The sequence below is a fragment of the Ambystoma mexicanum genome, chromosome 1p, assembly GCF_040938575.1.
Source record: "Ambystoma mexicanum isolate Mex_15411 chromosome 1p, UKY_AmexF1_1, whole genome shotgun sequence".
In the NCBI taxonomy this organism is placed as follows: Eukaryota; Metazoa; Chordata; class Amphibia; order Caudata; family Ambystomatidae; genus Ambystoma; species Ambystoma mexicanum.
In genome coordinates this window covers 970,416,045-971,498,611 of record NC_090921.1, presented here as the reverse complement: position 1 = coordinate 971,498,611, position 1,082,567 = coordinate 970,416,045, and the positions used below count along the sequence as shown (strand labels likewise).

General features: G+C 46.2%; 2 protein-coding genes across 5 annotated transcripts; one reads left to right on the top strand and one right to left on the bottom strand.

Annotated features, from left to right (window-relative positions):
* Nucleotides 1-186,150: 186,150 nt before the first annotated feature.
* Nucleotides 186,151-779,881, top strand: ELMO3 (engulfment and cell motility 3). 3 transcript variants are annotated; one of them, XM_069653870.1, is made up of 21 exons: nucleotides 186,151-186,296; nucleotides 364,351-364,464; nucleotides 432,600-432,640; nucleotides 464,730-464,802; nucleotides 473,771-473,821; nucleotides 475,888-476,057; nucleotides 528,921-529,020; nucleotides 551,053-551,204; nucleotides 594,838-594,916; nucleotides 623,261-623,311; nucleotides 664,491-664,613; nucleotides 669,853-669,984; nucleotides 675,203-675,307; nucleotides 676,376-676,484; nucleotides 685,604-685,740; nucleotides 728,043-728,206; nucleotides 732,431-732,543; nucleotides 742,245-742,349; nucleotides 742,589-742,671; nucleotides 750,166-750,246; nucleotides 778,038-779,881. In XM_069653870.1, the coding sequence occupies exons 2-21, from the start codon at nucleotides 364,387-364,389 to the stop codon at nucleotides 778,248-778,250; spliced, it is 2,160 nt and encodes a 719-aa protein (XP_069509971.1). In that variant the 5' UTR covers nucleotides 186,151-186,296; nucleotides 364,351-364,386; the 3' UTR covers nucleotides 778,251-779,881. The 3 variants fall into 3 exon arrangements, with proteins under 3 accessions (XP_069509971.1, XP_069509981.1, XP_069509990.1); XM_069653880.1 differs by lacking the exon at nucleotides 186,151-186,296 and adding an exon at nucleotides 186,599-186,702 and having other exon boundaries at nucleotides 778,038-778,384; XM_069653889.1 differs by lacking the exons at nucleotides 186,151-186,296; nucleotides 432,600-432,640 and having other exon boundaries at nucleotides 778,038-778,384.
* Nucleotides 779,882-826,032: 46,151 nt separating this feature from the next.
* Nucleotides 826,033-1,081,056, bottom strand: LOC138582504 (F-box/LRR-repeat protein 2-like). Of its 2 annotated transcripts, none has more exons than XM_069653857.1 (7): nucleotides 1,080,295-1,081,056; nucleotides 1,001,098-1,001,199; nucleotides 993,351-994,334; nucleotides 992,752-992,967; nucleotides 929,071-929,277; nucleotides 830,862-831,079; nucleotides 826,033-827,647 (listed from the first exon to the last, which is right to left on the bottom strand). In XM_069653857.1, exons 1-7 carry the CDS (start codon nucleotides 1,080,349-1,080,351, stop codon nucleotides 827,479-827,481), a joined length of 1,953 nt encoding a protein of 650 aa, XP_069509958.1. In that variant the 5' UTR covers nucleotides 1,080,352-1,081,056; the 3' UTR covers nucleotides 826,033-827,478. The 2 variants fall into 2 exon arrangements, with proteins under 2 accessions (XP_069509958.1, XP_069509951.1); XM_069653850.1 differs by having other exon boundaries at nucleotides 929,071-929,280; nucleotides 1,080,295-1,081,055.
* Between the last annotated feature and the right edge of the window lie 1,511 nt (nucleotides 1,081,057-1,082,567).

The following is a 1,082,567-nucleotide window of genomic DNA, read 5'->3' as shown; positions in this document are numbered from 1 at the left end:
CATGACACGGATGACTGTGTCGACTGCCAGTCGCTCACGTCCAAAGCCTTGCGGGAGCGCAAGAAGAAGTTATCGGTAGGTAAGGTGTCCAAGCCACGGAAGTCGAGGTCTGCAGGGCTTTCGACGGACGATTCGAGGGGCGACTCTCCGTCGTCGTCGGAAGTCCAGTAGGTCTCGTCCCGCCACTCTTCTGCCTCTTGAAGGCACTCCCGAAAGTGCTGTCATCGGTCGCCTTCCCCGTCCTCATCCGAGGACTCTGCCCGTCGGCGGGTTGCTTACCCCACCAAGCAGGCGACGCCGTAGGAATGGGCTTCCTTCAGGAAGAAAATGTTGGCGATTCTCGAATCGCAGGGCACTGGTCTGTCCGCGCCTCCGAGTGGGGTCGGTCGTGATCGGTCGAGGGACGCCGCTCGCACGCCTTCGGGCTCGGGTGGTCGGCACGATTCGCAGGAGAGGTCCCGCTCGGACAAGGGGAATCGTTCTCGTCCTGCCCATTCCAGGTCCCTGTCCTCGACGCGCTCGAGACCATTTGCACCTGTGGTGTCTTCGAGGAAGATGTCGACGCCGGTGGCACCAAGTGTCATGATCTGCTTCCAAAAGGTCAGGGTTTTCCCAACTCCCTTGGAAGCAGATCCATAACCCAGGTTCCGAGGGCCAACCAGTCCCAATTGGGACCTTTTGGACCCAGTCCTGGCGCCAGTGGCACCAGGCTCATAAATGTGCCCAGTCCCAGCGCTGGAAGCGCCGGGCTCATGATGCTTGGGTGGACTTACCTGCAGCAGACCATGCTGCTTGCTTGCCTGCCAGCTGAGCCTCTGATCCTCTTCTGTTTGAAACTACTTTTCCTGTTGGGTGGGGCAGGAGCCACTCCCTAGATTCAGAACACTGGAACTCTTCTGGAAAGCAGGAACTCTTTTCTTACCTAGGCGTGGCTGTGGAAGGAGACACCTAAGCACTACAGGAGGCTATTTAAACCACACCCGGTGGATGAATCTTGCTTTGCGTTATTCTGCATCCTCTGCAGCAGAACGCTCATCGTGTCTTCTGCATCGGATCCTGGGCCTAAGGAAAAAGGCTTACCATCCTGAATCCAGTCTTCAGCAACACCTATAAAGACAAGAAAGAACAGGTTAGCATTCCGGCATCTGAAAGACAAAGGCTTACCTACTCTTCGTGCGCTCCGGAGGTCTTCACACTGCATTCCGGCATCTGAAAGACAAAAGCTTACCGACTCTTCGCACGCTCCGGAGGCCTTCGGCGCTGCATCCTGCATCTGAAAGACAAAACAAGGTGCGTTTAAAGACATTGGGGAACTTTGATACTCACGTGCCATTACTCCTTTCCACATCAACCCCAGTGGGTATTCCGGCAGCCTGCAGCCGCTCCGAACTCGTACCTGCAAAATAAAAGACAGTTAGAGCGCATCGTGAAGCAGGCAACAAGCGCTTACTTACGTACTTCCAAGCGCCTCTATTCATCATACGGACTCCATCTTCAACTCACTTCAGCCCGTCATCCGCCATCGCCGGAACCTGCAAAACAAGAGACATCATTGCTAAAGACTTTAAAGACAATAGAATTACTCGAAACTTACCGTTCGTGCAGTAAACGACGGACAGCAGTCCTCTGAAGTCAAGAGGCCTGCGCTACCGATCCAGTGAAGAAACTGGTTACAGCACCCTGCCCCGAGGCAGATGGAGAGCTCGGCATTCACTTACCTAAGGTGAGAGCGTTAACCTTTGGGGGTCTACAGGAGAGCAAAAAAGGGAAGAGATAGGGACACCCCAATAACCCCAGTTCATTAATCCCATATTTTCTGTCTGCAGACATCTTACTCTTGAAGTCAGGCATACAGTGCACAGAGGTCCAGCCCAAAGAGCCAACCGGGTGCTACACATCACCTTTGAAGATACGGTAGTCGCCCAGTCAAGACCGGCGCCTCTGCGAGAATCAGGTGAGCGTTACACCAAGGTCGTCGACGGACTCTTTTGAGGCCCCGCCTCCGAAGAAGTCGTCGACGCCCAGGCTGTCGAGGGACACGCTCGGGGCTCTGGCCTTGAGGATTGTGTCAACGCCATCAATGCTGTCGGCGCCGCGTTCGATTCATTCGACGCACTCGGTGCCTTTCGTGGCTGTTTGCTCGGTGGAACCACCTAGAAAGGCTCTGGCAAAGGTCAAGCATGGCTTTGTTCCACATTCTGTGCCTTCTTACCGCCAACTTGAGTTTATTTCAGAGGTGGATGAGGGCTCTGATGATGGCATGGTTCCGGATACGGTGCCGGACGTGATTCTCTCGGGCCATAGCCAAATTGAGGACATACGGCAGTCCCTGCACGATGCCAGTGGGCTGGACACCTCTCCGGAGGTGGAGTTTTGTAGGCCTGAGCCTGGCACTCATGCAGACTCCTCGTACCTGCTCCTAATGTCCGGGGTCACCGAGTACTTGGGATAGTCTGCCCCCCCCCCCCGGGGATTTTCTTCAGGATGACCTTACGGATATCCTCGACCAAGGTCCACCAACTGACCCGGTACTGCCGTTCCATATGGCCCTACAGAGGAGGGTGGCAGCGGCTTGGACTGCTCCGGAGAGTCTCCCGGCAGTGGGCAAGTCTTTGCCGCGAAAATACCACCCAGCCAGTAGCGACCCCTGCTACTTGACCAGGCACCCCGACTCCGGAGAGTATGGTGGTGCAGGCGGCTACGGCCCCGGCAAATCAGGCGTCGTATCCTACCATCCCTCCTGATAGGGACGACAAGCGTTTTGACGGCTGGGCGAAGAAAGTGTTTTCTTAAGGGGGTATGGCGCTTCAGGCGGCCAACTCAGTTTGTGCCTTGTCATGTTTCATGCACACTCTGTGGAACTGTGTTTCCTTAGCGGCTGAACATATTCCCGAACGGGATTGTTACCTGGCCATGGTTCAGGATGGCAAGGATGCCATGTGTGAGGCCGTTCAGTCGGGTTTGGACATGGCAGATTGCGTCAGCCGGTCCATGGCGGCGAGCACCGTGATACGCAGATTTGCGTGGTTGCGGAAGTCCGGGTTTGCTCCTGATGTGCAGGCCCGGCTCCTCAACATGCCCTTTGACGGGGAACATCTTTTTGGCAGCAAGGCTGACGAGAGCCTTGAGAGGTTGCAGACCTCCTCCAAAGCTGCAGCGAAGTCGTTGGGCGCTGCGGTTCGCCAACCTCTGCCTTTTCGTCCTAGGGGACAGCAATGGAGGGGAGGTTCCTTTCATTACTACTCTTCCTTTGGTAAAGCGAGAGGAGCTGCCAGTCAAAGGGGCCACCGTAGGAGTGCCATAGGTGGAAAACAAGGTACTCGAGGTGCCAAGGCCGCTCGGGCTGTTGCCTCTTTGCCCTCAGGCAACGCCGCAGCCGCTTCAGCTCAGTCATGAGGCCATGTCCCATGGTTCGCTGGTTGGGGGAAGGCTGGTGCAGCATCTTGCAGAGTGGCGCGCCATTACTTCAGATGTGTGGGTTCTGGAGATCATAAACCACAGCTACTGTCTTCCTTTCCGGCAGAGGCCTCAAGACAATTCACTGGGGAATCTCTCTTTGAAGAGTCCGGATCCGCTCCTTGCGCAGGAAATTCAATCCCTGCTGGAGAAAGGTGCCATAGAACTGGTGCCTGTAGCGGAGAGGAACAAGAGATGGTATTCCCCTTATTTTTTGATTTCCAAGAAAGACAGGGGGATTGAGACCCATCATGGACTTGCGCCGTTTGAACAAACTCCTCAGGAAGGACAAGTTCAAGATGGTTACTCTCTCTCAAGTCCTCCAGGCCCTTCAACTTCAGGGCTGGTTGGTGTCTCTCGACCTCAAGGACGCTTATTTTCATGTGCCGATACATCCAAAGCACAAGAAGTACCTGAGGTTTGCGGTTGGCGACTCGCGCTTTGTTTCGGGTCCTGCCGTTCGGATTGACCTCCGCCCCGAGGGTCTTCACCAAGCTCATGGTAGTGGTGGCAGCGCACCTCAGGAAAGGGGGGATTCACATCTACCCCTACCTGGCCGATTGGTTGATCAGGGCGCGCTCTCCCGAGCAAGTCCTGGATCATCTGTCAGTCACTTGCCACTCCCTCCACAAGCTGGGCTTCTCCCTCAACTTAAAGAAGTCCCATTTGACACCAACTTAGAGGCTCCAGTACATCGGAGCAGTGCTCGACACGTCCCTGGGGCAAGGTTTTCCTCCCCAGGTGAGGGCTCATCACATTCAGCAGATGGTGCACAAGTTTCAGCTTGCCCAGAGTCTCCCAGCGTTCGAGTTCTTGAGATTGCTCGGCCTCATGGCATCCTGCATTCTTCTGGTGCCAGAGGCCAGGTTGCAGATGAGATCTTTGCAATGGGCACTCAAGCGCCAGTGGTCTCAGTCCTCCGGCAGGATGTCGGACCCTGTTCAGGTGCTGTCCTCGGTCGCCCAGGACCTTCTGTGGTGGGCGTCGAAGACAATCTGATGAAGGGGGCTCCATTTTGGCTACCCTGGCCGGAGGTGACGATCGTGACAGACGCATCCCTCACGGGATGTGGAACTCATGCCAACGAGTTGACAGTCAGTGGTCGTTGGTCTCCGGAGTCCAGACTCCATATCAATCTGTTGGAGCTGAGGGCCGTCAGCCTAGCCCTGATGGCTTTTCTGCCTACTGTGCGAGGGAAGAATGTCCTGATCCTGAGGGACAACACGGTGGCCATGCACTACCTCAACAAAAAGGGGGGGGGCAGGGGCACTTCCTCTGTGCAGGGAGGCGATGCATCTCTGGTACTGCGCAATCCAGCAGGAAGTTTTGATCTCAGCAATTCATCTGGCCGAAGACGAAAACGAGACGGCGGACGCTCTGAGCAGGCAGAGCGCAATCTGTCACGAGTGAGAGTTGGCTCAGGAGATTCTCCTGGAGATCTTCACCCTTTGGGGGACCCCTCAAGTGGATCTCTTCGCCTCCAGTGTCAACCGGAAGTGCGAGAGGTTCTGCTCGCAGGAATTTCGTCCAAAAGGAGCATTAGGAGATGCGTTCGTGGTGGAGTGGTCATTCCCACTGCTGTATGTGTTTCCTCCAGTCCCCGTCATCCTGCAAGTACTGCAGAGGTTACAGAGGTTCGGTTCCCGGACGATCCTCATTGCTCTGGCGTGGGCCCGGAGGACGTGGTACCCGGACCTTCTCAACTTGTCCATCTGCCCTCCACTTCGTCTTCCCTACCGAGACGATCTACTCTCACGGGAGGGGGGTCAGGTTCTCCATCCAGAGGTCAGATCCCTCAACCTTCACGCTTGGTTTCTGAAAGTTTGAGGTATAAGGATTGGGACCTCCCTGAAGACGTGATGAGGTGTTGCTCTCGGCTAGACGGCCCGCAACAAAGTCACTGTACCGTTGCCGTTGGCGTAAATTCTGCGACTGGTGCAGGGCTAAGAATGTGGATCCTTTTGCATGTGACATTCCCATGGTTCTGTCTTTTTTGCTTTCATTGGCCCACAGGGGCTTGCAAGTGGGTACTGTTAAAAGTTACCTGGCGGCGCTGTCCATATTTAAGTGCTCGTCTGAAGAGTGTTCCTATTTTAAAATTCCTTTAATTTCTCAGTTTCTGAAAGGGCTCACTAATTTGTTCCAGGTGCCTGGTTGGGATTTGAACCTTGTTCTCAAGTTTCTGATGGGTGCTCCGTTTGAGCCTTTGCATTCATGCCCTTTGAGACTGTTAACTCTTAAAACTATATTTTTGGTTGCGGTCACTTCCGCTCGCAGAGTGAGTGAGTTACAGGCACTTTCAGTTAAGCCACCCTTCACTGTGTTTCATAAGGATAGGGTTGTCCTTAGAGTTCGTCCTTCCTTTCTTCCGAAGGTGGTGTCGGAATTTCATTTAGGCCAGAAGGAGGTTCTTCCGGCGTTTTATCCTCCTCAACATCCTGGTAAGGAAGGGAAAGGCTCCATAGGCTTGATCCTAGGAGAGCATTAAGCTTTTATATTTCATGCATGTCCCGGGTCAGAGTGGACGATCAACTCTTCATTGGTTACTCTAGAAAGAGTTTGGGACAAGCTGTGACGAAACAGACTGTCTCGCTGGATTATTTTGGCTATTTCTGAGTGTTACCGCTTGGCGGGTAAGGACCCACCGGTCGGCTTGCGGGCCCATTCTACCAGGGGTATGGCTACCTCTACTGCCCTGCAGAGGGGTGTTCCTATTCGTAACATCTGTGATGCAGCCACCTGGGCTTCGGTACATACTTTTGTACGTCACTACTCCCTCGATTCCATCCGTGGGCAGGATCTGGCCTTTGTCAAGGCGGTCCTTTACTCAGCAATTTGATTGGGCATTCTAAATTTCTGTTTTCTAAATTCTTTTCCCACCTCCTTGCATTGGTTCTGCTTTGGAAGCCTGTCATAGATATGGAATACGTCGGAGGACCCAATCCCCTCGAAGAACAAGTTACTCTTAACTGGTAACGTTCTTTCGATGGAATGGTCCGACGACGTATTCCATATCGCTCCCTGCCTTCCATGCTACAGAACTTCTTATGCGATTGCAGCTTACGTTTCCGCAAGGCTTTGTGTGTCAGACTGGCAGAAGACTGGTGCCACACGTTCTGGGAAAAAACTACAACTGAGGCTACGGGCGTTGTGCGTCCTACTTATAACATCCAGTGATGTCGGCTGTTGGAGGTGGTCCTCGAGGGCGGCTTATCGACGCAGGACGCCAACGCCGAAGATTTTCCGAAGCAGCACAGCTGTGGTGATTACATGTCATAGATATGGAATACGTTGTCGGACCATCCCATCGAAAGAACGTTACCAGGTAAGAGTAACTTGTTCTTCTAGCTCTTTAATCCATCTTTATTCAAGGATTTTACCACAATAAAGGAGTTTGTACAGTGAATTTACATAGTGCGTCTGAATCCCCTGCTTATAGTGACATTTGTCTAATTTACTTATCGGTTTATTTCAAAGGTGCTGTGAAGGGCATGGCTAGAACGTGGCTTTTCTTCTCACAGTTGGCATAGTCAAGGGGAAGCCTCTCGTGCCACAGGCTTAGTCTACAAAAAGCCTAGCCTGAGGGAGCCACATCCATAAAGAAAGGCATGTCAACAACAGCCTCATCCACAAGAGGGCCATGTCCACGAGAGGACCTTGCCTACCAATGAGCCTAGTCTAGGAAAGAGCTTGTGCACGTAAAGGGCAGTCTGAGACAGCCTAGTCTACGAGGGAGGCTTGTGAAGAAACAGGGATAGTCAAGGAGACAGTTTACTAGAAGGCCTCTTCAACCAATGACCAAAGTAAAAAAAAAAAAGCCTCAAATACGGGGGGACTTCATGTACAGAAAGGGCTATTCAACGACAGGCTTGTCAACAAATAGCTGTGTCTACGATTGTGCTTGGTCCATATGAGACCCTAAACTATAACGGGCCATTCAGTGAAAATGTTACTCTAGGAGTGGACTTTGCCTGCAAGGGAGCCTTGCCCACAAGTAACCTTATTCTACAAATAGATCTAGTCAATAAAGGCCCTACTATAGCGATTCATCTATGACAGGCTTACTCTATCACAGTTTCATTAATGTCCATCCCTCTACAAAAGCCTGAGCTTGGGCCTGCTCTATTACACAAACCTGTCTTTGGCACTTGTCTGTGAAGGGTTTTGTCAAGGACTGCTTATTGCACAAGATACCTATTTTTGAATCAAGGGCTCTATAAAAGATGTTCTTGGCGATTTGGGAGGAGAAGGCCCTAGTCTACGAAAGATCTCTTCTGCAAGACGTCTCATCGTCAAAATCCTTTTGTACTGGAAACCTAGTTCCTTGCAGCTTCATCTATAGAAGAAATTCATTGCAAGGTCGTTGTCCATGACAAATTCACATGCAGAAGGCCTATGCAAGGTTCATTGGCACTCTGCAATGATGCAGCCTTTTCATTTCTTTCACCCTAGCCGTACCACTTCTCAGATATCGTCAGAGGCTACCACTCAACATACCGCTTCTGGTCATATGGGTGACGTTGTACGTCGAAGGTGAGAATTATAAAGCAGGATTTCAGCTCTGCAGATTTTTCCATATATCTAGGCTCTTCTCAACCGACAGGAAAATCAAACAAGCTTCACTGTTCCCATTGCCACTATTCCTTTTTGGCACCACAGCGGGAGCATGCTTATCTTCGTTCCAACATCAAATGGAGACGAATAACCTCAGTCAACTAGGGGTTTTTTACATTAGTCCACAGCAGCACCTCCCAATTAGTACTAAAGCTGCCAACAATTCTCCCTGCCAACAAGCCAGCAAACCTGTCTTCAGGCGCATAAACTAGTGCTCCTGCTTAATGGAGCTGTGGAGTGGTTCCCTTACTGCTGCTGCAAATTCCCAACCAGCCTACGCTTTGTCCTGGTCCAAATAAACTTGGGTGGGTGAATACCCATCCTCATACCTACGCTACCTCAACATATTCCTCCGCTCACTATCATGCCAAAGGATTTTGGGAAAAAGGGTTCTCTTACGTCCCGTCCCCTTTCCTCCATCGTGTATAGGCGTCTCTAGCTAGAGACAGGAATAGAACCTTTCACCAGAGAAAATGGTCTTTCCCTTTAAATTTGGGGGCATGTCCCGATGAGCAGGTGCTCCCTTGACCCCGCCACCGAAGCCACAACTTAGTCCTCTTTTCTGCGTCGACAGGAGCAGACCGACTTCTCCATAGCTTGTTGTTGAGTCCCTACGACTCGTAATTCCATGCGTTATTTTCCCTTTTGTCATAACTTTTTAGTCTTAGTAACTCGATATTCTTTCCGGACACCGTCCACGGGAGCCCCGCCTGTCCGTGGCGCATTTCGCCACATCGTGCTTCAGCAGGTGCCCGTCTTGCGACGGTCCATTTCCTACATCGGACCTGCATGCGCTCTGCCTCCGGTGCCTTGGCGAGGACCATGTTTGGGAGGGCTGCTCGGTGTGCAACGTGCTTACTCTCCGGTCCCATAAGAATCGTTTAGCGCGGTGGAGGGAGCTGTTTGCCAGGTCTCCACCAGACCATATAAAGAAGCACGTGAGCAGGAAAACCAACCAGGCCCAAAATGAGGAAGCTGCAGCTGCATTTTTCAGCCTCATGGAGCCCTCCCAGGGCTTCAATCTGTGGTAATCGCCCATACAGGATGGAGGAAAGGGGAATAGGGACTAGGAGTACATTAGTCACTCTGTTGAGTAACAGCCCTTGCCAAGGAACATCCCCCCTAACCCCCCTCCCTGGACACTTAATCCAGCTTCCCTTTCAACACTGTTGTCGCAAGTTCCTGCATTGGTGGTGACAGGCTTTCAATTCAAAATCCCTATTGCATGGCCTTGGTTTCGCCCTCCCAGCACATGCGATCTTCCTGGAAATGCAATTGGATAAGCTCTTACACCAATATCCCATTCTCTGACAAGGTGAACACCATTCTCTTCAATACACTATAGCAACAAGATTGCCTTAGTCCGGGCACTAATATTCCACTCTGGGATGATGTCTCCTTCACATGCGACCTATGTAGGAGTTCCCAGATGCAGACTTACAGTGAATTACCATCCATTGGGGATGAAAAGTTGTTCCTCACATGTCCATTTTACATTGCTCTTCGGGCTCATTTTGTCGCACGCAAACCACCAGGTCCCAGTTACGTCTGATGCGTCCAGGGAGGACTGGGGAGCCCAAACCAGTGATATTCACACCATGGGTCTTCAGTCAGAAGAACGAACATCCTGGAGGTGTTCTGGCCACTTAAGCCATTCACCTCAGAAAGCCTTTCATGTGTTTAGAGATGATGCAACCGTTATTTCTTTTTTTTAAATTAGTGCATTTGATAGAACTTTGTCAACCTTTGACACTTCACATTATTCATGATACAATAACACATTAGAAAACAATTATTCACTTTTTCAAAACACTTAAAATTATGCAATAATTAATTACTTCATCAGGCCCAGTTGTCTGCTGAGAAATGAAGCATTCAATTCATCACTTAATTACAAGGTATTTGCTTAAAATTATTAACTTAAAATCTAAAATATGATTCATTTCATTTAGTAAATCATTCAGTTAAAATATTCATCTTGGTCCGTGCCTTTTGCCAAAAGTGAAAAGCGGCCGAGGCTATAAGCAGGGATTCAGCTGCCAAAGTCATAGCCCAAAATGTATCTGTTTCCACAAGCCTAAACTTCATGTAACCTTTTTTGTATTCCTCTTGTAGTGCTGCACAGTTGGTTAGTAATGATGTGCCTTTGAGTCTCGACAAAGATCCCACACTGTCTGCACAGCCGGGATTCCCTTGGTATTCCCAGCCATGACCCCGTATTTTCAAACATTGGGAGAAAGTTTAGTTGCATAGCGATTATAAATCTAGTCAATGCAGGAGTACTTAGTTTAATTGGGTAACTCCTTGGGGAGTCCACCTTAAACCCCTGTTAGGAATATTCTACATATCATCGTGCTTTAACCAAGTGATTAACAGAATGCGGCATGTCCAATTGTCTCGTTTTCCACTCCAATTTAAGAAGGTAGAACTCCTGCCAGGAGAGAGGAGGGACATCTGTACTTAATTCACTAAAGTAGGAAGGTACCAGCAGGGCCAGTTCTCTGTACCATCTACTTTTGGTGAAGCGTCCAGCGTGCAAGCTGAGAGATTCAGTAGGGTCACCTCCTGTAACCCATTAAACTGGATTTTTTAATTATTTGTTTTCTTTCTTTCATGCGTTTACAGACTATGCAACTGTTATGTTCTATATTAGGAAATGGAGCGGTATCAGATCTGCGATCCTGAAGCGCAACCCCTCTGGAAATGGCATCTTTCTTGGGATGTTCCTTTCTTCTTTCCACCTACCAGGCATCCACAACTCTGTGGCCAATTCCCTCAGCAGGAACTCTGTTCCAGGCCACGAGTGGGAGCTCGGCCACCTGGCTCGCTCATCAGCACAGTCCGTCCTGCTCCAGCAAGTTTTCAACCTCCTTTCCGTGGACTAGTAATCGGTCCGCCTTCACGCCCAGCCTCACTCCACCTTACGGCCTGGATACTACTTTCTTACAGTTCAGCCAGGTATACATACCCAGAACGGAAGAGAAATCTTGGGGAAGGCTTGAGCTCCTGCTGCCGTTTCTTGATATGACCAAGTGGAACAGTTTCAGAGTTTGGTGTGCTACATATGGAGCAGACCCCTTCCAATGCCAACAGCAACAAATTCTGCCTCATCTGCTCTGTGTGGCATGCAGTGGTCTAGCCCACATCTCTCATCAGCCTGCTTCGGATTTCCGCCAGTACTTGCACTGGCTCTTGCTTAGGAAAACAAGGCATGTGACATCCTTTTTCATTCTCTACTGTAAGGAAGGCATGGTATCAACAGTAAGACAGACACAAGTGACCACAGTCCAAGGGTGTTTATTGAACTTGAAAAATGAAAATCTAATCTTAAATCTAAAGATGGGAGCATGCTACGACCATCGAATAATCACGCAATCCTAGTGGTGTCTTGTCAAAATAAAAGTGCTGATACTAAAAAAAACTTACCTCTGATTACAAATAGTGTGGGAAACAATGTTATGCAAAAGAAAAGTGTTCAAGAAATGATATGTCAGGATATTCGGCTGTTGGCCTCCCTTCCCACTGTTTGTAGCACGGGACAAGGTGGCACACTGAAGCTTAGCACAGTCTCTTGCTTCTCTAGCACGAAGGTGCAGTCCAAACATTAGCATCAGGGCCTTCGGTACCCAAGTCTCTTTGCCTTTCAAAGTCTCTTCTTTCAGAGGGCCTGATGCAACAAACAATAAGTTATTTTCCTCTCTGGATTTCACACACACACTCAGTTTCTCGGGTCTTTCAATATTCACCTCGGATCCCCCTCAACTGGGCTCAGATCCCTTTTAACACAATACTCGTAGGACTTTCATGTATCCAATGTCTCAGGTGATTCACGGTTCACCCTGGATCCCCCTCAGCCGGGCTCCAATCCGTTTCAACACAAGGTTCAATCAGTCTCCCTCTACTGGGCTTGGACCGATGTTAATTCACTTTAACACAAAACTTGCTTTAACCCAAAGCTTTCAGCTGATCTCCCTCGTTCGGGCTCGGACCAACTATCTATTTTGTCATCAACTTTTCTTTACTCTTTTAATATCGAAGACTTTCGCTTGTGCACAGGATTTTGCTTGACCCGTGCAGGACCACTTGGATTCACAATCCTTTGTAACTTGTTCGCTTTTTGCCACTGCTCAGTTGGATACCTTACAGAGACCTTCAAATGAGCATGCACGCAGTGCCAGACGGCAGAGGCATCTTATCTTATTTCAAAGTGCAATCACTCATCTGCTGTCCAATATTACTTGTGTTGGTTATCGCATGCGTTTCATATACTGTTTGCTTCAGCATTCAGCATGCAATGTTGCTGCTTGCAACCTTGGTTTCAACACAGACAGGTCTGGTATCTGCCTCCCCAACACACCGGTTGTGTTGATTTCACTGGCTTTGCTTTGTTGTAGGAGCCAAGGACAGTGCCACAGCAGCTGGCGATTCTCTCCACCTTGATTATCGATGCGGAAGAGCACTGTGTACCTCCAACACACAATGCAGGATTCTTCAACCTGGTTTCCTGGTCTTAAGCTTTCTATTCTCGAGGTTTTGTGAAAGAGCAGTTCCCTGTCAAAGGTCGAGGGCACTTCCCTCTTTGCGATCCCCTTCTGTTTTGCCATCTTTCGCATCGTGTTAAACTGCCATCTTGGAACTGCTGCTTCCTCGTGTGCTTTGCCTCGCTCAGTGTGTTCTCTTGCCCTGCCTTTTATCCATGTGGGGAAGTGTAATGGAAGTCAGGTGTGTGTGAGTGATGATCAGTAATTGACTGACCCTGCCTGGCCATTGTATTGGGACATGTCGGGTATACGGCTCGGGTGTTAGTCCATTTTCTCTCGTAGCGAGCTGTCCGTGAGAGAGTGTTTGTGTTGTGAAAGGGGGCAGGGGGTTGAGTTCCTAAGTATCCTACCTGGTAGGATGGGGTAAAGGTGTTACAGGGAAGGGGATACTGTGTCTCACCATCCGGTGTCCCACTCCCCGAAGACCCCTCACCCAGGTGATCCTCCCACACTGTTCCACCTCCAGGAACTGAATCCAAAAGCGATGGCTGAGTCCTGGGCACCTGGTTGACAGATCCCCGGAGACTAGTGGGTGAAACACCTTCAGGTTTCTCACATGCCCTTCCCCTATGCGATGTAGCCGCATCTGTTTCACAAAGAAACCGAGAAAGGAAATCTACGTTTCCTTTGTCTTTGCCTTTTCCGTGCTCTACAGTGGAAAAGTAGGGTTGCAGGTCTAAGAACCATCGCATGACTCGAGAGTTTGAATCCTTTCACTGGCTAATCCATACTAATGGAGAATAATCTGTGACGAGTGTGAACTTCCTTCGTAGGGGGTAGTATCTAAGGTGGGTGATAGCCCACTTGATGGCAAGGGCCTCTAATTCCAGCACAGTTATTTTATTTCACGTGGGAATAGCTTGCGACTAGTGAATAAGATAGGGCGTTCCAATCCATCGCAAATTTGTGGCAACACTGCTCCTAGACCTGTAAGGGAGGTGTCGATTTGCAGCACAAATTTCTTCAAGAAATCTACTACCTTTAGGATCGGTTTCTGGCACAGGGTTTATTTCAGATTGTTGTAACATACATCGTCCAATTAATTTTCTGGGGTTCAGCATTCTTTAATTTTTCAACATAGCTGTCCTGTCTGAGAAGTTGGGGATAAACCTACGGTAATAACAGATTAACCCTAAAAATGCTCTGGGATCTTAGTTTTAGGCGTGGGGGTATCTAGGACGGCTTTCACTTTTTCACATTGAGGTTGGACGCTACCAGTCCCTACAAAGAAGCTGAGATATTTCACGGCTGATTGAGCCAGCTTGCATTTGGATGGATTGGCAGTTATGAGAGCACTCGCAGAAAGCGGCCTAACAGTAAAGGGATGGAAAAGATGGTCTTCCCAAGTTTTACTATAAATGACTATATTGTCAATATAAACCCCACAGAAATCAGAGGAGAGCTGTGATATTTTGTCCATAAGTCGTTGGAAAGTGGCGGGGCCCCATTGTAAGCCTAAAGCTAGGTCTTTGAACTGGAATAGTCCCAGGGGCGTCGAGAGAACAGGGTCATGCCTCGCCCAGGACTTGCTCATCCGAGGAGCGGTCTTCTAAGTCCTTTGAGGGTGCCTTATCCGTGGGAGCCCAAAAGAAGGCCAAGAGCTGCAAGTCTGAGTCCACCGGGTTTGCCGCAGAACCGCGTCCCAAAATGGATAGAGCGCGATCAGCATCACCTTCCGCCTGCATACCATCAAGCTCCTCTTCAAAGAGGAAGCCACCTACTCCGGCTAAACTACGTGAACAATCTGAGAAGCCACGGACGGAGGAGAAAAAGGCAGAACAGCCCAAACAGGTTCAACCGGCACAGTCTAAGACATCATCGGCGACCCCGTTGATGATTGCTACTGCCACGCTAAGGGTGCTGATCCTGCGAGGGGAGCTCCCACGGCTCAAAGTGTCCCTACCCCCAAGGTGCAACACCGCCGCAGTGACTTTGGCGAAGTCTGCAGGCACGACAGAAGCGGTGAAACCCACTCAGCCCCTGGTTCAAGACCCTCGGGGGAGAAAAGGGGAGGGTGGTGAGGATGCCCCTCCCAGGACGTCGCCCAAACCATGGAGGTCTCGCCCACGGAAGATGATCAGGAGTCCTTGGGCACGAGTCACATGGACATTGAAAAGGGACGACGGCGCTGGGTCTAGTTTTCCTGCTCTGCCTTCTCAGCCGAGGGACATTTCCTTGGATATTCAGTTGACTCTACACACCTTGGTGTCAAAGATGCCTCTGGCTCCGGTACCTGTGGGCGTCCAGGTCCCCGATCAGCCTCCAGCAAAAAACAGGAAGCATCATCCGACGTTCCTGTTTTAACCTCCTCCACGTCGCGTCCCGTCTTCCCCCAGCAGACCCAGACACGGGGACCGATACGGCCACAACAAAGACATCGTCGCAGCGGACGGTGAATCGCCACATTTGGATGCGCCACACACGGTGTGCCCACCGGATGAAGTGGGATCCTTCCACTCCATGATCGCCTCCGAGCTTTTCCAGCTGGTGCCAGAGGAAACCAAAAAGGAGGGCTTCTTGAATCAAAGGTGCAAGGCCAAGAAGAAGACTATAATGACAGTGCCCTTTCTGAACAATGTTTGGGTAGAGGGGCCTAGCCCTCATGAAGAACCCTTGCATGGCTCAGCCAAGCGGGATAGACTGGAGAAGTATAGGGTGCCGGACTCTGCACCCAAGTGCCTGAGGTCGCAGCCATCGCCGGATTGGGTGGTATTGGCGGCCGTTAGGAAACTGTTGGCCAACCCGTCGTCTTCAGTCCCTCCAGACAGCGAGGGGAAAAGGATGGACACCATGGGAAAGAAGGTGATTTACACTGCAGCGTCCACTATCAAGGCAGGCAATGCACTGGTGATCCTGGCCAGGTACGACAGGGAGCTGCGGTACAAGCTGGGGCCGATTCTGGAGTTCCTCTCCAATGATAAAAAGATGGAGGCAATCGCTCTCTTCCAGGAAGGGGAAGCGGCGTTTGATCACACCATCACAGTGGCATTGGCTGTCGCCGACACAGAGTTCTGACAGATGGGGCGCGGTGTCTGTCTTCTTCGCCAAGGTTGGATGAAAGCCACTAATTTCCATCAGGAGGTCCAAGCGCAGGTGCTGGACATGCCCTTGGACAGAGAGAATCTGTTTGGGAAGGTCATCGACGAGTCCCTTCAGGCCATCAAAACAGATACGTAGATGGCCTGTTTTCTGGGCACTCTCCAGCAGCACTGCTCGTCTTTTCGCTCCTTCAGGGGAAAGTCGACCAGGTCCTCAAAAGGTTTCTCCATGTTGTACCAACAGCCTTCTAGTTCCTCAATGCAGGAAGCCCACAGAGGCTGTTCCCAGACCTACGGTAGTGGAGGACAGCATCACTGTCGCCCGCAGGGCAGGATGCCAGCGTGGAAGCAAGCTTGAACCGACCAGGATGTCAGGCCCCCACTCGTGCAACCCGGTGGAAGCCCGGCTGACGGGATTCGTCATTGAGTGGAGAAAGTTCACCACCGACAGATGGGTGCTAGACGCTCTCGCCCAAGGGCACACCCTGGAGTTTCAACGCAGGTGTCCGTGGATCCCTCCGGTTACCCGGCAAGAACAGCACATCCCTCAGCTCCTGGAAGAGGTACGGGCCATGCTGCAAAAAGGGGTTATAGAGCTAGTTTCCCAACGGTTCTGTGGCTCCAGAGTCTATTCCAAATACTTTCTGGTCAGAAAGAAGACAGTATGCCAATCTTAGACCTACGACGTCTGAACAAATACCTAAAGTCCCAAAAGTTCAGGATGGTCACGTTGCAACACATGCTCGGCCAACTGGAAAAAATACTTCTTGACGTTGTTGGACCTGGAGGACGCCTACTTCCACGTCCCCATTCACAAGAAACTTTAAAAGTGTTGTGGTCCAGAGACAGCACTACCATGGGAAGGCCTTGTCCAAGGCTGCCATTTCAAGGTGGCTCTCTGGCGAACCGACCGCTGCCTGGCTGTCCGAGAGCCCACTCCACCAGAGTGATCGCTGCGACAACGGCGTTCCTGTCTGGTGTGCCCCTGCTGGACATCTGCTGGGCTTCTATGTGGAGGAGCACGCACACCTTCACAAATTTCTAATGCATCGGCAGGGATTCCAAGGCGGAGTCCAAAGTCAGCCAAGCAGTGCTAGACAAACCTGTTTATGTGAGGTGAGACTGATCCGAAGATAAGAACTAATTGCTTCTGTTGAGCCTTGCCAACTCCCGTGGTTGTGTAATGTACTGCTATGTATTGGTTATTCATGAGCATGTGTATCCATGCCAGACCCCATACTGGAGAAGGTTTGTTACTTACCTGTCACTATTTTTCAAATGGATTGTGTCCTTCCACGTATTCCTCATCTTTGATATCTTCATTTCCAGCTTGTGATGCTTTGGGGGAAAAAATTCTCATTGGCAGAGGGCACTGTGTGTCGAGACTTTCGACTCGATGTCCCTCGAGGGCTTCCATCTCGGCTGACATCATCGCAGAGTACATATAACAGGCGCAGCGCCTGTTGGCTTCAGCTCGGTTTTTCTGCCATAGTGATTGCTTCGTGATTAACAGCGAGCTTCAGTTTTCTCTGAACACCTGTCGATATGGCCTCGTCTTCTGCTCTGAATACTCCGAAGACGGCCTTCAAGAAGTGTATGCAATGCAGCGCCAAGATGTCATCACGGTCCCGCATAAAGTTTGCCTCGCGTGCCTAGGCATCGAACACGTAACCAGCGACTGTCGTTCCCGTCAGTCGATGACTGGTAAGGCCTTAAAAGAGCGCAATGCTAATTTAGCAGTGGGTGCTATTGTCTCCAAATCCCTGTCTTTGCCTTCTAAATTGACATTATCCCACGAGTCAAGAGATTCCTCTCCTCACAAAAGACGATCGAAAAAACGATCTAATTCGAGAAGCAGGCATTCTTTGTCGTCCTCTAAAAAATCAAAGCGGACACAGCTCACCGTCTTCATCTTCTTCGTCAAAGGGTAGTCTGCCCGACCAACAAATCTTCTAAAGAGGAGTGGGAACTCTTTAGGAGAAAGTTGATGATCAGGCTCTGATACCTTCGAAGCGCAAGAAGATTGGCCATGCTACGGTCGTTGACGAGCATGATGCCAGGGCTAAAACCCATGTGCCCTCGTGCCTGGGTAAACCTAAGACTACTCAAGAGTCTTCGAGCACTCGATGAGACGAGCAATCGTCGAAGAAATTAGTCAGTCAATGGCAAAATCCCTCGAAGTATAAATCTAAAAATAAGTCGTCGATGCCACGGAAATGGACACAATCAATGGCTTCGATGTCTATACTTAAAACATCGACGCCATTGATTAAACCATCGACGCACTCTGTTCAACCTTTAGGAAAAAATCAAGAAAAGATATTTAAAATTTTACCCAAAAAGGATTTTTTCAACTCACTTACTTGAATTTATGATGGATATGAATCTACTGATGAGACACCTCCAGGTGGGCTCTAATTGGATCCCATTAATTTCCAGAAAGATAGTGCTACACCTGAATGTTTTATTTCAGAAGAACCTAGAGTCAAACAACTTTATGACTCATTACAAACAGCCAGTGAAGTTGACATCTCCCCAGAACTAGATTTTGGAAAACCAGATCCTGCTGAACTTGCAGATGCATCTTACAGATCACTAATGTCCAGAGTAGTAGATTTCCTGGATGGAGTGGACCAACTCCTGTATTTTAACATGACGACCTGACAGACATACTGGACATGGGGCCACAGAAGGACCCTATTTTACCCTTCCATGTGGCACTGCAGAAGAGTTGCTACAAACTGGGAAGCTCCAGAATCCATTCACCCAATAAATAAAAATGTAACAAAAAAATATAGACCATCAAGTAGCGATCCTAGCTACCTTTCAAGTCATCCAACCCCAGAAAGCCTAGTAGTTCAGGCTGCTACTACTACCTCCAGGCAAACGGCGTATCCAACCATACCGCCTGATAGAGATGACAAAAGGATTGATTCTTGGTCAAAGAGTATTTTCGGCTAGCAGCATGACTTTAAAGTCTGCTAATTCCTCTTGTACCCTGCCAAGGTTTACACACACCCTGTGGGACTGCATTGTGATGGCGGCTGATTATATCCCCGAGGGCGAGGAAAGTGACGGCTTCTTGAACCTGATAAGAGATGGCAAAGAGGTTGCATGCGAGTCTCTGCAATCGGGTCTGGATAGGGCCATGGCAGCAAGCACTGTCATACACAGATTTGCATGGTTGAAGTCAGATTTTGCACCTGATGTACAATCCAGACTCGTCAAAATGCCCTTTGACAGCTCCCATCTATTTGTAAATAAAGCTGATGAGAGCCTTGAAAAGCTGCATACCTGAAAGGTGGCGGCTAAATCTTTAGGTGCCGCAGTTAGGCAGCCACAGCCTTTTCACCCCAAAGGATCATCTTGGAGGGGTAGGTCTTTTCGCTACTCTTCCTCAATTTCCACCTTCCTTCTTCCACTCAATCATCTCCCCTCTTCTCTATCCTTGACTCCTACCTCCTTTCCCCCCTTCCTTCCTCCCCCACTCACTCCTGTGGCTCCACCCTTGACCTCATCTTGAATTCTTCCTACCCTTCTTCCTCAGTCTCTACTCTTCCTGTCTATCTCTCCGATCATGCCTTACTTTCCTTCTCCCTTTCTCCCCTCCCACACTCCTCCGCTGCTAACCCATCTCCTCTAATCTACTCATGGCATGACTTTCGCAACTTCGACCCTACCCTCTTTATTCTTTATTTACACTTGCTCTTCTTCTCTTCCCTCTCTCCAAGACTTCTCCTTATTATCAGCGAATGATGCTCTATCCTCTTTCCTCTTCTATTTCCTCCTCCCTTGATCAACTTTACCCCCTTTCTCTCTTCCGCCCAACCCGGAAACCCTCTCAACCTTGATTCACTCCTCAACTCCTCTCTGCGGTGCCTTCTCCGACGTCTGGAGACACTCTGGCTCAAAACTCCCCTGCTTTCCAGCCAAACCTTCTATTTCTCTTACCACGCACTCTACGACTCTTGTCTTGCCTCAGCTAAATCCTCCTCCTACTCTAATCTACTGCAATCTCAAGCCACTCACCCTCGCCGTATCTTCCAAACTCTCTCTCGACTTCTCTCTCCCCCCACTCCTGATCCCTCCTCCAATTCTACACTCTCTTGTTCTGTCCTTCTGACTTCACTAACTTCTTCTCCTCCAAGATTCTTACCCTTTGGCAAAAAATCAACTCATCCTTAGATTTCCCCTCTTCCCCTCCCCCCTCCCTCATCATGCATGTCCTACTTCTCACCTATCTCCCCTTCTGAAGTCTCCACCCTCCTCTCAAAGCCCACCCCACGTCCGCCCCTACTGACCCTCTCCCTTCCCTTCTTATCCCTAAGATTTACCCTCTTCTTATCCCCTACCTCACCTTCTTCAACTTCTCTCTCTCCTCAGCAACCTTTCCCTCTGCTTTCAAACATGCCACGACCATCCCTATTCTGAATAAACCTTCTGCTGATCCCCCTCTCACCTCTAACTTCCGATCTATCTCTCTTCTTCCATTCCTCTCCAAGCTTCTCGAGCGCCTCGCCTACTCTCAGCTCTCATCCTTTGTCACCAATTTCTCTCTCCTACCCCCCTTCCAATTTGGCTTCCGTCCCAAACATTCTTCTGAAACTGCTCCCACCTATATCCTTAACTCCCTCCTCTCTGCTCGACACTCCAAGCAATCCTCTATCCTTATTCTCCTCGATCTCTCCGCTGCCTTTGACACTGTCTATCATCCCCTCCTTCTCCACACTTTCTTCCTTTGGGTTCAAAGGCTCTGTTCTCAACTGGTTATCCTCTTACCTCTCTTCCCACTCTTGTCCTGTCTCCTGGGGTGGCCGGTCCTCTCCTACCCATCCTCTTGAATTCGGCGTACTCCAAGGTTCGGTGCTTGGTCCTTTCCTCTTCTCTCTTTACACCTCCATCCTAGCCCCTGTTATCTCCTCATTTGGCATCTCCCACCATTTCTATGCTGACGACACTCAACTCTTCCTCTCTTTCTCTTCCTTCACAACTGACCTTCAACAAATACTTTCTTCCTACCTCACTGCCTTAAAGGGCTGGATGTCTTCCCGCTTTCTCTCTTAACACTGACAAGACTGAAGTTGTATTCTTTCCCTCCAAATCTCTTCCCCCTCCCTGCCCTCCCCCATTCATTCACTTTCCTCCCTCTAATCTCCCTATCTCTCTCCATGCTTGTAATTTAGGCGTTCGCTTTGACTCCTCTCTCTCTTTCTCCCAACATATTTCTCTCACTTCTCGCACCTGTCGCTACCACCTCTTCAATATTCGTAAAATCCGTCCCTCTCTCACCTTCCATACTACCAAACTCTTAATCTCCTCCCTCATCTTCTCCCGGCTCTTCTACTGCTCATCCCTACTCTTTGGACTACCTACTTCTCATCTTGCCCCCCTCAAATCCATCTAACACTGCTGTTCATACCCTCTGTCTCCTTACCTCCCGTGACTCCATCTCTACTTCCCTCTCTTCCCTTGGCTGGCTTCCATTTCACTCCCAACTTAAATTTCACTTTCTCTGCCTTGTCTTCAAATCTCTCCATGGTCTTGCTCCCCCTTATCTCTCCTCCCTTCCCTCTTTCTACTCGCCCTCCTGTTCCCTTCGGTCCGCTGACAATTTCCTTCTCACTGTACCTCCGCCCCCCTGTGCCGCCTCCTGTTTCCGCTCCTTCCAACTCCTAGCCCCCCTGCACTGGAACTCCCTTCCTCTTGCAATCCGCTCTACCCCCACCTTCTCCTCATTCCGCACTTCCCTTAAATCTCTCATTCTCCATTGTCCTCCTTGAAACCCCTTCCCCCTTCTGCATCCCCTCACTCCTTTTTCTTTCCCCTTGACTATCTCCCTCCCCTACTTCCTCACTCTCACCCTTCCCCTTCCCTCCTCCTACCCATCCCCACCCAGTCCTACTCCACTATTCTCCCTATCTCCTTCAGTTAATTGCTCTTCTCACTGTTTTGTTGATTGATTCATATTGTAATTTTGCTTCTACCGTTATATTGTTTGTTTTCATGTATTAAGTTGTTCAACTGTACAGCGCTTTGGTGTAAAGCGCTCTAAGTCAAATACAAATTGGAAGAGCGAGAAAACAGGCTAGTCAAATAGAACAGAGAAGATTCCCTTGTGGGGGACGAGGGACGGGTGCTAAACCCGCCCAAGCAGCTACTGCTTTATCAGCCGCTGCTTCAACCGGAGAGTGTTAGGGAGAATTCTCATTTCTGTGCTAATTCCCTTCAACCTTAGGTACCCCATGCTCCTTTGCTGGACTTTAGGACTTTTTAATTGTTCCCACTCTCATGTGTTTTGACCTGATTTAGATTATGTGTTTCCTGTTTTTGGAGTCTGACAAACTCCATAGGCATCTACATTTTGTATGGTGACACACAGCACCTTCAGTGCAGTGTCAGTGAGAAATCCTTTAAATTTCTCATAAGGTTTAAATACCTTTTCTTGTGTGAACTACTGGTCCCAAGAATAGTACAGTGAAATTGACTTTACCTTTTCTCTTTGTAGGTCGAGCGCACACCATCTTATGTGGAGTGCCGGGAGGGGTTACCTAGTAGCCCCTTATCCTACATTCTCATGTAACATTTGTATGTTACCCTCACTACTTTAATTGGCAGTGGTTTAATTTTCTTACCATTGTGCTTTTCTACCGCAGGCTGAACCCTCAGCTGCAGTATAGCACCCATGGGTGACCATTTTGTCAAAATGGCCCCAGTCTTCTTTTTTCGCCATTTTCTGTTTGTGAGGTATTTCTTAGGTTTTACTCTGTGCTTTGAACCAGGTGTGAGCCCTTTGTTTTGCTCTGAAGCCTGCCTCTGGCTCCAGTGTGTCTGGAAAGGCAGGATGTGACGGAGGTTCCCGAAACTCCCTGGCCTTTGTCTCTAGGAGTGCCTGAATGCAACCAGTCCTGATTGGCTGGCTGTCCTTTTAGGACAGCCACCCTGCTGTTTGATTGGCAGCCTCGGCTGTGCAGGAATTGGAGAAACCTGCTTTAAATTCGAGGGTTTTGGGACTAGAGGGAGAGTTGACCACTGGGAGAAACACTGACGAAGAAACCATGAACGAAGCTCGCTGCATCCTCCTGGACCTTTGAATTGCCCGGTGAAGTCCTGCTGCTGTGCTGAAACTCCTTTTTCAATTCGACAGAGAATCTCACAAAGGGATGAATTCTTCGCTTGGGTTAGTTGGACCAACTAACCCCAAGACAAACTCCACTGGACCATCTTCCCCGACTGGCTGTACTTCACTGTTGCAGGAACCGAGTGCCAGGGGCAGAGAAATCCGTAGTCTAGTGCAATGTCTGAAATCTGGCCAGAAGCTCCAGGAGTCTTAAGGACCATCCAGAAGCAGGACGACCATAGTTTGAGTACCCTCACCAAAGTGCAGGACCCAAGGAGTGAAGAAAGCCCAACCAGTGTCCGAGATCAGTGACAGTGCTGTTTATGGAGTGCTGAAACCGTGAAGTGCCGTTGAACCGAAAAGAGCCTGTGGCTTCTGACGACCTCCAAATTGCTGCCACAGGCCCTCCAGACATCCTCCCTCTTGTCCCCACGACTGAGGCTCAGGAACCCAGGGTCTGCATCACTGCAACAGGACAGAATTCAGCTGGACCACTCTTCTTCAAACCACAGGTACTGTTTAGACTTGGGGTACTTACCTCTGTGTCTTTGAGTTGTGCTTTTCTCAGTTGAGACTTGCAGTGGCTTACCCTTAGAGTTGATGCTAACTCTGCTTTTCATAGGCTTAACAGCCTGTGACCCTACAAGTGATTTCTACAAACTCTCTAACTGTGTGCAAGACTTTATTTATATAAGAAGTGCCTCAGCTCCATAGCCTGTGCTCCAATGGACTTTGGCTGTCTTGGCCCCCTTTAGACTCCTCTAGCCCATCGACTTTGATATTGCTGTCCCTCATTGGTAGTAACTTGTTTTAGACTATTATTGCTGGGAAAGGCTTGTCTAGATTTCATTGGAAGATTTAAGTGTCCTCACGCACACTGAGAACCTGTTTAACCTTTTCCTTCCTTAAACTTTTCCTTTCTGCAACCTCAGAATCTGCAAAGGATGCCATTCCTGTCCTTGTGAATGAAGTCACCTCAGGGTGTAGGAATTGCGTAAGAAGCATATCCAAAGTGTATCCACTAACTTGTTTTATTCTGAAAAGTATTTTGAAGCATATTTACATTGTTACATATCTTGCCCTTTTTAAAGAACGCATATTTAAAAATGGATATTAAATAACTATTTATAACTGAAACCTTGAGTGTAAGTGTTAATTGGTTACTTGTATTTACAAATTCCATTGCTACAGCTCACATTTACCCCTCTTGAGAAAGGGCTGGCTGCTCAGTCACACTACCAACTTGTGTATTACAGACTTCTACCAAAAGGTGGGTTACCTAATACCAAGCAGATAAGTGTTGTGTAGTCTCACACAGTGTTACTACACCAATTCTTACCTAACAGGGAGGAACAAAGAATTGTACTCTCCCTATTTCCTTATACCCAAAAAGGACGGATGACTGAGGCCCATCTTGGACTTGAGATACTTGAACAAGTTCCTGAGGAAGGACAAGTTCAAGAAGGTCACAGTCTCAGATCCTTCAGGCCCCCCAGCTCCAGAATTGGATGCTGTCATTGGACCTTCAGGATGCTTAATTTCATGTGCCAAAACATCACAACACAGCATGTACCTGAGGTTTGCCGTTGGCGGTTCTCATGATCTGTTTCGAGTTCTGCCATTTGGGGTAACCTCCGCCCCAAGGATGTTCACCAAGCTGATGATGGTGGTAGCAGCGAGTCACAGAAGGGGGGAGGGGGGAATTTATGCCTACTCCTACCTGGAGGATTGGCTGGTGAGGGCACGTTTACCTGAACAAACCATGGAACAGCTCAGCATAACCTGCCACGCTCTCTACAGACTGGGCTTCTCCCTCAATTACAAGAAGTCCAACATGATACCATCTCAAAGACTCCAGTGTTTTGGAGCAGTTCTGGATGCATCCCTGGGAAAAGCTTTGCAACCAGAGGTGAGGGCTCAAGACATTCTGCAGATGGTCTCCAAATTTCAGAGTGCCCAGCGTCTCCCAGCCTTTGACTTTGAGGTTGCTCTGCCTCATGGCCTCCTGCATTTCTCTGGTGCCAGAGGCTTGCCTGAGAATGAGATCTCTACAGTGGGCTCTCAGGACTCAATGGTCTCAATTCTCAGGCAGGATGACGGATCTCCTTCAGGTTACAAGCAGGGTTGCACAGGGTCTCCTGCAGAAGGACTGCAGGGACAACATTCTGAAGGAAGAACCTTTTTGACAACCATGGCCGGAGAGTAGTAACAGATGCCTCACTCACAGGGTGGGGAGGCCATAGCAGCGATTTGACAATCGTTGTCGTTTGTCTCTATCGGAGTCCAAACTACATATCAACCTTTTGGAGCTGAGGGCAATCAGACTAGCGCTGAAGGCCTTTCTGTCGTCTGTACAGGGAAAGAATGTCCTGATAATGACGGACAACACAGTGGTCATGTACTACCTCAACAAGACAGGAGGCGTAGCGACACTACCACTGTGTAGAGAAGCAATGCAGCTCTGGTTCTGGGCAATTCAGGAGTAATCTCCCTATCAGCAATTTATCTAGCTAGTGTGAACTAGCTCAGAAAGTCCTTCGAGACCTTCCCCCTTTGGGGAACCCCTCAAGTGGATCTGGTCATGACCAGTGGCAACCGGAAGTGCAAACTGTTTTGCGCCAGGGAATTTCCTCCAAGAGGAGCTCTAGGGGGCACGTTTGTAGTGGACTTGGAATTAACACTCCCGTGCACGTTTCCTCCAGCCCCTGTCATTCCTCATCTGTCCTGTAATACGTCTTTCAATAAGAGAGAACCTTCTCTCGCGGGAGGAGGGCCGGGTTCTCCATCCAGAGGTCAAGACACTCCGCCTTCATGCATGGTTTCTGAGAGGCTGAGGTACAAGGATTGAAACCTCCTGGATGATGCCACACAAGAGTATCCATGATCACTAATCAAACCGTGCCTGCCAGCATGCTACAATCCTCACAGCAGCCGTTGAATGAATGGCTCTGGGTGGGATGCAGCGACATGGATTGGCCCGCTCTAGCCGCCGGAGCCTGGTTTTCAGTACAATGTCTCCATTCTAATGTTGCCAGTGTTCGCCCCATCCTATTGATTTTCTGCATACAGGTTCAGAGAAGGCACTGTACCACTGTACAATGAGTATATACACAGAGCCTGGGACTGGCTAATGGAGGATCGAGGCACCTCAGGCGTACAAGCACTTGGAAACCCCACGACAACGCCCAAACATTGGACTTTGGTGTGTTCAATTTCCATCTGTGAACCTCCTGCATTTCACTGTTTGTGCCTCCCTTTTTAAAATCGGACTAAAGTGTTTTTACTTTACATCCGTGAACCCCCTTCATTTCACTGGTTTTTGTGCCCAATTTGACTTCGCCTACTAAGCCTCCTGTGAGTTTAATTAGAATCTGTACTGTGCAGCCACTCTCCTCTCTTTCCTTGTCCAAACCTCTGCCATCCAATGGCTCGCACCATTTCTCCCATATTCTCTAACTGCTACACTATCACCTATCCCCCCTCTCTCACAAAGTCCAGTAGGAAAAAGCACAAAAAGGATATCTTGAGTGCAAACCCTGGACCTTCCCATCGCAGACACCTATGTCAGCGCTTCCTCTAGAGAAGTTTTCACTGATATCCTATTATGTCCCCTCTCCAGATCTATGGACCCCCACCTCATTTCTACTCTCTCTCCAGATTGATTGTCATGGAGACCACCAACATTTCACAGCTCCATATGCGCTCCATATGCATTACCATTAATGGTGGCACCAAGTGGGAAGTCCTCTTCTCCGGCTTCTCATCCTCGCGTTGCTTCGTTAATGTCTATCACACTGGCAGTATCCTAGATCTGGGTCAATAACCCAACATTCTTCTCTTTGACCAGATCCTGCCTTCTCTCATTGACTTCCTTCTCCTGCATCTCCACTTTCTACACTCTCTCCCCCTCCTCTGACTGATGTACCACGCCCCTGTACACCACCCCAGAAAACTATCAAAGGCACAGACCTCCTCCACGTGGCAACTCTTCACGCTCGCTTAGCCAACAAACACTCTGCTGACATATGTCTCCTTCTTCAAGACATTGACCTCGACAATATCGCTTTTACCCAGGCATGGTTCAATGTCAGTTCGGTCACTGCTTTTGACTCCATCCTCCCTGACGGCTTCAAGATAATCGCCAAGCCCCGACCTCACTGCACTGGCGGGGGGGGGGGAGGGGGTTGCCTTAATCTTCCCTGAGAGGGTTCCTGCTTCCATCTTACCTACCCAACTCTACTCTTCCTTTGAAAGCCTGTTTTGCCATTTGGTCATCTCTCCCTCCTCCACCATGACCATTGCCACCATTTACCAGCCTCCAGGCGCCACCACCCTGTTCCTCTCTGAATGGGCTGGCTTCTTCTCTTCCTTACTTTCATCCTCATCCAACCTCCTCCTACTAGGTGACTTCAACATCCAACTGGACTCCCCAGACTCTGCATCCATTCTCTTCTCTGACCTCTGCACCTCGCTTTCCCTTCTCCCATCTGGGCCATCCCACTCAGCCGGGCCCACTCTGGATGCCCTCATACACTCTGACCTCTCTCCCCCCCCCCACTAGTCACCCCTGTCTCCTAGTCTGACCATGCTCTCCACCCACTTGAGTACCCTTGACCCCCTTAGCACCCCCCCCGAAAGTCCCACCAACCTTGTTTGCTAACATCTGCCCGATGAAACCAGTGTCTGCGGCTGCCTTCGCTTCCACCTTCATTCCCTTCTCCCCAACCTCTGACTCCGACTCTGCCCTCAGCAACCTCCACCTTTCCATTACCAATACTCTTGACATTCTTGCCCCAGGATCTGCTTGAAACGTGCCTCTAAGCGTAACACCCACTATGACGCCGAACTTGCGGCCCTGAAACGTAAGTGCAGGGCTGCAGAATGGAAATGGCAAACAGGCTCATCCTCTGGCAAACTGGCCTGCCGTCTGCTCCAAAGGCAATACAGACACGCCATCCATGCCAAGAAAAGAGCCCACATTTAGGCACGGGTTTCTGGTACATCCAATAACACGGCTGAACTTTTCCAAATCTGCAGGGAATTAGCTAACCCCTCCTCAATCTCCTTCCTCCCAGGCCCTCTGCAATACAATGGCCTCACACTTTACCTCCAAACACCAGGACATCCTCACCACCTTTGCTACACACCCTTACAACCCGTCCCACACCCCTTCACCTCCCTGCCCCTCCCTCCCTCCTTCCTCATTCTCTTCCTTCAACCCTGTCACAACTGAAGAAGTCACCAGTTGTCTGCTCCATGAAGGCCTCTTCTAAGCAGGTATCCCCCTGCTCATCCAGGACCATCAAGGATAACATCGGCTCTCTTGCCCATGCTCTGACCGATTTCTGCAATCACTCTTTTGTCACAGGATCTTTCCCCTCCTCCCTTAAGCACTCCCTTGTACCCCCACTCCTGAAAAAACCTTCTGCAGACCCTACCTGCCCTGCCAACTACCACCCTATTTCCATCACCCCCTTCCTGCGGAAACTGCCGGAGAAGTTGGGTTACCCCAACTCCACTCACACTGAACTTGTTGGTGGTCTCCACGACCATCACTCTGGTTTCTGAGCATCCAAAGGCACGGAAACTGCTCTTCTGAACACCCATGAAGAACTGCTTGTGTCCCTGTACTCAAAAACACACCCGCTTTCCTTATCGATCTCTCTTCTGCCTTTGACACAGTCAACCATTCCATCCTCCTACAAAGGCTCCACGATACCCTTGGTATCTCGGAACGTGCACTGTACTGGTTGAACCTTCCTTTCTGACCGCTCTTCCAAGTCCTCCTGGACACCTTCTCTTTTCCTACTTCCCGCTCCACATGTGGTGGCCCCCAGGGTTCTCTCCTCTCTCTCTGGCTCTTTAACATCTACCTTTCTCTGCTTGCACGCCCTCATCTCCGCCTTCTCCTCCAACTTCCAGTGTTACGCTGACGATGCACAGCTCTTTTTCAAACTCCCTGCTGACCCTCTTGCACCCGCCATCATCCCGGACTGCCCATCTGCCATCCAGTCCTGGTGCACCGCCAACAATCTCTGCCTCAACGCCTGTAAAACTGAGATCCTTCCCATCGGGACCCCTGCTCACTCCTTCTCTTCACTCTGGCCTTCCTCCTTGGGCTCTCCCCCTGCCCCACACTATCTTCAATTTTATTTTACTAAATACTCTACCTCTAGACCACTACCCTCCTGTGGCTCAAACTGTGTGTAAAACGTTTTGCTAAATAGAGGGCAGGTGGTTGTTCGCTTTCTACAGCTGGCTCCCTCCTAGGGAACAGCCTCCTCCTCCCTCTGTGCCTTGAGCAGGATTTTCTTGAATTCTGGAAGTTCCTTAAGACTCTCCTCTTTACCCCCTCCTTCTCTCCCATGCTAATCCCACAGTTGCTGCGATTGGTGTTCTGGCCCCTTATGCATCCTCTGGGCCCTGACCTCCCCATCCAATTGGCCTAGCTTCTGTCTATCCTCTGCACTTACTCCCTCCTCCCTGGAGGCTCAGACTTACACCCCTCGCGGCTCCAGGCTGCGTTTCACTCAACAACCTGAGCATTTCGTATGTGGCTCACCCATGAGCTCAGACCTAGCACTTACCACCTCGCTTCTTCCTTACACGTTCTGAATAGTCAGAAGTCATAGTAGGTGTGTCCTCTCCCCCAACCCCCTCTGCTCTTATTGTTGTGTTTTTATGTATTGCAATGTACCTCCCTCCCTTGCCCTGTGGGCGCTTTGAAACAGTATTGTCTAAGCGCCTAACAAACAAACAATAAATAAATGTAATGGAGATTGTGCTTTCGGCCAGAAGGCCAGCAACAAAATCCCTGTACCGCTGCTGCTGGAACAAGTTCTGCAGGTGGTGTAGGGAAAAGGATGTAGACCCTTTTCAATGTGATAGGCATACAGCGTTATCTTTTCTACTACATTTAGCAAATCTGGGGCTCCAGGTTGGAACAATCAAAGGCTATTTAGCTGCGCTTTCCATATTCAAGCGCACCTCAGAAGAGGCATCCTATTTCAAAATTCCCTTCATAATTCAATTCCTAAAAGGACTCACAAATGTGTTTCCTCCTACACTGTACCAACGTGGGACCTTAACTTAGTTTTTAAAATGCGCTCCTTAAGAGCCACTTCACTTCTGTCGCCTAAGACTAACTTACAAAACCATCTTCTTAGTAGCAATAACATCAACCCGCAGGGTGAGTGAGTTGCAAGCATTATCCTGTAATTCTCCTTTTACCACCTTTTACAAGGATAAAGTTGTTATGGTAAAACCATAATTTTTACCCAAAATTGTATCTGACTTCAATCTGACACAGAAAATGGTGCTTTCGGCTTTCTATCCTCCACCTCTTCCTGGCAAGGAAGAGAAAAGATTCCATAGATTCGATGCAAGGAGAGCCCTAAGCTTTTATATATCTAGGATGGCAAAGTTGAGACAACATGACCAACTTTTCATTGACTATACAGGGCACAAGCTTGGTATGCCAGTCACTAAACTGACTCTATCCAGATGGATTATACGGACTATTTCGGAGTGCTACGGGTAAGCTGGGAAAGATCATCCAGAGGGTTTGAGGGCTCATTCCACTAAGGGCATGGCAACTTCCTCTGCCCTTCAAATGGCAGTCCCAATAAAGGAAATCTGCGGGGCAGCTACATGGTCCACCTTCCACACGTTCACAAAACATTACTGTTTAGACACTTCTAACAATGAAGGAAGATTTGGAATGGCAGTACTATGCTCTACTGAACATTCGTGAAGACTTGTTCTCTAACCTTGATTCCAACAACCCCTGTGTCCTCATCTTACTTGATCTCTCTTCTGCCTTTGACACTGTCAACCATGCCATCCTGCTAAATTGTCTCAGTGATAATCTGGGCATCACCGGTCAGGCCCTGGCATGGCTGACTTCCTTCCTCTCTGACCGACCTTCCCAGGTCCAACTTGGGTCCTTCCTCTCTATCTTTTTCTCCACCTGTGGTGTCCCCCAGGGGTCTAACCTCTCTCCCTGGCTGTTCAACCAACACCTGGCACTCCTTGCCCACCGCATTGCCGCTCTCTGCCCCAACTTTCAGTGCTATGCGGATGACTCAGCTCATTTTCAGGCTACCTTCGGCTACCTCATCACCGTCCCTCATCTCTGACTGTCTGTCTGCTATCCAGGAATGGTGTGCCGCCAGGGACCTCTGCCTTCATGCCAGTAAGACTGAGATTCTCCTCATCGGCTCACCCACTCCCTCCTTTCCTGTAGCTCTCTAGCAGGACTCTCTTGGCCCTCTTCCTGCTCCCATTGCAAGGCTAAAAACCTCGGGGTCATCTTCGACTCCACACTCTCCTTCTCTCCTCACATCTCTGACGTCTCTAAGAAGTCACACTACCAGCTGCACTTCCTCAGAGGTATTCTTCCTTTCCTCTCCTTCCTCCAGAAGCCCACTGTCTCCAGAGCCCTCTAGGCTGGACTATTGCAACAGCCTCTTTCTAAATCTACCTGCCTCTATCCTGCGTAACTCATCCAGAACAGGACTGCCAGACTTGTCCTTGGCCGCAAGCCCAGGGATCATATCTCTCCAGAACTGAAATCTCTGCCCTGGCCTCCCAGTGGCTGCAAAGATTAAGTTCAAAACCCTCTGCATCGTCCACAAGTCCTTCTGGGGCCTGTGGCCTCAATACCTTAAACTCTCTCTTCCTAATTATCTTCCTCCTCGAGCTCTTCGCTCATCCACCTCCAACTCCCTCGGGGTCAGTCGCTTCTCCAAGCAACGAGTTGGTGGTAGATCTCTCTTCGGCTGGGGCCTCCCTCTGGAACAGCATCCCTGCCTCCCTGAAATTTGAGGAGAACCATCTTTGGCTCCGGAAGCACATTAAAACCTTCCTCTTTGCTTCTGCTTTCTGTCGCCCTCTCCCCTGCTGATACTGAGACTGCACTGGTTACCTGGCCACCCTTCTGTTCTCGGGTCCAGCCCTGCCTGTTGCACGCCTGCCTTGCCTGTTGCACGCCTGCACTGCCTGCCTGGCAACCCCTGCACCGGGGACTGTTTTCTGTATCCCTACAGTTCCCCCCCACCAGCACTTATGTCTGCACTCAACGTGCACTTGCCACCAGCTGGCCGTTTTTTAAAAGAAATGCATTATCTCGTTATTTTATTTATCCCATGTACTGCACTTTCCCCTCACCCCCGTACTTTTCCCTTTCCCTCTTCCCTTGCACTTGCAGGATCTGAATGACACCTGGCCTAGTAAGATCATTGTCTCTTTCCTCTGCTCCCCCTCCCTTGCCTCGTTGTGCCTTGAAACACCTGTGTATAGGCACACTATAAATACCATATCATATATATCATTTCATTCTGGACAAACCAACTCTCAATTCTTACTCCGTCCTCCAAAACAACGTAATACTGCTTTGGGAGGCTATCAAAGATAAGGAATACGTGGGAGGACACAATCCATTAGAAGAACAAGCTACTTACCCCAGGATGTTCCTCCCACGTATTCCTCATCGCTCTCCCAACCTACCCCACTGTAGAATTTACAAGCTTTGGACCTTGCACTCTTTTAAAGTCTCATTTGATGGCACTTATCAAGGGTGTTAATTCTGCATATGGGAGCAAAAACACAGAACTGAAGCCAACAGGCGCTTCGTGTGGTAAATGTACTTGACGATGTCAGCTGAGATGGTAGCCCTCTAGGGACATTGAGTCGACCGTCTCGACGCACAGCGCCCTCTGCCGACAAGAGAAAAAAATAATTCCAAAGCCTCTAAAGCTGGAACTTAAGATATCAAAGATAAGGAATACGTGGGAGGAATATCCAGTCGAAAGAACCTTAGCAGGGGTAAGTAACTTGTTCTTCTCCAGCATGGGTCTGGCGTGGGACTCCCTCTGTCCCCTCTGCAGCTCTTCTTGGCCATACTGCCACTTTACATGCTCACCAAATCTGAAGATAGCTGCAAGAGGAGGGGCTTAGGGAGAGGACTGTCATTGGATGGGGGCAGTATGACCCAGAGGACAGTGATTGGTTTAGAGGAGAAATACAGTTTTTAAGTGAAAGTGAAACTTTTTTCTTTTACCGAGTATTCCCAGCCTGACTGGGAATATTCATGAGCATGTGAATCCATGCCTGACCCATGCTGGAAAACAATAGTTACAGGTAAGTAACTTAAACCGTTCCTTATCAGATCCATGCACTCAGTCCTGTCAGTACCCCTTGGTTAAGTCTAGGGTTGATAGGAAGGAAGGTGGCATTTCCGAGTTTATCAATCAATTTGTCGATGTGCGGTATGGGATAGGCGTCGGAGATGGCGTTGACTTAGCGGAAGCCTATGCAAAACTTCCAGGAGTGGTCAGGTTTTGTGACCAGTACTGTAGGGGAAGACCATGGGCTTGAAGAGGGTTTGATGAAAATCGCCCTTAGTGTTTTGTTCACTTCCTCAACCAACATCTGTTTACAGGCTTCCGGGAACCTATATGGTTTCAGATGGACCACTTTTTCCTTAGGAGTTCTGGTATAGTGATATAAGTGGCTTGCACTCTTCCTGGTTTCCCAGAGAATACATAGGGGATGTTGTAACTAAATCTTTTAAATCTTCTTGTTGTTGATTAGACAGCTCTTGAGGAATTAATTCAAAGTTATCTCTTTCTTAGGGTACCAAACAAGATAGTATTGTGGCATTGGCAGCGGAGTGGTAGAGATGGGTTTTTTGTTTCCTGTCAGGTTGGGCTACCTTTATAATTACAGGTTCCTGTTCGTTCGAATATTTCATATGGCCCATGCCACTTTGAGACAATTTTTTTCCTAGGTAGGTAAGAGGACTAATTAATACCTTTTTGTCTTTTTGAAAATGATCTTAAGTTTACCTTTTGGTTGAGGTGGACTTGTGTTGTGCTTGGGCGTTTTCCATATGAGTATAGACTAGATTTCAAACAAGTTTCATATGCTCTCGCAATCTGGTGGCTGTTCGCGAAAGGGGAATGGGTGCTTCTTCTCTTTCTTCCCCGATCTCCCGGAGCATGTCCAGGACATCTCTAGGTTCTCTACCATAAAGTAGTTCAAAAGGAGAGAATCTAGAGGGGTTATTCTTACTGCAAATAGGGCCCAGTGGATCATGTGGTCAGTCCTTCCCATCCTTGTACACCAACTTCCTTAGGATCATTTTAAGGGTTTTAGTGAATCTTTCTACCAATCAGTCTGTTTAGGGATGGGAAAGTGAGGTTCTTAAGGTGGCGATATGGAACAATTCCTTGACTTCACCCATGAGTTTGCTCATAAAATTGGATCCTTAATCCGTTAGAATTTCCTTAGGAAAACCAACCTTGGAGAAATATGGTAATAGGTTTTTTAAAATCTGCTGGGTGGTGGTGTTCTGCATAGGGAATGCCTCGGGGTATCTGGTAGGTTAATCGATTATGAGGATATATTTGTTACCCAGTCTGGAGGTTTCCAACGGTCCAATGATATCCATCCCAATCCTTGAAAAAGGGACTTCTACTATTGTAAAGGTTTCAGAGGGACAGGCAAGGGAATATGAGTACTGGTTTTCTGAAATATTTCACATGTCTGAATGAAGTTCTTTATATCAACATGGATACCTGGCCAGTAAAACTGGTGTCCAGTCATAATATCGAAAATAAAATTTCGAATGTCAAAAAAGTCGAATCAAAAATGTCGAAAAAAAAAATGTCGAATTATTTTTTTTTTCGATATTTTTTTTTGGGCTCTAGTTTATATAAAAAAAATAGGTAAAAACAAAAAAAAAAAGAAAAAACAGGGGTTGGGGGGGGAACCCCCCCATTTCGAAAAAAAAACGTCATAAAAAATAAATTCGACATTATTTTTTTCGACATTTTTTTTTCGACTTTTTGACTTTCGAAATTTTTGATTTCGAAATTATGTCTATAAACCGTAAAACTGATGTGTGCCTGGGTTTTAGATTGTCCCAAGTATCCCCTGTCAAATAACAATGTGCAATCTCTAGTACGATCTTCCGATGGGGTTTGAGGATTACTGAGTTTTACTTGGGCCTTCTTTGGATATTTCCTTACTGTACAGAAACCCCTGTTTTGGGAAGAAAAGGGAACCTCTGTAATCCTTCCCCTTCAGGAATTACTTGCAAGAAAGTCTCTGCGAGTGCTGGATAATTTTGTTGGGCGAAGGCTAGGTCGGGAAGGATGGTAGGTGGTTCTTCCCCTTTTGCTTCAGCGGAAGGTGGTTAATCAGCTTCCCCAAGCCACCTCTCTCAGTATCTTCTGGTTCTCTCTAAAACGTGAACATAAAGCCCTTTCAAGAATTCCTTGTGCAATTTTGTCCCCACAATGTTGTCATGATTCCTGCCCCTCATGTCCCCAGTCCTCCAATATGTCAGGCTGGAGCCAGGCCACGATCACCTACAATGGCCCTCAAGGGCCTCTCCATCCCTCCAAAGACCCACTTGGAGTCAGACTTGGCGCTTGTGGCACCAGACTCACTCCCTGACGAGGTTGGTCTCCAAAAAGTTTTTTCTTCAGAAAGGTGCTTTCTAAAACACTTGCATGTGGACATTGATATTTTCCCATTGGATCCTTCCTCTTTTTCACTTGAGTTGGATCATACAATCTTTACTTTCCGCCTTCTTTATGATCTACACCTGGTTGGTCTAGGGACACTGATTTTCCTTGGTAGCACTCCATGCATGACGCCCTGAGTTTTTAACCCCAATATATGTAGATATTGGGCCACTTCTAGCAGGACAGCAGCAGAACAATTTGTGTCTGCAATCTAGTGTTGTGGAGTTATGTATTGCTATTTCCTTTTCCGCTTTCTTGGACTTGGCCTCTTCTTTTTCTCTAGCACTTAGTGTTGGATAGGGAACTGATGGGCCTTTTTGATTTGTGTTTGCTTTTAGACAACTACCCTTAATCTCCTGATGAAGACGTATTAAACCATCATTTACACGTCGAAACCGGTCGAGAAAAACCTAGGATAAGGCCACTTATGAAGATTCTGTTTGGCCTATCCTGATTGCTGACCAGTGCTTTCAAAATCTACTATGGTCATGCATTAAGTGTTGTTGCATCTGACCACTTAAAAAATGTATTGTGGCCTTGCACTATGCGTTGTTTTGCGCAAAAATTGACTATATAATTATGAAATTGTGGATGAATTGTTATATTTGCTATATGTTTTACCTTGTATTTGTTTGAGGTGTATGAGCTTTTGGATGGATGCTGTATGAATGAGGGTTAATGTTTGTATGATTTAATAGGATGAATTTTATCAAACTGATGTTTTTCAAATATTCCTGCTATGTAAAATAAAAATTGCTACAGCGCAGATTAATTTGTGACTAAACTCCCAAAGAAAAAATGTATTGGGTATAATAAAATCCTTAATATGCCTTTTTGAGAATTGTTTCCTCTGGATTTTCTTTCTGAGATGAATCACTCCCATAGGATAACATTGGGGATTGGACTTGTAGTGCATTGATGGGGACAAGATGGATGCCCCCACATATTTCGGTTCCCAGAACTGCATGTGCGGTCTAGTCTTTTGGGTGTGGTTCAGCCCAGAGGCACCTGGAATACTCAGAGACTATTTAAGCCACACCCAGGCTGAGAAACATGCTTTGCTTTTTCTGCAGCGTGACACTCACTGTTTCGGATCGGTCTCCAGTAGGTCTGCATCTTTCTTCTGTGCTCAGCTCCTGCAAGAACACTGTTAGGAACAGCCTTACCTTGCGGCGCTTCTGCTCATCAGTCATCGCTCCTTCTGTTCTGCGGGCATCTTCGGCGGTGTCATTCCCATCCCAGCACGCCGCTACCTGAGGAAAAGGGAAAAGAACAGAAAAAAGGCATTAGTAAGCATTCGGCAAATCTCCGCTTATTTTTAAATACTGTACGAGCTTCAAACGCTTACCTGAATCCCAGCCGCTCTGGGGGAACTCTGTCTCCGGAACTTCTCATCCATCTGCAAGAGGGAAAATGCACTCCAGGTTAGCGTGGAAACATCTAGGAGGCGCCGCATACCGTGTTTACCCACCGCATTTGGTCTTCATCACCAGTATCCACGCTGAAAACGTTGCGGCACCTAAGAGACAGAAAAAAAACTCAGTTCAATGCAAATACGAAAGGGGTGCATTGCGCTCTCACTCACCTTCAGCGCTACTCATCTCAGCAGCACCCCGCCATCCCGGACGCCGGACATCATGTAAGGAAGGAAAGGAGCGAAGTTAGAGAACTGTTCAAAAGACTATACTTACCTGTCAGACTCTTGCCAGTGAAGTAACTAGGCAGCAACAAGCCTGCATCAATCAACACGCCCCTGCGCTGAAGGCAGGACGGAGAGCACACTATCCAAGAAAACAAGGTGAGCTGTGGATCAAAGGGAAGGGTTTGACCTCGGTGAACAAGGGGTTCAAGCACACAGAGACAATAGGGAGTTAAACTCTACCAATCCTGTGTTTCAGGCTCAGTCTCCAGTCGAATAGCCTCCAGCGAAGGGTTTGAGGTCGTAAGAGGTCAGAACAGGCTGAGTGACGTCCCCGTGGATACCATGTGAGCGTTACAGAACGCAAAGCCTCACGTCAAAATCCACCTGGGCGTCATGGAAACGTCAGAAACCGACCAGTTAGCCCGCATGTTGGGGCAGCTACGTTCCGAAGTACATGCAGCCAGGCAGGAGACCAACACCCTGAGGAGAGAGCTGATAGTAGCCAAAGAACGCACTGATGATTTAAGCCGGCAACTTCTCCAGTCACAAGCAGGGCATGCACCATTGCCGGGAAGCATGCCCTCGATGCCAGCGCCATCAGCCAATCCTGTTCAGATAACCCTTCCTGGGGCAGTTCCCTTGGCCTCGCCCAAACGATTTACGGGGGATCCCAAGATGTTTGCAACGTTCATGAACCAGTGCCGCCTGCACTTCCTTTGTAGGCCAGGGGCCTTTGCGAATGACCAATCACTGGTTGCTTTTGTGCTATCCTACCTGAGTGGTAGCGCCGCGGACTGGTCTGTACCCTTTGTGGCCCAAGACGATACTTTGCTGCATGACTTCAGGGGCTTCCAGCAGGAGATGGAAAAGGTGTTCGCCCGTTGTACTCGTGGGCAGACATTAGACAACGAACTTCTGTCCCTACGCCAATGGAATAAAGACCTATTAACATACATAGCCATGTTCAATAGGCTCGTAGTTGGAGCAGAATGGCCAGTAGAGAAGAGAACCACGTTATTTCATCAGAGGTTGCGGGGGGAGCTCAAGGATGTTCTCGCACAAGTAGTGAACCCCCCGAAAGACTGCTCAGAATTCATTGACCTTGTTGTTCAACTAGATCATAGGTTGCAGGACCGAAGAGCAGATCGAACCAGACCGGACCCACGCCCTATGTATGTGCGTTCAAAGGACAATACTGCCCGAAAAACGGAAGGTTCAGGAGAACCAATGCAAACCGATGGGGTAGTCCGATCCCCCTTGACTAAAGCGGAAAGGGATAAAAGGAGACGGCAGCAGTTATGTCTGTATTGTGGAAGGTCAGGTCATTTCCTTAAAGAGTGCCCTGTGAAGCCACCGAGGAGGACTGTAAGGGCCACGGACAAGGAAGATACCATTAAGGAATCGGAGAACTCCCCAGCCCGGCAAGTGTAGGGGTCCACTTGTCGAGTGAAGAAAGTGAACTACAGACCTCCCATTTTGCACCATCTGTGCTCATGATCAATCACCAACAACCATCTCGGATGCACGCAGTAAGAGCGTACATAGACAGTGGAGCCGTTGGGAATTACATCGACCAGGATCTTGCAGCAAAGATGGGGCTTCGGTTATGCCCTAAATCAACCACCGACACTGTTAACACTGTCGACGGCACGGAAATATATTCTGGTCCAGTATCCCAATGCACTGCAGCTTTAACCCTTCTGTGTCGGGATGGACACTAAGAATCTATTGTTTTCGACCACATTAAGGCACCACAGTTCCGGTTGATTTTGGGAATGCCATGGTTGGCAGCTCACAATCCTCGAATCGATTGGCGAGCAAAAGAATTGGCCTTTCCCGTAACATGCGCCCACACATGTTAACGCCAAGAGAAACAAGCAATAGACCCTAGAACCTCCACGCTTGCGACTGTGGCAATCGGCACCCTACCAAGTGAATACCAGGACTTTCAAGATGTCTTTCTGAAAGAACAGGCTAATACCCTGCCACCGCATAGACCATACGATTGCCAAATCAACCTGATACCCGGTGCACAAATCCCTTGTGGGCGAATTTACGCACTCGCGGAACCAGAAAACCAGCACCTGAAGGCCTATCTTGACCAATACCTGGCCAACGGGTTCATCCGTCCCCTGAAGTCTCCAGCAGCCAGTCCTCTATTCTTCGTACCGAAAAAGGAGAGGGACTTGAGAATGTGCATCGACTATCGCCCACTGAACCAGATTACCGTAAAAAATCGCTACCCCCTGCCACTGATCCCTGAATTGCTTGATCAAGTCAAAGATGCCCAAATCTACACAAAACTAGACCTGAGGGGGGCATATCACCTTGTTTGCATAAAACAGGGGGACGAATGGAAAACCACTTTTCGCACCAAATACGGCTTGTACGAATATCAAGTAATGCCCTTTGGTCTTTGCAACACGCCTGCTGCATTTCAATACTTCATGAACGATGTCCTACGGGAATTGATTGATGTCTGTGCTCTAGTGTACATCGACGATATCCTAGTATATTCTGCATCAAAGCAGGACCACGTTAAACACGTCCGATCCGTATTGGAGAAACTCTGTCAACACCAGCTCTACGCCAAGCTTGAAAAGTGCTCATTCCACGTCTCCGAGGTGGAATTCCTGGGCTTTATTCTCAGCCCGAATGGATGTACACAAGGAAGTATGCTGGGTTTTGCAAACTTCTACCGCCAGTTCATCCCAGGATTTTCACAAATCTGCATCACATCACGTCATTACTAAGGAAAAGCAACAAAAACTTCCAGTGGACAACAGAAGACGAGGAGACTTTCCAGAACTCAAAGCAAGATTCACATCTGCCCCAATCTTATGCCACCCTCGCCCTGATCTCCCATACCTGGTGGAAACGGACGCCTCAAGCATGGCTATTGGAGCCGTCCTCTCACAAAAGGACCCCGAAACGGGCCAGTTGCACCCTGTGCTATCTGGTCACGTAAATTCACACCCCCGGAACTCAATTACGCTATCACAGACAAAGAACTCCTGGCCATTAAGTCAGCCTTTCATGCATGGCACACTACCTCTTGGGCGCCAGACGCACAATCACCGTAATAACTGAACACCGGAACCTCCAGTACCTAAAAAAGGCAAAGGCCCAATCCTCACGACAACTACGTTGGGCTCTTTTTTTTTTTTTTGCTGAATATGACTATATGATTACATTTTGACCAGGGGTGAAAAACGGGAAGGGCGATGCCCTTTCCCGTATGGGGGTGGAAGAGCAAGGGTATCAGACCCCTGACCCAGTAGCAATCATTCCGAGTGACAAGCTCCTGGCAATCACAGCAACCATGACTCAAAGAATTACATGAAGAAATCCAAAACCTGATGAGTCCGGAGCAATTAAAAGCGTGGAGTGCACAAGGAGAACATTACATGATAAAAGATCAGTTGCCCTACTTCAGGAATCATTTATTCTTACCAAACCAAGAACTACGAGAACAAGTCATGTCCGGTTATCATGATTCCTTGATCGAGGGCCACGCTGGAATCGCTAAAACCCTATCCAAGGTAAAACGAAATTATTGGTGGCCCACCTGGCGTAAAGACATTATCCAATTCATCCTATCTTGTGGAGTGTGTGCTCAAAACAAGTCATCCAAGCAGAAACCGGCTGGGCTATTACAACCATTGGAAATCCCACCAGCACCCTGGCACACGTTGTCCCTCGATTTTATTACTGACTTACCACCCAGTCAAGGGTTTAACACTATTCTTGTGGTCGTGGACCTATTTTCAAAAATGGCACATTTCATTCCTCTTAAGGGGCTCCCAAATGCTTACACTCTGGCAAAAGTATTTCTTGAAGACATCGTACGGCTCCATGGGTTTCCTTCAGTTTTGGTCTCAGACCGAGGTACTCAATTCGTATCTAACTTCTAGAGAAAATACTGCTCTATGGCCCAGATCGACATCCGGCTATCCACCAGTCACCATCCCCAAACGGATGGTCCAACTGAGAGGACAAATCAGACGCTCAAGCAGTATCTGCGTTGCATGTTACACCAAGCTGAAGGAAGCTGGTTCGACCTATTATGGATAGATGAATATGCATATAATAACTCCCTACACACCAGCACTGGGCAGACACCCTTTTATACCATGTATGGCAGGCACCCACGTACTTCTGAGTTGGACGTTCCTACAACCCTGGAAATACCAGCAGTCAAAACCTTGCACACGACCATTTCTCAAACCTTTAAAAGGGCAGCTGAACACCTACTTCAAGCTAAGAATCGCCAAAAGAGGTTTGCTGATCAACACCGAGCAAAGGCCCCCAACTACTAATTCGGAGACAAAGTCTGGCTGGCGTCTAAACACGTGTTCATTAAAGGAGCCCGAACTTTCCGTCCAAGATACCTGGGTCCATTCACCATCACCTCCGTGATAAATCCTGTGGCGGTCAGACTAGCTTTGCCGTCAAACATGCAGATTCATCCTGTGTTCCACGTGTCTCTCCTTAAACCTGTTCAACCTGGGACCCGGGTAGCAACGCCACCGCAGCCAGTAGTAGCCGCCGGCGAGCTAGAATTCGAAGTCTAGGACATCCTAGATTCAAAGTATGTCAGATCCAAATTATACTACTTAGTAGACTGGAAGGGGTATGGTCCACAAGACAGGACATGGGAGCCTTGTGAGTACATCCATGCACCTCGCTTGCTTAGACGATTTCATCAAAACCATCCAACCAAACCAGGACCAGACAGAAGAGCCACCTTGAGAGGGGCCTTGGGGGGGGGGGGGGAGGAGTGCTGTCATGATTCCTGCCCTTCATGACCCCAGCCCTCCAAGATGTCAGGCTGGAGCCAGGTCACGATCACCTACATGGCCCTCAAGGGCCTCTCCATCCCTCCAAAGACCCACTTGGAGTCAGACTTGGCACTTGTGGCATCAGACCCACTCGCTCCCAAAGGATAACATTGGGGATTGGACTTGTGGTGCATTGATGGGGACAAGATGGATGCCCCCACATATTTTGGTTCCCAGAACTGCATGTGCGGTCTAGTCTTTTGGGTGTGGTTCAGCCCAGAGGCACCTGGGATACCCAGAGACTATTTAAGCCACACCCAGGCTGAGAAACATGCTTTGCGTTTTCTGCACCTGCAGCGTGACACTCACCATGTTCGGATCGGTCTCCAGTAGGCCTGCATCTTTCTTCTGTGCTCAGCTCCTGCAAGAACAAGAACACCACTAAGAACAGCCTTACCTTGCGGCGCTTCTGCTCATCAGTCATCGCTCCTTCTGTTCTGCAGGCATTTTCGGCGGTGTCATTCCCATCCCGACGCGCTGCCTCCTGAGGAAAAGGGGGAAGAACAGAAAAAAGGCATTAGTAAGCATTCTGCAAATCTTCGCTTATTTTTAAATACTGTGCGAGCTTCAAACGCTTACCTGAATCCCAGCCGCTCTGGGGGAACTCTGTCTCCGGACCTTCTCATCCATCTACAAGAGGGAAAAGACACTCCAGGTTAGCGTGGAAACATCTAGAGGCGCCGCATACTGAGCTTACCCACCAAATTTGTTCTTCATAACTGGCATCCACGCTGAAAACGTCGCGGCACCTAAAAGAGACAGAAAAAGAACTCTGTTCAATGCAAATACGAAAGGGGTGCATCGTGCTCACTCACCTTCAGCGCTACTCCTCTCAGCAGCACGCCGCCATCCTGGACGCCGGCCATCATCTAAGGAAGGAAAGGAACGAAGTTAGAGAACTGTTCAAAAGACTCATTATACTTAGCTGTCGGACTCTTGCCAGTAAAGTAACTAGGCAGCAACAAGCCCGCATCAATCAACGCGCCCCTGTGCTGAAGGCAGGACGGAGAGCACACTATCCAAGAAAACAAGGTGAGCTGTGGATCAAAGGGAAGGTTTGGACCCCGGGGAAGAAGGGGTTCAAGCACACAGAGACAATAGGGAGTTAAACTCTACTAATCCTGTGTTTCAGGCCCAGTCTCCAGTCGAATAGCCTCCAGGGAAGGGTTCAAAGTCGTAAGAGGTCAGAACAGGCTGAGTGACGTCCCCGTGGATACCATGGGAGTGTTACAAATGTAGGAGAACCTTTATATCTCCCCGAAAGTCAGGATATATGACGCCCACTAGGACATCTATACCAAACTTCCAGGCTAGGCCAGATTTTGTAGCCAATCTTCTATAACACTCAGGTATCAAGTCTGTGGGAATCATTCCTCGTTTTCCCTGTAGGCATAGTAACTTCCCTGCTACTACAGATATATAAAGTCTATGCATTCCGAGGCTGCAAATCTGGACAATTGCTTAAGGATTTTGGTTTTCAGTCACTCGTAAAAAAAAAACTCATTGTAAGGGAAACACTCTGGACTGGGTGATGGTCAGAAACCTCTCGGCCACACTGTCTGACCATGCCCATGGTCGGATCACTTCATGGTTAGTTTGAAGTGCATACTTCCGTCCGTACTTATACAAAAAACTGAATGTATAAAAAAAGGTTGAGTAGAAACTGCAAGAAAATTAGTGACAACGACTGAGAATGTTGGATGAAGACACTACATCCAATGATGAAGCACCAAATTCTCTGGCATCTAAATATAATTTGGCTTTGACTAATCTATTAGATCGTATAGCCCCACTGAAGTTGCAAATTTTCAGAGAATACACTAATAATTAAAAATGGTTCTCACCAACTAATGACATGTAAACAGGAAAAACAAAGTGCAGAAGGATATGGTAGAAAAATCAAACCCCCGAAAATAAAGATTCCTGGAAAGCACTGGATAGGCTTTATAGAAGGGAAATCTGTTAGGCCAAACGAAACTACTAGAACACCCAAATCATGAACTCAAATAATAGTAGTAAAACACTTTTTGAAATATTTTAAGAACGGGAAAAACCTAAGGTTCAATTAAATCCTTTTGTTCCTACTAAAGAGGACTGCATTGCAATACAAACAGCCTTTGCTGATAAAATACAGCTAGCTCAGATTAAAATTGCAGAAAATACCCAGTATGATTCTTACACTTAAGACTGTGAGGCCTACATCGTGCCCAGGAGATGTCTTCCCAGTAAAAGTCATACTGGACAAAGCTGAGATCTTTGAGCCTTTTTTAGTGCATTTTACGAATGCATCCTTTGAACGTAACAAAGTAACCGACTGCTGTAGAAGGTTGGTGCTTACTCTGCAGCCGAAGAAACCAGGACAAGACTGTAGAAATCATAACAACTTGAGACCCATCACAAATGTGGCATTTCTGCGTAAAATTATTGATTAAATGGCAGCGATGTAGCTACAAGTTTAGTGTCTAATCAGGTATTCCTTCATAAACAGTCGGGTTTCAGAGCCACCATGGCACGGAAAGTTCCTTGCTAGATCTTCAGAGAGGGATGCTGGCCATCATGGGTAAGAGTAAATCACGGCTGCTGATGCTCTTGGACTTATCCGCGAACTTTGATTTAGTGAGCCATGACCTGCTAATAAAAAGGCTTGTAGAGGTAGGGTATTGCTCAGAAGCGATAATTAAATGGATGGACTAATTCCTTAGAAATAGGATGTCCAGTAGCCAATTGGGGGAGGAAAGCTGAGGCAGAATGGGTTGGCTGTGGCGTTCTGCGAGGGGCCTGGCTTTATTCAGTGTGTTTTGTCACCCTCAGTGTGATTTACTGGACGAGCTGGGCATCCGCTTTACTAACTATGTGGATGATATCCAGCTTGTCATGGAACTAAGTGCGAACTACAGCAAAGATTCAGAGGTATTCTCCTTCATCTATGAATCAAGCAAGGTATGGATGACGGAAAATGAATTGTGTATTAATGGGTCCAAGACTGAGCTTCTGATATTTGGGCCTTCACAATCGCAAGCGAAAACTGAATGCAGAATATGTAGGTTTCCAAATTGAACAACATCTGATCCATACCACTACGGAGTTAAACTCAAGGCATTACGCTTGAACCTTCCTTGATTTCAGAAGCTCACACTAGTAAATTCATTTGGATTCCATCCATCTTAGCATTAGTGTACGGTTACCCCCACATTTGCCGCATTTCGCTCTCAGACCAATTAATTTGATTTTGCTTGTATCTGACATTTGATGGCTAGTTTGCCAATGGTGTGCCAGGGACAACCTGGGATCCTGGCTATTAAGGCTTGCCAGGTGTTCCCTGATCTGTACTCTTAATTGCCTGATGGTGCTACCAATGTAGAGTTTTTGGCATACACATATAATGGCATATACCACATAGGTTGTCTTGCAATTAATAAGATCTCTAAGGATGAAATCTGCACCAGGTTTGAAAGAAAATCTGTCAGTCCCCATGTGCAAATTTGCACATTCTGCATGTACCACAGCAATGAAAACTGGACAAGGTCCTCAACCAGTCGCTGCCCCAGCTAGTGTTCATAGGTTCACTTCCCAAGAATGAGGGGCAGAGCAGATTCTCAATTGTTGGCACTGTAGTGTATACAAATTTAGGTTTGGAATTAATGTGTTGCTGTAAATCATTTTTTGGGCCAGTGCGTCTGCATATTTTTTTTGCAAAAAGTGAGAGTCCTGCGAATACTGTGTGATATCTGTTATCTTCTTTTTCGAGCTCCATTGGGGTCTAGGGTGTATAAGATCAGTCCTAGTCAGTTTTTTAATCTTGTCAAGCAATTTCTTGTCCAAAGGAGGCAGGTAACCTCTTTCCTGAAATCTCATAGACAGCAGTACACATTCTTTGTCATAATGTGTGTCCTCATTGCAGTTTCTGCAAGCCTGATGGAACTCCCCTACAGGTATGTTGCCTACAGTCGCTTTGCGGTGGCAGCTGGAAGCTTAAAGGGTTGAGTTAACTTTGGTTGCTTTACGAAAGGTGCTTGTTTCTATTTTCCCTTGTTCAATGTAGATGTGTAAGCCTAAAAGTTAATTGATATGTCATTACAGTGCCCCGTTGTTGGTGTTATACGTCGGAGGAACATCCCATCGAAAGAACGTTACAAGGTAAGAAGTAACTTGTTCTTCGAAGGGATTGTGTCCTCCGACGTATTCCTTATCTTTGATAGACTCCCATAGCAGTGGTGTGCAATTGGAGGTGGGAGTAAAACGGCATGTTTCCTTTTAGGAATGAACCGAATGTAATACGCTTTGCCAAACCTAGTCTCTTGAGTGGAGGAGGAATCCAGTTTGTAAAATCTTGTGAAGGTATGTGCAGACGACCATGTGGCAGCCGCACAAATGTCTCGAACCGGAACCCCTCTTTGGAGGGCCGAGGAGGCTGCGATACCCCTGGTTGAATGAGCCCTAAGATTTTGAGGAGGCTCTTTCCCTGCCAGTTTGTAACATTCCAGGATGGCCAAAATGATCCATCTGGAAATGGTTTGTTTTGTTATCGGTAGTCCCAACTTGTGCCCTGAGTAACCCACGAACAGTTGGTCTGCTTGCCTAATCCTAGCAAGTCTGCTGATGTAAAAGCTTAAAGTCCGCCTTGGGTCCAGCCTATGTAGCCTTTCTTCCTCTTTCCCCGGATGGGGAGGCGGATAGAATGAAGATAAAGTAATTTTCTGAGTGATGTGGAATTCAGAAACTACCTTTGGGATGAAATTGGGCTTCACCTGTAGGACAACCTTGTCTTTATGAAAAATTGTATGAGGGGGTTTACAAGATAGATCTTGTAATTCGCTCACCCTTCTAGCAGAGGTTAAAGCCACTAATAAGACAGTTTTAAGGGTGAGAAATCTTAGCGAACAAGAGTGGAGTGGTTTGAAAGGAGTACCCATCAGGAAATTTAAGACTAAATTTAAGTCCCATAAAAGAACCTGGAAAGGTTTTGGAGGGTAGACATTAGTCATCCCTTTAGAAATTGTATTACTAAGGGTAATTTGAAATATGAAGGTTCCTCCGCAGTGCGCTTGAAGATCGATAGCGCTGTGAGATAGCCCTTGATAGTGCCAACTTGAAGGCCTGAATTTGCCAAGTAGAGTAGAAAGGATAACACCGTTTGTTTACAACATGAAAAGGGGTCGATATTCTCTTCTCTACACCAGCTGCAAAACTTGTTCCAACTGCAGCGGTATAAAGGCTTTGTTGCTGGCCTTCTGGCCGAAAGCAACACTTCCATGACGTCATCAGGGAGGTCTCAATCCTTGTATCTCAACCTTTCAGAAGCCAGGCGTCAAGGTTGAGGGTTCTGATGTCTGGATGGAGAACCTGACCTCCCTTCTGTGAGAGAAGATTCTCCTTAAGTGGAAGATGAATTGGAGGGCAGATGGGCATGTCCAGAAGGTCCGGGTACCACGTTCTCCTGGCCCAGTCTGGGGCAATTAGGATCATGGTTCTTCGTAATCTTCTCAACCTCCTGATCATTTGAGGAATGACAGGGACTGGTGGAAACGCGTACAGGAGTGGAAACTCCCAGTCCACTACGAACGCGTCCCCTAGAGCTCCTCTCGGGGGAAATTCCCTTGAACAAAAGAGATCGCACTTTCTGTTGGTACTGGTGGCAAACAGATCCACTTGAGGGGTTCCCCAAAGGGCAAAGATCTCCTGAAGGACTTCCTGAGCTAGTTCCCACTCGTGGGAGACTGTGCCCTGCCTGCTCAGAGCGTCCGCTGTCAAGTTCTTCTCTCCGGCTAGGTGGACTGCCGATAGAGAGATTCCTTCTTGGATTGCCCAAAACCAGAGCTGCATTGCCTCTCTGCACAGTGGTAGTGTTCCTACGCCTCCTCTCTTGTTGAGGTAGTGCATGGCCACTGTGTTGTCCGTCATTATCAGGAAATGTTTCCCCTGTACAGATGGCAGAAAAGCTTTCAGCGCTAGTCTGATTGCTCTCAGCTCTAACAGCTTGATATGTAGTCTGGACTCCGATGGAGACCAACGACCGCTGATGGTTAAGTCGTTGGTATGGGCTCCCCACTCCGTGAGTGAGGCATCTGTGACTACTGTTATCTCCGGCCATGGTTGCCAAAACAGTTCCCACTTCAAGATGTTTTTCTGGCAGGCCCACCACTGAAGGTCTTGAGCCACCTTGTCTGGAATCTGAAGGAGGTCTGTCATTCTCCCTGAAAATTGCGACCACTGAGTCCTCAGTGCCCACTGAAGAGATCTCATTCTCAGGCGAGCCTCTGGCACAAGGAAGATGCAGCAACCTCAAAAAGTCGAAGGCTGGGAGACGTTGGGCATTTTGAAACTGGGTGACCATCTGCAGAATATCTTGAGCCCTCACCTCTGGTGGTGAGGCTTTTCCCAGGGAAGTGTCCAGGACCGCTCTCCGCTACAGGTACCGGTTCTATGGCACCTTTCTCTAGCAGGTCTATAATTTCCTGCAAGAGGAGCGGATCTGGAACTCTCAGAGCTGTTCCCCGGTGGACGACTCTGGGGGATGCATAGAAAAGGCAGGCAGTTACATTGGGCAACTGTCTCCAATGCCCAAGCATCTGACGTAATAGCCTGCCATTCCGTCAGATGTTGAGTTAACCTGCCCCCTACTGGTGTTTTGTGAAGAGAGTCCTCAGAGCGGTTTGGAGGCGGCTGATGCAGATGCCGAGGGTAAAGAGGCACCTGCTGCTGCTGCGGCTTTTGTGTTTTTACCCCGTCCACCTCGGGTGAATTTCTTCTGACCCCTTTGAACCGGCTGTCCTCTGCTCTTTCCGAATGCGGAATAGAAGCAAAAGGACTTACCTCTCCACGAGGTTCCTGAGGGGCGATATGGTGTCTGACGGATTGCAGCTCCTAAGGATTTTGCTGCTGCCTTTGATGTTTGTAGTTTTTCTAAACTGTCGCCCGCTTCTTATCAAACAAAGAAGAGCCGTCAAAGGGCATATTCAAGAGTCTGCTTTGCACATCTGGAGCAAAACCAGACTTTCGCAACCAAGCAAATCTCCTGGTTGTTGTACTTGCTGCCATGGCCCTGCTGAAACTGTCCGCAAAATCGATGCCAGTCTGAATGTATTCGCACATTGCGTCCTTACCATCCTTAATGATGTTGAGAAACGCTTCCCTTTCTTCTCTTTCCGGGAGGCAGTCAGCCGCTGATGAAGCACACTCCCAAAGTGTGTGGCTGAACTTTGCGAGCGTACAAGTAGCATTGATGGATTTCAACGCCATGCTACATGCGGAAAATACTTTTTTGGCCTTAGAGTCATATCTCTCATCATCCCTGTCCTATGGAACAGTAGGGTATGCCGATTTACTACCTGCTGAAGTAGCTGCCTGAACAACCAAACTCTCCGGAGTTGGGTGTTTGGATAAATATTCAGGGTCAGCAGAAGACACCCGATATTTAGCTGATAGTTTCTTGTTAACTGCCAGGATAACCTCAGGTGTTTCCCAGTTTGCCAATATTCTCCTTTGTAATGCTGCGTGAAATGGCACTACATGATCCTCCTGTGGACCTTTGACCAAGAGGTCTGTGAGGTCGTCTTGCTGAAAAGCAGGTGAGGGTGTGGACCATCCCATACATTCTATTATCCTTGCCATCAAGGTTCTATAAGGGGTTTCAGCATGTTCCCCTGGGTCTGGTGTGGCAAATTCCACTTCTGGGGAAGTGTCCAACCCACTCGCTTCCTGTAAGGTTTCATGGAGGTCTTTAAACCTACCTTCCTCAGAGGTAAATTCCTCTAGTGCAGGAGTTGCAGATCCCTGCAGCTCAAAAGGCCTTTCCTGATCTGAATCCTCCCCTTCTTCATAAATAGAAGATAAGACCCTGGAGTGGTCAGGTCTTGAAAATGGTATAAATCCCATTTCCAGAGCAGAAGGAGCCAGATTTGTCATGATTGGCTGAGAAAACGTTGTCGATGCAGACGTTAAAGGCTTCGAAGCCATCGAAAAAGGCGTTGAGAAAGGTGGTAGAGGCCTCGATGAACTCGAGAGTATCGGGATTCTACTCGAGGTTGTCGACATTCTCGTGCTCGAGGCTCTGGGTATGGCCACTGGCTGTGAGGTAGCCGTGGCTTTGTCCTTTCTCGACGTCGGCGTCGAAGACGGTGTCGTCTCGACTGACCTGTGCGTCGAAGAACCCTTCACTAACGGCGTCGACAACGCCGATCTATGTGTCGAAGGGATCCTCGACAGCAGCGTCGAAGACGCAACTTTGCCTTTACTTGAAGGTTTGTGACGCTCTTGAGTGGCTTCTTTCGCCGGGTACTGCGACTCGCAGCTTTTTGATTTTTCGGGTCTTTCACCCAGGGTATCACCCTCAGCAGTCTTCGAGGGGGTCGAGGCCGCTTTCTCGAAGACGCTTCGCATCTTTTTCCTGAATTCCTCCCACTCAGCCTGAGAGCTATGTTTAGTGAGACAGGAGCCCCTTTTTGGGGAAACGGAAGAAGACGAAGACGAGGAAGGGGATCTTCGACGTCTCTTTTTTGAATGCTTAGATCTCGAAGAGTGATGGGAACTGATTCGAGATCTAGAACGAGAATGTCTTTTATGATGGCGAGGAGACGAATGTCTCGACTCCGCCGAGGAAACTTTCGAAGAAGTTTTAACTGCCTTACCTCTCTCGAGCTTCCCCTTACGCTCCTTCAAGGCTTTTGCTGTCATGGACATGCAGTCCTCGCACTCCGAACAATGGTGCTCGATTCCAAGGCACCACAAACGGATCCTGTGAGGATCCGTCAACGACATTTTCTTTCCACAGTCTCGACATTTTTTGAAGCCGGACCGTGGAGTCGTCGGTTCGCGTGAGGAAGCCATCGAGTACGAGTCGGTATTCACGAGGAATATATTGATATATTTGACTGAAGAACTGAGCAACGATATTCCGAGGCCCCACGAAGCGCGGAAAAACATAACTGAGCAACAGACGCTGCGTGAGCCTATTTATACGCATGGTGACGTCGGCGCCGATACAGAGGCTGTCGAGGGACATCGGCTCGAGGGACGTCGACGCACAGCGCCCTCTACTGAAAAAAAATTTCCGAGGCCAGCAAGCTGGGAGATGATCTATCAAAGATAAGAAATACGTCGGAGGACACAATCCCTACAAAAGATGTTGTTTTCAAGTGTGAATCTAAGAAAGGATTTGATCATGCCCACATGCTGCAAGTAGGACGCTGAGTGATCTCTAAAGGTGTAATAAATAGCCTTAATGGCTAGGTCATGATCAATCGAGGTGTAGAGGGCAGCCACATCTAGTGTGGCTAACAGATATCCTTCTTTCCATTCAAAGTTCTGTAGAAACTGTAGTACTGCCTCTAATATATGATGGTAATTGCAACACATATTGTCTGACGGTATTGTCAATGTATTGGGATAGACCTTCCGTTGCCCACCCAGTACCACTCCTAATCGGTCGTACTTGTGGTAGGTTATCAAAGGGTTTATGAATTTTGGGCAGAAAGTATATTGTTGGTGTTGTTGGCTCTTTTATAAGTAGGACGCTTTTTTCATCATCTGTAAGGAACCTAATCGTTGCCATTTGGAAATCTCTCCCTGGACGGCCTGAACTATTGTTTTAGTGGGATTGGTTCCAATTATCTTGTAACAGCCTGGTGTGGCTAAATGCACCATTGCCCATGGCAATGTAGTCGTCTGTTTAGTACCACTACATTGACACCTTTGTCAGCCTCTTTGATAACTATGCTGGCACCTGATCCAAGCTTATTGAGAGCCTGCTTATCATTCCAGCTGAGATTGCATCTGATTTTGCACTGACCTTTATTAGTGGCATCTAAGTGTTTGTGAATGTCATTAGTCACAGCTTGTTGGAATGTGTCTATATCATGTCTAGCCATCTGTGGTGTACATTTAGTTTTAAGTTCCTGTACTGCTAAGTTACTTTGATGTACCTGTAGGTTAGTACAGATAACCTCGTGATTGGTCAGTGTGCTGTCGTCTAGAGGCACAAGAAGATTGATGGTTTCTATATCACTGAAAGGAGAGTTCATTGGGCATTGGTGGTACATAACATTTAACCTGAGTTGCAAAAAACGTTTTTCATTTGAGTTTGCGAACAAACTTGAATAAGTCTATCTGGAAATGTACAAAGTCAATGCCAATGCTGGGAGCAAATGATAAGCCCTTGTTAAGGACAGCCTCTTCTGTCCTGGATAAGGTCTTATTAGATAAGTTAATGACCAGGTTGGGTGGGTTCATTTGTTATTTAGACTGTGTGTGGTAGGACATAGGACAAAAAGTATGTAGAGGAACTTTGCTGACTGTAATTGCGTGTAGTAATATTGGTGCTAAACTTTCCAATCATTAGTTTTGTTTACTCTTAATACATAGGTGGCATCATCAGTTTTGGACAATATTATTGGCATGTCATGTGAAGAGCAGAAGATGGCTTTCATTTCACCTTCTCCACATTCCTGAAATTGTCATTTGCTGCTAGCAATGTGCATGTTGCAGTTTCCATTAATTGCATGTGTGTTGTAACTCTGATAGAAATAACTATTTTGGCCTTTGCAAAACATTTTATTTTGTAGGCGTACAGAGACTGGTGCCACACTCATTTGCCACATTGTCCTGATTCTTGCTCTATTGATCAGAGGACACGGTTTCTTCTCTACAAGTAGGAAAGCAATACCATTTAATTGTCCTCTTGTTTTCCTGCTTGAAAGAAGGCCTGCCAGTACTCCTTTTCTTTCCATTCTGGGACATTAGTTGTGCTTGTCTCTTTTTAACATTAGGACTAAAAGTTCCAGAATTCAAAGAAATAATTAGTAGCAAATGGCCTCCTCAGCATGCCTTTGGCCAACTTGTGAGCTCTGAAATTGCATGCTGCGAAGCTGAAATAAACAGTGACGTTCAAGCACATGTATTTATACAGGGTTACAAGAAAATACTCAAATACCTGTTTTACTTCTGGATTTTTATAACCTATACATTGCTCTAAACTGCTTTTTCCGACGTGTGTTTTGTTTTTCTAAAAGACTTGCATTCACATCCTTGCTGGTAAGATAGATATGCACATTCATGTAACATGCCCCTTTCAGAAATGGGGCGTTTTAGCATGCATGCTCAGCATGTAGAGCTCTTACATTTGATATCTGTGAATGATGTGCTGTTGCAGGTTCAAATCCTAGTGCGCCCAACTGTCCCCTTCATATTTCTTAGCATAGCCTTGATTACCATTGCGTTGGCAATAACTATATATTGCTAATTTTCAAAGAACCCCACACATCCTAACTTGAAATTAATTGTAGATCGGTAAACCTACTAAGTAAACAGTCTGCATTCAGATTACATGTCACAGTTAACATGACTGTTTTAAAAGTATCAAACATCTTGGGAAGGCGAATGCCAAATAATCACTACTTTAGACTTTTCAAATGTTTTTGATGAAGGTATTAAGTCAAAGAAGTGATTTTCACTGACGTTCCCGGCATAGATTGTAAATCTCTTATGAAGCTTCGGGTACAATCACTAGAACGGCAACGTTTTTGGCTGCAACTTCATGAAAATGATTTACAGACCGCATACTGGCATAGATTATTTCCTCAGTTTAATTAAAGTGATAAACAGTAATCTAGATAGATTGTAGCTGAAGCTTCCTGAAAGTGAAAATGCTAGCATATTTTGTGGACCCCAGCAACGTTAAAAAATGTTCTAAAATGCTACTGTCTACCGTTCGTGATATTCCTTCTGCTGGATTATTTTTACGCGCTACCTTATAAAATCAATTGTAAATTGTATAGCTTTTTTCCCCATTATTTTCTAAAATGTGCCACTACTTGACTCTGGGTGTTGGAGGAAGGGGGATACCAACCATACCGCCTCAATTACCTACACCTCACTCACTATGCTCTGTCATTGGCATTCATTTGTAGGAGATGTTATTGTCCCACCACCACTAAAAGTATTCACCTACCACCACTCACATTGAATAGTTTACAATGCCCGTGCCCCCTTAGAAGCTTCCAAGCCTCAAAAACTGCTTCCACCACTGGAATGCACTTTTTATTTTTACGGCCCAGATACCCAGTGGTGGCTGGTACATTTGGACGCCAGACGCCAGTCGCCACCCCCTTGTTCCTATGCTAGGTAAAAGATGTAAGTTTTGATTTATTTTTAAAAATAGATCTTTCGTTTACTGCCGCACTAAATGCCTCCTGGCAACAGCATGACCATCATGCAGATTGCGCATGCCTAGTGGCCCAGGTCTGATCCGGATGCTTGATGCCCGGCCTGTGCTGCTTCAAGAAGCTTGGAGGGGGGCCTCCCACATTCTGTGCTGTGCCACTGCAGCTAATTGCCTAGCTGAATGCTCTGCTGCAAATATTTCCAAAATTAGAGGCACACTCCCTCCTCCTACATTCCACACTCTACCTGCCTCTTTCTCCCACTTTAGTCACACTAATATTGAGGAGGTCCTATCTCCACTGATGAAGGCTAACCCCTTTTGTGCCCCATCAGACCCTCTTGCACCTCAACTAGTCAAGCCTATTGCCCCTGTAGTGGCCTCTCACCTCGCTGAACTCTTCAACCTGTCCTTGGACTCCACTTGCTTTCCCTCTATTTTCAAAATGGCCAGTCATCCCTCTCTTAAAAAAGCAAGGGACTGACCCAAATCTACCGGCTAACTTTCTCCCTGTCTCTCCTTCCGTACTTTTCTAAAGTGATCAAAAGGGTTGTGTTCAACCATCTTACACATTTCTTAGACATCCACAACCTTAGAGCCCCCCCCACAAGCAGGTTTCCGCTCCTGTCACTCCATGGAAATGGCTCTTCTGAATGTCTCCAACGTAATTGCTTCTGCTAAGCACTCCAATCTATCCTCAATCCTAATTCCCCTTGACCTGTCTGCTGCCTTTGATACTGTCTATCACTATGATCTCCTTAATAATTGTTGTTCTTGGGATTCGCAATCCTTGCCTGGATGGAATCCTACCTGGCACCTCACCAATTTTGTCTCCAGGAGCAAAACAACCTCTCAATGCACTACTCTGTTGGTGTTCCACAGGGCTTTATCTTGGGTCCTCTTCGCTTTACACACTGCACCTGTGGAGGTGTACTGTGACCCTCTGTCTGAAATAATGGTGGATATTAAGCCATGTAGGTGTAAAATTTCCTTCAGAAAGACGGAAGCCATGACCAAGACAGAAGGAAGATGAGGAAGTGGTGTGGCATGGGCTTGTTTTCTGAATGCGTCTGTTACCATGATCACGGTACACCCTTGTGCAGGTGGTAGTTCCACGACGAAGTCGCTAGCAATGACTTCCCAAGGACGTGATGGTAAAGATGGTTGTTGTAGTCGACCAACGACGGCTTTCGTAGATCTCTTATTTTGTGCACAGATCGAACAGGTTGTAACGTACTCTTTAACATCCGTCTGTATAGTTGGCCACCAGAATGATCTGTTGAGCAGATGCAGGGTAGGCACCACACCGCGATGGCCAGCACTTCTACTGTCATGGTACACATTGAGGACGTTATGTTGAAGAGGGATATTTGGTACCAGGCCTTTGTTGTTTTTTGCATATCAATCCTTCCTTTAAGTTGACACTGGAGTCAGAGCTCCTGGGTTTTGTTTGAGGTAGACCACAGTACCTTCCTTTAGTTTTTGCAGAAGAATGCTGACTTGGAAGACAAAGGTGTAGGACTTCATCAATTCCTTGGAGGGTAGGTTGGTCCTACCGTTACCGTCCCTTCTGGATAAGGCATCGGCCACAATGTTTTTGGATCCGGGTATATAAGTGATGAAGAAGTACTGTGCAAAATAAATAGGCCCAGCGGGCTTGCCTGCTATTTCAACACTCCATATTCTGTAGCACATGAAAATTCTTATGATCCGTTCTGATTTTAACTGAATGCCTAGCCCCGAGAAGATGATGCTTCCATTCTTTAAATGCATACTTGATTGCTAGGAGCTCCTTCTCCAGGTATGAGTAATTTCTTTTGTGGAGAGAAAGAGTGAGGCAGAGGTATGCCAAAGGGGGGTGTTCATTGTCGTCGTGTTTCTGTAAAAGAACTGATCTGAGTGCACTGTCCGAGGCATCGGCCTCAACAGTGTACGGCCTAAGCGGATCAGGTTGACAAACGGGAGCAGTTGAGAAGGAATTTTTTAGAGTTGAAAATGCTCTTTCTGTGGCTGAAGTGCAAATGAAAGGCACATTGGGTCAAGGGTAGTACCACCTCAGCATAGGCAGCTGTGAACTTGCCGTAAAAGTTGGAAAGACCAAGGAACATCTGTATGCCTTTAACTGATTTCGGGGTAGGCCAGTTTTGGATTGCGGATAACTTTCATTGCTCCATCTGAATGCCTTCTCTAGAGAGTATGAAACCTAGGTAGGGTACATTAACTCCAAAGAGACATTTGTCCGGTTTGACTAGCAGATGGTTTTCTCAAAGCCTAGACAAAAACCTCCTTCATATGAGATGAGTTTTCTTCAGCTTTCTTGGAGAAGATCTGGATGTCGTCTAAGTAGACTATCATCGAGTGAAGAAGCCAGTCAGAACAAATATGGTAAACAAATCTTTAGAAGACAGCCGGGGCGTTTGTAAAGCCGATAGGCATGACCTTGTACTCAAAATGGCCAAAGGGCGTTAGAAAAACAGTCTTCCATTCATCCCCTTTTTTTACTTGAAGCAGATGGTATGCGCCTCTGAGGTAGAGTTTGTTAAAGAAGTCTGCTCCCCGTACAGCCTCTAGAAAGTCAGGGATCAATGGTAGGGGGTATTTGTCTTTAATGGTTACACTGTTAAGACCTCTGTAGTCCAGGCTTGGACTTAGCTCTTTAGTCTTTTATAGGAACAAAATAAAGTAATGCCCACATGGCGCTTTGGCTTCAGTGATAAGTGCATTTTGCAAGTGGAGAAGAAGTGCCTTCTTTTCCAATTCAAATGATATAAACATGCAACCAAATGGAACTACTGCTCCCTGTATTAGGTTGATGGCATAATTGTATTCACGATGTGGTGGTAGCGTTTTAGTAGTCTGGTCTAAAAAAAAAGTTGAGGAATTTTTGATAGTGTTCAGGTACCGATTGTACGTTGCCAATTTACTTTGTTCAAGGATTGAGCTGGATGGAAGAAATGGGTTGTACGGGCAAAGAAGTAGCATAACAATGCTCAGTACAGAATGGATATTATAGATGTACGGCATGTTTACTCCAATCTATAGCCAGATTGTGTAATTGAAGCCATGGCATGCCCAAAACTATAGGGTATTGTGCTGCCCTGATTAGGTCCAACATAATGGTTTCTGGGGGATTTTTAACTTTACTGGTATGGTATGAGAGATTATGGTCCCAGAGCTGAGAGATTGCCAGACTATTCCTCCGACTGGCTGTGCCTCGGACTTAGATTCCCATGGAATAGCATTCTTCTGTGCCCACGCAGAATCCATGAAACATCCAGCAGCTCTGCAGTCAACAAGGGCTTTGGTTCTTATATGGATGTCCTTGATCTTCAAAGAGAACCATAGTACTATGAAGGATCCGTCACAATTGGTGGTGGAGCAAAGCGGTCGAAAGCGACTTGGTTAACTTTTTTCCTGGCCAATTGTTCCCCATTTTGGACAGGAGAGCTTGTTTCCCCGAGACCCTTGGTGGTACCAAAGGGCATTCTTTTAGCAAATGGGTATTGGCGCCGCAATACATGCAACCCATAGGTCTCTCCGTCTCTTATGTTTGTCATTGGTGAGGGGGCTTCTAGCTGTTTCGACTTGCATGGGTTCAGCTTCAGTAGGACTTGATTCTCCTAGGTGTGTCCTCTGAGGTGCTGTTTGGCCCTTTCGTTTCTCTGATTTACATTCCAATAGGTGAAAATCGAGTTTCATGACGAGAGTTATGAGTTCGGGAAATGTAGACGGTGGGGTAGTCTTGCAAGTTCATCTTTAATCTCCTTGTGTAGTCCATGCTGAAATAAGGCAGACTCTGGCCAACCTCTCTCAGCTGCGATCTGTCAACGGGTGATGCAAGTCATAACATCGCCTGAACTCTGAGTTATGGCCAGGAGTGTTTCCTGAGCAGAGTAGGTCAGTTCAGGACGGTCGCACATTTCTTTAAGGGAACGTAGAAAAGTAGGTAATCCCTCACAGATGGGCTATCCAGAGTGACCAACATCGTTGCCAAGGCGTTCTTTGTTAGATTAGACACCATAAACCCGATTTCTACCCGGTCTGTGGAAAATGAGAAAGGTCGGAATGTGAAATACACTGAGCAAGCATTGATGAATTTAGTGAGCCTTTTTGGGGTTGCCATCATATTTCTCCATATTAGGAGAATATGCAGGGGGTGCCATTCCTAATGCGTCCCTTGCAGTCATCAACTGCCGCAAAGTGGAGTTATCTGCCTTCAGTGCTTGTACTTCATGTGAGAGCGATTGAAGCGTGTTCATCAATTTTTGAAGTTGTGCCATGATTTTTGGGAGTCTCAAGCTGTGAGATATTAAGGTAATTAACATCTACTAAATAGCAGAACGGTGGAAACGTGGCACACAGTCGAATTAAAAGTGAGAGTGCCAAGCCCTTCTCCTGGTCTCCCTAATCAGGGGTTATAACATGAAAACAAATGAGTGTACCCTTGCTAGTGAACAATACTCAAGGCAATTGTTTAGCTGGACCGATGCAGGTGTTTAGGCCGGTCCACAAGTTTAGTAAAAAGGTTGGTCTGCTAAGTGGCAGATCCAAGCAAGGGGTTCAAAAAATGTACAAACCGCTCACTGTGTTCAAGAATACAAAGATTCGAAAGCAATAATTTATTTGCTAAAACAAACATATAGTGCATGAAATTTAAGAAAATGCTGAATAATGCAACATACATATGCAAAAACTAACAATTCATAATGACATCAAATAACAAAAGAAGAGTGTCGTGTATACAACAAAGTGAACATAGAATACTGTATGATTAGTATACAGATGGATTTCAATAGTCATTATTGTATGACAATATATATGCTAATATGAATAGGTGGGTATTTTGTGAATAAATCCAAAAGAAAAAATAGAAACAGAAAGGGCTATAAAATCGCCCAAATTTCAAAAAGTGTCCTAATTCATAGGAAATTTCCTGTTTATGTTTCGTATTCCTTCTAGTTATGACAATAAATGTCCCAGGGTCATAGGGAAAACAAGATCTCGTTTAGGCCAACGTGGCAGAGACTTAATGTACAGAATTTGGTACAACAGGGAACCATAAAAAACAGGTGTTCCCAGTTCGTATCACGTTTCGGCGGATTTGCATCACATTGCGTCCGCCTTCATCAGGGCTCCGTGGGGGCGACCCTGCCGGTGCTATAGATCCCAAGTTCTCGGTTCCGATTCACTAAGAGGTCAGTGGCTTAGCATGGGACTTCCTCAGGCTTGGTCCTGCTGGAAGATGCTGACCCGTACAGTGATGGGTGTGCTCTACACCATGATGCTGCTGGTCGGGTAATAATGATTCACTGCAAGAAGGGTGGGTTGAGAGTGCAGTGTTATTTCTTCTGGTCAACCGACTGTTTGCTTTAAATGATTCCTGGATAGGTCAGGATCACTTGCTCTGGCCTCTTGTGCCAAATTCATGCTGCCTAATCAGGGGAACAAGGAAAGGACTGGCCGCAAGGCTCAAACGAGGGAGAGGTGTAGGCCAGAAAAATCCCTAGCTGTGAAGTTGTTTCTAGTCGGTCTCTGCTCCAGTGGATGAAGTATAATGGACACAGAAGTAGAGGAGTTGAACAGGAATCTGCAGCGTTGTACTTCTGGAAAGTTTCAGAGCAGTAGCAAGTCTGAGATGTGTGATCGGCACAAGAGCTCCAGGAGTTCGCAGAGGCGAGGTTGGAGACAGTATGCTAGGAGGAAGGCAGCTGAAGCGAGATAGTGAGTCAAATAAGGGAAGGCAGAGGTGAGTAGCAAGAAAGGAAGAGTTCATATGAGAACTTTGAAGGGTAGAGGGGAGTAGACTGGGAGGAACATCAACACAGGGAGATTACCTGTTGAGACGCAAAGTCCAAATGTTCCGACTCCATTTCCACAGTGCAATCGGGCGAGGAGTTGTGGCCGCCATTTGGAATCACTAGACTGTGCATCTAGCATCTGTCAATGTTGTGGTGGAACAACGTTGTGGATCTGATGCCAGCGTTTCTATAGTGACCACGCTGCGGCTCTTCTGACAGTCGCATCTCTAACACAGCTGGCCATACTGCCTACCTGCACTTAAACATGTCTAATGTTGTCCTTAATCTATATATGTCTACCCATGTACTGTCCTTGATGACTGTTCCATTTACTCCCCCACAAGCTGGTCAGAATGGCACTCAAACTCATCCCATTGTAAAAAGCTCACTGCTTCCTGTCAAATCAGATTTCTTATCATTCTTTTGTGATCAAGAGCGTTGTTCCTCCGTGTACAAATAAATACTGACCAGCTCTCTCCTGGGCTACCTTGCTACAGCTGTCACTGTTCCAAGTGCATCCTTGTAACTTGGAGGATCTTCAGTTTGTACTACAAGACACTTGCCCCTGCATTGACAGCCTTCTTGCATCAACAAACTGTGTAGGACCCGTTTCTTTGTTTGTCCTTTGATGATTGCCTGTTGCCACCTGACTGTGGTGACTGGCATTGCAATGCAGTCTTTTTTTGCATCCTGCAGGTGCCCTGAGATCACCTACTCTGCAGAAGTCTTCTCTTTTTCTTTGTTTGGGAGTTCAGCTGGAAGGTATCTGGAACTGATTCTTAAGCATTGTGACCAATCGAAACTAAATCCTGCATCCAAAAGTGACCTCTGGACTTGTGACCACTGGGTCTTCCTCGACCAGACCAAGCACAGAATATTTTGTCCACAACGGATTCCGCTGGAACCTCAACAAAGGTCTCTGGAGAGATCTGATTCTAGGTGTTAACTTCACATATCAGTTCTCCCCTTCTCACTGTTCTCCATGGGGTTAGATGGGTGTAAAGTCCTGTCCATAAACTACTTTCCTGACTTTGCTTGGTGGAGGTCTGGTCATGGGTCCCTTCCTAGGCCTAGCCTAGCATGCGATTGAGTAACTTTACGTATCTGAAGTTTTGACTTTTGTATCATAACTACTGGCATCGTCCAATCTCTTAGTAGACCTACCTGCACTACGCCCCAAACCATCTTAGGACTGGAATAACTAAGTGTTAGGGAAATCGTTCCATGGTTAATCTAATGTGTCTCTTACTATTCTTAATACATCTGAGTACTTGCCTGTTTTTTTCTTTACTTGTTTTTGAATCCAATGCTTTTTCTTCTCATAAGGGTGAACGTATATATCTGTTTCATATTGTGTGTCGCAATATTTGCCTAGAATATTTACTTGCTTAGTGTGTATTTGAAAGGCCTAATAAATCATTGGATATTTTTGTACTCTAACTGGAATTATTTGTGTTCTGTGTAGACGTATTGCAGCTCTAGGCCACTCGGGTTGCACTTCCGAGACTAAGCCTTGCCATGTTGCTACTTTACCTTTTTGGGTTTGGCTAGTCCTTAGTGTCTCCTTGTTCACCATAATAGGTTGGCATCCAAAAATCCCCTCCCCCACGGTTGATGTTGGAAATCCATCTTAAATTGGTACTCAGTTGTGGGGCAAGGTATTTGGCATTCAGTGTAGATTCACTGGAGAGATCACTTAGTTATTGGAAAACAATATTGCAAACTTTAAATGTTTTAGGCCTGTAAAAGTTACATAACCTTTATTACAGTACGGGGGACATACACTAATACTCCTTTTGCCATGCACAAAGTTGAAAATTTGAAAAGGTTGTGTGCAAAGAAGTGTTTACCTACCTTTGTTAACAAAAGTGACTTGGATTCCTGATGATCTTCAGTTTCTGCACTAAGAAAAATGTTTTACCTGTTGCTGGTGTTGTAGCTCTGTTATTTCTGAAACCACAAAAGGCACTAGTGATTCTGAAGAGAGGGACTCTCAATCCTATTACCACTTCTGGGGCTGTGATTATTTTTGATTTGAGAGCGGAGGAGCTGAGACTCAACGAAATGGAGACCAAATACAACCTAGCAAATGGAGAATTGGATAAGCTTGAGAAAGAGAAGAACCAAGCATACCAGCTGGAGTTGGCCAGGTTGAATGGGCATTCAGGCTCCCCCTGAGGGTCTAAAAATGGCTGTGGGCCCCTGCTAGCATCCAAAATTACCTAAGGATCTGTTGAATGTTTATGATGAAAGAATTACATCAATTGGTTACTTAACTACATTTGAGTATGCTTGTGAGGTACAAGAGGTGAATGAGTCCAACAAGATTACTTGGCTTCTCAACATACTTCCCCATAATAGCTGCAGTGCTATAATGGAGTTGTCGAAGCCTGGGAAAGAGTTTGAAAAATTAAAGTGGGTTTCTTGCCCAGAAGCGTTGGATCAGAAGTTACACTAGTGCCCCTGGGATACTGGGAACTAAAAGCTGCTTAGGCATTTGCTTCCATCCCATAAAGATAGTGTATTGTTAGATGGTGTGGACATCTCTGCTCTCTGGGGCCATGATTTGATTGGATTCCACACTGGTAAACTCAGGCTCTGACCAGAGCTGCTTTGAGGGCCTCCAAGTTGGCTGATGGCCCACTCAAAGCTTACCAGAAATACCTGTCACTCTTGCAGGAATCCTAACCACTACTCCATTTACTGGTAGTTTTCAGCTCTACTTTCAAAGGAAAGTCCCAGGTAGAGTTCTGTTGGGTAATTATTTCAAGTCTTAGGAGTTGTGGGTGATACAGCAGAACAACCATGTACAAGGTCTCAGACAAAGAAGGCTGCCAAGTCTGAAAAGCCCAAGGAGAAACCCAGGGATAAGGAGTCTTACAATCTCTAAAGGGGGAAGATTATTTCCCCCACTAAATTACTTGGTTGAGGTATCCGATCAAATCTTTGAAACTGACAAGCAAGAAGGGTTTTCTGAAGTATTCAAACCGTATGATCACCCAGAGCTGCTACATTTAATTTCTGAAAGGGGTGAGGGCACTCTAGAGAAGAATTTATTCAGGGTCAGAGAGATTGTCCATCTCCGGAAAGCCTTGGAGACAGGTCTGTCCCCAGCTGTATCGTGAACCCATAGTGTCCATAAGGAGGCCACTATAAGAGGTTGGTAGTTCCTCAGTATGCAAGACCCTTTCTCTGCCAGTTGGTGCATGACGTCCCCCTTGTAGGTCCTCTTGGGATCAAGAGGAAGGAGGAGAGGTTTTCCATGCATTTCTACTGGCCTAATATGGGGATCCAGATGGGTCACAGCAGGAGTTGTGCTACTTGCAGTTATCTGGTATGAGTGAACATAAATCTAGGCTCCACTTGTATCACTCCCTGTGGTGGGTGTACCATTTGTGATGGTAGGGATTGACATTGTTTGGTCCCCTTGATCCTCCATTCTCTGGTAGCTGGGTTTCCCTGGTGGTTGTTGATCATATCACCAGGAATCATGAATCCATCCCATTCAAAACAGTACCTGCCAGGTTAGTTACTAGACCATTGGCATCTTTAATAGTGTTGGCTTCCCTAAAGAAGTGATGGCAGACCGAGGCAGTAACGTTGTCCATCTACATGCCAAAGGAGTGTGGGGCATCACATACATTGTCATCCATCTACCATCCACAAGGAAATGGTCTAGTAGAGAAATTCAATAGAACTCTCAAAAGCCTGCTTGGACCTCTATAAGAGCGACAGAGAAGGGAATGGGACTGCCTGTTACTATGTTTCCTTTCTGTCTACAGAGAGGGGCCTCAAGAAAGGGTTGGTTTGAACTTTTTTGGTTACCCTATCAGGGACCGTGGCTATATTGAAAGAAGGGTGGGAGGCCCCCACTTCTATAACCTTGAATGTGCTAGGACTGAGAAAGAGGATGGTCCTTCTGATGGCTCATGCCGTGACAAGCTGAAGCTGGTCAAGCTTTCGTGAAACACTGGCATGATAAGGACAGAACGTTTCTCTTGTTCTTTTTATCCCAGGCCAAAAATACTAATCATGAATCCGATAAGGCTTAGAGCTTTACGGGACAAATGGACAGGTCCTTGCTGGATAGTTGAGACTAGGTGATGTGAACTATTGAGTGGACCTTGGGAGAAACAAGCAGTCTCCTAAAGTGTGCCTTGTGAATAGACTGAAGGTTTTCATCCCAAGAGTTGGAATGGGAGCTCCGGCTTCAGATAGGAAAGAAAATGAATCTGAACCTCTCCCTAAGGCATCCCTTCAGATGGTTCCATTGAGGGTTTTAAGTTGTCCCCTCAACTGACGTTGCAACAGGGAGGTGAGGTGCAAACTTTCCTTTGGCAATTTCCCCCCTTGTTATCACTAGCCCTAGGCCTGACACTTTGGTGTCATTATGGCATGGATACTGGTGATAGTGTGCCCACCAAATGTAGGAGTTGCAAGGTGAGATCACATATCAAGTCCAAGGTCACTGAGATGTTGGATCGAGGGGGAGCCCTCTGATATCCCTGATCCAGTCCAGTGGTATTTGTACCAAAGGGTAGGCATTAAAGATGTGAGGTTCTACATGGACAATGGAGCTCTTGATGCTGTCACCAAGACAAATGTGCATCCCTTTACACAAATTGATGAGTTGTGGACAAACAGGGGTGCTGCCAAGAATCTCAGTACTTTTAACTTTTCTGAAGGGCATTGGCAAATATCCCTGACAGAAAATGCGAGAAGATTGCATTCTCAAAATGTAGGAACTTTACTAGTTCCGGGTAATGCCCTTTGGCTTAAAGAATGCACCTGCCGCTTTCCAAAGGTTGGTTAATGATGTCCTGAATGGGTTAGATGATTTCTGTATGGAATATCTTTCATATTGCATGTTTCGGCTCTTCTTGGGAAGATGACTATAAAACACCCTGGGGTTATTTTGCAGGCCCAGTTGACCATAAAGGCAACCTAATTCCAGATTGGTCAAGTTCAGTGACCTACCTTGGCCGTGAGGTTGTTGGGGGCAAGATTCAGCCTCTACCACTAAAGTACAAGACTGGGCAACCCCCATAACCCAAACCCAGGTGAGAGCTTTTCTAGGCCCCACTGGGTATTACAGGAACGTCATGGCAGACATTGGCACCATAGCTGCCCCTTTGACTGCACTTACCGCTCCAAAGAAACCGAAAAAGGTTACATTTTCAGTAGTGTGAGAAGGCCTTTCAAGGCGTAAAGGATGCTTTTCCCCATGCCCCTGTTCTTAGGGCACCGGACTAATGGAGACCCTTTATTGTACAGACTGATGTCTCTGACATCTAACCACAAGGCCTACTCCTACTCCAGTGCCAAAGGCAGGGAGCACCCTATGTTTTATCAGCCATCGGCTTGAGGACAGGGAGTTCAGGTGGGCCACAGTGGAGTGTTTTGCCATTGTGTGGGCCCTTAGGAAGCAGATAACCTTCGTCTTTGGGACTCACTTCAACATACAAACTGACAATGAGCCCTTAACATGGATGTGGGAGAATCCAAAATGTCTCAGTTGGTCCATAAGCCTTCATGGCTTTGACTTCACTATTGAGCATAGGCCATGTCCTCAAAATATACATCCTGGACAGCCCTTCAGCATGGCTAACTGACTGAAACAGGAATCCCATCCATCGGGTGATTGGATCCCCCTGTCCTAAATCAGGGGGTTGGGGGGGCACGTGTTGGGAAAGATTTTATTTTTGCTGCTTTCCTCCCACAGACTTCTATGGGACACCTTTGTTTTTGCTTTGTTTCGTCTTCTTTTCTCCTGCTTTACTTGCCTTGTCATTTGGCCCATTCTTATGGGGAAACTGATCAGTCCATACTTTTTCTGTCCTGCCCTAAAAACGTTATTGTTTTAGTTTAAATGTTCCGCCTCCCCTGCTGAGGAGCACCAAGATACCTTCAGATCAATGTCGGTATCAGTATTGAGAGACTATCTCTCTTGGTAAGTTTCCTGAATTGTTACAAACGCACACATCACCCTAAAGTGTTGTTAGGATACTTTGTATCTTTATAGCTTTTTCTGTAGTGGCCTTTCGGTTAAATTAACGATGTGCCTAGGATGAGCTGGTGGCATCGGATATCTTTGTGCCGTGTTTTATACTTTTACTTGTGCACTATTGCATATACTACAAATGGCTACTGAAGATAGCTAGCACCCCAAGATGGACATTCCACAAGGGTTTTGCTCTTCCTTTGGTCCTATTGTTCTTTAGCATTCTTCCTGTCCTCTTAAGTCTGGAATTGCCATATATGTGAAGACAGTTTCTCGAGGAAAGATGCAATTGTTGTGAAAGCCTGGATGTGGGGGCGGAGACTGTCTGGTCCCAGTACACATCTAGGTGCCTGAATGTCTGTTGGGCAGATTTTATGGCCTGTAGCTATCCATTATTGGATCGCCATTACCAGTTTGAATAAATAGTACAGATGCTTAGTATTGGTCGAGCTCTGCAAGCTTCCAGTCCCAATCCTGGATAAAAGGACTCATGCAGCCATTCTTCAGATCATTGCTGGAGCCAAGTCCTCTATGAATAAGAGCAGCCCTCTGACGAATTGAGGCCATCCCCTACAGCCGACCAGCACCAACTCCAGTGAAGCTCTGGTCCTCTGTCCTGATATTAAGACCCTCGTTGGTGCTTAGATCACTGGCCAAGTGGGGACAACCAGTTTCGACCCCTACTCAAGCATCCATGCCCTCGGAAGTATCCCTGGACAAACAGGTGGACTGACCAGCTCTCTCCGGGCTATCTCGCTGTCGCTGTTTTCCAAGTGCATCCTTTGAACTTGGACCGTCAGCTTGTACTACAAGATGTCTTCTGCATTTCAGCCGTCTTGCATAAACTGAAGCTGCCCAGGACCCATTTCTTTGTGCGTCCTTTGCAAATTGCTTGCTGCTGCCTGACCACAATGGCTCCCATTGCAATCAGTCTTTTTCGCATCGTAGAGGTGTTATGAGGTGACCTGCTCCGCAGACGTTTTAATGTTTTCTTCATTTGGGTGTTAAGCTGAAAGGTGTCCGGAACTGATTCTTAAGCACTGCGACCAACCAAAACTAAATCCAGCATCCAAAAAGTGACCTCTGCACTTGTGACCCTTGTACCTTCTTCATCCGGGCCAAGCACAGAAAACTGTGTCTTCAACGGATTCTGGTACCTCAGCAGTGGTCTCTGGAGACATCAAAATAGGGGAGGGGAAATAAGTTAACATACCTGTGCAGCCCTCTAAACCCCCTACCCCACTGTTCTTTATAGGGTATAAAGTTCTGTCTCTAAACTACGTTCCTGACTTTGGTCCATGGAGGCCTTGTGAAGGATCCCTACCTAGGCCTATCCTAGTGACTGGGATTGAGTAAGTTTACGTACCTGAACTTTACTTATATTTTTTGACTTTTGTATCATAACCACTGGCATCATCCAATCTCTACATGAAAAATAGAACTTTGGAACTAATGATGTTTGGGCACAAGGCCCTAAACCATTTCAGGATTGAACTTTCTACAGTTATTCATTCTAAAGTGTCTTTTACTGAACTTTATAAATCTGAGTACTTGCATGTGTTACACTACTTATCGAATCAAATGATTTCAACTTCTAATAGTGAGTGTATATGTTTTATAGTACGTGTGTGACAATATTTGCGGAGAGGTTTTACTTGCGTAGTGTGTATTTTTGTACTTGCCTGTTTAACTGGAATTATTGGTGGCCTATGTGAACTCATTGTAGCCCTCTCAGCCCTTTTGAGGCTAAGCTTTGCCACTCTACCTTACTTTGATTGGGTTTGGTGTCCCTGGTCACCGTAATAGGTTCACATCCTGAAATCCATCCATAGGGTTGATTTTGGAAATCTAACTCAACAGGACCAATGAGTCTGGAGCCCTTCCTTGCATCCCAGAGCTAAGGTACCAACCTTGGGCTGTGGATGTCTAGGCTGCTGCAAGGATTTGCAAGGTCTCTGAGCTCTCAACGACTCTCCCCTCATACCCCATCCAAACTCTCCTTTATGGCTGTGTGGATACTGTAGAGTCCTCCCACGGGAATTGGAACCCCTTTGGAACTAGGAGTAAGAATGCTCATTCCTTTGGAGGCAAAGTGCAGCCAGGTTCACCCTGCAGGTAGAACAACGAGGAGCAAGAAATGATGGAAAAAAGAGACCTGGTCTGATTTAAGAACCCGATCCAAGAGCCCTCCTGCATTCAGTAATCTACTCTGGAAATGTGACAGAACCTGCTGCAGCAGATTGGGCTAGCCTGAACGAGTGTCCCTTGGGGTCCCACGTTTGTGTGGGAAGCTTCTGGATCAGACTGCTGAGAGTACTTAACAGGCCTGCGTCACAAAGGCAGTGGAGGGCGGTGTGGGCCTGGTGAGGTGCCAGAGTTGTGACAACGGTGTTTGGTGCTGCAGCAACGGCTCCTATTCGCGGCATGCATGGCTGTATGGCCCCATATGAACCCCGGTGAGATGCTCTCCATCTACAAACTTGCCAGAACCCTAAGATCCTGCGACAACATCTGCCAAACAATACACAAAGAAAAAACTGGGTGGATCAACATTCTCATGCCTAGCTGCAAAACTATGGAACTCCCTTGCCAAGAAAATCCGCAACTTGGAGGATCATACAAAATTCAGAAAACTTCTTAAAACCTGGCTCTTCATATCCAACCACAATGAAACCGACTGAACAGCGCCCGCACACCTCGTAACAAACCTAGTACTGGAAAAAGAGAAGCAGCCCAAAATAACCAAGGAATGAGGGATATGACTTTAAAAAGAGACCTAAACAGAGACACCCTCCCTGGCCCCCAAAGAGGAACTACTAAGGAACAGGAGAAGCTGGTAGGCCTGTTACAATTAGGCCAGAGAAGGAAGGTCAAAGGAATCCGGGGGAGACTCCCAGCCTAGGCACACCCCACTAAGAACCACCAAATGAACAGGAGTAATGCACCTGACCCTCCCCAGTAGATAATAGACAACGGCCAAAGGATATCGAGGAAGACGATTAAACATTACCTGCGGATCCCGCTCAGGCCAGTGACTGCACCACCCAGCCAGAAACGGGGCCGGTACCATGATATTTGACAGCCTAACAATCCCCGGAGATGCTTAGAAATCACGACTGACGAGGTAAAACCCAAAAAATGTAACTAGGGGAGACAAAGATCACAAATACCACAGGTGACGTAGTGCAATGAATCTCATAGGCAGGAAATCTGATGTACTTAGATGAATTTCAGGGGTGGGTGCCTAGGGTGAAAGATGTAGAGAACTTGGGTAGACTTAAGGGGTGGCAGTTGTGGATCGTTTGAATGGATTTCAAGGACCTTCATCAACAATCGTTACTAACAAACTCACTCCTCTGCATATACCTCGCAAACTCTGAACTTGATACAACCAGAACTCCACAGCACCGCACCTACTTCACAACACCACAACAAAACAAACCGCTCATAACCTCGCACAAAACGGCACATGACGCCCAATTCCCGAAAATCGCACCTGTTCTCAGTGGACGGTGTCTCCAAATTGAAGCTGCCAACAGCACATCACAGCTCACTTGCTCTTTTTCCGCTTAATCGTACTAACCAAGCACCCTCCCGCATTGCATTACAGATCCGCGTGAGTGCCTGGGGACTACGCAAGTGGCATTGGTGCCTGATCTAAAAATCTTTTACATTAACATGTTTGTGAGAGACGCTGAGCAGGATCATATTAATTTGAAGTACCCCCACCCCTCTGGGATGTGCTTTTCTTATTAGCTGTCAGTTCTGCAAACTGGCTTGAACTGTTATTTTGATGGCTGGGCTGAAGCCTAGAGACACCAGAAGCTCCACTATTAAAGACTTCATGGTGGGCCAAGAAGCAACAAAAAAACTCTAAGCATCATCAGTCAGATGAGGACAGATTAGATGCTGAAGAAGTGACACAGCAGGATACTCTGACCCTACAATCAAGCAACCTTTTCCTCATTCTAAAGCAAGAGATGAAAGCAGGTGATGGGTGAAATTAATACCATGTGTAGTCCCTTGATAAGAGTAATGGCCCTAGAAAGCTCTCAGATACTACATTTAGGCATTTGTATTTGTTAAAGTTGTAGTGCTGAAGACACGCCAGCAACGGCTCCAACTCAAGACTACCAGTAATGTCGCAATGGAGGAAAAGCTCCACCAAATCTACCAGAGCAGGGACAGTAGAAGACAACATCCTAATGAAAAAGATTACTTGGAGGATCAGAACTGATAAAACTTTGAACTATTCCTCCACTGGTTATCTGATAAGGTTGAGCTAGAGATGTTCATATGCATCATTTCCATGTTCTTCATGCATAATGTTCAACACTGTGAGGTTTGTTAGCATTATGGGGAATTTAGTTTTCTTCTACTATTGTCCACAAGAGGTACCGCTCTTTAACATAGCAACAATGGAGAGATGATTGTTACGCTCCTTATGCAGCTTTTTCTTCCCCTAGATTTTTGATGATAGAGATAGTAGGTGGATAGCAGGAGAAATTAACACTTTATCCAACCACCTATACGGTCTGGAGTTTTTCTCATTCTGTTTCTTTTAATTCTGTATGTTTAACTTTACTATTTTTAAATACGGGTGTATAGCAGTTTTTTCCTATACATCTCAATGAATGAGGATAAAGGCACAGCTGGATTTATTGCCATCTTACGATCTACTTTTGAACGCCATGAATTACCCCCCTCCTGAAAAAGGAAGTCTCATTTTTATGTTTTAAAAACACAAACCATCAAAAACTATCTTCACAAAGACCACTGTCACACATACAATCAAGAAATTGCTGAAAGAAAAAAATGTCTAAACCAACAATACGACAGCTAAAGAAAACCTCACCTGCACAGAGTAGGAACCAGGTCAAATCCTTGAAACGGAACCATTCCAATTGGATCAAATCCCAAAAAATCGTCATCCAACAAGCAGACGCAGAAAACATACTGAAACTCCATAAGACTCACAATACCAGAGAGCTCTGGAACTTGCTCAATGACAACCACAAAAAACAACAAACTTACAGCTAACGTACCAAAAGAAACTTGGATAACCCACTTTGCAAACATCTATGTATCACGAAGAACAGACCCTCAGAACACACTGTCTGTAATAGAACCAGCATGGAAAGTACATGTGGAATTCGAAGACTTCATGCAACTGATTACAAATTTGAACACCTCCAGAGCACCGGGCCCTGACGGCCAATCCAATGCTGTCATTAAACAAGACCCAACTGCCTGGGTGAACTTCTTGTGCCACATTACAATTTTGATCAACACACTTCACCGAATACCCAACTCTTGGAGGTCGGCAATAATTGTACCAATTCACAAGCAAGGACCAAGGGAAGATCCTCAAAATTTCCGTCTGATTGCCCTCCTCGATCCCTTAGGGAAACTATTTGCAGCAGTACTCTTAAAACAACTAACCACATGGGCTACAAAAAACAACAAATTCTCAACTAGGCAAACAGGATTCACGGCCAACGTTGGAGCAAATCTCAATTTGATATTATTACAACTAATCAAATATGAAGCCATCAATTCTAACACAGCATACGCAGCATTCATTGACCTAAAGATGGCCTTTGATGCAATCTCACGTGAAAAACTATGGGCGAAACTTAGAGCATGGAACTGCCCGCTGAATATCCTTGAACCGATCATCCTACTGTACTCAGAAACAACCATAAAAGTAAGATTATAGAAACAAGGAGCCACAACTTCTGCTATACCAACAGCAAATGGACTAAAAGAAGGATGCCCTGTGGCAGCAAAACTTTACAACCTGTACACTGCTGATATTGAAGAACATCTAACATCCAACAAAACCAACCCTCCAAAATTCAACTCGATATCAGATCCGGCAATGGCATATGCAGACGATATCGTTCTGCTAGATAAAACACCAACTGGACTACAAGCCTCTCTGACAGCCTTGAGTCAATATATGGGAACTAACGAATTAACAATCAACACTGGGAAAACCAAGACAATGATTCACACGAAACCACCCACAAAAAAATCATACCAACCGAATTTTACCATCAACGACTCCAAAATTGAAAAGTGACATCCTTTAAATACCTTGGCATTCCAATAAATTAATCGAAATCAGAAGATCAATGGATAGACAAAATTGATCAAACAGCCCAAACCCTATCAAGACAAGGATGTATACTTCATAGAAAATATGTCAAGTTTTCTTTCAATCCGATCATCGCCTATTACAGACAGAAGTACATACCGATATTAACATACGGAACAGAGGCAATGTTGAATGCCCACACAATTAACTGGACGAAATACGAATCAATATTTTGGCGAAAAATCCTTCGGCTTCCACAAACATACCCAATGCCAAGAATACGCTACGAACAGGCAACCCAGTCAATCGACTCCTTTGTACAATGGAAAAGATTATACATTTACCGTAACATACTTACAGATGAAAAACACCAGCTATCCAAATTCTACGAGCAAAAGAAAACACCTTTAATACTACAATACTACAAAAATGGAAATCCTCATTGAGAATTGAAATGGAAAACGAAGATATATCAGAAGAACTCCTCACGCTTCGCCCACAACATGCAAAAATAAAACTCTTGCATAAGGACTGGATAAAGACCATTCAAAAAAAGAATACCTACAAACAGAATCTTCAATGCACAAAAGACAATAGAAAAATTCATGAACCACCAGCCTACTTGCAAATCTTCCCAGACCAAACCATTCGTACAATGTTTCTAAAAGTACGTCTGAACATTCTTCCCACAAATTCATACTTATCTACAACAAGACAGATTGATGCTGTAAACAACTACTGCCGGTTCTGCAAAGAAATAGAAATAGCTGAAACTATTTTCCACTTGGTCATGGAATGCAAAGAACTCTCCCCTCAACGTAAACAATTTGGAACGTTCTTTCAACTGTCAGCCAAACAAATGCTCACCCAAGAAAGGTGGGCCACACTCCTTAGCGGTAATAATAACAAATACATCTACACAATTGTTCTTTTTTTAAGCTCTATACTCGAACTAAACAAAAAAATAAATAAACAACAATAATTGCATTTTAAATCACTAAGCTTATATACGAACGAAATCTGGGAAATGATGAAAATGTTTACAAATAAACTATATCATCTGAAAAAATTTTAAAAAACACATTTTGAAAGCCGAGAGAAATGTTGTTAGATCCAAAATATTCCCTTTCCAATTTCATTCATCAGCCCTTGTTAAACAAAGGAGTTGCTATTATTGAGAACTTTACATTTCTCAATGTTTTAAAGGGATTGGACGGATGTTTGGTGGAGTCGATGGTTGGCTGCAACATGAAAAGATTGAGTGGTTTTCTAGATATGGCCCGAAGGACCTCTAAGTGAAATTCTTTAGGGAGGCTTTTCTTGCTATCCCGAGCTTTGCTGCGAGTTTGGTCATAATCAGGGTTGATTGGAACTTTGTTCTAAACCCCAAGTGTGAGTACCCGAATCCCAAGACACCCTTTAATCCTAGATCATTACAGGAACTCCAAGAAGATGACCGACCTGAAACTAATCGATGCATGGTCTCTAGTGCACTTGAAGGATCAGGACTTCACATTTGTTTCCTCTGTCTTTTCTTAAGTGCATTTTGATAGCCAATGTATTGAATCTAGGTGTATCACTGAGCTTAGCCAATGTACTGAATCTAGGTGCATCACTGAGCGTAGCAAATGTATTGAATCTAGGTGCATGTCAAGCATAAAGACAAAAAAGAGGACCGGAGTAGTAGTGCATCTATGTAGAGAATGCAAATTGACCAAACTCTGCACTGCTGTAATAATGTTCAATTCTGACCAATATTTAGAAATTGAAAAAATAAAACATAGACAAGAAAAGATTCAATTCATATCCGAGTCATCATATTCTCACTCATTTGTTATACTAAAGTCCATCTATGGAATACTAAAAAATCTATATAAAGATGAAATATGGCAAGTTATATTGATACAATAATATAATTTGAATTACAAAACATCAAATACTCCATTTAAACAGTAGAAAACTGTAAATAAAAATATTTACACAAAGTAATTTCTTCAAATGAATTCAAAAACAATTCATAAGTGATGCACATACCAGACAATACCTACCCCAAGTAAATAAACATTAACTAAACACTGAACTCAACACACCTAAAAAGTGTATAAAATATATGCAAAATCAAACATAAATAATCCCTGTGATCAATTCCCCTATTACCCACTGACAAAGGGAAGAGAAAAAGTTTTAAATGTAAATGCTACTTAACTAGCAAAGTCTAGCTGAGTACAGTACCAGGTCATACTAAATAGAACCCATAAGAACCCAACATGTTTCTTTCCATTAAACCACAATCTTCTGCTATATGGAAATTCTTCAGGGGTTTAATAGCGTTCGAGGTCCTGTAGGTATGGCACTTCATAACGATTGTTTGGTGGTAGTCATGCAGCTTAAATTCCCCTACATATAGAGATGCACATTATTACTGAACTTGTATCATTCAAAGTTCACAAACACTAAACGTGGCACAATAAATGGGTCACGTACAGGTCAAGCCAAATTAGACCTGTTGAGTAAAACTCACACCTTCTTGACAATCAATTGATCAATCAGGGCGATTTTGTAGGAATATCAATTCCCTCAATGACCTGCGACTGTTTCACGGAAAACCAGAGAACTGGGAGGGACATATAGAGATGGCCCATGACAACACAGGAAAGAAAGACAACGAACAGGCGTTACTAGGGACATTCTCGGGGGCAATTTAGTTTAACACATGCCGCAAGACGACTAAACAAATTATATGGTTATCTTTTCCGATTAGATACTTACAGCTAGCTCCCAACAGGTGAAGTTCTATTTAATGTTTCAAATCCAGTATGGATCAGCATGCAAATTCCCAAAATGTGATCTGGTGCGGTCATCAACCTTTGTAGGTCTGTCTCTATTCAACAAGTCCTACAACTGCAGGGAGATCAAATATCGGTCAATCTACAGAACCATTCCTTTTGTGTAAAAATCACTTCTAAAGAAAAGCATTGCCAATGTCATATTAAAAATCTGCTTACTTGGCGAGTGATCTCCTGGGGGCTGAAAAAACAGTCTCGGTTATTCCTGCTTATCTCAGAGAAGGTAGTATATCCTCTCTCCTAAACTTGATTCAACTACAGCTTCATCAATGCTGTAAGTGTAAACACACAGTGTAGTCTGTCACTAACACACACAGTGCCCATCAAGTTCATTCAGTATAATTTCATCCCAGATAGAATCAAATTAAATTAAGCCAAAAGTTTGATTGAATGGCTAATATTCACAAAATAGATACTCGTCAATGGTATACATCCTAAGATGTGAGCACTAGTGCCACATATAAGTAGACTCTCATTCGGGTTCCTCGTTAGATTGATTATGAATACCAGTCTTATACCGTCAGACGGTAGAATATCGCAAAGCTTCTACTTCAATTTGGAGGCTTAGTCACCACTTGAAATGTAACACATGGGAATAGTTCAAAGTGAATACCGTTCAACATCGTTGCAGTATTTGTGCTTTAAAAGTGATTTCCAACAAGTGTATCCCGAAACACCAGTCCTGTAGCACAAATTTCGACCACCCATTACAATGAGCTTGCACGATCTAGGAACCGCATTAATCACTGCTTTTGTGTAAAGCGGTAATCCAACTTCAATTCTGTCCGGCGGGAGCACTCACCTTTAGTATCTTTGAGCATTTTCATAGCTCGCCGGCTCATATGCTTATCACCATTTTTGTGGCACGCTGACTCGAAATGTTCCTCTCCACGAGCTTTAGAGGGCGGACTGTCACTCTCCATTAAATAGTAGTCCCTCCACTCTCACCACATGTTCTATTAGTCACATGAAAAAGCGGCGGCCGTCTTTAAATGTCGTCAGCACTAAGCATTATCCTTACATCCCTGCCGACGGAACATGTAATAGTTAAAGAATTATTTCCCTATCTCAGAGGGAGAGACTCCCTCGCAGTCCTGTTCCTATTTCTTTAATGACAGAGCAACCATAAATCGTATTCTTCAAGTGGTGTGCCGCCGTACAAGGTCTGCATAGTTTCAGTTTGCCTCTGGAACTGAACTGGCATAAATCACATACTCAAATCGGTCACTGCCATAACAACATGATTCAAATAGATTCAACTGGTCATAGTTTGTAGCTTATTAGCTCAACTACCATCAGTGAGCCAATCAAGCTGCTCATTCAAACCTATCAGATGACTTTTAAGAATATCAGCCGCACCTCTTCCCTCATTAATCATTAATGTTTTTTTTTGTCCTCATGTTATTAGTAGTGCATACTTTTTTTAATACTCTACAGCTAAGTTTGTCACATCTATGGTTATTAGAAACAAAATGTCCAACCATAGAGGCTGTCATCACTTTGTTTCTAATGAAGCTTTTATGCTCGTTGATCCTGATTTAGATTTCACATTCTATTTTTCCTATGTTGATCTTCAGGCAGGGACCCCAGATAGCATAAACTACCCCACTGGTTTTGCAATTCGTAAACAAATTTTGCTGCCATGGCTTTATTAGACCAATATCCACACTGGTACTTCTAAGGGCCTGGGAACAACATCTGCACATGGGGCATGTCCTTCTGGTTTTTTTTTAGACCACATTGTTCTGTAATCGTAAGTTGTTGAGTGGATACATCTGAAATGTCATTAGTGGTCAATAGTTCTTTCAAATGTTTCCTTCTTTTAAAGGCGCATCTTGAAATCGGGACCGCATTCATACTTTTAGAAAGGATGTGCCAATTTCTTTTTAATGATCTTGTTAATTCTGTTCGATAAAGGGTTGTAGGTGCTCACAAAGACTAAACTGTCAGCTTCATCTGTGGGTGTTTTCTTGTATTTCAACAGGGCTCAGCAATGGTTATTTGAGGCCCGTTTTAATGATTGTTTTACAACTTTGCTTGGGTACCCTCTCCAAATGAAATTATCGCTCAAGGTTTCTGATTCTTTCAAAAACACATCCTTGCTGGTACTGTTCCGTTTGAGCCTCAGGAACTGCCCCAAGGGCAAATTATCTCTCAAGGCTTTACTGTAATTCTTTGTGAACTTTAAGAAAGGATTAATTTCATTCAACCAATTAAAGAAGGATAGTAGGTCTTTTTCATCTTTGTGCCAGACCATCAGCACATCATCGATGTACCTCTTTCATAAGGTCTGGTGATGTAGAAACGGATTGGTGTTGTTAAAAATCCTACTCTGTTCAACACAGTCAACATAAAGGTTGGCTAATGTGGGTGCCACTGTCGACCCCATGGCAGTGCCATGGGTCTGTTGATAAAATCTGTTGTTGAACATAAAGTAGTTCGCCATCAGTGACATGGTTGTACACCACAAAATGAAGGAGTTTGGTGTCACACCCACCTTCCTTTTGTCCAATAACAATTCCTAGATCATCTCAAGTGTAGCCATCTGGGCGATCTTTGTATAGGAGACTATATCAAGAGTTACCAATATCTCCTATTCATCGTTAAACGCAATTAAATTGATAACATTGGTAGAATCTTGTATACATGTTCCCATGTCCTTCACATACCCTTTAAGAAAGTGATCGGCAAACTTTGCCAATGGTTCCAATAATGAGTTAGTCCCCGAAGCAATAGGTCTCCCAGGTGGATTAACCAAGGTTGTATGCATTTTGGGGAGCATATAAAATTTTGGAGTGCTAGGATTGAGTTTCACCAGATATTCTGCTTCCTTTTTGGTTGCCCAATTCCGCTCCCTTGCTTTTTCTATTTTGTTTGCTGTAAGAGCTTTAAGAAGGTTGGTTGGATCGCCGTCTAGCAATCTATAGAAAGTAGTTTCAGCTAATTGTCTATCACACTCTGTAATATAGTCTAAATGGTCCAAGAGTACAATGGCACCGCCTTTGTCGGCACTCCTTTTGACTATTATTTTGTTGTTCTTAAGTGTGGAAATAGCTTGTCATTGCAACTTGGAGCAGTTCTGAAAGACTCAGTCTTTATTTGTCTTCTCTAAGAGATCAAGTTTGGAAAGTACTCGCCGCTCAAAAACAATGGATTCTGGGCTATGACTGGCTACAGGTGGGCAAAAGATTGATGGATTATGGAGCCCGCTAAAACTTGATTCCATCTTGAAAGGATTATCTTTAAAATATTGTTTAAAATGAATCTTCCGGAACAGTTGTTGAATTTCAAGACGGGATTTAAAGCTGTCATATGTGGAGGGGGGAACAAACCCTAACCCTTTCTCTAATACAGCCATTTCCTCTTTAGTTAGTGTATATGAGGACAAGTTGATCAATAGGCTGTCTTGCTTTGTGTCTCCCTGGGTTCGTAATCCCATGTAATCATGTCCCTGTCTAAAAAATTGGAAGTCGACGGCCTCTTGTTGCCTCCGCCTATTATTACCATTGCCTCTTCCTCTTCTAGTACCACGTGATTGTTTCCTTAAACTGGGATCACTCATAGAGCCATTATCATCATCTGAGCTAGGTGAACTTTACGAGGTATTGGTAAAACATAAATTTTTTCTACTGTTTCTTGAAGCCCCATCGTACATAATCTTCTTGGGTATACCTGAAGGCTTTTTCATGCTTGTAATCAGTTGTGTCTTTCTTTAGTCTCCTGATTCTGTCCCTCACCATTAGCTCCTTGAAATCATTAATTTCCTTTATGATCTCATCAAGTCTCTTTTTAAAGGCCTCAGGTGGAATCAATTTCTTAATTTCTTCTTCTAGTTTGACCTATTCTATGCCCCGTTTTTTCGATCATCTCCTTGGCGGTATCAATGATCAGAATATATATGTAAATTCCAGCATGATCGTACTGTGCATTTCGGTACGAATCAATCTTTTTTCAATTGGAAAAGTTCATCCCAATTGCTGATGTTTGTTATAGGGTAGCACTCTCCCTCATTAGAGAATAGTGAAGACCTTGCCAGAAGATCTGTTACGTACTTATCATCATAACTACAGATCTTATCTGCCGCCATTATGTGGGCCAGCTATAAACAGAATATCTATAGTTGCCCACAGATGGAGAAACATACTGTCATGGCCACTAGTCATGGGGCCAGTCCTTCCTCATCCCCGAGGGTCCCATTGGACCCAGTCCTGGCGCCTCTGGTGCCAGGCTCATCTTAAAGTGTGCTCTGCACATTCTAGGCCCAGGGCGTGTGCAGTGGGGCCGGGCGTGGCCATAGATCAGAACTGGAAGGCATGTGCTACAGGCCCAAAGAAGGGCAAGGTGGGGTTGGTAGGCAGAGCTAATGGGAGGGGCCTGAACCAGCCTATATAAGGCCAGCCCAGCCACGTGCCCTTTGCTTCGCGTTATTCTGCTTCCAAGCAGCGTAACGCTCTCCGCTGTACTTACCGGTGCCTCTCTGGATGTTCTCAGCCTCATCCTGAAGATTCTTCCGAGAACTATTCTTCTTACCTGCAGTCTTCATCCCATCTCTGCGTGCATCTTCTCTCCAGCTACTCCATCGCTGCAGATGCGTCTTACCTGCTGACCGCCGCTCCATCTCCAGACACGCATCCTGCCTTTTACCAGCCTCACCTTCACTGAGAGCCCACATCTTACCTGTTGCCAGCCGCTACACCGCTGAGCGCTCCAGTCACTACACCGCGGAGCGTGCCTTTCACCTGCAACTCATTGCGGCCTGTGCCGAACTCTTCTTCTTGCCTCCATTCCATCATGATCAGAGTCGTAGACTTCCTCCTCAATCTTCATCGAGGAACCGGACACCATTCTTCGTCATTGGCCGGCATCTGTGAGGGAACAAGAACAAACAGGTTACAACTAATATGCATTTGCATGGCCGCATAATACAAGAGACTAAGAAGCTCCCTTATAAAGACCATCTTACCTATCACTGCTGGAACTCCATCAGCCTCTAAGGTCTCCGGATTCTCTTCGATCCAGATTCTCTTCCCGTACCTATGGAAGGGGAAATGAGACATTGCAAGAATTACTTTTAAAACTGAATACAAACACTTTAATTGAACAAACTATAATCATACCAAAGACTTACCCTATACGTGGATTGGTCGCAGCTGGTCTGGATCAACACTCCAATGGACCAGTGAAGTAAATTGGTCCATTCTGCGCGCCCCTGCTAAGGAAAGCAGGACGGATAGCTGTTCATCACAAAATCACAGCTGAGCGTATATGGGAAAGTTCTTGCCCACCGTATTCTGGCACGAAAGGGCTGGGGGAAGTCACGATACCCCCACACCATACTCATTGCCTCTCCTCTTCACACAGGGGCAACACCCAGCTCCAGAGCTGCAGGTCCAACCATTCTCAGAAGGGGAAGGTGATTTGACGGAGTGTGCGCACAACTAAAATCTCAGAAGACTAACCCTGCAGGATTATTGCATCCCTTAAGTATACCACCGGTTCCCTGGCATACCTTGTCCATGGACTTCATTACAGGCTTACCCCCTTGTGAGGGCTTTAATACCATTCTAGTAGTGGTGGACTTATTTTCTAAAATGGCACACTTTATTCCGCTAAAAAGGCTCCTTACGGCTGGGATCCTGGCCACTATGTTCTTGGAGCAAATAGTCAAATTACATGGTTCCCCTCTGTATTGATCTCTGATCGTGGAATACAATTTTTCTCAGCCTTCTGGAGGAGTTGCTGCAAAATAGCGCAGATTGATCTCCGTCTTTCTACCAGTCACCATCCCCAGACCGATGGTCAAACCGAGAGGACTAACCAGACACTGGAACAGTACGTGAGGTGCATGCTACAATAGACTGAGGGATCCTGGAAATGTATTGTTCCACGTTTAGTGTTCTTGAACTTTGAATGATACACGTTCAGTAATAATGTGCATCTCTATGTGTAGGTGAATTCAAGATGCATGAATCTACCACCGAACAATTGTTATGTAGTGCCATACCTACAGGACCTCCAACGCTTTTAAACCACTGAAGAATTTCCATATAGCAGAAGATTGTGGTTTAATGGAAAGAAACATGTTGGGTTCTTATAGGTTCTATTTAGTATGACCTGGTAATGTACACTAGCTAGACTTTGCTAGTTAGGTAGCATTTACATTCAACAGTTTTCAATTTGCTTGATTAAAACTTGTTCTCTTCCCTTTGTCAGTGGGTAATATGTGAATTGAACATGGGGATAATTTATGTTTGATTGATTTTGCATATATGTTATACACTTTTTTAGGTGTGTTGAGTTTAGTTAATGTTTATTTAGTTGGGGGTAGATTTTGTCTGATATGTGCATCACTTATGAATTATTTTTGAATTAATTTGAATAACTTTGTGTAAATGTTTATTTACAGTGTTCTACTGTTTAAATGGAGTATTTGATGTTTTGTTATTCAAATTATATTATTGTCTCAATAGAACTTGCCATAATTCATCTTTATATTGATTTTTTAGTATTCCATTGATGGACTGTTTTAGTATAATACATTTGTGAGAATATGATGAATCGGATATGAATTGAATATTTTCTTGTCCAAACGATGTTTGTTCAATTTCTAAATATTGGTCAGAATTGAACATTATTAGAGCGATGTGTAGTCAATTTGCATTCTCTACATAGATGCACTACTACTCTGGTCCTCTTTTTTGTCTTTGTCTGTTGATATTAACCAAGTATGACCGGAGTTTAAAGTACCTGGTGTCCTGTTCACTCTTGTGTTTTGCATGTCAAGCGTAGCCACTAGACTGAATATGGTACAGTTGCCTTTGAATCTTGCCAATGTGCCGAAAGCTAGCCGCACTGTGAAGTCTGCTATTGTACTAACCACCCCTGCTCCTTACTCCTCTCCCACATACCTCCCAAGTACCACACATTCTCAAAGGGCCAGCCACACCACATACCTCCCTAGTACCACACATGCAGAAAGGGCCGACTATACCACACACAAGCAATACAACCGCCACAAACCACCCAGACACTGGACTTCACCCTTCCAGTCACAACAGGCCAGAGCACACAATTAAAGCACACTCAGAAAGCTGACACACACAGACGTCAGTTTCTCCTGGTTTTGCAAACATTAACAGGCACAACCTCTATCCTATCCCTCTTCCCTCAATAACCCACCCTGCCCTCTTTCTTACAGAGCCACGTGAGCACCTGGAGACCATGCAAATGGTAACAGTGTGTGGTATAAGTCAACCTAACATAAGATGTCCATAGGGTTTCCCAAAGTTGGATTATTTCGGCAGCCAGAGCCCCCTAGGCACAAGAGTCCTCCTTTGGGGTATGTTCTCTTTCCGATCTTTCACTGGTCAAACTCCTATTGAAAATCCCTTGGTCACAGAAGCTGGTGTTTCAGTGGAAGTTAAGTGGAATCCCTGTTAAAGGAATAGTGCGCTCAAAAATGTTAATGTCCCGATCATTCGGTCAAGTCGTTATAAGCACACAGTGCTCGATCGTAAATATTTTTCCTATGCATCTTACCTTAGTTTCGCTCACTTTTACACATGCGTAAATAACGTGTTGGGCACGGCCATCTTGTGCTAATCTTATCCGTGGATCGATTGCCCTAAGTTCAAGTGCGCTCGCGGCAATCAATCAAAACACCTTCCCCCGAAGCTGACATCACTTGTCCCAACGATCTGCTCCAACTATTTTCATTACGTTCGTGGCCAGCGTAACCCAACGTACCACGTCATCACCCACGCCTGCACAAACAGGAAGATAAAAAGAAGATAAACAAAGACATGCTCATACAGAGCGTACCTTCTCTGTCCTTTCCTAAATAGCATTTGCTTTTCAAATATTTCAATAATGCATCAAAAATATTCTGCAATGTTGCAAGTGCTTTTATTTTTCAGAGAATGTTCACAAGAAATTATAAACTCCAGGAAAAACTAACGATTTTTAAATTTTGCGAGTCAGTTGGAGCTGACGATGTACTTTGTCCTTTTGTGTCCTTGTCTTGCCATATGGCACATCAGTAAAATAATTCAATGACTGCCCTTGGTGCTCCGTGTGGGAGTCTTTTTTGCATTTTCAATGCAGAAGGCTCTTGCTTCTCTGCCTTCTTCATCATGAATATTGACATGTTGCTCCTTATTGCCGGCAACGCAAATGGACATATAGGGCCATATCGATCGTCCCACATAACGCTGATTGAAAAAACACTCCTTATGGTAATCCTCCAGTGCTGATTCCAGAATCCGTCTCCTGGCACCTGGAAGCTATGGCACAGGCAGTACGGTACGAAGTATCTGCGGACAAAACACAATAAAAATACATTTCAGTAGCCGTTCTTTATTTTAATATAACAAGTTACCATATAACTCATAACTGTTTGAAACCTAAGCACAACACAACCAATATTTAACACACACAAATGAAAACAAGGTGTACTACTTGAGACCACGAGTTGTGTACAATTAGAGCGCTGTGAAGTAGGTATAGCTCTCAATGGGATGGAGAACCACATGGAGAAAATGAAGAACAAACCTAGCAACCATTCAGCTTAAACCCCGGACAGATGTCATTGTAACAAAGCTAGCAAGATTACTATTTGAAAAGTGATCACAGTGCACACTGACAACGTTTACCCTACCGTCAATTATTATGCATACAGCAGCCCACCCTACTTGTTTTTAATCCCTATAAAAATGTTATGCAAACTTCAATTTACATACATGGAAATTCCATGGTTAGATTGTTTCCAAGAGCAACCGCTCTGTACGATGTATCACACACTTTCACGCTAACTTGGCGGTACATGTCCGCACTCAATATCTATTCCCCACAAAGTATGTCTTCCGAGCAATTCATGTCTAGCGTTCAAGGCCAAATTACAATAAGGCACTTGTCCTATTCAAAGGCTGAGACGTTTAGCTTTCGATTTTGGCAAAGAATGCGGGAAAAAATGCACTGAGGCGGGACAGTGTTAGCATAATATCGTGTCTTTCGCAATGTAACTTGTGTGAGTTAGATAGACCTTAGCATTAGCTACATGGAGGGATGATCCATGCTAACACACGCTACAATGAATAGACGTATGAGCAAAAAAACAATTGTAGCCTTCCACCCCCTATGTAATAGTGTTATGTACACTGTTTTACCAATGAATGGTGCATGTTCAGACACTGTGTGTGATCTCATTATTGGCGCTGTGGCCTTTCAAAAAGGCACCTGGCTCAGCCCTCTCCGTAACCATCATGCAAGACAGGTGACATAGCACATCCCTGAGCAGTGTGTCAACATGTTTTTAAAATGGCAGTAGCTGGTGAAAGTGCACAATTGTGCCGCTGAATGAAAAAATGGTTTGTCTTGGGATGTCTGTGTCATGTCAGGAAGGAGCATGAGGCGTTGATGAATTGGTTCACACTATCCGAGTAGGGTGTGCCCTTGGCGTCAGATCAGTTTTCAGAAGGCTGAGCATACCTGGGTGGCACAGGGTAACAAAGCCAACATCGAATGTCTCTGACTGTCTGCAGTAGGGCAGACATTAAATCAGAGCAGACTTTAAAGTATGCTTTCTCGAGTCATGCACCATCGGGTCCCTCCTGTCTGCCACCCCTTCGACTCAAATGGACTACATAAGGAGAAAGATCAAGTAATAGGCTTAACGATGCCACCGGCATGCAACGAAGCAAACCTTACAGAAGACAGTACAGTAATGTACGAGATATTAAGATGAAGAAACCAGGATCACTGTATTGTCTGCTGGCAAAGCCAGAATACAAGGATGAATGCTTTGGTTCCAAATTCTGATACTTATTCATCTCTTGGACTAACAGTTTATGCTCATTGTTGGAGGCGATTACCTAGGTTTTACAACACCCCGTCTGAACAAACCAATTTCTAAACCTTCACCCTAAGGATGACATGTTTGTTTTTATCACTACCCCTATCTGGTGCAGATACATTGCTGATAATAGCACCTGTCGTGCTGCAAGAAAAAGTACATATGCAGACAGATTTATAAACTTCAGACATGGGAAAGGCTCAGCCAGCCTTGCTGTAATGTGCTATTCCAATCTTGCATAGGAACACACATCTCTGCAATGAGTGCTTAACGCACTGAGTTAACTTCTGAACCATTGTGGCACTCAGTTTACCAATATGCATTTTAAAATTGGCTATTGCACATGATCAAAATAATACCCAATATACCACAGAGAACACAGAAAGAATTACATGATGAATTGATCGAGGCAGAATGTACTTGCCAAAACAGACAGGCAATAGGTTTAGGGCCTCAACACCATGCCATACAATATTCTGATGTGTGCTATTTAAGTCTGGTGAACAAAGGAATCTCGATCAGGCCGCCTTATAGGCATCCCCTCCCACATTCAATTCAAATTCACATTCACTTCAATATTCAATTACAGTTTATTTTGCATTCACATTTTTTGGCATTTATGATTAGTCATTGATAACACCTCCAGATGTGAATGTAAATGCATTTTACGGAGAGCTACAAATCATTTGAATCTAAATCTACGCTTTACGACAAGTTCGGATTTTGGAGCAATATTTTGTGGCACTATATGGGTCCTGGAAACAGAATCAGCTTGCAGTCCATAAATATGCATGGGCAACACAGTCGATGTCAGATCTTTGACAAATTCAAAATCCATTTCCTCATATTTTGGCTTGGCCACCCATTGTTTTGCTTTGTTTTGTAAAGGCCTTGTAGTAACGTGGCTCACCCAATTTTCCTAAAGCTCTCGCTTGATCCCTACCAATGTTATTGTTATGGGCCAGTATGGCTGATCTCGTTCTCACCTCCATACCATCTATGCCGAAGTACAACCTTTTGGGCCTGTATTTAGACACATATTATGGAACACCTCCAAATCTCCAGTGTGACAGAAATCTGCGAGTCCCTTCAGGTCCTTGGAAAGCGTTTATCGTACACAATCTTTTCAAGTGCTTTGTGTGGAGGTGAACATGGCACCAACCACTTTTTCCATTCCTCCTCCCTCGCCAACGATCCATGTGCACATTCGTGGAAATGTTGGTTTTGTGTCCATGAATGCACGTTGGTACAATGGTGTATCAATGAACGCCATTTCTCAAGTAGAATTTCCACAGATCCATCACAAGTTTTGGAGCTCCACCAAAGATGGTTGCTGATGGACTCACACCATTTTTTATAAGGTTTTCAGAACCCTTCTTTTTAATTGATTGATTTAGCAACGTGCCATACATCATATTGATGCTGAATATGTGAAAACTGCTCTTGCATGGCCTTCACTATCGAAACGCGCCGGTCGGTGGCTATCACGTCTATTTGCCTTCCCCTGGATTGCAGAAGTTGAATGGATTTGATGAAGCCATGTTTCTCCATGGCAACATACGATGAACATTCAGACACCTGCACCCCGACGGAACTCACAATATTTTCTTTTTTTTTTTACTTTCCATGTCTTGAAAGTGGTAAGTGCTGTACTTTGCAGAATATCCTGGACTGTCACACTGTCCATCGCCAGCTAGCCAGAAACGTTTGCCAGAGAATATACTGTGCATTGACATCTGTTCCACATTCCAAGCATGACTAATAGCAGGAAATAAGAATTCCCTTTGGTATTTGTAGTATTGAGTTTTAGCAAGGAATTCAAGACCCTCAAACTGACAAAAACTGAAAATCTTGCTGAAAATCGATCCGCTGAACAGTAAAGCTGCTGAACAAAGTTGATTGCCAGCTGGCACTTTGCCGAGCATCGGTTGAGCAGATCATGTGAATGTATTATGGCGGTGGAAACATGTTGCTTGGATTTTCAGGTTGGGGCCTTGTAATACGCGAGACACATTCACCAATGGCTCCCTGCATATCTTGGCCCCGATTGTTTGTTCACATTTGAGCATGTGTACAATCTCTATCAGGCAGCTGTCGAACACAATGGGGTAATTATGACCCTGGCGGTAGCCGTGGCGTAAAAACGGCAGGGCTGCCGCCGAGTTTTTTTTTTTCAGGCATCTGGGAATGGGGAATCACTGGGGCATTACAGCCCCCGCGGTCCCTACGGCCAGGGGCCAGAAAAAGAAACTCCCCATTCGAGTCCCATTGGACTCAATGGGAATGGAGAGGACGGATGCGCCGGCGGCACTGTGTGCAACAGTGCTGGTGCATCTGTCAAAGTCTGCTGGCAGGTGCCATTCCGCCCGCCAGGTCAGACCTGCCTGGCTGAAAGGCACCCGCTCGCAGAACTCGTAGTTTGCCGGTCCGGAAACAACGGTACCGGCAAGCTTACCGTTACTGTTTGTACTTTTGCTCCTTTAGTAGCCAATCGTCCTGCAGTACTGATTTTTGTGAGTCGACGGTGGTGGACAAATCCTCGACTTTCCAAACTGAAGTGCAAGATCATCGATCAATTTCGTTCGAGCTTCAACCTCTGTCAGTTCATGATGTGATAATTCAACAGGAATTGGAGAAACAACTAATTTTGAGTGTTTTTTGGTAGACCATTTTTAGCTAGTGTAGATTGTGTGAAGGGGTCGGAAAGCAGTTACAATGCATCATCACTTTCTTCATTTTCATGTGTTCGACCTTGCATACAGTAGCAATGGTGCAGGCTGTCGTTATAAGGGTTGCATGTGACATTCCATTCCTTTTCTGTCCAATGGACAAATGCATCACTAGTCTGCTTGTTGACTGTGCCATTCTGCGCTTGAGATATTAGTTGCTCCGATGTGAAATTGGTTTGGCAAGCGACATCTTTGGTTACAAGCAATGTCTGTCTCTTTTTGCTCCTCTTGCTTCTTGGCTTCTAAAATAATAAATAGAAGAAGATGCTAAATGTATTGCACACATACAGAACAAATAAAAACCTAGAAAGTCTAAAGCTTCTGCTCAAAAGCTTGTGAAAAACAAACTGGTACGCTATTTACCCTTGGTTTCTTGATTTGCCTCGAAACAGTGGCCTTCACTTTGCAGACTGTGACATCCAGCTGCAAAAAAAAAGGTTTTATAGGATTTTAATACAGCAAATTTCATTTCAAAGCCAACAAACTTAAGTACTTAATCTACAAATTGTAATCAGCTAGACCAACTGGAAAAGAATGCAATATAATTAAAATGTATTCAGAACGCAATTTGATGCACAATCTCACTTCATAAATGTATACCTTGGTTCTGTGTGCCTCTTCGAAGTCCACATCTGGAGCACATTCCTTGAATAGAGCAATATACCAAAAGAAATACAATGTCAGCCAGAGTGCTGTCATGATCCATCGATCACGCCCCTTTTGGTCCTCCTGGTCCCTGGCACGTCGGGGGTTACTCACTGTAGTAACCCAACATGGCCGTATTCGCAGAACGCGGTCTATCGACCTTTACATCCATGCAGCACGTTCCATAAATTAACCACGCCCCTGCGGCTCTGCGTGTCTCAATGCTATCGTTAGCTGAGGCTAGACGTGCGTCGCGTTGTGCTCCTGGAACTGAGTTGCTGCTCTAATTCCCGGACCCTCTCCTTCTCCTTCCCTTTCCTTGTACCTTTTCTTTCCGCGGTCCACGCACACCTCCCCGGTGTGCACTCTTCCTTCCTGATCTTCCTGGAGTTTCCTCGATCCCGGACGAAGAAGCTGAACGAATCCTGGAATCCAACGATGGCCGAGTGGGCTTATACAAGACCCGAACAGCACAGAAGAAAACCCCGGCGAAGGATCCCGCAAGGCAACATAAACACGTGAGAAAACACGAAACCTGTGACAGATTGAGACGCCACCTGACTGAATTCGACACAGCCATGGAAGCGGCCATCCAGGACTTAATGCGTGGCATGCAAGAGCTGACGACCGAAGTGCAGAATTTAAAGGCAGAGAACGCCACCTTAAAGCAATTGGTGTTGTCCTGTGAATCCGCTACGAAAGAGAGTGTGATACTAGGCGGCGTTGTTGATAAATATGATGGTTCCGCAAAGAGTCTTCGTGGATTCCTTGACTCATGTTTGGTCCACTTTACTTTCAAGCCTTATTATTTTTCTACGCCCAGGGCTAAGGTGGGCTTTATTATTTCGCATCTTTCCGGCAATGCCTTGACCTGGGTCACCCCACTGGTTAACTCTGGGGATTCTCTCCTGGATGATTACGATGGCTTCATACAGGCCCTTAAAACCATGTTTGACCGCCCAGAGCAGGTCTACAGTGCCCAGGAATGTCTACTTGACTTTCAACAAGGAACCCAGGATATGCTTATGTATGTCACACGCTTCAAACAGCTGGCTAAAGAGCCGGATTGGTCCCCTGAAGCTTGTTTTACCCTATTTCGAAGAGGGCTAAACGAAGACATCAAGGATGAACTATCCAGAGTGGCGCGCCCAAGTTCTTATCAGGCCCTAATGGATCTTGCGCTGCAGATTGACTTTCGCATTCAGGAGAGAAAGGCAGAGAAAAAGAAAAGCAAGTCGCCACTCCAGAAGAGCCCCATTGGGATACCCTCGAACCCCGAAGGTATTTCCACTTCAAGGAACGAATCTGAGCCTATGCAGCTAGGGGCATTCCGTGGACCCATATCCTCCCAAGAAAGAATGTGTAAAATCCATACCGGGGTGTGTATGTATTGTGCATCAGACAAACATTTAGTAAGAGAGTGCCCAATAGCGCCCCCACGGCACTCGGGGAAACGCCAGCTCCCGATCCTAAATGGAGCACAGGTTCGGGAGAGAGATGCCTGCTCCACATCAATTCCATCCTTGAACTCTCCTGGACAAAATTCCTTGGTGATTTTACAGGCCTTCTTATCACCATCCAAGAAGGAAACGTTTCCCATCCTGGCACTGGTGGACTGTGGAGCTATGGGAATTTTCATAGACCAAGAATGGGTTCTTATACGCCATATTCCTCGCGAATCCCGGACTATCATGCAACCTGTAGAAGCTATTGATGGAAGACCCCTTTCTTCAGGACCCATAACCCTTCAGACCAAGGATGTCGAACTTGCCATAAACCACCATCGAGAAAGGATAAAATTTGACATCATCAAGTCGGCCCACTACCCAATGGTTTTGGGAATGCCCTGGCTTCAAAAACACAATCCGTACATCAATTGGGCAGCGGGTTGCTTGTTCCTGGGCTCAGAATTTTGTATGTCCCACTGTTTATTGTCAGACCTTACTCCGACACCATCAGAAGTACCTCCTACGAATCACCAAGGTAAAATCTCTGTCTCAAACATTATCCGGGTTCCGGAGATATACCAGGAATACTCTGATGTCTTCTCCACTGCCATTGTCCAGGCGTTACCTCCCCATACACCAGAAGACTGTGCTATAGAAACGGACTCTTCCGCTGTAATTCCCTTTGGGAGGATGTTCATCTTATCCAAACCTGAAAAGAAAGCCCTTCGAGAATACCTGGATACTAATCTTGCAAATGGCACCATACGACCCTCTAAATCCCCAGCAGGGGCCTCACTGTTTTTTGTTCCCAAGAAAGACACCAAGGAACTCAGGCCGTGTCTGGACTATCGAGGTTTAAATCAATGCACCCTTGAGGATCGCTATACGTTACCCTTGATCTCTGACATTCTGGAGGCAGTAAGGGGCGCAGTTGTTTTCACTAAGTTGGATCTCAGTGGTGCCTACCATCTGATTCGCATTAGGGCAGGAGACGAGGCGAAAACGGCCTTTAGAACACCCTTTGGTCATTATGAATACTTGGTCATGCCTTTTGGACTTGCTAATGCCCCGGCGGTCTTCCAACGCTTCATGGATAGGGTGTTCTCAGACATGCTATTCCTCTTTGTGATTGTCTATCTGGACGACATCCTAATATATTCGAAGGACATTTCCAAGCACGAAGAACATGTAAAGGCAGTGTTACGACTACGCGAAAACAAGCTCCTGGCAAAGCCCGAGAAATGCATCTTCCATGTTTCTACTGTACACTACCTAGGATTTGTCCTTAGTCCAGAAGGCATTGGAATGGATCAATCCAAGGTTAAGGCTATAATATCCTGGCCAAGCCCCACCTCTGTGAAACAAATCCAGTCTTTCCTGGGCTTAGCTAATTTCTACAGGAAATTCATACCTTCCTTTTCCGAGATAGTCCAACCAATCATTGACATATTAAAGAAAGATGTACCCTTCCTTTGGACCACAACTCAAGAGGAAGCCTTTCAACGGTTGAAGACTGAGTTTACACAAGCTCCCATCCTGGCTCAACCTGATGTCAACCGACCATTCATAGTGGAGACAGATGCCTCCAGTTACGCTATTGGAGCCGTCTTCAAACAGCTATTCGGGGACAGGATGGAACACCCCATCGCTTACCTTTCCCGGACGTTAACTCCCAGTGAAACCCATTACTCAGTCTTGGAAAAGGAACTGTTGGCCATCCATCAAGCCTTCACCGAGTGGCGTCATCTACCCCTCAGAGCGAAGCATCCTGTCCAGGTCTGCACGGACCATCGAAACCTACAAGTACTGCAGGCCTTGGAAGGTAAGAACAGCCGTCAAGCTCGCTGGGCCTTCTTCTTTGCACAGTACCAGTTCCAGATTCACCACGTTCCCGGGACACAAAATCTAATAGCTGACGCCCTTTCTCGACATCCAGACTACGAACCTCCGGGAGAACGGGCATATCCCAAGATGTTTCCCCATACAATATTCGTAGCTCAAGCAAACAATCTCCTGGAAGACATTCCTATGCAAACTCAGACTTCGGAACTCTGGAAGGATCCTTCGAAAAGGACTCAATGGGATCTGAGAACCCAGGACAGATACCTGTTTAAAAATAACAACCTGTTTATTCCCACACAGAGACTACAACAAAAGATAATAAAGCTCTGCCATGATATCCCTCACTCCGGTCATCGCTGCATTTCCAACACCCTCCTTCTAATACAAAGACAATTCTGATGGCCCAGAATGGACGCTTCTGATGCCAGTGGCAGAATTCGCCTACAACAACTCAGACCATTCGGCCGTTAAAACCAGCCCTTTTTTTTGCAGCCATGGAACCCAGCCAGCGGTACTACCTTCAGTCCTTCCGCATCCTACACCAGTTCCAACAGTCAATTCCTGGATTGAAACACTCATCAATGTACAGAGAGAAGCCAAGGAACATCTAGAAAGAGCACAAATCCAAACTAAGCACTATGCAGATTCGAGGAGAAGGCCAGGGCCTTCTTACACCATTGGGGATAAAGTATGGCTATCTTCGAAGCTACTGCCCCGACATCTCTGACCGAATAAGTTGGCTCCTCGATATTATGGGCCCTTTCCTATAAAAGAAGTCATTAACCATGTGGCCTTTCGACTTAAACTACCAGACTCCTGGAAGAGAATCCATCCAGTTTTTCACAAATCTCTATTGAAGCCTTACATCCAAACCACCCGGACTAATCTTAGACCCAGTCCTATGGTTGTCAATGACCAGCTAGAATATGAAGTGTCTCGAATATGTGACTCCAGATATAGACGAGGACAACTTCAATACCTGGTGGAATGGAAGGGCTATCCACCCAGTGAACGTACCTGGGAACCAGTCTCAAACCTAAACTCCCCCAGATTGCTCAGAAAATTCCATTTAATACATCCAGGCAAACCTGGTGGAACGTGTTTTGGAAGGGGGCATGCTGTCATGATCCATCGATCACGCCCCTTTTGGTCCTCCTAGTCCCTGGCACGTCGGGGGTTACTCGCTGTAGTACACCCAACATGGCCGTATTCGCAGAACGCGGTCTATCGACCTTTACGTCCATGCAGCACGTTCCATAAAATAACCACGCACCTGCAGCTCCGCGCGTCTCAACGCTATCGTTAGCTGAGGCTAGACATGCGTCGCGTTGTGCTCCTGGAGCTGAGTTGCTGCTCTAATTCCCAGACCCTCTCCTTCTCCTTCCCTTTCCTTGTACCTGTTCTTTCCGCGGTCGACGCACACCTCCCCCGTGTCCACTCTTCCTTCCAGGTCTTCCTGGAGTTTCCTCAATCCCGGACGAAGAAGCTGAACGAATCTTGGAATCCGACGACGGCCGAGTGGGCTTATACAAGACCCGAACAGCACGGAAGAAAACCCCGGCGAAGGATCCCGCAAGGCAACATAAACAGGTGAGAAAACACGAAACCTGTGACAAGCGCACAAAGGTTTGCATTCGACAGAGCACCTCCAAGCTAGGTATTTTACATAGACTTTGAACTATATACTGTTAAGGTTGCTGTCGCAACACAAAAAGAACATAAGTATGGATAAAACCTTGAAACAAGTGTACGTGACTTGATCATAACATTCAGTTCATATTTCACCTGATATCCTTCCGAATGCAAACATGGACTTGATTTGAGGTCACCCTGTAAAACATAGTGATCACAACCTTGCCCCGAAAAGTATTTTGCTTTGTAATGTGTCCTTGGTAACTGTTCTGCGTTAGGGGGGAAGTGTAACGTTATTACCAAAATCAGAAAAGTTTTAAATGGTGCACAGTTACATACATTTATGTTTCAAAATATATCCAATGTCGGATGTACTGTGATTCTGGAAAGTGAAATGTGAATAGAAATACTTCAAGCTGTGGACCTGTTCCAAAGGAGGACGAGATAGTAGTCGAAGTTCCACCATCCTCCTATTATACAGCACTTGTTTTAATACAAATTGAAAAGCGAAATGAAACAGAAAAAATGCAATGCAGAAGAATGTACCTACTGAACTAAAATGCAGACAATGGTACACACGTACACAAAACCATACATTCCCAAACCCATACCTGCCACTTTGTACAAAAAGCCAGTACTGGACATAATACATTGAAAGCGTAACCCATGCAAGTATTTCTATTGCATACAAAGAGTAGTGTAATATCATTACTCGGTATGTGCATGAGGTTGATGTTGACTCCGGAACAGAAATTGATTCAGCATCTTGCTCCTTCATTTTCAGCCCAATGTCCGAAAATAGTACAATGGATAAGGAAAATTAGTACTTGAAAAGTGGATTTATGAAACAGAATAAAAGAACAAGTTACTCTCTTACCTGGTAACGATCTTTCGATGGGATGGTCCGACGACGTATTCCATATCTATGACAGTAATCACCACAGCTGTGCTGCTTCGGAAAATCTTTCTGTGTCCTGCGTCAATGATGTCGATACACCGCCCTCGAGGACCTCCTCCGATGGCCGATGTCACTGGATGTCATAAGTAGGATGGACGATGCCCGTAGCATCAGTTGTAGTTTTTTCCCAGAACGTGTGGCACCAGTCTTCTGCAAGTCTGACCACACAAAGCCTTGCGGAAACGTAAGCTGCAATCGCATAAGAAATTCTGTAGCGGGGAAGGCAGGGAGGGAGGGAGCGATATGGAATACGTCGTTGGACCATCCCATCGAAAGAACGTTAGTTCTTCGAGAGGATTGGGTCCTCCGACGTATTCTATATCTATGACAGACTCCCAAAGCAGTACCAACGTAAGGAGGTGGGAAAAAGAATTTAGAAGATAGAAATTTAGAATGCCCAATCTAAATCTAATCTAAATGCCTAGATCCTGCCCACGGATACAATCGAGGGAGTAGTGACATACAAAAGTATGGACCGAAGCCCAGGTGGCTGCATCACAGATGTTAAGAATAGGAACACCCTTCTGCAGGGCAGTAGAGGCAGCCATACTCCTGGTAGAATGGGCCCGCAAGCCTATCGGAGGGTCCTTACCCACCAAACGGTAACATTCAGAAATTGCCAGGATAATCCATCGAGACAAAGTCTGCTTAGTAACAGCTTGTCCCAAATGCCTTCCAGCGTAACCAATAAAGAGTTGATCGTCCACTCTGACCCGGGACATGCGTGAAATATAAAACGTTAAAGCTCTCCTAGGATCCAGCCTATGGAGCCTCTCCTCTTCCTTAGCAGGATGAGGAGGAGGATAAAACGCCGGAAGAATAACCTTCTGGCTTAAATGAAATTCCGACACCACCTTCGGAAGAAAAGAAGGATGAACTACAAGGACAACCCTGTCCTTGTGAAGCACAGTGAAGGGTGGCTTAACTGAAAGTGCCTGTAACTCACTCACTCTGCGAGCGGAAGTGACTGCAACTAAAAATCCAGTTTTAAGAGTTAACAGTCCCCAACGGATTAGACGGAACAGCCTGATCAAGGGCTTCCGAGCTAGTCCCTCACACCATAAATTAGAGCTCTACGCGGACAATGTCTTCTTAACCATCACGGACCCCCGCAGCTCTCTGACACAGCCTCTGGTAGAAATACATAGTTATGGTATGGTCACAGGATTCACCATCAACTTCAACAAGTCCAGGGCACTGGGGATAGGGATCTCCCAGAGGGAGCGAGAGGTCTTGATTCCTATGTGTCCAATCCAATGGAAAACGAAGACGATCTCCTACCTGGGGGTCCAGGTCCCAGCCAACCCAACAGACACTTATCATGTGAACTTCCCCCCGCTCTTCAAAGAGCTTGAAGCAGACCTGAAACATTGGGCGACACAGGAAATCTCTCTAATGGGCCGGATCACAGCATGTAAAATGAACCTGCTCCCGAGATTCCTGTACGCATGCTCCGCCCTTCCTGTCGAGATTCCTACCCCGGCACTCCAAAAACTGCAGAGGAAGATGTTCCAATTCATTTGGAAGGGGAAGAAGGCTAGAATCCCCAAAACCACGATGCTAGGAAACGCAAAACTTGGAGACCTGGGGGTCCAGGACCTGCGGAACTACCAGATGGCAGCTCAACTATCCTGCATTCAAGCATGGCAAACACTCACCAATCGCCCCAGGTGGGTAGAGCTGGAAAAATCACGCTTGGCTCTCCCCCTACGCTTTCTCCCTCATATTCCCCCAGTGACAAGGCAGCAATGGCATGAACTATTGCTGGCTACCAGACACACCGTGGCCATCTGGGACAGAACTCTGAGGCAAAAAAAGATTCCAAGAGGACTTAACCCCTCATCTCCGGTGTTCTTAAACCCTGCCTTTTCACCGGGAACAGCTCCTCGGAATTTCAAAAACTGGATAGCGCGGGGGCTGGAGACCTTGGGACAACTCTTCGAGGGAGGACAACCGTATTCCTTTGAACAATGCAAGGAACTCTTTCAACTGCAGGAACAAGACAGGTTCACATACCTCCAACTGCACCACTGGTGCTCCCACCCGCAGACACTCCAGGCAGTAACTCGCCCCTCCACGGCCATAGAACTAACCCTCAAGGACCTACCAACCCGGGGCAGAATTTCCGTGCTATACAAACGCCTCCAGAGAGACTTTCTTGCCTTCAGGGCCCGATCTATGGCACAATGGGAAGCAGACCTGGGCCACCCGGTGGAGGATCAGGCCTGGGTGGACATCTGGACTCGCGCTCACTCGTCTACATGCATTACAAGCAGAGAATGCGCCTGCAAACTCTTACTATGATGGTAGTGTACCCCTCTTAGTCTCCACCACATGAACCACACTTTGGATCCGGCCTGCTGGAGGCGATGCGGACAGATAGGATCCTTCTTCCACATGTGGTGGACCTGCCCCAAAGTTCAAGGCTTCTGGAGACAATGCTTAGGGGCAATTGCCGACATCACACAAATAATAATTCCCTTAGACCCTGAGCCCATCCTCCTGGGCCTCGCGATACCCGGGACCTACCCAAGAACAGGCCCCAAGGCCAAGCTCCTGTCCCAATGTTTAATGGCGGGGAGAATAGTGGTGGTCCGCACATGGAAATCTGCAGAGGGCCCCCTCTTTCCCCTCTGGTGGTTGAAGTTATGGGATGTGCTGATAGCAGGAAAAGTGACGGCAGCCAGAGCGGGCCTCCTCCACCGCTTTCACAACATTTGGAACCCTGTTCTTGACTTTGATAGAGACTTTCCGGCCCTGACTTACAAACCCCAATTAGCCAGGAAAGTCTTGGAATGCGGAGATGCCCCAAAGGAGCAAGAATGAAGGAGGGGACCCTTGAAAGGCTTGATAATCTTGTGGAGGGTGGGAAAAGTGAAAAGATGGGTTTTACAATAATGCATTTTAATTATTGATAAATGTCGGTACTGTTATCACCCTGCCTTGTTAAAAAATAAACACATTAAAAAAAATAATAATTAAAAAAAAGGGTTAACAGTCTCAAAGGGCAGGAATGCAAAGGCTCAACCGGAGCACCCATTACAAACCTGAGAACAAGGTTCAAATCCCAACCGGGCACCTGGAAAGGTGACAGAGGGAAAACATTAGTGAGCCCTTTTAGAAACTGAGAAATTAAAGGAATTTTAAAATAAGAACACTCTTCAGAGGAGCGCTTAAATATGGACAGCGACAGCAGGTAACCTTTAACGGTACCCACTTGCAGGCCCTTGTGGGCCAAAGAAAGCAAAAAAGACAGAACCACAGGAATGTCACATGAAAAAGGATCCACATTCTTAACCCTGCACCAGTCGCAGAACTTTCTCCAACGGCAACGGTACAGGGACTTTGTTGCCGGCCGTCTGGCCGAAAGCAACACCTCCATCACGTCTTCAGGGAGGTCCCAATCCTTATACCTCAACCTTTCAGAAGCCAAGCGTGAAGGTTGAGGGATCTGGCCTCTGGATGGAGAACCTGACCCCCCCCTCCCGTGAGAGCAGATCGTCTCGGTAGGGAAGACGACGTGGAGGGCAATGGACAAGTCGAGAAGGCCCATCCCGGAGCAATGAGGATCATCCGGGAACCAAACCTCCGTAACCTCTGCAGCACTTGCGGAATGACGGGGACTGGAGGAAACGCGTATAGCAGTGGGAATGACCACTCCACCATGAACGCGTCTTGGAGGAAATTCCCGCGAACAGAACCTTTCGCACTTCCAGTTGACACCGGAGGCAAAGAGATCCACTTGAGGGGTCTCCCAAAGGGCGAAGATCTCCAGGAGAATCTCCTGAGCCAACTCCCACTCGTTAGAGATCGCGCTCTGCCTGCTCAGAGCGTCCGCCGTCTCGTTTTCTTCTCCGGCCAGATGAACTGCTGAGACCGAAATTTCCTGCTGGATTGCCCAAAACCAGAGCTGCATCGTCTCCCTGCACAGAGAAAGTGACCCTGTCCCCCCACTTTTTGTTGAGGAAGTGCATGGCCACTGTGTTGTCTGTCAGAATCAGGACATTCTTTCCTCGCACAGTCGGCAGAAAAGCCTTCAGGGTAAGCCTGACGACCCTCTGCTCCAACGGATTGATATGGAGTCTGGACTCCGACAGAGACCAACGACCGCTGACTGTCAACTCGTTGGCATAGCTCCCCATCCCGTGAGGGATGAGTCCATCACGATCGTCACCTCTGGCCAGGGTAGCCAAAATGGAGCCCCCTTCATCAGATTGCCTTCTACAGCCCACCACAGAAGGTCCTGGGCAACCGAGGGCGGCACCTGAACGGGGTCCGACATCCTGCCGATGGACTGAGACCACTGGAGCTTGAGTGCCCATTGCAAAGATCTCATCCGCAACCTGGCCTCTGGCACCAGAAGAATGCAGGATGCTATGAGGCCGAGCAATCTCAAGAACTCGAACGCAGGGAGACCCTGGGCATGTTGGAACTTTTGCACCATCTGCTGAATGTGATAAGCCCTCACCTGGGGAGGAAAACACTGCCCCAGGGACATGTCGAGCACTGCACCGATGTACTGGAGCCTCTGAGTTGGCGTCAAGTGGGACTTCTTTAAGTTGAGGGAGAAGCCCAGCTTGTGGAGGGAGTGGCAGGTGATGGACAGATGATCCAGGACTTGCTCGGGAGAGCGTGCCCTGATCAACCAATCGTCCAAGTAGGGGTAGACGTGAATCCCCCCTTTCCTGAGATGCGCTGCCACCACTACCATGAGCTCGGTGAAGACCCTCGGGGCGGAGGTCAATCCAAACGGCAGGACCTGAAAGTACGAGTCGCCAACCACGAACCTCAGGTACTTCTTGTGCTTTGGATGGATCGGCACATGAAAATAAGCGTCCTGGAGGTCAAGAGACACCAACCAGTCCTGAAGTTGAAGGGCCTGGAGGACTTGAGAAAGAGTAACCATCTTGAACTTGTCCTTCCTGAGGAGTTTGTTCAAACCGCGCAAGTCCATGATGGGTCTCAATCCCCCGTCTTTCTTCGAAATCAAAAAATAAGGGGAATACCATCCCTTGTTCCTCTCCGCTACAGGCACCAGTTCTATTGCACCTTTCTCCAGCAGGGATTGAGTTTCCTGTGCAAGGAGCGGATCCGGACTCTTCAAAGAGAGGTTCCCTGGTGGATTGTCGTGAGGCCTCTGCCGGAAAGGAAGGCAGTAGCCGTGGGCTATGATCTCCAGAACCCACACATCTGAAGTAATGGCACGCCATTCGACAAGATGCTCTGCCAGCTTTCCCCCAACCGGCAAACCATGGGACATGGCCTCATGACTGAGCTGAAGCGGCTGTGGCGTTCCCTAAGGGCAAAGAGGCAACAGCCCGAGCAGCCTTGCCACCTCGAGTACCTTGTTTTCCACCTCTGGCACTCCTACGGTGGCCCCTTTGACTAGCAGCTCCTTTCCCTTTACCAAAGCATGAGTAATAACGAAAGGGACCTCCCCTCCATTGCCATCCCCTAGGACGAAAAGGCGGAGGTTGGCGAACTGCAGCGCCCAACGACTTCGTTGCAGCTTTTGAGGTCTGCAACCTCTCAAGGCTCTCGTCAGCCTTGCTGCCAAAAAGATGGTCACCATTAAAGGGCATGTTGAGGAGCTGGGCTTGCACATCAGGAGCAAAGCCCGAATTCTGCTACCTGGCAAACTTGCGTATTACGGTGCTCGCCGCCATGGACCGGCTGACGCAATCTGCCATGTCCACACCCGACTGAACGGCCTCACACATGGCATCCTTGCCATCCTGGACCACAGCAAGAAAACCATCCCGTTCGTCCCCTTCGGGAATATGTTCAGCCGCTAAGGAAACACAGTTCCACAGAGTGTGTGTGAAACGTGACAAGGCACATACGGAGTTGGCAGCCTGAAGAGCCATACCCCCTGAAGAAAACACTTTCTTCGCCCAACCATCAAAACGCTTGTCGTCCCTATCAGGAGGGATGGTAGAATACGACGCCTGCTTTGCTAGCCGCCTGCACCACCAAAGTCTCCGGAGTGGGGTGCGTGGTCAAGTAGCAGGGGTCGCTACTGGCTGGGCGGTATTTTCATGGCAAAGACTTGCCCACTGCCGGGAGCCTCTCCAGAGCATTCCAAGCCGCCGCCGCCACCCTCCTCTGTAGAGCCATATGGAACGGCAGTACCGGATCAGTTGGTGGACCTTGGTCGAGGATATCCGTGAGGTCATTCTGAAGAAAATCCCTTGGGGGAGCAGACCACCCCAAGTACTTGGTGACCCTTGACATAAGGTGCTGGTACGAGGAGTCGGCATGGGTGCCAGGCTCAGGCCTACAAAACTCCACCTCCGGAGAGGTGTCCAGACCACTGGCGTCGTGCAGTGACTGACGCAGGTCCTCAATCTGACTATGTCCCGAGATAATCTCATCTGGCACCGTATCAGGAACCATGCCATCATCAGAGCCCTCATCCACCTCCGAAATGTAATCAAGATGGTGGAAAGTGGGCACAGAATGGGGAACAAAGCCATGCTTGGCCTTGGCCAGAGCCTTTCTAGGGGGTTCCACCGTACACCGGGGTACCCCTGTTGAAACAGCCTCGAAGGGCGTCGAGTGAATTGGCGTTGACGCCAAACGCGGTGCCGACAGCATCGACAGCGTCGACACAGGACTCGAAGGTGGAGCCCCGAGCGTGTCCTCGACAGCCTGGGCGCTGATGGCATTGACAACTTCATCGGAGGCGGAGCCTCGAGAGAGTTCCTCGACGACCTTGGCACCACAGGCGTCGACGTCTTCTTCGAAGACATCACAGGTGCACACGATCTGGAGCGCGTCGAGGACCGGGACCTGGAACGGGCATGACTAGAACGATTCCCCTTGTCCGAGCGGGACCTTTCCCGTGAATCGTGCCGACCACCCACGCCCGAAGGCGTACGAGCGGTGTCTCTGGTACGGTCACGCCCGACCCCACTCAGAGGCACGGACGGACCGGTGCCCTGCGATTCAAGAATCGTCAGCATTTTCTTACCGAAGGAAGCCCATTCCTCTGGAGTCGCATGCTTGGTGGGATAAAAGACCCACTGACGGGCGGAGTCCTCGGACGGGGAAGGCGACCGATGACGGCGCTTCCGGGAGTGCCTCGAAGAGGCAGAGGAGTGGTGGGACCCACTCTGGGACCGAGACCCCCTAGACTTCCGATGACGATGCGGAGAGTCGCCCCTCGAACCGTCCGTCGAAAGCTCAGTGGACCTCGACTTCCGGGGCTTGGACACTTTACCGACCGACAGTTTCTTCTTGCGCTCCCGCAAGGCTTTGGACGTAAGCGACTGGCAGTCGATACAATCATCCGTGTCGTGGGCCTCCCCGAGGCACCAGAGGCAGGCGTCCGCCACCGAGATCTTGGACCCGCAGTCCCCGCATTTCTTGAAGCCCGGACGCGGGGTGGAAGAAGAGGAAGACATCTCGAAAACTGAAGAACTGAAAGAACAGAAACTCCAAAGAGTCGAGGTGTGCCGAGATCGCCAAAGCGAACACGTTCGCGGAAAAAACGGAACTGAGGCTACGGGCGTCGTGCGTCCTACTTATAACATCCACTGATGTCGGTCGTCGGAGGAGGTCCTCGAGGGCGGCGTATCGACATCATCGACGCAGGGCGCAGACGCCGAAAGATTTTCCGAAGCAGCACAGCTGTGGTGATTACTGTCATATATATGGAATACGTCGGAGGACCCAATCCCCTCGAATTACACTTTGTGCAGGCCTTGACTCACAGGGTCTGCGTAGGACAGTACTGGTATTGACATTCGGCCCAATTGCGTTACATTGGCCTCACATCCTACAATGTGGCAATAATGGCTATTTATATAAAGAGAAAATAACAGTGCAATGTCATGGCTGCAGAGCAAGGACCACAAGCTCCATCACATAAAGGGTCCAGTTGGACCCAGTCCTGGCGCCTTTAGCACCAGGCTCATGAGAAAGTGTGTTCTGCACACTTTTATTCTGGTGCACGTGTTATTTCCTCCCCTGCAGGACCTCCAGGTGCATCCAGGTCGGGCGTGGCCATAAGAATACATTTAGCTGCACGTGCAGCATCTTCTGGGAGTGGCAGGGTGGGGCCACAAGGCAGAGCAAAGGGGCATGGCTGGGGCCAGGCTATTTAAGCCTGCCCGCCCGCATGCAAGCGCTTCGCGTTAGGCTGCTTATAGCAGCATAACGCTCACCGCCGCCTGAAGCGATTCTTACCTGATTCCAGTAATACCATTGCCAGACGCGCATCTTAACTGACTCCAGCAATACCATCACCTGAAGCACATTTTACCTGACTCCAGCAATAATCATTGCCTGCAGCGCATCTTACCTGATTCCAGCAGCCACCGCAGTCGGAGCGCATCCTTACCTGTTACGTGCTTCCATCACTTACTCGGGAGCTCATCTCAGCCAGCATCCTCGCGGATCCAGCCATCCATCAACCACCGGCAGATCTTCGGATAGCTCCTTCCTGTCTGATTTCGCCAAGGCCATCCATTCAGGAGAAAAGGACAAATAAGGTTAGAAACAACATAAAGACATTACGCTAAGGTCGCGCACAACACAATCCTCACGCTTGACCTTAGAACCAAACTTACCATCTATTTGGGACATCGTAAACTCCGCAGGTCTCCATTGGGGCTCGCTTCCAACACCGCAACTCCGCTGGGCCTTTCATCACCTATTGGGGAGAAGGAAAGACATTACAAGGGACACAGATAATAATCACAGAAAAAAGACATTGCAAAAGAATACGGACAATAATCATTGTTGAAGAACACTTACCTTTGAAATGGATCAGCCACAGCTGGTCTGGGCTGCCATGCACATGGACCAGTGAAGAAACTAGCTCTATCTAAGGTGCCCCTGCAGTTGAAAAGCAGGACGGAGAGCTCACCCTCATAAATAAACAGGTGAGGCTATATGGGTAAACGCATGCTCACCACATTCTGGGAAGAAAGGTTTGAGGGAAACCACCGCCAAATCACAGCATTCTCACGGCCTCTCGTATTGTCGCAGGGGCAGTATCAACAACCAGCGCAGTCCACAACACAGGAGCAGGGGAAGAAGCCTGACCCAGGGGAGCCAGTTCCAGGGAGGGCTGCAACCATGCCCCAATGTCCCCGCAGAGACCAGGTGAGCGTAACATGCAAGTACACACTCCTGCCATACGCCTGTGTGTACAGGAAACCATGAGGTACAATGGCCATTTGGGCCCAAACGTGCACAAGCTTTGTTGTTTGCATGCAAAGATTAGAATATGCTAACCAAGTCTACCGGGCAGCCCATCTTATTCTGCATAAGCCAGCACTTTCCTATGTACATTTCTTTATTCTTGAGGTAAATGCTGTTGTGTTAAGGATTTCAATAGGGCAACACACCTTGGTCTTAGCCTAGTATGTAGCGCACAACTGGAATGCTTTCTCTTTATATTCTACAAATTCAATTTGAGATGGTACACAACCTGTCTCACGCGCCCTTTTTCAAATACCCCGGGTCACAATGGACCATGAACCAGGCCAGTTGGTGAAATTGCAATATTTATTTATTTTAAAAATTAAAGGAAAATCATACAAATATTACTATTGGGCAGCAATCAACAATGGGGTGATAATTATCTTTCAACTGTGTTAATATGTTACCAAAAATGTTGAAATGTATGCAGAACACCTCCCCCACATCCCTATCAACTGGTTGGTTTAATGCTGCAGAGTCCATGGTGGCCATGAGAGATTGAATTAGTGGGCATGGTGATTTTCTGTGAGGAGCTGACCATGGACACCAACTCAACACATAGAACCAGCAGATGCTGTGTATTGGTTCTCAAAATAAGTGGTTAGTAAAGATTAAAGTATAACATGTAAAAGATCCAAAAAAATAAAACAATGTAGATTGACGGAATACACATGGTTAACCTTTTACAAGAACATATCTAAAACGCAAATGAATAGGAACACTTTTACTCTTTGGGTAGATAGCACCTGATTTAAGATTTCCCCCTGCAATTCCCTCCCAAACCCCTAGGAATCGAATTTGGAATGGACAGAAAGAAGCAGCAAGAAGTCAGGGCATAAAATGACACTCAGAAATTGACAATTAATGTGCGGTTAAATCTATGAGGCAAATATGATTTCTCACAATAGCAGGAATATAGAAACACTGGCAATCACAAGGCAAGTTCTCAACAAAAGGCATACAGTTCAAAAACAAGTTGAAAGTAAGAACACAATGCAGCCGAATCAACGGGTGAAATACTCAGATTTGGAATGCGGTTTTTGGGCTGGTGGATAGATGCACATCACAAGGACAATATAGGAATGAAAGGATGGTTGTAGCTGTAGATTTGGAAGAGATTTGCAAGATAAAAGGAAGTTCAATTTTGGCAAAATGAAGCCGTGAAAGAGAGAAAGACAAGTTTTACTTAATCTAGATTATCAAGGCTACATAGCGCTGCCCATGAACCAGGTTAAGTCGGCTGCATTAACCTGCTCCACGCCGCGTTTCTCTTAGCATGGAAATTAATTAATTCAAAATATTGCTGATGAGTTACCGGATGGGGTGAATAAAAGAATGGCGCTAACACTAGGAAATCACGGACAAAATGCACAGTAGGACAAATTACCAAGGCATGGATAGGATTGCTTGGAGAGTGGAATAAAGACAAAAGGGGTCAAGATGTGGTAGGCTATGTGTTTCTAGGGGAGGGGAAATACTCACAGTCCACACTTGAATTTGGGATTTTTGAAACAGTCACCCGGGTTCTGGTCACTGCACAGCTCGAGTCACCAGGTAGCGAACAGCTGGGCATTTCGAGGGGATTGGGTCCTCCGACGTATTCCATATCTATGACAGGTAATGTCCACAGCTGTGCTGCTTCGGAAAATCTTCGGTGTCTGCGTCCTGCGTCAATGACGTTGATGTGCCATCCCCGAGGACCTCCTCTGACGGCTGACGTCACCCGATGTGATAAGTAGGATGCACGACGCCCGTAGCCTCAGTTCCGTTTTTTCCGCGAACGTGTTCGCTTCGTGAATCTCGGTACGCCTCAACTTTTTGGAGTTTGCCATTTTCTTCTCGGTTCGTTGAACCTGTTTGGTTTTTGTGAAAACCTGTTCGTGAAGATGTCTACTTCGTCTTCAACCCCCCGTCCGGGCTTCAAGAAATGCGTGGACTGTGGGTCCAAGATGTCGGTCACGGACTCGCAAGACGCCTGCCTCTGGTGCCTCGGGGAGGCCCACGATACGGACGACTTTGTCGACTGCCAGTCGCTCACGGCCAAGGCCTTGCGGGAGCGCAAGAAGAAGCTGTCGGTAGGTCGGGTGTCTAAGCCCCGGAAGTTGAGGTCCGCAGCAGTCCCCCTATCGGGTCGGCAGCCTTGCGAAGGTCTGTCTACCAGGGAGCGTTGGCAAAGATCAGCTGTGCACAATGGTCCCTCGTAGCTCGGGAAGAGGGCGCCTTACCAGGTCCTCTCTGGGTCAGTCCTTGGAAACACAGCAGCTTTCAGATTGCGAGGGAGAGCAACAGCACTCCTTCTCGTCCAGCAGGGCTTCAAGGTCGAGCGTCAGTTACTCCAGTTACTCGTCGTAGTGGACTTCAGCTTCTGAACACGATTCCTAGCAATGAGAAGTCCCCAGATATACTGTTGATCTCCCATTCATTCCGCTGGGTCACACTCAAGCATCCAATCACGACTACGGGCATTCATGCAGGCAGGCAGCCAATCAGGCACACAAGGTATTCAGGCCATTCACTTCTCTCCAGGCACTCACAACAAGTTGTGTATTGGGACAAGTACCGAGCCATTCAACACTCCAAGCTGCATTCATACCGGTTTCGAGCAGGGCTGTCTCAGTCATTGTGTCAACCACCAGATACTAGACATCCACAACACAGAATGCATATTCGTCACACACTGTATTTATCCAGGTCCCACCCACAGGAGGTACCCAGAGCATACATCACCGGGAAGGCTCCAGCTAGTCTGGCCGTGCCTTCACAACAACACCATATATGGCATTTCCACCCAACAGTCAGTCAGGGGGAAGGGACAGAGTCAGGGCTTCCCAGGACTTTGGGAAAACAAGGTAATGGGTAATAGAAAGCAAGAGGCCACAGGGGCCATCTTGTTTTCCATCAGGAATCAACAGATCCCAATGGCAGGGCGGGGGTATCCCAAAATGGAGGATACTCTGTGCACCTGTCAACTTCAGCATGAAGCTGCGACCAGCCCATACCCTGCTCTGCGGGCCACTCATAGGTGCCCAGAAACATACACTGGGGGCACAGGGTTGTATCCCCACCCATGGGTGCAATAAGGGTATCCCATGGGTCCATTCACCAAACCAAAAGAAACAGAGCTGCACCGCCAGGAGTCCCCCATGAACTCCTGCGCGGAAAACACGACAGAGCACACGATAAAAAGCAGTAAAGGACAAGGATACGGAGGCCCTGTCCCTCCGATGCATTTCCAGCATCACAGGGTCGTCGACGCTGTCATCGCCTAGGTCGTCGAGAGACACGCTCGGAGCTCCGGCTTCGAGGCCTGTGTCGACGCCGTCGATGCTGGCGGCGCTGCAGCTGACGTCGACGTCGATTCTCTCGATGCCGGCTCCAACTCATTCAGTGCCCTTGACACCTTTCGAGGCGGTGGTATCGGAGGGGCCCCGTGGCACGGGGTTAGCCCCTAGAAAGGCTCTGGCTAAGGTCAGGCATAGCTTTGGTCCCCAGGTGTCTTCCTCTCACTGCCTGGAGTACATTTCAGAGGGGTGATCAAGGCTCTGATGAAGGCTTGGTTCCGGTTACGGTACCAGATGAGCTTATCTCGGGCCATAGCCAGTTTGATGACCTGAGGCAGTCACTGCATGATGCCAGTGGACTGGACACCTCTCCGGAGGTGGAGTTTTGTAGGCCGGAGCCTGGCACTCATGCCGATTCTTCATACCGGCGCCTTATGTCTCGGGTCACTGAGTACTTGGGTTGGTCGGCTCCCCCAGGGGAGTTCGTTCAGGATGATCTCACGGACATCCTTGATCTTGGCCCCCCCACTGACCCGGTATTGCCGTTTCATATGACTCTACAGAGAAGGGTGGCAGCGGCTTGGACTGCTCCGGAGAGTCTCCCGGCAGTGGGCAAGTCTTTGTCGCAAAAATACCGTCCAGCCAGTAGCGACCCCTACTACTTGTCCAGGCACCCCACTCCGGAGAGTTTGGTGCTGCAGGTGGCTACGGCCCCGGCAAAGCAGGCGTCATATTCTACCATCCCTCTGGTTAGGGACGACAAACGCTTTGACGGCTGGGCAAACAAAGTATTTTCTTCAGGGGGTATGGCGCTTCAGGCGGCCAACTCCATATGTGCCTTGTCTCGTTTCACACTAACTCTGTGGAACTGTGTTGCATTAGCGGCTGAACATATTCCCGAAGGGGACGTACGGGATGTTTCCTTGCTATGGTTCAGGATGGCAAGGATGCCATGTGTGAGGCCGTTCAGTCGGGTTTGGACATGGCAGATTGTGTCAGCCGGTCCATGGCGACGAGCACCGTAATATGCAGGTTTGCGTGTTGGAAGTCTGGGTTCGCTCCTGATGTGCAGTCCCGGCTCCTCAACATGCCCTTTGATGGTGAACATCTTTTTGGCAGCAAGGCTGACGAGAGCCTTGAGAGGTTGCAGTTCTCCAAAGCTGCAGCGAAGTCGTTGGGCGCTGCAGTTCAACAACCTCTGCCTTTTCGTCCTAGGGGACAACAATGGAGGGGAGGTTCCTTTCGCTATTACTCTTCCTTCAGTAAAGCGAGAGGAGCTAGCCGTCAAAGAGGCCACCGTAAGAGTGCCAGAGGTGGAAAACAGGGTACTCGAGGTGCCAAGGCCACTCGGGCAGTTGCCTCTTTGCCCTCAGGTAACGCCGCAGCCGCTACCACTCAATCATGAGGCCAGGTCCCATGGTTCGCCGGTTGGGGGGAAGGCTGGCGCAGCATCTTGTAGAGTGACGTGCCATTACTTCAGATGTGTGGGTTCTGGAGATCATAACCCACCGCTACTGTCTTCCCTTTTGGCAGAGGCCTCACGACAATCCACCTGGGAACCTCTCTTTGAAGAGTCCGGATCCGCTCCTTGCGCAGGAAATTCAAGCCCTGCTGGAGAAAGGCGCCATCGAACTGGTGCCTGTTGCAGAGAGAAACAAGGGATGGTATTCCCCTTATTTTTTGATTTCAAAAAATGACGGGGGATTGAGACCCATCATGGACTTGCGCGGTTTGAACAAACTCCTCAGGAAGGACAAGTTCAAGATGGTTACCCTCTCTCAAGTCCTCCAGGCCCTTCAACTTCAGGATTGGTTGGTGTTTCTCGACCTCAAGGACGCTTACACCCATGTGCCGATCCATCACAAGCACAAGAAGTACCTGAGGTTCGCGGTTGGCGAATCGCACTTTCAGTTTCGGGTCCTGCCGTTCGGATTGACCTCCGCCCCGAGGGTTTTCAACAAGCTCATGGTGGTGGTGGCAGCGCATCTCAGGAAAGGGGGGATTCACGTCTACCCCTACCTGGACGATTGGTTGATCAGGGGGAGCTCTCCTGAGCAAGTCCTGGATCATCTATCCATCACCTGCCACTCCCTTCACAAGCTGGGCTTCTCCCTCAATTTAAAGAAGTCCCATTTGACGCAAAACACAGCGGCTCCAGTACATCGGAGCAGTGCTCGACACATCCCTGGACAGTGTTTTCCTCCCCAGGTGAGGGCTCTTCACATTCAGCAGATGGTGCACAAGTTTCAACATGCCCAGATTCTCCCAGCGTCCGAGTTCTTGAGACTGCTCGGCTTTATGGCATCCTGCATTCTTCTGGTGCCAGAGGCTCGTCTGCGGATGAGAACTTTGCAGTGGGAACTCAAGCTCCAGTGGTCTCAGTCCTCCGGCAGGTTGTCGGACCCTGTTCAGGTGGCGCCCTCCGTCGCCCAGGACCTTCTGTGGTGGGCCGTCAAAGGCAATCTGATGAAGTTGCCCCCATTTTGGCTGCCCTGGCCGGAGGTGACGATCGTGAAGGACGCATCCCTCACGGGACGGGGAGCTCATGCCAACGAGTTGACAGTCAGCGGTCGTTGGTCTCCGTCGGAGTCCAGACTCCATATCAATCTGTTGGAGCTGAGGGCCGTCAGGCTTGCCCTGAAGGCTTTTCTGCCGACTGTGCGAGGAAAGAGTGTCCTGATTCTAACAGACAACACGGTGGCCATGCACTACCTCAACAAATAGGCGGGGGCAGGGTCATTTCCTCTGTGCAGGGAGGCGATGCAGTTCTGAGCCATCCAGCAGGAGGTTTCGATCTCGGCTGTTCATCTGGCCGGGGACGACAACGAGACGGCGGACGCTCTGAGCAGGCAGAGCACGATCTCTCACGAGTGGGAGCTGGCTCAGGAGATTCTCCTGGAGATCTTCGCCCTTTGGGGGACCCCTAAAGTCGATCTCTTTGCCTCCAGTGTCAACCGGAAGTGCGAAAGGTTCTGCTCGCGGGAATTTCCTCCAAAAGGAGCCTTAGGAGACGCGTTCGTGGTGGAGTGGTCATTCCCACTGCTGTACGCGTTTCCTCCAGTCCCCATCATCCCGCAAGTACTGCAGAGGTTACGGAGGTTTGGTTCCCAGATGATCCTCATTGCTCCGGCGTGGGCCCGGAGGACGTGGTACCCGGGCCTTCTAGACTTGTCCATCTGCCCTCCACCTCGTCTTCCCTACCGAGACGATCTGCTCTCACGGGAGGGGGGTCAGGTTCTCCATCCAGAGGTCAGATCCCTCAACCTTCACGCTTGGCTTCTGAAAGGTTGAGGTATAAGGATTGGGACCTCCCTGAGGACGTGATGGAGGTGTTGCTGTCGGCCAGGCGGCCGGCAAAAAAGTCTCTGTACCGTTGCTGTTGGAGAAAGTTCTGCGACTGATGCAGAGTTAAGAATGTGGATCCTTTTGAATGTGACATTCCCATGGTTCTGTCTTTTTTGCTTTCCTTGGCCCACAGGGGCTTGCAAGTGGGGACCATTAAAGGTTACCTGGCGGCACTGTCCATATTTAAGCGCTCGTCTGAAGAATGTTCCTATTTTAACATTCCTTTAATTTCTCAGTTTTAGAAAGGGCTCACTAATGTGTTCCCTCTGTCACGTTTTCTGGTGCCTGGTTGGGATTTGAACCTTGTTCTTAAGTTTCTTATGGGTACTCCGTTTGAGCCTTTGCATTCTTGCCCTTTGAGACTGTTAACTCTGAAAACTGTGTTTTTGGTTGCGGTTACTTCCGCTCGTAGAGATAGTGAGTTACAGGCACTTTCAGTTAAGCCACCCTTCAATGTGTTTCATAAGGACAGGGTTGTCCTTGGAGTTCGTCCTTCTTTTCTTCCGAAGGTGGTTTCGGAATTTCATTTGAGCCAGAAGGTTGTTCTTCTGGCGTTCTATCCTCCTCCACATCCTGATAAGGAAGAGGAGAGGCTCCATAGGCTTGATCCTAGGAGAGCGTTGAGCTTTTATATTTCGTGCATGTCCCGGGTCAGAGTGGACGATCAACTTTTCATTGGTTACGCTGGAAAGCGTTTGGGACAAGCTGTGACGAAACAGACTTTGTCTCGTTGGATTATTTTAGCTATCTCCGAGTGTTACCGCTTGGCGGGTAAGGACCCTTCGGCTGGCTTGCGGGCCCATTCTTCCAGGGGAGTGGCTGCATCTAGTGCCCTGCAGAGGAGTGTTCCTATTCATCACATCTGTGATGCAGCCACCTGGGCTTCAGTACATACTTTTGTACGTTACTACTCCCTCGATTCCATCCGAGGGCAGGATCTGGCCTTTGGCAAGGCAGTCCTTTATTACACAATTTGATTGGGCATGCTAAATTTGTGTTCTAAATTCTTTTCCCACCTCCTTGCTTGGTACTGCTTTGGGAGTCTGTCATAGATATGGAATACGTCGGAGGACCCAATCCCCTCGAAGAACAAGTTACTTTCTTACCTGGTAACGTTCTTTCGACGGGATGGTCCGACGACGTATTCCATATCGCTCCCTCCCTACCTTCCCCGCTGCAGAATTTCTTTTGCGATTGCAGCTTGCGTTCCGCAAGGCCTTGTGTGTCTGACTGGCAGAAAACTGGTGGCACACGTTCTGGGCGAAAAAACTACAACTGAGGCTACGGGCGTCGTGCATCCTACTTATCACATCGGGTGACGTCGGCCGTCGGAGGAGGTCCTCGGGTACGGCGCATCGACGTCATCGACACAGGACGCAGACCCCAAAGATTTTCCGAAGCAGCACAGCTGTGGACATTACCTGTCATAGATATGGAATACGTTGTCGGACCATCCCATCGAAAGAACGTTACCAGGTAAGAAAGTAACTTGTTCTTCTGGTCACTGGATAGCAGTACAGCTGGATGACAGGGGTATGGCGGGCATGCAGTTAGTGGGCAACAAACCGGTCTGGTCTCAGGATGCCCCCCAAAAATGGTACCATGGTTTTCCCCCTGGTTACTGGGATTTTAGTGGGATTTTCTGAATCTAGTCCTTGCTGGGATGGGTCAGCTATGGTTGGCCTTGCAGTGGAATCTGGAATCTGGCAGGATGGATGTAGAAGATCAGGAACGCAGGGGCTGGAAATTCAGAAGCGTGCAGAGTGCATGTATAGAGTTCTGTTAGCCACCCTTTATATAAAGCATGGTGACATCATGGAATTATATGGTGGGGCAGGTTTAGCTGAGCACACCTCTTAACTAGATTTGTCAGGGGTGATTGTTCGCCTTCCTGTCAATTGATTGGGCTTTTAGAAACCTGACATCAGCTTTATGATATGGGTTTACTATGCATAGGATCATCCCACAGTTACTTTAGCTAAAATCATTCTTCACATAGGTTGCAAGGTTGTATTTAGAAATATGCCTAACACCCTCTGTGTGAAAAGTTGAATTCAGAAGTGTGCCTAATAGCGTGCCGTGGCTGACCACAGAAGTGTCCCTAAGATCCTCTCTGTGTAAATAGGAATTTAGAAGTGTGCCTAAATACCCTCCATGTGGAAAGTTGAATTTAGAAGTGTGCCTAAATACCCTCCCTGTGGAAGGCTGAATTTAGAAGTGTGCCTAATATCCTGACTGTCGAAAGTTGAATTTAGACGCGTACCTAATATCCTCACTGTACAAAGTTGAATTTAGAAGCATGCCTAATATCCTCACTGTGAAAAGTTGAATTTAGAAACGTGCCTAATATCCTCACTATGCAAAGTTGAATTTAGAAGTGTGCCTAAATATCCTCACTGTGGAAAGTTGAATTTAGAAGTGTGTCTAATAGACTGGCCTGGTTGACTTTAGAAGTGTGTCTAATACCCTCCCTGTAGAAAGTTGAATTTAGAAGTGTGCCTAATACCCTCTCTGTGCAAAGTTGAACCTAGAAGTGTCCCTTAGGAGTGTGCCTAATATCGTCTATGTGCAAGGTTGTATTTAGAAGTATGCCTAACACCCTCTCTGTGAAAAGCTGAATTTAGAAGTGTGCCTAATACCCTCCCTGTGAAAAGTTAAATTTAGAAGCGTGCCTAATACCCTCCCTGTGGAAAGTTGAATCTAGAAGTGTGCCTAATAGCCTGGCCTGGTTGAATCTAGAAGTGTGCCTAATATCCTCTCTGTGCAAAGTTGAATTCAGAAGTGTGCCTAATAGCCTGGCCTGGCTGACTTTAGAAGTGTGCCTAATATGCTCTCTGTGCAAAGTTGATTTTAGAAGTGCGCCTAATATCCTCTCTGTGAAAAGTTGAATTTAGAAGTGTGCCTAATACCCTCTTTGGCAAAGTTGAATTTAGAATTGTGCCGAATATCCTCCAAGTGCAAAACTAACCTTAGAAGTGTGCCTATTTAGTTGAACCCAGAAACCTTCATTAATCTCACCCAGAGGTATCACAGCTACTTACCATGAGTCCACCCGATCCACAGAGGAGTAGCGGAAACGACCACCATGCACCCCACTCCTGCCAACCCTACCTCCTGTCCCAGCCTCCCCAAATCATCCCAGCCTCCGCCACATCCTACCCTTTTCCAAACACCAAGCCATAGGGGCACGATGGCGAGCCAACCACCCTAAGACCACTGCTCCCCTGAACCTCTCCACTGATCAGCCTGCTTTGAACTTACCCGCTACCCTCACTAGCCTCGCAGGCACACCCTGCCCAACAATTATGCACCCCACGCTTTTCCCATCAACCCCCACCCTCATCTCACACCGACCACACTCTTTCCCCTCCTAAATACTGCACACAGAGCCCTTGCAAGAACGGAAGCCTCATCCCTCTCCCCCTCTAACCCACCTACCCTCTCACACACAGCAGTCACAACAAAGACACTAAAGAGGAAACGCACCTGGTCCCCCTCAATCTCCCAGCACTCATCGCCTCCCCTGTCTCAACCCACCACCTCATCTCCCCATTCACCACCCTCCCCCATGCTTCACCTTACCTAAAACCCCTCGCCCTCGACTTCTCACTGACCACAACTGAAACTCCTAACCCCCCGCACCCCACCTTCAAATCCCCTGTGCCAAACCCAATCATCCCAACACACGCGTCCAACCACTCCCACCTGAAACCCACCAACTCTTCTGCTCGCCCACTCTTCCCATCAACCATCAACCATCAACCACCCCTCCCCTCTCCAGTCTCCACCCCCTCCACCCCACCCCCATCTCTGCAGCTCCGACATCAACCTCTTCTACCAAACTGAAGTGCATCCTATTTAATGCTCGATCCGTAGCAAAAAACAGACACAGCATCTTCAACCTCCTCGCCTCTGACAAACCAGACCTGGTCTTCATCACCGAAACCTGGTTCGCTGACGACTTCGCCCCTTTCGCCAATAAAGCCTTCCCCCCGACTACTCCCTCATCCCATTGAACCCTCCCTCTAGAGGAGGAGGAATAGCTTTCGCCTTCAAGTTTCACTTCCATGCCTCAATCATCCATTCCTTCCTGCGAATCACTCCTCGTTAAGCTATCCCTTTCCCCTTCGTTCTCCCACAGCTTCCTAATAATCTACAGACCCCCTGGCTATGATAGACAATTCTCAAACAACCTCTGCGACTCTATTTCCACCCTCCAACTAAACCATCCCAACCTCACTCTTCTAGGTGATTTCAACATATGGCTGGACATTCCCACCAACCCTATGACACACTCTCTGGTTGACAGCCTAGACGCAATTAACCTCCAACTCCACACAAACGGCCCGACACACTATAAAGGACACACTCTTGAGGCCATCTTCAGCTCCCACAACCTGATAAAGCTAACCCCCCCTCCCCTATCATCTGGTCCAATCACTTCATTGTTTCTTTCGCCATTCGTTCACCCGACCCGCTGCCCATACCCAAACTTGAACCTCTGAATCTGCGCAAATGTTGGAAGAAACTAATAATCCTTCCGGACCTAGCCGACGCACTCCTCCAGTCTCCCCCGCCTACCTGCCTACTCAATAATCAATTAACCCCCAACGCCTTTGACTCATGGCTCAACACCGCACTAATGTGGCTTACACCCTCTTGCAAACCATCAGCCCGCCGTGGCCTCTTTCATAGATGGCTCACACCTGAGTTGAAGACCAGTAAAAAACTATATAAATACCTAGAACGCAACTGGCAGAAGGACAAAACTCCCCTGAGCAGATCAATTTTAGCCCGACACCTTCATCAGTACAAGGCCGAAATCCTAAATGCAAAAAAAAGCCCATTACAACTCCCGAATCCTAAACTGTAAAAACTCCAGCAAAGAACTCCACAAAATCATCACCAAATTCACCAAAGCATCATAAACCACCACCGCCACAACCCCCTCACAACCACTGTGCGACTCACTCTCTCTCCACTTTTACACCACAGCTCTCAAAAGAACAAATGCTCTAACCAACAAACTAGCTCTCCTACACCCACCAGGCAACGCACCCTCTATACCGGCCATCCCGCCCCCTGCAACCAGTACCCAACCAATGTTCAACTCCTTTAGCCCAATATCAGCTGACCAATTTCTCAAACTTCTCTCTGCCTGCAAACCATCCGGCTCTCCGCTGGACCCTTGCCCAGCCACAACCCTCAAAGAAATGTTCGCTTCAACCTGCGCAGGAGAACACGCAAGAACCATCATAAATGACTCCCTTGCCTCTGGAATCTTTCCCTATGCATTCAAAACAGTTCACGTCAAACCGCTAATAAAAAAACCTTCCCTCAACCCTCTCGAGCCCAAAAACTACCGCCCCATCTCAAACACAAGATTCCTTGCCAAACTCATCGACCGAACCGCCTACTCCCAACTAAATGCCTTTGTCGAAACCAACAATCTCCTAGACCCCGCTCAATTAGGCTGCAGAGCCCAACACAGAACTGAAACCACCCTAACCTCCATCTGGGATGACCTTAAAAACACTGCAGACTCCACGGGATACACCACATTAATCCTCCTTGACCTATCCGCCGCCTTGGACACAATTAACCACTCAATCCACCTTGACCGCCTCCACTCCATAGGAATTAGTGCAACCACCCTCAAATGGATAGCTACGTTCCTCAAAGATAGGTACCAAATAACACTACTCTCCACCTATTCCTCCCAAGCCCGACCAGTTGACACAGGAGTTCCACAAGGAGCATGCCTATCTGCCCTCCTGTTCAATCTCTACTTGATCACCCTCCCACCAATAATTCGCTCACACAACATCATGTGTTACAACTACGCTGATGACACTCAACTAATTCTAAAACTCCTGAACTCAAAACCCAACTGCCGACCTGACCTCGCTTCCTGCCTCCTCGACATAGAGCTCTGGATGACCCGAAACCACCTCTTGCTAAACCCCTCCAAAACCGAAATCATGGTATGTGGCAACTCTGAACTTCTTCCACACCCACTACTGGCCATCTCCCATGGGTAATTCACCGACTTCCTCTAAATCAGTAAAAAACCTTGGATGCACCCTTCACTCTAACCTAACACTCTCGCGCTAAGTCAACAACGTCTCAAAGTCCTGCCACTACCACCTTAAAACTCTTAGGCGCATCTTTCCATACCTCTCCTTTCCCAACAGACATTCCGCGGTCCAATCAATTGTTATATCAAGACTGGACTACTCTAACCCACTCTACCTCGGAGTCCATGCTTACCAACTAAATAAACTACAAAGAGCACAAAACGCTGCAGCCAAACTGCTGCTAGGGCTCGGCCCAAGAGACCACATCTCCCCAGCCCTCAAAACTCTGCACTGGCTTCCGGTGGCCCGAAGGGTGACCTTCAAAACCTTATGCATTTCTCACCAAGCACTGCATAAAGCCAGACCTCAATATCTTCAAGATAAGCTAAAACCCTATCGCCCTCCACATACTCTAAGATCTAGCTCCGCCGGCCTCCTAGTCATACCTAAAACAAAGTCAGGTTAGGCGGTTACGCTGTGGAACACACTCCCACCCCACATCCGGCTAACTGAAGATCTAATGTTTTTCCACAAATTACTGAAAACTTTGCTCTTCCCCTAAAACCAACCCTGTACTCAAACTGAATAACACAATCGCAACAACACCAACTCAACAAACTACTAGATCTTGAATAACAATAAAACAAATAACAATACAACATCAAGATCCAAGCGAGAAATCAACAACTAATAAACGCTAAGGTAAACTAAAAGGACAATCCGAATAGAATGAGGAAAGTAGATCAAAGCAGTGAAATGAATAAAAAGAATAAATTGTACGAAAACAGTAATTGCGGTATAAATTCATAAAATGGATGTAATGATTACAATGGACAAATGAACAAAACGAAAGAAATTAATAAGGTGAAGACAATGGAAAGATGAATACGGGAGACTGATGAGTACACAGACAGATGACATGGAATGTATGAGTGCATGGCATAAATAGAAAGTACAGAATAAATAATTCAAGTACATGAGACGGGTGTAGTGCATGAAACGGAGAGCACGGAACGGATCTAGTGCGTATGGAAAGTGAAATGGCCTGAACCGATAATACATGATGAATGAACGAAGTGAGTAGAGCGGATGAAATCGGTAGAATGGTTAAAGCGCGTGGAGCGGATGAATGCGTTGAGCAGATAAGTGTGTAGAGCGGATGAGTGTGTAGAGTGGATGAATGTGTAGAGCGGAAGGGTGCTTAGAGCGGATGAATCGCACAGAGCAAACAACTGTATAGAGCAGATGAGCGTGTAGAGCGGATGGTTGTGTAAGAGCAGAGGAGTATGTAGACCTGCAGGAGTGCATAGAGCAGATGAATGTGTAGAGTGGATGTGTGTATAGAGCGGATGAGTGTATGGAGCGGATGAGTGCATAGAGCAGATGAGTGCGTAAGAGCGAAGAACTGTGTTGAGCAAATGAGTGCACAGAGCTGATGAGTGCATGGAGTGCATGAGCGCGTGGAGCGTATGGGTGCATAAAGCGGATGTGTGCGTAGAGCAGATGAGTGCATAGAACAGATGGGTGCGCAGAGCGAAGGTCTGAGTAGAGCGGATGAAGGCATTGAACAGATGGGTCTATTAAGCGGATGAGTTGGAGTGCGTGGAATTGGTTGTAGTGCGTGGAACAGAGTGGTGTACATGGAACCGACTGGAGTGCATAGAATTAAGCAACATACATGGAATGGTTTGGAGTGCATAGAACGTTTGAAAGGGCATGTAAACCATCATATCACATCAACACGCTTACTCTCTTTACACCATCATTCAACTAGAACACAGAGATACTATGATACCATTTGGTATAGCTGTTCCAATACTAACATCGGCCTCATACTCCCCTTCACTCTAACTAAACACTGCTGGTTTCACACCCTCCAGCCAGGCGTTCTCCTCCGGGCTAACGTAGCCAGAATCGGTCTGGATAAAACCTGCCAAAACGAATACATACTCTTGATCCCTCAACCACCACACCTAACACTAAGAAGCAGTTATTACACGAATGCCACACCAGCTGCACACATATACGATGCTCACACGCACCTTTGACTCTCTCTACTGACTTGAACTTCGGTCCCCGAGGGCGTTCAACCTACCAGCGCCTTGAGACTATACCAATGGTACATAAGGCGCTATATAAATGGAAAGTAACATAACATAACATAAATCACAAATGTACGCAATTTTGGCATCTTTACAAATTACCTAGGCAGATTACATATTTCATGCTGAGCATGGCAGTCCAACTGTAGAGTTTATCAGACTTTGTTTCGTCCTTCTACCAGTTCTTTGCACTTTTTAGTGCGAAATATATAACATAAACGCACTCGCAAGTGAGTTTAACAATTATTTATTTCAATCAGGAAAAAGCTTCTGCGGAAGGGCCTTCACAAGATACCATCATAGGGATACTGCCAGTGTGAGCTCCTGACCTCATAGAGCTGATACATTTTATAGGGAATTGGTAACATTGCGCATTATAGCTGGCGAGAAAACCAGACACTTCCAGACATACAATTTCCTGCCAAAATACTTTTGGCTGTAATCCCAGAAATTGCGGTAAGAAGTACAAAGGCTGGACATTGCTAATGGCTATTAATTCATATAGCTTATCAGGGCTTGTCACAACATGTTCCAGAAAGCAGATGTAACCTTGGCCGGCATAGACGTGCAAAACAAGCATTTCATCAATCTTGATACAGTGGGGAATTTTGCAAAACAACACATATCTTGCTGCAGCAGCGATAATGATTTCCTTTTATGGGCTGTTAAACAAAAGCAGGATACATATTTTACAGAGTGACGCACGAGCGCCTGATAAAAATCCCCCTTCACGCATATTCCAAGAAATAACAACTCCAAATATAGATGGGTTTATGCTTCTATTTTCGGAAAAGAGCGCGGATGTTGAACAGTCATTATTCATGAAAGAGACCCAAAGGTTGGCGGACATGTGCTTACTTGCAGGCCGCACACTGTGGAAAGGGTTTAGTCTTGCTGGAGCAAATCAATATGGCAACTCTTAGGAGAAATGATTTCTGTATTTACAAACTACCCTTTTGCGTCAGTAAGACTATATCATCAATAAGCTTGGTGTGTTTGGTAGTTATTCATCCTCCTAACAGGTGCTAACTCCCTGTTGGACACTGGCTGTGGCTCTTTGTCAGGCACTGGACAGAGCCCAACTGCAGCTCTCTGCTAGTTCAGTTGTTCAGTGTACATTACATATTCTGACTTGAATGCTGCGCTCTTTTTATTTTCATTGTCAGAAACGTCAATCTTTTGTAACTCTTCTATTGCTTCCTCCAAATGTATCATTTCATTGGTTGCCATAGCATTAATGGGTTTGGGTGCCTGTGCCCCCATCATTTTCCTGCAGCAATCTCCTATGACAGATACACATAAGCGAAAGCACTGAATGCAACAGCAGCAAGCAGCTATCAATCCTCCTATGACAAGGAGAGGGGTAAGGAGTTTCCATCCCCAGCTCCGTAATAGATCCCAGAACCAGGATGTCCCATCCCGGGCCCGAATTCAGAGTGTATTTGAGCTGTCATTTTATGCATTTCATCGATCCCTTTTAAGATGTCGGTGCTATAATTGGGTCGAAGGTACAACAGGAAGTTTCAATTATTTTACAACTCCTCCTACCTCTGCCAGCATTGTATCTAATACCAGGCGATTTTGCAATGCGACCATCCGGACTGCTTGTACTTCTTTAGTAAGGTTAGTGAGTATGTTGCCGGTCACATTTAGTTCTTTTTCCACTAATCTAGCCAAATGTCTAATACTCTGGCAATTCATTACTATCCCTATGGGCATCACTATACCCTTTAGGAAATAAAAAAAAAAAATCATCCCAAGTGGTGTCTTCTTCAGTGATAACACCTCTTTTCCTTCACCCGTAATTGCCCATGTTCATCTTTGTTCTCCTAGTTTCTTGTTTTAAGTTTAAGGCCTCAAGTGGTTTATAATGTAAACCTAACATTATATAGCCAACGGTACATCTGCCTTTCCAATAGCGGGGCAACCAAAGAAAAGCATTCTGTCCACAAATAAACATTGCCCCTTTTGGAGGTCTGAAGGGGCTGTGCATATCTTTCAGGTCCATGGTAAATTGGCAATTGTGTAGACCCATAAACATGCCTTTCCGTTCGACATTAGGTGGGGGTTGAATCCCAGGTTTTCCTATTTCAGGAAACATGCTCTCGTTATATGTTTTGTTTCGTTGATAGCAGAAGGGAGCTTTTGATACTATATTATGTACAGGGATTAGGGAGGCAATTTATCTCGTGTCACTTTTACTGCAGGTTGTACCATATACAAACCCTGCGTGTGCTCTGTGCTTATGTCTTTGTCTGGGCAAGGGGTGGATTCCTTTCAGAACCGGATTGCACTAGGTGTTAGGATAATTGTGTTACGGGGTTGGGTAACGTTACTGAAAGAACGCAAGATATAATCCTGTATGGGGTATACATGTATCATTTGTAGCGGGAGTCGCGTACCATTCGGGCCCACTGTGGCGGCTGTGGGGAATATAAGCGCATATGTAACAGTTGGTCTTATTCAGTATCTGATTTGTATCGTTCATCCATGTAAGGATGTTATTCCTGGGGTGCTTCTTCCGATACTCCTGATCTATATGGGGAATAGTTACTAGTTCTGGTGTTGGAGGCTGCGGTGTGGTGGGTAACGGGTTACGATCAGCATAAATATCATGGTGCTCAAGGTGCCAGAGGAATATGGCTGACCCTATTGCTATAAGAACACAAACAATTGATATAATGAGTTTCTCCTTTGGAGTGCATGCATACCTATTTACCCGTGGACGCCTGTGTCCTGCATCCTCGTTATCCATTATAACAACCTACTTTGTTCCCTCGCACAGGGCTGATCCCAGATGGCTGAGTTCCAGAACTTGGCTGTCAAATGTCTCACGTTTATATACAATACATTTACACAAAAAGTTCAAAAATCCCTAACAATTACCCTAACGGTGCCGTCTGTTTATGCGCTAGATCACAAGGGTTGCACAGTATAACCCATCGTGCTGTCACCGTTTCTGGCACCTACCTTGACATGTCTCTTTGAGGCTACTTGCTACCCTTGAGGGGATGCAGAGGCCATTTCCTCTGTGTCTTGGTGGAGCTACTTCCTTACCCGGGAGGGGCTGCTGAGGGCACTTCGTCAGTATATTCAATTGTCCTTGCTTGTTCCGACCCTTTACCAAGTCCTTCCTCAGCCAGGTGTCAGAGTTCAAACATAGGCAATCAATGTTGCTTCCTAGGGCGCAGATTATACCTTGGAGTGTCCTCCATTGGTTCGGCTGCAAAATGATCTGTGTCTTTGGTCGGGGGTGGACTATCTGAGGTGGCGCCTTCTTGAGATGATTTGGGTGGATCCATGTCTTATGGCCAGCGACCTTCACCGCAGTCTGTGTTGCCAATAGGACCAAGTAAGGCCCTTTCCATCGGGCCTGCAAGCAATTGGTCCGATCAAAACTCTTGACCAATACGTAGTCGCCGGGCCGATAGCGTGGCCCTCTCCTTCTAATTCAGACGGCGCTGCTTCTTTCACCTGTTGATGTATAATAGACAGTTTATGCGTGAGTCCAGCACAGTAATCCCTCAACAATGGCTGCTCAATGCTACCAATAGTTTTTGGTTTAGGGATAGACCAGGCACTTGGGAGGCGGCCCATTACAATTTCAAAAGGGGACAATTTGTACGTCCCCTTTGGAGTAGTCCTCATGCTCAGCAATGCCAAAGGAAGGGCATCTGGCCACTTCAGGTTTGTGGAGGCACAGATCTTTGCCAGCTTGTTCTTGACCACGCAATTAGCATGTTCAATAATCCCGGCACTTTTTGGGTGATAAACCAAATGGAATCTCTGATCGATACCTAAGGCCATCCAGACATACTTCCCAACTTGGCCAGTAAAGTGCACTCCATTATCAGAGTACAAAAGGCTGGGCACCCAGTATTTTAGAATACATTTAGCTGTGGAAATGGCAGTGTTATCTCTCAGGGGGCAGGCATCCGTCCAGCCGGAAAACCCACACCTCATCACAAGACAATATTTCAATTTAGCAACTGGTTCCATCTGTATAAAGTCCATGTACACCACCTCCAATGGCTGCGTAGGGAGCCTGCTGTGACCTGTCGGCACCTTCACAGATTTACCCACATTCTGCTGGAGGCAGATGGCACACTGCGCTGCCCACCTCCTGCAATAGGATCCAATGTTTTGGTTCTTGCATATCTTGCTCAGAATGTCCTCCATTGCACTTGCATTAACATGGGCATTCCCGTGTGCCATATCCACTACCATGGGTAAATAACTGTCGGGGAGCAACCACCTAATTTTGATTCTGTCCAGCCATACCCCCGTGGGAGTTTGTTCATTGTTACTGTCCTTAGTCCATGCTTTAATTTCACAATCAGCTGCTTATATTTGAATGTGATTTACTATTTCTTCCACGTCTCTTCCCAGTTCACCATCCCTCCTTCTTTCCACATCCCTTTGTATCATGTTACACTCTAGAAGGGGTGTTTCTAATGCGGTCCAGTCAATTGCATGCCCAGCAGGGTTCATTAATCTAAAAGGGTCCCATACATCAGCCGTGGTTACAGCGGACATCACATGATCGATGTCCTGCAAAGTCAAGGTACACATTTTAAATAATGCTCTCAGCTCTCTGTAGAATCCTGCGGCATTAGTTCTAGGATCCGGGATGCTTTTTATTATACTAAACAATTCTGCTCTAGTGAGAGGTACATAGACATATATTTTAGTCACAACAGGGTCTTTGGCTGGTTCTGCATTCGCTGTAACAATAGGCGCACATTCCCTCAGGGGTGCCATTACTTGGATCCCTGGGAGGAACACTTTTGATAATTCTTTGAGCAATCTGAGTGTCCTAAGGGGACTTACTTTTTCCCAGTTATCGTCATAAGATTTTAACTCAACCTTACATTCTCTCACTTTCGTGCAAACATCGTCCCGCTCACCATTTTCACATTCCGATCCAATCTTATCCAAAAGTCCATCCAGACACACCAGTCAGGTTGCTGCGTTATGGGTAGTAAGTATTCCCGTCCAGTAGTCTAACCTCCCTTCCTCCTTCTCATTAAGTATCCCTTCAATCAAACCATCAGCAGTTACTTTGGCATTCTGTAGGGCCTGCTTTCTCCTTTCAATCTCCCGTTCCTCCCCCGTTACTTGATCATTGTAATCTTTTACAACTTTCATCACCTGGTCGATTATCTGATTGTAATTATCCCATAGAGCTGTCCGATCTTTCTCAGTGTTAAGGGCCTTATAAATGTCATACAAACCCGCACGCCACCGGCGATCGGCCTCATTTTTCAACCACTGATTAACAAGGTTGCAATGTATTCTCATTACCTGACGAAATTCCTTCTTTTGGCAGGTGTTCAATTTCTGTTTTACCCCTGCGGCCGGGTTGTCAAACAATTCCTTTGCTAAGTATTCTAACCTGGCATATTCAACAGGGGTGAAGAAGGGCGGCTTTCTAGGTAAGTGCCCTGTTTCCTCTTCCTCTGTACTATTTGGATCCATGATGCCGGTCTGGGACCATATGGGGGTGGGGATGCAGGAGGGGCGCAGAAGGCACTTGAGGCGCAATATTGGACGGGGATATGACGGGTATGGTTAATTGCAAAAGGTTCTCTGTTAATCTGATTGCGTCCTGATCAGCCTCGCTGTCAAGGCTGGCGATTTCTTTGTCTGTTTTAGGGAGGAGTGGGTAAATACCTTTACTGTACTTTATTAGTGCAGTCCTATCCTCCACATCTAACCGATGCTCAAATTCTTTGTTATCTAATTCACAGGCCTTCTCCTGTATGGTTTGTTTTTGTCTTTTCCTATCCTTTTTATCTTGGGCCATTTTCTGTTTTATCGCTTCTGTTCGCCACTGGCGAACAGCATCGTGTTGGGCGGTGCAGACCTTTTTTCTTAGCAATACCAATTCCAAGTGTTCGATTGTTTTAACATCAAAAGTACCCACTTTAGGCCATTTGAATTGAATGGATTTCTTTGTATAGTCCTCCCAGTTTTTACAAAACTGTACTGCCCCCAGCCCATAATTGGTTAACATGGTGTAACATAGAGTGCCTTCAGCAGGTGCATGCATAGGTTCCTCATTCTTATTTCGGTCACACAAGTTTCCCATTATTAATAAATATCCTTACCAAAATCAAATAATACGTACCATAAAACCAATAGCAATTGTGGCTTACCATCCACCAATACAATTTCTGCAGAGACAATTCACTCAGCGCACCAAGGAGACCTCCTTCCTCTGTCTGGTTCTATTCCTCGGCAGAGCAGTCTTCTCTCCTTCTCCCTGATCCCCGTCTTAAGATGAGGACTGCGCTGTTTGCATCAAAGGTGCGATAGATGTTTGGGCCCAGAAGTCATCGTCAGAAGACACGGCTCAGTGGAAGGCACGCATCAAAGCGAAGGACTGCAACTGCGAAGCCAGCACAGGGACGCCAATTTTGTAAATGCTAAAATTCACCAGGCGGAGGTCTCCATCAAATAAATGCACTCGCAAGTGAGTTTAACAATTATTTATTTGTATCAGGACAAAGCTTCCGCGGAAGGGCCGACACAAGACACCATCATAGGGATACTGCCAGTGTGAGCTCCTGACATCTGAAATTGGTAACATTGCGCCTTATAGCTGGCGAGAAAACCAGACACATCCAGACATACAATTTCCTGCCAAAATGCTTTTGGCTGTAATCCCAGACATTGCGGTAAGAAGTATAAAGGCCGGACATTGCTAACGGCTATTAATTCATATAGCTTATCAGGGCTTGTCACAACATGTTCCAGAAAGCAGATGTAACCTTGGCCGGCATAGACGTGCAAAACAAGCATTTCATCAATCTTGATACAGTGGGGAATTTTGCAAAACAACACATATCTTGCTGCAGCAGCGATAATGATTTCCTTTTATGGGCTGTTAAACAAAAGCAGGATACATATTTTACAGAGTGACGCACGAACGCCTGATAAAAATCCCCCTTCACGCATATTCCAAGAAATAAAAACTCCAAATATAGATGGGTTTATGCTTATATTTTCGGAAAAGAACGCAGATGTTGAACAGTCATTATTCATGAAAAAGACCCAAAGGTCGGCGAACATATGCTGACTTGCAGGCCGCACACTGTGGGAAGGGAGGTAAAGAGTGCTAACAGATGCGTGTTATGTATGCGTTTACAGGAAAGGGAAGCAGAGGGGACATTCCTAAATCTTTGAGTAATGTGTGCTCAAGGAAAAAACCCTGGGCCTCGTGTGCAGACACAAAAAGCAGTTGCTTTAACATGGACATGATGCTATAATGCGATCAATGGTTTAGTCTTGATGGAGCAAATCAATATGGCAACTCTTCGGAGAAATGATTTCTGTATTTACATCACTGTTAATTTTTAACGTTCCATTATGTGTCCTTTCCCCATGATTCACATTTTTTCTGGCGTTTGTGTCCCATACATGCTATTGACAGCCAATATATCTTATTTGAAATCCACGGAAATTACATTTAAACTGTATAATTTTTACATTTCGGCGCTGTCCGGTTACAGAATTAAGTCTTAAAAGCTTATTTATCAAATAGTATTTTGAGACAGATGGTCAGCCTTTGTCCTTCTACTTGGACCATTTCTTTTCTTCAGCTACCACCAACTGTCAGTTTCAGCCCAGGGTGGCCAATGGGGGTTTCCCAGTTTGATTGGATGTTTATTGCCACTTCCCCCACTTCACACATTGGTGTCCCAGATCTCTATTGTACGAGCCTGGAGCACAGACAAATGTCTGACGAGCGTGTGACATTTCTTTGTCTTGGCCCATTCAAAGGTTTCCAAAGTAGCAATTATCCTGCCTGGGTCCTAGAAGTTTATGGTGGCTTCTTTTGGTGGGGAAGGCGTCAGTTTAGCCAGCAGAAAGACCTGTTCTCGAGCTTGCCAAATCCAGCCAATACATTTTAATTCCTTAATTTTCTGTTATTTTGTTCTGATTCAAAACCAAGCCTGTTGAAGAAAACATCCCATACGTGTTCCCCCAGCAAAACCCCTTCACATTGCTAGGCAAGGATACGTTTATATATTCAACATTGTACTTTTAAAACTGCCATTTTCTTTTGGTTTGCAAAAGCCCATTTGGACACATGGTAAAAGCTGCTAGGATTTCCCTTTTAAATTTGGTTCTTCCATCTGACTTCCCAATATTGTTTTGCAGCCCTATTCAGTTTCTTTTATACAGCAGTTTGCTTGAAACACAGATGCACTGAAATTGACATGGGCCCAGAGAGCTAGGATTTCTTTGAAGCCTTGATCTTTTTGACATTTTGTGACTCAAATGTCAAGCGTTTTTCTGCGGCTGAAAGTGAAGTTTCTTTAGCCTTTTTCAGATTTTGGCTGGCACAGCCTGTCAAACAGGAATCACGCTTCTTCTGCTGAAGCACAATGTGGATATGGATCGGCATGGCAGGGCCTTATGGTTAAAAACAATGTGATGTGTAATAGATGAAAATAGCGTCGGTACAGCATCCTTTTCAGCGTAAAATATTCCCCTTTCAATGGGAACCTTTTGCAAGCAGCAGAGCAGCGCTGCTTTGATTCGCTTGTTTTGGGTGCACCCAAGAACACACTGGCACCTTTCTCAGTGTGCCCCCTGTTTCAACTCGCCCAATGGTGTTTGGCAAGATGGGGCAGCCATCCTTTTGTTGCTGCAAAACGCAGTTTTGATGCAATGGTGCTCCAAGGAGCCAGTGCAGCCATTTTGCGGTTGACTGCAGAAGCGCAACTTGGTTATGGATGGGGATTCTGCTGAGTGGGTCAAAGTATCCCACAGTTGGCGACTATTAACCCAGATCTGTAATCTACTTAGGGCAACTCTGCCAAATATCAGTGATATAGGCCTAGAAGAGGCCCTTTTTGTAGAATCGACAGATCACCTGGATGGTCTTCCATTGGTACTTGACACGAAGCAGACTTCAAGAGAGATCCATAGGTTTCCCTGATGCATGATGGCAGAGTTGCTCTCAAAGAGGTATTTTCATCCCTATTTGATGAAACTGCCCAAGACTACAGCCATTTTGGTGGGAAAATGATTAAAGCAATAACTGGTATCTCTATACCACTAGATTCTCTCTTGATACTGCTGGGTGACCTGCGACAAAATCATAGGCACACTTTTTTCCCCAATTGGCAACTAGTTTCATATTTCTCGGCTGGCGCTCATTTGACTATAGCACAGACCTGGAAGTCATCAGATCCTCTGCATATCAATATATAGTGGCACAGATTATGGTGTATTTAACATCAGATAAAATAACAGCCCCAGTACATAAACGGTTCCAAACATACATGGAATTATGATCTCCCTTAATTGACTGTTAATTCTTTGGAGGTAGCCACTATGGTTAGGCTGATGCCCTTAACAGTGTTGTTGCTCCATTTATACAATGGTTTCAAAGTGGTATTTGACTGATTTGCTTCATGGGAGGAAACGGTGAGAATTTAAATTTTGTGAGGGCATGGGGTGATCTTGAGGGCAAAAAGTTAGTAAAGGAAAAGTGAATGGGCGGTAAGACAACATACTTTTGTTCCTGCGGATTAACGATTCAGATCTTCCAACCTGGAGATTCATGTGTCATCCGCTTGAAGTTCGGAGTGTTCTAGATGGATGTGTATGGCATGCTTTTTTAATTGCTTCATGTGGAGAGCAATAAGGTTAGGCTGAGTTGTACAGCCATATTTTATAGCTTCCCCCTTGGTTCTCTTACTTGGGATTGGGCAATATTGAGCCAATGTTTTACATGGTTCTATTGATTTACTACTCCTCCTTCCATTTGTTTGTTGAAAACTTAATCAACCTAGGTTAAAAAAAAAAAGCTACCTTACCCGGCCATATCCGGTGGAGGCTGGGTCAGGAGTACTCTTTGGTCACCTAGGGCTTGGAGTCTACATTCTACAGAGCTGCAGAACTGAAAGGAAACTTTCAAATTTGAATTTCTTCAGAAGCCTACTTGATGAGGCCACCTGCCTGTAATACCAACTCTAAAATGGGTAGAGGTGGACTTTTAAATCCTTGTTCTTGTGTTTTATGCTATCTTAGCCATTTTAAGGCTTACATATTTATCCTTAACCCTTGTGACAAATCAACTTCCAGGACACTAGTGGTCCAGGAATGAAAATCAGTTTCTAAACCATCAATCAGCCCCACACCTCTAGTACACCAGGAGGGATCCGAACAGATTGAAAACACAAATCCATTATAAACCTCCTTGTCCAATTTTGGTAATGTGGACGGAACCGCAGGCTTCTCTCTGAAAGGTTGTGGATCGTTGGTTAGTTGCAACACAGCGAAAATACAATTCCCCAATGATAAAAGGGAGTGTCCAGTCATGGTTGTATACAAATATCGACTTTATTATTATCACAATAGACCGTTCTAGCACACTACAAAATACAACCCACCCTGTAAAGGAATGCAGAGGACAGACAGTTTCAAAGAAGGAAAAGGGATGCACTCTGGATACTGACAGGAGGGTTGTCGGTAAAGGAAATAATCACAATACTTCAAGGATACTTGGTTTCAACACAAAGGGAGAAATGGGTCATAAAATGTCACTAGAGCCCTTCAGAGAAGGACCGGGGGACAGAACCACAATGCATCTTGTGTTCTTGGTGCTCGACAGGGTCAAGTCGGTTTCAGGGCACTTTGCAGCAGAGTTAAAGACAGAAGACAGCTGGGGGTATTAGTTGGCAGGACGTTTGGCGAGCGAGGCTGGATGGAGAACTACATGCTGGTCTACACAGCGGTTAAGGAATCGTTGTCTCAGTGCTGGTCTGTGGTTCTGAAGCACTGGTCGAGGCATCTCGGACAGCTTTAGCGACTGTGGCGTAACAGTCAGCAGTGCAACAACAGTCAGCAGTGCAGTCGGTTGCAGCTCAATAGGCCTGACTGGCTCCTAAAAATGTCCTTTAAAGGATAGTTCCGGGACTTTTTTTTTATTGTCCCTACGGTTCGGCCATGTGTTTTTAAGCATAACTCGGTAGATCGTAGAAAACTTTCCTATGGACCTTACCCGACTTTTCGTCCATTAACGCACTCGAAATCAGCCGCCATTTTCTGATAATCCTATCATTTCCCCCATCGACCTGGCTCACCTGCTTTTGCGGCACTAAATCAAATCCCCCGCCCCTGAAACAGACTTTATCAAAACATTCATATTCCCCGCCTCTATCCGTGACGTGACTGAGCTGCGTAGGCAAACGCGCCCAGGCGTCTTCTACGCGACTCCACACAGAACCCGGAAATCAACACAGATGAGCTCGCACAACACAGCGCGCCACAATTGGGAATATGAAACTGTACTTTTAAATCAAACCGCAAGATTGTAAATTTGGTAAAGTACATTTATTTGACATCAAATGTTTTGAGAATATTCAGCGATTTTCATTATTATTTGCTCACGTTCCAAAAAGTTCGTTTTGAGGCACGCGATGTTCCTTTCTGTACACAGGGTCTTAGATCATCTCACAATACAGCCCCACAATTCGGAATATGAAACTGTGGTTTAAAAGCAAACGGCAAGATTGTACATTTGGCAAAGTACATTTATTGGACATCAAATGTTTAGAGAATATTCAGCGATTTGCATTTTTCTTTGCTCTCGATCCAAAATAGTTCGTCTTGAGGCAAGCGATGTTCGTGTGCAGTACACAGGGTGTTGGTTTACGATAAAATAAGCTCTTCGGTCGCACTGATAATCGCATGGCTGTTCCAACAACGAGGCACTAGGCCACCACAACGGTCTGTATGTTGCATCTAGCCGTTAGTACCGCGTAAGGGCATACTTGTACTTGGCGATCGTCCCATAAAATGGTCAGGGTGGTAACGTTGTTCATGCGGAGAAGCAACTGGCGGTTGAAAAAGCCATCCGCCGGTGTCTGGTACTCGTGACACATACAATAATGAAGGATGTACCTGTTTTAAAAACATAAAAAATGAAATTAGTCTCACCATCAGATCGTTATTAAAATTATTCATTTTATATATTAGGTCGGGAAATTATTTCATAGCTAGGACAGTGCAACTGGGTATTATATGTCAAGGGGGGGCTGTAGGATACTGAGACAGTCCCCCAGTGCAGGGGTTGACAGGGAGGCAGTGCAGGTGGAGAGTGGAAGGGCCCAGGACCGAGGTCGCAGACAGTGGACCAGTTGTAGCAGGGGAGAGGGAGAGAGAAAGCAGAAGCAAAGAGGAAGGTTTTGAGGTGCTTCCGTAAAAGGAGATGGTTCTCCTCAAGATAGTGCGCGGTACAAAACAATATGCCACATAGAACGAACAAGTACAACTTAACCCGTCTTTAAAGCTACTGTATAGTAATTAAATTGCGGTATAAACTCATCTAAAGAGTTACTTATATTATATTTGCATTTTCCATTGTGTCTGTGCGTAGGGCAGCCCCGAAATACCACTCCTTCTATGCCGACGTTATTTCTTCTAATGAACGAACATTAAATGGCTTTCGTTTCTGAAATTATATTCATTATCATTTCTTACGTTATTGCCCCACCCCCCCAAAAAGAAGTCTTTCGGGATGGTCCCGGCCTGTCAAGGTCAAATAACAAAAGAACCTTATACTGAGTCGTGGGCCATTCCGGCACCCGAGAAAAAATCAAAGCAGCTGACCTTCACTTTGAACGAGCACACATTCCTAGTTAGCTACATTCAGTGTAAGGCCATCTCACAGGACTCACAGAGCAATCACTTTTATTTACACAATACATAGCTACACATATTCAATGGGCCTGCGACATGAGGAGACTCGAGAGAACAGACAATCAAATTACAATCATTTAAACCGTGATGTGTATTTCTCAATGAGCTCTTCTTTAGTTGGACATGGAACAGAGGCAATGTTGGGTGGCAATGCAGTTGTCCCCTGCACAGGTTCGTTCATAACTCCATGTATGTGCCTATCTAGGACATCAACAATAAGTCTCTCAATAAAGTCATATTGCATATCCTCAAACACTGGTTTGATAACCCATTATTTACTTCTTTTAGTGAAGGCCTTATTGTAGCGAAGCGTCCCTAAAGTTCCGGTCGTCCTACTTTGTTGACGGCCAACATTATGGTTATGTGCCAAGACCGCTAGAAGAGTCCGATTTATCGTGCCCTCCATGCCAAAATGCAATCGTTTTGGCCTGTACTTTAGGCACATATTGTGGAACACCTCCAAATCTCCTGTGTGGCAGAATTCCGTGAGTCCCCTCAAATCTCTTGTTATAGTTTTATCAAATACAATCTTTTCAATGGCTTTGTGAGTGGGTGATGAAGGAATCAACCACTTCTTCTTCCGTGCCTCCTCTGTGGACAAATGGCCATGTTCACAATTGTGGAAATGTTGGTTTGTGGTCCAGCGGTGAACGTTGCTGCAGTGTAGCATTACTGACCGCCATTTTTCCAGTAGAATTTCCAACGACCCTCCACATGTTTTTGAGCTCCACCAAAGATGGTTGCTGATTGACTTGGACCACTGTGAAATACCTTGCATATCTTTTTTTTTACCTGCAGCCGACATTTTTTTATTGATTGTTTTTGCAAGATGCCAAACGTCAAATTGGTGATTTATATTTTTGTACTCTTCTCTCATTGTCTTGGCAATTGAAACGTGTCTGTCCGTGGCTATCAGGTCGATCACCATTCCCCGCGATTGTAGTTCTTGCAATGATGCTACAGAGCCAACTTTCTCCATGGCCACTGAGGATGTACTTTGTGACACCTGCACGACCACCGAACTCACAGTTTTCTTACTTTCCATGTCCTGAAAGTGGTAGGTGCAGTACTTAGCTGAAAATCCTGGGCTGTCGCACTGTCCATCACCGGCTAGCCTGAACCGTTTTCCCGCGAATGTACTATCAATAGACATTTTTTCCATTCTCCAAGCTTCGCTAATGGCTGGAAATAGATAATCGGTTTGGTATTTGTAGAACTGAGTTTTTGCAATGAAATGGATTCCCACAAACTGAAAGAAAGACTCTAACTTTTAAAAACTTGAACCACTAAAAAGTGCAGCCGCTGCACAAAGTAGATTGCCTGCTGGCAGTTGCCCCAGCATGGGTTGTGCAGACCATGGGAAAGGATGATATTTTGTACAGGTGGCATGTATTTTAAGGTTAGTGCCTCGAATTGCACGAGTCACATTAATCAATGGCTCCCCACATACTTCCCTACCAACCGAATGCCCACATTTCATCCGAATAATAATATCAATCAAACAACTATCGAATACAATGAATTTGGCCTCTTTCCTTATACTGTCACTCTGCATCCCAGCTGGTTCGGCCTGTAACGTTGAGGACATGTCACTCACATGAAAGGTAGAATCTCTGATATCGTCTTCCGCTATGTTCAGTGATATTGATGGTGTTTCATTGTCGTCCACTTCATTCTCTTCCATTGCAACATCTGTTCCTTCTCCGGCGATGGGTGAATAAAACAATTTCTTCAACTTTCTCGCGGTCTTAGTTTTTGCGGGTGTGGATTCTGTGAAGTGATCTCCGACTGCATCCGAACTACCAGGAGGACATTCACTATCAATGGCTGGATGTGGTATAGCTCCGTTGTCAATCACTTCATATTCTTCCCGTTGGCACGATGCATCTCCAGTCTCAAGTCCCTGCCAAAAGGTTTGACAAGCAACATCTCTCGTTCGCTTCACTGTGTGTGTAGATCTAGTTCGTACACCCACTCGCAACTAGAGGACAGATTGGAAAAGGGATGTTCAACTTACAGTATTGAACTATTAACAGTGAAAAACAACATAATATAGTGACCAGGACACTAACCTTCTTTTGCTTTCTTTTCTTTGAAACTTTCTTGCCTCGAACTTCAACATCAGGACGCTGTTGCTCCGACTCGTGTGTGCATGTCTCCACTTCCTCTTGCGCTGCAACGACTATATTTTCATGATAAGCACATCCATCACGCACTGACGCTCCATCGACTCCCTGAAACATAGAACTTTCATTAGTATGTATGATAATATCGAAAACACAAAAGCACGTACATCTCAATAGCAAAACACGAATGAACGCTTTGTGTAGAACATTCAAATGACAATTATTCACGCATTGTTGATCTAGTTAGATGGAACTGTCAAGATCCATACCTCGGGCTCCTCATAGACTTCAATTGATGATATTATTGAAGATGATGCTTCAGTAACTCCCTGAAACACAGTAATTGCATTAGTATGGTTTTCTATTTTGTTAAAAAGAACATAAACTTTGTGCAGGCGTCAACGGCTCATCTAAATAGACCTGCACAAATGATCAGTTGTCTAAAATAAATAATGGATATGTAAATATGATTCGATTTGCTCGATCGTTGGAAGTGTCACCACCCAGAGATCTGCATCAACTACTAGGGGTGATGTTCTTGTAGAAGAAGCTCCGTCATCTCCCTGAAACATAGTACTTGCGTTAATAAAGAAGGAAGTATAGCGGATGTAATCACGTCATATGATTTCGCTTGATCGAACTGTCAGTATCCATACCTCGAAATGCATAAGAACATCAAGGGACGATGTAACTGCGGTGCACACTTCTGCAAGCTGTTGCGCCGACCCGTAACTGCATGCTCCCCCTTCTTCTTGGACTAATGCTCCATCGACTCCCTGAAACATAGGACTTTCATTAGTAATGAACACAATATTGAAAAAAGAAGACACATAGGAGGGCGACGACAGAAGGACATATCAATGGCTAAAAACGAAAGAAACATTGTGTGTAACAATCAGGCTACAAGAATGCAAGATCTGATGATCTCCATCTATGGAACTGTCCGGAAACGTACCTCGAGCATCTGAGTGACATCAACGGTTGTCGTCAATACGTTGGACTCCTCAGCATCTCCCTGAAAGACAGTACTTGCATTATTTTGGATAACAATAATTATAACTGAAAACAAAGACTAGAGGACGAGTACAAGGGTGTACCATTAGGTAAAATTATTACATGATAAATTAAAACTATTGATTTACATGCCTAAAACAAGTCAGTGGCAGAATAGCCAAGTAAGATTACCCGATAGGCGCTTGAAGTGGCTGATGACTGCAATAACGACACGGATGGAGAATCTTCCGCCTTCATATTGAGTGGATACATAAATGGGGAAATTATTGTTAGCTAATGCTACACACTACCGCAAGGCCGAGAGATAAATACGTAAACTTGACTCACCAGTGGAGGGATGTGGACGAATAGAGTGGGAATAGCGGTTGAGAGCAATTTTCGCCTCTCTCGCGGTGTGTTCTTCTTTATTAGCAATGATGTGGAGTACATGTCTGAGCTAAAGTGCCTGCTGCAGATGCGGTATCGATCACCCCTCTTGTCTGCAAAGACTTCTAGGACTCTACTTTCAAGCTCAGACGGTGGATATCCGCAATATCGGACCCATTCTCTTATCTGATCTATTTTCTTAGGGAAAACATGCATTATAGTACCTTCAGATTTATTATGGGTCTTCGAAGGGCAACCGCCAATGGAACAGGCAGGCATTGTGGAAAGTTCTGAAAAGTAAAGATCAACAATTCTCTATGAATACCAATGTGTTAAAAAATTAAATGACACATAAAAGGTTCAATGCAAGGTTCGTTTTGGTTCTTGGAACTATACACGTTATTCACATGCGGATAAGTATTTGAATAACTTTAAAAAAATAGAAAAATAATTTGACTAAACTCAGAACATGTGACTAGTTACTTGCATGTACTGTCTTGAACGAAAAGAAATTGGACGCAAAATGATTATGGTACATGGCCTTACCTTGACGAACAAACAGTTAGATGCAGGGATCAGAGTAGTTTCTTGTCGTAGAACAGGGAGCAGTTCACAGGTTGCAAACTGACGAGTTTCCTCGAAGTGGTCACGGAAGTTCACAGAGACGAAGAGCAGATAACTAGCACCTTCACGGGTTGACTAGCAAAGCGCAAAGAAGTTCACATTAGAAATATGAAGTGGGTTATACATAATTCGAAACAGGGGTGTGTTTGTGAATGAATGACGTGTATACGTTGTGGCATTATGCGGTTTGCAGGGGGCCGCCCAGCGTGAGGGGGGATGCTTGGCAGGAGACACGGGGTCTGGAGGTAGACATGGGAACAACAACCCATGCTCTATAGACCACTTTGAAGTGTACATGGTCTTTGGCACCTCTTGGCCTTTATCGCTCCCTGACAGCTCCACTTGGCAGCACAAGTACCCCGGTGCGAACTGCCTTTGATAGGGCGGGGGGTGGATTGGGGCGGTGGTCGTGCAGACAAGACACAGGAAGACTCGTGAATGGAGACACACTTATGTGGATTGCAGGGGGCCGTCCAGCGTGAGGGGGGATGCTTGGCAGGAGACACGGGGTCTGGAGGTAGACATGGGAACAACAACCCATGCTCTATAGACCACTTTGAAGTGTACATGGTCTTTGGCACCTCTTGGCCTTTATCGCTCCCTGACAGCTCCACTTGGCAGCACAAGTACCCCGGTGTGAACTGCCTTTGATAGGGCGGGGGGGTGGATTAGGGCGGTGGTCGTGCAGACAAGACTCGTTTGCCGCAGGGCCTCACCAAGGAGAGGCCATCTAACTGCATGTAAGAGGCAGGCTGCAGGTTCTAGTACATGGAAGGCAGGGGGGTGAGTTTATAAATACCTCACCCTCCCAGGAGAATATATGGGTGCAGTTCACCCTGGAGACCCTGGATGCCTAGGCAGTTAGTCAGCAGCAGGCTGGCCTGTGGTGGCAAGGCGGCACGGGCCAGAGGGGGTCATCTCTGTACCCGGTGTCCAAAAGGATGATTTATTATGATCAACCATATTGATTATTTACCTATAACCATGTTTTGTATCAATAAAATCCAACGGCCTTCCTTTTATTGCCAACGCTTGAACAAAGTGGTGTGGTAAGTATTTTTGGGGGAGGAGGCAAGGCCGGGAGGCTTGATGCCAACCCGCAAAATAACATATGTATGTCTGCTGCATATGGGTTCAACGGTTATGTGGATTGAAGGTGGGCGGCCAACGTGAGGGAGGATGCTGGCCGGAGACATGTGGTGTGACAAGACAAGGCACAGGAAGACTATTCAATGGAGACACACTAGATTCATTTAAAAAATCAAAACAACCATTGTTAAAATATATGTTGTGTTTTATTTTAGATCTTAATTTCAATTGAACATAAATAATTACACATTGTAAAGTTCCGGTTGCAGCACATCCAGGGAAAATCCGCGGTATTGTCCACTGTCGCTGGGGAAATGTTGTCTAATGGCAAGTACCGCACAGGCAGGTATTACTCTCCGAACGCGGTGTCCGAGCCTCCCGTGAAGCCACCAAGTGAAGCAACGATAGGCAACCAGCCTGTACCACCTGTGAAAATGAAAGATGCAAACTGTATTAAAATGACAAAACTTTCTTATCACTGTCGATTCAGGTAAAAAATGTCATTCTGCTTTGAAAAAAATTCTATCTAGAAAATGCACAATATGGAACCAATTTACATGCATTCGAATGATATGTAGATGTAATTTTATATGTGGGAGACGACCATGACATAGTAGTGGCATCACTGACATCAAAACCAGAGTATACTTACTCGTTACTCGGATTACGCGGACGAACAGTGCCGCGAAGTTCGTGCATAAGCACCATCATCATCCTCAACAAGGTCCATGAGAGGCAGGCTTCCCTGAACTCTGGCAGCTCGGTGATGCATTGCGGACTTGGCTCGCCTTCCGAAATGTAGGCCAAGCACCCGGAATTTTCACGGCAGCAGCAGTTCTCCTCCTCAGTTGGCATTAGCTCGCACCGATTGCACGTGCACCAGGTGGAGACGCCGTCCATGCGACATGGTCCAGGCTCTTCATCCGTTGAATGGTCCTCCCAACTGCCGTCCGAATCCCCATCGTTTTCGCGTGCTTGCCTTTCCAGTAGTTCTTGCTCGGTGTACTCGGGCTCGTACATATACGGCATTATTGTAGCCATTGTGTGGTAAAGAAAGTAAAATAATTTACAGAGATGGTACAGGTGTTCACAAGGCCTAGAAGCGGCGAAGGTAGCTGACCAGAGCACAGAAACGAGTCACAGAATACTCAAAGTAACACAGAGAGAGTAATGGAATCGAAAATCTGCTGCTGTGTGTTGTGAAACGGTGTGTTTATACTTATTGAGGAAAGAGGCGTCCTGCCATTTCCATGGCTACACTTCATTAGCTGAGGCGCAGCGATTGTTGACACGAAACGTGCTTTGGCGTTGGGAAATGGGCGGTACGCGTCTGCTGATGTCAGGCTCAGGGGCGGGGGATTTGATTTAGTGCCGCAAAAGCAGGTGAGCCAGGGCGATGGGGGGAAATGATAGGATTATCAGAAAATGGCGGCTGATTTCGAGTGCGTTAATGGACGAAAAGTCGGGTAAGGTCCATAGGAAAGTTTTCTACGATCTACCGAGTTATGCTTAAAAACACATGGCCGAACCGTAGGGACAATAAAAAAAAAGTCCCGGAACTATCCTTTAAGGCAGACATCAGTAGATGCTTGTCGTTGCACTCTAGCATCTTCATTGGACTTGTCTTTTAAAGGGGACTGCCCAAAGGTGAGGAGGGTGTTTCAGGTAGCTACCTTGTCCTTGATTTGGTTCAGAGACTCTTTGGCACTTCCCACCTAGGAAGCTTGCTGCAGAGCCTAGCACGGCCATGTTGTGTGCTGGCTGAATACCGGTCCTGGAGCTGCTTCAGGGTCCTCTGGATTCAGTATCGCCCTCTGTTCCCTGGGAGATGTTCAAGGGAAGGATCTTGGCGGTCCTGGCCTTTCTTCACTGGCAGAAGATGTAAGGCAGGCTGTACCTTCAGCCAGGGTCCAGTTCTTCTTGCTACTCTTTGCTAAGTCTTGCGATGATCTGCCAAAAAGAGGGTCTCAGCCCCCTTTTAAAGCCAAATGGCCCAAAGTGATTGGTGTAGGCAAAGCCTACCTTAATGAACCAATCCTGGTCCCCCACCAACAATCTCCTGTATGCATGAGGTCATAACCAGAGTGCTTTGCAACAGAAAATGTAAAGGGGTGAAAACATGCAATACTAAGTCCCACCCAACTTCTCCTTTGTTGTGGATCAAAGGGGTCTCTATGGTTAATGGAGCTCTTTGTGGTTCCTGATTAAAGCGGCAGGTCTCCTTTGAAGCTGCAGCAAGAGCAGACTTTCTGTCTCCATCATTCCATACTCGTACCTTCTGAATGTGGTCCCCCTCCAGGGATGATTACTGTAAATGCGTAGTCCCAGACATGACATTTCCCTGTTAATACTGAAGGCAGGAGCTGGCATCAGGTTGACATAGTGCATATGAAAGAGTGTTGGGGGTTTCCGGTCTCCTTTGTTAGCCTCTGCAGCCAGGCCCCATGTGGGCCTGTTTGAATTAAACTCTGATTAGTAGGTGAAGCTGCCACCAGCAACAATGCTACACAAAAGGACAAGATGGATCCATGGAGACTTTGATAGTTATAATTGTTCTTTTATAACACGCTTAATACCAAAGAGTGGTTTCTAAGCCTGGGATCAGGATTCAAACCTGTGTTGCGCTGCGTTGTCTTGCTTCCAAGACAAACGCATTGCCCCTCAGCTAGCCTCCTTTCGAGTTAATGAGGTTGACCTGACCATGGCAGGGGGAAGGTCTTACCATCGCCCTTCTAAGTTGACATGGTGTAATCCTGGCTCTCATATCCCAACTAAATATGACAGGGGGGAATGCGCCTGTAGGTTGTGTCCTCCCAGACTACACAGGTCTATGTGTATGTCATGCAGTGAGCCTAGGAAAATGTGTGCAGATGAGCCCCACACATTTTCCAGACCGGAGGTTGATATACCATCATTCAATTTCATGTAAAATTTCAAATGAACTAGGCGAGGGCACACCCTCCGTGCGGATGGCCGAATTCCTCACAGCCTTTCTCTACCATGTGTATCCTTATGTCTAACTGTTCAAAAGTGGTTGGTAGACTATTCTGGTGTTACCACACTGTGGCGATATATGTGTATAGATCTTTTTCTGATAAGATGGAGGCAATTTCTGTGTCTGAATCTTCCTATTGAGTATATTGAGATGCTATTGTTACGCCCCAGTGGGGTTTTCTCCTCCCTCTCTATACATTGTGCAAGCGGACACTGCTGAAACCTGGTGGCGGCAGCTGCAGCCGTTTTTGTGCACTCACTCTATCATGCGGATTGTTTGCCACACCGTGGAGAATCTTTCTCTCAATGTGAGGCAACGAATACTAAAGTTTCGCACTCATGCGAAATCTCGTAATGAAGTTGTTACATCGTATCATCGCTTTGGCATGGGGTTTGGACTCCTCTAACACTTGCTGTTTGTGCGTAGCAGCTAACTAAGTCAGCTTACAAATACTTGATTTAAGCAACATATACATTTGTGCTGCTTTAAACAATTGGACATTTCAAGATGGTGGATTTACCACCATTGAACCATAGAGTTCTTTCTTAGAAAGAATTAAACCAGCAATCACGTGACGCATAAATGGCAATTGTGAGGAGCCCAACACACGGCCTGCGAGGCTATTTAAAAATGAGAATACATCAGTTGGAAACAACTACAAGACTGAGGAAGCTCGCGAGTCGAACGGAACGCGTGGCGTTTTTCCACCCGTTTCGGGTGAGTGCTGCTTCATGCCTGGTCTAACCAGACATTGTTATATATGCTTTTTAATGAATATTTGCATACTTGTGATAAATAAAGGAACTTTTTAACCCAGTAAATGGTCGTGAGTGCTTGGACAAAGTTTTGGCTAAAGTTGGAGGTATTGTGTATCCGCCATCCTGCATCCTTTCCTGACATTCTTTTGAATCTTTAGAGCCTAGCTCGCTCTAACCCAACAGCACCAGCTCACCAATGAGGCAGAGCGCAGTCTAGGGGCTAACAATTGTTTTCCTAATATATATATGTGTTTTATGGTGATTTTACTTACCTCAGAGGGTGTTAATAAATGGTACCTTTTTGTATTTACGTGTGTGGACTGCTGTTTCGGCGCAGACTTTATAATTGTTTGTGCTTCACACCAAGATTACCTCCTCCTGAGTGTAAGCCTAACTGCTCAACTTCATTAATATTGGTCAAGACAAAGTTTAACCTTGGTGTACCCCTAAGTTAGCTTCTCAGAACCCCTTGCCAGAGTAGGTTCAGACAAATCCTCGCAAGTGTTGGCAGTTGTGAAGTTAGCTGGTGTGAGGACTCTATGATGCAAGCACAGAGTTTGTAACTCGGACATCAACCCACGTAGGTTTCTGTTTAGTGATACTGCTATAGGTAACCTAAGTAATCCTGTAAACCTTCACAGAGGAATCGGTCACAATTTAAAGTTGAGAAACGTTAAGAAATACGTAGGGACTGATGCCTCCATGTCACTGGAGTAAAAAATGGGCTTCATACAAAAGCATCCTTACATTTTATTTATTTTGTTATATCTTTATTTAATGGCATATGGTTTATGACAAACCTTTGCAATTTGAATACAATAAACATGCATTCATCAGAGCCCATATCTTCATACCTTTCCCTCTAAAATAAAACCATTTACAATAGTTTCTGTATATCAAAAGAAAGATAAAGACCTTACCCCTAGAAGCAGTCTTAAAATACAATTGGAGTACACTGAAAACAAAGAGCGAAAAAAAAGAAAATCTCTTAAAATGATGACATGCTTTTAAAAATCTAAGAGGGCCAAAAACATTGCAGTTGAATGGCCTCCTATCATATTTACCCACAGTGCTTCAGAATAAACACATACAGGATTCCCAACTAATTTAGAAAAATAAGAAACTTGCAACTAACACAAAGCAGGATATTTTAGCAACCAATTGAACACATTTTCTCTAACAAGTAAATCATGAAAATATCTGCAAATGGCTAAATCAAGGGGAATGCCCCTTCATATGCATAACATGTAATTTGTCATTAAAACAAAACCTTATGGGGGGCGTGGCTTGAGACGCCGGCAATGCAGTCGCCTCTTTGAGAGCTTCGTGGGACGCACGAGAGCCCGCCATCATACATCCGCCCTAGTGAGAAATAAGAGGTACGGAGACAACTAACTGTTAGAGGAACCTCCCCCAAATCCCCCCTGCACCAGCTGATCAGGTCCTGGGGGTGTATCGGAGAAAGATATCAGTTAACGGCCGAGTGGAAAGCGTGCCCGGGGGAAGAGTCGCCAAAATCAAGATGGCGGCATCCTGATCGTAGTCGAAGAAGGAGAGGAGGAGCTGCCCGCTCCATCGCTGACACCCTCCCCCAGACCGCATCAGCAACTCGAAGCCCGCATCATTCTAGCTGCCCGACAATTGCTGGGAGAAGGGGCCCCACAGCTAAACTCCCACACCCCCAGCACAAGAAGAGGAGGTGCACCCCGGTCAGCACTGGTGCCACGAGGGAGCTCGAAGGCGGTGACGCAAGCACCAAACAGTGAGCCCAGCTGAGTAATACAGGCGGCCCATCCACATCACGTAGCACAGCCTGGAACCGGAGCCTGGGGCATTGGGAGAAGGTGAGTAGCAGCAGCCCGCGCCACCGACACCCTTCCCCAGACCACATACATCAGCTGCTCAGAGCCCGCAGTATCAGAGCCACCCGACAAGCGCTGGGAGACAGGGCCCACATCCCCGGCTCAAGAGGGGGAGGGGCTCCCCTGCCAGCACTGGCTCCACGAGGAGGACTGTGGACGGTGGCACAAGCAACGAACATAGTGCTCTGCCGCGATGTACAGGTGGCTTTCCCATATCACGCAGCACAGCCTGGTGCCAGAGCCGTAGCAGAAGCCAGCGCACATCCCAGGAGGACCTACCCACGCCGGGAGGGGATCTGATCCCCCCCACACGCATAGCCGCACCCTCAGCTGAGCCAGCAGTGGGGGAAAGAGAAGCACCAACCCCTCGATGCCTTGCATCCTCCGGCAACACACGGTAGGGCGCTCCCTACCCCCCTCCCATGCGCCTAGGGTGGAGGGGCTTTAGCAGCAATTTAAAGGAATCCCTCCCCACAGACCTTGCAACGTACTAACCGGGGTCCGGAGAGAAGATTATTGCAGGGCCCGGAGGCGTCGACCCACGAAAGGGAAGCATCGGGGCTGGTGGATCCCCACCCACGACTCCAAATAACGAGAGGGGACCAGCTACTCCCGCTGGCATCGCTCAAGTGCATCTGAAGCTTTTCCTCCAACAGGAGCCACTGAAAGAGGTCCCCTCCGCTGGGCCCCAGCAACGCAATCACAGGAAGCCAGCTCCCCCCACCCGGCCTCCCGGAGTTTGGGGTACCAGAATATCACCCCCGATAAAGGACACGTGAATACAAAGCCAGACAAGCCCACCACGCTCCCCAGGAAGTCCCCAAAGGAGGTAAAAGGAGGTGTACCACGGTCTTGGAACCCCCTACCACCCTACTTACCCCCTGACCAGCTACCATTCGCTCATCAAAATGGCTAGACAGAAATCCTCTAAATCTGCGGACATAGCCAGCATGCTGCCGCAGCAAGAAAAGTCCAAAAAGATGCACTCTGTCCGCGCCCAAAGTGCCTCACCCGAGAGATCCTTGGGCCAATGGGCGACTAAAGACGATCTACAAGCCCTTTTAGCAGATATCAAATCAGAGTTCCGAAGCTGCATGATGTAGGTGGCCGCCAGAATAGGTGGCCTGGACAATTGAAGGGAGGAGGTCGTGCACAGGGTTGGTGAAATGGAGGACCAGCTCCTGGACCACTCGATGCAAATTGCGGAGCTGCATCTGAAAATCCAGAATCTCAAAAAAGATGGCGAGGAAATAAAACGCAAGCAGGAGGATTTGGAAAATAGGGCCCGGATAAATAATATCCGGATCAGAGGGGTACCTACCTCGATATCAGACCAAGCCCTCCCAACACATACCAGTAACCTCTTCCAAACGCTTCACCCTGAATGCGACAAGTCGTTGCTTCTACTGGACCGCACACATAGGCTGCAAAGCCACAGGGGCTCTCCAGCAACAAGCATAGCAGAAGTAATCACAAGGGTTCCCTTCTTCGCCGCGAAACAAGAAATTATGGCGGCATGTCGCACCCAGGGTGACCTGACATATCAAGGGATTTCCCTTCAGATCTTCCAGGACCTGGCTCCCACGACAGCCCTCAGGCCACTGACCACCTTCCTCCAGGACCAGAAAATCAAATACAGGTGGCTCTTCCCGGCAACGCTCCAATTTTCCTTTGAGGGCCGAAAACGCATAATCCACTCGCTGGATGAAGCAGATGGGATCATGGGAGGGGAACCAGCGACCGCGGATGAAGACATAGCAAATCCATCAACAGTGAGGGAACGGGGAACGACCCCTCAGCCACAGCAAAACCGCTGGAAGTTCCCAAGGGGGGGGGGTAAATCGCCTGCCACCACAAGAGGAGCAACAGCACCCTGCATAATTAAATCAAACAGCAGTAAACAGAAGGCTGAAATTGACAAATGTGTTGTCTCTTTACATGTGACTAAGAAGTTAAAAACAAAGGCTATTCTTTAGAGCCTTAAGCTAAGATAGAGGTGTGCTCGCACTGGCTTGAATGTTCCAGGACAGTGAGCAGGCAATAAGGTCAACTACAAATGGAAGACTTTGGTTGATGGCCTACCGATGAGAAATGATGGACTAATTGGGAAAATGGTGAGTAGTCTGATGGGATTCAAACACCTTCACGTACGTGCTGCTAAAGAGCCAAAAGTCTAAGGTTGGGATATTATGCCAACCAATCACTGGGGTAGGAGACAACCTAACACACAATGTTGCATAAACCAATCCACTGTTGTTTTATCCGCTATAATTAGTACTATATATATTTAGAGGTAGTTCAAGGCGTGCCCTACAGATAAGGGGTAGCCCAAGGTTGTCCAACATACGGCCCGCGGGCAGAAATAAATAAATTACCTAGGTCGTGGCAGAGGAAATAAATTAATTAATCGGGTCCACGGACCCGACAAACATTGACCAATTAAATAAACCGGGCCATGGCAGAAGACTGTTACTGCCTCTGGTGACCCCTGGAACACATACACGCTGGAAGAAATCACAAGAAACTAACCTTTGATCACTGCCTCTGACACCAAAAGCTATCTTTGGGACTGCATGGCTATGCCTGTGATGCCATTGTGTCAAAGGTCACACACCACTTTTGAATATACTGCTTTGGGTGAGGTTGTTGACTTTTGGCTCACCGGCCCACTGGGTGAGAAAAAGTTAATGCTTCGGCCCCACATTCGAAAAGGTTGGACAAGCATGGGGTAGCCAATGATGTACTGATCCTTATATGTTCTATGAGCAGATATGTTCCCTTAAACCAATCCCTTCCCTTGATAGGTTTTGTATTTTGCCACGTAGAATGACATCATGAATGACACATATTGAGATAGAAGACCGCCATGTAATCAAGCTGAGGTGTGTGTTCATGCATCAGTCCGATGTCTGCTAGTTTGCCCAGCTTAATTAAATTAATAATAAAGTAGTACTTTGCCATATTGTTTGAGTCTGTCCAATTATTTGGTTTGGGATCATCATTGTAATTCCATCTAGCACAAACAGACGTTTCAAGGTGCTAGAGCACAATTGGATACCCACTAGTATGGGAGTTAAGTAGGGTTGCATTCTTGCATCCTGCTTGTTCAATGTAGATCCATCAGACCTGCAGGAAACTCTAGAGGTTGATGGGACATATTTGGTAACATTTCGTAAAATGCCACTGTCCTTGCTGGATTATGTGGATGATTTATTTCTGGTTGATTATACGCCAAAAGGATTACAACTGAAACTGGATAGGTTTGGAGCTTATTCAATTGACAACAGACTAACAATTAACACTACTAAAATGAAAGTAATTGTTTTTAACCCGGCCAGGAAGAAATCAACTAAAACTAAATGGTCTATTGGCGGACCGAGAGTGGAGACAGTAAAAGACTACAAATATTTGTTAATGGTGGCAGATGACTGTTTGAAATGGGACACACACTGGGAATAGGTCAATAGACAAGTCCCCCAAGTAGCTGGAGCTATTAATGCTTTTACAGGAAAAGGTGGTGGTTACGCTATGCAAACCTTAATTATTGCTGTGTAAGAAACGTCATGAAGCCGTGGAGGGTTCTTTAATGCAAGGATTGTGGAATGCATATAAAGCACAGGAAACCAGATGAGACACAGTTGCCTGAGAAGTATTGAAACATCATTGCAAATTATAGAGCAGGATGTACTGACAAAACCAACTGGCCAGTATAAAATTGCAGCTAGGACGTGCCTGCAATCATGGGAATGTGAGCAAAATGTTGTGGATGTGGCAGGAAAAGCGAATAGTGGTGTCTATTCACAATATTACACATAAAGAAGCTTACATCTGTCTTATATAAAATGATATCCATATAGTCATACGACCAGGAGGTATATGGCCATTACATTTAATAGAGCTCCTACAATGGAAGTATTAGAGGCACGCATTGGAATTCCAAGACAGGTGAGGTTTTGTCGACTGTGTGTTCAGTTGGTCTTAGAGACAGTCAAACATCTGTCATTGAAATGTACTGGTCTCGAGGAATTAAGGAGGCTATTTTTTATTTGATATATGATATTGGTGGCCTGGATATGAATTCAATGTGGGTGAAGTTTTTACCTGGAAATGATTTTAATTTAATGTATTATTTGTTGAACTTCTGTGAATTGATTTTTGATATTTTTAATGAATTTTATAAGGTGTAGACGTAAACGCTGTGTAAGCTGGTTTTATTCATATTTATTTGTATGCTATGTAAATGGAGGGAAATTGTGTACGTTTGTGCCTATAAGGCCTTTTATTTAGGCTTTATGTATGCTAAATAAATAAAATAAAAAATAAGTGTATACTTTTGAGTACGTTAGTTTGTGCCATATTTGCTATGGATAAATAATTTTCAGCCTACATCCCCTTTCTGGAGTTAAGCCTGACTGCTCTGCTGCGCTACCCATTTTCTGAGAGTTTTGGCTTCCCTTTTAGGCAGAGTGGTCTGCCCTCAAGGTTAGTTTTTGTAAAGCCCCCAAAAGAGGGTTGCACAAAATATCCCTCAACAGCATGCATGGCGTACCAGAAGGTCAATGGCATCCGACATCTCAGCCATGCATTTCACACCAACTCAAGAACAAAAATGGCTATTTTGAGTAAGTTCTCGGGTGCTGATTTCCATGAGTGCTCTATGAGCTGTTCGCAGGTTTCCAGGGGCACTGTTTATAATGAGCAGTCAAGGATTTGTCAGCTGGTTGGATTTCTGTCATGTTCCAGGTGTCCGAGTTACCATTACATGATTTTAATATTTGTTGACTAGTGAGTGTTCATAGCTGTTGTCTAGGCTTCTACACTGTTCCTTTAAATGGCATCACACTACTGTGGTGTATGCATGAATAGTAAGGATGTTCTGTTTTACTGTGCTCCTCCCCTACTCGTTAGGGCTGCCTCCATCCAAACGCCAACGCCCTTAGCGCTTTAACCCCCACCTCCTTATGCACAACATGCACCAGTGGTTCTGCCTTTCCCCTGGAATCAACCACCCCCTAGAGCCCTCCTCTCCCCAAAGCCCCATGGACTTCTCTCCTCTTGGAACAAATCCCCTAGAATGTTCGTCCCCTTATAGGTTTTTTGTCTCCTAGGGCCCCGTTCTTGCATTGAGACACCTCTTACCTGAAACGTTTAGTTTCTCGACATCACTCTTTTGTCTGGCAGTAGTACATTCTAGTTTAGCATCTTTACATGTTGGCATCAGGTGGGCCTGGCCTGCGTGGTCCCCCGGGCCCCCTTCCCACCAACATGGCGCTGGCTTAGCCAGACCCGCTGCCGCGAGCATGTCGCCAGCGTCCCAGCTTTCTCTACCCATGTCCCGCCTCCCGCGCCCTCCCCCCGGACCCTATTGGTCTAAATGACTCTGTATACTTGTGAGGGCCTAGCCCTCTGTGTGTCGGTTCCCTGTGCCTCTTTACATCTTGGCATCATGTGAGCCTGGCCTGCATGGTCCCCCGGACCCCCTTACCACCATCATGGCGCTGGCTTAGCCCATCGCCAGCGTCCCAACTTCCTCCACCCATGGCCCGCCTCCCGTGCCCTCGCCCCGGACCCTATTAGTCCACCCCTCCTTATTCTGACCTGACATGGGCAGCCCACTGCCAGCAGCCCTGAGGCCAAGGGCGGCTCCTGCATTAGCGGCTCCAAGACATGTCTACAGGTGTCCGCAGGGGAAGCCAAGGAAGCCAGCAGTCAACAGACGCCAACAAAAACCGTAAGTGTGGCATGGGTGGGGTGTAGAGCAATTACTCTACACCAGAAAACCCCTGCCGCTCTACCTTACCTTCCCATAATATAGATTGCCATAGACTTAACTCATACATACTTAGAAAGATTTGTGACCACCAGCGGATTTTATCAATGACAGTACTTGAAATCTTGCCTTGTACTGCATCCTAACATACTAGCCCATGTTAGTAAGTGTCATACCTGGAGGGAGTTGTGGACGCTAGCCTGCGTTGCATCTAGACAGGCTTGTGAAGATCGGCACCTGCCTACTTAGATGGAATTAGGAAGGTTAGCATACACCACACTTGATAGAACTCTGATAGAAATGTGATTTCTTTTGGGTTTATTTAAACCTTTAAAAACAGAAATGAATAAGACAGAACATTTATGTTGTCTCATTATCACAATGAATCATCATATAGGCATGTGTCTGTCATTCCTCGTTTAGAAATTCATTGTTCAATCCATTATTTAAGGGTCCATGGTAAGCTAAATCATTACAGGTTTTAGCCAGAAGTTCTTTTATCTCTTTCAAAAAAGACAGCGCAAAAATCAGCTTTCTGTCAGTCCCAACAAACAATGACTGCCACCAGTCATCCGCACTCGCCGTTTGTTGTTTAAGAAACACTGGGCCTAGACACCTGGTTCTTAAGGTTCGTAACTTTGGGCAGAATAGTGTTAAAAATTTCATGTGAATTACAAAACCGACATGTTACATTTATTTTGTCATGTTTTGACCCCGTGCTTAGTTGCTCTTTTGTTTTAAATGCATTTAGTCGAATATGCATATATAAGGATCTGTGGTACGAACTAGGAAACAATGCACCACAGTTTTGTAGTTCCCTGTGTGCTCTCGCCTCATTGGGGACGTCTTTCATAAGCCTGGATTGCCTTCTTAATTCGCCCATCTGAATCCAAGCTGATCCCCACAGTTTCTTTTTGCCAGTTCTGGATTATCATGTAAAGTAGTTATGTCAATTCCATTTCCTTCTAGGACTTTAAGGCATTGCTTGTTCCATGTAAATAACATGGAATTTGGATTCCCACCACCGGGCTTGTGTAGAATTTGAAACTGTGGTGAAGGATTTTCCAGTGTTGTTTTCCGAAAGAGGCTTAATAGATTCCAACACACTCAAGCATTAATCGATGTTAAACTTAGTTCGTAGCGCAGACACACAGTTGAAGTTCCTTTGGGTAATTGAAGAACTTTGACCCAAAATATGTTTTCCAGAGTAGACCAAAGATCATGTGGACATCCAAACACGTTTTCAGCTCCAAAGATTAATGTAGGCGCTACCTTTTGTTGGTAGAAGTTGATGACTGGTCTTAATGAGAATTTGCCATATTGTTTGTTTAGAACACTTGCTTGGCTAGCCAAAGAACGACATTTGCTTTTTGCTGTTGCCACCCATGGTGTGTCGTTAATCTTAGCACTGATCATCATGCCCAAATATTTTGTCTCAGCTGTCATGTTCAGAGTGTTTTCCCACATGCTAAACAAAACCATCTTTGTTGTTATTTTTTCTCATCCTTGGATTTTGGAAGCACATAATTTTGCACTTTTTTTGATTGATGTGAAGGCCCTTGTTTTTGACGTATGCATTGACCGCGTCCATTTTGGGTTGGAGTCCAATTGGGGTCATATCCAGTAAAATTAGGTTGTCTGCATACATCAACCAACTCACATGAATTCTGTGGATTTTTGGTGAAAAGGAATGAGCTTCGTCAATTGCTGGGCCCACATCTGAGATAGATTAAATATGATGGATGCAAGAGGACAACCTTGTTTTACACCCATATAGGTGTTAATTGGTGTTGATAATGTCCCCTTAGAGACCAGTTGAATTTTAATACTAGTGCCCGTGTGAAGTTCTCTAATGGCGGCTAATAAGCTAGGAGGACACTCCCAGTTCTTCAATTTTCTCCAGAGTTTGCATCGATCAATACTATCAAAGGCATGTGATAAATCTACGAACGGCAAATAGATTTTATCCTGGGTTCATAGTGCTTCAATTTTAAAGAGATTTAGAATTAAGAGATTCAAGCAACATCCCACACCCTTCACAAACCTGGTTTGTCTAATATCAATGTGGTTACTTTCTGTAGACCATTTTAGCAGTTTTTGTTGAAGAAGTGTTGCGTATACCTTGCCCAAAACGTCTAGCAACGCTATCGGCCGATAGTCCTTAGGGTTAGCTCTATTTCCTTTTTTAAAAATCGGCACGACAACTGCAGTCTTCCACGATCTTGAGATGGGACGTTTGATGGTAATTCTCTTGAATAAGGTATCGCAGATGTCTGCCCATCTTTCGGGATTTCTCTTAATTGTATAGCTTGTTAGGCCATCCGGGCCGGGGGCCCTTGATAGGCTTGCCTTTTTAATAGTGCTTAGGATATCGTCTTTTTCAAATACCAAGTCCCAATGTGTGAGGGTAGGTACATTCAGGTCATCCATCTCACTTGTGTTGCTGAAAAGTTCAGTATAAAAGGCGATCCAAGCAGCCTCCGAAACCATGTTTGTCCGTAAGGCAGTCTGTGGCGCACATTTATTTTTAATGAGCTTCCAGAACTCTGAAGAGTTTTGATTCTTCAATTTTGATAACATTAGTTCAGCATCATTTTGTAACATGACTGCTTTATGAGCTATGATCCAATTTCTGTAATTCTGTTTAGCTGTTTTTTTTGTTGCCAGAAAGATTATCGGATCATCTTTCTTATTTCACTCTGCATCAGCCGGTTATGCTTCAAGATTTCCAGGTCAAATTTGTGGTTTTGCACAAAGTTACAATGTCTCAGGCCTTGTTTATTCTCCATGAATTGACCGAGTAAATGCTGATATTCGATCTCCTCGTCTGCATTAGAATATCTTCGAGCTATTTCATTCACTGCCTCATTCATGAGGTTGAGTATTATTCGACTTGAGTCTACTAACACATCGTGTTTCTATTCTGGCTGTTGATTTTCACCTGGAAAAATTTACTTTAGTTTCACCATGTCATGGTCACTAAAGATCATAGGTGTGACATCTAAGCTGTCTACCATTGCATGCATGGCCTCAGAACTTGGATGGAGACAAATGGGTAAGTTTTACGAGGTTTTAATTATACAGGCTCGCCCGGAGCTAAACAACTTTCCGTCTTCATTCAACGGTCGCTGCCTCGGTCTCACGACCCCTGCATTCCAATAACAGAGCTCGCTGGACAGAGAACAGGACCCACATTAATAGCATATCATTAAATATCTCTCCCCTCAAGGAAAAACAACATAAACAAGGCATATACGTAAACTATTATAAACAATAACAAAAACAGAACATAATACATTTCACAGCATTACAACTAACGTATATAATCTCCCAACCAAACTGGTTCTTTAGTAACTCTCCTTCTCTGAGTGACCACTGTGTCACCTGTACCACACTCCACACCTCTCTGCACATCACCCTCATTCACACCTCCACCTCCGATTTGTTTGTCTTCCCCGCTCATCCCTTATACCTCAGTGACCCTGGCTAACCTACCCTTGGACCATACCTCACCACCCTCAAGAATGACTAGACATTTTGTAAGGAATCGGCCCTGGAGACTATGGGACTATTGGAGACACTAGTGTTCTAGTGTGTTCCGCTCTAGTCCTCACCCAAGATGGCCGACGCTACTAAATAGGTCGGCTCCTCCCCTCCTGCCGGTGCGTTGTATCTGTTTTCTTTCAGACCGCGCTGCTGTGTGTTGTGCACAGTTTCCTCCTTGAGAGCCTTCGCTTCTATTCTAATCCAGTGCCTTCCCTTGGAAGCTCCTTTCCTATTAGGAGCTTGCTCTTGGTTCTACCTTGCCTCCTTTTCTACCTTAGCTCTGTACTTTACTTTTATTCCACCTCACGGATTATTACCGCAACATTCTGCTATTCTTACCCACGTTTCTGTAGCTGACTCTGCGCTCTCGCCTCTCACTCTATTCAGCGTCTTGTGCTGACTCTGGCTTTTTTTATTTGCAGTTGCTGGTGTTTATTTTCTTACGGCATTCTGTCCTTTATTCCTTCCTATGTATACATTGGGTGGTCCTGTCCTCCCTGGGTTTTTTATGCTGCACACAATTTGAGGCAGTAGATGATTCAACCTTCCTAGGTGCCCCATGTAAAGGTACAGGGATCCCGAACATGGGGTGAGAAAACCATTAGCAATGTTTTTTTTTGTGGTAGCCTTATTTTTATTTCTTAAATGGCCTTTTCTTGTAAATTTTATGAAAACAAACATTAAATTTAGATTCAAATGTATAGGAAAAGAAGAAAGCATGGAAAGTACAGTCAAGCACCAAGATTTTAACATTACATGATTCAATCAAAAACTGGTAAAGAACTGTGTTGTATAAACAAAAGAGGAGGTAAACAGTTTTCTAAGTCAACTTTTCACATGTCTGCATAAAAAGTATGCAGAAACTCCTTATGTTTAAAAAAAGAAGAGATTAGAGGTATATGTCATATTACTTCATATCGAAATACAACCTCTTAGTTACAATGCTGTCCAATATTATATTTGCAATTGGATTCTTTGCATATAGTAGTCTAGATGGGTTATTTTCACTTCTGTGTAGAAGTAGTTCTAATAATAGTGGCTAGCCAAGGCTGGTCCTAGACCGGGAGAGACTGGTCCCTTCCTGACTTCAGGCTGTTCCTCTGCAAGCTTTACTTTCTACCTCTTCCTATTCCGGAGACCTGCAACTTCAAGGTGGTACTCTAAGGAGTTTCAGCCTGGTAGTTTATTCTACCTTACCTGCTATTTTCTGGACTACATCTCCCAGAATCCTGTGTATCCAGCCATATACCGTCCAGAAGCTATTATTGGAAACTACTCTCTCTGAACCAAAATACCTCCCAGCATAGGAACTGTACAGGGTTTTTTCTGCCTTCCGGCTTTTTCCCTGATATTGGAGGCTGGCCCCCTGGGGGTCCCCAAGGATAGATTCTTATTTCTGTCAAGGTGGCCTCCGGAGGGGCCAGACCTTTCTTACACGAACGGAAGAGTAAGGAAAAGATTCCGAAGGACACGACGAGTTGCCTTAAAGTGAAGAAGGCCTCCAAGGACACTATTTCCGAAGACTCAGGTGAGGAGTTAGGGGAGGTGGAGCCGAGGCTTGACAGCATACAACGCCAAACAGGATCCATGGCGTCCTTGGAACAATACCAAGAGTTGGCGGTCGCGATGCAGAACCTTACTATAGAAGTGCAAGCTTTGAGAACCGAGAACGTGGCTCTACGGCAACAGGTGGTTTTACATAGAGACGATCACGGGGACTTACCTCCAATGTCTCTCTCCTTTGGCAAATATGACGGGTATCTAGGAGGACTCAAGGACTTCCTAGACGCTTGTAAGGTTTACTTTGCTTTCCGACCTCATGCATTTGAGACATCTCGAGCCAGAGTTGGCTTCATTATTGCAAACCTTAGCGGTAATGCTCTATGCTGGGCTACGCCGCTGGTCACAAGAAATGATCCTGCCTTGAACGATTATAATCAGTTTGTGGATATCTTTACTGAAAGATTCGACCGACCTGAAGTTTTGTACACCTCACTTGAAGCCATCCTTGACGTACAACAGGGAACTACGGATGTTCAGACCTATGTTGCTCGCTTTTTGCGACTGGCAGCTAAGGCAGACTGGCCTGATTCCGCCAAACAAACGATCTTCAGACAGGGACTGCATGACGACATAAAGGATGAGCTTGCGAGAGTAGGTCGACCTACATCGTTTCAAGATTTGATGACATTGTCCTTACAAATCGAGTTCCGATTGCAGGAACGTCGACAAGAAAGAAGAAGAGTGCACGGCCCTCCTCCTACAGGCAGCTCACCTTCCCAATCTCCGACTCCCAGGTCTTCTTATTCCTCAGAGGAGCCTATGCAGATCGGCGCAATGCGAGGAGCCTTAACCCCGGAAGAGAAAAGACGTCGCCGTGAAGCAGGATTGTGTATGTACTGTGGGTCTTCAAAACATTTACTTAGAAATTGTCCTGAAGTTCCCCCTAGGAGGAAGGAAAACGCCAACCCCCGGTCTACTGCAAGGGAAGTATTGGGGGAACTACCTGCTACCCCTGCAAGAACCCACGACCAATAGAAGATTCAGAAGACAACAGCTTGATGGTGTTCCGAGTCTCACTATGGCTATCGGACTACGAACCAACTCAGGTGTTAGCTATGCTTGACTGCGGCGCTGCAGGTAATTTCATGGACTTGAATTGGGCCAAGGAACATGGGATCGTCGCTAAATCTAAGAGAAGGCCTATTCCTGTGGAAGGAGTTGATGGAACACCATTGTCTTCGGGTCCGATAACCAAGGAAACCATTCCCTTGCAGATGGGACTGGGGGGTCATCAAGAAAACATAGTTTTTGATCTCATCAGAGCTGCTCATTTTCCTTTGGTAATTGGCATTCCCTGGTTAAGAAGCCATAACCCTCTCATCAAATGGACTCACAACAAGGTGAGCTTTAATTCACAGTTTTGTGGTTCAAACTGTATGGAACTTCCCAAACCAGAAAGGCATAAGGAAGGGATTAGGACCATATCATCGGTTCCTCATCAATATCAGGAAAATGCTGAGGTATTTCTGGATACTCTGCCTCGACGTCTACCCCCTCACAGGGCCGAGGATTGCTCCATTGACCTGACATCAGATGCTGTAGTGCCCTTCGGACGCATGTACCCTCTGTCTCTCACCGAGAGACATGCTCTTCGGGACTACTTAGATGCCAATATTCAGAACAGACTCATCCAGGAGTCCAAATCGGCTTGTGGCGCATCTTTGTTCTTCATTCCAAAGAGAGACTCCTCTGAACTCCGCCCATGCATAGACTATAGGGGTCTAAACAAAATAACCATCCGGGATCGTTACCCCATACCCTTAATTCGAGACATTCTAGAGGCAGTACAGGGAGCAAATTATTTCACCAAACTTGACCTACGTGGAGCCTACCACCTCCTAAGAATAAAAGAGGTAGACGAATGGAAGACGGCTTTCCGTACTCCATTCGGTCTCTATGAATACAGAGTGATGCCGTTTGGCCTGGTCAATGCTCCCGCAGTTTTCCAGAGATTCATGGATAAGACCTTTGTTGATATGTTGTTTTTGTCGGTAGTAGTATACCTAGACGACATTTCAATATTCTCTCATTCTCTACAGGACCACCGTATACTGCTCAAGCAGGTACTACCATGTTTACTATCCAACCAATTGCTGGTAAAGCCTGAGAAGTGCCAGTTTGAAGTTACTTCAGTATCATACCTGGGATTCATTCTGTCTAAGGAGGGTGTCAAGATGGATCCAAATAAGACCAAGGCCATCCGGGAATGGAAGGAACCCACTAACATCAAGGAGGTACAGAAATTCCTGGGCCTAGCGAACTTTTATAGACGGTTCATTCCAAATTTTTCTGATACAGTGATACCCCTCACTTCCCTTCTTAAAAAAGGAGTCAAATTCATCTTTGAGAATGAGCCTCGAGAAGCCTTTCATTTGCTCATATCAGCACCCGTTCTTATTCAACCGGATCAGACCAAACCGTTCGTTTTGGAGACTGATGCCTCGTTTGGAGCGGTGGGTGCCATCCTACTTCAGACGGCGGATGATGGACTGGAACACCCGGTGGCATATTACTCCAAGACACTGACGAATAGTGAAAGAAACTATTCTGTACTCGAAAGGGAACTCTTAGCCATCAAATTGGCATGCCAAGAAGGGCGTCATCTACTTCAAGGGGCAGCACACAGTTTCACAGTCCGCACGGATCACCGAAATCTTTGAGTTCTACAGCAGATGGAGTGTATCAACGCTCGCCATGCCAGATGGGCCTACTTCTTTCGACAGTTCGACTTTGTAATTACCTACATACCAGGTACTGAAAACAAGAAGGCGGATGCTCTGTCACGCAGTCATGGGGAGGATTCAGGGTTTCTCCAGAGTCATGAACGGGTCTTTCCCGATCTGAAGATCCTAGCCAATACCTCCATATTTCTGCAAGACTTGATTCCACAATATTAATCAAGTACAGATCAACCTACTACTGTTATCCAAGGTAATGATGGACTTTATTACCAGGGTAGTGCGCTTTACATTCCTACTAAGAAGCTACAAAACCAAGTTCTTTCCTGGTGCCATGATAACCCTTTATCTGGTCATCCGGGTATTAGGAAGACCTACGAATTACTTCGTAGAGGATTCTGGTGGCCTACTCTTTGCAAGGACACATACAAATATGTGTCTACTTGTTCTGTCTGTGCCGCTAACAAATACCAGACAGGTACGCCCTTCGGCTTACTACAACAGTCATCGCTACCCGAACGCCCATGGCAACATATCCCCACTGACTTTATTATTGATCTTCCCAGATCCTCCGGGATGACGGTAATCATGGTTACCATAGACTCTTTCAGTAAACTGGCCCATTTCTCTGCTTTAAAACAAATCCCTTCGGCAGCAGAGACCGCAGCAGTCTTTCTCAGAGACATTGTTCATCTCCATGGTCTTCCTAAGACCATTGTCTCCGATCGTGGTCCTCAATATACCTCCAAATTCTGGGCCACGCTCTGTCAGATCTTAGGGATTCACAGAGCCCTTTCGTCGGGTTATCACCCTCAAAGCAATGGACAAACAGAGAGACTAAATGCCAGTCTTGAGCAGTATCTGAGGTGTTTTTGTAGTCCCCAGCAAGAAGAGTGGTTTCAATATCTTCCGCAAGCTGAGTTTGCTTATAATAACTCGGTTCATACTTCAATCCAAATGAGCCCTTTTTATTGTACCTATGGCTACCACCCCCTCCATTTACCTGAGTCGAGTTCACCATCTACCAAGGTTCCGGCACTGGATGGGGTTTTGAAGGATCTACATGAGGTACAGGAGGTGGCGAAGAAAGCTCATTTGGCTAGTCAACTGTCTCAAAAGAGATGGGCTGATAAGAGCAGACGCTCCAACCCAGAGTGGAAGACCGGGCAGTTGGTCTGGCTGTCTGCGAGATTCCTACCAAGATGGGTGCATACTGGGAAGTTCTCTGCTCGATATCTGGGACCATTTCCAATAATAAAACAGATCAACCCAGTAGCCTATAAGCTTCAGTTACCTGAATACCTCAAGAGAGTACATCCGGTATTCCACATCTCCCTACTAAAGGAGTACAAGGATGCCCCCTTTCACCGACCTGTCCATAGAGGGGAGACTCCAGTAACTACGATTCCTAATGAGTATGAGGTGGCCTATCTAGTGGATTCCAGGTATTGTAAGGGCAGGGTACAGTACTTGGTCCATTGGAAGGGATACCCGGCCGAGGAAAGGACTTGGGAACCTAGGAGCCACATACATGCCCCCAAGTTGTTGAGAGGTTTTCACCGATTCCACCCTGGTAAACCGGGAGGTCCTCCGGGGAGAAGGGGGTATACTGTAAGGAATCGGCCCTGGAGACTATGGGACTATTGGAGACACTAGTGTTCTAGTGTGTTCCGCTCTAGTCCTCACCCAACATGGCCGACGCTACTACATAGGTCGGCTCCTCCCCTCTTGCCGGTGCGTTGTATCTGTTTTCTTCTGCTGTGTGTTGTGCACAGTTTCCTCCTTGAGAGCCTTCACTTCTATTCTACTCCAGTGCCTTCCCTTGGAAGCTTCTTTCCTATTAGGAGCTTGCTCTTGGTTCTACCTCGCCTCCTTTTCTACCTTAGCTCTGTACTTTACTTTTATTCCACCTCACGGATTATTACCGCAACATTCTGCTATTCTTACCCACGTTTCTGTAGCGGACTCCGCGCTCTCGCCTCTCACTCTATTCAGCGTCTTGTGCTGACTCTGCCCTTTTTCGTTTGCAGTTGCCGGTGTTTATTTTCTTACGGCATTCTGTCCTTTATTCCTTCCTGGCTTCAGGCTGTTCCTCTGCAAGCTTTACTTTCTACCTCTTCCTATTCCGGAGACCTGCTACTTCAAGGTGGTACTCTAAGGAGTTTCAGCCCGGTAGTTTATTCTACCTTACCTGCTATTTTCTGGACTACATCTCCCAGAATCCTGTGTATCCAGCCATATACCGTCCAGAAGCTATTATTGGAAACTACTCTCTCTGGACCGAAATACCTCCCAGCATACGAACTCTACAGGGTTTTTTCAGCCTTCCGGCTTTTTCCCTGATATTGGAGGCTGGCCCCCTGGGGGTCCCCAAGGATAGATTCTTATTTCTGTCAAGGTGGCCTCCGGAGGGGCCAGACCTTACTTACACAAACGGAAGAGTAAGGAAAAGATTCCGAAGGACAAGACGAGTCGCCTTAAGGTGAAGAAGGCCTCCAAGGACACTATTTCCGAAGACTCAGGTAAGGAGTTAGGGGAGGTGGAGCCGAGGCTTGACACATATCCTCGCTGCAGCAATTTTCTTATATCAAATTGTTCCTTATTCCTTCCTTGTCCTTGTCTGACCAATCTCATTATCACCTTTCTGTCCACCACAACCGATTGCGCCATACCTAACCACCCTGGGCAAAGCTTTGTCCCGGGTTCTCTTCCTTTGACAGACACAAATGGAGGAACACCCGTAATTGAGTGTGGCGTAGTCACATAACTCCAGGTCACATGGTTAAGTACCTGCCTCCATGGTTGTCCCATACGCATTGGCATTTGGATCCCCCCTTTCAAATATCTATTTACTCTTTCTACTAACCGGTTGGCTCTAGGATGATATAATGCCATCCTGGTATGTACAATGCCGTAACTAACCAAACATTTTCTCATCACCTCCAACACAAACTACACGCCATTATACGATACCAACTCAGTAGGAACTCCTTCCTTGAGAATAATTCTCTCCAAAAACAAAATCAAATCTTTGGCAGTCACCTCTCCAACTGCTTCCCATTCCACCCACTTGGAGTGAAAATCCACCAATACAAACAAATATTTGAACCCATCACCTAAACCTGCAATGGGGCCCATGATATCCACTGCCAACTTTACCCACTGTTGGTCTGGAACATTGTTGGGAACCATGGGTGTCTCCCGTACCACTCTGCACTTGTCGCTTGACTGGCATGACGTACAATTCTTTACACACCTTTCAGCCATCTTATCCATCCTGGCCACCAATAATTTTGTCTCAATTTTCTTTTCATTGCCCCCTCACCTGGATGCCCTTGATGCGCCAACTCCACCAAAACGACCCTAAGAGTCTCCGGAGGCACACAAAAGTGCCCCCTCCTCAACTTTCCTTCAATCAAACTCAGATCCTCCTTGACATCCCACCACACTTCAACCCTTTTATCAAGCACCTTCTTATCTGGCCAACCTTCTACTTTCCACTGCTTGCTCAACTTCAAATCCTCGTCTAATTGTTCTTCTTGCATCCATCTCTCTTGTCCCACTGCACTCTCCACTTCAGCCACCACACATTCTTCCATCTCTCCCGTTCCTATTTCTTCCTCCTTCTCCACAGGTAATATAGATAGGCAATCTGCTACCACATTATTTTTTACTGGCAAGTAACTTACATCAAAATTGTACATATGGAGTCCTAAACCCCATCTGCTGATCCTCGGGGATCCCAATGCCCACCTACCACTCTCAAATAGTTGTACCATTGGTTTATGGTCTGACCTTACAACAAATTTCCTCCCCCACAAGAAATACTTAAAATGATTAACTGCCCAAAACATTGCCATGGTTTCACGCTCAATGACCGAGTAATTTCCTTCCGCACCCCTCAGAGAACGTGAAGCAAAAGCTATTACTCTCTCCGAGTTATACTTGTCATATTGTACCAATGTTGCACCTAAACCCAATACACTGACATCTACCGCCAAAACGCACCTATCAGATGGGTCAAACTTTCCAATCGAGGGCGCTTTGATTATCCCCTCCTTAATTTTCTCAAAAGCCTCTCCACACTCCACTGGAACTTAACACCCTTTTTGAGCAAAATCCTCAAAGGCGTAGACATTGCTGCGAAATCTTTTACAAATTTATGACAGTACTCCACCAAACCAAGGAACGATCTCACCTGATCTTTATCTGTTGGCAAAGGAGCACTTTTGATAGCTTCTACCAGACTTTCTTTAGGTTTCACACCTTCACTGCCAATCACGTCCCAAGTATTCCACACTCTCAACTCTAATTTTGCACTTACTCCTACGCACCGTCAAACCAGCTTGACTCAGTCTGCCCAACACCTGCCTAAGAATCTCATCATGCTCTTTCTCAGAATTAGCATAAACCAACATGTCATCTTATCTTGGAAAATCACGATGTTATGCACTCCCTCCATTACTGTTCCCATCACTCTTTGGAAAACGGCTGCCGCTGACGCAAGCCAGAATGGCACCTTGCAATACTTGAAAGATCCCAACGTGGTTACAAATGCAATTAGATGTTGGCATCCTTCAGTCAGCGGTACTTGGTGGTAGGCTTGAGATAGAACTATTACTGAGAAAGGTTTTGCACCATTCAGAGTTGTCAATTTTTCTGCAATGGTGGGAAGTGGATGTCTGTCAACTAAAATGTTTCTATTCAAATCTCTCACATCCACACAGAGTCTTATCTCTCCATTTGACTTGGCTGCTGCCACCACCGGAGACAACCATTCGGAACTTTCCATTCTTTCGATAATTCCTCTCTGCAACAGATTCTCAATCTCTTGTTTCACTTTGGCACTCAGATTCGGTGGTATTGGTCTAACTTTATGCACCCTGGGAGTGGCTCCACCTTTGAGAATGATCTTGTGCTCGAATCCCTTCAACATCCCCACTTCTTCTGTAAATACCTTTGGAAACTACTGTTCCCATTTGTCCTTTATTTCAGCAATGGTGATGGGGTATTCAGCACTTGCTTGTATTCTTATCCCTAACTTCCGCTGCTCACCCTAGCCTAAAAGTGACGATCCCTCCTGGGTGACATAGACATCCGCCTCACAACTCCTGCCTTTATACTTTATAGACGCTTGAAACTTTCCCAAAACTTACATTTTTACATTACGTAGGCATACGGTTCAATCATATGCTCACTCAGCTGTTCCACTTTCCCTTGTACACACCCCTCAAAGGTTTTTCTTGATATTAGTGTCCAAGGCGAACAGCTGTCAACCTTCATCGTGACCACTCTACCTTCGATCAGAAAAACATCTGTTGGTCCGTTTCCTCTAGAGGACATATCTGCCACTTCCAAAACATGCTTCCCCTGGTGGCTCTGTGGAGGCTGTGGGACTTCCTCCAGCCTCTACATTCTCTACTTGTCCAGACTCATGGCAAACTCTTGCGAAATGTCCTCTCCTTTTACATTTCAAACAATAACATTTCTGGCCGGGCAAAACATACTTGAAGAAATGTGGCGATTACTACCACACTTAAAGCATTTGACTTCTCTGTTTGTGCCAGGTTTTTTGGTGTCCCTTATTGCTGCAACTTCGCTCCCTTGCTTGTCTCCTCTCATGGTTGACATATATTTGCACGTCTGTTCCATACTTCTAGCCATCTCTACAGCCAAATCCAATGGAAGATCCTTAGACAGTAATCTCTCCTGCACCTTGGCACTATTAGTGCATCGAACCAATTGATCACGTATGAGTGAGTCTGTGAGTTGTCCAAAATCACAGGTGTGACTCAGTGTTCTTAGTGCAGCAATGAAATTCTCTACTGGATCTTGTGGTTCCTGGGATCTCTGGAAAAACGTATGCCTTTCGAATGTGGTGTTCCTTTTGGGTTCAAAGTGAACTTACAGTTTTCTCTCAGCTGTGCTATATTGATCAGTATCTCCTTGACCTTCTTGCGGTGGATTTGGCAATCCATTGTATACACTGCGGCCCTCCGCCCCCAAATTATGCAGCAAAATTGCTTCTTTCCTAGCAGGCGCAAGCTTTTCACCCCCTATGGCAACCAGTTATGTGTCAAACAGTTTTTTTTCCATCAGTCCCACCTGATGGCTGGTGTACTGGGCACTGGTAGGAAAGGTAGAGGGGGGGCCATGCTTGCTGCTGCCATGTTTGCAGTACAGTTGCACTACCTACGGCTTTCTGTGTTATAAATAGGTTTAATTACCAAATGTCACCAACTGGTTTGGACTGCTGTACAACTCTGCTTAAATGACATCTTGTTTACTGTTTTCTTCTTCTCCTTTCCTTGCATTCATGGATCAAGAATCATCCACAGTCACTGCTTTTAATCCACTTCTTGTGGATAAATAGGTTTATAGACCTACTTGCAGGTTTATATACCTTTTTATTGTGCCCATATTCTTCCTACATGGCACCCCAATGATCACTGCAGATTTATGGACCCTTTTGCTGTGCCCCTTCCTTCCTGCACGATCATCCAATGATTAGGCAGCTTGCTGAAAGGTTCTCAGCTCCTCCCCCCTTTGTATAGAGACGTGCAATTAAGGAAAGGCTGTTCGGGACTACGGCCCCTTGAAGCAGTTCGAGGTGTCCCCCCATCTCCTCACCTCTTTAGCTGTAGTCGTGGCAGCTACGTGTCAGCTGTGTTTGCTGAACACAGCGGGCGACCGTAATCGGGGTGCCGGTCCCTGCGCAATGCCTTGCTGTAGTCAGCTGTGAGCGACAGGCTAACTCTGCGCAGCCTGTCTTTGCGGCTGGCGTGATCGAGGTGCCGTGCCCCGCTGAATCCTCTTGGCCGCAGTCAGCAAGGATTAGCCGGCCGGCTTTGTACATCGCACCTCTCCGCAGCGGGCCTGTGTGACCTCAAACCCATCTCATCCTCGCCGCCAGTTGAAAGAACTTGGATGGAGACAAATGGGTACGTTTTACGAGGTTTTAATTATATAGGCGCGCCCGGAGCTAAACAACATTCCGTCTTCATTCAACGGTCGCTGACTGTCTCGCGACCTCTGCATTCCAATAACAACAGGGCTTGCGGGACAGAGAACAGGACACACATTAATAGCATATCATTACACTCAGGCCTTGTTTTTTCTCCATGAATTGACAGAGTAAATGCTGATATTCAATCTCCTCGTCTGCGTTAGAATATTTTCGAGCTATTTCATTCACTGCCTCATTGATTGATAAGGTTGAGTCTTATTCGACTTGAGTCTACTAACACATTGTGTTTCCATTCTGGCTGTTGATTTTCACCTGGAAAAATTTACTTTAGTTTCACCATGTCATGGTCACTAAAGATCATAGGTGTGACATCTAGACTGTCTACCATTGCATGCATGGCCTCAGATGAAAAAATGTAGTCAAGTGTTGACTTTTGATCAGCTCTTCTCCATGTCGGGTTAGCTGGAATATCACCGACTGTGTTGCCATTTAGTATAAATATCTTTCTATGGTCCATCTCAAGACACCACTGTGATACTATTTGTGCTTTTGCGTGTCTACTCGTCTCGTTCTTATTTTCAACTCTACCCCAGTCAATGTTGAGAGCACCACAGATAATTATGTTAGGGGAGTTATTTTCTTCATATATTGTGTCCTTGATCTATAAAAAGTGAGGTGCCTGTTGCAATATGGTTAGAGTATAGATTGATGTATAGGAACTCAGCTCCGCCCTTGGAATTCTTCGTTTGAGGGGATTGTGTCCTCCGACGTATTCCACATCTATGACAGTAATCACCACAGCTGTGCTGCTTTGGAAAAGAATTTCGGCTCCTGCGTCGATGGCGACTATACGCTGTCCCTCGAGGGCCTCCGTCGAGCGCCAACGTCACCGGATGTTATATGTAGGAAGCCCGTAGCCTCAGTTCTGTGTTTTCCGTGAACGTGTTCGCTTCGGAATCTCGACGCGCCTTCGTTCTTGGTTTATTGTGAGAATCATGTCTTTGTCTTCTTCTACCCCGAGGTCGGGCTTCAAGAAGTGCCGCGACTGCGGTTCCAAGATGTCGCTTACGGACCCGCACAACGTCTGCCTGTGGTGCCTCGGCGAGGACCACGCCACTGATGACTGCGATGAATGCCAGTCTTTGACGTTGAAGGCCTTGCGGGAGCGGAAGAAGAAGCTATCTGTAGGTAGGGTTTCCAAACCCCATAAGTCGAAATCCGCTGGGCTTTCGACCGATGATTTGAGGGGCGACTCTCCACGTCGGCGAAAGTCCAGGGGGTCTCGGTCCCGGAGTGGTTCCCGCCATTCCTCTGCCTCTTCTAGGCACTCTTGGAAGCGCCGTCACCGGTCGCCTTCCTCGTTCGAGGACTCGCCAGACGGCGGGTAGCTTGTCCCAAAAAACATTCATCTCCGGCGGAATGGGACGCATTTCGCAAGGAGATGATGGCGATTTTCAAATCGCAGGCCTCCGTTCCGTCCGCGCCTTCGAGAGAAGCCGGCAAGGAACGCGTTAGGGCCACAGCTCGCACGCCTTTGGGCTTGGACGGTAAGCGCGATCATCGGGAGCTGTCGAGGTCCTGATCGGACAAGGTAGATCGCTCTAGCCATGCCCTCTTCAGGTCCCGGTCCTCGTCGTCCTCGAGACAGTTGGAGCCTGTGAGGCCTTCTAATAAGGCATCAACGCCGTCGGCGCCATGTTCGTCGAGGTGCTCTCTCGAGGCTCCGCCTTCAAGGAAGTCATCCACACCATCGGCGCCAAGGCCGTCAAAGGACACGCTCGGGGCTCCGGCCTCGAAGCCGTTGTCGAAGCCATCGGCGCCTTGCTAGCCGTCGACGCCGATTCCGTTGACGCCCTCAACGCCTTTTGAGGAGGCTTTATTGGAAGTGCCCCGGAGACCGGTGGAGACCCCGAGGAAGGCCCTAAGTAAATCAGTGAGGCCTGTGTTTGAACCTTTTTCTGTACCCTCATCCAGGGATTTATTCCAGCCTGGATTACATCTCAGAGGTGGATGAAGTGTCAGATGTGGAGGGGTTTGTTCATCCTGAGGTTCCTGATGACCTGTTATCTGGTCATAGCCAGATGGAAGACCTGCGTCAATCTTTACATGACACCAGTGGTCACACCTCTCCGGAGGTTGAGTTTGGCAGGCCTGAGCCTGGTTGTCATGCACCAGCCCTGGAAGCTAGTTTACCGTTGGAAGTACTACTAACATGGATTCCAGGAGCAAACCCAACGGTCTAGTTTTTTCCAAGATGGCCGATGGAACTATAACTGGCTGATCAAACTAGCACATGGCGCGTTGTATCGTAATTGTTACTTGCGCTGCCAGTCTCTTACAGTGACTTGCCTTTATCCTCTTCCTGTATCGCTTTGCTCTAGCCTTTCCTGTTCTTTGCCACTCGTGGTGTCCTAAGGTCTTCAGATAAGGTGATCGGGATCTTTTCAAGCTACTTTCGCTTTCACTACGCGTTTTCTATTTACCGCGCGTATTCCTTGTACGTGTCTATCTCTGCAACCCACCTTGGTCTCCGCTGTCAGAACCCTCTCGAGCGGAAGGGAGACTCTGTTTTTACTCCATTCTATTCTATTTTTCTTGTTTCCTCTATTGTTTACCTTCTCTGTTCCATACTTTTCTGCCTCGTTCCAGCGGTGCAGATACTTTCACGGAAGTCCGTGAGACCGTTTGGATCTACGGTCTCACTACACACCTATTATCCCTGGGTCCCGGAGGGTACTAGAGACCCCAGCAACCAGTCTCCTCATCCAAGATCGGAGGGTAGCGTCTGTGGAATCGGCAGACCGGATTCCCCACTTCAGCTAGCCTTCTAGTAATTATCTGGACCTTCCCATCACAACAGTATCATGATCTTTGGGGTTTTTTCTGCCTAACAGCTTTTTCCCTGTTTTAGGCCGTGCTCCTCGGTTCACCTCCGGATCTATACTGTATTCAGACCACAGAGGCGGCCGAGGGAGCACGGCTCTACTTACGACAAAAAAGAGAAGAAGCCTGAGAAGAAGATCAAAACCAAGAAGAAGAGCTCAGTCAGAGTGGAGGAAGTACCTGAGCAAACAGGTGAGGAGGAGTTTGGGGAGGAGGAGACCCCGCTTGACACTGGTACACACGCTGAGTCGTCGTACAGGCGTCTCTTGTCAAGGGTGACGGAGTACTTGGGGTGGTCTGCTCCACCTGTGGATTTTCTGCAGGATGACCTGATGGATATTTTGGACCAAGGTCCATCCACTGACCCAGTGCTGCCATTTCATATGGCCTTACAAAGAAGGGTAGCGGCGGCTTGGACTGCTCCGGAGAGTCTGCCGGCAGTGAAGAAGTCACTACCGAAAAAATACTTTCCAGCCAGTGGCGACCCCTGCAACTTGTCTTTGCACCCCACTCCGGAGAATTTGGTGGTGCAGGCGGCTACGGCCCCAGCAAAGCAGGCTGCGTACCCTACCATCCCTCCAGATAGGGACGACAAGCGCTTTGACGGTTGGGCGAAGAAAGTGTTTTCTTCTGGGGGTATGGCTTTAAAGGCAGCCAACTCCTTTTGTTCATTGGCAAGATTCACTCACACTCTGTGGAATTGTGTTTCTTTGGCAGCTGAACATATTCCTGAAGGGGAGGAACGGGATGGTTTTCTTGCCCTCGTTCAGGATGGCAAGGATTCCATGTGTGAATCCGTTCAGTCGGGTCTGGACGTGGAAGACTGTGTCAGCCGGTCCATGGCGGTGAGCACCGTGATGCGCAGGTTTGCGTGGTTGTGGAAGTCGGGGTTTGCGCCTGATGTACAGTCCCGGCTTCTCAACATGCCCTTGTTGGTGACCATCTTTTTGGCAGCAAGGCTGACGAGAGCCTTGAGAGGTTGCAGACCTCCAAAGCTGAGCGAAGTCGTTGAGCGCTGCAGTACGTCAACCTCTGCCTTGTCGTCCTAGGGGACAGCATTGGAGGGGAGGTTCCTTTCGATTCTATTCTTCCTTTGGTAGATCGAGAGGAGCTGCCAGTCAAAGGGGCCAACGTAGCAGTACCAGAGGTGAAAAACAAGGTACTTGAGGTGCCAAAACCGCTCTGGCAGTTGCCTCTTTGCCCTCAGGCACTGCCGCAGCCGCTTCAGCTCAGTCATGAGGTCATATCCCATGGTTTGCCGGTTGGGGGAAGGCTGGCGCAGCATCTTGTAGAATGGCGTGCCATTACTTCAGATGTATGGGTTCTGGAGATCATAGCCCACGGCTACTGTCTTCTTTTCCGGCAGAGGCCTCACGACAATCCACCAGGGAAGCTCTCTTTGAAGAGTCTGGATCGGCTCCTTGCGCAGGAAATCAATTCCCTGCTGGAGTAAGGCACCATAGAACTGGTGCCTGTAGCAGAGAGGAACAAGGGATGTATTCTCCATATTTTTTGATCCTGAAAAAAGACGGGGATTGAGACCCATCATGGACTTGCGTGGTTTGAACAAGCTCCTCAAGAAGGACAAGTTCAAGATGGTTACTCTTTCTCAAGTCCTCCAGGCCCTTCAACTTCAGGACTGGTTGGTATCTCTTGACCTCAAGGATGCTTACTTTCATGTGCCGATTCATCCCAAGCACAAGAAGTACCTGAGGTTCGCGGTTGGCGACTTGCATTTTCAGTTTTGGGTCCTGCCGTTCCGATTGACCTCCGCCCGAGGGTCTTCACCAAGCTCATGGTGGTGGTGGCAGCGTATCTCAGGAAAGGGGGGATTCACGTCTACCCCTAACTCGATGATTGGTTGATCAGGGCGCACTCTCCCGAGCAAGTCCTGGATAATCTGTCAGTCACCTGCCACTCCCTTCACAGGCTGGGCTTCTCCCTCAACTTAAAGAAGTCCCACTTGACACCTACCCAGCGGCTCCAGTACATCGGAGAAGTGCTCGACACATCCCTGGGGCTGTGTTCGCCTCCCCAGGTGAGGGCTCATCACATTCTGCAGATGGTGCAAAAGTTTCAACATGCCCAGAGTCTCCCGGCGTTCGAGTTCTTGAGGTTGCTCGGCCTCGTGGCATCCTGCATTCTACTGGTGCCAGAGGCCAGGTTGCGGATGAGATCTCTGCAATGGGCTCTCAAGATGCAGTGGTCACAGTCCACCGGCAGGATGTCGGATCCCGTTCAGGTGCCGCCCTCGGTCGCCCAGGATCTTCTGTGGTGGGCCGTCGAAGGCACTCTGATGAAGAGGGCTCCATTTTGGCTACCCTGGCCGGACGTAACTATCGTGACGGACGCATCCCTCACGGGATGGGGAGCTCATGCCAACGAGTTGACGGTCAGCGGTCGTTGGTCTCCGTCGGAGTCCACACTCCATATCAATCTGTTGGATCTGAGGGCCATCAGGCTAGTCCTGAAGGCTCTTTTGCCGTCTGTACGGGGGATGAATGTCCTGATTCTGACGGACAATACAGTGGCCATGCACTACCTCAACAAAAAGGAGGGGGGCGGGGTCTCTCCCACTGTGCAGAGAGGCGATGCAGCTCTGGTTCTGGGCCATTCAGCAGGACATTTCAGTCTCAGCAGTTCATCTGGCCGGAGACAAAAACGAGGCGGCGGATGCTCTGAGCAGGCAGAGCACGGTCTCTCACGAGTGGGAGCTGGCTCAGCAAGTTCTGTTGGAGATCTTCGCCCTTTGTGGGACCCCACAAGTGGATCTCTTCGCCACCAGTGTCAACCGGAAGTTGGAAAGATTGTGCTTGCTGGAATTTCCTCCAAGAGGAGCCTTAGGGGACGCATTCGTAGTGGAGTGGTCCTTCCCACTGCTATACGCGTTTCCTCCAGTTCCCGTCATTCCACAAGTGTTGCGGAGGTTACAGAGGTTCGGTTCCCGAATGATCCTCATTGCTCCGGCATGGGCCAGGAGAGCGTGGTACCTGGACCTTCTCGACATGTCCATCGGCCCTCCACGCCGTCTTCCCTACCGAGACGATCTGCTCTCACGGGAGGGGGGTCGGGTTCTCCATCCAGAGGTCAAGTCCCTCAACCTTCATGCTTGGTTTCTGAAAGGTTGAGGTACAAGGATTGGGACCTCCCTGAAGACGTGATGGAGGTGCTGCTATTGGTCAGAAGGCCAGCAACAAAATCCCTGTACCGTTGCAGAAAGTTCTGCGACTGGTGCAGGGTACAGAATGTGGATCCTTTTCAGTGTTCAATTCCTGTGGTTCTGTCTTTTTTGCTTTCTTTGGCCCACAAGGGCCTGCAAGTGGGTACCATTAAAGGTTACCTGGTGGCGCTGTCCATATTTAAGCTCTCGTCTGAGGAGTGTTCTTATTTTAAGATTCCTTTGATTTCTCAGTTTCTTAAAGGGCTGACAAATGTGTTTCCACCGTCTCTTTTCCAGGTACCGGGATGGGATTTGAAGCTAGTTCTGAAATTCCTAATGGGTGCTCCGTTTGAGCCCTTACATTCTTGTCCTTTGAGACTGTTGACCTTTAAAACTGTATTTTTGGTTGAGGTTACTTCCACTCGTAGAGTGAGTGAGTTGCAGGCACTCTCCGCCAAGCCACCTTTCACGGTGTTTCATAAGGACAGGGTTGTCCTTAGGGTTCGTCCTTCTTTTCTTCCAAAGGTTGTGTGAGATTTTCATTTGAGCCAGAAGGTAATTCTTCCGGCGTTCTATCCTCCTCTGCATCCTGGTAAGGAAGAGGAGAGGCTCCATAGGCTGGATCCTAGGAGAGCTTTGAGCTTCTATCTTTCACGGATGTCCCGGGTCAGAGTGGACGATCAGCTATTTGTGGGATATGCTGGAAGGCGTTTAGGTCCAGCTGTTTCTAAGCAGACCTTGTCCCGATGGATCATCTTGACAATCTTTGAATGCTACTGTCTGGCTGGTAAGGACCCTCCGGTAGGCTTACGGGCCCATTCTACTAGTGGTGTGGCTGCCTCTACTGCCCTGCAGAGGGGTGTTCCCATTCATAATATCTGTGAAGCAGCCACATGCACCTCTGTCCATACTTTTGTAAAACACTACTCCCTGGATTCTATCCATGGGCAAGATTTAGCCTTTGGTAAGGCGGTCCTCTATTCTGCAATTTCATTGGGCATTCTAAAATTCTAAATTCTTTTCCCACCTCCATACGTTGGTACTGCTTTGGGAGTCTGTCATAGATGTGGAATACGTCGGAGGACACAATCCCCTCGAAGAACAAGTTACTTTCTTACCTGGTAACGTTCTTTCGATGGGATCTTCCTCCGACGTAGTCCACATCGCACCCTCCCAGCCTGCCCCTTTACAGAATTTCTTATGCAATTGCAGCTTACGTTTCCGCAAGGCTTTCTGTAGTCATACTGGCAGAAGATTGGTGCCACATGTTCTGGGGAAAAAACAACAACTGAGGCTACGGGCGTCGTGCGTCCTACATAGAGCATCCGGTGACGTCGGCGCTCGACGGAGGCCCTCAAAGGACAGCGTATCGACGTCATTGACGCAGGACGCAGACGCCGAAATGTTTTCCGAAGCAGCACAGCTGTGGTGATTACTGTCATAGATGTGGAATACGTCAGAGGAACATCCCATCGAAAGAATGTTACCAGGTAAGAAAGTAACTTGTTCATCTCATGACAGTTGTGACTTGAATATATGCAGAAACGTTCTCAGATTTAACAATCCTGAAGCCAGAGGATTTCTTGACTAAAGTTAAGACCTGCCATTGGTCTTCCATTCAGCTTTTTTATTGCCGGGTTTATCGCAATTTCAAATCCATTCAAAATTGGGCATTGAGAAAGCCATGTTTCTTGTAAACATGCTAAGTCTAAATCATTGGCCCATTGTGTCTGAAATAAAGGCATGAAACCCCTGGTGTTCCAGGTTCCAAGGGTACAAAGGATGGAATCACTCGCGTTCTGGCATTAGGTTTCTGATTTTTGGTTCAAAGTGGAGGCCAGCCAGGACCAATCATTAGATTTTTCTATGTTGGTTTTAGGGCGACATTGATCTCCACTTAAGGTAGCCTTATCACCACTACTGCCTTCAATGGTGATTTTTATTTGATCATCGAGATACAATTTTAAAGATGTTTGTTTCCCACCTCTTGGCAGTGCCCCACAACAATGCTTGATTCCCCTCGGGCTGCGTTCGCTTTGCTGACAGAGACCTTTCCACTGCCACAGAGCAAACTCGTCTGTGATGGGTTTGTGTTGGATAGCTCATTCATAGAGCAGAACATCACCTGGTCTTTTACTTTGTGTAGGTCAAATCCAAGTGACGCAAGCACAGAGGTGGCTTCAAGCAGGATTTCAGATTTTATTATAGACCGTAGATGGACAATCACTTTGTCATTCCTCTCCTCATCTGGGAATTCTACTGTCGTTAAGTCTTCCGATTCCATGGTTCTTAGACTGGGCACGAGGTGGAACAACCTTAACACATTGTGCTGATTGAGGATTAAATCGTCACTATTATCAATCCGTTCTAACTGCAATCTGTGGGGGGCTTGTGTTTTAGTCTTTCCTCATGTAGTACCTTTATTATTATTTTTTTAAAAAACATTTTATTAGTTTATTCAAACGAACAATACAAACCAAACTTGCAGTGCACATAATAACATTACAATTATACATTGCTTAATCATGTTCACTGCTTCCCTTATCCCACCCCCCGTTTCGAGCCTATTACTTCTCACTTTCTATTCCCGCATCTTGTGGTAGGGTATCTCCTTCTGCTGGTTCCGCTGGGTCTTGCATTGACCCAAACAACTCTGCTACTAATACTTTCCAGGCCATCAGGGTCTCTGTCTCCTCCTCCCTCCCAGCACTGCTCGCTTCTTAACACACCATGGTTTCTGCCTCCGCCCATTTCTGCAAATCCTTCCACCATACCTCTAGTCTTGGTTTGTGACATGTCTTCCACCCCATCGCAATTCTCCTCTTAACAAGCGCATATGCCAGGTCTTTTAGTTTGCTCACATGCTTGAGTTTCTGTGGTCTGGGGAATCCCCCAATAAGCAGGCCCACACTGTATCTACCACAATCTTCACCCCTCTTTCTGCTAGTTTGTGTGCCACTTCGCCCCAGAAGCACTCAATAACCGGGCATGACCAAAACATATGTACCATACCTGCATTCTCTTCATCACATTTAAGACATGCTTGCCGTCCTGCATCTTTAAACCTAGATATCCTCTGGGGTGTCATATACGCCCTGTGCGTAACATACAGTTGCATCTGCTGTAGTCTTGCATTCCTCGACACCTTCTTATATCATCCTTGGGCTCGCTCCCACATCTCATCATCCATCGGAGTTCCCACTTCTGCTTCCCAGTCTTGTCTCAATTATGTTACCTCCTTTCCTACTTTAGACATCATAATCTCGTATATTCTAGATATTTCGTGTCCCCCCTCTACTATATCATATATTATATCTATGGCAGCATCTGGTTCAGATTTCACCATTTCAGGCCATGTTCCCTTAATTTTCCGTACCATTCTGTGGTAGTGATATACTGGCCTGTATTCAACCCGGTTTCCTCCCCCAACACCTCAAAGTCCACGATGGTCCTCTCTCTCCAAATATCTCCCATTGTTGCTATCCCAACTGGTTCCCAGTGGTTTCTAATTATCATCCTTAATTGCTTTTCTCCACCCGTCAGTGCAACTAACGGTACCTCGGGGAACACGGGAATGGGTTCTCCATCATCCGACATGCCCTGCGCCACATCTTCTACCCAAGTACCATCATCTTTGGACGCCCCTCCATTTCCGCCTTGGGCAGCCACACAATCTCTCGTAAGTAAAATGGGGCACAATTTTGTCCAAACAACCTGGACTCAGAGGTCACCTCCTCTGAGAGCCATTTAGCAACATATTGCAGTTGGCTTGCTATATAATAGACTTCATAGTTAGGCAGTTTTATACCCCCTTACTCATAGAAATTCTGTAGCTTCCAGAGGGCCACTCTGTTCCGTGTACCATGCCACAGGAAATCCCTGCACATACTGTCCAATCTAGTGAAAAACATCTTTGGTATCAAGTGCGGTATATTCCCAAAAAAGTGCAGGAGCCTAGGTAGTACCACCATCTTCAACATTGCCCCACGTCCCATCATTGCTAAGGGTAGCTTCACCCAGAATCTCATGCATTTTTCGATTTTCGTGATGGCTACCTGTGTGTTGCACCTATGCTCCTCCTCCACCGTGTGGTGTACATCTATTCCCAGATAGCGAAACGTGCTAACCTCCCAAGGTATCTGTAACACTGGTAGCTGTTTCAATGGGATCCCTTTTTATCCACCCAATGGGAACATGCTAGATTTCTGAGGGTTCACCGCTATACCAGACAGCCCTGCATATCTTTCCATAACCTCCAATATGTATTGGAGGTTTTCCTCCAGGTGTCGCAGGTACAACAACATGTCATCCGCATATAGGGAGACCAGATGTCGTTCTCCTCCCACAGCAATGCCAATCGTATCATATTGTTGCCTCAAGTATATTGCTAGGCGTTCCAGGGCCAATATATAGAGCATAGGAGACCAAGGACATCCTTGTCTGGTACCCCTACGGAGTTGCCATCTTTCCGATATCACTGTTCCTGTTTTAACTCTGGCCATCGGTTCACTATATAACATTTTTGCCCACCTTAGATATCCAGGCCCCATCCCATAGCCAGCCAAGGCCGCCAACAGCCATGGCTATTTAACCGAGTCGAAGGCCTTTATTGCATCCAGTGACACAATTGCCAATTCGCCTTCGTTATCATTTCCATACTAAATCACTTGACAGAGTCATCTGTGATTATTGGATAGGTTCCTATCCGGGACATAGCCTATTTGGTCAGGATGTATTGCCAATAACCCTCCTCAGTCTGTTTGCCAAAACGGCCGTTAGTATTTTGCTATCTTGATTTAACATTGACAGGGGTCTATATGAACCACAGTTTATCCCTTCCCGCATGTTGTCTCTCTACATATTTTTTGTAATTAAGATTGCACAGTCTTTCCCAGTGCCCAGCACATTTCTGTTGCAGACTAAGTATCAGTTCAGTGTCTTCCTTGGTATTAGTTTCTCTCCTCAATGCCCTTTCCAAATCACCCCCCGTTTCCCATAGGTCAGCCAGAATCCCTCCTTGCAATCCTTTGGACTTTGCTATAGCTACCCCTCTCATCGCCACTTTAAAGGCTTCCCACAATGTGCCCGCTGAGTCCACACTACCAGTATTTCTCGCAAAGTAGTTAACAATCTCCTCCCTCATATCCTCCCTAAAAAAGGGTCTCTCAGCGCCTCTGCTCTGAGGTGCCATGTCGGAATCCTCGCTCTTGGGGGGCGAAATTGCCATCCGAAGATCAGGGGCGAATGGTCCGAAAGGACCCTTGCTTTGTATTCTGCTTATGCGATCTCCGTCAGCATGTCTGGTGTGACAAAGACATAGTCTAATCTTGTATGTAACTGCTGCGGGGCAGAATAATGCGAATATTGCCTCTCATGGGGGTGTAGCGTCCCCCACACATCTCCGAACCTAAAATCATTCAGCAGTGTCTGCAACGCTTTAGCGGCTGGGGAAGGTCTATGCATTTTCCCATCCGAACTATCAACCTTGGGGTTTAGTACCCAATTAAAGTCTCCCCCCCAAATCACCGCACTCACCACACACCTGCGGAGGTTGTTGCACAGTGTTCTAAAATATGCCGCTGTGTTTTGATTCGGGGCATACGTATTTACAATACTTATCTCCTTATTTTCCACCAATCCCCTCATTATGACCATCCTCCCGTCCGTCTCAGCTATCGTCTGTACCAGCTTAAACGGGACGTGTGGCACCACCCAGGTAAGTACTCCCCTAGCATAAGCCGAATATGATGCACCCACCACAGTTCCCTTCCATTTCTTCCCAATCATTTCCATCTTATCCCACGTCAAGTGAGTCTCTTGCAACAGGGCTATGTCTATCTTTTGTCTGCGCAGGTATAACATGACCTTATTCCTTTTTAAATAGCTATTGAGCCCCCTAACATTCCAAGTAATTATGTTAAGGTCCCCCATGGCCATTTAGAATCCCCCTCCTCCTACCATCAGTGCAGTCCATGTCCAAGTTTATTCCCTCTCTGTGCAGGCTCGTTTCCCAACTTAACATCACCCTAACTAAAAACACACCAAACACCCCAACCCCCCTCCCTCCCACCTCCCTTCCCTGCCCCAACAATGCCCTCCCCAACTGTTGCCCAGCTCCATCCCTGGATCTCAGGCACCCCCGCATCTAGCCCTTTCTGGCAATTGCTTGTACTCGCGGCTCAGCAGGGTGAAATCGCCCTAGTGGCTACCTTGCTACTACTTCTGGGGGTTAAGGTGCCTTCATCCTGCTGCTCCTGTTTACTTCAATAAGGTCAACAAGTCTCAGGGCATCCCAATACAACTTCGACACTACCCGTCTGTGCTCTTCCCTTGTTATCTATACCACAGTCTCTTCCGGGACTCCTCCCCCATTTATCATTTCGTCATACATGAAAATCCCCATCACTTATCGTGCTTCTCACGGTCCTGCTCCCCTTCTCGCTCTGGACAGCCCTGCAAATCCAACCATGCTGCCACTTCCTCTGGAGAGTCAAAGAAAAATGCTTTACTTTTGTACAGGACTTTGAGCTTCGCAGGATACAATAACATGTACTTGATTCCTGCCTTGCGCAGCCTCCTCTTGACTGCCACATAGCTGTAACTCTGTCTCTGCACTAGCATAGTGTAATCAGGATACGCTGTGACGGTTGCAGACGCTCTCTCTATCGTTCCTCCTTTGTGAAAATACTCCCGAATCGGGGTGCTTTCCTCAAGTGCAGCTGTTGCGCCTTGTGCCGATACAATGGGGGTCTGTTGGATCTTGGCAGATACGTCCATTGTGGGTTGTTTAGCCTTAGGCTTAGTCCCTCTCGCTGCAATTGTGCTGTCTGGCCTGTGCGTCTAGTTCTGGTGCTGTCGTAACGTGCCAGTTTTGTTAGCCCGCTCTGCTGTGAACCCACAAGGGCAGTTGGAGGCTGGCAGCGTTAACCTCAGAGAGCTGCAGTGCGTATTACTATGTGTTGAGTTATATTTTAAGTGGGTTGCGTGATACCTCCAATGTTTTAACTCAACCCTGCTTATAATATTTCCGCCACGGTGGTGATCAGTGGCCTGCACATTCGTTCTCTAGGGCAATGGATATACCCTCTTTTCCTCCAGCATCACTCCACTGCTCCTCGGACTGCCACTGTATCTGGTGCCATTAAAGCCCCTCAGCGAGGGTCTGCCTACTGTGTCGGCAGCCAATTTTTCCAATACCTCTATTCAGTCCATGCAGTCCTCCAGCGTCTTTTCGGGGCAAATCAGGTGTGGTTCTTTTTAGATGCTGCCGCATCCGTATTACATAGCACAATATTTTTATGTGACAGGCTTTTAGTACCTACACCCCATTTTGTTCCTTACTGTGATTAACAACTGATATTCAACGTCCGTGTCCTCTGGGCACCGGTATGGCCTTTCTTCTGTATGGTGTGCTTGTTCACTTGACACCGGTGGGAAGGAAACTCTTTGTTCAGGGCTTCCTTTTATGCATTCATGGGTAAAGATATTGCACGCAAGCTGCGCCGGTCCCCTCTCACTCAGCGTGGCTCGTTCGTCCTTGTTCGCTCGAGGTTGCAGTGCCAATCACCATATTTTTCCCCCTTCACCAGCTATGCGACCGCTCGGGACAGTCCGATCCTGTCTGGGGCGCCGACACCATTGTATCCAGTTGCAATTTACACGGCTACTGTATCTATTGCGCTGTTCACCCGCCGCTCTGAGTCCCATAGATGGCCTCACCCTAGCAAGGCACTGCGTGGTATGAGCCTGTGCTGCTCGTAATGTAGGTAGCGAGCAGGGACAAAGCCAAAACCCCTGCACAAGTGTTGGAAGCCAGGCCTTTTGATCACTTTCCAAGGCACAGCTCTGTCATCTCTGCTGTCGCTGCTGCGGACCCTTTGTTATCCGCCATCTTGTCTTTTCCGTGTATATGCACCCGTATACATAAGGGTTCCTTTTCTTCCCAACCTTGCACTAGCTTCTCGTGCTTCACTTTGGTATCGCAGGACACCTGTACCGGAGACTTTATTCACATTTATGGGGCACTCCGTCATTTACCCAGCATATACTCTCCATGCGAGCCACGCTGACTCTGTCACTCAGCGCGGCTCCTTTGCCAATGTTCGTTTGAGATTGTGATATGCAACAGTGTATCCGTCCTTCCAATCGGTGCCTACTACTGTGTGCGCGGTCACTTAAAGCATTCCATCGGTGCCTGCAGCTACAACGAATTCGTAGCGGGTGTCCGCTACATGCGTCTACTGTGCCTGCTACACGGTGCGCTCCACCACTCCAAGCGCTGCAGCTGCCCCCACCCTTCTAGGCGCTGCGTACTGCAAGCCAGCACCGATCGCAACATGGGGAGCAAACGGGCACGAGAACAAAGCACCACCCAGATGTCATATGCCGGTCCGCTTCTTTAATCTCCCGGGCACTGCTCAGTTTACTCCTCAATCGCGGCTGCGACCCCTTTGTTATCCGCCATCTTGCCTCTCTGCACATATACGTGGCCGTATGTTTCAAAGTTAATTTTCTCTGTGATACTTCGATCAGCTTCCTTGCTTTTTGCAGTTGTTATGGGCCACCAATTCCGACAACTTTGCTTTTATTCTTAGAGTACGCAGGTCTTTTTTTCAGCATGTTATTCCGGATCAATGTCGGATCCTCAGGAGCAGCCCAGCAAGGCACGTCCTACTCCATGGCTAGTTAGCCACGCCCCCCTTTATTATTTGTTTGTTGGGACCAACTTTGTTGTTCTCTGCCGCCCCATCCTTGCATATTTTTCGGTACTTCAACTAATTTAGTGGACATGGCTATTTCAATACGGCCAGCATCGCTCTTTCCCCGAGACACAGAGCCATTATCATTTAACAAGGTTACATGCTTTGTTCTGCCTCGGCGCGTGTCCATTATCTGTGTTTGTTGGGCTAAGTGTTTCCATTTGTCGTTTAAGGTTGTAAAAGTTGAACTTTGTTCAGAAGCCTCCAACCTGATCGGTATCCTTCTCTGTACTAATGTGCATATTCTACCAGATTTACCTGGTTTAGCCGTTCCACTTGATTCCTCTGCAATGGGTTTTTCAGGAGCTACATCAATTGTTATTAAGGGAGTGATAGGCACACTCCTTTCAACCTCCTCCTCGTCTTCATAGGTTGACATATTCAGTAAATCGATAGGTATGTTGTCAATGCAGACTGTCTCGCCCTCAACATCTTGTTTTTTCTGGTGCTCTACCTCAATGTTGTCTTTACTATGAGGTAGTTTCCCCTTTTGATTGGTGCAATTAACTATTACATTGACAGTCTTGATGTTGCAAAAGAATTTCCTTGAATTGTTGTTACGCCTTGTTTTTTTGACAGTCTGGTTCTTGGTCTTTATTTAGTTGGCCCACACTTTAGTGTTTGTTTGGAAGAGATGTTAGGGACTGCAGAAGAGGATCCTTTAAACATGGAGAAAAGGCCATTTGCACTGCTAATGTCACATACCGCAGGATTTGAAGGTTCGTTTTCTGGTATCTTGCTTCCAGGCATTGATGAGGAAGTTATGGCCATTTGATGATTTTGCAGTGTAGGATTGTCTGAGGCCAAGCTATTGTTGACAGCCATGTTGAAGGATGTAATCGACTCATCTCCTTGGGGGTAATAAAGACTTCACTTCATTGGGCCTCATTACAACTCAGGCGTTAAGGGTTAACGCCGTCGTTAACCCTTAACGCCTGATTCCGATTTTAACGGCTGCTTTTAGCAGCCGTTAAAATCCATGGCGCTAACCCGCCATGATGCTAATTACGCCACCGTAATTTACGGTGGCGTAATTAGCGCCTTCCCCATTCCCATTATGCCCTATGGGGCAAAAATGGGAATGGGGAAGGGAAAATGGGAAATGGGGATTTACCGCCCCACTCACCTTGGAATGGGGCGGTAAATCCGCCATCCACCATGGTGTAAACATAGTTTGCACCATGGTGGTAAAGTTGGCGTAATTACCGCCTTGGTCGTAATGACCCCCATTGTCATTGGATACCAGAAAGACAACTTGGTCAACTTTGTCTTTGTCAGTTGGGTGCTGAGCCTGGACCGCCTCATAACCAGTTGGTTGTGACGCATTTTATCGTTAATGGTTGTGATAAACGGTGGCATTCTTTCCAAGGTCAAACCGACGTTATGATTACATGATTACAGCCAGGTGGCTGACCTTGAGCCATAGTGCTGTTTGCATGAGTCCCATTGGACTTGGGTCTCGTCGAACAGACCATGTCATTACTGCATTCTTTGTTATGTTAAATGTTAAAGGTATTTGTACTGCGCACCGTCACCAACGGAGTTGGTCCCCAGGCGCTCTGGCTGATCTGCAAACAAGAAGGTTGGATGGGTTAGTGAGGTGAAGAGGGAGTAGGATAGTGAGAGGAGCGGTGTTCTGTTTGCAGTTTCAACTTGCTATACACCAGGTGCTGAGCTTTGGTGCGAGTATCGGATCGATGTCAGTCCTCGTGTGCTGTTGGTGTGGCTTATGTGTTGTTGCAGTGTTGTGAAGTGCGTGTGGGTTGTTGTGCGAGAGATGATTGCGTGAGCTTTTTTAATGAGATAAGTATGCAGAGATGTTAAGCATTTTTGGTTAGTGGGTTATATGATATTTAACATGCTAACGTTCACAGTTCTGTCTAAGTGTGGCACATGCTAACATTCACAACCCCATCTAGATGCGGTGCCGGCCAGTGTTCACAGTTCCATCTAAGTGTGGGACGTGCTAACATTGAAGATCCATCTAAGTGTGGCACATGCTAACATTCACGATCCTGTCTCAATGCGACACAGCCAAGATGTTCACAGTTCTATCTAAGTGTGGCACTTACTAACCTTCACAATTCCATAATTCCATCTATATGTGGCACATGCTAACATTCACATTCACAATCCTGTCTAGATGTGGCGCAGGCTAATGTTCACAATTCTAAGTGTGGCACTTGCTAACCTTAACAATTTCATCTATATGTGGCACATGCTGGCATTCACAATCCTGTCTAGAAGCGGCGCAGGCTAATGTTCACAATTCTAAGTGTGGCACTTGCTAACCTTCCCAATCCTATCTAGGGGTGACCAAGGCCAATGTTCACAGTTCTCTGTAGGTATGGCACATGTTATCATTGGCAAGTATGTTAGTATGTGATGCAAGGCAACATTTACAGTACAGCCATGAGTAGATTTTGGCTGGTGGTCACAAATCTCTCTAAGTATGCATGGCGTACGTCTATGGCAGTCTACGTTATGGAGAGGTAAGGTAGAGTGGTGGGGGCTTTCTGGGGTAGAGTAATTGCTCTACACTCCACCCATGCCACACTTTTTTTGTTGGTGTCTGTTAGCTGCTGGTTTCACTGGCTTCCGCTGCGGACACCTGCAGACACTCTCTGGAGCCGCCTCTGTTGTAGCTGCCCTTTGCCTTGGGGCCCTTAGCCACGGGGGCTGCCAGGCAGTGGGCTGCTCCGGGTGGTCAGTAATGAGTAGTAATCCAACCTATCAGGGATCGGGGGCGGGCTGGGAGGCGGGAGGAGGGAGGAAGGCCAAGCTGGGAAGCCGTGGGGAAAGAGGAATGCAGGCTGGGGCAAGGGGCCCAAACCACACACGAAATTAGTTCAAACAGAGGCCCAGGAGGGTCCTCTGTTGGATCAGCTCACCTGCAGCGCCTGGTGGAAAAGGCAGCAGCGGTGAGCAGGCTCGATACGAGCCTTGTATGGCTCTTTGAAAATTAGCCAATAAGGGACCGGGGCGGGCTGGGAGGCAGGAGGAGGGAGGAAGGCCAAGCCAGGAAGCCATGGGGAAAGAGGGATGCAAGCTGGGGCAGGGGGCCCAAACCACACACGAAATTAGTTCAAACAGAGGCCCAGGAGGGTCCTCTGTTGGATCAGCTCACCTGCAGCTCCTGGTGGAAAAGGCAGCAGCGGTGAGCAGGCTCGATACGAGCCTTGTATGGCTCTTTGAAAATTAGCCAATAAGGGACCAGGGGCGGGCTGGGAGGCGGGAGGAGGGAGGGTCAAGCCGGGAACCCGTGGGGAAAGAGGGATGCAGGCTGAGGCAGGGGGCCCAAACCACACACGAAATTAGTTCAAACAGAGGCCCAGGCGGGTCCTCTGTTGGATCAGCTCACCTGCAGCGCCTGGTGGAAAAGGCAGCAGTGGTGAGAAGGCTCGATACAAGCCTTGGATGGCTCTTTGAAAATTAGCCAATAAGGGACTGGGGGCGGGCTGGGAGGCGGCAGGAGGGAGGAAGGCCAAGCCGGGAAGCTGTGGGGAAAGAGGGATGCAGGCTGGGACAGGGGGCCCAAACCACACACGAAATTAGTTCAAACAGAGGCCCAGGAGGGTCCTCTGTTGGATCGGCTCACCTGCAGCGCCTGGTGGAAAAGGCAGCAGCGGTGAGCAGGCTAATTGCTAAGGATTTGACACTCCACCCATTAACAAATCATGATCTGGATTGATATCCTGTTTGTGACCTTCTCCCAAAACAGACTTTTTGTTTTTAAAGAGGCCCAGCGCTTCTTTTGCCACCTCTGCCAAAAGGTTTTTTCCAGGCTATTGTTTTTTGTTTGTTCTGTCAAGGGGTTTAGGGACACTTCAATTGTTTTATTTAGGTCAAGATGAATTAATTTTAGTTCATGATTGTCGTGTTCCAACTTAAGTATTTTTGTATTGGTTATTGCGATCAGGGTTGAGAGGTCCTCGGTGTTGTCATTTAAGTGTTCATACAGCTTGACAAATGGAGCAATGGTGATGGCCATTGATGCCATTATAGTCGATTGTATGTTGCGACTAAATTTCTCCCTTTGGGAACCAATGTCTTCTACATTTTTGGTTGGTAAGCGACGCCTACCGGCGTTTTTCACACGCCTGACTTTTGGGAAGTCATGTTCCATAATTGAAGAATCAGTCGTGGAAGACTCCAAAGTTGATGAACTTCCTGTATCTGATTTTGGCAGTTGATTCAATTTTGAATGAGTCAATGGTTCAACCTCTGTCCTGTTGTCCAGGTTTTGTATGATCTTTTTTTTATAGTTCTTCGCTGAGAACAGCGGATACTAGGAGATACGCTAGACTCAGTTCTTCTGCGTTTAGCTTGACCATTTCGTCATGCATTTAGTGGTGTGTTAAGTTCGGCTTCAATTGATATTGAAACGTGTTTTGCTCACCTGTGACAGATTTGTCTCCTAAATCACCTTTTGAATTTCCCTCTTTATTTATTCGCTTCAAATCACACAGCACTTTATTCACTACTTCTAAAGAGTTTAGTCTGTCAGTATTAGTATATATGTCATGTAAAGATCCTTGTGTGAAACCTTGACGACCACCTGACCCTTTGTTGGTATTTTCAAAACAATCTGAGGGTGAGGGAAATACTAAATTGTTGTTTGGTATAGGCATGTTGTCGGACCCAATACCCATGTTTAGGTCCACAGAACTCATGAATGTACTAGAAAATTGTGACCTCTCCCTTTGTATTTTGCATAGGGGTTTTGTGACCGTTCTTTGGTGTTCACTTTCTGGAGGTGAAATTAACACATCTTGAGCACCTTGTACTATGTAGCACTCTGGTAGATTTGATTAATTTGTCAGAGTTACTTCATTGTTGAGACTTGAACATCTCTTGTGAGCTCTCCATGCCAACACACAAAGCTGAGGCACTAACGACGAAGTTGGCACTGTAAATCCTGCAGGCAAATTGACATCAAGGGGAGGGGACATGAATGACAGCACAGTGTGTGCTATTCGAACCATCCACCTTAGAATATTTATTTTACGTAGCTAAGGGAATCCTCTCCTCTCTTTTTGTGCAGATACAGATGTCTCCAGTTTGCAGGTTACCATGCAAACTACTATGATTTGGATGGATATTGCATGAAGACTGAGTGTTCGACTTTAGATCTTTGTCATTAGCAGGCTTGTGGGGACTCCGTGAAGACATGTTGACTTCGGCTCGGGCAGCAAAGTGGTCAAGAAAATCAGCGGCAACAGCAGCGGAAGCAACAGCAGTTACAGGGGTGAGAGCAGTGAGAACGTCTGCGTGTGCGTTTGGGTGAATCATGGAAAGACCCCCAGTAAGTACCACAGCAGTATGTTTAGCAGAAACACTTACTTGCCGGCCTGATGAGGGGAGAGGTAGCACGCCAGCTCCGGCTCCAGCTTGAGCACAACGGGCTTCAGTAGTCTCGAGCCTCTGCTGCGCTCTCGTTTTTGGCAAAGCCGCTTTCTGCTTTTCACACGCACCACAACTCATCGCTGGTAAAGATTAATTAGGCACACACGTTCGAAGGACCAGGCTTCCGACTTTCACCAGACTTCCACTGACTCCAAATGACTCTGCGACCGCTCCACGGTGCGAGTCAGCTTATGAAGAGTCACGCCCTCCAGGGAAAGGGGAGACACACTCCAACAGCAGCAGGGAAACGGAAAAGCAGTCCTCTCACGTCTCAACTCCAAATGACTCTTCTAAACTCTGCCTAGCTAGGATTATAAATAATAGCATATGCCACACCTAGACCGAACTTGAATGTTAGCATGTGCCACACTTAGAATTGAGAACATTAGCCTGCGCCGCATCTAGATAGGATTGTGAATGATAGCAAGCGCCATACTTAAATGAAACTGGAAAATGTTAGCATGTGCACACTTAGATGGAATTCCTAACTTTGGCCTGCATCACATCTAGATAGGATTGTGAGTGTTAGCATGCGCCAGTGCTTAGAGTGGGCCGAGGCCTGCCGGGGCCGGACCCCGGCAGTCTCCAAAAAGTGGGACTGAGCCGGGGCCCTGCCGGGGCCCCCGTCCTACCGCAACATTGGCGGGATGCATTATCCCTTCGCGGCCGCAGCCTCGACGGGAGATGCGCCTGCAATGAAGTCAGGCAAGCTGACAGAAGTGGCAGCCAGCCACAGCGACGCAGTGACTGGCTGCCACTTCCGTCAGTCATAGTAACTGCATCTGGTGACCCCTCGCGCGAGAGGTCACCAGAGGCAGTTACTTTCCCTTTGTTTCCCCAGGTTGCCGAGGCGTCTTTAACCCTCTGCGAACCTGGGGATTCCTCGACATATTTCGAGGTTTATAAAAGATGGCTTTGAAAGTACACATTTCAAGCCAGCTTTTATAAAGCTTTGCCAACGGACAATTTTGTCTGTTGTCAAAACTTTATAAAAGATGGCTTGAATTGTGTACTTTCAAAGCCATCTTTTATAAACCTGAAATGTTTAAAAAAAGATGGCCTGAAAACTAGGCAAACCGTAGGGTATGCACACAAATATATATAAATGTTATATATTTGTGTGCGTACCTTACTATGGTTTGTGTACTTTGCAAGCCATCTTTTATAAACGTAGAAATATGTTACATATTTCTATGTTTAGAAAAGATGGCTTGCATAGTACACAAACCATAGTAAGGTACGCACACAAATATATTACATTTATATATATTTGTATGTATACCCTACGATTTGCGTACATTTTAGGCCACGCCCCTCCCACAAGCCATGCCCCCAAATGAGGGCCCTCCCTCGATTTCTTACCCCACTTAAAGCCCTGGCATGCGCCATACTTGGATGAAACTGTAACTGTTAGCATATGCCACACCTAGATGGAACATGGATGTTAGCATGTGCCACACTTAGAAATTAGAACATTAGCCTGCCCCATATCTAGATAATTATTATGAAGGTTAGCGAGTGCCACACTTAGACGGAATTATGTAGATCAGCAAGTACTACATTTCGACAGAACTGTGACTGTTGGCATGTTAAAGGCATGGTCTAGTAAAAAATGTTATTTAAAAAATAGATAAGCAACATAAAAAAAATACTAGCATTCTCTTTTTTAAAACTTCCTATGTAAAATTTTGAGCTATTCAAGCTCAAAATTCGCAAAAGCAAGCAATGGGCGCATCCATTTTGTGAAATGGATGCCCTCCTGTGCTGGCTTTTGCTTTTGCGGCACTAATGAAGGAAAAGCCAGCCAGCTGTAGTAAACAAAAGCTACCGCTGGGTGGCTTTCCCTTCATTAGTGCTGTACGCGGAGGACGGGGACCGGAGACCAGAGCAGGAAAGCTGCAGCTGAATCTCGGTAAGTGCTATTTATTTTTTTAAAAAAATAAGCACTAGCTGCGTTTTTTTTTCTAAGTTTTCCGGGCTGGAGGAGCCCGGAAAACTTAGAAATAAAACCGCAGCTTTAAAAACGTAGTATTTATGTTTGCGGTTGCTTTTGAAGCGACCGCAAACATAAATACAACGTTATTGTGTTGGAAAACGCTGCGGTTTTTCTTTCCAAGTTTCTCAGGCTCCTCCGGCTCGGAGGAGCCTGAGAAACTCGGAAAGAAAAACCGCAGCGTTTTCCAACACAACCGCGTTGTGTTTCTGCCTGAATCTGCTTTCCCCACGGGGAGCCCGAGAGCCCCAAATGGGAAAGCAGATTCAGGCAGAAACAACGCAGCATTGCGGAAAACAACCGCGTTGTTTCTGCCTGAATCTGCTTTCCCATTTGGGCCAGAAACAACGCAGCATTTAGCATTTCCCATTTGGGCCTCTCCGAGAGCCCCAAATGGGAAATCAGCTGTAGGCAGAAACACTATGCGGCATGTAAACACTGCGGTTTTTCTTTCCGAGTTTCTCAGGCTCCTCCGAGCCAGAGGAGCCTGAGAAACTTGGAAAGAAAAACCGCAGCGTTTTCCAACACAATAACGTTGTATTTATGTTTGCGGTCGCTTCAAAAGCGACCGCAAACATAAATACCACGTTTTTAAAGCTGCGGTTTTATTTCTAAGTTTTCCGGGCTCCTCCAGCTAGTGCTTATTTTTTTTTAAAAAAAAATAGCACTTACCGAGATTCAGCTGCAGCTTTCCTGCTCTGGTCTCCGGTCCCCGTCCTCCGCGTACAGCACTAATGAAGGGAAAGCCACCCAGCGGTAGCTTTTGTTTACTACAGCTGGCTGGCTTTTCCTTCATTAGTGCCGCAATAGCAAAAGCCAGCACAGGAGGGCATCCATTTCACAAAATGGATGCGCCCATGTGCTTGCTTTTGCGAATTTTGAGCTTGAATAGCTCAATATTTTACATAGGAAGTTTTAAAAAAGAGAATGCTAGTATTTTTTTTTATGTTGCCTATCTATTTTTTAAATAAAATGTTTTACTAGACCATCCCTTTAAATGTCATATAACCCACTAACCAATATAAGCTCAAACTCTCTGCATACTTATCTCACTCAAAAAAACTCACACAACCATCTCTCGCACAACAAGCTGCACGCACTTCACCACATTGCAACAACACATAAGCTGCACCAACAGCACACGCGGACTGACACCGATCATCCAATACTTGCACCAAAGCTCAGCACCCGGTGTCTACCGAGTTGAAGCTGCCAACAGTACACCACTCCTCTCACTATCCTACTCCCTCTTCACCTTACTAACCCATCCCACCTTCTCCTTTACAGATCCGCCAGAGCGCCTGGGGACCATTTCCGTTGGTGACAGTGCACTATATAAATACCTTTAACATAACATAACATAACATAACATCACTCTAGGCTAATGTTGCACTTAATCTGCAATGGTGGCAGTGTTGGATGGATACTTCGGTTTTCTGAATGTTCAGTGTCAAAGGTGGGTGAAGTTGCATGCTTTTTAGGGCGATCGTTTTGAAGTCCTGGGGCGAACATTTCGATGGAGGGTGATGCTTAGTTGGGAGGTGGGTCCATATTTAAGTGTTCGAAAACAGATACATTCCAAATAAGGGTAAACTGAGAGGAGCACCGATTTCTATGTAAGAGGGCGGGGGATAGAGTGCATACCTTCAATATACTTGGAACTTACCTTAATTTACTTGAATAATACCCCCCCCCCACACACTGTAAGCATAAAACCAGGAGTCCAGGTGTGCCCATCTTCAAGATTACAATATCTCCTCCCCAAAGACATATTTATCGCCATAGGGAGATTACGCTTTCATGAAACTCCTCTAGACACAACCGCGTGTGATTAAGAACCTCGTTTGCCCCTCGCCTAGAATTCTACCTTCCTTGGGGCTCCCGTGCTCCCTAAATTCTAAAGAATCTCGCTCCTCCTGCCTCGCCCCTCCGATGAGAATATGCCGCCTACTTCTGTTGGACTCTCCTCTTCATTCAGAATCATTCATTTAACTCCTTCCCCGAGGCTCTCCGCCCTCTTTCCTGGGACTCTCCTCTTTCCTGGGACTCTCCTCCCTCCTTCTCCTTTACAAACCCGGAAATGCTGGTAGTCGGGGAATTGAAAGTTCTGAGCAGGGTCTGCAGAGATTAAGGATACGGGCGGAGAGCAGAGACTTTGAAGCCGGATCCGGTAGCTCGTGTGCTGGGCTTAGATCGGAGCACCGAGGGATCTGAGCCGTAAGTACCAAGATCCAAAACTGATTAATAATAAACAGTCACCGGGCGTTGAGCAAATTTAAGTTCTAGGGCCAGTGCGCATGCTTCGTGTGTACTATGATTTGACAGTAGTTGGCGTCAATAATATTGTGCCGCGCCTGCGCAGTGCATGTGCGGTCATGTACCAGTTGCTGCTTGTCCTTTGTGAGGGAAGCGTACGCACTGTCGACTGAGTGCTGCACCCGGTCTCTATATCGTGCTTTGGCGAGAAGCTAGCACTAGCAGTACTGCTCTTGCCACTTCCATGTGCGTGCCGTTTGTCTTTTTGAGGAAACTTGCTGTGGGAGTGTGTGAAAGATCATACCCAGTTGTGGAACCCATGTGTCTCCTGGTTAGCCACAGTTCCATTATGTGATCCTTTTTCTCCGTAAGTCAACCTTTTTGTATCCGCATTTGCAGAACATATTTCACAAACGTTTTACAAACCCAATAGTCTATGCTTTTGCATAGATCTGGAAATAGGTATTTGCCAGACCCTCTACAATGTCATTACCTGACCATAAGGCGTCAACAGCTGGCAAATAGTGTGAGTACTTGGGCATGTGATGGGAGTGCTTAGCACATGACTATCTAAAACTGTTGGCAAAAACTTGTTTTTAACAGGAATTCAGCATAAACAGGTGCAATGACACATTACATCATCTAAAAAGTAAACCCATATAGCCAAAATGTGGACTACATAGACAATTTTTCTACTTGCAATGGAAATGTATGAAGCCCAATTGTGCATTCTCACTATGTTTCACTGTACTGTCCAGCGTATATGCACAAGGACGGGGTCACACATACCTCTACAGTAGATACACAAATCCACTGTAGGTGCATGCTCTCTTTGATGTTGACAACTGAGCGACAAGTCACAGTATGCAAAGAATACCTGAACATTTACAACTGCCTCAAAATTGCCCATTTGCAGCTTTGATGGCCACTTGCAAAGTATTTCCTCTACAATATTAGGTAGTTTTGTGTTGTGTGCAAAATTAGCTTACTTCCAGATGTAGCTCTGTCCAAGTAAGAAAAAGGAACTGAACAATCTGTAAATGTTTCATGCTCCATTTTGGAGTGAACCTTTAATATGTGGTGTGCATGTACATGGCAAACTCACACATTTAGCACTGGGCTGCATTAATAAGGAAATCTGAAATGTTTTGTGAGCAGTTACAGTTTTTAAGTTGCTGCTTTCGTCCTTGATTTAACTCTGGGGAATGTATGTTTTATAAAAATGAAACACAGAATTCTCAGTGAAGGAGAAATGGTGGAAGGCCATACACACATATCAAGTAGTACAGACTGTTGAACAATTATGTCTGCCATTGATTGGCTACAAAGGGGAAACTGTCTTGCATCAGTTCTTTTGGTAGTGGTACCCCCCGAGCCGTCATCAGGACATCCCGGCACAAGGCGATGTATTAGAGTGTATAGTTCGCCCATTGTGGAGAACAGCTCCAGACAAGCTCTACAGACAAACCTAAATGATAACAAATATTTAGAAAAATCTGACAAAGGATAGGTCTCTTATGCGTAGACCTTATATGCCAAAACATGCCACCCACCTATCATCTCATCGCCATGTGTTGAGCCACTTGTTGGTCAATACATTGGAAAACTCTGTGTGTTGTGTGGATAATTGCTGGAAAACATAGAGGGGGCAACAATTTGTCCTCGACTTAGTATTCCCATTAGTTATCTTGTAACTTGATATATACGCCTAAGACCTTTTAGATGATTACTTTATTTGGTTAGAGTTGATCATTGAATGTTCGTTCTTCAATAGACTGAGTGTGCTTTTGTGAGCCTCAACTTCACAAGATCCCATCTTGTAATATCAGTGTATCTCGTGAGGCAAGACCAGTCCGAAAATAGCAAAGCGTTTGACCACAATGTTGTTCATTTTTATTTGCTCGCCCAGAATGTGCAAAACATAATCACAAGCACCCAGATTCAAAAACCCACGGCGCTCGTATTATGCAAACCTATTGTCTAAAATATCCTCATGGCAACCTATGCAGATGGAGAAAGAGGCTGCTGCCCATGTCAGCTGGCAGAGACTACAATTCCCATAGACTGCACAGAGTGCGTGCGGCTCGAGCAACAATCATAAGTATATTACTGAAAGGTTGTAAAGTAAGTACTATCTACTCGTATTACTGGTGGAAACTACATTGCTGTATTGTAAATTTACCTGCTAGAGCATTCTGCAGTAGATCATCCGGCCGACTAAGTTCTCCGAACGACCGACAAAACTAGGTACTCAACCCCGCGGTTTGTATTTCTACGTGCAAGCGTACATCTCGATCTTGGATAGGGATGCATGATGTGCCTGGCAAATCTTACATACAACAGTATTCCCTAAACGTGAACATGATTTAGATCACAGGATCATTAATGTCCCGGGCTGATCCTGTGTTTCGGTCATGTGTGGATTACCAACATGACACGAGGAGTAAATGCCGGATGTATGCCGGTATTGATGCAGGAGTCAGTACATTAAGCTAAATCCGACCAGAAGACAGTTGACTGGGGCAAAGTGGAACACCATTTGTTGAATTCATTTGGAACAAAGCTTCAAGTCAGGCAGCAGTGGTACCGTGCACCACTGATGGAAAACTGGTAGAAAAACCCAGAAGGGGTCACTTGTTAATGCAGGAATAAATTCCATTTGATGGAAGTATTGAGGCCCTTATTAAATGAATCTAATCTAAAGATCCATTTTTGCTCAATTTGTCTGAGCAACAAATCCCTGTCTCCACCACATGTCGGACATTTAACTGTCTGGATGATAAACCACGTAAGATCAGTGTGTTTGTGATTTCAACTTGAAATGGGCCACCATTGGTTTGTCGGCTAGCTGGTTTTTTATACATGAGCGGTGTTCACAGATTCATTGTCGGATCTCCCTCTAGCTTCCCCATATAGATAAGGCCACACAGGCATTTTATACCATCAATTGCCCATTTTGTGAGGCAGTTGGTAAATGACCTCAATTTCCATGTTAAACCATACAGGTTTACTTCTTTCATGTCCTCAGTGAGTGGGCACACTGAGCATTTGCGACATCTAAAGTGACCAATTACTGGAGGTAATGATCACAAAGTGGATTGGTCCGGGAGTTTAGTCTGGTGTTCTTCATAGGTGTGTATGAGTCTGTCTTTCAAGTTCTTGGTCTGTTTAAAAGCAAAACAGGGTTTTTCCAGATTGAAATCCTCAGTGCGTAAGATGTTCCAATTTTGGAGGATAGCTCTTCTTAGATAAGGGCTAATTGGAGAAAAAGACGTCACACATGTGATTTTATCCACTTTTTGTTTCTCATGTCTCGTGAGGCATAACCTCCTGTCTGTATTGTGTGCCCTCTTACGGGCACTCCGTATACACAGGGGTGGGTATTGTAAGAGGATTCAATTCAACACTACAGCTAAGTCAATGCCTAGTCTGGGATACTGAATGGAAACCCTTATTGATATATCTTTATGTCCAGTTCATGCGTTCTGGATGACTACCCCTATATAACACCCCTCTCTTGGAATCCCCCTGACCCCACTGAGCCAGGAAGTAGTTCTGTTTTGCAAATTAAAAGGTTTATTTGATAATTTAAACAATATATATTATATCACGCTTTATAATAAATTAATAATTGAATATCACACTTAATCTGATATGATAAAGATTAACAACGGAGAATCTGGCACTAACACGCTTCTCTATAATCAATAAGGAGTTGACATGAAATGGATAAGGTAGCACACAGGTGAATAGGAACAAAAGAAGAAGGTGGTACAAAATGCTTTATAGAGTTCAAATGGATGCAAGGTTGAATGATTGAAATGCAGTATAGAAATACTCAATATGATTTCAACAAAACAATGTAATCACTTTTCTCTGGCAATCCCCTCCCCCCCTTGATGCAAGGCAAGGAAATGGAAGGAAAACACACAGTTCTCAGAAATGCAATCAAATGTGATTCAGTTCACCCCAGCAAGCTTAGACTACAGAAGTTTGAAAACACAGGCCCAAATTGCTTAGATATGTGCTGGCAATGAATTAAAACATATGCTAAAATGCTTTTAATTCCCTTTCAGAGGTTCAGGGTGAGTGGTATCTAGTTAATATTAGTCCCGGCTCACACTAGCAATGATGCAGGGATAGTTAGCAGGTTAAACGAATTTCTGGCAAATGGAAGGCAAGCAGCAGCTGATTTTACATGTGGAGAAATTTGCAAATCGCGGTAAATTCGCGGATGCGTGTTCCGCGATTGCGGTAAAACTATAGGGGGTAGGAACGCGGTTGTAGGTTCGTAGGAAAGCCACGATTCTAACCTTTCAGATGAAAGTTATTGCAAGTCTCTAGCACAAACGGTCGCGGAGATATGAGTGATTAAATAACGGTCGTTTTTCAGATTTGAAATTTTAAAAGCTCAACATGACAAGTGACAGATTTTGCAGCTAGAATGACAGGTGACAGATTTGGAGCTATCAGGCAGTTCTACTTAGGTTAAATAGATTGAATTAGATGAATTTAAACTAAGAGATTGGTTCTACACAGTTCTGCTGGGTACTCACACTATATTCTTGAATTAAATGGGCCTCATCACGGATCTGGTCAGGGTTTTAGACTGGGCTCTGGTCTCTCTCTGGGCACAGCGTCTGGTCTCTGGAACTGCTCGCTCTCTGGTCTGGTCTCTTAGTTCTGGATAGATTGAAGCCTCTAGTTTGGCTTTCTGGAGGTTGATGAATTTGAAGTCTGGATCTCTGGATGTTGTATGGTCCGGCAGAGCGCGTTGCAGCAAATGGAATTGAAGGTCCCTATCTGTCCTGTCTGTCTGCTTTTATGTGTTTTGAGAGTGGGTGGGTATGTTGGTCATAACTAAACTTGCCCCTCTCCCTTGTCATTGGTCAAATTTCCATTCCTCACTTGATTGGCGAAGCTAAGTAGTGTCAGAGTGATGTCATTTTATGGCTTGCAGATAGGCCACTCCTCTGTCAGATTGCACACATTCTATATTTGATAACAAAAGACATATTTCACAGTTACACAGTTGCTTGAAATTACATATACATGGTGTGGCTGAATTTAGCCATGTCTCTGTCCAAATCTGTTGTTTCTAAGAGCTTGCATTCAGAAATGGCACATAATTGACTTTTTAACTGATTTTTCAATTTCTGACATTGACCCAACTTTACATACATGTGCGCAGGGAGTATGGACATTAACTGATGAAGTTTCAGATTTTTAACATGCATACATTTAGAGTAATATCCACTTTTCCGCTGACACCCCCCTGAACATACCACCGGTTCTAAAAACCTCTTAAACTGTGGGCAGAAAAATCACAAGAATTATGGTATCATTTATAAAATTTTCACATGTCCGCTCTATGAATGATCCATCTTTTTAAAGTTATGTTCTGGCTCCAAAGGGGTGTGGTTTCCTCTCAGCACAAGGTAGAAATACTGGTTTATCCAGTTCTGCCAAGCCAGCTTGCTCTCACAGGCAGTGCCCCTCCCAGCTTCTGCCAAGAGGAAGCTACATTTTACGACCGCTGTAATAAAACCTTTGCCTGAGTCAAGACAGGCTTTGTTCAGAGCTCCTGTAGAGCACAGGTAATTCAATTATCAGATAGATGGCATATCCTTAGTGTGGCCAGCAAAAGGCAGATTGGCCTGGGAACACAGCTGTGACTCAAGTTTCACTCCTGATGGGGGTAGTTGCCAGGCAGAATTCAGTTCCTTAAGCCAGACTTTCAGCTGTCATGTTTTTTTGTTGCTTTTTAAATTAACTTGCAATTTTACACATGCAGCTAGAATGCTGATTCTAAGTTTAAACTATGACATTTAAACAGTTACAAAGGCATGTGACACCAAACATAGGTCACTCATTTAATCTAAACATTTTCGATTTTAGTGTCTTTAAATCCAGTGCAACTTAAACTGCTGACTCCATAGCAGTTTTGTTATAAGCATTGTTTTGGGCTCTTCATTTCCCAGATTTTGTAAGCACACAAAACCTCATTCTGCCAAATGTCTGCTGGTGTTCAGTGAATATTTTGCACATGTTGCAATGTTTGAAAATAGGCATTTTGAGCCTGCCTTCAGAGAAACACAGGGTGGTTTTAAAACGCCGGCTTTTGGATAGTGGTGAGTACTGGTACTGCACCCATTTTTGGGATTTAACAAATGAATTCCCCACAATTCTAAGTTGCATTTGGCAATCAGCATTGCCATTCCCAATGGTTTCAGACTACTGTGCGGGTAGTCCAATGGTGGTTTTAAAGCGCTTTGAAGCTAACCGGCGCTACTGTTTTTCCTTTGGCAAACCATTTCCCTCATGGCAACCCGGCCTTTCATTCTCGCACTGGTGGGTGGCAAGTGAGGCAACCATTTTGGTGTGCGCACAAACTGCGCAGCTTTCCTGGATTTCGGCGCACATGTGGGTTTTCCGCCATCTTGAATTTTCTAAGCCCACAGCACCAAATGTTGTAGCATGATAGCTTGCACGTGGGTCAAGACACCCAACAAGCCCCCCCACGCGACTGCACTTTGAATTTGAGTCGATGGGGAGTCGCGTGCCCAAGGGTTTTGACCCACGCACCGGTCTGTCCGCATAATCTTCTTCCTACTCTGTAGATGGCACAGTTCATCATCTTCTTCTCCATCCGGTCGGATCGATCGGTTCTCCTCGCCAGTCCTGATGGGAGTATTGGGCGGTCCACTGGGCCCATTGGATCTTCGTTCCTGGTCTCCGGATCGCCCTCCTTGGCCCGTCTCCAGGTTTTCTTTCTCCTAGGACGACAAAGGAAGAGCGGCAATACCTACTCATAGACGTTTTTCCACCACTGTTGAGATAGTGGGGCAGCATATGCATTTCATCATAACGAAACATTACATTTTTATTTTGATAAAAAACAGTATAACTAAGAGACAGTTTCATGCAAATCACAATATTTTAGAGACTAGATGTGGTATGTTTTTTGATTGGAACAGAATTAGTCTGAGACAGTGCCCGCTAGGATTCCAGAGGATTCCTCCAGTTGTTGCAGAGTGTGCCTGGGATGGCAACACTTCAACTGGTTTATATGGACCCACTTGTCTTCCCCCTCTGCCAAAGGACCTTTGGGGATGTGGATTTTGTAGGCCACAGGGGAGATTTTGTCTATGATCTCGAATGGTCCCTTCCATGTAGGCAAAAATTTGCGCTGCTTGGCCTGGTTCCTTTGGAAGTTGTATAGATAGACCCGGTCTCCCACCTGATATTCCTTCCTGGAAGTTTTCAGGTCATAATGGGTCTTCATGCTATCAGCTGATCTTTCTAGATTCCGCTGAGCATAAGCAAAAGCATGTTGGAGGTGTTTCCTTAAATTCTCTACATACTCATGAGTAGTGGAGGCATTTATCAGTGTCTGCTCTTGGGTCCTGCAGAGCAAATGCTGAGGAAGCACCATCTTGCGCCCAGTCATCAACTCAAATGGTGACATTTTGGTTGCAGATGAAGGGGTAGATCTGATGGCCATTAGGACCAGAGGTAATCTGATATCCCAACTTGGCCCAGAATCTGCCACAAACTTCTTTAATATGCTCACAATGGTTCGGTTATATCTCTCTACTGCCCCAGAAGAAGCTGGTCTATAAGCAATATGCAGCTTTCTCTTGACCCCCAGTATCTCCCACATCTTTGTCATTACTTCACTGGTGAAGTGGCTACCTCTGTCTGACTCAATCCTTTGAGGTAGACCAAAACGGGAAAAGATGTGGTTAATCATCAAGGCGGCTGCGGTTTCTGCCTTGCAATTTGGGGCTGGGAGACATTCCACCCACTTGGTAAACAAGCATGTCACAGTCAACATGTACTTATTCCCCCTAGCCGAGCGAATCACAGGGCCTACAAAGTCGATTTGTAAATCTGACCATGGGAGTGTCATTCCCCTCTTTTGTAAAGGCGCCCGGTGCGTGAGGGATGATGGCTGAAACTGTGGACACACAAGACACCCCTTCAAGTATTGGTCGAGGTCCTGCCCCATGTGTGGCCAGTATGCAACCTCTCTTAAGATTTCCAATGTTGTGTGAAACCCCCTATGACCGGCGGTGGCCGCATCATGGGCGTGACTTAACATCAGGCTTCGGAATGAGGTAGGAACCACCCACTGGTCGTGGCCAACTTTGGATTTCCTTACCAACAAACCGTCTTGGATCCGGAACATTTTTGGACATTTCATCAACACTCTTAGGTCCTCTTTCCCAGTGTAATCGGTATCCGTCAGGGGAAAGTTCTCAGGGTCCTCAAGGTGCTGGTAAAATTTACCAATTATTGGATCCCCCTTCTGAGCGGTAATCAAATCATCATCAGGGGTCTCCTTACTCCATTGTGCAATTGAAAGGTTGTTGTGAGCATTTGTCTGGGACCTAGTGATAGCAGTGACCTGGATTTCCCCCAACAGGGACTCAATCTCAATTAGATCCCCTTGGATGGCCCCGGTTTTGGCCAGCTGATCAGCTAAGTCATTTCCAGTTTTGTCTGGTCCCTCTACTTTGGAATGACCCTTGATCTTTTTCCAATAGATGGTCATCTCATTCGAGGTGACCAGATCATCAATGTTTTGGATCAACTTCCCATGTTTCAAGGGTTTGTTGTTAGCACATAACATGCCTCTGGTTTTCCAATTAACCAGGTGCTCCACGAACCCGTTCCGTACATAATCTGAATCTGTGATTATGACCAGTTCGTGGAGTTGATGCTGGACAGCAGTGAGGATGGCCTGATGCACAGCCATCAATTCTGCCACCTGACTACTTCGGGGACCAATTTTGTATCCAGCAGAGGGTTCTGGGGACTCATTCACCCATGCATTCCCTACGCCGGCCACCAGTTCTTTCTCCCCGTCGTTGTCAACATGGTAAGAGCATCCATCCACATAGACAGTGGGCATTCCCTCACACTTGTCTTCTTCAAAGACTTTGTGTGGGGAATTAAGGTATGCCTCCATGTTGTCCTTTATTTTTAGACTTTCGTCCTCGAGACAGTTTTCTCTGGCACAATCATGCAAGTCAGCCAGACCTTGCGCGAGGGGACTCTTCTTGTTTTGGCAATATCTGACTTCCACAGGAAAGCCTTGCATTGACAGAATCCAGGAAGTAATTCGGGAATTACTCACATTTCCGGCCCGGATTCTGTCACTTTGGAGATATTGCAGAGGCTGGTGTGGAGTCTCCACTATGATGTGTTCCCCCTGGATAAACGGGCGGTAATTCTTCAATGCCCACACCGTTGCCAGGAGTGCCTTCTCACAATCGTTGAATTTCTCCTCCACAGAGGATAAAGTTTTGCTCGCATAGGAGATTACTTTATTGACCTGGTCATGCTTTTGGTATAATACTGCCGTCAAGCACGTATTAGAGAACCCCGTCTCCAGGAAGAACTCCTTGTTTCTGACAGGGTAAGCTAGGCAAGGCGCTTGTGAGAGGCTTCTCTTGAGTTGTTTTACTGCCTCGGCTTGTTCTGGACCCCATTCCCACTTGGCCCCCCCCTTCAGGAGATGAATCAGGGGTCTGGTGATCTCTGCGTAGCCCTCAATGAACTTCCTGCTGTAATTAGTCAGTCCAAGGAGGCTCCTTAGTTCTCGCAGAGTTGTGGGGTCTTTCAGTTTCTGAAGTGCTTCCACTTTCTTTTCCTGGGGACAGAGACCCTGAGGAGTAATCTCATGCCCCAAGAAATTAACACGGGTTCTACACCACTGTGCTTTCTGAAAGGAAAGTTTTGCTCCGGCGGCCCTCAACTGTGTCAGAACATAACGGATCTCCGCTATGTGTTCCTCCACAGATGAACTTTTGATGAGGACATCATCTACATAAGCCAGGTTACCCCTCGCACCCAGGTCGGGCATGGCCTTATGTAGGAAAATGTTGAATTCATTGCCGGAGTTGAGGTATCCGAAGGGAGTCCGGGTCCATGTGTATTGCTGGCCCCCAAAGGTAAAAGCCAGCTTGTATTGGTCCTCCCTGCTGACAGGCACGGTCCAGTATCCATTGGTCAGGTCTATTGCAGTGAATACCTGTGACCCCTGAATCTGGGCCAGCCCTTGGTCAATGTAGGGCAGAGGCCATCGGGAAGTATGGACCCGTTTGTTGAGCTCCCTAAGGTCGGCGCAGAGTCTCCACTGGCCGTTTGGCTTCAATATTCCCAGCACCGGATTATTGAAGGTGCTGTGGACGGGACGGATTATTCCCCGGGACTCAAGGTTCTTAATTATTTCGGTAAGGGACTCCATTGATGCGAGAGGCAAGCGATATTGCTTCACAAACACAGGAGTCATGCCAGGGTCCGTGGGGATTGTTGTTGTGTGGATGTCAGTGCGACCACAGTCATATGAGTCTACCGCAAAGAGATCTTGGAAATCCAAGAAAACTTGTTTCAACTTTTGCTTTTGTTCCAGAGTCACACAGGCATCAGCTAGGTTGACTCTCTCTTCCACCATCTGCCTGAAGCCTGGAAAGACTTCTGGTTTGGCTATTTCGGCGGCCTCCTCCAGCTGGGTGGAGAAGTCCCTGGTCAGAGTGCTGATTTGGACTGGAGGCTTCAGGTGGGAAAGGCAGCCCTCATGGACCTGGAAAATCACCTCATCCCTCCCGAAGTCACAAGTCACATCTTCCTTACCATAGGGGCAGGAAGTGTACACCAGGAAGTTCCCCCCATGCCGGGTAAAAATCCTGTCTGGTGTTGTGTTGTCATCACTGTCACTGTCAAAGCAGTCCTTGGGGATTGGCCCTAACAGTTCATTTCCAAGATCAATGGAGAAATGTCGGTCATCAACCGCCATTCCAATAATGGTGCCTGCGGCTAGAGTAATACTCTTTAAGTCGCTGTTATCCACCTCTATTGGAATGGTGTCATGTTCTATGTTGACTAATGGTGTTGGGTTTACCCCCAACCCTTGCAGTTGGAGAGAAGCATTTAGATGTATGTAAGCATCAGGGTTTTTCAAATGTTGTCCTCTTTTAACTTTCACTTCCAGGGAGAATTGTCGGGTCCTTTCTGGGATGGTGACTTCCTCTTTAACCTGAATTTCAACTGCATAAGGTAGCAATTGAGCTGACCTAAATGCTTTTTCTGGATCATCAAAGCCCATGGGATTATCCGCTAATCGGGACCAAGCTTTGAAGTTTATTAGGTCCAAACTAATGGCAAAGCGATTGAGAATGTCACTGCCTAAGTAAAAGGCAGCAGGGACGTCTCGCACGACCCAACAATTGTGGACTATGCTCTTGTTGCCAATGGAGATTTTGAGCATACACCTGCTTGGCAGGAGATGTTTGGAATTAGGTGCTTCCAGGTCCATTTCCCATTTGTCTATCAGTTTGAAGTTGGGAATGGCTGGATCTTTTGGGAGTTGGCGAAACATGGCTTCGCTGATGAAGCTCTTACCGTTGTTCACACACACTCGAGCGAGAACAGAGTCCTTCCCATCATTTAACTGAACAGGGATGAACAACTGCTCTCCAATTTGCTGAATATCAGCCAGGCTCTGAGCTGATTTCACATCTTTCTGGACTATAGGAGTCGAAGTTTCTGATTGTGGATTAGTATAGAATCTCAGAGTTTTTCCTTCCAGCGTGGAGTACCACTTTAGACTGGAAGGAAGGTTGATTTTCAGAAATAGAGAGGACCCTGCATCACCAGTCTGTTGTCCTACTGCTATTACTGTCACGTCTGGAATTTGGCTATTCTGGAAGTGAAATTCTACTTGGTCAGATTTTTGTTCAACCATGTGGCAGGTGCCGTTTAAACTAACATGGTTGACACTCTGTTTTAATTTTATTGGTCGGCTAGTCTGGGTCCAGAGGACCTTGTTTACGCAATCTATTAGGGGTGACAACCTTCTCAGGAGGTCATTCCCTAGTAAACAAGGGGTGCCCTCTGGGGTCACAACTATGACCGGGTGTTTCAACTTGTGTCGCCCAATTTTAATGTCCAAGTCTGCCGTCCCCTCGACGGGAATTTCCTTCCCGTCAAAGTTCTGGAGTTGTCCAGGAAGAGAGGTGAGAGGAATTTGGTAATTCTCTCCCCTTCCTGCATTCAGTTCATCAAAGGCCCTTCTGGACAGAAGGGTAGCTTGAGATCCCGTGTCCACCAGTGCCAAAATTGTACCCTGCCCCTGTACTCGGACCGGGGCATAGTATCTTCCCTCCTTCTCCTCAAGGGGGCACAGATAATGCACATTTTTGGACAACTGGTGGGCTAACTTTCTGGTTTTGGACATGGCTAGCGAAGAGATTTGGGCAGAATTCTGTGGAGAGCCTTGGGAATCTGAAAGAAAAAGTTGGCAATTGGAGATCAGAGCCATTTTGGGTTCCCCTGGCTCCGGTTCTGGGCCGCCCCCCCCCTTTTTGGAGGCAGTCACCAGGATGGGTTTGAACCAGGGGATTTTCTTGCTGTTGGTTCTGGGATGAGATAGTGGGCGGCGGTAGCTCAGTCTCCACATCTCCCCAGTCTGGATTTGCATCCCTAGGGACCCATTTTTCTTTGGGAGGAGTTCCCCCCTCTCTGAAGGAGAAGATCCTTTTCCCAGGATCCTCTGAGGATCCCTCTCCCTCAAATTGGAAGATCTGTACCTCCTCCTCAAACTGTGTCTGTTTGGGTCTTTTGTTTCTCCTACCCCCCCTCTGCTCCTTAGGAGGCAGACTATCAGGGGCAGGAGATTTTGTTTCCGGTTCCTGGGTTTCCAGGGGCTGTTTACAAGTGAGGAAGGAAGCTTCCTCCAAGGCTTTACACCCCCCTTCCCTTTGTGCCTCCTCCCTGGGAACCGGTGAGTTATCGGGGTGCTGCCCCCGTCATTGTTCTGGAGTACCAGGTCCAGAGTTTGGGGCATTCTGTTCCGGCATGCCCATCTGGGGGTTCTGCTGCGCCCTCAGTATTTGACCCAGATCCCGTGCCATATTTTGGACCTGGCGCTCTAACTGGGAAACCCGCTCAGGCTGATACGGGGCCCTGTTTTCTCCCCTGGGCTGATCCCGGGAAGGGTAGCTGTCCCTCCTCTGGTAATACCCCGGGTTGGGAAGATTTGGGTACCCCTCCACCCTTGGCCTCCCCTCTCCCGGATTAGGTTGTCTGGGCTCAGGGAATTGGGGAAAGAAGGATGGATGATTTTGGGGTTGGAAATTGGGTGGATACCTGGGAAAAAAGTTCTGCCCAGGATTTGGAGAATTTCTGCCCTCCTGTGGGAAGTTGGGAGGGAAGTTCCCTGGGTTAGGTGCTTGACTGGATCCCCCCCCTTGGGCTGGAGGAGTCCACACATAACCCAGGATGGGTTGATTTCCCTTGTAACGGGGACTTACATAATCAGGAGAGCGAGGGACCCCATTTGTGGGGCTGCCTCCTTGGCTCCCTGTCTGTGACTGACCCGAGGACCTTCTGGGCCTAGCATTATTAGGTGCAGGTAGGTTTTTAGGCCCCCCATCTCCAAATCCAAAACGGGGGTAACCTTTACCTCTGCCACCTTGGCAGCAGCAGGGGTGCTGTTGGCTTTGGGGTTTTTCTGGGCATTACTTTTGCTATCTACCGGTTTCTGCACCTCATAGATCCGGGTAGCCTGTTCAATGACCCAGTCTAAAGAACTTTTCTCGTGAAAATCCCTCACGAGCTGGGTCATGATATATTTGGGCAAGGCATGGAAAAACGTATTAATGAACTCTCTACTATCTGTGCGCACCCTTCTGGTGGTTTGCGCAAAAGCACGCTTTAACTCCTGCACAAATTCTTGTGGGGCCTGATCCTCCCCACATTGCAAATTGTAGGCCGCCTTGCGAGCCTCTTGAGGATTTCTGTGAACAGAAAAATGTTTCAAGATGGCCGCCTTATAGGTGGACCATCTTAAATGATTTTGGTCCTCCAGCCCCGCAAAGAAACTGGAGTATTCCGGGGAGAAGGTCCACTTTACATATTGAATACAGCTTTGGCTGTCCTTCAAATGGAAAGTCTCCATCATTTGTTCAAACAACTCTAAGTGCTCCCAAACAGAATACTTAGCGTTCTTATGGTAAGGCGTGATGACGCTCCTGATCGCCTTAATCTGCTTTAAGGGGTCCTTAAGCAAGGCCCTTTTTTGCCTTATTGGCCTTTTTGGTTCGGGTAACCCTTGTCCATTCGTCCTCGGACTCAGAGGCACTGCTCCCAGAGGTTCCCGTCTGTTCTTCCAGGTTTTCCCGGATTCTGCGAGCCTGGGAATGGCTGGCAGAATGTGGGGACCTGGTCTCCTGTGTCCTGCGCAGTTCAGAGGAGTCTTCAGATTCCTCCTTGCTGCCAGGATTTGATGGGTACCCCCTCCACTGACCTAACTGGGCAGAGGTTTTCAGGATGCCCTTAATGGGCCTACTCTCCTGGGGTTCCCCACTGAACTGTACTGTACTTGGGTGCCCATACCCGGATGCCCACCCCTCCATTCCTGAGTGGTACTGGCCTGTGAGCCCCATACTCTTAGCTGGATAGTAATCTGCCATCCCTGTGGCCCTGTGCTCATGTGCGCCAGGGGACATGGGGGTGGTAGAGTCCAGGGACTGGGGGAGATGAAGGCCCCTGGTGTTAGGGCTCCTGCGGTTATGGTCAGGAGTCTCTCTTTCCCAGCGGACCTCATCTCTATCCGCCCCTGCTCCCTGTTGCAATGCAAGAGCCTGCATTTGTGCTTTCAGTTCCTCTGTTAAGGCCTTACTCGACTCTATCAGTTTCTCCTGCATCGCTACCTGTTGCTGGAGCCTCTCATTGTGCTGGCAGAGAGCCTCATTTTCCCTCTGTACTTCCTGGTTGGTCCTGGAGAACTGGGCCAGTCTTTGCTGCAGGAGGGTTACCTCCTGAGCTGTGTCCCTATTGGCCTGCTCCTTTCTTGCTAGAGCATCCTCCACCCTCCTGGTGTGCTCTAGCAAGTTCTGGTGTTCTTTTTGGAGGTCACCCAGTCCCTGGTGGGCCAGGTGATTTTCTTCCATTTTTCTTTTTAAATGGCAGACTTCCTGGCCTAAGGTATCGCTTTCCTGACTAAGAGCCTGCATCTGTGCCGCCAGGTCGTCCCTTTGCCTTTGGAAGGCACCAGCATTCTGGCGCTCCTGATCAAACTCTGCCTGGGTATCCAGGTCTTTCAGAATTAGTTTGTTGCTCTCTGCCTTCACTCTATCTAGGTGGCCTTGCAGGGTGACTACCTGCTCAGCACATACCCTGTTGAAGTCCAGTTGTTGCTCCAGCTTTTTCTGGTTTTGCAGTAGGGAGTCCAAACCTTCTTGGTATTCCTTCTGCAAGGCCAGAAATCTGGTATCCTGTTCTACCTTTTCCTGTTGCAGCACATCCATATCCTTCTTTATTTTAATGATGTGCTGCCTACTATCATCTTCTGACTCCTGGCTCCTCTGCAGCCTCTGCTCAGAAGAGACCAGGTCAGATTGGACCTTCTCTAACGCCATCTGTTGCCTATTTGCCAGATTTTGGCTTTCAGCACATCTATCCTGCATGTCTCCCATATATAGGTACAGGTATGCCGCTATCCTAACAATCTTGTCGTGTTCATCTTTGGCCTTAGGAGCCATATATAGTTCACTCAGGGCCACATGTAATGGACCCTGATCTCTCCATAAGTCTGACCCTGTTTCAGTGACCTGTCGCGTGATGGCCTGCAACCAGGCATCCTGGCCCTGTTCGGTCCATTCACCTCTCACAAATAGCTTATGCAAGAGGTGCTCTCTGGCTATTTTCATATCTACCAAGGTCGTCATTCTAGAGATTGGTCTCTGTCCTGACTTACAGAAGTTAGTATTTTATTTTTGCAGAACAGAACTTTTCTTGGAGTGTCCCTTTTGAGGAATGCTTTACAGCGTAACACAGCGTGGTGATCAGACCGGATATGTGTATCTGGTCAGCTGGCACACTGTATTAATCTGCACAAGTGGTATTCTAACCCAGAATCCCGGATACGAGCCCCCAGTTTGTAAGAGGATTCAATTCAACACTACAGCTAAGTCAATGCCTAGTCTGGGATACTGAATGGAAACCCTTATTGATATATCTTTATGTCCAGTTCATGCGTTCTGGATGACTACCCCTATATAACACCCCTCTCTTGGAATCCCCCTGACCCCACTGAGCCAAGAAGTAGTTCTGTTTTGCAAATTAAAAGGTTTATTTGATAATTTAAACAATATATATTATATCACGCTTTATAATAAATTAATAATTGAATATCACACTTAATCTGATATGATAAAGATTAACAACGGAGAATCTGGCACTAACACGCTTCTCTATAATCAATAAGGAGTTGACATGAAATGGATAAGGTAGCACACAGGTGAATAGGAACAAAAGAAGAAGGTGGTACAAAATGCTTTATAGAGTTCAAATGGATGCAAGGTTGAATGAATGAAATGCAGTATAGAAATACTCAATATGATTTCAACAAAACAATGTAATCACTTTTCTCTGGCAATCCCCTCCCCCCCTTGATGCAAGGCAAGGAAATGGAAGGAAAACACACAGTTCTCAGAAATGCAATCAAATGTGATTCAGTTCACCCCAGCAAGCTTAGACTACAGAAGTTTGAAAACACAGGCCCAAATTGCTTAGATATGTGCTGGCAATGAATTAAAAAATATGCTAAAATGCTTTTAATTCCCTTTCAGAGGTTCAGGGTGAGTGGTATCTAGTTAATATTAGTCCCGGCTCACACTAGCAATGATGCAGGGATAGTTAGCAGGTTAAACGAATTTCTGGCAAATGGAAGGCAAGCAGCAGCTGATTTTACATGTGGAGAAATTTGCAAATCGCGGTAAATTCGCGGATGCGTGTTCCGCGATTGCGGTAAAACTATAGGGGGTAGGAATGCGGTTCTAGGTTCATAGGAAAGCCACGATTCTAACCTTTCAGATGAAAGTTATTGCAAGTCTCTAGCACAAACGGTCGCGGAGATATGAGTGATTAAATAACGGTCGTTTTTCAGATTTGAAATTTTAAAAGCTCAACATGACAAGTGACAGATTTTGCAGCTAGAATGACAGGTGACAGATTTGGAGCTATCAGGCAGTTCTACTTAGGTTAAATAGATTGAATTAGATGAATTTAAACTAAGAGATTGGTTCTACACAGTTCTGCTGGGTACTCACACTATATTCTTGAATTAAATGGGCCTCATCACGGATCTGGTCAGGGTTTTAGACTGGGCTCTGGTCTCTCTCTGGGCACAGCGTCTGGTCTCTGGAACTGCTCGCTCTCTGGTCTGGTCTCTTAGTTCTGGATAGATTGAAGCCTCTAGTTTGGCTTTCTGGAGGTTGATGAATTTGAAGTCTGGATCTCTGGATGTTGTATGGTCCGGCAGAGCGCGTTGCAGCAAATGGAATTGAAGGTCCCTATCTGTCCTGTCTGTCTGCTTTTATGTGTTTTGAGAGTGGGTGGGTATGTTGGTCATAACTAAACTTGCCCCTCTCCCTTGTCATTGGTCAAATTTCCATTCCTCACTTGATTGGTGAAGCTAAGTTGTGTCAGAGTGATGTCATTTTATGGCTTGCAGATAGGCCACTCCTCTGTCAGATTGCACACATTCTATATTTGATAACAAAAGACATATTTCACAGTTACACAGTTGCTTGAAATTACATATACATGGTGTGGCTGAATTTAGCCATGTCTCTGTCCAAATCTGTTGTTTCTAAGAGCTTGCATTCAGAAATGGCACATAATTGACTTTTTAACTGATTTTTCAATTTCTGACATTGACCCAACTTTACATACATGTGCGCAGGGAGTATGGACATTAACTGATGAAGTTTCAGATTTTTAACATGCATACATTTAGAGTAATATCCACTTTTCCGCTGACATCCCCCTGAACATACCACCGGTTCTAAAAACCTCTTAAACTGTGGGCAGAAAAATCACAAGAATTATGGTATCATTTATAAAATTTTCACATGTCCGCTCTATGAATGATCCATCTTTTTAAAGTTATGTTCTGGCTCCAAAGGGGTGTGGTTTCCTCTCAGCACAAGGTAGAAATACTGGTTTATCCAGTTCTGCCAAGCCAGCTTGCTCTCACAGGCAGTGCCCCTCCCAGCTTCTGCCAAGAGGAAGCTACATTTTACGACCACTGTAATAAAACCTTTGCCTGAGTCAAGACAGGCTTTGTTCAGAGCTCCTGTAGAGCACAGGTAATTCAATTATCAGATAGATGGCATATCCTTAGTGTGGCCAGCAAAAGGCAGATTGGCCTGGGAACACAGCTGTGACTCAAGTTTCACTCCTGATGGGGGTAGTTGCCAGGCAGAATTCAGTTCCTTAAGCCAGACTTTCAGCTAACTGTCATGTTTTTTGTTGCTTTTTAAATTAACTTGCAATTTTACACATGCAGCTAGAATGCTGATTCTAAGTTTAAACTATGACATTTAAACAGTTACAAAGGCATGTGACACCAAACATAGGTCACTCATTTAATCTAAACATTTTCGATTTTAGTGTCTTTAAATCCAGTGCAACTTAAACTGCTGACTCCATAGCAGTTTTGTTATAAGCATTGTTTTGGGCTCTTCATTTCCCAGATTTTGTAAGCACACAAAACCTCATTCTGCCAAATGTCTGCTGGTGTTCACTGAATATTTTGCACATGTTGCAATGTTTGAAAATAGGCATTTTGAGCCTGCCTTCAGAGAAACACAGGGTGGTTTTAAAACGCCGGCTTTTGGATAGTGGTGAGTACTGGTACTGCACCCATTTTTGGGATTTAACAAATGAATTCCCCACAATTCTAAGTTGCATTTGGCAATCAGCATTGCCATTCCCAATGGTTTCAGACTACTGTGCGGGTAGTCCAATGGTGGTTTTAAAGCGCTTTGAAGCTAACCGGCGCTACTGTTTTTCCTTTGGCAACCCATTTCCCTCATGGCAACCCGGCCTTTCATTCTCGCACTGGTGGGTGGCAAGTGAGGCAACCATTTTGGTGTGCGCACAAACTGCGCAGCTTTCCTGGATTTCGGCGCACATGTGGGTTTTCCGCCATCTTGAATTTTCTAAGCCCACAGCACCAAATGTTGTAGCATGATAGCTTGCACGTGGGTCAAGACACCCAACAGTATCCTCGTTGCTAGAATCTAGTACTGAGCTGTTTGCTATTAGTATCAAAGTCCGACATTGTGCTACAATTTCACAGAGTTCTGAGAAATTGTCAGTATGAGAGGTTTTCTTTCAAGCTTAATGGATGAAAGCTCCCGTATGCCAAAAGAGTGTTTTTATCGGTTGGTGTTCTAAAAAGGTTGGTTCCCACCTTCTCTTGTCCCTGATTTTGTAAATCTCAAGGTCTAGAAACGGAATCCTATTCCAGTTAGAATTCATTGTGAATCTTATGAACTTGTGCTGGTTGTTTAACCCAGTTAAGAACGATTTCAAAAGGTCGGGGAAGCCGCTCCAGATCATAAACACATCATCGATATAAGGATACCAGCATATCATCTGTGTGCTGAATGGATTGTTCTCATTAAACACAGTTTTCGACTCGAGATGGCACATATACAGATGTGCTAAGTCTGGCACAAAAGTAGCGCCCATACTTGTGCCGTGACACTGATTTTAAAACGTGCCTTCAAAAATAATGTCGACAAATTGTTGCCCCCTTTATGTTTTCCAGCAATTATGCACACAACACACAGTGTTTTCCTACATGTTGACCAACAAGTGGCCCTAGACGAACAGAAGAGATGATAGGTGGGTGGCAAGTTTTGGCTTGTTACGTCTACGCATAAGAGACTTATCCTTGGTCCTTTTTTTCAAAAAGTTTATAATGTGTTTGTCTGTAGAGCTTGTCTGGAGCTGTTCTCCACAACGAGCGAACTATACACTCTAATACACCACCGTCTGCCGGGGTGTCCTGATGACGGCTTGGAGGGTTCCACTCCCTAACAAACTGATGCAAGACAGTTTCCCCTTTGTAGCTTGAAACACCAATTGTGTTGACACAGTGAATTGCCGATCACACTGTTACTAACATCACGCTAATATATGTACTACGCTCTAGATGTTTTTGTAACTGGATTTTAGTTTAGCCATTTGGAGTGGCTTTTTTTGTGTACCATAGTCCATCCAGTATATGGAGGTTATGTGTTTTCGGAAACCTCAATGATGTGTTTGTCTTTTGAATAAAATGTTTTTAATATGCTCTGACCACGCTTACTGTTGAGTAATGCCCCTCAGTCTTTGACCAAAGCTTTGTTCCACCCATTACGTGTGGAAGGGCGGGTAGCCTGGGCTCTCTTTTCTTCTTTTTCACATAGTTTGCTCCCTCAAGAGACAGGGCCCCCCCCCCGTCAACAAAAAAAGAGTGAATTTACCCACTGTATATGAGATGCCATTGATCGGCACATAACATCAAGGGCCAGCTTTGACGCTGCAGAATAGTACAAGTGTAAACATTGTAACAGTTGCTGACATGCATAATAAAACCGTATCTGAAATCAATCTACAAGCTTGATGCTCTTATTGTAGTCATGCCTCCCCTGCCCTTTACCCTTTTGTGAAGGCATGATCCTAATGGAGAAACCTAAAGGAAATTCACACGTCAACAACAATCAGAAAAATGTGTGTCTGGCAATTAGAACCCCCAGTGGCAAACATGAGTGGGCAGGTAGGTGGTAGAGAGGGAAAGGAGGAGACAGTCGGTGAGGGAGGTGGGAGACGACAGAAGGTGGGACGTGGGAGACGACAGAAGAAAAGAGGAAGGGATGGGAGCAGGAAGAAGAATTTGCATAAAACACACACAAAGTTGCAGAATCGTTTGGGAAATAGATGTATGGGCACACGAACAGCACACAGGAAGAATTCTATAGTAGCCGAAAGTTATTTCCTTTGAAATGTAATATACTAGGGCACCCTGTGCAAAAGAAAAGAGGTCAGGTTGCAGGGGTACAAACACAAAGTAGTGGTCTCTTGGGCACAAGGGAAAATGTCAAAGCCGTGTTAAAAAAAAAAGAAAAAACAGAGCAGGCTCACGGAACCAGCCACAATGGGGAATTTGTATAAAGTAAAGGTATGAGTAGCACTGTATTATCAAAACAGCAGTTCATATTGTCGTTTTTTTTCTCTCGCAACAGGGCTTTGCATGCTGGGAGTAGGTTCATACCCAGTGGTGGAGTGGCCTACAGGGAATTCTGGAGATTTCCCGATGGGCCTGCTCCATAGCCTTTTTTTTTTTTTTTTTTTTTTTTTTTTTTTTATTAAAATGTTACGTTTGACTTATCAAACTTTTCATTTGTATTTCTGCTTCTACTCTTCTTACCACAAGTTTTTATTCTGATTTTTCTTTTACGGTTCTTTGTTGATTTCAATCCAAAATTTGATCACTGTAATGATCAGCGATTGGTTGTTTCCTTGGAGCAACATTGCCCATCGCTCTTCAGTTGACATTCGGTGATTGGATATTTTAAAGAAATCTCTAAATAGTTCACGTTTATTTATTAGCCTTGGGCACACCATGATTAGGTGAAATAATGTTTCTGGTTCTGTAGGGTCTTTACAGTAACGACAGGATGCTGAAGTACTATGTGTTCGATCTATTAATGACAGATATTCACGCGTAGGTAGGATGTTCAAACGAAATTGCAAAAATAAGTCACGAATTTTCGTACAAGGGAATTGAAGTAAATACGCAGGCAACACGTTTATAGCTCTTACTTCCATGTCCGCCTTCAGATGTCTTTTAAATTTTTTCTGGTCTTCTATTGTTCTTATCCAGTCGTTTTTCTGAATTTTTCGTTTAGCATATTGAGGTCTGTTTCTCAACATTTCCTCCGTGATTTCCTCTTGTTCCATTTTTATTTTGATTTCGCTTGTCCACTTTGTTAAAGCTGTTACATGGAATGCCTGTTTTTTGTCTTTTAGGATTTCCAATGCTGGGATTTTTTCCTCCCAGAAAATTTTTCTATATAAGTCCATTTGTTTCCACAGTACAATGGATTGAATAGATTGGAGGGCAAGTTCATAACGAATTCTAGAGATTGGAAAGGATTTTGGCAGAGCAAGGGTTTTTCTCCAGAATATAGCTTCATATCTTGGCCATTTCAATAGTTGTTGGTTTATCAAAGATTCGCTCGCGTACGTCAGGATGGGAATGATTTTTTGTTTATACAGTAGGGTGGTAGGTTTTACCGTATATGCACCATATTTGCAGTGAAAGAAGCGGCCTTGTCTTGACAACGATATTGCTTTTTCTTCAATGTTTTCTTGCCATTCTTTTTCATTCTTAGATGGGTTAATTATTGCACCTAAATATTTTATGGTTTTGGTTGTCGCGATGTTTTTCTGGTCCAGATAGCATTTTGGCGACCATTGTTTCTTTGAGTTTTCAGCGATGAGTTTCATCATTTTGGTTTTTTCTGTGTTAATTTGTAAATCATTTGCTTTCATGAAAGCTTGCGTTTTATTCAGTGTTATTTGCAGTCCTTTCTCCGTTTTGTCCATAATTATAATGTCATCAGCGTAAATTAAGGTTTGAATGGATTCGCTATTTATCTTTGGAGGATTTGCCATAGTATGTTTAATTTTTCGTTCAAACTCATGGGTGAAAAGGTTGTAGAGACAGGCAGCTAAGGGACAACCCTGTTTCAACCCATTCCACGTATGGATTGGTGCTGTTGCCTTTCCATCAGTTGAAAGTCGAACTCTGATTGACGTGTTCGAGTATAGCTGTTTGATTGGGTTCAGAATGGATGATGGACAACCCCAAGCAGCCAATTTGGACCACAGAAGTGGTCGATTGACTGAATCGAAGGCCATTTTTAAGTCTATAAAGATTGCATATACCTGCTGTGCTTTTGTAAACGCTTCATGTTTTATCATGTTCAGCAAGAGAAGATTAACGTTGGTACTTATTTTTTTCACAAAGCCAGTCTGTCTTTTTGCTTGTTTCCCATGGTGTATAGCCCAAACAGTTAGTTTTTTCTCAAGGTAGCCTGCAAATAGTTTCCCCAGCGGATCTAGTAAGGCTATTGGTCTATAATTGGCTGGGTTTTTTCTATCTCCTGCTTTGTAGATTGGTATTATAATGGCTACTGTCCATGTGCGTGGAATCTCTTTCGACTTTTCTATCAATTGTAAGAGATGTAAGAGAAATTTAGCCCAGTGTTCGGGATTTGCTTTCAAGTTGCTGTTCGCCAGCCCATCAGGACCAGGTGCCCTAGATGAGTTCAGATTCCTCATAGTGTTGGTAATATCATCTAAATCCCATTTAAGGGTCCAGGGGTCAGCATCTTTTTGCAGAATTGATGTTGGTTCGAATACCGGTTTCTTATAGAGGGTTTGGAAGTGTTTAACCCAGATATGTGAATCTACTTCTTGGATCATAGTTTGATTTTTCGCTGTTGTATTCATCAGGGACCATAACTGCCGCGTGTTTTTCCCATTTAGCGCCTTCAACAATTCTTCTGCATCGTGTTGCTTCATTGTCATTTTGTATGATTTCATTATGTTGGAGAATTTTTGTTTTTCCTTTTTTATTTCAATTTGCGTATCTCCTTTATTTTTTTTTATTTGTCGAAGTTGTTTATAGTGTTTCTTTTTTTCCAGAAAGATTTGTAAATTGAAATAATGAGTATGTGGCTGCTTGGCTCTTTGTTGATTTCTTGATGTAGATTGTTGGTACTTCTTCAAGATCCAGCCATAGTTTAATTTAACTTGGTCCTTCAGCACTGTGTCTTCAAATAGAGTAGTTAGGTCTTGTATTTGGTGATCTTTAATGCGAAGCCGATTCAACCCATTATTTATTTCGAGTTCAGGGAGGTTCAGACCTTGCTCGATAGAGGGTTCAGCTGGCCAGGAGATAAAGATTTGACGATGATCACTATCTGGGTTTGGCGAACTCGCAGTAAAGGTTGTGATTTTCCGAATACCTTCTGTAGCGAAGATATAATCGATTATTGTATTAGAGTTCTCCCGTGACCAGGTCGGCAGTGGGATGCCTTTATCGTTCGTGGGTTGGACGCTTAGGCAAATATTACGTAATGTTGTTTCTTTCATCCATTTACTCGCTCTGGATGACAATTCATTAGGTGCCAATTTGTTTCCTCTTTTATCAAAGAGATGGAAATTAAAATCTCCTGCCAAGATGATTTCGTTTGTAGTATTCGTAATGTTCAGTCTGTCGATTTCCTCTAATATAGAATCGATAAATTTGTTGTCAGACATAGCTGCAGGATTCCAATATATGTTAAAGATTGATAAATAGGTGTTTTTTGTCTGATCAAGTGGATTGAGTTTCAGTAATGATGGAATGCTGATGGATAGGAGTTGTGCCCACGGATGGAGTATTTTAGTTTCCACTATTCGCCATGTAGGTTTAATTTTTGTTAGTAAGAGCATTCCTGATGCTGGTCTCCCTTGTTGCGAGGATATGGCAGGATTCATAAATGAGCTATAGCCATCGCAGACTACTTCCTCTTTCAACCAGGTTTCTTGGAAGCAGATGATATCGACTTGATCGAGTATAGATGATTTGTTTTCAAAAAGATGACTATGTCCCCTTGTATTCCAAGAACATAGGGTTGTGTAGGCTTTCGGTGGGTCTTTTCGTTGTTATAGATACGTTTTCTTTGTTCTCTGATTCACATCTGGTCTAGAGTTGTATCTTAAAGTTTCTCGTGACATCTTATTTTGATTGTTTGGTCTTAGACATAAGTCTTTACATTTTTTTCCAGAATCTTGTCTGTAACTTTGTCCAATCTGATTTTTGGTTAAATTTCTGGAAAAAATGTCTAAGGTTCTTGTTTTCTTTTCCATCATCAAACGAGATACCATTATTTCTTCTGTTTGGAATCCCAAAGTCAGTAGATGATGTCTGTTGTCAATGACGCATTGCATTGTATCATAGCTTGCAAAATCGACATGGGCCTCTTCCATATATTTTTTATTTGGAAATATAATTAACTCGATGTCTTCTGATTTTATGTGAGCCAACTGAGGAATAGCCTTAAACAGTCGTAAAGTATTGGATCTATTTAAGATGACCGGCTCATCGGTGCTCGAGTTCCTCGGATATATGGCCAGTCGGTATGCACACGAGGAGTTTAACGGATTTTTGAAAATTGGTCTGCGGAGTTTGGGGGTTTGCTGAGTTGTCAAGTTGGCATTGGGTTGCTTGGGTCTTTCTGATTCATCAGTAGGCCATGTTTGTTCTATGGAGACTGCTGAATATGCCAGTGAGATGTTGATTTGGTGTACATTGTCGGTGATTTCACTATGGGTACATTCATAGAACGAGTCTTCATATTCATCTATTATAATGAGAGATTCGTCTTGAGAGTTTATAGAAGTGGAATTATGGGCACTTATGTCATCAGCTGTCTCAGTCTCTGGAAGATTTGCTGGATTTGCAGCTTTGATTCTCTTTTCCTGATTGGTAACCTCTCTAGGTGAGTCTATATCATCATCTGTCTCAGTCTCTGGGAGATTTGCTGGATTTGCAGCTTTGATTCGCTTTTCCTGATTGGTGACCTCTCTAGGTACGTCTTGAGGTTCGACCGTTGTGTGTTTTCCGTGTGGCATAACTTTCAGAATTCTGTCTCTTGTATCTGAGTTGAGAGGGGTTTGTTGGTTGATTGCATCTATAAGTATATCTAGTGGTTCCGGCAATGACTGATTACCTTGAGATGTAGTAGTTAAGACTTTATCTCCTTTTCCAATGTTCTGAATAGTTCGTGTGAGAGTAGTTTGATTATTCACGAGAGATTTTCTGTTGGTCTTTGTCTTTTCATTATTCGTTTTCTGCGGATTTAGTACCTTTCGAAGAAATGCACGTGACCCATTGTTTATAATTTTTTTGGGCTTTGATTTAATCGCTGTATCGTGCCCTACTAATCCTCGTTTTGAGAGATCAAAGATATCAAATGGGGTACACACCGACGGTTCCGTGGTATTTTGCCCCACAGACGTCAGAGCTTGTGGAAGTGGATAAGGTTGCTGATCACATTGAGTTGTCTGATCTGAATTCTTCATCATCGTATTCGGTTGAGTTTCGGTTTGAGTTTGTTCAGTTGTATATTGTAGGTTCGTTGTTACTTGTGCAGATTTTTTTACTTTGTCATCCACCATTTTTTTGGTGATTGTTGAGAAAGTGTCCATTAAGTTGAGTTTATCCGCTCTATCAGCTCTTGCCACTTCTGCTAGTCTATTTTGCCATGTTCTTGATACTTCAGCTTCATATTTTAATCTCTCTTGAATGGAGTTTATTAGAGATTCGAACTGTATTTGCTTGGTCAAGATCATTGCCAGCAATGTCGCTTGGTCTTTAATAGAGTCAACCATTGTTTCTTGAATTTTTAGAAACGGTATCATAGATGTTGATAACACTGCTATCAGAGTATTTTGTAGCTCTAGCATTGTCGTAGGTAATCTTTGTTGGTATTCTGGATAGTTACTTATATTCCCAGGATTCGCACGGTTGGATGAATTTGTGTCATCCAGGTTGGTTTTCCAAGTTTTCTTCACTGGCGAATCGGTTTTTGGGGAATCTCTTGGGGTAGATGCCTCAAATTTCCCAATTTGTTTTGGCGTCGACACACCGCTGAGAACCTCGTTTTTTTTTCCTTGTAGATCCATAATTGTATCTATTTCTGTAATGTCGAGTGAAAGGCGAGCAGTTCGTGTTATGGGTGTATTTGTGGGATCTTCGCTTTTCATAACAGTCGGCAGATGCGTTGTTTGCCATTGATGTTTAGCTGCCCTCGCACGCTCTTGCAGAGGCGTTAGATAGGAATCTTCACATCTCGGAATGTATCCCAGCATCTCTGGAAGTGCGAAGGTCTTCGTAGCATCGCGTATAAGACAAACGTGCTCAATTTTAGATATCGGAGTTGTGGCAGAACATATGTTTCTTGTATCTAGTTTGCCATTATCCCGAGTTTGTATTGCAAGGTCTGCGGAGTCCAGGGAAGGCTGGTCCACAGATTTGGGTTTGATTGTGGTGTGTATGATTGGTGTTTTTACATTATTAGCTACTGTTCCATCGAGGTCGTGGTTGCTGTTCATGTTCTGTGTAGGCGCTAACGATTCCTCTCGTTTGCCCTGGAGCCTTGTACGGGGTTTGGTGGGTTCCATGTCGACTTCCGAGTCTTGTCGCCGATCCAGCCGCACAGCACAAAACAGCCTCGCCCTTTTCTCCACCTCGGGCTTCTCGCCACAAGGGCGCCGGAGTGCTGGATTTGAAGGCACTTCCTGTGGGCGTGTCGCACAGCTGTCAGGTGACGCGTGTCACGTGAAGGGGAAGCGTTAGGGAGACACACCGCTCGCTTCAACTGCTATCGGCTCCTGCTGATAGTCTGATGCGAATTGGAGCGGCGCCTCGCCTTTCCTTATCTCTGCAGTAGTGAGTAGAATAAAACTCGAATATGGTCTCAGCCGCACAGCACAAAACAGCCTCGCCCTTTTCTCCACCTCGGGCTTCTCGCCACAAGGGCGCCGGAGTGCTGGATTTGAAGGCACTTCCTGTGGGCGTGTCGCACAGCTGTCAGGTGACGCGTGTCACGTGAAGGGGAAGCGTTAGGGAGACACACCGCTCGCTTCAACTGCTATCGGCTCCTGCTGATAGTCTGATGCGAATTGGAGCGGCGCCTCGCCTTTCCTTATCTCTGCAGTAGTGAGTAGAATAAAACTCGAATATGGTCTCAGCCGCACAGCACAAAACAGCCTCGCCCTTTTCTCCACCTCGGGCTTCTCGCCACAAGGGCGCCGGAGTGCTGGATTTGAAGGCACTTCCTGTGGGCGTGTCGCACAGCTGTCAGGTGACGCGTGTCACGTGAAGGGGAAGCGTTAGGGAGACTCACTTTCTTTGAGTAGACTGTGTGCTGCTCTTACCCTCTCTGTCAGTAAATCGACCTCCCTTCATCTCTCCTGATTCCCTGCACCCCTTTGAAGCAAAGAATTTGTTATGAAGCTTCATGTATGTTATTCCTCATTCATAAAAAATGTTGTAACTTGTGGGCCACCTGCTATTTTTTTAACTGCTTGCTAATCATTTGGGATACACATGGTTCAAAATGCACTGTTTGGACCCATTTTATCACATTGTCCTGGTTGGAAACCCGCTTAACCATACTTCGAGGGGATAGGCTTGCTCACTACCTCTGCCGCAAATGTGTAATAAGTGGCCACTTTGAAAAACATTTCCAGGGCCACTTTTAGTTCCCAGTCCACCCCTGCTCAGACCTGTTATGAGGATAACTAACAAGTCGCAGAATGCCAATGTGGTTGGCGTTGTGGCAAAATAAGACGTGCCTGCCTGCACATTAGCCCTCGGGATATCTACGTGCATACATGCATCAATCACACAAAGGCAGCCAGCGCTGCAGGCACTAATAACAAGTGTGGATGATGAGCATTTGACAAGCAGTTCAAAGTGAAGTTCTGAAATTGCTATTTTTCCTTTACTGAAATCTGGGTGTGTTTTTCTAAACTTTAAAAACAGAATTTTGAGTGAAGACGGAGGGAGAAGTTCTACAGGCACATCCCATTCAACGTTTGGGAGGGATGCGAAACTGAAAGTCAATCAATGAAATGTCCTGAACAAATGGGGTGCCCTGTAGAAAATGACTTATGTGCTGGAAGAGAAAACGAACATAATTTTCAGGTCTGTGTCATCAAAAAGTAGCAAGCGTTGTCACGTTAAATGAACATTGTCAGGTTTGACGTTTAAACTAGATGTAGGAAAGCTTTTGCCTATTAAGTGACTGAAGGCACCCTTGAGTAATACATTTTTATTAAACTAGGAGCTGATTCACAGCTCTAATTAAGCTATTACCGTTCAGAAGACTTGTTAAAATTGCATTGGCATTCCCATACTAGCACTTAGTTTGGTGTTCCTGCATGAATGATCTAGCTCAGAAATCCTGGGGTGTGTTTTGGGTGGGTAGTGGGTGTGAATAGTCATATGGATTAACATGGCCATTGGTGTTGAATGGGTGGGTAAATCCAAACAACACCCACAGGCTGTGTCCCTTCTGTCACCAAATATCCCCCCAATCTGCAGTCCTATGCCAATAGATTTTGCAACTAGGCAGTGGTAAAGTGCAACCTAATAGCCAAAACTAAACAATGCATTAATATATCTTGCGGCATTGCTGTGTGGGCAATTTCTTCCTCAGATGTCACTTGAGACAGCTTTTTAAGTGCTGACGACCGTACCCAATAATTGTGTAGGGTAAAAGCTTGCCACGCACACGGGAGCGAATCAAGTTTTTGTGCATTTGGCACACACATTGAATTGCAGGAAGAGGACTGCAGGCTAGTTCACTGATCATCACATTATGTAGGAAGAATGGGCATTGAGAACTTGGCACACCAAGTTGTTTCTCCATCATGAACCTGTGCTTTCCAAGAAACTTGTGTCTCATGGTTGAAGTGGCTGATTAAAGTCTGGTGTTACCAATACAGGAGGATCTTAAAAGGTGTGGTGAGTTAGATTCAAAGACAGACAAGGTTATTCTTTGTAACATGGATTTTATTACAGCAAAGAAAATAAGGTATATCCTGTCCCTACTTCTAAGGTGGTTCTTTGTCCCATATAAAAAATGAAATAAAGGGTGCTTCTCTGGATGACTTACAACAAAAATCCAGTCCTCTGTTCAAAATCTAATGTTACCCAAGGTCTGTCCCTACCATTAACACAAACGTAGCATAAACACAACCAGAAAGGTCTATAAGGGATGTTGTCTTAACTTTATCAATGGTGGCTGGTTTCTTATGCCCACCCAAATGTGTCTCGGGCTTCTCTTAGGCCACGTGCCTGATTAAACAGTTCAGAGCATCTCTTTAATCTTCCTCTTTTCCTGGTGGTTCTTAATACTGGACCCAACCCAAATGTGTCTATACCTTCTCCCAGGCCACCTACCGGGTCGTACACTTCATGCTTCAGGTTTGTCCATTTATCCTGTCATTCTGCCTTGGGTAACAGTCTCTGTTCCTTTGAGTCAAACTGTAATTACCCAGTCCTGAACTATGATATCTCCCGTGTTGGGGAATCTCTTCCTTCTCTCTTTGCTTGAGAGGATTGTTTTCTGCACCTTGCCTTGGGGTCCTGCTCCTTGCACCCCACCTCTCTGTTCAACTGCTCACACCCTGTCTTGGAGGTCGCCTGTTTTTTAGCCAGCATTACAGTTTACCCTCTCTCCCCTTGCCTTGGGCTCTCTTGCCTTTCACCCCGTCTTGGGGTACCTTCCACTTTGCCCCTACTTGGTTCTCGGGATTATCACCCTTCCTTGAGTTGTCTGGTTTCTCACCCTTTCTTGGGATATCTGATATCCTTCCCCTTCTTGGGATGTCTGGTTTCTCGCCCTTTCTTGGGCTATTGTGTACCTTGCCCTTTCTTGGGTTATCTCTTCCTTCTCTCTGCTTGGGGGGATTGTTGTCGGCACCTTGCCTTGGGGGTCCGGCTTCTCGCACCCTTCCTCAGTGTTTGACCTCCTACCCTGTCTTGGTTCTCCTGTTTCTTAGCCCGCCTTAGGGATTTCTCTCTCCGCTTACCTTTGGCTGTCTTGCCTTTCGGACAGTCTTGGGGTTCCTTGCGTCTTGTCCTTTCTTGGGTTCACGGGTGTCTTACACTTCCTTGAGTAGTCTGGTTTCTCACCCCTTCTTGAGGAATCTGATATCTTGCTCCTTCTTTGGATGTTGGGGTTCTTGCCCCTTATTGGGTTGTCTTCTACCTCATCCCATCTTGGGCTATCAGGTGTTACAACCCTCATTGGCTTATCTTGTATCTCGCCCCGGCTTCAGATGGCGGTCTGCTTGCTGCCAGAATCAATTAAGGTTTGATCCACTTGGACCGGTTCAAGAGCCTGGAAGGGATGGGTGTCACAAAATAAAATATCTGCTTCATCATTGGTTTTGGCCCTGGTTTCTTCCCATTGTTTCCATTCCTCTGCCCTGTGAGGGTCAGAAATGTGAGGCAGACAACGTTGTAAAGATTTCTCAATAAATGCCATTTTATTATAATCAAAGGTTGGATGAACAGCTCACTATCCCAAACCAGACGAAGATTTCCCTGCCTAAAATAAACTAAAGGACACACTTTAACAAAGGATATCTGTCCCTCCTACTTGTACATAAAACAAATGAATAAGGAAATATATGGCCGTTCAAAATAAGAATGCTGAAATTCCCATTATAACCAAAGTCTCTCTTGATAACCTTGGGCAAACTCCCCTTCCCCTGGTTTAAATGTGATTCTGCTTCACAGTTCAGGAAAAGAACACAAAGAAATCCTACTTTGCTACAAACTTCCTATATCATTTCATGCAACTTCAACTTGTCAACAAAAAGTTCCAACATAAAGGATATAAGGCTCTTCTTCCTCATTGCACAGTTCTCAGTTCATCAACTACAAGAATAATTGGTTTTTGTCACACTACTAACTTCCAAAGAAATATAGCTCTTTGCAACAGCTTCAATCCGCTATTCTGTTAGCACCAAAACATACATTGTATTTGTCAGGCCCACAAAGTGGCACTTCAACTTCAGTCTGGTCTACTCCCAAGCCAGACTTACAATTTCACAAGTTTTCCATCTGAGTATACTCCCCTGCCCGAACAGCATGTCATAACAACAAATGCCTTTGGTTAAGGTCAACTGACAAAATGTTCACAACAACTTCATAGTCTTATGCAAATTGCAACTTCAACACTTCTAACAACCTTTCAAGGTAAACAAGATTCACATCGGTTCTCTTTGATACTTTTCTGCAATGATGCTCCTCTCCCTCTGGGTATCTCAGAAGGGTAGCCTTGTTTCCCCGCTACTCAAGTGGCCAAGGACTGATAGGGATAAGATCTCCACTTGCTTCTCCCTGGAATGGTATTACAAAACCCTGATACAATCCCAACAGGGGAATTGGAGGTGGAACACCTGTTAAATTAACCAGAGTCCGGGAATTGTCTCACCACCCCACCACAACACTCTTTTTTGTAAATTTTGGAAATGTTGAAAGAGTTTTCCATGACATGCTAGAGCAACCTTACAGAACGAACAGGAATACATGGTGGAATCCCTGTTAATTATAGAAAAGTCCGGGCTCTGTTTAACCGGCCCACCACAGTATAGACCTAATACATGAAATGTTATTACTGATTGTTAGCTATATAATAATTGAAAATTATCAACTTGTGGGAACCACTATCAATCCAGCATTTAAATACAACCATGGCAACCAGCACTCAGACTACACCAAGGAGGAATTAATGGATTAAGGAAACGTGACACTAGAAGAGCCGTGGTCTCATACACTCACTACAGACGCAATTTACGTGCGTTTACTGTTCTCCATTACATTACCTTATTTTCTTTAGCTACCTCTCACAGGAATATACACTTTAAATGTATTATCTGCACCAGCTATAGAGTAAACTAGGTTGACTAATTCAAACCACAATCTGCTTGACCTTCTTATAGTTATTCACCATTCCAATATGGCGCTTCTTATTCTCGATGATCCTCTCCACGGGGACTTCCTGGTAAGTCCCTCTTCGATGTCCACCAGTTTGCTGTCCAAAATGCACAGAGGTCTTTGCTGATAGACCCTTCTTTAGCATTTCCGGTTACCTAGGCGACCGCTACACTTCGTTCTGAGGATAGCCCGACACAGAGCGCTGGCAGCATCTCCTGTCATACTGCGCGCTTGATGACAGTGCCTCGCGCATTTCAGCACGTTCCAAGAGACAACCTACACGCCAAGCCCGCAGTGTTTCAGGTAAGAGTGCTCCTGCACTGGCACCCCACACTCCCGATGAACTCTTTAACACAAGCCCCTCCCGTGACTCTGTCTAATAAGAGTTTATGCCTTTGATCCTTACATAGGATTACGTTTTTTTCCAGACACACTGGACCCCAGCATTGAGGGACCCCTTCAACGCATAGACTGCATTGTGCATTGACTATTAGCTACAAGATTAATCTACTCAGAAGGGTGAGTTCACGGACTACATTTATTTCCACAACTCTGCGACTATAATTTATTATATCTTCTCTCACATTTCTAAGCGTTCCACATGGCTGTTTAATTTATTTCATTGCAGTTAGCCCTCAGAGTCCTGTCCTCCTAGTTGTATATCACAACGTATATGTAAATCCTTGAGGTGACTTCACCATACATAGGATATTATTATAGGCTTCAAGAGGTGTGATCCTATTAATCAGATGTCCTCTAATTTACACACAAATATAGCGCCTAGATGGGCGTTAGTTGATGATGTGTGTATATATATATATATATATATATATATATATAGTATTACACACCTAACCCTAATTTTTTGAATCTTACAGGAACCTGTATAGTGAGGATAGAGAATGTCCTCATCTATCGTCTGAAATGTTGTGCAGAGATTAAGATTTCTTTTTCATAGAAGGAACAGTTTCCGAGTATCATCAAGGTACTTTACTTTATGCTCTCACTCAAACTACCATGCATGATCAAAGGGTAGATTATTTCATATCGACACCCTTGTGATTCCACTGGTCATTCTGTATCTTCTTACTTGCTAGCAATCATTCTTTAACCACTGTAGAGAGAGGCCTTTTAGAGATCATAGATACAATTGCACACTCTGTGTGACAGAGTAGTAGTAGCTTTACATTAGCTGCTTATAAACCTAAGTTTTCCTTGAATGCTGATCACGCAAATGCTGAATTGATTTTGCCATTCACAATGACATTGCTTTAGGTTGGTGTAGACATGGGTGGTCATTATGGACTGTTAATTTCTTTGATGTACTGGATAAAGACTAAGACCATCCTTTGATATAATTGTTAAACAACATTATTTCTGCTTTTTAGTTCGATATTTGGCTCTTGAAAAAGAGAATGGATTCTCAAAATGCGTCAGCCATTTTAATTGTTTATTTATCTACAAAATCCTTTGTTCCTTTGTGTTGAATTTCTTCATCAAAGAATCTAATGTGAAAGAAATCAAATAAATCATTGCCTTTTTTTATGAAGACAGTGTTTTGAAGGCCATATGTTTAAAATACATTCATTGAATAACAATATTTCGATATGAATAATTATTGAACCGTTATACAACGGACTAGTAATAGTGTGCAGGGGACGGGAGTGCTCCACAATTTTGGACCCTCTTCTCCTCTTTACATATTTGTAATAGTGGACCTGTGCCAGATCCACTTTTCCTCCCCCGCACCTTGAAAAACTTTAAAATTTAACACATTCTTGACCTCTTATTCAATAAATTTGGAGTGCATCCACATATCTATCTTTTTTTCTCCCTGGAATTTGACATGGTGTGTTTCCCCCAGCATATACAATATGCTGCACAAAGTATGGGAAACAAGTCTCTGAGTTTCTACACCCTGCATTAGGCCCTTTTAGCTGTTAAGAATAGAGGTTAGATTGTATTAGCCTTGGTCTTAGTTCTTGGCTTGGGCAATGCTTGTCGGTATCAATTCTCGCAAAGTTACTGCCTTGGGTTGGTGGGATTTCCACAGACTCACACCTTCAACATTAGTCATTTGGCTTTGATGTAATATACTTCTGCTGCTTTGGCAAGTCATGACCAGAATCCTAATTAGTATCATCAGTAAAGAATTACAAACTTGCACGTGGATAATGCGTGCTGCGACCCCCGTTTACGTAACCCCTCAATCACCATTAATGAGACTATTTACTTGCATAACTTACATGTTAGAGTGGTTTTACTAACCATATGCTTATGATTTTTCCTTTTCCCTTTCTTTATTTTGTTCTTTTTCATATAATCTTTTCCTCTGTTTAACAACCTGTGTGGAATATTATGACCAAATAATTGTAGGCACTTTTCAAAATTAGTGAACATTAGTTCTCTAATCAGTTGGTCTGTGTACACAACCATAGAATGCTTGCCTAGCAGTAAGAAAACCCTTTTGCTTTGTACGTACGCACGCGTTTATTCTTGGAGCAGGCTCCAGGAGTGCAAATAGCTCAGTTAAGCAGCTGCATTAGCAGTAAACTGAGACCCTGGCACCGTGTTCGCATTTAGCCTGGTGATTTAATGCCTGTCAAAAAGAAATGCAGCACTAAATGTATAAATGTTGTTTGTTCTCATAATAACTTCAGAGGCACAGACAAAGCAGTTGCTTGTTGTCCGAGCTCCGCTTAAGCGTATTATGAATAAACTATGGAAGTGAAACCTTTGAATTCTTCTGTGCTATTGTCTCATTCTGCTGGTTATGGGCACAGGTCGGTATTATGAAAAGTATTGCCCCCATCTGCCTACCCTTTTCTTTTGTTTGTTTGCTACTATACCCAAATAATTAATTGGAATATAATTTGTTTTGCATCTAAATTGACACTAGTATCTACCAACCTCTGCTTCCCAGTAACTTTGGACACTGTTTATCCAAACAATCACAAAGAGATTACAGACAATTTAAGTATTCTCATAAAGTTCTAGAACTGTATATAACGTATTGCCTTGAAAAAGCCCTAAGGGCGAAACCTCGGGCCATGGAGTTGGCATATTAAGCTGAATTGTCAAAACAGTGAAGTCACTGATTTACTAACTCACCCTAATTTCTAAATCCGAAAAATACAGTTGACTCATCTCATGTATGAGACTAACTTTTAAAAGATATTACTTTTTAATACAACTCATGGTGAAAATAAAAGGTGTCATTTCTGGCAGGACGTTTCCGAGAGTTAACACGGATCAGCTCAGGTTCAGAAAAACAAGTGACAAGGCCAGGCGGAGCAGGACAGTGGATGTCCTGCCTGGACTGCTTTTACAGATTTAAGGACTTCGGATACCAGCAGGCTGTGCGACAACCTTTCACACACCCCTTTGGAGGCGTGTATTTATTCAAACTCTCGCGCGCACCGCGCGCGCGCACCGTACCAAGTACCGTGCAAGTACCGCTTGGCCGCTGTCTGCTGCTCATTCCTCTTTGGATCTCCTCTTTTACAGAAGGACTTCGGATACCAGCAGGTGAACATCACATATATATGGACTAAAAGACATTATTATATGAACCAAGTTCCTCACAGCTACTTTATTTTGTTTGTTTAGGCTGTGCGACAACCTTTCACACACCCCTTTGGAGGCGTGTATTTATTCAAACTCGCGCACACCGCGCCCGCGCACCGTACCAAGTACCGTGCAAGTACCGCTTGGCCGCTGTCTGCTGCTCATTCCTCTTTGGATCTCCTCTTTTACAGAAGGACTTCGGATACCAGCAGGTGAACATCACATATATATGGACTAAAAGACATTATTATATGAACCAAGTTCCTCACAGCTACTTTATTTTGTTTGTTTAGGCTGTGCGACAACCTTTCACACACCCCTTTGGAGGCGTGTATTTATTCAAACTCTCGCGCGCACCGCGCGCGCACACCGTACCAAGTACCGTGCAAGTACCGCTTGCCCGCTTAGCCGCGAAGCCGCGGCGGTGCGGCGATATATTTTGTGCTTAATTTAATCTAATTTATTTTTTTATTCTCATTGTAAACAAATTTTGTTTGCTTTGTTTATTTAAGTTTGGCACATTACAATATTATGTTCTGTTTGCTTTGTCAATCATGATATACAACATCTGTGACTAGCAGTATTATTACACACGTAGTTTTGAGGAAACCATCACTTGGCCCTGCCTCTTTTGAAGCCGACTTTCTTTTCATGCGTTCATATACTTTGAAAACAAATATGCCCGAGGTACTTGACTTACCACTTACTCCAGCAAATAATATTTCCAAAACTACTGACCAAGTCAAACGCATGGCCACTCGACAAAGCATAACACTCACACCAGTGCCCAAAACATCTTTATCGAAGCATGACATTCGTTCTTTCTGTGCGCAGTCCACAAGTCATGTTCAGGCCACTGTTTCGGCCTTGGAGCCGTTAGAAAAGACTCTAAATAATACCTCCCTAATTTCAAAGCACGCACAGCCGTTACAATCTCTGCCTTTGCAAAATGAGGAACAGTGCGTGTCGGACAACACCATTCTGCAAACCATTAAATCTCCGATCATCAATTTAAAACAATATGCACCTTTACCATCTGTGGCGGAAGAAGAAGATCATAATGAAGTGTTTCTCAACACACCATCATGTGCCACCAATATGATTCAGAACTCATCCGTGGTGTCAAATACACCGGACTACCGAGCACCGTGTTCAATGGACTCTAGTGTTTCTTCAGTAGCCTCTTTTATTCAACCCACTCCTCGACGACGTTTAGTTTCTCCTGAACGTCCGACAACTTCGTCAATCTCTACCAATAACGGCCTTTTAGAGATTACCCTCACAGCGGTAAATACCACAATTAAAAGCTTATACAAAATGTTCGAAACACTTGAACAAAAAATCAATCATCAATCAAAGCAAATTGAAAAAATTGCAACGTGGATACAATTCTGCCCCTATATGAATCAGCCTAAACCAAACAATAACACAGAGGATGTGCATTCACAGGCAATTCTAATTGAGGATGAAATCCAAGAAACTGCAGTTCCTGCTATACCTGGAATCATTCGGCCGGTAGAGAGTATTAATCTCACCAACCACGACCCGAATGCATCATGGATTAGTGTCGACAAAACACTCACAAGCCCACATCCGATGGCCTCAGCAACTTACGATGTCTTTAAAAAACAAGCCCAGCAGGGCCCTCCTACAAGACTTCTCATTGCAAGATCACGTCATACAATTCAAAAATCAAGACGAATGATGAAAGTGAAAGCACGCCTAGTGATGAATGATACCATCCAAAAGAAAGCTCCTATTAACATTCAAGCGAGTTCCACTGCTCAACAAGCAGAAACAATAACTCAAACCAGCGCGATACCAAATGGGCATCGAGTACCAACAGCAGCTACTATGATTCCTGCTTCAAAACAATATACCAAATCCTCAGGTGACACTCTGATAGCTACTTCTACGACTCAGACGCGATTAGCTCATCCATCCTCACACTCACCTTTGAACGCATTGATCGCCTTATCTGAAGAAGCTGAAGAGACCAGAGTGAATACCGCTCCTACCTCTAAAAATCAGCCGTCACAACTTGTCACAGCTGCTTCCTCATCATCATCACTTACAAAATCATCTCTCAGTGTGAGCTCTGATCGAAACTACATTTCTGAAAGAGCTGAGGAAATTAAAGCAGCTGTAGACGAGTACTTACAGCATCGCTTACAATGTTCTAATATCAATCACCCTGAACAAACGGCAAACTGGGAATCGCATTCACAAATACAGGATGAAAATTATCCTATAGAAAAAAACTGGCCACATGTAGTCCATTCGAATTACCAATCAACAGGACAACGAACTACCTTAGCTAATGAAGTGCAAAATAAGAAGACAATCCATTTTGCAATTCCTGAACAACCAATAAAAAAGATTCAGACAGTACCTCTAAAAAAAGAAATCAAGAAGAATAAATTTCATGATTTCCATACTCTTATCCTGAAATGTCGTAACGCCCCACATGCACAATATGACTTGTCTAGAACAAGTGTTCTCAACATATTCAGCGAATTACCAGCCCTGGAAGATATCTCATCATCTGACATTGATCAAGTGGAGTTTCTGTGCGATAGTAACCTCTCAATTGTCCGCCTTTGGATTAGATCTGGTCTAGTGCTGAACACCCTATGGCGAACAAAAATTGCCCTATTTGATATGGGATTCCTATTGGCTCTAGACCCTGAAAGAAGCCCCAATGAACAACAAGAGCAAAAATCAAACCAAAAACAATATACACAGACCAACCAACGACAAGAAGCATGTACATGCGCCTTTTGCAACTTATCAGCCAAAACATAACCATTATTGAGCTCGTCTAAACAAAATGTTACTTTGATTTCATGGAACTCCAGAGGTTATCGACATTTGCTGAACCAAGAACAGAACTGTATAAACAACTTTGAAATAGTAGCACTTCAAGAAACATGGATCACACAAACCCCAATATGGGACGAGCATACTGTGGTACTTCTCCCAGCAATTACCTCTACAAAAGGTCGACCCATAGCAGGCTTATTGGTGGCTGTTAGAACTACATCAGGCCTCAAACTCCATGCATGGTCTTCCCCAAATAACTTCATGCAATTAGTCAAAATTTCGAGAGGCTCTGTACACATTGCATTAATTAACTTGTATCGCAATCCTGCAGCAATTCCTGACAAAACTTTTTATAAAGATCTATCCAATCTCTTGGAAATAATTTCGAAAACCTCGGATATTTCGACTACCATACTTGCTGGTGATTTCAATTTACATGACATGTCTACATCTAAAAAAAACCTGTCGCCAGATATCATTACAGCTCAAAATTTTATGAGGGAGTGGAATCTATTTATTGCGAATGGCTCTCTTCCAGGTGATATACCATCTCGACCCACGTGGCACAGAGGCAAATCTACAAGTACCATCGACTATCTATTTCTTTCTGAAGATTTATTCACGAAGGCTCAAAAATTTGAAATCATTCAACAATCAACAAGTGATCACAATATGCTCCTGCTGACTTGGCCATGGACGGAATCCCAAGAAGATCCACAACATCGAATGATGCCAAACTTACAAATTAATAATGCTAAAACAAGATTTAAATGGACCCAAGCCAAACTAACAGCAATGGAAAGAGAATTACAAGCGCAGATAAACTCCCCTACGTTTCAATCTTACCCAACAGTCCTGAACATGTTCAATGAGGCGCGTCATATGCATCTCATTTCTTCGAACAAAAAAAACAAGCATGTCTATGATCACCAATTACAGAAGTTGAAATCTGTGTATAGAAAAGATCTAAGACTGACGCGATCTCTACTTATAGATCAACAACAACGAGCAAAAAGAAGCTTAAAATGCAAATATAAAAATTGGATACATGGTCACAAAGCCTTTATGTTTCAAAAAGATAGTGAAAATTTTATGAATCTAACTCGAACCAAAAACACAGCTCAAATATGGTCCCTTTTGAATGACACAGTTGTCCACAGACAAGTCGACACACAACTAAACGGTGTGGCAGAGAGGGAATGGATAAAACATTTCTCCGAATTATATCACGATGAAAACTTTGAACATTATCAATATGTAACACCAAATAATGCACCTTGGAATCTCGATATTTCCATAGAAATTATCGAAGACTTCATAACTAAGGCCTCTTCATCTCGAGCTGCGGGACCCGATGGTCTGACAAACCAAATGATGAAAGAATACCCACATGTGTGGGCTAGAATCTTAAACAAAATATTCCAACAGATTCTAAACAAAAAAACTATACCTGCATTATGGCGCACGTCATTAATAGTCCCAATTTTCAAAAATGGAAATCGTGAGGCCCCTTCTAACTACCGCCCCATCGCCCTTCTGGACACCCCGAGCAAAATCTTTTGTCGATTTTGTTTTGCGAGATTTCAATCAATGGACTTTGGAGACCCAACATCGAGACCCAAATCAAACGGGCTTTGTATCAGGCATGGGAACAGCTGTCAACCTAATTACATTACATGCCCTAAAAAAACAAGCACATTACACCAAGACGCCTATATATTTTGCATTTATCGATTTACAGGCAGCGTTCGACTCTATCTCTCGAGGCAAACTCATTGACAAGCTCATTGATGAAAAATGCCCTTCCACCCTAATTGATATTATTCATGCGTTACATTTTGAAACATCAATACGTATTAGACTGTCAATAATGGGTTTACTGTCTGCTTCCATTAGAACATCTAAAGGGTTAAAACAAGGCTGTCTATTAGCATCCGCCTTGTTTAATTTCTACATTCAAAATATAAAAAAGTTTTTCAGAGAAATATCATCAGATTCTCCTAAGCTAAACAATGTGATTACACAAGCCCTTTGGTATGCGGACGATCTCGTCCTTATATCAAAAACGCCTAGTGGCCTACAAAAACTCTTGACAGCTTTGTCTCGATATTTTGACTTAAATGAACTCATCATAAACTTAAAAAAATCACAAGTAGTACAATACATTCCAAAAATCTCTTTGAGTAATAGAATGAACTGGCAAATCAAAGATGTTAAACTTGATATTGTTAATAACTACACGTACCTAGGATTGGCTTTTGATGATGTCCCTAACATTGACACTCAAAAACTTATCGTTATAAATAAGGTGATCCCAGCCATATCGCAAACCAAAATAATTCTATTTAAATTTGGCAAATTCTCAATAGCCCCGGCAATTCAGTATTGGCGACAAAAAGTCACGCCTACACTTCTCTACGGACTTGAAACCAGAACATTTATTGAAAATTCATTCTTTGAAAAAATTGAAGCTAAGTATTGGCGACACTCACTAAGAGTCCCGATATGCACACCCGGATCCTGGTTGCGATATGAGCTCGGACTCACCTCTTTACATGCCAGATATCACTGGCAATTATGTGCGCTTTTCAGAAAATGTATTGTTTATGATAAAAATAACACCTTGTTGACAACTATAGCAGATTATATGTTCCATTCTAAACATCGATTTGCTCAAGAATGGACGAAGAACGTAATTTTAATATTGGCTAAGGCGGAAACTACTCTTGAAATGTTGATTAACAATCCGAATCATGTCAAAAAAAAGATCTTTATACAAGATTGGATAACTACTCGAGCCAACTGTCTCTCATATAAACATTTCAATGCGCAAGCATTTTTGGACAAAAAAATGGGAATAACTGCGACCTACTTGCTTAAAGCTCCAAACCCTAAAATACGATCAGCGATCCTGCGTCTGCGCCTGAATTTGTGGCCTACACGAGACAATCAAGCGCAAAGAAAACAGTTAAATCTGGAAAGGAACTACTGTCGATTTTGCTTTAATACTTCTATTCGAGAGACCCTCGAGCATCTTGTCATGAAATGCACTGCACTATGTAGATTGAGAGAGATACACTATGCTAATCATTTGCTTTATATGTCTTATGTATTACCAGAACATAGATGGTTAACAATACTCACAACTGAAAATATGAGCCTATACATAGCGACAATCAACTTTTTGAATGCTTTGAAATTAGAAGATGGACCTATCCACACTGCAATATAACATGAAGAAACTAAGTCTCCTATGAGGACTAGTGTGAGGTTTACTATGTTATACTATGTTAGGTGACGATTTACATACATTTGCTGTGTTTTCATGTTTTAATGTTTTAAGTTGGTTAAGTATAAGTATAAGTCTAAAGATAAGTATTACATGTGTGTGTAATTTTGTGATTTTGTGTTTCGACACATCACACATCTTACGAATGATTAATTATTTGGAAAACTGGTGAAAATTAATCAAGTATTTGTTAACCTTTTTTAACAAACTGTTCAAAAAAATTTTATTCTTGTTCTTTTGTAAAAATTTGAAAAGTTGAGTAATCAGCTAAACCAATAAAAAAAAAAAAAAAAAATACAACTCATGGATTAAGCATGTATTTGTTGTGTTTCATTGATGATACCAGTTAGAAGCGCTTACAATGGGGATACTTGCTTCGATATTATATTTTAAGGCCTAGGTTGTAGGCCTTCTCCCTGGTGAGCTGCCAGAAAGGCAAAAAATACTTAGAACGACATATAAGCTCTGGTGGTGCCGCAAACACAAATCTACAACCATAAAGTACTCTAATAATATTGGAGTTGTGTGCAGCAGCCACCGCATATGGGATTTGACCACTTTTCCATAGACCATTATCAATTATGGAGGATTATAGAAACAAAGAGGAGGACTTTGAGGTTCTACCCCCCCCCCCCAGAGGTAGCACCACACATGCTTTCAAAACTTCCAATTACAAAGAGACATTAAGAGATAGGTTTCTTAAACTAGAGAGATTATCAGTAAAAGAGATTAACAAGTACTGGGAACGTGGGACTAAGCAGAAATATTAAGAACACAAAAAAAATACCACGAGGACTAAGAATATGTATCGTGCCAGATTTCACAAACAGTGAAGATAAGGATCTGGGTGATAAATGGGAAGAGAACATAGAATCCAGCTCCACTACGATGATTGAGCTATTAATAGAGCACGCAGACAGGGAGCACAAACAAACTGAATTACTGATTTCAAACATGAAACAGGAAATAGCAGATATGCCGGCACCAGATGCTACAAAGGATAAAAACTTTAGGACTCTGCCATCGTTAAACAGCACCAGGGTGAGCTTAAAATGTGGAAAACCTGCACATTTTTCAGAGATGAAAAGGACTACCGCCTTGACAGAGTTTATACCTTTCAAGCCAAATATGATCGTGCACTTTGCTCACATGAGAGCCCACCGCCTCATCACCTGTTAGCTCAGACTCAGATGTCGATAGTGGAAGACCAAACACGAGCAGCAACACGGAAGCGCAAACACAAGGGCAGCATAAAAAAGGAAATCTTTTCGATCAAATTTCCCGTTTCAAACGCGGCAACAAGCACAACAATATAAGACATGTAAGATTTGCAAACCTTATTGTGCAGAATACTACAACGCACAGCACAGATTCAGAGGAAACAGGGAGAGGGTAAGGAGAGAAGCAAGAAAAGCAAGTGGAACTCAAGGACCAAGAACCAGATCACAGAACAGGGTACTGATACCACCACGACAGAATCATTGAATGAGAATCTAATTACTAATCTTTCCAAAAGAACATTAAGCTATTTTGAAACGCAAGTATTAAACAAGGGACTGTCTTTCGCACCTACCAATAACATTGATTACACACAGATAGACCTTTTTAAATACATAAGGAAACTAAAACTCAGGAAAATGTTTTCTCAATAGAACTGAAGAAGTGACATAGGCGGAGAACACAAGGGTTGCACCCAGTACCTTTACAATGAAAGACATAAATAACACTAAATTACTACTTGCTTTAGACCAGGACAATACTGTATCTAGCATACAGATCATAAAAGATCTATAAACCGAAACAGACAACTTAGTGGACTTTAAACTAACCAAACAATTAGGGTTTATCCCAGCTACATCACAAGATGGAGCAATAGAAACCTTTTACAGAGCTATTGTGGCAGACTTCCAAAAGGAGATGGACAGCATCCGTAGTAGGGGTGCATACAGAATGACTAACAATCTGACATTCGAAGAAAGAAAGCCCCGACTGACCTCACACACAACCAATCCCTAATTATCAAGGAAGCTGACAAGGGTGGCAACACTGTCATCCTTAACCGCACACACTATATAAAGATGGGACTAGAAGATCTAGACACACCAGGTTGCTATTTAAGACTTAAGCGAAACCTGGTTAAGGAACTTACTGAAGAATATAACAGGTTGATTATCTATTGGCGTGCACAGGGCATACTGGAAGACGAGGACAGCTCTTTCCTATGGCAGGACAATCCAATAATATCAACATCTATTTTTTACCGAAACCTATCCTTAGTGGAATAGAGGGGTTGACAGAGAATATGTCCAAATACATTGACCAATACATCCAACCACTGGAAATCAAACTTGATGCAAATGTTAGAGATTCTAAACATTTCCTACACATACTTGCCACAACCAAATGGGAGAAAGGCTATAAATAAGCCAGTTTTGATGTCACATCTTTATATACATCGATCAACCACCAACTTGCTATAAGAGCATTTGAATACAGTTTTGCAGACCCGTCAGCAACTCACTACATGCACTTAGAATGTCTCAAAGAGTTGTTCACTTTTACGCTCAATCACAATATCTTTACATTCAACGATGTATACTTTCAACAAGTAAAACGCTGCAGTGGGTGCTTGTTATGCACCATCATGGCAAACTATCTATGTCTCACTTTGAAAGAGCACATGTTTGACCAACATCTGGACCATCACATAATAGGATGGTATTGTTACATTGACAATGTCTTACTAATATGGGATGGGACAGATAGTGAATTCACCAAATGTACTGACAATATCAACCAAAACAGCTTTGGAAAGTTAATGATGGTTTCTCCTAGCATAGGATATGTGCTCTCTAGTAGGGAGGTTCAGGGCCGTTCTGAGCGCATTGTAGTTTGTCGATGATGTATTTGTTGGCTCCTAGATACAGTGCATTACAATAGTCCAATTTTGATAAGATGAGGGCATTAGCTAGGATAATGCAACTTGCTTGTGAGAGGAAGGGTCTACGTGCTCTGATTAATTTGCCAGTGTAAGCTGTGGAAGAGGCCAAGGAGTTTACCTGTTTTTTTAGGTTTAGTGTGACATCCAGATAGAATCCAAGTGTCTTCACTTCTTTAGCGACTTTAATAGTGTTGCCATCAATATCAAAGGCACTATAGTTAGTGTCCAGTTTTTTTAGGTTATTAGCCGAGCCGAGGATCAGGATCTCCGTTTTGTCGTCATTCAGGCAGAGGCCATGGGTTGCCATCCATGCCTGAATGAGGATGTATATTTCATTTACCAAGGCTGTATCTGAGGTAAAATTGCCCAAAAGGGGAATGAGGATCTGGGTGTCGTCTGTGTAATTAGTGTAGGTGACACCCAGTCTGTCAAATAAAGGCTTAGTAAAGATATTATACATGGTTGGTGAGACACGTGAGCCCTGGGCGACGCCACATGTTGTTTGGATTGGGTCTGCTGAAGCAGAGGTGGAGAAAACTTACATACTTCTGTTATCTAGAAAGGACTGGACCCAGGCTATAGCTTCACTTGAGAAGTGGGCAGCTGAAGCTAGGTGTTTGCATAATACTGCATTGTCCACCAAGTTGAATGCTGCCGACAGATCAAGGAGGAGTAGCATAGCTATGTTTCCTTTGTCATTGAGCTCGTCAATTTGAGCTTTAAGGTCTATTAATGCAGTCTCTGTACCGTGCTGGGGTCTAAAGCCTGATTGGCGGGAGCCTAGAAGTTGGTTGGACTCGAGATACTTATGAATTTGAAGGTAGGCCACTCTATTATTTTGAGAAGGAATGGGACCGTTGCGATAGGCCTGTAGTTTGTGGGGATAGAGGGGTGTAATGTTTGTTTTTTAAGAAGGGGTAAAACCCAGGATTCTTTTAAGCAACTTGGTACAGTGTTGGAAGAGAAGGAGGCATTGATGAGTTTGGATATAAAAGGGGCTAAATCTCTGGCCGCATCCTTAATTATTTGGGCTGGGCAGTTGTCACCTTTACAGTTTGATGGTTTTAGGGAGGAAATGATTTTTTTCAGTTTCCAGAATGGACACTTTGGAGAATTTAAATGAAGCTAAATCATGCTTGTCATTAGGAGTGGTGGTAGTTAGTGTTTCAGCGAGAGGGAGCGAGGCTTTTTTGGCTGTAATTTTAGTTTGTAGTGTTTTTATTTTATTAGCTAGAGCATTTTGAATGCTAGTACACCATTGTTTGTCTTTAGGTACGTTATCTGGTGGAGGTATGGGTGATTCTAGTTTCCGAAGGATCGCAAATAGTTCCTTAGTATTGGAACATGCTTTTGAGATTCTTACATTGTAGACTTCTTTTTATGTTTGGATAATTTCTTTCTTATAGTTATTGCCACAGAATTTTTGTTTTAGTTTATTTTCCTCCGTTGGGGAATGTTGCCATGTGGTTTCTAACTTCCTTTTTTCCAATCTAAATTCTTTAAGGTGAGGGGTGAACCAGCTATTAAGGTGAGTCTGTTGTTTACTTTTGCGTACCTTAAATTGGGCAATAGTATCTAGGGCCTTAGTCATAATGTCATTGTAGGTGTCCACCAGAGCATCTGGGTCAGAGTTGCTTGGCAGGGCATTAATCACAGGAAGGATGATAGGTAGGAGGTTGTCAGGTGAGATGTTTTTCTTAGATCTAGTGGGAAGAGAGGGTGCCATAATTGTGTCTTTATCTATTTGTTTTTTGAGTTTTAAGCTGAAGTCAATTAGGTAGTGGTCAGTCCAAAGTTGGGGTGGGATTTTAGTGATGGTGGTTGGGTAGTTTAGGGTGGCTACCCAATCTAAGGTCCTGCCTTTATCATGGGTAGGGGAAATAACGTTTTGGGTGAAGCCATGTTCTTCAAGCATGGTGGCTATCACTTGGGCTTGTTTGTCATCCGGATCATTGAATCCTAAATTGAGGTCCCCTAAGATTATTATCTGGGATGAGTCTTTAGTGTTGTTAGCTAAAAGGCTATATATGTCCTCTTCAAATGAGCCTATGGGTCCTGGTGGCCTATATAAAAGGTAGATGGTTAGAGTACGGCATGGGGAAATAGGCAATTTCGCTACAAGTAATTCGCAAGATTGTAGTGGGGGTAACGTAGAAATTTGTAGGTCTAGGTTAGCTTTAGCAATGATGGCTAAGCCACCTCCTCTAGAATTTCATCAAGTTTAGGGAGGCTAAAATCAGGATATTCACAAAAGGCTAAATTGAACATTGGCATTGTGTGCTAGATTCCGAAGTCACATCAAGTCTAGGTAGGCTAAAATCAGGATATTCACAATAGGCTAAATTAAGCATAGGCACTGTGTGCTGGATTCCAAAATCAGGCTGAAATCAGGATGTTCACAAAAGGCTAAATTAGCCATAGGAACTGTGTGCTAGATTTCAAAATCACATCAAGTTTAGGTAGGCTGAAATCAATGTGGTCGTAATGGACTAAAATCAAGATAGACACAGTGGTGTGCAATACAGGCAAGTTATCAGACTGTGTAGCACTCAGCGGAAAATCACATCAAATAACGTTATGGAGGTGGCAGAGTCATATTAGTATACATGCTTAATTACTGTGCGCAGTAGATGCAAGAGCATTTAGGGTCAGCATTTATAGTGTGCTATTAGTGGTGAATGGGATATTGTGCAATAGGGTTTGATAGCGGGTCGCATATCATACTATACTAGTGCTGAGAGCATATATCACGCATCACTGCGCGTGATGTGCTAGTACCAACATAAGAATTTAGCACCAGAGTTTTCATAAGAGGCAAACATGCATGTGCAAGGCATTGGATAGCTAGTGCCATTGGTTACGGGTTAAACTCAGTACAGCAAAGTTACAAGTAGGTGAAAAAGCAATCAAGTCCAGGGCACATTACAGGGACACGCCGTGTTTGGCCACAGCAAGGGATGTATCTTGGAAGGGGCGTAGCATCAACGGCCACGGGGACCATGTGCCGAGAGAGCATTCGGGAGGGCAGAAGTCCGATTGGTGTGAGGCGGGGTCCGCAGACGTGTCGCCGCGGGATGAAGAGGCGTAATTGGTGAGTAGAGAATATTATCTGGGCTAAAGCCTGCGGCAGGGATATGGCAAATGCTTCAAGAATCTTACCGGTGATGGGTGGGGTGTAGTACGGCCGGGGTGCCGGCCCCATGCCAGTTAGGCAAGGACCGGCAAAGACAGGAGTCGGCCTTGTTCCTTCAGGCCTTATTCAAGAAGGCCGGCTGACACCATCCGGCGGCAGCTTATAGAATTAAAAGGCACACAGGCCCAATCATAGCGGACTGCTCTTTCTTGTTCCTGGTTGCTAGGCAACCATATCAACATTCACAGAGAGCGGCCATCTTAGAGCCCCGACTCTTGTGGTTGATCGTGAGGGATATGAGGGCATCTGTAATACCAAGAGTGTCGGATTGGGAGCACGAGGCTTACTGGTATTAACAAAGGATATCAGACCAGCACAGCTGACTTGTTACCATTGCAGGCATCGGGGTGACGTCGGAGCAGCTGGGCAGAGGCTTCTAGGCCAAGGTATCGCGGTTGTTGACGGCGGGTGATGGTGAGGGCTCCTGCCCTTCCCGGACGGCAAGGCAGGCAAAGACAGGAGTTCAAAATAGTTCCACAAAGTCTTGGGGTTCCCTTCCCCAAGTTCAACACAGTTCCAGTAGAGTCCCGAGGTTTCTTTTCCCATGAAAACAACACAGTTCCACAAGGGTTTCAGGATTTCCCTTCCCCATGACGTCAGCTTGTCCAACTTGCCAAATTATACTTTGTTTCAGTCTCTTAATATTCAAAACCAGTTTCAAATCAACTTTACACTCCTTCTGAATCCTTGCCAGTTTATACAGACAGTAGTTTTCCTCTGCTTTATTTCAGCAATCTCTTAAACATGTGGATTTGTTCTCTGTATATTTCCCTAACTTTCATAGATAGGGTACCTCCGGTCTAGGCGCAGTTGTTGGACCACACGGTTCACCCATTACAGGACACGTAACCGGTTATCCTAGGCTTTCTTGCCCACACAGGTTCTTTTGCCACTGTGCCTGTGGGCCGATTCATATTCACTTGGCTTTCTCCTCGCAAGCCTTTTGGCTTTGACACAATGTGTTTTCCCCTTTGCCAGTCTTTACCACAGTGTGTTCTGTCATACAGTTCACTCTGTGGTGCTCTTTCCTTCACCACATTACTTTCACACTCTTCTGTGATATTCATTACTTGCTTTTCATGGTATTTCATATGATTTGTTCTTTGTATTGTATTGTATTGATTATTTATAGTGCGCACCTAACCCAAAGGGTAGCAAGGCGCAAAAGTATCAAGAGGTTTGAGAAGCTTAGTTACATAGCAGCAGGAGGTGTGTTCCAGCAGAGGTTACATTGCTGGTGGCACCTGGACAATAATGGACAATCAATCAAGTATCACACAAGATGTATAGTATATACAAATATTCTAGCATGTGTCCTCTAATAGGCAAAAATAGACATTAGTATGTACAATTCACAGGGGTTATGGTGAAGCACAACCTAGAGAGATATTAAGTATCGTGTTCCTTAAGCCAGTGGATAGTCTTAGCTCTAAATTGTAAGTACGGGAGGTCCTCCCTAAGTGGTGGAGGTAGTGAGTTCCAACATAGGGCTGCTTTGACGGGGAAACTGTTCCCCCCAGACCTCATGCGTTTGAATTTGGGCACAAGGAGGATATTGGCGGTGGCCTTTCTAGATGGGCGGGAGGAGATAGGTCTGGAAAATCTAGTTATTAAATATTGAGGAGCTGCCTGGTGGAGGCACTTATGCATCAGGGAGACAGATTTAAGGAAGATTTTGTCTTTGGTTGATAGCCAGTTGACAGATCTTCTAGTATCGAGATATGTGCTTTTTTAGGGATGCTCAGGGCAGCTCTTAGAGCGTTGTTTTGAAGGATTTGGATTCTATTGGTGATATATTTGTTGCAGCCTACAAATAGGGCATTACAATAATCCAACTTGGACAGTATTAGAGCTCTAGCTAGTGTAATGCAGTTGGAGGATGAGAGGAAAGGTTTAGCTGCTCTAATAAATTTGCAGGTGTATGATGTGGCAGAAGCCATAGCATTAACTTGTTTTGAGAGAGTGAGTGTAGAATCTAAGTAGAAACCAAGGATTTTGACCTCTTTGGCTACTGTAATCTTGTTGTTGTCGATTACAAAGGAGGAGTAATTTGGTCCTAATTTGGTAAGGTTTGAAGAGGTGTCGAGAATGAGAAGTTCTGTTTTGTCATCATTCAGGCATAGACCGTGTGAGGCCATCCATGCCTGAATGATGAGGTACACTTTATTTACAAAGGCCAAATTCTTATCGTAGTCCCCCGTCAGCGGGATGAGGATCTGAGTATCATCAGCATAATTAGTGTAGGTGATACCCAGACCATCTAAATCATCGAAAAGGGGCTTTGTAAAGATGTTGTACAAGGTGGGAGAGACACAGGAACCTTGGGGTACGCCACAAATAATAGGTGTAGGGTCGGCGGCTGCTAAGAGGGAGAAAACGCTCATAGTGCGGTTGTTAAGGAAGGACTGGATCCAGTCAGTTGCCTTTTGAGAGAAGTGGGCTGCTGATTGTAGATGATTGCAGAGTATCTCATGGTCAACCAAATCAAAGGCTGCTGAGAGATCAAGGAGTAACAGTAGTGCAGTCTTGCCCTTGTCTCTCAGCTCGTCTATCTGTGTCTTGAGATCCAAGAGAGCAGTTTTGGTGCCGTGCAGTGGCCTGAAGCCGGACTGTCGGACTCCTAGGAGGAGAAAGTGTTCAAGGTAATATTGAATTTGTTGGTATGCTATTTTGTCAAGGATTTTAAGTAAGAATGGTACTGTGGTAATAGGGCGATAGTTCGTAGGAGTCGAGGGATCTAAGTTAGGTTTTTTAAGGAGGGGGAGGACCCACGCTTATTTCAAGTTATTAGGGATAGTACTTGTGGTGAAGGAGGTATTTATTAATTTGGTGATGAATGGTGCAAGCTCACGCGCCACATCTTTTATCAGTTGTGCAGGACAAAGGTCCCCATGGCAATCTGAAGGTTTGGGAGTTAGGATAACCTTTTCAACCTCTTTAGTAGTGACTTTATGGAAGTTGAGCTGGGGAGTGGGAGTAGAGGGGGGGTGGCTGAATGGGTGGTCCTATTGTAGAGCTGGTATACTCGTTTTGATAGTTGGGGGAAGTGAGTCTTTTTTATTATTTATCTTAGTTTGCAAGGAGGTGATTTTATTAGCTAGGGCATTTTGTAGAATAGTGAAGAGCTCCTTGGTGTTAGATTTGGCAAGCGAGATTCGGGAGTTGTAGGAGGTTTGTTTGGCCTGAATGATTTCTTTTTGATACTGGGTGGCTAGCATATTCAATTTGATCTTATTGAATTCTGTGGGGTGTGATCTCCACGTTTTTTCGCAGCGTCGTTTCTCCTGTCTAAGGGCTTTGAGATGGGGGGAGAACCAGGTGTTGACGTGTTTGAGGGGTTTGATTTTTCTCAACTTTAAGGGTGCAATGTTATCAAGGGAGGAGAGCATAACTTTGTTTTACAGATCTACCATGATGGAGGGGTCTGTGTTGTCAGGGATAGCGTTCAAGGTCGGTAAGATCAGAGGGATGAGATTTTCAGAGGTAATATTTCTTTTGTTTCTAGTCTGGGCAGCTGGGGCGATACTAATAACCTGTGCTGGTAATACCTTTAATGAGAACATGATCAAATGGTGGTCAGTCCAAGGCTGTGGCAGTATGGATGAGACCAGAATAGGGCAGTTATGCACAGCTAGCCCGTCAAGAGTTCTACCTTTGATGTGGGTAGGCTCTGTGATCATCTGGATGAAGCCTAATTCCTCTAGGGTGTTGTTAATTAATAAGCCATTGACATCTGAAGAGTCGTTAAGTCCAAGGTTGAAGTCGCCTGGTAAAATACTTTGGGATGAATTCTTAAGATTTTTTGAGATGATGTTAGTGAGGTCTTCCTCAAAGGACCCTAGAGGGCCTGGAGGTTGGTAAATGAGGTGGATAGATTTGCTTTCCAATATATATATTCTGTGTACTTCACACAAGCTTGCCTTCCATTCATAGGCTTTATCAAATGCTTTCCTTTAGTTTGGTATTAAATATTTCTTAGTTCATATTCTTTTCATTCACAGTTCATCTTGTTCGTATTGTTCACTACAACCCTTCACCTTTGGGTTCACTTTATCTTGCACATCACATTATGTTTGTTCAACAATTATTTCTGCCCTGCAACAGCTCCCAGGAGCGTCCTGGTACGAGTTCTCCCTTTTGTGCACTCACCGGCCCCTAGTGGCTCCTCTGGACGGCTGCTTTCCTCGTCTTCTGTTTCCACATACACGTCTTTGTGGTATTGCGAGCCCGGCTCTGACTCCGTTCTTCTTTCTGTGGGTTGCCGGCAGCACCGCTCACCTCTTTCAAACGCAGCCGGTAGCTTGCAGCAATTGGATTCCTTCCGTGGCCAGCAGCTCCCAACACTGTGATCCTCTCATGGCCCTCCCGGGCCTCAGCGCCACAGTCTCTCCTGGGTCCTTGTCGGCGTCCTGACCTCCAGGCAGGACCCTCCTCGGCAGCATACTTTGCCACAGGATTTCTCTCCCCGCAGGCCAGAAATACTCAGCCCTGCTTCTCTCCTGCTGGCCTCTCTCCTCTGACAATCAGCCCCACCTTTTATACACCTGCAACCATTTTTTTCTTCTTCAAATGTATCTTTATTATCAGTTTTTATGGAGTACCAACATAAACGACTTACATCGGGTAAATCGGGTTACCGACAGTCAAGTCTTCCTACCCTCCTGCCCCTTCTCCGCCATCGCTACCGCAACTGTTTCTGTGACTGGTATTCTGAAACATTTTGGAGAGTCTGACTAGATCGTAATGCCACCTATGAAGAAGTTTGATGGCGTATAGTTTGTATTGACTAGCGGTTGAGGTCTTTGAAACTCCCCTGCACAATCTGTCCACAGTGATGGGTTTAGGTCCACCTCCATGTTTTTCTTCCACTCCATGGACGGATTCCCAGACACCACTAGGGCCCTGTACATTGCTGAGATTAGTCCCTTTATTTCAGTGCATTTGTCTAGGTTTTTTTTCGAAGGGGGTGAGGTTCCTCTGTATCTGTTCCGTCCATTGCGTTCCCGTTAAGACCCCCTTCAGTTGGGGGTACTGGAAGACTGGGAGTTTACCGATATATTGATGAAGTTACCCTCCTTACAGAGCTGGCCAATTCGTTCCAGTCCCGCCTTGTACCATTTCTGCAAGTGTTCGGGGTCCAAAATGGCGTTCCTGGCACCCATAGATGACCTAGTGGGAGTGCCACGTTGTAATCCCTCTCATGTCTGAGCCCCGACTCCAAATGTCCCAAATAGTTCCCACGATCGGGTGCTCGCGGATACTGGGTGGGAGTCTGCTTCTAGGCACCCAAAGCTGTCCCCAGTCTGTGGCCCGGCGAAACTGAAAGTTATCCAGCGCAACCCACCGAAGATCCCCTTGGGCCCTGAGAAGAGGTATAAGAACTCTGATCTGAGTTGCCTTATAGTATAGTTTAATATCGGGGAGGCCCACTCCTCCTTTGTCTCTGGACAGGATCCCTACTTCCCTGGCTATCCTGGGTCTCTTCCCCTGCCAGAGAAATCTGGATAGCAAACATCTCATGTCCCTGAAGAATGGGTCTAGTATTTCGAATGAGGAGCATCTGGAACAGGTAAAGGATCTTCGGGAGAACCATTTTAATTGCATTAAAGTGTCTCAAACATGATATTGTTAATTCCCAGGTATCTAAGCAGTCACAGATTTACCTGCAGGCCCAGGGCTCCAACTCTCCCCACCTCCCCATCTTTCCTTCTATCCAGCGGGCAGAGGACTGACTTTGCCTTATTAATTTTTAATCCTGATAATGACCCATATTGCTCGATCAGTTGGATTGCCGCTGGAATGGAGGCCAGAGGGTTCATTACATGCAGCAGGACATCGTCGGCATAGCGGGCCACTTCATAGATCTTGTCTCCCACCTGGAAACCCTCTATGTGGGGCTCTTCTCTGATCTTCTGGGCAAGGGGTTCAACAGAGGGTGCAAACCAGGTCAGTGAGAGGGGGCAGCCCTGTCTGGTGCCCCTTCCCAGCGCAAAGCACCGGGAGTATCCCCCATTCACAACGACACTTGCCCTGGGTGTGGAGTACACTGCCATAATTCCCCTGAGGAACCCTTCCCCAATACCGTATTTTATGAGCACTGCTCTGAGGAAACCCCATTCCACCCTGTCAAATGCTTTCTCTGCATCTACTGAAAGGAGGGCGGGGTCCCCCAGTAGCCTGTGGGCTTTGTGGACAAATTGTAAGGTTTTCCTCATTGTGTTGGCCCCCTGATGTTCCTTAATGAAACCAACCTGGTCTTGGTGAATCAGTTTTGGCATATACCCTTCCAGCTGTGCCGTCAAGACCCGGGTATAGATCTTGCCATCTAGGTTCAGGAGGAAGATTGGGTGATATGAGCCACACCTCTGGGGGTCCCTCCTTCTTTATGTATCACCGAGATAAGTGCAAGGGAAAAGGATTCTGTGGCTCTGCCTGTGCTCACTATGCCATCAAATAGTTATGTCATAAATGGGAGTAGAACAGGGAGAAATGACTTATAGAACCATGCTGAGAAACCATCCTCCCCCGGAGCCTTTGCTAACAGTAGCCTCCCCACTGCCCTCCTGATTTTTCCCTCTGTTCTGGGAGCCTCAAAGACACAAGTTTCGACATCCGACAGTTTAGGAAGGTTGATGTCTGCCAGGTATGTGTCTGTGTCGCCCTCCCTTGTGTGGCGTCTGATTCATAGTTTCTCATAAAAGAAGGCAAAGGCCTCCTGTATCCCTTCTGCGGAGGACACGTGTACTGTGTGCCTCCCTTCAATTTCCGTAACCCATCTTTCAGCATGCTGCCCTCTTAGTCTTGCTTCCAGGAGTGTGTCTGCCTTATGCCCCTTCTCATAAAAGGTCTGTTTCAAGAATTGCAGGTTACAGGTTATTTTCCACTCCTCCAAGAGCCTCAGTTTATCCCTCTTCCCTCTTGCCTCCAAAATCCCCTCCTCACATCCCGCCGTTAGTTCCAGAGCCCTCGTATCGAGCTGTAGTCTCCTTCCGCAGCCTTTCTTCAATTAGAGCCCTCTCCCTCTTTTTTCTAGCCCCCTCCCTAATAAGGATCCCCCCCCATGGAGCTTTCCCCGCTTCCCAAACCGTTCGTATAGAAACCTCCCTTGAGTGGTTGGTGTGGAAGTATTCCTCAATTTCTTTAGTCAATTAGGAGAGAAAGACGGGGTCTCTTCACAGGGTTTAGCTACACCTCCACTTCGAGCCCTTGGGACATATTCCTCCCCAGCCTAAGTCGACCGTTACCGTGTCGTGGTCTGACCATATGATAGGATGAATCTCTGAACCCTGTGCGTCCTCCCACAAGTCCCTTGAAATGTACATGTTATCGATTCTTCTGAAAGTACCACGGGGGTTGAATAAAATGTATACCCCCTTTCCTGCTGGTGGAAGGGCCTCCATATGTCCCTCCAACCAAATACATCCATCATGTTCTTGATATCCCCATATCCGGGCCTTGGGACTTCTTGTTCACTGGTAGACGACGCCTGCCTATCCAGGGTGACGTCAGCCCATATATTGAAGTCTCCTCCCAGGACAAGATGCCCTGAGCTCGGGAGCATTATTTTTGGAAGGGTAGACCTCAGGAATCTTAATTGTCCCTGGTTAGGGGTATAGATTGTGGCAAATGTAAAGGTCACTTTATTAATGGTGCCCGAGACCAGGAGGGCCCTCCCCTCAGCATCTGACCAGTTCTTGGGGGTCTTCACTTTAATTGCTCTGCTTATTAGAATACCCACTCCCGCTTTCCGTAGAGGATCAGATCCCCAATATTCCTGGCCGACCATTCCACAGGGGATTCTCCGTTCCTCCCTTAATGTGCATAGTCTGCTGTAAGAACAGGACATCCAAAACAGATCTCTGGAATGTCCTTGTCACGAGTGACAGTATTGTTGGGGAGTTCAACCCTTTAACATTGAGGGTGCCTATCCGCAGGTGGTCAGCTTGTTCCCCGACTGCTATAACCGCTATCATGTGACCCCACTACTGGGGCACCCTCCTTCCGACCTGTTGAGCATCCTGGTGCCAATTCGAGCATCTTCAAGAAAGTTTAGACCAAAAGGAGCAAACCTGTACCAAGGTCCCCATTCCCTCCCTCCCCCCGTGAACGTCCACTGATTCCCCCAAAGGCGCCCGGTTCTCCCAAGTTATCTTCAATAGGTCAATCCCGGACCACCAGTTGAACCCGTGATAACAGGCACTTCAGAACAAAGCCCATATTATAGAGCCCCAATCATCCCCCCTCCTTTTTAACAAACTCTCATAAAACTTTAACTCCAAGTCCCCTCAAGCATCGCCCCCCCCCCAGGCCACCCTATGAACATATTAATATTGATGTGTGGGCAGCGGACTCCTTCCAGGGCCCATGCCCTTAATCCTCATTGCCTGCTCAAGGGACCACCGGCGTGTCCACTGCCCATTCTATTCCCATATCATTTCAAGTCTATGCTGTGGGAGATCTATTCAGTTTTCTGAACTTCCGGGATCCCAACATTCTTCGTCTCCTCGGGGCCCTTGACTCTCCATTGTCTGTCTCCTGAACCGTTTCCATTTGGGCCTAAGGGAATCATACGTTCTCCAGCTTCCCTCAAGAGCTCCCCAGTGACCCTGCAGATCTCCTCTTCTATGGCTAGCTTGTGTTGGTTTCCGTCAATCTCGAACGTGATGGAAAACGGGAATGCCCACCGGTACCTGGCTCCTTTCTCATTCAACCACTTTGTGAGGGGTTGGCACAATCTTCTTTTTGCCAGGGTCAGGGAGGAGAGATCCTGGAAGATCGATCTTCTGGCCGTGCCATACATTACCGGGTCCCTTTCCCTTGCTTTCTACAGGATCTTGAGCTACTCTGCATAGGTATGGAAACAAACCAGGATCGACTTAGGCCCTCTTGCAGACCCACCCGCTCAATGGGTTCTCTCAATTTTTGCTTCATCGGTAGAGTCATCATTGAAGATAAGTTTTGTGACTTCATGCAACATTCTTCTCAGGTCCAGCTCTGATGACTCCTCTCTCTCAGGTATCCCAAAGAGTCTCAGGTTATTGCATCTTTCTCTATTTTGAAGGTCATCCAACTTCATTATAACTTCTGCGTCTCTTCTCTCAGTTTCTGACATGCAGACACCCAATTGGGTCTCCAGGGTGTCCAGGGAGGATTTATTGTGCTCTATTTCCTCCAATCTCTCCTCCATTTAGTCAGTTCTGTGGGTTCTTCTGTACACCCTTCCTCCAATTTTGGCCCTCATGTTTCTGATTTCTTCCATGATGGCTGCTATGTCTTTTTTGGTTGCTGCAGTCTCCTCTCCCCGGAAGCCATGTCGCAACGTAGTTTGTCCCCTGTGTCGGTCCTCCTCGGCCCGTATTCAAATCCAGCTAATTTTGCTCTCCCTTCCAAGTGCCACTAAGAATATACTGGCAATCCCAAGTCTATGTGTGGCAGACCAGCCAGGGACCCGTGCTGCTCCTCCTTTGTGTCGCTGGGGGCCTTTATGTTCCTTCAGGGACCCCAGGCCCGAGAGACAGCGGGAGGTCACAGTGGTTTATTTACTTCCCAGTATCCCTCTGGTCTCCAGGAGCTCCTGCCTCCTATCTGTGTTGGCCCACTGATATCATACATTTGGGCTGGGGAAGCTGTGCAGCCGCCCTGAGAACAGTATCACCAACGGAGTGGGGACCAACCCTCTCCCACACTTCTGCACCAGTCCCTCTCTGGGTCAGCCCAGGGAGACTGCACGCCCTGAGCCCTCCAGTGCTTCTGGCTCCCTCTCCCCCTGAGGGGCAGGGGAGAGGCAGGCACACACCCCAAGGCAGGGGGCCACACACATCCTCGCCCCTCAGGTGTCTCCACTGCTCCTCAAATCTCTATGATGTTGGGAGCTGGAGCATGTCTTTCCACTTGCCCTCCACAGGCCCTCCCCAATCCAAAGGGGGGACCGCTCCTCCGCCTTAGCCCACTGGCCTCTCAACCTGTGTCTTCCTCTGGGGCACCTAGGTCTCCAGTCACTGTCCCAGTGGGGGGGCTGGCTGGATCCAGAACACCCCCTCCCCTGCCAGCCGAGGGGGTGGCCGCAGCCCACCTTTTATCAGTTTACTCATCTCTGCTGGGAGGGGAGGAGGGTGGACACAAGCCCTGAGTTGGGGTCCCACACCTCCCCACCTGTCCTTTATGTGTGTCTCATCCAGGTACCACGGATGGGCCCAGCTCATGTTCCGCTTCCTCCTCCTCGCCGCCCTATGTCCTCCCTCACTTCAACAGGCCGGCGAGGACCGCGTCCCGGCAGGTCTGATGGGGTTAGGTGCTGGTTCCTAGCTAAGCCCCAAATCCGCCTGTGCGTCTTCACTCCTGCACTTCCCCAACAGAGGAGCTCCGGCAGCGTCAGATGGAGGGGGACTCTCACCTCCGCGGGTCGCTTTGCTCATGGCTCCCCAGCCTGGTTGCAGCCTTGTTGCAGGGCCTCACAGCGGTGTCTCCACTCGTCCCTCCGGCGGGCCCAGTTACTTTCTATTTCCTTTTGTGACAACGCCAGGCCCAACTCGGTCCCCATCGGACTGATTTGCTCTGTTGTTGGACCGGGAGGGGGGGGAGATCCTTCACTTCTCCGCTGTCCTTAGGTCAGCCTCACGAGGGGGGGGGGCAAACAGTAGGGGATCTGTCCACTTTTATGGACCGTACCGGGAGAGCAGAGCACTCAGAGGAACTTCATCTGAGTGCACCATGTTGCCTTTTCCACCTGCAACCATTTACAGGTTGCAGGTGTGTGTCCTCAAGCCCAATTGCCTGACCATAATAAGTGTCATTTTCTGGACATGCCTGACCCTTACAACAGTCTGCAGCCTCTTCCTCATCTTACTAGCAGATTGGTGAAATGACATGTTAGTGTGCACCACTCTTAGTCGCCTGTTCCTCGTCCCAGTACTATAATGGTATGAATGAGGGGAAGTGAAGGGAATCGATTGGCAACAGCCTGTAAAGGCAGGAGGAGAGGGAGGTTGATTATTACCAGAAGAGGGGCTACCATGTCTCGCCTGCAGACATCCTCTTCACCCTCTTCCTAGTGTTCCTATATTGAGGGGATTTTCTAGGGTTGTTCTGGAAAGAAGAAAAGGTAAAAGGCTCACAATATCCTATAAAGGTTACTTGGACTGAGGGATCATTATGGAATGGAAATGGGGGATACTGTGTCTCATCCAAGGACAGCCCCCTACCATTCCCTAAGTCTCCGCTACCCAGGTCATCCTCCCCCTCATATCCACCCTCAGGGTCGGGATCCAAGAGCGATGGCTCTTCCCTGGCCACCTGAGGAGAGGATGTTGGGGAGAAGGTAGTGAGGATGCCCTCAGGTTCCTCACAGTAGTGGACTAATCTTGCCAAAAGCATTTAGTTCCCGCAGGGCGTACAGGCACAGTCTGTAGGTAACGGTCACTAGGCTAGGCTACAGTCTGAACTTCAGCTGCGGAGTGATAACTCACTCTTGTTAAGGGCTCTTCAATGGCTGTCAGTGAGGACCAGCATTAGCATTCAGTCAGTATTTAACGCACTTCACCCCTTTACTATTAATAACTATTAATAACACACATTCCAAAGGTGCATCTTGGTCTCTCACGGATTGTTAGAAATAAATTGAAGATTTATTGTGCAGAATCTTATCAGTTAGAGCCACCTCATAACTAGTATAACCGTATTCATTTAAACAGAGGTCTCAAGCCTCATATTCTGCACTAATTAGCCAGTAAATTAGCTTCAGTTGGTATTGGCGCCTTGAGGCAATTCAGCTTGCAGAGTAAGCTTCTTCCCCACTTTGTCTATCCATCCACTACCTAGGTATTGTGTCAGTGTGGAAGAACCTTTGGGGTAAATGTAAACTAGGTTACTTTAACCTCAAGATGCACAGACACTGTAAAGTTGCTATAACTGTGGTTGAGCCTGTTGAAACTGACTGTATTCCAAGATGGTGGCCATTCTGCACCTTCTCCATCTGCTTCTGTGTTGTAGTTGGCTGCTTTGGGACTGTTATGTGATCTAGTTTACCGGCACAATTTATTGCAGCGCCTGTGTGCTTGTTGGTGTGACATTGCATAAGTAAACTTCATTGTTGCATGTGTTGGACTAATAATTCAATATCACAAGTCCCTCATTTTGCAGGGCAAGAACTAAGCAAATTAAATTCTGTTATTTCTCCATGGCTTCTCCCCCATCACAGTATATATCTATGTTGAGGATTCAAATAGTGCAAACCTAGCTAGAAAGCAACAGAGATCTGTACAATAGAAGAAGTGGTACATAGTGGAGGAAGAGCGATTGAATGCCCATCTCTGGCCTCCATTTGTTGGTAAGTTGTTTCTAGAGGAGCAGGGTTTTCAGTTTTTCCCTGAGTCACAGGAAGGAGGGGGAGCCACCATGATGTTAGGAGGAAGCGTGTTCCAGTGTGTGGGACCATAGCAGGAGAATGCTTTTTTTCTGGTCTTTCTCTTCTTAGCTTCCAGTCTATTCATATCTTGGCTACTGGTGTCGCGTTGTCCTCCTGATATGATCTTTTAAGCCAGGAATGATGGAATCTTGGACATAGGAGTTTTGTAGGTGACACAGGCGGCCTTGAAGGTGATGCAAGCTCGGAGGGATAACCAATGTAATTCCTTGGGAGTGGTGGACGTTGTCAAATTTCTTCAGTCGTGCAATGGGGTATACTGCAGTGTGCTGGACATCTTTCAGAGTGGCCACGGTTGTGGTACTGACACCTGCCAGGAGGGCATTGCCACTATCTAGATGGGAGAGCACCAGGGCCTGGACTGTGGATCTGAAATCCTAAGGAGGAACGCAGGGTTTTATTTGGCACAGGAGTGAGAGTTTGTGCCATACAGTTTTGTCTTCTTGGCAATGTTTGCTTTTTAGGAGAGGTTTCAATCAATGTTGAAGCAAAATGATTTTGTGCTCGCTAACGGTGGGTTGTGGGAGAATCATTCAAGACCCATCTCATTCATTCAGTTTTGAACTTTGGGGTGTTTGACTCTGAGGAGGAGGATGAACTCTGTTTCAGTGTGGTTAAGTTTCAGGTAGGCACTTGACATGCAGGTTTGAATGTTGGAGAGGCAGTATTTCAGTTTGTGAAGGTCATTGATGCAGTTGTCCTTCAGGTATAGCTGTTTGTTATCAACATACAGGTGGAATTTGATGTTGAATTTGGCCATGACTGCTCCAGGGTTCCACGTAGAGGTTGAATATAGCAGGGGAGAGCATGGACCCTGTGGGACTACTTGGGTCACAGGGCATTGTTGGGATATTTAGGTACCCATTTGGACGAGCTGGTGTCTGTTGGTGAGGTAGAAGTTGAATCTTTGAAAGACTATGGCATTGATTCCCATGTCTGAGGACAGCTTTGTGTTCAACTGTGTTTTATGTGGCAGAGAGGTTGAGCAGGACCAGGATGCATGGGTAAACTTTAATTAAGAGGTGTGATTAGTCAAAGAACCGGATGGTGGCAGTCTCGTTGCTGCATCTTGGTCAGAAGCTAGACTGGTATTCTTGAAATAGTTTGTGTTGGACATTCTTTTCATGTAGAGGGAGCAGTGACAGTCTCCTTGATGATCTTGTCAATAAGGGTAGGTGGGTGATGGGGCATTAGTTTGCTAGGTCACCCAGGTCGAGTGTGTGCTTTTTTTGTAGGGGTAGGATCTGGAGAGTTTTCACTGTGTCTGTCAAGATGCCTTGCTTGAATGAGACATTGATGGTGTGGAGCATAGGAGTGAGCGTGTTTCCTATGATCTCCTTCAGGATGGAGGCTCGGTTGACGTCATCCTCATAGGACGAGAGGATGTCTGCAAGTTCTTTCAGTGTTAGGGTGGGCTGCGTGGAGACTTTTTAAGGTCCTGAGATCTTCTTGTAGCTGTATTTTTCTGCATATTTGTTCTTGTTGGCAGGTGGAAAACTTACTGTTGGTGTGTTATTTTATACAACAAGATGCAGTTCATGGTTTCAATGGTGCATGGATGTTAGCAGAGTCAGTCGGGGTGGTGTTGAGCTGGGTGAAAAGGATATTGACTTTGGATGAAGGAGTGAGTGTGGAAGGCAGGCTGGTGTTTTCTTATAAGGTGTCCAGCGCAGAGGTGTCTGTTGGTTTCAAGTGATGGTTATGGGAGAGTGGCAATTTCAGTCAAGTTTTATAGGTGGAGGCAGTTGATGTTTGGGTGTCCAGTGAATACTAGGTTAAGAGCAGTGCTCCACATAAGATTTGGAAGTGGGGGTATTTTGCTCCCTATTTTTTAAAGTTAGGAGTAAAATTATTTTTTTAGGGAGTAAAAATGTTAGTCCAATTCCCAATGGGAGTATTTTACAAGCGGGTAAAAATATGTTTTTAACTGAAAAGAGGAAATGTTTTTGTAATTATTTCTTTGAATCTAATCATTCATACACATTAAAAGATATGTGTTTACTTCTTCTTGACAGGCAGCGATAATAGTTGTTTCTTCCTGTGGTACAAAGGGCGCTACTTGTCCAAAACCTATCCATTGAGCTGTGTGGGTGAGAGCAGTGGCACAAGGTTCTACATGTCCGTTTTCTATTTTTACTCCCTATTTTTATTTTTTGGAAGTATTTGCCTATTTGTAGAGAGTAAAAGTGGGCGACACACCCTTTATCTGTAGGGCTGGTTAAGAGTGCTGCCATTGGTGTGGGTGGGGTCATTGATGAGATGTTTGATGTTTGTCGGTGCCCAGGAGATCAAACCAGGCTTTTTTGGTGTTTCCTAGTTGCTTGCATTCCTGGCAGACTGAGGTCTCCCAGGAAGACGTTGATGGAATGGTGACAGTAGATGCCATGAATAGGTCGGTGGTTTCAACCAGGAAGGCTTTGTTATTCTGTGGTGGGCGGTAGATCAGGTGGAAAGAGGAAAGTGACATGTCGGGAGCTCTATGGATTGGGGGGCGGGAGGGTGAGGGATCGTGGAGCGTGTATGTCCATAAAGTCTTGAGGATGACTGTGAGGTCTGTGCCAGCCTTCTCTGTACGTTTGACATGATGGATACTGTAATCAGCAGTGACCGGGACATGCAGCATGTGTGAGCCATGTTTCTTTTATGAAGAGTGCAGCAAGGTTGCGTGTGGTAATATCAGCAATGGGTATCACGCAATATTATCCCCAACAGAAATATCGCCATATATATGGTTGTCAGGAATGGCCATAGGTGATATTTTTATTGGGGATAATATTTGGGGGTTATGCGAGTGGGAGTTGCGGGGGTGTCCCCCACTCCCTTTAAAATAATACAGGGGTTAGATGGTATATGTCCCCGAACCACATTCATAAAATCACAGTCATACTCACCAAACTGCTGGAGGAACTGCGGTGAGAAAGGAGACCTAATCCATATGTGGTGGACATGCCCCAAAGCCGTTGCCTACTGGAAGGAAATAATAAGCCACATAAAAGACATTTCTGGGGTTGAACTGCCGAGATCTCCGAAAACAATTCTCCTAGGAGTACCCATAGAAGGTAAATACGCAACGTCAGGAAAGATAGCCACTCTCATTACTCACCTGTTATCAGCAGCAAGAATGACCCTCGCACAAAACTGGAAAAACAAAGAGGGCCTGACCTCAGCATGGTGGTGGATCAAGATCTGGGGAGTAATGGCTATGAAGAAGATATGTGCTCTCAGTACTGGAAAATATCTAAAATTCTTAACTATCTTCAACCCATTCCATGAACAGGTTAAGGGACAGAGAAGACCAATTCTTCAAACTCTGCCTACTCCGGAACGTGCATGTCATCTGAGACCTACCAGACGTAAAGACGCCGGGACTCAATCATCAGGAAAAGATCTTAATTCTACTGAACTCTATAGTGTAAAGTAGTGGTTAAGTTGTGAGGGGGAGGGGGGATGAATGGAAGAGGAGAGCGGGGGGAAAAGTTGAAAATTGAAAATCTTTGAAGGCTAAGGGAACTTCTACAAACTTTCGGGTATGAACACAAGTAATACACAGAACCTAAATAATAATTGTTGGCAAATGTTATGTTGTATTTACCTGTATGCCTTCGATCCAAAATAAACTTGGTTTAAAAAAATAATCATACAGGGGTTGCAGCGGTGTCCCCCGCAGGTTCCATGCCTTAATATCGGCGCAAAAATGTGGCGATATTTTTGTATGGCGGTATTTATACAGGGATATTAATACCTGGAACCCAGCAATGTCTGCCCTGTGGAGTAAAGGTACAGAGGAGCGAGCGTTGATGAGAATAAGGTGGTCTTTATGATTGGGAGGAGTAGGCTGGATGGTTGTAAGTGAGATATTGATGAGTTATTTATTAGAGCAGGTTGGTTGCATGCAAAGTGTTTTCATGTGGGGATGGGCAGAGGTGTATAAGGAGTGAAGCGCATGGGGATGGAGTTATCTGGGCTGTGTTGTGCAGGGGTTCTGTCCTCTGGTTTTTTCAAGGCATTAAAAGGACCAAACAGGTGGTGTACTGGTTGAAGCCCTTATCTACATCAGCCATTTGCCCAGGACACCGTAAGGAGGAGTGTCTAAGAGCAGGAAGTGGATTGGGAAGGAACAGCACAGAGGTGCGAAGGGTGGGGGGAGGAGAAAACATCCAGATGTGGACTAGTAGCACAGGTTTGTGACCTGATGCTATTGAACCCCAACAGTGCAGAGGCGGCACATATAAAGGTTGAGCGGTGAGGGGTAAAGGGACACCTAGAGGGCTGGAGGCAAGTGGGGGCGGAATGGGCAAAAACAGTACGAAGGGAGGGGGAAGGAACAGCCGGGAGGGCTGGCGATGGGTAGGAGAAACAATGAGTTAAAAAATGGTCAAAAAAAGCAGGACGGTAGTGGCAGAAGAACAATTCGGTGGACGGGAGGTGGGGGCTTGTGGAGTAAAAGAGACAAAAAACGGCCAGAATTGGGCCATTAGCAGCAGTCATGTCACCTGATGCTACTGAGCTAAAGTGGCAGAGGAGGCACAGATAAAGGTTAGGTGGGTGGGTTCACCCAGAGGTCTTGAGGTGGAGGAACCACATAGAGGGCTGGAAGTCGTTGGGAGAGAAAAACAGCCAATACAAGTGGGAGGAACAGCACAGACGTCTCGATGGAGGCGGATTGGGGCAAATGGCCATAATATGGCCAGTAGCAGAGGTCACGTGACCATATATATATTAAACCCCCATTACCCTTCACATTCGCCCAGCAAAAATGTTCTACTCTTTATTGTGTCATTTTTCTTCACTCGTTCTTTGCTGGTTTCCTCACAACCCTTCTAAACAAATGCCTAAAAAGATTCCCCACTTCCCCCTTTTCCCCCCCTCAAGGAAAGGAACTGCTCGGACCCTATGGTGTTCCATAACAATAATTGCAAACACATTATGATGGTACCTCCTGTCCCTCTGCTCACTTTTACATCCTGCACCCTGCCCACCAAGGAAACCAAAAGATGGATGCCCTGCCTTTTTGTCTTTTCCTGCCAATATTAGTTTCCTTAAAGCCCTTGCTTTTCCCCCTCATTCTCCGCCTTTCATCTGCTTCTCTCCTCTTTCTCCATCACTTTAGTTCTTGTTCTTCTAATTCTATTGGTTTCTTTCTGTTCATGTTTCCTTTAGTCATCTCATTGTTTGCTTTCTTTAATTTTCTTTCTTTCTCTGTCCTCTTTTCCCTGTGTGCAAATGCTCAAGTGAAGTATGCTTACTGCTGCTACGCTTCTACAATTGAACAGCATAGAAACACCACCTGTTCTATACTATTAGCACCTGAAGATCGTTATTGCTTTTTTTTTGCTGCAACATCCTATTTAGCGCACACAAGACAAAGCTAAAACATGTGTAAAGGCTTTCGCTTTCTATAGAGAAACCGTTTACTTTTACATGACAACAAATGCATGCTCATGTTAATACCTCTCCAGTTTGACACGGTTTGCAATTAAAATGTTAGATTTATGAAGGAAAACATCTCATTTCAAGATTACAATATATAACCACATTGAATGTGCCTATTTACTTTACCCCGTTTAAAAAATATATATTTACTTGACCGCCAAAACATGTATTGCCATTTCCACTATGTGTTAAGACCTTCTTGGACCTTGGGAGGGGTCATTATCGCTTGAGATAATGACCCTTCCACATAACGACCCCTCGGTCTATAAGGCTATATTAATCACGTCTGCGAAATTACCCACTACTGCCAAAGGGCTGCTTTCTTCGAATCTGTGAATTCACACGCAGATGCAAGCCCCGCATTTGATATCTACTGCCTACGTGCTAATTCACCCTACAATTCAACTCACTACCCACCCCAAACACGTCCACTATCACACTGTCTGTACCCTAAAGGATAAAGCCCACATTATTGAAACTGCAACTGCCCTGGACTGTCCATATTTAAGGTATCGAATCGCATGCAAATCGATCACTTTGATGATGCCCATCACCATTGGTTTTCTCCTATGCTCTGTGTGGTGTCAGAAACCACTTACCACAATACAGTCACACGGCAAGTTTCAGAACTCTAATAGCAGTTTCAACAACATTATTAACCTAAAACTAACCTTTAAAGCACAAAAGTGTCTAGGATTTCCAACAACGTGTTTTATGAAAGAAAATCTCAAATAATATGTAAGAAAATAAATAACATGATTGTCAAACGCTACTGAAACTTTCCCAAATCCTGCGTGCAATGTTAAAATAGTGTTACAACCCCCTTCTTCGTTTAAGCAATAAACACACTGTATAGTGATATCACTGCGTCGTGGGTATTTGTCAAGGTGGCTGTGGTCTGAAGGTCACGTATTTGGTGAGGACAGTGAAGGGATATCTCCACGATTGATGCAGTGCCGATGACTGGAAGGTTGGGGATAGTTAGCAATGTGTAGATATTGGCATCATGTAAGCCCTGCCAGGATCCTCTAGTATTCGCCTTTCCCTATCTGTTCCCACATCATATCCTCTGCTGAGTCTCTTTGCTCTCACTGTGCAGTAACTCTGCTGTCTGTTCCGACTTATGTTTGATTCTCACCATTAGGTCCTGATGGCTGAGCCATGCCTTTACCATTTCTTCTGTGAAGGCCCTTCTACTGTTGATGCATGTAAGCCTCCTCACATGACCCCTGTTTCTACAAGAGCCACCTCAGCCTGAATATACTCGCCTCTGTTGCATTTTGTTTTTTTTATAGGCCTATGATATTTTATTTTTCTGTGGTCTCTTTCTCCCCTCCTTCCAGACTGTGCAGCTTTCTGAAAACTGTTTCTGGTTAAGACCTTGCCATAACTTGTTGGTTCTTCTCTGCACTGTATCCTTTTGGGGGTGTTTGATCGTGTGAGAATTGATTGTGGCAAACTGTTCAAAAAAAAAACAGGCCGCATGCGCTCAATTCTCAAATGATCAAACACAACCCCCCACACCCCCTTCGCCGCTTACCTTTTCGCTCACTGCCACTTCAGCCCGGCGGCGTCAGATCCGTCCCTCTAACGCGGGTTGGATCTGATGGCACAGGGTCCCTTTTTCTTTCTTTCTTTTTGTTTTTTTTTTCCTGGTCCCCCGCCTCCAGTATTGTGGAAGCAGGGGGCACCCCCACAACTCCCCAAGGCTAATACATACCGATCATAGGGAGCCCAGGACAACCCGCAACCCTCCCTCCACATGATCGGTATGTATTAGCCAGTTTGTTAATTTGTATTCGGTCGAATGGTACAGTCCAAATTCAGTCAAATGCACCATTCGGCCAAATAAAAACGAACAAATATACTAATACAGTCTCCAGAGCTGGACACAATGCTTACGGTGCTGCGCTAACATACATGCATTCTGGGGAAGGCTTGCTGGCGCTTTGGGGAAAGTAAAAGGATGGACTGCTGCGCCACTCGATCCTGCCCTCTCTGTGTTTACCAGGGAGGGGCATAATTATGTGGTGGTTGAACCCCTCCTGAAATTAGTGCACATCCTTCTGTTTCCAGCCTGAAACTCGATTCTTATGAACTGGAAAGCCACTGACCCTCGTAATTTTAGACTGGAAAACCACGTATTCACAGATTTGTTCCAATGAAAGGTCTGCATAAATGAAAAGGCGACAACCAAATATAGGGGACATGTTTTGGTCTCTCTTTGAAGAATCCATATGATACCTGTGTATATTTTAATGGGTGGGAACTTCAAGGTACATTAATGTGAACCTCACTACAGATGTCCACTCAGATGTAGCAATGCTTTTTAATTTCCTTTGCAAATGTCGATCGGTCTATGGCCATGCGCTTGATGTCTACGTTTTCTTGTGTAGCTTGGGTTTCTGTGCTGCATGTAACGTCATAAACTACTACTCGCCATGGCTACCTGTCTGTATCCATACCAACTCTATGTCACCACTTTTTTTATTACTTTTGTCTGTTATATACTGCACCTTATCCTCTCGTTATTATTGTTATAAAAAATGGAACCAAAATACATTTAAAAACAAACTGGTCTCAATGCCCGAGCTCATGTTTTTTTATGTATTTGTTATCGAGAGCAGCGGAGCTCTGTGCAGGCAGGTTATGGGTAATGAGCACAAGGGCTGGCATATTTTAACTGTAGTGCAGTACTGTAAGCTGTGGTCTCACCGTAGGTCTGTGCATTCATTGGGATTAGTCCTAGGTCACGTTTTGTTGAAAAAGCCACGTTATGACGGATATGGGAAATTGGAGAATTGTGGGGGCATTCCGAGCTGATACTCTGCTCGGGTTCCAGACAGTTGCTGCATGACATGAGAAGGATTGTTTGTGGGTACTCTTAATGAGCGAGTTGTGATTCAAGCCGGCTGGTCAATTTGCAGCATGAGGAGTTTGTGTCATCAGAAATGTGTAGTTTAGACTTCAGGTACGCTGGTGTGCTACTCGTAACTGCTTTGTAGATGAAACATGCAGTCTTAAACAGTATTGTAGCCTGGAGAGGAAGCCAATGTAGTTTGCGAAGGACAGGGGAGATTTGCCCAAATTTCTGTGCACCCATATGTGGGGTGGATTGCTTTTAGGGGAGCTAAGTGAGTGGCTAGGAGGGCAGTTTTCCATCGATGTCTGAAACCACAAGGGCCTGCAGTACGGTCCGGAAGTCCTGCAGTGGGATGAAGGGCTTTATTTTGCAAAGGGTGGAGATTTGGCCCTTCTTGTCTGTGTTTCTGGAAGGACAGGCGGCTGTCAATGGTGAAGCATAAAGAGTTGCAGAACAAATCCTTTCAGGCATGTATCACTGGGCCATTGTTGTATATGTTGTTTTTAGCGGGGGACTGATGAGGACTGATTCGTTCTTGGATGGTTTAAGTTTGAGGTAGGCAGCCAACATCCAGGACTCGAAGCTGGCTAGGTAATCGCAGAGACGACTGATGTCCTGTGGGCATTTTACTCCCATATACAATTGAGTACCATCCTCATATTGGTGGATGGCTATATGAGGAGTGTGCTCAGTCTCCATGGAAAGGTTTAGAAGGGTTGTTGAGTGAATGGAGCCTTGGGTCTCTGCAGGAGACTGTCAGCCAGTTAGAATGCAATGCATCCATCTGGGCGGCGTGGGGTCTTCCTCCGAGGTAGGAGGTAAACTAATTCAGGAAAGTTCCGGTCCAATCCTATCCTCTCAGCGAGAAGGATGAGGTGGTTGACAGTGTTGTATGCAGTCAAGAGGTCATGGTGGACAAGGGGGCATGACTCACCCTTAGTCATGATTTAGCATCTGGATGGTGGTTGTCTCGATGCTACACTTGAGGTAGAACCCTGACAGTCATTTGGGAGGTATAGTTGTTCGGTTCTTGTGAGTAGTCGTGTATCAATTACTTTTTCCAAGTTTTTGCAAATAAACGCAAGGTCTGTAATGGACCTATAGTTGGCCAGGCTGTCTGTGTCTAGGGTCTGTTTTTTCAAAAGAGATCTTTAGAGGCCAGTCTTGAGGGTGTCCGGGAATAACCCTTTTGTGGGGGAGGCATTCATGATGCCGATGAGTGCATTGAGCGCCGGGCCCATCAATGGTCTAATGTTGCTGGCCAGCATGATACCGTCGGAGTAGGAAGTAGGTTTGAGGGAGGCTATTGTTTTTGGGAGGTGTTGGGGGCAGGGTGGAGGAGAGAGAGGAGAGCATATGGTCCAGAGGGGCAATGTTTGTGCTGGCGTACAGGGGATGAGATTCAACAATGATCCATACAGCAGTAACATATCTTGCCTTTATTGGTGCTGGTTTTACCTTTCCACTTGTACACAGTATTCCCCTTGCTCCACACACGTTTGTAATTCTGAGCCTAATGTGCATGCAAACGCATGCATTCCTCTTCCCTGTGATAGCCTCCAGTACACTCTGCGCAACTCTGTACTGTTCCCTAACCTTTCATTATCTCAAACGCACGCCTTTGCACTTACCTGCATCCAATATTAAGGTTGCTTTTCTGATCACTCTTAGTTTCCTTAAACATTCCCTAACTTTTCCAATCCTCATGGGGCATCACCTCGTTTGTTGGCAGTATAGTCTGCAGATAAAACCCCCTCTGGCCCCCTTCCAGTCCATTTGCAATATTCCTGTTGAGCACTTTGAACAAGGTGATCTTTACGACTGATCTTGGTGGCCCTCCATTGGTCCCGTCCTCACCATAGATTGAGGTCCGCCCACCTTTTGTCACCTGTTACCCAAACGGTCAGCCTTTGATTTTTTGGTGACGTTTCATTGGTGGTCCTGTTCTCTCAGGATCTAAAAGGGCATTTAAAAAAATGAATTCTCTTTTAGCTCAGCAGAGCACTGCTTCCCATACGGACCCTCGTCAGTGTTTAGTCTGATAGTTCTGCCAGTGCTGGCAGCACAGCAGGCCCGAATACACCCAGGAGGTTTTGGGGGCAGGGAGGGGTGCGGAACACTTCACCGTTCCTGCACCCACATTTTTTTTTTAAGTGTCAAAATGCTGCTTTTTCCATTTAAAAACCTTTACTACTTTACTAAATGTAAAAGCCGTGGGATTTATGAACAGTTCTGTAGGGGTTCTCGTGAAAATATTCTAGCAGTCCCATGCTGGGTCAACCCAGCAGTGCACAGGAGCATCGCATGTAGCGGAATATGTGGGCCAATAGAGTGCACAGTACACACACCTGTGTATGCCGTGCCACCGAAGCAGCTGGTTCAGTTGTTCCCAATGGGTACAATATTTTCAAAACAATTGGACAATTTTTAAAACTATAACTAGATTTCTTAAAAACCGAGACTGTACAAGTTTGTAAAGTGAATTACATATGCACGAGTACAAAATACTCGTGGAGAATGGAGCTCCATTTCTGTGGTTTAATCCAAAGAAATAATATAAACTCACATGCAATCTTAAATTTCCGAGATCACACGTGCTGGCGACCTCTCACCCAATGACCATCAGACCTACCATCATCCCGCATACTCTTCCCGTGCACTGAGGGACACTGGGATTAAGGTCACGACTGCGCACCATAGATCTAAAATGGTGATAATCACGTCAGGATTACATTGAATTAAAAAATAGAAACCTACTTTTTCTCAGGGCACATAAATCATATTTTTAAGTAAGTAATAGATTTTTTTTGTTCACTTTTTTCTCTAATAGATCTTTTCAATTGCTTGTTTTTAACCATCATAACAGGATTGCAGTCCTGATGTGTGTAAAAGTTGTGCTCTTTATACCAAGTTGTGAGATTGTGTACCACTTAGGAACATTTCTGGAAAGCTCTCAAGAGCGGTGCCCGCTTCAAAAGCTAATGAATAAGGATGCCTAAACGGTGGCGTGACATGGAGGCACAGGCCTCTGAGGCAGCACCTGATGCAGGGTGCCACTGCCACACTGGGACTAATGCCAGCCCTGAACATCCTGCGCCCCGGCTGGGGGACCAACGGACAACGCGGAGCTAGAATCTCATTTCACTTTGTTTATTATAAACAAACAGAAAAGCGGGCGGTTAGTGGGTAGGGCCATCTTGATGCAGCTCTTTCCAGCTGTTTGACCCCAGGTTTTCCTAAGCCAGGGGTAACTCCTTTTAAGCTGCAAGCTACTAGTAAGGTGGGGGGAGGGGGCTAAAAAACAGCCAGAAATGGCCAGAATGGATGCTACTGAGCCAAGGCAGCACAAATTAAGGTTGGGTGGGTAGGAGGTGGAGTCACCCAGAGGTAGGTTGGGGTGGTGGTGGAAGAGAAAACAAATGTCCAAAAAAGCAGAAAGAAGGTGGGGAGGAACCACATATAGGACTGGAGGTTGCTCCTTGCAAGGGACACCACCATGGAGGTAGTAGGGGTGGGACCTTGAATACTTTGAGCACATGGAGGGGACTGCAGCACAATGGGGCTGTTTGTGCAGGAGTGGTATATGCAAAAGATTTCCAAAAGGGCCTAGCACAGGGTTAAAATGGGTGGGCCTTGTTTCCATGGTACGACGTCCTTTCATCGCGGGACGTTTTTTCGTGGGTTTATTTATGGTGGATTTTTTAACGAAAAAAACCTTATTGAAATGTTTAGGGGGTTAGACAAATATATATTTGGGGTGGGGGTGTTTTGGAATTTATAAACAAATTTAAGGGGATGGGGGTGTTTTGGGAGCCCCCAAAAATAAAAAATGGAATGAGTTTTTTTTCCTTAAAACATCCGCTGTAAAAAAAAAAACGCTAAAATATATCCCACAATGAAATGACATGGAACCGTTTCCATACCATAAGTGCAATCCAAAAAGTAAGCGCGCTCTCGGTGGGAGGAGGCTGCCTGAAGAGCAAACAAACCCTTGCACATGAGCTTAAACATGGAAGCCTAGCTTAAGAGTGGCAGCTGGTTATGGCACATCTAAGGCGTCGCGTGACACCATCAAATGCAGAAACCTGCAGCCCATTACCAAATAATCCAATGGGGGGCAGGCAGCAAAGCTAGAGGCAAGGTTTGTTTACATACAGATGTGCAGCAATGGGTCGGGAAAGCAGCATAGTTTCTTCCCCTCTTCCAAAAATGTTGGTCTCAAGCTCCGAGGCCTTAAAGTTTTGCGCAATGAACCACAAACGGAAAAGTCAGTATGATACATTTAGTCTGTTACATTAAGAACGGGCTTCCTAATGGTATATCCGGTGGGCCTGTCTCTGCAGGACCAGCCGAGCGTTCTATTACACCCAAGGGAACAAAACTGGGCTCTCAGCATTCATGTGCTTGGAGTTCCGGTTCTCTCTGCAACAGTTGAACACGCCTTTATGATCTAACGCGGGGTGTGTAGGGAGCCACATTTGTCCCTTGGGCGGTGTCTTCCTTCATCCTGACAAAGCCTTATGGCCGTTCAAGTGCTTGCCAACCAATCGCTACTTGTTCCGCGCTGCCTCCCCTAGCATGACAGTGCCTCTGAAACTGTTGCCCCAATGACGGGTGCCGTTCAACACCTTCCCAGGCTCATCTATGTTCAAGGTCCCAAAGTAAAATGCCACCAGCTTCCACAGTGTCATGAGGGACACCCAGCTTTCCGACCTATAAAACGGGCTGTTTGGGCCCATTAGCCCCACGCTGATCCTGGGGTGCACACATGTTCACTTTGTCAGACTGCACTTTGAGCATTGTCTTTGTCTAGTATTGCAGCATGTTGTATGCTCTCAAAGCTATACAAAAAAAAAAAAACACCAGCACAACTTCTATCAACCGAAAGTGTCAGCGTTCAAAGGAACTGGCATTCTTCGTGTGTCTCTATGCAGGACAACGCATTTTCAGATGACATGGAAGAGGGATTTTCCTTGGGTGGTATAAAGTGTATAACCATGCTTGGTTGTCTCCTCTAAGATGCCAAATCAGTTTACCAAGCGGCCTGCATGGCATCACACCTCGAAGTTGGAAGTCTTCATTCTACTTTGAACCTAGCTGTAAAGCAATGGTTCCCTGAACAAAATGGGGGTGCGGGGGGATTGACTCCAATAATACGGATACAATTAGAAGCACAGACTTTCAAGAGTACACTTCGAAGGTCACGGTGAGCGGAGATACAGTTACATTCTTGATTAATTTGTTGGTAGTCTTGTCGCTGTGCTGTACTCTTGTGAGGTTCTCGCAATCTGACCTTCCCAACTACACTGCTATAAGGTAAGAAGACGTGTGTTCCCTTTTAATAGCTCCTCGAGAAGGCCCTAATCAGGTTAGTTCAAAAAAGGTAGCAGGCGCTCCTCTCCAGAAAGAACATGGCATGATAACCTGAGCTGTGTTCGTGCCGGTAGAGAGACTCCCAGAACCCCCTTTGTTTTGCCTAATCAGGTTAGTCAGTAAGCAACTGCTCCGTCATTTTCTTGCCTTTTTCTATGATAGTCACCCAGAATACCCCAAAGGCGGATAGTCATCAAGCCACACCTTCACCTTCTCTGTGTTCTGGCAATGTTTAATGCCAGTTTTTACAGCTTCAAAAAGCTACTATGTATATTTTATGTTTTGTTTCTTTCAAGGTTTCTATGCTTCTGGTTATAGTCACTAAGTTTGATTTTCAGTACACTTAGGTAGGTTACAATCAGGAGAAAATATTCGCCCTACAAAGACCATACTCCATTCAGGTCCATTGCCTTTACGATGTGCAAGTGGTGTTGGTTTGTGAAGTTAGGTCTACACTCAATAAATACCCAAAATATAATATGTACATGAAATTGAGTATGCATTTATTATTGTTGGGGAGATGGTGTTAGGCACACCGCGTCCGGCTCGCACCCTCGCGTGGCGCTGCCTCACTTACCTGGTGGGTCCTGGCGCTGGCAGTTCCTCCCGCGGGGGGCTGCTGCAGAGAGACACTGGGGAACGCGGCAGCCCTGCAATCCATGGAGGGCTGGCTCGCCATGGCACTACCAGCGTGATGCGATGGAGGCCCTGCGCTCAATTAAGAAGAGTCTGGCTTGGTGGCCCCATTGCCATGGTGACATCTTCCAGCACTGGGACATGGAGTGAGCACCTGTCGGCTACAAAGGCAATGAAGTATGCATTTTAACACTCACTGCTGGCCCTCTGTTCTCCTTGTACTTGCTGCCTTGGCTGTTTCCTTATTCTTACTTGTCTCGGGTCATGTCCTGCTTCTCCTGGATTCCCCCTAGCCTGGCCCTTCTCCTGTGGGCTCTTCTCTCCCTCTCGTGGTTCCTCCTAGCCCCGCGACCATCATCTCTCCAGTTGCTTTGCAGCTCTGTCTTACTTGGCAGCCCTCTGCGTCTGTGGTGCCTGCTGCTGAGTCCTGTCATTCCTGTTTGGCTCCTGTCATCCCTCTTGCTTTGGATAATCACCACCTGGGAAGTTAAAGACTACAGGAACGACGTCGATACCATCTTGTTGGCTCTACTCTGTCATAAGGAAATCCTCCAGGTATCCTTAAGAGTATCCATTACTCTAAGGTTTCCTTAAGGGGTGCTCCCTGTGCTGCTAACGCCTATTTCTTCGCCACAGAAACACCAGCAATTCCACGAGAAAGCATGAGGACTTCAAGTACCCATGGCAGGCAAGCTCTAGTCCTTGACAGATGGGACTGAGAGTGTGTTTTTTATAGTAACTGTTCCTGGCTGTTTCTGTCCCTGGTTTATCATGGTTGTCATCCCACTGATGCCAGCCCCTCACTCTGATCTTTTTTGTCACCTGCCATCTGACTTGTGTATGATGATTGTATCTTGTTATGCTGCCCCGTACGCTGGTGAACTGTGGTACTAAGCTACAATATGTTCTGCTATCTTATATTGTGTTATTCATGCTGCGCCTTGCAGCTGTATGCTATGTTGTGTTTGGCATGCTACGTAGCGCTAACTTGGTGGGTTATGTTATTTTGTTATGTCATGTTAGTCCTTAGTGCTCCTAATTTGTTCAGGCAAGGCGGGCAAATAATAGCATGCTTCCCATAACAGACCTGATGGCCCCTCTCTCATCTTCTTTGACAGAGGCTCCAGGCCCCACCAACCATAGAATACTCTGCCAGTTGCTTATCTTCTCCACTGGAACAAATAACCCATTAGCCGACTATAAGGGCATGACACTAGAATGAGGCCTGAACACTGTCCTTTACTCTGTCCAGAGAGCAGTGGTGGCTGGTGAATTTTTGATGTGTGAGCGACAGAGCGCAGTGAGGGTGCTTGAACCAAAGAAGGGGTGTTCGGGGTTGGGGAATCTTATCCCCAAGACATTTTTTTTAAATAATGGTTTATCGTAGTGCATTTTACAGAACTTTCTGTGAAAAACTGGGTAAAAAGCCAGACAGTTTCCAATCTTTGTGTATGGCAACATGAATGAAAACCAATAGATGCCAATCACCACCAACAGTGTGCACAACCATTTTCCAATGCATTTTCATTATGGCTTTGCACACAAAATATGCAAGTATATAAAACCTTTTTTTATGTTGGCTATTCCCATACATGTCCATGCAGGTTGCACAAATATATGCCAGTATTACCATAAAAGGACTCCCAGCCAGTACCAGACTGGCTATACCAACATACGCCAGTGTACATCATAATCACACTTACATTTGCTTTTAACTTTGATCCCAAGTAGAAAAATGCCATTACACATAAAGAATATATGGCCAGACTGTAGCCACCAATGTAAGCCAGTCTAGCCACATAAAACACTCCTGCTGTTTGCTTTACCCTTGACGGCAAATTTTTAAAAAATGCCAGTCTGCATACACCTTCTTAATATGTCATCAAGAGTAAAGCAAATGTGATGTGTTATTACATGGTTAGACTGGACTCATTAATGGTGCCAGTCTCCATACCATATACCTTATTACTGTGGCATGGCATTTTTTTTTTGAAAATCAAATTTTATTAGGTTTCGCACCTGTGTTACAACAATGCAGAGCATATTTAAACATGAATAAACAGGAAACCAGTTATAACCCGTCGCCCCCTACCCCCCACCAGTTCAAGTTCTCAATAATTGCATATTTGACGGGTTCCGAAAAGAGCATAGCAAAGTCTACATGTTGTGCACTTGGCACGCCAAAGTCATGGGCCGAGCTTTGAAAGACTCTGAGTTGGACCAGTGAACTCTGGCCTGAGGTCCCCAGAGGGGGGTTCTCCGGGTCCGGAGCCTAAGATTACACTGTGCGGCCATATTTTTCGAAGAAGGGGAGCCATATTTCCTCGATGTTGGATCTAGATTCGTCGAGTAAATGCGTGAGGAATTCCATGTCGTAAATGGCCCGTACCTTGGTTACCCATGCTTTTTCCCCGGGCATTCCGGGGTTCTTCCATTTTTGTGCCAGGCAGCATCTGGCCGCAACCAACATGACCTGGAGCATGTGGTCATGGGTATTTTCATGATCGTCCCCAATGTCAAGTCTGAAAAGAAGAAGCCAGGTGCAGGAAGCCTTAATCCATGTCAAAACCCCCTCCCAGTAATTTTGGACCACCGGGCACCTCCACCACATGTGAATATAATCCCCCCTTTCGGTCCTACACTTCCAGCAATGTGGATCGTACCCCGGCCTCATTCTAGCAATCCTCTGCGGGGGGTAGTGTCAGCGATGCAATACCTTGAGGGCCTGGTGGCGATACCGGAGTGACGCCGTGGATCGGTTGGCTCGCCTACACATCTCCCTCCACCTCTCGTCATCGATCTCCTCACCCAGGTCCTTTCCCCATTGTGTGCGTGCAGGTGCGGGGTCTCGCAGGACAGAAAAGAGAAAGAGCTTGTACAAGCGGGATATTGTTCCCTTGGAGCCCCTCGCCAAAAGGAGGAGTTTTTCGAAGTCTGTAAGGTCTCTCCTGAGGGTGTCCCCGCAGGATGGTTCGGTCAGGACTCCCTTAAGCTGGAGATAGCGAAAGGGGGACAGGTTGCCTATCCCCAGGGCCTCCTCCAGATCTTTCAAGGGTAAGAAAGAGCCCCCCACCCAGAGGTGACCAGTCCTGCTAAGGCCTGCCTCGAACCACGTCTGGTACGCCTCTGGCTCTGCTATCTTGGCCAGAAAGGGGGGGGGGCCCAAATGCAGCTCAAGGGGGAGGGCCAGGTTGTGAGCCAGCGGTAGTAGCCCCCTCCCTCTTTCCATAGGGACCACAACACTTTTAGGACTGGGTGATACAAGACACTTCTGGGGATCTTTTTCCTCGGGACCCAGAGCCATTCCTCTATGGCGACGGGCGCGAGAGGCCCGTTGTCCATGGCTACCCATTGTTTTTTCGTCCCCGGGGCAAAGTGGTCAACCAGGACCCTCAGTAGTTGGGAGGCCCTATGGTATGTTTCAAGGTCACGTTATCCCACCCCTCCATCCTCCTTCGGTCTGGTCAGCACCTCGTAGGAGATTCTGTGTTTCTTCCCTGACCAGAGAAAGTTGAGGAGGACTTGCTTCGTTTCCTTGAAAAACGTTTTGGGGATCAGCACCGGGAGCATTTGGAAAAGAATAAAAACTTGGGAAGGATTACCATTTTTATGAGGTTGAGACGTGCCATCCAGGAGAGCCCCGACCCTGACCATCGCTCTATGTCTTTCCGGATTGCTGACAAGAGGGGAGGGAAATTGGCCGGGTATAGGCCCTCGGGGTCTCGGGTGACCTGGACTCCAAGGTACCGGAATCTGTCGTCTCTCAGCCTGAAGGGGAGCCCGTTAACAAAGGTCATCTCTGAGTCTGGTAAATTACCCCCTACGAACGCCACCGATTTCTCCAGATGAACTTTGAACCCCGATAGGTCCCCATAGCGCGAGAGGCCCTGCAGCATTCGGGGGACTGTTTGGGATGGGTTTGTCATGTAGAGCAGTGCATCGTCAGCACAAAGGCAGACTTTGCACTGCATCTCTCCGACCTGTACTCCCCTGATGGCCACATCGTTGCGGATCGAGATTGCCCATGGTTCCATCACGAGCGTGTAAATTAGGGGGGACAAAGTACATCCCTGCCGTGTACCACGCTCGAAGGGGAGCGTCCTCGACTTGGTCCCATTTGCCACCACTCTAGTGGAGGGGAAGGAGTAGAGCGTGGAGATCCAACCCAGCCACCTCGGGCCCATACCCAGGGTCATGAATACTTCCCTCATAAAGGCCCAGCTGACCCTGTTAAAGGCCTTCTCCGCGTCAAGGGCCAGCAGAAGCGCGCCTTCGTCGCGGACCCCTTTCGAGGCAAGCACATGGAGCGTCTTCTCCATATTATCAGAACCCTTGTCTGTTCAAGACAAATCCCGCTTGGTCAGGGTGTACCAGGCACGGGAGGCAGCCCTCAAGTCTGGTGGCCAGGATTCTGGCAAAGATCTTAGCGTCCAGATTGATGAGTGAGATGGGTCTATAAGACCCACATTCCGCCTGGTCCTTGCCGGGTTTGGGTATAACAGTGATGAGGGCCTGCAAGAATGTCGGTCGGATGGACTCCCGGTTCCTGATCTGGTTAAACAATTTGGCCAGGGGCTTCAGCAGGACGGGTTGGGTCTGTTTGTAAAAGTCGGCTGTGTAGCCCTCTTCCCCCGGTGCCTTTCCCACCTTCAGTCTTTTGATGGAGCCCTCCACCTCCTCCTCCGATATCTCTCTCTCCAGGACCTCTAGCTCCACGTCGGTCAGCCTAGGCAGAGGGTGTTCTGCCAGGTAGGTGTAGATGTCCTCCAGTGATTCGCCTGCCTTTTTGGAGTAGAGTTTGCTGTAATAGTCAGCGAAACACTCCACTATTTCCTCGCGACCCCCGTGAATCCCGCCCACTCCATCCCTGAGACGAGTGACTCCCCTCTCAACCCTGCAGCCCAGAGCCCTCTGCGCCAGTAGGGAACCCACCTTGTCTCCCCGTTCATGGTACCTCTGCTTAGTGTATCTCATTTTCTTGATGACTTCCCCTATGAGGACCGTATGGAGTTCCTGTCTTTTGCCCTGCATCTCCTCCAGGACAGCCCTTCGATCCACCCCCGGGAGGCCCAGTCTGGCTCGCAGAGTGCCCAACTCTGCGCGGAGTTTACCCTCGATTAGGCCTCTCTCCCGTTTACGTCTCGAACCCTCCGCTATGAGAAGGCCCCTGTAAGTGGCATTTACAGCATCCCACACCATGGACATATCTGTCTCGACGGTGTAGTTTGTCTCATAGTAGGCCAGCATTTCCTGCCTCATGAAATCACGAAATACTGGGTCCCTGAGGAGTGTATCATTGCAACGCCATCGGGAAGATCTTGGGGAGATGACCAATTCGCTATGAGGAGTTCGTGGTCCGACCAAGTTATGGCTTCAACCTTCGGCTGTTGTGCCACCCCGTTCCCCTCTTCCGAGATTAACAAAAGGTCGATTCTGGTGTAGGTGCAATGAGGGGGCGAGAAAAAGGTCTACCCACCCTGGTTCAGGTTTGCTGTTCGCCAGATGTCCACCCAATAGTGCTCTCTCAGGAGGGCCTGCAGGGCCAGATTATCCTTGGAGATGCCCCTGGGTGTCCCCCCTCTCGCGGACCACCAGTCAAGCCTCGGGTCCATTATAAGGTTGAAGTCCCCCCCCCAGTATCATGGCTCCCTCTGCCCACTCATCCATGACATAAAAGACCTGGGTGAGAAAGTATATTTGTTTTGAGTTGGGCGCGTATAGAGTGGCCAGGGTAACGCGCTCTCCCTCACAGGTTCCCTTAATGCCCAAAAAACGACCACCAAAACCCCTCTTGGTTTCTATGTCTGTGAGATGGAACGCCCTGCTCAGGAGGATTCCCACCCCTTCCTTCTTAGAACTTCTGTGTGAGGCCCAGTAATTGCACCCAATGTCTTTCCCCTTGATCTTCGATTCCCTGCCTTGTCTGTAATGTGTCTCCTGTAGGAAGAGAACCGTTAGGTGTTGCTTACGGAACATGTTGCTCGTGAGAGATCTCTTATTCTGGGAGTTAAGGCCCTTGACTTTCAACGTGCCTATCTTTGCTTCAATCATTGTCATTTTTCGTTACGCGCACTGAAATCACCTCTAAATGTCTGCTACTCGGAGCCCGTTGCAAAAAAAGTGTCCATAGTTTGAGCTGGTTTTCCCTTTCCCCTCGAGCCCCACGGGGGGCGATCCCCCCTTCCCTCCCTCACCCTCAACCCCCCTTGCCCGTTTTGTGGGGCGTTCGCCGCTGAGTCCCCGGGTGGGGATGTGACTGGCAACGAACCCTCAGGGTCGCTTCCCTGGCCCCGGGAAAACATTTTCTCAGGTGTAGCGCTTTCCAACCTGTCTCTCTTCGTTGAGTACCGGCCCTTTCTGATCCGCGGTGGGGAACTGGCTGTAGCGACTCCCGAGCCAGGCCCCCCCGGCCCTGGTATCTGGTTGTGTCTCCTTTGCCCCTGGTGGGGCGTATCCCAGCGTGAGGCCTGGAGAGGCGCCGGCCGTTATCCGTGTGGAGTCGCGGTGCAACCATACAACAGCCTCTAAATGAACGAAGTCGATTAAACAAAGAACTCTCCACAGGTCGTGGGGCGAAAACACTATGAACGGCGGGCTCCATGAATCGTCGCGTGCTCCCATGGGGTGTGGATCAGGCCTTCTGTGCAGAAAGGCGAGCCTTGGTTGCTGCTCATAAGTTCATATAGGATCTCCTCGGTCTGTGGGTGGATGTTTGGTTTTCCGGAATTTACGTGAGCCTTTGACCTTTAGCTTCCCCTGGGAGAGGTCTGGGCCTCGAGGGGCACGAGGGCGGTCTCCATTGGTTTCGTCCCGATTTTCTGATGGTCCCGCGATGTCGCCTGTGAGATCCTCGGTGGCCCTTCGGATTTCTGCCTCCGTGACTAGTTGGTACCTCTGGCCCTGCCATTCAAATGCTAGATGGAATGGGTGGCCCCAGCGATAGTGTGTCCCCTTTTCTTGTAGCCACCTGGTGATAGTGCCGCATTTCTTTCGCATCTGGAGAGTGAGGGACGAGAGATCTTGGTAAATCGTCACCCTGGAGTTTCCATGTTGAATATCCCTTAGGGTTCTAGCCCTCTCCAACACCCTAGCCTTGTCTTTATAATAGTGGAATCTTGCAAGAACTGAGCGTGGACCTCTACCCCCCCCCCCCCGCCGGCCCGATGGACTCTATCAAGCAAGAGAGTCTCCCCCGAGTCCAACCCCAGGACAATCCTGATGATGTCTTGGATTTTGCTTTCAAGTCCAACCGGGGTCTCTCCCTCCGTCTCCTCAAGGCCAAAAATTCTCAAGTTGTTTCTCCTCTCCCGGTTCTCCATGTCGTCGACTTTGAGCCGGAGGTCCTCCTCGCGGCGGTGTAGTTCCTGAAATCTAGTTTCCATTTGTGCCTCGAGGATGTCCGTCGATGCCTGGTGGCACTCGACCCCTTCTACCCGATCCTCCAGCGTTGAAACCTTGGCCGTGAGGTCCGCCAACTTGGCCCCCATGTCTGTCCTCATACCCCTAATTTCTTCTGGGATCGTTTGGATGTTGCTCTGTATGGCATTCATGTCCGGGGGTTGCAAAGCTGCAGGGCCGGTCTCCATTTCGAGGGACCCAGGCGTGTATTGGTATTGCACAAAGGTCTCCCTCCAGTTCATGGGTATCGATCGCACCGAGCTATAGGGTTCTCCTGAGGTGTCTGCCGGGTAGCGGGGTGACCCAGAAGCGCTCCTGCGACGGCCTGAGCCTTCTCCGGTGGTCGGGTGGGCGCCTTCACCACTAATCCGGAGCCCTGTGGGGAGGTAGGCCGTTGTGGTCGTGGTCAGGTGTGGAAACGTGGGCCGTTGAGATGGTTCCGTTTTGCGCCGGGCACAGGCGAATCACTGGTGGTGAGAGCGGTAGGTGTGGCGGTGGGGCCCCCGTACCCCCAATGATGGATGGGCCGGTTGCCGGCAGCCGTTGGAACTTCTCGGAAGGCCTGCCTGGCGTTGGGCCCTGTGTTTTGGTCGCACGGGCCGTTACTCCTCTCTGGTTGGGTCGGATGGGGGCTCCTCTGAGATGTCCGGAGAGGCGGGGGCCGTCAGCCGTGTGGCCTCAGCCGCGGAAGGGGATCTCCGCAGGGCCCGCCCGAGCCGTCGAGAGGACCTCAGGCCTCGGTGCGCGAGTCAGAGTGGGTGGGGAATTCGACTCCTCCCACCGCTACGCAGCTAGGCGATGTGCGGCTCCCGCCCGGGGCCTTCCCTCAGGTGCAGGGGGGGTCGCCGTTCACGGGTCGTTATCTAGGGAACGGGGGCATCTCCGAAGTCCGGTCCAGCTTCTGGGTAGTCCACAGCGGTTCCCCTTCTCAACGATCTCTGATAAATGTGGCCATCTTGCCCGCGCCCCCTGGTGGCCTCCCGGCATGGCATTTTTTACTTGGCATCAAGGGTAATGCAAACATGATTACTGATACTTAATGTAGGCAAGTCTAGCCACTAATAACACTTAACATGTTTGCATTACCCTTGATCCCAAGTAAAAAATGCCATTCCACAGTAATAAGGTATATGGTATGGAGACTGGCACCATTCATGTAGGCCAGTCTAGCCATGTAATAACACTGATCATGTTTGCTTTACCCTTGATGGCAAGTAGATGCCATGCCACACTAAAAAAGTGTACTAAAAAATTATATGCAAGATACTTAAAGTGGTGTGCCTTTTTTCACTTGGTATCAAGCTTAAAGCAGACATGATCAGTTTTATTATGTGGCTAGACTGACCTACATTAAACTTAAGCCAGTCTATACACGTAATAACACTTGTTTGCTTTGCCTATTTGATATGCAGTAAATGATCTTTATTGTGTATTAAGGGTAAAGCAAAAAAGAATGCCATTCCTCCAGCAGTGCCCCCTAAATGTATCAGCCCCAGGGGGCTGCTAAATGTAGGGGTGGTGGCTGGCACACTTGTATACTTTCACCCACGCATTCACACAATATTCAAACAACTCCTTGAATGTGCACATACATAAAAACAAACACACCAACACATGCACAAACATACAAACACATTATATTTTTACAAAAACACCACCACTTGCCTTTCCTCCAAATGGGCACGTCCGCCATGGAGGACCGGGTGACCCTCCCATTCTCTCTGCAATATAAACACACTGACTAACAGGAAAGTAGTCCTCTCCTGTCAGTCAGCGTGTCTGCACTGTCAGGGCAATATTAAGAGGTGGCGGGGCCAATCTTCCACTGCCTCCCTCCCCCCGCCTCTCATTACTACTAGCGAAGTTTGTTGTGGAGCCGAAAGGGCTTATCAACAAACAGAAAGAAATGCGTAGCGTGGGATGCGCCCCCCCTCAGAGGCAGCCAATACAGTCCTCCATGTAAATGAAGCACACAAATGGACTGTGCTGCATGCCACTCTGGTGAGGGTGGAGGAGCTGAAACACAGAGGAGTGGCACCCCAGCGCCCATGGTGTGGTAGGCTGCCACTGTCAGAGACATTGATCCAAAAGGCCTTAATCAATTTCGTCCTAAAAGTACGTATTCTTAGTTCACCTTGCTTCCACCTATTCTTTACAGTGGTAACTTCAGCACAGAGAGTTGGGAGGAGGGGGCTGTGAAGCCATTTACTATGCAGAAGTTTCCTAGGAGTGCTTAGCACTATTCTAAAGGTGACCCTGTGTCGTTTGAAAGAGCTCTAAAGCAACGGGAGGAGGCATGTTAACGCTTAAAGTACAAACACAAGCATATATGTGTGCAACCCCTACATTGTGGAAGTGATGTGTCCCTGCCTCAGAAAAAGAATGTATGCCGTTATGCAGATCACATGCTGCTGTCTTTCAAGTAAGATAGCCCGTGGGAAAAGAACAGAAAAAGGGGAACTTGGATGTTTTTAAGCTTTCATGTTGACAGCACTTCTGTGATCTGTACTGTCTTAGCGGAGGGGGAATGCAGAAACCTGTTACCTCCCCCAGTGCAAGGACACACTTGACACTGCTTTTTTAATAATCATTTGGCAGTTTAATATAGCTCTCCATACCGGATTCTTGCAGTTTGTAAATGCTATAATAATTAGTCATTTTTCACACTGATGGTACTACATATATATTCACTAAAATAATGTTAGTTAAGGTCCAGTTAAGTTGTCCAGATTTAACGCAACAAACCCATGAAATGTAACGAATGTGGGAAGTCATGACCAGATTAACTCGGCGCGTTCCTGTTGATGGCCCACATTATGCCATTTTGTATGTTGTGAATCCCTTCTCTTATAATATGTATTTGCTTCTGCACTTTGCAAAGGGAACGCCCCAAGGTAAGCTGGTCATGATTTACTACATCCGTTACATTTCAAGGGTTTTGTTGCGTTAAATCTTAAATTAACCGCACTTTAACTAAGGTTTTTTTCTCAGTGAATTTCAAGGGTTTTGTTATAGCATAGATTTTTTTACTGGCCCAGTGGCCTTTTTGGTTTTTGGCTGTGTACGCTGTTTCTTTGTTTATTGGTCATTTGTTAGGTGCTTCTACAATAAGCAAAACTGTTTCAAAGCGCCCACAGGGCAAAAGGGTGGGGACAGGGGAAGGTAGACAATGAATTACAACAGAGATAAACAATTGAATTAATATTACAAACAAATAATGAGAATAACATGGAGGGGAGACAAACCTACTATGCCTTGGGAGTGTTCAGAACGTGCAAGTGCAGAGGGGAGGGGGTAAGGGATGGGTGCTGTGGGGCTCATGGAGAAGTGCTTGGGCTGAAGTGCTGATAAGAGAAGAACGTAAGTTCATCCTCCCATGGGGAGAGTGAGCCAAAGTAAGTGCAGTAAATAGACAGCGGCTGGGATAAGAGATGTGGGGCAGTCAGGGCCCAGAGGATACATAAGGACGCTGCACATCAGGCACGCTACTGTATGATTAGCAGGGAAGAGAGGAGGAGAAGGAAGAGGTAAAGAGAAAGGTCTTGCGCCTTTTTTGGAACTTGTCTTGAGGCTTTTTTGAATCACTGTACATGTTCCACCAATATGTTTCTTTTAGGTCCACCCTACATGTCTTTCAGGCCCACTAGCCAGGGCCTTTGGCCATGCCCACTTTATCTTTTAAAACACTGGCTTTCTTTCCCACTCACTAGCCATGGCCTTCGCCCATTACCATTGGCCCCGGCCCCTTTACATGTTGCCCCAATAGCTTTCTTCAAGTTCCACTGGCCGTGGCCACTCTACATGTTGCTCCAATAGGTTTCCTAAATGTGCCACTAGCCGTGGCCTTTGGCTGTGGCTTGAGGCCCTGGCCATCTGCCTTGGCCACAGCACTAGGTTTCTTTTGGGCCCACTAGCTATGCCCTCCGACTGTGTCCACTTTCCATATTGCACCATTTGATTCCTTAAAGTAACCCAGTAGCCATAGTCTTCGGCCACACCCATTATCCCCCACCTCACTGTAGCTGTAACATTCCACTTCTTTTTTTTTTATTAATACATTTTTTTAACTCTTTTAAAAAAACAAAAACATCTCTAGCCTGATGTCATTTCATCCTTTTTCCTACCCCAAATGGCATTTCGTCCACTTTTCGTTTTGGATTAACCCGGTGATTCCGGAAATAACACCCGGTTATCTCTTGCATCGGGAAGAAAAATGGCGACTTTTTCATTTCTGAAAAAGCCTCACTGATGCATTGTGGGACACATATATAGCTATCATTTTGGGAGAAGAGGGCACACCCTTCCCCGTAAAATATTTTAACAACTAGTGGATGGAATAACCCCAGGCCCCTCCCGGTAATCAAGTCAACGCTTCATGCCCAAGTTCTTTCGTACTTGGTCCAATTCCTTCCAGTGATTTTTGTTGTGTGCTGTGCAGACATTTTGCCTTTTTCTTCTATGGGAAAATGAATGGCAGTAGGCCGAAAACAGTTGTTTTGCTTTCTTAATAACTTTTTCATTCCCAAAATTTCCAGGAAAGAGGGAGGCCGGGGGGTTTGGGGGGGCAGAGGTGGCCTTGGCGGTCGCAAACCTTGTTTGCAATTTATCAGCCAAATCTGTCAAGACAGTGAAAACCTACTAGGAACTCAATGTTTGAGTTTCGCACAGAACTTGATACTCCACTACAGTGCGGTGATCAATTCACTTTAATATATATATATCGTTCTCAGTGTTATCGAACCAATAGCACACAGCATTGAGTACTATATGCTTGGAGTATCAGCCATGGATATTTACATTAATCACTTGACAAAGGTGACCAATAATACCTGTTTAGGTAGGAAAAAGTGTTGGACGTTTGGCGCACTGTGCTACACCTCAGCAGCCTTTGTGAGGAATCGAGTCATTGATGGGACTTTTCATGAGGCACTACCATACCACCATCCAGCCCATCGGGACAGTCCCAAGTTCCCTCCCTCTCTTTTCTCTGTTCCTACCTTAAACCCCTTCTGAGGAGAGTGAAGTGGCTAGCTGAAGAGCCGGCCGTCCCTGGAGGTAGAACTCTATTGTACCAAGCTGTCCACCCTGACCTGTCTTACCAAAGTACTGGTGGAGAATTGCCTCTACCTTGCTCTTTTTACCGTTACAAATAAGGAAAGCCCTCTTTCGGCTCTCCTGTCAATATTACGACTACTCAAAAACAGTCCTAGGTTGTCCGAAAATGTAGCACAATCACATACAGAGTGAAAATAGTTGAGAAATTGATTTTCCTTTCTTCATTCTTACTCTATCCACTGTTGGATAGGTGGCACACCCACATTGCCTAGGGATAGAGGTCTAGTCAGTTAAGGATAGATGGAACCTTCTCTGTCCCCCATTTACCTCTCTTTCTGCATCTCTTGAAAGATAAACATCTGTTGAGTATCCCAAATGGTCATAGACAGTCTAGAAAGACATATGTATCTCCTAGACATATGCAAATTAAGAAGGGGGGTCCTGGGGGTCCCTCTGCCAGACATTAGTCCTGGTTCAGAGGAGAATTGCCTAGCATTTCGGTGCTGGACTGCCCCAGGGCAGGACAAAGACTGATATGTTTAGGATATTTCTTCTCTGTGAAAGATATTGAGCTAAAGACTCTGGGTAAGTCCCTCCTAACCAGGACTAATGTCTGGCAGAGGGACTCAGACCCCCCTTGTCAATTTGCATATTTAAGTAACTTTGGGTCGCACCCTAAGTTACTAGGGAATCCAGACGTGGACCCCTTGCTCACTATTCTTAGAGAGGCACAGCTCCTCCCTACTGATGAGGTTCAACCAGACCGAAACACGTGTCTGGGGATGTTGGTACTCTTGTTCAGAGGAGAATTGCCTAGCATTTCGGTGCTGGACTGCCCCAGGGCAGGACAAAGACTGATATGTTTAGGATATTTCTTCTCTGTGAAAGATAGTGAGCTAAAGACTCTGGGTAAGTCCCTCGTATCCAGGACTAATGTCTGGCAGAGGGACTCCCAGGACCCCCCTTGTCAATCTCCTAGACATATGACAGGTTGTAACCAGTTGCTTCTACCTCTCTTACCCTTGAGACAATTCAGCACATTAGATCTCTGAAGAGCATTACATATGCTCTTTGAGTCAAGACTATCTTTCAGGGTGGTTTGCCCCGCTTTCCTTTCTTGTTACAAAACATTGCTTGGGCATAACCCATTTTAACTATTGTCAAGCAACCTTACCCCTCCCTTGTTTATTTACTGGTACAATTCCACCAGTAATATTAGGGATGTCATTTCAAAGCCGGAAGAGCTGATGCAAAGTTATTCATTGTCTCCCAGCAGAGCAGTCTCTTGCCGGTGATGCAATGTTGCAATTTCACCACAGGTAAACCCACTGTGCACATTCAGAAAATTTAGAAAGCTTACTAAGAGTTTATTAAGCATACAATTAACGTTCCATGGGGACAGAAGAGCAGGGTCCTGCGCATGCAATGTACCAGTGGGCCTGTGAGAATTGGAAAATCCAGGATGGCAGATTGGTCTGCCCCAATGGGCCCAAAGCACTGACAGGTGCACCCAGCAGCAGAGGTCGATCCCAAACCATGCCCCAGTTACCAAACACATATGCAGCCACTCATTAAGGCCCCCGCCTAGGGACAGCACTATAAAACCCAGAGGGCCCATCCATCCAGTGTGGGTTGGAGGAGCAGGAGGCTCAGGATTGGTGATGGCTGGTGATTTAAAAAAAATGATTTATTTGTACATTTGTAACTGGGCTCTAAGCCCATTTGCATCTAGGCACTTGTTGCGGTACAATAAACACCGGCCGAGAAGTTACTCAATTGACAGACAGAGAGGTAAGAAGTGAGTTGTCCGGAGGCTGACTTTTCCGGAACTCCCTAAGTAAAGAGCTATGTTTTCAGGTGTCTACGGAAGGCACAGTAAGACTGTTCAGATATCAGGGCAGGTGGTAGTGCATTCCAATGTTTTGATGCAATGACTAGGAAGCTGGAGCCACATGCTCTATCCTGTCTAAATCTTGGGGAATGAGGCCGTGAGCGTAGGCAGAGCTGGTTGGTCTCAATGATTGTGCTTTTGTGAATTTCTGATTGAAGAAAGCAGATGCTGGAGAGACCAAGGAGGCTCACAAGTTGTCATCAGGGGAGATCAGGAGGAGGTGGTGTGTGGTAAGAGGTTGCTGAGGACGTGGTAAGGCCCAGGGTGCAGGAGGAATGGTGGGAAGGCCAGAGAGAGGTTGAATTGGTAACACCAGGTGGTGATGGTATAAAAGTCGTGGTAACATCAAACGGCAAGGGCAGAACACAATGCGAGGCTGGTAACCTGAAGGTGGTAGCATCAGGAGGAGAAGGTGGTGGTTTAGAGGCAGCAACATCGGGAAGCAAGGGTTCTGCAGAAACACTTGTGATGTAAAAAGCAGAGAGAGTAGGGATAGCGTCAGGTGGGGAAGAGTACGCTATAGAGGAGGAGGTGGGAACACCAGGAGCTGAATGTGGGACTGAGAGGAAGGAAGAGAGAAGGCCTTCAGTCATATAGGAGATGAAGGTTCCAGTGGGCCAGTTCGGCCCCAGGCCAGGCCAGAAGGTGGGAGGAGGAATGACAGTGGGGCAGGGGCGTTACCACAGAATCAGAGAAGAGAGAAGCAGGACACGGTCCCCAGTTAAGGCACACCTCAATGGAAGCCTTTCCAGCTCTCCCTGCCCACTACTCCTGGTGACTCCAAAACTCAGCACTAGTCTGGGGTACAGGCCCCAGGAAAGCCTGCAACTAGGCCAACAGATGAAGGGTTCTGGCAACCCTAAAGCCTTCAACACCAGAGGCAGTGAGACTGGTGCAGAACTCCTTTTGGACTTCAAGGACGAGAAGGGGCATATGAGGTGCCTGGGGTGACATGGACAGACTTTGTGGGACCTCCCAGGGATGCAGAAACCTATTTGGGGCAATGGTCGAAGTGTACACCAACAAATAGTGCAACTATGTTCCCCCGTTGTCCCGCACCCTTTTCTGCCCACTCCTCCTGCCCCATTTACCATCACCCCTGAGAAGTAAGAGAACGGTGTACCCTTTAGTACCACCCACCTTGCCCTCTGATTTGGACTAAGGAGAAGATATTCTCCTGCATAGGTTTGAGGCGATACTGGTTTGCACAAGATGGCCCACTGCTGCAAACATTCTCTAACTAAAGATGCTGAACTGGCACTATGCTCTTGGCATACTTCTTGGTCCCAGGCAGCCTCTGTGACACCGGCCTAGGGTGGTATTGTTTTTTAGCTCCTAACACGCCAGGCTGAAGCACCCTTCTGTGCTCACTATCGCGTCCCATCCATGCCCACACTCATGCATCGGTAAATCCCATCTTTATGGAGCTCGTCTCATGGGTTACACACGCCGTGCCCACTCCACTGCACCTTTATTGTTACCTGCTCTGCGGTCGAGGCCCCTTTCCGCTCCTCTGGTCGTTATTCCACGTATTCTACACGCAGGGCTCGCGTGTGTATTGGGGCATGTGCAGCACCGCATGTAATAACGATTTGGGACATGTTATGGCCGGCGCCACACACGTGTTAGTCTATTGGTGGCCATAGCTCATGGGTGTCACCATTATTACCCAGTTCGAGGACAGAGAGTTCAGGGCCTTGAGAGGAAGAACGGCAAGTGGGGACCTACACGCACCAGTTTACACATAGACCGCTACAAGCAGCTGAGATAGCTCAGCGAGTTAAGTGCTCGTCTTGGTTATCAATGAATGCGTGAGGTATTCATCATTTGGAGGTTAATACATTGGATGCCATGTAAATGAGTAATACTACCGACTATTATAGTGCTTAGAAGCGGAAGCGATCCGGCACGAAGCGCTACATACAAACGTGACATTCTTACTACAATATATGCGTTTTCACCTAAATTCTCTGCCTGTCCTCTATTTTTGGGAGATGTGAACTTCAGTTTAAACGCAGATCGCAGCGAGCGTTCAACCCCACCGAATAGCTTTATATCGAAATGGCACGGAGATCGATGGATGCCTCTCTGAGGTTGACCCCTTCTGGGAAAGGAGTAAGGACAAGAATTGGATGGCAGCAGTGGCGTCACTAGACATCAGTATGGAGGGGGCAAACCGTGGGGCCCAAATACAACAAGGTGGGCGGGTGGTGGAACAACAAATGAGGGGAACTCGTTGCTTCTTTTGCCTGGGAAAGTGGCCTCTGCTGGGCCCTTCCCCTTAGGACAGGGTGGGTCGTGGATGATGGTCGCTAGAGGTTACATGTATAGGCGACTACACCCACAGTAGAGCCCGCAGCCTATTCTCGGGGCCAGGGGCGTTGCTAGGGGGGGGGGCTAAGGGGGCTATAGCCCCTGATCTTTTGGTTGTAGCCCCTGATAGAATCTCAGGAGCTACAGCCAAAAGACTAGCTAGCCCCCAGTCCCAACAGTTCCAACATCAGCTTAGGCCCGGGTCTTTTCCAGACCTAGCAACTCCCCTGCTCGGGGCTGAGCAGGGAGCATTGCCTGCGCTCAGCTATTTCCATCCTGAGCAGAGAGAGAGAGAGAGAGAGAGAGGGGGGAAGGAAAGCTGGCGGGAATGCGAGGAATGTGGGCCGGTTCAGACAGGCTAAAGGCACAGCCCGGTCTCCATGCCTCCCTCCTCACCTACACCCGGCCTAGCCCCTCCCACCCCGCGGCAGCAATAGATACATTAAATTCCATTCATGCAGGCCCTTTTTGCATAAACATCCTTCCCAAAACTCAAAAAAAGGTATACTGCCTGCAATTTATCCAAGGAGCATGACCCAAAGCTTGTCCGAGTCCCTTGTTTTGCGTGTTGCAACGTTGCAGGGCCTGCCAAAAGAAAAGACATTTGGGGCAGAAGCCGAACCGCATGCCCCCCGCCCCCCTCGTCCAAATGCATAATTTAGCAAGGAAAGGACAGGGAGCATCATGTATTGTGTAGGTGTGGGTGGGGTTTGCAACTAAAAAGTAATAATAATGGCCTTTTACACTAAATTGAAATCGGTCTAAGCCAGGGGAGCCGACTTATGAATATCGGGCGGGAGGGGGCGGGGGCAAATACAGAAAGTGACATCAGTGGCAGTTATAGGACCGCAAATTTACATGTAGTCGCCAACTTGGTGCAACGGCGTGGGGGGGGGGGGGGGCGCGCAGCGCAGAACAGTGGAAACATTGGCTAGCATGTACTGCATATACTAAAGTCAAGTAAGGAGATTTAAGCCTTCGAGTTGCATTCCAGTAGGCCATCACTGCCCCTACTCCAGCCCTCTATAATCATCCAGGTTGTAGTAGCCCTCAAAAGGCAGAGCAACACAACTAGGATGGGAGAATGAAATGCCGTCCCATCCTGTGAGTGTGTCAAACGTCAGAGCAAAGACTGCGTGTGCCTCCTACCTTGGAGCACAATCTCACTAATTTGGTGCAAATCTCGCAAGTGGGAGCATGGGAATCCTATGCGTGTGTGTGGGCTGCAGAGCTCGGATCACATGCTCACGTCTTCAGTGTGAAACTCTGGCCAAGGCTCGCATTCAGGATGGGTCGCACACCTTTAAACAGTGTTATATATTGAGTAGGCACCTCACTCCTTGGAGCATAGTATACCCGTTGCTGGTAATCTCACAACTGAACGTACAGTTTCACTCTTGGTCATCTCAGTGACCCCACGTATATTAATGGAGTCAGTCTCCCATCTGGGAAGACAATTATATTTCTGTTAAAACACTCTGAATTGTCACTCCAGTTTTCTGGATCTATAGATCCATACCATATTCATTCAATGTGTGTGCAGGGGTGATAACTTGTGTCTGAGAGAGCTCATTCTTTCAGGGGAGATAAAGGGGTAACAACCCCCTGTATGTGGGATCAGGCTCATTTTGCCCCATGGCCCCTCCAGAAGGAGTGAGCAGGTTTTAAGACCCTGCTGATGCTGCTATCCAAAAGGCTCGAGCCTTCTATCCCTTGACCCATCACGGCTCCCAACATCCTGAGCGGCAGTTTATGGACAGCAGGCAGCTGTGGACATGCCTGTTGCCAATTGAATGTAGACAGATCTACTATTTAGACACTGGGAGAGTGCCATGAATCCACATTGGTGGTGAAGAAGCACTCAACATACAGAACATGATGGTATAGTGTTGCAGTCCTGCTGCGAAATGACAATTCTGTGCATGTGAGCAGTAGGCTGGATCAGTGCTGCCCCATAAAAGGTGTGGAAGCCTCTGTGAGAAGTGGCAGTACTGTCCCAACGGTGAGAAGTGTAGTCTTTTCACATTAACTATGCTTAAGAACTTTGGGTTATTAAATAGTGCTGCTACATTCTGAATAATTCCATCCCTTTAAATATATGAGCTCTTTTATAACCATGACAGTGTTGAGTTATTCTGATGATGACAGACTTGCTCAATAGTTCTGGTTCTGTATCATTAAATGTACTTCAGACCTTTAGAGTCTCGGAAGGATAGCTCAGGGGCAATGTGCTCACATTGGAAGCAAGACGACACAGAGAAACACAGGTTCGATCCCTCGGTCCGTGCAACACAGGTTCGCTCCCTCAGTCCGCGCTTAAAAACCTCTGGGTAGTACATGCATTATAAATAGCCAATTAAAATAAAAAGAAATACATCTGTTGAGAAGTGCTGGGGCCTTGTCAATAAGAGCGTAGCAGCTCAACTGAGAAGTGCTGATGTTGTCCCATCAAAAGTATAGCAGCCCCACTAAGATGAACTAGCATTGCCTCAACAAAACCATAGTATTATCGCTGAGAAGATTCAACAATTATAGAAGCCCTGTTACAGCAGTACTATCCCATCAAGAGTATAGCGAGCTAACTGAGGAGTACCAGCATTACCCCATTTCAAATATGGCAGCTCTACTAGAAAGTGCTGGCTCATACGCCTACGCTCCCCGCCCATAGCATTCACCCTCACCACGTGCACACTCAGAGACATGCAAACAGTCTCATTTGCCCTCTCCCTGCCCCTGCCCCCTCTCTCGCTTTGCATCTGTACCTCCATTTCTAAAAATCCTTCTGGGTTGGGTGTACTTCTACATCTGTTCACCCCTCTTGCCAACAGGGGTGCACAGATGTACAAATACACCCAACCCAAATCGATTTTTAGAAATTGAGGGACAGACTTGCTTTGCATCTGTGCCTCCGTTTCTAAAAATCGTTTTGGGTTGGGTGTACCTCTACATCTGTGCACCCCGGTGCACCGATGTGGAAGCATACCCAACCCAAAACGATTTTTAGAAATTGAGGGACCTATGCAAAGCAAGAGCCTCTTGCTTTGCATCTGTCCCACAATTTCTAAACATCGTTTTTCCCCGGGCCGCCAGAGAGAGACACAGTATGGATGGAACAACGGGCCATCCATACTGCGTCTCTTCTCTCTGGCTGGGAGGGCTCAGCCCCGACTTCATTCTGCCGGGCCCCGCAGCCCCCCGTACTCGGCGCCCCTGGTCTAAGCCTATCATCCACGAGTGTACACAGTGTCTATGTGATTTAAACTATCCCACCCCGACTATCCCCCCTGTAGCGTTATATTGAGAGACCACCCTTAACCTGGGGAGTTTCTCCCCTCCCTCACTCAAGGAGCCCTACAACACTTTGTGTACTTTTTTCTTTTAGCGCTGGCCCTATTAAAGACTCATATAGAGCCACATAAACGTCCTCCCTCCCCACCCTCCCCTCTGTGCCCACAGTGAGCCAGGAACCAGGCTAGGGTATAGAAAGAATATATATTTATTTCAATTCTAAACTCGGTGAAAAAAAGGTTGATTTAATCACAGGCCCCACCTTCTTTGTGGTAGAAAACACAGCTTCAATTACCAAACACACTTTTCTGTAGGATGTCACTTTTAAATGATGTCACTTTTAAACGCACTATTTCTGCATTTACTTTTGTCTCACAAACATGGAACACAGGCCAAATAAACTGTCAAAATTATTTTCCCAATGACCCTGTTGTATGTTGAATTTCAGTAATAATAATATGGCACAATACTGGAGCATAATCTTCAAAGTTACTGAGAGTTTTAGTGTTAAAACATAGGCACCATTTTCATTTTGTGGAAACTAGTTCACCATCAAGGCTTGCTATATGGAGTTCCCTGTGCACTCAGAAATGCTAGCAGTTTGAAATTATAGATTTGTAAAAATGCCTGTGGCAAAAATTATTTCACCAAGGTTTAGCTCAAAAATAAACACAGGCTGGGTTTTAAAAATAAGACGTACATCTCACGTTCAGTTTTGGATACATGAGGTCTCACTTTTGCAAATCACTTCTCTCCCCAGCCCCAAAAACCCAAGCATCCATGACATGCAGCACCCTTCTGTTCAAAGGCAAGGTCTAGGGAGTGGGGACAGTTCAGGAATTTAGTTTTTCAGACCCCCCACCTCACTAAGGGCCCGTGTTGGGGAAGTTGGACAGTTGTGAATTTTCATTTGTGGGGCCGAGAGTACCCCTTTGTTAAATACAATGTTGAAAGAGTGGTGAGAATAGGGAATTTCATTTAAGATAAGTGTACCTTTTATTTGAAAGCATGTTTATTGGGAAGTATCTTTCGGGTTGAAAGGCAAGGTTTTGAGATGGTGACAATGATCAATTTTGTTTTGGTGGCAAATATATATATCTTTTGTTTAGAACAAGTTTTGGTAAGGGGTATCAGTTGGGCATTTTGTTTTGGTAAAGGACACCCCTTTTCATTGGAGAAGTCGGGGGTGAACAGGAAAATCAAGGCACCACAATTACTTTAAATTACTATCTTGTATCTTCCTGCTAGGATAGAGGATGAACGTTTTGAATTCTTCAAAGTCCGCCGCCACCTAAGATCTACGGGGAGTTAATTAAATAAATATACAGTCAAATATGCTAAGGGTCTACACAATTTTCCCTCATCCTCTAATATAAGGGAACCCACTAATTGGAGGAAATGGGTTAATTAAAAAGATCCCCATGCAGACATTTTGTTGGACAATCTACTTACTTTTGGAAATCTCTGTGCTTGGCACTCATGGAGACTGAGCAGGACTTTGCTTTTAGGGGAAAAAGCCTGCACTTCACTCAATGGGATTCCACAGCAATTCTCCCTCTGTCTCCAGGTAAGTATCACAGCCTCAGTTTTCTACTCTCCCAAGCAACATAAATCTCCAGCCTCCTTCCAATATTTCCCCCAGATGCAATTGTTTGTTTGTTTGTTTGTTTGTTTTATTCACTTTTTATGCGCGCCAGACCCAGGGGTAGCAGGGCGCAGTGGCAAGGAAATACGAAACTTACAGGTTACATCATGGCAAAATGTACATTAAAATTACATTGGGTTAGACAGATCAGGCATACAGTAATTACAGCAAGTATACAAGTTCAAGGGGGTCAAGATGCTCGTAGGAAGTAGGAGCCCCCGGTCAGCAAAGGTCAGTCGAGGTGAGGAGTTGAATAACTTTTTTCCTGAAGCAACGGTAGGGCATGTCTGCTCTCAGGTCTTGTGGTAGAGAATTCCAAGTTTTAGCCGCCTTTACTGGGAAACTGTTTCCTCCGATAGTGTTCAGTCTAAAGTTCGGTATTGTCAAACAGTTGAAGTTACCAGCTCTGGTGGGTCTGGAAGATGTTCTCCTATGGAGTTTGTCAGACAAGTAACTAGGGGCAGAGTTATTGAGGGCTTTGTGGGTCGAGGATAGCATCTTGAGTTTTATTTTGTTCTCTGTAGACAGCCAGTTGTGATGTCGTCTGGTGGACGAGATATGGGACTGTTTGTTAATGCCTAGTGCCGCTCTCAAGGCATTATTTTGTAATGTTTGTAGTCTCTGGGTTATTTTTTTATTAGCTCCAGAGTATAGGGCATTACAATAATCTACTCTGGAAAGAATTAAGGCTCTGGCCAGGATTAGACAACTCTTGTTGGAGAGGAAAGGTTTACTGGCTCTAATCAGTTTGCACGTGTAGGCCGTGGAGGAGGCAAGGGATTTTAGCTGTTTGTCAAAAGATAGGGTAGAATCAAGATAGAATCCCAGGGTTTTAACATCCTTGGATACTTGGATGATGTTCCCGTCTATGTTGAAGGAGGCAAATTCCTGTCCTAGTTTTTTGATATTGGCTCGGGTACCTAAGATTATCAACTCTGTCTTATCATCGTTTAGACAAAGGCCGTGAGTGGCCATCCATGCCTGGATGATAAGGTATACCTTGTTCACCAATTCCGTGTCCTTAGCATGATCCCCAGAAAGCGGGAGGAGGATCTGTGTATCATCTGCGTAGTTAGTATAGGTGATACCAAGATGATCCAGATCGTCGAACAATGGCTTGGTGAAAATGTTGTATAGAGTTGGGGATACGCAGGAGCCCTGAGGGACACCACACGAGATCGGGGTGGGATCTGCCTCCGCGGAGGGAGAGAAGACTCGCATCGTTCTCTCGCTCAGGAAGGACTTGATCCATCCAATAGCTTCTGCCGAGAAATGAGCGGCGGAGTCCAGGTGGCTACAGAGGACTCTGTGATCCACCAAATCAAAGGCCGCTGAGAGGTCCAGGAGTAGTAGGAGTACTGTTCTCCCTTTGTCTCTTAGCTCATCGATTTGGGACTTCAAGTCTATAAGGACAGTTTCTGTTCCGTGTAGGGGTCGGAAGCCCGATTGTCTTTCTCCTAATAGGTTGTGTAGTTCCAGGTGCCTTTGAATTTGGATATAGGCAGCTTTATCCAGAATCTTAAGGAGAAACGGTACCGTCGTGATAGGGCGGTAGTTAGTAGGGATGAGAGGGTCTAATGTCTGCTTCTTTAGGAGAGGGAGAACCCAGGACTGTTTAAGGTTGGCCGGGATCGTACCTGAAGCGAAGGAAGCGTTGATCAGTTTAGCAATAAAGGGGGATAATTCTCTGGCAGCGTCTTTTATCAGCTGTGCTGGGCAGATGTCACCTTTACAGTTTGAAGGTTTAAGTGACAGGATAACTTTTTCTACTTCCAGGGTGGTCATTTTGGAGAAGTGGAAGGTGTTACTATGCCCCAATGAGTTCTTGGTATGAGGCGGATCCTGAATTTTGAGTGCATTTTTTTTTTTTGCTTGATTTTATTTTGGAGTGTGATGATTTTATTGGTAAGGGCTTGCTGGATATCCGTACACCAAGGTTTGTCCTTGGTGCAGGTGTCCTGAATGGCAATGGGGGACTCAAGTTCCTTTAGAATCGAGAAGAGCTCTTTCATACTGGAGTTGGATTTCGCTATGCGGTCATCATATGAATTACGTTTTGCCTGGCAGACTTCTTTTTTATACAGTGAGGAGAGAGTGGAACGTTTGGCTTTGTTGTCCGCTGATGGGCAAAGCCTCCAAGCGGTTTCACTCTTTCTTTTTAAGATACGTAGATCTTTTAACTGTGGAGTAAACCATTTGTTTAGATGAGCTTTCGGCTTACTCGGTCTAAGCTTGAGAGGGGCCACTTTGTCTATTCCAGCCAGAGGCGTTGCTAGGGGGGCCAAGAGGGCTATAGCCCCTGGTCTTTTGGTTGTAGCCCTGGATAGAATCTCAGGAGCTACACCCGAAAGTCTAGCTAGCCCCAGTCTTGACAGTTCCGACATTAGCGTAGCCCCAGGTCTTTTCCAGACCTAGCAACACCCCTGATTCCAGCAGATCTCCTTTGGCGATTTTTGGCAGCTGTCACTTGGTCATTTTTAGCAGCTCTCCTCTACTTCCTGAGTGCAAGACTTTTTTACTCTCTAAGCTCCTCCCAAGGAAAGTGAACATTAGGCGGTACTAACTTATGATCTCGCAGCCAGGATTGGACATTTACATTTCTCTCCAACCCCCAAGTCCAGCCCCTCTCGAAGGATTGGCTCAGGGGTCTAGAAAATAAATATTGCAACTCCCCTTTGAGATGCACATTTTTTTCCATGCCCATTTTTACCCAAAAAGTACCTACATGGCACAGTTTTTGTAATTTACCAATAAATGCCATGATAGATATATATATCTCAATATTCCTCTCCTCATGATGGATCAGTGAAGCTTACTTTCATTTTGGCACTAACGAGTGCACTATAATTATTTGCGCTTTTCACAAAAAGTATAGTGGTTATGAACGTGCAATTTAATTGCCAGATATCTAATTGTATACCCATCAGCACGCCAATTCTTAAATTCAGGACATTTTCGGGGAAGCCAGAAACAGAATTCAGGTGATAACATGATTTCTAAAAATTGCATGTGGATCAAATTTACATCTGAATAACCAGCTCATTACTAGCTTTCTAATGGCATATGAATGGGCGTAGTGCGACTTATCGTTGCTGAGAAAATAACAAGTTATGATGGTCAATTTAAACTAATGGGAACTCTTCAGCATGTATGCAACTCTTAACTCCCATTTCTCCATGTAAGTTTCATTTCTTTGCAAGCATCTGAACAGAGCCTCCGTACTGCATGTTTGTTTAAGGCCATGGTAAAAGCCATTAGTCTCTTTGTTCTTCGAACATTGATGGGTTGAGGAGATCCTTATCATGCAGCAGACAGTTCACCTCTGCCCTGTGATGGCATGAGGCCATGCTGACATCTGGCACTTTGTTCAGTTATCTGAAGTCGATCACAATTTTAATATCAAACCTTATATTTCTAAGTATTTCTTCCCACCCAGGGGTGGGTCTGTGTTGATCTGGCCCTGTTTTAAGTACTTGGAGTGTACATTAGCTTCACAGAGATTTCCCTTCCAGATAAAGAGCCAGGCAGGCCTTGAAAATCTGCCCAACAACAAGAAACAGTATCTGTCTGAGGGGTAGATGAGATTTACATGTCACACATGGAAACAAAGTAGCCTTTTCAATTGTTGCCAGTATTTTGCATGTGAATCATATTATATATTTTAATACATTGCATCATGTACCCACACATCCAGTCTATCCCCTGATATCTTTATTTTAGCATGGGGAACATTTTTCTCATGTCTTGATTTAAAACTGCAAAACGCACGTGCAAGACCATTTTAGTTTCAGTATTTGAAAACCCTGCTTTTCATTTAAAAGGGGCCTTTGATTTTCTCCTGCAAATGTGAAGTAAAGGCTGCTTTTTAGTTCAGTACTTATAAAATATTCCACCAGTCTTGTGTGTTATATCCTTATGTTGTGTGACTTCTCATATAAATCATACACTTCACTTCATTTGTAAACTCTTATTTTGAAAAAACACTTTTCGCAAGATATGTATTTTCTTAAACCACAGGCCAAATCCTCAATTCTCTGACCCAACTTGAACAATTCTTATAATTCAAACATTTTAATTAATCATATTTTCAAGTAAAATGACAACTATCAAAATATTAATGCACATTTTCATATTGTCGGGTAATTAACATTAGTGTTTGATGATGATTTCTCTTTAAAGAATCACCAACCTACCATTAAAATAAATTGTGTATTAATATTTTGATAGTTGTAATTTTACTTGAAAATATGATGAATTAAAATTATTGAATTATAAGAATTGTTCGAGTTGGGTCAGAGAATTGAGGATTTGGCCAGTGGTTTAAGAAAATACATTTCTTGCAAAAAGTGTTTTTAAAAGTAAGAGTTTACAAATAAAGTGAGGTGTATGATGTATATAACAAAATACCTTCAACTATCCCTCCGTAAATACCTCCCCTCTTGAGCCCTTCGCTCCTCCACTTCTAACTCCCTCAGGGTTAGTTGTTTTGCAAAGAAACTAACTGGGGGTAGATCTGCCTTCGTTCGGTGCCTCCCTTTGGAACAGCCTCCCGGCCACCTTAAAACTTGAGGAAAACCATCTCCAGTCCCGGTAGCACCTCAAGATGTTCCTCTTTGCCTATGCCTTTGTCCCCCTTCTCCCCTGTTGATCTTCTCTTGGCATCGTGCACCTGCCCACCCTCTGTCATTCGGGCCCAGGTTACTGCTCACCCTGTCACCCTCCTGCACTGCCTCCAGGCCTCCCCTGCAGTAGTGTTCTGCATCTGTACCCATACAGCCCCCTCCCACTTTTCTTCTACACTTATCATATATACCCTATCTGACTAACTTTCACCTGCCACTTGCTGGCTGCACTACCATGGTTTATCGCCCTTATTTATTTATTTATTTTATTTAGTATTTATTCTGTTCTCTCCTCTGTTCTGCACTTTCCACTCTCCCCCCTTCCATGCACTTACCCCTTTTTTTTTCCTTTTCCATGCACTTGTGCTTTCTTAATGTCACTGGGCCTAGTAAGATCGCTGTTTTCTTTTTTTGTTCTTCCTTGTTCCCCTCCCTTTTGCCTGGTCTTGCTCTGAAACACTTGGGTATAAGCGCGATATAAATAAAATATAATTTCATTACATTTCATATGAGAAGTCACACAACATAAGGCTCCAAAACACAAGACTGGTGGAATATTTTATAATAAGTACTGATTATTTTTTAGGGGGATTATTCCAACCGGTCGGTAAACACCCTCTAGTCTCTAATTTTGCTCTATTGGTTTTTAGTTCAACCTTTTCCTTTGTAATGAAAGATAAGCCTTTTGATTTCCAATGCTTGACCATTCCCATAGCATGTCCATTCTATAACAGCTCTTCCTTGTGTTACTTGCAGAAACACACACAGTCTGCATTAATAGTTCTGTTTTCAATGTGACCGTTTTTGAAGGCCGGCAGCTCATTTTCCCAGTGGGCCTTTCAATTATGTTTGTTTGGGATGTGATTAAACCCCACACCCTTTTTAAAAATGCCAAAGCTTCCCATGTACGCTTAAAATTGGTAAAACAAAATTCATCATAAATGAATAGTGCGTATCTATAGTCTATAGAGTTCCTCTATTCATATTGCGACATTGCATGTATGCTCTCTTCCACGTGCTTCTTATTAAATATTTCTCAAACCTTTTTTCAGAGACAGAATTGAAAGATGCATCTAATGTATCCTGAGTTATAATGGAGACTGTGTGGTCTTCTTCCATACAAGGAAGATGGCGTAAGGCCTAAATAAGTATAACTGAGTTGACCCGATTGCAGCCTATGGCGTTTATACATTAACTTCGCTATATACCATTACTTTGATCGGTATCCTCATATGAAAGAGTACATTCTGTAAGACCAAACATTCCATCCTGCACAGACTATGTTTGCTTTTGCATAACCTCTTTTACCTACCCTTCCCCTGATGAGGGCAGATTCCTATTGTGCTACAGAGAGATCCTAAGTCTTGGGATGCCCACAGCACCCTCATTCCCTGTGAGATCCTCCTCACACACCTGGCTGTGTGAGCTCCAATGATTGTTGACAGCATTTGTTTAATTCTAAAGGGGTTAGCAGGGGTGCGCCCACCAGAAAGTCTCTGTGTTAACCAACTACATTGATTCTAGGGGTGACGGGGCAGCCTGGGGAAGGGTGGGCCAGACAGGGAGTTTCTATGTAAATCTACTACATTGATTCAAGTGGGCACAAGGGGTGGGGCCGGCAGGGAGTCTTTGTGTACATCAACTACAAGGTCTAATGACCAGACATTGTTACTGTGAGAGAGTGAGTGGGATATGGATGCTGCCATATATGGTCATGACTACTATCTACCTCAGAGAATGAGTGCGACAGAATGCCAACCGGCGAGGGTGTGAAATCCCTGTTTTTATTATTAAATAATATAATGCAGGTAATTCAGTTTCTGAAAGGGTAGTCTGCTGATCAGTACCGCCTTTTATAAATCTCCATGCCAAAAGAACAGTGCGTACATGTGCCTGTGCTGCCCCAATCTGCTAACCGCTGCAGCACCCGCTCTTCAGTGACATAGTGCCCAAAGTCACTCTAGACACAGGGCGCAATTTAACTTCTGTACCTCCGATCCAAAATGTAATAATTATTGCTTTACCCGTCTGGTGGTAGGGTAAAGTCCAGCTACTGCTGGTTGTGGTATAGTGACAGAGAAGAGCACACAATTATTAAAGCCACACCAAAGTGATATCAAACCAGTGTCAACCCTCTGAGCCCAGCCATTTGAGGGAAATGTGTTTTCAGGCTCCCAGTGAGGCAGTAGCTATGCCACTGGCCTCCTTTGAACACCGTCCCCTGTGAGGAAGTGTAACACCTCCCCTTAGGCCACAGGAGTTTTCACAAGGAGATCTCCTGGGAACACTTCTTTCAAAGGGGCACTCACATAACTGTGGGGCTCTTTCCTTCCTGTTACCTTAATTTCTTGTGGAACAAGACACTCTGTGTATGATGAAAAAAGCAAGGATCACTTGTTATAGCAACAGGAATTGGACCTCATACAGTAGGCTTGCTTTTGTCCAATCCCCTGTGACCTTTTACCTTTATAAGGAAGGGATCTCCCACTCCTTCGTTCATTCATCTTTGGACTATGAAGATAGAAGGATACACTTTTGGACCTCTGTTGGCAGTGCAGTCCATTCCAATTCGGCCAGATAGTACTGAATCCACATAGCCCTGCCATGGATAAGTCACTATTCACCAGGTTGACAATTGCAAGACATTGAATTGCTTGTAGTTGTATAACCTTGTAATCTTGGAAGCCACCCTGTCAAGCCAACCGGGGTCTATGTTTAAAGTTCACTTGCCACTATGCCTGCAAGACACATGGTTATTACTATGGGAAAGGGACACCTTTGACTACAAAGGCAGTCCTCTGCCTGCTTGGAACTTTGGGCTTCAACAAGCTGCTCTGAGGAGTGCACATGTTCAAATTAAGGGATTGAGGTCTAATTAGTATGCCTCGCCTCCATAAACAGAACTACCTACAACATCTTTGGAAATAAAAATCAAAATGCTCAGGCTACACTGCCCTCACAGATGACCATTCTGTCACAGCTGTGGCTAGGATTTCCCCGCAGAATCAAGGCACAGCCGAAGATCAGGGTGTGCAGATATTCACAGAGGAAGCTTTTATATTATGTTTTTCTAGGAGACCTGAAATCCAGCAAAGGTAGTATTACAAATGCTGTGAAATGTAAGAAACAAAACTGATACAGATTGAAACTGCTTGTGCCCAAAAACATGTATATAACCGTTGTCCCTCTACCGTTTTGCTTTTGCAAACCTTCAAATGCACATCAATAGCATCAATGCATTTTTTCCACTGACGTATGCAGGTGGGTTTTCCAAGTTAAAGGCAAGGGGGGCCCTGTATATCTTCAAACGACACTGGCTGCCACTGTATTTGCATTTGTATTTATTTTAAAATGGTGTAATCCCAAACAGTAATGACTTAGAAAGTTGCCATTTATAGAGCAGAGAAGCAGAGAGGCAGTCCTATAAAAAGGTGCCTTTGCATAAGATCATTGTATTGTATTTTACTGGAAATTATAGAGCGCAGCAAGACCAAACAACATCAAGGTGCTGAAGAACGAGAGTGTGACTGTGCGTCAGGGACTAAAACAGAAGGGGTTTTAAGGAGATGAAGTTGGGAATGACGCACATCTGAGGAGGAAGGCATTCCACAGCGTAGGGGCAAGCACAGAAAAGGATCTTCCTCCAGCTCAAGCCCGCCAAAATCGAGGAATGACCAGCAGTGATTGATTGGCTGAGCGGAGGGGTCTGTTATGTTGATAGGGTATGAGTCTAGATTGAAGAAACCTAGCCCCAGTACAGTGGATGGCACAATGAACAATACACCGAATTTTGAACTTCACTCGGCTCCTAACAGGCAGCCAGTGAAGGCAGCGAAGGAGGACGTGAGAGTGAGCCATTCTGAGGGCTTTCGGGGCGAGACAAGCAGCTGAATTTTTGAAGGATCTGAAGATGTTGAAGCAGAGCTTACCGTTGACCAAGATGGATACCATTACAGTAGACAATTGACCCCATGATGGAGGCGGTCTTAATTTTTGATCTAGTGTCAGCTGGAAAAAAGGGGAGTACCATCTTGAGCACTTTGAGCTTAACAAAGCCTGATTGACAGACTTCAGAGATTTGGACTTCTCTGGATCCTGAGGACATAATTTTAATTCCTAAACTCTTGATGGAGAAGGTTCGGGGAAGGGACCAAAAGATGTGGGCCAGTACTCAGAGGTCCAGGACTATCTTGCACAACTGGGGCCAACCAATAGGATCTGAGTTTTTCTCTCCATTTAGCTTGACTCAATTGTTGGCCATCCAAATCCCAATTGTTGAGAGGCAGTCCTTCAGTTTCTGCGGGGGGTCGTCCATAGGGACATTTAGCCGGAAAAGAATCTGCGTATCATCGGCATAGAAGAAGAAGCCTATCCGATGACTAGAGATTAGCTTGGCCAGGGCCAGCATATACACGTTAAACATTGCTGGATTGAATGACACATACTTGGTGGTTGTCATGATGCCTACCCCTGGGCATCTGGACCAAGCCCATCCGCCCCAGAAGCAGGCATCCAGACATTTAGTAAACCCTCAGAAGCCCCGCCTAGGGGCTATCTGCGTTCAGTCCTGGCGCCTTAGGTGCCAGGCTCATAGTAGGAATCAGTCCTGGCACCTGAGGCGCCAGGCTCATAGTCATCACTTACCTCAGGCAGACCATGCTGCACATGCATCCAGTCCAACGTGAAACCTGGAAGGGACTATTTTTCTGCAAGGACTATTTTTCTGCAAGGACTATTTTTTTACTCGGGTGTGGTTCTAGGGACTTCTTACTTGGGACTATTTTTGAGGCTATTTAAACCACGCCCGATCTACAACACACGCTTCGCGTTATTCTGCATTCAGCAGCGTAACGCTCACCGTGCCTGCGAACCTGCATCCAGTCTTCTGCCACGCCCGCCTCGCATCCGGAGCTCCTAGAAGAAAGGGGAAAATAGGAGAAGAGGTTAGGTTACGGACATTAATCTAATTCCTTACCTGATTCCGGATCTTGCACCATTCCGAGTCTGAAGGGACTTTACTTCGACACGCGTCGCTTCGCAGCTGCAGCGCCGCTCCATTCTCACCAGTCCACAGCATCTTCGACTCAGCGCTGCCTCCATCATTTTCTTTGGCGATCTTCAACACCTGGGGAAAAAAGACAAAGGAATAGCGAGGTGAGCCTAGAGAGAGTACCAAGACAATCATTTTACCACAAGGCTTACCTGATTTACCACCGGAGGCATTATCCTTCAATACGCCGCATCTTCTTACGCCGCATCTATGAAGGGAGGAAAAAACAACAAGTTAAACTCACGCAACTTTACCGGATAGTGTTGGGTAATACAGACTCTTACCTGAACGCCACCAGCAACCTCCAGACAGTATTTGTTGCCGCAAAATCACCAAGGGGTGCAAGTGTGAGCATTGGACATATTGAACTCTTTAAACTTGGTAAACTCTGGAGTCAATATTCTTCCAGAGCTCCAATACCCCAAACCAGTGAAGTAACTGGTATCTACGCGCCCCTGCAAACCACGCAGGATGGAGAGCTCATCCATTAAAAACATAAGGTGAGAACACTAAGTGGGAATATCGGAGGTGGCCAGCGGGGAGAGCGGGAGCTGTGGGGAGGGGTCTGCACTCAAATCCACGGAACTAAGTCCCTTTCTCCATCTACAGGAGACTATTCCTAAGAGTCAAATGGCCATCACCCAATTCAGTTAAAGGAGTACAAAGCATGCTCGGATTTGCTAATTTCTACCGTAGATTTATTCCAGACTTCTCACAGGTCGTACACCCCATCACTGTACTTTTGCGAAAAAACAAAAGCTTCTTGTGGACCGAAGAGGCCGAAAAGGCCTTCCAAGAGCTGAAGTTGAAATTCACATCGGCACCTGTCTTGAAGCATCCACGCCCCAAGCTCCCATACATAGTCGAAACCGATGCATCCAGTTTAGCCATGGGAGCTGTCCTGTCCCAGAAGGATCCTGAAACCGGTCAACTTCATCCTGTAGCCTTTTGGTCCAGAAAGTTTTCGGCCCCCGAGTTAAATTATGCGGTTACCGATGAAGAGTTGTTAGCCATCAAATCCGCCTTCAAGGCTTGGCGACATTATCTTCTCGGTGCTAGGATCACCATTACTGTAATCACAGGAACCTGCAGTATTTAAAAACAGCCATGGCCCAATCATCCCGTCAACTTCGATGGGCATTGTTCTTCGCTGAATTCGACTTCGTGAATACTTATCGACCAGGTTGCAAGAATGGTAAGGCAGATGCCTTATCCCGAATAGGGATGGGAGAAGCCTTTTCGAACCCAGACCAGTGGCTATAATTCCAGGACAAAGAATCCTTGGCATAACTACTCTACAGACTCTGGAAGATATTCATTTAAGGATCCAACAACTTTTCGATCAAGCAGCCCTGCAGGACTGGGTGAAAAAGGGCCCAGATTATTCAGTCATCAATAAGTTACCCTACTATCAAGGGCGTCTATTTCTCCCACACAAAGAACTACAAGAACTAGTAATCTCCAATTACCATGATGCTCTGATGGAAGGACACCCAGGTATTGCCAAGACTGAAGCTAAAATGAAAAGACAATTCTGGTGGCCCACCTGGCGAAAAGACATGAAGTCATTTGTGCTGTCTTGTGGTATTTGCGCCCAAAACAAAAGTCAGAAGAAAAAACCAGCCGGCCTTTTACAACCTTTGGATGTTCCACCTGCACCATGGCACACTTTGTCCCTAGACTTTATTACGGATATACCTCCATGTAATGGGTTTAACACCATTCCAGTTGTTGTTGACCTTTTTTCCAAGATGTGTCACTTTATTCCCTTAAAGGGATTACCTTCCGCTTCAATTTTGGTCAAGGAATTTCTCGAAAACATTGTTTGAATACATGGATTTCCTTCTGTATTGGTTTCTGATCGAGGTAGTCAATTCATTTCGCAATTCTGGAAGAAATGTTGTCAACTAGCGCAAATCAACGTGAGATTATCTACTAGTCACCATCCCCAGACCGATGGTCAGACGGAGAGGACCAACCAGACTCTTGAACAATACCTACGTTGCATGTTACACCAGACCGAAGGCAATTGGAAGGATATATTATGGATTGCTGAATACGCATAAAATAACTCCGTACATTCAGGAACTGGACAAAGCCCCTTTTATACCATATATGGTCATCATCCTCGAACCTCAGAACTTGATTCACCTCAGCACTTGGAAATGCCGGCAGTGACCCATCTGCACTCTACTATTACTCAAGCCTTTAAGGAAGCAACTGAACATTTGACACAAGCAAAAGAGAAATACAAGAAGAACCCCCTCAAGCACTCCCTTGTGCACCCCCTTCTTAAGAAACCCTGTTCCGACCCTTCCTGCCCAGCTAACTATCGCCCAATCTCTATCACTCCCTTCCTGGGTAAGCTCCTGGAGAAACTGGCCATCTCCCAGCTAAATCTCCATGCTGAATCTGTTGGTAGCCTTCATGACCATCAGTCTGGCTTCAGAGCTGCCAGAAGCACGGAAACTGCTCTCCTGAACATCCGTGAGGACCTGCTCTCGAACCTTGAATCTAACATTCCAATTGTTCTCATTTTGCTTGATCTCCCTTCTGCCTTTGATACTGTCAACCATACCATCCTGCTCAACTGTCTCCGTGATAACCTGGGTATCACTGGTCAGGCTCTGGCGTGGCTGACCTCTTTCCTCTCAAATCGACCCTCCCAGGTCCAACTGGGGTCTTTCCTCTCTGACATCTTTTCCTCTACCTGTGGTGTCCCCCAGGGTTCTAACCTCTCTCCGTGGCTGTTCAACCAGTATCTGGCACTTCTCGCCCACCGCATCGCCCCTCTCTGCCCCAACTTTCAGTGCTATGCGGATGATACCCAGCTCATTTTCAGGCTACCCTCGGCCTCCTCCTCTCCTTCCCTCATCTCTGACTGTCTTTCTGCTATCCAGGAATGGTGTGCCGCCAACGACCTCTGCCTTAATGCCAGTAAGACTGAGATTCTACTCATCGGCACACCCACTCCCTCCTTCCCTGCAGCTCTCTGGCCGGCCTCTCTTGGCCCTCTTCCTGCTCCTACCTGCAAGGCAAAAACCCTCAGGGTCATCTTCGACTCCACACTCTCCTCTCCTCACATATCCGACGTCTCTAAGAAGTCACACTACCAACTACACCTCCTCAGAGGTATCCTTCCTTTCCTCTCCTCCCCCCAGAAGCTCACTGTCTCTAGAGCCGTGGTTCTCTCGAAGCTGGACTACTGTAACAGCCTCTACCTAAATCTGCCCGCCTATACTCTCCGCCCTTCGAAACACATCCAGAACAGGACTGCGAGACTTGTCCTTGGCCTCAAGCCCAGGGACCGTATCTCTCCAGGACTGAAATCACTTCACTGGCTCCCAGTGACTGCGAGGATCAAGTTCAAAACCCTTTGCATTGTCCACAAGGCCGTCTGGGGCCTTGGGCCAAAATACCTTCAACTCTCTCTTCCTAAATATCTTCCTTCTCGTGCTCTTCGCTCATCCGCCTCCAACTCCCTCAGGGTCAGCCGCTTCTCCAAACAACGAGTTGGGGGCAGATCTCTCTCCGCTGCAGGGGCCTCCCTCTGGAACAGCCTTCCTGCCTCCCTGAAACTTGAGGAGAATCATCTCCAGTTCCGGAAGCACCTCAAAATCTTCCCCTTTGCCTCCGCTTTCTCTCCCTCTCTCCCCTGCCAAAATTACTGAAACTGCACTGAATCTGCAACTGGGCCACTCACCGTTCTCGGTCCTTGGCCCAGCCACTCTCCCCTGCACTGCCTCCCTGGCAACCCCTGCACTGCGGGACTGTGTCTGTATCCTTACAGCCCCCCTTCCCAGCACTTGTCTGCACTTACCTCGCACTTGCCACCAGCTGGCCCTTGTTATTTATCCTGTATGCTATAACCCTGTACTGCACTTTTCCCTCTACCTTTCCCCCCTGCACTTTTCCCTTCCCCTCTACCCTTGCACTTGCGCGATCTGAATGACACCTGGCCTAGTAGGATCGTTGTCTGTCTCCCCTTGTTCCCCCTTCCCCCGCCTCGTCACGCCTTGAAACACTTGTGTATAGGCGTGTTACAAATGCCATATCATATCATATCATATCAATGCAGATCAGCATAAGAGTGACACTCCCCAATACCAGATTGGAGATCAAGTATGGCTGGCTACCAGACACATACCTCTAAAAGAGACTCAAACTTTTAATCCTATATATTTGGGACCTTATACCATTAAAAACATTATCAACCCGGTAGCAGTTAAATTAGAATTACCCTCTAATATGCGGATCCATCCCGTCTTCCATGTTTCACTTCTAAAACCAGTTTAACCCGGAACAAGATTAACCAAACCACCTGACCCCATCCTAATAGATGGAGAACCTGAATTCGAGGTAAAAAATATCCTAGACTCTAAGATGGTTAAATCTAAACTTTTTTTTTAATCTATTGGAAAGGTTACGGACCGCAGGAAAGGTCATGGAACCCAGTGACCACGTCCATGCTCCCCGGTTAGTGAAGAAATTCCATCAGAACTTCCCAGACAAATCAGGGCCCAGAGGAAGAACGACCTTAGGAAGGGCCTTGGGGGGGGGGAAGTGCTGTCATGATGCCTACCCCCGGGCATCTGGACCAAGCCCATGCGCCCCGGAAGCAGGCATCCAGACATTTAGTAAAACCTCAGAAGCCCCGGCTAGGGGCTATCTGGGTTCAGTCCTGGCGCCTTAGGCGCCAGGCTCATAGTAGGAATCAGTCCTGGCGCCTAAGGCGCCAGGCTCATAGTCATCACTTACCTCAGGCAGACCATGCTGCACATGCATCCAGGCCAACGTGAAACCTGGAGGGGACTATTTTTCTGCAGGGACTATTTTTCTGCAAGGACTATTTTTTTTACTCGGGTGTGGTTCTAGGGACTTCTTACCTGGGACTACTTTTGAGGCTATTTATACCACACCCGATCTACAACACACGCTTCACGTTATTCTGCATTCAGCAGCGTAACGCTCACCGTGCCTGCGAACCTGCATCCAGTCTTCTGTCACGCCCACCTCGCATCCGGAGCTCCTAGAAGAAAGGGGAAAATAGGAGAAGAGGTTAGGTTACGGATATTAATCTAATTTCTTACCTGATTCCGGATCTTGCACCATTCCGAGCCTGAAGGGACATTACTTCGACACGCGTCGCTTCGCAGCTGCAGCGCCGCTCCATTCTCACCAGTCCACAGCATCTTCGCCTCGGCGCTGTGTCCACCATTTTCTTCGGCGATCTTCAACACCTGGGGAAAAAAGACAAAGGAATAGCGAGGTGAGCCTAGAAAGACTACCAAGACAATCATTTTACCACAAAACTTACCTGATTTACCACCGGAGGCATTATCCTTCAATACGCCACATCTTCTTGCGCCGCATCTATGAAGGGAGGAAAAAACAACAAGTTAAATTCGCGCAACTTTACCGGATAGTGTTGGGTAATACAGACTCTTACCTGTATGCCACCAGCAACCTCCAGACAGTATTTGTTGCTGCAAAATCACTAAGGGGTGTAAGAGTGAGCATTGGACATATTGAACTCTTTAAACTTGGTAAACTCCGGAGTCAATAATCTTCCAGAGCTCCAATACCCCAAACTAGTGAAGTAATTGGTATCTACGCGCCCCTGCAAGCCACGCAGGATGGAGAGCTCATCCATTAAAAACATAAGGTGAGAACACTAAGTGGGAATATCGGAGGTGGCCAGCGGGGAGAGCGGGAGCAGTGGGGAGGGGTCTGCACTCAAATCCACGGGACTAAATCCCTTTCTCCATCTACAGGAGACTATTCCTACGAGTCAAGCACACAAGACTAGGCGGGTCCATCCAGACAGCCATCTTTGCCCTACGCTTCACGTTGGTGGAGGCTGCTGCTGTCCGGGTTCGATCGACGCCCCTGTGGCAACCAGGTGATCGTCACAATGGTAAGAGCCTAAGGTCAGCTGCAGTTTCACCTTATTACAAATTGCATAGAGTAGCCTTGGATGCAGTAAAGGTATGTTGGGCAGTTAGTTTGGGTAGAAGGTAGCAGAGGGGCTGTCTGACTCCTTACATTGGTAGCAGGTGGAGTTTGATCCTCATTATGAAGATTTCTACTGAAGACGTGGTATTGATGGCCAAGGGGAGAGCAATCCAGTGGAGAGGAACAAGTAGGGAAACGCTGCAAAAATGGAACGGAACACTCGGGGCAGGGAACTAATAGGATCTGAAGGGACGAGGAGCAGTGTTTGAGAGGGAGAGTACAGAGAGATACATTCAGCAACGTAGGAGGGCGGGGCAAGACCCTTGGTGGATTTAAATACCAGTAACAGGAATTAAAAGCAAATACAACTTTGAACAGATAGCCATCAGACTGGTGTCTGTAAGTGAAACTCAGGGAGGATCTGGGTAGGTTGAAATGTGTGTGTCTCAGCACAAGTGTTTCTAGGTGCCACAAGACAAGGGAGGTGAGACAGAGAGAAGACAAGACAAACAATCCTAGTAGGCCTTGTGACATTCAGATCGTGCATGTGTGGCAACGAGAAGTGCAGGGGGAAGGGAGAGGGAGAGTGGGGAAGTGAAGGGGGAAGGGAGAGGGAGAGTGGGGAAGTTCAGGGGAGAGGGTAGAGCCAAGTGCGATCAGGGCAGCATGGCTCTGAGTAAGTGCAGCCAGGGCAGCACAGCTCTGGGTAAGTGCAAGGAGGCAGGGGGCTGTAGGGGTTACAGTTACAGCCACTAAGTGCATGGTAGGCCAGGAGGCAGTGCAGGGAAGACTGGTCATGCATGGGGGAGCCTGGTATCCAGTGAGACTCTGAGGCTACCAAGCAACCAGTCGGCGCAGCAGACAGATAAGTTAGCAAGGAAGCGAGAGAGAGAAGGCAGAGGAGAAAAGGACGTTCTTGAGCTGCTTCTGGAACTTCAGGTGGTCTGGCTCAACTCTGAGAGGGATAGGGAGGCCGTTCCAGAGGGAGGTACCTGCAGAGAAGAGAGAGATCTACCCCCACTCTCTGCTCAGAGAAGCGTCTGACCCTCAGAGAGTTAGAGGTAGCTGAGCAAAGGGCTTTAGAAGAAAGGTATTTAGGCAGAGAGAGTTGGATATAGTGAGGGCCCTAGCTCTAGAAAGCCTTGTTGATGATGCAGAGAGTCTTGAACTTGAGCCTTGCAGCCACTGGGAGCCAGTGCAGAGATTTCAGGGCTGGAGAGATGCAGTGCCTGGGCTTGAGGCCATGGATAAGTCCCCCAGTCCTATTCTGGATTAGTTGCAGGGGACGAAGAGTAGAGTTAGGCAGATTGAGAAAGAGACTGATGCAGTAGTTCAGTGTGGAGAGAACCAGGGCTTTGGAGTCAGTGAGCTTCTGGTGGAAGGTGGGAAAGGTAGAATACCTCTCTGATGTCACGAAGTGGGGACATGCTGAGGCAAACCAGGTGCAGCTGGGAGGCAGGCTTGCAAGAGCAACTAACAGACGCAGTATGGGGTAGAGCACTGGCCTATCATAAAAAGGTGTCTAGAAACATGAAGCTCCAATTAATACAACTGTATATAACTCATAGGGCATACTTAACCCCGAAGAGGATTGCTAATTTCAGCAAGGCAACAGAACAAACTTGCCCGAGATGTGGATTGCTTAATGCGGATCTGGTGCATATGTTCTGGCTTGCTCGGAGATCCGACGATACTGGGAAGAAATAGCAGAGGCCTTGGCCAGGGCAGGAATGACACTGGACACAAGCACCCCGGTAGCCGGTATGCTTGGCATTTTTGTGCGACTGAAACAGGCGAGACATATCAGCAAGCTGAAGGACTTAGCATACATCCTGGCGAAACTAAAAATAGCTATGGGGTGGAAAGCGCACAAGAGACCAGAAGTTCGCCTATGGTGGAGCGAGTTCCAGAAATGGATGCTTGCGGAAACCTCAGTATGGCAGGAAGCAGCCTGCAGAGGCCAAGGTGAACCTAGTATTGACCTCGACTCCTGGAACAGTATGGTACAGGAGTGGGGGGGCCTTATCTTATAGCAATACCTGAAGTGTATAACTGTCCCGCGCAATCAATAGCGAAGGCGAATGCATATACCTAAAGTCGATGTGCGTTGTTAGCACGGTGTCAGTGAAATAGGCTGGGAGGAGGGTAGGGGGCAATTGGGGAGTGTGGAACATAGAGACATAATTGACTGGTCAATGTTATGCAATGTACGTAAGAGTCTGAAAGTTATGTTGTTTAAAATTAATTTTAAAAAAGGTTGAATACCTCTGAGGAGGTGCAGCTGGAAGTGGGCCTTCATGGCAAGGTCCAAGATGTGAGGAGAGAAGGAGAGAGTGCAGTCGAAGATGACAACAAGGTTTTTTGCCTCACAGGAAGGCTAGGGTAGAGGGCCCAAAGAGGGTGGCCAGAGTGAGATAGGGAAAGCGAGAGCAGGGGTCCCAATGAGATGGATCTCAGTCTTACCGGCACTAAGGCAGAGACAGTTGGAAGCGCACCACTCGTGAATCATGGATAGACAGGAATAAGCGAGGAAGTAGAAGAGGCTGAGGGAAGCCTGAATGAGAGTCGAGTGTCATCCGCATAACACTGAAAGTTAGAAGAGAAGGTGGGGATCAGGTGGGCCAAAGGAGCCAGATAGATATTGAAGAGCCAGGGTGAGATTATAGAGCCCTGGCGGACACCCCTTTTGGAGAGAGAGGTGGTGGAGAGAAGGGACCCAAGTTGGACTTGGGAGGGTCAGTACAGGAGGAAGGTCAGCCATGCCATGCCTGATCCGTGATGCCCAGGTTCTAGCGGAATCGATTGATCAGGGTGGCGTGATTGACCGTATCAAACGCGAAGAAAGGACAGAGGGAGAGCTGGAATCAAGATTAGAGAGCAGATCTTCACATGTGTTCAGTAGAGCAGTTTCCGTGCCTCTGGCTGCTCTGAAGCCAGACTGATGGTCATGGAGATGGCCAACAAATTCAGTGTGGAGAGTAAACTGGTAATATGGCCGGCTTTTCGAGGAGTTTATTGGGAAAGGAGTGATGGAAATCGGGCAATAGTTTGCCAGATAGGTAGGATCGGCAGAAGGCTTTTCTTAGGAGGGGCTGCACAAGAGAGTGCTTGAGGAGAGAGGGGAAAGATCCAAAGGCGAAAGAGTGATTCCAGAAATCGGCCTAGGTTGGCGCAAGGGTGGAAATGTGGTCCTTAATAGTTCTGGAAGAGCAGGGGAGCACCTGATTGGGCGACACTTTCATAGAGCGGTGGTATAGACCGGTATAGGTGGTTGAGTCTTGCTGAATTGGCAGTGGATGTCATGAACTAGCACGTTGTGATGAGGTCTGTAAGGAAAGAGAGGGGAGAGTGATGTTGGCATTGGAGGCAGGGAGAAAGATGACTTCAATCTTTGAAGAGTTTACCATGAGGCACCATAAAGCCATCAAGTGGTGGATGATGGTTAGGCAGTTGGTTATGAGTTTGATATTCTTCGCCTTCATCCCTGAAATCTTCAGAGTATCGTCAGCGAGAGTTGATACTTAAACCCAAAGGGGGAGATGAGTTTGCAGACAGAGGTGTATGGGGTGAAGAAAAGTGAGCCTAGGACTGTCGGGATGTGGTCCTGTACTCCGATGAGATGGAGTATGGTGTCCATGAAGACAAGCGAGGATAAGAGTTTGAAGGAGGGAAGGATCATCTAAAGTGTCAAAGGTAGTGAAAGGTGTAGAAGGATGAGAATGGAAGAGAGGTGGGAGTGGTTGGCAGTCTCTGTGCAGTATTTGGACTAGAATCCAGATTGCGGGGAGTCACATATGAGTGTACCTCGACAATTTTAAGGATTCAAGAGCGGTAGGGAAGAAGATAAACAGTTCTGTGTAATGTGGTGTTTTTGGGGATGTTGGTTTCATTAGGAGAGATATGAGTGTGGTCGCTTTGTAACAGGCTGGGAAGATACCAGTTGAAAGAGTTGGGTGGAATAAGGTGGAGAGGTTAGTGGAAGTGACTGTGCAAAATTCCTTCATTTGTAGTGCAAAGGGGCAGGTTGGAGTGTAGGATGGGTTGCCAGAGAGAAGGATGGGCAGTGGGGGAGCGTTGGAGAAGTGTGACCGAGATAAGAGTATAGGGAATATGGGAGGAGGGGTGATTGAGCGATTGGTTGACAGAGATAGAATGGTGGACAAGGGGGACCATATTTTGTCGATTTTAGTTGATAATCTGTAGTCAACAGGGTAGGGGGAGGAGGGATTGGAGATATTTTGGGATGGGAAGCATGGCTTGGAGGGTCAAGGATAGTTTGTAAGTGTGTGGGCAGAGAGAGGAAACAAGATTAGTGCAATAGGATCTGGCTTTGGTGTGAGCGGTAGTCAAGGTAAGTAGAGTCCTTGTAGGCAGTGTGGAGAGTGGGGATTGACCTTTACACCAGTGGCATAACTAGCAGCACATTGTTTTCCCCAGCAGCTAGATAGCTGGAGGGATCAATGATTAAGGACACCGGCAGGAGTGTGTGAAGGAGCAGGCAGGGTAGTCATCATTGAAGGTAGTAGACCATGGAGACTCGAATTTGGTAAAGCCACGTTCAATGTAGTGAGCAAGTAGAGAAGGGAGAGCTCTTAGCATTATGTTGACTTGGTTGAGGTAGGGGATCATGAAATTGGGCTTGAATTTCTTTGGTGATGGCTGTGGTTGAGGAGTAGAAATGATTACGTGAATGAGTGGCCAGAGGGGGTCAGTTGTGAGAAAAGAGGAGACCAGGTTGGAAGATGGGAACATGAGATTGGGAGAGTTGCATTTGGTGTGGATTGGAAGGTTACGTAGGTTGACTAGTGAGTTGACAGAGTGGAGTTAAGTTGAAACTGTTTGGCTCATTTATTAGAATTATTTTCAGCACTGGCCCTTCCCCCATGGTTTTGGAGCACCTTACAAGGTTCACAGTTTGAAAAGCTGGAAGGTGAAATAGAAGTTACAAAATGTTTTCAGGATAGGGTAGAAATATTAGGATAGACAAGTAGATGCTGGGGAGATAAAAGGGCAGGGTTATGTGTGAGGGAACAGGTATATTTTGAGAGCTCTGTCTGAAAGTAGTGATGGAATGGTCAGTGTGGATGTGAAGAGGTAGCATTTTCCATGCCCCCGGTGCCAGTGGATAAATGCTTATTTCGTGTGCATGTTTGCATAGTGGAACGTGTAGGAGATGCTGGCTTTCTTGTCTGGTGTTTGTTCAGGTGATGGTTTTGAGTTTGTCATGAAGGTAAGTGTCGAGGACTTGCTTGAATACAGATAACCCCAGTCACCTGAGAATAGCGAAAGGGATCTCCTTTCAAATGGAGACTTTCCCCTCGAGAGCACAGCCTGCAGTGAATAGGAAACAACCTGACAGACTAAGCCCTCAAGTGAAAAGGCAGGAGCAACTAGCAGTGCTAGGGGGAAAAACAAACGCAATTGAGGTCAATACCAGGACAGTGAACAAATGACACACCACCACCCTCTCCATTGTACCCAACTCCTACCTGTTGTTCAGATAGAAAGTGTGGGGAACCTATTATGACACAGAGAAGTCCTACTGCAGTGTCAATGGCAGTTCTACTCCAGGCACCTTCGTCGAAGGTAGCAGAATACGGAAGAGAGAGTTCTTTGGTATCCAACCCTGAACTGTACAGCACAAGGGCGCAATCTAAAAGGACAAAGTTTCAAAACAGGAGGTAAGTCCAATTCTTGATAGTCGCCACAATGTCCAAAATCCAGCAATTCCACCCAGATAATTCAGTAGAGGCAATCAACATTTGCGGCATAGTTCAATACACAAAGAAAAAAAAATAGCAAAGGCTATCTGGAGTGTCACAGCAGAAAGAAAAAAGTAGGCAAAAAACAATCCCACAGAAAGTGCAGCAGTTTCAGGGAAGGCAACACAATCCAGAAAAGTGGTCACGAGTTTCAAAAGCCAAAGAATCAGTCCAGGGTTAACACCAGGCATCACAACAGGCAAGGAGCGGTCAGTCCAGGCTAAAGAAACAAGTCAAAAGGAGCAGGATCAAGCAGGCACAGAGCAGAACGGGAAAACGGAGCTCTCTGCAAGTTTCAGCAAACTTTTAAGGAGCACCGCGCTGCTTTCCGCGAGTGTATAAATACATGTCTTTGCAACGCTCAGAGGACTTCCGGACAGCGTTGTGATGCAACAACATGAAAGCATCACATGGCTTTGTTCGCAGCATCATGGAAATTGTAGTACCGCGTGTTGCTGTGTGCCGGTAATGTACAGGCACAACAACTCGTTTACTCTGCAAAAGATGCCACGAAAGGCACCAGCAATGTAGGGAAGTAGGAGGTTGGAGACGTACAGAGGGTAAGCGAGTCACGATGGTAAGATTGGGTTTAGTGGTAGATGGCTTTGAAAACAACGCAGAATCCTTTGAAGAAATTCTTTGAGTGGGATACAGGGAGCCAGTGGAGCTCGGGTGATGTGTGAATGTTTGGGTAGATGGGGGAGGAGTCTGGCTTACATTTTTTATGGCTTGCAGGGGGGCAAGTGTGCTGCTGGAGAGTCCAGTGAGGAAAGCATTGCCGTAGTTCAGCTTGTAGAGAATTAGTGTTTGGACTTGGGTGTGGAAGTCATCAAGATGAACTATGTGTCTGATCCTACGTAGAAGGTGTAGTTGTATATTGCATGTTATGGTGACGGCAGCTAAGTGCTGTGTAAAGGAAAGGTGGGGGTCAATGGAGAAGCCAAGGGATTTGACAGGTGTGGAGAGGATATGTATGGGTTGTTCGTGGCAAGTTCATTGATCCAAGGGGTGATTTTGGATTTGTGTGTCAGGGATGCAGATGAGGAGTTATTCTGTTTTGGAAGCGTTGCACTTGAGGAAGTGGGTGCCCACCAAGATGTTGATGTTGGAGATTTTGAGGATGTGGAGTTGTGAGGGGGATGACATTTGGGAGTATATTTGGGTCGTGGTGTATTGGTGGAAATGGACATTGTGTTTGCTACGGGTCTGTCCAAGGGATTCAACATAAAAGTTGAAGAGGAGTGGAGACAGGGAGTAGACCTGCAGGACTCCGTGCTTGACCGGGGTGTGGTGCGTTCGAAAAGGGGACATGGGGGCAAGTGTGTCCTGTCAGTAAGCAAGGAGACGAACCAGTCGAGGATGGCACTTTAGAGTTTCATTCTGTGGGATAGGATGTTGAGTAGAATTTTATGGTCAATGGTGTTGAAGGCTGCAGAGAGGTCAAGGAGTATGAGTAGTGCTGTTTGTCCTTTTTCTTTGATGTTGTGGACGTCATTGAGGATGTGAATCATAGCGGTCTCAGTGCTTGTTTGTGGTGGTGTGTTGTTGTAGTTGGATAGTTGCAAAGCGTTCCATGATTTTAGTGAGGGATTTCAGGATAGTGATGGGGTGGTCATTATTGGGGAGTATGGGGTGGTGGGATGGTTTTTTGAGGAGGATTGAGATTTGTCCAGGTTTTAATGTAAAGCGGATTGTACCATGTGAGGGATGGGAGTTGATTATGTTCAGCCAGTGGGGAGCGAGTGTGGTGATTCTGTTGTATGCTTCTCAAAGTGAGCATGCATCATCCAGGAAGTGTGCAGGTTTTGTTTTGGTAGTAAGCATGATGAGGGTGTCTTTTTCCGATAGGGTGGAAGGTGTCCCATGTTTTGGAACGTTTGGGAGCAGGGGAGTGGAGGGGAGGGCTGACCATCTGTATTTTGGATTTTAAGTTGTCCATGAGGGTTTTTTGCCAGGTGCGTTCTAGGCATTTGGGTTCCTGCTTGATAGAGAGGAGGGAGCTGTTGAACCATTGTTTAGAGTGGTGGCTGCAGGATTTTTGTGATTTGAAGGGGGACATTTTGTCGAGTGCCTGTATGAGAATGATGTTGTAATTGTTGAGGAGAGTGGAGGGATGTGCGTGTGTGGAGGAGAGGGGGTGGTATGATTGGTGCTAAGGCTGTTGGGCAAGGAGAATGTGTGGCAGGTGAGAGATCTTGTGTGGTAGAGTGAGCGTTACAGGGACAGCTGGAGAGCATTGAGTCATATTGGAGAGGTTGAGATTATGGCAATCGCCCCTGTGCCAGGGGGCGGACCTGGCTGGTAATGGCCCACCAGCCCAAGCCTAGGCAGACGCAAGGTAAGCGAGGACTGTGGGCCTTCACTGGCCATGTCTGCCCCCCAATAAAGGGGATGATAGCTATTCGCACCCTGGAGTTTATCTGGGGTGCAAATGGTTTAATTTTAATGTTTTTCTTTTTACATGAGTTGGGCTGGGCGCGTATTGCGTGAGCCCAATCTCCCGAAAAGAAAAAAAACAAGTTGGTTGCCGCCATAGGAAAAGGGACTTATTCCCTTTTCCATTTCTATGGCAGCGGCTATGGGCAGGAGGCGCACCGGGACCAGAGCACAACACTTTGGTCTTGAAAGTAAGTGGGGAGGGGTTCGGGGCAAGGGTAAGGTATTATTTTCTTTAGAGGTGGGGCAGGGTGAGGCCATGGGGAGGCAACCTGGAGATACTCCCGGTTGCCTCCCCACAATCATAGATGGCGCCAACTGGGGAAGGGCCTTGGGTGACTAGAAGCAGCAGGCGGTACACAGTGTGTTGTTCCAGCCACGTGATTGGCTGAGCGCCCTTTCCCGGGTGTAACTGCCTACTCTGATGGGAACATTAGATGGGAGCGTTTTGAGTAAGAGTTCAAGATCAGAGAAGAGGGTGAGGGTGCCCAGTGGCCGGTAGATGAGGATAGTATGAGTGATGGGATGATAGAAGCAAGTAGTTGGACCGAAATATGCTCAAAGGAGGTCAGAGTGAAATCGCATAGAAAAAGTGGTCCGTGCTAATGGTGTGTCCATTAGTTAATCTTGTTAACATTGTTAACAATTATTTTTAAATGTTAACATTAATTTTGTCCATTGCCGTGAAAACTGGCAACAATAAATGAGTGCTAGCATTGGGGTGGAGATCGTCATGCATTGGAGTGAGCATGTGGAAACATCAACTAAATGAGTCAATAAGTACAGGAAAGGTAGGGGTGCCTGAGCACCTGTGAGAGGTCTCACCGCCATAACGGGGGGGTAGGAAGGTGGGGGGTGAAGGATGCGGGAGGGTGAAGGAGACCGTCTCATAGGATGACTGGTGAACTCAACCGAATGGTGAAGACCGGCGTGCTCACCGGCCAGTGGAGAGTGCCCCGTGGGTGCAAACAAGGCAGTTCCAGTCGACCCCTATGTGGTTAAAGGGGGGTGCGTAGACAGCCTCCCTAAAGTGCAGGATGTATACTAGAGGGGGGGACTGAAAGCCATACCTCTGAGCGGGCGTCCTGAATGAGAGGAAGAGAGGCGATCAGTGATCTCGGGTTGCTCACAAGACAAAGATCAGATGGAAAAAGCAGCAGCTGTAACACAGGTCAATCAAACCTATGGGAGACAGTACACACAAGGTTGATGAAATGGGCAGCAAAATAAGAACAGAGGCTAGGTACGTCTGGTCCATAATGAATGGGTGTGGGCCATACCTGTGTGAGAGGTGCTGCTTGCCTCCGTGTAGCCCGAGTGCTGTATCGAAGTGTACAGCTCAGGACTGGCGAGTGTACTGGGGAAAGCCCAATCGCCTGTAGAAAAGGTGGAGGAGCGCGCTCGCGCTAGCGTCAGAATGACGTGGCGGGCTCCTAGGTAATGCCTCACGCGTTGGAGGAAAAAGAGGCCCGAGCGCCTCTCAACAAAGCATAAGAGCGCGCTCCGGCTGGCCGAGGTCAGGCACTAAGATGTAGTCTCCATATGATGGTAGGAATGACCCGGTCCCTTGCAACTGAGACGGGGAGGGAGAGAGGGAAAAGGGGGGGGGGCAAAAGAAGAAAGGGCAGAGCAACGAATGGAAACGGGGAAAGTGGAGAAGGAAATTAAAAATGAGCAATGAAAAATAATAATTAGTAAATACAAGAGTGAAAATGAAAAGAGAAAATTCATAAAGAAGAAAATTGCAGGTAGCTCATGGAAGGGGAACGGGGCTGGTGGAGAAAGGAACGTGGTACTTGGCGGGGCACGCGTAGTGCCAGTGTGGGTGGATTCAGGACAACACTGCTAGTTCATGCCACTGGATATGTTCATTTAGGCCTTCAGAGTAGGTGTTGAGCCTAAAAATCCACATCTGTTCTTTCCTGAACAGCATATTGTGGTAGTTGCCGCCTCTGCAGGGCGGTGTGACTTTCTCCAGGATAGTCCACTTGAACTGGTCCGCAGTGTGTCCTTTGGATGAAAAGTGAGACACTAAGGGTGCAGTGAGTTTATTCTTTCTTATGCATGATCTGTGTTCGGTAATACGAGTTCGAACTGGCCTGATGGTCATGCCAATGTACCTAAGGTTGCAGGGGCAAGTTATCATGTAGATAATACCCTTGGTGTTACAATTGGTAAAGGTGTTCTGTATCCATGGTGTTTTCCATCCAATCTCTATCTGTTTGGTTCTGGAGGTCTGAGCGCACATAGAGCAGTTACCACAGGGCGCATGTCCCTTGATGGGTGGGATGTTCCAAAGGGTCCCCTGGGTGGGCTCTTCCCTGGATGTACTGGGTATCAGGGTCTTGACGACCTTGTCTCTCACGTTGCTACGTCTCTTAAGGGCAAAACGTTGGACAGAGATGTTGGAGGTGCCTGTGTTAAGAATAGGCCAAAGTCTCTTCACTTCCCGTTTGATTTTATTGAGAAGAGGGGAAAAACTGAAAACAGCTGTGAAAGTTGTGGACTCTCTGGGTTTGATATGTTGCTGTAGGGTGATGGATCGTGGAATGTTCCTGGCTCTTTTGTAGGTGTCCTTGATAATCCTCATAGGGTAACTTCTCTCGGCGAGTTGTGTTTGAAGTTGTTTGGATTGTGTGGTATAATCTGGAGTCTGTGTGCACAGCCTTCTATAGCGCAGGAACTGCCCAAAGGGGAGATTGTCTCTGAGTGCCTTAGGATGGTAGCTTGAATAACAAAGCAAAGAATTTCTGTCTGTGGTTTTTTTGTAAACGCTCGAGGAGAGGTTCCCGCTGATTACTGAGATGGCAAGGTCGAGGAAATGGGTGTTAGATCTGTGTCTCTCCATGGTGAACTTGAGATGGGGATTGAGGGAGTTAAGCCAGGTGTGGAAAGCCTCTACATCTTGTTCCGAGCCTCTGAATATCACAAAAATGTCATCAATGTATCGCTGCCATACAGTTAGTTGGGCGAGATATGGATTGGTCTCGGGGTAGATGTGTTGGCGTTCGAACAAATCCACGTACAAATTAGCGAGGCTGGGGGCAAAGTCGCCCCTCACCGAGTGAGCTATGTATTTTTTATAAGAGCCTACTTTTAGTCCTTCAGCCCTTTGGCTGTGTTTTACTGCTTCACCCACCAGTGGTTTCTCCATTCTGTATTATCACAAGAGTATATTGTTACACATGACATAACCTGTCTACAGGTGACATGGTCATGCAAGGAGCTCTGGATGTGCAATTATGTTATTGTTCAAGAGCGAATGACTAAGAAATCCAGAGGCCACACAAACAGCGGCCTTCTGATATGTGTTTTCCATCATGAAAGTGAATCTCCCAAAACATCTAAAACATCTTTGGGGATGGGATTCTTCGGCCCTTTAGCTCAGGATAGGATATTTCATTCCCTGGTGCAAACTAACAGTAAATCCGATAGAAATCATTACTGTCACAGTGTCACAGTGCATATAAACACTCCTTGACGACCACTGATTTTATTAGGAGACTCCAACTGTAGGTGTACCCACAATATGGGTGATCTTAAAGGGAAACCCTGGCAGAAGGCTTTTATGTCCCTGCAATTGAGAATAGTTAGAGAACCCAAGGAGATATCAAACGTTACTAGTAAGATTAATACATTTTCCACATCTTCCACATTGGTTGATTAACATTTGTTTTTGCCAATGATGTACACTGGGCAAAACAATTGGGTATGAACTATCAAGATGAAAGTGATCATTGCTCTTTGACTGGGAGGTACAATCAAATAAGCTTCCCATTGATTTTTCCTTTTTTGGTTGATGCCGATTGTGAATGATGGGGACCTAAGAATACTGGCCAATATCACAGCAAATGCAAAATCCCATAACATAATACATATCGAATTAAACTCTACTGAAGTTATCACTATGTATACAGGGCTATGTGATTTGATTAGAAACACACTGGGGAAGACAGCTACGCCCCTAGTTCTTTGCTCAACGATCTAAAATCTTTCGAGAGTTGATCCAAACATGTTGATTAAACAGAACCAACATAAGCACATAATATAATCTGCCCATCAGACTTAGGAGGGGCATCGGGCATCAGACTTATGAAACTTAAACAAGATTATTACTAGTGGCTGCCAAGCAGAAAACAAATCACATTATCAAAACAATGGCAACAATGTTAGCATCTGTTACCTGGGTATATTTGGGCAAATAGTGAACATCCTGAAGCAATTGGCAGGTTCCAGATAGAGTGATCTTATTGTGGAAACATCAGGGACGTCATTTAAGGGGCCTACAGAAGAACTGTAAAGGTGTGGGGGCTGGCAAGCGATTTTAACATGCTGATTAAATCTGATCCTTCTTTGTAGGAAAAATACTTGCATGTAATATTTACGCATTTCTTACTTAAGAAAATGTTCCCCTTACGTGGATGAAGATTGTCTTGGTCACTTTACCCGAAAAGGGAATTAGATGCAATCTCACTTACTGAAGAATAATCTTTGCTCAACTACTACTTGCTGATCTCAATTAATGGATAGAAAAAGCAGAGTTATTATCCATTTGCCAAACCAGCTTTGGGGCTAGGATGTCAATGGCTCTGAACATGCTTTTTTTTTTAACACCAAAAGCAAAATAAAGCATTGCATGCAAATAAAATGTCTGCTATATGTGGTTTATATAGATTTCAGAATGGCTTTTGAGCATATGGGATGTTTAAAACTTTGGGGCAAGTTATACAAATGTGGAGTGATACCACATTACTATATAAATCTCTTCACAAGAATACCGCTGTGCAGGTTTGATTAGATAACAGTGGTGCAGTCACTAAGACCGCAAAATGTTGCAATTTCGTTAAATTAGGATGTGTGTTGGCGCCAACATTATTGTATTTGTATTTAGCCAATCTAAAGGAGTATTTTAGTACTGTGAGATGTTTTTCCCCCAGGCTGGGAGATTGTTCTATCTCCTGGCTTGCATACACAGACATTCCCTTTTTATTAGAGCCGTGTAGGTCTAGAGAGACTACTCTCATGTTTACAACGTTTTTGTTTTAAGTGGGTTAATTTTGAGGTTGTTATGTGATTTACTCACTGTGCAAATACATCTCAATTGAAATAGAACTTGGGAAAGGTATCAAGAGAGGCAGTCTCTCAATATGTATACCTCAGTGTCATTTCAGATAATGTACAATGATTAATTCATCAGTGTGACACGATGTCTAGGGCGTCCCAAACTCCTAATGCTATTTGTGCCTTTGACAAAGAGCATAGGGGTATTATTTGCTATCATTGATTGGAGTGCTTAAGGCCAGGTCATTCCAATGCCTACATATGCGGTGGAAACTTGGGCTTATGGCAATCTTACCTTGCTATCCAAATGAGAAGGGGTAGTCTATCAGAAGATTATCAAAGCAGTGACTTCACTGAGGGCAGTTAATGCATAACTAACTTTTACTTTGTGATAGTCCATGGCAGGAATCGTACTTCTGGTATTTAAGATAGGCATGGCAGAGGACTGATCTGTCTATGTCTAACTGAAGTAGGAATTTATGTTAAAAGGATCCATCTTACAGTTGGGTACTCTCACGGGGTTGTATTTAGATGACCTCATGATACATTTGTGGGTGCAGGACAACCTGGAGAGGAAAATAGTTATGGAGCTCAAATGGAAGAAATGGGATAGGGCAGAGTTGAAATTGAAAAGGAAGAAAAGCTTAGTGGAATATATAAAATAATTGCATAAGCACAGGTTCATGGTGAGATGTCTGGTTTTGTTCTTTTCACTTCTCAAAAGGAGAGAGTATAATCTGTTTTATGAGAATCCGTTTTCTACACTTATAATAACGGGTGCTCAATCGCATATCCCACAGGGACTCCAACTCTATAGATTTGTTAATAAAAACAAGATTGAAACATTAAAGTGTCTTTATACTGACTGTTCTAAATTAGAAAACCTCAGAATTGGGATATTGAATTGCTTTGTTGGAGAACTATAGGATCTAAAATCTGAAGGGCTTTGGCAAATGTTGATGCTGGAGCAGGACAGTGAATTGATTTAGCTTGCTTTCTTTTTGAGGGTGCATAAAGAGAATACTTTTGGAAACGTCTGATCTCGATTTAGTTTGTATTTTGCTTTGTTTAATTTTATTTTTATGTATGTTGAATATAGTAGTCTGCAACTATTTATTTATTTATTAATGTGTTATGGCTTAACATAAGCTTTTCACATTTCATATGTCAATACAAGTTATAAAACGTAAGTACTATTACAACTTAATTAAACATAAAAAACATTAAGAATTAAAAGAACAGAGATTAAAAGTAAAAGAGGATTTTAGATTTACTAAAAATGAAAAAAAAATGAAAAAAATTCAAGTCTAGATGATGTATAAACAGTTCACAGGCATTAATCTTTGTTTACCTATGTTCAATTCCTTTTCATGACAGTTTCACATTCTAAGATTTCTAAAAGACAAATTGCTAGTGTAAAGACTTATCAGTTCATAGAAAATGCTTTACCCGACTGATACACCGGAGCAGTAAAGCACCTATATAGTTATACCTAGCAGACTCTCTACAATAAACCATATGTTATACATTGCAATATAAAGTTTCATGCCAATTGGATTGACCGCCCTTAACCACAAGTCATTGCTACTTATGTGATCCACACTATAGACAAAGACACCGTAGCATGTGGAGTAGGTTTCTGACATGGCAGGACACCTGGTTAGGACTTGTTTACCAGATTCAGTCTCAGATCTATTCATACAAAGTCGGCAGGGGTGTTCTAATATAGCAAGATTACTCATAATCCCACTGGTAGCCAATACCAGCAGTTGGTCAATCCTTAGCAGGAGGATAAATCGTCTCAGACGAGTTGAAGGGCACAGAGACAAGTATGGTAATGGTTTTTTAAAGGTATATCTCATGTGTGGGACTAATTTGTAGCGTTTCAGATCTTGCAGATGTGCAAAATTATCAATCCAGTCATCTAGTTCAGACTTCTTAGACAGTGCTCGCAGTGAAATGGCTATGTCCCCATATAACCTGTTGGTCCAGCCAATCTTGTCCAGGTAGCAATCCATGTGTTTTTTCATAAATAGAAATGTGGAAGACTTGTTAATTGCAGTAAGCAAGGGGTTATCTGCATTCGGCGTCATTTTTAAATACAATTCAGCCCTCTTTCTGAGTACCTGAGATTTTCATGAGATGAGATCCAGTTCCAGTCTAAGAATGGACATGGGTATACATGTTGGGAGGCCAAGTATTTTCTTCCAATATTTCCCCTCCAGTATCTGCAGCCACCCCAGTTCCATTAACTGTAAGGCTTCTAGGCCATAGTTGATCATGGGTGCTAGTATCTGCAGATATAATTGGCGTGCAGCCCTGCTAGTGTACCCGCAGTGAGAAGTAGAAAAGCGGTATATCACGGCAGTAATTTTTGCCGCTCGAGTGATTTGAGCTTGCTTACACATAGTATATTGTCCCTCAATGCCCAGGTATCTGTAACAGGGTGTATATTGGATTGCAGACTCGTGAATTTTAAGGCTCACTCATGCTATCTTCTTACTGGTGAAAGCCACCATCTGGGTTTTGTCCAGATTGATTGAAAGGCCATTTCTTTGAGCTTAAGTCCATAAAGCCTCTGCTGAGCTACGAAGTCCACTGATTGTGTGGTCCATGATGACTAAGTCATCAGCATACGCAAGGACCAGACAGTGTGCAGTGCCTATCTTAGAGGGAGAATTATGTACTGCTGTTAGCTCTTTCGGTATGTCATGGACAAACAGATTATATAACAATGGTGCCGTAACACAGCCTTGTTTTACGCCACGGATTTGTCGAATCTTACTAGTCATGTTCCCCTTAGAGTCTAGCTTCAGAGAAACTGAGGTGTTATGATGTAGCAATCTAAGGTAATAGAGTATCCCCTAGCCCAGGTTCTCAAGTTTATACCACAAGAGTTCTCTCGGTACAAGGTCAAATGCCGCCTTGAAATCAATAAATAATGCATATAATGGTGGATTGCCAGTTGATCTGGCCTTATTTCGAGGTATGTCCATTACAACCAGGTTATGTACTGTGGAGTATCCACCCCTGAAGCGACATTGGAATTCATCTAAAATCTTTTCTCTATCCACCCATGCTTGTAGTTCATGCAATAAGTATGTCGCAAACAATTTACCCATACAATCCAACATGGACAGTAGTCGGTAGTGGATGGATCTGCCCGATCTCCCCTCTTGTAGATCAGGACCAGAATTGCTGTCTGCCATGATTCCGGAATGCGCCCATCTTTAAGAATCTTATCAAATAATATTTTCAGGACGTCTGCCCAGTACTCCGGATTACTTTTTAGTATAACATTTGCCAGGCCATTAGGCCCGGGTGCTCTCGATGATTTGAGCTTTTTTATCCTGGCAGTTAGCGACTCAACTTTCACCTTAAAAGGTGGAGAGGGTCGACCCAAATTTACTATCTCCTGGATCTGTCCAGGGGCCGAGGGATTGCGGCTTCTCAGAAATTCCTCCCACTGGCCTATGCCAATAGAGTTACTGAGGGAACTACTAGTATCACCCCTTGCTTTACCCAACAGTCCACATATAGACCGGGAGTTCCCTGTGCATAACATTTGGACCGTCTTTTGCCATTTGATTAGTTTGGCTGCATAGCGCTTCCGCCTGAGCCATGATCTAAAAGCATTCTTGTACTTCTTAGTTGAGATCTGGTAACTGTTCCATGTAATGCAATCTTTGTGAAGCTTCTTGAGCTCTGCTCTTAATATTCTTTTGGCATCTCTAATTTCTATGTCAAAGACATTAGACGACTTAACTTCTGGGGCTATCATATTTATATTAACAGTAGCATAACTATATGAGAAGGATGTTATCCATTCTTCAATCTCGCTGCTGGACATTGCGAGAAGCTCATCACGCCCCATGTTTATCTTGTCTATCTTGGCTTCTATTGCTTTCTTGATATTTTTGTCGGACCAGCGTACGTTTGAGGAAGCGTGATTCGTCCTCAACTCACCAGTAGGTCTGGTCCTAACATACTGTATCAAGAAATTAAATGTAAGTGTAAGTATGGCATGATCACTCCAATCGTTATTATTGACACTCATATCATTGACCCAAGTGGCCATTGTGGGATTACAAAGATGTAATCAAGTGTGCTTCTAGATTTTGCATTGCTCCATGTGGGATGCCCCGGATAATCGCTGCTGGTTCTGCCATTTAGGATTTCAAAATCCCATGATTTAAAAAAGTTAAGCCATAGTAATCCCTCTGGATTCGTACCTGAGTGCCACATATTTCCTATATTCTTCAGCAAAGGATTATTACTTCTACACATGTCACCCATTAAATGACAATCAAAATCACCAGCAATTATTATAAGATCATTTTCTGGATCTATCGTCAAATCAATCAACAGATCATGACAGGCTTCCTGAATAAGGTCTCTGTGAGCGGATCCTGGTGGATTGTAGAGACTAATCACTAACATTTTGTGTACCCTGTCTTTACCGGGGAGTTCTATCTCAACCGCTAGCACAAACTCATCCATATTGGAGTGGTTGCGAGTAGTCTTTAATGGATGTAAAATCCCAATGAGTAAACCCCCATATGGTCTTCCCCTCGGGCCCTTTTTTAGCTAATTCCTGATGGATATTATATCCATTTAAAAGGGCCCGAGAGGTAAGCTACGTCTCCTGTAGGCAAATGCCGGTATGACCTGTTAACAGAGGGATAGAGCCATCCACAGATAACAGGTGGCTAAAACCCCGACAATTCCATGAGACCAGACTTTGATCTCATTGTCTTAGTGTCAATACAGGGAGGGACTCATCAAGCCATTTGAGGACATTCTGTATTTCTGCCATTTGCACAATGTTGCCTTTAGGTAACTGTGGTATCATAGTTTCTTCAGTTTTAGTACTTGGCAATGGTAATGGCCATTTAGGATCAATCATGTTTGGATAGACATCCACCTCAATGTCCACTTCCTGCATACTGGTTTTAAAGCTGCGTATCAGGTTTGCTGTTGCTAAAATTTTGCAGTGTATTGCGGATGTTAGAGTTCATCACTTTCAGTGGTTCGACAAATTCGAAGTCCTCCGATCGCAGCACTCTCAGCTGTGGGATAAAGTGTAATCTGGTCATCAAAGCTGATCTAGTGGTCCAATCGTGGTCGCTATTTTGGTACAAGTTCTTAATAATGCAAGTCCTTCCGCAGTGGGGCAGTATAGTATTACCATTGTCCTCAGGTGACAATACAGGTGACGGTACAAGTACGACGTCTAACTGGGTTGGTGTAATTGGTTCAGTGTTTATAATGTTCGGAACTGAGTTCACATCCTGCTCGCTTAGACAAAGTGATGGCTCCAAATCCACCTCATCAACTGGATTTGACGTGTTACTCTGATCAAGGATGAGCCAGCTAGTCAGCTTGCCCTCTTTGCCTATGGTGCGTTTGCGGGCACGTGCCACTTTCCGTTTCGTTTTTCTCAGTCCCTTTTTAGGGGTACTCCCTTCAGTGGGTCTGGATATTTCCTCATCAGGCTCTGCTGTATGAGGTAGTGTTATGGTCACAGTATGGCGCTTTTTCCTTGCGATCGCTCTTCTGGCCATTCGTCGCTGTTTACGTGAAAAATAGACATCCAAGTTATTTGTGGTATTTGATTCCAGTTCAGCTATTTATGGACATTCAGGGAGAGTGACGTTCCCTTCCTTCTGCACAGGCTCCAAGTTGCTATTATTATTAACTATGTTTCCTGTCGGTAAGGTAAGGGTTACTTCCAGTATATGCCACACATCTTTAGGAAAATATTTAATGCAAGCTGTAGGGATGCAATCGAGGATTGCAGATCCACCAGGGTCGTGCGGCTTTCCCCATGGTCTCCACTGCTGTCTGGTTCAGATGATTCCAAATGCACATCCAAATTAGGGCAGGCAGATAGTCTATTGTATATTTCTCGTTGTGAGTCAAGTGCCGACTGTTGATGGCCACCGAGCTGATTGCCTGAATTGCTTCCTAATAAGGGGGTCATAGATCTCTGCATGGATAAGCAGAGTTCCAATAATGAATTATCAATTGCACTTTCCCCTAATCCATCATTGGTGTTGTTCATACTGTGACTGCTAGTCTCTTTCTCCTCAGGTGGCGGTATAGTTATTATACTTGAGGTGCAAGGGAGCAGAAAATAGTCAGTGATTGCACCTTTTTTCCACAGGTGCTATTTTGGTTCCCTTGCCTCTGTTAGTACTAGCTATCGGAGTCCAGCCCCTCTGATTGCGGAGATTGTATCTTGTTGCAGAACACTTCTTAACTGTAAGCATTGTAGATCTTGCGATGCCCCTGAGTATGGTGGACTCTCTAAATCCAGTATAAAGTGTCTGCTATTGGAGATTGTGAGAGAGTCTTACAAGCAGTTAGCTTGTGTGTCCCAAAGCCAAGGTGAGGCCAGACGGTATTAATAATTGGAGTCTGTTCACTTTTGCCACTGTGTTGCTTTTGCAATTTGACAATTAAATTACTTCTCGCTAATGCAAGTGCGTCAAGCGCCTAACACCGGGATCAAGGGCGGTGCCCACAGTCTCTCAGGTGTGGCAGTCAAGCGCTTGTCACTGTTGCAAATTGCGCCTTGCTTGTAGAACCGGGATTAAAGGCAATGCCCACAGTCTCCCAGATGAGGCAATCGATTAACACAAGTGGCTTTCGCAAGCGTTACACGGCAAAATAAGAGTGAGTATATAAAAATTGGGCAAACTTGTATGGACTTATCTGGGCAAAACTCTTTCATAGAAAGACAACCCTGTCGTAACCCAATATATTTTGTACTTCACTCTGTCCCCTCTCGACCACACGCAATGATGGGTACCGAGCGGGCCGCTCCTGCTTCTTCCAATAAGTGCAGGCGATGTGCCTTCTTCGCCATAGTGCTGCACTTACTGTAGCCAGGGGAGGAGGGGGGGGATATATGTAGTCTATGTGAACTAGATGTCATAAGAGAAGGGTAGCCCCAAACACAGAGTCTAAGGGCTCACCCCGGCTCAGCACTACTTGCCTCACTGTGTGCCTAGATACCCAGAGGAGGTGGGGTTCCAAATCACGGAGTCATGGAACGTGGGGCACAGCGCCACCCGGCACTTCCGCCACTCCTCACCTTCTACTGTCGGCCCCCGCTCATCCGCTCAGTTAAATGACTGCCGCACTTCTCCTCGGCGGCTACACCAGCTACACCCGCTACGGCATTCAAATTCCTCCTCCAGCAGCACCACCAGCACTGTTAGAGGAAGGGACCCAGCGACGGGATACGTGATCGTCAAGCCGCACCAATGCTCATCAGCACTGTTCTCAGTATGAACAGTACGAGCAGTGGCCACTTCCAACAATCTCTAATGTAGTCTGCAACTATAAAAGACTATAGTAGCAATTAAAACCTTCTGCTCATAGCCTTTGGACTCAGTAGGGCAGGAATAAGCATCTGTGGTGACAACGTTAATAAAGGTACTGAGTCCAGACTAAAACTAGAGTATTTAATAAAGGTTGAAACATGTCCATTTAGTCCCATCTCTATCAGTGATGAAGCTTGAGGTCTTCAGGGGTCACTGAGTGAGTACACTGGCTGATTTGAAAATGACCCATCAGTGTGGCTACACTGGGAGTAAAGCTGGTGGTGTTTGATGTTTGTGGGTAGTTGTCTAACCAAAGAAATCGGATATTGCCATGCCCCGGACTACTTGTCATTTCATTTACGGTGGTACACAGTTCAGTTGAGAGAATCGAGACCAGAAGCCATAGTTTGTCTCTAAAACAGAAGACCTCTGGAATGGCACAATATTAATTAATTACTCGAAATGAACAATTCATTACTTTTTAATGTATGACATGGCAGATTGTTTTCCACTTGTCTTATAGCTGCCAGGTGGCCCACATCATGTTTCACACTTTATGCCAATCCTGACTTTTGCAACTAACATGACTTTGCATGCAGAGACACATACTTATAATGGGAACATTGAAACAACATATACTAAAATGGTTAGTGCTGTTGGTTAAAAATCCAGGGCTGGCACACAATGTCACCCATGCCTTCAGCCCCCTACCGTGGAGAACCGTGGAAGATTGTTGGTTCAGAGCAGGTGTTACCATTGTGTGGGTCCGTATGGGGGGGCATCCCGTCCTTTGATTGCCAATCACAGATCTCTATTTGGCCGATTTCCGGTTTGGGCCTTTTCTTGAGGTCCTACTTTGACATAAAAAAAAGCCACAACTACATAGTGCAAAACCTATTTGGCTGATGTTGCAGTATTTTCCTTTCAACACAAAGCAGGGCCTGGCTAATGGGATATTTGTGCTGTAAAATGTTGGGAGGTTTTGGGTGTTTGTGGCCCAGGGTGGCCGGCTGGAATTCATTTGAGGTTTTATGTCCATTGTTCGCGCCTAACACCTCTAACTGCAGTGGGAAAATCATCACAGGGGGAAGGTGAGTTTGTTAACATGTGCACATGGAAATCCTCTATTCACACTTGGGAATTTTTCCCGGTCTGCTTACTACTTGTTCTCCGTGAAGTCCAGATACTACAAAGGAGGCTCGAAATGTCCCAGGCTATTTGTGTTGTAGGGGATTGAATGGTCCGGAATCTCAGCTGAGCTGGGTGAGAATTGGGGTGATTCTCTCAAGTAACTGCACAATTTGATTGCCCTGCAAGGCCAGCATTGGACTTCACCACATTAGAACCTTCCAAGTGGTGTCTGTAATGTAACCGGTTAGATAGCCAAGAAAGCCCTAACGTCCTGGCTCGAAATCGCCACCTTTTGCAAAATGAAACCCTCCATCCCTCTACATGACTTCCAGACTGTAGTGCAGGCGCTTGTGGTCTTGTACATTAATGGAGGAAATGCCCTCCTGTTAAGGCTTGCAGCCCCTCACTTGGCTCACCTAAAAGCAGTCCACCACACCACAGTACAAATTATTATGGGTGTGTGGAAAGTTTACTGAATCAGCCCTAACATATGTGAACTACATTGGCTTCCTCTCCAAGCCAGCATACTGTTCAAGACTACATGTATCCTCTACAAAGCCAAAGCGGTCACGAGTAGCACACCAGCATACCTGAGGGATACGTTCCACATATCTGGTTGCGCACACTCCTTGGGCAGCAAATCGACCAACCAGCTTGAATCTGTCTGGGACCCGACACACTGGGCCTCATTCCGAATCCGGTGCTAACCAATGGCGGTAGTAGCGCCTTGGTCGGCACTGGACCCGTACCGGCACCGTCCTGGTGGAATGGGAAATTACCGCCCTATTCCGAGTTGACCAGGGCGGTAATTTCCCATTCCCCAGGGCCCTTCCCCATTCCCAAATGAGCCCCCATAGGACTCAATGGGAATGGGGAAATTGCAAATAACGGTGACCGTACTTTACGGTCAAACGGTGACCGTACTTTACGGTCACCGTTATTGGCTAAAAAGCCCCTTTGCACCCTCGTCCTTAACGCCTGCTAAAAGCAGGCGTTAAGGACGAGGGCTAAAAGCAGGCGTTAAGGACCAGGGCGCAAAGGGAACTCGGAATGTGGCGGTAAGGGATTACCGGCACCGGTCTCGTTAACGGTGACCGGTATCCCTTACCGCCATACTCGGAATGAGGCCCACTGACGTTCCGCTTTCCATCCATCCGCAGGGCTGGCAGGTCCCATGAAAGCTCCGACAACAGAGATTCCATCGTGCTCGCAGATGAACAGTTCCCATGAGCGCGTCGTGTGTTGCATCGCGTCACATGACGACAGTACGCTCCATGTTCCAATGCCGAATACATTTGGGCATCGGCGTGCAGCGGCTCTGGTGCTCCTTAACTGCCTCACAGTGAGTTGCTTTCCTTCAAGTGCCTCTTTCATAGTCTTGTATTTCCTGTTGTCGATCCGTTTTTGCATCTTTTGGATTTGCCTTTTTGCCCTGACCATGCCTGTTTTGTTTGCCTTGGACATCCCTGCCTACCTGGTTACCAGACTAGTGATGGTTTCCTGGATTGCTAACTAGATTACCCTTGTGACTCAGTTTAATTGCTACTGTTGTGAGTGACTTCTTGTGCATGTTCCTCCTGTTTTCTCGGATCTACGTTTGGACATTGGACTATCCTTGGAACATCCTTACCTGTACTAGAGGGCCCCCGTGCCGCTCAGGGTTACGTCCCTTGCATCCCCCGAATTTGATGGAGGGTGCGCCCTCGTGCCATTCGGGTTAGTGTTCTTATCGGACTTCCTGGACTCTTTCTTCATTGGCATCTACGTCAGTGTTCTGGTCTATGTACTTCCAATCCTAAATAGGACGTTTCTTTCTCCGTTTTAGGTAAAACAGCATTGACACACATTTCAGGTCGGATATGGTTGTTTGGAGGGGGAAAGCAAAAACCTTGGGTGGCTACTGTGCTTTTAAAGTACATACACCAACTGTTTGTTGTGTCTTTCTTTCTACATTCTGTTCGTGTGACCACCTGCCTTTTCGTCTAAGTCCCTGCGCTGGTGGTAGTGTTCTTAATCCACGGGTCACGTTCTCAGGAAAAAAGTCTCCCTTTAAGTAGGAGACCCTTCAACCCCACCTTTTGTGGGGGTTGGGTTCATGACAGAATCACAACTCTTCCGCAAAGAGAAGATCCACAAACAATCCTTCTCATGTCATGCACCCACCCTCTGGAACTGGGCCCCAGTATAGGCTCGGAATTTCCCCACAATTCTTCAATTTCGCAAATCTCTCATAACTTGGCTTTTTCAATATCACCTGACCAAGCACTAATCCCAATGGAGTCACAGGCTGCAACTCGCATTACCGTGCTACTGTTAAAAGATGCAAGCCCAAACGCTGACTGCTCCGCTGCTTTCGAGTTAGGTCTGTGCTTTGAACAATAAAATAGAAATATCTGGTGTGATTACATTTGTGTTAGCTTTATAAACTTTTCATTTGTGTCATTGCCGTAATTTGAACACGTGCCTGAAAGTGATTTAAATGCACATTTTGTAATCTGAGATTAGGATGATTTTGTGTGCATCTGATTTGATTGGAATGGCTTCAGTTGCATATACATTGCATTCATGTTTCTGGGGTGGGTGGATCTTTATATAAATGATAACCTTCGGGCTTTGGAACTGCATTGGCTTGATAAACCAAACAATGGGCTTCATTACAAGTTTGGTGGTATCTCGGTGGTAAATTCGTCGAGAGACCACAAAACGGAATGACTGTTACCACCACTTGGTTAGTGGTCCAGCGGAATTACCAACGGATTACAAGCGGTGGTAGGTGTTGTTAGTCCACATTTATTGGAGTCCCTGGGGATTTCGGTGGAATTACCACCAGCAGTAATCCATCTGATTTGGTCATTTTTTTGCCTGAAAAGCAGAGACCTCAAAAACCATAGTTTGGCGGTGTGGTAATGTGGAGTTAATGCAGTTACCACTGTTTTTGGCCACACCGCCAAACTCGTAATGAGGCCCATAATGTGTCTTCAAGTAAACATGATAAGAAGATACAAGTGAAAGAGAAACAGACTAATTTATATAGGCACAAATCTCTGGGGTGGAGTCCCTGTCTGATAATATTATGGCTACACTATTCAATGAAATACCAACTTGATCAGGGGTATGTTCCCTTTGAAGCAGTCAATAGTTTCCTCGAAGCTAGGAAAATGTGCAAAGTTGGGAAAGACGGTCTTGTTTTTTTAAAGTAGGTTTTACTTACTGGTTCTCCTCCTCACACAAAGTTACTCATTACTTGTTTACATCACAGTACCAACTAACATTACCATGGTGTGTCCATATCCAGGAAAGAGGCAACCATACTGGCCCATTATATTTAACACATTATTTTTGGGCCAACCCTTTGCCCTAACAACATAATAATGACAACTTTTGCCTGGAATTCCTGTTTGAAATACTGTAACAGTGCAGAGTGAGTCAAAGACAAAGGGCGTCATGATATGTTTGGTGGTATGCTGCTGGTAAATCCGGCGGGATACCGCCCAGCGTTCGCAATTGAGCGGAGCTGGGAGCTATTTATCTCCTGCTTCTAGCCAAGAAGAACCTGGTTAGCTTAAAACTAACTGTTACCAGGAGTTACCTTTGGCTCCCCAGGCCAAGTGATGCAGAACAAATACAACTATGTGAATTTAAGTCTGCATTTAGGACAACCTATAAATAAAGATTAGGACAGATCTATATAACATTTAAAGCATAAGGGATCATAAATAATGGATACACTTATGTTTGCATTTTATATGGAAGTTAGATCTGCGTAACGCTATGCACTAGCGGCACATTCCCCAGTGGTAACTCCTGGTGGCTGGTTACAGCTGGATACCCAGGAGCTGCTTGTAGCTCCTGCTTATCAAAGCTTAATTTCGAACCCCATGCCACCAAATGGTTATACCATTACCGGCGCCTGGTCTGCCAGAATTACCGGCAGATTACAGGTGCCGGCAAGGGTAGGTTAATCCCCATTGCATGTTATGTTATGTTAGGGCATTTATACAGCACAACATCTGTCCTTGGCGCTAAGCAGCGAATGGGTAAATGGCAGGAAAAAACATGAGCGAAAAGATGGGCGCATTAAAACAGATGGGTTTTTAAGGAGCGCCTAAAAGAAAGCAATTTAATCATGGAGCTGAGTGACAGGGGTAGAGAATACTAAAGAACTGCTGCTGCAATGGACACGGCGCTGCCACCAATAAGAGAGTATTTGTCCCAGGGAACCGCAATCAAACGGGCATTGGTAGAGCGAAGAGACTGAGTAGGGACATACGGGCGAAATTTTACCTGAAGGTATTCTGCCCTTGTGCCATGCAAAACACGGTGTACCAGAGACAGTGATTTAACTTGAATGCACTTAGCGACAGGGAGCCAATGCAGATGGCGCAAAACACGAGTAATATGGGCACGCCTAGACGTCCCTGTGGCTACTGTTGCTGCCAAATTCTGCAGGACCTGCAGACACTGAATCAGGTAAGTAGGTTGTGCAAGAGAGAGTTAGGGATGCCACCACAGGGGGCCTAAACTCAGCTAGTGTAAAAGAGAGAACCTTGCACAAAATCTTCAACTGGAAATAACCACTCTGGCCAACAGCCCTGTTCTGGTTTTGGCAGAGAGAGAAGCTGAGATTTTTATCCTAAGGTCTTTAACAGCCATCACCTGAGTAGGAAATGTTCCAAGAGAAGGGGGCCAGAAAAGTGGGGTCCGAAGAGCCATTCCTGAAGAGGGGCCCACCACCAGCACCTCAGTCTTGTCACCATTCAGCTTGAGTCAATTGTTGCTCATCCACTCCCCCACGGCATCCAAGCAGTTTCTAAGCCTGAGTGCAGTGTCAGCCTGAGAAAGATCGAGATGTATGATCATTTGTGTGTCATATGCATGGGAGTAACACAGGAAACCGTGAAAGGATGAGCTTGGTCAGATATGCTGTATGTAGATGTTAAACAAGACCGGGGAGATGGCGCACCCTTGAGGGACACCAAAAAGGACAGGAGTAGAACGAAAAAGGGGAAGGGAAAGTGATTGAGTCCGTTCCGAAAGAAAGGAGCTAAACCTGGCCAAAAAGGCACCCGAGAGGCCAGTGCTTGCAAGGCACTGAAGCACGATGACATGATAAATAGGGTTCCATGTGATATGAATGAATAAAAAAATAACAAATCAAAATCTTTAAAAGAAAAAAAAAGTCATTTGTTTTTTGGGGTGTCCCCCCATAACCCTGTTTCCTCTTGCTTAAAACCCACCCTAACTCCCTCCCCACCAGATTTAACCGTTTACCCCACCCCCACATATATATTTTTTTAAAAGACCCACTATTTTGTTATTTTTGTTACTTTAAAAGTTGATTTCGTTATTTTTCTGTTATATTCACTGCATACCGATCAATAGTGTCAAAGGCGGCAGAGAGGTCAAGAAGAATCGACTCTCCCATACCGCCCTGATCCTGCAAACACGCCAGATCTTCAATATCAGACACTAGGACTCACTGAGTGCCACAGCCTGGTTGAAAGCCGGGTCTGAGAAGGATCAAAAAAAGAAGAGCCTTCTAAAAAGGAACTAAGACAGGGCCCAATGAAGGATTCTAACAATTTTATAAGGAAGGGGAGTAGCGAGATCGGATGGAAATTAGAAGGGACAGAAGGGTCCAGAGAAGTTGTCTTGAGAATAGGAGTAACAAAAGCGTGCTTTAGGATAGCAGTGATAGAACCAGAGCTAAGTGAGAGGTTGATGGCCTGTGTAACCATGGGGGCGCCCAGAGGCATAATGTCCTTCACACACCGAAAGAGGAACGGATCGACCGGGGAGGCAGATTTAAGCTTTGCAGTGGCTGCAATGAAGTCTTGTGATGAGAATATGGGAAATGCACACCACAATGTGGGAGAATTACTCACGGGGGAGGGGGCAAGGAGATTCATTATGAACAGACCCTGCGGCACTGATCGCCACTCTTATGTTCTGAATCCTTTCCTACAAAATAAGAGGATAGGGAATCACATAGGAGTTGGGAGGGAGGAATCACTTCAACAGGAGGAGAGGGAGCTCACAACCTTAGACAGTACTCTAGATTGATTAAGAGAGACTTCAACAGGGTTTGCAATATAAGCACACTTAGCTTCAGGAATTGCTTTATGATAGGAAGCAGAAAAGTTGTAGTAGGAGTGATTTAGCCACAGGACAATAATTGGACCGCCATTTCCGCTCGCTTGCCTCTGTTGGAGACGGAGAGCCTGAGGATTATCATTGAACCAAGGATTAGAAGGACGGTGTGGGTTTAAAGGACCTTAAAGGGGGGTCTGCAACAGCTATGCAGGCTTTGGAAATGTAATGCAGATGAGTTGCGACAGCACCCTCACAGTGGGTTTCCAGTTGGGCAAGGATATCAATACCCTGGACGGCCCTCCAGTTACGCAGAGAGGCTGAAAAGTTAAGCAAAGTGACACTGCAAGCACACTAAAACAATTTAAAATGCACAGAAGGCCTAACTAAAGCAAAACAGTAATAAAAATATTAAAAACTGAATTTTAGGCAAAATACGCAAGTAAATGCTTTTGAAAAGTAATATGCAAAGAGTGCTGAGAATGCTTAAATTCAACACCCCAGAGGCGCAGAGTACAGAAAAATGCCTCACCCATAGCTGCTCCTCATCCGCTCCCCCTCAGCACATATGTAACCACATTCAAGAGGAGTGGCCCGAGAGACAAATGGAAATGAAAAGAATACTTCCCAAGCGAAGTGCGGAAAGAGAAGTTAAGCAAACGGACACTGCAAGCACACTAAAACAATTTGAAATGGAGTCCCATAGATCTCCAGAGGGCGATTGCAAGGTATTACCGGCACCGGTTAAACCGGTGCCGGTAATAATAGCAGTTTCTGGCCCGTGGGGTGCCTGACTTACCTCCAGCTCTTGGCTGCAGTTAAATGAGGCCACCCCACCGGCAAACCTGTAGTTTGCTGGTCCGTAAAAGTGTTGGTATACGTTATTACCGGCACGTTAATTCCAGACAAGCAAACTTGTATTGAGGCCCAAAACCTGCTCACAGGCCTGGGACGAAAGTATCCCATAACTGTGATGAAGATTGACAATTGGTATTTGGAACATTGATATGTTGTCCATCTGCCCCCTTAATTCTTAAAGTTTTACCACACAGTACCAATCATTTGAGGGAGCCCCTTTAAAACCCACTCATGTGTCATGCACCAGAATGATGACGCATGTGAGAACAGCGTTTGGAACTGATTACACATTCGAAGAACAACCAATTCAATGGCCATGATTGCAAGTTTGCCAGTATTACCGGCTGGATACCGGCAAACAGCACTTACCGTTTCCGCCTCGCGGTATTACCGGGATATTAAGGGCGGCAGAGTACCAGTAAATTCCCATGCCAGGAGATCTGATGCCCCCACCAGTGAATTTGAAGTGTGCCAGTTCGGTAAAATTACTGGCTTTTTTAACGACCCAGAACACACGTTGTGATGAGGCCCAATCGCTGGAGAAGAGAAACTTTCATTATAAACCCATTTGTAGAGCCATTAGATCACCTACCTGCAGAGGAACAGCAGATACAAATAGGCCCTAACAAACCAAGTAGCCAGAAAAGCAAATCCAAATAACCCACGGGCACCACTTCCCAAATACAGATAGAAAAAATCCAAACTAATGATGAGCAGGTTCTCCCCTGCTCATCCAGAACCATCAAGGACCACATCGACACCCTTGCTACAGCCTTGGCAGATTTCTGCAATCACTCCTTTGTCACTGGAACTTTCCCCTCCCCCTTAAGCACTCACTTGTGCACTGCCTTCTAAAGAAGCCCTAAGCCGATCCTTCTTCTCCGGCTAACTATCGCACGATCTCCATCACTCCTTTCCTGGGCAAACTCTTGGAAAAGTTACATACTGAATCTGTTGGTTGCCTCCATGACCACCAGTCTGGCTTCAGAGCTGCCACAAGCACGGACACTGCTCTCCTGAACACCCGTGAAGACTTGCTCTCCAATCTTGACTCTAATCTTCCTTCTGTCCTTATTCTCCTCAATCTATCCTCTGCTTTTGACACGGTCAACCATGCCACCCTGCTCAATCGCCTTCGCAACAACATTGGTATTACTGATCAGACCCTGGCCTGGTTGACCTCCTTTCTCACTGAGACCTTCTCAGGTCCAACTAGGCTATTTCCTCTCTTCTATCTCTCTCTCGCTACTTTTGGTGTACCCCAGGGGTTTAACCTCTCTCCCTGGCTCTTGAAACACTACCGGGTACCTCTTGCCCACCGCATCGCTACTTTCCGCTCCAATTTTCAATGTTATGCAGATGACACTCAATTCATTTTCAGGCTCCCCTCAGCCACCTCTGCTTCTTCTTTCATACCAGAATGTCTGGCTGCAATTCAGGAATGGTGGCCTGCCAATGATCTCTGCCTTAATGCCAGTGAGACTGAGATGCTCCTCATTGGGACATCCAATCCCTCCTTTCCTCTCTCTCTCTGGCCGCCCACTCTAAACCCTTTTCCTGCTCTTTCCTGTGAGGCTTAGAACCTTGGTGTCATCTTTGACTCCACCCTCTCCTTCTCTCCTCACATGTCTGACGTTTCTAAGAAGTCAAACTATCAGCTGCACCACCTCAGAAGTATTGTTCCTTTTGTCATTTTCCCTCAGAAGCTCACGGTCTCCATAGCTCTGGTCCTCTCTAGGCTGGACTATTGCAACAGCCTCTTTTTGAATCTTCCTGCCTATACTCTTCGACCTTTACAACTTATCCAGAACACGACTGCGAGACTTGTTCTTGGCCTCAAGCCTCGGGGTCGTAACTCTCCAGCTCTGAAATCTCTTCACTGGCTCCCTGTGGCTGCAAGGATCAAGTTCAAGACACTCTGCCTCATCCACAAGGCTTTCTGGGGCCTAGGACCGCTCTACCTCCAACTTCCTCTTCCAAAACATCTTCCTTCTCAACCTCTCCGATCATCCAACTCTCCAAGGGTCAGACGCTTCTCCAAGCAGAGAGATGGGGACAGATCTATTTCTACAGCTGGGGCCTCCCTCTGGAACAGCCTCACTGCCTCTCTCAAACTTGAGCAGAACCACCTCTGGTTCTGGAAGCAACTCAAGACCTTCCTTTTTGCTTCCGCTTTCTCTCTTTCTCTGCTGATGCACCTGATTGCTCCGCACACTGGTCACCTGGTCACCCGCTGAACTTGGGCCCAGGCTTCTGCATATCCAGTTGCCCTCACTCTGCCCCTGGCCTCCCCCGCACTTAAGGGTCTGTATCTGCAACCCTAAGGTCCCTTCTCTCTGCACCTATGAGCCACCCGCTGGCCGCACTAGTGAGTTAACTGCACTTCCCCCTTCGCCTCCCGCTGGCACTTCTCCCCTTCCCTCTTTCCAGCACTTGCACGATCTGAATGACACAAGGCCTAGTAAGATTGTTGTTTTGTCCTCCCTTTGTTTCCCCTTCCTTGTCTTGTCGTGCCTAGACACACTTGTGTACACGCGCGTTATAAATGCCACATCATATCATATATCAACCTGAGCATCGAATGTTCCAGCGACAATCGCTGACTGACTCATGCTTGCTTAGCAGAGTCGGAATGAGTTCACAGAAGAGAAGGAAGAAGAAGCTCTTGCAGATAAACAAACCATGTCCGAGAAAGAAAGCATATATCCCACTGGCAAGCACGGGTTGATCAACTAATCTTATAAAAATAGGCTAATCCACAAGTAAAGTGATTATGCAGAAAGTGATACTGCAAGCACTGTCCCATATACTGCTCAGAACATAATGGATGTTGAAGTAAACACATCCCCTGGGTTCCAGATAACATTTTCAAGTGAGAGCATTTTACTTGTGATTCTTTTAATTTGAAGTAAATTGATTTTTAGGGAATACAAAAGTTATTCCATTTCCTAAAGGGGTGTTTTGTATTTTTGTAATCAGTACTTCTCGGCACCCAGTGAATTATGAACATTAAAAGATACATTTTTACCTTAAAGTTCCTCTTCAGCTCGGGCAATGTAATATTAGAAGTCGTTCCTGTGGCCCTGCAGTGCTAGAACCTCTGATCTGAACAGGTTTGTGGAGCTGTTAGGTTTGAAGTAATGGGCAGGCGCCTATGTTTCCAAAGTATTTTAAAAATTATAAATAACTTTAAGCCCTATGTTTTTGTTGAGAGTATTTGCACATTTTCAGGGAGGGAAAAGGTGGCTAGTATCCCACCTTTCTGTATGGTTTCGCGCCACCTACTATAAGAGTTATTGATAAGTGCCAACTAAATAGTCATAAGTTCTGTGAAGAATCGGGACAATTTGTCCCTTCTCCCCAGAGGGGAGCTACCCCCTTTTAGGCTAAGGAGGTGAGCCTGCTGCGCAAGACCCTCCCTAGGGGTCTGGGCAAGTGGGATCTAACTGGGAGTGACTCCCTTCTTGGGGGCTCATTATAAGTTGGCCAGTGTGGTAATAACGTGCCATTTTTAACGCATACTGGCATGTTCCCGCACGACCCAACTACAGGTTTGCTGGTCGGTGGAGGATTGACCTCCAGCTAAGAGCTGGAGAAGTAAGTCAGGCACCTTACCGGCAAAAATCACTGGTATTACCGGTGCTGATAGTTCTGGTAAAATCCCCCATGGAGTCCTATCGGACGCCATAAATGGGTATTAATAGCGTTAACCCGGCACTTGGAATCCGGCGGTAATACCATCGGACCGAGTGCCGGTAAGGGTATTACCATTTGCCGGTATCCTGCCAGATTTACCAACAGGATACTGACAAGGTCATAATGAACCCCAAGGGCTCCCAATTCCAGAGTAGAACTCCCAGTCCAAACCACCTTGTCTGCATATATGGATGTGGAAAGGACGTTAATATCTCCTACAACAGTGGTATTTCACAAAGATCTATTGGCTACAGGTAATGCTGAACACCTCCCGAAGGCCAGGGTCAACAAATGACACTGTTCTGTGTATCCCTGTGATGTGTATAAGAGGAGAAAGAATTGTAAACCAAAGAAAGACCCTTACGGAGGCAGGAGAACCGCTATGCAGAGGCAAGCCTCTGCAGTATCCACGTCTTGAGGGACAGAGCCAGGCTGAGCCGCAGAGCCTGTGGCAGAAAGGAGGGTGAGCAAGATGCTAGCCAATTGCCTGAATGGCATTCTATCCGACCGAGAAGCCCACGTTGGAGAATGAGTAGAGACGGAAAGACACCTGTTTCGTCTGGTGGCACAGCCACGAAGGAGCTGTCGTGGACCTGCAGGCAGACTGGTAACTGATGCCAAGACCAGAACGTGTGAAGGAGCCCAAGTCCCTGATGTATGCACAAGTCGGATTGTAGCTTGTGAAAGTTATCAAGGTTATGGGAGCCTAAGAAACCAACGTATGCAAAAGCCCTATGAAAGGGAAATTGAGAGGAAGTTGCATATTGTGGATGACGGCTATGAAAGCTATCAAGGTTCTGGGAGCCTGAGACACCAGAGTGTGACAAATAAAAACTATGAAAGGGGGATTGAGAGGAATGGAATTGTTTGCACCAAGAGGCAATTTTCTTTTTTAAAAGGAGAGACTGAAATTCATAACTTGATACAAATATTCTGCTATATAAAACAAACCTTTTGAATTCTGAGAACAAGTCAAGCATAAATTGGGCCAGCTAAAAGCCCTGTTGAGACTTTTGAGTAAAGCCTCTCCTGTTCCTTTTTAGTTAAGAATTTTCTAAAGTGGTAGGGCCGGTTAGTCGGATAGGATTCAGACTGAATAACTTTAATTTTGGACTATAACTTGCACGCTTAGCTTTTATTTTACTAGCTAGGGAACCTCCTTCATAGTGATAGGGCTAGTTAGGCATTTTCATCTTTTAATTTAAATAGAACGCATTGAACATGACCCATAATCGTCTGAGTCCTTCTTCTGGTTCACCAGACTTATCTCCCATGTGGAAAAAGCTTTCCTGGTTACCAGCGTCTGCCACTCACAGTTAACAAATATGTGATACACTCTTAATAAGAGAGCAGATGGAGCAAGTCCCCACCACAACCCAAAGATAACCGCAGACACTGTTGATGGATCAAAGATGTCCAGACATACACAAATGAAGACCTACTGCAATATGTGATTAATTAGCCATCCCAAGAGACAGTCCACTTCTCATACTGTGCCATGGCACAGAGCATGAGCTGAAAAATGAGAGCAACCGAAAAGGTTATAGCCTTTGACCTTTGCAATGTCCTAACCCCAACCTTATGCAAATCATAAACAGCAGGTGCTCACACTGAGGTATTTAAACCTATAAAGACCACCAAAAAGAGCACTTTTGTGGTGGAAATACACAAGTTGAGAGGAGGAGTAGAAACCACTCCAGAATCCCTGGGGAAAATGTGGGATTTTAATATCCCATGGTCCAGAATGGAACCATGAGGACTCAGGAGAGTAAGTAAAATCACTAACGTAGACAAATAACGTGATGACAGAACAGAGAAGCTACACACATAACCATTCACAATGTAGGGTGGAAACCACAATCAAGGAAAGACTGATGTGTGTTCATTTGCCATTTGCTGTTACCAAAATGGATGTAGTAGCCATTGGGCTCTATTGGACATTTGTACAACACACTCACAATTAAGATGTGACAATCATCAAGCTAATATGGAGTTATGAAGGCACCATTAATATCCTGGGCAGCACACCCAATTTTATGGAGAATGTTATGAATTTGCTACCCCCAGTCATTAGAGGGTTCAACTGGTGTCTTCCTCTTGCGGATGTGACATCTGGCTAGATCAATTTAATACCAAAACAGCTGCCAGTTCAGTGGATACTCTGGAAATTCTGCCCATGAATGAATTAGTGACTTTCCTTACCCACCGACTAGCACACACTCATGAGATAATATGCCAGTATGCCAGAAGGGCTGCAATTTAGGAGATCCAACTCTGCCCATCTTAGTGTGCTCGGATCATGTGGCTGTTATGTTTTAAATACAGCTTCCCTCCAGGCAGGAGAGTCTTCTAATGACCGCCAGTCACACCATAACGTGGGACAAAAAGACGCTAGACAAGAGCATTTTTGCCCAGAAGTTTGACCACATAGATAATGTATCAAGTAATATTCAGGCAGTAGAAGGTGATTTGAAATCTTTCTATGCACTTTGTGTTAAATTCATTAATAATATTAACCTCCCCCCATCAGATAAAGAAGACCAGCTCACTCAGTACCTTGGTTCTAATGAGAGCTGAAGAAATTGAATGGTAGAATCAGGCAACGTGAAGCTAAATGCCACAAAAAAACATGATGCAGGAATCTTCGTTGCCAAGATAAAATACTATAGTAACACAATCTCAGAGGCAAAGAACAGACAGCAAGAGAGAACAGATCTGTGCAGGGTTTTACACTCTCTTCTAAAATCAGGACATTTTTTTTTTAAACTTTGGTTTTATTAGCATTTTTGTTAATATAACAAACGGGCTCCATACATATTCAAGAGCTGTACATATGACCGGCCCAACAAACCCCGCCCCTCCCTCCCTTCCTCCCCCCACCCCGATGCACCGCACCCCCCTAACAGTTTAATCAAACCTGAACCGTAATGTTGGGAGACTTGGACTTTTCTTTTGTGTCCAGTGCTTGGTAATGAATGAGAACGTCGACAATCTTTTATGGCTGTGATTCGACCGCCTACCCCCGGGCCGTGGGCGCCCATTATGTCTTTGGTACCTCCCAGTCTTGTCCCACTGGGCCCCGCCTGGGCCTCCACCGGGCATCAGTGCACGTCCCATCCCCAGGACTGCTGCACCCCATACCAGTTTTCAAGGAATGAGCCAGAGTCATTGTTCACCATTGCCGTTAGCTTGTCCATTAAGAACATATTTCTTAACTTCTTTAGCCAGTCCTCCTTTGAGGGGGTCTCCGGGCTCTTCCATTTCTGCGCCAGTGCCACCCTTCCCGCCCTCAGCATTGTTTCCCACATTCTGGGGTACCTGTAAACATCCGAGGCCTCTGGGGGCAGACCCAACAACACCGTCAGAGGGTCCTGGGGGAGCAATTCCTCGGTTACCTCAGCCATCCAGCCCCTGACCTTTTCCCAGTACGCCTGCACTTTTGGGCAATGCCACCACATGTGGCCCCTCGAGCCAGCCTGACCACACCCCCTCGGACACATAGGGGACACTCCTGTAAACATTTTTGATAATTTCACATGGTCTCTGTGCCACCCCTGCAAGATCTTGAAGTTGTGTTTCATTTCTGCTGTGAATAAGTTCCCGTGAAAAGCTATTCTGAATATCCGCGACCAGGCGTCCTCCGAGATCACCTCACCTGCCAGGTCATTCCAGAATGTGCAGAAACCCCGCCTTTCCACTAAATTTGCAGTGTTAAGGATTTTGTACATCCCGGAGACCGCTCCCTTCCTAGAGGTTGCTCTGTCAAGTAATTTCTCAAAGGGCGTTAGCTGCCTCTTCAGGTTCTCGCCCCATGACTGGTCGCAAAGGATGCCCTTTAAGCGGAGATATTCGAAAATGGAGAGGGACCTCTGCCCTATGGCATCCCTCAGATCCTCATATGGTAGGAATTCCCCCTCCCGGAACAACTGCCCCGCCCATTCCAGACCCGAGTCGGACCAGGCCTGTGCCTTGCTGAACCCCCTGTTACCCAATCTGAGGGGGTGTCCCCAGAGTGAGGACATCGGAGATGGCCACAACGTTAGGTGCGCTGTCTGGGGGCCCTCCCTCCAGATTGCCCAGAGAACTCCCAGGGTGGGGTGGGTTTTGAGTCTATTCGGGATAAACCTGCATGGGGCCCAGAGGAGGTCTCGAACTTTGAGAGGGTGAGCATCCATATCCTCCAAGTAGGACCAATAAGTGCCCATCCCCTCCCTCATGTGCTCCAGGAGGACGCGCAGTTGGGCGGCGCGGAAATAAAGTTGGAAGTCAGGCAAGCCAAACCCACCCTCTTCTCTCGGTAGGGTCAGGACCGCCTTTGCGGTCCTCGGGGTCCTGCCCTGCCAAATAAGCTCGCAGACCGCATTCTGTAGAGTCCTAAAAGTGTGGTCGGGATGTTGGTTGGGAGAGAGGTGAAGAGATACAGCAGACGCGGCAGCACGTTCATCTTCACTGCCGTCATGCGGCCATACCAGGACAAAATCATTGAGCCCCACCTCCTGAGGTCCGCAGTAATTCCTGCCAAGACGGGGTCATAGTTGGTTGGGGCTAGTTTGGATAGATCCCTAGTGAGGAGGACGCCCAGGTAATGGATAGAGACCTTTACACCAACAGCTAAAGACCAAGTAAGAATACAAGGTCACACAACCGCTCTCAAAAAGGGCCCGGATCCGGGCATTCAATCAAGACATTCAAAAATATAGTTCTTATCAGGGTATCACAGGAGTACTTCAAGGTTGGTAAATAATAAAGATGAGGTTGTCAGTTGATTTTCATATAGTATTTTATCGGAAGAATAAAGCTGTCACTAATATTTCCTTAGTGAGGGAGCATTTGCCGCAACCCATATATATTTCAGACTAAAGGCAATGCATTTCGGAACATTTTTCCTTCATCAGGGCAAGTCTATGTAATTCAACATTGAAAAAATAATATGCCGATTATAATACACACAATACAAACAGTGATATAAATAATGAAAACATACCGATCAGTAGCAAGTCCACACATGTTCATAAAATAGAGAAAAACAAAAATGTAACATAGTAAGTGGATTAATGGTAACCAAATACAAAATGAGAATCAGAACAGCAACTGGTTTTACCTTGGAAGATTTGTATGGGAGCTGACAAGCGTTAAAGCTGCCCACAGTAGGGTGCAGCGGTGCGGCATGCAGCAGGCAGCCGTAATGTTAACACGTATGTGTTTCAGAGTGAAATCTGTTTGGAAACAAAGGTCGGGTTCAGAATATCAGCGTGTCTGACAGGATCTGTGATAAAGGCAGAGTGAAATGGAAATGCTAGCGAAAATCACGGCGAGAAAGTCGCGTACCTTAACGCATCTGGAGCACAGAAAAGCTCCTGCGTGTAGCCGCCATGCTTAGATTACACTGAGCAGTGTTTAGGCGGTTGCCTGGATGACCGCTCGTGTTATAGCACACGTGACTCAAGAGCGTCATTAAGTGGCCGGTGCTCGCGGATCACGCTGCATTACAGGTGTGGGCCTGCAACATTACACAAATTAACCAATTTAGAGGCATGCTAGGGTGAAATGCATCCTAAAAATCAAATTTAGCTAGAACCTAAAATGTGGAGATTTTCATAGAAATAGAAAAAACACTCAAGTATGATGAACATGGGTGATGAAATAAACAGACAAGTGTGGATGTATCTAAAATATTGGAAGTAAAGCAGAAAACAAAACAAAATACAAAATGCAAAATACAAGTTTTAGCGGGATGCACTATGTTGAAAATTAGTGCACAGACAAGGCTGGTACAAATATGCGCAGTCATGAAAAGTAAAGAAAGGTCAACAGACAGAATTCATTAGGCATATCCTCGTCCAAAGTGGTGTTGCCCACAGGAGGCAGCACCTTGGGTCCCAGACCAAGGTCCGGGAGGTTGGACGAGGAGAATACAAAGATCACAAGCAATCCTAGTGATGCATGATGTCTTAAACGTTTTAAACATATTGGTCAGTATTGGTATGAGCACAACAGGAACATCAACAGCCAGCACAATGTGTGCAGAAATGGATTCAAATATAACAATGGTAATTTATCTCTTCGTTCAAACCATGGGGGACCAAACTACAGAGTTTATCGATGCAGAATGTTTCTCTACGATTAAGACGTAGGCCCAAGTCCTCGTGGGGATTGTTTCTGGTTAGAACCTCTAACACCAGGAATTTGATCTGTGACAAATTATGCCCAAATTATGCCCAATGTCGTGCCACAGCAGAGTTTGGATTGGAAGTTCGGATGCAGGATCGCTGTTCGTTCCATCGGATCTTTGCAGCTCTGGTGGATTGGCCCACGTAATATTTTCCACATGGGCATTTAATGCCGTAAATGATGTTGGGGCTAGTTTGGACAGGTGCCAAATGTTTTTAGAAAAATCTTTTTGCCTGTTCGTGGGTGAAAGATAACGTTTCCTTTGATTACCGAGTTGCAGTTAATGCAATGGAGGCAGGGGAATGTACCCATGCACTGTGTGGACATTTTGGTTGGAGGTAATCTTGTCTGGACAAGTTCATCCCTAAGATTCCTGCTCCTCTGGAAGGCAAATACTGGTGGTTCACTAAATAGATCCTGGACTCTTGTGTCATTCTTAAAAATGTTCCAATGTTTCTTGATTGTGTTCTTGATTTTGTTACTTTGAATTGAAAATTTCGACACATACACCAGTGATTTCAATTCTCTAACCGGTTTCTTTGAAGCAGAGAGTAGGGTGTCCCGATCGAGGCTATTGATTCTATTAGCAGCAAGATCCAGTTCCTCCTGGCGGTAGCCTCTCTGAAGAAATTTCTCTTTCATTACCAGTTGTTGTGCAATGCAGTCTTCAGGGTCACTAACAATCCTTTTTACTCGTAGTAGTTGGCTGAATGGTAGATTCCTGAGAAGGCTGGGTTGATGGAGACTCAGCCTGTGGAGAAGATTATTACGATTGGTTGGTTTCCGGAATAATGTAGTCTTGTAGGTCATATCTTTCACTGTAATTTGCACATCAAGAAATGTAATTTTCTCTCGTGATGATTCTCTGGTAAATTGTATCCGTGGGTCAATGCTATTGATGTATTCATGGAACTCATCGAATCTTTGCTCAGTGCCTGTCCATACACCGAAGATATCGTCGATATAACGGGTCCACATGTGGATGTCCTTCTTCCATTCTTGTTTGGTCAGTATGTGATCCATCTCATATTTAAACATGAAACAGTTGGCGTAAGTTGGTGCCATGGTGGCACCCATAGAGGTGCCTGAAGTTTGTAAATAAAACTTATTGCAGTATTGAAAATAGGAATTTTCAGAAATGAATTGCAACAAAGCTAGGATAAATTCTTTTTGTGCGCGTACATCCGGTGATTGAAGTAACAGCCATTCAACGGCTTCAATGCCGAGGTCGAGTGGAATGGAGGTGTACAAACTTTTGACGTCTATGGTGAACATCAATTGGTTCTCTTGTGGGTTGATTGAATTCATTTTTTTCAGAAAATGGGTAGTGTCTCGGGTGTAGGTCGAGGTTTTCTGTATCAGCGGTTGAAGGAAAAAATCAATGTAGATTCCTAAGGGTTGGTTGAGACTGTCCATCCCTGCGACTATGGGTCTGCCAGGGGGTTTTCTGAGATCTTTGTGGATTTTTGGAAGTGTGTAGGAGTTGGGAACTCGTGGGTGGTTGTTGAGGAGAAACTTGCGTGTATGTTCATTCATCCATTCCAGTTCCAACGCTTTATCAAGTAAGATAGCCAAGTTGTTTCTGATAGAGACAGTGGGATCATTATCTAATCTGGCGTATGTAGTATCATCCTGAAGTTGCCTATAACATTCGGCATCATAATCCACAGTATTGAGAATCACAAGGGCACCCCCCTTGTCAGCTGGTCGAATTGTGATTCGTGTATCGCTGTACAAATCTTTAATCAATCTCATTTCATGCGGTTTAAGGTTTTTGTATGGTGGAGTTCTGTAGTTGATCCGTTCAAGATCGCGGGTAACAAGCTTCTGAAAAATCTCTATAGAGGGTACATTGATGGGTGGTACAAATCCGCTTTTATCCCTAAATTCCTGAAAGTCTGACATTTGGTCTGGTTTGTCAATGATTTCTAGTTCTTCGAAAAATACTTTCAATTTCAGCTTTCTTACAAATGTATATAGTTCGATCTTGCTATTGAACAATGTAGTCCCATAGGTCGGTACAAAGCTGAGACCTTTTTGGAGTGTTTCTTCTTCTGGTTTCCTTAGGATCCTGTCCGAGATGTTAATGACTACATTTTCCTCTGTCGTAGCCGTGTCTGTGGTTTTGGTCTTTGGTTTCCTCCTCCCCCTGCGGGTTCTTTTGGGTGGGCGCCTAAAAAAGCCGAGGTGGGGGTGTTTGTACTGATGGACTAGTTGTGCGTTCCGGGATGGTAGTTGTTTGTTCTGCAGGAGTGTCCAAGTCTCTTGGTGCTTCAGAGTCTGAGCTAGAGGTGTTATCTGATGGATGTTTATGGAACCTTTTAGGTGCTACTGGTCCATACCTTTCCATCCACGTGTAGACTTCATCATTGATGTAATCATATGTGTCCCGTTTGAATTTATTCACTTTCTTTTGTTCCAATTCAGTTTTGTACTCTTCAAGTTTAACATTGATATCAGAAAGAATCACATCATATTCTTCTTTGCCCAATGATTCTACCAGTTCTTTTTCAATCTCCTGAATTTCTATGTTTAAAGCCGTGAGATTCTTAGCCAGTTCTTGAATGGTGAGTAGGATCAAGTCTAGAGAACATTTATTTAAAATGGCCTCCCATTTGCGAACAAATTCCTTGCTCTCTTTGCAGACAGTGGGACGCAATTGGATTCGGAGTCCCCTTAGTATACGTTGGTTCTTGAAGTAACGGCCTAGAGTAATTGCATGGAGTTTCCTGTTGATCTCCTTCCGTACCAAATGTTCTAATTGTTTAATCCGCTTTGCTGGATCCTTTGGTGTGGTTCCATGTGCGCTTATAGATGTTTCGCTGATAAGTTCAAGGATTGCGGTTGCTTCCTCTGTGGAAAACCCTAAGGTTTCAGCGCATTTTGATGAAAGACCTTCTATGTCTTCAAACGACATATTATTGTGAATATTTCTTTAGAAATGATGCTAATTGTTTAGGAAAACGTGTGCCTCCACTGAATTGTGTCTCGCAATGGGAGAGAAAAGAACAAACAGGGAAGTAAGTGGGCACCACTAGTTTAGAAATTTTTATATATCCAGGTAGATGTAGAGGTAAAAAATGTATAATAGTAGATATTTGAAGGGAGCTGGCTGTGACAAGTCTGGAGACACCCGGATTTCAAAATACACCAACAGCTAAAGACCAAGTAAGAATACAAGGTCACACAACCGCTCTCAAAAAGGGCCCGGATCCATGCATTCAATCAAGACATTCAAAAATATAGTTCTTATCAGGGTATCACCGGAGTACTTCAAGGTTGGTAAATAATAAAGATGAGGTTGTCAGTTGATTTTCATATAGTATTTTATCGGAAGAATAAAGCTGTCACTAATATTTCCTTAGTGAGGGAGCATTTGCCGCAACCCATATATATTTCAGACTAAAGCCAATGCATTTCGGAACATTTTTCCTTCATCAGGGCAAGTCTATGTAATTCAACATTGAAAAAATAATATGCAGATTATAATACACACAATACAAACAGTGATATAAATAATGAAAACATACCGATCAGTAGCAAGTCCACACATGTTCATAAAATAGAGAAAAACAAAAATGTAACATAGTAAGTGGATTAATGGTAACCAAATACAAAATGAGAATCAGAACAACAACTGGTTTTACCTTGGAAGATTTGTATGGGAGCTGACAAGCGTTAGAGCTGCCCACAGTAGGGTGCAGCGGTGCGGCATGCAGCAGGCAGCCGTAATGTTAACACGTACGTGTTTCAGAGTGAAATCTGTCTGGAAACAAAGGTCGGGTTCAGAATGTCAGCATGTCTGACAGGATCTGTGATAAAGGCAGAGTGAAATGGAAATGCTAGCGAAAATCGTGACGAGAAAGTTGCGTACCTTAACGCATCTGGAGCACAGAAAAGCTCCTGCGTGTAGCCGCCATGCTTAGATTCCACTGAGCAGTGTTTAGGCGGTTGCCTGGACGACCGCTCGTGTTATAGCACACGTGACTCACGAGCGCCATTAAGTGGCCAGTGCTTGTGGATCACGCTGCATTACAGGTGTGGGCCTGCAACATTACACAAATTAACCAATTTAGAGGCATGCTAGGGTGAAATGCATCCGAAAAATCAAATTTAGCTAGAACCTAAAATGTCGAGATTTTCATAGAAATAGAAAAAACACTCAAGTATGATGAACATGGGTGATGAAATAAACAGACAAGTGTGGATGTATCTAAAATATTGGAAGTAAAGCAGAAAACAAAACAAAATGCAAAATACAAGTTTTAGCGGGATGCACTATGTTGAAAATTAGTGCATAGGCAAGGCTGGTACAAATATGCGCAGTCATGAAAAGTAAAGAAAGGTCAACAGACAGAATTCATTAGGCATATCCTCGTCCAAAGTGGTGTTGCCCACAGGAGGCAGCACCTTGGGATCCAGACCAAGGTCCGGGAGGTTGGACGAGGAGAATACAAAGATCACAAGCAATCCTAGTGATGCATGATGTCTTAAACGTTTTAAACATATTGGTCAGTATTGGTATGAGCACAACAGGAACATCAACAGCCAGCACAATAAGCGTGCAGAAATGGATTCAAATATAACAATGGTACAACATTGGGCCACGAATAACCATAATTTGTCACAGATCAAATTCCTGGTGTTAGAGGTTCTAACCAGAAACAATCCCCACGAGGACTTGGACCTACGTCTTAATCGTAGAGAAACATTCTGGATCGATAAACTCTGTAGTTTGGTCCCCCATGGTTTGAACGAAAAGATAAATTACCATTGTTATACTTGAATCCATTTCTGCACGCTTATTGTGCTGGCTGTTGATGTTCCTGTTGTGCTCATACCAATACTGACCAATATGTTTAAAACGTTTAAGACATCATGCATCACTAGGATTGCTTGTGATCTTTGTATTCTCCTCGTCCAACCTCCCGGACCTTGGTCTGGGACCCAAGGTGCTGCCTCCTGTGGGCAACACCACTTTGGACGAGGATATGCCTAATGAATTCTGTCTGTTGACCTTTCTTTACTTTTCATGACTGCGCATATTTGTACCAGCCTTGCCTATGCACTAATTTTCAACATAGTGCATCCCTCTAAAACTTGTATTTTGCATTTTGTATTTTGTTTTGTTTTCTGCTTTACTTCCAATATTTTAGATACATCCACACGTGTCTGTTTATTTCATCACCCATGAGTGTTTTTTCTATTTCTATGAAAATCTCCACATTTTAGGTTCTAGCTAAATTTGATTTTTAGGATGCATTTCACCCTAGCATGCCTCTAAATTGGTTAATTTGTGTAATGTTGCAGGCCCACACCTGTAATGCAGCGTGATCCGCGAGCGCCGGACACTTAATGGCGCTCGTGAGTCACGTGTGCTATAACACGAGCGGTCGTCCAGGCAACCGCCTAAACACTGCTCAGTGGAATCTAAGCACGGGGGCTACACGCAGGAGCTTTTCTGTGCTCCAGATGCGTTAAGGTACGCGACTTTCTCGCCGTGATTTTCGCTAGCATTTCCATTTCACTCTGCCTTTATCACAGATCCTGTCAGACACGCTGACATTCTGAACCCGACCTTTGTTTCCAAACAGATTTCACTCTGAAACACGTACGTGTTAACATTACGGCTGCCTGCTGCATGCCGCACCGCTGCACCCTACTGTGGGCAGCTTTAACGCTTGTCAGCTCCCATACAAATCTTCCAGGGTAAAACCAGTTGTTGTTCTGATTCTCATTTTGTATTTGGTTATCATTAATCCACTTACTATGTTACATTTTTGTTTTTCTCTATTTTATGAACATGTGTGGACTTGCTACTGATCGGTATGTTTTCATTATTTATATCACTGTTTGTATTGTGTGTATTATAATCTGCATATTATTTTTTCAATGTTGAATTACATAGACTTGCCCTGATGAAGGAAAAATGTTCTGAAATGCATTGCCTTTAGTCTGAAATATATATGGGTTGCGGCAAATGCTCCCTCACTAAGGAAATATTAGTGACAGCTTTATTCTTCCGATAAAATACTATATGAAAATCAACTGACAACCTCATCTTTATTATTTACCAACCTTGAAGTACTCCTGTGATACCCTGATAAGAACTATATTTTTGAATGTCTTGATTGAATGCCCGGATCCGGGCCCTTTTTGAGAGCGGTTGTGTGACCTTGTATTCTTACTTGGTCTTTAGCTGTTGGTGTATTTTGAAGTCTGGGTGTCTCCAGACTTGTCACAGCCAGCTCCATTCAAATATCTACTATTATAATTTTTTTACCTCTACATCTACCTGGATGTATAAAAGTTTCTAAACTAGTGGTGCCCACTTACTTCCCTATTTGTTCTTTTCTCTCCCATTGCGAGACACAATTCAGTGGAGGCACACGTTTTCCTAAACAATTAGCATCATTTCCAAAGAAATATTCACACTAAGATGTTGTTTGAAAACATAGAAGGTCTTTCATCAAAATGCGCTGAAACCTTAGGGTTTTCCACAGAGGAAGCAACCGCAATCCTTGAACTTATCAGCGAAACATCTATAAGCGCACATGGAACCACACCAAAGGATCCAGCAAAGCGGATTAAACAATTAGAACATTTGGTACGGAAGGAGATCAACAGGAAACTCCATGCAACTACTCTAGGCCGTTACTTCAAGAACCAACATATACCAAGGGGACTCCGAATCCAATTGCGTCCCACTTTCTGCAAAGAGAGCAAGGAATTTGTTCGCAAATGGGAGGCCATTTTAAATAAATGTTCTCTAGACTTGATCCTACTCACCATTCAAGAACTGGCTAAGAATCTCACGGCTTTAAACATAGAAATTCAGGAGATTGAAAAAGAACTGGAAGAATCATTGGGCAAAGAAGAATATGATGTGATTCTTTCTGATATCAATGTTAAACTTGAAGAGTACAAAACTGAATTGGAACAAAAGAAAGTGAATAAATTCAAACGGGACACATATGATTACATCAATGATGAAGTCTACACGTGGATGGAAAGGTATGGACCAGTAGCACCTAAAAGGTTCCATAAACATCCATCAGATAACAGCTCTAGCTCAGACTCTGAAGCACCAAGAGACTTGGAAACTCCTGCAGAACAAACAACTACCATCCCGGAACGCACAACTAGTCCATCAGTACAAACACCCCCACCTCGGCTTTTTTAGGCGCCCACCCAAAAGAACCCGCAGGGGGAGGAGGAAACCAAAGACCAAAACCACAGACACGGCTACGACAGAGGAAAATGTAGTCATTAACATCTCGGACAGGATCCTAAGGAAACCAGAAGAAGAAACACTCCAAAAAGGTCTCAGCTTTGTACCGACCTATGGGACTACATTGTTCAATAGCAAGATCGAACTATATAAATTTGTAAGAAAGCTGAAATTGAAAGTATTTTTCGAAGAACTAGAAATCATGGACAAACCAGACCAAATGTCAGACTTTCAGGAACTTAGGGCTAAAAGCGGATTTGTACCACCCATCAATGTACCCTCTATAGAGATTTTTCAGAAGCTTGTTACCCGCGATCTTGAACGGATCAACTACAGAACTCCACCATACAAAAACCTTAAACCGCATGAAATGAGATTGATTAAAGATTTGTACAGCGATACACGAATCACAATTCGACCAGCTGACAAGGGGGGTGCCCTTGTGATTCTCAATACTGTGGATTATGATGCCGAATGTTATAGGCAACTTCAGGATGATACTACATTCGCCAGATTAGATCATGATCCCACTGTCTCTATCAGAAACAACTTGGCTATCTTGCTTGATAAAGCATTGGAACTGGAATGGATTAATGAACATACACGCAAGTTTCTCCTCAACAACCACCCACGAGTTCCCAACGTCTACACACTTCCAAAAATCCACAAAGATCTCAGAAAACCCCCTGGCAGACCCATAGTCGCAGGGATGGACAGTCTCAACCAACCCTTAGGAATCTACATTGATTTTTTCCTTCAACCGCTGATACAGAAAACCTCGACCTACACCAGAGACACTACCCATTTTCTGCAAAAACTGAATTCAATCAACCCACAAGAGAACCAATTGATGTTCACCATAGACGTCAAAAGTTTGTACACCTCCATTCCACACGACCTCGGCATTGAAGCCGTTGAATGGCTGTTACTTCAATCACCGGATGTACGCGCACAAAAAGAATTTATCCTAGCTTTGTTGCAATTCATCTCTGAAAATTCCTATTTTCAATACTGCAATAAGTTTTATTTACAAACTTCAGGCACCTCTATGGGTGCCATCATGGCACCAATTTACGCCAACTGTTTCATGTTTAAATATGAGATGGATCACATACTGACCAAACAAGAATGGAAGAAGGACATCCACATGTGGACCCGTTATATCGACGATATCTTCGGTGTATGGACAGGCACTGAGCAACGATTTGATGAGTTCAATGAATACATCAATAGCATTGACCCACGGATACAGTTTACCAGAGAATCATCACGAGAGAAAATTACATTTCTTGATGTGCAAATTACAGTGAAAGATATGACCTACAAGACTACATTATTCCGGAAACCAACCAATCGTAATAATCTTCTCCACAGGCTGAGGTTCCATCAACCCAGCCTTCTCAGGAATCTACCATTCAGCCAACTACTATGAGTAAAAAGAATTGTTAGTGACCCTGAAGACTGCATTGCACAACAACTGGTAATGAAAGAGAAATTTCTTCAGAGAGGCTACCGCCAGGAGGAACTGGATCTTGCTGCTAATAGAATCAATAGCCTCGATCGGGACACCCTACTCTCTGCTTCAAAGAAACCGGTTAGAGAATTGAAATCACTGGTGTATGTGTCGAAATGTTCAATTCAAAGTAACAAAATCAAGAACACAATCAAGAAACATTGGAACATTTTTAAGAATGACACAAGAGTCCAGGATCTATTTAGTGAACCACCAGTATTTGCCTTCCAGAGGAGCAGGAATCTTAGGGATGAACTTGTCCAGACAAGATTACCTCCAACCAAAATGTCCACACAGCGCATGGGTACATTCCCCTGCCTCCATTGCATTAACTGCAACTCGGTAATCAAAGGAAACGTTATCTTTCACCCACGAACAGGCAAAAAGATTTTTCTAAAAACATTTCGTACCTGTGACAGCACCAACATCATTTACGGCATTAAATGCCCATGTGGAAAATATTACGTGGGCCAATCCACCAGAGCTGCAAAGATCCGATGGAACGAACACCGATCCTGCATCCGAACTTCCAATCCAAACTCTGATGTGGCACGACATTGGGCCACGAATAACCATAATTTGTCACAGATCAAATTCCTGGTGTTAGAGGTTCTAACCAGAAACAATCCCCACGAGGACTTGGGCCTACGTCCTAATCGTAGAGAAACATTCTGGATCGATAAACTCTGGAGTTTGGTCCCCCATGGTTTGAACGAAGAGATAAATTACCATTGTTATATTTGAATCCATTTCTGCACGCTTATTGTGCTGGCGGTTGATGTTCCTGTTGTGCTCATACCAATACTGACCAATATGTTTAAAAAGTTTAAGACATCATGCATCACTAGGATTGCTTGTGATCTTTGTATTCTCCTCGTCCAACCTCCCGGACCTTGGTCTGGGACCCAAGGTGCTGCCTCCTGTGGGCAACACCACTTTGGACGAGGATATGCCTAATGAATTCTGTCTGTTGACCTTTCTTTACTTTTCATGACTGCGCATATTTGTACCAGCCTTGCCTATGCACTAATTTTCAACATAGTGCATCCCGCTAAAACTTGTATTTTGCATTTTGTATTTTGTTTTGTTTTCTGCTTTACTTCCAATATTTTAGATACATCCACACTTGTCTGTTTATTTCATCACCCATGTTCATCATACTTGAGTGTTTTTTCTATTTCTATGAAAATCTCCACATTTTAGGTTCTAGCTAAATTTGATTTTTAGGATGCATTTCACCCTAGCATGCCTCTAAATTGGTTAATTTGTGTAATGTTGCAGGCCCACACCTGTAATGCAGCGTGATCCGCGAGCACCGGCCACTTAATGGCGCTCGTGAGTCACGTGTGCTATAACACGAGTGGTCGTCCAGGCAACCGCCTAAACACTGCTCAGTGGAATCTAAGCACGGCGGCTACACGCAGGAGCTTTTCTGTGCTCCAGATGCTTTAAGGTACGCGACTTTCTCGCTGCGATTTTCGCTAGCATTTCCATTTCACTCTGCCTTTATCACAGATCCTGTCAGGCACGCTGACATTCTGAATCCGACCTTTGTTTCCAAACAGATTTCACTCTGAAACACGTACGTGTTAACATTACGGCTGCCTGCTGCATGCCGCACCGCTGCACCCTACTGTGGGCAGCTTTAACGCTTGTCAGCTCCCATACAAATCTTCCAAGGTAAAACCAGTTGTTGTTCTGATTCTCATTTTGTATTTGGTTACCATTAATCCACTTACTATGTTACATTTTTGTTTTTCTCTATTTTATGAACATGTGTGGACTTGCTACTGATCGGTATGTTTTCATTATTTCTATCACTGTTTGTATTGTGTGTATTATAATCGGCATATTATTTTTTCAATGTTAAATTACATAGACTTGCCCTGATGAAGGAAAAATGTTCCGAAATGCATTGGCTTTAGTCTGAAATATATATGGGTTGCGGCAAATGCTCCCCCACTAAGGAAATATTAGTGACAGCTTTATTCTTCCGATAAAATACTATATGAAAATCAACTGACAACCTCATCTTTATTATTTACCAACCTTGAAGTACTCCGGTGATACCCTGATAAGAACTATATTTTTGAATGTCTTGATTGAATGCCCGGATCCGGGCCCTTTTTGAGAGCGGTTGTGTGACCTTGTATTCTTACTTGGTCTTTAGCTGTTGGTGTATTTTGAAGTCCGGGTGTCTCCAGACTTGTCACAGCCAGCTCCATTCAAATATCTACTATTATACATTTTTTACCTCTACATCTACCTGGATATATAAACATTTCTAAACTAGTGGTGCCCACTTACTTCCCTGTTTGTTTTTTTTTTTTTTTTTAATGGATAGAGACCTTTCCCACTGTTATCCCATGAAGTGTACCCATGGGGTCTAAGCCCGGGTCCCTTGTTCTCATGGGGAGTAGAACAGATTTGGATGCGTTAATCTTCAGCCATGAGAAGTGCCCGAATGTGTCCACTAGGGACAAAAAGGGGGGGAGGGAGGAGCCGGGGTCCACCAGGTAAGCCAAGATGTCATCGGCGAACAGGGAAAGCTTAAATTCCACTTCGCCCCTTTTAACCCCTTTGATATCTGGGTGTGATCTAACTGCTATGGCCAGGGGTTCCATTGTAAGGACAAATATCAAGGGGGACAGTGGGCATCCCTGTCTTGTGCCCCGTGAAAGGGGGAAGGGATCCGACAACCTGCCATTTACTTGTACCCTTGCTTTCGGAGCTCTATATAGTGCAGCCACCCATCCCCTGATGTGTGCGCCAAAACCCATTTTCTGGAGGAGGAGATCCATATATCTCCATTCGACCCTATCAAATGCCTTTTCCGAGTCCAGGGAGAGGACACTCACGTCAAGGTCCGACTCCTGGGCGTGGTGGATCAAATCTGTGGTTTTACGGATGTTATCTGAGCCCTGCCTACCCCTTATAAACCCTACCTGGTCCCCGTGGATCAGTTTTGGTAGTATCTTCTCCATCCGCCTCCCAATTACCTTCGCAAGAACCTTAACATCGATGTTTAGCAGGGATATTGGGCGGTAGGAGGAGCACTCCGTGGGGTCCTTACCTTCCTTGGGCAGCACAACAATTATGGCGTCCATCATGGAGTCCGGAAGGGTCCCCCCTCTAGTACCGTGTTGAAGAGACCTTCACTAAGTGCGGGGTTGAGCGAAACCTTTTATAAAAATAGACTGTGAAGCCATCCTCACCCGGGGAAGTGCCCACCTTCATTCGGCTAATTGCATGTTCCACCACGTCCTCGGTCACCGGGCCCTCTAACCCCGCCGCCATCTCCCCGGTCAGGGCCGGTATTTGTATTAAGTTCAGGAACCCTTCTATCTCCTCGTCCTGCCCATTGTATTCTGATGAGTAAAGATTTTCATAATATCTGCGCAAGGCCTCTCCTATGTGGGTAGAGTCGTGGCCCATGATCCCCTCCTCGTTCCTCACTGCCTTTACCATTCTATCTCTCTGTACCTCCCTCAGTTTCCAGGCCAGGATCCTATCCGCTTTATCCCCCTTTTCATAATATCTTTGCTTAACCAGTTGGAGGCTTCGTTCCGTTTTGTACAGGAGAAGATCTTTTAAAGGAGAGTTCCGGGACTTTTTTTTTATTGTCCCTACGGTTCGGCCATGTGTTTTTAAGCATAACTCGGTAGATCGTAGAAAACTTTCCTATGGACCTTACCCGACTTTTCGTCCATTAACGCACTCGAAATCAGCCGCCATTTTCTGATAATCCTATCATTTCCCCCCATCGCCCTGGCTCACCTGCTTTTGCGGCACTAAATCAAATCCCCCGCCCCTGAGCCTGACATCAGCAGACGCGTACCGCCCATTTCCCAACGCCAAAGCACGTTTCGTGTCAACAATCGCTGCGCCTCAGCTAATGAAGTGTCGCCATGGAAATGGCAGGACGCCTCTTTCCTCAATAAGTATAAACACACCGTTTCACAACACACAGCAGCAGATTTTCGATACCATTACTCTCTGTGTGTTACTTTGAGTATTCTGTGACTCGTTTCTGTGCTCTGGTCAGCTACCTTCGTTGATTGTAGCCCGTGTGAACAGATACCAGTACCACCGCTATAAATTATTTTACTTTCTTTACCACACAATGGCTACAATAATGCCGTATATGTACGAGCCCGAGTACACCGAGGAAGAACTACTGGAAAGGCAAGCACGCGAAAACGATGGGGATTCGGACGGCAGTTGGGAGGACCAGTCAACGGATGAAGAGCCTGGACCATGTCGCATGGACGGCGTCTCCACCTGGTGCACGTGCAATCGGTGCGAGCTAATGCCAACTGAGGAGGAGAACTGCTGCTGCCGTGAAAATTCCGGGTGCTTGGCCTACATTTCGGAAGGCGAGCCAAGTCCGCAATGCATCACCGAGCTGCCAGAGTTCAGGGAAGCCTGCCTCTCACGGACCGTGTTGAGGATGATGATGGTGCTTATGCACGAACTTCGCGGCACTGTTCGTCCGCGTAATCCGAGTAACGAGTAAGTATACTCTGGTTGTGATGTCAGTGATGCCACTACTATTTCATGGTCGTCTCCCACATATAAAATTACATCTACATATCATTCGAACGCATGTAAATTGGTTCCATATTGTGCATTTTCTAGATAGAATTTTTTTCAAAGCAGAATGACATTTTTTACCTGAATCGACATTGATAAGAAAGTTTTGTCATTTTAATACAGTTTGCATCTTTCTTTTTCACAGATGATACAGGCTGGGGGCCTATCGTTGCTTCACTTGGTGGCTTCACGGGAGGCTCGGACACCGCGTTCGGAGAGTAATACCTGCCTGTGCGGTACTTGCCATTAGACAACATTTCCCCAGCGACAGTGGACAATACCGCAGATTTTCCCTGGATGTGCTGCAACCGGAACTTTACAATGTGTAATGTTTATTATTTATGCTCAATTGAAATTAAGATCTAAAATAAAACCCAACATATATTTTAACAATGGTTGTTTTGATTTTTTAAATGAATCTAGTGTGTCTCCATTGAATAGTCTTCCTGTGCCTTGTCTTGTCACACCACATGTCTCCGGCCAGCATCCTCCCTCACGCTGACCGCCCACCTTCAATCCACATAACCGTTGAACCCATATGCAGCAGACATACATATGTTATTTTGCGGGTTGGCATCAAGCCTCCCGGCCTTGCCTCCTCCCCCAAAAATACTTACCACACCACTTTGTTCAAGCGTTGGCAATAAAAGGCCGTTGGATTTTATTGATACAAAACATGGTTATAGGTAAATAATCAATATGGTTGATCATAATAAATCATCCTTTTGGGCACCGGGTACAGAGATGACCCCCTCTGGCCCGTGCCGCCTTGCCACCACAGGCCAGCCTGCTGCTGACTAACTGCCTAGGGATCCAGGGTCTCCAGGGTGAACTGCACCCATATATTCTCCTGGGAGGGTGAGGTATTTATAAACTCACCCCCCTGCCTTCCATGTACTAGATCCTGCAGCCTGCCTCTTACATGCAGTTAGATGGCCTCTCCTTGGTGAGGCCCTGCGGCAAACGAGTCTTGTCTGCACGACCACCGCCCCAATCCACCCCCCGCCCTATCAAAGGCAGTTCGCACCGGGGTACTTGCGCTGGCAAGTGGAGCTGTCAGGGAGCGATAAAGGCCAAGAGGTGCCAAAGACCACGTACACTTCAAAGTGGTCTATAGAGCATGGGTTGTTGTTCCCATGTCTACCGCCAGACCCCGTGTCTCCTGCCAAGCATCCCCCCTCACGCTGGACGGCCCCCTGCAATCCACATAAGTGTGTCTCCATTCACGAGTCTTCCTGTGTCTTGTCTGCACGACCACCGCCCCAATCCACCCCCCGCCCTATCAAAGGCAGTTCGCACCGGGGTACTTGCGCTGGCAAGTGGAGCTGTCAGGGAGCGATAAAGGCCAAGAGGTGCCAAAGACCATGTACACTTCAAAGTGGTCTATAGACCATGGGTTGTTGTTCCCATGTCTACCGCCAGACCCCGTGTCTCCTGCCAAGCATCCCCCCTCACGCTGGACGGCCCCCTGCAATCCACATAAGTGTGTCTCCATTCACGAGTCTTCCTGTGTCTTGTCTGCACGACCACCGCCCCAATCCACCCCCCGCCCTATCAAAGGCAGTTCGCACCGGGGTACTTGCGCTGGCAAGTGGAGCTGTCAGGGAGCGATAAAGGCCAAGAGGTGCCAAAGACCATGTACACTTCAAAGTGGTCTATAGAGCATGGGTTGTTGTTCCCATGTCTACCGCCAGACCCCGTGTCTCCTGCCAAGCATCCCCCCTCACGCTGGACGGCCCCCTGCAATCCACATAAGTGTGTCTCCATTCACGAGTCTTCCTGTGTCTTGTCTGCACGACCACCGCCCCAATCCACCCCCCGCCCTATCAAAGGCAGTTCGCACCGGGGTACTTGCGCTGGCAAGTGGAGCTGTCAGGGAGCGATAAAGGCCAAGAGGTGCCAAAGACCATGAACACTTCAAAGTGGTCTATAGAGCATGGGTTGTTGTTCCCATGTCTACCGCCAGACCCCGTGTCTCCTGCCAAGCATCCCCCCTCACGCTGGACGGCCCCCTGCAAACCGCATAATGCCACGACATATACACGTCATTCATTCACAAACACACCCCTGTTTCGAATTCTTTATAACCCACTTCATATTTATAATGAGAACTTCTTTGCACTTTGCTAGTCAACCCGTGAAGGTGCTGGTTATCTGCTCTTCGTCTCTGTGAACTTCCGTGACCACTTCGAGGAAACTCGTCAGTTTGCAACCTGTGAACTGCTCCCTGTTCTACGACAAGAAACTACTCTGATCCCTGCATCTAACTGTTTGCTCGTCAAGGTAAGGCCATGTACCATACTCATTTTGCGTCCAATTTCTTTTCGTTCAAGACAGTGCATGCAAGGAACTAGTTACATGTTCTGAGTTCAGTCAAATTATTTTTCTATTTTTTTAAAGTTATTCAAATACTTATCCGCATGTGAATAACGTGTATAGTTCCAAGAACCAAAACATACCTTGCATTGACCCTTTTATGTGTCATTTAATTTTTTAACACATTGGTATTCATAGAGAATTGTTGATCTTTACTTTTCAGAACTTTCCACAATGCCTGCCTGTTCCATTGGCGGTTGCCCTTCGAAGACCCATAATAAATCTGAAGGTACTATAATGCATGTTTTCCCTAAGACAATAGATCAGATAAGAGAATGGGTCCGATATTGCGGATATCCACCCTCTGAGCTTGAAAGTAGAGTCCTAGAAGTCTTTGCGGACAAGAGGGGTGATCGATACCGCATCTGCAGCAGGCACTTTACCTCTGACATGTACTCTACATCATTGCTAATAAAGAAGAACACACCGCGAGCGAGGCGAAAATTGCTCTCAACCGCTATTCCCACTCTATTCGTCCACATCCCTCCACTGGTGAGTCAAGTTTACGTATTTATCTCTCGGCCTTGCGGTAGTGTGTAGCATTAGCTAACAATAATTTCCCCATTTATGTATCCACTCAATATGAAGGCGGAAGATTCTCCATCCGTGTCGTTATTGCAGTCATCAGCCACTTCAAGCGCCTATCGGGTAATCTTACTTGGCTATTCTGCCACTGACTTGTTTTAGGCATGTAAATCAATAGTTTTAATTTATCGTGTAATTATTTTACCTAATGGTACACCCTTGTACTCGTCCTCTAGTCTTTGTTTTCAGTTATAATTATTGTTATCCAAAATAATTCAAGTACTGTCTTTCAGGGAGATGCTGAGGAGTCCAACGTATTGACGACTACCGTTGATGTCACTCAGATGCTCGAGGTACGTTTCAGGACAGTTCCATCGATGGAGATCATCAGATCTTGCATTCTTGTAGCGTGATTGTTACACACAATGTTTCTTTCGTTTTTAGCCATTGATATGTCCTTCTGTCATCGCCCTCCTATGTGTCTTCTTTTTTCAATATTGTGTTAATTACTAATGAAAGTCCTATGTTTCAGGGAGTCGATGGAGCATTAGTCCAAGAAGAAGGGGAAGCGTGCAGTTACGGGTCGGCGCAACAGCTTGCAGAAGTGTGCACCGCAGTTACATCGTCCCTTGATGTTCTTATGCATTTCGAGGTATGGATACTGACAGTTCGATCAAGCGAAATCATATGACGTGATTACATCCGCTATACTTCCTTCTTTATTAACGCAAGTACTATGTTTCAGGGAGATGACGGAGCTTCTTCTACAAGAACATCACCCCTAGTAGTTGATGCAGATCTCTGGGTGGTGACACTTCCAACGATCGAGCAAATCGAATCATATTTAGATATCCATTATTTATTTTAGACAACTGATCATTTGTGCAGGTCTATTTAGATGAGCCTGCACAAACTTTCTGTTCTTTTTATCAAAATAGAAAACCATACTAATGCAATTACTGTGTTTCAGGGAGTCACTGAAGCATCATCTTCAATAATATCATCAATGGAAGTCTATGAGGAGCCCGAGGTATGGATCTTGACAGTTCCATCTAACTAGATCAACAATGCGTGAATAATTGTCGTTTGAATGTTCTACACAAAGCGTTCATTCGTGTTTTGCTATTGAGATGTACGTGGGTATTGGTCCCCAAGTACATTTTGTGTTTTCGATATTATTATACATACTAATGAAAGTTCTATGTTTCAGGGAGTCGATGGAGCGTCAGTGCGTGATGGATGTGCTTATCAGGAAAACATAGTCGTTGCAGCGCAAGAGGAAGTGGAGACATGCACACACGAGTCGGAGCAACAGCGTCCTGATGTTGAAGTTCGGGGCAAGAAAGTTTCAAAGAAAAGAAAGCAAAAGAAGGTTAGTGTCCTGGTCACTATATTATGTTGTTTTTCACTGTTAATAGTTCAATACTGTAAGTTGTGTTTAAACTGAACACCCCTTTTCCAATCTGTCCTCTAGTTGCGAGTGGGTGTACAAACTAGATCTACACAGACAGTGAAGCGAACGAGAGATGTTGCTTGTCAAACCTTTTGGCAGGGACTTGAGACTGGAGAAGCATCGTGCCAATGGGAAGAATATGAAGTGATTGACAACAGAGCTATACCACCACCAGCCATTGATAGTGAATGTCCTCCTGGTAGTTCGGTTGCAGTCGGAGATCAATTCACAGAATCCACACCCGCAAAAACTAAGACCGCGAGAAAGTTGAAGAAATTGTTTTATTCACCCATCGCCGGAGAAGGAACAGATGTTGCAATGGAAGAGAATGAAGTAGACGACAATGAAACACCATCAATATCACTGAACATAGCGGAAGACGATATCAGAGATTCTACCTTTCATGTGAGTGACATGTCCTCAACGTTACAGGCCGAACCAGCTGGGATGCAGAGTGACAGTATAAGGAAAGAGGCCAAATTCATTGTATTCGATAGTTGTTTGATTGATATTATTATTCGGATGAAATGTGGGCATTTGGTTGGTGGGGAAGTATGTGGGGAGCCATTGATTAATGTGACTCGTGCAATTCGAGGCACTAACCTTAAAATACATGCCACCTGTACAAAATATCATCCTTTCACATGGTCTGCACAACCTATGCTGGGACAACTGCCAGCAGGCAATCTACTTTGTGCAGCGGCTGCACTTTTTAGTGGTTCAAGTTTTAAAAAATTAGAGTCTTTCTTTCAGTTTGTGGGAATCCATTTCATTGCGAAAACTCAGTTCTACAAATACCAAACCGATTATCTATTTCCAGCCATTAGCGAAGCTTGGAGAATGGAAAAAATGTCTATTGATAGTACATTCGCGGGCAAACGGTTCAGGCTAGCCGGTGATGGACAGTGCGACAGCCCAGGATTTTCAGCCAAGTACTGCACCTACCACTTTCAGGACATGTAAAGTAAGAAAATTGTGAGTTCGGTGGTCGTGCAGGTGTCACAAAGTACATCCTCAGTGGCCATGGAGAAAGTTGGCTTTGTAGCATCATTGCAAGAACTACAATCGCCGGGAATGGTGATCGACCTGATAGCCACGGACAGACACGTTTCAATTGCCAAGACAATGAGAGAACAGTACAAAAATATAAATCACCAATTTGACGTTTGGCATCTTGCAAAATCAATCAATAAAAAATTGTCGGCTGCAGGTAAAAAAAAAGAATTGCAAGGTATTTCACAGTGGTCCAAGTCAATCAGCAACCATCTTTGGTGGAGCTCAAAAACATGTGGAGGGTCGTTGGAAATTCTACTGGAAAAATGGCGGTCAGTAATGCCACACTGTACAAACGTTCACCGATGGAACACGAACCAACATTTCCACAATTGTGAACATGGCCATTTGTCCACAGAGGAGGCACGGAAGAAGAAGTGGTTGATTCCTTCATCACCCACTCACAAAGCCATTGAAAAGATTGTATTTGATAAAACTATAACAAAAGCTTTGAGGGGACTCACGGAATTCTGCCACACAGGAGATTTGGAGGTGTTCCACAATATGTGCCTAAAGTACAGGCCAAAACGATTGCATTTTGGCATGGAGGGCATGATAAATCGGACTTTTTTAGCGGTCTTGGCACATAACCATAATGTTGGCCGTCAACAAAGTAGGACGACCGGAACTTTAGGGACGCTTCGCTACAATAAGGCCTTCACTAAAAGAAGTAAACAATGGGTGATCAAACCAGTGTTTGAGGATATGCAATATGAGTTTATTGAGAAACTTATTGTTGACGTCCTAGATAGGCACATAAATGGAGTTGTGAACGAACCTGTGCAGGGGACAACTGCATTGCCACCCAACATTGCCTCTGTTCCATGTCCACCTAAAGAAGAACTCATTGAGAAATACACATCACGGTTTAAATGATTGTAATTTGATTGTCTGTTCTCTCGAGTCTCCTCATGTCGCAGGCCCATTGAATATGTGTATCTATCCAACCTTGTTCATTTGCGCATTAAATTAAACCAAACAGTAATATAAATCATTTTTCAAAAAATATAGAATGTCTCCGTATTTATGGTTCTGTGGGGCTGCAAAGCACGCAGACAAAATGCAAAGATGGAGTGTAAATTTCAAGTCCTGTGAGAATGCCTTACACTGAATGTAGCTAACTAGGAATGTGTGCTCGTTCAAAGTGAAGGTCAGCTGCTTTGATTTTTTCTCGGGTGCCAGAATGGCCCACGACTCAGTATAAGGTTCTATTGTTATTTGACCTTGACAGGCCGGGACCACGTAAGAAACGATAATGAATATAATTTCAGAAACGAAAGCCATTTCATGTTCGTTCATTAGAAGAAATAACGTTGGCATAGAAGGAGTGGTATTTCGGGGCTGCCCTACGCACAGACACAATGGAAAATGCAAATATAATGTAAGTAACTCTTTAGATGAGTTTATACCGCAATTTAATTACTATACAGTAGCTTTAAAGACGGGTTAAGTTGTACTTGTTCGTTCTATGTGGCATATTGTTTTGTACCGCGCACTATCTTGGGGAGAACCGTCTCCTTTTACGGAAGCACCTCAAAACCTTTGCTTCTGCTTTCTCTCTCCCTCTCCCCTGCTACAACTGGTCCACTGTCTGCGATCTCGGTCCTGGGCCCTTCCACTCTCCACCTGCACTCCCTGTCAACCCCTGCACTGAGGGACTGTCTCAGTATCCTACAGCCCCCCCTTGACGTTTAAAACCCAGTTGCACTGTCCTAGCTATGAAATCATTTCCCGACCGAATATATAAAATGAATAATTTTAATAAAGATCTGATGGTGAGACTAATTTAATTTATTATGTTTTTCAAACAGGTACTTCACCCATTATTGTCTGTGTCACGAGTACCAGACACCGGCGGATGGCTTTTATAACCGCCAGTTGCTTCTCCGCGTGAACAACGTTACCACCCTGACCATTTTATGGGACGATCGCCAAGTACAAGTATGCCCTTACGCGGTCATAACGGCTAGATGCAACATACAGACCGTTGTGGTGGCCTAGTGCCTCGTCGTTGGAACAGCCATGCGATTATCAGTGCGACCGAAGAGCTTATTTTATCGTAAACCAACACCCTGTGTACTGCACACGAACATCGCTTGCCTCAAGACGAACTATTTTGGATCGAGAGCAAATAAAAATGAAAATCGCTGAATATTCTCTAAACATTTGATGTCAAATAAATGTACTTTACCAAATTTACAATCTTGCGGTTTGATTTAAAAGTACAGTTTCATATTGTGAATTGTGGCGCGCTGTGTTGTGTGAGCTGATCTGTGTTGATTTCCGGGTTCTGTGTGGAGTCGCGTAGAAGACGCCTGGGCGCGTTTGCCTACGCAGCACAGTCACGTCACGGATAGAGGCGGGGAATATGAATGTTTTGATAAAGTCTGTTTCAGGGGCGGGGGATTTGATTTAGTGCCGCAAAAGCAGGTGAGCCAGGGCGATGCGGCAAGTGATAGGATTATCAGAAAATGGCGGCTGATTTTGAGTGCGTTAATGGACGAAAAGTCGGGTAAGGTCCATAGGAAAGTTTTCTACGATCTACCGAGTTATGCTTAAAAACACATGGCCGATCCGTAGGGACAATAAAAAAAAGTCCCGGAACTCTCCTTTAACTGGAGCCTATAATCGGTCAGAGTGGTGAACTGATCTTGATCCAAGGGACCTGCTGGAGGGCCCCCCGGCTGGAGTTGAGCTATTTTCTCCCTCAGGGATGTCTCCTGGGCATTCCTTACTCTTTTATTTTGGGCACCCATTTTGATAAGGAGGCCCCTTAGAGTTGCCTTGAAGGCGTCCCATAGGGTGTGCGGACCTACCTCCCCATTGTCATTAAATTTGAAAAACTCCGTTATGGCCTCTAGCACCTCCTGAGCGTGGACATCGTCCTTCAACAGGGAGTCGTTGCATTTCCCTCTACCTCTGCAGTCGCTTAGCTAGCCCCTTGCAATGGTGGTTCGGACCAAATCGTGGTCTGACTAGGGGACGGGGTCGACCTTGTGGCCGGTAACGAATGGGTGCAGGGTCTCGTCCACTAAGATGTAATCTATTCTGGAAAAAGAAGAGTGGATGGTAGAATAATATGTGAAGGACGGGGCGCCCGTCCTAGGGGTCGGGATCGTGTCCACCAGTCCCAGTTCTGAGTTAACCCTTTGGAAGATCCGGGCCATAATCTCATCCGTTGACCTGGATAACTGAGGGCCAACGCGTTTCCTGTCCTGGGTTGGGTCATGACCATGTTGAGAACTCCCCCCACCACCAACCCACCCCGGACAAAGAGCTTGAGTTTCTCCCCCACCTCCTCCCAGAACTGGGCTTGGCCCTCATTTGGACCGTATATCACTGCCAGCGTGAGTGGGGCTCACTGCAGGGTCCCTCGTACCAACAAGTACCGGCCTTCAGGGTCTTTCAGTATTTCGGCTTTTTCGAAGCCAACATTCCTCGCCAGGAGGATGGCCACCCCTCTCTTTTTGGCCTTGTGGGACGCGTAAAAAACCTCCCCTATTGCTGGCCCTCCTGAATTCCCTACAGACCAGGGACCTCTTTGTGGGGTTTTTAGGCCCCGTACATTGAGAGAGCCCACTCCCAGGGCCGGGAGACTTTCAGCCATTTTCTAGTATCGCTTCTCTCCTCATCGACATACCTTCACTACCCTTTTCTGTGTGCTCCTGTGGTTGTAACTGGTGCTCCCCCCTCCCCGCCCCTCTGGGTGGGCCTGAAACTATTCCCCAACTGCCCCCCAAACCCTGTCCAAAACTGAACAACCCCAACATTTGTGTGTCCCCCCTCCCCGGCGTCCAGCCAATTAGTTCTTCCATAGCTGGCTATGGCCGAACCACCAGACTGCCCACCTCGGCCAGGCCATCTGTGTAAAGCTCATCGCCTTGAGCCCCCCTTTCCCCCTTGTCGCATTGTCCCCCCCTGGCCCCCTTATACTTGCTGTTCATGGGGACGCTGTGAGTGGTAGAACTTCCGAGACACCACTACACCATTCCAGATCCTGACGGGTCGCCCCGTCCTCAGTCCTCAGAGTTGTTCCGCTCCCCATCTTTCACTGGTGACGGTGTATTCAGTTTCCTGAATTTCCTTGCGCTCGTTTTCCTTCTCCTGTCTCCCGATGGGCCGGGGCCACTTGGTCTGCCCGTCTCCGGACCCGATGGGCCCCTCCGGGGGTTCGAGTCCGCTATGTAGTCTTGGATGGCTCCTCTTATGTCGTCTTCCATAATCAGAGTCGACCTCTGGCCCATATATTCAAAGGTCAGGGAGAAGGGGTAGCCCCATCTGTATCGCACCCCTTTCTCTTTAAGCAGGCTGAGAGATCCTGGTAAATCGAGATCTGGCCATTATTGTAAGTGATCTCCCAGGCTTTTCTGGCCTCCTCCAGCACTTTTGTTTTCTCAGAGTAGTAGTGGAACCGGACCAGGAGCGACCATGGGCTCCCTGCTCTGCCCCCCCGCCCTGTGCACTCTGTCAAATGTGAGTTCTGTCGTCATCTCTTCCGCAAACGGGAGGGTGATGATGTCTCTCACTGTGCGGGTGATGTCTCTCTCCGTTTCACCGTCCGATTCCGGGACCCCAAAGAGCCTGAGGTTGTTCCTCCGTTCCCTATTTTCAAAGTCGTCCATCTGCCTGGCCCGCTCCTCGTCTCTCTTCTCCAGGGCTGCTAGCCGCATGTCTGTTTGTAGTTCGTGGGACACGGCCGAGGATTGGTTGGTCTCCACCTGTAGTAATCTGTCCTCGACCTTGTCCACCCTCTGATCAATTTTTTTGAGTTTTTGAGCAATATCTGGATGCATGTCCCTGATCTCCTGCAGGATCGAGGCGAAACCCTTTTCCATTGCTGCTGTGGAGCGCGCCGGGCCATCTCGCTCCTAAGGGTCGTGCCTTTGCTGTTACTCGCAGCCTCCTGAAAGCGAAATTCCTGTAGTGTTTGCTGCCAGTTCATCTGGTCACCCCGAGTCCCCCTCTGTCGGGACCACCACGGTCCGTAGGCCCCTCTGGGGACAGCCGGTAGTCTCCCCACTGGGGGGAGCAGCGAAGAAGAGCAGGGGGGGTGGGGGGGACCGTGGCCGGGTCTCTCCCCACCTGCCCCTAATGTGACTCTGCAGCTGCGAGGGGGAAACGGTGTTGGGCGGGCACACGCCCCACCGTCGCCGGGCGGGGGCCTCACACCCCTTCCAGTCTCACCGTGGCTGCCGGGGTTCCCGACAGAGCAGGCCACTGGATCCGTTCGGCCTGGCCCAGGGGGGGCAGGGCTCAGTGGCTGCCTTCCGCAATGTCTCCCGTGGGGGAGGGAATGGACCGATGTGGCCGTGTCTCCCCCTGGCCAGAGGGTCCGGTCACTCTGCGTCGCCGTCTTCACCCAGTACTGGCAGATCCCTCCACTCCCGAGAGCGGCCTGTTCGCGCCTCCCACTCCTATACTTCCGCTGGGATCGGCACCTCCGATCCTGTGCCGGGGTGCTGGGCCCTCTGTAGTGTGGCCCGCCTTGACTTTTTCAGGACTGTTCAGGGCCTAGGAACGATCCGTCCCAATAAGTGGGGGCCTCACTGCTCCAGTCCCCCTAACCCCCTACTCCCCTGTGGCCTCCAGGCAGTGTGTTCTAGCCCAGGTGGGGGAGGGAGGGCAGGGGCTCGCCTCGTGCTCTGGGTCTGTGCTCTCGGTCCGCCGGGGGCCGTTCCTCCCGCGGGTGCAGGGGGCCAGTCGAGGAGTGGGGGCGACGCGCCGGTGTCTCCTCGTGGCCTCGGCGAAACGTCTCCGCTCCTCTGGAGCCGCGGCCACCCAGGCCTCGTCTTCCTTTTCCGCTCGCGTCTGTCGGGGCCCGTTCTCAGGCACCACGAGGCTCCCGAAGATCGCTCTTTCGAGCCTGGGGCGCTCGGGGGGGTCACAAAGCCGAGTCGCCCCGTTAAGTTCGTTTGGGGGGCTCAATCCTCCAAATCAGCCCTGCCTCAGTGGGAACTGCACGCTCAGGCTGCCATTGCCTGTGCGCCCCCTGGTGGCCTCCTAAAATCAGGACATTTAATTAATCAGCTAGATGTCTCAGAATTCTGCCTAATACGTCTGAAATACATTCTTGACAAAATTGCTATGATCAGGGAAATTGTTGAGGTGGCTGATAAACTGGACAGTGTCCCAAATGTGTCACCCTTTAACTCTTTGAAAGGTAATCCTCAATCTCAAGAACCTCTCAACCAGAACACATTTCCTCCAGAAAACATACCCACTTCCTTTGAACTCCCCTCTCTATCAGGCATTGAACTAACAGTGAAATCCTGCTAAGCCTACTCCAAAATCAATATGTCCTATTATGTGGCAGGTTATGATGGAACATCCCAGTCTTTAATAACGCCATCCACCAAATCATGTGCACTTATCTTGAAGGAGCTGTGTTATCCATATCACAATAATCCAAGATTACTGTGTTGTTAAACCAAACACACATGAGCTTTCCAGACCCTCAAGTTCCCACCCCATTCCAGCAATTTCCCTGTTTCAAAGATCCTAGAAACGTTCCACCTTGGGAAAACACATAGAGCACAATAACATTCCTCGCCCTCTGCAGTCAGGATTCAGACCCAAAAATGGGACGGCCACCCAAGCATAAACTGACTGACTGATATTTTCGGAGACTGAGGTAGGGGCAATGGCACTGCGTGGCTCAGTTGGGTCTGATGATAGCGTTCAATACAGTTGAACATGAACTACATTTGCCAGTGGTGGTGAATGTAGAGCTCTGGGGTGTTTTTCTCTTTTCTATCGGTTACATGTGATTTTCACGAATCCAAAATAACTAATCCCAATATAACTAATACCAAAATAACTAATTCCAAAATAGCGAATTCCATTTTTGTCGTTTTTGAGGGGGTTCTCCCCAAACCCCCCCCCCCTTTTTTGTTCCTAACACGTTTCCCCACTCTAAAAAGCATTATTCCCACTCCCAACCCCTTTTTTAGTTTTTTTCCAAATTAATTATTTTGGAATTCGTTATTAATGTATTAGTTATTTTGGGATTTGTGATAATCACTGCATACCTTTCTATCACCTAACAAACAGGAGGTAGATTTGGGGATCATCCATACCTTGTTCACCAACATGCAGTGTGCCTCACGGTTCGGACTGGTCACCGGCGTTGTTTAACATATAAGTGATTCCCTTTTTCACCTTTTTGACCAGCAAATCATCACCTTACAAGCCAATCAGCTAGTCACAATACATTTATTTCGTGCTGAGGCCCCCAAAACCATTAACAGATGTACATTTTGCTGTGTTTTGTCTTTTAGATTTGGTCATGTATTAATGCCGTAACCTGCCCTGAATCTTACTAAACAGGTAGAGGTGTTACATCCTACATTTTTCTCTTTGTAATTCGATAAATGAATATTTTGAATGTGGAACGAGAATAAATATGTTGGATGTATCATTGGGGGTAACCAATATTAAATTTGAACCTTGAGAAGATTATGCTGAGGATACCAGGCCCTATATGTTGAAACATGTTGTTCACTTATGAATGAATACACTGGAAAATCGCCTGGAAAATCGTTTATAAATTAACAAGTGGAGTTTGATGTATCCATTTTGTGTACAATTTGGTTTTATGTGTGTCTGTAAATAAAATAGTCTGTAGTTTTCACGTTAATTGCTGCTATTATTTGTGTGAATATGAATGTTGTATGCTTGGGATATGCATGAGGTACTGGTAGATTGACCTTTGATGTGAATTATCATCTATTTTTTGGTACCCAATGATATGTCATGTAGTTTCTGTCTTTAAAAAAACCTTCAATATATGAAAAAATGTTATGATTTGCATTACAATTATCATTAATGTGTTTGTGTTGTTCGTGTTTGACACGAAGAGTGTATGTGGTATGAATAATTTATTTTATTTTCCATATATATTTAGTCGGGAACCTCCCTTTGTTTATTAATTAGCTCACTCCAATTCCTAACTGTGTACGGTCCTTTCTGACTCAGTTGTAACTGAATGATACTTTTGTAATTTTTCATGCAGTACAAGATGTTTTTCTTCTCAAGAACGACATGCTGTTAATTATCACCTCTTTACGCTGACACAGAAATGGGGTCTGGCTTGTGGTGGTTGGCAAGGCTGTCGCTATGCTGCAAATCATAGCTGTCCATGAATGACGAACTTGATTTATTACCACCACTCCGTTTCATCATGGACAAGCGTTGTTCAGCTAACACAACACTTTCACTATTTAACATCCACATCTGAATCGGGCCTTCATTTTTTTGTGGAAAGTCGCAAGACCTGCCTCCTCAGAGATGTCATTTTGAGGAAACCCCTGGAGTGCCTTTGTTCTCCAAACACACGCCCTAGATTTCAGTGAGTGCTAAGAGCCCATGCAATGATGAACACTGCACTTTATAATTAACTCGAACCATAACTTAGATTTCTTACTGTAAATATCTTTATTGCAATAAAATAAGCCTATTCTTGTAGTACACGACCCCTCAATCCTTTGTTCTCGTTCTGCATGGCTTCTTGCTTAATTTCCACCTATTATTCTAACAAGATATCTTTTTACTTGTTTACCAGGAAAACCGATCATCTGCCGAAGGGCACTAAGGAAAGATGGCCCCGGCCAAAGACATTGTGAAAGTGGCCATACAGATGATTGGGGCGTATCCCCAGCTCATCGAACTTGACCAGGTAAGTGCCTCACTCTAACCTGATTTGTGCACTGGTAATGGTGCGTATATGGCCCTATTTCAAAGAGCCTCACATTTGATCATTGTAAGTGGCCTTTTTGACACACTCAGTGGAAGGCTACAGGTAGGGCTCTCACGTGTTAATTTGTCAGTGGAATTTCAAGTGCTCATAGTCTCGCAGACCGTTGCATCGTTGTGCAGCTTCCACAGAGGTAGCTCAATCGCTTTTATCAGAGATATCATGTGTTGCTTGTGTGAACTGAGAGAAACCATGTATGTGATGTTGCTACCAACCTGCAGCAGACCGATAGACTATTGGGCCCCCGTCAGATCTTATAGAGCTAAGAACACTGTGGACACTACTTCCTCAAAAATTAACTCCTATTACCAGCCCTACTATTTACTAATTACTAGTATGTACTATTTACTAGTATGTCTAGTGTTGTAAATAAGTATATCTCGCCCTCCATAGGAACCGATTCATTGTTGTTGTAGATGTCACTACCATTCCTACTCTTATATATGCTCCTTTGGTAGTATCTCGCAGTATGCACCGCTTGGGTTGCTGGGAGGGATAGGAAGGGTGTGCGGGCCTTGTTACCATGGGGTGGGAGGTTTTTTTTGTTTTTATTTTTACCAACTGTCAACTTTCTAGTTAAAACCCAATAAAAACAGGTTTAAAAAAAAGAGATATAATGTATTGCTAGTGTTTTAGTAGAGCAGATCTAAGGTTTTCTGTGTGGGTCTTGGTCATGAATGACCTTCTGCATTTTGCATCGTGCCTTAAACTGGGTGCATATGTATGGTGGCTTTAAGTGGGAGAGCGCTAATAAATAGCCACACAGGAAAAATCGAGTAAAACGTTTTTAAGGAATATTCTGATGAAACCATGGATGATTATTTCACCCCCCACCAATCAGAGCAGGATTACTGCCCTCATTGGTTGTGGAATGGACTGGAGCCTTTATTTTCAGTATCAAAAGAAAAAACATCCCAATTTGGATGCATGCCGGTGCGCGTGTGTGTTGAGTGTAGAGCGGCTCAACTTGGCCCAGCCCACAAGGTCTGCTCCCCATCAGTCTTCTTAGCTGGGCAGGATGGAGGCCTATTAGTACGTGGATATATTTTCCTGCATGACCCCTATATTTTTGTATTTCTCTTGATCACGTAAATTAATTGTCTGCTTTTTGGTGCTCATGGCCCTCTGCTGGGCCACGCGGCTAGCATATGACAGGGCAGTCTCGGTTTGCCATTGCAGTGTGACAGAAAGGTTTCAGCTGTGGGTCCCCACGTGTTGTGTCTTGAGTGTTTTGGCCTGGACCACACGTGGGATCTCTGTACTCTCTGTGATGTGCTTTACAATCGCTCTTTTCGAGGTTGGCATAAACACTAGGAGGAACTCTTCGGAAAGACCTCCACTATCAGAGCTGAAGCAGTTTGTTGCCACAAAGACTTCAAGGTAACCCCGGCTAACTAGGAGTATCTTCTCCAGAGCACCCAAGTGTGGGGACATGTTCTGCATGTTCCTTGTGTTAGTAGTGTTCTCATGGGACCATTTCTGGCTGGCTACCAACATTCCAATGTCCAAGCTTCTCCTTCTCGGAGCTACATCCAACCTCCAGGCTAAGGGCTCTATGGAGTATGGCATTGGAGATTTGGCCATTGTGGTGCCTAGGCAATCTAAGGCCTGTTTTGGGCATAATACTGACAGTGATCCTTGTAAAGGCTTTAGGCCTGGTACTGGGGTTTGCTGTGAGGTTTACCATAAACCATGGGTCTGCCTGCAGCCTCATACATTTATGCGGCTACCTCCACAGCGCTGCATTCCTTGCCTGTGATACACATTCATTTTGTCCAAAGGATGTGATCCAAGCGGCACAAATGCCCCACTGGCAAGGGGGCTGGGTTGCATGGGTCAGGTGATTTGTTGGGCCCTACCCGGTGTGACTATGCTGAGGAGTGAGTACCATCTGTATCTTCAATGCGGCCACCAGGCAGCCAACCAGGCAGCCAAAAGCGACTCTGGTTTCTTCCCATCTAGATTTTCAGGGTTAGGCGGCAAGGCTCATAAATTCAACAGTGTGAAGGGGTCATCCTAATCTACTGACAGGCAGAATCCATTATCTACCCATTCTCCGTTGTTTTATATGGGCAGCTGAGGTCAGGGTCCTTCTACATCCACACATACTCTGCACCAATCCCCAGGTAATAAGGATCTGCTCTTTACCAAGTTCCAAAAACGTCAGTCTTCCCACGCCATGAGATCAGATTCCATGGGCTCCAAAGGTCAGTCAGTCATCTATGGCACCAGAGACTTTGCCATTTTCTAGCGCTGCCTCCATAATTTCTCCTCCGATGTGTCAGGAAACCCGCTCCCGAGACATTGTGTTATGCCAAACGTTATGCCAAACAGGTGTGTCCTAATTCTCCGACACTGTTGGAGCCGAAGCGTTCACTCACCTCACGTTTCAAATCCCTCCGACAACGCTGTGGATTGCCCTGGAAACGTTGGTTACCCGAGCACCTACGTGCACGATTACGGCGTGTGCAACGTTTCCCTCACGGTCATGTGACTCAGTATAAAACTCTGCCTTGACTGCAGAACGCTGCTTCTGAATTTTTCGTGTGGAGCTGTCTTCTTGTTGTTACCTTGCCTTATGAATTACGACCTTGTTTTGCTTAACGGACTGATATTGGACACCCTTGGCCTCGTATTGATACTCTGGAATTCTTGACTTCGGAATGAACGACCATCCCTCCTGCCTTACGTTTTCTGTCTTGTCGCCTCAGAACTCTTCCTGCTCACCCTGATACACGGAACAAACCAGCTGTTTTCCCCGGGCCTATTGTAAGCACGGAACTCTCCATTTCCACTCATATAAGGAACTCATTTCTCCTTGGGAACTTGTTACGAACTTCCTTATCCTTTTAGGCGTCCGCGTGCCGGTTGGTATAGGCTTAGGTTGGATTGTCCTTTTTCCTGGAACCACGCTCCTCGGACAAACTTTCATACATCTTCTGGGATTTCCACCTAGGACTTCCGCTGCTGGAACTTTCTCACAACGCACCAAGACTGGTCTTCTGGATATCTCTGGCCTTCCACCTTGTCTTACCTGCTATTCTTGCCCAGAGGAATCCCACTACATGAGTTCTTTGGATTATTTCTGATATTGTTTACTCTTGTTTGCTTCGCGAACCCAACTCCTGACATTGTGTTCTCTGTCTAGGCAGCTGTGTTCCGACTCACCATCTTCTTCCGGGCAATTCCCCTTCCAAATAGTCCATTGGTACTTTTGGGAGTTGCATTGTCAGGAAGAATTCTACGGCTACACTACGTGCTCAACTGAACACAGATCTCGCCACCAGGTCTGCATGAGGTGATTCCTCACATATTCAGAAGCAGTATTATAACCATGATGGAAGCTGCCGACGACCCGTTGACAGCTTTGGTTCAGTTGGTCGCTGGTTTACGCGCAGACATGACCGCGGCTCATGATGCCACCCAGCGTCGGATCGACGCCCTGCAGATTAACTTACAGGCAGGTGGTGGTGCAAGTGCCCCTCCTTTTGGTTCTGCCCTTGGGGCAGGCGTTCCTCGACAAGAGAACACGCCTGTTTACATGACGGCACAATTCCCCTTAGCCCCTCCGGAACGTTTCATGGGGGATCCAAAAACGTTCCGCACCTTCATCAATCAATGCAGGCTACATTTTTTATGTCGTCCTACGTCTTTCCCTGATGCCACTACCAAAGCGGCTTTTGTGTTATCCTACCTTGGGGGAATAGCAGCAGTTTGGGCTCTGTTGGAGCAGGGTAGTCATCTTTTGTACGACTGCGATGCCCTCATCTCTGCTATGTCCCGTGTATTTGACACTCGGTACAAGTCTCAAGCCTCGGATCTAGAGCTGCTCTCCTTTCAACAGAAGGATATGCCTTTACTGTCCTACCTGGCCAAATTCAACCAATTGGTAGCTGAGACAGATTGGCCTGAGGTGAAGAAAGGGGCTCTATTCTATAAAGGTCTTTCAGACTCACTCAAGGATGTGTTGTCTACTGTCCCTACTGCTTTTTCTGAATTGGTGGATCTGGTTCTTCAAGTCGATGCACGAAGGGCAGAACGCAAAGGGGAAAAGAGTCTGGTTCCTTATCCAACCCCAGTACCTAGTGATTAGAGCCATGTTACGCCTGAACCTATGCAAATAGGTACCCTCAGGGCTCCTCTGTCACCTGAAGAAAGGGAGACTCGCAGGAAGAACAATTTATGTTATTACTGCGGTTCCTCGCAACACTTCTTGAGACAGTGTCCTAAGAAACCACGTAAACAGGGAAACTCCAAAGCTCTGCAATAGAGTAAGCCCCTTTGTCAAGTCCCACTATTACGGGCTCTGATACCATGGTTTTGTTTTCCATTCCCGTTGACATTCCCGCTCCCTCGATGGTTTCTTGTTCTGTTGGTGCAGTGTTGGATTCAGGGGCAACTGGGAATTATGCTGATAGTCAATTTGTTCGGGACCATGGTATTCCCTTGATTCCCAAGCCCTCTCCTGAACTGGTCAATGCCGTTGACGGCACGACTCTGTTATCAGGGTTGGTTACTGAACAAACGGTGGATCTTCTTATGACTACGTCCTCTGGGCATACCGAAACCATAGCCTTTGATGTTATTGCTGCACCCCAATTCAAGCTCATCCTTGGGTTGCCTTGGTTAAGGAAGCATAGTCCGTCAGTGGATTGGGCTACGGGGACGGTATCTTTTCATTCAGAACTCTGTGCCACGTCTTGTGGGACATCAGGATCCTCATCTACGGGACCCAGTACTCATCTATTGGATTCCGCTTTGGTCATTGGAGCAGTCACTACTACGGTATTGCCTCGGGAATACAGGGACTTCAAAGACGTCTTTGACAAAAAGGGTGCTGAGATCCTACCACCACATCGGCAGTATGACTGTCCCATTGATTTGATTCCAAATGCCACAGTACCCTCTGGTCGTGTCTATTCCCTAACCCAGAAGGAGGATGTAGTGCTATAGGAGTACTTGGACAGGTCTTTGGCTTTTGGCTTTATCAGGCCATCACGTTCTCCGGCTGCATCGCCTCTTTTCTTTGTCCCGAAAAAAGAAGGCGATTTGCGCCCTTGCATCGACTACCGCGCATTGAACGCTATCACCATTCGCAACCAGTACCCGATCCCACTTATCTCGGTTGTTCTAGACCAATTGGGTCCTTCTACAATCTTCACCAAGTTGGATCTACGGGGCGCCTACAACCTGGTCAGAATGCGGAAGGGTGATGAATGGAGGACGGCCTTCAAAACTAAGTATGGCCTATACGAATACTTGGTTATGCCATTTGGCTTGAGCAATGCCCCAGCTACGTTTCAGTATTTTATCAACGATGTTTTCAGTGATTTACTCGATCAATATGTCATTGTATATCTTGACGATATTCTGATCTATTCTCCTGACTATGATACTCATGTCCAACATGTCTCCACAGTGCTTCAAAGGTTACGAGACCATTTTCTCTATGCAAAACTAGAGAAGTGCATCTTCCATGCCAAGCACGTTGAGTTTCTGGGATACGATATCACGAACCATGGAGTTGATATGAGTGATTCCAAAGTAAGGGCTGTCCTAGATTGGCCTTCTGTTAAATCCTTGCAATCCTTCTTAGGATTTGCTAATTTTTACAGACGTTTTATACGCTCATTCTCTGCCATTGTTGCCCCTTTGACTACCCTTAGTAGCCCTAAGAACGGGTTCAAATGGACGGAGGAAGCGCAGACAGCCTTTGACAACCTCAAAACAGCGTTTACCTCTGCACCAGTCCTCCAGCATCCCAAGCCTATGCAACAGTTCTATGTGGAGGCTGATGCTTCGGATCAAGCAGTCGGTGCGGTGTTATCTCAGTATTGCAAGGGCACAGGTTTCCTTCATCCTGTGGCGTTTCATTCCAGGAAACTTACTAAATATGAAGCAAACTATACTGTCACAGAGCGTGAACTGTTGTCTGTGTGTGATGCTTTCAAGGTTTGGCGACATCACTTCTTGGGTACTGATACTCCGGTTCAGGTCTATACTGACCATCGTAATCTACTTGCTATGCAATCTGTGAAATGCACCACAGCCAGGCATGCCAGGTGGCACGAGTTCTTTTCACAGTTCAACTTCCAAATTACGTATCGTCCCGGAGCTCTACATTCCAAAGCGGATGCACTTTCAAGGAGGTATGGGGATTCCTCTACTCCCAAGGAATTTGGTGGGTTGGTGTTACCTAATCAGGTCATATGCTCTTGTACCTTGAAACCTTCTTTAAAGGATTCCATTAGAGAATGGGTTTCAGGGAATCCTCCGGAGATAGAGCGGTTTAACATGACAATTGTTAACTCAATGCCCTATGTCAGCGGTCGTCTGTATCTTCCAGACATCGATTCCAGACGAACAGCACTACATTGGGGACATGACTCTTTGATCTCAGCCCATTCCGGTTTGCGTAAGACCTTGGAGCAACTAAAAAGATGGTGCTGGTGGCCTTCAATGCAGAAAGACGTCTCGGATTACATCTCTACATGCGCCGTCTGTGCCCAGTGTAAGGCCACAACCATGAAACCCATGGGTTTGTTGTGTCCTCTTCCGGTTCCGCGCAAACCGTGGACTATGATATCTTTGGATTTTATTACAGAACTCCCATCCATCCAAGGCTTTGATACCATTTGGGTGGTGATCAATTCTTTCTCTAAACTTTCTGTGTTTGTCCCATGCCGAGGTTTGCCTACGGCACCATCATTAGCGGATCTGTTTCTTCGCCACGTTTTCCGCTGTTTTGGTTTACCTGACATCATTATCTCCGATAGAGGCTCGCAATTCACCTCATGTTTCTGGAAACACCTTACCACGTCCCTGGGGGTTGATGCGAGGTACTCTACTGCTTACCATCTGGAAACGGACGGTCAGACGGAACGATTAAATGCCACACTCGAACAGTACTTACATTGCTTGACTATGCAGCATCAGGAATCTTGGTTGTCGGTATTAGTGGCGGCCGAGTTCGCATATAACAACTCGGTTCATACTTCCACAGGTACTTCTCCTTTCTTCGCCTTATATGGTTACCACCTACGTTCTTTGCTATTGGATCTTCCGGTATTGTCAGACAATCCCGCAGTTCAGGACAGTCTTAGAGATATGTCTACTCTGCATCAGCAGGTACATTCTCGTTTAAAGGAAGCCCAGGAACGTTCTAAGGAAAACGCTGACCGACATAGGTCTCCCCCGCGCCCGATTATCACCCGGGTATGTTGGTTTGGCTTTCTACCAAACACCTCCGTATTCCCATGAGAAGTTGTTTGAAACCCAGATATGTAGGTCCTTATCGGATCAAAGATATCATAAACCGGTCTGCAGTAAGACTGGAATTGCCGGACAAATGGAAGATCCATCCGGTTTTTCATGTATCTCTTTTGAAGCCCTGTTCTGAGGGGACTAGGCTCCCCATTCGTCGACCTCCGGTCAGGGTACAGGGTGAAGAGGAGTATGAGGTGCGTGCTGTTCTTGCTTCTAAGATTTCCCGAGGTGTTCGGTATTTCCTTATTGACTGGAAGGGTTATGGTCCTGAGGATCGTACCTGGGAGCCTGAATCTAATTTGCATGCTCCAGTTCTCTTGGCACGGTTTCTGGCCTCTCGGAAGGGGAGGCATCTTTGGGGGAGGATACTGTCAGGAAACCCGCTCCCGAGACATTGTGTTATGCCAAACAGGTGTGTCCTAATTCTCCGACACTGTTGTAGCCGAAGCGTTCACTCACCTCACGTTTCAAATCCCTCCAACGCTGGGGGTTGCCCTGGAAACGTTGGTTACCCGAGCACCTACGTGCACGACTACGGCGTGTGCAACGTTTCCCTCACGGTCACGTGACTCAGTATAAATCTCCACCTTGACTGCAGAACACTGCTTCTGAATTTTTCGTGTGGAGCTCTCTTCTTGTTGTTACCTTGCCTTATGAATTACGACCTTGTTTTGCTTAACGGACTGATATTGGACACCCTTGGCCTCGTATTGATACTCTGGAATTCTTGACTTCGGAATGAACGACCATCCCTCCTGCCTTACGTTTTCTGTCTTGTCGCCTCGGAACTCTTCCTGCTCACCCTGATACACGGAACAAACCAGCTGTTTTCCCCGGGCCTATTGTAAGCACGGAACTCTCCATTTCCACTCATATAAGGAACTCATTTCTCCTTGGGAACTTGTTACGAACTTCCTTATCGTTTTAGGCGTCCGCGTGCCGGTTGGTATAGGCTTAGGTTGGATTGTCCTTTTTCCTGGAACCACGCTCCTCGGACGAACTTTCCTACATCTTCTGGGATTTCCACCAAGGACTTCCGCTGCTGGAACTTTCTCACAACGCACCAAGACTGGTCTTCTGGATATATCTGGCCTTCCACCTTGTCTTACCTGCTATTCTTGCCCAGAGGAATCCCACTACGTGAGTTCTTTGGATTATTTCTGATATTGTTTACTCTTGTTTGCTTCGCGAACCCAACTCCTGACATTGTGTTCTCTGTCTAGGCAGCTGTGTTCCGACTCACCATCTTCTTCCGGGCAATTCCCCTTCCAAACAGTCCATTGGTACTTTTGGGAGTTGCATTGACAGGAAGAATTCTACGGCTACACTACGCGCTCAACTGAACACAGATCTCGCCACCAGGTCTGCATGAGGTAATTCCTCACACGATGCCAGCATCAGGATCCACTTCTAGTTTTGCCACCTCCTTTGCCAGGTTCTCCAAATCCACAAACTATGCCAAATCCAGTTGGGCCACAACTGGCTCCGCCTCCCACAGTACCTTTAGACCCGATCCCACATCCTCTTCCAGCTTCTTCAGGGGCAGAATGTGATGGCAGTGACGGCAATGACAAGGCAGATGGTGCAGGAGTGTAAACGTCACCCTTTGCATATTTTCCATGAATGTCTGGAAGGCCTCATAAAGGAATAATAATAATAATTGGTTATTTATAACGCGCTTAATACCCAGTGGTTTCTAAGCATGGACCCGGGGAGCAAACCTATGTTGCTGCGCATCGCCTTGCTTCCAAGGCAAGCGCATTGCCCCTGAGCTATCCTCCCAAGACAATGGGGACCCCTGTGCATCTGATGAAGAAGGGGGTCCCAGCTTAAGTTCTCCTCTCTAAATGTACATTTTTAAAATTTCAGGAACTCAAGTACATAGATTCTGCCATGGAAGTCAGATCTGCAAAACTGTCCCACTTTCAGACAGGACTCTGTTTTTTCTTTTACATTGGTGTTGGTGGGCTTTTACCCAGATGGGCCTGCCAGTCCTTGGGTGTACAATTGCTCTTACCCAAATAAAGTAGGGTTACTGTTAACTTGTGTAAAGCAAGGGACATAAAATTTCATAGCAAATAAAATGTTCTTGCAGGGGCTATCATTCTGGTGTTTGTAGATATACTTAATCTAACATGTGCTCAACATCGCTTATTTTCAATGCATTATGGTACTCGATTCATAAAATGTCCCAATATACAAACATAACAGAATGCTAAAATATCACCAGCAAAACATTCAATATTGAAATTAGCAACAAGTAAATGAGACATAAAGATCAAATTACATAAATAATAATACATGCATAAGAAGGGCAAATACCCATCTTTAAAAACAATAACTATGTTCTTTCAGTGCAAAGGCTATTAAAAAACAATCTGTATGTTATTCCAGTCACATCTTATTCAACTGTCATACATAGTTCAGGATTTCGTGTAAAAAGATTCCTTTAGACTCCTACTTTCTTTGCCATTGCAATTGAAATACCATCTTAACAGGCCAATTGAGCTGTAGCCTCAGATTTCAAAATGGAGAACTTCTCTTGCAGTCCGGATTCTCCAGACCTGGCCACAGCACTAAATTCAACAACACAACGACCCATGAGTTTTTGAGCTGGGTACAGTTATAGGGCATGCTCAGAGTGATACATACATATATACAAGTTGCTAAATATCCATTTTAGAAAGCTGTTTGCTCTATTCTGGATCCAACCACTAGATGATTGCAGTGTACAAACAATGTGTTTTACATGACGCGATTTACATGACCAACCTGCAGATAATTTTCTATATATAAACACAACACAAGCTATATATTTGTGAGAAGTAATTGTAGAAGTATATGAGCTGCAAGTCTGCGATACCTTGGTAATGAAGCCCAATCCTGTTCAATAGGCTTTTTTTATTTGTGTGCTCTGTCTAAAGTAGGTGGAAAAAAGATTACGTCTGGTAACACACACAGATTTGAAATGTGTGGATTTCAATAATTCTTCCTTCTCATAAGCATCTTATCCACAAGAGTCTCAGGATATTGTTAATGAAAGAATAGCAGTTTCATGTTTTGTTACTGCCTTAAGTGCAAATCATCTCACACAATTATTTTAATTTGTGGAATATGACTTTAGGGAAGACTATTGAACAACTGATGAAATTCAAATGCTTATTAGGGTTGTTTGCTTTTCAATAGATATTTTTAATGAATCTTCCATTTTAGATTGCAATTTCAACATCAATGAATTGATTTTGGATTGGCTCTGTTGCTTTTATACCTTTAGGAACTAGTTACTCCTGAAAGCAACATTAGCAAGTTTGTTTGACATTCTCTAAGTCATAACAGAAAAATTAAAAATATAATTGGGAATGGCTAACTCAAATGCGCCAACCTTACTTACAAATTTGTTCACAGGTGAGTCTGAGTCGAAAATAGTTTTTAATGAGTTTCTTTATTTTCCAACTTAATTTTGGTTCATTGAATAAATCATATAGGCCCTCATTAGGACCCAGGCGGTAAGGGGTTTACGCCGGCGTAAACCATGGCGCCCCTTACCGCCTGAGTATGAGTTCCCTTAGCGCCATGGTGATTTTAACGCCTGCTTTTAGCAGGCGTTAAAATCGAGGGCGCTAAGGGACCTTGTTGTTAATTACGCCACCGTAATTTACGGTGGCGTAATTAACCCCTCCCCCACTCCCATTATACCCTATGGGGCAAAAATGGGAATGGGGAAGGGTAAATGGGGATTGGGGACTTACCGCCCCGCCAAGGTCGGAATGGGGCGGTAAGTCCGCCAACCCCCATGGCGGAGTTGGCAGCTTAGCGCCATGGACCATGGTGCTAATAGCGCCATGGTCCTCCGCCAAGGTCCTAATGAGGGCCATAGAGTTGACTTCACTCTTAATTATTTCCAGTACCAGTTCACTGTTATTTTCACAGTACAAGATCAGTGTTGTTTTCACACCTTATAATGGATCAATTCTTGCTTTACAGTACAAGTTCAGTGTTATTTTCACACCTTTTAACCGATCAATTCTTGCTTCACTTTGAATTCCAGTGCATTGACTTTTGTTCCAATTATTGGTTCTACTTGATAGTTCCTAACTCTTTTATCTGAGAGTTCCGATGGGAGTAGTGTATGAGAAGGTTCTTTTCTAAAAGGACTTTCCTCAAAGTGTTTTTTCAATTTCAATTTTCTACAGAATCTAAATAGATCCAATTGTGTCTGGAAATAGTCTCCTTTATTGGTAGGACTAAATGATAGCCCTTTGCTGAGTGCTGAAGTTAAAGATGGCGTGACTTTATAGTTGGAGAGATTAATAATGAGGTTTATCTTCTCTTCCCATGTCTCTGAGCTCTTGTCTACTCCTTGGTTTTCTTCTCCCTGTTTTGTTACCTCCTCTCTTTCCTCTGTGACGTCTTGGTGAGAGATATTTGGAGATTGTGTTTGTTTTGGCAGTATACCACGGTGCATTGAATTTGGAATTCTTGAACTTTTTCTGTGTCTCAGAACTTCCTCCAAAAAAGGAAAAGGTTGTTTTTTAGGAGATGATTTATTTGTATCCGATGTTAAATCTAATATGGGAGTTTTTTTAGCTGGAGCTATCTCCCTTGCTGAAGTTTATAAGACATTCCGGATATGAGTAGCGTGTTTCATAAAAAGGTTTGACAAATGAAAAATCGCATTAGTTCAGTCTTCGGACGAGCCTAAATTCTCTATAAATCTTGTTTTGTTGTACTTATCTGTCTAGCAAGCATCCATTGGGCAATTTAGACAAGTCAAGGAAAGAAAACACAAATATATTACTGTTGTGATTAGACATTGATGATATAAGTTAACAGGTTTAAACATTTTCGTTAGGCTTTGATTTTCAGCATTTGTCAAACAAATCTAATTAATGAGTTTATTTTTAAATGTTTTTATTGGCATTTATAAGTATACAGAGAAACTGTTGAGCAACTGCTTGGGTTGCATCATCTAATGCATATATTGTGTGCCAATTAAATGCAATAATACAATAACAAATAAACAAACAAAGTAACAACATTGACTGTCCCACCATTTACTAGCACCTCGTGTTCCATGTTTCCAGGTTAGGGGCCCGGGTCCGGAGCCAGTTCTCTGCGTTTGCCCACTCAGGGCAGTGACAAAGTGGCGCACATGGGAGTGATGGACTGATCCCTGCGCTCTGTTACCTTCTGGCGTTCGAGGGGGTTAGATTCAAGGGGGTCTATAGTTCGTTGAAAAGATCATGTCTCTCAGGAAGGCCCTCCAAACCTCTAGTGTGTTGCTCGTGTCGTCGCCTCCCCGTCTATTCCCATCCTCCCAGGCTCTAGTTTCGGCCGTGGTCCACCTCTCCATCTCCTTAATCCAGGGCTCATACCTGGGGCCTGCTGGGGATTTCCAGGCCATGGCAATCGTCCTCTTGGTTAACACACAGGCCATGTCCATAAGCTTTGCCAGGTGCCTGATTTTACTCAGCCTCGGGTAAGTGCCCAATAGGCACTCCTTGGGTGTCCATTCATATGTCTCCAGCCCAGCATTCCTGCAGGTTTGTTCAGCGGCCTGCCAGAGTTTCTGAGATTTGGGACAAGCCCAGAACATGTGGATCATGTCTGCCAGGTCAGAGGAGCACCAGGGACATTTTGGGTCGGCTGTGTTATTAAATGTGGTTATCCTGTGTGGAGTCATATACGTTCTGTAGAGTACGTTCAGTTGGATCAGTCTGAACCTGGCATTCCTAGATACCTCCTTTGGGTATGCCAGGGCTCTCGACCATTCGCCCTCTGTGATTTCAGTCCCCAAGTCTATCTCCCATTTCTCTTTCAGCCGTGCACTCCTTGGGTTGGGTCTGCTGTTTATTTGGGTGTATAGCCGTGATGTTGGTTTCCATCCGTCGCCGAGGTCGTATATTTCCCGTAGAAGGGGGTGTGTCTCTGGTTCTTCAGGCCATTTGTCCCAATTCTCTTTGGCTACATGTTTCACTTTTTGTTACCAAAGGAATTGGCCTGGTGGAAGTCTGTCCCTTTCTTGGAGTGATTCAAAGTCCCTGAAGAGTCCCTCGCAGAACATGTCTCCCCATGTGTAGAGGCCATAACTCTCCCAGCGCCTCAGTATTGATAGATCACTGGGGGTTTTGCAAACGTCCGCTAGCATGGGGATGTCGGGTGTATATGAGTGCTGTAGTCCGACTATGGATCTCACCCTGTTCCATACTTGTCTCCCTACCTCTAGTATCATGGGTGGGTTGGACGGCCCAGCTCGAGTGTCCCATATTAACTCTTTGGGGTGTAGCGGTGAGGTCAATTGGGAGAGAAGATTTAACTCAGCTGTAGGTTCGTCTGAAAGCCATTTTGCTAGATGTGTCAATTGAGCCGCCAAGTAGTATCTCTGGAAATCGGGAAGTTGGATGCCACCCTCGGTGTAGGTGAGTGTAAGGACATTTAGTGTGAGTCTGTGTCTGGCTCGTCCCCAGAGAAAGTCCCTAATCAGGGATTCCAGCTTCCTGAAGAAGGATGGGGGAATGTAGTATGCCACATTGGTGAAGTTGTAGAGGAACCTGGGGAGTATTATCATTTTGGATATTGCAGCTCTGCCCATCATGGAGAGCGGGAGCTTCGACCAGAATTGTATGGATCTACGTACTCCGCTCATTGCAGCCTCCGTTTTGGACTTATGGGTGGATATTGGTGTGTGTGTGATATTAAGGCCTAGATATCGAAAGGCGTCCACCTGCCAACGGATCCCTATCTCAGGAAGCTCTTCCACAGGTTTTCCCCTTAGACTTGCAAGTGGGAACGAGCATGACTTCTGTCTGCTAAATTTTATCCCCGAGTATTTCGCAAAGTTATCCAGGACATCCAGTACAATTGGGGCATTCTCCAGGGGGTCTCGCAGATATAGGAGGACGTCATCTGCATATAAAGAGATAATGTTGTCCGACCCACCAGTGCTAATGCCAGCGTCAAAAAACTGCTTCCTTAAGTAGATTGCCACTGGTTCCAAACCCAGGATATATAGCATTGGTGACAGCGGGCATCCCTGTCTGGTACCATTCTGAATAGGCCAGGCTTCTGATACTATGGCTCCTGTTTTTACTCTTGCTACTGGGTTGCTGTAGAGGACCTTGATCCAACGGATGAAGTGTTCTCCGAGCCCGAACTCCCTCAGAGTCTCAATCAGCCATTCCCAATAAATTGAATCGAAGGCTTTTATGGCATCTAGTGAGAGTACTGCTAGGTCTTCCTTGCGTTCGGTTGTTTGTGCTATTATATGTTGGAGCCTCCTGAGGTTGGCAGTAGTGTTTCGTCCCGGAACGAAACCATTTTGATCTTCGTGCACCAGAGATCCAATCACCCTCGAGAGCCTCTTAGCCAATATGGTTGTTAATATTTTGCCGTCGTAGTTTAGGAGCGCCAGTGGCCAACTGGTTTGCCTGGCTTGAGCATTGGGACAATGAGGGTTTCTCTCATGGTATTGGGAAGAGTTCCAGACTCATATGCCTCCATGTATACTGCGTGCAGTACAGGGGACAAAGTCTCCTCATAGGCCTTGTAAAATTCTGGGATAAGACCATCTGTCCCGGGGGACTTGCATGTGGAAAGGGATCTGATCGCATCTGAGATGTCCTCAACCGTGATGGCTTCTCCCAGCGTATCCCGTTGTTCCTGATTCAACCTGGGTAGTCCTACTTCAGCCAATGTGTCTCTTATATCTGCCGTAGGAATCTCGTTCCTGTGGGTATATAGCTCAGTGTAGAAATCCGTGAAAACATCATTGATCTCCTGTTGTGTCCTACGGGTTATATCATTCCTATCTTTGATCTCCTTGAGGGCCGGTCTCGGGTGTTCCTTTCTGCATAGCCATGCGAGTATTCTGCCCGGCTTATCTGCTTCCTTGTGGGCCTTCAGTTCAAAGTCGAACTTTGAGAGTCTTTCCCATGCAACCCTGCAGTCTTCTCTGATCGTTTTCAGTTCTGGTTCCTTTTCAGTGGCCGATGGGCCGTCGCTTTCGAGGTGTCTGATTTTCTCCTCCGCTGTCTCCAGTTCCCTTCTCAGCTGCCTCCTGATCCCGCCTGCTTCGGCAATTATCTCTCCCCTTGACACTACTTTCATTGCCTCCCAGAGTGTGCTCCATTTCCCGACTGATCCCTTGTTTATCGTTAAATATTCTTCTAGCTTTTCTCCTAGGGTTTCCTTAAATGCGGGGTCGGTCAGGGCGTCTACTGGCATGCGCCACATCGGGATAGGTGGGCGAGGGCCCTTGAAGCAGAGCTGTAACAGTAAAGGGGAGTGGTCCGATATTGATCTGCCCATGTAATCTGCCGATTCTACTTGCGGGGTTAGCTCATTGGCGATGAAAAAGTAATCTATCCTGGTGTGGAGGTTATGGGGAGCCGAGTAGAATGAATATGATCTGTCGAAGGGGTGAAGGTCTCTCCAAATGTCAGTTAAGTGTAGGTCTGCCACCATCCTGGAGAGGGGCCCTGAGGAAGCGTTGTTAGGTATACGTGGCGTTGCGGATCTGTCTAATTCGGCGTTCATGACGGAATTGAAGTCTCCTCCCCATATAAAAGTATATTCTCTGTAATGCAACAATCTGGCACATAGCTCCTTGATGTGAGAGGGTATGTTGTGTTGAGGGAAGTATGAGTTTACTATGCACAAAGGGGAGTTCTCAAGCATGCCCCACACTATCACGTACCTGCCTTCTTTGTCCAATTCTACCCCCATTTGTTGAAACGGTGTTTCCAGACTCACCCACGTGTAGACTCCTCTTGCATACTTTGAGTAGGATGCGCCGTTGCCCTGGCCCCCCCAGTAGCTTACCATCTTGTCTGTGGCCTCCGTGGTGAGGTGTGTTTCTTGAAGGAGGGCCAGTGAAACCCTTTTTCTCTTCAGGTATGAGTATATTCGGTTTCTCCGTATATAGGTTCCCATCCCTCTAACATTCCATGTGATTAACTTGAGTCTTGCTGCCATTGCATGAGTGGGTTCCTTGTGGTGGGGAGCACCTCCCCTTCCTTCTGGGTTATATGCGTCGAATCATATGACACATCTTGTTCCGCTTGTGTAGGATGGGCAGACCCAGCCTCCGGTCCAATGTCTAGACCAGTCCAACCATTGTTCATCTGAGATAGGACAGTCGAAACAATAACAACTTGGAAAAAGTAACTGTAACTAACGCACCCAGCTTCTGTCACCGGGGTGCAGTGCTCGGGGGCTCTCGCGCTGTCTGACCTAATCCGGGTCTCTGGCGCGAGTGGTTGCGTGCAGGCAACTGGCCTGCACTGGTCATCTGCGGGTCCGTGGTTTGTGTCCATGTGCAGGAGGTCAGGTGAGCCCTGCAGTCATTTAGCATTCTTACGTCGTAGTTTTGCTTCAGTGGTAGTGTAGCTTCGTTCTGATTTAAGGTGCAATACAAGGGCCATGGGTGCCCTAGCTGAGATACCAAGCGATCAACCTTGGCTGTTTTCATTATGTTTCTCAGGTGTGGGTTCTGTGGGGACCTCAGCCAGGTTGTTATGTTCCATCCACATGGTAGCTGCTTCTGGTGACTCTAAGAATATCGCACGCCCTATGTAGATTACCTTCAATCGTGAAGGGTACAGCAGCATGTATTTTAGGTTTAGTCTCCTCAATCTAGCCTTGATCGGGACGAAGGAATTCCTTGCTCTCTGCACCGATTGAGTATAGTCAGGGTATATGGTGATTTTTGATTTCCCGCTCAATCTCTCCTCCATCTCTCGAGAATTTCAGGATCACGTCGCGGTCACGGAAATTGAGGACCTTAGCGATAATGGGGTGGGGATAGGACCCAGGGGGGGGCCTCTTCTGAAGAGATCTGTGAGCCCTCTCTATGGCAAAACCCTGTGAGAGGTTTGCTGCCCCTATTTCCTGCTGTATTAAGGATTCCACATAGGTTGTCGGGTCCATGGTCTCTGTCCCCTCCGGTATACCTAGAATCCTAATATTATTTCGTCTGGCCCGACCCTCTGCTTCCTCAGACCTCGCCTCCAGGAAGCTCACTTTGCGTTTGAGGTCTGCAACCTCTGTTTTCAGAGCCGTCGTATCATCTGAAATGTCCTTCTGGGAGGATTCAATGATGGTGACGTGCTCCGTTAGGTTACGGGCATCTTGCCGTATGAGCTGGATATCGGCCTTAACCTCACCTATTTTCGTGTCGATGAATGTTCTCAGGGCTGCGATCGCCTCTAGCAGCTGGTTATGCCTGACCTCTTCTTCTGGGCCATCGTGAGTTGCTGAGCCTTTTGGGGTGGATTGGGCAGTGGGGTGAGGCTTGGCTGTTATGAAAGGGTCCAGAGTGGCATTCTTGGCTTTGTTCCTTGCAGCGGCCATCTCTACTTTGCGTGATCCCGTTAGATAATGCAACGTGTCTGTAGCTCCCCCTCAGAGAAGTAGCATTTGTGGACTCTCACAGCTTGTCTCGGCCCAGTGTACGACAGTGCAGTTCTGCCACTCACAGTGATGGTCTGGACCCTAGGGCATGGTGGCGCCTTGTGTCAGTGGCATAAGCGGCATTTAGGTCTGTGGCCATGCCCCTTCTGCGTTGGTCTATGATGCTGAGGGGCCTCCTTGGGGGCTCTTGAAATGACACTGTCCAAGCGGTGTGTTGCACGGTCGGAGCACTGGGGGGGGGGCTCCGTAGCGTGGGTCTGCGGTGTCCGATTGATTGATTTGTCCTCTATGGGGTGGCCGTACTCCTTGACGGCGGTGGGCTCTCTTGGCAGGCAGAAAGCATTGACAATGGGACCTATGCGAGCACCAAGGAAGGATTTCACCACGTTAGCACTATTGCGTGCAGGGGAGACGTGGTTGGGGGAACCTGAATGTGCCCACTACATGAGGGTACTGTCTTGGGGTCGTGACAATGGGCAGATGGCTGGCTACCTCGGCCTCTCCTATGTAGGAGGCTCTGTGACAGGGAACGGCTGCTCGGCTCCCCAATTCTGAACTGACTGTCCGTGAGTGCCGTGGATGGGCTCCGATGTTCTGGTACTGTGGCGATGGGTAATTGGCCGGCGACCCCGGCCCCGTCGGTGAAGGAGGCTCTGTGTCGGGGAGCGGATGCTCGGCTCCCCGATGCCGAAGTGACCGTCTGGGACTCCGGTGTTATGGTGTTGTGGCGTTAGGCAGCTAGTCGACGACCACGAGCACCGCCGATGGAGAAGGCTCTGTTTCGGGGAGCGGCTCCCCGATGTTGAAGTGGCTGTCGGGTAGTGGGGTGAGTGGTCTTGGTGGGGTCCGTCACAATCCGTTCCCGCACCGCCCCCTTGGCGCGGAGTGGCGTCTCCCCCCAACAGGCACACCGGGCTCCTGGCTCGTGGATCGGGGGGGACACTCACCAGGTGCGTCGATCGAGTGCTATCTCCCGGGTATGGATCAGCGCCGTTCCTCAGCGTGCAGGCGGTGGGCTTGTGTGCTCTCGCTGAGATGGTCCCCAGGTGCTGCCGGTCCAGTTACCTTGGTGTGTGCCAGCGGCACACTAATCTTCGCAGCGCGGCAGCGTCGACCCTCGGCCGTTATCTAGGGCGCTCGGGCCGTGGCGTTCTTGTGGGCTCTAGCTGCCGGCCCGTGGGTTCGCCTTGTGCCCCCAAGAAGGGAACATCCGCAGGAGGCACACGGGGCCAGCCCGGGTCTGGAGTCGCTGGCTCCCGGCACCGATATGTGCCTCGGGTCCGTCAGCGCGAGGCGGCCGCCATCTTGTGCGCCTCGCATGGGGAGGAGGGGGAGCCGGACCGGATCGCGGCAGAGGCTTCTCGGGCTCCGATTTTTGTCGGGGTAGGGAGAAAAGCACGGCTCCTCGCCTCGGTCGCTGGCGGATCGTAGTGTGGATGATGTATGTGGGCTAAAAGCACCCAGAAAAGGATCGGACTGCTGTGGCTTAGCCGGAGCTCAGGGAACCTGCGTCCTCACTCCTCGGACATCAGGCCACACCCCTCTTCGAAATCTGATTAATGAGAAGTAGACAAATGGCACCCTACCCCTCCTGAATACTGAACAACCTCTCATTAGGATTCAATATTACAATTATCACGCTGCTACATTACCAAATATCACATAAGAAATTCACTGTCAGTCTTAAAACAATGATGCAGTGTTGATTTTTTTTCAGTTATGCTTGCCCAAATAGTTCATAGGATAAACATTTGGGAATAGTAAACAGTTAATTGGTGGAAGTTATACCAAAATCCCTTTGGAGATAAGCAAATTTGGTTATATCTTTTGGAAATGGGTTAGCAAAAAAACCCACAAAACCTGAACCTGGTAACTGCTTAGCGCAGATCCCACCTGCTAAAATAAGGGTGTAAATTGTGTTTGCAGATTGCGATATTCTAGGGTAGGTTTTGTTTTATTGAAAGAATGAAGCTGTTAATGGGGTTAACTTGGAAATCATACAGTATATTGCCATGGCACTAATGCAGCTTTCTCGCTGCTTGTGCTTTTCAGGAGTGCTTCGTACAAGGTTTTAATCGAACAACATCCAATTAGGGGAATTTTCCACCCACCCCAAACCAGATGCGCACAATTATTATTTATTTTTGGTTCTTTTTATGAAACTGGGACACCCAATTTTAATACTATTGATTCCCAAAAGCCTACCTCCCCTTTCGGCACAACAAACACGCAGGGTTGCACAGAAGGTCTAATTATTAACAAAATAGAAATCATTAAATACATTTAAATATAAGCAAAGTATGCATCAATGAAATTCCAGCTACAATGCTCAAAACAGCATTAATAAAGTAAACTTTTAAAGCACACGCATCACCATATATACAATTGATTTGCACACATCCACCAAGCGTTGCACAGTGTATGAGTGTTCAGGATAAAATTGTCGTTTTATAGAAAACACAATTAAATCGGAAAATCTGATCTAAATCTCTCCACTTAGTCATTGTAAAGAAACCCTGCACGTTTTAATGAACATGTCAGAATTTCAAATGGCGCAGTAGAAAACTCAATTGCAAGACAAGCTACTTAACATTCTTGCATGTAAATCACTTATAAAATGAAAACATAAGTTACTAAACTCCCTTCAGTGGTGTTTCTGTTGGAGTAATGTGCAAAAGTGTCCATTTCTCATTTTCAATGGGCAACTTAAAGGTGGGAAAATGGGTAGTGATTAATCACCCGTTACCCTTTTTCTTAAATGGATCAGCACCAGAAACAGAACTCTGCTTAGTGATATAGTCCGAAACTGACTTCAGTTACTAAATTTTTCTAGATTTGCAGACAGTGAGATGTCCTTTTAGTTCCCTAAATTCTTCTTCTGTGTTTCATCATAACACAGAGTAGTGAGGTGATCTCCCAGTATACACACTCTATAACCTATTCTATCAAATCTGTAATTCCAGAAGCACATACATATCTGAAATATTTCCTACCTCAGGATGTACAATCAATGTATATATCCCCACCCCTCAGTACTTACAAATAAAAGGTGCTGGGGTTTAATTTATTCCCCTTTAGAGTATTGTTCCGTCAGAATTATATTTCCCCTTGGCATTATACTTATGTAGGAATTTCTTTTGGCTGTCTCACAAATAGGTGAACACCCTCTTAAGGACTTGTTTAATTGCCCCCTCTGGAACAGGTGGGCATCAGTCAGCAAGACGTTGTGTCCTCTTCTCTCCACAGTCTGCTTCTGTTCTTCCTGTATTTGGGCCCGTCTGCTGCCTTTTCCACTGTAGAAGGCTGGAGACTTAACTCCAGGTAGGCCTCTCTTGCAGTGCTCTGCTAGCAATCCAAACATGGGTCCAAATGAAAGCCCACATGGGCATGCGATGTCAAAACTGTCACAGGTGACATAGTTGCATAATATGTACCATTGTATGTGTGAAGATTATATTACCTTGGATCATAATAGAGCAAATCTCTCAGTTGAGACATTAAAGCAAACTAACACTTTGCTTTGTTCAGAAACAGTTATTTGTGTTTCCAGGCTCATTCTGCTCTAAGTCCACTCTTGGCATGTAGCACATAACATATTTAAAAGTAAGTATTTTGTAATCTATTCTCATTTCTCTCCTCCTCCTCCCTCAGCCAGCCAGTCAATATGTAAGCAAGTGAGTGTGTCCCTCAGAATCTATGGGCTTGAACTTACTTCTATAGAACAGAAACCACTCCCTCCCTTAAGAGGTGTGTGTAATTTCTCTAATCTAACTGGTCAATGTATGTGATTGGACTGTTCCAAAAGTGGCATCACATTCAACCGATTTTAGCCTAATGTTGCTTTGTGCTCTCATTCGATTTTAGCCTACTGTTGCTTTGTGCTTTCACTCGATTTTAGCTCATTGTTGCTTTTATCCGTACATTCAATTTTAGCCTAATGTTGCTTTGTGCTCTCACTCGATTCTAGCCTAATGTTGTTTGTGCTTTCACTCGATTTTAGCTCATTGTTGCTTTTATGCGTACATTCGATTTTAGCCTAATGTTGCTTTGTGCTCTCACTCGATTCTAGCCTAATGTTGCTTTGTGCTTTCACTCGATTTTAGCTCATTGTTGCTTTTATGCGTACATTCGATTTTAGCCTAATGTTGCTTTGTGCCCTCATTCGATTTCAGCCCAATGTTGCTTCTGCATAGCCATTTGAATCTAGCCTATCACTGCTGCTATGTCTTCATTGGAATGCAGACCAATATACTTGTTGTGCATGCACTTGTAGCTAGCCCATTGTAGCTCGGTAGACCCATCTGACCCTTGCACAAGCAGTCTCGCTTGTTCATTCGTGTTAACATAAGACAGCCCTGAATACCTATCTGACACTATCCCATGCAGCTTAGTGTGCATACTGGAATAGCCTGGTGGCTCTACCAATTCAGAGTCACTGCAGCCCTATATGTTATGCCCAACCCTTATCACAGCGGCTATTAGACCCATCCCTATGCCCATCCAATACCAACCTGCTGAAGTTACTCACGCGCCACTAGCCAAAGGGTATTTCAACCAGAACCTGCCCTCTAAACCCCACCTCACAACATGAACATTTTAACCCACTGCCTGCTAATCTACATATGCTCATACCTCCCTATTGCTCACAACCCATCAATGCACATAGACACAGGACCAGCTACCCTCTCCACCATGAATTACATATCTCCCAGCCCCTCACAAGAGCATCAAAGCAACCCCTGCAGTCTGCCACAGAGAAACGTTAGAATTAGAGCGAGACTCACAAAACTGCATGAACCATTGACCAGAACCCTACCACCTACTAATATAAGATTGTCTACCCATAATATAAGCATTCCACAAACCAGAACCTGCAAGCTGATATCGATTCCCTTTAAAACGGAACCGACCAAACCTACCACAACGCCCCCGCCCCTTATCGGCGGATTGATTAATGCCAGATCCCTGACAGCACATGCCACGGATATTCACGACCTAATCTCGGCCGAGAAACTGGACTTTCTAGCTATCACAGAATCCTGGCTGCATGACGCTGCAGGACCCTTGCTCTCCCTAGCTATCCCAGCTGGTTACACCATCTTGAGACAAGACAGAACCAATATGCGCAGTGGTGGCATTGCCATCATCGCTAAAATTTGCCTAGGCATGGGAACCACACCAACCACAGTGTGTGAATCCTGTGAAGCGCTTTCCATCAAACTTCCTCTAGCTAATTCCCAAACTCTATCCATCCACCTTATCTACAGACCTACCGGACCCATTGGGACATTCGAAGAGGATATCCATAATCTACTCTCCAACAACCTAAAAATGTCTTCACAATTGCTTGTCCTAGGGGACTTCAACTTGAGCTTCAAAAACCCCCTCGACAAAAATGCGATCATCATCGCCAATACTCTGTCTGATTTGGGCCTAATTCAAAAAATGCTCGAATCCACTCATATCAAAGGGAGAACGCTTGACTGGTTAGCAGAGTACAATTGCGTCGCCAACATCAAATCCATCATCCAACAACCTTGGACTGACCATTTCCTTGTGTCCTTCGACCTATCCACCTCTAGACCATCCTCACCACCTCCCATCATAGCCGCACCATGTCTCACTAGAAATAAAAAGAACATCACCAAGGAGAAAGTGATCCCCGCAATCCTACCTACACTTAACCAACTAGCGGATCAAATGGACCCTGAGACACCCCTTCAAAACTTAGATCAAGTAAACCTAAAGCTCATCTAAATAAATGGTTTTCTCCAGAACTAAAAGATCCATGACTTCTCAAAAGAATCTGTGAAACAGCATGGAGAATAACCCCTTCGAAAGACCACAAAAACAAACTCATGGAGGTCTCCTCCCATTACAAAAAAGAAATCTACCTGGTTAAACAAAACTCTTACAACAAGCGTATTTCAAATGCCAATTCAAATATGAGGGAACTGTTCATCATCCTCAAAGAATTAGAGTCCCCCATCTTGGACACATGCACCAAAGACAAAACCTGGTGCTCTGACATCCAACAAGCACTCTCCAACAAAATAACCATGCTCCAAAAAAAAATATCAAAGAAAAAAGCTTCACTTAGCCAACCACCCCAGACCATCAATGCAAACACAGCCTCACCTCCTAAGGATCAGGACCCATCTCCACGTTTCACATTCTCCAAAACTTCTGTTCTTGAGGTGGAGAAAGTTATCCTCACTCTTAAACCTTCCAACTGCCAGGGTGACGCCTGTCCTGCCCAGCTCATAAAAGACGCTGCTAGAGATCTCTCCCCTTTTATCTCAAAACTGGTCAACGCCTCCTTCGCATCAGGCATCGTACCAACCAATTTAAAACAATCTTGAGTATTAAAAAGCCAACTTTAGACCCTCTCATCCCTACAAACTACCGTCCAATTACGACCGTACCTTTCCTCCTCAAAATCATGGATAAGATAGCTTATACCCAGATTCAAAAATTCCTGGAACAACATACGCTCCTAGGAGCACGACAATCAGGATTCCGGTCCCAACATGGCACTGAGACTGCTCTCATTCACCTAAAGGCACAAATAGACGACCTACGTGATAAAGGCAAAATGGCACTGCTCCTGCTGTTGGATCTCTCAGCTGCATTCGACCTCGTGGATCACAAGGTCCTATGCAGCCATCTAGATTCAGCCGCACATTTCTCGATCGAGGCCAGAACATGGATTGAGTCTTTCCTTAGCGACAGGACGATGCGGGTGTTCTCCCCGTCAGCAGCAGCCAACCCTATCCCCATCCTATGCGGAGTCCCGCAGGGCTCTTGCGTCTCCCCTACTCTACACAACATATTTACCAAGCCCCTTTTTGATGATCTGGACCATCTTGGTATCACCTACACTAATTACGCAGATGATACCCAGATTCTCCTCCCTCTTTCTGGGGATTATAATAAGGATTTGGCCTTGGTGAATAGGGTGTATATCATCATCCAGGTATGGATGGCTACCCACGGACTATGCCTGAATGATGATAAAACAGAACTCATCATCCTGGGAACTCATTCCAACCTACAAAAACTAGGTCAAGACTACTGTTCATTTGAGATTGATGGTAACATCATCAAGGTGTCCAAAGAAGTGAAGACACTGGGCTTCTACTTGGACTCCACCCTTTCATTCGACAAACAGGTGAAGACCTTGGCATCCGCCACTGCTTACACTTGTAAGCTTATCAGAGCAGGAAAACACTTTCTGTCAGATCACAATTGTATTATATTAGCCAGAGCCTTGATTCTATCCCGGCTCGATTTTTGTAATGCCCTTTACATAGGTTCTAATAAATCCATCATTCAGAAATTACAAATTCTTCAAAACAACGCCCTGCGAGCTGCTATGGGTGTGCCCAAAAGAGTGCATATATCCAATATCAGACGCCAAAATAACTGGCTGTCTACCCAAAATAAAATCCACCTAAAAACTGCTTCACTTGTTCACAAAGCCTTGAACAATGCCGCACCCAGCTATCTTATGAAATTCCTTAAGAGAAGCTCCACTAGACCCACACGAACACTGAATGCCAACTGCCTTATCATACCTAGATTCAGGTTGGCTAAGGTGGGGGGAGGCAGCTTCCAGGTCTGAGCAGCCCAACTCTGGAACTCCTTACCCCACACACTACGAGTGGAGCAGCCCTTTCAAAAATTCAGACTAGAATATATAAAGCTCTTGAAAGTTGCTGACATCTAGTCTACCAGCATATATCCACTACAGTAACTCCCAAGTAGATATCTTAGATATTACCTAGCTGTCAACCATGGTCCTCTGAAGAGCCTCGGATACCAACTAGCACCTGTATATATGTAAGTCAATTGGCATTTGATCTTCTGGAGCAATGTTTATCTTGCCTGCATGTAACCTGTATATAATTGTACATTTATGTATATACCGCACATTTCGGTAACATTGTAATTTAAGCCTTGCACTGTCTTTTCTGCTGCGCCCGGATACCCTCGGGTCTGGTGCGCATTATAAGTAAATAAACAAACAAAAAAACAAACAAACCACCCCCTTCGTACCCATTGAGAATTTGATTAAATGACAGTCTAACGGGAGTGACGTCTGCACCCAATTTTCCCTCCTATTTGATGTGATGTTATCTTGGAGATTTCGACATTAAACAATTGTAACCTTTTAAAACATCATATTCCTCACATGTAATCATGTTACTAATCGGTTCATCAGATTGCTCTCACTCAAATATTGCAATATTCATCTCACCATGACCTACGGTGTGTGTGTGTGTGTAAACATTTAGGCTTTTTAATTACTAATACTTTTACACAAAAATTCAATTCCCATCTCAGAATAACAGGCTCGCTGGCATGGATGCTAGGATATATTTATTTTATTTGAATTTATAAAGCGCCCAGTGGCCCGGAGGCATCGTGGCGCTGTTACAGCAAGTTACTTAGTACAGTAGGACAGGTAATACATAGGTAGTGAATGAGTTGGTACATGTTCAGTGACAGTGTAGAGAAACAGTTCCAAGGGTTACAGTGGAACAGGGTGGAGAAAGTACATTTGTAAAAGGTGTTAGTTAAATAACTTTGTTTTTAGCAGTTTTCTGAACACTGTGAGAGATTCTTCGCTTCTTAAGTTGAGAGGTAGTGCGTTCCAGGCTATTGGGGCTAATACTTCAAATCTGGTGCCGCCAGCTTTAGCTCTATTGAACGCTGGGACCGATAGTAGGTGGGCGTATTTGTCACGTTTAGGTCTGTGGGCTGTAGTCTGGTGTATTCTGTCTACTAGGTAGGCTGGGGCGGTCTTGGCGAGGCACTTGTGTATGATGGAGAGGGCTTTGAATGTTATGCGTTCTCTGATTGGGAGCCAATGGGCGTCCTTTCTTGCCTGGGTGATGTGCTCTCTCTTGGGGATGCTGAGGGCGGTCCTGAGGGCGTTGTTTTGTGCAATCTGTAGTCTGTTAATGTTATTGGCAGAAGTGCCTATGAGAAGGATGTTACAGTAGTCAAGTTTTGCTCGAGTTGTTGCCATCGCAATGTTAAGGAGATTGCTTGTAGAAAGGTGGGGTTTTACTGCATTTATAATTTTTGTGGTGAGGTCAGCGGCGGATGAGATGGCTCTGACTTGCCTGTCCATAGTTAGGGTAGAGTCGAGGTAAACCTCAAGGGTTTTCACTGATGTGGAGGCTGTAATGGTAGTATTCTCAATAATGAATGAATTATACTTCACATTCAGTTTTTTTAGGGCTTCTTTGGGGACTACTAGCAGGATTTCAGTTTTTTCCCCGTTTAAGCAGAGCCCATTGGCTGCCATCCAAGCCTGGATGCGTGCATATGTTAGCTGCCGGGTGTGGAGGTCTTGTTCGTAGTTTCCTGTTAGGGGGAGAAGAATTTGTGTGTCATCAGCATAGTTTGTGAAAGCTATGCCGAAGTCTTCTAGGTCTCTGAAAAGTGGGAGGGTAAAGAGGTTGTAAAGGGCGGGGGCTGTACATGATCCTTGTGGTACTCAGCATTCAATTGGAGTTGGAGAAGCTGAGGCTTGGTCTGATAAGACCCGCATAGCTCGTCCCTCCAAGAAGGAAGTGATCCAGGCGGTGGCCTCTTGGGACAATTGGGCATTGTCAGCTAGGTGTTTACATAAGATCTTGTGGTCAACCAAGTCAAAGGCAGCAGAGAGATCCAGGAGTAGGAGGAGTGACGATTGACCTTTGTCCATGGCTTCTAGTAGTTGGTTCTTGAGGTCTAGTAGGGCTGATTCCGTGCTGTGACGAGGGCGGAAACCAGATTGCCTTTTTCCTAATTTGTTGTGGGTTTCCAGGTACGACTGTATCTGTATATAGGCAGCTCTGTCCAATATCTTTAGCAGAAATGGTACGGTGGTGATTGGACGGTAGTTGTTAGGGGAGTCTGAGTCCAAGGTAGGTTTCTTTAATAGTGGTCGAACCCGGTGGCATGAAGACGTGAGCTCTCGGTGCTCCTGAGGCCGGCAGCCGTATCCTGCAATATCCTACAAAAAAAATAAATCTCCATGTGAAGAGAAAGATCTTTCTGAGTGTCGGAACATAACGTCGTTCGCACCCGGTGGTCCGAGCGTGCAACCGACAGCCAGTTCCAGAGAAATAAGCCGCCAAAGAGTTGGAGCGACGGCGTCTTGGAAGTCTCCAAGATGGCCGCCGGGCGCTGTTGAGCGCGAACCTAGCGACGCTGCAAACACTGATCCCTGGGGAAGAGGTGCTGTGGAGAGACGATCGCCGCTGCGGAGGGAGGAGACTGCCCTTCCTCCCCCTGCGCGGACCAGCTTATTGCCAGAGGGCGGGTGACTGAAGAAACGGACCGGTGGAGAGAGGAGACCCGCGCCGGACTCCCCACCCCCACCCCCTGGCCTTCTGAGTGGAAGCGGGCGCCCCATACACCGTCGAGCGCCTGCCAGCCTGCTACCTACCTGCCGCTCTGCCGACCTGTGCCGGGGGGAAGAACCTGCGAGACCCGGTAAGGGGACGCGGGGGCGGGCCCTGAATTCAGTCCATCTGCCCGGGGTGCGCTGCCGAGGAGGAACCCCCGCAACACTCGCGGCCCCCTCTTGGTGCGGGCTGGGCTCCCCCACCCCCCGCCTGGGATGGCATGTCAGCCTGAGTGATCTCCGGCCGAGAACTGCACTGGGATCCGTCCACTTTCCAGACGCGGGCGCCAAAATCGTGTGAGCCCAGCCCACACGATCTCCCATCCCGGGCTAGTACGGTTGTGGCCTGCCGCCTACTGCTCAAGAGCTCGAGAGAGTGCTACAACAGCGGAGAACGTCGTCCCCCCCCCCACACCCTGAAGACCACGGGAACTGTGCGCTATACCCTGGGCACACGCAGGACACTTTTGCAGCTCGGAGAAGAGACACCACCATAAAGCAGGCTAGATGCATAGTCACTGACACGGATTGCAGTAAAGAGAATAATCATCTCCTGTCAAGTAGGCAAAGAAACCACAGTGCTCCAAGCAGTGAAGAAAAGGGCATGCCATAACTGGAAACCATACTCGCTGTTAACAACACGGGAACAAGGGACCACTTGCCTGAGCCGCGCACGCCCAGAGAACGTCGTGCCGGCCCGAACACAATGACCTTCTGAACAACTAAGCCAGTTTATCTCCGTGGCGTAACGATCAGTTCCTCCCAACCGCAGAACGTGCTTTTCCTCGTAATATAAAGCCTGCTTCGCAAGATGGGAAAGGACAGGCCGAGGAAAACTTCCACACAAAGCAGGATAGAACAGTATGCAACCACCCCGCTGTCCCGCTCACCAGAGAGACCAGCATCAGCTCAATCTGGAATTATGGAAGAAGACATCTCCCTCAGGGATGTAATGGGCGCCATTGCCAGCTCCAGGACATCCATGGAAAAGAAAATAGACGCCATAGGGGCTGAGGTATCTCTGCTGAGGCATGACTTGCAGAAGCTGACTGCACGCACTGGAGAGGCGGAAGCACGCATATCAGAGACCGAAGACAATCTGCAAGGAGTTAACCGCCAGATAACCGGCATGTTACAACGTATAAAGTCCCTGGAGGGAAGAGTAGATGAAGGGGAAGGTAGATCACAGCGCAATAACGTCCGCATCCTAGGCGTTCCCGAAAAGGCGGAAGGAGAATGCATGGAGCTGTTCCTTGAAAGATGGCTATTGGATATATACGATGCTGAATCCTTCTCCAAATTCTTCTCTATCGAAAGGGCCCATCGCATCCCATCGGGCAGGATCACCCCGGGTGCACCACCGCGTGCAGTCATAGCAAGACTTCTGAATTATAGAGACAGGGATGCCATACTACAAATGGCGAGAACGAAAGGGTCCATCACCTTCAATGGCTTGAAAATCTCCTTCTTCCCTGACTTCACGAGGGAGGTCCAAAAAGCGCGCCAATCCTTTGACCCATTTAAAAAACGCCTCCAATCGTGTGGAATCAAATATGGCCTGATTTTCCCCGCTCAACTTAAAATATACTACAAAGGCACGACAGTACACTTCACGAATCCCAAGGAAGCATGAGATTGGGCAGAAAGGCACATTGAGGGTGACTGGAGTGGAAGGAAGAAGATTGGAAACGACTGTAATAGGCCACATCCAGAAAGACCACCAGACAACGACTCACCACAGCGACAGGTGGATGTGGCACAACAAGGGAACGCATGATGGAAAATGGCAATGGATAAAACAAATGAGATCACGAGACGTGGAAGAAAGCGAATCCAAACATAACGTGTCTCACATGAGAGGAAGAAAGTAATGGCTGACGGCTGATACCGTCCCACCCCCTCTTTGGCAAGAAACGTACACATAACGATAGGCAAAGTTCTAGATTGCCTAGATATACTGTTTAAGTAAAGTTTGAACTGTTGAAAGGGCGACAGATGCTTCGGTTGGGGATGAAGTATGGGGAGGGGGGAGTTCGGCACAAGTTTACAAGTTGGAACCACTCAATGAAATATTACATATAACAGAAGATAGTGATAACTCAGACAGCAATTTCTGTTCCCTGCTGCGAATCAAGCGAGTCCAATGCCCCTGCTAAAGTAGGCCTTATCCCCTGCTGGAACCATACACACAAACGCGACTCTGCAAGATAACAAGAACAAAACGTTAAAACTACTCACCTGGAATGTAAACGGCCTAGGAAACAGCCTGAAAAGGAGGCTAGTGAGACAGTTCCTGAACCAACACAGCCCGGACATAGCCTTCCTAACAGAAACCCATTTGGCAGGTACTTCCAACGCGCTATTTAAACGATCGAACTACCGCACAACCATACAAGCTGGTTTTACTATGGGAGCCAGAGGGGTATTGATGTTAATCCATTACAGGCTACCGCTCACCCTCACCAAAATAATACAGGACACCGGGGGCAGATTTACATATGCCACGGGCACGCTTTGGAACAGGACGATATCCCTTATGGCGATCTACGCCCCACCGGCTCTTCAGTCCAGACTTATGGAAGATATTACGCCCCTACTAACCAGCGACACCTCAGATGTTCTGGTCCTGGGAGGAGATTTCAATGACGTCATGAATAATGTACAAGACCGTACGCATCTACGCAACAGAGACCCCAATCGCCGAACCAATCTGGCCACGTTTGTAGAGGCTTTCGGCATCAGGGATGTGTGGCATGACCTACACCCGGAAGAAAAGGGGTACTCCTTTCACTCAGGAGTGCATGCATCGCTATCACAACTGGATTATTTCTTCATGCCTGCGACATTAACACACACAGTAACGCAAGCTGAATATCTTCTGCGGGGCATCTCGGATCACTCCCCCCTACTCATATCACTTACAACGTGCAAACCAGCTCCTCCACCGAGGTGGAGATTGAACAACTATTATCTAGGCTCCCCTGAACTAATAGAACATATACAAAATGTCACAACAGAATACTTTGAGACCAATACGGGAACAGTAGAAAGTCCCGCCGTACTTTGGGAGGCATATAAACCGGTACTACGAGGAGAAATCATCTCCTGGACGACGGCCCAAAGGAAAATACACCTGGAATCACTGCATGAAGCAGAAACGAATGTTAAACAAGGAGAAGACGCACATCTCACCAACGACAGTCCAGATACTAATAGAGCGCTGATACTGGCTCAAAAGAAACTGCAAAATATCGCACTGGACAATGCCAAACAGGCACATAGTGCAATGAGGGCCAGAATATATGACACTGGAGACAAAGCAGGGAAGGTCCTAGCCTGGCTTGAACGGAGGGACGAGGGACATTACCATGTGAGATCGATTGTGTCCCAAAACTCGGAGTCCTGCCTCGCGGACAGAGACATAGCTGAGGAATTCGCAAAATGTTATGAAGACCTATACATGGCCCCCACAACTCCCCCTGAAAACTCTATATTAGATGATATCACCCTTCCGATCCTCAATGAGACCCAAATTGCTGGTTTAGAAAGAGACATCACGGAAGAAATTGCAGTGGCTATGACCCAGCTCCAGTCTGGGAAGACCCCTGGTCTGAACGGTTTCCCCATAGAAACCTGGAAGAAGATCGGCTGTAGCAACCTAGCTCCCCACCTACTACGCATGTTCCAACAAGCCCGGACAATGGGATCCCTCCCGGCAGACCTGAGGAAGGCCACAATAATTGTTATACCCAAAGTGAATAAGCCTCCAGACCAATGTGGGTCATATAGGCCTATTTCCCTTATTAATGTTGAAACCAAGATTCTGGCCAAACTTCTAGCGATACGCCTACAGCAAGTCATAACATCTCTAGTCCACCCAGACCAATGTGGCTTCATGCCGGGCAGATCCACGAGGATGAACATAAGAAGACTTCATTTAGCCATTGAGCGGGCCCAGACCCTCAATATTCCCCTGGGTGTACTTGCAATAGACTTCGAAAAGGCCTTTGACTCTGTCCGGTGGGAGGCACTCTGGGCTATCATGCGAAAAATGGGTTTTCAGGAGCAGTTCCTATCCTGGGTCCAATTGCTATATGAGGCACCGATGGCTGAGGTCCGTGTGAACGGTTGGACCTCACGTCCCTTTGCTTTGGGGAGAGGGACCCGGCAAGGATGCCCACTATCAGCGCTGCTCTTTGCACTGGCAATGGAACCATTGGTTCAGTTGCTAAGAGAGACACCCATATGGAGTGGCATCCTGGGTGGTTTGGAGTGGGAAGACAAAGTCTCATTATATGCAGACGACCTATTGCTATACCTGAGGGACCCCAGAACGACATGCCCGGTGGTGACACAGTTGCTCCAGAAATATGGTGCTTTTAGCGGTTTGAGAGTAAACTGGGCTAAATCTACACTATTTGCATTAAATACTCTAGGCAGTGAGGTTCCTGAGTCATGCCCATATAGAATAGCTCCTGATCACTTCCAGTATCTAGGCATTAAGATCACGAGGAACCTAGATGATTATACACTGAATAACCTACAACCCATTACAGAGAGATTCACAGGGGATGTACAACATTGGTGGTCCCAGCCTCTGACCCTATTAGGCCGAGCTGCATTGTTCAAAATGCTGACACTCCCCCCGCTACCTGTATGTGCTCTAGAACGCCCCCCTATATATACCTATGAAAGAATTTCGGAATATAGATAACATACTCAGAAAACTCTTATGGGAGGGACGCCCGAGAATTGCCTTACAAACACTACAAAGATCAATATGGGAAGGTGGGATTGGCCTACCAAGACTATAGACATGCTACTGGGCCAGTCTGTGGTAAATGATGCGATGCACGCAGACCCAGGACTACCACATGTACGGGCATCGCCCCCACTGGAGCTGTACAAAGCAACGTCCAGAGCGACTTCCCGAAACATGGCGGCACAGACGCCCCGCATTTGGGCAGAATCACACAACTTCATAGGATGGGGAGACAAGGTCACACCAATCCAACCACTATGGAATAATAGGAACCTCCACGAAGTAGCCACATTACCGAGATGGCCAGTATGGAGGGGATGTGGTATAGAGAGAGTGGGTGACATTATAACCAACGGCACCATCAGATCCTACGAAGAGCTGGCTATATCCTTTAACCTCCCAGAGACAGAAAGGTACCATTACACGCAGCTCAGACACGCATTACAGCAACATCTCCCCACACTAGCTGACATGCCAGACACCACACCAATAGAACGCAATATAATAACGGATAGTATTCAGGCTAAGGTCACCACAGTCATGTACAATGCCATCACCTCCTTCGCTACAACGGAGCTGGTGCGCCTCAAAACGAAGTGGGAAACCGAGGTTGGGGAGATATTACCGGAAGACTGGGTTCAGATACTGATGTTCCCCAGGGAGGTAGCCATTTCAACCAGACTACGATTGGTGCAGCTAAAAATATTGCATAGAATTTATTACCCGAGGGTAGCATTATACCGCTGGGGCAAGATAGCGGAACTCAATTGTTTACGATGCCATAGTGAAGAGGGAACCTTCTTTCACACACTGTGGGAATGCCCGAATATTCGCGAGTATTGGCAGCAATGCTGTGACATCCTAACTAGAGTACTGCATAAAACAATCCCCAGAGACCCGAAACTGTTACTCCTCGGAGCGGACAGTGAAATTGACTTGTCAAGGTATGAAAAACTCTGCTTTATGACAACTACTGCAGTTGCTAAAAGGAATATAGCACAATTATGGGGTGCTGCGGAGAAGCCGCAAATAAACCAGTGGATCACTGATGTACAGATTTGCATTGCCATAGAAAGGAGAGTGTTTAAAAGCCGAGGTTGTCCCGATAAGGCGGACAAGATATGGCGCCAATGGGAAGACGAGGTGTGAAGCATGTAACCGGTCTCGCCGTGACACCCTGGTACGTAGAACGTGCTGGCAACAGGGGATCCTTCTTCGTAGTATAGCAACTCTATTGCGATTTTGTATGATTTGCTTGTTTGAGTGTACCACTGTACGATATTATTGTTTTAGTTTGTTTTGTGTTTTTGGTCCGGTAAGGACCACAGTTTGTATGTTACAAAACCAATAAAATATTACATTAAAAAAAAATAGTGGTCGAACCCACGCTTCCTTAAGGGCTGATGGGACAGTGCTGTTGGCGAAGGAGGCATTTATGAAAGTGGTGAAAAATAGGCCAGTACAGCTGCACAATCTTTAATTAGATTAGCTGGGCCTATGTCTCATTTACATAGCGAAGGTTTGATGTGTTTCATGATTAGTAAGACTTCAGGGATTGTTACTTCCCTGAATGAGAAGAGTGTAGGCTTGTTTGTGGAGTGTGGAGGGTCTTGGACCATCTGGAGGGTTGATGTCTCAGTTGAGGGCGGAGTGATCTTGGGCAGTTTGTCGTATTGAGTCTTGAATTTGTTTTGGAGAGTTGTGATTTTGTTTAACATGGCGTTGTTTCGTTTTTTCCTGTTGGTTGTGTGGATGTGGGAGGGATGGACAGTTCTTTGTAAATGGCGAATAACTCTTTTGATTGGGAGTTGGCTTTCTGGATTCTGGAATTGTATGTGGCGGCTTTGGCCTTGGCGATGGCATGTTTATATTGGTTGGCGATTGTGGTGTATGTGTCTCTTGTGATGGTAGAAGGGTTTGTTTGCCATGCAGTTAGTGCTGCTCTTTTAGCAGTCCGGGTGTCCGAGAGTTCTTGTGTGAACCAAGAGTTCACATGTAGAATGTGCTTGGCTTTTTTTAATTTCAATGGGCTATGGTGTATAGTGGTATTGTAGATCTCTACTAGTTCTGTAGGATCGTTGGAATTTGGGTGGGCAAACACCGAAGTGTCGAGGAGGGGGATAATTCTTTCTGCTGAAAGTAGTTTCTTGGATCTAGCCATAGTGGCTGGTGCAGGTGAGTTTGGGTTGGCAGCTGTTTTGGAGGGTATGAAGAAGTGCAGTAGATGGTGATCGGTCCATGAGGATGGGGTACTGGAACTTATGTCTACTGCGCAGTTGTGATCCGCTATCCAATCTAATATGCGACCTTGATGTGGGTGGGGTCATTGATTAGCTGAGAGAATCCTAAGTCTAGGAATGCTTTGGAGAGAGCAGAGCCTTTCTTGTCTTTGGGGTCTTTGTAGCCGAAGTTGAGGTCACCTACAAGGATGGCTCTTGTATTTGTTTTAAGGTTAGCTCCTAGTGTATGGATGATGTTGGATTGCAAGTCGGGTGTGGGGCCTGGGGGCCGATATACACTGTGGAGTGGTAATGTGTCGTTTGGAGATGGAGATATTTGTACTGATAGCATTTCATAGTTGTCAGCTTCAGTAGTTTTAGTTGCCTGGAGTTGAGGGATTCCCTAGTGATTATGGCGACACCTCCCCCTTTACTGGAGGTTCTGTCTTGGCGAAGGATGATGTAGCCTGGTGGTAGGGTTTGGCAGATGGCAGGACCAGAAGCTATGTGTAGCCAGGTCTCGGTAATGGCTAGGATGTCTAGGTTTAAGTTGGTGATGAGATTGTGGATCTCCATGGTGTGCGCTGGGATGGAGCATGCATTAATGAGTGCGCATTGGAGATGTGTTTTCTGATTTGTCCCTAGTTTTGTTTTAGGAGGGATGCTGGTGAAAGTGGCGGTTTTACTATGGTTTTTTTTCAGTGGGAGGACCTTAGGTGATGGCGTCTGCGGGGTTGACTTGACAGGGTATGTTTTAGTGTTGGCTGAGAGGCAGTGTGATCGGGTGCCTAGCCTTTGATTTCTCAGGTGGAGCGGCATAGTGCAAGTTACTGTTTGTATGCTGTGGGAGGTACTGTGTAGCATAGGAGCTGGGCAGGTAGGTATAGAGCTCCTAGTTGATGAACCTATGGATAGTGTTGGAAGGGCAGGTGTGGGTGGTACATTCTGGGACAGCGGCAAGGTGTGGTTTGGCATGTGGACTGAATTGGTTTGTATCACTCTTGTGGTAGGTGAGGCTATAGTAAGTGGTGGAAGGAATGATGTGGGCGTTATGCTGTCGGAAAGTGGAAGTTTGTGAGGCATGTTGGCCGTGGGTGCTGTGGGATTCTCACAGCTCAGGCAGGGGGGCAAATCCACGAGGGATAGATAGCCCGCGCTGCAGTGATGACCTCAAAAGTGTTCTGGAGGGCAGGCTTCCCTATGAGCCAAGTGCTGTGCGTCCCAGGCAAATTCAGGTGTGTGTGTACAGAGTCACACTGTAAACCGCCGCCCAACTATGCGCTGTATTTAATGGTGGGGTATCACTGTGGGCAATGTTTAGTGCGTTGTTGACTGCTTTTGAGAGCGTAATGGTTCTCATCAATTTCTTACGGTGCAGGGAGGATATCGTTTTGCCTATTGGGGAGTGGTCTTAGGCCAAATGACCACTGTCTCAATGCTCCAGAATGAAAACGGATGTATCCAGAGTTAGTTAGGGGGCCTTTGTTACATAAAAGAGTAGCAGTGTTCCCTCTGGGTCTCTCAGAGGGCTGTATTGCTTAGGAGTGGGGACTCTTCGTTGATCTGTGTTTGTGAGGATTCAGTATTTCCTGACATCAGGGATGTCAAGGGCAGGGTCTACAGGACATCTCATAGGATCCTATAGGTAGTGTGTACCGGGATGTGGCGATAGTTGCATCGAACAGACTACCGCCTCAGTGCCACTTTCCTGTGAGGAGCAGGGAACAGAGTTGTCCTGTTTTCTTCACCTCTCTCTTTAACCTGGCTGATCAGAGGCCTGCGTGTGCTGGGGACGATACCGACCATGGTGGTGTCGATCGTGTGGAGTAAGGACTGGCCAGACTTGATACGGCTTCCGCATTGGCCCTGGAGATACTCTGCTTGTGGCGCACGTGTAGTGCGTAGACTAAGATTCCACACTCAATACCAACTAGGGATTCTACCCAATGGCAGTTCTCATCTGTCGCACATGGGCTTCCCCCCCGCCCGGACATATGGTGTTTGGGCAGATCTGGAGGTTTCCGTTGGTCCAGTGACTTCGGACAGGTTCTACTATCTCTAATAACACCCCCAGGGGCTGGCGGCAGTCACTCACCGTTCTTCTGATTGTTCCCGCACCACGTCGTGGTTCACTCGCACTTCCTGCATTAGTCTAGATGTCCTCAAATCGGTCCACATTCACCTACTTGACATAATTAACATAATAGCACAAAAATATCATTTTACATCCAGCTGATAGAGCTTTTCACATGGACAGTTTAAAAAACAATTAAGTCTCTACGACCTTCTGTTCAGTAGTTGCAAGCAAATATAGGATTCCATATCTAGATCTCACATACTGCATTATTTTAAATGATTGGGTGAATCACAATCTGAAATGGAATATTAGTTCCTGGCTGTGGTGTTTGACCCCTGTGAATGCTGTTGACATCGTGCAAGGCCATTTACGACTTCAGTCCCTCCCCCTTGATTGATCCCAGAATCTGGCCGACCCTTTCGTCAGACATCCATTCTTCATAGGTAAGACAATCCGTCTCTTGGCTGATTGGGGGATCAGATTATTTGAGAGGTGACCGCTGCATGAGGCCTCTTTCTTGTATATTTAAGTGTTATAGTCTAAGCCCAGAGACATATGTAAGTTGTAAATGAATACCGATTGGTTTTGTTCTGCAAGGCCTGGCTTCCTGAGAATAAACTCCAGGAAGATTTGTCCGCGTTTATGGTTGGCTTCAAAGCCAATGTGAACTCGTTTCTCCTAGGAAAGCCTGCCACTCAACACCTCCCCTCAGTCCTGTTGTTGTTTTGCTGTGGGTTGGGGGGTGGCATACCATTTGTCGAAAGTGGCTTTATTCACCAATGCAGCCTTTACAGTAATTTATTTTCAATGTGGCTTCTATATTTTAAACATTAGAACATTTTTTTTGGCAATTAAACCCCTTTCCCAAATTATTTTTGATATTTCTGTATTGTCCTTTATATAAAGCTGATTTTCAGTCCTGCAAAGGAAAACATACACAATGCAAGGTCCAAATTTGTTTTTTGCCTCTCTTGTGACATGCTGTGTTTTTCATCACAGATTGGAAAGTTCTCTATTTTAATAAACATTTGCTTGGTTCTTCCATGTAACACAATCATTCCTTTTTTGTGCCTTGTCAAATAATGTTGGACATAAACTTTTATTGTAGATGGGCTGCGTGCATGGCACATTTTCCTCGCACATACCACTTTGTTAGATGCTGCTAAAATTTATGGTTTTAAACTGGCACTTTTCTTTCTTTACATCCTTTTTCTTTGCATAGATATCCCTACACATTTGCGGTAAAGGCTCATGTGTTTGGTAAGTTAGAACTTGCAGAAATACTAGGGCCTGAAGACTGATTTATGCTCTGGGCAAGTCACTGCTGGACCGACCTATTGAATTGTCAGTACAATGCGTCAAAAAAGGTTGGATGAAGGAAGCTTGGAGGGCCGGTCTTTGCATCAGGCAGTGCAGGCAGCTTCCTGAGGTGCCAGCTTCTAGGGGGCGTCAGTCCGACCCAGACAACAATACCACCATCATCATGCATGATCCATCATTTATTGTAATGAAGTACGTACCACAAAACCAAAGTTCTATGAAATCATCAAACTTGTCAGTGTGGGCAAAACCAGTCTAGCACCTCCTGGGGTCTCTACAAGTCCTGGATGCTGGGCCGGGTGGCCTACATTTGATTTTATCTTAAGAACCACATTTGTTGCTTATCACTTCCCAGGCCCAGTTCTGGCCCGACCAGATGTGCCTCCCTACTGCTTGCCCTGTACAGAGTTGGGGGTGATTGATCGGGCTACTCAGTCAGCTTCATACCTCTTATGGATTAGAATATCTACTATTGATAGCAACACGCAGCCTCGTCATTGGGCTTAGGAAGATCAACAAGGCCCATGAAGCAGGCCCGCTACTGCCAAGCCCACCCACCACGTGCAACTAACCTGGCCTGCCATTAGAAGATCGATCACAAAAAAGAAGATATCTGGCCAGCCCAGAGGCTCTGACACTGCTCTCGGTAAATCTGCTTTTAAAATTATTTGCAAAGTAATGTATAGTAATTCCATTGTTGCCCGTTGACATTGTGAGCCTGATGCTGCCCCTACATGTAGCGAAGGACTGATCAGGCCGGGCCTCTGTTTTTGTGGGAGGGATACATTAATATACCAGGCTCCATGGTTTCATTTTTTTGTGCACTTGGAAATGTTTTGTTGTGGTTGTACATTTCAAGTGATTGACTCACTTTACTTTGTAAATAAAAACCTTTTAACTCGTAGTGGCCAAACCTGCACATTATGTTTGGGAGACTGGCACTGCATGTGCCCTGGTGGATGCCCTCAGAAATGCACAAGCAAGCACTGCATTCCTTGGCCTACCAGAACGAGCTGCGTGCATCGATTCTGAACCTTCCACCCACACCCAAGAAGAGCCTTCCTGGTGCCTCCAGGCTGTCCTTGGATAAGAAAAAAACACTGAGTCAGGGGCAGTGTATTGCACAGTAGCACACTGACCAACCAAACTGATCGAAGGCACTGGACTCTCTGCCCCTTGTCCTAATGAATGTATGAGTGCGTGTGAAAATTAGTATTCCTGCCAACCACTCCACTAGTCCCAACCCATACATCTTCTGCACAAGGTGCATCAGCGCCACATGGGTTTCTTGGGGTTGTAGATGTCAGGGGCCGCGGGTTCGCTGGATAAATATAACACAGACACCAGATCATAAAGGAAATACGTCCTTGTTGCCAAATACATTTCAGTAGCTTTTCGAAAGTGCTCACCTCACTGCATTTTTTCTGGGACAGATTAACAAATAAACCAGTCCCATGTGAGAATCTGCAACTACTAAATTCAGCTGACTGATGTTAAAATTTGAATGTTTGATATATATTTCTAAACGTACTAATTGAATCCCCCTGGTACACACTATCCAGAGTTTACACACCTAATGTAGGCCAAGATGGTTTCTTGCAAGGGGTTTTAGCATAACTGGAGGGGTTTGCATGGAGTCAAATAGTCCTCACAGGGGACCTTAATATGGCCTCGGTCCCCCAGGAGGATAAAAGCAGAGGGGCTTCCCAGCATGTGCAGGCACCGTCGAAGGCGCTAAAACAAAGGATAGATATGCTGGCACTCCACGATGTATGGAGGGAACTTTTGGGGGAGGGAAGCAGGGGGGAGGCAAAGGACTACACTTTTCATTCTCAGGTCCACTCGTCTCTGTCCAGGATCGACTACGTGCGGGTCTCCACGAGGCTAATGGGGAAGGTCAAAGAAGTGGACCTGGGTACCATTTCATTATGGGATCATGCCCCATTAAAATTAATGATAGAGGGGATTGGAGGATTGGAGGGAAGGGAGGTCTGTGGAAATGGGGGTTCCTGGTGGATCATTTGCATGATCACATTCTTTCCGGGACAAAACAGACACATATTTTGCAGAACATGCTTCTTTCAAGGCAGTACTGAGACGAGGAAGCATCTAGAAAAAGAATTGGAGAGCCAAATAACGAGAATAATGGGGAAACTGGCTAATGGCCCGACCAGAGCCCTACAGAGAGCGCTTAAACACACTAGCTAGACTTGCTCCGTACTAAGCGGGCAGAGAAAGCCCTGCTGTACACAAAACAACTGTATTATATCAGGGCAAACAAGGCAGACCGGGTGTTAGCGAGGCAACTGAAAAGTAAAACATTGGCCCATACGTGGTTTTAAAAATGGCGGCAAAGGATAGGGTGCGGTAACGGGTTAATGATGAGATTCTGGCGATTTTTGAAGATTACTATTCCAAGCTATGTCATACTGACAGTATAGAGTGGATAGGCAGGAAGCATATCCAAGCACAATCCCTCCACCTAAAATCTACAGCTTAGAAAGGGAGGAATTGGAAAGGCAGATTCAGGAAAGCGAGGTGTCAGGGGCAATGAAGACACTGCTGCTAAATAAAGCACCTGGTCCAGACGGCTATCTGGCTGGGTTTTATAAATAAATGTCAGGTGAATCTAATTCCGTGGCTAACCAAACTGTATAACACCTTCTGGGTTATGCGACAGATTACGAAGATAATGAACGAAGCAAAAGTAGTGGTGTTTCCAAAACCCAAAAAGGACCTGACGCTTCCTTGGTCGTACAGACCTATAGCGTTAATAAATCTCGACCCAAAACTCTATACAACAATACTGGCAAATAGGCTTACAGCGCTCCTACCAAGATTAATTGGGCTGGATCAGTCTTGATTCATACCAAGGAGACAGACACAATATACGCAGGATCTGTCATTTAATTGAGAAGACTACCATAACCCAACAGCCGGTCCTGTTGGTTTTGTTGGATGCGCAAAAAGCATTTGACTGCGTTCAATGGACATTTCTGTTCCGCATATCGGAATATATGGGATTTGGGTTGGTATTTCTTCAAATGGTCTGGGCAAATTATCATTCCCCCTCCATAAGGCTTGCAATAAACACAACTCTATCAAGAAGTATTGAAATCAGCCAAGGTACAAAACAGGGCTGCCCGCTATCCTTGCTACTACACACCATTTATATTGAACCCTTATTAGCCAAGGTTCTGACTACTGACCAGGTCAAGAGGATCAGTATGGGCGGGGAGGACCATAAAATTATCGCATTTGCTGATGACATGCTACTGGCGGTATGGAACCCGGAACAATCGCTGCCTGCACTCATAAGGGAATTATCGGCAGGTCGCAGGATTAAACATTAACATGCAAAAATCCGAAATCGTTAGTGTTTCAGTCCACCCTGATCAACTAGAGCCGATAAGGGCCCACAGCCAACTTAAAATAGCACAGACAGGGATTACCTATTTAGGGGTTATCATCACCAAGACACTGGGACAATTATACAGGGCAAACTCCCCTCAACTGTTACAAAAAACGTACTGTCTCGTGGTTAATGGGGGTGGAGATGGTCATACCTCTGAAAGCAAGCCCTGAACCCTCACACCAGAGAGAATAAAACCCACTAGGGAAGAAAGGCCCAAGTCGATCTTATAAAAATAACAATTAATCTCATGCGCAGATGAGAGCAACACCAAAGAACTCTTCTGTGAAGAACGTTCTGCCAAAAAGAGGTACAAGCAGAAACCTATAAAGCAAAACATCATCATAAGTGATACAGTAAAAACCCACGCAGCTGATTGGATGAACCCTATACAAGTGCTGCCTTTATCCATATAGTATGGCAGTTTATTGTTCTCAGCCCAGTCCATCCGTCTTCCATCACGTGGGCGCTGCAGCGCTCATCTTATTCTTACGTCGAAGGGCAGAAAAACATTCATTATACTCCTACTATACAGCTTGTTTATCACTCATTCTGTGCACTTGGCAGGTTTCAAAACGGACACACAGGAGGTTCCAGGGCACTCTAACCATCACACACACATTTCACTGACTTCCTCCGCGCCATTCGGCCCCAAGGTCTCTGCCCTCATTTTGAACTATAACTTATCCCTCCCTGCACCTCGCAATACAAATTGCATGATTGTCGCTTCAACGACACACCCTGTCCATCCGCTTTGAACATTTCAGAACTTGTTATTTTGGGGTTGGTGGTCAAAGGGTACCTGGTGTCATGGAATTCAGGGATGTTAGGGTTCAGTCAGTTATATAGGCTATAACTCGTGGTCACTCGGGAATGGGGCGCGTCATGCTTTGGCCAAAGTGAGATAACATGCAAACCAGGCACAGTCCTGTGATCGCGGCCTTATCGGGCGCATTCCTTTTCAGTGGAAGACACATCTTTGCAAGACTTTCAAGAACAATGAATAAACAGTACAGCGGGTGGGGGGATGTGAAATGTACTCATGGGAGCTCGGGCATGACTGGAGATTTCTGTAGCCTCATGGATTTAGGCCTAGTGCATGCAATGCTGCCTGTGCCGCGCAAGCCTTCTCTTCTATTTAGGATTATAATTTTTTTTTTTAAAATGTGTTTATTGGTTTAATAACATGAGGTAACAAAAAACCGATATCATTAGAGATTGGTCAAGCATATCAAAGTAATAACCACAATCCCACCCCACCCTCCCCACACCCCCGAGACCACGGTTAGTTCACTGTTCCTCTCGAGTCCGTGCCCAGGTCCGGGCAACCCTCTCCACTCAGCTCACTATTATCCACCTCCGGGTGGAGCAAGGGCACCGTCAGGGCCACCCAACAGTGAAGTTCCTCGCTGGAATCTAGTCTCTGCACATGGATAGCAGTTTCCCACGCCACGGTTTCAGCTGTATTCCACTTCGTAAGGTCTCCCCACCATAGGGACATATGCGGACCTCTGGGGCTTTTCCACCCCATGGCAATACGTCTTTTGGCCATTATGTATATAAGGTCTGTGAGCTTGGTTAGGGGTTTGTTCTTCCTGTTTCACCTATATCTGCCCAGGATACAGGCCGTAGGCTCGTCCACCTCAACTTCGAAGTCTGTGCCGGCCACTCTCTCGTTCACCTGTGACCAGAACTCCCTAATCACTGGGCAGCCTCAGAACATGTGAGTCATTCCTGCCCTGGGCTCACTGCATTTGGGGCATAATTGGGTTCCAGCACCTGTGAATCTTGATATGGCTTCAGGTTTGAGGTACGCTCTATTGGTGATGTACAGCTGGATAAGCTGCAAGCGGGCGTTTCTGGAAACTTTCTTATGGTAGTGGGTTATATCACCCCAATCTTTGTCTTCAAAAACAAGGCCCAGTTCAGTTTCCCACTTACTCCTGCATTTAAGGTCGCCCCGGTCGTACCCCACAACAGGGCCTCGTAGATTAGTGAGGTTTCATGGCCCCCCTCAGCGGAGTTCAGTATCGTTTCAATGCATTCTTTTCCTCAGTCAGGTCGGCAGTGACCGGCCATCTCTTGTTCAAGGCCTGGACGACCACCCTGTGCAACAGGAACTGTCCTGCCGGAAGGCCCGTGGCCTCACAGAGTTCCGAGAAAGTTAAGATTTCCTGTTCTTGGATCAAGTCCTCAAGTGTGGCCACCCCGAGGGGCTCCCATTGTGTGCGTGTTTCAAGTTGCCCCCAAGAGTGATTAGCCATAAGTGCAGCAATGGGGATCTATGGGGAGAACGGGTCCTCCGACCCAACCAGCTTGCAGGCCCTTTTCCAAAGCCGGATCCCGAGCTTAGCGAGGTAAGGGCAGTGTCTCATAGCACCCTCCCCGGCCCACAGTATGTCTCTTAGTAACAACCGGGGAAGGGCTGGTTGGAGGAGGTGAGTGTCCCTCATGCTCTCATCGGCCATCCATTGCGTGACATGTCGCAGCTGGCTAGCAAGGAAGTAAAGCTCAAAATTGGGGATCTTCAGTCTGCCCCTTTCGTATGGTCTTTGGAGAGTCTACAACGCCACCCTGTGCCTACCTCCCTGCCAGAGGAAGCCCCTACAGAGTTTGTTGAGATCTTTGAAGAATAAGGGGTACTTAGGATTATTCATATTTACGCAAAGTAGCGATATCGCCCGCACCTTGGGCCACACCATATGGTTACACTATAATTGGTTATATTAGCATGGGGTCCTGCTGGACGGGAATGCGTCCCTCTCAATGACCCCCCGCCCCCTGGCTCATCACAGTGCTTAGAATGCATCGCGCCTTACTTTAAAGTGCCTAAGGGGGAATGGGGCTGCCCCCCCACCAACATTCCCCCTTTCGTTACTTCTACAGTAACGAAATTCTGTTTCAGTTATGCTCTCCCACTCCCCAGTTTCTCCATCCACATATGGCTTATTTCTCTTTACTGGTACCCATGCCCTGCACACTGATCGCAAACACTCCCCCTATGCTTGTACTCTTCAGGTGAACAAGTCATGTAAATGCAAACCCCCCTCCCCAGCTAGGTCCACCCAAATCTCTGTGCAATTTTCTGGATCAGGGGTGGGGAAATGACAGTGTGATATAGAGAATCAACTTCATCTCTATACGGGATGGAACACATTTCATACTTAGGGCCCCCCTGTGGGACATCGGTTTGTACCTCAATGTTTTTTGTTTCGCGAGGTGCTTTTGTACCCCCAATTGATACCATCATTCTTGCGCCATCAGGTGCCACAGTGGCACAACATCAAAAAGCCAGCTGACAAGTGCAGAAAATGACCATAATGAACACATTTATGGGCATTAACATCTTCACGATTGCTCCTAGCCACGATGGGGCCCAGTTGAAATTCATAGTCAGCCAATCACTGTTCTGGATTACTCTCTCCTTCTTCATACGACCACCCAGGCCATGGACAGCTGCAATGATGTGGGATAACGATGCATTTTCCGTGTCTTCTGGAGGTACGAACGTGCAAAAGGAATTGACAAAACCTTTGCATACCCCACCCTCCATTGCTGTTAACATGTCCAGCATGTAGCTGTTCTGCATTGTCATAAGTCTTAACGCCCGCAACTCAACCTTGAACACGTTGAACCCATTCTCTGTGTCATTCGCGAGCTGGACCAGCTCGTACCTCACTATTTGCAGCCATCTGGCATTAGCTGCAGTCTTCACTCCCAGCAACAGTAAAGAGGTGAAAAAATGATTCTGCTGAACTAAAAAGCCTTTATTCTTCTGGTATTTCAGCAAGTAATGTGGAAGCATCTTTCAGCGGTTGCTGAAACTGTCCATTCCCTAGCCGGATGTGGTGCTCTTGCGTGGGCACCAAGCTCTCATCTTTAGTTTGTACTGTGGGGAAACCCGTGGGCCCCTCAGCAGGCAGCAATCCCCCCTTCAGGTGGTGTTCTGGGATTACTAATAGCACTAAATGCAATGTGGCCAGCGAACAACAGCCCCTCCATGACACTGGGAGGTGCAATTAAGCTTGTTGGACACAGATCCAGTAGTAATCCATCAACGCCATCGCTCCTTTCTTCATGTCTGTGATCAAGAGCGTTTTATTACAATGTCAATTGTGCCGACGAAGCCTGTACCTTTGCTGAGGAAATACAGTTAATATTTTTCTTCCTTGTGCACTTGCACCAGCTTTTCCATTGTTGCAATCCACGTTAGTTTTGTGATATGCTCAACCATTATTCTGCATAGCGCAAGATTATGCCTCTATAATTCTGACTGCTTGTGTCACTAACACTGTGGTTGCCCCTGACGGGTGCAGAATGAGTATACACACAAAACAACTACAGTTGACAGCATTTCTCCCCATACCATGAATTTGAGAATTCGGGGTGATGAATATCCTCGATCACATCATACCCCAACCCTTGATACGTGTCAGACTATTGTTTTACTTCTCTTTTCATTTTTCCATACACATTCTCAAGAAGAGCTGCTTCAGTAGTACCATCAGAAATACCATTATATCTATCCATAGTGGCAGACGATTCCCTCCTTATTGAAAACAACCTGTTCTCTGCTTCGGTCACAGACGTAACCTGCGTATCGGAGTCATTTAATCCATTTTCATTATTATTATTGTTCACATTAGTACTGATATATGTAACTCCACTCGTATTATTAACATTTATATGTATCGTTCCATTTGGATAGTATACAATCCTATTTCTCCCATTGCCCCCTTTATAGAACCTCCCCCTATAACACCCTCCCTCAATAGACTCTCAGTAGTACTAGCAATATCACACACAATCCTCAAGCAAGTGCTGACCCACAATAATAGATATATGTCCACAATCTCTCATTCATATCTCTACACCTCAGGTCCCTAATTGACAAACTATGTACATTAGTTGTGTCCCTCTTCTTCTTTCCAGAAATAGAAGAATAGAAGCACAGAAACCCAAGACAATGAAAAAGGGAGAGATGTACAAGATGTACACTGTACAAAAAGAAAAAATAAACGGGAGGGAAAAAGGGGGAGAGAGTTAGGACCGAAAAGAAAATGAGAGAGAGAGAGAGAGAGAGAGAGAAAGAAGAAAAAGGGAGAGAGAGAGAAAGAGAAAGAAAAGAGGGAGAAAAAGAGAAAAGAGAGAAAAAGCACTCCCAGAAAAAGAGAAAAAGAAAAGTGCTGAGCTAGCAGCTGAACTTTGGCCTACCACTCAGACGTGCCACCACACCTGTGTCTCCTCTGGACAGGCTGGTAAGGTACACAGGGTGCAGGTACTGTTACCCGTATTCTCAGGACAAGTGATGCACTACTGTGCTTTCTGGAGGTGCCCTATGGACGTCAGAGAGGTAGACCCAGTAGCGCAACTCCTTGAGTTCGACTGCGAGGGGGGTACAAAACATCACCTTCTACGCTCCTTTGAACCGAGGATTGTTCCAACAGTGCACAAAATTGCGAACGCAGACTAAATCCCCCGGCAGCAGTGGTCTAGTTATATGCTCAGTATCTGTCCCTGTTGTCTGTGCAGCATCAGGCTTCTCTGTAGTCACGATCCTGGGAGTTGCAGTCTAGCAGGAGACACATTTAATTGCCAGAGTTAGTGTCATCAAATATTCCCCGAATTCCTTTCCTTACACAGCTCTAGTACTATGTGCATCAGAAACCCTTCTCACAAGGGATACGGGGTATGCATGCACCAACCATTAACCACCTCATGAGGTGACAGATGATGGTCTTTGCTTGGCTGCATGCGAAGACTAAGAAGGGCCAGGGGCAGACAGTACACCCAGTTTTTCTTGAATGTGGGGCACAATTTAGACAATTTGCTCTTAAGGAGGCCATTTAGTCTTTCCACAATGTCATTGGCCCGTGGATGGTAAATCAAACACATCCGATGCTTGATGTCAAGTAGTTCTGTAACATGTTGGAATAATGCATTAAAGAAGTGTGTGCCATTATCTGACCTCAAGACCTCGCACACACCCCAGTGCGGGAAAACTTCCTGCACTAAAAGCCTTGCAGCACACTTGGCATCGGAGGCGCACATGACCCTGCTTCCACCCACCTTGAGAAGGGACAGACCACCACAATGAGGTACCTAGATCCATTACACCGCTCCACCATATGGGCGTAGTCTATGTGTAACTCATGGAACAGCCCAGTAGGGCGGGGCAAAGTGCCTTGTAACGTTCGTAGTATCATCTCTGTACTAAAACTTTGACATGTGATGCAACGGACGCCCATATCTGTGATGCTCTCCTGGATATTCAGTGTTAACCAATTCTCCTGTATTTCTGCAGCTGTGTGTTGTTTTGAACTATGGGACAGGTAGTGCAATTGTTCAAACGCTACTTCTAGCAGTTCCTGGGGCATAACTATCTTCCCCGAACTCTCTTGCCTCTATAACAAGTCTGTCGGAGATTGCTTGCAGCCTCTCCGTAACCACAACTCCTTCTCCCTCTCAGGCACCCTTCCTTGTAGCTCAATAATCTGGGAGATGGGCAATGCGGTATAAGGCACTGGACGCTCGTCTGTTGGTGGGGCAGTCACAACGTACTCAGTAGATGCTTCATTTGACTGGTAAGCTGCCATTTTGGCTGCCGCGTCGGAGGCTGTGTTCACCCTTGAAATTTCATCTGTCGCTTGAGTATGGCCGGCGCACATGGAGACCACCACAGATGGCTGTGATAATGCTTCTATCAGCATCTCTAACAGCATGCTGCACTGGGGATTCATCCACCCTCCGAAACACCCTCCTCTTCCAACAGCAGAGACCAGCGTGTACTGTTATTGTAAAGTACGCTAAGTCAGAATATATTGTGACTCGGCGCCCTTGCAACGCTCTCAAAACTTGGATGAGCATCATGAGTTCTGCCATTTGTGCAGAATAGTGGGTAGACAAACTTTTCATGACCACCGGCTTGTACTCCCCTGCCACAAGTAGTATCACTGCTGGCCCTGTCTGTCTCTGTCCATCCTCCTGATGAATTGTCGATGACTCGTCAACGAAAAGTACCTCACCCTCCGTTAATGGACAATCCCTTGCTTTGGGGATATTGTCTTCCTCCCCCTCATACGTGGCGGAATCATGTGCCTTCAGGTCCTCTGCAGTCGGCATATCTGTTAGAAAGGTGGCCGGATTCACTGTCTTACACCTAACCATATGAATATGTGGTTTCAAGATGATATTATATGCCGATGACCTTTGCATAGTCAGGGTGGATTTTGACCTTTCTAGGAGAGCAAACAGAGAATGTTCCACGTACAACATGACTGAGCATCCCATTACGATCATAGAGTTTTTCTCTATAGCAAGGCAGCAGCTGCTAATGCTTGTTCGCGCATGAACTGCCCTTGCATCACTGCATCTAGAGTACAGCTGTAATAGGCTATTGGTTTGTGGCCCATATTGCTTTTTTGTGTTAACACTGCAGTCATAAGCTGACCATCAGAAGGCAAAAACAAATAACATTCCTGTGTGTAGTCCGGGGTGCTCAGTACAGGAGCTGAACTGATGACTTCTTTTAAATCGTCAAACTGTCTGATCATTTCTGTAACTTGTGGTCCTTTGTTTTCTGTGCTTCCTTCAGGGGCTGCAACAGTGGCCTTGTGTGTGCCATCTTATCTAGAATCCTGGCCCTGCAGTAGTTATACAGGCCCAGAAACTTCTGCATCTCCTTAACTGAGACAGGTCTGGAGGTGGTGCATACTGACGCCGCCCTATCAGGTAGTATCCTCTTCCCATTCACTGACATGAACTGCCCCAAATATTTTACTTCCTGCTGGCAATATTGTAATTTAGCCTTGTCAACCTTGTACTCCTTACAGGTCAGCAATTGTAGAAGTGTAATGGAGTCCCTTCAGCACTGTTGTTCACTGTCACTGCATACTAGCATATCGTCCACGTACTGGATAATCATGATAGGCACGTGAATATTTCCAAGATCAGCATGTAGAATTCTGTTAAATATACTCAGGCTCGGGTCGGGGGCGTGGCTTAAGAGCCATGCAGTAGGACGCGTTCCCGTGACGCTCCAGCTCATCCGACACAATCCTTGGCGATAATGGTGGCTACATTATACTTTGAAGGAATGCCTGTGTGCTTGAAGGGTCTCTGATCAAAGCGGACCGAACAGATAGATAGTTAAAAAAGTGGACTGACCGACAACGAAAGACGGAGAATCAATGGCCCGGCAGGAAAGCAAGGAGCCAAGATGGCACACTCCTCGTAACAAAGGACTTCAAGGGAAGACCGTCACCGCAATACGGAGAGCCGGAGAGAATCACCAGATGTCGCTGGCAAAGCGGTTGTAACATACGACCAGGCCTGGCCTGTGACCGGCGTGCAGCGAAGGTCCCCAGCACCAGTAGCTAGCCCAGGAGGGAGCAGCTTTGTGGATAAGGAGAACCACGTGGGGTTGTGTCCTGTCGGAGGCACTGTAGAAATGCGGACCCGGCATACTGAAGATGAGACAGCATAGATTGCCGGCGGCAGGTATGCAGTGAATAGCTGCGGAGGACGTAACTGCACTGATGCAGGTCATGTTGCAACGCCTAAGAGAAGTCGGAGACCGGCTTGAGGCGATACGGCCCAAGCGGGTCTAAAGAAGACGAACTACGCAGAACGTAGTCCAGTTCACTTGTGACTAGTAAAATAACGAACTTCTCGAATAAAGAAGCAGCGTTGCAATAACCCTTGGACAGCTCAGCTGCAATCCTACACAGCATAGCGGGTGAGGAGGGGCACACATCGATGTTCAGTAATCTACGCGGTTTCCACTCTGGTCCGCTTCGGCACATAGAATGGCGTCTAACCACAGAGCAAGGCGGCACGGTAGCAGCTCCCATCACGGTCTGCCTCGTGGGGCTGAGCAAATGAAGACAGGTTGAGGCGGAGGACAGAACTAACCACTGGCTCCTCTGTGGTCCGCCCCCAAGCCTAAGCCGTACAAGGCAATACAAATGTGGTACCCCGTGCGGTCCGGCAGGCTCTGCCTGTCATTGTAACAAGCGGAGACTGTAGCTCGTACAAATGAACTGTATTTCCCACTGCGGTCCGCCTTAACACAACAGGCACGGCCCATGATACAGGCGAATGAAGGTATTATACGGAAGGATCAGCTGAATGAGGTGTGAGCGGGAACCAGCCTAGACCGTGGAGTGGGAACATTCAAGTACAGACAGCTGAAGGTGTGCGAGATTCACAGAGGCCCGCCCAATGCCCAAACAAGCAGCAGGTCTACACACAGTGGATTAGGATCAAAATACTGGAGCGAACAACTGTAAAAGACACGCATTGCACACCCAGGATAGGGTGCGATAGGAGTGACATTGTCAGCCCCAGCCCCTGCACCATAATGATAAACAGTGCACCAATATTCAGCAGCTATGTAACACTGCCAGAAGGTCTAAATGAATCAAAACAAGGCCGGGAGACACGAGGCCCTGCGCAGTACACAGCGAGAGTGTGACACCGGAGACATTGGGGTGGCACTTTGTAAAGACCAGAGACACACATAGGAGTAGCAGGTTGAGAGACACCCGACATAACCTCGCGCTATGCACACAGAGGAGCGGACACTGCAAGTTTTCCCCGGGCAACTGGACACAAGTCGGCACGTGGTTGCGAACCCTGGTGCAAACTAGCGCCCGGGACGTCAACACCGGGCAACCCATACTGTGTCATCATACAGCAACAGTGGACTCTAAGCAGGCATGAGCCCTATGGGTGACAAAAGTAAGAGGCATAATTGCAGCTAAGCTCCAGCACCGAAGCTGCTGGGGCACGTAGTGTTGCAAGAGCAAGATGCTACCCTAGGATTGGCATAAAAGGGTACGCAACAGAAGAGACACAACAACATACAACCAAGGCCCATTTATCGTAGTGCTGTTTGTGTGCAGCGGAAACCTGTCCAGGTAGTCATTGTGAAGTACCGGACACTGCAGAAGAAGCAAAGCCATGGCTTCCAAGCCCCAGAAAAGCAAGGCTAAGCAGCTGACGATGGACAGGCGAAACCACTGGTACAAGGTTGTCACGTGCAGAGCCGGCGCCCGTGAGAGGGGATAAACAGATCCTAAAAGCCATAGCATCCCTGAAATAATCTCTTGAAGCCCAAATCGATGCTATCAGTATTGACGTGAACCTGTTGATACAGGATGTGAGGGCATTGGCCGAACGCCCATGTACACTGGAAAAGACAGTCGCAGAACATATGAGCGACCTTAAAGACACTTCTTAAGACGTCAGGGTGCTGCAACAGCAAGTGCGCAATCTAGAAGACAGGGCCAAAGATGCAGAAGGCAGGGCTCGGCGCTATACTGTGCAAATTATTGGGCTCCCAGAAGGAGAAGAAGGAGGGAACCCAACGGAATACATTGAGTCCTTGCTACAGCAAGAAATCGGCCCCGGCACACTCAAGCAGGGATTCACGATAGAAAGAGCACATCGATCATTGGCGAGGAAACCATCACTGCAAGCTCCACCGAGGCCAACAATAACCCGGATACTGAACTATCGTGATAGAGAGAAGACCCTGGAGTACTTCCGCAAAGGGGGGATGATCCAAGGTGCGTCAGCCACGATAACAGCTTATCCGGACTACACCGTCCAAGTGCAGAAGTTACGGATGAACTATATAGGGGCTAAAAGAAGATTACGAGTGTCAAACCTGGAATACATGTTGTTGTATCCGGCCAAACTGAAGGTGATCCATAAAGGTCGTGCCATTGTCTTTGAGAACCCGGAAGAAGCGCACAAATGGATGGACGCGAAGAATTTGCCAATCGAAACGAAGGCTGATCCGAGTCGTGACGAGAAGGACTATGCTGAGTCTGCAACATGCGACGACGATAAGGGTAAACCCTTTCAGATGGAAGCCACAAGAGGATGCAATAATTAATGCAGGAGCCCATGATGTTGTGCTTATTTAAGTGTGCGCCACGCGGAAGCACCTAACCCCATGGACGGTGTGGTTTGTATGGATGCTAGAAGTTACTTATCTGCCTACTGCGCCCACACACCAGGACATTTCCCTGGAGCAACGGCAAGAAGAGGGGATGCCTGAGCACAAGGTATTGAGCTGGGCAACTGTTGGGAGGGGGGGATAAGGTAGTTGGGGTAGTTAGTTGGGTGTTTGCATATGGATCCACGATGTATGTATTGTACTTGGACTTGAACGCCGAGATGTCGAAACGTGTCAGAAATTTCAAATGTGATGGGGGAACTTAGAGTAATGCCATGGAATGTCAGAGACCTTAACAGTTCTATTAAACGGAATGGAATTATGACCTACCTACGGCATCAGAAAATTGATATTTCACTCCTACAGGACACCCATCTCACAAAAGAGAGACCGACTTCATTGGCTAAAAAGTGGAGAAGCACCACGCTGGGCTCTCCATATTCTGCTTATCCCAGAGGTGTGTTAATATGGGTGGCACCGTCGGTTCCGTTGAAGGTGCTTAGCACCTTCGAAGATAAGGAAGACAGGATGTTTGGGCTGCGAGGGTGGGTGGAACATAGGGAATTTTGTATTATCAAGATATACGCACCAAACCAAGAGACAGCAGCTTACTTCCACACGTTGTATCCATTAATAAGTCCACACATAGATGGCAATCTGATATGGGGCGGAGATTTCAATAGTGTGCTGAATCCTATACTGGACAGGTCGGATCAGAAATACACACACTCTGCCCTGTCGGCCAAATCCCTAGGTGCATTGGTGCAATCATTCCAGCTCATGGACATCTGGCAGACTCTGCACCCGCAGGCCCGAGGCTATTCACATTACACTACTCCCCAGGACTTGTACACCAGGTTAGATTATATTTTCATGGGAGAGGATCTCATAAAGGAATTCACAGGGCGGAATATAAGGCCTGGGTGTTGTCGGATCATGGCCCTCTGGTGGTTACCTGGCGAGTCCCCCCTCTTACCCGAGTGCACGAATCCTGGCATGGAGACTTCGTAGCGAGTCCCTTCAAGATGAGGCGTTATGGGAACATTTAAAAATAGGGTTGCAGGAGTACTTTACGCATAATACAGGAAGTGTGGAGTCAGCAGGCACGCTATGGGGGGCTTTCAAGGTGGTGATTAGAGGGACAGCAATTGCTAGGGCGAACAGGGTTCAGGCAGCAATAGAGAATTACTTACTCAAGGCCGAGACTAAACTAGAAGCCATGTCCGGTCAACGCAATGTCCCTAGCGGGAGCGCCCGAGAAGCGGTCACTTTACCGCAGGAGTTTGTTTGTTTATTATTTGTAAAGCGCTCCGGACCCTGAGATAGCTGGATGCATTTCAAGACAGCTTAAAATACATATACAACAAATGTTGAGGCAGACATGATGTGTACAAGCATAAATGAGGAATACAAAAATAAGTGACAATAATTTACAATCATACGTTGACAGTCAGAAGTATAAGGGAGCAGTATAATAGTTGTGGCATAGCAGTTATCGAGTCCTAGCCATGAGGGCAGAAACGTCGCTAGCGAGGAGCCACTTTTTTGTATTCCGTCTGAAACTGGAAGGTTTGGTCCGTTAAGTTAAGTGTGAGGGCATTCCACACTGAAGCTGCTTGAACCGGGAAGCTAGAGCCAGCTCTTTTTAGGTTGAAGCAAGGAATGATAATGCAGCAGGAGTTGGCTGATCTGGTGGGTCTGTAGGATGTTCTGCAGATCATTTTGTCATTGAGGTATTGGGGGCCAACATTATTGAGGCATTTTTGAGTGGTGGAGACAAGTTTGAAATAGATTCTATCTCGAATTGATAGCCATTTGTAACTCTGTCTTAGTTCAGTGATGTGTTCTTTCCTAGGAATACTTAGAGCTGTTCTCAGAGCATTGTTGTATAAGGTTTGCAATTTGTTTAAAACTTGTTTATTAGCTCCTGCATACAGTGCATTGCAGTAATCAAGTTTAGACAAGATTAGTGCACAAGCTAGTGTGATGCGGCTGTTTTTGGATAGGTAGGCTTTGCAGGCATTAATAAGGTTACAGGTGTAGGCTGTGGCCGAGGCAGTGGCGTTGACTTGTTTTCTCAAACTCAAAGTGGAGTCAATATAAAAGCCTAGTGTTTTAGTTTCCTTGGTGGATTTGATTAAGTTGCCGTCTACGTTGAAGGACGCATATTTGGTATTAAGTTTAAGGTGTGGGGAGGCACCTAGGATGAGTATTTCAGTCTTCTCATCATTCAGGCAAAGGCTGTGGGTGACCATCCATGTTTGAATGACAAGGTAGATTTTGTTGAGTAGGGCGTGTCAGAGTCATAGTCACCTGATAGAGGAATCAGTATCTGGGTGTCATCTGCATAATTAGTGTAGATGACACCCAGGCGGTCCAGTATGTCGAACAGAGGTTTAGAGGTGTGTTTAGTACACTGGGGTAGATTGGGGAAGCTGAGTTATAGGAAATATATGGAACGTCAACACGCTGAAGGGGATAAACCAGGGCGCTTGTTAGCCTGGTTGTACAAGAGTGAGACGGAGCAGAGTGTGATTAGGACAATAGAGGCAAGGGATGGGGAGCATTTGCGAGACGCAACAAGACATAAATAACTGTTTCTGTAAATTCTATAAGACATTGTATGAAGAGACGTCGGACACCCGAGAGTCGGAGATAGAAGAGGCCTTAGAGCAGATAGATCTTCCAAAACTAGACTCGGAAGATGTGGACATGTTGGAAGCCCCTAACTAAAGAAGAGCTGGAGCATAGCGTAAGGGAGTTGCTGACGGGCAAGACTCCAGGTTTCACGGCAGAAATCATGCCCCCATTGTTAGCAATGCTGAATAAATCCCTAGATAAGGGCATTTTGCCGCAATCATTGCGGGAGTCCATCATAGTTCCATTGCTGTAGCCAAACAAATCTGAGACTGATTGTGGCTCCTACAGACCCCCCCTCACTGCTTAATCAGCATGGGAAAATATTGATGGCTCTGATGGCTAACAGGCTGAAACCCATGATAAACTGGTACACTCGGGCCAGTCGGGATATGTCCCGCATAGAAATATCACATGCAACCTAAAACAAATTGCACCACGTAATATACCAGACCTAAGACAGCGCCCAGCCTATGGTGGTAGCCTCGCTTGATGCAGTCAAAGCCTTTGATTCGGTCAGATGGCCATGGTTACTAGCAGTGTTCAATGGGTTTGGTATGGGCCCCACATATATTAGATGGGTAAAGTTATTATACAGCAACCCAGTGGCTAGGGTGAAGACCGAACCATAATATCAGAACAATGGGATTTAAGTAATGGGACCAGACAGGGCTGTCCTTGGTCTCCGATGTTGTTTATACTAGCATTAGAGCTGGTGGTGGTGTACTTGTGGAAAGAGTATCACGAGGCTGGCATTAACATACAGGGTAATACACACCTGATCTCACTATATGCGGATAATATGCTCCTCTATCTACAACAACCGCAGACCAATCTACAAGACGTACTGGATGTGCTGGAGCATTACGCAGAATTGTCAGGGATCACGATTAATCCACAGAAGTCTATCTTATTCCCCCTAGCTGGGTACAGTAGAAGTCCCCGGGAAGCGCTACTGCTGTTACCGATCAAATGGGAAACAGTAACGTTTAGATACCTGGGAGTAGATATTTTCCCTAATCCTACAGCAGAACACCAGCAAAATATGGTGAAGGCTGTCAGTAAAATAGAGAACTCTATGAAATTCTGGGCCAAATTGCCGATATCACTAATGGGGAGGGCCGTGTTGTTGAAAATGGTGGTGCTCCCGAGGCTGCTGCATTATTTTATGAACCTCCCATACAATATACCTAGAGCCTTCTTCAAGAAACTTAATATCATTTGCCGAAGCTTCCTATGGAATAATTTGAGGTGTAGGCTAGCGCTAGACAGACTGCAAAGGCCGTACGAACAAGGAGGGCTAAAAGTGCCGGACTTCGAGGGGTATTTTGTGGTGTGCCAGCTGCAGTTTACCACGTATTGGTTATCTGCGAGACTTGTCCTTGGCCTCAAGCCCAGGGACCGTATCTCTCCAGGACTGAAATCTCTACACTGGCTCCCAGTGGCTGCGAGGATTAAGTTCAAAACCCTCTGCATTGTCCACAAGGCCTTCTGGGGCCTGGGGCCTAAATACCTTCAACTCTCTCTTCCTAAATATCTTCCTTCCCGAGCCCTACGCTCATCCGTCTCCAACTCCCTCAGGGTCAGCTGCTTCTCGAAGCAACGAGCTGGGGGTAGATCTCTCTCCGCGGCAGGTGCCTCCCTCTGGAACAGCCTTCCTGCCTCCCTGAAACTTGAGGAGAACCATCTCCGGTTCCGGAAGCACCTCAAAACCTTCCTCTTCGCTTCTGCTTTCTCTCTCCCTCTCCCCTGCTAAATTCTTCACCAAAACTGCACTGATCCTGCAACTGGGCCACTCTCACCGACCTCGGTCCTGGACCCAGTCACTCTTCACTTGCACTGCCTCCCTGGCAACCCCTGCACTGAGGGACTGTCTCTGTATCACTACAGCCCCCCCCACCCCCTCCCCAGCACTTGTCTGCACTTACCTTGCACTTGCCACCAGCTGGCCCTATTTATTTTATTATTTTATTTCTATTCTACTATTTGTATTGCACTCCCCCCTCCCCCTTCCCCTTGCATTTTTCCCTTCCCCCTACCCCTGCACTTGCGCGGTCTGAATGACACCTGGCCTAGTAGGATCGTTGTCTGTCTTCCCTTTGTTCCCCCCTCCCTGCCTCGTTGCGCCTTGAAACACTTGTGTATAGGCGCGTTACAAATGCCATATCATATCATATCATATCTGATGAATAGACTCGATACAAAGTTACTATAACCGGCATGTACCCTGTTTTTCCTGAGGGAGATGGTGTGGAACACAGTTCCACGATATCCTAGGCCTTCTTTGCTGCTGAAACTAGCATGGTGATGTGGCAAAGGGCCTGCCGCTTTATGGGCAAAGATGCACCTTATTCACCCCAGATTCCACTGGTGACATTCAGAAGCGTGTATGCTCAGCTTAGGGTGAAAGTGCAGAAATACTGGTAGCCTAGAGGGGTGGTTGACGGAAGGGAGACCGAAGACCTTTAGCGAGATAGCTGCGGAATCAGGAGTCAGTGCAGAGCAACATATAACACACGGCTCACTCCTACACGGGCTAAAACTGAAATGGCCAACATCGGGAGGGGTTTTGGTGGAGGATCGAACAATAGAAACACTATATGATATCTCCGAAGGGGGACACTCAGTATCAAGGTTATATGAGACTCTGATTGTAAAGCCAGATGACAATCATATACTGATTAAATAGCACTGGGAATCAGACTTGGGGGAGCAATTGTCAGACGAAGCTTGGAGTAGGATCATGGGGTATCATAAGGAATGTCCAGAAACGCAAAACTACAATTGATCCAATTATATGCATACTTAACACCAGAAAGAATTGCAAAATGTAACACAGCAACAGCACAAACTTGTCAGAAATGTAGCCTGGTCTATGCAGACCTAATACATATGTTCTGGGCCTGTGCTGAAATACGTTCATTTTGGGAAGAAGTATCCGAAACGTTAACCAAGATTGGCCTCTCAGCAAATTAGGTCACTCCCAAGGCCTGCCTACTATGTAGCTTCCCAAGACCCCAGCAGACAAGACATGTTAGCAAAAATGTTTTTAAAAAGAATATACCCGGGCTCTCGCAGTCGAGGTAACCTAGTATGTTCCAACTGCATCCCGCCCTGTGTGAATGCTGTGAGATACCTCGACTCAGGATCGAGTGGAATCGAAAATAATGAATTTTTCAGATCCACTACAGTGAATTCGGTGGCATCTTTGGGGATGCTACATAAAATTGTCACAGGATTTCGGAACTACTGGAAACTCTTTCTGTACCACATCATTTCGGGGGCGCAAGTCCTGGATCATTTTCCAATTGCCCCCGTTGATTTTTTAACCAGATATATTGCCGTATTGCACAGGGATTTAGATGGGACAATAATCCCCTCGTCCAGTAAGGCCTGTATTGTTTTTCTAATGCCTTTCTCCACCTCTCTTGACAGTGGATACTGTCTTACCGTGGGCAGCACCGCACCTGGCTTCGGGCTTATACGCACAGGTGTTTCCTCATTCAACAACCCTACATCATGTGGATTTGTAGTCAATAACTGCAAGGGCACGTACTGTAAATATTCATCGGAAAATGGGGGTGGAGCTACTACTGCCATTAAAGGACACTGCACTCTTCGATTCTGTATCATTATGTCACAAGGGATGCAAATCTCCAGTATTATTTCCCCTCTTTGTTGTTATTCGCAAACAGTTTGTCATCTGTCACCTCCTTTAGCTGCACTGTTGGGTCTACACAGAGCACTGTGCGCCACTCACACCGGTCCCGATCCATACCTAATAGTACGATCCTTCTTTCGAAACTACCAACCCTTGCAGGTCCAGCGATAGCATCTTCCTGCCACCACCTCGGGTGACACAGCTGGGATGAAAAATGAAATCAGTGGGCACTTGCAAGCATTGTTTAGCAATCTGGGGCATTGCCTTTGTGAGTACCGTGATACCACAGATAAACATGTCAGGGTCTACAGGAATCCCATGGGCCACCACCTCTATTGTCATTGTGTGGATAATCAACATCGCCCTTACAGCACACATCGCAGGCATGGAACACACTACTCAATGATCTGTGAAGGTTATGGTCATGTTTAACTTACTGAACAGGTCCATACCCAGTAGATTGACAGGGGAACTTTCAGAATATAGTAGGGGTGCCCGTACTATCTTCCCTCCCACCTTTACATCCAACTCCTCAGTGTATGGAATCTTGGAAATAACCCCAGAGAATCCCTGTGCGTCAAGATATTTTCCTGATAGTGGAAAGTTTGCTTCCATGATACATGATTCAGTTGCACCACAGTCCACCATGAATATGAATTGCTTGTTTCTGTCTCCACCCCCATCAACGGTTCCTCTTCAGGGTGGATAGTCGTTGACAGGACCGCACACGCGAGTGCTCTGTGTGGGCTGTCCTAATCGGGATACGTGCTCGTTCCAGGGAACGAGAAGGGGCTACCGCCTACTACTGCTGCTCCCCCAAAGGGAGCAGCAGCCCATCTGGTGCCCTATTTACTGGGGCAACACTGTATAAATTTGGCACTGCCCCGTGGATACTCCTGGTTCTGGTATCCTTGACCCTGTTTCTGGTATCGTAGTCCTTCGGGCCCCTGGCCCTGTTGCTGTGGCCCACAATTATACCCTACTGCAGACCTGCTCCTGCACTCCCTATGCAAAATGCCCCCACCTCAAACAATTCCAACATTGCAGCTGTCCGAACCCACCACCCCTGGGTCCAAACCCTCCTCCTCTGGCTCCTCAAAATCCCCCTCTTCCTTGCTGCGGCCCTTCTTGCTGCCACTGTGGGCTGGGGTACTGTTGCCCCCACCCCACTGTCCTTGTCCTCATTCCGCCCAGTGCGCTGCAATACTGGCACTCACACCTGGCTGGGTACTTTCTATTCCTGCTACCTTGTCAATTTTTCCTCCACCAACTTCACTTCATCTCCCTGATGCCTTTGGGCTGTTTTCCTCTCCCGCTCCTTAATCCTTTTACAATTATGCACTATTATACTCTGTATTTCCGGCCATCCCTTCGCTACAATACTCACAATCTTATCCAGTGCCTTCTGCACTTCCTTCGGCAAACCCCTCTTTACAATAAAATAGAATAATGGGATTGGTTGATCCCATTGCCCTTCTGTCTCAGCTCACCACTTCTCCTGCATTTTAAGAATAAATCTAGCTGAATCCTCATCATCTTCCACCATGGTGTACTGCATTAAAGACTGTAGATGGGGTGTATCAGGAAAGGCCCTGCGTAGTCCATTCCATACCAATGTTCTAACTATTAAATGATGCTCCATCATGCGCATTGTCCCCCAAGGTTACGCCTGGCTATACAGCCTTAACCCATACGTCTCAAGCCTGATCCCCGATGACGGCAACCAATAAACTCTTAAGATCCCCTATTGCCAGGGGCACCCCTGCCGTTTGTTTTTCGAATTCAAATATCCACTTGCTCGCCCCTGCTGTGAGCTGTGGGAGGGCCTTCATTTAATTATTCTTATCCATTTGGGACCAAGGCATGTACTGTGTCCTCCCCTTCCCCCTTATGTATGAGGAGCATCTGCATTTTTGCTCTACTTCCCACACCCTTCTTCACAACACCTCTTCTTCTTTACCAATGCCATATACCTTCTACTTGTGGGGTATTCTAAGCTACCTCTTCACCACTCCCTTCTTCTTCGCTCAAACCCTTCATGAACGTACCAGCATCCCCTTCCTCCACATTTGCTCCCAACTCCGTATTCTCCGCTCCCAAAATGATCCATCCACCCGGGCTCCGTTCTTTTTCCACACCTACACATCTTATACCTTCAATATCCATCTTTATCTAAAAGTATCTAAAATGAATATTTTCATTAGTAAGCAATATTTCCCCTGACTTCCACTCCCCTGATCCTTCTCTCACTGCACTTATATCCCTTTCTGTTCCTGGGGATGTCTGTAGCCTTTTCAGTTCCGCTAGTAATCCTGTCAACCTATCCTCAAAATCTCTAGACCTGTAACCCATTGATGCTGGTACTTCAGGTGGGTGGGCATACGTAGTGGGGGAGCGGTAGCCTGTAGTGTTGCTGCACTGTAGGGAACCCTACCATCCTACTGCAGCGGGTACATAGCTTGGATTAGTGTATCCTACTGCGGGGTATGTTGTGAAGGGATATAATCCTCTACTCCCTACCAATGTCCCACCTTTCCCTTCCCCCTTACCACACTTTTCATTTTCCTGTCTCTGCGCCTCCTCTCCATTCCCTTGATCTTCTGCGTCTTCCAACATACGCCAAAGATTGAGAATCTCTTTTCTCTTCTGTAGCTGCTTCCCCTTATATTTTGCTACTAAAAATGTGGACATGTGATCCAAGATGTTCTTGTTGTAGGAGCCCTGCCTTGGCCATGGGCAGGGCACCCCCATCCTCCTGTCTCCGCGATCCACTGCTTATGATATTTCTCCACCCTGTCACGATACAGTGGCAGGGCCTTATACATGTGCTCTGTTGATGATCCACCCCCCCATGCTAGTGACGTCTATCTCTTACTAACCCCGCAAAGCCCCTGTAACGCACTGCACACGCTGCTGCTTGTAACAACAAAAACAAGAGAATCAACCTCCACCCTCCTCTCTCACCCTTACATATGCTCACACCCCGCTCCAAGAGATTGTGCAGCACCACACCACAATTCACACAATTACCGCCCCTTCTAGGGCCTGCGTTTTCACCCAAGAAATGCAACTGCCATATATTAAACCAACACACTACACTAACAACCACCACTTGTTCCAAGCCTACTACTTATATGAGACCACTACCTTTTATTTCCACATACCTCCTTTAAATATTATTCTGCCTCAGGGTACCACCTTCCCTTCCCTCCCCTTCCGAGGAGGGGGATCCCTGCCTTACGTTTGCCTTATCTTATAATGCCTTACCTTATAATACTTTACCGAACCACACAATCCATCTATATAAATAAAAATGTAAATGTTCATTTGTTCAAAATCCTAAATCTCCGAAAGTTCTTCACCGATTGCTTTGAGATTTTGACACAACGTTGCATTCGAATAGGCGCGTGTTCTTATATACCTACTATACATAGATGTCACACCTGTGACAGGTAAAAACATACTTTTTCTGAAAAGCAGCGCCATCTGTTGGACGTAAAAGCAACACACGCTATACTAAATATTTTACGATTCCATTTCAATGTTTCCGTGACTCAAATACTTGCCGAGGAAGCAGCAGAGCGACATGCGGCCAGAATTCAGGATGCACGGTTGCGAGCACGGCGATCGTGGTCTGCAGCTTCAGATTTGCTTTGTTCTCAACAGAATGAACGCGACAGGCTAAGAGTGGCTGAAAGACGTCAACGAGAAACAGCAGATCAGCGTCAGACACAACTCTGTGCTCAGCAATCATGCGATTACAATCGTCTTGCATTCCGGTACAACCAAGCTGATGATTAGAGTTTGAGCCGGCATGTTCTCATCGGCACCATGACTGAAGTGTGTCCTGCAAGGCTCTGAAATGTAATGGAGAAACAAAAGGAATGTGTTGCGCCACCGGGAAAATGAAACTGTTTCAACTTGGAGAACCGCCAGAGCCATTGTGAAATTAAACATATTAGAAACGTGCGCTTTCTCTTTTCTTTCTTTTCAATGTAACCAGACTGAGCCACAGCAACGCGTGGCCGGGGACAGCTAATCACTAATACAAATGTTATCAACAATAACCCTACTCTCATCCACGTCACATCAATGACCACGTTCTCAAACCTTTCACACTTCCCCATGCATCTGTCCCCTACTTGTTATCTCTTACAAGAGTCTACTCACGTGTGCATGCTCACCCTAACTCCTCTGTCATGGGGTTCCAACATCGGCCTGCACTCACCTCGGAGCCGCGCTACGCTTCAAAGAGCAGAGAAGACTTTTCTTAAAATGGCTCCTGCTAAACCACTCTGAACATGTGTTTTTTCAGGGCCGGTCGCTGTAGGTGGGCGCGGCTCCTTCTGGAGAAGTGGCCTGAAAGCCTCCGCAGGTACGGGGGGCACTGGGATCATGTTGGAGTCACCAATTGAAAGCAACCCCTGATCGCTCACACTAGAGAGAATAAAACCTGCTAGGGAAGAAAGGCCCAAGTCGATCTTGTAAGGATAACAAGTTTAATCTCATGCGCAGATGAGAGCAACAGCAACAAACTCTGCTGCAGAGAACGTTCTGCCAAAAAGAGGTACAAGCTGGGATGGCAGTTTATTGGTCCCAGCGCACTCTGTCCGTCTTCCATCACGTGGGTGCTGCGGGGCTCATCTTCTTCTCATGTCCAAGGTCAGAAAACAAATTAATTATACTCATACTATACAGCTGATTACTCATAATGTGCACTTGGCAGGCTTCAAAACGGACACACAGGAGGTTCCAGGGCACTCTAACCTTCACAAACACATTTCACTCACTCCCTCTGTGCCATCCGGCCCTGAGGTCTCCGCCCTTGTTTTGAACTATAATTTATCCCTCCCTACAACTTGCAATACAAATTACATGAGTGCCGCTTCAACGACACACCGTGTCCATCCTCTTTGAACATTTCAGGATTTGTTACTTTGGGTTTGGTGGTCAAAGGGCACCTGGTCTCATGGAATTCGGGGATCTTAGGGTTCAGTCAGTTATATGGGCTATAACCCCTGGTCACTAGGGAATGGGCCGGGTCATGCTTTGGCCAAAGTGAAATAACATGCACACCAGGCGCCGGCCTCTGATCAGGGCCTTGTCGGACACATTCCTTTTGGGTGAAAGACAAATCTTTGCAACACTTTCAAGAACAATGAATAAACAGTACAGCGGGTGGCGGGTGTGAACTGTCCTCGTGACTGGAGATTTCTGTAACCTCGTGGATTTGGGCCTAGTGCATGCAATGCTGTGCAAGCCTTCTCTTCTACTTAGGATTATTAATATCTACGCAAAATAGCGATACCGCCCGCACCTTGGGCCACACTATAGGGTTACACTATAATTGGTTATATTAGCATGGGATCCTGCTGGACGGGAATGCGTCCCTCTCACTGTCCCTCCTCGCCCCTGGCTCATCACAGTGCTTCGCATGCATCTCGCCTTACTTTAAATCACCTGGGAGGGGGGCTGCCCCCTTCCCAACACTTCCAAGGATCTTATACTATTTCCAGGCTCTTCCTGTCCAAGTACCCAAAGATTTATTTTGTTCCCTTAGCAAAATTATATTGACGTATATATATGGCACAACAAACTACCCCAAGTTGCTATGAGTTACCTAACGGCACCACAGAATCAGGGGCGGAGGGAGCTATGGCTCCCGCACTTCGAAATGTACTAAGAGGCAGCACAACTTCGGGCGGTGACGGAATGGTTTACTGGAAAATATTGTCACGACAAGATAGGACAGTAGCGGGTACTCAACTATCAGGAATGGTATGGCTGAGGAAATTACATAGAACACCAAATGTGCACATTAGTAAAAATGTTGGGTTAGTAGCGGACATCTGGGACTCATTGTTGGCAAGAGGGACCTTGTCCACTGCTCTAGCCCCATTTGCACCTGTTTTATAACCCGCAATTTTCACCGGGGATGGAACAGGGAGCGTTTAGGGTATGGCAGTAGGAAGAGTGCATACAACTGCACGACATGTTTCAAGGGCAGGACATTTTGTCATTTAAGGCTTGTAACCCCCAGATAGGGATTGATGATTGATGAGGGTAAAGGTTGTACTACTGGCAGTTAAGACACTGGTTGTCTGATCCACATATCAAGGCAGCTGCTACTTGGCAATTACAACTCAGTCGGGTTCGCGGAAACTAGTCTCCTCCCTCTACAAATTCTTAGTGAAAGCTTAAGCCAGTCCAAATGCGGTATATGAAGAGGTGGGAGACCGTGCTGGGCATCACAATCACAGGGGAAAGATGGGAACATCTGTGGGGTAACATACCAAAGCAAACACGATCCATCCATCCATCTGTTTGGAAAATCCAATATAAATACTTTTAAAAAAAAATCATTAGTGCATGTATGTTTGGAAATAATGACCAAACACCAGTCATGTGATTGCTTCTGTGCTCGTGGCCCAGCAATCAATTAATGAGCCTGCTGGCTGCAGATGAGAAAGCCACCCAGTCCTGCTATCCCCATTGGTTTCTGTGACTTATAGTTTTTCTTTCTTTTTTGAAATTTAAGAAAACTAAAAGTTCCGGAATTCCATGCAAAAATAAGACTGGGTTCCTTTCTCACGCGTGGCCATGGACCATTCGAGAGCTCTGTGGCTGCTGCCTGTGCTCCGAGTGGATGAATTGGCATGGCTACAGCTGATAAATGAAATGTGATTCTAGAGTGGAGCACAGTTGCGCTCTTCGGGATTATACTGTGGCAGAAGCCCTTCTTATGATTTCTTAATGTGGTAGAAAGGCCTTCGGGTAGTTCTCAGCCACATTCCCTCTCCATTAACTCTCAATCCCCCCAGACTGCCCTGTTCATCCCATGATGTGAGATGCATTTTTGACCTGGGCATAAAAGCATTGCTTGTCTGTCAAACCATGACTGTGTCATATCCTGTATATTGCTGTGTGTCGTGCACGTTGTGAAAATACGGGCGCATTCTGCTACTTGTACTATCCCATTCAGGATAGGAACAAGCTACAATCATACACTTTTTGCTTAATGTAAACGTGTATATATTTGATTGGTTTATAATGTGATTCCTGTACGTTTCATCTTTTTAAAGCTGCTTTAACACACATTTGTCAGCTAGTGCTGAGATGAAGTGCACTTAAGTGCCTGAAGTGCAACCTAGGCTTAGGTTTCAGATGCACCTCCTAGCTGACTTCTTTGATACTGGGGCGAGTCATTCATTTCATTGTGCTGTGTCTGCCAAACTAGAGATGTCACGCATAGGCCATGTGTTGTGGAAGGCAGGACAGCAGGTGCGCGTTTATGTGGGTGGGTGTGTAGGGGGATAGGGGGAGTAGATGCACAGCAGGTGTGGGTCTTGTTTTGTTAGGAAAAAGAATGGCAGGCATGCATTTTGTACTGTGGAGAGTGTGCAGGCATATCGCCAGGTTTAAGAGAAAGTGCTCTAGAATGCACCATTTTAGTCCATCTGAAAAATTATTCTTGGGAGATTCCCTAATCGGCCCTTACAGTTGTTGGGGCCAGCTTGCTATGCTCGCCTGCTCGGTGCAATATGAGTCCGTCTTTGACCTTTTGTTGTCATTTCTGGGTAGGGGCGCCGAGGATTTTTTTCCGCCTGGGGTGCAATCTGGTCTAAGACCGGCCAACAGACATTGTCCTCAAGCACTTGCTGAACACTGCACAAATTAGGTTTGACGGCTGGAGGAATCTCCCAGAATCCTGCAGCACCCCCAGGATAATGTTGGTAGGAAAGGCACTCTGCTGGAGGAAGCTCATTTAGGTTGAGAGCCATAACGCCAGAGGTGGCGGCCATGTTACTGGAAATCCTGAACTATTGTTGGGGCAATGCCAGAGGTGGTTACACTGCTGGATGAAGCTCACATTCGAGTTGTGTAGAGCTGCCAGGAGTATGTTAGTTGAATAGGTTGTATCCAGTAAAACTGCAGGGTGCACTGGTGATGATGATGGATGAGGTTGCACTGGTGGTGATGATGGAGGAGGGTGCACTGGTGGTGCACTGGTGGTGATGATGGAGGAGGATGCACTGGTGGTGATGATGGAGGAGGGTGCACTGGTAGTAATGATGGAGGAGGGGGCACTGGTGGTGATGATGGAGGAGGGTACACAGGTGGTGATGATGGAGGAGGGTGCACTGGTGGTAATGATGGAGGAGGGTGCGTTGGTGGTGATGATGAGGAGGGTGCACTGGTGGTGATGATGGATGAGGGTGCACTGGTGGTGATGATGGAGGAGGGTGCACTGGTGGTGGTGATGGAGGAGGGTGCACTGGTGGTGATGATGGAGGAGGGTGCACTGATGGTGATGATGGAGGAGGGTGCACTGGTTGTAATGATGGAGGAGGGTGCACTGGTGGTAATGATGGAGGAGGGTGCACTGGTGGTGATGATGGATGAGGGTGCACTGCTGGATGAAGTGCACACAGAGGCAGGATTGTATCATCCTGACAGAATGTTACTGATTGGCATTTTAAGCTCCATGTTATTGAAAATTCGAAAAATTCAACTTGGTACCATTAACGAATTATAAAAAAAAACGTAAGACGTAGTTGGTGAAACGTGTAGTGGGGGTGTCAGGGTAAGAACGGGGATAAGCAGAACGTGTGATGCGGCCTCCCCTGTAGTCCTTGAAGACTGTCAGTGCAAGGATGGGCAGGTGTGTAGCCTGCTAAAGGAAACTACTGTCCGGGATAGGTTCGGAGGACAGCTACTCTGTGCCAAAAGGCTCCCAAACAGGGGGTGGGGGCATTAGAGCTGGCAATTGCATTCCTAGAGAAAGGTCTCTGTTGCTCTTTGTTGCATTAGGGATATTGCCAAGTTCCATGTATTTGCTACAAAAAAATCTCTTATTTATTGTTCAGTGGAGTTGCTTACTTCTGAAAGCCAAGGATAAGACTTATGGAATGCATTCCTTTTCAGACTAAGCCCCTATCGTCTGTCCTGAAAGAAGTCTGCGATGCGTAAGTAGCTTTCCTCTGTTTATGTTTTATTTCATGTTATCCCATTACTTTGAGAGCCCAATGTATGTTTCATTTCATGTTTCATCTCATCCACATTTTAACACCATCATCGCCTCCATTTTCCTTTGAAGCGATCTCCATCCTTTGGGCCTTTAAAATCTCTGCCCCTTGACACCCTCATTTCTCTTTTCGTGGAGGTCTATGGACACTTCCATCACACGAGCTAGTGGGTCTTTTATTTGCTAGGTGTTTGCTTCCCTTTTTTGTTCTTTGTGTATATTTGTATTTAGGGCAACTAGAGAACCTGCACTGAAGGGAACCTGCCTGTGAATTGGTGCCATGGTTGAGGGTTGCCTTGGTATGTCTCATGTTGGAGTGGTTGAACCGAAGGGCCACCACGCTACTAGATTTGAAAAAACAATATGTTAGGTACTGATCTGATTTGTAGAGGCATTTCTGGAAAGAATAGCCCTGGCTAGATGATTGGTTAGAGGGATGAGGGGCCAGTGAGTGAGAGAACTTGCCAGCTCCCCAGCCAGCAAGTGAGTCTTGGCCCATCCCATTTCTTCCCTTCGGGGCAATCAGAGATGGAAGTGTAGTATGGTAAGACTAGTTCGTTTGCTTTTTACAGAGTGTACCCTTAGTACAAAGCCTCAAGAAAAGTGTCCCGGAGCCAAATATCGAATCAGCTCGGACTGGACATTCACGCACTGCCAATTTCCCAAGTCATGGCCAGGCATAGATGCACACACAGCATCTGTCCGTGGCTCTGCAGCCTGAGCACCTCTAAACCTTTTGTTTTTCAGCAGCAGAGCCTTTCATATGCATGAAAGGCACATTTCCAAATGAAAGAGCTCGCACACCACCAGTTACCTTGCAAATCTATGATAGTTAAAGTGAGCAACGCAAAGAATCCTTTTAAAGATGTGTACACGAAAAGAAAGTTGGTTTATGTCACTAATCACATTTTTTCAACATCATGGAAAACAACGAGCTGGAGGACTGTGACAAAGAATCTCCAATTCTATTTGAGTTTATTACGCAACTTCTTTTATTGCGTGTCTTAAATCACTGAATCAGTGGGATTAACTAGATTTTTCAGGTTGGCATTATCTTGCATTCTGGGACTTCTAGTTTACCATTCAAGATGTAAAAATGAAAGTTAAAATGATATTCTTTTGGCTTAACATGTTGCTATAAGGATGTACATGTTGTCATGTGGCTTTACTTTGCGATTTTGTAAGTCAACTCTATCAACATTATTATTGTAAGCCTTTAAATCCAAAACTTAAATATTTGTACCAAGTAAAGATTGGAAAGTATGTGGTCAAATTTGCAGAGTGGCTTGAAATCCCTACTTCACTGTTTAGCCAACGTGTGTGATCCTAGTCAATGTGTTAATCACAATCTGATTAACTGCAAAAATTGGGGTCCTTATTTCAAATGGTGTAAACTTAATCACACTATTTAAAAAAATGGCACCGTGGCAATGTGACAGATTTAAAGAGTAGGAAGAAAATAGTGTACATTCACGCTCGTCTTTTAGTGGACCCAAAAGCTGTCACCAAGAATTTCACTATTGGTGTACTAGGCCTCCTTCAGTCCTATATCACTTGATTTGACAGGCACATATAAAGTCTCAGCAGCCAGTCAGCTACACTAGAATATTTAGTAACCTAACTGGCAGAGACAACATTCATTTTCTCCCCTGTATCTCTGAGTCACAGAAGTTGCTGGGGCCTTGTAGAGTACTACCCCACAGGAGAATGAGTGAAACTCTTTGCTATGTCCTAGTCTGCTATTTTACTGCATCTTTTATAACAAACCTGCTGCCATTTTCTCACTTTCTAGGGGCTACAGGATCTGCAAGCAGTGCAGTAGGCGACTAATGCAGTAGTGGGGCACCAGGGCAAGATTGCTTGGTTACAATGTTGATGTGTGCAGATCTGAACATGCGGCTCTCTACATGTGCATTTTAGATATTTTGTGAGCTGTCTGGAGCAATAGTTAATGCACACTCCAGGTTACTAAGGTACTTGTTTGTGGGTCTGTGAGAATGGTGTTTAAGGAGTGTGGGGAGTTGTGTTGATGTATCTGTGGTGGGTTAGTTTTGTGTTTAGGGAAATGTAGTGCATATATGTGCTGTGACGAATCCGTGGATGTCATCCCTACTCTCCGAGGGGGAGCCCCTTCCCATGAGGCCAGGGAGGTGAGGCTGCGATCCGGTACTCCCCAAGGGGCTGGTACTCAGTGGGCGGATCTCATGGGGAGGGATGCCCCTATGGGACTAGGTACGACTATCCGGGGAGAATGCTGTATGTCCACAACAACCTCCCTCATCGCCTACCCTATACAGAGTACACTAGTCCCCCACACTGTCAGGTATTTCTGTAGGGTAGATAACACAACCCTCATGAGAAACACTGAGACAAGGAAGAGTAGGGACTACCTACCTGAAGTACACTGGAAGACTGGGATGAGGAAGAGTCCCACTAGCCCAGTAGAGATTGACTATGTCAGTACTGGGATGAAGAACAAGTGCAGAGCTATGAGGAATGCCCCGCAGAACCAAAGTAAGCATTTCCATCAATGTGGACACTGTCTGAGCATAAAAAGTGAGGAGGGTCTCGAAAGAGTGTTTGACCCACCCTGGAGAACCCTGGAGAGAGTCATCCTTGGAGGAGCTGGGATCGTGAGAGTGGGAAAGCAGAGGGACTCAAAGATGGCATCTGGGACACTTACCTACCTGCTGGGAAGCACACCTACCGCTTCACAGAGGTCAGATGGCCGGAAAGCTATGCGAGCCAATCTAGAGACAACAAAGACCACCGGACACACAGTCAGAGGCAGACACTCTGCCGGCAAGGAGCAGAGTACTGTGGAGCTGCTGCAGCAAACGGAAAGGCGTGCGAAGACCGCAGAAACCCGAACAGCGATATTACAAAGCCGCACACCACCCGGAGAGTGTAGGCAAGGCCCACACAGGTACCAGGGTTGCTGAATACTTGATGGGGCTTTGGAAGGATTCAAGAGACACGAAACTCGGGTCTGCGACCCACACCCAGTTATGAAGAGCATCACAAATCCTCTTCTTCAGCGCAGTACTTGGCAGAGAGGAGAGCCTGGCCGAGCAGAGCAACCAGAGAGCGACAATGGTCTGGGACCCACACCCAATTGAGGAGAGCATCACAAATCCTCTTCTTCAGCACAGTAACTGGCAGAGAGGTGATCCAGGCTGAGCAGAACAATCAGAGAAAAAGTATGGTCCTGGGACTTGCACCAAGTTAAGAAGAGCATCACAAATCCTCTTCTTTGGCACAGCACCTGGCAGGAAACTAAACCAGGTCTGCTAAAGGAAAGTAGCAGAATCCTAGGGGTCTGAGGCCCACACTTAAAAACCAGTAAAACAAGGCAAAAGGAAGGCCAGGGGAAGAGAAGCATACCTACTGACGCAGTAGAACCACGAGAATACAGTACCAAGAGAAAGAAGACATTTTCTTGGTACACCAAAGCAAGGGCAAGGGGGTCATTCTCCCTGGCATTTCTAACTGCCTCAGAAAGCTAGAAGAGGGCATGGGGAAGGGGGTCAATCCCCCAGCCTCCGTGAAGTTTGATAAAGAGCCTGAGAATGGCCTGGGGAATCAAGTCAATCCCCGGCCTTCGTGAACTGTGGCAAAGAGCCTGGAAGAGACCAGGAGAAGGAAGCCATACCGCCTGGTGTTGTGTACTGTGAAGCCAAGAGAAGTCAGAGGAAGGAAGCCATACTCCCTATGAATGTGTGTACTGTGATGCAAAGCCAAAGAAGGCCCAGGGAAGGGTGTAATTCCCTGGGCACTGTCAAAGTATCGAGAACAAGATATATAGAGAAGGGATATATTCTCCAGGAACCCCATAGTGGAGTTAACTATGGACAATAAGGAACAATCTTTGAGTTGTAACATTTACCTTTTTAGTTTGAACTGAGAACTTTACAACACCACAAGCTGGAACTTTGTTTAAGACAGGAGTCATTTTCTCAGGTGAAGTTCCCAGCTGCAATTGGAACTATAGACCACTGTCCAGAAGAAGGGAGTCATTCCTCTGGACCAAGAAGATCCTTTACCGCTTTAGTATTCATTACAAGTGTGAGGGACAAAGGTAGGCATTTTGACACACACAAGCAGACTCTTCATTTACTTGGACATTCTGACAGAATCTCTAGTTCCTTGGTTGAGACAGGAAACCCCACTTGGAGATAGGGAGAAATGGGTTTCCTTTTCATATTTACAAAATAAATGTTTATTTCAACAAGCATGCCTCCTGTATGTCAGTCCCCTGCTTCTGCACCCTTACAGTGTGTTCAGATGGTATATGTTGCATTTTGTAACCTGCGATTTTTGGTGGTTTAGGTTGTGTGCCGCAATGTAGAAGGTAGAGTGATTTTGAAGCAGCTATTGTACCATAGCTTTCTCAAATCAAGGAAACATTTGATTGCATTGACACACCATGCAAGAGTGGCAATTGGAGGCTTTCAATGTGCACTTTAAACATAAACAGCACACAGAAAGTGGAAGCCTTTTCCTTCAGTTTGTTTTTGACAGCGGACCACAAGTCAATGCGATAGTTAAGAAGATATACTGCCATTCCTATCCTTCACACATAGGACACCTGCCATCATTTCCCTCGTCATGCCAAGAATAGACTACGCCAACAGCAACTAGCTGGGAATGCCAGATTACCTGTTTAGAAAGCTACAACGGACACAGAACGCAGTGGCAAGACTACTCCTTAAACTGACAAGAAGAGACCACATCACACCGGAACTAAGAAGGCAGCATTGGCTTCCAGTCAAAAAGCAAATCTCTTTCAAAACACTGTGCATAACACCCAGAGCGATATATATGGCCAATGAGCAGAATTCATCCAGGATAAATTCACCATCTACAAATCAGCACGACCAAAACGACATCCGCCTTGAAATGAAAAATAATTACTTAAAACAAATATTTGGGAGGATCTGCAATCTCCTGCATAGCAGCGAAGCTCTGTAATGCGCGCCCAACAGAAATACGAGTGACAGAGGACCACCTCAACTTCAGGAAGCTGTTAAAAACATGGCTCTTTAACAATCTTAACTAAGAACACCCCTGAATGACAAACTTCACCCAATACAAAACAAAAGGAACTCAGGAGAACAGGACTGCCATAAAGATATGCCTTGTCACAGACAAACTCACTGAATGGGCAGGCACTGAGCCTAGAATTGTCGGAGAGTGGCCAGTGTTTTGAAACTGGGGGTGTGGGTTTACAAGGTCGAACTTAGATATGGCGGAGGATGATCTATGAGGTGGTTTTGGATATAAATCAAAGGTAAACCTTGGATGGAGTAAGGATATAACCAGAGGAGAAAATACCAGCAGCACATCCAAACTTGTGCGTGTCTCCCACAGTATCCCACTAACAACCTCTCCAGCCCTCTTTCCTTCTCAGATGCACCAGGTAGACAAGGGACCACACAAGCGGCAGCAGCGTGCGGTGCAAGACCATACAACATAACATAACTATGGTCTCTTGACCAGAAACCAGGTAGCAAGGTCTCCTTCTGCTTGCATCCAGTTGGCACGTCCACTCCTTTCTCGCGAAGCACCAGAACACCACAGAAGCTACTAACCGTCCACCCACTTGGCCCTCCGTTCATCTCCCTTATGTCTGTAGTGCTGCTTCCCCTTTCTTTTCATTTACATCCTGCGCTTCCGACTTCCCTCCCCTCCCTCTGCCCGCCCTCCCCTACACGGATCGGTCGGGTGCTATGGTGCCATGACCAGAAGCTCCCTCCTCCTGGATCTGCCCTGGGCAGGCATGCCCAGCAGCTGGTGAAGTACTCAAGGCAAATGACAGCTACATCGGGGCAGCTCTTCTAACTGCTTGCCCACGGACGACCGACGAAGCATCCTGGAGCTACAACTAAGGTAAGGTGGCACGGGAGTGAACACAGCCATTACTGTGCTCAACTAAAACCCTGCCACTTCTACATTACCACCATCAAAATATAACACTATGTAGACTTCCTGCCTCATCCTCTTGCCTGATATTATTATTGGGAATTATCTGTGTGCGACACATGGCTGTATTTTGAGGGTACGAAATTTGTTTCCCTTAGATGGATTTTAGAGTAGGAAAATGTATCACGACACATTTTGGGGGTAGGAATAGTGTTGCACTTAGCTATACTTTGGGGTTAATGAAATATGTTACACTTAGCTGTATTTTGGGGGTAGGAAATGTGTTACACTTGGATGGATATTGGGGTAGGAAACGTGTTGCACTTGGATGTATTCTGGGGGTAGGAAATGTGTTGCACTTGGATGTATCCTGGGGGTAGGAAATGCATTGTGTTTCCTTAGATGCATCAGTGGGGTAGGAAATAACTTACACTTAGATGGATTTTGGTGGTGGGAATTGTGTTACGCTTTGATGGATTTTGGGATAAGGAAATGTATTTCACCTAACTAACCGTACTAAAAACTCAATATTCTGCAAACCCTAAACTAAACATAACCCTACTTCTACCACACCACAAACCGCACATACTTCACAACATCCAACATGAAACCAAACACAAGCACACACAAAGCACCTATGCACAATCATATTTCAACTCCAGACAACGGCTACCAACCAAACGCACCAACGCTCATCAAGCAGTGACTGGTTTTTCAGAACTGAAGCTGCAAACAGCACATAAAAGCTCTCTTGCTCTCCTCCCTCTCAATCCCACTAACAAACCCCCCAACCCTTCTTCGATTGCAGATCCGCCAGAGCGCCAAGAGACCAGACAAGTGACAACACTGCACAGGATAAGATAACATATAACAGCTGCTCTGCTGCTCGCGTACCTAGCATACCAACACAAGACAAGTTGTTCTTCCAAATGCGTGACTTGCGTTTGGTCAAGCACAGCAGCCAATTTAGGATGGGAAATATGTGACCTTGTATGGCTGCCATCTTGGAATGGGCTTTAGACATTTGTCAGCTGCCGAACACTGGATGCTTGATACCTCCGTGTCCCTGTATGTTGTCAGAGCCTACCTGGAAGGAGAGGGTCAGTCCTTCTAGTATTCATAACACATATACACATTTCAGAGTCCCCTCTTATGGACAACTACAAATCACGGACTGTTAACATCAACACATTATGTGAACAAAGGTACCTCTTATGGGACCTACTCTTTCGTGCAGAGGTTCCTGAACCTAGAGAGCGGGGTCCACATAGCTATAGCAAGAATGACGGTGGCTTGTTGACCACTCACACCAAGGAGCGCTACCCTTCATGATGCATCCAAACCCATGGGACAGGATGGAGTATTTCCAAGGTGGGGGCAGACCTTAATGGAGGCTGGGGCTGTGAGCCCATGGTAGTATGCACAACTAAACAATTGAGAATGGGCGAGAGTCCAAGCCCCAGCTCAAAGCCACTAAACAATTATGCAGTCAGCCAACCTACTCCCATTTAAAAGGGAATATGTGTTTGTCGGTTGTGTGAGTGTTGGGCAGTGGAAGACGTCGAAGCAAGCTGGAGGGGGCAGGATAGGAGACGATGAGGAGACCAAGATGGAGGAGCTGAGGAGAGAGGTAAAATTAGAGTTAAGAGGAGGAGAGGGAGATGAGCAGCAGAGAACATTGTAAGAAGTGAAAGGAGAGCTGAAAGGCAGAGAGGAGGAGAAATAATATCACACGGTCAAGGAATGGAGGAGGTGGAATAGATGTTGAGAGGAGGAGTAAAAGGCATTAATAGGAGGAGAGGAGAAGTTAAGAAAAAGAGGTGGGGAGGAACAACAATTGGCAGGAAGAAAGGTAGATTAAGTGGATGATTCATTCTTCATGTATTGCAGAATGTTGAGGAGCAAAGCAGGAGAGGCGAGCAAAGGGAGAAGGGAAGGGAAGAGGCAAACAATACAGAGAAGGTGAAGAAGGGATTGGTAGCAGGGAGTGGAGGATATACCTAGAGTTGGCATCCTTCAGAGACTCCTTAGTTGGTAGAGGATACTAAAGCGAGGCAGTCTAAAGTAACCCAAGAAGTAGCATCCCTCAGCAACCCAGTTGGCCTAAGTGATCCCAGCTGGGATCCAAAAGAGTCGGACGACAAGCCCTTCATATCAATTCAGAGCCCACTGGTGATAATTGTTACTGATGGCACAAGAATCTCTCCAAACCTCAGAGATTGTTCAAGCGTTTTAATTGATTTTTCACAGGGCCCCATGGCCGTCCCTCTCTCTTGTTTCTTAAACGCACCTCTTCCCTAAACCAGGTGTCCCTAGCCCCGTTGTTGGTAGATAGCGATTGTTAACCCCTACTATCTACTCTCTACCTTACACTGGAACGGAGGACCTAAAAGCTAAATGCCTTTTATAACTCGATTCCTTCAGGAACTTCCTAAAACTGCCCCTACACTACCAGAGATTATTGTTCTACAGGGCTAGGGGATGTACCTTGCAGATTATACCCTGCTCAATTTGCTTGAGTCTATCACGTTCACCCTCTGCTCTTTCATTCTACTCCCCCTTTCCTCCTTGCTAGTACTCCTCTATCGGCACTAATCTTCTGTCTTCCACAGTACTATTCCCTCATCCACACTACTACTCGTTCCTCCATACTACTTCTCCCACCTGCTCTCTTGCACTACTACTACTTACACTCTCCTTTCAATATGCATCAGCCACTTCACAGTCACTCCTTACACTATTTATTCTAGCAGCACTTGCCACACTAACATGTCCATTCACACTGCAGTACCACTTACACTCACTATCCAATGCCTATCCAGAATCCGCCACATCAATCCAGTTCTCCTTCCTTCCTCTGGCTGGCCTCTTGGTCCACCGCCTCCACCTCCTCTGACCATACCTGAACAGCCCATACCTTCCTGCATTTTCTTCCCCTCTTTATACCCTTTCTACTCCTTCAATTGGTCTGCTTGCCCTGGCCAATTCTTCGGTGCTTTCCCCGCAAGGGGGGTGTTATCCTCTGTGTAATCATTACACAGGGGGCTATGCTCCCTGCGTGCTTGCCGTGTTATAGTATTGGCGGCCTGGAAATTAACATGTCCAAGTTTGTGTTCTGGAACTGGTGACCTCACGGCTTGGTATCTTTGTTCCTGTCCATCCAGAATAGTGGATTGTGGTCCGTCATGAATTTGAACTGCCTGCCTGTCAAATAGTATTATAGGCTGAACATACCCCATTTCATTGTGAGGAACTCCAGCTCAAATATTGGGTAATTACTCTCTGTTGCAAACACCTTGCGACTGTTGTATATGATGGGCTTTTAATTGCCCTCTTCTACTTGGGATATTACCGCCTGTAGGCCAGCAGTGGAATGGCGTCAGTTTGCAAGATTAAACTTTCTGAGAAATTGGGCATGGTTATTACTGGACTTTTACACAAGACTTCCTTCAACTGGGCAAAGGCTGCTTAGGCGTGGCTATCCCACTGGACGGTGTTGGAATGGCTTTTCCAGAGTTGATCTGTTAGAGAGCTCACTCTTTCTGAAAGGTTTGGTATAAATCAGTGGTCCCACCCAACCAGACCAAAGAACACTGGGATGTCCTCCTTGGTTAGGGACTTGGTTACTCCTTGTATTGCCTCAACCATAGCTTGTTGTGGAAGCACCTGTCCATTCTCCACCTGGAGCCCCAGGCACTTGATGCTAGGCCTTGCTAAATGGCATTTAGATGGTTTAGTGGTCAAGATGGCTTTCCTGAAGTGGTTACAGACAAGGGTGAAGTGCTGTAGGTGCTCCTCCCAGGTGGAAATGTAAATGACGAAATCTTCTAGGTAAGCTCTGGCAAACGCGTGGCAGGGGGACAGGAGATGGTCCATTAATCTCTAGGATGTTGCGGGTGCTCTGTGTCATCCAAAATGAAGGACTGAGAACTTAAATAATCCTTCTGGAGTTGAGAAAGCGGTCTTGGGTTTATCTTTCTCATTGAGTGGCACTTGCCAATACCCTTTTGGCAAGTACAAGTTGGAGAGGAATTTTGTCTGACCTAGCTTTTCCACAGACTCGTCGATCTTCAGCATCGAGTAGGCGTCGAACTTTGAAATCTCAACGAGATGCCTAAAGTCAATACAAAACTGCCATGAATGGTCTGCCTTTGGCACTAGGACTATGAGGGAGGACCATTCATTGTACGCTCTTTCAATTGCTCGAGGTCTAGCATCTTCATCATTTTGTCTCTTATTATCCGCTTTCGGGCCTCAGGTAGACAGTAGGATTTTAAGCATTTTGCCTGCCTTTTTGGGGTCTGTATCTTCTGGATGATCCTTTTCACTCATTCTGGCTTTGGGGAGAACTCCTCGGCATACATTACCTTTGGCGAGGGCTTGATGCTGCTGGCTGGTAGGACCGATTGGTATGGCTACCCCTCGTACTTCAGTGGGTAGTGGAGTCTCTCATGTTGTTGGTGTATAATAACAGCAGCTGTGAGTTACTATTTTATTTATTTATTGTGTATATAAGTACTTTTTACACATAACCTTAAGCAATGCAGCACCAAATGCAAAATACAACAATTAAGATCATCCTGCTAGGATTCTATTCCAAAAATGTTAGTTAATTAGAGAATTCCTGTTATAAACAAGGTTTTCCAACATTTGCAGATGAAGATTATTTAGAGCACCACATTCAATAAAGAGATGCTTCAAGGTTTCAATATCGGAAGAACAATATCTGCAGCTGCTCTCAGCTCTTGGATTTCTTTCCCTAGCTCCCGTAACTTCTCTAGTATGATATCAATTCCGTTTTAATCTTAGCATATCATTTCTAAGAGCTCTAGAATGGTGTTTCTTCAGAGAGGGCGTGATTACGTTCAAAGATTTCATTTCAGATTTTAAATGATAAAAAAGTTGATAGTTCATTAGAGAAGCTCTATTTTCAATCCAAGCTAACTCGAAAAGCTTCTTTTTAACCTTCATGGGTGTACTTATTAACTCTTCCTCTGATGAGTTAATATTCAAAAGGATGTTGTTACACTGATGTCTCCAGTGCAACAGCACCTTACACAGAAAGTGTTCCATTTACATTTTTAGGGTGGAAATAAAAGCTTTCTAAACAGTTGCAAGAGTCTCCATGTGACCCGGGCGTGCAAGGTTAATCCTAATTCGTTGTTTGACACTGCTACTAGGACACCTTGGAGAATAGAAAGAGTTCTCGTCCACAGCAATGCCTCAATTTCTGCCCATTCTACCACAGTATACATAAACTCTGCACCGTACAAGATCTTTGGTATGATTTCTTGATGGTTATAGTTAAGGATGGGCAGAAGGGAGAAGCATTCAAATCTTTTGTCCATTAGACTCAACTCAGTAGCACGTACTGTAGCTAATGATCTCACATTGTTAAGCACAATCTGTTTTGTCTTTTTTGCATGAAAGGTCACCCCTAAATATTTAAAGCTAGTAACTATCTCAAGGGGAAGCTGATCAAAAAAGCACCTAAACCTAAATTGCTTGGTTGGGTTAACAATAAGGATTTTTGATTTCATAACATTTAGTTTCAAATCAAACCCAGCAAAGTAAGAGTTTAAGGCTCTCAGGGTTCTCTGAAGTTCTATAGGTTTGAGATCACACAGGACAATATTGTCCACATAGGCCACATAATTAATATGGGTATTACCTAGTTTAGGGGGATTCGTCAGGACTTGCTGAAGTGAGTTGCCCAAATTGTGTATATATAAAATAAATAAGAACAGGGCTAGTACGCAGCCCTGGCATAATCCTTGATGAGTGTGAATCCATCTGGTATAAGAGCCCTGTTGGTCCATCCTTATCGTTATTCGTGTATTGTGAGAAACCAGAGGGTATCCTCACTCCTACTTCCCCAAGATCCTCTTCTCATGTGGCCAGGCAAAGGCCATCGCTTTTGGATCCTGACCCTGGGGGTGGAGAAGTGAGGGAGGATCACCCCGGTAGAGGGTCCTTGGGGATTGGGGACAATATGTCCTCCGGTGAGATGCTGTATTCCGCATTTCCCTTTTAGGAAGAACCCTCTATCACAGAGGCAGTTATGGAGTATTGTTATCCCTCTCCCACTGAGCAAGAAACTAACAGGAGATATTACCAATCCAGAAGCACCAGAAAGTGGGTGATAAAGAGTGGGGTTAAGGGTGAGGTAGGCGAGACGTGGTATCCCCCTTTCACTATTGAAGACCAACCTAACCCTCCCCCCACCTTTATAGGCTACTGTAAAACCTCTCCCCTCATTGTTCCACATTTTTATCTATGAGTACTGGGACGAGGAAGAGGCGACTAGGAGTAGTAAACCCCAGTAACTCCCTTTATCACTCTAGTACTGGGCCAAGGACGATGCATGCAGAGTACTTTGAAGATCAGGCATGTCCCTTTACCTACAGTCAGGCAAGTAAAATTGGGAGTCACACCTGCAGCCTGTCAAGTGGTTGCAGGTGTAAAAAAGGAGACCAAAAGAGCAGCAAAGGGAGCAACAGAGAGGCCTGTGTGGGAGACACCAGCAGGGGACCTTTCTCATAAGGAGGCAGCCATGGTGGGTCCTGAGAGGAATCCAGGAGGCCAGCCGACATCCCAGAAGACCTGTGGAGCCCAGGGCAAGTTGGACCGTTAGACTGCCACAGGTGTGGGAGCCTCCATGGTCGGGAGAGTGCAGCTGAAGCTGGGAACAAGGGAGAAAGAAGAGAGGACTCCGTCCGTGGAGGAGAAATTGAGCTGCCAGTGTGTGCAGGGAAGCATCCGGAGTGCGAGTGGGGCTTGCAGTGACCAGCCGCCAGCCGGTGAAGAACGGAAGCAGTGTAGCTGCCGGAGAGGAATGCGAAAGACCGGTGAGTGCAAGGGAATGTCACTCGAAGCCGGGGCGCTCCTAAGGGCAACGCATAAATAACGAAGTGCCATATGAATCAAATTAAATACCGAACTGAATGAAAACTTGAAGCAAGGTTAAATTGCGCATATTGAATACCGAATTGAATGAAAACTTGAAGCAAGTTTGCATTGCGCATATTTAATACCGAATTGAATGAAAATTTTAAGCAACGTTAAATCATGCATATTTAATACCAAACTGATTGAAAACTTGAAGTAAAGTTAAATCACGCACATTGAATACTGAACTGAATGAAAGCTTGAAACAAAGATAAATTAAACATATTGAATACCGAACTGAATGAAACTTTGTGGGCAAAGCTAATAGCTGATGAAAGTCAAAAGGAAAAGTGCCGATTTTAAAGTAACTTAAGAAAAAGAGCGCAAGTATGAAAGAATACGACAGAAAGGTGGGGTATAAATAAGACCACCACAAAGTGAACTTTATGAATGGATACAGTGCGGCAAGGCCAAAAACTCGCATAAAATGTGTGACACGTTATGGCAAAGCCAAGAGGGTAAACAGGAGAAGCCAGGAGAGTTTGAACCTGCACACAAAAGCCAAGAGGACTACAAGGAGAAGCTAATGTGAATCTGTACACAGGGGAAAATACAGAAGAACCTGTGTGCGCTGAAGAGCCTAGGGTTCCTGGGTGCGCAACCTGTGATGGGTGGACCATGTGGTCTGACAACTGCGCCTAGACCAGGGAGCCATAGATTGTGAAAGCCAAAGACATTGTGAAACAAACCAAGAAGGAGCGCTGTAAGTGAACTGGTGATGTAATCCAGAAGGAGGGTCAAATTGACCGAGAGTTGTGTTGAACATTAATAGACTAAACCAAGTACAAGTTGCTACAGTAAAGTCTTGGGGAAGGGAATCCTGAGACTTGATGAACTGCAAGTGCAGCCTTGAGGACAGAGCCTCAAGCCCCTTTTCTTTTGAACTGTGTTGCCTTGAACCTGGGGAAGTAAACCCCAAAGATTGTGTGGAACTGTATTGCCTTGAACTTGGGAAAGGTAATCTTGAGACGTTTGTGGAACTTTCTTGAACTTGGGGAAGGGGAGCTGAAGAGGAAGAGAAGAGCTGGAAGAAACTCAGAACTTTGTGTTGATCATCATTTCTTTTATTATTGACATCCCTACACATTGTTTAGCATTAGTTGTGAGGGCAAGGATAGGTTTTGGACACAGACAGACTTTTAAATTGAACTCTTTGACTCAGACTTTCCTTCGTTCCGTTCAGGTAAGGAAATCCCACCTTAGAATAGGGCAAGTTAGGCCTTCAACTATCCTGACATTTGATTTAATAAAACATTTTATTTTGAACTTTGAATCTGTTGTCTGTGTCTTGCTTCATGGTGCCTTCACAATATCGTGATGTTAGGCGATTAAGATGCTGAGTAACGCATCGGGTCAACCATGCTGTTAAAGTTTATCCCCTAATATTGTCCTGTTGAAGCAGTCACCTGCTTGAGATATATCTAGGCATGCAAAGTAGACTGGCCTTTTTTCAAAAAAGGACTGATTTTTGTAGTAACTGAACCACAAACCTGTTTAGGAAAGTCTCTACAATGTTCTTCAATCCTGACGGACAAATAACCAAACAGTCCGAAACCTTTGCCCAAGCTTTCAGTTTCTTGAGAATCAGACTAGTGAAGATCTTACTTAAAGAATCCAAAAGGGATATAGGCCGATAGTTAGTTGCAAACCAACCTGTCACCACATTTATAAATGAGAACCCACAAAGCTCCTTTCCAAGAGGGAGGTAGAACATTCAAGCTTAAGATATTATTAAATAAGTCCCAAAGAATTATTGACCATAATGACGGATTCATTATCAAAGTAGCATTAGCTAAACCGTGTGGTCCTGAGAAATTAGAAACTTTACTTTTCAAAATGGATTGTTCAATAGAAAGTAAAACAAAATGTACTTGTTCATTCCATTGTACCACCAATTTTCGCTCTTTACTCTTACCACTGGAGCTTGCATAAGGTTTTGTGAAATGATCTTCCCATATGACAGTTGGAATTGATTGAATTTGTAGGGATCTCTGTGTGTCAGGGTTTTTTTTTAATTTAAAAAATGAACTGGCATCTCTCCGAGTTACACAACGAAGCATTGCTTCTGCGTCTTTTAAAGCCATTACCTGACAATGAGATTTAACCCAGTTGGTGTATTTTTTTTAAATTTATTAACTTCAGCCTTATAATTACCATTCTATTTATTTGCATTTGTGATTTTACTATTGAACTCTAGTTTTTCAGTCGAATCGTGTCATCAAAAATATGTTTATGCGCAACTTTGTTTCACTGAGTAGCTTCAGAGAAGCTTCTCCGTTATGTACCCTAATATTTTTTGAACAACATAATCATAGAATGTAGGATCAATTAAGGTTTTAGTATCTATAATATTACAACTAGTGACAGCTTGATTGAAATGAGACGCAAACCCTGGCTTCCAAATTAAAGAATGGTCCCTGGGTATCACTTCTGTGGATGACATTTAATTATCAAGATTAACAATTGGCCTAGGTATCTGTAAATCCAGTGAGAACATGCAGTGGTCACTCAATGGCGTTTCAATAATGTCAAGTTTAGAGCATACCACACTGAGATCTTCAGAGATACAGATGTGATCCAAGGTAGACCTGGCCTGTGTGTTCTTCCAAGCAAACTGAGGCAGAGAATCACCAGCAATTTGCCATTCAATAATAACAGGCCCTAGGTCTCCATTTCTGCTGAAATCAGAGTGCCACGTTCTGTAAGCCTCCACGAGGTTCTAGCACGCCGGCTCTCTGAATAGTGGCTTAAATCAAGGCATTCGCTATTTAAGTCGCCCAACATAACGACACTGATGGTTTCATCAACAACTTCTCAGGATAATAGTTCTCAAAAACTCTCTAAAAATACATTGTCAGTAGTCTTTGTTTGAAATAGATGTTAAACACAAGACAAGAACAAATACTCCTTAATTTAGGATCTGAGCAGCATAATTTAACCAACTAAATGTCTTCTCTATGAGCATTTGTGTCATTGACAATTTTGCTTTGCGTAGACATAAGGTCTACCCCAAGGACCCAGCAAGACTTTAATGTAGCGATGGTAAAGCCATCTAATAGTGGACAGTGTACAATCCAGGTTTCCTGAAGACATATCAATGAATAGTGGTTCAAATTATCAAAAGAAGACATTAACCCCTAGAATTCCAAAAGCAAGTGAGAATTGCTTACTTCAATTCTGATTGTCAACCAGAGAATTTCCCCCATGCAAGGAATTAACAATTGATGACCAGTCATATGGGGCTCGAATAGTAGAATTACTTGAATTTGGGCTATTCACAAGATGCCCATTACCAGTATAATTACTAATTCTGATTAGTAGGGGCTCTCTTGGAATAGATTCTAGTTCCAGTTGATTCTCCATATGCTGAGGCATAGAGTTGAACAACTTATCGGAGCCCACGGTTTATACCACATCATAACCAAAGGTTAATAAAGAAGGGGCTTCCATCAAGACAACATTCCTAATTGTTCTTGAATTAAAATAAAGTTTCACTGCATCCATTCTCTTTTCAGAAATAAATTTGACTTGTGCTTGATCTTTTGTAGTGATTACTCTAAGATTTTGGAATTCCTGAAAACAGTGCTAAAACATATTGCCTCTTCAATGGCATGGATTTGTTATCATTAAAAAGGCGTTCCAAGTATAAAATATGATCATCAGAAAACTTAATCCGCAAGGCTCCATGACCAACAACTGCCAGGTTATGATTAAAAGATCTATGCGGCTGAGATGCCAAAACATTCTGTAAAGATGAATGAGGATCCAAGCCCCCTGCACGCATATTGTGATGATCAAAGTTCATTAGCAGTTTTTCCCTTCGTATCTTTCCTCTATCTTCCAACATAGGGAAGATGGGGCAAGGTTGATCTGCTGGGTTCTGAGGAAGTAACAGAATATCAGAGTTAGTCAGAGTTTTGGTGGAATTCATTGATATTACTATTCTTTCCTCATTAGAACTGGAGATACTTTGATTGAGCGGGCATTTATCCAATGACTTCAATACCATGGTCTCCTGAGTTTTAAAGGGACACAGAGACTGTGCCCAGAAGAGTGGGCCAAGATAATTGTTTGTTGGGGCCAAAATCACAGTCTTATCACAATTTTTGCTTTCTTCAGTAGTTGCAGGGGGATAGCTCTAATTGGATGATATTCTTGTATATAGCTGGTCATCTACAGCTGAATGAGTGGTCAGAATGCTCAAATTGTGTTCCTTGTCTTCCTCCTGTACTGGTTTTATAAAGTGAGAAATTGAACCCTTGCCAATAACCGGAGGAGTGGAATTCTTCCTTTTGCTCCTTCCTTTTTTTTGACACTGTCGCAAAGTCCTCTAGCTCCGGGATTATTGTTGGTGATGTTGAGAGTACACACTACTCATTTTCAGTAGCCTTATAATTCGTGGTTTTAGACTGATCTGGTGAGCGAGCTTTCAATCTTCTTAGGAATTTGCATGAGCCCTTACTCTTATGTTTAGGCAGATATTTCCTGTTCTTTGATTTTTCTTTAAGGCTTTACTCTCTGTGAGGTATAAGGTTGATCCCTTACCCGGGACAGCTGCATTCCATTGCTCGTCTTTTGCCTTTAGCATGCACTTTGCATTCAAGTTCAGAGGAGATTGTGGCCCTTCACTCACAGCATCCGACTGTGTGTCCTTTATAACAATTGGAAAATTGTGAGTTGAAGATCTGCCCGGGACACTCACTTTATCAGGAGAGGTATTGCCTGGATGACAAACCTCAACTTTTGAATGAAGCAATGATTCAGATGGTGACATCATATGCCTGCATGGTGTTAACATAGTAGGATCCAGGAGTAAACGGCCTGTTTTATCTGACTTATGTCCGATTGCATTGTAAATAAAACCCTCAAAGTTAAATTTGGAAGCCGTACAATTCAGAGTACATCTTTGTTCTCGGACTTCCTTGAGAATGCAATCATAAGTGAAGAAAAAGTAAAATTGAGCACATGTAATGCTGAGCGAGGAGTTTTATTAAGATCATTCGTCGGGGTACCCAATGTGTTGGAAGGTAAAAAAAGGTAAGGGAAATAGGTGCTCCGGTGTCTCACTCACTTTCGGCGAATCCGGAACAATGGAGAAGGAGAATGATTTGTGTGTCTGATGAAAATTATATTCTCTGGTCCTGCTAGGCTGCATGCTTTGTTTCTACAATTAAATCATGAGGATCTAACAAGGGCTCGCAGACATCATAAATACAAGCATTTAGAATTGAAATATTTTTCATGCTGTGAGCCGGTTGCAAGAGCGCATTGTTGATGTGAATGAGCGATTTTACAGCTAAGTCGATCATAGGAGTAGGTGAGCCCACTTGCTCTTGATGTGCTAAAGTGATTGTGGCCACCTGCACTAAGTTTGAAGCTGTTAAAATAGTTGATGACTTAACTGGGGCTGCCATGGGTTTGCTGCGCAACAAGTAGTGATTCATTAAAAAGTACTTACATGAGAAGTCCAATTCCACTGGTAATGGAACTCCACCATAGCAAACGGCCGTATGCCCCCTTGCCACAAAATGCAGCGTCAGGCAACTGGTTTCAATTTTTTGACGATACAGATTGCCCTCAGGCTTCCCAGGCACACACGGCGGATCACTTTGTTCCACTTCTCTGCGCCGCGTCTGATGTTATAAGCAGTCACAGTGTGCTTCTCTCACTGGGGGTCCACCTGCATTCAGCAAATACTAAGAAAATACTGCAGCAATGGACCACGACGAACCACTTCGTGCCACTTCTTCGTAATAATCATTCGTAACACAGCATTTGATCAAATATCTATGGCTCTGAGATATCTGTGTGAGGAATGACGAAAAATAAAAGTAGGTGAATAGCAGAGGTGAACTATCTATGACCTGGAAGTTTTATTATTTTTGTAGAGAATTGATATGCTTTAGTGTGCGTGCTGTCACACGAGCCCTCTCTCCTTGTTAGAACCTGTGAGAGGGATCGCGTGACAGCGGCGACGGTTGAGATAGAGTCAACAGGAGAAGAGTTGTGCTCGCGGGCTCGCCGCGTAATAAACTTAATATAACTTACATTTCCGCATAGAAGTCTTCCTTACATTTGGCGACGAGGATAATGGATGTGCGAGCCTGCGGCTGGCATCTGCCACAACAAGACGGCCACTGGTGTGCCCCGCTCCTCCCCGTGTCCAGTAAGGGAGTAGAGCGAGAGGTGCCACCGGAGCCTGCCGCCAGTCCCCTCATTAGGCGCAAGTCCCGCGCAGCGCACAGGAGTGCAACTGAGCCACACCGGCCCCACTCCCCAACCACGAAGTTCCCAGGTGAGGAGGGGCACAGGGAGAGCGGGGAGGAAGTGGGCAGAGAGAAGCTTTTCCTCTCGTTGTCAGCCACTGCAGCGCGAAGAAGAGCAGTCGTGTAGCCCACAACCTTCGACTCTTCGAAGTTTTGTGAGGAACTGTGAAATGAGCTCCATCGCCTCTAGAAAGTGTATACAAACAAGCACACTCATAGCTACAAAGAAAGGAGAAAACAAGCACAATTCCCCGCGGACAAACTATTTGGTAGTACTGATCTGTTCAACACGAACCTAGTCAGCAAGCAAAGAAAGTTAAACATATACAGTGGAAAAGGGGAAGCACACGTAATTTAAATTTCTGTCTTAAAGAAAGTGGACCTGAATATTTTTATTGTTTGCTGAAATAGTCTCTGGTGACTGTGCCAAATGAACATGGCAGCAGCCAGTATGGCACCACCTGCTCCTTTTCTAATGGAACCAGGAGTTTCACCAATTAGGTGGGACAGATGGAAGAAGATCTTTGATACATATTTAATAGCGATTGGAGGTGATAAATTTGCAGCAGCAAGAAAAAAAGAAGCAATTCTCCTCCACAATCGAAGGCACGGAGGGGCAAAGTGTATATGAAGGTCTGCATCTCTGGATGTAGCAATGGAGATTGCCAGAAGTATGGAGCAGACAAATAAGTACATGTCGATTATGAAGGGGGACAAGCATGATGGTGAAGTGGCGGCTGTGAAGGGAATCAAAAGATTGAATATGAATAAAGAGCCAAAGTGCTATAGATGTGGCAGTAATCGTCATATTTCAACGAGCACATTTTGTCCAGCAAGGAACACTAACTGCTTGAAATGCAAAAAGAAAGGGCATTTTGCGAGAGTATGTAGGGATACAAGTCGGGTACATGATATTGAACCTGGAACAAGACTGTCAGAACTAGAAGATAGTGGGCGCATGATCCAGAACACCCAAACCAAACACGTTTTGGGGATTGCAGAAGTTTCTAATAAGGGAAGTTCTCCAACAGATGTGTTTGTGGTAAATGGAAGGGTAGTAACATTAAAGGTAGATAGTTGCTCACCTTGGACCTTAGTATCAAAAAAGACTTTTGAAAGCTGTTTACAAGGAAAACTTTCTGATCTGAAGGATCACAGCATTGAACCATATGCATATGCCAATGTGAAGATTGAAGTATTGGGAAAGTTCCAAGCTAAAATTGAATATAGAGGGAGGAGTTGTAAATCGGAAGTCTATGTAACGCAAGAAGGCTCTTCTCTTTTAGGATGGTCTGAACAACGTAAACTAGGCATTAGAATTCAAGCAAATGCAGAGGAGCCAGTTACTGTCGCCGAAGTGAAGGACAAGTGGGAAAAGAGCTTTGCAAAGGTATTTCAGGAGGATTTAGGGGAGCTCAAAGGATTCAAACATGAGATACGTCTTAAACCAGGAGCAATACCGAAAGTGCACAAAGTGAGAACTAATTGGAAATTGAGACTCTGATGCAGAAGGGAGTCATAGAGCAATGTGAGAGTTCAGAATGGTTATCCCGTTGTGGTGGCTGCGAAACCTAATGGGCAGATAAGACTTTGCATGGACATGAGAGATGTGAATAGAAACATTCTGTTGCCGATAATTGGAGATGCCTTGTCCACTCTCAAGGGAGCTAAGGTGTTTTCTGTGATAGACCTTTCTCAAGCGTATCATCAGATTCCATTGGAAGAAGACTGTCAACAATTGACTGCATTCATTACGCCTTTTGGTACCTTCAAGTATTGCAGAATGCCGTTTGGACTTGCTTCGGCGGCATCAGTATTTCAGAGAGTGATGGACACTATTTTGGAAGGGATAAAGAATGTCATAGTGTTTCAGGATGATGTACTTGTGCTTGCGAGTAGCGTTGATGAGCATGATGTAATTCTAACCAATGTATTGAGTAAGCTCTCTGAAGCTGGTTTGACTGTGAGGATAGATAAGTGTAAAATTGCTGTTAAGAGTGTGGAATACCTTGGGCACGAAATTGATGAGTTTGGAGTGAAACCGAAGAAGAGTTTAGTAGAAGCTGTAAAGAAAGCACCAGTACCATCTAACAAAGATCAAGTGAGATCTTTTTTGGGTGTCGCTGAATATTACCATCGTTTTGTCAAGGATTTCGCTTAGGTTTCAACTCCCATAACGGTGATACTCAAGAAGGGTGCCAAGTTTGAATGGTCACCAGAGTGTGATGCAGCATTTAAGAATATTAAAAAAGGAATAAGTGAAGCCCCTTCAATTGGAAGGTTCGATCCACATGATAAGATAGTGTTAGTAGTAGATGCGAGTGTATTGGGTCTTGGAGCTTCTCTAGTACAATATGACAGTGATAAGAGGGAAAGGATCATTGCTTTTGCATCAAGGGCATTAAAGGGAGCGGAGTCTAAATATTCTGTAATTGAAAGAAAAACTCTAGCTATGTACTGGGCCATCAAACACTTTAAATATTTTTTGTGGGGCAGGCAGTTTGTGGTTAGATCAGACCACAAACCGTTAGTGCAACTGTTTGAAAGTGGGAGGTGGGCGTTAGGTTCACCCAGGATAATTCGATGGGGTCTTGGACTGCAAACATTTAACTTTGAGGTGAGTTTTCTTCTGGGAAAGAAACATTTAGTAGCAGATTGCTTATCCAGGTTACCGATTGAAGATGCTGAAGTAGAAATTGATAATAGTGGAATTGAAGAGTCAGTAGTAGCAGAGGTAAAGGAAGCGATTAGTCGAGAGATATGGTTGCGAGGGGAAGAATCTGATCAAGAACTTAAGTTAATCAAGGAGTGGACAGTGAAGGGATGGCCCCATAAGAGAAATTTGGAAAAGAAATTTGATGTATGGTGGGAACTAAAAGACGAATTGAGCATTTCTGAAGATAGACTAAGAAGAGGAAAGTGTGTTGTTCATCCAGAATCTGTCAGATCAAGGTTATTGGAACTTGCTCATGAGGGTCACCCGGGGGAAGGAGCAATGGAAAGAAACCTTTGGCAGAATTATTGGTGGCCAAGGATTGATAAGATGTCTTAAATGTGGGTGAAAGACTGTATGATATGCCAGATGAGTGACAAAACTAAAGTTGTGCGCGAGACTCCATTAATTCCAAATCCTGTTCCTATTGAACCTTGGACCAGAGTTGCCGTGGACATTATGGGTCCCATAAGGGGCTTAGGAGGAGGTCTAAGGTTTTTGTTTGTGTTGATTGATTATCACTCAAAAGGGGTTGAGTGGCAGGCAGTTAAGGAAGTTACAGCTAAAGAATTGATAACTTTCTTAGAGGAAGTATTCATTAGAGAAGGAGTACCGAAAGAACTTGTTTCAGACAATGGAGTTCAATTTGTGTCAGAAGTTATGAAAGGTTTCCTCAGAAGTTATGATATAAGACACATCAAAACAGCTTTGTATCACCCAAGCGCCAATGGGCTTGTCGAGAGAGTGAACCGTTGGTTGAAGGAAGGACTGAAATTAGCCATGAGAGGGGGACAACCGTGGAGAGAGGTGTTGAATTTGTTGACATGGAGTTATCTAACCACTCCACATTCAGTGACAGGAGTGTCACCTTTTGTATCTCTGAAAAATAGAGAACCAAGGACCAAATTGTGTCCTGAATGGTTGGGGATGTCCAAAGTAGTTCAAGTAGATAGAGAGCAAATAATGAGACATAAATGCCAGTCAGGAGAAAAATACAGTGGATTTTCAAGTGAGGGAAAAAGCTAAAGAGCGTGAGTGGACAGTGGGAGAGAGTGTATATATAAAGAATCCCAGATATGTGAATAAATGCTGTGATAGTAAGTATTTGGGGCCAAGGAAAATATTGGCAGTTAGAAAGTCAGTGGTAGTTTTGGAGGGAGGGCAAGCTTGGTCTAAAGGAAAACTTGCAAAAGTGTATGGGGTGAATGACAGAGAGGAGGATGCAGGGCAGCAAAATATGAGAGGAAGTGTGAAAGAAGACATGAGCAATAGAAACAAGTTTGGTGTGTCTTGCAGATTGAAGTTCAAACCAGCATGGATGAAAGACTACATGTCATGATTCAATAATGTTTTGGGTTACGTAAAACATTGTATTGCATTTATAAGGCTTGGTAATACTTAGGTTTCCTATTCGGTGTACTTGTAATTTCATTATTGTTAAAATTGTTTAGCATTCCTTTTATTTTATCTTAGAAAGTTTTGTACATGTCATTTACACAATATTAGTGTTTTATGCATGGCTAGTTAAATTAAATGTTTGGAGTTAATTTGTTCTCCTGAGGGGGAAGATATGTAGAGAATTGATATGCTTTAGTGCGCGTGCTGTCACACAAGCCCTCTCCCCTTGTTAGAACCTGGGAGAGGGATCGCGTGACAGCGGCGACGGTTGAGATAGAGTCAACAGGAGAAGAGTTGTGCTGGCGGGCTCGCCGCGTAATAAACTTAATATAACTTACATTTCCGCATCAAAGTCTTCCTTACAATTTTCCTTCCAAATCTTCAGTTTATTCACACGATATAACTGGAATGGCTTCTATTGATCTGCTTGCTGTGCTTTATATGTTATAAGAGAAACAACCTTGGTAATGATATAGGGTCCATGCCACCTCGATGGAGAACGTGTTCTGAATTGTGGGTAGAAGGACTATCAACGATATCCCACTTGGAAAGTTTGGCTTTTTTTGTGATAGAAACTTTCCGGGCATTGCTGGCCCCATTGCAAGTGTTCTCTCACCAACCGCTGTACATTTTCCATGTATTATATGATGTTCCTGATCATAGGATGGTCACTGGTTTGATGGCTCTCTGTACCTTCCCATTCTTCCGTCAAGCTATGTGGGCATTTCTGGGGTTCCCACCATATAACAACTCAAAGGGGGAGAACCCAGGGATGACTGTGGGATCCAATCATCCCAATTCTGCCCATCCTCAGAGACCAACTTCTTCAAGATTCACTTTAATGTTTATTTAAAATGCTATACCAGTCTGTCAGTTTGGGGGTGGTACAGGGATATTCAGGGGGTTTTGATGTTCATCAGGGTTTTCATTTCACTCATCAGTCAGTGAGAATTTCTGTTGGAAGGCTCACACTTGTGAAGAGGGAATTATACCTTTTAAGATAGCTGTGATGGTATTACTTCTCATGGAGAAGGCTTCTGAATATCGGGTCACATAGTCGACAGTCACTAGAATGTGCCTGTTACCAGACTTGAATGGGGGTCATTTACGTCCATGCCGAATGGGCGGAAAGGGACTGCTATAATGGGCAAGGGCTGTAGTGGTGTTTGTGGTATATCCTTTTGAGTGGTCTTCTGATGGATGGGGCAGCACTCGCAGAATTGTTTAGTCTTAGTCTAGACCACAGGCCAGTAGAATCCCCTGAGCAGTCTCTTCTGGGTGGTCTTTATCCCAAAATGCAATGCTGCCAAAAGGAAAGGGCCAACTCTAGAACAGCCTTCCAGAACTGCTTCGGCACCAGCAATCGGTGGTGAGTGATGCAGTCTCCTTGGTGATCAACACTGACCCAATAGAGTAGTCACACTTTTTGTATGAAATTTAGAGTCTTCAGCATGCAGCTCTCAGCTTTTGAAACCAGGATTTTCTGGGCCTGTTCCAGAAGCAAATGGGTTCTCTAAGCCTCTGCAAATTCTCAGGTAGCAGGTGCTGGGGTCACTTGTTGCGGGACTCACTCTTTGTGTGCCGCTGTCATCTCCCAAAAGCCAGCCTTATCTCTATTGGTTGTCTCCAGCGTCTCCAGTTCCCCTATTTCTGGATTCAATATCTTCCAACAGACCAATTGAGTGATGGGATGGCCCTTTTTTACAGGTAGAAAGATTTATTCCTGAGGTTTATCCTCATCAGCTTCACTTCTCCTCAGTAATCTCATCGATAACTTCTGCTTCAACCTCCAGATAATATTTTTGTGCCAATTCTGACTTTGGTGCCACTGTGCCATAGGTTACCTCCAGTATCTCTACTTGTAACACTGTTGAAACCATAGCTTTCCCTGTTGGTGGAATGGTAACGTCTTCATTCCTGTAGAGGTCACATCCTGTGGGCCCTGAAGTCACACTTGCTGGGATTCTGCCTATCCTCATCAGTCTTAACAATTCACAGCATCTTGCTTAGTAGTGGCTGAGCTCTGTATCGGGGTATGCAGGATCGCACAATGACCCCACTTATCATAGATAGTACAAGAATCACTCCAAATCTCATGATGGTTGAAAGGTTTTTTATTGATTTTTCACAGGGCTCCAGGGTGTGTGGGGCCAAGGCGATAGAGGACTATGTCTGTGAGAGTGTCCAAAATGTTAAAGATTTTGGAGGAAAATTGTGAGCATAATCATCAGCAGAGAGCAGAGGCAATGGATAGTGGCTTGGGAAGTATGAGCAAAGCTTGGAGGGTAGATGAGTTTTCTTTTGTGATTGCAAATAGATCCGATCAGGTTTGTGAAGTAGGATGATTTGGCAGAGTCCAGTGTAGAGGAGAGAGCAGCTTTGGCATTTTTGTAGTCTAGGAGTAGGATGAGGGTCCGGCATTTGTGTCGGCATCATAAATCACAATGCACATGTGTTTTGAGGGACTGAATCTCAAAGGTGATCCAGGGCTGAGGCTGATCCGGGAAGGTGTGAATGTGCATGCAGTATAGTGTTGGCCAAAGGGAATCATAAGTGCATAGTGAATGTCAGAAAAAGCATGGTCAATGGAAGAGGCATGCATAAGGAAGAGAGACAGAAGAGGTCCTTACATCATCAAGGTAAGGGACAAGAGAATCCTGCGTGACATATGCAAGGCTGCATTGTACTGTTCGGTACACACATGCACAAAATCCTTATGCATAGATACTGTGGCGGGTCGGAAGGAGGAGTCGGACACATTGAAGACATGATACCTCTCGTTAATTAAAATATAATACAAAGGCCCAGCTTTCCATATTACTAAAGAGATTGCCCTGGCTATCGAAAGTAACTAAAGGTGCTTGTGTGTCATCAGGAGGTAAAAAAGTATAATTCCCAAACCTAAGTCCACCTGACCCTACCACTAATATGAATAACTCAAAATAGGCAAAAGAATGTCTCTTTTCTCCTGTTCCTCTCTCTTCTTGCCTTCTTCCCAGCGGCTTTCTTTTTAAGGCTGTGTCTTATCTCCTGTGAGTATTGATACACAAATGTCTCAGTTTAAAATGTAGGATTCTTTAAGTTATCTTCCCTGATAGTCTCTGGACGTTTCCTTCATGAGCTTATCTAGCTCTTCCCATATACTTGTGGGCCTTTCCTTCTCTTTAGTGCCAGCTTTATGACAATTTTTCTTGAAAAGGTTTTTCACACTTGGGTCTTGTATGTCTCTTATATTCTTGAGGGTTCACAAACCCTAGATTTTGCATGACCGTATCCAAATTATGAGTCCCTCTCTCTTGGGTTTATGGTGTTGGATTCTCCCTTGTATGATACTGTTCCCTTGACAGTCTGATTTCACAATACTTGTTACCCTTATTTGCGGTGGGCTTTCTACTCTATTCAAGCCTCAGTACCTGGGGGCTTCTCCCTTCCTCTCAGGGTATATGCTTCCACTTTTCATCCATTTCCCAAAAGGCGTTATTCGTAACGTTTTGTATGGATTTCAGATATCTCCAATTCTGCTTACTTAATGTTCGACTTTCATATTTGTGACTTTGAGATTTTTCGCTCCTTTGAAAATGTTGCCCCATCGGCCTCACGCCTCTCCCATTCTCCCCGGTACCTTTTCCGATGCAGGGGAATTCGGCTTCTCGGTTCCTCTTCTCTCTTCCTGGTTTCGCCGGCGTAGCATTCTTGGCTCCTCTGAGTGCTGTCCATGCAAGTGGCCATCCGTACTCCCTTCTACGGTGGTCTCTGCATTGTTTGTTGGCCGTCCGGCCCATCACGAAGCAGCCGTGGTCATACCACCACCTTCCACAGATCTTCGGTCCCAGTTAGGGCAACGGTTCTCCCATTGCTGCATTCGTCGGCTCTCCGGCATCTCACTCTGGCGTTCCTCGACTTTCCAAAAGTTGTGGTCTCTGCGACTTTGTTCTGCTCCACCTCTCCCAAGTTGTAATCACGTAAGGGGGCTTGCCCTGCGTACCATACTCTCTCTCCTCACAAGAGCTAGTCGTCCCAGTTATATACAGTTCTCTTTTTAAAGCAGCATCTCCTTTTCTTTGGTATGGCTGTTTTGTTCCCACATTGCCTGAAGCCAAACATAAGGATGACAGATTAGTCTTGATCGCAGGTAGCCCCATATGGCCAGATAGGGTATTGAGTCTAGGGAATTCTTCCTTGCAATGGGAGTCCTTGTCCCCTATGTGGGCGTCACTCCCATTGAGGTCTGTGGTGAAGTGGAGTAAGGTGTCGGACAAAGGGCAGGCATGTTTAAACAAGTTTTATTTGTAAAGATAAAAAAAGGTACTACCTCTCCCTATTTCCAAAGGGTTATCCCTACCTACACAAATATCAATTCTGGTGCTTGATGTCAGGATGCAAAGTGTCCGTCGTCTGTCCAAAAACATACTCTAATCCTACCTCAATTTTACAAAAGGGTTCAGGATCCAAATGAAAGTAATATCAGGAGAATGACTCCCTTCTCCTGGTGACTGGCTCAGCCCTTATCTCTTTTCCAACAATCTTTTGCACTAGCTTCTGATTCAACAAAGAGAGTGTTGTCAGGAGAATGACTCCCTTCTCCTGACCCACCTCGCACCACCTTGGGGGCTGTCTTGGGATATGTTTTAGCAATTCTCCCATTCTCCCTGGTACCTTTTCCGATGCAGAGGAATTTGGCTTCTCGGTTCCTCTTCTCTCTTCCTGGTTTCGCCGGCATAGCATTCTTGGCTCCTCTGAGTGCTTTCCATGCAAGTGGCTGTCCGTACTCCCTTCTACGGTGGTCTCTGCATTGTTTGTTGGGCGTCCCGCCCATCACGAAGCAGCCGTGGTCATGCCACCACCTTCCACAGATCTTCGGTCCCAGTTAGGGCAACAGTTCTCCCATTGCTGCATTCGTCGGCTCTCCGGCATCTCACTCTGGCGTTTCTCGACTTTCCAAAAATTGTGGTCTCTGCGACTTTGTTCTGCTCCACCTCTCCCAAGGTGTAATCACGTAAGGGGGCTTGCCCTGCGTACCATACTCCCTCTCCTCACAAGAGCTAGTTGTCCCAGTTAAATACAGTTCTCTTTTTAAAGCAGCATCTCCTTTTCTTTGGTATGGCTGTTTTGTTCCCACATTGCCTGAAGCCAAACATAAGGATGACAGATTAGTCTTGATCGCAGGTAGCCCCATATGGCCAGATAGGGTATTGAGTCTAGGGAATTCTTCCTCGCAATGGGAGTCCTTGTCCCCTATGTGGGCGTCATTCCCATTGAGGTCTGTGGTGAAGTGGAGTAAGGAGTCGGACAAAGGGCAGGCATGTTTAAACAAGTTTATTTGTAAAGATAAAAAAAGGTACTACCTCTCCCTATTTCCAAAGGGTTATCCCTACCTACACAAATATCAACTCTGGTGCTTGTCGTCAGGATGCAAAGTGTCCGTCATCTCTCTAAAAACGTACTCTAATCCTACCACAATTTTACAAAAGGGTTCAGGATCCAAATGAAAGTAATATCAGGAGAATGACTCCCTTCTCCTGGTGACCGGCTCAGCCCTTATCTCTTGTCCAACAATCTTTTGCACTAGCTTCTGATTCAACAAAGAGAGTGTGGTCAGGAGAATGACTCCCTTCTCCTGACCCACCTCGCACCACCTTGAGGGCTGTCTTGGGAAATGTTTTAGCAATAGTCCACACAAATCTCTTCACTTCTTCCCAGGGGCTTCTGAAAGCTTGCTTTCAAATTCCAGCAATTCTTCCCTGTTCTTTGATGTTATGAAGATTTCCATAGAGCTCTTTTTGTCTAGTGTTGTCTTTAAACTTAACTAGATTACCACTATGATGAGGGAGTTTCCCCCCTATGTACTCCTGACTCCTGATTCTCTGGATATCACTACTGTGATGAGGAAAATGACTCCTGAGGCTTTCTTGACTCTTGGTTCTCTGAATGTCACTACTGTGATGAGATACATTGCTCCTGGGGCATTCTTGGCTCTTGGTTCTGTGGGTATCACTACTGAGATGAGGGAGATTCCTCCTGATGCACTCTTGACTCTCAATTCTCTCGATATCACTACTATGATGAGGGTGATTACTCCATAGGCTTTCTTAACCCTTGGTTCTCTGGGTATCCTACTGTGACTAGGGAGATTACTGTAGAGGCTTTCTTGACTCTTGGTTCTCTGGGTATCATTACTGTGAGGAGGGAGATTATGCCCAAGGCTTTCTTGACTCTTGGTTCTCTGGGTATCACTAATGTGACAAGGGAGATTGCTCCTGAGGCTTTCTCGACTCTTGGTTCTTTGGGTATCACTACTGTGACCTTGGGAGATTACTTCTGAAGCTTTCTTGACTCTTAGTTCTCTCTGTATCACTACTGTGATGAGGGAGATTACTCCTGAGGCTTTCTTGGCTGTTGGTTCTCTGAAGGTCACTACTGTGACGACGGAGCTCACTCCCGAGGCTCACTTGACTCTGGAGCTGCTCCAAGCACCTAGCAGGTCTCCTGCTACTCCTGTTATCTTTTGTGTATCAGGACTGCGTCACCAATCTTCCTGGGGTGATGGGCTGCCCCACGTTGCTTCACTGCTCGTTCTTTCCTCACTGCGCTCCATGCTCCATCCTTGCGGCTCTGCAGAGACTTGCCCCACATGGCTCTGGCGACATTGCAGGACCACACGATCCACCTCCCTGAGGTCACATCGCTTCTAGCTTCTCTTCCCTTCTTCCACTGGTCAGCAGCTTGGCCTCGCCTACAGTGCTACTCCGATTGTTCCTGGATGTGCCTGCCACGGTGAATCAGCGCATCTGCAGCTTCACGTTCCCAGGTTTGAACTTCCCGGGCTGGGCTGGCTTCGTGCTGTCTGCTCTCTCCATTTGCCAGTTCTTTCTCACTCTCTATTTCTTGTACCTGGATCCTCCCCAACGTAAAGTCAAAGTCCTTCTTTACTTTTCTTGCTGTGATCTTTGCTTCCTTGGGGCCAACTCTTCTCAGTGCTATGGTCAGGCAACCTGTTATTACTCTGCATGCTTCTCTGGCTCTTCTACATCTGGGTTCTATTAATTGGTTAATCAAAGAATGGATAGACATTAGCATAACTGACAGTAGCTTTAGCAGGGATTTCTGACAGGGACTTGGTCCCAAGGGAAAAGGGGTTTGGGAGTTCCTTCACGGAATGGGAGTTCTTATCCCCTTATAGGGCAGTCTTTCCCTGTGAGGTCCCGCTTCCTACCACCCCCAGGGGGACAATTGGGTAGAGGCTCGCCTCCCTAGCCTCACAGGGAAGGGCTTCCCTCTGGGGAGACGTGACGAGATCCCGTAAATCATCACAGGTCCCACTTGCCCATACTCATAGAGGGGTTCTTGCAGTGCAGGCTCACCTGCTTAGCCTCAAAGCGGGACCCCCCCCTGAGAAGAAGGGTCAAAAACCCTTGATTTGTCACAATACACAAACAAGAGCAGTCACACAAGTGGGACAAACAGGACTGAGAAATGTATTCAATACTGGTCTTAACTACATGTACCACCAGGTATGACTGCTGCTCACTGATGTATGCAATGTATGTAAATCTAAAGCAGATGCATAGGCTACGAAAGTAATAGACTTTTATCAACTTGTATCTGTTTTATTTATAAGTGCCCTACCCAACTTTCCTGTAGAAGGGTATAGAGAACAAAATATTCTCTCATATATTTTCTGCGATTTGAGAGACCGTGAGAAAGCTCTTTGAACAGTCAGTACTATGACTCACAGGTTTGCAGTGAATAATACTATATCTAGAAAATTATTTTAAAATATGTTCAGTGCCAAGAAGATTTTCCTATGCACAAAAGCTTTTCTATAACTATACACAGGCAAAAATAACGGCAGAGGGCCTCAATTGAAAGGAGCATTGTGGCAGCATGAGCATGCCATAACCTTTTATGGATACGCCCTGGTCGATGCTAACATTAAGTTTGATGGATAGGTAATAATGCTTTGGGTCCACCACTAGATGGTGAACTGTGCAAAGTCTATCACTCTGAAACAGAAGCAAGCTGCAAAATGACTGTTGCTGGAAGTTAACAACTTTTCATTTCTAAGAAACACTCAGGGAGTCATTTTATAGTAAGTGGAGCAGAAAATGAAAGTGTAAAATTGGTTTTACTCTTTCATTTTCTGCACTAGATAATTTTTCTTTCCTCACCGAGGCATAGGAGGGCAGCAAAGCGGAGATAGCATCTCCTCTCTGCTTTCCTCCTCCATCTCAGGAGAGCACTTAGTTTTACACCTGCATGAGGTTTTCATGCAGGTGTAAAACCAATGGATTGCAATATCCATTGGCACCTGTTAATAAACAGGCAGATTCCATTTGAATCCGTTATAAAACACTGCCTGCAAAGCGTAAAGCCGGGAGGGTGTAGAGGATTTCACCTAATTTTATTCTTTAGTTTTACTCTCCGCTTTGTGAGTGACAGAAATTGCATGCAGGGGACCCCACAGCATGTACGTAAAAACGTAGGTTGTCTCCTGCATGCAATTTCCGGTTTACGTTAAATACCCTCTTAGTGTGTTTGGTAACACATGTGCATCTCTTCTTCTTGCATGTCTCCCACCTTCCTGCACACATTTAGGTCAATTTGAGGATTGGCATTCCCCATGAGGCAAATGGTGTTTTATTGAATGGAAATATCTATTCCTGTTAAAGGCAGCAATGGGGTTCGAAGAGCCCAGTGGTGGGTATATTGTGATGCTTGCTCTGCTTGTGTTAATGGTGATATGAGAAGAGAATTCCTGCTGATATGTGCACTTCTCCCTACAGGTGGAATCTCAACAATTCGGAGCAGTATGCGCTTCAATATGCGGATGGATCAGAAGCATACATTACTGAAAGGGTGAGCCTATTCCCCGGCAAAGTTCTTAGATGTATAATAAGGTGCAAGTGTTGGCACACCCGATTTAAGGTAGCAGGGCCTCATCTCATTTTGTCTCATTTAGAAGATCTAAAGGTATCACCAATCTGATGTTATCTGGCAGGAAGTTCCCTAAACGGGGTCTGTTGTGGGTCAGTTTGTTTTGTCCCAGATAGGTGGGAACTGGGATGAAATGTCCATGTTTGATGTGGCTTGTTGAATAACAATAGTCCTGAGGCTCCAAGTAGAAGCTGCATCTCAGAGTGGTACTTCAAAGTAAGTTTAGTAGGTCTGATCCGTCTAAAATTAATGTAAAATACTATAGTGTAATGTAAAATAGCAGTTTCTTTGTGCGATCGCTATTGGATTGCGTGCGCTATTTACCACTCTTAAAACCTAAAAGAAAGGTCGGCAGCAAGTAATAGTCTTCCCTCAAGCTTCCCACAGAGCTTGTAGCAAGTAAACAGAAAAGATTGTAGTTCGGGAGGATATCTTGCGCTCATACCATACACTTGATCTAAGTTTTACATTTTTACAAGTCCAACATCATTATTCATAAAGTCACTCCAAGTGTTCCTTCAAAATGAATGTTTTTAATTCTTCTAGAGAAAAACACAGCCGACATGTGTTTCGACCACCAGTCGTTCTCAAGAAGGCCCCCTTTTTGTGAAGCTAGATGAACATAGATTGGGATCAAGCCCAGTAAATGGTGATTTTTGAATTTTGGAGCCTGGAACTCACAATTATAAGACTGCAGGAATTTCCAATACTCATTTGACTCAATAGACTCATCCGCACAGGATTGGAACTCTGAATTTTCAACATAAGATCAAGTGTGATCATTTGACATTGAGATCAAATTTAAGAGATATAGGGAGTGTACATGGGCTGTGTTCTTCTCTAGAAGAATTAAAAACATTCATAGGTAGGCTCCTTACAGAGGAGAGGCTTCGATGTTATACCTTACAATAATTCTGTCAACTCTAAGCTGCCAATGTACAATGGAACTCCCGAGATTAGAACATCTGAATTACCTCTAATACAAAATGAAGGGATGGTGGCTATCAATGAAGCTAAGTCCTGTTTAAAGGACATGCAAGAGTGGCGTTGGCTTGCACTGTCCTTACGAGAATCCATTGCACAACTGAAATCGGTCCCTAAACCACTTTAGCACAAGGTCTTATTTCCAAATTGTATTATGGAATACAAGGGGATATAAACATCTTTTGTTAGACACTGTGCAATGTGTGAAATTTAATGAATATGATTTTGTCTTGTTGCAAGAAACCTGGGTCACCTCTGGCTTGTACATTAATGGTTTTAATACCCTAGGATTAGCTGCAAAAAAAAAAGATAGAGGTAGACCAAGTGGTGGTTTGCTGCTGGCTTATAGAATTGATACGTGTATTAAACTTCTGGATAGTTCTTTTGTACTGGATTGTGCCATAAGAGCTAGTTTTGAATTGGTAACAGAGGCTGGAATTGCTCATTTGTTGATGTTCGACGTATATTGGAATACATGTAATGAGAATAGATGTGAACTACAGGAGTTTTTTGTCTATCTAAATGAAGAGATATGTATCTGGCTGTATTCATACCCACAAGGTTTTATTTTGCTTGCAGGGGATCTGAATGCGGATTGTTCACCTACAAAAGCTGAACAGTACCAGATATGTGCCTTTTCATCCAATCTGGATAGTAAAAAAACTAGAGGTTGTCAATGGTTGGATTTTGGAAAGAGTTGGGGCATGGAACCAGTCTACAATATCATGCCTACTTGGGCTGCTCGTGGGTCATGTTCCATACTAGATTATATATTTGTGACCACTCATGAGAAACTGTACTGTAAAAAGCTGGAAGCAATAGAAAATTGTAATAGTGATCATGCAATGCTAAAGCTGGAACTCCCTTGGAGTAAGGGTAATAATGAAACCATGTCCTTTCCTATTCAAATTGAAGCATTTAATGATGGCAAACATATAAAATGGAATCGTGGTAAAATGGAAAAGGTTAACTACATTTTTTCACAGGACTTTGCATATTCAAACTATGAGAAAAAGTTGATCTGCTACTCGGTCGATAATTTTGGTGATTATATTGAAGGTATCCTACATTGTAGCAAGGTGCTCAGAAGTGATAAGACAGAATCAATTAAAATGCACACACATACATTTGCTGAGACTGTAAAAAAGGAAAAGATCACTTTGAGAAAACATATCAGAAATATAAAGAGAAAAGATATGGGGGAATCAGAGAGGAGTCTAAAAATTAGGCAATGTAAACAAAAATATAAGAACTGGATCAAGAGTATCAAAGGCGGGCTGGCTCAAAAAGCTGGAGAGGCAATGTTAAAGACCATGCATGGGAATAATAATACCAGCTTTTGGTCTTTAATAGATAAAGACCACAGTAATCAACAGTGTTTACAACTGAACCCCATTGATGCTGGGGTATGGTCCAAGTACTTGGATTCTTTATGTAAGTCTCCGGAATATTGCTTGTGGTCTGAGGTTTTCATAGATGCTGTATGGCAATTGGACACATCCATTCTGAATATCAGAAGCCTAATTAAAAAAGCGAAGTCTACCTCCACCCCGGGTCCCAATCTATTATCTTTTGCCAACCTAAAAAACAATAGTGACCTGTGGTCTAAGATCCTACATTTTTTATTTGTGGACATTTGCCTTAAAAAAAGATCCCAAATAACTGGAAAGTGTCATATGTTTTGCTTCTATTTAAGAAAAGGTGATCGTCTGTGTCCCAAAAATTACCGCCCTATTTCACTTATGAATGTGGAGTCAAAAATCTTTGCTGGTATGCTACTTGAAAAACTGAAAATGTGGATTGATAACAACAATATCCTTGACTATAGGCAGATTGGTTTTCGTAAAGCCATAGGTACTGATGCTGGAGGTCTGCTGATGGTTGAGTTAATGAGTGCGGTCAAACAAAAAGCTATGAAGCGTTTATATATTGGACCTTAGTTCCGCATTTGATCTCGTTGACAGGCCCACTTTATGGAAAACCTTGTCAATGTTAGGCATAGATAAAGACCTGTTAGACATAATTATTCATCTTTATACAGAAACATCAATTAGAGTCAGACTAAACAACAAAGGAAACATGTCTGATATTATTCCCACTAAGAATGGGCTTAAACAGGGCTGCAGATTAGCTGCAACACTCTTTAATCTGTATGTGTCTAATGCAGGCAGGTCCTTGGATTCTAGTGGTCTAATTGGACCCAAAATTGGAGGCTCAATTGTTAGGTGGGTGTCATATGCTGATGATTTTTTATTAATGGACTGCACAAAAATCGGCTTGCAAAAGCTTATAAATGATTTTGGTTTGTTTATTGAAGAAAGAAAACTGAAAATTAACCCGAGCAAAACCATAATCTTTCACGTGGGCTGCAAAAGTCCAACTCCATTTTTCTCGTATTGGACCTGTAATGGTGCTAAAATCAAAAGCCAATCTGTTGTAATCTGGTTGGGGTATGTTTTTTCCAGTAACTCCAGTAAAGTAATAAAGACCAGACTGATACAAAAAGCAAAAGTAGCTCTCAACCAAATAAAAGGCATTGAAAGAACATATGGCAAATTTACTCTCGAACCTTGCATCTTGTTTTATAGGCTTAAGGTGTTGCCAAGATTGTCCTATGGGTGCGAATTTTTCTCTAAAAACACGTGGTCCTTTTTACGCCAACTGGAATCTATGATATGGCGAAAAGTTCTATACTATGTTCCAAATTGTATTCCTTTAGAGCTAATAAGTTACGAACTTGGTCTACGATCACTCAATAGTATCATGTTTAATAGAAAATTGGCTCTAGTAAGAAAATATTTGGTTGCTGAAAATGGCACAATTTATGCTCATCTGAAACATGCGTCAAATGGAAATTTTATGCTTAATCTAAAAGATGACTGTGAGAAGAAACTTCTTGATTTGGGTCTATCGGTAAATACACTTATCAAGTTTCCACACAAAGTGAAGGAGGTTGTTAATGCATTTGATTGGTTGGAGAACAATGTAGTTCTGCTAAACTCGAAGCTATACACTGAAAGTGTGTCATATTGAAAATTATGTCCGTACCCGGAAACATATCTGAAAAAATATCCTTCAAGAGAATTTCGAAACTATTACATGCGATTCAGATTTAACGTTTTAAGCACAAATGAGATTCTCTTTATTCGGGGGTTGAGCTCCTGTGGGACAGAAGTTTGTCAGTTCTGTAAATCAAAAGACGTAGGTGAATCCCTAAAACATTTACTACTGGAATGTCCAAATCTTCGTGAGAAGAGATTGGAAAGCTTTGCACATTTTGTCTATAATACAGCCGGGGTGGATAGAAATAAACTGTGGTGTGAAATGCTTCATGGTTCTTCTATCGCCTTGAAAATAAAAGACAACAAATTTTTGAAAAACATTTGTATGTTGACATAAACCTTTGGTGCCTAAATGGATGATGCAGAATGTGTTATAGTTTAAAAAGGTCAATGAGCTTGCAAGGTGGTTATATATTTTGGATTGGAGTAGGTTATTTCTGTATGTTGTATTTTAATGAAATTGAAATGTATAAATAATGTATTGTGAAATGTTTTTTCTTTAATGAAATCTGTTTTCTGTACATTGTGATATCTGTGTTTAATGAAATCTGTTGTTTTTGTATATATTTCTCTTTGTAAAGGTTTGAATAAACCAAAACAAATAAAAAAAAATAAAAAAAAAACATTCATATTGGAGGAACACTTGGAGTGACTTTATGAATAATGATGTTGGACTTGTAAACATTTAAAACTTAGATCAAGTCTATGGTGTGAGCGCAAGATATCCTCCTGAACTACAATCTTTTCTGTAATGTAAAATAGTATTCGGCTTCGGATAGGCACTCAACGTTTAGGCCTGTATGAGTCGTCCAGCTTTCAACTAATGACTGCCATCAACACAGTGGATCTTCTGGTACAGCTGTGTATCACTGGCATATTGAAGTATCTTCTTTTTAAGTATCTTGATGATGTGATTGACCCGGCATTCACCTAATGGCCATATATTGGTTGGAAATGACTGGTGATAAAATATTAAGGGACTCAGTGGGTTATGGGGTGCTGATGGGATCTGAGGGTGTCCTCCTGGATATGTTGGTGTATGTTAGCTAGGGAGGAGGTAACCCATTGCAGAACTCTGTACAAAATCATCCTTGCGTTTCCTACAGGACAGCAAGTAGGAATCTAAAAGGACATTCTAATGGCAACCCTTTAGGTCATTGTATGCTCTTTGTTCAAATAATAATGTTTGCATAGCAGCTCTTGCCATTTCAAAGAGCTGTGAATAGCAAGTTTTATGTTGATCTAATTTAATTGTAAAATGATGTATTGTCAAGTGGTCTTGCATATCACCATTCTGCCATGCTTGATGACTTCGCTGTGCGTGGCTCTGTAAGGAAAGAGGGAATGGTGATGTTAGTGGGATAGCAGGAGAGGAAGATGTGAAAACTGTTGTGATGATGAGTGCAGGTTAGAAGTCCTGAGACCAGAGTGCGGTTCTACTTCTATGGGATTGGCAGAGACACTTAGGTGTATGTTTTCCAAAGGGTATCCTGTTCATTCATCAACAGTAAATACTTTGTGGGAATTTCATTATGAACTAGATACTTCGAAATGACTTCGACAGAAAACGGGTATTTAAGGGCTAAGGGATAAAAAAGGGGGTGGGGAGGTTTTTGTGGTGGGGTAGTAATGAAGGGGAACGAGAGGGACTTGGGGGGGACTGGAAAATTCGAAGTAACATTTTGAAGTAATTACTTCATAGTAAATTGACACAAAGTAATTACTGTAGATGAAATTACATAGAACCGTGTAATTGTTGACTTTGCAAGGCCAAAGGCTGAGTACGCAGCACAGTATTAGTCAAATTTGAGACCTGCATTTTGGGAGACCACATCATTAATTCACTTAGCTACTGTAGTTGACCAGCTTTACATTGGAAGACACCAAAAGGCCTTGATTTGATTTGAAACATTTATATCGCGCACACAACGAACTAAATCGCATCCTGGCAAAGTTGGAATAAAAAACTTGGAACAAGGTCAGCAGTATGAAAAGGTGTAAATGCTGATAAGGGAGCATAGAGGCCAACAAATTTAACCGCATCTACTTGAACAGGAAGGGTTTTAAACCTGCTCTGAAGATTTGTAGGGAATTTGCCCTTCTTAGTTCAAGTGGGAGGCAATTCCATAGTCTTGGCCCAGCGACTGAAAAGCTACACTCTCCTTGAGAAACACAGTTGGTCCTAGGAATAATAAGTAGGTATTGGTCTTCCAACCTTAAGGCCCGAATCGGGCGATATTGCTTTAGTTTATTTATATTGGCACCAATCCTTTTAAACATTTGTACACCAAACATCTAATTTTAAATTTAATGCGGTCTTCCACCGCTAATCAGTGCAATGACCGGTGAAGGCCTGAGGTTGGCGTGTTCTTGGTGACGCCAAAAACCAATCTTACCCCAGCATTCTGGGCTTTTTGCAGACAATGGATCTGCTTAGCCGGGGCATTGGCCAGAAGTCTGTTGCCATAATCTAATGTAGAGTTAACCAAGGCTCCCACAACTATCGCACGGTCGGGATCAAGTACATAGTGCAGTGCATGGCAAAGGAGACGGATATTATAAAAAACTGACTGTATTTTTGCTGAGACATGGCCGCTACAGTCCAAGCCACTATGCCAAACACAGCCAAGGTTTCTAACCTTCAGTTAGAGGTCTGTTTCCAGTACTAATATATTTAGGCATACAATAGGCCGTTCTTAGGATTCCTATAAGAATTATTAGGAAAAAAACATACAGGTTTGGTAACCAGTATTTGCACATGGAGTCATTTCAAAGCTGCAGGCTAAAATATTTACGATAAATATTTTTAAAAGGTTATTTCGTTCAGTGATAACATTTTAACGTGATACATGAAGCTCATTTTTAGTATCAAGCAGCTACACACATTTACGGCCTGATTCATGGAAGTATTTTATAATGGCGCATTGCCATAGGAAAACGATCAGTGAATCAGGCCCTTACTGACACTGGACCACACCATTGCACCCTAGAAGTTATGATTTCACAGACAGAAAGATGTGCACTCAAAAATAATCAGAAAGATAAACTGGTATAAACTCCTTAGTTTTTAGCTGTTCTGGTTGATATCAGCAGTACCAAACTTTTAACTCTTGCAGGGAATCTAAGTTAAAAGAACAAAAATCTCTGTAAACGCTAATGGATGGAACATTGAAAATACATCTCTTTAAATAAGGATTCTCCGTCCTGACGTACGGGCTACTACCACTATGTGACTGGCTACTATACCTGTTATGATGACACATTCAATTTAGGACTTTGTGCGCGTGTTTATAAATACCTCATTCATTCATTCATTCATTCATTCATTCATTCATTCATCATGAGGTTTTGTTCTAAGATCTGGTTGTGTAGCTGGAGGATTATGTTTCTTTACAATTACGTTTTCAATGAAAGGTAGGTGCAAGATGGCGTGGAAAATAGCCCAGTTTTCCGGGTCTGTGGGCATCTTAAATAGTGGGAGTATTGTGCAAGTCTTGAGGTAGTGAAGAAAGATATCTTATGAGAGGAATGCATTGATGCTGTGTAGCAGCAGTCTTAGAAATTTCCTGGCAATGGCTTTGACAATGGAGGTAGAGATGTTGCTTTCAGAGAAACTAGCATTTGAAGGGCTGTGAGGATATCGGATATCGGATATCAATCAGGTCTTCCTCAAAATCATTTAGCAGTGTTTCGTGAGGGGATGAATGGGATCTCTGCAGTGATTCTGGAACTATCGGTGTACTGCACTGTAAAGTATTGGTTTTTATCTTAATGGAAACTTTAGGGGAGTATGTTGCTTATTGAGCACACTATATACAATTCCTCATCCTGTCAAGGTCATTTTGCCTTCCTAGGTCTTCAAGGTTGGAGGATACTGGCCGTTGTAATCCAAATGTTGGAATATGTCCATATTGCCTTTAGAAAGTGAAAAGTACCCCCACTGCTTGCTTCCTTTCCCCTCCTTGGTGTGTACAAAAGCCATGCATTTAGAACCCCACCACTTTTAAACGAGAATATGAGCATACCAGCATACTTGGAACATACCTAATATGCAACGTTAAGATTTAGTTGACTAATAATGAGGACATATACACATTAACAGTTTGTGGTGGAAATCATTCAAATATGAAAGATTATGGAAATTGGAAGTTGTTTCTACCAAGAAAGCTAAAAGCTAGTATCGGTTGAAAATGGCAGCAGCATTTTGGAGTGCAAACCATTAGTCACACCCTTGCAAGCAACCTTGAAGAAGCAAAGAAGATTTGATCATTTTGGCAGAAATACCTTTTAGGCTTTTGAAGAATAGATCGGTTTGCTATATCGGATGCAAACACCATGGGTCTTGAGAAACAGAGTTGTTTTATACAGAGGAAGTGAATGAACTTTCAAGTAGAGCATAACATGTAGCTGGGATGCAACTACAAGCCTGTAAAGGGTAGAAAGACTACAGCTAGTATCACTGATAATGTAATTCATCAAGCCCTCCAAAGTGACTGCATGTAACATGTGCGCATAAAAGAATAAACATACACATCATGAGAGGGGTATAGATTGCTGTCATGGGGAAAATAAAAAAATGAGAAAGATTCCTTGTGAGGTGTGCTGAACTCCATGTAAAGATGAAAATGAAGAGTTTACTGAGCACTCGCATTTTAAGCTCAAGAACCTCCTAAGAGCTGAATAGGTGCAGGCATACACTCTGTATAAGCATGTGTGTACCTAGATTACTGTGTCTATCCACCGTCCAGTTCATCACTAACTGGGAATTCGATGATCTGCAGATTCTTTACAATTGACAATCTTGTCCTCTTTTAACCTTATTGTAAATGATTTTTTCCCCCTAGAATCGTATGGAGATTAAGAACGGCAGCATTCTTCGACTGACCACTGCACCGGTGTGAAAAAAATCCCACACTCTTCCTAATTGTTCTGACCTGTCCACTGATGCTATATTCCTTCCCCTCTTTTGCTGCCTCTAGCTTTGTTTTCTCTTGTTCTTTCTCTCCCTTCCCACCTTTACATTTGAGGCCATTGCTTACATGCTTCTTCCACATCCAGAATTAGCATCCTGCTTTGTATCCATGGACAGGATACTAGATAAGTGTGCTCACAACCTTTGTTATGGTACAGTTGCTAACATACGGCATGACTGTTTCCAAACATAATGTGATCTGTTGTGTTCAAAGACCACAGATTGAGCTTCCATGATTAATTCTGCTGTAAAAACATGCCAGCCCATTCCCTCCACATCAAATTCCCTTCCCTTACGCCATTGAGCAGATTGCGAAGTTGTGAGGCTATCTGCCACACTGGCTCTGTCTTTTTCATCCTCAGTTAGTCCCTCACTTCCCTACTTTCTGGTTCCACTGCCAGCAGGTTTACTAGATCCGCCTGCTGTGTTTTCCGCATCCATTCTTCCTGTCCTGTGCTACTTTCTGCCTTGCTGGCACATTCTTGCCTTGCTGATTCCTTCCCTCTTTGCCTTGGTGTTTAGAACCCTCCCTTACGTGTTGCTTTCACACCTCCCTGCCACTCCAGTTGTGCCTATGTCTGCTTTGCTTGCGTACCATTCGCTTAGTGATTGATTCCAACCCTTCCTATCTTGCTGGTGCTATTTTGTCCTACCTTGATGGTTGCATGTTTTTCTCCCTCACTAGTGCCATCTCTTAATGGCACATGCCCATTCCATGTCTAGCTCACTGATCCGCCTCTTTCCTTTCTGTCTTCTGTGTTTCTGGCCCTTCCTGCTTTGTTCTTTCTACCCCTTTCTGCCTAATTGATTTTATATTTACTTTCTCACAAATTGTTTCCTATCCCCTGTTTCCTCCCACCCTTGCCTTTGTGTCCTGTAATGCTAGCTCTCATTTGTACTCCCAAGCTTTTTTCTCTCTAGGTCTTGCTTCCCTTTTCTCTAGCTCTAACCCAACTCAATTCCCATCACATTCAATCCCATATTTCGCTCAAGCTAGTTCTTGCTTTTCTTGTATTTATGTGTCTGTCCCTCTAAATCATACTCTGGCTTCCTCTTTTTTAATTTGCTTTCTCCGCCTCCCTCAAGCCAATTCTTGGTCACCCTCATTATGCCTAGAGACTGGTCTTTCTCTGAGTTGTGTTTCATTTTCCCTTCTAGCTAAGGCTTCCTCTCTCGTAGGCTTTAACTTTACCAGTCACTTGTTCTCTCCTTCCTCACCAGTATAGTGTCAAATGCTATTTGGCTCTGTCCCCAAATTACTGTAGTTACTGCATTACTCTCTGGTCTTGATGCCCTTTTCACCAGACTAAGTCTTCTGCTTCTCCTCACTCCAGCTCTAAGTATCTCATATGCCTTTTATTTGCTCTAGCATTTGCTTATTAAGGCTCCTGTGTTCACAATCACCCTTGATCCCACTTGTTCGTACACCCTCTCGATGCCTATCATGCGTTATTGCTTGTTTCTTCTGCACAGACCTGCTCTTTTGCTCACATTCTTTTGCTCACTAGATTTCTTTCTTACTGCACTGTATTGGTTCATAGATAACTTACTTCTGAATTTCCTTTTTGTGCAACTAATGCAATATATGATCACTGCCCTGCTTTCCTTTTTGTCTTAACTTTTGATCATCTTCGTGGGATTCTGTCTACCCCTTGGAATTTCTTATTTTGGTGCAATGTCTTCTTGCCTAGTACATTATTTTTTTACTAATTTTCTTTGGTAATCATCTAATTTGGTTTGATTTCTTCTTGCTCTGGTTATGTCATTTATCTGGTCTAATTTCTCCTTCTTTTAGATGTGTGATCACTCTGGCCTTCCTTTGCACTAGGTGTTTGAACCACTTTTGCTTTAGGTATGTGGTCCCTCTGGTCTAATGTGCTATTGTTGTAAATTTGTGATTTTTCTGTCATGATATCCTCTTGCTTCTCTGTTATCCCTCTGGTTGAGTTATGTGTATCCATTGATATTAATGTCATTTTTTCTTGGCAGGATCAAGAAGCCCTAAGGCTCCACAGTGGAGCTCAGAGCAATAACCAGGATGTGAAGTCGGACTCTCTCAAGAGGCTTGCCACCCTCGCCTCAGACATCACGTTCGCTCAGGAGTTCATTAGCCGGGGTGGACTCCAAATCCTTTTCCAGACGGTGGAAGAAGGAAATGAGTATGTTTACTTCTCCTCTGTTGTTTTGCCTTTCACACATAAAAGTTCTCACCCTTTCCAGATTATCTCCTACCACTAATGTACTATCTGGGCCTTTCAGGATTCCTTGAGTACTTGTTTTGGATTTCAGGGTTATCTTTTCGCTTCCCCTAAATATTCCTTTGTATTTCCATTGTGAAATCCTACCTGCTCCAGGATATTGCACTCAGCTTCTCCAATGCTTTCTTTTAGCTTCATTAAACATATGGCGAACAGGGAGTCTAAGAGTTTAGCCAAAACCCAATCAAGGTATCGTTGTAGAGCCGTCAAGGCTTAATATTAAACGTGACTGAGAGGGGTCTAGGGTCCCAATGAGTTCACACAGATTAAAACACAATAATTCAGCTTAGAGAGTATGTTTAAAAATCCAGTAATTTTTTAGGCCTTTAAGAACACACTAAGAAATGAAACTTACATGTGGTATTATCATACAAAACCATATATCACAAATATATTCATTCACCAGTAGGTACGCTTACAATGCATCAGTCAATAATTTAGGAGTGAGTGAGTGTGGTCTCAGACCTCAAAGGTAAGTAAGGAGGGAGTTAGGAGACAAAGGGCTGTTCACCTAATGTTATCCTATAGAAGATGGGGTGGGGGGTGCAGGAACAGTTGCGTTCACTTACCCCTCTGGCTCAGATCCAGGTCACATGATGGATCATCTGGGGGTGGCTGGGGGCACGTTCTTCCGTCCATTGTTCGGGTAAAGGGTACCCACGGGTTGCAGATTCGAGTGCTTCTTCCGGTCGGGTACAACTTCAAGATGCAACACCAGAGGATGAAGAAATGCAGACTTCCATGATGCAGACTCTTTCAGGACATTTCACGGGATAGAGGAAAGCAAGTACCAGCAGCAGTCACCCACTTTCAGGCGACAACGGGCGATCTTCCAGTCGGGGTCACAGGCGCAGCTCGAGAGCAGGTTCCCTTGATGACATTTCAGGAGAAGGTGACTTAAGGCACTAGCTGGCGACCACCAAAGTTCCCGACTTATACACGGAATGGCGACGTCTCTGCGAGGTAGCCCACGAGGGTCCTGGTCAGTCCAGGAACACTTCTGAAGGATATTGGGGTATGCAAACTTGAGTAGGCAGTGAGACTAGTTAGTCCCACTAGTCCAAGGGCTGAAGCACTGACATGGGTCTTCTGAGATCTTGCAGACGAGCAGGGCTTCACCAAGCCAGTGACGGGAGAGGAGGCTTACTTTACTTTATTGATTTATATTGCACACCACTGACTCGGAGGCTTAAGGGTGCCAAACACACACACACACACACACACATAACCGAAGGAAGAAAGCGAATGCCAAGTGAGGCCAAACAAAGCCGATATCAGCAGATATAGTCCAATGCATAGATGGAAATTAACATTCTAACTAAACAGGAATGTCTTTAGTTTTTTTGTAAAGACAAGTGTAGAAATGTCCTCTCTAAGACTCAAGGGAATTGTGTTCCATGCAACGGGGGCTGCAGCGATAAAAGCTCCCTTCTTGACCTGCAAAAGTCTGCAGGCAGGAGTTTTTAGTTGTACGGAGTTGTTTGATCTCAAGTTATGTATATTATCTTTTAATGCCAAATCTTCCTTCAAGTAAACTGGGGCTGTGCTTCTTAAACACTTGTGAGTAATCAGTATAAAGCGGTCCACTGCAGATGTCATCCTCGGGTTGTCAGCGGGCTGCTCTTCGTCATAGGATTCTTGGCTCCAACATAGATCTCAATAATTAAATAATGCCTGCAGGAGTCCTCCTCTTATCCAGATTCTCGACTGAAAGCAAGTCCAAGCACACCAATGAAAAGGATCTGCTACATTCAAACAGCAAGTAGTTGTCCAATCGGGGACAAGTACTGGTTTCACATCCACCCAGCAGCAGAATCTCTGGCACCAAGGAATGTGGAAAGGGACTAGACAGCCCCAGATCCCTCTCTTGGGCTTACACACACAAACACTCACTAGCCTGCGCAAACAGCAGCTTTTCCTGACAAGCGTGTGACCTTAAATAGGATTTTCTGACCCGTGAGCCCAGGAAGAAGGCCAGACTACAATATGGGCAAAGAATAAATGAGAAACCTTGTGGCACGGCTATCGTTAACTGCTAGCCACCTTTAGTATTGATTTGCGGTAAACACGAAAGTGCTCGAGTATAGTGAAGTAAAAAGGGTAAAGGTTTTACTGATGCCACCAGCTTGTCTTAGGCACATATAAAAATGTACCAAAACCCCAAAAGATAAGAAGTTATGAGGATACGAAATATCCCCATTGCACTGCACTGTAAGATATTTGCCAAAATACAAGACTACAAGGAGAATCAAAGTTTCTCAGTACTAACAGTCTGAATGAGTAGTCAATTCACATATAACAATGAGCAAAGTGCAATAGAAGTTAATCTGAAGGCTTTACTTGCCTTCAAAGGGTCAGGGTGGCTACAAAAACCAGCAAAAAGAAGGGTGTGCCATTAAAATCAACGGAGGCAAAGGTGCATCAGAGATAACCTTCCTTATACAGATCACTAAAGCCTGCCACGCAAGGCTTTACTGCCTAATTCTGTTCATTGGAAGGGTGCCCCATAATGTCTTATTTCTCATCCCACTTTAAGGCAGCACCTTGCTTCTCTCCGAACACCGCACAGAGGCCCCTTCATGTCTCCCTGTTAAGCACCAACTTGCTAAATGATTGCTCTCCCCATCTAAGGAATTAACGCGTTTCTATGTGGCTCAGTGTTCCAGCTCTTCATCTTTTCCCACTTTCTGTACACATGGCAGCATTCATTGGCTAACGATTTCTCCCATTAGCACCCATTTAAATGAAATTTTGGATTTTTGCAAAAATGACACCTGAAGCACACACTTTTCCTCACCCTATTGTAGAGTTGTTTCACTCAACCCTGCCCAGCTCCATGTTTTCCATTTAGAGTTATTTGTTTGATTTACCACTTGTATTTTTGTAGCCTGGTCTTAGCCCTTAGATGCAAAAGCACACAGTAGCAAGGAATGAGGGGCACTCAGTCCATCTGGTTGAGGCTCCCTGCAGAGGTCGGGTGACCTACAAGAAGCATCCATGATTTATCTACGGGGTGCTCAGGTTACACCTTACCGCAAACTGCCATCTTTGAAAGGTCTTTCCACCTCAAGCAACAACTCCTGCTCCCAGTTAGCACTGCTCCCAGCTTTCCCATGGACTTGCCTCCATTTTTTTATTTTTTATTGGTCATTTGTAAAGTGCCTATACACATAAACAGTGTTTAAAAACACTTCAAGGCAGGGGAAGGAACAAGGGGTAAATACAATAAAACATTCTTACTGGGCCTTGAGTCATTCGCAATGGGCAAGTGCTATAAGAGTGAAAAATGGCACGGACAAAGAACACAAAAGAATATTTTTCAAAAACATAGAACAAACTGTCGTACTAGGCCTAACGGCATTTCAGAGAGTGCAAGTGCTGTGACATAAATAAAGGGGAGGAAGGGAAGGAGGGATGACCAAGATAGCGCGATAGAGAAGCAGAAAAAAGAGGCACACATATGCAGTACAAAATGGAATGTGCAGAGATGAAAAAGGCAAAGCGATTCGAAATTGCCCAAACAGCACACAAATGCAAAGCAAAAGGGGGTGGGGGTGTACAGTTGTTAAACACGCCTAGATTCGAAATTGCCCAAACACACAAATGCAATGCAAAATGGGGGTGGTGGGGTGTACAATTGTTAAACACACCTAGATTGGAAATTGCCCGAACAACACACAAATGATTGAAAAATGGGGTGGGGGTGTACAGTTGAAGTCGATGTAGAACAAAATACTCCTAGGATAGAGTATACCAAGGAGCACACGATGCAGTGCAAAGTGGAGGGTGCAGAGATGTGAACACACCAGAGTTCAAATATCCAAGGGAGCACACAACGCAGAAGCAGAGAAATTATTAGAAGTCCCCCGGCCTTCCAGGCCCCGACAGGCCAGACAGGGAAGGGCCTGACATGGCACTTAGATGAGGCCCTTTGAGGGGGCCGGCGATACATGCCGTCTCTGTTGTCCCCTTCCATGAAAAGCAAAAGGCCAGCCAATCAGGGCCAGGTCCTAGGAAGGCAGCCTGGATCAGCTGTTACACCTGCCTCAGTGTAAATGGCAGCCATGATGGAATGGGGGGCACTGGTCTCTGATCACGTGACCCGGGTCCCAGAGGTCCCAAAGGCGGCGGTCATCTTAAGGTGACTTTGCCCTGTGACATAGTTTAGAAGCTTCAAATGGGTGTCCAGCCCATGTGCATATTTAGTTAAGGGCGTTAAAGTAAAGTGAAATCTCCCAGCCTTCTTCCCTCAGCCTCTAACCTATGAGCCTTTGCTTTGCTGTGTCCTGCTACTTCTCTGCAAGTACCCATTATTGCTTCTTCGCAGCCTCACCATGCAATTCTAATGCTATCCCTTTCCCTTCTACTTCTCTCTTCACTCTCCTCCGCTCAGGGCCATCTCGACTCTCTTCCCATCCCTATCATCTCTTCCCCCCGATGCCCCCTCTTCTCACTACAGTACTCACTTTATACACAAAACATACTCCAACCCCAGCGTTCGTTACACTTCCTCTATGGGCATATAACCCCAGTGCCTCTCTATTTCTCAGACTAAATGTTGCTATGCTTCTACATCGTGCTTTCTTTCTATTGCTCCTTGAAATGCCTGTAATAAAACGTCCTTCACCTCTGACATCTTCCTTTCTCATTCACTTGACTCAATTATCCTTTGCCGAAACCTGGATCTCTCCCTCTGATTCTGCAACCCTTGCTGCCCTTCATGACCCTGCCTACACCTTCATCCCTCCTCACTCGCAGGGGTGGTGGTGTAGGACTGTTTTCATCTTCCAAACGTCCTATCTCCTGCTAATTCTCCCTCTTCCGAATATACTATCTCCACAATCACTGCCCCCTACGGCATGCATATTATCTCTCTTTATTGGCCACCTGTTCCAGTAGGTCTTGTTTGTTTGTTTGTTTGTTTATTTTATTTGTATGGCGCTCCAAACCCAGAGGTAGAAGGGCGCTTAAGAGTTTGGTTACAGAGTTGAGAAGTATCTGTGTGATGCATACTTCGTACAGGTTTATAATATATACATATATATACAGAGGTCAATAAACAGAACATATGCAGTACGTACAATATACAATTTTCAGAATAAATACAGTGTCTAAACCAGTATCCGCACGGGTCTAGAGTTAGTGGTGTTATTCTTTGTTTAGCAGCCAGCTGATGACCTGCTTCCTAAAGATCTGGAAGGATTCAACAGTTTTGATGTTAAGCGGTAGGGGGTTCCAGAGTTGGGGGGCAAGCACTGTGAAGCTTACCCCTCCAGCTCTTTTTAGGTGGAACCTGGGCACTAGTAGGCAAAGAGTGTTGGAGGATCTGGTGAATCTGGTGGCAGGTTTCAGGGTGAGTTTATTAGCTAGATAAGGTGGTGCTAGGTGATTGAGGGCTTTGTACGTGAGGCAGATGATTTTTAGATCAATTTTTTGGCGTATGGATAGCCATTTGCAGGCTTTCCTAGTGGCAGAGATATGCTCTTGTCTGGGAATGTTGAGGGCTGCGCGCAAGGCGTTATTTTGTATTACCTGCAATTTGTTGAGTACGGATTGATTAGCACCTAGGTACAGGCTGTTACAGTAATCCAGTTTGGATTGTATTAGGGCCCTGGCAAAGGTGGGGCAGCTGTTGGGTGATAGGAAGGGTCTGCTGGCCCTAATGAGCTTGCCGGTATAGGCAGCGGCTGAGGCGGTCATATTGGTGTGTTAGCTAAGGTTGGTGCTGGCATCTAGATAGAAGCCAAGGGTTTTTACGCTTTTGGCTATGGGAATGGAATGACCATCGATGGTGATGTTATTATAGCTAGGGTCAAGTTTAGTTAGAGTGTTGGGGGAACCGACAATTAGGTGCTCTGTCTTCTCATCATTCAGGCAGAGACCATGGGAGGCCATCCATGCCTGAATGATGGAGAATATTTTGTTGATCCGGGCGGAGTCTTCTTGGTAATTACCAGAGATAGTGAGGAGTATCTGGGTGTCATCTGCGTAGTTTGTGTAGGTGACACCCAGATGGTCCAGTTGGTCAAATAGAGGCTTTGTAAATATGTTGTACAAAGTGGGGGAGACACAAGAACCTTGTGGGACCCCGCATGTGATGGGGATGGGGTCTGCTGCAGCTGTAGTGGAAAAGACTCGTATGGTTCTGTTTTCCAGGAAGGATTGTATCCATGTGATGGCAGAGGAGGAGAAGTGGGCTGCGGTGGCAAGGTGATTACAGAGGACCTCATGGCTGACCAGGTCAAAGGCCGCTAAGAGGTCTAGGAGGAGTAGGATTGCGGCATTGGTCAATTCTATGACCACCTCGCCCAACTAATTGACACTCTCTGTATCACCACCTCATTGTCATTAGTGACTTTAACCTCACCTCTGTCTCTCTGCTGCTCTATCCACTGACTCTAACTCTCTTCTACTTAACCACTCACTCTCTTCTGTCCACTCTATCCCCACCCATTCAAATGGAAACTCCCTCAACCTTATTCTCATCTCTCAACTCTCTGCCTCTAATATCTCCACCACTCCATCTCCCCCGATCACTCCCCCAATCGTCTTTGCCTCAATATCCACTCTTGCATCGTCCTCACTCTCTGCATCTAATACTAATGTTACTAAGTGCACGTTTGCCGCCTCCAAACTCCCTGACTACCTCTCTGATCCACACCACTCTCTCTCCTCCTATGCTGAACTCCCCTTTCCATCCACTGAAGTTCACTAACTTTAACACTGCTCTCTATGCTCCCTTCTCCTCGCTGCCCTCTTTTCACATTTACTCCTAAATCCTCCACTCCACGGCATTGGATTACACTTATCATCCCCACCCTGAAAACAACAATGCTGAAAAAGCTACACACTTGGCAAAGGTCAAGACATTTCTCACATCTCCAACGCTTGCTCACTACTCTTTAAAACTGCTCCTCTGCTCTTGATTCTACCAAATGTGACTTCTATCTCCCTCTCATTTCATCTCAATCCTCCCTACCCAGTCACCTCCAAAAATCCCTCAACTCAATTCTCTCACCTCCTAAAACCTCCATCTCCTCCACTCTTGCGCAAATGATCATGCCATCTACTGTGCTTCTAACATTTCTACCATTTGCAGTACCCTTGCTGCTTACCTTCTATCCCCTCCTCCTGCTCAGTACTCCACCACCCCTCCTCTCCTGCTACTATGTCTTTGTTTACCCCTACCAACCCTGATGAGATTCTTGCTTTACTCCTCATGGCTAACCCTTCCTGTACCCCCACTAACCCACTGTCCCTGCACATTGTGAGGCACATAGCACTGAGGGTTTGTGAGGGTTCAGAAATGCGAGATGGACAACTTGGTAAAGGTTTTTCACAAGAAGCCATTTTATTAACTTAAAAAGGTGTGTTAAACGCCTGACTTTCCCCAACCTAACGTGTGTTTCCCTGCCTATGAAACTAACACAAAAAGATATCTGTCCCTCACAGTTATACAAACAACAAAAGCATTTCAGGTATTTTTATATGGCTGTTCATATTCAATCAAACAAAGTTCAACACTCTTCAACATAAAGTTCTCACAGGTTTTCTTTTGTCAAGCCAAAAGTCTATGGGTTACCCGGTGCCACCTGAGGGTTGCCGCCGACCCAGAAACACTGAATGCGCCACCTGACTTCCCGGTGCCACCGGGACATTACAAGTCCCAGTGGTGCAGGAAGTCAGGCGACGGAAGCACCAGCAACGTTGCAGGCAGACTCGTAGTGTGGCAGTCCAGAAACAAGGGTGCCAACAAGCTTACCAGCATCCTTGTTTCCGGACCGCCGCACTCGGAATGAGGCCCTTTGTCTTCATTATTCCAATGAAGATTGTAATGTGGTTTTTATTTTCTTAAAAACGACAACTACTATATACTTCTTTATACACAACAATGTTTTCGTCAGAATGGTTTTACCACAGTTCATCAAACACATTAGTGCTTTACCACTTTCTTTCCACCATAACCTTTCACCACAATGCTGTACTTCAATGTCTTCTTCCTAGTTCACTAAACTGCAAGGACTACCTCTAACAATCCCTTTGGTGAAGTACTCTTCTGCCAGGATGAATATCCTAACACTACTACAAGTACCTTGTGGTGCAGGGTTTACTTCAAACGTCAATAAAGTCTTTGACTTTAAATAGCTTCAATAACAATACAATTCACAACTGCTTCCATAAGGATAAAACTCCCATTGATGCTGTTTGTTCCACTGATTGATTAAGCCATATACAATGCAGGTTGTGCTCCTCTCCCCCTCGACACTCTTCGCAAGGAGAGTGTCACCACCTTCCTGCCACCTTTTGTGTTTCCACTATCACACCAGATAATGGCTGGTAATAACTTTCATTCAAGTTTCTCTCTTCAGGGAAGCTGTTTTCCCTTTTATTTCCATTTTTATTTCCAAAGGCGTTTCTTTGGCTTGGGCAATGCTGGTTTTTATCTAATTCAAATATTGCCCCCTCTTTACTTTGCCATTGATGGTTGCACTTTGGATTCAATATTGTTCCCCTTTCCTTGGGCAAGAGTAGTTACAGCCTTTTTGAAATATTGTTCTTCCTTTACTTGGGTAGTGATAGTTATTAACCTTCTCTTCTCATTTCCTCTGCAAAAAGGTTTTGGGTCAAAAATATTAGCGGTTTATAACAGAGTGCCTCGGGGTCACCTTTCAAAGGGCAACTCAATGGTCTTTCCCTGTGCGTCCGTGTATCCTGCTGCTGCTTCTTCTGTGTTCGTCTGTTCGTCAAATCTGCAGCCTTTGATGGCTCCGGCCACAGTCCTGTGTCTCACGCCTCTCCATACATGCCAACCCTCCCGATTTGGGTGGGAGACTCCTGATTTTTTCATCAGAAATGTTGCTCTTTTTTACTTTCTCCCTCCTAAAATATTTGTAACCTCAATTCAAGACAATGGGAAAATTCCCTTCTCCCGATTTCTGTCACAAAATCTCCCTCCCAGCTGTGGCAAAATGTTGGCATGTATGCCTCTCTGAACAGAAGCCCACGTTGCTCATTTCGCTTCCTGGTGCTCACCAGCCACCAGAGCCAGGCACATGAAGCAGAAAGAGCTTCTTTCCCACGGGGTAACCTGCCACAGCACGGCTTCCTGCTGCGCGACCTGTGCAACTCAGGCTTCTCCTTCTCATGGCCCTACCAGCACCATCAACCGTCACTAACACGACAATGGTCCCGGCTGCATACACAGCAGTGGATAATGTTTCCTTCTACTACTACTGCTACTGCTTTTCACCTGCACCTGAGGGGTATTTAAATACTCAAAATACCCGCTCAGGTGTAGGTTGTCAGGAACACTAGACTGCATATTGCAGTTCTGTGCCTCTGAGCTCCTCTTCCTCATCCCAGTACCTATGGCCTTATGGGACTAGAAGTTCCCAGCTTTCTCATTCTCCTTTTTTTCAAAAATGTTTATTTTTATTTTTATACAGATTATTACAAAGCTTTAAAAAGATAAAACATAATACATACCTTTGGATAAGGGTCTTAAAGAAATTAAAGGTTGTTTCTTGACTTCACATATTAAATCAAAGGTAAGATCTCATTTCTCAAAAGGGAGGGTATTGATGTTCTTGCTCTTATACGGATCACAATATCTTCCATTCCCAAAGGTACCCAAAATGTTGATAATGAAAGTCTGACTCTGACAACAAGCCATTAGATATCCTGACATCAAGGATATCTCATCCTCCGAAGAAGATGAATACCGCGTATCTCCAAGCGGAGCCCTCCTATTCCTTGGGGGCCTTCTCCTCTCAGGTGCTCCACCCGGCTAATACCAACCCTGGGTTAGGATCAGGTAGCAGTTGCCTTCTCATGGCCACCTGGGAGGAAACGTTAGGCAGAGATTCTGTCTGGACTCTGCCGGAATCATCACAGATTTGCTCCACATTTTACTTAGCTCTTCAACTAGTCTCATGATAATGCTACTTTTCCCTCATCCTATAAATCAGCTACTGTCATCCCTCTCCTTAAGAAGCCTGTTCTCAATTCCAACTGTCTTGCCAAAGTTTGTCCCATCTCTCTTCTGCCACGATATTCCAAAATCCTAGAGTGAGTAGTATTAAATCGAGTCACTGAGTTTCTTGATACTCACAACCTCTTGGACCCTCTTCAATCTGGCTTCCGACCTCTGCATTCTACCGAGACAGCTCTCATCAATGTCAGCAACTTAATATCTTCCACACATTATGTGAACCGTTCATCTAGTCTTATTCTTCTCAACCTTTTTGCTGCGTTCAATCGACCATTCTGACCTTCTCACTACGTTATCTCTCCTTAGCATCAAAGATAAGGCCCTTGCTTGGTTTGCTTCATACCTTGCCCCTAGACACTTTCTGGTGTCTTGGAACAGCTTTAGGTCCCCAATGATCCCCTTACTGTTGGTGTTCCCCAAGGGTCTGTCCTTGGTCCACTTACCTTCAGTCTCTATACTTCAGCTCTTGGCACCCTGATCTCCTCTTAAGGCTTCTCTTATCAACTCCTTGCCGACGACACTCAGATCTTCCCCATTTCCCTCCATATCTAACGAGCTGTTGTCAAAAATGTCAAACTGTTTGCCTGCCATCAAATATAGGATGGAGTCTCAATCGCTCATACTCAACTCTACTAAGACTTAAGTGCTCTACTTCCCATCCAAATAGATTATCTCTCCCCCCGTCTTCTTCTTTTCTCTCCCAACTATTTTTTATAGTCTGCTTCTGCTCGTAATCTTGGTGTCATCTTCGACCCATCTCACAACTTCTCCCTCTTTATCCCCAAATCTGCCACTGCAGCCAGATGCAACCTCCTCAATATCAGAACAATCGGTCATCTTCTTCCTTTCAGTACTGCTAAACAGCTAATCTCCTCCTTAGTCCTTTCTAGATCTGACTACTCTGCCAGTCTCCCATATGGCCTTCTCAACCATGCTTTTTCACCTCTGCACAAAGCACTCAACTTCACGGTCTGCACACTTTTGAACATTTCGCGCTTTACCTCTTCCTCCTCTGCCCATCGCCAGATTGGCTAGCTATACATGAAACAAAGAGCTAAGTATGCACCTCAGGAAAAAAAGGGAGATTACTGGCTACCTTGCAAATTGAATTTTGTGGAAAAAAAGGGTTCTCCACTCTTGGTGCGTTATTTGAAAGGTATAGGTTTATTTCACCATAAGTGTGGACTCTTAGTCCTGGTAGTGGTCAGCTGACACATGTTTCAACCTCATGGATCTTTATCAAGGCAAGGGTTGAATAGGTCTGGCACTGGATGGGGTCCTGGGTTGATCTGTAAAGATCCTGTGTGGATTGTTCTATAACCTAGGGCCCAGTATTTCTATCTTGTAAGTATGCACCTCTTCTCATCTTTAAAACTATCCATGGACTTATCCTGTCTTACCCATCTGCTCATCTCACGCCGTACTTTAGCTCTCGCTCGTTACGATCATCCTCAGCTCACCTCCTTGCCACTATTCGAGCCCCCTGATCTTCCTCTCGTTTTGCTCTTTCCCTCTCCTCCCTCCCCTGCTCTGGAATGCTCTTACTCTCCCTCTCGATACTACTTCAACTCTACCACTATTTAAATCCAACCTCACAGCCTTCCTCCTTTCTGAAGAACCTGTTTCCTAGCACTCGATGTTACTCTATCACCCTGCTTATCTCTCTAACCTCACAGAAAACTCTACAGCACTTTTAGGTCACCCATCCATGCTTAATTTAGCACTTCCTCCACCATCCTGTTCCTATGTTGTTCTGTTCTGTCCTCGATCCCGGTTTATGTTTCCACCTTCCTCTGCAACATCTGGTCTTCAAGTCACATTCTCTCACCCCATTGTCAAGGACTCATGTCCTCCACTATGTTATCAATGTTACATTTTATACACGTCTTTGTACCAAAAATGCATTCCTTTCCTGTGATTTCGATAAATAAATTTGAAAAAATAACAAAATCAAGTCATTATTACATTGAAGGAATTTCTGTCAGCGGCTATCCGTGCAGGTTTAGCACTTGCCTAGTAAGCGCTTTGCTCATAATCTGCGCTTTGTCATGCCTTTACCGGCACAAAGAACCCATTTTCATCTCCCTTCACAACCCTCCCCGATCCTCCACTCCCCTGCCATCCGCATAGAGGCCTGATGGGCCAGTCACCCGCTCATGTGTGGTGAATTGCGTAGAGCACCAGAGAGTTCTCTGTGTGTCGCAGCCCCAGGACTTTCATTTCATCTCCAGCGGCCATCCGTGCAGGCTTTGCACTTGCATGGTAGCACTTTGTTCATAATCCACGCTTTGTCGTGCTTTCCCTGACCAAAAGAACCAATTTTCACCTTCTGTCCACCCCCTCCCAGACCCTCTTCTGCCCACTAACCTGACCGCCCACATGAAGGCCTGACAGGGCAGCCTTGCCTATGCAGCTGGCAAAGAGACGGAGTCAAAGGGCAACTCCCATTACCTGTTTGCACCTGTTTACGCTGGGAGCCTGACAAAGCACCCTACTGCTACAACCCGGTAATGTGGCAAGAGTAGGGAGCTCAGCCATAACTGAGCCCACGAAACCTTGCCACTATTAAATGATACTACATTATTTTCACCAGAATCTGCCATTGTGTTGAACCAGCTGCGCTCTATGGTTTTGTTACTAAGTTGACACCAGGAATTGTTTGAATCTTGCTGCACTCTATGGTTTTCTCACTGTGTTGACCTCTGGCATTGTTAATATCTTGTTGCGCTCTACGTTATTTTTCACTGTGTTGACCCCTGGCATTGTTCAAATCTTGGACAGGGTTGGGTGAGAACCTTTGTCACAGTGGCGCTTGGTCAGTGAGGAGTTTTTACTGGATATTCTTATCTACCTCTAAGAATTTCAGAAGCGTCTTGTCGTGAAATTAATTACTTCCATTGTGATAACAATGTGTCTATCCATGTCAACATTAACCAAGCCTGTAAAACCTACTTTGATGTATGATTTCAACTCATTGTACACATTGGGCCTCATTACGACCCAGGCGCTAATGGGTTAACAGCGCCGTAAAAGGCTGCGGTGCCGTTAACCTTTTAGCGCCTAATTACGAGGTCCCTTTGCGGGACCCGACCTTAACGGCTGGTGTAGACCAGCCGTTAAAGTAGGGACCTGCAAAGGGACCTTGGTGCTAATTACGGTGCCGCAATTTGCTGCACCGTACTTAGCGCCTTCCCCATTCCCATTGAGCCCTATGGGGCAAAAATGGGAATGGGGAAGGGCCATAGAGGAAGGGGGAATTACCGCCCGCCAACCTTGTAATGGGGTGGTAATTCCCCCTTTCTCCATGGCGGAGTCGGTAAAGTACCGGCATGGACCATGGTGCTAATAGCACCATGGTCTTCCGCCAGGGTCGTAATGAGGCCCATTGTCACCTAAATTGGTCATCACTTACATCATTGCAATGAAATCATTATGTATGCCCTGCTCCAAATAACAAATGCTACTGCACCGTATCGGCGTAACATGATATAAATGTCACTTACCACCCAACCTGACACTATGGACACCGGTCTCCTCACTATCACTTACCTATGTTCTCACTACTCGGGTGTTTGTTCATAATCCACAATGCACATAACGGCACAACTTGTATACCAACAACAGCCTTGAAAAAGACACACGTTGGGTCGAAAAACTTGTCGGCTGAACTGTACAAATAAAATCACCACAATATAAAACAACACAACGCTTCTGAAATTCTTAAAGAGTTAGATAAGAATATGCAGTAAAAACTTCTCACTGACCAAGCGCCACTGTGACAAAGATTCTCACCCGACCCTGTCCAAACCATTTTTTGAGATGGGAGGACATTGTCTCACAATAACCTAATCATTGGCAGCAGGGTCCCACATAGTGTCCAATGATCAGCGCTGTGATCCCTGCGTTCTAGTGTTCTACATAAATTGTTTAAATCTTACTGTGCTCTATGGTTTTGTTACTATGTTGACTCATGGGATTGTTTTAAATCTTGCTGCACTCAGACATTTTAGTAGGCAACCCATTACTTGCCAGCACTTGCACTCTGGCTCCCTTACCTGGACTAGCCTTTACCTGGTCCACCCTGTCCACTGCACTCTTCCTCCCATCCCCCTCTCTTTCCCCTGGCACTTGTTGTTTTGCCTCCCCCAGCACTTGCCCACCCCCTCCCTTTGTGCACCCCACTCCTGCACTTCTCCCTCTACCCACCACCCCTGCACTTACCACCTTGTCTTGAACAGTAGGATTATAACAAGGCCAATATAACATTTTTTATTCTACTGTTTTGCTATGCCTCCCCACCCCCAACTTTTGTTGTGGCGCCTGGAAACATTTCATATGAGATTTACTATATAATCACTGTTGAATCTAGAAGAACTCTGAGTATAGCCACTGTTGAATCTAGGAGAGGTTTAAGAGTATAGCCATTGTTGAATACGTGTGACACGTACAATATAGCCACTGCTGAATCGAGAAGAACTTTAAGAGCATAATCACTGTTGAATCTAGGAGAACTCTCAAAGTAAAGCCATTGTTGTATCTAGGAGATGTAAGGGTGCAGAAGGAGGAGACTGACTCACGGGTGGCATGGTGAATGCTATAGACTTTGATTCAGTATAAAAAAAGAGAAAACCGATCATCCCTATATCCCTATATACCTATCCTTTACAAAGGACTGCTGTTTATTTAACACTTAGAAAGTTCACTATTTCTTCACTGCACTGGGAATGATTCCCGTCCCCTGGATCACTGGTTTTATCCTCCTTGTAAGCTCAACTACCAGGAAAATGACTTCCTCCTCCTGCTGCGGTCTGGTCTCACTGTTTTTCCCCACACAATGCCAGGGGAATGACTCCCCTCCCCTGGACTTCCTTTGCTTTGTTCTCACAGTTCACAACACCAGGGGGAATGTCTCCCTTCCCCTAGTCTTCCTCTCACTTGGTTTTTGGGCCAGCTTCGTTCACTCACTTCCCAAGCCAGGCCGGCCGAAAACAATATGCACATTTCTTTGGTTTTACCGGTATCGTTCTGCTTCTTGTGATGGCCTGGCTTAGTTTACTCGCCTGCCAAGTCAAGCCAGCGGGAATGACTACCTTCCCCTGGCTTCTTCAACAAAGATTAGTCTGTCTTCTGGGGGAATGCCTCCCTTCCCCTGGATATGGTTTCCAACATAAGTTCCAAATACAAACAAGGGGAATGGCTCCCTTCTCCTGGTCTCTCAGATGAATTTTACAACTGTCCCAGGCTTTTCCCAGACAGTCAATGGCCCTTTTCTTGCCACTGGTTGGAGAGTCCCTCCATCTGCTCGTACTTCTGTACTTATTCTGGTCAAACCCTTCTCAAGCCTTCCCCCCTCACTGGTGTCACTTGGTTCACTCTCCTGCAAAGCGACACTACAAGGAAAGTGATTTGCACCGTGATATTCCTCTCCTGCTTTAGGGTCCCCGACCCTGCATCGTCCTCCGCTTTGATAAGGCTCACTTGACTGACCTTCTCGCCAAGAACTGTGATGAGAAATATGACTCTTAGTTATCCCCATGCAGGGTATATCTCTTCCGCACCTGCAAGCCCCTACCGGTCCCCAGAGGTGTAGACAGGGTAGGGCCTGAGCGGGCAAGGCCCACCCAAAATCTGTAAATGCCCACTCAGCACCGCTGTGTGGGCATTTACAGATGTCAATGTCACTGCGGTGGGCCTAACTACATTAGATTCAGGCCCCACTTGTTAGATAATCCTGGCTACGCCTCTGCCGGTCCCTGCGTAAGGGCCGTAACCTGGCTTGGCTCCAGGGCGCTCAGCCTGTTCTTCCATAGTGATTGCTTATCTCTGCTGGGCTGCATGGGTGTTTCTGGCCGCTTTCCTCATGATTCACCTGCCTTCTTCCAGGCCTCTGCCTCGACGGTGTGGGTGCCTTTAAAGGGCCACCTCCCTGATGTTGCGCCACCGACATTCAGGTTGCAGATCTGACTTGTCCCATGCCAGCGGGTAAAGGATTCCCCTCTCCAACCTCTGGACTCGGGAGCGGGCTGTTCTTGGCTTCCCTGCCGTCTTCTCTGCATCTTCCTTTAACTTCCCAGACTGGATTTTGTCTCGCGCTGGTTGGCTGTCTTGAAGCCATTTTGCTATTTGTATAGTAGGTTGTTGGCAGTGGTTGGCATTAGGATTCAAGTCCTTCAGTGTTTTTGGCCCTTTGATCTTCATTCCTCTGCTCCTCCTCAGCCCATTGATCATCAATCTCCATTGGGTAGGCCAAGCTCTCCCTTCTCTTAGTAGAAGTCAAGTATATGGACCTACACAGGTACATGCCATGGGTTGGTTAGGTATGTGATTGGTGTCTACAGAGTATGGAGATGTGTAGGGTGCTGGGTGAGGGGTATTATACCGTATTCTCCCTAGATGTTGGTCCTTGTCCCCACAGTGGCAGTCTTTCCCCATGATTGGAGAGAAGTGACTTCTTTTTCATTTTGGTTTTCTTTTTTTCTTGATGTTGATAAACTAACACAGTTTCTCTGTGTTTCTGTGTGTTTTAATACACAGTGGTGATCCTAGATCAATCCTTCACTTCTTTAGGATAGATCACACTGTACTCTGGCACATTGCATTACAGTGTGCCAGTGCAGTGTTATGATAAACCGACCAGTTTCTGTGGTAAAAGACCACTTTCATCAGGGCTGTAACAGCTTAACCACTTGTATTGCTGTCGGAATTTTTTGAGGCTGAATGTAGCTTCTTTTCATCCAAATGGACCAAACTGTATGAATACAGAGCGGGAAGGGGGAGGAGCAAAGGAGAGAAGGAACATTCATGAGAGAAGTTCTGGCTCTATATAGTAACTATTTATAGCCTGATGTGGTAGGTATCTTACCCTCCACTCTCGGTGTCTTCTCTGCCTAGGATTGTCCTTGGTGATTCACGTGTAGACTTCAGTTCTACTGCAGAAATCACTGTTAATCCAATTTCTGCATAGGATACCTAAATAGTAGACCATGCAGTGGATTTGGGTCAATTACTACTTCGTGGTATCCGTTTTTATGACATAACTTTCATTACCTCTTAAATTACTTCAGGCAAAGTTCATAATGAACGAAAAAGTACCAACATAGCTCTGGTTATGAATGTTAATGAGGTACAGGTACACAGGGGTATAATACAATAATACAAGTCTATACACAGGGCAACATCTTTTTACACCGGGCAACACCTTTGTGAGAAAAATTCAGGCACACTACGAAATGGTTGAAAAAGTAGTAATTAAACTAACCTGTTGGCCCCAAGGTCTTTATCATTTAAATATGGGTCATACAGGCATGGTAGTGGCGGCTGGGTACTGGCAGGTTGTCTCTGCCAAAGCAACACACTATATATATATAGTGTGCCTGAATTTTTCTCAAAAAAGTATTCCCACCCCTCAGAAGACAAATCTACCAGGGATGAGTGGGGGTCTTTATTAACTAAAAATCCTGCCCTCAAATGAAACTGGTTCTGAGGACAGCCTTTTATGACAGATGAATAGATGTTTTCCAAAAAATGTTTTTGTTCTTGCGAATCAAATTGCCCAAATCCTATTGTGAAGACACGTTATTAAAGGGAAGATTTGGGTCCTGACCACCTTCATGGTCCAGCACGTGGATACCTGGAGAGAAGTGACGACATCTAGGGATTTATCACAGAGACATTCTGAGTATAGCCATGGTTGAATCTAGAAGAACCTTCAGAGTACAATCACTGTTGAACCTAGAGAACTCTGAGTACAGCTACTGTTGAACGTAGGAGAAGTACTTGAGTATAGCTACTGCTGTTTTCATGTGAACTCACCACAGAACACAACAGGAAGGCTATTGCCACTGTTGATCCCTATACAATTACAAAGCTTCAGGGGCCCACAAAGGAGACAACTATACAGGACCCCACAAGAGAAGATCAAACCGAAGGGTATCAAAAGGAGGCTTTTCCAACTGTGAACTCGATGCAAATATAAAACTGCGGGAACCGACAAGGATAAACAGCCTTGCATAACCTAAAAAGGAAAGATATAACCACGGCCACCACAGATTACCACAGATCACCACATGGAGGCCCTCACCACTGTGAGCCCGATACAACCCGATACAATTACCACACCAAAAACTACAGGATCCCACAAGGAGAGACAGCCACACAGGAACCCTCAAGGAAAGACCTAACCTCACATCACCACCGATCTCCACTGGGAGGCTTTCACTATTGTGAACCCAATATAACGAACAACCTGAATTTAGTCCCTGACCGCCAAAGTTAGTCACCAAACCTCCTGGTGAGTGCCCAATAGTCAGGATTAGCCTTAGTCAGAGAGGTTCGCCCCGACTGCCAGGGTTAGTTACAGTCAGTCAAGGTCAACCCACAGCCACTATAACACCACCTACCCCTGGGGCAACCATAGCCCTTGGGAAAAGCCTGACCCTGTGATATTGGCGCCCCCGGGATAGTTCTACCCTCAGAATAGACCCCATCACAAAATGCCCTGCACCAGGAAAGAACGATACACAAGGAACAACCAAAATAGAATAAACTAAGTGGAACAAGCTCACAACTCCCAGGAACAGAGGCTTACCAATGGATAACACACCCTGCACGCTCAAAGAAAACAAGTCCACTCGCCAGAACAAGAACAAGATTGCTCTACTTAACACCCTGCCTGTCAAACTACCACCCAATCGAACAACCATGTATCCTCAAGAACCATAAGCAAATTAGCAGGATAACTTGAAATCTAGGGTAAAGATGGGAATACACAGAATCAGACCATTAAAAACGACACCAGCATGACATTCATCCCAACAAATTGGCATAACAAAAGGCACCATCAGCATCAGCAGGAAGATGACCGCAAAGAAGACACTGATCCTATAAGAAACCTGGCTGAACTTCACAATGAAGAAACAGCATCAACAAATCTGAAAACGCAATCCGGTGGAAAGGACGACCAACAAAATACACTGCCAAAGACCAAACAGACCACAAGAAACAGAAAGATAAAATGCAACCTAGTCACCGCCAGGTCAATATCCAAGCACACTGCAGAAAAATACGACCTGTTATGCAATGGAGGGTTAGACGTGCTATTCCTCACAGAAACCTGGATGACTCAAAACTACAAGATAACAGCGCAGGACTGCCTGCCCATCAGCTTCAATATCAACAGAGAAGGAAAAAGAAGAGGACTCGCAGTTGCATACAAGGACCAGCTAAAAAATAAAAACAGCACCAGTGTTGAACATCTTAAACCGCAAATCCCTCATCCTACACCTAACTTTAGACCCCCAAACCAACCTAACGTTTGTTCTCGTCTACAGGACACCAACCTACGACTCGACCTTTGTAGACACCTTCATGGATGCCATCACCAACGTTGCCATTAAACATAATCACCTGATCATCCTTGGAGACTTCAATATCTGGTTCGAAGAAGAGAACATCAACTCACCCAAAACACGAACTAATCAACTAGCGACAATGCATCCACAACAATGGGTGAAAGGAGCAACACACACACAGCAGGCCACATTATCTGCAACAAAAACCTGGCCAAAACTGCACCTTGGATGCAAATCCTCTGGAGCGACCACCTCATTATATTGTTCATGATCCAACTGCCAACAAGGATACTGAACAACCTCCCTAAAAATCCTCCAACTCGGAAAAGAAACTGGAGCGCAATTAACAGTGTAGACCTAAACACTAGACTCAGCCGGAATAGATGAAAGAACAGATGCAATCCAAAAATGGATCATGAAAACACTAGATGACATTGCACCAGAAAAACCTTTCACCCCCTCACTAAAGAAGACAATGCCGAGGTGGTTCAAGCCACATCACAAAGCACTGAAAAAACCCAATAGGAAACTAGACAAAGAATGGAGGAAAAACTGCGCCCCAAAACACACAAAAAACACATACCAAAATCAGATTATTAGATTATACAAAGCCAAAATATTCAAAGTAAAAAAGGTATACTACAATTAACGGATCACAAAACCAAGCAATACCCAGAAAGAAATGTTCAACTTTATAAATTAAATAAGAAACCCATCCATGTGCAACAACGCATGACCCCCTATGTAAAAACTATGCAGACCTTGCATTGCAGACCACTTCAAAAATAAAATCACCAGCATCCAGAAAATGATAAAAAGCAAGCTAAAAAGCATCACTGACCACCTCAAACACCAACACCAGAACCACTGAATAATCTAAACCACCGCCCGCCAATCCCGTCAGATAAATTCAACAGCCTGGTGAGCAAAAGCAACAGAGCAGGCTCTCCACCAGACCCATGCCCACCCAACGTTTACAAGATCATCCTCCCCCAGAGAACAGCAGCAGAATATTACCACCTCTTCAACCACTCACTGGCAACAGAAGCCTACATCAAGCCACCCCTCAAAGAAACTTTGGGAAACAAGGGAGACCTAACCAACTATAGAGCAATTTCAAATATCCCTTACCCGGAAAACTACTAGAAATCTACGTCTATGAACAAATCTTGGAATATGTAGAAAACAACCGGCTGTTAGATCAGGCACAAGTAGGCTTCAGACCCATGAGAGGAACAGAAAGTGCATTACCATCTATATGGGGCGATCTAAATACCAACGCAGATACCAATGTCAACTCAGCACTAATACTACTCAATCTCTCAGCAGCCTTTGACACAGTCAACCATGATGCACTCATCAAAAGACTAGAAGATATTGGGATTGGCAACACAGCTCCCCTCTGGCTAAAATCTGTCTTGACAGAAACAACCTGGATAGCACAATTCAAGTCAACACCTCGTAAAACAACTTGCAGAGTCCCACAATACTCATCACTATCCCCATTACTCTTCAACATCTTCATGACCCCCCTGATCAACCTCCTCAAAGAACTTGACATCACCTGCTATAACTATGCAGATGACACTCAAATCATCTATAAAATCAATGCCAGCGAAGAACAAAACCCAAGGCTCACCGAGTGCCTCACTGAACTAAACCAGTGGATGAGGACCAACAGTCTTAAACTCAACCTGGACAAAAACGAAATCATGATCGCATCCAATGACCCGTTGAACAACAACCACATTCCTTGGCCCACCAAGCTAGGAAACCCACCAGAACTATCCAAAGTGGTCCAAAAACCTTGCAATCCTAATGGATAACAAACTAACACTAGAACCACAAGTCAACGCAGTAATTAAGAAATGTTCCTTCGACCTACACACAATCAAAAAAATACTTCCTTTCCTTCGCACACAGAACATTTGCTGTCATCTCTCTCATAATGTCAAGAATAGACTACGCCAATAACATCTACCTCAGAATGCCAGAACACCTCTTGAGAAAGTTGCAATGAATACAGAGCACAGCAGCAAGACTACATCTTAGACTCACCAGGAGATAACACATCGCCCTAGCACTAGGAACACTGCATTGACTGCCAGTTAAAGAACAACTGTTCTTCAAACTCTCTGCATAACACACAGAGCGATCCACGCCAAGGAGCGAAATTCATACAGGAAAAAATCACCATCTACAAAACAACTCAAACACTAAGATCCAGCAATGACCTCCATCTTGAAGCAAAACAATACGCAAAACAAATACTTGGTGGATCAGCATTCAGCTGCATAGCAGTGAAACTATGGAACTTGCTCCCAAAGGAAATACGAATAGCAGAAGATCACCTACAATTCAGGAAGCTATTAGAAGCATGGCTCTTTAACACACTGAGCTGAAGAAATCACCATAGAGAGACACCCCACCTCTACAAGGCAAGAAAGCACAATGAAACTGGACCACCCAAAGAAATATCCAATGCTAAACCGAAAACGAAAAAGAAATAAGTCCAAGGGTTAACCCAACGCAAAAACAACCCCAGACTAACCCTGCTAATAACTTTCTAACACTCTGCATACCCACCATCCAACCCAGACCTTCACCACAAAACACTCAAACTACAGGCACTCTACCAACTCCTCAACACCCAACACACACATGATACACCGACATAAAACACCACACAATGCCAATCAACTAAAACCATACCAGCGCACAGTGATTGTTTTTTCTGAAATGAAGCTACCAACAGCAGATCAAAGCTTTCTTGTTCTTGTCCCTCTCAATCCTATTACCTAACTAACCAACCCAAACCCCCCTGCCTTTTCAGATACGCCAGAACACCTGTAGACCATGAAAAATAGCATAGGTGCGAGATACAAGTCAAAATAACCTAACATAACATATGGAGCTAGAGCTTCATTGACATTTAGCACAAAATAACATAGATGGGTGTAATGCTGTACAAGGTTTAATTTACGTTGAGTGTTGTATAGTTTTAAATTGAGCATATAGTGGAGGTTAATACCAGGGAGGAGGTAGGTAATAGGTGGGCATTAACAGGTGGGTCTAACGTTTCTTTTTGAATTGTTAGAGATGCCAGAATTTGTGTCAGGAGAAGCTTGGTCCAGCAAATGGTAGTTTAACTAAGCTTGACTCCTCGTTCTTTCTTTATTGACTTCCTGCATCTCCAGTCTTGCTTGGTTAAATACAGAGTGATAGTTTCTCAGCAGGTAATTTATGTTCCTTTGAGTCAATTTGACATAATGCAATATTCTTTGAACTGGATGTACAATGATAGCGTGAGCCAGTTCATTTCCCATAGGGCGGTGGAGATATGCTTGATTTTTGTTTGGGGGTGGGGTGATGGGGGGCTGTCATGACCATGAAGTTGGTAGCACAGAATCGTGCCATCAATAGAATAAAAGTGTGGTCTGGCTAGTAGTATACTGCCTCTGTTGACAAGGAATAGGGCCATGAACTAAATGGTGGAGAGGACAATAGAAGTGAATAGTTATGACTTAATCCTGCGCATTGGTTTATATGAGGCTGTCTGACTTTTCTTTCACTCAATCATTAAATAATATTGCTGAGTCATTGTAGAAACCTAGATTATTTGCATCAAGTAAAGTTTGAGATACAACCATTCAGTGCCATGTCTGTGAGCCATAATTAGACTTGTGTTTGAGTTGTCCGGCAGTTATGGAGAACATACTCTGTTGAGGTTTATGTTTTAAGTACACTATGAGTGTTACGTTTTGTATTTACTCTCTGCATGTCTTCACCCTCTGGATGACACTGCCTAATGACACTTTGAGGTAAAGTTTTTCATCACCAATGTATTGAAGGATGCTGATGGCCTGGCTGTCAAGCAGAGCCCAAGGGTATTGATTGGATATTGGATGGAACCACGTCACAATTTCTTCTCTTTCTAAAGAAGCTGCAAGCAGATCTTGCTGAAGAATTTAACTACCACCTGAAGGCAAGTACCTTTATATGCACACTCCAGAGTAAATAGAACCTGCTGGTGAATTAGGACAAGAGATAGCTTTGCAAGTATAACAAGGTTTACTCGTACAAAAATACAAATATCAGCAAAGAACTCTGCTGCTCAAGAGCGCTCTGGTCTTACATTATCAAACATGGGGTTACAAGCACAAACAGCGTCATCACTATAAAGGACATTTTGGCACTCTTGATTGGAGGCACCCTACACATGGGCTTGCTCCATAGGGGATGCCAAGCAGTAATTGGCTGGTTCTTCTCCGTCGATTCGAAGCACGTGGGTCAGCTGGGGTCATCCTTGCGATGAAGGTCAGGGCACACATAAAAGACATTGGGCCTCATTATGACTGTGCCAGTCCGGTAACAACAGTGCCGGTAGGCCAGCCGGCATGTTGTTACCGGACCGGCACACTATGACTATTCACCCACCCGCAGAGTTACACAGAAGCACTGGCACAGTTATAGTGCTTCCGTGGTTCCTCATCCCATTGAGTCCTATGCGGATCAAATGGGAAAGGGGATTTGCAATTTACCGGCACCTGACTTTCCGGAACGCCAGGGTTGTAATCCCCCGGTGTTACCGGCAAGCCAAGTGCCAGTAAATCTTGCAAGTCTTGCGGCAACCCGCCGGTAGCATAGGCATGGTTACTGCCGGTCTTGGAATGAGGCCCATTGTATCTTATCTAAGCTAAACATACTAAAACCGACTATTCACTTATTATGGCAGACACCTGAGTGGCACAGGAAAGGGGTGCCAGGGAGAGGGGAGAATAAAATACAGTCTTGCTGACCCATACATTCGGGGCTTCATTGATATCACAGTTCCTACACCCAATGTCTCCCCACAGGGGATTGATCTTTTGATTTATCCTTCCCAGTACCTCATGTTACAGGAGAGACGTGTGTGGCAGCTGGAGACACATACAAGTTGTGTGAGCTTCTAGATCTGTGGTGGCCACTTTATGGAGGTTAGGACCTGAGGGTTCTGTGTTTATCAGAGAGCCAGGGGAGTGGTGTTAGGTTAGTGATGTGCGGCCGGAACCGGACTTGCTGGATGGGGGTCAGAAGGCTCAATGACACTTTACTGGAGATGAATAGACACATCCCGGGGGCCTGGTACTGTCTCACTCTCAGTGTCTTGCACATTCCTGAAGGCGATACTGAGTATTCGCAGCACTCCAGGGACAAGAGGGAAATGGACTTCAGTGGGAACAAGGCTGTAGCGGAGCCGGCATGCTGTGTAGAAATTGGGCTCTGTGAGTGGGGCTTGTGAGCATCCTGGGTCCGCTGTCTATCTTGTTTGGGGCCTATTACAAAATGGTATTGTGGAATGCAGACATTTCTGGTGTTAAGCAACTGCTTCTATGCGCTATGATATTTATATATGGTGCCCGATGATGTAATCTGTTCCCCCCTTGCAACTTAGATTGCCTCATATGGGTTTCGCCTTACATGGAAGCTCCTTCTACAGTAACAAATTCACCCCCCCCATATATTTCCGTTCATTTGCCCACCTCTCTCTGCTTCGTGCCATGTAGGTGTCTCTTTTATGGGCATCCATGCTCTACAAACATGTCTTAGGCTCTCTCCACTCTGCGGGTATTGTTCAGGTGTGCAGATCATATATATATATACATCCCCTGCTAAGTCTACCCAAACTTCCTTGTAATTGTCGGGGTCTGGTGGGGGTGCAATGGTTGTGTGGTGTAGACTGTCTGCTTCATCCCTGTGCCCCTGATAGTCAGCAACCATACAATATTTAGAGTCATTGTTTTCTTCTGTTTGGATTTCTACTTCCTGTGTATCATGAGGGGTTTTATTATCACTTTTTCCAACTGTCACCATCATTGTTGCACTATTAGGTACTGCTTTGGGACAACAAAGGAGACCCAATTGGCACGTCCAGAAAATCACTAAAATAAACACGAGGATAGGAACCAACATCTTTATCTTTGTTCCAAGCCAGGATGATACACAGCCGAATGCCATGTTCACCCAGTCGTCCTCTTGGATCCCTGCCTTCTTCATTTTTATCCCAAGTTCATGTACTACTGCAATGACATGTGATAGTGTTCCATTGTCGGTGTCCGCTGAAGGTACGAACGTGCAACATGAACTCCCGATCTTTTAGCAAACCCCGCCCTGCATGGCTGTCATGAGGTCGAGGACGTAGCGGTACTACATTGTCATTAGTCTCAGTTCCAATTTGAGGATGTTTAACCACTCTTCAGTGTCCTATGTTTTGTGGAAAATAAAGCCCGGGGGAAGGTGTGGGTGCGCACCCCTGTGATAAGAAGAACCTGAATTGGTGGTAACAGACTAGGAATGGCAGCAGCGTGGTTAGACTGGTGTTTTTCCACTAACACCCATATAGAGACTGTTTAGAAAAAGGCTAGCCTCACGGACTGCGCTCAATCTTGCATTATACACAACATTGTTACAGTAATTAGAACTTTTTTGTTAAATTAGAAAAGTAATTGATATCAAAGACACTTGCTCAGTGTATAAAGTACGGTTCCTGTATTTATAGCATACAGCATAGAGCTCATTAGCAGTGCAGCGTGTGCATTTTCCAGAAACAATTTTCTACATGGGCATAAGATTAAAGGGAACAGTAGTTAGTGTTCCGTTTATCTGCAGACTATTTCTATTCAAGAATTATAGAGCGTGTATTCTGGCCGAAAAAATAGTACATCATTATTTCCGATATATATGGTATATTTGAAGTTACCTGAGAGTTCAAATGTGATTTTTCAATATTAGGTGATTGGCCATCTTAGGTCCTCGTTATAGATTCATGCCGTGTTCTGAAAAGGGTTATAAAAATGTATGCGTACATATACATGTGCTTCCGGTTTTAAATGTTCCCTTTAATCTTATGCCCATGTAGAAAATTGTTTCTGGAAAATGCACACGCTGCACTGCTAATGAGCTCTATGCTTTCTTGCTACTAGCGAGTACATCTTGGATTCTACCAGTCGAATATATACCGCAGGTACAATATTATTATTTACTCTCTGAACGGTATGCACTAGAAATCTGCACCCAAGTAAATATTAACAGTGTGATTTTGTTCGCATGAGTCAAGTGGATACAGGTTAAGCAAAAACCTAAACTCGGGGTCTAAACCAATACTATAAAGAAGAATAATGACTATGCAACCTAGCAATTTGAATTTTATTTTTAATGATGCAAGAGACCCGTAGAAAATGCTTTAGCTAATATTTGTAAACATTGGAAAAAATACGATTAAGTATATTATTTTACTAATATAAATAATTTTCTTTCTTTCCTGTTTTTTTCCAATCAAATTTGTGTTGTCTCTCCTCTTCCCATATTTCCCTGCTATATTTGTCCCCTCCCCAGACTTTCTCTACAATTAGGATTGTATACCAACTATGTTTATTGTATCAATTATTATTAGCTTTACGCCCTGAAGACGGCCTAGCAAGGTTGAAACACGTGTTGGCGGTATAAGGCTTTTTTGCAGTTTGAATTTATGAATATTTGGTATTAGAAACAACCAATTGTAACAAAATTGAATTCATGAATGGGTATTGCTTGTATAGCACATTTTTCTTTCATATTGAGATAACATTGTATGCAAACAATACATTTGTCTATTGCTGTTTTTTTAAATACAGGAACCTTACTTTAGTGTCTTTGATATCAATTACTTTTCTAATTTAACAAAAAAGTTCTAATTACTGTAACAATGTTGTGTATAATGCAAGATTGAGCGCAGTCTGTGAGGATAGCATCTTTCTAAACACTCTTCAGTGTCATTCGCTAACTGAATCAATTCCCAACGGACGGTTTTGAGCCATTTAGCATTGGCTCGAGTCTGGATGCTGGGCACAAGGGATGCACAAAATTTTTCCGCGGAATTGTACAGTTTGTATATGTTGGTTATTTGTGCAAGTAGGTCTGATGATTCTTGAGACAAGTAGTTAGAGGATTGCTTCTTTCTTCGCAGTCGGTCATGGCGTGCCTTTTCTGGTTGTATGCGCAACTCTGGAGGCGAAATGGCTGGTGCCATTTCTGTGGTTTCAGGTACAGCTTGATCTTTGTCTGGAAAGGGTCCCCCTTTAGGTGCTCCTCGGGTACTACAAGCAGGGCCGAATGCAGCGTTGTAAGCAAACAGTAGCCCCTCCAAGATGGCGGGAGGTGCAAGTACGCTTTCTGGCCACACACCCAGTAGTATTGCATCATCGCTTCGGTGCCTTTTCGGAGGTCTGGAATGAACAAAGTTTGATTGCATAGTTTGTTTGATCCCATTGAAACAGTTCCTTCGCTGTAAAAACTAAGTTTGTAGCTTTCTTCTTGGTATACTTTCACTGTTTTTTCTATCGATGTGACCCATGTCAGTTTCGCAACCTATTCTGTCCATATTTGTGCATATGCCTGCTCAACGAGGACTAGTGTTTTTCCTGAGTAACCGACAAGTCCTTCTGCTTTGCACATGAATGTTGCTTCTTGCCACTTATTGGGCCTCATTATGAGACTGGCGGTAGACGTGCCGGTATCATTTTATTTCCGGTGCCTGGTAATAGGCAATTACCGGGTCATTACAGCCCCGCCGGACTTGGTAATTGCCCATTCCTGGGCGGCGGCAACAAATGCTCCCCTTTCTCATTCGAGCCCCGTAGGGCACAATTGGGAGGCCGGATGCACCGGCACCATTCTGAATGTTGTTGGTGCATCCGATATGGTCTGCTCGCAGGTGCCGGTCCGCCGGCCAGGTCAGACCTGGTGTACGAAAAGGCACCCGTGAGCAGAACTCATAGTCTGCTGGTCCGGTAACTACGGTACCGGCAAGCTTCCTGGTACCGTACTTACTGGACCGGCGAACTTATAATGAGGCCCATTGTCCATATATTTTGTCCCTTGCATAGCGAGGAATGCTTCTTTGAAACAGTTGGGGTTGGTGGAGCTGGTTTTGTATTTTCGAGTATCTGGCTTAAGGAGTTGTAAGTGAACACTGAGTGCCTGGAAGGTGCCTTTGATCCTACATAGTGCAAGATGTTATGTTATGTTATGTTACCTGAACTTGTAAAGCGCACGGTCGCCCTAGGGCATCATGGCGCTGGTGAGGAAGCTATCAAACAGGAAGCACAGTAATAGTCAGAGAGCTAAAATAAAGTAGTTTTCAGGGCTTTCCTGAAAGCCAGATGGTTGGAGATAGACTTGAGTGGCAGTGGGAGGGTGTTCCACAGCCTTGCCGCAGCAATGGAAAAGGCTCTGCCACCGAGTCTTTCCCGGTTATACTTAGGAACCACCAAGAGATTGGTGTTCAGGGAACGAAGGTTGCGTTCCGGGATATAACGGACAAATTTGGTTTGAAGAAACTCAGCACCTAGGCCCTGGATTGCTCGGTGGACAATACACAGTGACTTGAACTTAACTCGCTGGGCCACTGGGAGCCAGTGGAGTTGACGAAGCACTGGCGAGATATGAGCTCCATAGGGGGAACCTGTGGCTAGTCTAGCTGCCAGGTTCTGTATACGTTGGAGACGTTGGAGAAGGCCCGTCGGCTGAGCGAGGTATAAGGAATTGCAATAGTCCAACCGTGAGAGGACTAATGCAGCTACCACAGGAGGGCGCATAGCCTCTGGGATCATAGGAAGGACCCTCTTAAGTACCCTAATCTGGTGGTGGGCGGATTGGCAGACCGTAGAGACCTGATTTGTCATGGACAGGGAGGTGGAAAGAATGACTCCTAAGTTTTTTACTTTGTCCACTGGACAGGGCAGGGGGCCCAGTGAGGTAGGCCAAAAAGCAGGGGTCCATAATGACGGGCAGGGAGGGCAACCCACCAACATCACCTCAGTCTTGTCGCCATTAAGCTTGAGCCAATTTTGGTCCATCCGGACACCGACTGATGTCAAGCAGTCATGAAGAGAAGCTGAGACCTTGATATGATCCTGATCCAAACGGATCAGGATTTGGGTATCATCCGCGTAGGAATAGCAATTAAGTCCATACGAGCGGATAAGGCAGACCAGCGCCCATATGTAGATATTGAATAGGATAGGGGAAAGAGAGGATCCCTGGGGGACACCACAGGTGAGGGCACAAGGGACAGAGAGAAAAGGGGGCATAGCAAGGGTCTGAGTGCGGTCTGCAAGAAAAGAGGTAAACCAAGCCAGGACTGATCCAGAGATCCCGATTTGTGCTAGACGTGAGAGAAGAATAGGATGGTCCACCGTATCAAATGCGGCGGACAGATCCAGCAGAATCAAAGCTCCAACACCACCTGCGTCCGCGAGTCTGGACATGTCATCTTGCACTGAGACAAGCACACTCTCTGTTCCTCTTCCTGGCCTAAAACCTGCCTGGGCAGGATTAAAGATCTTAGAAGATTCCAGAAAGGAGGAGAGAAGGGGCGTGACCAGAGATTCCAAGAGTTTAGACAAGAACGGGAGCAGGGATATGGGGCGAAAATTAGAGGGGATAGTAGGATCAAGAGACGGCTTCTTAAGCAGGGGAATAACCCTAGCAGATTTAATTTCCGGCGGAACCAGACCAGACTGGCATGAATTGTTTATAGCCGCTGTGACGTCAAACAGAATGTCTGGGGCAATAGTCTTCATCATACTTGCCGGAATAGCATCCTCTGGAGAAGAGGATTTAATTTTAAGAATCGCTGCTAGAACCTCTGCCTCAGTGAATAGAGGAAAGGTGGACCAGCTGGCAGGGGGGTCAGTGAGGGTGAGTGGCACAAAGTTAGTAGTGCCGGAAGATTGCATAGCGAGAGATTTGGCGATGTTAGATCGTATCACATCGATTTTCGTAATAAAAAACGATGCTAGGTCATTGCATAGCTTTTGCGATGGTTTAACCATCGAGGTAAGGGGTTCAGAGGAGGAGAGTGATTGAACAATAGAAAATAGTGTTTTAGGTTTACATAGAGCACTTTCAATTTGTTGGGCGAAAAAAGTGGCTTTAGCCAGCTTGACATTGGCTAGGTAAGTGGAAAGGCTGAGCTTGTACAAGATGAATCACACATTGTGTTTCATTCAATTGTACCTCTCGTGGTAGAAAGACCTTGGGTGCCCCAGATGCATGTGGTATTCGAGAACAAACATAGCAACTCCCATTAGTCGTTCGCCTTCCCATCGCACTCATATCAGAGTACCAAGGGTTTGAATGTTCAGGATGGTGAAGGTCTTCCACTGCATCTAATCCTAAACCATGATAGGCATCATACTTATGTGGGTGCGTTTGTCATTTTTGTCTGTCACTACGCAAGGGGAACCTTTTCCCCTTCCCCACTGCTCTATGAGGAGTAAACAAGAAATGATTGCAGGGCGTGGATTGGGAGTTGCTACATGTGGTATTTATTGTATTATACATTGTTTTGTTTGTTGCTCCAACAGTTTGTTCAATTCTCATTACATGGGCGCTTTCATTCACTCTTTCACTCAGGGTCACTATAACCATATTAGCGGCTGGACTAGACAACATGTTAAATATTGAGGTAGATGATTGGGGTAAATACTAAAAAAGGTATAGACGTGGCATGTGGGGCATATGGTGACCTATCAGTTACATTGTCAGCTGACAAGTAACACCTGGGACCTTTCTTGTCGTATTTTGATTATATGGTCCCCCCAGATAAAAAATGCTCCCCAGTAAATGCCCAATGCTAAAATTAATATAGTAAATACAATTGCTACAAAGTGCAATGCACAATTATAGCTATACATTCTCAAAAAGCTCATTCTACTCCTATTGCTATCTACATTTGATGCGTCCTGCCGTGGCGTCATCTCCATGATTGTTGCACCTGCAGAGAGGGAAAGGAGGGGGGAGGGAGGGAGAGAGAGAGAGAAAGAGAGAGAGAAAGAGAGAAAGAAAGAGAGAGAGATAGAGAGAGAGAGAGAGAGAGAGAGAGAGAGAGAGAGAGAGAGAAAGAGAGTCTAACTAACTATACCCAATTCTTCTTGAGGCATAGTTTGCACAATCTGCTTTTGAGGACCCCATTTATTTTCTCCACCACTCCATTTGCCTATGGGTAATAAATTGAGCAAAGTTTGTGTTTGATCCCCAATAATCTTGTCACCTCCTTGAACAGCTCATTGAAAAAGTGAGTCCCATTGTCTGATCGCAGGATATCACACACTACCCATTGGGGGAAAAGTTCCCTAACAAGGAACTTTGCAGCACACTTGACATCAGGGTGGGCGCGTGGTCCTGCTTCTACCCATCGAGAAAATGAACACACCACCACAGTCAATATGCAGCTCTCAGAAAGGGCCCACAGGTCGGGGCAATGTTCCCCTTAAAGTTCTCAATGTCATCCCCGTGATGAACACTTGACATGTGGTACGTGGAACACCATTTGTGTCAGGTGCTCCTGTAAATTCAGAATGAACCAATCCTCCTCGGGATCGGCAGCGATGTGTTGTTTGGAACGGTGGGTTGGGAAGTGCAGCTGTTCAAGTGCTGTATAGAGTAGCTCAACAGGCATTACAACCTTTCCTGTTGCCTGCTGTCACCATAGGAGATCTGTGGGTGATTGAACACACCCACGTTTGAGCCAGAGTTCCTGCTCTTTTTTGGGGCGCTCAACGCTCCAATTCGATTATCTGTGCTATGGGCAGTGCAGTGTATGCATCCGGGGTTGGGGGCATTACCGCACTTGCTAAGATGTATCCTGCACTCAGGCGTACTGGAAGGTATGCTGCTTTTTTCGCTGCTGCATCTGCTGCAGCATTCCCCAAAGATATTTTGTCTGTGTTTTGAGTGTGAGCTAAGCACTTAACCACTGCTACTACTGTGGGCTCTGCGAGGGCGGTGGTCAGTGCGCTTAATAATGCTGCATGTTGCACTGGGGATCCATCTGCCCTCCTGAACCCCCTTCTCCACCAGGACAGACCTGCGTGCACCGTGGTGGTGACTTATGCAGAGTCCGAATAAAATGTGATGCAATATCCTTTGATGCTCTTAGGGCCTCAATCAGCGCTACAAGTTCTGCCGCTTGTGCAGGAAAATGTCTTGGTGATCTCTTCATGATGAGGGTTTTATACCCCCCCCCTCCTCCAATCACACCACTGCTGCACCAATATGTTTTTCTTGTTCTTCTTCGCCTGACAAGCCATTACAGAAGGTTATAGACCATATGCAAATCAGGCTTTATCACACCACTTCTGGTCTCGTGCAGAAGGGATGTGACCTAGCAGTTCAGGCTGGACTACCACTTTGGGGGTGGGAGCAAGCCTGATTTGCATATGATCTTTCCCCCTTTATAATGGCTTGGCAGGCGAAGAACGATGGTCTGGAGAGTTGCCCAGAGCAATGCAAGAGGTTAAGATTTATTCTAAACCTTCCATCCATCACCTCTTTTGTTTTGCTATTTTCACCCCGAATGGGACGGGTATGCCCAGACGTGGGTCCCGTGCTGCTGGGCCTAGAGACCCAAGCTACTCCTCACTGATGACGCCCAACAAGGCTGAAACATGTCTGGGGATGCTTGTGGTCTCGTCGTAACGGACGTGACCTAGCAGTTTGTGCTGGACTACCACTTTGGGGGTGGGACCAAGCCTGATTTGCATATGGTCTTTCCCCTTTTGTAATGGCTTGGCAACAGAAGAACGATGGTCTGGAGGGTTGCTCAGAGCAATGCCAGAGGTTAAGATTTATTCTAAACCTTCCAGCGATCACCTCTTTTGTTTTGCTGATGGCGATATGGGCCAGGGATCTGGGGAGGTAACTGAGTGTATACTTGGTGTATTTCGTATATGGAATCATGGTTGACCCCTGGATGGGCCCCTGTGGGCTCCCGGGGTGGGGGCCTCTGTAGGGCAGATGATTATACCTGTAGTTCCCTCCCGGCCTAATACGGATTTCTCTGGCAAAGTGACCCCACCTTCCGCATGACCAGCACTCTCCCTGCCCACCCCCTTGCTGTCCTTGTCCCTGAAACCCCCTCCTCTTTGCCCTTGGAACCCACCTCGTCCTCTTGATTTTGATTACTTGCCATTGGGGCCCTGCGTATTGTTGATTTGCTCCCCACTGTCCTTGTGTATTGTCTGCCTTCACTGCGGGCATCCTCACCTGTGTGGCCACTGTGGCACATCCCTCTTCTCCTGTCTGTTCTGGGGCCGGTGCTACGGAGACTACTGCGATTTTTACTAGTTTATTCTGAACTAGTTTTGCTTCTTCTGCCTGTCGTCTTTGAATAGTTTCTTTTTCACGCTCTTTGATCCTCCTACAATGGTGCACTATGATGCTTTGAATCTCAGGCCAACTCTTTGCTTTCACCCCTGCTATCTTATCCAGGGCTTTCTGTACTTCCTGTGGGAGCCGCTGCTTCACAATAAAGTAAAACAAAGACGTTGATTGGTCCCAGGCACTGCCCGTCTCCTCCCTCCACATCTCCTGCACCCGAAGAATGTACTGCGCAACACCCTCTTCACCCCACATTGTGCATTGCATTATTAACTGTAAATGGGGGGTACCTGGAAGGTCCTCCGCAGTGCATCCCAGACCCGTGCTCAGATATTGTTGAATGATGCCCCATCGTGAGAATCATTACTTAGTGTTACTCCTGGGTACACCCCCTTCACCCAGATGGATTCTGCCTGGTCCCCCAGTGCCGAAACCGACAAACTTCTGACTTCGCCTGATTTTGTCACTGTACAGGTGTAAGGCCTTACATAGATGGGTTAGGGGTGTGTCTGTCCCCATGGTCGTCGTCTGTCTAAACTGTGTGTTACCAATATATTTGCGCAGTGTTCTCCACGTCAGCACACACCATGCAACTTACAATTATCTCTGTACTGTCAACCAATATTGTCAAAAATGGTATTGATATCCCCTTAGAGCATCCCCATTCACTCCTTACACACTTTCTCTACTCACTTCTCATTTACACCATACAAGCCCCTTCTGGTCCTCCTCCATACAACTAAAACAACAAGCTAAAACAACAAACACTTCTTTTTCCCGAGTCCTCTACTTATATAGAGCTCCTACATTTCTCCTTATTTTTTATTTTCCTGCACTGTGGCTGCCACCTTCTCTCCTCAGACGGAGAGGTTCCCTTTCCTTCCTCTTTTATATTCTCCATATAACTTAAAAACTAATAGATGAATAAAAAAGGCCATAAAAATTTCAACAATCAAAAAACCAGCTATCCATTCCCTTTCATTCACTGCGTTTTCCCCTCTAACATACTGCTACCATTTACTGATAGGTGGGAAAAACCTCTTGTGTTCCATGAACACAGTATACTAATGTTATAGCAATATTTCTGCGAAGTGGGCCTTAAAGACTGTGGGTAACCATTGCCAATATGCCCCTTTATTGTGTTCTTCATCAATTTGTACTGCCTTTGTCGCTACATTTGTAAGTGTGTGAGCTTTAATCGTGTTCGTCTGAGGCTTTTGTAACAGAGGACCACTGCTAGGTGGAACTAGGAACTTACTGGTAGTTGCCCTACTGATAACCTTTAGATTTTCAGATGGATATTTAGCTTTTTTCATTTTGATTTCTTTACAAAATCCCATTTTAAACAGTTTGTGATAAGATGACTTTAGCCAGATATTGGAAGTTACATTAGTTTTATCTGCGAGTTGATCTACAATGAGAATATCCTCGGTTGTTATTACTATAAGTGGTATTATCTCATGTAGTATTCATAACACGGTTATTCTATTTAACGGAGGATGTCTATCAACTCGTCCAACTGATTTTATGTGTAATGCCCTTATTATATCGGAGTGGTTATCAGCATTGGGGTCTTCACTTCTTTCTTTTGTTGTGATTAAGCTTTAACTTTCTATACTATTTTGAACGTCGCTAATCATTGTCTGCCTACTGGCATCAATGTTCAATGCTTTATCAGGGGGGGGGGCAATTGTTTCAATAGATCTAATAGGGGTGGTAGTCGGATGCACATGCATATTCTTTGCTTTTTGCTTTGGACACTCTTCTACTTGTTGCACTTCTTGTATTACTATCCGATCGCTGTTACGCACTAAAATGTTCTGGTTATCTATATTCTTATTTATCCCTTTTTCTCTCTCAATGGAGTTGTTGGTATTTTCCTTGTTCAATTGCTCACTAGACTCACTCATGAGCTCACACAAGTATTTTCTAATATCATTTCGAGAAATTCTCTCTCTTTTTAGGTCAGATCTATTTGTATTTTCTTCATGATGAGCCTCACTATCAGTTCCTAAAATGTGATAGTGCTTCTCATTGTGCGTACAATGTCCAACTGATGCCTTAATAATCACTAGATTCAGTGCTCCCTGTTTCCTGTGTTGTCTTAGGTGCTTTTATTTCTTTGGTATGGATATATCCGTTCACCCTTGTTGACAGTCCTTTCGAGGTATACATTATTGCTTGAGCTATTACTTGCTTTTTGGTTTTCAATTTAGGTTTTCCTTTACTTTTTGATATTGTATTGTTGATATTGTAGGGAGTATTGTACTATATATTGTTTCCACTATATTATGATCATCATTGTATTTATTTGCTCGATTTTTTCCTATTGCAGTTTTTTTAGGTTTTAACGCTTTTTTTAATAATTTTTTGATTTGCTTTGGGTAACTACTTGGCTACTTAACTCTTGTGTCTCTACTATTTATATCTCTAATTGTACGTCTTGGCTGCCCTCTTCGGTGTTTGTAGCAGTTATCTTTATACACACGTCTGGTGCAATTAAATACTCTTATGAAGCAGTAGGGATTGTACATCAAGTTTCTTTTCTAACCTTTTTGCATTCGTATTTAAACTAACCAGCAAATTTTAAATAATTTCAAACATCATTGAGGATGATATACTCATGGTGCTGATGTTGGAAGCATCAAGGTTATCATTGTGATTCTCAGTGTGATTCTCATGTATCGTAGTCATAGCTTGGGTTTGAAAAGCTTCAGTAAAGATATATTCGATTCTGAGTTATTTTCTTGTAATATTGGACCTACCAGATCATTGGATCTGTCCATTGGGCAGGGGCACCTGAGATAGGTGAACTAGACTTAGGTGTTAGATTCTTAACGGCAGGAGGCGCGCTAATTTGTGCCTGTGTAATGATTTTGCCATCCAGACAGTGGTTATTTTGTGGGTCATACACGGTCTCACTATCATTAATATTCGGTGTTGGAATAAATCCGTTTTCTATTAATTTGGTTGCTAGGCATGGCAGAAGCTCATTGAGTTCACATGCTAACTATCGCTCTGCCTCTGCTGCATCTGCTTTATCAATGGATTTGATTGACTCACTCACACTTGACTCAACTGGGACTCTGATGTCATTTCTATTCCCATTTCCCATGGTGAGAGTTCCTTTGTTTGGATAATAGTTATTCATTTTACCTACTTTTTTCTCATTCACACTTTTACTCCCACCCCCCACTCACGTTTCCACATCCATTAACACTATTAAAACTATTGTTAGTTATAGTATTAGGTATGCATGTTCGATCTGCCCGGCGGCACCTTATAGGAGAGGGTAGCAATGGTCCTATCACTAATTCTGGTTTGTTTTATGTGTATTATATGTATTATTTGTCTTGTTAGCCATGTTGATACTTTCAACCGTGGCATAAGCAGTAAAAGCTAGTAACACAGTCTCAGCGATATTGATGTTATTATTGCAGCTTGATCCTGTAGCTGCTTTTTCGCCTGTAACCTCTATTCCCGTCAATAAATTTGGATTCAGTTCTGGTTCCATTACGTTCATTCAATGGTAGTCTCACACAAATATAATCACTCACTCACATGTTACTCTTTACTCGTATTCGCTACTCTTACTTTTTAAACTCCCAGGACAGCGCTATACCATAACACAGCACAAAGGCGTGCTGTTAACAGTTAAGCAAATCATTTTTTGCAATCACTATCGAGTGCACCCACACTGATGGCCACCACAGCAGCAACAGCCGCCACCTCAGAAAGAGTTGTGGGTAATCGACTCGACTTTTTCTCACAGAAAGTCAAACCATTCAAGTTCAACGACGGCACAATACTCAACAGCTACAAACTGCTTAGTTTTCTGCTCCCTTTTCTTTTATCTGTTATTTAGTAATGGGTGCAAACAGAGATCAGGTAAGGCTTACATAATTATTTTTCTTGCTAACTGGGTCATGATAAATGGAGTTTAACCCAATTATAGCTCCTCCTCACCACCACCACCATCGCCCACCGACCACCACACCACCACGTCACAACAGCAAAACAGCACTTCCTGTCCATTTCTAGGTGCACACCCCGCCCCTTTTGTAGTAGAGGGTGGGCAGGGCCAATCCTATTAGCAGAGGAACAGTATAACAGACCGTTACAAAAGTCCATATCAAGAGTCCATATAAGTCCGTGAAAGTGTCAATGTGATCAGGTATAAAAGACAAACCGCGTTAGGGCTCATTGAGGCTCGTACTCCACTTGTTCTCTGCTCATCAGCAGCAGCGGTGAAGCAAGTTTTTTCCCAGCAAAACTGCACTTCCTGTGCACTTCTAGATGAGACATATGGAAGCTTGCTATAGAGGAAAATATAACATGGCAAGGACGGCCATGATAAGAAAATGGAGGTCGGCTTGTGTAAAGATTCAATCCAGCTACCTCAGAAACAGACCAGGGGTGCAGAGTCAGGAGACTTTTGAGAATTAGCTTTGTGTGCAAAACGAAGAGGAGTCTATCTTGGCCTATGATCAAGGATGCTATGTCAAGGAATAATTGCAAATCACAAAGGGAGGCAGACGGATAAGCCATCGACGTGAGACATATTTCTCTTAGATTAAAGAAGAAGAAAAGATTTGCAAGAGCCAGGTATTGGACAATTAGCAATGGATAAGGCTCCTACAAAATGGAGTGAGCAAATCTCTAGAGGCTAAGAGGAGCAATGACACCCAGCATAATTGAATCGACTAGCAGTAAATAAGAGGTCGAAATGGACACATTTGCGATCTCTTCACACATGTGATTCAGAATTCGAAAACAAGGGCTAGTCATTAAGCTGTGGAAGAATATAGTGATGTGCTTACACTCCCTTGAATTTCCCAGAACAGAGAGCGAGCTACAAGGTCAACTACAGACAAGAAACTTTGGCTCATGGTCACACTGATCAGAGATGATGGGCTAATTGGGAAAGTGGGAAGTAATCTGACGTGACTCAAGCACCTGGGTTTCGTTTTGCTTACGTGCTCCTAGTCGAGCCGCAAGTCCAAGGTTGGGTGGGAATGCCAACCAATCAGTGGGTCTATGGGGCAACTTGCTATACAATGTTGCATAGACCGATCCGCTGCCATTTTGTACGCTATAATCAGTATTATACCTATTTGGAAGTAGTTTCAGGCGTGCCTTATAGGTAAGAGACAGCCAATGGTGTACTAACCCATATTTATTCTATACGTAAATATGTTCCCCTAAACCAATCTCTCCCGTCAATAGATTTTACAGTTTGCCACGTAGGATGACATCATAAATGATGCATATTGGGGTATAAACCCTCTGTGTAATCAAGTTTGTGTGTGAGTGTGCAAGCATCAGTCTGATGTCTGCCAGTTTGCCCTGCTTTATTAAATTGAGAATATAGTAGTACTTTGCCATATTCTTTGAGTCTGTCCAGTTATTTGGTCTGAGATTTTTATTGGTAATTCCATCTAGCACAAGACGCTTCAAGGTGCTAGAGCACATCTTCGTAAATCACGTTAATGTTTACAGCCAGGCCCAGTAGTTAGGATACAAACTCTGGCACTGCCAATGTTGATCTTTGAAATGTTGATCTTGATGATGGCCCCCAGTATAAGCAAATAGATTCTAGCCTTGCAGTTTGAGCCACATCGCACCTGGGATTGAGCCTGGTGCTTTGCCCGCATACAAGCTTGTGTCTGTCCAGTGATAAAAGGCAGAGGTGTACACTGTGACAGAGGCCGACCGCAACAAAAGGATTCCTAGTGAACTGTCAATGTCATTGATTCCGTTAGCATGTGATCATTTGCATAATCCAGCACTTAATCATGCACAATCTTGCGGGTGCGAGAGAGCACACTTCTACACAAGGGGGGACAGGCAGGGCAAGATGCAGGCACCACAGAGGCCTTCGATGAGTTGCTGCTGCCTGGAAATCTCATCAAAGAAGCAGTAGTATACCTTCGGATGGCAGTCTCCTGTGGAGCCTCTGAAACCGTACAGTGACTGCCGGTGGGGGGCTGGTGAGGAGCACAGTGACTTGCGCCAGGGCTCCAAAAGGTTGGAAAACTGTACCTGGCCTTTGCAAGTATCCTTGCCAGCAGCAGTGGTCGAAGTGAGCGGGAGCGGTCGGGAGCGGTGCTCCTCTACTTTTTTTAATTGCGTTTTACAGCTCCTATACTTTTATTTAAAAAAGAAACCGTTCCGGAATGGTTTCGTTTTAAAATAAAAGAGTAGGAAGACGTTGCAGCTTGCACTTTCAGTGCACTGCACTGAATGTTCCCCTACACAGCAGGTGAAAGTGTTTGGGGGTTTGTATTGTGTGTGGGAAGGGGCGTGATGATGGGTTTGTGTGGAACAGGGGCAGGCCAGCAGGGAACATAGCTCCACTACTTCTTTTCATACACTTCGACCACTGGCCAGCAGAGGTTGGAGTGGCGCGATTAGCCCAGTGACAAGCCATGTATGTGTGGCTCTGGGTGGACGATTGCAGCCCGGTGACTAGAGGGTGAGGGGTGCCCATATTTTCAGCGCTGCCGCTTGGTTGTTGCTTTGTTTACAGTTGCATGGGGGGTTTAGGGTGGAAGGAAGTGTATTGTTTTGGGAACAATGGTACAGGAAAAATCCTTCCTAGTGCAATACAAGTTCATGCTGGGAGACGGAGGGGTCTGATGGTACACTGACCTTGCCCTGTTTGTAAAGCCTTTGGGGTGTAGGGCACGTTTCTGGTTTTTCCCCCTGTTATCCCAAGTACTCCTCCGCTCTGCGAAATACGTGAACTGGGTAATGAGCAAACAACCACTGGCAGCACACACAACCTACCCCAATATGTCTGTCTCAGGGCTCGCCTTCTGCTTTTCCCAGAACTGCAGTAACCTCATAGCCCCTTTGCTTGTGTGTGCGTGTCTAAAGCTATAAATGTGACTGTTTCGAGGGATAGCCAGTGGAATGGGACCACAAATGAATGTCCGCTGTGGGGCATAGTCCACTTCCGATAATGCTGCTTTCTGTGATACCAAAGTCATACCAAAGTCACAGCAAACCCAGGATGAAAGAAACCGACAGGGTGGGAGTATATCATGTCCTATCATGTCCTCGGAGAGTCTGTGTCCTTCTTCCGACTTGCCACACAGCACGAATTACAATCAACAAAGCAGATGTCCTGTTTATCACAGAAACATGACTTACACTCACAACATCACCTGTCTTCAACGTGTTAATCTCAGAACATTACCCAATGCTCAGCATCACCATAACTCACTGATTATCCAAGGGGCGTGGCTACTGGCCATGTAGAGGGACGGAAGCTCCGGAGCTCCCAGAGATCCGCCAAAGATTCTATGAATACCTGCTTCCCAAACGCAGCATACCCATTGCAAAATTAGGTACATGCGTGGGAATACGAAGCGTTTGCAATCCATACAAAGAAACAGGAATCCGACTCCGGCCGAAGAAGCAGCATGGAATTCTAAAACAGACCGCTGACCAGACGGGCATCTTTAAAAATGGCCGCAGCACCGTGAGACAAAGGAGCGGCGGGCCGGCCACAAAGACGTGGCCGGAATCAGCCCAGCAAAGGAACACCACGGGCATAGCACCAGAGATGCGCTACATGGACACCAGAGAACCGGACCACCGCGTAAGCCTGATGGACTGATAAGCGAGGGGCAGCCTGCTATTGTTAACGAAACACTGTGCTGAGGCGGTAAGCGGGACACGCCGATGGGCAATCTGAAACGAAGCGGGGCCTCTGGACACCAAGATGCGCATCGGGGCTGGGCTCGCGAGGAACACAGAAGGCGCCTGGGGCAGCTGTGGGCTGAGGGGCTCGAGCACGAACCGCTGGAGTGTGAGAGCTGCCCATTCCGGGTGGCTCTGCACGCCAGCTGCAGAAGCAAAGAACGGTCTCAGAGGGACCCTGCCCGTGGCACACAACTGATGTTGAGCCTGAGAGGCGGAGCGCGCAGGCATAGCGCCCAGAGCCACGGCCTAGCGTCTGGCATGCTGCATGACCCACGGACCACTGCCACACTGCAGCAATCCGGGGGAGCAGCGAGGTAAAAGGAGTGAGAGCCTGTCCCCCCGCTGCACTAAGCCACTGCAGCCCCTGCAGGGACGGAAAAATGGGGAAAAGGAGGGGGAAAGGGGGAAAGAACATACAAAAAATTGATGAAAGGAGGAAATAAGGCGAACCCCACCGCGGAGATGCAGAAATAGGGCGCCCGACCCAGGGGAGGACAGCACAGCGGGTAACAAGCCTGCATATGACATAGAACACTTACAAGGCACACCTTTGAACGGACATTGGCTGTGGATGAGCGGAGGCCAGGCCACACAGCAACACACTGGGCCCAGGAAACAAGGGTGCCAAACGCGCTGCTAAAGGACCACACATGAAGCCATTATAGGGCGCAGAGACAAGCCTGGCCGAGGTACCTGAAGCTGCACTACAACCACGGACAACCCAGGAAGGTAGGGAGGCACCACCCCACTTCAGGGGGCAGGCAGGGAGTAGACCTCGCAGAGATACACCATGACACCCGCAGCACTGCCCCGAGATACTCCTGCAGGAGCCCTGCTGCACAAGAATGTAGCCAAGCATAATGAGAGGCGCAGGAAAGCGCAAAGCAAGCTGAGGCTGCCCCAGACGAGGAGTAGAAACAGGCCAAACTAACCCCGGTAGCTCCACAGTCAATTAGCCCAAAGGAGACTACAGCCTGGGATACAGACAATGGTGCTGGAACACCTGAAGGAGATAGCAAAAAGCCCACACACGTAAGGCTGTGTGCCTGATAGCAACAAAAGGCTGCACAATCAGGAGCAGGGGGTTCGCTCACTTGGCACTGCTAAAGACATGGCAACTAAGCTGAATAAAACAAAAGGGAAGCAATCTACGATGGAGGACTTCACAAAGACCCCGCAACCAACGTAAGGTGCTAGAAGCAAGGACAGAAGCGCCCAGCAGGACGTATCCCCAGCGCGAGGAGACTGGCAAATCCTGGAAACCATTGCAGACCTCTAAGCGGCGTGGGAAACGAAACTGGAAGCTGCCATAACCACACTGAAAGTGGCGCTGGAAACTAAAATGGGCACAGTACAAATAGATCTAAACCTCCTGAGACAAGATGTTAGGGCAATAGCGGACCACACAGGAGAACTAGAAAAAGAAACAGCGGCCAACACAGCGACCTGCGCCTCGCACGCTTCAGAGATCCACACGCTACGCCAGCAGGTGGGCAACCTAGAGAGCAGGGACAGTAAGAGAAGGCTATGGGAGGCGGACCATAGATACATGCTAATGTATCCGGCGAGACTGAAGGTGTTCCACAAGAACAGGACACGATTGTTTGACACTCCAGAGGCCAAAGGACGGGCACGCAGGAACAATATACGTATTGTGGGGCTCCCGGAGGGAGAAGAGGGATCAAACCCCACGGAGTACATTGAATCCATGTTGCGGCAAGAAATAGAAGGGGGAACTCTCACCCAGGGATTTGCAGTGGAAAGAGCGCATAGAGCCCTGGCAAGGAGGCCCCCCCGGGAGCCACCCCGAGACCCATCATAGCCAAAATACTAAATTACTGAGACAGGGAAAGGATCCTGGAATACTTTTGCAAAGGAGGCACGATCCGAAGGTCATCTGCCTCAATTACAGCATACCCTGACTATACACTCCAGGTGCAACGGCGTCGACTCAACTTCGGAACAGTAAAGAGAAGGCTATGGGAGGCGGACCATAGATACATGCTAATGTATCCGGCGAGACTGAAGGTGTTCCACAAGAACAGGACACTATTGTTTGACACTCCAGAGGAGGCATCGGAATGGCTGGATGCACAAAATTGCCCAGAAGGGAAGGATGGGCAGAAGGGAAGCAGTGCAGAGAAATGATGCAGAGACTTCGGAGAGCGAGGTGCTGTATAACATGTGCAAATGGGACTTGACTATAGCTGGGTTACACAACGGGAAGGCATGTGAAATGTGTCACACAAATGTGAGATACAGAGCACCCGATCTCACACCCCCTTAGATAGGTTAGTTGAGTTACCAGTAAAGCGGGAACCTCCTGCTGGGTTCCCGGTACCGGCCTAGCTGGACGGGACCAAATGCGGCATCGCCTGAGATCCAGGGATGGAGCTGGGCAAAAGTTGGGGTTGGAATGGGAGGGAGGAGGGGAGGAAGTTGGGGAGTTTGAAGTGATAGTTGTTAGGGAACGAGCAAGCACCCGCACGCCTCGGTCCATGATCCACGCTAAGTATTCTCGGGTTGAAGGATATGGAGGGAGGGACGGGGAAGGGGATCTGGAAGATAATGGGTGACCTCAGAATAATAACCTGGAATGTCAGGGGACTTAACACCTACCTGAAGAGAAATAAGGTGATGATGTACTTGAGAAGGCAAAAAGTAGACATAGCTCTGTTGCAGGAAACTCACCTCACCAAGGAGAAACAGGAGGTAATTAAGAAAAAGTGGAAAGGTACCACTATAGGAGCTACTTATTCAGCATACGCTATGGGGGTGATCATTTGGGTGGCACCACAGGTGCCTTTCCAGATATTACAGACCATGTTGGAACCGGATGGGAGGATGGTAGCGTCCCGGGGGCTTTTGGAGAACAGGGAACTAAGCATTATAAACACATATGCCCCTAACCAAGACACAGTGACCTACTATAAAACGTTATATAGAGAAATCGGCCCCCTCACAGGTGGAGCGATCATATGGGGAGGGGACTTCAACTGTATGCTAGACCCTAAACTAGATCATAAAAAAATAATAATATATAGATCTGATATGAAACTAGATAAACCCACCCCCGCAGCAAGAGCGCTACGAGCCCTATTAAGAGACTTTGGGCTAGAGGACATTTGGAGGTGACAACATCCGAAAGGTAGACACTACTCACACTATGCGGCCCCACATAATCTGTACACGAGGCTGGACTACGTGTTTGCCACCCCCGAAATAGTGGAGGAAGTGGTGGGCTCAGAATACAAAGCGAGAATATTATCAGACCACTCCCCTTTGGTCCTAGAGTGGCGACACCAGGCCCCTAGAATCAGAATTCCAACATGGAGGCTTAGGGCCGAGGCACTGAGGGACACCACATTCCGAGAGGATCTACGGGAAGAGATAATTAGCTATTTCGAGAATAATACTGGCAGCGTGAAATCAGAGGGAAGTCTGTGGGAGGCCTTTAAGGTGGTAATAAGGGGGGCGAGCATATCCAAATCCAAAGGGCTCCAGGGGGGTATAGAGCGAGAGCTGCAGGAGATAGACAAGAGACTGGAAACAATAATGAATAAAGAGGGCACCTCACAGGAGCAGGTAGAATGTGCGAGCCAGCTACAACTGGCTGGCGAGGAGCTCTGGGAGAGGCTAAGCAACATGAATTACAAGAAATATATCGAAAGACAACACGCTGGAGGCTGCTCACATGGCTATATAAAAACGAGGCACCAAGACCTGCAATTAGAAAGATAGTGGGAGGGGTGGGTCAAGTTTGGAATGCCCAGGAGATGGTGAACGAGAGATTCCTCAGATTTTATGAACACCTCTATGCAGATACGGGGGAGAATATGGAGAGAGACTCAGGAGATCTTAGAGGACATGGGATTGCCCAAATTAAGCGTAGAAGATAGAGAGAACTTATAAGCCCCAGTTACACTGGAGGAGCTAGAAGCAGTGGTGACGCATTTACCCATGTTCAAAGCCCCAGGCACGTACGGGCTCCCCAGTGAGTTTTATAAATCATACAGGCAAGAGATTCTTCCCCCGCTACTGGCAATGCTGACCGAGGCATATGAGAAAAGGAGACTGCCGGAATCTCTGAGAGAGGCGGTAATCATCTCACCCCTTAAACCAGACAAGCCTAGCGTAGACTGTGGGTTGTATAGACCACTATCCATGTTAAACCAAGACAGCAAAATCCTCACGTCAGTACTAGCGAATAGACTTAAACTGGTGATAAATAAACTAATACACCTGGACCAAACTGGGTAAGTCCCAGGCAGAAGCATATCTTATAACGACAGGAGGCTCCACCACATCATAGAGCAGACAGAGGGGGACACAAACGAAATAGCAGTAATCTCGCTAGACGCAGTGAAAGCCTTTGACTCGGTCAGATGGCCATGGCTGATGGTGGCTTTAAAAGAATATGGGATGGGACCTGGGTACCTGTGGCGGGTGAAAATGTTGTATAGCTCCCCCACAGCCAGGATAAAAACCAGAGCGTTAATCTCAGATAAATGGCAACTAAGCAGAGGCACGAGACAGGGCTGCCCTTGGTCTCCAATGCTGTACATCCTTGCATTAGAGCTGCTGGCAATTTATCTGAGACAGCAATACAGTGAGATAGGAGTGCGCACCAAAGGGGAACCGCTCTTGATATCACTGTATGCAGACGATATGCTCCTGTACCTGCGATACCCAGAGGAGAACCTGCAATACATCCTAGAAGTGATGGAGCGCTATGCGGCTCTCTCCGGGATAGCGGTCAACCCCAAAAAATCAAGCATGTTCCCCTTGGGTAGATACAAAGGCATACTACAGAAAAACCTACCCACCCTGCAGATAGCTTGGCAGACCAAAACGTTCAGATACCTGGGGATCAATATTGACCATACGGCAGCAGATGAGCATAAGTATAACAAAAAAGAAAGAAAAAAAACTCACTGATTATCCTGGCCTTTTACAACCTCCAAACGTCTCTTCCATGTGCGGCAGGAGAATGTATTGACATATTGCAAGGGAGACTGCCGAACTCCACTGTTCCCCTCAAACACAGACATCATGATCATATGGTTGGATTCTTAGCAATCCTCACTACTGTTGAGGTACTGTTGAGGTATAAACCCCACTGCCATGAACTTCAGGGTTTATAGACAACCCCAAATGACCCATAGGTAAATGGAAAAGGAATGCAGCAATAATGTGTGTGCATATTTGATCATAACTGCCACTACAGTCAAAACCGACCTGCAACTTATTTGTACTCGCTCAGCTGTGTAACTGCGCATAGATGACAGGTTTCTTGTATGCGCCCAAGTAGACATACACATTCTAGCAATGTCTAAAGTGTATTAAATTAGACAGTGGGGATAGAGTTAACAAAATATATCATTGCATTGTAGTACAGGCTGTCAGGTGGTTTGGAGCTCTAATCCTTATCTTGTGATTGCCACATTATTACCTAATATGAATGCCTTGGACTTCCTTCATTCTCTAGATTTCTACCTGCACTTGAAACATTCCCACCTGTCACCCTTGGCCAGACTTCAGTTCTGCATCAGGTGGTCTTGGCCATCTGGAGGTTAAGGCCTTTCCGCCTTCTGAAAGGGTCTGCAATATCTTCCAGGCAGTGTCTGTTGTTCTTCCAGTCTTGGATCATTACTTCTCAGTCATATGGCCTTATGCGTTTTCCAGGTCTGCGACACAGGGTTGAGGATTCGGTCCCTTTAGTGGGGCCAGCGGCTACAGTGGTCTCCGTTTTGGCAGGACTTTTATGATCTGGTTAATGTTCTGGTGTGGGTGCTGTGCGATTGCTTTCAGGGTAGTTCACCATCCAGCCTTCTGCAGAAAGAGGCATTCTATTCCCTTGTAGCCGCAGACTATTTGGTGACTGATGCTGCCGGGTTCAGTGGGCATGCCTATCTGTCTGATCTTTTGGCAAGCAGCCATTAGGAGGACAATGCGAAGATTCTTCACATCAGTCTGCAAAAATGTAAGTTCTTCCAAATCGTCTTGCCAGTCTTTCAGGTCATTCAAAGGAATTCCCTGCAGATCCTGCCAGACGTCACCAAGTTACACATTACCTCCACAAATGGGGGTGGGAGTGCGTGTTCCCTTTTATTGTACAGGTAGGCCATGTCAGTTTGATTCTCGGCGATGAGAGAGCTGTCACATTTTTGGTGTGCCATCTGAGAACATATTTGTGGATATGCTGATCAGACTGAAGTCACCCTCCCTTGAGTGGACACTGAAGCAGGAGCTTGGCCATTTCCCTCATACCAGATCTTCAGGTGTTCTGTTCTGTTGTTCCAGGGTACTTTTCCTGTGGAGGGGGCTCTCTGGGTGAAGCCTGGTTTGTACATTGGCATTTCATAGTTGTGCCCGCTTTGCCAGTGGTCCCTGTGATTCCTCCCTCAATAGGTAAATTGCATAGGAAACTCAGTATGAATTTTGATCCATCATTGACTAGAAGCTTTTGTTGAAATCCCTGATTAGACTTTTAGTGAGAAATCTGTTCTTCACATAATACAAATGGATTACAAGCTACGTCCTCTTGACTCGTGTGGCTGCTCAACAGATATAATTTTGCAGATTAGGCTCTGGAAGTTCGGTCTTTCTGGACATGCCAAATACATGCTTAGTCCACTGTGCCAAAGCGCAGAATGCAGATGCTTTCCTAATCCCAGATCAGAAGAATATGTGTGTAATATTTTATCCAAAGAAAGGCTAAGTTAAATGAATTTTGGAAAGTGTGGGATGTTTTTAATGAATTGTATGGATGATGCTATAGGACATTTTATTTTATTTTTTTTCCTTCTTCCTTCATGTATGATATTGCATATAGGTTATGTAACTATAATCGTATGTTGTCCTATTATTTAAAATTGAAATAAAATGTTCAAACAGAATAATATTTGTGTTTCAAGATTTTTCCCACTTCTTCACAATTGTAAGGGTGCAGAAGGAAGAGACTGACACACAGGTGCCATAGTGATTGCTATAGACTTTTATTAACAAAAGAAATAAAAAGAAAATCTAACTGTCCCTATCTCTAAGAGGGGTTGCCCTGCCTTAACTTAAATACTAACAGAGTTGTCAGGATATACTTGTAACTTAATAAGCCCACGTCCTGTGTCAAAAGTCCCTATCTCTGACTGTTACACTTATAACTAAACTAAAGGTTGCACTAATGTTCTTGAATTACTCCCTTCTCCTGGACTGGGTATCACAGTTATCGGTTGTGATTTGCCTTGTAAGTTCTTTACCAGGGGTACTGACTTCCTTCCCCTGTTCACCCCTGTTCACAATCTTTGAGTCCCTTCCCCTGGATCATGGTTCGATCCTTCTTGCAGGTTCAACCACTAGGAGAATGGCTCCCTTCTGGTGTCTGCTTTCACTGTTTTTCCACACAGACAGCCATTGGGAATAACTCCCTTCCTATGGCCTCTCTTTCACTTGGTTTCACAGTTCAACAACACCAGGGGGGATGGCTCCTTTCCCCTGGCCTTTGTTTCACTTGGTTTTGCAGTTCAACAACACCAGGGGGAATGACTCCCTTACCCTGGTCTTTCTTTCACTTTGAGGGTCCAGACTCAGGCTTCCCCGTCTCTCAGCTTGGGCAGACTTGGTTTACTCTCCTGCCAAGTACTGCCACGAACAAGAGGGTCTTACTCTCTTGCTTTCTTTTGTCGGGAGTCCCAGACCCCTCTCTGGACTGCTTTCTTCTTTGAACTTTGGGTCCCAGACACCTCTCCGGTGACTAATGGGTTTCTCACTCCCACTGTGCCGAGGGAGATTCCCTCTGAGGCTTCCCACTTTCTGTTGTTGGTCCCTTGGGATTGTGAAGGAGTTTGGTCCCACTGTCCCTGCTGACCCACCCATGCTTCCTGTTACCTTCTGGGCCTTCATGCACAGTGGTGGCTCTTCCTGGGACTGGGGCCCGGCCACCTGCACTGCGTCAGCGACCATCTGCCTCTTCTGCTTCACTTCAGTGGCTCTGCAGATGCTGGCGCGATTGCATGGTCCACCTCCCCTTGGAGGTCCTGCCACTGGGTCACCATGGTGTGTCTGGGCTCGCTGTTCGTGGAGCTCCCAGGAACGCCTCTTGCTTCCTGCTCGCATCTCCGGTTGTCGGGTTTCCACTCGTTGGAATCTCCCACATCTGACAACTTCTTCGCTTGTTGCTCTGGGACTGGATCGGCCATTTCTGTAGTCCTTCTTTGCTTTTTATGTAAAAAACTGTTTGGTAATCACTAGAACGCTCACCCTTAATTCTTGCCGCATTCTTCATGGTGCTTCACCTCCTCTTCGTCTCAGTACTAGTACTACCAGCCTCCATTGGGTAGCCTCTACTCTTCTTTGTCTCAATAGTTATATATTTTGCCCTACACATGTACATGGGGTGACTCGGTATGGTATTGGGGTGTACAATACGTGTAGGGTTAGAAGGGTTAATTGGGAGAGGATCAACCCACGTTCTCCCTAGATGTTCATCCCTATCCCCAGAGGGAGGTAATCCAACTGTGTTCCACCCCCACGGTGACTAACGGGTAGCAGCCTTACCACCCTGGCCTAATGGGAAGGGGCTCCGCTCCCCCTTGGGGAGAAGTGACAAAATCTAGAGATTCATCACACAATGTAACAATGTTTGTTATTCTTACCCAATGTAATTGTACTCAGAACATTGGATTGAATCTGTTTTGAGACATGCATTGCATTTAAACATGCTTGTGTGAATATGAAATACCTTTTTGTTGTTGCAGCCACATGCTTTAAAAGAAAAACAAGCCCTGTACAAAGTGATTGCTAGATCTGCCCATTAAACCTCCTCTCAAGGTCTGAATTATGACCCTCAATACAAATAGGATAACGATTCTCTGTCAAGTGCGTCAAACTGTGCAGAGATTTCAGAGGCCAAATCGTACCAACACACAGACCAGCCACGAAACTCTTGATACAAAAGTCCAGAAAGCTTACATTGTACTATTTACAGTTCCTGTTACTCTAAACATGATACCACCCATCAGCCATCTTCATACACTCAAGCCCAGAGCCCCAAATGGCACTTTCAGAACAATCACACAACAAGCATTCACAAGATTCTCCTCAGCTGCCACTCAGAGACATGCACCAACACTCAATCAGCATTCATAGATGGGCAGCTGGACAAGAGACATTCAACCATATACCTACAAACTCCTTTCCCAAATCAATTAGTCAAGAAACACATCCTTCTGAGGTATTGGTCTGGAATTAAAATCCACTTGTCCGCTAACTTGGTCTAGCAACCCCTTTGGTTTACCACACTCCTTTAGAGCAGTGATTAGAGATTACAAGATAGCTCAGGCAGTTAAGCATTTGCTTCAGTTATCTATGTTCATAGCCGCCTGCAATATACATCTAAATTCTTTTAAATAACTTCCTTATTTCAGTATAGTATTGGCATTGCTAGTCACCTGTAATGAGCAAATGACATCACTACTGTATCTGTACTAACTTATTGCTGTTGAGTTGGGATATCACAAGGCCAGCTGCTTGAGCCAGCACACAACAGAATGCCAGCTGCCACAGGAGCACTTAATTAAATCCGTGACTAGTTTTTCAGATGTCTTTCTTGTAAAATGTGTTTGTGATACTTTACAGCCATGAATTGATAAGGAACTCCTTGTTCTAATATGTTTATTTTGTGCACCTGTGTCATTTAGCACAGGAGGGCATAACTATCTGGATGTTATTGCTTATTTTAAACCACAGAGTGCCTTTAAATGTTTTTTGCCGCACTTTACAAGCTGCATATTAGTGTGTTTTCATCTGTACAGACTATACATTGATGATATTTATCAACAACTGGAAGATTTCTTGTATTAGGGCAGGCAAGAGGCGAAGTATAAGGGGATGACTTTGCAGTCATGTATTATTAGGAATAAAATACCCCCTACCTTATGTAAAATTGCATTGGAAGTCATCTTGGAGTTACTCTATTTGGTCACAAAACACGTCTGTGACTTCCAATAGCCCTATAATGTTTTATAGGTGGTAATTTGCAATAGCCTTATAATGTATTGTAGGGGGGGGTTTGTCCCTTGTATTTTTTATGTAGTACATGCAATGCAAATGCAGTTCTCCTCGCTACATGAACACTATCATGAAAGAAGTTGTTCAAACCAAGGTACGGCTGGCATTTTCTGTTCCAAACTTGTATTGATTCTTAGATGATGGTTGTGACGCAACTGTTCTGTTTATTGTTTCTTTTAATAATGCCTTGGACCTTATTTCACACATGCTACTGTGAAACCTTCCAAAAGACCAGTCTGTGTCTCATATAGCTCGAATCTATAAGCAAGAACATGGCACGGCATGAATGCTGTCATAGTATTTAATGGCAAAGGGGGTTTTATTAGGGCAGCTTCAGGTTGAGGGTGGTGTAAATGTGGTAATCTCCTATTGACCCCATTGCTTTATGTTGGATGGTTTTATTGAGGTGTTCTTATGTTGTTTGATCCTACCAAGCACTTGGTGGGATGGCATTAAAGGAATGGTGCGGTCAGAAATATTATTGTCCCTATGGTTCGGCCATGTGTTTTTAACCACACGTTGATCGATCGTACAAACATTTCCTATGCACCTTACCAGAGTTTTTATCTTTTGAACACAAGCGAAAACAGGCAGCAGGGCACGGCCATCTTGTGATAACCTTATCACTTGCTGCATCGCCCTGGGTGAACTGCCTTTGCGGCACTAAATCATATCCCTCTCCCCTGAGCCTGACAACACTAGACGTGTACCGCCCATTTCACAATGCCAAAGCACGTCTCGTGTCAACATTCTCAGCGCTCCAGGTAATGACGTGTCGCCATGGTAATGGCAGGACGCCTCTTTCCTCAATAAGTATAAACAGACCGTTTCACAACACACAACAGCAGATTTTCTTTTCCATTCCTCTCACTGTATTTCTTCTGTGCTCTGGTCAGCTACCTTCGTTGCTTGTAGCCCGTGTTAACAGATACCAGTACCATTGCCATTAGATGGATGAGTGTGTCATTATTTTGGTGAGAGCGTATGTGCTTGGTGTATTAGATGCTTGTGTAATTTGCATAACTTCAAGTTCTTCTGCAGGTTGTTTGTAATGATACTCTAGTGCAGTCTACCAATGTTGCTGGCTCTTTTGTCTGATGTCTGGGTCTCAAAGTGAGAGTTGCAGAGTGTGTGTGGTTGTGATGAAGTGGTTTGCGCATAAGCCTCACATTCATTATTCGGCTATCCTAAGGAGCTAACAGGTGGGCAGCACTCATAGGTCCTCCGCATACGAAGATTCTGAATTAGTCACTGGCTGGCATTCTAACTCAGAGGGAGACAATAATCATTTGGGTGCTTGTTTTACTCAGGATTATACATTCATCATATTGTAGAGGTGGGAACCTGAAGCAGACATGAATGTCTATGGTGTAATAGTGTAACATATGCTACTGCATGTATAAATGTCTTCCTGTCATTGCACATTAAACTTCACTTTTGACCTCATTGTTGTTCCCTGATATTTAGCACTGGAGAGATCCTGGCTCACACCCTAAAGGCCTTCATGGAGCTGATGGAACATGGCTTTGTTTCTTGGGAGACTTTGAGTCCAGATTTTATCAAAAAGGTAAAAGACTCTATGAAAAGAATTCTTGTTGTGAGCTTACTGTGGACGGGGAAGACAAAGCCATGGATGGGGACAACATTTCACAAAAGAGTAACTCCTGAGTCATACCTGACCTTGGGTATCAAAGATAGGCATGGGGGTATGGAATGTTGAGGGTAACTGGAAATATACATATAGGTACATCACTAACATCATAGATATGTTTGGCTGGTAGCAATTGTAACAGTTTGCAGTCAGATTTCATGGCAGTCTGGCAAGCTCTGGCCAATAAATAGATTTTTTTGAATTTTTGTAAGCAGTTAAAAGCACAAGTTTATCATTTGCATGCCGTTTATATTGACAATGGTAAAGGGAAATGTTTACCACCAACCTACTTTAGAATTATGCCGACTGGAGATAAGCATAAGGTGAAAGCTTGAGACCACTCTTTTCCATTCGGAATGACTTGATGGGCAACATGTGGAGACATCTCTTGGACAAGGCTGTGCCTAAAACTCCAGATTCTAGGTCCAGAAGTAGAGACATAGATTAGGTGCTATGTCATTTTAGACATTCAGACAGATGGTTTTTGGGTATATCCAAAGCAATTGTGAAAGATAGGATATGGTGCTGGTGATTCTGCAGCCTGCAAGCTAGGCCATATAACACTTTGAGAGAAAACACTGGGAGAGCAGTCTACAAATGTAATGTTGAAATAATAGAAAAATAAATGTCTTTTTCCCATCATAGTTTATGGCTTCCACAATCACCACAAAATACATTCAGGTTGTCGCATGTCGTGTTTGAATGACCCCCGGCTAGGTAGGAACTTTGCCCCCCGCTCTATGTGACGACAGAGCTTTCGGTCACTGGACTGTGGGAGGGGTCAGTAAATCGAGGGGGACAACTGTTTGCAGTTTTCTCAGTATTTTGACAGTATTTGACATTTTATTTTAAACAAAAAATGCAAAGAAAACCTAAACAAGCCTACTCTATCAGGGACTTCCCTACCTAGTCTAGCATCTAAGGGAAAATCTCCTAGCATACACAAAACTGGCCCTCACACTCAACAACAAAACCGTCAAAACAAAGCATAAACAACATAAAGAAAAGATTACCAAATAACCAGTGTGTTGAATAACTTCTACTTATCCTGGGTGGATCTTGTTTCCCAGGAATGTCCAAAGTCAATTTCTCCCAAAGAAAAGTAAAGTCTTAAATCAGTTCTTGAAAAGTTCCAAAGTAACAAAAGTTCACCCAAACAAAAATCAACTGGTAACCGTTTCTTCTTCGTTTGTTGAAAAGTTCCCCTTCCAGTCTCCACAAAGAAAACAGCACCAATGGTAGTCCTGGATAACCTCCTTCCAGGATAGAATTGACAAAGTTCTAAACAAAAGTACCACTTCTGCTTCAACAACTTCTGCAGCCTCTTTAATATAACTTGACAGGATGCTCCTTCTAAGGGTGTTCTTCGACCTCTACAGGTAGGCAAGGCACTCTTCTTTCCTAAGCCACAAGAAAGGGCAGCCTCTTTGCCTCTTCTGTCTGTCTTTCAGCTACTACTAGAATCTGTCTTAGCTTCTAAACTGTTTCTCTCTCTCTCTAAACTTTAACAGTCTCAGCTTCACAGATTGTGGATCAGTTCTTTTAACAATCACCCAGCTCCTTTCCCCAGCTTTATGCACACCTTCCTGTTTCCAGTAGTTACCCCAAAGCTAAATTGCCACTCTTCCAGCCTTAGATAACCTTGTCACCCTTGTATCAGATCACTCTGGATTCATAACAGCTTCAACAACTTCAAAACATCAGTGTTTAGGTATTAATCGGTCTGTTTTTACCTTAGAAAGGATCGGTCTACTGGCTTGGGTAATGCGTGTTCTTCTCCTGGCTTCATCAACTTCTACAACTACAAAGTATTTGTTCTGAATGTTACAGGAGTCCGGTTTCAATAGAGAAACAAAATTAGGTACATTCTTTGAAGATGAATTTCAACTTAAAGACTTTCCTGTTCCCTTTTATTCATATAGAGTTCAGCTTCAATGTAGATCGGGAATGACAATTACTTGCACGCAACCTTTGTTTGTTGCATGTTTGCTTGTAACAATTTAGGAAAGTGAACTGCTACCTCTCGAGTGATTACTGTCAACATTCTCCCTCTTAATAGGAGACACGCGACCACTCCGGTAATGGTTTTATTACAACAATGGAAATAAAATGGCTTTCCTTCCACTTGAGTATTTTAAACTGTGTTAAATACGCGCAGGATACAATTCCTTCATTGTGAAGACTTACCACGGCAACAAACAACTTTTACTGGCCCCCACTTCCATTGCAAGTGTTAATTTAGCTGGTTCAGTTACCGGCAAGGCATTTCTTGTTAATTGGAGTGCAGAGCTTCACTCACCGGCTACAAAGTCCCAGCGCTTGTGGGCTGCGCCCACTTCTCGACTTTATTTCTGCTATTACTGCTTCAGGCACTCTTGAGACACGCACCCCTCTGGAGTACAGTTGTCTCTGCTTGTGTGAATATGAAATACCTTTTTGTTGTTGCAGCCACATGCTTTAAAAGAAAAACAAGCCCTGTACAAAGTGATTGCTAGATCTTCCCATTAAACCTCCTCTCAAGGTCTAAATTATGACCCTCAATACAAATAGGATAAAAATTCTCTGTCAAGTGCGTCAAACTATGCAGAGATTTCAGAGGTCAAATCCTACCAACACACAGTCCAGCCACGAGCCTCTTGAAAGTCATCAACCTCAGAAAGTCTCTTTCTCTCCTGCTTCCCTCAGCTTGCTTCTGCACAAAGGGCTCGGGTAGTTGCACGACCTCAGCTCTACATTCACAGCAATTAGACGCACCTGGAAAGACTGTTAACTTCTCCCAGTCTCTTCCAATGCAGCCACAGCCAAATAGGTTTGTGAGCACAAGACCAACTCAGAACCTGCAGGTGAAATCTGCTCTTCCCTTGCTCCGGCGTCCATTAAGTGGTCAAGCTTCCTCTTGAACTGCCAGCCTTGTGCTTTGCTTCTTTTTCTGCTACTACTGCTGACCTTCCAGGTCCTGCTCCAACTTCATTCTACTGCTTCTTCCTGCTGCAGCCTTTTATGCCTCTCAGGTGGGGCAATTGGCTTCAGGTGCAGGCCCTTAGTGTTAATTGCCTGACCCTGGCAAAGGCTATTGGGCCTGCTTGCCTGTCCTTTACAGAATTCTGGGACATGTAGTCCATTATAGTGAAAAGCAGCTACATAGTAAGGGGGATTTAGTAGTAGTGTCACAAACACATAATGAGTAGTTTGTTTTTGAGTTAACATTCATTCATTCATTCATTCATTCATTTATGCAGCCATTTAACATAGCAAAGAGCTAAGCAGCTTGATCATATTATACATGCAAACATGCTTACATATGAGTAGGCCAGCACATTTATCCTACATGCATGCATATCATTATAATGAGTAGGCAGTAGGATCAAACCCACTTCATTTTCTATTTAGAGGAATAGAAAGCATCTTGCTTGGAAAGTTAAAACAAAAACTCTGTGACGTTGAAGCCTTGAGATGAGAGCAGTTAGGGCATGAATTCATCCAGAAGCTGTGGCTTTAAGCCGACACTTGATAATTCGGCAGAAAGCTGAGTGGTGGTGCCCGATATTGTTTCCCATTAACAATATTTTTAAATAAATTAGGTTTTCCCACATCCTTTCTACTTTTAATAGTGTTTTTTTCTCTTGATGTTTTTAGAAAAGGGATTATAGGGTGTAACCTTATTAGAGACAGATGCAATAGAAAAGGTCACACTTCTGTCATTCTTTTTGGTATACCTTTGGTTTTGGGGAGAATATGTAATTTTAGGGGTACAAAAGACCTGTCCTTTGCATACAACCCTTTGTTGGGTTACACCTTATGAGTTTACCCATCCATCCTTAGTAGAAAGGTTGATATATATCAAAATGACAATAAGCCAGTTCCTCCTTTAACCCAGTGGCAAGAGTATCCCTCGCCAAGGAAAAATACAGCATCTCACCCTGTGAAATCTCCCCACTTCCCTGGGATTTATCTCCACCCAGGTGATCCTTATGGAGTACACCACCCCTAGTATTGGGATCAGGAAGTGTCTGCCCTATCCTGGCCACCTGGGAGGAGAATTAAAGGCATGGTTTTTGGTGGGGGATCTGCCAGATTCTCCACAACTGACTAAAAAAACGATGTCTCCTCTGGCCAATCCAGAGCTGATCGATGCTCTTGCTACAATGATAAGATTTATGATATGTGGGCTTCAAGTGTGCTTCCCTTCTCCTCCCTCACATTGTTGGCATTTTACAACCTTCAAAACCTGACATCTTACACACAGGTTCTGCAACCATTCCGTGTCAAGTCGTGTGACGTTTCCTAATGCACACATAGGAATAGAGAGATTGAAAACAGAAAGACTTCTGAGAGAGGCAAAATGGAACATATAATGCAGTGCTGTTCATAATAAGCTTTTGACTGTACTAACTAAATACCAGAGTCAAAAATTACCAACATTGTTTATAAAATGAGTATTTTGTTTACAATCACAGTCCTTTCTTGCTAAATCAACACATTGTTCAAACAAATTTGCCATTTTCAACATCCCTCAGCTCTTCTCACTAATTCAACATAAGGGTCAAACACATTTGCTTGGCATGTAACAAGTCACTTCTCTTTAACTGAATCAATACTGTCATCTGACCACTTTTCTAAAATTTAAATACATTTTCATTATTTCATACATAACAGTTCTAGCAAAAGGTAAAAGAAAAAAAGTTCACTGTTTCATTTTACAATAGCTCAGCAATTAAGAGTGTTCAACTGTAACATTTGTATGGGTTAACATTAATTACATCTTTGAATAAACAATGTATTACCCATTCCCTTGGTTAGGTTTGTTAGGTCTGTCAGGTTTGCCAGAGGCTGTGACTCCCTTCCAAACTTGGTAAAGTGCAATGTGTACTGATTTGTTTCCTGTATTTAGGCAGTATAACCAAACACTGTCACCTTTGATATCATCGTATCTTGTGGCAAAGGGCCCAAGAAGAGTCATGTATAAATTGCCAAATTCTCTGCATTTGGTCAGAACATGTCAGGCAGACTCGGGTTTATCCTGAACTTGGCAGTGTCAGCAAATCCTGGCTTCTTTTGGAATGAAACGTTCTGGGACAATTATTGCCAGAACTGGGAGTTTGTTGATTCGCAAAAGTAGTAGGAATTTGCAGATCATTGGGCTAGGACACAATTTCAAGTAGGGCTGATGCGCCCTATACATATGTGACAAATAAGGCAACACCTCACCATAACTCTTTAGAGTACTCAGATGGTTAGAGTTGGAGCACCAGTCCCACATTTCTAGTTCAGTGCTAAACGTGTCTCTCTGGACATGGTAGCTCTCCTCCCAGTTAGGTGTCCAATCCACGATTTTAAAGGTTTCCTCAGCCAGTGAAGTAAGGTTATTGTTTCCTGTCTTGCACTTTGTCTTACCAAGTAAGCTCAAGAGTGGGCAAACTGGGGCTAGTTTGGCCTTTAGGTACAGCAAACATCATCTTTTTTCGACTTGTGCTGCTAAGGATGTCAGTCTGAATTCCAATCTTATTATTGCGATTGCAACACTCGGGCCCACTCCTAGTACCCTCCACCAAGTTTTCCCTCCACAGCCTTCAACCAAGACAAATCTTTTATACCTAAAGCCTCTAGGCCATATAGTACTGCAGCACAAAAGCTTTGGTTATAAAGGGACAGTATGCCAAGCAAGCATCTTGCAATGACTGGGGTCAGGGCAATTGCTTTACGCTTCTTCTCTACAATCATTACTCCGTAGTCGCATTCTGTCATTAATAATGAATAAGTCCCAAGTATTTGTACTGTGTTACCCTTTCTATACCTGCACCTTCTACCACCAGATTTGGCACAACCATATTTTTGGGAGCGGAATGCATATACTTGGTTTTTTCAAAGTTTATCGTGAGACCATTTTCTGCTACATACTTGCACAAAGCAGTTGGGTTGGTTTCAGTCCCGAGTAAGTGTGGTCACGCAGAATAAGGTCATCTGCGTACAGGAGGCTCTTTATCGGGACTCCACCAATGTTAGGTGGATGGTTAGCCACCTCGCTCAAGTGTAATGGTAGATCTGCCAGATACATATTGAACAGAATAGGGGCCAGAGCACATCCCTGTTTTACTCCCCTCTTCGTTTGGATGGGCAGGTCATTGTTCCCCCACTGTCCAACCTGTCTTGTACAACTGTGTCCTTGTGTAGGTTCCGTACAGCATGTAACAGGTCAGCTGGTCACCCATATGTCTCGTTTTTTCCATAATCGATACCAGTCATCTGTAGAAGGCCGACCTGAAATCGATCGTGGCCATATACAGTTAGGGGTTACCCTTAGTTTTGGTGTCCTTGGTTAACCTGTCGATAGGCCAATGACAGTGTGCCGTCCCAGAGCCTGCCCTAAAGCCCATCTGAAAGTCATCTAGTATCTTGGCACTGTAAGCCCACTTCGTTAGGCCATCAAGAATTAGGGATTCAAATATCCTCCCGGATACGTCTAGCATAACGAGACACCTAAAATTGTTAGGTGATGATCGATTACCCTTTTTGTAGATGGGCACCAAGACCGAGTTTCTACATGAGCTCGGGACCCTACCCTCTTACAAACTTTATTAAAGAGAACAAGTAGAACCCTTGATCAATGTTCTGGGGATTTCCTCAGCACTGCATTTGATAAACCATTTGGGGCTGGATCTCTAGAATCTTAAGTTTTCGTATTTTTGTTGCAATGTCCTCCAGGCTGAAGTTTAATTAAAAACGTATCTTGATATTAGGGCATATTGCCCCAGTGCTCTTCTCGATTGTAAATGTTTTGCTTATGTATTCAACCCAAGCGTGCTCGCTAATACCAGATTTAACTAAGGGAGCTTTCGCTGTGTTAAATTTAGACAATGGGCTCCACACCTTTTTGGTATCACTAGATGTTATTTCTTTGCATGACATAGCATGTCAATTCAAACTCAAAAGCTTTAGAAAGTACTCCTTGTGAGCAGGTTTCGACTCCCTTCCCCTGGATTGATGCAGGAATACCTTTAGTAACGTTCAGATTCAAAAAGGTTCTGAGAAATAACAAAGTTCCATTCAAAGTAGCACAAAAGTTCTTTTCCTTCAATATATTCTTTCGATTAGCAATGTGAATATCGTTCTTCATCAGGTTTGTTCATAAATCAAAACAACTGTTAGTTTTCCACAGTCTCTTGCTTGGCAAAACAAGTATTATCCTCAAAACTCCATAATTCAGGGCAATTGTTCTTTTCTCAAAGACTTCTTCAAAGGAAATACCTTCTGCAATACAACAGTACATCAAGACCAGATGATGGAGTCAACACTTCTTTTCCAGCACACCTTTTTACCACAACCCACAGTACTTAAAATCATCTTCTTCTTTCCTGGTATACTCGCCTGGTAGGACTAACTACTATTGGTCCCTTTCCTGGTTGACTCACCTGCCAGGATAAAACTCCTACTACTACAATTGTACTCTGTGGTAATGCTTACTCTAAAACTCTCCACACCTGGATTCTGAGCGAGGAGGTTTGAACTACAGCGTCTTCTCTTCACAGGGCCTTATCACAAGATGGGCGGAGCGGTAAAAATGCAGCAGTAATGCTATTATCGCTGCATTACCGCTCCGCCAACTATGAGTTGGGTGGAAAGTTGAGGATTCACCTCCAGCTCTGAGCTGGGGGTAAATCTGTGGACTTTCCGCCCATTTTCGGTGCAATTACCTCAGCGCTAGTAGCACTGTGGGTAATTGTACCGAAAATGCCCTTGTGGGTCTAATTGACCCAATATAAATGGGGATTTACCGTCCCACAGCAACTTGGGATCCAGCGCTAATAGCACCGGGCCAAGTTGCGGTAATGCTAATGGTGTTGGGCGATATCCTGGACGATTTACCGCCGGGACCGCACTTGTGATGAGGCCCATAGTCCCTTGACTTTCAACAAAGTGAGTTGCAGCTCTTCCCAATTTGGTATTCCATAAAAGGGAAGTTTCTTCCTTGTTGTCTCTGTAATATTCTTTGATTGCCTTTTGACTTTCGGCAATGCAGGTTACAGTTCTCTCCCCCTTGATCTCTCATACAAAGAGGGCTTTTCTCATTCAGCCTTTGTTTTATGCCTTTGCGTCCTCTTGGCTGTGGCAATGTAGGTTAAAATGGCCTCCCAACAGGTATCCCTTTTTAGGAGCGTTGCGCCCAGTTTGCCTTATTTCATGTGGTCTCTTTTGGTGTGCCCCGGGGTCACCTTCTTCAGGCCAACTCACCGGAATGCCTTGGCATCTCCTCCTGACTCGCAGGTGTTGTTGCAGAGTTCTTCGCTTCCTTCTAAGCTCATACCTGCTCTGGTCGGACTGCTGCGGCACGCGCAGTCCGTCAAAGGAGCTCTGACAGCTTTGTGTGCTCTCTGGTGTAGCTTCTGTACTGGAGCACTTCACAGCGTGTCGGAAGCTTGTCTCCCACACAGGGTAGCTTTCTTCAGTCTCTTCCTGCTGCACATCCTCTGCATGGCCAAGTGTCCTCTGCTTCCACCGCTCCCACACATAGAACTGCTGCCGCCACCACTGCACAATCAGCTTCTCCTCCCTCTACTTGCACCTGAAACTCACAACAATTAGACCACTCATTTTGTTTCATCGCCTCCGAAGCCCTCTTCCCAGTACAAGCATTATGGGACTTGAAGTCCATAATGTGTTTATTCTTTTTGGTGATTAGTTTACTGAAAGTTGTCAAGTTTAGTGGAGTTCATTAAAATAGTTTGTGTATTACACTTGTGGTTTGGAACTTTATATAAGGCAGAATCATAACAATGAGAAGTGATATTAACTTCTTGAACCTCCAATGAACCACTTTTATTCTGGTTAATAGAGTTTTCATAATTTGTGCTTTGGGTAGTTCTGAAAGAGGGAGCCTTGCATTTACAGCATGCCACTAGATATTTAGGTATTAGGGGAATCTTATCCTCTGAAGAGGAATACTGCATCTCTCCTAGCGAAGTCATACTTCCCCCTGACAGCTGTCTCCTCCCATGTGATCCTCCCTCCTGTTGCCACCCCCACGCATGGTTAGGATCCCGTAGCGGCTGCCTTCCCCTGGCCACTTGGGAGGAGACTTTAGGCTGGGGTTTAGTGATGATTTTGCAGGATTCATCACAGTAAACAGCCTATTTATATGATGTTTCACTTGGAAGTTCCCATTACCACAGATGCTGTCACTTGGTAGGCATATCCCCTGCTTCCGACTCTTAATTGGAAGTATCTCCCTTCCTCCTTGGGTTAATGGGAAACAATATTGGGCACCACCACTCAGCTTTCTGCCGAATTATCAAGTGTCGGCTTAAAGCCACGGCTTCTGGATGAATTCATGCCCTAACTGCTCTCATCTCAAGGCTTCTACTTCACAGGGTTTTTGTCTTAACTTTCCAAGCAAGATGCTTTCTATTCCTCTAAATAGAAAATGAAGTGGGTTTGATCCTACTGCCTACTCATTATAATGATATGCATGCATGTAGGATAAATGTGCTGGCCTACTCATATGTAAGCATGTTTGCATGTATAATATGATCAAGCTGCTTAGCTCTTTGCTATGTTAAATGGCTGCATGAATGAATGAATGAATGAATGAAAACTCAAAAACAAACTACTCATTATGTGTTTGTGACACTACTACTAAATCCCCCTTGCTATGTCGCTGCTTTTCACTACAATGCTAATAAAGGCCTCTAGGAGCCCCTTTAAGCACTAAAATGCATTGTGTATACTTATGCTGTGTTTAGCACTACTGTTGCTGTTTTAAGTTTTGCAGTTTAGACTGCCCTTAAGCATGTTTCACACTACTGCTCTTTCTACTTAATATATTCTCAGAGGACACAATATAGGAATCTATTTGCTTATCCCCCGGAAGGAACTATATTCTACTTGCCCCTTTAAAGCCAATGCTAGTTCTACTATTATGAGGGGAAATTCTGAAATGAGATGGTGTCTCAACTGTTCCTCTTATATCCCGCAGGGCAGAATGGGTGAAATCCCATGACATGGTATTCCTTTCCAGGTCTTATGTCTGCCCTGTAGAATATTCCGCTTGGATTTTTGAGGAGTTCCACATTCACTTAGTCCTTACCTTGAACTGATGCACATCAGAGGTATTCTAAAAACTCTGAATATTGACTTTTTAAGAAAACATTTTCAGGCCGATTCATGGAATTAATGTGCGCTGAAAATTACGGCGCAAGCGTGCGAAAAGGTGCGATTCGCAGTGAAAGAGCGAAAATCGCAGTGTAAGTGCGAATATCGCAGGGAAACCAGCGCACATCTATTCATGGAAGTCTGTGCGCGAGTAAAATCTGGGATGTGCGCTTAAAAAGTGCACGGCGCACGCCGGCGCACAGGTCATCTAACGGCGTGCGCTAAGGCCACAGCGAAAGCGCACATAGCACGGCGCACATAACAAAAGTAGGCGGAACACATGGCGTGACATGCGGAATGGAGAACAACTCGTGAAAATGTGGGCGTCACGGGGGAAGTACAGGAGGCAAGTGCGCGGAACGCCCACACGCTTGCCTACAACATGTATTCATGGAATCGAATAGGGCAAAACAGCGCACGGGCAAAGACACGCACAGGCCTAAACACGTCCGCCACACGAAGGCAGGCGGTCACGTCCCTGCGCATGAAAAAAATGTGCGCCAAAATGTGCGCCCACAAAAAGCAGGTATATACAGCTATGTAGAATGTCCCATAACGTGGGCCTCTAGGACAAATGACGTGCAAAGGGTTACGCGACAAACAAGGACACCCGCTGTGTGAAAAATAGCATGTGCGTGTATTTTGGGGGTGCGCAGGAAGTTCTACACGCTATTTGCCCTGGGGGAGCGGGGTACATGTATTTCAGGGGTGCGCGTGAAGTCTCACATGCGGTTGGCCTGGGTACGTGTATTTCAGGGGTGTGCGTGAAGTTTCACACACGATTGGCCTGGGTACGTGTATTTCAGGGGTGCGCGTGAAGTTTCACATGCGATTGGCCTGGGTACGTGTATTTCAGGGGTGCGCGTGAAGTTTCACATGCGATTGGCCTGGGTACGTGTATTTCAGGGGTGCGCGTGAAGTTTCACACGCGATTGGGCCTGGGCGAGCGGGGTACCACTCACCGTCTGCCTTGCGTGTAGAAGAACGCATAACCAACACCCACCCGCTGTGAAGTAATAACGTGTGAACCCCAACGCCTGGAAAACACACGCACCCCACCCCACGAAAAGCACATACAGGCCCGTGCGCGATACGTCACAGACGCGCTTACGCGCTGATGGCCTTTCGTCCAATGAAATCGTATATGCGTGCTTATGCGCCTACACGCTAAGGGACTTTCCTCGAATTACATGCTGACGTGCAAGATTTTCACGTGCCAAATCACTCCGTATCAAGCTGGCCACGCGAAAACACACGGAAGACCACGCTCCTGCCCAAAAGGCCGAATTACTGCCCCCCCAGAGCCCTGACCAGCCTCCCACGAGCCATCTGCTGCTGCCTGCCTGCCTGTCTGCTGCCATCGTGCCCTGCTATTTTGTGCCTGCACATCTGCCATCTGCAGGGGTCCAGTTGCTGTGTCCACCCCTGCTGGAACAGAAGACTCCCGACTGGTATACCATCGCTCCACAGCCCAGCCCCAGGACCCAGTTGACCACCCACGCCTGCCTCGGGGGTCACCATGTAGGGGCAAACACCATCTGAGACCACTGGCGACCCCCAGCCAGAGGGGCAGAGGGCCACCAGCTTCAGTCAGAAGGAAGTTGGTGTCCTGGTGGAGCTTGTCCTGGGGCATTATGATGCCCTCTTCGGATCATCACGCGCCAACAAGGAAGGACGGGACAGGATCTGGGACGACTTTGTGGTTGCCATCAACGCGGAGGGGGTGGCAACCCGCAACATCAAGCAAGTCAAGAAGCGCTGGGAGGACTTGAGGTCCAGGACCCTCTTAAAGGCCCAGCGCCTCGTGGATGGGGGCCGGGCCGCATGAGTACCATCCAGCTGAGGGTCCTGGAACGCGTACGCCCAGCGCTCCACGCCCAGATCCTTGAGAGGCAGACCCGTCTGGAGTTGAGCGGTAAGTGGCCAAGCATTGTTGTGTGAGACAAGGCATGTTGCAGTGTGCTGGTTGTCTAATACTTGCCTGTATGTGTGACTTAGGCCATGTACATATGTGTGTGTGCAGGGACATCATGGTCATGCATGTGAGACCAGTAATGTGTGAACCACATGGTTGGTGCATGTGTTCAAATGCAACATGGGGAGCTCTATGCGGAATGGACACATGAGAGCATGCCAGTCTCTATTCCTGGACATGGGTGGGGGTGAGGGATGGGTGCTGATGCCATGTACATGTATGGTGTCCATGTCTGTGTGTCTGACCTGCGTGTCTGTGACTTATGAATGCCATGGAAGCATGACACATGTCTGTGACAATGTTCAGATTCACTGATGCAGCCTAGTCATCTTTGTATCCACTGTGTCTGGGGTGCACGAGGCCAGATGGATGAAACTACGGTGAAGTGTGTGCATGTGATAGGCATGACCCATGATGCATGTGAGTTTCAAACCAACATTGTATGTTTCAAGAGTCCCTTGGACATGTATGCTAATGTCCATAGCATGCGCCATGCCTGTTACTAAATGTGTTTTGCCTGCACTGACCCATGTGTTGTGGAGGGACATGATGGAAGTGATGTTTGACAGTGCCACTCATCTGCCATTGCTTCCTGTCTAGGAGACCATTGTACAGTACCCTGATGCTTGTGTTCTATGTCTCCCTCTACACAGTGGCAAGTGAAGAAGAGGGCGGAGACGGCGCTGTGGAGCAAAGCGGTGGGGATGCCCCCACAGCTGCAGCGGAAGGGGTGGGTGAGCCCCCACAGGGGCTTGCAACGGCGGAAGATGGTGTGGAGCCATCCAGGTTGGTGGTTTCCACAGAGGAGGAGGAGGCCGCTACTGAGCTGCACATGGGGCCTGGTGGGGGTGGTACCACTGGTGCAAGTGGTGCAGTCCAGGGGCAGGAGGCAGCACAGGTCGCCGTGGAGGGGCCTGTGCATGTCACTGTCCTACTGACACTGTGACTGCGCCACCATGCACCAGCAGGGATGCCCCATCCCAGGCCCGTCCGCTGATAGGGGGGATGTCCATGTCATCTGACACTCCTCTACCTGCGGACGAGGGGACCCCTGGCCGTATGGAGAAGGTCCTGATTGGTGTCGCGTTGCGCACGGGTGTCATTCGTGATGACGTGCGTGCTTTCTGGCGGGAGCACGCACGTCATCACGAAGAGCAGCGTGCCAACGTGGCCCAGTTGGGAGCGACCATGGTCGGGGGTTCAGTTGGGAGCGACCATGGTCGGGGGTTTCGTACATGTGTCGGCCACTCTGGCGACCCTCTCCTCCTCTGTGGAGGCTATGCGCCAGTCATTCTCCGTGCCGTCTTCCGGCCCAGATGCCACCAGGGCCCCCTGTGGACCTGCCCCGACCAACGCAGCCAGCTCGGTGGGGCTCCCATCCCTGCCACAGTCGGGAGTCGGAGGTCCAGCAGGGGACACACCAGAAACTGGACCCCAGCAGATGGAGGATGTGCCGGCATCATCGGGCAGGGCATGTGCACAATGGCGTTGGTGGATTCCATCAGCCTGGATGCCGTCGTGCTGGCAGAGGCAGTTGCGTCGGAGGCAGCGGCTGGCTCGAAGTGGGAGGCATCATGGTTTGGGGCCATCTACATCAGAGGGGCAAGCATCGGCCAGAGGGCAGGAGAACCCTGGAATGGGAGTGTCTTCCGTGTGGCAGCGGTTGGGCCAGCAGATACGTGCGGAGCGGCGGCGGGCGGAGGAGGAACGGCTCACAATGGTCAGGGCGGAGAACTCCATGCGCAGGGCGCTGAGGCGGGCTGAGTGCCTCGAGGGTATTCGCAGGGAGTTGGAGCTGGACACCGCATTATCCCTGCGAGACCTCGGGCCAGTGAACATGCCGGCCTCCAAGCCATTGAACAGGAGTTCGATGATGCCCTGGCCCATGATATCAACCAGTGAGCCGTTGGACTTGCCCGCCGCCATTGTATATAGTTCATTAGTGTTAAGTTTCCTTTCTTTTTTTCTTCCCTTTAGGGCGCATGGACTATGCCCCACATTTTTGTATATAGTTGTTTATTCTGTAGGCTTTTTTGTAGGTTTCCTTTTGACAGTTGGGCTCATGGACCCAGGATTTCATCCTTGTAAATAGTTGGAGTGTGCATTTGTCGGCTTTTTCTTTTTTGATTTCTCCATGGAGCAATGGATTTTACTTTTTCATTTCGGTTTGGATTTGCTTTGTTGGAAGGAGACTGGAGACATTTTTGATTTCATATATTTTGGATTCTGATTTCCTTTTTTTATCATTATGTGACATTCTGCATTGTTTTCCTTATGTCCATTGTTTGGTATTTGATTTTCTTTCACCACATTCTTTGTTCAATACATTTGTTCCCGTACTTCAATGTGTGGTATTCTCTCATTGGTTTCATGCATGTCACAATGTGGGTGTTCACATTCACTGGCACCCATTGTGTGTGTGTGACGGACATGTGCTGATGTACATACATGCCATTTGGGTTGTTTCATGTAATGGGCATTTCAATGTCGGGTTTATGTTATGCTTGGTTGGTTATTTGGGCAGGGGTGGCGTGCCGTGGGATTTTGGTGGACATGAGGGCCATGATTGTGGGTCATGTTGACATGTTGGGGGGACAAGAGTGGGACATGAGTGGGGGCCTGCTGGTAGATGCCCCTGACTGCTCGGGGGTGGGGGTGCTGGGAGACATGAGTTGGTGATCATATTGCAACGTGACATGTGGCTTGGCTGAGGGGCATGCCCATGTTGGATGGGCTGCCTGCGGGACATGACCAGGGGTGCAGGGTAGTCCCCTGTGCTGTGGGCTGCCTGCAGGGGCCGTGGAGGGGGTAGAGGGGACACCTGGGAGGACCCACACTGCCAATTCACGTGTAAAACTTCCCGCGCACCCCTGAAATACACGAACCCAGGCCAATCGTGTGTGAAACTTCCCGCGCACCCCTGAAATACACGTACCCAGGCCAATCGCGTGTGAAACTTCCTGCGCACCCCTGAAATACACGTACCCAGGCCAATCGCGTGTAAAACTTCCCGCGCACCCCTGAAATACACATACCCAGGCCAATCGCGTGTAAAACTTCCCGCTCACCCCTGAAATACACGTACCCAGGCCAATCGTGTGTGAAACTTCCCGCGCACCCCTGAAATACACGTAGCCAGGCCAATCGCGTGTGAAACTGCCCGCGCGCCCCTGAAATACATGTACCCAGGCCATTCGCATGTGAAACTACCCGCGCACCCCTGAAATACACGTACCCCGCTCCCACAGGCCCGATCGTGTGTGAAACTTCCCGCGCACCCCTGGAATACACGTACCCAGGCCAATCGCGTGTAAAAATTCACGCGTACAACAGTTATACACGTACCCCACTCGCACAGGCCCTTTCGCGTGTGGAAGTTACAGCGAAACCCGTAATACACCTTCCCCGCTTGGCGTTTGCTGTTTGGCAGTCCGGTAAACTGGTCCAGGGTTGGCGCAGCCCTTTGCGCTGGATTGGGGATTTTGATGGCTTTTCCTTGCACGAGGGCGTTCTTGGGGGCGTAACTGGCGCTGCTGTAGGGTCGCTGCACCACGGCTGCTTTTGGAGGCTAAAATCCATGAATACGCTGTGCGCGGAAATCGATTTTAGCGCACGCGGCTGGCGCAGACATTCGCACGGGAACACTGTGCGCCAGCCGTGTGCGCCACTTTTGTGCGAATTTCTATGAATTACCCCTTTATATTGATATATTTGTCTATCTACTGCAGATCAATAGACCATTATAAATGCGTTGCATGTCTGGCACAATCACCTAGAAATTATATGTTTGGAAAAACACCCAAAAATATGCACAAATACAGTTTCAGGATTCAGGCACGGAATTAATGGCTGAACGGATAGACCCCTCACCAAGTTGATACTCACACTCGACATGTTCTTTTTTTAAGAGAAAATCATTTCTCCAAGTATTTTCTACGTGCATAATGCATAGTATGTCTGTAGTCACGAACACATTCACTGACAACGAGGCATGCTCACATGCAGAACAAACAGGAGCAGTTCACAACACATTTTTATGCTTTTACTCAAAATATGTGCCAGTATAAAAACATTTTCACGCTGGCCGTTCCCATGCATGTCCATGCTAGCTGCACCAATGTATGCCAGTATTCCCATATAAGAACATACTCATGTTTATATTGCACATAATAACACTAATGATACCATAGGAAAACATGCCCAGGTTGTCTCTGCCAATAAATGCCAGTATTCCCACGTGAGGACATAAAATGCCAGTCTAGCCAAATCTCATGCTTGCTTTGTCATAGATAGCTATTAAATAATGCAATGTCAGTGTAAGAAATGGCTAGACTGGCTGCACCAAAGTACCAGTCTAGCCATGTAATGACACATTTCATGATTGCTTTATCATGAATGGCTGCCCATTAAGCGTCTTCCCAACCCTTCCCCGCAACTACCCCTTCCTCACCAAACTTGGCTCTTCTGCGGTCAACCCAGCTCAAATACACGTGCACACCCGTTCACACCAACATTTACTTGATCATTTACTCACACCATTCACTAGCTTATTCACAAGCGCACCCAGCCACCCATACATCATAGACACACTCATTCACACACATTGGACCTCATTACGAGTCAGCCGGTCCGGAATGAACAGTGGTGGTAAATCCGCCACCACTGTTGTTTCTGGACCGGCTGATCTCGAGTTCTGCAGGCGGGAGGTGTCACTCCCGCCAGGTCTGACCTGGCGGGTTTAACACCACCCGCCTGCAGGCAGACGTGAAAACACTGGCACCATTATAGCTATCGGACTCCATGGGAATGGGGATTTACCGAATTCTGCCTCCAGAATTACCGGGTCACCAGGGTTGTAATGCCCCGGTGATTCCGGGAATCACGCAGGCGGAATGGTAATAAGAGGCCGTCGGTAACCTGCCATTTTTTCCGGCTCGGTTACCGTGGGACTCGTAATGAGGCCCATTATATAATACACAACACATCCGTGCATGCACGCATATATACAATCATACATCATAAACAGGTCACACCCCCACACATTTACAAAAAATATATTTTGTGTTTTTGCCTGCTGTTTCCCAAATCCATCTCCCCGAGGGGCTCTGCTCCAGGAAAATGGCCTCTGGCTCCCGCACTGCACCCTCCACCACGCTGACGGGAACCAGGGAGAGCTTCCTGGTTCCTGTCATGCGCAGTGGAACCTGACCATCTTGCGCCGCAATTTCTTTCTGAAGTCAGAGTGCATGCACTTCGACTTCAGAAAGAAATTATTCCTTTCTGAAGCTTGACAGGGGGCCCCCCAGGACATGGTGCAGCAGGGCCTGTGCTATGCCAGGGCCAATAGTTGAGTGTAATGCCAAAATAAAAGCACATTGAGTATTTGAAGGTAAATAAAAAGGTTTTAAGGGTACAGTCCGGATCCCACCACACAAGAGGTTACCCTGGGGGAGACCCTTGGCCAGAAATCCACCGATCACGACCAGGCAAGGGAGAGTTAGGGAGTGGACTTTATGCCCAAGCAATCCCTATCGCAGGAATGGGGCGAGGTATGCAGGCTCGCTTCTCCACCTCTAGATTTCATATTGACCACCCCTAATGTACTCAGAATCGCTGGCGCCACCTATTTTTGTTGCTGGCTCAGTTGTAAGGGGTCTTGCGGCTTTGATTGCAGTGGTTGAAGTCTGCATCAGGATTGGTTCATGCTAGACTGCCGTTTCTGCTCCCATGGGATGGTTCTGATTATCTTCCAACAGGAGGTCCCGGGCATTTCAGGGCAGCAGGCATCACAGGTTCCATGATGAGAGGAAAACCGCAGGACACAGTAGAGATGGGCAGCAGTGACGTTCACCCAATCAGGGGGCAGCAGGTGTGACCATGGGAGCTGAGGAAGACTTGGCTTCATGAAGGCCCCTCTTCATTACAGAGAGCAGGAGCAGCAGAAGGGGAGGTCATCAATGTGTGCCTAGCTGAATCCTAGTATACTGAGCAGCGGATAGGTCTTTGCAGAGGCTGGACAGCCCAAAGAAGGGTTCCTGGGCACTTCTGACAGCTTCTGGCAGTGGCTTTCTTGTGTTGGGGTATTGGCTGGTTGGTCCCTCTAGTACAAGTGGCAGAAACACCTAGGATCTTCTAAGATCCCTGAAAGAGAGGCAAGGCTATACCTGGACTTGGCTTTGCAAATGCTGTTTGCCCTCAGCAGTAGTCCTTTACGTCTTCTTTGGGGTCTTGGCTTCAGTGGTCAATCTGAGAAACGGCTGCAAGGGTTCCCCCTTTATACCGAATTTAGGCTGGGGGATACCCTAGCCCACCAATGGCAAGGATCTGCACGATTCAAGCAGGTAAGGGCTCACCAATAATGCACCGCCTTAATCCCCACGTTAGGTGATGTGTGCTACAGTAAAACAATACAGGAATCTCCGACTGGTGACAGAGTCCTCTATACTGTTAACCATATTGGAGGACCAATTCCCTAAAAATAGTTGATTCAAGCAAGGGAAGTAAAGTAAAAAGACTACTTGCTTACAAAAAAGTCAAAAAACAAAAAAGCCCTGACAACCCAAATCAAAACAATCCTCCCGCGATATGCAGTCATAGATGGTCAGAGGAATTCTTTATTAAATTCAAATGAGTGGTCGAAACAGTTGGATGGGCCAGAGATAGGTGGGAAATATATTTAGCTCTGATGCTAACTGGGGAGTTGCATGATGTACACTGGATGCTGAACTCGAAAGGACCACCCACATGAAGATATAAAAAAGGGATTTTGGAGAGAAGCCAACTAGATCCTGAATACTATTGTAAATGGTAAAAGAATGTCCTGCTGAAATCTGTGAAAACTCTTCACAAAATCTCCTACCGTAGTAAGGATTTAGTCAACAAGTGGGTAGAGGGTGAAAGCATAGAGGAGGTGAAAATGGCCTGGGTCATGGAACAGTTCACAAATTCTCTGCTGCTCTTCCTCCAAAGAGCCCTGTATCAATTGTACATTAGAGGAGACTATTCAAATGACCAGTGGCCACCACAAGGAAAACTTGGCTAGACCTACCCTCCCTAAACAATATCCCAACAGGGAACCGATCGAAGATGGCCCCTTTCCTGGCATAGGGATAAGAGCCCACCCACAGTCACAGGCCAGTCCAGGGCAAACTACCTAACCAATCCAGTACCTTATTTAGGTGATTAGAAGAGGTTGAAAAGTATAAAAAGGCACAGATAAAATGGGAGGAGAAGAGACTGGGAACGACGGGCCAGAGTGTTGCAGGAGTGGAGGTGGACGAGTCAAATGTGTGAATGATGTGGCAGAGCTTCCTGAAGGCCCTGACCTACACTCTGACACATGTCAAGCAACATGGAAAGCAAACTGTAAAAAAACTGCTGGCTGCTGTTATATCCTGACCTGGGGCATAGATTCAGAGAAAGAGAGAAGAAAACTGCACAGCAGCTGGTGGGCTCAAGGCCAGACTGGCCACCCTTGACTGCTGGGTATGAACAACTCAGTCTGAAAAGTGCCTGCACGGTGGGTTGGGTGAGAAGTTCCTGCTGGTAAAGTTCTTGTGTATCACCTAAGGCAAGTGGGAATACTACATTTGTGCTGGTAGGCATTTGGTAGGTCATCCTTCAGGTCATCCTTCAGACTGTGGGAAATGTGATGAAATGTGATGATTCACCAGGTCTCGCCACTTCACCCGAGGGGGAGCCCTTTCCTATGAGGCTAGGGAGGTGAGGTTGCTACCCAATACTCCCTCTAGGGTGGTAATATGTGGGAGGACCTCACAGGGAAAGACTCCCTTCCTGGGGATAAGGACGTCCTCCTGGGGAAAAGCCTCCATAACACAACACAGAAACCCCTACACTCATGATCAACCTTTTCACCACCCTTGATAGTGGAACCATGTGCTACTGTAAACCCATGACTGTGACCAGTATTAGACCTACGGAGACAAAGAACAACATGAGAGGCATATGGAGTAACCAGATTAAGAATCAGATTACAGCCAAATACTGTAACTGAAGGCATGAAGAGTGCCAAAGAGATTTTCACAAATGGTGTTAACGTTACGCGTGGGCGGCGTCAACAGTATAAACCGGAAAGCGAGAGCGAACAAAGGAGATCTTATTGTGAAAGCCAGGAGTATGTGTACAGGAAGTTCAAAGTTGGAACGCTGCAGCTGGAGCAATCGCGCCCCTACGGGAGCGAGACAGGAAAGGGAGGACGTTGTCAGAGCGTCTTGCGAGCATGCAGGTAGTCTACTCACTTGGTGTTGGTGCGACTGCTGGAAGGTGGACTTTCGGCTCCAGAAACGAAGCTGAGACCACAAGCCAGTTGCAGAGCCGCGCAGGAAGCGTGGAGGAGGAAGAAAGGCTCCTGTGACCCCAGGAAGAACCAGAACAGTGTCCCCAAGGCACCACACCTAACAGACATGGTGAGAAGACTGGATGGGCTCCGGGAGAAGTCCCAGCTCACAAGTGCATCTAGAGGCATCTCCCTCGTCGCAGTGGCTAAGCTAATACCACTGCTCCAGCAGAGTGCAATGGGAGTCATCTCCCTCGTCGCAGTGGCCAGGCCAATACCACTGCTCCAGCAGAGTGCGACAGGAGTCATCTTCCTCATCGTAGTGACCAAATCAATACCACTGCTCTAGTAGAGTGCAACGGTAGTCATCTCCTTCGTCGCAGTTGAAAAGAAATGTATCATCCAGATGGGAAGCCAAATAAATCTGTGAGCTTTTCTACTTCCTGGAAAGAGTTGAAGGGACTGTGTGGTGATTCCTGCAGAGTCCTCACAAAGATCCTACCTTAAGTCTCCTCCCATGTAGCCAGCAAAAGGCAGACGCCTTCTGATCCTGATCTTGGGGATGGTGTCACCTGGGAGGAGAAGTGGCCCAGAGGAATAAAAAGACTCTGTTGGGTGAGACACAGTATTCATCTTCCTCCAGGAAAGAAATGTCAGCGATACCAAAATCTGTAATGGCTTGTTGTCAGAGAGAGCTTTTAACTTCCCAAGATGAACATCTTAATGTGGGTGAAAACAGTCATAGGGCCTCATTACAAGTCCAGCGGTAGCCATGCTGGTGCTACCGGTGGGTTGCCGCCAGACTTGCAATATTAACCAGCGCCTGGCTTGCCAGAAACACTGGGGGATTACGACTCCGTCGTTCCGGGAAGTCAGGCGCCGGTAAAGGTTAATCCCCATTCCCATTTGAGTCCCATACGACTAAATGGGAATGGGACCACGGATGCACTGGCACTGTTAATAACCTGAAACTCTGCAGGCGGGTGCTATGCCGGTCAGGAAACAACGGTGCTGGTAGGCTTACCAGCACCGTTGTTACCAGACTGGCATGGTCGTAATGAGGCCCATAGACCCTTAGGCATTGGAAGAAATGAAACCCCTTTTAAAAACAGGGATTCTCCCCTGAACCCCAAAGGAATAGTAAAGAAAAGTCTGACAATACCACCAATTTAGACTGGGAAAACCTGCCCAATCTGGGTTCTCAATCTCTTTCAAGTATTCACTCTGTGTTTCTCTGCTCCATTCTTTCTCTGTTCCACAGCCCTGGTTTACTCCCCTGCCAGGGTCTGTGTTTGTCATTGGTTTCTGTAGGAATCGTGCTTCTCCTCGTCATAAGTTGGGGATTGCCTTTTCTTAGAGAGAGAGAGAGAGAGAGAGAGACAGAGAGAGAGAGAGAGAGAGAGAGAGAGAGAGAGAGAGAGAGAGATCGAGAGATCTTTCTAGTACCAGGTTTATTTTGGTAATCCCATTGATCTATCTTAATGACATTGGAACCTATTGTGCCCATTGATAATGTATTATTTGTTTACAGATTGTGAGTTTTGTCAACATAAACCTAATGGATATCACAGTGCAGCAGTTGTCTTTGGCTATCCTGGAGAACATGGTGCTGAGTAGCCCTCCTCTTTTCCAGTTGGTGAAGCGTGAAGTAACTCTGGACCGGCTTGTTACCCACCTGACAGTGTGAGTTGAGCAGCGCTCTTAAGTTACACCTTCCTGACTGTGTGTTCTTGTCCTCTGAATCAGTTAGGATTTCTTGTTCTACTACCCTGCTTTTGCTAAATCATTCAAGAAACATGTGATCACTTGTTTTTGACTTCAGACCTCCCACTCATTCCTTTTCTGCAGCCTCCAAACACCCCTCACCAGTCATCCTTCTTTGTGACCTCTGTGCTAACTTGGACCAGGAGGAAGGTCCAACAGACCTGGGGGAAGGGAGTCAATCCCCCAGGCTATTTGAGACTGGACATCAGGAGAAGGGAGGCATTCTCCTGGCCCACCAAGGAAACATTGTGCGGAACTTTGACCCTAGACCAGGAGAAGGGAGGCATTCTTCTAGGACAAGAACAGTACTGCTGTATTGTTTAGTTTATAGTGTAAGGGACAGAAGTAAGGTTTTCCTGACACAGTATGGTGGAAACCTTTACTTTTACAGACATTCTGACAGTCACCTTAGATCTTTAGTTGAGCCAGGGAAACCCCCTTAGAAAAAGGGAAAGATGTCTTTTCTCTTGCTTTATTGTTTAATAAAAGTCTTTAGCTCCCTAATATGCCACCTTCATGTCAGAGTCCTCCTTCTGCACCCTTATGAAATGCTCCCATATCCCTTGTCAACTAGTCCCAAGTTATTTTAATCTGTGATCTCAAAACCATCCTACATCTGTTCTTGGGGATGAACTCTCCCTGTTCAGTGATCTACAAGCTTTCATGTGTTCCTTAGCTGGTATTTTAAAGCTGTCGCTCAACTTTATGTTGGTTTTCAAAGGTCTTCTTCACCCACATTTAGACTATCACACGGCTTCTGTCATACAAGTTCTATCCGCTGGGTTGTTTTGTATGTATAATATTGTCCCTGTTCCTTTTCCTCCACGTCTGCATGAGCGCTTGTTTTGATTCATGACTTTTTTTTTTAAGCTCACTGTTTTCATAGGAACAGATGCATGCAAGCAAACCTTATGAAATCAAGGGCCCAATTTCTCACGTTTGTGAAAGGAGTCAACAAGTTGGTAAGATGAAATAGCAAAAAGATGGAATCATGCCTCATCTGAACTATCTTAACCAATCTCAGAAAGAAATCAAAATACGCCAACAAGTGTAGAAAGTGGAAGAATTACATTCCCAAAATGACATTATCCAAATCCCCATGAAAATGGGAAAGTAAAGGAAAACAAAAAAACACACCAAGCAAAATGCACAGATTGTACCCAAGGCAATTAATTAGCAAGACAATTAATCGGGACAGGCTATTCCAAAACACCCATAGTAATTAACAACCACAACCTATTTATTAGTCATTGGTTTGGTAGTGGAAATGGAATGTTCCTCAAAAAACACAGCAGTAGGGATGGAGGAGCAGTCAGTGATATTGATATTGATATTTTATTTCTATCGCACTCATACACAAGTGTTTCAGAGCGCGACCAAGCAAGGGAAGCGGAACAGGGGAGAACAAAAACAACGATCTTACTAGGCCCAGTGACATTGAGAACGTGCATGTGCAGGGTAGAGGGAAAATGGGGAGAAGTGCTTGGAAGGGGGAACAAAAGGAGAGTGCGTAGCGAGAAGGAAAAAACAAAAATAATAAAATAATAAATAAAAAGGCAACAAACAATGGGAGTGCAGCCAGCAAGTGGCAAGTGCTGGGTTTATGGCAGCAGGCCATGTAGGTCTGAAAGTGCAGGAAGAAAAGGGGAGGGCTGTATGGGTACAGATACAGAACCCAGTGCAGGGGGTGGCCCGGAGGCAGTGCGTGAGGGTGGCAAGATGAGCAGGTACCTGGGCCCGGAGGACAGAGGGTGGCCAGGTGCATGGTGCCGAGGGAGAGCAGAATCAACAGGGGAGAAGGGAGGAGAAGCCAGAAGCAAAGAGGAAGGTTTTGAGGTGCTTCCGGAACCGGAGATGGTTCTCCTCAAGTTTTAGAGTGGCAGGGAGGCTGTTCCAGAGGGAGTCCCCAGCCGAAGACAGAGATCTACCCCCAGCTCGTTTCTTTGAGAAACAACTGACCCTTGGGGAGTTATAGGTAGAGGAGCGGAGTGCTCGAGATGGGAGGTATTTGCGGAGGGATAGCTGAAGGTATGTTGGACCCAGGCCCCAGAAAGCCTTGTGGACAATGCAGAGGGTTTTGAATTTAATCCTTGCATCCACTGGGAGCCAATTTAGAGATTTCAGAGCTGGAGAGATATGATCCCAGGGCTTGAAGCCAAGGACAAGTCTCGCAGTCCTGTTCTGGATAAGTTGTAAAGGGCGGAGAGTAGAGGCAGGTAGATTAAGAAAGAGGCTGTTGCAATAGTGTAACTTAGAGAGAACCAGAGCTTGGGAGACAGTGAGCTTCTGGGGGAATGAGAGGAAAGGAAGAATACCTCTCAGGAGGTGCAGTAGGATGTTTGACTTTTTTGATGCATCAGCGATGTGGGCGGAGAAGGAGAGTGTGGAATCAAAGGTGACACCAAGGTTCTTGGCCTCGCAGGTGGGGATAGGAGGAGGGCCAAGGGAGGCCGGCCAGAGAGGTGGAAAGGTGAAAAGATAAATATTCTACTAGGGCTAAAGTCAAAATATTCAGTTAGTGATATTTCCGCATTACTGGCGTGCCTTCACTACCAAACACGCAAGAAGCACATATAGCACTTACTGTTCAAAAGGTTGACTAGGAAACAAAAGTGTAGCGAACTAGAAAGCATACCAAAAGCAGACAACAATGTATGATCACATTCTGGTAGTGTAAGGAAATTATATGATATAAGTCATTTATAACGCGCCTGTACAAAAAAACTTTGCGCAATGCTACAGGGTGAACAGCTGGACGGATTTTCACCAAATGTGTGGCTGGAGCGGGGTATTGAGTCAGAAAGCGTGCTTTTGTGTGTTTGGTGGAAACCCGACCAGCACTTTTGTTGCAAATTACTGAAATGTAAGTCCCAAAAAATCTGTGATATCTGGGTCCGCTCCACTGACCCATTTCCCTGTTCACTCTGCGGACCGAAATGTCATTGGCCTGCGGTACACCGTGATGTCACCGAACGTTGGACGCGGCTGGTGGTTGGCTGGAGGGAAACATGCGGTGCGTCATAGTATTTGGGAAACGCCGCCATGGTGTATCGTAGGACAGTGCGGCGGCGGAAGGGTCTGGAAAATGTACCGTATGGCATGTGTTGGCAGCAAGAATGGAGAGACGGGTGGGGGAGTGAGAAGTGGTGCATGTGACATGTGGGTAGGTGGAAGAAGACGGAGGAGCGCCTGCAGTTTTCGCGCGTACTGTGTCAAGTCACAGGTAGCTACACAGGCATGTACGTTGTCTGGTGATTGGAGGCAGGTGTCGTAACGGGCCGATAGGTTCTGCCGTGACCGGTTTGCGGCAACTTCTTCCCGTGGTGAGTAGTGGTAGAGGAATTTTAGAAGGGAAATTAAGTGCACATGACATAGGTTGGATGGGAGCGCGGGTGGCTGTGCTATGCGGATGGAATACAGTAGTTGAGCATGCATGGGTGTAGGAAGTTGGGTTGGGTCTGTGGAAGGATTAGACTATTGGGTGCATGGGCGAAGGCTGTAGATCGTAGGGCATGCACTGAAGCGCGTAGGGCTTTAGCATACCCACCGCAGTAACGCAAGTGTGGGTGTGCATCCGGTACAGGGTGGTGTTTGCATATTGCGGTGTGTGCACATTGGTTGTAGTAGGGTAGTGTTGCGAACCGATTGTGGGTAGTTTGGCAGTGACACAATAGTTTGGGAATGGAAGTGGGGATGGCCATAGTATGTGCATGAAAGTGCAGAGGGGTGCAGGAGAAAGTGTTTTCTTTGTACATTATGGTACCTGGTGTAATTTGTTGATGCATAGTTAAATGGTGGTGCGCAGGTTGGGTAGGAGTGCTGGTGGTAGTGCTGTGTATGTGGATAGTGGAAGTTGGTGACATGATGAAATGGATGGTGCCATTATGTAGCAGTGAGAGGGTTGAATGTCTAGACTGTGGGGTGCATGGCTGAATGCCGTAGGCCATAGGCCATGCACTCAAGAGGCTAGGACTTTAGGACCCACACAGCAGTAACACATTTTGGATTTTGCAGCACTTAGAGGGTGGGGAACTGTAAATAATGGGTGTGTAGCACATTTCGGACGCAATAGAGCGGAAAAAGTGAGCTGCCATGCGTGTATGTTTGGTTTTGGAGGTGAGGATACAGTTACAACATGGTAACGTTTTTGATGTGTACTTGGCAATGGTGCTGTGAAAAGTAATGCAGTGTCGGCACTGGGTGCTGGGTTTGCATACTGTTAGTATGGAAGAGGATATGGTAGAAGTGCACCTTGATTGTGCTTGGTTACCATGGTATGTGCTGATTTGTTGAAGTAAGGCCAATGTTGTGAAACAGTTGCGGTTAAGTTGGTAGTGAGACAATGCTTTGTGAATGGGTGTGGGTAGGGGTGGTGGAGGCTGTGATATGTTTGTGGATTCTGTTGCTAGGGACCTGTTGTCATGCATGGGTGCAATGCAGAGGTTCAGTATGTGATTGGTAGATGTGTGTGTACATTGGGTAGAGGTGCTAGCGGTAGGGGAGTGTATGTGAACTCGCGTAGTTGGTGATGTGGTCACATGCATGGTGGCATTACGTTGCAGTGCCTGTGTTCAAGGTCTAGCATATTGGGTGCATGGCCGTAGGGCGTAGGCGTAGGCCATGCATTGAAGAGCCTAGGACTTGAGGAAACCTATGCCACTAATGCAATTTTGACTGTGTATCTGATAGAGGGTGGTGACCTGTAAAGAATGGTTGTGGAGTGCATTTCAGATGCCATAGAGCAGCAGAAGTGAGCTGGAAGGTGTGTATGTTTGGTTCCGCAGGTAAAGTCGCTGGTAGAACATGGTTAAGTTTTAGATGTGTGATTGGAGATTGTGCATTGAAAAGTCATGCAGTGTGGCCACTGGTTGCAGTGTGTGCATACTGGCAGTACGGGAGAGTTGAGTTGTAGCTTGTATGGGTTCTTTACTATGTTGTGTGGAGATTTGTTGAAGTAGGGCCAATGTTACACAATACTTTGTGAATGGCAGTTGGTAGGGGTGATGGAGGTTGTGGTATGTTTGTGGATGCTGCTAATTGCTACCTATTTTTGTGATTGGGTGTTTTATGGGTAAGGGAGTTGGGTTGAAGTGCTGCTACGTATGTTATGTTTGTGCACAATGTTAGCTGCCTACATGGTTGCATGCATTGATTCATAGTGTTGTGCTGTGTGTGGGCAAGGGTGGACTGGTGTGTGCATGGCGAAAGGGGTGCTGGGTGCATCGCAGGATCATTGTGGATGCTGAAATAGGGCATCCTGTAGATAGGAAAAGTTTCTGGTGGAGGGTCTTTGGAAGCAAAGGGAACGTGCTCTCACAGTGTTTAACGGGACATATGGAGTTGTGTGCAGAAATGATAGTGTGCAATGCAGAGGTTCAGTATGCGATCGGTGCAAGCGTTTCTGAAATGTTATACTTGCCAATAGGCACCGCTAAGGGAGTGTTGGAAAATGTGCGTGCAAAGGGAAGAAGTATTGTGTCTGATTTACTGGGGCGTGGCCCTAGCTGTAGCTGGGAAGGCGCACGTGCTACATCATGGCCTTCTGAGCATAGAGCCTTCGGAAATGGAACTATGGGGATTCTCCAATGAGGATTCAAGGGTGTGGTTCACTGGAAGGGGCGGTGACATATTTACCCAAAGTTCGATGTAGTGAGGTTGGCAGCGATGGACAGACGACGAGTGCTTATAGTCGGTGATACCTTTGTGCACGATCTGCAGAGGTATGCCGTGGAAAGAGGCTTCAATACTGACTTTCAGTTGGCTTTTTGGAGGCTCAATTTATGAGTGGGTTTTCGGATGCATTGATCTCCTTTGCCAATGAGTGGCCTCTGTTGGTACTGTAGATGTGGTGGTCGTGCATTTTGGAGGACATTTGGGGCACATGTCATGCTCACGTTTGCCCGCCTACTTAAAGAAGTTGATGACAACTGTGATGGAGATATTTCCTGATGCAAAGGTGATTTTCTCATTGATGACACCAAGAGGACAATGGGAGAATGATGTGTAATTTGTCCACAGCCAAAGGGCGGGAGATGTTGGATAAACAGAATCATTTGCCACTTTATGAGCAATGCTGGGATGTTCTGCACCGACTATGAAAGTATTAATAACCAGACAGATTTCCAGTGGTTTCAAGGAAATTGCCTTTTTTTAACTTCCATTGGCAATGCTGTTGTGTTTGCCACTCTGCACGAAGTGTTGCAGAGAATTCTGTAGAAATGTATGTTAGGAAAGATTTCTTAATTGTGGGTAATTTTCCTTCCATGTGGCAACCCCTAAACTTTTTGCTGTTGTTTTCACCATGATCTAGACTTTGCCAGAGAAATGCAGCCTTCTGCCGCACTCCTCTGGGCTTTCGCTCCATTCTTACGGGGAAACTGACATGCCCTTAAGACAGTCAGTACCGGGAAACGTTGTTTTCCGTATTTTCTTTATCACGTTGCAGCTTTCGCGCAACATGGCACAAGAGGGCACTGTAAGCTAAGTTACTGCTCTCTTGGGTCTCTAGTCTTCTACAGGCCCTAGATACTCTCTTTGGATTGTAAATGAACGGTGCAAGTGAATCACGGACGGGATTGGTGGCAGCGATAGTTTCTTGTGTTTTTGAGCTCCTTTTGGCGTTTTAAGCGTGTTTCTTGCGCTTAGCCCAAAATGGTGGCCTGGCTCCCAAAATGGCCAGACCACAAGGCTCTTTGTCCTGTCCGCTGACCGTCTTCCCTCCTTCACCTCCCCCAGGTCGAGCCGACCCGGGGCCTTCCTTATTTGGGCATGTACTTTCCCGCGAAACACAGATGCTTTCGTGGGCTTCTACAGGCCTTGTGTGTGCCTCCAGGATGGGGGCTGGGATGTCTGGTCCCAATACACATCCTGGGCGCCAGAGAGTTTAGGGTGGTGTGAATGCCTGGGACCCCCATGGTCCGTGATAGGTCCAAATATGGTGTGAGTGTTTTATGAGCGGATCTCCCATTGGGTCACCTCCGTTTTGGCACGAAGGGAACCGTGGATAAGAGGGGGCTGGAAACGCCACTACCATGTCGATCTCCTGAGTTCTCACGAACAAAGGAATACAGGAGCCAAGTATCCTGCAACCACGAGGCTGAACCGAGGAATCGCTGGTGACCCGCTGAAGGACTGCTCCTCTGCACTGCTGTCGCTTTGTGAAACCCTTTCTACCTCTGATCAAACGAGAAGGCCTGTACTGGTACTTCGACTCTTGGAATAGTGGGAACAACTATTCTCGGCATCCTCACCATCTCCTGCACGTAAGCCTTCAGAAGTGTCTCTGGGCCATCCAGCAGACTGACCAGCCTACCCAGGAGTCTTGCTCTGTAACCGCCGTCAGGTTGTGTTGTATTACGAGTCCTTGTCACTCTCAAACGATTCGTACACTTGGCATTCCCAGGTCTGAAGTGAGTAGTGTACATTTGGCTGAAATACACACGGCCGCTCTGTTGCCCTGCTGTGGTAACAAACTGTGCGGGTTCACTGCGTTTGGGACGTCCTCAACTCAACTTCTGCTGCTGCGGAATCTACACAACGCCGAGACGTCCCCTGCTCGTATCTGAACCTGCCAGCACTGAAACTGACGCGGAGAAGCCTGGGTCTGCTTGCATCGGGGACCGGTGAGTAGCATCGCTAGGAACTGGTCGCCCTCCTGCAGGAACCCATAGCTTTTCCCCACTGTGTCTAACAGCACGCCTTTCCGTACTCGCGCTCTGCTTCTGCCCACAGTAGAGGCTGCGCTTGAGTCGCGGAGCTCTGATCATCTTCATTTGTTCACCGAACTAAACTGCCTGATTCCCTCGAAGAGACTCCCCTTTTTGCCCGTTGGCACCAGCGTGTGCAGGTACTTTTGAGCACAAGGCTCCACTCTTCGTAGGGCTTGGACTTCCTTTTAGTTAGGTGCCTCTGAAGGCAGACTGGGTCTAATAATTATTCGCACTGCCTGTTTTCCTCCCCATCTAGGTGGTCTACACATTTTGTGCGTCTAACTCGTTAGACTCGTTTGTATTTGTATATATATTGTATTGGTTTGGTATGTGTTGGTTTACTTGAGTTTTATTGTGATTTCTCGCTACGGTCAATGTTACAAAGGCCTTGTAATAAATGTGTCTATATTTTTAATATAACACCTGCTTGGAGTAATTTGTAAGTGTCCTTGCTTTGTGTGCTCATTGCGGGCTTTCAGTCACCCTCACCCCTCTTGAGACCTAGTCTTGACCGCCGTGATCGCTACCCTGATTGGTCTGGCTTGTCCAGAGGTTACCCTGTTCCAAGAAACTAGGCTGGCCTTCTGAACCTCTGCCCCTCCAGGACAGAGTTCAGAAATCCATCTTAACAATGTAACATAAGCGTTCATCTTCAATCGAGAACAATGTCAGGAGGAGAAGAAAACACAGTGAGCAAAAGAGAGAAAAACAAGAACAAATTATTTTTTGAATGCACATGCATAATAAAAACACGACAAAAAGAAAAAAGAAATTAAGTGTTTTTAGAGACAATCTTAAAGACACAATCCCCACCCCTGTTTCACATTCCTTCTCCCACTGTTAGGGTTATAGAAAACAGTCCCCAGGTACTAGGGTTGGTAGAAAGCCAGTGCAGGGGTGGAACTGTAGGGAGGGAGGTGGCCTTGGACACAGATTATAGGGTGGGTAGGAAATCAGTGCACAATACATTTTAGCCAGGAAGTGAGTAGGAGAGAGGAGGGGATAAAGAAGAAGCACATGGAAAGGTTTACAGGTGATTTCAGACCCTACGATGCTTCTCCTGAAGGTCCAGGGAGACAGGGAGCGTGTTGCACATGGAGGCCCCAGCAGAAGAAACACATCTACCACCATCTGGTTACATGTAAAAGCAACTCACCCTGATCGAGTATGAGGGGGATGAGGGAAGAGCTGGAGCAAGCAGATATTTAGGAAATGAGAGTGCAAGGTTTTGAGGTCTTAGGGACCAGAAGGCCTTCTGCATATTGCACACAGCTTTTAATTTATTGTTTGTTGCCACTGTGAGCTATTGCAAACATTTTAGTCCAGCACAGATACGATCCCTGCCATTCAGACCAAGGACAAGTTGCGCACTCCTCTTATGGATGAGTTGTTGAGGGTGCAGAGTGGAAGCTGGCAGATTTAAAAAGATCCTATGGCAACAGTGCAGTGTGCAAAGCACCACAGCCGTGCAGACACTGACCTTTTGGAAAGTGACTGTAGGTTGCTAAGTTATATTTAGTGGTGGCTGTAGTGCCTTCTTGTTACGAGTTATGTAGTAGGTGGGTTAGTGGGGAACAATTTTCATAGCATTGTTGGAATGAACAGAGGCTAATATAGTGTATGATATGGGTAAATGAAAACGTTGCAAGCACATACCAACAAAATACCACTTTATGGTAGTAGATGGGAGGAACATCAGTATGCTTTATAAACACGTAGTCGACGCTTAGAGGCAGAGATTGTGCGCATAGGCACTTACAACACAGTTGTGAACATAGTGCGAAAAAACTGTTCACACCTTTCTTTTGTGGTGGTGGGTGCTTATGTGGATGAATGTGCATGCATAACTCATGCAATGTTTCACTGCACTTTCCACTGGACGTGTTTTCCAATAAATCACACATGAAGGCTGATTTTGTAACAGTACATATTAAGTCTTGTGGAGAACTGACATTGTAAGATGCTAAAGTGTTGGAGGGCATTGGTGGATGTTTGTGTCAGTACTTAGCAGTACCTAATAAGGGCGTGGTGGGAAGAGGATAATGGAAAGGGAAGAAAGACTGTTCATGATTTACTGGGGTGCTGCCCTTACGATACTTTGCGCACAGCACGTGCTACATTCTGCGCTTTTGAACATGCTGGCCAATGGAAATGCGATTGTTGCAATTGTCCAATCAGGTGGTAAGAGTGTGCGTCACAGGAAAGGGCGGCCATATTTTGTTTCATTACTCTGTGTAGTGAGGCTGGTAGAGATGGCCCGACGCACCGTTTTCATAGTGGGTGATCGCTGTGTGCTAGATCTGCTCCAGTATGCCATGGAAAGAGGACTTAATAGCAGTTTCAATTTGGATGAAGTGGAGACTTTGTGCTGCAGTGTTGCTGTCTGTACTTTCGAGCATTTGCTTGCAGAATGTCAACGAGTGGCCACTTTAGGTACTGTACACGTTGTGGTAGTGCATTGTGGAGCATTGCTTTTGGGTTACATAGCTTGTGCAAGTGTGTACCATCAACTCAAAAAGATGATCAAAGAAGTGCAGCGCATTTTTCCAATGCAAAGGTGCTTTTCTCATGTATACCACCAAGTCCAGTATATAACTATCCTAATGAATATTGTCGGCAGCCAGAGGTGGGAAGGCGTCTTATCAACAGAAGCATGTCTAACTTTTTGCGTGCTGCTGGGATGTACTCCTGTGACAATGACAACATGGTGATCGATATGTGCACCTTCTGAATGGAAATGGCATTTCATTGTCACCCAGTGGCAATGACAATTGGTTTTCCAATCTACAGGCTGCACTGAAGACTGTATTGTAATAATGTGAGGCGCAGTGCAACAAATAAAAACCATTACAAAAGCCTGAAAAAAGAGTTATTACTGTGGAAGCTGTTTTAAAAAATAAAAAAACGGCTTTCTTAAGAGCCACCACTACAAAGGACATCCCCTACCCTGGTTGACTTTTATTCCCCTACACCCGCGTGCGCACACCTGGAAAAGTCAGCAGAAATCGTGACAGTTGCAGGGTTTATGTGTACCATACGCCCCTTTTGCACATGGCCACCTTATTTCTGGGACTGTGGAGGACACAGGATTGCACAATAAGCTTTTTGGGTGTGTAGTGCATGCACAGATGGTGGTATACAGTATATTTGTCGACCTAAATGCAGAGGGTGAGTTTATGGCTGTGTGTTGTACGAGCCACAGCATATGCTTTGTGGGTGAATTGCACATATATTACTTGACATTGAATGGAAAACAGAGTCCGGTGGGAGTTATGTGTGAAGTGTAGCATGTGGGTTTGTATGCGTATGGAGCACCTACAATGAAGGAATTGCTTTTGGTTTGCCTGTGTGAGACTTTGGTGACACTCAATCACGACAATATTATTGTTTTTGATTGAGGACGGGCAAATGAACACCATGTAACACGATTTTTAGTGCGTTTGTGCTGAGGGAGGCAGTAGGCCAGTTAATGCTTCTGTTTCAGATCTCTTGCATAATTGTGTATCCCATCATGCAGACACCCATGTACGCGTGTTATTGTTTAATTGGTCCGGAAATTGAGAAAACGTGATACATTGTGAAGAACTGTATTTGTGTCTTTTTACAACTTGTCACATAGTCGTATTGTACAAATGGGAATCTATCGTTTCACAGCACGAACAGTTTTCCCCACAAAAAGTGTTCCTGTTGATATTACTGCATTACCGAATTCTGCACATTGTACACACATTGCTTTGCTGCCCTTTTTTGGAAGTATAGGAATAATGTTTGTGCTTCCTGTTGCGCACTTGCGCTCTTGAAAACGCACTGCAACATGCACAGCCATCTGTTTGAACAACCACCCATTTCTACCTGTTTCCAGTGCAGTGTTTCCACAGTACCACAGTTCCTTCCATTTACCATACAATTGTGTGGAGGGTATACGATGCGGGTCGCACTGCCTCCTTTAATTGGCACTTACATTGTGACACTCGGAAAGGAGCTTTATATCATAATCAGCCACAAACAATATTGCTAAAGGGATGTTATGGTGAAGGTGCGGTACTACAAACATAGCATTATTTTTAAATACACTATGCTAAAGCAACATTATGTTTATAGTGCCCATGAATGAGATTTGTGATGGCATCTTTGATGTCATGCGTGTTGGTCCTTGCAGTGCACACTGGTGGCGCGAGTTATGGTTGCTTAGCTTACCATAACATGCAAATTTCGTTTTTTTTTTGGTTTTACCTGTAACCATAACCTCCTTGTAACAACGTTTGTCCATTGAGTTAATTGCATAGGTTTGTGCTAGTGCAACTTAACCATAACGTCCCTTTAACAAAATTTTTTGTTCTGAGGCTTGTGGAATCTGCTTAGATCAAATGCTGTGCATAGGCCGACATCTAGTGGAAGCTGCAGAGTATTACAGTTTGATTTTCGAAACTCGAAAAGGGGCATCGAACTAGGGCGTGCCAGTAATACTATCCCTAGTGTGACGTCCACTGTACCCATGATCCCTCACACATGTAGGACCCTCAGATTGTTTTTTCTGCCATACTTGTTGGACGCATATTGCGGAGTTCCCTTGGCTTTAGCCATTTATCTTTATAATTACAAAATGTGCCTGTTCTCCAACCCTACGTCGAAGATCGCTGAAGATCGACGTCGGTGACTTGAGACCGAGGAAGAACAGCCGTCGAGACTACAAGACAGTCTTTGGGCCTCGGAAGGCCTCTGGCCGCGGCCCTGTGCAAGTAGGGAGAGAGGGGGTTGGTCACACGCACACACTCGTTTCCTACATATACACGCCAGCTGCCAATTAGTGACATATGGAGAGTACTCCCTTTAAATTCTGCCCAAAGTGTAACCGTAAGTTTCCCTGGGTAGACAAACACAATACGTGTAACTTGTGTCTCCCAGAGGACAATCCCCAGACTAATTGTAGAGCTTGTAAGCTCTTCAAGGCCAAGACACTCAAGGACCACTCGACGAAGCGCTGGGCCCACTACGCCAGCCAGCTAGAGGCCATGGACGCAGTGGGTTCCTTCAGCGATGGCAGCGACGCCGCCTTATCGGATGGCGCGGGCACAGGGGTGTCGTCAGGCACCCACGCGCAAGCCCCTGACCTCGGAGGACTGACCGGCAGTTCAATTATGGGGACAACACCCGGCGGCAAGAGTGCAACACACACCTCTTCCACCAAGCACACTAACCCCAGCCGAGATTCGACACGTATGTCGAGCGATCGGCAAAAGATGACATCAAGAGAGCCGTCCGCCGAATCGGTGTCCTCTGGGCGTTACAGGTCATGGTTGCCTCACGACACACAGCAACCGTCTAAGGTTGCTAAGGGTGCCACATTACCAAAAGTCATTGAGGCCCGGTCGTCAGAAGACAAATCCGACCTCTTCCCCCAAGTAGCAAGCTCAACGTCTACTTCTGGAGCACGTTCGACATCTGCTTCCGAGATTCAACGCCCCTCTTCCAAGACTCCCGAATCTCTTGACACCACCTCCGAATCTCGACGCCAAGTGTTGAAACATTCTGAGAACCCTAAAGGTTCAGGTAAACATTCCTCCAGTCATGGGAAAGGGGAAAAACAACATAAGAAAGCCTCAGAACATCAGGTTCAGAAGGAAAAACACAAAGGAAAGTCCAAGGTCCCTGAGCCTGTCACCAAGGGAAAGACTGTTCCTCCCACACCTCAGAGTATAGACATGGATGAGTAACCACAACAGGAGAGGGTTATCCCCAGTTCCAAGCAATGGTACTCAGAGGACATTGATAGAGTAATGAGGAGGATGTCCTTTTTTGTAGATTTCTATGAAAAAGACCCAAATTACTTTCATAGCTATCACAGTGCACCAGCTTCCTCTGCCCTTCGGGATCCAAAGGCCCTCATCCTCCTACTAAGAGGCTCTGTTCTGAGACTCCAGTTCAGGGTTTGATTTCAGACCCTTCTATAATTGAGTCTTACCAGCCATATGGTGAGGTGTCAGAAGTACAAATGCTGGAAGACCAGGCAGGGGTCGATTACTATGGAGACGATGAGGACCAGGAAGAGGAAGAGGAAGACGAGGCGGAGGCCTATAGTCTTGACTCCCCTATTCCCAAAGATCCCCCTGTGAATGACTCACCGGTTGATAATCAACCTTTACTTAATGAGGTATTAGCTAAAGCTGCAGCCCATTTTCAAGTTGACAAACAGGGTGTCCAAGAAGAGAGAGATTTTGCAGAAGAAATTCTAGGGAAAAGGAAATCCATTGCCCAAACTATCCCCATTTTAAAATCAATCCAACGCAGAATCGATCCTTCTCTGGTGACCCCTAATCTTACTCGGGCGGTTAATCCATGAGTAGAAAAATTATTTAGGGCCGCTCCCTCCGATCCATTATATATAAGGGGTCAGTTAAAACCTGACTCATTGGTGGTAACAACCCCCAGAAAAAGGGCAGGAACACCACTAGCTTCTTCTGAAGCACCCCGGGACAAAGAGAGCAAAAGAATATATGCTCTGGGGAGGAAGGTGGCATCCGCGTCAGCATACCAAGCACGCATTGCTAACACCACCACTCTGTTAGCAAGCTACAACTGCCACCAATGGGAACAGGTAGCTGCCCTCATTGCCTATGCACCCGAACCTTTAAAGTTGGCACAGATTGCATCAGACGGAAGATCAGTGTCTGGATGCATTCTTAAGGCAAACTTCAATTCAGCAGATAATGCAGAGAGACTAATAGCAGAAGGCACAGTTATTAAATGCCATGCTTGGCTAAGACAATCAGGGTTTAAGCCTAAAACCCAAGCCACCCTCATAGACATGCCGGTAGAACCGAACGTCCTATTTGGGAAAGCAGTCGAGGAAGCACTGAAGACGGCTAAGGATGAATACGAAGTCCCTCGGCCAACTGACAAATAAGCCCTCAGGTCAAAGGGGAAATAACAATAAGTCAAGGGACCTCATGGGGCAGCAATCAACAGGCTACCCAAGGTTTCACTAGAGGTCAAAAAAGAGGCTGCGGTAGGGGGAGAGGCAGCCCAGGTAGAGGTGCTACGCCACCCAATAAACAGCAGTGACGTTCAGCTCCAGGTCCCTTCCCATGCATCCCCAGTAGGGGGGCGCATTTCCATCTTCACCCATGCATGGGAAGGGATCACTTCGGACAGATGGGTGCTGTCCACAGTGTCCGCGGGATACTGTATAGAGCTACTAGAATGCCCCTGCAACCATCCTCCAAGACAGAGGATACACTCCTTGGAGCACCAAAGAATCCTCCTCGAGGAGATCATCGTTCTTCTTGCAAAGGACGCAATAGAACTCGTCCCGGGCAACCAGGTAAACAAGGGTATTTATTCAACTTACTTCCTTGTGCCAAAAAAAGATCGAACGATGCGCCCAGTATTAGACTTGCACCCTGCAAACAAGTATGTCAAGCTACAAAAATTCTGCATGACTACACTCCAGGAAGTAATCCCCCTACTCAAAAGAAGGGATTACATGGCAACATTGGATATGAAAGATGCCTATTTTCATATTTCCATGTTCCCAGTGCACAGAGGATTCCTGCGCTTCAAGGACGACAGCCAGCATTACCAGTTCAAGGTGCTGCCCTTCGGAATAGCCTCGGCCCTAAGGGTATTCACCAAGGTACTGGCGGTGGTGGCGGCGCACCTACGCAGAGTGGCAATCCCGTTGTACCCTTACCTGGACGACTGGCTCATCACAGGGGAATCCCCTGTAATTTGCAGATCCAACATTCAAAGAACAATCAACCTCCTCTTCCAATTGGGCTTCTCAATCAACGAGAAAAAATCAAGCCTGGTGCCAAGCACCTCAAAACAGTTCCTAGGAGCTGTCCCAGACACACAAGAGGGGTTGGCCTTTCCATCAGAGGAAAGAATTCGTAATCTTTTGCTGCAAATTCCTCAATATCAGTCCAGTCGCCAGATAAGGATGTGCAAAGTGATGTGTTTGCTAGGCATGATGGCATCTTGCATTTACCTGTTTCCCCACACGCGCCTGCGCATGCGACCCATGCAGGAATGGTTGGCGAAACAATGGTCTCAGGCAAGTGGTCAGTGGGACGATCTAGTGGTCGTTTCGCCAACACTAGTACAACGCCTTTGCTGGTGGACAAGAGAGAATTTTACAAAGGGGAAACCCTTTTACGATCTAGAAATACAAGCCGTCGTCACAACAGACGCATCCCTGGCAGGGTGTTAAGCTCTCCACCTTCACCACACAGCTCAGGGTCTCTGGTCTCACAGAGTGGCTCAGAATCACATCAATCTGCTAGAACTTCTAGCAGTCTTCAGAGTGCTTCGGGCATTTGAACCCCTCCTATCCAACCTGTCAGTGCAAATCCTAACAGACAGTATGACGGCAATGTTTAACTTAAACAAACAAGGGGGCACTCGTTCGCCAAATCTGTCCAAGCTTGCCCAGAAAATTTGGAAATGGGCACTCAGACGGAACATTTACCTGTCATCCCAGCATGTTCCAGGGGATCGTAGAAGATCTCTTCTCTCAGTGGGGTTTCCCCACTAGAGACCTATTCGCCACAGGCGAAAACAAAGTGTCCAGACTTCGCATCCAGGTTTCCCCAGCCAGGCTCCAAGGGGAATTCTCTATAGAGGAATTGGTCAGGGATGTTTGCCTACGCTTTTCCACCAACACCTCTAATGAGGAAGGTGGTCAGCAAGATACACAGGGAATCAATGATGCTCATCCTAGTTGCTCCTATGTGGGCGAGACAACCATGGTTTCCACACCTACGCAAACTGTCGGTGTGCAACCCCATCAAGCTCCTGTGCTGGTACAATCTACTCTCACAGCACAAAGGACAAACAGTGCATCCTAAACCCAACACGATGAACTTGGCAGCATGGCCCCTGAAGTCATAGAGTTCGGCCATCTCAATTTACCCCACAGATGCACTGTTACTTTGATAAGTGGAAATGATAAGTTATTTGGTGCCAGAATAAACAAATCAACCCAATTGATTGTACTCCTTCCAATATTGTCACCTATATGCTCCACCTACTGGATGCAGGGTTAGTATTTAATTCACTCACGGTACACCTGGCGGCGCTGTCAGCCTACACCACCTTCCATAACAGGGTGTTGTGGTGGAAAGTACCAGTGGTCAAAGCCTTTATGGAAGGGGTAAAGGGACTCCACCCTCCAAGTTCTAACCCACCACCAAGTTGGGACCTTAATGTGGTGCTTGCTAAACTCATGGGACCTCCCTTCGGACCCATGCATAAAGCTAGTCTCAAACACCTGACTTATAAAGCAGCCTTCTTAGTAGCCATTACATCCATAAGAAGGGTCAGTGAAATTCAGACTCTGTCAGTGCAGGATCCTTTCTTTACTGTTCATAAGGATAAACTGGTTTTATGCACTCACCTTAGGTTTTCACCTAAATTAATTTCAAAATTCCATGTTAACCAGTCCATTGAGCTACCAGCCTTCTTCCAAGAACCCAAAAGCTCTGCTGAGGTGAAACTCCACACAATAGATGTGAGGAGAGCGGTCCTCTACTACGTGGACAAGACCAGACCGCTAAGAAAGACAGATCAACTGTTTGTCTCCGTAGCTCTAGGCAAAGAAGGAGCTCGCTTCTCTAAAGATGCCATCTCTAAATGGATAGTCAGATGTATCCAACTGTGTTACTCCCTTTCAGATAAAACACTGCCTTTTACACCAAGGGCCCACTCTACAAGAGGTACTGGGTCCACTCTGGCTTTCATTGCAAATGTACCCCTTGACACCATTTGCAAAGCAGCTACATGGAGCTCTATTCACACCTTTACTCAGCACTACTGCATTGACACTCATTCCAAGACAGATACTCAAGTGGGACAAGCGGTTCTAAGACATTTGTTTGCTCATGACCCTTCTCACATCCCACCTCCTTCTACTAACACTGCTCGCTAATCTATCCACAGCATGTGATCTAAGCAGATTCCTGTTAGGCTCACCTAGCTCCCACGGGGGCGTCGATCGGAACTGGACAGCTGCGGTTTCCACCCATGTGACGCGTAGTGCAGAGATGACAGACTGGACTGGTCCACCTAATCTCGTCTGCTTGACCCGAAGAAGTATTCTCCTGAAAGTGGAGAAAGGGAATTAGCCACCCGTGGATTTGAGTGATAACCCCCTCCCCCCCCCCACTGTTCTCCCTCTAATCACCTCCGATGTCTTTTTTATATTCTCACCTTAGATTTTTAAAGGATGAGCTCTCCATCTTGCATAGAATGCAGGGGCGCGTGGATAACCAGTTACTTCACTGGTCCGAAGGAATTGGAGAGTTTCCAGAACAATATTGACTCTGAAGTTCCTGGCGAGGAGCCATAAGTATATAGTTCGTAAGAGTTCAAAATGTCTGACTTTCACTCTTCTCCGATTCCTTGCAGCTTGGACCTTGACTCTAGAGAAGATTGCCTCGTGCGGCTGGTAAAGTTCAGGTAAGAATCTGAATTATCCAACACTGTCCGGTAAATGACTCCTGTATGTAATCTGTTGCTTTCTCCCTTATTACAGGTGCAGAGTGAGAAATTATGGCGTTTTGAGGAATAATACCTCCGGCTGTAAAATCAGGTAAGTCTATTATGGTGAAAGAGATTCCCTTGGTTTGTTATTTCGGCTCGCCTGGCTGTCCTTTTGTTCCCCTTAGATGCCGGAGTTCGGCGAAGATGAATGGAGGCTGCGCCGGCCCGTGGAGATGAAGAATGCCTCCGGCGGTAAAATCAGGTAATTCTATTGTGGTGACTAATATTGCCTTATTATTCTCTCGGCTCACCTTACTGTTCTTTATTCCTCTTAGTTGCCGGAGTTTGGCGAAGAAATGATGAAGACAGAAGTGGATCGTGGAGGTGCTGTGAAGGCTGGTGAGTATAGCGCGGCGCTGCAGCAGGCGATGTGACGCGCATCAATTAATGTCTTTCTTCTTATTCGAAGGCACGATGGATCCAGAATCAGGTGAGGAAATATTATTGTTCTTGTTCTAACCTTTTTCCCTCTTTCTCCCTTTTTTCTAGGAGCTCCAGACTCGAGGCGGGAGTGGCAGAAGACTGGATGCTGGCTTGCAGGCACGGTGAGTATTACGCTGCAGGATACAGAATAACGCAAAGCGTGAGCTGCTCTTCGGGCGTGGTTTAAATAGCCTTCAAAGTAGTCCCAGGTAAGAAGTTCCCAAGACCACACCCGAGTAAGAAAATAGTCCCTGAAATAAAGTAGTCCCCCTTCAGACTTCACATTGGCTTGAATGCTGAGCAGCATGGTCTGCATGAGGTAAGTGAAAGCAAATGAGCCTGGCGCCTATGGCGCCAGGACTGACCCCTTCTATGAGCCTAGCGCCTACGGCGCCAGGACTGTACCCAGATAGCCCCTAGCCGGGGCTGCTGGGTTTTTCCCAAGTATCTGGATGCCTGCTCCCGGGACAGATGGACCTGGTCCGGATGCCCGGGGGTAGGAATCATGACAATTCCACAAGCCTCAGAAGGGATAGATTACTCACCGTAATCGTATTTCTGATGCTTGTATCTGCTTAGATTCACATGTTGTCCGCCCTTCCTCCCCTCTGAGAGAAGGTGCATGGATGCTTGTAGTCTTATCTATCTTAGCTGCTTGCAGACTATATACTCACGCTACTCCTCATGCTACCTCATGTCAGAAAAAATACAATCTGAGGGTTCTACACGCGTGAGGGATCATGGGTACAGTGGACGTCACACTAGGGGAAGTATTACTGGCACGCCCTAGTTCGACGCCCTTTTCGAGTTTCGAAAAACAAACTGTAATACTCTGCAGCTTCCACTAGATGTCGGCCTATGCACAGCATGTGAATTTAAGCAGATACAAGCATCAGAAATACGATTACGGTGAGTAATGTATTATATATATATATATTTATATAAGGCAAAAAGATAAACTGCAAAATAGCAGTTTACAGCGGCACTCCTCCATTTTCTCTCCAAGTAAAATACCACACCTTCAAGCTTTTTCCATAGTAAAACATCCTTTATTTGTAAGATGTGTGGACTGCTGAGAGTACACCCGTGTAAAAATTCACAATAACGCGTCTCACCCCAAACTGGGCTTCGTCAGATTGCTATTGACACCATGTTTTGCAGTTCATTATATCTCATTTCCTGTTCCTTTTCTCTCATTGCTACAACTAGACCAATGCTTTATTCTTTATTCATTTGCCTCTTGGTGGCGGCCATATTGGATTCCGAATTGGTCAGTAATAATGCCCCTGGCGTTGCAAACAAGGCAGCCCGTTTGCTGTGTATACTGCATAGACACCTCTCAGATTATGGGTCGACCACAATGTGGCTAGATATGACGACAGCCAGTATAATAACCTTGTAGGTTTATGACTTAATATCAGAGAATATTCAGTTATAATTCGGTCTGAAGAAAGTACAAGTGCTCCAAATTAGAAGGTCCCAATACCTAACTCTGAATGGAGAATGGGCTAGATTCTGCGTTCCTGGCTGTTTTATTTTTTTAGAGCGTGCCTAACCTTGAGGTAGGTAGATATGTATGTATATATATATATATCTATATATACATATATAGATATATATATATTTATTCATTAAAAAAACTTTGTTAAAAGGACCTTATGGGTAAAGGCATGGTCTAGTAAAAATGTTTATTGTCCCTACGGGTCGGCCATGTTTTTTTAAGCCTAAGTGGCTTGATTTTAGAAAACTTTCCTATGGACCTTACCCGAGTTTTCGTCCATTAAACGCACGCGAAAACAAGCACCAGGGAGCTGCCATTTTCTGATAATCCTATCTTTTCCCCCGATCGCCCTGGCTGACCTGCTTTTGCGGCACTAAATCGATTCCCCCGCCCCTGAGCCTGACATTATCAAAACATTCATATTCCCCGCCTCTCCCCGTGACGTTACTGTGCTGCGTAGGCAAACGCGCCCAGTCGTCTTCTGCGCGACTCCACACAGAACCCGGAAACCAACACAGATCAACTCACAACACAGCGCGCCACAATTCGGAATATGAAACTGTACTTTAAAATGAAACAGCAACATGGTACATTTGGTAAAGTACATTTATTTGACATTAAATGTTTAGAGAATATTCAGCAATTGCCATATGAACTCCGGAAGCCATTTATCTTTTATCTGTATCAGCAATAACTGTTCCGTTTCATCTTGAGTCACGCGCTGTTCCTTTATGGTACACAGGGTGTCCATTTTCGTAAAAAGAATCACTTTGGAAGCACGGTGAACCGCAAGGCTGTTCCATCAACTAGGCACTAGTCCAGCCTAAAGGTTGTTATGTTGCTTCTAGCCACTAGTACAGCGTAAGGGCATGTGGGCCCTTGGCGATCGTCCCATAATATGGTGATCGTGCTCCAGTTATTGACACGAAGCTGCAGGTGTCTGCTGAAGAATCCATCCGCCGGTGTCTCAAACAGATGGCAGTGGCAGTATGGGATCAAATACCTGTTATGAAAACAAAAAAATGATAATTAGTCTTGCTAGCCGAACTTCATTAATATTACTCATTTTATTTATTACGGCCGATCAGAAACTATTTGCTTGCAAGGATAGTTCAATGGAGTATGTTCATCTCTAAAATCAGTGCGAAAAGTAACGAGATGAATCGAGTCCAACACACAATGATAAACGACAGTTAGTCTACATGCATGAGGAATGATATGATGTATGATATGGCATTTGTAACGCGCCTATACTCAAGTGTTTCTAGGCGTGACGAGGCAGGTGCGGAACAAGGGCAGACAGACAACGATCCTACTAGGCCAGGTGTCTTTCTGATCGCGCATGGGGAAGGGCTGTACATGGTTAGTTGAATACAAATTAAATAATAGGGCCAGCTGGTGGCAAGTGCAAGGTAAATGCCGAGAGAAGGGGCTGAAGGATACAGAGACAGTCCCGTAGTGCAGGTAGGCAGTGCAGGGAAAAGTGGCTGGGCCAAGGACCGAGATCGGTGAGACCAGTGGACCTGCATGCCCATGTGCCCACTACGAACAGTTTTACTTGCTTTTCCTAGCTCTTCATTCATTCATTTATACATGCATCCATTCATTAAATCTTCATTCCGGTGTAAAAGCGTGCAAAGATTTACTTACATTATATTTGAAATTTCCATTGTGTCTCTTCGTAATGCAGTCTGTAAAACGGACCGTGCTCGATGCAACGATTTTTCGTATACTGACCTAGTTTCTGAATTTTCTGCCTTATCGTCTCTTACGTTATTGCGCACTCCCTTCAAATGTAGTTCTTTCGGCATGGTCCCTGTCTCAAGGTCAAAAAACAATAGACCCTTATACTTCCAGTGCGACTTGTGGGCCTCATCTGGGCGCTGTCCTTCACATTCTTTATTTGCAACATCACGTAGTATAGGCATCTGTGAGAACTTGAAGTTTAGAATCCGTCTATGTAGTGCGCCTCAATGTGCAAATGCGAACTGGCTTCTCTCCCAAATGCCACGGCCCGCTTGGCTGGCGCGTTCTAAGTGCCCCAATTTTGTCCCCGTTGTCTGCGAGCTTTGCAGCCCAAATTGAGACATTTAATTTTTGGCAGAAGGTCTGGGAAAGTATAAAGTACCACAGGAGTTGAGTTAAAAGTGAGATTTATTGTTGGTTTGTTTGTTTTATTATTTGCAATACGCACGCCTCTCCTCCGTTAACAGTGCGCAGCATTTACATTTACATGAGATGAGACATGAGAAAAATATATATACACATATGTGACGTGAATAGAGAGAATTCAAAGATGACACCCAGCTTGTTCGCCACCCATGATGGTGAAGGTAGGGGTTAGGTTTACAGGTACACTGTACAATAAGATTTATTTACAAAAAGACAATCGCATTGCAATTATTTAAACCGGGATTTGTACTTCACAATCAGCTGTGCTTCGGGTGGGCATGGCACAGTCGCAATGTTCGGTGGCAATGGATCACTGCTCTGCACAGAAACGTCCAAAATTCCATATCTGTGCTTCTCTAACACAGCAACAATAAGACCTTTCACAAAGTCGAACTGCATTTCATCATAGACTGGTTTGATCACCCATTCTTACTTCGTTTTGAAAACACCTTAGTGTAGCGAGGCATCCTTACTTTACCCCTAGTCCTAGATTGTTCACGTCCGACATTGCTGTTATGGGCCAAGACCACTGGTAGAGTGCGATGTTTCATGCCCCAAAAGCTAAAATGCAAGCGCTTTGGCCTGTACTTTAGGCACATATTGTGGAACACCTCCAAATCTCCTGTGTGACAGAATTCTGTCAGTCCTCTCAAATCTCTTGATAGAGTTTTGTCGAAAACAATCTTCTCAATGGCTTTGTGTGTCAGTGAAGATGGAATCAACCACTTCTTCTTCTGTGCCTCCTCTGGGGACAAAGGGCCATGTTCACATTAGTGGAAATGTTCATTTGCTGTCCAGCGGTGAACGTTGGTACAGTGGTGCATCAGTGACTGCCATTTTTCAAGTAGTATTTCCACTGACCCCTTACAAGTTTTTGAGCTCCACCAAAGATGGTTGGTGATAGAATGTGATCACTGCAAAATACTTTCAAAACCTTTTTTTTCCCTGCAGCCGAGATTTTCTTATTGATTGATTTAGCAAGATGCCATACGTCAAATTGATGTTTAATATGTGTGAACTGCTCTCTCATTGTCTTGGCAATTGAAACGTGTCTATCCGTGCCTATGAGGTCGATGTGCATTCCCCTCGATTGTAGATATTCCACTGATTTTATAAAACCTAGTTTCTCCATGGCCACTGAGGATGTACATTGTGTTACCTGCACGACCACCGAACTCGCAATTTTCTTACTATCCATGTCCTGAAAGTGGTAGCTGCAGTGCTTGGCAGAAAATCCAGGGCTGTCGCACTGTCCATCGCCGGCTAGCCTGAATCGTTTGCCTTCGAATGTACTTGCTAGAGACAATTGTTCAATTTTCCAAGCATCACTAATGGCTGGAAACAGATAATCATGTTGGTATATGTAGTACAGCGCTTTAGAAATGAAATGGAGTCCCACAAACTGAAAGAAAGCCTCTAACTTTCTAAAACTGGAGCCACTAAAAAGTGATGCAGCTGCACACAGTAGATTGCCTGCTGGCAGTTTCCCCAGCATCGGTTGTGCAGACCATGAGAACCTATGATTTAATCTACAGGCGGCATTTATTTTGACGTTACTGCCTTTTATTTGATGAGTCACATTAATCAATGGCTTCCCACATACTTTCCCTCTAATGGAATGCACACATTTCAGCATACTTATAATTTCCATCAAACAACTGTCGAATACAATGTATTTGCTCTCTTTCATTAGACTGTCATCCTGCGTCAACGTTGTTTCGCCCTGTGACGTTGTGGAGATTTCAACACATTGGAAAGTAATATCGCTGATATCAAGTTCTGATGCGTCTATGGATGCTGCGGCTGGTTCATTCTCTGTCATTTCAACATCTATTACTTCAACATTGATGGGAGAACACAACAATGTCAACAGGTTTTTTGGTGGCAAATTATTGGCGGGTATAGATTGTGTAAATTGATCTGCAACTACTTCAGAGCCATCTTCAATACATTCAATAACATCTTCTTGTGGTGGTGCGGTCGCACTGTAGCTATGGTCCAATGCAACTTTGCTGTAGTCTCCAAACACAGTTAATTCATGTTCTGGCCATTGGACATGAGCATCTCGAGCCTGAACACGCCTCGCCTCAATTAATAGTTCCTCCATAGTGTACACGGTCTGGCAAGCCACATCTCTCATTCGCTTCACTGTCTGTGTGTGTATAGTTCAGACACCCACGGGTAACTGGAGGAGAGATTGGAAAAGGGATGTTCAGTTTAAACACAAGATGGAGTGTAGTAGAATTGACTGGAAAAAAACATAAAATAGTCCCCAGCACAAACATTTTTTTAAAGTTATGAACTGTTTGTAACTAACCTTTTTTTGTTTTTTTTTCTTTGCAACTTTTTTGACTCGACCTTCAACATCTGCACGCTGTAGCTCCGATTCGTTTCCGCATGTCCTCCCTTCCTCTTGCGCTGCAACGACTATATTTTCTGTATCCGCATAGACAGCACGGAATGAGGCTCCATCGTCTCCCTGAAACATAGTACTTTCATTACTATGTATCAAAATATTGTTAGCATAAAACACACGTGAGGACGAACACACAGGTACATCTCAATAGCCAAACACGATTTAAACATTGTGTGCAACAATCAAACGACAAGTATTCGACCAGTGATGATCTATTTCGATGGAACTGTCAGTATCCATACCTCTGGCTCTGCATGGACTGCCATGAATGGTTGTATTGGAGAGGAGGCATCCGCATCTCCCTGAAACACAGTACTTGCATTAGTATGCTTTTCAATATTGGAAACGCAACACACACTTGGGGTCGACGGCACAGGTACATATAAAGAGATAACCACAAATGATGCATTGTCCAAAAGAATCAAGGAAAATCCAAATATGATCACATTTCATCGACTTATTTCAACGATTCCTTTACATCTGCATCATCTAAATGAGATGTTGTGATTGTGGTGGAAGCTCTGTCGTCTCCCTGAAACACATTACTTGGATTAGTATGGTTTTCAATATTGGAAACATAACACACACTTGGGGTCGAACGCACAGGTACATATAAAGAGATAACCGCAAATGATGCATTGTCCAAAAGAATCAAGGAAAATCTAAATATGATCACATTTCATCTACTTTTTTCAACAAATTATTTACATCTGCATCATCTAAATTGGATGTTGTGATTGTAGTGGAAGCTTCGTCGTCTCCCTGAAACACAGCACTTGCGTTAATAGGGAAGAAAGTATAGCAAATGGAATCACGTTATATGATCACGCATGATGGAGCTGTCATTATCCATACCTTGTGCTGCTGAAGAATATCTATGGATGTTGCAAATTTAGCACGCACTTCCGAAAGCTGTTGCGCTGATTCGTATACTTGAATGTCAGGCTCTGCATCAAGTGCAGGGGTTGACGCTCCATCAACTGCCTGAAACATAGTACTTGCATTAGTGAGGATTACAATTGTGAAAACATAACACACACCTGGGGTCAACAGCACAGGTACATATCAACGGCTAACCACGAATGAAACATTGTGTAGAACAATCAAACGACAAGAATTCCAGCTCTGATGACGACGCTCGATGGAGCTGTCAGTATCCATACCTCCTGCTGTTGAAGAACATCTAGAAATGTTGTAGATGTGGCGGACGCTTCAGCATCTCCCTGAAAGACAGTACTTGCATTAGTATGGATAACACTAATTATAACTGAAAACAAACACCAGTGGACGATAACTAAGGTGTATATCAATTGGAAAGCAGTAACCAAACATTCGGTAAAATGATTACACAATAGAATAAAACTATTACTTGACATGCATAAAACAAGTATGTAGCGGATTAGCCTAGTAAGATTACCTGATACGCGCTAGAAGTGGTTGATAACTGCGACCACGTCAAGGATGTAGAATGTTCTTGCTTCAGATTGAAGGGATAGTCAAGAAGTTGTAAAGGTCAATTAATGATTGATAATGAAATGCCAATATTAAAAATAGCCATGTAAGCCGACAGAATACTTGAAAAATGCTCAATACAGCACAGTTCCCTGTCCCCATAAATATATACATTGCGTTTGTGGGTTATGAAATCGAAAAAGAATATATTGATAAATGTCATTATTCAAAAAACTATACACTCATATCAATATCGAAATTATTACAAGGGATAGAACACCTACAATATCAATTAATCCATTTGGCTACCTACACACTACCGCAAGGCCTAAAGCTAAATCCAGACACTTGACTCACCGGTGGCGGAATGTGGACGAATAGAGTGGGAATAGCGTTTTCGCGCAATTTCCGTGTCATTCGCCGTTTATTCTTCTTTGTTACCCAAGAAGTTGTGTACATGTCCAAGGAAAAGTGCCTGCAGATGCGGTATAGATCACCCCTCTTGTCCTGTAAGACTTTTTGGACTCTACTTTCCAGCTCATCCAGTGGATATCCGCAATGTCTGACCCATTCTCTTATTCGATCAACAGTTATCGGGAATACATGCATTGTAGTGCCTTCAGATTTAGCATGGGTCTTCGAAGGGCAACCGCTAATCGAACAGGCAGGCATTGTTGATAAATCTGAAAAGTAAATATCGACATTATTATACAATCTTCAAGAATAAAGATTTGATGAAGTAAATGAATCATACAATGATCAATGCAAGGTTTGTTTTGGTCGCAGGAACTATACCAGTTCATTATGTGCGGCTTAGTATTTGCATAAGTTGCAGAAATGTATAAATGATGTGACTAAAAACTGAACATGTGACTCATCCCTTGGGTGTTCTGTATTGCACGAGAAGGAAACATGCTTACATTATAGACTGGACCCCAGAAGGGTGCAATTCGATGACAATAGACACAGATGAAAATAAATAGATCTATTGATAGCATAGCAATGGAAACTCAAGTCAATAGGAATGAGACCAATGAACCTAGCACTATTGTGTACTCAACTTGTAAATAGATAGAAATTTAAAAATCTGCGAAATATGACTAGGATACATGGCCTTACCTTGACCAACAAACAGTTGGATTCAGCAAGCAGAGCAGTATGTTGCAGGAGAATAGGTGGGTGGCCACGGGTAGCACACTGATGGGTTTGCTCTAAGCGGTCACAGAAGTTCACGGATAGCACGACGACGAGCAGATTAGCGTAGATCTCAGTGGTTGGCAGGTAACACGTTCAGTAGTTGACTTGCAAAGCACAAAGATGTTCTCATGAGACATATCAAGTGGTTTATAAAGTATTAGAAACAGGGGTGTGTTTGTGAATGAATGACGTATGTATGTCATGGTTTTAGGGGGGCGGCCTGCTTCAAGGGGAGGCCTGGCTGGAGACACGGGGTCTGCGGAGGCCATGTGACCGATGGCCCCTGGGCGTGGGACACCTTTTGAAGTGTACATGTAGTTTGGCACCTTGGCCTTTCGCGCCCCTGACAGCCCCCCATGCCAGCGGGCATCCACCGGCGCGAACCACCTTTGATACAGGGGGGTGGGATGGATGGGCCTGGGGCGTGCAGATAAGGCACAGGAAGACTGCTGAATGGAGACACACTTATGTGGATTGCAGGGGGGTGGCCTGCCTCAGGGGAGGCCTGGCTGGAGACACGGGGTCTGAGGAGGCCATGTGACTGATGGCCCCTGGGCGTGGGACACCTTTTGAAGTGTACGTGTAGTTTGGCACCTTGGCCGTTTGCGCCCGTCACAGCCCCCCATGCCAGCGGGCATCCACCGGCGCGAACCGCCTTTGATACAGGGGGGTGGGGTGGATGGGCCTGGGGCGTGCAGATAAGGCACAGGAAGACTGCTGAATGGAGACACACTTATGTGGATAGCAGGGGGGTGGCCTGCTTCAAGGGGAGGCCTGGCTGGAGACACGGGGTCTGAGGAGGCCATGTGACCGATGGCCCCTTGGCGTGGGACACCTTTTGAAGTGTACATGTAGTTTGGCACCTTGGCCTTTCGCGCCCCTGACAGCCCCCCATGCCAGCGCACATCCACCGGCGCGAACCGCCTTTATATCAATATACAGTATATCGCCTTTATATCAATGATAGTATATCGTTGCTTATCAATAACAAATGCCACATACCGGAGATTCTTGTGAGCACAGACCCACACTTCAACCGGTGTATTATAGTGGTCAAGACCCTAAGGCCTGTATAATCCAATGGTAATTGTTAGCATAGATATATGTGTGACTTTTATAGAGACATAACCTACTGAAAGACTTTGAACAAGTGTTATTTAGTGCATGCATTATCGAGAATATGTTATGTTAGCTTAGATAGATAGTGACCACCCTACTTCACAGCGACCAGACCTTCACCCATTCGGAGCACAGATGTCTGACGTCCATCCTTGAATGGAGACACACTTGATTCATTTAAAAAATCGAGACAACCGTTGTTAAAATATATCTTGTGTTTTATTTTGTATCTTATTTTCATGACACAAAAATATAAGACTTTAAAGATTATACAGGTCAGGTTGCAGCACAGCTAGAGAAAATCCCCTGTACTGACCGCTGTCACTCGGGAACGTTTCTCTAATGGCATGAACGGCACAGGCGGGTATCACTCTTCGAACGCGGTGTCCAAGCCTCCCGTGAAGCCACCATGTAAAGGAATGATAGGCCACCAGCCTGTACCACCTGTGAAAAGGAATGAAACAAACTGTTTTTAAATGACCAAGATAAGTTTAATAAACGTTTGTTGTTAATGACAATTCTTGTAACTAATGGCATTTTACACGGACAAATGCTATCTAGACAATGCACACTATTGAACGACTTACATGCGTTACAATGATATGTAGATGTAATTTTGGATATAGTAGAAGAACATGAAATAGGAGTGGCATGACAAGCAGAGTATACTTACTCGTTACTCGGATTACGAGGACGAACAGTTGCTCGAAGTTCGTGCATAAGCACCATCATTATTCTCAACACGGCCCGTGTGAGGCAGGCTGCCCTGAAGTCTGGCAGCTCGGTGATGCATTGCGGTCGTGGCTCGCCTTCCGAAATGTAGGCCAGCAGCAGTTCTCGTCCTCAGTTGGCATTAGCTCGCACCGATTGCATGTGCACCAGGTGGAGACGCTGTCCATTCGACTAGGCCCAGGCTCTTCATCTGTTGATTCGTCCTGCCAACTGCCATCCGAATCCCCATCGTTTTCGCATGCTTCCCTTTCCAGTAGTTCCTCCTCGGTATACTCGGGCTCGTACATGTAGGGCATTATTGTAGCCATTGTGTGTTAAACAAACTAAAATAATTTATAGCGGTGGTACTGGTATCTGTTCACACGGGCTACAAGCGGCGAAGGTAGCTGACCAGAGCACTGAAACGAGTCACAGAATACTCAAAGTAACACAGAGAGAGGAATGGAATCGAAAATCTGCTGCTGTGTGTTGTGAAACGGTCTGTTTATACTTATTGAGGAAAGAGGCGTCCTGCCATTTCCATGGCGGCACGTCATTAGCTGAAGCGCAGCGAATGTTGACACGAGACGTGCTTTGGCGTTGGGAAATGGGCGGTACGAGTCTGCTGATGACAGGCTCAGGGGCGGGGGAATTGATTTAGTGCCGCAAAAGCAGGTCAGCCAGGGCGATCGGGGAAAAGATAGGATTATCAGAAAATGGCGGCTCCCTGGTGCTTGTTTTCGCGTGCGCTTAATGGACGAAAACTCGGGTAAGGTACATAGGAAAGTTTTCTAAAATCGAGCCACTTAGGCTTAAAAAAACATGGCCGACCCGTAGGGACAATAACATTTTTTACTAGACCATGCCTTTAAGTTGCACTAATAAAATCCTATGAAGTTCAGTCAAAAACTGTTGTTAAAAGGACGTTATGGTTACAAGTAAAATCTAAAAACCCCTGAAATTCGCCAGTTCTGGTAAGCTAAGCAACCATAACTTGCGCCACCACCGTGCCCTGCTAAGACTAACACCCAGGACATCAATGATGGCATCACTGATGACATCACATGTCTAACCCTTTCTTTTTGTTCACTTGCATATCTAGCCAGGGTGGGTTTATTTACTGACAGTCAGAAACTTAACTTTCAAAAGGTATTACATTTATAGATATTGCTATTCTCACATGTTCTTGAACTAGTTTCCTTATAAGTTAATCGCATTTTATGATGTACATATATAGAGGACGAAGCAGGCCTGAAACACTGCAATCATTTTTGTGCATGCATACAATTATGTATATGGATTATGTATATGGATTAACACAGTTGTTAATGACGCTGCCTCTTGTTTGCTTACTTTAGTCCCCATATATAAGCTCCATATTTGTATGCATTGTAGTCTATTTATGTTTTGCGTGTATTAGTAGAAATATCTAGTATGTGATGCATTATTAGCTACTTAGTACATGTTTCAAAGAACAGAAAAATGTAATACAGAGGCATTCACCGTTTTATTATATCACTTTGGAAAATTACAAATATAGCACCTCTGTGGTGTATGCTGCAGCCAATACCTACATTTCTGTATGAGAAGGTTCCTTTACTAGAACGAACAACACAAAGGAATGTTCTTTAGGACATTATGTGATGAATAATGTAATTTATTACACATCTCCCAATAATCCCTGATACTTTTTTGTCAAGATTACATTCACAACCCCTTGCATGAAAAGTAAATGCACATAGATGTCATGAATGATATTTGTGATGTCATCCTCGATGTCCTGGGTGTTAGTTTTAGCAGGGCTGGGCACGGTGGTGGCATGAGTTATGGTTACTTAGCTTACCATAACTGGCGAATTTCTGGGGTTTTTAGATTTTACTTGTAACCATAAAGTCCTTTTAACAACGGTTTTTGACTGAATTTCATAGGTTTTTATTAGTGCAACTTAACCATAACGTCCCTTTAACAAATTTTTTTTACTGAATTTCACAGGTTTTTAGTAGGGCAACTTAACCATACCGTCCCTTTAAGAAAGTTTTTTTGCTAAAGGTCATCGATTTTTAGTAGTGGCACGTAACCATAATGTAAAGTAACTTCTGACTTAATTACACACCTTGCGGAGAATTGCACATGACCATATGCTGGCGTACAGGATGGTGACGTGTCCGAGAATCCATACACACTTAACAATAAGATGTATGCCTCGTGGACAGTGTGGAAATACATTTTATATTGATGTAGGAACGTCCACCTTCAACATTTCCCTTGCACAGCTCCAACACGTATTGGTAGTCAGCCATTACCAATGTAGTACACATTACATACTTTTATCAAAAGGTCTAGTTATTTGAAAACGACATCAGCTAAGGCCATCCCTCCTTCCCAAAGAAACAGCACCACTGCTGTAATGAAGGAGCATGAGAAACACTGCCCCTACCTTACAAATAACAAACGCACAACATTTTTAGCAGTCCACCTACCCCCCCATATAACTGTGTGGTGCCTCTTTCCTCATTTTCCTTAGCAAATTTCCTTATTAGGTGTCCTACCAAAAAAAGCCATCCAAAACCAAAGTAAATATTCCTTTAAGAACCACCTTTCACAGTGTAAACATATTTTTAAAGAAAAATGGCATACATTCCATCTACTTTAAATTTCTCAGTAAAGGACATAGACGTAATACCATTAGCCATTAACAATCTAGATTTGCAAAGCAGTAACGTGTGCTACAAAAAAATAGGATTTCTGGTTATAACCCGGCCCACCGCAGGGAAGGCGGTTGTTCCATAGATGGGCTCTATTAGCTTTCCATGGCAGCCTGCAAAAAGCAAAACTATGTGCTGTGACGGAGAACCTAAAATGAACATACAGCGACGTACAACGTACCACGTTGTATTTTGAAATAATACACTGGTTTTTAACAGAAAACATTACAATTTTAGAAATTGTAAAGTAGTTTTATTTCACAAGAAACTGTCCCAGACCATCAGACTATGGCCATTTTCAATGAAATTGTAACATTGTTTCTATGCGCGTCATCATAAATGTTAATGGTGAGTCACACGTTGTTCTTTTCCCATACACAAAGTATGCGTTTTCAATAAAGCAACTCCTTTGTTCGCACAATGATTTCCAAGACATTGCCATGACCTTTGGCCTACACCACCATAAAACATGTTATGTTACTCCTAATGGCCACTTCAGCGTACGGACAAGAGGGGCCGGCGCGATCATCCCACAAAATTGTGACCGACAGGCAGCCGGTCACGATCAGTTGCATCTGTATCCAAAGAAGCCATCACTCGGCATCTGGAATCCATGACATGCACAGTGAGGCAGGATGTAGCTGGTCGGAAAATGTAAGAGAAAGTACGTATCAATACCCAGCCTTCAGCAAACAATTTCAAAACAGAAAAAAAGAACGTGCAAACTCATACAGAAATCGAAGTGGTCATACATGACATTTTAAAGAAGAAATAGTAGCGCGTTGAACATGGGTAAATCTAGTGGCAGGCTACAAACGCTGAGAATCTGCACTCTCCATAACTTTAAAAAAAATGACACCTACACAGAAAGATGTTACTTCAGTTACAAAGACAAAAATAATGTTCAAGTAACAATAAATTACATCTCGTCATTTCAAAAAAGACCAAAATAACGTGCAAAGTGATACACAAAGCGATTTGGTCAAACAAGACATTTTAAAGAAGAAATACTAGCGTTGAACAAGAGTAAGTCTAGTCATAGCCTGCAAACGCGGAGAATCTGCACTCTTCGTAAGTGAAAAAAAATTGACAACTGCACAGAGAGATAATACTTCAGTTATATTGTCAAAATTATTGATCTGGTAATAACAAATTTAAAGTCGGTCCGGTGTAGAGTCTTCAAAATTAAACTTACATGATATTTACCGCCTCCATTGGTTTTAGATCAAATCAGACAGCAATGTACTTCTAGCAAAGATTCTGTGAGAACTGATATTTCATGTGCCTTACAAACGTTTTAAAAACATAACCTTATCAAATGGTATTTCTTTGCAAACTTTCACTCCCTGCATTGTGGCTTATTTTTCCCTTTTTATCAATGTCAAAAAACAATTGACCCTTATGGGTTTAGTGGAATGTGTGGGCCTACCGAGCTTGCAAACAAAAAAGCACATCAAGTGACCTTCACTCAGAATGCAAATACATTCTCACTTTGCAACAACATATGAGAATCCATTCATGAGAACCGCTACTCCCATACACGTGCAGACCGCCTGCTTCCATCAAACAGTGCAGGTAGCTTCCTCAGATTTCAAACTGTAGGACGCCAGTATGACTACAATAGTATTCTAAATACATTTTAACACTGACGCAGTAAATCTTCGCCGTATATTGAGCATCAAGTTCCAATTTACTGTATGGCTTTGGTGACAATAAAACACCACTTTTTGACATTCCTGCTTCCGCATCCCATCCCAGCCTCATTAACGCTCACCTTCCGAAACAGTATTTCATAAGTGAAAGAAGTGCAATGGTGTCTTGTTTCATATGTGTTACCGCCGATCTCAGCGTACACCACAACACGACCAAAAAATGGCGGGCGCAGCGAAAGAATCTGACGCACTTCACGCTGTTCCACAACCAATCAGGGAATGCGTATGATGCTACAGATTAGCCAATCGATTTCTTGTCCGCGGAGCGAACAAGGAAGTGTGACCGCGGAGCGGACATAGATATCACTAATTTTTTCAGACATACTTTTTGGTTGTTTTAAAGGAAACTACTGGACGGAGTGTTACCATTTTGAAACCAAGCTCCTGCCGCAAAATCTGTGAAAATCCGTCCAGCGGTTTGGCCTGTAGGCGTGCGCAAGGTTTTTCCCCCATTCAGTCTATGGGAAAAAAGACGTTTTGGGACCCCCCCCTATAACTTTTCCTCCCCTGGACCAAACATCACCAAATTTTGCAAAAAGGTTCAGAGTGGCCAAATACCTATTTTGCAAAGTTTGGTGAGGATTCGTCCAGGGAGACCAGAGTTACAAGCCGCCCAAAAAGTGCTCTTCCTATGGAAACAGCAACTTAACCATAACTACACAGCCACTAGTGTGGCTGTGTAATATATATATATATATTTTGAAAATGGAAAAGTCATGTCTTCTCTACCGGGGGAGACGGCACTTAAAAAAGTCGGACGCCAGTATGTAGATCCTTCAAATTAAATCACCAATCGATTGTAGTGCCCTTCAAATTTCCAGTTTATTTATGCATCAGTTGCAGGTAAACCACGACACAACGCAATTCACAACGCTTCCGTTGCTTGATCATATATATATATTTCTGTGTATGTGTGTGTGTATATTTTATACATGTACACTACTATAGCTATGAAAACTCGCATTCAAGTCCGGACTGACTTGGATGTCGGTTTTCATATGTATATAAAACATATAGGAGATGTAAATTGCGTACATGTACTAAATGTAAAACTCCAATAGGCCTCTTGTACATATTGAAAGCTTGCATCAAAGTTAGAGCTCACTTTAATGTGGGCTTTTATACGTATAGGAGGCTTATAAGATATAAGCACAATGATTGTTCATTTTATATACGAACCGTAAGTGTGGGGGATGAACATTTGTACATGCACACTAATATACGTCTGAAAACTCAAATCAAAGCCAGTTTTTAGAAGATGTAAATTGTGTACATGTATGAACTGTACCACATTTATATGCCTTATATGCTTATACATACATCAACATCAAACCTTACTTTAATGTGAGTTTTTCATAAGTAAAGTACACATGTATTTCATTACTTTATACCAAATGACAAACACTTGTATGCATTACACCACACACTCTTATGACACACGCACTTAGGACAAACTCACTTATGACACATGTACTTACAACAGACACAGACTTACTACGTACGCTCGTACTCCTTATGCTCTTATGACACGCAATTTCATGACAATTTCTCTGCATACCTTAATACCGTTGGCCCCAGGATTCAATTCACCTATGAGTCATCCATTGAACAGATACACTTTATGGACGTCTCCATCAAGTGGCAAATAATTGACTAATATCTCCCACAAATATACAGATCGTAACAATCTGCTTCATAGGCTAGGTTTCCACCAACCCAGCCTGATTAAAAACCTACTGTATAGCCAAATGCTCTGAGTTAAGAGAATTGTGAATGATCCTGTAGAATATGAGAAAGAAATTGAAAGAATGGGAGATAAGTTCCTGGCACAGGGCTACAAGACAGAGGAGATCAAAGCAGCAACAGATTGTCTCATCAACCCATCACACGATGGTCAAACTTCTGCAAAAATTGGAGATAAGACTAATAAACCACTGCCAGACGTATCTTGCTATTCCATCCAAAGCAATCGAATAAAGTCAGCTATCAAGAAGAAATGGAGAACTCTGACCAGTGACTCGATGGCAGAACATCTGCTCTCAGAGTTGCCAATATTTGCCTATAAAAGAAGTGCCAATTTCAGAGACCGCCTAGTCAAAACTGCTGCAGACATTAAAAACGGCACATCCCCCTGCTTACACTGCAGTAACTGCGGTTTGTGACTAAAGGAGACTCTCAACCACCCACGGACAGGGGAAAATATCAAAATCTACAGCTTTGCTACATGCGGCACGCCCAGTATCATCTATACCATCAAATGCCCTTGTGGCAGATACTACATTGGACAGTCTAAACGCCAAGGAAAATTACGATGGAATGAGCACAGATCGTGCATGAGGACCAACGATGGGAATTCAGCGGTAGCACGACATTGGAATGAAAAGAAACACAACAACAACCAAATAAGATTTCAAGTAGTTGATGTAGTTAAGAAATGCGACACACATGAAAACCACACGATTCGCCTCGACCAGAGGATAGACCGCCTTGATGCCCTCATCCCGGGTGGCATCAATGAAGAGACAAACTACATGTGCTACTTATGACATTTACCTCCTTTGTCTACTGACTTTTCATCGGTTTCACATATGGACCTTCTGCCATAGCTTAACAAATAGGTCCCCTACGTACTATGACCCCGCTCAAGGACTAATTGTGTTTCAAGATCTGTTGTATACACATTTTTATATCGATTCTTTTGTCCTCCTTTATGGTTGGAAAGCTCATTGTGTTTAAGATGGCGACTACTGCACAAATACATACACCTCTTAGCATTTGCACCCTCCAGGTCTCTGCCATTTACAGGACATTTCTTTGACTATTTTTGTAGTCTATCAGCTGTTTACTTACACACATCACCCACAAGCTTCTTGCAAGCACTTGTATCTTTTCTGTACGGAATGTTTTTAGGAGTTACCTTTTCCAAGACTCATTCTACACTTCGCATCATTGGATTAAATTAGTATTGATTATTTGCATTTCATCACGTAATGAAATGTGTTCCGCCTTTCTGAGCGGACCGGATTGATGCCTTCAATCTGCCTGCAATGCACAACCAACCGTAAGATGGCGGTTTTGCTAATCACTCTGTGGCCGTTTCCCCGTTGTCCCTGGTAACAGGGCCTGTGGGACGCGAGGTGCACAAGGTCAGCGCATTTAGGGACGCGTTGCGTCATGTCACCTAGCAACGGCGACCACAGCTAAAGAGAAACTCCACACGTTAAACATATTCTCCAAGGTTTTTTCTGATAGTGCGCGGTTACACGCACCATTAAGGTAAGACCCCCTCGGCCACGTATATCTCTGCACAATGTTATTCTCACTCCGGGATGATTGTTGCAATTGATGTTTTCTTTTAGATTTATACTACTAACCCTTAAAGGTTTTTCACACACTTTTTTCTCTGACACATTAAGTTTCAAATGTTTAGTGCAGTTAAGGCATTCCTAATTTATGCCTCATCTATTACTGATATGCCATAAGGCTTCCAAGCCAGGTAATTATTATGTGTTTTTCATAGACAGTCGCTACATATGTTTTACTTTTATTCTGGTTATGATTTTAATTTACCATTCAGGCATGAACTAATGTAATGTTTTGTTTGATTTTTGCTCTATCTCATCTATCCATTGATTTGAACTCAATTTGGTATGTAAACCTTTATTTTTCCTTATTACTCACTGACTGTCACACTTTATTGATACATTAATTAGTGTCCTAGCCCTGAAGACGGACTTGGTCCGAAATGCATTGGCACACAAAATTGTGACACTTGATAGCTGGATGCATTTTGCCTTTTCATGCAATTAAATAACTGGAAAACTTAACAAACGTCATGTTTTGATATTTGAACTACATTTGATAAGTCAATATTATTATCAGCAGCAACTTTCCATAAGAGCACAGAGTGAGCATTCCTTGGATTAGAATGTCTTTCTAGTTCTCTTTCTCCTATGATTTATGCAACCTTGCGCCAAGGCCCATAGGTTTGCTCCGATTCCCTGATATATCTTCAAATTAAGCATATAACTGATTTAAAAACTGGTGCCCGCCTCGATTTTTCCTGATCAACAGTAAGACAGACACAAGTGACCACAGTTTAAGGGTGTTTATTGAACTTCAAAAAGGGTTTGAAAAACACCTATCTAATCCTAAATCAAAAGATGGGAGCAAGCTACGACCATCAAATAATAATAAAGCAGTCCTAGCGGTGTCTTTTCAAAACAAAAGGGCCTATAGTAAAAAAAAACTATTGCCAATCCTTACATCTAAATACATACAGTGTTGGAAACAATGTTATAAAAAGGAAAGAAGTGTTCAAGAAATTATATGTCAGGATATTCAGGCCGTTGGCCTCACTTCCCCATGTTTTCAGCACGGTACAAGGCAGCATACTAGAGCTTAGCACAGTCTCTGGCTTCTCTAGCACAAGGGTGCTGTTCAAACATTAGCATCAGGGTCTTATGTCAGAGGGCCTTATGGGACAAACAAATAATACGTTGTTTTTGTCTCAGGATTTCACACGTACTCAATTTTTTAGGTGATTCACTATTCACCTCGTATCCCCCTCAGCCGGGCTCAGATCCCCTTTAACACAATGCTCGTAGGATTTTCATGTATCCAATTTCTTGAGTGATGCACGGTTCACCCCGGATCCCCCGCAGGCGGGCTCAGATCCTTTTTAACACAATGTTTAATCAGTCTCCCTCCGCCTGGCTTGGACCAATTTAATTCACTCTTAGACAAATTTGATTTAATCCAAAGCTTTCAATTGATCTCCACTCATCTGTTGTTCAATTTTACTCACGTTGGTTATCACATGCATTTCATACACTGTTCACTTCAGCGCTCACCGTACAATGTTTCTGCTTGCAACCTTGGCTTCAACACAGACTGGTCTGTTATCGGTCTCCCCAACTCACCGGCTGTGTTGATTTTACTGCCGCTGCTTTGTTGTAGGAGCCAAGGACAATACCACGGAAGTAGGCAATTCCTTCCGCCTTGATTATCGATGTGGGAGGACCCTGGGTCCCTACGACACATAATTCAGGATTTTTCAGCCTGGTTTCCTGGTCTTACACTTTCTATTCTCGAGGTTTCATGAAAGTAACAGTTCCTCGTCAAAAAGGTCAAGGGCACTTCACTCCTTGCGATCCCCTTCTGTTTCGCAGTCTTTCTCCTCGTGTTAAACTGCCATCTTGGAACCGCTGTTTCCTCGTCTGCTTTTCCCCGCTCAGAGTGTGCTCTTGTGCTCCACCTTTTATCCCTGTGGGCAAGTGTAATGGAAGTCAGGTGTGCGTGATGGTCAATAATTGCCTGACCCTGCCTGACCATTGTATTGGGACATGTCAGGTGTATGGCTCGTGTGTTAGTCCATATTGAAAGTTCACATCAAAGTTAGAGCTCAATTTAATGTGAGCTTTTATATGTATAGAAGGCTTATAAGTAATAAGCGCAATGAATGTTCTTCTTATATATGAACCGCATATGTTCATTTTATATATCTCTCATAGCAAGCTGTCCATGAGAACGTGTTTGCGTTGTGAAAGTTTTAAGTTCCTAAGTACCCTACATGGTAGGATGGGGTAAAGGTGTTACAGGGAACAGGGAAGGGGATAACGTGTATCGCCATCCAGTGTCCCACTCCCCGAAGACCCCTCACCCAGGTGATCCCCCCGCACTGGGCCACCCCTAGGAACTGGATCCAAAAGTGATGGCCGTGTCCTGGCCACCTGGATGACAGGTCCACTGGGACCTTCAGGTTTCTCACACTTAATATTGTGGAAATGATAAGGTAACTTAAGCAAGACTCTTCGACCTCTGCAGGTTGGCACTCTTCATTCCACTATTACAAGAAAGGGCAGCCTTTTTGCTTTTCCTCCAAATCTTGTAGTTACCACGAAATCTGCTTTAGCTTCTAACTGCCACAGTAACGGCTTCACAGATGTGTACTTATTTTTTTTTTACAAGCACCCAGCTCCCTTCCCCAACTTTACAGATGTCTGTGTCTCCAAGGCTGCAATACCACTCTCCCAGTTTTATATGACTTTGTCACCCTTATATCAGAGGACCCTGATGTAGTATTAGCTTTAACAACTTCAAGGCAACGAGCTTCAGTTCTTAATTGCGTTGGCGTCTGCTTTAGAAGGTTCTGTCTACTGGCTTTGGCAAAGCTTATACTGCTTATGAGTTCAACAACTTCTGCAACAATTAAATGTAGAACGTTACAAGAGTCAAGGTTCACTTCAAAACCAGATTTTGGCATACGTGATTGCTTCTTGATGGTGAACTTCAACTTGTTACTAGCGTTCCCTTTAATATGGATTGCATTTATCTTCAACAATGATCAGGAAACGCAACACTTCATACACAGCCTTTCTGAAGTGAGATATTCTTGTAACTGTTTGGGAAAGTCTGCCACGGCTTGTTAAATCATAACCATTCCCCCTGTTAATAGGCGGCACACAACTTCTCCAGTTAATGATTTTAGTGTAATATTGGAACAATAAAGACTTTCTTCACATGCAAGCACTTCTGCGGTTGCAGGATAAGCATGCGATACATTTTCCTTTGTTTACCAAGACTTCTCACAACTACGAAGGAGTTTACTCGCTTTACCTTCTACGCAAGTGAACCTCAGCTGGTTACAGTTACCGGCAAGGCGTTTCTGCTGCTTTGGAGTACGGCACTTCATTTACCGGCTCCAGAATTACAACGGCTGCAGGCTTCTTCCACTTCCCGACTTGGTTTCCTCTGCTACTGCTACCACAGGCAGTCTCAGGATCCACACCTCTCCGCAGCACGGGTGTCTCGGTTTGGACTTCGTTAAAAGGAGAGTCTTTTTCTCTCCAGCTTCCCGCAGCTTGCTTCTGCACACAGGCCTCGGGTAAGATACAGGACTTCAGCTCTGAATTCAAAACAATTAGGCGCACCTGGAGAGAGTGCCAGCGTTTTTCAGTCTCTTCCACTGCAGCCACAGCCAAACAGGGTTTGTGAGCACAGGATCGACTCAGAGCCTGCAGGTGAAATCTTCTCTTCCTTTGCTGGGGGGTCCCTTCTTTGGTCACACTTCCTTGTGAACTGCCAGCGTCCTGTTATGCTTCTTCTACTACTACTGCTGACGACCTTCCAGCTCCTGTTCCAGCTTCTTTCTGATGCTCCCTCCTGCCGCAGCCTTTTATGCCCATCACGTTTGTTAATTGGCGTTAGGTGCATGACCTCGACTCCTGCATGCCTCTTTAGCCCTCTTCTTTGTCACAGTACCTGAGGGATTCTGGGACATGTATTCCCTTTTTGGAAAGTTAGGTCTTTTTACCTCTCTGATGTGACAAAAGGCCATCAGAAGGGCAGGGTCACGGGAAAGTTGAAAAGTAGTTCGTAGCAGTCTTCCTGGTCCAATTCCCCCCTCATGTGATCCTCCCGCAGTACACTACCCCCAGGGTCGGGATCAGAGAGCGCCTGCCTTCCCCTGGCCACATGAGAAGGGTCCCTGGTGTGAATCCCCTCAGATTCTCCACATTACGCTCTTACTCCTTATGCTTTTACTCCATACGCTCTTATGACACACATGTTCAAGGCACCTACTCGTTTGACACTCACACATACGACAGAGCCTCTTAAACCATGCACTGTTACACCACTTGCTGTTTCCCCATTTGCTGTTACCCCACAGGCCCTTTTGACACACACACTCTTTTGACACACACAATCTTTTGACACACACTCTTTTGACACACACTCCTGCGACACACACTCCTGCGACACTCACTCTTGCGACACTCACTTTTACCACACATACTCTTAAGACACATACTCTTAAAACACATACAGGTCAGGCGGTCCGGAAATAACGGTGGCGGTAAACCCGCCGCCACCGTTGTTTCCGGACCGCCTGATCCCGACTCCTGCAGGTGGGAGGTGATGTTCCCGCCAGGTTTGACCTGGCGGGTTTAACACCGCCGCCTGCAGGCGGACGAGGAAACACCGGCAGCATTACGAGATGCTGCCGGTGTTTCCATGATCCCCATTCCCATTGAGTCCCAGAGGACTCAATGGGAATGGGGATTTACACCATTCCGCCTCCGTGATTCCCGGAAAACCGGGGTTGTAATGCCCCGGTAATTCCGGGAATCACGGAGGCGGAATGGTAATACGAGTCCGGCGGTAACCAGGTGGTTTTACCGCTGCGCTTACCGCCAGACTCGTAATGAGGCCCATACTCTTATGACACAGATGCTCTTGATACATTTATGACAGGCTCTTACAACACACACTCTTAAGCTGTGTTATCTTTTTCTGCATGCTTTAATGGCACACACTTACAACATATGCTCTTACGGCACACAAATGTATGACACATGCTCATAAACACACACTATTATGAAAGTCTGAATCAATGTAAATCTTCTATACAAACTGTGCACCTACTTGTAGGAGATGTACATTTCATACATTTATGCTAATATATTTATGAAAACGCAAGGTCAAGATGGATTTTGAAATAATTTTTCATATTTACATTTAACGTATAAAGACTGTAAATTGCGTACATGTAGGAGCTGTATAAATGTTATATACCTTACTTTTATGTGAGTTTTCTTACATATAGGAGGGATATATGACATGTGAATTCTATATGACTGCCTTTGGGTGGGACAAAGACTGATATGCACATGGACATTTCTCCTCTGCGAAAAGTGCAGTGAGCTAAAGCGTGGTTGAGACTCTCCTGGGGACCATCCACCCAAGAACATGTAAATGGGCTGTGTTTGTGCCGGTAGAGGACTACCAGACCTTCTTTTGCATATTTTGAGGTACTTGGGGTCTCACCCTAAGTTACCAGGGTAATCCAGACATGGACCCCTTGCTCACTGTGCTCAGAGAGGCACAGCTCCACCTCACTGATGAGGCCCGACTAGGCAGAAACACGTGTCTGGGGTTGCTGTTGGTACTCTTTGTTCAGAGGAGATTTGCCTAGCAGTTCGGTGCTCGACTGCCTTTGGGTGGGACAAAGACTGATATGCATATGGAAATGTCTCCTCTGTGAAAAGCGCAGTGAGCTAAAGCGTGGTTGAGACTCTCCCCGGGGCCATCCACCCAAGAACATGTCAATGGGCTGTGTTCGTGCTGGTAGATGGACTACCAGACCTTCTTTTGCAACATGTACAATATGCATGCTCAGAATTAATGTACTGCCTCTATACAAAATGTACACGGACATGGAGAGTATTTACATTACACTTGTTTAGAATAAATATACTGCTTCTATTCAAAATGTATACAGACAAACAGTCATACGACACACACTCCTAAGACACATGTTCCAACTATACACGCTCTTACAAGACATGCTCCTATAATACATGCACACCTATGACATGCACACCTATGACAGGTGCTTCTACGACACGCACTCCTACGATGCGCGCTCTTACGAGACATACTCTACTGACACAAGCATTTACAACCTATGCTCTTATGAGTTGCCTTTAAGATGACCAAGGCTCAAAACACATGTCTGCTCCATACCACTATTAAATAGTTTTCAGAAACTTTATAATACGGTTTTTATCGTTGGTTTACACATGAGTGTAATGAATTTAGAGTGTTGAAGCGCAAATCATCAGCCCTACCATGCTTTCTGTACTGGTTGTGGAAGGAGGCTGATTCCAGAATCCAGTTGCCCCAGTGTCTGCTGTGTCCTGTTTCTCGTTCTCTAGTTGGTGTTTTAGTGTTCGGTGCAGTATTTTCTATTAGGGTACCACCTGTACGAACATGCAATTTCCTTCCTTGCTGTCGGACTTTGCTTTTTGTGCTCCTTCCTACCTGCATGACACATGATCCTCATTCAGTGAGTGAGTCACCTGTTTTATAAGTTTTCTCTTTCTTTTCCTTAGGCTGAACCCCCTGATCCAGCTGAAAGCCATGGCGTTACTGATTGCCCTACTGCTGAGCGCAGATGATGAAGAGAGGAGGGTAAGAGTGTGTGCTGGCAAGGCGACATTTTCCACACACCATTTGATGGGCGGAAGTGGTGCATGCTTACGTCGTGTGACAGACAGTTGCAGAATGGCATGCCTGTGAACCTATTTAGTCTCAAAGGCGGGTCCAGTCAGGTGATCTTGGTGGGAGAGCCCTTTGATGTTGATTGAGATGAGCCATTTTATTTTGGAAGGTCATCCCCATGAAGTCTATGTAGGGCAAGGTGCATTCTGAGAGTGTGAGAATGAGTCCAAGGCAGGACGGTGCCCTAATGTGCATGCTAATATGCATGGGTAGGACCGCAGCAGTACAAGCTTTCCTCACATACATACATTGTTACAGCACAATCGTCAAGAGTACACACTTCCTGTGCACACAGTAACCGTTACTGCACTCGCACCAGGACTGGCATCTTCCTCCTGATACACAAAACATGTATAGCACAGGTAAACGCATTGCACACTTCCCACTATCGCACATAATGGTTAAAACACAGGCAGAAAAATACAAGCTTAAGTTACTGGAAAATTGCTGCATTATCTCAATGGAATGACAATGTAAGCATCATTTACGATTAAATAATCCTTATAGCCTGTGCCTCTAGGTCGTACCAGCTGTTAATTGCTCAAATTCCCAGGTTAACAGCGTTTGCATAGCCATGGCTCAGGGCCATTAATCCACTGGAGTTTGTTTTAAGGCTACTAGTGCAAGCGTAACTGGGCCCCAGTGCTTAGTAACAAAGGCACGAGCATCAAAGATGGCGCACATGGTGAGGGAAAGCAGGAGATCCATTTGAAAAGATAGAGCCCCTCTTCCATTTTCTTGGCAGTGACAGTGGTGGGAAAGGAACTGGCAGTGGGGTGCATGAGAGGCAGATGCTGAGTGCAAACATGCAGGGCCCTGAGCAGGGGCAGTGGAGATGGACAGCAAGTGACAACAGGAGGTACTTTGAGCAGCAGCGAGGGTTCAGAATGTGGACCAGTAGGGGCAGTAATTGCCTGCTATCCCAAACATCAGATTGACTCCTCTGCAGCTCCCGTTTGCTAGTTCTGATTCCAGGCATGTTGTATATTCTTTCACTATAGAGATTCCAAATGAGTGAAGAGAATGTCCTCTGAGATCTGTTAGAAAAAGGAAAGTGTGGGGACGTCACGTGATCGCAGGAGCGCGATCTCGCGATATCTCGATGCAACGAGATCTCGCGAGCCCGCGCTCTGATGAGAACATCGGGGAGAACGTTGCCGCATTATTGGCGGAGCGCCAGACCAAGAGGTCTACAAACAGCACTGCTCCTGTTAAGGAGCCACTATAAATGAGGCCCACAGAAGTCTCTTGAGTCCAGCTCCCAGCACATACGTCCAAGGCCACATGGGGGCCCTGGAAGCTCACAGCGTGCAATCCATGAGCACATCCTGCCGCCAGTGAAGTAACTGGGAGGTCCAAACTGCATCTGTGAGTAACTCCCCTGCCCTGCTCAAGGACAAGTTATGCCCACCAGTTTGTCTTGTTAATAAAGACAGTTAAGACCCATCTGAGTGTCTTGTCATCATTAGAGGCCACTAGATAAATGGCGACGAGGATACCAAAAAAAAAACACGGGCCCACCATGCAAGACGCCACACCGCTCCCTGCGTTTCTACCTTCACCTGGGACCCCAGCAATTCCGTGGATGCCCCCGCCAGGAAGAAGGCAATGCTGCTGAATGCAATGGGGGATGAAGGTCAGCGCATTTTTTCCAGCTTAACTGCCATACCAGTAGTCGATGACGACAACGATGTCTACAAGGAGGCGACCATTCGCTTTGTGAAGAGGTTCACCAATAAGGAGAACGTGGTGCCCCACAGGCTGAGGTTCTACACCCGTAAACAAGAAGGGAGCGAACCCATGGACGACTATCTCACCAGGATGAGGGAGCTGGCTTCTCTTTGCGCGTTCGACGAAAACGCAGAACAAGTTATCTGCGACATACTGGTCGTTCACACTAACTCCAGGAAAGTGCAGGACAAGTTCATCCAAGAAAAAGAAGTGACCCTCGACAAGGCCATCCAAATTGCCAGGGCAGAGGAAGAAACCTCCAGCAGGCGCAAAGAGGCGGGAAGCCACCTGCCCGTACCCGAACTTGCGGAGCTTCAATGGAGAGGGTGCAGAGACAAGCAATCCCGCGACAGCCCAGAGACAAAGGCCCCAGACAAAAGGATCTGCTGAAATGTTATAGATGCACCAGTACCAAGCACATGGCGAATGATCGTGACTGCCCCGCCAGGAATAAGGAGTGCTCCAAGTGCGGGCGCATCGGTCACGTGTCTCCGGCATGTACCAGGTGGGAGAAAACCATTTCCCGCGTCGATGGTGACCGCGCCTCAAGCGATGATGACGAGCTACAGGACAGACCCATGGTCATCATGGTCAATGCCCTCCACGCCAGGAGAGAAAAGCCCCACCGCAACATTAAAGTGGACGGAATGGAAACACGTGTTATGGCAGATTCAGGATCAGACCTCACTATCCTCCCCATCGATACGTATAAGGAAATGATGGGACAAGCACAAGTGGAAATCAGAACGACCAGGCAAAAACCGACAGTCTTCGGAGGTGCAACTGTCAACCTGCTGGGCTACATCAGAGCCCGGATTGATTTCAAAGGGAGGTCTACCACCACCAAAGTATACTTCTCACCCAAAGGCCCAGCCGTTCTTGGATGGGACGATCAACACAGACTCAGATTTAAACTGGATCCCAGCACTCCGGAACAGGTACTCATGGTCTCCTCAGGAGCAGCACAAAATTTCAAGGAGATGTTCCTTAGCCTGTTTTCTGAGAACCCGCGGAAAGAGAGAGACTTTGTCCACAAGATTCGTTTGAGCCAAGCGGCCTTCCTGCATGCATCTTATGGGTAGGACAGGGGTGGCGGGCAGATGTCCTGCAATTGCTGCTTAGTTCCATAGGTTGCTCAGGGAGAATCCCAGCCCCCTTGCAAAAGGCAACACATAATCCTGCTATTTAAAAAATGCTGGACGTTTCAAGCCCAATGAATTGGAAAATACTTAATATCGAGAGTCTAGGATCAGATCTATGGCAACTCAATACCCTACATCTAAATAGGATTCGGTTTAGGGTAGTCTACTATGGATAATTGTGCCCTGCTACAAACGTGTTCTTATTTATTGTATTTATTGAAGAACAGGGTGCCATTTTGAACAGTGAGAGCTGATACAGTCCTAGGCACCTTCCCATGACTGCATTGTTGGATAGAACGACGTTCACAGGGTGGTGAAGGGGTAAGAGTGGGAACATATTCCAGGGACAGCGACTGGAATATATAACCACAATATTGTTTAATTTCAGAGCCTGAGGCCAGACTATATATATTTACAAATTACATATATTAGCCGTGAGATCAGAATGCAGGACAGGGGGTTTGTTGGGCGCTTAGTTTGGATAGGTGGGTTTGGCTAGGTGGATGGTAGGATTTGTGGTGTAGTTTGAGCCTTTATTTTAAGAATTTGGATGGAACGTAAAGTTCCAGGGTTCATGAAGTATCACACGAGAGTAAAGGTATGTTTACATACGCCTTTAATGATGATAATGTTAAGTTCCTGCAAGGATCAAGCCGGCGTCCCATCCTGCGGGCACAGCTACAACTGCCACTCTCCGAACGCCCGACTACAACATTCTACCCCAGACACCACGCGTCACACACGCACGCGCCCCTGCCCCTGGATTATAGCACATCTCCCCCCATTAGGCACCCTGCAAACAACAACACAAATCCTAATCCACACGCCCCAATACTCGCACAGACATGTGGCCACCATGTCTATGTCCAGTACCCACTACACCGGACCCAACAAAATGCCCAACTGCCTGCCACCTACAAAACCAACACTCCCAAAAGAAACCCCACTACACAACCACACAACGCGATGAAAAGAGAAAACACAAAACCAACACGAAGCTATGAGACAACCAAAACCCTAGAGAACAAGAAAATAAACCAGTATGAACACCCACCAGTTCCAAGCTTCCTCGCACCTGGGAACATGGGCCTGCTGCACCTATACACCAACCTAGGCCATGCCACTTCCACGCCCTCAGTGCCCATCCTCACCTATAGCGCCCCAGCTAACACCACCACACCCCAGGACACCCAAACGCACCAGCCAACGCCCTGCACTAGCCAATTTACAGAAGGAGGCAAGGTTCCCCGACCGCTAAACCCCTGACCACAGCACAGGCCACATACCAGCAAAGACCCCAACACAACGGAAGAACCAGAACTCTGAACTATTAAACCAGACACACCCAACAACCACCTGCCTGTACCCATAGTGCTAGAGAACCGCTAATAGTACTGCACCCCGAACGTATATACACCAGAACCACCACCACCCTACAAAAATGGCACCACCATTGACCCAGAGGAACACACCCGGTCCGTCCCCCCCCTAGAGGCCAAAATTACAAAACCAAGTCTAGACCCATGCAGGACCCACCCGGCATCCTGCCATAAGATCCAAACCCCTGAGGGCCAGCGAACAACCCACCAGAGTTGCCCCCACCCGGCACCCCGCCAAAAAGACCATAACCGCCCGAAACCAACGGCAACACACCACATTGACCAAACCGGACCCGCCCGGCATCCTGCCGGAAAGACCCAAATCGCTCACAGACGGCAAGCACAACACCCATACCCCAAACCTCAGCCCAAAACAGGACCCTTCCGGCACCCTACCAGAAGACCCAACTGCACCAGCCAACACCCTGCACTGATGAATCCCACATCCTTCCCCGCAGACCCCGCACCTAGAAGGATGACGGTGCTGTACATGAGGAGTATCTGTTTGTGATGTTACCAGAATTTCCTCCAACTTCTGATCACCTTGTTAGAAATGTTCTGTGTGCTCCTTGAGCTAAGCTTTATAAGTGGCAGGGACATTTGACCCCGATCCACGTGGTTTATAATGAATCTGTTAATCTCATAATATGTGATACGCTAAGTAAAATCATGCAGAATTTCCAAACCAGCAAAGTAGTCAGCCGGCCACTTGCTCCCTTCTAATTTTACTGTACTTGTCAGACTTGAACTCTAATATATATATGTTGAGGTCTTCCTTAAAACAATAACAGGGTGAATAGGATACTTTATGCTTTATGTGCAGAGGAATCTGTAATTCTCAACTTAACCCATCAAGTTATGGAGGCAAGGCTGATGACCATCTATTAATATCTTGTGGATGAACATCTTATTTCCTTGCTAAAACCAAGATTTTTCATTTTAGCAGGACACAATACAATACCCTTTATCCTATTATTGAGGGAGGGGTAAATTAAGGGCATTCATTTCAGAACATAACTGGGTCTGACATATGTCCATTGCAACCAAATATGCTTCATTTGATAACAGAGGGGTTCAAACACTTTTTGTAGACGTAAGCAGGGCTGGCTTTACCTGCTTGAAAATCTTCTGGGCAAAAGTCCTCCTCATCCTGTTTCATGTTAGCTAGGTGTGAGCATATGTGCCGGCATATATATTCGATGCATTAAAAAATGAGTTTGTGCACACTGTCCTGGGAGTCCCACACAGCACCCCGGTATCCGCCATGAGAACGGAACTACATTTATTATCAATAAATCTGCTGCCATATTAAAGGATGTTGATCCATTATTCAAGAAGACATTTTGTTGGTATATAGACATTTGGATACAGTTAACTGTCTATATTCAATATAATTAGAGTGGCACTAGAGGTTGTTTGGTAGAGGGCCTCCTTGTGATGGACTTAAGGATCTTTCCACAAAAAGGTTTGACCTTATGTAAGTCTATTAGCTTGCTATCTGATAATAGTATGCCTGATACATTGGTGAACCCTAGACACCCTTTGGCTAGACCTATTGTCCAGCTGTCCACAGATGTCCACAGATAATTCTTGTGATGATGTGTTTGAGGCCGATTGATGATATTCCCCTCCACTTGATGCAGACCCTGAAAATAAACCTCTTTCAGTGCCCCTTAGTCCAATTGCAATATCATCTTGAACTATAGATGGTTTAGCAGCAGAAATTAACTATTATGACTGACATGTTTCTATAGAGACTGGCAATATAGACTGCTTCCTAGAAGCTTATTTTTAAAAACAGCTTTCCCGAACGTTGAAGTTACCATCACTAATGGCTCTAAGGGATGGCCAAGTGAAGGTTAGAAATGTGGGTGTCTATAGGTGTAAGATATACAATTGAAGAGGTTGAGTGTTTGAAGTTTTTGTTTTCTCATTTTGTGGAGCTTTGTTTATTTATGTCTCATTTTGATTATATTCCCTTAAATCTGGGGGGTTGGCATCTGGCCGTTGGTCTAGAGGTCACCCTAAGACGAGGGAGTGATCAGGATACAGTGCTCTTGAAAATGTATCTCATAGATACCTTTTACCCTACGCAAATAACAGATATAGAGTTCAGTGGCATAAGCTTAGTCTTGAATATTTTCTACCAAATATTTCGTCTGGGCTTATTCCAGTTTTTTAGAATTTGGTTTCGAACTTAGATATGGGTGAAGCTTATTTTGATTTGTGCAGTTTAATAACACTTTATGTAACATGCCCAAATTTGGGCTTGAAGACAACATTTAAATATACAAAGCATAAAATGTGGTTTAATAAAGAGTGCAGGTTAATGAAAGTAATTTGTTTGTAGAACCGCAAAAGGATACACGTTCTAACACAGATACCAGTAATGTTGTTCGCTGTGAGTATAAATCTCTTCTTGTTCAGAAGCAGTCAGCCACCAATTATGGGAATTGGGTTGTGATCATAAACCATGATTGGCAAAAACAAAAGGACATTTTGGCAATTAGTGGCAAAGTCTACAGCCTCTGGAAATCACTTGGAAGCCTCTTTGACAATTCCAGCGGACAAATGGTTAAGGCACTTTAGTGTTTATGTTCTAACAAACCAGCTCCTAGCAATACATCCATTGTCCCAACTGTACCTACATATCAGGCGATTAGTGAACAGCCATCGTGCTCAGATTATCAGAGGTAATCAATATCCTTAAATCCCCAAATAAGGAAAAGCTCCTGGTGCAGACATGATTCCTGAGGACTTATTCCAAAGTGAGCCCCAGATTTAGGGCCCTTTTGTTACTTCTTGTTTTTAATTGTATGCCTACTATATAAACTGTAGAAGAGAGACCTATGCTAAAAAAGCCTTCATTGTGGGCTGCACACCCTTGTTTCCCCACTGGGGGTTATTTAATTTCTGATAGTGCTTTCGGTAAACAGTGACTTGGAAACTGTAGATGATTCTTCAAACTGCGAAGTTTTAATCCTTGATATTGGTTATTATTCACCAGAATATACTCAATATTTATTTCAACACCATACAAATACGCATATTAAACATGATTTAATTAAAGTTATAGAGAAGGCAAAAATACAGAATAGCCTAATATTCTGTGGGCCGAATGTAGATAGTGTTGATACTGCAAATATGTAATAACAATAAGGGAAATACAAGAGTCCGCCAGGCAAGCCGTTCATCTTTTAACTGCTAGTTTCAAAAAGGTTAGCGTCAACCATCTAACCACTGGAGTGTCCACCATCAATAGGTAGCAAACAGCCACACGGCACCGTGCAAAGCCATTATTTTGTAGAAGTGGGATAAGTGTCGTAGCACTAATGGGGGCGTTTGCTGGTCTAAAAAAGTAAAAATGAAGCAAATCTTTGTTAGCGTCCCCACATAGTGGGCAAGAAGTATCAACTGTTGTACCCAATCACCTGGATGTGACCGCACTAAGAGGTGAGCAGTTAAATCTTGCTTGAGTTATAATAGGCCTTGCATAAATGTGGTCAAACCAGGTTAGGTATCATTGAATAGTAGTTGTAGAAATAACTACATGTCTCCTATTACTAGGTTTTGCCAGCTCTGAAGCTTCTCATGCAACTATTGAGTGAGACTGAAGTTCTTTTCTTAGATGACTAACCATTGATTGCGCTAAAAGCTTCTTAGGCATAATGTGCATCAGTGCGCTTATGCTGGAAAGGCCTTTTTTTAACATATTTCATCCGTGGAATGGTTACTGCAGCTCTGTTCTCTATCAATGAACTGATTAAGAATTGGGTTAAAGTTGCTTGAGGGTTCCTTCAAATTCTCAACCAGTGCAGAATAGGTAACAGCCGTAAATTCATCCTCAATAAAATTAACCCCAAGTTATTGGTGTACTGCGTCATTTGGGGCTGATTGTGGGAGGCCTTGGATTTTTTTAAGAAGCAGATTTTGGTCGTCTGTAGTTCTGTCAAAAATCCCAAACCCCCAGAGCGAAACCCCATAATTTGCCACCAATGGGTTTGTTATATATTTCCAGCAACATTTTCAGCGGCTGTGACCTGCACCTTCCGGAGAAGTGAAAAACCTTTCCAATTGCCTGTTTCATATTGGAATTAGGTTTATCCAAATGGGGGCACCTGATAAGGTGCTGTTAAAGCAGATGCCCAGGTAATCATACTCCTGTATCACAGGTATGGTAGAGGCCTTGCAGATGAATATCAGGGTTTTCATTCTCTTCCCTGGGCAGTGCCAAATGAGGACCGCAGATTTAGATGCGTTAAGCTCTAATTTTAGTTTGTTAATGAAATTATTGGATTCCATAACAAGTGTCTGAAGTGCCGTAGGGGTTAGTGCAATCAGGACATTGTCATCCATGTATACAGGGTCTGAAATCTTCTTCCCTCCAATTTTCGGCACAACTGTCCCCAGTTCAGACAAAGCTCTCTGAAGGCCGTTTATGTATAGGGAAAAGAGCAGAGATGCTAAAACACACCCCTGTCTTACCCCTGTATTAATAGTGAAATACTCAGTACAGTGTCCCACTCTTCCACTTTTAACACAGGCTTTGTACCGTTATGTATGTTCCCCAGTACCGTTATGAAATCCCTGGGGCAATTGGCTTGTGTTAGTATTGCCCACAACTTGTGCATGCTAACTTTGTCGAAAGCGGTCGACAGGTGCATGAAAGATAGATAAATCGTTTTACGTCTAGCAAGCACAGAATTGGCTGTTATTAAGAATTAGTCCTGTGCTTGTTAGTGTCCTAAACCTCAGCTGTGTTTCGGAGAGGACGTTATTTTGTTGCACCCAGTCCTCAATATTTCCCAACAGAGCTCTTTCAAAGATTTTAAATTGGGTGTCTAAGGCAGTATTATCTCTCATATCTTTTTTGAAAATTTGATAAAAAGCACCTGTTTCCAGCTATCTGGAATCTGTCCCCTCTTCACTAATGAATTGAAAGCAACTGTAAAAACGGAGGACCAAAATCCTGGAAGATTTTTAGAAAGATCTGCAAGAATCCTGGCAGCGTTCGGTGCTTGCTTACTGATTGCAAATAGGGTTTCTGCCACTGAAAATAACAGGCTGCTTGCATTGGAATTAAACAAATTTGCCAGCGTGGCTATACCAGAGGAATTGGGTGACCCCCCCATTGCTGATCTCTTAAGGGACAGTAATATGGTTATCCTTGTATATATTCGTAAAGTGGGATACCCAAGCAGAATCCTCCACCGAGACGGCCAGGCCTGTGTTAGCAATTTCCCAAAATGTGCAGTTGTCTGTGGTAACTACAGCCGCAAGCACTGAATCCCAGGCTTCCTTGTCTAGGACGTTTTTTCCGAGAGATGATGGTGTTTTTGTAATGCATATGGGCCAAACTCATCTCTGTGCTAGTCGTTGGTGTTTATTTAAGGTGGTCAGAAGATCTTTTTTTTGCCTGAGTGCACTCTTCATTAAACCATCCCTTAGTTTTTATAAATATCTGCAAGAATCCTGGCAACGTTCGGTGCTTGCTTACTGATTGCAAATAGGGTTTCTGCCACTGAAAATAACATGCTGCTTGCATTGGGATTAGACGAATTTGCCAGCGTGGCTATACCAGACGAAATGGGTGACCCACCCCATTGCTGATCTCTTAAGGGACAGTAATGTGGTTATCCTTGAATATATTCGTAAAGTGGGATACCCAAGCAGAATCCTCCGCCGAGACGGCCAGGCCTGTGTTAGCGATTTCACCAAAATTTGCAGTTGTCTGTGGTAACTACATCCGCAAGCACTGAATCCCAGGCTTCCTTGTCTAGGACGTTTTTTTCCGAGAGATGATGGTGTTTTTGTAATGCATATGGGCCAAACTCATCTCTGTGCTAGTCGTTAGTGTTTTTTTAAGGTGGTCAGAAGATCTTTTTCTTGCCTGAGTGCACTCTTCATTAAACCATCCCTTAGTTTTATAACTAGTATTTTACGGCCTGTTTGGAGAAAAAACCAATATGATGCGTAACTAAAAAATTTAAAATATGATTCTATAATTTCTTCCAGAGCATTATTATGACCTGACAAAAGAAGGTTAATGGTTTCCTTGTTATTATTTACAATCTGTTGTGTTGAAGACGTATCATTAATGCTTGACCATTTCAATCTGACTCTTTGGCCATCCATTTCCACACGATTTAAATGCGATATTGTAATAATCACATTTCACCAGTTTAATTGCCAATTCATTTTAAGCACAATGGGGTGATGGTTACTACATTGACTTTCTAAGACAAATTTATGATGCCCCTTAAAAGTGCATTTTCCAGGAATATCATTAGGAGCCAGTAGGCATGTGGGGGTCATACAGGGGTCAACCATGTGGGTTCTGTCAGGCCTAATGCAAAATCCTCTGATCAAAAAGGCCATGAGGGGGACCATTTCCAATGTTTAAATTTAGGTCACCTCCTATGACAATGTAAGAGTCTTTTAATTTCTCTTGGGTCAAAAACTCTTCCAAAAATTATTTAAATATTTTCAGAGATGAAACAGACTTGTATGTTTGTAGGGTGTTATAAAAATTAATTAGTAGAAATGCAGTATTCTCTTTGGTGTTTAACTCTATCGCTTGTGTACAATTTCAATCATCGTGGCGTTACGGGCAATACGGGTGTTGGAAGCGGCCGTTGATTCTTTGATTACTGAGTACTGTGAACGGTGCGGCTTGCACCGACAGGTTTTTTCCACTAGCTTTTCTGGACTGGTGGATGGTGTGTCCCTGCTGCAGGTGAGTCATAGAGCTGCGTGAAGTCACAAGGCTGTGGAAGTGAACCCTGTCAATCTTGCCAACCCCATCAAACTCGCTGCCGCACCTATGCTAGTAAGCTTTTTTTGTGTGTCCACATCGATGGCTTGAGAGCCTTTATAGAGAACAATGAATATTGTATGGTGCCTCATCGGACCGCTCTGCTCCTGTGTGACCCCAATGATTTATTGGAGGTGGGTCTTTGCCTGTGTGGCCTCTCCTAAGCCTGGCCGGAGGGGCCTGAGAGGGGTGTGTGAATCTGGGCTTTGTGGAGAACAGGAGGTGGGAGCTGGCACTCGCCTGTTAAGTTGTGCAAATTGAGTGTAGCTCTGTAAGGTACGCTTGGATAAGGACATTTTGGTTTGCAGAGTTCACTTTATAGGCCTGCTTCTCCTCTGTCCATACTTCCACATAGAGTCACACCTATAACTGTTCTTTCCCCGATATAAGCAGTTAAAACCAGGAATATTGCGTTATGATATCTTCCAGTCAGCAAAGAAGAAAAGCACAAATCAACAAAGATATGGTCTGCGCAGTGCCGCGTTGCGATTGGGGAAACCTGCCCGTAGCCCTAAGTAAGGCCTATCGGGCTTACATGTTACCCCTCGCACTAAGAAAGACAAAAAGGATAAAAGTGTAACTATGAATGTTCCTCAGATGACTATTGTGGATTATTTTAACAATAAAACCTCTGCCACAGCAGATGGAGGCCCAGTATCCGGTTTGTCAGCTATTGAAGTTGCCTCATGTAAAAACATTAGTTGTAACCCGGAAAAATAATTCCTCATGACTCACCTACGATCGATAACAACAAATCACTTCTCAACCATTTTCGGAGGTTGCAGCACAACTCCCTTAGCCCTGGTGGTACAAGTTATGACAATCTTATTGGTATAGCTCTCTCTGCAAGTCGTGAGCTGGAGAAGCTCTTTTCATCCTTAGAGATTTCCCCTTGTGATGAGGGAAGTATGGAGGAAACCGCAATTTTAAGTACTTCTTCCCCATGGAGGTCTAATAATGTATTACCCCATCCCCCTTCGATGTTAAATCCCATCATTGCAAAACTAGATGCGTTACTGCTTTTCTGTACGAAATTAGCAGAAGATCAGCATGAGCCGTCTTGGATTCTAGCTCTTGTTTTGGATGTCATCATTGACTCTAGCTCAGCCCCTGGCATAAAACCTGGCTTTGGCAGCCAGGCAGATGGGGTGAACCCATGGTGGCCCATAATTACATTTATGATTTGGATGATGGCCCTGCTGCTCTTGCAGCAGGGCACTGACCTTTGTAGGCAGGGCCCCACACCAAGAATTGGTCGAAGTCATTGCAGAGTTGGTGGAGTCAGCTGCTGAGGCCTTAGGCATGGAGCAGTCTCTTCTCAACAGTTCTGCCAAACCCTTGAAAAAAATAAGGCAACAAGTTCCTCGTCCGTCTATGCAAAACAAACGTGTTGAATTCATTAGCTCTTATAAAAAAGAAAGCGGTCCAAGAAAATGTTGCTTGTGAAGCCTCCTTGCTACCCCGTGGTCATTTTATCACCTCCAATGACTTAAACAATGGTTCTACGAGACAGGCTTTGATACAGGGCCCCCTTGACAAATGGATGCAACCTACTAGCATTCTGTTTCCAAAAACAGACTCGTCCTCAACCCAGATGGAGTTAAGCCAGATTGACTCTAGTGCGGAGCAAGCTGTCATTGGCAGTATACAAGATTCTTTGCATGCAAAGGCAGTTCCCTCCAGCTTTACACCCCCTCCCCGGGTCGTCCCATCTAATCTGAAGACAGGGGTGGGCGTAGGAGCAGGTAACTGCTGGGATGCGCTGCACAGCCAGGTGAACCTATCCTTGGTCAACCCATGGTTTTCTGGCTCTAAATACATCAACATTGTTGAGACGAATCCAACATATTCCAGTCCTTTTTTGAACCATTCATGCTTACTTGAATTGCTGCATTATATTCCTGATCTGTGTTGTATCTCATCTGAGGATATTGAATGCCTTGAATTGCCAAAAGCATCTAGCCTAACACACTGGGTTTTGGTTACCCTGGTCTCTCCCATTGTAGCTGATTTAATTTGCAAAAATCCCAAACATTTATATGAGCTGGATTTTGTGGTTTCGGCTTTTCAAACTGCCTTGCATCCTGTTTATACTACCTCTTTACAAAACTTGCCCTTAGCGTATGCTAGAGATCATACCGGTGTCAGTTATAACTCAATGTTCCAAACTTCTACAGTAAAAGGGCAGGGCTTACTTCATGCACAAACTAGGAACTTGGGTACATGGCGGGAAGCACAGAACCTTGATGAAGTCGATTGACTTCACAGGGAAAGCCCCAGAGAGCATGGAAGTAGCAGTCATAATATGTTATCGTGGAATGTTGCTGGCCTGTGCAGGTCATTGGAGATTCCCAGCTGGTGTGAATTCATAAAAAGGCACCAAATAATTATATTCCAGGAAACCTGGGCAGTGAGTTGTGTCTTGTTCCACAGCTATAGATCCTTTTCTATGCCAGCAACCTCAGGGTTCAGCCGCGCTATACAAATAAACAAACTAAACTAAACTAAACCAAGGGGCCAAAGTTAGGCCTAGTGGTGGGTTGGTGATATGGCTGGATTCCACCCTGGGAGAGAAAGAAAGTGGTAGAACACCTGTGTATATTTGCAGACTTAAGTAAGATGAAAAGTGGTGAGCAATTGATGCTATTTAATATATACACAGACTATTGGGCCCGCAGAGCATGGCAATGATCAATATGTTATATGACATAGCCAATGTACGACTGGGAAAAGATAGAAATGGCTTTGCCATAGTTTCAGGCGACCTAAACATCCAAGTGGAACCATTGAAAGATGTTGTGGATCTCTGGGAAGATCAGGACATGGCCTGGGGCAATCCCGGCGGTGGAAGCCGCAATTCTGAAGAGAATACACCCCTTCGCCATTGAAGTGGCGAGAATGCTTTATAATCTGAACTTGAGGGCTTGCAGTGATCGATTCCTTAAGGACCAGCCAGCCAAGAAATCATTCGTAGGCCCAACTGGTTCATCATTGATAGAGTATATTTTTGATTCAGGTGACCAATGGGATAATGTTGTTGACTTTGAAATTGGTGATAGACAAGAGAGAGACCACTATCCCCTGTCTGCCATCATTCGAATTAGCCCAGAATTGGGAGTTGGTCAGTGTAACATCTCAGCATATTATGATATGAGGCTATGCACGGAAACAAGTAAAATGGATGAGGGTAATTGAACGAGGGCTGAAGCCCATAATATATCAGTCAATCATGAGCAAATTAATATAAATTTGTGGAGCAGAGAGCTCTGTGCCATCTGTGTTGACCGATTTTGACAAAATAAAGCTCAGTCGTGTCCCATTTGTCACCACATCCTCGGCTGTAATCAGAAGAAAGTTCACCTCAAATTCAAATTGGTATGATAGAGAAAGTCATGTGGCCAAAGAGAAAATAACTTGTGTCAAATCCAGCGCTAGGGCTGCGTGCACTAAGACCAGGTTACAAGGAATTCATTTCATCAAAAAAAGGGAGTTTCGCCACGAAAAATGGTTAGCCATGTATAACGCTTTAGAACAGGGGGATAATAGACTATTTTGGAGGATGGTGGCAGGCAGGCAGGGAGAGGAATGGACCCAGACATTGCAAGGTTGCATCTTGGCTGATGAATGGGAGTCTCATTTTTCTAATCTTTACAAATACCACCTAGGAGATTAATCGAATGGGAGTAATGTGGTATCAATAGATGAGGGGGATCAACAGTACTTAAGCTCGAGTATGCTTGAAGTAGGTGTATCGTTCAGAACTATGACGAATGGTAAGGTTGCAGCCCCATTGGATCCCTGTTGATCTTTATAAAGAAGAGGAAACAGTGTGGGTTCCGGTTCTATGTAGAGTTTTTAATACATCCTCTCAACAGGCCTCTTCAAAACAGGCTAAAGTTCGATTTGGTCTGGGCACAAAAACATTTAATGTATGCAGGGGAGTGGGCTATTAATTCTTTCTTTCTGTGACATGGCAGTGGAGTAGTCTCTCCAGCCCTCAATTTATTCCAGAAACAATCATCCCGAGCTGCTTCCTATGGCGCAGTGGTATAAGGCTATGCAACCTCAATCAAACTAAAATCCCTTAAGAGAAAACCTTTTTAAAAGCTGCTTTTGTTACCTTTAAGTACACCATCCTCTTTAATATGCCTTGAGTTAGGAATTCTGCCTGTGGTGAGCAAGGTGAAGATCGATCCAGTTAGATACTGGATAAGATTGTGGAGCCAGAAAGGCTTAGCACCATATCGTGAAGCGCTATCACATTTCTTAAGTCTGGAGGGTTGTAGAAGATATGATATGATAAAATATGATTGTTTATTTATATAGCGCCTATACACAATGTGTTTCAAAGCGCTTCAAGGCAAGGGAGGGAACGAGGGAAAATACAATTACGTTAATACAGGCCATGAACAGTAAGGATGTCAAATTAACTATCGTATTCGCCCTGATGACATCTCAGATAGTGCAAGAGCTAAGACATAGATAAGGAAGGGAGGGGGAAAGTGGGAAGGAAATGGAAACAGAGAGGTGACTACCGTACTAGGCCTGACGACATTTCTGGTAGAGCCGGAGAAAACAAAAGGTGAGGGAGAGGGGTGCAGAAAGGGAGGGGAGGAACAAAACAAGCGACTATCATACTAGGCCTGACGACATTTCAGCAGATAGTGCTGGGGGACAAGTAAGGTAAGGGGGCAGGAGACAGACTTGGTTGCTATCATACTAGGTCCAGGGACACTTCTGATAGAGTAAGTGCATAGAAGAAAGTAAGGGGTGGAGGGGAGGAGATAGGAAAAGGGAGAGGAGGAGAGAACAGAGAATAAGCAGTCAAAAAGAGTGGAGAAGCAAGAGGGGAGCAAATACAATTGAAGAAGTCAGTAGTAACCCATAATTTTGCAAGCCAGGATACAAGATGTAGATGGGAACAGCATGATTCAGGGCCGCCATGAGTACAAGATGCAAAGGAAGTCCAGCATGAGAGTTGAGAAAGGGTGACGCACAATGAATCAGTGAAGTCCATGAAAATCAAATCAAGCATTGGCCACAAGATGGTGATGGTGAAACCAGAATGTATCCGGACCGACTCCTGCAGACTGCAGAAGTAGGCTGCAGGGTGGGGCAGGATAGAAGAATCAAGCAAAACAGGCAACACCTGTGTGCGGGAAGGGGGGGCACAAGGGAACATCATGGGGGGGGGCTGAGGGAGTGGGGAGGGCTTGTGGGGACGTGGTTTGCCCATGTAAAACATTGTTTATTCAATCTTAACCTGAGTAACCTCTGGGATGAACTGACTGCCTGTCATGCAGTAGGAAGAAAGAATGTAAATCTAGCCATTAACAGCCAGTTAAGAAATTATTGAATCTGTGATGCCTTGAAATTAACTATTGGACCCGATTACATTCGTAGCAGCGGGTTACCGCCAACCTCGTAATGAGGCCCTATGTCTGTGATGGACCAAGTTTCTTGCAGCAAGATGATGTCAAGCTTTGATAGTGTTATGTTATGTAGATTTGTACCGCGCACTGCTACCACCCAGTGGTGGTCTCCAGGCACTCATATGGCTCTGCAAGAGAGGTGGGTGTGGGGCTAGTGGGGAAAAGGGTAAGAGGATAGATTCAGAACCATGAGGAACTGGCATTTCAGAGAGTTGTTTGGCATGTGGTAGTTTGCAAGAGGCCTCATGCATTGTATCTGTATGGGTAAGAGTCAGTGCCTCAGGTGTGTGGTAGTGTTTTGTGTTGGTGTTAGTGTGTTGTGTGGTTATGATGGGTTGGTTGTGTGCACTGGTTAGATAGTGTCCATAAGGCATCCAGAGTCACAGGTGGTCGTAGCTACAAGATAATCCAGCATCTTGGTGTGTAGTTGCGTTGTTGATGGTTTTCTGGACTATGTGGGTGGTTCACTGTAGGTGTGGACATAGTAATGGTTTCTGTTTCTTTATGTGGAGTGTGGCTAGTCCAAGATCTGGTGTAGTGGCGTCAGTTGTGTAGAAGGAGCAGGAACGGAAAGGTTAGTAAAGTCGGTTATTTTGTTGGGGCATCTGGCGCAGCCTTTTGGATGCCGCCTGACGGTATCTAGCCAGGTTCTTGTTTGTGGGTCTTTTGGCTCATCACATCTCCTCTCTAGTTTGTCTGTGGTGTTGTTGTTGCTGGTGTCCCTTCTAGGTTCTCATTGTCTGATAGTGTGTTAATCATTTCTGCTGCCAACAGTTTCTCCTGTGCCCCAGCCATATTCCAACTTATTAAAGAGAGTGAATCCGTTGAGGGGGTTTCCAAACATACCATTACCACTCTAGTCGCAGTAGTACCATATACAGCAGGATCACCTACAGACATATGCTGAATATTTGGCTAGGGGGCCGCGTACACTGGGAGTCAATCGATTTACTGAAGATTGGAGAGACACTCAAATCTGTTATGGGCCACTGGTATGTCCAACGGGACTTTTGATCCTAATGAGGGGGTTCGTACACCCTGAATCATGTGATCTACATAAGGTGCTGGTACTACTAAGTGTTTGGATTGTATGCTCCTCTGATATTCCCTCCTTAAGCAAGGAGGGGTTCCATTGGGGATTCTTTACTTTATGCCAATGTCGGTGGATAAAAATATGATGGTCGTAAAATTCTAAGGCTGTTCCTTGCGGTGCGGAATCATAAAGATGAATTCAAAATTTGCTTTGTAACCTGTGGACTGGAGAATGTGACCACAATGCGATCCCCTCTTATCTGCTTATCTGTTGGTCCCACGCAGGTGACATGGCAATATGGATTTAGGGTTGACTCACAAACCATCCCTTGTGGCATTAATCCAGTGCAATGTCTTATTATTAAGGGACACTGTAGTTTAGAAGATCGGCTCCCACTATGACACTGACCAGTGGTGAAACTGCTTAGAGTAAATGCAAGGTTAGCAACTGCCTAAAGTCTATTCTTTGGGGATCTTCCAACAACAACTTGGTTGAATGTGAGGAAATTGGCACTGGCAGTGCCACCATCAATGTAGGGACGGAATGCACTTGGGCGAAAACTGAGATAAAGAATTCACCTATCAGGATTTGGTATCACCCGAGTATCAGTATCAGGATTTGGCATAGCAACATCATGATCAGCAGTTAGTACAAATGTAGATTTCATGTTATTCTGCAGTTTATTGTTCAACATGTCTGTCTGTGAAAAAAACTTCATTTTTTAGCCCTCCTAAAATATCATCGATTATCACGAGTGAATTAAAAAGAGATTTCTTAAAAGAATTTTAAAATTCCAGTATTTCCTGTTTTTCTTGTTACAAACAATAACCAAGTATGCAAAAGTATTGGTGGCTTTCACAACATTTGATGTAAATAAGTCCATTGGAGCTTCTGGACCACTTTCCATGCCCTTCTAAGGACTACGACTGTGGAATCCTGTATTTAGAAACTCAGTGTCATTAGTTGGTAATGTGTCAACCATGGTCTTTTCCTGACCTGATGCTGCTATTGGAATGTGGGAAGGTACCCAAGTCCTTGAGGTATCGAGGTGCGGATGGTGAGTAGAGCTCTCAATTGAGCAGAGATGAATAAGACTCCCCGCAGGGGCAAAATAGTTGTTCTCCAGTATGGGGTCTGGCATGGATGCTCATGCTCATGAATATTCCCTGTCGTTAGGATGGGAATCCTCGGTAAAAGAAAAACAGTTTCACTTTCACTTTAACTTTAATACTGTATTTCTCCTCTAAACCAATCACTGTCCTCTGGGTCATACTGCACTCTTCCAATGACAATCCTCTCCCTAAGCCCTGCCTCTGGCAGCCATCTTCAGATTTTTACTGCACGTCAGTGTCTGGAGTCCTTGAGTTTGCTCGCCAAAATGTTTGTATGTTTTTTCATGTTTTTGTTCCAGAGAGCCTATGTACTCTTTTCCTCATCCACCGGCAACGGGGGCCCGTTCCATGCCCCTCAAGAGCGAAGATTCATCAAAGATTCTAGAAGACCATCTTGGGTCTACATCGTGTCCTCCGACCATGTTGCAGGAGAAGGAGGGAAGGTCCCTCTTCAGGCCCTGCACCAAATGCAGGCTACAGAATGTGTTTGTGGAAGACAAGCACCTACAATGCCTCTACTGCCTACAACCGGACCATAAGGAGGTAGAGTGCGAGATATGTCAGGGTTTTTGTAAGAAGATGACGAAAGACAGGCACAGTAGGCTGGCGGCATGGCTTAACTCGACCAAGGCCTCTGACCCGTTCTCCGAGCAGGGCCATGCCTCGTCCAGGATCGGACGGTCCGAGGAGCGGTCTTCTAAGTCCTTTTAGGGTGCCCCATCCTTGGGGGTCCAAGATAAGGCCAAGATCCGCAAGTCTGAGTCCACCGTGATCGCCGCTGATGCAAGTCCCAAGGTGGATAGGGCACGATCGACATCACCCCAGCCTACCATCATGCTCCTCTTCGAAGAGGAAGTCATCCACTCCGGCAAAGCTATGGGAGAGATCTGAAAAGTCATGGGGAGAGGAGAAGAAGGCCGTGCAGCCCAAGCAGGCTCCACCGGCCCAGTTGAAGTCGTCAGTGACTTTGTCGAGGGCTACCACTACCACGGCAGCTGCAGGCGCTGATCCTACGAGGGTGGCTCCCGCAGCACAGGAAGTATCCCTGCCCCCACGGAGCAACACAGCTGCAGAAGCCCCGTTCAGGCTCCTCAGGGTGAAAAAAGGGGGCACGAGGAGGCATTGAAACAATCCTCCCAGGTCGCTGCTCAAACTATGGAGGTTTCTTCCACGGGCGAGGAGGATCAAGAGTCCATGCATACGATCCACGACGACGACGACGGCGCAGGGCCTAGTTTTCCTTCTCTGCCTTCTCAGCCAAGGGACAGTTCCTTGGACATTCTATTGACTCTCCACACCTTGGTGTCAGAGATACAGATGAGGATGCCCCCGGCACTGGTACCTGCAGCAACACATGTCCCCGATCAACCGCCGACAAAAAAGAGGAAGCGTAATTTGATGCCCCCATATCAACCTCCTCCACCACGTTGGGCCCTAACTCCCCCAGCAGACCCTGATACGGGTACGGGGACGGATACGGCCAAGACTACGGATTAGGAAGAGGACTTCGTCCCAGCGAACAATTAATTGCCACATTTGGATGCTGCTCATATGTATTCCCCACCGGACGAGGTGGGATCGTTCCACTCCATGATCACCAGGACATCCAAGCTCCTCCAGGTGGTACCCGAGGAAACCAAGAAGGAGGGCTTCTTGTAGCAAAGGCGAGAGGCCAAAAGGAAGACGATCATGGCAGTACCCTTTCTGGATGATATTTGGGAAGAGGGCTTGGCCCTCATGAAGAACCCTTGCACGGCTCCAGCCAAACGGGACAGGCTGGAGAAGAAGTATAGGGTGCGGTCGCAGCCATCACCGGACTCTGTGGTGTCGGCTGCTGCGAGAAACCGGTCGGCTAACCCATCTTCATTGTCGTCAGTCCCTCCGGACAGCGAGAGGAAAAGGATGGACGCTATCAGCGGCATCCACAATCAAGGCGGTCAACGCCCTGGCGATCCTAGCCAGGTACGACCAGGAATTGTGGTACAGACTAGGAACAATTCTGGAGTACCTCCCTGACGATAAGAAGATGGAAGCCCTTGACCTCTTCCAGGAAGGAGAAATAGCATCGGACCATGCCATCACAGTGGCAGTGGATGTCGCCAACACAGGGTTCTGTCAGATGGGGAGCGGTGTCTGCCTTCGTCGACAGGGATGCATGAAGGCCACTAACTTCCGTCAGGAGGTCCAGGCGAAGATAATGGACATGCCCTTCAATGGGGTTTGTGAAGGCCGTCAACGAGTCCCTCCAGGCCATCAAGACGGATACAGTGATGGCCCGTTCCCTCAGCACCCTCCAGCAGTACTGCTCGTCTTCTTTTCACTCCTCCAGGAGAAAATGGAGCAGTTCTTCAAAAGGTTTCTCCACGTCTTGCAGACAGCCTTCCCGATCCTCAATGCAAGAAGCTTACAGAGGCCGCTCCTAGGCCTACAGTAGTGGAGGACAGCGTTGCTGTCGCCTGCAGGGCAGGACGTCAGCACCCTAGCAAGCCTGAACTAGCCAAGACGTCGGGCCCCCAATACGTGCACCCCAGTGGGAGGCCGGCTGGCGAGGTTCGTCAGCGAGTGGACAAAGATCACCGACCGATGGGTGCTGGACGCTTTCACCCAGGGACACACCTTGGAGTTCCAACGCTGGTATCCTCTTATTCTGCCATTTCCCCATCAGGAGGAGCACATCCCTCAGCTTTTGGAAGAGGTACGAGCCAGGCTACAAAAAGGTGCGAAAGAGCCAGTTTCCCAACGGCTCTGGGGCTCTGGAGTCTATTCCAAATACATTCTAGTCAGAAAGAAGACAGGGGGCTGGAGACCCATCCTGGACATATGACGTCTGAATAAATGAAAGTCCAAAAATTCAGGACGGTCAAATTTCAGCACGTGCTCAGCCAACTGGAGAAAGGGGATTGCTTGACGTTGTTGGACCTGGAGGACGCCTATTTCCATGTCCCCATTCACAAGAAACATTGGAAATGTCTATGCTTCGTGGTGCAGACACAGCACTACCAGTTCAAGGCCCTGCCATTCGTCTTGAAGTCAGCCCCAAGAGTGTTCACAAAATGCCTTGCACCAGTGGCGCCCCATCTACATCTACAGGACATACATGTATAACCGTACCTGGACGGCTGGCTGATACACGCCCACTCACGGGAGCTGGCCGACAAGTACACGAGCGATGAGCATTCTTTGTCAACTATCCAAGTCCTGCTTAACGCCATTGCAGAAAGCGCTGTTCCTCTGCACCATACTCAACATGGTGTCTTGCCTGGCGCCGTCCTCAGAGGAGAGGATAGCAACCATTCAAGGAAAGGTGCAATGACTGTCATTGGCGAAGATGGCCACGGTGCGGTCCATCAAGTCATTACTGGGCATGATGCCATCCTTAATCTACCTTGTTCATCTCTGCAGGTTGCAGATGCAACCGCTACAGGAATTCCTGGATGCCTGTTGAATACAGGTATGTGGATGTTTCACGGACAATATCCCTCTCAACGAGGAGTTTTGACGGGCAATAGAGGGGTGGGGTGTCTGCTCCCACATCACCCGCGGAACGGGATTTCAAAACACCCCTTACCAGGAGATGGTTACCATGGATGCCTCCCTGGAAGGTTGGGGAGGCAACATCGGACATCTACACGCCAGAGGCTTGTGGCTGCCGGAGGAGAAGGATCTGCATATCAACATTCTGGAGCTACGGGCAGTGTTCAGGGCCCTCAAGTCATTCCTACTATCTCTGAAAGGCAAGGTGGTAAGGATCTTCACGGACATCACCACAACCATGTTCTACATCAGGAAGCAGGGAGGCACTCGATCCCCAGCTTTCTTCAAGGAGGCCCAGGACTTATGGCACTGGGCCGTCAGACAGGCGATATTCCTCTTCCCTCTTCACCTGGTGGGAGTCAAGAACACCATTGCAGACTCCCTCAGCAGGGAACTGCGCTCCTTCCACGAGTGGGAAATTCATCAAGATCAGGTGGACCGCCTGTTCGTCAAATGGGGCAGACACCAGATCGATCTGTTAGCGACGGTGGCAAACTCCAAATTCCTGACGTTTGTCAGCAGGTTCCACCAGCCGAGGAGCTCGGGTCACGTTCTCCTTCCCGTGGTAAGGACTGTTTCTGTATGCATTCCCTCCGTTCCCTCTCCTGCTACGAATCATCAACACACTCAGACAGTGCCAATGCAAGATGATACTCAATGCCCCGGTGTGGCCGAGTCAGATTTGGTATCCAGACCTTCTCAGCCTCTCAGCGGCACATCCAGTCAAGTTGCCGGTGGTTCCGGATCTTCTCACCAGAGAGTGAGGTGCAATCCTTCATCACGACCCAGGATCGCTGAACCTGAAGGCTTGGCTCCTGCAGCCTTAGAGTTTGGAGGTTATGAGTTGCCAGCGGACTGCAGGGAGGTCCTCACCAAGGCCAGGGTGTTGTCGACTTTGAAGTGCTATGGCCATAAGTGGAAACATTTTGCTATGTGGTGCCGGTCACAGAAGCTTACACATCTGAGGGCCACGGCTCCTCATATCTTGCTGTCCTTGGCAAAGGCTGGACTGGCTCACGCATCCATCAAGGTGCATCTCGTGGCTACCTCCCGCTACACCAGATCCCCGGGTAGATCCTTTCTGTGGTCGTCAAGGAGTTTTTCAAAGGTCTTTTCCAATCCTTACTGCCGGTGAAAGCTCCTGCTACGGTGTGGGAACTCAATGTGGTTCTGATGAGGCTCATGGGGGCGCCCTTCGAGCCTATGCATCAGGCCCCACTCACGTTTCTCTCGTGGAAGACTGCTTTCCTTGTGGCCATCACCTCTGCAGACGTTTAGGTGAGATCCAGTCCCTATCCTGCAAGCAACTGTACCTGACTTTACAACCCTCTTTCAAGCTGAAGGTTCCATTGGAATTCCACCTCAACAAGCCTTTGGTGTTGCCTGTTTTCTTCCCAAAACCTTCATCGCCGACGGAGAGGGCCTTTCATTCGCTGGACGTTGTTTGTGCCTTGAAGTTCTATGTGACGCACACCAAGAGTTTTTGGAAGATTTCTCAATTTTTTATGAACTTTGAACCTTGGGAATGCCTTGTTAAAGGCTTCTATTTTACGGTGGCTCTCTGGCTGCATCATGCACTGCCATCGGTTGACAAACCGACCGGTGCCGGGCCATCCGAGAGTCCACCCCACCAGAGCGATCACTGCGACCACGGCGTTCCTTTCTGGTGTGCCCCTGCTGGACATCTGCAGGGCTGCTACGTGGAGGTCCATGCACACCTTCATGAAGTTCTACTGCGTCGACCGGGATTGCAGGGAGGAGTCCAGATTCGGCGGAGCAGTGATACAGAACCTGTTCGCTTGAGATGAGTTTGTTCCACAGGTAAGAGTTAATTGCTTCTTTTGATCCTTGCTACCTCCCATGGTTTTTTTTATGTTTTACTGTTGTGTATTCGTTATTCATGAGCATGTGAATCCATGCCAGACCCCATGCTGGAGAAGGTTTAAGGTACTTAGTATTTTTCTCCAGCATGGGTCTGGCTTGGGTTCACATCCGAACCCACCCTCTGGCCCCTCTGTGGCTCTTCTTGGTCGTACTGCCACTTTCCGTGCTTACCAAATCTGAAGATGGCTGCCAAAGGCGGGGCTTAAGGAGACGACTGTCATTGGATGGGGGCAGTGTGACCCAGAGGACAGTGTTAAAGTGAAAGTGAAACGGTTTTTCTTTCACCAAGGATTCCCAGCCTGATGATGGGGAATATTCATGAGTATGTGAATCCATGCCAGACCCCTGCTGGAGAACAATGGTTACAGGTAAGTAACTTAGACCTTCCTGCAGAGAGAATTGCACCCTCTGAGCTCCCAGCTGCTAAGGCTGCCATTTCTGTGCAGCCAGACTCATGTAGGGTCTCTGAAAGGGCAGATTAAGCCTGTAAGATCTTTTGCTCCAGTTTGCCAGAAATTTCTTTAAAAAAGGAATCCAAGGAATGTTGTTTAGTCAGGGACTTGTTACAATGTCCTTTTTTGTTTTTCCATCCTCCACAGTTCCCTGCGGGATGTAGGCTCCTTTTCTTTTGGCCATTTGTTACCGTGAGCACGTGGGATCAGAATGGAGGAGCTCAAAGGTGTGCAAGGACCACAGTCGCTACTTCTAATTTCTGCCACTCAATGTCCCAATCACAAAATGGCTTTACACAGGTAAACAGCAAATTAAGTGAGCAACCCACAGCTCTCTACAAGATGAAGAAGTTCAATGGTCTGAGCCAAATCCAGGCCTGCAGTCACTATCTCCACAGTAGTGCCTGTGTCTGATTTTTAATGTTCCGGAAGTTTTCAAAAAGAACAGAAAGTGATGTCACAAAATGATAAACAGCTGAGAATCTGGGGGAATGAAGGAAATATATGAGCCAAGTATCAGATATAATGTCAAAAGGGGACACTGAGAATTGGCGGCTACTGAGGAAGCGTCGCCCTATAAGGTTGTTGGAGGAGGAAGTGAGGCCAAGTAAGCTAGCGGTCACTGTTACCTTCTGTTTGGAAACCACACCTCCTCCAACTTCGAAGCTCTGTTTTGGATGTTTGTTTCCTGTGGTGCAGCAATCTCCCAGCTCCCGCCTCTGTCTTTGTGTCCTTTGACACACTCTTCCTCTCTCTGCACGGGTGCTCAGGTGCGCTCCAAAGATACCACTCTGAAGCTCTATAGCCACTCCGTGGACGATAAGGAAGTGCCCAGGGACCCGATCCAAGTAACCCCCGGGAAAGCACAGGTAAACAGCAGGGCAACAGCCTGCCTCCAGCCTGACTTTTAATTTTCAACCTGGAGAGAGTGAGACCTTTTCCCCACTCTCTCATGTATTCTTCTTGTGATTTTGACTGTGTTTCTTTTTGGTTTCTGGAGTCTGACAAGGACAGCCACCCTGCTGGGTGATTGACAGCTAGGCTGCAATGAATGGGAGAAACCTGCATAAAAGGCGATGCTTTTTGGCTGGAAGGCAGTGTCAACCACTGGACGAGGGAATCCGAAGAAGAACTTGAAGAGGACGCCTGCTGCAACTCCTGGACCGTTGGTTTGCCCGGTGAAGCCCTGCTGCTGTGCTGAAGTTCCAAGTTTGCCTCCACTGAGAAGCTATGCGAAGACAACTTCTCCCCTTGAGTTGGTGGGACCAATCAACTCCAAAGTAAGCCACCTGGACATCCTTCTTAGAACTGGTTGAAGTTCCTTTGCAGTCACTGCAAGAACCGAATAACCAGGGAGAGGAACACCAGTTTGTGTGTGTTGCTTTTAAGTTGGCCAAGAGCTCCAGGAAGATCCTCCAGACTCCAGGAAGCAGGACTGACCAAGCCTGAACCCCCTCAACAGAGTGCCGACCCCAGAAGCCAGGAAGGTCCATCTCGAAAGCCAGGAACCGCAGTGTTGCTATTTGCGGTAGTTGCGAGAAGCTGAAACACAGAAGTGCCACTTGTTTGATAGTTTGCCCGTTGCGGTTGGTTACTGTCCCGTTGTGGTGCAGTAGTCCCCAGAAGTCTCCCTCTTGTCCCCACGACTGAGGCCCAGGAATAACAGGATCTGCAGAGCTGCACAGCAACAGAGGTCACCAGCTGCATCTTGTCTTCAATCTTAAAAGGTACTGTAAAGTCTGAGAGAACTTACGTCTCACTGTAGATTTGCTTGCTCTTCTACTTCACAAGTCTCCCGGCTTGTGGCCCTACATTTGATTCTTCTTTCTTCATCAAAAGACTTCTAAAAATATTGTGCAAAGACTTTTACTCACCTTCAAGAAGAGCTTCAGTTACATAGACTTTTGCCCATTGACATTGGCTTAGCCTGGTTCCTTGAAAGACTCTTCTCTCCTCTGTCAGGCCTCTGCCAGCGCTCTGCTGCACTTGCTGTCAGAGCAGTTTTGCTCACTCACTCATCCCTCGCCCCTCCTCCTCCTTCGTCACGGCTCAGCTCATGGACAGAATGCAGCAGGGCAACAGCCTGCCCTGCAGCCACTCCACCAGCGCTCCGCTGTGCTTTGCGTCGGAGCGGTTTTGGTCACTCACTCGTCCCTCGCCCCTCCTCTGTTACGGCTCAGCTCAGGGATAGAATGCAGCAGGGCAACAGCCCGCCCCACAGCCGCTCTGCTGCGCTTGGGATTGGAGCGGTTTTGTTCACTCACTCATCCCTCGCCCCTCCTCCTTCGTCACAGCTCAGCTGAGGGACAAAATGCAGCAGGGCAACAGCCCGTTCTGCCAGTGCTACACTGCGCTTGGCGTCGGAGCGGTTTTGCTCACTCACTTGTTCCTCACCGCGCCTCCTACTTTGTCATGGCGCAGCTAGGGACAGAATGCAGCAGGGCAGCGGAATGATTTCTATTTTACTGTTTTATTGAATGACGTGTTGGATGTTTAAAGGCCTTTTGCCGAATAAAGGAAGTATTATTAAGTAACAACAAATGGAAAGTAGTGTGTCTCCATATATAATTATCACATTGACTATTCCTCTGTAGCACATCACAAATGTTGTTGTCTCTTGGAATACTGTTGGCAACTTTTTGTAATGTAACTTCCATAATGCTCTCGATAGTAAAAGATTGTCATCACTCTGATGTCAATTCCACTGATGTCAATACGGGCGCAAATTAGGAGCATGCATATCTTTTGCAGCACAGGCCTTGCAAATCCTAGGACTGGCCCTACTTGCCTCCTCCCTATAGACCTCAGTCATCCCTGACTAGCTAAGGCCAAGCCGCTCATTATGGTGTCTAGTGGAGGGGCCCATGAAGCATTGTAAAGACAGTGGGCCTGCACTTGCATCTTCTGGATTTTTTCCTGAAAATGTTCTTCTACGGAGCATGATCACAAGATGGAGATGTTCCCAACAACCTCAAAAAAGGTGGGGCCCGGACTAGTGTCTCCCTATACCGGGATGGGAACCTAGAAAAAAAGAACACCTGTAGGTAGATACATGTGTTTCTAGTGACAAAACATCTATCATCATCATTCAAAACATTTTCTTCCTGCAGGAACATTTCTGTGCTCAATGGTTTAATGTACAAAAAATTATGTTTTTATTATTATTGTATGCAAATGTTAAATCAATAGCACCAAACATCAGTCTCGAATACACTCTCGGTGGATTATTGTTCACAAACAATAAGTGATGGGGTTATTAAAAGTGACTCAAAAAAGCTCAAAGCAGCAGTATTACATTTAACAACAAATTCTCTTAATTCACAATCATCAGTCTGGATTTATTGCCTCAATGCTTTTCTTCTGGGCAATTACAGTGTTCACACCCTATTTCAATGTTTTCTTGTGGCCAAATGACAGTGGTCAAACCATGACAATCTAGGCTAAAAGGTCATGTGTTCTATCTCAGACTTGCATATATTTTCTTTGATGCACTGTGTATTATACAAACAAAACAGTATAAATGAGCGAGAATGATGGTGATAGAAGTTTAGTCAGAGTCACGAGAAACACACGTGTCCCCCACAGGTGTTCTTTTTTCCAGCACATAACTGTATGTCCCCCCCATATAAAAAATCCATGTTTTCACACTTTGGGCTTGATTGGGAAGTACTCCTGGCTTCTCTGTGGGAGTAAGTATATTGCTTTGGTCTCCAATAATGCTTTTTCATTTCTTTATTTCAGGAAATGCTGGATTATCTCTGGAAGAAGAAAATAAGACAATTTATTCATAAGGTGAGGAAGAGGGCCTGATTGTTCACTGCTCCATCTGTCCATGCTGGGCAAGAACCATGCTCTGAATCATTAGCATATGCGGTGAGAGGATGAAACTGCTTCACACTGGCAATTCCATCCATGCTATCAAGAGGGAGGCGTCTGCAATGCTAAAGTTACCAGATGAGTCCTCGTCACTGCGGACACCCTGTCCCAGCTTTACCTTCACTTTAGTTTTTCTAATGCCAATTGTATTCAATTAAAGTGACCCAAGACTGCAACTCCCAGAATGCAGGAGTCCGTTAAATGAAAGCCCAGGACTGGGACATGGTGCTTTCCCGATGATATGAAGTTTGTCTTGTGCCTTTCAATTTCTCTCCTTTCTTTGGTTTCTGACAAGGCCAGACCCATTCATAGATGGGAATGTCCCAGTCACACTTCTTTTTCAGTCTAGGGTCTATAGAGAGGGTAGTCCACTCACACTTCCTATTCCATCAATGCTGTTATGGGGGGGGGGCATTCTCTCCCTCTTCTGCAGTGTTGACGCCAGCCACCAGATTGCACACGGGCTAGGTGCAGATGAAGGGCTTAAGCCATTAAAAATAAAGGAAGTTGCATGCAGAAGGCAGCTCTCTAAAATGATGCTCAGCCTGGGGCTCAGAAGCAAAAGCGGCACTGTGGCAAGACAGTGTGTGTAGAATGTCTCACCTGTGAGAGCAGAGCGTGCTTAAATGATCATTAACAGGCAGCAGCAACAAACAAAGGGGCAGAGGACAGTAGCCTGCTCTGCCCATATCATTATATCCATTTGTGCATGTGTGTATGCGTACTTGCGTGCATGTGTGTGTTTCCTAAGATTCACTTTTTTCCTCCATTTTTCTCAGGTATTTGGGACCAGAGGGAGGGTTTATGTATCCCGCGATTTACCAAGGCCAGGGTGCACACATCAAAGGCATGATTGATAGTAGGCATGCAGTCACTTGAAGGTGCACTGAGCGATCACTTATGACCCCACTCGCGATCCACGTTTTAAAACTGTCCTTCAGCCCCCTTAATTTTGAGGCTGGCTCCGCCCCAGCTCTTATGTTAAGCTTTCAGACTGGGAGGGCTCACTCACTATCACTTACGTTTTATGTGCGCCTGGCCTTCAGTTATAAATCACTGGTCAACCGCAGCAGAAACAACATACAAGGTTCCCCTAAACCTCCTAATAAGTATATCATTAGATGAAAGGTGTATGTTGCAAAACAGCACAGGAGACTATTACGTCAAGTTTCTGACAGCCAGCCCACATCAAGGCTTCATCAGGTATTAGGACCTGCTACTTTGGGGAAGTTTATTCATCTTTACACTAGGATCCAATCTTAATATATTTATTACTCAGTCTTCAAACTTTTAAGGATGACATATTGATTATCGACAAATCTAATCACTTAAGGATGGACCGCCAGTCATGGAGGTCTATTTGCAGCATTTCCAGCAAATGGGCTACACTATTTGCAACGCTAGGCTTACAATTACTGACCTGCGCCTTGAGGAGGACCGATTGGTCGAAACACGTGTCGGCTGTAACAGAAATTAAACACTTAATCATCTATATGGACAACCTTTGGGCTCTTTAATTATTCAAAGTCTTTTTGGATTGTGTTCTAATATAGAAAACTTGACTTAATAGTCCCCTGCACTGTTTTGCAACATACACTATTCATCTATGGATTGTTACTGACCCTAACTTCCCACTCCTATGTTTTGATGAGAGTATCTCCCAATCACACTGACCTTTAGGTGCAAGTGGGTATGGACTCATTTGTCTGCAGAAGTAGTCCTCTCACATGGCCTGTTCTGCTCCACATGCAAGATGAGACTCCAGAACCAGAGGAAATATGAGACACCGAGTTTGTGAAAGTTGTAAGTCAGACATTTACTGAAGAAAATGCTGAATCTAGAAAATATAATGAAACCAACAACCACCGTTTTTTAGCCCTTCTGCGCCATTGCAAAAGGGGTCCAGCCATATGCAAATCAGTCAGGTACTGCCACTAATGGGAGCAGCCTTGCCCGAACTGCTAGGAGAGATCCCCTCTGCATGGAAACACAAACAACCCCAGACAAGTTTCGACCTTGTTGCTCAAAAAACGGTGGTGTGGAAGGTTGCTCCATTAGTGGCAGTACCCGACTGATTTGCATATGGCTGGACCCGTTTTGCAATGGTGCAGACGGGCTAAAGAACGGTGGTGTGGAAGGTTGCCCAGAGCAATGCCAGTGGTTCAGATTGATTCAAAACCTTCCACCCATCACTTTTTTGGTTTCTAGAATATATAATGCCATTGTTGCCGTCAAGCGGATCAATGCCTGTGACAGAATGCAATCTGGTGAGGGCAGGATAGCCTGAGCTTTTTGATTTTTAATGCCAAAAAACATAATGCACACATATACGTTTCTTCTAACCATCTCCTGATATCCCTAGTAGCTGCCCTGCGGTAGCAGCTGGGCACGTTCAAATGTTGTGTGCATACCTGAACACAGCTACTTCAACTCAAAGTTCCAACAGACAGAAGTGGCTTTTTAATTGTATGCACCTCTGGTTCAAATTCTCATAATTGTTGACCTCAGAAGTCTAGTGGCAGTTGGTAAAAACTAAATATAAGTGATGTCTGGTTTTGTTATGGTGGCTGTTTAGATTACACAACTATACAGCCACATGCATTTCATATAATTTTTTCAGGTTGGTGGACAGTGACTCATTAATGCCATGCCATGCATGGCAGGGGTGCACCCAGAAACCCCACTGTTTGATCCTCTGGAAATGGTTGTCACTTTCTCCAGGGAACAGGAACAAACCCTGGAAGGTCCTCTTGGAACTGGTGAAGTTGTGCCATTAAAATGGCCACCTCAAGCGATAGTGCGGATTACTGGAGTCCTTTTGATGTAGGCAGAAAGGAAGGGGCAGAGTTACAGTACCCCAGGAGAGAGCTTCAGTCCACAGGGGAGTCTCACCATCTTTGATTTTGCTTGGGCTCCCAAATGTCTTGTCTCACTCCTCGCTTCCTCCAGAAAAAACACTATGGGTAGACATCAGAAATGAAAGGACATTTGTAACTGAACCCTCCATCTTTGTGATATTACTGTTCCCCTGACACCCTAGACAGTATTTCCCAGCCGCCAATAACCAAGGAAGTGACCCCTGGATCTTTTTGCATCTTCATACTGCCTCAACACTGATTTAGGCACCTGTGACTCCATCCAACACTGCCTGCCTGGTTGCCAGCCTCTTCAAGCGCCTAGCTATTGCCGCTACGCAACCACAATGCTTTGTTAAGCCAGACAAGCCTGCTTGTCACTGAAGGCAAGTCGCCAGTTCTCCACGCCAGAAGCCACCAAGTCTGTTAGCGTCAGAGACCCAACATCACCTGTCGTCGCCAGAGTCTATGTCCCGCAAGCTATCGCTGCTGTTGAATAGCATCACAACATTGGAACCCATTGCCGCTGCTCCCCGGTCCAACCCTCTGCGCCCAAACCCCAGGTTCAATGCTGAAAAGCATGACTTGATGCTGTTGAGCCCCAAGAACTAAAGGTATCTGAAGTGGCTCTGTCCCCCTGGTCCGACTATAAGTACCCTGGTGAATTTTAAGCCACCTTTTCAATCTGTTTGAAATACATATACAATAGCTTCAACATTTTGCCGCTGACATTTTCGCTTGAGCTTCCCGGTCTACAAAACCAGACCGGCCCATTACTATGAAGTCTGCTCTCTCTGCGTTTTTCCTTGTAAGGGTGGGCCAATACTGTTTTATTATTTGTGTGAATTTTTGTTAGCTGAATTAAACATTGTATGTTTATAAGACGTTGACTGAACATTCTTTTATTTTGGTACCACAGTACTATTGGGATGGCTTCTGTACTAGCTCACATCCCTCCTGAAAAGTAGAGCCTTCCCTCGGCCTGTGGTACCCTAAACGGCAAAGGAGGTATTCCTGTCACACTGTGTCTGTTTGAGCTTTATAATAGGGATCACTGCTGGTTTAGTAGTAGAGTGGGGCTGAATGGGTGCTTTAGCACCCTACTCATCCCTGACAACACTGTGACAGACTTTTTAGTGACCGACTTCCTAACGATTTCACTAGTTTCCTTTTGTTAAGCAAGGCGTCTCGTGAACGCTCTTCTTCCTAGTGAGTGGGGTGGTGAGGCTGCCAGTCTGTCGCCGTATACTTCAGGTGTAGAACAAGCAACGCAGGGTACCAACAGGACGGACTGGACTGGCTCCCAACGCCACAGGAAGGCACCTCTCCGATTTGCGTGACGTCAGGACAATGCAAGCACTGACATAGAAGCCCAGATGTAATCTAAATAACAATCGTGGTTTCTGGATGACCAGTTGAAGTTCGGTGCAGATGGCGAGGTTCCGGAGGGCAGGGTACTAAGCAAGGCACAAGGCAGGGCAATAACAAGAGACTAAAAGAAAGCCAGCCAAAAGACTGCCACATAGCAAGGAAGGAGATACTAGAAACAGGAGGGAGTAAGCAGAGAACCCCCCAAGAGAAACCGGGAACCCGGGGCTGGGATTTCCCCCCCCCCCCAACCCAGAGAACCAAGGAACCGGGACCCAACCAAGACCCAGGAAGGCAGGCAGTACCGGAATCGGGAAGGCCAGCAAGGAACAAGGAGAAACCAAGAAAGAGCAAAAAAGCAGGTCAATGCTAGGCAGAGCACAAGGCAAGCTAGACTGACCAGGGACGAGGCACACAATCAGGAACCCTGACTGCATTGAGTCGCAGCGATTCCCTGCAATCGGGACCTGGAAATAGGGCAGGAACCAAAGCGAGGCGCTTGGAATTCAAGCCTCGGTTTCCAAGCGGACTGCGGATGCGCGGAGGGCCAAACGCGGATGCCTGCGCAGTCCCGCAATCATGGCGGCACCCAAGGAGCCGGGGACCCGGACCGGAGGAGCCCGACCGAAGCACCATTTGGGGTAAAGACTCCATGATGGGACTCGCCAGAGCCGAGGACCCCGCCTCCCAGACCCGGTAAGTGGCATGACACCTTTGAGGCAGGGAAACCCCTCTTAGCATCAGGGATAGCGAGGCTTTTTTCCAACCCTTTCTTATTTAATAAAAGTATTGTTGACTTAATATGCCACCGCTGTGTCCGAGCCTTACCCTCTGAACCCTTACACAATTTAAATGGGAAACCTTGAGATTACTTTGGACCTCATTAGTCTACTTTATCTGGGGCTTTATGTAGGACAGGGGGAGCCGAGGCTTAACCCAGACAGGGTGCACTAAGTGGCATAGAGTCGTGACTGCCTCAGACATGATTTTCAATGACCAGGTGATGAGCTGCAATACTGCTCTTCACCAGTAGATGTCCCTAACTCCATGTTCAGAATGCCACAATATACACCATTTGTTTCAGAAATGTGGACGTGATTCTTTTGTAATACTGTAAGGGGAAAATATACAAAAGATATGGTTTGATTTTTGCCACGTATCACATTGAATTCGTACGAATGTAATGCTTCAACTTATTTTATTCGATGTTTTTTAGCTGCCCATTAATTAGGTTCACACTACACACCTTTTAAAATAGATGTAACTCCCTTAAATGCCAGCGACCGCCTCCGTGCTCCGTGAAGCCGCTCCTTCAGTTGCATAGCCCATCTTAGGTACTTTTCATTCTTAGACTGGCACTGCCCCCTTTTCGACAAAAATTGGTTCATATCTCATTGTCCTACCTTGCTTTCTTATCCCACTTAAAGCACTGGACCGTATATCAGCTAACATTGCCAGTGGTTTAGGATGGCCGAAATCCCATTAGTAGAGCCCCCACCCCCCCAAACCTCCACCCCCTCCCCCAACGCCGTGTATCTTCACAAGCCCCAGTTGTATGGATGTATCTATGCAGTAAATGTTGTGCTGCCTAAGTAGGCCTCGGCATGGATTCCCTGAAGGAGTTGAAAGAACCGAGATCGATGGCCCCGTGCCGTGTGCCTAGAGGCGATGGCAGGAAGGAATCACGCAATCCGGTCTGGTGCTGCCTCCAGACCGGCACAGGGTGGAAAGACTGAGCTATTGGCGGATATATAAGCAAACAGGCCAGCAAACTCAACAAGTGTTTGCACAACATGGACGCTTCTCAGGGTGACCTTAGGTCAAAGTTTCTTTCTTAACCGTTGCCTGGAACGGGGCGGTTTGGCAGCATAGATCAGGCGACTCTTGCGTATACTAGGAGAGGCAACATACGATGCCAATGCATATTTTATGAGCATTCTAAAATCGAATACGCACACTTTAATCGTGGTGATTGTTATATCTGCCCTGCGTCCCGGGGGGGGGGGGGGGGGTGGGGGAGGAGGCACACAAAACCCCCACCCACGAGAAAAAAAAAAGATTTTTTTTTTCTCTCTTCATCTCTCCTTTCCATGCCAATCGACGCGGCTGCCCATCCACCGCAGTTTGAGACTTTCACCCGCGGAGGGGCAGTCACCTGAGGACAGGCAGTAAGGTGAGGCGTGCATACCCCGTTAAGACACTGTGAGGCCCTGCCATGGCGACCGGCACGTCCACCCCCAGGCCCGGCACGCCTTCTAGGATTGCGGCAAACCTGTCAATGTCGTCACCACAAGCTCGCCCACAAGGGAACTCCTCGGCAATGATTCAGCCGTTTGATCCATTTACAGACCCATCATCAGTTGGCCCCCGGTGGCAGCTATGGATCCAAAAATTTGAAATGGCGATGGAATGCAAGGACATAACCACTGACAGGAAGATGAGATCGCACCTGTTGCTAAACGCGGGGGACGAGGTACTACGTATCTTTAACTCGCTAACCATTGATGATGGCCAGGACATCTACCAGCAAGCGAAGGATGCCCTGACGGCTCATTTTCTTCCAAAGCTCAACCCTGATTATGAAACTTTTATATTCTGCACCACTATTCAGGCAGAAGAGGAGACCTTGGATGCCTACCATACCTAAATGAGGAAGCTGGCAATATCGTGTGAGTTCACGAATGTCGAGAAAGAAATCCGGAGACAGCTCATCAACGGCATCCAATCGGAGAAACTGAAAAGGATGGTACTGAGTGAGAAGGGCATCTCTCTAACACGCATTCTGGAATTGGGTCATCAAAGGGAACTGGCACATACCAGGGCCGCCAACATGGGGGCGACTCTTCAAAAACTACAGCCTGCACTCACGACAGCAATGGTGGCCCATGTCACCAACATACAGTCCGTAAGGGATGAAGCTGGCGGCAACTACACACAAGCTAAGTGGCAGCCACGAATCCCGGGACCCACGGAATGTGGATGGTGTGGTGGACCGCGACATGGACGGCGAAACTGCCCAGCGCAAGGAACAACATGTGGGGCATGTGGCAGAAAGGACCACTACGCTAAGGTGTGCCGGTCATCGGGCACCCCACTGCGGCCCTGAAATATTCCCCAAGAGAAGAGCAGGACCAAGAAAAAGAAGGCAGCCACTGCAAGGCGAGTTGAAACGACAAACTCTTCGACTGAGGAAGAAGGGGATGATGTCACAGGGACCCAACTTGAATCTGGCAGGGAACAGTGGAAAAAAGGGAGAAAAGTCTACCTGGTGTCAGCCCTGGATCAGGGACATGCAACGCAAAAGAAAAGGCTCCGGAGGCGCAAATGCCAGGTCACCATCCAAAACCAGCAGGTATGGATGACCATTGACACGGGAGCATCCGTAAATGTTATGCCCACAAGCACATTCCAAACACTGCAACCACAACCAGATCTGAAGAACACAGACACTTTACTGTTTGCGTATGGCTGTAGAAGCCCCTACCGGTGGTTGGCAGATTCCGCACCACCCTCAGCCATAGTGAAAACAGGCTACCGTCAAAAATCTACGTTGTAACTGCGGGGATCGAATGCCTTCTGAGTGGGGATGCGGCTGAAGACCTATGGCTAGTCAAGTTTGTCTGTCATGTGTAGGAAGCACAAGAGGTTGAGAAGATCCTGGCACAGTATCCCAACCTACTAAATGGGATAGGGTGTTTGAAAGGAAAGACAAGCTCCACATAGACGAGTCGGTCCAGCCAAAAGGCTGTAAGACACAGGAGGACCTCGTTCCACATGCGTGAACAAGTGGAGAAAGAACTTAAAGCATTGGAAGAAGCAGGCATAATAGAAGGGGTAACTGGGCCGACACCATGGGTTTCCCCGTTGGTGGTCACAAAAAAAACCAAACAGCCGTGAAATGTCGGGATTTGTATAGACATGCGTCTCCCGAACACTGCAATCAAGCGGGAGCGCCACATCACACCTACACTTGACGAAATCGTGGCTGATCTCACCGGGTCACAAGTCTTCTCCAAAGTTGATCTGAAAGCAGGATACCATCAGCTCAAGCTGCACAAGGACTCTCGGTACATAACCACTTTCTCGACACACCTGGGTTTACGGAGATATAAACGTCTAAGTTTTGGGATCTCGTCGGCTGCCGAAGTTTTCCAACAGACTATTCAGGAGGTCATCCGGGACATACCAGGTGTCCTAAATGTGGGTGACGATATCCTGATCCATGCTCAGGACAGAGAGGAACACTTGAGGAGACTGCAGACGCTCCTGGGCAGACTAGAAGACGCTGGGTTAACCATTCACAAAGAAAAATGTGAATTCTTCAAAACGGAAATATCTTTCTTTGGCTACAAGTTCAGCAGCAATGGCATCTCCCCGGACCCCCAGAAGGTTGCCAACATACAGGCAGCGAGTCTGCCGATGACACCTACCGAAGTGCGCAGCTTCCTGGGGATGGCCACATACTGTGGGAGGTTCATCCGTAACTTGGCCACTCTCTCTGAACCCCCTGCGAGAACTTACCAAGCTTAACACAAAGTGGGAATGGGGGCAAGCGTGTCAGGAGGCTTTTGAAAACATCAAAGAGTCGCTGTCCATTGACACAAAGATGGCATACTACGACACCGAGCTCCCAACGGAACTATTTGTGGATGCAAGCCCTGTCGGCCTAGGGGCCATCCTCATGCAGGTCACCAAAGAAGGGGAGAAGAGGCCCATTGCATACGCGTCAAGAGCCCTCATAATGACAGAGCAGCGATACTCGCACATTGAGAAGGAGGCAATTGCCGTACTGTGGGAGTATCGTCATTTCCACCTATATCTCTATGGCAGAAGATTCACGGCAGTTACGGATCACAAACCCCTGTTGCCTATCTTCATGGGCACATCCTCTCACCCGCCGGCCAGAATAGCCAAATGGCTGTTGCACCTCCAGCAGTACAATTTTGAATTGGCCTATCAGCCGTGAAGTGGAAATACAGCAGACTTCCTCTCAAGACACCCTCGAGCGGCGACTCCACAAGAAGTCCAAGTAGCCGAAGAGACCGAGGAACATATCTGCCAAGTTGTGCGGACCATGAGGCCAAAGGCTGTCAGCATCGAGGACATTGAATTAGAAACACATAAGGACCCGTGCTGCGACCTGGTGAAGGATGCCATCATCTCAGGCGATTGGAAGTCCTTCATGAAGAACACCCACTACAGGACAGCGGAAGCAAAGTCGTTCCTCACGGGAATGTTCACCATAAGACAGGACCTGTCGATCACAGAGCAAGGACTGCTGCTCAGGGGAAACCGCATTGCCATCCCGTTGAGCCTCCAGGACAGAATAGTGGCATTAGCCCATGAAGGCCACCAAGGGATGGCTCGGACGAAGGCTCAAATCCGGCACCAAGTGTGGTTTCCACAGATAGAGGAGAAGGACGAAAGGCTAATGAACACCTGTCTACCCTGCCAGATAACCGGAGCTCCACCGGATCCAGAACCAATCCAGTCAGCGGAATGTGGCCTTGGCAGATGGGATGCAATCAGCATCGACTTTTGCACCCTACAAGAAGGCCTCTACCTCCTGGTGGCCATTGACGATCACTCCCGATATCCTGAAATCGAGGTAGTTGAATCCACGGCAGCGGAAGTGGTAATCCCCGCCATGGAAAAGATGTTCACAACGCATGGACTACCCACACAAATCAAGAGTGATAACGGCGCACCATTCCAAGGGGAGGAGTTCAAACAATACCTGCAAGACCTAAACATAAGGTACCATCACATCATGCCAAGGTGGCCCCAGGCGGATGGGTATGTCGAACGGTTCATGAGGACACTCAACAAAGTGCTGAGGCTATCGAGAGCAAATGCCAGCCCGTGGAAGGTCGACCTCTACCGTTTTCTGCAAAACTACCGGGTCACCCCTCACAGCACGACGTGTGTCCCGCCAGCCGACCTCATGTTTGGCACCGTCATAAAGTCTTCCATTCCACATCACCCCAGCAGGAGCCCGGACCGTTTTGACAAGGAGCGCACCGAAAGAAGGAGAACGGGGGCCAATGTGCACATGAGTGCCAAGAGGAGGTCGAAACCATCCGACCACCAGGTGGGCGACCAGGTGGTCATGCTGCGGAATCCGACAAGGTCCAAACTGGACTCCCGCTACGATTTGTTCCCATGGACTGTCAGTGAGAAACAAGGGACCATGATAACGGTAAAAAGAGGACGCCGACAGGTGACACGAAATGCGTCATGGTTCAAGGCGGTGCCACGCAACCTGTGGACTGATGGCGAGTGTCACCAAGAAGATGAAGAACCCCAGTCGAACGAAGGAGACCCCGCTCACCTTCAGGAGGAGGTTGAAGTGGGTGACAGGACGTGGGAGCAGTGGAGCAAACCGGACATGGGTGAGCTGGACATGGAAGGTGAGGCGCCCAGTGAGACAGTGGGGCCAAGCCCCAGAAGGGGGCGATATAGTTTAAGAACTGCCACCAAGCCACCCGCTCGGCTCAAAGACTATGTGTGGTAGTCTGCCCCATCAGAACTGTAAGAGGGGAGACACCCAGGGTTTTTTGTAGTTTAAGTGTCTGCATAATGGTAGTTGATATGTTTTGTTTAAATGTTAAATTAAGTTAAAATAAAGGAGGAATGTTATATCCGTCCTGCGTCCCGCAACGCGGTGACGCAGGGCGTCTCAATAAAAGCCCCGCCCCCGCGGACAGGGAGCAGTTCCGGGCACAGTGACGAACAGGGTGTGTCGTGTCTCATTTCGCTCCCGCTGGAGCAGTGCCACTGCGGCCTACTGATAAGGCCCTGCACATTCTGTCTCTCCTTGTGCCGAGGCGCGGAGACAGGACATAACAGTGATGATCTAGGCTTACAAGTTACAGGTATTTGTAGAAATGCTCCCATACACACGTGAAAGCACACAAACTCCTAAGAGCTATTTTGCATAGCGTTGGAAGCCCACACAGCGCCATTCTGACGCACAATGCCTTTCCCCACCCATGCCGGCACCTCCACTCGGGCATTGCTTGCCTCACTACCCCCTGCAAATAAAGAGCCAGGACGCTTTATTGAGCCAGGAGTTATCTTACAGGTGTTCCGTTTGTCCGCCATGCCTCAGGATTGTGCACTGGGCGTGGCTTCTTCATTCCCCCCACCCCAACCGTATGGTTCCAATCGGGGCAACCCTTCTTTCTGCCTAACCATCCCTCTCTGCCCATGGCCATATTGTTTTTATTTTATTTCATTTAAAATGTTTAACATTTTCCCATTTCGCTGTTTTCTCCTTCATTCTAGGCAATCTTCATAGAATTTCATTATTTCCCCTTCTTTCTATTAATTCTGGCAGAGAGCATGCAACCCCACTCTCCCCTCCCCCCCGGGTGTTCCCCTGGTTGGTGTCCCTGCCTTTGGGCACTCCCCTATAGCCTGTGTATTGTAGCCATTATTCTGCCCCAACAAGCTCCAGCGCCTCAGTATCCCCTTTCAACAACCCTACCACCCCGCCATCATCTCAGACTTTCCCCAATCGAGCACTTATACCCATTGCCCCTCCCTCTTTCTACTCACTACTTTAACTCCTCCCAACTACCTCTCCGCTTATTCAGAATCCCCCCCCCCCAATCTGCCGGACTTCTTCCTGTTGCCCTCACCACATAGCCAACCTACCAATCCACCCCTTGTGTAATCCCTTGCCTGTTCGCTCCCTTCCTTTTTGCCCCATTTCATTTTATAGTAGTTCAGCCACATACCCTTTGTTTCTTCCCAATTTATTATTGCATTTGTGACATCTTCTTGTTCTTTCACCCCCGCCTCCACGATGTAGGGGTTGGAATGCCTTCTAAACCCCCCTGTCCCTCCCCTTTTGTTCAGGGCTCTCCCAGAGTCTTATACCCCTGGGCCCCGGAATATAACAACACCACCTAGTAGCCATTGCTGGAAGTTCACCTTCAGTTCTGAGCCACAATAGCAAGGCATTGTGGGTATGAAAATTAGAACTTTTTTTTTCAAACCTTTTTAAACCCACGATAACGTTCTTGGAGTTGTGAAAACATGGCCAAGTTCTCTGGTGAAGGTCTTGTGCTGCTGCTCAGAAACCCGCCTGGACGTACACCCGTTACAGTCTTAGTTTGGGCCCGTTACCAGTTTGCAATGAAATTCTGGCCTCAAGCACATGATAAACATCTGTATCTTGATCCTGCCGGACTTCCTGAAAACCCTCTGGGTCTTGGTATGGTGAAGTATTCCCTCCTGCTAGCCCAGCTATCAGAAATGTTGTGATTCGAGCCATTGGACATGTTTTACTTTTGTTTCCTTAGCAATGGTCTGCATTGCTAGACTCACATGCTTATTTGTCATTCATATTGATGTGGGGGGAGGAAGGGGGTGTCACAACGTTCTCCGTCGTGCCCAGTGTTGCTAAATCTAATTATGCGCTGGTCCTTTTGGCTGTGATGTCCATCGCAGCAATACAGTGTTCGTCTCATGGGTATGGCACTCAACTGTAGATTACAGCAGACGATCAAGACCCCCAATATCAGACTCTAACATTAAATCTATATCGCATGGAAGACCAGATGAGGCTTAGCTTTCTACACTTCGACAGCACCAAAACAGCAGACATTGCAGTTTGATCTCAGTAAAAAATTAACAGAGAACCACGTGGTGCAACAAATTCCAGAGTTTTCTGGGAGAAAACATAATCTGAAAAATAAAGTTAAACTTTTGTTTGGTAGTCGAAAATGATATATTACTGTGAATGAGAAATGCGTGCTATGCAGAAGAGTTTAAATATCCATCTGTGCTGGCCAGAGAAAATACCCCTCTCATAACCAATGGAGTTTTCACTGAACAAAGAAGTTTCCAGCTTGTACTTTTTACTCATTTCATTCTGTGACCACCATCTGGTGAAGTGCCTATGCGACCTCGAAAGCTGATGCATTGTGCCATTTTAGTATACTAGTTTCGATTAATCCAATGAAGGGTATCAAAACCTGGGCTTTTTGTAATCCTAATTAAAAGTATTTTACTTTGAACTATAGTTAAATCGGGATTGGCCACTGTGGGAATTGCGCCTTAAATGCCATGTTTTGGATCCACGAAGAACACTGTAGTGACTCCCAGTAGGAGAAAGGTAATGCAGAGGACTCAAACGGGTCATTTCCTCAGCCACTCTCTCTTGTTGTGGATTCCTAGACTTACGTTTTGTTCTTAAGTATATACCAATCAGTGTGAGAAGTATGAAGTGGCGTGTTTTAGGAGGCAACTGTTGGTAGCTTTCATTGCACATTTGGGAACCCAGCAGGGGCCTCTGTCACAAGGGTTTGGCGTTGTGCGAGGAGCGCCTTTTGAATTAGCAATAGCTAGCACACTCCTGTAGAAGGACACACTGTTGTGTTTTTGGAACCATCATCATTTTAGGAAGCACTTAAAGGAATAGTGCAGTGCGGTCAGAAATATTATTGTCCCTATGGTTCGCCCATGTGTTTTTAACCATAGGTTGATCGATCGTACAAACATTTCCTATGCACCTTACCAGAGTTTTCGTCTTTTGAACACAAGCGAAATCCGGCAGCACGGTGCTGCCATCTTGTGATAATCTTATCAGTTGCCGCATCGCCCAGGGCGGACTGTCTTTGCGGCACTAAATCATATCCCCCGCCCCTGAGCCTCACATCACCAAATCATTGATATTTTCCGCCTCTCTCTGTGACGTTACTGAGCAGCATAGCCATACGCGCCCAGTCGTCACCTACGCGACTTGACTCAGAACCCGCAAAACAACACGCATCATTTCACAACACAGCGCGTCACAATTCGGAACATGATACTGTACTTTAAAAGGAAACAGCAAGACTGTACAATTGGTAAAGTACATTTATTTCACATTAAATGCTTCGAGAACATTCGGCGATTGACATATTCAATCAAAAAGGAACTTTTTTTTCTTTGCTCTTGATCCGCAAATGTTTTTGTGAGTCACGCGCTGTTGCTTTTTGGTACACAGGGTGTTCGTTTTGGGTAAATGAAGCACTTTGGTTGCACGGTGAATTGCAAGGCCGGTGCATCAACTTGGCACTAGACCACCGTAAAGGTTGCTATGTTGCTAGGAATCGCTGGTACAGCATAAGGGCATATCGGCCCTTGGCGATCGTCCCAAAAAAGAGTCAAATAAATCCAGTGATTGACATGTAGCTGCAGCTGGCGGTTGAAGAATCCATCGGCTGGGGCCTGGAATAGATGACAATCGCAGAATGGCAGGATGTACCCGTTTTCAAAACATAAAAAAAGCAATGCGTCTCAGTAGGAGGTGAAGATGGAATCAACCACTTCCTCTTCCGTGCCTGCTCCGGAGTCAAAGGGCCATGTTCACATTGGTGGAAATGTTTGTTTTCTGTCCAGTGGTGAACGCTGGAACAGTGGTGCCATTAGTGACCACCATTTTTCCAGTAGAATTTCCACAGACCCATCACATGTTTTGGAGCTCCACCAAAGATGGTTGCTGAAAGACTGGGACCACGGTGAAATACTTTCCAAACTTTTTTTTTCCCTGCAGCCGAGATTCTTTTATTCATTGATTTGGCAACATGCCATACATCAAATTGATGTTTAATATTTGGAAACTGCTCTCTCATTGTCTTGACTTTTGAAACGTGTCTGTCCGTGGCTATGAGGTCGATTTTCATTCCCCTCGATTGTAGATCTTCCAGTGAGTTTATAAAACCAAGTTTCTCCATGGCCACTGAGGATTTACATTCGGACACCTGCACGACCACCGAACTCACAATGTTCTTACTTTCCATTTCCTGAAAGTGGTATGTGCAGTACTTAGCAGAAAATCTGGGGCTGTCACACTGTCCATCGCCGGCTAGCCTGAATCTTTTGTCGGAGAATGTACTTTGAATAGACAATTGTTCAATTTTCCAAGCTTCCCTAATGACAGGGAATAGATAATCACGTTGATATTTGTAGTACTGCGTTTTAGAAATGAAATGGAGTCCTACAAACTGACAGAAACTGGATAACTTCCTGAAACTAGAGCCAGTGAAAAGTAAAGCTGCTGCACACAGTAGATTGCCAGCTGGTAGTTTCCCCAGCATCGGTTGAGCGGACCATGAAAATGCTTTATGTAACATGTCGCAGGTGGTATGTATTTTGAGGTTACTGCCTTGTGTTAGACGAGTCGCATTCACCAATGGCTTCCCACATACTTCCCCTCTCACTGAATGCACACATTTCAGCATCTTTATAATCTCCATCAAGCTGCTGTCAAATACTATGTATTTGGCCTCCTTTATTAGACTGTCATCCTGCATTAATGTTGTTTCGGACTGAACCGTTGTGGACATATCCGCCAAATTGGACATACTATAGCTGAGATCTTTGTCTAGTTCGTCGGTCAATTGTGTTGATGCTTCAGTCTCTGTCATTTCAACATCTGTTACTTGATCGTGGATAGGAGAAAATATCAATGTCGACTGCTTTTTGGGTGGTATTTTTTGGCGAGTGTCGATTGTGTCAAGTGCTCTGCGACTAATGTTAAACTATCTTCTATACATTCAGTTTCATCTTCATCTGATGGAGCAGTCGCATTGTAGCAATGGTCCAAAAACACTTTGCTGGATTCGCTGGTCACATTAAATTCATTTTCTGACCATTGGACAAAGCTTTCTCGAGTCTGAACACGCCGCGTCTCAATTAATAGGTCCTCCATGGTGAAAACAGTTTGGCAAGCAGCATCTCTCATTTGTGTCGCTGTCTGTGTCTGCATAGTCCGTACTCCATCGGGCAACTACAGGACAGATAGGAAAAGGGATATTCAATGTAAATCCAACATACAGTATCGTACAATATACATTAAAAGAAGCATATAATGAAGGCCTAAGCACAAAACAATTGCTAAAAATAGAAACTGTTTATAAATAACCTTATTTTTCTTTCTTTCCGTTGAAACCTTCTTTACTCTAACATCACCAATAGCAAGCTGGTGCACTGACTCGGACCCACGTGCCTCCCGTTCAATATACGGATCTTGTATACATCCCTAGAAAAGAGTATCCATTTAAAATAAGTCACTTGGATTACAAATAAAATTAGACTGACTTTCTTTCATTAGAGGGTACTGTCAGTACGCATACCTCTGGCTCCGGATCGACTACAAGGGATGATGTAATTGTAGAGGATGCTTGTTACGCTCACCTGGCTCCCACAGAGGCGTCGATCTGAACTGGACAGCTGCGGTCTCCACCAATGTGACCCGTAGGGCCGAGATGACGGACTGGACTGGCCCACCTAGCTTTGTTTGCTTGGCCTGTAGGAATGTTCTTCTGCAAATGGAGAAAGGGAATTAACCACCCGTGGAGTTGAGTGTAAATCCCCCCACACCCCTGCTGTTCTCCCCACGGATCACCTTTGATGTCCCCTCTTATAGTCTCACCTGATGGTTTGAAAAGATGAGCTCTCCATCCTGCATTGAGCGCAGGGGCGTGTTGATTACCAGTTGCTTCACTGGCTCGAAGGAATTTGTGAGTTCCAGACCAATATTGACTCCGAAAAGTATGTAGTTCGTAAGAGTTCAAATGCCTGACTTTCACTCTTCTCCGATTCCTTGCAGATTGCAGCTTGACCCTAGTGAAGAGTTCCTCGTGGCAACCGGTAATATTCTGGTAAGGATTTGTATTTCCAACACAGTTCGATAAATAATGTCAATATGTAACCTGTTGCTTTCTCCCTTATTCAGGCACCGAGAGAAAGTATGAAGTCTCGGGGAATAATACCTCCGGCGGTAAAATCAGGTAAGTCTAATGTGGTGAGGAGGGTTCCCCTTGATAGTCCCTTTGTTTCACTTTGCTGTCCTTTTGTTTCTCCTTAGGGGCCGGGGTTCGGCGAAGATGCAGTGGAAGCTGCGCCGAGCCGTGAAGAGGAATAGTACCCCCGGTGGTAAAATCAGGTAAGTCTATGGGGGGGTTACTAATATTCCTCTGTGTATTCCCTTGGCTCACCTTGCTGTTCTTGTCTACTCCTTAGGTGCCGGAATGCAGCAGGAACATGCAGGAGGATGCGGTGGAATGTGAAGATGCTGCGAAGGCCGGGGAGTTCAGCGCGGCTCTGCAGCAGGCGAGGCGACGCGCATAAAATAACTTCTTTCTTCCAGCTCGAAGGCGCGATGGATCGGGAATTCAGGTAAGGATCAAAGCTATTGCTCTTGTTCTAACCTTTTCTCCCTTTTTCTAGGAGCTCCAAACTCGAGGCGGGTGGCAGAAGGCTGGATGCAGACTTGCAGGCACGGTGAGCGTTACGCTGCTGGATGCAGAATAACACGAAGCATGTGCTGCTCTTTGGGCGTGGTTTACATAGCATCCAAAGTAGTCTCAGGTAAGTATTCCTCCCCAGCCCCGCCCGAGTAAAAAATAGTCCCTAGGTAAAATAGTCCCTTCCAAGCCTCATTTGGCTTGGAGCTCTTGCAGCATGGTCTGCATCAGGTAAGTTCTACTCTATGAGCCTGGCGCCTATGACGCCAGGACTTACTCTCCATATGAGCCTGGCGCCATAGGCACCAGGACCGCACCCAAACAGCCCCTAGCAGGGGTTTTTGGGCTTGCCCAAAATAACTTGATGCCTGCTTCCGGGGTTACTGGACCTGGTCTGGATCCCCGGGGGTAGGCATCATGACAGCGCTCCAGCAACTCCCTGAAACACAGTACTTGCATTATTATGGATTCAAATATTGGAAACTGAACACACACTTTGGGATGACGACAAAGGTACAAATCAATAGCAAACCACGAATTATAAAATTGTGTAAAAGAATTACACTATATGTAAATATGATTAGATTATCTCATTTGATGGAACTGTCAGTACCCATACATCTGGATCAACTACAAGGGATGTTGTAATTGTAGAGGACGCGCCAGCATCTCCCTGAAACACAGTACTTGCATTAATAAGGATGAAAATGTTGGAAATTGAACACACACTTTGGAAAGATGACAAAGGTACATATAAATAGCAAACCACAAATGAACCATTGTGTAAAAGAATTACACGATATGTAAATATGATCAGATTATCTCATTCGATGGAACTGTCAGTACCCATACCTCTGGCTGCGGATCAACTACAAGGGATGTTGTAATTGTAGTGGACGCTTCAGCATCTCCCTGAAACACAGTACTTGCATTAATAAGGATGAAAATATTGCAAATTGAAAACACACATTGGGACGCAGACAAAGGTACATATCAATAGCAAACCACGAATGAAACATTGTGTAAAAGAATAACACAATACGTAAATATGATTACATTATCTCAAATTCCATGCATAAAACAAGTCTGGAACAGAATAGCTAAGTAAGATTACCTGATACGCGCTCAAAGTGGTTGATGACTCCAGGCAAGACATGGATGTTGAATCTTGTTGCTTTATATTCGGTGGATAGTCATGGAGTTGTAAAGGGAAAGTATTATTTGATTTAGAAATGCTAATATTAAAAATTGGCATGTAAGGAGACTGAATACGAGAAAATTATGCTTATGTAAATGCATAATATAGCATAGTTATCTGTGCCCATAAATCAATTTTCTATGAGGGTTCTAAAAACAAGGACTGATGTTTAGCAAAATGGTCATTATTTAAAAAGCTATACAATCATATAAATATCGAAAGTATTATAAGTGACATTTACACCTAAAATACCAATCAATCCATTTGGTTACCTGCACACTACCGCAAGGTCTAAAGCTAAATCCGGAAGTGTGACTCACCTGTGTCGGCATGCGAACGAATAAAGTCAGAATAGCGTTTGGGAGCAATTTTCGAGTCGTTCTCAGTTGTTTCTTCCTTGTGTACAAGGATGTGTCGTACATATTTGGGGTAAAGTGCAGGCTGCAGATGCGGTATCGATCACCCCTCTTGTCCTCCAAGACTTTTTTGACTCTACTTTCAAGCTCTGCCGCTGCATATCCGCAATATCATACTCATTCTCTAATTCGATCTACAGTCTTAGGGAATACATGCATTGTAGTGCCTTCAGATTTGTCATGGGTCTTCGAAGGGCAACCGAAAATCGAACATGCAGGCATCGTTGTAAATTCTGCAAAAAAAAGGTCAACATTATTCAAAATTTATTTTGCATAAAAATGTGAGAAAGAAGGAATTAGACCATACATTCTTCTCAATGCAAGCTTTGTTTTGGTCACCACACCAAAACCAGTGCAGCGTGGGCGGCTGTATTATAGGATACAATTCATTGATGTGACGAATAACAGAACATGTTACTCGTCCCTCGAATGTACTATCGTGCATGAAAAGGAAACATGCTTATATTATAGACACGGTCCACGAAGGATGCAATTCAATGCCAATTGACACTGATGAAAATTGTAATATCGATAACATAACAAATGAAACTCAAGTCAATAGCAATGAGACGAATGAACACTATCACTACTGAGTACATTAGTTCGAAATAAAGGAGGTATGATTAGGATACATGCCCTTCCCTTGACCAACAAAAAGTTAGATTCAGCAAGCAGAGTAGTTAGTGGCAGGAGAACAGGGAGATGTTCACAGGTAGCGCACTGACGAGTTGACTGGCAGCGGTCACAGAAGTTCACAGATAGCACGATGACGAGCAGATTAGCATCGGTCACCAGGGTTCTCAGGTAGCACGTTCACGATTTGACTTGAAGTGCTCAAAGATGTTCCCATGATAAATATCAAGTGGTTTATAAAGAATTACAAAAAGGGGTGTGTATGTGAATGAATGACGTGTATATGTCGTGGTATTATGTGGACTGCAGGGGCGCGGCCTGCTTCAAGGGGAGCTTGCCTGGAGACACAGGGTCTGAGGAGGGCATATGAACAATGACCCCTGCACGAAAGATAGCTTTGAAGTGTACATGGTGTTTGGCACCTTGGCTGTTCGCGCCCCTGACAGCACCCCTTGGCAGCGCACTTCCACTGGTGCCAACTGCCTTTGATAGTGGAGGGGGGATGGAAGGGCCTGGGGCGTGCAGACAAGGCACCGGAACACTGCTGAATGGAGACACACTTATGTGGATTGCAGGGGCGCGGCCTGCTTCAAGGGGAGCCTGGCTGGAGACACTGGGTCTGAGGAGGGCATGTGAACAATGACCCATGCACGAAAGATAGCTTTGAAGTGTACATGGTGTTTGGCACCTTGGCCGTTCGCGCCCCTGACAGCACCCCTTGGCAGCGCACTTCCACTGGTGCCAACTACCTTTGATAGTGGAGGGGCGATGGATGGGCCTGGGGCATGCAGACAAGGCACTGGAACACTGCTGAATAGAGACACACTTGTTTCACTTAAAAACTGAAACAACCATTGATAAAAAATATGTTGTGTTTTCTTTTGTTTCTTATTTTGATGGCACAAAACTACTACACATTGTAAAGGTCTGGTTGCAGCACAGCGACGGAAAATCCCCTGTACTGACCATTGTCACTGGGGAAAGTTTCTCTAATGGCACCAACGACACAGGCGGGTATTACTCGTCGAACGCAGTGTCCAAGCCTCCCATGAAGCCACCATGTAAAAGAACGATAGGCCACCAGCCGGTAATACCTATGAAAGAGAAAGATACAAACTGATTTTAAATGACCAAGATAAGTGTATTAAACCTTAGTTGTCAATGACAATTCTTGTATCCAATAGCATTTTTGCCAGGACAAATGCTAACTAAACACTGCACAATATTGAACGACTTTTATACGACTATTAGTAGAGAATTGCAAGAGTAAATTGATATGACAATGATATATTGAAGTTACGAGAATATAGGAGACAACCATGCAATAGTAGTGGCCTAACTGACATCACAACCTGAGTATACTTATTTGTTACTTGGATTACGAGGGCGAACTGTTGCGCGGAGTTCGTGCATAAGCACCATCAAAATCCTCAACACGCACCGTGTGAGGCAGGCTGCCCTGAAGTCTGGTAGCTCGGTACCGCATTGCGGCCGTGGCTCGCCTTGCGATATGTAGGACAAGCATCCATAGTTTTCTCAGCAGCAGTTCTCCTCCTCGGTTGGCATTAGCGCGCACCGATTGCAGTTACACCAGGTGGAAACATGTTCATGCGACTAGGCCCAGGCTCTTCATCTGTTGAATCGTCCTCCCAACTGTCGTCCGAAGCCCCATTGTTTCTGCATCTTTCTCTTTCCAGTAATTCCTCCTCGGAATACTCGGGCTCGTACTGGTAGGGCATTATTGTTGCCATTGTGTGGTAAACAAACGAAAATAATTTATAGCAATGGTACTGGTATCTGTTCACACGGGCTACAAGCAACGAAGTTAGCTGACCAGAGCACAGAAACGAGTCACAGAATACTGAGAGGAATGTAATTGAAAATCTGCTGTTGTGTGTTGTGAAACGGTCTGTTTATACTTATTGAGGAAAGAGGCGTCCTGCCATTTCCATGGCGACACATCATTAGCTGAAGCGCAGAGAATGTTGACACGAGACGTGCTTTGGTGTTGTGAAATGGGTAGTACGTGTCTAGTGATCTCAGCGTCAGGGGCGGGGGATATGATTTAGTGCCACAAAGGCAGTTCACCCAGGTTGATAAATCAACTGATAAGATTATCACAAGATGGTCGCGCCCTGCTGCCTGATTTCGCTTGTGTTCAAAAGAAGAAAACTCTGGTAAGGTGCATAGGAAATGTTTGTACAATCAATCAAAGTATGGTTAAAAACACATGGGCGAACCATAGGGACAATAATATTTCTGACCGCACCATTCCTTTAATCAAGTGGATCTGTTTGTGGTGGGATGAATCCTACAGACTCCTCGCTAATTCCATGCCTAAAGTCTCCTCCCAGGTCGCTGGGGAAAGGCAGGCGCTTTCTGATCCTGACCTTGGGGGTGGTGTTCTGCGGGAGGATCACCTGGGAGGAAAAAAGGCCCAGGGGAGTGAGAGGAATCCATACGATCAGACACAGTATTTGCCTTCCTTTAGGGAGGATGGCTCTGCAATGCCACAGTATGTAATCGCTTCTTGTAATAACCATCTGGTTGTTCCACATAAAGATACATATAAATAAGGGTGAAATTACCCAGTAGCGAAAGTGCATTAGACCCAAACTGAACTTACTTGTGCAAATTAATCCGGCACTGCGAGCTCATCTACGCTCTTGCCGGCAACTGCCGTTCCAACGCGCTTCCTGGAGGAGGCGGGGCAACATCGTGACACGTGACTCCTCCACGTGATCCTGGGATCATTCAAAGACCGGAGGCTGCCGCCCGCCCAGTCTGTGCTACCCAGTAGCGAAAGTGCATTAGACCCAAACGGAACTTACTTTTGCATATTAATCCGGCACTGCGAGCTCATCTACGCTCTTGCCGGCAACTGCCGTTCCAACGCGCTTCCTGGAGGAGGCGGGGCAACATCGTGACACGTGACTCCTTCACGTGATCCTGGGATCATTCAAAGACCCAAGGCTGCCGCCCGCCCAGTGTGTGCTACCCAGTAGCGAAAGTGCATTAGACCCAAACTGAACTTACTTGTGCATATTAATCTGGCACTGCAAGCTCATCTACGCTCTTGCCGGCAACTGCCGTTCCAACGCGCTTCCTGGAGGAGGCAGGGCAACATTGTGACACGTGACTCCTTCACGTGATCCTGGGATCATTCAAAGACCAGAGGCTGCCGCCCGGCCAGTGTGTGCTACCCAGTAGCGAAAGTGCATTAGACCCAAACTGAACTTACTTGTGCATATTAATCCGGCACTGCAAGCTCATCTAGGCTCTTGCCGGCAACTGCCGTTCCAACGCGCTTCCTGGAGGAGGCGGGGCAACATCGTGACACGTGACTCCTTCACGTGATCCTGGGATCATTCAAAGACCGGAGGCTACCACCTTTGCAGCGTTAAGCCCGACAGGAGTAAAGCCCTGAGGCTGTTGTGTGGCTGTTTGGTGGCGATGGCGCAAGGCAGCTGAAATTAAAACAGAACCTGGCGCAGACAATCCTCACGAAGCAAATAGGGACTAGGCAAGAATTGACAGTGGAGACTGCGGGCATATAGCCTTTGATCCACTGCAAGATACAATGGTCTGACAGACACAGCCAGACAAGGGCCCTGTGAACGGAACCCAAGGAAACAACTACCAAATGACTCGGACAACAAAGCGCGGAAAAACCGCTAACTTAACACCACTGCATATGAATCTTAGAGGAAAATCAATGGAGACGCCTGAAACACAACACGCAATAATCAAATCAGGCGGCATTAACAGAGACACCATCCTAAGGGAATGCAATACCGAAGCCCCAAACACCTGCATGGAAAGTGACATCAACAAATGTGGAGAAACAGAAATGAATTCAATAACCCATACACACAATGAAAATGAGGGAAATACCAGCAATTCTTCATCTCCAAACATGAAAGAAGACACAACAGAAAACCCCTCGACCAAAGAGTTATTAAACGCACTTGAAATAAACGTGAAGCCTGTAACAGGCCACTTGGCATCTGGGGAAATAGAGGCCATAAAGGTGGAACAAAACAAAAGAACTCCCACCAGCCCAAAAGATGAAACAAAAATAACTTTGGAGGATGAGACAAAGGGTAACGAGAAAACACCCAATACACTGGCACTACAAGAATGAAGAGAAGACAAAGAAAGAAAAATTATAACCCTCCAAGAAAAGCTGCCAAAGCCCAAAAGAAATGGCAGGCCCTGTATGACAGACACTCGCAACAACTTGACCCAAAGAAAAATGAGAATACACATCCTAAAGCTGCAAGATTATCACTTGACCTAACAGAAATCGAAAACCTAATGATGAACCATGAAAGAAGAAAAGAAGTCTTCGGTAATTCATCATTACTGACAAAGAAAACAGACACAGGTCCATGGATACAAAAGCCACAAAAAGGGAAAGTACCAACATCAAAAGAACAAGATTTCTATAGCAGAGATAAAAGAGCACAAAACCCAAACAATACGAATATAGAAGGGGAAAAAACACAAATTCCAAACTTAGAAACATCAGATAAATGCAGCCTCGACCTCCGCTCGGACCACGAGCTAGCATCAATACCAAATTCAATGCTAGACTTACAAAATATGTTGATAACAACTACAACGCAATCTTTATTACCGTGCATGAAGCTACAAGAGGCACTAGTAGACTCAATAAAAGACCAAACAACACTCATGGCTTTGATACACTCCAAACAAAGTTATCTAGAGCAACGCATGAATAAAATATTGGAGCGACTAGACATCGAAGCACAAAATGGCCACTTATGGCAAAGCAGGCTATTTGACATCGCCCATAGCGACAGAGCTGAAAAAACAGACCTCACTCACGCACTAATTAAAATGATGACAGAAACTAACCAAGCGAAATCAAAGCAGATGTCTCATCCAAAATACCAAAGTCTTGGTAATATGAAAAAACAGCAAGGATGGACTGAGAACAGCAAACCCTCATATTTACTGGAAAAACATGAAGCAAATAGGAACCTTACTCCTGCAGAAATAAATCTTATTGACCTTACCAGAGAACCCTCCAAGGAAAGGAAGATACACACCTATATAGACACAGACAAAGGAAAAGAGATTAACAAACCAATTGACGATGAGGGACATATACCCCATTCAAAAGAGAAAGTGACGTATGAAATCTTCTCCAAAGGAAACAAGATACAGCCCAACAGAGAGCAAGAAAAAAAGGAACAATACTCAAACAAAAAAAGCAAAGGGGCTCACGAGCATTCTTAAGAAATCTAACAAATCCTCCAAAAGAATTACATCCCAAGATGAACAAAGCAACACAGCAGAATAAACAAAATAAACTTGAACCCAAAGAAAAAAAGAAAAACCCAGACAACAATGAAGTAGACACAGAATTAGATTAACTAATCAACCTATCAACCTACACGGAGGACGAAATTGATCAATCTGAAGAAGCCCAAATCGAAATGGCAGAGGCATCATTGATTATGGTAGATGAATATGAAGGTGAGAAGCCAGAAGAAGACCAAAACCTTGAGGAATCAGGATATGAAATGACACTTGATGAAATATCCAAAATAGAATGGGAAAACAATGATGAAACAGCATCTGATGCGAATAACCATCCCTCACCCATAAGGGAGCCCCAAAGCAACAACAATGATGATAAAACAACCGATAGACAAACAGAAAAAAACAATAAAACTGCCAATTTTTGTGCTTCCACAAAAACAGCAGATGGAAATAAAAGTCAAGAAAATAAAATTAACAAGAATAACAACAAAAAATGATAACCTAATCATGAACCGCTCCAATGTACTAAGATTGATACAAGTGATTCCTAACATGAAAGAAATTGCAACAAAAGAAATAAGAACAGTCGAATTCTGTGATGAAATAACATTGGACCAAGTGAAGATATTTTTTGATTCTGAAAAAACACTGAACAAAATGATAGACAATAAAAATATTTGTAAGCAGCTAGGCTTCGAAGTGACCCTGATCGAAGAAATACACAACACAGAGAGGAGAAAAAAACAAAAAACAGTAAGCTGGAGCCAGCCTGAAATGAACCAAAGCAAATACGAACTGGACGATGTCTATAGGATTACATCACCGGAACACAAGAACGATGGCGACATGTATGAGAGTAGAGCAAATGACAACAAAGATTATCAAAGTCGTCATGACCTTTATAGAAAATATGGAATATGGAGACAATCAGAGAACTCACCCACAAATACAGAAGATAGACACAACCAAAGAAGATAACAATTAAAGGAAGAAAGTTTACATCCAACCAGGATCTGCTCATGGAACATGCGGGGACACAGCCATTTATTCAATACAACAAATTCAAATCTTATAATGGCTGACATAACCTGCATCCAAGAGTCATGGATAACGCAACAACCAATAGCAGATGGATACACCATACTAATGATTCCTGCAATCCAAAAGCAAAAAGGCATACCGTCTGCCGGACTCCTAACTTTAATCAAAAATGGACAAAACATTGACATACTAGAACACGACAACTTAAACCCATGGACTCAAATCACCATACTCAAGCAACGAACGGACAATAAAGAGAAAGAATCTACAGCTAAGGATCATAAGAAGGAATGCTTATGGGCCCTAATGAACCTATATTGGAACCCAGCAGGAATAACGGACAAGAAATTTATAGACACAGTAACATCAGCAATAGATAACACCAAAGGAAAATACAACGAGATAGAATGTATATTATGCAGCGATTTAAACATCCATATATTCAATGCAAAAGGAGAAGAAATAGAAAAATCTAACCTATCACCCCGAGCTAAATGCTGGACTAAAGAATTATATTGCAGAAATATTAGGTGATCTGACAGTATCGACACAACCACTGGAAAGCAAAAAGAAACCTGGGCAAGAGGCAAATCCACACCATAATTGATTACATTTACATGACCGAAAATTTACATAAAGATTTGCGGGAATCCAGAAACATCAAAACGGAAGAAAGTGATCATTATATACTGGAAAGAACGCTGAATACTGGAAAAATGGTGAAAGATAAAGCTGATTCAACAAAAATCGAAATAAATATCAGCAACAACAGATTAAGAATTGGGGGGAAAAGAATGGAAGAATTGCCAAAAATAATGAATAACTCAACACTAGATGATCTAGAAAAGATCAACTATGGATGGTTATTGTCACCTTACAGATGCAATAATATACAAAATGGAAAGTCAACAGCTAAGAAACACATCCATGCATACAACAACAATATAATGAACAAGAAAAGAGAATTGAGAACAAAAATAAAATTACTAATGAAACAAAATTTACCGGATAAATATAAAGAAATCAAAACAGCAAAACAACATTACAGAAATTGGCGAAAGAACAACAAAGCCTTGATATTACAAGAGGATGCAGAAAAGATGCTGCTGACACTAAAGAACAGAAACACAAAACAACTTTGGGCGTTACTACACGACAAAACCCACACACAAAACAGCATGGTAACTAATGTACCAGAAGCAAGTTGGACGGAATATTTCACAGAGATCTACGGGGGCAAATACACAATGAAAGAAGCAAACAATGTACAGCAACACATATGGCAATGGGAATGGGACCATGAAGATCTAAAAAGGGCGATTAATACTCTAAACGCTTCCACAGCCCCAGGCCCGGACGGCCTGTCCAACATGATAATCAAGCAGAATGCAGCAGTATGGACAGAAATATGCGAAAGCATCTTCCAAATGATACAAAACACAAAAACAATTCCGAATACATGGAAGCAAGCTACCATCGTACCCATATTTAAGCAGGGTGACACAAAAGATCCATGAAACTACCGACCGCTGGCGCTCCTAGAACCTTTGGGCAAAATCTTTGCTAAAATATTACTAGATAAACTAGACAGATGGGCAAAAAAAGAAAAAAAATATGCTACAAGACAAACTGGTTTCCTTAAAACACTGGGCACCAATATCAACCTATTTCTACTAAACATATTAAAGCATGAAGCCATAAGAAACAAAATCCAAATCTATGCCGCTTTTGTCGACTTACGGCTAGCATTTGACCCTGTCAACAGAGACATTTTATGGGATAAACTGACCGCTTGGAAGTGTCCAACAGACATCATCGAACCGATTAAACTCTTATACGCGGACACCAGCGTTAGAGTCAGATTATCGAAAGAAGGGGCACTCACGGATCAAATCAGAACATGGAATGGACTAAAACGAGGATGCCCATTGGCAGTAACTTTATTTCATCTCTATATGGCAGATCTCGAACAAAACATCTATACACCTCAAACGAACCCCCCAAATATCAATAACACAGCGATACCTTGCATTATATATGCTGACGACATAGCACTCCTGGCCAAAACTCTGAGAGGTTTACAGATTGCACTTGAAAAATTAGAAATATACATGACAAAGAACAGACTGAAAATATATACGAAAAAAACAAAAATCATGACTCTAAAAAAAGAAAACAATATCAATCGCAAGCTCGTCTCCTTTTATATAGGCAAGGAAAAAATTGAAACATTAAAAACCATAAAATATCTTGGAATATGGATATCCCAATCAACAACAGAAGAAGAATGGGCAGCACATCTTAAAGTAAAAACCTAGTCCCTAGCCGACAAGCAAAAATAATACATCAAAAGTATGGAAAATTCTCCATGACCCCAGTAGCTACATTTTACAAACAAAAAGTCACGGCCATTTTTAACGTATGGAGCAGAAAGCATGATAAACATCAACAATGACATCTGGGATAAACTAGAAGGGAGTTTCTGGAAAAAAGTGCTAAATTTGTCAGCTTCACTACCTACCATACGAATCTGAGCTGAATTCGCACTTCAATCGCTTGAGTCCATTGTTTTATGGAAACAACTTGACTTATACAGGAAAATAATGACTAAAACCAACACCCCACCTTTGGAAATATTCAGAACAGAAAACAGCTGCAACTGCGATCATGTCTTGGAAAAATGGAAAACAGCGACAGAAGTGAAAAGAAAAGAGCAAGAAATATCGATGGAAATGCTAACAGAGAGACCAGAAAAAGCGAAAACAAAACTAAAAGAAAACGATTGGATGAAAACCAACCGAGAGAAAAACAAATACCGGCACAGCATACAAAATCCATCTGACAACAGAAGACTCAATCAACTACCTTCATACTTACAAATATTTCCATCGTCTAAAACAAGAGACACGTTTATGAGATTGCGGCTAACTATCCTCCCGACCCGAGAATTAATGGCAGCCAGAAAACAAATACCCAATTGCAAGCAATACTGCCGATTTTGCAAGAACCCCCAGATGATCGAGAGCCTTCATCATATAATTATGATATGCCCGGCACTGAATGAAAAACGACAACAATCGAGAGAACGGTTCATGAACACACAAACTGTTCTAACACCAGAACATCGTTGGGCAAGAATGCTCTCTGGAAACGAAAAAAAACTAGTATTCACCCTAACATCGTTGTGGAACAACATCATGAACAATAAAGGAACAGAGTAAAATATAAGCACGCGGGATCAAAACAAGAAGCAAGAACAAGAATAAGGATAACATTTCAATAGTCCACACTCTGCAATTTGAGCAATAAATACAATGAAAGTCAGATGAAAGGTTTAAAGCGCAAACCAAATATAAAAAAACAAATTAAAAAAAAATCAAATAAAAATAAATAAGGGTGAAATTAATCATACACTCCTAGGCCTTGGGAGAAATCAAAACCCTTCGAAAATTCGAGAGATTTGTAAAACTGAAAACCTCCCTAATACGCACAAGTGCAGTGAAAGCAAATTTAAGAACAACACCGGCGTAAAAGAATTCCCTTTCCCTTCTCAAACCAGACAAATGACATTCTTATAATGTTCCTTCAAAGAATGTTAAAGGGAACACATTGGAGTTTGAAAGTAGAACAACAGAAATAAGAAAAACAAATTTTTCTATTAAGGATTTTAGGTCCCAGAATTCCCTAAGTACTGGGACGAGGAAGAGGGCTGAAGAGGTGCAATGTTGTAGGAGTGGTCAGTTCATTAATGTAGATGATCTAAACCTGAGAGAGGTAGAGAGGCTTAAAAAGCCCGTTCAGGTGCATGCCCTAGATTTGGCTATGCTGGTGAAGAGCAGAGGAAGTCAGAAGCAGAAGGAACGTATTTCGAGTTGGCAGCCCAGACAGAAGCTGGAGGAAAGAGAGGACACTGGGACCACTGCATTGCAGATATCAGCTGCAGGTCCTGAGAGGGTCTGTGTCCCCAGAAATTTGAAGTGCAGAGGCTGCGCAGCGGGAAGCTTGCAGGAGGCTATTTCCGGTGGCTGGCATGAACCTGTGAGCCTCAAGGCTATCTTTGGTGGCTGGCGCGCACCAGAGGGCCTCCGGAGCAAGAGGAGCTCCAATTGGAAGTGGCATGGACAAAGGCAGACTTACCGAAGAGTTTAGCTGAGTCATGAAGAGCCAAAGCAACAGAAGTCCTGTGAGACGTGTAAGGAACTCATGGTAGCAACAGTAAAGACAGACCCAAGTGATCACAGTTCAAAGGTGTTTATTAAACTGTATAGGAAGGTTGGAAAATGCCTAATCTAAACCTAAATCTAAGATGAGAGCAAGCTACAACCATCAAATAATAAAAAGGCAGTCCTAGTGGCATCTTGTCAAATAAAAGGGCCTATGCTAAGAAAAACCTGTTGCCAATCCTTACGCTAAATACAAACGAGTGTAGGATAATATTCACAAATAAATAAAGAAGTGTTCACAAATGATAAGTCAGGATGTGGTAGCCGGGGGTCTCCCTCCCCCACTTTTTGAGCACGGGACAAGACGGGACTCCTGAACACAGCACACGCTCGAGCTTCCCCAGCACAAGCTAACAGTTCTGCTCTCAGCTATCAGGGCCTTCGATGGTTAGGTCTCTTTTCTACAAAAAGCCTCTTACCCCTGAGGACCTGATGTCCTACAAAATAATAAACAAATGTTCCTTTCTGCTTGCAGGTTGGGTGATGACTTTCACCCCTGGATCCCCCTCTTCCGTGCTCCGATCCACAAAAGGTTCTTGGCAATATCAGAACCTTCGGTAGTTAAGTTTTTTGCTTCCGAGGACCTTATGAGCTCAAAATCATGAACAAAACTTCTTCCCCGATTGTACTTGGGTACTAATTCTTCACCCCTGGCTCCCCCTCTTCCGGGCTCAGACTCCTCTCGAATATCAGCCTCCCTCCGTCAGGTTCACCCTGGCTTGTATTCAGAAGATTTATCTGCAGTATTTCATGCGTCGGTGGGGTGATGGCTTCTCACCCCTGGCCCACCCTCTTCTGGGCTCAGACCCTCCTTGAATGTTTCCCTTCCCTCTGTCGGGTTCACTACCGCCCTTTTTCTGTGGGTGATGGCTTTTCACCCCTGGATCCTTCTCTTGCGGGCTCAGATCCCTCTCAAATGTTTTCCTCCCTCTGTCGAGTTCACCACAGCTTTTATCAATTCAACTTCATGGCACTTACAAATCAATCTTAATGTCTTTATATCCAGTTCACTGTGGACATCCCTCTGCCGGGTTCACTCTTGTCAACACACTATTTATCGGGACTTTTGTCTTTGCCCCTTCTTTATCGGCATCCCTCCGTCGGGTTCACTGTTGTCAACTTTGTCAATCACACAATGCCTCGAACAGTTCTTACGATGCAGGATTCACTTCCCTTAGTTTCACAATCATCTGTCAATTAAAGACTTTCGACTGTACAGAGGATTTTACTAGACCTCTGTATGACCACTTTGACCCCTTTCTCGCCTTTCGCAAGGCCTTCTGGTAATAGTAGTTTCAACAATAGGGTAATCGCCCAGAGTTTCCCGAGTGAGCACCCACGTGGTGCCTGACTCCTCTATAGCTGGTTTTCCCCTTTTGTATCAACAGTTCTTTGTACTTTCTTCAATTAGCCGCTTGCTACTTTTGTTCAACTCAGTTTGGTTTCTTATTGGCTCTCCCCTCGACTCACCGGCTGTGATGAACCGCTTGGCTTTTCCTGTCTCTGGAGTCAAGGCCGGTACCATGGTGGCAAGCGCCTCTCCCCGGCTTGGTCATCAGCAGAGGAGAGCCCCGTGGACATCTGCTGCAACATACGTTGGCTATTGTTCGCGGTCTTGCATTTCCTTCTGTGGAGGTTTGACGGGCCTTGGTCGGAAAGAGCAAGGTTGCTTCTCTCCTTGTCACCCTCTCGGTTCGCGCTATCTTTCTCCTCCTCTTGAACTGGCGTGCTGCATTAGCTCCCTCGTCGTGCAGTCTGCCTGGCTCATATTGTGCTCTCATGCTCCACCTTTTATCCCTGTGGGGAAAGGAAAGAGCTGTCAGGTGTTTGCGGTTCTGGTCAATTGCCTGACTCTGCCTGACCCTTGGGTTGGGACATGTCAGATGCACAGCTTTATTGTTAGTTCGTTGTCTTTTGTGTTGGGAGAAGGCGTTCGAGTCCAAAAAGGGGGTTGTGGGGGGTTAGAGTTTCCAAGTATCCTACAGGGTCAGAAGTGGAAAGGGTGTTATATGGAATTATAACCTTCGTACTAGGGCGTTTTGAAAACTCAGAAGGGTGATATTTATAGGGTTTGGGAGACAAAAGGGAATGACCGGGATTATTATTGTGAAATTAACAGGGGGGATTGTGGGAACGGTAGTGTTTTGTCATGGCGACGTGGAGAAGAACGATGGGAAGTATTTGGGTAGGAAAACAGGGGATTCTGGGAGAGATGATTTTTTGGTGTAACCGGGTTTGGGATCCTAGGGAATTGGTTATACACGGAGGGGTCGTTGGATCTGGGCAGGAGAGATTCAATGGGAGGTAGGGAGGCAGATGTACAGCCTACAAAGGGCTCAGGGATCTCGTCCTCCTCTCCTCCTTCTCCGGTATAATACTGCGTCTCACCTTGGGTATTTCCCCGAGCACAACCCCAGCCTCCCCCATCCAGGTGATCCTCTCTTGCTTGTCCGCCCCTAGGGTTGGGGTCTGAGGGCGTCTGCCCTTCCCAGGCCCTCTCAATAAGGGATTCTCGAGGTCTACTTGGGGCAATACCCTCAGGTTTCTCACAAACGCAAGGGGAACAGAGGCGCACATCTAAATCGGTGAGTTCACAGGTGGTCTGTGACCCCGGAGCGCTCTGTCCCTGCTCGCAGTTTGGAAGCAGGCGTGCGAGTGAGAGAGGAGTTATTGATGAAGAGGGCAAAGCAGCACTTGCACTTGAATGAAAGTAATCCACACATTTTGTTTTGAATACCGAACAATTGTAAAACAGCCAAAGCAGTTGTCAAGTTATTTCTAAAAACCTAACTAGGGAAAATGTTAGGCGATCCTCGGCACATCAGGCCTCCCCACATCAGAACACTGCTCACATTCCCCCAACTTCTCCACCCCAGCTTCGAGGCTCAAGGGATTCGGTGAACCCACAGAACCGAAAACACCGTACCTCCTTTGGTGTACGGGCTCGATTACAACCTTTCCTGCATTGGCAACTGCCTTGGAGAATATATCGCAGAAGGGGCGGCGTTACGTCATCACGTCGATCATGTGATACAGTGTGGCGTTCCTCACGTGATCTTGGTGGACGTCACATGACCCAGAGACGTCACATGACCCGGGGACACACAGTATAAAGAACTGAGAAGCAGGACGATCATTGCTTCTCAGCTGGCTTCGGACCCTGTTTGGCGTTACTACTTGCTCCTTGCTATCTCGACCACGGAACTCTATCTTGGACTCTCTTGGACACCCCTTTGTACCTTTGCTTGGAACTGTTTACCTGTTGCCGGATTTTTTTGGACTGCACATCGACTTGTCTTTGGATCATCCCTGAGTATCTTGCTGTACTCCTACGCCCAAGTCAAGCCCTATCTTACAGGTGGCCTACCCGTATCCACGCTTACCTGCGGTTCTACCACTCCAGGGACCGCTGTATCTTGTTGTGCCTCGAACCTCCCTACTAGGTTACCTGGGTCTCCCTTACACCAGATAGGTAAGACACTTTAGATTCTTTTGTTTACCTGCTGTATTGTGATTGCCTGGTGTTTAACCTCCTTCCTTCTTGACAGCAGCATCGGTGTTCCAGAGGCTCCGTGGATCTGGGAAGACATCTCTCACCTGTGGCCTCAAGGGTCGCACAGCGGGTTTCTATTTGTTACCCTGTGCGTCACTTGGGGACGGAGGTCTCATCGGTCTACACGACACTCAAGTCAGAACAGACTGAGAAGCCGTATAGTCGTGTTAGACGATGCAGGGATCCACGGACGAACCCATAACTGCTTTAGTTCAGGCAATTACAATATTAAGGGCAGATATGGCCGCTGCGAACACGGTGATCCATCAAAGGTTGGACACCATACAGAGCGTTCAACACTCCCTGCCTGCAGACTCTGAGTTTGGAGATGGCAGCTCCTCCACTACACCCCCTCCCTTGGCTACTTCTACAGTCCCGACTCCAATAATCCTCCCAACTCCTTCCCCCCTGGCTGCTCCTGAACGCTACCAGGGCGATCCCAAGAGATTCAGAACCTTTGTTAACCAGTGCAAGTTACATTTCTTATGCAGGCCTTTGGCTTTTCCCACGTCCACTGCTAAGGCCGCCTTCGCCCTTTCCCATTTAGCTGGAACAGCTGCCGCTTGGGCTAATCCCCTGTTAGAGAACAATAGTCCAGTTCTTTATGACTTTGATTTATTGATCCTAGAAATGTCCCGAGTATTCGATACCCGACACAAGGCACAGTTTAGGGATCTGGAGTTGTTGGAATTGACTCAGGGCAAAAGGACTCTGATAGATTACATCACCCGGTTCAATCAGCTAGTTGCGGAAACGTCATGGCCAGAAAACAAGCGGGCGGTGGTCTTTTATAGGGGGTTAAGTAACACCATGAAAGACGCTCTAGCAGTGATCCCTTCTATGCCTACTCAGTATCAGGAATTGGTTGATCTCGTCCTGCAGGTAGATGCACGACGATCGGAGCGTAGAGCTGAATTGGGGGCCTCTTCCTCTCCTACTCTTGTTAGTACTCCCGCTTCCAGTACTGAAGAACCTATGCAAGTGTGAGGATTACGCAGTCCTATTACAACATCTGAGAGGGAACGTAGAAGGGTAGATAATGCATGCTTTTATTGTGGCACCATTGGACATTTCGTGAAAGAGTGTTCTCGACGTCCCAAGAAGAGTCAGGTTTTTCGGGTGGCTCGACCTTAGAACCGGAGAACAGGTCGAGTGTCCCTTCATCTTCTCCGGGTATCCCCTTTGCCTTTGCTCGTGTTCAACCCATCTCCGTAAAGGCTACTCTATGTCCCTCTACTGGCCTTCTTCATGCAGTCAATATCATTATTGATTCCGGTGCCACTGGTAATTACATAGATATTGATTTGGCCCATACCCTCAATCTACCTTTAGTGGTAAAAACACGACCGGAAAATGTCCAAGCCGTAGACGGCTCCGCATTGGTTTCTGGTCCTGTTAGACAACAAACTGCACCCCTCTTGTTGAACATCCAAGACATACACACAGAAACCTTAAGTTTTGATCTGATCACCGCACCTCAATTCGGTATCATACTAGGGATTCCCTGGTTACGTGAACATAATCCCCTGATCAATTGGCAAGCAGGCACTGTACTCTTTGAGTCCGAGATATGTCAGAATTATTGTCTCCCGGTCCATCAAGTCCCTGACACGCCCTCTCGGTTCTTGGGAGCCTTAGCACAACTCACACTGACCGCTGACGATTCAGAAGTCATACAGTCCCATACTGTTGGGGGGTTGATGTCTGGGGTTCCGCCAGAATATCGGGCTTTCGAATCAGTTTTCGATCGAGGCTCGTCTGAGGTACTTCCTCCACATAGAACATATGACTGCCCAATCAAATTACTTCCCGATTCCACTGTTCCTTCGGGCAGGATCTACTCTTTGTCTCCTTCGGAGGAACTGGTGTTAAAAGAATATGTACAGAACGCCCTGCGTTTAGGACACATCCGCCCCTCCACTTCACCAGCGGCTAGTCCTATCTTCTTTGTACCCAAGAAGGAGGGGGATCTACGTCCTTGTGTGGATTATCGGCGTCTTAACGCTATCACCAAGAAGGATAGATATCCCATCCCGTTAATTACTCCACTCTTAGATCATTTAACACATGCTTCCATTTTTACCAAACTCGATCTACGCGGCGCATACAATTTAGTACGCGTTCGCGAGGGAGACGAGTGGAAAACTGCTTTCTGTACTCGTTACGGCTTGTACGAATATCTTGTCATGCCCTTTGGCTTATGTAACGCTCCGGCCACGTTCCAACGATTCATGAATGACATTTTCAGGGATATTCTGGATGTGTACATGGTTGTGTATTTGGACGACATCCTGATTTTCTCTCGTGATCTTGATGACCATGTAAAACACGTCCGAGAAGTATTAACCCGTTTAAGAACACATTCCTTATTTGCCAAACCTGAGAAATGTCAGTTCCATAAGACCTCTGTTGAGTTTTTGGGTTTCCACATCACCCCTGGGGCGTTATCCATGAACGAGTCTAAGGTCAAAGCAGTCTTAGATTGGCCAGTACCTCAAACACTCAAGTCCTTGCAGGCCTTTTTAGGATTCGCCAACTTTTATAGGCGTTTCATTTCTTCCTTTTCTACGATTGTAGCCCCACTCACGGCCCTGACTAGTCCTCGGGTACCATATCAGTGGCAGAGAGAACAGCAGGAGGCTTTTGATACTTTGAAAACCGCCTTTACTACCGCACCAGTACTCCAACATCCCAATCCTGATCTTCCGTTCATAGTCGAGGCAGATGCCTCTTCCTTTGCCCTCGGGGCGGTACTGTCACAATCATGTCCTAATACAGGCAAATTACATCCAGTGGCATACCACTCCCGTAAGTTTTCCAGTAATGAGTCTCATTATACCGTTACGGAGAAAGAACTCTTGGCTGTCATGGACGCGTTCCGTGTTTGGCGTTATCATCTTCTGGGGGCTAAACATCCCATCACAGTATACTCCGATCATCGGAATCTACAGGATTTGGCCTCTTTGAAATGCATAAATAGCAGACAGGTCCGATGGCATCTTTTCTTTTCCTCTTTTGACTTCCGTATTATGCACCGTCCTGGAACGGCACATGGGAAGGCGGATGCCTTGTCACGTTCCCCGGGGGGGGTCCAATTGCCTACATTCCCTGACACTGTTCTCGGAAAGAGTCATGTGATTTGTCTATGTACTCCCTCATTGTCACTGGTGGACTCGGTTCGATCCTGGACTAGTAATCATTCTGATCAGTTGCGAGAATGGGACCCAGTGTATTCTGATGGACTGCCGTTCGTACATGAACGCCTGTTCCTTCCCACACCTGACACACGTAATCTGGCCCTTGAGTGGTCTCATGGCGCTCCCTTTAACGCTCACCCCGGACAAGAGCGCACTCTAGATCTTCTCAAGCGTTGGTGTTGGTGGCCTTCTATGAGGCGCGATGTAGAATGTTATGTTAGATCATGCGCAGTATGTGCTCAGGCTAAACATCAAAGGGGTCGACCGATTGGGTTGTTGCTTCCGCTTCCGGTACCTCCCAGGCCCTGGCATACGTTGACGATGGATTTCGTTACTGATCTCCCCAAGTCGAAGGGCTTTGACTCCATCTGGGTGGTGGTGGACACGTTCACTAAAATGGCCCGTTTTGTTCCTTGCAAAGGTATCCCTTCGGCTCCTGTATTAGCGGAGTTGTTTTTTGAACATGTGTTTATGCTATTCGGCCTTCCGTCGGTCATTATATCTGATCGAGGGTCACAGTTCACCTCTCGGTTTTGGAGATCCCTGACGAAGCTATTGGGCATTGATACCAGGTATTCTTCGGCCTATCATCCTGAGACCGATGGACAGACCGAAAGGACGAATCAATCTATGGAACAATACCTTCGTTGCCTTATATTGCAACATCAGACCTCTTGGTTGGCCGCTTTACGGCTTGCAGAGTTCGCATATAATAATGCGGCCCATTCAGCCACTGGTTATTCTCCTTTTTACGCCCTCTATGGCCAGCATCCCAAGGTCTTGCCGGTCCCTGATGCTTCTGGTTCTGCGAACCCTGCGGCCACGACATGTCTTAGGGATCTTTCTGCCTTACACGCTAGTACAGTGGTTCATCTCACTGAAGCTAAGGCTGCTATGAAGGCCCGTGTGGATGGCAAACGTCGGGCTGCTCCCCCTCTGGTGGTGGGTTCCAGGGTCTGGTTGTCTTCACGTCATCTTCGCCTAGTGGGTTGTCGGAAGTTGCTACCTCGCTTTGTCGGTCCTTATGTGATATCCAAGGTTGTGAATCCGGTGGCTTTCCGTCTAGTGCTTCCCAGCTCTTGGCGCATCCATCCTGTGTTTCATGTCTCCCTCCTCAAACCTTGTCCCGACTCTGTCCGTCTTCGTACCCCTGTTGCACCGGTGTCCTTGACCTCTCCTGATGTTTTCGAGGTGTCGGCCATTTTGGGCTCCAGATGGTTTAGGGGTGGGATCCAGTATCTGGTGGATTGGAAGGGTTACGGCCCGGAGGAACGTTCGTGGGTTTCCGCATCTGACCTGAACGCCCCTCGCTTGGTAGCCCGTTTTCATTTAGATCATCCATCTTGCCCACGGGGTCGTGGGCCGTTGGGGAGGGGCTATGTTAGGCGATCCTCGGCACATCAGGCCTCCCCACATCAGAACACTGCTCACATTCCCCCAACTTCTCCACCCCAGCTTCGAGGCTCAAGGGATTCGGTGAACCCACAGAACCGAAAACACCGTACCTCCTTTGGTGTACGGGCTCGATTACAACCTTTCCTGCATTGGCAACTGCCTTGGAGAATATATCGCAGAAGGGGCGGCGTTACGTCATCACGTCGATCATATGATACAGTGTGGCGTTCCTCACATGATCTTGGTGGACGTCACATGACCCAGAGACGTCACATGACCCGGGGACACACAGTATAAAGAACTGAGAAGCAGGACGATCATTGCTTCTCAGCTGGCTTCGGACCCTGTTTGGCGTTACTACTTGCTCCTTGCTATCTCGACCACGGAACTCTATCTTGGACTCTCTTGGACACCCCTTTGTACCTTTGCTTGGAACTGTTTACCTGTTGCCGGATTTTTTTGGACTGCACATCGACTTGTCTTTGGATCATCCCTGAGTATCTTGCTGTACTCCTACGCCCAAGTCAAGCCCTATCTTACAGGTGGCCTACCCGTATCCACGCTTACCTGCGGTTCTACCACTCCAGGGACCGCTGTATCTTGTTGAGCCTCGAACCTCCCTACTAGGTTACCTGGGTCTCCCTTACACCAGATAGGTAAGACACTTTAGATTCTTTTGTTTACCTGCTGTATTGTGATTGCCTGGTGTTTAACCTCCTTCCTTCTTGACAGCAGCATCGGTGTTCCAGAGGCTCCGTGGATCTGGGAAGACATCTCTCACCTGTGGCCTCAAGGGTCGCACAGCGGGTTTCTATTTGTTACCCTGTGCGTCACTTGGGGACGGAGGTCTCATCGGTCTACACGACACTCAAGTCAGAACAGAAAAGCAGCGAAGACCTAATATACCAAAGATAAATGACTGTAATGTTGAAAGTGGGAGTTTGTGGAAAACCCAACCAACTGCGGGGGCGACTTTATCAAGAGTTAATCAGCATTGCCCAAGCCAAGAGAAACTGAAATTAAGGCAAACACAATCCAGCCAATATTGCCAACAGCAGAAGAGAGTTAATGCAAGGTTTATGAACTATGAAACCGGTTGCCCATATTATATGCAACATCTGCTACAAGTTGGGAAGCCCACGCATTTTCAAAACCAGGGGAGAGGTAGGAAGAGACCCTATCCATGTCAGTCTTTGGTTGTTTGTGAAGTGGAGAAACAAGAGTGACAAAAAGGCTGCCCTTCTGGGAAAATCTATCCAGAAGGAGAGGATCATCATTTGCAGAAAAGTATTAAAGAGCATCAATGTGAATCGTTCCTTCCCTGAAAATCTGTTGAAAGCCTTCAAGCTGTCCTTTGTTGAATACTGTGGAGCTGTTGTAACCTCTTTTCAGTTGACATTGAACACAAAAAGCACTTGTTGTGAAACGTTGCTCGGGCAGGGGAGTATCCCCTAATGGCAAACCTTTGGAGATTGTAGGCTTGGCAAGGAAGCAGACCAGGTGGAAGTTGGATAAGTGCTGCAGGATGGTCCTGATGGAGACATTGTATGTTAGTAGTACTGGAGGAAGATCCAAGCAAGACTGTTGTAGAGAAGTTATATTTCCTGGAGTTGTTAAAGTGGCAAATCATTCCGACCAGTATAAACATTGTTGCTATTGAGGAACTAAACACCTGTTCCAAAGGGAAGAAGAATCTTATAACCTACGTGTTGGAACTTTCAACTGGCAAGTTGAAATTACATCAGACTATATTGGAACTTTGTTGCGAATCAGAATTTCCTTGTGTTCTTTTCTTGAACTGTGAAGCAGAATCATGGTTAAACCTGGGGAAGGGCAGTTCGGCAAGGTTCTGAAGAGAGACTTTGGTTTCTTTGTGAACTCAATCATTATTGTTTTGAACTGCAATGCATTTCCTTGTTTATTTGTTATATGTTTAAGTGTGAAGGACAGATATCCTTTGTTAGAGTGTTTCTGTTTATTTTAGGCAGCAAAATCCTTGTCACGTTAGGGATAGTAAGGCATTCATCCAACCTTTATATTAAAATAAAAGGCCTTTTTTTAAGCAAACTTCACAACGTGTTCCGCCTCACATTTCTGACCCCTCAGAGTGGTCTGAGAGATATCTTGCAATTATCTGTTATTCAGAGTATATTTAAGGAATGCAGCTGTGTGTGTGTAGGGGGTAATGCGTTGTTATAGACAAGTGTTGTGCTTTGAAGGATCTGTCTTAACCCGAGTGTATCAGTGGAATTTGATTTTGCAGGTTTAGGGGAGAAATAGTGAACATGTGCAGTATGCTTGCAGATTAGATGATGCATAATGGAAAGCATGGAGGATCCTGCCATGTTGTTTCTGTTATTAAGTGATGGTTGTGAGTTTGAGGGATCTAATGCCATGCTTCAGGTGACCCGATTGAATACTCAATATTCTTTTCGAGATGTTTATAGAGACTGAGCTGGGCATGCTTTTTTGGAACCAAGGGTATTTTCATTGTGAGGGTGGAGGGAAGGTGAGTGACTTTTGCAGTGTTTTGGAGTGCTTACTAGTTTGTCCTTGAGTCTATTCACTAATATGTTGTTAAGGAAGGCCCAGTGATGCATTTAAGGTGACTAGTGATGGTCTCTCACTGACTGAACAAAAAGGGAGTTTGAATTAGACTGACAACGGCCTATGTTTTCTCCAGAACATTATCCACAGCTCGGCCACCCTAGGAGAGGAGATGGCTCATCACTTGTACGTCCTGCAGTCTTTGACCCTGAACCTCATGGAGACTCGGATGAGGACCTCAATGGACCCGTACAGTCCGGTGAGTCATGACATGCCTGAAAATGGTCTATAACACATTAAATACTATGTTCGTATATATATATATATATAAAAGTCCAAATTTGTTTGTTTCTTTGTGGCAGGATTTGTAGCGAAATGGTGTTCCTTATACAATTCCACACCGTTTCACCAATCCGCACCAAATTTTGCATAGTTACCTGTTAGGACCTTCCGAACATTACTGACTACATGACATTTGGACACCCCACTCCTTTCCCCGGATTTCAGCAAAAGTCAACATTTCTTTGTGGATTTGTGGCTTGGTGAAGCGTTGTTCCTTATACAATTCCACACTGTTTCAGCAATATGCACCAGATTTTGCATAGTTACCTGTTAGGTCCCTCTGGACATTACTGGATACATGACATTTGGACCCTCCACCCCTTCCCTGGATTTCAGCACCTTTACACATGAGGCGGTTGCCTGAAATTGGCGAAACATCAATGTGGTTGTAGAAGGACCAGTCCTGACACGAGGAACAAAACACGAGGTCCTGGCCCTAGGATGCATGGTTTCCAAGATATTTGCACTGCAACAAACTGCACAACACAATGGTGAGGCGATAGGTGTGGAGAGAGCAGAGAAGACCCAGTATGCAGCAGCACACCTCTCTCGCCTCTCACCAATATCTGCTCTGTGGTACGTCAGCCAGCCACACACGCCCATTCTCAGTACACTTTACTTCAGGGTGCAAAGCACATCAAGCGATAAGCAAATCAGAATAGCGACCTACAGGATTAGTGTTATCATGTTTGTCTCCAAATACAGAACCCGTTCACAGAACGGGTACTTCTGCTCGTATCATATATTTCATATTAGACAAGGCAAGGTGAAGTGAAAAGATTTTGATGACTGGACTTTGTGTAGTAAAGTCAGTTTCTATGCACATGGATGGTGAACTTTGCTTTTGTCGGGTTTTACAGAATATTGTGCTGTATTAATATTATTGTAATCACTGAAAAGCCACATTAGGAAATAGTAGGGAAAGGAATTAGATTTGATCAAGCAGGTTGCAACCTTAAGCATGTTTCAAACTTTGCAGATGTCAAAACGAGTGTCACACAAGCTAAGCTTATACATTTCAGGGGAACAGCCACTAATGTGATACACATTAGTTTATAATGTGGATCCAACCAGAGCCAGTGATCGAAGTGTACAAAAAGAATTAGTGGAACCATGTTCCCTACTGGCTTGCACCGCTCCCCACAAACCCCATCACCATGCTCCCTTTCAACGCACAATACAAACCCTCAAAAACATGTGCCTGCTGTTTAAGGGAACAAACTTCATGCTTTTTGATGCTTGGTGAGGTAGTCTTGCACTTTGAAATTCAGTGGCTTTCCCTGGATCACGCGCTGGATTATGCTACGCCTTGAAGTGGATCCTGCGTCTGACTGGTAGCCTGTGTAATGTTTGAAGTGTTGGTGATATGTGTTCCCTCTGGCCCAGTCACAGCAGACGTCTTGCAGTAGCATTGTATACTATCTGACGCTATCCCAGGCGATATTTTAGCAGTCCTAAGTGGAGGCTGTTTGCGTAGACCGTCCTTGAGAGATCCAGTGAGATGATGGAGCGTGTTCCTCCTTGGAAGGTCATGAAAGGCATAACACGCTGCATTGATTGAGCTAGAAAAAGGATTCTCACACCAAGTCTTTGATTTTCTGTTAGAGCGTGAAGCAATCCATCAAGATTCCCATGGTTCTTGTATGTATTTGAAGAACATGAAAGTCAATTGTGATTAGAAACGACGTACAATAACACATTTGCAGATGGTGAAGGCATTCCCCGCAAGAGTGCCTGTACAGTAGCACAAACCTAAGAACAAGTGATGAGCCAGTATGTGAGGATGTGAGCAAAGAGAATTATGTATGTTAAGTAGATTGTACACATAGGTAAAATGGGTAGGTTTTATTTGAATCACTGTTAGAAAGGTGCTATATGAGAACTTGTGTTTAACACATTAAAGAGCCTGTTCTCGTTTGGAGTGCAGGTGACTCACAATGTGTTAGCTGCTAATGTCATAACACAAAGTTCGACATAGACCAGGAGCAAAAGAAAAGGAGGACCCCAAAGTTACATGCGTATGACGAGGGAGCAAGAAGGTCATGCAGGAAGGAGATTGGGAGGAAAGGGATGGAGACGGAAGTGTGGAGAAAGAGGACATCCATTTTTGAAGAGTTCAGTATGAAGCAGCTGGGAACCATCCAGGGAGGGATTTCAGTGGTGCAGTGGCTATCTGTTCGGAGATGGCTGTGGTGAAGGTGCAAAAGGAGAACAAGATTTCAGTGTTGTCAACAAAGAGGTGATTGTGAAAGCCAAAGGATGAGATAAGTTTGCCTTGGGCTGAGGTATAGAGTGGGAACAGCAGAGGTCAAAGGACTCATCCTTGCTGGACACAGACTTGGAGAGGGTTGGGGGGGTGAGATGTTTGCGAGTCCCAGGAGATTTTAAAGAAGCGACTTTCCAGGTACATGTCAATCCAGGCTAGAACTGATTTGTGAAACATAAAGTCCTGGAGAGTAAGGCGGAGAGAGGAGTGGTTGTACGTGTTGAAAGTGCAAGAGAGGTCCAAAGGATAAGTATTGAAGAGATTTTGGAGTGGTCCGTGTCAGTGAGAAATTTGGAGAGATGCCCGAGTGCAGTCTTAGTGGCGGGTTTACTATGGAAGCCAAATAAAACTAGCTCTCCAAGGCCATTATCCTCAGGGTGCTTAGTGATCCGGTTGAAGAAAACTCACATAAGGATATTTGAATAATGAGGGAGGAGGAAAACCAAGTGATAATTCACCCGGAAGGTTGGATCAGCTAAGGGTTTCTTCAAAAGGGTTAGAACAGTTGCAGATTTGCAGGTGACAGGGAGCAGTCCAGCAAAGAGAGAGGTTTAAAGAGCTTGCAGAGATGAGGGCAGGTGATTGGCATTAATTCTTTGCTCATTTGAGGACAAACAGGTTAATCAGAGCCAGGTTGGCTCTGTGAAGAATAAGTTGTAATTTTGGGGAGGAGTAGTTGAGAACAGCAGGGATAGGGAGGAGAGATGGGGGACAGGAAGAGGGTGGAAAGGGTGAGAGACAAGGTTGGTTGGGGTGTCATGAATTTGAGATTTTAGAGGAAAAGTAGTGAGCAAAGTCGTTTAGCAGAGAGATGGGAAGCAATGGATATTGGCTTGGGTGGTGTGAACAAAGCTTGGAGGGGTAGATGAGTGTTTGAGGGTGAAATTGTGAAAGGAGGATATTAAGCTTGTGAAGTAGCAGGATTTGACAGACTCCAGTGCAGAGGAGAGGGGCAGCCCGCAAGTGAGTAGGGTGGAGTCCATGATTTGGGCCAGCATCGTAGGTCCTGGTGCATGTTTGTTTTGAGGGTCTGCAGTTCAGAGGTGATCCAGGGGTGAGGACAGGAGGTGGGAAGGTGTCAATGTGCATATAGGATAGTGTTGGTTAAAGGGAGTGATAAGTGCAAAGTGAAAGTCGGAAAATGCCTAGTCAGTGGGAGAGGAATGCACAAGTGTCTACGGGCTCAGGCTCAAAGTTTTGTTTCTGTGATAGGTGAGTGAGGGTGGAACGAGTTTGGAGGGGGAATGGAAATGGGGAAGAGGAGGAGTAAGGGGTCAAAGAGGGAGGGGTCAGTAGAAAGCAGAGGAATCAAGAGTAGATTATGGGAAGTGAAGGATATGTTCTTTACTACTTTTGATGTCTGACGCATGTCTGACACAGGCATCAATTTCATCTAACCACATAACGGTTGCCAAGATTTGTGCCGTGGAGCAGCAAATGAATAGTTCTGTTTTTTTGGCATGCCTTTTGATTCAGCCATCTACTTGTTTGAGGCTGATGTGTAGTCCATGTTGTGTGTCAGAATTTTCCACTTTAAGCTTGTAAAGGATTTGGGTATCATTTGCGTAGCTATAGCATCTTAGGTTGCATACTGGATGATTCTCATAATCAGTATTACAGTGGTTCACATCCTTCCTCATAAACTGGACAGAGATCACACATCTACCACCTTTTCACATTATTTGCACGCACAACCACCTGTGTAGTTTACCACATGAATCCAGCCTTCCCCTTCTGTTTAACACATATACACATATGTTTACCACTCTTTTATTTGCTCATTTCCGACATTCGGGAAGTATGCAAACCTTAACCCAAGGAGTTGCTTCAGTATGCTTTCCCTCATGGCTTTCAGCACCGCAGAGTGGCAAGCATGATTCTGCCAGCTTTCAGTAGATGAAAGACTGATTGACCTTGAATTTCCATAGTGATTGGGCTAATTTTGGGGTCCTGAGCTGGGGAGAGGGTACACCCAGCAACAACTAACTTCGAGAAAATAAGCTTTCACTAAAGGGTCAAAAGGTGGGGTAGACCAGGTGATCCTTCACACAATGCCCTGAGGTCCTACCTCACACAGCAGTACCTGACCCATGGTCACCCCACCCCCTAACCCTGAAAGCGAGACAGAGCACTTTCTCAGAGAGCACAGACATGTTATTAGGGTCATGGGGAGCGGAATGTGTGAAGTAAAAGATAGAACAGGTTCAGGCACACATTTGAGATTTGAGGTACAGTGTGAGGGTTCTGTGGAATACAACTAATGATTCACCGTTCAGGATAAGATCATTGTGGATGATGAGCTGTAATTAGAGCCTCAAAATGTGTCTGTTTGGAAGCAGGGTTTTTATCAGAGATGCAGGGTGGGAGGAGAGTGGTTTTGTAAGCTGTTATTTGGGATACAAGTTTGGAGGAGTGTCTTTTGATGGCTTTGAACAGTATGAGAGGAATGAGAAAGAGGTGTGGTTGGAGAGCTAGAGAGAATATGGTTGGGGTGAGTGGAGGGATTGGTGCGTTGTGGGAGGGGAGATTTTCAATGATGGGGTGTGTTTAGGTTTATGGTTGTAGTGAAGGATGGATGTCGGTTTGCAGCTGTGGTTGTAGAAGAGAGGTGCATGTGCTGGAAGTGGTGGAATGTATTACAGAGTGTGCTGTAGATTTGGAAATGGGGATTTGTTGACAGGAAATCTTTAGCCTTTGGGGAACAGCCACTAGTATTGCTTTTATCTTCACAAACCCAAATTAATTTTTGCCAAATATCACCTCTCCACAGCTCTATTTTCATATAAGAGTATCTCGACACCCAAGGGTAGCTGTTGAATTTATATTGATTTTTTTTTATTCACCGATGGCCTTTGAAATGAACTGTTTTTGTCCTTTTCTCTCACACCAGGAACAGCGTGAACTCTTACAGACTCTCCGACTGGCTGCCTTTGAGTCAGACAGCGATCCAGCCACAAGCCATTTCAATACAGAGCGCCGACGATCTCTGTTTGCCAAGGAGTTCAAGAAGCTTGGATTTTCAGTCAGTTCAATTACCTTATTCTTCAACCCTCATCTATGTCACTAATGGTGCCCTGATCCCCTCCCTTCCTTTTGGGATGTTAAGTGAATCCTTGTTGTTGTACCCTAACAACTTTGCCGGCCTATTTATTATAATAGTTTTTTGGGTGTTTGTGACATAATCTTGAAACTTGAAGGCCACTTCAAGGCCTGAAAGGCAGCAGACATACAAATGGTAGTGATTCCGTGGCCTAATCATAAGGCCTCATGGGAGGTGAGTTACTGACAGTGATAGATTGAGGAGTCTGGGCAATAAGTCCTTCACTTAGCTATTGAGAGAGAGCATTCCAAAAGATTAGGATGTATTTATTTATTGGGTATTTATAATGCGCCTATACAGCAAAAGGTGTTTCAAGGCGCAACACGACAAAAGAGGGTGCTTGGGGAGAACAGGGGGTGAAGAAACCCAAAAACGCTCCTACTAGGCCATGTGTCATTCGGGTCGTGTAAGTGCAGTAACAAGAAGTGCGGGGGAGAGTGGAGGGGTCAAATGCCAGTCATGGCGGAATGGCCCATGGGTTATGCGAGTGCCAATGGGAAAGAATGTCCACGTGCTAAGTGCGAGGGGCAGGGCTGGAAAGGCTCAGTTGAGTGCAGGCCCAGCCAGGCTAGTACAGGGGTAGAGAGCAGAGAAGGGCAAGTGCAGGTTAGGAGGGGTGGGGGAGTCAGGGGAGATCAAGTGCTGGGATAGACTGGTGGAGGAGGGCCTGGTGCCCTATAAGAATCTGAAGAAACCAGGCAGCCTGTCAAAAGGAGGCAGAGGGGATATTAGCAGGGGAGGGTGAGAGGGAAGGAGGAAGAGAAAATAAGGGTCTTGAGAAGCTTCCGGAACTTAAGGAGATCTGGCTCAAGTCTGAGAGGGGAAGGGAGGCCATTCCAGAGGGAGGCCCCCGCAGAGAAGAGAGATCCACCCCCCACTCTCTGCTTAGAAAAGCATCTCATTTGCAGAGAGTTGGAACTAGAAGGGCTCTAGCAGGGAGGTATTTAGGGAGAGAGAGTTGGATGTAGTGGGGTCCCAGGCCCCAGAAAGCTATGTGCATGATTGATGCAGAGGGTCTTGAACTTGATCCTTGCAGCAACGAGGAGCCAGTGGAGAGATTTTAGGACTGGAGAGATGCAGTCCCTGGGCTTGAGGCCAAGGATAAATCTCGCAGTCCTATTCTGGATTAGTTGAAGGGGGCAAAGGGGGGAGTTAGGAAGATTGAGGAAGAGGCTGTTGCAATAGGCAAGCCTGGAGAGGACCAAAGCTCTGGAGACATTGAGTTTCTGGGGGAAGGTAAGGAAAGGGAGAATGTCTCTGAGGAAGTGCAGCTGAAAGTGGGCTTTCTTGGCAAGGTCTGTGATGTGAGGAGAGAAGGAGAGAGGGGAGTCGAAGATGATACCAATGTTTTTTGCCTCACAGGAGGGTAAGCCCAGGGAGGGGGCCGATGGAGGGTGGCCAGAGTGTAGGAGAGAAGGAGGGAGCTGGGGTGCCAATAAGAAGGATCTCAGTCTTACTGGCATTACGCCAGAGATTGTTAGAAGTGAACCATGCCTGAATAGCAGACAGACAGTCAGGAATGAGAGAGGAGGAAGAGGCGGCAGTGGAGGGAAGCTTGAAGGAGAGCTGCGTGTCGTCCGCATAACACTGGAAGTTAGGAGCGAAGGTGGAGATCAAATGGGCTAGAGGGGCAAGGTAGATTTTGAAAAGCCATGGTGAGAGTATGGAGCCCTGAGGGACATCACAGTTGGAGAGTGAGATGGAGGAGAGAAAAGGGACCAGTTGGACCTGGGAAGGTTGGTCAGAGAAGGAGGTCAACCAGTTCAGAGCCAGGTCCGTGATGATTGACTGTGTCAAAGGCTGAGGAAAGGTCAAGAAGGTTGAGATCAGAAGGAGAGTTGGAATTGAGATTAGAAAGCAACTCTTCACAGGGGTTCAGGAGTGCAGTTTCCGTGCCCCTGCCCCCTCCGAAGCCAGACTGGTGGTCGTGGAGACAACCAACAAATTCAGTGTGTAGGATACGCTGAGAGATGCCAGCTTCTCCAAGAGGTTGCTCAGGAAGGGGGTAATGGAGATAGGGCGATAGTTGGCCGGACAGGAGGTGTCGTCATAAGGCTTTTTGAGGAGTGGGTGCACACGGGAGTGCTTGAGGAGTAGCGGGAAAGATCGAGTGGCAAAGGAGGGCTTGCAGAAATCAGCCAAGGCTGGAGCAAGGGAGGCAATGTTGTCCTTGATAGTTCTGGACGAGCAGGGGAGCACCTGTTTGGATGAGACTTTCATAGAGCGGTCTTGTCTAGAGACCTCATCAGGTGATATGGGAGGGAAGGAGGGATGGGGAGAGGGGGCCAAGGAAGGCCTGAGAGCAGGTGAGGGATAAGGGAGTGGTGTAGAGCAAAGTGAGGACAGGATGATCTATATTTCTTAATGCAATTCTGACGCTATATTGAACCATGGTTATGAACTGCCTTGTGGGTCTAGCAGGGAATTTTCAATTTGATGCAAGGACTGGGAACTATGGTCGTATGGTTGTATCATCTGAGGTTTTGCAAAGGAAGATTTATAAAGCAATCTTGAGGGAGCTGCTATAGTCTGTTATTGAATGTGAGCTGGCTCCGAATTGTGAAGGGAATGATGTTGTAAAGTGGCTTACAATGCAATTTGAAGGTTTTACAAGCTGGTTTATTTGGATTCCAACTGGAATTTGGGTGCGAATCCTTGATTCTCAGCAAGTGCTGATACCACTTATGCTTACGTTCTCTGGGAGTCATTTTACCCTGACTGACCACATATCATTCTACTGGGAATTTCAGTGAGTCCTGACACCCTTACTTACCTCCTTTTCTTCTGGATATAATAATATGTCCTGGTGCTCCAACTATTCCTTTTGAGGTTCTCATTATTATTGTATAGCTCAACACACTCCTTTTTTCTAGTACGCTCATTTAATTGTGTTTCTCTCCCTGCTTTCATTTCTTCCGGAATCTTTCCTATCACTTAATTTCTTACTGCCAATCTCATCAAGTCCAGATTCCAGGATTGCATACCTGCTTTCTGGGTTTCTTTGTGAGTTCAGTATTTTGTGTTGTTTCTCTTTTGTGATTCTCAAAGTCTTGGTACCCTGGCTAATTGTCCCCCTCCTATGATTTGTTATGAGTTCTGGTGCCCTAACATACCTGCATTCCTTCTGAGTTTCTCATTCAGTTACATTGCGTTGGCACTGCATTGCATCTGGAATCCTCAGTGAATCCTGTTTCCCTGATCACACCCTCTCCTCAGACCCTCAAAACGCCCTGTTTTTTTACCGTCTTTGGTATTCTGGGAGTCTTTATTGTCAAACCCCACACTTCATTGGGGGCTCTCCATGTAATCTTGTTGACCTAACTCCATTCCTCTTGGGATTTTCAAGAAGTCCTGAAAACATGACTATTACCCTCATGTCAGCACGCCCGGATATCTGTGCCATTACTCAGCATTCTGGTATTTGTTGTGAAGACTGGAGCCCAACCCAACAATTTTCTGTCTGGGATTCTCTGTGGGTCCTGTTTCTGTCCCAATCTGATTCCTTCTGGGAGTTGTAGTGAGTCCCGGTGCCCAGATAGACGATGATTCTCAGTGCATACTGGTTGTCATACATCAGTGTTTGGCTCATGCTCCTAACACTAACAGCCAAGTTTGTGCTGGTGCACAATCACCTGGAAAAAAGCATGTCACCTGTGGGAATAACTGGAGCTATGCATTTCCTAAAATTGGGCATCTAAAAAGAAGTCCATAGTCTGCACAATTTTTAGATGCCCGCTAACACTGTTTGTCAAAACGTTGGGAAAGTCAATACCTCAATTTGACATATTAACAGAACATGGTCCTAAGGGTAATCAATTAACACTTCAAAAATGGCGACAAAAATGCAGAGAAATACTGCGCCACATAGGAAGTGACGAAGAGACTTTGTTAGCCAACCCGAATCTGGTTAAGGCGAAAGTTCTCGAATTAGACTGGATCGAGACTTATGAGAAGAGAAGATCTCACAAATGCATGGCCGACTTCCCACCTGAAGCAAAAAGATTGAATGAGATACCCCAATACATGGAAGTGTTCCCGTGCAAGTATTTGAGGAGGGGATACCTGAAATTCCGGATAAACCTCTATGAGACCAGAGAAATTCAAAATTACAGAAGGAGCTTGCTCGCAAGTGACTCTAAATGCCGGTTCTGCAGCAAAGAAGATGAAACCTTAAAACATCTAGTTTTGCTATGCCTTGACCTCAAAACACAAAGAACCACATATTTGGTCCAAGAATTGAGTATGGGGTCGACTTACACTGTTGACGAATGGTGGTCAAGAATGCATTGTAGTACAAACAAGAAACTGGTGATTGCACTTATGTTATTTTTGAAATATCTCGAGATCAGACTTTCTGAAGTTCAGTAACGAAAAAAATGTCCAACTTAACTGTGACATTATCTAAAAATTAATGTGGTAATAAGAGTTTTAAGTATTTAAAGAGTGTGTAAATGTAGCACTTATTACAATTTACAGTGTTGTAGCGATAGTGCGCCTTTGATAAGTAAATTTGTTTTTTTCAAAAGTTTGTAATAAACTAAATGAAAATTAAAATTTTTTTAAAAAAGATGACTGATTTTCTGTCATTCGGGCCCTAAATGTGTGTGCCATTTGTGCCCAGGGTCCCACCTCAGCATGCTGGGTTTCTCAGTTAATGCTCTTTTGGTCTGTTCCTGTATGCTTGTATTCTCGCTGACTCTTAAGCTGTTGGAATTCTTCTAGCTGAATCCTGGCCACTGAATTGGTGATTCTTGATGGCCTGTTACCCTTAATGTATCTTCCTTTGCTCCAGTAATTCTAATGATTCTCAGTGCCCACTGCTCCCCACACTGGGGTGGTTGGTACCTTAATCCCGTCATAACACTCCCACTTAAGCAGGATAGGAGTCGATCTCACCTTCTAACCAAGTCCCACTTCTTTGGCATGTGTAAAGTGCCAACACCCCACTTGGGCATCCAACTCCCAGAAATCTTTGTGAGCTCACTCTTGAAGATGGGAATCTCTATGAATCCTTCCCTACTTTTTGTTCCCGTCTAGCGTCTCCGTAAGGCATTTGCCAAAAAATCAGAGCCTTTAAATCATGAATGGAAGAGGGAGGCCAGCTATCATAATAACCATATGTTTCCATTCTTGCTACCAGAACAATGGGAATCCATCGCAGGACCTGTACCGAACACCGCCAGGACTGCTCGCCCTTGATAACATGCTTTACTTTGCAAATCACTTGCCCAACGCCTACAGACAGGTAAGGCAGAGTTGCTCTTCTTCCTATTATGGGAATGTGGCTGTGTTGGGGCTACCCCTGCCACACACTGAATATTATGTTCCATGCTGCTAATTGTGAAAAACAGTGCAAGCCGCCCATTAAAACCGCCATCCTACAGAGAGCCAGACATGGAGCACATTTATGCCAAAGAGGACTGTCTGCAACAAAGATCCATCCGTTGCATAGAGAGACAGCTTTTCTGAAGGCCAAACATACAGCAGTGATCCATTGGACCACACAGTCACCTGTGCTATGCATAACCAACTTCAGTGGACAGTCCCCTGTGTCAGAGAGAGCAAAGGATGCACAGTGGCCAAACATGGCATACATTGACAACCAGACCAGAGAGATACTTCTCTACAGGCCATACTTCCTCATCTTCATTGTACATTGTACTTTGCTTCATGAACACAAATGTCAAGGCCAAGCATTTGGATGCAGTGCTTACTGTACCCACAAAGACCAATTTACAGAAAGATTGAGACACAACCCTGGCACATAATTCAAACCAGCCCAGAGCGATCTCCTGAGGGAGATGCATATTTTAGATAGACCACCATGCCATACCTCTCTCTTTTCTGTGCACAGTTATGCATGCAACTGCACCATACAATACCAAGTCATACTTAGTTCCTGCTTCATAGATGGCTTTACCATATCCAAGATTGTCAGACCACAATGAGCATTTACCTTTACAGCTATACATGTAAAATCCAGATTTGCCACATTCATTGCTTTGAGCCCTTAGGCTGCATATAGCCAACAGTAACAGAGAGTTAACTGCGCCACAAAGAGACAATAGTACAACTTTCATCAAACAAACCACCTGAAGCCAACTGTTCCAAATTACACAATCCATACTTTGTTGTCAACTGAACCACACAAGATGGCCATCCCTTATATAGCCTACTGCATCATTTTTCGGGCTTGAGGGAGATGTGTTGTGATGATTATGATTTGGGGAAAAGTGGCGGGATGAGAGGCAGTGAGTACTGGTAACCTTTAATGTGGCCCATATCCTTGTTCTTTTGGTATCTTCTTTTATAGTTTGTTTGGGAGAATAGTAGCCGTGAGGATAAACACGAGTGCCCTTTCGCCCGGAGCAGCATCCAGCTCTCCCTGATTCTCTGTGAGATCCTACGTATCGGAGACCCTGGTGAGTTATCAGCTGATTTTACTAATCCATCACTAGGAACACAAAATCCTAAAGAAGATTTCCCTACTGAAGAAAAAGGGCAGCTAGTGTTGATGGCAGATCTGGTTGGCAGTGTTGACCTACAAACTCGTGGTTGTGAAACTGTCTGTACCCTAGGGATGCCAGCTTGGCCTCTCTGGTGCATGGAGTGTGCAGCCCTGGGTGTGGAGTGCGTATCCCTCGGGTTGGGGGAGCTGTGTATGTGTCAGTGGCACAGAATGGGACACCCTGTAGTGTAGGGTGATTAACATGGTAGTGTATTGGGATGGAGTTTGTGTTATTGTAGTATGAGGCTAGGTTTGTGAACCTAGGTTGTAGAATGCAGAACACTATTGTGTGCATTCTGCATTACCTGTGCAAAAGCGTATTAAATGTTATATGAAGAAAATGATTATTTCTAATTAAATAAGAGGAGGAGACCTGGACAACAGCATGCCATGTCAGTTGAGGGCAATGCGAGCTCCCTGATGTACTCTAAAGACCCATCGGTTCAAGAGAACCTGGGGGAATGGCAGTCTTTTCCCATTCTGATGGCACAGGCCTGGAATGAGCTCCATGCGTCTCTAGGGATGGAAGGAAACCATCTTACCTTTTGAAAACATCTGAAAACTAGATTATTTGCCTAGGTAAGGCCTGGAGCATCTTTTTTATTGTAGCCTGTCTTGACCTGTCAGTTCGTCCCTTTCTATGTAGGGCCTGGATGCCTATGGGCTTTGTCGCTCTACAAATATAGAGAAATAGAAATGTAACAGATGGTTTCTGGGCTTGACGGCCCTTAATGGGGTGTGGCCCTGGCCTGGCTGGTATTTGAGGGAGCAGTTGCATCAGGTGTTTCACTGTGGTGAGCGCCTGCTTTGTGGGCTCTTGTTTTGCAACCCAGCGGTGGTTCAAGGTTATCAGACACCTTGCTTTCACGATAGCCACTGTTTTTGAATAGAGAAGGTCCCCAGACTAAATACACCCGGTAGGCCACCTCCTGTCGGCCACTTGTTCTCCTGGTCTCCGAGTTGTTGCAGGGCCCGTCAAGGACGCTGTGATGGTCTTCCCCCGAATAGTGATGGGGGTTACAGTGAGTGATCACAGGTGCCGGGATCCCGAATCCAATATAGGATCATCACCTCCATAGTCTCCTCTGCCACTTCCAGGCCTGCAGGCTTGTGCATGAATTTATGCATATGCTGTTACCCAACAAGCTGCTGCTGGGAAAGAAGGGCAGTCAGGAAATGCATTTTGCTAAAATTGGGTGGTCCGGTTGGTAGCACATGTTTCCCGTTTCTGAACGTTGTTTGTAACTCGGTAGAATAGGCCCTTTCATTTTAGAAATTGCAGTCCAGGTGTTCTGAGCTCCTCCTTGGAAAATAACATTATCAGAGGAGGCCTGCATATATGGTCTACTGTGGAGGGTTCCTTATGGTGAGGGGGAAAGTTATGACTGCTGCTTCTCAGGGGAGCAAAAGGGTTCCATCATTCCTCAGCAGAGCTAGGTCTCATGCCTGAAGATTCAAACCCATCCTCTAACCCAATCAAGTCTTCTCCCTCTATGAGGACGTATAGCTCAGGGATCAGCTGCACAATAGAAAACCCCTTCTAACCTTTAAAATGTAAAACGTTCTGTTCCGTGATTGAATAGGGAGACTGTAACATTTCTCCTGTTGTCTCAATCACTGCGGCATCCATAGCAATCCTGTGTCTTACAGATAGGCCAGGCCAGACCAGGAAGGTATCTGCCCATATGTTTCCTCTGCAAATACAACCATCACTTCAGTAGCGATCAGGGCTTGGCCACTCGGAGAGATGACAACTTAGTTAAAAGCTAAAGAAGTCCAGGCCTGCTGGGCCAGGGGTCGCTTTGGTAGGGACCCAATCCGTCCTTGGATTGCATACCGCAGAAGGATTTGGGTAGAGCTTTAAAAGGGCCTTTGCGCTCCTACGTCTAACACCATTTGTAATAGTGTAGCTGAGTGGAAGGCACAAAGAGGCTTACAATGATGTACTGTTTAACAAGGCTACAGTTTTTATCTTAAGGGTTTGTGGTTCCTTAAACCTCATTGTTTGAGTGTGATGTCTAGGTCTTTTGCAGCTAGTTTGTTCCAAGCTTGTAAAGGTAGGAAGGTCTCTTACAGGAGACCTAGGCACTGGATGAATTGTCCTGCACTGACTTACTTTCTCAAGCAAGCTCTCAGGCTTATAGCCCGGTCTGGGTTGCCCTCTGTTGAATGATTACCTCCTGGTCCAAGGGACATACTTTGCTGACTACCTTTTTTTCATAATCTCCCTGACCCCCAGTGACATAACATCATCTCGTAACTTCTGCTGCCACCTCTGGATTCTGTCAGGACCAACCGGGGCAGACGCAACCTTCCTGCGTGCTCTCTCTCTGTCTCCCTCTCTCTGTCTCCCTCTCGCCCCCCCCTCTCTATCTCTCTCTCAACCTCGCTCATAGCAGTGCCTATTGTATTCCCGCCTGCTCAGGTTTAGTGGCTGTATGTTCCCCCTCTAACCTTTCTTTCTCCTCTACCATTGATGCTAAGGCTGTATTCTCCTTCGCCCCATTGTCTGTTTTGCTCCCGATGGTTCCTCTCTACCAACCACCTATCAGTCTCTCTCTCTACCCATCTCTCTCCATCTCTGTCTCTGTCTCTCTCTATCTCTATCTCCAGATGGTACCACACTTTCATCCAACCTCCTCCAGACTCCCTCCAGCTCTCTCTCCCTGATGACAGTCCTCCTTCATCCTACCTCTACTCCCGACACTGGCAGCCTTTTATAGTAGGGTCTCCCCTCACTTTTGGAGGAGTGTAAGGATATGGAGACACCTGTGTGCTGAGGGGTGGACTGCTCTTTCTTTGGCCCATGTGTTCTTGGTCTTGTGGTCTGGAAAGGGGCTGGCCTGACATTACGTTAAAGGGATGCTTCTACATTGACAAGTGTGGGGTTTCTTTACCTCCCGCTTAATTCCATACTGCTATTGGTTCTTTAATCTGGGTGCCTGTGATCTGTCAGTATGTGAGTCTGTGGCCAGTAAATCGACTGGTACATGTTGGAAGTAATTTGTTAGTTTGACAATGTCTTAGTCACAGGAAAACTGCAAATGTATGCTCCCATTGATTCTAGTGAGTGAGAGGGAGGACAGTGTTTGTTCCTCTTTGTGCAATCTATGCGCGTCACCTCCTAAGTGTTGCAGCACAACTCTGTGTCTGTGGGGCTTCTGTGGGCTGCTTGTGCATGAGTCATAATGAGAAATGTTTCCTCTGGCATTGGTATTGGGGGCGGGGAATGTATTTCTTCTTCACTCATCAATAACTTTGAAATATTGCAAAGTTGGTCCCTTAAAGGCAGAGGTTTAATTTCCTCATCTGGGTGCTCAGGGAGTTTGGAGGCCCCCTCTCTGTGTGGTAGTCACTGGTGTTGGTTGGGGGGGATTGGGGTATGAGTGCTACCGTGACTCCCCCCCGGTCTGAGTGTAGAGACCTAGTGAGGGTATACTGGGGATCTTTCATATATCCCCTATGGGCCTGGCATCCACTGGCTCACAGTGAAACTGTCCATTGGACCACCTTATTGTTGGTCCCCAAAGTCAGTTAGGGAGCAAGCGCCCCAAAAATGAAAATATCCTCTCATACTATCCCGCATACATTTCTTTAAAAGGTTTCCCTGTCCTTTCACAGGTTCCGATTCCCCTCTATCTCACCTCAAAAAGTTTAAAGAAGAAAAATAAAGCCCTTTTCCCTTTTGTAGTCCTAGTCCCATTTGGATGTGTGTTTTTCCTACTATGCCTTGTGTGACACATTCCAATTGTTTCCCCTATATTGAGTTTAATCCACCACCTAAAAATAACTGTTCCCTTTTGTACTCCAGCTTGTTTGTGAAACATGAAAAGTCCCATTTGTGTGTGAACCAGAGAATACTTCCTGTTTTAGTCACCTTTCTTTGTCTGAGAATCCTGTGTGAGCTGCCCTAGTCAGTCACTTATCTTTGTTTTTGTCTACTGTTAGTCCTTCCCAAGAAGGGAATCCTAATCATGAAACCGAGCAGGGATTTGGAGATGGGTGAGGTGGAGGAGGAAGAGGAGGTTGGCTTTTCGTTGGAAGACGATGTTTATTGGCAGTTGCAGGAGAATGATGTGCTTGTTGTTGTTGTGGGCCTTGTGGGTGTATGATGCACACAGGCAGAGCAGATGTGCTTGCAGTGGGAGGGTGATTGGGGGTTGGCTGAGGAAGAAAATAGGAAGCAAAGCTAACAATGGAGTTTGGTGTTGCCACAAGAGTAGGTGGCTGGTGAGATGGCGGTGGCATGTCTGGCGCATAGACTCCTTATGCGAGAGGTGTTGGAAATGACTGGCAGGCAATATGTGGTTAAAGCGCATTTAAGTTGAAGATGCATTGGAGTTGTTGTTGGATAAAGCCTTAACCAACTTTGGATTTAGAGTTGTGTTGGGCTGCATGGGAAAAGTGTAAGAGAGGATGCAGGTAGTTGTGAAGGAGACAAATAAGCGAAGGGTGGAAGAGACAAAGATGGTCTCGCAGCAGAGGAGAAAGATACTGAGCCTGCGGCACCTGTTCCTGTACTTGCAGAGGGGGGCATGACAAGCATTGCTTGGCAAGTTCAAGATGGGACGCAACTTCCGGACAATGGGCCCAGACAGTGCCCACCTTGTCCTTGGCGTGGTAGTACTTTAGCTTGCCAGAGGGAAGCAGTTTTAGGGGACAAAAAGGGACTGTGATAGGCAATCTGTGCTAGAGGCTATTGAAGTGGGTATTACGGATGTCGACCACATAACACTGTTACTTTATTATCACCCCTTTTATTATGAGTCTCAAAAGGATGTATTTGAGGATAGCCTACTGGGTAGGCTGCAACTTTGGAGGAAAGATTTCTAAGCAGATCAGTACAAGATATCAGGGGAAACTGCAACGTCAGTGATGAGGTACCTATCCAAATGGAGCACTGGTCCAAAGTCCATGCCAAGTATGATTCTAGTGTAAACAACAGGTCGCCCAAGGTCCATCCCTAGTCTAAACAAAACAAAGGTTCCCATGCTGTGGACAGATTGCAGCCACAACATACAATATCACAGATTACCCCTGAATGCTTTATTGACAAGGCATGGCTGTTCCTAGTGGCTGAAGTCTTTATTTGGGCTACGTTTTTATCATTGCACTGATACTGGAACTCCCACCTCTTGATGAAATTTCTTTGTTTTTGAAGGAATAAGCAACAGCCTCAGTGTCTTTCTCCTAGACAGACGAGATAACACCCTCCTGCAGTTCCAAGGCCAAAACTTCAAGGGTCGCCCCTGGTCTTTAGGGATGAATTTAAAAGGTAGAAGGTGATAGTCTCCACACTGCTAAGGCACTTGCGGACACACTTTTGTAGCCCTCTACCCATGTCCAATTTGGCATAACAAGTCTTACTTTGTTTGGTTTGGTGGCCAGGTTACTCCCACCAGGGTCTGGACTATAGCTCCCAGTTAGCTTTTACTTTCTCTTGCTTCTGTTGTCTTAGGGTTTATTTAGCTCCCTGGCCACAACAACAGGCTTCTCCAGCTCTCCTGTAATCTAGCCCTGTCTTTCTTCATGCTATTGTTCAACTTGTGCAGCGTTTTCCCTTTCTTAACCTGGCTTTGTATCAGTCCTCATTGGTGTGGTCACAGCACTGATCCTTCTACCTCTATGTTGCCATATTTCTCTTGTAGGACACACATTCTAGCTCCCACGATAATCCCCTCCAAGTGTGGAGGCCCATGATACCTTTCATACTATGCTTGATTGGAAGACTGATTCAGAATGTGTCCTTATTTGTGGGTCCTTTTTCGTGTCTGCTTTGTTCCTTGTGGTTGATCCTGGCAAAATAAGTCCACCTTCTTCCCATCATATGTGTTTGCACTCCTAATATCAGATGTTGCATGTTTTATAAATGCCTGGATCAGGCCGTGCACTAGTCCCCATGGCCCAAACTGCTAAATCCCATGTCTGCTAGTTTGTGGTAATTCAGCAGAGTGATGCTGCTCCCTTACCCAGCTTGCAAGCCTCTCCAGTTCTTCCATGCACCATGTCAAGTGGCTGCCTCACTGACCGGTTATTCCCCCCCTTGACCTCTTAGATCCCCAGTATTTGGGAACAGAGGCCCTCGTCACACAGGATTTGCCACATAAAGTTTACTCCTTGGAGATCATAGAAATGTACGAGCACTAAATTTGGACTAATCCTAATGCGTGCATGAAAACATCCAGTGGCACCTCTTGCACAGAACCTAGCAATGGTGGGGACAGTAATATGGGAGTGTCCTTCCAGGAGGACGGCCTGTCTTGTGCCTAACCCAGACACACATGGCACAAGCAGACCTTAGCCCCCACCTCTCTCTCAGCCTGCCCAAGCACCTCTGTCCTCTCTATATACTTTGCCAGTGGCATTATCCACCAATAGGCTCTTGTCCCCAGTGCCAGTACCACCACCTCTACTGCAGCTTGTTGGTGATGATGGTGGTAGTGCTGTGGATGGAATGCCATTTAAGCAGGCAGGGGGGGGACTGAATTATTTGTCATACTGGCACACACTGCAATCAGTCATTGGGGGGCGGGGGAGTCAGAACCCTTATGCAGTGGAGGATGTTATGGAGGGGCACATGTTCTGCCACCGCCTTACCCTCTTTTAGGTGACTCTGAATTTGTCAGGAGAGTAGAAAAAGGGCACATAGAGTCCCTGCCTTCAGAGCCAGACAGGTACTTCCCAGATATTGTGGGAGTGACTCTCAGTATGCGAGAGTGTCACAATGAGTTATGGACGATGCTTACTTGCACCATTTTCTGCAAAGTTGAAAGGGGGGTTAATGCAGACTACAATCAAATTAATTACCAAATGTTGGCCTACAGTGTTGCAATTTGAGAACTTGTGACACTCTCCAAACATGCTGAGATGGCAGGATCCCATCTGTTGGTACTTTCTACCAATTTGCAGTTCTCATCTTTAGCATGCAATATTATGTCAGCTTGGAATGGGCACATTGCATTATTCAAGCATTAATCATGAATGGACAGTGTGTACATTGGTGGAGACATGGAAAATGCCTCAATTCACCAATGATCGAATCACATTACTTGGGCTGGCTAAAGTAGAAGCTGCAAATTGAAGGATGTAACATAATTTTACACAACAGACAGGCTAGTAAGACTGCGTGAACATCATACTTGGTTAGTTTCTCATATTTGTTATCTTGTCATTCTGGGCCTGAGCATGATGCTGTGTTTTCTAAATCAACCGTTTATATGTTTGCAATTTTGGAAAAGCACAAATAAGCAGTTAATGCTGTAAAACATGAAAATGCACCACAGCAAATTATTGCTAAATGCATTTCCAGCTGTTGTGCTTTCATGATTAGCAGGGACCGGAGTAGCACAACATCTTAATTCCAGCAGCTGTCATTTCACAGGGAGAACTGAAGAAAAGTCAGGGATGCCCTGTTGGAGGGTGGTACTGTGGGCATTACTGTGGTTGTAAAATAGTAGAAGACTTTAAGAACAGAACAATAATAGCACAAATGCTAATGGCCACCATAACTAATCACTTGGCACTACTGCTGTCAGTCACTAGAGCGAAGTGACTTTCTAGGGTGCAGTATGGACTTGGGATAGATAGCATGATGACTGGCTTTTGGTGACAGGGCTGCTTTAGAAGGTTTTCTGGATTCGTGCCAGTCCTGTGCATGCCATTGCATCAAAGGTGTAGTATCCACCTTGGTCCGAGACTTTTCCTTTTGTACACTTTTATTGGACATAGCTTTCATCTATGTTCTCTAGTCTGAAGAAATTGCACAGTTTGGACTTTCTTGCTAGAGCAGTAAGACACTCTTCTGGTAGCAACGTTGCCTGTAGTAGAGTCGGTGCTATTGCTGCCACATGTTTATGTTCAGATGACATGGGCTCTCTCTGAAAGACACTATACAAAAAAGGAAGAGTAGCTTTGTCCGTCTCTCCTTTCTCTGTTACAGTGGCAATATCATGCTCCTTCCCCTCCTCTGCACCACTGGTTTCCATAACCATCTGTTGTGGTCTGCACTCAGATGGGCCACCACCTTTATCTTGGTCGTCATCATCATCCTTGTCCTCAGACCGATCTTTAATGGATCTGGGTGGTGGTGAAGGAAACCGTGAACATCTGACATCCTGCACCTCTGCACTTGTTTCTCCCGGCTCTTCAGTGGATACAATCTTGAACTCTTTTGCCCAGAGACAATGGGCTGAATATCATCTGCATGCCACCCCTTCCACTGGTAATTTTAGCTGCTCCGACATATTGGCACTCGATAGCCGTAAGAAGATGGGATGTTACAGACCCAGTGACAACCACTGAATGACCTCTTCTGCCCCAAAATAATTCTTAAATTTGTTATTCCCAACTTTGCAAGCAACACATATTTGGTCTGGCCTATAAAAGAAGGTACAGCCACTTACAGCCATTGAATATAATCTCTGCCTTCTACCAAGAAATATAAGATTGTTTCTCTACAATTCGTATTTGGTTTGGCAACAAAATGTTGACACACTCAGTTACACTCTACTGCCAAACATTATTTTAAGATTTGTCACTTGCGGCTTTATTAGCAACAAGTATTTGTTCTGGCCAGTAATAGATGACACAGCCTCTGAGTGTAATGTAACCTGCCTGCCTGCCTCCAAAGAAGTCTCTGATGTTCTTCTCAGAAACATCACCTGCGTTTGTCATGCAAGGTGGACACTGGGATATCAAGTCAGTAATAGTGACCGAAGTCTTGTCCTGTTTCATTTTCCTGCCTCTACCTCTGCTAAATTCTGTTTTAAATTGATAACTCTCACTCAAATAAATCCTGTTCTAATTTTGTACCGGTCCCTCAACTAAATCCTGTTCATTTTCTATCTCCCCCCCGATGTGAAGCCCATTCCAGCAATTGCTCAAGCAACCTCTTGCCTCTGTCCAACAAGACTCTGAAATTGAACTACATCTGCCCTTTTTCTTCTATTTTAGCCCAAGTCACCAAAACTACTGATGTTCTCTTTTACCAGTGACTTTCTAACTTTGTTATTCTCCCACGTCACCTCTTTCCAGCGTCTGAAACGGGACAGGGATTCCATCCACTCTTCTTTGCACAGGATCGTTGCTTGGAAGAGCTTTTCTGCATTGGTATCCAGATACTGAACAAGACCTGGAAGGAAATGCGAGCAACACAAGAGGACTTTGACAAGGTATTTGTGCAGACAATTGTGGGTCTGGATTTGATAGTACTGGTGTACAAGAGGTAATTGGCTGGATAACAACTCTACTTTTTTAAGGGAAGTTCCTAAAATGTCTACACTTATAAAACTACACAGTACCCACAAATACATATGTACACATACTTCTATTAAGAAGGAAAGATAAAAGATATGGGTGGAACCCTCTTTTATTTTTTTTTTGGGGGGCCTGACTCTGGAGGGTTGGAAAATACAGAAATACAAGAGGGTAGAGTCAAAGGCTTCCCTGGCCAAAAGCGTGACAGGGGGTCAACAGGGCCTTAAAAAAGAGCTAGGTAACTACTAGGTCGAAAACGAAATCACCGTGGGGTACAAAAACAGTAGAGATTATTGACAATGTTAATGTATTGTGATGTCAAACAATACATGAAATAGACTGTCACTACATGTACTAACCCACTATTATGCAGACTACAAATGTACTTTAGTATGCATATGCCTTGTGCTACGGCACACGAAAACTCTGTAAATATGTCTTCATGTTAAAATAAATCTCTACTGTTTTTGTACCCCACAGTGATTTCGTTTTTGAGCTTGTAGTTACATAGCTCTTTTTCAAGGCCCTGTTGACCCCCTGTCACGCTTTTGGCCAGGGAAGCCTTTGACTCTACCCTCTTGTATTTCCACATACTTCTATTGACATGTTATTATTATTATGCTTGCCTGGATATATAAACAAGACAATCAATACTTCATCAGAACATTAGAACAATAACAATCAAGTTCACAGGGTTCAATAGATGTGCTAAAGAGTGAAGTGCTGTGCCTAGACAAAACAATTCCTACATGCACAGGATGGAAAATGGACAAAGTATTGTAAAGTTAGAAATCATGCAAATGAAACTGCAAGATGCACTGTTGATTATCAATGATGATGCTCCATCTGTCTGCGTCGACATGCATGTTTCAACCGTCCTTTGGGGAGCATAGGCAAGGGGGATTTGAAACAAACTGCCATGGTACAAAAACAAAATTGCTTTTCAGTGACAGTGTGCGTTTCACCTCCCCTGTTTTGAGCCTTCAAACTCCAAATTAGTTTTAATTTCATCCTGGGCACATATGTACCTCTGGTGTGGGAAGTTCAGAGTCACAAAACCAGATGTCCTACTGTAGCAAACAATTTACTCAAGCTTGAGAACCCAAAGGGTGACACTGCTTTAATTACTAGTCGGATAAACATGGCAAGTGTCAGGAATCATCTCACTCAACCACAGATGCACGGCTCCACAGGAGTTAAATCGGTTTAGTTTTACAGCACAAGCCAGGTCATTATAGTAACTTATCACAGCTGCCTTGATGGTCAGCTGCAAAAAGCTTGTTCACTCACACACCCTTTACATCACAGCATCATTCGTCACTGGTTATCTCGTCTACCTGTCTTGAACCTGTGGAAGACCCATTCTTATTACCTGCCAAAAACTTCACCTCTCGTGATCCATCTCTACTACGACTTCCAGTCCAGCTTCCATCGCTTCATTCCTGGGCTGCAAAGAATCAACTTCCTCCTCCTCCTCCTCCTCCTTTGCACTGCCCAAAGCTCTACAATCACATCCCTGAGTAAAGTGGCTCCAATGTATGATTCTATGGAATCATCAAAACTGAGACTCTGAAGAGCAGAACTTTGATTCTTCTTTTGACTTGTTATTTGGTACTGCTTTGAAGAATTCTGACACACTGCCTGTGATGAACCCTATTTGACTTCAGACCGTTTGTCAGGGTTCCATTTGATTCCTCTTTCTCTGGTCATGGATCGGTCTCACACAGGACGAGACATTCCCGAATCCCCAGTAGATATTACAGTTTACGTTCACCTCAGAACCCTGGTTCGTCTTGTTTACGCATTCATTGAGAGAACATTGTGTGTTGTCTTGGAGACGTTGGTGCCCTTTGCATTAACGTAGGCGTTCAAGCCTACGGCGGCGCGTTGTGCATGCGGTCAGCTGATCTGTATTTTAGCCCCGCGCACAGCGGTGCTTCTGAATTTGTACTTTCAAAGCTACGCATCTTGTTATCTTGTTTTCAAGCTCTTCGAACTCCTGGTCTGCTCTGTGACCTTTCTTGCCTCGTTCTTGTCACTTACCTGCTTATTGCCAAACTCAGAACGGCTATGGACTGCATTTGTCTCACCCCTCACATCTTACCTGCTTATTGCCAAACTCGGAACGGCCACGGACTGCATTTGTCTCACCCCTCACGTCTTACCTGCTGGTTGCCAAAACAGAAAATCTATTGGACGGCTTCAACTCCAATCATCGTCGTGTCTTCCCTCTCTTACCGCTCAAAGGCTCTAAGGAACTTAAAGGACATTGGCGCATCAGCGCAAGGATCAAAAGACATTCTAGCAACTGTGCAAGGATCAAAGACTCTTTAGGCGTCCTCGTGCCGGCAGGAATAGGAAACAAGACATTGGGCCTCATTACACGGAATGCGGTAAGGGTTTACCGTTACCAGTAAGGGTACCGGTAAACCCTTACCGCCTTACTACGAGGTCCCTTCGCGGGACCCGACCTCAACGGCTTGTTTTACTAGCTGTTAAGGAACAGGCCCGCAAAGGGACCTTGGAGGCAATTACGGTACCGCAATTTGTGGTACCGTAATTGCCGCCTTCCCCATTCCCATTGAGCCCTATGGGGGCTCAAATGGGAATGGGGAAGTGCCATGGTGAATGGGGAATTACCGCCCCCACACACCTTGGAATGTGGCGGTAATTCCGCCATTCACCATGGCGGACTCGGTACGGTACCGGCGGCAACCATGGCGCTAATAGTGCCATGGTTACCGCCTACCGTGTAATGAGGCCCATTGTGTTTCCAGGACTGCCACTCCCTTACTACAACTTCATCCTTCAGAATCCATCCAGATCACTTATTGGTAAGCACACTACTGTCTGGTTCTTCCTTTGCCTTACTATCCTGTACTCATGGTAATAGTCACATCTCTTGTTTCAGGATACTCACTAATCTAGCTTGGAACATGTCAGTCCCAGTCTACTTTTCTTGCTTGTGAGTATCGCCTCATCACCTTGCTTAAATATTTCATTGTTTTGAGTCATATGTTAATTCTTGGTTAATTTGTCTTGCAGCCAGCTGTCTGTGTACCAGGGTATACCAATATTTTCGGGCAATACACTCCTCTATCTGTCCTTTTGTACTCTTGAGGGGTATATTGTCAGAAAGACTCAATTGCATCACGACGTGTCAAGCCACCACTGCTGGATTTAGCCCTTGGGCCTGACATATTCAGAAGCCTTATAAAATGGAAGAAGCCGCTGATCATTTGGCGGCTTTATCCAAGGTGTGGCTGACCTCAGGGCCGACATGACAGCAGCACATGATGCTACTCAAAGTCGTATCAATGAGTTACATGCTGGCTTGCAGTCAGGGGCTGGAGCATCTAGTCCTGGAGCGGATTCGGCTGCAGGAAGGGCTCAATCGAGAACTGAATCAGGCCCTGTCTACATGGCAGCACAGTTTCCGTTGGCTCCTTCAGAAATTTTCCTAGGGGATCCTAAGACCTTTCGAACGTTCATTAATCAGTGCCGTTTACATTTCTTGTGTAGGCCTGCCTCCTTTACAGATGCTACTACAAAGGCAGCATTTGTTCTGTCCAATCTTGGAGGTACTGCTGCAGTATGGGCCAATCCCCTGCTGGAACAAAGTAGCCCGCTACTCTATGAGTGTGAGGCACTGATTACGGCAATGACCCGTGTTTTTGATACCAGATATAAATCACAGACGACGGATCTGGAATTGCTTTCTTTACAACAGAAAGACAGTTCCTTTTTGGATTATTTGGCTAAATTCAACCAGCTAGTTGCAGAAACAGATTGGCCAGGTAAAAAGAAAGCTGCTTTGTTCTATAAAGGTCTTTCGGAAGGCTTGAAAGACGTTCTAGCAATGGTACCGGTTGTGCCTAGTGGTTTCCCAGAACTGGTTGATCTTGTGTTGCAAATTGACTCTCGCAAGGCAGAACGAAAGGGCGAACAAAGAGCCACTCTAGCCGTTCCGCCTGTGTTCACATCTGTTTCAACATCCGAGCCAATGCAGATTGGCGCCATCCGAGGTCCACTTACCCCCACAGAAAGAGAGCTTCAAAAGGCCAAACATTTATGCTTCTACTGTGGTTCGTCAGAACACTTCTTGAAACTTTGTCCCAAGAAACCTAAGAAGGCGGGAAACGTCAAAGCTTGACAATAGACGGGGTCCCTTTGTCGAGTCAAGTTGTCATGGACCCCAGAGCCTCGGTTCCTTTCTCGGTTTTGGCTACCTTGTCCTCTCCATCTGAGAAAACCTGGTCTGTTGAACCCATCCTTGATTCAGGTGCAACTGGAAACTATGTGGATGCACAATATGTACGTGATCATTCCATTCCGTTGCTTCCAAATAAAACACCAGAGTTAGTTAATGCAGTGGACGGTACATCTCTGATCTCTGGTTTGGTGACGGAACAAACCATTGATCTTGTGTTATCAATTGGTGACAACCATTCAGAGGTCATCCATTTTGATGTAATTTCAGCTCCCCAACTCAAGCTGATTATGGGTCTGCCCTTGTTAACTAAACACAATCCCATCATCGATTGGGTGTTACGTTCTGTAGAATTTACCTCGGACCAATGTCTGAAGTCTTGTCATGTATCTACGGTTGAATCAAGAAATCCCAGTTCCATGCTCCTGGATACAGCATTTACGATTGGAGCTATCACTACAGTGCTCCTTCCTAAAGAATATGATTCTTTCAGGGACATTTTTGATAAAAAGGCAGCAGAAAAGCTACCTTTGCATCGTCCTTATGATTGCCCGATTGAATTACTGGCAGGGGCCCGTATTCCTTCTGGTAGAATTTATTCCCTTACGCAAAAGGAGGACATAGTGTTAAAAGAGTATATAGACCAAGCATTCAGTACAGGATTTATCCGTCCCTCAAGGTCTCCAGCAGCATCACCTCTTTTCTTTGTTCCCAAAAAAGAGGGAGACCTACGCCCCTGTATTGATTACAGAGAATTGAACGCAATCACAGTCCGGAATCAGTATCCAATTCCACTGATTTCAGTCCTGTTGGATGAACTGGGTTCTTCCAAGTTGTTTACCAACCTTGACGTAAGGGGAGCGTATAATCTGGTGAGAATCAGAGAGGGTGATGAATGGAAAACCGCCTTTAAGAAAAAGAACAGTCTTTTTGAATACTTGGTTATGCCATTCGGCTTATGTAATGCCCCCGCTACGTTCCAGTATTTCATTAATGATGTTTTCAAGGATTTACCGGACCGGTTCATGGTTGTCTATCTTGACGATATTCTCATATATTCCTCTACCTACAAAGAACGTGTTCAACACTTCTCCACTGTTTTACAGAGACTGCGTGAAAACAGTCTCTATGCCAAATTGGAGAAGTGTGTCTTTCATGTTGATCAGGTGGAATTCCTAGAATACGATATCACCAGTGAGGGTGTTAAAATGAGCAATAATAAGGTTAAAGTGATTTTGGACTGGCCTGTCCCAAATAATGTAAAATCCCTTCAGTCCTTTTTAGGGTTTGCAAACTTTTACAGGCGGTTCATCCACTCATTTTCTGCTATCGCAGCTCCTTTGACTGCACTAACCAGCTCCAAGACTCACTTTGTATGGACTAATCAAGCCCAAGAAGCATTTGACACGCTTAAGTCCACGTTTACTTCAGCCCCGGTGCTACAGCATCCGGACCAGAAACGTCCATTCGTTGTTGAGGCTGATGCCTCTGATCAAGCTATTGGGGCTATTCTGTCTCAGAGATGTGAGGACACAGGTCTTCTACATCCTGTGGCCTGTCATTCTAGAAAACTTACTAAGTATGAGATGAATTATACGATCACTGAACGTGAACTACTCGCAATACGTTATGCATTCCTGGTGTGGAGACACCATCTATTGGGTACTACTACACCAGTACAGGTCTTTACCGACCACCGTAATCTTCTTGCTCTTAAATCAGTACACTGTACCACCACACGCCACGCACATTGGCATTAATTCTTTTCTATGTACAACTTCCAAATCACTTACTGTCCCGGCAGTTTGCATTCGAAGGCAGATGCTTTCTCCAGATTGAATGAAGATGAACAGACGCCTGTCCGGGAAGGGAAGGTTTTACAGCCGTCGTTTGTCATTTGTTCTTGCACTGTAGATTCCTCTTTGAAGGGTTTGATTCAATCCTGGATGGCGACTAGTCCTCCGGAACTCCATGACTATGAAATGGAAGTCATCCACTCAATGCCATATGTACAAGGGCGGCTTTATCTTCCTACACCTGAAACCCGGGTGTTGGTTCTCCAGTGGTGTCATGATGCTTTAATGGCCACTCATCCGGGGAGGCACGAGACTCTTGAGCTATTAAAACGATGGCCTTTCTGGCCTAATATGACTAAGGATATGTCGGATTACATCAGGAACTGCTCTATTTGTGCTCAGTGCAAAGGTACAGTGTCCAAACCCATGGGATTGATTCATCCTATGCCTGTCCCAAAGAAACCTTGGCTAATGATTTCAATGGACTTTGTGGTAGAATTACCGCTTGTCAGAGGTTGTGACACCATATGGGTGGTTATAGACAACTTTTCTAAGAATGCCTTATACCTTGCCAAGGCGTGCCTTCTGCTCCGGTCCTTGCGGAATTGTTCTTGCAGCACGTTTTTCGTTGCTTTGGTTTGCCAGAGATCATCATCACGGATCGTGGTTCACAGTTTACCTCCCATCTCTGGCGTCATCTAGTCAGTGCCTTGGGTATTGATGGACATTACTCCACGGCCTATCACCCTGAAACAGATGGGCAGACAGAAAGAGCGAATGCCACTATGGAAAATTCTTACGCTGTTTAATCACTCAGCATCAAGAGTCATGGTTAAATGTTTTGGGAGCAGCAGAATATGCGTACAATAACTCAGTCCATTCGTCTACTGGCATCACTCCGTTCTTTGCCCTTTATGGTCTACATCCCAGGTCAATTCCTGGGGATGTTATTCCTACCACTGACAATCCGGCAGCTCAGGGTTGCATTTGTGACTTCATTTCAGTGATGGAGACAGTTTCTGATCACTTGGAGGCCGTGCAACGGCAAGCTAAACTCTATGCTGACAAGCACTGGACTCCGGCCCCTGATTATCAACCCGGAATGTTGGTCTGGTTGGCTTCTAAGAACCTCAATTTGCCTGGTCGTAGATGTTTGGTACCTCGTTTTGTGGTGCCCTTTCCCATTAAAGAAGTGCTCAATCCTTTGGTGGTCCGTTTAGAGTTACCTTCCCAGTGGAAGATACATCCAGTCTTTCATGTTTCCCTTTTGAAACCATGCCCCGCAGGCACCCGCCTCCCTTCTTGTCCTGCACCAGTGATGGTCAAGGGTGTGGAGGAGTACGAGGTTAAAGCTATTCTGGATACTAAGAAGATACGTGGGGTTCGTCATTTTCTCATTGATTGGGAAGGTTACGGTCCGGAAGAGCGTACCTGGGAACCTGAGTCAAATGTGCATGCTCCTCTCCCCCTGTCCAGGTTTTTGGCCTCTCACTCCGGGGATCTTTCTTTGGGGGAGGAAACTGTCAGGGTTCCATTTGATTCCTCTTTGACTGGTCATGGATCGGTCTCACACAGGAAGAGACATTCCCAAATCCCCAGTAGATATTACAGTTTACGTTCAACTCGGAACGCTGGTTCGTTCTTGTTTACGCGTTCCTGCAGAGAACGCTATGTGTTGCCTTGGAGACGTTGGCGCCCTGTGCATTCACGTATGCGTTCAAGCCTACGGCGGCGCGTTGTGCGTGCGGTCAGCTATGTATTTTAGCCCCGCGCACGGCAGTGCTTCTGAATTTGTACTTTCAAAGCTACGCATCTTGTTATCTTGTTTTCAAGCTCTTCGAACTCCTGGTCTGCTCTGTGACCTTCCTTGCCTCGTTCTTGTCACTTACCTGCTTATTGCCAAACTCGGAACGGCCACGGACTGCATTTGTCTCATCCCTCACGTCTTACCTGCTTTTTGCCAAACTCGGAACAGCCACGGACTGCATTCGCCTCATCCCTGCACGTCTTACCTGCTTGCTGACAAACCGCAACATCCACAGACTGCATTCGTCTCACCCCTCACGTCTTACCTGCTTATTGCCAAACTCGGAACGTCCACGGACTGCATTCGTCTCATCCCTCACGTCTTACCTGCTGGTTGCCAAAACAGAACATCTATTGGACGGCTTCAGCTCCAACCATCGTCACGTCTTCCCTCTCTTACCGCTCAAAGACTCTAAGGAACTTAAAGGACATTGGCGCATTGGCGCAAGGATCAAAAGACATTAGCGCAACTGCACAAGGATCAAAGACTCTTTAGGCATCCTCGTGCCGGCGGGAATAGGAAACAAGACATTGGGCCTCATTACGTGGTAGGCGGTAGCCATGGCCGTGTTCCCGGAATAGGGACTTACAGGGTCATTCCGACCTTGGAGGACCCGGTAAATCCCCATTCCGGGAACCATTCCCCATTCCCATTTGAGCCCCCATAGGGCTCAATGGGAATGGGGATGGAGCTAATAACGGGCCCGCTGTTAGCGGGCCCGTTATTAGCTCTGAAGTCCCTCAACGGGTCCCTTCCATAACGCCTGGTAAAACCAGGCATTAGGGAAGGGACCCGCTAAGGGACCTCGTAGTAGGGCGGTAAGGTATTACCGGCACCGGTGCCCTTACCCCCTACCGTGTAATGAGGCCCATTGTGTTTCCAGGACTGCCACTCCCTTACTACAACTTCATCCTTCAGAATCCATCCAGATTACATATTGGTAAGCACACTACTGTCTGGTTCTTCCTTTGCCTTACTATCCTGTACTCATGGTAATAGTCACATCTCTTGTTTCAGGATACTCACTAATCTAGCTTGGAACTTGTCAGTCCCAGTCTACTTTTCTTGCTTGCGAGTATCGGCTTATCACCTTGCTTAGATATTTTGTTGTCTTGAGTCATATGTTAATACTTGGGTAATTTCTCTTGCAGCCAGCTGTCTGGATACCAGGGTGTACCAATATTTTCGGGCAATACTCACCTCAATCTGTCCTTTTGTACTCTTGAGGGGTATATTGTCAGAAAGACTCAATTGCATCATGACATGTCAAACCACCACTCGTGGATTTAGCCCTTGGGCCCTAACACCGTTGCATGCTTGAAGTCCTTTTTACAGTGTCATGCTCCCCCAGCAGTGCTTCAGTAATCTATTTTTTTTTAAATACAAATGGACAAGTTTCAAGGCCCATTATGTTTAATGATCGCAACCAACACACAACATTAAGAACTCGGATGCAAAGATCTGAGATGGCAGATATGGTGTCTGCTCCTTTCCAAGTACTGGAAGGGGCTCAAACTGAGCCTGTCCTTGCAAACAATGTTGCTTAACCTCATATTTAAAGGACTATATTCACTGCTGCACTTATATTTTGGAATCTGTTTCTGTTACTTTGTTTTCTGTATAGGATTCTCCTCTTGTCCAATAAAAGGAACAGACACTGGAAAAAGGGCATGGCATGATTAGCTGGTATGCCGCTGTTTTAATGAAGTAAACTACTTTGAGGTACTTTACTTTATTGTAATTACTTCAAATTACTTCATGGGAAAGTAATTGTGTAGATGTATTTAAGGGTCGGGTGTATAATTGGGTGGGGGCGGGTTGGGGTTAGTGGTAGGAGTGGTAGTGAAGGGGGAAGACCGGGCCTGATCGGGGGGGGGGGCCCTTGATAAATAACATCAAAAAAACAATTAGATGTAATTACAAACAAGTAAATTACCACAAAGTAATTTCTTTTGTTATAATAACATGGAGCCGATTAGCTAGCAGGACCACATCTTTTGCCTACCAAGGAACACTACACTGCTCTTAGCTATGCAAGCTTTGAATATATGGCTACCTGAATGAACACCTTCAAGTGGGCAGATGTTTAGATTGAGTCCATGTAGACCAGAGCAAAGAAGGCTAAGCATTTAAACCTCTTTGTTAGAGTAGTCCTTCCTCAATTGGCAAACACCTCCTACGGAGTGTTTTATGTTTCTGAATCCTTACACCTTAAATATGAGACTCCAATGGATAACCCCGCTTACAGTCTCTGGAAGATCCTCGGCACAATCTATAGTTTTGAGAGCAGCCTTAGGTAATGGCAGAGGCCGAGCACGGTAGTACTAGCTTGACAGAAAGAAACCAGACCATCTTAGCAGAATGATACCTTATTCGTGCGACTGATTAAGGCTAGCATAGTCCAGCCCTGTTTAAATGTGAAGAATAGGAACAACATGAATACATTTGGAAATGTGTCACAGTAAATGCAATAGAGGATTTGTCATGTTGGCTATCAAATGGGTGGTGTAGAAGCAGCCTTAAAACAGAGTTGGATCAGTGTAAACATGACTAATACCCTTTCACCTCACCAGGAAATGAAAGAAAAATAGCTGAGGGGGGTCAAAAAAGAGACTTAACACAACTGTGGTAAAGCTGCTTTTATTAAACACCAGGTTTTGTGTTGGTCAACGATAAACTGAAATAGGCTTCTCTGCAGTACTCTTCTGGATACAGTGCACAATAGGAGAACACTCCATCCCCGCCACTTAGTCTCAAGATAACACTTCCTTGCCAGCAGCCGTCGCTTGGTCTCCACCACAGGTTGGATGTAGTAGCAGAGTTTGTCCTTAATTCACAGTCTCAGATTCAAGGGATTCCTGCACTCTGTTTTACTCAAGCCAGGAATACTATGAAGTCCCCTGTCACCTACCTCGCTCAGGGCCCGAACGTTCCCCTCATTACCACTTGTCCTCACTGCCACACCACTTTCTTTTACCTCCTCCCGCTGTGAACTTTATCCCTTTTAATAGGGGTAAGACCCCTACACTGTGTCTTGGGCCAAACATACCCCCTTGTGCCTTCCTGCTCTTGCTAGCTATGTCAAGGCTAGCCTCCAGTGCTTCTTACTATTCTTACCAACCTCCTCTTCATCTCCGAGTTCAACCTCCTCCTGATGACTTATCTTCCCCTTGTAAACTCTCAGTCCAACCTCCTTATGGTGAGTTAATTCAACATTCTCAGCTCTCGATACAACCTCTTACTGATGACTTAGCAAGAGATGTCTTCATGGGAGGGCAAAAGGGACTTGTGCCCACGGCCCGCAAATTGGGGGCGGGGGACCACATGACTGCTTGATTCAAAGAAGTGTGACGAATCACAGGATTCTGTCACTTCTCTCCAAGGGGTAGCCTTTCCCTCTGAGGCTCGGGAGGTGAGCCCACTAAGCAATACTCTCCCTAGGGGTAGAGGCAAGCGGGACTTCCCTGAGAGACTCCCCCTTTCGGGACACGGACTCCCGTTCTGGTGAAGAACTCCCTAAGCCACATCTCCTTAAACGTCCTTCCAGAACATCCTGTGGAAAAGGGAAGAAGAACCATGCAAAATGTGTTACTGTCATCCACAAACTATAATGGTATCTGAAAAAGCAAACTTGGGTCATACTGAGACGAAGAAAACCAGTATGAGGATAATGATCAAGAATCCAAAACAAAGGAAGGACTACAAGCTATGCTGGGGAAGTCCCACAATAGCGTAATAAGAGGAGGAGGCAGAGACCTGCGGAAAGAGATCGTCCCGTGAGTTTCAAATCGGTTTGCACTGATACAGAGAGTAAGGATCGGGTATGCAGCCTCCAATGAAGAGAGAAAGTCCAGGTGCAGCAGAGAAAACCTGGCACTGAAGAGAAGAAGAGAATCAAAGTCTGGAAAGGGACATAAGGCATCCCTACCTTGAACAAGAAATAAGTGGTGGCGTGACCACGAACACGCAGTGGTGGACTAGTTGCTCCCTTATCTACGCAGACACCACTGTCGCTTAGACAGTGAGAGGAGAACAAAAGAAAGAGTCTGTGTGAGAAATTGCTGAGAACCCAAGAAGCCAACCTGACAACCGATCACAAGACCCCTGCAAGGTTTTACAATCTGGTAACATTATCCCTGAAGAACACGGACAACAGGATACCCGGAAGATGGAACAAAAATAACGATTGAAACATTCATACTCGTGCCATTCCAGATAAGACATCAGGAGTGTGTTAGAAGCAAGAAAGCCATTGTAGACATAGTCATACTCGTCCCAGTAAATCTATAGTACCAAAAGTGTGTGATGAGAAAAAGGAGCAGTGCCGGAACTTTCCTACTTGTCCCAGTCAAAACAAAGCATCACAAATAAATGGGAAGACTGAGAAGCATTATTGGAGAGATCATATTCATCCCAGTCAAGATGAAAAACTAGGAATATATGAAAGGAACGAAAATCATTATTTAAACACTCCCACTCATCCGAGACAAACCAGGGTATTAAGAATAAGGAATCTATGATCACTGCGACCGCCAATAATTCCGCAGACGAAAATGTCGACTGCAATTACGGCATGGCACAATGATCAGATAGATCACTTCTGCCCGCCTGCCCCGGCCCGCAATCCCGAAAACCGCACCCTGACCCTCCCACTTACCTTTACTGCAGTGCACTCCTGTGTGCACCGCCAACATCCTTGTACCCCTGCAGCGTCAGCTCCTCCCACTTACGTGGGATGGTGCGGACGTCACAGGGTCCTTTTTTTATTTGTTTTTATCTTATCCCCCACTTACCATAATGGTAAGCGGTGGACACTCCCGCAACCCCTGAGCCCAATTACTGCGTCTAAGGAGAGCGGGGGACACCTCTGCAACCCCTTTCGACCACATAACACATTCTAGGGAATATTGGAACAAAGAGGTTGGCCCCAGTTAACCCTGTGTCTTTTTAATCTACCTGGATGTTCCAGTCACCATCCAAAGACACAACCAACCGTTGCAATCTCCCTCCCCACAGGACCACAGCCAATTGTATTGTGGCAGTAACCATGTCAGCCTGGGCACGTTGTTATCAAGTGATCTCAGGAACATTGTTTTCCTGTGTCTCAGATTCCCATCAATACTTTCAGAGACTTTTGAAGAGTTTGTCTGCTGTTTGATACTCATTCTGTGCATAATACTTGGGATTTTTCATGATTTCATTGCATTATTAATTTCTAGGATTTCTGATTCCTATCAAGGTGCAATTTATGTTAATATCCTTAGCCTTCCATTTTCCCATTTTATATTCAGATAGCATATACACTCAAGGGTTCCTAAGCTCTTTCTCAGGGAGGAGGATCCAGTAAGGACAGCATTAAAAGAGAAGGATCTTTATACGTTTTCCAAAGGAAAGGAGATCTTCTGTTAATCAAATCTCTTCTAGGAGTTTACATGAAATATGTCTGCCAATTCCATTGCCTTATCTTAGCACAGACCTCATGATGCTTCACTTGTCAGTGGTATCTAAACTGGACAACACCGAATGAGCATTAGCGCCCTCAGCAGGTGCGGGGGCTAGTCTGGTTGCTTCAAACCTGGGCTGAATCTACTGATGCAAGCCTGGGTTCGGAGCAATCCGAGTACTCTCCGCACCCACACTCCAACGGCGATACTGTTTTCCCTCCCCTGCCTTACAGCCCCTCAACACCCCCGTACCCCATCCAACATACCTTAAATTGGCTCTGCTCCGTCAGTGGAGCCCTGCCTTCCATTTCCATGGCAATCCTGACTGTCGCCGGCTGCTGCTGTGAATGAAGCATAGCAGCCATTTATTTTTCAATTGCTAATAGCACCTCGAGAGTTTGCCTCGGGGTGCTAATAGAAATAATACTGCGTTCTATTGGCTTCACCGGCCCGGTAACGGCATCTGGGCCTGACATTAAGGCCCTCGCTTCGATCAGGCCTGTAACTTGGGCCCGGGTTGTTACTGGCCGGTGAAGCGCACACACAACACAGTATTATTGCTTCATTAATGACTTTTGGCCAATCAAAGTTTGAGGCTTGTGTAGTCCCATGAACTATGATTATTTTCTTGTCACTCATGAGACAGTTCGGTTTCTCCTCTGGTGACAAGTGAGCATGCAGTCATGTTGTTACATCTGATTATTAGTTGACCAGCAGGTCCCACAGCAACATTGTGAACCAAAGTGTCTTCATCTTGTTAGGCCTGGGTTAACCTCCACCTCAACGTTTTTGCAAGTCGTCAACTTTCACAAACATATCTGAACTCTCTCCTCTTTAATCACAACGAAATGACCCGTGCTTTGCACAGCCAGTTACAGCCACTGAGTGCATTTACATACCTTCAGCCAACTCTCTTGAGATTTCATCCTCTCTTGTAGTCATTGACAACAAATAACACATGCTTGTCATGCAAGGTGGACACTGGTATTCACTCCTCCCTAGTAGTGACCATGGAATTCTCTCTTGCATAGCATTAATCACATCACTCTCAGTTACAGTGACTGAATGGTAATCATCTGCCTTCTGCCTGCCTCCAACAAACAAGTTTGACTTCACACCTCTCCCACAACTAAATCTTGTTTACATTTTCTATATCTCCCTCAACTACCGGAGCGGGTGTCTGCCTCTGCCTACAAGACTGATGACAAACTCTAACCAGTCTTTCCTTCTATACCTGTAAGACAGAACTCAACTGAACCACCCTGCCCAAAACTCGCAGGACGCTCAAAAATGTTTGGTCGGACTGAATATCAAAATAAGCCAACTGAAGCTGATTTATGACACCTGTCACAGTTCCACGAGCTACAGAGTGCTCGGGTTTTGAACTCTGAACACCTCAGAAACATCAAGTAGCGCTTCCATGAGGCCATGGACGCCACCTCTTTTGTTTGTATTGACGGTGGGTTGAGACTTCATCTCGGTACTCTTTGGTTTTGGCTACTGTGCTGTTCAGCATCTGTTTATAACTATAACTTTCCCATGAGAAATGGAAATGAGTTCTGTAACAGCCAAGGGACCAACAGGCGACAATGAGCTAAGATGAGATCTATGTGATATTTTGGAGAAATAAAATCCTGTGGCCGAAAAGACCGATTTCTTTTTTCTTCACACATTTCAACGCCCTTGCAGTCCCCTCATATTCCCCTTACAGTATGTATTACCCTAACCCACCCTCCACATATAAATGTGCTGAAATGCGCACTTCAGCATTCAGCATTTTCATTGCACAGGATTGTTGGGGTGATACCCTAAGATGTACCATTCAAGGTTGTTTATTTTGCAAAACAGAAAATGTGGGATTAAGGTTACCTGAGGTCACAAAGTGGGTCTGGCAACAAACCACAAATCTAGTTAGGCTTCTTCTTAGGGACATATTCCTCAGTCCTTCCCTCTCCCATACTTCTGTACTCTAGTGAGAAAAGCCACTCCGTTTTTGAGGTTTAAAGTGCCTGGCAATTCTTTCTTGGTTCAATGTGGTACCTATCTTGTTGCCTGTCAAGTCCATCAGAATGTCACTTTTGGTCTTCTTTGCTCCAGAAATACTGGGCACCGCTACCCATAATGCCATTGGGTGCCTGAACGTGGGTCAGACATCAGACTCTAATGCTCGCGTTGGACCCCTTGGATTCATAGGCTTAACCCCTTCTGCATGTTGTCGGGCTACACTGGGTGCTGCTCTATCAACCGAGGAGCCCAAATTCTACAAGAACATAGAACTTGCCACCCCATTATGCTCTTACCTCTTCTTTTTACGTGCCGTCTCTCTCCTCTTCAGTCTCTGACTCCTCTCTCCTTGTTTTCTTGCCATCTGCCCTTCTCGGCATTCCTACACACTCTTCTCCTCCCACCCATTTGTCTGTCTTGGCCCTTCGCCTCCTTCCTTCCCACCCTGGACATACTGATCACTCCTGCTTGTTGCATTTTTGCTACTCCTTTGCCTTCCCCCTTAAGTCCTTGACCTGCTCCTCCTTAATTCTCTTATTTCTTTTCAGCTCCTCCATCTCCAGTCTTACCTTTCTCTGGCCCTCCTTCTTAGGGCTGCTTTCACCTCCTCCACCAACTGAAACCTCCTTCCACTGAATACTCCTGCTTCACCTCCTCCTCCACCAATCTTAACTCTCTCTGTTCCTCCTCAATAAACTCTCTGCATCATTTCTCCTCACTGAGCTGCCACACACTAATATTCGACGCTAACGCGGCCCGAATAATATATTCCAGACTCACATCCACCTCTCCACATTCTGCCCCCTACTCTGCTGTGATTGGTCCTCATACCAGTGAACTACATATCTTTTGTGTACAAGTGATTTGTGAGTGTGGCTCACAGTGACTCCGCTGCGGGGTTACCTCAAGGAAAGGTGTCTTCTTGAGATCAGATGGCACATTAGCAGTCACTGTCAATCAGCAATGTCAGGTCCTCTCTTCTTCCTGAGTTTTGTAACGGTCTGTTTCCTTGTCTTGTGTGGGGCTACGCATGCTCTTTCAAGCTGGGCTCACAGCTAGGTGCGCAAGATGAAGTCGCTGAGACCCGCGTGTGAGGGCCACTGGGGCTGTGACTTACGGCCTTATTTCTTGAATCTCCTGTTATCATTATTTCCCTGCACTGAAAGTCGATGCTTTAAGGGAGAGTAATAGAGACGCTCACTTACCTGTGATTATTCTGTCTCGTGTGATAAAGTGGCCAGCAGTCCCAGCACACAGAAATAGAGTCATTACCCATCTCTTCTCGGCCCATCCTAATGTTTTGATCTACATTCTCTTGTTTACGGGCTTCTCTTGGCTCTGCTCCTCTTAAACAGCCAGGATAAGCAGTACCACCGAATACCGATTTCTGGCGTTTGTTGCAGGTCAGTAACTGCAAGGACTGATCAAATTATCCTCCAGGCTTCAGGGGTTTGCCTGGGCACATCCCAAGCCCGTAATGCATCCGCACACCACATCAAGCAATGTGAGCTGATCAATTGGAAACTGCCCTCGTGAAAACTGTATTACGAGTTCTGACACAATCTAAGCAAGATCCCTAATTCTGCCCCCTCGCTTCGAACTACCATCTGGATCAACATGCATTCAATGCTCTACCAACGCCGCCCCCTGCCCCTCTCGCCCACTCGCCTTTCTCAAAAGATCTTTTGGTTTGTTAATCTTGAACTCTCTACCCAAGAACACTATGAGTATTCCTTTTGTGTTTTGCACATTGAGCACCCCCCAAAGTGTCGCTGATGTGACCAATTCGAGGCACTCTGGCTCACACTGATGTTGCCGACTGTGTACTGCTGGGCGCATGCCCCAAGCACAGACTCCTTTGGAGACGCGATCAGCCCACGTCCCTGCCCTTGGCCCTCAGTTTAGTCTTGCATGAATTCGAACTAAACTGGGTTTAATACAAAAACAGAGGGAAAAAACAAGCCATGGAATGAAATGCCGGGAAAAAAAATCTTGTATTGAAAAATCATGTTTAACAGTGTGGTTCTAGCCAAAAGGGAATGTGTAAAATGAAGGGAAATGTAATTAAAGCATGTGTGTGAGGGAAGCTTGCCCTGCTGATGTTACGTGCTGTCTCGTGTGGGTCCGGTATGAGTCATTAGAGGTGCCTGTGCTGTAACTCTTCTGTGTGAGGGAAGCTTGCCCTGCTGATGTACGTGCTGTCTCGTGTGGGTCCGGTATGAGTCATTAGAGGTGCCTGTGCTGTAAGTCTTCTGCGTGCGACCGAAGCTTGCCCTGCTGATGTACATGCTGCCTCGTGTGGGTCCGGTATGAGTCATTAGAGGTGCCCGTGCTGTAAGTCTTCTGTGTGCGAGGGACGCTTGCCCTGCTGATGTACGTGCTGACCCGTGTGGGTCTAGTGGGTCCAGTATGACTCATTAGTTGTGCCTGTGCTGTTGCTTTCCTGCTGCTCGTGATCTAGCTTTCCTGTGTGAAGGAGGCTTGCATTGCTGCTGCCTGTGTGTCTTACCTGTCCCCGGGGTGAAGAAAGCATGTCCTGCTGCTGCCTAGCCCATCTCTCGCCTCTTTGTTAGGGACGCATGCACTGCTTATACCTGACATGGTTTTGGGCATCTACCTCTGTTACAGTGGTCTGCAAACTTTTTAGTACTGTATTGTTTCCAGGCCCTCCTTAAAGCTATGACTGCTTGTATATTTGTATTAAATGCTTATATTTTCTATTAAAAGCTGTCAACATAATGCCTTTGTAAAGAGCCTTGCCCCTCCCCCCCCCCCCCGCGGTCATCCTTTAACGGTTCGTCCTTTAACCTCTCTCTTCATCTTTATCCTGACGACACCCACATTTTCTTTCCATTCTCTCTATTTAATGATTCCTTACACTCTACTGTCTCTAACTGCCTCTCTGCAGTTTAAGTTTAAAACTGGATGTCTTTATATTTTCTTCTCCTTAATCCTTGGAAAACTGAGGTTCTATTCTTTCCTGCCGCTACGATTCCTCCTCCCTCCCTTTTCCCCCTCCATCTCTTTCTTTCTCTTCTTCTGCTCGTAACTTGGGTGTAATCTTTGACACATCGCTCTCCTTTTCTCTACATATCACTTCCACTGCTCTGTCCTGTCCCTATCCTCTTTTTAATTATTCGCCGTGTGCGACCTTATCTTTCTTTTCATGCCCCTGAGCTTCTTCTTTCCTGTCTGATTTTCTCTCGTATCGATTATTGTTCAGCTTCCCTCTTTGGTCTTCCTGTTTCCCATCTTCTCCCCCTTCTTCGCTCTGTCTATAACTCCTCTGTCTCCTTGTCTCTTTCTCTCTTCTCGATCTTCGATCACACCTTCTTTACTTTCTATATCTCTTCTCCCCTTCAAATCTTGTCTCCTTCATCATTTTCTTTCTACTGTCTTCAACTACATCCATGGTCTCGCTCCTCTTTACTGCGCTTCGGTTATCTCACTCTATACGCCTTCCCGGGCCCTGCGTTCCCAGAGTCCGTTTCTTCTCTCTGTTCCCAAACCCCCACACAGGTTCTTCACATTGGAACTTCCTCCCTCTTTGTATCCGTTCTTTCTCTTCTCTCCTCTCCATATTTTTCAGTCTCATCTTAAAGCTCATCTTCTATCTGCTCTCTCTAACAACTAAATCTTATCCTTCTCCCCTCTTCTGGTTTATTTACCCGAATGTACTGCTCATTTTGGTTGTACCGTTTCCATTTTTCTTGTATTTTGAAAGCGCTTTATAAAATAAATACAAATACAGCCCCACAGTGCCAAGACCCCTGTTCTATTAGCCCTGCTTGACCACTTCTTTGTGGGAGTGACGCTTGCCCTGCTGCACGCGGTTCTGTCTGAATGAAACGGACACTACTGCTGCCTGTGCTGTACTTGTTCTGTGTGTGGGTGATGTTTGCCCAGGCTCTGCCATGGCAGTGTTTGTCCAACATGTCTCAAAATTCCTCAGAGTGTTCTTTGTGTGCCACGGCTGCTAGGTGCTCAGCCCCACGACTTCTAAACAGTAGCGGGCACCCGGACCACCTGCGCGTCTGCAGTGTCATTTCCATGCGTGTTCTGCTACTCAAAGTGTGGACACCGTCCCATTCCGTCCCCTGCAAAGCAGCTGCTTCTAATGGGTACATCAATGGTATTTTTCGTGCAGTAGAATAAGACTGTTTCTGGCTACTGTGTCACATTTTATTGCATGGACTCCCATTCAGAGGTGTCTTAATACTATGTTATGTTAAAGGTTCTTATGCCACACACTGTTGCCACCTGCGTGGTTTCTTGGTCCTCTGGAGGACCTGTAAGGCAAGGGGGAGGCGAGTAAAGTTAGTAGGCCTGAGTGGGAGGAAAGTGCAAGAGAGCTGTGGTTTGCTGTTGGCAGCTTCAGTTCGGGTGACACCTTTCGCTGAGCGCAGGTGTGTTTTTCGGTTGGTAGCCGCTATGTGCTGTTGGGCGAGGCTATGTTGTTTAGATAATAGAATTCATTTAAAAGCCAACATTTGCCCCACTGTTACTCCTATTTCTGAAAACTTGCTTGCTGGTTTCACTCGAATAGGCCCCCTCTTCCTTTACATGTCTAGAACCCCGAAAAAGTATGCTTGCAAATATTCCATAGCTGCGCTGTGAAGCACTTTTTCGGAGACACTGGCCTGTTTGTCCTAGTAGCCCAGACCTGCATTATGTAAGGAACTGGCACCGAATTGTATCCAGTCATTAGTATTCCGTTTTGTACATTTCACCAGGCTAAGGATCAGTTTAAATACAGCATTTTGTTTCACATTTGTACACACTAAATCTGATAAAGGCTTAGCATGTTGTGAACTAATGGCATGATTCTGAACCAGAAGTGAACACCAAACTCTTCCAGACCCTCTCATCAGCGGAACTGATAGGCCAGCTGAGAGAGATGGAGGACTGCCCCTTATTGGGTCCTCGCTTGCCAAAGCAACACCGCCCTGAGCAGACCACTCCATCTCTCCGCACGCCTCGGTTCTGAGCACCGAGCGATACCTTTGAGCCCCCCCCCGAAGCTGCTCACACCGATGGCCCGCATATTTGCGTTTGGAGGACTGGAACCAATACCACTGGACGGTGCCTTCGTAGCGAAGGTGGAGCATGAGGGCTCGCAGATCAAAGCCCGGTTCTGCGTGACGCCCGTGAGCAACAACGCTCTGCTAAGCTGTGCGGCTGCGGAGGCCCTCGGAATTGTCAGCTTCGCATGCTCGGTGTATCTTGAAGACATCAATGACTTGCTCGATAAACATGCCGCCCTCTTCAAGGGCATTGGAAGGATGACTGGTGACCCGGTGCGGTTACACATCGACGAGTCTGTGCAGCCGTTGCCCTGAAACACCGGAGGGTACCGTTCCATCTCAGGGAGCAGGTAGATAAGGAGCTGGACAACCTGGTGAATTTGGACATTATTGAAAAGGTGGAGGGCCCCACTCCTTGGGTGTCCCCGATTGTTGTGGCTAGGAAGCCCAAGCAACCTGACTCTGTCTGCATCTGTTTAGATATGAGACTCCCCAACAAGGCCATTAAGAGGGAGCGGCTTCTCACCCCCACCATCGATGACATTATTGCAGAAGTGCAGGGTGCTCGGTTCTTCTCCAAATTAGATCTCCGAGCAGGATATCACCAGGTTGTTCTCCATCCAGAGTCTCGGTATATCACCACTTTCACCACTCACCGGGGGCACTACCGATACAAGAGACTCAGCTTCGGTGTATCATCGGCTGCAGAGGTTTTTCAGAACATTATTCGGGGTGCCCTCACAGATCTGGAGGGTGTCTTAAACATCAGCGATGATATTCTGGTGTTCGCGAAGACCGAGGTGGACCATCTGAGAAAGCTGGGGAAGACCTTTGAGAGACTGCAATCGCTAGGTCTCACCCTCCACAGGGACAAGTGTGAGTTCCTGCGACCTTCCATCGAATTCTTCGGATTTGTTTTTAAAGAAGGGGGTGTGTGACCAGACCCGAGTAAAGTCCAGGACATTAAGAAGGCGCAGCCTCCAGAGTCGGCGTCTGACATTAGGAGTTTCCTTGGCATGGTGACATACTGTGGGTGTTTCATCCAGAACCTTGCCTCAAGGTCGGAACCACTCAGGGCTCTGACGAAAAAGGAGTCAGTCTGGCACTGGGGCCCGCTTGAGCAGGTGGCCTTTGAAGGCATCAAAAGCGCACTGGCAGCGGAGGACACCATGGCGTTCTTCGATCCGACGCTAACATCGGAGATCGTTGTGGACGCCAGTCCATTTGGTCTAGAGGCCGTCTTAACACAGGTGGACCGGGACGGGAGCATCCGGCCAGTGGCCTATGCCAGCAAAGCGCTCTCTGAAACTGAACAAAGATACTCGCAGATTGAGCGTGAAGCTCTGGCGGTCCTCTGGGGCTGCAGACACTTTCGGCTCTATGTCTTGGGGCGTCCAGTGACGGTGGTGACGGACCACAAGCCCCTGCTGCCCATTCTGGCAGGGTCATCCTCCAAGCCACCGGCCAGAATCGAGAGGTGGATGCTCGCCCTTCTCGAATACGGAGTGACACTGGTGTATCGGCCAGGGGCCAACAACGCAGCAGACTATCTCTCCCGACCTGCGGGAATGCGTGGGGGAGAGGAGTATGACACCTGCGAGGAGGAAGCCGACGATCACGTCCGAATGGTGGTGGAGGTGGCCGCGCCGAACGCCATGCCTCTCTCCGAGCTGGAGGCGGCAGCTGCCGAGGATGAGTGCTTCAAGATCCTCCAGCACTCCATGCGCACGGCTCCTGGAAGTCTGTCCTAGAATCCCTGGCGGGGCGGAACCAGGAGGCCAAGACCGGACTCGAGCAGCTGTGGAAGGTTAAGGAAGAACTCTCATTCTCAGCGTCTGGCCTGCTGCTGCGAGGTGACCGGATCGTGGTCCCCCAGTCCAAGGTAAAGGAAGTGATCGCTCTGGCTTACCATGGACACCAGGGTGCCGCCAAGACTAAGGCCAGGCTGCGTCTGAAGGTTTGGTTTCCTGAACTGGAGCAGAGGGTCGATGACTTTGTGGCGGCCTGCATATGGTGCCAGGCAGCGTCTCCATTACAGCGAGAGCCCGCCATTGAAGCGATGCCCCGGGCACGCGGCTGTGGGAGGTCGTACATGCGGACTTTGGGTCGACATCTGTGGGCACCCATTTTCTGGCATTCGTGGACGAATATTCACGATATCCGGAGGTGGAGTTTGTCGAATCGGTGGCCTTCGAGCATGTGGTCGTGGCTGTGGAGAAGGTGTTCGCAGCTCATGGTTTTCTCCACACCTTGTGCTCAGACAACGGATCGCCATTCCAGAGTGAGCGGTTTGCGGAACTCATGGAGAGCTGCGGGGTCCAGCACCGAAAGGTATCCCCATTGTGGCACAGGGCAAATGGAGATGCTGAGAGACTGATGCGGACACTCAACAAGACTTTCAGGATTCACAGGGACAAGGACAGTCACTCCAGCAAGCCCTGTATCAGTTTCTAAGGGTGTACCGCAACACCTCTCATGCATCCACGGGGGTCGCTCCGGCAGAGGCCCTGTTCAAGCAATGCCCCCGGGGCCTACTACCCGAGGTCGGGGAGAAGGAACCCGGGGTGATTGACAGTCAACAGGTCGAGGCAGACCGGCGGGTAAGGATTGAGCAGGAAAACCTGCGAAGAGGGCTCCGGCCCCAGCGGCTGGAACCGGGGGACGAAGTCCTCATCCGTAATCGACACCCCCACGGAAAGCTGTCACTCCCCTACAAGCCGGAGCCGTTGGATGTGGTGGCCGTAAAGGGATCCATGGTAACGGCATCCGACGGAAGGTCCGCCGTCACCCGGAATGTCAGCTTCTTCAAGAAACTGGGTGATTCAAGTACTGAACCGCCGCTGGAACCGGACTTGGTGGAGATACCGGAGGACGGAGGAGGTCCCTCCAGCACCCCTGCGTCCCCTGCACGAGAGACGCCTGCTGAAAGACTTCACGTGCCGGAGGTGAGCGGGAGGAACCCCCAGAGGGCTGGGCGAGGGAAACCCGCTTACCTCAGCGATTATATTTTGAGGCTGTTAGTTAACCAACCTGAGTAAGGGGATCCGGGTGGTTGACAATAAAGGGGTCTGGGCAAGTTGTGTTGTTAAGTAAAAACAGTTTATGTGTTTGTGTGGCTTGCAGTGTATTAAAAGTGTTTCTGTGTTCTCCCAGAAAAGGAGGAGTGTGGTGCTGCCCCGTGATGTAACACGCACGCGGCGGCATGACGTTGCACGCTGCCGCGTGCTGCATAAATAAACGGTGCGTTCCCGGCCGCGTCAGAGTGACCGGGAAGCCGGAACTGCCAAGACTTGTGTGTGTGTGTCTGTGCAGTGCGGGGGCTTAAGGGACCGCATGGGGGCCCCGACCGACCCCCAAGAGTCTCCATGCAGAATGTTGAGTGGTCAGAAAACTGTCTTTACACCCCTTCCACCAGTGCCATCTGTCCTTGAGCGTCAGTTAATGCATCTTTAAACAATGAGGTTTGCACACTCTGTTAGACTGGAGGCCCGGACACCAAGATGGCGCCCAGAGCACTGAGAGCAGGGATCCGTGTCCCAATGCGGACTGTTGGCGCTTGATTTGGCACAGTTATATAGCACACCAAGCTTAGCATTTTCCTAACAAAAAGGGCAGGCTTTTAGCTCAGAAAAGAACCTAAAACATGTTGTGAGGGCAACTGAAGAAGCTGTGCATTCCAAAGGGAGGCACCCATTACCGAAACTCTTCTGTCGCTCCCAGATTTAAAACTAGAAAGTGACATAGCTAGGAAGTGCTTGCAAACAGCAGCAATAGACAAGTGCGCCACAGCTGAATTATGCACACCCCGGGCTGGACATACCAAATGCAAACTATGAAGCGTTCAGATTGTGAAGAGCAGATCTAGAGCAAGGATTCATGGTGCCTGCTCTGGCTGCAGTGCACTTTGTAGCCCCTGTGGCGCTGGCCCTTTAAGGGCACGCACGCGACGGGGTGACGTTCACTCCGTCGCGTGCGCTGTATAAATAAACGGGGCGTTCCCGGCGGCTGCAGAGCCACCGGGGAGCCCACACGAGCAACATCACCTCTCTGTGTCAGTGTGTGTATGCGACTGGGGGGCTCACGGAAATGCAGTCTGAGTAACTGCTAACAGTGGCGACGAACGATCGGACCCATCCCCGGGACAGGCGGTGATATTTGCATGATGCGCGGATGATCCGAAGTGAGTGCATTTTACAAAATCATGCCGCGGAGAGGGGTATGAGACACGCGGTCGGCAGCCATCTTGTTGAATAGGCCCTGGGAGGTCACTGCTTCGAAATGAAGCGCCAGTGAGCCATCCAAGCCTAATATTTGGACGATCCAGTGGCGGATAGCCACTAGAAGCAGCATATGTCATTTTCATAGTGAGTTATTGACATTTTCACTGTTTTTCACCGAGTACTTGGGTGAAGCGCCAAGGAGGGCCTGCTGGTTGCACACCTTGGGGCCCACCCTGCTCAATTTTTGGATCCTCCACATCTGCCTGGTCACCTGATCTACCCATCGTGGAACTGCCGTTGCCTGGCTGCATCTGAGGAACATTGGTATCTGTGGGCTGTTTGTGGCTGCATTTCAGGATCATTCTCTGCAGAAGAACACTGGTGTGTGTGGTGGGGAGTTGCGGCCCCATTCTTTGGACATCCCTGGGGTGCCTGTGCGCTTACCACCATGAGCCAAGCTGCGGCGGCTGCAGCTGCCCCTCAACAACCGGCTGCTCCTGCACCACAGCCACCACCCATCCTGCCGCCAAGACCTTTGCTGAAGCCACCTGGGGCCCTACAACCAATGCCTCAGTTTGATGTCTCAGGCACGCCATCAAGTCTGGGACCGAGGTGGAAGATGTGGATGGACAGACTCGAGATGTACTTCAGGGCCACTATGGAGACTAGTGATGACAGTAAATCGGCCACCCTCCTGTACTCTGCAGGCCCTGCGGTACATTGGATATTCTTGTCCATGCAACCTGCGGATGGGTCGTTTGCGGCGAAGGAGGCGCTCCACAACCATTTTCTGCTCATGGCAAATGCAGATTATGAACATTTCCTCATGGGGGCGGCGCGTCAAAATGATGATGAGACCCTTGATGTCTTCTATGGGAGGTTGCGCAGACTGGCGGTGCTGTGTGCGTGGAATGACCCAGACCCCATGATTCGCAACCAACTCATACAAGGGTGTGTGTCTGGCAAACTGAGGCGCCAAATCCTGCGAGAGCCTGGCATCACCCTTCCCCGCATCCTGGAACTTGGCGGATGCCATGAGGTGTCTGATCTGTGAGCAACCAGAATGGAGGCCGGAGTGCGCCCCAGCAAGCCGGATGACATCTGCGCGGTCAGCAGGGGCCGTGGGCTTAGACGGCCCGCAAGTGGCCAAGGACCTAGAGTGCCAACAGGGAATAACTCCTGCATGAAATGCGGATACGATCTTCCGCACTAAACAGAGTGCCCGGCCGTGGGTGTGAAGTGTGGCCGGTGTGGGGGTGCGGACCATTATGTCAGGATATGTAGGACTACAGCTCCGAAGGTGGTTCCCAGAGGGCCTGTCCGGGCTGGTTTCTTCCGCCCCCAGAGGTCGTCGAATGTCGCCCAGGTGGACCAGGGCGAGGACGGTGCCCCTCAGGAGGGTGACGAGGAGGAGGAGGATGAAGAAAACGTGTTTTTTGTGCCCAGCATTGGCGTCCTGAGAATCCACTCCAAGAGACAGCCCAGGTGAAACGTGCTGGTCAACGGGGACTCAATACCAATGTTAGTAGACACTGGGGCTTCCGTGCATGTGATGGCCAGACAACACTATGACTCGATGCAGACCCCTCCGGCTCTGGCGACACCGAAGGCACGTATCTTCACTTTTGGGGGCGATCAGCCAATCCCACTGGACGGCGTGTTTGTGGCAGGAGTCCAGTACGGCAACACATCACTCCGAGCCAGGTTCTACGTCACACTGGTAAGCAACAACACATTGCTGTGCGGCGGCCGAGGCCCTTGGAATTGTGACATTTGCATAGTCGGGTATACCTGGACGACATACAGGTATTGCTGGGCAAGCATGCTTCGCTGTTTGAAGGAATTGGACAGATGGTAGGTGAACCCGTAAGGCTACACATAGATGAGTCTATCCAGCCAGTGGCGCTCAAGCATCGGCGGGTGCCATTCCACCTTAGAGAGCTGGTGGACCAGGAGTTGGACAACCTTGTCGGTTTGGGCATCATTGAAAAGGTGGAGGGCCCCACCTTGTGGGTGTCCCCCATTGTGATCGCCCGCAAGCCCAAACAACCAGATGCGGTGAGAATATGCGTGGACATGCGCCTCCCCAACAAGGCCATAATGACCCCCACCATTGATGACATCATAACGAAGCTGCAAGGGGCAAGGTTTTTCTCTAAGCTGGATCTAAGAGCAGGGTATCATCAGGTGGTCCTGCACCCGAGTCCCGCTATATAACAACATTCACCACTCATCGGGGGTTGTACAGATATAAAAGGCTGAGCTTTGGGGTCTCATTGGCTGCGGAGGTGTTCCAGAACATCATCCGAGGGGCGTTGGCAGACCTGGATGGAGTCCTTAACATCAGCGACGACGTCCTGGTGTACGCCAAGTCTGAGGCGGAACATCTGGCGCGCCTCGCCAAGACATTTGGACGCCTTCGCTCACTGGGACTCACGCTGCATAGAGACAAATGCGAGTTTCTCAAAACGACCATTGAGTTTTTCGGATTTGTTTTCAAGGCGGACGGGGTGTCCCCTGACCTCCGCAAGGTGAGGGACATAAAGGAGGCCAGACCACCGGAGAATGTAGCTGATGTGAGGAGTTTTCTGGGCATGGTCACGTATTGTGGCCGTTTCATCCGGAACTTGGCATCCCGCTCGGAGCCATTGAGGGCACTAACGAAGAAGGACACCGTCTGGCAGTGGGGGCCGCTTGAACAGGCGGCCTTCGATGACATCAGAAGCGCTCTGGCTGCTGAGGACACCATGGCTTTTTTTGATCCGAGCCTACAGACTGAGATCGTCGTGGATGCCAGCCCCTGTTGGCTGGGGGCGGTCCTCACCCAAGTCGGGAGTGATCAGGGAATCCGCCTGATAGCATACGCCAGTAAGGCGCTCTCCGATACCGAGCAACGGTATTCACAAATTGAGCGAGAGGCCCTGGCGGTGCTGTGGGGCTGCAGACATTTTCGCCTGTACATCTTTGGGCGACCAGTGACTGTAGTTACAGACCACAAGCCTTTACTGCCCATCATGGCTGGGTCCTCATCGAAGCCACCAGTGAGGATAGAGCGCTGGATGCTCGCGCTACTCGAGTATGGAGTTTCGCTGATCTATCGTCCGGGAAGTAACAACACTGCTGACTACCTCTCCAGACATCCGAGAGGGGGCTCCAAGGCGTCCACGTTGGCAGAGGAAGCAGATGAACATGTTCGGCTTGTCATTGAAACGGCAACGCCGAACTCGATGCAGGTGGAGGAGTTGGAGCAGGCGTCTAAAAATGATGAGTGTTTTGAAATACTGAAGACAGCCATGGGGCACAGTGCCTGGAAGACTATGTTGGAAGCCTTGGGCTGAAGAACAAATGAGGCCAAAACAGCGCTGGAGCAACTCTGGCGGGTCCGCGAAGAATTGCCATTCTCTGAGTCTGGGCTCCTGCTGAGAGGAGACAGGATTGCGGTCACCCAGGCCAAGGTTCAGCAAATCATCGACCTGGCGCACCAGGGTCATCAAGGCGCCCCCAAAACAAAGGCTCGTCTCCGCCAAAAGGTGTGGTTCCCGGAGCTGGAAAGGAGGGTGGAGGAGTTTGTGTCGTCTTGTGTGTGGTGCCAGGCTGCTTCACCGGCCAAGCGCAAACCATCCATCGAAACGATGCCCCGAGGGACCAGGCCATAGGAAATCGTTCATGCTGACTGTGGGTTCACAACCAGGGGCACTCACTTCCTCGTAGTGGTGGACGAGTGGTCTCGGTACCCCGAGGTCGAGTTTGTGGAGTCGGTGGCATTCGACAAGGTGGTGATAGCACTGGAGAAGATTTTTGCCACCCACGGTCTACCCACTGTCCTGTGCTCCGACAATGGGGCACCCTTCCAAGGAGAGAGCTTCGCAGACCTCATGAAGGACTACGGCATCCATCATAGAAAGATCACTCCACTCTGGCCTCGGGCCAACGGGGAGGCAGAGCGCATGATGCGCACACTAAACAAAGTGTTTAGGATCGCTCAAGGGAAGGGCGAGTGCCTACAAAGGGCGCTGTATGTGTTCTTGCGAGGATACCGGATGACACCCCACTCCTCTACAGGTGTAGCACCAGCAGAGGCACTGTTCCAGCGTTGCCCGAGAGACATACCTGAAGTGGGGGAGCGAGAGCCGGCTGTCATTGACAATGATCAGGTGGAAGAGGAGAGAAGGGCAAGGACTGAAATGGAAAATAACAGAAGAGGTCTGAGACCCCCAAAGATTGCCCCTGGAGACGAAGTGCTGGTGCGGAATCGTCACCCACAGGGCAAATTGTCTCTCACGTATGAACCGTATGAACCGGCCCCTTTGGACGTGGTGGCGGTCAAGGGGTCCATGGTGACCGCATCCGATGAAACAACATCAGTGACTAGGAATGCACTGTATAAATAAACCGGGCGTTCCCGGCGGCCGCAGAGCCACCGGGGAGCCCACATGAGCAACATCACGTCTCCGTGTCAGTGTGTGTATGCGACTGGGGGGCTCACGGAAATGCAGTCCGAGTAACTGCTAACAGCCCCGCTTCCCCTACAGTGGGGTTTGCGTGGATATTGTTAGGGCTGACATGGTGCCTCTACGTCCCCCTATGCGGGTGGTGCCTTAGGCCACGGCTTCACATTGCCTTATTGTAACACCTGCCCGGGCGCATATCAGCCGCTCCCTCTTTATCGTGTGTTTCTGGCAAACGAGTGATTAAGCCAGCGTGCACATTCATGTAAGACCTATGAAGCCAGCGTGCGCATTCATGTACGACCTAAACAACCTCGTGCCCACAACCACGCGCACACGACCCAGGATGCACTCCATCAAGCTCATGTCTCCTCTACTTCAGAAACGGTCTCTTCTCCATTTACACAGGACACCTGGCCAGAAACTAAACTGACAAAGGTCTCTGTAGCCAGCACGATAGCTCAGCAAGTTAAGCATTTGTCATTCAACAACCTCAGGCACAGCTTCACAGGGCCTACTCAGCCTTTCCTCTTTTTGAGGTTGGCAGTTGAGTATCACCAAGTTGGGTAAAAATAACGCCTGTTATTGAAATACTTAGGAATTGAAGGAATCCGGCATTAAGCAACACATGAAAGCCAGCTGCTATTATTCTTATTATCCTACTAAACATCCCCATTCTCTTCTTCCTCTTCCTCATCCTCCTTCCCCTTCAATGCTTTTTCCACTTTTCCTCTTTCTTCTTCTTCTCTTCCTCCTTCTGGTCCTCACCCCACCATCAAATAGCCGGGACGCCAGACTCCCTGCCCAACCTACTGATGACCGAATTGTCTGTAATTCCATCCACATGTGCGCTAGAAGCACCAGTCGGGTATTAACCTTTTCTGTACCTCCAGGGGTTAGTGCTGTGTTAAAATAGTAATGGCAGCTAAGTTATCTAGACCCTGACAAATTGCTAATTTGTGACTTTTTTTAATAGTGTGAAGAGTAGAGAAGAGGTGGGCACTACTATCAGTTCTGCTATGCAACTTTCCTGTATATCAATTGTTTCATACGTGTTTCCTTTCTAAACTGATGCTTATATGTGGAGCTACCAGGTTGAAAATAGCCCAATGACACAAGGGCTATGTGCAAACGAATCAAACCAGAAAACAGGGTGGAATCCACCCCGTAGGACCCAGTGCTCACTCCTTGCTCCTATAAGAAGCTAAATGTGTTCCTTTTTGGTTCAATCCAAAGAATATATTGCTTATGCTTTCACTCCGAGTTTTTTCTTCATTCGTTTACTCAATAAGGTAGAATTCCAACATTAAAGGTAAAAGGTAAAATAAGATTCCAAAAACTTCTCGGAATGTTTTATAAGTGAATTGTGTTTTAATCACACAATATTTCAGGCGAAAAGAAATTCCAATTCCTTAAAGTATAAGCAGCTGCCAATGCATTTCGGTGCCTAGCACCATCTTCAGGGCTAAGTTTTTCAAAAACAACATCAATTCACTTCAATCAATACATGAATTCACATTCAAAGTCATGTCAAAAATACATACTGCCATTAGCAATGTAAATGCATAGTGATGGACGTGTTAATTCATAGTAATGCAGGTAGGTGAAAAGAAAGCACAATGCATCCATTAGTTTCCTTTGCCATGTAACCTTTAACTACAATAAAGCATTACGAGTGTTCTAAATGCTTGCAAATATAATTACCGTAGCTTATTACGAACTCTGTTTTTCTTTACCTAACGTGTATGCTGGGAAAACCACCCTGTAATGGCAAACAATTAAGAGAATTGGTGAAACTATGTTACTGGATCACTGTCCGTACTGATTCAGCACAATGTCCGTGCTGCTTACCTTGATTCCACGTCTGTCACTCTGCCTCGTACGGGTTGCGAATGCGCACGCACGCGAGGACTTTTCGTTTTTATGGTTACCATGGTGATCACGGCGACGTCCATGGACCAGGATTGGTCGTTCCGGACGCGCCTCCAGTCCCGCTTCCCCATTGAAATGGGTAGGCGGGACTTCCGATCGCCATGGTTCCGACACGTACACTCGCACAGTTTGGATTTTATTTTATTTATTCAAATTTGTTGAGCGCACATCAGCCCAGAAGCATCGTGGCGCTTGTTACAGACATCTTAGTTGCAAAGGAAACCGTAGTTACAAGCAGTACATAAATTACAGAGGAAATATATACAATAGCAAGGCAGTATATTTACATGGCTTCCTGAGAGTTTGCTAATTATTTTGCAAGGAACAAGGTTTTCAGTTTCCTGCGAAAGATGGGAAGTGAGTTTTCCGTTCGGATGTCTAAAGGGAGAGCGTTCCATGTCTGTGCTGCAATGTAGGGAAAACCTAGACCTCCGGCTTTGGCTTTTTTGATGCGTGGGGTGCAGAGTAGGTTGGCGTATTGCGTCCTAGTGGGACGTGTGGAGGAAGGTTTGAGGATGGTATCTGAAAGATAGGACGGGGCGGAGAAGGAGAGCCATTTGTGAGTGAGGGTGAGGATTTTGAGGGTGATCCGTTCTTTGACTGGGAGCCATTGGGCTGAGAGCCTGGCCTGGGTGATATGCTCTCTTCTTGGGATACTAAGAGCGGCCCGGAGAGCGTTGTTCTGTGTGATTTGTAGTCTATTTATGTTTTTGGCTGATGTGCCTGCTAGGAGAGCATTGCAGTAGTCCAATTTGGCTCCAATGGTTGCCCTCGCTATGGAGAGGCAGTTAGGTTTAGAGAGGTAAGGCTTGATGGCGTTTATAAGTTTGGTGGTGTGTGCGGATGCGGAAGTGATTGCGCTGACTTGTCTAGTCATTGATAGCGAAGAGTCAAGGTATACTCCCAGTGTCTTGACGGCTGTGGACACGGGGATGATGGAGTTGTCAATGGAGAAGTTAGAGTACAGTTTGTCCAGTTTGTCTAAGGTGTTCTGTTGACCTAGTATCAAGATTTCAGTCTTGTCACCATTGAGGCAGAGGCCATTAATTGCCATCCATGCCTTGATGATGGAGTAGATAGTGTGGAGTGCCTTTGCGTCTTCGTTGTATGAGCCTGAGAGGGGTAGAAGTACTTGTGTGTCGTCCGCGTAGTTCGTGTAGGTGATGCCGTATGAGTCAAGTTTGTCAAAGAGTGGCTTGGTGAACAAGTTATAGAGTGTAGGTGCAGTGCAGGAACCTTGTGGGACCCCGCAGTGGATTGTCGTGGGAGTGGCGTTGGCGATGCCCGAGAAGACTTTCATGGCCCTACCTTCGAGGAAGGAAGTGATCCAGGTGCTGCTTCTTTGGAGAAGTTAGCTGAGTGCGTGAGGTGGGAAGTGAGAATCTTGTGATAAACCAGATCAAACGCGGCTGAGAGATCTAGAAGAAGCAGAAGAGCCGGCTTGCCTTTGTCCATGATTAGGGTGATCTGGCTCTTCAGATCTACCAGGGCTGTTTCTGTGCCATGTTCTTTCCGGAAGCCCGATTGCCTCGTCCCGAGGATGGAGTGGGTTTCCAGAAAGTGTTGGATTTGGCAGTGTGCGGCTTTGTCCAGTAGTTTCAGCAAGAATGGCATGGTGGTTATTGGTCTATAGTTGTTGGGTTGTGAAGGGTCAAGAGTCGGTTTTTTTAGGAGAGGCCGGACCCAAGCCTCTTTGAGGTTGGCTTGGATGATGCCTGTTTTAAAGGACGCATTGATGAATGCCGTGAGGAGCGGCGCAAGGCAGTCTGCGCAGTCTTTGACTAGTTTAGGTGGGCAAATGTCGCCTTTGCATGGGGAGGGTTTGAGGTTTATTAGAAGGTTGATAACTTCTGTTTCCGTGACATCTCTGAAGGAGAAGTCAGGTATGGTGGGCTTGGAGGAAGTGGGTGGGGTGTTGGTCGGTTTGGTTCCTGTCTGGTGAGGAAGTGCTTTGCAGTGGTCTTTGATTTTCTTTTGGAGAAGGTCAATTTTGTGAAGCATGGCAGCTTGAATGCTGGTACACCACCCTTCATCTTTGATTATTTCATCTGGAGTATTAGGGGGGAGATGAGCTCATTAAAGATTGCGAAAATCTCTTTGGATTGTGACTTGGCATTGGCGATACGAGTGTTGAAGGCGTTGGCTTTGGCATTGGAGATAGCTCTCTTGTATTGGTGGGAGATTAAATTGAATATGTTTTTGGTATTGGTGCAGGGGTCAGATTGCCAGTTTTTTAGTGCTGCCCTTTTGTGGGATCGCATTGAGTGTAGTTCTTCAGTAAACCAGGAGTTGGAGTGTAAGGATTTCTTCTCTTTTTTCCATTCAAGTGGCGCTATTACATTGATAGCTTTGGTGAGGACATCTTTGTAGATGTCTGCTAGGATATTGGGGTCGCTAGCGAATGGGGGGGCTAACACTGGGGTATTGAGGTATGGGCGTAGGTTCTCCTCTGTGAGTTTTTAGAGCTTCTGACTTGTGCAGCGCTGGCAGGGGTCGGAGTCTTAAGGTTTTTGGTGATAGGAATAGAGAACTCTATGCAGTTGTGGTCACTCCAGGGCAGTGAGGAGTTGGGGGTGATAGAGGAGAGGCAGTTATGGTCTGCTATCCAGTCAAGTATGCGGCCTTTGATGTGAGTAGGACTTTCTACTTTTTGGATGAAGCCCAGGTCATTGAGTTCCTTGGTGAGAGTGGCTGCAGATTTGTCCTTGGGATCATTAAATCCGAGGTTGAGGTCCCCTAGTAGAATGGTTTTGGTGGAGCTTTTGATATTGTTGCTAAGGATGTGTAAGATGTTGTCCTGTGAGTCTGGGGAGTTGCCTGGGGGGCGGTATAGTAGGTGAATGTTGATGGTGCTGTTGGGTGACAATGTGAGTTTGGCCGATAAGAGGTCAGAGTTGTTGGTCGAGGGGTGACTGACAGGTCGGAGCTGTAGGTTCTCTTTGTAGATGAGGGCTACTCCGCCTCCTATTCGATCTGGCCTATCTTGTCTGAGTATGGAGAAGCCCGGTGGTAGTGCAAGTGTGACGGCAGGGCCTGATGCTTCATGTAACCATGTTTCGGTGATGGCTAACAGGTCAATGTTATTACTGGTTATAATGTCATGAATATCAGAGGCATGAGCTGGGAGTGATCGGACATTGAGGAGGGCACATTTGATGTGAGGTGTGTGATGTTTGCTTGTGGAGGTGTGAGTGATGGTCGTGTCTGGTATGTTCTGTGAGGTGGTATTGCAGGGTGTGGCTAGGTTAGTGGGTGGTGGACTGTGGGTGTGTGGGTATTCCGTGCGGGGGCAGCGTGTGGAGGTGGTGCGGGAACTCAGTCTATAGTTTCTGAATTCAGTGGGAAGGGCTAGTGTGCTAAGTTCTGGGGTCTGCGTGCGCGCTCTAAGTCTTTCTAGTCTGTGCAGAGTTACTACACAGGGTGTACGATCTGTCATGGTAGGTATGATATCCTTAATAGCGAGATGCTTGTGGCAGAAGAGTGGGCTGGGTGGTGTGTGTGTGTGAGGGGATGGATGGGAGGGTAGAGTTTGAGAGTAGTGAGTGTGGAGAGGAGGGTGAGCAGCGTGGTGGCGGCAGTGGTGAGCTTGCAGGACGCTATGGGCATGATTGTGTACTTGGTGGTGCTGTAAGTGGGGGGACTCAACACACAACTTCAAAGGTGGTCTGTAGGCGACCATAGGGCACAACACAACTTCAAAGGTGGTCTGTAGGCGACCATAGGGCACAACACAACTTCAAAGGTGGTCTGTAGGCGACCATAGGGCACAACACAACTTCAAAGGTGGTCTGTAGGCGACCATAGGGCACTACACAACTTCAAAGGTGGTCTGTAGGCGACCATAGGGCACAACACAACTTCAAAGGTGGTCTGTAGGCGACCTGATCCTGTGTGGTCAAAAAAGACCCTATCATTATTAGTGCAGAATACCATATGTTCTTAAAGTGAAACGGCAGTACACACGCGTTTGTGTAGGCTATGTGTGGATGTTAAACCGTATTGTTATTTGTAAAGAATCTCATTCCATCTATAAGTAGCGATTTCCACTTGATCGTAGCTATGGTGTATCTCCTCTTCATGCGTATGTACTGATTAATAGCAAGAATGTTAATCAAAATTATGGGTGATATTTCATCTCCTAAACAGTTAGATACATTAAACAAAATGTGTCTTTATACGTCTCAGGCCAGGAATAATATTATCATGCCAGTCATGTTGGGACAATCATCCACGTTCTCAGTAAAAGAATATTACAGTATTGTATATCCCTGTTCATTTTTATAGTGTTCCATCTCGCAGATACATCATGCCCGTTCTGTTTTTCCCCTCAAAACTCACTGCTATCTGTTTCCCATTTGATATGCAAGCAATGCTGTACACTGTTTCACCGTACATTTAGGAGAAGCAGCATTTCCACTTCAGTGCACCAGTACTTCTCTGGAAGACCAGTTATTTCTTTTTTCTCCTTTAAAATCAGACAGAGCTGCGTTTTCTCCAGAGCATAAAACTGGCCAGTGGGTTAGCAGGGAGATCATGTCTGCAGGGCTTTAAGAATCTGTCTCGCTCTAATAAGATGCCCTGCCTTGATGCCCTGGATAGACAATCCAGGATAAGTGAGCATTTGCACTTAGATATGTGGCTGGTGCTTGCACTTGTTGGGGTGGGTTGGTTTCTGGGGATGGGATGTTCTATGATATACAGGGCGCCTAATGTGTTTATTTTTTATTTGTTTATTTATTTTGGATTTGTATAGCGCACTGCAGCCCACAGGCATTGCAGCGCTGTGTGGAACTTAAGAAGGCTTGATTAAGGGTTACAAAGAAGACGCCCAGTAAGAAAGACTTATTACAGTGCAGAATCAGTGCTTATATATTTGCAAAGATCCATATACAATGGTTACATGGAAGCAGAGATGCATATACATGATTGTAATCAGACAAAGAGGCTTGTTTTGATGGCCTTGCAAAAGGCGGAGTGAGATTCAATTAGTCTGATGTGAGTAGGTAAGGAGTTCCAAAGTGTGGGGGCCACCGTAGGGAAGCTGGAGCCGCCTGCGTGAGCTTTTCGTGTTCTGGGAAAGGATAACATGTTGGGGTAGGGGGTTCTGGATCGTCTAAGGATGGTGGGTTTATATGACTGTTGTATGTCTGCTCACAGACATCTGCTCTGTCTTGATTTGTTTTGCTCTATTTTGGTTTGGATGTTAAAGTTTCAATAACAAGATTACATTGAAGGGGCGTGGCTACGAGGGCCATGTAGGAGGACATGTTCTGGAGGAGCTCCTGTGATCCTGCATCGATCCTGACAAATAGTGCATTAATGGATGCCTATGATCGTTGAAAATCCACATGCTGGCTTAGGAACGAGGCGGCCGTGCCCGCTGAACTTTTGGAGCTTATGAGAGGAGCCGCGACGGAGTTATTTATGTCACGAGATTGTGAGAGCCGGAAAGGAGGAGGAGGCAAAATGGCCAACTAAGGGTCAGCACAAAGGAATCAACTGGCCGCGGGATGGCGAGGCGGCTGTAGCGGACTGGAAGCAAAACTGCACAGCGCAACGAACAGGGCTCCCTGTGACAAGATGTGAGCCCAGATGAACCTGAATGCTCGAAGCGCGGTGGATGGTGATGTGTGGGGAGCCCGGCACATGAGAAGGAGTTTCTCAGCATACAGCAGCAGGGGCTTGCGGGCCACTGGGACAGCTGCGAATCACAGCGGTAGCACCCGTTCGCACGAGCTGGATGGTGGCAGGGGCTGCCAGGAAGCGAGACTATAACTTAGAACTGGTGAATAGCCGGGAGGATACAATGTTTCCAATGGGCGCGTGTCCCAAGGAAACAAAACTAGGCAACGGGGCCCATTATCAGGAGGCCACGGAGCAGAAGCTGCGATCCGGACTGCGGATGCAAAGGAGAACTGCGGTGAAGGCAGTGGAGCAACATGACCGCCAGCTGTGACCAGAGCGTTCTGGACAGTCACGCGAGGTGTTGTACTCCATGGAAGTGCATGCTGCAACAAAAGGCAGAGGCACGATAAAGAACGCTGGTCGCTTGATTATATTAGAGACAAAAGATACGTGGGCCACCCAGATGAAGGAAGGGCCGCAACCCCGGAGCTGACAAGAGGTGCATCGGTTCCACAGTTAGCTGACGCGGAGTTTCGGTGGCGGCCGCCAGGCGAGAAGTGAAGTGCCCGGGCTGCACCACAATTAAAAAAAAATAAATAAAATAAAAGCAGTGGGACATTGCAAATAAAATGCATGGTGTGGAATCTTGATAGCATACTGCACTGTATCATAATACCTCCTGGTACAACCACGGTACATCCAATGGCGCAATGCTTTGGCCAGATGCATAATCATCACTAACATCCTGGCACTGCCCCAACAGCAGTGAAGAAGGGAGAGAGCAGACTGGCGGGCCACTGTAGGCTGCCCAAGACAGGTTGAGGGGGAGGCTGGATGAGCCGTTGTGGTGCTGGTGTCCCCGTGCCTTGGTGGCTCTGGCGACGCTGGGGCTAGGGGAGCGTCCTCCCACCCGGAAGTGGAGCGAAGAGTGCTGGCCGGCCTGCAAGCCCAGTGCATGGTGGACTCAGGATGCAAATGGAGGCTGCAAGGCCCATGGGTATGGCCTGACAACTGAAACTGGCAACCTTCAATTGTAGTAGTCACCCGCCGGTGTTCTGGACACAAATCATAGGGCATCCCAGGGGATGCACAGTGGAGTTGAAGAAGGGATTCACATGGTTAAGTGGGAGAGCACAGTCCATTGCAGCGAACAATGGCTAGGCTTGGAACACCTCTGAGGCGGCCCCCTTGAGCGCGAGTGACTACAACGGGTTGCCCCCGTTGGAACTGCAGACCATAAGTGGTGGGGCTGACCTACGACCTATAGCCGTAGCGCCATGTCCAACAAACCTCCAAGACTGAAGGGGAAGCAGCCTACGCTGGCCGAATACGCCAGGAACCTGCCCGGCTCGGAAAGTGACAAGAACAAGGACAGGCCCCCCGCTGGTAGCATGGCCGTCACGGGCACGAACCAGGAGGTCCTAGATGCGATTGCAGACCTGAAGGTGGCTTGGGAGGCCAAACTTGAACTGGCTGTGACTGAACTGAAAACAGCATTGGACCGCAAGGTCGGAGAGGTGCAGGAAGAGGTGAATCTTCTCCAGCAGGATGTCAGGTCACTGGCGGAGCGCACTGAGAACCTCGAGAAAGAGGTGAGCCCGAACACAGCAGACTGTGCTTCACACAAGTCGGAACTACACGCCCTGGTGCAGCGGGTGGGCAATTTGGAGAATAGGGCGGAGGAAGCGGAAGGACGCGCCCGGAGGAATAACATCCGCATTGTGGGCTTGCCGGAGGGAGCAGAGGGCCACAACCCCACAGAGTTTATCGAATCCATGTTGTTGCAGGAGATACCTGGAGGAGCTCTGTCTCAGGGGTTCGCGGTGGAAAGGGCACATAGGGCTCTAACGAGGAAGCTGCCGCCAGGTAATCCACCTAGGCCAGTGATCGCCAAGATCCTTAACTACCGGGATCGAGAAAGGATACTGGAACACTTCCGTGTAGTGATTTGGGGAGGGTTTTTAACTGTGTACTAAACCCCAGGGTGGATAGATCGGATGGCAAGTTTGATAGATCCGCCCCAGCGGCAAAAGCACTGCAGACACTGCTAGACGACTTTGGTCTGGCAGATGTATGGAGAATGAAACACCCCCGAGAAAGGCAATATTCACACAACTCCGCCCCGCAGCAGATACATACGAGGCTGGACTATGTTTTTGCCACGGCGGATGTAATTACAGATATTACTCAGGCAGAATATAAAGCGAGGGTCCTTTCGGACCACTCGCCCCTGGTTCTCGGGTGGCAATATTGCCCTCCGAGAGTGAGAATTCTGACATGGCACCTCCAGGCAGAGGCGCTTAAGGATCCTGTGTTCAGGGAGGATATAAGGGAGGAGATTATAAATTACTTTGAGGTGAATACAGGTAGCGTTGACTCGGCGAGCACACTATGGGAAGCCTTCAAGGTAGTGATGCAAGGGGTAGCCATAGCTAAATCAAAAGGCCTGCAAGGTGGGATTGTGGCTGACCTACAAGAAACAGAAAGGGAACTAGAAAGGGCATTAAATAAAGGGGGTGAAGACCCAGAGCTGATACTCAAACTGCAACAGAAATGTGCGGAACAATGGGAAAGACTGTGCAATCTCAACTATAAAAAATATAGAGAGAGAGACAGCATGCGGGAGGGGATAAAACAGGAAGGCTTTTGGCATGGTTATACAAGAGTGAAACTCCCAGACCCACGACCAGAACGATAATTAGAGAAGATGGTAGTGTAGCAGACACCCAAGAGGGAGTTAACCAGGAGTTTGCAGATTATTATAAATTGCTATATGGGGATGAGGAAGGAAGTAGTCATGGGGAAATAATGGAAACACTAGAAGACATAGGACTGCCTAAGATAAGTGTTGAGGAAAGAGAAGAGCTGGATGCACCGATTACTTTGGAAGAGTTAGAAGAAGTGGTGAGGCAGCTGCCTACGAGTAAGATTCCAGGGGCGGACGAGTTCCCTAGCGAATTCTCCAAAGTTTATAGGGAGGAAGTGCTCCCCCCAATGTTAGAAATGTTAAATGAGGCGTTTGAGGTGGGACGGTTGCCGGAGCACTCAAGGAAGCGATCATAATACCGCTTCCCAAACCCAACAAGCCGGGACATAGCTGTGGCTCTTACAGACCGTTGTCAATGTTGAACCAAGACAGCAAGATATTGACGGCTGTCTTGGCAAACAGACTGAGGAGAGTTATTGACAAACGTATACACCCCGATCAGACGGGCTATGTCCCGAACAGAAATATAACACATAACCATAGAAGACTACATCGGGTTGTCGAATGGGGAAGTAAGCATGAAGGCGAAATGGCGATCGTGTCCCTAGACGCGGTTAAGGCTTTTGATTCGGTGAGGTGGCCATGGCTGCTGGCAGCCCTGGCGGGTTACGGAATGGGGCCTGGATACGTAAGGTGGGCGAAGATGCTATATAGTGAATCGCTGGCTAGAGTTAGAACAGGATCAGTGATATCCGAAAGATGGCAACTCAGTAGAGGCACCAGACAGGGGTGCCCATGGTCCCCAATGCTTTATATACTGGCCCTAGAGCCCCTAGCCATATACCTTAGACAGCAATACGACACTATAGGTATCGAGGTGGGAGGGGAACGACACTTGATATCCTTATATGCGGATGACTTGTTGTTGTACTTGAGGTACCCGGAGAAAAATCTCCATTATATCCTGGAGGTGATGAGGAGATATGCGCAGCTGTCTGGGATAGCAGTGAACCCACAAATATCTAGTATTTTCCCGTTAGGCAGTTATAAAGGAACTCCTGGGGGGCAGCGGCCGGTGTTACAAATACCATGGGCGGTGAGCACCTTTCGGTACCTTGGGATAGAGGTGTACCATACGGTTGAGGAAGAACATAGGCACAATACTGAGGTAGCCATTGTGAGAATCGAGAAGTGTATGAAATTCTGGGTGAAGTTGCCTCTAGCAATGATGGGACGAGGGGCAATGCTGAAGATGGTGGTCCTACCTAGGCTCCTGCATTATTTTGGGAACATTCCATACTTGATACCCAAGAAGTTTTTCACTAAACTGAACAGCATGTGTAGGGATTTCCTGTGGCATGGTACCCGGAATAGGGTGGCGCTGTGGAAGCTGCAGAACTTTTACGAAAAAGGGGGGATAAAACTGCCTAATTATGAGCTTTATTATGCAGCGAGCCAGCTGCAATATGTTGCTAAATGGCTCTCAGACAAAGTGACCCCCGAATCTAGGCTGTTTGGACATGATTGTGCCCCATTTTATTTAAAAGAAATGATCTGGCTGCCCAAGACAGAAATGGGAGAGCGCCCTGAGATGATGAGGCTTGGGTGGAAGATGTGGCATCGGGCATTCCGGATGATGGAGAACCCATTCCCACGCTCCCCGCAGATACCGCTAACTACACTAGCAGGGGGAGATAAGCAATTAATGATAATAACAAGGACCCATTGGGAATCGGTAGGGTTGGTAACGATGGGAGATATATGGCAAGAGGGGACTATTATGGATTTCGAAGTGCTAGGGGAGGAGACGGGGTTACATATAGGCCAGTATATCACATATCACAGAATGGTGCAGAGAATTAGGAAAACATGGCCTGAAACAGTACTGGAAGAAGAACCAGATGCTATCATAGATGTAATATATGATATAACGGAAGGGGGACATGAGATTTCTAGACTGTATGAGATGATGATGTCTAAGGTCGAGAAAGAATTAACACAATTGAGACTAGACTGGGAAGCAGAAGTAGGGGCCTCGATAGAGGATGGGATGTGGGAGCGTGCCCTTGGATACCACAAGAAGGTGTCAAGGAACGCCAGACTGAAACAGATATAACTGTATATTACACATAGGGCATATATGACACCACAGAAAATATCTAGGTTTGATAACGCTGGACGACAGGCATGTCCCAAATGTGATGAGGAAAATGCTGACATGGTACACATGTTTTGGTCATGCCCAGTAATTGAGCGTTTCTGGGGTGAAGTAGCACAGAAACGAGCGGAAAGAGGGATCACTATCATCATAGATACGGCCTGGGCCTGCTTGCTAGGGGGGTTCCCTAGAGCACAGAAACGTAAGGATGTTAGTAAACTGAAGGATCTAGCATATGTGCTCGCAAAAAGGAGGATAGCCATGGGATGGAAGACATGTCACAGGCCACGGGTGGAGGTGTGGTGGAAAGAGTTGCAGAAATGGGAAGAGGCAGAAACCATGGTATGGCCAGAGGCAAGCAATGTAGGAGGAGAGGAGTAGGCGGGAACCCTGATGGCATGGAAATCATTAATAGCGGAATTGTTTGGAACAACACAAGATCTGACTGAATCCACGGAAAGTGAGACCCCACCACGTGAGGCAGACACAGAGTGTTTGGAATAAACAGGCTCGTAAAGGGGGGCTGGAACATGGGGAGCAGTGACCGGAATTAAACGATGAACAATTGAACTGTGGATATATGCACTGCGTGTTTGGTTTGTATTGTTGTTGGTTTGAATAAATTAATAAAAATGTAAAAAATAAAAATAAAATAAAAATTACTTTGAAGGGAAAAAAAAGTCTCCCTGCCTAAGGAGCAGAGTGTGGTGTGTTTATTGCTGCACCACACAGATCATCATTTAGGTACTAAAGAGTCCACCTGCTCGGAAAAGGCATAACACAGTGCATAGTTGACACTGCAAACAGACGCTTCTAACCTGTCTGCTGTCTTTCCTACTCAGGTGATGCAAGTGGTGCGCGAACAAATCACCAGGACGCTGTCCTCCAAACCGACCACCCTAGAGCTCTTCAGAACTAAAGTGTATGCACTGAACTACAGCGAAATCCTGAAGCTGAGGCAGACGGAGCGAATGCACCAGGAGGAGACCCTGGCAAAGCCCATTCTGTAAGTACCAGTGAAAGGCCCATAGCTGATCCAGGTGCGGCCATTAGGGGCTGTGAAAGATTGGGGCACCAAAGGTTTGTGAGGAGTTAGTTGTGGCCTGCAGGGGCATTGGGCTGTGATAGGGGCTTGGGGATGTGCAGGTGTTCAGGGCCTGGGCTGCCAGAGAATAGAGAGGTATGGAGCTGTGAGAGGAGGATGATGATGGTGGCTGGAGGCTCTGAGAGAAAGGGGGAGCTGGAGCTGTGAGAGGAAACAAGGTACAATAGTCTGTGGAAGATAGATTGGGCCTATTGGGTGTCTAGTAAGAGGGACATGGAGCTTTGGCCGGGTATCATTAAGCATTCACATTTAGTCTTCTGAAACCTACTTCTCAATATTTTGGGGACAACATGTTGCTACTGGTACTTGCATTAATGTCTAGTATTTATATTGCACTTCATGCTATATTCCTCCTGAGTTTAAGAAGAGACATGCACTCCACGGCAGAGGCTTAGCAACACCACACCAGTGTATAACATTAGTGAGCGGGCAGATGAAACATGTGATGGTAAACAAACGATGTGGGCATCTTGACCATCTTTGGCCAAATGCTATTCTAGATACATGAACAACACCTTTAGAGTATGGGTTTTTGTAAAAGAACAGTTGAACGGCAACATATCTTGCGCAAATGTAGAGCATTCACTGTCACATGTCCAACATTCGTCCCATGGCAGTTTAAATGATACACTTCAGTGTCTAGCAAGTGTGGACACAGCCATTGCACCAGGGGCCCAACCTGCAAGGGCAGCATTCAGGGGTCGCTGCCCAATATCCAGTGCTCCACTGGCAGTTCACGTCTCACCAACGTCCTTTTTACTCCACCCTTTTCCTGCTCAACCTACTGTTCAGTATCTTCTCAAAGAAGTGTCAATGAACAGTCTCTCTTCCCATCTTTGTTGCCATGGTTGCAATGAAGGACTACACAAAAACACAAAGGTTGAGGGGCACTTCTGTATTGTGCCGGAGGTGGCTGCCCAATTACTCCAAAGGCCTGCCATAACCATTCCCTGCTTCAGCATTCTTCCATGCCCTGGTCCATCACACAACCCCACGCACATACTCCCCCATACACCACTCATGCACACATTCCCCAAGATTCAACACTGGGGCTGTGGGAGGATAGTGGGAAACTGATGCAAGAGCAAGAGCTTATATAAGGCTCAGTGCTTTATGTGAAGAAAGATTGGACTTGACGCTGTGGGAGGGCCCTGGGGCTGTTAGAAGATGCAGCGGGAGAAGGTAAATCGGCACCAGGATATGTAAAATGATAACGGGGTCTGGAGCTGTGAGAGAATAAACGGAAGCAGGTGCTGTGAGATGGTAGTGGGGCCTGGAATCTGTGAGAAGGGAGCCTGAGATGTTATGGAAGTTTATGGATCTGCTGAAAGGTTGGGAGCGCCTGTGAGAAACCTGAAGGTGTCTCCATGGCTAGTTGCCAGGGATCTGTCAACAAGGTGGCCAGGACACAGCCATCGCTAATGGATCCAGTTCCTGGGGGTGGACCAGTGAGGGAGGATTACCTGGATGGGGGGGCCTTGGGGAGTAGGAGTGGGACACTGATGGGTGAGACGTGGTATCCCCCTTCTTTCAACCACCTTTCCCCATCCTACCACGTAGGATATTCCACAACACTGCCCCTCCACACCCCTTTTTCCGACACAAACACTTTCGAAACAACACGAAAGACAACGGACTAACACCAGAGCTGTTTACTTGACATGTCTCAATACAAGGGTCAGGCAGAATCAGGCAATTGACCAGAATCACGCACACATGATGGCCCTTTTCCTTCCCCACAGGGATAAAGGTGGACCACAAGAGCACAGGATGATGAAGGCAAACCGCGCAACGTGAGAGTTAACTCAGCACAGCAGTTCAAGAGGAGAAGAAAGATGGCGCATACCAAGAAGGTGACAAGGAGAGAAGCAACCAAGACCTGTGAGACCTTGGCAAAAGGAATCATAAGACCACGAACAATATCCAGCATGTGTTGCAGCAGATGTCAACGGTACACAAGACCCTCCTCCGCTGATTACCAAACCGGGGAGAGACGCTTGTCTCCGTGGTACTAACCTTGACTCCAAAGGGAAAGAAAGCCAAGCAGTTCATCACAGCCGTTGAGTCGAGGGGAGAGTCGATAAGAAACCGAACCGTGTTGAACGAAAAGTAGCCAACGACTAATTTGAACTTTGAAAGGTTAAAGAAACTATTGATGAAACAGGCGGAAAGCAACAACAGAGGAGCGCGGCACCACGTGGATGCTCACACAGGAAACTCTGGGTGATTACTGGATGGTAGAAACTACCGTAACCAGAAGGCCTTGGGAAGAGGCGAAAAGTGGTAAAAGTGGTCAGACATGGGTCTTGTAAAATCCTCTGTACCGTCGGAAGTCTTTGGCCGACAGACTATTGCAAAGCTAAGGGAAATGAATGCCGCTTGGTGAAATGAGCGCATGAAAAGTGAACTGTTTTGGAAAGGTTGGCAAGAGTGAACCCGGCGGAGGGATGCTAACAAGAAGGGGCCAAGCCTGAAGTCCCATGAGCAGTGTGTTAACAGGAGTGAACCTGATCGAGAGATGTCCACAGTGAATTGTTTGAAAAGACATTAAGATTTGTGAATGCAAGAAGTATTGTAAGACCAGGGGAAGTGAATTGTCCCCGTTGTCATTTGGGTCCGAGCCCAGCCGAGGGAGATCCAGGGGTGAAAAGTCATCACCCAAAGTCCATTTGGAAAGGAACTCTGTCTGTTTGTTGTTGAATACATCAGGCCTTCGAAGGCAAGAGACTTTTTTATTGAAAAGAGACTTAACCATCGAAGAACCTAATAGCTGGTATGGAACTGTCGGCTCGTGCTGGGAAAGCTCGAGCAAGTTCTGTGCTGAGGAGATCCATCTTGTCCCGTGCTCAAAAACGTGGGGAAGGGATACCCCTGGCAATCACATCCTGACATATTATTTGAGAACACTTCTTTCTTTATTGAAAACCCTATCCCACACTCTTTCTGTAATTATTTGTAAGGATATGGCAATCGTTTTTTTGTAAAGGCCTTTTTACTTTGACAAGACGCCACAAGGACTGCCTTATTTTTCATTTGATGGTCAAAGCTTGTTCCCATCTTAGATTTAGGTTTAGGTTAGGCATTTTTCCACCCTGCATTTACAGGTTAATAAACGCCCTTGAACTGTGATCACTTGATTCTGTCTTTACTGTTGCCACCATTAGTTCCTTACACGCTCCACCCTGGGACCCTGAGGATACAAACAGTCGAGAACCCGTGAAAGGATAGAATGGGCTCAGGGTCGCGGGAGATTAGAGATGGACCAGGAGTCTAGAAAAAGGAAAGAGGATAGCCACTGTCTCTGAGAGGATTGAGAGCAGGATATTAGAGATTATAAAGGGGGTGGGACTGAGGGAAGGAGAAAAGGTCCAATTTGCAACTGGATAATTTTACAGAGTACTTTGAAAAAAGGTGGACATATGGACCCTTTACAGACAGAGATGATCAGGAGGATTTCAGTGGAGAAATGCAACTGGGATCTCAGAGGAGAATATAAACTGACCGAGAAACTATCAGAGTCACACAAGAAATAGGGATCTGGAAAATGCAGAGCAGATGCAAGGACACGAGGACCAACCTCATAATCGTAGCAGGCCCATAGGCACGGAGCCCTAACGTATCTCTTAGAATATTATGATGTAAGTGACATACAAGGTTGAGTGATCCTTGTGACTTTTTTTTAAGGGGGAAAGGTGGCCTGGTGGCTCCCTTTTTATTGAAGGCGTTATTGGAACGTATAGATTTTCCTGGGGTCTAAAATGCAACATGAGATTGTGAATCCGGTGAGAGAACACAGAGAATCTTGGGGTATTAAGGAATAGTGAAGTCCAGGGGTCCTTTAAAGTGGGAAGGATTTTAAAGGGTAACAAGACTCTGGGACCAGAGTTTATACAGAGGACCTACCTGAAATATGAGAGTTTAGGGTGGTCCAGGGTGAAGGAATTAGCACTTCCTAGAACTGTTAGTTTAGGCATGGGAAATTGTATTGAAATATAATTTGGAACTGCATCAATAGTTAGGTGTTGCATGTGTAGAGCACACTGCTCTCCTCGAAGGAGCTTGGGTTGGGCAGGATGGGTGTAGGGGTGTGAGCCAGCGCACACATACATCTGATCTCTTCTTTAGGGAGCTGAAAGAGAGGTTGAAACCTGAGCTTCTGGAGTTGATCAAGCAGCAGCGTCTGAACCGGCTCTGTGAAGGTACACTCTTCCGCAAGATCAGCAGCCGGCGTCGCCAAGGTATGTGAAGTCCTCATAAGTGAGCCCAGCATGAGTATGCCCTTGCATCGTAATTCACCATGTAGGGCTTGCTCAAAACCACTTCTCCTTCTAACTATAAATGCCTAATATCTATTCCCTTCATGTGATGGCAGGGGATTTATAAAGCACAAGCCTAGCTTGGAAGCAACAGAGCATTGTGCCCCGTGGATGCACCCTGCGGTCACAAGTAGGGTGTAGGGGCAGCATAGCAGCTGTGTTAGGTAAGGGGAGCAGGGGAGGGGAGAAAGGGTTGAGTGGAACCATCAGTGATGTGCATGTTCTGTAGACCTGAGGTGGATGCAAATCTCAATATTGGCTTGTCAACTTATTGGTATGTCTCAGTTTCTCTTGCGATTGTGGTTATTAAACTGTTGAAATATTTTGCCTAAAGCAAAGTTGAACCAGATAAAGTATAGTGAGGCATCCAGGAAAAGTGACCGTGGGCCATTACGCACATACTCTTTGAGGGATATTCACAAATATTCTATTCTCAGTGGATGAAACAATGAATGAAATGTACTTTTGGCAAAACAAACCTATAAAGGATACTCAGTACAACACAATTAATTCAATACATCAATTTCCCCAATTATTAAAAAAGCAAACTCCTAATTAGTTCTTGTTCAGCCCCCTAAAATAAACTTGAAAAGACTTTCATAAGTCTCGATGGTTGCACATGTCTCAGTGGACCCTTTGAAGTGGTTCTCCTCTTTGCTGGAACATATGACACAAGTAGTTAAACTTGGAGCCTTTTATTCTAATGACCTGCCAGTCCTCTGTGGAGTTTCTCAGGGGTCATCACTGTCCCCTATATTATTTAACATTTATATTGGCCCTCTGATGAAAATGTCTTCAAGATTTAATCTGGAGTATCATTCCTATGCTGATGATACGCAAATTTATGTCAGATTAAAATCCATCCCGGAAGCAACAGACCCTGTTTTAGCTTGTGCGAATGCCATAAAAAATTGGATGACGGAAAGCAAGCTTCAGCTTAATCCTAACAAAACAGAGGTAATAGTGTTTGGCCCAAACAATCTTCGTAAGGAGTATCATACCACCTATTCCTGTCCTGCCGTCTTTCATGCAAATACGTCCCTCTCCAGTAAAGTAAAAAATCTTGGTTGCCTTTGGCAGACATCCTTGGACTATAATGCACAGGTTTCAGAGACGGTGAAAGCTTTTTTATATCAACGTAGGCTATTGAAACCTATTCTACTGTTCATCCCAGAAATGACCGGGCGGTGGTTGTGGGGACCATGGTTAGTTCTAGGCTCGACTACTATGGCACCCTTTTTTTGGGTCCCCCACAAAGCCAATTACATTGTCTGCAGGTAGCCCAGAACGCTGCCGTCAGATTGATCTACAAACTCCCAAAACGTGCTCCCATCTCCATACATCGGAGGAAACTGCACTGGCTGTCTGTCAGAAAAAGGATTGAGTTTAGAACATTGTGTTTGATTTACAAATGTATCCAAGGAACGTCACCCAGATACTTGATATCTAAAATTCAGCTTTATCAGCCCTCCCGAGCGTTGCGTTCATTTGGCCAAAATCTGTTGGTCGTTCCCCCCCCTCACCACGCTACGCAGGGGGTTTTGTTGTTTCTCTATCAAAGGCCCTCGCCTCTGGAACTTACTCCCAGCTGAGTTGCGGAATGCCCCTTCCATTGTTGCTTTCCGCTCAAAGCTGAAAACATTCCTGTTCGTTTGATTGAGGAATTCTATGATTATACTTAAACTGAGCAAGCATTATAACAACTGCACCTAGATGCAGGATTCCTGCTCGGTTCCGTAAGGATTTGCGCGTAACAAATGTAAAATCAATCAATCGTAAGTATATTCTTCTTTCATACCATTCATATGAGTGAACAGTTTTAGAGTTAGATCCATATACCTGGCACAGCTGAATATAGCAAGATCATTGTATTCAGTAGCTTTCATCCCTGATGTGTACAGTTTCTTTCTCTATGTGGAATTCCATTCAATGCCCCCTATGCACAATTGAACTCCACATATCCTATGCCAATTCATAACAATGCACTGAGGTCTTTCAATCTTAATCCGAGCTGCCTATGTTTCTTCAGGCCTGTCTCAGGTTCAACAATATATACTGTCCACTTGATATGGCCTTAGAGGTTGGACATGTTTCTCAAACCGTTCATAGCATGCAACAGACACTTTGCAAAGAGCATGTTGCCTTCAACTTTTATGGAAAGTTCTCTACTCTTCAGTTAACGCCTATTTTTAATGTTATACCACAATAGGTGAGATTGGCCACACTAATTAATTTGGCTGCTTCCGTGTCATTCAGTCAGACTTAAGTTCACTAATTATTCATCTGTAATAACGTATCCACAATCAATGAAAGGACAAAATCCATTTAAATGGCCACACATTGAAAGCTTCTCATGTGTTTTAGTGAACACCTCCGCCACCTCATCTCTGTTTTCTTTCCATTTGTATCACAATGTCTTTGAAATAGTCTCCAAAAAGCAAATTCACTAAATTGAACCAGCGTACTTACCTCGTTTATGCACTAAAAGTAGGCCAATAGCCCCAAAAAGAGAAATGGAGACTACGTGTGCATCTGAACCTTTATGCCACCTCCACTGCTCAGCTGATGTATTTAGATCAGTGCCATGAGTAGCACATTTCACAGTGAGGACATTTGTGCTTGATGTAAAGACTGCCTATATTACAAAAATGTTTCTTTATATTTATGGGATTTGCTATCTACAAAGTATGTTTGGATACCAGAAAAATATCAATTTTCTAAATAAAATACATATGCATTTGCTTTAAAATACACCAGTCAGGAGTGAGAACTATATTTTTGACTCCATAAAAATAATTCTACTACCAATGTCCCAAATAGAAAGTAAAGCACTCCTGCCTCAAACTTTTATCTGGAGCCCTGCGTAGAACAGACCTTACTAAATTTGATGTTATTTTGAAAGTCCATCATAAAACTAATGAAATGTGTGAAGTCCATATAAAGCTGGCCTGACTTTACCTTGAAGCCGTGTCAGTTTTTGGTCCCAGGATTCATCAAAGGCATATAACACAGTGCATTCGGCAAGTAGTGGCTTCAGAAAGTGGCTGTTAATGCTGAGGGAGACTGCTTGTCGAACACGTGGGATTCCCTAATCTGCTGCATTCACTGCTGAACACTACGTTGATAAGGACTTTAGTGCACTGGTGCAATTGGACACTTGTTATTGGACTCACTGACTTACATTGCTGATATAGTCTTTTAATTGTTATTCTAGGTGTGCTTTTCTTTGCTAACAACCAAAATACAGCTCCTACCTTAGCCACACCCACTTCATTACTGAAGCTGCTGCGCACCCACATCCGGCAAGTGGCTTCAGAAACGTGGCTGTTAAGCCGAGTAGCTTTCTTATAATCATCTTGTTTCTTTTCTAGTACTCGGAAGGTTCTCACTGTAGACGCGTTGCTAGCGTTGTAATTTGGGCATTAAAACCTGTGTTGCCGGGGGAACATCTGATTGGTTTCCCTTTGCAGACCCAACTTCATTTCTGCCTGATCGGTCTTGTTGTTATGATGATATAATATGTCATTTATGATGCGCCTATACGCAAGTGTTTCAAGGCGCGACGAGGCAAGGGAGGGGGAACAGAGGGAGGACAGACAACGATCCTACTAGGCCAGGTGTCACTCAGATCGCGCAAGTGCATGGGAAGGGATAGGAGGAGAAGTGCGAGGGAGAAAGGGGAGAGGACAGTGCAGTACATGGGGTAAAAAAATAAATGAATTAAATAGTAAGTAAAAGTATGGCCAGCAGGTTCCAAGTGCAAGGATAAGTGCCGACACCAGGTGTCAAGTGCTGGTAGTGGGACTGTAGGATACAGAAACAGTCCCCAAGTGCGGGGGTTGCCAGGAGGGCAGTGCATGAGTGGCAAGGGAGGGGACCTGGGCTCGAGATCAGGGGGTGACCAGGTAACCAGTGCCAATTCAGTGCCAGCCAGGAAGTTAGCATGGGAGAGGAGGAGAAAAAGCAGAAGCAAAGAGAAAGGTTTTGAGGTGCTTCCGGAACCGAAGATGATTCTCCTCAAGTTTCAGGGAGGCTGTTCCAGAGGGAGGCCCCAGCTGACGAAAGAGATCTACCACCAACCCGTTGCTTGGAGAAGTGACTGACCCTGAGGGAGTTTGAGGTAGATGAGCGAAGAGCTCGAAAAGGAAGGTATTTGGGTAGAGCGAGTTGAAGGAATTGAGGGCCTTGGCCCCAGAAGGCCTTGTGGACGATGCAGAGGGTTTTGAACTTAATCCTCGCAGCCACTGGGAGCCAGTGCAGAGATTTCAGTCCTGGAGAGATACGATCCCTGGGCTTGAGGCCAAGGACAAGTCTTGCGGTCCTGTTCTGGATAAGTTGCAGGGGGCGGAGAGTAGAAGCAGGCAGATTTAGAAAGAGGCTATTGCAATAGTCCAGCCTAGAGAGAACCAGAGCTCTGGAGACCGTGAGCTTCTGGGGGAAGGAGAGGAAAGGAAGAATACCTCTGAGGAGGTGCAGCTGGTAGTGTGACTTCTTAGAGATGTCAGAGACGTGAGGGGAGAAGGAGAGTGTAGAGTTGAAGATGACCCTGTGTTTTTATTTTAGCCTTACAGGTGGGAACAGGAAGAGGGACAAGGGAGGCCGGCCAGAGAGCTACAGGAAAGGAGGGAGCAGGTTTGCTGAGAAGGAGAATCTCAGTCTTACTGGCATTAAGGCAGAGGTAATTGGCGACACACCACTCCTGGATAGCAGATAGACAGTCAGAGATGAGGGAAGTGGAGGAGGAGGCCAAGGGTAGCCTGAAGAGGAGCTGGGTGTCATCTGCATAGCACTGAAAGTTGGGGCAGAGAGCAGTGATGCAGTGGGCAAGGAGTGCCAGGTATTGGTTGAACAGCTAGGGAGAGAGGTTTGACCCCTGGGGGACACCGCAGGTAGAGAAAAAGATAGCAGAGAGGAAGGACCCAAGTTGGACGTGGGAGGTTCGGTCGGAGAGGAAAGAAGTCAGCCACGCCAGAGTCTGACCAGTGATACCCAGGTTATCACAGAGACGGTTGAGCAGGATGGCATGGTTGACAGTGTCAAAGGCAGAAGAGAGATCAAGCAGGATGAGGACGCAAGGGGTGTTAGAGTCAAGATTGGAGAGCAGGACTTCACGGATGTTCAGGAGAGCAGTTTCCATGCTTCTGGCAGCTCTAAAGCCAGACTGATGGTCATGAAGACAGCCAGCATATTCAGTGTGGAGATTAAGCTGCGAGATGGCCAGTTTCTCCAGGAGCTTGCCCAGGAAGGGAGTGATGGAGATTGGGCGGTAGTTGGCCTGGCAGGAGGGGTCAGCAGTGGGTTTCTTAAGATGGGGGTGCACAAGGGAGTGCCTCGGGGGGGAGGGGGGTGGGAAGACTCCAGTGGCGAAGGAGTGATTGCATAAATCAGCCAGGGCAGGAGCCAGAGAGTCTATGTGGTCCTTGATAGTTTTGGAGGAACAGGGGTGAACCTGTTTTGAGGAGACTTTCATAGATCGGACTTGACTAGCAACCTCGTCTGCGGAGAACAGGGGAAAGGCAGAGAAGGAGGGAGGAGAGGCGGCTGCAGAGAGGCTAGAGGAAGAGCAGGGAGTGGGGGGAGGTAGGGGAAAGGAGGAGAGAGAGGACAGGATGTCCTGAGTTTTAGAGATGAAGTGAGACGCAAGTGCCATGCAGAGGGTCTGAAAGGGGACAGGAGAGGTAGAGACTGCGGCAGGATTGGCCAGTTCCTTGCAGATTTTAAAGAGTTCAGCCGGGTTGTGAGACGCCACAGAGACGCGGGCTTGGATATGCGCTCTCTTCTTCGTTAGGACAGAGAGCCAATATTGCCTTTGTAGCAGGCGGCATGCCAGTTTGTCAGAGGATGTACATGAAGCTCGCCATTTCCTCTCGGCCACCCTACACTTGCGTTTTAGGGCGACGAGGTCGGAGTCGTACCAGGAGTTTCACTTGGCTTTGGGTTTCAGGCATTTTCTCAAGACAGGGGCAAGGATATCAAAAGTATCAGATATAGAAGAGTGGAGTGTGGCATTAGTAGGGCGGGGTTTGACAGCTTCTCCCTCTCCTCCCCACTTCACTCCTCCAACTACTCTGGCCCCTACCTCGTTGCAATTGGGTGGAGGTGACACAGTCTGCCCACCTTCTTTGGCACTTCTGTTGGCTCCCTTGCTTCCTTCCTGTACACAGACTTTCAGCCAGACCCAATTTGGTGAATGAGTCCCAGACTAATACCATACATGACAATATTCAGATGCACCTGGGAGGGAGATTTCCACAGGGAAATCGGGATACGCATGCTTTCCCATAGGAATGCATTAGGGCTACAGTTATTTTAGGTGGGAGACCGTGAAAAATAGCAATATTTTTCACCTAAAAATCGGGAGTCTCCCGTCTAAAACGGGAGGGTTGGCATGTATGTTATACAGATCACAAATCTGACGATTATAGCACGCATGACTCCTCTTCCCCACTTCAAAGCATTAGCATATTACACTTTGCGGTTCAAATATTGCTTAAACTCTGTGGGGCGATTCATGAGGACTTGAAAAAACAGGGATCCTCAATTGCTGCACTGAATGAATTGCTCATTGGCCAAAAGGATCCGGGCCCATTGCTTCCCCCTAATACTAAGACAAATATACAACAGGGAAATTGGTTTCGGGCGAGTATACATCCTACCCGCCCTGCAATCACCTGACTTAGTCATTGAGGAGGTGTAGATTGGCGGCAATGCCGCCTCGCTTGTTCGTGAGGGGGCCGTGAGCCCTGCAAACTTTTTTCCATCTAGGAGAAAACTTTGTTTGGCTATAAGGCTGCAAACCAAAAGTCTCAGACTGAAAAAGAACCCGGTTATCGTTGAAGCCAGGATTATGGACACCCAACCTTTTAATTCCACTCAATGCATGGAGAAAAACATTCTATCCAAAAAACAACGTAAAAGAGTGGCGCATAGAAATTGGAGGTCTGCTCAGTCATTAAGTACACTGACAAGCTGGCTGATGTCGGAAGCTCCGGACAAGGATCTGGTGTTGCCTACTCCCAATGATTGTAGCACCAGTGACATCCCTCCAGTAACTGAGAATAACCACAAAGGAATTCGATTCAAGCTGGCCTCCTTGCCTGAACGACAGCAGGCATCTGGCATGATGCCTAAGGCTGTCCAGGATTCGAAAAAATTTACTATTGCCTTAGGTAGTGCTACTAAGATTACGGGCCACTTGAATCAGTCCTCACTAGTAGGGTTATTTAATAAAATCCCATCATTGAGAATCCTCAATTCTGGGGATTTCGAATTTGTGGAACCACTGCGGAATCAGCCTTCAAAGGTGACCAGGGTGCATTGCTGCCTACCAGAGATAGCAGCGTTAATACGTCTACACCACCTGTCTATACCTCATCTGGGTTATACACTCGACACTCCCGTACAGGAGGCAGTTAGCCAAAGTAAACGTTTGGTGTGCGTGTGAGCCCCCAAAGTCCTCCCACAAGCGCGATTCTGACGTAGTGGTTGGACATTTAGAGGATGCCCAAGGATGGCAATGGCTACAGCGCATGATCATCTAAAAATGCCCCCCTAAGTGAAATATCACCACACTTAGATGGAACACCAGGGGCTTCCTCCACTGTTTCCAACATGGTGGGACACGGGACTATCTTACTGCCTGTGATATTTTCGCCTTGCAGGAGACCTGGGTTGCCTTTCAATTTTTACTTGATGGTTATGTCATATTCCAAACTCCGGCCTTAAAGGGGAATCGTGGTCGTCCAGCTGGCAGACTTATGCTGGGAATTAAAAATCATTTTGACCCTAGCCCAATCGAACTGGGCCCTCCTGGTGGTAACATTTTGGCAGTTGAAATCTCTCTCCCTGCGGAGGTACCCCAACAATTGAACCTGTTGCTGGTGAACATCTATGATCCCCCAGGCCGGGAGGTAACTGAGGGTCTGTTCGAGGACCTCGATACTATACTGTGAAAGTGGCACTCTAGCTCCCCTGACAATGCTGTACTTTTGTGTGGCAACTGGAACGCCAGATGCGTTGATCGCGAAGGAGTAGGCACCTTTCAAAATGCCCTCCCGTGATGAATTTCCCTACTGATGCAAGGCATTTTGTGATGGGAGAAGGCTTTCTTATTGTTCCCCGTCGTTCTTTACTGTACTTAAAGGCGAGACATCAGTTTAGCATCGAGCTGTGGCCTAACCTTTCAGCAGCAGGAATTACCCTGCCACATTCCCTGCAGGACATCATTGATTGCGTAACCAGAGATGAGGGTGCAACACTATACAAAGACCAACAAAATGTTGTTTACTTGTTCGGGACTTTGATATTTGGGCTCACAACATTTCAGATCCCCATGTTATTGGCTTGAAGACTTTTACAGGGAGATCGGATTCCAAAGATTTTACACAGGGCCAACTGATATACATGGGCATGATTAGCTTTTGGCCCATATCCTTAATTTAGCACATGTTTCTGCTCAACCATTAAAGTGGACAGACCACTATCTTATTGCTGTTAATCTAGTTGTACCAAAAATGTATTATTATTCTTGATCATCTACCATATTGGGAAGTTGTCGGTCTACAAAATACCTTACTCCAACAATTCTTAGATCTCATATTCCACCGTTGTTCAATGAAGCTGCCCTTCCAGGTGACACTTTAGTTATCTGACAACTAATTCTCCTACTTTGTGAAAATTAGGGGCTCTGCGGATTGGAACTGTGAAAAAGCCTTGGTATTACTAATCCTACTTAGGGATTGGTATACATCTAACACACTAGACAATAAATGTTAATCTGGCATTTATTAGAAAGGATTACAAACTAGATATTGCTCAAAAAACAGAATTCATCAGAAACTAGCAAGCCAATCAAATATGGTTGGCATCTTTCTGTCCATAATTACTTCGATTGTGAAGTGTTCGTCACTCGCCAACAGATTGCTGATAAGAGCCTTTTACATAATCATAATTGTTAATTTATAATTGTTCATTTATAATTATAATTATTCATTTATAACGTACTTAATAACACAGAGTGGTTTCTAAGTGCGAGATCGGGATTCAACCCTGTGTTGCGCTGCGTTGCCTTGCTTCCAAGACAAACACGTTGCCCCTGAGCACACTTCCTCCCACATATTTCCAGACATTTAAGTCCTATCTAACCTGGAAGCAGGATCATCCCTATTTTTCTTTCTTTCATTGGGTTACTCTGAAGGCTATTCTTGGAAAGAAGAAACCAATTTCCTTTCCATTGAGCCCATGCCCCCTGACAGTACTTACCTGACAGTACTTAATGCCTGACAGAGGTTTTAATACCCTCCTTTACCAAGTTTGTCAAGGTTTCCTTCATGAAGGAATAGTTCATGACTCCCTGAACATTTCTTGATGTTTCCCCCGTCTGCTAAAGGAACCTAACCTTAACCCAAATACACAGGTGAGTGATCAGACTACTGCACAAGCTCCTTTCTTAATGAAGGTAAGAACACGTTCAGCAACACCTGGAATCGTTCAGCCTTCTGGGGCCCGACAGCCAGGATTCTGTCTTGACTGCAGGGGCTGCCAATTCATTTCCTGCCCACATATGGTGCTATGAACTGAAATGTGTCTTCTGATTCAGCGTAACACTATTTGCTTGGTTTCAGATAAGCTCTGGTACTGTCGTCTTTCACCAAACCACAAGGTTCTGCACTACGGTGATGTCGAGGAAGGGAAAACAAACCCACCAATCGAAAGTCTTCAGGAAAAGGGTATGTGGAAAAAATGCCTCTAGTTTTTAAACCTCTCTCTCACTCCTCTTCTGCTCCTTTTCCACCTTATTTACTCTCTGTATGCTTTCCATCGCTGTGCCACCGACTTCCCTCTCACACTTTCTTTACATCTCACATTTCTCCTTCTGTAGTCTGTGCTTCAAGAGTATGCACGCTGCTACAGTGTAGGTGTGGTTTAATTTCTCTGCTCTCCTTCTGTGTCATTTGTTTTTTTACAGTTGCAGTGGCTGATATCAAAACTCTTTTGATTGGGAAAGACTGTCCGCACATCCGAGAGAAAACTTCGGGAAAACAGAATAAGGTGTCTAGTCTTTCGTAATATATGGTATTGCTGGGAGAGGGCAAAAAAGTAATGTATGTAATGGCAATCATTCAAGGAATACTTTAGTGTATGTATATAGGGTCTCTGGGTGAGGAAGCAAAAGTATTGACCTAACAAAATGCCATTGCACTATACTCGTGGAAGGGGAGTTTGACTGGGAATGTTTATTTATACAGGGAGGAACAATGCTCTTTTGATCAGAAAAGAGCGTACAATGGATAAGAAATCAAATTTGACTTGAAGCAGTGAGCTTCTTGCAATGGGATGAGTTTAAGTGGCATTCTGACCAGGTTGTGGGGGGGAGTAAATGGAACAATCACCAGAGACAATACATTGGTGGACATACATAGATTAAGGACAACCAACATTAGACATTTTTAAGTGCAGGTAGGAGGTACGGGCAGATGTGTTAGGGATGTGACCATAATGGATGAAAGCAGTAAAAAGTGTGGGACAGGGTAGAGGCGAGGGGAAAAATGTTAGTTATAAGGCAGATGAGAGGTAGGTTAAGAGAGTAACTCGGAGGCAAATAATAATAATAACTAGTTTTTATATAGCGCTAGAAAACCGCAGGTATCTAAGCACTGCAATAACAGTTATTATCCCAAATGTTAGTTATAAGGCAGATGAGAGGTAGGTTAAGAGAGTAACTCGGAGGCAAATAATAATAATAACTAGTTTTTATATAGCGCTAGAAAACCGCAGGTATCTAAGCACTGCAATAACAGTTATTATCCCACCACTACGTGGTACTCTATTCATCGGCCTCGGAAGGATAAAAGGCTGAGTTGTCCCGGCCGGGATTCAAACCTGCGCCAACAGGCTGTGCATTGATGTCACAACGAGCGCCTCGCTGTGCTATCTGACCGGCAGAGAAGTAGGCTTTTAGCTTGCTTTTGAACAAATCATTGTGGACTGTCTCTCGGATGTATGGGGTGTGACGAATCACAGAGTATTGTCAATGCTCCCATGAGGGAAGCCCCTTCCCATGAAGCTAGGGAGGTGAAGCCGCTTTCCGATAGTCCCACTGGGGATGATAATTGGTCGGTGCATTTTATGGGGAGGGAAGCCCTCCATAGGACCAGAGATAAAAAGCAGCCTTTGGAGAACGCAGTATTCACCCCCTCCATTTCAGTCCTCTTTCCTCTCACCCCACTAAATCCCCTGTGATTCCACCACACCTCTATGTATCTCTGTAGAGTAAAGGACGTCATTCATACAAATCACACTAGGACAAGGAAGAGTGAGACATACCCAGGTGGAGTGCATACAATCACTGGCATTAAGATGATCAGACAAGGAGGCAAAAACCCACCGCGGAACCAACATACGCGCTACAGTCTACTAGAGGCAGCCCCAGTGATAAAAAGCAACTAAGGATTGTGTACCTTGTAAAGCCAGCCCTGGAGGAGCGAGGAACCAGACACTGATGCTGTGGCGAGAGACCCTAGGACAAATTAACAAGACGCTGTTAAGGAGGGAGGAATGTCTCCAGTAGGTCCATGGAGCAGGGACGTGTCCGTTGACGGGCAAAGAGGAAACCCGACCAGCGAAGCCAAAGCAAGGTGAAGGCGCACAGTCGAGGACACAAAAGAGATCCTACCGCTGCAGAGCCATAGCGGGCAGGACACTGAACCCGGAAGCCGCACCGAAGCCCCGCTCTACTCCCAGGACAGACCGGAGACCGCAACACCATTTCCCAGGGGTGGGGAAATGGTTGGGCCGGCCGTTGGAACACAAAGGGGGCCAAACAGATTAAAGAGACCCGTACCAATATCCTGAGAGACAGAAAGGGATAGTGAAAGAACTGTAAGAATGGGAACAGTACCTGGCACGAGAGTACACCAGGTCTGTTCAATTGGACATTGAGTGCATCAGGGGCAGAGGTCACGCAAAGTAGCATGTCAGGGTCTGGGACCCATATGGAGTCGGGGAAGCCACGCCTGCAAAATCAGCACATAAGTGTCAATGACCCACACAAGCCCGAAGAAGCACACAGTCAAGGGGCTGAGGCCCAAAACAAGTCTGGGAGATCCTGAGATAATGTAAAGGGGTCTGGGACACACGTAAGAGAGAAAGAGAGGTGCAAGAAGTTAAAACAAGGGGTCAAGGACGCATTGCTAAAAGGAGACATTTTCTGGAATTCTAAGATCTGTAGTCAAGTCTGGCAGAATAGTGAACCATACTTGATGTTGCATTGGTGAGCTGGGGAAGAGACTTCCCCCTGATTCTTGGAAACTGTATTTGGTGATCAGAAGGTCTACAGTCAAGCCTGGCAGGATAGTGAACCAGACCTGATGCTATATTTGTGAGTCGGATAAAGCACAGAGGAAGAGACTCTCCCTTGATACTTGGGACAAGATCATGCACCAGACTTCATACTACGTTTGTGAACTGGAGGAAAGAATAAGGGAAGAGTGGTCCCCCCTAACCCCACTGATTCTTTATATATGTTTGGAAGCACATAGCACGGCATGGGAGGCATACAAAGTGGTTGTGATGGGAGAGATGATTGCCGCAATAGGAGGCGCCCAGAAGTCTATACTCACTTCGCTAACACGCAACAAAGTTGAGCTTAAGGCATTGGAAGCCAAAGCCCCTGCTGACCCCACCCACATCCAGAGAATAATAGAGCTTAAACAATCCTGTTGGGGGCTCTGGGAAAAACTAGGGAAACTTAGCTACACAAAGCACATTGAACGAAGTCACGCCCTAGGAGATAAGCCAGGTAGACTACTAGCATGGCTTTACAAGAGAGAGGCCCCCAGGTCTCCCATCTGCCAGGTCCACAACCTGGACGGCACATTGGTACATACGCAGGCCGAAATTAATTCAGCTTTCACTCGGTTTTACCAGGCTCTGTACACCGAACCCCCGTCACCCACAGACACCGAAATTGGGGATGTCTTAGACATCATAAGGCTGCCCAAACTAGACGCACAATTAGCTGAGGCCTTAGACGAGCCCATCACCCCTGAGGAGGTCATGGCTACCATTAGATCCCTTCCATCTGGCAAAACCCCGGTACTGATGGGCTCCCAGGGGAGTTCTACAAAACATTCCAGGACACACTGACTCCACTCCTGGCCCAGGTGTTCAACGAGGCATACGAAACAGGCACTCTCCCAGATACCATGAGGGAAGCCGTGATTATTCCCTTGCTAAAACCAGGTAAAGACAGTGAAGAGTGTGGCTCGTTCAGGCCCCTATCCATGCTTAACACTGATAACAAGATCTTGACAGCCCTATTGGCGAGGAGACTGCGCAGAGCAATCCCTCTCTTAATCCACCAAGACCAGACTGGGTATGTTCCTGGGCGAACCATCACAGAAAACATACACAAATTGCACCATGTCATATACAGCACTAATGGCAAGCCCGGGAAATGTGAAGTGGCGTCCCTCGATTCCACTAAAGCATTCGACTCAGTCCGTTGGAAGTGGGTGCATGCCACCATGGCTAAAATGGGAATTGGGCCGGCCTTTCTAAAATGGACCAAACTCATATACACCGATCCCACGGCTAGGGTGTGTACAAACAACACAAAAGTGGCGCCTCTACAGGGGCACCCGGCAGGGATGTCCGCTCTCCCCTATGCTGTACATTATCGCAATAGAACCTGTGGCAGCATACCTGAGGCAGGAATACAGGGATGGGGGCATTACGATAGATGGAGTGACCCACTTCGTCTCCATGTACGTGGATGACACACTCCTCTACTTGGGCAACCCAGAGCATATATTGCCTTAAATACTAGAGACACTAGATGGGTTCAGCAGATACACGGGGGTACTAATTAACTACGACAAATCTTGCCTTTTCCCCCTCGCATCGTTAAGCGAAACCAGCGCAGAGAGGCTCCCAGTCATGGCCTTTAGGTGGGAGACCACCTCCTTTAAATACTAGGGATAACCATCCACCGAGACCCCAAAACAGAGCACTCCCTCAACACAGTGAGAGCCAAAGACTTCCCTGGAAAAGTCAATGAACTCCTGGGGCAGACTCACGCTCTCTGTCACAGGCAGGGCGGGGCTTCTCAAGATGGTGGCGTTGCCCCACCTTCTACATTTCTTCACCAATGTCCCCGACAACATCCCCCAGTAGTTCTTCAAAGACTTGAATAAACTTTGCAGGCAATTCTTGTGGCAAGATAGGCGACATAGAGTGGCACTGGAGGTGATGCAAAGACCCTACAAAAGAGGAGGCCTAAATATCCCCAACTTCGAATTATATTACCTAGCGGGTCAACTGAAGCATGTAATTCAATGGATGGCGGATGACGCCACTACCGACACCCGCCTCCTACAACCAGCCATTCCCCACATGCTACTCAGGGACCTATTCTGGACCCCTGACGGAGTGCACCAGCACACACCACACCTAATGAAGCTGGAAATCCAGATCTGGAAAAGGGCCTGCAAGGTCATGAGGGTAACTGATCCATATTCACCTCAAATACTGATCGCTGCAATCATGAAAAACAGACCAGGAGGCCTGAAGGAGATAAGAAGCACTTGGGAACCTTGTGGGGTCGCCACCCTTGGGGACCTCGTGAACGACCAGACCATGCTGACGTTCTCGGAGGTACATGAAACTACGGGATTGCCGGTGGGACAGTTCCTACTCTACGGAGCAGTGACAAGGAAGCTAGTAAACAGATGGCCTGATGTAGAGGATCCCGAATCCGGACACAATACCATTGAAAACATGTTAAACTCCACGGAGGGTGGACACGAAATCTCGAGACTTTGAGTCACTGCTAGATAGTGTAACCATGCAAAGTCTTAAGTGTAAGTCGAAATGGGAGAGGGAGCTCGCCTTGCAATTCGAGGACAAAGAATGGGAATCAATAACTCACTACCATAAGAAAGTGTCCAGAAATGCCCAACTGCAACTTATACAGTTCTATATCACCAACAGAGGGTACCTCACACCTGAAGTTATTGCCAAATTCAAAGGCGCAAGGCCAACAGGGTGCCCCAAGTGCAACGAACCCCGGGCGGGAATGACCCATATGTTCTGGGAGTGCCAAGTCATACGATCCTTCTGGAAGCAGATTGCAGCGAGGGTTGCTAGTGCCGATATCACTTTGGACGTACTGTCACCCGGATCGTGCATCCTGGGCAGATACAAAAAACCAAGAAAAAAACAGACCCCTGTGCAGGCTCAAAGATTTGATGTACATTTTAGCAAAAAGACGCATCGCTATCGGATGGAAATCTCCCAAAATCCCCAGCACAGCATTATGGTGGGACGACCTCCGCAAGTGGACAGCAGCGGAAACTGGTGCATGGGAAAATGCACAAAGAGAACAGAGACTCAACATCAGTGAGGACCTACATCAATCGGTGGCGCTCACTCAGTCATTGTTTCATCCACCTGAATCAGCTTCCACCTTCGATGACAACGGCAGCCCTTAGGGCTGCCAGGACATGGCGTACTGCTAACGAACGATTGTGGTCTTGGAAAGTTGGGAGGGGAAGGGAGAGGAGGGGGGGGAGTTACAAGATGTTTAGCTGGTGCAACATTGATGAAAACTGTTGACTTGTTATAAAACCAATAAAAACATGTTAAAATAAATAACGCAGTCCTAGTGGAGACTCATCAAAATAAAAGGGCCAATACTAAAAAACCTATTGCCAATCTTTACCGCTAATTTACAAAAAATGTGGGGAAATATTCATGAAAAAGAAAGAAGTGTTCACAAAATTATAAGTCGGGATGTTCAGGCCATTGGCCTCCCTTCCCCACGTTTTCAGCATGGGACAAGGCGGTTCACTCGAGCATAGCACACTCTTGGGCTTCTTCATCACAAGGACACAGTTCCATTACCAACATCAGGTCCTTCTGTGCCCAAGTCTCTTGATTAAGTCTATCACAATCTTTAGTTTGGATCCCCCTCTTCTGGGATCAGAGCCCCTTCTCGAATGCTTATAGAATATCTTTTCTCGGTTGACTCATGGTTCACCCTGGATCCCCCTCAACCGGCCTCAGATCCCTTTGTTATCACAAGCTTTAATTTGGATCCCCCTCTTCTGGGCTCAGGGTCCCTTCTCCAATGCTTATAGAATATCTTTTCTCGAGTGACTCGCGGTTCACTCCGGATCCCCCTCAGCCAGGCTCAGATCCCTTTTCCCTGAACCAATTGTTCGTATTAGCTATCGAAGACTTTCGAATGTGCACAGGGTTTGGCTTGACCTTTAGTCTTCCTCTGAAAAGGGCAAGGACAATTCCCTCCTTGCAACCCTTTCTGGTCTTGCCGTCTTTCTTCTCGTATTAAACTGCCATCTCAGAACTGCTGCTTCCTCGTGTGTTTTGCCTTGCTCTGTGTGTGCTTTCGTGCTCCGCCTTTTATCTGTGTGGGGAAGTGTGATGGAAGTCAGGTGTGTGTAATCAGAAATTGCCAGTCTCTGTCTGACCCTTGTGTTGGGACATGTCAGCTATACGGTTTAGGTGTAAGTCCGCTTTCTCTCACAGTGAGCGGTTCGTGAAAAACTGTTTGTGTCGGGAAGGGAGGGGGGGGGGTTTGAGTTCCTAGGTATCCTACCTGGTAGGATGGGACAAAAGTATTATTGGGAAGGGGATACCGTGTCTCACCCTCTAGTGTCCCATTTCTACTCCCCAAGACCTCTCATCCAGGTGATTCTCCCACAGTGGTCCATCCCCAGGAACTGGATCCAAAAGCGATGGCCGTGTCCTGGCCACCTGGATGACAGATCCATGGGGACTGGCGGATGAGACACCTTCAGGTTTCTCACCGAGAAGGGAGGTATGTTATGTGGGGGAGTTAGTCTCCCTATAATCGTTTATCTGACGTTGAAGAAACCTTTGCTTATTGTCTCTATTATGTGGGGTTGTTGTCACTGATTGCTGGGTAACTGATTTATCACGTCCTCCATTGTATCGAAGGGTGTATCCCTTAGCCATTTGGAAGATGGGTACTTTGTCCAGAGTGTGGTAAGACTTTTCTAGTTTCCAGGGAGTGGAGGCCTCTTTTTCTTGTAAGCATCTGTGAGTTATATTTGCATGTGCCTTCTAGGCATCCAGTCTTCATGAGCTGGAAGACCCATCCCTTGTTCTTGGTGTCCACATTTGCCTGTGTGTGTGCGCAATGTGTTGTCTCTAGAGAGTCAATTCCTAGAGTGATCAGAGTGCCTCTTCAATAATTTTGTTACTTTGAAAGGTCCGCCTGTTCTGTGGATGCTTTGACTTGCCCCGCCAACATCTGGGACTACTTGCTCAACACTACCTGGGAGTTGGTGGTGGTATGTCAAAGAGCTTGATTGATCTATGGTATTGTCTGTCTATTGTTTCAGTAGCCAGAATGTTTGGCCCACATGCCCTTGAACTTGCGGTAGGGTAGGGTCTTCATTTCTCCAACCAAGAACAATGCTCGTCCTCTTTGACTGTCTATGTCCATAGAGCCAACCACTATACTTGAACTAACCAAAAAAAAAAATCCAATCTCTGCAGGAAGTCCTGGAACTGGCATTCTCGGTCTGTTATGATGTGGAAGAGTATTATTTGAACTTCATCGCCCCCACAAGATATGAGGTAAGTGAGCCATGTGAATTGACATTGACAAATAGATAGTTGAGAATGTAATGCAGAGGCAGTCAAAAAGGTGTAGATGAGTGAGACAAAGAATTCCTCATTAAATGTCTTTGCTGCATGTATAGTTAACAGAATTCGCAAATGTCTGTTTTTAAACATGGCATTTTACATAAGAGAATTTGCACCAATTACAGTATAATTCCCAATACTAATATTTACTTTCTATCTAGTGCATTTCTTAATCACTGCATTCATTATTTCATGCTTGCTGCGGTTCATTCATTTAAACCTGTCTCAAATTATTTTGCTTAGAGCGCCACAAGCAGGAAATGTACTATTCGCATTTCATGTTAAAAGATCAAAACACTTCTTTTTACTGTTACACTGAAATAAAGCGGCAGCTGCATCCACAAGCTAAATTAAAAACAACTAAGAGGGTAAGGGGCTCCTCAGTATGAATACACTAGAAATAAGGGCATGGCAGGGTAAGTTTGGTATCTTGATATAGTAGAAAGAATTGCCAAACTGAAAAAGTCCAAGGCTCGTGGACCGGATGCGTTGAGTAATTTAACATTAAAAGGCAACCAAAAGCTATGGGGCGTTGTACTTCAAAAGCTATTTCAGACAGTTGAACATAACGGACAGATCCCAGATACATGGCATCGATATTTAATCGTTCCACTTTTTAATTATAGGCCTATAGCGCTTTTAGAAGCTACAAGTAAAGTATTGCCGGCATACTTCTCGAAGAGCTAAATTCGTGGGCAATAGAAAATGGGAGATTAAGTAAGTTTCAAACTGGTTTTAGGAAACACATGGTAACAACATTAAATGGGTTTATAAGTTAGGCCTGTGGAAAAGCTTGTCTCACAGTTCATGCAGCATGTATCGACTTGACCACTGCGTCCGATGAAGGCAGATTCTGGGGCAAACATTTTCTTTTTGGGGGATTCCCACTGGTCTTCTAAAACTATGAATACTCCTTCATACGGATACAAACATTCAGATGAGGTTGAACAGGATGGGTGCTCTTTCACACAAGATACTGACATATAAAGGGCTGTGGCCTGGCCCCATCCTTTTCAATTTGTATATTTCTGACTTGGAACTGCCTCCAGAAAAAAACAGAAATTTCCCGCCCAAAATAGATGACCTGCATATTAGCTTGCTTGCATATGCAGACAACATAAACCTTCTGTCTGGTTTATACCCCATTGGTTTGTCGAACGCATTTAAAACCCTGGATATATTTATGAAGCAACACTGTCTACTGATTAACCGTAAAAAAGTGATATAATAACTTTTGGTTGATGTGATAGAGTTGTAAGGTATAAGTGGAAACTTGAAGGTGAAAAACCATTCAACACGTAAAAAAGAATCTCATTTATCTGGGATTTCCAAACTTCAGGAGGTATGGTGATAATCATTTGTATGAGGGTTTGAGGATGAAGGCCATACCTTTAGCAACTCAAATAAATAAAATCAAAAATATCTATATTTGGTTGGTCGCAACAACCCATGGTGTTATTTTATAAGTGGTGCACATTAAGGACTGGGTGTTTATCAAGATATTGGAAGTCATTATTTGGAAGAGAAATGTATGTTTATCCACCGTTGTGCCAATGTGGATAATTCGCAATGAGCTGGGCCTTCATTCTTTAAAATTACTAATTTAATGGAGTAACAAAACTGTCTATTGTAATATTTTAAGGGCAACTGAACTCTCCACAATGACCTGTATAAGATTGCAGAGGGCATAGATCAAAAGTATTAAATGACTTCCTTGCACATCGCGATGATACCGTGGATGAGATTTGTTGTGATAAACATGTATTACTAGCTAATCCACTCAGCGTTAAGAGGACGATTCTGCCATGGGATTGGTACAATAATAAATTGAAATTAAGTCATTCTAAGAACTACAAGGAATATGATAGAATCCACGTTGTGGCTAACTCTTACTAAAATATCTTCTTTAATTTTCTTGTAGGCGTTCTCGCACTTTATTCCTGCGATTTTGATTACATTTTTTAGGCACTTTTGAAATATATGGTCCGATACAGAAAATCCGATTTGCAGAGAGAGAGGATGCCATGTATGCAATAGAAAGGACATTCTTGAATTTTTGAAACATCTGTTCAGAGTGCACAAATACAAGTGTTTTCTAGATTTGTTTACAACCCCTCACAAATAATAAGTGATGAATTTTGGCTACGCTTATTGGTAGGAAGACAGATATCATTGGCATTAGCTACAATCAATGTTGTTAGATTAATTATGAACCTATTGCAAGACACTTTTTTAATTGATATCTTTATTGAGTTTTTTATTTCTGATGCTTGTGAATCTGCTTAGAATCACATGCTGTGCATAGAGTCTGACATCTAGTGGTAATCGCAGAGTATTGCATCTTTTTTTCAAAGATCAAAAAGGGACGTCAACATGGGCGTCACTGTAACACTATCCCTAAAGTGACGTGTAGTGTACCCAAAATCGTTCACTGGTTGAGGTCCCACTAATTGTTTTGTTCCACCTAACTAGTCGGTCGCACATAGTGCAGTGCTCGTAAGAGTTTTATATCGCTGTTTTGCTGTTCCTCGGCAGTTCGCTTGCCTTCGACGACTACTCAAGGGCTGTTCGACGCCTGGTCTGTCCGCTGATGATCCATCCTGACAGCTCAGCACCTGCTTTCCAGGTGGCTCGGGCCTGGCCTCTACAGTAGGGAGAGTGGGGCCCTTCTTTTGAGAAAGCCTTTTCTTCAACCCTTCTCTTTTCTTTCTTTTGGTCTGGCTGCCGTTTCTCTCTGCTATGGAGAGGACACCTTTTAAATTCTGTGCATCTTGCAATGGCAAATTACCTTGGAAGGACACCCATTGTCCATGCAATCGGTGTCTCCCTCGTGAACCTGACGAGTGTAACTGTAAAGCCTGTACGCTCTTTTGATCTAGGACCCTGAAAGACAGGCGTACAAAACAGTGGGCGACCTATGCTATGCAGGCCGAGAGTCACTCCCACAACGGTGCCGGTGACTCAGACGAATCTTTCGGTAGCCGCTGCTCCGATTTGCAGGCTGTTTACCTTACTGTGGAGCCTTCACATTCCTACGTGTCCGTCCCTGGCTCAAACAAGTATGCCACCGGCAGTGCTATGGGGAAGACACATCCCAGTGACAGGGACACCCACGCAACACCTGCTCTATAGCACACTACTCCTACACTTCCCCCGGCAGAGCCATTGAGGAAAGTTTCTACGCCTGCGGGCCTGTCGAAGTCTTAGACGGGGCCTTCCGGACCTTGTGGTTTGGCCCCTCTGCGCACCCACCTACACATGGCGTTAACTCCTCCTCAATAGAGGGCGTCCACTAAATCTTCGGCCTCTGTTGAGGTGGCATCGGTAGACGCTGCGCCATCAAAAGACAGACCGCCGAAAGACGCGCTGAGATGGGTCCACTTGTCGAAAACACTCAAAAAGCTTCAGGAGAAGCTTTCCAAAGCTAGTTCAACTGTTCCGGACCCCAGGAATTCCACTAATTTGCCTGAGGACAATTCTGCGGCCTCTTCTCCTCTTTCTAGAGCCCTGCACCAGGACCCAGCCCCCTCTGCACATCCTTTTCCCCCTCTTGATCCCTCTGACTCCTCTGAATGGACCAGAGACAAGTTTGAGGCTTGTATCAATAAAATGGCTGAGCCCATTAATTTCTGACCAGTTTGAGAGCATTTTAAAGAGACATAAGGATGTTGACCCCTGTCATGTCCCTCCTAAATCACAGACGCTCCACTCCTCTGGTGCTCAATTCTCTTCCCTTGAGGAATCCCATCAGGACCCCCATGTGGGTGTCTTTCTGGATCACCCAGATTACCCTAATCTGAACGTTTTCCATGTCCAGGGCTGCGGCCAGGAGAGCCAAGATCCAACTTTTCAGGACACAGACTGGAACCACGCTGATGACCAGGGCAACTAGCCCTCCACCCCCTCCTCACATGACCCTGACCCAGTGAACATATTCTGGATGCTCCCCCTGACTCCCAAACCAGGGACTCGCATATTGACAACCAGATGCTGTTTAATAACCTTCTTAAAAGAGCTGCTGATCATTTTAAGATTACCACCCACATACCCGTCCCTGACTCAGACTTTGTGGAAAGTATCCTTAATAAAAAGACTCCGGTCAGTCAAACTATCCCTTTTTTAAAATCAGTCAAGAAGCGCCTGGCCCCATCTTTGCTCACATCATCGCTCATACGTATAGTTAATCCCAGTGTGGAGATAATGTTCTGCCCAGCTACTTCAGACCCGCTGTACATCAGGGGCCATGCCGTCCCAGACTCCTTAGTCATCACTAATACACGGAAAAGGGCAGGAGTACCACTGTCCTTGTTGGAATCCCCTCCTGACAAGGACTGCAAGAAATTGTGCGCCCTCGGCAAGCGTGTCACCACCTCTGCCACGTTTTTCACCAGGATAGCCAATAATACCACAATCCTGGCAAGCTACAGTGATGTTCAGTGGGGCTTTGTCCAGGAGGACCTCCAAGATGTTCCAGTACCAGTGTGCCCCTGACCTTTGGCCGTGGTCGCAGAAGGGCAGCAAGTCAACCACAATATTCTTAAAAATAAATTTGACTCCACCGAGACCACAGGGCGTGTCCTTGCCCACCATGGCAAGAGCTCCTGGATTGCTCTCCCATCTCTTTGGCATGGACTATCATTAGATCTGTCCAACGCTACATAAAGGGCTTGATTAAAGTCCCCTCCCAATAAATACCCTCCCCCTGGAGTGACCCTAGGATGCCTCCTATCTCTAGGTAAAAACAATCTGGTCCATATTTGGAGCATAAAGATTCACCAGAATGAGGGGTTTCCCCTCCAAATTAATCTCCACTGCAACGTATCTTCCCATGATGTCTATTTTTTTTTTTTACCTAGGACCATTCCTGTGTTGCGTCGGAAAAGTACAGATACCCCTCTTGATTTCTGATAACAGCTAGATACTTCAACAGTATACATTTTATCTAAAATATATTGCTTAATATCCTCTAACAGGTGGGCTTCTTGGAGAAAAAAAAACTGTCCGCCCTCATCTTGTTTATATACGTTCAAATGTTCCTTCTTTTGACCCAGCTATTTACACCCTTGATATTCCAGGATAAAAATGTCAGTTTCAAAGCTATGATTGGTTATTTATTACGCACCAAACCACCATTCCCCCATATTCAAAATATTTTTGAAAGGCTTATAGGGAAGAATGAAAACACAGACTTGTAAACAGATACACAGAAGAACGTCTCAGAGCTCTAATACTCACCCTCAAAAAACACACATCTTTCAACAGTATTGCAGATCCACATGCACACTTCATGCCAGAACAAGCCAAGAGAGCGCCTGCCACCTTGTTAATAAATTGCATTATGCTGAATTCTAAACACTAACCTATCAGCTTACCGCCCCAACTAATACTCTTGTAATATAGAATAATAATATAGTAAGGTCTTCAACCTTTACACATGCCCGGACACATCTCATATTCATGACTAAATGTTCCTACAAGGGATCATTCATATTCAATCTAATAATTTTATAATTGCCGGACTTCAATTGTAGGTGTTTGGAGCCAGAGGAGATTGACATCTTACATGCTTGCCAGCTAAACAGGGGTAATAGAGTTCCTGCTGGCCAAATTATTTTAACACTTGGGATCTTTTCAAATTAAATGGTAATTTTCCCGATGATAGGCCACCGGCCCCACGTAGCATAGAGGAATTAGCTCCTCTCATATTGATTATGTGTTTTCAACAGTCTTTAATTGTTGCTCTAGACTTGAGGTGAAGTATACTGCTCTAAGTGATCACAATTGGTTAGAGCCAGAATTCCTTATTTATAAACCTCAGTGTGTATTAATCTCTACTCTGTGCTCTTTAGCTGTAAAGGAGAGAGGGAATTGGATTTGTTGAAATCCCTGAAAAATCCAAGATTTCAAAATAACAGTTGCATGAAAGCTTTCTTTGGGTAAAAGCAGAAATGCAACTCTTCCGTTAGATACAAAAAATGTCAGTAGGTTTATTCAAGATTAGTTGAAAAAATCTTTGGTTAAGGCGCCCAGAGGAGCTATAGAACAGAGCTATGCTTCAAGTACTCACAGCTATGATAATACTGTTGCAACCAAAAAAAAGAGAATTAAGAGCTCAAATACGCGCCCTGGGAGGAGTAAGGTTACATGGAAGCAACTACCACTTTCTTATTGCCAAAATAAAATTAAACAACGATTTAAGAATTGGCTTACATATCACGAACACAAAATGTTGAATAACAATAGTCAATCAATGTTAAAAATAATATGCAAAAGGAACATGTCCGAATTTTGGCGAATTCTAAATGGGTATTCTAGCAACCAGTTCTCTATGCAATGTAATCAGAAAGGTGAGGACACTTGGTGCTCATACGTTTCGTAGTTATATTGCAAAGCCCCAGTATTAGTACTTCTGAGACATCACATTTTGGAAAGACCATGGCATTTAAATATTTTAGAAGAAGAGGTAAAAGTGCTTACAGATAGAGACAAACATTCCTGTGATCCAGGTCCAAACAGCATATCAAATCTTGTTTTAAAGAGTGCCACTGAACTATCGGCGCGTGTTCTTTCAAATTTATATAAACAAATTCCAAGTAAAAAAAATGATTCCATTGTCTTAGTGGGACGAGATAATTGTACCAATTTATAAAAAAAAAGGGGGACGTTCGTCACCTCGGAATTATCATCAAATCTCCTTATTGGACGTTTCAAGTAAAGAATTTGCCTCGATAATTCTGAAGGAACTACAAAGCTGGGCCATGATATCAAGTAGATTAGTACCCCATCAATCGGATTTTAAAAAGGGGGTGGTTTGCCAATTGAATGGGTACTTGGTAGCATGCATGCAGGCACAAGCTACACATAGAGAATGCTTGGGTGTTTACACTGTAAGTGGGGCCCTTATCAGCCAGATTTGACCTTATAAATAGAGGGCGTCTTTGCATAAACTAGATTCTTGGGTATTGAACAGGGATCTCTTTGCATAGTTATCACCCTTCATTCAGACACTAGAATCCTTTTCAAATTATCTGGGAATGGGGTTGGATCAGTAAATGAAACAACTAAGTTCCCTATTAGGGAACTCACATCCCCTGCACACTTTCTATTATCTGGAAAAACCAGATCAGTAATTCATAGGTAATTTTCAAAATTTGTAATGTCTTTTTAAGCAAAAGATTTCAAGTTAGCTTGATTAGGAAAGGTAATTATTCAAAAAAGTAGGCTTTCAGTCAGATGAGGTCACAAGAACCAATCTTCAGTTTATTCATCATGCAGAAGCTGTGGAAGGCCCAACGCGTTTCGAGTGAAACAGCACTCTTCATCAGGGGCAAATCAGGGTTCTAAAAAACATATATATAATCATTTTTAGATCAATGCGTTAAACAACATATTTATCTCAAGTACTTTTTTGATTATGATCTTTATGGAAGGAGTACTGAACATCATGGCAATTGCTGGAAGAGCCCATATTTTACTGTTTTGCAAATTTATCAATATCTATAAAGGCTCACATTCTTCATAAACATTAAACTCTTGTCCATTTAATACAAATTTACTAAGTGATGATCAACTAACAATTCCAAAAGAGTATATTTTTTCTGCAAATCCCTTTTTTTTGGGGTAATTATAGATAACAAAAAAGAGAGTAGTAACATGGGTGTAGCTTAGTAAGGCCAGAGCTGGTAAAAACCCGGACTAACCTTGTGAGCGTGGTTTTCATAAAATAAGAGGGGGGATGTCTGCAATAGGCACAGGACTCTCCAGTTTAAGCTCCTGGGAGCAAGTAGATAGACAGGGGACCGTTAGCTTTATCTGTAAGAAACAAGGATAGTGCAGCGGTTCACCACATGTGATCCTGGGTATCATTTTGGTAAGAAAAGGCAGCGTGTGAACAACTGCCACTTACATGTGTCCAGAAAGCTGAAGTAGATGATAGCAACTTGTAGGCAGCAACTTTAGGGGTCAATGGGTGACATCACCACCATCTTTGGAGGGATCCCAGTTCTTAAAGAGAAGTTGTAAAGTCTCAAGTTGCTAAAGATAGAAATAAAGAGAACACAGTATAATGTGATACCCAGTAGTTATGGAAGTGGCAAGGTCAAGAGACAGCCTTTAGCTGGCGCGAGGATCCTACACTTACCTAAATTCGCCGTTGCATCAGCGTGGAGTAAGGACGAGCCAGGTTCGTCCCTCTCCAACCTGAGTAACGGACGCAAATTTATGACGCGGAATACCCGTGATGTCATCACGCGCATGCGCGGACAGCGTCATCACCGGATTTCCATAGAAATATAGAATAGAGTGCGTCTTTGCATAAACTAGATTCTTGGGTATTGAACAGGGACCTCTTTGAATAGTTATCACCCTTCATTCAGACACTAGAATCCTTTTCAAATTATCTTGGAATGGGGTTGGATCAGCCGCGATAGAGACTCATATGACCTCATTAGAACATTGCTGGTCCAGCAACAACAGTGCTGGTAGGCTTACTGCCACCGATGTTACCGGACCGGCAAAGTACAAGTTTGCGGCCGGGATGAATTCCCACCCGCCAGGCCTTACCTGGCGGGTGGCACCTGTAATGCCCCAGTGATTCCCCATTGCCAGGCGTCGGAAAAAAAGCATAACTCTGGCGGCAGCCTGCCATTTCTACCGGCACGGCTACCGCCGGAGTTATAATGAGGCCCATAGTAGCATGAGACAGGGATGCGTACTTGCTTCCTGTTTATTTAATCTCGATATGTTGGTTTTGGGATCAGCCTTATATACAACAGAAGTGTTTCCCACTGCACATTGGTCATTCACTTGTACAGTATCTGATGTATGCAGATGATATTCTTGTCTTTGATTATACATCTATCGGACTGCAAAGGCCATTGAATGCGCTTCACAATTATTTAAAAACAAATTAATTGGAAATGAACATTGCAAAGTCCAGTATAATTTATTTCTCAGGAGGTAAGAAAAGTATCCACAATTTTAGTTGGGATCTTGATGGGAAGAAATTGGAGGTGGCAAAACATCTTCACTATCTTGGATTCCACATTTTCAACAAATTAAAAAACTCTTTATTATTGTATTTGTTAAGAAAGAGAATGATGCTATTTGTTGCTCAGAACTGAAGAATCGAGCACAAGTACTGCCCTTTTTCAATAACCTCTTTGGTGCATTTTTATAACGCTAAGATGGTGCCTTCCATTGTGTATGGCTTGGAATATTGGCATCTTAATGATTGTGCAATGCTTGTTCATCTGGAAGGAATTCTGTTGAGGAGAGTTTTGGCCCTTCCACAAAGTGTATCGGCAATGTTCCCTCTAATTTTGTTTGGCATTGTGCGGCAATAGAAAGTTTGTGTGCAGGTTGCTTTTCAGTCATGTACGCAATTAAGTGATGCACTGACCAAAGGGGACCAGGACCCACTATGTAAGCAAGCGCAGTGCTGCAAGCTCTACTTCAAGGAGGGTCTACTAATTTCCAAGCCAACACACTAGCAATATTACAGCCTGAGCCATGCATTTCCCTGCTATGCACCTTGTGTCTGGAACAACTTAGCAACGCAGTGTTTCCATCCTCCACTTCTGGAAGGACATCAAGACCCTACTCTTCAAAGAACTTCTTGCAAATCGTACCATTCAACCGAATTTCTCCACCTCTGGAGCTCCCTTCCCTGTCCCAGTTCCTTTTCTAAATCTGCACCCTAGTTGTAACCGATTGGGTGCGCGCCACATGTGAAAAACTCTGTTTCCTCCCACCTAGGTTTGCGCTTTTTCAATTCCATAAAATATTCTGTGATCACTGATAATATTGTCAGGGAGACATCCATGACATCACCAGCTCTTGATACTCGAGGTGAGGGCATCATGGGTGGTGTAAGAAAGGCATGGTATCAAAGCAAGACAGACACAAGTGATCACTGTTCAAGGGTGTTTATTAAACTGTAAAAATGGGTGAGATAAACGCCTAATCTAAAACTAAATCTAAGATGGGAGCAAGCTACAACCATCAAATAATAACACAGTCCTACTGGGGTCTAGTCAAATAAAAAGGGTCAATACTAAGAAATACCTATTGCCAGCCCTTTCCTCTAAATACATAGTAGTGAGGGATAATGTTCACCAAGAAAGAAAGGAGTGTTCTAAAAAAGGATAAGTCAGGATGTTATAGCCGGCGTCTCCCTTCCCCACGTTTGAAGCATGGCACAAGGCGGGCCTCTCAAGTACAGCACACTTCTGGGCTTCTCCGGCCGGAGTTTACAGTTCCTTTTCCAATATCAGGACCTTCTGCGTCCAATTCTCTTTATGCAAAATCTCTTGCTTCAGATGGCCTGATACATCACAAACAACAAACAAAAGTTCCTTCTATTAATTTTCATGTCGAGTGATTACTCTCCACCCGAGGATCCCCTCAGCCGGACTCTGATCCCTTTCACAATGTCAGCCTCCCTCAATCGGGCTCAGACCAACAACTCACAGCGGACATCACTCTGTCGGGTTCACATTTGGCACCACAATGCAGTTCACTTAGTTTTTCACTTCATTATTGTCTTGCAATATTCAGGAATCTCAATGTCTTTTTAAACAATTCGCTGGGATACTGGTGTGCCCTTCACTTAGGTCCCCCTCGTCCGGGCTCAGACCTCCTTCATCACCTTTCCAAAACAATGGTCACATTACACAGAGAATTCCAAAGGTGGGCACATCTCACTGGGTCACTCCATGTTTCTATGGCAAGTGTAGATTTCACTTTATTGTAATCTATGCTGCGTTCCCCTCAGTAACACAGTTCACTTCACAATGTGTCAAAGACTTTTGACTGTACAAGGGGTTTTGCCTTGACCCTTCTATGACCACTTTGACAATTCACACCGGCCTCCTCTAGGGCCTCTTGGTTCTTATAGTTCTGTCACTTCACCATATTCTCCCTGTTCAGGAGCGGGGCCTTTGTCAGAGTCTTTCGAATTAGCCCCCAAGTGATGCCGGACAACTCTAAAGTTGATACCTCGTTAGTTCACAAAAGACCTTTGTCTATTATCATCTTTTCTTTCTGCAAAATGTTGCTACTGCAAGCTTGAGTTTTAACACAGTCCGGTCCCATATGAGTTTCTTCCGACTCACCGGCTGTGCTAACCTCGTTGGCTTTCCTTCTGCTGGAGTTAAGGACGGTATCACTGCAGCAAACTCTTTTCCCCACACTGGCTATCAGTGCGGGAGGGCCCTGTGTACCGTTAACATCTGTCACACCAATCGCCAGCTGCGTTTCCCCGTCTTATTGTTCTTTCATCGAAGGCTCGCGGGTCTGGGTTGAAAAGGGCATGGGCAATAATTCCCTCCTTGTCGTCCTTTCGGTTTCCACTGCCTTTCATCCTCTGTTTGAACTGCCGTCCCCGAATCGCTGCTTCCTCGTACTTTCAGCCTTGCTCAGTCTGCTCTCGTGCTCTACCTTTTATCTCTGTGGGGAAGGGAAAGGGCTGTCAGGTGTGTGTAGTTATCAGCAATTGCCTGACCCTTGTGTTGGTACATGTCAGGTAAACGGCTCTGGTGTCTTTAGTGGTGTGAGAAACCTCAGCACATTTGGTGCTGAGGTTGATTTTTTATCATCTGAATACTTCTGGATTAGAATACTCGCTGGCGCTCCTACTTTCAGGACTATCGCTGTTTGCAGGGTTATCCAGGAAATAATTAATCGTACAATAGTGAGTTGCTGATTGTGGCTGAGAGAGATGAATTTTAAGGAATTAATCTCTTTATTTTTAAATTTTAATGGTTATTAGAGATTGTATAATGGTATACATGTAATATTGACTGTCTGCTTTTATTTACGTTGTAATGTGAATGGTTTGTGTAAACCAAAACACAATATTATAAATAATTACATTCAATACCTAGCATCCATATAATAGCATACTACAAGTGGAGCTTAACAGTAGGTACTTTTGTTACCCAAAGCGATGGTGTTAAGTTTAGTTTATTTGCTTGTATAGCGCACCTAACCCGCGGGTATCTGGGCGCTTTTGCTTGCATATACAACAATTGTTACGTAATGGTATTAATGTTACAGGAACACACAGTGATGTCAAACATTGACAACAAGATACAGTAATATACAAAGTATGCATTTGGTTTGTGTTACAGGTTAAATTACATGAGTTGGAAGGTAATATACAATTATATACAGAGTTCTATACAAGTGTGGCGGTAGTTCTAGGATGAGAACTATGAAGGAGAACGCCTTGTGTTACATATCTAGGCATTGGTCCTTTGCAGGTACGTAGTGTCAACATAAATACGTAGTGTAAACATAGGTGTGTAGTCAGAAGTGGAGTGATGTCTTTAATTCAGCTGGGAGACGAGCCAGGATTTTACCTTGTTTCTGAAGGACGGGAAGGAGGGGGCAAAGAGTTCCAGATCTTAGCTGCCAGCACTGGAAAGCTGGACCTGCCTGCTTTATGTAATTTGAATTTTTCCAGCTCATGGCAATTCTCCTCTTGGCCAGAATGTAAGCTAAGTCCTTAAGTTTGCATACTTGTTTAAAGTTACGCGTCCTGGTGAATCCCCCCAGCATGCATGCCCACATGGATTCCACATCTAATTTAATTCCTTTTTCGGATAGCCTTAACTTAATTTCCTCAGAGAATTTCCCAACCTCTGGGCACGCCCAGAACATGTCGATCATCCCTGCCTCTACTTCTCCACACCTGGGGCATTTTTGTGCTTCTGTATTCCCCCTTTTCACTATCCTTCGGGGTGTCATGTATGCTCTGTGGGTGACATATAGCTGGATCTGTTGCAGCCTCGCATTTCTGGATACCTTCTTATGATACCTCTGAGCCCTTTCCCATTGCCCATCCTGCATGGTTTCTCCCGCTTCCTCCTCCCAGTCCCGTCTCAGTTGGAGCAGCTCCTTTCCCACTCTAGACATCAACAGTTCGTAAATCCGGGATATTTCGTGCCCTCCTTCTGAAATGTCATACATCATTTCTATGGCTGCATCCGGTTCTTCCGCTAGAGTTATCTCGTACCACGTTTCCTTCACCCGTTTGACTATTCTGTTATATGTAATATGTTGCCCCTTGTGTATGCCGATTCCAACCACCAGAGTTTGAAAGTCCAATGCTACTCCCTCTTGCCATACGTCGCCTAGGGTCGCTAGGCCCACAGGCTCCCAGTATTTACGGATTCCTTTCCTTAGTTGCTCGTCTGTCCCACGTAGCACCACCAGTGGCGCCTGTGAGGAGCATGGGGACGGGTTCCCCATAGCTCGCCACGCTTTATGCCAGATCTCCGAGCCCAGTGCCAGCAGTCTCGATCTCCCCTGCATCTCTAGTGTGGGTAGCCATATTAGTTCTTTTAGGAAGTATGGGTCGCTTTCATTCCTCAGCAGTCTAGATTCTGCTGTCTCATCTTCTGATAACCACCTAACGACATATTGTAGCTGCGCTGCCAGGTGGTACATCTCAAAGTTCGGCAAGTTTATCTCCCCTCTGTCGTATGTATTCTGTAATTTCCACAGGGCCACCCTGTTTCTAGAGTTGTGCCACAGGAAACCTCTACATAGGCTCTGGAGTTTGGTGAAAAAACGCTTGGGCACCATATAAGGGATATTTACAAACAAGTGTAGTAGCCTAGGCAGGACCACCATCTTAAGAAAGGCTGCCCTCCCCACCATGGCCAGGGGGAGCTTTGCCCAGAACCCCATACTGCTCTTAATGCCTTCCACTGCTCTCTCTGTATTATGCTTGTGCTTGTCTGCAACCGTGTGATATATGTTGATCCCCAGTTATCTGAATGTTCTGGTCTGCCAGGCTATCTGCAGAGTGGGTAGGTTTTCCTGTGGGATTCCTCTGTACCTACCCAGGGTGAACATGCACGATTTTTTGGGATTCACCGCTATTCCCGAAAGGCTCGCATAGCGCTCCATCACTTCCAGGATGTATTGCAAGTTTTCTGCTGGGTAGCGTAGGTATAGCAACATATCATCTTCATACAATGATATCAGATGTGGTCCCCCTTTAGTATGTAACCCTGTTTCTCCATATTGCTGTCTCAGGTAGATTGCCAGCGGTTCTAGTGCAAGGATGTACAGCATCGGGGACCATGGGCAGCCTTGTCTCGTGCCTCTGCTTATTTGCCTTTCTTCTGATATCATCGCTCCCATTTTTACCCTGGCGTTCGGGAGCTATACAACATTTTTACCCACCACAGATACCCAGGTCCCATCCCAAATTCTTACAGGGCTGCCATCAACCACGGCCACATGACCGAGTCGAAGGCTTTAACTGCGTCTAGCGAGACTATGGCTATTTCGTCTGGGTCGTCCTCCGTCTGTTCCATGATATGGTGGAGCCTCCTGTGGTTGTCGGATATGCTTCTACCTGGGACATATCCGGTTTGATTGGGGTGTACGAGTTTATTTATTACCCGCTTAAGTCTATTCACCAGCACAGATGTGAGGATCTTACTGTATTGGTTTAACATAGATAGTGGTCTGTACGATCCGCAGTCTATGCTGGGCTTGTTCGGTTTAAGGAGTGGGATGATTATCGCCTCCCTCAAGGATTTCGGAAGGGCTCGTTTAGCATTTAGCATTGCCAACAGTGGGGGGAGCACTTCTTGTTTGTACGCTTTATAAAATTCACTGGGGAGCCCATCTGTGCCTGGGGCTTTGCTCGTGAGGAAATGCATTACCACTGTTTCTAATTCCTCTATTGTTACTGGGGCCTCTAGGTTCTCGCTATCTTCCGCACTTAATTTGGCCAATCCTATATCCTCTAGCGTCTCCTGAATCTCCTCCTCTGTCGTCTCTCCCACATCTGCATAAAGATGTTCGTAAAATCTGAGGAACCCCTCGTTCAGTCTCCTGGGTGTTCCATACTTGTCCCGCTTCTCCCGTTATCTCTCTGATTAATGATCGTGGTGTCTCGCTGTTGTATAGCCATGCCAGCAGCCTTCCTAGTTTGTCCCCCCTTGCATGTTATCTTTCAATGTATTTTTTATAATTCAGGTTACATAACCTATCCCATAGCCCACCACAAGCCTGTTGTAATTGGCTCACCCATTCAGCATCCTCCTGTGAGGTGCCATCTCTTTTCATTGTTGCTTCTAGTATCCTTTCCGTCTCTTGCAATTCTCTCTCTACGCCCCGTTGGAGCCCCATAGACTTGGCTATGGCACCCCCCCTTATTACTACCTTAAAGGCCTCCCACAGAGTACTCGCTGACTCTACGCTTCCAGTGTTGTTCTCGAAGTACCCGATTATCTCTTCCTGTAGGTCCTCTCGAAATGTGGTGTCCTTCAGTGCCTCGGCCCTTAGCCTCCACGTTGGGATCCTAGCTCTGGGGGGCTGGTGTCACCACACCAAGACCAGGGGGGAATGGTCTAACAGTATTCTCGCCTTGTATTCGGAGCCCGCCACTTCTGCTATTTCCGGGGTGGCGAACATATAATCCATTCTCGTGTGCAGGTTGTATGGGGCAGCAAAATGTGAGTAGTGCCCATCATTTGGGTGCTGTCGCCTCCAAATGTCCTCCAGCCAAAAGTCCCTTAGCAGGGCCTGTAACCTTTTCGCTGCCGGGGTGGGCTTATCTAGTTTCGTGTCTGATCTGTCCATTTTGGGGTTTAGCGTGCAATTAAAGTCCCCCCTCATATGATCACACCTCCCATGTGTGGGCCGATCTTGCCATATAGCATCTTAAAATAGGCCACTGTGTCTTGGTTGGGGGCATATGTATTTATTATACTCAGTTCTCTGTTCTCTAGCAGCCCCCGAATCGCCACCATCCTCCCATCCGGCTCCACCGTGGTTTGTAGTATCTGGAAAGGCACGTGTGGTGCCACCCACGTAATTACCCCCCTGGCGTATGCCGAGTATGTTGCTGCTTCTCCACTTTTTCTTAACTACCTCTTGTTTTTCCTTAGTAAGGTGGGTTTCTTGCAATAAAGCTATGTCTACCTTTTGCCGTCTCAAGTACATCATTACCTTATTTCTCTTCAGGTAGCTATTGAGTCCCCAGATGTTCCCAGTAACTATTTTAAGGTCACCCATTGTCCAGAATTTCCCATCCTCCCTCCCTCTTTCCACGTCCTTCAGCCCGAGAATTCTTGGCATGGGTCACGCGCATAGGCGCGTAGGTGCAAGCTTGTTTCCTAAAAACTACCACTCCAAACTTCACAACCCCTCGTCCTCCCCCCTGCCTCCTCCCGCTCCCCCCCCCAACTGTTGCCCAGCTCCATCCCTGGATCTCAGGCGATCCTGCATTTGGTCCTGTCCGGCTAGGCCAGTACTAGGAACTCAGCAGGAGGTTACCGTACTACTGGTAACTCAACTAACCTATCTAATGGGGTATGAGTTTGGGTGCTCTGTACCTCCCTGTTATATGCCACATATTACCCGCCTTCCCTCTGCATAACAAGGCTATATTCAAGTCCCTCTTTCGCAGCTCATACAGCATCTCAGCCTCTGAAGACTCTGCAACATTTCTCCGTGTCGCTCTCCTTCCAACCGTTCTTCCTTTCCGGACAATTCTGTGCATCCAGCCACTCCGTTGCCTCCTCCGGGGTGTCAAAAAAGAATGTTCTGTTCCTGTGGAACACCTTCTGCCTCGCCGGGTACATCAGCATGTATCTGTGGTCCACCTTGCGCAACCTCCTTTTCACTGTTCCGAAGTTGAGTTGCCGTCGTTGCACCTGGAGTGTATAGTCTGGGTATGCAGTGATTGATGGGGATGACCTTTGGATCGTGCCTCCCTTCCGAAAGTATTCCAGGATCCTTTCCCTGTCGTGATAATTTAATATTTTGGCTATGATCGGTTCTCGGACTGCTTCCCGGGGGGGGGGGCCTTCTTGACAGGGCCCTGTGCGCCCTCTCCACTGCAAATCCCTGGGTTAGGGTTCCCCCCTTTTATTTCTTGCAGCAACATGGACTCTATATACCCCATGGGGTGTGAGCCCTTCTCTCCCTCTGGGAGCCCCACGATCCGTATATTATTTCTGCGTGCCCGTCCTTCGGCTTCCTCGGCTCTGTTTTCCAGATTGCCGACTTGTTGTTGCAGGGTGTGGATCTCCGAGGCATGCGACGCACAGGCGGCTGTGTTGGTCTTGACTTCTTTTTCCAATTCGCCTGTGCGCTCCGCTATTGCTCTCACATCCTGTCTCAGGAGATTCAGGTCTATTTGTACTGCATCAATTTTGGATTCCAGCGCCACTTTCAGGGTGGCCATAGCAGCCTCCAGTTTCATTTCCCACGCCCCCTTCAAGTCTGCAATGGCTTCCAGGATCTGTTGGTCTCCCTGAGCTCGGGGGGGTGGGGGGGAGAGAACGTCCATCTGGGCGCCTCTGTCTTTGCTCCTGGCTCCCTCCGATGATTGCAGGGTTTTCGTGAAGTCTTCCATTGTAGACTGTTTCCCCTTCATCTTAGGCTGATTGGATGCCATTCAGTTTTCGGGTGGGTGAGGCCTAGGCTCGCTGTGTTGTGGCCTTTTGCTTCTGTCGGGTGCTTTCCACAGTTTGTGGGGGCTGTCCGCTGTCGCTTACAGGTGCCCTGGCCCCAGTTCTCACGCCCGGGATCTGAGTCTATTTTAGCCGGTTTGTGTGTCCCTATATTGCTACCCTGGTCTGTTCGGTTTATTTACGCCCTCCCCAGTGGGCGCCTCTGCTTATTCACGCAACTCTGCGCCGCCTCTCTGTGCTCTGGCTGGTGACTTGTCTGGCGGGGTTCCAGTGGGGGTGTCCCGGTGCGGTGCAGCAGGGGTGCAACCTTATATTTCGGCAGGGCCTCTTCTCCCACCTTCTGAGGTGGGCCTATGTCTTTTGGTCTCCCTACTATAGGGTTCGGCACGAGGGCTTGGCCCACAGCGACCCCGAAGCGCGCCAGTTCGGCAGTCCCTGCGGGTCAGTTCATGTGCCGGCACCACTCCAGCCCGCCCTTGGGGATCGCTTGTAGGTCTGTGCTGTGACCACTCCTGAGGACCCCGCACGGGACAAATTGTTTGTGTCCCCCTATCTGCCTGGGGTATGCCCCACAGTCTTCAGTGTTCCCTCGCCGACAGCCTTTGTTGGCGCAGTCCCCCGCCCTCGGTTCGGTCAGTGGGCGCGTGGCATGCAGCGCAGTGTCGGATTCGGTATAGGGCACACTGGCGGTCTTCGCCGCCGGTGCAGTGTCGCTGCCGTACCCCTCATCAAGCATCCAGAGCCCTATGCCCCACCATTGATTATGTCCTCCTGTGCTCCGCCGCAGGCAGCCGTTCCCAGCTGGTACGCGGGCCACAGACCCCGCAAGGCTTTACTTGTTTGTGTGTCGCTACATCCTCCTCTGCGATGGTATTTGTCAGCCCGTGCCTGGTGTCCCTCTCATGGCCACACACGCAGCTACCGCCAAGGATGTTGGGGCCACGTTATGCCCGGCCTTTCGTGTGCTGGGCTCCGGGGGTATGCTCCATTATGCGGTAACCCCGCTGAGCTCCCACACCGCTCTGCAAGATATGGGGCCCCCCCTCACAAGCGCTGGGGCAGAGCCAGCTTTTCCGTGCATGTTCAGCCAGCACGGCTGCGGGGGAGGTGATTTAGGTGGCAGCTTCCCACCGCCTGGGTATGCCTCACTGTCCACGGTATTTCGCAGTGGCAGCCTATGTTGGCGAGGGCCCCCGGCATCAATATGATTAGGAGGCACGCGACGCAGTGCAGGACCCGGTATAGGGTCTCACAGTGGTCGTCTGCACTGCTACAATGTCACCGCCACCCCCCTCATGAGGCATCCGGAACCATTTGCCCCCGCAAGAGGCACATCATCCTGTGCGAGGGGAGGGGGGACCTGCTGCGGACAGCCATCGCAGCTGGTGCACTGTCCACTGCATTAACCTCCGATTCGGCGTCTGCAGCAGCCCTGAATGTGTGTGCCAGGTTGGTTGTTGCTTCAATGTTGCGCTCAGGTCCGACACCCCTGAGGTGTCTGCAGGCGCATTTGGGAGCCCCCACAGGCCCCCAATGCAACACTTGGCTGCGGGAACTGGATGCCCCCCACTGCGGGGGCACAGCTTCAGATGAGCTCTGTCAGCCAGAGCGCCTCAGTTGCGCTGTCCGATTTAGCTTCCCAGCTCAAAGTTGCAGGACGCCGCCTCGCGCCCGGAGCCCCCTGCGATGGTGTTGCAACGCTCAGCGGGCGAATCCTTTGTTCTGTGGTGTGGCGGCCATTTTGATATGAGTCAGTCAGGTCAGTGAATTTCTCGGCCCCTGGGGCAACTCCTACCACAGAGGTCAGATTCAGCTCCTTTTACACGCGCCGCATGCTGCTAGTTTTCCATGCATGTGTCTGCCTTTTGAGTAGGGTTTCTGCAGTATAAAGGGCAGGTATTCTCAGGATAATGGTCGGATCCATGGGAGCCTCCCGTCCTTCTACATGGCTGGCTAGCCATGCCCCCCGTATCGGAAGCCAGTTAGCGTTGCGTCCCGCTTGTGAGATGTGGTTGGAGCGAGGAATATTTAGAACTGATTTGAGGGCATTATTTTGCAACACTTGTAACTTATTTAGGTTTCGCTTGCTGGTGCATAGATATAAAGTGTTGCACTAGTCCAGTTAAAGTATGAGTGCTCTTGCAAGAGTGATGCAGCTGATAGTGGACTGGAAAGGTCTGCAAGCGTTTATTAATTTGGAGGTGTAGGCAGTTGCTGAGACTATTGCGCTGACTTGTCTGAAGAGGGAGAGGGTGGAGTCTAGTTAGACTCCTCGTGTTTTGGCGTCCTTTGACACTTTGATATAATTCCCATCAATGTTGAATGAGGTGTATTGGGGATCTAACTTGTTGAGGTGTTGCTTGGAGCCGAAAAGCAGTAGCTCGGTCTTGTCATCATTAAGACAAAGACCATGCTCGGCCATCCAGGCTTGAATTCTGAGTTATATCTAGTTTAGAAATGTGGAGTCTTTGTCGTATGAACCTGTGAGTGATTTTGATTTTGAAGATTTCTAACGGGCACCTAGCAGACTGAACTGCATTTGGGCGCAGATGTTTACTAAGATTTGTATCAATCAGTGTGATCAAAATATTCACAATGTAGTGACTGGCATATAGATTTCTTGGGTTTACTTAAAGAGGAAAGTTTTTTGTGCCTTTCTTAAGCTTTCCAGCGATGAGCATGAGTGGATGGCAAGTGGTAGATGGTTCCATACCTTTGGGCCAAAGACCGAGAACCTCCTGTGCCCCTTTGAGATCTGTTTAGTCTGGGGTATGTACATTAGCATTTACCCCCCGATCTGAGATCTCTGGATAGCTCAAGAGGGTGGATCTTGGCACTCAGATATTTTGGTGCATGATCATAATAGCACTTATGCATCAGACAAGCCATCTTAAACTTTACCCGATCTTCCACCATCAGCCAATGAAGAGATATCCGTGAGGCCGACACATGATCTCTTTTTCCCAAATGGGTTATCAGCCTGACAGCTGCATTCTGTGCCCTTTGGAGTCTCATCATCTGTTTGTTGGGGATCCCTGTCAATAAACTGTTACAGTAGTCGAGATGGGCGTTAGTCAGCGCCCCCACAACCACTGCACGGTCTTCCGCTGCCACAAACAGAAGCACATTCCTGAGCATGCGTAATGAATAATATACGGCTTTCACCTTGGCGCCTACCTGAGCTTCACTGCCTAGGTTTTCCTGCCATATACATCCCAGATTCTTTACTTTCTTTGAGAACTGGATATCTTCTCCTAGGATCCGTGGGGTTATCTCTTGTTTTTCAGCCTTCAGCTTACTTCCTGCACTGAATAGAATTACCTCTGTTTTGGCCGCATTAAGCTGCAGCTGATTGCATGCCATCCATTTTTTTAATTTCCTGCATGCACTGATCAATTTTTCCAAAGGCCTCCTCTATGTTCTCTGTTTCCACATAGATCTGGGTGTCGTCAGCGTAAGAGTGGAATCTCAATCCATACTTCCGTAAGATGTCAAATAGTGGCTGGATGTATAGATTGAAAATCAATGGTGACAGTGCTGATCCCTGTGGGACTCCACATTTTAGCCATAATAACTCTGATAGAAACCCTCCCAGTGTTACCCGGTGGGTCCTATCCTTCAGAAATGAGCTGAACCATTTTACCACTACTTCTGAGGCTCTTCCCACCCTCCCAATCTGTTGGAGAATAATTTTATGATCGATCGTGTCGAACGCCGCAGATAGATCCAACATTAACAATATTGTAGATCTTCCTCTGTCTGCGGCTTCCAATAGATCGTCCTGGAGTGCCAATAGGGCTGTTTCAGTTCCATGATTGGGCCGAAACCCCGACTGGCATTCATCCAGGATGTTCTTGTTCTTCACAAAGTCCTGAAATTGGCCACAGACCAATTTTTCCAGGATCTTAGTCGGCCAGCATAAGTTAGCTACTGGGCGGTAGTTTTTAAACACTGTTGGATCTAAATTTGGTTTTTTCAATAAAGGTTTTACCAATGCTTCCTTCAGGGCATTTGGGACATAACCCTCCGTTAAGTATTTATTTTTAAACTTTGTTAAAACTGGCGCACGATTTACTGCCAACCGAATGGCTGTGCACGCCAGTATTGGGAATGCCAAATCCTTGGTAGGTTTCAATTGGAGTATCTGGGTCAGCACAGTTTCCTTATCAATGCTTTTAAAATGGAAGCTCTCAACTTCCCCTCTTAGATCTTTTAGCTCTTCTGGGGGTTCCTCCCAGTTTTCTCCCATTTTCACTTTGGAGAAATTATTCTGGATATCCAGAATCTTTTCTTCAAAAAAGTTGTTAAATATGTTAGCCTGTTCCTGGGAAGCAATGGTAGGGGCTGCCATACACATAGGATTCCTGAACTTTGCTACTACGTCAAATAATGCTCTGGCTTAATTTCCTGCCAATTTAATTTGTCTTTGGAGGAACTCTTTTTTTGCTGTGAAGAGAGATAATTTGTATTCCTTAGACAGGACTTTCACCTTCTCTGCATCTCTATCCTGTTTGGAGATCCTCCACCTTTTGTTTGCCTGGCGTAACTGTTTACGCATAAGGGCTAGTGCAGGTCCAAACCATGATTTAGACTTTTTTATCGCTTTTAGTTTAGAGGTGCATATTTGTCACAGATCTCCTCCAAATTCTCTGCCCCCTTCTTAAAAAACTCTTCACAGTGGAGCTTGGAATCTAGCTTTTAAGTGAGTGTGATGAGAATGTGCGTGTCGTCCGCATAGTTTGTGTAGGGGACGCCCAAGTCATCTAAATGGTCAAACAGAAGCTTTGTGAAGATATTATATAGGATTGGGGAGACGCAGGAACCCTGTGGTACTCCACATGTGATTGGAGAGGGTTCTGCTGCGGCTGATGGAGAAAAGACCCTAATTGTTCTGAGAGAAAGGATTGTACCCAAGCAACGGCTTTAGTGGAGAAAGAGGCTGCTGTAGTCAAGTGAGCGGTTAGGATGTTGTGGTCAACTAAATCGAAAGCAGCTGATAGGTCGAGTAAAAGGGGTAGGGCAGGATTTCCATTATCTTTAGCTTCATCCATCTGGATTTGTAAGTGCAAGAGGGCTTTCTCAGTGCCATGTCTAGGTCTAAATCCGGATTGGAGGCCAAGAAGATTGTTGGTTTTAAGATGGTTCTGTATTTGAATGTAGGCTGCTTTATCCAGTATTTTCAAAAGAAACGGGACGGTTGTTATTGGTCTGTAGTTGGTTGGAATGCTGGGGTCGAGACTGTGTTTTTTGATAAGCGGCATGACCCAGGCATCCTTAATATATTTTGGGACAGCACATGAGGCAAAAGCGGAATTAATGAAGGATGTGATAAAGGGAGCAAATTCCTTTGCACCCTCTTTTATGATTGTAGCTGGGCAGATGTCTCCCTGGCATTTAGAAGGTTTAAGGCTGGCAATTATAGCTTCTACCTGTTTGGTAGTGACTGGAAAATTCAAATGGGCTACAGGATTTAGAAGGAGAAGAGGGGGAGTTCACTTGGTTTGGCACTAGGTCCGAGGCTGAGTTTTTTAGCTTCAATTTTCGTTTGTAATAGTGCAATTTTGTCTAGAAGTGCCTTTTGGATGTTGGCGCACCATAGGGCGTCTTTGTTGCACGAGTCTGGCGGGGAGATAGGTGACTCCAGCTCTTTGAGGATGGAGAAGAGCACTTTGGAGCTGGACTTGGCGTTTTGAATTCTGTTATTGAAAGTGTTGCTTTTAGTTTTCAAGATGGCGGCTTTATAGGTGTTGGAGACGTTGTTTTCCTTGTTCTGGACCAAGGTTTTTTTTTCCAGTTAGCTTCAGAACATCTTTTGGACTTACGTAGGGCTTTCAAGTCTAGTGAAAACCATTTGTTTAAATGTGCTGGAGGCTTGGCTTTTCTTAATTTGAGCGCAGCTATGTGGTCTAATGCTTGGAGTAGGTTCTGGTTATAAAGGTCTACCAGGTTAGCAGGCTACTTGTCTAAATTCTTATGGGGGTTGGTGATAGGCTGGAGTAGAGGGAGTATGTTCTCTAGGATGATCAGGCGGTTATTTCTGGTCAAGTCAGGTGGGACTTGTTGACCACTAAATGATGGGCGACTGAGGTCATGGATCTCGAAAGATATGACGTGGTGGTCGGACCATGCGCACAAGGAGTTTGAGAGGATTTTTGTGTTACAGTTTAGATCAGCTATCCAATCAAGGGTTCTGCCTTTGCTGTGTGTTGTTTTGGAGATACACTGTGAGAAGCCTAGTTCTGTGAGGGAGTTTTCGAGGGCTGTGGTATTGACATCTTGGGTGTCATGGATGCGTAGGTTCAGATCACCCAATAAGATGATTTGGGAGATGGGTTTGGTGTCCTGGGTGAGGAGGTATGTAATGTCTTCCTCGAAGGAGGACAAGGGGCCAGGTGGTCTGTATATAAGATGGATAAGTAGTGTGTGAGCAGCTGATAGGGGAGGTTTGACAGAGAGAAGTTCTCCTGATGAGATCGATCGGAGGGCTGGTGAATTCTCGGAGGCCAGGTTGGTTTTTGGCAATTAATGCAACTCCACCACCTCCACTGGTTGTTCTGTCAGCTCTAATGATTGTTTAGTTTTCCGGTAGTGCTAGCGTAACGGAGGTCCTGGTGCTGGGTGAAGCCACATTTCTGTGACTGCTAAAAAGTCAAGGTTATTAGATGAGATGAGGTCTGCTATATCTAGCGTATGGGCAATCAAGGATCTGGTATTGATGAGAGCTCCTTTGATGTGAGAGGCTTCCATTGCCAGGGGAGGTATTGAGCGGGTGTGCTTGGATGCCTGTAATGGGGCAGTAGTGTTTGTAATAAGGAGGTCAGAGTTGAGTGAAATAGATTTAGTCAATGGAGTCTTGTAGCGTTGGGTGTCTTTGGATTTGGTGCAAGCGCCAAGTCTTGCATTTCTGACAGTGGTCGAGCATGGTCTGTTCGGTGTGGGCCTAGTGGCATAACGCAGTATCCACTGACTAGGAGTGAGAGGGTAGTCATTGCTCTCCGAGTCTGCAGAATTGGGACTAGGCAATTGGCTAGAAGCGAATGGGGGGGGGGGATTTGGTAGGTGCAATAGTGTTGAAAAGTGGTAACAAAGTGGCCATGGTGAGCATGACAGCCCGTAGATTGGCCATGAAGACTGATGGTGGGAGGGCTGCTTGAGGAATGGGAGATCAGGTGGAGGTATAACTGAAAGTGGGCTTGGGGAATAGGATGGGAGAGCTGGGTGCACAGTATGAGTGTCAATACAGGCAACAGAGCAACATGATAGTTATGTAAAAATAATGGTACCAAATTGTGTTATAAGAAGCTTAATAGGCATATTCAAGAGTAAAGTTACACAGTAAAGGGTTCCGCCTGATTAGATGTTATCTTATGTTATAGAATGACAAAGTTCATTCTGACACTTTCCTAAACATTATTTGCAGGTAGTATTCACATAACTTCACAGTCGAGATCAAGGCCATCAGGCGCTAATAAGCAGCAGTAAATCAATTGTTGTAAAATTCACATGGAATGGAATATTGATGTTGAGGTTGGGTGTAGAACGATGGATGTCAGATATTGTTGGGATCACGGTTCAAGACATAGTGATGGTGTCAAATGTGATGCAGGGAGAATCTAAAAGAGACAATCAATGCATGACTTACGGCGAAGACGGGAGCATTAACTTGTTTAGTATCAAGGAAATGGAGTGAAAATGGGAATCACACTGATCAGAGAGGCATGGTGCTCTTACAACTGTAACAGTGCACTTGTGGCACGTGGCAGTAATGCGGTTCACGGCGCACTGGCGAGAGTTAAGCTTTTTGCAGATATAATGTGTGGTGCGAGGAACAAGAAGTAGGAATGCGCATAAACGTTAGCGGGTTATGGACCTGCACGCTTAAGGCAGCGGTATGGCTATGCTTGAGGGGAAGCAGTTGCAGGTAGGAGGCTATAGTAGAGGGGATGTGGGTGCTGTAGGGCGAGATAGGGGGGGGGTGCGAAAGTGGCACTAACTTGCCCGTTAGCAGAGGGAGTAGGCTTTAGTTATAGGGAGGCAGTGGATGCTGGGGGTGGAGCGTGACAAGCTCGGGACAGGGCCTTGTTCTAGGGCCTTAATCGTTGGGCTGGCTTCCGCTTGCTGGCTGATCGGATTGGGCGAATAAGTACACCAGTTGCTAGGCAACGTGTACACAGCCTTGATCTCGGCTGGATGTTGGAGGTGTGCCGGCCATTTTAAGGACAGTCTGGCTTGCACTGTGAACGAGAATCATCCGGTTCAGGCACGCAATCCGCAAATAATGAGCGTTGTAGGCGCTTCTAACTGTGGACGCCTTAACATCAGAACACAGGTGCTTAAGTTGATGTTGAGGTAGGGTGTATAACGACGGATGTTGCTGGGGTCACAGTGTATCATGATGATCAAGGGATGGCGGCTCCTGCAGTACAATGGTGAAGGTGGGAGTGTTAGTCTTGTTGATTGGTGAGGGTCTGAATTGGACATGGTACTGCTGGGACCTGTGGCTTGTTGAGTGCAGAAGATTTCCGAAGATGCTGGTAGGGCCTTTTAACAAGAATTACTTGGAGACGCAACCAACATTGATGCTAAGTGACCATGTGACACCTTTGGCCAATCTTTGCCCTTTGAACTTCCGCTTTGAATTCTGGGAACTGTAGTTTTGGTGTTCTTTCCAAGTAGGGACTTTCAGTTCCCAGCATGGAAGCTGCTGTTTTCTTTAGGGCTAGGACTGACCGGAGGAGTTGCACATCATTCTGTGGCTATCATCAAACTCTCAATCTCGTATACTTATCAATATTCACACAACTTTATACTCGCAACCAACACCTACCTTTTTGACTACAAGCAACAGGCATCACACAAATCAAACACTCACTCACAAATTACATCTCCTGACACTTACCACCTCATCATGCCTCCTATACTAGCATGCACACAGGCTTCGACCCTAGAAACACACACATGCAATGAAACCATAACACACCAGACAAACACCCTTCGATCATTTGCCCACTGTAAATTGGCTTTGGTCGGCTTAATACCAACACCCAGTGGAACTTAAAACACACACAGAGCACATACACACAGACAACGGTAACTTTAGGCCTGCCTTACGCAGCCAATCAAATAATCACCTATGCTCTGCTCCCACAAAACCACCCATCGCTCATCCACTTGTCTTGCCCAAGTGCCAGACCATGCACATGTACAATTTGTTTATGAGAGAAGACACACTTGGAGAAAATCAAAGCTCCCTACAGATGCGGGAGGAGTGTGTGAAGGAGGCACTGTTGTGTATTGTAATGTCTTTCATACCTTTCCAGTACTAGTTAATTCCTTGTTACACACCGTTATGCGTTCTTCGGCTATATTATGCAGGGTTAGGATATTGTACGCTACATCGGGTCAAGCTATGCCAGGCCCTGAACTCTGAATCTGCAATCTAGTCATGTGACAATAGAATGCTGCCACACATGCACCAGGTACTAGAAAATGACAGAGCAAACTTATACCACATTGCAAACATGCACATGGCAACCACAGCATTACCATGTACACTGTTAAGAGGTAGTCTACAATGTTCTGCTCATTTGTTGTACTTTTCCTCATGCAATGTTATGTTGCAACCTTTTTGAAATGATAAACTTCCCAAATGTAAACCATTTTGAAACTGTCATGCACAATGCCATTCATTGTGCACTAATGGGCCAGATAAGTATACCGCGCCTGTGGCAATGCCCCATGGCATTGCTTCACCTAAAGCCAATAGTTATCGCCAACTAGCCTTTATGACACACACCCTATCAACACCTCATCCCTCCACACCACTATAATACTCAATGTCAAACACCCTACCTCAAGTCTCAGAACACACAACATGCATAGATGGATCACAAACTCACTCTTGATAACAAACATGCCCACCAGATTTGTGGCAAGGCTGAACTTTACCAGACATCATGCCTCCAAAGACATGTAGATGCCCACCTGCACTCAGAGCTAGGGTCCTCTGATCTGCAGACAGCAAAACTGCAGCAACCACTACCTTGCTCTCCTCTCTTGACTCCTACTTCATTTCCAGCCAAGCCTGTCTCTTGAGGTTCTCTGTGCGCTAAAGGCCATGAAAATGACAACACTGTCGCTCTACATTGAACCCAATAAGATAGCATAACAAAGGCTGTGGCCCTTACATTTGCACAGGTTCCTTGTTTGATTGTTCTGACATGAAACCGCATCCTATGGTTATCACTGAAACCTCTTTCTTGTTTCTGCTCCCTGCAGTTTTGTCTCTGGACAGATGGGCTGAACATTCTCCTAGGCCGAGAGATGTCAAGCGAGCGAATGAAAAGCGACCTGGACATCCTGCTGTCGACTGAGATCAAGCTGCGGCTGCTGGACCTGGAGAATATCCCCATCCCGGACGCACCTCCTCCCATTCCCAAGCCCCCTAGCAACTGCAACTTCTGCTATGACTTCAGCCACATTGAGCAGTAGCACCCCAACACCACCACCCTGGGGTATCACCCCTCGGAAACACAGGACTTGGGGCCCCTTTTCACCAGTCATGGAAAGCAGCGATTTGTCAGATGAGACCAAAGTGTAAATAATTGGGGGTAATGTAGGTCAGTCCATCAATTTTGTAAGACAAATCTCTCTTAAGGGGGTTTGGGCCATTCGTGTAGTATGTTGGGAGAAATGGCCTACCAGTAATCATAACTTTCAAGCCTATTTATTCTCCGTAGGTTGAAATGACTTCACTGGGAAAGTGCCTTGCCCGTTACACTAGTCCTACAGCAAGTTTGGACAGAAGTCGTTTCATAGGGTAAGAATAACTTCTCATATGTTAGGCATGGCCCTGCCTGATGACTGTAAAATCATTCTATAGTCTTAATCTTTGGAGGAATCTTGCTAGATAATGCCTTTCCAAGCACCAGCAATGGGAACGCTGATGTTTTATATAGCTCCCTCTCATCAGTGACTGAGATCTCACGCTGCAGAACAGGCAATGAGAAGGTGGTACAGCTCCAACATCCGGCAAGGCAGTAGAATCCCCACCCCTCTGCACCATCGGGACTGGTGCTCCTTCAGACAGTACCCCTCAAGACACCAGCCCAGGCTGTGGAACCACCAAACACCAGCCATGGCTCTCCCAGGATCTAGCGCAGGCAGTGCCACTACACACTCCTGCCCTTTGGTGAACGTCCCACACTCCAGTCTCCAGTCCTATGCAAGCAGTGGACGATGGTTGTCCTGTTTAACCTTGGCACCAGATTATGTACCCCCCATTTCAATCCAGCACTGAAAGATGGAGATGCCATTTTACCCTTACATAATTGGATGTAGCCCTATTTCATAGCAAGCACTTGATACATGAACCTATCTTCAGATTCAGCCCTAAATGAAGGAGCGCGATTCCAGCCCGGCCGCGGGATAAGTAGTCCTTCATTTCAGCTCAAGCATTGGGTGACTGGTCCCATGTCACCCCAGGCACTGAGGATGGAGCCTTCCTTTTTTGCAGGACACAGGATAATGGAGCCCTCTTTTAATGCAAGGCACTAGATGGATGAACTCCCAGTACGCACCGCAAACACTGGATGACGGGGCCACCATTTCAGCCAGGGGGCTAATTGATGGCATGCAATGGTGCCTATATTCCAGCACAGACATTCGGTGATAGACCCCACATTTCCTCCCAGACATTGCTTAATGGCGTCTCGCAAGTATGACAGCATCAGATCTGTAAACAATGGCGTCTCGCAAGAATGACCGCATCAGATCCAGTGTGTAAAAAGCCATTTTTGCTGCTAATGGTGAAAGCGACGCATCGCAGGAGATCATTGTGATCTTACTTTTGCAGTGTGCATTATTTGCATTTTCTTCATCCTGATAAACGGGCTGGTCATCATGGTGACTTCTTCTGATCTAAAACGCCCATCCCTTGATCTGAGTTTATCCCCTATAATGTTCCCGCTTATCAGCATGGTGAAAGGTACATAATACTTAACATATGAATGCAGAACTACTGTATAGAAAATAATCTATGGATGATGTGATGATTGGTAATGGACTGTGTTGATTTATGCTTGGAAGTCTTATGATTGCGAATAAAAGCTTTATTTTACATATCTCTGCAATGTGCAGTGTTTGCATCGTGCTTCCAGATTTTCCCCCAACAAAGGCATGTTCATCCGTAAAGCCTCTACAACTTCCTGTGTGATGAAGCAGCCTCCTCTCCTGTGCAGCATTTCCTGGGTCAGACCTCTGGTCCCATGTGGCTTCCTCCCCTCTATGGAAAGTCAGCCCTCCACTGATATCGGCCTCCTCGTTCCCTGTTGATAAATAGCTTTACAGTGATTTGGCTATTCATGTAATTTTTATTTTTAAATTTTTATTAAAAGTTTGATTGATTTCAAACTAAAAACATTGGGCCTCATTACGAGTTTGGAGGCAGCCATGGTGCTATTAGCACCATGGCTGCCTCCAAACCGGGCTCCTTTACGGGTTCCTGCAATGAGGTATAACCGGGTCATTCCGATATAGGAGGACCCGGTAATTCCTCCTTGCAGGAACCATTCCCCATTCCCATTTGAGCCCCCATAGGGCTCAATGGGAATGGGGAGGGAGGTAATGACGGGCATTATTGGCCCGTTATTACCTCCCTCTTCCCCTCGCGGGACCCGGAAAAGACGTCTGGTAAAACCAGACGTCTGGTCCGGGTCCCACAAAGCGAACCTCGTAATCGGCGCTGACGGAATGAAGGGGGCCGGTTTCGTACCGGCCCCCTTCATTCCGTGAGCACCAGGATCGTAATGAAGCCCAATAGCAAAAGAAACCTTTAACAGTTTACGAAAACAAGAAAACAAAGGTCCATCAATTCTAACTATAAAAGCAAATTGTTTCTTTATTACAGTCACAATTAAAAACAACAAACAAGACACCAAAAGACGGAATGCAAGGTATCAGGCTTCAATCACAAGAATTCAACTCCAAACCAATGCTTTCCTTCAATTGCCTAGACTTTAACGCATTCAGAGTTCAAGCCAATTATTGAGTCAATGCATTTAAGCATAGCCAAGATTCCCCCTATATTTTGTCCCATTAATAGCCAATCCCAATGATCTTCCAGAGTCAGACATCCCTCCAGATAACTTCCCATAAATTGTAGTCTTTCCACATAGAGTTCCTCACATTCCATTGCAATATGAAAGAGTGATTCCACCTGATCCACCTTCTTGCAGAAGCGACAGGTGTTATTATCAACGCCTCCCTGGTGTCGTTTGAACAGAACTTCACATGTGGGCATGATGTTCAGGTGGCAACGCAGGCGGAGGTCCCTGTCAAAAACACTGAAGGGAATTTACAGAGGTACGAAGGCGGATCGTTGAGCCCCTTTTTTTCCACCTACCATCAGAATGTTAAGGCGGCGATGGGTCTGGCTTTACAGGTGTTAATCCAGTCAGCCCTTTCCAAGATTGTCTTTACTTTAAGAGGGTTTTCCCTCAATACATCAATGTCCACCCCACAGTTATAAAGTGTCTCATTCATTGCTTCAAACCACTGGTTTAAGGATCTTTCATTTATCCTGTTAGCAGATCTCAAAATGGCAAATGTAATACATGTATAGATTACAATGTACAGCACAAGAGAGATTAATTATAGCTGATTGAAGAGGGTGGGCAGGGGTGGGCCGGGTTCAACCCTTTCTGGCGTGCCTGTCTGGTTAGCCCTGTGCTGATGATTCCCCTTGCAACTGCTGTCCTGAGCCACTCTGTGGCCACAATCATTCTGCTGGACTCTGCTATTTGAAAGCTAGTACACAATGTCGGACTTGTTGGATAGGGTTTGAGTTTTACTGCCTGATTTTCACAATCTGTGTGTTCGATTCAACAGCCTTTTTTTATAGTCTGTCTTAATTTCTGAGCCATCACAGGCGATTCCCTGAATGTACCCTTTGCCCTCATCCCAATAGTCTTTCAGGAATATAAATAATCATAATAATAGGAATGGTTATATAATATTTGCTACCATGGTTTCTTGCCATTTCATAGCTAAATAATAGATGTTAATATGTTCCAGTTCAATGATGGGCAATCTATCGACCTCAGAATAATAAAGCCTAAATCAGCTTCGCTGTGGTACAAATGTGTGACTGCGTGTCCCTCCCTGAGCTATCTCAAATGATCCTAAACATAGAAGTCATGTGCCGCTGTACAGGTCCAGGAGGTCTCCCACCACATGGTGCTGTGTGTAATATTGCCAGCCCGAGTGTTACAAAGCACAATTTTCACCCACTGGGCCCGGGCTGCAGTCACTCTGGTGCTTGTTTCTCCCTCCAGCCCCCTTGCCGGGCCTTGCTCTGGTTGATATAGACGCCCGGGGGTCTCTCACAGCGCTCTTCTCACGCCTTTCTCGCTTTTCTGCCTGTGCTCCTCCGGCTCCTGGGCCACTGCTCCTCCTCCTCTGCTCTGATCCGTGCCCCATCCAGGACTGCTTTCTGTCAAGCCGCTGGTCCTCTGGGTCTCTGCATCTTCTGGAGGCGTTCTGACTCAGTCACTACTGCGGGCGTCCCCAAGAGGACCAGTCTCCAGGCGAGCGCCACGGGACACCTCCCCGACCTGAGGGCTAGCACGTCTCTGTCTGCTCCACTCCACGTCCCTGGTAGATGGGATTTTCTCATGCACAACCTGGATGCGGTGCCCAGTCGGGCCCCTTCTGGGAGTCTCCTTGGCGCCCTCTGCACCTTGAGATGCGGGCTCCACACGTCGGCCTCCTGACAGGAGACTGCTCGAAATCTCTCACGGACCTTCAGCGGTCCCGGGTCGCTGTTCCGACCCACTGCTCCGGTCCTGCTCCCTTCTCTGCTATTCGATGGGGGATGGGGTGCCAAGACACTCTTTGCCTCACGTGCAAGATCTTCGTTCCTCGCACTGCTTGGGCTCTCCAGGTTGCTTTGTCTCCTCCGATTCCGACTTGGACAGGGGCATATCACCGCTGTCGACTCCCCTTGGGTTGAGGACGCTCCAGGGTGGTGTCAGGCCAGTCGCACTCCACCGGGAGGAGAGCAAATTTCACAGGCCCAACAGCTTAGAGCAGTGTCTTCACATGACCATCCTGGTCCGTGCCCCCTAGCGGTCTCCCCATAGCATATTCTGACAGTTTCTTTTGAACTAGCTTGGCCTCATCTTCCTTTCTTTCTTCTGATTTTTGTTTAACCTTCTCCTGCAAGAGCCTGCAATGGTGCACTATGGTGAGCTGTATTTCTGGCCATCTCTTTCCTTCCATCCCCACCAATTTTTTCAAATTTTTCTGTACAGGTTCTGGTAATCCCTGCACCAAGATATGATAAAAGATTGCTATCGTTTTGTGCCACGGCTCTCAAGTTTCGAGGCGCCAAAGCTCCTGAATATAATGAACAGGATCTTTGTCGTCACGCATCTTGTGTGACGTAATAGCGCTTATGTCTAACGTATCTGGGTATTGTGTCCGTAATGCTTACCATACTGCTGCTCTGCAATTTGCAAATGGTGACCCGTCATGGGTGGTATTTTGGATGTTAACCCCTGGGAACCCCGCCCTTTTCCAAATGTCGTCAGCCGGGTCACCCAATATGGACACTATCAGCCCCTTGACGTCTCCCACGGCTAGCCTGTGCCCTGCTGTCAGCTTCTCCATTTCATATATCCATTTACCAGCCCCCGCACTTAATGATGGTAATCAGCATTAAACGTTTTTCTTGTCTGTGTGTTTCCAGGGCACATACTGAGATCTTTTCCCTCCCCTCTCTAGTAGGGGCATCTGAGAGTATGCTGTTCTTTCTTCTGGTGTCAGTCTATATTGCCTAATCTGGATAGGCCCTCTTTCATCCTCAATGGCTGTACATATATCTGTGGGTGTCTGCTGCATTATATCATGTGCTCTAGACAGTCGCCCTCTGGAGAGTGCTAACACTGCCTCATCCCTCCGGCGCCCTGGAAGATCCCTTAGTCTGTTGAGGTATATGTTTTGTGGTGTGGTGCCCCTGCCCCGTTCATAGTATGTTGTGTTTGTTCGTCTGAGTCCTGTACGCCTCCCCCTTGGCCCTGGGACCTGCACTCCCATGATGTCCCTACCCCGTCCTTGTGAGATAGAGTTTGCTTGGCCCCCCTCTGTCGTCATTGCTGTGTTTGTCGTCATTGTCAGACCCTTCGTCCATGTTGCTACAAAACCTGTCTGAAAAAAGCAATGTTCGTGAGGTTGGGCCGGGGTTATCCTCTTCATTACAGGCATGGTATAGTAAAAAATGTTATTTAAAAAAATAGATAGGCAACATAAAAAAAAATAAACAAAAAAAGTAAAAAAAGTAAACAAAAGCTACCGCTGGGTGGCTTTCCCTTCATTAGTGCTGTACGCGGAGGACGGGGACCTTCCTTTTACATAGGAAGTTTTAAAAAAGAGAATGCTAGTATTTTTTTTTTATGTTGCCTATCTATTTTTTAAATAAAATATTTTACTAGACCATGCCTTTAAGAACGATGTCTATTAAATTACATTTGTTCTCCCCTTCCCCCAAGCCCAGGCGTGCTGCGCCACTCCCTGCTGAAACTTCCCTATGTATAACTGCGCTCTTTGGTTCTGGTCGCCTCTCTCCTTCCTGTCTTTTCCTTTGCCATTCTAGTGCAACCTGTTCACTGACCACCCTTATTGCTCTCTCATCCTCCTCCTTACGTGCTTGCTCCCTTGTCAGCCTATCCAACTGCAACTTTCTCTGTTTCCTTTCTTCGTACTTGCGTGTTTATTGCTCTATGAGCTGCCTCCTCCATTCAGCCAAGTCTGCCTCGTTCTCTTCTTTCCCCATCTTGTCTCTCCTGTTCCTTCAATTCCTTTGGTATTCTTTCCGCTCGCTCCCTTTCTATAAGCTCCCTCTCCTTCTCCCTTCCCTCTCTTCCCGTTCGTTTTGCTCCTCCTCCTCTACTTGTGCTGCCCAGTCGAGTTTTCTATGTTCCCCCTCTCCAAGCCCTCTATTGGCCTTGTTGCCCCTTCTGCTACCCCTGTCATTTTTCTCTCAAGTTTCAAAAGTATCTGTGCTGCTATCCACTCTTCCGTACCTATGCCCTACACTTCTGCCTTTGCACGCTGCAACCCTTCTTAGTTTGTCTTGGAACTGTGAGCTGCTAACCCTGTACCTTGCATGTTCTCTTCCTTAGTATATGGTGCTGGTTTATATGTTGGATTGGAGTATCCCTCTGCTGCCCTCAGTTCCCTTAATTGATAGATCCCTTGGCCATCATCTGTGTCATCGGATATTATGCTAGGCGGGGGGGAGGTGCGGAAGGGTCAGATCCCTCCACTTTAACCTCCTGCTGGTTCATCATCCATGTCCTTTCTCACGCCACCTCCTCCCGGAACATGCGCCAAAGTTTGAATATGGCCATGCGGTTCGCTAGTCTCTTCCCCTTGTACGTGCTCTGTAAGTGTGTCAGCAGTGATTGCAGCACGTCCCTGCAGAAATTGCCGTTAGGCGGCCATGACCTCAGTATTTTCCCTTCAGTGCTCTATGACCACTGTATACTATATTTAACAATCTTGTCTTTATATGGTGGCAGAGTTTTTCCCATGTGTTGTATCAGTGTTACTATCCCCCACCATCCCGCGGTACATCATGATTTTTACCTGACCTAATCGAGGGTTTCAATAATCCGCTGTGAATGGAGAAAAGTTACAATGCAATGGTTACCACTTTCAATTTCTATGAACCCCATTGGCTCTGCACCTTACACGGGGTACTCCACGTACAGCCGCTCCTTCACCAACTCTGCCGTTCTCCGGCACACTACCTCAATCCTGCGCATGCGCCTTGCGCGCACCGCCACTGGTTCACCTCTCTAGCAATCCCAAGTCCACAATGCTATCTCCTCACCGTCAAAATTCTTCGTCCTATGCACCGCCCTATGGGTGATGTCACCAAGTTAAGTTTATCATCAAACAGACAATTGAACGCACAGACAATGACCCGTTGCTCCCAACCCTGCACAGAATTCCCCAAAACTCCCACAAACCCCACAGCTGTCTTCCCACCTCTCGAGGGCAGAGTATACTTCTATTTTCTTGTGACTAACTGCACCTGTTGCATCGCCAAACGTCTGAAACGCCTCTCTCCAGGAGACTTAACCAGCTAGCTCAACTTCTGCAATCTAGGATAGCTCCAGCTAACCCCTCACGGGGATACTGACATCTATGCTTCAAGCTAAAACGTCCAATAGTTTTCCACCGGAACCTTTTACCTCGACCTAACGTTTCTTAGACATAGTAAAGGGACTTCTACCTCCGCTGCGGTCCCTACTAAACATGCACTTGCTACCAGTACTCTCGAAATAATACACAACCGTATATGTTACAAACAACACCTCCCACACATAGAATACCCACCCTCACACCTTCCGTTGCTAAATTGTCTGGACCAATACTTACATTCTGTGTTTGTTGACGCTGCTCGGCCGCTGTGCTCCATCATCCCCTTCTTACTTCCCTGATTTCACTACCTTTGACAGGGAAACCAGAGAAGTGGGAATAGTTGAGGGTGGCCAGAGCACTGGAGGGCAGCATCCTGTAGTGAGCCACTTCCCCATAAATAGACAGAAAATCTGGTGTGAGAAACAAGTTTTATTAATCGCACCTGTCAGAAAGCACCAAAGTATTGACTGAAAAGGATACAGTACTCAAAAGGATACAGGTGGTAGGGTCTTCCGGATCCCTGTTCACACGATTTGATAGTTGTGAAGTCAAGTTTAGACCTTCCAAATGATACAACTCTCTGACTGATAAAACAGGCTGAGAGATGGATCACTGGAAAGGGCGTGGGTGAGGTATAGGAAGTCAGCCTAGAACAAAATAAAGTATCATAAGAAAATGCCCCAAACTGAGTATGATAGAACAGAAAATGACATGAATGCACACACTGACCTTAAGTCTAGGGCAGAAGAATCCAGCAGAAGTCTCTTGAGGAAATCCAAAGGTAGAACAAACGACAAGGAAGGGAAGATTAGTAAGGGAGACTTATCCCGAACGGAACGAGGCTCACGCTAGATACGGGTTGATGCACCACAGGATAGCGTCCAAAGTACTGTTCACTGTCACCTTCCAATTATCCTTGAAAAGCTTCCTTCCCACGTAGAGAAAAGTATAGAAATGAATCAATCCCCCTGTTAATGTCACAGGTGCAGGAATTGGAAATTTCGCCCTTTTTATGGTATAAACAAAGTACACGCGGTTCTGCACAGCCGCGAAGAAAATAGCGTGCGCGTGCGGAAATACACGCGATTTAGGATTCACGCAGCCCAGGACAGCCGCGTTTGAAGACAACGTGCGCGTGTGGAGTTTACACGCGAACAGGATTCATGCAGTCCAGGCCAGCCGCGCTTGAAGTTAGCGTGCGCTTGTGGGTTTGCACGCGAACAGGATTCACGCAGCCCAGGACAGCCGCGTTTGAAGACAACGTGCGCGTGTGGATTCACACGCGAGCAGGATTCACGCAGCCCAGGACAGCCGCGTTTGAAGACAACGTGCACGTGTGGATTTTACACGCGAACAGGATTCATGCAGTCCAGGCCAGCCGCGCTTGAAGATAGCGTGCGCTTGTGGGTTTGCACGCGAACAGGATTCACGCAGCCCAGGACAGCCGCGTTTGAAGACAACGTGCGCGTGTGGAAGGACACGCGAACAAACAGCTCCAGGAATCAGCGTGTGGCGGAAAACACGCTATAGAAGGCCCAAAAAGTAGCTGAAGTAACCTGCAAGGATGCAGGACGGAGGTTAAGCTACACAACGCCAAATGATTCGATCAGAAGCAGCGAGTGAAGTTTCCACGCTGCTTTTATACGTAATGCCGTAGTTCACGTGACGAACAGAATACACGTGAAGTTAGCGACGTGAAAAGTGCAAACGTCGTTTTCCCGGCAACGTATCGAATAACCGCCATTTGGAATAGAACGGTCTAGCTGTTCTACGAGCGTAGGAGGTAGGACCACGTCCGGCATGCATGACAGTGCCATCCCCCAAAGGGGCAACCTCTCCCCTTCTCGTGTGAAAACGCTTCAATAAAGCAGGAGCATGAATATTAGAAAGAGGTTCCCATGACCTATCTTCGGGACCATAGCCCTTCCAATCCACCAGATAAAACGGCCTACCAGAACGTAGCCTCATATCCAGTATGTCCTGTACCTCGTATTCATCTGAACCCCGCACAGAAATAGCAACAGGCCGTACAGGCAATCTAGTAGCTTCAGAACATGGCTTAATGAGTGACACGTGGAATACGGGATGCACTCGCCATTGTTGTGGCAAAGCTAGACGGACAGCAGCCGGATCGATTACTTGGAGCACTGCATACGGACCAATGTATTTAGGCAATAATTTCTTTTTGCCTGGAATTCTCAAGTTCTTAGTGGACAGCCATACTTTCATACCAGCCTTGTAGACAGGTGCGGGTACTCTGTGAGCATCGGCATAGAACTCGTCGCGTCTTTTAGCCTGCTCCAGTTGCTGCTTCACTTTCATCTGTAGTTTCTTCAGATCACCAAAAGTACGGCCTGCGGCAGGAGTATCCAAAGACAAGCTGGAATCCAAAGGTATTGATTGGGGGTGTTGTCCATAAAGCGCATAGAATGGTGAAGTGCCTATGGCACTATGATAGGAGTTGTTATAGGCGAATTCTGCTGCCGGCAGGACCTTGAGCCAATCCGATTGGTACTGTAGACACAAACACCGCAGATATTGTTCCATAGTGCTATTGACTCTTTCGGTCTGTCCATCAGTTTGAGGGTGATAAGCACTGGACATTCTATCATCAATCAGTAATGCTGATGTTAGTGCTCTCCAAAAGCGTGACGCAAACTGTGAGCCCCTGTCCGTAATGATTACTGACGGTAGACCAAAGAAACGAAATATATGTTGAATGAATAGTTCAGCCAGAACAGCAGCGGTTGGTAAACCAATACAGGGAATATAAAGAGCCAATTTAGTGAAATAATCCACTACAACCCATATGGTATCGTACTCCTGGTTTGGTGGGAGTTCTACCACAAAGTCCATAGATATCATGTCCCATGGTTTGTTAGGGACAGGTAGGGACTGGAGTAAGCCCACTGGTTTACCAGGAGTGTTTTTACATTGGATGCATACAGAACAAGTCGATACATGATCTATGACATCTTTTGACATGGATGGCCACCAGCACCATCTTTTGAGCAGCTCTAGTGTTTTCTTCCGTCCAGGATGGGCTGCGATCAAGGAATCATGATTCCACTTGAGTGCTTTATTCCGCGTTGAAGACGTCGGTAGGTAGAGCACTCCTTGTGTGAAAGGTAAACCGTTACGTACGTCCAGATTCATATCCTGGATAACTTGTGGATGTTTTTTCACCCACTCTTGTACTTCGGTTTTTAAGGATGGTTGAACAGAACAACTACATATTATATGATCTGCCAACAACTGATTTTGTACTTGTGCTTCGTCCTTCGCCTCTTCACCCATACGAGACAACGCGTCCGACTTAACGTGTTCTCGGGCAGGACGATATGTGACCTGGAAATCGTATTGGGCAAAAAAGACATGCCATCTGGCCTGTCGGGCCGTAAGGCATTTCATAGATTTGAATGCTTGAAGATTTCTATGGTCTGAGTACACCAACACCTGATGTTTGGCCCCAAGAAGATGATGACGCCATTCTCGGAAGGCATCCTTGATAGCCAGCAATTCCCGCTCAGTGACTGTGTAATTTCGTTCATATGGGGTAAGTTTGCGAGAGAAGAAAGCCACTGGGTGCTCCTCCTTGGTTTCTGTGCAAACTTGTGAGAGTACCGCTCCAGTAGCGACACTGGATGCATCCGCTTCAACGATAAACTGGCGATCTGGATCTGGATGTTGAAGCACGGGTGCAGTGGTAAATGCTTCCTTTAACTTTTCGAATGATGCTTGGGCATTCTGGTTCCAACAGAAAGTAACTTTGGAACTAGTTAAAGCCGTCAAAGGAGCTACTGTTTTGGAGAAGGAATGAATAAATCTGCGATAAAAATTCGCAAAGCCTAGGAAAGACTGTAATGACTTGACATTGTGCGGAATAGGCCAATTCGATATGGCCTTCACTTTGGAACGGCTCATTCGAGCACCTAGATTGGTAATGTCATAACCCAGGAATTCCACTTCCTGTGAACGAAAGACGCATTTCTCGGCTTTCACAAAAAGAAGGTTCTCCCTGAGTCTTTGTAGGACTGTAGAAACGTGTTTGACGTGTTCCGAAAAAGATGATGAACAGATCAGAATATCATCCAGATAAATCACCACGAACTGGTCCATTATATCCCTGAATATATCATTCATGAAGAATTGAAAAGTGGCGGGAGCGTTGCACAGACCAAAAGGCATCACCAAATACTCGTAAAGACCATACCGTGTCTTGAAAGCGGTCTTCCATTCGTCGCCTTCACGAATGTGAACTAAATTGTATGCTCCTCGCAAGTCCAATTTGGTGAAGTAACTGGAAGTACCTAATTGATCCAATAGAACGTTTATCAGTGGTAAAGGATATTGATTTTTTATGGTGATGTCGTTAAGTGCCCTGTAATCAATGCAAGGCCTTAGATCACCCTCTTTCTTCGGAACAAAGAATAGAGGAGACGCAGCAGGTGATTGTGATGGCCGTATGAAACCCATCGCTAAAGCTTTGTCGATGTATTCTTTCTACACAACGTCTTCTTTTGGAGTCAGCGAATATAAACGACCTGTAGGGATTTTGGCACCAGGAATCAATTCAATTGGACAGTCATACTGTCGATGAGGAGGCAATTGTTCTGCCTGGCCTTTATCAAAGACATCAGCGTACTCAGCGTATTCGCATGGTATGGTAGTGTCGCTTTGATGTACCACGCGGATAGTTGAAACTCCCCCCATAGAGGCCAATATGTGTTGCTTGTTTGACACCTCCTGACTGGTAAAGCAATGTTCATTGCAATGAATTGATGGATACTGGAGCAATCCCGAAACCCAGTCAACGGCGGGATTATGAAGGGTTAACCATGCAAGACCAAGTATGATTTCGTACTGCGGAGCAGCTATGACATCAAAGACGATTTCTTCCGAATGATTATTCGATAATGTCATCTGAACAGATACCGTCTCCTGGGTTACCATACCAGAAGTCAAAACAGATCCGTCCACGGTATTAACCGTTTCAGGTTTGTTCTTGTTTACAAGGGGTATGGAACAGTTCTTGGCATATGTGATGTCTATGTAATTGTTGGTGGCTCCGGAATCAACCATGGCCTTGGAAACCAATTCTCGGTCATCACAATGTAACGTCACCTCAACAATTACGGGTGCGTGATTAGGAATAGTACTGGAGTCCGATGAAACACTCGACACAGGGACTCCTGCTATTGTCGAGTTTTGGCGTTTCCCGAACGCTTGACAGGTTTTTTAGGACATGTCGCTAATAAATGCTCGGATGAACCGCAATACATACATAAATGGTTCTTTCTTCGGTTCTCTCGTTCTGCATTGGACAACCGGCCTCTCACGGCGCCAATCTGCATTGGTTCGGGGTCGTTCGAGAGGACTGCCGGTGTCTCTGAACGAACCGAGGCTTGTATGAAGGGCTTTTTCTCTCCTTTCCGAGCATTCCTTCGGGCATCGATTTGTAGAACCAAATCAAGCAACTCTGTGAATCCCGTAGGAACCACAGGAACTGTAAATAAGGCATCTTTCAGTTCTTCTGAAAGACCCTTGTAGAAAACAGCCGTTTTCTTACTGTCAGGCCATTGTGTTTCGGCTGTTAGTTGATTGAATCGGGCAATGTAAGGCAAAAGAGGTTGATTGCCTTGTTGTAGATTAAGTAACTCCAGATCCATGGCTTCAGTAGAATAACGCATGTCAAAGACTTTACTCATTGCAGCCAAGAGATCGTCACAGTCGTACAACAAAGGGCTATTTGTTTCCAACAAAGGGTTAGCCCAAGCAGCAGCTGTGCCCCCTAAATGGGAAAGCACGAATGCTGCTTTTGTGGTTAGGTCAGGAAAAGATGTAGGACGACAAAGAAAATGGAGTCGGCACTGATTAACGAAGGTTCTATAGGTTTTGGGATCACCAGTGAACCGTTCCGGAGGGGCCAAGGGAAACTGAGTGGGCATAACCACATTAATAGTTTCCTGTGGGGGTGTCATAGTCCCAGATCCAGATGCAGTGGCCATTGGAACCTGTGCTCCCTGAGGACTACCGTGCATGGCGTCTTGCATTACGTCCATACGGTGCCGTAACATGTCCTGTGCCGTAACCATCTCATTTCTCAAATCGCTGATCAACTGAGTCAAAACAGCTAAAGGATCCGTACCCTCCATGGCTTCTGATTCTGTCAGAAAGCACCAAAGTATTGACTGAAAAGGATACGGTACTCAAAAGGATACAGGTGGTAGGGTCTTCCGGATCCCTGTTCACACGATTTGATAGTTGTGAAGTCAAGTTTAGACCTTCCAAATGATACAACTCTCTGACTGATAAAACAGGCAGAGAGATGGATCACTGGAAAGGGCGTGGGTGAGGTATAGGAAGTCAGCCTAGAACAAAATAAAGTATCATAAGAAACTGCCCCAAACTGAGTATGATAGAACAGAAAATGACATGAATGCACACACTGACCTTAAGTCTAGGGCAGAAGAATCCGGCAGAAGTCTCTTGAGGAAATCCAAAGGTAGAACAAACGACAAGGAAGGGAAGATTAGTAAGGGAGACTTATCCCAAACGGAACGAGGCTCACGCTAGATACGGGTTGATGCACCACAGGATAGCGTCCAAAGTACTGTTCACTGTCACCTTCCAATTATCCTTGAAAAGCTTCCTTCCCACGTAGAGAAAAGTATAGAAATGAATCAATCCCCCTGTTAATGTCACAGGTGCAGGAATTGGAAATATCGCCCTTTTTATGGTATAAACAAAGTACACGTGGTTCTGCACAGCCGCGAAGAAAATAGCGTGCGCGTGCGGAAATACACGCGTTTTAGGATTCACGCAGTCCAGGCCAGCCGCGCTTGAAGACAACGGGTGCGTGTGGATTTACACGCGAACAGGATTCATGCAGTCCAGGCCAGCCGCGCTTGAAGATAGCGTGCGCTTGTGGGTTTGCACGCGAACAGGATTCACGCAGCCCAGGACAGCCGCGTTTGAAGACAACGTGCGCCTGTGGAGTTTACACGCGAACAGGATTCATGCAGTCCAGGCCAGCCGCGCTTGAAGATAGCGTGCGCTTGTGGGTTTGCACGCGAACAGGATTCACGCAGCCCAGGACAGCCGCGTTTGAAGACAACGTGCGCGTGTGGATTTACACGCGAGCAGGATTCACGCAGCCCAGGACAGCCGCGTTTGAAGACAACGTGCGCGTGTGGATTTTACACGCGAACAGGATTCATGCAGTCCAGGCCAGCCGCGTTTGAAGATAGCGTGCGCTTGTGGGTTTGCACGCGAACAGGATTCACGCAGCCCAGGACAGCCGCGTTTGAAGACAACGTGCGCGTGTGGAAGGACACGCGAACAAACAGCTCCAGGAATCAGCGTGTGGCGGAAAACACGCTATAGAAGGCCCAAAATGTAGCTGAAGTAACCTGCAAGGATGCAGGACGGAGGTTAAGCTACACAACGCCAAATGATTCGATCAGAAGCAGCGAGTGAAGTTTCCACGCTGCTTTTATACGTAATGCCGTAGTTCACGTGACGAACAGAATACACGTGAAGTTAGCGACGTGAAAAGTGCAAACGTCGTTTTCCCGGCAACGTATCGAACAACCGCCATTTGGAATAGAACGGTCTAGCTGTTCTACGAGCGTAGGAGGTAGGACTACGTCCGGCATGCATGACAGCACCCCACATTCTCTGCCTTCTGTCTGACTAAACCGGCAGCCTCAGAACAGAGCCATGGAACACTTGAACAACAAGCAGCTGTCTTGTGTCAGACACGACATGAGGAAAATGTGCACAAAATACATCAAACATCTACACTCACTAACTACACTACGCTACCATACACAATTACCCCCTTAGATCATAAAAGTACAGACTAGAACATTGAAAAACAGAACATTTCCGAATTTATCTTTTATTTAATCTTTGAACTTTACTGGCAAATGTTTGTCTCTGCTCGAGAGCCTTACCCTGCTCCCCTGACGGCCCTCTGCCATAAGGGATGTATTCCATTCTGCTTCTGTCCCAACACATTTTTGCTATCCCCACATCCATCCTAGTACTTTCGAGGCATCCTGTTTCCCTCCTCCTCACACGCTTGACCTTCTCCAGACTATCACTTACCCTTCACTCTCCACCCACCATACACCTAGAGAAACTTGAACAGAAATCCTTCTCTTACTCCATGTGGCACAATCACTCAATTACACATATCCCGCCCCCGCTCCAACCACCACCACCAAAGGTGGAAAAAAAATGGGTGAACCCATCCTCACAAATCTATGACTCCATTCGCTAACCACATCCCCCATCTTAACTTGAGACTCCTCCTTACATTTGTTGCTATGCTTATCAGCAGCAAGTCTGTTAGTCCCTAGCCCTTTGTAGCACCGCTTTTAAGTCAACTTCAGACTGTGGCCCTTACCCTCCCAGCCAAACTGACCTCAAGTTGCTTCCTGCCTGCTTTCCTTCCCCTTATAAACTTGAACGGTGTGCACTCAGTGAGACCTTTAGAAGTATGCCTATGGGCTTTTATAGCTTCTGCCATTACCAACCTCCACTCCAAACATTTGTGATTGCTTGTTGTATGCTTTCTTGATGAATCTGTGTACATGCTCCACCACACCATTAGCACTGTGTTCATACAAGGCAGTCCTCTGATTCTCCACACCCGTCTCTTTCAAAAACGGTGCCATTTAATGTGATCCAAATTGAACCCCATTATCGGTCGCTATGCTTCCCCAAACTCCCTCTCTATTGCAAACTCTTTCCAAAAAGTCTATTACTCTATCCGTAGTCACTGAACACACCGGGGCCACTTCTATCCATCTTGAGGTGTAGTCTACCAACACCAAAAGGTACCTGGCACTCTCACCCATAGCTCTTTAAAAGGACCCCTTATATCGAGGGCCACCTTGCTCCCAACTCCATCCGAAATCAAAACCAGATGTATTGGTTGAGCCTTCACCACCTGACATGTGTTACTGACTCCACAAGGCACACAATACTCTTCCCCACATGTGTTGTTTCACCTGATGGCACAGGTAACCTAGATAAACAATCAGCTACAGCATTTCTTTGACCTGGAACATATGCAACAACAAAATTGTAACCCTGGAGGTCCACCATCCATCTGGCAATATGGATCAAAGCCCTTTTGTAGTAAAAAAAATGAACAAGTGGCTTGTGATCTGTCCTTACCACATAAGGCAACTCCCACAACAAAGTGCGGCAATGCTTGGATGCCCAACACACATCTAGAACTTCCTTCTCTATAACAATATCTAGTTTCTGGATCTCACAAAACCCTAGAAGCAAACACTATGGGTCTGTCATTACCTTCATTCCATTGCGCTAAAACTGCCTCAAGGCCACATCACGGGCATCCACTGTCAATACTGTCTTACAAACTACATCAAACGTGAACAACGACAGTACCTTGTATACATCATATTTTAGCATGTCAAATTCTTGCCGACATGGTCATGACCAATCAAATGTTACATGTTTCTTCAACAATTCTTGTGAATAGATTTTTCCGTGCACCCTGGGATGAACTTACATGATATTCCACCATGCCCAGGATTGATCTTAGCTAAGTTTGGACATTGGGGTGGGTATTTGGGCTCTAACCTGTACTAAACCCTTTCTAGGCCTAATTCCCTGACTATCAATGGTGTGCCCCAAGTGAGTGATGCTTGGCGCTTTGATTTGGCACGTGTTCATTTTCACTGTCAACCCCTTTTCTCATAACACTCTCAATACTTGATGTAACCTCTGATCATGTTCCATTTCTGTTCTTCCCCACACCGGTATGTCATCCTGAAAGTAACTTATTCTGGCAAATCAGCTTAACAATTCTGGCAACAACCGGGGAGGAAGGATAGCTCCGGGGCAACGCGTTTGTCTTGGAAGCAAGACAATGCAGCGCAACACAGATTTGAATCCCGATCCCGTGCTTTGAAACAAATCATTGGTATTAAGCGCATAATAAATGAACAATTAAAAAATAAATGCTGGAAAACAGCTGCTGCTGAAGCTAGCCCAAAAGGCATGCTACGAAACAGGTACGCTCCAAATGGTGTAATAAAACAGGTTAAATGATGAGATGTTTTGTGTACCACTCTACCTGGTGGTAAGCAGGTGACAAATCAAATGTTGAAAATCCTGAAGCCTGCCCCATTGTGGTCAATAGTTCATTTATCTTAGGCAAGGCATGCCTGTCAATGTAAATACTTGTGTTTAAATCATGGAAATCCACACTCATCCTTAATGCGCCATCCTGTTTTTTGGCCAAAACAATAGGTGATAGCCATTCCAATGCTTCCATGCCTATAATCACTCCCTCAGGCACAAGTTCATCCAGTTCTGCTTTGAGTGCTTTCCTTACCAAGTACAGCCATATTTCGCACCTTATGTGTTTTAGGTATTGCCCGTCTCTTCAATACCATCTTTTGTGTAAATCCTTTCAGTGTGCCTAACTTGTCCTTGAATAAGGTGGCATTAGCCACTTTAAGGATTACCTCTGACATAGTTGTATTTGAATTTACACATAAAATGTGGTGAGCGGGGGGCGCTCGAGAGCCTGACCAACATGGCCGAAGCTCTGTGAAGCTCCTCGGCACCCCCGGTTATCCAGCACAAAATCCTGTGGACTCGTGAGGTTTTTTTGCTGCTTGTTGCGGCGAGTCAGCGCCGGTACCTGCTTGACCTCTGCAGGCTCCGATTTGACCCGTGGGAGGGAGCGCGGGTCTGAACTGGTGCCCGGAGCTCTGGCGCGGCGCAGAGGCGGAGCGGCCTGGAAGGAGCAGAGCTGCCGCGCGGGAGGCTGTTGGCTGCGTCCCGGACTGTGCTGGGGGGCAGCCGCCGTGTGCCGGTGCAGCTGCGGGAACCTTCGGAGGGGCACCCAGGCACTCGGATGGGGGCACAACGACTGCGGTGAGGAGTGGAGGTGGCGGTGTGTGAAGGCCTGGGAGGAGGTTTGCCGGAGTGACGCTGCTGGTGGAGCGGATTCCCCGGGCTGCGGCGGTGGCACAACGACGTGGCGCTGCTGGTGTGCTCTGCGGCCGGGACCCCTGTGGTGGAGGAGTTTGGAGAGGCACCGCTTGTGAGGTGGCCGCGCTCCCTTGGAGTTCCTTTCCCGCGGCCGAGAAGTGCGAACATTGGGGAGAACTAGTGCTGCAACGGGAGCTCCAAAAACATGCATACAGCTCCGGGCAAGTTTGCGGTGTAGACTGTTTAAGTGACACCGGGAGCTGAGTGGAGGCCCGGGAGGTCCCCTGTGCTTAGTGGGTCCAGTGCACGGGTGGGGTGACCTGGCTGCCGTATAACCCTCGGTACACTTGTGGGCTTGGATCGTACCTACCGCCCACGGGTTGCAGAACATTTGTTGGTGGCGCTTCAACCGCCTGGCCCCTCTTGCTTTGCAGCTGGGGGCCTGGTGGCGGAGAGGTCCAGCCGCTGCAGTGGTGGCTCTGGGAGGGGTCTACCGGTGTGAAGGGGGGCTGCTTGGCTCCGGGCGCACTCCTGTTTGTGGGACCTTTGCCCTCTCTCCTGTCCCCCCCTTGCCTGCCATGTCAAAATTGGGAAAGAGTGGGAAGCATCAAGCCAAGCTACACTTTGGGACGCCTGCTCAGGCTAAACTCAAAGGAGCGATGGTGGATTCCTTGGAGCAGGGCGCCCTGACAGCTGGGACAGATCCCTCTTCTGCTCTTCAGGATATCAAGGCTATGTTCCTGCAGCTGCAGTCCGGGATTCAGTCTCTTGATGGGAAACTGGACACCCTGACCTGCAAGGTGGATCATATGCAGGTCAGGCTAGATAAGCATGGGGAGAAGCTGCATGAGGCGGAGGAACGGATTTCCGGGGTGGAGGATGCTACGAACTCGGTGTCCGGAGCAATGGTGGAGGTGCAGAAAGTCCTGAAGGAGCTACGGGAGAAACAGGAGGACTTTGAACCGCGGTCGAGGAGGCACAATGTGAGGATTGTTGGATTGGCGGAGTCGGTGGACCGGAGGGATATGGAAAGCCTGGTAGAAGACATTTTGAGGGAGGCGCTGGGCTCGGAGGGCTTCTCTCCGGTGTGTGTGGTAGAGAGGGCTCATAGGATGCCTAGTGGTAAGGGGCCGGTTCCGGGAGCCCCACCAAGACCATTGATAGTTTGCGTCCTGAACTACCGGGACAGGGACACTATTCTTCGGAAGGCACGGGAGAAGGGTACTGTGTCCTATAAGGGGGATGTCATCAGGTTCTTCCCGGATTTTTCAGATAAGGTGCAGGCTGCTCAGAAAACCTTTTTTGATGTGAAGAAGCGGCTGAGAGCCAGAAATATTAAGTATGCTATGCTGTTCCCGGCGAAGCTCCGTGTGGAGCATAAGGGCAAGGCGCTGTTCTTTCAGTCTCTGGGGGAAGCGGCCTCCTTTTTGGATATGTTACCGGAGGAGCCCGGGCAGTGAGGCGCTACATTGGGCCGGTTTGGGGAGCAGGAACTGTTGGGCTTGCTACATTTTCGCTGACATGCTCTTTGGTCTGGTTTCTGGGTAAAGAGTCGGTGAAACAACGGTGGGGTGCCGGGGGGTCGGGCTGGCAGATCCCCTTAGCGCGAAAGCTGGTTGCTTATGTTGTTGGGGTTTGGGGTGCCTGAAAATTGGGGTCTCTGGCACGTTAGGGGAGGGAGCTGGGTGGGTGTTTGGGGGTGCAGGGTGCAGGGGTGGCACCGACAAGTTGGGGAGTTGTCGGTAGGGGTGGGGGCCTGGGGGGGTGTTTGGTCGTTGGTTCAAGGGGTCATGACACGGGGTACACAATGCTGCTGGGGGTCGGTGGTTGTTTGCATGAGTTCTTGGTTGCTTGGTGATGGAGTCGCTTAGGCTTTTATCCTGGAATGTGCGGGGCCTTAACGATCCGCCGAAATGCCGTAAGGTTTTACAATATCTGCGGCGTCATCGGGTGGAGGTGGCCTTTCTTCAGGAAACTCACCTGACGGTGGACTCAGAGGTGAAGTTTGGTAAATGCTGGGGGTGCCACAGATACTTTTTGTCGTATTCCTCCTTTTCCCGCGGGGTGGCCATTTTGGTGCATAGGTCGGTGGGATGTCGGCTGGTTAAGGTATTGAGGGATCAGGAGGGATGGGCGCTTATTCTCCAGGGGCTTGTTCAGGGGAGGTTGTATATGTTTATTAGTTATTATGGCTCTAACCAGGATACGATTGACTCACTACTGTGGATTGAGCGGCAATTGGCGGATATATCCACGGGGGAGGTACTATGGGCCGGGGACTTCAATGCGGTGCTTGACCCCTCTCTGGATTGCACTGGGCACCATTCTCACTCTCGCAGTCGATGCTCGGTTAAAATTCAGGGCATGCAACAGGTCTGGAGATTGGCGGATGTTTGGAGGGTGTGAAACCCCGGGGTGTGCCAGTACACTCATTATTCTGCACCACACAATTCGGCCGCACGACTAGATTATTTTCTGGTGTCTGAGGCTCTTTTGGGGCAGGTGTCAGGGGTTTGGACCCTAGCTCGCACTCTCTCTGATCATGCCCCGGTCACCCTGGATGTTCGGTTGAGGGGTCGGATTGGGGGGGGACTACCGTGGAGGTTTAAGGGGGCTGAGCTTCAAGATGTGGTTTTCCGGGAGGAACTGGGGAAGGCAATTGACGATTACTTTGCGGTGAATGAGGGATCGGTGTCCTCTGTGGGTACTCTGTGAGAGGCATTTAAGTGCGTGATACGGGGGGAATGTATCTCCAAGGAGGCCGGCATATTGAAAAAGATCCGTAGGGATTTGGAGAGGAAGGAGGAGGAGATACGTGCATTGCAGGAGGCTGCCCCTGTTCCTTCCAGAGCCCAGCAGGGGGAGATAATGCGGTGTCTTCAGGAGTTTCGTGCCCTAGCCCAGCGGGAGGTTCAGTTTTTATGGGATAGGTCGGCCCCTCAGAAATATGGTGAGGGTCAAGCGCCGGGTAGGCTGTTAGCTAGGGCCACGAGGATGCATACCTCGGGAGGCAGGGTGGCGGTCATCATGGGCGAGGATGGGGTAAATCACTTTGAGGATGAGGCGATCCTTAATGAGTTTCATGCGTTTTATACCCGCCTATATGCTTCTCAGTCCCGCGCTTCGCAGGCGGATATTGATGCGTTTCTCGATCAGGTTGGTTTGTACTGGTGCTCGGAGGAGCAGAGCGAGTGGCTGATAGGCCGGTGTCGCTGGAGGAGGTGCGGGAGGCTATACAGTCGGTGCCCAATGGGAAGTCCCCGGGCCCGGATGGGTTCACCTCTGAGTTTTATAAGTGTTTTGCGGACAAATTAGCCCCTATTTGCTGCGGGTTTACCAGGAGGCAGTATTTACTGGTCAATTGCTGGAGTCCTTGAGAGAGGCCTTGGTGGTAGTGCTCTTAAAGCCAGGGAAGACTGAGGGGGATTGCTCCTCTTATCGCCCGATCTCCTTGATAAATTTGGATAATAAAATCTTGGCCAAGATCTTGGCGTTCCGGTTGTCGCCGCTGATGTCCACGTTGGTGAGGGCAGATCAGGTGGGCTTTATACCAGGGCGTTCAACGTCGTTTGGTTTGAGGCGGATGTTCGGGTTGATGGTCGCCCTCCCGAGTGCGGATCCGGCTGTGGCAGTCCTATTGGATGTCACTAAGGCCTTTGATTCTATTGAATGGCCCTTTTTGTTTACGGTCTTGTGTAGATCCGGTCTCGGGGGCTCCTTCCTGGCTATGGTGTCCCTTCTATATGAAAAACCGTTGGACCAGGTGAGGGTCAACGGGCAGGTTACTGCGCGGATTCCGCTCGAAAGGGGGACGTGCCAGAGGTGCCCTTGGTCTCCTTTGTTGTTCGCTTTGGCCATAGAGCCTTGGGCTGAGAGAGTGAGGGAGCTTCATCTCCATCGCGGGATCCAGTTGTTTTCCCATAGAGTGGTTATCTTGCTGTACGCAGATGATATGGTCTTGTTCCTGCGCCGCCCTGAGGTCAATATAAATCCGGTTATATTAGATGTTCAGCAATTTGGGGAGCTCTCTGGGCTGAAGGTGAACCCAGGTAAATCGGTGATATTTCCTTTGACGGACGGGCAGGTTTGTTTTCAAGATGAGTGGGGGTTTCAATGGGACATGGTCAGTACACGGTATCTGGGTGTAACGTAGACTCGATTTAGGGAGGTGGTGTTCCGCAGTAACTATGAGGTGGTGCTTCAGCAGTCTAAGGAAGCGATGCAAAGGTGGGCTTCCCTCCCGCTCAGTCTGTATGGGAGGGTTTCCGTGGTCAAGATGGCCATTCTGCCCCGGTTTTTGTATGTGTTTCATAATGTTCCCATACTAGTGCCTAAGAGTTTCTTCCAGGCCCTCAAATCGGCGGTGATTCCCTTTCTCTAGGTCGGCAAACAAGCGCGGGTGGCGTGGGATAAGCTCACCGCACCTGTCCGTCGTGGGGGCCTTGCGTTGCCTGAATTTGAATTATATTACTGGGTGGCTCAGGCCAGTTACTTATGGTATTGGTATGGATTGGCGGCGGGGCATAGGCACGTGGAGATAGAACGGTCCATTGCATCCCCGGCTTTGCTCCGGTCGGTTATTCTGACGGCTCTGATGCGCTCGGGGGTGGTGCGCGACATGGTGGTGTTAACGTGTAGGGCCTGGTCTCGGCTGGAGCGTGGGCCCGCGAATGGTATACTTTATTCGCCGGAGCTCCCGGTCATATTTATCCCTGGTATACCTGTGACTAGCGAGGCAAGTTATGTCGCCATGACTAAACGGCTGGGTCTAGTTAAGTTTGCAGATTTGTTCCCGAATGGCACATTCCTCACTGTGGATCAGCTGCGAAATAATGGGGTTCTGTCCGCGTTAGATGTCTTTACATATTATAGGCTCCGGGTGGCGCTGAAGCGGCTTTTTCCGACCTTTCCCGGGCAGCCCCCGGTGGCGCAGTTGTTAGATAGTGTGATCAAGGGGGACTTGGATCGAGGGTTGGTCAGGCGGCTTTATGCAGCGGGGCTAGAGGACAGATCGCTGTCTGTATCATCTCCGTGTGTAGAGTGGGAACAGCTGTTTGGGAGGGAGGTTTCGGAGGAAGTGTGGCTATACTGCTGTGAGGGTACGAAGAAGGGGGATATTAATACCAATTTTAAGCTTGTGCATTACAAATTTCGACATCAATACTATTACTCTCCGGGGTGTTTACATCGTTATTTTCCCCACAGGTCCGCGGCTTGCAAGCGGTGTGGGTATGAGCCCGTGGGGTTTCTCTATGTGGCGTGGGACTGTGTATCGCTTGGCTGGTTCTGGGGAGGGGTGTTTGATGTGATAGGGCATATCGTGGGCCAGCGGTATCCTCCGGATCCGCTGATGGGCTTGTTGGGATACACTGCCCAGGTACCGAAAGGGTTCAGGAAGTTGGTTACTCTCCTGCTGATCCTGGCCAAGAGGAGGGTCGCTATTGGCAGGGGTAGTGCTGTGGCTCTGACGATTGCCCAATGGTCTCGGGACATCATGTACTGTAACGATATGGAACTGAGATGGGGGGGTGATGAAGGGGAACACCTAGGGGGACACTAGGATGTGGGATGCATATACGTCATATCTCCTTCATGGGAGTGCTGAGCGCTCAAATTCCTCTTCACCACGGATACTCATGGCTTCGCCATCACCGAGTTGAGAAGGCCACCAGTTGTGGGCAACGCGGGACAGGTTTATGACTTTGAACTGCTGGTCTACTAAGGGGGAATGAGGGGCCATACTGTCTTGTGTCCCCTGCCTCGTTAGGCATGTGCCTAGAGACTTGCTGCGGAACGGTACATGAACTCTGCATCGTTGCACTATGTGGCTTATTTTTATGCACTTTGGTCTCACTCTGGGCTTGCGGAATATCTCGTGTCATGTTGGGGGGACAGGGGGGATGGGTGGTTTGTGGCCTGTTCTGTTGTTGCTGTTTATATGAAACTGCCAATAAAGAAATAGAAAAAAAAAAGAAAAAAAAAAAGAAATGGGGTGAGCTGTGTGCATTACTTGCGGAGTGTTGCTGGTGTGTTCTGGAGCGTGTGCAATTCTTTCTGCAGGGTCTACCCAGAGGAGGCGGGACACTGTACAAAAACTCCCTGTGGCACAGTATGCGCTGTGTGCAGTTCTGCAGGATACAGAGCACGGAGTCGAGAGCTTGCGAGAGCTGCTACAGCCGAGCTTCGCATCATTGTAGCTCACGTCACTTGCTGTTTTTCTGGCTCCTGAAAGAGGTGAGAACACAAAAGAAATAATGGTCACTGTAAAGGTAACACATTTTCAATTGGGTGTATGCCCCGGTTCTCACAGCTGACTTTAGCATATCTACAATTTAAGGAGCAGAATTGTTATGGCTCCGGTTCTGGCTCAAAATCATGCCTCGATCACAGACCAGGAAATGCTATTGGCAGTGAGCCTTCCTTTGTCGCCTGGAGAAGGTCCTTCTGGCGTCTCAGAGCAGTGCAGCATTACCTGCAGTTCGGGTCATCTTAATGATCATCCAGCACATGCCCCGGAGGCTTACCCTCTTTACCAGTTGAAGCCTGCATCCGCAAAGGCAATGAGCAAGTTGGATTGTCCCCTGCCGGCTGTTGGAGCCCCTCTATGTTGACAAAGCCTTGTCTACTTGCCCAAGACACCGCTTTGACTGAGCGAATTCTTTGAATAGTGTGTCGGCAGACCAAGTTAACATCTCTTGTATTTTGGACACTCCACCCGATCGATCTATGATGGCTCCACAGTCGGACTCGTCTATTTCATCTCATAGGTCTACACCAGCCCATGTGCCCCCTAGGAGAGACTCAGCTGTGGACCACTGATTGGGAGCAGGTCAGGATGACATTTTAATGGAGATTAATCCGGTTTCATGTATTCTGGTTTCCCTGTATGAAGGAATCTATGCAGAGACCAAAATACACTCTGCCCTTTTAGAGTCCCTTCTGTTCAAATTTGAGAACATTAAGGCGTGTGAGGGTTTCTTGTTTAACCAGCAACAGCGTACTTCCCCAATGATGGAGGGTGCAGGGGCGGATAAGTCTCATTGTATTTGTTTGACACCTGTTGCTCTAGGGGGCTTGCTGAATGGTCACCAGAAGGATATATGTTCCAAAATTCTACTGTTCAGTCTAAGTCTGAGGGCACTCATATAGTGGACATCCATGTTGATGTAGTTTCTCCACAATGTGGTATCCTCTGTGTTATCCCTAGATTAAGCTTTTCCTGTGGTAGCAGACACTACTGCTGAGAATGATTTTGTTCCTCCCTACAATGCGTCCACAATGGAAGACTCTTTTCAGCCTAATAGTGTGGTGGGTGAAGTATTTTTGCTGGCTAACAGCAGTACAGTGGGTACAAATAATGCTTTTGTAAAGAATCCAAAGAAAAAGCTTGACAAGCAGGTTAAAATACCCCAAAATAAGCCTTCACAGAATTATAACAAGCAGGCTTCTAGGAGGCTTATCAATTCAGTGATTCTGGAAAAAGTGGGCGTTGGAACCCTGAAAGTTGTAGATGATGTCAGCTGGGATGCTGAGCTTGTTGTGAGGGAGGCTGATTGTGCCATTGTAAATGAGGCACCAATGACAAGATCAGATAAGTCATTTGTGTCTCATTCTGTGCACATAGATTTGCCAGGCCAAGTGGTGAGTCCTCACTGTCACGTTTTAAATTTGAATGAGAATCCAGAAGAAGCCCCGGGTCATATGGATATGGATTGTAGGATTCAGAGTGGTACCTCTTCCTTGGGCTCCTTTAGGTTGGGTGAGGGGCCTGTGCTGGTGCCGAAATAGCTGGTACTATTTTCCCTTTGGAAAGTAGCGCACAGGACAGCGCTTGACAAATTAATAAAAGTGCCCGGCAAATGAGAGAGGGATTCTCCCGGAAGCAGCCTAATCAGATTTATAGTATCTTAAAGGGTACGAAAGGTGGGGAATTTCACAGTGCTGCTTCAGTATCACGTTTCCTTGTTGGTCTGGGAGTGATACGGAACGTGGGTGCTCCAGGTGGTCAGCCACTCCAAAAAGAGCAAAGGAGTGAACACGTTTTTAAGGTGGTGTTACAGATTGTACTGCCCGATAATAGACACTTGGTCTTAAACCGCTCCAATATTTTGCGGCTTTTGGGGGAAGATCACAAACCTTCCAGCTACTGCTTTAAGAGACCTTGAACAAGTTGACTTCATTGATCTCTATAGGACGGACAGAGCGGCAATTCATATTATATCAAAAATCATATTAGATTCCATCATGAATGAATTACAAACAGTGTGAGCACTTGTTTTCGATATATATCTGTAGAGGGATCATAATCAAATAACAACAAATGATGGGAGACAGAGTTTTCTGTTGCCGAATGAGATTGTGGTTTCATTGGTAGAGGCCCTGCTGGGGAGATTCAAGTTCTAAAGAATGGGTCGAAGACCATGGAGCAAATTAAAAAGAGTGGTCATGACTGAATAGGCGCTTTGGGCAGGGTGAACCATGAGCAAGTCTTCCAATCTCCCTAGCATAGGGTGCCCCATCTGGTCCCTAACGTTTCCCTCATGAAATACCCGCGTCCATAATCCCTTAATAACTAATCAGTTAGCAGGACATACACTAACAGCTCATAGCATTATATCATTGCAGGAAACCTCGCTTTTGAAGGTGCCTTCACTGGGCTGTTTTATGTCCAGTTTTCAATCCGCTAAAAGGGGTATTCACAGTAGCCCATTTGGTGGTTTGCTAACCTTGGTGAGATCACGCAGGGAACGGTCAATCATTGCATCTACAAATGTTTGCCTTGGAGTACTGGCTACCTATGTTAGGATCACTACTTTGCATGTTTTGGATCTTTTGATATTTAATGTTTATTGGCACACAGGTTTGGGTAACCTGGATGTTTAAACTGATCAAATCTTAACATGTGCAAATGATTCGAATGATAAAATATTGGGTGGTCAAATTATCTTTTCAGGTGACCTAAATGCTACATGTATCCACCCAGATTCTGAGCTGGCATCATTCTCAAGAATGTCGGGGAAAGAACTTCATGGTTATGTATGGTTGAAGAGTTTGGGTTGTTTAGGTCTTTCCATGTTGAATGGCTCCATTATAGGAGACATCCCTGTTAACTTTACTTGGTTTAATGGTTTGTCTTTACCTACAAAAATATAATCTATTGTTGAGGAAGGACTTTTTGAAAAATGTTAATATCTTCATATCATGCCAACCAAATTCAGTGATCACTGCACCCTGTTTACAGAGTTTTAGATTGGAACAATGAAGCAATGTGCGGCTGAGTGTGCGCCTGTGGTATTGTGGGTCAATACAGCCGGAAATAGTGTGTCCTGGAAGCCAGACATGGTGCACCAGGTAAATTAAATCCTTGCCACTTATCTCAGCCTTACTTCACGTGATTGGCAATAGGACACTTTGACTGTGGAGAATTATGGGGGGTTCCTTGAAGATCTTATAGAGTTTAGCTCAGTGGCTGCTAAAGTTGGATAGTGTGGCACAGTAAAGAAACACCTGCATGCTTATGATGCCGAAGTGGCTAGGAAGATAAAAGATATGAGAGCACAGATTAAAACCCTGAAAAATGTAGGTGGGATTTTGCTGCAGGAACTGTGGGTCATAGTGTTAAAAAAGTGAAGCAAGCCTACACAAATTGGCTACAGGGAAACTGTGCCTTAAGAAGTCAACGGGATGCTGAATGTATGCTCCTGGTCTTGCGAAATAAAAACTTGCAGGTATTTTGGAGATTGCTGAACGATCTTGAAATGTTGCAGTCTAATTGTCAGATTAATGCAGTATTGGGTGTCCTATTATCAGGATCCATTTGCATTGCCCGAGGTATTGGGAGAGAATTGTTGTGATGCTGCGGCACTTCAAAATGAAGGTTGGAAGTTGCAAGTGGACCGTGATCATACTGAAGAAATAATTAGGAACATTAGTGCCTCCAGAGCATAGGGCCCGAACAAATTATCTAACCTCGTGTTTAAAGGGAACCCCTCCGCATGGGCATTGACATTGACCGTCTTATTTGAGCATGTGGCCGATTCTTACCGTTTCCTTGAGGTCTTGGTCAACAGCGTACATTGTGCCAATACATAAGAAAGGTGCCCGATTGGAGCCCAAAAACTATCGAACAATTGCAATACTCGATTCCGACTGTCTTTGCAGCCTTGCTGTTGGAGCATCTTGAGAAATGGCAAAACGAATTGGGTAGGATTAAGAAATAGCAGAGTGGTTTCCAAAAGTTCTGGGGGTACATCTCTGAATATATTCATTTTAAAGTGTATTTTAAGTCAGGTTTGGTTTAAAAAAAATATGAATCTTGCTTTTTGGTCACTATCTACCTTTCTGCTGCATTTGATGCTGTGGATCTTGGTTAATTGTGGGCAAAGTTGGAAAACTGGGGAATACCACATTAATAATCCGGTCTGCATGAAGAGTCCAATGTACAGATCAGGTTGGACCAAAATGGATCTCTGTTATGTAAAATGTCAACCTTTAGAGGTGTCGGGCAGGGTTGCGTTTTGGCACCCTGCCTGTTTAATCTCTATATGTCTGACATAGGAGATTATCTAGAGTCTGCTGCATTTGCCACCCCTAAAATGCATAATTTGAAACCAAAGCGGAGTAGGTGACGAGTAGGTGCAGTCCTGCAGTCTACTCTGGAGCAGTCTTTCTACAGTCTCTTCAGTGGGTGGAGCAAAGTGGTGCAAAGTGAACAATCAAAACCCCACTTCCCAGCGGAGCGGAGTAGGTGACGAGTAGGTGCAGTCCTGCAGTCATGGCGGTCAGGGCGGCCAGGCTCGCCAGGAGCGAAACATCGTCTCCACCACGCCATAGCCATGAGGAAGAAGGTGAGGACTGCGGCGGCCGGCTGAAAAGTCTGAGATCACGAGCGGGCACAGAGAGCGCCACAACTGGACAGCCGTTCGCCCTCAAAGCTGCTACAGCAAAAAAAGGTGAGCGCAAAGGAATCCCCTACAGAGACAGCAAAGTTACTCCTAGCCCCTTAAGTATACATGGAGGGGCCGAGGAGCGAGGCGCAGGGCCACCGAGTGGGGAGGAAATCACTCCGTGTCCCAAACCAAAAACTCCCAAAACTGCCCCAGCCGCCAGCACCAGCCACGAGCCAGTTTGGGGCGTAGCAGTTAACATTCCACTAAGCAGCCTCAACTCGCAGCCCCCAACCCGCCTTACGACCACCTGCCCGCATATCACCGCTCTGGGTCCTAGGTCGCCGACCCGGGTCCTCGTGGAGGCCGTGGCGGTGCGGCGGTCACCCGGGGAGGAGCTCGCGGGGAGCGGGGAAGCTGACGCCTGGCCGTCGGAGAGACCGAGCATGGAAGAGGAAACCGTCGGTAGCCCAGCAGAGGTCCGGGATCATGAGGAAGATCTGTCAGGAGGGCCGAGCACGCCAGCCGAGGACGGCATCGGGCTCGGGCTTGAAGTTCGAACAAGGGAGAGGGTGGGAGAGGGAGAGGGGAGAGACTTCAAAGCGGTCGGCTTGCTGGCAGCTGAGGAGCGCCCGAGCGACACGCAGGGAGCGCCATCTGCAGGCAGCGAAGAGAGCAGGCGGCCAGTACTGTCGGTGCTGGCGATGGTGCTCGCCCCTGCCCAATGGACAAACAGTGACTTTCTGCCTGGCTCCCAGGAAGGAGGAGAGGGGACAGCTGATTCCACAGAACTGGGATTGGGCACATCTAAACCATCCAGAGCCAAAGCCAAGAGAAAAAGAAATGAGAATGCACGCTCTTAGGCCTCTAAAACAAGGACGAAGGAAGGCACGGGTTACCGCAGACGGCCTCGAGCGAAGCCATACAAAAATCAAGAGGCAGCGGAGGGGGATCAACCTCCACAAATGACACCAGAGATTAAAACTATAAGAAAACCACCAGTAACTCATAGTCTAAAATACTACTTTAAGCCATTTTCAGCACATAGAAGTAGAAATACTGTGGAACTGTCAGACACGGAAATCCTCCAAGCATTGCAGGATTGCTGGCCGCAGGCGAAATGCCGGAGAATAGACGATACATCAAGATTGCCCACTAAGGCGCAGCTTGTCGCACATATGAGTCCTCCCTCAGAAGGGACTGCAGGAAGGATGGGGCATCCTGGCGGCCCCGGGACAACCCAGGAAGACGAGCATAGAAAAGGAAGGGCCCGGGCGACACAAGCTAACCAAGAGGAAGGCCTAGGAAAGGTCTCCTCTCTAGAGGCGATCGTACTAGACCCTGAAGAGACTTCCGAAGAGACAAGAAATGGAGAGTACCCGAGCCCAGTGGTGGAAGACACACATAGGGACGGGGAAGCAGTGGAACCCACACCTAACACCTACGGGTCACATGAAATCGATCCTGCATCAGAGTCAACAGACGCGAGCACGGATGCAGAACGAGAGGAAGGTGAACCCTCACTCCAACAAGCAGAACTTAGACGGACAGCCACAGTATCCATTGGTGAAAAGAGCCCTTGTAAGGGGGAGGGTCTCTTAACCCCGAGGAGCCCGCGGCCGTCTGCCCCTCCATCTGAGAGAGTCCAATTGCACCCGGGCGGCGACACAACTGATCAGGGGAGCAGGGAAATATGGAACAGTCCAATAACAGGACCCTCAACTAGCAACATCCCAAGGTATACGGGATCGGCAAGAGCCTCAGCAGTGAACGAAAATCAAAGAAGGCCAACGGACTCTTCTTGCTCAGAGACCCGGCTAGGGTCCAAAAAGCAGCACACAGTGCTAGAAACCCCTGCAAAAACAAGAACATCGACTTTGTCAAATCATACAGGCGCTGAAACCCCCTCGAAAAAAGCAGACATTCTGGCAATTATGTCATCAACAGCAATCGCTTTGGCGCCCTTTATGAAGCTATACGAGGCCATGAGTGACAACCTAAAAGATCTTAGCACAACACACACAAGCCATGATGTATAGCAAACTGATATTTCTAGAGGCTTATACCATGGCCAGAGATAAAGGCTCTCCCAATCTACCTACCGAGACAAGTATACCAATCCTGACAACGGAGCAGAACATAACTACAACAGTCTCAAAGAGGCACGCAGTATCCACCGCGACGCAAACGGACATAACTATAGATCTAACCAGTGACATCGGTCAGGACCAAGAGAAAGAACCGCACTTAAAGAGACCTCAGACAGGCCTCGACAAGCAGGTGCAGGGGCTGGGCGGTGAAACCTCCAAAGAGAATAGTCAAGCCCAAGAAGCCCCAAGTAAACCCCATAAGAAGCAAACTCAACTTTCTAAACAGTCAATCGGAAAAGCAAAAGGCTCAACTGTGCTCAGTTATCTGATCGAGAAAGAACCCCCCTCATCAACAACAGCTATGAAAGCCAAGCCTTCCACTAAGCAAAATAAAAAACAGCAGGGGGCAGAAACGAGACAGAAGACCCCAGCCCAACAACTGTTCATCACAAGTGGGAGCCCCAAACCCGGAACAGCGGCGAGCTCGCCCAAATCTGCTGAAGACTTCCTTGAAGATGACTCAATGATGAACATGGGCCAACACCTGGACGAAGAGCCAACCCAAGTACAAAACGAGTGTGCTCCGCTCATGGCAACAAGAGACGTCCATAGGGAGACACACACGGGCACGGGGACCAACTTTGAGGATGAACCATTTAGCTCAGAATTCTTAACACTCGAGGATTGCTGTAAGAAATTGAATAAAGGGGTGCAGTGGAAAGCAAAGAGCCCGAGGGGATCAGCGAGCAAGGGCAACCAGGAGTCCACAAACCCTCCACACGAGAAAGAAAATCGACACTCGTCCAAGCTCCCAAGTCATACTTCTGCCTATGCAGAGCCACACTACACAAGCAAAACAAGCCTTCGACCTAGCACAGAATCTTGGAAACAGAAAGCGCCGCACTTCACCTCCAAGACGGAAAAATACTGCAAGGATGAAAAAAACACAGAAAGGAAGAAATGGATACTAAAGCTGGAGCAGATCGAGGTAGTACTAAATAGAGGCGCGGTGCTAGAACTACTGAGCTTCGTGCCTAATCTCAGATCTATAAACACGAAAGACCTGCTGATAGTGGACCCCAGCCAGAGCCAGCACAAATCCATCTCACACCTCTATGTGGCTTCTAAATCTGTGTTTCGTCTCCTGATAGCCGAAACGAAAGCTTTGCTGAAACTTGGATACGACATCATAGAATCAACTAGATCAACACGGTTCAACCGACCAAGCCCAAAACGCAATCATTCAGCTGCTCTGGAAATGAGAAGCCCCTCGTCAAAACATCGTCAGTACACAAAAAACCATTGGCACGAGACAAGAGGGGAAAAATCAAATCATAGACACGAGTCACAAACTACTACTAAGGAGAAGGCCTACAAGGACCAGGGAGGCGAGAAAGCGCCGGCAAGAATAAGCCAATAACAAAATAACAGAAAAATGGACCTCACGATTACAAAAACGATCTTGGCAGACCAAATACAACCTTTGCTAAGGCGCAACTCGAGACTCAACCTAGTCCTGGGTCCTGAGTCGTGGTTATCCAAAGCACCGACTGGTGCACCAAGGAAATAGCAATCCAAGCACCACGAGTCCGGTTCAGCCTTCACGACCGTCAAGAAAGCTGAGAGATCCTGCATCCGACTAGGCTCATGGAACACCAGGGGACACTCGCATCTAACGCGACCAGGAGCCATTGAACTAAGAGATTATGATTTTTTATGTCTACAGGAAACCTGGCTCACAGAGGTCCCGACATTTGAGGGATACGAAATCATCCTCTCACCGGCCACAAAAGGACAAACAGGACGTCCATCCTCTGGAATATTGACAGCATGTCGTCAAGGCTGTGGCTTTTCACTCGACTCCACGCTATTCAGCAGTCCCTCCATCCTGATGACCAAAGCAGTTCAGACAGATCGCGAAGAACACCTAGCCAACCAACTACGGGAGCCACTGATCATTATAAATACGTATTGGAATCCAGCTGGAATCAGTGACATATCCTTTCTGGAGCAAATGGAAAGAGCGATCGATGATGCACTGTCGGCCCAGTTAACCCCTAACCTCTTGATTTGTGAGACATCAACGCCACATGCCAGTCCTCAGACAAACTCACTTCCCGTATGGACAAGAACAGCCCGGGTGCGAAGAGAGGAGCCCAGTGGTCGAATTTGATGAACTCTCATGAACTCCATAACCTGGACGCAGCCTTTCCAGACCCAAAACGGCTGCCGACTTGGGCAAGGCGAGAAGCGAACGCCACAATAGACCACATATTTGTGTCCACGCCGTTGTTGGCAGTGATAAGTTCTTTTGACGTGATCAATGCGCCGGCTAGTGACCACAACTTGCTGGTGACAGTTTGGTCAACAACACAGGTGTAAAGAGATTACACGTTGCCACAGCTCTCCACGAATAACCAGCGAACAAGAGTGAAAATATCGGCTAAAGCAATAAAAGAACTAGGACACAAATACCAGGCACAGGCAGAACGGGGGACAAGCGAGCAGATCGACTACTTAACTTTATTGGTCACATACAAAGTCAAGGCCACCAACAGAGCCAATCACAACTGCTCGCACCACAGATTTGACAACATCGTGGTGCTAAAACGCAAGGAGATGAGAAGGCTAAAACGACAAGCTAAAGTGAGAGGAACTGCGGCAGCAATAACTGAGGCAGCAGAGGGGTGCCGACAGTACAAAAACTGGCTCAAAAACTATCGCTTGACCCTATATCAACAGGACTCAGAAGCAAGAGAGTTCTGGAGCCTCCTGAATTCGACACACTCCGACGGAAAAACTGCTTTTATTTCAAACATCGGCGAAGCTACCTGGGTCAAATTCTTCAGTGCATTGTTTCGGAAGTCTGAAGAAGAGCAAACAGAGAAGCTGGCAGAGCCACCATTACCATGGATCAGAGTGGATGACATTGAGGATATCACAACACAAATTAAGAGACTTAAAAACTCCCGAGCCCCAGGCCCGGACGGCATCTCGAACGTTGACCTGAAGTCCTTCGAGGAAGAATGGGCCCCTCTTCTGAGTAAAATCTTTCAAAGATGTGCCCAACTACAATCTATTCCTCCATCATGGAAAACGGCCACAGTCGTTCCAATTGACAAGAAGGGAGATAAAGAAGATCCAAAAAACTATAGGCCAATCGCCCTTCTGGATTGTATTGGTAAAGTGTTTGGTTCTCTCGTTCTGAGAGAATTCAACAACTGGGCCAAAACGGCTGGCTGCCATGACTACCTACAAACAGGCTTCAAAAAAGGACTGGGCACAGCAGCCAACATACTGATGCTCAGCGCGTTCAAAGGGAAAGTGTTGGAGGGTGGACCGCGACTTTACCTAATCTCCATCGACCTCACCCAGGCGTTCGACAAAGTGGAGCGCCCGCGGCTCTGGCAGAAACTCGAAACTTGGGGCTGCCCCACCCCGATCCTGGAGCCGATCAAAGCACTGTACACCGGCACCACCATGCGAGTAAGATTAAACCAACACGGCCTCCTGTCCCCAGCGATTCCAACCGCCAGAGGGGTGAAACAGGGGTGCCCTTTGGCCCCGGCCCCATTTATCTCCTTCCTGGGGGACCTGCAAACAACGTTCGAAGAAGTCCGCTGCTTCCCACCAAAGTTGGGCGACACCCATGTGAATAGAATCTTATACGCAGACGACCTGGTCCTCCTAGACCACACTGTTGTGGGCCTGCAGCGTCAACTAAAGAAACTCTCGGAATACATGGCTGACAAAAATTGGAGATAAACGAAAAAAAGACAAAATTTATGATCCTGTCTACAAAACCAAAGAAGGTGGAAAAAACCGCTCTGTTCTTGGAAAAGCAGCGGGTCGAAAAAGTCTCCGAATTTAGATACCTTGGAGTGACACTCGACGGCTCAAGAAATGAACTGGCAATGCAAGCCCACCTCAAAAGAACAACGAAAAAGCTGATTGCACAAGCCAAAGCAATCAACAGAAAATTTGGTCGCTTCTCCCTAATTCCTGTTGTAGACTTCTACAAGAAAAAGGATATTCCCACCTTGACCTACGGCGCCAACGCCCTTCCGAATTTACCCACTGTTGTGTGGCTGAGACTGGAAGCAATGTTTTGGAGAGGGACACTGGGTCTCCCTAATTCCACCTCGGTGACCGTCATAAGGAAGGAACTTAGCCTGCTATCACTCGAGGGAACAGTGAAATCCAGCATGCTCATGCTTTATCGCAAAACCAGAATTCGCCTGATCCATCAATTTACAATCTAATCAAGAAAGAATGTGAAAACGGCCAAAGCAACATGCTAAACCGTTGGACAAAAATAAACCAGGCTCTGTTGGCTACTACAGAGTGTGACGAAGAGACACTTGTCAGAAACCCTACAAAAATTCAAAAGCAACTGAAAGAAATCGACTGGATCCAAACCAACGAGGAAGCTCTAAAGAACAAACTGACACAGCACCTCCTGCCAAACACCAGAAGATTCAACGACTTACAACCGTACATCAAAAAGTTCCCTTCTAGACACGCTTGCGATTTAATAATGAGAGCGTGGCTAAACCTCCTGTTAACTAACGAAATTTTAGCAATCAGAGGGCTTTCCCCATCGAACGAGTGCCGATTCTGCAAAACGCCGGGAGCAACAGAATCGATTAGGCATTTGCTCTTAGCATGTCCTTGCACAGCCAGGATCCGAACAGTCTACCTGACGAAGATCTTTTCGGAGCACATTTTAAGCGACCAGGACGTTTGTTGGTCCAGATTGATGGCCGGAGATAGACCTTCGTGGCTGCTGGCCACCTAGAAAATGTTGGTCTATATAAACACTGAACTTCTCAGCCGACCGTCCTCAGGTTGATCGGTCCGTCCAACGACCTTCGACGAGTTCCGGCCTCAATACAATTCAATACAATACAATACTTCTCCCGTTCTTATCATCACTGATGATACTACAGCTTCGCACTGAAAATTAAAAGTCTTCTATTGTAAAAATCTTATTGATTAAAAGCAATAAAAAAAAAAAAATAATAAAAAAAAAGAAACCAATATGGAAGGTGTATGCTGACAACTTTTTTCTATTGGATTGCACACAGATCATCTTGCAGCACTTTCTCACTGCCTTTACAAACTTTGCCTTGTCTAATTCTCTTAAAAGTAAATCCTATTAAAACTAAAGTGATGCATTGCACAAAAAGAAAAAAAACAAGCACATTTCAATTGCAAGTTGGCTTGGATTTGCTAGAGAGGGTAGATTTTGTTGTCTACCTTGGGTTCCCAATCACTGCCAAACCCCCACAATTTCAAGTTACGGAATAGTTGAAAACCTGTGTAATAGCACTCTCGAACCAGCGGAGTAGAGTCGATGCAAGGTTCAGCAAATTCTCCCGGGTTCCTATCTTGAAGTTTCATGAGTGAAAATAGTCCCAAATATTTTATATGGCACTGAGGTTCATGCGTCATGTGTTTTAGATTATTTAGAAGGAATTGGAGGAAAGCCCTCTGGGTCCCGAGTTCTGTACCATTAACAGCTATAAGATACAAAACTCGGTATGTATTCTTTAAAATGTAGGGCTCAGTGGAAATTGTTATCTTTTTATTATAAGAATGTCTGTTTTATGATTTAAAGACAAACATGGATGTGTACGGGGATAGATTTGTATCTGAGTGTGCCGTGTTTTGCATCGACCTGCTCAAGGAAACTGGTTCATTAAATCTTTATCTGGTGACTAATCCTGTGAGAGTGAAGAGGATTCTTTATGAATCTGACTGGGCAGTAACTATGGATGAAATGCATGGGTACAAATCCTTGAAACAGCCGAGATGCGAGTACAAACAAGCAGGAATTCTAGCACCATATCTTGCAACATATCCTGATAGGAAGATCTGGCAACGTTTCTTAAGATTTCATTTGAACATAGTTTTGACTAACGAAGTCCTGGTCAGATACGGTTTGACAGAGCCTGAGCTTGCCGATTGTAGATTCTGCCGTAATCTCCAGCCATGGTTGCCAAAAAGGTTCCCTTTTTAACACATTGTCCTTGCAGGCCCACCACAGGGGGACCCTGTGCATCCTTGCTCGGGATCTGAACCAGACCCATCATTTTGCGGAGGACTGCAACCATTGGGATCCGAGGGCCCACTCAAGGGATCTCATCCTCCGCCTGCGACACCAGAAAAATGTGGGATGTCATGAAACCCAGCAGCTTGAGAAAATCAAAGGCAGGAAGACATTAGGCATTCCGAAATTTGTTTACCATCTGCAAAATGTGAAGAGCCCTTACTTCGGGTGGCAAAGCTTTGCCAGAGGAACAGTCGCAGACTGCTCCAATCAATTGTAGCTTTTGGGAAGATGTCATGTGGGACTTCTTAAAGTTGAGGGAGAAGCCCAGTCTGTGGAGAGAGTGGCAGGGGCTGTCTAGATGTTCCAGAGCCAGTTTGGATGTACGGGCTCTGATCAACAAATCGTGCAAGTAGGGGTAGATGTGAATCCCCCCCTTCCTTAGATTCCATGCCACCACCACCATCAACTTGGTGAAAACCCTTGGCGCGGAGGTCAGCCCGAAAGGTAGTACTCGAAACTGATAATGACAACTACCAATGGCAAATCTCAGGTACTTCCTATGCTTGCAATGTATTGGCACATGGAAAAAAGCAGCCTGAAGATCCAATGACACCATCCAATCCTGGAGCCGAAAGGACTGGAGGATCTGCGAGAATGACCATCTTGAACTTGTCCTTCCTGAAGAACTCGTTCAAGTATCTCAAGTCCAAGATGAGTTGCAACCCTCCATCCTTTTTCGGGATCAGAAAATACATAGATTACCAGCCTTGATTTCTTTCCGCTGCAGGTAATGGTTCGATTGCCTCTTTCTCCAAAGGGCTAGAACTTTTTGTAAACGGAGCGGATCTGGTTCTTTAAAGGACTGGCCCCTTTGGGGACAGTTTGGAGTTTTCTTCAGAAAGAGCAGGCAGTACCCATGGCAATTGTCTGCAGAGCTCAAGCATCGGAGGTAAAACTTTTGCCACTCTTTCAGATGCTGGGTAAACCTGCCCCCCACCACAGTCTTGTGACTTAAGGTTTTAAAGCAGTTTTGGAGCCGCAGAGGTTGCGGATGGTAAAGAGGCAGAGGGTGTAACAGTACCTCTGCCTCCACGCCTTTGGGAGCCTTGAGGTTGTCTCCTTTGTCCCCTCCTGAGATAAGTGACCTCTCGATTTTCCGATGGAGGAATAAATATGAAATGGCCGAACCCTCCAACTTTCAGAGGATGAAGAGGCAGATCGGCCCTGGTGTGGCTGTCGAATTGCAGCATCGAGAGATTTTGCAGCTTCTCTAGGCTTTCACCTGCCCTGGATCCAAATAGTTGTGATCCCTTGAAGGACATGCCCAAAAGCCTGCACTGCACATCAGGTACAAAACCTGACTTTCTCAGCCAGGCAAACCGTCTGGGAACAGTAATGGCAGCCATGGAGCGTCCCACACAATTCGCTGTGTCCAAGCCCGATTGTAATGCCTGACACATGGCATCCTTCCCATCTTGTATGATGTTCAGAAAGCCCTCTCTCTCCCCCATTCGGGGACATGTTGTGCCACCATACCAACCACCTGCCACAAGGTATAAGTGAACTTGGCCAAGGTACAGGTGATGTTGACTGCCTTAAGAGCCATGCTACCAGCCGAGAAGACTCTCTTCCCCAAGGTGTCCACCCTTTGATTGTCTCTGTCTGGCGAAATTGTAGGGTAAGCCACTCCTTGAAAGCAGAGGTGGCTGCCTGTACCATCAATCTTTCCAGGCGTGGGTGTTTAGAGAGAAACTCCAGGTCAATGCAGGAAGGCCTATATTTTTTAGTCAAGTCCCAATTGACTGCAGGGTGGAGTCTGGCTTTCTCCAATTTTCCAGGACTCCATTCTTAACTGCTGTATGGAATGGGAGTATGGAATCCTTAGGCGGTCCCTTAGCCAGTGTGTCAGTTAAGTCATCCTGCTCATACCCCACAGCAGCTCTACCCCAGCCCATATAATCTATGACTTTAGACATCACAGATCTGTATGATGCATCTGCATGCCCAGATCCCTCAGGAGTGCCAAATTCCACTCCAGGGGAAGTGTCAATTCCACTAGCATCTCTAATTGTGTCTGTTGGGTCCCTCGTCCTAGATTCCTCAGAGATTAGCTCTTCTGGGACACCAGGAGCGCTGTAGTTAAGACCAAAGACCAAACCCCAAAACAGGGCTTTCCTCCTCTTCCTGATAGATCAGAGGTATTGAAACTGGGGGCTGGGGGTGGGCTAATTCCCGGGGTTGGGAAGCCCAGCCTGAAATTTACAAAAAAAGCGGGTTATGGAGAGCCCTGGGCAGGTGTGGCTCGTACATAATGGGCAAGGGGGCATCGACCCAGTGGTCACCTCACCCATTATGGATGAGCCGAGGAGCCAGCCTAGTGACACACTGTGAGCTCCCTCAGCTGCTTTTTCCAACTGAGGTAGCGCTCCTGGGCAGGCTGGACATTGAAAAAGGAACCACTGTTTCCTGTTGACAGTTCAGTTCCCCCAGCCGCACATGCTCAATGAGCCATGCAAGGTTGGGGGTGCTTTGTTTCGCCAGCCTTGCATTGCCCATTGGAAATGCTGGCTGGGGAACTGCATGTCTATATGTGCGAGGGGGAGGTCCTGCGCCTCTTTGCACAGACAGCAGGCTGAAGCAGGGCATTTCAGCACCCACACTCAGGCCCCTGCACGCATGTGCACAAACCAGCTTCCCAATTCCTGTTCATGATGCAGGATCTGAAGCACTGGGATGAAACTTCAGGACCGGGGCAGAAGGTACGTTTATGTTCATTTATGTTTTAATCCATGTGTATGCTTGTGCTATGAGTGAGGGTATGATGATGGGTGCTCGTGTGAATGATAGAGTGCTTGCTGTGTGAATGTGTGTTTGTGTTGGTCTGTGGAGCCGATTTTGGGTGTGCGGGTGGGGGGGGTTTACAACTAAAAAGCATTTGTTGCAAAATCCCCTGACCCACCTGCCAAAATCAGCTCTCCTTATGAGGCGCTGTGGAGCCCAGGGGGCAGGGATGGTATTTGTTTACTGGACATCTATCATAGATGTCCATTAAAAAATACCAAGCCTGCCCCCTTGGCCCCCCAGCGCCACTTGCCAACTGTTTGGCTTTTTACCCAATTCTTTTTTAAGTATACTCTGCAATGGACCTTTTTAACCAAACCCCTTTGATTGGTTCAGGTTCCCTTGCTATGTTCGGATGCAATGGCATATCTAGGGGAAAAATTGAAGTCCCGCCACTTAAAAAATTCAGTAGCCGCCACTGGCCCTGGGACTGTGCTGCGAGCGGGGTGGGGGAGCCCAGGGACTGTGGTGGGAGCAGGATGGGGGGGGGCATGGGATACTGGTAGGAGCAGGGTGGGGAGAGCCCAGGGACATTGGTGGGAGCAGGGTGGGGAGAGACCAGGGACATTGGTGGGGTGGGGCCCAGAGACTGCGATGGGACTATACTGGGAGTAGGAGGCGGTGAAGACACACAATAGTTCATAGCCATTTGGACTTACTGTCCATTTGGCATTGTTGGGGGGCCCGGCCTGCCCACATTTTGCTCAGGGGGGCCCAGGCCAAAAAAGGTTTGAAGACCACTGTCATAGGTGGAGCTTGTAGACTTCAAGAAGTCTTTCTTTGTCTGCAGTTTTAAAAACTTTGACGAGGATGTCAAAGCTTGACAACGTCAACACCTTCGAAGGGGCAGGCTGGAGTGGAGATGGATTTTTTTTCTCGAGGCGTCGAGACAACAAGTGGCGCTCGATGGGCCTTCGAGGCCTTTCTGTCTGGGCTCTTTGGCGCACGAACAGTGTCTTTTGTCAACACCCTGTCGGCCTTCAGCGCGATGGGGTTGGAAGTCTCTTTCGACTTATTCGAAGGGGTAGGTGCTGCCGTCTTTGCAAATACCTCCAGAATTTTAGTCTGAATTCCTCCGACTGGCTTTAGAAGCCGTTTTATTAGGGAAGCTTACTTGATGGAGTGGTCGGAGCAGATTTGGGCGAAGGTCTACCCAGGACAAGTTTCCCCTTCCTCTCGTACAAGGCCTTTACTGTCATTTATATTTTTGTATTTATTTGGCATTTATTGAGCACTTTACACCAAAGCGCTGAACATAAAAAAGGTTCCAGTACAATATAGTGAAAATTGGTAGATTACCAAATGTTTCCAGGTAAAGAATTAGGTTCAATCAAGTAAGAATTAGTTAGATTAAAAGCAATCAGAGGTAGGAAGTTAAGATTGAAGAAAATAGGTCTTTAGAGAAGTACGAAATGCAGGGTAAAAGGTAGTACAACAGAGGGGGAAGGGGAGAGAATTCCAATACTAGGGAGCAAGAAGAGAGAATGAGCGGAACCGGGAAAGTGGTCTGACATCCATGATTTGATAGCAAGTAGGCAGGAAGATACTTATCTTTGTAAAGCCTGCTTTTTCTGATCTTTGGCCCCAACAAACTCCTGATCTCATCTCTAATTTGTTCTCACCTTTTTCTACTGCAGTTCTACTCCCTTTGGTCTACCTCTTTCCCGTTTGGCCCCCTTAAATCCATTTTTAACTCTTCTATTTGTCTTTTTTTTACTCCTGCTATTCACAATACCTTTATTGTGAATAGTGGGAGTAAAGGTAGGGAAGGAGAGAAAAAGCTGTGTCATCAGCTTAGAAGTGATGGGAAATCCCAAAGGTCAAGATAATGGCAGCAAGAGGAGAGGTATAAAAGGGAAAAAAGAAAGGGGCCAAGAACCGAGTCTTGCGGGACACAATGAAGGAGGGGAAGTGTCTGAGAAGAGGAATCAGCACAGGAGACAGGATAGGTATGGTTAGAAAGATAAGAACTGAACCAAGCTAGAACAGAGTCGGCAAACTCAGAAGCCAGAGAAGCCAAGAGATGTGTGTGGTCACTAGTGTCAAAAGCCACGGACAGATCTAGAAGTATGAGAAGAGAGCAATGCTTAGTGTAATGTGCAGAGAGCAGAGAATTACAAACAGAGAGAAGGGCAGTCTCAGTTGAGTGGGAGGGGCGGAAGACAGATTGGAGCGAAGGAAGGATAGAGTTGTCTCTGACAAAGGTAGAGACCGGAGTATAGATGAGCCCCTCAATAAGTTTCAAGATATAAGGAAGAAGTGAGATATGGTGAAAATTAGAAGGGAGAGCAGGGTCGAGCAAATGCTTAAGAATAGGGAGAAAAGAAGCATGCGTGAAGCAAGAGGGAAACATTTATGTGAAAAGAGATGTGTGGAGGAGAGTGGTAAGATAGGAGACAAGAGAAGTATAGACCTTGGGAATTAGGGAAGATGGAATTGGATCCAAAGGTGAACCAGTGGGATGGGAACGAGTGAAGAGGTGTCTAATTTGGCAATGGGGGGAAAGAGGAGATTAGGGAGATAGGGGACGAAGGAGGAGGAGGGGAGGTAGTGGGAATGATGGCAGCACATAGAGAAGCAACTTTGATATAAAAATACATTGCAATTCGGCAGCAGTGAGAGCAGAGTGGAGGGAATGATCAGGAGTAGGCGGTTTAAGCATGCAAGAAAGAGATTGGATAAGACGCTGGGGGTGAGCAGATTGGGCATGCAGAAGAGTATTCATTGCGCTTAGCTGTAAGAAGGGCCTCATCAGAGAGAGAGAGTGGTAGGATGAAAAAGAAGAAGTCAGACTCTGAATGGGCAACGTTCGAGAAAGCGCAGAACTCTGCATTGAGCGGAGATGGGAAGAGAGCAAGGGTTGAAGGGGAGAGAAAGAAGAAGCAGGATAAAGGGTATCAAGTGACGCGGTTAAGGAATAAAAAAAGAGAGGTTGGAGCATCGCCATTCGAGAGGGCAGAGAATGTGGAGTGAGAGGGAAGAGCAGAAATACAGAATGAGATAAATAAAGGGGTATTAAAAGCGCGGATATCGCGACGGAGGTAGGTGGATGCCTCCGAACCAGCTAAGGGAGATGAAGTAGGCAGAGGAACAATAGAGAAAGAGAGAAGAAGTTGGATCAGAAGAGTAGATGGGCAGGGCAGACACAGGAAAGCACAATACTGAAGAGACGAATATAAGGTCGAAACTGGAGCCCGATGAATCGGAAGGGGGAGTCGGAAGAGCAAAGAGGTGGGAGTAGAGGAGAGGTGAAGATTGAAATCGCCCAGGAGTATGAGTGGGTTTGAAGAAGGTAGAACAGCGAAAGAAAGGCATCAATATCCTCACATAAAGTAGCACCTGAGCCAGGAGGGTAATAGACCAGTAAGGAGGTAAGATATTACGGTTTGATGAAATTGGTTAAAGAATATTCAAATGAGGGAAACGTGGGGAGAGGGGGTGAGGGAGGGGTAACTAAAGATGAAGAATAGAGAATTCCCATGCCGCAGGATGGGGAGTGTGCAGGAAGGCAGTAGCAGATGTAGAAAGAAAAGCAGGAATCGAGGTATTGGAAGGGGAGAGCCAAGTTTCGATATTACACATAAAATGAAGATTTAGACAAAGAAAAATATCAAGAACTGAGTGGGATTTGTTACATAGTGAACAAGTGTTCCAAAGGGCGAGATTAATAGAAGTGGAGTAGGGGAAGGAAGCAAGGAAGGTAAGTAAGGTTATTTAGATTTCGGATAGATGAACCAAAAGTACGAGGAGTGATATGTGCAGCGAGTAGGAATGGGAAAAGCAGCATTAGACATGATAAGAAAAGAAAAAACAGTTTGCAGGAGTAAATATGTAGCCAGCGCAAAGATGGAACAAGCTCTGAAACCAGTCACTGGACGGGTTAGGTGTGCAGCGTTGAGTGAAGACAGAGAGTCAAAGTGTTCCAACAGATGAAAAGGATTTGACTGCCACATTGAGTCAAGAGCCAAGATTCGCCATGGGGGTTCACCTAGGCGAGATGTTTATGGAGGCAGGGCTGATGTAAGGCCAAGGGGGTGGGAGGGGGGAGCAAAGCCAAAGTATGTGGTCATGGAAGCGGAAGTCTGAAGAGCAGGTGATCAGCCCTGTGCTGGGGGAACTGCAGAGTGTGGAATCTGTTAGATGGAACACGTTGCCCAGATCCATCCATGGGGCATAGGTCATCGATTGGCATGAGCCACAGTCATCGACTTTGTGGCCCGTTCCCAAGCACCAAAGACATACTCGATGCAGATCTGTTATAGACATTTTAGAACCGCAATCGGCACATCTTTGGAATCCCGTTCTCGGGGTAGACTAAGACATATTCAACAAGTGCGTTGTAAAGAATGAATGCTGAGGCAAGTGAACAGTTTCAATCAAGCTGTGCTAAAAAAAACAGAACTGAAGCAACAGGCGCAGTGCATGCTATATATCTGACACCGACATCATACTCGAGACGAACGGTGGCCGTCAAGAGCCATGAAGTCTGTGACAATGACGCACAGTGCCCTCTGCTGTGACATTTTTCCCGAGTTGCAAGCAGGATATCTGCGCGTATCAAAGCTGAGGAATACGTCTGAGGACACAATCCATTCAAAATATCTTTCTAATACAATGTTCAATTGTTTTCCAAAACGCTTGCCGAGTTTGGCTTAACCACTCCCATATGCACTCACAACTGTGTTGCCTTCTCCGCTGCCACCCGACACCATGACATCCTTGCCAGGTTGATTTTGAAAAATGCATAGATTCTCTGTCCCCAAACAGTTGAGTAATGCTGCTACTTTCAGGACATCTGAATATTGGCTTCCCCCCGCAGACCGCAGATATACTTTAAATTCATAATTCCCAGCTAATGTGTGGAACAAGTCAAGAAACAGGGAGGCAGTGGTACATTGGTGGATTGCATTGCTTCAAAGTGTCCAATGTAATATTCCTTAGAGATTATCCCAATACCAGTGACAAATGTCTTATGTTCCTTAGTTATTCCAGTTTCTCCAAACCTGTACTGTAAATTCAGTTGTTATGCCAAGGTATGCCCGAGGGTGGCACCCGGCACACACAATGAAATTGTACCCATTGTAGCACGTCCTACGGTGCCATTCTCTAATGGTCACCCTGCTCCATTGGCTCTTCCCTCCACCCCTGCAGTCATCCGGAACTCTTCCAAACCTCCCTTGGCTTCCCATACCACGTTCTTAGCGCAGTTTGTTCTCTGACCGATGTATGCTGTCCGGCGTGCTTCCTCGCAAATTCGCTACAGCAGAGCGCTTACCTAGGGCTGGTTGTCAGCTGGCCATGTCCCAACAGGTGGTCTTTCATCTGGGTTCTGTGATGAATCCTGTGGAGTCATCACTGACCCTCAGCCTAAGATCTCCTCCCATGTGGCCAGGGGAAGGCGGTCGCTACCTGATCCTGACCGCGGGGGATGGGGGCCAGTGGTATGAGCGAGGATCACATGGGAGGAGATGGCTATCGAGGCAATGTGGTGACCCCATCAGGAGGGACGCAGTATTCTTCCCTTCCAAATGAAGACGTTATCATTCCTGAATCCCCGAAAGTATGTTGTCACAAAATACCTCTCATTGTGAATCCAAAAAAGAACTTCTTGTAAAACAATTCAAACAGAATACCTTGTATACTTTCCTGTACACATAATACACGCCTAACATCTCCTGCCTCTGATGGTTTTGATTTAAACAAGCACCCAAAACAATCTAATTTTAAAAGATCCACAATTTCTATCGACTCCAACTCCCATAATGCCTCATGTATTGAGACGAGGAAGAGCAAAAAGGAGTCAACGTGGATGGAAAGAAACCTCAAGCCAAACGTGTGGACTAGTTGTTGTAAATACAGCTGTCTTGGAAATATAAACATTCTGAACGCCTACAATGGGAGAGTGAAGGTAAAGGAGAGAGATGCAGAGCGGGCGAAGCGGGAAGCAGAACCAGAGGCAGAAGTAGATGCCGGGAAACTGAATGCGCTAGGGAAAGCAGGTGCCTCCAAGCACCTGCTCGTAAGCACAACTTACCAGAGAGGCGTGAGACCAGGAGAGGCACAGTGGATGCCTTGAAGGGACCCGGAAGACCAGCAGCAACAGCAGGGCTGTTGGAGACACGGTCTTGGTGAGCAGCCACAGTTCTACCAGCAGAGGAACGCTGAGGCAGCGAGAGAACTGGACGTGGGTCCCCAACTAAGGAGACATTTCCCAAAAGTACAAACTTCGCTACTTCAAGGTGCTGCAATTCGGGAAAGCCATCAAACATCGGTGAGTCTGCCCATAGGAGTTGGGGGCCCTGGAACGCACCAAAAAGCATATGGACCACTGAATACATATTTTGAATACTGACCAAGTAATTTAGAAAGCCAGCATTTACACAAGTCCTCATATAAGAGAAGTCAATATGTGAAAAGTTGGAGTATAAGTTATCGCAGCAAATGAATATTGATGAAGGAGTTAAAAGTCAAAATATGTACAAATCTCCATATATGAAACATCAATTGGGGAAAATTGGAACAAGCGCTGCCACAAGCAATTACATATCTGTGAAGAAGTTAACAGACAGAACTTGTACAAGTCTCCATACATGAGATGTCAATATGGGGAAAGTTGGAACATGCAGTACCTAAGTCAAAACAGTATAAGCAATGAAGGAGTACAACTGTGTTACACTGAAAGAGAACATTTTAGGAAGACCTGCTGAAAGACCAATCAGGGAGTCAGCCTTTGGGAGAAATATACCTTGCAGGGGATCTGCAACACCCACAGGGGGATTCCTGGCAGGAGAGTTTACCAGGAAACAATCATCAAGAAATTATTGGATGAAAGAGACATTTCTGCTAATCTTGAGGGGTCATTGTTTGAAAAGACATTTTCACCATTCTTGTCATCCTTGAAAGGTTGTTGTGTAAGAGAGACACTTTTTGCTGATTCTTTCAAAATACATTTTTGCCACCCTGAAGATCGTGTTGTAGGAAAGAGACATTTATTCTTCAAAAATACATTTTTGCCATCCTGAAGAAAGTGTTGTGTGAAAGAGACATTTCCTCTACTCTTAAGGAATCATTGGTTGAAAGGAACACATTTGCTATTCTACCTGAAACAATCCAGGGGAAGGGAACCAGCTCATGGATTCAAGGTTTGTTTGTTGAATTTTCACATTTGTTTTTTACACACTTTTTGCTAAATCAAAACAGAGACACTTACCTTAAAGATTTGATTGTATGTTTTAGTGTGACGATCAGATACTTTTTCGACACAAGGACAGTTCGCATAATTTTGACGATGAGACACAAACTGATCTTTAGTTTTAGTTTCCTAGGAAGGGAAATCCTGATTAGGATAGGGACAGAAAGGCCTTTACCCAACCCTTTACTTTAAAAAAAAGATGTCTGTTGTACATATTGCAACCTCTTTGTGTCCGCCTCTGATTTCTGACCCCTCACAGTTCTTCCTGTGGGGTGCCCCTCATTGTCACAATCTGATGGGCCCCTCCACCATAGATGGACTCCAGTGTGAGAAACAAGTTTTATTACTCGCACCCCACGATGTTAGCCTTCAGTCTGACTAAACCGCCAGCCTCAGAACAGAGCCACGGAACGCTCAAACATCAAACAACAAGAAGCAGTTGTCTCGTGCCAGGCACGACAAGGAAAATTAACACTAAATACATCACACATACACTTACTACATTGCGCTACCACATATCCCAGCTCTTCCCATGCACTTGTTGCTTCCCTAACCTCCCTGCCTTTAACAAGAAGGCTGTTGAAGTGGGTGGGTTATAGGGAGGCAGGCAGGGAGAGTGTAAGGCAGCCATGTCTGTGACATTGCTACTCTCCATCTTCATTCCTCCCTGTATGAAGTCCAGAGCGTTAGCCACTGTTTTCTCTAGGGCCTCAGGGCAACTTTCTTACCTTAGTGCGCATGGGAGAGGATAAGGAAACCTTCCTTACACCGCATTCCAAAGGAATGAGTGCTGTGTGAATACTTTCCCATTGTGTCAGGAGACCAGAGGCAATCCATTACTTGCAATGTACAGCATTACATACAGACCACAATGCTGCATTACAATGTCTAAACAATCTCCTCCACGCCCTAGTACACTGCAACAACAGTTGAAAAATGGTGGCTTGCGCCACTAATCAAGCCACATTTAAAAAAACAGGGAAAATGCTAAAAAGTCAGACATGAATTTATAAACTGTGATAGTTGCCAGGACGATTTAATCCTTCATGTTACAATTATGTTAAAAATTAAAATATTGTAATCCTGAAAATGGAACCGCCCTTGAAGCCACCAAGTGCATGTTCTCTTTGGTCCCAGAATCCTTAAACTTAAGAGACAATAAATAGGTATTAGTCGGATCTTTGGCAAGTACACAAAAGAATTGAGCCTCTTAAGCACTCCATAAATGTAGTGGCAGAAGGAATGCGGCCCCTTGCATTTTGTGTCCAAGTCAGTTCCTTGGCTTACAGAGAAAGGATGGGGCCTACTTGGTAATACAATAGTCAATAATTTTTCAGTTGGGGGTGGGATTATACTGCCGGGATCCTGATGTTTTATAAAAAAAAGTAGCCACTAATGAAATAGTAGCTGCTGACTACTTGTCTTCTGGAGTTAGTTGCTGCATAGAGCCACCTCTGCAGGCATCTCAAAGGGTGAAGGTGAGATCTGCACCTCCCACAAACCGAGTCTGCAGGTCGGTGAGGAGAGGTAGTTGTGACTGAAGGCGGGTGACACCAGGCATACTGACTCCACTGCACATGGACACGTCCAGCGATCGCAGCTCCTTGCACTCTGTACTGATGATGTTCAGAGTCCTGAAACAGAGACACCCTTGAGTTAGAGTCTGCCTTGCAATTAAAAAAAACAGACGTAAAGCCCTGTTCTATGCACAAAAACGAAGGACCAAACAGAATTGTTATTCTGACTTACAGAGCAGCTTGAATCTGAAAATAATCACAAGGAATAAGATTTGGACCATAAACCAAAACTACTAAGTGACAGCTTTTAGTGCAAATACCAAACCTGGACCATACAACAAAGAGTCCAGTCTTATTTAAGAGGGCAGGGTGTGTTAGTCGGATAGCAGGAAGGCAGATGCAGAAATCTTGTGTTGATGGATACAAGTATCTGCTACCTGTGTGCTGATATGAATATCTCTGTTGTTTGTGGTTGGTATGAGGCGGGCAGGTTAGGCGTATGGGAAGCCTCCAGATTGTAAACTGCAAAACTTGACAGAATGGTTGTTGATAGTAGATGTGTAGGGTGTGAACCTGTTAAGTACACTAGACCTGCTTGGTCGTCTGAAGGAGTGTGGGAAATGTAAGGATGCAAGATTTTAGTTGTGAGGAATTAGTTTAGGGAGAGGGTTAGGGAGAGTAGAGTTAGGCTGTTGTCACTTCCTGGCTCTTGGTTGCTGATTTCACTGAGATTCAGGTGCAGACCACTGTCACGCAGCAGAGGATCCATAAATCAAATTGGTTTCCCACATATGGTAGAGCGAAGAGTTTCGCAATTTGCTTGTCATAAAGTAGCCCAGGTTTCTGATGCAGTTTTTAGTCGGATGCCATTATCTTTCATAGGTGTTGGTTGAAGAGCCAATACTTTAGCTGTTTTTCGAAAGATGGAGAGGTTTGGGTAGGCTGTTTCACAGTTGTGTGATCAGAAATAAAAAATATTTTTAAAAAGAGGAGGATCCTCCAGGCCATTTTTTGTTGAAGTTGGGGACTAGTACTAGTGCATCGAGGCACTGTTACAGGAATTGTTTGTTTTTTTGTTGCGTAATTCTTTTGTCTTTGTTGCGTATTTATAACGTGCTTAAATTCCCAGAGGTTCCTAAGCGCGGACCCGGGGATCGAACCTGTGTTGCTTCGTGTCGTCTTGCTTCAAAGGCGAGCACGTTGCTGCTGAGCTATCCTCCCGGGACAATGAACAAGGTTTTGAAACAAATCCTTTTCTGATGGGTAGGCAGAGAAGAATACGTAATGCTGGTGTGATATGTTCAAATCGCTTCGTTCTGAGAAGTAGTGTTGCGGCTGCAGTTTACTCTTTGATGTTTCCTCATTAGGTCTGGCTGCATTCATAGTATGGCCCTGTGGGTGAATATTAAGTAAGGTAAGATGTGGTGTATCATGCACAGCTGAGAGAAACAGCTTCCAACCATAGTTCTGATCTGCGGATCAAGAGTAAGGCTGTTATCCATTGTGGTTCCGAGATTCCCAACTGTGGGCGACAGGACTGGGCAGGGACCCATCTCGTCAGGCCATGAGATTGTGCTGGAGTTATGACCTATCGGCTTGCAGAGCTTCAGTTTCGCTTTGCTAGGGTTGAGTTTTGGTCTGTTTTCTGTCATCCATGCATACACCTGTGCAAGCCAGTTTTTAATGTCTGGGGCGTTTCGTGATGGGTGGTTCACAAAAATGTATATTATTTGTGTGTCATTCACGTAGTTGTAGCAGGAAATACCAGATCCGTTGATGAAGTCTAGTAAGGGTGTCATGTAGATGTTGAAAAAGTAGAGGTAATAGAGCGTATCTTTCAGTAACTCTGCAGGTAAATGGGCAAGACTGGACATTTTAGGGATCGAAGATAGTGGTTTCTGTTCTACCCATAAGGAAGGAGGTGATCTAGTCTAAAGCTGGATACTGCCATATGAAGGCACATGCAATGAGTGGATTTGGCTATGTGTTAGGTATGCAGTGAGCCGTATGTGACAAGTGCAGGTGTGATAACTAACTCAATGATTAACATATATTGTGGTAGGTATGGATTCAGCAATATGCTTGCTGTACAGATGTAGAGGAGGATGAACCCAGAGCCTTAGTCTAGCTATGTAGGCCAACCCTTTGGGTCAATGTAGTCATGTGTTTGGTATGGAGGCAGCAATATAGTAAGCTGCACAGATGTAGGCTAAGCACAGAGATTTAGTCTAGATGATTACTAGTCATGCAGTCTAAAACAACAAGTAAATCAAGTCTTTTTTGTCGTTATGTACACTAACACTATGATTCAAACTACCTCTGTGCTAGGTGTTCTGGGGCAGATATCATGATCTAGATAGTGTGGGGCGCATATGTACAAACAAATGAGTCTATATAGTTATGTGTTAGATATACAGGCAAAAGCAGTGAGTCAGACCAGTGTATGCCAGATATGTGGGCTGTGGTGTAATTAACCATAAAGATGTGTGGCTGCCATAGCCACAGGTTGGGTGAGTAGGGGTTAGCCAGGGGTGAGGTTGGCTGGGTGGGAGTTAGAGTGGGGCAAGGTAGGGTGGGGGTTAGAGTGGGGCGAGGTAGGGTGGGTGGGTGGGTGCAGAGCGAGCGAGGTGGGGTGGGGCGGTGATAGGAGGGGTGGTAGTTGGGTAAGGAGAGGGGGGTGGGTAGGTGTGGGGGGGCAACTAAAATACAAGTGGGCCAAAACTAAAAATGGAAAGAGCCAGCCGTTTGAGGCCTATAGTTTGCACCTGTACCTTAAATGGCAAACTACATGTCGAAACATAGCTCCTCACACTCTGAAATAACGTTAAGGACGATGGTCCACCCTATATAAACGATTAAGAGATTACTAATTAAAAAAACATCTTCTAGATGTATCAACCTGCCCCTGAAAAAGTAAGGATCCTGAACATGAGACATGCCGCACATCAAAGCCATCTCTCCAAAATACAATGGTTTGCTGTTCATTAAATAGTAAACAATATGCATCAGCCTATCCACACAAAAACAGGTCATAATCATAGTTGATCATTTATTCCCAGAAAGGGTCATTTGAGCCTTCACCACAATAGACATCCCCTGTCCGAGGCTGCACAACAAAACAAACACAACTAGTCCTAATCTCCTTTTTCAACAAAAAAGCAAAATTGAACCTAACACTTATTTACCCACGAAACAGGAAAATGCCTTGCAATGATTGCCTTTATATAGAGAGAAATCGTGCTATGTTGTGCCTGGGGTTGTAGAACATATGCTGGAAGTTGCGAATGTCCAAGGTTATAGCCTGAAATGGACTTATCAGACCGGTACTCACTGGTCTGTGAGCTGGTTGCAGCCGGAGAGGTTGAGACGCTGAAGCCTCCTCAGGTAGCAGGCTGCAGCCAGAAAGCCTTCGTCTGTGAGATTGGTGCAGTGACTCAGCGACAGCTGCTCCAGGGAGCAGCAAGTAGTAGCAAAGGCCACAAGGCTGCGATCAGTGATCTCTCCCACCAGGCTCAGGGAGAGCTGTCTGAGCTCTCGAAACTGGATCACCTGCAGAGAGAAAAAGGAGTTAGCGCCACGGGTGATGGCAGGAGCTCAGCAATTACAAAGCTACATGGGACCACAACAAGACACTGTTTGAGGAGTCCCTCCACGGGAATCGTAATGACCACAAGAGGACAATGTATTTATTTTATTTTTTCATTTGATTTAGCTGTAAAGCAGCCTTTCAAATTTTAAAACATTAAACATATTACAATATAACACATTCACTTAAATTCCTTCATTTCAATTCCTATTTCCTATTTACAGCAGGAGTCATACTCTAGTAAAACAACAACTTAATATTTTTCACATCATATCATAGCATTCATTAAAAAAAAACGGACCATATACATAGAATATAAAACCATGGCACCTAAGTAGTTTGTAATCATAGGCTAACCTGCCAGGGAGACAAAATAAAACTCCCTTCTTCCCATCGCAGTAGCCCTGGGCACATCGCTAAAAAGAGACTATCTTCTTTTTCTTAAATCTAAATCTCACTACAGAAAACAAACTATAACAACACAAATCATTTCTAAATAAGAGGACAATGTAAAGCAGCCATACTGATCACTATGTGAGCAATCACACCCACAACAGGAGGAACTTGTCTAAACGTCATACCATGAGAGGGATGCATGTTTAGGGCTACACCTACAAGAAGAACCTGTGTATGGGTTGAACTGACCACGCTGTGGAGACCCATACTGATTTCAACAAGAAATATTGTGCAGTCATCACCCTGACTATGAAGGGACAGAGGACGAGATCCATATTAACCATAACCCGCTACATGCAGAATCGGCTGCTGACAAGTTAGACCTGTGTAAGGGTTGCATTGTGACTATGAAAGGGACCTATGCATAGTTTGCATGGATCACACATGACTGACAGCCGGACAGAACTGTGTAATGGTCAGGCTGACCATGAAGAGGGAACTTGTTAGGAGGAACTTAACTGACCACAAACACGCCCTGTTAACGTGACCGCAACCACAAGAAAGCCTTGTTTGAAGAGAGGACAGATCAGAAAAGGGACCTGTGCAGATATTTCTACTGACCACACGATAGACTTTTGCGGTCAAGACTACGGGCATTAGAAACTTGTGTGTGGCGCACAGAAACCACAGTGTTTATGTATTGCTTTACACATTGGTCATACAATGTAGCATCATGACCATGGCCTAGAGGCACTTGTCTTCCAAGTAAACCACTAGTTTAGATGTGAACTAGTGGGAACAGAGTCTGTTGCCTATGGAGAAAAGGAGAACATTGGAATCTCCGGTTTGGAGGCATAGTTGGAAAAAGCAGGTTTGTTGTTGCTTTTGCTCTCTGCTATTAGGATGTATATAAACGCTCAAAGTGCCAAATCGCCTCTCTGTTTAGGGAGGCAGCTTCTCCCTGGGGGGCAAGAACCTAGATCCCACTATAGCATCCAGGAAAGCACTATACAAAGCAAATGCTGCTGGTGGGGCCATCAGATTATGCTTTAAATGGGGGGATATTGAGCAGACACCCATGTTGTTCACAGTGGACTCACAACAATGTTAAATTGAAATGGGCCTCTGTAGATAAGAGTATGGTTACCGGGTTGGCTGACGGGTCATCTACAGCCACAGCGAGGTTGGAAGGAAACCTTGCCATAGATTCTTTGGGAACGTTGGCTAACCTCGAGCACTCTAATATACAATCAAAGGGAATGTGTTCTCATATCAAGGCTTGTTTAAATGGCATTTGAATCGGTTCTGCAGTAACTAAGAGGTACATTATTTTCACTGGCGTTTCGAGATTTGACAAGGTGGTCTCTGCCCTAAAACATGCTCTGCTTAGAAGAGGCTTGTTAATTATCACGAAACGTGAATTCTTTGAGAGCTAAAGTGAATTTAACGTTAAAAAATAATTTAATTCTAAGAAAAAACACGATTAAAAAATCACTAGTGATATAATAAAACAAAGTTTTGTAGCCTACAGACCTTTAACGCATAAGCAGCGTGTCCCACTGTTATATCCGCCCTACGTCCCGCAGCGCGGTGACGTAGGGCATGTTAATAAAAGCCCCGCCCCCTGAGTGGGAGGCAGTTCCGGGCGAAGCTGAGCCAGCGTGTGTGTGTGTTTTCTTTGAGCTCCCCTGCCGAGGCCGCGCCCAGGCCATGCGGCCTTCTTGGACCGGAGCCAGCCCCTCGTGCTGGGCCTCCGGCACAACGCAGGACATAACAATGGCGACGAGGAAGTGAGCGAGCATCCACGCGCTCCGGAGACCACACGGTCGCTCCGTATACATTTTTGGACACCCGGTGGGGGCCTCACGACCACGTGACCCCCACCCCCAAAAAAAAAAAAAAAAAAAAAAAAAAATTTTTTTTTTCTCTTTTCATCCCCTTTTTCCACACCTCATCCTCGCAGGGTGAAGAAAAAAAAAAAGAGTTTTTTTTTCACGTGTCGTCCCAGGCACCACCAGCACGTCGTCTCCTGCACCAATCCATCGGAGCACATGTGCCGGTAGGACGCTGCATCACCACAGGGCACGCACGAACCTGAAAGGTAGACACTCGGCGACTGAGCGCACGCATCACCATGGCGACTGGGCTATCTACCCCTGGACCTTCCACACCGTCCAGAATGGCGGCAAACCTGTCCATGGCGTCACCACCGCCTCGCACGCAGGGAAGTTCGTCGACGTTGATCCAACCATTCGACCCATTCACGGACCCATCGTCCAGTGGGCCCAGATGGCAGCTATGGCTACAGAAGTTCGAGATGGCCATGGAATGTAAGGACGTCACGTCATCCAGAAAAATGAAGGCTCATCTACTCCTTAGTGTGGGCGACGAGGTGCTGCGCATCTTTAACTCCCTGGAGGTGGACGACGGCCAAGATGCATACCAGAGCGCGAAGGACGCTCTGACAGCACATTTTCTCCCGCAATTGAATCCAGACTATGAAACCTTCATCTTCTGCACGACCATCCAGGCCACCGACGAGACCCTCGACGCCTACCACACGAGGCTGAGGAAGCTGGCCATGTCGTGTGAGTTTACGAACACTGAAAGGGTGATTAGGAGGCAAATCATAAATGGAATTCACTCGGAGAAGCTGTGGCGTCTCGTGCTCAGTGAGAAGGGTATCCCTCTACAGCGCATCCTGGAACTGGGCCGACAAAGGGAGCTTGCCCACTCCAGGGCCGCAAACATGGAAGTGACCCTACAAAAACTCCAGCCGTCACTGTCCACAGCATTGGTGGCTCAAATCTCGGACAGACAATCAACGAGGAGCGAATATGGCAGCGGTTACACCCAGAACAGGTGGCAGCCTCGAGCACCAGGACCAACTGAATGTGGATGGTGTGGTGGCCAAAGGCACGGAAGGCGAAATTGCCCGGCGCAAGGCACCACGTGTGGAGCATGTGGCCGGAAGGATCACTACGCGAAAGTGTGCAGATCCGTGAGTACGCCGTTGCAGCCCCCACAAGGATCCCAGGAGAAAGGGTCATCGAAGAAAAAGAAACAAGCCAGCGCGAGGAGGGTAGCGGTAGTCAACTCCTCGACGGAAGAAGAAGGAGATGATCTCTCAGCCCTACGACAAACAGCAGGCACGGAGAACGAAGGAAAGGGCCGAAAGGTATACTTAGTATCGACACTAAACCAAGGACCAGCCCAGTCGAAAAGAACCGCCCGGCGACGAAAATGCATGGTCAACATACAAGGCCAGGACATACAAATGACCATCGACACGGGGGCGTCGGTAAACGTCATGCCAACCACCGTTTTCCGAACCCTCGTTCCACGACCCGAGCTAAAATCCACAGACACTCGACTATTTGCCTACGGCAGTCGAAAACCTCTACCAGTCATCGGGAGGTTCCGCACCACGCTTGAGCATGGTGAACAGAAGTTGTGGTCGAAGATCTACGTCGTCAAGGCGGGAATTGAAAGCCTGTTGAGCGGAGATGCGGCTGAAGACCTGGGCGTGGTAAAATTCATATGCCACGTTGACGACACATCCGAGGTCGAGAACTTTCTCAGGCAGCACCCCATGCTACAGAGGGGGATAGGCTGTCTCAAAGGAAAGACCATCAAACTACATATTGATCAGTCAGTGCAACCACGCGCAGTAAGACACCGACGGACACCTTTCCACATGAGGGAACAAGTCGAGAAGGAGTTAAGGTCACTCGAAGCCGCTGGTATTATCGAAGAAGTCACGGGACCAACACCGTGGGTTTCCCCGATGGTGGTCACCCGGAAGCCCAAACAGCCAGGGAAAGTTCGGATCTGCATTGACATGCGCCTGCCCAATGCAGCCATAAAGAGAGAGCGACACATAACGCCGACAATCGATGAAATCATCACTGACCTCACGGGATCGTGTGTGTTCTCGAAGGTAGACCTAAAGGCGGGGTACCACCAGCTGAAGCTACACAGAGAATCGCGCTACATCACCACGTTCTCAACCCATTTGGGCCTGAGGAGGTACAAGCGCCTGAGTTTCGGCATATCGTCGGCCGCGGAGGTTTTTCAACAAACCATCCAGGAGGTCATCAGAGGCATACCAGGGGTACTGAACGTGAGCGATGACATCCTGATACATGCACCGGACATCAAGGAACACATCGTGAGACTGAAAGCACTACTGGGCAGGTTGGAAAGCGCCGGACTCACAATCCATCGAGAAAAGTGCGAATTCCTAAAACCAGAAATTATGTTTTTTGGATACCGGTTCGACCGCACCGGCATATCGCCTGATCCCCAGAAAGTGGCGGACATACAAGCTGCCAGCCCCCCCATGACTCCCACCGAGGTGCGCAGTTTCCTGGGTATGGCCACCTACTGTGGCAGATTCATTCGGAACTTAGCAACACTATCCGAACCACTGAGGGAGCTAACAAAGGCCAGCACCAAGTGGGACTGGGGACCCGAATGCCAGGAGGCATTTGAGAACATAAAAGACTCCCTGTCAACGGACACCAGGATGGCCTACTACGACACGGACCTCCCGACAGAACTATTTGTGGATGCCAGCCCAGTCGGACTCGGAGCAATCTTGATGCAGGTCACGAAAGAGGGTACAAAAAGGTCGATTGCTTATGCATCCAGGGCACTCACTGCAACGGAACAAAGGTACTCCCACATAGAGAAGGAGGCAATTGCCGTTCTATGGGGATGTCGACATTTCCACATGTACCTATATGGGCGCAAGTTCACGGCGATCACCGACCACAAGCCCCTGCTACCAATCTTCATTGGGTCATCGGCACACCCACCAGCCAGAATCACCAAGTGGCTGCTACACCTCCAGCAATATGATTTCGAACTTGTCTACCAACCGGGCAGCGGCAACCCCGCGGACTTCCTGTCGAGACACCCACGACCAGCCACCCAGCAGGAAGTGTTAGTCGCCGAAGAAACGGAGGAGCACATCTGTCAAGTGGTCCACACCATGAGGCCCAGAGCGATAAACATCGAGGACATTACGACAGAAACCCAGAATGACCCATGTTGCGATCTGGTAAAGGATGCCATCTTGTCAGGCAACTGGAAAGACTTCATGTCGCACACCCGCAATAGAACCGAGGGGGCCAAGGCGTTCCTAGCAGGCATGTTCACGGTTCGACAAGACCTCTCGATCACTGAGGGAGGGCTCCTGCTAAGGGGAGACCGCATCATCATACCCCCAAGGCTGCAAGACAGGATAGTTGCCCTAGCGCATGAAGGACACCAAGGGCTTGCAAGGACAAAGGCACGGATCCGACACAGGGTTTGGTTCCCTCACATTGACGATCGAGTGGAGGACTTAGTGAACACATGTCTACCCTGCCAAATAACGAGTGGACCCCCTGACCCAGAACCGATCCTATCGGCCGAGCGTGGCCGGGCACGATGGGAAGCGATCAGCATTGACTTTTGCAAAATCAGAGAGGGGCTACATCTACTGGTGGCAATCGATGACCACTCACGATATCCAGAGGTCGAGATACTGGAGTCCACCGCCGCGGAAGTGGTCATCCCGGTGATAGAAAAGATGTTTGCCACCCATGGTCTGCCCACGACCATTAAGAGTGACAATGGACCCCCATTCACAGGGGAGGAATTCAGGTCATACCTACAGGAACTGGGCATCAAATACCACCATATCATGCCAAGGTGGCCGCAAGCTAATGGGGACGTCGAGCGTTTCATGAGAACTATCAACAAGGTACTTCGAGTATCTAAGGCAAACGGCAGCCCATGGAGGATCGACCTGTTCCGTTTCCTAAGGAACTATCGTGTCACCCCCCACAGCACCACGGGCATACCACCCGCTGACCTTATGTTCGGAACTGTCATCAACTCGTCGATTCCCCATCATCCAAGCAGAACCCCTGATGACATCGACCATGCACGTGTGGAAACGAGGAGAACACGTGCCAATGCTCACATGAGCGCCAAGAGAAGAGCAAGGCCCTCGAACCACAGAGTGGGCGACCAAGTCATCATGTTGCGAAACCCCACAAAATCCAAGATGGACACCAGGTATGACGAACTGCCATGGACTATCAGCAACCGGCGTGGGACCATGATAACGGTCACACGGGGAGGTCGGGAAGTAACAAGGAACGCCTCCTGGTTCAAGCCCGTGCCCCAGCACCTCTGGACGGATGGCGAAGGGCACCACGACGACAACGAGCAACAAAGCAGCGACGTGCCGGCGCAAGACCCCCAGGAAGGATCTGCGGGGGATTGCAGCTGGCAATCACCGAGACTACCCAGCAGTGAGGACACATGTACTGAAGGTGACCAGACTGACGAGCCGAGCGGGGACAGCCCCCAAGCGAAGCGGTACAGCCTGAGAAAGGCCACGCGGCCGCCTGCGAGGCTGAATGACTATGTATGCTAATTTCCCCAGCAGTGGCAGAAGTGTTATAGTTGAGCATGCGGTTTACGTTGATGTTGTTTACGTCATGTTGAAATAAAGGAGGAATGTTATATCCGCCCTACGTCCCGCAGCGCGGTGACGTAGGGCATGTTAATAAAAGCCCCGCCCCCTGAGTGGGAGGCAGTTCCGGGCGAAGCTGAGCCAGCGTGTGTGTGTGTTTTCTTTGAGCTCCCCTGCCGAGGCCGCGCCCAGGCCATGCGGCCTTCTTGGACCGGAGCCAGCCCCTCGTGCTGGGCCTCCGGCACAACGCAGGACATAACACCCACCAATCACTGTGACGGCAGCAAGAGGCTACGTAACTAACCGCACAACCATAGACATAAAGAAGGGAGTTCAGCAACTACAAGAGTGAAACTGGGAAAACGGGATGCTAACTACAGAGACATGGGGTGGGGGCCTAAAGAGGGGATTTCATACACAGAGCTGGAGAGGGGCAACAAACAAATGGTATGTATGGTTGTAAACTGTGGCTGATTTTCCAAAGCAAACGGGGGACCCTCGTGTCAGTAAGGATCTCGTCTCGTGACTGCGAGTCTCTTTCTCCCAATAAGGTACAGTAAACGAAATACGCCTAACATTAACAAAAGTCAAGTGAACGACAACAAGAACACTATTTATTCCACTCGTGCCACACACCCTCATCTGTTTGAGAACTGGTTGTGGTGCAGTTTTCTATTTACAGTACATGGAAAAAAAAAACTCTGGAGCACAAACAAAGAGGGAGATTGAACTAAGCCGAATCCAGAAGATATGCTCTCTGCTAAAGGTCACAGCAATGACATCACAGACCTCTCTTTCTGTACAGCAATGCGTCATTAACGTATATACATTGATACCGACAACATCTCAGCGTAATCGGCCCGCATAGAATTCATTGCATTGCCTGATCCGGGCAGGCTGATAGGCAGCTAGCTAGCTGGTGTACGATTACCTAGAATGCTTCACTAATAAACCATTATCGTAGGCTTTCTCACAAACTGCCTGGAAGAACTGAGGACGGCTTTATATAGAACGCACCCGTGCAACATGCCTCGTCTTATTTATGTGAGGCTCTAGTCTGTATATATACACCCGACCACCAGTGGTCGAAGTGTACGACAACAAGTAGCCCCCACTCCCCACAAACTCCATTGCCACGTCCCCATGCACAATACCAACGCCATACCTGGGTCCCACCTTTCCCCCATTCCACTCCCACCACTGTGTAAAGGAACACAGTGGGCCTCACTACGGGTCCAGCACGCAGGGTGCCGCCGGATCCGTAAAAAATTACCGGCGCCTGACTTCCCGGTGCAACTGGGTTGTTAGAAGAATGGCGACCGGGAAGTCAGGTGCCGGTAATTTTGTTAATCCCCATTCCCATATGAAGTGGGGACACGGAAGCACCGGCACGTTGTTAATGATGCCGGTGCTTCCGTGATGGCTTTACCTACCGTGACCGCTGTGCCCAGCAGGGACAGGGGCGCAGCGACTCCGGCCGGCAAACTCGTAGTTTGCTGGTCCAGAAACAAGGATGCCGGTGAGCTTACTGGCACCCTCATTTCCGGACCGGCAAACTCGGCATGAGGCCCAGTGAAAGAAAATGCATTTTAAACGACCCCATTACCTTTATTCATTGTCCCCCCACAGCATGCAGCTTTACACACCCTTCCCTTTCTAATCACCCACCATTCGCACCTCTAAAGGGGAATGCTATAGATTAAAGCCAACCCTCCCACCTATTCGTTAACTGCACGTACTACTGCTGTGCCTGCAGTATTTTCACGTAAAATTGCTTCAATGCCAAAAAAAAATCTGATTACTGCGTTAAATTGCTTCAATGCCAAAAACAAATCGGATTACTGCGGGAGCAGGACTATGATAGGGCTTGGGAAAGGGCTTTGTCCCAAGCAGGCCACTGAAAAATAACAACAACCCAACAGTTCTAAGATAGCTCACCATGCAGGTGCCAGGTTCAAATCCCCAGTAAAGCAAATGCAAAAATCAAGCACACCTGCTGTTTAAGGGATGCAGTACACTGAAGTACAAGTTTCAACTTCTTCCTGCACTTTTATTTCAAAACAAAACCATTCCAGAACCGTTTCAAAGTATAGAACAGTAAAACTTCAAAAAAAAAGTAGAGAAGTACTGCTCCCAACCGCTCCCTCCCACTTCGCCTACCACTGCTGACCTCTAATTAGCTTGATCGTTGCTTTCATAATTACGTTACATTCCTTTGTCTGGCCCTTCTGCTTTGGGTTCTGAACATTTAATGCAATACAAAGTTTTCATGAGGTAAAAAATACATTTTTTTTAATGCAGCGGTGGCTGGTTACTTTTTTAATTGTAAGGGTGTAAATGTTTTCCCTGAATATGTGGCGCGACGGAGCATAGAGAGGTGGCACGAAACAACAAAGGTTTTTTTTCTTGAACATTGGGCGGATTCTAATTCTATTGGGCGATTACAGAAAGTTCAAACAGGCTTCAGTAAAGGCCTAGAAACAACTATAAATGGTTTTGTTATGGACGTCCACCACCAAAATGCTTGGCAGGTCAATTCTCCCTCCCTCTTTTTCACTAGCGTTTGACACCATAAACAGATCCTTATTGTGGAAAAAGCTGAATGACTGGCATATTCCTAAACCTCTTCTTTCCTTGCTTGTGTACCATCATATTGAAACATATTTGCAAGTAATACTTAACCAACAGGGGGCTCTTTCTAAAGAAATGTGAACTTGCAGAGGTTTAAGAAAGGGTTGTGTTTTGGCCCTGTGCCTTTTTAATGTGTACATTTCTGATGTCGGGTCATTTTTAGCTTCAGCATCCTTTATTTGCACCAAAGATACATTATGTAAAGATATTTTGGCTTGCACATGCCGAGGACCTGATTGTATTAGATCATGCTCAATTGGGCCTTTAGGAGCTTAGCAATTCTATTAGCCAATACACAGTGATTAATGATATCATGATCAATCCCAATAAGTCTAAAATTGTGAGATTCTGCCACAATCCTAAACAGCCTTAAAAATGTTAATGCTGATTAAATGGTATTTGTGTTGAAACTGTTATCCTGATTAAATATTTAGGATTCTTTTTGGAGGCATCTCCGATCAAAAGACATTTTCAGCAGGGGATCTTGTCAAAAGCCACATCATTGTTAGGGAGAATTCTCTCTTTAGGCTGAATTTCCTAACCTAGTGAGTCCCCCAGCAGCTTTGCTGGATTTCTGGAGTTTGTTTTTTTCTCCTGCCAAGAGTGAGACTTTTTTTCTCCCACTCTTGGACATGATTTATGGTGTTCCTTTGACTGTGAATGTGTTTTATGGGCTATGGGGTCCTTTACTCCATAGGGTCTCATGTGTTTTTACTATGCGTGTTACACAGCACCCTCCGTGCAGTAACACAGGGGTGTCATAGTGACACCCCACCATAGACTCCATCCCATGGACTGACTACTGTCTCCCAGGGCATGTAAAGTCACCATTGGCTTTACTAGTTCCAAATTATTAACAGAAACCGGTACAAACCATCATATTGTGGAGGTACTGGTCGGGGCAATTCGATTACCCCGGTGTCTGTTAGTCGAGGGGGCATGTCTCCGTCCCCCCTGATCGAGTTTTGGCTGGTGGCAGTGGATACTACTTTTTATATTCGACCACAAATATATCCCTATGGGATTCTTCCATTGTTCGAGGCTTCCAACTTTAATTATTTAATTCTCATAGCCTCGAACATACCGCCGGTTTATTTATTTAATATTAATTCGCCGGTTGGTATTTTTTGCCAGGACGTGATTCAAAAATGGCGTTTGTGTTCTCTTCTGTGACTCCAACCCAAGTCGAGCCCTTTGTTCCACTTTTTGGCAGGCTTCTCCACAGAAGCCTCCAAAAGTGGTGCCACTCTGTCTGGGTACCACAGGGGGTGTGGGAGGGGGTTTAGGCACTCTGGACTGAGTTACCTTGGTAACTCAAGTCGCACTCTTTTGTGATTGGCCCAAGTGGTGAGCCGGCCGGGTCACCACTTAGCATGTTTGATTGACAGCTAGGCTGAGTGAATGGGGGTGTGCTGCATAAAAGCAGGGCTTTGGGGACTGGAACTTCAGAAGACGCCACAGGACCTGAGAATCTGACGAGGGAGAAGCTGAGCCGACCTACCACGACAACACCACCAGTGGAGCCCTGCGGAACCGACTCATCACTTCCCGACGACAGAGAAGATCTCCCGGCTGGAGAGGCTTCTTCCCCTGACTGGTGGGCACAACCAGTTTACTTACCTTCTTCTCTTCGCATCCCAGGCTGTCTTGTGGTCGAATTGCCCGTGCCAAGCACCCCGGCAACCGGATAGCCACTTACTACGGGGCCGCGAATAAAAGGACCGCTCCTTTTACCTGAGAACTCCGCGGCTGGTTTCTTCCCTGGCAGTGCAACGGACTCCTGTCTTCCTCCCCGACGAGATCCTCTCTTCCCCCGGACGAAGCACCGACTTGCATCCGCTGCCAGGAACAACTGCCCCCGCTGGAGTATTCTCACCCCTTTAACGTACCGTGTCCGCCAGGCCTCCCTTTCTAAAGATTGCTACCAGGTAATAATAACCCCTTAACCTTCTGGACTGGGCTGGACGCCTTGACCCTCTAACTGGTCCCTTTCTTTTGGTCCAACTCTTTTTGAACCTTTGCAAGACTCTTGTGCACTTCAACCGTGTGACCTTGGACACATTTTGTCCTGATCCTCTTAAAGTGGATCCGGCCTACTGAACTCTAACTTCACGGTTTTACTTGCCTTCCTCTCTTGTTTTGTTCTTATGAAAGTGTTGGGATCTGTTTCATATTATACTCTGCTTTTCTTTCCCTTTTTAAACGAATTATTAGAGTGCAATCTACGTTAAGCGCTCACCGCTGTCTGAAAATAAGTGGTGCTTTACTTAAGACTTGTCTAAGATTCTTCTAAGGGAGTGTATATCTTTTAGTGACCGTGTTTTTGAATTGCTTACTATTAGTGCCTGTGTGGTTTTCTAGATGTGGTTTTAAATAAATAATTATATCTCTTTTACACCAAGCTCTGGTCAGTGTTTACTTGTTCTACTATGTTCTTTTGACCTACTGTGAATACTCTGTATACTGCATAACTCTTCTTAAGGGAAGTCTGACTGCTCAGCCACAGCTACCAAGTGAATCTGTGTGGTACAGACTGCTACCAAGTGGGTTTACTGCCAAACACCTGTAGTCTTAAATCTTTTGCAGTGGTCCCAGAGGGAACTGTACAGGTTTCTGCCTAACAATCATTGATTTCTGAAATGAAGCGTGTGAATAAAAAGAATTGTAGTCTCTCCATGGTTCCTTTGACACATTTGTATACAGCAAAAACAATCTCTTTGTTACGGCCTGGAAATTTGTCATCTAATCTGTGAATCAATCATCGTAAAGTTGGAAAGTAAAATATGCAAAAGCAGACTAGGCCTTCCAGATTGTGTCCCAATTGTCTTTTTGGGATTTGAACTGGGCCTTTCCTCTCAATTTGCTAGGTTTAAATGGAGAATGTTAACCTTTGATAGATTGTTATTAGTACCACCTAAAAATTAATGCTTTGTGAATTAGTTTAGATGTGAAATCTGGCCCTGTGTATAATTTTAAGCCTAAGTATGAAATTATTTTACATTTTATTTCGGAATCTGCGCAAGTCTTATATCAAACCCTTTAGGGGTCAAGAAACTGATTTTTCTATTGGACTGTTGCGACACAATTGATAAAATGTGCAATTATAGACTTGGTAATCTTGTTCCTAAACTAGATAAACTCTTGGGTGTGATTCCTAGATATCTGTTTACATTTCCGAATGCAATTTGGAGGGCCCAATTTTTACGGTTTAGAATAAATATGTTACCAACTAGAGAAATTAAGGTACTTTGCAAACAAATAGTGGGCTCAGACCCTGTGTCATGTCTTGTGGGATCCCAGCTGCTGCCCATTCCCTGAAATATCTAATGAGAGAATGCCCAAAGTTGCAGGATGAGCGCATTCTAATTCTAGGGAATTTTTTGAGTCAGAGTGACGTTTGGCTGCGCCTGATAAGCGGAAACAAAATATCCCTTAAATTGCTGTTTTTAAATGTCAGAAAAAAATCCAGGTAATTGATGCTTTACAATAGTTTATTTAGCACTGCCTTTATGGTTAGGCTATTACTTAGTCATTTGTGTAATGATACATTTTGGGTTTTTCAATATTTTATGAATAGGCACAGAGCACTTTAAAATGAAGTTTTGGGATTAGAATGGAACTTGTTACTTTTGTCAGTTTTTAGGAAAATCATGAATTTCTTCTGATTTCATATTTATATAGAACATGCGTAGGAAACTGTTTATGTAAATGGTAATATGTTTTGGATTTTAATTTCTTTCTCTGTATGTGTAAGGTTTGCTTGTTGAAACCAATATCACAAATAAAAAAAAATACATTCTAACGTATAATTGAGTTATTGTATTTGTTTTCCAAATGGGTTGATATTAAAATCCCCATTTACTTTGGAACAGAAATATTTATTTTATTTCCCTAAATCATTTTGACTGGTAATGCCATTTGGTTTTTCAGGAAGGAAGGAAATGCTAATTACTTCTCATCCTAGTTCTCCATCAAGGGTATGTACATTACATTAAAAAAACACTTAAAAGAAAATATCTTAGCGTCTAAATGGGATTTTGGAAAGACTTCCAGTTGACTATTTAAAAAGATGTGGTCACCTGCATGGTTTATTTTTAAACAAATAGGTAAAAAAGCTGCCATAAACAAAATGCAAGGGAAAAGGCAGGTAGGCAGCATACCTTTTCATCCCACCTGGAGGTCAGTTCATTTGGCATAATGTCCATAAGAATTCTTGCTCATCAATTCTCTGTCTTTCTCCTTCTCAACACCTCCTTCTTCTTCTTAATTATCGGAGGCGTGGGCGGACCCACGCAGGCGCTTCCCCATCCTATAGGATGATGTGCACCGTACCCACTAATTATTATTTAGCTCCATTTAAGCTCACAACTCCTCCCACCTCCCCCTTCTCAACACCTCTCAGCAAGGCACAGAACTTATCTCAACACCTCTCAGCAAGGCACAGAACTTGTTTATTAATTTAGTAAAGATACGTATGATGGAGAAACAGGAAAACAAAACAAGTAACGTTTCCTTCTTCATAATGGGATTTACATAAATATTTACAAACAATTAATAGAATAGCAAGCCCATTCCCCAACATAGACATACATGGGTGAGAAAAGGAGCAAGAGGAGTTGAAAGATGAGAATAAAAAAGAAGGAAAATTAACCCAACAGGTTTTTAGGGATGCTTGACTCACTTGGGCATCCAAAACAGGACAGCACTGAGCCATGGAATGGATTCGTCTGCAAGTACCATCTTTGCAAATTCCACATATCGAGACATTCTTTAGGAGAGCTGCAACAGCTGCCTTTCATCTTTTCGAGGGAACTCTAGGTTTACCAGGAGGGTTTTATTGTTGCTTTCTAATAGAATAAAGTGATATGTGAAACAATCCATCTAGTTAAGGACTGCTTAACAGCAGAGAAACCTATATTTATTGAGCAATAATTTAGAAACAATTGATTTTACTTTCTAATAATCTTACTCCTATCTAAATAGTGCCTAAGGACTCTAAGGTGTGAAGCAACTGTTCAGCAGGAGAAGGGTTAGAAAAGAAACAAGAACACATGTGATTAATGTGGATATGAGAAACCCCTTTGGAAAGGAAAGAAGGGTCTGTTCTGAGGGACACTTTGTAAGTGTGAAAAATCATAATGCGACAAGCCTGAATTTTACAAACTGTCCTGGACAACATAGTATTCACCAAAAAGACACTTTCCAAGAAAAGTGTTGCAAATCAGATGTTTGATTTGGTTCACCAGGGGACTCATTTTTGTAGTTCTAACCACATTCAATTTCCACGGGTGAGAAGGACATCTGACAGGAAGATGAATCTTTAACTTTATAAGAACATCCTTCATCACCAAAACATGAGATAATTAAATGAAGAAAGTAAAGTAGTAGAGTTCCTCTTAACATTTCACTGGAATGGGCCTCTTGTCTCAGCACCACAGGAACAACCTCTTCCACTTGAAAGTATATAAGGATCTAGTGTTGCGTCTCCAAACTTCTTACTGGGCTATGTGAGAAACCAGAAGGTGCCTTACCCGCTAGTCCCTGGGCGTCTCTCTCTCAGGTGGCCAGGGCACAGCAATCGCCTTTGGATCTAGATGCTAGGAGTGGAACAGTGCGGGAGGATCACCTGAGTGAGGGGGCTTCGGGAGTATGAGTGGGACACCTGATGGCGAGATGCAGTATCCCTCACTTCCCTGCAACACCTTTACCCTATTTTACCCAGTAGGATATATGGAAACTTTACCCACCCCCTTTCCTGCACGAACATGTTCACACAGACAGCCTGCTCTGGGAGAAAACAGACTCACACCGAGCCGTGCACCTGACATGTTCCACTACCATGGTCAGGCAATTAATGGTAATCATTCACACCTGACTTCCATTAAACTTCCCCACACGGATAAAAGGCAGAGCACAAGAGCGCACTGGAGCAAGGCAATACACAGGAACGAATATCAGTTTCGAGACAGCAGCCGAACAAGGGAAGAAAGACGGAAAACCACAAAGGGTGCACAAGGAGGGAGATACCCTTGACCTTTCAGGCAGAAACCTGTTACTTTCCAGACACCTTTGTATTTCAGAGCATAAGGCCAAGAAACCAGACTGAAGAATCCTGTATTGTGTGTCAGAGATACTGGGGCCCTCCTGCACAGCTGATCAAGTACGAGAGAAGCAGCAGCTTCTGTGGTACCGTCCTTGGCTCCAAGTTCAAAGACAGATCAACACAGCCGGTGAGATGGGGAAACCGATGCAAGACCGGTCTGTGTTGAAGGCAAGGTTGCAAGCAGCAACATTGTATACAAAGTGCAAGGATAAAGATTACTGAATGCATGTGATGAAAGACGCCTGCTCAGCCTAGCGGCTGATGGATGTTTGAACTGTAGCAAAGAAGATACAATATTCGTGACAGAGTGCCCTGGCACCGCAAGTGTGCTCAATCGAATGTCTCTGTAACAAATGCAGCCAAGAAGTGGTAGAAACATAAGTAAAAGATAAAGAATACACATTGGTGTGAATCGAAGTGGTCCTGCAACGGTTGAAGCAAAACCCATTGCACAATCGAAAGTCTTCATTTTTTTTTATACAAGAGGGCTGAGCCCGAATGAGGGGGATCCGTAGTCCAAGCTCGAACAAGGGAAACCAATTCCGAACCTGTGACAGTGAAAATCCTGATAAGAAAGGAACTTTGGTGTTCGTTTGTTACGTTAGGCCCTCTGCAATAAGCAACTGTCATTGGGAGAGAGACTTTGGCAGAAGGCGCTGATACCTATGCTTTGAACGGTTTCCTCATGGCCAAGAAGCCAGAGTGTGTGTGAAGCTCAGATGTGCCGCCTTTTCCCCTGCTGAAAACGTGGGGAAGGGAAGCCAACTGCTCAACTATCCTGACATATCATTTCTTGAACACTTTTCTTTTGTCTACATTGTTGTCCCATACATTTTGTATTAAGAAGGATTGGCAATAGGTTAATCAGTATAGGCCCTTTTATTTTGACAGACTCCACTAGGACCGTGTTATTATTATTTGATGGTCGTAGCTTGCTCCTATCCTTAGATTTAGGATTAGATAAGCATTCAACCAACCCATTGAAGTTCAATAAACACCCTTGAACTGTGATCACTTGTGTCTGTCTTCACTGTTTGATACCATGCCTTCCTTACAGCACCCAGGCATTCCTGAAGAATATTTAGGTGGCCTTACTGCAGCTACTCCAGAGCCATATAGGTCAGTTCAGCAACAGTAGGTTGTGATGAAATGTACACTTGTTCATTTTTGACAGGTGATCTATTATCCACAGCAGCTTGCAATGGGGTTGAATTGGCAGGTATAGAAGGGCTAACAACAACCGCTGGCAAGCTCAGGCTGGAGCCATTATAATCATTGTCACTCTCGATTGTCGCTGGTACTGGAGCACCACGATTAGCAGAGGAATCTGAGGTCCAGCCCTGTACATGAAAAGGGCCTCTCCTCTGAACTCCAGTTATGGAAATGTGGAGGTGACGCTTTGGCATTTTGCATTTTCTGCCGACAGGAAGAGACAAGAGTTAAATGTTTCCCCAATAACTGAAGATGTGACGTATTGGTAAGTCGTTTGAGAACCCACCTGCCACCTTCAAAAAGATCTGCTGAATTCGTTGACAAGGATATTCTGGTGTCTAGTAACATGTCCAGCCATAATTGTCAATTTTCTTGGTAGAACCCAGTTCCATAGTAGTTGTATTGTGTGCCTCATCTGAATGGTGGATTGAGGGAATATATACGCCTCAAAGGGTGTCTATGCAACACCATCATGATGTTATGGGAAGAGTTCACCTTTGCTGATAATAGGACTTTTGTTTGCACACTACCGACTATCTTCCTAATTTTTCCATGGACACATCCTTAACCTCAGTTTAAGGCATCTGGTTTGTAAACTGAACTCCCTGTCCGAGATTCTCTTTCTGGTAGCACCACTTCAGGGACTGGCTGAAGAGAAACAGACAGAGCATGGCTGAACCATCATTATTTACTTTCTGTCCCAAAAGTCTATTTTCTGTGACCCCTAATCATGAAGACATTCCCGAACTGGCCTAACGTGTGGGCGAGCAAAGACTACGTGTGAGGCAATTAAGCTCAAACAAGACAATAGTAGACGTGCAGAAAGACCCCAATTATTTATACAGGAGAAGGCAGCTCTGCTGAACAGAACACAACCTCTCCCCCGAAGCACACATTACATCTGTTTATAAGCCAGCTCCAAGAACTGCATTAACTGATTTGTTGGTTGGGGACTGACTTTGCCTTGTTCACTGGAGTCCCAAGCAAGTTGTCTTGAAATATTTGAGCCTTCAGCTAAGAGGTCTACTTGATCAGCCAATTGCTGTGTTATAGATATACATACACCTGGTGAACCTTTCTTAGATGTACTTCCTTGCACTTCGAAGATACCCTGAGAAAACCTCAGTCGTAAGGGAAGGACTTTGTCTAAGACGGTTTATGGTGAATGGTCACCACTTTCTGTACAAACGCAGTGTTTCCTTGCAATTTGAAAGGTGAAGTAGGCATCAAGAATATACCCCCCAGATCAGATATGCAGATCAGAGGACGAGTACTTAACATGGTCTATATCAAAGAGGTGGACTATATTGCTCCTCCTACCTCGGCTCGGAAGGGGACCACAGCACGTTCATACCACCTCTGAAAAGTATATATGTCAGCCAAAGGCAGAATAGCTTATCCATCACTGTTCCAAAAGGCTATATGTATCCCAATTGGGTAGAGGTGTGGGGAGGGACAATAGTACTAAAATAGATGAGGGTATAAGGGTTGGAAGGGTCAGGGAAAGGGAAGTACATGACTCAAAATAAAAGGGGCAGCTCGTGTTGGGGCAAAAGTAAGGGATCATTCAAAATTAGAACCCAGAGTAGGTGTGGCAGCTAATCAGGTTGCTCCAAACCTGGGATGAATCTAATGATCTTAGCCCAGATTTAGAGCAAACTATGTGCTAATCACACTGCTCTGTATGATGAATCCTATGGCCTCCTCACTAAAACCCTGCCTAAAGTCTCCTCCCAGGTGGCCAGGACAGGCAGACGCTTCCTGATCCTGACCTTGGGGGTGGTGTTCTGCGGGAGGATCATCTGGGAGGAGAAAGGGCCCAGGGGAATGAGAGGAGTCCGTAGGATGAGATGCAGTATTTGTCTTCCACTAGGGAGGATATTTCACAAATGCCAAAGTATGTAATGTCTTGTTGTTATAACAATCTGCCTGTTCTGCAAGTCGAACATCTTAATGTGGGTAAAACCAATCCGAAATCCTTTGGCATTGAATGAAATATAAACCCTTCTAAAACTAGGGAGACTTATAAAGTTCAAAGCCCCCTAACTCCCAAAGAAGCAGTGAAAGGAAGTCTGTGAATAATAACGTTTTAAACTATCAGAAACTTTATTCCTCTTTTCAACCAAGTATGATGACTGGTCCTAATGATATTTCTGTAAAGGAAAGCATAGGGAACAAAACTAAGTTTCAGAATGAACAATAAGTGAGAAAAACTAATTTTGTCACTGGGACTTCAAGTCCCATAATTCCCCAAGTACTGGGACAGGGAAGAGGACTGAAGAGGAACAATGTAGGGGTGGTCAATTAATTCATTTGAACGACCCATGCCTGAGGGAAATTGGGAGGCTTAAAAGGCCCCTTCAGGTGCAAGTATTAGAAGGAGAAGCAGAAGAGTAGGAAAAGAGCAGAGGGAGCAGGAAGAGTCGTGCAGACCGTGTATGCAGCCGAGGTCAGGACTGGAGAAGAGTGAAGATGCCGGGACCACTGTGAAACCAAAGACAGTGGCTGGTTCTGAGAGGGGCTATGCCTCCAGTTGTCCCAATTGCAGAGGCCATGGAGCGGGAAACATGCAAAAGGGATGCTTGCTCTTTGAAGACTTGTTGTGCAGAGACTGCGCAGTTGGAAGCAAAAGCAGTGAGGAAAGTTTTCCCTCTCGGGGGGGGGGGGGGGGGGGGGCGGGGGTCTCCGGTGGCTTGCGTGCACCAGAGACTCTCGGGTGCAAAGGAAGCTACAGAAACGAGTGGTGTGGGTGAAGGTGGACCAGGAGAAACTGCTCAACACAGCGAACACAGAAAGGATCGGAACATGCAACTTTCCCGGTGAGTTCCCAAGTTGAAAGTGATCCCGGAGCGCTCCGAGACTGCTCGCGTGTACAAGGCAGGCGTTTTCACTCGCATAGGAGTGGAAGAAGTCTTAGCAGTAATTTTGAATACGGAAATATCAGAAAGCAGCAAAACTCATATTTGTTCAAGCCAAATGACTACATTTAAGCGAACAAGTTACTTACCCCTGGTAACGTTCTTTCGACTGGATGTTCCTCCCATGTAGTCCTCATCTTTGACATATAATGTCCATCTTCTGCTGCTTCGGAAAAATAATTTGGCAGAGGGCGCTGTGCGTCAATGGCATTGAGTCGATGTCCCTCGATGGCCTCCGTCAAGGGTGACGTCATCGAACGGCATATATAGCACGCTCAGCACCCATTGGCCTCAGTTCGTTTTCCCCCCCTCTTGCAGAAGAGATGCCCGTAAATACAGGCATGACCGTACTCAGCCTTGGTGGAACGGAAGCTCTAATAGCACAGGAAATTCTACTGAGGGGTAGGTTGGGAGGGCGATGAGGAATAAGTGGGAGGACCATCCAGTCGAAAGAACGTTACCAGGGATAAGTAACTTGTTCTTTGAAAGGAATGAGTCCTCCCATGTATTGCTCATCTTTGACAGACTCCCAAAGCAGTATTATGTTTGAAGGAGGGTGTAGAATTACAGTTTATACATTTTTGTGGGCAGAGCAAAGAACTGCCTTATCAAAAACCCCATCCTGACCATGGGAAGAATCCAGGCAATAATGTTTAGTAAACGTGTAGATGGAAGACCACTTTGCTGCTTCACAGATGTTTCTAATTGGAACAGCCCTTTTAAGGGCTGTAGATGTAGCCATGCCCCTGGTGGAATGAGCTCGCAAACCTTCAGGAGGGACTTTTCCTGCCAGCCTGTAGCACTCAGATACTGCCAAAATGATCAACCTAGATAAGGTCGGTTTGGTAACAGCCTAGCCTAGTTTGTGTCCTGTATACCCTATGAAAGGCTGATCATCGATTCGTACTTTGGATGTTCTCAAAATGTAAAAGCGCTCTTCTAGGATCTAACCTATGAAGTCTTTCCCCCTCCTTACGAGGGTGAGGTGGAGGATAGAAGGAAGGCAGAACAATTTTCTGGCTCAAATGAAAATCCAAAAGGATTTTGAGCAAACAAGTAGGTTTAACCTTCAAGACAACTCTGTCCTTGTGGAAGATGGTAAAGGGTGGCTTCGACGACAGTGCTTGCAACTCGCTCACTCTACGGGCTGATGCGAGAGCTACTAATAACATGGTTTTAAAGGTTAATAAACTTAGATGACATGTATGCAATGGTTCAAAGGGTGCACACATTCGGAATTTTAAAACCAGATTTAGGTCCCAAACCGGAACCTGCAAAGGAGATGGATGGTACACATTAGTGAGCCCCTTCAGAAATTCAGTTACCAGTGGGATTTTGAAATAGGGACATTCCTCTGACGAGCGCTTAAAAATGGACAGCGCCGCCAAATAGCCTTTAATGGTACCAATCTGGAGCCCCAGATTGGCTATGGATAGAAGGAAGGATAAAACATCCAGTGTTTTACACCGAAAAGGATCTACATTCTTTTCCTTGCACCAGTTGCAGAACTTGTTCCAACCGCAACAGGACTACGATTTTGTTGCTGGTCTTCTGCCTGAAAGCAACACCTCCATAACGTCATCCAGGATGTCCCAATCCTTATATCTCAGCCTTTCAGAAACCAAGCATGAAGGTTGAGAGTGTTGACCTCTGGATGGAGAACCCGACCCTCCTTTCGCGAGAGAAGGTCCTCTCTTTGTTTGTGGAAGACGTATTGGAGGACAGATGGACATGTCCAGAAGGTCCAGGTACCACGCCCTCCTGGCCCAATCCGAAGCAATTAGGATCATGTGTTTCCCGAACTTTCTCAACCTCCTGATTACATGAGAAATGACGGGGACTGGAGGAAATGCATACAGGAGTGGAAACTCCCAGTCCACCACAAACGTGTCTCCTAGAGCACCTCTTGGAGGAAATTCCCTGTAGCAGTACCGTTCGCACTTCCGGTTGATCTCGGTCGCAAACAGATCCACTTGAGGGGTTCCACAAAGGGTGAAGATCTCTTGAAGGACTTCCTGAGCTAGTTCCCACTCATGGGAGACTGTGCTCTGCCTGCTCAGAGCATCTGCCGCCGTGTTCTTCTCCGGCTAGATGAACTGCTGATAGAGAGATTCCTTCTTGAATTGCCCAGTACCAGAGCTGCATTGCCTCGCTGCACACCGGTAGTGACCCTACACCTCCTCTCTTGTTGGGGTAGTACATGGCCACTGTATTGTCTGTCATTATCAGGACATTCTTTCCTCGAACAGAGGGCAGGAAGGCCTTCAGCGCTAATCTAATTGCCCTCGGCTCCAAAAGATTGATATGCAGTTTGGACTCGATGGAGACCAACGGCCGCGTATTGTCAGATCGTTGGTGTGAGTTCCCCACCCTGTGAGTGCGGCGTCCGTCACTACAGTGATCTCTGGCCATGGTTGCCAAAAGGGTTCTCCCTTCAGAATATTTTCCTTGCAGGCCCACCACAGAAAATCCTGTGAGACTCTGGTTGGAATCTGAAGTCGGTCCAACATCTTTCCTGAGAATTGGGACCATTGCGTTCTTAGAGCCCATTGGAGGGATCCATGAGGCCGAGCAACCTCAAAAAATCAAAGGCCAGAAGACTCTGGGCACTCTGAAATTTGGTAACCATCTGAAGAATGTCTTGAGCCCTCACCTCGGGTGGCAAGCTCTTTCCCAAGGATGTGTATAGCACAGCTCCGATGTACTGGAGCTTTTGAGAAGGTGTCATGTGGGACTTCTTGTAATTCAGGGAGAAGCCCAGTCTGTGAAGAGAGTGGCAGGTGACTTTGAGATGATCAAGGACTTGTTCGGGAGAACGTGCCCCGATCAGCCAATCGTCCAGGTAGAGGTAGACATGAATCACCCCCTCTCCTGAGATTCGCTGCCACTACCGCCATCAGTTTGGTGAAAACCCTTTCGGGGCGGAGGTCAGCCCGAGAGGCAGAACTCAAAACTTATAATGAGAACCGCCATTTGCGAACCTCAGGTATTTTCTGTGCTTGAGATGGATTGGTACATGAAAATAAGCATCCTGAAGGTCCAATAACACCAACCAATCCTGGAGTTGGAGGGCCTGAAGGATCTGAAAAAGTGTGACCATCTAGAACTTGTACTCAAGTCCAAAATGGGCCTCCGTCCTTTTTGGGGATCAAAAAATATGGGGAGTACCATCCCTTGTTCCTCTCCGCCATAGGCACTGGATCAATAGCACCTTTCTCTAGCAGGGTTAAAACTTCTTGCACAAGGAGCGGATCCGGAATCCTCAAAGAGCGGTTAGCCGGTGGATTGTTCTGAGGCCTTCTTATAAAGGGAAGGCAGTAACCATGGGTTTCCGAAGTAATGTCTCCCAATTCTTCCAGATGCAGAGACACTCTGCCCCCCACTGGTGAACTGTGACTCAAGACCTCAGAGTGGTTTTGTGGCGGCCGATGGTAAGGAGGCTGCTGCTTGAGCTGGCTTAGCACCTCTACCTCGTCCACCTTGTGGAAATCTTCTCTTGCCTCTTTGACTGGCCATTCCTCTCGCCCTTCCAAAATTGAGGAGTAGTAGCGAAAAGTTCTACCCATCCAAGGTTGTCCACTAGGATGAAAAGGCTGAGGTTGCCTAATAGCGGCGCCTAAAGACTTGGCTGCCGCCTTTGAGGTCTGCAACATCTCAAGGCTCTCGTCAAGCCTTGTTGCCAAAAAGATGACACGTCAAAAGGCATGTTGAGAAGCCTAGATTGCACATGATTGCACTTCCTCAATCACGCAAATCTGCGCATAGCAGTGTTGGTAGCCATGGATCTGCTGATGCTATCCACAGTATCCAATCCTAATTAAAGGGATTCGCAATTAGCCTCTTTGTCATCCTTAACAATAGCTAAGAAGCCATCCCTTTCTTCCCCTTCGGGAATGTGCTCTGCTGCCATAGAAATGCGATCCCATAGAGTTACAAAAACTTTGCAAGGGCACAAGTGGAGTTGGCAGATTTTAGTGCCATGCTCCCTGCAGAAAATACTTTACTCGCCCATCCATCTACACGCTTGTCGTCCCTATCAGGAGGTATGGTAGGGTATGCGGCTTGTTTTGAAGTAGCTTTAGCCGCCTGCACCACCAGACTCTCTGGAGTGGGGTGTTTCGACAGGTAATCGGGGTCACTACTGGAAGGGTGTTTTTTTTCTTCAGATTCTTATTAACTGCCATATTGGCTTCCAGAGTCTCCCAGTTCCTAGCCGCCCTTTTTTGTAATGCCATGTGAAAAGGCAAAACAGGGTCCGTCTGCGGACCCTTATGCAAAACATCAGGGATATTATCTTGCTCATAAGGAAGTGGTGGCCTACTCCACCCCATGTATTCTACTTCTTTCGACATGAGTTGCCTGTATGATGCGTCAGCATGTTCACCAGGCTCAGGTCTTCCAAACTCCAGTTCGGGTGAAGTATCTACTCCACTTGCAGATTATAAATTATCATACAGGTCCTTAATTCTGGACTCCTCCGAGATAAAACACTCTGGTACACTTAGTGTACCATTTTGTAAACCAACATCTTCCTCATCAGAATGTTCCTCTTCTTCAAAAATTCAAGTGAGAGATTTGAAAAACCCCTTCTTGGGAAGAGGAGCATACATTTTGTCTGGTTTTGAAGTTGTAGGCTTCGACGTTGTCAAAGGTTTCTTGATCAGTGCCGACTGAGGAGGGGTGCACGCTTTGACGGCTTAGCTGGCAAATGTGGTGCAGCTGGCATCGAAGAGCTTGGCGTCGATGTCGACGCCAGCGTCGAGGGCTTGGATGTCGATGCCAGCGTCGAGCGCTTGGTGGGCGTCGAGGGCTTTGCGGACGTCGAAGGCACCACTGGCATCGAAGGTTTCAATGGCATCAGATGAAGAAGTCGACGAAGGCGACCTTCGGTGCCTCCTCTTCGAAGATGATGACGAGTGGTGGGAACCACTCCTCGATCTAGAATGCTTGGCATTCTGTCTCTGAAGAGAGTCGCCTCATAGTGGGTCGAGCGTAGGTGATTTGGGGATTTTTCCTACCTTAAGTTTCCCCTTCCGTTCCCTCAAGGCTTTTCCCGTCATGGATTGGCACTTGGAACAATCAGTGGTATCGTGGTCCTCCCCGAGGCACCACAGACAGATATGATGCGGGTCAGTCAGTGACATCTTTGACCTGCAATCTCGGCATTTCTTAAAACCGGAATTCGAAGAAGAAGAAATAATTATTCGATATAGTAACATCACGTCACAGATGAGGCATGCCGAATTTCACTCAAAGCAAACGCTGTTTGCAGAAAAACAGAACTGAGGCCAAAGGGCGCTGCGTGTGCTATATATGCCCTTCAATGACATCACCCTCGACAGAGGCCTTTGAGGTACATCGACTCGGTGCCACTGACGCACAGCGCCCTCTGTCGAAAATTATTTCCGAAGCAGCTGAAGCTGGACATTACATGTCAAATATGAGGAATATGTGGGAGGACACAATCCATTTGAAATGTGAGTTTATGGAGAATTCAACAACCTGATGGGGCAACCTTGTTAAAAGATAATGCCTACAACCATTATCTAAGCCAAGCGAAACCAAAAACTAAGCAATTCAAGTCCAACAGATATTGCCAAAGGCAAAAGGGGAGTAATGGAAGGCTAAAGGGTTGTGAAACTTGTTATTCATACTTTGTGAAACATATAACAACATCTGATATAAACACACATTGCCAAAGCCAAGAAGGGAACAGAATACAACTCTATCCTTATCAGTATTTGGTTACCTGCACAGTGGGGAAAAGAGAGTGGCAAAAGTGCCCTAGAAGTTTCTGACTCACTTCTCTCATAAGGTACACGCTCCATTAACACAAAAACCCATCTTCTGTCAGAGCTCTTCTACTAATGGATAAAAAGTCAGTCCGCGATGGCTAAGCACAGGCAAGACTAAGAATCTCGGGGTCATCTTTTTACTCCACACTTTCCTTCTCTGCACACATCTCTGACGTCTCTAAAAAGTCAAACTTCTTACTGCACCTCCTTAGAGGTACTCTGCCTTTCCTCAGAAGCTCACTGTCTCCCAAGCTCTGGTTCTCTCGTGGTTGGACTACTGTAACAGCCTCTTTCTAAATCTGCCTGCCTTTACTCTCTGCCCTTTACAACTAATCCAGAACAGGACTGCAAGACTTGTCCTTGGCCTCAAGCCCTGGGATCGTATCGCTCCAGCTCTGAAATCCCTTCATTGGCTCCCAGTGGATGCAAGGATTAAATTCAAAAACCTCTGCATTGTCCACAAGGCTTTCTGGCGCCTGGGTCCAAAATACCTTCAACTATCCCTCTGTAAATACCTCCCCTCTCGAGCCCTTTGCTCCTCTACTTCTAACTCCTTCAGGGTCAGTCGGTTTTCAAAGAAACAAGCTCGGGGCAGATCTCGGTCTTCGGCTGGGGCCTCCCTTTGTGGAACAGCCTCCTGGCCACCTTAAAACCTGAGGAGAACCATCTCCGGTTCCAGAAGCACCTCAAGACCTTCCTCTTCGCTTCTGCCGTTGCCTCTCTTCTCCCCTGCTGATCTGTTTTTCTCTCTCGACACCATTCACCTAGCCACCCTCTGTCCTTCGGGCTCAGGTACCTGCTCACCCTGCCCCCCTCCTGCACTGCCTCCGGGCCACCCCTTGCACTGGGATCTGTATCTGTACCCATACATTTTTTGCTGATTAATCATTCACTTGCCACTTGCTGGCTGCACTACCACTTTTCACTGCCTTTTTTATTTATTTATTGCAGTTATTATTTATTCTGTTTCTACCTCTCCCCCTTCCATGCATTTTCCCCTTTTTGCTTTTTCTATGCACTTGCACATTCTTAATGTCACTGGGCCTAGTAGGATCGTTGTTTTTGTTTCTCCCTTGTTTCCCTCCCTTTGCTTGGTCGCGCTCTGAAACACTTGTGTATGAGCGCGATATAAATAAAATATCATATATCATATCATAAGCACACTTATGATGACATACTCATATATATGATATGACATACATATAACATACTCCTTGGAAAAAAACAAAGTGCTGAGAAGAGTAAAACGCCTTTCAGCTAAGACAAACCTCCAAGAACTCAGAGAAAAAAGCCAACTTTGCAATTATGACCTACAAAAACTGGACAGCCGGCTACAGAGCAAAAATGTACCAGGTTACTCACCGTAGTGACCACCTTACGCCCAGTCCATAGTCCCCTTTCCTCTATACTTATGGGACATCTCTCCGTCCTGTGGGACGGGACCGGAGCACTTAGTAAAAAGCATAAAAAATGTTTTAAAAAATTTGTCCCTCCTCTCTTTCCTGCGAGGGGCCCGGCACGCAGCCGTAACCCCGCCCACCTTGGCTCCGCCCCGCGCATCGCCCATCAGTCCTTTTATATCGCAGGGTCAAAGACCCATTAGCAATAACAGAGGAACCTTATTAGAGGGGACGGCGGGCGGGCGTATGGAGGAAAGGGGACTATGGACTAGGAGTAAGGTGGTCACTACGGTGAGTAACCTGGTAATACTCCTACGTCCCGTCCCCTTTCCTCCATACTTATGGGAGATTCCCAAGCACTCCTTACAGGAACTATGGGTGGATGGAAATACCCCTTACTGAAACAGGTTCTTCAGCACAGCCTGGCCAAACTGAGCGTCAGTTCTAGAGCTCATATCGAGGCAGTAATGCTTACAGAAAGCAGATGGGGAGGCCCAAGTAGCCGCTTTAGCGATGGACTCCCAGGGAACATCCTTCTGAAAAGCCACCGCGGCTGCCTTGCCCCGCACCAGGTGTGCATGGATACCTTTAGGAGGTTTCAGCTTTTGGACGGTGAAAGACTCCGTGATACAGGTGGCAATCCATCTGGAAATAGATGCCTTAGACGCCGGCCTGCCCTGAGGGTTACCGAAGGTCACAAAAAGTTGGGAAGAACTCCGAAGCTCGGAAGTCCTGTCCAGGTAGAACTTAAGAGCTCTTCGGACATCCAGGCAGTGTAGAACCATTTCCGCCTCTGAGGCAGGGACCGGAAAAAAGACCGGATGGGAAATCGACTGATTCAGATGGAATTCGGTCACTACTTTTGGTAGGAAAGCTGGGTTTGTCCGAAGGACTACCTTGTCCCTGTGAAAGACCAAGAAAGGATGCTCCACCGACAATGCCTGGAGCTCACTCACTCTCCTCGCTGACGTAACGGCGACCAGAAAGGACACTTTCCAGGACACGTACTTGAGGTCAACTGTAGCCATTTAGGTCCCAAGGCGGGTGCGGACTACGAACCGGAGGGTAGATGCGTGTCAAGCCAGCAAAATGTCTCTTCACCACCGGGTTAGTTAGAGAATAAGAACACCGGTCTGTAGAGAGGTAAGCGGAAACCGCTGAGAGATAAGTCCTGCAAGACAGAACATGAACCCCTGACTCTGCTAGGGAGGATACGAAGGACAGCACCGTGTCAATCGTTGCCACCCTCGGGTCCAATTCTTTCTCCAAACACCAATGACAGAACCTGAGCCATTTACTCTTGTATTGGGATCTGGTCGAGGGTTTCCTGGCTGCCTGGATAATGCGCATGTTATCCGCAGACAAGCCCAAACGCTCTAGAGACTTGAACTCAGGCACCATGCCGACAAGTTGAGCGATTGTGGGGAGGGATGCCACATCTGTTGTTCCCCTTGGTGAAGAAGATTGGGAGTTACTGGTAACCTCATCGGCGGACACACCGACAGGTGTTGAAGTTCTGAAAACCAAAACCTGGCCGGCCACCACGGAGCTATCAGTAGAAGAGAACAGTTGACGGAGCTCTTCAACTTGCAAATTGCTCGATGAACTAGAGGGAGAGGCGGGAAGGCGTAAGTTCTCATGTTGTGCCATGGAATCTTGAGAGCGTCCCCAAGAGAGGAGGCTCCCAGCCCCCCTCTGGAGGCGTACTGAGGAAGCTTCTTGTTTACCGCTGTGGCGAAGAGGTCCACCTCCGGTGTACCCCAACGCGAGAAAATCCATGAGAGGATCTCCGCCTTCAACTCCCACTCGTAGCGGACCACTGTCCGCCGGCTGAGGGTATCCGCAGTGAGATTCAGCTGGCCCGGGATGTGCACTGCAAGCAGCCAGACCCCATGAAGCACGGTCCACTCCCAAATCTGGATGGACAGGTCCACGAGAGGGGGAGACTTCGTTCCCCCTTGCTTGTTTATGTAATACCTTGATACCACATTGTCCGTTCTTATGTGGACCACCTTGTTGACAATGAGCGGTCTGAACGCCTTGAGCGCCAGAAAGATCGCCAGAAGCTCCAAATGATTTATGTGCAGGAGCTTGTCCTGAGGCGACCAGAGGTCCGAGACCTGAAGAAGATCTAACGTCGCACCCCACCCCAAAAGGGAGTCCGTCGTGATTGTCACCATGGGGCTGGGTCCTGAAATCCTGCGCCCACTGACAGGTTGCTGAGAGATGACCACCAGTCCAGGTCCACTCTCATGGAATCCGGAATCATTATCCGCTTGGAATCCGGGTCCACAGCCTGACGCCAGGAACTCCGAAGAGCCATCTGGGTCCGTCTCATTTTGAGACGAGCAAGAGGAAGAGGCAGTACACACAAAGCAATGAGGCCCAGAAGCCTCTGGAACCACCAGGCCGACATGCTCTCCGACTGCGCAAACATCTGACACGTGGCCAACAGATCCGCCATTCTGTCCCCGGTCAGATACACTCGGCAGTCGATCGTGTTTCAACGAAAACCCAGGAAAGTCAGGTCCTGTGAAACCGTCATGGAGATTTCCGTCAGTTCACCGACAGCCCAATATGGAACAGGAGATGAAGGAGAGACTGGAGGTTGCCCGCTGCTGCCAACGGGCAAGGGCTGTGTAGGAGCCAGTCGTCCAAATAGGGATACACATGGATACCGTGGAGACGAAGATAGGCTGCAATCACCGACATCATCTTCGTGAAGACACGCAGTGCCGAGCTGAGGCCAAAAGGAAGCACCCGAAACTGGAAGTGCTCCTCTCCCAAAGAGAAGCAGAGGCATCGCCTGTGTGGATTCCAAATCAGGATATGCATGTACGCATCCTGAAGATCCAACACGCTGACCAAATCGCCCAACTGCAAAGAGGAGCGAATCTGGATGGGCGTGATCATCTTGAATTTCTCTTGGGGTAGGAAAAGATTGAACTGCGAAAAGTCTAGGATGGTGTGCAGGCCAGCCTGGTTGGGTTTGGGCACCGTAAACAGCCGGGAGTAAAAACCCTCCCCTCGCTCCCCAAGGGGAACGAGTTCCACAGCTCTGAGGTGCAGAAGTTTCTGAACCTCGGCCTTGAGGGAGGGTGAGCCCGACAGCTGAAAAGGAGGTTTGAGGGGTGGAGTAGGGGGGTAAAGGTAAGCGGAAGCCCGCTCGAGCGACTGACAAGACCCATCTGTCTTCTGTGATGGTCTGCCACGCCTCCCAATGAGACGCAATGCGTCCTCCCACCGGGGTCTCGTGCGAGCGCGGAAAACCCTCATTTGGCAGGCTTATCGGTGGCGGTGCTTTTGTCTATGGCGGTTATTCCCTGCAGGAGTATCCACTCTGCGAGATTTGCGGTCGAGGAAGCCCCTAAAACCAGAGGAAGGTCGACTTTGCGACAACGGTCTTTGAGACTTAAAAGGAGCTTTAACCAGAACAGACAATGATTTAGCCGTCTGAGTGCTATCTTTGGTTTTGGTGAGCTCTACATCAGTAGAAGAGTGAAAAAGCTCCTTACCATCGAATGGAAGGTCCAGAACCTTGTCTTGCACTTCCTTCGAAAACTTAGTGGCATGCAGCCACACTTGCCGCGAGGTATCAACCCCAAGCATCAGGCCCAGAGCCGAGGTGTCTACGTGATGAGCCGCAGCCTCCAGGAGATCCTCGGCCAAGACCCTGGCATCGGAAAGGCCCCCTCTGAAATCTTCCAACTTCTCGCCCGGAATGTGCTCCTCAAACTCCGACAGACCTCTCCACATCTGCATGTTAGCTCCCGCCAAAATCAATTCTGCATTGGCCTGCCTGAGCTGTAAGGCCGAATTGGCAAAGATTTTCCTCCCTAGGGAGTCCAGGAGCTTGTCCTCCTTTCCCAAGACCTGAGTAGCCGTCGCGGAGGAGGATGCTGCAGGCCTAGATTACAACATAGCTGCAGCCACCACTGTGGAGGAGGGAGGCGGACAAGACGACAAGGCCACTTCTTCCGAAGAATGCAGCCTGTACCTCGCGTCAATCTTTTTATTGACAAAAAGTCCCGAGTGTGGCTTTTCCCAAACTCTTCGGACCTCGGCCAGAACGTCCTTCTGCAAGAACAGGCCGGTACGCTCTAAAGGAGACAAGGTGAACGCCCCATAAAGCACTCCCTCCTGCGGAGCGGGTGCCTCGGGCAACAGAACATCTAAGAAACTCATGTCCAGCACCCAGTCATGGAAAGCTCTGATAGAGCGGGGAAGGTCCTCGTTGTCCTGATCGCCTTGAGGGTCATCTGACAGGTCAGGATCCTGCTGAGCCGTGTCAGGCACTGCCTTGTCCACTGGGGACAATGGTAGCAAAGGCGGAAGTGCAGGGGGAGGCACCACGGGCAAGGAAGGCGCGGCAGGACCACCGGCGGAACGGGTGGAGCCGGAGGCGCAGGTGGACATATCTCCTTGAAAAGCCCTTTGAAAAATTCCCTCATGGGATCAGTGCGCATAAGCGCTTGAAATTTACTGAAAAAGGCGTCCTCAGGAGATTGTTTCGGAACCTGAGGAGGCCTCTCATGAGGTGGACAAATCCAGGGACATAACGGGGAAGGGTGCCACACCGGCCCCTCCACCGACGTATCCACATAAATCAAGGGAGCCGCCCCCGGGGGCAAGGAAACATTGTGCGGAAGAGGCATCCGGGCGTTCCAATCATAAACCGGCCGGTAAGGATGCGCACAAGGGACCTTAGGTTCACCCAAAGGACCGAACCCTATACAGGGGCCGATGGCGTAGTTGAGGGGTACTGCGGCACGTGAGGAAGTGAGGCAGGGGTCCCCGTCGATGGGTCAGGGGTCTTAATTTTAGCCTTAACATAAGGAACCACGGCAGAGCCGGTACTATGAGGCCTGGAATGTTTCTGCGACATACCAACCGCCAACTGAGCCTTCGAAGGAAGGGCCTCGGCACTGCCGGTAAAAGAAGAAACTTTCTTCTTTGCCCCCTCCACAGATCTGGTGTCACCACAAGAGCGGGAACGGTGAGCAACCACTTTCACCGACAGGGCCTTGCCCGGCCCCTCAGAACTGTGTGTAGCCTTAGCCTCTGTACGAGGGACCTCGGACCTAGGCCCGGTAGAAGGCTTATCGGCACGGGCCTCGAACATCCGTTCGGTAACCTCAAGCCCAGCCAAGACCTCGGGGCGCACCCTGGTTTTGTTTTTGAGGGAAGCCGAAAGAGCGGCCTCAGAGCAAGCTCCGGTACCCCATGACTCAGTAGAACTGGGTCTACAAACAGCTCCCACAGGAGGGGCCTCGGGGCGTACTCTGGTGAACACAGGCCCCTTACGGAGACCCTCAGAGAAAACTCCGGTAGAATTATTAGGCCCGAGAGGAACCCGGAAAGGTATCCCCCGGCCGGGGTGCTCTGAAAAGTAAAGAACTTACCGGGCGTTTTTTCTTCTCGTCGATGAACGCCTGAAAATGAGAAGGAGGAGTTTGTCCGAACACCTCCTCCCACCGCTCCAACTGACGTTGAAGTGCCCGGACCGAAAGGGAGTCACAGTAAAAACAGGAGTCACAACGGTGTTCCGGACCCAAACACTTTAAACAAAGAGGATGGGGATCCGCCCTCGCGAAGCGACGGTGCCACGATGAACAGTCTGGAAAATCTAGTTTAAAAGACATAGACAGACTAGTAAACGAACGCTAGTGAGAGCCAGAGAGGAAAACAGGGAAGAAAATCTTCCGAGGATGCAAGTGTGTCCGGCCCCGATCGTGCGGAGAAAAGGACTCATGGGCGATGTGCGGGGCGGAGCCAAGGTGGGCGGGGTTACGGCCGCGTGCCAGGCCCCGTGCAGGAAAGCGAGGAGGGACACATTTTTTTAAAAAATGTGGATGCTTTTTACAAAGTGCTCCGGTCCCGTCCCACAGGATGGAGAGATGTCCCATAAGTATGGAGGAAAGGGGACGGGACGTAGGAGTATTACCAAAACGATTCAAAGCAAATGCTATGAGTAGTTTGTAGCAGGAAAACAAAACACTTCTGGTTCTTGGTCAAAACCAAAGCAGCCGACACCAGCGATTTCCAACAGAACAATGCTGGCGAAAAATCATGGGTGGAACACTTCTCAACTCTCTTTAAAGGATCAAATGCTCCCCGTCACAATTTACCAGCAAATTTGACCAAAACAGGGGATATCACCCACGACGTTGAGACAATACTGGGGAAATTACGAAAATTGAATACTTCAAAGGCACATGGCCCCGATGGCATTACTAACGTCACCCTGAAAGAACATCCAGAGGAATGGGCCTTTTTCATCCATGAGGTCCTAGAGCAATCCACACAAACCTGTTCGATCCCAAGCTCATGGAGAATATCAACAGTGGTCCCCATCTTTAAAAAAGGGCGTAAAGAAAACCCGAGGAACTATCGACCAATCGCCCTTTTGGACGTGATCAGAAAGGTCTTCAGCTCACTTTAATTGGGAAGTTTTCAAGGCTGGACAAGGACTGCTGGCTGCAATGATCCTTTACAAGAGGGATTTGTAAAGGACATTGATACGTCAGCAAATATCCTTCTCTTGAGCACTTTGAAGGGAATGGTGCAAGGGGGGCAAGGGGGACCCAGGATCTTTGTGGCTTTCGTTGACCTGATTCAGGCCTTTGATCAGGTCAACTGGGAAACCCGGTGGGGAAAGCTGATAGAGCGGAACTGCCCGGTGGCAATTCTAGAACCCGTAATAGCTTTCCACTCAAACACCTCTATGAGAGTTCGTCTTAACCGCTCCGGCACATTATCATCAGAAATTGCCACATCTAGAGGCGTTAAGCAAGGTTGCATTGTTTAACATCTTTCTGGCGAACCTCCAGCATTTCGAGCCCTCGATTAGATCTTTCCCTCCTACCAAAAGGGGTGTTCATGTGACCCACCTCTTGTATGCTGATGACCGGATCCTAATAGATAAAACTACAATGGGGCTCCAGAGACAACTAGACAGTCTCCAGAAGTACATAAATGAAAACAACTTGGAGATAAAAAAAAGACAAATATCACGTGCTTTGAAAAATCAGCAAAACGAAATGAGAAACTGCAATGGTTTTTAGAACACTCGCAGATTGAGCGAGTGAAGCAATTTAAATACCTTGGAGTGACACTGAAGCACAGCATCACAGAGACCCCAATGCAAGCCTCACTCTTCGAGAAAGCTAAAACTCTGGCTAGTGAGGCAAAGGCTATGGATAAGAAATTCAGCTACTTCTCCCTGGTACCGATTTTGAATTATTACAAGGCAAAAGTAGTTTCCTCTCTGACTTATGGAGCAGAGGACATGCCAGAAATACCAGCGAAAATTTGGCCCATGCTTGAGGGCCTATTTGGAGGTGAGTACTAGGCCTCCCAAATTCAGCTCCAATAGCAAACATATGTAGGGAATTGAGCCTCCTCCCTCACCAAGCTGTAGTCGAATGGAATAGCCTGGCGTTGTTCACCAACATCAGCTTACCAATTCGCCCAAAAATGTATGATATCAACCAACAGGAACTGTTGGGCGGTCCATGTAAATTGCTGAACAACTAGTTGATTAAAAACAGGTCCTTACTGGAAGAAATCTGCTGTACAGAAGCAGACTTAAGGTCCAACCCCACAAGAGTAAAAAAGAAACTAGGCGAAAGTGATTGGTTCCGTACTCTTGCTATCGCATCCACTTACAAGCTAACAGCTAACCTACCAACGACCTGGTAGAAAGCTAAATCAGCCCCCAGGCTACCTGATAAAGTTCCCAAGTAGAGTGTATTGAGGGTCTCCTGAGGACGCCCCTGAATCTGCTGCCACCAACGAGATTACTGCAATTAGGGGAAAATCTGACCAAAACAAATGTTGCTATTCAAAAGAAATAGATCAGGTCGAAACCCTGAAACACTTATTACTCTACTGCCCAGGCTTAACTAAGGAAAGGAAAATCTACCTGGCCCATCATTTTTCAAAATTCTGGGGATATGATGAGGAAGACTGGTGGACGGTATTGATGAACGATGACAAGACATCATTTGTGATAGCTGTGGTCTCATTTTGCCTCAGAATCCCTACATAAGAGGGTGAATAGCCTTACGACAAAACCAGGACAATAAACAAGGAAGTAGAACCTACGATGATTCGTTTTCTTGGAAAAACGTAGACGACGAAAAGGCAACTGCCCACATCGGAAGGCTAAAACTACATTAGTCTAAAAAGGGGAAACTAAGGAATTGTTTTCTTTTTTTCTTTTTTGTAAAAATTGTAAATCAATTTAACCAAATATATATATATTTTAAAAAAAATTCCATTCGCAAACAAACCCATTTGATTCTCAATGTTGTACTAATATTTTTAATGTCACCAGACGTTATGTGTACCCAAGACATAAAATAAGCAACAATATAGCAGTTCTGTGTACCACTGAAGTAGATGGGTCAGGCATTGCAAATTCTTTAAAATTCCACTAGATCTGCAGGTCGAGTATTTTAGTTTACCTACTCGACCTAAGAGAAATGCACTCGACCCAGGGCAACGGATGACAACAAATTTAAATGCGCTTTCTGTATAATGGTACTATGTTTGTGACACTGCTGTCACCCAGATGCCAGCCATGCAGTGAAACCTTTATTTGACATTTACTGCAAATAAAGTAAATGTTAAAAATAAAAGTTTCAAACATCCCCTGCAAATGGTGCTTGCCCTTAATAAAATCTACTCAACTATGCAAGTGGGCGAAAAGACTTTACAAGTCCTTGAGGAGTGTCTGTTAAATGTAAAAGTTTAGCTGCATGAATGGACACACATAAAAAGATATGAGGAAAAGACTCTGAAAACAGTTTGGCTAGCTCCCTCCTGCAAATGCTAATATATAATGCAATCATAATCATAGAGCAAAGCGAGCACTGTAGGCTAACTACAGTGTATGGCAGTGCAGCAGATCTGTGGATGTACAGACTGGATGGAACTTTTGATCACTACTTTGTGTAAACCTTAGCTTTGTGTATTCATTATGTAAGAGGAAATAAAGTAAGACACAAAGTAGAGTGGATGGCGTAGCAGTCAGATAATTAGGCAGACTAGGTAGGATATTGTAGCTTGTGGCGATCAGATATAATGTCAAGGAGTATGCGATTTTTTTCATGTGTTGAGCACTAGTTGCAAGATGCATGCAACCAGCAAGTTGCAGAACTAGGTTTACCATCAAATATATTTGGCTGTGTGATAATGTACATTTTCAAAAGTGTTCACTCGTCACATATGATGCAGCTTCCCCAAGAAAATGAAATATAGTTGGCACTATGAGATTTAGATACACTAACCTACACTTTACTGTAAAGCATGGAGCCAATGCAGTGTTTTACAGTAGCAATATTGTAATTATGTATTAGGTAACAACTTAAATGTTTCAGAATGGAATTGTAAGACAATCTTTAAAAAATATATAATGTTAACACATACTGGTCTTTGCCAGACAGATTATAGTTTTTTTTTAAATGTATATTAGTTGTATATCAACCGAACAACCAACAAACAACCACCAAACTTGCAGTACATATTACAATATGTCGAATTTTATACAACACAATAATTATTGACTTCTGTCCGTCCCCCCTCACCCCCCCCAAGTCTACATCTCTTTGCGATCTGCTTCTGCAGTTTGCAAAGGGGTTTCCTTACTCGTGTTCTCAGCCGGGTCCTGGTCGCTTGACCAATCTTGCGTGGACCCAAATAGTGTTGCTATTAGGTGTCTCCAGCTTGTCAGGGTTTCTGCTTCTTCACCCCCCCATGTTACTAGCATACTGCCATACTACAGATTCGGCTTCTGCCCATCTCTGGAGGTCTTTCCACCATATTTCAATCCTAGGTCTGCGACACGCCTTCCATCCCATGGCAATCCTATGCTTCGCCAGTATATACGCCAAATCTTTTAGTTTGCTTACATGTTTAAGTTTACGTGTTCTTGGGAAAGCCCCAAGCAGACATGCCCACGCTATCCCAACCGTTATCTTAATCCCCTCTTCCTCCAATCTGTGAACTATTTCTCCCCCAAACTTCTCGATTTCCGGGCACGCCCAGAACATGTGCGTCATCCCAGCGTTTTTTTCGCCACATTTGGGGCATATTTGTCTTTCTGCATTACTGAATTTAGCTATCTTTTGGGGTGTCATATAAGCCCTATGGGTTATGTACAACTGTATTTGCTATAACCTCGCATTCCTTGACACTTTCTTGTGGTACCCTTGGGCCCGCTCCCACATTCCATCACTCATCGGGGCACCCACCTCCTCTTACCAGTCCTGTCGTTGTTGTACCACTTCCTTTCCCACTTTGGACATTACCAGCTCATATATCCTGGATATCTCGTGCCCTCCCTCTGCTATATCATATATTATTTCTATGTGGGTGGTGTCCGGTTGTTCTTCCAATACTATTTCTGACCATGTTTCTTTAATTCGCTGGACCACCCTGTGATATGTAATATATTGTCCTGTATGTAACCCTGTTTCCTCCACCAGCGTCCCAAATTCCTTTATCTTCCCCTCTTGCCAAATATCTCCTATTGTCGCTATCCCCACCGGTTCCCAGTGTTTCCTGATTATCTTCATTAACTGCACCTCTTTCCCTGCCAGTACAACCAGTGGCACCTGCGGGGAACACACCATCGGATTTCCATTATCTAACAGGCCTTGCGCCATATTTTTCACCCCAATGTCATCATCTTTGGGTGCTCTTTCATGTCTGGTTTGGACAGCCATATGATTTCCTTCAAGAAGTATGGGGCACAGTCCTGTCTGAACAACCTAGATTCTGAGGTTGGGCCTTCTGATAGCCATTTTGCCACGTATTATAGCTGGCTCGCTAGATAATACATTTCGAAGTTTGGCAAGTTTATGCCCCCCTTATCATACGCATTTTGCAATTTCCAAAGGGCGACCCTGCTCCTCGTCCCATGCCAGAGGAACCCCCTACACATGCTGTGCACCTTGTCAAAAAATCGTCTTGATACCAGATATGGTATATTCCCAAAATAATGCAATAATCTGGGTAGGACCACCATTTTCAACATTACCCCTCTCCCCATCATTGCCAGAGGGAGCTTTACCCAAAACCTCATGCTGTTTTCGATGCCCTTGACCGCCTTCTCTGTGTTATGCTGGTGCTCTGCCTCTACCATATGGTAGATGTCTATCCCAAGGTACCTAAATGTATTAACCTCCCACGGTATTTGTAAAACTGGCAATCTCTCTCTTGGAATACCGACATATCTATCCATAGGGAATATGAATGACTTTCTGGGGTTCACCGCTATGCCAGACAGTGGCGCAAATCATTCCATTACTTCCAGAACATATTGAAGGTTTTCTTCTGGGTATTGTAAATACAACAGCATATCGTCAGCATACAAAGGAAATCAAGTGCGGTTCTCCATTTATGTTTATCCCTATCATGTCATACTGATGCCTTAGATATATCGCCAGGGGCTCTAATGCTAAGATATACAGCATGGGGGACCAAGGGCATCCTTGTCTAGTACCCCTGCTAAGTTGCCACATTTCCGATATTATCGATCCCGTTTTAACCCTAGCCAACGGTGCACTGTACAGCAATTTGACCCATTTAAGGTACCCAGGTCCTATCCCATAACTGGACAGGGCTGCTATCAGCCATGGCCATTTAACTGAGTCAAATGCTTCCATTGAGTCTAGTGATACAATTGCAATTTCTCAAGTGTCCCCTTTTGTGTGTTCTATAACTCGGTGTAGTCGCCTGAGGTTGTTAGTTATATTTCTTTGTGGGACATACCCAGTCTGCTCAGGGTGTATTAGTTTGTCAATAATATGTTTCATCCTGTTTGCCAGTACCGCCGTGAGCATTTTACTATCTTGATTAAGCATGGACAACGGTCTAAATGATCCGCAATCTTTGCCTGGCTTATTGGGTTTAGGGAGTGGTATAATAATCGCCTCTCTCAAGGACTCCGGCAATTTTCCTATTTCGTATGCCTCATTTAATATGGCCAAAAACGCGGGGAGCACCTCCTTTCTGTACAGTTTATAAAATTCACTAGGGAGACCGTCGGCCCCTGGGGTCTTGCAAGTGGGTAGCTGCACCACCACCTCCTCCAGTTCTTCCAGGGTTATCGGAGCGTCTAGGGCCGCTTGCTCCTCGTCACTAATTCGTGGCATACCTATGTCTTCCAGTGTTTCCCTTATGTCCCTGTGGTCGCGTCCCCCTTCATTCCCATACAGTTGTTGATAGTACTTTAGGAATTCTATATTCATGCCCTCTTGGGTATCCACTACCTGCCCATCCCCCTTCTCTATTGCCCTGATTGTTGGTCTTGGGGTCTCACTTTTGTATAACCATGCTAACACCCTTCCTGGTTTATCTCCTCCCGCATGTTGTCTTTCTACATATCTCTTATGATTTAGGTTGCACAGTCTCTCCCAGTGTCCCGCACATTCTTGTTGCAGCCTGCTTATGGTTTCGGTGTCCTCTTTAGTATTGCCTTCACTTCTCATCATTTTCTCCAGCTCCACTTCCGCATCCTGCAGTGCTGTTAGTATCCCTCCTTGCAGTCCTTTAGTCTTAGCTATGGCTATCCCCCTCACTACCACTTTAAAGGCTTCCCAAAGCGTACCCGCCAACTCAACACTACCGGTGTTGGTCTCAAAGTAACTGACTATTTCTTCTCTCAAGTCCTCCCTGAACATTACATCTTTTAACGCCTCAGCTCTGAGGCGCCATGTCGGTATCCTTGCTCTTGGGGGGTCTGTATTGCCATGTGAGGACCAGTGACGAGTGGTCTGACAAGACCCTTGCCTTGTATTCTATCTGTACTATTTCTGCCTTCAGCTCTTGCGTGACAAACACGTACTCTAGCCTAGTATGCAAGTTTTGTGGGGCCGAGTAATGTGAGTACTGTCTATCCTGCAGGTGGCGCATCCTCCAAGCGTCCTCAAACCCGAAGTCCTTTAACAATGACTGCAGTACCTTTGCAGCCGGGGCAGGTCTGTCTATTTTGTTATCCGATCGGTCTACTCTCGGGTTTAGCGTGCAATTAAAATCTCCCCCCCAAATCCCCGCCTCCCCCAAGTACACGCTCAGTTTGGTGTACAGGGTCCTAAAATATGCCACTGTGTCCTGATTTGGGGCGTAAGTATTTATAATACATATTTCTTTATTTTCCACCAACCCTCTTACTGCGACCATCCTCCCGTCTGCTTCCACTGTGGATTGTAAATGGAACGGAACATGCGGCGCCACCCAGATGATCACCCCTCTAGCATGAGCCGAATATGCTGCGCCAACCACCGTCCCCTTCCATTTCTTCTGGATAACCTCTAGTTTCTCTTTCGTAAGGTGCGTCTCTTGTATCAGGGCTATGTCTATTTTCTGTCTGCGCAGGTATATCATAACCTTATTCCTTTTCAGGTAACTATTGAGCCCCGTAACATTCCAAGTTAGTACTTTGCGGTCCTACATTATCCAATTCCTTCCGCCCCTCCTTGTGTGGGCCTGATGGTTTTACTTGTAAGCCATCGCTCATGTCTGTAGGCTCTTTCCCAAACTTTACCTCTCCCCTTTCCCCCCTCCTTTTCCAGCCCCAACTTACTTCCCAACTCCCAACTTTCCCTCCCTTTTTCTACAAACACCCCAACACCCCCCTCCCTCTTCACTCCCCACCCTCCACCCTCCCCAACCCCGACTGGTGCCCAGCTCCATCCTGGATCTCAGGCCTATCCGCATTTAGTACCTCCTCGGCAATGCCGATACTAGGACACAGCAGGGGGTTGCCACCCTACCGGCAACCTAGCTATCCTAACTATTGGGGTTTAAGAGTGCATCCTTCACGTCTCCTGTTATCTGACACATTAGGTTGTGCACCTCCTGTGTTACATTCTTAATCCGTCGCCCCTTAATTTCAACACAATCCTACTCTATTTTATATTCAAGTCCCAAAGTCACAGTATATACAGCACCTCGGTCTCAGGATCAGGTTTCACTTGTCCGTACCATCCTCTTTCCGACTATCCGCTCCCTCCGGCCAATTTTGGGTGTCCAACCATTCTGTTGCAGCTTTCGGAGTCTCAAAGAACAGAGCTTTGTTTTTGTGGAACACTTTCAGCTTTGCTGAGTACATCAGCATATATCGCAAGCCCGAGTCTCGCAATCTCCTCTTCACTGTCCTGTAATTCAGTCGCCGTCTCTGTACTTGAAGTATGTAGTCAGGGTATGCCGAGATGTTCGCAGATTCCCTCTGCATGGTGCTCCCTTTCCGGAAATATTCCAATATCTTCTCTCCAACTCGGTAGTTCAATATCTTGGCAATGATTGGCCTTGGGGGAGCTCCTGAGGGAGGTCTCCTTGTGAGCGCTCTATGTGCTCTCTCCACCGCAAATCCGTGCGTAAGGGCCCTGCCTCCTATTTCCTGCAACAGCAGTTTTCAACATAGTCCGTCGGGTTAGGGCCTTCTCCCCCTTCCGGAAGGCCTACTATGCGTACATTGTTCCTCCGGGCACGCCCTTCAGCTTCCTCCGCTCTGCTCTCTAGGTTGCTGACCTGTTGCTTCCGAATGTGGATCTCCGAGGCATGAGATGTTCGGGCTGTCGTGTTTGTGGTCACTTCATTTTCCAGCTCATCTGTGCGTTCTGCTATTTTCCGTACATCCTGTCTGAGCAGATTGACTTCCTCCTGCACTGCGCCCACTTTGAGCTCCAGCGCTGCTTTAAAGGATAGTTCTGGGACTTTTTTTTTATTGTCCCTACGGTTCGGCCATGTGTTTTTAAGCATAAATCGGTAGATCGTAGAAAACTTTCCTATGGACCTTACCCGACTTTTCGTCCATTAACGCACTCAAAATCAGCCGCCATTTTCTGATAATCCTATCATTTCCCCCCATCGACCTGGCTCACTTGCTTTTGCGGCACTAAATCAAATCCCCCGCCCCTGAAACAGACTTTATCAAAACATTCATATTCCCCGCCTCTATCCGTGACGTGACTGTGCTGCGTAGGCAAACGCGCCCAGGCGTCTTCTACGCGACTCCACACAGAACCCGGAAATCAACACAGATCAGCTCACAACACAGCGCGCCACAATTGGGAATATGAAACTGTACTTTTAAATCAAACCGCAAGATTGTAAATTTGGTAAAGTACATTTATTTGACATCAAATGTTTAGAGAATATTCAGTGATTTTCATTTTTATTTGCTCACGTTCCAAAAAGTTTGTTTTGAGGCACGCGATGTTCCTTTGCTGTATACAGGGTCTTAGATCATCTCACAATACAGCGCCACAATTCGGAATATGAAACTGTGGTTTAAAAGCAAACGGCAAGATTGTACATTTGGCAAAGTACATTTATTGGACATCAAATGTTTAGAGAATATTCAGCGATTTGCATTTTTCTTTGCTCTCGATCCAAAATAGTTCGTCTTGAGGCAAGCGATGTTCGTGTGCAGTACACAGGGTGTTGGTTTACGATAAAATAAGCTCTTCGGTCGCACTGATAATCGCATGGCTGTTCCAACAACGAGGCACTAGGCCACCACAACGGTCTGTATGTTGCATCTAGCCGTTAGTACCGCGTAAGGGCATACTTGTACTTGGCGATCGTCCCATAAAATGGTCAGGGTGGTAACGTTGTTCACGCGGAGAAGCAACTGGCGGTTGTAAAAGCCATCCGCTGGTGTCTGGTACTCGTGACACATACAATAATGAAGGATGTACCTGTTTTAAAAACATAAAAAATGAAATTAGTCTCACCATCAGATCTTTATTAAAATTATTCATTTTATATATTAGGTCGGGAAATTATTTCATAGCTAGGACAGTGCAACTGGGTATTATACGTCAAGGGGGGGCTGTAGGATACTGAGACAGTCCCCCAGTACAGGGGTTGACAGGGAGGCAGTGCAGGTGGAGAGTGGAAGGGCCCAGGACCGAGGTCGCAGACAGTGGACCAGTTGTAGCAGGGGAGAGGGAGAGAGAAAGCAGAAGCAAAGAGGAAGGTTTTGAGGTGCTTCCGTAAAAGGAGATGGTTCTCCTCAAGAGTGCGCGGTACAAAACAATATGCCACATAGAACGAACAAGTACAACTTAACCCGTCTTTAAAGCTACTGTATAGTAATTAAATTGCGGTATAAACTCATCTAAAGAGTTACTTACATTATATTTGCATTTTCCATTGTGTCTGTGCGTAGGGCAGCCCCGAAATACCACTCCTTCTATGCCGACGTTATTTCTTCTAATGAACGAACATTAAATGGCTTTCGTTTCTGAAATTATATTCATTATCGTTTCTTACGTTATTGCCCCACACCCCCAAAAAGAAGTCTTTCGGGATGGTCCCGGCCTGTCAAGGTCAAATAACAATAGAACCTTATACTGAGTCGTGGGCCATTCCGGCACCCGAGCAAAAAATCAAAGCAGCTGACCTTCACTTTGAACGAGCACACATTCCTAGTTAGCTACATTCAGTGTAAGGCCATCTCACAGGACTTGAAATTTACACTCCATCTTTGCATTTTGTCTGCGTGCATTTGCAGCCCCAGCGAACCATAAATACGGAGACATTCTATATTTTTTGAAAAATGATTTATATTACTGTTTGGTTTAATTTAATGCGCAAATGAACAAGGGTGGAGAGACACATTGCATGTACACTGAGCAATCACTTTTATTTACACAATACATAGCTACACATATTCAATGGGCCTGCGACATGAGGAGACTCGAGAGAACAGACAATCAAATTACAATCATTTAAACCGTGATGTGTATTTCTCAATGAGCTCTGCTTTAGGTGGACATGGAACAGAGGCAATGTTGGGTGGCAATGCAGTTGTCCCCTGCACAGGTTCGTTCACAACTCCATGTATGTGCCTATCTAGGACATCAACAATAAGTGTCTCAATAAACTCATATTGCATATCCTCAAACACTGGTTTGATCACCCATTGTTTACTTCTTTTAGTGAAGGCCTTATTGTAGCGAAGCGTCCCTAAAGTTCCGGTCGTCCTACTTTGTTGACGGCCAACATTATGGTTATGTGCCAAGACCGCTAGAAGAGTCCGATTTATCATGCCCTCCATGCCAAAATGCAATCGTTTTGGCCTGTACTTTAGGCACATATTGTGGAACACCTCTAAATCTCCTGTGTGGCAGAATTCCGTGAGTCCCCTCAAATCTCTTGTTATAGTTTTATCAAATACAATCTTTTCAATGGCTTTGTGAGTGGGTGATGAAGGAATCAACCACTTCTTCTTCCGTGCCTCCTCTGTGGACAAATGGCCATGTTCACAATTGTGGAAATGTTGGTTTGTGGTCCAGCGGTGAACGTTGCTACAGTGTAGCATTACTGACCGCCATTTTTCCAGTAGAATTTCCAACGACCCTCCACATGTTTTTGAGCTCCACCAAAGATGGTTGCTGATTGACTTGGACCACTGTGAAATACCTTGCATATCTTTTTTTTTACCTGCAGCCGACATTTTTTTATTGATTGTTTTTGCAAGCTGCCAAACGTCAAATTGGTGATTTATATTTTTGTACTCTTCTCTCATTGTCTTGGCAATTGAAACGTGTCTGTCCGTGGCTTTCAGGTCGATCACCATTCCCAGCGATTGTAGTTCTTGCAATGATGCTACAAAGCCAACTTTCTCCATGGCCACTGAGGATGTACTTTGTGACACCTGCACGACCACCGAACTCACAATTTTCTTACTTTCCATGTCCTGAAAGTGGTAGGTGCAGTACTTGGCTGAAAATCCTGGGCTGTCGCACTGTCCATCACCGGCTAGCCTGAACCGTTTGCCCGCGAATGTACTATCAATAGACATTTTTTCCATTCTCCAAGCTTCGCTAATGGCTGGAAATAGATAATCGGTTTGGTATTTGTAGAACTGAGTTTTCGCAATGAAATGGATTCCCACAATCTGAAAGAAAGACTAACTTTTTAAAACTTGAACCACTAAAAAGTGCAGCCGCTGCACAAAGTAGATTGCCTGCTGGCAGTTGCCCCAGCATGGGTTGTGCAGACCATGAGAAAGGATGATATTTTGTACAGGTGGCATGTATTTTAAGGTTAGTGCCTCGAATTGCACGAGTCACATTAATCAATGGCTCCCCACATACTTCCCCACCAACCGAATGCCCACATTTCATCCGAATAATAATATCAATCAAACAACTATCGAATACAATGAATTTGGCCTCTTTCCTTATACTGTCACTCTGCATCCCAGCTGGTTCGGCCTGTAACGTTGAGGACATGTCACTCACATGAAAGGTAGAATCTCTGATATCGTCTTCAGCTATGTTCAGTGATATTGATGGTGTTTCATTGTCGTCCACTTCATTCTCTTCCATTGCAACATCTGTTCCTTCTCCGGCGATGGGTGAATAAAACAATTTCTTCAACTTTCTCGCGGTCTTAGTTTTTGCGGGTGTGGATTCTGCGAATTGATCTCCGACTGCATCCGAACTACCAGGAGGACATTCACTATCAATGGCTGGTGGTGGTATAGCTCCGTTGTCAATCACTTCATATTCTTCCCATTGGCACGATGCATCTCCAGTCTCAAGTCCCTGCCAAAAGGTTTGACAAGCAACATCTCTCGTTCGCTTCACTGTCTGTGTAGATCTAGTTCGTACACCCACTCGCAACTAGAGGACAGATTGGAAAAGGGATGTTCAGTTTAAACACAACTTACAGTATTGAACTATTAACAGTGAAAAACAACATAATATAGTGACCAGGACACTAACCTTCTTTTGCTTTCTTTTCTTTGAAACTTTCTTGCCTCGAACTTCAACATCAGGACGCTGTTGCTCCGACTCGTGTGTGCATGTCTCCACTTCCTCTTGCGCTGCAACGACTATATTTTCATGATAAGCACATCCATCACGCACTGACGCTCCATCGACTCCCTGAAACATAGAACTTTCATTAGTATGTATAATAATATTAAAACACAAAATGTACTTGGGGACCAATACCCACGTACATCTCAATTGCAAAACACGAATGAACGCTTTGTGTTAGATTGAACTGTCAAGATCCATACCTCGGGCTCCGCATAGACTTCCATTGATGATATTATTGAAGATGATGCTTCAGTAACTCCCTGAAACACAGTAATTGCATTAGTATGGTTTTCTATTTTGTTAAAAAGAACATAAACTTTGTGCAGGCGTCAACGGCTCATCTAAATAGACCTGCACAAATGATCAGTTGTCTAAAATAAATAATGGATATGTAAATATGATTCGATTTGCTCGATCGTTGGAAGTGTCACCACCCAGAGATCTGCATCAACTACTAGGGGTGATGTTCTTGTAGAAGAAGCTCCGTCATCTCCCTGAAACATAGTACCTGCGTTAATAAAGAAGGAAGTATAGCGGATGTAATCACGTCATATGATTTCGCTTGATCGAACTGTCAGTATCCATACCTCGAAATGCATAAGAACATCAAGGGACGATGTAACTGCGGTGCACACTTCTGCAAGCTGTTGCGCCGACCCGTAACTGCATGCTCCCCCTTCTTCTTGGAGTAATGCTCCATCGACTCCCTGAAACATAGGACTTTCATTAGTAATGAACACAATATTGAAAAAAGAAGACACATAGAAGGGCGACGACAGAAGGACATATCAATGGCTAAAAATGAAAGAAACATTGTGTGTAACAATCACGCTACAAGAATTCAAGATCTGATGATCTCCATCGATGGAACTGTCCGGAAACGTACCTCGAGCATCTGAGTGACATCAACGGTTGTCGTCAATACGTTGGACTCCTCAGCATCTCCCTGAAAGACAGTAATTGCATTATTTTGGATAACAATAATTATAACTGAAAACAAAGACTAGAGGACGAGTACAAGGGTGTACCATTAGGTAAAATAATTACACGATAAATTAAAACTATTGATTTACATGCCTAAAACAAGTCAGTGGCAGAATAGCTAAGTAAGATTACCCGATAGGCGCTTGAAGTGGCTGATGACTGCAATAACGACACGGATGGAGAATCTTCCGCCTTCATATTGAGTGGATACATAAATGGGGAAATTATTGTTAGCTAATGCTACACACTACCGCAAGGCCGAGAGATAAATACGTAAACTTGACTCACCAGTGGAGGGATGTGGACGAATAGAGTGGGAATAGCGGTTGAGAGCAATTTTCGCTTCGCTCGCGGTGTGTTCTTCTTTATTAGCAATGATGTGGAGTACATGTCTGAGCTAAAGTGCCTGCTGCAGATGCGGTATCGATCACCCCTCTTGTCCGCAAAGACTTCTAGGACTCTACTTTCCAGCTCAGACGGTGGATATCCGCAATATCGGACCCATTCTCTTATCTGATCTATTGTCTTAGGGAAAACATGCATTATAGTACCTTCAGATTTATTATGGGTCTTCGAAGGGCAACCGCCAATGGAACAGGCAGGCATTGTGGAAAGTTCTGAAAAGTAAAGATCAACAATTCTCTATGAATACCAATGTGTTAAAAAATTAAATGACACATAAAAGGTTCAATGCAAGGTTCGTTTTGGTTCTTGGAACTATACACGTTATTCACATGCGGATAAATATTTGAATAACTTTAAAAAAATAGAAAAATAATTTGACTAAACTCAGAACATGTGACTAGTTCCTTGCATGTACTGTCTTGAACGAAAAGAAATTGGACGCAAAATGATTATGGTACATGGCCTTACCTTGACGAACAAACAGTTAGATGCAGGGATCAGAGTAGTTGCTTGTCGTAGAACAGGGAGCAGTTCACAGGTTGCAAACTGACGAGTTTCCTCGAAGTGGTCACGGAAGTTCACAGAGACGAAGAGCAGATAACCAGCACCTTCACGGGTTGACTAGCAAAGCGCAAAGAAGTTCTCATTAGAAATATGAAGTGGGTTATAAAGAATTCGGTGTGTTTGTGAATGAATGACGTGTATATGTCGTGGCATTATGTGGATTGCAGGGGGGCGTCCAGCGTGAGGGGGGATGCTTGGCAGGAGACACGGGGTCTGGAGGTAGACATGGGAACAACAACCCATGCTCTATAGACCACTTTGAAGTGTACATGGTCTTTGGCACCTCTTGGCCTTTATCGCTCCCTGACAGCTCCACTTGCCAGCGCAAGTACCCCGGTGCGAACTGCCTTTGATAGGGCGGGGGGGTGGATTGGGGCGGTGGTCGTGCAGACAAGACTCGTTTGCCGCAGGGCCTCAACAAGGAGAGGCCATCTAACTGCATGTAAGACGCAGGCTGCAGGATCTAGTACATGGAAGGCAGGGGGGTGAGTTTATAAATACCTCACCCTCCCAGGAGAATATATGGGTGCAGTTCACCCTGGAGACCCTGGATGCCTAGGCAGTTAGTCAGCAGCAGGCTGGCCTGTGGTGGCAAGGCGGCACGGGCCAGAGGGGGTCATCTCTGTACCCGGTGCCCAAAAGGATGATTTATTATGATCAACCATATTGATTATTTACCTATAACCATGTTTTGTATCAATAAAATCCAACAGCCTTTTATTGCCAACGCTTGAACAAAGTGGTGTGGTAAGTATTTTTGGGGGAGGAGGCAAGGCCGGGAGGCTTGATGCCAACCCGCAAAATAACATATGTATGTCTGCTGCATATGGGTTCAACGGTTATGTGGATTGAAGGTGGGCGGCCAGCGTGAGGGAGGATGCTGGCCGGAGACATGTGGTGTGACAAGACAAGGCACAGGAAGACTATTCAATGGAGACACACTAGATTCATTTAAAAAATCAAAACAACCATTGTTAAAATATATGTTGGGTTTTATTTTAGATCTTAATTTCAATTGAACATAAATAATAAACATTACACATTGTAAAGTTCCGGTTGCAGCACATCCAGGGAAAATCCGCGGTATTGTCCACTGTCGCTGGGGAAATGTTGTCTAATGGCAAGTACCGCACAGGCAGGTATTACTCTCCGAACGCGGTGTCCGAGCCTCCCGTGAAGCCACCAAGTGAAGCAACGATAGACCACCAGCCTGTACCACCTGTGAAAATGAAAGATGCAAACTGTAATAAAATGACAAAACATTCTTATCACTGTCGATTCAGGTAAAAAATGTCATTCTGCTTTGAAAAAAATTCTATCTAGAAAATGCACAATATGGAACCAATTTACATGCATTCGAATGATATGTAGATGTAATTTTATATGTGGGAGACGACCATGAAATAGTAGTGGCATCACTGACATCACAACCAGAGTATACTTACTCGTTACTCGGATTACGCGGACGAACAGTGCCGCGAAGTTCGTGCATAAACACCATCATCATCCTCAACACGGTCCGTGAGAGGCAGGCTTCCCTGAACTCTGGCAGCTCGGTGATGCATTGCGGACTTGGCTCGCCTTCCGAAATGTAGGCCAAGCACCCGGAATTTTCACGGCAGCAGCAGTTCTCCTCCTCAGTTGGCATTAGCTTGCACCGATTGCACGTGCACCAGGTGGAGACGCCGTCCATGCGACATGGTCCAGGCTCTTCATCCGTTGACTGGTCCTCCCAACTGCCGTCCGAATCCCCATCGTTTTCGCGTGCTTGCCTTTCCAGTAGTTCTTCCTCGGTGTACTCGGGCTCGTACATTAACGGCATTATTGTAGCCATTGTGTGGTAAAGAAAGTAAAATAATTTACAGAGATGGTACAGGTGTTCACAAGGCCTAGAAGCGGCGAAGGTAGCTGACCAGAGCACAGAAACGAGTCACAGAATACTCAAAGTAACACAGAGAGAGTAATGGAATCGAAAATCTGCTGCTGTGTGTTGTGAAACGGTGTGTTTATACTTATTGAGGAAAGAGGCGTCCTGCCATTTCCATGGCGACACTTCATTAGCTGAGGCGCAGCGATTGTTGACACGAAACGTGCTTTGGCGTTGGGAAATGGGCGGTACGCGTCTGCTGATGTCAGGCTCAGGGGCGGGGGATTTGATTTAGTGCCGCAAAAGCAGGTGAGCCAGGTCGATGGGGGGAAATGATAGGATTATCAGAAAATGGCGGCTGATTTCGAGTGCGTTAATGGACGAAAAGTCTGGTAAGGTCCATAGGAAAGTTTTCTACGATCTACCGATTTATGCTTAAAAACACATGGCCGAACCGTAGGGACAATTAAAAAAAAGTCCCGGAACTATCCTTTAAGTTCAGCTGTGGCTGCCTCCAGCTTGCTCTCCCACATAGCCTTTAGTCCGCAATTGCTTCCAGGATCTGCCGGTCATCGCGCATTGGGGTCGTGTCCCCCTGTGGGTTTCTGTCTTTAGGTCTCGCCCCCTCCGTCTGTTGTGGGGTTTTGGTGAAGTCCTCCAATGTGGACGGCTTACCCCTGGATTTGGGAAGTTTGGATGTCATCTTGGTGCCTGGATTCACATGAGCTCTAAACACCTGGAGCACCCCGTCTCCCAAGTGCACAGCAGAGATTTGCCGTCCCCTTGTATCGTTGTCATAGACCGTAGGGGTAATCGTGTGCACATCTGGGGTTCGGCCGTTCTGGTTTTATGCCACAGCTAGGTGTCTCTTTCCTGGAGCTGTGATGCTTCTGGATCTATTCTCCAGGGGGTTGGGAATCCCCGGTTTTCGTCCCTTCAGGATGAGCTGCCCGTTGCACGAATGGGTTGCGTCCTCCCACGTCTTTGGCAGCCGCTCTTTCTCTTCGTCTTGTTGTCCCGGCTCTGGTTAGGTCACCCTACTCCTCTGCGCATACCAGTGCCTGTGGGTCCAACGTGGTTCTATAGCGGGTCATTACACAGCCAGTTGTGTGGAAGCATGATGTGTGGATGCCAGCGTGCGGTGGCATGCACTTGTGTGTCTTGGCCTGGGGTATTTTGCACCCAGGCAAGATCTGCTAGTGTGCTCCCGCTTCCTCCATCAGCCTCCTGGCGTTATTTGATAATTTGGTATCAGGGACCCCAGCGCTTTTCAGTTGTCATTCACTATGGGCGCTATGAGTCCTGTCTTGTCTGGCCATCCAGTGCAGTTTCGTGTATGGGTCTTTATTCTGCTGGCAGGGGTCTTATTTCCTGTGGCACAGTGTCTTCCACTGCCCTGTCCAGTCTTCTTCCTTGTGCTCCTTCCACACGTGCTGTTATATTAGACCGGCTCCCCATTGATGTTGGCAGGGCGCTTGCCTCCTTCTGTCTGCAGTGTCACAGGCTTTAGCTCATTCCCCTGGCCCTCCTCAATGTTAGCACTATGTGGTGACCCTTGTGTGCTTATTCCACGCGCTCCTACTCGTATCTTGGGCGAAGGCGCGAAGGCGCGAAGGCGCGATGCGCCGTAATGTTCTGGGGCCCTCCGCGGCCCCAACAGCTCAGCTGTGAAGCCGGTAGCACCTATGTGCAGGCGAGGTGTCCTCACTGCTCACCTGCCGGCTTGCCAGGCTTTGTGCCTGCCGCCATTTTGTGGGCATCCACAATTTATTGTATATAATGGGGCTCAGCACTGTCCTGCCCCTGCAAACTTGTAGCGTACAGCCGTACGCGCCTTTGTTTTATTTGCTCTTGCTTCGTCTTCGGCCCCTCTGCTGTTCTGGGATGCACATCTCGCGCGTGCACCCTGAGCGCCCAGCCGTGCGGTTGGGTTCACATGCTTCCTCCACCCTCTCTCGTGTGGCCGAGGTCGCGCTGGGGGCTTCTCTCTCCTGCCGCAGCCCGTGTGCCCTCTCAAGGGCAAAGCGCGGTTGCCAGCAGTCAGGTCGCTTACCCGCTAGCGTTGTCAGGTCCGCGAGTTCGGCGGTGGCAACAACCTTGCCTTTCCCTGCTGTCCGCCCGCACTTCCACCAGCGCCACATACCGGGACTACTCCACGATCTTCTCCTCCTGATTCAGTTCGCCTGCAGTGCTTGTGGGCACACTGGTCTAGTCGGACCTCCACCACCTTGTTTCGTTCCTTTGTTCTAGCCCGCCCGCCATCTTGGATCTTCCTACGGCAGACCCTCTCGTACTTCAAGGGCTCAGATCTTCTGAGGCAAGCAGGTAAGTTGGTCCATAACCTGCTACGAGTCTGCCTCACTCGTTTATATGTGTGTCCTAGCATTTCCGCCCGTTCCCAATGATTTTTGGTGCACTTATGTGCCGGATCAATGCAGGATCTGCAGGAGCTCCTCCAGGAGCACGTCCTTCTACATGGCCCTGTAGCCACGCCCCCCCAGAAAGATTATAGTTCACTTAATAAAAGAACCATCCCGATTACTTCTGGTTTGCAATTACATGAAAGAGAAAACTAAAATCTTACCTAGCACTCCCACACAGGCCTTTGGCACTCGAACATAGAGTAGAGGATTACTGCGGCACTCTCTTTACATTTGCCCCTTTAAACTTGCAGTGAACAGAGAAAAGGCGTTGGAGTGCCGTGAAGGTATGAGGAATGCAGGGCGAGCTGTGCCATCTTTAACTAGGATAACTTAAATAGCTAGCTTTGCTACATATGTGCCAATTTAATTAGGAAACCTGCAGAATTGCATAGCAAATTGCTATGCGACACTGCTTATTGTATGCCTTGATCTTGTTCCCTCTAATGGGCGTGTGTTCATTGGTAAGTACTTTGGGTGTGTGTTCCTTGGTGCATGTGTGTTGTATCTTGCTAGCTAGTCTCCCTTCCTGCTGTTACTGTGTGATGTCATTGAGAGAATGTTCACTGAGTGACTGGAACAGGGCTGGACTGGGAACCAAAACTAGCCTTGGAAATGCTTTTCAAAGTGGCCCTATATTACAATGCACAAGCAACTCCAACCCCTTATGGGAGGCTGTGGGAGCCAGCCCCTCCACAAGAAGAGTGAATTTCAAAACACACGTATCCCTATATAGACAATAAAAAGAGGTTCAACATAAAAAAACGCTGGCATATAACAAGTGTTAAGGGCAAGGAATAACATAGTGGAAGCTTCACAACAAATTCTTTACTTCAAAGAGGTATGGGGAGGAGCAGATATGAAAGAAGGGGCGGGGCACATGAGAGAGAGGGTAATCAGTGTTGGGGGTGTGTCCCGACCCCCAACGATGCACGTAAGCCCCCCATCGCACAAGGACTCACACATACACGTCCTTCTGGCTCGGGCTTCCCGGTCGCACTGACGCGGCCGGGAACGCCCTGTTTATTTATGCTGCACTCGGCGGCGTGCAACGTCACGGCGCTGCGTGCGCGTCCCAACATCGGGCAGTGCCACACTCCTTCCTTTTCGGGAGGACAACAAATGCCACACACTGCAAACCAAATAATACTACTGTTACAAAACATCGAATAAAAAATCCCCACACTCCCCTTTATTGACATCCACCCGGGTCCCCTTATTTAGTGGTCCCCGGTCTCAGACCGATCAGACAAATGTCCCAACACATAGTCGCTGAGATGAGCGGGTTTCCCTCGCCCAGCCCTCTGGGGATACCTCCCGCTCACCTCCGACACAGGTGATCTGTCCACAGGCGTTCCCCGCGCCGGGGATTCCGGCATGCAGGATGGCCCTCCTCCGTCTTCAAGGACCACCGGCAAGTCCGGATCAGGGGGTGGGTCAGTTCTCGGGTCCCCTAGCTTCATAAAGAAGCTCACATTGCGGGTGACAGCGGACCTTCCGTCCGAAGCAGTCACCATGGATCCCTTGATTGCCACGACGTCCAACGGCTCCGGCTCATACGAAAGGGAGAATTTTCCATGGGGGTGTCTATTTCGAATGAGGACTTCATCGCCTGGCTCCAGCTGCTGCGGTTGAAGCCCTCGCCTGATGTTTTCCTGCTCAATCCTTGTTCGCCGGTCCGCCTCGGCCTGTTGGTTGTCAATTACCCCCGGCTCTTTCTCAGCCACCTCAGGCAGCAGCCCCCGAGGACACCGCTTGAATAACGCCTCAGCCGGGGCCACTCCAGTGGAGGCATGCGGAGTGGTGCGGTACACCCTCAGGAACTGAGAGGGCTCTCTTGAGTGACTGTCCCTGGCCCTGGGCAATTCTGAAGATCTTATTCAGGGTCCTCATCAGCCATTCGGCTTTGCCATTTGCCCTTGGCCAGAGGGGGGTAACCTTCCTGTGCAGCACCCCGTAGCTCTCCATCAGCTCCGAGAACCACTCGCTCTGGAACGGCGCCCGGTTGTCCGAGCACAGTGTGTGTGGGAAACCATGGGCCCGCAAACACCTTTTCCACAACCACCACTATGTGCTCGAACGCCACCGATTCCACGAATTCCACTTCGGGGTACCTGGAGTATTTGTCGACAAGCACCAGGAAGTGGGTGCCCATCGTGGTGGAGCCGAAGTCCGCATGAACTACCTCCCAGGGTCGCGTCCCCCGAGGCATCGCCTCTATGATTGGCTCTCGCTGCATAGGACATGCCGCCTGACACCAAACACATGCCGCCACAAAGTCGTCCACCTTCCGCTCCAGTTCCGGAAACCACACCTTCAGTCTTAACCGGGCCTTGGTCTTGGCAGCGCCCTGGTGTCCACGGTGGGCAAGGGTGATTACATCCTGCACCTTGGATTGAGGCACGACAATGCGATCGCCTCTGAGCAGTAGGCCGGACGCTGAGAACGATAGTTCCTCCCGGACTTTTCATAGTTGCTCCAGTCTGGTCCTGGCCTCCAGAGTGCGCCCTGCCAGGGCCTCCAGCACCGACTTCCAGGAGCCCTGCTGCATGGAGTGCCTCAAGATTTTGAAACGCTCATCTCCGGCCGCGGCTGCCTCGAACTCTTCCAGGGGCATCGCATTTGGGGTGGCCGCCTGCACCACCACGCGGACATGTTCATCGGCCTCTTCAGCGCATGTATCACAGTCCTCCACCCCGGGCGCACCCGGGTGTCGAGAGAGACAGTCCGCCGCGTTGTTCGCCCCTGGCCGATACACCAGGGTGACTCCATATTCCAGGAGAGCGAGCATCCACCTCTCAATCCTTGCCGGCGGCTTAGACGACGACCCAGTCAGGATGGGAAGCAACGGCTTGTGGTCTGTCACGACCGTCACCGGGCACCCCAAGACATATAGCCTGAAGTGTCTGCAGCCCCAGAGCACCGCCAGCGCCTCATGCTCAATTTGGGAATACCGCTGCTCGGTTTCCGACAGCGCCTTCACAATCAATCTGCGTCAGCACGGCGCCCAGGCCAAACGGGCTGGCGTCCACAATGATCTCCGACAGCAGTGCAGGGTCAAAGAACGCCATGGTGTCGTCCGCTGCCAGCGCACCCTTGATGTCATCGAATGCCGCCTGTTCAAGCAAGCCCCAGTGCCAGGTGGTATCTTTCTTGGTCAGTGCCCTGAGCGGTTCCGATCTGGAGGCGAGATTCTGAATAAACCGGGCACAGTACGTAACCATGCCAAGGAAGCTCCGTACATTGGATACCGACTCCGGAGGCTGTGCCTTCTTAATGTCCTGGACCTTCTTGGGATCTGGTGACACCCCTTCCTCCTTAAACACAAAGCCAAAGAATTCGATTGATGGTCGCAGGAATTCGCATTTCTCCTTGTGGAGGGTGAGGCCCAGTGACTGCAGCCTCTCAAACATCTTCGCTAGCCTCCGCAGGTGGTCCACCTCCGTCCTGGCGAACACCAGGATATCATTGCTGATATTCAGGACACCCTCCAGATCTGCTAGGGCGCCTCGGATGATATTTTGAAAGACCTCTGCTGTTAAGACGGATTTCTGAACTCTGTCCTGGTGGCGCAGAAGTTCAGAAGGCCAACCTAATTACTTGGAACAGGGTAACCTCTGGACAAGCCAGACCAATCAAGGTAGCGATCGCGGCGGTCAAGACTAGGTCTCAAGAGGGGTGAGGGTGACTGAAAGCCCGCAATGAGCACACAAAGCAAGAGCGCTTACAAACTACTCCAAACAGTTGTTATATCAAAAATAGATACACATTTATTTTAAGGCCTTTAAAATAATGACCGTAGCGAGAAAATCACAATATCACAATATTAAACCAACACATACCATATCAACACAATATATATACAAATACACAGTCGCAAGCGTTTAAAGCACGAAATATGTAGTCCACCTGCCAGGGAAGGAAAACAGGCAGTGCGATAATGCTTTCGACTCAGTTCGCCTTCATAGGCACCTAACTAGATGGAAGTCCGAGCCCTGCGAAGAGTGGAGCCTTGTGCTCAAAGTACCTGCCACGCCGGTGCCAACGGGCAAAAGGGGAAGCTCTTCGTAGGAAGTCAGGCAGTTCGGGTTAGTGCACAGCAGAAGGAGAACAGGTTCCGCAACTCAAGCGCAGCCTCCACAGCGGGCAGAAGCAGAGCGCGAGCGCGGCAAAAGGGTGCTGTTTTTACCCAGCAGGGAAAAGCAATGGGATACTGCAGGAGGGCGACCAGATCCTAGATATACTACTCACCGGTCCCCGAAGCAAGCAGACCCAGGCTTCTCCACGATAGTTTCAGCAGCTGGCAGGTTCAGAAGAGCAGGAGACGCTTTGTAGTCGTGTAGAGCAAAAAGACGTCCCAATCGACAAAACCAGCACAGTTTTGTTGCCGCACAGGACAACGGAGCGGCCGTGTGTATTCGAGCCAAATGAACCCTCCTCCCTTCAGACCTGGGGACGCCAAGCGTACGAAGCGTGGGAGAGGGACAAGGACTCGCAATACAACACAACCTGGCGGCGGTTGCAGAGCCACACTCCTTGGTAAGCTGGTCAGTCAACTGGATGGCCCAGAGACGCTTCCGAAGGCTTACTTGGCAGGAGATGGTTGAAGATGCCGGGAATAGCTGTTCCTGCTATTCCAAAGGTCGAAGCACCAGTACAGGCCTTCTGGTTCGATCAAAGGAGGACAGGGGCTCTCCGGACGACAGCAGTGCAAAGGAGGATTCCTTCAGCGGGTCACCAGCGATTCCTCGGTCCAGCCTCGTAGTTGCAGGATACTTGGCTCCTGTATTCCTTCGTTCGTGAGAACTCAGGAGATCGACATGGTAGTGGTGTTTCCAGCCCCCTCTTATCCACGGTTCCCTTCGCGCCAAAACGGAGGGGAGCCAATGGGAGATCTGCTCATCAAAACACATACCATACGTGGACCAATCACGGACCACGGTGGTCCCAGGCATTCACACCACCCTAGACTCTCTGGCACCCAGGATGTGTATTGGGACCAGACATCCCAGCCCACACCCTGGAGGCACACAAACGACATGTAGAAGCCCGCGAAAGCAACCACGTTTCGCGGGAAAGTACATGCCCAAATAAGGAAGGCCCCGGGTCGCCGGACCTGGGGAAGGTGAAAGGAGCAAGACGGTCAGTGGACAAGACAAAGGAGCCTCGCGGCCTGGCCATATTGGGAGCCAGGCCACCATTTTGGGTTCAGTGCAAAAACGTGCTCAGAACGCCAAAAGGAGCTCAAAATAAACAATACGATCGCTGCCACCATTCGAGTCCCTGAATGACTTGCACCGATCAAATACATTCCTAAAAGAGTATCTAGGGCCTGTAGAAGGCTAGAGACCCAAGAGAGCTGTAACTTAGCTTACAGGGCCCTCTTGTGTCGTGTTGCACTAAAGCTGCGACACGATAGAAGAAACTACGGGAAACCACGTTCCCCGGTACTGACTGTCTTAAGGGCATGTCAGTTTCCCCGTAAGAAAGGAGCGAAAGCCCAGAGAAGTGCGGCAGAAGGCTGTACTTCTCTGGCAAAGTCAAGAACCAGTTTAAAAACAATAGCAAAAAGTTTAGGGGTTGCCACATGGAAGGAAAATTCCCTACAATAACGAAATCTTTCCTAACACTCGCCCCTCCCAGACTATGGACAGGGGGAACTAATCCACCCCTGGATGAGTCTCTTGTTCAGGTCGGTTAAACATTCTGGACAACCCATCAGCATTGCTATGTTGGACACCTGGCCTATGCTCAATAGTGAAGTCGAAGCCTTGAAGACTTATGGACCATGTAAGCAACTTTGGATTCTCCCCCTTCATGTTCATTAGCCACTTTAACGGCTTATGGTCAGTCTGCACAGTGAAGTGGGTCCCATAGAGGTAGGGCCTCAGCTTCCTTAGGGCCCACACAACAGAGAAACATTCTTTCTCTACCGTGGACCACCTGAGCTCTCTGTCCTTAAGCTGGCGACTAATAAAACCGATAGGGTGTTCCTTACCCTTCTCATCTACTTGTGATAGTACAGCTCCTATCCCAGTGTCAGAGGCATCCGTCTGCACGATAAAAGGTCTTTGATAATCAGGGGCCCTGAGCACAGGGGCCTGGCACAAGGAGTCTTTTAAGCCATTGAAGGCCTTCTCACACTCGTCGGTCCAAGTTACCTTCTTGGGTTTCTTCGGAGTTGTGAGGGCAGTCAGAGGAGCAGCTATGGTGCCATAGTCTGCCACAAAATTGCGGTAATACCCCGTGAGTCCTAAAAAGGCTCTCACTTGGGTTTGCGTAGTGGGGGTAGGCCAGTCTTGTACTGCTTGTACTTTACTGGGTAGAGGCTGTATCCTCCCTCCACCTACTTCATGTCCAAGGTAAACCACTGAGCCTTGTCCAATCTGGCATTTACTAGCCTTTATGGTCAAGTGGGCTTTCCGAAGAGCCTGGAGCACAATCCCGAGGTGTTTCACATGGTCTTCCCAGGTGGCACTGAAAACTGCTATATCGTCCAGATATGCAAGACAGAATTCGTCCAACCCATTCAACACATGATTCACAAGCCTCTGGAAAGTGGCAGGTGCATTCTTCAACCCGAACGGCATTACCCGGAATTGGTAAAGGCCGTCTGGTGTAGAAAATGCTGTCTTCTCCCTGGCATGTTCTGCTAACGCTATTTGCCAATAGCCAGCAGTGAGGTCAAACGTGCTGAGGTACTTGGAGGCACCCAAAGTATCCACCAGCTCATCTGTTCGAGGCAAGGGGTGGGCATCTGTCTTGGTGACAGCATTCAGAGCCCTGTAATCCACGCAGAACCTCAATTCAGAAGTGCCTGCCTTTGGAACCAGAACCACAGGACTGGACCAAGGACTACTAGAGGGTTCAATCACCCCAAGGTCTAACATTTTGTTGACCTCGGTCTTAATATAAGACCGTACTTTATCCGACATCCTGTATCCCCTACTTTTGGTAGGTACACTGTCTCCTGTGTCAATGTTATGTTTTCACCAAGGTGTCAAACCAGGCGACTGTGAGAACAGGGGGGAAAACTGCCTAAGCAAACTTTTCACCTCCGCCTGCTGATCAGAAGTCAGGTGAGGGGCCACTCGGACACCCTCAACGGAGCTATCTGAAGGACCGCTCTGGAACAGGTCGGGGAGAGGTTCAGACTCCTCTTCCTCAACGTCTGACGCCAGTAGCAGTGCTGCGATTTCGACTCTTGGGACGAAAGCCTTCAGCCTATTCACGTGGAACACTTTTGGAGCCTGTCCAGGCCTTCCAAGGTCCACTAAATAGTTCACCTCACCCAGGGGCTCCACCACTGTGTAAGGGCCTGACCATTTGTCCTGTAAAGCGCGAGGCCTTATTGGATTCATGATCAGGACTTGCTGACCAGGTGTAAAGTTGATGAGGGAAGCTTTCTGGTCGTACCAATGTTTCACCAGCGCTTGCCCTGCCTTCAATTTATCACTAGCCAAGCCCATCAGAAGTACCATCCGTTTTCTGAGCCCTAGCACATAGTCAACTACATTGGTAGTAACAGGGGGAGTGGGCATCTCCCATCCCTCCTTGACAATGGCTAAGGGTCCCCGTACGGGATGACCGAACAGAAGTTCGAAGGGGCTGAAGCCAACACCCTCCTGTGGTACCTCTCGGTAGGCAAACAGCAAGCATGGTAAAAGAAGATCCCATTTTCTTCTCTGGGGCTCCTCCAGAGCCCCAATCATGCTCTTTAACGTCCTGTTGAAACGTTCCACCAGACCATTGGTCTGGGGGTGGTATGCAGAAGAGAACTTGTAGGTGACCCCACATTCTTTCCACATAGCCTGCATATACTTCGACATAAAGTTGCTGCCACGATCTGACACAACTTCTTTAGGGAAGCCAACCCTAGTAAATATGCCGAGTAAAGCTTTTGCAACTGACTTGGCAGTTACAGTTTTCAATGGGATGGCCTCAGGATACCTGGTTGCATGGTCGACCAGCACCAGGATAAACCTATTGCCCGAGGATGTTTGCGGGTCAAGGGGACCAACGATGTCGATCCCTACCCTTTCAAATGGTACCCCCACAACTGGGAGCGGTACCAACGGAGCTTGGATTGTCGCGCCAACCTTACCAGACAACTGGCAGGAGGCGCAACTCCTGCAGTGACTTTCTACTTGCACCCCCATCTTGGGCCAGTAGAAGTGCATGGATAACCTTTGCTTGGTCCTCTTCATACCAAGGTGACCAGCAAGGGGAACTTCATGCGCCAACTGCAGGAGGAAGGGCCTAACAGCAAGGGGAACCACCAACCTCCTATGGTCTCCTTCTGTAGACTCTGTGGGCTCACTATACAGGAGTCCACCTTCCCAATAAATCCTATGCTTCCCAGGAGGTTCACCCTCAAGCTGGGAGCAGGCCTGTCTCCTTAGGCCTTCCAGAGATGGGCACTCACGTTGGCCTTTACTGAATTCGTCCCTATCAGGACCTCCTTCAACTAACAAGTCTTTTAGTTCCGGATGGTCGTTGGGGTCGAATACTTCAGGCATCGCCACCTCCTCGTCAGGCTCGGGCGATTGACCAACTTCCTCCACCGCAGTGGTAGGCGAGCTCGGGGGAATATTCTCTTTCCCCCGTCTTGACTTGTAGACTCCTTTCGCCTTGGGTTGCCCCTTCGGCTGGGGCGGCGTATTGGACTTGGCCAATGCTGCCCGTGTTTGAGACCGTGTGTAGGGTCGTTCGGCAGTGTCTCCTACGAGCCCTAAAGCTCTGAGATCATTACCTAATAAGACCTTTCCCGGGACGTTTCTCTGAATGCTCACTGGAATCCTGACTGCTGTACCATTTAAAGTTAGATTAACAGGGATCACGGGAAACATACGGAGGGGGCCGTCAGCCAACTTAGTGGGCATCAGAGTAGCTCTGGCAACTTCCTCTGAGTCTACCAAGGTAGAATCCACTACAGTTCGACTGCACCCACTATCCCTAAGAGCTGGAGTATCCACTCCATTGATCAGCACACTGTCTTTAAAGTAGTGCTTGGTATTATCCGGAATCCTAGCATACGCCTCTGCGACTTTAGGCTCCCAGGAACCCAGGGACACTAAAACTACCTCAGCCTCTATTCCGCTGGGAAATGAGTCTGAGGAGAAGGATGCTCCTGTAATCTCTTCTTCCTCGTAGGAGGAGAAGGCCAGATTAGCGGAGTGGACCCCCAAAGGTCTAACCTTACAACGGGGATCCCCCTTCACATGGTCAGTTGCTCCACAAGAAAAACAAGCCCCAGTGGGTCTGTTTACGTAGGGAGGCTTATTGTAACCAGAGTTCTGTTTCGGAGGCGCACCTCCACTACCCTGTGAGTTCTCTTGTGTCGTACCCTTGTTTTTCTTTTTGTGGCCCTTTTGGGAAGAAGATTTAGCAGATTCCCCACCCTCCATATCTTTGGACTTTTTCCCCTCCTCCTGCTTACCAGGATGAGTTTTGTCCTTATGGGACACTCGATGTGACACCCATAAGTCTGCTGCAATGGCCAGCTTCTTAGGATCTATCTCCTTCGAATCGGCCAAATGCTGCTTAAGCTCCGGGGAAGAAGAAGCAAAAATGTGTTCCAGCATGACAAGATTTATCATGCCGTCGAAGGTAGAAACCTTATAGCCTTCGACCCAGCCAGTTAAGTTTTTCAAAGATTCAGCGACATAAGATACCCAAGTACCACCTTCCTTTTTCTTATACTCTCGAAAACGCTTTAAATATTGGGCCGGAGTCTTCCCAAACTTTAAAATGAGAGTCTGCTTTAACATTGCGAAATCAGCCCGCTCAGCCTTCGACATTTCCATAATGGCACTACAGCCAGAATGGGGCAGTCTACTGAGCAACCACGCAATCTTATCAGCATTGTCAACTTCCTGGACCTCGCATGCATACTCAAACGCATTCAGCCAGTCCATAATGTCATTCCGCTCTTCATACACACTGAGCAGATCTTTTGGAAACCGTGGATGAGAGGAGGCCCCAGACCCATGTCCAGGACCCTTGGATCCATTTGCAACCTGAAGCTTGGCCAGTTCCAACTGGTGATCCCTGTCTTTTTGTTTTTCTGCCTGTTCGATTTTTAGTTTGGCTATGCTGAATTCAAGCTCCTGCTGCCTAAACCGCAGCTCTTGCTTCTTGAATTCAAGCATAGCCTCCCCATCAGCACTGGCAGAGGAAACATTAGACAGCTCGTCCTCCCTGTCCTCGTGGTCGCGGTGGAACAGTGCGGCGGCAGAACCGTCGGTTCTACCAGTGAGAGCAGCCCCACCACCTTCCGCACTGTCCTCAGAAGTAATAGCGTCAAGCTGCGCTTCTTGCCACGCCACGATTCTTTGGATCATTTCCAATTTCGTGCCTTGAGAGGAAACACCTCTCTCCGCACACATCTTTTTCAATGTTTCTGACTTGGAAGCATTTAAAGTTAACAACGTACTTGTTTCCATACTGTTTGATAGGACTATGGCCTTTTTAAAGTTATACTATAACAATTCACTACGTGTACTGTTTGGAATAACCTGAAATGCCCTAGTTCGAGCGCAACACTGGATACCTTCAGTCGTATCCCACCGCTGTACACCAATTTGTTAAGACGGATTTCTGAACTCTGTCCTGGTGGCGCAGAAGTTCAGAAGGCCAACCTAATTACTTGGAACAGGGTAACCTCTGGACAAGCCAGACCAATCAAGGTAGCGATCGCGGCGGTCAAGACTAGGTCTCAAGAGGGGTGAGGGTGACTGAAAGCCCGCAATGAGCACACAAAGCAAGAGCGCTTACAAACTACTCCAAACAGTTGTTATATCAAAAATAGATACACATTTATTTTAAGGCCTTTAAAATAATGACCGTAGCGAGAAAATCACAATATCACAATATTAAACCAACACATACCATATCAACACAATATATATACAAATACACAGTCGCAAGCGTTTAAAGCACGAAATATGTAGTCCACCTGCCAGGGAAGGAAAACAGGCAGTGCGATAATGCTTTCGACTCAGTTCGCCTTCATAGGCACCTAACTAGATGGAAGTCCGAGCCCTGCGAAGAGTGGAGCCTTGTGCTCAAAGTACCTGCCACGCCGGTGCCAACGGGCAAAAGGGGAAGCTCTTCGTAGGAAGTCAGGCAGTTCGGGTTAGTGCACAGCAGAAGGAGAACAGGTTCCGCAACTCAAGCGCAGCCTCCACAGCGGGCAGAAGCAGAGCGCGAGCGCGGCAAAAGGGTGCTGTTTTTACCCAGCAGGGAAAAGCAATGGGATACTGCAGGAGGGCGACCAGATCCTAGATATACTACTCACCGGTCCCCGAAGCAAGCAGACCCAGGCTTCTCCACGATAGTTTCAGCAGCTGGCAGGTTCAGAAGAGCAGGAGACGCTTTGTAGTCGTGTAGAGCAAAAAGACGTCCCAATCGACGAAACCAGCACAGTTTTGTTGCCGCACAGGACAACGGAGCGGCCGTGTGTATTCGAGCCAAATGAACCCTCCTCCCTTCAGACCTGGGGACGCCAAGCGTACGAAGCGTGGGAGAGGGACAAGGACTCGCAATACAACACAACCTGGCGGCGGTTGCAGAGCCACACTCCTTGGTAAGCTGGTCAGTCAACTGGATGGCCCAGAGACGCTTCCGAAGGCTTACTTGGCAGGAGATGGTTGAAGATGCCGGGAATAGCTGTTCCTGCTATTCCAAAGGTCGAAGCACCAGTACAGGCCTTCTGGTTCGATCAAAGGAGGACAGGGGCTCTCCGGACGACAGCAGTGCAAAGGAGGATTCCTTCAGCGGGTCACCAGCGATTCCTCGGTCCAGCCTCGTAGTTGCAGGATACTTGGCTCCTGTATTCCTTCGTTCGTGAGAACTCAGGAGATCGACATGGTAGTGGTGTTTCCAGCCCCCTCTTATCCACGGTTCCCTTCGCGCCAAAACGGAGGGGAGCCAATGGGAGATCTGCTCATCAAAACACATACCATACGTGGACCAATCACGGACCACGGTGGTCCCAGGCATTCACACCACCCTAGACTCTCTGGCACCCAGGATGTGTATTGGGACCAGACATCCCAGCCCACACCCTGGAGGCACACAAACGACATGTAGAAGCCCGCGAAAGCAACCACGTTTCGCGGGAAAGTACATGCCCAAATAAGGAAGGCCCCGGGTCGCCGGACCTGGGGAAGGTGAAAGGAGCAAGACGGTCAGTGGACAAGACAAAGGAGCCTCGCGGCCTGGCCATATTGGGAGCCAGGCCACCATTTTGGGTTCAGTGCAAAAACGTGCTCAGAACGCCAAAAGGAGCTCAAAATAAACAATACGATCGCTGCCACCATTCGAGTCCCTGAATGACTTGCACCGATCAAATACATTCCTAAAAGAGTATCTAGGGCCTGTAGAAGGCTAGAGACCCAAGAGAGCTGTAACTTAGCTTACAGGGCCCTCTTGTGTCGTGTTGCACTAAAGCTGCGACACGATAGAAGAAACTACGGGAAACCACGTTCCCCGGTACTGACTGTCTTAAGGGCATGTCAGTTTCCCCGTAAGAAAGGAGCGAAAGCCCAGAGAAGTGCGGCAGAAGGCTGTACTTCTCTGGCAAAGTCAAGAACCAGTTTAAAAACAATAGCAAAAAGTTTAGGGGTTGCCACATGGAAGGAAAATTCCCTACAATAACGAAATCTTTCCTAACATCTGCCGTCAAGGATACACCAAAAGCTCAGTCTTTTATAGTGGTACAGACCTTGGTGCGTTGTGAATGTGGTGATGTACCTCGACTCGGGGTGAAGGACCACCTGGTGGTAGCCCGCTCAGAGATCCAGCTTGGAGAAGAAACGAGCGCCCTGCACCTCGGCAATGATGTCGTCGATCGTCGGGGTGAGGTGCCTTTCCCTCTTGATGGCCTTGTTCGGCAACCTCATGTCGACACAGATCCTGACGGCATCTGGTTGTTTGGGTTTCTGCGCCACTACAATCGGGGACACCCAGGGAGTCAGACCCTCCACCTTCTCAATTATGTCCAGATTGACTAAATTGTCCAGTTCTTTGGTACCCTGCGATGTTTCAGGGCAATGGGCTGCACCGATTTGTCGATATGCAACCGCACCGGGTCACCGGCCATCTGTCCAATTCCACTGAATAAAGCGGCATACTTCTCCAACAGGTCATTGATGTCCTCCAAATAGACGGAGTACGCAAAACTGACGAAGCCGAGGGCCTCTGCTGCTGCACAGCTTAGCAAAGTATTCGTGCTTACTGGTGTTACGTAAAAGCGTGCAGTGATCTGCGAACCATCATGCTCCACCTTCGCCACAAAAGCACTGTCCAGTGGGATGGGGTCCAGACCCCCGAAGGCAAAGATGCAAGCTTTCGGCGCGACCAGTTTGGGAGGCGTGTCCATAGCGTCTTATTGCCCACGGGCCATCACGTTGACTGACGCTCCCGTGTCCACCAAGACTGGGACTGGAGACCGATTGACCTCCACCACACACCTCGGCTGTCTCCTATTCTTTCCTTTCAGGACCCCCACGCTGGAGACAAAGAAGATGTTCTCTTCCTCCTCTTCGTCTGATTCCTCGACCTGGGCATCCTCTTCACTCTGGTCTACCTGGGCAACATTCGGCGGGCGACCCTGGCGAAGGAACCCAGATCGGGCCGGGCCTCTCGGCACCATCACAGGCATGGCCGCCTTACACACCCTCGAGAGGTGATCTGGTAGCCCACACCGTCCACATGTCCATCAGGCCGCTGGGCATTCCGTTGGGTGGGGCAGGTCATACCCACACTTTTAGCAGGACTCCCCCGCTCTTCCGGCTCTGTCCCAGGGTCCACCCCCAGCCCTTCTGGTGCCTCTGCCGCCACGCCACATGGCACACACCTCTTCAGTCTTGATGGAGCGCGACCACGCCTCCATTCTGGCTGCCCGAGCATCAGACACCTCATGGCATTGCCCCAGCTCCAAAATGCGCGGGAGCGTGGTTCCAGACTCCCTTAGTATCTGTCTTCTGAGCTTTCCCGAGGAGCACGCCTGGATGAGCATGGTTCTGATCATGTCATCCACATCTACCCATGCACAGCCCAACGACAGGCACCTTAGGCGTCCATAGAAGGTGTCCAAAGTCTCGTCCTCTTTCTGCTTTGCGGAGAGCATCACAAAATGTTCGTAGTCCGCGTTGGCAAGTGGCAGAAAGTGTGCCTGAAGTGCGCCCTTTGCCTGATCGTAGGATCCATCCCCAGCCGGAAGCGACGCAAAGATTTCCTGGACCGAGGGCCCTGCTGAGTACAACATGGTTGCCAGCATGCTGTCATCATCTGTCACTTGTGCGGCCCGAAAGTACATATCCAGGCGGTCAACCCACCTCTTCCATCTGGGACCCAAGCTAGAGGGCGGGCCCGAGACATCGAACTCCGGGATGGGCTGCAGGGCTGCTTGCGCACGTGCCTGGCCCATGGCAGGAGGTCCTGGCTGGGCAATCGGTATTACCACAGGCGGCGCTGGAGGCAATGGGGCCGGGACTCCTGCTTGAACCAGAGGAGGCTGTTGCACCGCTGCTGCTTGTCCACCGTCCTGATCCTCAGCATCACTCATGAGTTTGAGAGCACAGGCACCCCCAGCGTGAAGATTGGGGGCCACAACACAAACCTCCAGCCACGTTCAAACAAAGAAAATGTCCAGCCTGGGAGCGAAAATGGCGATGACACAGTGTCCCCCTCCACAGGCAATCACTTGCAGCGCAGCCACAGCCACCCAGCCTGAAGATTACCAGGATGAAGAACAGAGAAAAACAGCTGTAGCACTCCTCCCTGATGATGAAGAGGATGAAGAACAGTATGGTCACCAGCCTGATGATGAAGAGGATGAAGAAGACCCCAGCCTTCAGCCGTTCCAAAAATTGAGCCAAGAAAGAAATATGGGCTATGCAGGCCCAGCCATTGTAGCCCTCTTCCTTGCTTGCACTCGACGTAGGAGACCCAAAATTTGAAAAATCGGGCATGGGCATGCAGGTATAACTGCCTGCTAGCAGTGTGTCCAAAGATTAGGCCTTGATGCCACTCACCGCCCAAACCGGAGCTCAGTGAAGTTCCACGGCCTGATATGCAAAATGGCCGCCAGCCGGGTGGGTGATGCACGGCTCGAAATGAAATGTCAGCATGATTCCGTTTCAGGGATAAAGAAATTGCAGATTCCGTCACCGCCGGGCCCAGGCATCATCCCCCACTCGTCGCCACTGTTGGGGGTGTGTCCCGACCCCCAGCGATGCCCTTAAGCCCCCCAGCGCACAAGGACTCACACACACACGTCCTTCTGGCTCGGGCTTCCCGGTCGCACTGACGCGGCCGGGAACTCCCCGTTTATTTATGCTGCACGCGCCGGCGTGCCACGTCACGTCCCATTGTTCTAAGTTACAAACAAAACAGGGCGCTATAGATAATGGATAGCAGGGATAGCGGGAGGTTTCGTGAAAAGCAGGCAAGAATGACGAAAAGGCACTGGGTGGGTAGGGTATTGTGTGGTGTGGCAGTGGCAGGTGATGGGATGGAGATTCATTTGGCGCCGAAATTGTTAGTTTTGAGGGTAAATGTTACAGTCTGTTTGTTTTATTCCTGTAAGAACGGAATGCCTGGCGCCTGGATCTCCCCACCAGGACTTCCTGGTATTAAAAGCACACATTGCCAGCATGATCTGCCCATCAAGTATGCAAATAACGATGGCAGATAGGATTTAAAAGGGAATCATTTCTGTAGTTGGTAAACATTGGTGAGCGAGCCAAAAATCCAGAACTGGTAATACATGTAAAACTTTAGCCCATTTACCTTATATGGCAGACTGCAGAAAGGAAAAGTGACTAAGTTAGTAGTGCAGAATGGGGTGCTGTCTCTAGAATTCACAGTTGTGGTTGCACTAACACAACTAGGGGGACACCAGCAACAACAAAAAGAGTAGTTACATACATACATACAAACTCCATTTTATGCTACCCTGCTTTTTAATACGGCACTAAATCACCACTGTGGATCATTTATTTCACATTTTATTGGGGGTTTGATGGCGCATGAATCATAAGTGACAGTCATATGCGAGTTCAAAGCCATTTCAACTTTATAAATAGGAGTGCACCAAACTGTCCATCTTCAAATTACAACTTATCAGAAACTAATGTTCATGGTTATTCAAGGTTGGGATAATGCACTTTGCTCAGTAGCGTAATTAGCCCCTCAGACAGCTAAATACAATTGGACCCGCTCTTGTAAAACTCTACCCATCTGGGAATTAGCACACACAGACACCGTCACAGGCCCCCCTGTCAGCCTACCACGCTTGACCCTGTTCCTGTTAACCCTGTGTCAAGATCTCCTATCTGGGAATGAACACGCAGAACCACTGCTGCAGAGCCTTATAGCACTTGTGGTCCAGACACCGCGCTTGGGTCACATCTTGTCGCCTTCGGGTACAGGGGGCGGTATATGCTCAGGTTGGGCAACCCTGCCCCATTAGGAGTGCGGCACGGGAACCCCACACCCAAGGTGAATAGCAACTAAGCTTGGCTGGATTCTCCTGAGAATTACGCAATAACCACATACGAGTCAGGAATTACCCAGCCACCCACCATGGACTACGACCAAGGACCGGGAAAACGGGCCCTTTGACACCTACAACAGAGCCTCCGGAAGAGAGACCGTTCAACTGGGCAAACACAACATACTCAACTCCATCCAGATAATCTCTCTCTGAGTTCTGCCACCGCAACCACCACAGCAGACACGGCCAGCTCATTGGTTTCCCAGAAAGCAGACAGGAACAGGGGCCTCCTACCAGTAAGCACAGACACTCACTCCTACCAATATGCTCATTCTCCAGTTTACACCAACAAACAATAGAACACAGCTATACCCCTCGATCAATTTGGCCTAGCTGCACACATACCCACACTGCTCCTTGAACACCTCAACAGTCTGGTAGAACGCAGTTATACCCCACGAAAGAAATTGGCCAAACTGCACATATAATCTCTTACACAGGCCCCACGGCAGCCAGAATGCAGACCTGGAAACCTCTTACCTTGCTACACACATTCCACTGATCTCTCACAACCACTGCACAACACCTAGTATTAGAATGCAGCCACCTCCGTGCAACCGCACTGGCTGCACTCATACCGAGTGCATGCTAGCACTATATGTTACTCTACTCTCTCCACTGACCTTGACCACAGGCCCCAAGGGTGTTCAACCCACATCGTTTTGAGATCATACCAATGATATACAAGGCACTATACAAATAAACAAGAACATAACAGTAAGAAAAGTGTAACATCCTTATTTCGAGTAATATATAGAATGGAAGTGAACATTAGGAATTAGAATTGTGCAATTTTAAAAAGAGCCGGTTTGCAATGTTGCTGCAACTAAACAATTTTGGTTTTTGGCAACGTGATTCTCACTCAAATCAAGGACAGAGAAAAAAAGCAGAAAGCGAGCGAGAAAAGAAACCAAAATAGGAATGAAAGGGAATAGGAGTAAAAGGAGGGAGAGAGAAAGAAGAGGGAATAGATAGAGAGAGAGGAAGAAGACGGGCAGAGAGAGAAAGAAAGAGGGGAAGCGAGAGAGAAACAAAGAGGGCACGAGAAAGTAAAAAATGAGAAAGACAGGACAGCGGAAGGTTAGAGAAAGAAAAAGGAAGTTAAAGTGAAAGAAGGAGAGGGAGAGAGAGGGAAAGAAAGAAGGAGGGAGAAGGAAAGGGGGGAGTGAAAGGAAGAGGAGGAAGACAGAAAGGGAAGAGGAAGAGAAAGAGCGAAAGAAAGAGGAAGCAAGAGTGAAAGAGAAAAAGAGGCGCAAGAGTAAAATAGGAGCGAGAGAGGGAAAAGGGAGCGAGAGAGCAGAGGGAAAGAGGAAGGGCGCAAGAATGCACTGGGTAGACCTCACTGCACTGCAGGTGTGAAAGCAGAGCTCTCGAAAGGCAAATAAATGCCTATAAGCCCTACATGTGTAAAACCTGCGTCTGACATCAAAATGTATTTCTAAATCACTGGCTATGTTTTGGGATATTTCCAAGTGCTACTGGGGCATTTACATGGAGTAGTATTAGTAAACCGAAATACTGAAGGCCTTCTCTGCAGGACCTGGCGGGCAGCTGCTTTAATCTGCTTATTCTCACAACAGGAGCCACGTTCGGCTGTTGGATGGGTGAGGCTCTATTTGGGCCCCGTTTTCCATAGACCCTCAGAAAGAAATTATTTCCTGACCCAAAAAAACGAATACATTGGTATATGATGCGATTGCGCAGTAGGGACGAAAGTACATACCTATGAACTGTCTGGTCTGGAATGCGGCAGGCAATGGAGCCTGAGTGTGAGCTCTCAGCTCACCCCATTCGTGACGTCGCCAGGGTACTGGCAGCAGGTCGGCACGAGGGCACGGGCGGGCTGGGCTGCACCTTGCCAACTGCGCATGCGAGCACACCAGAGCACATGCGGTGTGGTGCCGTGTGGCGTGCGTGCCCTCCACAATGTGCAGGCGCGAGATGAGCCACGGGCCAATAAGAATAATGCAGCAGCCACTAACCAGCGAACCACCCAGGGTGGCTTAGGCTGGCCTGGATGTTGTCCTCATTTAATGGATTCTTCCCTCAAGAAAAGAGGCCCTTTGGCCAGGGGCCTATCAGGGAAAGTCCTGGTGGTCCAGTCCAGACCTGGCCTGGAATGTTTGTGCTTGAATGTGTGTTCCAGCTCAGGCAGTTTGAGCTATGCAGCCTGGGTGGTGGGAGCCAGTGGGCTCCATTCCAGCTCCTATTGATGTTATCCTGATTAATATAATTTCTGATTAAACTTAAAGGAAATTACTTAAAAGCTTACCTACTAGATGGCGCTAGAGGGCCACCCAAGATGACCGCTTCTTAGCGAGCTCCCGCACGGCCGCAATAAATCCTGTAGAATCCTGCCGTAATTCGGTAATCTGTCGCCTTGAGGATCGATATCCCAGCTGGGAAACCGCTGGCCCACTGCTACACGGAATCCTGATCCAAAACGGGGAAGCGAAGACCCCCAGCACGAGTGTCCAGCTCTGACGCCATCCAGAGGCGGGGGAGGCCAACAAGCCGTGTGGTGCCGTGCTGTGGTCCCGAGCCGAGCGGGAGACCCGACTGGCAGACCCTCCCCGATCCCGATTGTCTCCTGGGGGGCGCGGACCGGGAGTTCCAAGGGCAGTGGTGTGGGGCATGCCCTGCACCCACACCCTCCCCGCCCTCACACAGAGACAGCATCAAGGCTGTGAGCCCGGGCCCGTGAGAGCGACGGCCCCGGGCGGGCCGCGGACTGAAGCCGGGTGGAGCGAAATCCCCCCCAACAACTGAAGCGGAGGGAGACAGGAGTCGAGTCGCAGTGGTGCACTCCTCCCCGAGGTCTCCCCTCCCTCCGCGCTCCCCCAGCCTGCAGAGCTGGGCTGGCGCAGCGCTCTCCCATTCCCCACGCGTGTGATAGCGCGCAGAAAGGTGCTGGGGACTGTGATCGCCGCCCCCCGGACCAAAACCATCAAGCGCCTTCCGCGAGAAGACCTAGGGAACCTGACAACAGCTACCCCCCTGCAGAGGGGCGCACAGGTACAGCGCAAGCTCATTCTACATGGACAAAGTGCCCCACGCTCCTGCACAGTTCCCACAGCACCCAGCTAATCCATACCTCCAAGGCCGCCCGCGAGCTCCGATATAAAGCCAGCGCTGAGTTATCCTTGTCCATAGCGGGCACAGCTAAGAGACCACTGGGTCCCCCGACCTCCCTCCTTGGCCGCAGGGAGGGGTCCTCTGAGCCTCTCCCTCACCAGACAACAGCATATTCCCCACCTGGGATCGTAATCTGAGGCCCTGAGCATCTTTGAGAACTGCAGGCCTGTGAGACAAGCCAGATCAACACGCTCCACCCTGCCACTGATCCCGGAAGGGCCCCGGCTCAACCAGCAACAACCTTCCAATCAGCCCACACCCCACTCCAACATTAAGGCACCGCTGGAGCCCCGATTTTCAGCAGTAAAACCCATTGATCACACGGGGCCACCCCCAACCACCCAGATCCAATGGGTAAAACTGACCGATCCCAAAGGAAGTTACATTTTGAAACCAAAACAGTCCCCATTCACACCCAATGGATGAGGAAACTTCCGCCACCGACATCAAGGGGCTCCTCCTCGATCTGAAAGCCGGCATTGGAAACCTAAACAAGATGGACGGCCTCGCCTCCAAAGTAGATCTCCTGCAGCACCGCATGGACACCCACACCGAACGCCTGAATGAAGTGGAGCAGCGAGTGTCCAATCTAGATGATGGGGCGGCAACCCTGACGGCAAAAGTGGCCCAACTACAAACACAGATGAAAGCAACTATCGCTAAATGCGAGGACTTGGAAGGACGGGCGAGAAGAAGCAACATCAGAATTGTCGAGGGTTACGAGAGCAGACGACGCAATCCAAAATGGAAGACTTCATCGAGTCACTCTTCACCACCCTGTTTGGCAAAGAAGCATTCTCCCACATGTTTGTAGTGGAAAGAGCCCACAGAGTCCCATCCGCCAAACCCGCTCCAGGTGCGCCCTCGAGGCCGATAATAGCCAAACTGCTTAAATATAGGGATCGCGACACCATCCTCCGTTTGGCCAGAGAAAAAGGGGAAATACAACACGATGGAGGCAAGATACATTTTTTTTCCGACTTCTCCCCTGCAGTCAGACACAAAGGAGATCCTTCATGTCGGTTAGACAAAGGCTCAAAGATAATCAAATACCCTACTCCATGATCTTCCCTGCCCGGCTGAGGGTGCAGCATGGAGATAGGGTGCACTTTTGCCCGACACCTGAGGAGGCAAACGACTTCCTGGACCGTGCTGGCTGCCCCGGCCCAAATCCCAATCAGCCACGCGCACAGAGGGAAAGATTCCACAGAAACCCACCATAAATCATTCAAGAGCGAAAACACAAATCCTATAAATACAGAACTGCTTTTACACCGGAATAACCACAGGAGCTATGTAATCCAAGGCCGTGCAGCCTGGGAAGCCCCTTGCACCCCTTGCACAGCACAGTTATCTAAGTTTACTAGTTACATGTTCAGAGAAGGGGGGAAAACGACGAGCAAGTTGGGGGTTGCTCACGAGAAACAGTTGGGGATGCTACACAAGTTGGGGGTTAACAAGTTCTACCGAACCCAAGGCTATCTACATGCGCCACCCGCAAGACCACAGCACGCCCATTGCTGCAAGCCAAGTCCTATGTCCTGCGCCTCCCAGCAACCAATTGGAAAAACTTGTTTACACACAGATGTAAAAAGACAGCGCCTTCACCGTAGCTACGTTGAATATTAAAGGAGGGAACCAGCCGGCTAAAGTGAGAAAAATAACAATACCTCCGCCGACATAAAATAGATGTAGCTCTCATCCAAGAAACTCACCTACGCCCGAGGAACGAACACCCATGGGCCAGAGACTGGGGATGTCACCGCTATTTCACATCATTCTCGTCATATGCCAGGGGAGTAGCCATCCATATTAACAAAGCAACTCATTTCAGACTGATCTCAGAGAAAAAGGACGCCGAAGGGAGATCGCTCCTGATACATGGAATAATTGATGGCGAGGAAGTCACTCTAGTGAACTCATATGGCCCAAATATTGATAGCTCCAGCAATTTAGAATGGGTGATGACCCATCTGAACACAACCGGGCGGTCCACGATCATATGGGGCGGAGACCTCAACACAACGCGTAACCCATCCATAGACAAGTCGCACAATACGACGTCAGCCGCGTCCAAAGCGAGCTTGCAAATCATAGAAATCTGCAAGGACTATGACCTTATCGATATCTGGAGAAATAAACACCCAAACACTCAAGACTATACCTTCCACTCCTGGGTTCACAACACCAGTTCAAGAATAGACTACCTTCTTGTGTCCACCCACAGCCGCCTGCATTGGGGCGACTGCCACATCCTACCGAGATCTCTGTCAGACCACTCCATGGTGACTCTAGAATGTAACATGTTACAAATAACCAAAACCAAGCCACACTGGAGGTTCAAACCCAGAGCACTGCAAGACACTGTCTTTGCAGAAGAACTTCGAACAGAGATAAAGCCCTTCCTAGACACCAACATAGGATCAGTGGCCTCCGCCGGGACACTGTGGGAAACACTGAAGTGCTTCACCAGAGGAGTATGAAGACAAAAGAATGCGGGATCCTTAAATTGTTGCGAAGAGAACTGAACGCCAGTGAAACCCGGCTCAAGGAACTCAAGAGCTTACTCCGAACCGATGACAACTCGCAGACTCTGGTGGCAATCAAAAAGGAACTAGAGCTGTTACGCACCACAGCAGAAAGAGAAGTAAAATTCCTAAACAGCCACCACAAAATCTGTCAGTACGGCGAGGGACAGCAACCCGGGGCACTCCTAGCAAGGCTTTTAGCTGCCGACAGGAAACCCACATCAATTGAATCAGTGACCAACCGACATAGTCAAAGCATTCCGCAACTTCTACCAAAGGCTATATGATTCAAACTACTCCGCAAACCCGGCTGAACTGACACAATACCTAGACACGGTAGAATTATACTGGGCAGACTCAGAGCTGAGGGAACCGCTGAACGCTCCAATCACCATCAAAGAAATCCAGGAAGTCATCGAGGAACTACCGAATACAAAAGCACCAGGCCCGGATGGCCTATCGCGAGAATTCTACAAATTCTACGCAGACTTCCTTGCCCCACTATTCCTACAGGTATACGATGAGGCCCTAACCAACGGCCAACTGCCGCCAACACTCTACATGGCCAACATAATCCCAACATATATAGACCAATATCATTGATAAATCTGGACAATAAAATCTTTGCGAAGATCCTAACCAAGAGACTACTACCCCTCATGCCCGCCTTGGCGCTGGCCGATCAGGCCGGCTTTATCCCAGGAAGGAACACATCCTACGTGATAAGAAGAATGTTCGGAGCGATAGAAGCCCTCGACCCGGAACACCATGCGGTGGCGGTACTACTAGATGCCGAAAAGGCCTTCGACTCCGTCGAATGGCCCTTCCTCTTCACAGTTTTAGAAAGGATGGGACTGGGCAAATGCTTCATTCAACTGGTCTCGCTGCTCTACAAAAAGTCAACATCAAACATTACACTGGGCGGTATCCGTTCTGCCGATATCCATCTAAGAAGAGGGACCAGACAAGGATGTCCACTCTGCACTTTTGTTTGCCTTAGTGATGGAACCTTTGGCCTCCGATCTGCACATGCACCACCTCCATAGAGGCCTCACATTCGGCCCACACAAAATGATTATCTCACTATACGCGGACGATGTGGCCCTGTTTCTCCAGAACGCAGACGAGAACCTGAACCCGGTGATGAGAGCAATAATCCAATTTGGCCATTTCTCAGGACTAAGAATCAACAATAGCAAATCAGTCATCTTCCCACTTACCGCCGCCACCACCACCGAATTCGCAGACGACTTTGGCTTCCAGTGGCAACACTCACACGTGAGATACCTCGGTATCCATATATCCAGATTGAAAGAAGACGTCCTACGGGATAACTACGAAGCCACATTGGACACTATTCAACTCAAAATAGACAGGTGGAAATCCCTACCACTTACCATCTGGGGCAGAGCATCAATAGTGAAGATGATCATCCTACCGAAACTTTTATACCTCTTCTCCAACATCCCTCTACTTCTCCCACATAAGGTCCTACAGCGGATCAAAAGCATGGTCCTTGACCTCATCTGGGCGGGCAAGGTGGCGAGAGTGGCCTATACCACACTAACTCTACCAACGCGACAGGGCGGATTTGCTCTTCCCGACATGGAACGCTACTACTGGGCAGCCCAAGTCCACTTCCTTAGCCATTGGTATACAACGCATTTCATAAGACCTCACGTCCAGATAGAGAGAGCACTGGCAACGCCACATCTCCTCTGCTCCATTATCTTTGGCCAATTCCTGGTCATCCAAACATCCATGAACACTGTCACTACCACATACTCAATCTGGAAAAAGATAGCCAAGAAAAGCAATGTCACAACCAGATTCTCCCCTCTGCTCCCGACTAAACACATCCCGGGAATCAGTATCACAACAGAAAAGGTCTTCTTGCTTTGGACGGGAAAAGTACAGCTAAGCACCATGGAGGACCTCTTCCCAGAAGGTATATCCCTGTCCCTCCAACAAGCCCAGGACAGAGGAAGCAATAATGCCCTCGATACCTTCATCTATTTCAGACTGCGACACTCACTGCAGGCAGCAATCCCGACCTTTCCACAGCAACTGCCAGTCTGGCCACTACTCCACAACACAATCCAGGCCCAAGGAGAGGGGCATTTGGTAGCAAACATCTACAGAGATCTCCTCAGTGAATCAAACCCACCATGCTCAGGCGCCAAAAGGAGATGGGAAAAAACGCTTGGAAGCATAATCCCAGAGGGGGAATGGGCCTACATACTAAATCTTACTAAAAAAGTAGCGATTAACTCAAGATTTAAGCTGATCCACTTTAACTTCCTGCATCAGACATACCATACACCAGCGAAACTCCATGCCCAAAGAGACACAATATCGGCAGAGTGCGACAGATGCAGAGAGCCAGAAGCGGACTTCCTACACCTGGCGTGGTCATGCCCACCGGTAGCCACCTTTTGGAGGACAGTGCTGGAGAAAATATCGGCAATAATAGGAACGTTCCCCGATCCCGACCCGAAAATAACAATGCTAGGACTGACCCAATCACTGCCTAACACAGTTAGAAAACTAACAAACCTACTTCTAGTCCTGGCACGAAGGAGGGTTGCATACAACTGGGGTAGAGGATCCCAACCAAGCCCGCAACTCTGGCATAAAGACATCACGTATTGCCAAGATGTGGAAACTAACTTCATCAAGACGCTACCGCTCCATTCACGCACCCCAGACATTTGGGGCCCATACATAGTATGCCTGCTTTCAGAGAGGGCGCTAGAGGGCCGACCAAGATGGCCGCTCCCCTGTGAGCTCCCAGTTACCTCACGCATCAATCCTGTTTAATCGCGGCAATCCTGTGGCGAAACCATTAAATGCGCAAGAAATACTCTATCCTAGCGCAGCACCTCATCCCTGCCGAAAATCCGGAGTGAATCGGACTCGTCTTCCGCGAGAAATCCGCTGCGTAGTGCGGCCCGCACAACCACGAACTGCGTGGGGCCTGGAAACTCCAACCCGCCTGACCAAAATCCTTCGTAGACGGACAAGAGCCGCCCGTGGGACCTGCCGCGGCCACCACCAGTAAAAAGCAGCACAGTGGGAATCGCTCTGAACCGGGGTGCCGCTCCGCCGGCCCTGAGGAACGGCTTCACGGCTCACAGCCAGCAGTAGGACAGTGGCGGAGCGAACTCCCCACAGGTGAGGGGCGGGAGGCGCGCGGAGGCTCACAGAAGCGCGCAAAACAAGCGGGACGGCGAAACTACGCTTCGCCAACAAATTGGGGTCGCTCTGCGGCGCCCCCGCCATTTTGGCCCATAGCGACTCCCCGCACAGCTGGGTCTCGGCCCCTCGCGTGGCACAAAGCGGCTAAATCTGAACCCTCTCCGCAGGCCTCATCCGCGCACGCCTTTGCTACACCCGAAAATCAGACGCTCCGACACCGCAGCCAAGTTCAAGATGGGGAAGCCGGACAAGTCCCAGAAAAGACTCAATTTTGACGCAGGCCCAGCGCCTAAAGCGCCCAGGCCGGAACACCGCCCAGAATCCCTGAATAATCAATCGGAGGTAGAGCTGCAGCAACAAACGGACATTAGGGAAATCCTGATGGAACTAAAAGCTGGGATAGGCGGCCTGGACAGCAAGACAGACTCGCTCTCGTCCAAGGTGGACCTGTTGCAGCACCGGCTCGACAAACACAGCGACAGGCTCGACTCCGTCGAACAGAGAGTGTCAGATCTGGACGACGGCACATCAGCACTCACTTCCCGTGTCTCCATGCTTGAGGGCCAAATGAAAACCGTACTAGCCAAAAACGAGGACTTGGAAGGCCGCTCCAGACGAAATAACATCAGGATAGTCGGAGTCAGAGAAAGACAACTACCAGTCAGAATGGAAGAACACATCGAAAATCTATGCACGGAGCTATTAGGTCCCACAGTCCTGTCGAAAATATTCGTAGTGGAAAGAGCCCACAGAATCCCTGCAACAAGACCTGCTCCGGGAGCCCCTGCCCGCCCGATCATTGCCACGCTCTTAAGCTACAAGGACAGGGACGCCATCCTCAGAATGGCAAGAGAAAAGGGCAAACTACACTTCGACGGTGACGACATCCAGTTTTACCCGGACTTTTCGCCATCAGTCCAAGCCCAAAGGAGATCGTTCACCTATGTGAAACACAGACTATGCGCCAACCAAATTACGTACTCGGTGCTCTTCCCGGCGAGGCTTCGCATTCAACTGGAGGGAAATACTCACTTCTTCAACTCCCCAGAAGAAGCCACATTATACCTCGACCGGCGGGGATGTAAATCCGCAAACCAAATGCCTGGAGCCACAAACAGAGAAAGAGCGGGGAGAGTCCCGCCATGATAAACACCCGCGACTCTGATCCAAAGCAAGAAGGTATCAAGCCATCAGGACAATCTTCGCAAACGGGAGGATGGGGACTAAGCCTTGGAAGGCCACCTGCGCCCTGTGCACAGCATGCCTTATGTTCCAGTTGGGGGGAGTTCCAAACGGACGAGTTGGGGGTTGTCCGTGTACGGAAAATTGTTTTATTGTTGTCGTTCGAAACGCGCACCATGCGCCACCTCCTAACTGCAGGCCTCATCCAGAGCCCCGCCGCCGCCCCTCACAAGCCCTCCCGCAGCTCCCATGCAATCCAGCCGTCCCAAGTGTTGGGACATCGCCTCAGGTCTGTCTGCAAACGGGTGTCATATAAAACATCACCGGTACATTCAAAGTAGCAACCTGGAACATTAGAGGGGGCAACAACCCGGCCAAGATACGTAAGATCCTGCAATTACTCAGACGCCACAAGATCGAGGTGGCAATGATTCAGGAAACCCACCTTTTACCGCAAAACGAGCACATGTGGGCCCGCAGCTGGGGATGCCATCGCTACTTCTCTTCATATTCATCCTACGCCAGGGGAGTCGCAATTCTTCTTCACACTTCGCTGGGGTTTCGCTTGATCCAAACAGAAAGAGATAACGAGGGAAGCATGGGGCATGGTGGAGGGAGAGGAGGTGGTTATCGTCAACTCCTACGCCCCCAACACAGACGGTGCAAATAACTTTGACTGGGTGCTGTCTCGCCTCACGCAAATGCGAAACGCTACCATAATCTGGTGAGACGACTTGAATACTCATCTCAACCCAGAGAAAGATAAATCACAGCTAACAACCGCGCATCCGTCCAAAGCTAGCCTACAAGTGCAGGAGATCTGCAAAGCGTTTGACCTATCGACATATGGAGGGTCCAGAATTAGGAAGCCAGAGACTACACATACCACTCAAGTGTTCATGATACGAACTCCCGCATCGATTATCTGCTAGTCTCCGCTCACAGCAACTGGCAATGGGGCACATGCCAAATACTCCCCAAAACCTTCTCAGACCACGCCACGGTAATACTCAAATGCTGCTTGCCGACCACCAGACCACGACCTCCCCAATGGCGTTTCAAACCCAGATCTCTCGCCGATCCAACATTCGCCACTGAGCTAAGCGAGGAAATCAACACCTTTCTTGACATTAACCAAGGCACTGTCAACTCCGCCGGAGTGCTATGGGAATCTCTCAAATGCTATGTAAGAGGCGTCTGCCTAGCCAAAGAAAACGGAATCCTGAAACTTAGACGCGAGCTAGCGACCAGCGAAACACACCTGAAGGAATTAGAAAAGCAGCAAGCCGCTCACGACTCAGCCCACATCCAGGCGATGTTGAAAGAAGAACTTCTGAACTTTAGAAACCTGGCTGAACGGGAGATTACATTTCTGGGCCACAATCACAGAATTAGACAATACGGCGAAGGCCAGAAGCCCGGAGCCCTTCTTGCTCGTCTTATAGCGGCAGACAGGAGGCCAACAAGGGTAGACAGGGAAATATGCTTCACAAAGAAGAAGACATAGTCAAAGTATTCAGGGCATTCTACCAAGATCTATACAGCGCCGGGAGCCCGGCGGATTCCGATGCGATCCGGAATAACCTCAACGACACAGAACTGTACTGGGTGGAAAGGGAACTCCGTGAGCCGCTGAACAACCCCATAATGCTAGAAGAGATCCAAGAAGCCATTAAAAGTCTACCGCCATCCAAAGCCCCAGGGCCCGACGGGCTAACTGGTGAGTTTTATAAACACTTCGCCCCTCTCATTGCCCCTCTTCTGCTAAATGTCTTTGAAGAAGCGATCGAATCTGGCATTCTCCCACAGACATTAAGAGAAGCCAACGTAATACACAAAAAAGACAAGCCTCCCGAAGATTGTAAGTCCTACCGCCCCATATCACTAATTAATCTGGACAACAAAATCCTGGCCAAGATCCTCGCTAATAGGCTTCTCCCGCTAATGCCTGCACTGGTACTCGCTGCCAGGTGGGATTCGTACCTGGCCGAAACACCACATTCGGGATACGTAGAATGTTCGGGGTTCTGGCGGCACTCGACCCCGAACAGCAGGCAGTGGCAGTGCTGCTGGATGGCGAAAAGGCGTTCGACTCCATTGAGTGGCCCTTTTTGTTCACCGTGCTGCAGCAGCTCAGACTTGGGAAACAGTTTATCAAGCTGGTCTCGCTCCTCTATAATGAGCCCCTATCAGCAATCACTCTCGGGTCGACTCGCTCGGCACATATCAACCCCCAGCGCGGCACTAGGCAGGGATGCCCACTATCTGCCATGATATTCGCCCTTGTGATGGAGCCCTTAGCAGCGGGCCTAAGGGAACGCCAAATCCAGAGAGGGCTTAAAATAGGACCTCACCGTCTAATAATATCCCTCTATGCCGACGACATAGTCCTGTTCATGCAAAACCCCAGTGAAAAACTTAACCCGATTATGCGAGAAATAATTAAGTTTGGGCTGGTATCAGGGCTGAAAATCAATCAATCTAAATCAATCGTTTTTCCCTTAAACACAAAGACCCAAAATAGTTCAAGACGATTTTAACTTGCATTGGGAGAAAGCCCACGTCCGATACCTAGGAATCAGAGTGTCCCTGAACCACCACGATATATTCAAAGACAATTACGAAAGCACACTGAAATCATTAAGAGATAAGGTGAACAGGTGGAAATCTCTACCACTCAACCTCTGGGGAAGAGCCTCACTGGTAAAAATGGTAATCTTACCCAAACTCCTGTACCTTTTCGCCAACATCCCCATGCTGTTGTCCCGGCGCTTCCTGGGTAATCTGAGAAGCCTAGTTCTGGACCTCATGTGGTTGGGCAAACCCGCAAGGGTGGTATACTCATCCCTCGTACTTCCCGTCACTAAGGGTGGCCTAGCTCTACCCGATTTAGAACGGTACTACTGGGCAGCACAAACCCAGTTTCTCAGCCACTGGTATGAGCCCCAATTCGTAAGACCGCACGTACAGGTCGAACGGGCACTAGCCTCACCCAACTTGCTAAGGGCCGTGATTATCAGCAAACAGGCTGTGCCACACACAACGCTGAACATAGTGCAATCCACTTACACAATATGGCGGAAAATGGCCCAAAAGTACAAGATTCAGCTTAGATACTCTCCTCTTCTACCCGCAAAATTCATTCCCGGGATCCCACTCACCGCCGAGAAAGTGTATCTGATCTGGGCGGACAAGTGCAAAATAAATACACTTGGCGACCTCTTCATACAAGACACCTTCATAACACCCTAGCAGGCAAAGGAGAAGGGTAGCACATCTCCCTTGATACCTTTTTGTACTTCAGAGTGCGGTACACCCTGCAGGCCCTCATCCTATCATTCCCACAACAACCTCCCAGCTGGCAGCTGCTGCACGGAGCCATTCAGGCACAAGGGGAGGGCAAACTGGTCTCATCTATCTACAAAGCCCTGCTCATGGACACTCTTCCCTTGAACCCCAAAACGAAGGCAAGATGGGAAACCACGCTTCAAACCCCCATTCTAGATGAAGACTGGAACTATATCTTACAACAGACTCAAAAAGTGGCACTCAACTCCCGCTTCAAACAAATCCACTTTAACTTTCTGCACCAAACCTATTATACCCCTAAAAAGAGAAACAGACATCACCCCGGGTCAAATGCATCTTGCGACCGATGAGGGTCCCCGGATGCTGACTTCCTGCACCTAGCGTGGAGCTGCCCAACAGTGTCTAAATTCTGGTCAGACGTGCTCGACGAAACTGACGCAATAATTGGCGAGAGGGTGGGGCACTCCCCACTAGTGGCACGCCTCGGCCTAACAAGGCCCCTGTCTTCACACGTTAGAAAACTGGCAAGCATACTATTGGTTCTGGCACGTAGAAGAGTGGCCATGGCGTGGGGACGAGGCACACCCCCCACTCTTGCGAACTGGAGGAGAGACATTACATACTGCCAAGAAACGGAATCAGAATTTATAAAGACACTTCCTCACCACGCAAGACCCCCAGATATTTGGGGCCCGTACATCTCGCACCTCCTCTCCAGCGCAGCACCAACCGAGACATCTGATCAGCCACCACAGACTTCACCTGTGTAAATTCAAATGCAATAACTGCTTGTTGTGTGATGGGACTGCCGGAGGGTGGGGGGCGGGCGTGAGGGGGCAACAGCAGCATGTTAGTAGCCCCCTGTTTGGGCTTGTTGGTACACATGTTTACTAAAATGCAAAAATAAAGTTTAAAAAAAGAAAATAGTAAGCCTGCTTTCAACAACAGACGTACTAGACTCGCAACACCGATCCCCTTCACAGAACTCAAGCACCAGTTCGACGCACAATGTCGAGACCACGGAGACGGCACAATGATCATAACTGCTCAAGCATACGGACAATGCCACAGCAATGGGCGGGGCAGAGGGTGGCGGGAGAGACGGGCACTTGCGAAGGGGCCCGCGCATGGTCTTATTGTTTGTTCTATCGAAAAATGCCAATAAAGAAAGTTTAAAATAAATAAAAGCTTACCTACTGCCTCAAAGATCTTGCTTTACAACACCCTCCTCCAAGCCAGAGACCTGCCCTTCTCTAAACAGGCTATTCTCAGGCACACAGGCAGATGATACCTCATGGTTAAAGGCCTATTATTTGGACACTTAGTCACCATCAGCTCAATATACGCCCCTAATGAAAAGCAGGGTACGTGTGTTTCTGACTTTGCTCCTAGAATCACATTGTTCACGAACAGAGACCTCATCATAGGGGCAGACTTTGATGCACTGCCTTACCCTAAACAGAACAAAATCCTGCCGATCTAAGCCCCCGACTTCAGAAATTCCCGGGCCCTGCTAAACAACATGAGAGACCTGAATGTTATAGACAACAGACATCACACTGGATAGTAACCAATATGGTTTTAGACCAATGAGGAGCACAAACTGCATCTCCACTGCCATTTTGGACCATCTTAGAGAGAAAATGAACAAGGATAAATCAGGTATACTGCTTCTGTTGGGTTTGCCTGCAGCATTTGATACAGTGGGCCATAGAATCTTACTCTCTCGCTTACATGACTGTGGCCTTAGGTGCAAAGTCCCAGATTGGCTCTGCTCTTTAACTGATCAGGGTCAACAAGTACAAATGGGCTCGCTCCATTCCCATCCTGTACCAGTAACATGTGGAGTACCCCAGGGATCAGCTCTGTCACCCATTGTGTTCAATATATATGTACGCCCATTAATGGAAATTATTCACCATCACGGTCTCGTATTCTTTAATTATGTGGATGATACCGAAATCCTAATTGATACTGATCAAGGCTTAAATGGCCAACTACAGCAGGCTAAAAACTGCCTAGTCGCGATTAAGGAATAGATGGATAGGAACTATCTCAAAATTAATAAGGATAAAACCGAGATCACGTTGTTCAATCATAAAAAACCCAGGCCCGTAAGGTTTGAATTTTGGCCAGAAGAATTTGGAATAGGCCCAGAACTAAAAGACGAGGTAAAGAACTTCGGAGTAGTCCTTGATAGCTCCCTTACACTAAAAGGAAAAATAAATACGGTGACCAAATTGTGTTTTTGCTGCTAAAAAGAATTAGACCTGTACTCCCTCTACTTTCCTTTCCCCACTGTGTAGCCATCCCGAAGTCCTTGATTTTTTCCAGACTAGATTTCAGCAACAGCTCTTACCTGGGTATGTCAGAGGCTCAGCTTTATTGCCTCGAAAGAGTGCAGAACGCAGCAGCTGGAATACCTTTAAAACTAAGGAAATGTGACCATATCACCCCTGCTTTGAAACTGTTGCACTGGCTTCTAGTGAAAAAACAGCTAGCTTTTAAAAGCATGTGTATGTCTTCAAGACCCTGCACTGGCCAGGCACTTCTCCCTTATCGACCAACTTATTATTTGCAGCGCTCGCCGTGCCCTCAGAAGTACCCAATTGAATTTGATAACCGTCCTGGTCTACAAGAGGTAAAGGAGAGGTGAAAGCTCCTTCTCTGCGTTAGCAGCAAGAATGTGGAACACCTTGCTACCAGCCCTCCGGAGTGAAACCAATCAGTTATGGTTTTGCACCTTTTCTGTCAGACCTAAGCTCATACATATCATCATGCAATCTTGCAGATCTTCTCAGAGCCAAGATACCTTCCGGTGAAAGCTGTGTTTTATCAAAACCTACAGAGCATAACTCAAACTCTGACTGAAGTATAGGAATGAGGATCCTCTCAGACGTGTCAACCGCTTGCACCCACCTTACAGACCTATTTGGAGGATGAAGGACGCCCACTGAGCGATCTGGTCATTCGTCAGGAGATTATAACCCAGATAGAATAGATTTATTTTTTGATAAACATCGCACAGGAAATGCTGCAAAACACTACCTGGGATACCTTTAAAGCTGTTATTATGGGGGGAATTCACCTAAAATACTACTGCCTATGTGAGGGCTAAGGAGGAAGTTAGGAACGGACTAGAAGTGGAGGTAGTGCAATGTGAACAGGCCCTCAAAGACAGGACCTCCCAGAAATCCCAGAAAGACCCCCGGATTGCCTGTAGTAAGCTAGAGGCCCATCATCCTGATTGCACGGCACATACCCTTATTTATAACAATCAGGTGTACTATACCCGAGGAAATAAAAAAAAATAGACACTTGGCCTATAAATAAATAAAAACCCAGAATAGGAACTATATAGCCAAACTTAAAGATACCTGCGGGAATATGCATTTTGATGATGTTGTGAAAACTAACATAGCTTACCAATTTTTTCTCAAACGATGGCTGGGAACCCGTGTCTACAGATGGATCAATAAGAACTTTTGAGAGGGATTTTTTTATTATTAGTAATTATTATTGTATTCATTGAGCGCGGACATAGCTTTGAGAAGCATTGGAGCGCTTTACAGAGGTATTCAACAATACAGATACGCAGGGGAGCGTTTTACAGATCAATAAAACAGTATAGATGCATAACAGAGTGCTTTTCAGAAGTAACAACAGAACAGATTTACAGTGGGGGTAGGATACAGAGGGGCACAGAGGAGGGGTACAGCTGTACAGGGTGGCGGGGAGGATAGCGGCGGACAGCATCTAGCGAGTCAGAGGGTGCGGGGGATGACGTGATGGCCTAGGTGTTGAGGAGGAGAGACTCCATCAAGAGGTGGGTTTTGAGTTCTTTTCTGAATTGTAGGAGCCTGGGGGGGGGGGGGGAGTCTGATGCTGACTGGAGGGAGGTTCCATAGTCTTGGGGCGTAGGCAGAGAAGGCTTGTTTTCTGGTCCCTTCCTTTTTGCAGCAGTGGATTTCAAGTCTGCACGTGTCCTGGCTTCTAGTGGTGCGCTGTCTGCCGGAGATGCTGAGTTTCTCCGTGGGGTAGCTGGGTGACTTGAGGGTGGCTGCCTTATAGATGAACGCACAAGACTTGAAGGTGATTTGTGCGTGCAGTGGGAGCCAGTGAAGGTCGATGAGGGCTGGGGTGATGTGGTCGTATCTGCGTAGACCCTTGATGAGACGTGCAGCCACGTGTAGGACACTTCTCAGGGGACAAGGGAGGACGACAGGAGGCCTTTGAGGAGGGCATTGGCCCCATTCAGGTGGGATAGGACCAGTGCTTGAACAGTGAATCTAAAGCTGTCCGGAGGTAGGAAGGGCTTGACTTTCCACAGGAGGAAGAGCTGATACCAAGCTGTCTGAGTTTTCTTAGTTATGTGTGTCTTGAAGGAGAGGTGTTTGTCGATGTGGAACCCAAAGGACTTGGCGCAGGAGGTGAGCTTGGGTGCGAAGCCCTCAGGGTTCATGTTTGATAGCCAGGTCTGTATGTCTGGGTGTTTGGTGTTGTTGGTGAGGTGTAAGAATTCAGTCTTGGAGGGGTTGAGCTTCAAGTATGCACTGGACATTCAAGACTGTAACAGTGAGAGGCAGGTTTTGAGCCTGTGGATGTCCTTGGAGTCGATCTTGAGGTGTAGCTGTTTGTCGTCAGTATATTGGTGGATGTGGATGTTGCGTGTGGCTAGGCGGGCTCAAAGCAGATCCATGTACAGATTGAAGATCACAGGAGAGGGGATAGAATCCTGAGGGACTCAACAGGTGACTGGTAGCATTGGCGATCTAGAGGAGTCCATCTGAACAAACTGAGGACTTGAACCAGCGTAGCACAAGGTCACCGATTCCCATGCACATATGTAGGGTGTCCGTGAGTGTTTTGTGGTCTACTGTGTGGTCTACTGTGTCGAAAATGGCTAACAGGTCGAGTAGAACCAGAGGCAGGGGTGGCCGCCGTCAAGGACGTTAAGGGTGGATTACTTTACCCCAACTAACTGACGCAGAGCACATAATTTTAGAAGCAGCTATAACAGATGAGGAAGCAGGGTCAGCTATCCAATACCGCTCTCATACAGCTCCTGGTTTATATGGATTTACCCCATCTTTTTTTATAAACTATTCAGGCTCCATGTTACGCAAAATCTCACAAGGTTGTTTAATTCCTTCCTGGACTCAGGCATGGTCTCCCCGTCTATGGCGGAGTGCACAACTGTTTTGATCTGCAAACCGGGTAAAGCGGCAACTGACTGCTTGTCTTACAGACCTATTGCGCTTTTAAATACAGATGCAAAGATAATTGGGACAATCCTGGAAAAACGATTGGCTTCTACCATCCCCACTCTCATTCATCCAGATCAATACGGCTTTGTCATAGGACGATCCCCCACACAAATACCCGGAGGGCCGTTGAGTTGACTGGGCCTCCCAAGAACAGAAGCCCCATATCCTGGTGGGATTCGAAGCTAATAAAGCATTTAATAAAGTTAAATAGGAATTCCTATACAAGTTAATGACTGTTAATCCAATACAAATTAAGGACTGGGATGGGATTTGGCCCCAAAGTTGTAACATTGGTGAAAGCAACACTACATTTTCCTAATACTAGATCCAGAATAATTGGCACCTATCCCGGCAAATCGACCTTTCTAGAGGAGTTCTTCAGAGCTGCACCCTTTTTCCTCTTTTCATAGAGCAGCTCGCGATCAGGACTAGAGCGAATGGTTCCAATTTTTGTATATGTTGCCCACTGCGCAAGGATGACACGCAAATTCGTGAAGCGTTTCATATTTTTATCCTTAGATCACTGGTTCAAATCCGGCTCGAAGGACATTTAAAAAAAAAAAAAAGGATTAGAGCGAATGGTGAAATTAAGGGGATTACAGTAAGAGGGATAGCCCACAGGATTGCCATTTATGAAGACAATATCCTTGTCTGCCTGACGACAGCCAACACCTCCTTCCCAGGGGTAATGGAAGAACTTTCCATATTTGATAATACAGCAGGCTTCTCGATTAATTACTCAAAATCGAGATGATTAAATATCGCAGAGAAGGATTCCGAGATAACCACTCCAAAGAACTCTTATGGCTTACAATAGAAAACCTCCACTTTAGATTACCTAGTGAATAAACATCCGAAAACAGGCAAAAAAAACTCTTCAATATAACATCCTCCCTCTAATTAAAAGCCTTGCCTCAGACCTAGACATATGGGTCAACCAAGACATCTCATGGATGGGGAGAATGTATGCTATAAAAATGAACTTTGTTCGCAAATTGCTCTATGTCTTAGCTGCCTCCCAATCAAGATCCCTAAGCGGCTTCTAATACCACTCCAGAAAAAAAAAATAAGTTTTTACTTCATATGGAAAGGAAAACCTCCACAAATAGCCTGAAAATTCGGTTCCATCTACCACTTTTGGGGATCTTGGGGTTCCAGATATCACCAGATACCTGTTAGCAGCTTAGCTAGCTCAAATTTGTTCCTGGGTACATAACCCCTCCAATACGAATTGGGTAAATATCGAACAAGCACCCACAGAGATCCTCATGTGTGCATATGTGCATTTGGCCACCTCCAAGAGACAACTTCCACCTCTCTTTCTTAGTGGGACAAAGCCCAAAAGCTTTGGCAGTCGCATCTTGGTCTGTGGCTCTTTTGCCCAGTGGTGGCTAATCCAGAGTTTACCCCAGGATGCAACCATAGAATCTTTTGACGATGAACTTAAGCTTAAAGGACTGCCATCAGGTCCAACTGCTATCGTTTATACAAGCCAAACGCAAATTCATTCTCCCCACAACAGAGCGATACACGTACATGAAGCTTTGCCACTGGGCCACAAACCACAAACCACAAAGTCAGAATAGAAGGAACCAGGCAGCTCACCCCACTAGAACTACTGATTAGGGATGACATCCAGAAAGGAAAAATATCTAAGCTGCATCGCTTGCTAGATAATGTTGAGGCAGAAGAAACCCTACCCTACATGAGAAGGTGAGAAGAAGATCTGGGTTTGCAAATGTAGAGTAACCCCTCAATACTCACCAGAAAAAATACAACCCACTAGGAAAAAAAGGCCCAGCACACTTCTTGCAAGGATAACAAGGGTTATTCTCATAAAAACAAGTATGCAATAGCAAAGAACTCTGCTGCCACGGAGAGCCAAGGACGTCATATAGGGTTTGCCAGGGGTCACACTTGCAACCCCCTCTGTCTCCCTTGCTACCCCTGTGGTCTCCCTTACTAAAAAAGAATGTAAAAACAAAACTTTTTTTTTTTTTACTAATTGAAGCTCCTGGGCTGTGGCCAATTTCATGTGGCTCTTTGTTTATAGAGTGGCTGGCTTTCTTGTTCAGGCTTCTTAAAAAATAAAAATAAAAACTGTGGTTGCCACAAATCTAACACTTTGAGCATTGACTCTAAATTAGAAAGAATACGAATAACAAATCATTTTTCTCTCTGTAATTCTATACTTTCATTGCCAGATTCATTAAAGGTTTATTTCAGGCACACTTCAGGGGGAGAGTCACTGATTTAGTCTGTTCTTAAACCCCTCAAATTCACAAAGCAGACAAAATACTCCAAAAAGCATTTAGAGTAGAACAAGCACCCATTTTGGACAATGTATTTTGCTTTTTGCAAGTTGCAGTTATAGCATGTTATTTTCTGCCAATACATATGATGATCCATTCTTGTTTGAAATGTATATCATGTTACAGGGATATTGTAACCATATTTTTCAAAGTGTACTTAGGAACAATGTTATGTGATGCCACTTCCTGTTTTGTCAAGGGGTAAAAGGTTGTGTTCCATCGCTTCCTGTGATGTCACTTCGGGGTGGGGTCAAATGGCATCATTTCCTGTGATGTCAGAGATCAAGGGTCATGTGATGTCACTTCTGCTACCCCTGGCATTTTGGTGAAATGACGTCCCTGTGGAGCGCTCTGGCAAAAACAGCATAAGCATCAGCTTTTAAATTTAGTGTCATCAGTGACGTACATCACATAGGTTACAAATCCAGGGAGCTGGTTGCTGCGACCCTATACACAAATAGCCTGCTCCATACGGGATGGCAGGCAATTGGTCCCAGCATCGTCTGGCCATCTTCTTCCACATGTGGATCGTCTTCTGTTGTCATTGGATAGAAAAACTATAATTAACATTTGGACTATACAAATCATTAGCTAACTCAACAGTGCACCTGGTACCAAGGACATGAGCAAGGCGACTACTTTAGAGGTTATGATAACTTTCTACCCCACTCCTTTACCATACACTTCAGCGTCTTCAGGGCCTTCCCACCAATGGCATAAATCTGTTACTTTCCCCCCTGGCACCTTGCATCTCAAAAACACACAGGCCACTATTGGGGGCTGGCTGCCCCTGCTCTCTGATCTTCTTGATCAATTGATCATTTTACAGTTTTATGGCCAGTGGGCTTGGGCTGGTATGGGTACTGGGATGTTCGTGACGAGGGTTTGTGGGTCTCGGGTGGCTGTAACTTATAGATCTGAGCTAGCGAAGGCCTAAAGCCCTCACTCCTGTTCTCATGGGATACCTCTCCAATGATCCATCCCGGCCCTCTCGTGGCCTTGCAGGGCACATTCTTTCTGGGTTACATGTGCTACTGATAAGAGTCAGGCTGTGTGTGTATTTTCAAGATGTTAACCTTCTGCAGAGCTGCTGTGTAATGAGCAGAGCACACACGCCCACCCTTCTAACACTCTGAACTACTGTGAGCATACCAACATAACCATGGCACTAGGTCTCAATTTTAAAATGGCGTCTCCCTTCTAAGATGGAGTTTCATTCTACACATAATGCTGCCACTACAATTCGCTATGTTTCTACTACAGTGAACTCTTGTAGACTACTCCCCTAACCCCTACAGTCTCCTACTACAATAGCTTTGTCCGAAATTGCTGAGGGGCCTGAAACACCCACCCCCCCCCCCTTCCTAACACAAATCTCAGCAGTTGTGGTCGTCCACGTGGACAAATGCAGCCAAATCATCTAGATGCACCACAACTAAGGATTGTCTTTATAAAATATTCCTGCGGTGGTACTTTGACCCTAAACGCCTGCACAGCTTCATACCTAGTTTTCTGCCACCGGCGATGGGGTATGGCCAGAACCCTGGGCCACATGTGGTGGACATGCCCAAGGGCTCCACTTTTTTGGAAAGAGATCATGGCCAAGATTAAGGAAATGACCGGCACTGTGATCCCCCGATCCTTGTTTTGGGGAGCTCAAGGAATACCGAAGATGAGGCTATATCTACCCACTTCCCAACATTTCTCAACCAGACTTAGAATGCAGCTAGACTCACATTAGCCCAATGTTGGAAAAGCCTGTAGAGGGGAATATGGTGGACAAAGCTGTGGTACACATGGGCAATGGAGAGAATGTTTGCCACCCTTCAAGGGCGCTTTCCGAAATTTTAAAAGGAATGGGCCCCCATTAACAATTTCTGTTCACCTATATTGTCTAATGCCCATAGACTTAACCAGTTTAGATCTTTATCCCTTCTATGATTTGCTTAGATACGCTTATACATGTACTTTTTTGGTATCAATATAATACCACCCTTCTACGTAATCCCAAACGTACTGCTCATACTGTTCGTTTTGTTGTGAAATAATGTTATTTAACAAAAGAAAATTCATGCTATTGTGTCGTACCAAGCACACTCACCCCTCCCAAGGTTCCAACATTGCGTATGAGCCCAGTGCTGCTGCCTCCAAGTCTAAATTTTGTTTCTCAAAAGGTTAGGCTAGGTTCGAGATCAGGATTTTGTATATAGCAGGGGCTGTAAAATGAGTTGTCTCCCCAAACAGGGGAACACGTAAATTGTCTTGTTTAGTGACCCTCGCTGGAACAATGCTCCTCAGAGTCTTTGCCAAACTAAGGCATTTCTAAAGCTCGCTGTTGGAGACTTTATAGCGATCTTTAATGCTCCTGAAAGACAGAAGTCTCTAATTTTCCTAAATGTTCCTTAGGTGTGCTCCAGGTTCCCCACCATATTTGGGACGACACAGCACCAGATGTCCATATACACATCGTGAGATAGGTGAAGCTTTTTATCCCCTACAGATTTTCTGAAGATTCCTTTTCGTAAAAGATACACTGATCAGCGTCTTTCACTGGCTCAGGGCAATTTCATGAGTCATCACTGCTAGAATTCTGCGTGGGAGCACAGAGTAACTCAGTATTTGCCCATCTCTGGCTCTCGTCTTTGTGATCTCAAGGCTAACTACAGCCCTGGAGTAAAGTGAAGGACTGTTCAAAGCTTTTTATGTCCGGAAATCCAAAACCAAATAGTTTTTCTAGCAAGATTTTGCCCTTTAACGCCTTGTGCCAGAGGAACGTGGTGAAGGAGAGTTCTATCTGTCTGTACTTTGCAACAGGGCAGAATGCACATATGTTCTGAAGGATGTAAAGTCGTCTAAGCACCATGTTCATTTCCACTATATCAACATTTGCCCAGAATGAAAGACCTACAGGGTTTCATCTAATAATATCAGCTATATCTTTCATCTGTTTCCCAATGTTGCATGTTGGGAATTTCCATACACTGTTATTAGAATTCCCAACCATTTGTAACCCCATTCTACACATCCTTTTATGTTAACCATTTTAAATATGGAAAGGGTGGCAGCTTTAGTACAGATAATCTTGTAACCAGACAAGTCCCTCAGAGTTGTGAGCCGACATCATGAATATTTGGGGTTTGAGTGAAATAGCAGCATATTGTCACTATAAAAGTCACTTAAACTCATACTCCCCTATTATAAAACTTTGCTGATGTCTGTGCATTGGGGAATGGCATAAGCCAGGGGGGCCAAAGCTATGTTAAATAAAAAGGGAGAGAACAGACCTGTGTAGAACATCTGCTGACTGGTATGTCTGGAGACAGTAGGCCATTTGTGTTTATCTAAGTACAGCTCAGCTGTACACACATTCTCACTGGAGCGGAGTAATGAGACACCAAAGTTAATGAGTTGTAGTATTTCCAGTAGGTATAGTCAGTCAAGATGCAGAGAAAGCCTTTGATAGTGTTAGGGAGGAGGTGGTTATATAAGCAAGAGATTCTATACTGCATAGCATGAGAGTCATCCTCAGCACAGTGAGGCATGCCTGCTGTGGACCACATCTGGCATCAAACCAACCCTTTGTGGACATCTACAAACAAATCTATGCAGAACCAAACTTTAGCCAGTTGAGCATGACAAGAGTTTCTAGAAAATCTTCAACTTCCAGTACTGGGTAAAGCCAACAGAGAACTGACTAGGTGGTTACCCATTCCATCAACTCTGCAAAGACAGTAAAGTTCAAAAGGTCCTATGGCTTGACTGCATCTTTTTTACAGACTTTTTAAGAGCAAACTGTCACCCTGTGTGCTGGAGGTTTACAATGCTATGTTCCAGTATCCCGTCAGAATATTAGTCTAATACGAAGTACTAAAATATTGTACTCCGTCCAAAGCCCGGTCACAAACCATTCAAATGTGGTTACAGGCATATCTCACTATTTAACATTGATGCAAAGATAATGATGAAAATATGGGTCATACAACTGTTAAAGGTAATGAAGGAAGTATTGCATGGGGATCAAGCATTGATGGGCACTGAATGTCAGACTGGGTCTGAACATGTATGTGAAATTATTTACAGGTGGGATCATAAAATATGAAATTTGGAAAGAATTACTGTTGTCGCAAAGAATCGTTTTTTGACAGAGAAGAATATTTTCAGTTGACCATTACTGGTATAGTTTGATGAACATTGTTAGTTGGGAAGTATGTGTGTGTAAAATATCTGGTATCCTAATTAGTAATGTGTGTGCCTTATCCCCAATAGTAATAATTTGCACTTAATTTGTCATTGGGGTATGATTCTGGATTTTTTGAAAGGAGATTCCAAAACTGCAGTTTAGAAGGGATGGAGAGATGTTTAAGAAAGGAGGTTAAGGTCTGGTGCTTAAATATGTAGCACATTCAAAATATTTTGGAACCAACTTGCAGCTTATGCACCTCGTCATTTTTGCTTCTTCTGGTTGTGTTGTTCAAACTGGTGTGAATTGGCAGGTTGGCAGGATAGTAATCCTTCTATTTCTATGGGTCAAACTTGTGAGGTTTTTGTTATGGTAACCTTACTGGCGTTCTTAAGGGGTATGGCCTTCACAGGAGCATTATGCTATGCTACACAGGTGCTCAATCATTGTGAATGCTGGTCACATAGGGAGAATAAAACTGGACTGGAAAAAAGACCAAGACAGATAGGAGAGAGTGAGTCACACAGAAAGAGGATGACAGACATAGCAAGTTTACTATTCGGAAATGGACATACATCAATTGCTACGTTACTGGCAGGTACTACTGCAGATGTACGAGAGAGCTGAAGGAGAGATATGGCTGGATTATAAAGCAAAGGCACATGAAAGCAGTTCATGTGTAAAGTACTGAGACGCAGGGAGATTCGTAATGAGTTACCACACCAGTACTCCTGTTGTACCGAGACGAGGAAGATTCCGAGTGAGTCCCCACGCCTGCACTACTTTAGTACCGAGACGAGAAGAAGCTGCGGAGCAATACCAAGTTACCATTGGAACCACTTTTACCAGTCTAGTGGTTCAGAGACATTGAGAGAATGTCAAGCCCTCCCTGGAGGAGTCACGAGAGCCAGGAGGAAACCGACATACAGACTGGTATTGACCGGGACGCCAAGGAGAAGAGGAGAGAGCCAGAGGGTGAATCAGGATGCCAGGACCGCACAACCCGTGAGCGAACTAGACCGCTGGGTGCCCCAGAGGCCCGGAAAGTGTGGGAGCTAGAAGTCACGCTAGCCTGGCACAAAGAAGGATTATGGAGCCGCCGCAGAGCAGGGAAGCTCAGAGAAGGCACCGGAGTCCCGCAAAAGAGTCCAGCGACGGCACAGAGCCAACAACCGTGCAGCCTGCAGAAAGAGGTACACGGGTAGTCAGGAAGAGGGTAGTGGTTCAAGCAAGCTGTCGCACAATTTGGAAAATAGAGTCTGGGACAAGTAAAGGGAAGCAAAGAAGTACACAGAGCTGTACTTTGGCTTGGCAGGAGAGTGAACAAAGCCTTGGGAAAACCAAACGAAGGTCGGATTTGCGAGTCTGGGACTCACATCCAAATAAAGAGACCTGGGACTTGTTGAACAATTCTTAGTGCTTCGAAGGTTAGTGAACCACGCCTGCGCACCAGGGTTAAGGACCCACCACAGCGTGGGAAGCTTCCAGGCCATTGTTCATCACACTACCGAGTGAGATCGAATAGTCTGCCGAACCACAGGCTGGGAAGCCTCCAGGCCATTCTTCTAAGTCGCAGTACCTTATGAAAGGGAACCAGGCCTGTCCACCAGGGTCGGAGACCCAGTACAGCTTGGGAAGTATGTAGAATATTCTTCTTCAGAGCAGTATCTGGTGAGAAGGAACCAGGGATGCCAATCATGGTTTGGGATCCCAGAGAACTGTATTACAAGCCTGAGAAGGGCTGGGGGAAAGGGAGACATTCCCCCACCAATTGTAGAGTTGAAGTAGAAGACTGAGAAGGGCTGGGTAAGGGACACATTCCCCCACCCCAACAGCGGAGGTGTAGTTGAGACCAAACAGGGAAAACTACAATGCTAAGAACTGCCCTTTGTCCAGGGGAAGGTAGTCATCCCTCTGGACCAAGAAGACATCACTTTGATTTAGTTAGCTTAGAGTGTAAGGGACAGATCTAGGATTTTGACACTGGACATTGGAACTTTTACTTTGGACATTATGACACTAGTTATTTCAGTTGAGGCCGGAAACCCCTATTAGAGTTAGGGCAAGATAGGGTTTTCTTTTCCTTTTTATCTTCTAATAAACGCTTATAGCCAAAATATTTTTATGACCACTGTGTCAGTGTCTTACTTCTGCACCCTTACATACCTCACAATAGCTGACAAATGCAGAGTACAGAGCAGATTGATATTTACTTATTTTGTGTCAACTGTTCATAGCTTTAGAAATCGTCTCAAACCAATAATTTATTATTCAGCACTACATGGTGAAACCTAAACCCTAGATGATTTTTAGAGCATAATTGGTCATATTTAATTGACAAAATGCTACAGGTGTATATCATGTAGAAGTTAGTTTGGTGGCACGCTATGCCGTCTCCTTATTCCCCACTGGTAGCTCCTGCTCAGAGTGAGGCTCGATACACAGGAGCTGCGATCAGCTCCAGCCTGTCAAATCTTTATTAATATCCCTGATTCCCAGCAATATGTTGTGTCCTTAACACATTTCCCTAACATTTTAATAAGTTATTTATTTATTTGATATACTCATAACCAACATGGCTTTGTATATATACACATGAAAGGAAATGGCGGAGACAGCTATAAAATCACAATATAAAAATTTCATCAATACAGAGAATCATGAAATTAATTACTTAAAAACCTAAGGAAAAATAAGTTGCATTACTAAAAGTGAAATGTGCCAATGTTACGTGCAGGTGCAGGCCGGGAAGATAGCCCAAGCAACACACACTCCTGGGGAACAGGACAATGCTGTGCATTATGGGTTTGATACTCCGGCGGGCTGACTCTTCTCTTCACACCATAACCCTTTCCAGGTCAATAAATTGAGTGCCATAAACAGCGAATACCGGCACGGTTTATTATAGCGCTTAGTGCCTCGAGAAATCTGGCATTAAGCTCTATTTAAATCATTATTATTATTGTTGTTTTACAGTGGATTTAAAGCTGCTTTACAAGGTTATTTGCTAATGTGAAATGCAATAAGTCCCTTTGCAGCAGCTTACTATTCACAGCTACAAAAAGCTCACGTGGGGGTTCTGGAAATAAACCAAATAATAGATGCTTAAAATAAACAGATAAAAAATGTTACTTAGAGGTATGAAAAATGACCAGATATTCAACACTGCCGCCGAAAAGGATACTGTTAACAGCAAACTGCTGATGTCAAATGAGGGCGAAAACATGTTTTCAAAAAGATTATGAATCTTTGCCACAGCAGTATATGTCAGGCCTGGGCCCTGCATAGTCTCCAACGCTCGCTATGTATTCTGGAAGCTCTTACCTCCCTGGGTAACATGGGCAGTTGGACCACACAACATTGCTCACATATGGATACTGTGGGCAACTCAGGACAGTGTCCTTACCTGGATGATGTTGGGTCTCTGCCATTAAAACTTCAAAGCATGGCTCTTGTCACAGTGATGCTGGTGGACAGCCATGAGCCTAGCATTTACCAGAGTGATGTCTATGGTCCTGATAATCTGGCTCCTCTCTTTGTGATTATCTGTATCTATGCTCTCCTGCAGAGAGCCTGGCTGCTCTATGGGAGTTATGGCTGTCTGTGCCCTCCTCCTACAGACCTTTCCATTACTGCAATGTTGGTTTCTGAGCCGTGCCGTCCCAACCCACCCCCAATTATGCAATGTCGAGGTCTAACCATGGTGATAGTGGTGGTTGTGTCCTCTCTCCTCTCTAGAGAGGGCTGCCAGACCAGTGGCTTCTGAACCATCAGTGGCTTCTGAACCACCAGTGGCTCCTAAACCCTTCCATCTCAGAGCAAGAATCATACCGCAGTGATGCTGGTATCTGTTCCACTTCACCCAGGTTTTGCTGGTTTCTATGCCCTCCTTCTCCGAAGTGTGGCTGGCTAATGCTCTTATCTGTTTCCCTTCAGAGTTTCCCAAACACAACTTTGGCATGTCCCTGTGGTGGACATTTCATCGCATTTTACAACTGCCTTTTTATGGTGGGCCAACCACCCCTGTCGCCCACTCTGCCACAGATGTTACTCCCTCACCCCCATGTGCTCCCTACTTCATAAACCCCTGACCCCTTTTCATCCATAAAAATTCTTCTGTAAAATGCAGTGAAAAGTCCCTTTCCGAAATATGGTAAAACGTCCACAGGGAAATGGGGGATACCTGTTGAACCATTGTGTTATTGCTGCTGCCTATATCACCCCTCCCCGCCCCCCGCTGCCATTGCCAGTAACGGTCTCTTACCTTAGTGATGCTGATATCTGTAAGTTTGCTGCATGCTGTGAGATCCAGTTCTTGTAAATTCTTCAGAGATGCCAGTGAAGGCCCCCGTTTCTCCTGAGATTTCTTAAGATCAAATTCAGTCAACAGTCGTGGCCTGTTGTCCACGTATGGTGGAGGTACGAAGAAGCCCATATTCCCAAAGGTTCTGCTGAATTTTGGTCCCATGTCCTTCTGTCCACAAAAAGGGGAAACATGACAAATAAATACCCAAAGCCGATTCTGCATCACATTGAAAGCATCTCCAAAGGAAATTTAGGGGAATCAACAACAGCCCTTCCCTGTATGCGGCTCTGTCCTCATCAGAACATGTACAAACCTTAAAAGGTTTGCTGGAGGACTGGGATTGGCTCAGTCCACCTCTAACTAAAACGAGACAAGGTACAGCTCTACCCCACATAACAGACTCTGGCTGGAAAGAAACTTCAAGGCCTGCCCCAACTTGTCAAGTGTCAAAGGAAAAGACTAACCAATCACATGCACCTAAGTACATGAAGCTCTTTCCATCCTCTAAAAGATGTGTAAATGCTCCTCCAAGATCTTAGCGCACTAAAAAGGAAAGGTTCCTTGTAATCATTCATCATTGGGATCTACAATTAACACTTAAACATGGAATAGCTTGGTCTATGAGCAGGATCATTTGACACCTGTCTTACTAAAATAAATCTTTGAAAATGTTGATATAAATGCCTGAATTTTCAGTTTTCTTGTATAACTGCTTAGCCGTGGTTTAGCAATCTGTGGCAATGTGGTGGGCACTACGGGAGTGGGTACTGCAATTTACATGGCTATTTACACCTTCCATAACACACACGGTTTGTGACGGACATGGAAGGCCATGTCCTCTCCAGTTAACCCTTTATACAAAAACTCCTTCCAAAACAAATCACACATGTACCGTTTTACGATCTTCAACCCTCCCATGTAAAAGATAAACACGGAAACAGGTAGGCATGAAATGATGAAAAGAGAAAATCACACAACTCAACACATCTTTCTATGTGACAATTTTTTACGATGAATGTACAGTAAATAACTTCTCTGTCTCCATTATGGGATATTCCTTAATATGCATAAACGCTGAATAGAATAGGAAGCTTCACACCCCTGAAAGGGGGGAATCAGTACACAGAATAAAAATAAATAGATCATGTCTGCTATTCAAAACAGATTTTGCATTGACAGATGGCCTATTTGGGAATCATCTTCATTTTGTCACTCCACACAATGTCATGCAAAGCTGTGGTCAGATTTACAAGAAGCACATGGGGAGGAGGGGTGCATTAGTTTTCCAAGCATTCATTAACACAGCCAATGGTTTCTAATTATTTCAGGTGCTCCTGGCTAAGATATCACAAGCTAAAGGGATATAGACAACTGAAAGAAAAAAGTGTTTCTTGAAACTAATCAAGGAAATTTCAAGTCACTCCTATCGGAAAAACTTCCTGGTTATTAAATGATATTCTATATACCATTGAATAAATCAGAAAGACGAGTAGAAAAGGAATAAAAAAAACGCCATTCAATGGATTCGGTTTCCAGTTATTAAATAAAAAAGAATGTTTCTTTTAATACAAATATCTTCCAAAAATCAAGAAATTAATATCAAAAGGTACATATATTCAGTATGTTTCCAAACGAGGTATTACAATACAAAGAAAATTATATGGTTACTAAGCACCCTTTTCAATTTGTATTCACAATAATATCCCATTTGTTGGAGGGAATATTCGAACAAACATACATGCACATTGATTATAAAAAAACTTTGTATGTCAATTTCACCAATGTAACTGAATTGAGTTCACACATGACTAATCCCCTGTTTTGAATCTGAAAAATTGTGGCCAAAGTCGGGATTCCTGTTCTCACTACACATTTCCAGATATTCTCCCTTCTTCAGGTGAATGGAACTCACTCACATGCTGTGATTGAAATTATAGATTTAAATGGGATCTTGCTCTAAATCATAATAGAAGTACAAATTATTCTAATATTAAGCATCCCATGGGGATGTACTAACCTTGCTGTATACTGGTTGTGTATGAAACACAACTAATTCAATAACCGCTGCCACTGCTGAGTCTCAAGTATCGATGAGCTAATATATAAAATAATCTAAGTCTTACTGAATGTTGAAATAGGTAATTGAATCTAAACAATTTGTCATTACACTTCACTGAATTGCATATGATAATGGAAATAACTCACTGTTCTAAGTTCCTCATCGTTTTCAGTTGATGGAAACTGTAATATGAAAATAAAGGTTGATGGTTGTGACCACGCCATAATTTATAAAGCATTGGTACGATTTCCTGATCTCATCCCATCTGTACATAGGCATGAAGGCCACTTTTCACATCCAATGTATTTAAAGATCTCTCTACTCGAGAGAACGGACTAGGGTAAACAATTGTAGGCAAATTGGTTAATGTTAAAATGTGAAATGACTTTGTGAAGGACATTTGGGTATGTTCTATGTTCAGCTCTATTGTTATGGAATACTTTGTATTGTTTGCGTTCGCACACACCGCCTGTTTTTCACTTGCCTACCCGGATGACAGAACAGAACAGCTGGTGAACACCTTCCACTAGACGTGCTGAAGATCTCACTTATACACAGATTTAAAAGGAGGTCCCATTAACTTGGCACCTCCAGAGGAGAGGATGTTTGTCTCACGTGGCTAGGCCTCATTTTGTAAGATCTTACTTTAGAAGGGAAGAGCTGCCAAATGAACTTTAGTGGTGGAAAATTGCAAGCCATATTTAACTAAACAAAGTAGATAAGACAATACACTTTCCTCTTGACAGGTCATGGCCTTTCTCCAGGCACCACAGTTAAAGTATCTTTCATTTAAATGAACAGGAAGTTCTTGTAGAGGTTCCTTTAGCATATCATGCAGTCCAGAGGCAGATTCAAGTACCCAAATTAGTAGTCATGGTAACTGTGGTGGTATAAAATTCAGTTAATTCTGCATAGGATACCTGGTCTGCACGGAAGCCTCCTTTGTTTGATGATCACTTTCTGGAGGAGTGGGCAGGGAGGAAAACGGTAAAGAAACTTCCCTTGTCCGACACATGGCTGGGCAGTCTCCTTGCACCCTTTCTCCAGGTTTCTGGATGCAATATTTTGCATTGCCTTCGCAAAAACATCCAAAACTTGAATTCCCAAATGGCTGAACATGTCTTGGAGTTCCTCATCTAGCAGCTACTTGTAATATTCCAGGAATGTTCTGCTCAGAGCAAATTCATGAACATTTTAGCACCTGAAATGGCCAGACTACTTACAAAAAGCTAATGCCAGATAGTTTGAGCTTGTCTGAAAAGGGGATGGGATCTTGCTCTGTCTTGTTTAGCATGCAGAGTATGATACAAGTCCTGACACTAACATAATCTAACCTCCATCCCAAATGTGGTCTAAATGCCCATCTGGAGCTGTGGCAGGAGTTGGGATTGGGAATAGTGCTGTACCCGAAACAAGGCTCTGGAGAGAGTTGGATCTCTGCACTTAGTACAAGAGAAACCACTGCGCACGACAGCCTTACTATTGGACAGCAATATTGCTGTGGGTCTACCTCTAGAATATCCAAGAACCTGTAATTATTTCCCTTGTGTATGTGATAACCGGATCACTGCCTTGATGTACTGTTATGTAGAGGAGAGAGTATAAAATTGACAGGCACGTTGCCTGTATCCTGGTCCGACCATGCTGCAAGGATGTTTACTTATGATCGGACAGGGAAGGGGTTCTTGGGGACAAAGAATTTCACCCTTGCCCAATATCGGAAACCTAAAGATATGCTTAGGATGTCTGGCAGTGAGCTAAAAAATGAATTAGAATCAATGGATTCTTTTTTGCTTTGTGAAGTCTTCTTTGATAAAGGAGCAGAGAATATGGGAAATATTTGTAATAGAGTAGCTCCCCTCAAAAAGGGAAAACAAAAAAGAATATTGAAACCTTGGTTTACACAGGATCTACTTCCCACATGTAAACACATTAGAGCAACAGAAAAAAAGTGGAGGAAAGATAGAACCCCCACCTATGTTGGGAAGGTGAATGTGGCGCAAGTGGAATATAAAAAAGCCCTTTGAAAATCGAGGTGTCTAGAAATCAACCAAGAGAACTCGTTTTAACTATTGCTAATTTTATAAAACCAAAATATGTATTCTCAGCCATGGAACCCTCTACGAGCCAGGTAAATGTTTTCAACTCATTCTTTTACAGGAATATTGAGTTGATTTAGGAAAAGATTACACAATTATCCCTTGCTGGCATAGGCCCTGAAATAATACGTGCTCATTTGGCTGGGCAGCCTTTCTCTTTCTCTTTAGTTAAGGAAGATGTGGTGCTGTCATTGCTGGAAAATATGAGGCCCACTAACGATAGACTCTTCTCCATACCAGCGAGTGTAGCAAAATGGCTCACGATTGACATATCCCCCTTTCTGACACAGTTCATTAATAAATCACTATTATCTGGTTCAGTACCTGCGATGTTAAAAACTTCTGTGGTTACACCTCTCTTAAAAAAACAAGTTGGACATCGAAGATTTGCAGAATTATTGGCTTGTGGCGTGGCTACCATGGCCTGGACAATTTCTGGAGAGGATTGTAACGTCTCAGTTACAGGATTATGTGGATAGGGAATCTTTGTTGGACCCCCTTCAGTCAGGTTTCCGTCTGGATTTTGGAACCGAGACGGCATTGATGACAGTGTGGGATGACCTACTTGAAGTGGCAGACCAGGGAGAGTTATCCCTAGTGTTCATGTTGGATCTCTCTGCAGCGTTTGATACAGTGGATCATTGTATCTTACTTGGATGCCTCAGGGAGATCGACCCACTTTGTCACCTGTCTCACCCCAGCCTACCTAAAAAGCATCTAAGCTCCCGCAAGGGCGAAGCCTGTGGGGAGCAAAGGGTGTGGGTGTGAAACATTTCTGACCAGGCACGGAGTTGGTTCCACTCCTCTTTTGTCAGACCGTGACCAAGGGTCAACCTGGGTGGGTTTCTTTCAAACTCCCTTCCACAGGACTGCAGTGTCCCACAGGGATCCTCACTCTCCCCTCTCCTTTTTAATGTATATCTTAGGCTATTGATGGACATTTTGAGGAAGCACAAAGTGGAATTTTATTTGTATGCAGATGATAACCAAGTGTTCATCAAAATAGGGTGGAGGAGACTTTCCAGACGGTCGAACGATGCCTGGAGGAAGTCAAAGCGTGGATGTCCTCCAATTGGCTTCTCCTGAATGCTGGGAAAACAGAGGTAGCATTGTTCGGCCCTAAACATCTCTTGGAGGGTAGCAGGCGTCCAGGGTCACCTTGCTTTTTCGGCTCACACATAGTATTTGCCCCAAAACTAAAAAACCTGGGTTTTATTTGGCAGGAGGACCTGGGAGCAAAGACCAGGTAAGTGCTAAGGTGCAGTCAGTTTTCAGCACCTTGTGCCTCCTGAGACAGGCTCACTAGTTTATTCCAGCCAAGGATCACGCAGTGGTGGTGGGAACCCTGGTGAACTCGTGCTTGGATTATTGTAATGGGTTGCTGGCAGGCATCCCTTCTACACAAATCCACGGATTGTAAAAAGCACAAAATGCGGCTGTTAGACTTATCTTTAGAGTAACAAAATCCTCCCCGATCCCAAGCCTGCGCTGATCTTTGCACTGATTTACTGTGAAGGATCGTATTGATTTTAAAATGTTGTGCCTGGTGTTTAAATGTGTAAATATATTGGCCCCCAGCTATCTCTCAGAAAGAATGACTCAGTACCAACCAAGCCGGCAGTTGTGGTCTCGCAATAAACTGTTGTTGCAAACTCCCCCCTCAAAATTGTGTATTTAGGGGTGATCGTAGGTCTGTAATATACGGCCCAAAGCTATGGAACAAACTTCCATTGGAAATTCGGGCCATACAAACACTCAGTTCTTTTCGTAAAGTTTTAAAGACCCATCTGTTTAAGTAATTGTAGGAGGTCGTCAGAACGACTAGCTTGATCCTCTGCCCATAAGTTCTGAATCATGACTTCTAAGGCATCGGAAGGTCTCAAACTACTGGCCTCCATCTTGCCCCGAAGAGTGCTCTCAGTGGGCTTGGCATTCTGTGATGCCTTCACTGAAAACTCTTGAGGACAATGCAGAGTCCACCGTATTGCACTGGAGTTGTAATGGTGGCTGGCTGATACCTGCGGGAACGCACCTCTTGCACCACATGATACAGTGTCAGAGAAGGGTCCTGTGTCTGTGCGTACGGTTCCCATTTGACTGTAGCAAGAGTGCGTGGGTTTTGAGTTTGTCGCGTCTTTGCACCCATGCTCTCTCCTTACCTTACAAATAACGTACCAGTAAGGGTGATCGGCCCCACACTAAAAAAGTGCTCCTTCGGGTAACTTAGTCTGAGAGCTGGTATGTTGGTTAATAAGTACACAATGCACTTTTTTTACGATGATGTTCATTAGGGTTCATGCACTGTGTGATGAATTGCAGGATTTCATCACTTGTCCCCAAAAGGGAGCCTTTCCTTGTAAGGCTACGGAGGTGAACCTGCTACGCGATAACCTCCCTATGGGTAGAGGCAAGCGGGACCTCACCGGGAGAGACTCCCGCCGTGGGGAGAAGGACTCCCATTCTGATGAGGAGCTCCCTATCAAAATCGCTCAACAACCAATGCTAGTGAAACCTGTTGGAAGAAAACAGGATGAATCACTATACATGTGCTACTGTGATATTCCACCTGAGAAAAAGTACCCGTCTGGTACTGTGACAAAGAAAACCAATGGAGCCAGTTCAACACAAAGACGGACTATAACATTACACAGCGGAAGCCCCTGTGGAGGAGGCAACAGAGAGAGAGAGAGAAACCTGGGACGTTCAAAGCTGCTGTGTCAGAGAGGAGAGGAAAAGAAGGTGCGTTTTCCTACGTGGGGAGGAAACCCGGACACTGCGGTGGTCGAGTCACACCAGGAAGCCAAAACGCTCTGGAGAGCAGAGTGAATGAGTGCAGGTCTCTGGTTAGAGAAATCCAGACCTGACGAGCAAGGAGAAAATACTTGGAAACATTTCCCAGACAGCGAAGCAGCGCACAAAGCAACTCCATAGAGGGTGTCAAAGTGAGAGAGAAAGAGACAACTGAAGTTGCTGTTCTGACCAACGGAAAAAAGTCCAAGACTTAGGGACAGTAGCGAATATCACAAGTCTTATACTCATACTCATCTCGGTAAGACGCAAAGTAATCAAAAGAGTAAGAATCATCACTGGGTCCATCATATTCGTCCGAGTGAGACACAAAGTAACCAGAAGAGTGAGAATCATCACTGGGCCTATCATACCCATCCCAGTGAGGTGCAAAGTAACCAGAAGAGTGAGTCATTACTGGGTTCCTCATACTAGTCGAAGTGAAAAGCCAAGTGATTAGCAGATTGAGAACGCTGATAAGAATATGATTGCTCATAATACTGAAGATACAAGTTGGATGTTGGATAAAGAGAGACTTTCAAGTTTATGTGATAAAGCCAGAGTGATCGAACCTCAAGGAAAAGGAACACCTTTAAAAATTATTTTTAAACCTCCAGCGAAGAGAGACTAAGGGCCTCACCAAAAGTCGGGCGGTATCCCTGTGGTAATAGCGCAGGGATACCGCCAACGCAAATAGCGTTACCGCTACTCAGTCTGGCGCAATTTGCACCATATCCCGAATAGCGGTAAGGTGGTAAGTTCCCATTCCACGCTAATTGCGGCGAAAAACGGCAGAAAGCAGGATTCAACTCCAGCAAAAAGCTGCAGGTAAAACTCCAAATTTTCCACCCAACTCATAACAGGGCCAGCCCTTAAATGCGGCGCTAATAGCATTACCGGCGCATTTACGGGCTACCGCCCAACTCGTGATGAAGCCCCAAGATAATTGGAAAAATCCCCTAAGTGAATTAAACAAACTGATACAAGCGATAGCTAAGAACCATATACAGATTCTATACTGATGGAAACTTGCTGAGAAAACAGCCCCAGGAGAAGGGAGTCATTCTCCTGGACATTAGTTGCTTTGTATTAGTGGTAGGGTCAGAGTAGGTAAGATTTGGACAGATGACAACTATTTCTTTGGACTTCACAACAGACAGACACGCACCCCAGTTAGTTCTGTTAGGTAGCGAAACCCATAGTTTAGGCAAAGTGAGGCAGTTTTCATATTATTTAAATAAAATCAAGCTCAGAATGGAAAAATCTAGTCTGTCTCCGTCTTCTGACCCTCCACAACTGGCTGTATAATTCTGCCAAGTTCACGCATTTAGTCCCAAATGGTTATTTGTGCAATGCTTAATGCACTTAGATAAGCTCACACATTGATATATGATATATGATCGTTTATTTATATAGCACCTATACACAATGTGTTTCAAAGTGCTTCAAGGCAAGGGAGGGAACAAGGGAAAATACAATGACATTCTTACAGGCCATGAACAGTAAGGATGTGAAATTAGCTATCGTACTCGGCCTGACAACATTTCAGATAGTGTAAGAGCGAATACATGGATAAGGAAGGAAGGGGAGAGTGGGAAGGAAATGGAAACAGACAGGCAACTACCGTACTAGGCCTGACGACATTTCTGGTAGAGCCATCTGGTATTTCTTATAACTCCAGGGATGCAGAATTTAGCACAGAGTGCCCCGGCAATAGCACTGTGTGCTAAAGAGTAGATAATATTCCCTTTGAGGTGCTGTAAGGATTTCCATGTCTAGAGTGGCAAACCTGGATTTTGTAGCAAAGCAGGCTAGAGCTTGATGAGGAGTGGTCCAGAATTCAGGATCTAAAGACAGCTACAGCACTGGTAGAAGTCTGAGAACACCAAGGATGGGACTTGGCAGCACCAGGCAATTTGTAGTGTTAGCCTTGGGATGGCTGCCAATGGAATGTCAAGGGAGCTTGGATAGTGCAGTTCGATATGCCAGTATTCTGGTGCCATGAGTGTACCAAATGGTCCCAATGGTCCCTGCTAGAGGCGTGGATTAAAAGGATTGGCTCTAATCCAGTCCCTGCCACCTTGAGACCCATTACTGGTCAGACAGCCTCCCAATTGGCCTCCCTGGTCATGTGATGTTCGCCAGGAAGAATCATTTGTTAGAAAACTCAACAAACCTCTGAAATGAACCCCACAAGAACCTGGTCCACTCCAGGCCTCAAGAGAGGCCTGAGCTCATCCATTCTAGGGGCTGGAGCTCTGCAAAAGGCTCCTTGCCTCATCTTACAGGCCTGATCAAATGCATGCCCATGTCCTGCCTGGGAGCCATTGCAGGCCACAGGGCCTCTTCATTGGCCCCTTTGGTAAAGTGACCCCACTCTGGTGGAATCCTTCATTGTAAAACTCCTAAGGGCTGGAGCCCTCCAAGAGGCCTTCTATCTCTCAAAATAAAGGACTGACCACTTACCTGTACCTGTCCTGCTTGGCAGCCATTGCATGTCAGGCAGCGACCTGGCCCATCCACTCAGGTGCCATGTACATACTTTCTATCCCCATGCATTCCAGTGCCTAGCGTCACTCCAAAGGACATCAAAACTATGGGCAAGGTCTGTTTGGTTTGGTAGGTTTTAAGACCTACATTTCTGGCCAAATCTTCCTTTAACCAGCCCCCCTGCAAACTACTGCTCCGAATGATTGTGTCTTCAAAGTCTGTGCATGTTCTACTTGATCCGCTTTCATGGCATTTTTGGGTTCCCAGCTAGGTGTCATGATTGTGCCATGTTTCCGAATTGCATTTGGCTGCCTAAGGCCCTATGATTGAAAACTGTACTTTACATCTCTATTTTGCTCATCAAAGGTCCTGTGATCTAAAATGGTTCTTTGCATTTTGAATCCTGTGGTCACCTAAGGCCGTCTTGAGTTCAAATTGTACTTTGCACCTTGCATCTCTGGCACCTTCACTGCATCACGTCTTTGCTACTGCATTCCCCTACACTCTGTCCTCACTTCCCATTACTCTGAGCCCTCATTACTTGCCCCCCACACTACTTCTTCAGTGCATCTTTATATCCTGCACTGCAATTACTTTCCCTCTCCTTACATTTCTCTCACTCCTTACAGATTCTCTGCCCTAAGCTATCCCTCTCATCCCTTCCTCCAGGTCCTTTGCCTCTTATCTTGTCCCTGCCATTCACCCCACTCACAAAAAGTTCTCCAGGCCGACCTATGCTCTCTAATCTTTTCTACCCTCCCTCAGTACACCTTTCCCTCCACCACGGTCAGGCTCTGGTAGCCCAATCTATTTGTAATGAAACCTCCTTCATCACCGACGACTTTTGATTCTCATGACCCTGCCCACTGGAAGCTATGGCTATCACATGGACTTGGATCCCTCTTCTTGGCTCTGCTACCTGTACTGTCTTGCAGATAGACTCACTCCACCTGCTCCTCTAAAGGGGATGTGGAGTTAGCCTGATGATCAACAAGGCCCATACACTGCCAATATTACACCTATTGGCTTTCTAATACTCATTTAAATACACTGCCGCCAAACTACTCCCACCCACCCCTCTCACCATCCTCCTAAATGATCGGTCCCCATGGCCTCAACTGCTTCTCTAATTTGGACCTCCTACTCCACTCTGTTACCAATGGAGCCCCAATAGCACTCCTGAATCACAGTACCCTACCCAAAATCTGTCCCACCATCAACTTAAATTAGACTACCTCCTCTCTGACCACTCCCTTACCACGCAATCTAGACACTGATTCTCATAGAAACTTTGACTACATCCTCCACATCATTGCTGTTTGCCCTCTGTCCTTCTCACATCCCCAGCATCTGGATACGCAAATTCAAATCCGACTCCATTGTCTCACAGCTGAAGTCTGGTCCTCTCTTGCTCAATTATTGAATAGGCCTTCTCAGATTTTAACCTGGCTTTCTGCTATCCCTTTGGTCACCACTATCCATCTCATACATTCACTCCAACTATTGCACTGCCCCCAAACCTGGATCTCCCCGCAGATCCGACTTCTTAGAACGGACATGCAAAGCCGCCTATGGGTTTGACAAAGGACTCCACTCTTCCTTTATCCTTCATTTGCCCCCTTCAACTAATCCAGAATCGGACAGCAAGACTTATCCTTGGCCTCAAGTCCAGGGACCGCATCTCTCTAGTCCTACAATCTCTCCACTGGCTCCCGGTTGCTGCTAGGATAGAATTCAAGACCCACTGCATTAACCACAATGCTTTCTGGTGCCTGGGACCCTGCTACATTCAACTCTCCACCCCCTAAAACCTCCCTGCTAGAGCCCTTCGGTCTTCTAGCTCCATCTCTCTGCAGATCAGATGCTCTGGAATGGTCTTGCTGCTCCTTTCAGGCTTGAGCCTGATCTCGTTAAGTTCAGGAAGCTCCTAACGACCCTCCTTTTCTCTTCTTCCTTCCCTCACCCACTTCCCTGCTAACACCCCTTTCTACCACAGTGACTGGTTGCCTGGTTCCCCCTGAATTCTACAGGGCACCAGCACCCCCCGCTCCCTGCCCAGTCCACCCCCCTGCTTGCACTTAGCATGTGGATCTTCACCCCCTGCACCTCATGCAATCCCTGGCACTTGCCCTCCTGGCCTCCCCTTAGTACTCGTCTAGCCCCTGTGGCCCTCTTCCCCCCCCTCCTCTGCCCCTCCTCTATCACTTGCACTCTCTCCTCTTTACCCTGCACTTCCCTTCCCACCATATCACTTCGCATTTCGTGCAGACCGTCCCTCTCTCGCAATTCTTGTTACTGCACTTGCACGATCCGAATGTCACAAGGCCTAGTAGGACCGTGTTATCTTTCTCCCTTGTCCCCCTACCCCCTTTTTTGCCTAGTGGCGCCTTGAAAGGCCATTAGTTGTATAGGCGCCTTACAAATATCCAATAAAGAAAATAAATATATGAATGTCCTCACTCCTTCACTTTGCCTTTTGACTTGGCCAAATTAACCTTATTCACCATCATCATTACTACTCTTCCATCTCACCCTGACAAACTCGCCTCTATTCTCCAAGCCATGCTGGCTCCCTTTTGCGCTTGTGCTAGCTACTCTTCACTCTCTGCACATTACTTCGCCTCAAACTGAAAAGAATCATGACACCCTTGCCTAACTCCACTCGCTACATCTGCCTGTTTCCCCAACCAACACCTTCTTATGGCGAGTTGAAGTTCCCGTGAATTGGCAACAATCCTAAGGAATGCCAACCCCTCCTGTGCCCCTGGTAGCTCGTTTGTGTCCCACAGACAGTCAAGGAGCTGGCACATCTCACTCGTTTATATCTCATCTCCCTCTTCAATTTCTTGCTCTGGATGGGATTATTTCCTATCTGCTTCAAGGCAGCAACTGTCCTATGGATCTTATAGCCCTCAGCTGACCCCAATAATCCTGACAACTATTGATCTGTATCTCTCCTCCCTCACTAGTTTAAAGTCCTTGAGCGTCTCTGCATTAATAGGATTGCCTCCTATCTGAACAATGACCACTGGGACCCTCTCCACTTTCCAATTCACAGTCTGCCTTCTACTGAATTGGGCCTCATCCACATCTTTCTGGACTCTGCTTACCTATGTAAAATATACTCCATTTCAATGGTTGTGGGCCATTCAGCCACCTTTGGCACAGTGGATCACTCCCCTCTTCATACGTAACCTTGATCCAGGACACTGCCCTTTGACTGGGTTGCCTATAATCTTTCTTGGAACTCTGACACTTTTGATCGAACCTCTCCTCTTGTTGGCGTCCAAGGCTCCATCCTAGGCCTCTTACTCTTTACTCTGTAAAAACACACCTTCTGCAAAATGATCTCCTGTGGGTTCTCCTACCACAACTTTGTGGATGACACAGAAGAACAAGTTACTTCTTACCTTGTAACGTTCTTTCGATGGGATGTTCCTCCGACGTATTCCTTATCTTTGATAATTCGTCTCCAGCTGGCTGGCCTCAGAAATGTTTTCTCTGCAGAGGGCGCTGCGCGTCGACGTCCGCCGAGTCGATGTCCCTCGACAGCCACTGTATCGGCGCCGACGTCACCATGCCCATAAATAGCCACGCGCGGCGTCCGTTGCTCAATTCCGTTTTGTAGCATAAGATAAGTCATGCCTGAATTGGTTATTGACCTTGAAGGAGCGTAAACTGCAACCACAATAGAAGTATTACTGCGGGGATGGATGGGAGGGGCGATAAGGAATACGTCGGAGGAACATCCCATCGAAAGAACGTTACAAGGTAAGAAGTAACTTGTTCTTCTAAGGGATTGTGTCCTCCGACGTATTCCTTATCTTTGATAGACTCCCATAGCAGTGGTATGTAATTGGAGGTGGGAGTAATAATGTCATGTATCCCTTTTAGGAATGAACCGAATGTAATACAGCTTTGCCAAATCTGGTCTCTTGACTAGTGGAGGAATCCAGGTTGTAAAATCTTGTGAATGTATGTGCGGACGACCATGTGGCAGCCGCACATATGTCTCGGACCGGTACCCCTCTTTGGAGGGCCGAAGAGGCTGCGATACCCCTGGTTGAATGAGCCCTAAGATTCTGGGGTGGCTCTTTCCCTGCCAGTTTGTAACATTCCAGAATGGCCAAAATAATCCACCTGGAAATGGTCTGTTTTGTTATGGGTAGTCCCAACTTGTGACCTGAGTATCCTACAAACAGTTGGTCTGCTTGCCTAATCGTAGCCAGTCTGCTGATGTAAAAGCTTAGAGCTCGCCTTGGGTTCAGCCTATGTAGCCTTTCTTCCTCTTTCCCCGGATGGGGAGGAGGGTAGAACAAAGGTAAGGTAATTTTCTGAGTGATGTGAAATTCAGAAACCACCTTTGGGAGGAAATTAGGCTTCACCTGTGGGACAACTTTGTCCTTATGGAAAATTGTATGGGGGGGTTTACAAGATAGAGCTTGTAATTCGCTCACCCTCCTAGCAGATGTTAGTGCTACTAACAGGACAGTTTTAAGAGTAAGAAATCTCAGCGAACAAGAGTGGAGTGGTTCGAAGGGAGTACCCATTAGGACATTTAAGACTAAATTTAAGTCCCATAAGGGAACTTGGAATGGTCTTGGAGGATAAACATTAGTTAATCCCTTGAGAAATTGTATTACTAGGGGTAGTTTGAAATACGATGGTTCCTCCGCAGTACGCTTGAAGATTGATAGCGCTGCGAGATAGCCTTTTACAGTGCCAATTTGAAGGCCTGAGTTTGCCAAGTAGAGTAGAAAAGATAACACTGTTGGTGTACCACATGAAAAAGGGTCGATATTCTCTTCTCTACACCAGCTGCAAAATTTGTTCCAACGGCAGCGGCCTTGGCCTTGTTGCTGGCCTTCTGGACGAAAGCAACACCTCCATGACGTCATCAGGGAGGTCCCAATCCTTGTACCTCACCCTTTCAGAAGCCAAGCGTGAAGGTTCAGGGTTCTGATGTCTGGATGGAGAACCTGACCTCCCTTCTGTGAGAGAAGATTCTCTTTGAGTGGAAGACGGATTGGAGGGCAGATGGACATATCTAGAAGGTCCGGGTACCACGTTCTCCTGGCCCAGTCCGGGGCAGTTAGGATCATGGTTTTCCGGAATCTTCTCAACCTCCTGATCATTTGAGGAATAACAGAGACTGGTGGAAACGCGTAAAGGAGTGGGAACTCCCAGTCCACTACGAACGCATCCCCTAGAGCTCCTCTTGGGGGAAATTCCCTTGAACAGAACAGATCGCACTTCCTGTTGGTGCTGGTGGTGAACAGATCCACCTGAGGGGTTCCCCAAAGGGCAAAGATCTCTTGAAGGACTTCCTGAGCTAGCTCCCACTCGTGGGAGACTGTGCTCTGCCTGCTCGGAGCGTCCGCTGTCAAATTCTTCTCTCCGGCTAGGTGGACTGCCGATAGAGAGATTCCTTCCTCACTTGCCCAAAACCAGAGCTGCATTGTCTCTCTGCACAGTGGCAGTGACCCTACGCCTCCTCTTTTGTTGAGGTAGTGCATGGCCACCGTGTTGTCCGTCATTATCAGGACATTTCTCCCCTGTACTGATGGCAGGAAAGCTTTCAGCGCTAGTCTGATCGCTCTCAGCTCTAATAGGTTGATGTGTAGTCTGGACACCGATGGAGACCAACGACCGCTAATGGTCAAGTCGTTGGCATGGGCTCCCCACCCTGTGAGTGAAGCGTCTGTGACTACAGTTATCTCCGGCCATGGTTGCCAAAACAGTTCTCCTTTCAAGATGTTCTCTGGATAGGCCCACCATTGAAGGTCGTGGGCTACCTTGTACAGAATCCGGAGGAGATCTGTCATTCTTCCTGAGTATTGTGACCACTGGGTCCTTAGTGCCCACTGGAGAGATCTCATTCTCAGGCGAGCCTCTGGCACAAGGAAGATGCAGGATGCCATGAGGCCTAGCAATCTCAAAAAGTCGAAGGCTGGGAGATTTTGGGCATTTTGAAACTTGTTGACCATCTGCAGAATATCTTGAACTCTCACCTCTGGTGGCGAGGCTTTTCCCAGGGAAGTGTCCAGGACCGCTCTGATGAACTGGAGTCTCTGTGATGGTATCATCTGTGACTTCTTTAAATTGAGGGAGAAGCCCAGTTTGTGAAGGAAGTGACAGACATAATCTAGCTGGATCTGAGCTTGTTCCGAAGATACAGCTCTGATCAGCCAATCGTCTAGGTAGGGGTAGACGTGGATCCCTTCCCTCCTTAGACTTGCAGCCACTACCGACATTAGCTTGGTGAAGACCCTCGGGGCGGAGGACAGCCCAAATGGCAGAACTCGAAATTGATAATGAGAGCCTCCAATTGCGAACCTCAGGTATCTCCTGTGTTTGGGATGGATTGGCACATGGAAATAAGCATCCTGGAGGTCCAGAGATACCAGCCAGTCCGGATCTGGAGGGCCTGAAGGATCTGAGAGAGAGTTACCATCTTGAACTTGTCCTTCCTGAGGAACTTGTTCAATTGTCATAAATCCAAGATGGGTCTCAGTCCGGTTCTATGGCACCTTTCTCTAGCAGGTCTACAATTTCCTGCAAGAGGAGCGGATCTGGAACTTTGAGAGCTGTGCCCCGGTGGATGACTCTGAGGGATGTGTAGAAAGGGTAGGCAGTAACCCTGGGCAACTGTCTCCAATGCCCAAGCATCTGACGTAATAGCCTGCCATTCCGTCAGATGGTGAGTTAACCTGCCCCCTACAGGTATTTTGTGTGGAAAGACCTCAGAGTGGTTTGGGGGCGGCTGATGCAGATGCCGAGGGTAAAGAGGCACCTGCTGCTGCTGCGGCCTTAGCACTTTTGACCCGTCCACCTCGGGTGGATCTCCTTTGGCCTCTTTGAGCCGGCTGTCCTCTGCCTTTCCCGAATGCGGAATAATAGCAAAAGGTATTTCCTCTCCCAGAGGTTCCTGAGGGGCGAAAAGAAGTTTGGCGGATTGCAGCTCCTAAAGATTTTGCTGCTGCTTTAGATGTTTGCAACTTTTCCAGACTGTCATCAGCCTTTTTACCGAATAAAGAAGAGCCGTCAAAGGGCATATTCAAAAGTCTGGCCTGTACATCTGGAGCAAAGCCAGACTTTCGCAACCACGCATGCCTGCAGATTGTAGTACTTGCCGCCATGGCCCTGCTGATACTGTCAGCGGAATCGATGTCAGTTTGAAGAGATTCGCACATGGCATCTTTGCCATCTTTAATGATGTTAAGGAAGGCTTACCTTTCCTCTTCTTCCGGTATGCAGTCAGCCGCTGATGAAGCACACTCCCACAGTGTGTGACTGAACCTGGCGAGCGTACAAGTGGCGTTGATGGACTTCAACGCCATACTACAAGCAGAAAAGACTGTTCTTGCCATAGAATCGTACCTTTTGTCATCTCTATCCTGTGGGACAGTAGGGTAAGCGGATATGCTGCTTGATGAATTTGCTGCTTGAACCACCAGGCTCTCTGGAGTTGGGTGTTTTGATAAATATTCAGGGTCAGCCGCAGCTACCCTATACTTGGCTGACAATCTTTTATTGACTGCAGGGATAACCTCAGGAGTTTCCCAATTTGATGAAATCTTCCTTTGTAAGGCTGTATGGAAGGGGAACACAGGATCCTCCTGTGGACCTTTGTCTAGTATGTCTGTAAGGTCATCCTGTTGAAAAACAGGTGAAGGCGCAGACCAACCCATGAATTTCATAATTCTTGCCATCAGGGTTCTTTAGGGGGTTTCGGCATGTTCCCCTGGGTCTGGTTTGACAAATTCCACTTCTGGGGAAGTGTCCAGCCCACTTGCCTCATGTAATGATTCCTGTAGGTCTTTCAACCTTCTTTCCTCAGAGGTAAAATCCTCTGAAACAGGTGGTGTGGTCCTCTGCAGGCCGAAGGGTCTTTCTTGGTCAGAATCCTCCCTTTCTTCATAGATTGAAGATAATCTGGGGTACTCTGACGTCGGAAATTGTGTAAAACCCATTTCTAAGGCAGAAGGAGCCAAACTCGTCATTATTGGGTGAGAAAACATCGATGTCGTCGACGCCGATGTGAAAGGCTTCAAAGGCGCCGAGAACGGCGTTGAGAAAACTGGAAGAGGCCTCGAAGAACTCGAGAGGATCGGGATCCTACTCGAGGATGTCGACGACGTTATCGGCATCGTGCTGGAGGCTCTGGTTATAACCGTTGGCTGTGAAGTAGCCATGGTTTTCTCTTTTATCGGCGTCAATGTCGGTGTCGACGATGGTGTCGATTCGATCGACCAATGCGTCGAAGAACCCTTCGACAACGGAGTTGATGGCGCCAATCCATGCGTCGAAGGGATCTTCGACGACGGCGTCGAAGATAGTGCCTTCCTACCCGATGGCCCTTGGCGCTCTCGGGTGGACTCTTTCGCCGGGTGCAACGACTCGCGGCATTTCGATTTTTTGGGTTTTTCACCCAGGGTATCACCCTCCGCTGTGTTCGAGGGGGTCGAGGCCACTTTCTCGAAGACGCTTAGCATTTTCTTCCTGAATTCCTCCCACTCAGCCTGAGAGCTGTGTTTTGTGGGACAGGAGACCCTTTCTGGGGAAACAGAAGATGACGAGGAAGGGGTTCTTCGACGTCTCTTCTTTGAGTGTCTAGATCTCGACGAGTGGTGGGAGCTACTTCGAGACCTAGAATGGGAATGCTTTCGATGGCGAGAAGACGAATGCCTCGACTCGGCCGAAGAAACTTTCGAGGAGGTTTTGACTGACTTACCTCTCTCGAGCTTCCCCTTGCGCTCCATTCAGCGACTTGGACTTCTGTGCCAGCCTTATACTTGGCCACCCCCTATGTTTTCAATTGACAAAATACTCAACTGCAAGGACCCTCTACAATTTTCCCAGCTCGTCCCCCACCTCCAAACAACTTCATACCGGATGGCTTTCCATTAAAGAAATTGTCCCCCTTTAAGCATCTACTGGTTGGTTTCAAATCCCTGCATGAACTTGCTCTCCCCTGGCTAACACTATCTTCCACTACTCTCCTCCCAGCACAATCACTTTGTTTCCAGACCACCCTGTGCCTCATCACTACCAACCCACACCACTAAAATGCTCTTCATAGGCAAGTCAGAAACACGACTCCTAGTCACTCCTTCAAATCTGCCCTAAAACGCCACTTCGTTTACCAAGAAGGGGCACCCTCCAGTTACTCCCACATATCTCCCACTCCGTGGCTATCCTGAAAGTAGCTTCATCGTACACACTACCCTGTATTTATACATTCCCTTATCCATTCCCTTTGGGTTTATGTAATCGGTCAGTCCTGTCCTTTTCCCAATTTCTGTTTCTTGTATTCCTCACCATCCACCGGACAGTCAATCACTACATCTCACACCTCTGCAAGGCACCTGATTTAGGATTGTCCTGTTGACTTTTATTTCCTTTTTGGAAGTAGTTCTGGTCGAAATACCCCATGTCCTGAATAAATAAAAACAACCTTGATCTGGTTGGACAGTGCTGCTAGACCTCAGGGGGAGGGTAGGACTCGTGACAACAGGGCACCTTTCCTAGAACAAGAAATAAGGAGTTGGGCACCAGCTACATAAGAAAACTTATCACACACACTTTAAAGCACAGGCGGAATGACATACACATCTGTCAAAACATACGTTTCAAAAAAGGATTCCTGAGCAAGGCACCTTCCACAGATAGAAAGAGGTTATTTAATGCTGTGTGTCATTTATAAAGCATGCAACTTCAACTGGTATTTCTTTAAAGTGATGAGGTTGTCTGTAACCGTACTGAATTAAACAATCAAGCAGAACACTGCATAACATGGCAAATATTACAGCAGGTGGTGGTTATCCAAACGTAGTGCCCACATAGCGTATTCTTTGGACCAATACCAGTGATTTTTTTTCACAATGCTTTTTATTACATTTCGAATAGAAACTAAAGTGGCATGTTCACATGTACGATATGGGAAATATCAACACCAAAAATGAAACCCACACTTAATAAGATTCCAAAACGATAGACAGACCGTTTTTATAGCATCATTGAGGAGCTGGGGATGGACTTTGCACTTTACCTGTAACCCACCCCATACATTCGATACTATAGTCTCATGAAAGAAATCCAGTTTACTCGCAGAAGCAAGATCAATTCAGAGGAGGCTCATATCTATGGAGACCCTGCCATAATGAAGGACAGACAACAAACGGATTGATCCCAAATCAAGTATCGGCAGTATCTTTCAGCAAGGACTCATACAGATATCCAACAAAACATCTGATCTTCCAATTTTGGTTATGTGCCTAGATTCTGCACCTAGACAGACTATCTGCATCTTTAGGTTGACTCCCTGGGCGGTAACGGATTGAAACTGAATATAGTTGCATGGCCAAATACTATCACATTAACCTTTGTAAATGCATGTACTTTTCTCTTGAGCTGGGTGTGCCATCCTCTACTTTGCAGGACACCATACAGTGGATTGGACCCTCCTCTACAACCCCACCAAAGCTTTCCACATACACTGCAGTATTTTCCTCCATCTCCATCGTTTCTGTACACAAATCTGTAAATAACAGATGCAAGAGCATCTGCGACACAACTCCCACCTCGTAGCAGCCCTTTGAGGATTCCCTTCCATATGTCCCCATCCGCCAAGGTGATCACAACCATCCAAAACCACAGTCCCCACCATCATTACTCCTAGAGGGAAGGCAAAGCACTTTCCTTGGTAAACTGTGTCACAGACAAATGACAAAGGTGACAAATGATGACTCACCAAATTTGCTTGCAGTGTAGATGCTTCACTTTTCTCAAATACTATTTCCTGAAGAGGAGTATTCCCAGGAGCACACATAACTGCTTGCCAAAATCGTCACAGGTTTCAGCGGGATTAGGACCATCTGCAATCTTTACAGTTTAGCTCTGGCTCTAACATCACAGCCAGTCTGCATGGTCCCTGCATCCTTCCACCTCCATGGTTCATTCCTAATACAACTATTCCCAACCATCTCTTCTTATATGGGGCTTAACTCCTCCCTCCACAAACTAGAAGATGTCATGTTAAAAACCCAGGATAACTATTTCAAAATCCATTATTATTCCTTTCTTACATTTCCCTTTTTTCCCCACTTCCCCCACCACCAATCCACTCCCCTACAAAGTCCAGCACTTACCTGGCTTGAACTGCTGAGACCATGGAAACAATTTCCAATGCCACACCTCTATCAAGCCATTTCAGGTGCAGCGTTCGAGATTAGGATTCGATGAATAGGCACAGCTCCTGAATGTCGGGCATCACACAGTAGGCAGGAGCTACTGCTGGTGAACCAGGATCAAGAGTACAGCGCGCTACAAATCTAATTTACACATGAGATGCACACTTTAACGTTTTCCCCTTCAAGTAGAATTCATCGTATTTAAGTGTCTCTTAGATGTGTCCTACTTCTTCTTTATTGACCTTCTCACAAACTCAAAGTTAATGTCACATATGCATGTTTCTAAGGCCTCAGTTGGTCTGGGGAGCCAAAAGTAGCTCCCGGTAAGTGTTTGTTTTAAGCTAGCCAGGCTTTCTTAGGGTAGAAGTAGGAGCTAAATAGCTCCCAGCAATTTGAAACCCTCCATGTGGCTGACAACCAAAAACCCACCAAAAACCCATAGCTCCGTGCCAACAGCTAGAGGAAATCATCACTACAGTCTCACTGCTTGCCTACCCAACCCCAAGCTTTCTCAGGAACCTATTCCCTCCCCGCTTTTAGTTAAAACACAGCAATGCTTGCAAGCTCCTCTATTCCTGTTTCAGACTCTTTTCTTTTTCTCCCTCCCTTATACTTTTATTTCTTGACGCAAAAACAACAAACGTAAACTAAAGTACAATTAAAAAAACAAAAATTCCATCCAACAGAACACTAAAAGGATTCTGAAATCCGGTCATGGGTTTCCTTCTCCAACCACATTGCATTCTGTGAGATAGTCTCCTTCCTCCTTTATCTCACCAACAAGGATTTCAAAATGAATTATACACCAAACAAAAACTCCCCTTATCTCATTTAACTGGGCAGAAAACGGACCGAAATATTTACAACAAAAAGCTGGCCAGCAAAGAAAATTACTGCAATAATAAAAAAATAGAACATGCAAATGAAGATAACAAAACTGCTAGATACAAGGTGTCCACTAGAACCTATTTGCTTGCTATTCTCAGAGTCCACCTCGACCCTGTCACATAGCCACCTCTCCAGAAAGGATACTTGCTTCACTCCCTCTTATGTCCTCAATACTGGGCTGCCAGTCTGGTGGAGGCTGGGAGCAACTACCCACCTACTGCAGAGGCACTTTCATACACAAAGAAAATTAAACCGATCCATTAACACACTCCACACTAATAATCCTGAGATTTCACACACAGCTACATTTCTGTTCTGCACCTAGACAGATTATCTGTATGTTTAGCTTGGCTCCCTTCTCAGTAACTGACTGAAAATTAACATGCAAAACAAAGGGGGGGTCTGGGAGTCCCTCTACCAGCACAAACACGGCGCATTGACCTGTTCTTGGGTGGATGGCCCCTGGGAGAATCTCAACCAAGTCTTTAGCTCACTGTCCCTTTCACAGAGGAGAAATATCCCTGCATATCAGTCTTTGTCCTGCCCAGGGGCAGTCCAGCACCGAAATGCTAGGCAATTCTCCTCTGAACAAGAGTACCATCAGCAACCCCAGACACATGTTTCGGCCTAATCGGGCCTCATCAGTGAGGTGGAGCTGTGCGTCTCTAAGAACAGTGAGCAAGGGGTCCACATCTGGGTTCCCTTGGTAACTTAGGTTGAGACCCAAAGTAACTTAATATGCAAAACAAAGGGGGGTCTGGGAGTCTCTCTACCAGCACGAACACGGCCCATTGACCTGTTCTTAGGTGGATGGCCCCTGGGAGAGTCTCAACTAAGTCTGTGGCTCAATGTTCCTTTCAGAGAGGAGAAATATGCCTGCATATCAGTCTTTGCGTTGCTTAGGGTCAGTCCAGCACTGAAATGCAAGGCAATTCTCCTCCTCACTGATGATGCCCAACAAGGCTGAATCACGTGTATGGGGTTGCTGTTGGTACTCTTGTTCAGGAGGGAATTGCCACAGCATTTCGGTGCTGGACTGCCCATGTGGGTGTGACAAAGACTGATATGCAAATAGAAATGTCCCATCTGTGAAAGGTACAGCAAGCTAAAATGTGGCTGTGGACTGTAGAGTGGGTACCATCCCATAGAACAGGCAATTTTTGCTGTGTTCGTTCTCATAGAGGGGCGCCCTGACTAATTTTCTGAAAATTAACATGTCTGCATTGCAAAATACCATCTTATTAAACATGGGTTTTATGCAATTTAGCCAGACCAATGCATGATGATCCGCAAGCGCAAGATTCTGTCCTCAGAACAGTGGCCAAAGTGTACGAAAAGAAGAGCTATGTTCCCTGCTGGCATGCACCTGCTCCCCATAAACCACATCGCCACGCCCCCTCCCACGTGCAATCCTTTCTTCCTACACTTTTATTTTAAAAGTAAACCATTCTGGAACGGTTTCTTTTGGAAATAAAAGTATAGGAACAGTAAAACTTAAAAAAATAAAGTAGAGGAGCATTGCTCCCAAACACTCCTGCCCACTTCGACCACTGCCTTAGAAAAGAACATTTAATGCCTCCAATGGTCATTTCGCTGGCAATCATTCCTTTTCCCCTGTGGCATAACAGGTCCCACTAGAAAACATTGCCCTACTTAAGAGAGATCACTGTATGCTCTTCCCCGTACACCATTTGACTCAATACAGCCTGTAAGTCAACCTCCAAGGCATCAATACGAACAATAAATCCTCTTCCAAAATCAGGGCTTTTTAGTGCAAGTTCACTGCAGAATCAGAATAATTGTTTTAACTGGCCAGGAGGATGGATAGCTTAGGGAGAACATTCTTGCCTTGTGAACAGAACAATGCAGTGCAACATGGGTTCGATCCCCTGTTGAGCGCATTGAAGCTGCAGGAGGCCAGTACGAAATGCTATATAAACCACCATTAATAACTTAACGCCTCTTCACATTCCTGTGTTTTTGAAAAACTGCTTAGTCAAGTTAGTTTGGGGTTCCGCTATAGTAGGAGACCCCAGAATAAAGCTGTGGCAGCAGCTCACTAAGCACAAACAAACATAGATCTTTCTTGGTTGTGAGTATTGGAGCATCTCACACTGCTCTCACTTTATCCCTCTTGTAGCATATAATCCAAATATCATCTTAATAGAACTTTTTCTGGGAATAGTTAATCTTCCTGCTTAAATCAATAACATTACTTCCTTCAGTCGTTCCATGCATGACTCCCAAGAAGTGCTAAAATAATCACATTGTCTAAACAGCTTGCCAGGTACTCCTCCTGTCCTACCATCAATCAATTCATAAGGCGCTGAAAAGTAGCAGCAGGAGCCTCGGGAAAATCAAAAAAATAGTTCAAAATTCGTACAACTCACTGTAAGACAAATGTAGTATTTTATCCAGATCCCTCTGTGGAATTTGCCAGTGCTCTTTGGAAAAGCCAAAGTACTAATGCACCTAGCTTTCCCCAAAGGTACAACTTCTTATTGACACACTGCATATGATACGTACCAAACATAGCCAGCCACCAGATTAAGCTTCCTGAAATATACACAAAACCACATTTTCTCATAATGTCAGCACAAATACCAATGGGGAATACCATTCGCATTTTAAGGGTACAATTACCCCTAGCTTAATCATGTGTTCCACCTCCCAGTCTATCAATCTCTTGAGGCTCAGGGATCCAATAAGATCTCTACCATATTGATTTGGCCATTCTAGTATCTAGCGCTTAGTCAAGTAAGTACACGCAGGAAGGAACACAACCACCGCTATAAAATGGGCCAACAATTGAACCACCTCTTCCTTTTGAGGTTTCAACAATTCCAGACTGATTTACACTGCATTCAACTCACAACCCTGCATGGCTACTAATCACTGATCCATTCCTTCAGCCATGTTTATTTACATTCTACCCAAATCATCTCTCTTCTCTCTTTCCATTTATGTGACAACTGTGCATAGTACACAGGTTGCTCTCTTCGTGGGAAACAGATTTTATAATCCACAGGACCTACTTGACCACTGATAACAAAAGGAGCTTGACATTTAATCATGAATTGGTTTTCCCTATCTGGGATCAACAACAACACGTTTTACCCTGCCTCAAGAGTCTGTTCTCTGGTCTGGTGGCCATACCAAGGTTGTTACCTCATCTCAGCATTTTCCAGATTCCCAACAACCATCTGTTATCAGAGCTAATCTCTTTCATGTGTACCACATGATCCACAAAATTAGTTAGTGTGGCAATACTGCTTCTCCAAGTCTCCTAAATTGCTGTGAACGCTTCTATATAAACATACAAAAGTTCAAGGGGAAAAAACCCAGTAGATTCCTGGGATACTTCTCTATAAGCGAAAATAAAAAGGCAACAATTCATCTCAACTTCTAGGATCTTCATGAACAAATATTTTCAACATTTACTTAATTGTACCCCAACCAACCGTTTGCTCATCGACCGATCAGATTACTGGTGACAGTGAGAAGAACAAGTTACTCTCTTACCTGGTAACGTTCTTTGGATGGGATGGTCCGACGACGTATTCCATATCAATGACATGTAATCACCACAGCTGTGCTGTTTCGGAAAATCTTCGGCGTCTGCGTCAATGACGTCGATACGCCGCCCTCGAGGACCTCCTCCGACGGCCGACGTCACTGGATGTTATAAGTAGGACGCACGATGCCCGTAGCCTCAGTTGTAGTTTTTTCCCAGAACGTGTGGCACCAGTCTTCTGCCAGTCTGACACACAAAGCCTTGCGGAAACGTAAACTGCAATCACATAAGAAATTCTGTAGCAGGGAAGGCAGGGAGGGAGCGATATGGAATACGTCGTCGGACCATCCCATCGAAAGAACGTTACCAGGTAAGAGAGTAACTTGTTCTTTGAGGGGATTGTGTCCTCCGACGTATTCCATATCAATGACAGACTCCCAAAGCAGTACCAATGCAAGGAGGTGGGAAAAGAATTTAGAAAACAGAAATTTAGAATGCCCAATCAAATTGCGGAGTAAAGGACCGCCTTGCCAAAAGGCCAGATCCTGCCCACGGATGAATCAAGGGAGTAGTGACGTACAAAAGTATATACCGAAGCCCAGGTGACTGTATCACAGATGTTACGAATAGGAACACCCCTCTGTAGGGCAGTAGAGGCAGCCGTAACCCTGGTAGAATGTGCCCGCAAGCCGACTGGTGGGACCTTACCCACCAAGCGGTAACACTCAAAGATAGCCAAAATAATCCATCGAGACAAAGTCTGTTTTTCGTCACAGCTTGTCCCAAACACTTTCCAGCGTAACCAATGAAGAGTTGATCGTCCACTCTGACCCGGGACATGCGTGAAATATAAAAGCTTAACGCTCTCCTAGGATCAAGCCTATGAAGCCTCTCCTCTTCCTTACCAGGATGTGGAGGAGGATAAAATGCCGGAAGAACAACCTTCTGGCCTAAATGAAATTCCGACACCACCTTCGGAAGAAAGGAAGGACGAACTCGAAGGACAACCCTGTCCTTATGAAACACAGTGAAGGGCGGCTGAACTGAAAGTGCCTGTAACTCACTCACTCTGCGAGCGGAAGTGACAGCAACCAAAAATACAGTTTTAAGAGTTAACAGTCTCAAAGGGCATGAATGCAAAGGCTCAAACGGAGCACCCATCAGAAACTCGAGAACAAGGTTCAAATCCCAACCAGACACCTGGAAAGGTGACGGAGGGAACACATTAGTGAGCCCTTTCAGACACTGAGAAATTAAAGGAATTTTAAAATAGGAACACTCTTCAGTCGAACGCTTAAATATGGACAGTGCCGCCAGGTAACCTTTAATGGTACCCACTTGAAGGCCCCTGTGGGCCAAAGAAAGCAAAAAAGACAGAACCATGGGAATGTCACATGCAAAAGGATCCACATTCTTAACCCTGCACCAGTCGCAGAACTTACGCCAACGGCAACGCTACAGGGACTTTGTTGCTGGCTGTCTGGCCGAGAGCAACACCTCCATCATGCCTTCAGGGAGGTCCCAATCCTTATACCTCAACCTTTCAGAAACCAAGCGTGAAGGTTGAGGGATCTGACCTCTGAATGGAGAACCTGACCACCCTCCCGTGAGAGCAGATCGTCTCGGTAGGGAAGACGATGTGGAGGACAGATGGACAAGTCGAGAAGGTACCACGTCCTCCAGGCCCATGCCGGAGCAATGAGGATCATCCGGGAACCGAACCTCCGTAACCTCTGCAGTACTTGCGGGATGACGGGGACTGGAGGAAACGCGTACAGCAGTGGGAATGACCACTCCACCACGAACGTGTCTAAGGCTCCTTTTGGAGGAAATTCCCGCGAGCAGAAACTCTCGCACTTCTGGTTGTCACTGGAGGCGAAGAGATCCACTTGAGGGGTCCCCCAAAGGACGAAGATCTCCAGGAGAATCTCCTGAGCCAACTCCCACTCGTGAATGATCGCGCTCTGCCTGCTCAGACCGTCCGCCGTCTTGTTTTTGTCTCCGGCCTGATGAACTGCCGAGATCGAAACTTCCTGCTGGATTGCCCAGAACCAGAGCTGCATCGTCTCCCTGCACAGAGGGAGTGACCCTGCCCCCCCCTTTTTGTTGAGGTAGTGCATGGCCACCGTGTTCTCCGTCAGGATCAGGACATTCTTCCCTCGCACAGTCGGCAGAAAAGCCTTCAGGGCTAGCCTGACGGCCCTCAGCTCCAACAGATTGATATGGAGTCTGGACTCCGACGGAGACCAACGACCGCTGACTGTCAACTCGTTGGCATGAGCTCCCCATACCGTGAGGGATGCGTCCGTCACGATCGTCACTTCCTGCCAGGGCAGCCAAAACAGAGCCCCCTTCATCAGATTGTCTTCGATGGCCCTCCACAGAAGGTCCTGGGCGACGGAGGACGGCACCTGAACAGGGTCCGACATCCTGCCGGAGGACTGAGACCCCTGGAGCTTGAGTGCCCATTGCAAAGATCTCATCCGCAACCTGGCCTTTGGCACCAGAAGAATGCAGGATGCCATGAGGCCGAGCAATCTCAAGAATTCGAACGCTGGGAGACTCTGGGCAAGCTGAAACTTGTGCACCATCTGCTGAATGTGATAAGCCCTCACCTGGGGAGGAAAACACTGCCCCAGGGACGTGTTGAGCACTGCTCCGATGTACTGGAGACTCTGAGTTGGTGTCAAATGGGACTTCTTTAAGTTGAGGGAGAAGCCCAGCTTGTGGAGGGAGTAGCAGGTGACTGACAGATGATCCAGGACTTGCTCGGGAGAGTGCACCCTGATCAAGCAATCGTCCAGGTAGGGGTAGACGTGAATCCCCCCTTTCCTGAGGTGCACTGCCACCACTACCATGAGCTTGGTGATGACCCTCGGGGCGGAGGTCAATCTGAACGGCAGGACCCGAAACTGAAAGTGCGAGTCACCAACTGCGAACCTCAGGTACTACTTGTGCTTTGGATGTATCGGCACATGAAAATAAGCGTCTTTGAGGTCGAGAGACACCAACCAGTCCTGAAGTTGAAGGGCCTGGAGGACTTGAGAGAGAGTAACCATCTTGAACTTGTCCTTCCGGAGGAGTTTGTTCAAACCGTGCAAGTCCATGATGGGTCTCAATCCCCAGTCTTTCTTGGAAATCAAAAAATAAGGGGAATACCATCCCTTGTTCCTCTCTGCTACAGGCACCAGTTCTGTGGCGCCTTTCTCCAGCAGGGATTGAATTTCCTGCGCAAGGAGCAGATCCAGACTCTTCAAAGAGAGATTCCCCGGAGGATTGTCTTGAGGCCTCTGCCGGAAAGGAAGACAGTAGCCGTGGCTTATGATCTCCAGAACCCTCACATCTGAAGTAATGGCGCGCCACTCTGCAAGATGCTGCGCCAGCCTTCCCTCCAACAGGCGAACCATGAGACATGGCCTCATGACTGAGCTGAAGCGGCTGCGGTGTTGCCTGAGGGAAAAGAGGCAACAGCCCGAGCGGCCTTGGCACCTCGAGTACCTTGCTTTCCACCTCTGGCACTCCTACGGTGGCCCCTTTGACTGGCAGCTCCTCTCACTTTACCAAACGACAAGTAATAACGAAAGGAACCTCCCCTCCATTGCTGTCCCCTAGGACGAAAAGGCGTAGGTTGGCGAACTGCAGTGAACAACCACTTTGCTGCAGCTTTGGAGGTCTGCAACCTCTCAAGGCTCTCGTCAGCCTTGCTGCCAAAAAGATGTTCCCGCAAAGGGCATGTTGAGGAGCCGGGCCTGTACATCAGGAGCAAACCCCGACTTCCACAACCACGCAAACCTGCGTATCACAGTGCTCGCCGCCAGGGACCGGCTGACGCAATCTGCCATGTCCAAACCCGACTGAACGGCCTCACACATGGCGTCCTTACCATCCTGAACCATGGCAAGGAAACCATCCCATTCATCCTGTTCATCCCCTTCGGGAATATGTTCAGCCACTAAGGAAACAGAGTGTGCGTGAAACGTGACAAGGCACATACAGAGTTGGCCGCCTGAAGCGCCATACCCCCTGAAGAAAACACTTTCTTCGCCCAGCCGTCAAAACGCTTGTCGTCCCTATCAGGAGGGATAGTAGGATACGACGCCTGCTTCGCCGGGGCCGTAGCCGCCTGCACCACCAAACTCTCCGGAGTGGGGTGCTTGGTCAAGTAGCAGGGGTCGCTACTGGCTGGGCGGTATTTTCACGGCAAAGACTTGCCAACTGCCGGGAGACTCTCCGGAGCAGTCCAAGCTGCCGCCACTCTCCTCTGTAGAGCCCTATGGAACGGCAGTAACGGGTGGACCTTGGTCGAGGATATCCGTAAGGTCATCCTGAAGAAAATCCCCTGGGGGAGCAGACCAACCCAAGTACTCGGTGACCCTGGACATAAGGTGCCGGTACGAGGAGTCAGCATGAGTGCCAGGCTCAGGCCTACAAAACTCCACCTCCGGAGAGGTGTCCAGCCCACTAGCATCGTGCAGGCATTGCCCCAAGTCTTCAATCTGGCTATGGCCCGAGAAAATCTCGTCCGGAACCATGCCATCATCAGAGCCCTCATCCACCTCCGAAATAAACTCAAGCTGGCGGAAAAAAGGCACAGAATGCGGAACAAAGCCATACTTGGCCTTTGCCAGAGCCTTTCTAGGCGGTTCCACTGAGCCCTGGGGAACCCCCGTCGAAACAGCCTCGAAAGGCATCGAGTGAATCGACAGCATCGATGGCGCCAACACAGTCCTCGAGGCCGGGTCCCCGAGCGTGTCCCTCGACAGCCTAGGTGCCGATGGCGTCAACGACTTCTTTGAAGGCGGGGCCTCGAAAGAGTCAGTCGACGACCTCGGCGCCACCGTCGTCGACTTCTTCCTTGAAGACACCACAGGTTCACACGGTCTCGAGCGCGTCGAGGACCGGGACATGGAACGGGCATGCTGGGAACGATTCCCCTTGTCCGAGCGGGACCTTTCCCGCGAATTGTGACGACCACCCGAGCCCGAAGGCGTACGAGCGGCGTCTCTCGACCGACCCAACTCAGAGGCGCGGACGGACCAGTGCCCTGCGATTCGAGAATAGCCAACATTTTCTTCCCGAAGGAAGCCTATTCCTCCGGAGTCGCGTGCTTGGTGAGGTAAGCGACCCGCCGACGGGCGGAGTCCTCGGAAGAGGACGGGGAAGGCGACCGATGACGCCGCTTCCGGGAGTGCCTCGAAGATGCAGAGGAGTGGCGGGACCGACTCCGGGCCCGAGACTCACTGGACTTCCGATGGCAACGCGGAGAGTCGCCTCTCGAATCGTCCGTCAAAGGCCCGCAGACCTTGACTTCTGTGGCTTAGACACCTTACCTCTGATAACTTCTTGCGCTCCCGCAAGGCTTTGGACGTGAGCGACTGGCAGTCGACACAGTCATCCGTGTCATGGGCCTCCCCGAGGCACCAGGGGCAGGTGTCGTGCGAGTCCGTAACCGACATCTTGGACCCACAGTCCCCGCACTTCTTAAAGCCCAGACGCGGTGTGGAAGACGAGGTAGACATCTTCACGAAGAAAGACTTCACAATACGAAACAGGTTCGAAGAACCGAGAAAGAACAAGAACTCCAAAGAGTCGAGGCGCGCCGAGATCTCCGAAGTGAACACGTTCGCGAAAAAAACGGAACTGAGGCTACGGGCGTCGTGCGTCCTACTTATAACATCCAGTGACGTCGGCCGTCGGAGGAGGTCCTCGAGGGCGGCGTATCGACGTCATCGACGCAGGACGCAGACGCCGAAGATTTTCTGAAGCAGCACAGCTGTGGTGATTACATGTCATTGATATGGAATACGTCGGAGGACCCAATCCCCTCGAAGCTTGTATTAACTCAAACCCAATGAAGGATGTTCCTCTGCCATGGCAGAAGTAAAATTAGAGCTCTGTTCTGCTAGGATCCCTCGGGGGGATATCCATCCTAGTAAATACCACCAAAGTGTCGGGGCCACCCAAGGTGCAGTAACCATTCTTAAAGTGATGGTCTCAGGATAATGAGTAGCATAATTACAAATTATCATAATAAATATGTTTCCCTTTATACTTTTCTCCAAGGGCCCTATAATATCCATCACCATCCTCTCAAAGGACACTCCTACAACAGGAATAATAACCAAACCCATTCTCTCTATTCCTAGCACTCAGGTAACTTTCTTACTTACCACACAAGAAGGTACAATCTTTGCTGCATTTGGCCACCAAAAATACTCAAGTAACCACTTCAAGTTTCGATCCCACCACATCATGGGCCATTTCCATCAACCTTTTCCAAAGAATACTAGGCACCACCACCTGTTCTTGCTCCCCTTTTGTTTCAGTATCTAACCTCGCTCGGATTAAAACCCCATTCTGCCATCTATACCCAGGCGTTTATCCTACCGAACCCTACCTCTTCCGCCACAACTGGACCCACATGCAAAAAAGGACAAAGTCATGTCCTCTTTTTGAACCTGATCAGTCACTATATCCCATTCAAAGTTTTTTTTTCCAAATCATAACTTTTCCGGACTCTTCTCCTTTCTTTTTGTTTTTCAAAAATCTCTCCTGAAATGGAAAATTCTCACCCAAGTGATGAGTCTACAGTCACAGGGTCCCCTTTACACTGTCCATGAGTAGTTACTGTCCCCACAACTGACTGGAATAACAGACAAGAGTCCTGGAAAGTCTCTCCCTAAAAAGTAAGCAACTACTGAATCACCCCTACTTTCACCCTGGTCACCTGCTTTGGTCTTCTTGACCCCCACAGAATGCACGCAATTCCCATAGTTCCAAACCAGTAAATAGCCCTTCACTAATTAAGGTCTTGTGGCTTCCTGGATAAACAATAGCCTTCATGGTTCTCCCCAGAATTTTTTCTGAATCACCAGGGCACAAGCTTTCTGTGTTTGATCCGTCCGCATTAGCACTCAGCAAATGATCCACATATCCTGAGGTCATTGTCAGGCTCTGGCCACCATTTCAAAAGAAATAAAAAAAGCCTCAATAAAACCTTCACTTGTCATCTTGATTAGCCTATAGTCTTTATGTGTAGTGTGATTATCTCTGTGGGATTACTTATTTCCTCCTTTATTCCCTTCAGCATGTCCTTCAAATGATCTCTTTGTCTTTATTCTGTCACTGCAGTCACTTTTGTTGCCACTTCTCAGCTTCCAATCCTTTCTTCTCCATCCCTACCTGTTGTCCCATCGCCCAGCAGAGCAATCCTTTCATTGTTCCTGAAGTGGAACGGGAGCTGAACACCTTCAACAATTAATTGTTCCTCTTCCCCTTTTTGAAAGTTATGTGAATCTGGCGGCAAAAAAGATACACCTCCTTTCTCATCCACAGCCTTTTCGCTGGTCTTCTCTTTTAGATCGAGTCTACAATTATCTGCTTCCTTGAATCTCACTACTTTTGCATCTATTTTATCACCTCCTGGAATTCTTATTTCATCAATAGGGCCGATGATGCATCATCCAGAATACTTCTCTTCCCACAGCTGCCACCATGTGTCATGGTCTAGACCACAAGTAGCATACGTGATGAGACTCACCAGGAATTCTTGGATCAGAAATGATTTAATTATCTCAAACTACAGTTTTCTAATCTTCCAAAATATAATTTCTAAAACAGGAGTGATCCCAGAAACGCAAATAGCTAGTTCTGCCTCTAGGGCCATCTGAAATCTTTCCAGCTTATTACCGGCACCAACATAAACCAGCCTGAAGGTTCCCTGCATCCTATCAACTCCATGGTCAAGTCCCAACACAACCATTTCCAACGTTGTCTTCAAATATAGAGCTAAACTCCGCCCTCCACAAACCAGAACATGCTGGTTAAAAACCTGGGATACTTTTAAAAACCCTTTCATTCCCTATAAACAAAATATACAGGTACTCCACACCACGCCCTCTTTCTCCTTTCAGCCTTAGACCAACCTCCCTGGCTCTAAAAGTTCCCAGACTTTGGAAGCAACCTCCACTGCCACATCTCTATCAAGCCATCTCAGTGGCGGAGCCCCATAAACCCACAGCCCCTTAGAAACAGCTTGAGGGAACCATCACTACCGGTTCACCTGCTTTCCTTCTCAATCTCAGAGTAGGCTCTCCCTCAACCTATTCCCAAACCCCCTTCTCTTGACGTACAGCAACTCTTCTATTCCTGGTTTAGACTGTTTTGGTTTTTCCTCTATACATTTATTTCCTGACTGAAAATACTAAATATAAACTAAACTTAACTATATCAATGCAAAACCCTTTCCATACACGCAAAAACAACAAGGTATCTACAAAGCAGTCCAAGATGTCCTTCTCTAACCTTAAGGAAGCCACCAGCACCTATACAATAACGTGAGTTTTTGGGACAGATCTGCCCGTCACCACCCATCAGTCATCAAACAATCTGGCCCATCAAACAAGGAGCTACCATGCCCTCGATAGGCACAGGAAGCAGAACAGTAACAAGGTTCCCCTGGAAAACACACGGACCCTCAAACACACCACTATGTCAACTTGTGCCTCTATACCAACAAACAATAGAATGCAGCTACACCCCTCGATTAATTCGGCCTCGCTGCACACATACTCGCACACCTCCACGTTAGCCTCAGTCTTTAGAACGCAGCTATACCCCTCGAAATTCGGCCTCGCTGCACACATGTCATTCTCAAGCAACCAACGCTGCCAGAATGCCGATACCATAGTCCATTGGTCTTGCTGCACACATTCTACTGATTTTAAACCACCACTGCATCACACCTAGCTCTAGTATGCAGCTATACAACACCTATTGCACTCTGGGTGCACTTGCTATGTGTGCAGCAAACACCCTGTGCTACAGTACCCGCTCTACTGGCCTGGACTGCTGTCCCCAAGGGCGTTCAACCCACAGCGCTTTGGAATAATACAAATGGTAAAAGGCGCTATACAAATGAAAAATAACATAACATGAATTCTGGGAAATTAAGTCTCCTTCTTCCTTTACCTCACCATTAAGGTTTTAAAACAAACCATACACCAAATAAGATTCCCCCTTCCCTCATCTCCTGTGACTGGCAGAACATAGATACTTCTTTACATGTAAGAAAAATGTATTTTAGTTTATTTAAACCTTTCAAAAATGCATAGAAAAACATCCATAAATACAGTGTATTATACAATACAAATGTATCAGAATGTTAGAGATCAAAAAGTGCAGATCATCATACACATTTTTAAAACTCCATTTCAAGAAGAATGATTCCCATTTTGTGTAGAACCTAATGATCAATGAGCTTGATGTACTTTAAACAACACAAGACTGCCAATGTTAAAGGAATATGCGAGGCTGAAAAGATACAGGCCCATAAAAAAGGTTTCACAAAGGCAAGATTTGTAACAAATTTCCCTAGGAAGCCACTCAACTTTTAATAGAGCTGCTCATGATATAAGTAAATGCTTCTAGGATTTGATCCCGGAGAGTGGTGGTGACAGAACGGGGATGGAAATTGACAGATAATTACAGCAAGATGCTGGCCAGCAAAATAAACAATTCAAAGAAAGAGAACATGCCCAGGAAGAAACCAAAACTGGAAAGCACCAGGGATAGAAGGTTTGTGTCCCCCTAGAACATATCTGTTTTCTATTCCCATTTTTAGCATATACCTCAACCCTGTCAGAAACAAATATCTGTTTTGAAATAGATTTACATCCTTTTGTTTGCAACATGTTCTTTATTTCGCATTCTTTACAAATTAGTCTGCGGTCATAGAAGGATCTTGCTCTTAGGTTTGGCTCTTGCAGCAAATAACACCAGTGTTGATTTGGCAACTTTCCCACACAGGCCCAAGTGGCAAAAGAACTTTCACGTTGACTGAACATCCTGCTGTGCTTTCTCAAAGGAATTTGCCTTTACGAGTCAATCATCCATATATTGGTACATGAATATAGTTGGGATTTATCTAAGATGTGCAGCTACTAGGCATTTGGTGAAATATGTGGTGCAGACTCAAGGCGAAAACAACAGGACACTGTACTGTAAGTGCTAGCCTTTTAGCACAAAGTTCAGAAACTTGCAAAAATTCCTCGCTATTGGATGTGGAAATGTGCAACTTTGAAATCCAGAATTGGTTGGAATTTGTAACCTTTTTTCTACCTACCAAATAAAAGGAGTAAATCTCTGCCTTGTTTGAATGAATTAACTTTATCACAGTCTCTGAAAACATCACAAACCTCCTTACCTAGCTGTTTTAGATTATTCAAATCTGAATGCATAGCGCTAAAAGGCTTTTCTGAACAATACTGGTGTGGAGTTAAGAGAGACCAACTGTTGGCAGGGCTTTCCTTTAACTTCATTGAAACTCTCACAGGTAAACATGGCTGAGCAGTAACGCTTCACTATTACGAGAGGGAGGAACTAGTGTAAGGGACAGATCACAGACACAAAGTATAGACATAAAGTAGTAAGAGAGTCCAAAGGCAATCCTACTGAACACTTTAAAATACAAGAAACATAGCATTAGCAATAGTCACAATGCTGTAGTTCAGCAGCGGTTCTGGCTACACCATAGGTAAGTTCTCATTTACAGGTTCCTGCAGCAAGAAGAAGGCAGCCACCGAGCTATGGAGTCAGGAGGACTGTACAGAAGAAATGATAGCCCAGGTTACACAACCAAAGACAGAGGGATGGCTTCAGCACATTTCAGGAAGGAGCTCAAGTCCCTCCTCTTCAAGGAATGACTCCTCCTTAACCATACCTCATCCATTACATTACATTACAGTATTTGTATTGCGCACTGTGGACCCTGGGGCGTTAAAGCGCACATGATTGGTACAAACAGGTTACACAACATGTATTGTCTCACCAAGATTGGAGACTCTGGGAAGCTGGTTGCTGGCTAGGAAGTGCTAGGATTATGCAGACAAATGCGTTTTTAGATCTTTCTTAAAAACAAGCAGGGAGCTTTGAAGTCTTAGTGTAGGCGGTAGCTGGTTCCAAAGTTTAGGGGCCGCCAAATGGAAAGCCCCCTTCTCGGCCTTTGAAGTTCTACGCCTAGGGAGAAGCAGCAAGTTCTGTCCACAAGACCTCAGCGCTCTGCCATTTAATTTGTCAATGATTGCATCCTGCAGGGATGATGGCATGATACCTTGTTTACATTTGAATGTAATAGTTAGAATCCTGTACTTGACACGTGCCTCAACAGGAAGCCAATGAAGAGACCTCCTAGCTTCTATTATGTGATCTCTGCGGGTCAGGCCCAACACTACTCTTACTGCCCTGTTTTGAATGATCTGAAGTCCCGGAGCATCTCGCTTGCTAAGACCTACCAGTAAACCAGCGCAGTAATCTATCTTGGCCTCAATAATGGCACTGGCAATTGATTCTGCACTTGCCTGTGAGTGGCCTGAGGTGATGAAGCAATTTAACGTAATACGCTGATGCAGAGACAACACTAGTAACATGAGGACTCATTGATAGTGACTGATCGAGGGTCGCTCCCAAAATCTTGAGTTTATTGACTGGAATAATATGGTCAGACCCTAGCCCAAAGGAGCACAATTTACTATCCAGCTTAAGTGAGGGTGGCTGGGCTTCCAACAATCATGAGTTCGGTTTTGCTTTTATTTAGTGCCAAATTATTGTTAAGCATCCAATTTTCAATAAGGTGAAAGACTCTGTTTAGCTCCGATTCATCCCGAGAGTGACAGCCTGAAAGCGGAACGACACATTGAGTGTCGTCTGCGTAATTCGAGAGCATAATCCCCTCTGCCTCTAAGTTAAAAAAGAACAGCGCCATGAATAAGTTGTACAAGCACGGGGACGCACTAGTCCCCTGTGGTACACCAAAGAGAACCGGGATGGGCGAGGCATCTGCTATTTCCGAGCATACTCTGCTATGACTGTTCTCCAAAAAGGATACAGCCGGAGGGGAGAAATTGGCAACCTGGGACATTCTAGACTTCAGCATAGAATGATCGACCAAGTCAAACGCTGCAGAGTGGTCGAGCAAAATTAGCAAAGAGAGAGACCCTTTATCGAGGCGATCAAGCAGTTTTGACTTTAACTCGAGAAGGGGGGTCTCGGTGCCAAAGCTCTGCCTAAAGCCAGATTGGTGCGGATTCAAGATAGGGTACATATTTAAGTGTTCCGATATCTGGCCATATGCCACTTATCTAAAAAAATTGGCAAGAACGGTATAGGTCGATAATTCAAAGGATTATCCGTAGCCAGTCCAACTTTTTTTTCAGTATGGACGTAACCATGGTTTGTTTCAAGTCATCTGGAACCTTTCCTTCGCACAATGAGGTGTTGACAAATGTGCATATTGCCTTTTTGAGAGGAGGGGGGCAAGATTTCATTATCAAGGAGGAGCAGAAATCCCCTTTACATCGGGTAGGTTTTAATTTTTTTATGACTTTTTGTAGTGACTCCTCTGTGATTGGGTGAAAGTTGAATTGGGACACCGTCGACTCAATCGAAGGGACTTCTGCTGCCCCCTTGTAGCCTTTAGAGGTAGCTCCTTCTTTCTTTCCAGCATCCCTGCTCTTTTACCTAGGAGTTTATTTTGCATGCCACCTTTTATACACTGGCACCAGGTGGAGTCCCTTATCTCGAGTTGGTCATCTGGAAGGGGGATTACCTCCTGTTCTTTAAGAATTTTAAAAATGTCCTTGACATCCGATGCAGCATTGGCAATTCTTAAATTGTGGAAGTTCTGCTTTGCTCCCAGAACAGCTGATTTGTAATCCTTTACTGGAGTCTTATAGGAATGTAGAAGGGCTGGAGTTAATGCGGATTTCCAAAAATAAAAAGCCTTGAGCGTTAAGGCTTTAAGCTTTCTCAGCTCAGCTGTAAACCAAGGTTGACTTTTAGTTTTTACATTCTTTTGTTTCTTAGGCTTGAGTGGTGCTAAGATGTTGGCGATGCTAGACATATTGTGTGCCAAGCATGAAGACATGGTTTGGAGCAGAGTATCCAATGAGAAGCTAATGTTACTATCCAATAATGGTGCAATATTGGTCAGGTTGAGACGTTTTAAATTACATGACAAAGAATAGCCTTTAGATAGGTTCCTTAATTTCACAGGAAATGGGACAGATATAAAAAAAAAGTATGAGAGAGTGATCTGGCCACGCACTTGGTGTAATGGAGACATCGAGACAGGAGGTGTTAAGGGTTAACCAGTCGAGGGTGTGTCCGAATACATGAGTGGGAACAGTCACTTGCTGAATGAAGCCTAAATCGGAAAGCGACTGTTGTAGCTCTGTGGCGTGGGTATCTTCAGCGTCACCTAACCAGTGATTAATATCATCCAAGATGATAATCGGTGTGAGGGGTTTAAGCCGAGGTAGCACAAGGTTGTTCAGTGCTTCTACCCAACTTTCCTTCAATGGGGAGGGGTGATAAAGAAGAAGAAAGTTCACTGTTGATTCCGCGTTCATTCCAATTTTGATATATAAGGAATCTATTTCTTTCATGATAAATCCTGGAGCTTCCCATATAGAGAGAGCCTTTTTAAGAATGAAATCAACACCACCCCCTCTCGCCACCTCGAGGGCGTGCTTGACTAAAGAACAAGTGTTAATTAATAAGCAACATAATTCTGAGGTCGGAGTGATTGGCGGTGGTGTGCTGGAACCTATATTGACGTTAGGTGGTGAAAGTGATTGTTCTAACTTACTCGGTATTATAACACTCTCCGGAAAGCTACATGGAGCCATTACTGTAACATCAGTGTGACTAGCAATGCACGCCTCAGCCTGGATAGCCCCTGAGCACGGGTGAAGTACTCTCTTAGTTCTTGTAATCTCGTGCTTCATTCGTGATACACCGTATATAGCATCGGGAGTACACAGCGACTGAGTAGATTGAAAGATGGGGCCTGCCATAAGCGGATGTAAAAAATCAGCAGAACGCTTTATGGATTTATTCCGTTCCGCATCGATGAGCGCCAGAACCTCAGCTAAGCCCATTATGTAGTCTCTGTGAGTTTACCTGCGCGTCCTTGTCGCGGATTGTCCCAACCCGTCCGCGCCGGCGCGTTCGCGCTGGATTTGTATTAATGAGTCCTTCTGGAAACTACAATCCTGCTGGGGATTGTAGTTTTATTCCGGCTAAAGTGCGTGAAGAGGTTACAAAACGCCTCTGACTCAAATCGCACCTTTCAGATTATATAATGAACATGCCTGGTAGCTGTGCTAATAGCAGTAATGTCGTACTCCAAAAGGCTGCACAAGGAAATACAAATTATATGTACACACGTATAAGTTACAATTTTTAAAAAGAGTAAAAACGTAAGAGCACAAGTTAAGAAGTCAGTTAAAAAGGGTAAGGATCTGGGTAATGATCATTCCCCAGGCGTGGCTAGGAAGCCATGTGAAAGGACGTGTCTGTACGGGGCTCCCGAAGATCCGTACATTATCCGACTAAAAACCGTGCAAGGACCGATGTAATTTGGCTGAGACTGATATGGCTGCGTACATGAATCTCAGGTGAACGTGTGGACACGTTTCGATACGGGCCTGCACCGCGAAAGCGCAACGAGAAGCTAAGAGAAGACTTGGAGGCGAGAGTGCGATGAACGAGAAAATGGCCGCCGCCGCTTAACGAAGGAACAAAGGAGTGATTGATCTGGGCGCCTGACGAGCGCACTGGAGCATGGTGGTGGTGAAGGAGCATGACTCGGGTGCATCGTGGTCATTAAGGACACCCGGTCCCGTGTGGCCGACGGCGCGGACCTCGGAAGAGAGCAGGGCCTGACCGAAGGTACTTTGTGACTGGACGTGCGGATAGCAGGGGAGCGTGCGGTGTGACCTGAAACTGTGCCCCTGACTCTTCATGGCCTAAAGTGCGCTTCAAAGGGTGAGACGCGACCTGGCTTAGCTAGGTAGTAGACAAGATGGCCGGGGGAGCCGGAGGACACAGGAACTTAGTGTCGGAGATGTGGCGATAGCGATGGGACACCCGAAGAGCGCACTGTGACACCCTGCCCCAGACCCGAGTGGAGATAGGACGGAAGACATGTCTAATAAGCCCCTGAGAGCGAAGAACAAACAGCCCACGCTCGACGAATACGCTAAGACGCCTCCCGGCCCAGACGGAGCCAGAAGCAAAGATAAAACTCAGGCCAAGGAAATGGCCGCCGGGGGTGCGAACCAGGAGGTCCTCGCTGCGATCGCAGACCTGAAAGCGACCTGGGAGACTAAGCTCCAGCTCGCTGTGGCTGAACTGAAGACCGCAATGGAACTCCAGGTTGGGGCGGTGCAGGAGGACGTGAACCTCCTAAGGCAGGACGTGCGTACTCTGGCAGAGCGCACGGAGACTTTGGAAAAAGAAATGGGCCCTACTGTGGCGGACTGCGCTGTGCACAAGCGTGAACTCCATGCCCTGGTGCAACGTGTGGGCAATTTGGAGAGTAGGGCGGAGGAGGCAGAAGGACGCGCCCGGAGGAACAACATCCGTATCGTGGGCCTGCCGGAGGGAACTGAGGGCCACAATCCAACGGAATTCATCGAGAACATGCTACTGCAGGAGATCACAGGAGGCACCCTGTCGCAGGGTTTTGCGGTGGAGAGAGCGCACAGGGCCTTGACTAGGAAGCCACCGCCGGGAAACCCGCCCAGGCCGGTGATAGCCAAGATCCTCAATTACCGGGACCGAGAAAGGATCCTTGAACACTTCCGCAAGGGAGGCACAATACAACGAGGAGCGGCGAACATAACTGCCTATCCCGATTATACCCTGCAGGTACAGCGCAGTCGTATGAACTTTGGATCGGTGAAGAGGAGATTGCGGGAAGCGGGGTTTAGGTACATGTTGCTCTATCCGGCCAAACTGAAGGTTTTCTTTCAGAGCAAGCTGCTGTTCTTTGTAACTCCGGAGGATGCCATGGAGTGGCTGGATGCACAAAACTGCCCTCAGGAGCCAGATGTTCAGACGGCTGGCGAAAAAGAAAAGACGAGATAAGTAACGCTGTAGGCCCGGTCGGGTCACGAATATTGGGACTTGAATATAGTCATTGAACTCGCTGGAGAACATGTGCGCGTTGGTGGTTATTAAACATGGTCCGTGAGCACGGACATGGTTGCGAGGGAGAGGAGCCTCCAGAGGCCGCTCTTTACACCCCTTTTTTGTGTTTAGTTTAGTCACTGTTAGTGGGGTGACACCCTGTCGGGTTCTCTATTTGGGTTTCCCAGGGAGGACCGAACACAGGGATGCCTGAGATCCAGGGATGGAGCTGGGCAGTTGTTTGGGGTAGGGGTTTGGGGGGGTGTTTTAGTTTTTGTATGAGCCTGGGGGTGAAATCGGGATTGGGTGGTCGCAAAGTGGGGAGGGATTGCCTCGGATGGGGGGAGGAAACTACTGATAGGCCATGGGAGACCTCAGGATATTAACGTGGAATGTCAGAGGGCTTAACAGTTATCTTAAGCGAAATAAAGTAATGATGTATCTTAAGAGGCAGAAGATAGACGTAGCTCTGCTACAGGAGACACATCTAAAGCGAGAGAAACTGGAGCTGGTAAGGAGGAAGTGGAAGGGGACAGTAGTAGGATCGACGTACTCCGCCTATGCCAGAGGAGTGCTGGTGTGGGTGGCGCCACATGTCCCATTTAAGTTAATTGAGGAGGTTGTGGAGGCGGATGGGAGGTTGGTTATGGTGAGGGGGCTGGTAGAGAACAAAGTAGTGTGCATTGTAAACACATATGCGCCTAACCAGGACACGGCGACATATTTTAGGACGCTGTGCACCAAGCTCAGTGTCGGGATGGGGGGTACGGTGATATGGGGTGGCGACTTTAATTGTGTGTTGAATCCCAGGGAGGATAGGTCGGATGACAAGATGGCTAAGCCCAGTCCGGCGGCCAAGGTATTGCAGACGCTGCTGGCGGATTTTGGCCTGGTAAATGTGTGGAGAGCGAAACACCCGGGCAAGAGACAATACTCGCATTATTCGGCCCCGCATCTACTGCACACGAGGCTTGATTACTTTTTCGCCACGCCGGACATAGTCGCGGAGTGCGACCATATAGACTACAGGGCGAGAGTCCTCTCTGACCACTCGCCCCTGGTCATGCGATGGCAGCTGTATTCCCCACGAGCGCGTATACCAACATGGCGCCTCAGGGCGGAGGCGCTCAAGGACCCTGCCTTCAGAGAGGATATGAGGGAGGAGATAACTGCTTATTTTGAGGTGAACACAGGGAGCGTTAAGACGGCTGGCACTTTATGGGAGGCCTTTAAGGTCGTAATGCGGGGGATCGCCATTGCGAAGTCTAAGGGATTGATGGGGGGAGTCCTGGCGGATCTGCATAGAGCTGAGACTGAGCTGGAGGAGGAGCTGGAAGGTGGTGGGATAGATGCGGAGGCGGTCTCCAAATTGCAACAGAAGTGTGCGGAACACTGGGATAGGCTCTGTAATCTGAACTATAGAAAGTATATTGAGAGACTGCATGCGGGGGGAGATAAAACGGGCCGACTCCTAGCTTGGCTGTATAAGAGCGAGACCCCACGATCCCCGATCAGATTGGTAATCAATGAAAAGGGTGAAGAGGTGGACACCCAAGAAGGCGTAAACAGGGCATTCGTGGAATACTATAAGGTCCTATACGAAGATCGTGAGGGGGGCAGCCAGGAGGAGATAGACGAAGTGCTGGAAGATGTAGGCTTGCCCAGGGTCAGTGACGAGGAGCGAGAGGAGCTGGATGCTCCGATCACCCTGGAAGAGTTGAAGGAGATTGTGAGGCAGTTGCCCCCCAGCAAGGCCCCAGGGGCGGATGGGTTTCCCAGTGAATTTTATAAAGTATATGCGGAGGAAGTGCTCCCGCCCATGCTGGAAATGCTCAACGAAGCGTACGAGGTGGGACGGCTGCCGGAGTCACTTAGGGAGGCGATTATAATACCGCTCCCCAAGCCAAATAAACCGGGACACGATTGTGGCTCCTACAGGCCCCTGTCGATGCTGAACCAGGACAGCAAGATCCTGACAGCTGTCCTGGCTACTAGAATGCGTAGAGTGATCAGCAAGTTGATCCACCCTGACCAGACGGGCTATGTCCCAAACAGGAACATTACTCACAACCACAGACGCCTCCACAGGGTGGTCGAATGGGGATGTAGTGATGACGGCGAAATGGCGATAGTGGCATTGGACGCGGTTAAAGCGTTCGACTCTGTTCGGTGGCCTTGGCTGCTGGCGGCTCTGAGATGGTACGGGATGGGACCAGGTTACGTTAGGTGGGCCGAGATGCTATACAGTGCACCACTGGCCAGGGTCCGCACGGGTGCAGTGGTGTCAGAGAGATGGCAGTTGGGCAGAGGCACTAGGCAGGGGTGTCCCTGGTCCCCAATGTTGTACATCCTGGCCCTAGAACCCTTGGCAATTTACCTCCGGCAGCAATATGACCCGGTCGGCATTGATGTAGGAGGAGAGTGTCACCTTATATCCCTGTATGCAGATGATATGCTGCTATACCTAAGATACCCGGAAGAAAATTTGCAGTATGTCTTAGAGGTGATGGGGAGGTATGCCTGGTTGTCCGGTATAGCGGTAAACCCCCAGAAATCCACTCTATTTCCGCTGGGAGGCTATGTGGGGACTCCGGTGGAGAGGTTGCCAGTGTTGCAGATCCCATGGGCGACGAGCTCCTTCCGATACTTGGGAATTGACGTGTATCACACGCCTGAGGAAGAGCACAAGCACAACACTGAACTTGCTGTGGGGAAGATCGAGAAGTGCATGAGGTTCTGGGAAAGACTGCCATTAGCGATGATGGGCCGGGGAGCTATGCTTAAAATGGTGGTACTGCCCAGGCTTTTGCATTACTTTAACAACATCCCTTACATGATTCCTGAGAAGTTTTTTGTGAGGCTACATAGTGTTTGCAAGGAATTCCTGTGGCACGGCACGCGTAACAGAGTCGCACTGTGGAAGCTGCAGAACTTCTACGAGAAGGGCGGAGTTAAACTGCCGAACTTCGAGGCATATTATGTGGCAGCGCAGCTGCAATATGTGTCCAGGTGGCTCTCTGACGACGAGACCCCTGAACACAGGCTGTTTGGGAGGGATTGTTCCCCGTTTTATTTGCGAGAGGTGATCTGGGTGACTAATGCAAGCATGAGGGAGCGGCCTAGAATGCTAGCTTTGGGACGGAACATGTGGAAACGGGCCTGCCGGATGATGGGTAACCCTTTGCCGTGTGTGTCGCAGTTCCCACTGGTCGCACTGGCGAAGGGAGACGGGCAGCTCAGAGCAATCATCCGGACATACTGGGAGTCAGTGGGGTTGGTCACCATGGGAGATATTTGGCAGGATGGGACCATCATGGAGTTCGAAGAACTAGAGTCAGGGTCGGGATTGCACAGGGGTCAATATGTGACATATCATAGGATAGTGCAGGAGATCCGGAGTAGGTGGCCTGAAACCACCTTGGCCGATGAACCAGACGCCACGGTGGGGATACTATACGACACATCGGAGGGCGGGCATGAGGTCTCTAGGTTGTATGAGATGTTGATGACAAAGGTTGGGAGTGATTTAGTGCACTTGAGACTGAAATGGGAAATGGAGATGGGGGCCCCGATGGCAGATGGGTTGTGGGAGCGTGCCTTGGGGTATCATAAAAAAGTATCGAGGAATGCCAGGTTTAAGCAAATACAGCTATATATAACGCACAGGGCATACATGACCCCCTTGAGAATATCCAAATTTCGGGACGTTGGACGCCAAGCGTGCCCTAAGTGTGACGAGGAGAATGCAGACATGATGCACATGTTCTGGGCGTGCCCAGTAATTGCAGGCTACTGGGGTGAAGTGGCGCAGAAACTGGCAGGGAAGGGTATCACGCTCAAAGTGGATTCAGCCTGGGCCTGCTTACTAGGGGGATATCCCAGAGCGCGTAAACTCAGACATGTTGAGAAATTGAAAGATTTGGCTTATGTGCTTGCTAAACGTAGGATTGCAATGGGTTGGAAGGAGTGTCATAAGCCACGAGTGGAGGTCTGGTGGAGGGATCTCCAAAAATGGGCGGAGGCCGAGACGGCGGTGTGGCGGGATACCAGTATTGCAGGGGAGGAGGAGGAAATGTGCTCCCTCGCGGCATGGAAATTGATGATAGCCGAACTGTTTGGAACGGGGTTGGCTCCAATTGAATCTGAGAGCGATGACGCCCCTCCGTTCACAGCGGATACCGATGGCGGACACCATACAGGCTCATAGGGGGGAGGGATGGGGATTGCAGTGCTTTTGTTGTTAAATGTGGTTATTTATGTTCTGTTGTATTGTCGTTTGGTTTATATGTAAAAATAAAAAAATATATTTAAAAAAAAAAAATGATCATTCCCCACCTAACCTGAGATTGGGCGATCTGCTCCCCATGTCCTCCTCTTGTTGCTTGAAGATCTGCCCCCATGGTTAGCTCCCCACTCCCTTGTATTGGTCTGCTTGCCTCGCTGTACACTTCCCCCTATGACTTGTAAAGCACACGTTGCTTCCCAAAGATGGATCCAAGCTCAATAAATGCCCTAATAATAGGGTTTCAAGCCCTATTGATAAATGCCACTGTCAAGGGGGCTTATAAAATGGTTATGCAAGCTGATCCCAGAGGCCCAACAAGAAACGACCAATGACTTCAAAACGGCACAAAGGCCCGGGAAGAGTACTCACTGATGAATCCAACAATGCCGTCATTCCTTTCTCTGAGGTAAACTTCCCTCATGTGGCCAAAGTGAGGCAGACGCTTTCTGATCCAGAATTGGTAGAGGAAGACACATACCCCATTTTACTTTTGAGGATATTTTTTCCCTTCCACAGGCCCTGAAGGCCTATTGTAATATTCTCCCTAAACCCTTTGCCTATTCCGCCTCCAATGTACCCCCACGTGACATATGGAACAATATATCCATGGCTGGAGCAAATAAGAGGCAGAGAGCAGCGATGACTAACCACAATAAGGTTCCCAAATGATCACATGTGCAACAGGCTTGGTAACATCAACATGAACCCTTGTGACTCTCTAACATATATGTAACCCCTGGTTGGGGGATTGTAGAAAGGATCCCCAGCACGAGAGCTGCGCCGGGGCCCAAAGGGAAAAAGCTAGAGTAAGGGACGCTCATGCGTACACACACAAGGGTCCCTTTACTCTTTAATTTAAAAAAAAGAAAATGTGGCAGGGCGCGAGCAGAGCACCTGGGATAACGGCAAAACCCTTCAACAGGGTTTGAGGCGCTCCGCTTGGCATCTGCCACTGCCGCTGCCCGAGGCCCTCTATTTGGCACTCCCCTGACCTGCAGGGGAGTGCCCATCACACTTGCCACACCGCCATGCCCATACTCCCCACTGGCTCCGGGCATCATTAATGACTGGCGTTCCCCCCAAAGCAGGGGGGCGCCCAACATGTGTTTTTAGCCCTCCTGGGTGCTGAACTTAAATTAAGGGCGACCCCCTTTCAGGTGGCCCACCTGAACTCCCTGGGTCACACCTGGCAGATGTGGCCCAGGTGGAGTGAGTAGTGTGGAGCCCCCCCACACGGCAAGTGAGTGCTGGGCTGCATCTTGCCAAGCAGCCCAGCCCAAGTAAAACTTTGGGGCCTCAATCCCTGCCTGCTGTTGCCTGCTGCTACCTGCTGCCGTCACCTGCCACAGAAGAGCCACCACAGCAGAGTACAGAGAGAGAGGAACTTTGACACAATCAACCAGAGACATCGAGACAGCCCTGTCCAGGTTTACTTGCAAGTAAGGTCATTTTAAAATAGTTTTTTAATATAGTGTACTGTATAGACTTTGTATATATTTTTAGGCACTCTTATTTTTTTAATATTTGAAGGACTCTTTTTACATTTTTGTGTTTTATTGTTTTAGCAACGCAGCTGCCTAGGAGTAACTTAAGTTGTAGTTTCTTGTGTTCGGTCCTTTTTTGTAAAAAACTCATAAAACCTTAATCTTGTACCAAGCACGGACTACCATTCCCAGAATCACCTGAATACTGGGACGAGGAAAAAGGAAAGAGCAGTGCAGAACGAAAGGAGCCACAAGGTCAATGAGCATTATAGTTGTTTTCAAAATATACCTGCAAGCGGGAGATTTAAAGACAGAAGGCAAAGTCATAGAGGCTGCTGCTGCTTGGAAGAAGTGCCCTTCATCCACAAAGCTCCTGAGGCCTCGAAGCATGAATGGTGTGGCGGAGACAAGAGGCTCACTAGAAGGGCAAAATAGAAACCCTGCAGGTCACGCGTAGACAAGCCAGGAGGCAGTGGAAAACTCTTGGCCGTGCAACAACCACAGAAAGCAAAGTTCTACCTACCGGGACCTGGATCGAGACAGGCGTGCTGAGGCATTGGAGCGAAGCGAGAGCATTCCAGAGGCAAAAGCGGCGGTAAACATTTTCCGATGGGCACGAACGGGGCCGGGAACGCCAATGAGTCAGCCCAAACACTGCGGGGACCCCGGGGCATTTCAGCGACCGTGCCAAACACGAACTGGAATAATTACAGCTACAGAACGAGAGAAAGTAAAGAGACTGAATGAGAAACAAGAAAGCATATTGCAAATAAGACCCCTAACAAGGTATGATTGTATGGAATACAAATATGCGCGTAAGCCAAATCGAATGATGTATCAAGGAGATTTAATATACCAAAGAAGGTATGCACAATTGTGGACGTAAAAGAGGAACAACGTGTAATGATAAGAAGTCCTGGCAGGAGAGTAAACCACGCAATTACAATTGTGTGTGAATACAAGAAGCCCTGGCAGGAGAATATACCAGTAAGTAGTCCTAGCAGGAGCATATACCAGGCAAACACAAGTGAATGAGAAGTCCTAGCAGGGGAGTATACCACGCAGTTGCAAGTCTACAAGAGGAAATATAGAACTGTGTTTATCAGACAAAATGAACTTTTTGAAAGAAGTGGAAGTGTAAATAAACAGTACTATTGTAGGCCAAGAAAGATACAAACAGTTACACCAACAATCCTTTGTATTAAGGAGAATTCCAGGGCTCGGGAACCACCCTCTGGAACCAAGGCTTTCCGCCCTTGGAGAACATTTGTGTTGAAACTGTTTATTCTTCATTTGCAAACTCTTTTGCAATCACCTAAGGTTAAAGACATTTCCCTTTTCACCTTATAGTTTAGTTTATAGTGTGTGGGGCAGAATAGAACTTTTGAACACAAGGTCGATTTTGATTTTGACAACCTGACACAGACAGATCCTTAGTTTTTGGTTTTAGGTAGTGAAATTCCTCTTCGAGCAGGGTCAGAAAGGCCTTTTCCCAACTGTTTTGTTAACCATAAACATGGCTAACTTGTGTCCGAGTTTCATTCCTGACTCCTCACACCACACAGAAGTGTACTGTGATGAAGGCGCAGGGGTCATGAGTTCAAAGACAGATTTGTGTGCTGGGATTCAATCCAACTGGCAAAATCCACAGTGCCAAAATATAAAAAAAATATATAAAAGCCATGCCGTTGGGATCCATAATAAAGGACAACTTCTTCCAGGCAAACCATGATGATGAAGGGGCACAGAAAATGCAGCAACGCTGGATCAGAGTTGACTCTGGAGCTGACAAAAGACTCACCACAAGCAGCCAGAACAGTCTGGACAACAGGAGCAATACCACAAGATAGGATGTCCTTTGAAGGAGTCAGCACAAATGGGAGCAGGCAAACAAAACAGCTGGGTTCCAGCACAGTAGGAGCCCCCTGACACGATAAGTACTCCTCGAGTTTAAGAGATTCAGGGGAGACCCAACAAGTCATGAAGGTGGGCGAATTGACTGTGCCTGCAATTCAGGTAAGGGAAACACATTTGGCAGGCTTCCCCTGGTCAAAGTGAGGCAGACCTCCAATTTAAGGAGGACAGTACAAAGCTACCAGATGGAGTAGCCGGTGCCCCTCATGGTCCTTGCCGATTCCTCCGATTCGGGTTCAGTGGTCAACTGAAGGATGGATGGATATCCTTTTCATGTATACAAAAGTGGAGGGCTGTTGCTACCGCAAGCCCTCTTTTTACAAGGTGTGCATCATTCAAGGTTTTGGCAGCCTTCCACTTTAAAATGGCAAGCCAAACTCCATCTTTGATATTATTCAAATAGGAATGTGGTTTAGGATATCTGTCAGGCCCTCCCAATCCCACTCCCAGCCTAAGCCAGTTCCATTTATTGGCCTGCCTTTGTGGGCTCTCGCCATAGACTGTGAAAGGCAATTACTATATATGGTAATTCCCAGCAACGAGAAGGAGGAATACAACAAAGACGGTGAGTGGTTTGTAGGGATAAAAAACAATAGGGTAGACATGTTGACTACTATAGAGACACTGGAGGCTACCTCACAGTACAAAAGATGGTGCACAGCAGTGTCATGCAAAACAATAAAACTGCAGCCAGCCTTCACAGGTATGGGAACTCACCAAGGGGCATGAAAAGGGGGTACAAGAATATGCCTGGCCCCGATGGCCATAAAGTCTACCACAGCTTCTCATAAAAGATAAAATTACAGTGGCATGTGAGGATTACAAAGACCCTTGCTTAAAATAATTAGAGACTTGAAAAGAAAAGCGATTGGGGGTCTTACAAAGCGTGGCTGAAAAGCAAAAAAAGGAAAATGTTTAGAACACTGCCCTACGCGCCCACTGAGGACAGGGGAGATAATCTTACCCCGCTCCCTACTGAGCACCAAATATGGAAGGTTTTCTGGCCTTCTTCATTCTACATAACCTTATTTGGGTGTTATTGATAAATTGGTACGTGTACGCACGCACGCACGCACACACTTTACTGAAGTCAGTAGGAGGGTCAAGGGGATCAACAAGGTTGATCACTACCTTCCTAAAAGGAACGCCCACAACAGAGACAGGCACTTAAGTATTTTAGCACAGCCTTGCCAAACAACTGCTAAGCTGCATAACTTACAGTGGTATTGTACCTATACCTGCATTTTGGGCCAGTAGAAATATAGACAATCTTCACTTTGACCTCTTTGCAGCCTTGTGGCCATACAAAGGCACCTCATTGGCCAAATGTAGTAGGAAGCGCCGGGATCCTAAGGGGATCACCAACCTATTGTGCTTCCCAGCACAGGACTCTAATGGGATGTCCCCTACAGGAACCCATTGTCTCTAAATATTGTGTTTCCCAGGGGTCTACCCCTCTTTCTGGAGCATGCTGGCTACCTCAAGCCCTCAAGGGTGGTACACTCCCTCCTGAACTTTGCAGAAATCCTCCCTAGAGGTACCACCTGCTGCAAGCATACTTTGAGGTTCTGGGTGGTCTACAGTGCTAGGCACAAAACCTAGCCCTTATTTGTCATGTACAAGCAAACCTGTAAAAGAAAAATTTCCTGGATATTAGAAAAGGGTTCTATATGGTGTGACGAATAGAGGGAATTCCTCCCTTGTCCCCAAAGTGAGCTTCCCCCTTTGAGGCTAGGGAGGTGAGCCCTCTCCGCAAGACCCTCACCTTAGGGGTCTGGGAAATGGGACTTCACTGGGAGAGACTCCCCCTTAGGGGACAAGGACTCCTGTTCCTCTAATGAACTCCCTAACCCATTCTCCATGATGGCATACATGGGATTATCTGAGATGCCTAAAAGCAATAAAAACAAAGACAAACTTACCATGTACCATGATTATCAGAGGAAAGAAGCTGTCCCTTTAAGGACAAACCTCGACTTCAGTGTAACGAGTAACCTTAATTTTTATTTTATTTTATTTTTTATTGTTATAGTTGTTTTTAGTTCCAAAGAACTTCTACGACTGTTACAAATTGCTCTTACATAAAGTGACATATATCAGATAAAATCCAACTTCATTCAATTCAATCAGATCAATTCAATTCAACGCAGGCTATTAACAATCTACACACAGCTTTCTAATTTCCAATCAATTATGATTTGGGTCTCAACACTATTTTTTATTTAATTCTTATTATTATCTACATCATCAGCACCTTACAATTTTACACATCACACTACTTAATCATAACAATCAATTAATTAATAATGCCAATAAGTATCCATTCTTTAAAATCATTTTAGATTTTCTTCTACTAAAAACCTCAAACATTTCATTCCAATTATCATATTATCTTATTTCATGTTTCAAAAGCTGACAAAGCTTTAAGCCAAACACAGTAAAGTGCAATGTGCATAGACTCGGAGGGCGGGTTTAGGCTGTAGTACCAAAGGTGATCAGTTTGTATGGTGGTGTAATGGTGTACATATCGCCCATACATTGACATATACCATTGTGACAATACAGGACATCCAGTCAGCACGTGTCTTACTGATTCAAGATTTTCCAATGTCTTGCAAATGCGGCAACAACGTTCAGTTTTGGACAACTGCCATTTGGCACCATGGATTGCCCTAACTAGCAATTGGTTAACTCTCATTAATAAGCAAAGGTTTCTTAAAAATGGATCAGGGCAGCGTAGAAAGTAGACTTGTGGGCGGAAATATGTGTGTACTATTCCCTCTAATTGCTTGTAGTTCCAGAGTTCACTTGTATAGGTAAAGTTGCTTTCCCAATCTTTTTTCAGTTTTTTTTTTTTTTTGTTTAAACATTTTTTATTGGCATTTCTATTGTTACAGACATGCTTTCACCTGTGCATGTAATTAAACAACATGGGACCCAACGTGAGGCCCAAACTCTCCCTCCTCCTCTCCCCCCCACCCCACCCGTCGGAATATGGATGAAGTCTCTGTACCGGCTGCAAGTTCTCTAGAGATCCATTTTAGGTATAAAGGTCCAAGATACATATTTTGTGGGGGCACCATTGTATCATGTAGTCACTCTGTAAATGTTCTAGAGCTGTGCCCCAGACTGTGTGAAACTTTTGGGCTTCTCCCTGGAGGTTCCAGTTTTTTTTAAGGGCGAATTTAACAGCAAGCACAATCTACTGGCCAGTCTAAATCTGTATATAAATCTCTACATGCATTGTCATAGATATTACATTGATCGATCTTCAATTTAATGACATTGGCTCCTATAATTTGTAACTTATGGCTCTCAGGGTAACAGATGGCTTTCATGGGTAGGATCCTCTCTGTTGCAGAACAATAGCCTTCAATGATGTTAGACCAAGTTGTGGTGGGTCTAAAACTGCAGGAGATTGTGGAGTGCCCAGTCCCCCCATCACAAGGTATGCAGCAGTCCCAGGTTTTGGCAACCATCCAACCCTAGATCACCAGCCAAATTCCATTGGTGACATATTTTAAACAGGCCCCTATCACAAGGTATGCAGCAGTCCCAGGTTTTGGCAACCATCCAACCCTGGATCACCAGCCAAACTCCATTGGTGACATATTTTAAACAGGGACGTTGATTAGGGTACCTCCCTTACCCTTACCCAGCATAAATCAGTTCAATACACTGAGCCTGTCACTGTATAAAACATGAAACTATGTCACCAGCAAGGGGTAAATAAAGGGTTACAAGGGTACACCCGACTCTGGTAGCCATAGGCACTGCAAGGGCTTCCCATAAAAGGGTAGAGTTTGTTTTAAGTGAGGTTTAAAAAGAACCACAATAACTCAAAAGAACAGGCAGATGCAAAAAAAACAGGACAATATTTGGGGGAGGGGTGTTCTCACAAAGAAGAGCTGACAATTTTACATAACACTCTGCATATCACTAAGCACCCACATACCTTCATATATTTCAGGCAGGAAAATGGCCCAAGATGTTTCCAGCTACCTGGTGGTCTGTGGTGAGAGAGGAAAGGATGGAATATTGTTTCAAGGCAATGGGAGACTTTCCTTGGGCCAAGTGTTGAACTCCTATTCCGCTCTGGTTTTTCTTACTTTGGCCTGTTGTCGTTGGGGCTTGACAGTACTGCTGTTACTGTTGCACATAGGGTGCTTCAAGATGTTGATAAAAACCAGTCCACAGAGTCATGCAATAAGGACTGTAACCTTTCCTTCATTGATTTACACCCAAAGATTTGGATGTATAAGCATCATTTTTCTTCTTGTAACCTTTTTAGCTACATGGTAACTGAAGCATGAGTTACAGAATGAATTGCAGACTCCACCAATGAGTCCAGTGGTGAAAGTTTTCTTACAAAGAGGTGGTCTGACTCAGGAGCTCTACACTTCTGACCATAGGTCTATGGATGATGTGCAAGGGCAGGTATAAGGAAAGTCTACATTTTAGATTTTATAGACTCAGAACCAGTTAAATGAAAGGCAAAGGTGGTCCTCTGGGCTGTAATGATTTCCTATAGTGCAATATGGTAATGAACGAGCCCAACAGGTAAATTTGATCTGGTTACGTGGTCCAATTTGATGATTTTGTGCACTGTGAAGTTGTTAGTCTTGACTAATGTTACTGGTCCAATGTTCTTAACAATGCACCACCTGCAAGGAATTGCTATCACAATTCCACCCGACCTACTAGTTACACACTGTCCTGCTTTGGTATTGGTTAAGCAACATTGAAGGTCACTGCTGCTTTCAGAAAGAGGTCCATGAAAGGAAGGAATTCATCAGTAAGTTACAGAGAAGGAACAGAGTCTACAGTAAAAAAAAAAAGAATATTCTCTCAAGCAGGCTGCACAATTTGCACATTGGCTAGTGATATTTGACAAGTAAGAAATGGTGTGCTGTGTATGTACAAAATTGAGGTGGCAAGTGAATGTTTATGGCTGGCTAGTAGCTTGCAACTTTAATTTTTTGCCCCTCCAGTCAAGTTTGATTCAACTGAAAAAAAGGGACCATGCAGCATATTTGCAAAACAATTGAACACACGATGTGGACTGTACATGGGGAAACAAGGTTTATTTGATTACCAGTTCCAAGTAGTTACTTTAGCATGTAGCCCATGCGCCCACGTTGCTCTGAGAAAAAAGACAAATAACCCTTTTCTCAGATTTTGCAATGTAATTTTTGGAATTTTAATTTCTTCTGATTTCTTCCAAATGACAGTGCCCTTTGTGATTACACGTGTTTTGACGATCACCGTCTTTCTCAAATCAGGGCTAATCGTGTTACAAATACAGGTTACCATTTTGCAAAATCATGAAATTATACAATTTCCATTGTATGTTGTGTGCAGTTTTAACACACATATTCAATTGTATGGTATTAAAAATCAGCAATATGTATATATTTTTGTAATTTAAACATCCATTACAAAAGAACCCATTCGAGAGATTGGCCGTAGGGGGAGGGGTAAAGGGTAGGAGTGTGTAGGAATGGTAGAAAAAACATAAAAATATTTTGCATTGTAAAAAAGTAAAAAGAAAAAGAAAAGATGAAAAAATACGTTAGTTTATAAGGGTATGTACCTTGACATTATAAACATAAACCACATTGCCATGTTCCTTATTTCATTGCATTCGCTTAAACATCCTTGGAAAAAATGGTTTGTATGGTATTTAGGTTTGGACTAAAAAGTGCTTACCCAGTTGTACTTGTCCACGTTTATACTCTGTCTTTTGTATCTAGTCACGGGTTAAATCCCAGCCTAATTGAGAAAATAAATGAATATGTGTCATGACACGTGCTTTGGTACAAAGCTATCTGGATAAAATCCCAATCTTGCTCAATAGTAGACCTAGATGTCTGAACACAAAGCATTGCGTTATCCGCATGTTATTTTTGAGAAATTCCAGACTTACTCTACAGGGACATGCAGGTTAAATGCCCCATTATGTTGTCTCATAGTCATACAAATGTCCACTTAGTCCTTTAAAGTTTCCCCTTGTTTGTTTTTTTTTTTTAATAACAACTTAATTAACATGGCGGCACTAAGTAAGTGCTCATTATGTTCAAAGTGTCTTTTCAGCACCTGTAATAGCATTACTGTTTAAAACTCAAACAATCCACGTGACAGCGCATGTATCTAAAGCAATAGTGATTACCTTCCTTTTCATTCTCGTGCAAATGTGTCCTCATGTGCTCCGCTTCCCTGCCGAGCTTTCTTCTGTAAACACTTGCGTTGCCTAGCAACATAGTCCTACTGCCTTTTCCATTAGGGCAGCCATACTGTGGGCTCGAATTATAGTTAGATTAATGTATCCGAGTAATGTCAATGCACACTGCATTTTTATTCGAGTGACTTTGATAAAAGTAAGTTTAGATATCTTGGCTTCTTTAAGCTAAATGAATCCATTAAGTAGAGAATTAAAGAAAACAAAAAATATGCTACACCACGTTGTCGAGTGTCATTGTCTTGATTCAGTTTCTATTATGGCGACCATGTTTTGGGCAACGTTATTGTTACTCATAGTAAATCTGTGACTTAAGATAACACTAATACCGTGTTTCTTATAATTATATTTTTTAAATTTTATGTGTTAGCCATTATTCTTTATTTATTTATTAATATACGGAGCATGTGGGGTACCAGCTTGCACCCTGATTGGACAAATTAGTTGGAAAGACTACCATTACTTTAGAGCAGTCGTGTAGTGTTTAGGTCCCATGTCATCTAATTGTGTGAGTTTTTAAAGTATTCAATCATTGATTTGAAGTCACCATTGTAGTAGTCTGTTAACTATTGGCCCTTTAGGGTCCCCTGTCACCCAATACCATACATTCCTATTTTTCCAGGTATTACATCTCTGGGTTAAACTCGTTGGTTCCCTATTACAAAAAAGAGGCCATTTCGTTGTCGGAATTCAGGCCCCTCTCTACTGAGCTCAATTTACAAATCAATTGTGCTTCTTCTTGTCGGAGTTTCATTTCCTGGTCTCCGCCTCTTGGGCCTAATACCACTTTCTTAAGACCAACAAATCTCAGCATTTTCTTATCATTTAACTGGTAATTCCTTTGCCAGTTTGGGGCTAGTGGAAAATGTGTCTCTTTTCTTCCAATACTCGATAAGTGTTCACGTATTCTTGTTCTTAATTGCCGGATGGTACTTCCTATGTAGATCTCCTGACATTGGCAAATTATAGCATAAACTACATATTTTGTTTTGCAGTTAATTTGATCCTCTATGATATGTGTTATTCCATATTTATCTTTGAAGGTCGATATGCTGTTGGATGCATGTTTGCACATTGAACATGTGCCACATTTACAAAATCCTTTAGGTGGCTTTGGAAGCCATGTTATCGGATTGACATTCTTGTTCTCTGGAAGAAAAGAAGGACTTAGTATGTTCTTGATTGTTTTAGCTCTTTTATAGATCATGGATGGGCCATCTTCAATATATTTCTTCACATTGGGATCTAATTGTAATAAATGCCAGTTTTTCTTCAGTATTCTCCTTAGAACAATGATATCAGGACAATAGGTGGTGATGAAGCTGAGTTTCCGTTTTCCAGTTGAATCCAATTTATTGGTAGTAAAAGTACTTTCCCTATTAAGTTGTGTTGCTTTCTCCTGTGCTTTCGCTATAGTTTTCTTTCCCTATCCTCTTGCCCTGAACCTGCTTGTAAGTATTTACATTCATTATCAAAAGTTTCTTGTTCAGAGCAGTTTCTTCGGGCTCTGATAAATTCACCCTTTGGTATGTTCCTGATCACTGGATTATAGTGACAACTGGTGGCTAGTAAGGGTGAGTTTGCTTCTGTACTTTTTCTGTAGGATTTTGTCTTGAGAGAGTTGGATGATACATAGATGTTGAGGTCTAAGAAGTTGATCTCATTTGCACTTGAATTGCCAGTGAATTCAATCCCCATCGTATTCTGATTGGCTCTCTTTCTAAAGTTCTCTAGTCCTTCTTCCTTCCCCTTCCAAATAAGCAAAACATTGTCTATATACCGTGTCCATAGTACCACATTTGATTCATAAGACTCATCTACATAAATGTGCTTGTCCTCATACATAGCCATTGTTAAGTTCGCAAGGGCCGGGGCGTATTTGATCCCCATCACTACCCCTCTGGTTTGTTTGTAAAAGTGTCCATTGAATATAAAGACATTATTTTGTAGTGTCAATAGTAGCATTTCTTTGAGCATGCTTACTGATTGGTAGTTAGATGCCGTTTCCTTGGAGAAGGTATAGTCAATAGTTTCTATAGCAGTGTCATGTCTTATAGATGTAGAGGGATCTCACATCCCAAGTAGAAAGTAGATAATCTTTTTGCCATTCTATTGTAGCCAATTTGTTAATTGCTGAGGTTGTGTCTCTTAGGTACGATTTAGTTTTCATAGCCAACAGTCTTAATATATCATCAATGTAGTGTGCCATATTCATAGTGGCCCACCCTATTCCGCTTAAAATGGGTCTCCCCTCCGGAATGATTTCATATTCTTTATGGATCTTCGAGAGAAAGTAAATTGCAGGTAGAATTGGCTGTTTCATATCCAGAAAGTGTCTCTCATCATCCGTAATGAGTCCTTGTCTGTGCCATGTTGTAATCGCATCTTTTAAATCAGATAATATCTCCAATTTCGGATTGGATTGCAGTTTGGTACAACAAGATTGTGTGTTCAAGTGGTTCATTGCAATTTTTACATAATCTTCTCGTTCCATCACTATCTTACCTCCTTTATCTGCTCCTTTTATAACAAGGTTGTGGTTTTGTTTCAGATTTAAGAGAGCTTTTCTTTCCGCAATTGTCAAATTGTCATATGCGTACTTAATTTTACTTCTATTCTTAGATCTGGCATCGATAAAGTCATTGATATCTTTGGTAACTGATTTATAAAAAGTGTCCACTAAGTTTTCTGGCATTAGTTGTGGGGTGAATTTAGATTTCAATTCCTTAGTAGTAAGACCAGTTTGTCTAATTTGAAGTTCTTGTAGAGTCTCATGAATCGGTCATTCTCTTGTTTCTTGTAGAGATCTCAGTAAATGGATATTAGTTAAATCTTCAATGGTGAGGGTACTTTCTTCTACTGCTGTTTCTTTGGTACGAAATGCTGAGGTTTGTGTGTAAAAATATTTCTTTAGTTTAAGTTTTCTAACAAATTTGAATAAGTCTATGTGAAATTCTGTGTCAAGAAAGCGCGCAGATGGTGCAAAAGTAAATCCTTTATTCAATAATGAAAATTCATCTGGTTTCAACTGGTAGTTCGATATGTTCAACAATAGGTCATTCATTTGTTCCATTTCGCTGCTTCTCTCACCCCTGCTCTTGTGAGGCGCCTGAAATCTTCTAGCGCATCTGGGTTTCCTGTGTCTACCACTCCCATGTTTGCCCCTCCTCCTGCGGGAGGCGGTTGTTGATTTGTCTGTTGCGGTAGTAAAAAACGCACTTGTTTCTGATAATTGAGTCTATTGCCTTTCTCATACCTCCTAATTTGATTTAGAAAACCATGTCCTTCAGATGTTTTGTCTATCAGTTCTGTATCTTTTTCTTGGTCCCCTTCCGAGTCTGCATCTGAGCTGCCAGGTGACGTATTTGGTGTACTCTCCTGTGAGATGGGTTTAGTTAAATGTCTATTTGTCCTGAAAGGTATAAACCATGTCATCCTCATAATCTCTGTTCTCCATAAAGAATTTCCTCATTTTTCTTAATTTGATCTCATCCTGGTATTCTTTTAAAATTTCAAACATTTTTTGATAGTTTTTTTCTTTCGTTACTTCCAGAGCTTTTGCTTCTTTAATATCCTTCTTGATTGCCTCAATTTGTTCCGTTATTCTTTTATGTTCTATTGTGGCATGTTCTATTAAAAGTTCTAGCATAGTATTTGAACTCTGATTTAGGTTTTGTTCCCATGATTCGGCTAAGTCTTTATCATCTTTAGTAAAATCTGGAAAAATGAGTATCCTTAGTCCTCTTGGAATCTGTTTATTTGATACATAATTTTTGAGAGAGATGATTTCCCAGTATTTGTCTACTTCTTTTCGGGATGCTCTTTCCAATTTTACGAATTTGTACCGTAGGTCTTCCCTTGGTTTTGGCAGGTTTGATGCAAATGCATGTGCGTTGCTTCCTTTTGGTGCAAACAGGTTTACGGCGTCCTCTTCCCTGGTTTCTAAATATTCTGCCATTATGGCTCTATGTTGTGTGGTTTGATCCTGGTCTGCAAGGTCCTAGGTACCAAATGTCAGAACTTAAACAAAAACTGAGGAACCTTTTGGGTAGGTGTACCTTTGGTTGGACCTCAGCGCCCTTATGTGTATTTACTGGTTTCCTTATATACGGGTGCATGGAATAGTAACAACAGAGTATCTGGATCCTCGACTCCGTTTAATTGAAAAGCAGTTCCAAGTAGTTACTTTAGCATGTAGCCCATGCGCCCACGTTGCTCTGAGAAAAAAGACAAAATAGCCCTTTTCTCAGTTTTGCAATGTAATTTTTGGAATTTTAATTTTTTCTTATGTTTTTCCAAATGACAGTGCCCTTTGTGATTACACGTATTTTGACCATCACCGTCTTTCTCAAATCAGGGCTAATCGTGTTACAAATACAGGTTACCATTTTGCAAAATCATGAAATGATACCATTTCCTTTGTATGTTGTGTGCAGTTTTAACACACATATTCAATTGTATGGTATTAAAAATCCGCCATATGTATATATTTTTGTAATTTTAACATCCATTACAAAATATCCCATTCAAGAGATTGGTCGTAGAGGGAGGGGTAAAGGGTAGGAGTGTTTAGGAATGGTAGAAACAACATAAAAATATTTTGCATTGTAAAAAAATAAAAAGAAAAGGAAAAGATGAAAAAATACGTTAGTTTATAAGGGTATGTACCTTGACATTATAAACATAAACCACATTGCCATGTTCCTTATTTCATTGCATTCGCTTAAACATCCTTGGAAAAAATGGTTTGTATGGTATTTAGGTTTGGACTAAAAAGTGCTTACCCAATTGTACTTGTCCACGTTTATACTCTGTCTTTTGTATCTAGTCACGGGTTAAATCCCAGCCTAATTGAGAAAATAAATGAATATGTGTCATGACACGTGCTTTGGTACAAAGCAATCTGGATAAAATCCCAATCTTACTCAATAGTAGATCTAGATGTCTGAACACAAAGCATTGCGTTATCCGCATGTTATTTCTGAGAAATTCCTGACTTACTCTATAAGGACATGCAGGTTAAATGCCCCATTATGTTGTCTCATAGTCATACAAATGAAATACCTTAAAAACTCACACAATTAGATGACATGGGACCTAAACACTACACGACTGCTCTAAAGTAATGGTAGTCTTCCCAACTAATTTGTCCAATCAGGGTGCGAACTGGTACCCCCACATGCTCCGTATATTAATAAATAAATAAAGAATAATGGCTAACACATATTTCCAACACATTAAATTTTAAAAATATAATTATAAGCAACATGGTATTAGTGTTATCTAAAGTCACAGATTTACTATGAGTAACAATAACGTTGCCCAAAACATGGTCCCCATAATAGAAATTGAAGCAAGACAATGACAACCGATAAAGTGGTGTAGCATATTTTTTGTTTTCTTTAATTCTCTACTTAATGGATTCATTTAGCTTAAAGAAGACAAGATATCTAAACTTACTTTTATCAAAGTCACTTGAATAAAAATGCAGTTTGCATTGACATTACTCAGATACATTAATCTAACTATGATTCGAGCCCAAAGTATGGCTGCCGGTAATGGAAAAGGCATTAGGACTATGTTGCTAGGCAACGCAAGTGTTTACAGAAGAAAGCTCGGCAGGGAAGCGGAGCATACGAGGACGCATTTGCACGAGAATGAAAAGGAAGGCAAGCGTGCATGAGGGGCTCCCCAGGGATCACCATTGCCTTAGATACACACGTAATGCTATTACAGGTGCTGAAAAGACACTTTGAACATAATGAGCACTTCCTTAGTGCCGCCATGTTAATTAAGTTGTTATTTAAAAAAAAAAAAAAAAACAAGGGGAAACTTTAAAGTGAGACTGAGTGGACGTTTGTATGACTATGAGACAACATAATGGGGCATTTAACCTGCATGTCCTTATAGAATAAGTCAGGAATTTCTCAAAAATAACATGCGGATAACGCAATGCTTTGGGTTCAGACATCTAGGTCTACTATTGAGCAAGATTGGGATTTTATCCAGATTGCTTTGTACCAAAGCACATGTCATGACACATATTCATTTATTTTCTCAATTAGGCTGGGATTTAACCCGTGACTAGATACAAAAGACGAGTATAAACGTGGACAAGTACAATTGGGTAAGCACTTTTTAGTCCAAACCTAAATACCATACAAACCATTTTTTCCAAGGATGTTTAAGCAAATGCAATGAAATAAGGAACATGGCAATGTGGTTTATGTTTATAATGTCAAGGTACATACCCTTATAAACTAACATATTTTTTCATCTTTTCTTTTTATTAAAAATGTTTTACAATGCAAAATATTTTTATGTTGTTTCTACCATTCCTAAACACTCCTACCCTTTAACCCTCCCCCTACGACCAATCTCTTGAATGGGGTTTTTTGTAATGGATGTTTAAATTACAAAAATATATACATTTGGATGATTTTTAATACCATACAATTGAATATGTGCTGTTAAAACTGCACACAACATACAATGGAAATGGTATCATTTCATGATTTTGCTAAATGGTGACCTGTATTTGTAACACGATTAGCCCTGATTTGAGAAAGACGGTGATCGTCGAAACATGTGTAATCACAAAGGGCACTGTCGTTTGGAAAAAATCTGAAAAAATTACATTGCAAAACTGAGAAAAGGGTTATTTGTCTTTTTTCTCAGAGCAACGTGGGCGCATGGGCTACATGCTAAAGTAACTACTTGGAACTTTTTTTCAACTAAACGGAGTTGAGGAACCAGATACTCCGTTGTTACTATTCCATGTGACCGTATATAAGGAAACCAGTAAATACACATAAGGGCGCTGAGGTCCAACCAAAGGTACACCCACCCAAAAGGTTCCTCATTTTTTGTTTATTTCATTACCATATTCCAAGGAAAACATTCATGAGGACACAATCATGATTATGCCATACAAAACACATCAGTTAAGAACAGATGTTGATCTCATGTGAGACCCACTCAAAAATTCACGACACCCAGTGCATAGCTATCACCAAAAAGTGACAACTAATGAGACTGAACAACTCAGAGACAGAAGCATATAGGGAAACAACATGTATTTAAGCAATATGCCCCGAGCCGTGAGGCCATTACAGAGTCAGGCAATGCCCCGGGATCCATAGTTACAGGCCTGAGCGAAAGAAAAAAAACATACCTGAATCCCCAGCGGGGGAGAATGGCGACCTACAGCCGTGAGCAGGCTCGGAGTGGGGATGACCCCATTTCGAGCCTCCTCATTAGCTGAGGGGCTGCCACACCCCCCGCCGGGGACAAAGGAATGGAATTCCAGACGAGGGATACCCGGCGAGTTATGGACCTGGCAAAGGCCACTCAGAATGTTTGTTTAATTCTGGTTGACTCTCGCCGGGTACTACTAAGGTTCAAAAGGCCCCACAATCTGAAAAAAGCCAAAGGGGGTGGTTGCAGCAATTATGTGGTAATGAAATAAACCTTGTTTCCCCATGCACATTCCACATTGTGTCTCCAAAGACTTTGTAAATATGCTATATGGTCCCTTTTTTGAAGTTGTCGATAATCCCGTGGCCCACAGCCCCAAACGCAGTAGGGGGCCCTCTTCTATTTTATTGTCTCAAGTTTGATTCAGACATATCTTTTCTTGCAGAGTGGTCACCCACAGTGTACGATAAGGGCTCATGCAGGTCTCCGAGGGGTAGTGGACGTCAGAGGTGTAGTCTTCCTGATATTGTGCCCTGAAAAGGACCCATGGTGCTGCTTCTTGCATCCCAGAGATTCATTTGGAGTGAGTTGGATTTGATGCCGTCATAATTGCAAACGTCTGCCATTGAGACACAGATGTGGGAATCGTGACTTTATGGAAAGGAGCAAACCCCCAAAATGAGGTGAAAATGTTTTCATTCATCTGTTTCTTCCACAAAAATGTATTTCCCTAATTAGTTGCAAAACCAACATTGCTTGAACTTGAAAAACTGCTTGAGAAGTACAAACGTCCAATTACAAAAGTGTCCAGAGACTCATGCTCCATGCAGCAGAAAAATTAACTGAGTGTAACTGCCATGACACTGCATGGTGGGATACTAGAGCACCTAAACTGCACTGGCATTCTTATATCCATTTCTTTTTTCTACTCATCATTGCTTGCCTTTAGCTTTCCAGGTTATCTTTTTACTGTTATAGGGAAGGGGATGTTAGTAGTTGTAATACTGTTGCACGCTTTTTGGAATATGGAAAAAACTCAAGCAATGCATTTCTTTTCTAATTTGTAAAGGATATATAGCTTTATTTTATGAAAAGTGATCCTGCTCATAGGCAGGGCCATTACATGTTTATGACTATTGATAAAGATACCATGATAGAGAAACATCACCACCACAACGCAAGATGGGCTATAGCATCAATTAACCAATCAAGCTTATATGAACCCAAATACCTAAGACGATATTAAAATACCACACATCCAAAACAACAAGAGACATTCAGCTATTGGGCATATCATAAGGTGAAAGGTTCACAAATCTATATTTAGTATGTCCCTCTTTAATAATACTCTAACTGCCACCTGAAGTAATACATGTTTGCCACTTCTTGAACACCATTGTGAGCCATGAATGGAAACAAATGCCACATCCTGGATCCTAATTAAGCAGCCAATGCCTTTTGAGGGATACCACTGCAGTGCATCCAAGAGCTTGTAGGGAGAAGTGTCTTTGCTACCTCACCTCTTCTTGTGGGTTGACCTCCTCCTTAGGCTCCTCTAATCCTAGCAGTCCCCAATCTGTCAGCTCCTTACACCAGGCGAGTCGCAGCACAGTCAGATGGATAAGATGCGTGGAAATGGCACGCACTGTTAAATCCGTGAGGGCCATGCAGGAGGAAAGGTCCAAAACACGCAAACAACTGCTAAGAGAACGTGCCAACGAGAGCATATACATATCCTTAGGAGAAAAAACAATAGCAATCAGTGCATAGTAAAAGTCCCAACAGAAGAAGATGTCACTACACCTGGTAGAAAGGAACTAAAGTAGCAAACAGTTCTTTAAGGATGAAATTGGCATATGCACAAAGTATCCCCATAATCCCTTCTATGCATGCAATATAGCTATTGTAAGTCTCCCTATGCATTCAGAAGAAGTAAGAGACATGCACTTTAAAGAGTGGCACAGATGAGAACAATGGAGGTTAGTGCCCAAGGGAAGGGTAGTACTAATCCATCAAAAGGAAATAATAATAATAATAATAATAATAATAATAATTTTGTATAGTTCTTGCCAGCTACCACATTAAATTCAGTTTCCTAGGTCAGCACACAGGAACATACCTTCAGCATAGCACAGCAGGACAGATTGAGAGATGCCAGTTTGGGATGGATGTGAGGGGCAGAGAATCCCTTCGCCAGTTCTGCTCCGTTCAGCAAAGAGCACTCTGACAAATCCAGGGTGCGCAGTTTCTCCAGCTCTGCAATCCGAGCAAGGCCCTTGTCTGTCAGCCATCGGACCTTCCCCATGCTAAGATTTTGGATACCATGAAGATGGGAGGACACTGCTACCATTGCACTGTTTGACAACTCAGAACATCCAGTAAGATCAAGGGTAACCAGGTCAAGCTGATGTTTGCTTAGAATGACGGTAGCTTCAGAAGAGAGATCCTTGCAGTTCTGCAGGAACAGTTCCATCAGATTCAGCCCTTCTATCTGTACAAATGAGCGCACTGCGTCTGTGGTGATTCCTGTGCCACTTAAATCCAGTGATCTCATACTGTTAACTCTCTCCTTTAGGAACCTTAACACATTCCGAAATGAGAGAACAGCTGAAGAATTATACTCACTAGAACCTCGGTAGGGATCGAATTCAAAGGTGATATGGCAGCGAGCCAATGAGAGCTTTTCCAAGCGGGGAGTACAACGAGCAAAGCGGTTGAATATGAGGTCAGACAGGTAACGTAAGCCAGAAAGGTTTAGCTCCTGGAGGTTGGCCAAAGCCTCCTGAACCCTCAGGGCAATCTCAGGTTTGGAAAGAAGAGTCCCAGACATGAACAGACTGTTGCATCCACTAAGATCCAATGAGCGCAAGTTGGGGCAGCTCTGAATAAGTGTTGTGAAAGAGGAGTCCGTCAGGCTGCTTCCATGCAGGTTTACACTCTCTAGGTATGGCCCCAGATAGAAAGCCACATATCGTACGATGTCTCCTGAAATGGTAGATGCGTCCAGGTTGTTTAGACTGATACATGGCAAGCACCTTCTCGCTAATCCTTCAATGGTGCTGAGGGAAGATGAAGTAGCAGGAAGGCAGTAGACAAGCTTCCTCTAAGGAGAAAACAGAAACAGAAGCCATATCAAAACAAGTCTTAAACCAGTATTAGCAAAACTGCTATGGAGGTAGAGCAACAACTACAAGGTTGAATGTCAACCTGAAGAAACAGTGCAAAAAGCTAGTGCCCAGTGGGTGTTGTGTAGCATTACATGCAAGAAGACCATGCTAATGTACTGGTCCTCCTGCCAAAGACCACTTCATTATGGATAATCCTCCCAAACAAACCTTTAAATTCATTCACCATTCTCCACTAATACCCATTCCACTACAAGTATTTACTGCCACTGTGCATTCAACACTCAACATTATCACTCATTGCTTAGCCTGCTCACACTATTCACACCACTACATTCACAACCCGTACTTGTCTCAAATGCTGACTCCACACAAGCCATTCACCAATACTACTTTAATACTCTAAACTAACCATTCTTTATCACATTGTAGATCAGGTATTGTCCACCGCCATTCTTGTGAAGGATTACCATCTGGCAATGGTAGTGAAGGCCTGCTCTGGCTTTGATTTTTATTTTTTAAGTGTAAAATGATGGGAGTAATCCATCTCAGAAAGAGTAGTCTGCAAAACAGACCGCCCCCCCCACCCCTTCATCAAGCACCATGCCAAAAGCATAGTGTATGCCTGTGCCCAACTGCATAGTATCCCAGATCTTTAGATCTTCTCTCCTGTGGCACAGGCCAGGTTCATAGGTCACAAGTGCCTGTTCGACAGCTGGTGAGACAGCAAAGTCACTGCAGCACAGAGGATGTGTTTAAGTATGCACATGTGTTCCAAACCCGTACAAATTGTGCTAAACCATCACTGGCTGGCAGGATAATCTGGAAATATAAGCAATACCTGCCTTTGGTATGCTGGCCAGTAGTTCTTATACGTATTAAAAGCTACAGCCCATTTTTGTACGTTTAGTCCAGCTATGAGCGGCAATGTGGATTCCAGGCACCCAGCCCCACAGATAAGGGTTGTATCTGCCACATTTACACCCTAAAAAGTGGCACATATTACCAAAAAACAAAGATCAGGAGGAAAAATACTCCCCCCCCAAAAAAAATAGAAAACTGACACATTGTCCCCCTACTTTCATCCACAAAGCTCCCTGGATATGTGTGTACCAGTAGTACACGTATTGCCACAGAAGGAAATTGCGATCATTACTGCGTGATCCGAAGAGATAAAAATGTATCTTTCGAAAGTGTATATATAACTAGGTGCAAAGAAGTATTTCTTTTATATTCAAAACATATTTTTATTCTCTCATAAAATACTCCCATTGGGAATGGGACTTACTCTTCTACTCCCTAAAAAATTAATTTTACTCCAAACCTTTAAACAAAAGGAGTAACATACTCCCACTTCGAAATCTTATCTGGAGCAATGCAGGCACCCTACTGTCTGCATGCCAGTGAATGGGACTAAGGGCAGGATGCCTACTTCTGTTGATACTCTGGGAGGTTGGACAACTCCTCCCTGCCAGGCCCAGTGACTCACAACGGAGGATCACCTGGGAGCCTGGCTTCAAAGAGGCAATTCCATAACAAGGTCTGCCTCACAACAGGCTGTTGCACACCAAAGGGCCTTTGATGTACGGGGACAAATAAGGGGTGGTTTTAGGCAGTCAGTCAGAGCACAAGGGTGTAAGAATTCCTCAATCTTGGATTCCTGTGGGCTTCCCTTTCCTTCCAGTCTCCTACACTTCCTGCACAGCTAAGCATTTTGGGCATGACTTAACATGGACTGGAGCCACTAAAGCAGACTTGCTCTTAACCAATCCCTTGTAGCTTGTTGCCTTTATTAGGAAGGGGTCTTCCCCTCTTACTTTGATTCATTCCTGGACTTCAAGAAGAATTCATTTGGATCTCTTTTGTAACAGCAGATCTTTCAAAAGTCCTTTACCGATGAGGTGGAGGAGTGTTCCAAGACAGAGGCAAGCCATGCTCTCTACCCATCCCTTAGGCACCTTGGGGGTTAAATGCTGCTGGACCAAGACCTGCCTCTCTGCCAGCTACACTGGTACTCATGACCTGACTGAAGGTGAAGGACTCCTGCACCTGTTAACCAGCCTCCCCCAAGTTGGGAGAATGAGAACAAGGACTCATCTCTTTCCAAAGCCCTTCGATCGGCACTCACAGCATCCAGAGGGAAAAAGCTACAAGGACTCAATGTGCATTCAAACTGAGTTCACTGCTTTCGAACCAGCAGGGCGGGACCCACCCTGCTCCCTTTGGGACTCGCCTTTGAACTGTGGGACGCCACTCGCATCTTCGAGCTAGTCGATTCAGAGTAACCTCAGCAAAGCCCATCACCCGTGATGCCCGAGAACCAGTGCACCATGCAGACGACGTTGAACCGCTGCATCAAATTGCTAAGACTTTGTACCGCAACTCGACATGAACCACGGGAGCATTGCATCCCTTGCCGACCCGAACCAGCATACTAATTCTGAACCGATCGTCAAACTGATCCTAGTAAACTCTCGAAGCGCATCATCTAAAGCCACATTCGAACCACATAGAGCACTGTTGAAAGCTGACTCGCCATCGAAATCAATGTGACTTGACACCAACTAACCTAATTTGACCTGCGAGCATCGCCTCATGATGCCTGGTTCAGCATAGTCAAACTGCCTAAAGCATTGGAATCAGGTAAATTGAGAGCCTATGGCACCTTCATCCATTTGTTCGAACCCTGGAGACAGGTTAAGCCACTTTCTGCAAAGTTTTCCTAAAGAAAAATATCCTTTTTGGACATTGTGGTGTTTTGTTGCCTTTTCCTCCCTACTAAGTATCCAGAGTGCTTGCATCATTACATTTTTCATTTTTCTGTCTTCCTTTGCAGAGGTGGGCTCTTCTTAGAGTTTTTTAGTATCATTTATATTGCATATTTGTGTGTTTAATAAACGTATATATAATTGTATAGAACCGTGACTGGACATTCCTTTATTTTGTACTGTTGCTGTTTGTGTTGATACTGTGTCACATTCACCACCCCCCTCCCCCCTTAAGAGTATAACTTGTCCTCGGCCCACGCTACCACAGAGGGCGAAGGAGGTAGATCTATTGGACCGTGCCGGTTTCCTCTTTATTATTGGGATCACTGTTGTTTTGTAGGAGTGTGAGGGCTGAGTTGGCGTTTTAGCACCTACTCGTCCTTATACTCCTCTGCGGCAGAAGTAATTCCATCAAAATTCCATATAGCAACGCTTACCGTAGTCCAAGATAACTTCCCACTCCACAACTACCACTGCTTACCTGAAACAAACTATTCTCCTTCAGAGGTTTCAAATACAAAAAAGCTTATATTTATGCACAACATCCTTTCATGTAACTATTATGCTCATAACAACTGTGAGACAGGCATGGCATCAAGAGATAACACAGACAGGTTGGAAAACCTTTAATTTTGATGGTCAGGATGGAAAATACCTATCTTGCCCTAACTCAGAGGTGGGAATGTTCCCTAATGAAAAGAAAACCAAGGGAAGTCTAAGTCTGTCCGTTAAAAGTAAACTACTGTCTGTGTCAAAACCACTGTCTGTGTCAAAACCTATGCTTGCCCTCACTTCTACAAAATAACACATGTGGAATTTAGTCAATTTAATAGTGTTCAAAACAAAGTCAATGTGAAAACTGAGCTATTCCACAGTTTCCTTCCCCAAGTTCAAGACACCCTGGGTATGAAAGTTCCACAAGGTCTCAGGATTCATTTGGTAAAAAACTCACAGTCCCTTTCCTTCTTTGGATTCACTTCTTCACAGGGTCGTTCAAGCTCCCCTTGTCTTGAGCTTAGACTCTCCTGGTTATCCTTCAATGTCTCAATGTCTCAATGTTCAAAGTCACCTCCTTTCAAAAACACCACAGTATAATTCACAACAGTTCCCCATTAGAACATTTCACTCTTTATTTGTTGCTTGTGGAACTCCCTTCCTCATGCAAAACCAAGTCCTTCTGACTTTCAACTTCAGTATCTCAAATGATTTCGTCTTACACTTAGGCACCCACCCTGATCCTGGCAGAGTTCGCAAACTGCACGGTTCACCCATTACAGGTCACGCCACCAGGTGCCTAACTCAGTGGTCGAAGTAAGCGGGAGCGGTGCTCCTCTACTTTTTTTAATTACCTTTTACCGCACCTATACTTTTATTTGAAAAAGAAACCGTTCCGGAATGGTTTCGTTTTAAAATAAAAGTCTAGGAAGAAGTTGAAACTTGCATTTTCGGTGCACTGCACTGAACGTTCCCTTAAACAGCAGGTGTAGGTGTCTGGGTGTGTGTATTGTGCGTGGGAGGCAGCGTGGTGATGGGGTTTGTGGGGAGCGAGAGCAGGCCAGCAGGTAACATAGCTCCACTACTTCTTTTGGTACACTTCGACCACTGGCCTAACTTTGCTTAAGTCTCTCGTTTTGGTCTTTAAGGTAGGGTCTCTTCAGCCCTCCTGGATCAACCTGCTGCCTGGGGGCCACCCCAATGCTTGGCAACACTCTTAGACCACTTACAGTATCTCATTGCAGCTTTGCTCTTATTTCAGTTTCATGCAGCTCCCCACAGCAGTGCATCTTTCAAAAGGATTTCTACTTTGCTCTAACTTCGCTTGCACACAGCTCCCCTGCCACAGCGATGCTTCTTTTCCTTCACAGAGGCTTTCGAATGTCTATCCCATTGTACGGGACCACTCTGCTACTTAATACTCTTTCAGACGTTATCTCTCATTGTTCACATCTCAGCGGTGTCGAGAACGACTGCTCTTTCCCTCGCAGTCACACCGCTACAAAGTATACAGTATTTCTTTAACAGGCGCCAGGTTTCTTTCACATTCAGAAACTCGCCAGACATGGATTTTTGTTGCTCCTTCCTTCAGCGGATTTCCCCACCTTAGGTCAAGGTCTCTCCACCTGCCCCTCAGACCCTCCTGGGCCTTCTGCATTGCCCAGGGGAACAAGCACGTCTCTGGCCACACGGAGTGCGGGATTAATATGCCCCAAGGCTCCAGTTTAGCAATTCCTCCGGCTCCCTGGACACATAACCTTCTACACCCGGTAGTTTTACAGCGTCCCGGTGTCTTGCTCTCTGTGGCCTTTGTTTGGGCAGCTCTGATTCTGCTGCCTCTCCTGCTCGCCATCCAACTCACTCTGTTTGCCAAATGTGCGTTTCATATTCAGCGGAGTAGTTAACAGGCTGCAGGTGGGCACAGTTGAAATTAATTGCCTGACCCTGCCTGGCCTTGTTAGTGGGACATGTCCATTGGGGAATTGGTGTGCCTTGATCTACATCTTCCTCGTCCCAGTACTATAGTGGTGTTTCATGGGAAATCTGCACACCTGAGTGTATGATTGAGAATACCCCATAAAGGTTGAAGGGGTGGATGGGGGTGGGGGGTCGGAAAGGTCACTATCAAGAAAGGGAGGGATACCGTCGGGTATTCTGTCCCCAATCCCTGAGGACCCTCTACCCAGGTGATCCTCCCTTGCTTGTCCACCCGCAGGGTTGGGACCCAAAAGTGATTGCCTGTCACTGGACACCTGCATAGAAGATCCCTGGGAAGTAGGTTGGGGAAAACCCTTAGGTGTTTCACACAACTCTTAAACAAAGTCCACCTCATTGTCAAGTACCTGATCTCTTGGGCGCAGGGTCTGTGTAGTCTTGCTGAGAATGCTGATCCACCATGAGTCCAGGTTGTACCAGATGATTGGGTAGCAAGAAGATCCAACTGCCTTGATCCCCTAGGATTGAAAACTCTGGAAAGGTTAGGGACAGAGTCCCTCACACCATGGGATCACCTCCTGGTATTTGCGTGACGTTGAAGCAGTGTAAACACTGAACCGGAAAGCGGAAACAGGCAATGGTCCGGATACCCACTGGGACCAATCGGTGGGCACAAGATGCTAATGCAGGATAAAGAGGGCTTAATGAAGGACCTCAGGGGTATAGGAGGCAAGAAAGGAAGCCGAGTCTGAAATAGGGCAGGAGCCAGAATGAAGAGAATCAGCAGGGAGCACTGCAACAGGGGACATTGACAAGCACAGGGAAAGGAAGAACAGAACAGGTGATGCCCAGGGAGAGAGAAAAGCAGGGAACAAAAAGAAAGGCAAGACTTTAGGAACAGAGAGAGGGCAAACTAGAGCACAAGCTGCTGGGAGCGCTAAGAGACACAGAGCAGCGGTGACAGCTCCTTTTTATGGCGCAACGTGGTGTTCTTCCCCCTAACGTCATGAGCCATTGTCATGGCACTGTGTGAACCAATCCAGTGTCTCCAGTGACCGGGCCGCTGCTTGTTGATATGGTGACACTCCATAACGATACGGCACTGTGCGGCCCGCCTGGATGATGCAGTGACATTATGGACGCTGGGAAGTTGACCACTTCAGGATGGCCGGGTCGCACTGGGATTCTGCAGCGGTCTTAGGCCCGCCTGTGCCGGAAGAATGGTATGTGGTACCCATGTGGGAAGCGGCACCACCATAAATACAGGCGCCAGTCTGTTTCTGGTAAGTGAATGCGGTGTCCCTGACGGTGTGCGACACTCATACACTTTGAGAAACAATTGGTTACTGTCAAAGTCACTGAGTGACTGACCATTACCAACTAAGTGTCAAATTATTTACAATCTACGGATCCTGCACCTTACCCACCACTCTTGCAGCCAGGCCCTTCACAGCAAAGCACAAAATAGAATTCACTTGTGACAGTATCACACATTCACTACTCACTCCACACATTCCTCTGCATAAGCATGATTTTCCTGTACCTGAAGCTGTGAGTCTTGAGCAGCGAAGTACCAGGTCCGATTTACAAGTGCTGCTGCCTTTTGGTCCGAAGCAGAAAGAAAGCTGAGGATATGGCTGATAATCTAAAAAAAGAATTGAATGGAGGAATAGGTAAATCTTTGAACATGTTTACTAATACAATGCAATGTATGTATAAATCAACCAAGACACATGAAAAAGCCCACAAAGAATTTGGACTGTAAATGGTTATTAAAACATCAAACAAGGGGAAAGATTCCCAGAAAATTGACAAATGAACATGGCATACATCATACATTTGGAAAATAAAAACCCCACAAAGAATCCCTAGAATTGTATGGATCTTGAAAGCAAAGAAAATAATTGAACAAGGCTGGCAACCCTACAAAGAATCCCTAGTAATGCATGCACCTCTCTAGCATCATATAGAAATACCTAAAAAAAAAAACAAATCAGTGGTGGTTTATGATCCTTCCACACATTAAGGAATCAAAAAAATACCTAAACACTGAGACAACATTCTTGCAAAAGTATAAGCTTTTCAGGCACAAAACAATCTTAAAATGCTAGAAAACCCACACGGAATCCATAGATATACATGATCCATCAAAGCATCATACAATGGAAAATAAAAAATATATAGGACCTCATTACAGTTTGCAGTAATTCCGGTGTAATTCTGTGAAAATACTGCCAAAATCATTTACTTTTACTCCCACTTGGCGGAAGTTGTAGCAGAAGTGGTCTAGCTTGGTGAACTGTGGTGGCAGTATTTTTCTCTATTTTTATTTGTGGAGGTGGGCAGACGGTGCAAGGACCTACTGCAACTTCCTTTAAAACATCAGAACACGCGCAAAGCGCGTTGCGGAAGTGGTAGCAGAAGTGGTCTACTGTGGTGGCAGTATTTTTTCTATTTCTATTTGTGGAGGTGGAACAACGGTGCAAGGACCTACTGCAACTCCTTTTAAAACATCAGTGTCTGTGCGGAGTGGAAGTTGTAGCGGAAGTGTTCTGCCGTGGTCCATCGTGGAGTTGAGAATCAAAGACCAAACGGCTCTTTGCAGAGCGATTACAGACATCAAACTCCTCAACATAGCTTGTATAGCTATAAACCGCTTTTTAAACTATTTTTCTGATCTGGCTCCCTTCAACCATTGTCCTTGTAAAACTCTGCCCCACTTAAATGAGCGCTTATTCTACGTGTAGTAAAGCAAAGGCACATCGACGCATTATGCCCCAAATGTCACCCCTGTGGAGTCTACCACACACAGATCACATGGAAAACATCAGTGAGCAACTGGGTTCCATGCTACCAATAATAGAAGGGGAAGTGACAGAAAAACAACTGCTTTGGAGGCTCTCCCTCTATCCTTGACAGACAATTCTATTCTCATAGCAATTGTATCAAATTCAGGGCTGCCCGTTCAGGAGGAGTGAAGAATAAAATTTTCTTTTGCGGCATGTTTTATTCCGGACACCAATTTTTCCCAATCCTCATCCTTGTTTGTGACTGATTCACCGAAATCATTATCATCGAGGGATCACCCACTTTGTCGGACTCTCCTTCTAACATGTTCATGAGATCAACTATGGGCATGTCAGTAAACGAAGCCCCAAACACTCCAGGCTCGGTGCTCCACGCCCTAAACTTCACTCTCTCTCAACTGGCAAAATCTTATGAATGCATATTGGATGAATTTCGAGAACAGTGAGTTACCCTTCCATCAATGGTTTCCAAACTAGCATTTCTGGAGGGTTTATTTATGAGTCTTTTCATCAAACGTGGATAAATCAAATTTGCTGGCTTCTGAGAATCGTATATTGCCTCCTTGTGAGCAGGTTTGTTCATCTCTAATGTCACAAATGAGGAGAGAAGACGATGGGAGGCACCTCTTCAGCCGGCTATTGTGACCTCCCCAGTTAACATTGCTGAAAGAGAATCACCTATTGTTATTCAGGACATGCAACCAGAGATGGGGGTGGGCATACAAATAAATGACATCCCCTGTCCTTCACACGTACATGATAAAAGTACTAACACGTACTGTACGTGTCCACCTGATAAAGAAAATAAAAACCTTCTTGAGAAACCTGAAATCAAGCTGCAGAAACGCAACAGAGCCCCAGACCCTTCAGGGTGAGGTAGTCTCCAATTGTGCCCCTTCTACTTTAGAAGAAGTGAGCATGGAAGTGGAAAAGCAAGTAACTGTCGCCTCTGCCAAGAACGGCGATATGTAAAAGCAAAAACATTAAGGACTCATTGCCTAGGGGAAAAGGATCAATCAAGTTCTTTCAGAAGCCGATTCATGAAAAATGTATATCAGACACAGAAGACGGCCAGTATGTACTGGAGAGCATGACTGCTTTAGATTTACTAGCATCCTCTGCCCCATCCTCTGCTCTGGTAACAGCTGAAATGATACCAGCCTTAAATCCCTTGGCACCCATATATCTTCCATGCTCTCAGCGCCAGTTAAAGCCAGTTAAAGCCTCATGATCCAATATCGAAAGCATGGCCAAGGGAAGATACGGGAGCCCAACCTCACCATATGGATAATGAGTTTGGAGAGGGTAATCGTAAGAATCGGGCCAAAGCATCTGCCATATTGATTCCTAGTTCCTCCTTCAGGGTTTCAAAAAGTCAACTCTCCGCGCTCTTGACTTAAGAAGAAAAAAAGAACGATATTAAACCAAAATAGGTCAAACCCCACTAAGCCTGAAGTAAGGAGTTTGGGTATTTCTCCATCGATCAGTACATTGTCTCACAGCTTAAGCCATGATTCAAGCAAGCCGGTTTGCGCAGGACATGTCAACAAGGAAAACTGAGGGGCTGGCTCCCAGTCTAACAGGTCCTACCTTCTCGGAGGATCAAGCCATGCACATGGAACACATTTTTGTGGAAGGCGAAGCTTTCCCACTAAATAGACGGCATGTCCTGTCACTATTTTATGAGATTGCAAATCTCTGACTAATCACCTCAAAGGACATAGCACACATTGAATATATCTTGGTATATAGATATTTCCACTCCCGTATGATTAGAAATATAGTACTAGCGCAGACAGAAGTTTTGTTGACCTTTGGTTATGATGTGATGTGAACCGTGAACTTAGGAAAGCTTACAAACGCTCCGCAACTGGTAAAGCCATTCGTTTCACAGACAACCGTGGCACGGTTTCCACTGACAATTAGTATAAATTAATACTGGAAATTCAGAGCGACAGGTTAATTACCACAATCCTGCTAGCTCTAGCAACTGCCAGACCTATGAATGGTCTTCAATTCTCAATTTGGTAGATGGGGGAAGCTCTCTGGGGGAAATCCCGCGATGAAAAGAGCCCTTCTCCCTTTCATCTTGGAACTGTAGGGGCCATACCCATCTGATATCATGTTTTGAGACAATCAGTTGTTATTCGTTGATTTGTTTGCAGGAAACATGGATTGTGAATCCCCCCGTTGTTGGATAGGTATACTCTTAGTTGTGTCGGAGCTAAGCAGGGTATCCGAGGGCGGCCATATGGGAGCTTGCTCTGCGTATTAAAGAATGGTTTGGGTCCCGAAATGGCACTGCTGCAAACCAACAGAGATGACATTCAGCTGTTTAAACTAGCATGGATCAATAGTAGCTCTCGGATGGAATGTCTTTGCCTTGTGTTTAACTTATACTTTAACCCTAAGACTACAAAATTAACACCGTTATTAGAATGCTTTTCAGAATTGTTAGGGATTGAAGGGAAAGGAGTGAGGATAACTTTAGCATAATCATACCTGGGAATCTCAACAGTGAAGTCTCAACACTATTTGGCAGGGAGCGGGTGGGAACCACTACGCAGTTCAGAGAAAGAGAGTATTTGATGCAGGCTAAAATGAGCGTGTGGGACCTATCGCTGGTGAATCGTAATTTAGTTGGCGATGCCCCACTCATTTCACAAGAGACACTGTGGGTTCAAAATCTCCTTTGGATTATATTTTTCTTTCACAAGACTTACATTTCCCATGCTCCATTTTTGCGGTGATCGACTTGCATTCAAGTGATCATTGTTTGTTGGCTTTGGATCTGGAACTAGATGCCCTTTATAATGCTGATAAACAATCAAACTTAATAGTGGAAGTTCGTCCAAGAGGTCATGCTCTAATTTGGAAGCCGGGTCCTGCTGCGTGCTTCATCATGCAATTTTGACCTGTGGCATTATTGATAGAGACTTTTTATTAAACCTGCTCTTCTACAACTTAGTTGTTCCAAAATTGCTGAAGAATATAATTATTCCAAAAGCTTTAGGACCCTCTTGTCTAAAGAAGGGTCCTCAAACACATTTTTGACGACACGGTCTGTGGAAAAAAATGTGTTTTTTGCGTAATGAAATAAGAAGTTTGAATACAAATTATCCTCATTATAAGAAAGCAGTACACATCCTGAATCAAACATAAACATATTGGATAAAGGGTTATCGTGTCAGTATGTATACCGCTGATGCGGAAGCAATTCTGAGTAGCATTATAAAGCGGGATGTGGGCTCCTTTTGGAGGCTTATAAAGGCGACAGATACTAAAAGATTCCTCCAGGCCCAACCAATTCAGGCATGTACCTGGGAGGACCATTTTTCCAAACTTTACTCACTGGTTGGGATAAAGTATAAACAAACATAGGGTACGCCAAATGTTTGCAGATTGATCAAACGTTCTGAAAACTCACAAGGCATAATACGTTTGTCTCCCCTCCCCATTATTCTTCTCATTTGTGTGTACTATTAATTCAATTATTAATCTTGTTGTAATTCAATGTCTACCTTCTCTTGTCCCCACCCTGTTGCCCTGTGGGCACTTTAAAATAGTTTTGCTAATTATATAAGCGCCTAGCAAGTGACCAATAAATAGATTAAAAAATCAAATAAATCAAATGTACATTTACGGACAGCAATTTTGTGGGGCCTATTCAACATTATTTTGTCCCACCCAAATTCCCTGCCCTTATCCTGGATTGTTCTAATTTACAAACGTGGTGATAGAATGCCTCCCAGTAATTATCGACCAATATCACTTTTAGACCCCTCCAGCAAGATATTTGGCAGCTTGATCTTGTAGGAACTACAATGCTGCGCCAAATCAGCAGGGTGCCTTGATACTTTTCAATCAGGGCTCAAGTGGTGGACTGGCACTTCACTTAACTGTATGCTGCTACATTTACTACAAGTGCCGTCTCAGCAGGAGGAGAGAGTAATATACTGTGCATTTCTAGATATCACACAGGCATTCAACTGTGTAAATAGAGCAATCTTATGGGAACAATTGCCAAAACTAGGCTGTCCGGAGGGACTTCTCAGCATCCTAATTGCACTGCATTCTGATACAAAAATAAAGATCAGACTAGATCAAGCTGGGAATACTACTAAATGATCCAAACAGAGCAGAGCCAAGGCCACGACTGCATATTGGCTCAGTTTCTATTTAGCGTATATGTAAGTGACCTTGGTGATATATTTCAAAGGATTCTAATAAGTCCCCCAAAGTTAAGGAATACTTGCATAAAATATGTGGCATGCATATGCCGATGATTCAGTCCTCCGTGTTTAGATCCCAAAAGGGCTTCAACGAGTCCTTATAGCTCTGAACTTCTATTTTTTTAACTTCGATCTGAAACTAAATGTAATGAAATCAAAAATGTTACCTCTAAATTATTCCAAGCAGATGAAGTTTAAAATTTAACTGGTCTGTTGACCAGTCCTGCTTGGAAATAGTTACAAGTTTTAAATATCTTGGTTGGATTATTTATGCCAAAGATATAAAAGCATTTGAGCAGAATAATATGAGAACAATGGCCAGGGTAAGTGCTACTGAGTTGCGCTTAGTAGACAGAAAATTTGGCTGCTTCTCTGCAATTCCCATATTTAACTATTATCACCCAAATATTGTTTGCTGAATTCTGTAAGGCATAGAAACTGGTTTTATGTACCTGAACTGGAATACACTTGAAGCCCTCCTGTGGAGAAAAACGTTATCCTCACCACAGGGGTTCCCTGTTACTATTTTGAGACATGGACTAAATCCTGCTATTAAAGAAGGTGTCTGTAAGATTGTATTGAGCTGGAAGCAACAGTCTATTTCGATGTGAAGCAGTTTTAATTTGACAGTAGAAGAACTGATAGCAAACCATGTTAAACTTAAAAAGAAAATGTGTTAGCTCGACTGGATCGAGAATCGTGCAGCAGCAATAAATTACCATTTATTTTATCATCTTAAATCTGAAATTAGAGCATTTAAAAGCACTTCCATCATATTTTTTAAAAAAACATCCTTCCAAGAAACATCGGAATGACATGGTAACATTTAGGTTGAATCTATTCCCTACTAGAGAAGTAACGGGAGCTCTAGAAAATATACCAAGGAATCAGAGGAGATATTGCGGGCTTGCTGTCGAAACTCTTGGACATCTAATCATTGAATGTAATGATTTACAGAAGCTACGTACAGAGATGTTTGGAAGATTGCTGTATTATGAACCTTTTTTTATACACCTATTTGTTCTGCTCTAGAGTTTTAGCAAGCCAAGAAACTATTTTAGATATTGTAATAACATCTTTTCATAAGGTCATAAGTTGATATTGTTTTTATCTGATGATGTTGATGTGCATTTTTTTATTGTAGCTCTGATGTATTGAGTTTGTACCATTATTTATTGTGCTGTGTAAAGTGTAAAAAGTTGAGTATAAATAAAATAAATGTACTGTCACTCATGTGGCAGAATTACAGATGGACTAAGAGTGGTAGTAAGGTGGTGTAAATTCCCATTTTAGGGCTCCATGGCGATTATTTTTGGATCTACCACGAGAATTAAGTCCACTGCAGTAATTTCTCTGCATTTGGCCTAGAAGTGGAGGATTAACCTGTAGCACCTTGCCGGAAGTAAATCCTTCACTTCAGTATCAACACACAAAATTCGGGCGACCACTAGTGGGCGCAGGCAACATGGTAGCTTGATCTGTTGTCTCCCTGGCCCGACAACGTGTAATGGCTGAGGGCGAGAGATAAACTTCTGATTAATGACATGGAAGCGAGGAGAAAGGTGGTTGAAGGTGCCGGCATGCCGCCTGAAGAATAACAACACTCTTTGGGCCCTGTCAGTAAAGTTAACCCGATTTCCCCTGTCAAGGCCTGCCGTCCAAGGCTGACTAAAGATGGCACCCGCTTAACGCTTGTTGCTGCGGTGAAACATTGCTCTGTGGACCGGCACATCGGGGGGCCGTGCATTCTGCAGCAGACCACTGCTTTATGTGACCCGGTGGACCACCGGGGTTAGCACCCAACTCGTGATGAGGCCCACTGTATTTCGGAACTTTAGACTTCGCCCCCTCTTTATTGTCATTACTCCTTCAAGTTCACTCTTGCCCACATTGTCTCTATCAACTCTTACGATGCAGAATTCACACCCCTTAGCTTCACAATCATCTGTCGGCCAAAGACTTTCGACTGTACAGAGGATTTTACAATACCCCTGTATGACCACTTTGACCCCCTTCTCGCCTTTCCCAAGGCATTCTGGTAATGGTAATTTCAACAATCGGGTAATCGCCCAGAGTTTCCTAAATGAGCACCCGCGTGATGCCAGACTCCTATGTTGCTGGTTTTCCCCTTTATAGTATCAATAGTTTGTTGTACTTTCACAGTTCAATTAGCCGTTTGCTACTTCTTGTACAACACTTTTCGGTGTCTTATCAGTTCTCCCCTCGACTCACCGGCTGTGATGAACCGCTTGGCTTTTCTTCTCTCTGGAGTCATGGTTGGTACCACAGAGACGAGTGTCTCTCCCCGGCTTGGTTATCAGCGGAGGAGGGCCCTGTGTACCGTGGACATCTGCTACAACACACGCTGGCTATTGTTCACAGGCTTCTGATTCCTTCCGCAGAGGTTTCACGTGCCTTGGTCGGAAAGAGCAAGGTCGCTTCTCTCCTCGTCACCCTCTTGGGTCGCACCGTCTTTCTCCTCCTCTTGAATGGCCATGCTGAGTTAGCTCTCTTGTCGTTCAGTCTGCCTTGCTCGTATTGTGCTCTCATGCTCCACCTTTTATCCCTGTGGGGAAGGGAAAAGGCCATCAGGTGTGCGATTCTGGTCAATTTCCTGACCCTTGCGTTGGGAGAAGTCAGGTAGAGGGCTCTGGTGTTTGTGTATTGTCTTTCGTGATGTGCAAAAGTGTTTGTCAGGAAAAGGGGGCAGGTAGAGTGTTTGTGTATCCTGCGTAGTGGGTTGGGGAAGAGAAGGGGAACCCTGTATCCCTCCTGCCGGTGTATCCGCTCCACTCTCCGAGCCCCCCCCATCCAGGTGATCCTCCCGCACTGGTCCACCCCCAGGAACTGGATCCAATAGCTATGGCCATGTTCTAGTCTCCAGGATGACAGATCCCCAGGGACCAGTTTGGGAGACACCTTCAGGTTTCTCGCAGTAGTTACAGAAGCCTGTTTCATTATGTGGAGTTAGTTGTGAAAAAACAGAAAGAATGGGGTTTCTTATTGGTATGAAGATCACCTTCGTAGGGATTGGAAACAACTCGGTCAAGGCGGGCACTATTTTCATAAAACAGGCTCTTACCTCTCAGCCGTAGGTGAAATTTCACTTTTAAATGAGCCTAGTTTCTTTTTTCTTTCAAGAAGGTGATCTTCATACCAATAAGAAACCCCATTCTTTCTGTTTTTTCACAATAGGATCAGACAGAGATTAGCCCTTGTGACTTATACAACTTCTAAATAACAGAACCTGTGGAATTAATACACCCATAGGTAAGCTGTGTGTGTTTTCAATACTGCACAGCGCATGATTTATTTTTCTTTAAATAATCGGTGCATGAATACTCCCCTGACAACTGTCTCCATTCCCCCTGCAGCGCAGACATCATACAGTACAGACCCCCGTCCTGATGAAGGCCGTATACCAGATGTGGCATATTAAGCCCACCTAGAAACGGCTGAAACACTGTGGTGTAGACGCACTATCCCCAACTGCAGTATATTTATGCTGCTTTACACAGAGAAAATAACTTGTTTTTGTTGAAATGTTTAAGTGATGTTATAAATGTCCAAATGTCTATATGTTTGCTATTCTCATGTGAACTTCATGACAAATGATATTTGAATTTGATTTTGTCATGCACACACAAAGTGGTTGTTTTACCGAGAAACTTTCGGTTCAGTGTGTTGTAAATATTTTCTGTACTTCCGGTCAATGACCTCCCCCTTTTTTTGATGTTAACTCTGGAGCGTCCATTTTATATTGAACTGTATAACTTTAGATAAAGAAGAAGATTGATTCTACAACAGAGCTTGAATAAATGTATTCTTTCTTTATGCAGAGGGTGACAAAAAACAGGAGTATTCTGAGAGCACCTATTTTCTGGGTAGTGGTGAAGGGGCATGGGACGTGAACCGCATGGAGGCACTAGGCCTGAGGTTTTTGGCCACTCTAGAAAATCGAGACGTCCCTCTGGGGGGATGTGCACTTGAAGGGGACACTGATCCCCTTTATGACAACACATAGCACCGGGGTAAAGCTGTGTTCCCTTAACATGAAGGGCCTGAACTCCCCACAGAAGAGATTGCTGGTGATCTGAGAGTTCCAACAATCGGGATGGAGATCCTATTTCTGCAGGAGACAAAGTTCAAAAGGGGGAGGAATACACTCTTAGTTGTAGGGAGCGGCCTACTGGTCGTCCAGCCTGCCGAAAAAAGCAGGGGTGGGGATTCTGATTTTTAAATTCCTAGGGCTGCTAATGTGAGAATTAGGAGACATATGGAAGGGCAAAGCTCTGGTGCAAATGCACTACTCGAAGCAAACATATCATGAGAAGGGATATAAGGCCCATAGATTGTTAGCAGCGTGCCTTAGAAAGTAGAGAGCTAAACGAGCGGTCTACAAAATACGGGAGGAGGAGAGTCAGATTATCATACAGATATAGTACAGAGTTTTGCACAATTTTACTCTCTACTATACATGGCAGAATATACTGGTCCCGAAAGCAAATTATATGAACATACAAAGACCCCCCATGTTCCCCAAAGTATTACAGGAAGAAAAGGCAGCCCTAAATGCCCTGGTAGGGGGGGAATAACTCCTTCTAGCTATCTCGAGACTAAGACCGGGCTCAGCCCCAGGACAAGCTGGTTTCACCCCCACATTTTATAAGAGAGGTACAGATCACTGTTGACTCCGTTTTTGACCAAACATTTTGCTTTTTGATGAGATGCTTGAGGAGGAGATTGGGGCCCGGGCCAGAATTATAATCTTACCAAAAGAAGGCAGAGACCCCCTTGACTGTGGTTCATACCACCCCATCTCTTTGATTAATGTTGACGCAAAACTGTTTGCTAGCGTCCTGGCAGCTAGGCTTATCATTGTTCTCCTGAAACTAGTGCATAGTGATCAAGTAGGCTTTTTAAGGGGTGTCAAGTGGCTGACAACATTCACAAGACTCTTGACTTGATGGTAGACACGGGTGGGATGGTGCAGGATTCCCTATTATTGTCAATAGACGAAGAACAATTGTTCGACCGTGTGGAGTGAGCTTTCATGGAAGGAGTTTTGAAGGGAGCGGGATTGGGAGAAAGATGGTGCACGGGGGCCATGACACTATATCAAAATGTCAGCACTAGAGTGATCTTTAACAGGGTAGCTTCAAAGGAATTTTACCCGAGTCATGGCACAAGACAAGGTTGCCCTCTATCCCCGTTGATTTTTGCCCTGACCCTGGAGCCCTTAGCGAATGCAATCTGTTCGAACGACTAGATTTGCGGCTTCATAACTGGGGGCAGAGAACATAAATTAGCCCTATATGCAGATGACATTCTTGCATATATTGGAAACCCAACACGGTCCATTCCGGCCCTCGTCACACAAATTGTTGATTGCGGCCAGCGTTCGGGTTTTAAGATTAACCTCTCTAAAACAATGGCTCCACCACAGACAGAGAGCTCCCCCAGCTGTCTGCATGCCTGCAACATCATGGCATTCAGTTAAAGCCAGAGGGGATTAAATACATGGGGGGGTTCTTACCCGAAACATTGATGACTTGCATGGGGCTAGTTTTCCCCCACTATGGGGTAGAATCCAGAAAGATCTTCATTCCTGGTCTATGCTTCTGCTTTCCTGGGAGGCACGCCTAACCACTATTAAAATGAACCTTTCACCAAATCTCTTATTTTTGTTTCAGGCCCTCCCTATAGTGCTACCTCCCTCCTTCTTTGCAGAGACAAGGAAGGCGTTCTTAACATTTCTATGGGTCAACAAGAGGCCATGCATAGCATATTCTACGATACCATTGCCGAAAGACAAAATGGTTAAGGTCACATATGCATACTTCAACGAATATTACTGTGCAGCCCAATTTCGAGTTTTGGCCGACCACCTGATGGACACTAAAGGGAAACAGTGGGTGATCTTGGAAAATTACATTCTCCCCCGTTACTTTCGGCAAATGGCTCTGGGGCCCTTAAAGTACAATGACCTGTAAAAAGTTGGACACAACCGGTCCTGAGAATCCTTTGGCATCTGTGGAGGGAAGCTCAGGACATGCAGGAGATTAAGACTACGTATTCCCCTCTTTGCTGCCTGTGGGCCCCTCCCCCCATTAGCATACTATGAGGCGTGACTAAACAGAGCGGGCATCTGTGGAAAGAGGGCCTTTTCTTGCAGAAATCGGAACTAGAAGAGGCTATGGATGTCGGCCCCATACCCCATATGGCATACTTGCAATAAGGTTTGCTCTCTGATAAGCGTTGGGCAGATAATTTGAAACACCCCTAACACAGATTGAGCAGGTCTTTTGTACGCACATATCTGTTGGGGGCCTTATATCAAAGTTATATTTCGCCCTTGTTACCCAGGGCCACCTGCAAACACAGAATACACAAAATACATGATCTAGGGATTTGGAAGCTACATCAGACATATGGTGATTGATTTACAGGGCAGTATGGTGCACCTCTGTGGCTGTACAATATAAAATGCATAACTGTAGATTGCTTCACAAATGGCAACTTACTCCACACAAACCTGAAAAAAATGTACACAGGTGGAAGTCCGCTGTGCTGGAGGAACTGTGGCAGGACTACCACTTATTGGCACATGTGGTGGGACTGTCCCCAGGCCCAAAGCTATTGGAAAGAGGTGTTACCCTGGATCAAGGCAATAGATGGGATTGTGCAACAGCCGTCTGCCTTGCTAGTGTTGTTTGGCATTGAGGACCGGGAGGAGGGCCATATATTATTGTCCCATATACAACAGAACCTGTTGGAGGCGAGAACATGCCTTACAATTCATTGGAAGCGAAACTACATGCCAACATAAATGGAATGGGCTTGTGAGGCCTATGAGCTTTAAGATATGGAAAGTCTAACTTCAACTTTACTTGAATCACATGCCAAAGTGGATACGGAGTGGCTGCCCTTCCTTGGATTGTATAGAGCGCTTGAAAAGTCCAACCCTATTACTTGAACATACTATGAGCTAGAACCAACAACCAAACCCTGGTAAAGAACAGATTGCTGATTGGGCGTGGCGGGAATGCCCTCGGCAAAGTCCTGCCAATTGTGCAGAGGGAGAGTTTGTGTCCGCCATGGCCCTACCGGCCGCCAGCCCTTTCCTTGAATATTAGACTTATCTCATGCTCCTTTTTCACAGTCTTATTTGTTTCCCCAGTTGTTCCCTCTTTAGAGTGTGCTTATGCGGGGGTGGGTGAGCGGTGGGGGTGGAGGAAGTGTAAGGGGGTGCACAGAGTTCCTAAAACAAAGAATATACAGAGTAAACAATTGTTGATGTAAATGTTTTTAAATACTATGTGGACTCCTTCTTTTGCAATCTGGCAAATACTAATAAGTTTTTTTTTAAAAAGAACACTAAATTCAGTGATAGTAGAATGATTATCACTGTTTACCAAACCACCGAACTTAGAATGAGGCTCATAGAGGTAACTGTAGTCTTTCCAAACACTCTATACAAAAAATTGATCAAGACTAATTTGTACAGAACAGAAAACAGGAATTCGAGTTTGAAACTCCTCAAACATTGAGAGTCAACCATTCAATTTACGTCACTGGTTCATTTATTAATTTCAATTTGATTCTTAAGTTAACATTTTACAACACTGTATAAAAATATTGAGAAAAAATATCCATATAAAATAAGTGTTTTTCTCCTTTAATTCATTCGACTAAATCCATACATATCTCACATTCATACTCATCCATTACAACTATATTAACTGCCATATCATATCCACTTCTCTACGTGCTAATATTCCCTTAAGTAAGTCAATGTTTAACAAATAGTGGATCTTTCTGTCGACACGTTTTTCAAGCAAAGCGCTTTGGCAAAATGTTGATGCTAAATCCTCCTCCCGCATCATCAGTACGAGAGGTGGCATCTGATTGACCACCCGCATAAAAATCTGGTGTTCAGAAACATCTACAATAAAGACATTACATCCCATTAGCAAATCTGTCTGTACAACATTATTTCAAAAATGACTTAATCATATAGTATAAATTCAGAAATAAACTAATTGTAGCACAATGGTGCATACCTTTGTGTTGCTTGCATGCCCATTTCTCTACTTTGTTCAAGCCGGTCTTGGCTTGCACAGGATGTTGGTTATTCTTAATGTATCTATGAGTAAAAGATACAGGCGGAGTAGTCAAATACCAGTCCCTGTGGAGAGATGGTCTGTTCACATTCGAATCCTGCACAAACGGTATGATTGTGCTTACTTACCGATCTTGTAATATATTCTGGTCTGCTGAGTATGACACAGATCGTACTTCAGAGAATTTGCCTCGAGGGTCTTTCGAGTTTATGCTGACTGGTTTGCTGTAAAGTAATAAAACCAGTGTCTATTGAGCCTATCAGTGGCTGACTAAGGGAGTTACACTAACCACACCAAAGATTACTCAACTGTGGACCTTAGTTTTAGTCTGATGTGTCTCTTGACGTGCTAGAAAGTGCCCAGTGTGTATTTATGTGGCCAGGTATTCACAGGCTGTGTACCTATAACCTAAAGAGCAACTTTTTGTTAGGATACCCCTAGCACACCAACACCCCTTCATGACTATATATGAATTACCAATCTGGGGTCATCGCTAAATGAGCGGTATGACAAATCTTAGTGGATGTACACCACGACGTTCACTCTCATTGTAATGTGCCCATCCTTACTAATGTATATAGGGCCGTGAGTGGACAGCCTATCTGGAGAACCTCTATTTCTGATGTGCGGAGAACCTCTATTTCTGATGTGCTCTTGAAGGCGAGCGTCCCCAGATAGCATGATCCTCCCCACAATGAGACACAATAATGGACTCTACCAAGATGGGAATAAGGCTAAGACAAAGTGCGGATGAGCTTAATGGGAGTTTATATAAGTCAGAATAGGGCATGCAAAGGACTCTGCAAACTCCCAGAGCGCTCTGTCCGACAATAGCAAAGACAGGCGTATATATTTACAAAATGCGTCATAAGAACCTACACACTATAGGGGGCACAAGTTCGTGGGGATTGGGTGGCGACGACTATAGGTGCAGCTGTGATGTGGTTTGCCGTGGTTGGTGGACGTCACTGGTTACCCACGTGGGCCGGGCCGGGCAGGTCAGCTGGGCTCATCCGGGCGGTGTTGTTGTGCCAGCCGTGACCAGTGTCAGTGATGAACGTCTTGCTTGGCTTTCTGCCCTAAGTCCACGCACACCGCATTCATTCAATATTGCAATATTATCTTCGCCGGTAAATCTTCCAATAGGTTATTCTACAGGTTAATGCAACACAGGAGGAATGCACCTAGAGTGGGGTCTTTTGGTGATACATCAATACATGGTTACCATCGTCCTGTTGACCGGGTATCATAGGTCGCAAGGTTGGGTCTCAGGGCAAGGGACGAGCTGTCCAAGTTATCATGTCCCGTTAGAAGTCATTATGAATGTGTTCCTACAGTGTTGCTATAATATTGGGTGTCCTAATTTTACAGGGACCATTAACCTGGGGTGAGCTGGTGAGTCGTGAAGCCTAAGAAAGGGCGCCTTCGTTTATGGCCGGGGTTTACTGCTGGGTTGTAAATAATTCAGGTGGCTGGCCGCGGCCCTGGGAGCTGCGGGGGAACGTGAATGTTTGAAGCTGCTCAAGCCGAATTGGGGGAGGTGAAGCAGAGCAGCACAGGCCTCTGCTTTCCGTCTCGCAGGCTTCAATGGGGAGGAAGGGGGAATGGCCTTGGATATGCCCGCAATGGTATTTTCCTCGTGCGTTGCAGATTATGTGGAAGAGGCATAAACATTCATATAATGTACAATACTCATTGAGTCTTTTCAAAGCTTATGTTTTCTACATTGTTAGTGCCTTTACATGGCCGTTTCAAATGCGTTACCTATACCCATTTTGCAATTGATAACTATATGTTAAGTACCACAACATTTTGTTACATTTCTATACATGCGCGGTAAGCAAGGTAGTTGTAAGGTTGGTGGAGCACGCAGGAACAACTGGCCAGTGAGACTGATGGCAGTGACACATGGTGAGCTTGGACATACATATTGTGCATTGTCGTGCACCATTTACATGAGCTCCCAATGGGGTTGAATTTGTCTTCCTTTGCACTCTAGCAGCATTAGTTCAGTTATGGCATGGGACCTTGGGGTGCATTCTTCTCGGCGAAACATATAACATGAAAACCCCGGGACACTTTTACCATTTACACATAGCTACGGGGATGTGGGTACTTCAACCAGAATGCCATATAAACACACATTCTGCCATCTTCATGGAGGTTATATGTTTTAGTCAAAAAGGTCATGGAGAGAAGAGTTTCATCACAGGTAGTTTGCTCATTAGTATTCGGGGGCTCTGCTTTTGTCGGGGGACCATTTTACAGTTCTTTTCTACCCCGGCCCTGCTGGCCGGGTCATACTGAGAACAGTGATACACTGCGGAAGGTGAATGTTACAGTTTGCATCTAGCGCTAACTCATGTCCGTCTGTTCGTGGGAACGGGCTCTCAGCGGATCTGCCAGGGAGCTGCAGCCGCAGGGACAAGTGAGACTCTCCAAGGGTGGGGGCTGCGCTGTGGTGCACAGGGCTCATGCCATTTTGATTTCACAAAATGGTTACCAGGGCCTAGCTTAATACAGCATGTTTGGTCAATGTCTTCAGCCAGTGATCCACCCGTCACCTGGGCCCTGGTGGCAGGGGGAACCCCCAACGAGCCATGGACTTCACAAGGGGGAGAGGCTGCAGGGGAGGGGGGTCTCTTGGACCAATCCTCCCATACACTCTTCACCATTCATTATCGTCATACCAAACTGCACCACAAGCCTCTTTAACCTGGGAACACTTCGCTCATGTGTGAGTTACCGTGTGCGTAGTCAGACATGTCCCCAATAAGTTTATGACAAGGTGTTGTTTGGAGCTCAAGACACACCCATCTCGTTATAGATTACTAGCAAGAAGGCAGAGGGAGCCAGCAAGTTCCCAGGAGGGTAGGGGAAAAGTTTGAATATATTGCAGTGTATAACTGGAATACAACATGTTGAATGTCTTTGAGTCAAACAAAAGTCACCTAACCAGTTTAAGGGCCAGCTTTGATAAATATTTCCTGAAGGGAAATTCTGCAATGAACAACTGGGTGATGCAGCCTTTTCTGGTACAGGAATTGGTGCATCCCTCAGTTGACACTCAGGAGGAGCTGATTGAGCTTTAGACTGACATTACCCAAAATATGAATTTATCAACATTCCCTCGGGTGAATTTTGGATGAAGGAGATCTCTGCATAGTCAGTATTGGTAAGGTGTGTTATCCAATCACTCTTACACTTGGGCCTTCTTACTTGCGTAAAAATGGATTTTCATCATTGGCAGTACAAAAGGCTAAGGGCCTCAGTGATAACAACTGTAATTCTCTGGACGGAATTACTGTTACCGCAATGGTGTCTGGCGGAATTACTGCTGCATTACAAAACGACGGGAGCATGCACATACTATCAGCGGTAAAGGTAATTCTGTTAGGCAGAATTACTGTCGTAAATTAACACTGGACGGTAACTCACACAGGATCAGCAGAATTACTGTTAGTGCCGCCCAACTCTGCTATTTCCACTGAAGGAATTACCACTGCGCATCACCGTAGAAATGGAAAGCCTTGCAGCGGCCATCTTTAAAAATCCAATCCACCCGGAATATCCAATTTCCTGCTGCCATCTGAAGACAACAGTTGTGTGGAACATGTCTCAGGAAAAGGGGAAAGGTAAGGTGGCAGAGATGAGGCTGCGAAAGCAGAAATTCAATGAGGGGGAACTGCAGGTGCTGATGGATGAGGTGGTGGCTCATGCGGATGAGCTGTATGGATCCAGACAGCAGAGGACCTGTGGCCAAACTAAGGCTCCCATCTGGTCCAGCATCCGGGGCACAAGGTTGTGGCAGTGGGCACTGTCCCACCGGACAGCGAGGACTGCCGCAAAAGATGGAACAACCTCAAGGCCAGGGTCCACAGCCTCATTGCCAAACACAGGCGTGAGACATCTGCCACAGGAGGCAACAGTGTTTAAGAACTCGTCCTGACCCCATGGGAGGAAAAGGCCAGCAGCATCCTCCACATGGAAGGGATAGAGGGCATTGGCAGTGCTGAAGTGGGAACAAGCAGCCAAGGAGATTCTGATGAGTCTTTAAGTTCCCACTCCCATGAGAATGCACACGGCAAAAGCATGCGTACCCCAGCATATATGGGCCCAATGGTCAGAGGAATGGGCAGCCACATGGCAATCAGTACAAAAGCACTGTGACTACTTGCATGTGCAAGGGAAGTTGGGATACTGTTGAAATACATATGCACCGTAGACGTAATGTGCATGTGAAGCCATGGAACCATGCAAAACACCCATGTGTGCTGTCAAAGCCCAAGTTGCAAAGTGAACCCCTGCACCACCACATCTACAAGCCATTTTGGCAAGCCAACAGGCAATGAACCCTTTCATGTGCCAAGTGCGCCCTCAGCAGACACTACTCCCACCTGGAATGAGCTGTACTCAATGGCCTTCAAACAACCCTGCCAATCAGACAAAATGTGTGTAGGATGACCATTCATCGTATTGCGGAAGTGTCTTGCTAGCCCACGTTCTAGTATGCACAATGACTGAGAATATGTCATCATCCAAACAAAAGGTTCACAGTAGACTCAGGCTGATGAGGCGGGGCCCTCTACTTCCCAGGAGACTTCCACTGGTGGCAGCGCACCAACCTCCACACTTTCACAGGGCAGCCATGGCAAAAGGAGGAATATCAGGAGTGAGGGACCAGGGCCAGAGCACAGCAGCACCATGCCAGCTGTGCCAAGTGGTGTGACAGAAACAGTCCCCACAAGTGTGTCCAGTGGCCCCTCCACCAACACTGCACATGGCACAGCACCGGACAGAGGCACTCCACATTCAGCTGTAGGTGTAGCACCCTCAGTAGCTGTGACTGCCACACCACAGCTGACCCCTGCATCGATCCCTGAGGAGCCTCATCCAGCTAGTGGCACGCATGGCACAACAACTGCACGCACCCATCTGCTCCCTTAGTCCCCCTTGTAACCTGAAGCAGACAGCCATTCCCATCGCCAGGGTGAGCTGGATACAGGGAGTGATGGCAGTGGTACACCTGATGGCGACGAAACTGGCTTCAGGTCCCCCTGCTTCAGCCCTAGCACACTCTCCATACTCCACAGGCTGTGCATCAGCTTTCACTTGAAGCAATCTGGGCGAGGCTGGACTCCATAGAGCGCCACCAGGTCACCTGCCGGAGATGCAGGTGCATCATCTGCTGGCCATCCGGAATAGTGTGCAGGGAATGGATGCTCAGCATGGTTCTAAATAAAATACAAGTTCACTTAAAGAAATGCAAAGACTGCTTTTTGTGTGAAGGTGATCTATTCAAAACGTCTGTATATACAAAAGTGTGATGCATGTGAAAAGTAATGCGCCTAGAAAAAATGTTCAATAAGTTCTTGCTGCACCAGCATCCGTTGCTGGATTTCTCACGCTCAATGTGAGGCAGCACTGCATCTGCAGACAGTGCATCATTGTCTGTTGGGAGAGGCATGTCCACACCAGGGGACAGGGGGACATTTCACCCGAGGCAGATGTGCAGCATGGCACAGGCAAGTAATATGTGGGCAACCTTCTCTGGCTGTAAATCAGGGCTCCTCTGCTATGGTCGAGGCACCAGAAGAACAAATTATTTACCCCTGGTAACATTTTTTCAACTGGGTGTTTCCGCCCACGTATTCCTCATCTTTGATATACTCCGATATCCTACAGGCAACTCGGAAACTTTTGACAGCAGAGGGCACTATGTATCGTTGTTGCCACGGACCTTGTGTCCCCCGAAGGCCTCCATCCGTCTCGAGGATGACGTCGGCGTTGGTATAAAAAGGCACGCACTGCAGCCTTTGCCTCAGTTCATGTTTATCCTATCACCAGCACAGCAGTCTCGAAGATGAGAAAGACGTTCGCATTAACAGAGAGGAAGGTGTAAATCACGGAAACTCTCTCTTGACAGAGGTGTTGGCTGGGAGGGGCGATGAGGAATACATGGGATGAAGATCCAGTCGAAAGAATATTACCAGGGGTAAGTAATTTGTTCTTCAAAGGGATTGTGTCCTCCCACATATTCCTCATCTTTGATAGACTCCCATAGCAGTGCCTTGAAGGAGGTGGGAAAGGAGAGTTTATTTTTGATTTACGCTGTTTAACACAGCCTTTCCAAATCTGGTTTCCTGGCCAGATAGGGAATCCAAGCAATATTGCTTTGTGAAGGTATGCAACGGCGTCCAGTTGGCAGGATTTCAAATTTCTTGCACTGGCATCCCCGATCCCCTTTGAAGGGCTGAGGATGTGGCAACTCCTTTAGTCGAATGAGCTCTTCAACCAACAGGAATTTCTTTACCAGCTAGATTCTAGCACTCAGAAATGCACAGCGTTATTCAACGAGACAGCATTTGTTTTTTAACCGCCTGTCCCATCCTATGACCCAAATAACCAACAAAAAGTTGTTCATCTCGTCTCAATTTAGAAAGTCTATTAATATAAAAGTTTATCGCTCTCTTGGAATCCAGTTTGTGGAGTCTTTCCTCCTCTTAAGAAGGAGGAGTAGGACAGAAAGCAGGTAAAACTATTTTCTGTGCCAAATGAAATTCTGACACCACCTTTGGCAGGAACGAGGGGCAAACCCTCAAGACTATTTTGTTGTTATACAAGAAAGACTGTAAATGGTGGTTTAGAGAACACAGCTTGGAGCTCGCTAACCCTGCAAGCAGAGGTAATGGCAGTTTTTAATGAAAGCATCCTAAGTGGACAAGAAGGCAAAGGTTCAAAAGGAGCACCCATCAGGAAGTTCAAGTCTAGTTTGAGGTCCCAGACCGGAGCAATGAAAGGAACCGGTGGGAAAGATATTAGTCAACCCTTTCATAAATTGAAAGACAATAGGGACCTTGAAATAGGAAACTTGTTTCGGAGAGCGCTTAAAAATGGGCAGCGCAGCCAGATAGCCCTTGGCCGTAGAAACTTGTCACCCCTGATGGGTTTGATGCCGAAGGAAGGACAACACTGATGGTGTGTCACAAGAGAATATGTCAATTGCTTTATCTTTACACCAGCTGCAAAACCTGTTCCAGCGGCAGTGGTATAGAGATGTTGTCTCTGGCCTACTGGCCAAAAGCAACACCTCCATGACATACTCCAGAAGGTCCCAATCTTTGTACCTTAACCTCCCTCTAGCGAGAGAAGACAAATTGGAAGGCAGATGGACATTTCTAGAGGTTCCGGATACCACGTCCTCCTGGCCCAATCCGGAGCAATCAGGCTTATGGATTTGCCAAACTTTCTCAACCTCCTGAGACCATGAGGAATGACGGGACTGGTGGAAATGCATACAGAAGTGGAAGTTCCCTGTCCACCACAAATGTGTCTCTGAGGAAATTGCCTGGAACAGAATAGGCTGCACTTCCTGTTAACACTGGACACAAAAATATCCACTTCAGGGGTTCCCCAAAGTACGAAGATCTCTTGAAGGACTTCCCATTCATGGGAGATTGTGCTTGCTCAGAGCGTCCGCTGATGTACTCTCCTCTCCGGCTAAGTGAACAGTTGTGAGAGAGATCCCTTTCCTGCAGTGTCCAAAACCAGAGCTGCATTGCCTCTCTGCACAGAGGCAGTGACCCTATACCTCCTTTCTTGTTGAGGTAATGCATGGCCACTGTGTTGTCCGTCATCATCAGGACGTTCTTATCCCGTACAGAGGGCAGAAAGCCCATCAGTGCTAGCTAGTCTGATTGCCTTCAGATCCAAAATGTTGATGTGCAGTTTGGATCCCGATGGAGACCAGCGTCCGCTGATCTTCAGACCTTTGGTGTGCCCACGAAACCTGAGAGGGAGGCGTCTGTTATCTCTGCTCATGGTTGCCAAAAAGGTTGCCCTTTCAACATGTGCTCGTTGCAAGCCCACCAGAGGAGATCCTGCATGACCTTGCTCGGGATCTGGACCGGATCTGTCATTCTGCCAGAGAATTAAAACCACTGCGATCTGAGGGCCCACTGAAGGGATAATATCCTCAGACGGGCCTCGTCCAGGTAGGGTGGATGTGAATCCCTTCCCATCTCTAATTTGCTGCCACCACTGCCATCAACTTGGTGAGGACACTCGGGCAGAGATCAGCCCGATAAGGCAGTACTTGAAACTGATAATGAGAGCTGCCAATTGCGAATCGGAGGTACTTCCTGTGCTTGTGATGGATAGGCACATGGAAATAAGCATCCTGGAGATCCAATGACACCATCCAATCCTGGAACAGAAGGGCCTGGAGGATCTGCGAGAGAGTGACCATCTTGAACTTGTCCTTTCTGAGGAACTTGTTCAAGTATCTCAAGTCCAAGATAGGTACAACCCCTCCGTCTTTTTTCGGAATCAGAAAATAAGGAGAGTACCAGCCTTGGTTTCTTTCCGCTGCAGGTACCAGTTCGATTGCACCTTTCTACAACAGGGCAAGAACTTCCTGTAAAAGGAGCAGATCTGGTACTTTCAAGGACTGGTTTCTTGGGGGGCAGTTCAGAGGTCTTTTCTGAAAAGTAAGGCAGTACCTGTGGACAACTGTCTGTAGAGCCCAGGCATCTGTATAACTACTTCACCACTCTTCTAGAAGCTGGGTTAATCTGCCTCCAACCACTAAAATGTGGCTTAAGTCTTTAAAGCAGTTTTGAAGCACTGGAAGGTGCGGATGGCAAAGAAGTGGAGGATGCAGCTGCACTTCTGCCTGTACGACCTTGGTAGCCGGGAGGCTCTCTCCTTTGTCGCCTCCAGGAAAACTGACCCAGTATTCTTCCAACAGAGAAGTAGAATTGAAAGAACGGTTCCTCCATCCTTGAGAAGATAGAGCAGACCAATCCTGCTGAGGCTGCCTAATCGCTACACTAAGAGATTTAGTGGCTGTTTTAGCAGATTGCAGCCAGCTTCTCAAGGCTTTTATCAGCTTTGGATATAAATAACTTTGATCTCTCAAATGGCATATCCAAAAGCCTGGACTTTACGTCAAGGGCGAACCCTAACTTTCTTAGCCAGGCAACACGCCTAAGAACTGTACCGGAGGTCATAGAGCGACTTTCACAATCAGCTGTGTCCAAACCTAACTGACACATTGAATCTGTACCATCTTGAATGACACTCAAAAAGCCTCTCTCTTCAGCCTCTGGTTTATGCTGAGCTGCCATAGCAGCCACCTCCCATAAGGTATGTGTAAACTTGGCTAGGGCACAGGTGGCATTGACTGCCATTAATGCCATGCTCCCAGCAGAGAAGACACTCTTCCCCAAGGTGTCCACCCTCTTATCGTCCCCATCTGGTGTAATTGTGGGTAATGTTGCCACCTTAGTCAAAGTGGCTGCCTATACCACTAGGCTTTCTGGGCTTGGGTGTTTTGAAAGGAGCTCAGGGTCCATGGAGGATGGCCTGTGTTTTTTTTAATTAAAATCCTTATGTACTGCAGGAGTGTAGTCTGGTTTTCTCCAATAGTCCAAAACTCTATTTTTGACTGCCGTATAGAATGGGAGAATAGGGTCCTTAGATGGCCCCTTATCCAGAATATCAGTCAAACCATCCTGCTCATACTCAACCTCCCCTAGATCTCCTCCAGCCCAGATAATCTATAACCCAAGGCCTACAGCCTATCAAACACTCAGGAGAGTATGAAAATAACCCAGTCATTCAGCACAGGAACAAGTTAGGAGGAGAGCTCAGGAGCCTTGGCTGCCCAGGACCAGATGGAAGAAACCGGGACGCTGAGGGTCTTCATGTGGAAGCACCCTGGGAGAGTGTGGCTAGAATACTGTATCTCAAGCAAGTCGGAGAGGTCTGTAGAACAGAGGCAGGAAGCGTGTTGATCCCCTTTGAAGTTGGTTGCAAGAAATGCTTGCTCCCCTGGGCCAGGACAGGAGCCCAGGAGGGTATGAGGGGCAGGCGGTGTGACCCTGACCTCAGACGGCAAGGACATTGACCCCCAGAGCTAAGAACACACAGCCGGTGAATCGAACGCATTGGAAGCACGGTGTGTGTTAAGCAAGTGAGATACAACGTTGCAGCTTGATCGTGTAAAGCTGAAGATGCATCAGGTGAAATTGACAAATGGAAAAAAGCACAATACAAGGATACATAGTTGCAGAGTGGTCACATGTATAATGACACCTTCTTGAAAGACTGTGTGAAAGTAGGAAGCTTCTGTAAAGAGAGGAGCTGTGCGTAAAACACAAGTGTGTGCAGAATAGAAATCCTGAAAAGGAGGAGCTAAGCGAGAAACAAACTGGGAGCAACATTCCCAAAGTTTATGGAAATGTGTTGAAATAAAGCAGAGTGTTGGAAAAGCATTGGGGTCGCCACTAGGTGGGAGATTAATCAAGGATGGCTGCAGAGACCCCACCATATGGAAAAGCACACAACTAAAGGTGAAGGTACCTGGTTGCGCGACCTGTAGTAGGTGGACTGTGTGGTCTCACAACTGCGCCACGACCAGGGCAGCACCAGTTGAAAGAAAGAAGGAACTGCATGATCTGCTAAAGTTAAAAGGTAAGAAGGACTTGGATAAGAATGGGGGAGGGAGCCGCGAAAGAAGCTAATTGGCCTACCGTGTTTTGCAAATGGAACATTTGTGTTTAGTAAGTTGAACTTTTGTGTTGAAAGGAAGTGGAACTGAACCAGTTGAACACATTGATTTGGAAAGAAAACCACTGTAGAATCAAATGGGTCCAAGCTTAGGCAAGGGAGCGTCCCATCGGAGAAGTGTGGGTTCAAGGAAAGGGGACCCAGAGAAATCCACATATCTTACAAGGAAAAGGGGTACTATGAACTTTTTGCCAAGTGAATCCTGAGAAACCTGCATAACCTTATAATCCTGAGTGCCGTGTACTTAGTGAAGAGAGCTGCAGAAGAGCTCCATTGTCACATTATTAATCTGTAGAAGTGGGAACAAGCATAGGTTTTGACAAAGACAGTATTTTGTTTTGAACTGACAGACTTAGACTTCCCTTAGTTTGCTTTCCGTTAGGGAACATTCCCACCTTAGAGTTAGGGCAAGTTAGGCGTTATACCATCCTGACCATTGGAAATAAAGGTTTTCACAATATATTTTATTTGTCTGTGTCATCTCTTGATACCATGTCTGTCTTACATTCCCCACAACCTGAGGCCTGTGTTTGATATTAGTTCGCCCTGAGCCCAATGCCAAAAACCCACTTCAACCATGATCCTGACAAGGACCAGGATACATCTCCTCCGTATGCTGCACACAGACACATGGATCATACAGATGCAACGTGTGGCGCAGTCTTTATTGTAATTACGCTCCCATCCTAGACAGTATACTAACGTGAGACCAGTGGCTGATACTCAACAGCACGCCCTGAGACAAGTGCGAAATACCTAGACCATCCATGATACAGACCAGGAGACACCGCCTCTAAGAGGGCCACACGCATCTCACAGATGCAATGCGTGGTGCACTGTTTATATTATCTAATATATATATTTTATATATATTTTTTATAAGCACACATGCGCTTCCAATCCAATTCAAGACAATACAGTATAGCATACAGAGGCATCCCATAGATGCAATGAGCGACATGCTGTGTTACTAAGGAGCACACGCGTGCTTCCTAAATCAGGCAGGACCAAGACACTACACTGGTACGCACGTGCACAACAGGATTAGTGTGCTCGCAACCATTGAGACTTAAAACTGAATCGTTGTGCATGCGCTGGAAGAGAATAGTGTAAAGGTGACACGCACCACAATGACTTGCCAAATCCAGCATTGCGTTCCTGTGCAAAGAAGAATAGTGTCTGTAGTTAGACAGACCCAGGGTCAACATACAGGCTCAAATAGAGCCACACCAGTAGTTACAAGCAGAGCCAACAAGCCAGATGAACCACGAGGAGACATACAACAGGTCAACAGGCCAGGTAAGTGATACAACCGAGGCTGTTAAAAAGCTTCCCCACCACTGAGAATGATTATCTTCATTACCACCTTCCTGATGCCCCCTTGTCCCGCAAAAACCCTCCCTTAACTTAACTCAGTGACATCCACAGGTCCTCATAATGCCACTGGCCAACACATTAATGCTACATCAGTATCTTGATTTGCATGCCAGATAGCACATTTTCACCACCCCTTCACCATGGGAATGTCTCCATACTCTTGCTGACCCGGACTTCACCTTAATTTCAGATACCCACTGCCCAACCGGGCTAATGTCTAATTAAGACAGTAGGAATAGAACCAAAGCCACCTTCCAGAACCAGAATATGGATGCTAACCTATAAAGATTTGCCACCTGCCAACTGAGAACCCACCAATTTAGGTAAGGCTGTCAGTGTCAGGCCAAGCAACTCTCCAGCCCTTACATAAGGCACCATAAATGTAAAAACCACACAACCAATATTCTGTCTGTACCAACAACATATTTCACCTTCTTTTCCGCTTCATTGCTCCTTCTCACCTCCAGAAATGATGTGTACAACCACTATGCTCTAACAAATATGTGGAACTGTAAAATTAACAAAACTATTATCAGACATGATACCTGCCCACCGTCAATTTGTTCATTCTGTTAATGACAAATGTCTATATGAGCATGATTAGGATTATTACTATGCTCATAAATATATAACAATGATTGAACAACTGACACTGGCATGATGTATCACACTACCTTGCACTAATAATTACAAATGTATTGAGTCAGCCTTGATAAAGACATTGAGAGGTCGAAACACTTGTCGGCTGACCACCTATATTACCTGAATAAAGAACACAAAACCCACTGGAAACCATTTTTGAATAGTATTTCTTTGAGTGCAAGGAATCCGGGTCAACTACCTTCAAGTTAATACACGAGGTGTGGGCAACACCTCCTCCTCCCATGACCTTGCTGCAAAATTATAATAGAATGTCAGAATGATCTCAGTGCTGCACAAGTTGAGTCAAAAACTAGTGCCCAACCTTTTCTACTTACAGATAGTCTATAACCTTATATATGACTGATCTGTACGAAGCATCTTCATGTCCAGATCCATCAGGAGTGCCAAATTCCACTTCTCTGGAAGTGTCAAGACCACTGGCCTCTTTTAAAGTGTCCATTAGGTCTCTCGACTTGGAATTTTCAGATATGAGCTCCTCTGGAACACCAGAAGTGCCATAATCTAGCCCAAAACCAAAAACAGGGCTTTCCTCTTCCACCTCTTCCTCCTCCTCATAAAGAGCGCTCATGGACTTGAAAAGGTCCTTTTTAGCTTGCGGTGTGAAAACCTTCGATGAGCTTGAAGAAAAGGTTGAAGGCTTCGACTCCGAAGCCGATGGACTCGACTGCGACACCTTTGTACTCAGGGGTCCACTGATCACACCATAAAAACACATACTCGAAAAAGGAGCACACACCGGGCAACCGGGTTGTTTATTACAACTGAGCATGCCCAGATCAACTAGAACAGTGGAATAGATCTGATTAATGAGAGCTGACAGAGTGTATTAGGAACATACGTTTTATACCATAAAACACAATGGTGGAGACCCTTTGAAACACTTGCAATTTAGTATGTTCATATTTTTGATGTTTCTCAGTAATGTAATTGGCTAGTCTATGTCACATCCTTAGTGCTGGACATATGTTTGTTTGTTTCATTATTTATAATGCGCATCATACCCAGGGGTATCAGGGCGCAGCAGTTACAAGGATATGCAAAGCTTAGTTACAAAGGAGTAAGGTATAAGATACCTACTTACAGAGCATTAATTACAAGATGGGTATATACAAATGTTACAGACAACGAAACAGTATGTACAAATATTTACAGATGTTTACAGATAGTACAGGGTGGGCAAAGATAAATACAGATACTGCAGGCAATGTGTAAGAGAATTGTGGTTACCATAATGGGGGTAGCCGGTCAGGCGAATCGAGGGGGGATGCATTACATGCAGGCATAAGATGACTGTTGTTACTGTTAGCTGAAAGTCCTAGCTGATTGCTAAACAAGAATTCAATATCGTACATGTAATGGTCATTGGATTTCAGCCACATGATGATGTTAGTTCTGAAGTTTTGGTAAGATTGGTCGATTCTCAGTGTAGGAGGCAGGGAGTACCATAATTTAGCCGCTTTCACAGGTAAACTGTTGCCACCAATTGTCTCTGTTTGCTGATCTGAGTGGTCTCAGGGTTTGTGGAATCTCTCAGCCAGGTAGATGGGGCAGATTTGTTGCGAGATTTGTGGGTGAGTGACAGGGTTTTTAGAAGGATTTTGTCATTAGTTGGGAGCCAGTTATTCTGACGGCTGCTCTCGGAGATGTGATATCTTCTGGAGATTCCTAATGCCACTCTAGGGCATTGTTTTGTAAAGTAAGGATTTTTCTGACAGTGGCTTTAGTCAAGCCTAGATAGAGGGCATTGCAATAGTCCAGGCGGGACAGGATGAGGTATGTGAAGTATGAGATAATGAAGTATGATTGGAGCAAACAGTTCAACAGTATCTCAGCAGGTCACTCCCCATGTGGCACCACATTGATTCTCAGCCCACCCCAGAACAATTTGCAATGAGTAAAATAACATTTGTGCTGACCGCCTGAACTTTATTACACTGCCATTGGTGAGCACCACAGAGGACGGAACACAAGACACCCTGCTTCTGGTGGGAAGGAAGACAGTCACATGATACCTGCTAGATAATGGCCTTTGCAAACCCTGTCGTGGATAATGTGTAGGCTGGCCACCTGCCAGGAACACAGTGACTTACCATCTGATTGGTGCTCCCAGGAACGCCACTCCATTCAGTGTCCCTTTCCCATAGCCGCCTGGCGATGGGCACTGGTGGCCAATGCGACTGGTTCACTGGCTCAAATCCATTTCTCTCCTACCCCGTGTGACTGCTAGATTGGCTGACCACCCTGTAATTACATCACCCAGTGTTTTTCTAGCTGCTTCGATCTGCCTGTGATGTTCAGCTTGTGCTCCGTCTCACTCCTCCCTGGCCCCTGGAGTGCTAGTTGTGCGTTTCAGTTCAGGGATCCCAGGCTGGGCCCATCCTGGGGGTTTCCCTGCCGAGTGAGTTTACCAAGGAAATTGTTTTTTCCTCTTCTTGTGCCAATTATATAAAGATCCCTTGCGCCAAAGGTACACACAATGCATCTTTACCCCCGCCCTTCCCAGTGAGGTCTTCTTTTATAGTGTGACTGTGGCTTGGTCTTCCAGTGTTCTCCCACTCCGCCTGTAAAAGCGCCCCATCGCCCCCCTTTACTCTCGCAGGTGGTAGGTGCGTCCCCCTATCTGGTGCTGAATTAGCACCTTTAGTACATTCCCCCCTTTGATTGATCTTTCCATTGACATTTCTCTTGCATGCCCACACCTGGATGATCCTGCTCATACCCTTCAAGGTATTTTCCCAAAACTGTTATTTTTGTCCCATCAGGTGAGCATTCGCCCCACAAGGCCTCGTTGTTTTCTAAGTCCTGCAGGGATGCTGTAAATATTAACTCCACATCATCCTCACTTTCATTTACACAGGGAGGTTCCTTACCTAATACTTTAACAAGCTCAATTTGAATTCATTGACATCATGTAGCGTCCTTTATGCTGGGCCGATGGAGATGGTGACAAGGATCGTGACAAGCAAAGGGACAGTTATCTTGCACACTGCTGCCAGCCAATCCGGGACCCACGAAAATAATGCATCCAAGCAGGTGCATGATGTGACATCTTTTGTCTCTTATTATTTTCTCATGTATTGTTCTAATATCATCGACAACCTCTGTAAGTGTTCCATTGGCTGCATCATTGGTGGGTATTGCCGTGCAACATGTGCTTCCAATCTTGTGGCATTCGCTGTCTTCCATTGCAGTCATAAGTTCCAGAATATAGCGGTTCTGGAGAGCCATGAAATGCAATGCTCAGGCTCTTCTCGTACCGCATTCAATCCTTTTTCGATAGCATTAGCCAAATGAAGCAGCTCATAGAGCGTGATTTGAATTCATTTCGCGTTAGCTGTTGTTTGCACCCCAGGAAGCAGGAGACAGGTAAAAAACACAGACGCTTTGCTGAAAATGTTTAAATGGGGCAGAATGTCATCTAAGCTCTGGGTGGATTCTGCCGATGTGTAATTACTCAACCTTTACCTCCTTGTTATCTTTGGCTGCTCTCCGTGTGTCTCTGATGGCCCTTTCCATTTCTGGGTTGATAGTATGTTAAGTGGCATAAAATCAGCACGAGGCACAACCAAGGTAGGGCTGTGGAGGGTCACCAGTGCGCATACACCTTTCCAGTCTGGTGGTTGCTGGGAGTAAACCCTTGTACTGCATGCCCACCACACGCCCTTCACTGCCGCTGTCTTTTTCTTCAATGCTGTGATGCTCATCGTCCTCTTGCAGCCGGTCATCCCCAGCACCACTGTCCCATTTGCTGTGAAACACAGAGTACTGTGTGAGCGGTTTTACTTTTATTGGCTGATGGTTTTCATCTATCCAGGTTAAGGCATGTACACTATTATTACATATTTTCCTACACCCTGCATCAATTTTCTTCACCACGTTCTCTTCTAACCCCACCAGCCCTTCTGCACGGCACTGTAGCATCCCTCTCTCCCACTTCCCATTGTGAAGTACCGAACTCTGGATTTGCCTCAAGGCCCTGGTGTAGACCACGGTATATCATATCCAGTGGATGTTTTACACAATATCTTTTTATGGGCCATGGGCACCCGTTTTCCTTTTTGCGCCCCTCCGGTTTTAGACTGTAGTATCATGTGCTTGGTCATTACTCCCTGGGCCACGCTTTCTGGCTGCATATAGTTGTCTTCATACTCCTCCTCCGCCACATCTATCCATTTTACTTGTACTGTGTGCCCCTGGAACATCCCCCTGGTTTTGCACAAGGACATATGCATCAGACATCCTCCTTCCTGTACTGTCAATTCTTGTGGAAGAAATTGTTTTGGTGTTCCTGCGAGGTGTGGGATGAGTGAGCACACATAGCATGTGCCACTGGTGCTTCCTCACCCCACCCTCTTCATTTTCCTGTACAACACAATTTCAGATGCCAGGCCCCTTCCCTCCAGGACGGCACTGTAGAATTCTGTAATACCCGATATAATTTGTCTAGTGCGTGTCTCCCTTTTACCATCAGCAGGTGGGCTTGTATTAACCCTTTGTATTAGGAACCAAAGAAAAAGGTGAGAGAAAAGAGAAACATAAAGCAATTCAAATCCTATTTTATTTACATCATTTTCTGTTCTCCCCCATTCCCCTTAATGTTTTCTGGCCCATCTTCTCTTTCAATCGCGGACCTTTTGTAAAGCCTTTCTGCAGTATATAATGTTAATGTTAGTTCAAAAATACTCCCCATTAGTTGAAGCTTTGTCTTTCCAGTGGGCTACTGGTGTCTTGGCAAACATCGGATAGATGAATCCATGTCCATCGTTTTTTTAATATTCACCGCCGTGGGGGTTGAGTATGCCACTTCAAAGGGGCTGCAAAACCTAGACTCCTTCCACCTTCTCACTGTGTTACGTATCAGAATATGGAAGCCTGGATAGAGGGGCTGTGCATGTGGAAAGCCCTCCCCTTAAGGGACACATGTTCACTGTTCAACGTTGGTCAGCCGACTTGTTGCTCGCTGAACCTGGCAGGAGAGGTAGCAAAGCACTTTTGCCATCTCTATCAAATATTGTTTCATTTCATTGCCGAGGATTTATGAGCTAGGGTTAGCATCTGAAATTGAACGTGAAGGAGGGACAGGCGCATGCATCCTCCTACCCGTTACAATTCTGTGCAGAGTCAACTGGTGATCCGCACTGGGTGAGTTATGGAGGGTGAAAAGAGCAAGTGGGAGACACGAAAGTCAATTTTGGCACAGAGTGATGATATAATAAGTCATTTATAAGGCGCCTGTACACAAGTGTTTCTAGGCGTGACAAGACAAGGAAGGGCAGACAGAGGGAGGACAAAAGCAAACAATCTTACTAGGCATTGTGTCATTCAGATTGTGCAAGTGTGTGGGGGGGTAAGAGGAAAAGTGCCAGAGGGAAAGGGGGAGTGCAGTGGCAAGACACGCTAAGTGCTGCCAGACGTAGTAAGTGCTGCCAGGGTGGTAGCTCAAGTAAGTGCAGAGAGGCAGGGGACTGTAGGGTTGCAGATAACGTCACTAAGTGGGTGGGAGACCCGGAGGCCGTGCAAGGTGCTACTGGATGTGCAGGAACCTGGTGCCAGTGAGGTTCAGTGGGTGGCCAGCTAACCAGTCAGCGCAGCAGACAGGCGCATCAGCAGTGGAGATAGAGGGAGAAAGCAGAAGCGAAAAGGAATGGCTTGAGTTGCTTCCGGAACCTTAGGTGGTCCTGCTCAAGTTTGAGGGAGGCTGTTCCAGAGGGAGGTCCCAGTTGAGGACAGAGATCTACCACCCACTCTCTGCCTGCAGAAGTATCTGACCCTCAGAGAGTTGGAGGTGGATGAGCAGAGGGCTTGAGAAGTAACATGCTTAGGAAGAGAGTTAGATGTAGTGTGGTCCCCTGCCCCTCAAAGCCAACTGCACAATGCAGAGGGTCTTGAACTTGATCTTTGCAGCCACCGGGAGCCAGTGGAGGGATTTCAGGGCTGGAGAGATATGATCCCTGGGCTTGAGGCCAAGGACAAGTCTTGCAGTCCTGTTCTGGATTAGTTGAAAAGGGCGAAGAGTAGAGGCAGGCAGATTTAGAAAGAGGCTGTTGCAGTAGTCCAGCATAGAGAGAACCAGGGCTCTGGAGACACTGAGCTTCTGGGGGAAGTGAGAAAAGGACGACTACCTCTGAGGAGGTCCAGCTGGTAGTGCGATTTCTTAGAGATGTCAGATGTGAGAGGAGAAGGAGAGGGTGGAGTCGAAGATGACACCAAGGTTCTTTGTCTCACAGGAAGGTGTGGGTGGAGGGCCTAGAATGGGTGGCCAGAGTGCAAGAGGGAAAGCGGGAGCAGGGGTCCCAATGAGAAGGATGTCAGTCTTACTGGCATTAAGGCAGAGATCGTTGGAGGCACAGCATTCCTGAATTGCAGATAGACAGTCAGGAATGAGGGAGAGATCAGAGGAGGCTGAGGAGAGCCTGAAGGAGAGTGGAGTGTCATCCACTTAACACTGAAAGTTAGAACAGAAGGTAGCGATGAGGTGGGCCAAAGGAGCCAAGTAATGGTTGAAGAGCCAGGATGAGAGGTTGGAACCCTGGGGAACACCACATTTAGAAAGAAAGGTGGGAGGTTAGCTTTGCCAAGCACTCTTTAAGTAAGCCATTGAGCCTTTCGACAATCCTGTTCGCTTGCAGCCGGTACACTGTGGATAGCTTGTGTTTTATCCCTAAGAGACGTATTATCTCTTCAAAAAGGTTGTTGGTTAAGTGCTGGACAAGGAATACGAGTTCCTCAAGGTTTTTATGGGCTGTACCAACTCAAGTCGACCTCCCTTCCACCCAATGAACCTCCTTTTCCATCCCCTCTACATCTGATGAATCTATTAGACACCCTGTTGCACTTCGAAACCACATTCCCCAGAATCCCAGTTTCCCTGTTTCCTACCTGAATACTGCCAATCATTATTCTTCACGTCCCTTTGATTATTTTTTCCCGAAACCCCAGTATACTGCACTAACAACACACTACCATGCTCACAATCCCCATTGTTCAGGTCACAATACAAACTCTGGTAAATCTGTTCATTCCACAACCCCTACAATCTCACTCTTCCAAATTTACCCAAACCCAAGGGCTATAATCCTGTGTAACACCTTTACTCCATCCTACCCCGTAGGATACTCAGAAACTCTACCGCCTTCCTTTTCCAACCTGAACACTTCCTTACTCTCTGACAGTAAACGGATTAATGCTAAAACGGTTTACCTGACATGTCCCAACGCAAGGGTTAGGCAGAGTCAGGCAATTGATAATAACTGCACACACCGGACAAACCTTTACCTTCCTTACAGGGATAAGAGGTGGAGCACGAGAGTACAATACGTGCAAGGCACACGGCATGACGAGAGAGCTAACTCAGCACAGCAGTTCAAGAGGAGGAGAAAGACGAATTGAGAAGGTGACAAGGAGAGAAGAAGGACAATCCGGAAAGAACTTTTGTTTATTATTTTGAACTGATCAGACTCTCGGAAGCAAGAAACTTTAACTACTGAAGGTCCTGACATTGCCAATAACTTTTAGTGTATCTAAGCCCAGAAGAGGGGATCCAGGGGTGAATAGGTATCTCCCAACGTACAAGTTGAAAGGTACACACTTTTGTTTATTATTTTGAAATACATCAGGTCCACAGTGGATCCACCGAAGGCCAGGATACTTGAGAGCGGAACTGTTGGCTGGTACTGGGAAAACTCAAGCATATGTTGTGCTCCGGAATCCCACCTTGTCCCTTGCTTGAAACGTGGGGGAGACCCCGACCATTGCATCCTGACTTATTATTTGTGAACACATCCTTCTTTCTTATGAACATTATCCCACACTTCTTTTGCATTTAGCGTAAGGATTGGCAATAGGCGTTTCTTAGTATAGGCCCTTTTATTTGACAAGACACCACTAGGACTGCCTTATTATTGTTTGATGGTCAAAGCTTGCTCCAATCTTAGATTTAGGTTTAGATTAGGCGTTTTTCCAACCTACCTTTTACAGTTTAATAAACACCCTTGAACTGGGATAACTTGCGTCTGTCTTTACTGTTGCCACCATGAGTTCCTTACAGAGGGAAGTCGCCGTTGGGATTCTATTACGTATTCCCCATTTATGTAGAACGCCACCACTGCGCACAGTCGTCGACATTGTGGTCCGGCCCCAAGCACCAGAGACATACTCAATGCAGATCGGTTATGGACATTTTGGAACTGCAATTGGTACATCTCTTGAATCCTGTTTTCGGAGTAGAAGACGACATTCTTCAACAATTTTCATACTACGTAGCAACGAATACACCCAGAGGTGAGTGAACTGTTTTGAGCAAGCTGTGCGGAAATCCAAAACTGTTGCAACGGGGGTGGTGTGTACCTTTTATACAGACGCCAACCTCATACATGAGACGGATGGAGGCCTTCGAGGGACACGTGGTCGGCAACGTCGATGCATGACGCCCTCTGTTGTGAAAAGTTTCCAAGATGCAAGCAGAAGATCTGAGTAGATCAAAGATGCGGAATACTTGGGAGGGGACAATCCATTTGAAACGTCCCTTCAGCAGGTCCGCTCAATGTAGAGCCTGGTCCTGATGTTTGCCTTATTTTACATTACGTCCTTTGACATGCGTGGATTGCGCACAAGTGTCATCAGCCATGGAAGCTGCGGGTAACCAGAGTCACCTGCAAGAGCATAGGACACAGATACCAGCCACAGTGCATTGAAGATGCATGGCATGTTACATGTCTTGTTGATGGACACTCTTGATGCAGTAATGGCACATTTGTACAACACGGTTTCCATTCCCAATAATTAAATGAAGTGTGATATAGTACAGGGGTATATGTGCATTGTGTGGCGATTCACAAGGTGTTGTCACTTCTCCCCAAGAGGGAGTCTTTTTTTCAATGAGGCCCTCCCCCATCAATCCACACCTAGGGAGGTGCAGCCGCTACCCAATAGTCCCGCTGTGGGTGGTTTAATGCGGGAGGACATCATGGGGAGGAACCCCATCTCTGAGGATAAGCAAGATCCTCTGGGGTACAGCCCATTGAATAGTGACACTCCCAAACATTCCCTAACCCTTCTTAAATATCCAGAGCCACTACACTGAAAGCAAACCTATGTATTGTTATAACATAGGACCTAAAGCCAAAAGTAAGAGCAAAGGAGACATAAAGATCATTGACTGTGAGAGCATTGGTGCGAGCTGGCCCAAAGGAGGCAAAGGATGAAGTCAGTAACAAAGTAGAAGGACTTATGCAATCTGCATGGGAGGAACTGGCTACAATGTATAAAAAGGAACAAAGGACTATTTGAAGTGTAAAGCCCAGCCGTGGAGCAGAACGCAGACGCAAGAAGAAACAAAGCGGTGGCAGGCAAAGCAGTAGCCAGTCCCGTTGGGGAAAGCAGCCGGCTTCTGAATTCTCCAGCACAGGAGATTCAAACGCAATACGGAGACCGGAGAGAAGTGGAGAGTGGCAAGACACTGCAGAAGACTTATGCAAAGACGGTCTTGCAGAGACTATAAAATGTCCTCTGTACATCCAAAGCGGCTTGAATTGAATACATGGTTAAAGTTATGATAGTTTGAGTGCATTCCTTTAGCCACAATTTCACCTTGTCCAGAAAATATTTGGGATATGACTCTGAGCTGGATTATCTCCCTTAACTCCAAAAAGAGGCTTGGTGCAGCTGTGTTTTATGCGTCATTAAGTGTGCCGCGAGAATAACCTATAACTGATGGAGTTATAAATTAGTAGCAGGAATTTAATTTTGCTTGAATAGCCATCAAGCGTGGTGATGGTAGGGAGAGGTACAGTTGGTGGAGGAACTGGGTGATGAGGGGTTTAGGTGAGTGGTTTGTGAGGTGTGGGCATATTTAATATTCTAATGTTTAGGTAGTTGAGTCTAGTTGCAGTGGCGTGACAAACTCGTAAACTGTCAGGTTGCTGTCAAAGAGAATCTTAAAGAGAATCCCAAGGTTGCGAGCCTTCAGTGAGGGTGCGAGTAGGTATGAGGGTGAAGGAGAAGGGAGAGAGGGATTGCATTGGAGGCAGGGAGGAAGAGGACTTCCATCTTTAAAGAACATAGGTCCATCCTGTGGCAGATGGAGAGAATGCCTTGGTGAAGGAGAGCCAGGAGAAGAATATCAGAGTATTACCAGCGAAGAGATGATAGTTAATCCCAAAGGAAAAGATGGGTTTGCCAAGTGAGGAAGTACATAGGGTGAAGAGAATTGGGCCCAGGACTGACCCTTGTGGTACACCCACGGTACGGTGTATTTGAGAGGAGGTGCTTGAGTCCCAGGAGATGGAGAAGGATTGATCAGAAAGATAGGAGGATAACCAGTCGAGTACAGTGTTCTTGAAGCCAAGGATGGAAAGAATTTGAAGGAGGGAGGAATGATCCACAATGTCAACAGCATTAAGCAACAGTTAAAGGGGAAGTTTGCTGAGAAATTGTATTGTCCCAATCGATCAGGCATGTATTTGTAAGCATACTGTAATCGATCTTAAAAAATGTCCTATGCATCTTACCTTAGTATTCCTTACATTTACACATGCGAAAACAACGGGTTGGGCGCCGCCATCTTGTGCAAATCTTATCCGTTGATACATCATCCTAAGTTCAAGTGCCCTCGCTGCAAGAATATAGATTGCCCGCCCCTCAAACTGACATCACTGGACGCTTATGCCCCTTTCACATCGCCAATGCACGTCTCATGTTAACGTCCTCTGAGTGCAAAATATTGAAGTGTCTCGATTGAAATGCCAAGACGCCTAGATACTCGAGAAGTGTAAACAACCACTTTCTGATCACACAACATTGGAGTTTCTTTTTCCTTTGTTTCAGTGAATTTGTTTCTTCTCTGTTCAGCTATCTCCCTAGCTCAACGCCCTGCGAACAGGTGCTTACACTATCAGAACTGATTGAACTCAGTAGTTGCTTTTTTATTTAAACATTTCTTATATTATGTGCAAATGTCTTTGCCAAACCATATTTAAGTTGTACTTTTACAACGCTTATTTTTTACATGTGCGAATACAAAATGTGTGCCTATTGTACCTGTCTTTGCACTATGGGTTTTTGTAACATTGCAGGATGTTCTCTTCTCTTCCTCTTTACCAGTAGTTCATGTATACCAACAAGCACATTCTTATTTTTCTGACTTTTGATTTTGTACTTATTCAATAATCAGGAACTATGGCAACAATACAGCCATACCAGTACGAGCCTGAATATTCAGAGGAGGAATTAATTGAAAGAGAAAAAAGCAGAAACGATGATGAATCAGATGAGTCGTGATGGTCAATCTCCAGAGCCTGAACCCAGTCGCATGGAAGACGTTTCCACCTGGTGTACCTGCAATGGTGGCAAGGTTATGCCAACTGAAGTGGAGAACTACTGCTGCAGAGAAAACTCGGGATGCTTGGCCTACGTAGCCGAAGAAGACACACCACTGCTATGAGTTACCAAGCTGCATGACTTCAGGGCAGCCTGCCTCACAAGATGTGTTTTGTGGATTATGATGGTCCTTGTGCACGAACTTTGAGCAAAAGTGAGCCCTCATAAAATATGATAATGTATTTGTATCACGCTTGTACACAAGTGTTTCAGAGCGTGACAAGACAAGGGAGGGGAAAAGGGAGAACAGAAAACAACGACCTTACTAGACCCAGTGACATTGAGAATGCGCAAGTGCATGGGAAAGGGGAAAAGTGCATGGAAGGGGGAGAGTGGAAAGTGCAGAGCAGAGAGGAACATATAAATAATAATAAATAAAAATAAATAGATAATAGAGGCAATAAACAGTGGTAGTGCAGCCAGGAAGTGCTGTGTTTAACTAGGCAGCAGACTGGGTAAGTCTGATCAGTGCAGAAAAAGAAAATGGGGGTGCAGGGAACTGTACGGGTACAGATACGGTCCCCAGTGCAAGGGATGGCCAGGAGGCAGTGCAGGAGGGTGGCAGGTTGAGCAGGTACCTGGGCCCAGGGACAGAGGGTGGCTAGGTGCACGGTGCCAAGAGAGCAGCTCAGCAGGGGAGAGGGGGAGCAAAGGCAGAAGCAAAGAGGAAGGTCTTGAGGATCTTCCAGAGCCAGAGAAGGTTCTCCTCAAGTTTTAGAATGGCAGGGAGACTGTTCCAGAGGGAGGCCCCAGCCAAAGACAGATCTACCCCAGCTTGTTTCTTTGAAAAACGACTGACCCTGAGGGAGTTAGAGGTAGCGGAGCGAAGAGCTCGAGAGGGGAGATATTTGCAGAGGGATCGTAATCCAAGTAATTAGTAAGTTTACTCTAGATCTGATGTGTGTTTGACAACTGAGATGGCTAACATTTGATGTTGTTCTACTACATCATTGTAACTTCCATCGATCACCGTTGAATGGTTCTTTTCTGTAATTTGAATCAATTTCTTATACTAATGTAAAACCAGAGTATTCATCACTATTTGTAACGTCCAAACAATTACGTTTGTTTCACTTTGACCTTAAAAACAATATTTCCTTAAGTCCCAAACTGTTCTTGCTTCAATGGGCGTTCACATTTGTAATTTTTTGATACTTCAAAGGGCATTTCAAACTAAATAAGTACAGTTATCTGGTTCATTCTAGTAAAATATTTCAGTTTCTTTCACAGGTGGTACAGGCTTGTGGCCTATAATGCGTTTACATGGTGGATTCATGGAAGGCTTGGATTCTGTGTTCGACGAGTAATACCTGCCTGTGTTATTCGAGCAATTCGTGCAAAATTCCCCATTGACAGTGGATAGTACACAGGATTTTTACACACAGTACCGCAACCGCATCAATACAATTTGTAGTTTGTTCGTGCCATCTACATTAACAAAGTAAATTTTTAAAAAGAGTACATATGAATAGTTGTTTGTATTTTTCACTAAGTCAACACCACGTCCAATGGACTAGGAGGTTCATGAAAGATGTTCGGTGGCGTTTTGCGCTTGCCTCACACACATCCATCCCCCTCCAGTATCAATGGCAGTTCGCACCTATCACCATGCACTGCCGAGGGGGCTGGGTACATGGGGATGCTCAAGGTGCCAAACACCCTCTGCACCGCAAAGGGGCCTACCGCACTGTGACCCTTGTCCACACAGCCTCCACAGACCCGGTGTCTCCAGACCCCCCTTTGAAGACCCCACCCCTGCAATCAACATATGTATGTATCCATTGAACATTGTTCCGGGCCTATTGTGCTTGCCTCACACCCATCCATCCTCCTCCAGTATCAATGGCAGTTTGCACCTATGACCGTGCGCTCCCGAGGGGGCTGGGTGCCTGGGTATGCGGATGTCAAACATTGGCATCGAGGCTTGGTGGGTGTCAACGAACATGTCACACATTCACATACACACCCACTTTTCTAAGCCTTTATAAACATCTTGATAGTTCACTAGGGAACATCTCTGCGATCCACAAGGTATATTGCCATCGATCTACTTGTTACCAGGCTTGCTCAATCGGCTCATCTGTGCATCCAAGTAAGGGTTGGTCAACTATTTCATTCTGTAGTTTCATCGATCGGTGCTCGGAAAGTTTGTATTGTTTTATACCCAATGTACACTGTATTCTCATTTTAATTTATCTCAAAGAGTTCACCATTATTGAACATTTTGTGTATTTTTATCTCTAGAATTAGCATATTTCATTGCAGAGCATCAGAATGTCATGTTTCTTAGTCCATCTTTTAAATGCATGTTTTCTTTTGATGGCTCAAGGTTTATTGAATGGACTAGTAATACGTTACAATTTGCTGTATAACAATGAGTTCGGACTAATTTGATCGCTGTGATAATTAGACAATGTTACAGAGTTTTAAAGAAAATGTAAAACAAAGTTTACCATCAAAGCTATGTGATCATTGCTTTGCTTACAGTGATACTTTATTAATTTTGAATAATTATTTATATTTCTTTAACAGATCTTATGGACATTTCAAGAATGCCTTCATGTATTGTGTTTGACTGCCCTACTGGGAGCCATGTCAAAACTTCTGGCACAGTCCTGCATGTATTCCCAAAGTATTTAAATTTAATAAGAAGATAGCTTTCAAATTGCAGATTTCCATTGTCCGAGATAGAAAGCAGAGCCAAGGATGTCTTAGAAGACATGAGGGACCATCGATTCTGCATCTGCCGCATGCACTTCTCAGACGATATGTACGAAGCATCCCACTACACAATGTGCTTTTCAAAATGTTCACTTTAAACTACTTTGTTTATCCCCGCTTTCGCTTATATTTTTTTTTATTTATTGGTTAACATGTCTTTCTTACATAGAGCTCACTGATGGAAGTACAGACCTTCACCAATGAGGAAATCACAGACACGTCGATTATCCCAATGGTGAGGCCAATCACATGCATGTAGTAATGTTTTTGAGCGTTGGATATGGTCACATTTATAATTATAATGTACCTTTTCAATTGGACTCTTTTCTGATTATATATATATCAAATAAAGGAGCAAGATTCAACATTGATCGCTATTCAGGAGTCAACAACAACATCACTCCCCTATCAAGTAATTATTTTATACTAATCCTTTGTATGCGACTGAACAATACATGCATGTGGCCTACTTAGAATTGAAACTTATTTAAGATTAAGTGTCATGTAGGAGTGTCTCTGACTACGTACCATCGTCTGCATCTGATGTTGTCTTTTTAATTTTGCTTTTACATCCGTATTAAAACAATTACTATATTATAGGGGGATGCTGGAAATTCGACAATCCCTTCCTCATTTGAAACTGGTCCGGAGTATGAGGTATGCATAGTTAGAATTTGTGTTACACTGGTAGTTGTGGATCTATTTATTTGATTTGAAATTAACGTAAGTGTTTTATTTAAAAAACAATTACAATACTGTTACAAAAGTGCAAAAAATTCAATCAACAACCTTGTAGTATTTATCGCACATAGACATGCAACAATGAAAGTAGACCCTCCCCAAAAACATACTATGAAACTGAACTGCATGTAACCTTTCACTGTATCAAAGTGTTTTTGTTAATAACAATTAACTTCTTACACAAAGCAGAATACATTCAAAAGAAAACATTACAGCGGAAACTAATTTGGGAAGCAACATTTTAATCACTATGTTTTGCATGGTGATGTCACATCAACTCCATGTGACATCTCGGAAGGTTATCGGGTGAAATGTAAAATATGTATGTTGAAAACGTCACACGTTCCAAGTGTTCGATGTTATCTTGCTAAGAATTTTCAAATTGTTTTACAAAGACTGACTTATCATTTCTGGTCAACAATTATTTCAAACAACTTTGTCGAGAAGTACTTTGTGGGATTAAAGATTGTACAATTAGATGTGCTTGACAATAAAAATAATTTTTATGAATGTTTTGTATGTTTTGTGCAAGGAATGTACCACTGAAGCGACACATAGACCAGGAGGTATATATAACATAATTTGAAATATCATAAAGTAGGTTCTATTTGACAATATGTACATATGTTTCTTTGAGTGGAAAATAAATTTGCAGGTTGTATACATTGTAAAAATGTTTTTTTTTCAGCTTGGTCTTGGGGTCGGCGTTTCAAAGCAAATAAAGAAAACAAGGACAAAGAAAAAAACAGTTTGTTTAGGAGAAGTTTTTAGGCAGATACTTTGCTGATATTTTTAGTTGGTAAATCATATCTTCTGTATGTGTTCTATAATGGTTTTATTTCCATATGTTAGAGGCCCAGGAGGAAGAGGAGCACAAAGACTACAACAGAAACTAATGATGTTGCTTGCCAAACGAATGTAACTATGGGGCAACTACGTTTTGATGCACATCATGGTCCAGTCACGATTCAGAGTCGTGATATCATGGAAAGTAACCAATGACCATTGCTACATTGCAAAACGTCGCCTAGGTGAAATTGAAGACACAGAGGATATATCGGAATTGTTTTTTTTTAAAACGTATTTTATTGGTTTTGATAGAAGAAAGAAAAAGAAAACGTGCAATACAACAAGAAATCAACATTGGTTTGAACTGGGGAGGAGACGGTGAGGGGGAAACAAGGGGGGGGGAACAAACAAATCAACAACAGTCTTCATGTTGTAGCAAACTTACAGTGGACGGGTGGGTTAGGGGCAATGACCCAAAGTTTCAGGAAGCAAGAGGGGTCAAACACAGGGGTGGTTCCACCAATGCCGGCATCCGAGCAGTGTCAATGCAGTGGTGTGGGACTTCAGGGGGGTTTGTAGTCAGCGCTGAAGCGTATGTCTCTGAGGAGGGCCTTCCATGATTCCAAAGTGCCACCTTCGGTTTCGCCACTGTTCGTGATTCCTTCCTGCCAGGCCCTGGTTTCAGCTGTTGTCCATCTCTCGAGTTCTTTGAGCCATCTCTCTTGCCTGGGGCCCGACGGCGTCTTCCAGGCCATCGCTATTGTTCTTTTAGCCAGGATACATGAGATGTCCATTAATTTAACAGCGTGCTTGGATTTGCTAGGTCTGGGGTAGGTCCCCAGGAGGCACTCGCCAGGAGTCCATTCGTATCTTGTCATTCCGGCGTCCATGCAGGTCTGTTTGGCCTTGGACCACAGTGCCATCGCCTTGGTGCAGGTCCAGAACATGTGAATCACATCTGCTTTATCATTCCCGCACCAGGGGCATGCAGGGGAGGATGTCTTATTGAAGGAGGCAACCCTATGTGGGGTCATGTATGTCCTGTAAAGAACGTTCAATTGGATCTGGCCAAACCTGGTGTTCCTGGATACTTTTTTGGGAAATATCAGCGCTCTTTCCCATTCTTTATCTGAAATCGGGGTCTCAAGGTCCGCCTCCCATTTTGTCCTCAGATCTTCGCATTTAGGGTTGGTTTTATCACATAGTCTGCTGTAAAGCCTGGAGACAGGTCTCCAGCCGTCCGAGAGGTCATGCATCTCTTGTAGCAGAGGGTCAGGGGAGGGCTCCTCCGGCCATCCGGTCCATTGTTTCTTAGCAGTTTGTTTGAGGCGATGGTACCAGAGGAACTGGCCCGGGGGAATTCCATCGGCAGCCTTAAGAGATTCGAAATCCCTGAATTCTCCCTCCTCATACATGTCGCTCCATGTGTAAATGCCGGCCTCTTCCCACCTCCTTGCCGTAGAGATGTCTGCAGCCGTTCGACAGGTGTCTGCTAGGATGGGATTGTCCGGAGAGTATGGGTGTCGTATTCGCCTGATGCAGCAGGACCTGGCCCATATCTTTCTTCCCAGGTCAATCACCATGGAGGGGACCGGGGGTTGCCATGTAGGGTGCCATAGGATCTCCTTGGGGATCACATTGTCCGAGGGTTGCCTCAGCAATTCGGTCTCTGCTGAAGGCTCATCCGAGAGCCATCTCGTTATGTGACTCAGCTGGGCAGCCAGGTAGTACAACTGGAGATCCGGTAACTTTATTCCGCCTTCTTTGTGTGGGAGAGAGAGGACGGACAGCGACAGTTTATGCCTGTGTGGGCCCCAAAGGAAGTCCCTGATGATGGCCTCCAGCTTCTTGAAGAAGGACGGTCTAATGTAATGGCAAATGTTTACGAAGAAATACAGGAATCGGGGGAGTACGATCATCTTGACAATCGCTGCCCTGCCCACCATGGCCAATGGGAGCTTGGACCAAAACTTTATAGAACTTCGGAGACTCGTGATGGCGGCCTCGGTGTTGTGTTCATGCATGAGTAGCGGGGTGTGGCTTATGTTGATCCCCAAATAACGGAACTGGACCAGTTGCCAGCTTATTCCTATCTCTGGGAGATTGTTTTCCGGAATGTTGCGTAAGCCCGCCAAGGGGAAGGCAGAGGACTTATTCCTACTAAAGCGGATCCCTGAGTACTTCGCATAGTTGTCCAGTATCTCCAACGCGGTTGGCGCGTTAACTTCGGGGGAGCTTAGGTAAAGAAGGACGTCGTCTGCATACAAGGATATTATGTGGTGTGCATTGCCCACCTTAATGCCAGCATCGAAAAGCTGCTGCCTGAAGTATAATGCAATCGGTTCCAGGCCCAGTATGTACAGCATGGGTGATAACGGGCAGCCCTGCCTTGTTCCCCTTTGTATATCCCAAGCCGCTGAAACCACTCTTCCCGTTCTTACTCTCGCCGTCGGGGAATTGTAGAGGACCTCAACCCACCTGATGAAGCCCCCTCCAAAGCCAAATCTTCTCAGGACCTCCCTGATCCACTCCCAGTATATGGAGTCGAAGGCCTTGATGGCGTCGAGCGACAACACCGCCAGGTCCTCGTCCCTGTCATATGTTTCGGCCATTACATGCTGCAACCTCCGGAGGTTAGCAGTGGTGTTGCGCCCAGGAACGAATCCGTTCTGATCTTCGTGAACGATGGAACCCACCACCCTGGCTAGCTTGCGGGCCAATATGGATGTGAGGATCTTGGCATCGTAGTTTAGCATAGCCAGAGGGCGATAGGACTCACAGTCGGTGGGCGATTTGTGTGGCTTGAGCATGGGGACTATTATGGTTTCCTTCATGGTGTTGGGGAGAATCCCATCCGTGTGTGCCTCCTGGTAGACCTCGTGGAGAACTGGGGCAAGGATGGACTCATACGCTTTATAGAACTCAGGTGGGAGGCCGTCACTGCCAGGGGCTTTGTTGTTGGAGAGGGACCTGATTGCCCCTTGAACGTCCTCAAGAGTGATCTCGGTTTCCAGCTCCTCTCTCTGCTCGAGCGAAATGTGGGGAAGTTCTATCTCCTCGAGTGTGTCTATGATGTCTGCAGCAGGAATCTGGGTCTTGTGGGTATACAGTTCTGTGTAGAATTTAGCAAAGGCTTCATTGATCCCTAGCTGAGTCGAGTGGGATGACCCATTAGCGTCCCGTATCTCCACTGGGAGATGTTTGGGGTGTTCCCGTTTGCAGAGCCATGCTAGTAGTCTTCCCGGTTTGTCCGATTCTTTATGAGATCTGGCGGTGTGCGTGGCGAAATCAAATTTTTCCAGTCTTTCCCATGCCTGCTGACATTCTGTGCGGGCTTCCTTCAGCTTGGTCTCTGTCTCCATAGAGTTGTCGCATGTGGACTCCAGTCGGGAGATCTCAGCTTCCTGTGCTTCCAGGGTTCTCCGCAACTGCCTGCGAGTTCCGCCGGCTCTCGATATGATTTCGCCTCTGGTCACCACCTTCATTGCTTCCCATAATGTGCCCCAGGAGGGGACCGAACCGATGTTGTTCTCCAAGTATTCTTCCAATTTTTCGGCAAGGGTTTCCCTGAACTCGAGGTCCGCAAGTGCCGCGGTCGGCATCCTCCACATGGGGATCGGGGGTCTGGGGCCTCTCATTTGCCATAACATGGTCAGTGGGGAGTGGTCGGAGATCGTCCGCCCCAGGTATTCTGTGGTTGCTATGTGTGGGGTAAGTTCCTTATTGATGAACAGATAGTCAATTCTTGTGTGAACTCCGTGTGGAGCTGAGTAGTGGGAGTAGGACCTGTCGGTCGGATGGTGTTCCCTCCAGATGTCCACTAAGTTGAGTTGCTCCAGAGTTTCCCTCAAGGCACCGGATGTGAGGCTGCTCGGGCGTGGGGGGGGCAGCGATCTGTCTGCACTCGTGTCAGCAACACAGTTGAAGTCCCCTCCCCATATGAAGGTGCGGTCCCGGTACCGAGTCAGCTTCGTTATCAATGTGGCGAGGTACGCCGATATCCCGTGATGAGGGAAGTAAGAGTTGATGAAGCAGACTGGGGTTTGTTCCAATGTGCCCCAAATCGCTGTGAATCTCCCTTCTTTATCTTGTTCACTTCCCTCCATCTGGAAGGGGACGTCCGGGCTTATCCATATTAGCACCCCTCTGGCGTATTTAGAGTAGGGGGACCCTCTAACAGTCCCAGCCCATCGGTCTGCAATTTTAGACATGGCCTCCGTCGTGAGGTGAGTCTCTTGAAGGAGTGCAATGGAGATTTTCTTCCTCCTGAGGTAGGACTGTATACGATTGCGCCTGAGGTATGAGCCCATGCCCCGCACATTCCAGGTCATTACAGTAAGCTGTGCCGCCATCCGGTTCGAGTTTCAGATTTGGTGTGGGACTCTGGGGTCCGACTCCACTTTAGTCTTGTTCGGGTGGGCTGCAGGGGGGATACCACTGCATTTCGTTCACCGGTGTCATGTCCCAGACCCATCTCGGTCTGCGTTGGCAAAAGAGGCATGAAGACTGTACAACTAATAAAACTAACAACAAAACTTAAACTGGTGCGCCCAGCAACTACAACATTGTCGCGGTGCTCAGGCGCTCTCGAGCCGTCGGAGCCCATCCGGGAGTCGGGCGCGAGCTGGGTCAGGCGGGTGCCCAGACCGGGTAAATACTACGCTGGGGGTGGGGCAAGGGCCTGGCGGCAGAGCCGAACGAGGCCGTTTCCAAATGAAAAAACTGTAGTTGGATTATCTTCTGTATTCCGGTCTCACGTGCGATGTTTCTTACATGGGGGTCGCTGGGGGGTTAGGTCTCAGTCTGTGAGTTGTCCTTGCCATCCGCCAGGTTATTATCCTCAAGCCACATGTTGGCCGCATCTGGGTTCTCGAGAAATACCACTCTCTCCTTGTAGACAACCCTTAGGCGCGATGGATAAAGTAGTCTATATTTTAGGTTCAGTTGTCGGAGCCGGGCTTTTATCGGGACAAATGAGTTCCGCTCTCTTTGTACCTTCTGCGTGTAGTCCGGATAAATGGAGATTTTGGAGTCTCCTCGCTCGATGGGGCCCCCCTCCCTGGATCGCCGTAAGATAGTTTCTCTGTCCTGAAAGTTCAGTATCTTAGCGATTATGGGTCTGGGGTGCGATCCGGGGGGAGGGCGCCTCTGAAGGGATCTGTGGGCCCTTTCGACAGAGAATCCCTGGGTCAATTTGCCGGCCCCTATTTCTTGTAGCAGAAGGGTTTCGACGAAGGATGTGGTATTTACTCCCTCGTTCCCCTCCGGGACCCCCAGGATCCTGATATTGCTCCGTCTGGCCCGACCTTCGGCCTCCTCCGCCTTTTCCTCCAAAAAGGTGACTTTCCTCTTCAGGAGGACAACTTCGGACTTTATGGCTGTGATGGCCGTGGAGGCTTCCTCTGCCGACTGTTCAACGGTCGCGACCCTCTCCGTTAAGTTGCGAGCGTCCTGGCGGATCAGTTGAATATCGACTTTGAATTCGTCGATCTTGGAGTCTATATGCGTCTTTAGCGAGGCTATAGCATCAAGTATCTGAGAGTGGTTATCGGCCGCCACCTCTTCGCTCGACTGGGCAACTTCAGAGGAGCTGGCCTTGGATTGAGTGGGGGTCTTCGCCCTGGTGGAAACAAAGGAGTCCATGGTGGCGGCTCTGGTCTTGTTCTTGGCGGCCATCTTGGAGCGATGGTTGCGGGTGTTTTTAGGCCTCAAAAGTTAGTTCACTTGTGAGATCACCGGTGGGGCCCTTCACCTGGCCAAATATCGGGCCGTGAGCTGTGGTCTGCCCCCGTGTGTGATGGTGTGGTCCGTAGAGGTGGTCTCTAGAAGAGCGGAGCCTCTCTTTTGCTGCTGCCTCTCCCCGCCGGGCCCTGGAATCCGTTGGGGGAGGGGGTACCCCTCGCAGGCACCGCTATGCTGTGCGGGGCGCCATCTTGGATCCAGTAAGAACGGGAGGGGGGGAGAACCGATTCAGGGCCACCGGAGTCTCAGGGGGGTCCAATTTGGTGGGCCCAACAACTATTCAGGTGCAGGGCTGCTTCGCCCAACCGCTCGTTCCTTCTCAGAAGTCGGGGTCGCACGCGAGCCGGAGAAAAAGGATCAGGAAACGGCGTCTCGGCCGGAGCTCGGCGGATCAGCTACCGCTCGCCATCGGCGCCAAGCCACGCCCCCCTATATCGGAATTGTTTGCAGACCCGAGGACACAATCTACACCCTCTACAAAATGTCCGACTAAACATTCAATTATCAATATTTCTTCAATTCATGCCTAAATATCACAGCCCAAAATAACTGAAGCATCTTAGCAATTCATTGATGAATCTGCTCATGATCTCGACTTGAGTATTCCTACTTTGGGGGAGTTGTCAACCACCATCAAATTGCAAACCCCTGTACTGCAGGACAATTGGCTTTTAAAGGAGCACAAATACATTGTATTCAACTGCTGCCTGCTAGAGATTATACAAATGATTAAATGTGATCATAAAATACATAGGAGGATATGTGGGGAGCCATTGGTAAATTTTACTTGGGTAGTCAAAGGCACCAACCTGAAAATCCAGGCCAGCTGTGTCCACAACCATAACATAACATGCTTGGAAAAGTGCCTGCTGGAAATTTACTTTGTTCATCTGCTTTGCTGTTCAGTGGATCAAAATTCAGTAAAATTTCAAGTTTCTGTCAATGTGTGGGACTTGAGTTCCTTGCTAAAACACAGTACTACAAACATCAGAAGGATTTCTTGTTCCCCTCTATTAGCTATGCCTGGAAACACGAAGAGATATCAATTGACAGGGCACTCGCTGGCAAAAGGGTCATGCTTGCTGGCGACGGACAGTGCGATAGTCCAGGATTTTCCGCTAAATGTTGTACTCACCACTTTCAAGAAATGGAAAGTAAAATAATAGTGAGTTTGGTCATCGTGCAGGTGTCTGAATGTACATCATCTGTTGCCATTGAGAAACATGGTTTCATTAAATCAATCAAACTTCTAGGATCAAGGGAATGCAAATAGACCCGATAGCCACTGACAGGCATGTTGGAATAGCAAAGGCCATGCAAGAGCAGTTCCCACACATACCGCATCAATTTGATGTATGGCACATTGAAAAATAGATTTCGAAAAAAATTACAGCTGCTTGTAAAAAAAAAGGGCTCAGAAAACATTTTAAAACCTGTAATGGATCTGTGGAAATTCTACTTGAAAAGTGGCGTTCATGTTACAACATACACTCTTGGAGAGAAAACAAACATTTCCACAGGAGCGTAAGAAGAAGTGGTTGGTGTCAGGTTCCAATGCGCACGCAGCACTGGAGAAGATTGAGTATGACAAAATGCTTTCAAGAGACCTGAAGGGACTCGCTGAATTATGACACACTGGAGATTTAGAGGTGTTCCATAATATGTGCCTAAAGTACAGGCCAAAAAGGTTGTATTTTGGCATAGACGGTATGGAGACCAGAACAAGATTGGCTGTACTTGCGCACAACGAGAACATTGGGAGGGAACAAGAAAGAACTGCAGGACATTTCGGGGTGCTTTGTTACCACATGGCATTTACAAAACAAAGCAAACAGTGGCTGGCCAAGCCAATATTCCAGGAAATGGATTTTAAATTTGTGAAAGATCTGACATTGACTGTGATGGTCATGCATACGCATGAAATGGCTCCAGAGATTGTTTCCATGGCCCGGACTATGACACACAACATTGCAAAAGAGGCATGTCCTCCAAAACTTGAACTTGCAATGTGATTATTTGAAGTATTTGTCTTTATTTCAAAATCATGGAAAAGTTTCATCATCTTTGTCGCTCCCTCTCCGGACATATGGACTACCCACATTGTCTCTGTCCTCTCCCTTTTCTCTTCATCACCCATAAATAGTAGCACCAGATGAGAAGTACTCTTGTCTATCAGAATGGGCCCTTCTGGTTGACCCTCACCACATGCAACCTATGCAATCCCTGGCACTTGCGCTCATGGCACCCCCTTAGCAGTCGCCTAGCCCCTTTTGCCGTCTCCCCCCTCCTGATCCACCCTCCCACCCCTTTCACCTGCACGCTCTCCTCTTTACCCTGCACTTCCATTCCCATACTAACACTTTGCATTTAGCCAACTGGCACTCACACCCACACCTCTTCCTCGCACCTCTTATTAATGTACTTGCACTATCCAAATTTCAAATGAACTAGTAGGTAGTGTCATACACAAACCAGTCCCGCCACCATGCACCGTCACACCAGCACACACGGGAACAGTCCCTGGGTTGCAGACCACCTCCCGGGACATTTCCATACCTAGGGTGCGAGGGAGTCGCCATGGTCAACGAGGGCGGGCAGTGCGGAAGGTCCGACCCGGTTTGTTGCCTCGTTACCATTGGCAACTCCCATGGAGATTACGTTCAAGCTGGAACACCCGACTGCGTTTACTTCCTGGTTCCGCGGCGCTCTCCCGATCACGTGCCCAGAATCCCGCTCACGTGATCAAGAGCCGGCACGCATAAAACCGGGAAGTTCGAGTTCCATCACCGCTTCACAGCTGTTCCACGACTCTGTTCGGCTTTTGCAGCATTCACGATACCTGGATACAACGGATTTTTGGACCTTGGCTTACGGATTACGGACTGGCTTGCTGACTCCTCGGATCTTGTTGCACGGATATTGTACTTTTGACCCTCGGCTTTTGATTAACGGATTGCTTACGGATCACCCTTTCTTGACTCTATGACTTTGGCCACTGGCGCTTAGTGGCAAACTCAGGTGCTCACCTCGTTACAACCAGCCTCTACCATCTGGGTTACGGTTGACACGGCTGTCCAGACCTACGGCTCTCCCTCGCACCAGACCCCCGGCACCCCAGAATCATCCCGGTTGGGTTTAGGTAAGAGATTTATACTCGTTTCTGCATATCCCAGTATTGTGTCTGCCTGTGCTAATCTTACCTTCCCTTTAACAGCCTCCGGGGTCCAGGACGTTATCAGATCCGACGATCCGACGAAGAAACAAAACACCTGTGGCCTCAAAGCTCGCACAGGGAGTTTCTTTACTCATCCCTGTGGGTGATTTGTGGACAGAGGTCCATTACTCTTCACTACGCGGCAAGTCACGACAGGTAGGACCGTTATTGTTATCTTTATCCCTTGTCTCAAACCGCCCCCGGCCCCACACTTATTGGTCTTGTGGCACCTTGAAAGAGCATTAGTTGTATAGGCACATTACAAACATCCCAGAAAATGATATTAAAGTAAATAAAATTCAAACAAGGATTGACGGAACAATATTAATCAAGCAATCTTAACAGGCAGAAGTCGTAGGGGCACTAATGTGTGTACGTATTAGTCCAACTGCATTAGCCCACATAGGTCTTTGACCATTGTGGGCAACTCACCACCCGCCATTGCCCTGGTTTGGTTTGAATGTACATGGTAGATCACATTTACTTACCATTCATGTTACACGATACACTAGAAGAAGTTGCGGTCATGCACTTGATGGTAATTGTATCTATGGGGACCACACACGAACAACTGGGCTAAAGACAGTCAGCGCACTTGACAATTATTGTACAGACATATGGCCCATTGTTCTAAACTTTGATGCATATTTCCAATCATAGAAGCATAGTTAACGGTGTGGAATGTCATCCGTGGATATGGCGATGCAGAGGGAATAAGTATGACCAATACAAGCTTTTTTTTATCTGTACAAAGTGGAGGTGCGTTTCTCCTAGAGTAAACGTTTTCTGAAAGGGCCATGGAAAGTGGTGAAAAGGATGGCATCCCAGATGCGCACATTCAGATTGTAATCGAACAAAGGCCTATGCTCCTAATTGCCTCATTGGGACACCTGCGCCCTCTTTTCCTCCTAACCTATGCCCAATGTAAGGGAGGCATTGTATCACAAGTGAAGACAGACACAAGCAATTCAAGGTTCAAGGGCGTTTATTGAACAACAAGGGTTGGAAAAACTCCCATCTGTCCCTATATCTAAAGATGGGAGCCCAATCTACCATCAAATAATAAATAACACAGTCCTAGTCATGTCTGTCAAAGTAAAGTGGCCTATACTAAATAAACCTATGGCCTGCCTGTACGCTATTACAATAAATAGGTGCATGGAAAAAGGTGTATGTAAAGGAAAATCAGTGTTATAACAAAGGATCAAGATGGCTGAGTCAGCTCTCCTGCCCACATTGGAAAGCACGGAGTAAGGCGACCTCCATAGACAGGATGACACACCCTGGCTCAGGTTCTCAAAACAAAGGCAGTTCAAAACGTGGACCGAGGCCCGCCTGGTCTTCCACGTTAAAGTCACTTATTCTAGCGCTCCAAAAGTTCTTTCACAGTTCAACAAAAAGTTCACATAGGTCTCCCCCAGCCGGGCTCGGACCCTTTACTGATGTTGAAGACTTTCGATGTGCAAAGCTTTTACTATAGACCGCTGCAGGACCACTTCGACTTTCTCAAAGTTTGCTACAGGTCTCCCTCGGCAGGGCTCGGACCTCTCAATCACTCACTTTGCAACTCAACGTGATTCACTTTCCTTTGGCTTCTCTTGCCTTGAAACCAAACAGTTCATATCCTTTAGGCTCACATCAATACTTTCGACTGGGTACTGTCGCTATGCCAGACCACTCTGTTATACTGTATCACTATTATTCGTCACTTAATTGCTTTAACTCACCGGTTGTGTTGGTTTCTTTGTTCGTATCCTTGATTTGGGAGCCGAGAACAATACCACAGCTGCGGCTTCACCTCCCCAACTCGGCCATTGATCCGGGAGGGCTGCTGGTTTCTTTCAAATGCAATGTTGGATGCACTGTCCTCTTTTACTCTATCCTCTCAGGGGACTCCGTCAGTCGGGCTCTTGATTTGCAAAGTATTAAAGTCTTCGGACTTCATGTCCCAGGATGCACCTTTCTTATTTAGCTCCCACTTCGTCAGCTCCCCTTCCAGGGTTTTGGAGCTGCAGGAGGTAAGGGGGATAACTTGTTGAGGTCAGGGCCCCGCCACCTGCAGCTCAAAGGCCTGGGCTTTCCTGTTTTGCACAGGGGAGGAGCCCAGGTGTGGGCACTGCCAGGTAACCCCCAGCCGCCCCTGGTTGGGCTCCCTGGAGTTAGAACTCCCTCGCCACACTGCAGCCACCCCTGTACTACCAGGCCCAGCAATTAGGCAGTTCTTCCTCCATACCTTTCAGGATCTCTTCAGCTCAACTTCTCTCATCTCAGCCTCTGTGCAGCATCCAGCATCCCCAGCTCCCTCAAAGTGTGTCTGTGTGTTACACCTTGTATACCTCCTGGGAAAGTTAACAGGTGGGAATGATTGTAAAGGGAGGCCTGACCTTGCCTGGCCTCATTACCGGGACAACATGGCAAATGCACAGAGGAATTCCTGGTGTATTGGTTTCTGTGGGTAATCTTCATAGCTCTCTCTTGCCTCTTCTTCGTCCCAGTGGTTTGGTAAATGGGATTTCTAGAGTGGTGGTAGGAATTGTGGGAGTTGTAGTTTTTTTGAGAAGTGGTAAATATTTCAGAAGAAGGGGGAAGACTTTATTGTTGTGAGATATAGGGTTGTTATGTTTGTTCTCCTACGCCTCCCTTTGATGTGGGTACTTGGAATTGCGGAGGGGGTAACGAGACAAGACTTACAACAACCTATAAGGGTGGAGGAAGTGTTAGGTATGGGTATGTTGTGTAGAGGGGGATCCCACGCCTTGCCATCGGATGTCTCACCCCCACTCCAAGGACCCCTCATCCAGGTGATCCTCCTGCACTTGTCCACCCCCATGGTTTGGATCCAGGGTTTGGATCCAAATGTGAAGGCTGTGCCCTGGCCACCTGAGCAAGAGATCCCCTGGGTCTAGATAGTGAGACAGCCTTTGGTTTCTCACACCACCCTCTTTGGGCCCTCTACCCCAACCATCTTGTGAGGCACAAAAACTCAGGGTCATCTTCGACTCCGCTCTCTCCCTCACCCCACACATCATGAACCCTATGAGGAAGTTCCACTTCCAGCTCCACCTACTCGCAGGCATTCTTCCTTTTCTCACCTTCCCCCGGAAGATCAATGTCTCCGAAGCTCTGGTCCTCTCCAGGCTGGACTACTGCAACATCATCTTTCTCAATCTCCATCTTTCCTCCCATCAGCCTCTTAAGCTAATCCGGAATAGGGCTGCAAGATTTACCTCTCAAGGATCGAATTTAAGACCCTCTTCATCATCTCCCCTTCTACTCTCTCTCCCCCCTCATCTGAATGGTGTACCACACCCCTGTAACCCCACCACAGAAAATCTTCAAAAGCGCTGACCACCTCCACCAGGCGACTCTTAACGCCCACTCAGCCAACAAACACTCCTCTGACATCTGTCTCCTTCTTCAAGATATTGACCTCGACATTCTTGCTCTTACCGAGACTTGGTTCAATGCCAGTTCAGTCACTGCCTTTGACTCCCTCCTCCCTGGTGGCTTCAAGATCATCTCCAAGCCTCGACCTCACCGTACTGGCATGGGGGTTGCCTTAATCTTCCCAGAGTGGGTTCCTGCTTCCATCTTACCTATCCAGCCCTATTCCTCTTTTGAAAGCCTGGTTTGCACGTTGGTCACCCCTCCCCCCATACCATTGCTACCATCTACCGGCCTCCAGGCGCCATATCCCTATTCCTCTCTGAATGGGCTGACTTCTGCTCTTCTTTACTTTCGCCCACCTCTAACCTTCTCCTCCAGGGTGATTTCAACATTCAACTGGACCTCCCAGGCTCTGCATCCACTCTATTCAGCAACCTCTGCACCTCACTTTCCCTCTCCATTCTCCCTTCTGGGCCAACCCACACAGCTAGACACTGGATGCCCGCATACACTCTGACCTCTCTCTCTCTCTCTCTCTCTCTCCGCCCATTAGTCGCCCCTCTATCCTTGTCATACCACTCTCATCTCCTCCCATCTGGGTCCTATTGGCCCCCTGACTGCCCCACCCAAAGGTTCCACCAACCTCGTTCACTAACATCCGCCCGATGAAATGAGAGACTGCGGTTGCCTCCGCCTCTACCTTTATTACCCTCACTCCTGCACCTAGAACTCTTCCTTTGACTCTGCCCTCAGCAACCTCCATCTTTCCATCACCAACACACTTGACATTCTTGCCCCAGTCATGAGTACGACACCAAACTTGCAGCCCTGAAACGAAAGTGCAGGGCAGCAGAACGGAAGTGGCTAACCTCAGGCTTATTCTCTGACAAACTGGCCTGCCCCCTGCTCCAAAGGCAATACAGACTCGCCATCCATGCAAAGAAAAGAGCCCACATTCAGGCACGTGTCTTCGGTGCATCCAATAACTCAGCTGACCTTTACCAAATCTGCAGGGAACTAGCCAACCCCTCCCGAGTCTCTTTTTCTCCTTCCCAGGTCCTCTGCAATGCACTAGCCTCACACATTGCCACCAAAGCGCAGGACATTCTGACCACCTTTTCTACACTCCCTCTCAACCCATCCCTCACCCCCACCACACTACCACCTCCCTCCTCCTTCCTCCTTCCTCCTTCTCTCCTGTCACACCTGAAGAAGTTACTAGCGTTGTCTGTTCCATGAAAGTCTCCCCTTGCTCATCCAGGACCATCAAGGAGAACATTGGCTCTCTTGCCCCTGCTCTTGCTGATTTCTGCAATCACTCTTTTGTCACTGGATCTTTCCCCTCCCCCTTCAGCATTCTGTGTATCCACGCCTGAAAAAAACATCCTCTGACCCTACCTGCCCTGGCAGCTATCGCCCTATCTCAATCACCCCTTTACTGGGGAAGCTGCTTGAGAAGCTGGGCTTGTCCCAACTCAATCTCACACTGAACTTGTCAGTGAACTCCACGACCATCAATCTAGATTCCGAGCATCCAGAGGCATGGAAACTACTCTTCTGAACGCCTGTGAAGAACTCTCCGCAGCATCTCTGGGCTCCCAATTCCCCAGCTGTCCTTATCCTTCTCAATCTCTCCTCTGCATTTGATACAGTTAACCATTCCGTCCTCATACAAAGGCTCCACGATACACTTGGTATCTCAGAACGGGCAATGGATTAGCTGTCCTCTTTCCTCACTAACCGCTCTTCCCAAGTCATCCTGGGCCCCTTCTCTCCTGCTTCCATCTCCACCTGTGGTGTCCCCCAGGGCTCTATACTTCCTCCTCACTCTGACATCTACATTGCTCTTCTTGCACGCCTCATATCCTTTTTCTCCTCCAACTTCCAGTGTTACGCAGTTGACACAAAGCACTTCTTCAGACTGCCTTCTGACCCACTTGCACACTCCATCATCCCTGACTGCCTATCTGCCATCCAGTCCAGTTATGCCTCCAATGATCTCTGCCTCACCGCCTGTAAAGCTGAGATCCTTCCCATTGGGAGCCCTGCTCCCTCCTTCTCCTCACTCTGGCCTTTCTCCTTGGGCTCACCCCCTGCACCTTCAACTGAAGCCAGAAACCTTGGAGTCATCCTCGACTCCTCTCTCTCCTTCCTCCCTCACATTCAATACATTGCCAAGAAGTCCAACTATCAGCTCTTCCTTCTCAAAGGAATTTTACCTTTTCTCACTTTCCCTCAGAAGCTCAATGTGACTCAAGCCCTGGTTCTCTCTAGACTTGACTACTATAACATCCTCCTCCTGAATCTTCCTTCTTCCACTCTGCAACCGCTCCAGCTCATCCAGAATAGGGCAGCGATACTTATCCTTGGCCTTAAGCCCAGGTAACGCATCTCTGCTGCTCTAAAAAATCTTCACTGACTCCCGGTTGCTGCACAGATTAAATTAAAATCCCTCTGCATCATCCACAAGGCTGTCTGGGCCCGAGGACCACACTATCTTATACTTTATCTCACTGAAAACTTTCCCTCTAGACCACTTTGCTCTTCGGGCACCAACTCTTTGTGTATAAAGCGTTCTGCTAAACAAAGGGCAGGGGGGCGTCGCTCACTTTCCTCTGCGGGCTCCCTCCTATGGAATAGCCTCCCCATCCCCCTTGAGTAGGATCTTCTCAAACTCCGGAAGCTCCTTGAGATTTTCCTCCTCATTCCCTCCTTTTCCCCTCTGCTAATCCCACAGTTGCTGAATCGGTGTCCTTGTCCCTTATGCATCCTCAGGGCCTTGACCTGCCACACCAATTCTTCCCAGCTCCTGTCTATTCACAGCACTTTGCATTTGCACACCCTCCACTCTGGAGCTCCCGCGGCACAGGCCGTGTAGCACTCAACATTCCTAGTACTTAGTCTACGGCTCACCCAGGAGCTCGGACTCCCCAGCACTTACCCCCTCTTCCCTCTTCTTTTTCTGCATTTGCACATTCTGAATACTCACAAGGCATAGTAGGTTTGCCCGTCTCCCCCTCTCTGCTGTTAAATATTGTGTTGTAATGTATTTCCCACCTTTGCTCCCTCCCTGCCCTGTGGGCGCTTTGAAACAGTATTTTCTTATTGTAAAAGTGCCTAATAAGCAAACAATAAATAAATAAATAAATAAATCCGAAGGCCCTCTTTCGCATTCGCATCATCCCTCTTCCACTGCACTGCTATCACCCCACTGCCACTGTGACCGGTGGCCTAATAATCATGAATGTCACAGCATCTCAGGACCATCCTCCCAGTCAATACCAGCACCCCTCCACCACACTTCGCTGCTCTGCAGTCCCCTGCTTGAGGGCTCACATACCACCCTTGAGAGCCGCCTGTACTAGCACTGAGCCTGAGGTTCTCCTCCTTGTCTCCCCTTAGCACTTCCCTCCCGGTCCCTCCTCCAGCACTTGTCCACCCCTCTGATCCTCCTTCCATCCCCTTCACCAGCACCTCTCCACAATGCACTTGCACGGGCAAATGCCACAAGGCCTAGTAGGACAACGACAGTATATTACTGTTTTGCCATTGTTATTATTTCCAATGTTCTGTTCCCATCAAGCATTGTGGCGCTGCGAAACACAATTCTGTTGTGTAAAGTGCCTTACAAATGTTCAATAAAATAAAATAAAAACGAGATAAATACACCACATTGAATTCCCAGTTAGCAGAAATGGTCAATTCAAGTGCGACAAAAGGCTAGAGACACAATTGGCATGAGTACACAGTGGTTTACAGCCTCATTTGGTGGTGTGTGTGGCTACTTGACATGAGAATAAACACACAGGAGACGTATGTAGTGTGAGCATGCAAACGCACCCAGTATCGCCTGATGGTACACGGGGCTGCTTCAGGTGCGCATGTGAGCATGAAGGACATGCAGGAATTATAGTAAGAGAAGTACAATATATGCCAGAAATGTAAGTAGCGAACAAACGAATCAAGGGTGAAACGGACTTAGTAATGAAGGTCGGTAGGTTTGTAGGAGACTAGTCGCAAGGGTATGCTTTGGGCCATGAAAGAGTGCGGGAGGAGCGAGAATGGGGTATGGATCTCCTTTTCTTACAGTGCAGACATAGCCCAAGCGGTAACAGCAATGCATAATGTTCTGGTGTGTTATCGCTCTCCTGTTGAGGCACATATTGTAAATCAATGTTTTAACTGTCCTTAGTTTTCTAAAACACGTGTTAGAAGCAAGGTCTTATTCTGTATTTTTTTTGGGGCTTTCTTTCTCCAAAACGTAACCTACCCCTCTCTTGCTTAGATAATAATGGCGATTATTTGCCATTAGGGTGGTGGAATACCTCCACCCCACAGGCAAAAATGTGCCGGTATACAGCAATACCGGCATGTTAATTCCACACCAGCAAAGTTGTAATGAGGCCCAATGTCCTTTCCCACACAGATGAGGAAACTTAGTTTTATATATATCAGTAGAGTTGTCTGAATATGTGTTAAGTAGTTTCCATAAAATGGAGCACTATGCACCTTAAAATATGGATGTATACAAAAATAGGAGTATATAAACGCATCATGCACTTTAGACTTGCTGCTAGCACTATGCACCTTACATCATAGAATTTTGAATTATAGAATGGGACATTAAGAGTAATTAAGATATGACCATATGTACATCATTGGAGAAGATGATGGGTACTATACAGTGTTTAGAATGGAATATATGTAAATTGTACGAAATACTAAATTTTAGAACCAGGATACTGAGACAAAATTACTAACAAAGAAATCGTAAGAATTATGCAATGTACAAATGAATGAGGATTTCTAGATGCACTAGGCACTTTAAACTGGCTGCTAGCACTTTGCACATAAATATTCGCACTATGCACTTAAATATTCGCACTATGCACTTTACAATTGCATTTGTTGCCTAAGGAATAGGTTAAAATTATTGCAATGGGGTCCTTTTACGATATACAGGAAAATAGCCAATATGAACAATATGATTAATTCTATTCAAATTGAATCTTGAATGATATACTGGAACATGCTTAATAGGGATATTTACAAATGAGAGTGAATGTATATCAATTTTGAAGATGTAACAGAGGCTAAAAAATATGGGGACATCTGAGTTCTAAACAAATGCCGAATCACTCCAAGATGGCCAACACTATGCCTCACAAGAACACGTAGTCCCCTTTCTATGTTTTATATCATGTCACATGGGGTATTTTAAACTGAATCGATGTGTGGATCACCTGTTGTGATCAAGCGGTGAGGTTACAGCGAAACGCGTCAACTTTGTTGAAACTTGGGCCGTACATTGTAGGAGAACCACGATGTGAGTGGATTTTTATTAGTACCTTGGTGCTGCTCAACATCACTGAATAAAAGTACTTATTCACAACATTGGCTTCCTGGAGAATCTGTGAAGAATGGGGGAGTGTCTCTCAATGACTGTGGAAACAACAGTCCAGTGAAATATATATATATATATATATATATATATATATATATATATATATATATATATATATATATATATATATATATTTTCAAGGAAAACTTTAGTTGAAGTGCAGGTGAGTAAACTTAACACAACAAAACCCTTGAAATTCAGTGCATTGGGAAACTCGGGACCGGCTTTGCTGAGCATATTTCCGTTGATCGCCACCATATTGCAGTATTCCCATAATGCCATCTTGTATAGCATTGTGAAATGATTCTCTTATAATATATATATATATGTGTGTGTTCTTGGACTTTGCAACGGGAACGGGCTGAGTTAAGCTGGTCCCGAGTTTCCAAATGCGCTGAATTTCAAAGGTTTTGTTGCGCTAAATTTATTCACCTTAAATGCAATTCAACTAAAGTTTTTTCCTGGAATTTCAAAGGTTTTGTTATACCATCATTTTTGTTCATGCCCACTATCCATGACCTTTGTCTGTGCCCACTGTATATTTTTTGGCACCACTGGCCATGGCCTTCATGTGTGCCTGCTCGCCCCATTCCCCCGATGGCCTCCTCACATCCCCTGCCCTCTCCCATTCTCCACACAACATTAATTTCTGTGACGCAGTTTTAGTTGAAATGTCAGGTAGCCGCCGTTATTCCCCAGGTTATACCCGAATGTACGTGAAAAATGTTTGAGCCTCGTGTTGCAAACTTGGTCCCTAGCCCCTACGCCTTAGGCATTTGCATGTATTTTTTACCTGCAAATTGCTTTTTTCTGCGTTTTATTTTCCAATACTCTGGGGTAAAATCGGCTATCACTCACATTGAGAAAAAAATATGGCAGCTATTTCTTTTATAAACACCCTAAACACTGAGATACTCAATGTATCAGGGCAGATATACCTATATATTTTCAGGAGGGGGCACCCACTTCTCAGTCTAATAATAAAAAAGTAGTGGCCGGAATAACCCCAAACCACAAAAGGATTGCAAGTCAATGCTTTATGGTCAGGTTGTTTCAAACCTGGTCCAAATCCTCTCAGCGGTTTTGGCTGTGCGGTCGAGCAAGATTTTACCTTTTTTGTCTGTGGGAAAATGAATGTGGATGGTTCTTAATCCAATTTTTATTTTTTATAGAATCTTTCCCAAACGTTCCAGTCTGGGGGGGGGGAGTACAACATTGTCTGCAAAACGCTTTGCTTCCGATTACAAATGCGTATATAATTTTGAATGGAAATTGAAAGTTCACACTTTGTATATGAGTCAGGAAAACATTGATCTCGAATACATTTGAGAATAACCATGGAGTATTGCAATGAGCTACATAGATTAGGACATTAGGACATTAGTCCAAGATGGTGGAATTCCACAGGTAATGACTGAGACACCTGGAAGTAACATGATGGATGAGTGAACAGGAAATGCCTTCCATTACAAACTTTATTTAGAGAAGCAATGTAATGTAGAGTTTAACCTGCCTGAATAAGTCCTAGTCATGGACGGAATGCATGGCAATCTTACCATGCAGGTGTTATTTTAGTAATCCGCCATGATTCTGTGTCAGAGAGATGTTATCTCACTTTTAAAACAATGCTTATTTTCATTGTGATTAAATAAACATACAGCATTTGGCTGCACCTTTTCACCCCACCCACGAGTGCCCGGATCCTTTGTGTTTTATTTCACTGCAGCTACCTGGGGACATACTTTGTTGGCTGGTAAATGAAGATGTGTGCCAAAATATGTATATTATGTCTACGCACTAGCAATAGCTAAGATTAATACAAAGTTTTTTCAGAAAATTACATTTCTTAATAACTTTTGAACACTTACATGAACAAATCTGAAAATATTCCAGAGTAATATTGCGAAGCAGCCGCCTGTGCATGCAACATTTCCAATGTGTACATTAAGGCCTACATAGTTTAAACACGTTTTACTTTCATTGCGTTTTGAACAGATTTTAACATGGGGGAAAACACATTTTCAGCCCAATATCTCAAAATTGGATGCTTCAATTTTCCACATTTTTTGCAAGCGCCTGGATTTTAGCTTGAATTGGTGCACTGAAAAAACATGGAACGAACATTTATATTTCATAAGAACAGTACGTATGTTTTTTACAGTTCGTATATTATGCAATTAGCAGTTCGTACATTAAACAATTGACATCTAAAACCTAGCATCAAAGGCAAGTCTGAGTTGAAACGTTGGAAGCCCTGCACGATATCTTGCAATCGCACCTTTCTGGGCATTTGGTCTCTTTCATGCACAGCATGAGATCCACGTACATCCCTGCGCCCATCAATCATTTTTATGGGCAGGACTTTCTCTAACAATATTCATTAGTTAGATAGAAAAACACTTTCTTTTTGATTTATTATTATAAACATGTGAAATATGTTTTTCCTTGTTGCTTGTTTTTTTGTGTCTTTGTTACATTCATTTGGCACTCTTGCCATTGCATTACCTTTGAATATATGAACCCATTACATTTGTACCATCAAGAAATTGGTTATCTGCACACAATAAAAACATTTTTAACTAAATAACTGAATTGTGTGATGGAAAACAAAGCATTAGATATACCAGGCCTTGGAAATGGATTTTCAGCGGATTTGGGTTCCATGAGATAGGCAGTGAATCTACAACAACGCCTAGGACTAGCACACCTCTGCTATTGCATAAGTGATTCAACTTCATTCAAATAGAACTTTCTGGTTGGGACACCGTTTTTGTATTAATGTTGAGTTGACTTTGATGTCAGCTTTAAAGTAATGGAATAAATGTACCCCTTCAATATAAAAATGTACACTATACGAGGTATACAATGCAGGAGCAGAATGGAGTTTTAAAAAAAATAAAAAATCCTTACATGTACATTTGTGATATTAACATTGTGTATATGAACACTAATAACATGTTCCTACGACATGGGCACCTAATACACACAGACTTAATACACATAACATGTAGATGTACGACAAGTGCTCTCACATGCACCTATGATGCATGCACCTACCACACATGCACCTATGACAAGTGCGTCTATGACACACGCTCCTACCACACACTCTTATGGTACATACTCTTAGGACACCCGTGGCTATAACATGCGCTCTTACAACACACATTTCTATACTACATGTTCTGATAACAAGCACACCTACTGCACACGCGCGTACTACACATAACAAGTAGATGTATGGCACATGCTCTTACGACACATGTTCCAACCACACACTCTTATGATGCACTCTTACCACACACTCTTATGACATGCACTCCAACAACCATACTCCTATGACACGTGCACCTACTACACATGCTGCTGCTACTACACACGCACACCCCTACAGCACATGCTCCATAACGCACCATCCGACGTAACATGCGCTCCTGTGACACCTGCTCCTTACAACACATGCACCCACAACAGATACAACACACAGTCTTTCAACAAATGCATGTATGCCAAGTGCTGTTATGCAACATGATCTTATACCCCACACATATGTATACTGCATGTTCTTACAACACTCTAGGATTACAACAAACACTCAAAATCAATAATCATGTAACTGTAAAAAAAGGGAAAATAGCCTTTTTATTCTTTTGAAACACAAAAGTGTTGAGATTAAACTAACAAAAACTTAAAGTCTACAAACATTAGAAATAATGGTAACAACATATACATTTAAAAGAATATATTAAAATCAAGTATCATGGTAACCTTAACCCACCTCTACACTTAAAAGCTTAACATATTAGAATAGCATTACATTATAACAATTTCACACATAAAAACAAGTAGTCCTAGAAAATGTAAAATCCTTCAAAAGTACGTTAACTGTAGACCTATATTTGTTAAAAATGTAAAAAATATATTTGTATAATACAAAATTACTACATAATAACAAACTTCAAATATATTATACACAAGCAGAGTTCCTCCCAAAAATTGCAATTAAAGAAATACACCAAATATTTTATAAACTAAAATCTACAATAACAAAAGTGTAATGCTTTACATATACAAAATTAGGTACAGATTAATGTAAATACATATCATTTACTAAAGAGTAAACATATTATAAAAAGAAAACATACACTAAACAAGTACAAAAGTATTTAAATGTATACCGTAATAGCTTAGTAACATTTCCTTTTACAAATATATGCACAACATTACAGTCATTAAAGTATGCACAAATGCAAATATGTAATGAGTGCTAAATTAAAATGTAGTCAATAATGCAAACTGTAAATATTAACAAAAGCAGCACAAATGCAATAAACATTTAAAAAAAACATAAAACCAGCTTAGCATTTATTAAAAACAAATATTGACACAACACATTACTTTCACTATAAATTATTTTAGATCAAAAACACAATTTTGAAAAACAAAACAGGGTGAGTTAAGGTTACCATATTTGATTTTAATATAATGTTTTTAATGTATTAATAACTTTTATTATGTTGTTAAAGCTATCATTTCAGATGTTTGCTGACTATATTTTTGTTGGTTTAACCTTAAACCTTTTGTAAAAAAAGGTTTTGTTCAATATATGTTGTGATGAATCCTGCGGAGTCCTCACAGAATCCCTGCCTAAAGTCTCCTCCCAGTTGTCCATGGCAAGGCAGCCGCTACCTGCTCCTAAACCTAGGGGTAGCTGGTGGGGGTTCACCAAGGGAATAGGATGACTCTGTTAGGAGAGACGCAGTATTAATCTTCTTCGGAGGGGGAGATTTCCATAATACCTAATGGCTTGTTGTCAGAGGAAGGCTTCCCGTCACAAAATTACCCAAATTGGTAGTAGTGAATAGTGAAAACCCTTATAGTCAACATGGGAATGATATATATAAGGTTCAGAGCATCAATACCATTGACTCGGATAGGCATGATTCCCCATGAGGTTTCAGCTATGAAATCAAGAACCAACCATCAATTCCTCTAACACCCTACCCTAAAGGTGTATTCTATAAACAGGGTGAATTAAATATGATTACAGTAGAAGCCTGTGATATAAAAATGAACCAGAATATTAGGGACTTCAAGTCCCATAATGCTCTAGGTACTGGGACGAGGAAGAGGGGCTCAGAGGCACAGAACTGCAGTGTGCAGTCTAGTTGTTCTATTGACCCACACCTGAGCGGGACTTTTTAATATGTAAAGCCCCTTAAGGTGCAGGCCATTAGAAGAAGGAAAAGTAGTAACAGGAGAAGCCAGCTGCTGTGTTTGCAGCGGATTATCATGCTGAGAAAGCCATAAGAGTCGGAGAGCTGAAGACCCGACAGAAGAAGCAGAAGTGGCAGCAGCATGTCGAGCGGACTCGCAGGGAGAGACTGGTGAGTTGGCCTTTGTTAGGTGACCCCAGGGTGCACCGCTAGCTGCTTGCAAGTATTTGAATACCGACCTAAGGAAAGAAAGCAATGTTGGAGTGATATCAAAATTGAGAGAAAGTGAGAAGGGAAAGAAAGAGCAATATTAAACCAAGATTGCAACCATCATTGCCAAAGTACAGCGGGGGCAACATTTAAGACATACTGTAACCGTCATTGCCAAAGTAACGAGGAGGCAATATCTGAGCAAAAAAACAACCAGCAATGCCTTAGCCAAAGAAGGGCAATTACAAATAAAAGGGGAAATAATTTTCCTAAAGAGAGAAATAGAATAAGAGACATTACCAGCAGTTAATTGGTGTGATAGTAGAAACCCAAAGGTGGCAGAAGAGAAGCCCTCCTTGGAGAGAGTATCAATGAGGAGAGGAACATAACCTGCGTTGCATGTGGCAAACTAATCATTGGAGTAAACAGCATCAATGCGTACTGTATCCCGATGGAAGAAATTGTAAATCTCAATGTTGTTAAAAGTCAAAGAATTTTCTAAGGTTGGGCGCAAACCTCACCACAAGGTACATGTAGTAAAGATAGGAGTTTTTATCCTGGCAGGCGAGTACACCAGGACATTGATTATTGGTGGTAGTCCTAGCAGGTTATTGAACCAGGAAGAAGATATTGAAGTACTGCATTGTGGTGGAAAGTTGTGGTGGAAAGAAAGTGATAAGCCCACTAATGTGGTTATGATAAACTTTGGTACAACCATCCTGACAAAATATTGTTCTTTATGGAGAAAAAAAGTGAAAGTAGTAGTCCTTCAAAGAGGAGAAGTTATATTGGAATATTGACTGGAAGTGTGAAAGAAGGGCTGGGCGATATGGACCAAAAGTCTTATCTCAATATTTTTGGCGATATACATCTCCATATTGTTTATGTGGCTTAAATGCTCAGTTGTAAGCCAACTACATTTAAGATGAAACAAACACCTTTATTTATAAGGCATTGATCAAAATAAAGGATTCCTCTTTCTGTTTCAGAATATACACATCTGTGTAAAAATCAAAATGTAAATTCAGGAAAAAAATGTAGTACATGTAATAATGCATATATCTCAATGTTAACGATATTGCCTCACCCTAGATCGATTTTGAAAATATATTGATATATCTCCAAAAATCCATATATCGCCTAGCCCCAGCGGTAGCGGCCAGGTAGTTATGTTTAAGTTGCTAAACCCATAGGAAGAGCACTTTTTGGGCAGCTCATAACTTCGCTCCCCCTGGATGAATCCTCACCAAACTTTGCACAAAAAAAAGTATATGGCCCACTCTGACTTTTTAAGAAAAGTTTGGTGAGGTTTGGTCCAGGGGGGGGCAAAGTTATAGGGAGGGTCCCAAAATTTCTTTTTTCACATAGACTGAATGGAGAAAAAAAAATGTGCTCACGCCTACAGCCCAAACCGCTGGACGGATTTTCACCAAATTTGCGACAGGAGCGGCGGCTTGGTCCCGAAAGCGTGCTTTTGTAAATTTGGTGAAAATCTTTCCAGTTGTTTTTTTTTTTAAAGTTCAAAAAGTAGGTCCCAAAGAATTAGTGATATCTATGTCCGCTCCGCGGACACACACATCCCTTTTTGCTCCGCGGATAGGACTACGAGTGGTTTCGAAGGCAACGTGGTGTCCACAGACACGCCTGCTGATTGGCTGGTGAAAAGCGCGAAGTGCGTCAGATTTTTGGAAATGACCGCCATCTTGGTTCGTGGAGAGTGACCATTGACACAACATTGCACTTGTCAAACCTATCAAATAATCTCTGGGGAGGGGTGATGAGGATGGGATATGGCTGCAAGAAGCAAAAAAACAGGTGTGCGAAAAGTCCAGGAACAGAAGTTCGCTGACAGGTTTGGTGAAAAGCAGTTGGAAATTCTAATAGAAAAATGGCGCTCGTTGATGCACCACTGCTCCAACATTCACTCATGGACAGAAAACCAAAATTTTCACAAGTGTGAACATGGACCTTTAACAGAGGAGTAGGAATGCAAGAAGAAGTGGTTGGTTCCATCTTCACCTGCACACAAAGCTCTTGAGAAGATTGTGTTTGATAAAACTCTATCAAGAGATCTGAGGGGACACACAGATTTCTGTCACACAGGAGATTTGGAGGTGTTCCACAATAGGTGCCTAAAGTACCGGCCCAAGAGATTGCATTTCGGTATACAGGGTATGGAATCTTGCACAGTACTTGCGTTATTAGCGCATAACGAGAACATAGGCAGACAACAATCTAGAACTGCTGGCAAATTTGGAATGCTTCGATACGGAATGGTCTTTGGAAAAAGAACCAAAAAGTGGGTGGTCAAGCCAAAATACCAGGAAATGGAATTAGATTTCATGAAAGATCTGATTTTGACTGTGTTGGACATGCATACGCATGGAATCGTTCGTGGTTTGGTTCCTATGACACATACATTGCCACAAAACATTGCAAACGTGCCCTGTTCACCGAAAGCAGAACTCGTGGAAGAGTTTGCATCCCGATACAAATGATTATCAGCTATTTGTATGTTCAACAATTTTGATACATCGACCAATGGAAAACATGTGTAACTTGAATTTCAAAGCTATCAAAAGTATAAATCGTCCGAATAAAGCGTACAAAAAATGTCTTTCCAGATGTACCCTGTTTGTCAATTTCTTCTGCAAGAGATGCCCATTTGAGCACTCCATGTTAGGTATATGGGAGGTGATTTTAAGGTGGTGCGGGGGTAGGGTCTGAAGGCGCAAGGGCCCCAAAATACAAAATATAATAATAATAATTGTACACATCCATAAGGTAATGAGACTAGGAGAGTGGCATTGAGAAGAATAAAGTCTTCATAGAGATTCAGCATACCGATATATCTGCCGCCCTGTAAAACATTATATCAAACACATTCCATTTCCAAATGATTGCAGGGGTGGGGGTACAGGGATACTGCTCTTCAAAGACCTTATGAGTGGAAGCAAAACCAATACACTGCTTTAATTATAACACTTCGCGGTGGACCAGCCGTGACAAATAGGCTAGTCTGACACAGGAGCTGGAGGAAAAAGGTGGGGGGCAGTCACTGTTCGCTGTGTGCAGCCTTTGCAAAGGTGGGGACTGTTGGTGCCCCCTTGTGCCCGGAGTTCGCTAGCAGAAAACTGGAGACGTGCTCAGCTAACAGGTGGATTATGAATTCCGAGTGTTTTCATAAAATGGGTAAATATCTGGAAATTTCACGTGGCATTGGTGTATGCAAGCAAACAATTTGTTTTTCATAAATATTCCTAATTCTACAGTGGTGCACGTGGGAATCGATGCCGTGGGCCTCAAGGTCAATGCCTTGAGCTGTTTACTCCCTCACGTCCTGCCGAGTTATTTTGTTGCTGCCATGTACCAAAAGCAAGCTAGGCATAAGCCTGTATTGATTTTTGTCCTTGGAAATAAAGGGAGGATTTGTAAGTAAAAGAAAAGGAATGGCATGAGGTATGTAAAAACGTCAAACATGATAAGGGTCAGCATTCCAAAACTTTCATTTGTTTAAAAATCGTTGAGCTTAACAGACACTCCGCGTTACGCCAAGAGAATGGAAATGCTGATTATTATGTACGTTTTACTGTAGACGAATTTGTAGACAAAAGGAATCAAGGTTTCATTTTATGACCAGAATGGATGGCTGGCTAACATTGCAATTGGTTGTTGTTTTTGGCAATTGGTGAGGAGACTCAGAAACAACCGGTGTGTACTTGTATTTGTCCCATGGCACGTGAGCAGTCCAGCACCGATATGCATGGAGTCCACGTCTGTGTTCGCACAGGTTTCACCAACGCCCAATTCTAGGCTAATGTTACGTTAAAATGCTGTCTATGTGTCATTCGAATTCTTCAGTCAACTTCTGCATTGGCCTCCCATTGCGAGCTAAACACACTGCATAGCACTAACCCCTCAATCACATCGTTGACTCCAACATTGAACGTGGTTTTCTCTGTGTTTGCATTGCTTCTCGTTTGTGTTCATCCTTAGTTTTCACACGGTGCATAAGTAATGGATCGATTAGAATAGAATTAAGAACGGATACTGAGACACATTTCTGTTACGTTTTCTACACAGCCACATCCTGCCCTACTGCATTTCCAGATACCAATTGATGGCTTCTTCAGCCGGCAGTTGATGATACACCTCAATGGCTGGATGACCATCACCCTGTTTTGGGATGATCGCCCTGGGCCCATATGCCCTTTCGCAGTACCGGCAATATGGAGTACCTTGACATCAGTGGTGTAGCAACAAGCTGATGCCGAAGCCTTGCGAATCACAGTTCCTCCATCCAATGAGAGTATTGCGGTTTCCTTTTAAAATAGTGTTTTGTATTTAGAATTGGGACGCGCTGTGCTGTGAAAGGATGTGTGTTGATATTCCGGGTTCTGCGTCAACTGACGTTTGGACGTAGGTGATGATTGGCTGCGTTTGGCTATGCTGCACGGACATAGGTGGAGAATATCGCTAGGAATGGTGATGTCAGCTCCAGGGGCGGGGACTATGCTTTAGTGCTGAAAGTGCACTTGAGCTTAGGGCGATGCAGCAACGGATAAGAATAGCACAAAATGGCTGCGCCCTGCTGCCTGATTTCGCATACGTAAAAGTGAGGAAAACCACAGTTAGGTGCATAGGAAAAGTTTTTATGATCGTGCAACGTATGCTTAAATACACATGCGCGAACGCTTGGGACAATAATATTTTTGAACGCACTACTCCTTTGCAATTATATTCCCGACCTAAGTCTGAATGGTTTGCAAAGTTTGGTGGGATTCTGTCAAGAGGGGGTCCCAAAATAATGTAAAGGCTTATAAATGAGATGCCATTTGATGAATCTACACTTAATTTGGCAAATTGATAACAGATCTATATATAAATGTTTTTGCAAAGTTTGGTGGGATTTTGTCAAGATGGGGGTCCCAAAATATTGTAAAAGCTTATACATGTGGTGGCATTTTGGCAAAAAGATTATAGATCTAGATATAAATGTTTTCGTAAAGTCAAAATGGATTTTGTCAAGTGGGGGCTAGGTTATATGACTTTGTATTTGCATACATTTGACACTTTTGAAAAAAATTCAACGTGGGTGGATTTCCAGCAAACTTGTGTAAGGAACATTGGTAAGGACCTAAAAGCATGGTTTTGCAAATGTGCCCGCATTTTATTTGTTGACAAGTGTCATAATGTAGGTACAAAAAATAGTGATATACCTTTGGTGACTGAGGTGTAGCCTATGGCCATCGGCAGTGGCCAGATTGTCTGGTTCAGGGAATAAGGTCATGATCCGGAAGATCTGGCTACTGGCCATGACCACGAGGGACAACAAATGGGGTTAAAGTGGCCATGTCCACGTGGGACTGGCTTTGTGGTAAGGTTATTTGAAATTGGGATAGGTTTGAAAGGCAAGAAAAATGTGCTTGTGGTAATATGGTCATAGGGCTCTCTTTTCGCCTTCTGTAGGCTGCCATGGAAAGCAAAGAGGGGCCCTGTACGGAACCCTGCCTTCCCTTTCCATGGTGGCCATCTTGGAAAAGGATTTTCCTTCCTACACCAGGACGCCAGGAAGAAAAATCCTTTTTTTAGCACGCCGGGTTCCCGCTTTGGCAACATAGGGTGCTAATGGCCTTTATCTCCCATTGCAGGGGCTGGAATGGGGGATAATGGCCCGGAGACCTCGTTATCCACCCTCGCTTCGCTTGGGCTGCCAGGCCGGTATCCACCGCTCCAGTCCCTGGAACAGGGGATAAACGTCACAATATTTCCATTAGCATAACACAAAATGCAAATGGAAATGTTGGAAAATCTTATTGAAATCTTATTGAGTCTATGTACTTTACTGAGAAATATAAAGTAGAGGAGTCTTTTTTAGCTCTATTTTTTAACTGTGAAAGGTGGTTCCTAAGGGAACATTTCTTTTGTTGTTTTTGGATGTATTTTTTTTTGGCAGGAGCGCTAAGAACGAAAGGCGGGGAGGGAAATGAGGGAAGAGGCAACGAACACTAATATGGAGGGGCAGGTGGACAGGGGAAAATGTTGCGCTTGTGTTATTTCTAAGGTAGGGGGCAGTGTTTCTCATGCTTCTTGATTACAGCAGTGGTGGGGTGTCTTGGGGAGGAGGGATGGCATTAACAGATTCCATTTTAACATAAATAGCAGTTTTGCTAAAAAAGTATGTACTGTATACTAGATTGTTAATGGATAAGTAGGAATAGGTGTTGGAGCTGTGCAAGGGAAATTTTGAAGTTGAAAGTTCCTAGATCAGTAGAAAATGCAGTTCCGAACTATCAGCGAAGTACGTATTTTATCGTGAAGTGCGGACGGGTTCTTGGACACGTCATCATGCCACCCGCCAGCGTATGGTCATGTGGCACTGTCTGGAGGTTTCGCAATGAAGTCAGATGTTCGTAGACGTCTACGCATGCAAAACTAGTTGAAATTGTTGCAAAAAGTGTATAGAAGTGTTAAAAATGATTCTAGAAGGTGGGAAATGGAAACGTTTTAAAGGTGACACTATGTAAAATGGACAAAAAAATATTGCTATATTTGGTAAGTACGATATTAGTAAGTTGTAGGCAAATAGCATGCAATGGTAAAAACCCATGAAATTTATTGAAAAAAACATTGTTAAGGGGACGTTATGGTTAAGTTGCACTAATAAAAACATATGAAATTCAATGAAGAATCTTTGTTAAGGGGAGGTTATGGTTAAGTTGCACTAATAAAAACCTATGAAATTCATTGAAAAGACTTGGTTAAAGGGACGTTATGGTTACAAGTAAAACCGAAAACCCCCTGAAATTCGCCAGTTATGGTAAGCTAAGCAATCATACCTCGCGCCACCACCGTGCACTGCTAAGAATAACACCCATGAAATCAAAGATGACATCACAAATATGATTGATGACATCACATGTGCATTTACTTTTCATCGAAGTCCCTACAAGTTGTTGTGAATGTAATGTTAGTAAAAAATTGGTCATGGTCATCTGGAGATGTGTGATGAACTACATACTTGATTATGCAATGTATTGTTCCAAAGAACATTCCATTGCAGGGTTGTTTCTAGTACAGGAACCTACTCATACAGAAACATAGGCATTGGCTGCAGCATACACCATAGAGATGTAATATTTCTAACTTTTCAATGTTGGATAGTAAAACGGTGAATGATTCTGTATCAGACTTTTGCGTACTGTGAAACATATATTAAGTAGGTAATAATGCATCACTTACTACATACTTGTACTACTACACACAAAACATTAAGAGACCACAATGTATACAAATATGAGCCTTATACAGGGAGAATAAAGTAAGTAAACAAGAGGCAGTATCATGAGCCACTGTATAACCAACATGATTATCTTTAAGCATAGAAATGATTGCTGTGTTTCAGGCCTGCTTCTTCCCCTATGTATGTGCATCATAAGATGCGATTGACTTCTAAGGAAAGTACTGTAAGAACATGTGAGAATAGCAATGTCTACAAATGTAATACCTTTTTAATTTTAGGTTTTTGACTGTCAGTGAATAAACTCACCTGGCCTAGATATGTCAGTCAACAAAAAAAGAAGGGGCTATACATGTGATGCCATCAGTGATGTCATCAATCATATTTGTGATGTCATCTTTGATGTCATGGGTGTTATTCTTAGCAGTGCACGCTGGTGGCACGAGTTATGGTTGCTTAGCTTACTACTGGCGAATTTCAGGTGTTTTTCGGTTTTACTTGTAACCATAACATCCCTTTAACAAAGTTTTTTCACTGAAAATATATATATATATATATATATATATATATATGCTTTTTTAATGTTTTTGAAATATTTACGGGGGGTGAGGGGGACATCCTCCAGCCCACCGTTACCTCCCGCAAGACCGCCAACCAATACCTCTTCTTAATACAAATAAGTTATTTCCATGAGTAACCTACAATACGTCTTTTTTCTCAAACGAAATTTTAAGAAAGGATATACTTTGATCTCTAATGTTTAATTCTGTGTTTTATATACTGATAATATGAATGGATGGCATTGTTGTTACTAACTGAAAATTCCATAAATAATGCTACTGGCACATAGGTCGGATAGCACTGCGAGTAGAACGCTCACTTTGACATCTGTGCACAGCCTGCGATGCAGGTTCGAATCCCAGGCAGGGTCAAACTCTGCCTTTCATCCTTCCGAGGTCGATAAATGAGCACCACACACTGTGGGTAATAATAAGCAGCGCTCGGATACCTGAAGGTTTGTAGCGCTATATATTTGCAAATTATTATTATTTAAGGGGGCCCGGATTTAAAACGTGTTTTTCAATGGGATTGAACATTGTAAAACGGTGAAAATCAGGTCCAGTGAGTGCTCCTTGTCAAGGTTTTTTCCTCATTTGGGAATAAGCAGTGTTCCAACTATCTGATGAACATTTTAGCACTAAGAAAACATAGTATATTTTGAAGAATACAACTTGCAACAATGTCTGCAAAGAAAGCATAAAAGCGACAACATTTGCAAAACCATGAACAAATATTTCTATTTGAATCGAAAATCAAATGCGTTCATTTGAAAAGAAAATGGAGATAGTATTTATTACAAATTGAAACGTAAACTCAAAAGAACTGCATTTATGAATGAGTCTCTACTGAGCGGTTAAGGATTAAGAGCGGAAGGAAAGAAATTAAACACGCATTGGCATTGCCAACAGGTTGGGCTTCTACATGGGAAATGCACTTGCCAGGCACTGCTGTAGTGGTATTAACTGGATATTGATGGCAGCAGGTGCGTGAAAAATGTAGCGAGTACCTGGGCATCTAATGGCAGTGCCTGGCAAATGCCTAATACTTATGAACAAGCCAAAGCTGTTCGTTTTGCCAGTGCTTGTTTTTAACAGGATTTCCCTGAAGGACACGCATAGTGCCTACAAAATCGAGTAGCTGAAGGCAGACCTGGTTAAGAAATGTTTGTTACACCCTCAGCGCGTTTACAGCTCCAATTAAGCAATTAACTCTCAGAAGACTGCTTTGAGAAGACACTGGCAGGCACTTTGAGTGCAAAGTTTGATGGTACTGGGTGATTGAAGTGAGCAACGTTTCCAGCTGCAAGCAACTAGCCATACATGAAGAGGTCACTCGCCACAGCACACCATTTCTTACTTGCCAAGAGTTCAATTATCACTAGCCAATGTTGCACCCTTAGAAATAAGACACCAAATAAATGTGATTAATAAGCATCATCCCCTACTTGTTTAATGTATCCCCTACTTGTTTAATGTATATATCTTTGAACATAGCTCTTACATCACTAGCTGTTTCCATTATGCCTAGTTATCCCATACTTTTCCGGTTCCAACAAACACACTTAGCAGACCTTGCCAGTTTTCATTATGTCCAGTTGGCACATCATGGCCGGTTTTCAGTATACCCACTTAATACATCATTGATAGTTGGCATTATGCCATCTTTCCACATAAAGTCCACTTTTCATTAGACCGTCATCCTGTCATGTATCAAACATGTTAGCTTAACCAATTATGTTTCTGTTTTTACTACCCCCTCCAAGAAGATTTTGCTTTTTGTTTCCCCCCCCATGGTGTTGTAAGGGCTTTATGGGTAATGAGACTGAGGCCAGCAATACAAACCACAATAAGGACTCTGCCACCTTGTATCTCTATTGGTTTACAGGCTGGCTAAGGTGGGCAGACTTGCCAGCCCCAGCCCATCTTAGAGTGAAAATGTTATGCTGAGATGGTCGATGCATAAACTTTCCACGTCCCAGAAACTTCTCCATCAGATGGTATTCACACAATAAATGAGCAATGAAGAAACATCAGACAAAGAGCTGGCGAGTCTCTTGGACATGGAAAGCTTATGCATCCACCAGTTCAACATAATATTTTTAATTAGTCCAATAAAAAAGGTATAAAACTTGCATTTTGCCTGATTTTAACACTTGACTAACATGGCACCAAATTCTTTCTCTGTAACCTGAAAACTAAGTGGGGTTGGACTAGAGATTAAAAATGAGAGGAGGACATTTTATGGAGATGTATTGGTGAGAAAAATATGTCGTAACTGTCCAGACACATGCTGTCTAATCACATTCTAGTGGCCACCTCTTTCTCCCCCCCTACCCCCCCTGGCACCCTATTGTCTCTCCTCTGCCCCCGGGAACAAAAGCTGCTTCCACTACTGACATGGAGAGTGAAATCTAGACAATCCTGAGAAAACAAAGACTTTCACATTATAGTATTGTGGAATGTGCCAACAAAGTCACCATGAGAGAAAAGATGTACAGTCAAGTACGCTCGGATGTTGCACAAGATGTGATATCTACCCAGCATGTACACCCGTTGGGGCACATTAAGGCGTCTATGAAGGCTGCTATGACCAGCCAATCGGAGGAACCTAACCCAATGCAGTAGTTCACAGACTCAGATTGCCAAGCGGGACTCACCGGGGGCCAGCGAGATTGTCCAGTGTGTTAATCACGTGATGCACTGTGCAGCTTATAATTGGAACCAATCCTGCTACGTACGTGCTAGAGAATTGGCAATGTCCAACAAATTATCTTTAATAACGCACCACCAGCTTGTCCTGAAAAGTCAGTCATTGGGGACGTCTGCAACGTCCTTCCACCCTGAGACACACTCACACAATTAGATCACAACCTTGTGGTTGGTTGCAAGGTGAACGGGTGAAACACACAATCACTACAAAGAGTCGTGGAAGCATGCAAAACCCGGCCACCCCGGGAAAACAAACTGGCAGGAAAATTCAGAATCGGGTGTCGTGAAAGGTAACAAAACCGGACTACCATAAGGGAGGAAGCCACACCTGCTAACCACAATGAGATGCTATGAAGGCTGCAAAACGGCTTCTTCTCAGGAGGAAACCCATCGTGGGAAATAAGCCGAACATTACTGGGCTCACCCAGACAGCTGGCAGCTACAAAGGGCGTGAAAATCGCGAACTTTGTGCTTTACAAACGCCGCATTCAAGCAGGGAGTGGAAATAAGAGGAAAAGAACACGGATTATATTGTGTGAATTGCATCACAAAGGTCAATAAGTGTACGTAATCGTATGCAACAAAAATACAGACCTTTCTTTATATTGACCCATCAAACGATAAAATGCAATGCTTAAAGGAACAAAACTAAAAGTGTGAAACGGCTGCCACTACATTTTCAACATAGTTATATAATCTGGAAAAACACTGCCTAGCAAATCGACCTGGACCCCCCCCCCAACCCCTCCCAAGCAGAACCCCCCCTAAGTGCTCCTTATTTCCAGCTTTACAATGCTTAACGTTCTAAAGAATCTACACACTTCATCTGGCATGGTTAGTGATCAGGCAAGTGTTTCTCAGGTGGCACAATGATTCAATCACAACACATCCTTGATATAAGAGACACTTTCTCAAAAATCGATGGCTCCCCTTTCAGCCACCAAGTATTTCCAAGGTTGGCAGCCGGTTGAACCAAAGGTCTACTCTGAAAGGACATGTATGAAATGAATAGGATTTCAGCCATTTGTCATTGATAGTCCGACACAAAATGTTTAGCTGAACTTTTACTTTCCAAGCTGCTTAGATTTTCTGTTTTCTATAAGTCATTCGCGACAATTGAGGCATCTTTAATAGTATACATAACATCCTTTTTTCCAACTTCAAAATGCGAAGCATTCAGTGAAATTACCTCCTATAACAGCTATGGGAATTATTCACAAAGATTAATATCACTTGACAACTACCATGTAAACGTATAAGTACCATGCAATGTGCTTCTGCAATGCAGCATATTGTTTATCAACATATATTCAGTCTGCTGAACGCATCCAAGACAACCTAAAGTGTTTTGAAGCCATGACTGTGGTATTTAGGACCTATACAAATACCACATGGTATAAAATCATATTTCCTAACCTCACAGGAAGGCAGCCACTAATGGCTTTTGCCAGGGAACCTCATACAGACATAAACACATAATGTAGATACTTTTGAGGTAATAGTACAGATAGAAAAGGGGATATTTTTCTGGAGGTCCAATAGATTTAACGCAGATCGCTGCCCACTAACCACCCATAAAGATGCAAAGGATCTGTAAAAGCTTAATGTGAAATGATTGATTCAATGTTTCCAATAACTCCTAGCACGGATTGAACAGACCAAGCATACACGAAAAATGTGGCCTAGTCATCTGAACATAAACTTGAGCAAATTGTGTAATCCTGGAAAGATTATGCTGTTGGTCCGTTGCCTTGTGCCTCAGTGCCTTTAGCTGACAAAACTAGGAGTGCTGAAAAAAAGATTCTCACAATTCACAGGAAAGTTAATGGGAATAGATGTGAGAAAAGACACGAATAAGGACTCTGTCGATTGTTATGTTATTGTCAGTGGTGGAAATGGAAAACATTTCGAGGGGGATCCCACAAGTGCGGTGTGGGGGCAGTGTTTGGACAAGGGGGCGGAGTTCCAAAGGAGCGGAGCTGCCAGCTGAACTCTGATCAAAGGAAATGTTAAAAATATTTTTTAAATGGCACAATTTCTTTAATTGCTTCAAAGGTACGCAAACCACAGTAAGCGTACCTTGCTATGGTTCGTGTACTTTTCAAGCTAGCCCCGCCCGTGTCAAAATGTATTTTCACATCCCAAACTACAAATACTAGAATTCATTTGGGAAAGGCAACGGTCACCAAGCCCACGAAGCTGGGGGCACGGTGATCATTGCGTTTTCCAAATGGATTCTGCTTTCTGCCAAGTCACAGGGTCTTTGACCCTCAGCGAACCTGGGTGCTCGCCTCAATGTTGTAATCTGCTCTGTGCACAGTGCGCTCGCACAGAGCAGATTAGGTCAGAGAGGTTCGCTGAGGGTCTGCCTTGGCTCCTGTTACCTGTGACATAGGTGGGGCTGGGAGGAGCCAGAAGAGCATTCGCCAATGAGCTCTGTTCGGCTCTGCCCCCCACTCCCTACCATAGCGCGGAAAGCGCTTTGTTTTTTTCCTTAAGCCCTTTATTTTGCGATGGGCTATTTGGTGCAGTGGCTGGCTACACATCTGGTGCCGGATCTCAGATCCGACGAGAGCCGGCGCACTGGTTATTGTGAATTATACCGCACACGCCTGTCATTTTCATGGTCTCCGGGCACTTTGGCGGATCTGAAAAGGAATGGGGGTTGGGAGTGCTTCGTTTGTAGGATTGAGAGGGAAAAACAAGAGAACTTTGATGTGCTGTTGGTAGCTTCAGTTCAGAAAAACGGGTCAATGTGTGCTGGTTTGTTTTTAGTTGGTTGGCACTGTGTGTTATTTGGTGCATTAGTGTGTGTATAGGGGGGATTTGCGTTCGATTGGTTTAGTTTACTGTTGGGTGTTGTGGAGTGTCAGCAGTACGTGTGTGATTTGTTCAGTGTTTGAAGATGAGTATGCAGAGTATTACAGAGTTTTTATTAGGTTTAGTGGGGTGTCGTCTGAGTCCTTTTGTGCAAGGTTATGTTGATCCGTCAAGTTACTATTATTCAGTAGAATGCTTTATTTCTTTGGGTAGCCCGTTTTGGTCCATTAGGTTTCCATTGTTTTTGGTGCTTCTATTATGATGTGTTGCGGTTTTCCTTCAATGCAGGAAGCCTTTGCACAGCCTTCAGAGCTGACAGTCCGAAGAGTGATCTCTACGCCCTATCATGCATTAACAACAAACCTTGTTCTGTGAAGGGCCTGCCAGTGCTATTTCAAAGCAGACTTCCTAGAGTTAATGGCTTGATTGCAGCTTGAACTGTGCTACCAGTGTAATATAAAGGTGTGAACGAAGTGAGCCTTCAGTCACTTCATTTATAAGCATTTATTAATAACATATGCCAAATCCAATGGTTTTGGCGTGCACATAGGCATTTGTCAGGGACTATTATATACCCAGAGGCTCATACCATTTATTTTCCAGCTGTTGCCATCTTATGACCAGTTAGTACCATTAAGGCAGCGCCTGGCAAATGCCAATCCCAAGACTAAACAAAAGCCAAAACGTTTCCCTTTGGCAATACTTGCATCCTATGGGGAATCGATGCACTTTTTCCCCAAATTGCAATATTTACTATTACATCCATGCACTATTTACGTTAATCGTATTCTGAGGTCGCTGACCATGCCCATCTCATCTGTTAATGCCTTCAATTACCTCCAGTGGCAGATCAGGGGGCTCCATGTCTCCAGGCGCCGAGGATCGTGTGGCCATTCTCTCGCAGTGGCCTGGCTGCAGACGCCAGCCCCCAACGATCCGTTTCTTCAAGCTCAGATAGCTCACAGTCTGTTCCTTTGAATCTGTCTCTGCATCTCACTGTCGGACGCTTTGGCTCATTGTCATGCTGTTACTTCTCTCCCTTTCATCTGCCCCTCCTCCGCTTGCCCCTTCTTCTTGATCACACCTCCTCACTCCCTATTGTAATTCCCTCGGTCTGAAATAGATTACAGGCGAGTTTTCTCATAACTCTCCCTACACACGCATTACAAAGTTGTTCTTTGACTGTTCACTCCTTGAAACATCTTTCGCCCTTTAACCACTATTGGATGCTCTTCCACGGTCAATTTCCACCCATCATTCCACCTAGACACTTTTCAATTGCCATTCTTCCGCGTCCACCTCCGTACTGTCACTCTTTCCAGGGACTGTCACTGTTCAAATGTCACCCTTCCTCTGTCACCGACTCGTCCTCGGCTGCATTTCTTCCGTTATTCTTCTCGTGACCTACCTCGCCTCCATAATCTACCTCGACTCTGTTCCTCGTTCTCGCCACCTCGCTTGTCACGCCCACACCGCTTCCCCCGCCCTTTCACCTCCACCTGCTGCTCCTCTACAACTCTGTTCACTTCTATTTGCAGTATGTTCATTGAACTCTTTTCACAAACCGGTGATTTCCAAGACACACCCTTGCTTCCGCATTCACAGGGAAACACCGCGCTGTCTCATGGGAATTGGAGTCTAGATTTTGAGCTCATACACACAGCGTTTCATAACGCTGGGACTCATCCGTGAACATTAACACAAAAGAAGGACTAAAGCTAAGACACCCCACCACATGAACCTTCGACTAGAGGAACGAGGGAAAGAATAGATGGCATTTACAAGGATGCTTACATTTTGCATGAACCTCTAAGTTCTTGACTGAAAATGTTAACAGCCACGAGCAAGAAAGTAAAGTGAGTAAAATAAGGCTGTTAACTGACATGCGATGTAACGTTTGACACAGGTGGGCATTAACAGGCGTCACTAGAAATGAGTATTAAGTGGGGCAAACCAGGGGGTGCAAATAAAACAAGAGGGTTGGGGTGGGGGATGGCTGTAGGTGGCACATAAAATAAGGGTCAATAAGCCAAACTGATTTAAGTATACCTATATTTTACCAAGCTGGTTAAAAAAGTGTTATTAAGCATGTTCAGAGTAGGTTGAAGACAATAAATGTTTTGCATCAAGTTGATATGCATCTTAAAAAGTTAACCCACGTTCAGCAGCTGCAAAAATGCCCTATGTAGTCAGCAAGAGACTGCATTATTTTAACTCAAGCAGTCATGGCACTATCATGGCACAGGGCTCTCAGCCCAACCTCCTCCTTCTTGACAGGCGTCTTCCCTCACTCATTAACTTCCTCCCTCCTCCTCCCACTCCCCTCTCTGCCTCCCCCCGGGCCTCTTCGCCCCCACCAATGGAGGTACCACATCCCTGTACTCTGCCTCGGAACACCTTTAAAGGGAGCAACTTTCTTCACTTCGTCACCCTCAATTCTCGCTCTGCCGTCAAACACTCTTCTGGCATCTGTCATGTTGGCATGTCTGTGCCAGCTCTGTCACTGCTTTTGACACTCTCCTTCCTGAGGCTTACAAGATCCTCTCCAAACCCAGGCTTAATTGATCTGGAGGTGGCGTTGCTTTTGCCTTCCCTGAATGGGTCCCTGCGTCTGTCATACCCACTCAATCCTATTCCTCTTTTAAATGTCTTGTCTGTATGTTCTGCGTCTCCCCTTCCCTCTCGCTCAATCTCGCTACATCTACAGGACCCTGGGCCGACTTCCCTCTTCCTCTCGGAGTGGGCCGACCTTGCATCTTCTCTACTGACCTCTACATCTAAGCTTCTGTTCATTGGAGACTTCATTATTCACCTAGACTCTTCTGATGCAGCCACTTTACCCGTCCGCAACCTCTGCGACTGTCTTTCCCTCACCATTCTTCCCTTTGGTCCAACCCACTCAGCTGGGCACACTGTGGATGCGCTCATCACTTCTGACATCTCCCTCTCTAAACCTCTCACTACGCTTCTCTCCTGGTCTGACCATGCTCTCCTCTCCTCCCATCTTGAGCTTCCTGGCTCCCCGGCTAAGCCTCTGCCCTCAATGCCAGTCTCCTACGCCGTCCTTCGACCGATGAAGCGAGTGTCAGTAGCTGCTTTTGCCGCCTCCT

Bases quoted from the DNA above. Each gene is read 5' to 3' on its own strand.
- ELMO3 (XM_069653870.1), top strand. From the start codon at position 364,387: ATGGCCCCGGCCAAAGACATTGTGAAAGTGGCCATACAGATGATTGGG. The intron at 623,312-664,490 runs GTGAGGAAGAGG...TGTTTTCTCCAG, and splicing joins TAAGACAATTTATTCATAAG to AACATTATCCACAGCTCGGC. The intron at 742,672-750,165 runs GTGTCTAGTCTT...CAATCTCTGCAG, and splicing joins CTTCGGGAAAACAGAATAAG to GAAGTCCTGGAACTGGCATT.
- LOC138582504 (XM_069653850.1), bottom strand. From the start codon at position 1,080,351: ATGGCCACACGATCCTCGGCGCCTGGAGACATGGAGCCCCCTGATCTG. The intron at 1,001,200-1,080,294 runs GTAATTGAAGGC...TTCTTTTTTTAG, and splicing joins CCCCTGATCTGCCACTGGAG to ATTATCAGCCATATCCTCAG. The intron at 994,335-1,001,097 runs GTACAGGAAAAT...TTTTCTCCTTAG, and splicing joins CTCAAGACTCACAGCTTCAG to AGGAAGCTTGTCTACTGCCT.